The sequence below is a fragment of the Chroicocephalus ridibundus genome, chromosome Z, assembly GCF_963924245.1.
Source record: "Chroicocephalus ridibundus chromosome Z, bChrRid1.1, whole genome shotgun sequence".
Lineage (NCBI taxonomy): Eukaryota > Metazoa > Chordata > Aves > Charadriiformes > Laridae > Chroicocephalus > Chroicocephalus ridibundus.
Window position 1 is genome coordinate 83,790,034 of NC_086316.1, and position 1,062,407 is coordinate 84,852,440.

Genomic DNA, 1,062,407 nt, shown 5'->3' on the forward strand with positions numbered 1-1,062,407 from the left:
ATATAGCCGGTATCCTCCTTTCAGTGGTTTAAATCAAAATACTCTTTATTTTAAGTAAGGACATTTGCCAAATGCATGAACCTCGATGTTTTATTTGTAGTTGCCTATAGTTAACTATAGCCGTAGTTACCAATGGCGAGCTCTGGAGCGGATGATGGGATATATGTAAAAAGCCGGGGCCGACATGGAAAATAGAATGGTAGAATCATAGAAGTGTCAGGGTTGGAAGGGACCTTAAAGATCATCCAGTTCCAACCCCCCTGCCATGGCCAGGGACATCTCCCACTAGATCAGGTTGCTCAGAGCCCCATCCAGCCTGGCCTGAAAAACTTCCAGGGATGGGGCTTCCACCACCTCTCTGGGCAACCTGGTCCAGTGTCTCACCACCCTCATGGGGAAGAACTTCTTCCTCATGTCCAGTCTGAATCGACCCATCTCTAGTTTTGATCCGTTCCCTCTAGTCCTACCATTACCCGACATCCTAAAAAGTCCCTCCCCAGCTTTCTTGTGGGCCCCCTTAAGATACTGGTAGGCCACTAGAAGGTCTCCTCGGAGCCTTCTTTTCTTCAGACTGAACAAGCCCAAGTCTCTCAGTCTGTCCTCATAGGAGAGGCGCTCCAGCCCTCTGATCATCCTCGTGGCCCTTCTCTGGACACGTTCCAGCACGGCCATATCTCTCTTGTAGCAGGGGCTCCAGAACTCCAGGTGGGATCTGATGAGAGTGGAGTAGAGGGGGAGAATCACCTCCCTCGACCTCCTGGCCACAATAGGGGTGTCTCACCCTACGGTTCCTTCTCCTGAAACCTCTGGAGATGGAGACAGCTACTCTCTGGTTTCAACCACTGGTCCTGATTTGCCTGTAGACCTCCGGGTACATCCCACGTGCGGATCCACCTTCTTCAGGATGCTGGATATATGGTATATAGGAGATTGCAACGCCTACGCCCTGGGGGGGCGGAGGGCGGGTGGGGCGTCCAGTATTTAAAAGCGGTATCTCGGTCCGAACCTTATCAAGCCAATCCCTGACTTCTGGCCAATCTCCCAATTTTTTGGGAGGGGGGTGGGATTTATCACATGCTGAAGTCGGATCTGCAGGGACGGGCCCTTCTTCAGCTTGCCCAGAGAGAGGGGAGGGCCAGGGGCCACCGCAGATCCGTTTATCAAGGGGAGGAACCCACAACTCCTTCATTAAAAATCAAACAAAAACCACCCAAAGCCCCTTTTGGCAGAAGGAAATAGTCATGGAGGGGATGGGAGAGTAGCAGGGAAAGCAAGAGGAAAATCACCGGCTTCTGCGTTTCCTATTGCTAGCGGGTGGTGGGGGGCAATTTTGGAGTTCCTTCCTATTTTAACGGGATAGGTCGTAACCTCACCAGCATTGATGTGTCTCTCTGTATTTATTGCGGCCGCCTGGCCAGATGCATCGCGGGGCTGATTCCTCTCCCTCCAACATTAGCCGCGTCCTCACGGGGCCGGGGGAGGGGGCGAGACACCAGCCTACGCTTTTTCCGCCATCTTTTCCAGGGATAACGCCCACCCACACCGATGGGAATTTTGTCCGGTCAGGGACTGGGATCGGCCTCTTGTAAAAAGAAGATGCCCACGTCTGTGATGGGTTGCCGTAAAAAAATAAGTCAGTTTTCAGACATCTGCGATGGAAGCCCTTTATAAAGCGCTGACGTTTTAAGCGTAGAGCGTGGCAGTTACGTTGCGCGACAGTCTGCTTTAAGGAACACGTCTCGGATTCCCTGTCCTCAAATCCAATAAAAATTCTCATGCGAGTTCGCAAATTCTTGGCGGCTTCTTTGGCTTCCCTTTCGGTGGGAGCGTGACATCTCTGTTGTATCTCTATTATATCTCCGTTACACCTCCAACATTTTGGGCTCTGTATTATACACCCCTACGGTGCGTTAAGAGGGAACCGAGAAGATGAATGCGAATAATTAAAAGATGCTCCCAAACCGCAGATAAGTCATGTCTGTTATCTAGAAGTCTACAGTGATTTAGTCACAAAACACCCACGTTGGCGGGGAGAAAGGGGGGTTTTGATAACGGTTCCTTGAGTCTCTCAAAGATACCGGATGAGCCCCAAAGCCGGATGTGCCGCTTGGAGAATACAAGCGAGAAACGAAGCGTCAGTTTTCACCCGTAACGATCCAGGTGGAGTAATTAAGCGCTGGTTGCGGTGGATGCTCCGTCAATAATAATTGCGAAGTGAGGTTTTGGTGGTATTCAGAAGACGAGCTCCGGCTGGTCTAAACCTGTACGGATGCAGGGAGTCTCTGGTCTGAGTTACTCGGGTGGGTAGTCTAGACAGCAGGAATAGCCCTTCGTACCCGATAATTTATGAATTAGTAGAGCCAGTGTATTAAAACAGATAATTGAAAAGTCCTCATTTGTCTAAGTGTAGGGTTGGGATGGTTTTTTTTTTAATTTTTTTTTTTTAATAGCTTTTTACAAATATTAAACCCAACAGAAATGCTTTCGCGACAGTCTTTCCACATGGGGCGGTTCCAGGAAAAACAACCTGCTCGGAATTAAGGTTGGGTTTTTTTTTTTTCCCCCCCGCCTCCCCTAAAATATCCAAGTGATGGAAATTGTTCGAGAACCGGAGAGTGGCACTGAAACAAAACTGGGACCTCGTCTGACAGTCACCACCCCCAGGACGAGAAGTTTCCTCGGGACCTGCAATAAGGGAGTTTCGGGGAAACAAGAAATATAGGATCGGGCGGGAACCTACCCCGATTTCACAATCCGAATTAGCAGAAAGCGAAGGGGAGAAAGGAGAAGAAAAAAAAAAAAAAAAGTATTAATAATAAAGCGTAATTTAAAGATCGGCTTTTCAAAAGCACGTTACCCAAACCTGCAGCCTTCATTTCGTCTGGAGGGAAGGAGGCATGCCATCTGATAGCAACGATTAAGCCAAAGGAGGCCCAGACTTGTTCGCCTCATTTAAGAGGGAAAAAAAAATAAAAAAAATTTCAAAAAAATAAAAAAATTCCCTATTCTGGGAGAAGGTAAAAAGCAGCCGTGCTGGCTGAGATACCTGTGGGCTGCCGGCTGCGTCTTCTAGGGACTGCAGAACACGGCGCACCATCTTACAAATGTATTAATTTTTTTTTTGTTTGTTTGTTTTCCAAAGACATAAAAGTGACTCTGGATCGGAAATATCCAAAGGATATTACAGGCACCTTTTCTTTTTTTTTTTTTTTTAATGAATTTTTTGACGGCAGGGTTGGGGTGCCGGCATAATTGAATGACGCAGAGTTGCGCCATCCGTGGAACAGAGAAGAAAACCGATTATTTGAAGCAAAGAGGGTAAGCGCGCTTGGAAAGGCTTCCTACGCCAACCGTGCCTTCAAGTTCGAAGACAACTTTGAGATTAAAGTGGATCAACGACAATGAGCAAAATTAAAAGTGATAATTTTATTTTTTCTTTTTTTTTCCCCTGTTTGATAGCCCTAGTGGCGGTATTTAACTGTGACACCCCCACACACACCTACGCCTTCCAACCCTCCCAAATCACAGAGGCACAGAAGAGCGCTTCTTTGCGAAGAATTGAAGGACAAGTTTACAGCCATCGTTGAAAACCGTAATTAACGCTTGTGTTTCAAGCAAAAGTGAGACAATTACCACCTCCTAAAGGCCTCAAGAAAGCCCGGGCCGCAGACCTCCTGCCAGACTGAGCGATATCACCGGCACCACCACTGGAGCTTCGCAAGAACCCTCCCATCAACAGCCCCAACAACTATTGTCCTTACCTGCTAAGTATTATTATTACTATTACTACTACTACTCCTCCTCTCTTTGTGGATGGGGATGCGCTCGGAAGTCTGCAGCTCGGGTTTCTCCAGACCGTACTGACTCCTAACGAGGAGCAGCCTCACCTCCCAACCCAAAGTTGATGGGAATTCAGAGCTCCCAGGGCTTCCCCACCGGCACTTGGCCCCCTTGCGAGGTCCTACGTAGGGAGGTAATTTCGTTAGACGCCGGCATTCATTCCGACGCGCGCTGAATTGATAGGCCCGGTTGCGTCAGCCTGATCACAGATTTGACCCACACGCACGGCAAACCAACACGTAGTTGGTGGGCCATTTATGGTTGGCAAACTCCAGCTTTTCGTAACCGAATCCGTAAATTCAAAGCAAGACTCGACCGGAGAGGGAAAGAAGGGAGAGCAAGATCTCAGCCGCTCGGTTCAAGCTAGAAACGTCACGACACGACTCGTCGTGCTGCCTCTGCTGAGCCTTAAGGTGAGTCTAAGTGCATCATCTTCCTCCGCCTCGCGCTGGCGAGCGTGTCGGTTTGCGGGCCAGCAGCTAAGCTGCGTTGGCACTGATGGGAAGGTTCATTTGGTTTGAACTAGTTAAGGTATTTTGCAACACATTCATTAGAGAAAAATGTAGTAAATTAGATTAAGTAAAGCCAGAAAGTCCTCTTGATCGCTTTGACTGACCGGGAACGCAAGACTACTCAGAGTCTCAGAGGCAAGGATGTGATTTTGGTACACCTGAACTGTTTTAAGCTCTACAAAATTTTGCTGACACCCCCCCCCCCCCACCCCTCGCCCAGGCTCTTGCACAGCGTCAGTTGGGATGCAGCCCCGGGGTAGAAGACAGGAGCCGTGCTGGAGCATCTTTCAGTTGCACAAACGTGAAGTCACAGAATCATAGAAGGGTTAGAGTTGGAAGGGACATTAAAGACCATCTAGTTCCAACCCCCCTGCCCTGGGCGGGGACACCTCCCACCAGCCCAGGTTGCTCCAAGCCCCGGCCAACCTGGCCTTGAACCCCTCCAGGGATGGGGCAGCCACAGCTTCTCTGGGCAACCTGGGCCTGGGGCTCACCACCCTCACCCCAAAGAATTTCTTCCTCAGATCTCATCTCAATCTCCCCTCTTCCAGTTTAAAACTGTTCCCCCTGGTCCCATGGCTCCCCTCCCTGCTCCAGAGTCCCTCCCCAGCTTTCCTGGAGCCCCTTGAGGGACTGGAAGGTCTCCGCGGAGCCTTCTCTTCTCCAGGCTGAACCCCCCCAGCTCTCTCAGCCTGTCCTCCCAGCAGAGGGGCTCCAGCCCTCCCAGCATCTCCCAGGGGACCTTCTCTCAGGTGGGGAGCCCCAGCTGGGGGTTCTCCAACACCCCCCCACCCTGCCCTGCCCCATCCTGCAGCAGCCCTGCCCCAAGGCGGTGGCTCCCGGGCTGGCTCCGTGTGTGTCCCATTGCTCACTGGTGCAGTCCTGCCGGCACCAGTGGGACTGGGGGATGCCCCTGCAGTGCTGGGGTGGACTTGGCACGGCATTGTATAGGGATTATTGAGTCCCTTGCATGGGGGAGGAGGAAAAAAAAAAAAAAAAAAAAGTAATTTCTATTTGGAAGTACGTTGTTCTGTATTAAATAACATAAATTTCATAGAGATTTTAGTATATTTATCGAGATCTTTGTATATTCACAGAGATTTTCCTATATTCCCGATTTCTACAGAATGGCTTCTTTAATCCCTGTTCCATAAGACCCTTTTTTAGCATGGTCAACCCCCTGCCTCAGTTTACCAGGCTGTAACCTTGCTTACTAACAGGTTCCTCGCCAAGTTCTTACTCCAAGGATGGAGTCCAGAGACGCACGGTCACTCCTCCGAGACTCTCAAAAAGGCAGGTAACTCCAAAGCAGAACATATATATGTATATATTTTATTATTTACAGATAACGTGTACTCTATGGCGTGCGTCTAGCTGAAAACCGACATGAGAAATAGCCGAGAGGGAGGAAATCGTATAACAACGCTAATTTCTCTCTCTCCCTCCCCCCCAAACAAAGAGAAGAAAGTCTGTCATTAGATGACATGGCGTTAAAGGAATGTTGTAACGTACAGAAATCCCATGCCATTATACGCACCCCTGAGGGCAGTGTGTATTTCTGTTCCAGCATCTTCCGAGGCACTTCGTCTCTACTCTCTAGACTGGGTAGGAAAAAAAACCTCAATTAACCCATAGACCACTTGACACTGATTGAAATAATTAATGTCACTATTGGTACTTACCTGTCCGGGCTATTTATAAGGTGGTTTTTACCTGACTTTGTCCAGAAGATGACCAGATTTCTGGTCTAAAGTCATCTGGGCTCTTTCCAGGGTCTCCGAGAGGAAGAAACGCCTCCAAAGGGCAATTCCTCTCCTTCTCCTCGACACCCGTCACAGCGTGGGTGAGGCAGTCTTAGAGGGACCCCGCTTGCTCCCAGGAGATGCCCAGGGTGCTGCATCGTCCAGGTGAGACCCCAGGCTAAGGCCCAGGACAGTGATGTGCTGCAGCTCAGGGAGGTTTGATCTGGGGACTGTGGCTTTGGACCCCAACAAACGCTTCCATCCCAGGAGCTCTGCAGCAGCATAAGAAGATGGTGCCGCTACCCAGGTGGGAGCAGCTGTTTCATAGAGTGGTTTGGGTTGGAAGGGACCCTTAAAGACCATCTAGTTCCAACCCCCTGCCCTGGGCAGGGACACCTCCCACCAGCCCAGGTTGCTCCAAGCCCCGGCCAACCTGGCCTTGAACACCTCCAGGGATGGGGCAGCCACAGCTTCTCTGGGCAACCTGGGCCAGGGGCTCACCACCCTCACAGCAAAGAATTTCTTCCTCAGATCCCATCTCAGTCTCCTCTCTCTCAGTTTGAGGAAGTTCCCCCTCGTCCCATGGCTCCCCTCCCTGATCCAGAGTCCCTCCCCAGCTTCTCTTCTCCAGCCTTCTCTTCTCCAGCCTTCTCTTCTCCAGCCTTCTCTTCTCCAGCCTTCTCTTCTCCAGCCTTCTCTTCTCCAGCCTTCTCTTCTCCAGGCTGAACCCCCCCAGCTCTCTCAGCCTGTCCTCCCAGCAGAGGGGCTCCAGCCCTCCCAGCATCTCCAGGGCCTCCTCTGGCCCCGCTCCAACAGCTCCGTGTCCTTCTGCTGTTGGTGCCCCAGAGCTGGAGGCAGCACTGCAGGTGGGGTCTCCCCCGAGCGGAGCAGAGGGGCAGAATCCGCCCCCCTCACCCTGCTGGCCACCGTTTGGGCTGTACCTAGCCTGTGTTCCTGGCCACAGCCTTGGCTGAGCGGCTGGAGGCAGAGTCAGAAAGCAGCCGTTTCCCTCAAAAAGCGATGGCGTGGCCCCCGTTTGATAGAAAGCAAACAATGATATGGCGTTTCGCCATGTTGTCCTGCGGAGCTCAGAGCTGCTCAGCGCTGGAGAAGGAGGGACGTCTGCTTGCAAAAGCCCGTGTCCTATTGCTGTCTCCCTCCGCGGGGCTGCGAGTCCCAGGAATCCTGACTCCTGGCCTCCCTGCCAACTTATTTCCATGCAATGGCAGCCATATTGCAAAAGGTCTGCATTTTTCTTCCTTTCTGGTTCAAGAGTTTTATCCGTAGGACTAAGGAGGGGCGGAGGTTGGAGGCACTGGGCTGCGGAGGGGAGGGGAAGAAGAACAAATGGTGGAACGGCAGCGACAGTCAATGCTCAAGGCCCAGATGCTCTGTCCCTTCACTCGCCCATGGCGGGGACCTGTTCCCTTCTTTCTCCAGCTTCGGGCGCCCTGGTTTCCTGCCCAGCAGTGGTCCTTCTCTGCCACCCTCTCTCTTGCCTGGGCACCCTTTCCCTCAATACCGCCACCTCCATTACTCATCTGGGAGATAAATCCTTCAGTGGAACTCCGCCGGCCGGGTGAGCCATGGGGGTGTTATGTTGGCAGGTGGCAACGGGAGTCACCAGCCACTTGGCCAATGCGCAGATGATTGCGGAGGCAGTTGAAACCCCTTTTTTTGCTTCCCCTTCTTGAGCTCCTCTTCCCTCAATTGAGCTTTGCCCGTTGAGCTTCCCAAACCAACCCACCCTTAATATTTAAATCACGGCATCACAGGCAGCACACGGCTCCGCACGGCCACGGAGGAGCGTCTGCCTCTTGACCCACAGCCCAGCTTGATGTTGGAGGAGCAGAGATGATGCCGAATACCACCTCCCGGCGACACGGAGGGAGGATTGAAGTGGGCAGAGCGAAATAACTCGCGTCAGCCAGAACACCCAGTGCTTTGGGCTCAGCGCTACAGGGTCATTAACATACACAGGATACAGAAGGATCATACAGCTGCGTTATAACCCTCCATCGTATTGCACAAACTCATGATGTATGATATGAAATAGTCCCCCAATAGCCTCCCTGGGAAATAGCGTTGCACACTAGAACGAAAACATTCAATGAAAAGGTCGTGTTTATGAATGAAGCTTTGGAAACAGAAGAGTACTTTTCCATCTCGAGTACGGTGCATTGAAGAACGAACACACGCGACCGTAAAAGCCGAAATAAAATTCCTTCACTGTGTACTCGGTAACGGCGTAGGGTCCCATTTGTATTTATATATGTACATATGTAAGTGAGGTGTCCCTTCTTTGTAATTCCCCAACACCTCTTCTTGAGCCAGCGTTTGTAAAGTGATATTTCTATATTTACTTAAGCATCTATTTAAAGAGGAATCCCTCATAATTACTCACCACACAGATAGATGACACTGTTTGGCTGTGTTTATTTAGTTTCTATTAGTGATTGGCAAAAAGTCTACTGGGGCTTCAAAGCAGATATAGATGAATGACCCGCTGATCATAAAATAAATATGATGATCTTTTCCAGACCTCATGGGAAATGGCATGTCGAGGGGACACATGTCACTATCTCCTCCTGTCACTTCACGATATAATAATATTAAATCCAGTCATTCTGGTAGGAGTGGCTCAAGAGAAGATGTCCATCAAGCGACAACAGTCTGTACTATAGAGTAATGAGAAGAATGCACGGGACTCCAGTAGCTTTAAAACACGAGTTCGTTCGTCACTACCCTTGACGCATCTGTCTCCAAGTCCTCTACCAGCTACAACGGACAAAATAGTAGCTACCAGAATATTAATCTCTAATTGCTGGCTTGCTCTTACCTGATGGTACGTGGTTCTTCCTCTGCAAACCCAAGAGCGGCCCGTCCTTTGCTCATCCAGAGCTTCTTCATGGAACGATGCGGATGGCAGAGAGAGAAGAGCATCTCAACTGGGGTCAAAGGACACACGAAAACGTGCTAGTTGCTATCCCGTCTTTCATTGCCCTCACCAGCTCTGCTCATGGTGGACTCACAAAGTATCTCTTCCCCTGGCTTCCTCTCCTTGCCTCCTCCGCCCTTTTTCTGGCTTGGTCATTGGTGCAAACACTGGTCAGGTGTGGCTCCAGGTGGATAGTTCTGAATTAATACCTTTTCAGCAGATGTAGCCCTCCAGGTGAGGATGGGTAGGGCAGGAACTGGTCTTGTCTATGCTCAGAGGAGTTAGCAACAGAATTTGTGCCGTTGCAAGCAGATCCCACTGTGATCAGGAAATACATCTCGTACTGACTTCAGAACTCTTCCTCTTGTGTAGCTTAAGCTGGTCTCCCAAGTGGCATGAGCTAGAAGAGCAGGAGGACCTGTCTGTGTTGATAATCAAAACTTATGCTACTGGGAGGATATTTTTGCTGACACACGTAAGCCCTGCCAGAAAACCCCCAAGTCTTATCAATGGGCCACTTTTTTTTTTTTTTTTTTTAAGCATTTCCATGGTGTTGGTTCATGGCCCTCTCTTGACTCCCCCCGCCACAATGGATGCTAAGCCATTTATAGAGCAGGAACTGCTTCCCCTTGAGAATGAAGAAATCCTTCAAGACTGTGAGGGCGCTAACACTAACAGATAATAAATAACAGCAATTACGGTCTTCCGGTGACTTTTCAAAATATCGTGGACGAGAGGAAAATAACACAGGAGCAGAGGACTGAGTTACTCAGTTCTCATGCCGTAGCCTCGTGCCCTGTGGAACACCGGACAAATCTAGTATGCATGGTCAAAGCAAGAGCCCAACGGGATTATTCAAATGAGATGACCTAAAGTACTTTTAATATGCCTGGAAACAGAGCTTGTTCCCATGGGAGGTGGAGCATCCTCAATTACGACTGATATCAGGGAGAGCTTGAAAGTACTTACAACTTTTGTTGGGGGGGACAATGCCTTTAAAGATAGAGCCGTCCCTGCCTGGAAAGTTGGGTTTGGTCTGTGTTACGCCGCGAGGAACGCATGATAGGACCTCATTGTCCTGCTATTGACCTTACCGGCAGATGGGTCAGCCATAAATGAAGTGAGCAAGGAAGGTGGTCGATCCTAGGAGGAAGGGGAAAGACACGTCTACAGCCTAATTCCCGTCCCAGCGCTCACCTCACGTGTAGGACTTGGACTTACGGACTTTCATAAAACAGCAACCCATCAAAAAATCTTCTCAGGTAACCACCTGCTCGTATCTGATTATAGGATACGCGCAACGACCGAACCCTTTCTGAGCTCTCTCGCGCTGGTGTGCCGTGGGCCAGCTTGTCTCCTCTTCCGGAACAAAGCGACGGCAGGAGTTTCTTGGCTCCGGACTCCCAGTCTAGACTGTAGGATTTTTATTTATTTATTTTCAATTGGGAAATAGGCTTCCGTATCACGCTGGCACCTTTGTTAATTTTACCCCAGATCCGTGTTTTCGTTCCTCTGAAGCGTCGCACGCTATTTCCAGCTTTTTATATATACATACACACACGTATATATATTTTTTTATATATATATATACACTACTGCTGTCACTCATAATATCTGCTCTTCTTTCACTGTATTCATTAACACCCCACCTCGTAGACCCCGGCTTTGCCGAAGGCAATTCGTCTCCCGTTTGAACTTACTGACTTTTAAACGGTCAGATGTGGGACGAATTTGGCCATTTATCCTCCCCCCTTTGATAACGCTGCTGGCTGCGGGTTATCACGTACGGCGATTTCATAATCCTTTCGGGTCCCTTTCCCTACCTTCAACAGGCAGGAAAGAGGGGTTTGGGGGCTTTTTTTTTCCCCCCAATTCAAGAGCCACTCGTCTGCAGGTAAAGAATTTACCCGCTTGTGGGAGCGCTGCTTACTGCCGGCAGTAGTGGGACTGATCTTTCTTGGCGCTGAAAAAAATGCTTCCTAGAAGTCACGTTGTCCGAGGCGAAAATTGAGCCGTTTCCTTTCACGCGTCTGCTAGGGACACTCAATACACGAAAATAAATACCTAGCATCGAAAAGGGGGGGGGACCTGTCCGCATTGATTTCTGCGGCAGAATGTAATTGTTGAGGTTTTCTGCGGTTTGGGGGTGGTTTTTTGTTGGGTTTTTTTTTTTTGTTTTTTTTGAGATTTGGAATAGAAAAGGAACAGCTTGCTCGAGGATTTTCCAACTGAGATGTTTGTGGCAGAAAAAAAAAAAAACTGTTTAAAGTTAACTTGATTTACTTTTTTTTTTTCCTTTTTCTTTTTAGGACAGGAGGATTTAAGCGCAAAAAACCAAATTGCGGAGATTGTGGTACGACACGCATCTCCAGATGGTTAGGCTGGCTTATCTCTTATTCCAGGATTTGTATGTGCTGAGCCCCCAGTACATGATTTTGGCACGTATCTCGCTATTTTTTTGCGTTCAGGTTTACCCGACGAACTCTTGCTTGCCTATTTTTCTCGTGCTTCGGGAGCTCTTACCGCGTCTCATTTCAAGGCCGCGGCGCTGCCTCGCAGGCGGTATTCCCATCCCAGGTGCGCAAAACCAGGCAGAAGCGCGGGGGTGGGGGGTCAAAAGTAGCTTAAGAGAACTGAGAGCCGCGTTTGATCCGATTTGCCTAAAATAACAGGTTGCTGTTTGATAAGGTCGGTCCAAAAGAACAAGCGTAGCAACGCGTCTGGCTCCACCTTGCCCGAGATGATGGGGTGTCTTCGGGCATCCAACCGACTGACCAAAACCAAAGTGTTTATTGGGGCCCTCCAGTGATGCTTCCAAGGTGTTTTGGATCGTCTCGCTTGAACCTAGAATGACGTTAATGGCTAAATTCAGTCCATCCTGGTAAAAAAAGAAAAGATTAAAATAACAAGATCAGCCTTACGAAGGGTAACTTTCGTAACCTTATTATTTCACCCGCACTTGCGAAATCCTCAGATGAAACCGTAGCCATAGTCTCGCTGAGCAGAAACATTACCCAAGAACCCAAGAATAAGTGTCTCCTCTGGCTTTGGGTCTCCCATTGTAGAAGGTTTTGGATTCTGGAGTTGAGTTTGTCCGGCGAATGACTACTTAACGTCTTCCCACACAACAGAAAACCAAATAAATGCCTCCTGTAGGTCAAAAACCTTTTTATGGCTAAGGATGTCTATGTCTCAGCCACGGAGCACGGACTTTCTCTCAAGAGGAGATACAGGGAGGTGGGAGCAGACCGGGATGGGGGCTTTTATCCCAGGACTGGCTTATGCAAGAACTTCCCAGCACACTTCCCGCGAAGGAAAAGGGCTCCTGAAGCCCCGTTTGCTGCGGGTAACCCTCTCCTGGAGCTGCGCGACAGATTAGCTGACTCCGTGAGCGTCTATTCCAAGCCTCATTCTTCATGTAGTTTCCTAAGAGGAAATGAGTCTCCTATTATTTCGCTCTGACGCTCTCATCGGCGTGAAAATTACGACGTGAAAATATTTGCTGATGATTTTCTGCTAATTAAAACCAATAATAAAAATAAATTACTTTTTTTTTGGGACACGCAATCTGGATTTGCTTCCATTTGCCGATGGGTCCCAACTCCTCTCAATAGTTCGGGTCGGGATGCCGGAAGAGAGGCAAATCGCAGGCCACGTTCTTGCTGGCACGGCTTTTTTTCCTAACAGTTATCCACCACCGGGCCGGTTTATACGTTGCAGCTTGGGGATTATCTGTGCGTATAAATGTTTATTTTAGCAAGTATAGCCAGGTGATATTTTTAGCGGTAATGGCAGTTAGTAGTAGATTCATGCGAAAGTCTGTCGTTCGTCAGCCTTCGCTGCCGTGTATCTTATCGAGGAAACGTAAGCGTCTGCCGGGGAATATTGCGTACAACGCCGCCTTCGCTGCCCAGCACTTAATCGACACCCCATTTATTTATTTTAGCGAATAGAGGAAGCAAATAACCTCCGCGCGTCCCACTTCAAGCAACGGCGTTAACGCCGCGCGATACAGTATCGCTCTGTTTAGGATGCTTTTTATCCCTCTTACGATAAAACACCAACCAAAAACGAGGGGAAAAAAGACCCAAACAAACAAAACCAAAACAACAACCCCTCCCCCCCCCCCCAAAAAAAAAAACAACCACAAAAGCAAAAATCCACAGCCCCAGGCAATGCAGGAACTGAGCTATCTGGCCCGGCTTATCCAGGTAGGAGCCATGGTGAAGGGCAGGAGAAAAGCTCTTCAGCAAGCAAAAAAAAAATAAAAATGCCAAAGTCCTTACTCAAACATCTTCTTCCCAACCACTACCACTGCTTGCTTTATACAGTGAAGCTGGAGAGACGTTCCCCACTTAAGTGTTTATTTTTGCTGGTATAATTAGCTGATTTTTTTTTTTTTTTACTAGTAATTGCGCTTGGTAATGGTTTCCTTTTAAAAAAAAAAAAGAAAATCGTTCTGAGCTGCGCAGATCTTCTTGGCTTTGTGTGCGTACAATGCCTTGAACTGGTAGGACCCCGCTGTACTAAAGGCAGCGCTGCTAATTAATTCTTGGCTGCGGACGTCCTGATAAGAGTAAACAAAGAGTGAAATTAGCTCAGGAGAAGACACAGGAATTCAGCAGGCGAACCCACATCCTTCCATGATATCATTGGGAATCCACCCATACCCCACCCATACGGTTGACTGAGCCCTAGCTGAAGGCGAGAGAGTTGATTTTTGGGAGGGTGAGCTGTAGATCCGCGAGACTCGGTGTAATTCACAGCCTGTAAGGGTTTTATTCCCATATGATTAGCTTGGAGAGCAAGATAATTTACATTTACTCTCCCACACGGAGAAGCCAAAAGCCTGAGCCCCCCCCCACCCCCACCATGGCCATCACCACGCCACCCAGCAGAGCCCCTTCAAAGCCCTTGATCGTGTGAGATGGCTGCAAAGGCGGCACGAAACGTTGGCCCTGGGCTCTTGCAGACACCGAAAATCCCCGTTCAGGCTTGGGGGGAGGATTTTAATAGGAGGCAGGGAGGTGCTGTCAAACGCCTGCCGATAATAACTCCGGGTTGGGCAGAGCAGAGGCAGCTGCCTGAAGGATGCTCGAAACGGGGCTGGCTGGAGGTGACACCCCACCAAAATCCAGCAGACCTGCTCGGGTGGGTAATGCTCACCCAGGAACGCTGCTCCCAGGAAACCTCAGTGCTAAACTGCTGCCGAAAATACGATTTTTTTTTTTTTTTTTCCTTTTTTAATTTCCTGAGGGAGGACTGCAGCGAGGAGACGTTGAGATCCTCGCAGTGCTGGCATGTGTTGCCATGACATTGAAGCGATTGCCGTTACTTTTCTCTCGCTCTTTCAGCATTAAGTGACCAATTTTGCCAACGCTCGTCTGCGCGAGGAAAGCAATTTTCTGTAATTCAGTAAATAGATACATTATACCTACGGTTTCACAACGGCGGCGGAGTTAAGTATTTTTACTGTTCCTACTGTTTGCTAACACCTTGCCGTTCGCGTTAGCAAATCGCGGAGCTGACAGTAGAAAATAACGAAACGCAATCTCAGAATTTTCCCCAAAGGGCCATAAGAAGAGAGGACGAGAATATATAAAGGTGCGAGGTGGTAAAATTACGTCTAGACCTTGAAAAACAAATCCGGTTCCCTCTGGGCGGCTGCTTTCACGTTTGAGGTGCAGTTCCTTGCCTTGGCCAGGCACAGTGGATGTTCAGATTTACCATTTTTTTACAACGTTCTTGACCGCGCTCTTGATAGAGCCACCTAAATACCAAATTGCAGGAGCCAGGCCCCATCTATCATGCTTTCTATCTCAGTAAGGGCTGTTACATAAAAAGCTTGTTCTAGATAATCCAAGGTAAAAAGCAATTAACTAAAACACAGAGTGGATCAGGGAAAACTATAAACTGTCTATAAAAAAGACGGAGTGAGCCCTGGCTTAGCAAGCGCCGGGCAACCTGGTCTGGTTTAATGAGCATCCTGATGTCTGGCCACCCGTTCTTCCTGCAAGGAGTCGGATGTGGCCTGTTGGGTTTGGGTTCAACCCCACGCGTCTTCATGCCCGGCTCTTCCCTTCCTACACTGTTTTCCACCAGCTCTTCCTCTCTCTGCTCTCTCGCATGTCTTGCTTAGCAAGAGGACTCATCCCCCATCCCTGGAGGTGTTGAAGACCAGGTTGGACAGGGCTTGGAGCAACCTGGTCTAGCGGGAGGTGTCCCTGCCCAGGGCAGGGGGTTGGAACGAGATGATCTTTAAGGTCCCTTCCCACCCAAACCGTTCTGTGATTCTGTGACTCGCTGCAGCCCACATCTCACCTTCCTCCTGCAAAGCTTGTCTACTCCACCCACCTCCCCAGCCTCCACGTCTCGTAGCGCACCTCGGCAGCTGAGCTGGGGCCATGGTGTTCTTTTGATTTCCCCGCGTTGACCTCTTCGTCATGGGAATCGGGTGATGGCACTCCTGTGGCAAACCCCACCAGATCCAAGGTGGTATCAGACGTTTTGAGACAGTTCCTGCCAGCCACCTTTCTAGGCAGCAAGGCGGATTATCAGTCTGCTGATGGAAGACTTCTGCCCAATTCCTCCAGTTTGGAAGGGGTCCCATTCAGGATCTGGCAATTTTTGTCCATCTCTTTCCTGAGGGCGCAGCTGGCATATCTCCCCTCTTGGATCCCTCTATCTTAAAAAAAAAATCTCCGTGATAACAAAGGGGAAAAGGACAGGACTCCTCGCGCAGGAACTTTGGCTCTTGCTACGTACGAAATAGCAGCAACGCTTCAGATTTCTATGGCGCTTTCTAATTTTTTTAATTTTTTTCTTCTTTTTTTTTTTTTTGGAAGTTCAATATTCATTAAAGGGGAGGGAGAGGGAAATACATAGTTTTCCGCCCCGTCTTGCAGATAGAGAAACTGAGGTTAAATAGATTTGACTCACAGCAAGACCACCCAGCCAGCCTGTGGGGGAGCTGGCAGATGAACAAAGCCCTTCTGATTTATTAGCAAGCATCCCTCCTAAAAGATGTTGCTCTTTCCCCCAGCAAAGTGGATGGACCTTTAATAGCACAGTTAATTAGTGCTTTGTTTTATTTTTTCTTTTAATCAGCTCGTATTGCACCCCAAAGACTTTTCGTAGTTTTCCTTCTAGCACCAGCTAGAGGATATTGGAAAAATCTCGTTGGCCTTTGACCGCTCCAGACGCCCGATGGACTCAGCGCCGTCTGCGCGGCGTTGCTCTGCCTCCGGCACTTTCCATGCTGACGCACCGTGCAGCCTTCCCGTGTGAAACAGCAAGTCATTTTGCTGAGGCATGTTTTAAAAAAAAAAAAAAAAAAAAAAAAAAAAAAAGGTTTGGATGTGACCAAGTGAGCATCTCGAATGTTTCCTTGAAATCCTTTCACCTCCGAGGCATCGGAATGACTTTGGAAACCAACCAGAGCAAACAATCCCCATTCTCTCAGAGAAATGGCAGTCCTGGCTCTCTGCTGGGCGGCATCAGCCCGGCGTCCCTCCACCCTGTTTCCGGACATAAGCCCTTTGTCCACTTGCCAAATCCCGAAGTAGGTTATTATTTCCATCGCTGCATCTCCAGGGTTCGCTCATTTTCCTTGAAACCTGTCCTAGGTGTGAAGGCTCCTGAACGTCTTCTGACGACGGCAAGGTCTCTGCGAAACGCAGCTGGGCGTTGCACCCATTGGACCTCAATGAGAAAAGTGACAACCACCGTTATGTGGTGCTGTTCGACACCTTCATCAATGGCAGAGACACTGGGATCGAGTGCACCCTCAGTAAGTTTGCCGACGCCGGTAAGCTGAGTGGTGCGGTCGATGTGCCAGAGGGACGGGATGTCATCCGGAGGGACCTGGATGAGCTAGAGAGGTGGGCCCAAGCAGACCTTATGAAGTTCAACAAAGCCAAGTGCAAGGTCCTACACTTGGGTCGGGACAACCCTCGTTATCAATACAGGCTGGGGGCTGACGTGATAGAGGGCAACCCTGAGGAAAAGGACTCGGGGGTACCCGTGTACAAAAAGCTGGATGTGAGCCGACAACGTGCGCTTGCAGCCCAGAAGGCCAATCACATCCTGGGCTGCATCAGAAGAAGCGTGGCCAGCAGATCCAGAGAGGCGATTCTCCCCCTCTAGTCTGCTCTGGTGAGACCCCACTTGGAGTACTGCGTCCAGCTCTGGAACCCTCAGCACAAGAAGGACATGGAGCTGTTGGAGTGGGGCCAGAGGAGGGTCACGAAGATGATCCGAGGGCTGGAGCACCTCTCCTATGAAGACAGGCTGAGAGAGTTGGGGGGGTTCAGCCTGGAGAAGAGAAGGCTCCGGGGAGACCTTAGAGCCCCTTCCAGTCCCTAAAGGGGCTCCAGGAAAGCCGGGGAGGGGCTGTTTGCAAGGGCATGTAGCGCTAGGACGAGGGGCAATGGTTTAAACTAGAGCAGGGCAGGTTTCGATTAGACATTAGGAAGAAGATCTTTCCAATGAGGGTGGTGAGACACTGGCCCAGGTTGCCTGGAGAGGTGGTGGAGGCCCCATCCCTGGAGACATTCAAGGCCAGGCTTGGTGAAGCTCTGGGCAACCTGATCTAGCTGAAGATGTCCCTGATCACTGCAGGGGGGTTGGACTAGATGGCCTTTAGAGGTCCCTTCCAACCCAACACATTCTATGATTCTATGATAAATTGTAAAGGCATTTTTCAACATATATTACAATGTAAGCGTCAGCGCTCGAGAACAGCAGATGGAGTACCGAAACGGACCTCATAATTAGACACCAAAATATTATACACAGCTCCTTCTTTTCTAAGAATGGCTGACAAATAAGATCAGGTCAACCCGACGCGTATTACTAAAACCTGCGCAGCCTCTTCCAAGTGTAATGACTGTGACTTCAGAGCAAGCACAGGGATCTTCATGTTTGGTTCACATGGGATAACCCAAAAGATGATGGGTTACTGTTGTCAGCACTGATTTGTACTAAATGCCCTATGAATTGGCTTCTACAGCTTCTCTGGGCAACCTCCGCCAGGGGCTCACCACCCTCACAGCAAAGAGTTTCTTCCCAATATCTCATCTAAATCTCCTCTCTTCCGGTTTAAAACCGTTCCCCCTCGTCCCATGGCTCCCCTCCCTGCTCCAGAGTCCCTCCCCAGTTCTCCTGGAGCCCCTTGAGGGACTGGAAGGGGCTGGAAGGTCTCCGCGGAGCCTTCTCTTCTCCAGGCTGAACCCCCCCAGCTCTCTCAGCCTGTCCTCCCAGCAGAGGGGCTCCAGCCCTCCCAGCATCTCCGGGGCCTCCTCTGGCCCCGCTCCAACAGCTCCGTGTCTTTCTCGTGTTGAGGGCTCCAAAGCTGGACGCAGTACTCCAGGCGGGGTCTCACAAGAGCAGAGCAGAGGGGTAGAATCACCTCCCTGAACCTGCTGGCCACCGTTCTTTTGATGCAGCCTATTTCTGTGGAAATAGATGTGTATGTGAATGAGGTACCCAGGCAGAGAGTTATGGAATAGAGTTAGGCCGTGCCAGAAATGAGTCCAGGAAAGGCGAATATGCGATTCACTCTTTTCTGTTTCGTACGTCGGCTAATTGGTCTAGCAAACAGCGTTTTTATGGCTCAAGTGAGCAGCTCTGAGGACTTCAGGAAGTCCTCGCCTGGGCCAAGGTTTGCAGCGCGCGGCCGTTATGTTGCATTCGATACATTAGTATGGGTTTGTAAGTATGAACAAGCTAAACATCAATATCTAATTCTTTTTTTTTTTTTTTCGGAAAAGAAGTCTCCACCTATCCTATGAAGCGCATCTGATCTAAATAGCAACAGTTTACAGGAACGCCGAGTCCATTACTTCCACAGCTGCTGGGAAACTGGGGGGGGACGCTGCTGAAGTCCTTTTATCGAGAAGGTTTCAAGACAATAAGGCAGTGTCTGATACAGGGCCTCCAAGTTGATACTCATGGCTGTTTGCGAAGCTAAAAAAATTGCTTGGCCTAGTGAAAAAAACCCCTGACCTTCCCTAACATCACAGCATTTGCTGTCCACGTTCAAAAAAGAAAGGGGAAATACATTTTAAATTGAATGCCGGGGAATAAGGCCCACGGCAACGCTTGTTTTTAAGGGGAAGTTGACTGGCACAGCCTGGATAGTAATTTTTATTATTATGGCAGAACTCCTCCATCTAGCACCCTCTTATAGAATCATAGAATCTTCGTGGTTGGAAAGGACCTTTAAGATCATCGAGTCCAACCAAACAACCTACAATCTCTGTCACTAGAGCATGCCCTGAAGTGCCACATCTAGATGTTTCTTAAACGCCTCTAGGGATGGTGACTCAACCCCCTCCCTGGGCAGGCTGTTCCAGTGCCTGACCACTCTTTCAGTAAAGTAATTCTTCCTAATATCTAATCTAAACCTCCCCTGCCGCAGCTTCAGACCGTTTCCTCTGGTCCTGTCTTTACTGACCTGGCAGAAGAGGCCAACACCCACCTCTCTGCACTCTCCTTTCAGGGAGTTGTAGAGGGCAATGAGGTCTCCCCTCGGCCTCCTCTTCTCCAAGCTAAACATGCCCAGCTCCCTCAGCCTCTCCTCACATGCCCTGGTCTCCAGACCCCTCACCAGCCTGGTAGCTCTCCTCTGGACACGCTCCAGCACCTCAATGTCCCTCTTGTACAGCGGGGCCCAGAACTGAACACAGTACTTGAGGTGAGGCCTCACCAGTGCCGAGTACAGAGGCACCATCACTTCCCTGCTCCTGCTGGCCACGCTGTTCCTGATACAAGCCAGAATGCTCTTGGCCTTCTTGGCCACCTGGGCACACTGCTGGCTCATGTTAAGCTGGCCAACCACCAGCACCCCCAGGTCCTTTTCTGCCGGGCAGCTTTCCAGCCACTCTTCCCCAAGCCTGTAGCGTTGCTTGGGGTTGTTGTGACCGAAATGCAGGACCCGGCACTTGGCCTTATTAAACCTCCTACAGTTGGCCTTGGCCCATCGATCCAGCCTGTCCAGGTCCCTCTGTAGAGCCTTCCTTCCCTCAAGCAGATCAACACTCCCACCTAGTTTTATTGTGCTTCCAAAGGAGACAGGAATGTCCCTATTCTCCGCGGGCGGCTGGTTGTGGTTAAGCAATGGAGACACAGGCTCCTTAACCCATGAAGAGGCAAACCACTGACCCCGGTCCATGTACCACGTACGTCACTTGGCTTTCAGAAATGTCAATACACGTCTCTGCCGTTGGCTTGTCTCATTCCAACGGACAGCAAAATCAATTTTTAAAAGAGCCTGTCAGCGCGTTCGTGTTTTTTCCTCAACCAGTTGGATTTGCAAAGGCAAGTAATACCAGTACATAATTTAACGCTGGTAACCCGTAACTGGAACAGCAAACTCTCCCTCTTGGCTCTCTGCAGAACCCACCTTTCACCTTCCCCTCCCTCTGTCTGTATGGAGGTGCTGTATTTCGGGCATGTAGGATGAACTCACCTCCCCATGCAGACCAAGGGTAAAATTAGCTAAGCGGGGTCAGGCAGTATTTAGAAAACTAATGATCTGAAAGTGCTGTCTGCTCCTTGTTTTCATTTGTTGTCCCGTTGTGTCACTTAAAGCACTCGCCTGTCATAGCTGGCACTTCCTTTTCCCATCTGCTCTGCCTTGGTTTAGTTAGTAGCAATGAATCGTCACTGTTGTCCTCTGCTTGGCCCAGGCCGGAGAAGAACGTTGGTTGCTGGTGGCTGGGAAAGCTCACAGCTCACCATCGCTGGCGGTGGTGGGGCTGTTGCAAGAGCTGGGATGCTGCCAGCACCCAACCGCAACCGTCTCTGCTCCGGGAAGAGCGTCCTCATGCAAACCTCCCTTCGCCGGTGGTTTAAATGGTTTAGGGGAAGGGTGGTCAGGGTGAGGGACAAAGCAGTAACGCCGGGTGTTGGGGAACTGCCTTGCTGCTGACCAAAGGTGCCAGGGTTGGGGTCAAGCTTGCAAGGAGGAGCTGTACGAGAGCCGACACAGCCATCGAGCGAACAATGGCGGTGTTTTACCATGTCTCTAACCTCCAGCTTCTTTGCTTCCCCCCTGCTGCTGGAGGGCATGGGGCTTGGTGTGGGATGGCTGATGAAGGCAGGCTGAGCCTGGGCTCCTAGACATCGCACTGAGATGTGTGCGTTCCTCCCCTTCCTCAGGGCACCACCTCCTGGTAGGAACTTTTAATGAGACATACCGCTAATTCCACCTGATTGGAATTAGGGAGTGGCGATCATGTTGTAGACCACCTCTGGATGTCCTGGTGAGCCACAGACCAGAAGCTGAGTTACATTGAATTAGCACTTACTCATTCATGTCTTGCGTTCCCCGTTGGCTTCAAACATGGGCAGCAAGACCCGCAGCACCCCATCAAGAGCCTGGTTGCCCTTAGATCCTTGTACGGTCAAGGAGGGTGACACGAGTCACAGCAGGCAGCATCTTCCTGGTACTGCTGGGGACCTGGCATTGAAACACGTGCTCCAACTGGAGCAGAGCAGACCCAACCTACAAGGGGAGTAGCGATGGAAGGATGATGATGATGATGATGATGATGATGCAGCCTGCTCAATTCCCCAGCAAAACAGAATCATTGCCTAGGGTGGAAGGGACCTTTAAGATCATCGAGTCCAACCATCAACCTAACTCTGACAAAAACTACCACTAACCCGTGTCCCTCAGCACCACATCTGCCCAACTTTTAAATACCTCCAGGGACGGTGACTCCACCACTGCCCTGGGCAGCCTCTTCCAATGCTTGACAACCCTTTCAGTGTAAAAAGTTTTCCTAATACCCAATCTAAACCTCCCCTGGTGCAACTTGAGGCTGTTCCCTCTTGTCCCATCGCCTGTTCCTTGGCAGAAGAGACCGACCCCCCCGGCTACCCCCTCCTTTCAGGGAGCTGTAGAGAGCGAGAAGGTCTCCCCTCAGCCTCCTTTTCTCCAGGCTGAACACCCCCAGCTCCCTCAGCCGCTCCTCACCAGACTTGTGCTCCAGGCCCCTCACCAGCTCCGTTGCCCTTCTCTGGACACGCTCCAGCCCCTCAAGGTCTTTCCTGTGGTGAGGGGCCCAAAACTGGACACAGCCCTCGAGGTGGGGCCTCCCCAGTGCCGAGGACAGGGGGACGGTCACTTCCCTAGTCCTACTCACCGCACTGTTCCCGATACAGTCCAGGATGGCCCTGTCACCTGCCAATGACCTCTGGGAGAGGAAGCAGCTCCTCTGACGTTGAAGCACGCTTGCAGACCTTTCAAACACAGGATCACTCGACCCCTCCAGTTATCCTTGTTTGTATGTAAGAGCACATGGACAGGTGAATGGGGCCAGACAAGTCCCTTCCCTGGGAAACTTCGGGTTTGAAGGCAACACGAGGGCAACAGCCCCTTCCGCGACCAACTGGTTTGAATAAGTTACGGGCTAAAAATCTGGAACATTTGTTCTCGTGCATATTAACGGCGATCCCTGGGTGCTGATGTTTATCTAACCAGGCCATTTAAATAATTGGAAGGCATACGCCGGAGTTCAAAGCCGTCGGCTAAGCTGCGTCGCCTTCTTCTGTCGTTAGTTGTGTGCGTGTCAAGCGAGGCAACCTCCGTCAGGTCAGGTCTTCAGCCTGATGGTTGGTGCTTGGGCAGCTTCAAAGACCCCTGCAGAGCGGTGCTGCGCTCAGGAATGCCCCCCAGCCCACAGAAACGAGCGGGAAAGAATTGTACAAAGCTGGTTTCCTTACTGTTTCGTTTGGGTTTGTTTTTTTTTTACGAAAAAACGGAATTGCCTTTTCCTTACCAAGTGCAAGCGGCTGGTGGGCCGCAGGCAAATCCCGCCTTCCCGTCTTACTCCCTGCAGCCCTGTGGCTGTTGCAACGGTACCGATCACTTAAACATCTCCCGCTTCAGGCAGGTCCCTGATGGGGGGAGGAAAAAATAAAAAATAAAAATGAACTAAAGTAGTTCAGACAGAGTCGCCCCCGCTCGCTCCTTAGCTGCCGGTTTTACAAAGGACATTTGTTTATAAGGCTCAGCTGGATTTTTTCTTAAGAAGTTCCCTAAGCATTTCAGTTGCCATCTGTGCACCTTTGTTGTCCAAGTGCATTAGCAGAACTTCCCCGGTTCAAGCTAAATTGATAACTTTATCCAGTCTCCACTTAATATCGCCGCAGAGCAGCTGCTTGTGGAGTTGTTTAATCTCCATTAGAGCGCTTTGGGTAAAATCCAAGCTCGCCTCCATAGGAAAGCGTGACACGAGCAAGATGCTCCGCCTCGGCGGGGCTTTGCGGGCCGAGGGTGTCTGAGGCCATTCGCAGCTCAATATTTAATATTTGCTCGAAAACCGGGCTGGCTGCGGGTCTCCCTGGAGACCTCGCGTTGTCTAAGGAGGGGATGCTCTTTCCTCGGTGGGTTGTTTTGTTTTGTTTTGTTTTGTTTTGTTTCCACCCGAAATCCGTTTTGTGAGTTGCCGAGATCACCGCGGTGGGGTACGCGGTGCCGAGGCGGGGAAGGAGAGCTGGTGTTTATTCAAGGAAACGCGCGCTCTGTGAAAGCCTTTCTCTTAATCACCTCAAGTGCTTCGGAAGGGATACGTGTTACACCTTGTTTTGTCTGCAGGCAACGAAATGTGGACGGTTAGGCTCGCTTTAAATCGCGTCTGATAGAGAAATGGAACCTAGATTATCTTTAAGCCTCCTCGTTTCGTTTCCACCTCTTCCCATACATCTATCTCAGCTGACAGCCGGGGTGAAATGCCCGTCAGAGAAGTTCCTCGCCCAGATTTATTACAGGGAAGAGAAATTACCTTCTGGGATAACACTTACGTATTAGGGAAAAGAAGAATTCCTTTCCCCACCTGTTCCTTGCTGATTTTTCATTGAACTAATAAAACAGACACAAAGATATCAAGCTTCCTCGGTATTGCTGGCCCAATCCTCTCTCCGAGTGCGACGCTGTTGGGATTACGGCCAGAAATCACTCTTTCGCGTGACCCGCTGCTTGAGAAGAACGATTACTCCCTGTAACGCAGCTGGGTTTTCCTTTGTGCTCTGGCCCTACCGAAGACAACAGCAGTTTTATCATTGATCTCGAAGGATTCAGGCTTCCAGCTCCCGTGTTTCCATCCACGGTAGGTTTTGGCTGGGCTGTTCCTAACAGACCTTAAATTTAAAGGAACTTACTTGACTTCAGCCACTAACTGCTGTTGTCCCACCTGGAGAAAGTCCATCCTCACCGCGCCGTGTGTCCCACCAGGACACGTCAAGAAAGCTGCAGGATGCTATCATCTGGCGTAGCAACCCAAAATTCCCGTGTCTGCGTCCCCCGTGGCCACCAGGAGTGATGAAGGTGGAGCCACCATCGTGGACCAGCCTCTATTCTCAGGACTGCGCGGTGGGATGCAATACAATATATAATATAATCCTATAGGGCTCAAAATTGCACATTTTGGCTGGGATTCATTTCTCCGCCATCCCTCTCTACATCCCTGCACCTATTGTGGATGCAGAGCCCTGAGACGGCCCGGCACGTGCTGCTGGAGGTAGCGCTGGTGCTTTCCTGCCTCCTCCACTGCAGTTGCAGTCACCAGGCGACATCAAGACGTTGGGCTAACGGGATCAAAGTTTGGTCCGTGCTGTATAAGGCATCAGCATCCCTCCTGCCATCCTGCCTGGGAGCAAGCTCCCTGCCTTGGCATGGCCATCCGCGCAGCGTGTTTGTCCTCAATTCACCGAGCAGCTCCTCCGTACACCCAAGACCTTCTATCTTGATGGAGGGACTCGGTGTTTGCCACCACTGAGTTCATCTGCATCGTTGTTATTCACAGAATCATTGAATGGTTTGGGTTGGAAGGGACCTTTCAAGGCCATCTAGTCCAACCCCCCTGCAGTGAGCAGGGACATCTTCCACTAGACGAGGTTGCTCAGAGCTCCGTCCAACCTGCCCTGGGAATGTTTCCAGGGATGGGGCATCTCCCACCTCTCCGGGCAACCTGGGCCAGTGTCTCACCACCCTCATCATAAAAAATTTCTTCCTTATATCTCACCTGCATCTCACCTTTTTTCATTTAAAACCATTACCCCTTGCCCTATTGCCACAACCCCAACTAAAAGGTCTGTCCCCATCTTTCTCGTCTTGCTGCAACAAGGTCTCCCCGGAGCCTTCTCTTCTCCAGGCCGGACCCTCCCAGCTCTCTCAGCCTGTCCTCACAGCAGAGGGGCTCCAGCCCTCTCATCAATTTTGTGGCCTCCTCTGGATCCGCTCCGACAGGTCCATGTCTTTCCCGAACTGAGTTATTGCTCACGTCAGCTCCACGACTCACTGTAATTAACTGGGACCCGACGCTGTGGGGGCTGCGAGGGTCCATCACTGCTGCGACCCCCCCGACCAGCACGGCAGCCTGATGGAAAGGACCTTCCCCGTCGCCTCCCCTAAGGTTTTCTTGATTATTTTTTTCCACCGCTGACTTCCTGAGTGCATTACCCGCATTAAGCGACTTCCCCCCCCACTCCCTCCCCACCCCCAGCAAAACCGCACGCATTACGGCGCCCGGCCCTGCGTCACAGCGCGCCGTGAGAAAGAGCAGGAGCCCGGCGCAAGTGGGAAGCCATCCATATGCTCCCGCAGGCCGGGCTCCAAGCATTAACGTTATCAAATTACAGCTAACGGGAGCAGATTAATGCACAGCGTGCCCCCGCGCCGCTGGAGGAACTGCCGTGCCGATCAAGGCGGCGTGGAGCGTGCGGCCGCGGGGCAGCCCCCGGCTCCCCCAGATGCCATGAGCCGGGGCCGTTGGGGGAGAAAAACATGGATCCAGCTATGGGATCAGTTGGTACGATCTGAGGGATGCAATAACAACAACAACAACAAAAAATCAATGAATATGGAATGGGGTGTCTTCTGGGTGCAGGGAATGGCGCCACCCTCCCTAAGTGGGCAAAATAAAATGGAAAAAATATGCTTTGAAGATATTTGCTGTCCCGGTGGTGGCTTTTCAGCACGGATTTCGCGTTAACACTTGCCGACGCCCTTCGGGAAGGGCGAAACACAGGACAATGAAGAAGCTCAGCTCAGGTCCGTTCCCCCGCCCCCCGGGATGCGCACGGGGGACCCCGTCTTTCGGCTGGGCCGCCGCGGGCCGGACCTCACGCGGCAGCAGCTACTGCAGGCCGTGATCCAGCAACGGGCGGAAATTGGAGCTCTGCAAGGAGTAATTCTCAAAAACGGGGCTGCCCAGCAAAAATAACGTCCCCAGCTAGCCAGGCACCATCGTGGTGGGCTTTCTGTACGTCAAGGGCATGAGACGCGATTGTTCAAATACAACGAGAGGACGTTCGCTTCGCTTGCGGTGAGCATTTGTCAGGCTTAAGGGCATGGCTCAAGGGGAGTGTTGACAACAAAAATAAGATTATTCAGCGTTTCTGTGGCATTTTACATTTTCAAGATGCCTTTCAGGCACTAACCAGACATTAAACATGAGCTAATCTTTTGTTATAGCTCCTCTGCAGCTGTTAGACGGGATTCGGACTCAAATTGGGTGGATATTGCAAAAAAAAAAAAAAAAAAAACCAAACCAAACCAAAAAAAGACTTAATTAAAAATATTCAAGAGCTTTTAACGAGTTTATAAGGGCCCCTCAGCACGGTCCATGTGTTATGAACAATAATAAGCACTCGCACACTTCACTTTTTGGGTTTGCAGGGATGTCCTGGGCAACGTCGAGTCAATGCAACTCAAAACTAGTCAAAACGGTGGCAAAACCAAGAATGTGAAATGCCCAACGCCCAAAGCCAAATTACCCGCACCTCGTCTGAGCGTCACGTTGCCCCGCACGGACTTTGGGACCCTTCTTTGAGGAAGGATGGACTGTGACCGCTGCTGTCGCCCAGAGAGTGGTCCAGCATCTGGATGGAGATGGATGAGTCCTCCTGGGTGGTCTGGGATCAACCCCTGAAATCTCCGTTCACCATCTGCAAAGTGTGGGTGAAGGCACTTCCACAACACACAGGGATGCTGGAAAATGCTCATACTCAACAAAAAGGATTCAATGCAGACCCTAGCTAATGAGTGATGAGGTTAATTACCACTGCTTTGGCTGAAGATTATTTTTATGGTGTCCTTAGTGGGCTCTTGCGTAAATGGCATTGGGTAGCTCAGGGGTCAGCAGTGCCCGTGGATGATCCCAGAGGGGACAGTTGCCGGGTGGCCACTCTACAGGGTAGCTTTCCCATGAGACGGGTTTTGTTCATGGGAATCGTCCGGTTTCAGCATCTCCCACCACGTGCCAGCCCGGATGCACCCCAAGCATCTCCAACAGGGAGGAGGAGGTTGTCGCCTCCCAGCAGCCCTGGGAAGGTTCTCAGCAGCTTTGGGAAGCCACCGTTTCCTTCGATGACTAATGGTTCGAGGAACCTCGCGTTTGGGTTCGGTGTTTTCAAAACAGGAGAAGTCAAAGACCATTAGTAACTTCCCCAAGCCGGAGCACGACTCTGCGTTGCCACACAATTGACCACAGAAGGGCTTTATAAGGCAGGAGCCGGCGTCGCTGAGGGTGAAGCAACTCACCCGGCGCGACACAGGACGGTCGGTGGCGATGCTGGGAGCTGACTCAGGAGATCTGGGTATAGAGTCTGGTCCCTTAACCGCAGTCTTCTCCTTCCTCTGACTCTTGCGGCAGATGCAAGGGCTGCTCTGGGCAGATGCTCTGGGAAGCAGAGTAGCACTGAGCTACTCCCGGTGACCTTGACCGTGGAAACGACGCTCAGAACTGACCCCAAGGAGAGCATGGGACGGGGCTCCTCAGCACCACGGGGCTGCCTGGTGGACCCGCAGCAGACCTTGCTCAGGGGTTAGGGCATCACTTCCAAGTGGGCTACGTTGCCCAGCCTGGTCCCCCACGTGCGGTTCCGTGCATCCCAGCACACACCACTGGAAGATGCTGGTCCCCCCGGCGCCGGCGATGAAGCGGATGGAGGGGAGTGGGAGGGCGGCGGGCTCGCTAATTCCCAGCCAGGAGGTTGCCAAGAGGAAATGCACTTCCCGTAAAGTAGGCGCTGTTACCGCCTTGTTTGCTGGAATTGCTTGAGTGGTAATTACGCTCCCTTAATATTGACATATTTAAATAGTTTCCAAGCATAATAAGAAGCCTGTCCCACTGCCCCCCCCCCCCCCCCCGGCCTTTTCCAAATTTCTGTGGCGAGCTTTCACTTTGAACAACGGATTATCTGGAGGGGCGTGACTTGCCCACGTCTTGTTTATTGGTACAGCACATCCAGATGTTTTGCTCTTGTGCCTGGTGCTTTCGGATGCGCCGAGTGTTTGATGGTGTGCTGCCCCGTAAAGGAGCTGCAGGCCTCCGTCGTGCAGAAAAAAAATTAAAATATATATATATATATATATATATCTCTCTCTACGTTGTGCTGCTTCATGTGGGACTCTGCTGGTGACGACCCCCAGCTCTTGCCTTGATCCTGACGGGGTAACGCAGAGCGGCATCAGCGTCAGTCCCACAACATTTGTCTTTCATTCGTTACTTGTCAGAAGTCCCGAGACACTTTGTCCCGAGCGCGGTGGCCAAAAAAGACCATTCCCTTCTTAGGTTGTTTCGTGCGTGGGCCATTCTCATGAATGCTGTAAAAGGATGGGTTGTTTGTTTTTTTTTTTCCCCAGAAAGACGTGGTAGGAATCCGGGTTACTCAATGGCCTGAGCGGCGCCCTGGTTTCCCCTGTCCGTGGGATGTCCAGGCGTGAATTTATCTTGGTGGATGCGGGCCCACGAATTTGGTACCTTTTCCCCCCGCAAAATAATTTTCCTTTTCTCCCTCGCCGCATTGCTGCAGTTGTTGGTCCTTGCGTCCCTCTGAGCATCCACCCGGAGAAATGTCCAGGCACGGCTTACACAAACTCCCGTTCCTCCCAGTCCTGGGCAGTCTCTGGGAGGGTTGGTCTTTGCAAACATCTCCTTGGGTTTTCCTCAAGATGGGAGTTTTCGATCACAAGTGTTGGCTGACCCCCAAGGTAACCCCTCTTTGACTTCTTCTGCTCCATGCCCGGGGTCATGGTACCCACGCGCCGCGGGCTGGACACCCTGTGGGGCAGCTCTCCGAGGGACAGCGGTGGTGATAATGGACCCGTGACCCTTTCCACCGGGCAGGACAGACACAGGCACCTCGTAGAGCATCTCCCCTTCTCCAGGAGGCTGCGGTTGTGCAGCCACCAGTTCTCACCTTGAGCCCCACCAGTCCTCACCTTGACCCGAGGGCACGTTTCACTGAAGCCAAACATCGCGTTGGCCAATTTGCTATGTTGCCTTGGGGCTTAAGGAAAGACGAGTTTCTCACCCTTGGTTGGTGAAAGCCAAAACAGGAAAAACCCTCACGCGGGCCACAAAGCACCATGGCAAAGCTGGGCTGGAATATGATTTCTTGGGAATCTCCGTAAAGGATGGAGGAGAGACTCCTTTCTCCCAGGGCTCTGGTTGGGTGGCAGTTGCTTGCACAAAAGGGTGTGTGCGCCTATTTTAATCTACGTCAGAGGGATGAGAAAGCAAAGAGAAAGCCAGCAAAGTGCCAGGGAGGTACCAGAAAGGGAGCTGGGGAAAGGCGACGCGACGCGAGGGAGCGGGGAGGCACACGGGCTGCGCAGGAGCGGCTCCAGGCAGGCTCGGGCTTGGGCTCAAGGCTGTTGCAGCCTCCTTGGTCCCGCGGTATTCGGGGAAACGGGACTTTGTGTCCTTTCCCGATTAATACACCGAATTGCATCAAAGAAATACCTGGCTGTCATCATCGGCGTATCCTCCCAGGGAAAACGATCTTGGCAGGACCTTGAGCGGGCCCAGCGTCTCAGGCCAAGAGCCAACAATATGTTCGGTACAAGTTTCTTCACCTCCCGTCTTTCGTCATCTCCCACACTCGCCCCACCAACACGCCATCCCAAAGGTTACTGTCGAGGTAGAAAGCCAGTAAGGGAAGACACTCTTGAAACTTGAAAGGGCAGAGCTGGAAAGGCGCCATTGAAAATCTTCACCCCTATCCACCTAACCCCTCTGCATCTGGCCTTCTCCTGGGAATGCGAGGTGCCAAATCCTCTTCCGAGTCTCTTAAATCAAGAGGATTCATTGGACAACTTCTGGGCCTTACGGTCCACGATGGGGGATGAGGGCACTGCTAGGACTGCCTGGCCACATTTCCCAATTTCATGAGTCCCAGACCCAAGCCCCAGACTGTGGAGAGCTGCAGAAAAGGCCCTGGGTCCACCAACCATTGCCAGCAGATCTCTGCAGGTCATCATTTGGGACCTTTCAGAGATGCCCTCCAACCTACGTTACTTTTTTTGGTGGGTAAAGTAGGGTAAGGGTCTCTCGTGGCACGAACAGCTGCTGACTTTGCTGATAGATGCTGCTGGTGGACACCAGAGAGGTGAACATAAGGGCTTCCTTCTGAGGTCCAGGTCCTAAATTGTTTTGACCTGAAGAGGACTGACAGCCCTCAAAGCTTACCAGAGCCAGTCCTGATGCTGCAGTACACCAGTTCAGACAGTGGTTTTGCTCTCCGTTGGCTGCAGAGCAACCCGAGGCCATGGGGCAAGGCATGGGATTTCAGGTCTAGGTTGGAGGGAAGGCTTTGGGACTCGACGCTGAAGGCTGAGGGACGAGCTGCCCCGCCAGCCCCGGCATCAAGGAGCAGGGAAAGAGGGGATTTCTTCCTTGCTCTTAATTTCAGCGGGAGCAGAGGGTTATACAACAGCGAGGCAGATGGAAATGTCACAACAACGAGCTTGGCAGCTGCACAAACACAACTAATCTGCCCTCGTTTAATGCTCGTAGCCACAACATAAACATACGCGCTGCACAAGGTAATAGATGAGGTAAATCCGTCATCGGTAGCCTCATTACACGGGGCGCGCTGCCTCGCCTCCCGCGGCTCCCGCTCCTCAGCACCCTCCTGCCGCCCTCCCGAAGCCCCAGCGTGGCGGCCAGCTCGGCCGGGATGGCTGAAACCAGCCGGGGAAAAGGCCGGCATCCCCCAAATGTCCTGCCCCAAACATGGCTCAGATGTTTCGTGTAGTCAGTACTCACCCATCACCTCTTTATATACGTAGTGTGCTCTAGGGCACCCACCCAAACCCAACCGATGGTGTGCCTCCACTCATAGCCCTTCAACTGGTGGTACCATGAAACGGAGTCATTTTATCATAGAATGGTTAGAGTTGGAAGGGACCTTAAAGACCATCTAGTTCAAGCCATGGGCAGGGACACCTCCCACCACAACAGGTTGCTCCAAGCCCCGGCCAACCTGGCCTTCAACACCTCCAGGGATGGGGCAGCCACAGCTTCTCTGGGCAACCTGGGCCAGGGGCTCACCACCCTCACAGCAAAGAATTTCTTCCTCACATCTCATCTCAATCTCCCCTCTTCCAGTTTAAAACCGTTCCCCCTCGTCCCGTGGCTCCCCTCCCTGATCCAGAGTCCCTCCCCAGCTTTCCTGGAGCCCCTTGAGGGCCTGGAAGGGGCTGGAAGGTCTCCGCGGAGCCTTCTCTTCTCCAGGCTGAACCCCCCCAGCTCTCTCAGCCTGTCCCCCCAGCAGAGGGGCTCCAGCCCTCCCAGCATCTCCGGGGCCTCCTCTGGCCCCGCTCCAGCAGTAGATAACAACAGAACAATAAATAATAATGATGTGCCATTTTGACAGGTATATATAGAACCTCACAGACATATACATCCAAGCTGCCCGTCTCGTCTTGGCCCTTTCCTGATCAGTGACTATCAGGTCTTTGGGTCAGGACCAGGGTTCCTGGTTTATTCTCCAGCACTGCTCCTCCACGTACTCCCTGGACTATCATTTGGCTGCACAGAAGCCGTGACAACAAGCACGAAGGTATGGCTTGAAAATGGCTGTTTCTTCCCCAGTCGAGAAGTACCTCTGCCATCTGTCTCCAGTACCCACCAGCGGGGAAGGTGGCACCCTCAAACGTGGCATCAACCCACCCGTGCCCTGTCCTCCTACCTTCTTCCCTGCTGTGGGGAGCTACGGGCCAAACTCTTCCCTCCCGGTGAAGGGTCACTTTTCAGGACAGCGTCACCTCCAGCCTCTCAAGGCCACCCTGGGCTCCTGGTGGCCACGGTGACCTGGACATGGGCCCTTTGGTCTTGCTGCTGCTGCGTGCTGGTGTGGCTCTGGTGCGGTTGCAGGCCCTGTGTAGCACGCCTAATTGAACAGAGAAACGCAACGCTGTGACGAGTGAAAGGAGCGCTACTGGCAAACATCTGGGTCTACGTTAGGGATGAACACGCTGGAAATCCACCTCCCGACCAGACTAGCTACTTCACCACAGATGGTTTCCAGCCCACGGCTGACCAGAGTCAAACAGCGGCGGGAAGAGGGAGACGACTGGTTAAACTCCGTTTCGTTGGTCCTACCGTAATGGCTCTGTAAGACGTGGAAGTTACCTCCGAAACTGCTAACGCGTCCTGCAGGAAAGCAAGGCAAGACAGAAAGACAACGAAAAAAAAAAAAAAAGACAACAAAAGAAAGATAAGAGGCAACCCTGCCTCACGCGGCGCTGGCGGTGCTCGTGTCCTTCTGGGTCTGCTGCGGACGTGGGGTTTTATGAGCTCTCTCCCTGCCACCTTCATCAGGAGCGGCCACTTTCCCGGCCCAAACGTGCTCGGTCAGGAAGGAGGAGAAGCCAAGCGAGGAGATAAAGGCAGGCTGAAGTTTATGGCTATTGTTTAGGTATTGATTGCGTTTTTTGTGGGCTAAAAGGTTGACCTTTCAAAGGGCAATTGGCGTCGGCGAGATTTGATTTAGGAGAAAGAAAAGAATTCAAATTTAATTTTCACTTCGTATTTCAGCTGGGGGAAACCTGCAAGATTGGAGACAGCAAAGCTGCTTTTCCTTGGGGGAGGGATTCGTTTTTTTTTTTTTTTTTTTTTTTTTTTCCCCCTGGGGCCATCGCAAAGAGCTTCGTTTCAGGGTGAAAATGGCTCTGTTGCCTCTCCCTGCTCCGCTGCTCAGCCCTGCAGAGACACGGGCAAGACACAAGGCGCTAAGCAGAATGTTCAGTCTGAAGCTCAGCCAAGTAAATATGCTGGATCCTGAATATCCCAGATCAAGGAATGAAGGTGGGTTTTTTTCCCCCCTGTAGGAACAGCCTGAGCAACAAGCGACAAAACGCCCAAGGCTGGATTAGGAAAACCCCCACGTTTTTAGGCAATTCTCAGTGGCCAATTCCTTGCCCACTGTTTATTCCCCATTTCCCCAGCGAGATGCCTTTGCCACGCCAGCACCCAGGGCCACCATCCCAGGCCCGGTCCCTCTTTCCCCACTGGTTTTGCCGACCCAGACCCCATCTGGAGAGGCCACTGGTGGTCCTCGAGCCACCTGGTTTGGAAGAGGCTTTGAATATAGGATCAGAATCACAGAATGGTTTGGGTTGGAAGGGAACTTAAAGCCCATCCAGTTCCAAGCCCCTGCCCTGGGCAGGGACACCTCCCACCAGCCCAGGTTGCTCCAAGCCCCGGCCAACCTGGCCTTGAACCCCTCCAGGGATGGGGCAGCCACAGCTTCTCTGGGCAACCTCCGCCAGGGGCTCACCACCCTCACACCAAAGAATTCCTTCCCGATATCCCATCTAAATCTCCCCTCTTTCCATTTAAAACCGTTCCCCCTCATCCCGTGGCTCCCCTCCCTGCTCCAGAGTCCCTCCCCAGCTTTCCTGGAGCCCCTTGAGGGACTGGAAGGGGCTGGAAGGTCTCCCCGGAGCCTTCTCTTCTCCAGGCTGAACCCCCCCAGCTCTCTCAGCCTGTCCTCCCAGCAGAGGGGCTCCAGCCCTCCCAGCATCTCCGGGGCCTCCTCTGGCCCCGCTCCAACAGCTCCGTGTCCTTCTGCTGTTGGTGCCCCAGCGCTGGAGGCAGCACTGCAGGGGGGTCTCCCCCGAGCGGAGCAGAGGGGCAGAATCCCCCCCTCGCCCTGCTGCCCACGCTGCTGGGGATGCAGCCCAGGCTGCTGGGGGGGTTTCTGGGCTGCCAGCGCACGTTGCCGGCTCGTGTTGAGCTTCTCATCCACCAGCACCCCCAAGTCCTTCTCCTCAGGGCTGCTCTCCATCCATTCTCCACCCAGCCTGGATTTGTGCTTGGGATTGCCCGGACCCAGGCACAGGACCCTGCACTTGGCCTGGTTGAACTTCATGAGGTTGGCACGGGCCCAGCTCTCCAGCCTGCCCAGGTCCCTCTGGATGACATCCCTTCCCTCCAGCGTGTCGACCGTAACGCACAGCTCGGTGTCATCGGCACACTCGCTGAGGGTGCACTCCATCCCACTCTCAACTTCCAGATCCAGTTTTGTCGCCAGATGGTTTATTCCCATTATTCTCTGGTTGATCCTTCCTTAAACGGCGACGGCCACCTCCGATGGGGCTCAGCACCCCAGGTCCCCTCTACCCTGAGCTGGGCAGGATTCGTTCACTGCAGGCTGGGATGCAGGAGCTGCGCCGGGAGAGGGGACGGACCCTGACAGTGGCTTCAGGGACAAAAATGGAAGCAGCAGGGCGTGGGCAGCTGTTCCTAGTTTAAATTGCTCGTTTTTAATAAGCCATTTTGGTCTTTGAAAAGCATTTGTTTTGTCGTTTCGTAAAGAGGAGGAGGAGGAGCCGGGAGAGCATCACCAGGGACGTCACCGAGCTTGTCACCGCTCCGTAGCTCCTCTTCGGATGCTCAAAGACCTCCAATTTTCCCCCGGTGCCATCGCATTTAGGGTTTTCAGCAGCACAAAGCGACTCTAAGGAAGACTGAAGCCTGCCATTTAGTTTGCCAAGACAGCTGGCAAAAACTTTACGTACAGCTGAACATTTCATCACGTCTGCCAAGACATATTCATTTTGGATTAATTTTAAGACAGTTTTTAAAGTGATGATGAAGGATTATGCCGCGCGCTTCAGCGGCATTATAAAAAAAAAAAAAAAAAAATAAAAATCTCTCTCTTCTTTCAATCTCCCCTTCAGATTGTCCCCGTTTGGCAGCTCAGCGGTGTATTTGATTTGTGATTTGGAGGGATTCGCCGCTAGTGACATTTTCATTTATCTGAGTACACGTAAGTGCTGGCACAATCCGTGGGTGGTAGCAGCGCCTTCAAGATTAAACACGGCCCCTCGAAGCAATTCATTTGCGAGAAGGCGGTATAGCCCTAACGTATGAAAAACATCCATCCAGCAATAACCCAGCATCTCTGATTAAATGCTTACAAGCTTTTCGGGCTGTAATCTCAGCTGGAGCCTCGCCGTTCAGGGTTAACTACACTCAAAAGTATTTACAACGCTGTTATTCCAGAGTGATGCTGGGTTTTCCCGCCGGAGGGATGCCAAAATCCGTAGTCGGGGACACGCAAAGGAGGGATGTAGCTCATGTGTTGCTGCCTTTGAGACCTTTGAGGCCCCAGCTCACGCCATCATGCAGCCATTTCCATGATTTCCACGAAGATGATCCGAGGGCTGGAGCACCTCTGCTGTGAGGACAGGCTGAGAGAGTTGGGGTTGTTCAGCCTGGAGAAGAGAAGGCTCCACGGAGACCTTCCAGCCCCTTCCAGTACCTGAAGGGGGCCTACAAGAAAGCCGGGGAGGGGCTGTTTGCAAGGGCATGTAGCGCTAGGACGAGGGGCAATGGTTTAAACTAGAGCAGGGCAGGTTTAGATTAGACATTAGGAAGAAGTTCTTTCCAATGAGGGTGGTGAGACACTGGCCCAGGTTGCCCAGAGAGGTGGTGGAGGCCCCATCCCTGGAGACATTCAAGGCCAGGCTTGATGAGGCTCTGAGCAACCCGATCTAGTGGAAGATGTCCCTGCTCACTGCAGGGGGGCTGGACTAGATGGCCTTTAATGGTCCCTTCCAACCCAACACATTCTCTGATTCTATGATTACCTGAAATGATTGCCTCCACGGCCCGTAGCACCTCCCTGCTCTGCTCCTAACGAAGCGTCGTACCCAAAGTCACAGCAAGAAGTACAGCTCTGCCGTCCCGCTCCACCGAGGTTCTAAGAGTTGCCCTTTTGTCTTTAAAATATAGAATCACAGAACGGTTTGGGTTGGAAGGGACCTTTAAAGGTCATCTAGTCCAACCCCCCTGCCATGAGCAGGGACGTCTGCGACTAGATCAGGTCCTCCGATGACAGAACTGTTATCAGCGTAAGGAATGACGCTGGTGACAGGCGTTGATGTCTCACGAAGATCACCCTGGAGCACTCGGGCAGCATCTCGGTGCTGCCACAGCGGCCTGGGGATGTCCTGCTACCAGGCTCCTTTCCTGAAAGGCAAAAAAAAAAGGCAAACTCCTTGCTTTCACGATCCTTTCCCTGAACCCATCCGCCCCAGAGCGGAAGCTCCTGCTGACTCTGAACGTCGCGAATGAGCTGCGCAAAGGCACCATGAGTGAATAGTTCTCCGCGTTAAAAGTCAGCCTCCCAACCAAGCCCAAAATAATTGCCAGCCCCATCCAGCGTAACCCAGACAACCAACCTTGTGACATCCAGGACAACCTTCCCCGCGGAATTTAGTCTCAAGGCACATCCGCACCATACTGAGAGCTCACGGCCACCACAGCTTCTGCCGGATGATCCCCAGGAGCTGATGTTTCATCGTCCAGGTGCTCAGGACGCCCTGAGCAAATTTGCTGCTAAGAGCTCTTGGGCAGTAAACCCAACTGGCTGCCCCCAGCCAGCTCTTAATGGTCAAGAGGGAGCAGTCCGGATGGCTCCAGCAGGTGGATCTGGAGGCCATCTCTAGATGGGAGAGCCGAGGAGAACATCGCTCCTGTCTAACCAGCTGACTGCAGCTTGCCAAGGCAGCGGATCGATGTTTTCCTCCCCTTTAAATGACAAGTGACATTTGCCTGCCAGAAATGTGAAAAATGATTGGGTCTGTGCCATGCCGCTGAAGACAATGTTACGGATTAGCTATTGCGTAATTAAAGGGAAAAAAAGCCCTCCTGGAGCCTCTTGGGTGCGCGTACATGCTCGGTACGGAATTTGACCCAATAATATCGGCTGGAGAAAGCTCAAAGAGAAAAAAACCTCGTGCAAGTTTCAGTAACAAGCAAAAGCTCCCCAAACTGAACACCTCTAGCGAGATCGGTGCCCGGATCTGGACCTTTGCGCCCGGATCTGGGCTTGGGAAGGAGGGGAAGAGACCGCGACCATGAACAGGAATGTCTGAGCAAACATTTCCTTCCTCTGCATCTGATAACTCCGTTGCTCGCAGAGGCGCAGCCGTCACCTTGCTGTGAGTTAGTAGAGTCTGTTATACTAATAGATAATGATTATTGCAATAATACCCCCCCAAACGACCCCAAATTTTTAAAGCTGGCTAGGTAAAGGTGCTGCTAATGGGTGAAGATGGGAAAGGATTTACGGTGGACGGGCGATTAGCGAAGCGCGATCGTATAGAAAACTCCTGGTCTTCAAGCGCGGAAGTGAGGGTTTTCAGAGACCGAGCCCCAGCCATCAGGAGGGAGCCTGGGGTTGACGGACTACGAGATGGCATTTGACCTTTGGCTGGCTGAATTAGACAACGGACGCAAGAATAAAAGCGAGCCAGCCGGTAGAAAAGGTTGTACAAAATGCTTTAGAGTTTGCACAGAAGTTGGGGGGGGGGGGCGGGGCGGGGGTTGTTTGCTTCTTCCTTTCCTGTTTAACTGGTAGATCAACAACCTAGCAGGCACGTAGAAAACAGCAACTTGCCTCATACTCTTCGGTTTTAGGCTAGCCGGGTCAAGAAATGCCACGAAATCTGGGAGGTATTTGGACTGTTGTTGCCAAAGCCGACGATGATCATTTGTGGGGCAGCAGGGGAAAGGACTTGTAGCTTCCAACCCACCACCTCGTTTTCACGGGGAGATGGGAGTTTCTCTCAATTGACTGAAGAAGGACAATTTCTCCTTCACCGGGAACACGTGCGTCAGGCTGCACGTACGTGCACCGCCTCCACTTCACTGCCAATCTCCACGGCAACTTGGTTTCCTGCCTGTTCTCCTGAAAGCTTGGTCTTCTGGAAGGGATGGTCTTCTGAGTGAGGACAGAGCAGACCTCCCTTCTCCTCCCCAACCCAGACGCAATGGATCGCCCTCTCTAATGCTACTCAAGTAGCCTAAACAGATGGTGTCACTAGTGATCAGCACTCGGAGCAAGAATATGGGCTAAGATCCTGGTGCGACACCCAACGCACTCCCCAAAACCCAGGGAGACACCATCATCTGCCTACGTGGTGTGGCCCAAACAAGAAGAAAGAGCAACCGAGGACTGAAGGGGACAGTCCGGTCCCTCCTCTGCTCCACCCTATGGCTGCGCGTTCCCAGTGTCTCCTCTCTGGGTTCTACCTACTGTGACCGCAGAAGTGGAGTTGGCGAGAGCCCTCCAGTAGGTGGGATTCAGCATGACGTCGCAGCACGACATGCCCCTTCTCTCACCAAGCGCCCGTTTCAACAACTGTCTACTTAATACAACAGATAATACGCTTTTTAGTCCCCACGACAGACGACGTTATAAAACGTCATGCACGTTAGCCCTGATGGCCACACCAAGACCCGCTGGCCAAACGTCACCACGCGGCAGCTACCACGTAAAACAAATACAACTGCAGCCTGTATTTACTGTTTTGATTTTTTTTTTTTTATTATTACGCATAATAAATCTTTCACACAAAGTAACGAAAAGGATCCCTAAGGTGATACTTTACAGATCTGAAGGAAAACAAGAGTTATTTGCGACCGTGCCAGACCTGCAGACTTCAGGACACTGCCAGACCCATGTAACGCTCAAACTCTTGGAAGAGCCGACGGAGCTAGCACGGATTTCGGCATAAATCTTGGTCTGGCTCTGCTGTTTCGGCTTTGGATTGTAACTCCAGCTGTTTCAAACCAGCTGGGCCCCGGGAGCATTGCATATTAATTCAACGCACGAGGAAATTACGCGATCGGAACAAACCTGTTCCTTCTGCACTTCAATTCAATGTCATCGCGACAAGGGGGCAGCGAGAAAGAAAATTCATTGTGCGACTCCCACGTCGATTCAGCAGCTGGCTTGACCTATTCTGCCAGATCGCTGCTTTACGTACCCTCTCGCTTTATAAAAAGCCCTTTCAAAGAAAAAATCGGGTGCCCTCCAGTGTGATGCCTGGTTGAGAGGCATCTGCTGGGGTTGAGCCCTCTTTTCACGGAGCGCTCCACTTCTGCTGCTCACCTCGACCTCGGGGCAGGTTCAGGTGCTCACGGGCCATTAAGACAGACGAAAACTGAGCCATTCCCAGCAGCTTCAGCATCCACAGTTTAAAAGTGCATCTTCAGACCGACCTTTCCAAAGGCCGGGCAGCTCTGCCGCCTGACAAACGCTCGCAGTCTTTTACTAAGGACGGAATTACAAACCACCGCGATAACCAAGAGGAGTCACTCCCCTGCGACGTTTGCTCGAAGACACCAAAAAAAAAAAAACCTCCGGAAATCCAAAACTCAACGTGCAGCTCAGTCACGGTTCATTCATTTCTCCTATTTTCCCAAGAAAAACTGCGTCTCCACTCTTACTATTGCATTTTCTCAAAAGCTTCTGCCATTTTCAAGTCCGAAATGCTCCTGGGCTGTACACGACGCTTTGTAAGCTATATTGAAATAAATTTGGAAGGCTTTTTTTCTTTTTTTAAAGCCAACATTTCCAGGCGTGTAGGACTCAAATGGCCTTCCGCCTCTAAATAAGCAGATAAAAGGAAAGTACAATCCAAGCGCATCCTTCAGGGAACTAAATGGGGGCAAGAAATTCGATTTCAAGCCACTCGAAGGACTGTCCGAAAGCAAACGGACCCGATTCTTCAGGTCAGAAAACCCAGACCATGCCAGAGCCGGCAACGAATACAGGGGGTTGCCACGTGTGTTTGGGAACTAATCCCTTGATATTCATGTTTTGGCATGCCATGCACCGGTGACAGTCCCCCCCCGCCCCGATAGCAGCAGGTGGAACGGGCACCATCCGGAGCCCCCCCGGAGAAGAAACGCTCCTCATTTTGAAAAAACGAGAGGTTCTTTCAAAATCAGGTCAAGCCATTTCTTTTGTTCTTCCCGCTGCAGGAACAGGTCTATCAGGAGAAGGACACTTTAAAACGACAACGACAACAACAAAAAAACCAACCAAAAAAAGAGAAGCGTTCTACATTCAGATAAATTTATACTTCTGCCATAAAACCTTTAATAGCAACCAGGGGATTTTCAACACAGAACTTTGCCCGGGATCCCCCACCACACACTGTCACCATGACGCACGTTTTTACAGGACGTTGGTCTATTTTACAATCTTATAACTATTTCCTTTGGAGATTTTTCTTCCCCCCTCGCCACACGCTCCATTTCCAGGAACGGCTTTTCGCACAGAAGCGCGGTAAAACGAGCCCGTAAGGGACCTGACTCTGAAAGCTGGTGTTTCTAGCCCTCTGTAGAGTATTTGCCCGTCAAACAACAACGACGACGACAACAACAAACAAAAGACTTGCTATTGAAAAATCCTCCCACAAACATTTGGACATCTAAATCAAGGGTTTTGAATCTGCCCGGGAGCTAATCTGATTAATACGCTCCTTGCTTCCTTGGCTCGGATGACACGGGTGGACACCAATTGAACGACCGCATCCCTGACAGCGCCACCGAAATGAAGGGCTGCGAGTGAAAGCACGGGATCAGGTCACCAGCAAGCCACGGCCGAATCCAACAGACCACGGAAAGCTTCACCCAACGAAGCTGCCTCACTCGAAAGAAACGAAAACACAAACGCTGCTTCCAAAGCAAAGCCCGCAATCTCTTTCCTCATTTACCCCGGGAAGTTAAAAGAACGATCAGGTTTGTGGTTGGTAGTAACATCATACCCCGTGTGTAAGGCCACATTTTCATCAAACAAGCTCTAGGTTATAGGACTATAAATACAAGGTTGCCTACAAGCCGTCAGTTCCTCACACCACAGTCCGTTGCCAGCGTGTCGGTGGCAATCTGCTTCCGAAACATGGACGTTGGACTGTACACTAGCGGCAAGCTTCATTCTCCGTAAGCTTTGGGGTCAGAGGGTGCACGCTGGAAGGGGTCACGTATTAACAGGCAGTGTGGAGTTTCGGTTCCTGTAAGAAGACAGAGTTGAGTTGGCTTGGCCGGGGCATTTCCTTCAGCCGGAGTCCATAGTGAAGAGCTGGATGTCATGCGGGTTCCAGTACAGGGCCACGGCGGAGTTGTAGACCAAGGACCAAACGTAGGGGATGAAGAACTCCTCAGGCTGCTCCTCCTCCACGTACTTGAACTTCAGCTCGGGGAATTTCTGCAACAAGAAACCAAAGTCAGCTGAGGGAAGGTTTGCACGACTGTTTGCAAACACACAGCCCATGTAAACACCAAAGAAAGAGGTCTGGTGAAAAAAATAATGGAAGGAACCGAACCATTACGCCCGGCAGAAAATATTTACAGGATAAAGAGCTCATTTATAATTTCTTCTTCGAGCTGAACGCTACAGTGGCATGTTGTATTCGGCCCTTTTACCGTTGGTCACACTCAATTTGCCTGTTAACAAAGACCAAACATGTGAATCCTTGACATAACACAAAGGTCTTGAGGAAAACTGACATTTCTATCAGCCCCGCAGAAGCTTCGCTTGCACGCGTACGGACCCGTATATTGCAGTTTTCCCTAAAAAGCATTTTGCTATTAATTGTACTCAGCTCCTCAGCAGGAGAATCCTTCGGAAAGGCCGCAAAAATAAATGAATAATTTAATAACAAACAATTGAATTTAAATAACAAATAATTGAAAAGCTAAATAAAGAATAAACACAGGCTGTGATATGTTTTCGGGAGCCCAGAGTTACAGCAAACCAATTTTTCCCATCTAATTCCCAAAGACTTTATGCATGTAGGAGTTTCCAGGAGATAAACGGCTCGTCCTCCAGGAAGCACGGTGGGAAGCGTCGCTCCACGGGTGGGCTCTTGGAGGCCGCTTCCGGTTTTGCTACAGGTCCTTTTGTACGTGTGGGTAGGTCATGACCTCCGTGCCTCGGCTTTCCCCTTGCTGAGGAGCACAGAGGACGACTCTAACGGCCATCAGAATGCAAAACCCTGCAAGCTCCCCAACGTGTCACGTATCTACCCCACCACTCCAGCCTCTAAGGCTGTAAGCACAAGACCTTATTGCCCATCCATGCGGATACCTCCGCCTCCTGGAAATCACAGGCTAGACAGCGTTGTTTCCACAAAAGCTCTTTTTCTATCTTTTTTTTCAGTCTCAGCTTTAAGCAAAGCACTTCCAGAACTAAGGCCCATCAGATGCGCTAGCCCAGCCCACCCCAACCGCCTCCCCAGTTTTCCAATTTTTCTCTCATTTCTGCGCTCCCAAAGCAGCAAACCCACCGCGTCTGCTCTCGGTAAGCGTGCGTTTTGGGGAAGAGCTGAGCCTACTTTCGTACCGTGCTCTTCAATCATTTGATCTGCTTCTGAATGTTGCCTGTGCCAAGAGCTTGGCAGAGGCTCAGATAAAAGCCGCATTACAATGATCGCTGGGGTAAGATAAAACATGACCCATTTTATTATTTATAAGGCTGTGGCTAAGACTAAGAATAAACTCTATGGTGTGACATGATCAGAACAAGCACGGCGATGGCTGAGGAGCCTCTTTGCCCATTAATAATGAAGGGACACCCTATCATCTTTCTTGAGCTCCCAGTGTCCTGTTTCCTTGCGTTAGGGCACAAGAGCCTTCTGGCTGGAGCAGTCTCCTTTGAAGGGGCACTTCTTGGCCCACTTGGCTTTCAGGCTTATTTATTTAACTTCTGCAAACCCAGGTTATTTGTATTCTTGGAGTCAGAAACGATGGAAACTATTCTACTCCTTCCTTGTGTTGCTGCTCTTACTAGGGCAGTTTGATGCAACTACTCCAAGCCACAAAGGTGCCACCTGCATTAAGCTTTAGGAGGAACGTGTCTCCCTGGGACAGCTTCATTCAACCACCTGCTGTCTCCTATGTTGGCCTTTGCGCAACCTGATCTAGTTGAAGATGTCCCTCTTCCCATCCCTGGAGGTGTTCAAGACCAGGTTGGACGGGGCTTTGAGCAGCCTGGTCTAGTGGGAGGTGTCCCTGCCTAGGGCAGGGGGGCTGCAATGAGATAATCTTCAAAGTTCCTTCCAACCCAAACCATTCTATGATTCTATGACTGATGAGGACACATCGGTGTCACCTTCCAAGTATGCTCCAACGTGCTGGAGCTTCTGCGGTTTGGCTTATGTTGGGGTCAGGTCCTTCACCAGAGCTCTACTTAGCTAGATACCAATGAGGAACCATTTTGGCCACCAGCGTGGTTGTCATTATTGTACTTGATGACTTCAGAGCATGTGGGGAGCTCATCCGTACAGCAACCAGGAAGGAGGACAGTATTGTTTTCAGCCCTGTTATCTCTGTTTAAGGAACTAAGGCAGCTAAAAGATAAGGTTGTTAAAGGCACTTCTGCATCTAACTCCTGTTGAGTTCAAAGCCCAGAACCTCAAAGGTACATCAGCAAGTTTCATTTCCTGCGTCAGACGTGCAGTTTGTGGTGGAGCGGCTCTCCCATAGCCCTTCCGTGCCCCTAAACCATTTTCCACCACCTCTCTGCAACCTCTCTCCCCAAGTCTCTTTTGACCAGCCCGTTTAATCTTCCACATCATTTTGCTTCCTCACTCATCGGTGTCTTGCACCCATACTCACCCCCAGCTCTAATTTCCTGTCTCCTCCTAGCCTACTCTCATCCCCTACCCCCTTCCACTGCATCTCCACGGTCTCTCTAGCGTATCATTCTATTTTTCACTTGCCCGAGTTTTCTGTTTTCTCATCAGCCTTGTGAAACGCCCCTTTTCATTAACGCCCTCTACCCCTTCCCGTCTTGGCTCCAAGTCCTCAAGCTGTGCCTGCCTTCCCCCTCTGCCGGCCCATCCCACCCCTCAGGACACCACCATCCTTTCGGCAGGTTAAGCCTCGCTCCAACCGAGCCCTCGCGTAGATTTTAATTATTATTTAAAAAAAAAACCAAAACAAAAAACCCCAAACCCGATATTCTATTCTGCTTATTCACAGTGTCATCTTCCCCACTTGCCTCCTAAATGCTTCCTGCCTTGTGGTCAGCGTAGACAGGAACGCGTTCAGTTCGGCGTTGCATCAGCAGAACGAATGGTTAAACCTCATGATTAAACCACTGCAACATTTCCTAGCAGAGAAAAACCCTTACACAGCTGTCATTCTTCACCCCCAGGGTGGCTGCGCGCCAGTACTGCAGCGCATAGTAGTCCTTCTGGGAGGGAAGGGGAGGGGGGGAAAAAAAGTGATTAAAGATGCTAATTTGAGTTGCATTTAAACACAGATCGCTTTTTTTTTTTTCCTCCCCCCACCTTCAGGGTCACAGATTGGAGCTACTGTTTTTGCAGACGCTCTGGGAGTCCAGAATGGTTCCACCACTCTCTGGGACCATTCTGGATTCTGACGCAGCTTAACAAACATCTTAAGCTTTAAATCAGTAGGTAAAATTGTATTGGAAATTCCAAGGGTTACGTTTGAGAGGCTCGGCTCTTACTATCCCGTCATCTCTCAGCTGGAAGGACGGCATAAAATAAATCGGAGAGCATTCATCTTCTCCGGCCGTAACAGTCACGCATTGATTTTATGATTAAGCCTTTCTTCAGCCTGATCAATGTTGCCATCTCTCGCGATCGCAGCGTAGCAATTTAATAATCAATTTGAGATTAAAGACTGGAACTCAACATACGCCTCGAACAGTCTGCAGGTTTATCCTGGGAATGTAGACAAGGATAAGGCGATCTTTAAGGAGAGTTATAATACGTGTTGCCACCACACACACAATTTCAAGTGTATTTTTATAAAAAGAAGGTAAGGAACGGCAGAAATGATCTTTTTCTGATGGTCGCCCCGAACCGGGGACCCAGGATAACGCAACGCATCGCTAACGAGACACGGAGAGTTTGACTTGCAGGTCAGTAATTCAAACCCGACTTCTTTAGATGACCGCACTCATGCACGGCTGCGTGGGGGCCGGGTTTTCTCCCTTCATTAAAAATGAGAAATCCTAGAGGTCCAGCATGGAGAGAACTCCTGCACCAGCAGCTTGTCTTGCGAGATTTACCACCAAGATAAAAACCTACCCACGCTGTTTCACTACTGGGGGGTTCGCTGAAAACAAAATTTGTCGACATTCAAACCCATCAAATTTAAGCAACCTCAAAATGTTTCTGCCTCATCGGACTGACTTTAAAACAATTTCTAACAGCAAGGGTTAAACACTGTGTAAAAAGCTTGACCGACGCCATAAAGCTTTAATTTTTTTGGACAGATGGTAATTCCAGGAATGTTTAAAATTCAGTTCTGTGCCGTTTATCTCCTGCCTGCTCTGCTTCTGCTCAGGAGCCTTCGCCATGTGCTGCAGACAGACAGGAGACGACACCAAATGAATGTTTCAGGAGAGCTGTAAAACAACCAGGTCACAGGAATCTCCGAGCGCTCCCGGAAAACCACTGCAGCCAGCGGTAGCGAGGGTTTTATCACCGTTAACAAAATTCCCAAAGTGGCATGTCAAAGCAGCAACGGAGAAACCCATTTTCTTCTGCTTTGCTGCTGCCGCATCCAACCCTCATCATTTGTTCCCCAGCTGGTGACACCCAAATGAACCTGAGTTTTAGCGCTTTCTGAAAAGAGGGACCACTCTAAGGCATCGTACGCGGTAGCGCTAATAATAGAGGAAAAGTCTTGGCGTGGGATAAATCATCCCTTTTTTTTTTTTTTTTTTTTTTTTTTTCCCCTTCACAGCCCTAGTCGTTCAGCTGGATGGTGGCGGAAGACGTACAAGTTCTTCGCTACCCACACGCTTCTCTACTGCGGTTTTTAAACCCATCGCCCTGCCCTAAATGGGTCCAGCGGAACCGTTAGTTGCGTTTCTCTCCGGTCATCACCGGAGCAGAGACAACCCCAGCGAGTTTAAAAGAAACCGACCTGAGACGGTACTTGAAAACTCAAGAGGTGGAGGTAAGGCCAGGACTGGGACGGCGCAATTGAAATACAGACACGGCTTCTCAGCTCCGGTGATTCAACCTACCACAGCACCCTATCTTGTTTTCTTCTGCCAGACAATACAGAAGTCAGATTTCGCGGTTGGGACGAGGGTATAAACTAGACAGACCCAGACCTTTGCCGACTGTCTGCGCTGTCAATCATTAGATTCGATGAAAAACCACAGGAAGTCCGATGAACAGATGCAGAACTGAACTGCAATAACTCCCCTACCGCAAAAGTTCAACAACATCGGGGGTTTTTTGGTTTGGTTTTTTTTTTTTTTTTTCTTCTTCTTCCTTTTTTTTTTTTTGCCGTTAACGATTAGGAAGATCGCATCAGGGCCAGCCAACAGCACCTGGCTGGGCTCCAGGCAACTCAGTGGCGTGAGAGCGACAAGAAGACTTGAGCCATACATTAAATAAAAAAAAAAAAATAAAAATCCCCTTCCCTTCACATATAGAACCATCAGAGCTGCAACCGTCAGGCCAGCGGATGATCTCCACTCAGATAACACAAGCGAGGGCAGATGGAGCTGCTTTAAGAGGGATGGAGCGAAGCTGTGTCTTCGCTTCTTCACCGATCTAGATGTTTCACTGGACGAAAAGCAGCCCTCGTCAAAGAAACGGGGCAGTCACTGTGGAAAAGGAAGAAATCAAAGAAGTGGATTAACGTAAGACTGGGGAATCCTCTTTTCCTTGGTTAGAAACGCTGGTTTCTCAAAGAGCAATCCAACGCGAGTCGGTATTTTCAAAAGCACGCGACTGGTTTAGGAGAAAAGTCCCATTTCCACCGACGTCTGAACACATCTGAGAGTCAAATTCCCATTAACTTTCCAGCGATCCGAAGCTTCAAAGTCTTTCTGAAAACGGGATTTGTGTGCGTTTGAAAAACTTCCCGTGAGTCTTCTTTGGTAACTTAATGACGCGAAGGCAAATGAACGTGTTTCATATCGCTTCGGGTAAATTTAGTAGTATTGCCCGGGGAGCATCTGCAGGATCAGACCTTATTAGCAAAATACATCGACCGGCGAAGAAAAAAAAGTATAAAACAAGGGCTCTGATTCGGCATCGTCCCGAGTCTTTATCATAGGGGCCATAACGAATATTTACCCCAACAAAGTTTAGTTCCACAACTTGCCGTGCACCAAACGTACCAACCCGTAAGGAGTCTGGGCTGGGGAAGAATATTTAGATTGGTTTGCGACGTCCACGATGCCACTTTGAAACCTGGTCCCCAAAATCCCAATCTGAGTCAAATTAACGGCTAAAGGTCTTGAAAACAGCTCAACCGTCATGCCTGGTGCTCATGGCACAGATATACGCATGTAAACACCGACAGATTAACATTTTATGGAAATATGAGCATTTAAGTGCTTTGACAGAGCACAATTTACGGAAGAATATTTCTCACTACTTCTAAAACACTGACAAGATTGAATTTTTTGCAATGATTTAATTCTTCCGGGGAGATAATGCCATTTCGTCTTTCTCTGGTTCTCTTGGCGCCTACAGTGCTTCTCTTTGACTTCAAACAGAAAGTCTCTGTGGCTTTGGTGAAATATCTGTATGGGCTACACCACACCCGCCCGATACCATCTTCGTCTCTCTCCTTCTCGGGCTCGAAGCACAGACAGAAGCCCAGCAGAAGATGATGGTGGGGAGATGAAGGAAGCAAACAGGAAATCTGCTAGACTAAGCACGAGCTGCACATCTCGTTCAAAGCTCTGCGTAAGGAATAGGTGCAAATTTAACGACGGAGAAGAAAACAGCGGCTCGGAGGGCGTCAGGAGGTTTCGAAAGAGAAATAGAGAACTCAAGACGACAAGAAGAGCTTCAAAACAATCCCATTTTTAATGCCCATTTTAAGCAATCGCAAGAGCTTGTAGCAGAAAACAACATTTTTCTCCGGGAGTAGAATTCCGTAAGTAACCCATACTCATCTAATGAGATACAATCTTCCTGCTCCAGAAGGGCAGGGAAGTTTATCTACAGAGAGACGTCTGTTTTAGCACGTTACGATCATTGATACGAGATTTCTGCTTTCAGATGACTCGGAGCAAAGGTTTGCGCAACTACAGCCGCAGGAAAATAAATGCTCAGGGAGCAAAGAGTGAATGTGCACCACAAGCTGTTTTTTATAGAGTACTGAGAAGCCAGGTCAGTTTTGGAAAAATCCACCAAACAGCTGCGCCTAGATGTTTATTGGTAAAGACACAATGATTTAAAGAAGTGAAAGATTTGCAGTAACCCTGCCAGGGCGCAAAGTTTTGCAGAGTACTACACTGCTAAAAAGAAAACGATCGCATTTCTTTCTAGGATAGGTTGGCAAACGCTGAAAGCTTTAAAGTCCTTCCAGAGTCAGGGATGCACATCCACACTCACTTGTGTCTCTTTCATACGGCTAGGAAATATTGCTGATAAATGTCAATAGCTCCAAATCGTAGAATGGTTTGGGTTGGAAGGGACCCTTAAAGACCATCCACTTCCAACCCCCCTGCCCCGGGCAGGGACACCTCCCACCACACCAGGTTGCTCCAAGCCCCATCCAAACCTGGCCTTGAACATCTCCAGGGATGGGGCAGCCACAGCTTCTCTGGGCAACCTGCGCCAGGGGCTCACCACCCTCACAGCAAAGAATTCCTTCCCAATATCTCATCTCAATCTCCCCTCTTCCAGTTTAAAACCATTCCCCCTTGTCCCATGGCTCCCCTCCCTGATCCAGAGTCCCCCCCCAGCTTTCCTGGAGCCCCTTGAGGGGCTGGAAGGGGCTGGAAGGTCTCCGCGGAGCCTTCTCTTCTCCAGGCTGAACCCCCCCAGCTCTCTCAGCCTGTCCTCCCAGCAGAGGGGCTCCAGCCCTCCCAGCATCTCCGGGGCCTCCTCTGGCCCCGCTCCAACAGCTCCGTGTCCTTCTCGTATTGAGGGCTCCAAAGCTGGACGCAGTACTCCAGCCGTAGAAATCACTTTTGTTTTCACACCAAGTCGTTGATCTGTACAAATTCCCAAAGCGCTGTACCAAAGTACCAATTTAAGCCTAGGATGAGGCCAGGTACCCACTTCAGGCTGTCCTGGGGGCACCTCAGAAACATCTGACTCTGGGCTCCTTCTAGACAGGCCAGTAAATAAATTGGACCACTGCTCAGCAGCTTCTTCAGCAAACCTGGCTGAAAAAGTGCCACCTGATCCAGAGGAAATCCCCAAAGCTGTTAGTTGGAGAAAACAGGCGGATCCCAGCTCAGTTTGGGGGATTACTGTGTCCACCTGGAGAAATTTAAGACTGGGAAAAACAGACGAAGAAGAAGATGAAAGCACAACTCACACACTATGCGCTGTGAAGCGTCCTTAACCTTTAGGAACCATTGCACGTATTATATGTATATAGTCACAATTCAAGGATTTACAGTTATAACTACGATTTCCTCGCCACGTGAGGATGGTTACCACGCCGTCGAGATGGATACGCGTCTTTGCAGAACATTTCCAAGATGACAGCTCAACAGCTAGGAGCCAGACAGAGCTTTGACTTGCTGCCAGACCCGAGAGAGACGGGGAACGGCGACAGGAACATTACAGGGCTGCTCGCAACGCTGCAGAAAATACAATATGTGCTGGCTTTGCCAAATAAGAAGACAAAAAGGACTAGAGACTGATATATGTAATTATACTTTACGCTTGAGTACGAAGGCATGATGTGTAGATGAGGTACGACCAACAAAAACCAGAACTTTCAGCCAACTTCAGGACTTTAAAAATGCAGAGGCCTTTTAGAAGAAAGAACACAGGCAGAGGATCTACGCAAAAACCGAACCATCTCAAAATGACGACAGGTAAAAATGAGGAAGGTTTTAAAAATGGACATAAAACGAACCAAGAAAAGATTTAAACACGCAGACTGAAGAAAGCTGCTGGCCTGACTCACAAAAATGGTTCTAATGCCTGACCTCGCTCGAGCGCTCGCGATCCTGTTACCTACGCACACCACCTACTCGGGTAAATAAGCACAATCCTTCTCGCGCTTTTGAATTTAGGGAATTAAAATCTGAAAACCAGAGTAATCCCCGGAGCCATTTCTCAGTAGCATTAAAGGGCAGCACCGCACAAACGGGGACGAAGAACCTGTCGACTCCGAAATTTTTTAATCGATACGAAGTGGATGTAGAAGCCTTCCTACCGTGGGATTTGCCGAAAATGCACATTTCCTAACAGCAAACCCTATTTTTACCAGTGCTAAGGAAGATGCAAATGACTCCAAGCCCTGGCTTCCTGCGTTTCAGCTCGCAGCCCATCCTTCTCTAGGATAACGTGCAAAGCTTTACACGGCAGCGAAACCCAGGATGTTTGCAGCAAACATTTTGGTTAAAACTGGAATGCATTTAGAAATCGCTCGTTCCGTGCCAAATTTATAGAGAAGATTTGTACAGTTGCTAAGAAAAGGTTCTAAGATTAGGAGTAGATTCTGGACACTTTACTCTGCTAAAACTCCCAATTAAGTCAATGATGCTCAAAGGAGGACACCCAGGAATTTAATAAGTCAACCTTATGAAGACTTCCCAACCCAACCCTCCCCCCCCGCCCCCGAACCCATTCTCCCTCCAGACAAAGCAAGCAGATTCGAGGCTGATTTTTTTTTTTTTTCTTTCCAGAATTTTATGAATGAGACAGTTGAAAATCTGCCACTTCTCAAGCATGCAAAATGTAAACTTTCAACAAAGAAATTGGCTTTGATAATGCAGTCGGAACCTCTCGCTTACTTTTGCATATTGGGTAAATCAAGGGGAAGGGGAAGGGGGGGGGCGAAAATCAACTCTTTGAAGGTCTTGAATTGGGCAAAAACTTAAGCCGTCCTAAATCCATATGTGCACTGTTTGGATCACTCTGCCAAAGACAGAAAATGGGAAGTTTAGCGAGCACGTGAAGGCAGGGGGAAGATCCGTTCTGCACCGTCAGCCAGCAGATCTGGGAGAAGCTGAGATGCTTGGTGCCTCCAGAGAAGGCTCAGGGTGCCTTCGGAGCCCCAGCATCACCCAGTCGGTGGGGAAACCATTACACAAAACAAAAAAGGCTTTTTATGGTTCAGGACTTGCCAAAGATCAAAAGGATTCCTCCCACGCAATTTGATTACTTGCAACAAGACGGAGGAACTCAAAGGAGGGGAAAACAGGGGTGAAAAAGGCAGTGTCTCCTCTTGGAGATATCACAGCTAACGAGAAGCCTGCTAGGTAAAGATAGCAGAGAAGAATTAACTCACGTTTCTGGGCTGCTCCGACTTCTGGGTAAAAGTTACAAACCTACGTTCCCTTCATCAACCTTTTTTTAAAGCAAAACCAGTACTATAAATGCCAACCAATACTCCAGTTGTCGTGTCAGAGACAACCATCTGCTCATTAGTTTCTGAAACGCGAATCGCACGCTTTTAGTCTCCCCGACGCAATTTCTTGAACTTTAACAATAAAGAAAAAGGCACCTGAAACGTTTTCAAAGGGCCTGCGAAGGATATGAACCGGGGGTAGGTTTGGAAAATATCCCGCTAGATAATGGAATATATACCAAGATGTGTAGCGATACACTCAAAGACACGGCGAACCTACTCTACGTAGATCCTAGAGCCAACTTTCTATTTTAGATTTCTAGCAGCGAATGCTACCGTTTAAGTCACAGCAGCTGTTTTTGATAGCAGACTAGTCTAAAAGACCAGGAATGTTGTTTATCGTGGAAATGCTTCGCGCTCCAGATAACATCACCGAGGATTGCTCCACCTAGGCTAACGCACCACCCCCTCGTCCTAAACCAAAGCCCAGATAAACCTCTACCTACTCCCACCAAAAAACCCCAGCCGTTGTGCAAAGAAAAACTCTTGCCATGGTGTCTGCCACGCAATATCAGCCACGCAAAACGAGCCCAAGGTGTTTGCTACCGGTGTGGCAATGAAGGAAACCATTAAACTTGAAGAACATGACCCACATTTTGGTGTTTTGGTAAGGCAACAGAGCAACCACTCTGCCTTGCTGCAGGAGGGACTTGCCTCAGGAACTCCATCTGGACAATGTCCAACTTCTGACCCAGTAACATGTAAATATTAGCCTTTTCTCACTTCTTCGTACAAATTGCCATGCCCGGGGTTAGCTTTTTCTTCCCCCACCCTGGGAAAGGAGCTGGAGCTTTCACCGTCCGTCTTTACAGACACAGTCCCACCTTGAGCTTGCTGGTGGAGTTGGTGGCCACCTGTGAAGTCTCCAGCACTGATTTTCATAGGATCACAGGATGGTTTGGGTTGGAAGGGACCTTAAAGACTATCTAGTTCCAACTCCCTGCCCTGGGCAGGGACACCTCCCACCACACCAGGTTGCTCCAAGCCCCGGCCAACCTGGCCTTGAACACCTCCAGGGATGGGGCAGCCACAGCTTCTCTGGGCAACCTGGGCCAGGGGCTCACCACCTTCAGAGTGAAAAACTTCTTCCTAATATCTCATCTAAATCTCCCCTCTTCAATTTTCATCTCCTTGCTCTTCAGGCTTTGCGATGGGAAGGCACTGAAGTACGTTGACAGCATAAACCACACTAATTTCCTAGTTAAAGGATTGTTCTTTTTGGAAACTACCTCTCCGAGACCTCTCTGCTGCCCTAATACAGTCTTGGGATTATTCAGTTGAAGCACAAAGGCAGAGGATCGCGAGGTCAAGATGCTGTTTTCCCCCGCCTGCCTCTTTCAACCAGAACTCAAGAGTTAGTACAATGTCACAGTTGTTTGTTTTCTCCTTTAGTTGCGTAGAACATATTCCCCCAACACAAAAGGCGGCAGGAGAAGAGGAGAGTGATTCAGTTTGCATATTTTTCCAGTGACAAGGTCCCAGGCATGCTTTCACTGGAAATTGGTGCAATGCTGCAGCAGCATCCAAAACATCCCACCAAGCCAAAAAGAACATAGCTTTGGACAACTGGGACCAAGCTCCTCTCCGTTATCACCGCACTGGGCTCCGAAACACCCCCTTGACATTGCGCATCCACCAGGGAAACAAGACGCCTCTCCCTGCTGAGTTCAACACCTTCGGTTCGCCTCGCGGAGGCCGGTATTTCCCACACATCTCGTTTTACGAGGTTTGACTTTTGCACAAGAGCAGCCGCAAAGACGAAGAAGCCCGAGCCGACATCCTCCTCCGGTCCCTCCCACCCAGCACGGCGGCGGGGCCGCACGCCAAGCCCCAACATCCTTCCCCCCGCTGAGGAAGACCTCCTTTTGATTTTTTTTTTTTTTTTTTTTTAATCTGAGCAAGCCAGGCCTGTAAATATTACACACACACACACACAAAAAATATAAAAATGATAACAATGACTTAAGAACAGAGACAGACTTGCTGTCACCAACCGTTAACTCTCAGATCAGGGCGGCCTAAGCGGACCCTTATCTGCCCGAGGTTCAGGACATGCTGACTAACACCCCCATTTGAGGCTGTAGACCTCTGGCTCCCTAATCTCCCCCGACTGGAAAACGTACCCCCCGACGGACACACTCCCCTCTTAAGTATTTCAAGCCTCAGCCAACAGGCAAAGCCTGCCGGGAGATGAGCAGCGCGGCCCCGCTACGCGCAGGAAATCCAATTGACTTGTCTTGAGGAGCGCAGCACGAAACGACAGTAAAACCCCTCCCCAGCCATAGGGACGCGGTGCCAGATTCCAGCCTTATCTCTGCCGGGGCTGCGAGCCGAGGAATCGGTGCCAAATGTGGACGTTTAGGCTCTTTCTTTTGCGGATGTGGACTTCACAGCTTTTTTTAAATTTTATTTATTTTATTTGCCCTAATGCTGAGAGTCCTGTGAAGACAGACTCAAAGCCGGGGGGGGTTAAAGCTGACCTCCACATATATCCAGGGTGCCTTAAATGGATTTTTAGCTTGTTCTTTGTTCTATATTCCATTCTATACTCTATATTCTATTCTATATACTCTGTGCTCTATACTCTATATTCTACACTCTATATTCTATTCTATATGCTCTATATTCTATACTCTACATTCCGTTCTATATTCTATATTCTGTTCTATATTCTATTCTATATTCTGTTCTATACTCTATATTCTATGCTCTATATGCTTTATACTCTACGCTATGCTCTATATTCTATTTTCTATATTCTCTTCTATATAATCTATGCTCTAGACTCTATATACTCTGTGCTTTAGACTCTATATTCTACTCTATATATTCTGTCCCATATTCTATTTTATATTCTGTTCTATGCTCTATATGCTTTATACTCTACACTATGCTCTATATTCTATTTTCTATATTCACTTCTATATACTTTATGCTCTAGACTATATTGTATACTCTATATTCTGTTCTATACTCTATATTCTGTTCTGTACTCAATATTCTATACTCTATGCTATGCTCTATATTCTATTTTCTGTATTTTACTTTCCATATTCTACTTTCTATTGTATTGCATTCATGGGGGACACGAAGGTTGCGACAGCACGTTCACCTTCGCTTCCGGAAAAAAGCCCTTACCAAGGACCGAGGCAAGCAGTGGGTAGGAGGAAGAAGGGGACGGCTACTAACGGGTAGGACAAGGATGCCTTCAAGGCCGACGACATCTCTGCGGGTCTTGCAGCTGGGCAACGGCATCTCCCTTGACTAAGTATGGGGAGTCAGAAGCTGACCGCATCCAAAATGCTTGGCGTCTGTGTGCTTGGCATCCTCCTGCAGCCATCAGTTTAAAAAGTAGCACCCTCCAATAGTAAAACTGGTTTTTTTCCTAGGGCAAACAACCATCAAAAGGGCCCCAAGTGAGCGGCGCTTTCACTTTTGCAATAACACGCGAAAATCACTTGTGTTTTCGGATTTACCGTGCTTTAGATGTAGTATTTCCAGATCTGTTCGCCGTCGCTGACCTTCACTGTATTGAGACCTCCTGTTCTGCTAGAGACGGTCTGTAGGACACGAATCAAAGAGTTTTAGAGCCCCACCTCAGGCTGGGGAATTTTAGAGGTCATTTATTCATAAATGCTATTACGTCCCTTTGTTATCCAACGTATCTGCCCCCTTCCTCCTCCTGCGTTCAGGTCAGGATTGTTTACCCCGGTGACAACAATCAGTCTTTGCTGGGTTTTAGGACGGAGCTTGTCAAAACCTGACGGGACGGATAAGCAGGAGGAATTCAAATAAAGTTTTGCCGCCTGACTGCGAGCTCAGAGCTACAGGCACCACTTGAATCTCACGGGTCTCACATTACGGACACCGCACAAACGTTAAGGGCTGTGCTCTTCTGCTCCACTCCATAGATACAAAATTTCCTGCTCCGATTTGGAGACACCAGTTGCTCATACCATCCAGCAGACCTTCCTTCAGTGAGCCATCTGATATAAATCTCTGGTTTCCTAACTGTAAAAACCAATCCTTGCTGGAGTTTTTGATACCTAACGCTCTGCGGCAGAAGAAGGGAAATCTTCCTCCTGGAGCTTCTGGGTGCTGATGCAGCATTATCAAGCTGGGAAGTTCTCACTGTCTGTCCTCAAGCCAAACCCAGCTCAGGAGCCACAGGTTGATGGTTCTCCCCATCATTTAAAGATCTTTTGTGATAAAGAAACGAGTACAAATTACCTCACTGGCATGCAAGGAGTAACTGCAATGTATGTCTTGCAGGACTCCCCATCTTTCCTCATCTCCCTTGCTATAAGAGCCCGTGGTGGCTGGAAACAGTTAGCACCTACCTAGAGCATTAGTACGGTCATTATCACAGAATGTTTAGGTTGGAAGGGACCTTAAAGACCATCTAGTTCCACCCCCTGGGCAGAGACACCTCCCACTAGACCAGTTTGCTCAAAGTCCCGTCCAACCTGGCCTTGAACCCCTCCAGGGATGGGGCAGCCACAGGTTCTCTGGGCAACCTGGGCCAGGGGCTCACCACCCTCAGAGTGAAAAACTTCTTCCTGCATCGAAATCCCTCACCTTTCAGTTTTCGATGTGTTTTGCATGTTCCACCTGGCACTTGGGTAGAAGAGAGTATGGTGTATATACACGTTAAGGTAAGGAGTCAACCTGAGAACAGGGTCAAGAAATAGCATTCCTTCTTTGCAAGCTCTGATTGTGGGTTGAGCGCTACAATCTCAAGAACCTTTCTGGAGCCCTCAGCACAAGAAGGACGTGGACCTGTTGGAGCGGGGCCACAGGAGGGCCACGAAGATGATCCGAGGGCTGGAGCACCTCTCCTATGAAGACAGGCTGAGAGAGTTGGGGTTGTTCAGCCTGGAGAAGAGAAGGCTCCGAGGAGACCTTACAGCGGCCTTCCAGTACCTGAAGGGGGCTACAGGAAAGCCAGGGAGGGGCTGTTTGCAAGGGCATGTAGCGCTAGGACGAGGGGCAATGGTTTAAACTAGAGCTGGGCAGGTTTAGATTAGACATTAGGAAGAAGTTCTTTCCAATGAGGGTGGTGAGACACTGACCCAGGTTGCCCAGAGAGGTGGTGAAGGCCCCATCCCCGGAGACATTCAAGGCCAGGCTTGATGAGGCTCTGAGCAACCTGATCTAGCTGAAGATGTCCCTGCTCACTGCAGGAGGGGTTGGACTAGATGGCCTTTAATGGTCCCTTCCAACCCAACACACTCTATGATTCTCTGATTCTCTGATTCCATGAACCACAAACTCAGCCTAAGTCCACGTGGACTCAAGATTCAATGCAACCATCTGATACTAGATAAAAAAAAAAAAATAAATACGGCTACGGGAAAGGCCTGGTGACCAAAACCAGCCGCCCTCTGAATCCTAACAGCAGAGTCCTCAGCAGCGAGGCTGACAGACGTGAGAAATCCCCTGCTTGGCCAAGAAAAAGCCATCTACATCCCTAACCATCCTAAGGCAGGAACAAACAGCCTGTAAATCAACCGGGGAGCAGCACTGCAACTTGTACCAAAGGTTGTGACAAAATTAAAGCCAGTATGGGAATGCAGTTGAGGCAGCCATCAGCTGACAAAGTACATTTCTTCCTCATTCTCACTTCTTGGTGTAGTTGCTGTAAACATTCAAGACGTTTCTCTAATTTATGCGCTTAATTAAAAGATATCCATAACATTCCTGCTGTTTACATTTAACCCAAGGCTGCAATGAAAGCTGTAATTTTGTCTGGGATTTATATTCTGTACTCCAATTTATTTCGATTCCTTGATTTAAACATACACACAGAAGTGAAAATGTGTCAAATCATGAAAATGGAAAAGATTATACTCCATTATCTGGTTCATCTGTCAACCAGGGCAGAAATCTTCTGAGGACTGTTCTTCTCAATCTGCCACACGTTACGGAAACTTAATTTAAGAGACTAATTCAGAAAAGGCAGCTGAACCTTCGGTTGGATGGGTATAATTGGAAGTTAGTTATATGACTTTTTTTTCCTTGTGTTCAGTTTTTCACAACTCGCCAAATCTTGCACCTTCTGGGATAAAATTCTAGGCCTCCACCACATTATATATATATATATTTTTTTTTTTTTTACAAAGGTTAATCCTTTTTTTTTTTTTAAATGGAATGAGAAAAAAAAAAGCGTTTTTTTTTTCTTTTAAATCAAAGAACATAATAAATTCATTTTAAATGCAATTTTTTTTTCCTTCTCAACCACCCCGCCTATACCGAAGGTTTGCCGTAGAAAACGAACACACGGGTTGGAAATAGCTCTCGACTGAGGAGAAAATAAAAAAAAAAATAAATTAAAAAAAAAAGTCAAGAGCGTTTCAGCGTAATTTTACTTTGCTTTGACCAAAGTTGCAAGATATTTGGAAACAACACGTCATGCACATGCAGCGCGTTTGGCACTGGACTTTTCATTAGCCTCCCAACATATGCGCCGAAGGAAGGGAAGGCTGCGCAACACGTGCGGAGCAGATTTAGTCACGGCGAAAAACGTAATTAAAAAAAAAAAAAAAACCCAACAAAAAAGTCTAGGGCGGCTTTCTAGGGTACGGAGGAGGGAAACTTGGGAAATGTTCTTTAGCTCGAGCAAATGTATAGCTCCTAAGTTAATAGGGGATGGGCTCTGGCTCGCAGCCCTCCTGTAAGATGTCCTGGATGGGGAGTTACGGGCTGCTCCCAAGCGCTGGGCTCCTGCCAAGCTGCCGGGAAGCCAGCAAAGCTCTGCAGCTCTGGGCAGGGAAGGTCCTCCGCGCTTTCTTTCCAAAAAATGGGATGAGGCGGGAAGGTTAACGGAGTTCACATCACGCGGTGAGCAGAATGGAGGTAGCCTGGAGAAACGTACACGCGCACCAGGTTGTTTACCGGCCGTCGGAGATGCGTTACGATGGGGAGGCGACTTGGAGAGTCTCACCCTGCTTTCCCATCCTCTCGTTTCTTCAGGGCTTTCTCTCTGCCTTGATATTTTATGTGTCTTTCTTGTAGCTTCCTTAAACCAATGAAGTCAACAAATTCAATGTAGCTGGAGACAAAAGAACCGCATACACAAAGACAGGTCCAGTGGGAGGTGTCCCTGCCCAGGACAGTGGGGTTGGAACTGGATGATCTTTAAGGTCCTTTCTAACCTAAACCATTCTCTGATCCTATGTTAGAATCTGCGTAAAGTTTAAATTCTTCTGCTCAAAGTCTCTACTTGTGCCCACCCTTCCTATAAAAGTAAGAGAAGGACGTAGCTCTACATGTGCCACTGAAAAATTAAATTTAGGGAACATTTTTTTGTTTTTAAGTTGCACAGCTAAATCAAAGCAGAGGCACTGACAGGCGACGCAGCGTCTCGACAGCTCACGTGGAAAAAGGAGATTGTTGCTACACTCACTTCCAGTCGCGTCGGGTATTTCACAGCGCAATGAAAGGCCAAGGCCAGACTTCAGTAGTGCATAAAGAATTATCTGATGGATGTCTTTTGGCAACCCATGCTCCTTTTGGTGACTGGAGTTTGTATGTCATCTCCCGACCCTTCCCCTCCACAAAGTTTGCAGAGCATCTAACATCAGGCCCCCCATTTATCACCACCAACCTTGTGCAAGGATGCTCTGCCATCTGGAAAGGAGCGGGAAGGAAAACATTCCTCATCCTAGGTGACAGTAGGAAAACGCCACCACTTACCACTTTTTATCGCCTCCAATGCAATATTCCTAACAGCGCCGGGTGCTGCTCATGGCTGCAAAACAGCCGCCTTCTGGGTAAGAACCGGTTGGGGCATCTTTCCCCCAACACGGGATGACGATGCTGAAGGACCCCTCTCATGCTGCCTATGCCACCAGTAGAGCACGACCAGACTCTTCTGATTCGAGGAAGGAGGAGATCCTTGCCCTTGTGTCCATTACAGAAATATTTTTCTGCTCCCTACAGGATGCACGAAGAATTACATATTTATTTCTTAAGATGCCTATTTAGATACCCGGGTATTTTCATACGACAGCCATTTCGTCCCTCTTGCTCTGTTTCAGGAGAAAAGGCAAACGTCCTCCACCAGAGTACCACTGCGGCGTGTTAATTATCATTCGTTACATTTTCCTTCATACTCCCTTCCTAGTTTTTATCACCGGGGGCGAAAGGACGCTAACTAAACCCTCTAGCAAACATTCTACGCTTCTACCGGTGCTGCTCTTTTCCAGGCTACTCATCGAATAGCTCTTTTTTTTTTTTTTTTTTGGTTACGAACAAACAACTTTATCATTACCTGGCCACACGATGCATTTGAAAACCCCGCTAACCAACCCTCCGCCTTCCCCCGTTCTGCCCAGACCCCAGCGCTGCTCCTGCTCAGGTTCAAAGGAATTCTTAACTTTACAACATCGATAGCTTCCTGATGGCCTAATCCTGGGTCAGAAATAAAAAAAAACGACAAAAACAACCAACCCACCTTTAATAAGCAAGTGTTGTTACAGGACACTATTCCATCTTCTAAAGCCTCTGTGCGTGTAACTGCATGAATTCTCCTCTGCTGTCTTAATGGGAAGCAGTTAATTACAATCCACAAGCTGCCACAGGCAAGGTTGAGACATTAATCAGCTCGGCTGGGTACGGGGCTGTGATGGCGGTTAAAGTTCTGCGTAGCAGTGAAGGGACTAAGCCCAGGTGACGGCAAAGTGAGGACAACCGCAGGAGAAACACACTGGGGAACAGCAAAACTCTTCCACCGCTGGTCACCCTCCTCCTAGAAGGGTTTCTTTTCCCTTTTACAGCTTTCTTGGTTTGAAGAATTAGTCTCAGAATCACTAACGAGATATATTTTTGTATTAATTTGCATTTACACAATATAAAACCGATCTATAGATGTGATGTCCCTGCTTACTGCAGGGGGGTTGGACTAGATGACCTTTAAAGGTCCCTTCCAACCCAACACGTTCTATGATTCTACGACTCTAAATTGTTATTATTACCTAGTACATTTCTCCTGGTTGGGTAGGTAGGACCTTGTCATCCGAACACTTTAGTTTGTTCTCAAAACTGGTTTTTGGATAACCCAAACACCGTCCAGACTGACCCGCGTCCCACTATTATGGAATAGCTCTTCTGAAGCAGCTATGGTAACTCCAGAATAAGGTGACTTCATTCCAGTACAATTGTTCAGCGTTGTGAAGAAAGCAATTACACTGGAATGAAGTGACTGAACCCAGAACGCAGCTTCCAGAAGGTAACTGGAAGAGTTTTCAGGGGTGGAGGGGACAGACATTCAGCCTCCATGTAAATATTAGTCTCCATGTAGACAGCAGCTTGGGAATAGGAGTGTCCTGTGCTAGCCCACCCTTCATCTTGGCCAAGGCATCTCATTCCTGAACTGCAGAATCACTGTTACTCAAGTCGCTCACCCAAGGCACCACCCTCCCAAGCTACCTTGTCTCGTGCAATACCCAGCTCTTGCTGGGTTCCTTCATCTCTAGCTGAAATGGGCTTCTCTGGATTCCAGTAAGATAAACAAAGCCCCGTGTACGAACAGGATGCGTCTTTCCTAGAGAACTGTGATCAAACTAGGAGTAGGATGTAAAGAAGATAATAAAAATACATTGAATTTAAAAACCACAACTGCCAACATAATCCCGAAGCCCACAAAAGCCTCACCGGTGGTTCTGAAAACCCTAGATTTCCTACATTATATTTGCATTTATACAATTCCATTGCTATTATTACCTATTACTCCCAATCAGTCTATTTTCAGCCAGTCATTTGCCTTGCAAGTATTACAGAAAATGAAGATCTTATGCAAGGACTGAAGAAAGAAATGGGATTAAACCGCTTGGAGCTTCCCCTGATGATACCAACGGTCTTTTGGGGACCATGGTAAGTTCACTGATTTTTTTTCAATATATAAAGCAAGTGGGGATTGAAGTGTCAGTGCCCTTGACCATCAACAGTGTCTCGCTGACAGACACGAGGGATCCCCAAGCGTGCACAGCCCTTAACAACCTTCTGGCTTCGCCAGCTCAGAACGGAAAGGACCGATGTTCTAAGATTCTCAGTAGCAGCGGATATGGTACGCTATTTGAAAATGTCTGTTTTTTAAAAGGAAAATCACATTCATACTACCGAACCACTTTTTTTTAAAAAAAGGAATGCTAAATTTGTGTCATTTTTAAGTTAACTTCAGCTGTAGACACAGCTCTGAAAGCATCCCATTTTTACGAGTTTCAGTTATGCCGGCAACGAGGCCAAGGCATCTACTCAACTTCCGCTGCAAGATTTCGGGACGCAGGCTGCGGACGGGGTCCCTCGCTGGCATCAGCCACACGCTGATCCTGCGACGCCAGCTGCGCCTCCGCCTGGTAGATGAGACTTTTCATGGCTCTTTCTAGGTCGCAGAGCAAGTGTTTTCAGCAACCTTTTGTTCACGGACAAAGGATCCAAAATTGTAACAACTCTACATGAGCTAAGGGAGCTCTAAATATTTTCACAGTGATCCATTCTTCATAAAAAGGAGGAAGAGCTCTGATATAATAAGAGTGCAAAAATTCTGTTTACAGGATCTTCGTATAAGAAGGGATGAAATTAAGTAAGGCTGTATTACTCGCCGCTGCTATCAATTAATGCAGCAACCACTTCCAGACGTAATAATTACCATATGTGCACTGCGCTTTACCTCTGGGCTTATTAATTTCGTACACAGGAGGTTACAACTATTGATTGCATTAAAACAGATTGACACGTTCCAATAGAAACGCTCCCGCTGCGACGCAATCGTTGCCCAAACTGAAACGATTCAAGCGATACGGACAGAGCCAAACGCACCCATCAGTGGCCAACTCGCTCGTGGTCATTTCTCCATCCCCTCTTAACCTCACAAACGCAGTATTGCAACAGGAGAACGACAGCAGTTAGCCCAGCCGCTCAGGGGCAAACACTATAGGGTCTTAAGAGACAGATGTTGACCGCTGGATAAATGCAAAATCACTAGGAGTCCCTGTCAACATAAATAAATTAATATAAATAACATGGCTTTCACTTCTCACCGCAATGTGCCTGGGTAGACATGATAGCCAACCAGCGCTACCCTGCCAACCTCAGAGCAGCCTGAAGTCTGGCGAGCCTCAGAAAAACAGGCGTTTGGACGTTTAAAAGTCCCCTCGATTCTTGAAAGTTTGCGGAAAACTCGATCTATAACGAAAGACAACGACATCCAAATAGCGTCTGAAAAACGCCGCAGGTGCCTTTGCCATAAAACAACCGGGTTTCACGCAGAAACAACTGCACCCTGTTTGCACTTGGGTTTTTTTTTTTGTTGTCATCCCATCTGCATAATTATATTTCTACACAATCCTGGTTAAGCACCTATAAATTATACGACCTGCTTCAAAACCTCCCTGTAAACAACAAAGCATTGTTTGTGGTTTTAATAAATCCAGATTTTTTTCCCCCTCTTCTGCTTCAGATGACATATTTCAAGCAAGAATACATGGAATTCAGTAGGTAGGTCTCATGTTAAAATAGTTCAACTGTCCTTAAAATAATCCCGCTGTCCTAAAATAACATTTACAAGGACAGTGGTAACGGTGATGCAAAGGAACAGATGTTACAGGCAAAATTATCAAGTTCGCTGCATCGGTAGAACACTCTTATAGGGTGAAATTGTATCAGCAATTTCCAGAAACCTTTAAAAATTAGAAGGAACCTGGGTTTTTATCCCAGCAAAAGCAGTCAAAATAAGTATCGAGCACAAAGAGTTAACGCGGCCTTCCTCCTCCTGAAAGCAGGAACGAAGGGGATTTCGTCAGTGAGGTTTGGCAACGTGCGAAATCCTGTAACCAATTTCATTTCCTGATAAATGAACGGTCCGCAGGGGAAAGTCAGCCAGAGGCTTTGGGAACTGCCGAGAGCTCAGACATGACCGAGAGGCTCCTGGAAGGAGCCAGACTGTCTCTTTGCTTATCGCCGCCCAGCCAAACGGCACCAGCCCAACTCCGTTTTCCAGCCGGAGCTGCGGCGCGATGCGATAGAGCTTCATCAACCCCCGGCATCCCCTGGAAAAATAACCCGGCTCCAGCGCACGGCTAATATTCGGCTTTAAGCAAGCGGGTTGAAACCACATGGGCGTATAAAACAGGCGTTGGGATGGAACTCGTAACCGGCTGTGTTGTTTATGTCTTTTAAAGCCAAGCGCTGGGAGTGACTCGGTATTCTGGAGTTTAGAATCTCTCCCCCCGCCCTTCCAACAGGAAAAAGCCAAATACAGAAGGATAAATCATTCATTATTGGAGAGGTTTTGGCATAAGCGAGACGGCGAAGGATGCATTTTTCAATAGGAGCTATACGCCGCGTGGCGTGGAAAGCTGAATGTCACTCTTAGTTTTAAACTATTCTCAGTTTTAACCTATAAATGGACTTTTTGAAATAAACGTGATCGATCAGCCTTACCGAATGCTACCGGTAAATACCACCTCTAATTGCAAAATGACAAACGTGCCTCAATACGCGCTCCGCTGCGAGCTTCTCATCGTCTTAAATGCCATCTTTTCATCCCGAGTTAACCTGAAGGCTTGCTCGCCTTTAAATTGTTACAAATTGACTCCCAACTCCCAACATTTTTACAGGAAATTCAAGTAGCTTGACACACAGAGATCTGAACTTTTAAAAATCTAAAGTTTGAGCTTGTAAAAAACCATATTGCCAGGCTGATGACCCCTGAAGGGAAGATAAAAGGAGGGGGGGAAAAAAAAAAAGCTCAAATAATAACTTCAGGCCCTTCATTACCAAAATCCTGGGTAACTTTTCAAGTGGCTTGCAGGCTTATAATAGCAACAACGTCTGCGATCGATTAGCTACCCCAGCACAACCAGATGTCTCGGCGACAGGGAGAAAGTACTCTTGGTTCTAGAGTTTACTGGGAAGTAGAACATCATTTCGCTGAAAACCGAAATATCTGCAAAGGAAGTTGGAGAAGCTAAAGACATATCACGCTTGCTCTCAACCAAAGTGTCGGAATTCAGTTTTATTGCATTGTCTAGTTCTCTGGAAAGCTTGGGATGGATTCCTTCTTGCTCCCAAGGACTCATTCTGCTCACTTGATTCGTTCCGCCCTTTGTCCCACCATTGCTTTGCTGGGATCTTTTGATGCATTCTGCTCAAGAGTGTGACAAACACAAGCTAATAGTATCCAAAAAGGCAGTTCTCCGTGTTAACTATCGAACCAGGTTTGTAAACGAGGTACGTGGCCTTGGAGGAACAGCAGAGCACGACTCCAGACACACCAAGGTCTACGCTGAGAGCAAACAAACTCCAGGTGCCCCATCCCTGTTGCTCCTTCTGTGACTTTACTCACGTTATTTAATCCCATTTTAGACCTCAAATGAGACAAGCAATGAGAAAACCTGAAAAGGACACAAAAAGGATCAGTTCTTCTGATCCTCTGAAGATGAGAAGATCTTCAGATCTTCTTCAGATTTTCATATTCACAATACTGCTGCCTTTGAAAGTATCCTCGATAATTTTTGGGCTGCTGCTACGCTTTTACCAAATATTGCGATGACTCCACACACATCATTGCGGAGTGAGCAAGAAACGCTATGGCAGGAAAATATGTAGTCTACTTTCTTCTCTCTTCAGGCCGTGGCATGAAAATGGAGGGAAATTCCGCAGGGTATGGCATGCCACAGACTGGTTGACATAAGCAAAACCCAGCACTGTAATATTCGTATTTAGATACTCTTCCTACGATGAACAGTCAAAGCACGTTGAAGGGATTTAGCCATCAGTGTCTTATGTCAATTATAACCTCTGTACGAGAAATTACTCGTTGAATAGTTCACATTTTACCACCCATTTCAACACGAGACCTTGCAAAAGCTGAATGGGTTTGTTGTGGGTGAACAAGACTCGTTCCCGGCTTCTTCGAGGGCTCTACCTCCGTCCCTTCTGCTCCTTCAGCTGCTTCTCTCAACCCACTTCAACCAAGTTGGTTGAAGCTCAGAAGCTCACAGACTCATTTTTGTTGCTCGGTTCACACATAGCATAGGAAGAAACGTAAAGATCTCATGCCAGGAGATCCTGCCCAGACTGCTGACCACCATGGGCATGACCGCCCTGCAAAGGCATGGACAGCCCTGGTAGCCCTTTGAACTACGGCAGACATAGAATCATAGAATGGTTTGGGTTGGAAGGGATCCTTAAAGATCATCCAGTTCCAGCCCCCCTGCCATGAGCAGGGACACCTCCCACCACAACAGGTTGCTCCAAGCCCCGGCCAACCTGGCCTTCAACACCTCCAAGGATGGGGCCTCCACAACTTTCCTGGGCAACCTGGGCCAGGGGCTCATCACCCTCAGAGTGAATAATTTCTTCCTAATATCTCATCTCAATCTCCCCTCTTCCAGTTTGAAGGGAACATAGGCAATGGGGCTGGTCTCCTTACGTCTACAGTGATGCAACACGAAAAACCAAGTCCTATGTCATCCTTTAAAGCAACCCAGCAGGGACAAAGCCAGGACACATCTTCTCAATTTTCTGAGCTACTACTCAACCAATGTGACTCCTACAAAACAGCAGCCAGGGAAACGAGGGAGAGGACAGACAAAGGTGAAGCATAGGCCCTTTTCCCTCCCAGTTAACACCAGTCAGCATGAGCCACATGCTCCCCACCATGGGATACGCAAAGTCCAAGGCACCTGCCCAGTGTCCTGCCCACATCAGTCCTGGTAGCATCTCATAGGCATGAAGATATGGCTTGAAAACCTCAAGACTGTTGAAGCCGACAGCCAAATTCTCTAGCCAGAGGGCAGGATTTTTCCAATGGATCTCCGAAGCGTCGGGATAGAGCAATGCGTGTTTCAGTGACAAGGCAGAAAACAAGGTTGAAGTTCTCCGTTTATTCTTCATCCGTGAAAGAAAGCTTTCTGCAGCGCTCTCTCCAAGTTGAAGGCGTGATTATTATTTTCTGCTCAAAGAGATGTTGGCTCCTTTACAGTAAGAAACCGATATTCCATGAGAAACGGTTTAAAGATCACAGATTCAAGAGTTTGCTAATGCATATTTTCCTAAGCTGATGCTGCAACGATGTTTATATTACTCTTCAATAGGGAGAGTGTCAGAAAAGCTTTAATATGTTTTTAACTGCGTGCCAGGCAGAAAAGCGAAATAAAATTGCTGGGTTTTATTTCCCCCCCCCACCCCTTCTTGTTCTAGTCAACAATGCCAAAAGTCACTGTTTATTTTTCTCCACCCCCATGCAAGAATTTATAACCACTGAAGTAAACTAAAGTTAAAAAGCTGTTTTTAATTCCCAAAATTGACTGACAGCTGCTATGTCAACACAAACCAAACTTGTTTGGGTTCTCAGGAGCATTCACATTTGAAAAATTAAGTTTCCTGGAGCCGTTTGAGGGGTGGGGTTTTCTATTTTTTTTTTTTTTTTTGGGTCACTTCCCCTTCCCCGTAAGGCTAAAAAAAAAGAAGTTATTTTTAAAAAATGCGAGACTGTAGAATTTTTCCCATTCAGAAGACAGCCGGGGAGAGGTGGAGAGCACATCCCCTTTTTCAAATAGCCGGGAGAGTAAAACGTAAATACGGCATCGGTTACAGCGTTAACTGACTCTCTTTGGGAGGGCCACGGAAAGGTTGCGAACGCCACGGGACGCGCCACCGCCGTCAGAGCTGGCAATATTCAAACAGATAATACACTCAGCTCTAACCAAGACCTTACGTGCCGAAGGACTCGTCTTACACCACACCAAAGAAAACCAAATCTCGACATGCGCGACATTCAAAATCCATGCAAACGCTTGCTGGGAACGGTAACGGTATGAAAAGTCCTGGTTGGTGGTTTGTTTTTTTTTTTTTTTACTTGAAAATATTAAAGCAAACTTTAAAATAAATAAATAAATACGCTTTATGAGTGACATGCCAACGCTACCAGACCGTGCCAGCATTTCAAACGTCTTGAGTCTAGCAATACGAAGCTTACAAGTTTCAAGTCAAACTACATTGTAAGTACTGCAGTATAATTTGTTTCATTTCTCCTAAAGCTTCTAAATTAACCGATTTCTCCTACGGTATGCGAAGGATGCTTCTGAAAATGAAGCGTTGTTAGTATCCAATCCACCTCATCAACCGTGTTTGCATTATACGTAGCTACAAACAAGCCCCTTTAAAGACTCCTGAAATCCACTTTTCACCGTGAAACAAAAGGAGCCACCAAATTTCAAAGACTCTGGCTCCACAGATGCTAAAGCCGGTTTACTTTGGCCTTAAGTATTAAAAAAAAAATAATAACCGGGCACATAAAAAAATGTTTAAATGAGCGCAAGGGTTGCAACTTGGCTTAAAAATATACACGGCCTTCGCCGCAAAATTTGCAACCACGCTGTATATTCTAACTTGCTGCTCAAGTCTACCTCCTACTAAGGAAGCGTTTCTGTGGATTATCGTATTCATGTTTAAAAATGACGGCGGCGTGTATTTCTGAACGACAGCCCCAAAGTTTTGGTTCCCTTCTGGGACGACGGGAGTTAAGAGCCTGCCTTCTGACTTACTTTCGGGAAGTTTTTGCAATGCAGAGTCAAGAGCTCCCATATGACGCCGTATGTCAGCAAGTACCTAACTTTTAAGTACTAGAAGAGTCACAGTTTTTCCATAACGCTTTTTCACATCTTGCCTACACGCAAGTTTGCACCGTTTAATTAAACAGATTTACACGATACGAACTCCTGCTTGGACGTACTTATTATAAAGTGGTGCCATTCCGTTTAGTTTCAACACAACAATTGAAGTCAATGGGCTTAATATGAATAGAAAAGCACCCGCGGAAGGGTTTCAGACGGACGGACAGGCAGGTTTATAATCCCACTGTAAGATTAAGCAGAGCGCGGACACGTCTTTGACTGCCTGCTCGCAGCTTCGTGACGGTACGTTATTTTTCGACCACAAGGCTCATCAAAACCTTCAAGTATCATTTTTCCTGGAATTTTGATTACTCAAAATCCTGTTTCTCAAGGGCCGGGGAGTATATTCTTCTCTAGCCGCGGCCTCTGAGAATCTGACCTCTTAAAACGCACGCCTTCAAAAGAAACGTGAATTATTGTTCATCGCTTACAGGTCGGCTCACGGAAGCGGGGAAGTTTGACATCTTAATTGAGGGTATAAATTGTCAGAAGGATATTTACAATCCATAAATATTAGTATCCTCAGCATACGTTTGGTGTTTTGGAAAGGCCCAAAAAGCACTTTGTTTAAAAGTTTCTTACACTTCTCTTACTACTCCCATCTTCTTCAGGTTAAGGGTTAACAGCAGCTGAGGGTCAGCAGAGGGAAGTCTGCCTCACAGATGTCTGCCTCGTGTCAGACCTAAGGATGTATTAGACACAACCGGCTTCCACTAGAGTAAGATCTTTGACCCTTCAGCCAGAAAAACATAAATATCAGGAAGAATTTGATGAATTTATTCTTTACGGAAGTTTTCTGTCTCTCTCGCTTAGTGCTATGCCCTAGAGCTCTGTAAAAGAGCTGCTGGTCTCCACAACTCCTCTGCGCCTACCTCTTCACAGAGCTAATTTGTGAAGTCTTCTACCTAAAACCCGTGGTAGGAAGGTACTGTTACAGGAGTAAAATAAATGCAAGAAAGCTGTCCGTCGCTTAAGAGCTACACATCTGTCCCAAGGTTTAATTTAGATCATCAAAGACCACTGGTCTGGATTCTGAAGGCAGCATCTTGCCCTGGCCAAATAACAACCACTGAGGGCCAAGGCCATCAGGACTCTAGAAGAAAAAACCACCATCAGGAGCCATTGTAATGGACAATGGGGCAATGGATGGTCTCTTGGGATCAACATTGCCTAAAGTAGGATGCACACATATAAAGTCTACCAATTTCCTTCACAACCTGGGGCACTGAGTGCTGCCCATGTCCTGCTGCTCTACACGGTGTGACAGTACACCACTGTTGAACAGATGTTGAACGGACGATGTCTCCTTCCTAGGAGGAGCTTCTGCAGAAAGAGGGCAACCTTTGCACCTTTCCAGAGAGAGCTCAGTAGCTAAACCAAGAGACTTTTTGGACTCCTTCAGCTTTGGGGACTTCATATGTACTTTCTTTGATGGCTACGCCTTCTTGCCAGAGTTGGAAGTACCTACGTTTGACATCCCCCATTGCATTCGCTGCCACCTCAGTCCACAACCAGGTTGTTTTTATGACATTTTTGGCAGCTGAACTTTTGGTGTCGATGTTGCTTGCCCAGGAGCGGGGTGATGTCCCAGGGATACAAAGCAGTTCTGGTCCAGCTACCATCGCTCCGATGACAATTTACTCTTTTCCCCTGCGCTCTGGTGCCTCCATGATTACGGGCTTTCTCCAACAAAACAAATGGAAGTTGAAGGAGTTGGAAGCATATCGTTAATAGAAGGTGAAAGCTATGAGAAGTGCTTTTAACACCTAAAGCAAAGCTTGTTCTGTCAAGAGACTGAAGGCTTTTACCTCTGCTCCTTTTACACATTCTGTGAAATTTTAATGCCCGAACTAGAATGCACTTCAATAAATATTACATTTTGTACCACACCAAAAAGGCGCGAGTTGATGGCATAATGGCACGTCTGCGTAGCACATCGAGAACATACGACAGAATGCACACCGATGACAAAATACTCATTGACACAGGGAGAAAAGGAACAGGAGAAAAATAAAAGCAGCTCAGAATACGTTCATGAAAACGCAATCTCTGCCTGAAGTGGCTTAGCTAATGGCAACTTCTCTTTTCTAAAGCATTAAATGTGGCCTCCCAAGTGTGATCATTCCACGAACCCAAATGTCAGCTTCCAATCACTAGCTGGCCTTCGAAACAAGTTTTCCCACTTATTGTAAAAGAGCGGCTATCTGCTGGCTAACTCCCCTTGAAATCCTGAGATAACTCGCAGACTCCAGACGCGGCCCCACTTCTCTCACGCTCCTAATCCCGAAAGCACAGAGAGTTCACCGAAGGGAAAGAAAAGGCAGCCTGAGAACTTGGAAAAAAAAAAAAAAAAAGATAAAGAAAAAAATAAAGACAACAATGAGGCCAATTTTCACCTATCACTATGATCTCTAAATTGCCTTTAATAAGCTTCTGCAATAAAACAGGGAGCCTGGATCGTGGGCTGCTCGTCTGCGAAGGAGACAGCTCTATCTCCGCGCCGTGGCTTCTGCCTCCGTCCCGGGCATATTAACTTCATTTATCTCCTCCCACAGACTGAAGAAGAAATAACCAGCTCTTGATTTCAGCACCTGCCCTTTATCTCTCTGTTTATGCAGAAGTCTTCTAAAAGGCTAATTACTCAGCTTGGACTTTCCCTGCCTTCCACCGTACACGGCTAAAAGCATACGCTTAAAATAATGTTAATTATATTGTTTGTCTCCAGTCAGGTTGCTCCAGGACTGGAAGGAAAATATGAGTTAGATCTTCCATTTTCCCACCAATTATTTGCTAAGAAAATGCAGGATATCTTTCCTAACACAAACATATATGTATTTTTTTATACATATATATATATATGACCTATTGCTAACTTTTGTTTCCCACAGCGAAAGGGAGCAGGAGTCCCAGGGTGTGCTACACAACTGATAAGCCCCATTATGCAGATCAGGATCGTGGCTCTTAAGTGCTGTTATTTTTAGTCGACGTTTATTCATGTTTGAACTATGGTCTAAGCAACAGACTGGAGCTCTGAATAGATGCAACGCCTCTCGAACGCTCACTTCCTCGACAAAGGCCAAGATAAGCAACTCGAAAACATTCGCTGTATTTATCTGCGCATACATTAGGTACTTATACCTAAGAAAAAACCCCGCCATTGTCTGAGCTGCAGGGAAACCGGGGGAGTAAAAGCTCCGGTCCTCATTTTTCCAAATCGTAACCTCTTTGTGTTTCAACCGCCTCCCTCAGAGCGCTTCAGCTGAAGACGGTCATTTCTAGGAGGTAGGAGTAATACCTCCGCGGGGGTCTCCTGTACTTTAGAGCACTTCAATACGTTATGGCAAAAGGCTTGAAAAATTAATTAGCAATTAACTGCAAAGCTCTTGGGATTAAACGCCACAGCTTTGCGCGTTGTAATGACACGTGGGTCATGTCAACTCAGATGCAACAGACCCCTAATTCCACCACACGTTGTCCAAGCTGGCCAGCCACAAGCCAACTCCTATCCCGAAGCCACTTCTCGGAATTGGTTGTGCCCAAGCCAGCTTGCGTTGGAAAAATGTCCTTTCAGCAGGTAATATTAGTTGGTCTATGGAGCTAAAGAGCTTCCAGCTCGCAGAGGCGAGCTTAACGACGCGAACAACCACGGAGCCGACGGTGCAGGCAAAGCGACTGTGGGCAGGGCTGCTCCCACCCATCCCAACATGCCCAGAGTGTGTCATTAAAGACATGTGGATTAAAGCTCTCTCCTTTATTTAGCTGCTCAAATTCCTCAGAGTTGCCAGAGTTATTGTGTAACTATATCTATAGTCTGATCTTAACATGACTTTGTCGAGCTTTAGAATAGCTTCCCCTGAAAACCTCAGAGACCGAAATGGGAAGACCTGAGGAACTGTGAGACTCCGCGGAGAGAGGTACAAGGACACACAAAGACTCACAAGGTCATTTCTATCGGAGGAAATCGCAGGGCGCTCATCATTACTGTTCTATAAAGATGTTATGTGCATTTACATATTAATGCATGACATTACGTTAGAGGGACCTGGGCAGGCTGGAGAGGTGGGCACGTGTGAACCTCATGAAGTTCAACCAGGCCAAGTGGAAGGTCCTGCGCCTGGGTCAGGGCAATCCCAAGCACAAATCCAGGCTGGGTGGAGAATGGATGGAGAGCAGCCCTGAGGAGAAAGACCTGGGGGTGCTGGTGGATGAGAAGCTCAACACGAGCCGGCAACGTGCGCTGGCAGCCCAGAAACCCCCCCAGCAGCCTGGGCTGCGTCCCCAACAGCGTGGGCAGCAGGGCGAGGGGGGGGATTCTGCCCCTCTGCTCCGCTCTGTGAGACCCCCCTGCAGTGCTGCCTCCAGCTCTGGGGCACCAACAGCAGAAGGACACGGAGCTGCTGGAGCGGGGCCAGAGGAGGCCCCGGAGATGCTGGGAGGGCTGGAGCCCCTCTGCTGGGAGGACAGGCTGAGAGAGCTGGGGGGGTTCAGCCTGGAGAAGAGAAGGCTCCACGGAGACCTTCCAGCCCCTCCCAGTCCCTCAAGGGGCTCCAGGGAACTGGGGAGGGACTCTGGATCAGGGAGGGGAGCCATGGGACGAGGGGGAATGGTTTTAAACTGGAAGAGGGGAGATTGAGATGAGATCTGAGGAAGAAATTGTTTGCTGTGAGGGTGGTGAGCCCCTGGCCCAGGTTGCCCAGAGAAGCTGTGGCTGCCCCATCCCTGGAGGGGTTCAAGGCCAGGTTGGATGGGGCTTGGAGCAACCTGGGCTGGTGGGAGGTGTCCCTGCCCATGGCTAGATGATCTTTAAGGTCCCTTCCAACTCTAACCATTCTATGATTCTATGATTCCAGGTGCCAACGTCAGTGTCACCAACTTTTCTCCATGCAGGAGTAACCTGCTCTGGCCAAACTGCTGCTCAGCAAAAGGATTTTGGAAAAAAAGACAAAAGCCAGTAGGTGTCAGTGGGCAGCGTAGAAGAATTACGTGCCAGACTGCCTGTGTTCACTGTGTAACCCTGCCCTCAAACTCAAGTCCTTTGGAGAAAAGTTAAGCGCTCCAAGTCACTCCATAAGCATCCTTGAAACTGGAAGCACTCGATCGCTTGGTGAGGACTTACAGAGCTTGGCACTTGTCAAAAATTTGTGATCCGTTGATTTAAGTGGCAATATAAACACGTCGTTTGGAACGCTGCGTGTCATTAATGCAGCAAATTTAAACTCGATGGAATTTCACTCCAGAAATAACATTTCTTTAAATTGCGGCCCAATGGGAAAGGCACGCTACGTGATAAAACCTTAATTTTTTTGGAAGGAGAGAATTTCTTTAGTGGTGGCTCCGTGTCAAGAGGGAATTGCTGTAGCCCCTTAATACGAGAGCTTTTAATTATCTGCACGTCAGACTAAGTTGTCATAGAAAAAGCAAAAGGTCCAGTATTTCTCGGTGTTCACAGAGAGGACACAACCTGAAGGGCTGGATTTGGATCCAACAACTCCTCTGGTGTGACTTAGGCTATTCCTGTACCCTGGCTCGCACTCCAGACCGCTCTCTCCCCAAGTAATTCAGTCTGAGTGACTAAATACGTGCCATCTCAGGGACACAGGGAACCGTAGGAAAGACATTAGGATACGCAGCCAGCTAGACAATTCCCACCGGGCGTTTTAAAATTACCGGGGTATAAATAAATTACCAGCCGTCGCCAATGGCCGCGTGTACTCAGTGTGCCTTATCAGATGATATTTTCCTAAAGTTCCCACAAAAGAAACGGGTCCTGAGACGCTGCTCTCGCTCTCTCGTGGAGCAGGAACAAAAATGGTTCCGCAGCAAGCAGACAGTATTTAAAATACCCTCGGCGTAACGGAGAAGCAAACTTAATCGTGCGTTTAAAAAACCACACGTAACGCCCATTTATTTAGTCACCTACTTGCACAGATTTCCTCGTTGCAGTATTCAAAACATCGGGCAGCCATCAATGGGTTTTGGCCTCACAAAACCCCTCAAGGTGGTACATCCCTCACGAGATTTGGGAGATGCTCAAAAGAGGACGGAGGGGCCCGCTCAGGATTACACAGAAAGCTCACGATCACGTTGACCAGACTTCCAGCTCTTGTACCGATTTTCCGAAGGTGGGTTAAATCTTAACTAAAGCCCCGGAAATTTATCTTTGTAGCATTTCGGACGGACCCAGGCGGAGGTGCAGAACGCCAGAGAAAGAAGGATAAGTTAACAAACGAAAAAAAAAAAAAAAAGGATGAAAGTTTGGTTACAGCTAAACTAAACAACGGCTGGAGAGGCGAGGCGGCATCGTCGAGATACGACGAAGACGACCTTAGCCTCCGCAAATTTTATGTCCTCCACATGCTTCAATTTAATAACTTATCACGAAAAAGCCAGCCAAACATTTAGCACAAATTCGGAATGTTGATTAAAACAGACGCATCCACAACGTAATCCCTTATCAGCCGCTATCGATAGGAGAAACGATGTTTGGACGTTAGGGATACGAAGGGTATGTATGTAATTGATTGGAACGGCGCGCTTTAATTGACGAGGTCTTGAGCACTTACTCTTAGTCTGTCTTTGGGCAAAGCAACAGCTCCTTGCTTGATGATTTCCAGAACTCGCTCTACTGACAGCTCGGCTCCAGCTTGCTCTAATCGGGAGCTGAAAAAGCTGATCACCTGGAACGAGAAATCAGAGCACATAAATAAATAGAGAAGACGAGGTCTTTGTATCCATTTACACACGGAGATGTCAGCTTCTTTCCCGGGATCTGTACTTCTTAAAGAAGAATCGTGTTATTGCCTGTGTCACAGCCAGGGAGACTTCGTTAATGCCAAACTAGCACAATTATCGGTATCCTCCCGCAGTCATTTTTAACAGACAGACGATTTTACAATTTAACACACCCAGCTGAATTAATAAATTCACATTTTCAAGTACTGTGCACTGACATACGCTCGTATTTCTATCTGTCAGGACTTCACGTCAGGATTTTCGAGGCCTTCCGGTCTACTTTTTATAGTTTGGGCTAGAAATTTACTTTCGTTTGCGAACATTAAAGTAAAACCCTTACAGTTTCAACAACTCCTGGACAGGAGGCTTCGGCTTTAAGACAACTATGAAATATCTCAATATAATTACAGGAGTTTACACGACTTCCTGGGGGTTTTGTAGCATTTAAAGCCGCAGGAACTGGAAGGGGGGAGGGAAAAAAAGCCCACAGAGCTCCTCTTCTCCCCAAATTAACTACCCAAAGTGCCCCAGGTATCTTCCCCATCACAGATTCCAGGCTCAAGGACCTGTACGTTCCCTCTCAATGTTCTCATCCTCCGCGCATCTCCCTGGTGAGGCCAAGCTGATTCTCACCATATTTCCCTCCCCACCCCCTTTTTCTGTGACCCAGCTGGTCCTTGTTAGCTAGAACACAGTTAGGTCAGGCTTTAACTTTTATCCCTCTCCAAGCTCAGCAGGTCATACCAGAAGCCGACATCCCACCGGCAGTTCTCCATGTGGGACATCAGAAAACCTCCATTTCTCTAGCTCCTTTCATCCAAAAAAGAGCACACTTTGCAAACCCCATCCCTTATCCCAGAGGAACTCAACAGTCACGCAGGGGATCCAAAACTCAAAGCGACACAAAAACAGGGTACGGGGAAATATTTCGACACCTACTTAGCGTCCTTTGAAAGTACCACAAGATGGTCAGGGCCACTTGGTAGAGCCCATGCACACGTGAGTCCCCAACTACCCCTCGGCCGGAGCCACCTACAGCTTTTGCTCGCTGACCACATTGCTGGTAGTTTTGCCAACATCTTGTAGGCTTCGGACACACTCTCATCTAAAAAGTACCAACATCCACCTGTATCCGAATCCCAATCGCCAGCACGTCGCGTAATCTTTCTTAATTCTCCCAAGTAGAAGGGGGGAAAAGTGTATTATACTACAAAATCTCTGCTGAGCTCTCTTTGTTCTGGAGTGAGACACAGCTGGAGCCAGAAATCATTACCCTAATTATGCCTCCCAGCTCAGCTGCTGTTAATAAAACAAAGACAGCTGATGGCTTGATTACTGTGAGATTCAAATGTGTTGTTCCTCACTCGGGAGCCCCGAAAACCCTTAGTCCTCCTTTTGAGCAGGTAGGTTGGCTGGATCGCAGAGCAATTTTCTCTAGAAAATGGAAGAACCGAACGAGATAGAGACAGACGATAGTTACTAGAAGTTGCTTTTTGGGTTTTTTTTTTTTTTGAGGGGGGTTCTGTTTTGTTTTAAACAACAGGAGCGTGGAAATCAGCCCAGAGAAAATTCAGGTTTAACCTTCTGTACTGTCCTTCCGATCATCTCCATAGTTGACTAGAAGGGACAATTTCACTGCCTCTGGCAAATGCTGCAGGCAGGTTTTACCTTCTTACAGGTAAGGCCCCACTCTAGCCCTGTGATCTCTGATCCCTGAAAAAAAACCAGGAGCGGGAAGATGTGCCGGGTTCCTAAGCAAAGGAGCTGGAGGGACGAACCAGAAATTACAGAGGAAAACGGCAAGAAGCAGCTCGCGCGAAGAGCGTGAGGACCTCACGGTTGGGCTGGCAGGGGTTTGGCACAGAATCTGGGACAAATTGCTGGGTAGAGGATACACAGCTCATAGAGGAACAAGAAAGTTGCCCGCAAACTTTGAAAGATTTTTTAAAAAAAAAAAAAAAAAAAGCTATCTTCTTGCGTTTCAATGCTCTTCTGTTGCCAGTCATCGCTGGTAAATACCTATCCTCACCCAGGGCAGGCTCCCGCAGAGAATCCATCCCACCGGCGCTGCCTTGTTAGCTCAAGTTCTGCTAAACCACAACAAAAGCACAATTTAATATTGGGCTTTTAATCAAAAGGATAAAATACTATCATAATGCAGAGGCATAAAAAAACCCCCAAACCTGAATGAAGCTCACAGATACTACCTGAATTCTGGCGTTTCCTATTTCGGGAAGTCAAAGCCTCCCATCTTAACGTGTTTTTAAAAGGCTTTTATGTTTTTGCGGTAAAGGTACTAATCTTGGTTGAGTCGTATTTCGCAAAGAACAAAAGCGGGATAGGCTTCCAATATTTTCAGGCTACGTCAGCATTTCACAGAATTTTGAATGGCTATTTTTGGTACGCAGTTGACGACTGAAAAGAAAAATATCTACTTTAATAATAATAATAATAGTTATCTCTAGGCGTTATTCGCCTTACCGCTTGAGACAATACAGAATTGGAGTAATTCTCTGTCTAATCCTGATAGTACAGTACTCCCGCGAGATGCTCAGGTACCTAACGGGTACCCCGATGAAATAATAGGAAAAAAAAAAAAAAATTAAAAAAAATAATAATAAAAAAGAAAAGGTGAATTATACGGTGTAGATGCTAAAAGAGGCATTTATTTATTACCATTAGATCAGTAATAAAACAAAAAAGCACCCAGAATTACATCCCTACTGCCCAAGCTCCCATCTCTTCCGTAGCAGAAGGTCTAACACTTTACCGAATGACCTGGCCAAATATAAAACTATAAAAGCTTAACCTAATATTAAGGAAGAGCAGCCTTTTCCTTTGAAAGCGCTTTAATTATCTTCCACGCGTTAAGTAACAGAGCGGCGTTTAAAATAACCACGGATATGAAACGTAGAGAAAAAAGCAGATCTCAGGGCAAACGAACTAGGCTGAGGGACGGTGTCCATTCTTTGACATCCTGAACATTATTTTTCTCATTAATTCTTTGGGCGACGGGTGGAAGAAAGCATAAAACAACTGGCAAAGGCTCCTTCAGAAGAAGAATACCAAGGAACTGAACGAGTCGCTGCGAATTACTCGTACCCTGGGCTGAAAGGCCCTCTCCATGCAAGGGGATGTTTTAAAAAGCTCTCTCTCTGATCTGCCTTCCAGATTAAAAGGCACGGTTAATCCTGGATTAGGCAACCCCTCGGCAGGAACATTTTATCGGTGTCCAGATAAAAGGGCGTATCTACGGCCCCTTGCGCTACGTAGGGAGCCTAATTCTGGTGGCGCAACTCCCAGCCGTGGGGCGCGATGGGCATGCGGCGACATAGAACTGTTCGGGTTGGAAGGGACCTTAAAGATCATCTAGTTCCAACCCCCCATGGCGTGGTCACCATCAGCTCAGGGATTTCCAGGCTTTGTACTGATATACCGTTAATAGACTCAAGATCTTTAAATAAAAACTGTTTTCCGTAGTGATTTCCAAAATTGGTTTTCATAAAGCTTTTCCGTTTCAGAGGTCGATTCTCCCACGGAGACTCATCTTTGGTCCTTTCGTTTTCTAAATAATAAATTTACAAAATATTTCCAGAGATGAAGAGTGCTACGAGAAAGCCGGAGTGATTTAAAAGTGACATTTTAGATTTTGGAAATTTTTTTGGAATTTTTTTTTTTTTTTAAAAGATTATGACGGAACAGAATCATAGAACGGTCCAGGTCGGAAGGGACCTTTCAGATCGAGTCCAACCATCAACCCAACACTGCCAAAGCCACCACTAACCCGTGTCCCTCAGCACCACGTCTGCCCGGCTTTTAAATCCCTCCAGGGATGGCGACTCCACCACTGCCCTGGGCAGCCTCTTCCAACGCTTGACAACCACAGTATCCGTTATTTCACCCATCCATTGTTTTCAACGGGGCTGAAAGGGTTGAATTGAAGAAATACTTCTGTTTCCTATAGCGTGCACCAAGCAGCAGAGCGAGCAGGGACAAGATGTTTCCTCCACTTGGAGATTGAAGCGGACGCTGAAGAGCTGCGATGCCCCAGCCCATTCCCGGGCAGTGCCGCTGCCTAACTAACGCTACAGCTCCTCGCTTTCTCCTCCAGCTAAAAATAACAGCGTGATTCGCTGCTGCCTCCTCTGCCCGCAACTGTCAAGGTTAACTCTGTAAAAGAGGGGAAAAAAAGAAAAAAAAACAAAACAAAAAACTTGGCACTAAATGAAAAAGTTCTCATTCCCTTTTTTTTTTTTTCTCCTCCTTCGGAAAGCGATGAAAAAAAGAAAGACGCACATTCTGACAGCGGCTAGTTTACATTTCCAGCCGCATTCGCCACCGGGAAGAGCAAGACGCTGGATTGTCGGCACGCTGAAAGGAGAAGAAAAGGAGAAAACAAACCTCTTGTCATGAAGTACCGCAGGATTAGCACTTCAGCTAAGTCCTTTCCTTCGGAAAACATAAATCACAGCTATGTTCAGTAACTGACAGTCGTACCCTCTTGTCCGGGAGCAAAAGTGAGGCAAAACCAACCTTCGCTGATTTAAGAAGGGATGAAACAGGTTGAGGTGATTCAATAACAGGAGAAACACAAAAGGTTTCTCAGCAAACTCGTGATACCGACGTTTTTCTGCTTCACCTTGAAACTAGGAGCGTGTTCAAAGACACGTGAACTTTTCAAGGTACTCTGGTCTTCTCATCTCCCCGCTCCCAGCAAAGAAAGTGGGGAGAAATAAATACCATAGAATCCTAGAATGGTTTAGGTGGGAAGGGCCCATAAAGACCATCTAGTTCCAACTCCCTGCCATGGGCAGGGACACCTCCCACTAGACCAGAAAATTGAAAAAAGAGAAAAAAGAGAATCACTTGAAGTATTTAGCCAGCAGGATCAAGGTTTTTCTATGGGCATTTGAAGGAAAATCACGAAAGAATAGTTCTCATGTCCACCGCAGGTTCTGAAACAGGAGTTGCCATGCCAGAACCAAGCCAACTCCAGCGATTTTAAAATCTAGCAGGGAAATGTCCTCGGAGGATTAAATTCCGAGTAGGAAATTGCATCAATCGGATCCTTTGCATCACTAAACCATTGCTCCCGACCTCCTGATTTCTATCAGGCTGTTCTGCAAACCAAATTCTATCAGCTCCTAGTTCAGCCCGTTCAACCGCACGCCATCTATCACGAGCTCGTAGGAAATACGACAGTAACGAATGCCACCGAAGCTCTCCCGACGGCCACGAACCAACCTCATCTTTAGGGATTACTAATGAAGAGTCTCCACCAAATTCCCGACACATCCGAGGTCGCTGACCAAATTAGAGACCACCTCTGAAACAGAGGCGTAGAGATGGTTCACAGCTGAAACGTGGAGGCCAGGAGCAGGAACCGTAGTATTCCTCTTTGTTCACCATCCAGAGGGAGAATATCCCATTTAGCTAAACGAGATGCACAATATCCTATTAAGATGACTTTCTAAAATGAAAAGTAAATTAATAGGAAACAGAAGGTATTTTGATTTCAGTTTCTTCTGTGCAGCATTAACTGTTTCCATATGTTCCCAATCAGCTGGCAACGGTGATTTTTAGCTGCTTTATCAAAACCCAGAGGCAAATAAGTCGTTTTCAATAAAATTGTTCTATACGCTGACCCTTAAACATTTACCCATTTTTGGCTCAACGACGAAGCACACAGAGGTTACGTGTCACCTCCAGAGTGAGCTGAAGGGTTCAAATCCGGAGCCAAAGCCCAGAGTGACTGTGACCAAGCCATAGTCAACCTGGACAATCGCCACCCTGGTCTGAGCAGCTGGTGGAGCTGCCGAGCCAGCCCCATGTTGACGTGTGCCTACGGCCACGTTCTGCTCCGTCTCCTGCCCCAGCGTCACCCTGCCAAACGTCTGCTATCCAGAGGTCTCCAACAAGCGCCTGGAAACCTCCCACAGTGCTTCGTTATTATTAACGTTAGAAAGTCTTTCCTTATGACCTGTGAATCCACAAGTATGTAACACAGGTTATTCCCTTTCCCTTCACGGCAGCGTTTTATTTGAAAAATACCACGTCCCCTTTAGCCTTCCTTCAGCTAATCAGCACCCGTTCTGTCTGTCCTTGGAGGTCCTGTTTTCTACAGCTCCTGTTTCTCCCTAGAATTTCTTCCAAGGTGCCTAAACCCAAGAGTAATTCAGCTAAAATGTCACTGGCGTGAGCAGGCTTAGAGGACACCTCTGGGCTATTTCTCCCACACAGGACGGCGGCAGATGTCTCTTTCCATTTGCACCATCAACTACTCGTTACCACCTTCTCGGTACATTTTCCAACTAATTTTACATCCGCTTTTTAGCATTTGCACTTTTCCCATGCTTCCTATTTGGTTTATAAGAACATTATGTGCAGTGGAGTAAAACCAGTAACTGTTAAAAGTCGAGATATGTCATACCCATTTTAAACGTTCTCGACAAGGCAACTTGGCAACTGTTTTAGTGTCCAAAAATCATTACAGATTGCGCATATTCTGTATTTTGGTCAGATTTCTTCAATATAGAACATTACCCTGCTGTCTGTTAGTATTTCTTTATGGAATACAAATCTGGACTACGGTTCCGGATCAGAGAATCTTACACCCAAGGTAAGGAGGATTTTGACCCAGAGCTTCGCACCCACCTTCTGCTCACGTGGACCTCTAGTGGCATCTGATGATGGAAGTTACACTCATGCTTCCACCGTAATGTGGGTGGAGATAATCCCAACGTACTTTGCCGTGTAACGACCAGAAAAAGTACCAACGGATGGAGCCAGGATGTAGCACGGCCCTCGCAGACGTGCTTTGGGGGCTTCAGAAAGGTTAACTTCTCTTCCCCACCCTTCCATTACCAAAAGCTGCAACATTTACACCTACCTTCTACCCGTTTTGGGCCACCAAATTACACTGAGCACAGCAACCTGAAACCCAACAGAGTTCCCCGACACATGGTGGATCCATCCTCCTCTGAATGACCAGCCTTGGCCACACGAAAAGCCCGGCCAGCTCAGAATTGTCTCTCTGACAGCAGGCTGGGGTGGATGCTTAAATAAGAATATAAAAGCAGGTGAAGAATAGGGAATCTTCCCTGTGAATACATCCTCCCAGATTCCTGCAATATACGGTTTAGGAATTTATCGAGCCAAATCTTTTAATATTTTTTTTCCGCCCACGATTTTTGACTTTGGGAGCGCACCTACATTTTAGACGTTCACAACGTCCCGCGTGACCATGAGGGTGGAGCTCCCGCCTCCATTGTTGCAGAGAAAAGCCTGAGCAAAGTTTGGGAGCCAGAAACTCATAGAATCATAGAATTGTCTAGGTTGGAAGGGACCTTTCAGATCATCGAGTCCAACCATGAACCTGACACTGACAAAAACCATCATTAAACCATGTCTCTAAGCACCACGTCTACCCATCTCTTAAATACCTCCAGGGATGGGGACTCCACCACTGCCCTGGGCAGCCTCTTCCAACTCATTTTGGTTCTTCTCAGATACTGCCCACACGGTCCCAGACAAGCTCCCCCCGTGCGTCGAGTAAAACCAACGTGATCTGTCACTTTTTTAAGGGCTAGGAAGACCAGTTAAACCATTGTGGCTGTAGCTCACAAGACAAAGACTGGTTCTGTACGGGATGGCAGCGCTGCCGATAGGGTGTATGAATTGGAGGACGTGACAGGGTAGAAGAGGAGTCAGCCGAATCTAATCTTTTATTCAGATCTGCAAGCCTGACAGCTCTCACCACTTGCCAGCTGGTGACAGGTACATTTAAAAAATAATAAAAAAAAAAGAATCTTTTTTTTGACATCCTCACTTCTCTGACAAAGGAGCTATTTAAAAATTCAACATGCTCCCTTGGAAAGCTTTAAATAGTTTCTGAATGTAACTGGCATTATGCTGTACCCTAATATTAAATAGTTTTGGGGGAGGAATTGTTTAAATTTTTGTTGAGGAAAACCAACTTTGAAGTGTTACACAGGAAAGGACACGCTGCTGTCTGTGGGAGGCCCGGGGCTGTCATGCAGAAGGATCTGGCCATCACTAGTTTTCCTGGATCTGGACAAGTAACCAGAGAAGGTCCCTATCTCAGTGAGGAATGAAGACGACTCTTCTCTTCACCGCACCATATCCTCTCTTTACATAAGTCGAAGACATCTTGTCCTAATCATCCAGGCAGTCTCATGCTGGCTGTGGTCCGCAGCTGCCAAAAATTTGGACAATCCTCGTTATCAATACAGGCTGGGGGCTGACGTGATAGAGGGCAACCCTGAGGAAAAGGACTTGGGGATACTGGTGGAGAAAAAGGTGGACGTGAGCCAACAATGTGCGCTTGCAGCCCAGAAGGCCAATTGCATCCTCGGCTGCATCAGAAGAAGCGTGGCCAGCAGATCCAGAGAGGTGATTCTCCCCCTCTAGTCTGCTCTCATGAGATCCCACCCGGAGTACTGCGTCCAGCTCTGGAACCCTCAGCACAAGAAGGACATGGACCTGTTGGAGCGGGGCCACAGGAGGGCCACGAAGATGATCAAAGGGCTGGAGCCCCTCTGCTGCGGGGACAGACTGAGAGAGTTGGGGGTGTTCAGCCTGGAGGAGACAAGGCTCCAGGGAGACCTTTTAGCGGCCTTCCAGTACCTGAAGGGGGCTACAGGAAAGCTGGGGAGGGGCTGTTTGCAAGGGCATGTAGCGCTAGGACGAGGGGCAATGGTTTAAACTAGAGCAGGGCAGGTTTAGATCAGACATTAGGAAGGAGTTCTTTCCAATGAGGGTGGTGAGACACTGGCCCAGGTTGCCCAGAGAGGTGGTCAAGGCCCCATCCCTGGAGACATTCAAGGCCAGGCTTGATGAGGCTCTGAGCAACCTGATCTAGCTGAAGATGTCCCTGCTCACTGCCGGGGGGTTGGACTAGATGGCCTTTAAAGGTCCCTTCCCACCCAACACATTCTCTGATTCTATGATTTTGAGCTCTGATTTCTCTGCTCTCCAAACTCTTGTGTGACCAGAAAATATGAAGTGAGAGCAGAAGAGGAAGGGATAGGTACCGAGCAGGATTTCAGTTCGACATTTTAACTTACTTTCCTTTACAGATCGTCAGACAACTGTCAATCTTCTGTCATATTTTAAAATAAAAGCAGATCAAACCAGAACCTCAGTAGATCTCTAGTTGCACTGCATAAATGCGTTATTCGCTGCAGCAAGAGATTTAGCACCCTGTTCGGCCTCCCCGTCCGGTATTTCCCATCCAGTGGTCACAACGTGACTTCAAGCATTGCTCAGCTCTGCAAATACTGACCAGAGGACAGAGAAATACTTCTTGCACTTAAAAACCTGTTGTTTTCTAGCAGGAATCCTTACTCAGGTTCTCAACATGAACATGAAGGCCACTATCAGACGCAGCAGTAATTAATTAGCGACTGTTTTCCAAACTCCATGGAGAGCCACACCAGTAATAGCTTCTGATCCACCGCTATTTCCTTTTGTTTTCTTCTAAAATGTCTACTTATCCCAAGGGATTGCTGCCGAGAGACACTTTGCAGGTGAAAACAACACACAGATACAGCCCAGGGAATGAAGCAGCTGAAGGCCTGCTCTCTTAGCCATTTAAAAAAACCAAAACATTCCCTGTAATCATTAATAGGCTGGTGATGGGAGGAAGAGAAAAGAAAAAGATCGGTTGGTGATGAAAAAACTGCTTTTTCTCCCCTAAAAGACTAGTTTCTAACAAGGGGCAGTTAAGACAAGCTGACGTTGTCCTTCCGTAGGGGAGTGAAAGATGCGTCGCAGGTTGGGAATTCCTTACCAGATGCGTCCCAAATCCCCCTGGCTCTGCCGGGTTAAAGACGTTGCCCAGAATAAGTCACAGTGGAGGCCCAGAAAATAGGAGAAACTCAACACTTTCATACTTTCAGAAAGAAACCGACAGAGCTGATGAATGTTTTCCACCTTTCAAAAGGATAACGAGATCGCATAACAAGGCGTAAGCAGCCTTTAAATAATATATCGCTTACCAGATCTATATTCTGCATTATGTCCTGGAAGGAAGGGTGAGTTCGAAACTGCTCAAACAGATCCCGCTTGTAAAGCAGCGCGTACACCAAGTTGGGGTTGTGATGAAGAGAATTTGTCAGGCAGGAGTTGATGATCTCCAACATCATCCGGATCACTTCCTCGATCACATTCAGATCTTGCGCCTTTAAGAAAGGAACAAAAGGTTAGCCTGCCCTTTTCCATTGTAAAATATATTAGGTAATAAAGACAGAGCGCAGGTAATTATTACTAATGGAGCTATTAGCTGCTTAATGTCTCAACGGCGAGCAAATCCGGCACGCCTGTATCTGGAAAAAGATCTGTTTTCTCCTGTAATAACCAAAATTTTAACCTAGTATTCAGTCTCACAGCTTGATTCCCTCAACAGGAGCCATCATCTCGTGCCAAAAAGCATTAACATATTGCAATCAGCCAAATTCACTAAGGGTTAAATGAACTTCAGTCTATTCAACCCTTCCTACGCTAAGTAAGGGAAGCAGACGTCGAATTTAATACACTTTCTGCTTGGGGAGGAGGGATAGGGAGAAGAAAAAGAGGAAAAAAAATAATCGGAAAAATAAAAAGCGGCTGGCGAAAGAGAAAAACAAAGACAGGAAAACCGACTGGGATCAAAACCCATTGCACCTTGAACATCTGCCATGTTTTTGGCATTGGAGAATACTTGCAATAAATGAAAGACAGACATCTCCTTTCGTAGTGCACTAAGCCTTAATGCTCAAGACAAAACTCGTAGAGCCTTTCGTCTTGTCAATGCCTTCCACAAACCATTCCTGATGATTTTGAAACTTTTTGAGCTCGACCAGCTGGGATGAGAAGCCCTGCTGGCTGCCTGGGTTTCGCTCCTTGGGGCTTCGCATCGGGATGTGCCCGATACGGTTGTTGAGACCGAAGAGCTCTCTGTCCTCCCTTGGGATAGGCAGGGGGGAAAAAGAAGACAAATCTACTTTGTTCGTATCGTTAGGTCTCTCCACCACATCAAACGCTGGTCTGTGAGACTTTACAGGTCTGGCAGGAACGTGAATCATACCAAACCGGCTTGAGTTTTTCTGCTTAGTACAAAGATTGAAACCACTGGCATTTCCTTTTGCCGACTGCCTACAAAGCTGTCGTTTTCTGAGTTATCGTAAGACATTTAAATACTTCATAACGAAGCTGAACTTGCAGCAGCATTTTGTCGGACTGTCAGTCAATCTGTACGTGGAGTTATTTTCTATTATAAGGCAGGAATTGTCACTTGTCAGATATAAGAAATTGTTTGCTGTGAGGGTGGTGAGCCCCTGGCCCACGTTGCCCAGAGAAGCTGTGGCTGCCCCATCCCTGGAGGGCTTCAAGGCCAGGTTGGCCGGGGCTTGGAGCAACCTGGTGTGGTGGGAGGTGTCCCTGCCCAGGGCAGGGGGGTTGGAACTAGGTGCTCTTTAAGGTCCCTTCCAACCCAAACCATTCTATGATTCGCTTTCACTAAGTCAGAAGAGAATACAGAAACTTGTCATTACCCTGGTTAGACCCATACAGACCAGCTCCTCCATCTCTTCCACTGTGCTGAGGACCGTGGAGAAGGTAGTCCCCGTCCTCATACTGCTGCTGAAACGCAGCAGCACTCTAATTTGGTTTTCCACACGGCTTGCCTTCTCCATGTTCAAGGTCAGGCTGGATGGGGCTTGGAGCAACCTGGGCTGGTGGGAGGTGTCCCTGCCCAGGGCAGGGGGCTTGGAACTGAATGGTCTTTAAGGTCCCTTCCAACCCAAACCATTCTATGTACAAAGGAGATCTAAGTGATGAAAGCCTTTTGAAATTCTTGTTTGAAGAACAGTATTTGGCTCACACGCTCCAATGAAAACTCCTTCTTTAGCAACGATGTCTGACTGATTGTGGGTTACAGATTTTTTTTCCCCGAACATGAGGATTTCCTCCTCTTTTTTAATAGCTTTGCCTCAGCCACCTGCATTACCGTTGCAGTGTGGCTAACAACTTTGGCAGAAACCCTCACCAAGCTGATCACCGCAGCTACTCGGTCCATCAATCGCGTTCTTCTCTGACAGAAACAATCCTTACGTTCAAAACCCAGGTGGTTCCTCCGTCTGTAGCTTCCTGGTTAGCGTGCTACGAAATAGCATCCCCCTCAGCTGCTGTGAAATGTTTAGCATGCGAAATACTAGGCAAAACCTGAAATGATCGCTTCAGCTGGAATCCGACGAAAAATCCAGACCTGGGTAACCGGTCTGTGGCGTGGTACGTGCCCCACCAACTTGGATTTAATTCAGAGTATGGTACATTATGGTGGCTTTTAAAAACCTCTGAGCATCGGCGCAATTCTCTCCCCGGCGCAGCAGGATGATCTAGTGGCTGAGACGCTCTCCGAAAATACAGAATACATTACTTTTGCAGAAACGTTACGATTCAGGATCAAAGTGAGAGCTCTTCGGTCGGCAGAAAGGTAACGAGCCACACAATGGCTGTTCAAAAACGAAAAGCTTTTTAATAAAATACGTTCACCTTAAAAGCCGGGCATACATCTAAGTTGAAACAGAAAGCGTTGCTAATCATCTCCCAACATGTTATTTCAAGAAAAGGCAGACCATGCTAATTGGTTAGCTTCAAACAATTAAAAAGTTACCAGAGATTACTGCTCAGTAATTATATTTACAGTTTCTAGAAGCTGATGGACAGAACCAACCATCTGGTTTTCAGCTACCGTGTTCCAGGTGAAGAATCTGGGACCCAAATGAAGGAACCCAGGAGCTGCAGGTTTTTACCTATAACCTACTATATAAAAAATAATCATTTATAAGAAGAAGAAAGGCTCCGTAAAAGACAGAGAAGCGGGACTGAAACCCAGCATCGCGTATATGTTATCTGGAGGGCTGTACGCTCCTATAATTAGCGATTACAGCATTCGTAAAGGCTGAAAAGTTTTCAAAACAGGAAAAAACAAGCAGAACGCCAAGGACAGCATTTGGATGAGACAATGGCGAAATGCCGTAAGAGCTGATAAAACTGCCGTGTGCTTTTGTTGCTCTGGATGCCCAGTATCACGCTAGGGCCCCCTCCGCATCTCGCCACGGCGTCACGACAGATATAAATAAGGTTACAAAAACATTTCGCAGTTGAAGGGAGAGGAGTTTATCGCCCTGCGTATTAATTTTCAGGCCAGCCGAAATGCAGAACGCATACGGCCAAGGCAAGGACCGCCACATCGTCCGCAGCAACCTTGTAGGAATAATTTTTTTTTTTTTTCTTTTTTTTTTTTGGACTGAATTGGCTGTTAGAGGAAAAGAAAAGCCAGATATTGATTTTGGGAGAGAGGTAGACAAGTTTCAATCCGTTACAGAGTGCGTTTAAACGAGCAGTTAAAAGTAACGGCGTTTTCTTATTGCTTATCATTGGCAAACCCAATGATTTCAAATTCTTACAGTATTCCTTTCCAAACCAGGCCTCAGAGGACTCTGCCGACACCGACGAGTACCGGTCCTCCCCCTCCTTTTTTCCGTTTATGCCCACAGAAATAATTATACTCATCATTAAGAGAAAGGCAGAAGCGAAAGACTTGTTAGCAACTTTTTGTGACTAAAATCACGTCTACAAAAGGGACGACAATGCAGGCATGGCACTAACGTTACCGCGGGTAATCCTCGGTAACCGCCTTATGGATCCTTCTCCGGATTGGAATTAAATGCGGGAGGTTTTTTGCAAAGATTTTCATTTTTAACGCAAAAAGCCAGATGCTCGGTCACGTTCTACTTGCACAAGGAACAAATCAGTCGGTGACAGCGCCAAGAGATCCAGGTACCGTTCTGGCTTGCGCGGGGTCTCCTTGGTTAAAAGGAAAAGGAACAAACAAGCGATAATGCCAGAGAAAAGAGAATGGAAACAAGCTGAGAGGATGCAGAGGAAAAACACGAGGAGCACAGGCCTGAGAACGTTATCTGGAAAAAAATAACTCGAGCTTGATAAACACTAACAAGGAACACACAAATGTGCAAAGCCAAAGCAAACCAGAGCTGGATGTCCTCATCTCCGACCGTCCTGGAATACTGCAGCTTTCCTTACTGCAATATAATTAATAATTAGCCTGACACCCTCCCGGGCAAAGAATTCCGAAGAATTCAATACTTACTGCTGGAAAGACACCGATGCGTAAAACCAATTCAAAAGTATACGGTTTATAAAATACCAGAGAAGTCAACCTAAACGCCAAACCCCGGGGAAGATGCTCACAGTTCGGTTCCTTACAAACGTATTTATCCATCAAAAGATAAAAGCAGCTGAATCACCGTCGGCGGAAGACGCAAGATCTCAGTGTCACCCAAAACCTGCTTAATTTCTGGTACCCATCTTCTGTTTCCTACATTGGGACATTCTGAGCGCTCACCCTTTTGATTTAATTTGACTTTAAATTAATTTTAATTTTCAGAATAATAAAGAATCGGTTAAAAAAGCTCTATCAGGAATGAATGCAAATCTCCAGCCTCTAGATGTTAATAATTCTTAGGAGAAAAAGGGAGGCCTGCCCATGTGTCATTCGGGTTAACTTCGGTTAAGCTTCCTTTACGGCCTGTACTGTCTAATAAAAACTGAGACAAAATTATTTTGCCTTCTCTTCTTGCCTCCTGTGCTAGCTTAGATGGAAAATAAGTCATTTGAAAAACAGAATTTCAGTCACTTGTGACGTTATGCAGAGACATTTCTATGCAAGGGTGGACATGCGGCTGTCTTTCATGATCCAAAAATGTTTCTATTAGGTTTCAGAGAAAGGAATTCTTTTTTTTTTTTTTTTAACATTTCTGGTAGTCTCGCTGAAGCCATTTGCTCTGCGATTGCAGCCTGCGATCTTGGTTGCCACACAAGATGTGTCCTCGCCGCAGAGCTGATTCCAGTGCTCCTGTCCCTGCACAGAAGCCCCTTGCTTGAGACCAGCTCATCTTCTGACCCTGGGTCCTGGGTACAGGCTATAAGCGGTTCTGGGTGGTATCCGGGGTATTTCACAGCATGGATAGGAGCTGGATGGTGATAAATTTCCTAATGACATCTTTTACATTGAGGGTGGTGAAGGCCTGGCCCAGTTTGCCCAGAGATGCCCCATCCCTGGATGCATTCCAGGCCAGGCTGGACGGGGCCCTGAGCAACCTGATCTAGTGGAAGATGTCCCTGGCCATGGCAGGGGGTTGGACTAGATGGCCTTGAAAGGTCCCTTCCGACCCAAACCACTCCATGATTCCATGATTCCGTGATGCCCCAGGTTGCCCAGAGAGGTGGGAGATGCCCCATCCCTGGAGGTGTTCAAGGCCAGGTTGGACGGGGCTCTGAGCAACCTGATCTAGTTGAAGATGTCCTTGCTTATGGCAGGGGGGTTGGACTAGATGGCCTTTAAGGGTCCCCTTCAACCCAAACCATTCTGTGATTCTATTCTATGTTTCTAAAAAGCACTAGTGCACAAACTTAACTCTCATCTCGTGTCCACACAACGTGTTACAATATGATTACGTATTTATTTATTGTGAGCTAGAATTCACTAAAAGGCAACGATTTATTTTCCCCCCCCCCCCTTTTAACCTGGATGCACAGCGATCCACAGTCCAAAGCGGCAAATAACTGAAAACCTCACCAGGTCTACTTTGCAACTTCCTTAAAAAACAGAGACCTAACAGCACACCCTTTCCCTTCGTGGTGGGATCCACGTTTTCCAGCCAAGCGATACTTTCAGCTAAATCACCGCTAGAGGTTTCTGCCTGTTGAAACGGCACGCCGACGAACGCTATCAAAAAGGCAGTTATACAGTTAACGCAATCTGAGCAGGAAGAAGCTTATCTGCCTAAAAAAACAAAACCCGAGCAAGGACGGGGAATGCAATACGCTACAACCGCACAACGTAAATAGGAAAGGCACACCGTAGTGAAGTCTTAATCCAAAGAAACCTAATGAAATAAAGTGGGAATGTCACCTATAATGGCGAAAGAAATACAGGACGGAAATGCAGGTTGACAAAACAAAACCCCACGTCCAAAACAGAATTCTGAACTTATTGCTTGTGACAGTGAACGGCTTTTTGCGAGTGGCATCTTGCTGCCAGGAATAGGACGCCTGGACATTTGAATTTTCAAAAGTGCAAGTTTTTTTACGGTGAAGCTCCGGTGGCTTTCGTTGACAATTACTGACGCTGCAGGCCCCTCTCCAGCAGAACAAGGAGCACACACGGTATGTAAAAGCTGTAAAGAAGCTACCTAAAGGAGCTTTAGCTCGAGATGCTTTTCATAGTTTCCTTCCTAACAACTCCATAATTCAAAGCAGCAAAACCATCTCTGACTTCCCACTTTGCCAGCTGGCTCTGACTGCCTCCTCAAGGTCATTTGCTCTGAAGGCTCCTATAGGTTATTGAACCTTATTTTTCCATCAAACTCCAAATTCTTCTAGCACACTGCAGAATTTTCTATTTAATTGTTGATGTTAAGGCACGTCGTGGGACAAACTACGAGGAAATGGTACAGATGTTCTTTCGGGCACACGGAGGCAAATTGCATAGACTGTAGTTATTAGGTCCAAGAGAATTTCAAAGTGTCACTGCTTTGCCCCACGCCTAAATGGAGACACCAGCATCCGTACCCACATAGATGTACTCCAGCTGTACTCCAGCTTTGACTGATATTGAATGTACCGCGCTGCAGAGAATTCAAATTCTTTGCAAGTCCAATCCTCCTCTCCCAGCCAGGTAGCGTGGCAGAAGAATCATAGAATGGTTTGGGTCGGAAGGAACCCTTAAAGACTACCCAGTCCAACTCCCTGCCATGGGCAGGGACATCTTCAACTAGGTCAAGTTGCTCAGAGCCCCGTCCAACCTGGCCTGGAATGTTTCCAGGGATGGGGCATCTCCCACCTCTCTGGGCAACCTGGGCCAGTGTCTCACCACCCTCACAGGAAATATCTAGTCTCGATCTCCCCTCTGTTAGTTTAAAACCTTTACACCTTGTCCCGTCGCTAAAACCCCAACTAAAAAGTCCCTTCCCAGCTTTCCTGAAGCCCCTTGAGGGACTGGAGCCTTCTCTTCTCCAGGCTGAACCCCCCCAACTCTCTCAGCCTGTCTCTCAGGAAAGGCCTTCCTCTCCTAGGAGCCAGACAAAGGTGCCCACAAGCAGCAGGTGATTCTGTGATTCTATGGGTACGGCACTCTGCGTATCAGGCAGGGCTGCGTCACATTTGTGTTGCTGCGTCCATGCGGCGGGGCCCACCCGTCCTCAGGTCTGAGGCTGAAGGCTATCATACGGATGAGGGAGTAGACAGAGGAAAGGTGAGGGTGAAGGTTGCACAGGCAACGTTAATGACGGCTTTTCTTCATCCTTGAGCCCTTATCCACCACGCCTCACTATAACCCGTCACGTGTAATATTTTCAGGGAGATTCCCCCCGACAAAATATAATTTGCAAATATAAAAACTTGGAACCGTAAACAACGACTTCCTTCACGACGCCGGCACAGCTTCATCGGCAATTTTGTCAACAAGGGCAAAACAAAAAGGATACACACCCCATATACTCAACGCTTATCAAAAAGAGTGAGGATGCCAAATTAACCCCAAACAGTCAGCTCCTCCCATTCCCCTTTTTACCAGGGAGAAAGACGACGGAAAGGTTTGGTAAACTCTTCCTGATCCATCAGCTGCGTCCACAGAATGTCTAGGTGAAGGGAGAGCTTCGGTTCATTTTCCATTATTTTTTTTCCAGCTAGATTTAGAGATGCTATGGAATACTTCAAATTACTATGATTTCAGACACTAAGTAATTAGTTTTTCCACTCGCGCCGGTAACGCAGCTATTATAAACTCCAGGGTGATGTACTCTCTTGTGCGGAATAGACAACTTGGCACTCCAGGGAATTTCACCTTGATAACATAATTTAACAGCATCCACCATTATAATGATGTAAACTTCCCTTTCCTCTTTACAGGGGAATTTCTACAGTTAAATAGTTTCCAATAATTTACTTTATTTTTAGTCACTTTAAGAGAGGCATATGTATCTTGTTTGTATTAGCTTTGGGGAGCTTCCAAGCGAGCTGTCTGAATTTCCTGCATTTTCAGCAGAAAATAAAACCTTCAACAAAATAAACTCCCTCTGCCAAAGGAATGGAAGAGCGGAGGGGAAAGAAGGAAGCGCACGAGAAAGCTGCTCTTACATTTAACGGGCAAACGAATCTCAAAGCCCAGCTTTTGGTGACAGAAATCTTATCTTCATCTATTTTACCGGCATTTATTCTTTGGCTGTTCTATGTCAAACCCAGATAACCTTTGGCCATAATGTTGAATTGTGGGAAAGTAGGTATTAAGTGACAAATCGCAGGGCTTGCGGCAAATATAACTTGAAAAACTAACCCCGGCATCTCTGATCACTGCTTAGAAATAAAAGTAGAGCCGTCACAACGGGAGCAAAGTTTGTTGCCAGACACTTTAATAAATAAAAATACCATCCCGACACTCGCTGCCGTTGCGTTCCTGAATAACGGAGTAAGCTGAAAGAGCAGGTTTTCAGCAATGGCTCACCACTTTGGTAAGCCAGTCCACAACATTTCCCAAAACACAATGTTTTCAGCCCGTATCACGACGCAAACCTCCAGGACAGCCTGCGACAAGGCTACACTAGAGGAAACGCCAGGGTGGTGTGTCCTGTCCCAGAGAAAACAGCCTGGGAGCAGCTTGCTCCAAGGGAAAACACGCCGAACGACACCTGCCAAGGTACCGAACCCAACTGCTTCAGTCCTCCAAAGACCTGTTTGCCACAGGGTTTGACTTCACTAGCCACTGACCAAGCAAATGTAAAGCTGTTTCTGAGGACGTGGATACGTTTAAGTGAAGGTGCAATTGTTTTATTGGTACTTCACAAGGAATCACAGAATGGTTTGGGTTGGAAGGGACCTTAAAGATCATCTAGTTCCAACCCCCCTGCCCTGGGCAGGGACACCTCCCACCAGCCCAGGTTGCTCCAAGCCCCGGCCAACCTGGCCTTCAACCCCTCCAGGGATGGGGCAGCCACAGCTTCTCTGGGCAACCCGGGCCAGGGACCCACCACCCTCAGAGTGAAAAATTTCTTCCTAATATCTCATCTAAATCTCCCCTCTTCCAGGTTGAAGACATTTCCCCTTGTCCTATCACTACGTGCACTTCTAAAAAGTCCCTCCCCAGCTTTCTTGTAGGCCCCCTTCAGAGACTGGAAAGCTGCTATAAGGTCTGCCTGAAGCCTTCTCTTCTCCTGATGGTCACCAGCTAGGGGCTCTAACACCGTCCATGCAAGAACACAGTATTTCCAAACCAGATGCAACCACGACAACAAAATGCAAACAGTATTTAGTAGCCCTAAACCTGATCATTTTCTAAGGACCCACAAAACCTGGGAAGCAACTGTTGCTAGGAAAATGGCGACATTCGTACTAAGAAAATTAAAGTTAAAACTGTGAATCTGTATTTCTCTGAAATCAGGCCTGAAATAATAATGAAATTTTCCTGCTGTTGCAAGGAAATGGAGAATTCTCCATTTCTCCTTGAAACCAAGCAGTATTCCCTAGAGGTATGGGAAGATTTTGTTTCGTTTGACTGGTAGAACAGGAAAGGACAAGTTCCACGTGCAACCCCAACTCCACCATAGAAAGGTAAATAGATCATCACGATGCGGGCTGTGATTAAGAGAACCCGTCTACCTTGAGTAGAGTCTTCAAGGACATTAAAGCTGTTACCCGAGTGAAAAAGTTTCTGCTTCCAGCGCTACACGTGGAGCTCAGCTTTAAAACATCATCAGCAAAACTGTTCGGAGGTGTTACGTGGTAATTACTGCTACGTGAACTGAAACTTCGCCACTTCCTAATTATTTTAGACATACATATATATATTTTTCTAACAATTCCACGGCAGGTTTTACACAATGCTCACCTAAGCTTTTCACATTTTCGCAAGTTTTCAAGTACTACTTAATGACATCTCTAGACCTAAAAGTACCTTCCTTAAAGACGATTTCTGATGAACCTCTTAATGCTTTTTGCAGGAGGGTACAGCCGCTGACATACGCACGGATGTTTTTGTGTAATATGTACTTAAGGCTGGATTTAAGGATCCTTATCAGATCTTATAAGAATCCTTATCAGATCTAATGGTTGGACTTGATGATCTAAAGGTTTTTTCCAACCTAAACGATTCTATTATTCTATTATTATTATCTTTAATGCTTATTTGGCATGGGTTCTTAGCTTTTTTATCCTATATGATGTTCAACTGAAGTAGAGAAGCCCTTATTTCTATCATGACGAAGAACAGGACGGAAAAACATTACATCTTGCCAAAAGACAGAAAAAAAAGACCAATTAGCAATTTAAAGCAAACAGTTTTCTTCACATTTTCCCTTCGCACCTCCCAAACTTTCCTTCATACAGCACACCACGGTTAAAAGAATGTAATTCATCCACCAGTTCCTTATAGCCCCTTCATTTATGCCTCATCTCTGACTATTTTATCAACTATTTTCTTCACCCTTGGTATTGTATTTGGTAGCAACAACTATGACGCTCATTGCAAAATATATCTACCTCTAAGAGCGTTCTTCCAATGAACCAACTGCTGTCATTCAAGAAGATCACTCAGTGCTACGGATTTTGGAGACCTATCTTTGGCGTCTAAGCAATTTTAATTGAGAAAGTATCAAAACTAACGGAATAAATACCAATCCCTCACTAAAGCTGTCAACCGTGGAGAAGACGGATTCAGAAGTTCTTCCCTGGTTCCTCACTGATTAGAGACTGTCGCTCGACATCTTTCCCACGACATTTGAAAACCACCATTCCCTTGGAACGATGACAGTTGTCTTCCACTGAAAGTACCACCCTGAGCAATTTTGACCCCACTTAGGAGAAGAAACATCACAAGCAAGGCTATGGAATCCAAGTCCTCAATAATAAAAATGGACTGCATCCAGTTTCCATAAATTCCATACTATCAACCAGAAGATCTTCTGGTCCTGATGACGCACAGGACATCAGTGGGAAAAGTCAGTGCTACTCTCCACGCCCTCAGCAGCCAAAAAGTTCTGTATTCTTGGCCCGAGGGTGAAAATCGCTATTGAAATTTCTGTGGGAGGCATAAGAAAGTCAGGAGGAGTTCGCAGGGCAGACGTTTCCATCATTATCATTGGGGGAACGTCAAGCAAGCCAGCAAAGCCGTGGTATTGCTGAGGCCACCCAGTGTCCCTCCTCAAAGACTCCTGCTTTGCTCACCCAAGTTAAATAAGACATTAACAGAAAATCACCACAACTGTAGACAGCCTCCTGACAATATTAGCCAGGTTTAATAATAATGATAATAATATCCTTATCCCACTTGATCACGGTCCAAGCTTCCTAAACTGTTGGGAGCAGGAATACGCTGCTTTACAGCCACCATTTTACACCAGCGCTGAAGATAAATCATGACGAGTGCTTTTATTTCTTCTGATAGATTAAGATACAGCAGCACGGTTAGAAAAGTAAGTCAGAAATACAACTCTGTGAGCCTACTTGACACACGTACTATACTAATTCATAGAATCGCCTAGGTTGGAAGGGACTTTTAAGATCATCGAGTCCAACCATCAACCCAACGCTGCCAAGGCCACCACTAACCCATGTCCCTCAGCACCGCTTCTACCCATCTTTTAAATCCCTCCAGGGATGGGGACTCCACCACTGCCCCGGGCAGCCTGTTCCAACGCTTGATAATCCTTTTGGTGACGAAATTCTTCCTTATATCCATCCTAAACCTCCCCTGGCACAACTTGAGGCCGTTTCCTCTTGTCCTATCACCTGTTACTTGAGAGAAGAGACCGACCCCCACCTTGCTACACCCTCCTTTCAGGGAGTTGGGGTGTTAAACATTGTGAAAATTAAAGAGTACACGTAAAAAAAAGATGTGAGAAACCTACCATATTAGAAGGAAAAACGGCCTTATTGGTCTTTGAAGTGGTTTGCAGTCCAAAGGACCTACAGGCAAGCCCTTTTAAAATATAATAAAGTATAAGAAAGTGGTTTTATTTGTTTCCCTCTTACCTTAGCACCTCTCCAAAATTAGTCACTGCCAGTAGTAGTATCATTTATTCTATTACGATGGGCCTGAAAAACCTCCATAACCAAATTTCAAGAACTGCTCTCGCAGGTTGGACAAAACGTAAATAAGAAGGAGATGAGAAACAGCTTTTTGAGAGCTGACAGCAGGCAAACCAAACAAATGGGAATCATTTTTAGATGAAATGTTTTTACTACATTCCAACTTATTTTTCAAGTGCATTCCCCTGGCCGCTGCATCAATTCTGATAAACAGAGAAGCTGATGAGCACTGCTCCGCTTCCTGCCGAATGGTCCGGAAGCACACAGCAGCCGGAGCCTGAACGCCGAAAAACGAACCTTTAACTGAGATTTGGAAACCCCAAAACTCATAGAAAATAATCCTAGAAGCCTGTGTACAGAGGTACCCGTTCCAAAACGAGCTATAAGGAACAGAGGACATTTTTTTCAAAGGCTGAAGAAAAACACTCCTGATGGAAATATGGGAAACCTGCATTGCCCAAACAAATAAAATTTGCCTCAAATATTTATGAAGTCTCATCTATGTCGGGGTAAACGCTGAATTTTGTGTAGTCTGGTTCATAAAGTGCAGCAGTGACAGACACGGGCAAAGCAAGAAATCACTGTGTTTGAAAGACAGAGAAGTTTGGGCATCTTGTACATCCAGCCTGGAGTCAGTCAACTGTTCCTCACCAAAACCCAGCCAGCAATTACGGTTGGTTTACCTATAAATTAAGCTAAGTTTTTCGAATGAATTCTAATTAACAGAGTCCACCACGAGATGAGACGGCTAATTTACCGTGGAAAAATTATTTGATATTTCAGAAAAATTCAATGAAGCTTTTTCCCAGGGGAATACGACATGAGTCTTCTCTATTGTCTCCATCGATCAAAAGCTAAAGGATTAGTGTGGGAACGGGAAAACTTGTCGTTATTTGTTCAGATAATCTTTTTTTTTTTTTTTTTTCCTCTGCATCGAGCAACATTTGAGTTCTTTGCAAGTGCCACGGACGAGTTGCTGGCGAGTAGCTCAAAGACCTGCCTTTAGGAACCGCGACATCCGTTCTCTTTTCACTTGATCTGGCGGGAAGAGATGTACTTTCAGATTTCGCTCCCTTTCGCAACGACAAAATGAAATCTATCCTGATTGTAGTGTTACAATCCATCTTCTTTCCTCTCGAATAGGACGGTTGGGTTTTGTTATTAGGAAACGGATGCTCCAAGGTCAAGCGTTTGGGTTAGCACACACACAAAAGGCTGGAGCGGAACAGCCTCCGTACGCCTCGTACCGGCTCCGTATCAAGAAAAATGCAGCAGAACAGAGTGTCTTTGAAGAAAAAAACGTCATATTCTTCAGTAGCGGGCCACAGCTCACTCAGCTTGGGCTTGAGCCTAAATACGTCCGAGAGGAGCGCTGAAAAAACTCCATCACATTCCAGTAACATATCTGAAGGGCAATAAAAAACCACCCTCCCCCCCGTAAAATATCTTACGCGTCTCAACTTCGCTTCAGAGCAGCGCAGGCAAATCAGCGGCATCTCCCAGCAGCGTCGGGGATAAGGACACAGCGGGATTAAATAATGGTAATATCGAAGAGTCTTTTCTTGTTATGAATGTTTTAAAAGGTATTTCCCTGAAACGGCTTTACGTCTGGTATTTCACTGGCAGAAAACAGATACAGAATATAACGATCAGCTTTTTTTTTTTTTTTAGTTTCTTTCCCCTTGAAAAAAAATTAGAAAGTTTTACGTTAGTATAAATGAAAAAAAAAAAAGAGAAAAGTATTTATTTATATGTCAATCCAAAACCTCTCCTGCTGTCGCTTTAAAATGCGAGCTGTGGGGTTAAGCTCTCAAAAGCCAGACATCGGACTGAAAATCCAGGCTTCTCCTTATCCTCAAATGTTAAGGTACAATTTCATTACAAGTTCACCTAACTATCACCACGCAGAGCCCTTTAACCATCAAGACTGTATCTAACTCACGGTGTGTTACGAATTGACACTTTTTGTCCAATTTCTGGGTTATTTTGACTGTAATTAACCACTCTGTGGGAGAATTCCCATTTACAAAAACTGATTCGGCGTATAAAACGAGTAATGTATCCCTCTATTTCACTTAGTTCCTAAACTGCAAAGAAATGAGAAATTAAAGGGAAATCGCTGGTTACAGGAAAGGGAAATAAAAGTTTAGCTTTCCAATTATGCCTGCGAAAAACATTAGGGTGACTTTACAGAATTCAATAAACACGAAAACCAGAGATTCTTCTAAAGTTCTATTTCTTCTAAATACGCTCGTCACGTGTTTGACAGCTTTCCCGCAACGTTATTCCACAGAGAACAAGAATCCACCGCCGTCAACGGGGATAAACACCATTAAAATTCTCTATTCTACCGTTCTTTAATGCTGCGTTTCAGGCCAGGTGATGAGGAAATCGATTTTGTGCGCCTTATTTTGCTCCACGTGATACTTCTTGTGAGCAGGAGGAGAGGAACCAGCCCCGGCATTTTCCTTTTGGTTCGGAATTTCTCGCCTACATCAATCCTCTTTCTTCTCCAACCTTTTTTCTTTTTCACTTCGTACCAGGACTGTCTTTTAGTCTTAACTGACTCATCATTCCTTCTAAAATATTCTCCTTTCCTTCATCCCATCCTTCGGTCCCTTGGCCACCCACGCTGCTAATTAGCAGCAGCTGCCTGACATTATAGGTAATATTAACAAGAGCCATTAGCGCGAGACAGCGAGACATCTTCTTCAGGGGGATAATACCCCTCCAAGAAGACAAATTTCAAGTTGATGGGACCGCGCTTCCGTAATTTGGACACAACTGGAATAAGGGCGACTCTGAAGAGGTCAAAAATGGTCCCATTTTAACTTCTTTGTGTTTCGGTTCAGACGGGTTTTAGCAGCAATTTGACGGGTGAACAATTTCTTATCTTTTTCAAAAATCACCAAGTCTTGATTTACCTTCATTCCTCTTATTTTCTCCGGCTGTCTTTCCAATTCCAAATCACGGGTATCTGCGATGAAGGAATCTGAACAATGAAGGAAGCTAAAAATCCTTGTTATGCCTTTTTTTTGTTTTTAATAACTATTTATTACCCTTTGATATAAACAGATGGATTTTTTTTAAACGACTGAAAGAGTTCCAAAACCCCACTGGTTAATCCATAAGTTTCCCTGTAAAATACAAAGGGAAGAAGCCTGAAATGGAACCTGTAGCATCGAAGAGTTCTCACGTTTCGCCAATATCTCATCTAGAAAAAGTGGCGTAAAAAGATTCCGATTCCGATGAAGTATTTAGTACCAAAGAGCCTAAAAGGGTCTGAACAGAATTCCTTCTGCATCCCTTTCCTTTCCTTTATATGGCTGCATGTCCAAAAAAAAAAATTACGGCGATGTTTATAACATACGGTAACGGACTTCTGGTTTTTAAGCGCTACATTTTTCAATCCAAACCTTGCTCTAGGAAGACTAAAAGTTTGTTTTACTGCTGTTGGTGAAATACATAGCAGTTAACAAAAATAAATCCTCTTCTTTGGAGAGCTGGGTTTTTCCGTTTGTCTCCGGAGGTTTGACAAAGCCCAACCATCCAGAGAAATCACCGTCTCCTGAAAAGCTCCGAACAACCCACTCGTGTGAAGGAAGCAGCAGGAAAAGGGTCTAAAGACCACATCTGCGACGGAAGACACTTCGGAAGATCAGTGCTGTTACTTTTTTCAACAAAATTTGTCATTAGTCTGAGTGGAGCAAATGTTGGCTTACGGTGAAGCAATAAACACTATTTACGGAGGGGCCTGTGAAGGTTTTATCTTAATTTATCGCATATTCTACCCACAGCTCCTGCTGTATCACACCTCAGGCCCTTCTAAAATCCCGCTGCTGCTTCCAGCTCTCCCAAATGCAACTCAAATAGACGCACGGCAGAAAAAAATCAGGGTACAAAATTCTACTGCTTAATCTGGGGAGGTGTGAAGGGACCCTGAGATAGTGCTCAACCATTTCTAAACCAAGCGCTCACATCTTCTTCAGCATCTTCAGCGAGTTTGCAGGTGACACCACGCTGGGTGGTGCGGTCGACACACTGGAGGGATGGGATGCCATCCAGAGGGACCTGGACAAGCTCAAGAAGTGGGCCCCTGTGAACCTCATGAGGTTCAACCAGGCCAAGGGCAAGGTGCTGCACCTGGGTTGGGGCAACCGCTGACATCAATATGGGCTGGGGGATGAAGGGATGGAGAGCAGCCCTGAGGAGAAGGACTTGGGGGTGCTGGTGGAGGAGAAGCTCAACACGACCCAGCAATGTGCGCTGGCAGCCCAGAAACCCCCCGCAGCCTGGGCTGCATCCCCAGCAGCGTGGGCAGCAGGGCGAGGGGGGGATTCTGCCCCTCTGCTCCGCTCGGGGGAGACCCCCCTGCAGTGCTGCCTCCAGCTCTGGGGCACCAACAGCAGAAGGACACGGAGCTGTTGGAGCGGGGCCAGAGGAGGCCCCGGAGATGCTGGGAGGGCTGGAGCCCCTCTGCTGGGAGGACAGGCTGAGAGAGCTGGGGGGGTTCAGCCTGGAGAAGAGAAGGCTCCGCGGAGACCTTCCAGCTCCTTCCAGTCCCTCAAGGGGCTCCAGGAGAACTGTGGGGGGACTCTGGATCAGGGAGGGGAGCCATGGGACGAGGGGGAATGGTTTTAAACTGGAAGAGGGGAGATTGAGATGAGATCTGAGGAAGAAATTCTTTGCTGTGAGGGTGGTGAGCCCCTGGCGGAGGTTGCCCAGAGAAGCTGTGGCTGCCCCATCCCTGGAGGGGTTTCAGGGCCAGGTTGGCTGGGGCTTGGAGCAACCTGGTGTGGTGGGAGGTGTCCCTGCCCAGGGCAGGGGGGTTCGGACTAGATGGCCTTTAAGTGTCCCTTCCAACCCAAACTGTTCCATGATTCTCTTCTCTGACTCATCATCTTCTCTTTTAAGGACACTCACTTAAGTGGTCTTATCAAAACCACCTCTTTTCAGTACAGAAATGCAAACAAATGCCATCATTTATACCCTTTACTCCAAAATAATGACAATACCCTAAACCTATGTAACTATGAAAGGAGGACAATAAGTAAAAAATTATGATGTTCGTGTTTTGCTTTCTTCAAAACTGTGTAACGGCCAAAATAACGGACTTTTAAAAGGCTTTAGCAGGTGTTTGTATTGCTAATGCCAGAAGTTTTTCCCACTTCTTCCAATTTGTTCTCACCTCTCATAAATCTGAAGAATGAAAGATTTTTCCATCAGATGATCATAAGATTCTGCCACCACAGAGAATTTTTTTTTTTTTTTTTTTTTAAAAATATAGTGATTTTCACCCTTATTTTGCCAAATACCGAGAATTTGCAAGTGAAATAAGGATTAATGCCACCTACGTAATAGGAAAACCAGACACCAATGAGACTTTTGTGGAACTCCTGAACGACGAAAGGAGAACATCATCTTGATGTTCTTCAGCGTATTTGTCCAAAAATCCTTCAACCACACTAACGCAAAGATCAACTGCAAATAACTATTCAGGCTAATATATGGCAGTTTAAATAGTCTGAACTTCACCAACATCTTTATCCCGGGATTTTAGGATAGTTTCTTCTTTCTGTTTCAGGATAATTTATGCAGCAGTTTCACAGAAAAGTTTCCAATTCATTTCAAGGAAAGAACTGATTAAGAATTCGGGCAGAACTGCAGAATTTGGCTATTACTCAATCCAAAAAGCTTGCTTTAGATTTGGGTTAGGTTGGTTATTTCGGTCTCTTCTGAAATTGCTATTTGTGATGATATAAAAATAGGGGGATTAGGTAGGAGTGATATTCTTAAACTAAAATATAATTCATCTGAGGGAGGGTATGACTAATATTTAGAAAATGTATTTATAGGCCTTTGGCTCCATACTGGAGTGGAGACAGGCATACCCAAGAATAACCTGATATTGAAAATATCACTTCTACGCTTGAGCCATCAACTCAGAGTAATCAAAAAGAAGGTAATTTAGTGCAAAACAAGGCGTTTTCCTTTTTAGTTGCCGTTTCAATTGCTGGAATCCACATACCGTACAAACCCATTAAAATATAACATGGGGTTTACCATATCCTACCTTCAGTAAACATCCTAGAGAAGTGTTTTCTTGTATAAACCTCTTCTTAGAGGTTTGTTAAAGGCGCCAACAAAAGGATCTAAAAATTCACGCACAAACCCCAAGTTGTTTAGACTATTAAATATACACATTTATAAGACACATAAAACTGGAAGAAAATCCAGGCAAAAAGAAGACGGAAGAGATCTAGGCAATGCTTGGGGTGAAAAGTAGGTGGCTTCTGAGTTTTGAAGAAACGTCATGACAAAATAAACTAACTTAGCTCCCCCCCGTCCCTGCCCCGACTATTCGACGCATACGGATATATTTCCATTAGGAGTCCTCGATGTACTTTGCTAAACATTTCCCATTTGGCCAACGGTGCGTTCAATTCTACAGCTAAAGAAGTAAGACGCGTTTTGTACCTTCACAGCAGTTAGGGCGAAGCAGTATTTTACAGACTACCCGCTAAACAACGTTAATTACATCCCACTAACTCTATTACGGCCGACCGGTTTATTTGGAAGTGGGTTTAATTTCATTTCTGCATCATTACTAGAGTCATCAGACGATCGCAGGGAAGACTTCCTATTTCTTCACGATTGCGCGCGTTTATAGGAAAACACTTATGTCTGGTGGCGGAGCTCTGCATTGAACCAGTTCTTTAGATAATTAAAAAAAAAATTAGATAGAGCTGCAGCATATCTAATGTGATATTAGATATGTGAGCAGCGAACAGATTATATGGCCCCAAAGCACCACAACTTCTATTTACAGTTCAAATACTCTTCACACTGAGAGTAAACGAAATACTTGTTCGCTACGTGCTGGATACACTAAAAATATTCACTTTTTTGCACGTCGCCCTTCGTCAAAGTATGTCTCCACCACAAGATCCCATAACCTTACCCGAAATACCGAATTATTACATGAAAAAACTCTAGTTGTTGCCATGACAGGGACAGAACGGGATTGATATGACAATGTACTGGTGGACAAATATCACGGACAAAATATTTTAATCTACGGCTGTTAATATTACTTATTTCTAGAACGTTCATTTTGCTTTAACTGTTGAGCGAGGCCATGGTTAACGACAGATAGTGAAAATAAGGCTGACTTCAGACTGGGACCATTATCTTTCATCCGCTGTAACGCAACCGAATCTAGAAAATCGGTAAGATTCTAGATTTGTTTCATTAGCTTCAAAAGACAGCTACCGCTGCAGTTCGCAGACCTTATTTTAACCTGCTCTTTAGCGATCCCAAACTTCTAAGATAAATATGGAGTCCTCACTTATAAAAGACAATTTCTTCCTGGGGAATAAATGAAATAGGGGAAACTTTTAACATCTACCCATGTACAAGGGGCGGATTAAGTTGGCTCTCCGTTGGAGAAACTAAAATAATGACTGTTTACGAAGAACTCGCAGCTTTGAATATCATCAACTCTAATACCAAGATACAAGTTACCAAAAAAAAAAAAAATAAAAAAAAAATCCTTTTTTTGTTGAAACCACTTTTGTAATACTGCTTTTTAATAACCCTCATAATGGCCGAATTAGAAGGACCCCAACTGAAGTCATTCATCCCACATAAAACAAACATTGCTTTTTCTTCTTAGCTTTGTTTTACAAGCTACATTATTTCCAGATGACGCTTGAGGGGCCTCGGAGTTTCAAGAATTAGATGCTTAAACGGACAGCTGCTTTCTATTTACCATAGAAATCAAGGATAAATCAAAGAAGCAGCTAAATATTGGACTTCATTTCGCCCATTACGGAGCGCAAACCGAGAAGGAAAAAAAGGAATCGAGAAATCTCATCGCCCAAATGCAAAGCTGAATTCTCATTATTAAGCCGAGAGGGGAAAAACTCATTGACGTTCGCAGAATTCCAAGCCTCCGTGTAACGCTAGCTCCGCACAGCAGGTAGATTTAACTGGGTTGGGAAGGAGCCAGGAAAAGTCAGCTCTGACTGGGAACTCTCCCAGTACCACCAGGCTTTGCTACTGCAAACGTTTTATACGTCTATTATATAAAAAAATGTATATACTTTGCATATATTTATATTTTTAATATAAAAACATATACTTTGTATATATATTTATATAAAAATATAGAATATATTACATATAAATATATAACTTATTACATATAAATATATAAACATATCAATATAATATAAAAAACAGAATATATAACAGAAATATATATTATAACATATATTTAATATATATACACATATATTTTTCAATATATATGTATACACATAGCTCACTGCATTCGTATTCTTCACGTTTTTCCCTTTGGATTGCCAACATGCATTTATTTCTATACCCAAACTAACACACAAGCCGCAGATTTTTGCCCAGGGATGGCTTTTAATCTATTCACAGGAGCACATTTGTAAATATAATAGTCTGAAACTAAACTCTATTTTGTTCTATCACTCACAAAATTCCTCCACCGTCCAAGCGCTGGGTGAGTGACAGCCTTACATATGAAATAACTGAAGATGCTGGCACTAAGTAGGGGTTGTTTTTTTTTTTAGAATTTTTCCTAACACGTTTAAGCGTCGGCTGGAGAGAACAATGCGATTTTTTTATAGGCAAAATTTAGAAGGTAAAAAAAAAAAAAAAAAGAGTTAAAGTGAAGCGACTTTTTAAATTTTTCCTATGTGGCTAGTAATCATCTTACCTACGCTATTTTCTGTTGATATTATTCCATTAAAGCAAGCGAAGGCTGTCGGTAAAATCCCTACGGATGGGAAGAGAAGAAACTCCCGCAGACAGCAGCGTGGGGCGACCCTGACCCGGGGTGTTGAGACATTCACCAAATGTGCTCCAAGGGGTTTTCTTTGAACTCCTCCGACTTCACGCCCACCACCAGTCAACACGAGTTTGGGCTCCCACTGCCATAAAATCCCTCGTCCCTGGGTTGCATTAGGTGATGCTGAAATAAATTTAGAAACCGAATCAAAAGCTACGTACCCAAACGCAGACCCAAGGGACGATGCACGCCAAACTATTTGAATCTAAAACTAGTCCTACATTTGATTTTTATTTTCCTCAATTTTTGCATTAAGCAATTTTTTTTTTTTTTTTTCTTACGTCAGCGAGAGAATTCTGAACCTCTTGACACAAGCTTGCCAAAATTCAAAATTTACTTTCTTCTTCAGGCTGGAGAGGCGGGCCCGTGCCAACCTCATGAAGTTCAACAAGGCCAAGTGCAGGGTCCTGCGCCTGGGTCCGGGCAATCCCAGGCACAAATCCAGGCTGGGTGGAGAATGGATGGAGAGCAGCCCTGAGGAGAAGGACTTGGGGGTGTTGGTGGATGAGAAGCTCAACACGACCCAGCAATGTGCGCTGGCAGCCCAGAAACCCCCCGCAGCCTGGGCTGCATCCCCAGCAGCGTGGGCAGCAGGGCGAGGGGGGGATTCTGCCCCTCTGCTCCGCTCGGGGGAGACCCCCCTGCAGCGCTGCCTCCAGCTCTGGGGCACCAACAGCAGAAGGACACGGAGCTGTTGGAGGGGGGCCAGAGGAGGCCCCGGAGATGCTGGGAGGGCTGGAGCCCCTCTGCTGGGAGGACAGGCTGAGAGAGCTGGGGGGGTTCAGCCTGGAGAAGAGAAGGCTCCGCGGAGACCTTCCAGCCCCTTCCAGTCCCTCAAGGGGCTCCAGGAAAGCTGGGGAGGGACTCTGGAGCAGGGAGGGGAGCCATGGGACGAGGGGGAATGGCTTCTAACTGAAAGGGAGGAGATTTAGATGAGATATTGGGAAGAAATTCTTTGCTGTGAGGGTGGTGAGCCCCTGGCCCAGGTTGCCCAGAGAAGCTGTGGCTGCCCCATCCCTGGAGGGGTTCAAGGCCAGGTTGCCCGGGGCTTGGAGCAACCTGGTGTGGTGGGAGGTGTCCCTGCCCAGGGCAGGGGAGTGGGACTGGATGATCTTTAAGGTCTTTTCCAACCTAAACTGTTTTCTACGATTCTATGATTCTCCATCCTCTCCCTTCCTAGAAATATTTAAGGAGAATCCCTTGTTACCAGCTGCAGCGTAAGAAGTGTTGAAGTGCTTGAAAATTGCAGACAACGCAATGAAATCCTTAAAAAGCAACCATTTGGGTAGACAGTAGCTCCACCAACAGCTCTGATGTGCTGCTTTCCAAGGGAAGTTAGCATGCCTCCGGTTACGCTGCTAAATATCTCTGATTTAACAAATTACATCAGGCCGTAATAAAATTACAAAGAATATCACTGATATGTTTACTGAAGTAATTCGTCTTGATCTGAACCGGAAGAAGCAAAATTCCCAATTATTCTATTACCAGTTTTCTGCTTTGTTCAAGATTTTGGAAACCGCGTTTTCATTGCACGCGAAAAAGCAACAAAAAGCCTAACCGGATTCTTCCCATTTCGTCAAACCTGGAGATCCTCGTGGACAAGGACAACTTAACCGAGGTGTGGGATTTCAAAACAGGTCATTGCTACTACAAAAATAATGCTTAATACTAAAGCGTGATAAACAATTAGTAAATTAAGTACCCTAAGAACCGGTGTGACCAAGGATCCTGTCTCCAAGGTGATGGTTTGATGACAGGGGGTTCTTCTCCCCGCTGGCTTCTCCATCCTCCTCCCAGATCCCATCGTACTGACAACAATTTATCGAGAAAGGACCAGGAAACTGGTCTAGCCTTAATAAGCAGGACAATTTGCTCTTTGTTTGGTGGGGTTTTTTTTTTGTTTTTTTTTTTAAAGCTCAGCAAACCTCCTCAGGAACGCTATAGAAGCCAACGGGGTCGGTTCCTTATCCTAGTTGACAGCAAAAATTCCCGCAGGCTTGTCGGCGCACCAGAGACCCGATGGTAGCAGCAGATACTCACAAAAAGACCACAAAAAAGGAGAATCCCAAGATATTCTTTAGCACCATCAATAATCAACAGCTTAGGGACTTCAGATTAGGTCAAAAACTTGGGGTTTCACAGGAACGGAAGCAAAGTACGGGAGAAACACTACCACTGCTCGAGCACTCGGGATTTAAGAGATCTCCATCCCATCTCCGTTTGCTCCCTTTGTGTGTCTGCGGTACAGCATGGGATGTAACGTCACGTCCACCACAGGATGCTCACGACGGACAGGGTTTGATTCAAGATCACTGATGCTGCCTTTTTTTTTCCCCTTCCATATCCTTCCTCGTCCGAAGAAGGAATGCCCGGTATTTACCATAATTTGTTTTTCGAAGTCTAGTACTCAGAAATGAGCAGAAAGGCACGGAAAGGAAGGTAAGACCGTAAGCAACACCCACAATAATTTGCTGTATGATTTAACCCTTGCGACGCAGGTACCACGAAAACTCACTTTTGGATTACACACCACCATGAGAAAAAAAAAATCATTTGTAAGTTAAATGAATGAAATACATTTTAAAATAACTAAAATAATGAGAAATACGTTTTGAAAGCATATGTTTGACTGATCTGAACGAAACCTATGAAGACAATAGCCTACTAAGCAATCCTCCTCCTCTCTAGACATAAGCCTGGGCAGAACAGGCAACCTTGGTACTATCCCTCGCTTTACCTCCGTGCTGGGATACGGCAGTAGAATGAGCTTCAGGACATCGGAAGCTTAAAGTTATCCCAGTTCCCAGATTTTTCCCTATGCTTACAGACAACACACACATGGGCTTTCAGAAGCAGAATATGCTGAAGTAAATGAAATCTGGTCTCGACTTTCATTTAGTCAAGTGCCTATGCCTCAAATTGAGCTGGAACACGAGCAATTTGGAGATTAAAAAAAAAAAAAAAAAAAAAAGCAGCCATGTATAAAAGTATACGTTCTTTCAAAATACCGGCAATGAACTTCAGGGATTTTACTCTCCCTTCCAGCAATCTTTCCAACCGCTGTCCTTCTCCCCTCCCTACGTCACACCGACAATAAAAGGGAAGAAATTCAGTGAAGCAACTAAATCTCCGGGCTGCACGCCGCAGCGCTTCCCCAGCTGCGTTTCGCAGGTGGCTCCTTCTCTTAGGAGATAACTACGTACGGAGAGCACCTCGGGTCCTTCCTTAGCTACAGTATAGATCACATCCACGAAGTTAAAAAGAAGTCCAAAAATCTATAAAAACATTTTCAAGCACCAGATTCTTACGCACCTCAAAATATATACACATATAGATCTGAGGATGAAATTCTTTGCTGTGAGGGTGGTGAGCCCCTGGCCCAGGTTGCCCAGAGAAGCTGTGGCTGCCCCATCCCTGGAGGGGTTCAAGGCCAGGTTGGCCGGGGCTTGGAGCTACCTGGGCTGGTGGGAGGTGTCCCTGCCCAGGGCAGGGGGTTGGAACTAGATGATCTTGAAGGTCCTTTCCAACCCAAACCATTCTATGAGTCTATATATCCGCACATATAATGCCTACGTGTGTGTGCACATATATATATATATTTATTTATACGGGCTCTTTTACAAACACATGTGTGTATCTCGCCGTTTTCTTTCCTCTGAACAGTGAGGATGGTAATTTGCTTGTCTAGGAAAGAAAATGCAAGGGTCTCTTTTCATAAACTCAATATTCTGACAACAGGCCACATAGAACCGCAGTCCCTGCTTTAGGGGTAGAAGTCAGTGTTAAAAATGTCAGCCCTGTTCTCCAGACACCTGAAGATGCTTGACAGTTATTTAATAAAGACCCCACGATGCCGCAGAGGTTAGATTCAAAATACAGCCTTTGACAGCAACTCCAGCTTATGGAGCCCCTGTGCCCATAAACCCTGTCGCAAGCTCTCACTTCATCCCCTCTGGGCTGGGATACTTCATGTTATGCAGAACCAGCTCATGGTATAGTATGGAATGGCAGAATGGTTAGAGTTGGAAGGGACCTTAAATATCATCCAGTGCCACCCCCCTGCCCTGGGCAGGGACACCTCCCACCAGCCCAGGTTGCTCCAAGCCCCGGCCAACCTGGCCTTGAACCCCTCCAGGGATGGGGCAGCCACAGCTTCTCTGGGCAACCTGGGCCAGGGGCTCACCACCCTCACAACAAAGAATTCCTTCCTCAGATCTCATCTCAATCTCCCCTCTTCCAGTTTAAAACCGTTCCCCCTCATCCTGTGGCTCTCCTCCCTGGTCCAGAGTCCCTCCCCAGCTTTCCTGGAGCCCCTTGAGGGAGTGGAAGAGGCTCCAAGGTCTCCCCGAAGCCTTCTCTTCTCCAGGCTGAGAGATATGGTATGATGTATCTCTGGTATGAAAAGCTTTCACGTCCACCAAAGCAGCCTCCCTCTGTCCTGAAAGCCAACTGAAGCCCCCCAGCTCTCCAGGAGAGCTCAATAAAGAACCAGGAGACCACAGGAGGAATTTGAACATGTAGCAGGGTAATTGCTTAAGCCGCAACCAGGCATGACACCGGGGTTAGACATCTCTGAGAAACACAGCCCCAACAGTATCGTCACTCACAACACTCAGAAATGCTCAATGCATCCAAAATACTGCAGTCCTCACAACCGTGGAAGCCCCTACACCATGAGCCCCTACTCCTCGAGACGTGAACCCACGGGAAAGGGCCACCAAATCCTCTCCAAGGTGTCTGAAGTCTCGGGGCCTTCCAGTTGTTCGGGCCCACGGAGAGGAAAAAGCTTTATCCAGCTTGTGTATCACCTTACCAGGCAAACAGAAGTGGGATCTCCTGCTCTTTAACCACAAACTTAACTTGAGGAGGTTCTTGAAGTGTTTCAAGCTCCAAAAATCGAAAGGTTAGATGGCAACTTCTGGGAGAGAAATCGGAAGCCCGAAAACCACAGGCGTCATAAGGAGCTTCGCATGAATTAGGCCACGGTGAGAGAGCAGGAATACACAGGGAAAACCTGCAAGGGATCCACTCGCTCTATAAACCCGCGTATTTCTGAGGAACGAAGTGCCTCTAGTTCGTACGGTACGTGTCAGGAATAACAACTGAAAGACGCAGTTAAATTAAATCTCAAGTCATTAAACTATTACATCAAATTATCTTTTTAGGTACTTTTATACTTAACGTTAGAGTAATATGATCGTAAAGTCTCAGACAGGCATGTCCTGGAACACGTATTAACACTGAAAATTAAACAGTTGTCATATTTTCATCCTCAAAAATCCAGAGCAACTGATAAATCAACGTGTTGGGTTTTTTTTTTGGTTTTTTTTTTTTGTTTTTTTTTAACACAGCATTGCAGTTAAGAGTTCAAATGAGTGCAAACCAAAGATACTTCAGCAGTACAAAGATATTATTCACGTCCGTGGAAGACGTCTCCTTCTTGTACCCAAACTAGAGACTTTCCAACAAGCCGTGCAATTAAATTTTAAAACTGTTGCCTATTTGTGGGTATTGGCTCAGTAAACCGAAGAGGACTGTATGTATTCGTGTCTTCAGAACACACCAGTTTGCCCCACGACTGCAAAGGCTCACCGGGAATTGTTTTCTAGCATTTTTAGGGAATTATTTTCAATCATTTGTAGGCATTTTAATGTATCGTGGATGCCAAAGCCCCGTTCTTAAAAGTAATGGGTTTTTTTTAACCGTGTGATTTGAATATCCTGGAACACAAACGGCTCGAGAATTGCAAGCCGACAGGGTACAGTAAGTCTCTTGGCTACGAATAGCTGCGGTTTTGTTTTGCCGTTTGTAAGTGCGATTTCATTTAAAAAAAAAAAAAAAAAGAAGACGTTTCAGACATGACATCATTCCTACAGGTTCCTGTATTTTGGTGGCGGCGGTTACTCAGCCGTCACGCGTTGCGATAAATCTTCGCGGATTTAGGGATGCACCACTTCTGTTCTGAAGCGCCTACTGAAAACGTTTCGGTTCGATACTCACGTAATCAGGAAGCGGAGAGTCATTTGAACCGAGGGAACCTCTTAAGGACTGGGTGGCTTGTTCCAACACTTTGTTGTGTTTTTTCGACAGCAAAGAAAATAAACTGGAGGGGGGGAAAAGGAAGAAAAAAAAAAATAATTAAAATAATTTCTCAATAATGTTCTGAAATATCCGGTCAGAAGAGAGGTTTTAGTACATACACAAACTCGAGTAAGGGAAATTTTAAAAATGCAACGGGCAATAATTATAGAACTTCTTTATTTATTTAACATCTGGGCTAAGCAACAGCGGAATTTGAATTAGAAATACTCTATAGGATAAATGCCGTGAAGAAAGTCATGTGTTCCCGGTTAAGTTCTTACAAGTCAAACTACAATGGAAGCAATGGCATACATGCAATTTTGGTTCATAATCAGTATGCGTTCACTAAAATGCCATTTCAAAGTGCAGCACCTCATGCGATATATTGCAATATATCGCAATATATCCTTAAGCATCTGGTGTATCATTCATTTCAAGAGCCTATTTGCATAGTATCGGAAGAATCCAAGTATGCGACAGAAGCTTTGGGGATTTGGAGGCCGAGTTTTTGCATTTTAATATTATATGTTTTTTTTCAGATTTATTTTAGCTTAAGACAAGGCATAGAGCATTATCCCAGCTTTATATAAAACCTGTGAAATCAGAGGTCCATATACATACAGGGAAATAAACATTTTTTTCATTCATTCTGAAAAAAAGTGTGGCAAGGACACTCAGAGAGGCAGGTATAATCTGATACATAAGGAGAACGTAACTTGACTGCAATGGTGGAAGGAGGGATGAGAAGTCAGCAGAAGCAGTGGGCAAAGGCCACCAGCTACTGCTCAGCAGCTTCAAGGAGTCTCATAATTCGGTAAAGCTGCCAGATACCTCAAACACGGCTTTCAATTCCCAGATAATCCATTTTTCCCCCCTCCCCATCTTGGTATAGGTCACGTGTTTTAAGGATTTCTGTACTTAAAAACATTTTTTCTGGCTTTTTTTCAGAGCACTACAGGACTCCTATCAGGCTTTCCTAGGTTGACTGCGTTGGTCCTTAGAAGGTAAAAAGGATGCTTTGACAAATAAACACTAACAAAACCACCAATGCCCAAGCACGCTGCTCTTGGAGTTGGTTTCTCTTGCTCTTGGGACAAAAAGCAGCGTCAGACTCCTGCTTTATCAGATTCAGTCACAAAATCATAGAATAGTTTGGGTTGGAAGGGACTTTCAAGATCATCTAGTTCCAAGGGACACCTTCCACCAGCCCAGGTTGCTCCAAGCCCCGGCCAACCTGGCCTTGAACCCCTCCAGGGATGGGGCAGCCACAGCTTCTCTGGGCAACCTGGGCCAGGGGCTCACCACCCTCACAACAAAGAATTTCTTCCTCAGATCTAATCCAAATCTCCCCTCTTCCAGTTTAAAACTGTTGCCCCTCGTCCCGTGGCTCCCCTCCCTGATCCAGAGTCCCTCCCCAGGTTTCCTGGAGCCCCTTGAGGGACTGGAAGGGGCTCCAAGGTCTCCGCGGAGCCTTCTCTTCTCCAGCCTGAACCCCCCCAGCTCTCTCAGCCTGTCCTCCCAGCAGAGGGGCTGTTAATTAAAGCCAGTTTAGTAATTAAAAAAATTAAGTGGCAAAATACTACCTCAGTGTTATATTCTACATAGCCTCTATTTCTTAGAGCTGGAGGACAGCTTCAGTGCTCAGAGGCAGGTGCTTGGAAAGCTTCTCTGCCTCAAGGAAGGATGCTCGGCATTTGAAGAAGTCCTCATAAGGGTTTTTTTTTACTTAACGTATATCATTGATATCGTATCCTTCATAGCGTGTAGGAGTCGATTCCTCCGAGTATCATTGTTTATCCCCTCATTGCTAGTCAAGAGGCTCAGGAAAAGGCTTCTCCAACACTTACCACCACCACAAAGAATTAGTTACACGTCTTAAGCCCAAATCTTACCTCTCGAGAGCCAACTCAATCAATTCCACCGCTTCCCAACACCTCTTCAGTCAGATATTTCTGAGAACAGATTAACAGCTTCCTTTTACGGACAACCTTCACCACACGTAAGGTATCTAATGAACGTGCATGAGAGCCCTTGGGTACGTTGTACCATCCTCAAGGTTCAGCCTGAGGAACGGGCTCGAGATGGCACGGCCGAAACCAGGGTTGGTCCCCGGCCACTCAAATCCCAGTCCCACCAGGACACTATTGCTGGGGCGGTGATAATCGCAATTGGGCTGATATGGCAGGAACATCAGATGAGATTACAAGACCTCCATGGTGGTTACAAGAGTTGAAAATATTCAGTGTTTTCAGGGTAAGACAATATATTTGACGTCATGAAAATGGGAATCTTATTTTTTCCTGCGTGCTATCCAACACAGCCTCCAGAAGACGTGTCATTCCTGGGACCAAATGCCAACCTCCCACTAAATTCACAGCTATTAGTCTAAACCACTAGAACATTCCCCGTTGAAAAGCAGCACCGCGCAAATAAGATACACTAGTAAGGCTTCCATCTTTTTCCCCTTCCGTAATCAGTCTGTATTCACGCGCTGAAATTTTTGTTCTAACCAAAATTTGGATTTGCAGCCCGGTCCTTGGCCTGAAACAGCAGCACTCCTTTTTGAATCGCTGATATTTTTGAAGGCTCAGATTTCAGAGATACTGTCATCAGCACCATCTAGTGCTGCGGAGACAGAATAATCGGTTAAAACCAACCTGGTGATGCTTATGGGCGAAAGGGGGAGGGGTGGGGCGGGCGGTGCAGCAAGAACAGGTTAAATCTGGTGACTGTCTGCTTCAGAAGATACAGATAAATTTCCCAGAGAGGAAGAGTTTGGAAGAAAAAGGATCGCCAACAAGTAGATTCTTCTCCCAAATACATAAAGCATTGTGGGTAACAAGGAAATTTCAATACAGAGAAGTGGGATCAGGATGTTGAAAAGTGCATTTGTTCAATACGTGTGAAGAGGAAAATGCACGTACATTGATATTCCGCGTGGAATTGGAAGAGCGAAGAGTAAATGTATTTTCTCTGACAGAAACGTAGAGAACTGGGAAAAAGGAGGAGAAAGGAAAAGGATGGAAGACTATTTCTTCATATCCTATTTTTGCTTCCTTAAATATTTTCTTTTTTGTAATTTTTTTTTTTTAATTAAACGTTAATGTCACTGTATTCGAGTGCTTGTTTATGGCATAAGCAAACCCTTGGTGGCTGATTTCTATTTCCAAAGCAACAGGAACCGCCCTGTACACTCTATTATACGTTGTCTTTGGCACTGGGGCTTCCCCTTGCACAGTTTTGCTTTCCTGCCACATCTCATCACCTTCACACCTGGTCTGGGACACTTCTTTGTGGGACCAGTGCCTAGAACACCAAGATTCAGGTTAAAAAAACCCACCCAGGTTAAAAAAAAAACAAACAAACCACCCCAACCCAATTCTCCTGTTCAGAAATTGGTTATCCTTCTCCAAGAGCCATCCCGTAGAGGAGCATGAGGGCAGGGACACGTAGGCAGGGATTTTTCCATGCTAAGAATACAAACATCTAGAACTGCACCCAGAGCAAACTCAAAGAGCTCCACAGAAACACGACAATTAAACAGAAAAAAATTAAGGCCAGATGCTGTGATTAGCTGAGGAATTTGGAGCTCTGAAGGAAGCAGCGTTGCCTCCCGAAACGGTGTGAAACTTCACCACCAAGTAATTCACTTCTTATTACGCTCCTCTCTCTACCTCTGAAAACCACCTTGATAAATATCAACTTTGGTTTTGAAGTATCAGGACATATTTAATTACAATCCTCGGAAGGCATTTGCATGAAATTTAGCTCATAAAAAATCTTTTAGCGTCAACAAACGTTGCCTTCAAAAGGAGATGCGTGATTTTGTGGCAGTCCTGTCTTCAGCATCTGGAAGGTTTTGGGTTTTATTTGGATTTTTAAGGCATGAATAATGCAATTTAAAAAAGGCAACGATGCTTTACAGCAAGGACCTTCCCCTCCCAACAACAAGGTACATGAGACAAGCACCAATTCATGAAGAGGTGGAAATTAAGACCGTCTCCCAAATTCCCCTCACGTGTCTTAGTCACACTTCTATTTTTTCCCCACTAAAAATCAAGCTGAGATCTAATTGAACGATATTACATATGAAAAATATGTATACGTGTCAACTTGTGCAGCCTGCACAGGTTGACGAGAATACAGAGTCTTCTACCAGAAGACTTTTCCTCTTTCTTCCGTTCTTCTCCATCGACTCTCAGACACGCTAGGGAGATCGACAGCCCTTTGATCTCACCCAATACGGACATTTTATAACAGTAACAAATTACGTTTAGAACAAGGAAAACATCTTGGTACCTCACCCCACCTCTCACTCACAGAAGTACTTGTGGACCACTGTTTAGGAAGCCAAATAATAGGTCGGAAGAAGAGCAAGATGAAATAACAGCCGGCATCTATTATGGATCATCAAACGGCCCCACGGAGGAGCTCAACCAATGAGGAAGACTCAAGGCCGAACGACAATCTCAATTTTTAGGAATTTTAGGAATTAAGAAAGCATTGGTTTCTTAACTCCCTCTACACAGATGAAGTTTTAAGGCTGAACCTCGATCAACAAAGAAACGATTACAGACGAACCAGAAATGGTTGCTTAAATACGCGTGATTTGATTATGTGGTGTTTGCACACACAATAAAATTCAAACCAGTAATAGAGGAACGTTAACGCTTTCGAAAAGCCAACTCCACAAAGCCTGTGGATCCAAAAAAAGAAAAAAAAAAAGAGAAAAAACAAGCCAGTAATGGGAACTCATTTAACAACTTTCTTCTTGGTCAACCAAAAATCAGAAGCCAACAATCACGAAGGAAAAAAAAAAAAAGCTTCTGCAAGTTCCGCAGAAAGTCTGATTTAGAGCAGATTGAAAGAGCTTATAAAGTAAACTTCTCACATACAGAAAATGAATGTATAAAATGGAACTTCCGGAATGAAAAAATTCGGGGGGAAAAAAAAAAAAAAGATAAGGGAATTAAAATTAGAAGTGGAAAGTAAATCCAAAGTTAGAATTTGCCAAAAACTGGAGCTTTCTGAAAGCTTTGGATAATGAGACGAAAAAGTACCGGTGTACTTGATTTTAAGAAAGTAAATAAGAGGCCCCGAGATAACGTCACGCCAGCTAATCCTGAGCGTAATAACGAAATAGCCATCGTGAGACTCATTCAAAGGAGGATATCCCCGGCATAGAAAACCAGACCTTGTCAAGCGCACTCAATTTTTTTTTTCAAGACGACTAGGAATAAGATCAAGCATGACAGTACCCAGGTCGTAACAAGCTTCTACGCGTCATTTATATGACTTGGTTCCACCTGGGGTTTTTAATTAAGAAACCTGAATGATAAAAAGCAACGTGGCACGTGTTATGTGAACTGAGAAATCTGAACAGATTGAAAAAACCTTCAAATTTGAATCTTGAAATAAGCTTTTTCCCTAGGTCAAATTGGAATACATTCTTGGCCCTTCCAAGTGCCAGTAAATATTTAATATTTGCTAAAGCTACCAAAATACTTTCAATGATATAGACATGATATATATATATATATAAGATGACGCGGATCATTGACATAGTTCAATGATAAAGAAATGTCATGGTTAAACTCTGCAAATGGCACATTGATCCCAGAAGCGTCAAATAAAGAGAAAAGGGCATTCAAATGAGATTTTTCTTTATCTTTCAAGAAGTTGGGACACAAAATAAACTTCTCCTGATTTAACACAGCCAAACTCAAAGGCACAAATTCAGCAGCAAAGAACCTAAGGTGCTCCGTAAGTGTGAAGGAGCCCTGGGAGGGGCAACTAAAGATGACCAGACCAACAAAGAGCTGCCCATAATGCAATAAAGCCGCTGAAGGAGAAATTGTCTTTGGCATGAATAAAAATAACTAGCGAAGTTTTGCTCTACAGCACCGGCCATTGACGTCCCGCAAGCAGATTTCACAACCATGGTTTGAAAATGCAAAGGTTCAAAGAAAAACGATGATATAAATTATTAAACCAGAAAAGGCACCTCTCCATGAAATGCTCAAGAAGCTCGATTACTTAATGGATTTGACAAAAGATGGAAGGCTGACTTGACCAAAATGCAAAACTGGAGGACAGTTTGTTAACAGAGGATCCTTCAAGCTATCAGAAGGAAAAAAAAAAAAACCCAACCAACAAACCAAAACAAGTTTGGTGAATCAGAATCATACAATGATTTAGGCCGGAAGGGACCTTAAAGATCATCCAGTTCCAACCCCCCTGCCCTGGGCAGGGACACCTCCCACCACACCAGGTTGCTCCACGCCCCGGCCAACCTGGCCTTGAACCCCTCCAGGGATGGGGCAGCCACAGCTTCTCTGGGCAACCTGGGCCAGGGGCCCACCACCCTCAGAGTGAAAAATTTCTTCCTCAGATCTCATCTCAATCTCCCCTCTTCCAGTTTAAAACCATCCCCCCTCATCCTGTGGCTCCCTTCCCTGATCCAGAGTCCCTCCCCAGCTTTCCTGGAGCCCCTTGAGGGACTGGAAGGTCTCCCCGGAGCCTTCTCTTCTCCAGGCTGAGCCCCCCCAGCTCTCTCAGCCTGTCCTCCCAGCAGAGGGGCTCCAGCCCTCCCAGCATCTCCGGGGCCTCCTCTGGCCCCGCTCCAACAGCTCCGTGTCCTTCTGCTGTTGGTGCCCCAGAGCTGGAGGCAGCACTGCAGGGGGGTCTCCCCCGAGCGGAGCAGAGGGGCAGAATCCCCCCCTCGCCCTGCTGCCCACGCTGCTGGGGATGCAGCCCAGGATGTGGTTGGCTTTCTGGGCTGCAAGTATAACAGAAGTGAAAGTACCAGTTGCATGGGCCCAGCTCTCTTACAGAGGTGGTTGAAACCAGGCACGAGGTACAATTAATCCTGTTTACGCTGTCAGGGCTCCCATGGGGGGAAGCCCAGTGCATCTCTGCTACTACACATCAGGAGCAGGAGGAGGTTGCACTTCGAACACAAACTCAAAGCCAGCTCATCGGTGTGGCACCACCATCCTCAGGCTCTGGCAGTCTCCTTCCACTTGGTCCTTGAAGGTCTGCAAGTCATCAGTGGCAGACAGAAAAGCCAGACTGGGATTCCTCCTCAACTGCACAGGGGTTTTATTGCAATCAGACACGGGAACGACAGAAAGACACAGTCCTAAGGACAAGCCCTTGGCTTCAGGCTGCTACTGGAGCCACCCCACGTTGGGGACAGCATAGTCTGGCTCTACCCAGGAGGGTAGTCAACGGGTTGGGACAGCGATGGAAGTCTTTAAACCAAGACTGGATGCTTTCCTAAGAGCTATGTCCTAGTTCAACCATAGAAATTCCAGCCCAGAAGAAGAACTGATCGCTTTGTTGGTCCGTGTTATGTTAGAGGTCAGCCTATAGGACCAAAGCGGTCTCTGCTGGTCCGATACGCGTTTAGGTACTGGTCTACACATACTGCAGCAAAAGAGATGGAAGGAACATTACTGTATAACTTCCATATGTTTTAATTTCTTTCTTTTTTGTTTTTTTTCCCATGCTACATAATCTGACGAGAGATGCAGACGGCAAATCATCTTGGGAGACAATTAACTTTTTTTACGGGTTTCATAGTTTTTAAAAAAATCTGGCAAAGGTAAAACTGGCGAAGGTATCTCCAGAATTCAATTCTTGCTTTAGCGTCCTGGCGTATCGTTACCGTTACAGGCAAGAAGAGTAACACATCCATCACTTGTGCCATCTTCTGCAATTAACGGGGCGATGGTTCAATAAAATATGCAATTTCATAAAGCTCGAGGAAAATTTGAAGCAGTTTAGGTGTGTATTCAGAGAGACGGGAAGCGACGCTTGCTCGGCATACGGATCGGAAGATTTATGTCAGAGATCACGCAACCGATGGGGTCACAACACGCCAAAAGTCCCAAGGCTCCAAAACAGCAGATCTCCCGGTAAACCAAAACTAGGGAAGGTTGGAAAGACACACTGAGATAAAGGTGGGTTTCACCTGCAACCTTTTAGATATTCTGGAATGAAATAATCTGGGCCAAAAAAAAAGCTACAACTTTGGGCAGGGAAGATGTGAACAACCTTTGAAGCCGAAAAACCGAGAGTCAGAGAGTGGGAGACCAACGGAGCAGATCAGCAGAGGAAGGTCAGATGGAGCTTTATGCCAGAAAGAAGGAATAAGGATTGAGCTTCTCCCAATCCAAATCACAGTGAGCTTCTCGAGGAGAAAAATTTTCCATTAGCTGAATGTTTAAAAATATTCTATAAGCATCGAGTACAGAATTACTTGAGGGCCAAAGCGCTGCTCAACATAGTTTACTTGATGCTTGGAAATTCAGACCGTTTAAATCTTTTCTCCTCGCTCTTCTAGTTCAGAAGTATAGCGCAAATAAATCGCACGGCACACGAACACAAAACACTATCTGGTGATGGAAAAAAACCAGTTCCAGGGATCAAAAAATTCGATGATGAATGTTCTCAAACAATTCCGCAATACTCCGTGCTGTTCCTTCTCTCCGCTCTCATATACATGCCAAATGTACTATTGTTCTCAATTTTAAAGAATTAAACATAAGCCCTAAAACACCGAAACCATGTTATGCAAATACTCCTTTAAACAATAGGATTTTACAATGCCTGCACGAACGCAACAATCACATTAGAAAAAGAACTCCTTTATATAGCAAGCTCTAAAAATATCTTCGTTTTGAAACCTGACGCGTGAAAGTTCAAACCATACCTTAATTCCTGTATATATAAGGAACACTTTCTTGGGTTTGACCTAGTTTTTTAATGGATTACAGCAAAGAAAGAGAGTGCTATGGCACGAGAGCTCGACTCGTGGACGGGATAAGACGCCTGCACAGACATTTCCGAGCAGAGGACCTGAAGAGTCCATCTGCTTGAATAATGGTTCACGTATGGTCACACGAGAGGTCACACCAACACAAATGCACCGTGCTGTTTCATATGAAATATAATAAATATATTGTCCTATAGTTCTACATGGGGGGACGGGCCGCAAGCAAGCGGAGTAGGGGCAGCTGAGCATTCCATAGGCGATGGAGAAGTGCTCTGTAAGCACTTAAGGAACCAAGCCCTGAGAGAAATCCATTTAGCATGAATAAGTGCAGAAAAATCACGAAGTCCTCAAATGCCCGCGTCTACTGAAGAGCCCTTGAGGCATTTTGCATTTCAATTATCCAAGCCGTAATGGCACATAAATAGAAATAACGAGAGAGAACAGCCGTGGAGAACTCCAAGGTCTATCCGGGGCAGTTGACTCCATGGAGGGAACACTGCTCTTATTTACTTGAGCCCAACTCTAATGCCTGGAAGACATTTAGGATCCCAGGAAAGAGAAAGTAACCAATAAAGATGTCAAATTGCTAAACAGAAAATAAGAACGTACTTTATATCTTTCTTTCTGATCTTGTAAAGGGAAGCGTGACTAACTTCTGCTGAATGAAGCTTTGCTGTATTTAACGTTAGGTCCGTCTGGCTTGCGGAGATGATGTGAAACCAAGAGACTGAGGGTGTGCAGCCTCCACAAAGGTCATATATGCAAATGAAATGGGTTGTACGGGCATCACTGATGGACTTCCTCGCCAAAGAGCGTTTAAAGGATCAGGGAATGAAAAGGGCCTCTCCCAAGCATTGAAAGGTCCACGCGAGGCCGGTAGTGTCACGTTCTGACTTTCCTGGTCGGTGATCAGACTTTATTCTGACTTTTCTCGTCTAGTGCCTTCTCAAAAATCTAAGTTTGTGCCCCCTTGGAAAGAGGCCGCGCGCCTCAGCTGCCTGCTATGTCGGGACAAATCCCAAAGCATCCCAAATGATTTTAACGCAACCTGGGCAAACAAACGATTTCTATCGCATTTTCCTGTTAAACAGCAAGCATCAAAGACTATTCTTTTAATTCTACAGCCCTGAACTTGATCAAAATAAACGAAGTACTTCAAGATACCTTTCCTGGACGACAAAAGCTTCTCATTAATTTTACGGAGTATTCTTTTATCATCTGCCACTGCTTACATACGAACAGAGATCTATAACCGACGTACTATAAAGACATTCCAAATTCCGTCTCCTAAAGAAAATTTCCTATTAATAAAAGTAGAAAAGCACGCAGTCACAATACGCTTGTGGAAAAAAATTTTTTAAGCAAATTCGGAAGCAACTTGGAAAAATTAATGGAGGCTTTGCGTTAACAAACAGGATTTCCTGTTTGTATGGAATCGAAAAGACAAAGAGACCAGAAAAAAAAAAGCAAGGAATTTGATGTGGCGAGCCGAAAGTAAATATTTACCAAAGTAAGCCCAGAGTTTAATTTGCAGAGAGCGGGGAAATGTATTTTTCAACTGAAGGCATAAATTGTTCGGCGGCTCGTGGCCACCTTCCAACAAATGTTGGGAAATTGACGCTCCCACCGCTAGAGAAGTAAAAGGAACAGAAAGCGGTAAAGCCCTTCCCCCGTAGCTTGGTACAGATCATCTCATTCCCCTTTGGTCTGGCGTGCCAAATAACAGCCTCTTAATTGCACTTACGAGTCAGGCGACGATGGGGAGCGCCACCGAGAAACAACGTTTTCCTAACTTCGCGTCCTATTAAAATAGAAACTCAGTAACCAGACTTTGATCTACGACAGATGTAACCCCCCCCCCACCACTCGAATGTGCTGTATTCTTCTCTAACCGAGAGAATGGCAAGCGGCAAACTAAATTCAGGCCGGCTTAAAGCCATGGGGGAAAACGTATGCATTCCAGGATCAACAAAATACATGTTTGTAAAGCTCAGACTAATTATAAGGTTTATTGCGAGCTAAATATCCCTGAATCCGCCTTAGGTGTCTCAAGGCATGAATGTAATCCCTTTCAATGTTCCCTGTGTTTGCCCTGTCGATATTTTATAAGAATATGGAAAGGGCAATAGGGTCCACGATTTTTCCATCTCATCCACTTGCTCTTAATTCAATAGAGTAAGTGTTTCATAGCTGCTGAGAGAAGACATTTGTCTTGAATTAGGACACGACTCTGTGGGTGAGAATCGGAGGAAATTGCCGGAGAAAGCAGCCTGAGCAAAACTCCCACCCAAAAACCCAAAGACAGACTCGGAACAATGGAAACAACAACAAGAAAATTCAAAAGGCATCACTGCCCTGCGACCTAAGGTCCAAATCCTTACCCGCTGAGCTGCTTTTATTTGGTACGGTTTTGCTCAAGCGCACCGGGCGTGTGTGTACGTATGTCTTTGGGTCATTGCTACACGGCTAAAGAAAATCGCTGTCGCCTCTCTGTACTCACTCTGACGGGAACGAATCTGGATCCTCGTTAGGAGTGAACAGACTCATTCCGTAGGCAGGAGATCACAGGGTATGTGCGTTGCTAACGGCCCTCTTTAGGCTAAGACTTAAGCAAAACATGAGTCTTGAACCGGGCTTCCGTCACCGAGCAGCCTCACTGCTGGCATCAGATGTCACCCACACCCCGTCCTTACAGCAACCCCGCTCGGGGTGGGTTCGGTCTTCCAGTGCCCCGATGGGGTTAAAATGAATCACTCGTTGCATTCTCCTTTGAACCTCAGAAATAACACCATGGCTTTGACCCAACTGCAGAAAAGTGAGGTTCAATATTGAAGCAGTAGAACAAGAAACAAGGCACGAGGACACATCATCATGCTGTAGACAGATAATGTTGGTTTTATCTTATGCCTTTGTTTCTTTCCCCCCTCCTTTCTTCTCCGAAGTCCTGTCCTAAAGGTCTCTTGGCCATTCTTGCTCCACAGGAATGAGTTTTATAGTTCTACTCATGCGCTGACCTTCTCTTCGGTCAGGTGTCCATCCTGATCACGTCTTCCTACCTCCACGGTGATCCCAGCAGCGCCCCACTAATGGTCTCGGAAAGCCTCCACGTGCCTCTCCCTAATCCCTACGGTTAGTTTACTTACCCTACTGACATAAAACCTCTCAATTTTTAAATTGGAAACATTTTTCTGGAGGAAATAAAGAAAATCAGTTGGATCTATCAGGACTCTACAGTAAAGCTAAGGACCTTATAGAAATGACCCAAAATTTAAGCCCAGGTTGGACGGGGCTTGGAGCAACCTGGTCTGGTGGGAGGCGTCCCTGCTCACGGCAGGGGGGTTGGAACTAGATGGTCTTTAAGGTCCCTTCCAACCTAAACCATTCTATGAAGACACGCTGAGAGAGCTGGGGGGGTTCAGCCTGGAGAAGAGAAGGAGGTCTCCAGAGAGACCTTAGAGCCCCTTCAGTACCTTAAGTGGGCCTATAGGAGAGATGGGGAGGGACTCGTTAGAGATAGGACAAGGGGGAATGGTTTTGAACTGGAAGAGGGGAGACTGAGATGAGATCTGAGGAAGAAATTGTTTGCTGTGAGGGTGGTGAGCCCCTGGCCCAGGTTGCCCAGAGCAGCTGTGGCTGCCCCATCCCTGGAGGGGTTCAAGGCCAGGTTGGCCGGGGCTTGGAGCAACCTGGGCTGGTGGGAGGTGTCCCTGCCCAGGGCAGGGGGGTTGGAACTAGATGATCTTTAAGGTCCCCTTCCAAACCAAACCACTCTATGATTCTATTAAATTCAAAACAGACATGGGTCTCACCACTAAGACGTGCTTCCCAAACATGACCTTGGATGCAAGGACTGTCTCTTGCATAACAATGAGGTCATTTCTAGACTTCTAACACCCCATAAAGAAAATCTGAAAGACAATGCATTTGTATCTGTAGATAACTTCCATAACTGGTCAGAACGGGTAATATTTTTTTTTCAAATCCAAATCCATAAATATTTTGTGTTTTCTTTGTGAGTATTTGTGAACCACTGAGAAACTGTTAGGAGTATCACAGGATCTAAAAAAAAAATAAATCAGTAATTAAGGAAATGAATATTTTTTTGTCTTCCGGACAGAGTTTAGATGGCATGCGTTCAGCATGTCCTGGGGCCACACAGGGAATAAAGACGATGTAAAAAAAACCAAAGCAGTGAATAATACTACATTCAGAACAAAAACCAATGCATCATCACTTAATTAAAGACCGTGTTTTTGCTTTTGAAACAAAGATGCTGAATTAAATCTTCACAGGCAACCTTAATCTATCATTTCCTAAACTTTGAGTGAAATTTCAATGTTGATCAAGGCAATTTTACTTCTTTTTTTTTATGCAGTAAGGGCGTAAAACTTAATATATTGGCTTGTGTTTATTACAACCTTCTTCAGCAGAATACCTCCACCCGTGATGGTTTAGTGATTTTGGCTCTAAAAAATCTACTTTTAACTTTCCAGGCACGAAAAAAATGTATAGCTTGAGCTGTACATTTGGTACAGCTTGCTAACGTCAGAGCTAACGTCAGAGCAGCAGCCTGTTCATTCCCCTACAATTTCATCAGGCAGTTATTCAAATCGATGGTTGGACTCGATGATCTGAAAGGTCCCTTCCAACCTAGACAATTCTATGATATCCGGATTCCGAAGGATGTCCCTTCTTGGAACTTGCGATTCCCAAGGAAGGTGTATTCAAACCAGCAAACACAGAATTTCTAGGCAAGTTTCTAATATTCCTTTCTGAATCGATCACGTTGGAAGTGAAATACATAGAAAGGAAGAGAGCATAGAGTTTTCTGTTAAAATGAACTCAAAATTCACGCCACAATATCTGGTACAACAAATGTATGCGCATACGTATAGATCCACTAAACTTCCTCCAAAAGACATATTTGTTGGAAATACTACTTTTGACTGCAAGTAACACTGACGTGCAGGTACACGTACGTGGAAAGAGACTGAAATGCTTAAAATTTTCAGAGGCACATGGAGGTACTACTACTCAAAAAAAGGAAAAACGCAAGAAAAACGCAGGATAACGTCAAATAACGTAATAAATTAAATACTTTTCAACACCAAGAGCAAGATTAAGTTTAACCTCTATTACTAAAGATTTCCTGTAAAAGTGTAATAACAATGTCCTTCAAAAATAAATACCACAAGTAAAAATTGTCTACATCCTTCACTGTAATGTCAACATCAATCCCCTTTGTTGAACTTCTGTGGATTTATGTACCTAGACGCAAACCTGCAAAATGTAACCAGTCATAAATAAACCTCTTTCCAAAAGGCAAACTCATGTCAAAGTAGACGGGAAATAAAAAAATAGGTCTTTTCATCCTGAAAAATACCCGTCTCATTGAAAGAAAACATTTACCAAGAGGACTAATTTTTTTTTTTTTTTTTTTTTTAAGGGATTTTAATCTCCCCTCAGAATCCAACAGCAGCGGATGCTGAACAAAACAAGGGATAATGAAGCATTTTGTAAGAGTTCCAACTCACTATGGAAAAAGCTACAGTTAATGATCCACGCGGAGGTTAATTTGGCTTTCGGAAGCCCCAGCCTGCCCTTGCCCAGTTCAGTACAAGTGCTGCGCCAACATCCTGGGAAGCCAGCCCATGGCATTTTCTTAACTCCACTTCTTCAACTTTTTTCTTTATTTTCTTTATTTCTTTCTTCTTGGTAGCTAGAACCCCTTAAGAGCACCCACGCCCATTCCTACCTACGCGTTAGAAATAACGCCAGGGTCTTTCATCTACTTTATTTCCCGTGCAGCTTCATGATGAACCGTAAAGCTGCCCATCCTAACTTCGCATCCTAAACTTGGCGAGTTCGGTGACTTTCTGCCGCCTCATTCTACAGCTCTTAAAAAAGAAAAAAAAAAAAGGTAAAAGGTAAAAACAACCTGTGCAAATCTAGATCAAGGACCTGTGCAAAGTCCTTGGTTGGTTTGGGGTCCCTCAGGTTAGCGGCTGATCTGCTGGAGAGCAGCTCTGCTGAAAGAGACCTGGGAGTCCTGGTGGGCAACAAGTTGCCCATGAGGCAGCAATGTGCCCTTGTGGCCAAGAAGGCCAGTGGTCTCCTGGGGGGCATTAAAAAGAGCGTGGCCAGCAGGTCAAGGGAGGTCATCCTCCCCCTCTACTCTGCCCTGGGGAGGCCACAGCTGGAGCACTGGGTCCAGTTCTGGGCTCCCCCGTTCCAGAAGGACAGGGAACTGCTGGAGAGAGTCCAGCCGAGGGCTAGAAAGATGATCAAAGAACTGGAGGGTCCCTCTGCTGAGGAAAGGCTGAGAGCCCTGGGGCTGGTCAGCCTGGAGAAGAGCAGACTGAGAGGGGACCTCATCAATGCTCAGCAATAGCTAAAGGGCCGGTGGCAAGAGGATGGGGCCAGACTCTTCTCAGTGGTGCCCGGTGACAGGACAAGGGGCAACGGGCACAAACTGGAACACGGGAAGTTCCATCTGAACATGAGGAAAAATTTCTTTCCTTTGAGAGTGCCAGAGCCCTGGAAGAGGCTGCCCAGAGAGTCTGTGGAGTCTCCTTCTCTGGAGATATTGAAACCTTCCTGGATGGGTTCCTGTCCAACCTGCTCTGGGTGACCCTGCTCTGGCAGGGGGTTGGAGTAGATGATCTCTGAAGATCTTGCCCAACCTCTGCCAGTCTGTGATTCTGTAACGGTTACAAACGCAACTCCTGAGTAAGGCATATAGGTATCTAGAACATAACGTGGTCTTCAACATCTAGAAAATGTTTTTAGAAATATATCACAGACAGTTCAAACTATGTGTCATTGCAAGAAGATGGCAGTTACAGAACGGATCATCTGGAAGCCTTTAAGGAAGGGAAAATGTTTGGAGTACTGAATTCGCCTAGCTTTTATCTCCATCATCGGAGCTGCTCTCCCCGACACGTGCGACCAAAATCACCGCAGCTCACAGACGGAAAAGGCTTTTCAGCATCCTGAAGAAGCTCTGTCTTTGACCATCCCTTCTGCTTTTAGAAAAATACTTTCCGTATTTAGCGAAAAGCACATCTTACCCATGTTGCGTAAACCCAACCTTGACGGAGCTAAAATGTAATCAGGTTTTTTCACTCTAGTCTGCCTCTCAGGGTTTTTAATTTTGTTCTTCAGTTAAAAAAGGTGTTAGAGACGTTACCGGTAAGATTTAGAAACGTCACATGGGCATGAAGAGCCCTTACGCAAGAGAAAGTAGATTTTATTTTAGGTAACACCTCGAAGTTATTGTTCGTTACTTTTTCCGTAGGAAAAAGGTCATTATTTCCCACATAGACTGTCATCCTAAATTACCTTATTCACTACTGAACTTGTCATTCTAACGAGAGGTTATTTTATTGCCTTCAGACAAACACAGTCAAGTCTCAGGACTGGTGGGAAAACTGATACAGATTTGATTTAATGATTCATTTCAGCATACTTGCAGTTGTGCAATATTTTTCCATCTTCAAAACCAACATGATATATTTTTTTTTTTTTCCTTAAGTCCCAGTCCCTCATGTTGCACAGTAATTTAATTTACATTGTCTTCAATTTATTTGGAAATTAACCTCATTCCCATAGCGAAAATACGTTGTGTGTTTGCGCTTTACCTCCCACTCGGTTTTATACATCTTATTCCCCTGTGCGATTCTCTCTGCCCCTATCAATTCAAAAATCCTCCCAAATTCCTAAAGAAATGCCCTCCCCAAAATGTACTTTTTAAAAAGACAGATTTTGGGGATGTTCCAGGTCATTGCGTGTTTTTCCCAAAGCAAAGAAAACACTCCCAAGAACAGAATTAGCGCGATGATACAGCAAACACCAACAGTTTTCTATTCTATACAAAAAGCAAGCACAACCCTCATGGGTTGGGACGGTAAATTCTCCTCCGCCTTGGGCTGGAGTTGGAGCACGGGACCAAAAACAAACGCGTTACAACGGGATAAAAAGACAAGATGTTCAGAAGCGACACAACGTGGCTTTCTAGGCACGTATAAATATCTTTCTGAATTTAAATTTATCCAGGTGACGCCCAAAGGCGCGCAAAGATGAGTTCTCGCAACGCCGCTGGTGTAATCTGGATTAATCTGTGGCCCAATCTATTCTGGATACCACAGCAATTCGCAAGTGCGATCCGCTACACAAACAGTACAGCGGCGCTCAGAAGAAAAATCAAGATAATCATAACGTATTCAAATTGAGATAAACTCACGACGCAGGGGCTTGATAAGTGGACAGGGAGGTGGACAGAAAACTGGCTGAACAGTTGGGCTCAGAGAGCTATGAAGTCCACCTGAAGGCCAGTCACGAGTGGTGTACCCTACGTGTTGGTTCTGGGGCCAATGCTCTTCAACATCTTCATTAATGACTTGTTTGATGGGGCAGAGAGCACCCTCCGCAAGTCTGCAGGTGACACAGAACCGGGAGGAGGCTGACGTACCAGAGAGTTGTGCTGCTATTCAGGAGACCCCGGGCAGGCTGGAGCAACAGGCCAACAGAAACCTCGTGAAGCTCAAAAGGAAATACCAGGGCCACCCAGCAGGACCTGGGGGTCCTGGTGGACACCAAGTCGAACGTCCTCCAGCAATGCACCCTCAAGGAAAGGAAAGCCAACAACACCATGGTCTGCATGAGGCAGAGCGTTGCCAGCCCATCGAGGGAGGTGATCCTTCCTCTCTGCTCAGCACTGGGCAAGCCTTATCTGGAGCACTGGGCTCACCAGTAGAGATATGGCCATACCGGAGCAAGTCCAGCAAAGAGCCACAAAGGTGATTAAGTGATTGGAGCATCTGATATGCAAAGAGAGGCTGAGAGACCTAGGACTGACGAGTCTGGAGAAGAAAAGGCTCAAGGGGATCTCAGTGCGTACAAATATCTGATGGGAGGGTGTAACGATGACAAAGACTCAGCGCTGGTTACCAAGGGTGTTTATGAAGTCACCATACTTAGAGACACTAAAAATCATCTGGATACAGACCTGCGCAACCAGCTCTGCAATTTCCAGAGGTCCTATCCAACCTCAGCCACTCAGGGATGCCCCAAAATCCACCATAAGCATGGCTAAACATTTAGCACAGCTGCAACAAACAACAAAATGCAAGGACAACCTGCTGGAAATGAGCACCGAATCAATGTAGAAACTTTGGCAAAGCCACAACTGCACTCTAAAGCCCTCATCACCAATTTTTACCTCCTGCTGGAGGAACCCCACACTGAAAGGCATTCCAAGGACTTGCATCTTCTGGCATTGTGGAGGAGAGTAACACATCTACATTGAATTCTCTTAAAACCGTTCTGCAAAACTGAGGAGCTATCGCAACAGAATGCACAGGAAAACTCTAATTTAGGAAAGAACAGCTAGTTTTTTGTCGGACTGTGCACTACCAAAGACATACCAAGAACTTTAGTGGTGCCTAACAGTCAGCAGGGTTCAGGTTCACCTTCAGTAGGGCAGAGGTTCACCTTCGGTAGGGTAGCGGTTCCTCTGAGGCTCTCTTCTCAGTGGAAGACCACCAAGCTGGACTGCACTTCAATGCAAGCTGACAAAACGTAAGGGTTGAATTTTCACCAACTGGAAGCCTATCGCACTATTCTGGACGGGTCATTTCCCTTAAAGGTTTTTTATCCTACCTACAAAACTGGATTTTCCTCTTCCATAACACGTTTTGATAACTAGTAAGGAAGGTAGATGAGATGTGATACCGCACGTTATGCACCTAGCAGTATTTAAAGTAACCAAGTACGTGAGGCAGGAACATTAAATGGAAACTTTAAAATCTTTCATCAGTGTACACGTATTGAACTAGTTTTCAGCTAGGCTGACGCCCCAGAGAACTTTTCCAGCATTTAGAAGAAAAGCCAAACGCTAATCACTGTCCTGGAGGTTACACTGGGGCTGCAGGATTAGTCATCTTTGGAAACCAGTTGTGGTTGTTCTTATTTTCCTCTCCCACTGCTTTTTCTGATCTGTGGCTGGTGCAGTGGGAGCATTCTCATCAATGTTTTCTCACAAATTCAGCTTACAAACACGAAAGAACAAAAACACTTAAGAATAGCTCACAGCTCTACATCCTGCTGTAGAGTGGGGATCCAAAACCTCCATACACGACTTTAATCAATCCTTTGGAGGATTAGAATAAAAAGCTGACTAATTTCCCCCCTCCTTCCCCCCACCCCTGTGTTTCTTGGTCAAACAGTCTGTGGTGACGAATGGCGATACCAAAACGCGAGAAGAAATGACAGTTCTTGTAGTTGGATGTTCTCATTAGAAGCTGGAAATGAAAAGAACAAAAGAAATAGTTCTTGCAGTGTTACTAACTCTGCAAATCTGGAACGTTCTGGGTCATTTAGATCAGTACGAATGGATCTGGATGCCAGTTTCCAAGTCTTTAGCAGCTACACCTCCGTTAAGCAGATGGACAACGTTCCCTGCTCCCTCCATCCATCCCCTTTTCTCCCTGTCCTGCCTGGGGCCTGTACAGCCCCAATGTCCCCCAGGGGAGCCAGGCCAGGTCTGTGGGACACAGCAGCTTGGGGGCAATGTGCCTACCACCCCTCACTGGTGGCACTCGCCCCTTTGCTGGAGAATCCCTAATTTAAATTGGAACAGTTGACCAGCTGAGAGACCACCCAGAACTACTCCGGAAGGAGAACCATGAGGATGATGCTTCTAATCACTTATACTGTTAATCAGATATTAAATAAAGATTTTTAAAAAAAAAAACTTTTCCACACTCATGCTGCTTGGAGCAGCAATTAATTAGGAAAATGAAAACTCTCAGGTATTTTCACTAAGCAGTTCTACCCTGCGGCTCCTGTGCAGAATCACAGAATGGTTTGGGTGGGAAGGGACCTTCAAGATCATCCAGTCCCACCCCCCTGCCCTGGGCAGGGACACCTCCCACCAGCCCAGGTTGCTCCAAGCCCCGGCCAACCTGGCCTTGAACCCCTCCAGGGATGGGGCAGCCACAGCTTCTCTGGGCAACCTGGGCCAGGGGCTCACCACCCTCACAGCCAAGAATTCCTTCCTCAGATCTCATCTCAATCTCCCCTCTTTCAGTCTCTGAAGCTCATACCACAACCTCTGCTTTGAGACAGCCTGGGCTTACTGAAAAAAAAATGATCTGGATTTTCCTATATAAGGTTTATCTCTTGGATTCATCGCGTTGAAACTAACGTGCCATTAAGGAACCTGAAGTCAGCCGGTACGTGCGGAACAACTAGGTGTGTTGCACAATCAGCCCCAAATCAGACTCCTCAACCACATGTTTTATGCACAATATCCCACAAACCAAACTACATTTCATGTGAAACCACCTACGATGTTAAGAGTATGTTGTGGGGTTTTCTTTTTTTTTTTCTGTCTTTAACCGTGCTATTGATTCTTGGGATTATTGACTAAAAATTACCGCTGAACTAAAATTTTGTATTACGGAGTGGGATACTTTGGATCCAACCTTAAAAGCCAATGTCTCGTCTCCTGCGTTAACAACATAAATGTCTTGTTGCTTCTGTTCTTCAGTCCTTTGCCAAGACTTGATTCATCACCACTGTTCATACGCAGGATTCCAATCCCTTAATCATAGAACCATTAATCACCTACATCTCTCTCTCCAGGAGACATCTGCAAAGTTCTTTGCTCCACCACTCTTCGGGGGCGCTTGCGAATCATTTGTGACTCAAGGTTTGCAAAGCTCTTTGAAATATCTTAGGACTTAAGACACTACCCAGATCTACTCTACTAAGGTAGAGACCCAGATCTATCTCTGGATGTCCATGTGTATGGATTAAACATTTAGTTCTCAATTCATTGCAAGCGCACAGAATCATGGAACTGCCTAGGTTGGAAGCGACCTTTCAGATCATCTAGTCCAACGATCAACCTAACACTGACAAAACCATCACTAATCTAAACTATATCTCTAAGCACTACATCTACCCGTCTTTTCAATACCTCCAGGGATGGTGATTCCACGACTTCCCTGGGCAGCCTGTTCCAATGCTTGACAACCCTTTCAGTGTAAAAATTTTTCCTAGTGACCATCCTAAACCTCCCCTGGTGCAACCCGAGGCTGTTTCCTCTTGTCCTATCGCCTGTTACTTGGGAGAAGAGAGCGATCCCCATCTCTCTACAACCTCCTTTCAGGTATTTGTAGAGCGCTCTTCGCTATTCAAAAGGAAAAGCAAAAAAAAGTATACATTTTGATGCTTAACTTGAGGCATTCCGGTTGGAACATCTTCATCGCAACTATCAATCGTGATAGTTCTAGCTGCAGTCGGTACTTTCCACTAATTTCATCCGAACCTAACGCGTGCTGGAATCACAGCCCCAGCCTGTTGATTTGCAAGGAGGGCTCACGATGAAGAGGACCTTCTGCATAAGCCAAAATGTAGCTTTGGTGAGAATCTGCGTTTTAATTTGACAAATTGGAAGATGTTTTAAATCATTAACATATGTTTGTTGTTTTCCAAGTGAATAATTTTCTATATTTAGGCAATAATTACACATTTTACTAAGTTGCCTTCACTAGCTAAAGGTCACGCAATGCTGTCTGGGAAACCAAAACAGGCAACAGCACATCACCAAGGTGGACAAAAGAAAGAATACCCACGGTGCACTCCATGCTGACACTGACAGTGAGTTATTGAAGCTGCTGGAGGGGTGACTTTCTCCACCCAAGAGGTGACGTTCTCCACCCTCGGAAACCCAGCAGATACTACAGAGGAGCTGAACCTCACTAAAGCTTTTGGGTCTAAGCAGAAAATGGGCTTACCCAGTGACATTCTTCACCCAAAAGTTGATGTTCTCCACCTTTGGAAATTCAGCAAATACTACAGAGGAGCTGAACCTCAGTAAGGCTTTTGGGTCTAAACAGAAAATTGGCTTACATGGTGACCTTCTTGACCCAAGAGGTGACGTTCTCCGCCCTCGGAAAGTCAACAGATACTACAGAGGGGCTGAACCTCACTAAGGCTTTTGGGTCTAAGCAGAAAATTGGCTTACCCGGTGACCTTCTTGACCCAAGAGGTGACGTTCTCCACCCTCGGAAAGTCAGAAGATACTACAGAGGGGCTGAACCTCACTAAAGCTTTTGGGTCTAAGCAGAAAATTGGCTTACACAGTGAGGTTCTTCACCCAAGAGGTGACGTTCTCCACCCAAAAGGTGACGATCTCCACCCTCGGAAAGTCGGCAGATACTACAGAGGAGCTGAACCTCAGTAAGGCTTTTGGGCCTAAGCAGAAAATTGTCTTAAATGAGCATAAATCCTTCTGCTTTCAGCTATAAACTATTAAACCATGTTCAGTCTGACATTCATTTTGTTCTTATTCTCCTGAACTCTTCAGGCAAGCTATAGAATATTTCTCTTTTTAGTTTCCAAACAATAGCTTATTTACATACTTATAAAAGAATAAGACACCCTCCCCAATCCTGATTAATTGCCAGACATTACGTATGAACGCAAAACCCCCGGACTCCAAACACACTGCTACAATGGAAACGTGTGAAAGTAATTTTGTTCCAATTTCATCTCATGGGAACGTGGGCTCATAAGCATTCAATTAAAAATAATTCCGTCTGATCGAGATGTGTTTTAGTTTCACATGCTAATGCGGCAGAATGCGTCTAGATCGTGCCTGTGATAAATTTTTACCAGGGCGGGAGGAATAGAGATTATTACATAGAAAGAACACAGGATTTGCCATTTTTCCCTTTCAATTTAATTTTTTTTTTGTGTGTGTGCATAAGAATGCGGTGTTTTGGCAACTTACGCTCTTTTGAACTAAGATCACCCAGGGGGATAGTACCTGGGAAGATAACATTTGGAATGGGCAAATTCTGAATTAAAATGCAGCCTTTTAAAGAAATCTGTAAAACAAACAAAATACCAAAATCCCGCATGGCAATCTGCCTGTAACTCCGATTTTTAATGGCGAAAAGCCACTTTGATCAGTTCGTCTGACACAAGTCATCGGAATTCCCGCAGCTACTTCCTCCTCCAAGGCCAATAGCTGTGGCTGGCCTTGGACATATCTTTTAGGAAAAAATCCAATTTCATTTAAAAATTCCGATCTTGGGAAATCCAGAGTCCTTGTTAAACCATTCCAGTGAATCATCCGCCGTGTAAAAAAAAAAAAAAGTCTCAATTGGTTTTGCTTCAATTTCCAGCTACTGGAGAGCATTATATTTTTGCATACTAAAGGACTCCTTATTAAAGACTTGATTCCTTAATCTCCCAAATTTTTTCAGAGTAAACTCATACATCTGGCCTAGTTCAAAGTCATTTCAAAGTCAACGCCACCTGGACCTCTCATCCCAAGAGCTCGACCTACGTACAAATTCTACCGGCTCTGTGAAAACACACCTTGCTCACATGGCTATTTTTTTGACATTAGCAATTTTTCCCCTTCATTCATCGCTGCTTCCCTAAAAACTATTCTCGAGTCGTTATTTTAAGTAGGGTAGGAGTTAATGAAGCCGGGCAGGAGGGTTTCCACCAGACGTGTGCTCACACTTGATGAGCATCCAGTTAAATTGCATTTTGAGACCTACAAGCGAGGCAATTTTTCACCCACCAACTACCCACAGCATTGATTTTCTATCTCCCCGTCTTCTTGATCGATATGCTGCGCAGTACGAAGACAAATAATTTGCAAGAGAATTATTTATAAACAATTCCCCTCTGCCAAGTCACTCCATGTTGAGTGTAAAGTGATCCTTCCACAATAAAAAAAGCCCCAACTCGCCAATAAAATTATCAGCAGTCGACTAAAAATCACAATCAAAAAGCAATAAAACATTAAACTATATTCATTCAACAGACCTTTATCCACTTTTCTTTTTTTTTTTTAATTCTATTTTTTTTTCCCCAAAGGAAAAGAATTAAATGAGCCGGATTTCAGAGAAACGTTGTTCCACACCATCACAGCGGCCAAAGAAAAAAGCCTCCTCTCCTGACCCGTGATCCCAGATCCGGAACCGAGTCCACACAAAACATCTTGCGTGGAAGCTCAGAGAACACAATTTCCATAAAAACTTACAGGCTGCTCTATCGAAAACTCAGCATTTTGGTATTAACAAACCGACCCGCGTCCTCAAAGAAATATGAGTGTAGTTAGATTGGAATTTTTTTCCCTTTGCCCATTTTTACTTATTCTTACTTTTACTTCAATGAGTAAAATCAAACTTGTCAGCTGTTCCACGGTCTACCCAGGAGTGAAATTTAAACTGCACATCCCATAAGCACTGAAATAAATTATTACAGCAACCCGCAGCATTGGGTTTGCATTGTAAATAAAAAGTAAAACAACGACTATTAAACCCATTAGGAAAAAGACCACCTTTGAGCCTTTAGGTTAAACACCGGTTATTGGAATTTGTCGATGTGCGGGTGATCACGTTAAGAGAAAAAATTGTATTAATTGTCAGAAAAATACACAATCTCCAACTTTGACATTAGAAGTGGGATGAATAACGCTTTACGTCTCAGTAACAAGCAAAATTTCCCAACCAACCCATAATTATAGTCAATGATAACGCAACGATATCGCAGTCCCCGAACGGGTACCAATTCTGCGCTCCTCAGCCTTCCGGCTGGGCAGGACGCTGAGCGGAGCACACGGAATAGCGCTTATGGGATCGGAAAGGAAAAAAGGAAGAGGAAAAGCACCCGCAGACCATTCGGTCGGATGCCAATTTTGGAGGCAAGGTACAGAATCTTCCTAAAACAGCCCACAGAAAATAAGGTTTTCATCAATATCATCAAAAAAAGAGGATCAAGTTAGTTTATTCCTAAAAAGGACTTAAATCTACCAAGGTTTTTAGACTTCTTCATTGGAGAAAGATGTTTGGTTTTTTTTTTAAATTAAATTATCTACCATTCCAGGAATAGTTTGCTTTCGTGATAAATGAAGCGAAGCTATTTCTCGCCTGTGACGGGTCCAGCCTTCTGCCATTTTCATTATTCTACTCCTAATCCTGTGACCTAAGTGGGTTTGTTCATAAGACGTGAAAAAAGCAAGCTGTTGTTCGAAACTTAAGAGACTTAAAAAGCCTTCTCAATAAGGTCCGATCACTACGTCACAAATTATTTGCCTTTTCACAGATTTTTAAGCGATTTATTTACCGATAAAGGTTTTCAATAGGTCCTGAGACTGGGGCACCTCATGAGATCAGACTCATGCCTACTTTTCCTGTAGAAGTAAGATGTTGTTACCTTCGGAAACTGTCTCATTCTCAACCGATTTCATCCGCCTACCCCAATTTCCAACAACATTTTTGTTTTCGCGCGCCGCTTTGGATGGAAGCCTACCTGCACTGACTTCACTCTCTTTGGGAGACTTGTTTGCAGAGCCGGCCCTGTTTACCCAAGGTGTGACACCAAATAGAGACCTTCCCATTGAAACGGTCCTTAAAATCAAAATAATATTGCTCATCTTGTTGATTTTTGTGTTTATATGTTGTCCCACCAACCAAACGTTTATAATATAACCGTTGTTATTTCTCAGTAACGCTTTGATTCGCTTTAGACAGGGAGCACTTTCAATATCAGCTCTCAAGTGAAGTAAGGATCAATATTTGCGACTGCGTATTTAAATTATCACACCCAGCACGTTTCGGAAGTGATAGAAATTATTTTCAAAAGTTATTTATAACTGACTGCTTTAACTGGAAACAGCCGGACAGAAAAGGACCGGTTTTCAGAAGGGCGAAGGGGCTCTTGAAGAGAACGCCCAGATCTTCTGTTACCCAGATCCTATGTAAGGGTGGGGTACTGACTATTTCACTTGCTATTTTACTAAATTAGGGTGAGATTTTTATATTAACTGCTTAAAAACTGAACGTAACCAAACGCTCAAGGTGATCTATAGAACCAGAGAAAAAGAATCCGCGCCAGGCAAACCCCATTTTAAAGAATACTAATTGACGTCCTTTTGCATATTGCATTAATCCACGCAAAACCCCCTCAATAATAAACGTATCCCACTTTCCCATCACAGACTAAAGCCAAAGAAACTATGTCAGAATTGCAAATATTTTAGCTGTTTTCCAGGATGATACTCCGACACCTTTTCCTGGCTGTACCGAAGGACGGGCCAGTAATCCATACCATGAGAAAAGGGTGTCTACACACTCCCGGGATCCAGCCCCCATGTCCCAGCCCAACTCACGCTCCAAGATAAAAAAAGTCGGCAACTGGATAACGAATCCAAGTTGGTTTTATCCAGTATTTTACCATGACGTTGCAGCAACAGAAATATTTCTGGTAATTAGCAGCATTTTTCAAAGCTCATCTCCAAGGCCCTGGATCCAGCAATGAGACATTCTTAAATTAATGTAATTGCGGAATTCCATCGACTCCGATGGCACAGGAGGAGTACCGTTGCAAAGCTTATTCTCTACAGGCTTCAGACAACGTGCCAGAAACACTTCTGGAAAAAGGAGTACTAAAATCTTATTAGATCCATTTTGCTGTTTAAACAAAGCATTAAGTAATAAAAGATACGCAAAATGGGTAAAACTGCGTAAATTTGACACTCCATTTCTTTGTTTTCTTTTCTCTGGGCAAAAAAAGCGTCATTCAAATGAATCCATATAACTTTTCCTTTCACGCGACTGCTTCGTGAGCGTGTTTACTCAATTTACGAGGCTCAGCAAAACCCAATTTCCTGCTTTCACGCCGACAACGTCAAGCCAGCTACGAAAATAAAACTTGTCCCTAATCTGTTCAAGCATCCCCAAACAAATCCCCGCTTCTTAGCCGCCTTTTTCCTAGGACAACGCACCAAGCCAGTTTCCTTGTTTAAAACCAATTGCCCCGCGACCGACTGCGACCCAAAGAGGTTGAAAATTGAAAAAAAAAAAAAGCAAAGCATTAAAACGAGCATTAAAACATCAACGCGACAAACGGAAGGAAACCATAACGGGAAGGGTGGGCGAACGTATTTCACATCCCGAAGGACGGTTACTGCCATCATCAATAAATAGCACGGCCACAACAGAATTATTAGACAGTAGCGATGAGAGATGACAATCCCAGGCTCAATATTTATGCTAATGCATTGCATATTAAAATTAAGATCTCGCGTCTCCTCTGGTTTTATAATTTAGAAAAGCCACCGAAAGCACGACTGGCACTAAATCCGAATGAAACTGCCTGGAGACCTGCGGTCTTATTCCCTGTGGGATATGGGAATATATACCATTTTCCTTCCCCTCTCCCCCAGTTTAACCAGTTTGGCTGTTCAGTAAGCGTGGGATGCCCTGTGCCTATAGAATTGATCTTACACAAACCCATGGTATCTTGAAAATGTGAACAACGTTGATCCGCCACCAGCATAAACACACTTCTTAAAGTGTTTTAACAGAGAAAAGCGCTATTAACTACTATTAATTAGTCAGTGCCATCATTCCAAAGCCGCCATCACCTTTTCTCCTTTGTTTTATTAATTCCCTCTCCCCACCTCCAAATTAAAGGTTACAACTCTTCACGTCCATACCCATGTTTGCACACAAAACGTACCAAAACAGTATTAAAAACTTTAATTTTATGGGCTATCTAAAAACAAGCAACATCACCTGGGGGTATCGGGACAGGGTTAGAGACTGGGCAATACTCAGGTTTATATTTGTAACTGTAAGTATCGTGTATACAGCATAAATATTGTACAGGAGTATTGTAAAGAGGCCTGGACGGGAGGGTCGTGATTGAGAAATCACCATAATTAATTATCCTCCGCGTTTAGTAATTTACGCATTCCACCTCTTCTCTGAGCGGGCGGTTCCCAGGATAAAATACTGCAGCAGTTAATACTGGACGGATGCATGAATTCACACAAAACCCACTTTTTTTTTTTTTTTTTTTTTTTTTGATACCTCCATTTACGCCACCGTATTTGACTGCTATTTACACGCTTGGCGCAGCCAACTTTCCCGAGCGCAGGCTTTTCTCATCACGTATTACCGGTAACAACCACAGAAGATTTGCCGCGAAAACCCGCTACCTCTATATTTTTCTAGCAGCAATTTCTATTTCAAATAGGCTCTGCTCTCCTTCTATCTCATAGAAGGGTAGCCTGGAATGAAACCCTGAGATTTTACGGTCGCCCAGGCTGATAATATTCTACAATATCTTAACCGACGCAGAACTCCCGGTTCAGAAAGTAATACCAGTAAACTATTTCTCCATCAGTTGCGGTACGGGGGACCGACTAGATGAAGTTTTTGCTCTAAAAACGTCACGAGCTTGTTGTATGAAAATATATTTAGTGGTATTAGCGCTTATTTGCATCCCTAAAGCCACCTGAAAGATGCCCTGTCCATGGAGCAGCACTTACGCCTCCCGAGGATGATTTTGCCAACTTAACGTTGTAGCGTCGCCATTGCACGGAATTACCCAAATTTCACTGAAACCAGCTGGAATAATTAATCCATTTCTTTTCTTTTCAGGACATCGTTCCTACACGTAAAACATTCCATCTTAAACGAGATTTTGGTGCGGACTGCCCTCATTATTATCAATAATTTTTAACTTACGCCTTCGAAATCTTTGGGTTTCGCCTACTTTAAGACCGCATCCCTGTTCCAAATTAATCTGGAGAATGCCCCTGGGACAGTCTGTTGAATTTCATCTCCTGTCGAGATCCTTCAGTGTAGCTCTCCATCATTATATGTCCTACCATAAAATTTCTTTTGTAGAAAAAGAGCTATTTCAGCTTGCACGCCAGATTTTCTTCCCTTGACAATCAAGCTGGTTTTACTTATATTTACTGTGTGGTCTATTGCTATTGTATGTGGGCTGAGCCGGGAAGCTGCATTTCCACCCCTGGATGCTTTCCACGTTCTGCTCAATTTTGTCATGCAATTTTTTCCTTGTTTTCCTAAAACTTCTAGCAGCTCGGGTAATATCTTCAATTACCCGCAGCGTCAACAGTGAGATAGTAAAACTTGATTTTTACTTGGAGCAAGCATCTTAGCGACAACGTTTGGGGATTGCGAGTAGAAGTTATTGCTAAATTCCCCGCTATTTCACAGTTGCTGCAGAACATCTGTAATTCTGCATCGTGAACAAGGATTTTATGCCGTCGTTCAGGGCGGATGACTCTCACCGTTCTTGTTCTGTAGAATCCCAACTGATCAGGCACATCAAAAATGGCGGCTCTTACTGTAAATTATCATTAATTTACTGAACTTGAGGGAAAAGTTCTATCGTTCCCATTCTTAAAAAACAATTTATAGAGACAATGTTACCAAAATAATGGGCATCGAGGAAGTATTAGACACTTACATGTCAGACAAGGTATATCTCCGCGCTAATTCCAACTACGTAACTGGATGGAAGCTTTGGGAATCACAGCTTAGATTTTTATACCATAGCTTTGGAAAAGGATTAAAATACTTTAACATTAGAAGCGTTTAAAACTTCCAAAGGCCACACATTCATTCTAGAAGTTGTATTCTGAATTTAAAAAAAAAAAAAAACAAACAACCCAAACAACCAAAACCCAACACGAAAAAACCCAAACCGTTATTAGACTCCCACCTCTACGACATTTTTTAGGACATACATCAAGGGTGCCACGAAGACACAAACCATCCCCGTAGAAATTAATGCGATTCAGCAGATTACTGGCAAACATGCAGAGATCAGTCACGGGGCATGCAGCATGCAGTAAAGGGAGAGCAGAGGTTAATAACCTGGCAGCATAGGATCTGAGAATGTGAGAACAAGTTAAAGACAAGAGTTCCTCTCCATTGTCACTGAGGGTCGAGAAGCAATGCTGCAGCGTAGAGCAGTGGGAGTGGGGGAAATACAGTTTGTCCAAGACATACACATATCTCCGCAAGTGGCGGCAGGTATAACTGAAAGACAAGGGTAAAGGGAGAAAAAACAGAAAAAAGAGGTATTTTCCTTTAAGAAAGCTAATTCACGGTTTAACGTCCTTGGTTGGTTTTTTTTTTTGTGCCAAGAGTCAATGGAAGATGCCAAGCGTCAATGGAAGATCCCAAGTAAGCAATGGAGCAGTTTGACACAAAACAAGTTTCAAAAGCCAGACGGATCTGTCTGGTTCTGTCACTACCGCAAAGGGAACTCACCAAGTCTCACAGGTTAGAGATGCGAGACATGGCGGTTTTTTTAATTTTTTTTCACCCTTTTCCTTTTTTTCCTCGGGTTGATAATAATGCATTAAGAGAAGTTTTTTGCCCCTCTCAATTTGCCCTGAAAATATAAACGCATGAGTCTGAACCCGGTTTACAAAGTTTACCATTAAAAAATTTGCAAAATTTAACCGATTTTCGTGGAAATTGACATCTCACAGAATTATTGATCAGCACGAACTGCTCTCTCAGCCTGGAATTCCAGTGGCAGAGTATTCCTGTACTTAATTCCAGTGCCTCAAACATGGGGCTTTATCATAACTGAGTGACACACTTAAGAGCTGGTCAGCTTTTTGATGAAAAACTACAATCGATTCCATGAAATAACTGTAATAAAATACTCGGTTTTCATACTAACCAACTCTGAATGCTCTAAGTAAGAGATATTACCCATCCCTGTTCACAGGATACCCTCCCGCTCCTAAAGGAAAGGAGAATAAACTAATTAGAGTAGTTCACAGAATCACAGAATGGTTGGAAGGGACCGTTAAAGGCCATCTAGTCCAACCCCCCTGCAGGGAGCAGGGACATCTTCCACTAGACCAGGTTGCTCAGAGCCTCATCAAGCCTGGCCTTGAATGTCTCCAGGGATGGGGACTCCACCACCTCTCTGGGCAACCTGGGCCAGTGTCTCACCGAGGTTGTTCACCTGCAACAAACTGCATCATTGGTAAACTCTGAAGCACATACATCATATTACCTCAAACATTCATTATTATAGGCTTTGCATAGAAAATACCTCATTACCTCATGGTGTACAATAGAGAAGAAGGCTTGTGAGGAGCGGCTGAGGGAGCTGGGGGTGTTCAGCTTGGAGAAAAGGAGGCTGAGGGGAGACCTTCTCGCTCTCTGCAGCTCCCTGAAAGGAGGGGGTAGCCAGGGGGCGTCGGTCTCTTCTCCCAAGGAACAGGCGATGGGACAAGAGGAAATGGCCTCAAGTTGCACCAGGGGAGGTTTAGGATGGATATTAGGAAAAATGTCTTCACCGAAAGTGTTATCAAGCATTGGAAGAGGCTGCCCAGGGCAGTGGTGGAGTCCCCATCCCTGGAGGTATTTAAAAGACCTGTAGACATGGTGCTGAGGGACACAGTTTAGTGGTGGTTTTGGCAGTGTTAGGCTGATGGTTGGACTCGATGACCTTGAAGGTCCCTTCCAACTTAGGCATTTCTATGATTCAATGTCAAAGACTAAGCACCTCCGTCATTAAATGCGCTAAGCTAAACCTGAATAAAATCAAGGCTCAGACCTCTTGACCAATATGTACATGAAGAAAAATTTACATCCAACTTTCACTGACTAATTGTGGCTACCGTGTTTGAAATCACCAAAATCAGTTTTTCCAGCAGCCGTGACATCTACAGTCGCATGTTACTGAAATTTTCGTTTCCTGTATGTTTTACGCGACATATTACTTCTACTTTACAGCAAAAGGCAATCTTCAACTACAATATAGTACGGAAAAATTTGAAAAAGCAACATTAGAGAAAAGAAAGAACACTGTATTTGATTGAAGGTGCGTACGTGCATGTATTATTCATGTATTCTGTGTACCCTGAGGACAAAACTGGAGCTCAAACTGTACTAAAATCCCACCCCAGAAGATTATAATTTCCTCTTATAAAAACTAAAAGCCATCTGATCAACAGGTTGAATTCTGACAACAAAGCATTACAGTGTCAACTTCCAATAGCTAAATAGTAGAGTATCTCGATACATAAGTCTGGGAAATCAGGGCGGACTTGAGTTATCCCAACTAAAAAAAAATAAAATATATGTATTTTTACATAAGAATAAAATTTCACTAGGTTTTTTTTTTTTTTTTAGGTAGTAAAAATAATAAGACTCCTCTAATGCCTTCTCACTACGCAAACATTACCATAGCTAAATCCACTATAAATTGAATACTGAATTGAATAATATTGAAAAAAAAATAAAAAAATCCATATGCTCCATTAACCTTTAAGTTCTCAACATTCTTTGTCTTTAATAGGCATGGCTATTAAAACCACCGAACCCCAAAATTTTTGGATCCATATCAACAGAGCTTTGCATCAAGATTTGGGAGACTCAAGTGAGAGGCATCTGGTAGAAATCCATCTCTCGCATCCGATCATCTGTGGTGCCAGAACACCAACTGGATGGAGATGAATGTGAACATGGAAACCCAGCAACATCTTTAAGATAAGCGAAGCTGCTCAAAACTGACAGGGATCAAGTCAAAGCACCAAATTCAATCCGTTTGAATTCAGCAAGTGGCATTTTGAAGACTCCAAGGGTTTACTCCCATGGGTGGTTCTTTGTGGGTTTCTTGTTTGTTTTTCCCTTTCTCTACTACACACAGCGGGTGGGGAATTGAGAGACACCAAAATTGAACGAAACACCAAAACCAACCCAGGAAAGGCTCATTTTCTAACCATGAATAACGAGTATTTTTGAATAAAAATATACGTAAAATAATTTGATGCTATAAAAGACAGCGTAGAGAACCTGACATCTGGGAAGAGGCCTGGAAACTACCTGCTACTTAAGAATTCTTTGTACTCATGTTTCTGGCATCCATGAATATGTTTTCTTCCCTGATTCCGGCATTGTCTGATCTTGCCCAGCAGCTGGTATAAAATGAGAAGGCAGGGAGGAAGCTTGAGTATTCGCTGGGCAAATGAGACAAAAAAAAAAAAACCCAAAAAACTAAAAAAGCAAGAAAAGAAAAAAAACCCCAACAACAAACTCTTTTGGGAAAAGAAAAAAAGAAATAAATCTGCTCAAGAGGGAAACTGCTCTTCCTTGTAATTCTCCGCAACTTCTGGAGTCATCCTTCCCGCTGTCACCCTGCAAGGACAGCCTGTTCTCACAAACCTTCAAAAGTGAACGCCTTCACTTGACTGCTCAGAGGATACTCTCACCTGCTTATACCAACCTCCTGTAAGGCTGGAGCTCTGGTCCTCTCTTCCTGAGAGCTTTTTACATTTGTCTGAAGCAGCAGTACTTAAAATCACAGAGTGGCAGGGGTTGGAAGGGACCTCTGGAGATCATCTAGTCCATGCCCCTGCCAAAGCAGGGTCACCCAGAGCAGGTTGGACATCCAGGAAGGTTTGGAACATCTCCAGAGAAGGAGACTCCACAGCCTCTCTGGGCAGCCTCTTCCAGGGTTCTGCCACCCTCAAAGGAAAGAAGTTGTTCCTCATGTTCAGATGGAATTTCCCGTGTTCCAGTTTGTGCCCGTTGCCCCTTGCCCTGTCACCGGGCACCACTGAGAAGAGCCTGGCCCCATCCTCTTGCCACCCACCCTTTAGATGTTGATGAGCATTGATGAGATCCTCTCTCAGTCTTCTCTTCTCCAGGCTGAACACAAGACTAGAGCCACAGACTAAACACTTCGCAAAAATAAGACTTAAAAAAATAAGAAGTGCTGAAATTCATGATACGCTCACCTTAGTTTTTTCCATCCAAAGTTTTAAGGACAGACTTCAACAAGACAACAGCACTAAGCAAAACCACTTATGTCCTTATTTATTTAAACCAGAAAGCTGATATTGTCTCGACTGAAGTCGAGGGCAATTTTAAAGTAAATATATCAAAGACAAACACATAAATGGCACCAGGCCAACACCTCTTTAACGAGACAGCAACGGAGCAAATTGGGCAGGGTATAGAAAAGCCGTCTAAACACGGTATTCACCAACCCCTCTATAAATACAACCTAGTCTGAAACAGCATAGACGGAATTCAAGGGAAAAATTCCCAGTGCTAATGGTTAAGTAATTGTAATACATAATCTTCCTCTCGGTGCATTCCAGATTTTATGAAGGCTATAAATCTTTAACATCCTTGAGAAAAAGTAAGGTCTTGAAGACATACGTGCCCCACGTATTAGCTCAGAGAAACGAGATTAATCTGCAGCAATAAAAAAAAAAAAAAGCCAATACTGTTAAGCCTGATTAAATATTTAGGTCATATTGTTTCTGCGGCAGAATTTGAAAAATGGACAGCAAATAACATCTTTGCCTGATTTTGAAGACTTAATCGCGAGACTTTCAGGCGGGAGTTACGCTACAACATGATTCTATGGGAGAGCCAATACGAAAGCCTTTTTTTAAAAAAAACAAAAACAAACACAATGAAAGTATAAGCTAATTAAACTAGCACATGTTAGTCAGCACCCCAAATTATCCGTATACATGCGGGGAGAATGTCGTGACGCGCTACAAATGTTTTACTACTGTTCATGTTAGCTTATGTTCTAGGAAGTCCTATTAGTCATTACTCTTCTGTTCCCAAAGACAAACCCAACCAAAACACATTCTATACTCCCTAAAATACTACCCAGATGATGACAACAACTTATTAAATCACTCCCTGAGAATGCCTAATTTATTCTCTGCCTAAAATATCACCTATTAACGTTGTTTCAACCAATAAAAGCCTGTTTGCCCTCTTGCCGACAGTAAAATACATCGTATTCACCACAAAAATATTAGAATTTTGAGCAAAAGTTTCCATTTCTGTTTAGCACTCTGCCGTTGATGACCTGACGACATGTGCTGCTGCTGAACCGCAGCAGAATAAATATTGTGTAGGTATTTGGTTTTTAGTACCAAGACTGTTATGAAAGATTGACACACACGCATCAACAGAAAGGAGGGCTGGGGTTCTTTGGGGTGGGTTTTGGCCGCTATGGTGTGAGCACAATTAAGCTCCCTAAGATAAAATAAAAGTCGGTACCGGGGATGCAGGAGATCACACTGACCTTTACCATACCAGAACACTTCAAACAAGTCCTCCTTTTTCAGCCAGTTTCAATGTATTTTTTTATTATACTTATCTTAGAGTCACAATTAAGGTTGAAAGGGACTGTAGGGGGTCTCTAGTCCAACCTCCTGCTCAAAGCAGGGTTAACACTGAATCCAGACCTGGGTTTTGTCCAGTTGGGTCTTGAAAGCCTCCAGGGACAGAGACTCCACAACTTCTCTGGGCTCCTGTGCCAGGGCTTCCCTGACTGTGAAAAATTGTCTTCTTCCATCAGGCTGGAACCTGCTGACTTCAGTTCATGATCGTTCTCTCATCTTCCTGCCACACGCTTCTCCAAAGAGCCTGGCTCTAACTTCTCTGTAAGCTCCTCCTCCATGTGGGAATGCTGCTAACCTTTTCTCTGAAACTCCTGTCATAGCCTTGCCCCAAAGCCTTCTCTTCTCCAGGCTAAACGAGCCCAGTTCCCTCAGACCATGCTCGTAAGAGGTCCTCCAGCCAAGTGCTCCAGCTCCCAAGCATCATGGCAGCCCTCCACTGACCTTGCACCAGTTTAGCCACACCTTCCTTACCTCCAGGCGCCCAAAACCAGTTCTCCAGACATGATCAACAGTGGTCTTGCAATGGCTTGAGTCAACTCTCATAGCACATTCAAAATGTGTTTCACCAGGTCCCACAGACGCACGCGTGTGTGTGTCAATTCTCAAGTAATCCCTGACTTGATCCTTTTTCACTACGGGTACTTCCTTCCTCCTTGATCCCCACCAAACTTCCTAATCCAAGTAACAGGGTGACTTCTCTTTCTAAAAATACTTCATTCCTACAGGTCTACTTTTCAGCTACGTTACATTTATATCTTAAAACACAAAGCCATGACAGGATTTTAAATCACATTATTGCAAACCAGCCGTTTGGAGGGGAGGGGTCATTATAGGGTTAAAGGTGCCGTAACAACACAGAAGAGCGCAGCACGAAAATTATTTAAATACTTAAAAAGCGATTATTTGTGATAATGGGTCGCAGATGTACGTCCCCATGCCCCGACGCGGCGCTCTGTCACAGCACTGGCCAAACGTACACAACAGGCTTATGAGGGGAGTATTATCTTCATCATAAAAGTATTTATAGTAAAAGAGGGCAAGGAAATGAAAACCAAACAAGTTCTGGAGATGTTTGATACCGACTGAAAATCAAATGATAAATACATAAGATTCGTCTATAGAAAGGCCAAATTCCCCCTGTAGAGATGAAGCTCTATCAAAAAGAACAAAAGGATTTGTATATTAGAAGCAGACACAAGGAACCGAGGACCCATCAGAAGAAAAGCTACGAAAGAGCTGGGAGGAGGTGTCTATTCAGAACTGATGTTTCAGACAAAGAGCAAAGGCTTTAATCACCCAGATGCACCAGTTACTCGGAAGACACATATCCCTGGCAGCTTAAGGGATGCTACTACGGGAATGTCGCTTTTGAAGCCTCCTGCGCTTTTATCCTTTGGCTAGACGTTCGTGATAATTCACAGGCTCTGCACGGGATTACAGGAGACGCCTACGACACCCGCATTAACACGGACATTTGCATCTCGGTCTGCGCGAAGCTGAAAATCCTCCGTCGCGAGACAACGGCCAGAGCCCCACCAGAGACGGCGGCGCTTGGCTGAGTCCTCGCCCCGTTCCGCAGCGGGATTCATCCCCTCTGAGCCCACATAAATCGCGGTATTTGGAGAAAGACCTACTTGTGGACCCAAGAGCACAATTAATGAGTTACAGAAACATGTCTCTACACAACTTCACGGCAAATTTATTTATTCATTGCAGAACTAAGTGTATTTACTTTACCTAAAAGCCTGTTCTTTCCTAAACTTGCTGAAGGCCATTACCATTAAAAAGGTTGAGTCATTCAACAGTTATAAAGACCCAGCGCGCATTAAAGTTGTTAAATCCTGATTCTTTCTTCTGTACCTGTAGTTTCACCCTCCATTTAGAAGTGTCAGATGTTTCAAAGTGCAATATTCTTTTTGCGAGCCACGCAACCTACGGTGGAAACACCTTGATTTGAGTACTTAAGGGACGCAGAAGTTTCACAAACTGTTACCTCGTATTCCTAAAATCAGTTTGAAAGCCTGTTCAAAAAACATCCTTGCTTAAGCGTGGGGTCTGAAGGGACTCAAAACTTCCACGTGCGGTGGGGAAAGGAAGGTTCTCAGGAGCAATTTGGAGGGCACCGACGCAGTTCCGTTGGGTGTTATCAGTAACTCCTCTGCTTCCCTCCTTGCAGGCGCTCATATCTACGCCTGGAGAGAGATATTAGCTCACAGAAGTGCAAAGCTAAAAGAAGTGTCATCTATATTTACAGAATGACACCATTAAAACGTGAAATAAGCAGCACCCTGAGAGGAAAAATAAAATAATTTATAAACAATGCTGTATTTTCATTTCGTGCTCATGCTTATTTACAGCCGTAATACGCTTTTGGGTTGCCAACGAAATCCTTCTGCGATCGTTACTCATTCGGTTCTTCAGACCGCAGTTTTCCCCAAAGAGAACATTTCTAACAAGGAAACGAGAGGCTCAAAAGGGTACACGTTGTATCTGAATAAAGTGCTTAATGAGCCAAATACCCTGCAACTGCAGATAAAAAGACAGGTTCGAGCAAGTGATGTATCTTGAGTCACCTCTTCATTTCCGTCCTACAAACGCGTTCCATTCAAAACAAACTGCGAAGAGGCGGTTGCAGTTTCTAGGCTTCTACCAGAATAGCAAATAATAGTTTCTAAAAGGCTATTGGAATTCTCTTGGTTTTTTGGTTTTTTTTGTTTTTTGTTTTTTTTTTTAAATCTCCGAAAATCTTATGCAGGGCGATTTATCGCTGTAAAAAAGACTTTTTAAAATGCCAAACACTGTAAGATTCGCATCTTCAGCGTACCGTATATTGAACACCCAAATCCCAAATATTACAGTGGGATACAACCCAGTAAACACTTTAGTGGCGATTATCTTTTTTTCCAGGCCGGTTAGAAGAAATCAGAATTGCACTGGCAGGATTGGAATAATGCTGCTAGCTTTCTCCATTTTGCTTCCTTGCACTGTTAAAACATGCAGAAAACTTAAAAGGACACAACTCAGAACCTCCACCTACCCTGCAAATTAATCTGTAAAACAACGCTATCACAAAACCAGTTATTTCTGTCCAGCTTTCTTCAAATATTTCTCCCTCTCCACCGTAACAGATTTGCAAGATCGACAGTTTTACAAGCTGGAAGGTTCCGCCAAAAAACAAAGAAAAGTTTTAATTCCCCAATTTGAAGACTATTATCAAGCTCTACTGTTTCCAAAGAGCTTATGTGGAACACTAAATTTGAATGGGCCGTTCATGATAATTAAAGATGGGACAACGGGACCTTCTACCCCCAAAACCGCAGCTCTCCGTTGCGTGAAAGCATCCGTGTGATGCTCTAGATTCCCTGAAAGAGGTGACAAGACTTCAGTAAACTTCAGTTTTACGGCCACGATTCTGTGCTAATTTGCATCGCGTTAATTTAATCACCCATTCTGCCAAGCATCCATTCTGTACCGCACAATTTCCTGGATGGCAGAAGACTAATGAGATGTCCTAATGACTTCCCCCCTCAAAATGACCGTCGTACAAGTCAGCAGACACACACAAAGCGGTCGAGGGAAGAGAGAACCATCTTGTCCAACGCTGAGCTTTTAGAGCGGTATATATTTAGATATTGAAAGCCTTTTTAAGCCAGGTGAGCAATCAACAACGGTGTTTTTAAGGAGTCCTGTGCCATGATACGCAGAGCGGAGGATAACACAGTGCCACCACTCTGCTTCGTGTGAGAAGACCCTGAAACAGAACGAAGCAACGGTTTGTCCAAGACCCCTCCGTGGCTGACGTTGATCCGATCTCTCTCAAAATAAAGCTGGGAGTCTGTCCATCTGGGAAATCTCCATAACCCATGAGCTTGGGTGTCCCGGGCTCCGACCACTTCTAATGGCATGCAGGGCATTCAACTGCTCACGCCAGATGGGGGACGAGGGTATTACTGTCCCATCAGGTGCCCACTCGGAATTCCCAGCAGGTTCAACCGGGCTTAAACCAAGTTCAATGATATTTCCATGTTGGAAACAGCTGATATCAGCCTAAAACCTCACCTCCATATGTTACACGCAGGCAAAACCGGGCGAGCCCACATGGAGAACTCCTCTTTCTGTTGATACAAGCGGCATTTTAATACGTTTGATGACAACTGCACTCAATGCACAGTAACAAAGGATGCTTCATTCCTTTTAAAACTGAGCTTCGTTACGTTTAAATTGCTAAATCATACCAGCAAGAGGACATTTGCTACTAATGTTCTCTTTTCCCTTGTTGTCTCCCCTTTTGTCACAGCCGTTCCCACTAATTGCAATGACACCTCCCAATTTTGGAGTGGCTGATCAGCTTATAAGCTTCCCCGCAGCTAATCTAGGTCAACAAGCTACTAATAAGGCCAGCATATGTTTCTTTTATTTAACGCTATCGAGATCTTTATAAATTGCTTCTGTCCCCCAACAAAAGGCACTCCACAGATTCGGGAATGTATGAGGAAGTAGTGACGGTGACAGAGTGGAGGATGAAGAGCGTAAAACGCATCTGCAAATAAGACTAGCGTGTCTGTGAACAGCTCGTGAAAAGAGGAAACCAAAGCTCCCCAAGGTTGACCAGCTGACACAAAAAATCTCTGCAGGTATCTTGCTGTGCACACAACCTCTACTTCCAAGAGTCCGCAGATTAAAACCAAAGTTCAGGCTCAGTGGCTTGGAGCTGTTTGATCTTCCATTCCCACAATGTCCTCCTGCAAACATGGCCTGAACATGACAGTAACCTTTTTCTGGGAAACCGTGACTTTTCGCTCTACTTGGAACTTCTAATAAAATTTCACGTCTAATAAAAATGTCATTATCGCTTCTGCGACATACCGCACTGCACGAGGGGTTAAAAAAATCTCAACCAGTTTCTCAGAAACAGAATATCATTGCATATCATAGAGTCATAGAATGGTTAGAGTTGGAAGGGACTTTCAAGATCATCATCCAATTCCAACCCACCTCCCACCCGCCGAGGTTGCTCCAAGCCCCGGCCAACCTGGCCTTGAACCCCTCCAGGGATGAGGCAGCCACAGCTTCTCTGGGCAACCCGGGCCAGGGGCTCACCACCCTCAGAGTGAAAAATTTCTTCCTCATATCTCATCTAAATCTCCCCTCTTCCAGTTTGAAGCCATTATCCCTCGTCCTATCACTACATGCCCTTGTAAAAAGCTTTCTCCAGCTTTCTTGTAGGCCCCCTTCAGATACTGGAAAGCTGCTATAAGGTCTCCCCAGAGTCTTCTCTCAGATAATAGATGTTTTCTCCTCTAAACTACAATGCTACAAAACTACTTCAACGTTAAGAAGCACTAAAATGTCTTTGAGGTTTTTAACTCCTCCCTTAGAGGCAACGTCAACCAGTCACTTCTGTGGCCTTCCATCCTGAAGGGAATTTATTGCTAAAATCTAGGGCATACAGTACATAGCAAATGCCATGGGGGAAAAAATAACACAAATCTGTCAAAGTAACAAATCCACTAGCCACACGGCAATGAAAGTTTGCTGAGATGAACAGGTCGTTTTCTACTGCTGTAAAGCAAACGCTGAAAAATCCAACACGCTGGTTGAGTTGCGGATAAATTGCCCAAAGTCGAATCCACAGAAAGATGCTTTTTTCCTTGTTTCTTTCAGCAACATGATGTTAGTATGAAAATATGTGGGGATGGGAATTATCGAAAGCCACTGTTTGTATCAACAGGTCCCTCAAAGTACCGAATCAGAGTGCGGGGCTGCAGGGCATCCCGCACGTTCATGACCTGCACCAAGAGCATGGCCAACAAAATCCAACATCAGCCTGACGTTAAAACCCCCTCTTGTTCAGAAAACTTAGCAAATAGTCATACTCTTGCAATAACTTTCATTACGGTAATTTCCTTCTAGCACAGCTACAGTCCACATGATGCAAAAGAGGAGAAAAAAAATTACCTATTATTCTGGAAACAGTCAGACTGGAGATATTTACACGTCACTATCAGAAACTGGGGATTTGTGACCGTGCATCGCCCAATATCTGCAGAGACAGACATCACTGGTTTAGTGAAACTGTTCACTACCCTCAATTCCTTCCTTTTTTCTTTTCTGCGGTTACAAAAAAGGAAAAGACAAGACGATGCTCAGAGGGTTCAGTGTTTCACAGCTCTGGCCACAGGACATTAATTTTAAGAACCCCTTTCAGAGCGTGATCTTTTATTATTATATAAATTGACTCGTGGCGTCTCTTGATGTAGATCGGTGTGAGAGCAGGAGCAGCCGCTTTTCCCTGGGGTTTGCTATTATGAACACTCCTCTATTGGGATGAAGAGATCAGTAAACGGAGATTTAATTTAATGGTCCAATTAAGGTTTGAACCCAGACTATAAAAGACGGGTCTATTGATCGTTCTTACGGTGGCGCTGAAGCCTACCCGCTGTGCGCGGTGTGACGCAAACCTGCGCGTTTCAAAGCATCCTCGGAGCCGCGCAGCTCTAAGCAACTGAAATCCCTTGTTACGACAGCAGCGAGGGAGAAATAATAAAGGAAGCAGGAATTAGTTTTCATATTATGTGTTAATAAAGGTATAAGTTGGCTCTTAGGCTATAGCTCTACCACTGACGTCTTGTATTATCCTGCTTTTTGATTCCTAAAAACTGAAAACTTCGGAAACAAGACTTTTGCAAAATAAGGATGGGTCGAAGGTACCCAGCTCCTAAATGTGGAACAATTTCACCATTCATTCCCCCGCTGCAAGACAGAGGCGAGAAAGAGGAGTGTGATAGAAGTATCGCACGCCCTATTCACCTGATTTCTCTGGCTCGATTCACACGTCTCATTTAAAGTTTGAAGCGCCGACTAAGCTAAAATTTCACCGTTTCAAAAATCACGATTCCCGTAGGAGAAGCAACTCTTCTGTTCCTCTCCTTAAGTTTTCAAATGAGAATTGAATTAGAAACCAAACAGCTTTGAAGTAGTCATGCAGCAACCTGGGTTTTGATTTTTCTTTTTTTTTTTTTTTTTTCTTCCTCCAAGTTTTTCTCCTGAAGAAGTGCCTTTGATTTGGGTAACTCGATTTCACTAGTTTTCCGTACCAACTGTCCCGTCGCTCTTCTCCAGTGAAAGAGGAAGGTGTATGTTAAAGAGCTTTCCCGAAAGCACCGCGGACATCAAAGAGGGAACAAAAAAAAAAAAAAAAAAAAAAAAAAAGGCAGGAAAACCGGAATACTCACAGAGCGTAAAGCCAGGTGGGAGAGATATTTGCTGATCTTCCTACGTGAGCAGCCTAACGAGTTTCAAGCCAGCAATTACATCCCATTATTGTGACGATTCACAATTTTACGAAGCAATTGGTAAATTGTAATTTCACCCCATTCACATACTAAAAATTACAGATTTTTCAGCAGAACGTGGCCCCTAATACGCAGGTCAGGTCACACACATTTCGCTGCCGCAGAAACCTTTTTTCTTCTTGGCTGAGCGCACATATTGGCTTATTTGAATACGCAAATGCCTGGCAAACTCAAAAAATCTTCTCTATAGATCCTTGTGGAAGAAAGTTTAGGTATAAAAACACTTCACCAAGACACAGAAAATGATAATAATAAAAAAATATTTTCAATAAATAACCACAGGCCAGGAATCAAAAGCCATGGTAGCAGACGTAATTAATACATGCATTAGAGTCGGCATCGTTCTGCCAAACACAGAAAAATGGGAAAAAATTGATGAGTTTTCTCCTTATCCCTAATTCGTAAAAGCAACAACTGACACGATCTAGGGCAAAGCAGAGGGAAGTAATACGCTTTCTTCTTTTACGGGCAACACAGCATGAAAATTGACAATAACAACAATTAATCTGACTACGTACAGCCTATAAAAAGGTAGCGAGAAAGTACAGTCAGGAAAAATAAAACGTCATGCGCGCCGCCAAACAACACGGGAGATATTACAAAGATGTGCAATTCTATAAAAAAAGACCGAAAAAGGAAAACCTTGCAAGAAAAATCAAACCGTTTTATCAAAAGCCATCCTGGGATAAGCAGCGAACTCCGTTCTGCAAAGGAGCTAATATTTATTTCTGCAAACCCAAGCACTCAAGAATTATACCAGTGCCCAAGCACAAGGCACACACTTAATTGTGTGCTAAAATAAGAGGAAAAACTTCACGGCAAATGTTTTTAGAATTTACTTTTTGACCTGGAGTTACTGGTTTAATCAGAGAAGTTTTACAGGGCTCTGACAATTTTCCTTAGAGCAATTAGGGCCATCGTTAATAATAATAATAAAAAAAGGCTGATAAACTTGAAGTCAGACTCTGGGTGGACATTACTCCATATTTTAAAAAACTAGCTACGTGGTTTCACACACAGGAATATAAAATATACGGCTACATGCATCTATTATCAAAGTTCAGAGACTTTCTTGGGAAAAAGGCAAGTTAAAAGACCAGTTACGAGAAATGCCTTTTTTCCCTCATCTGGCATCAAATTTGCTCATCAAAGCTACCTGCAGCTGATAACCACTTAATTATTGCAGTAGGAATACAATGTTTTTACAGAAACTCACACATTACAACTTAAACACAGTTAAGAAGCGACTTTAAAGACCATCCACTGCCACCCCCTGCCCTGGGCAGGGACACCTCCCACCAGCCCAGGTTGCTCCAAGCCCCGGCCAACCTGGCCTTGAACCCCTCCAGGGATGGGGCAGCCACAGCTTCTCTGGGCAACCTGGGCCAGGGGCTCACCACCCTCACAGCAAACAATTTCTTCCCAATATCCCATCTAAATCACCCCTCTCCCAGTTTGAAACCGTTCCCCCTCGTCCCATGGCTCCCCTCCCTGCTCCAGAGTCCCTCCCCAGCTTTCCTGGAGCCCCTTGAGGGACTGGAAGGGGCTGGAAGGTCTCCGCGGAGCCTTCTCTTCTCCAGGCTGAACCCCCCCAGCTCTCTCAGCCTGTCCTCCCAGCAGAGGGGCTCCAGCCCTCCCAGCATCTCCGGGGCCTCCTCTGGCCCCGCTCCAACAGCTCCGTGTCCTTCTTGTTCTGAGGACTCCAAAGCTGAAGGCAGCACATCAGGCGGGGTCTCCCCAGAGCAGAGGAGAAGTTGGGGTCCTATCTGTTTCTGCTTCTTCCAGCCAGCAGGACAATCAGCATGGCCGGCTGTACGTCTCACGCTTTGCTCTCCTACCACGTATAGCAGGGCTACGATGACACTCAAGTACAACATACCGCACCCTACAGCACGCACAAGTCTCTGACCTGTATCCTTTTTTAACACACCTTTTTTTCTTAATTCCACTTGACTCCCATGAGCATCAGGAAGACGTTGGAAACCTCTTTCGTCATATCATTCCCTGAATCCCACCGAACTCTCTACGACAGCCAAAGAAACGAACAAAATCTGACACCGACATAATTACACGCCATCTTTAAGTCAAGCCATCTAACAGGGAGAAGTGATTTTAGGGGCTCACACAGCCCTGCACGTGAACAGCTGTGGTGATAATGTAGGAGAAAAAAAAAAAAAAAAGATAGTTTTTCTAGTCCCATAAAAGTAATTTAATGTTAAATTTGCGTGTCTAATTAGCGAGGTGTATGGCAGCCTCTAGTGGTGTCCGCCTGCGTAAAAAACGGCAAACATACCAATATATGAAGCTACAGGAAAAGCTTTTGCCTTCAGGAATCAGCTGTCGTCTTGTCACTAATTTCACTGGAATGACACGCTGATGAGATGTCAAGAGTAGAGCTGCTCAGGGCAAGACTCTCCGTTTCCAAGCGTCACATATACAAAGAGCGGGCTGGCTGTAGAAAGGCTGAATATCATGAAATGACTTAACGGAATTAACGCCAACTGACCGGCGGATTTAAGTGACAAATGGAACATCTACGCGAATACGCCGGTTAGGTGTGGGGCTTCACTTTTTGGTAATCGTAGAATAGAAACCGAGCAAAGGAAAAAAACCTACCCTCATTGCAGGCAACTCTCCGCCTGGTTGTACTTTGGTCCTTAGAGACTACACAGCCACCTCCGGCAGTCATTTGGGACAATAAGGACAACAACGCAAGTTGCATTTTTTTTTTTTTTTATAATAATTTAAAGGTACTACCAACGTCGGCGCTCCGCAGAGACGCAGCTGATTAAATAGATGTGTGTAATTAAAACCAAACCAGTGGTAACAGCGGATAGAGGTGGGAAGGACGGCAAAGTGAGGGCAGCCTGCAGTAGAGGACATCCAACATTAAGTGAATACTGCCCTGGATCTTATAATAAAACATTATTACATCTATTTTTACTTCCAGCAGCTGCCTGGGATAGATTTATACAAATCCGTCAGTTTTCAGGCTTGCTGGGACGCGATACAAATTACCTGACGTTATGAAGTTGTATTTTACTCCTCTCTTAAGTAGACTATATTGAATATTCTCAGCTAATTCTTTCACAGAAAATAGCCTTCAGAATGTAAAACAATTGGCAGTCTCCGCTCAGAATAGGATTAGGAAAAAGCCCGCATGGAAATGGAATTACTTCTCACATTAAGGAAGGAATCATCAGAGCATCTGGTGAGGCTTAAATTATGACTGTTGTATTGCTAAGCAGATTTTAACTTAAGTGGTTCCCCAGCTACTTAATTTAAAAAACTACACCCTAAAATACTTTATGGAATATCAAGTACCGTCTTCTTTTTAGGCTCTTCCTTCGTAGAAAACGCTTTTTTTTTTTATTATGGATACTGCGGTTTGTTTCTCAGAGACGCTTGCACTCTGATGGCATTTCAATATATCCATTGAATAGGAATTTCAATGTATCTATTGAATAGGATATAGGATTGAATAGAATATAGGAACCAGAATAGGAATTTCAATATATAGATTCTGCTTGGGCATCATGGAGCAAGCTGGGTCCATGGGTGCTGGCTAAATTGAGTACCAGTGTCTAAGAGACTTCATAAAGCAGGAGAACGAAGGAGAGTGTATGCCTCAAACCGTCGCTCTCTTATGAAATACGTGTATTCCTATTGCTTTTCTTGATAACCGAAACTTTCTAAGCAGTCTGTGTATGTTGATAGGAAATCAGGTTGAAATACTTTTATGGTGCTTGATCTTGCCAGGGAACCCAAGGTTGTAAAGCTCTTGAGAAGAAAATGCCACCACGGGAGCAGGAAAGTCATAGGGGACTTAGGCTGCCCCTGGAACCGACTCCTCCTTCCAGCCTGCCCATTTTGCAACCGGTTTTAATACTTCTTTAGAGTAGGGGTCTTTTGATTTATAAGCAAACATGATCGTAGGGGCAAATGAAATGCCAATGGTGGTGGCCACTGTCCAGACGTACAGTTTTCTACCCGCAGAATAACATCTGCTTTCCCTCACCCTCCTCTTGTTCTTCTGGTTCTGGTTCAAATTTCAAGTCACCTCCTTCATTACAATTTCCACTATATAAATAATACGGAGTGTCTGGCTACAAGAAGGCAGAAGCTTAAAACAAATAGTGTGGAATATCTTTGGACTATGTAAGAATATCATCTCATATATGAAAGGAGGTTGTAGAGAGGTGGGGATCGGTTTCTTCTCCCAGGTAACAGGAGACAGGACAAGAGGAAACGGCCTCAAGTTGCGCCAGGGGAGGTTTAGGATGGATATTAGGAAAAATTTTTACACCGAAAGGGTTATTAAGCATTGGAAGAGGCTGCCCAGGGCAGTGGTGGAGCCCCCATCCCTGGAGGTATTTAAAAGCCGGGCAGACGTGGTGCTTAGAGATATGGTTTAGTGATGTTTTTTGTCAGTGTTGGGTTGATGGTTAAGACTTTGATGATCTTAAAGGTCCCTTCCAACCTAGACAATTCTACGACTCTATGATAAATATATATCATATCGCTTTTTTGTCTTGCTTCCTCAGTTGATCAGTACGTCCATTTTCTGTACTTACCCTTACATTATTTCCAATCATAAAAATATAGCTCCAACCCTGCCAGCACCCGCTAGTGGAGATAGCCAGCATCCTTCTCAGGATCCTACCATTCTACAGCTGGTTGGATATTGTTTGGTTATTATTTTTAACGCTGCCCAGCTCAGATCCCGTGTGAAGTCTCTCTGATAAAAGCCATACAGAAACCAACCAATAGTTGCTACCAAGAGTTTACATCTTTGGAAGAACTAAGAGTTTTGAATATACCCATGCTGTATGTTTGCTCTAAGGTCTCTCTTTCTCTTTGGCACATTTCAAGTGTGGCTTTGTTGGTCCTTCACGCAACGTGATGGAATGTTTTCCCCCTATTTTCTGCCATTCACCCCCTTTCCACATGCATCCATGTCAAGCAACAACAGAGGTCTGTCTGCCTTCAATAAGAAAATCAGCACAATTATTTCACAACTAAAATTCAGCAGCAATGTTAAAGTCACATTTTAACTGCGTGTGTCCAGAGAGATGAATACGGCACCCAAATATCCCAACAGACTGTTGAAATGTTGCGTACATGGAGTGCCAGAGAATTTCTGGGTGTTGTATGTCCTTCCTTGGGTCTTGAGACAGGTCTTAACCATCAGGGAGTCAATCTGCCTCCAAGATGCTATTACAGATAGTGAAAACCACATGTGAGAAGGCTGGAAGAAGCTGGTGTAGGGAGGAGCCTCCCAGCACAAAAACGCTCCTCAACATTTCCGAGTTGAAAGGTTGAGATGAGACGTGTGTGCAAAGGCATTGAGGTTGCTGCTTCTCTAGTGACGGTTGCCCCCTCTCCCAATGAGCCAGCAGACGACACGCTTAGCCATTTCAAAACCCAATTAAATCAAAATAACCCAGCTGAGCTCACTCTGAACCACGAGTTTGAATTTTCGACAGCAGATGTCCATAAACTCAGAGCATTTTGACAAAAGCCAAGCCACACAGCTAGATAACTGAGCGGCGATAACGGTTGGCTGTAATAGGACTAGCAAGATAACCTCTTCCTGGCCCAAATATAACCAGAGGAACACATCTCACTTTGCTCTGCAGAAACAGCAGGAGAATAAAATGGAACAAAATCAGAAACCGGCAAAACAGGAAAAAGCTCTGAAGTGGAAACCAAAAGTATCACACTAAAAACCAGACCGAGTTCTTGAGCATCAAGGTAGCGTATCTCACACCGTGCCAGGTTCTACCATTTCAGAGGCCAACTTTTGCAAATGCTTGGAAAACCCAGATGCCACACCTATGATTTGAGAAACGAAGAGGGCAGGTATTTAAGACAACGTCTGCAATACGTAACGGGAAAAGAGCTCAAATTCTGACCCCTAATTATCCCTGCCAAGGGTATGAAAAGAGCGCGAGTGTCAAGCAGGGAAAAGGTTAACGGCAGAACGCTTTCATCCTGGTTAATCGTTCAAAATTCTGCAACCAACCATTTCCAAAAGAGAAGGGCCTTGGCGAGAATTAAATCCTAAAGAGCAGCGGTTTAAAGAACACGCTGTACCTCTCGTTAACCCAGTCCTTTACAAAGTGTACAGGCAACACAATCATCATTTACTTCTTTTTGGCACGTTGTCTGTACTCGACAAGTCCTATAACAGTTTCTTCCCGATCCCATTAAGAAGGACCTTCCCAGTTTCCCATGGAGCAGGGCTGGCTGCCAAGGGAAGGATGCCCGAGGCGTGATTACCTGCCTTTAACAAAGTGGGCTGCAGCAGATACAAAATAGGAAGGACCGACTTCAATATTCGCTTCTCTAAAGTTATGGCCCTGGTTCAGAATCAGAGAAGATATTGACTATTTATTACTACCCAGGCTAATAACATTTATCAGTTGAAAAAGCAGGGGCGTAGGTTTTATCGCCCATATTTTCGGGGCCTCGTCACAAAACGATCATTGCGAGAAGTCTGATTTAACGAATCCACCTTTTGCCAAATACACAGGAAGAAGTAAAGCAAGCTGAAAATCCAGCCTGCGTAGTACCTGAGAACCAGCACTCAGTGCGTTTTTATAGCAACATGATACACGACTTAAAGCATAATTCACACAAATCCCTGAAAAACCTTCCGGTGTGAAAGCAGCTACTGAACTGTTCTGTTAAGAGAATCAAAAGTCAGAAGTTTCTCAGACGGAGAAACTGGTTTTTTTTATGGGCGTTCAGAGCAATTTCAAGTATAAAGCAAATAAGATTTACCCCGGGATTATTTAGTTATTCCGTGATCATTCCCGCTATTTAGTTCATCAGTACCTATTAAGGCATAAAAAAAAAAATCAAGTTCTTCTACTCCTGAGTTTCAGCAAAGATGAGTTTCAAGAGAAGTCTTTATATTTACCTGATGATCCGCTGAGCAGCATACTGATGAAGGGAGCGGAACTGTGCTGACATATTTGCTAAGGCTGCCAGGCAATTTGTATGAAGGTATTTGTCCTGTCAGAAAGGAGAGGAAAGCGGGAAAAAAAAAAAAAAAAAAGACACATCAAACCGTCCTTTTGATATACACTGACACCTACTGCAGGAATCATTCGAAAGACTGAGTAATAATATACGTTCCTTTAAAGGACTTGGTCAAAAGGACACAGAAACGCAAAGCGTATATACGCGGTGATGGTTTAAGTATGTTTTCTTAAACTTTAAGGCTTATAAAAGGGCGATTGGTTCATCCAGATTTCAGAGCATATGTGTGTATACGTATACACACGTATGTACATCGCAGAAACATTTAGGCTGATGTCTTCATATCTTTAGCAATGTTGATTTACAAAGATATCATAGATGTAACAAATATAGGAAGATATTCTCCTCCTCCTCTCCTTTTTTGTATTTTCTGCTTCATAACTCATCTCCTTATTAACTCTTTCAAAGCGTTCTATACATCCCACACCTATAACCACATGGTACTTCGGAGTTCTGGTCCCCTTGGTAGCAGCCCTGAAAGCATTTGACCAGATAAGCATTTAAACGATGGCCCTTATCAAAGTCAAGGGTTTTCACAGAACCAAACTTGTCCACTTCTCCAACCCAACAGGGATTGATTTCCCTATTTAAGTCTGAAATATGCATTTACATAACATAACCGATTCCAAACCCTACAAATATATGCCACGAACATCCTCATTTTTTCCAATTCTTCTGATCATATAAGTTAAATCCTTAAGTTTTCCAGTTCAAAATATATTTAAGTGATTATTTTTTTGGCTACTTTTAAAGTAAAAACCTCTCTGCTTTTAATTGTTGAAAATATTCAAAAGCGTATGATACCATGCTAAGAGGTCTGAGATCAGGTATAGAATCGTACGCTTGAAAAACGCACAAAACGAAACCATTTGATACGAGGCCCTGAAGTTGCACCAGGTTTGTTTTGCTAGAGCTCGCAAAGGTTTTACAGCCCATGGTCCTACCTCATAAAAACGCTGACAATAAGTAGAGCTGAAATTCCCATTTCTGAGTAATTTAAGAGAGGCAAACAACCTATAAGGAATCATTTCATCTCATGAAACTAAGGAATTTTTTTTCTTCTCACCTGAAGATGAGTTCGGTGCCTGAATGATGCTCTTTAGAGAATCCTACTCAATGAACTGGGCAATCATCCAGAAATTGTGTTACAAGTTCAGAACCACTTAACATTGCTTAGTTAATAGTTAATAAATCTTCCCATTTCCTTCCCTCCCGTAAATTCAGATGCCAACCGGTTGCAACAGGATGAAGAACATCCCACACCCTGTTTGAAATGGAATTAATGCTGTTGGAAGTTAGAAAGCCACGCTACGTACGTAAGCGCTCCACGTAACTCTTACCCTTGTCCGTGTCATGTTGTACTGGATGGTTCTTATCACGACTAGTATCAGGAGACTCCCAAGCGAGATCTCTGTTAGGACACGCTCAGCATACCAAGTGATATTTTTCAATATCTGAAAAAAAAAAAAAAAAAGAACGAAGTTCTTCAGCACTTCGGTCTGAATACGACGACAGAAAGTCGTCTGGACTCTCACATTCCTGAAGATACGTAAACGAGCTTCCAGCCTCAAATGTGACAAAACCTGTTGTATTCTAAAGCAAGTGCCACCACACTCCTATATTCTTTTTGATCTTACCCTTTAACACTTAATACTTCAGTTCCACCCTAGACACCTGAATAATGTTGCCAATTCCTTCCCATCTTCCCTCTTTGCACGTCGGGCAAGAGGCAGCACGTACGGGCTCTGACTGATCGGCAAGAGCGCACACGCTGAAGGACGCCGGGCAGATCAACAGGTTAAATGTTGACTTCGCGCTGAAGCCTTTCTCTTGCCAGAGGTGAGGTCTCTTCCCTTAACAGGTTAGAGAAACTCATCACCGGCGTTAAGCGCTTCATGTCTATATCTATTTTTATTGATAGGACAAGAGGAAACGACCTTGAGTTGCACCAGGGGCGGTTTAGGATGGATATTAGGAAAAATTTCTTCACTGAAAGGATTATCGAGCATTAGAACAGGCTGCCCAGGGCAGTGGTGGAGTCACCACCCCTGTAGGTATTTAAAAGATGGGTAGACGTGGTGCTGAGGGACATGGGGTAGTGGTGGACTCGTCAGTGCTAGGAAGATGGTTGGACTCGATCTTAAAAGCACTTTCCAACCTAGACGATTCTATGATTCTATGTTCCAGTGCTCGCCACTATCAGGGTGGATGAAGTTTACCACCATTTCTGAGTTTATCGTAGAAGGAGAATCAATCCACTCTTTTCTCTTACAATATTCAGCTGCCAAACTGGGTGCAATACAGCAAACATAAGCACAACTCCCGCACACCCCCCCATTTTAAAGGGCTAGATAAAATGAGTTAACAGGAACTGCCGTGAAAACATGGAGAAGATCCTCTATCAATTCAGGCTTCTTCTGGATCAAAACAAAAATTTGCTTAACAAGGACTATTCCACACAAAGCAATCACTCTGTATAACTTCATATTTGATATATTATCATAGAATCATAGAATGGTTTGGGTTGGAAGGCGACCTGAAAGATCATCTAGTTCCAACCCCCCTGCCCTGGGCAGGGACACCTCCCACCACACCAGGTTGCTCCAAGCCCCGGCCAACCTGGCCTTGAACCCCTCCAGGGATGGGGCAGCCACAGCTTCTCTGGGCAACCTGGGCCAGGGGCTCACCGCCCTCACAGGAGAGAATTTCTTCCTCAGGTCTCATCTAAATCTCCCCTCTTCCAGTTTAAAACCATTCCCCCTCATCCTATTTTAAATTTATATTAAGTGTGTTTCATTGCAACTTGATGTTCAATGAAAAAAAATGCAGATGTCTTAAAAAATCCAAACCCTAACCGCCTCAACAATCAACTTTATTAATTAACACCTTCTCTTGGATGGAACTCTTAACCTCTAGGATGAGTGAACAGAATTGTCACCCTTCATGTTACATCATTTCTGCTTTTAGAATTCCTGCTTCCTCCCGCTAACAGGCTTGCTCAGCAAAACCTCTTCTTCCTCTGAGAGAGGATGGAGAAGTAGCAACCAATTTCCTACGAGGAGATGGAGAGAACTGGCCACTGAATGACGTGCAGAAGACAAAGGGAAAGGCACTGCCGGGAACTACTCCAAGCTCCTCCTGATTTTATACCATTTATTCCTTCTGTCCGAGACATACATATTCAGAGGGCTGGAGCCCCTCTGCTGGGAGGACAGGCTGAGAGAGCTGGGGGGGTTCAGCCTGGAGAAGAGAAGGCTCCACGGAGACCTTCCAGCCCCTTCCAGTCCCTCAAGGGGCTCCAGGAAAGCTGGGGAGGGACTCTGGATCAGGGAGGGGAGCCATGGGACGAGGGGGAATGGTTTTAAACTGGAAGAGGGGAGATTGAGACGAGATATTGGGAAGAAATTGTTTGCTGTGAGGGTGGTGAGCCCCTGGCCCAGGTTGCCCAGAGAAGCTGGGGCTGCCCCATCCCTGGAGGGGTTCAAGGCCAGGTTGGCCGGGGCTTGGAGCAACCTGTTCTGGTGGGAGGTGTCCCTGCCCGGGGCAGGAGGTGGGACTGGATGGGCTTTAAGGTCCCTTCCAACCCAAACCATTCTATGGTCTATCATGATTCTATGCACCCAGCAGTTCCTCTCACGGCAAAATCTGCAGTCATGACAGACCTGTATGTGATCAATCAGAAACATTCAAAATAGCAGAATTAAAAGGAAAAAAATAAAACTTTTTTTAAAAAATTCTTCTCATAGGACTCCTCCTTTGGGGCAGAAAAGAAGCCACCACCTTCACATATCTGATTTTCTCGGTTCCCCCCAGCATGACGCCCCCACTAAGTGCCCGGCTGCCCAGGCTACCCATCACGGCCCTTGCTTTGTGATCCCTCCCACCACAGAGCACCCCAAGCCGAGCTCTGCATTGGGTACCACGGCTTTTCCCAGCGTTTGTGACCGGAGTATTGCTGACAAAAATCACAGTACTATTTAACACAAGGCGCTAGAGGATATCACATTTCCCTGAGTGTTATGTAGGATCCTACCGTAAGTAATACTTAATGGGCAAGCCATAATTACAGGTACATTTTATCAGAACTCTTAGTCAATAGATTCTAACGCAAAACCCAAGTGGAAAAAAAAAGAATCCTACGCAGCTTATTCTCGACAAGGGTATTCTCCATAAGTACTATACTTAAAAAGCCTTTCATTTTTTTAAACATTTTTTACCCTTCCAGGCTCTGCGAACTCCACATGCAGGTAACATTTCTTTCATTTACCTCCCACCCCTCGTTCTCACCTTAACGCTGCGTCTCTTGAAGCTCTTTCACAGTACGAGAGACATTTGAAATAGCATCTTAATTAGGATTCATCAAGCTCTCTCCTCCCTCACGTTATTCCTAGCATACCTGAAAGCTTCCCTTTCATGAAGTACTGCAGGGAAGATCGCATCTGAACGCCGAAAGATCTTGATGGTTTTTTGATGAACCTCCTCAAAAGGAGGAACCTCCTAAAAGGATTCTTACCCATTTATGCTTTGAAAATCATGCATACAAAGGCCTACGCGAGAAGAGGTACATCCCAAATATCATTATAGACTAGATATTCTAAAATTTTTTAAAAAAAATAATAAAAAATATAGTGACTGAAGGCATATTTGGTAGGCTCAGGAAATTCACATTAGTAGGTAAGCTGATGAAGTTTGAGATGGAGAACTCATTTCCGTACCACATACGAAGAGATAAAACGTAAGTTCAGATCTTGAAAAAAATAAAAAAAACCCCACAAAACGACAACATATTTCCCTTATCCCATGCTACCTAGAACCTGGCGTTTTCCCAGCACCTTCCTATTTCCCAGAGGGGAGCTGACGTGAAGCCAATGACTATAAAATAACGGTGGGAAAACCACTGTTTAACAGCAGTGCAGCGCCAGCTACGGGGACAAACATCCCCGGTACGAGGCTCAAGTGTGACAATTTCTAGCAAACACCTTTTGCTAAAAGGACAGAAAAATCAGAACAGGGGGAAGAGACCTGAGATGCATTTAAGGGAAGAATGGTGAAGGCTGAGAAACAAATAGGAAATGTGCAATCACGGAATCATGGAATCTTCAGAGTTGGAAGGGACCTCTAGAGATCATCTAGTCCAACTCCCCTGCTAGAGCAGGATTGCCTAAAGCACATCCCTCAGGGCTGCATCCAGGCGGGTCTTGAAAATCTCCAGAGAAGGGGACTCCACACCCTCCCTGGGCAGCCTGTTCCAGTGCTCTGTCACCCTCACCGTGAAGAAGTTTTTCCGTGTATTTGAACGGAACTTCCTATGTTCTAGCTTGTGCCCATTGCCCCTCGTCCTGTCGCTGGGAACCATTGAAAAGAGCCTGGCTCCGTCCTCCTTCAACCCACCCTTTAGATACTTGTAAACATTAATCAGGTCCCCCCTCAGCCTTCTCTTCTCCAGGCTAAAGAGTCCCAGCTCTCTCAGCCTTTCCTCATCAGGGAGATGCTCCAGTCCCATAATCATCTTGGTTGCCCTTCGCTGGACCCGCTCCAGTAGTTCCCTGTCCCTCTTGAACTGGGGACCCCAAAACTGGACACAGTACTCCAGTTGTGGCCTCACCAGTGCAGAGTAGAGGGGGAGAATGACCTCCCTCGACCCACTGGCCACACTCTTCCCTATGCAGCCCAGGATGCCATTGGCCTTCTTGGCGACAAGGGCACACTGCTGGCTCATGGATAATTTGCTGTCTACCAGGACCCCCAGGTCCTTCTCCTCAGAGCTGCTTCCCAGCATGTCCGCCCCTAACCTATACTGGTGCTTAGCATTCTTCCTCCCCAGGTGCAGGACCTTGCACTTGCTTTTGTTGAACCTCATTTGGTTCTTCTCTGCCCAGCTCTCCAGCCTGTCCAGGTCACGCTGGATGGCAGCACGGGCCCTCTGGAGTGTCGGCCACCCCTCCCAGCTTGGTATCATCAGCAATCTTGCTGAGGATACACTCTGTCCCCTCATCTAGGTCATTAATGAATATATTGAACAAAATTGGTCCAAGTATTGACCCCTGAGGGACACCACTCGTTACAGGCCTCCAACTGGACTCTGTGCTGCTGATCACAACCCTCTGAGTTCTGTCACTCAGCCAGCTCTCGATCCACCTCACTGTCACCTCATCTAGCCCATACTTCCTCAGCTTCCTAATGAGGATGTTATGGGAGACAGTGTCAAAAGCCTTGCTAAGGTCAAGGTAGATGACATCTACGGCTCTCCCCTCATCCAGCCAACCCGTTATAAGGTGTAATTTCCGATTGTAACAAGTCACTAATACTATTTGAGGACAAAGTGATGATGGTTTAAATGAAACCAAGTCATCCAAGGAGCTTCAGTAAACAAGGGAAACTAGTCGGGATGGACAACACAGACAATTAACAGGAACAGGCTGAAGGACAATGAAAAAATCTACATGTGTTTTCACAAAACAGGCAACTGAAAAGTTCAAAAGCGGCTAATTGTGTAATTAATGGATCACACATATGAACTTCAGTGCAAGAAGATACGCTGCTAGAGGAGACCTTGGTCATCCCGAGGTCGCTAAGGATAAACCCCTGACCAGATACAGCAAGTTAATGGGTTCCTTCACAACTGCAAAATGCTAAAAATAAGTGTAGACGGTGACTTTGGTTGCGATTAATCAGCAGATTTCTTTAAAACAGCTTATTTACGACTACGTGAATACATCTGTTTTCAAGAGAAGATTTTACACAAAGAAAGACATGAACCATTTTGACAACAAAAAAAATACCTCAAGCCAAGCACTTGAACCTTCCAGAAGAAAAATACCCTATTATTTGAAGAACCGTATATGATCATTAAGTCATGGTTACAATCTGTAATATATAAATATAACAGGGATAAGTTGTGGTTGCACATTTCATTTCCTGACGTCTGAATGCTGGGAGTCAGGAAAATTGAACGTACTTTTAAAAACAAAATGCAACGATGAAAATGGGTAGTATAAAATGCTATTTGTTTTGACATCGCACACAATGGAAATCCAAAGCAATAGTACATAAAGGGAGATAGTTCCAGATGCTTTATTGGAAAGAAATAATTTTACTCAATTTGCTCTAAAATGATACCCAAGGGTTGGTCTTTTCCTCCTCTCTGAGATAAAACACACTTATCCAACAAAAAAAGATCAACTTGCTGATTAAATCTCTTACAGTCTCTCATTTACGAGCAAAATCACAAAGTAACCTCCTCCCACAAGTAAATCAAGGCCCACGTTTCTTGCGGCGTTATTTTGTGGGACACATCCCTATGCTTTGCCAATCAAAGTGGAAGCTCCTTGACTCCCACTACGATGGCGCTCAGGAGTCCCAGGTCCCATCATGCGCTCTCTCACAAAGGTTGTCCCCATGGGACAGGAGGAATGGGACTGAAACAAGCTAGATAACCTCAAGGAGGACCTTCAATGTCTCCAATCACATCTTCCTCATCCATCTGTTGTTCCCTTTGTTATGCACAAGCCTTCACCCTTCCCTTTTCCCCCCTCGCCGCAGCTCATTCCCAGCTCCTTGCTGGGAATTCCTTCTCAGATCCTTCTCTTCCCGGCTTCCACTTCCCCCACCCACACCTTGCCCATCCCATACTCTCATCACGAAGAAGTCTGACTTCACTTTCTCCAGCATTTTGTCACTCTGTTTCTACTCTGCCTCTTTTCTCATTTCTTTGCTCAGCAATCCCAAATCTTACCTCTTTCTTGTTTAATCCATATCTCACTCTCCCTCACTGCACCCATCCCATGTTCCTCATGAAGCCAAGCCACAGCCTCCCTCCAATTTCTCCTAATCATTGTCACATCAGGTTCCTGTTCCGACAGACTTTCTTCAGACATATAGATGTGGTGCTGAGGGACACGGTTTAGTGGTGGACTTGGCAGTGTTAGGTTTATGGTTGGACTCGATGATCCTAAAGGTCTTTTCCAACCTAAATGATTCTATGTGGCTTCAACCATGCAGTAACAGAAGCATCACTGGGAGGAAAGTCCCATCCCACAGGAGCTGGAAGAAGCACTGAGACAAGCTCCGGCTTGTCGCTACGTATCTCAACTGATACGTGCTCCCTGGGCAAGGGAGGATGCAAACAGCTCTGCAGAAAGGGACCTGGGACTCCTGGTGGACAGCAAGTTGCCCATGAGGCAGCGATGTGCCCTTGTGGCCAAGAAGGCCAATGGTCTCCTGGGGTGCATTAAAAAGAGCGTGGGCCAGTAGGTTGAGGGAAGTCATCCTCCCCCTCTGCTCTGCCCTGGGGAGGCCACAGATGGAGCACTGGATACAGTTCTGGGCTCCCCAGTTCCAGAAGGACAGGGAACTGCTGGAGACAGTCCAGCCGAGGGCTACCAAGATGATCAAGGCACTGGAGCATCTCTCTGATGAGGAAAGGCTGAGAGCCCTGGGGCTGGTCAGCCTGGAGAAGAGCAGACTGAGAGGGGATCCCATAAATGCTCATCAATAGCTAAAGGGCGGGTGGCAAGAGGATGGGGCCAGACTCTTCTCAGTGGTGCCCGGGGACAGGACAAGGGGCAATGGGCACAAACTGGAACATGGGAAATTCCATCTGAACTTCTTTTCCTTTGAGGGTGGCAGAGCCCTGGAAGAGGCTGCCCAGAGAGGCTGTGGAGTCTCCTTCTCTGGAGATATTGAAACCCTCCTGGATGGGTTCCTGTCCAACCTGCTCTGGGCGACCCTGCTTTGGCAGGGCGTTGGACTAGATGATCTCCAGAGGTCCCTTCCAACCCCTGCCAGTCTGGGATTCTGTGAAAATGACAATATTCAATCACCATGGACATCAGGTCACCTCCGGCTACATGTCTGCAGTGCAGCTGGAAACAGATTGCTCCACATCCCTCAGAGAGTTATAATTTGGTCAAATACAGTCAGATTATCAGCAGCAGAGCCCTAGCACAAAGGCTACCTGCCAAATTTCAAATTCCTAATGCAAAACACAAAGTTACCCCAGCTTGTTAAGTAACACATTGACAGTTGTAACCATGGCCAAGACATGTTCATGCCTTAGTCTGGCTCCAGAAATGGTCAATGGCTCTCACTGAAACTCTAAAAACACCAGCACTGGAAAATGGCATTCACTGAGACAACTATGCCTTGGAATAGTCCTCTTAAAAAAAATAAATTAAACAACCCAAAAATTCAACGTTAAGAAGTTACACACCAGTCCCTGTCAGCTCTACTCTCCTCTCCCCCAAACTGAAGAAAGCAACCCTAGCAGGTAGGCAATGAAACACCTGTTTAAAAAACAACAACAGAAACCAGCACCATCCCTCCCTTGATTTTGGGTTTCAGAAGCACGAAACACGGAAGTACCCTAAATCTCAAAATCATCTACCTGTAATCAGTGCCACCATTTCAACAATCCCATTGGTTCGTAGATTAATACTAAGAAGGGGGGAAAAAAGGAAAACACAAAGCTCAGACGTGGGGTGGTCTTGCAAGAATAATTGAAAATAAATAAATAAATAAATGAAGAGGTTTTGATTAATTACTCTTTTTAAACACCAGGCTCCTGGACACCTACAACTCAGGGGGCAAGAACTACAGATGCAAAGAAGAGGAAGGAACTCGGTTCTATATATACCGAGGACTGAGATTCTCAGTTTCTCTAACTTTGCTTGTGGGATATTTGTTAACGCAATAAAAGTAAACGCAGTCCAACTGTGATTTACAGTCTCTCGCTATTTACTACAGCATAAAGTACTACAGATTACTGCTACGTAAAGAACTAGATGATGTTATTTTGACATCCGATGTCATCTTATTTGCGATTTCATAAATCAAAGAAGAAAAATCAGAAATGCTTTTCCCCTTTAGGGAATTCTTGCATTCGCTCGTTTACTCTGCATTCATTTTAAAAAAAAAAAAAACAAAAAAAAAACCAAAAAAACCCCCCACATTTCAGCAGTCAAAAAGAGTTTCTGTGGTTTCCTGAGCTTTTTTACCAGTCGGTATAATCCCAAGATTTATAAAACTGTGTGCTTACTAAAATTAATCTTAAAAAAAAATTATCAAGAAATAAATGTGGGTTAAATACCACAAAGGAAAATAGCCCATAAATGGACCACGCAGTCACGTTTCTTATAAGAACCGTACCCAGGATACACAGCAGCAGAGAGAAAAACAGCTTGACCTAAAATACATCAAATCCCTTTTTTTTTTTTTTTTCTACTTTCCCCGAGCGATGGGGAAAAAAAAAAATTAATCCCGCTGTAATTGCTACAATTTGATAAATATTTGCAGCGAATAAGAGTTTCATTCCAATTGTGTAACGGACGCTAAATGTTTTTACAGAAGTTTACAGATGTTTTTACAGAATTTTACAGAAATACCTGTACAGCTTTCCTTGACTCCATTCATTTTGCTGCCCTATAACACCCTTCCAGCCTCTGGGCGACGTGGGGTTAATATTTAAGAAAATATGAGACTAATTTCTTACTTCAGACTGGAGTTTTTGAATAGTAACTTGCTCGTTCGTCCCTGGAAACATCACTTTAAATGATTGAAAAAGACGGATACCGGGAAGTGATTTATCAGTATGATTTTCAAGCCTTTTTCCAAAGTGGGGCACTAACCACACTTTTATTCCCCATCACGGGATCTGTAGGAACCCGCTACCCACATATCCATTCCCCAGCAGTTCACAAGACAAGACGCAATGCTCATATTTGTATTTTGATATCCACATCCCTCTGTAAAGTTCGGGAACGCCGTAGATCGAGCAGATGAAGAAGGTAACTTGCTACTTTTTTCAAGTATAACAGAATGTGGGTTTTCTATAGATAAGGAATCCTTTCTAGAAAGAATACTTCGGAGTTGGTATCACAGTCCTCAACTCTCCTGTCTACATCTCCCCCTCTACTCTGCTCTCATGAGATCCCACCCGGAGTACTGCGTCCAGCTCTGGAACCCTCAGCACAAGAAGGATATGGAGCTGTTGGAGCGGGGCCACAGGAGGGTCACGAAGATGATCCGAGGGCTGGAGCACCTCTCCTATGAAGATAGGCTGAGAGAGTTGGGGGGGTTCAGCCTGGAGAAAAAAAAGGCTCCAGGGAGACCTTACAGTGGCCTTCCAGTACCTGAAGGGGGCTACAAGAAAGCCGGGGAGGGGCTGTTTGCAAGGGCATGTAGCGCTAGGACGAGGGGCAATGGCTTTAAACTAGAGCAGGGCAGGTTTCGATTAGACATTAGGAAGAAGTTCTTTCCAATGAGGGTGGTGAGACACTGGCCCAGGTTGCCCAGAGAGGTGGTGGAGGCCCCATCCCTGGAGACATTCAAGGCCAGGCTTGATGAGGCTCTGAGCAATCCGAACTAGCTGAAGACGTCCCTGCTCACTGCAGGGGGTTTGGACTAGATGGCCTTTAATGGTCCCTTCCAACCCAACACATTCTATGATTCTATGATCATGGTTTACATAGGCAACTTTTGGAGCGCACAGTTGAAGTTCTCAATAAGGGGAGACCTCTTCTTCCTCCATCACTGCATCCAATCCATCCATGTGACACCAAGAGCAGAGGGGCAAGAAAAAGCCTTCAAATTCAATAAGAAAAGTACCACAAGGATGAAAAAGCATCTGCTTTGCCGCCAAGCTGGCACTCTCCTTCGGAGTGAAACATGCCCCCATCCACCAAAGGATGGAGAAAAGGGTAAGGGAAAGAATAGTAGGGAATAGAGGAGAACAGGAGGAAGAATTAAGGCTATTCCACATCTATCTTCTGCGATGTCATAGTACTCCATTGGCTTTTGATGGTAAAAGTTTCCATTTTCACAGCTTTTTCTGCAGCGGGGCTGACAGAAGAAGCTCACGTAGACGGGCCTGCAGGCTCAGGCACTTCACAGTCACCTCTCATTATCCAGCCAAGAAGCAAAACCACCGAAACTCTGGCCATGTACCGCTATTAATGAATGGATGCTTCTCTCCGGACACCACGGAGTGAGAAGACACAACCACAGAGTAAAAGAAAGCAGCAGTTAGTGAAAGTCGGGATTAATAGCAAACATTAAGTCAAGGAGATGGAAGAAGGAAAGGCAGGACTGAGAAAATCAGTGCAGGGCAAAAGGAACAAAGTGAGGGTTTGGTTTTGTTTTTATTTAAATGGAAGTAGGAAACTAATATCCACATTGCACAGGAAACACTACAAGTATTCGGGCAGGGTTAGCTGCAAAGGCAAGAATTAAACGGGACAAGAAAACTTGATTGATGTTTTCGTTCCACAGCTAGAGCCTCATTAACAATTGTAGGGAAATCTTCCACTTCTACTTATCCGGTAAGGAATTTATTGAAAAGACCATGTGTAAAGCCTTTAAAATGAATGAAGAATGATGGGGGAAGAGACCGGGGCAGGAGTGAAGCCTTGTCTGCTGTGCTCCAACATTCAACAAGCTCTATTTATGAGAGCAGATAAATGACTTAGTGATACGGAACCCAAAAATACCCATCACACACGTACGGTGTGGATATTTAGGTTCAAGGCACATGAAGGTGAGACGGACAAAAGCTTCAGGAAAACGTTGTTTCAACCACCTGCAAAGTTGATGCTCCTCCTAAAAGCTGCTTCCCAAAAGGTACTCCCAGGGAATTACATATGAGCATCATCTCCTTCTTGCTTCCTACATACACAGCCATAGGAAATAATCTGAAATTTCAGAGCGTAAATATTCTAACGCTTGGCACCAAGAAAAAAAATGCCAGCTCCCTCCAAAACAGGCTGGAAATTTCCCTGGAAGAACAGCTCTGTTTAGATACCTTGACACTTGCTTCCAGCTTTTTGCATTTCATTAATTTCACGTAACCCCAAAAGAGAGTTTCCACACCCCAGTCAAAAAATTAAATAAAATCGGTGCAGGTACCTTCTGCATTATCACAGCTTTAGAAGCCGGGAAACTAGAACATAATTATCCAAGGTATTCTCCAGCACAGACGGGGAAGGCCCATCAAAGCTGGTCAAAATTTGGATCATATTATACGGGCAACATAAAATAGATATTAATCTAGCAGAAAGACAGAGAAAGAAATGCCAAGTAAGGAAGCAACATTCAGCCTGGAAAATAAAAGTCCAACTAAAAGTTCCTCTCAGCTGCATCAAACCGGTTCAGCAAAGGTTTTCAAGAGAAGTAAAAAAGGTTTTTCTCTGTTCTGGTCCCTCCACTTCCATGGCAAACACTCAGCATCTTTGAGGCAGCCTGCCCGGCTATTACTATGTTAATTTGCAACAGGAAACACCAAAAAAAAGGACAGAAAAAGAGGTATATGCGGCATCTCCCCTCCGAGAGGGAGCACCTTTGTTCACTTTACTCAGAAAATGACTCTTCTAACTGCAGGGTACTAGTCCTTACGGAAGAAATACGTATATGCCACCAAATTTGGATGAACACAGCTTCTGCTGAGAAAACTGACATACAGATTTATCTTCGGGAAAAAATAACTATTCAAATGATTTTTGGAGCTGAAGAATTAGTCACCAAAACAACAACTCACCACTTCATGAATGGATCGGTTGAAGCCATCATCCTCTGTAAGGATCAGCAAGATGATAAGAGCCATGTAAACGTGGTGTGAATTCCTTTCTTCAACGTGATACAGAATTTCAAGAATTGGCAGAACCTTTAGGGAAGGCAAAAACGTGTGCATTAGTTTAGTCTTCAAATACCTCAGACAATAAAGAGAGGAGACTCTAAACCTCCCGTGTATCACTCTGCCCTTAACAATATCATAGCAATTCCTCCCTCTTGAAATAACCACCCCTAAATAGTGACGTACAGCGTTGAAACACCTTCCATCTGTTTTATTCTGTCTCCACAAGAAAGTCTAAACAAATTCTTTCTTGTGGTCAGACAAAGAATTTCAATTCCTAATAAATGAGATTTCCAGCCATACCAGTTACCATCAGCTCTGAAAGCTTTAGTTCCCCTCTAGACTATGGGAAAATAAAACTGTTAAATAAGATTTTCACCAGTTCAAGCAGGAAAACAATTGTTCCTCATCGTTTGTGCTACCACAACCCTGCTCTGAAAGGACTTTCATCATCAAATACAGCCAGGCGTATTGGAGCTGAGGTGCACAGAGGCATTTTGAGACCTGAAACTCAAATCCCATCTTGGTGTGCGGAGGTAAACCCAGCGAAAGAACCAGTTTGGGTTGGATTGAGACTAGAAAAGGCCTGTTTTTCCAATTCTAGACAAGCTGCAGCCAAAGAGAGCTGACATTAGGATGAGAGTTCAGCCCGAGGTCTTGCAACATTTCCACCAGGATGAACAGCTTAAGCCAAAGTCTTGCAATAATAATGGAAATGAGATTTCATTGCAACAGCAGGCATACCTGAATGCTAGTCTAAAGTTAATCCAGATGCAAACGTTGTCTCTCTACCAACTGAAAATTAGCTTTCCACTGGCTCAGTACAACGTGGCTTCCCCGGGCTGCAGAAATAGGCCTAAATCGCAAAATACCCTGGAAAAAGGAACTGGAGAAAACTCTCAATTCCAAGATAGCGGATGGGATGTAGAATCCGTTCCAAGAAGCTTCTAGACACCTAAAGACTCGTTGTTTTTCAAAACAGGCTGAGTGGAGCAGGATGAATCATGTGAAACCTATTCTGGTGAGCAGCCAGGACACCGAGTGCTTCACAAGCCTCTGAAGTTACCAGAATGTTCTCTTACCATCCACCAGTCCCAAAACAGTTGGAACATATTAAAAAAAAGCCCACACAACAGTTTCTCTTAAAACCAATGGGATTGATCTAAATGCTGTAGGCCACAAAACCTTTCGACAGATGCTTTGGCCAGGGTCAGGACAATACCACAACAAAAGCAGAGGGGAAAAAAATAATTACACATTGCAAACAGCCTCCCTTTATCATTTCAAAGCATCCTCCACAACCCTCTCTCCTCAGTTAAAACTGGAGCCGATGCCTTTTTGTTATGTGAATGTAGGTCTTGAGAGTAAAGACCAAGTTTTCTGAGAAGATCTAGTTAACGTACAGCAAAACCCCTCAGTCCTTTTCCTTGGATGGGGGAAAAGAGAGACAACCATCCTCACTGCATTAGTCCACTGTTCAAACTATTTCCATCCCCAATATTTTTAAGTGCACCCTCAGCAAGTTTGCCGAGGACACCAAGCTGTGTGGCACGGTTAACGCACTGGAGGGCCCACCTCTCCAGCCTGCCCAGGTCCCACGCGAACCTCATGGAGTTCAACCAGGCCAAGGGCAAGGTCCTGCACCTGGGTCAGGGCAATCCCAAGCACAAATCCAGGCTGGGCGGAGAATGGATGGAGAGCAGCCCTGAGGAGAAGGACTTGGGGGTGTTGGCGGATGAGAAGCTCAACACGAGCTGGCAACGTGCGCTGGCAGCCCAGAAACCCCCCACAGCCTGGGCTGCATCCCCAGCAGCGTGGGCAGCAGGGCGAGGGGGGGATTCTGCCCCTCTGCGCCGCTCGGGGGAGACCCCCCTGCAGTGCTGCCTCCAGCGCTGGGGCACCAACAGCAGAAGGACACGGAGCTGTTGGAGTGGGGCCAGAGGAGGCCCCGGAGATGCTGGGAGGGCTGGAGCCCCTCTGCTGGGAGGACAGGCTGAGAGAGCTGGGGGGGTTCAGCCTGGAGAAGAGAAGGCTCCGCGGAGACCTTCCAGCCCCTTCCAGGCCCTCAAGGGGCTCCAGGAAAGCTGGGGAGGGACTCTGGAGCAGGGAGGGGAGCCATGAGATGAGGGGGAACAGTTTTAAACTGGAAGAGGGGAGATTGAGATGAGATATTGGGAAGAAATTGTTTGCTGTGAGGGTGGTGAGCCCCTGGCCCAGGTTGCCCAGAGAAGCTGTGGCTGCCCCATCCCTGGAGGGGTTCAAGGCCAGGTTGGCCGGGGCTTGGAGCAACCTGGGCTGGTGGGAGGTGTCCCTGCCCGGGGCAGGGGGGTTGGAACTAGATGATCTTTGAGGTCTCTTCCAACCCAAACCATTTATGATTCTATGAAAAAGTGTATTTGTTTTCCTTAAGTGCTCCAAGACCTAAAAGCGTGTTGCTACAAACGACATTACAAACAGGTACCTTGATTCGGAGACATTATAGGCATTTCTGTCTCAGCCCATATGTGAAAGTACTCTTACTAAAATTTCACATTAGCTACTGAAATCACTCTCGCTCAGGAGCGATTTGTCTCTCCAGATCACTGCGTTCAGTCTTCCTGCCCCAAACACCCCTTGAAAGTTTTTGCGCCCTCCTCTTCCCCCACCCCGCCACGCTTTCCCTTCCGCTCCTCTTTCAGACCTCTCTCCAGCTACGTACCAGATCAAACTCCAGGAGGCAAATGGCAACTTCCCTCTCTCTATTTCCCATTTCCAGGTGAAAACTGAATCAATTCATACAGTTTCTATAACCCTCCCTCCTCCAAAAGCTTTTTGCCTTTGTGTACTGATTGCCGAGATACACACAGCTTTAGGGTAAGTCTTACAGTTCTTAGAACAAAAACTGTTTGACGAGCCACCACTTAAATAAAAGAGTTAGGATACGCGATTAAATTAAGATTTTAATTATATTAAAATTTATCTGGAACCGTAAAATGCATTTCTTGCACTTCTGCGTTACACATGTAAATTAAAACTTTTGTATCTATCTGCTTAAGCAACGGCATTGTCCAGCCGCGTACTGAGAATCCAATAAGCACTTCTTTTTGTATTGCTGGCCTTTTATTTATAGTCATTAAACTATAATTTCTGGACTACTACTAACACTCCTCCATCAGGAGCAGCTTTTAACTGGCAAGACAACGCCATCAAAAAGTTACTTTTAAAGCCGAAAACAAGGGGGAGGTAAAAACAGACACTGAAAATCGCAGGTGCTGTATTCGGTCCAAGGTCAGGAACAGGTTCCCCGGCAAAGGCGTTTAAAATAGCTTGTCTTCAGTATGTAACAAAATACAAGACCGCAGAGCCCCACGAGTAACCTGCTTAAGCCAAATTTATGCTCCAGGAAAAAATATTCTGTACCATCGGTTGATATAAATACATCAGCGTATACATTATTTCGGTCCAGTCACATTGAGCAGCAAGAAAATATCAACTCAGCAGCCAAAATGAAAATATTCAATAGAAAGAGCTTATTTCTTACCGGCAGGCCTCTCGGTGGCATTTTTACCTGCCATACGGGTGTTAACTGCTCTTTCAAACAGAAAAAAGGCTCAACATTTTCCCATCCACAGACCACGACACCACGCTTATGCAAAAACTTGCTCACTGACCCCCGTTTCACCAGTCCCACCACCTCCTGGAGAATCCTTGCCAAGTGCTTTCAATAAGGCGGCCAAATTCCAGCTGTGAACATCCCTGAGAGCATCAGATACGGAACTTCATTATTTTATAAAATGATACAAAGTGGCGTGCTGTAAATTATGGAAGACACACAGACATCCCGTTCATTCGACCAAGCAGACGCAGTGTAAGAGCAAAAAAGATGCATTGCTGTACTAATCATAAAGTACTATAAAGCACAACAGAAGATGACGGTATTTATATATAAACGACAGAAGGAGATTGATACAGGAATGAAGAAGCAAGCCAAGACGTTATCTATTAAAACAGTTAAAAAAACCCCACACGCTGAATCAATTTATAAATTAAGCTGAAGCAAAGAGACATTTCAAAAGCCCCTAGGAAATGTCCCAGAACATCTGCCAGCGATGCTTCCCGGGCACCAAACCCGAGAAGAATTAATTTAAAAGAGGGGAAAACACAACAAACGTGATGCACTGAGTGCAGCGAAACAGGAACAACCTGCAAAAGCCCTAAAAGTTGTCAGATGAGCACTCAGCTGAGCTGAGCTCTCCCATAGCACAAACCCTTATCCTTCTACCCAACTGGATGAAGAGGACACTGATTTATGCCATATTCCTCTAAAAAGTCATCCACCTTCATTCAAAGACATCCGTAAAGAGCACTGTTTTGCCTCCAAATCAATTACCTGAACTGTTTTCCTCCTGTATCTCTAGGTTGTGGGATTCGACCTCCAGGCGTTAGTTCTTATCACACTTCCGCAAGTGGAGAGTCTTTTCCACTGGAGTCTTTCCCCTTGCGAAGGCACGTACCCATCCTGACGCTTCTTCAAGCTATTTCTGACCAACCAAGCTAAGTCAGCTTTCTACGATTTTATTGTTCATTTTAAAGCAAAAAAACCCGTTTCTTGACACTCTCTCCATTTTTCAGGCGTCTATAAATATTCTTATGAGTTATGGTACTGCGACACCACAGAATCATAGAATCAAAGAATTATAGAATCATAGGGTTGGAAGGGACCTCTGGAGATCATCTAGTCCAACCCCCTGCCAGAGCAGGGTCACCCAGAGCAGGTGGCACAGGAACGCATCCAGGAGGGTTTGGAATGTCTCCAGAGAAGGAGACTCCACCACCTCTCTGGGCAGCCTCTTCCAGGGCTCTGCCACCCTCAAAGGAAAGAAGTTCCTCCTCATGTTTAGAAGGAACTTCCTATGCTCAAGTTTGTGCCCGTTACCTCTTGTCCTGTCCCTGGGCACCACTGAAAAGAGCCTGGCCCCATCCTCCTGACATGTACCCTTTAAATATTTATAAGCGTTGATAAGATCCCCCCTCAGCCTGCTTTTTTCCAGACTGAAGAGATCCAAATCCCTCAGCCTTTCTTCATAAGAGAGGTGTTCCAGTCCCCTCATCATCTTGGTAGCCCTTTGCTGTCCCCTCTCCAGCAGTTCCCTGTCCTTCTTGAACCGGGGAGCCCAGAACTGGACCCAGTGCTCCAGCTGTGGCCTCCCCAGGGCAGAGCAGAGGGGGAGGATGACCTCCCTCCACCTGCTGGCCACACTCTTCTTGATGCACCAGATGACGGTTGGACTCGATGATCTGAAACGTCCCTTCCAAACTGGACAATTCTACGATTCTATGTTCGCACCACTCTTGCAGTTGCTATATGGGGAAGGAAATAGAATGGCCTAGGTTGGAAGGGACGTTTCAGATCATCGAGTCCAACCATCAACCTAACTCCGACAAAAAACATCACTAAACCATGTCCCTCAGCACCACCTCTGCCCGTCTTATAAATACCTCCAGGGCAATAACCATCTCCCTCATCTCACTTACAAGCCCAAGACGGAATTCACCTTTTTCCACCACAGAGCTGTAATTAGGAGACGACGACTTCTTTGTCCAGTAACCCTCCCAACCCCTCAATCCTTTCTCTGTCTGGCTCAGCCCGTGTTACTTCGCAATTAAAACTGCTCTTCTCAGTTGGCCACTGCTCATCCGGGCCTACTAGCCCACTAAAAACAAGAGGATTGGACAAAGATGGCAGTAATGTCTCAGTAGCGATGACAAAAAGCAACAGCGTGCACGCAGAGTAAAACCAGAGCAGACGGTTTCAAATTTTGCTCTTAAAAAAAAATAAATCAAACCCGCTGATGACTTTTCAGTGATGCTCTTCTCCATTTTCTCAGCTTTTCCCACAAAGTGCTCAATGCTGCTGATTTTTTCTGGGATTTTCTGATTTTTTATTTTTTTTTTTTGTTCTTTGAGGGGGAGGAAAGAGAGGTGATAATATAGGAAAATATCCCACATTGCAAAGCATCCGAGTACCTGCATCCGGAGTTGCTTTGACACACGGACCTCGTGCTTTTTCTGCAAGTTTTACAATATCTCAGACATCATAATTATAAAACAATGCACACGCCTAACTTTTATTTTCTCTCAGGCTCAAGTAAACTGACATGGTTAGCAGCTGTGAAACGTGTCATATCGCATACTAACAGCCCAGAAAATTAAATACGACCATTTGTTCGCAGAATTCACGCAAAACGACTCAGCCCTCACCTAAATCATCTGCAGCGGACTACACAGGAGTTCAGCCTGGAATCAATTCAATACCAGCCATCTCACCCGAGTTTGCCAACAGCCGTGTCTATCAACTCCGAGTTTCGCAATACATCTGCTAGAAGTTGGACCGAGACCAAACTCCTTCCATATCTGCCATCAAACAGGCACGGGATCTAATTATCTGGCAAGATTTCAACTATTAGGATGGAAAGGGTTCTCCATTCCGTTACCAATTCCCCTAGACAGCCATTATCTTATTAAAGGAACGCTTTTTAATAAGTGAGGTTTGTTAAAGCGGTTTGGGACATTACTAAACGTAGCGGGGAGCACAAGCTAATTTATAACCTACAAAAACTGTTACCAGGTGTCTGTTCTATTGGCCATTAACCACAATCCTATTTAAAGCAGTTAAAAAGCGGCTATAGTTGCATTTCTATAAAATCTGTCAGCTGCTCCTCGAGGAGTTTCAGCCTCAGGTCAACCCTGGAAGACATTTGGCATATCAGTCGAGTTACAGCTCATTTTCTTAACTATTATCCCTGTACGCACACAGTAAGCTTGCGTAACTTTTTGGCCTGAACATCTGAAAAAGGAAAACAAACTAATGAATAGAATGATATCCGCTACCAGTTTCTGCCCAGAGGTCAGCAGGTTTGACCTGGATCGGACGGTGGGAGCGAGAAAGATGGAATCAAAGACAGCCCGGATGCTTTATCTTGTACCACAGTGACAGATTTAGCATCGTACTCCTGAGATGACATAATATAAATGAATAAATGAGCCAGTACTGGTGAAAAAGTGAGCCACAACCTACAGCCCCCGCGGCAGAACAGGGGACACCGGGTCACCCCAGCTTCCAGGACCAACCCCTCGTGGTGAGCATAAGGCAGAGCAATACTTACGAGATTTTCTATGTCCGTTCGTGCCAAGACATACGTCCGTACGTTGCCATTTTGATGCAGAAGCATGTACAAAAGAAGAGTCGCTTGATCAGATTTCTGCTGCTCGCACAAAGCTGTGTATAAACTGTTAAAATTAATCTGGAAAGCGTGTGGACTGGATGATGAAAACGCAGTGCTATCTGAAATAAAGAAATAAAAAAACCCAATCTTTAACAAATAAATCTCCCATCCAGCTACCCGTTAACTTTATAAAAAAAATCTCTGGGGGAAAATATTTTATACACACACCACAGTAAGGAGGAATCAAAATTCATCCATGACTCTTATCAGAAACCTTCACAGGGACTCACGAAGCTTCAGTTGTGCCAAAAAGCTGAGGTTGTCCACGCACAGGAGGTCCAGAAGGACACCTCCATCTGCACAAGACACTCATCTTTTTTCATAAAGCTATTCCAAACGACTTCCACCATTCGAAAGAGCAATTCCAGGAGCTGCTGTAAGGAGGGCAGTCCCAGAGTCTTCTCCGGAACCGATCTACTGATTCACATGCAACCAAAACTTCCTTTGGGGCTTCGAGCATCCTGGTCTAGTGGGAATTGTCCCCGCCCATGGCAGGGGGGTTGGAATGAGATGGTCTTTAAGGTCCCTTCCAACCCAAACCATTCTATGACTCTATAAATAGCTTTCAGCGTGCAAGAATGTGGTAGTTGTCACTTTTTTTGAACATCATCTCCATCTTCTTTGGAAGGAGTAAGTTCTTGGAAGACCTGCAGGAGCCTCACAGGAGCCCTGGCTCCCATCGGGTTTCTGGGGCCCCGGTGGAGACAGCGTCCCGGGGAGTCACTGCTTCTCTTGGCTTAGGCGAGGAGCGAGGGCTCCAGCCATTCAGCTGGACTCAGCAGGAGGCTCCGGAGCAAAGGCTTCTCCATTCTGCTGAGTTCGGAGGCACCACCACACACACAGCGGCAAGACGCAGCCCATCGGCGATGGAAACCCTTTCTCTCTCCAAACCCACGTGCCAACAGGCAGAGGAGACACCAAAACCTGGTTTTTCTGAACCACAACACTACCTTCAATCACCCATCATGATTATAGAATCCTCAATTATGGACCAAGCGGTTTGAAACCTGCCTGCTTCAGGTGAGTATTTCTTTTTACCAGGCCAAATTTGGACGTAGACACCAAAATCAGATTAATTCAACATGTTCTATTAAGCGGCAACCTGATGCCACGGCTCATTAGCTGAGGAGCGTCCACCGACTTTCAAGCTTCACTTCTGTAGATGTTTAAACTGTGCCGCTTACATGTATAGCGCTTCACTACCTGTTTTATTAAAAAATAGTTTAAAAGCTGTAAAAAAAAAACCTAAACAGGATTAAAGAAACTTAGCAGGAGCAGCAGTGTTGTTCCACAGAACATTAAGCTGACCTACAGAAAAATTAAGGTATCCTAGACCATGTAGAATAAAGAAAATTATCCTGAATTTGAACACTTCTGTCCCAATCAAACCAAATAAATTATTTCAACAAAAAAGCCAGATTTCACATTATACTCACACCCTATAGATCATTACGGCCGTAACAAGCCTTTCTTTTTCATATCATTTTCCTTTTATCAGCCCCTCTGAATGTACATAGGAATCAAATTTAAGTTTTGCTCTTAACTTAATTTAACAATTAAGTTAAATGAATATTGCCAGTGAAACAAGTTTACGGGAAACAGTAAGTCATTCTATAAAAGTACGTACCTAGAGAGAATGTGGCTTTTTGTGCTATTTTTGACACAGAATAAGTTCTTTTAAAATTTTATAATGATACTTGTATAACAATTCTCAATGAAATACATTAATGGTTGCCCGCGACATGAAAAAAAGTCAACCAAAATAAAGCATTTGTAGAAGTTCTCAGTTTAAATAACAAAAACCAAAAACGGTATCAAGGATTTGATCTCAACTGCCAATAAACAGCATCCAATAAATCAAAGGGGCACGTTCCGACTAAGAGTTCTTCTTATGAGAACAATCCTACATCCCAATAACCCCCAAAAATTTCTTAGGGAACGGTGAATGAAATTAGAGCTCAACCTGCTAAAAAGTCAATGGTTAAAGGAATATAAAAACTCCCCTTAAATGAAGTGAGTAACTCGGGGCATTGATATGGCTTCACAGGTTACCATGCAGCAGCTGAGCGTGGTGTCAACCAGCATAAAGCCAACGAAGAGTAAAACCTCATGGCTAAAAGTTGAAGAGATTTAAGTGTATGGATAAAGTATATAGGAAAAGAAGCCCGGTGCCCGCAAGCTGAGCTAGCCTAGATAGTCCAAGCTGTGGTAGCTGCTTGGGATGCAGTATCCTTCTCCCCCTGCCCCTTCCATTAAGTTCCAGCAGTTGAGGAGCTCCACCTCAAAAGTTCCAGAAGAAAATGTACTATTACTGCGCTTCCATGGTCTGGCTGGAGGGAAAAACAAATTTTGGAAAGAGAACCTCTAAGTGGTCGCAGCGACTTCACACTGCTTTGGTGAACGCCCCCCCTAACAGTGCTGCCTCCAGCTCTGGGGCCACCAACAGCAGAAGGACATGGAGCTGTTGGAGCGGGGCCAGAGGAGGCCCCGGAGATGCTGGGAGGGCTGGAGCCCCTCTGCTGGGAGGACAGGCTGAGAGAGCTGGGGGGGTTCAGCCTCGAGAAGAGAAGGCTCCGGGGAGACCTTCCAGCCCCTTCGAGTCCCTCAAGGGGCTCCAGGAAAGCTGGGGAGGGACTCTGGAGCAGGGAGGGGAGCCACAGGACAAGGCAGAACAGTTTTCAACTGGAAGAGGGGAGATTTAGATGAGACCTGAGGAAGAAATTGTTTGCTGTGAGGGTGGTGAGCCCCTGGCCCAGGTTGCCCAGAGAAGCTGTGGCTGCCCCATCCCTGGAGGGGTTGAAGGCCAGGTTGGCCGGGGCTTGGAGCAACCTGGGCTGGTGGGAGGTGTCCCTGCCCAGGGCATGCCCATCACTAGGTGATCTTCACGGTTCCTTATAACGCAAACTAATAATTCTAACACTTCATTTTAATCAGTTCATGCTTAGAAGAACAAACAGATACAAACCTTGCGTGTTCTTGAAGGACATAATAGCTTGCCTGTAGGGATTCGGTGTATCTGGAGCATCGGTCAGATTGGCCAAGACCAGGAGAAGCAGCAGACTCTGGTTAGCTAGAGGGGAGCACTGCTCCAGCTGCGGCGATGGTTTACTCCCTACCCCGCCTAGCGTGAAGACTGTCCACAGGCCAGCTAGAGAGAAAAGGCAAAAAATATTATGAGTTTTGACATTTTAACCAACAAAGCTCCTTTAGGGGCCGAGGCAGCATCTGAGAGAGAGGAGGGAAAAACAATTAACCCCCCTACAATGAGATGACGGGTCTGGCTACTTGATTTCTCCAAATGAAAGTTTCAGGAATCACACAGCAGTGGGCACGGAGAGGTGGGAAAGGAAAGATTCCTGGAAATTCAAGCAAATTAAGTTATAGGAATGGATGAAAAGGAAATTAGGAGAGGTGAAACAAAAGCTGCTTGTAGGTGAGAGACTTAAACACAGGGCAGATACCAGCTGAAGGATTCACGATGTAGCAATGTAACGTGTTCAGAGAGCCAAAGGAGCTTGCATGTTGCCTTTTTAACAAAACCAACTTAGTCCGTAACGCATTTTTCTCATGTATTCTGATTTTAAAATTCAGCATATTTTAGGCAAAATGCAGCACCAAAACTTAATACTGCTTCAACCAGAACCTCCAGATTGAGAGTCCTGTAGAGATCATCACCATTGCTCATTATTGTGGGCAGACGACACAATAGCAAATAATAAACTTCGGTGAAAAAAAAAAAAAAAAACAAAATCAAAAAACTCCAGGATCAACAGCTGTTTAAAGTTAAATTTTGAGGTATTATTAAACTCAGCCTCATATTTTTTGCATTCCTACAGAAGATGAAACAACTTGAAAAAGCCCTCCAGTTGGAAGTACTTACACTGCTCTGAAATTCCTTTTTAAGAGACTGTACATAAGATGCAACGGTGTGGAAGTACAAAATGTTTACAATAACTTGACGTTTAAGATCTAGTTAAGGAGAAATCAAAGTTTGAAGTGACAAATCACTATCGATACTGTCAAAAAACCAGTCAGGCTGATTGATTCCTCTTGGGTAATCACGTTTTTGTTGTCTCACACCTCCCTTGAAAATACACGTATAACAAAGCACCAAAACTTCATTCATTTTAGACCCGCAAAAATTTCTTCAGTACAAAAATGTAAATAGCTCCTCATTCCACATCAATTCTCAGTTCTTTGCTGAATACCCTCCCCTTGATGTAGGTGCGTATACACGGTGCACGTACGGCTCCAGTATTAAGGCTCCACCTAGAAGTTGCTCGTTAAAACTCTCATCATCATACTGTTTAAACTTTGATGTCTGCGCCTGAAATGCAAGCAGAGTCATTTCCATACTTAATCCTTACAGCATTAAAAAAAAAATAAAAAAATTAACTCCAAGAACTCCTGCATTTGAAATTCCCCTTCCTAATTACAACCGTGTTGGGGCACCAAGTTGACCAGTTACGTGCCCAAATACCCACTCAAGGAGACTGGAAGGGAGAAGGGGCAGCAGAGGAGGGTCGGAGGACTCCGTAAAAATCCTTATTTCCTTGCCAGCGCTCATGAGATTGAAGAAATAAAAAAAGAAGAAAAGCACCAAAGCCGAAGCAGAGACGCTGCAGACTCGGCATTAGTGGGGAAAAAAGTCAGGGGAAAGGACGAAACTTGTCTCCACTCCACGGCTACGGTGGCACGTGACAGCTTCAATGGCACTGCGCCTCTGCCTTTATCACGTCTGGGCTCCCAATACGCTCCCAGTTGCGAAGCAGCAGCCCCTCCCAATCACACTGGATTATATTCATCCCCAAATGCCTGCTGGGCACTGAATTGTTTTGAGTCTATCTTGAAATTTTACGGCAGAGACTGAGCATTTCATCAACTTACTCATTTAACAGGGCAAAGCCTTGAATTACACAGCACAAAAATAAGACCTAATCTCAACTTTAAAAAGACCCCCCAAATTCTTATGTCCTTCTTTCTACGAGTGCCTAAATTAAAAATTAATCATAAAAGACTTCCTTAAAAACGGCAGAAAAATGAAGGAAGTTTAGTTTTCAGTCTTCTTGTCTGCGAGATTCAAGGTGCCCAGGACAAAAAGCCATTTGAACGCAACCCGCAAGCAGAGCATAACCGATCAAAAGAACATAAAGTACTCTTAGCCTTACAAAATTTCAAGCCAGCCAAAGAGTATTTGTCTTCAAACGTAATAATCTGGTCAGATTTTGTAATAAACCAATGCTCCCCTTCGTCGCCACAACTGCAAGGCAATCACTGCCGCGTCAAAGGCAAGGGAACTAACGCCATTCAGCATTAGGCGGCTTGAAGGAGTTCGTCTAATAAAAAGCACTATAATTACAGCCCTCTTCGCAAAAAAATTCATTTTACGTTAATAATCCTTTATCACCCCGTTTTTGATCGACTGTCCTTAAATCAGCACAAAGGCGAATAAAAACGCTGACCGTGAAGGACCGTGAACTAGACGATCTTTAAGGTCCCTTCCGACCCGAACCATTCTATGACTCTATGAAGTGAGATTTTAAACTCACAGGAGTTATCCACATAGGTAACACGCAAAGAAATTATTTTTTAAAACAACCCTGAAAGAATCATATATTCACCGTGAAATAAAGTCAAATTCGGCATATTTCCTCTCTTAAAATTTAGTGTAGTTCTCAGCTCAACCAGCGTCTTCAATTTTCCACCACCCCGCCCTTCTGTGGCAGGCATCTGCCATTACTACACCTGCCCTCAACAGTCAGGAAAAGACGGATACGGCCAAAACACTGGCCAGTAAACTGAATATTCCGCCAGGGAGAATGAGGTAATTCTGCCCAGGAGAATTCTGCGCATTGATACATGACCCAAATAATCCTCCTCAAGTTCTGTCTCTCGTGGGCGAGCGTATTCCTCCAGAAATCCCATGCAAATAGGTTCAAAATATTCTTTTTCATTCCAAAATGCAATGTCAAATTAGGTGCTATATAGCGGTTGGTGCTCCCAACATACTCAAGAGACTTTTCTAAGGAAAATATCGTTCCTGATCGTTAACAACAGATTAAAGTGTTAAATAAAGAGCTTAGGAGGACAGAGAGATAAGTAGTCGGTGTTTCTAGTTTTTTTTTTTTTTTATTCCTAGTTTCTTGTCATCCCAGTATACAACTCAAGGGAAATCCAAATCACAAAAGTTCTCGTAAAGCTTTCTATATCTCTGGGCAGCGGCAAAAGGTGAGCTGCAATTCTTAAAACTAAAGGACCCAACTGTGGAAAAGATGAAGGGGGTGGGTTATCTGCAATAGCATCGTGACCCAAAGTGCTTCTGAAGCTCTATATAAATTCTGAGAAAGCTCTACATTACCAAGTACTACTCTTCTGGTGCTTATTATAAGTGACGAAGACCCATAACCATCCATCCAAGTGATGAAGACCCACAACCACCCATCTAAGTGATGAAGAGCCATAACCATCCAAGTGAAGACCCATAAGCGATGAAGATTCATAACCATCCATCCAAGTGACGAAGACCCATCTAAGTGATGAAGACGCATCGCCACACATATAAGTGATGAAGATCCATATAAGTGATGAAAACCCGTATAAGTGATAAAGACCCATAACCATCCAAGTGATGAAGACTCATCTAAGTGATGAAGACCCATAACCATGCATCCAAGTGATGAAGATCCATAACCATCCATCTAAGTGAAGACTCATAAGTGATGAAGATCCATAACCACTCATATAAGTGATGAAGACCCATCTAAGTCATGAAGACCCAGAACCACCCATATAAGTGATGAAGACCCATCCAAGTGATGAAGACCCAGAACCATCCATCTAAGTGATGAAGACCCATAACCGCTCATATAAGTGATGAAGACCCATCCAAGTGATGAAGACCCATAACCATCCATCCAAGTGATGCAGATCCATAACCCTAAACCAGCTTATGTATCTGGATCATCTGTAGAATTTATTGTCTTCTGCAAAATACTTGTAATCTATTTTTAATTGCAATTCTTTCATAGAACTTTATTTCTTGACTCAATTCCACACGCAACCACGTTACTAGAATTTCTGTCAGTAAGAGAAATACTAACATTTTGCCAATTATTTCCGGCAAACACAGATCCTTTGAGAAGGAACAGACTGCTTTTACCTTTAAAACAGAATGAGAAGATCCATTTTTTCCTTCTCTTCCACAAAACTACCCATTACGACTATTTTTTTGCCATCTATTCGTATCACTCTACATAAGGCACAGCAAGGAAAGCAGGGCTTGCTTAAGAGCAAGGTACGGTTTTTTGCAACAGAAGATCTCAGGTCTTCTGTAAGACGGCTAGAAACACTGCCATGAAAACAAACCCAGGATTTTAATTTGGTTTGACAGTCCGTGGAACAACGCTTGACGGCAAAATGAAGTTAGGACACATTAATCAAAAAAAGATCTTTCTTTCACCAGACTTACTTAATGTAAACACAGAAACCTCAGCCTGACGCTCTGCTCTCTCTTACACAACAAGACACAAAGAAGGTTCACGTTTGGACCTCCCTGGAGAAAAGTTTAAACGCATTCTTTTATGCTTTCACATGATGAAGCAAAATTTTAAGAGCTTGATTTTAAAGACTTTTTAAAAGCGAAAGACAAGCAGGAAGGCAGAGGGTGCTTTAAAGATTTACTCATTATGAAAAACTGATGTTTATAGTCAACTTCTAGCACTGCAAACCATTCTGAGGGGAGATTGAGATGAGATATTGGGAAGAAATTCTTGGCTGTGAGGGGGGTGAGCCCCTGGCCCAGGTTGCCCAGAGAAGCTGTGGCTGCCCCATCCCTGGAGGGGTTCAAGGCCAGGTTGGATGGGCCTTGGAGCAACCTGGGCTGGTGGGAGGTGTCCCTGCCCAGGGCAGGGGGTGGCACTAGATGGTCTTGAAGGTCCCTTCCAACCCAAACCATTCTACAATTCTATTCCAAGTTAATCTATCAACAAACTGCGAGCTATAATTGATCCATGAGTTTTCTTGGGATCTTTATTAAACTAGCGGTAATTCTTTCACAAGAGGATTCTTCACTTCCATCTTCTTCACTTTCCAACCTTCAGTGTAAAGGCTTGGAAGATAAACCCTCTGAGCTCTCTCCCTGGAAAGAGCATTAAATTAACGCAGAGGAAATTGGCGTTACTTATTTGAAAGTATCTTTCTGGGAAAAGGAGATTTTGTTTTTTACTTAATAGCAGTTGCAAAACGCAATCATATTAATAACTGAACTTCATCAAGTGTTCCTTTGAACGGCCTATCATTCGTTAAGTCTAAACATTACATTACAATTAATGCTGGCATAAGTCTTGTTGAGTATGCTCGTTTCTCTCCTCACTGGAACTTGATAACAGAGCAGATCCTTTCCCCTTTCCCCCATACAAACAACCCGAGTCCCACCACACATCATTAGCATCCTGCCAATGAGGTTGATTGCTTTCAAAACCATTTTGCAGAGCGCACCAGATTGAGGTGACTTTCAAGGCTGAAAAGAAAGAAATAAGACTTTTGGTAGACGTGAAGATCTTGAAAAGATCTTCTGAGAATCATTTAGGTTGGAAGAGACCTTTAATATCATCAAGCCTAACCATCAACCTAACAATGGCAAGTCCCCACTAAGCCATGTCCCTCAGCACCACGTCTACCATTTTTTAAATACCTCCAGGGGTGGTGACTCCACCACTGCCCTGGGCAGCCTCTTCCAATGCTTGACAACGCTTTCAGTGAAGACGTTTTTCCTAATATCCATCCTAAACCTCCCCTGGCGCAACTTGAGGCCGTTTCTTCTTGTCTTATCACCTGTTCCTTGGGAGAAGAGACCAACCCCCACCTCGCTACAACCTTCTTTCAGGGAGCTGGAGAGAGCAATGAGGTCTTACTGGCCTTTTAACAGTTCCAAAATGACAGTCCTGCTCCCCGTGTGTTCCTTCCACTTTTGCAACAAGACAAGACTAGAGAAGTCAGCAAAAGCAGCATTAAATATCAGACAGAAAACCCAACCGCAAACAAATCACCAAAGAGAACTGACCTACGTTTGAGTAACCCGGTCAAGTCCCAGCTCCACACCCTGCTCTCCTCTTTATGAAACTTCCAGCATGCAGAGGACTATTCAATGCTACAACATCTAAGAGAGCAGTAAACACAGATTATGAAGAACTAAAGTAGAAGCGATTTTCCTTGCATCTAATTGATACCATCGTGTACATCCTCCACCAAAACCAGTGAGTAACGTAGTATTCAAAACCATTACAATTACTATTTCATTCTTATTACACTCGAGCAGCAGCTTTGGGAACTTGAGAGCTGGGTTGGTTTTGTTTTTTTTATTTAACGTTTATTATGCGTGTCACGTTTCTTAAGTCAATTCAATGGTTCTCACATTGTGGTCTGATGAACGCTTTCTGGTGGCCCATGGAGAGCTGGCAGTTCCCGTTGTGCTGGCTCTTGTCCTTGTTTCCAGCTGCTACATTGTGTTAGAAGCAAGCTAAAAATACATAAATACTTTCCTACGATTACTTTTCCATGTAAGCAATTTCTTAAGTTGCCACGGGGCTGTTGCGCGATAATGAACGGGAGAGGAAAAAAGTGGTCCGCGGAATCACAAGCGGGAGAGGCCGGATCAGCGAGGCAACTGCTCTATCAAGACGCAGTTCTCATAAAGTCCCAAGTCAAAGTCATTTTATACTTTATAAGCGCATCCTTAACATCTCGGATGGCTATTTAAACAAATTAAAACTGCTAATTGTGAGGGTACACGTGCTTAAAAGACTGTAAAAAACAGCAGCTACATGAATTTTAGGAGAGTCCCATCGCAAGTTTTTGGAAGATTCATTACAGCAAGAAGCTAGCAAAGCTGAAATAGAGGAAATACGGAACAATTTTTAAGTGCTTAATGAACTTGCATGTTAAGTATTACATCCTCAAGCAAGGTTGAACTCCTAAGGAGCATCAACGGACTGATGTATACACAAACTACAACCTCTGACGGAAAAAGCAGATCTGATTACGTCGTAGATTTTTTTAGGTAGGGAGATTATAAAAACTCAGAAGCGTAAAAATAGCCATCCTAAATACCGCAGTCACTTTCGCAGCTGACACAAGTTCTTATGAACAGTAGATTTTTGCAACGTTACATCTGACACGGTAATACAAATGAAAAAAGTCACAATTTTTCATCTTCAGCAATATTTTTCACGCTCTCCACCGTCTGGCATCAGACCAACAGAATTAACCCCAGCTAGCTTGCGACAAAGAAGGGGGGGAAAAAAAAAAAAAGTGGTTTTAAGAACAACTATAAATGAATGGTTTCTGGGCAATACGAAGCCTAGCAAAATAAATTTGTGTTTTAAATAGTGGCAGGCTAGCTGCTTTCTAAGCCATCAGCAGGCCGCAGCAAGAATTCACACGTGGGAGATCGTGAATTTAAAAGCTCATAAGCATTTTGAGACAACGGCTACGTCCCAGCCCTTCTTGACTCCATTTACTCTTTGGAACACAGGAATGGTTAAAGAATTTATGTTAGAGTAAATGCACGATCAGTTGAAAAGGCACATCTAGGCGTAAAATCCTACCAAGCTACCACTCACTCCTTGGTGCAAGGTCAAAGTCCCACACGTCTCAAGAATTAACTGAGCGGATTGCCGCGGGCTTTATTTCAGGCGCTTTATTATATTTCAGCTGCTTTATCGTTATTATTATACTTCATTTTCCGTATTTAATTCCTAAATACTGCAGAAAAGTAACCACAGTCCTACAGAAAGATTAAGAGCGCCTTTTAGATGACTTCTCTAAATGTTTAAAAACAAAGAGAAGACGATAGTTTTAAAAACAAGTTATTTTCTTCTCATCAAATCAGCGTAACGACCACTGAGACCGCCTTATTGAAATATATGAGCACGACTTATTTGTTGGAGGCTTCTCACACTTAATAATACTATTCTAACGGAGACACGGATTTCGCCCTACTTGCCAAGAAAAGCAGAAGGTAGTCGTTTCTGTGAAGCCAAGCTCTGCAACACAAATTCTGCTGCCTGCCTGGCTCCTGATCACAGTCTCTCCAGGAATAGCCCGGCTCCTGTGTATCCATATTTTTAAAATACACCCCAGGCACCTGATTTTTGCCTGTTTCCCATCACTCCCGGCAACGTCGCAGCCGCACGGGAAAGCTGTGGGGAACAGTTGAGCTATGGGAGCCACTGAGGAAAAAAAAAAAAAAAAAAAAAAAAAATCTCGGAAGAAACTCTCCAAAAGCCGCAGCACCGAGAAACACCAACGTGTCCAAGGAAGCCGGGGCCGTGATGTCACTACCACATTCTGGAAGGAGCTCTTGAGGAAATGAATCATGGAAGCAAGCGAAACGCGACGACGTATTAGGTAACCGTGTACATCCCCTACCCGTGCAACAGTGCTCCCTCCAGTACACGCTGTTATTCGATCCAGCCTAATTTTAAGGGACTGGTAATGGAGCTTGAACCACATCCTTTGGGAAGAGTGTTCCATAATCTAATAAACCTCGACGTTAAGATTTCCCCCCTCCCCGCCCCCCGCCAATATTCAGCCTAAGCATTCCTTGACTCAACTTCAGCTACTTATTCCTATAAGGGGTTCTATGTAATACCATAAAACATTTCTTCCCCAGTTCAGTGTTTGCAGCCTTTTAAATAAAAGGCACAGTCACATCTCCTTTGTTGCCCAGCCAAATTATATACACGGCTTTTTCTTTCCTTTCCTGTAAAGTCTTTTCCACTTTGCTTCCTGCGACTAAGCCAATCCAACGCTTCACGCCACTTCTCAAACATCACCGCACTGAAAAAGGTTACAAATATTAAACTGCACGGATTTATTATAACAAGCCTATTCCTGAATTCATTGCAAAAGCAGCGTTGCTTTAATTTTGAACTATTTCTCCCCTTTTTTACCTCTAGATCTCAGGAGATCTCTTACTGTGACATCTACTGTGATGGGGCAGGAGCCCCATCCTTGCCATTAGATTGCCTAAATCTTTTTTTTAGTTTGAACTTCAAAATAAGGAGAAGACCACTTTTTCCCAGGATTTCAAAGCTCAGTTCCAGAGCTGCATTCCCATCCAGCTTTTGACACCACGGTTGTATCAGGAATCCATACAGACACCAAAAAAGACACCCCTATTTCACCTGAAAAACTACAGAATCATAGAATGGTTTGGGTTAGAAGGGACCTTAAAGCCCATCCAGTCCCACCTCCTGCCCTGGGCAGGGACACCTCCCACCAGCCCAGGTTGCTCCAAGCCCCGGCCAACCTGGCCTTGAACCCCTCCAGGGATGGGGCAGCCACAGCTTCTCTGGGCAACCTGGGCCAGGGGCTCACCCCCCTCACACCAAAGAATTTCTTCCTCAGATCTCATTTACATCTCCCCTCTTCCAGTTTAAAACCATTCCCCCTCATCCCATGGCTCCCCTTCCCTGATCCAGAGTCCCTCCCCAGCTTTCCTGGAGCCCCTTGAGGGACTGGAAGGGGCTGGAAGGTCTCCGCGGAGCCTTCTCTTCTCCAGGCTGAACCCCCCCAGCTCTCTCAGCTTGTCCTCCCAGCAGAGGGGCTCCAGCCCTCCCAGCATCTCTGGGATGTTCCAACAGGTCCATGTCCTTCTTGTGCTGAGGACTCCAGAACTGGACACAGTACTCCAGGCGGGGTCTCACCAGACCAGAGTAGAGGGGCAGAATCACCTCTCTGGATCTGCTGGCCACACTTCTTCTGATGCAGCCCAGGCTGCAGGGGGTTTCTGGGCTGCCAGCACACATTGCCAGCTCGCGTTGACCTTCTCATCCACCAACACCTCCAAGTCCTTCTCCTCAGGGCTGCTCTCCATCCGTTCTCCACCCAGCCTGGATTTGTGCCTGGGATTGCCCTGACCCAGCTGCAAGACCTTGCACTTGGCCTGGTTGAACTTCACGAGGTTTGCATGGGCCCACCTCTCCAGCCTGCCCAGGTCCCTCTGGATGACATCCCTTCCCTCCAGCGTGTCAACCGTATCACACAGCTTGGTGTCATCGGCACACTCGCTGAGGGCGCACTCCATCCCATTGTCCATGTCGCCAACAAAGATGTTAAACAGCGCTGGTCCCAGTACCGATCCCTGAGGAGGGCCACTCGTCATTTTTAAAGTGAACACCTATAAACCGTCTCAGTGAAGTTACACACTTCGGAATTCCAGATGGGGTCCTACTTCCTTGCACACAGATGCTGAGGAACCAGCTTTGTCAGCTGGAAACCTCTGAAGATGTTTTGGATATCTGTAACACAAACCTGAGTAGCAGACACATCTGGCGACAGACACTTTGAAGAATTAAGTAAAGCAAATTACACACCACATTCCCGAATCAAAAGGCGATAAAGTTGCCAAATAAAGCTGGAAATAAACTCTAATAAACCATTCATTCACTTCAAGGAATATATTCAAAAAAATCTATAGAAAGGGAGTATCTTAAATAAGGAAGGAAACCTCCACGTTTTTATTAGCTCCACTCCTGGAAACACCTATTTCAAGTCCTCTGGGCATAAGCGATACAATTTCTGAGATTGTTTGCACACTTGAAGACTGTCCAGTATCACTGAAGCTGCAAATGTGACCACAATAGAAAGAAAAAATAAATAATAAAGGTTGTACGATATTATAGAAGGACACAATACCAGAGTATTACCACTACTTGAAAGCTGGGAAACTAAGCGCGAGCTAGAAAAGAAGAGGGTGAGAGGGAGGAAAAATGTATGAGAAATGTGGGGAAAAAACAGCAATCTACCCAGGGTTGGATTAGATTTTACAACAGGTGTCTGACTCAGCCAGCTATCAGCCGTGGAACAGCAAACCAAGCCAAAAAACCCCTCACACGGCGAGATATTAAAAAGGAGTTGTTGCGTGTTGGGTTTTGGGGGCTTTTTTTGGTTTGGGGTTTTTTCGGTGGGGTTTTTTTGGGGGTGGTTTTGGTCCTTTTTTTTTTTTTTTTTGGTGGTGGTGATAATCTTTTTTTTATGATTTTTATTTTTTTTCTTTTTTTTATAGAAAACTCCTCTGGCTTTTGCCCAGGGCACTGTCCTGGTCCTTTGCTGTTGTTGCGGTCGGAGCGGGAAGGAGGCCCATGAACACGTATAATCCCAGTGACAGTGGGATTTTCAGTAATATTTGTTTTGTCATCGCAAGTCATACAAAACTGGGGACAGACGCAAACATGGAAACGTGTTGAAAAACTATCCCGGCAAAGTGAGAGCAACATTGACCTGTAGCATTGACTTTGACAACAAAATGATGAAGCCAGGCCACTGAAGGAAAATACCACTGAAGGCAAACCTACGCCCCAGAGAAACCAGATGAAGAGGGTGGAAAAGACAGAGAAGTTTTAAAAGTCAAGTAAAAAGAAAGAAGTGATTTTTCAGAGCGTAAGATCACAGGATGATCCAGGCTGGAAGGGACCTCAGGAGGTCTTTGGCCCAACCTCCGGCTCCGAGCAGAGGCAGCAATGGGGTCACGCCAGGTTCCTCAGGGCTTCATCCAGCTGAGTCTTGGAAACCTCCAAGGATGGAGATGGCACAACCTCCCGTATAATATTTCCATAGAATTCCAGAGTCTCCCCTTTTCTTTTCAAACTAATTCTAATTTATAAAACGGAAAAAACCTCCCCTTCCACAGGATTAAGGGAGAAGGAAAACAAGCAACAAAAAACTCTTCAAACAAACAAAACAATTTTTTCAAGAAGAAAAGTGAGATATGACGACACTGATATCTGATCTTACAATTTCATATTCATTCCTCCCTCTACCCTCAACAGATTTTTGAAGTCAGGTGCACAGGATTGTTGGGGAAATGATTTTATGATTTTATTATGGTAAAGAAGGCCAATGGTCTCCTGGGGGGCATTAAAAAGATCATGGCCAGCAGGTGGAGGGAGGTCATCCTCCCTCTCTACTCTGCCCTGGGGAGGCCACAGCTGGAGCACTGGGTCCAGTTCTGGGCCCCCAGTTCCAGAAGGACAGGGAACTGCTGGAGAGGGGACAGCAAAGGGCTAGAAAGATGATCAAGGCACTGGAGCAGCTCTCTGATGAGGAAAGGCTGAGAGCCCTGGGGCTGGTCAGCCTGGAGAAGAGAAGACTGAGAGGGGACCTCATCAATGCTCAGCAATAGCTAAAGGGTGGGTGGCAAGAGGATGGGGCCAGACTCTTCTCAGTGGTGCTCGGTGACAGGACAAAGGGCAATGGACAAAAGCTAGGACACAGGAAGTTCCACCCAAACATGAGGAAAAACTTCTTTCCTTTGAGGGTGGCAGAGCCCTGGAAGAGGCTGCCCAGAGAGGCTGTGGAGTCTCCTTCTCCAGAGACGTTCCAAACCCGCCTGGACACGTTCCTGTGCAACCTGCTCTGGGTGACCCTGCTCTGGCAGGAGGTTGGACTAGATGATCTCCAGAAGTCCCTTCCAACCCCTGTCAGTCTGTCGTTCTGTGATTTTAAGATGCATATATGCTCACAAGGAGGTATTCTGAATTAAAGAACACCTTTAAACCTAGCGCTGGCACGCGCAAACATTTAAAACACACGAAATACTACCTTTACTTACCAATATCAAAGTTACTTTTCCTAACACAAAACCAGCACGTCAAACACTTGTCAGCTGCTCTTGCCATTAATAATTCTCATTATTTCTTTTGCAATGAAGGTACTTGGCAGCAGTCTGAGCTACACCTACCTCCGCGCAAGGCATTGTAGTGTTCGTATGAGGGAAGTCTATTATAATACTCTTAAACCAGATGTATAGAATAGAAGGAAAAATATAAGACCTGAAAGAAAAGTATAGAGATGAAGAAGGTAATTAAGTTTAGTATACTATATAATAGTTAAGAATCATTAAGGAATTCCTAGTGTAATCCATCAAGGTGAATACATGATACCGGTCTAGCTATAAACAGCGTGAATATGTTAACGTAGACAGTAGTCGGCGTCACATGGGATTTTTCTTGGAAAAAAAAATCCACAACGATCACACTCACGCTACCCTGGACAATAACGGCGATGCAGCTACGTCAACGGCAGGCAGAGAAACAAGTGTGGTAGGAGAGGGGATCAATGTTGTAAGTTTGGAGATGGAGTAACAGTAAGACAATATTCTGAATTTAACAGACTCCAGAAAATGAAAAGTGAGAAGTCTTTCAAGGGTCGGGTGGCCAAAAGCGTTCCATCCACCACACAAGAGATATTTCCAGGAGAATTTCCCATTTATACGCTGCAGAAGAGGTTTTAGATCTTCAAGGAACGATCTTGGTAGAACATAAAGTAGAAACCAGAAGAACAACTGGAGCTGCCAGACATCTCTGGAAGCCTGATTGCTATTTACTGGAGGGTGGCAGCCAAAAGTTTTTAAATAGCTCTTAGCAGAACATTCTCTGGATTTACCCTGATAACCTTGTCCTCAAATCATTTTCGGTTTACTGCGCACTCAGAGAATTGCAAGGATTTGTTATGACTAATTTATGCACCCCTTGATTAACGTCCCTTTCAGAGAGAGGGAAACGAAACCTTTTAAAGCCCACTTAACAGAACAGGCTGCCAGCGTAAATTCTCCTCCGTAGCAAAGAGGCCAAATATTCTTTTAATAGGTTTTTTTTACGTAGATAGATACTTTTTTGAGTTTTGTATATGCACATATACACGATATTTTCTATAATAACAACAACATTTATTTAGAAAAATTATAAGATAGAATCTATTTATATAAATAATCAAATATATTATAAATTGTATCGACTATAAACACATAAATAAGGCAGAATCGTGAAGTACTCATCATTTATAAGTAAAAAAAAAATCTGTAACGCGGGCGTTACATTTTCTGCGAGTACAAGAGCTTCTCCTAGAGGCAATTTGCTGGTATTCCGTCCAAACAGGCTCTGCTGCACTTCAAACACAACGTAAAACCTAACTTGAAAAAAAAAAAATAAAATAATAATGTGGTGTTCAGTTACTCAAACAAGCGGTCATAAAAACTTGCAACACTTTCTCACTCTTCTACTGCAATGCTGATCTGTTCCAATCATGAACCACAAGATACACAAGCACCGCAGATGTTCACAATTTTGGCAAACTGCAAAAACCCTGGTTGTCCACACTGTACCTCAGTTCCCTTCTCGTTATGTGGATGACACCGACACTTCCTCGCGGCCATCCATTTTTCCTATGCCTTAGATGACCCCCTAGTAGATAAGAGCGCTCAAATTTTGCTCATTGGAGGTGGGTTGGGTTAGTAGAACGTTAAAGGTCCCCTCCAACCCAACACATTCTATGATTCTATGATTTTCCTTTTCACCACCAACCTCTGTTTCTTGGATGCCAGTATTATTTCTAAATATTTTAAAATATTTTAAAATAATTTTTAAGTATTTTTAAATCAGGGTATCGGATATTAACTACTTCTTTTGAAGCAGAACCCTCAGAAGAACTTCATCCCTACACGGAGGGGGAAAGGAGGAGAAGAAATTCAGACTGCCGTTGACAGAAGTGACCTGTGATGTTGCTAGCCAGATAAGGCATCCAAGCGCTGACTTTTCCAGAGCAGCTGGAATTTTCTATCGCTTAGCAAGTTTAACACACTGCTTCTGTTGACTTGTGACTGCAGGCACTCAACTCAAAATGAACCTGTTTCCTAAGTGAGACATGATAACATGAGGAACACGGGCAAGTGGCTCCTGGAAAAGTCTCCCACTAAAACGATCTACCTAGACTCCTAATAAAAATAAAATAAAATGCAAAGAGGCAAGGGAGAACTAACTTTTCTCTGGACTCAGTTGCCTAAAACACAAGATAATTTTCATCTTTCTGTTCCCTCACTTGTCGCAGCCCAGTTTCCATGGCAAGTATCAAGACAAGACGTGTCCCAATTCCAGGGCAAGACATATCCCTTCTGGAGGACTTCAGCGCTCATTCTTGCCACTATTCGAGGGGTCAAACCCAGACTTACGTCTGAGACCAGTATTCAGGAAACAAGGGTCAACTTTACCACGGCACAACCATCAGCATCTCTCTACCTGCGTTTGACCAGGAAGAACTTGCAATGGAGCAAGATGAGGTTAAGGGGTGAATTCCCTGAATTTATTATCCCTTAATTATTATGAGGGACTATTATCCTTTAATTGCCTGAACCACAACTGGACTTATGTAGCAGACCTGCTGGATCTGGCTCTGTGAGGATGTACCTCACCTCCTGGTCCCAGTTTTCATTATTCCTTCCATCCCATCAACGAATTACATCTCGACAGCTAAACCTCAGCATCTTCCCCAACCTCTTCATGCCCCTCCTTCTATCGAAACAAATACTGCTTGCTCTTTTCCACAGCCTGCTGCACATATGCCAGATAAAATTCCCAATCTCCTGTTTCTTGTCCCACACAAAACTAAAAAGGAATAGCTAGCACAGCAAAGTCATCACAAATCTTCTTTGGACAACAAGTTGCCCATGAGGTAACAATGTGCCTTGTGGCCAAGAAGGCCAAGGGTCCCCTGGGGGGACGTTAAGAAGACTGTGGCCAGCAGGTGGAGGGAGGTCATCCTCCCCCTCTGCTCTGCCCTGGGGAGGCCACAGCTGGAGCACTGGGTCCAGTTCTGGGCCCCCAGTTCCAGAAGGACAGGGAACTGCTGGAGAGACTCCAGCCAAGGGCTGCAAAGATGATCCAGGGACTGGAGCACCTCTCCGATGAGGAAAGGCTGAGAGCCCTGGGGCTGGTCAGCCCGGAGAAGAGAAGACTGAGAGGGGACCTCATCAATGCTCAGCAATAGCTAAAGGGCAGGTGGCAAGAGGATGGGGTCAGGTTCTTCTCAGTGGTGCTCGGTGACAGGACAAAGGGCAATGGACAAAAGTTAGGACACAGGAAGTTCCGTCTCAACATGAGGAAAAACTTCTTTCCTTTGAGGATGGCAGAGCCCTGGAAGAGGTTGCCCAGAGAAGCTGTGGAGTCTCCTTCTCTGGAGATATTCAAACCCGCCTGGATGCATCCCTGTCCAATCCGCTCTGAGTGACCCTGCTTTGGCAGGGGAGTCAGACTAGATGATCTCCGAAGGTCCCTTCCAACCCCTACAACTCTGTTATCTGCTGCTTCCCTGGTAGCCCTAAGCTTTACTCCTCCAAACTTCTAAAGCACCTGAGCACTGGTACCTGCAGCAGTTCCAACCAGCTTCTCCTTCAGGAGAGCATTTAAAAGCAACTAAATAATATCCCAAATACACGTAGAGTTGGAAAACTCAGTGCTACACAGTTTGGGAGTGCTCTGGCTGCCACCCATATTTCTGAGAAGACTTGCTCACGCTCTTTGGACCCTGCCACCTCTCCCCAATGCTGTCACGCAATGGGCATGTTGGTTTTTAATCCACCCCAGCCTGTCCCTATTTTTGCTCTAAGCCGTAACATTTGGTAATGCAGTGAGACAACTTCCTCCTCTACGCTACCTGCTACACCAAGGACGAGAAAGTCCCAGAGCGTTAATTCTCTTGCTTGAAACCTGGTCCACCAGCGACTGGATGAGGCAGCTGCAGGGAAAGTCCCGTCCCCCCACGTCCTGGAACGGACTTCACGAGAGGTGTCGCATCTTAAACCTCGCTGTGGAACACACTTCACGAAAACTCAACGTTTAGACACTTTTGCTGCCAGTTTTTCAGCGAGTTTCTGCTCAACGTATGCAAACAGCAAGTTTCAGAACCTTGTCACTTTGCCAGACTTTGTAAACTTTAAGAGGGACTGCAAACGGCACATCTTTGTCCACGGTTTTCACTCCCCTAAGCCCCCCTTCCCAAATCTCAAGAGCCTGTTCCAAGGCATGAAGGCTCTAAAACGCCTCTATAAAACAGATGTAAGAATTCAGCGTTGGTTAAATAACATTTTTCCCTAACCTCATTCTCAGAAACAGAAGAACTGTTTTCAATTAAAGCAGTGCCAAAGAAAATAAATAAAAAAAAAAATTAAAAAAAAAAAAAGTCAGTCTGAAGGAAGATACTCAGCGTGAAAAGTTTCATCACAAACAACTGAAGTTTGAAAAAAAAAAAAAAGTAATTATGAGCCATTGAAAATTGGATTTCACTACAGAAAGTGCTACATAGGCTTATCTACAGGCATCAATACCAGCTCCACCTACATGAATATTATTAAAATAATACTTTTAATGATAAAACGTTGAGAAAAATGAAGTCCTACCCCTAGAAGGAGCGTACCAGGGCAAATTTTTTCATTATTTTGACTAGCAGAAAATGCCGCCTCAGCCAAGAGAAGGGGGGTTTCTCCATGCTCAACTCTTCGGAGCGGGACATAAATTACCGCCGACGCTGATGAGCTGTTTTATGTTAGCACCTGCCCTTTGGCTTCGGTCTCTGAACTGAAATCAGCTCCAGAGGCGTCAAATAGTAACAAGGTTTTGCCACCAGACACCACGGTTGGATCCAAACCAATAAACCAGAGCTGCAACACACAATATCCTATTATTTAAGGTCGGTTTATGCATTTAATACCTATAAAGTTGCTTGTCTTTTGGGTAAATGGCCAGTGTGGAGGGAATGAAGGTTTTGGCCTACGAAATTTGCTGACTACAAAAATACAGCGCGATGAGGGGAGAAAAAGGCTGACCAAGTATTACTAATTCTGCCTTTATATGCACACTCTTTTACAAAGAGATATTTTTTTCCAACAAAAATTGATAGTTGACATTGAAATTATATAGAAACACGTGCTAACACTCGTCAACTTTACTATTAAAGACTAAAATTACATATAATGTATTAAGAAACTTTTGGTTCCAAATACGGACATGCCAGTTGTTATTAACCTACTTTATGGCATGAATTACGTAAAGATTTGCATTTCTCCCAATAAAAGAAGGTACATTTAGAGGCGCTTTGTCTCTAGCACGCGCGTTCAGATCCAAAACATTTCCTCTTCAGTACCCAAAAATGTTTTACCGCAGGGTAAGGGATTCCTTTAGGCTTTTCCTGTTCATAAGGATTTGGCAATAAGTGCCAAGCCGTAAAGAGTGAAACGCTTGCTCTCTGGGAGCGTAATTAGGAACTACTGAGAACGACCCGCTGCCTTCTCTGCTGGCATCTACCGTCGCTCTATGCCCACGCTCGAGAAAAAGAAATTAATATAACTCTTTAATATAACCTACAATGCCACTCTCATTCCGTACAAGACCAACCTCGGTGTTACAAAAAGCCATTTTGAGCACCCTCCAGGGTGACACCCGGCACCGCTGTCTCCAGAGCGACTACACTTACTTTTGAAAAGTCCCTCAGATTTTCACGGAGCAAACTTCTGCCAAAATTATTTGGCAGGCCCTACGGCCTATACAAGTTTTTTAGGCGCTCAGCATCAGCAGCTGTCGCTTGTGCAGAGTAATCCTTTTTAGACTACCTGGTTTTGAGTGGATAATTCGAATATTGTAATAATTTACATAAAAACATTTCTGCCATCCCCAACATTCCCTCCATATTTGCGCTACTCAGCTAACTTTCTGCAAAAATCACAATTGTTGCCAAGCTGTTTGGTCCGTACGCTGCCTCGCGAGCCACAGCACGAGAGCTGACAGCGGGACCCTGTGACTGTCCCCTGCCAAGGGCTGGCACTGCTGGGGCTGGCCCACAGCTCTGGGCTGCCTGGCGGCCTGGGCACAACGGCCTTCCCACTGCCCGGACACCCAGCCGAGCTCCCCTTCCCGCTCTTCTCCTGCTCGGCTGCTCTCTTACCTCCCATAGAATCACAGAATTATCTAGGTTGGAAGGGACCTGTCAGATCATCGAGTCCAAGCATCAACCTGACACTGCCAAAACCACCACTGACCCACGTCCCTCAGCACCACGTCTGCCCGGCTTTTCAATACCTCCAGGGATGGGGACTCCACCACTGCCCTGGGCAGCCTCTTCCAATGCTTAATAACCCTTCTGGTGAAGACATTTCTCCTAATATCCATCCTAAACCTCCCCTGGTGCAACTTGAGGCCGTTTCCTCTTATCCTATCGCTTTTTCCTTGGGAGCAGAGACCGACTCCCCCTGGCTACCCCCTCCTTTCAGGGAGCTGCAGAGAGCGAGAAGGTCTCCCCTCAGCCTCCTTTTCTCCAGGCTGAACACCCCCAGCTCCCTCAGCCGCTCCTCACCAGACTTGTGCTCCAGACCCCTCACCAGCTCCGCTGCCCTTCTCTGGACACACTCCAGCCCCTCAAGGTCTTTCTTGGCATGAGGGACCCAAAACTGGACACAGCACTCGAGGTGGGGCCTCCCCAGTGCCCAGTGCAGGGGGGGACGGTCACTGCCCCAGCCCTGCTGGCCACACTGTTCCTGACACAGGCCAGGATGCTGGTGGCCTCCTTGGCCACCTGGGCACACTGCTGGCTCATTCTCAGCCGCTGTCGACCAACACCCCCAGGTCCTTGTCCGCCGGGCAGCTCTCCAGCCGCTCTGCCCCAGGCCTGGAGCGTCCATGGGGTTGGTGTGACCCAAGTGCAGGACCCGGCACTTGGCCTTGGTGAACCTCACGCCATTGGCCTCAGCCCATCCATCCAGCCTGTCCACATCCCTCTGCAGAGCCGTCCTGCCCTCAAGCAGGCCAACAGTCCCACCCAACTTGGTGTCATCTGCAAACTGACTGAGGGTGCACTCGATCACCTCGTCTAGATCATTGATAAAGATTTTGAAGAGAACGGGCCCCACTACCAAGCCCTGAGGAACACCACTCGTGACCGGCCGCCAACTGGATTTAACTCTGTTCACCACCACTCTCTGGGCCCGGCCCTCCAGCCAAATTTTTACCCAGTGAACAAAACTCCCGTCCAAGCCATGGGCAGCCAATTTCTCAAGGAGGATGCTGTGCGAAACCATATCAAAGGCCTTACTAAAGTCCAGGAAAACATCCACAGCCTTTCCCTCATCCACCCTTCTTCAGGTTGGTTGATGATACCTTCGCTTTTAACATGCAATTTCAAGCTCTGCAAACTTATATACTCATATATTAAAATAGGCAGTGGCATTTGTATCTGTCAAAATTATAGCTGATCTGATTGCATTTCACATTAATTACCTTATTATGGGGGCTCTTCAGGAATACCGACAACACGCTTCCTTCAGAAAGGAAAAAAGGATTTTGATTGCTTACATCCTAAACTCCACTTAGCAAAACGAAGAATTACGATTCACAAGACCAGACAAAGAGAGACAGGTACATGCTGTATATACATCCTATAAAATCATCCGAAATTGTTAGTTAAGTGGGAATCTTACACAAGTTATCACATGCAAACAGCATGTTTTATTAACCTTGAAGCAAGGCCCAGCAGTTAAATCATGAGGATAAAGATCAGGACCCTGGAAGTTTCTTCCTAGTTGTAATGTCAACTCATTGTATAATTTTAGGCAAGCTGCAAGCATGTTATTTCCTCTATTTCCCCTATCTGTAAAAATGAGAATTTCTTCTTAATAAGGGCATTTACCTCTCTATGCCCTTGGCCCAAACGCACACTGTTTGGTCTGGTTACGGCGCTGGACAATATCCATTTATCATCTCCCCTGACATCCCAGCTCAGCAAAGAACAATTTCACTGGTTTTACCAAAACTACTCTCATGATTACAGTTTCCCATGGAGGAAGGGAGTGAAAAGGTATTTCTGGAAGCAACCCTTAGCTTTATAAGCGATTCCTGAATCTGGATTCAAGAACAATTATCAACGAGCGGTAAACTACCCAGCTTCCCGGTCACTGCTTTGGGAAATAAATACAAAAATAAATAAAAAATAGAAACAAAACACACGCCAGGCTGGTGCAAGTCAGGGATGGGACCGATGGCTGCAGTAAGAAATATCCAGTTAACAACCCAGTCGCCTAAGAGATCTCTGACTCACCAAAGAGAGTCAGAATAGATTATATATACAAAAGAATAAATTATATACGCATTGTGTATATATATATGCACGGGTATATAGACATACAATTATATAAATATATAGATATCATGTATAAACATATAGCCAGATCTTCTATTGACAGACATTCAGAGAATGCCAGTTGCGGAGAGAACCAGTTCCGTAAATATAAAATATCGAGGTTCCATTCAGAAGTCAGCCGTGATTTACTTGGATAAACCTCAAGCCAAACTCGAAATGATGCATGCCAAACCACTTTTTTTCCTAGCAATATCTTTATATTTTTAAACTACATTTCGTATGGCTGTATTTATTTTAATATATTTACATATATTTATATAACAGATCCTCTTGGTTTATATTTATGTAAGAAATAATCCTCATCTAAAATTTATGCATATTTTCATTTCTTTATCTCTAGGTATTTTGATACCTACAAGGTATGTATTTGTATACATACACTAAATATATATTGATATGGTATACTAGGTCATATCTATTTATATTATAAAAATGTATTTAGGTTTATATATGTTATATATCGTCACTGTATTTTATTTCTATTCTATAGTTTTTCTATCATATACATACACACACAGAGAACTAGGGGGTATCAAACAACTGTCAACTGCCGTGGCATCTAAAACCATCTCCCATTCTTGGCGGAATTAATTTGACCCAGATTTTCCTTCCAGCTGAGAGTCAACTCTGCTGAAACCTCCCAGATTTCTACTTTCCCTTCTCTTGCAGACAAGGGAAATCTTTGCTCAAGGTCATGATCTGCTCTTCTTCCGAAAAACCAAAACCCCCACCAACTTCTCACATACAGCTTTCCACAAGTGTTCTTAATTGAAGCCCGTTAACTAGAAAATGGTCAGAGGATTTTTCCAAGTATCTTAAAGTGGAATTAATTTTCCTAGTTACCAAATTCAGCCTTGACATAGAACGTACTCAAAAAGCTCAAGAAACGATAAGAAAACAGGCTCAGCTTATGAATTGTTTGTAGATGGCAGTGAAAGAACTTAAAATCACCACATTAAGGGTCCAGAGAGGATGTATATCAGATATTAGAGGCTCCAAACAGAACAGAAGAGAAAAAAATATCACCGTGACTCAACTGCAGAGGAAGGAGACCATTAAATGTAAAAAGATTATGTCTTTTCCAAATCAGGAAACAAAAAGGTACATAAGTTTTAGCAAGTTCAATGCTAAACCGTATCGAGTCAAGCCAAAAATAACATAGGAACAGCTTGCTAAAGATATAAAAATTAACAGTAGAAGTTGGGTTTTTTTAATAATATCAAGTAGACAGCTCCTCAAAGAGGCTAGAAAGCAATGGAGGCGTTAAGGGAGCACTCTGAGAAGGTCAGGCTCTAGCCGACGAGCTACATGAAATATGTCGGGTGCATTTTCCAATGCATTCCAGATGTACCATCAGCAGATCCGATGCAAGAGCAGTGGAAGGACAGTTGGTCACCTTCAATCGGATCAAGGCTCAACAGGAGGCTGCCTTTGGATAACTAGTCTTTGAGTGAAGGGTCAGGAGAAGACTTAGGAAGAAATTCAGAATAGCCACAAATGGTCAAGACTAGAGCGCTCAGCTGGCAGCGCTGAAGGAACTCTGCTATCAAATCCTCAAAGTGAATCCGTTAATAGAGAAGCATAAGCTGGTGACTGCAACACCAATCCGCGAAGAACTCCTTCGGATGCAGGACACGACATCTCCATACCTTCCCTGTAGGCAAAGCAGCGACTACAACCAGGAGACACGTGGATAACTTATGATTTTTGGAGAAGATTCAAATCAGGCTCTTACACAGGTAGGTCGTTCCTACTACAGAAGTTGCACTGACCCTTCCCCTTTGCATAACATTTCTCCATACATTTATCTCGCAGACCTTTCAAAACTTTTTCAAGGAGTCAACGAACAGCACCAAGAGCAATCTAGTGGATAAAGAGCACGTCAACAGGGTTTTTAAAATCAGCCCCCCCTTCCCTTTGCACATTTCTTCCCGCTTTCTGTTCCCTTCTTAAAAGAAAACCCAATATTTGGGTAGCCACACAGGAAAATTAATTTCTTTAGCCAAGTTGAGGGGAAGGACAATCCTCAGCTAGCTCAATTCTCTGCGACAGCTCACCACGTGGCCACGCAAATGCAAATATAAGCAAAAAAAGGAGAGGCGGGCCAAAGAAACACGCAGGCAAAAGCGGCAGCATGTGGTTTGAGCTTCTTTCAACAGCAGCTCATACTTCCCTTGGATTGAAAGTGAAGGCGGAATTGCACCCACTAAAACGGGACTTCTAAGAGACTTTGTCTTTTTTTTAAAAAAGAATAAAATCAAATCAAACTTCTAAAAGAATAAGAAGTGGCCTAAATAAAGGACTAAATGGTCAGTTTGCATAGCGAAGGAAGATTATCTGTAGATTACCGTACATCTAACGGGAGTACTAACACCTCTGATTTCATACGTATCTTGGAAACCAACAAAGCACTCAGGTTAAAATCTGAAAATACAAAAATCTAATGCGGATCATCAAGTCTAAAGTGCCTAAGAGTCACGGAATAATCTCCTGGTGGAATGGCAGCTAAGCACCAGGGTGATAAATGCACAGTAGGACACAGATACACGTGGCGAGATAAGAAATCTAAGCTACACGCCATAGCAAATTCTAAATTAACTATTTCCATTCAAGAAAGAAATCTCAGAATCGTTATGAACAGTCCCCTGAAAGTGTCAGCTCAAACCTTACAGTTACCCAAAAGACGAAATGATCTTCATATCTCCTGAGTACAACCACCCTTTGCCCCACGCCTTTCATCTGAGGCTGGTCAAAGAAACACTGGAAGACGTTTAGATGTTCTGATGATGGGAGACAAACATAACAGAGCGGTGGATGTGGGACAAACCACCACTTTTTAAAGCTACCAAGATGATCAAGGGACTGGAGGGTCTCTCTGCTGAGGAAAGGCTGAGAGCCCTGGGGCTGGTCAGCCTGGAGAAGAGCAGACTGAGAGGGGATCCCATCAATGCTCAGCAATAGCTAAAGGGTGGGTGGCAAGAGGATGGGGCCAGACTCTTCTCAGTGGTGCCCGGGGACAGGACAAGGGGCAACGGGCACAAACTGGAACATGGGAAATTCCATCTCAACATGAGGAGGAACTTCTTTCCTTTGAGGGTGCCAGAGCCCTGGAAGAGGCTGCCCAGAGAGGCTGTGGAGTCTCCTTCTCTGGAGACATTCCAAACCCGCCTGGACGCGTTCCTGTGCCACCTGCTCTGGGTGACCCTGCTCTGGCAGGGGGTTGGACTAGATGATCTCCAGAGGTCCCTTCTGACCCCTACAATTCTGTAATGAGCAGCTATAGAAACACCTGCCTCCACAATAAGGAACGCCCTGACATAGTTATTGCAGCAAAAGCCTCGGTTCTAACTCAAACACCTAAAACCAGTGTGAAGTTGCATAAACATGCCTTACATCCTCAAGGAGAGCCTACGGACCTCGTTAACTAGTTTTTAATTAGCATTTGGTACAAGCCCAAAAGAGAAAAACAAAACACGGTGCTGCTTAATTAATATCCCAAACACAGCGTTGGTTTCTTTGGGGAAGATGTGAATTAAAGGCCTCCAAACGACATTCAGAACAAATTTTAAAGAGAAAATGTACAATCTACCACCTATTATGTCCCAAGCTTTTATTACCTCCCACGCTTCTCACACAGGCATGAGAGTTTAATGATAAGACACCCACACGGGCGCATGGTTATAATTTACGGATAGTGGACCACATTCGATTCCAGTTAAAAGCATTTGGCGTTCTAACAGATTAAAAAATCCCTTCCTACGCTTGAGAAAGGATACAATGATGATTTCCATAACGGCCACCACGCTTCATAAGGAATTATGGCTAGCATGACACCCACACTAAGCAGACACAACTATAAATTTTCATGTATACAGTCATTATTTCTTTTCAAAGTCTGCCTCCTGAGGAGGATAAAGTGACAGGGGAAATGTCAGTTCCGCACAACAAAGGGATTGATTTGTACATAAGGTGCAATAATTGCAAGTATTTCAGGTTTCCACCTTTAGCAGTTGCTTCGTGCTCGTTTCAACTATGCGCCAAACCACGGCGAGAATTTCATTGGAAATTAATTAACCGGAGAGCTCTAAATATCTGCCGAAGCAAAAACTTTTTACACGGTTTATGCGCTTTGCGAATCGACTGCCGCAATTTGCAAATACGCCGGTCCTTGCCATACCGATAAGATGTTGAAATCGCTTTAAAAATGACTTAAAATATCGGGGCATGCCATGGGTTTTAAGACTGGCTGTGGTGGGGAGAGAGAGTGCAAAAGACAGTGGGGGGGGAAAAAACGATGCTATTAAAAAGACAGGAAGAGAAACACTGTACCAGTGATTGAGAACACATTATTTTCCAACACACAAACTGCAACAGCCCACAAGGTTATTTTTTTTCGTCTTCCAGTGAAAATACTAAGCAGCCAAATGGCACAGAGAAACGCTTGCTATTTAGCAAGAACAAAAATTCCGCAAGTAGCTACAAACGACGTGACAGATCATTAACCTGACTAGACAAGCTCCACGGGACTTTAAAACGTTTTAGTTGACTGATACAGAAATTAATTAGTAGATTTATTTTTTTTCCCCCTCTATATATTGTTTGAAAGAAGTTTACCTAAACCTTCACGTCCGAGAGACTTTTCCGAGTTCACCAAGGGAACAGAAAAACAGTGGAGGAAGAGACAAGACTCTTGAAGTCTACTCATTCTCTTCTTTATATCACTCGATGCACTTATTTAGTAAACTCACACAGTCCCAGGAGGGCCCATATTAAACATAATGTATTTTCGAGTCATGAAGCAGCACTAGCAGAAACGGCAAATCCGCTCAGACCAGCCACGCTCAACAGTTCTCCCTGCGTTTGTTCATTTTAATGCTGGAATTAAATCACTCGCTTGCACCAAGGGCTGTCACCAGGACTTTGTTTTGCGACTGCCACAGCAGCTAAAAATTGTTTGTTTGGGAAACGGTACAACTTTTTGCAAAGCTTCAGAGCGTTTTAGAACTCGGCGTAGGGAAAGTAAATAGATCTCCAGAAGGGGAAAACGTATATAAATCTTCACTAATAAGCAATTCTAACCAATGCAGCAATTATAACAAAAACGTAGTGACAGCAGCCATTGCAAGTCAAAAGTTTACCGAAGAATTAAACAGAACATTGGGCAAGAATAGGAACGTGGCTAATGAGCACATTTTCCATCTATGCTCAGACTATTTCAGGACAACTTCCTTAATTGCAGAAATGTAAAATGCTGCGCTGTCAATTGCTTAAAGCTTTTACATAATAAGCAGTTCTCTAACCTAGATTACACGTAATTTCTGTCCAAGAATAACTGCTACAAAAATCAGAGGCTCTATAGCTTCTGTCCGTCTCCCAGGCTGCTCCGACCTAGAAGCAACAACCACCACCTTGAAGACTACATTGTGCAGCAAAGCCCTCATTTAACTTTTAACAGAAATGACAGCACGCAAAATCCCCAAAGTGAAAAAAAAAAGAGGAAGTCAAGGAGGGGAAAAAAAAATGCCTGAAATCAGTAAAGATTTCTCCATCACAAAATGAGATTATGTTGAAGCATGTCGGCAAACTCCATTCCATGACTGAAATTAGCTGAAACAGCAGGCCTACCTCTAGAAGTGATGGTGTGCAGATCTCAGATTTGGTTTTGGGAGAAGATGCTCCAGATGCTGGTTGAGAGAGACCTGGGAAGACTGACGCTTCTTCTAAAAATGTCAACGGAAAAACATCTTGCCTCCTCTCCCTTCTCAGTCACAGGCAAGATAGTTTAATGAAGTTGAACAAAAGTCATCTCGATAGCTTTCTGATTACAGTCATCTGATTCGTTCTACCAAATGTTTGGCAAGAGGAAAACCCATGGATGATCTCAAGTAAGGTCAGGCTTCATAGCAATGGAGTCCTCTATTTATTCAAGCCTGGGAATGCATCTGTTTGGAGCAGTGCCCAGACTTGCCATTATTCTCATAACAGATCTGTTTGGTTGGGTTTGTTCTTTTTTAATTCCAAAAAAACTACTCCAGATTTCATAGAATCACAGAATGGTTTGGGTTGGAAGGGACCTTAAAGACCACCTCGTTCCAACCCCCCTGCCCTGGGCAAGGACACCTCCCACCACACCAGGTTGCTCCAAGCCCCGGCCAAACCTGGCCTTCAACCCCTCCAGGGATGGGGCAGCCACAGCTTCTCTGGGCAACCTGGGCCAGGGGCTCACCACCCTCACAGCAAACAATTTCTTCCTCAGATCTCATCTAAATCTCCCCTCTTTCAGTTTAAAACCATTATCCCTCGTCCTGGACAACCAGGGGATCAGGCCTAGTCAGCAGGGGTTTATGAAAGGCAGATCCTGCCTGACAAACCCGATCTCCTTCTATGACAAGGTCACCCAATTATTGGATGAGAGAAAGGCTGTGGACATTGTCTACCTAGACTTTCGAAAAGCATTTGACAACTGTCCCCCATAGAATTCTCATGGAAAAACTGGCGGCTCATGGCCTGGATGAGCATACGATCTGCTGGATCAAGCACTGGCTGGCTGGGCGGTCCCAAAGAGTGGTGGTCAATGGAGTTAAATCCAGCTGGTGGCCGGTCACAAGCGGTGTCCCTCAGGGCTCGGTGTTGGGACCATTTCTGTTCAACATCTTTATTGATGACCTTGATAAGGACATAGAGTGTATCATCAGCAAGTTTGCAGATGACACCAAGCTAAGCGGGAGTGTTGATCTGCATGAGGAGAGGGAGGCTCTACAGAGAGACTTGGATAGGTTGGACCGATGGGCCAAGGCTAATGGAATGTGCTTCAACAAGGCCAAGTGCTGGGTCCTGCACTTGGGCCAAAACAACCCCATGCAGCGCTACAGGCTTGGGGAAGTGTGGCTGGAGAGCTGCCTGGCAGAAAAGGACCTGGGGGTTCTAATTGACACGCGGCTGAACATGAGCCAGCAGTGTGCCCAGGTGGCCAAGAAAGCCAATGGCATCCTGGTGTATTAGAAATAGTGTGACCAGCAGAAGTGGGGAGGTGATTGTCCCCCTGTACTCAGCACTGGTGAGGCCACACCTTGAGTATTGTGTCCAGTTTTGGGCACCTCAATATGAGAGAGATATCGAGGTGCTGGAGCGAGTGCAGAGGAGGGCAACGAAGCTGGTGAAGGGCCTGGAGAATAAATCTGATGAGGAGCGATTGAAGGAGCTGGGACTGTTTAGTTTGAGGAAGAGGAGGCTGAGGGGAGACCTCATCACTCTCTGCAACTACTTGAAAGGACACTGTAGAGAGGTTGGTGCTGGTCTCTTCTCACAGGCAATTAGCAATGGAACAAGAGGGAATGGGTTCAAGATGCAGCAGGGTAGGTTTAGGCTGGACATTAGGAAAAAATTCTTCACAGAAAGAGTGGTCAGACTCTGGAATAGGCTGTCCAGGGAGGTGGCAGAGTCACCATCCCTGGATGTGTTTAAGACTCGTTTAGATGTGGTGTTAAGGGATATGGTGTAGGGGAGAACTTTGTAGAGTGGGGTTGATGGTTGGACTCGATGATCCCAAGGGTCTTTTCCAACCTAAATGATTCTATGATTATACGATTCTACCACAACAGGCCATGCTAACAAAGTTTGTCCCCATCATATCTTGCTTGACCTTGCACTAGAGAAACCTAATGGTGTTCCAAATATTGTACTCGGAAAATAAAGTAATTATGTCCCCTGTTTAGTAAAACTGTTTTCTTTAGACTTCCTGGGTTCCATTTGCCACACTTCTCTCTAAGAAACAGCTCTTAACACAAAAGACCCGAGTGTTCACAGTTGACTACAGAAATACAAGTTCTTCATACCAAGAAATTCTGAAATGGCATCTTAAGCTTTAAGCTCGTGTCACGAACAGCTTCAGGACCGAGAGTGGCTGGAGACATTTTATCACAGCATTCCAACCAGACATCAAAGTGCTCCACACACATTGTACCACCTGGTTTCTAACTGGAAGGCTGTGCGCCATTTTCCTTCTTCAAATGCTTCAATATTGCGACTTCACATTTGTTCTAATTGTGGTTTTCAGATTGTTTTCAACATAATTAAGAAAAAAAAACAACAAAACAACAAAAATACTCCACTTGGTATACCAGGAAAAATGAAATGCTCCTATATTTCCACCACCACCATAAATATCTTTATCAGTGATCTGGACAAGGGGACTGAAGGCACGCTCAATCGGTTTGCAGAGAACACCAAGTTGGGTGGGACTGTTGGCCTGCTTGAGGGCAGGACGGCTCTGCAGAGGGATGTGGACGCGCTGGATCAATGGGCCGAGGCCAATGGCGTGAGGTTCACCAAGGCCAAGTGCCGGGTCCTGCACTTGGGTCACACCAACCCCACGGACGCTCCAGGCCTGGGGCAGAGTGGCTGGAGAGCTGCCCGGCGGACAAGGACCTGGGGGTGTTGGTCGACAGCGGCTGAGAATGAGCCAGCAGTGTGCCCAGGTGGCCAAGGAGGCCACCAGCATCCTGGCCTGTGTCAGGAACAGTGTGGCCAGCAGGGCTGGGGCAGTGACCGTCCCCCCCTGCACTGGGCACTGGGGAGGCCCCACCTCGAGGGCTGTGTCCAGTTTTGGGGCCCTCATGCCAAGAAAGACCTTGAGGGGCTGGGGCGTGTCCAGAGAAGGGCAACAGAGCTGGTGAGGGGTCTGGAGCACAAGTCTGGTGAGGAGCGGCTGAGGGAGCTGGGGGTGTTCAGCCTGGAGAAAAGGAGGCTGAGGGGAGACCTTCTCGCTCTCTGCAGCTCCCTGAAAGGAGGGGGTAGCCGGGGGGGTCGGTCTCTTCTGCCAAGGTACAGGCGATGGGACAAGAGGAAACGGCCTCAAGTTGCACCAGGGGAGGTTTAGGATGGATATTAGGAAAAAGTTTTACGCTGAAAGGGTTATTAAGCATTGGAAGAGGTTGCCCAGGGCAGTGGTGGAGTCGCCATCCCTGGAGGGATTTAAAAGCCGGGCAGACGTGGTGCTGAGGGACAAGGGTTAACGGTGGTTTTGGCAGTGTTAGGCTGATGGTTGGACTCGATGACCTTGAAGGTCCCTTCCAACCTAGGCAATTCTACAAAATTACAGAGCATCATCAAGAAATGCCCCTTCTTCCCTACAAGCATTCAGTACCTTTGCTAAAACTAAGGAGTTGAAAGTTTAGGGTCTCACCTCAAAGATTTCCACTGAAGATGCTGCAACGAGCATACGATGCCTCTGTGAGCATCCACACCCCAGAACCAGCACAACACCCAGCTTTAAACCCATAAATACACATCCTTTGCCACGCAGAGCAACAGGAAAGCTTTTATACCACGCAGCCTAGAACTTGCCATTGGCGTTTACGTTTGATGGCGACCCTCGGGGCCTTTTCTCTCTCGAGAAGAGAGCTGAACAGCTTCTGATATGTCTACACAAACACTTCAAAAGCAAAGTATTTGGAGAGTAATGTAAGACCAGCTTATGCAGTTGGGAAAAAAAAAAAAAAGAAGAGCCTTCCGGCATGCAGCCTCGAGTTAAATTTCTGTCGAAAGAAATGCCATGTCCCTTTTCCAGGCCAAAATAAAAGTTTGTACGCCTGATAACTCTAACACAGGATTTTCCTTGAGTATACATAGGAAAAATAGCTAAGAACTTTCTAAGCAAATGATTCGCTTCTCATACATTCTACTGGCTAATCCTTCTCCCCACTTTTTTGGAATTTCAATTCACAAAGCAATGTATTCAGGCAGACATTACACGACTGGCACAGTAAGAACCCGTTGCGAAAGAGCTACTTCTTGCCTGCAAAGTCCTAGTTCATTTACGCCCTAATTCCCATCTGCTGAAAACTACGTTTTGTTCTTAAAGGCTCAAAAGAATTTCTAAATCCACCTTTTCCGAAGGGTTCAAACCCAGCTACGTGACAGACATCTCAGGAGGGATTCTAAAGGTTAAATTTCTCTAATGTAAAACTAAGGTTTATGTACTGAGAACACACTCTGAGTGGCAGAGCAGAGAAATTCGGTTACTTTAGATGGAGCAGTTGAGGGTGATGGTAGTTCCCCAGGCAGCATCTCCTGAGCGCAGCAACAGGAGGAAGGGTGGGCACGCACACCTGCGTTTTGCAGGAGGAGGAGTTATAATAGGATGGTAAAAAGTTATCTTCTTTTCCTTTCTTCTTTTTTTTTTTTTTTTAAACAAAGCAAAATGCAAGACTTCAGTTTCCCCCTCCCTAATTCTCTAAAAGAAGAGAGAGGAGGAAAAGAAAACAGCCCAGTTCTGGGCTCCCCAGTTCAAGAAGGACAGGGAACTGCTGGAGAGAGTCCAGCCGAGGGCTACCAAGATGATCCAGGGACCAGATCACCTCTCTGATGAGGAAAGGCTGAGGGCCCTGGGGCTGGTCAGCCTGGAGAAGAGCAGACTGAGAGGGGACCTCATCAATGCTCATCAACATCTAAAGGGCGGGTGGCAAGAGGATGGGGCCAGACTCTTCTCAGTGGTGCCCGGTGACAGGACAAGGGGCAACGGGCACAAACTGGAACACGGGAAATTCCATCTGAACATGAGGAACAACTTCTTTTTTCCTGGCAGCACAGGCTGCCCAGAGAGGCTGTGGAGTCTCCTTCTCTGGAGACATTCCAAACCCGCCTGGACACGTTCCTGTCCAACCTGCTCTGGGTGACCCTGCTCTGGCAGGGGGCTGGACTAGATGATCTCTGAAGGTCCCTTCCAACCCCTGCCACTCTGGGATTCTGTGCTCCTGTGAAAACAAAAATCCCAAAGAAAGTGAAAAGCAAACCCCTGTGTAAGACATGCCTGTCGCCCCTTCCTAAAACCCTTCAGCCACCGCACTCGCTGTGAGCATCCACCAGGACATCCCACTTGTGAAGACTCTGCCTGCTATAGACAGCAACGACACACAGGGCGGTGACTCCAGGTCTCATGGTAGAAAGAAGATCTGACGCAAAACATCCTCTTGACAGCCCTGTGCATCCCATTATAATTACTTTATTGAAGCCTCATTATTAAAAGCCAGGTGAAGTTGACCTGAAAAAGCCTACTGCTACACATCTTTCACCCTCAAGCACCCTAAAGACTTGTCCATTGCCCCAGATACGGGTTAAAACTTGAAGTCCTACAAGAACTGTTTAATACAGAAGACTCATGTACGTGCATAGCCAAAATAAATGGAGTTAAACTGATTCTGAATGTTAGCTGCAGCATAAAGTCATCTCATTTAATGCGAAAGTTTTGTGTGAACTAAGACCAATGGGAAAGTAAGAATTTTTGCTTCAGTCAGACTGAGACTGCAAGTCTGTATATTTAACAAATTCTCACAATGCTGAGCAAAAATCCAAAATATTAGCCGGAATGCTACGAAATTCAGTCCTTCAACAATCGTAAGGATTTGTTCCAGAGTTAGACTCATTCTGAAATTTTTCATTTAGACAGAAAACCTTGTCCTGTTCCTGACCACAATTCTCTTACGAAACCTAGTTTCCAAATTTATTACCTACGCTATGCAGCAGAAGAGTGACAAGGTCTCAACTCTGTCATTATTCATATCCACAACAGGAAGACAAGGTTTGGATCTCGGCCAAGGAAAATCCGTCCACTGAATCGCAGCGGTTCCCCGATAACAGTCTCCTTCAAACCTCACAAAAACGCTCCAAAAGGAGCAGAAAAGAGGACGACGTCTGGCACAATGGAAGACATGCTATCCAGAAACCCATCTAGAAAGGCCAAACATGACAGCATTTGCTTAACATTCTCAATCAAAATAACGCGCAAGGGCTTGTCCGACCAACATGCTCCCCATTTTCCATGGGCAAGCCCCTAATGATACCCCCACGAAGGTAGTTTCTTTATCATTAATTTCTTTGCACATACATTCACATCAGGAATGGTTTTTATGTCCGCAACAGTAATTTACACATAGGCAAGAGCTTTCACATTAGCCAGCCAAATCATAGCTGTGTTAAAAGAGATATCAAAGAGTCATCCTCCTCCCTACATCTACACTCCACCCTCCCAGCTCCAAGTCATCCCCATTCCTTCTGTCTTATGGGACGTAAACAGAAGACGGAAAGGACCAGAAGACAATACTGGAAACTCGTGCAATAAGGGATTTGTTTCCGTGCCTTCCTCCCCGACCTCTCATATATCTAAGACCTTCTCTTAGGTTCCATGGTGAAAGAGATACAGCTGTAAGTATATAATGCATAGTTTTATTAAATATTTTTTGATGAAAGATCAAATGAATAAAGCTGCATTCCAGCTACGGTGCCGCTAGCAGAATTTGTATTTCAGGATCCCAATACCATTCCCAGTAAAACTGTTAGAGAAATCTTTCTTCCCGGAAAGGGTTGTCAAGCATTGGAACAGGCTGCCCAGGGAAGCAGTGGAGTCACCATCCCTGGAGGTATCTAACAGACAGGTAGATGTGGTGCTGAGGGACATGGTTTAGTGGTCATTTTGTCCACATTAGGTTAATGGTTGGACTTGATCTTAACAGTCTCTTCCAACCTAGACAATTCTGTTTCTGTCTTCCTTCGGTGGCCAACATCGAAGCCTTTAAGCCCTTTCCTAAGGTTTAATTCTTGGAAGCTATGCCATCTGAAGATGGATTGGGTAGCACACTTACATCCCTGTGTTACTGCAGTAAGTGGTCTAATAAAAAAATATTGCCTCTCTACAAACCTCCCCTTCGCTATACCAGCTAGGACACCGTTAAAGCTATTCTTCTAAGACCCAAAGCCCTTCTCTTATGGACACCCTTTGGGAATACCACTGTCAGCACCAAAGCATCCTTCGCAAGCAGACACCGGCAAAGTGCCATTTCTTCCCACTTGCTCCAGCCCTTCACCTACAATAAGTGGGGAGCAGAATAAGTGGGGAGCCTGTCCTGATGTGACTGGCCCTCCCAGCCAGCAGCCCAGCACGCACAAAAGCAGCATGCCATAGAATCATCGAGTGGTTTGGGTTGGAAGGGGACCTTCAAGATCATCTAGTTCCAACCCCCCTGCCCTGGGCAGGGACACCTCCCACCACACCAGGTTGCTCCAAGCCCCGGCCAACCTGGCCTTCAACCCCTCCAGGGATGGGGCAGCCACAGCTTCTCTGGGCAACCTGGGCCAGGGGCTCACCACCCTCACAGCAAACAATTCCTTCCTCAGATCTCATCTCAATCTCCCCTCTTCCAGTTTAAAACTGTTCCCCCTCGTCCCGTGGCTCCCCTCCCTGATCCAGAGTCCCTCCCCATCCCTCCTGGAGCCTCCTTCAGGTACTGGAAGACCGCTATAAGGTCCCCCCAGAGCCTTCTCTTCTCCATGTCACTTAGGTCTGAGCCATGTCCCCCAAGCTGTGACGGTTACGGCCATCAGCCAGCCCTGGACTGACACAGCTTGGCAGCAGCACGGCTCTGGACTTGGTGCAAATTCGAAATCCAAATAAAAATCAAATTACTGAGAAGCAAGCAAAAATTCACACTTTCCTATAAGGATAATAATTGAATTTCCATGTAATACCGAAATTTATTTTTCAATAATGGAAATCCATTCTTTTCACCAGGATGTCTATTCCTAGGTGCCACATTCTTTTCTTGTTAATAGTATTTTTCTTTCCCCAAAGTGAGTCACTCTGGAAAATGCCACTCACTTGAAAGAAAAAAAATAAAATAAAATAAAATTGACAAACAAAACCCAACTGTCACGAAAATTAATGTTCCCTGCTCTATACTACGACTACCACATACCGATAACTTAAACTTCAATCAAAAAAGAGAAGTTCCAAATTACTCCACAATAGTAACTGGCTCCAGGACAAGGAAATAAAATTTAAATCTGCAACTGTTAAAATAGTTTCTACTAATACACTGCTAAGCACATGATCTGTTTTGGCTTTGCTCTAATTTGGCTGGGAAGTCTTTCGCAGAAAGAAGGAAAATGTTTTTGATGGCTCGTTCAAAAGGAAAAATAGCCATTTATCAGGTTATGTAAAAATCTCATACTTGTGTTGGAAACTACAGTTTGGCAGAACACATTTAATTACCATTGGCTCTGCTGGAACATCAAGGAAAAAATAACTACGTTATAATCATATTAAGGGTTTGTCTTTGTTGGTTTAAGACAAAGATTTTAGTCAAAGGCCTCATTAAATCTTAGATCATTCTTTGCAGAGCTTAGCTCCTCCGTGGGTCTACAAAAACAAGGAAGTACAGCTAAAACCCATAGAAATAAAGAAAGATGGAAAGACTTCCAAGCTTTTTTTGATGCTCAAACATTAAGAGGAACATTTTCCCCTCTCAAACAAAAGTTGTTCATTAGAAACTAGAGCGGTTGAAATGAAACTATCTGTGAAATCAAGCCTCAAAAAAAAAAAAAAAAAAATCAAATGCTTTGGCCCATATAGGCAATATTGTAAATAACGTGCTCTTAAGTACATACCCAACAAGGCTCAAGAGAAAACGTACTACGAGCCCCGTCCAGGCAGAGTGCGGCTCCAGCAAGGTTGTACTACCTCAAAAATCGCAAAATTCATCACAGCCAAGATTTTCATGGCATGTCCACTTATCCTCCAAAACATTTTTGTCTCTCGCTATGCAAATTCAACGTATTCTTCGCGTACTAACCGCGGTTAGAAAAATGCGCCACACAACCGAACTGAAGACGACGTAGCGTAACAAAATAAAAATGACAGAGTTAGGATTCTGGTGGAGGCAGAAAGGTTCTGTACGAATCTGCAAGACTGCAATTTTGAAGTACAGATGTCCTAATGCCCACAAATATTATCGTTACAGATTAATCAGATTCAAATGTTCGTTCCATTTAGAGTTTAAGGAGTGAAAGTTTTGCTTCATAACACACTTCAATTTGATTCGTTTCCCTTCGAGCCCCTGCAAAACCTACCGCAGGCAACACAGTACTCTGTTGCACCGCGTATATTCAACAGCCAGAATGACATCTTTCCACTTGCATTAATGACTTTCTTAACAAGGCAGTTAATTATCCACCTCCTTCTGGACAGGTTCTAAGCATTGGCAAGAGAGCCAACCACTTTCTGCAAGGAACATTCTTGCCTCGTAAGTACCAGCATTAATTAAGAGTTCACCTGCGAGCTCCTCGCGTAAAATATTCTTTATATTTAAATATTGCAGTCGGGTAAACTGACAAAGATTAAGGCTCCATTCATACCAAATCCATATAGACGAGATCTGATTTGTTCTGTAAATTAAAACGCCCACTGCTGATTGGAAAGCCATAAGCTCTGCTGTATCAGCAAGACGTACACGTAGGAAGTTCTGCTGCGTTAATTTAAGGATTTAATGCAATTAACGGGTCGGGTAAGCAAACTCACTGCTCCTCTCGTCCACTTCAGTGACAGGCGTTGCCTCCCTCACCTCCCAGCCACGTACGATTACGTCCCTAACTGAAAAAGTACTCTTTCATTTCTTATTTTTAAATTCTACTCCCTTTCCAAGGCAAAGGCTGTTTTAATTTATTTTAAGCTTTGAAGTAATTTCTCCTCTCCCCCGACAAAATTTTTGGTAAGGCAAATAAAACTGTTTCAGAGCTTGAACGAATTTCATCATGACACAATACTTCCAACAACCGACTTGTGCTGCTCCTATCAGTAGTTCATTCTATGCCCAACATAATAGATATCATATGAATCAACTTTTCTTCTTTCCCTTTGTACACGTTAAAAAAACCTACCAGACCTCAGGAGTTATTCGGGGAAGGGGTTAAAATACAGATTTTCATTGCAGATGGGTTAAAAAAAAAAAATTAAGTAACCCATCTTTACTTGTTTTGGGGAAGGAGCAGGAAGCTAAAGGCGAAAGGGAACGGGAAAGTAAAGAGAAAACACACACTTTCAGCTTCCCCACGTCACCTATCACGCATGAATAAGAAAATAGATAAAAGAAAAATAAAATAACAAAGCAAAAATTCAAAATAACATGGCAGCTTTACAGTCCGCAGCACAGCCTTTCCTTTTCTGGAGTCTTTACAGATGTGACCAGTAACGCAAAGACAAAATCTAACGAGAAAAAAAGGTGTTGAAACAGAAGTGCCCGTGCCAGCCAAGAGGCGAAGCAAGTCCCCTGCTACGCTGAACTGGGACGGCTGTTCACCTGAACGACCTGGTGTCCAAACGCTCCCACCACAACAGGTGCTACACGAGAATCCGGCAGGAGGAGGATGGAGAGAAACAAGTTAATGCGTAATTTAACAACAAACGTGGCTTTGGATGAATTTAATCTATTAGCAGACACGGAGCAATAAGGGAAAAAAAAAAAAAATCTATCGTGCTTTCTCGATGTTCCTCACCCCAACCTGGATTGCAACTCAGTTTCTCTTGTCCGTTCACTTTCCAATCCCTCCCCAGGGACCCGCCAGTAATCAGATATGAAGAGTAAAGCCGTTTATAACGTGGTATCAGTGCACCTGAAACCAAACAGACCATCCTTTCTCCTGAACTGAGCCATTTTCGCCAGAAGTGGTGCAGCAGAACACCCCCTCCTCAGCGGTTCACCGCAGATATTTTCAAAATTATGAAGAATGAATGCCTTACGGAGTTGTAAGTCACAGGTGTTACCTTAATATTCCATATTCATGCAAAACACCCCACCCTTTCGGTCACATATTAACCCTACATACTCTTTATTTATCACCCAGAAGGATGAACCACCAAAAAATTTCAGATTTGTGAATACTTCGTGAGCAGCACTGTGGCCTACCGGAAGAAGATGCCGAACCTCAAGGCTTTGATTCCCAAATTTTGGTCCGTTTCTTGGATGGCATGGTCAAGCCCCTTTATATGTTCAAAAATGAAGTGGAAATAACGGTGTTTACAAGCTTTTTAAAGCATTTTCACATTTATGGATAAAGTAAATGCTATAAAGGAGATGAACACGCTTGTTGACACTGGATCACAAAGCCAAGAGGTACAGATTTCTTACCATTCCCTAGCTGGAATGTGTAGGACTTTAAGAAAAACTCAAGTATGACACTTTTTTAAAAAAAAATAATTAACTGATTATTGAAATTTTATAATTAAAGCATTGTATTTACCTCCATTTCTGTAATTCTCTAGAGCTGAGAAGAGTTTGGAAAGCATGAAATGCCTCCTTTTCACCAGCATAAAATTCCTTTCTCCCAGCCCTAGCGCTTGCAAGATATCATGTTTTAAAACTTTTGTTATTACAATACATCAGCTTGATTCTTGGTTTCCTTTAACAAGCAATTTCCCCTGAAGAATTAAAGAAGAAAAATCATTTTTGAGCCAACAGGTTCTCTTTTTTTTTTTTTTTCTTTTTTATAATGGGTTATTTGAAGCTGCTCAGGTTTTGGAATATCAGGATAAATGTCAGGGAGATAAATCACCAACACACCTCGTGAAACTTGCTGCAGCGCTCTCAGTAAACAAGTTGGAACATATGGTTATAATTATGATTTGTCCGACCACAGAAATCAGAAGCTCTAGTCACGAACCACAGCCTCGCTACGCTATGTATTGGAAATACGCTCTGTACATTCCCAACCACGGTCCCTACCTTAAAAGAGCTTAAATTCTACACACAGGGCAAGAGACAAGTCACTGGTGTCACGGTGGACTGGCGGCAGCCAACGGTCTTCCAGGAGCTTCTAGGTCTCCCAAGGAAAGGAAAAAAACCCTACTGTTTGTTCCCTGTCAATGTCTAAGTCTCAGGAGAGTCAATAGAAAGCTTCCAAGAACTATCAAGCCCAGGACCTTACAGTACAAATTGCTCTTCTGGCCAAGGATGCTTCGCTATCAGTGTCATCAGCACCTATGAAAAGAGCAGAGGTCCCACAGCAAAAGTCTCTGCTACCTGTCCAGCTGGTTCTACATCACTGATGGTTTAGTGTCAAAAATACGTTGGTGAAGATTACAAGAAAGATCAATTCGACAGGGCCAGAGGAGGCCCCAGAGATGCTGGGAGGGCTGGAGCCCCTCTGCTGGGAGGACAGGCTGAGAGAGCTGGGGGGGTTCAGCCTGGAGAAGAGAAGGCTCCGCGGAGACCTTCCAGCCCCTGCCAGTCCCTCAAGGGGCTCCAGGAAAGCTGGGGAGGGACTCTGGAGCAGGGAGGGGAGCCATGGGACGAGGGGGAACGGTTTGAACCCCCTGGAGGGGTTCAAGGCCAGGTCGGCCGGGGCTTGGAGCAACCTGGGCTGGTGGGAGGTCCCTGCCCAGGGTTGGAATTAAATGATCTTTAGGTTCTTCCAACCCAAACCATTCCACGATTCTATATCAAAGGAAGTATGAAGAGCTTGACAGTGAACACATCTCTGGCCTGCAGAGGTTTACGCCAGAGGCAATGTTTTACTGTGCTGCTGCGATTAAGACAGAAGATGAGTTTTATCTCATGGAAAAAGTCAACGAGGGCTCTCAACGGGGACACATTCAGGCACCGCTCTGATGGCGGTTCAGCCCAACTTCAAACCAGCTCCTATGGAACTCACGGCACCACAGCACAGGTTTCAGTCAGGAGGAAGCTGCTGGGCAGCTTCTGGAGACTGAGCCTGCCACAGCTATTACACCACTATTAATTATCAACTACTCAGTCTCAAACGACGTGGGTTTGAGCTGCAGCCACACATTTCGCTCCAGTTTAGACACATCTTTAGAGAAACTAAGAAAAAGGTTAAAGATCCGGACACTATCTAAATCTTTGCATTCAGGCAGGTCAAAATGCCACGATTACAGTGACAAGAAGATGACGCCGTTACAGACTAAGCAAGAAGGAAGATGAACAGAGAGAAGGGGGAAAGAAGTCGCAGATCTACATTTTCATTCTGGTGAGCACAAACAGGCAATTAAAGATTGACTAAGCACCGGGGAGACAGACGAGGTTGGAGTTACGTAGCAGATCCTACACCAGATCTGTGACACATCATGAAAAAGCTCTGGATGGGAGAAACAGCCAGCCTGAAATATTTGTTAGGAGGAAAAAAAAAAAAAACACAACACACCTCGGTGGAATCGTAATAACAGACACATCATTAGCAGCTTTTTGTGCCTCTCTACTTTGACGTGTTTTAATCTAGATATTACAATTCAGACCACATCAAACTGAAGAGGAAAAAGATATTAACGTACAACGCTAAATACGAATAAATAGTTTTCTTGGGAAATTAAAGATAACCACGCAAGTGTTGCTATTAACCAGAAAGTAGCACCAAAAAATACAGGAATAAGCTATATGTAAGTCACAGACAATACACCACAGGCCATCAGATGCCTCCAAATACGCAAATGCCAAATGACATAATGCAAAGTGAAGTAGATACTTACAGGATAGAAAGTCATTAACGGGCAGGAATGTTTTCCAGTTCCAACCAAAGAGCACAGACATGAGAAAACGAGTCATTATTGACCACTATACCCCGAATTCTGCAATTTATATTAATGCTACAACAGTACATTTGTGGGCCAGATTAGTTATGATGATTGCTCAGGTGATTAACGAAGATGAATCCGGCTACTGCCTTTTCATTCATTTCTTACAGGTACAACGCTACATTTATAATCATCTAAACAGCACAAACTAAGTCAACGAGATCTTACCGTTGCAGTAACTACTAGAGTACTGCAAGATGCACTGAAGCGTTCTTGCTTTTTTAATAGCAAAATATAAACTGGATCAACTCTTTCGAATGAAACCATTGAAACCGACTCATTTTTCAACAGTTTTGAGTGGCACCCGCAGTTTCCTTTCTCAGCGTTATCATCTGTTTGGCAGTTCCTCACTGTAACATGAAATTTATTTTGCAAGAAATCAAATGACTAATTAAAAAAACAAACAAAACAAAACTTTGCTCGCCCACAAAAAGTTCTCTCAACTTGGTCAATTGCGGACCGTGAACCGGCAAATGCTAGTAATACTCCAAAAAAAAGGAGGGGATTAAAATCCAATAAGAAAAAAATTAATTTTTGGAGGCAAGTTGGTTCAACGTACCACGTGAACCAAGAGAAATGAATTTCTAATGTCTAATATATGAGGTCCAATCTCTACTGCCACGTATACGGATGTCATTTATGCATCGACAACGTAGCAGCAGCTCTTTACAATTATTTTGCAGACCTACAGCAAGACTGCAAAGACAAAGCAAAGTTGACTCAGTATAAAAGAATGTCCTTAATGAAGTTAAAATATCGCTATTTCCCCCCCCCCCCCTTCCAAACCCACAATTGCTTATTTAACTGCTGGAGGGTAACATAATTGGCAATACAATTCTAATCAAGGTATTTTATATACAGGATGGAGAAAGGTACTCGCAGGCAGTCAGAGGGCAAACCAAGGAGAAGTCATCGGCGGGAAGACGTTGCCCGTATGGATTTTCAGGGTTGAGAGGGGGAAAAAAAAAAAAAAAAAAGCAGGCTATGAAGGACGAGAAGCAGTAGAAGGTTAACTGTGGGAAAGGGTAAACTTGGTCTCGTATCGTGGCTAATTCTCACTTCTGCTGAATCACAAGGAAGGAAAAGGGGGGGGTGGATTTGAAGTACAGCGCTTCTAAGAGTGTTGATCTACCGCTGTTGTGCAAGTGTCTACAAAAATACGCGCAATGTAATACATGGTAACACAGATGACTGTGGTATCAAGTTAAATTATTTCAAATTAACAAGTACAATAATTATTTTAGGCCTCCAACTCTCATACAAAAAATGAATCCTTAAAACCTGGCTCCTACCTCCTTTGATCCCAAATAGATTATATTTTGACTATTTCACTAAACTTGTTTTAAGCATTCTGTGGTTATTTAAAAGACATTGAGCAACAAAAATTTTCAATTCTTCCATTCTTCTTTCAATTCTTACCCTGTGAAGATTACAAAATACGCAAAAATAACACAATGCAGACATCGCGTCTAAGTCTTCCACATCCGTTCATTGCTCAAAGCTTGTTTCTGTTCCATCACAGACTATCAGTTTGTGTTGCTGTCTCCTAAGCTGCATTTCGCTCTACCCATGTACTTGCTGCGATATAGAAGAAAAGATTGCAAAGGGTTAATTTGGAGATGGTAATGGGCGTGCAAATATGCCATTTACTCAACCAATCCCATCGCGGCCAAGTTTCATCCGTAGTCCAACATGGCATCCAGGCAAATAATCAGACGCAAAAAGAAAAATTAAACAATCGTTTGGGCACAAAAAGTATTTCTGTTTTCTAACAGGGTGTGGTACTTCTTCCACACACGCACACACCCCCCCACCCTTTCCCAGGCAGGTCATTAGAAAGCTCTTTATAAAGGCTCTTTTACTTAAAGCTTGAAATGAAGATACTTAATTCACTGGGAGAAGGAGCTGGCACTTCAGGTACTCAGGAAAGAAGCAGGAAAATAAGCGTAGGAGTATGCCAAGGGAGTTGTTAAGGGAATGGTTCAAGAGGAGTGAAGGGGGTGGAAGTGTAGGAAGAGACAAGAACAGCCGTAGGCTAAAACCTGGAGAGTTTGCATTAAGAAATACAAACTCGATATACAAGAAGTAAAAAAAAAAAAAAAATCGGGGGGGGATACAATATCAGAGGAGCCACAGAGGAAGGCGGGAGCGGTGGCAGCGTGGATGGACTTCACAACTCAATCAAGTAATCAGAAGGCGGGGGGGGGGGGGGGGGGGGGGTGGAAAAAGCAGCGCTATTTTGCCTGTGGTAGCACTAAGGCAGAAAGACACTCACGCGGGAGGTTAGAACCAAGAAGAATAAACCCATCAGGTAAGTAGAGGTATCAAAACACGCGGTGAGAACCGCTCTTCAGTCACAAGCACAAGTACAACAAACCACGTACTGAAAACTGCTTCGGAAAAACGTTTTAAGTGCAAATTTTTCTAGCAATTGAAAAAAAGGAAGGGAACATACCTGCTGGGACTCTCGAATAAAAAGGTTTTAGGGAACAATTTAATTAATTTCTCTTCTCTGTTTAAATAAACTGCAAACCAAGCAACTGTTTTTTTGATGCATTTACATTACAGGCACAACCCAACCATCGCAGCGGTCGACCCTTGGGCACGTAAACTGGAAACCAGAAGGGCGGCGCGTGTTCCAGCAGCACACTGAGCTGCGGGTAACCTCATCTTACGCAGAAGCGGCGACACGTTTAGGCTACGCTGCACCCGGTTCGAGAGACGTGCTCTTTTACTGCCTCCATGAGGAGATCCACGCGCACTGTCACAGGCTGTAAAACATTTTCTGGCAGACCATTTTGCGGCCTGAACTTTAATATCCCTTAGGGATGCTGACAGTGAATGGATTGCACAAAAGAGCAAAATAAATAGCATCAGTTTTAACAGCAAATGACTCGGAAAGTGTTTACTTAGGTTATCGGGGAAAAAGAAAATAACGTGTACCTTTATTGTTCGCAACGTGTTGTATTTTATTCCTATCAGATGGAAAAGAAAAACCTTTAGGAAGGATTTTTATATGTAATACACACACCAATAAAACACATCTGGTGCGGGGAAGAGAGGAACCACCAACCAAAACGCAGTATATAGTACAAAAAAACCCCACGAGAACCCTTTTTCTTAACAAAAAAATGGCATCAAGTCTTTTATATTCTTCAGGCGGTATCTCTCTATAGCAAACAGTTCGCCCACAAAAGGTCAGAGTCTAGTCATCCCATTCAGGAAAAAACATTAGTCAACCTACTGGGAAAGGCATACACTAAAATATGTGATAAAAATCCCTATTTATGCCACTCCCTTACATCACAGAACCCTTCAGCCTGGGAAGGGACCTCTTGAAGCCACCTAGGCCAACCTTCTGCTCAAGCAGAGCCGCAGGGCGGGTCACCCTACCCTAACTGAGCAATTATGAAGAATAAAAGACGCAAATAAAACTATTTCGTACATTTTAAGTAACTCAAGGCGTGTGATTTATCACATGGGGCACGAGTTGGTTGGTTGGGGCTCTTTTTTTTAATGTCTCAATAAAAGAAAAATAGGGACTAAGCGCTGCTTTTACCATGTGGTGTCCTGCAGGCATCATCGTTACGGGTCCTAACTCATCTTGAGATGGACCACATACGATTACAATCCAAGCAGGCCTGTGGACAGCTTTTTTTATACTGGTATCACTTGTTGAAAAAGAAACAGGCTACAGGTGTGTTTGTAAGAGGTGACATAGAAGGCAACACTTCATAAGGTTTGAAATATAGTTTATAGAAAGGAAGACTCACTCGCCACCCCAGAGGCGATTCCGTAAAGCAGTCCTCCTCCGTCTGTCTGCGGCTGAAAGACATGGGTCCCCGGAGGAGGGCTTCTTTCTTGTCTAATGAAATTATATAGTAAAGTTTTCACAAGTCTGCTGGTATACGGGAGACTGAAAAGAGAAAGAAAACAGCTTTAGTTGACTCACAACCCGCAGAAATTGGCGCAACAAAGCCCGGGCAGGGTGCAGAAGGCTGGCGTTTGGCATTGAACACAGACAGCAACTCTCCCAGTCTCCAGCAGACTGGAAAGGGAAAGAACGCCAAGGTCTCGCTCATGCGAAGCTGCCCCGACTTCAGCAGGGCTCAGCAGGAGCAACTTCCACAGCCGGATCGTGGAAACGTACTGTTTGTTTTCTTTTTTTCAATACTACTTTTAAATCAGTCGTTAGATTTCTGGAATCATTGTAGTCCTTTACCTCAAGACACAACGGGAAAAATATTTATGCAAGGAAAAAAAAACCATTGTATTCGTTCAGTTTTCACTCCATGCTTTGGTTGCACAGGACAGGTAACAATAGCTGTTCTCCACACAACCCCCACCCCGTATTTTTGGCTGTGTGTGCAGCTGGGCCCAATTTGCAAAGACCAGTGAAACAGCTGACCTCCCATCAATGATTCTGACAAACGCACGTAAAATTTGTTGGATTTAAATAAAAGGTCACCGTAATTACAAAACGGAGAAGGATTTCCACAGAAACAAATAGCTGGATCCCGTGCCCAAATGATTCAGAGGCGGACAGACAGGGGCTGTGTTATGATGTCCTCCAGTCCCCTCTAAGCAGTGCCCCTCCAACCCTTCCCATTGCCCAAATTCCCACCTCTCTCCCCAGAGGCCAGGTACCTGCTGCTCCCAACTTAGACCTACACATACTATCTCTTCTGCCAAGAGAAGGGAGGTGGAAGGTGGTGATTCTGCCCCTCTGCTCCGCTCGGGGGAGATCTCCCTGCAGCGCTGCCTCCAGCTCTGGGGCACCAACAGCAGAAGGACACGGAGCTGTTGGAGGGGGGCCAGAGGAGGCCCCAGAGATGCTGGGAGGGCTGCAGCCCCTCTGCTGGGAGGACAGGCTGAGAGAGCTGGGGGGGCTCAGCCTGGAGAAGAGAAGGCTCCGCGGAGACCTTCCAGCCCCTTCCATTCCCTCAAGGGGCTCCAGGAAAGCTGGGGAGGGACTCTGGAGCAGGGAGGGGAGCCATGGGACGAGGGGGAATGGTTTTAAACTGGAAGAGGGGAGATTGAGATGAGATCTGAGGAAGAAATTGTTTGCTGTGAGGGTGGTGAGCCCCTGGCCCAGGTTGCCCAGAGAAGCTGTGGCTGCCCCATCCCTGGAGGGGTTCAAGGCCAGGTTGGCCGGGGCTTGGAGCAACCTGGTGTGGTGGGAGGTGTCCCTGCCCAGGGCAGGGGGGTGGAACTACACTACTACTTTAAGGTCCCTTCCAACCCAAACCATTCTGATTTTGCCCCAAACCCGCAATTCCTTCAGTTGAAGTACCACCAAACCCCACAAACACCGAGGCTCTTCTGCCTCCAATTGCTCTCCCCGCCCACTACTGAAGTCTGCCCTGGGCTCCCTCTGCCTCCCTCCTCTCCCTGCATGTCACCCCGGAGCAGGACCTCTCTTACATCTAGTAGAACTTTCAGAAAACCAGGCAACAGATACATTTACCAACAAGCTGCCCACACAGAATTTAAAGTTGAAAGAGGATGGATGGTAGCCTAAAACACGTACAAGCCACCACGACAAAGGATTTAAACAAAACAACCGACTCGCCAGAACAAGTGGTATTATTCACACAACCGAGTTTACCACCTCCTAAGTATTTCCACTATTGCGTCTTAAAACCCGGTGTAGCACATACGTGCTATCTTTTGGGAGGCTGCTATTTATTTGTAACACAAGAAGGCTCCTTAGCATTTCTGAGGCACGTGGGTTCTCTAAACTGCGGCGTTACAGGACAAGCCCCACAGCTGAATCAAAAAAACCCACGCTGAAACGTAAAAGCTGTTTTAAGTCAATGAAATTACCCTCAAAAAGTGAAAATGGCCTCCAAAACAGTTTCACTGAAGTCTGGGCTGTGAGATTTAAACCTGAACCCTTCCAGCAGGCTTTACAGATGTTTGGTTTTGTGTTCTGGGGTTGGGTTTTTTTTTTTTTTTGAGCAAAACAAGTTTTCTATCTAAATGTACGTCGCTGTCTTTTCTTTTGAAGCACAAACAGCCTGAACAAGGCATCAGAAGCGTTCGCTTTAGCCCTAAGTTACCCCCCTAGAACGCGACGTACCATCGACCGTGCATCAGGTATTTGTGAATGATGCTCTCTCGTAGAATTTCTTTGTGGAATAACTGGCAGGAGAGGAAGACGATGAGAGTCGTCACAGCTTCCAAGGAAATGCTGTATGTAATATCTCTGCGGGGGGGGGGAAAAAAAAAAAAGGAAAATTTATAAAGATTGATCCACTGGGTTTGTTTACAAATTGACTTCCAAGAAGACTCGGTAGCTTCACCTGATGTTACACCCTGTTTCGCACAGCGAGTTTCAATTGGGAACACGTAAACAACAAATTCGAAAAACCCAGAATCATTTTGTACAACAATGGGATGCTTTTCTTAAACATAAGCATTTTTTTTTTTTTTTAGATGCCAAAAAGACAAGACAATGTAAAAATATCGAGGTATTGCCCAGAACATTACGGCTGCAATTTTCAGACTACACTTCACTCTAAAAATAATAAATACATCTCAAAAGCGTGTCCTTTGTCCTGTTAAAATACAGTTGGCATAAAACCATCACGGTAAGTCGGGGAAATGTCCGGGTGGCCAAACACAGCTCCATCCGCCAGGAAAAGGGGATCCCTAAGAAAGGAATATAATATACAAACACTAGTTTAAGAAATGCTCAGGATATCAAGATACTACCTACAGTTGTTCAGTTTTCAATGGTATTTTTGAGGTAAGAGTGAAGCTATTACAGCCAATGCCAAAGAACGTGCTGTAATGATTAAATACTGACACCAGATAATTTAACAAAGCTCATTAAGGTAAGGTTAATTAGGAAAGGCTGTGCAGCAAAATGGATGAGAGAGAGATCCACTATTGGGGATACCTTGTGCTTTCTGTTCCCACCTCTGCCTACGACGACCTTGTCACGCACCTCATTTTTCAAAAGGGGGGGGAAAAAACAATGGCATTTGCCTCCTTAATCGGTAATAAATTGCAGACTCCATGAAACCTTTTAAAACACAATAACTTGGACATAAGCCAGCACCATTTTTGCTTTCAACCAAAGACCGTTTTTTTTTTTCCCCTCCTCCAGAAGTAAGGAGCTATTTCGTTTGGTTCAACAGCACCATCCTGTAAACCATTAGAACGATGGTTATTAAGTACTTTTAATGGTTCCCCCACCGTTACTATTTCATTTCCACAACACGCATCGCAATCCAACACCATTAAGTTACAGGTGTCCGGCGTCAATTATCGAGGGGGATAATTGATCCCTGGACCTACTGGAAATGCAAAATCTATATATACTTCTCAAACACAAAGATTTTATAGTATCTTTATTTAAAATTAAAAACAAACCAAACAAAACCCAGCATCACTGTGTGTTTAAGCAGTGATGTTATATTTTTCTTTGTTACAATGTCACCTTCCAAAATTTTGACTCTTAACAGTTAAAACAAGCATAGACAAACCAAAGTGCTCTTTCAAATAACAATGGGTAGAAAACCACAGTACAACCTGCCTTGAAAGAAAAATAAATTAACCACAGAAAAAAAAAACAAAACAAAAAAAACTGTCTGGAGTAAAACTCTTGACGCGTCTCAGGATCAGGACTGGTGTGGTCGTTACTAAAATGAACTGGATTTTGTTTCGACGAAATCAGTCTGACTTTTAGCACACTCAAATAACTTAATATTCTCAAGCGCGCTGCTAGAAATACTGTAAATAACATGTATTACTGTAAAGAACGAGAAGTTTTGTGCATCGGGGTGTGTAGAGTGCCTAAACTAAGCTGTTCTGCAGTAGCTCCAGGCCGGAGTTTCTGAGCAAAGAGGGTGCGAGTTACTTGCTCAAAGTCAGGAGCAAACTGGAATCACAATTTCCTGGAGCGCAGTCGGCAGAACGGCACTACCTCCGATACAGAAATGTTTTTGAAAGTGAAGGTTATGCAAACTCACTGTTTTTATTTTCTCTCGCATGATTTAACTGTTGGAACGCGTTAACATTTTCAGTTACAGGTCAGGAAGAGCCCTGCCGCTTGCATAACATTCTTCCTTAAAAATCATGAAGTACATCGTAATTACTTCTCGTTTTGGTGAGTTACCTGACTTTTTGCCCACTACTGAGGAAGTTTGGCCAGTGTAAATGCCGATAATTAGATCGGGCCAGAGGTTACGCTGTGATCTGGTTCCACTGCAAATCCACCCCAGCCAGAAGCAAGGCTGAGCTGGGAACGGCTCCCGCTCCCCTCTCCGAAATCGGGACGTTTCGCAATCCACTGCCCACGTCCATCCCAAGCAGGGGAAAAAAAATAAAAAAAAAAAATCTATATGTACTGATTTATTTAAAAGATGGGTAGACATAGCGCTTAGAGATATATTTTAGTGAGGGTTTTTGCCAGTGTTGGGTTGATGGTTGGACTCGACGATCTCAAAGGCCCCTTCCAACCTAGACGACTCTATGATTATTAGAACTTTAGCCACCAGCAAAAAAAAAGATAAGTAAGAAATACTTTCCTGTCAAAATAAAAACAACAGCTTGGAAAAAAAAAATACTTTTTAGCTACGGAAAAAATAAAATTCAGAAGCCTGTCATTACCAAGGCTGAGAATACAAGAATACAGTCTCCAACCCCGGGCTGATGAATGAAAAGGGTGACTTCGTGACATGCCGCAACATCCAAACCAGCTGGGTCACTTTGCTGAGAGGAACCACATTTCAGTGGCTAGGATGCTTTTTCTCCATCTCAATCATTCATTCATTTCGTTTTCTGACAAACCATACAAGCGGAATAGCAAATCGGAGGAGACATTACACAATTCTTTCCTATTTTTATAAGATTCAGCCTAAAGAAATAAACAAAGAGGTTACTGTCATGCATTAAGTAATAATTTTTCTAATTATTTTTTTCTTAAATCTGCTTTCAATACCCTTATATAACTCTGAAAGAAAAAAAAAAAACACCACCAGAAATAAAGCAAAATTCACGCAGCTCCAGTTAGTGACTTATTCCAATTTTCTTGCTATTCAAAAACCCAGCGAGGGCACGTTTAACTGCAGAAACTTTCCGCTCAACCTGTCGAATCTGTTCAAATTAAACCCGCTCTGACACAAACACAACCGGAGCCCTGATATCTGGGGTAACCCCTCAGCTACAGTCACCCTTCATTTATCAGCACAAGGATAAAGCTTCAGAGCAAAATTATTTTCACCGCCAAGGGTCAAATGTACAGTTTTCTGAAACTCCAGCATTTCTAAAGGGTCACAACAACTACCAGGAACCTCTTTTAACTTCAAAGAAAATACTGTTTATTTATACTGAGAGGCTACAGAATAGGTGGTTTTGTTTTGGAATATATATATATATTTTTTTATTTTTTTTTTATTCAAAGCTATCGGTCATATAGAATGACTTTTACATGGAATTTCTGCTGATCTCCAACTTCCTCTGAAAACTGTTTGCTTGCAGATAAGGAGGAAAGTAGAAATAATGAGGCCATGTATCAATTACATGTCAAAATTATTTAGCTATTTCTTTCAGAAAACCAGAACTGCACGATGTTTTGAGTTTCTGTGGGTTTGTTTTTGGGTTTTTTCTTTCCCCTTCCCAAGTGTCTTATAAAACAAACGAAAAAATCCACAGAACGCATCTAAAGCTCACGTCCCAAGTAAACGGGCTTCACAGAACAATGTACCAAACCGTACATAGATTTTGGGGTTTTTTTTTTCCCCTCCTTCTGGATATTCTCTTTTGGAGATTTTAATAGTTATTCTCAGTGCTTTCTTTTTTTTTTTTTTCCCTCTCTCTACTTCCTACTGGGGGATATATTCCCATATCGGGTAAAAAAACCTAACGGATATGAATGTTTTTCCCCCTTTAAGACCTACTAATTTAATGAGGAAACAACCTGGCATAGACTGAGCTCTAGAAATCACGGCAATCGTTTCTCTCCTGCATTTGGGTTCTTTCTTCACTACAAGTAGCCATTCCTCCTCGCTATCCCATTTCTTACAGCGCGACACAAAGGAAGCGCCCGTTTCTTTAACCAGATGGAATTGGTCCGGGTTCTCGCACGAAGGTTAAAACTGAGTTCTGGCCACAAAACCTTATATATACACATTTAGTCTCTAAAGCGAAAGACATATCTACGTATCCGCGATTATCTGAAATTAGGAATTCTTCAGAAAATGGTGACTTGAGCTCCAAAAGGCAAGATTCCTAGATGCTGGCATAATATAGGTGTGCGTATGTATTTAACACACGTTTCAGTATCTACATTTCAATGCGAAACAGTTGATAACGTCAAGGGATTCCTTCCAAAAGCCATGATATCAGATCATTTCAACTTCGCTGAAAAGCTTTTAAAATTAAACAACCACGTACTATTTGTATTTTAGTGATCTTTAGACAACAACTCCGGAAAATCGTATGACAAAAATTCTAAGAAGTCGGTTAAACTTTCCATCTTAATCCTTTTTGTCAGGTAGACCACACAGATCCTGGGCTCCTCCTGGAGAGACCTTTGGCCCTGGGAGGACTCCTTTAAAGCAGCATTTAATTTAGATTTAAAAAGTTTTTTACACTGAGGATGGTGAGACACTGGCCCAGGTTGCCCAGAGAGGTGGTGGAGGCCCCATCCCTGGAGACATTCAAGGCCAGGCTTGGTGAGGCTCTGAGCAATCTGAACTAGTGGAAAATGTCCCTGCTCACTGCAGGGGGGTTGGACTAGATGGGCTTTAGAGGTCCCTTCCAACCCAACGCGTTCTATGATTCTACGATTCTACAAAAAATGTACTGCTTCAGAAGAAATTCGTAGAGTAACTAATTCTTCCAGGATGCAAACTAGAGAGTCTAACACTTCTCTTCTCATCTTCCATCAAGAACATATATTTTTATTGATTTATTTTATTTATTAATTGCAGCGGCAGACTTTTAAATTCCATCAAACCTTCAGGCTTTTGGGGCTGGAGAACCGCATCAGTCCATCTCTCTGCTTATCACAAGGTTTTATCTGCTTGAAGTGGACCAAGATTTCAGCTTGCCCTTTTACAGGCAGTTATTTCAAGTATATACCACAACACTGACAGTGCACTTCAAAAGTTCCGAATGTCTGAAAGAGAGGTCTATGGTCAAAACAGTCATTTTAACAAAAATAAAAGATCTTTTTTGCGGTAGAGAAAGGAAAAGAGCACGCACAAGCAGCCAGTTAAGGCAACCTGCCTGAGCGATAACTCTTCCAACTGCACTAGCTTGACCACTGGCCGTTACTTGCTTGCACCCACAGACAAGTCCAGGCACCAACTGGTGCCACGTAGCCAACAGATGCCACACCACGACACACCATGAGGTTTCAAAGTGGATTTGCTTCTGAGCTACAAAGAAAATGCTGGAGTCTAAAGCGGACCAAAACGTGAAGGTTGTCATAGCAAGGTCATCCGGCGATCATAGCCTATGGGGAAAATACAAAACCCAAAATACTCTTGTTTGCAGACTCAAGTAAAAACAATAGGACCCGTTTAGAATCGTAAAATCACAGAATGGTTTGGGTTGGAAGAGACCTTAAAAGATCAGGAGTCTGATGCTACCAGCAGCTTCTGTATCTAAATTCTTAAGGGGAGAGAGGTATTAGCATAATTACTGTTTCCAAACACTGCAATGAAGCCCACAGAACAAAAACCATGGGCCTGGTAAAACCTCGGCTCCCCAGTGTCCCGGCGTCTCCTCGTTCCATTCCAAACCATGGGGGTGACCTTCCACCAGTGTCATCTACCCAGAACTTCGACAATCTACCTATGTGTCACCATCCCGCCACCGCTGGCTCCTCTCCAACGCCAAGCACCGCTCACAACCCCTCTCTGTGTTCACCACATCGTTCAGCTTTGTTCCCTGCCTGCGAGAGAGGGGTCTGTGAAAGAAGAACCAAGTATAAAGGGAATATATAGGAAAATCTCAGCTAGGAACTCCAACTACCACGTTGAAGGCACACGCTGTTGTAAACGCTTTAATTACTCAATGAATTGCAGCTATTTCTATAGCTCGGCAAACAGAGGCCGAGAGCTCATAAATGATTTCACACCTCCAGAGCAAACAGGCTGAACAGTCAGGAACAAACCTCTGGATTTCAACCCACACCGCTAAACCAACCGCCCCCCCCAGTTTAAATATTTTCCTGAACTTTCCCCCAGCCCGAGCTGTCTACTCCGCGTATTAAAAGGTTAAAAGGTAACTCGTTTTCTAATTTCGGAGAGTTGCCAAAAGGGCTGATTCATACAAAAACCTCTCAAATCATACAGGAACCAGGTTTCATTTCCCTGCTTCCTGAGGGCCCACCAGAAAGGTGAAAGAGGAGTCACCACAGAGAATAGGATCAGTTCTGAAAACTGGAAAGCGAGGAGAATATCTGGTTATCAGGCTCAGGATACAAGTACAACAACTCAAAGCGAACATAATCCTTCCTCTTGGAATCACTCCTAATTTTACACCCACTGATGGCACAGAGGCACCGCAGCAGCCGATAACGCGCTGCGTTCATTACAGCTGACTCCAAACATTTGGGAGATGTCCCAGAGGGGCACTTAAGAAACACTAACTGGAAGCAGAGAGCATCTCTGAACGTTTCCTGCTGCATCTCCCTCGCACCGGCTATTCTTGACTGGGGGACAGAATGAGAGGGAGAAAACAACCAAAAATGGATTGTCCAGTTCTGGGCCCCCAGTTCAAGACCGAGGGCTACTGAGATGATCAAGGGACTGGAGGGTCTCTCTGCTGAGGAAAGGCTGAGAGCCCTGGGGCTGGTCAGCCTGGAGAAGAGCAGACTGGGAGAGGATCCCATCAATGCTCAGCAATAGCTAAAGGGCAGGTGGCAAGAGGATGGGGCCAGACTCTTCTCAGTGGTGCCCGGTGACAGGACAAGGGGCAACGGGCACAAACTGGAACACGGGAAGTTCCATCTGAACATGAGGAACAACTTCTTTCCTTTGAGGGTGGCAGAGCCCTGGCACGGTCTGCCCAGAGAGGCGGTGGAGTCTCCATCTCTGGAGATATTCCAAACCCGCCTGGACGGGTTCCTGTGCAACCTGCTCTGGCAGGGGGTTGGACTAGATGATCTCCAGAGGTCCCTTCCAACCCCTGCCCATCTGGGATTCTGTGATGGCAACACTCTAAAGGGAGTATCTCAAGGATTAAAATGATAGTTGGATTCAAGACCTTGTATTCCCAGAACTATTCCTGAACCATCTGAGACTACGTGGCTGTACACATTTTCGCCTCATTGGCATTCAGTTCTTTCCTCTACAGTATAAAAATATTACAAATAACCTAGGATTGCACAGAGCATCCATGTTCTTCTGTATTTACCTTGCACATCAACAAGTCTCGTATGTAATATCCACTAAATCCAAGCAAAAGACTTCAAAGAAGAGACTGGGCTGGGTGGGGCTTGGAGCAACCTGGTCTGGTGGGAGGTGTCCCTGCCCAGGGCAGGGGGGTTGGAACAAGGTAGTCTTTAAGGTCTTTTCCAACCGAAACCATTCTGTGATTCTGATTCTATGAAAAGGCAGCCAAAAGGAAGACGACCCAAGCGCTCAAAAAGCTACTGCAGACCACTGCAGAGATCCGGGCAGAGCCAGACCACAGGAATCACATCCTGTGTTCCAGCCGTGAAGCCGGTGTGAAAGGCAGACCTGCTCCACAGTCTCTCTGTACCACCACTTCTCAAATGTGAGCCACTGGTTTCAAGGCAGAGCCACCTTGATGTTCCGGCAGCAGTAATCTCTTGGGGTCTCATGGCTTTCTAGGCAATGGGAGAAAAACGGCTTATGCCTGTCAACCTGGTTTCGGTCACTGATTTTAAACAGTCTGCAAACTCTTAAGGTGCCAAAAAGAGACATGATTGACTTCAGTGCCTAGGTGCCTTTGCTGCCCAGACCAGAGACCAAACCCAAATACCCGCAAGCGGGTGTTTTTCAAGATGCACTCAGTATCTTTTCTAAAAACAGGGCTGAAAACGGTAACAGAGAAAGCTGATTGTCAGGAGCATGAACATACAGCACGACGTACAATAAACAGTCCAGACCTCTCATACCATGCTCTGGGATCAGAAAGTTTGTTACAAGTTGAATGTAAATTTAAGCTCACCTAGTGAAAAGACAGGTCACAGAGAAACACTGATCTGAGTCTAAAGTAAAAACTAAATTAGAATAGAATCAGAACAGAAAAAACAACAGGTGAGACAGGTAAAGGTATTCCTGCTCAGGGCCTTTAGACAGATCAGAGGTCACACATCTGCCATCGGAGAAGAGAAAAGGATGCAAGTGCAATGAAGAAAATCTTCCAAACAAATAAATATTTTTCATTTGCTGCACCACCACAAATAAAAAAAAAAAATCCCTCCATATTCATCAAATCCCTCCTACACAGAGCACAGTCGTCTCAAGCTTTGAGGATCTTCAAAGGGAAGCAATACAAGTCTCCTTCAGTTTGGGTATTTTTGCTAGCTTCAACCTAAGTTTCAACAGATGGAAGTTTCCCTTTGATGATTAGGCAAAGTTGCCAAAAATGCTAAAGTCAAATAGCTCTTCAAATACTGGAGCTACTACAGTCTGGATAAAAGTTCCTTGAATAGTCCTTTTTCCAAAAAACACTATTCTGATCTCTTGTTTTGAAAGTAACGAAAAAAAAAAAAGAAATTATGACACTCACGAAATAGGAAAGAACACAGTTCTTAACCTCTTCTCTGCTTCAAGGAAGAAAAAAAAAAAAAAAACCTAAACATTCCCCATCATCGTCTGCACATGGCATCGCTCCTGCATTGCAATGATCCCATAGAGCTTTATAACCAATTATATCGCCCTTCCTCCGCCTACGTTTGACTTTTAAGCTCCCAGGAAATGCAGCGAGCATCCTTAGAGCGAGTCACAACATTGTTAACATTTAACATTTGGCAGTAACACTTGGTTTAGGTTGCAATCTTAGCAACTAAAGAAAATAATAGAAATAGCAACTAACTTCTACCGGCACCACGGGGTGCTAGTTAACAGTGATGTAACTAGATCACAGTATTTCATTTTTTCCTCCATATGCATTTACGGGTTTTAATGAAGTGAAAATGTACTGATAACAACCAGATGTTCGGTTATGCACACCAGCTCTTAACAAGCTGCTGAAAGAAGCCTTCGTAATTTAAAGCTTTGGGAGCTCTATCTCGCAACAAAACGTTAGCGATAGTTTCTACCTAAAAAGTCAGACAATTAAAGGCCGGAGTCGCACCTTTTTGCTGACTCGGCAGTTTTAATCATTAACGTACACTCCTGAGTGCTAACACTAACAAAAGCCAAGAAAAAGCAGAGTATCCGTAACACACCCGAGGGAGCCGTAAATCAAACATCAGCTTACCCTAACACGAGCGTTACAAGGGGCTGCACAAGTCTAATTCTTGAAAAGCAATAATGCTGCAGTTTCTATAAAACGTCTCGAAATTAAACATGAAACCTTTTTCCTTGGCGTTTTGTACAATGGTTTTCAAAAGGGTAATTCAAGACCTTTTTAATAACTCTCAGATACGGGGCCACGACGCTGCAGAGTCCCACGGTACCTACTGACAACCTGCTTTAACTATGCTGAATCTAATCTAACTGCCTTAAAGCACGTTTACCTTTCCCGATACAAACTAACTTTGACAAGGTTTCTTAAATTGATCTCCGAGACACCCCTAGATAGGCTATGCTGCGCATCTCCACAACCTTTCCCAACAAAAATCCACGCATTTTGCTTCTCCGGTTATATTTCATAGCAAGGGATACGGAGAGGCGGGTTGCAGATTTGCCACTTGTCGTCTTCCCCATCTCACACACCTTCCTTATTAATTTAGAGCTGGATTGCCCACCTGCCTTCTCCAAGTACGTCCATAGTTTATTTTGCAGGTGGACAGGAACTCATTCTGCCAAGGCTTCCAGTGGAGGAAGCTCAGAGGTGAGCAAGCTCTGCCCTGTGCTCAGGAAAGATTTGAGCCTTCAGGAACTCAGCGTCCCTGCCAAGCCCAAACTCTCCCACTTGCTTTTGGTCACTCGGGAATACGGGTTAAAAGATTATGTACCTGCCTGCAAAATGCCACGGACAGGGATCCGAAGCTCTGCTCCCAACAGTGCCTGTCATCTTACACATCTTCACAACGTGACGCTCGACAGCAAAGAATAACAGGATCTATATTATAATCACACATTGCTCACAACTCCGTTAACAGCATCTACACAGCGTCACCCAGCAATGCTGTCCGTAACACGTGTACAAAAGAAAAAAATATAAAAATTAAGACCGCACATCTGAAATCAGATAGAGGGGAAAAAGAATATTGTAGTACCTCCGAAGCGTACTGCTTTCACCAAAAAGCATCTGACGCGAGATTCAGGACAATTTCAAAAGCAAAGAGCGCAGGACTGTTGCACAGGTACCTCTGCTCCTGCATTTTGGGCATGGAGATGGTCCTCCATGCTTTAAAAATAACCGATCTTAGTATTTTCAGTGAAGGAGAGAAGAAGCAGCGTAAACTGGGGTGCAGAGAAGCAATATATTTAGCCAACAGGTGCCAGCTGTGTCCACTGCTGCGTGAAACCGCAGCTACAGAACCCAAGGGACACGCTAATTGTGACAGTCCTCTGTTAAGGCTATCGAATGCTCCTAGCAAAAAGCTCGCCGTTCGCAATGACGCTTCAAAGACAGCCCCAGCACGGAGATTTTAGTGGCCTGTCACAACAAAAATTCACCTTTAATAGCAGTTTTACAGACAGACGCCCTGTTAGCAGTGCCACCTGTATGCTGCCAGGGCTGCCTATCCTCTAGCAAGTGATCCGACGTCCTGCTAGAAAAAATCATGACCGGTTTGAATATTCCACGTATTCCACTCGATCTATTCCTTCCCCAAATTCCCAGCTTGTCGTCTTCTTGATTTATTCCAGCTAAAGACAGAAATTAACTCCTCCCTTCACACAACATAGGAAAAGAATTTCTAGCATAAATCTTACCAGGGGGAGAAAGGGAAGTAAAAAGTAAACTCACGACTAAAATAATCCTGATTATTCTCCTGAAAAAAATAATTAGTATTACATTAAGCAAAAGTGTCTCAGCCTTATTACATCTTTATGGAGAACAGAGTTGGATTGTGTATTAGAGAAAGCAAGTTTTTCCCGAATCTCCTTTCCCCTACCCTACTCCCCCTTCGATGACACAGGGATAAAAGCATTAGTTAAGGCATTATCACATTGTTAAATTTATTACGCTGGTACACAAGACAATAATAGACACTTCTGCATGTGTTGGTATCTTTCTAGCAATTCAGCAGCTGCTACTGCAGGAAAATTTCAGCTAAGACAACTTATTTGACATAAAAAGCCAGAAACCTTCCACATCTCTCACGAGAAGGGAGTATGTTTTCAATATAGCTGAACATTAGATTATAGACGGGCTTTATGACGACTTCTTTTTTAATAAGCCACTATTATCATTATATTAGATAGTAAACGAAGCGCTTTCAACTTCCATTCCCAGCAACCTCATTCACCCAGAGAGAGAGAGACGCCGACAGGTTCAGTTGTTGAAAAGGGTTAAGAGCAACGACGCCCCTAAACTTTTTCTGCCAGAAATACAGAATAAATGACACCGGACTCCACACACGCATTGGCGCTTCCAAGAAAGAAAAAATAAAACCCTGCAGGATTTATGAACTCGCCCATATATCGCAGTCCTTTCACCCCTTTGTACTTCCTCTAATCTGCCCCAAACAAAAAGCATATCTGTTCCAGGAAGCCCTGACAAGCTTTGCAGAATGACGCTCTAAATCATATCGCTAATTCATGACACGCTACCAGCCCGAACCCTCGTGTAACGTTGACAGAGTTGTATTTAATGAGCGCAGTGTTTCAAAAGCTATTGCGAATTTGTCAGCTTTCCAACCAAAAGAAGAATCCCAAGTACAAAAACGAAGTGCCAAAATTATCTATTACGCTATAACAGATAATCTGAAACACTTACAAAGCTGTGAACTGGGGGCGCTACATTTTAGGCACAAACTGCAATAGAATTTAACACAAAAAATACCGCTAACGTGATCTTTGGTAAAGTTTATCTTGGGGCGGGGAAAAAAGAAGTTAAAATTTATCAGGACAGGTGTGGAAAAAGGTTTTTATTTCCAAAGAACGAACTACGTTCTCCTTCATATAATACTGAAGTATGTTTCATGGTACGTATCCCAACGGGATGTGGAATCAACATATCTCAAGTACAGCAGATGCATGAAAAAAGCCACGTAAACAAACCTGGCGATCTACAGAAACATTCCACTGAGTCATTTCTCTTCTTCAATTCACTAGTATTTCAGCAATTAGTATTAAATAATGACTTATTTAATGCACATTCACATGTTCAAAACCCCACACAACTGCAGAAGAGGCAGCAGGTTATCATTATCGGTACTGAACCATCACGTGGCGCATTCAAACACAAATATTTAAACATTATGAACCCATCACTGTAAGTTTTATATTCTCGCCAATGCTCAGCTTACACAAGGAAGTTAAAAAAAAAATTAAGAAAAAAGCCAACTTACAAGAGGGGAATTTCAACGATGAGCTGGATGAGGCAACACAGCAACTCTTCTACGAGGTCTTCACACTCTGTTCCTGAAAAGAAGCATACCAAAGGGTTTCTGGATTTTTAAATATCAAAAGAAAGCAAAGATTTAAACACACAGATCCAGACGATCGATATTTTAATTAAGAAACAAACACCGGAAGAGAAATTCTACCTGTTTAAGGAGATGGCACTCTTTCCTGAAATAGAAGGCACTCGGGGTTATCACCGGAGAAAATACGGATGCTAAGCCTTTTTATATATAAAACAAATAACTAATACCCATTGGATAAATTAAATGAGATGTCGGCATTGTAGGAACATGCTAATATTAAGCACATCAAGCCTTACTTTACTACCTACTTAAGGTTAAATTAAATGGTGTTATTGCCAACAGTTGAACTGATCACTAGCGACTTCTCACGGGTCCACAGAGCTCAAGTCTCCTCTCAAAATTCCCATGTTTTCCCAACCCCCTTTTTTTTAATCCCACGAAAAGAATAAGCAGAGACAGAAAACACGGTTTCATTTGTCTACCATACCCTGAACAATATTCTAAGCTGCGAGGCGTCAAAGGAATGCAGCCTGGCATACACATCACCGCTGCTCTTAAGCAATTAAACCTACACATTATTTTTTTATTATAAATCTACATTTATTTATTGAAGAGGTTTGACACATCTCAACGACAAGTAAGGACACGTGAATTTCCAAAGGGCATTTTAAGTGCCCAGAAATTACTCTCTATGTGACAAAATGCACGGGATGATTAAAGATTCTTTTAAAATTTCAATTTTCAAGAAACGCAACTATTCTAAGCAATAAAACCCGTGGTATTTTGCATTAGCACTGAGTTTTTAAGAGCAACTGTAACAAAAGACTTGCAAAACTTACTGAGGGAAAAGCTTATTAAACCATTTGAAGTTGTCATATAATACTAAAAAAAAAAATAAATAAATATGATCAATCTCTTGGCTCATTAGGATTTTTTCTGCTTTCAAAATAAAATTAGAAAGAGACACCTCCAGCACAAAGAAAAGCAAGAGGTTTATAGTGCTGAATGGCCCAAGAGCAGACATAGTTTTCCCTCTGCATTGCCTGATAGGCATTACAGCACAACGATTAATTACCCAAATGCTTGTTTATTTTGTATTTTCAAATAAATAGGCCCTGCCATAAACACAACATTATAGCCGGGTTATGACGGTGTTACTCTGTTTAAGCCAAGTCTGTTCTTAAATGCAGAACTCAATTTTAAGAAGCACCCCAGAGGGAATATTCACAATAAAGGCAAATTATTTCTTTCCACAATCAGTTTATTAAAAACACATTAAAAATTGTCACCTAGTGAACTGCACATTCTAAAGGAAATCAGTTTTTTATCACGGAAACGTGGTTTCCTTTATATAGAATCCCCCATGAGTAACACAATGTAGCTCCTGTTAGTAAAAACCAAGAACTGTTAGGAGTATTTAACCTTAGAAACCACCGCCAATAAGAAAGCCCAGATAAAGTATTCTAAAGGAACCCGAACGTGACATTTTCCTAGTTTTCTGAACTTAGAAAATACTCAGAGAGCAAGACTGCTATTAGGTCTCAAGTTTCTTCTCTTTACGATTGAGGGGAGAGGAGAAAAACAAGGATGAAAAAAAAAGAAGTATTTCGTGCATTTTAAGAATACCTTTTCTTCCACTGTGCGATACGCACAACTCGTTTGAAGAGAGAATAATGTTATCTGAATATCAAAGTGGGCTTTTCCCCCCATGCTATATTTAAAATAAAAGCAAGAAAACACTAGGTGACCACAATCACGTAGAATGGAAGATGTTAGTCTTTCCTGCTCTGTTCTCCAACTATTTTTTTTTAAAAAAAAAAAAAAAAAGCTTAATTGCTGTAATCAATGTCATTCGGCTACAATAATTAATGCATCCTTTTTCCTCATTGGGGCACACGCATTCTTGTTTAATTCTCGTCTTGCCAAGACAATGAGGCGGACGCATGCCAAATCTATAACGTGAGAGCGAGCTATAAACACGGAACACTATGTGTTTTCATAAACAATGCCTTTTTCAATGGCAGGATAAAGAGAATACGCACAATACTCATTCACATTACTAGATCGCATACTCGGATCAAAGACGCGCGTAAAGCCTTGGGGAAAAGAAGTAAAGGGTGAATCTGTGCAGATAAAATTCGAGCAGATTTGCAGAGGGAGGAATCAGAGGCGCATCTTCTAAACTCTGTCCTGCTGCAGAAGCAACTGCGATTGGTTGGGCTTTTTTTTTTTTTTAACATAAAAAAATAATACTTTGCGTTTAACTTTTTCAAACCTATGCCCATCACGGGCACTGGATTAGCAGCCACTACACAAGCAAAATGGTTTATCCAGAGGAAAATACACATGCCACGAGACTCCACTTCTAGTAAAACCAGCCCAGCTCCATCCTTGGCCACGACACGGGGTCTAACGTAGGCAGTAAAACAGTCCTTCTTCTCAAGAACCTATCTACTGTGCTTGTCACGACCTGATCCGAGCTGTTGGATGCGCCTAATGTTAATAAAATATTCAGCGTAGCAAGGCACAGCCTCACCTTAGATGCTACTTGGTTTTCTGCACTGTTGCTCCTACAGGTAGGACAGAACCTGGACACCAGTAATGAAATTCATTCATTACTTGTAGAAGAGTATCTAAAGCCTCCTTCGTTCAATTCATTCCACAAGCAGCGGACTTGAAGCTTCTTTGAGTTTTGTGGTTTGATCTTCAGCCCTGAGGATGCTCAAAAGCTCCCAGCTTTCACTTGAGAGTGTTAATAATGAGTACGTAAACTAATTGCCATCCCTCATTTCCTTTACATGATAGCTGAACGCTCGTGAAATCATTTCAGTGCTGCAGTAAATTTACTGTTATTTATTCCCTCCTCTATGTCCCCTTATTTGTGATAATACACCAAATACAGCCCTTAGCAGCCTTGGGATAAAAACTTCTTTACAGGAACGAATGAAGTTTCCTACTACAGGTCAGGGAATGGGTTAAATGAATCGATGGTTTAATTTAGAATATAATACACAGCATATACCCATCTCTTACACCTCTGAATCGCAATACGGTTAAAAACCGTGCAGAAGTTATGGGATACAGACAGCAGAAACCTCACCAAAAGATGAGCGATCCGTGTTAGTAAGACTAACTCCGGCTTCTGATCAGCATACGCCAAGTCCAATTTGGGATTTGCCAATATCAGGATTTTTTAGTTGAATCTTAAAGCACGTGGTTTAAGTTTCTAGAAGGATTTTCCTACAATCAGCGCTGTGCAATATCCTCCAAAGTTGTGCGCAAATTCCCAATTATGAACGACAAGGCAAAGGTTGCGCTTCCTGGGCTAAAGAAACACCTGAAAACTGTCAAAAGGAACAAACTTCTACTAATAGCCCAACTATTCTCGAAGGAAATCAATAAACAGTGCTGTAGCAGGGACTTGATCGCGTGCAATTTGTTCATAACGTTAGGCTACAACTTCTTGGCCCTTTTTGCAAAAGGAAAAACCTCGATAAAGGTTTTTCTTTTTTGAAGAAAAACCTTTTTTATGGCACAAAGCCCAACTGCGGAGCTTTCTTCTCAGTTTAAAACACAGACTAGCAAGGAAAAGCACACGCGGGACCTTCAGAAAGAGTGAAAAAGCACATTAATTGCAAAATCTGGGAGGAGAATTCTTCCAGATAAGACAATTATAAAAAATTACAACTAAACAATAGTGGCTATGTCACATATAACCTATTAAAATACAAGACATATTACTGAGTAGCCAGCGACGAGGTTATTTTCCATCCATCACTACCATCGTACACTACATTTCTGCCTGACATAGTGAATATGGCGCAGTTACGCACGCTGAGTTCCCAGGTGCTGTATTTAAACTCGGAGAACATGGTACTAGGATATATTCCCCAATTAGAACGGGGGAAAAAAAGCGATGTTCGTAGTTTAAAGAGGGAAACAAACACCACCACACGGTGATTTAAGATGGTCCTGAAAAGAACAGTCACCCTTTAGACTGAACAAGGCGCACATGAAAAAAATCATAGAAGAAAGAGGTTGTACTGTTTTTTTTTTTTACAGCAACTACTCACCAGCTATTTATTACAAAAGTACACAAACGATATTTCAAAATTCAGACCCCACATTAAGGCCTTTACCTATATACAAGCTTTATTTATTTATATAATTAATGTAATAATGTATTGTATAAGGTTTGCTCCATCATGCTGGCAATTGGAAAATAGCAAAATAATATCAAGCTCTGGGAAATAAAGACAGAAAGGACAACTAAAACTTAATTTTTATAACGCACGCTCACCAAAGATAGCGTTAAGCACGTAAAACTTTAGCAAAAGTACTAATAAATCTGTGTAAACTTCACAATAGCAAGGTGTGCTCTAGTTTCCAAAGAGTAAAAATTCAAGCTGCGCTTGACTTAATTATGAAAATGCACAGAAAACCATGAAAATACACACAAAAAAACATTTCATCTTTTTCTGCTCACTTTATAGGCCCTAACGCAACAGCATTTTATTGCCCTCCATCAATGATCCTTCACTTTTCCTATAGCTAAGTAAAAATGAATGCCTTCCTACAGCTTTTAATTACCATACTCTCTATATATTTAAAAAATCCTACGTGAAGATTTGTTAGGAGAAAAAAAAAGAAGAAAAAAGATGGTTGTGTGAACACAGCATGTTATGAACCTCAACACCTTGAAGAAAGTCCCAAGAGCCATCTCCGAGTGGAAATCTGAGTGGAAAGCAGCAGCAGACTGGAGCCGAGGGAGAGCCGAGGAGGAAGAGGAGAAGCTGGTTTCCTCCTCCATCCCCTGCTCTCCCCAGCAGACCACACGCAATTACCTTCCTAATCAAGACCACCCAGCGAACAATCTGCTCAAAGATAATTGCGAAGTACATTTGCCATCAAGGCGCACAAAATTATCGCTAATAAACGTCACCGTGAATTACAGTCAAGTGCTACTAGACGCGGTATAAACACGGATCTGCCCCAGCGAGAAGAATCACTTTTCAGACCGCGCTCCGAGGAATTCCCAGCGCAAGAAATAAAGATCGCGGGGGTTCCAACTAACAAAACATCTCGGCTTTTCCAGCCGTTCTACTGTGCAACGCTACGTCACCGAAGCAAGAGGTGGGCAATTTTTTTATATAAACCCGCCCTCCCCCCCCGGCAGTCTGCAATGACAGCTCATTACGAGCCGGTGTTAGTCTCTAACGCATGGGATAGCTGACTGCATTCTTGGAGATTACCCATCCCCGTTTAAACACAATTAAACCGTTTCAACACGTAGCACTTCATCTTTTGGCACCGGAAGCCTGGTTTTCCCCAGACGCCAAGGAGTTAAACAGATTTTTAAATGGGCAGTTTTCCCTATTCAATGAGCGAGCAGCTAATTAGGCATTCCCAACGCATGTCCTGACTGACTGTTGAGGAAGATCCACTTTTGGATCCTTTCAGTCGTTCTTCCAACAATCCACTCGTACTATATATTCGTGATCTGGTTTTTGCCAGACCCCTTTTGGCTCTATGCAATAAACCACAGGCAATTATAACAGTATCTTTACAACAAAGCAAATCACGTGCCGGCATTATCCATCACGTGTTCGAAAAGAGCATCTTGATACGGCACCACACAAAGATCTGTGGCAGCGTTATGACTTTCTTTTGGCTGTAATCAAGTCGATTTTGGGCACGTTCATTCAAAAAGAAGCACTGGATAGCAGAAAGAAGAGCTAGATTATTTGAGTATCTTCCCTGCCATCTTTCATCTTGTGTAATACACGCTCCATTTCCCGGAGATGCACTTCTTTTTGAAGATTATGCCTAAATTCTTTGACTTTTCCTGTACTCTTGTATAAACTACTGACAAAATCAAATTTTAGCTGTTGCCTTTTCAACGGATCAGTCCTAACCATAGTGCTGTCATCTTCCCTCACTAGATTCCTACAAATTGCATTAATTCCACTCCCCGGCTGCTGCCGGCTTATGAAATGTGTGAAAAGAAACACCAAACAATTGCAACACGACCGTTTCTGCAGTAGTATGGGGTCAGCTTCACCCCAATTCTACTCTCCTCTTCTGTAGGGGATCACCTTTCAGACCGTATAAAAATGACTAAAGCTAAGGCAGGTCTGCAACAACACTTCTGCGCAATGATTTTTAAAAAAATAATGTCAAATGAAGTTTGTAAATAAATGACTATGGTTAACTTAAAGACAAATCTTTAAAGAAAAAATAAAGCAAAGAACTTAAACCCTGCTCCAAAAGAGGTCTGTTTTGCTCTAAGAACCTGTAACACACCAACTTCTTCTTAAGAAACATTTAATTCTTGCAGAAGGCGACAGTCAATATGTTATTAAAAGCTCTCATCACGCTTTGAAGGTGCTTTCTTTCACATGTATGATATAAAGGAAGATGGTTCACACCAAATTACTTCAGACCCCAAAGGAAGTCAGTCAGTTTTACTGTTGACTACACACTTCCAATCTCCCAGGTTGTCCCGAACAGTAACTACGTTGCGTGTAACCTCATGGGTACCTCATTTGTAGTTCTAAAGCAAAGTTTGGGATTCTTAGTCTAGAATCATAGAATAATTTAGGTTGGAAAAGACCCTTAAGATCATTGAGTCCAACCATTAACCGGACACTACCAAGTTCACCACTAAACTATGTCCCCACGCATCACGTCTACAAACATCAGAACTTTTTAGTTTCTTGTGGGGTATTTATTTCACTAGCGCTCGTGTGTGCCTACCGTAGGAGCCTGGTGCTTTCTCTTCGTAAGTAAAATGAAGTTGCAGCTCCTCCTCTGACATCCGACTGATGAACACTTTCAGCAAACAGCAAATGATAAACAGGGCATTGTGAGCCTGCCAAATGAAGAGGTGACTAGAAAAGGAGCAGAAACAAACAGGAATCAGTAACGCTTAACCCGCGACCACGCATCAAAACCCACAGGAAAACGTACGCCAGAGTAGACCGAGGGGTTCCCTACAGGTGAAGGCAAGGGAAAGCTAAAGTGCTTAAGCCAGGAACCTTCATTTGATGCTACAGCAAACAAACTGGAAACGCATTTAAAATATTTTTTCTTCCCCCAGGAGAATACGGTCTTATTCCTAGCTACGTTTGTACCCATAAAAACACCACACCTGCCAGAAGCACCACTCTTTGGAGAGCTCGCCAGATGGCTTAGCACAATTCTAAAGGCTTCTAGATACCATGGATTCACACCACCCAAACATTTGGGAGTTTCCTACGGCTTCCATACGAAAGCTACTCTGTATCCCTGAACCTTAGCAATTTTCCCAGCCAAATAGCCTTCGGACGGCTACAGGCATTTACGGACTTCAGGAGCACAATGTAGCAAGATTTTTCTACGCAAAACACAGATATTTTCCAAGCTTTCTGAATGCAAGGGAAAAAATATAGCTTCCTTAGGTTTTCTGGAGTCCCAATAAGCAACTGCTGGGAAGCCCATACAACGGCAGAGTCAAGCTCGTGCCTGAAGCTGTATTTTGAAGGTATTTTTGGATTGAAGCAGCAGGAGCTACCCAGGCAGGAATAACTTCTTTCTTGAGATGTAAGCAAAAAGGTTGAGGGCAGCCCTGGGAGCAAGGGGGCATTAAGAAGAAAAATCTTCCTTTTTGAAGCCCCAGATCTGGTGAGAGTTGGACATTTGTCCATGGGGGTGGGGGAACGTTTACAATTACAAAAAGCTTCCTGCAAAAACTACACAGTGCTGCACGCGTAACCTCTTGGAGCTCTTTCTACTGCTGAAAGGGGCAAGAAAATCCAACGGCGGTTACACGGTATAATTTGAAAGCAACATCTTCATATAGAAGTTCGCGTTCAAATCCAACCCGATTTAAAATATTCCCAAGATAAAAATACTGGTTCATGCATTAAGGTTTAGCGAAAAAGGCCAGGCGATTTTTAAACGGCTCTAAACCAGTAGGAAGCAGATGTTACAGCACTGGTACACAAACATGTTTCTGTAAGGCACAGGATGAACATAAACATGTCTTTTTCCACAGAAATCTATTTATTACACTTAATCTTCTGTGTTTGGAAAAGTACTAGATACATGTTCTGTTTCAAACAACAATTTAAGAGAATTCTACAGTTTGGTCTGCGATTATTTTAACTAGCAAGCCAAAAAACTCAAGAGCTAGTGGCAAAAGGAACGTTTAAAAAATGAAAATGGCACACGCAGCTTTTTCCCAGGTACTTACTTCTGACATTCTGCTGAAATTTTTAACTCTTTGGTTCTAGAAAGAAAGACTTTAATCAATGACCCAAGGTTTCCTGTTCGAGGATTCTTCTCAACTAAATGAGGAAAAATAAGGTATGATTATATAGCATGCATAAGTTGACACTATTTAGTTCAAACAATACACAGAATGAAACCAAAAATTGCGTTGTCTTAACTACTTCTACCTCTGTCTGTTCTTCTTTTAAGATTCTCCAGTACATGCTTTATGACTCCACAATTGCTCTTTAAACATACTTTTCACCCGAGATTTAAAATATCCCAAGTGGGACGCTCATACCGCTGCCTTGCCAAGACGTGTCTACAGCACAAGTCTCCTGTCAGAAAACCGGGCAGGATTTCACAATTAGCTTTTACCTTCTTGAAACGTCATTGATCACATATGTACTATCCTTTCCTTTCGTCCTCTGCTTAATTCTTTTCCCTTCCTGATCACCTTAGAGGGCAGAGGGAAGATGAGGTAGCAGGGATGGAGTTATTTGTTTTAAACCTTTCAGTCATTTCAAGTTCTACAAAGTCTCTAAAAGTTTGAGATGTATATATACACGCTCTTTACACCACTTCAATCTTACTAGCGGAACACGTACAAGCAGAATTAAGTATACTGAAGACACGGGTGTGCACATGAATGCTGTTTCTTAATTTTTCTGATCAAGAACGTGGAAAAAAAAAGCTAAGATGTCACAATTTCTCACCTAAAGACTTGCAGACTGAGATTGTTGCTTCTTCCAAGAGCTTCAAGTCAGCACTGGTGGGGGGGAGAAAACAGATACGGTTACACAAGCCATTGAGTTCCTGTACTTGAAGTGAAAATTCATTACAAAACAGTAGCACAATTTTTCTATGAAGCACTTAAGTTTACCAATCCATTAGCTGGTTTACACGGATATCGCAGAAGCAGAGTGGTTGAGGTGAGAAGGGACCTCTGAGGGTCATCCTGTCTAACCTCCCTGCTCAAGCAGAGCCACCTAGAGCCAGTTGCCCAGGTCCACGTCCAGGTGGCTTCTGAATATCTCCAAGGACGAAGACTCCACAACCTCTCTGGCCAACCCATTCCTGTGTTCCGTCATCCTAGCACCAGACAGTACAACGTGTATTTGAAGTACAGTGACAATAAAAGAGGGAACTAATATTCGAAAGTGAATTGTTTGTCAAAGTGAAATGATGTCACTACATCATTTGTGTTCCTCCTACTTTTGTGGCTTCAACCATAGAATACCGGGTTGGATGGGACCTCAGGGATCATCTAGTCCGACCTTTAATGGTCCAATGATGCCACTCATAGCTTGATGCCACTGAGAATGCACATAGACCGGCAGCCTACAGAAAGAACTTGATTTTTTTACAGGAACTATCATATGAAATATCTTTTAAATAAAAAAAGCATAAATTAAAAAATCCTCAACCTGACATCTAACCTCAAGCTAAGGACCACTTTCCTTTAACTAATGTTATTACATTATCACCTCAGATACACCAAATTTTTCATAACTTCATTAATTGCCCGTTGACATGCTTCAGTGAAAACCATCAGCTGAAAAGCACGGTGAAGCACTAAAGCAGAACCTGCCGACAACCACTGAGAGTAAACCCCAGCCGCATCAAACACATAAAAAGACATTTATAGACTTCTATCGCTCCAAACCTACCAGTACAGAGTAACTGATCCTCAAAAACAAAACAGAAGAATACAAAGGAAATAAATTTTTCCTTAATAGGTGGGGGAAAAAAGACAAATAATAATCAGATGTTGTGTCCCATGCCACATTAAGCAATATGAAGGTGTCCCAATATTAATACCTAAAGCACAACCTGCTCCAGTGTTTCACCACCTTCACCGTAAAAAAAATTTCTTCCTTATATCTAGTCTGAATCTCCTTTCTTTTAGTTTAAAAAACCATTAGCCATTGTCCGATTGCCACAGGCCCTATTGCTCGTGATATCGGAGAAGGTTTATCGGAGGAGGTTGTACAGCCTCTGTACAAATTAAATTAACGCACAGTCTGACCTACTTTAAAGGCAGTCCTTCTGCAAGTTCCCCAAATTAAAAGTCAGTCAAAAAAACCCCCCAGTCCAATGCTTGCAGACACAACATAGCGCGTAACGTAGGCTGAACAACTGCAGAGCTCACGCACCTACATCCTTGTAATTAAAGGTATGAAAATCACCATCCTCGGAATACACAGGAAAGTAGCAATGTAATGAAACCTGAATAGGAACTAAGCCTATAGAAGTCAGTGGCAGGGCCTCCATTCAAGCACTCCTCTCAAAAAAATATCGCGAAACTTAATATTGCCATAATTAGATTGCCAAAGTCACTGTTGCTTCCTAAGCATGAAATTTTCTGATGAGTAACCAAATTTATATAAAAACCGAAGACAAAAAGGACATGGTACCACACGCGTTCTCTGTCCCATCTGCTCAACCCCATCTTGGCAACTACCTGCAGCTCTGACTGAGACCTTCTGAAAGACAGCGAGGGGGGGAAACAGTTCCCCTTCTTTCCATTTTTAAATGTAGACAGTAACCCACTTTACAGCAGAGCCCTAAGAACTGTTGCATCAACCTGAGATTAACCGTGGTGCCGTGTGGGAAGCCCCTAAAACCACCTCGGCTGCTGAAAACCCATGTGGAGTCGTGCTCTTGAAACTTGAAAAGTTTCAAAACTTTTCAATGGGAAATGCTTCAAGATAAAGGCATCAAACAATTTAAATTTTAAAATGCCTGTGAATTTTCCTGCAAATCAGACTAATTTGCTGCGCAGTGAGCTGACAGCAGAGACAGCTCTTCACCTACAGCTGAGTATCCTAAGACAACTTTAGATTATACAGATTGGCTTTCTTTGATATCGAATATCGGCATTCTTTCCCCCCTTCTAAATTGTTTTGCAGAAAGAACAACCTTACACTTTTGCATACACTTTAAAAACATTAGTTTGTCTCAGAGGTGGTCTCGTTTCAGTGCTATGAGCATGCAGAACAATTAAAAACAAATGGTATAAAGCTAGAACACCCCACCAGCAACCACAGACAACAGTTTTCTCCATCTATACGCAACAAGGAATTTTTGCACTTTTTTTTAAAAAAAAAAGAAAGGTCTAAATTTGTCCATCTGGCTGCTTGTCACCAGGATGTGTTCTGTCCTGCGAGCTGACAGGCAGGGTGAATATTATATTGGACACCAACTGACCAGAGAGTTCTTAGGGACTGAGTAATTGCAACCCAACACAACGTGACCCACCTCCCACTTTCCAAAGATGCTGGGGGACTCGTGTAACACAGCCTGAGTGATTACTGTAATCACTCCAGGATTTAAACATGCAGACATTCAGCTTTTAATTATGGTTCATTTCTCCCCTAATTTCTAAGCAGTTATAGAATCACGGAATGATTTAGGTTAGAAGACACCTTTAAGATCATCTAGTTCCAAGCCCCTGCCACCGGCAGGGACACCTCCCACTAGACCAGCTTGCTCAAAGCCCCATTTTATCTTTTAAAGTATAGCATTCTTACAGTTTGTTTTTTCTTCCCTTTGAGTTATTAAAAACCATGCACAAAGTTCTCAAACAAACTGCACAGAGCCGCCTAATTTCTACAAGTGGCAAGGATCAAAACCAGTGTCAGACCAAGCAAGACCTTCAGATTTTGCCCATCATAAGTGAAGATCAGGTTCACAACCGTCTGATGAACCTGAAAGCGAACAAGTCCATGGGATCCGATGGGATACACCCACGGGTACTGAGGGAACTGGCGGATGAGGTTGCTAAACCGCCATCTATTATATTCCAGAAGTCATGGCAGTCTGGTGAAGTCCCCGCTGACTGGAAAAGGGGAAACATAATCCCCATTTTCAAAAAGGGGAAGAAGGAGGAACCAGGGAACTAGAGGCCAGTCAGTCTCACCTCCATGCCTGGTAAGGTTACGGAGCAGATCCTCCTGGAGGCGCTGCCGAGGCAGAAGAATAACAAAGAGGTGATTGGGTACAATCAACACGGCTTCACCAAGGGCAACTCGTGCCTGACAAACGCGGTGGCCTTCTATGAGAAGGTCACAACATCAACAGACAAGGGGAGAGCAACTGACAGTCATTTACCCGGACCTGAGCAAAGCCTTTGACACTGTCCCGCATGACACCCTGGTCTCCAAGCTGATAAAATACGGGTTTGATGGACTGACAATTCAGTGGATAAAGAACTGGCTTGACGGCCGCACCCAAAGAGTGGCTGTCAATGGGTCCACGTCCAAGTGGAGTCCCTCAGGGATCAGTACTGGGACCGGTCTTGTTTAACATCTTCGTCAGCGACATGGACAGTGGCATTGAGTGCACCCTCAGCAAGTTTGCCGACGACACCAAGCTGTGTGGGGCGGCTGACACGCTGGAGGGAAGGGATGCCATCCAGAGGGACCTGGACAGGCTGGAGAGGTGGGCCCATGCCAACCTCAGGAAGTTCAACAAGACCAAGTGCAGGGTCCTCCATCTCCATCTGGGTCGGGGCAATCCCAAGCACCGATATGGGCTGGGCAGTGACTGGCTTGAGAGCAGCCCTGCAGAAAAGGACTTGGGGGTGCTGGTGGACGAGAGGCTCCACATGAGCCCTCAGTGTGCACTAGCAGCCCAGAAAGCCAATCGTATCCTGGGCTGCACCAGGAGAAGCGTGGCCAGCAGGTCGAGGGAGGTGATTCTCCCCCTCTACTCCACTCTCCTGAGACCCCACCTGGAGTACTGCCTCCAGTTCTGGAGCCCCTGCTACAAGAGAGATATGGCCATGCTGGAGCGTGTCCAGAGAAGGGCCACGAGGATGATCAGAGGGATGGAGCACCTCTCCTATGGGGACAGACTGAGAGACTTGGGGTTGTTCAGTCTGGAGAAAAGAAGGCTCCAAGGAGACCTTCTAGTGGCCTACCAGGATCTTAAGGGGGCCTACAAGAAAGCTGGGGAGGGACTTTTCAGGATGTCGGGTAATGGTAGGACTAGAGGGAATGGACTAAAACTAGAGATGGGTCGATTCAGGCTGGACGTTAGGAAGAAGTTCTTCCCCATGAGGGTGGTGAGACACTGGACCAGGTTGCCCAGAGAGGTGGTGTGGCTGCCCCATCCCTGGAAGTTTTTCAGGCCAGGCTGGATGGGGCTCTGAGCAACCTGATCCAGTGGGAGGTGTCCCTGCCCAGGGCAGGGGGGTTGGAACTAGAGGATCTTTAAGGTCCCTCCCAATCCAAACCATTCTATGATTCTATGATCTTCAGCAAAGCTTTCAACACTCGAGTCATTCTTTCTCCTACCAAAATGAAGTTTAATGCTTAAAAAATTAACTACTTCTCACTCCCCCCTATTCACGCAACAGGAGCACAGAAATGAATGTTGCCATCCTCAACACTAGGCAACACCGTCTGCAGAATTTCAGTTCATGCAACAGAAGCAGCTAGTGAGAGGGAACCAGAGCAGGACGTCGCCCCGACACACACACACACAGTGTTCTCACATTCAACTGAAGAAATGCTACTGCTACATCCCCACAGATGGGTTCATGGAGAGAGGATAGCGGGGGGGTACAAAAATAGCAGCCCATTCCCAGGTACCCAGGGCAAAGCTTAGCAGTGGCTTGCTTTCCTTCACTTGGGCAGGAAAAAGAAGCAAGACACATGGAAAAAGCTGTCTGCATATTTTTTGTGTGCTGCGAAGTGTTATATTAACACTTAGACAGAAAATGGCAGAGCCAAGACTCATAAGGTGGCACAAAAGAAATGCTACAACCAGCTACGGTATTGACTTTGCTCTATAATCCCGGACTGGCAGGGGTCAGATGGGACCTCTGGAGATCGTCTAGTCCAACCCCCTGCCAGAGCAGGGTCACCCAGAGCAGGTGGCACAGGAACCCCTCCAGGAGGGTTTGGAATATCTCCAGAGAAGGAGACTCCACCGCCTCTCTGGGCAGACCGTGCCAGGACTCTGCCACCCTCAAAGGAAAGTTTTTCCCTCACGTTCAGATGGAATTTCCCATGTTCCAGTTTGTGCCTGTTGCCCCTTGTCCTGTCACCGGGCACCACGGAGAAGAGTCTGGCCCCATCCTCTTGCCACCCACCCTTTAGGTATTGATAAGCATTGATGGGATCCCCTCTCAGTCTGCTCTTCTCCAGGCTGAACAGCCCCAGGGCCCTCAGCCTTTCCTCAGCAGAGAGGTGCTCCAGTCCCTTGATCATCTTGGTAGCCCCCTGCTGGACTGTCTCCAGCAGTTCCCTGTCCTTCTTGAACTGGGGAGCCCAGAACTGGACCCAGTGCTCCAGCTGTGGCCTCCCCAGGGCAGAGCAGAGGGGGAGGATGACCTCCCTTGACCTGCTGGCCACGCTCTTTTTAATGAGCTTTTAATTTTTTAATCCCTGTGGAGATGACATTTGGTTAATGAATGAATATAAGAATGGAAAGCTAACACTAAAACATCCGTCCTGTCATTAATCCAGAGAGCAGCACTGGTAACATACAAACTATTTTTCATCTCTAATAACAAGCGCAAACACCGCGAGTGAAGCTGCTTCACTGCATTGATCAGAAATAAAAGTTCCAGTTCTCTTTGAAAACCTTCACCCAAGGAATACAGACTGCCTTGTTGCCAAATATATGCGTATACACATGCACAAATATAGATACATAATCTAGGAGCTCCCTATTTGGGACAAAAAAAAGTCTAAAATGGATTTAAATTGTTCCCCTTTAACATAGAATCCTAGAATCTTCATGGTTGGAAAGGACCTTTAAGATCATCGAGTCCAACCATACACCCACAAAACAAAACCCCTACAATCTCTGCCACTAGAGCATGCCCTGAAGTGCCAAATCTATACATTTCGTAAATACCTCTAGGGATGGTATTATATTACAGTATATTAGGGATTATATTATTATATTATTATATTAATAGGGATGGTAATATATTACACTCAGTTGTAACAAAGCACCTATGGGAGGATCCAGGACAAAAACAACCTTTCAGAAACGAAAAGGAAAACATCCCACGCATTTTCCACTCTGCAATTTTATCTACCCGGAGGTGAGAAAATAAAAATTACGCTTTTTCAGAACTGAAAAGAAGCCTCTGAAAAACAGTATTTTCTAGAACACATAAAAATAGGAGATTCATTAGGAACGGAGAAGTAAAATATCCCCTTGTTTTTAAGAACCACTAAGCACATTTTCAACATGAAAAAGGTTATCACTTTCTAGCAGTAACCAAGCAGCAAGATAAGCAAACCCTTCCTGCTGCCCGATGGCCCTGCTGAGCATCACCAGGAGAAACCCAGGCATCCCAGTAACACCCAGTAAGCCCTGCCATGGAGGAGACACCTCTTCGGAAGATGTTCACGTCCACATGGCAACAAACACCAGCTTCAGGCCACAGATTTTTAATATAATAATTATAGTGACCCGAGTGAGTCTGTACATGTAGTCATTTATTTCAACTGGCACTACCCAAACTAAATCACTTAGTTTCGGGAAGGTTGTACGTATCCCAACCACATTTACCAGTTCTACAATTTTCTAGAGGCACGAGCAAAAGGTATCAACTGGTGCGGGGGATCCAAACTGGTTGTGAGCACTGGGGGAAACACTAAGGATCCAAAGAAAAGTAGACTTAACCACACAGGCTTGACCAGCTCATTTAGATCCAAGCTGACGTGTGAGATGCAGGATTGCTTCCCACACGCTCCAGGAAAAAATTCCAGGCTTCACAGGGATTCCTGCTTCATCCTGTGATCTGGTGGCCAGCATTTCTCGGTCCAAGGTTGGACCACGTGATCCTTGAGGTCCCTTCCGATCTGGTATTCTATGATTTTCAGAGTCCTTTATAAAAGCAAGAAATTATTTTACTTGCTTTTTTTATGCAGACAGTAGGTCCACAGCTTTCAGCAAAACTATAATTCACAGTGATAGTGAAATTTGCTTCCTGACAGCATAGACTTCTTTAAAGAAAATGGTTTTATCTTGTTTTGTTTTAAAGGCCTCAAACCATGAGAGGTTTTACAGCGGCAGTGATTACCGCGTGACACCAGGTATCGCACATCAGCAATAGAAGTAAAGAGGAATCAAGGATAACCCCCTACTGTAGGGAAGAGGACAGCACAACCACCATGTCTACGTCACGCAATAAGGACTCTCTACTAGGAAGTGAAGGGACGAAATCAAAATCAAATTTAAGTTTGCAAGCTCAAATATCGCCCCTCCGATTCTAGAGGTCACCTCTTCCTCCTGATAGAGAAGTTCAACCCCTCAAACCTTTACTATTGTACAAATACCGTTTGGGAATTGGATGCACGCACACCCACACAAGTATACGGGAATACTGCCACAAGCCAAAATTGCCTCTTTACATTTCACAAGGAAGAGTGAAAATTCGGAGTTATCCCACATATATGCAATGATTATTGACCAAGCAAAACATAATATTGAAACAGTATTTAGACAATACAAATTCTGGTTTGTCCTGCTGAAATTGCTCCTTTATCATTTCATAACTGATCCCACATCAAGATTTTTTTTTATTCTGTTGGGATTTAATCTCTTTGCATTTGTGGTTACCGATCACAGTGCAAGGAGTTTCTTCATCAGCATGTTAGTTTTCTGTAAGAAAACATCTTTTCAGTAGAGGTGGGGAAGAATGGTAAATTCAGCAGTCTATTGCTCAAACAAATGTCATAGTTTTCATTGACTGCAGCTTTTTATTTCTGGCTTCATACCACCAGAAAGCCGGATGCTGCGGTCAGCTATTCTGGCATATATTGTAAAAACCCGTTACTTCCAAAAAGAAGAGGGGAAAAAAAAAAAAAAGGAGGGAGGTGGAAAAAAAAAAAAATCAGTGGAGTTATTTTAGAGTGGTTGAATTCAGTTGCCTTACTTTAAATCTACTTACAATCAGTCCCACAGACATCAGCAAAACCATAATTAATAAAAGGCCGTGAAAGTTGCTTCCTGACAGCAGTCATCTTTGACGAATGTGCTTTTATCTGCTTTTATTTTCAAGGCATCGCAATATTAGAGGTTTCGAAGTGGCAGTGACTACTGTTAAAATATCTCAACATGGCAAGGGAAAACATTATGCGTACAAACTGTAATTATAAACATACCCATACCATGACATTTACCCTTAGAGTGATATGAATAAGGCCCAAACCGTAGCAGACAACTACATCCTCTAAACGACAGGGAGGAAAAAGAAAATAAAAAAAAAATAGTTTTCCTGACAGTTTTTTTTGCTCTAAGTAAAGCTTTTTTCTTTGCCACTGAATGCAAAACAGAAGAATCAGCCCATTCAGTAAATTCATACTGTGGGAATGCTGACTTTAATGGACTAGTCGGGAGGAAGAACGTCAAAGAATAAAAAGCTGCATATAATTTATTGTACCAATTTAAAAAAAATGTACCATATTAAGGCATCATAAAAAAAAGCTGCTCATTTTTATGCCTTGCCATTAAAGGCTCATGCACACCATTCTTGAACCAGCGACTCGTTAAAAACTCCGGGGAAGGAACAAAGTGGAACAGTAAATATTAAGCACATGATTTTCAGCAAGTTCTGTGTTAGTTAACTCTGTTTTCAGTTTTCCATCAGGAAAGAATTGTAATGCCACCGCTAAGGAGGAGGTTGCATTCTTGGTAGCAACTCGTAGGAGAGCCAGACAAACACAAAGGTCCGCCTAAACCGAGAGCTAGGGCTCCAAAGTAATCCTCACAGCTTTTGCTCACGACAACTCAAAAAGTCATCCAGAAAAACTGTATTTTCTTTTTCCAATATCCAAAGAGTATTTCGATGGATAAGTCAGCCGCTCGAAATGTAGGACGTTACACATTTAAGAGGTTTGATACGAATTTAATTCCGCTCCCGTGAATCCATTCTGTGCAACAAATAAGGATTCGTGAAGAATAAAAAAAATGAACACGGAGGAGAGCAAATTAAATACCAGATACTTCCTAATGGCTGCAACCAGAAGCTTCTCAGCAGACACTTCTGTAGCCCAACGGGATTTTACCTGCTCAGCAGCCGTGACTTGCTTTATGAAAGAGGAGATCGCAATACACCTTTTACAGCGAAAAGCACAAGGAAAATGAAAACGGAACTGCTGGTAGCTTTTCCTTTTACTAGCACTTACGCATACAATACTTATCTCCTACCGCTTCTAAATTGTGTAAGGCCCCTACGGCTTTACCTGCCGAATACCCGAGACTTGCTCCGGCTGTTACTATGGCTCACGCCGGGGGAGTCGCGGGCGGCGAGCAGGGATTCATCCTCAGCTCCTTTCTGATTACTGACGGCTGATTCATGATCAGGGCTTGCGACTGCACAGACCGGAATTACTCCCACTTAATTAGGCTCTCTTAATACTTGCTTAACTATTAAGAAAAATCAACATTTTTGAGAGGAAGAACAAACAGCCCAGAAAAGCAGGATATTACACTCCCAGCAGCCAGCTCTGCTTTGACCACATGCTTTCACGTTCATTTTTGGATGGCACAGCGGGTTTAAGCAATCCCACCTTTTAGCCCAACAGTCTGCTGCGACCCCCCCACAAAATCAATCCCTCCTTGTGTCAGAATTGTTTTGTGGTGCCACGCTGTGAATCGCTCTAGGGAATTAACTTGCCTGAAGAACTAAACACTTCTTTTTGCTGCGTTGTTTTTCAGACAGATTGGTTCCTGATGAAACCCACAGCAGACCCAAATACACACTGGAAGGGATAGTGAAAGGGCGAGAGTATCTTGCATCAGGGTTGCCGCCAGAGACACAGCAACTTCAGAGCCAGTAGCAAATTTGGCAAACTTTATTCCGCCCCCCCTGCAAACTACCTTGTGTTCTTCACAGAAACGGATGAAAAAGTTTATCAGACTGAAAAAATAAACCCAATATAGAAGACATGGCTGAGTAAACGAGCAATGCTAAGAGCTATCCACAGACCCACACAAAGATAAATTAATGTATACAATGGGGTAGGGGCGGGGAGAGAAAGCAAAAGAGAGGACCAGGAAGATGAGGAATGGATGAATAGAGGACGAGATCAACCAAACTGAAAGGGGAAAGCAGTGCCATTACAAGATCAGATACGGTATCAGGCCTCCATCTTTCTCAGAGTAAAAAGCCAGTAACTGACCAACACTCAAGCCAAGGCCCCGGGCTTCTGATTTTAGGGATTAAAAGACTATTGTTCCTCAGAAGATCCAATTCGGATTGGCAGCCCAAAAGATCTTCCTTTGGCAGCTGTGATCAGCAGTACCTGGACAAATTCGGAACAGCTTCTGTAAAGCAAAGCACTATTCATATAGTCCTCACTAGAGAGAAAACATACACTGAAAACTGTAAAACACCCCCAAAACTTTTTATAAACAGACATTTAAAATCAAGGTACATTTCAACAAGGTGACTTGAGGGTGTTGGTGGAGGAGAAGCTCAACACACCCCAGCAATGTGCGCTGGCAGCCCAGAAACCCCCCACAGCCTGGGCTGCATCCCCAGCAGCGTGGGCAGCAGGGCGAGGGGGGGGGATTCTGCCCCTCTGCTCCCCTCGGGGGAGACCCCCCTGCAGTGCTGCCTCCAGCGCTGGGGCACCAACAGCAGAAGGACACGGAGCTGTTGGAGCGGGGCCAGAGGAGGCCCCGGAGATGCTGGGAGGGCTGGAGCCCCTCTGCTGGGAGGACAGGCTGAGAGAGCTGGGGGGGTTCAGCCTGGAGAAGAGAAGGCTCCGCGGAGACCTTGGAGCCCCTTCCAGTCCCTCAAGGGGCTCCAGGAAAGCTGGGGAGGGACTCTGGAGCAGGGAGGGGAGCCATGGGACGAGGGGGAACGGTTTTAAACTGGAAGAGGAGAGATGCAGATGAGATCTGAGGAAGAAATTTTTCACTCTGAGGGTGGTGAGCCCCTGGCCCAGGTTGCCCAGAGAAGCTGTGGCTGCCCCATCCCTGGAGGGGTTCAAGGCCAGGTTGGCCGGGGCTTGGAGCAACCTGGGCTGGTGGGAGGTGTCCCTGCCCAGGGCAGGGGGTGGCACTGGGTGGGCTTTAAGGTCCTTCCAACCCAAACCACTCTCTGATTCTATGAATCTGTCAGGCATCTCTCACTGAAAGCAACCTACCCCAGCCCCACCAGCTCCCACACGTCACTGGTTTTTGGTTGGGTTTTTAGTTGTTTGTTTGCTTTTCCTACCCTACTACCTTCTCTTTTCATGTTTTTCTCCTTCTCTCTCCCTATAGTACTGCCATATGTAGAACAGAAGTACATCCAAGGCAGCATCCAGAAAACATGACCCCCTTCTCCCTGGGGATCACATTAATCCCATCTTTGCAAAAATTCGAGGAAGTAGGAGTGATCTTTTACTCCAGAATATCACCAATAACCTCCATGAAAACAACACACAGCACTTACACGGCTCCCAATAACACTTGCTAGGAATCGCCTACTATAAACACACTAATTTTGCAGCATACAATTGGAAAAAGTAATTTGAAGAGAGAAGAAAACTTTAAATTGTGTCCTGTTTGACAGGTGAAAACTGGCTGCTTTCCTCAACAGTCCAAAACTTGCATCTTGCTCCTGTCAAAAGGATGACCTACACTGAAGCCTCATTAAAACAAAACAGAGTTAACTCGATATTTCGCAAGCTTTCAATCTCAGAAATTAACATTGACCTCCATTGTTTGGTTCCTGCAGGCAAGGTTACCACATTTTGACAATGGCCGAGGGTGCTGCGCAGCCAACATCGTCTGACATCATTTGTCAAACGGTTCTCTCAGGTAGATGCAACTTAATGGGAAATTTCTGTTTCCTTCCAATTACCAAGCTGCACAAAAAGATGCCGCTAAAAATACCTCTCTTCTAGCTGCCAGGCAAGAGCACCATCTGGTGTTCAGCTAATTAAACTTTCAACCTGCTTTTGGATCAGGTTGTTTTTTGGGGTGGTTTTTTTTTTTTGTTTGCTTGATTTTTTAATTATGTTTCTTGTTTGGGGGCTTTTTGTTTGGTTGGGTTTTTTTGTTTTGTTTTTTAAGCAAACTTATTTTGCACTGGATCTGACTCCATGAAATAGGCGCAAAAAAAGCTGCAAAGCAACCTATGAAAAACTCCTTTAGTTTGGCTGGAGGAGGGAGGAACGGTAGCATAACTGAAAGAAATTGCCCTAAAAAAAACCACCACAAAACAATGTGGTATTATACGACTTCTTAGAATATTGTCCATCTTGTTAGTCATGGGTAGGATGTAAATAAATCTTGTGTTTTCAGGGATCTTATAGAAAAAAGGAACCGCTCCCTCACCCTCTGCCAATTAGGTACCACCCTTTATGAGTTTACAACCCTTCACAGCACTGTATCGTCTTGCTACACTCTGGCTATTCTCTCCATGCAGAAGCCAAAAATCCTTCCTCCTCCTCACTCTTTACAAAAGCAACACCTAGTAAACGCCCCCTGGTTTGTTTTACATTAACCATTTTCCCTCCCGCGTGTGTGAGCTGTCACTTACCGACACTCTAGTGTGAGACACAGATTAGCTACCAGATCTGCTCCTAATGGTTAGGAAAATAAACATGCATTTTTGCCTTCCAGAAGCTACTGTGCGCAAGATACAGCACAGAGGTAGGTCATGTAACACACAAACTGCATCTCACTAGAAATTGCATTCCATCCTTCATTCAATCACTAATTTACACTCGCGGTTCGAGAGCTCAGGGTAGTCATAAATCTGCACTAGTTTTTCACCTGAAAAAAAACAAACAACCGCACCCTCGCCTACCAGTTCCGTTTTATCAACAAAAAAATAAAATAAAATTGAAAGATGGCAATGAAGTTGGTCAGAACAGCTCTCAGACACGTTTCCGATTTATTAAAGATTAAAAGCGCTCCCAATTTTAGCAGTAACACACGGTGCCCTATTTAGACCTGTTACACAAGCGGGTTGATAGAGTCCGTTATGACCCTTTAGGAAAAATTGCAAGGAAATGCTGCTAATAATAAAGGGAGCAAGACAGACATTCCCCTGACAGAAAAGTACCAGGTCACACTGTAAAATGCAAAAACAGTTTAAGTGATACTTAAAAGTAACAAGCAATAGCAGACTGTTCTTCTAAGACTGATAATCAATACACAGGGCAGTGAACTTCGCCACGGATTTGGGTTAACAGAATTCATAAGGATTTATGTTCTGTATTTCTGGAGATATGCCATGGGTCCCTACAAAAAATATTAATTCTGTTTATAGCTACACCACTTTCTAGAGTGAAATGACATGCAAAACTTGAATTTTAGATATTTAGACAATATTTTACGCAGACAACATGCCAAGTTTCCGTTTAAAAAGTAAAAGAGAGGGGGAAAAAAAGCCATACAGACTAAGAAAATCAACAGTTAACCTACAATTAAGTTATGGAAGATGTACAATTCACGGTAAGTTGAGAGGAAACATCATGCGTTGGGAGTCTTCAGCAACTCCAGAAATACGAGAGAGTTTCTCAAAGGATAAAAAAAAGCGCACCCCAAAACAACAACCAAAAAAACCAAGCAAAAGAAATAAAGAAAAGCTCCCCCAAAACACTACGGACCCTACTTCTGATCAGCTACCGGGACAATGAACAGAAATTACCGCTGTTATGAAGACAGGAACCCACAGGAATGGAAGAGGTAGTGGAAAAGAGCTTCCAAAATTAGAAACAACAGTCCATTTTACGTAGGCATTTATTCCCCTGCTACCTAAACCAGGAATAATTAACATAACCACTCATTTGCTTTCCGGCTTGTCACTTCTATAAATACATTATCAACGTTTTTGTTCGTCAACAAGCACCACCTTACCTGTTTGTTGGAGTGGTAAAGCTAAAAGACAGGAGCTGATTCCAGAACGGGTCATTCTCGGAGATGGGCTCTGCTCCTGATAATTTTTTTAAGTACTCATTTTCTGGAAGCTCACTGATGCTGCTGCTGTTTGCTCCCATCTTCTTCTTTATTTGGCAAATCTCTTTCTAAATTTTCATTTCTTCAAGAAAAAAAAAAAAAGAGAACAAGTAAATTCTTTTGTACACATCAGGAATATACGGATCTTAAATTAGCTATATCATTTAAAGTAAAGCTTTAGTTCACTACCTCGAACAATTATTGAAATGTAGAAAACAGGCACAGAGGAAGGCATTAAAAAGATTTTCTTTCAACAAGCTTAAGACGATAACATCTTCATCCAAGGGATTTAGAAGTTATTGTGCTATATACTTCAGTCATCATCTCACTTGGCTTTTCATGAATTACAGTCGGCGAAACACAGGTGTATTGGTATCAAGGCTGCCACCAGTGGGGAAAACTGCAGGGAATTCACAATTTAAAGAGGGGTGTTGACAAGCTATTCCAAAAATACGTTTTCCAATTGAATATGCACAGATAGCTAGGAAAATTACTCCTATTGTGAGCTAAATCCTGCTTGCCATTGATGATTTACACCTTGAAAGGCCCTACCTTGCACCGCTGTTATCAGTGCTGCACAGATAACCTGCATCGAGTGAGGAAAGGTACTACTGACCACACGTGAACCTCCTGATCTCTGTAAAATAATCTGCTTTTTGAAGCAACACAGCAGCAGTTTGTATAGACACACTCCAAATCCTCTTTTCAGTATTGGCTCTTGTACTTGATCTGTACAAAGAATGAGATTTCAGTTCTCCATGCTGCTTATCAGCACTTCTCACCTTTATAAACAATATAATTAAAGAAAAAAAACACCACCGCGCTATTAACTGTACGCCAGGGATGCTCCTAAGCATCTGATACCTTTCCAAGACATCAGCTTCAATAACATTCCATTTTTTTGGAGGAGAAATAACTGTGACTAATAGAAGTTTGTATTTCAGAAAAAGCGCCCACAGCAAGATAAAAACGCTGTGCAACGTATTACTGTGTCACCTAAATACTCATAAGACACAAGAACGAGATGTAAGATACTACTCAACAGCAACTCCTCCCTTGGTCTTGAAAATATAAGATCTGTTTAAGAGAATCAGTACCCGAGTGATTCTGGAGACTCATCATCACCTTTGCAGAAGCACTTACTTCCAGAAAAGACCATCTTAGTAGCAGTTAATATTAATAAAGACCAGTATAAAAACGAGGAAAAAACTTATCAAAAAGAAATTAAGAGATGCAAGGAAAAGCTGCAATATTTGCAGCCATCACGGAGGCTAGCTGAAGAACTTATATCCAAGATTTAGAGTGGATGCACAGTACCCAAATATTTCAAAAATAAAATGCCAGCACAGATGGAGAGCACAGGATACTAACAAGTAATAAAGATAGGTGAGATTCTACAAAATAGGTCAGATCCTACAAAAAATGAGGAAAATGTTTATTATTTTCTAAATTTTGTTTGTAGGGGATACTATAGGCTGGGAAAACACCATCCCACACTCCTTCCTTCCCATTCTAGTCCTCCATCCTCCACCATCACTATTAGCTGCTCTAGAAGCACCCAGGGAGCTCTAAGTTTATGAGACAGCTTGGTTTCCACCTTCTCCCTTTATATCTGACCAAAAGGGAGAGAGATACAATAACCTTTACATGTTTCATTTAGCAAAAAGCTCCGAAGACGCCGTCTACACTTTTGTCACAGGGACTGTCACCTGCAGGAAGAGAAATTTAAAAGCGGTCCAGGGGTGAAAATGGACGTTTGTGCCAGGGAATTCTGTGGAGAAGCATTAAAGGATTATTAAATGTAATTAGTTTAAGAGGATTTCCAGAACTTTGGTTGGATGTTTACTCAGAACAGAATGAATGCATCTTACTTGAATACAAATTTTGCCGCTTCGAAGAAAAGACCCCAAGACTTGGTGTAGGCAACCTTTGAAATAAAGACAATGAATACCAAAGGTAGAGAGTAAAGTAGAAGAGAAGCCAGTTTGCAGAATACTGGATCATCACTGGATCAAGAATCAAGGTTCAGCTTGTACACGGACATCTCAGCTCCGCAGCCCCCGGTTTGCACATACCCAGCTGCTGCAGAAGCCAACAACGATGCTGTTGGCCCTGGACCCCTATTTTGGCTCAAGTCCTTTCCCTGCACCTTTAAATGACTTAAAGGTCAAACATTTAAACCTTTATTTCTTGGAGTAGAGATGGTTCAAGTCCACGTCTGACTGAAGCTCTCGTCCTCTGCTCATGCTTTCCAGCTCACATAAGGGCAGCTCACTTGCTCCAAGATGAAGACAAACAAGACGTAGCTGGAGCCCTGCCTTCAAATTCCTCCACCTTAACCTATAACTCCTGAGTTCCTCGTGCCAGCGCTCTGGCCAGGCCCTAAATCCTTAGTCCACCTCCTACTAAGGCAAGTCACTTCTCTCTGCTCTCTACAAGCTACTCTCACACCTCGCTGCAGCTCCCGAAGCCCCATATTTAACCCGTTTTCCCAAAAATACGAGAGGCACGGGAACAGGTTGCAAGCTAATTCTTGAGAAGAGTCTGCACACTTCCCAGATTTCCTGCAGTATCCCAGTAGATTAAACTCCATTAAAACAAATCCTCCAAAATAAACAGTGCTTTAAAAGCAAGTTTGAGCAAAATACTTACTGTCTATTTTCAGAGTCCGTGTCAAATTCACATTGCCCAGGAACGTGCCCCGTTTCTGTGACCAAAGTCATATTCTCGAGCAACAGGGCGAGCTGCTGGCTAGAAACCCTTGTGAGCTCTCCCTGCCCTAGCACCCACCTGGCCCCTTCCAAAACGCAGAAACTGGGGGATTTTCCACCACCCCACCCCCCCCCACCCCACCCCCCCCGCAAAAGTGACAGAAAAATAAGGAAATAAACATCAAGCCATTGAGATCCGTCAGAAGCAGCCATTTGCTAGCTAAATGCTTGTAGAAGTAGGCGATACGTGGACTTTAAGAGCTTTTTCTTGTACTCATTTGCAAGCCAACAAATCTTAGAGCGATAAAATAAACAGATTTTTCTCCAGGCGGTTTTGTTCCTCTCCTAAGAACATTATATTCACTACACTCCTCTAGAGAAAAAAAATCTCAGCAAGTTCTACTGATACTTATTGTAGATGACTATACTCAAAACCAACATACAATGGGTGTAACAAAACTAACTCCTTCCATTCAGGAATTTATGTGATCTCAAAACATGCTGAATTGTTCTGTGATGACTTTATGATGCAGCCTGAGCACCTGCAGCTCCTACAACCTGAACAGCCATAGGCCCAACTTTAAATAAGACAGACGTTTCTTTCTGAGGAACTCCAGCCATCAGGTGACAGAGGAAACAAGTCTTTCCTTCCGAGTTCATGAATATCCTACAGGACAAATGCCTAAAAATAATTTAAATTTTTTAAAAAATTCCACATTTAATTTCCTGGCGTTTTAACAACGGTAACAGATTAACCCTAATGCTTTAACTTAGATAGTTACACGCTGTCCATGATCTCCAATACGTTTCCAAGACAGACGCTATTAAACAATATTAAATTAAATTCCAGTCACCACCTTAAATCGTTTTCAAACATGCTGTTAAATAGCAGACAAGTTTCTTTAAGAAACAGCTGCCTTTAGCCAAAAAGATCACCTAAATAAAACATGAAACCACTTAAATTTGCAAATTGCTTTGAATTAAGAGGCACTGCTGCTGTGCCTCTAAAACTGTATGCCGGTTAAGGCAGTACAGGTTCCAATCTTTAGACGACATAAAAGGTTGGTCAGTATTCAGAACACAATACAATATTTTTTAAATTGCTGGCTTTTAAAATGTTAAATCCTCACACACGATTTTCCCCTAAATTTGATTTTCATAACGGCCCCCGCTGCACAGAAAGGCTGCTCCAGGGGATCCCAGAGTCCCTTCAGAACAAAATCTGCTTCAGAAGATTCTGCTTCCTCACACACGCTGAAGTGACACAGCCACAACACACACCAAATAATAGGAAATCCTCTTCCACTCGAGAAAAGTCAGTCCTAACCCCAACAGTAAGTTACCAATGAAATAATTTTTTTTCCTTGAAATACACTAAAAAAATGCATGGTTCATTAAAAAAAAAAAAAGAAAAAGTTAAGCCTTCTCTTGAAAAGCAATTAATCTAATTATTTGCTCAAATTATTAGCAAATCATTTAATTTAACACGGTATTATTACCTCTACCAATAACAACTCTTTCTTTCTAAATAAGCTGGCATCACCCCCCCAGAATATGGCCTGGTCTCCAAGCGTCACGCTCTATTACACCCAACATCTGTTCAGTCCCAGAACTTGGCTCCACGATGCGGCAGCAGATGCTTCAGAGCAAACACAAAAGAGGGTTTTTTTGCACATCAGGACTCATTCCAACCTCCAATAGCTAGGGGTAGATGTAAATCCTGAGTTGACTGTCCCTCCTAAAAGATTTTAATATTAATTATTAACAATGTTTACAAGAACATCGTTTTTCCTCTTCAAGTTAGATGCAATTCAGCAGTACGTCCATGCTGTGCCTGACCTCGTAAGCGTAACTCAAGGTTCAGTGTGTGTATTGTTGAACTTGGAAAAAAACTCGTCACGCTCTCTAAGCCTCCTATTTAAATAATTTTAGACAAGTAATTATAGTTCCATTAAGTATTAAATTTCCTACTGGTCTCATAACTTAATTGCCAATGCTGACATTTTGCTAATCCGTCCAGTATAGCCAGCTCCCCCTTCCAAAACTATCCTTCCCGTGGCTGAAGCTGCAGACAACCTGAGTAATACATATTATATACTTTTTTTTTTTTTTAAATGAGTAAGAATTTGAGACTGTCATGCCGATGATTTTACCGTGCCATCTGAGATCTTGTCTCTAGGTTGGGTCTTTAACACAACCATACGAAAATAAATTCAGAAGTGATGCTATTGTACCTTTGAAAACCTAACAACATTTCATTTGCATCTATAACAGCACTTTGCTCACCTTTAGAGTTTGCTGCTTTATGAACTAAAACAAACGAACACTGTTTTCCTCTCAAGCGAAGCAGCCAATATCACTGCAAAGATGAGAACGTCTGAGATGCAATGATGCTTATTCAAGTATTAGCAAAGCTGCTGCATGGAGGTTTCTGGCTGACTCCTATTTGCATCCAAAAGCTGTAGGTTTCAGACCACCTTTCACCTGTGAGACACTAAAACGTCCCACAAACTCCTAAAATAAAACTTCCCACACAGTTATGAGACAACTGCAATATATATATATTTCTCCATGCAACAGAAGACACGGAGGATATATTAACAGTAGATATTATTCAGCTCCAATATTTGAATTTTACTGTCCACATATTTGAATTGTCTGCTCATTTATATTGCAATAATATTTATAGCTAAGAATCAAATGCTTTGTGCACTAAGTATCATACATAACATACCTACACAACTTATGAACGGATATCGCATCCAGAGTTCAAGAACAGACTAATAAAACCTAAGTTACACTTTGTAGATGTATATTCGTGCACAGGATCTGAGTTTGTGGTCTCAAGCGGCTGTGCAGCCCTCAAGTTTCTTCACGGGAAATATTTGTTTAACGCGTTTCATTCTAGAGCAGGGAAAGCTGCAGTAATCCAGAAGCCCTGCTTCTTTTGCCATCTTTATTAAGATACTCACACTTTCTGCTCCCACTAAATCAGCTTTTTGCAACTCACTAGCCTATTTCCGCCACAGTCCCATTGCTCTGTCCTAGCTTACTCCCAAAACACGGCATGTTCCTATTTTCCGTGCAACAAAAAATATCACAAAACATCTCTAGGCTCACTGAAAGGGAGGTAGTCAAAGCAAAAGCAGCAGATCAAGTTAAGTCCCAGCTCATCTGTGCAAGTGCTTGCATGTACTGCTTTAATCCTCGCCCCTCTCACCCGGCCTTCGTTAAGCCTCTACCGCGTTTCATCACACCCCAAAGACTGCAAAATCTTCATGACGCAAGAGATGTGATTTCTGTCCATCAGTAAACAGCCACATAGCACTTTGGGACACGAAAAGAAACGTTCCGAATAAAAACATATGCCTAAAGGAACAATGTCACATGGTTCCGCAACCTATCTAAAAAAAAAATCAGAATCTTTGCATTGATTAACTTTAATTGCTGTTAGAAATACCTACTGTGTCTATACAGAACAATTTTCCAAGAGGAAAGTGAATTGGGTACCCAAAGAAAAGGACTAAGATCTTAACTGTAGAAATGATGCTGTAAAACCCAAAAAGCTCCAATTTCGGCAGCTAAGCTACAGTTTCTCTTATCTACCTACCCTCTAATTGCTTTCCGCCCTTCGTAAGGATGGCTTTGGAGCTTTCATGGCATACAAAGCGCTTATTCAGTCAACTGCACTGCCCGGGGAATCGTTTTGGGAAGTTTTGGTGCTGGTAGTGATGCTGAAAAAAAACAAACACCAAAACCAAGAAACGTGATTTGATCTTTCTGCAAAGATAAAAAGCAGTTATACAAATACTTCCCGCGTACCGTGGGATCATTCGTTAGACTTCATACATACTCCAAAGTGAGGTACAAAAGCGTTAAGAATTTTGGTTTTACCAATTAAATTAGTAAAATTTTGCTAAACAAAACTAATGATGCAGAAATATGCAGCAACGAGAATTCCTGCCCATCAAAGTGATCTTTATGCAAAAAAAAAAAAAAAATCTCTACAATCCTCAGATTTCAGGAATTTTTGCCATTTTTAATCAGAGAAATGCACTGAAATAATATATTTTTTTTAAAGCATGTTACCGAGTCAAAATATTTCAGCTATAACTTAATGCCTAGCAATCAAACCACTACTAAGAATTCACCTTCTCTTATACACACCAGTCACTTATAACCAAGTAGCCTGGGAAATTTTGGAATGGAATAAATGTATCCCTCGTGACTACAAATTGAAGACCTTTCCTACTGTTTTTAAGGTAATGAGTTACGCAGGAAAGATTGTTTCTGCTCGGTTTAGTTTTCACTGCACTGATTTGTAATTTTCCTCCCTTTTTCTACTGCGTATTTGGCGACCGCTCCTTTCTCCAACTCCCTTTACCCACGCCTCTTACTTTTCCACACTGAAAGTGCCGAGACACATACAAGCACCAAAAAAATCCAGAAAAAAAAAAAAAAAGGTTTTGTGCAAAGTGGGAGGAGACAGGAAAGCTGTTTTTGTGAAAAATACAACGTATGAGCTCGTTTAGAGAACCTGGTTGACCATAAAGGAGTTTCTCTTTGCACCCTAGGGGCAAATACCATCTTTCATACCTTTCTAAATATTGTTTAAATTCTCCATTTGTCCTCCACCCACTATTTTTCAAACTTTACCAAGTCTGGTGGCTACCATCTGGGGTCACGGAAGTCTCTGCTACATCGACAGTCCTTTAACATATTTTAGCAGCAGCAGAGCACACTAACCATACACCAGGTACCAAAGTTTGTCTCCTTAAAGCTTAATACCTCAGGAGAGATTTACTTTTGGACAGCAGTAAAAAACGTAACGCAACTATGTGGTCTACGCAACGCTTAAGTCCAAGAAAAATAAAGAAAACCACATCTTAAAGTCTTTAGGTAGCTCTCAAGATAATTTAAACTGACTTGTCCACTGTTTACTCTGCTGGATGAGCAAACACAGCATCTCTTTTGGCCCTCCTGGCCAGTAACTTGTTCTAGTGCCTTCCTCTTCTGTAGCAAGAGCCTGAACAACGCAGCGCTGCAGTGACATGAATACGGTCCTTACAGGTTCTGCTGAAGCCTAAAGGGTCTCACACATAGCAGAAGTGATTAATCTCAATAGATTTACTGCAGGCAAAGAAGGCTCCTCACAGGGACGGCAAACAGCAGCTGAAAAAAACAAACAGTGACGATAACCCCGTGTTTTCTGCTCCAGCTCCTTTTCCACGCGCATTTTACGTGGGAGTCAGTTGTCAATAAAAGCCTAATTCTGAAGAGCACAATCTGCTTGCTTCGCGTCCCACCTACAGGACAGTTCTTCTGCTCACAGCTGAAGAAGGGATTTTTCAAGACCTTCTTGCTTAGGTTGATTTCAAGCAGGAGAAATCGGATGTAAGTGAGCCCAGACGCTGTGGTCATTGACCAAACTGCTCAACAAGGGATGCCATAAATCACCTTTCTTCGCCAGCTCACCCTACAGTAATCCCACTGTTTGCCGATTGTTAGTAAAATATTCTGAAAAGGAGGTGACAGGAAAATTAAAACCTAAATTCTATAAACGAGACCGAGATGTACGGCTCATGTATTTTTCTCAGTGCCACCTCAGGAACCTAACACAGATTTTCTTTCATTCTTCATACTCGCTAACCAACAGGTTAGTGTTGTAGTGATCAAATCTACTAATTTTGACCACTAGCCTGTTTACTAGTCTCAAAATAGCTTATTTCAGCTGAACTACTAGTCACCTTCACAGCCTTGTCCTGAACTGGAACTACTGACTCATAGGCAAAAAAAAAAAACCAAACAACCCCACCTTGCTCAAACTGCCTTTCTCTAAAGTTATACAAGATCCAAAAAAGTTTGACATAAAAATGCCATTCCTCCTTACCGTTCCAGCCTTTTGCCTCAGAATAAAAACATCTTATACGCAGTGCTCTAAAAAACACGAAGATTTTACATTACGGCACTGGACACCAACAAGCAAACATATGCTTGTGGCAAATGACGATCTTGTTTTCAAGACCTGAACCCCAAAACATATCTGCATACACCATGTATCGGCCCTTACATTAGCACATACCCATTCAGTGACACAACTAATTAATATTAAGCTCATTTGTCCTCTCTCCCCTCACTCACAATGTTTTGTCAGAGGCAAGACAGCAGGTTGGTATTAAGCCTCTTAAGCGTCTTGCTGACGGGACATGAAGCCCACACTTTTCTGTTACAAAGCTGACGTCATTTCAGAGAGCTTTCATTTCACTTCTACAGGTAAATAAGCATTTATAGCATTTAAGTACTTCCTTGACTAATTTACACACATGCAACAAAACCTGTCCCTAGTTCGCTAATATAAAATTCCACAAGATCTGTTAGGCACTCCTTAATTTTGTCCGTTTTTAATGCTGCTAGTCACGCTCCCACACTAACACACAAGTGTGGCCAAATCTCCCCAAAGGTTCAACAGCCTCTAAAATCTGCCATGAAATAACAAAATTTAAAGCAACGCAAAGGGTAAAGATCATTTTTCTGACCTCCTAACCTAATTCCAGTCATAACATTTTATTAAATTACTGCACCAAGCCTATCAATTTGAGGGTAGAATGACAACACCAGTTTTAGAAATACACTGAATTACAGAGGGAAGGAGAGGTGGTGTGGGGACAATTAAAAAAAATTACCTCTATCCTTACTCTTACATTCCTACATCCCAGGTAAAAGTCGGAACTCAAACAGAGCAAGTGTTCTCCGGAATAAATGCAGAAATAATTTCTTTAATCTGATTAGCAAACCACCATTAGAAGAGAGGAAGGCTGGGAGAAACACACCTTATATTCCGGTATACTTCTCTCCACCTCTTAAATAACTACCACGCATATATAACATTTTTCAAGTTTCAGAAAGCGACAATTCAAACGCTAATTCTGCTCTTTGCAGTGGGCAGATGTTTCTTTAAAGGTTTTGTTTGCCCTTACCAGTGAGATTCCTGTTGCTTGAAAGAGAGTTGTGCTGGAACTATAAAATGAGAAGAACAAATTGAACTTTAAACGAGAATAGCAACAGAATATAGAGCTTAAAAAAAAAAAGAGACTAATCAAATATACACCCAACCCATACTGAGAGCTGACTTTACAGCTTAAGAATATACTACATATCAGTACCAGTATTACTGGTTTGACCATTTCTTCTTCCAGTGGCCAAAGAGACCTTTATTACCAGAAACGCAGCAATGGTTTTCAAAAGTATAGTTTTACACAAGCTACTTGATAATCTATGATGGATTACAGCGTTGGAAGCTTTGTTCGATATGAAAATGTTTTATGATTATTAATTTGTCCCTTTTTTTTATATACTCAGTATACCTACCTAAAAATCAATTCATAGTAATTCATTGAGTTACTACCATAATTAAAATGCGCAACGGGGTTTGATATAACAAGTCATACTAAGCCTAGCACAATTTAATAATCTACGCAGCTACTAGCTTGACATAGTTATCTCTTTATGGAAGGGATGTTAAGATTACTGTTACAAGTATTTAAGATTTTCTTCTTATTTCCTTTGCAGACGTAAATAAAGCTTGTCTAATGACCAAAGTAATGTTTTAAGAAGAAAAATTCAACTACCTTATAAGCTTCAGAAAGATGCTTAGGTGTTCACTAAAAGGTTTGCTGCTTTTTTTTTTTTAAAATATTGATATATTTTGCTATATTTCAAAGGCTATACAGTTATTTTGGCACCTGTACTCTTCCCACAATGGGGTATTACGCATATTTTCACAACAGAGTTATTTGTATCTACTTTAAATGCTTCCCACAGCTAGAAATGTATCTACAGCATAAAAAAAGCATGTTATACTGAAGGCCGAATCTGTTTTGCATGCACACCTGATTTTATATCATACTACACATCATGATTTATACTGCCTATCCCCAGGGTCTACTGCAAATGAAATTATACTTGCCAAAACGCACAATTGCTACAAGGTGCAATAGGCTTTCCACTCTAGCGAATACATTTTGAAGAAATATTATTATCATCTTTCACCGTCCGCTTTGACAACAGTTCATCAGCCACCAAAGAGGATTTCCTACTTTTAATGTTTTCTGATGTTAAAATCATCCTGGGGTCTTCCTATTCATCCGATAAAATCACTGGAAGCACCAGAACTGTCAAGGTTTGGTATTATAGAATCATAGAATGGTTTGGGTTGGAAGGGACCTTTTAAAGATCATCTAATGCCAACCCCCCCCGCCATTAATTTGATTAAATACTTTCCGACTGAATTTATCACAAAATATTAAGCTGTGCTAGTAAAACATCAGCACAGGAGCTGGACAGAAGGAGCTGATGTCTGTTTTCGGCCAGGTGAGAGTGATGAGTGGGGTCCAGCACCCCCAGGGCCATCCACGGGCTTCTCCTGATGCTGCAGCAACGTGAAAAGAGAAAACAGCCCAGGGGGAGCGCAGAATGAGGCCTGCCTGAGCTCCTGGCGATACAAGGTGCAATAACAATGTTTGAGTTGCACCAAGTGGAGCAACGTCAACGGTTTTGACTTAGGAATTGCCAAGAAGAGGGATTACACAAGCCAGCAGCCTGCGTTAGGAAACCGGACCCAACCACCCGGCAGCTGCCCCTCCGCTCCCCCGCACTCAGAAAAAGTGCTCAATGCGGGGAAAATGATCCATCTACTCGCTTCTACGAATACCTCAAGCGATCACAACCGCAGCCCAGCACGTCAGCCCTCGGCACAGGCGGCGGAAGAAATCAGGTTAGAGCCCACAAACTCACTACGCTCGGCACCGAAAATAAAAAAAAATAAAAAAATAAAAAAATAAAAAAAAAAAGAAGAAATAAACAGCGCTCGGCAACGAAAGTATACGAGACAAAAGCTGATGGCGATGAAGGCACGATAGAAGTGGTGTTTTAAACTGAAATATTTCCGCTTTTGCTAAACGTTGTCCTTCAGAAGGATGGAAGCAAACTGGGAGAAGGGGGCAGGAAGCTGAGGGAGCCCGAGCAGAGCCGCTATACTGCGGGAACGATCCCTCAGCACTACAAAACCCTCCGCTTCACGCCAACAGCACAGAAAATATGCCATTTTACAGCTTTTTCGTCAATAACAATCATCATTAGGCGTACAAAACGCGAAACACAGGTACGAGCCTCCCTCAGTCAGCCCTGACGGAGCCGGCACCGCTCACTCCGTGCCTGAGGGACCCCCGCAGCCCCTGTCAGGGAGGGCCCGGAGGGGCACCGCAAGCCGCCGGCCTCCCCAGCCCGCCGGGACGGGGCAGAGCCGCCGCGTCCACCCGCCACCGGCCGCTGCCCGGCTCGAGCCCGCAGGTACGGCCGAGGCCTCGCTTACCCCGTCAGCGACTCCCGTCCGCTCGCACCGCCAGGCCGCACGGCAGGAGGCGGCCGGCCCCGCCGCCCCGGTACCGCGGCGACCCCGGCGGGCCCGGCCAGGCCCGGCCCCGCTCCCTTCACCGGCCGCCGCCGCCCCCCGCCCGGCGCAGGCGCGCGCTCGCCGCCCGCCGTCCACGTCGCCAACGCCGCCCGTCGCGCGTGCGCAGGGCCCGGCGGCGGCTGAGGGGGCGGCGCCGCGGGGCACGGCGGGAAGGGTAGTCCGGCGGCGGGAGGGACGGACAGCCGCCATCCGCGCCTCGGCCACCAGCGCCGGCGTCACCCTGCGGGAGAGACCTCCCCACTGCGGGAGGCTTCTCTCGGTAACCAGCGGCGTGTTCAGGCTGCGGCCCCGCTGTCACGGCCTCCCCCGGCCTTCCCCCTCCCGCCTTTTCAGTCAGCGGGAGCTGAGGTAACTCGAGCAAGCGGGACCTGAGGGAGCGGGGATTTACCCTCACGACGCTTTAACTAGGGCTACGGCAGCGATCGCCTCCCCGTAGTCGGCACTGGTGAGGCCCCACCTCCAATACTGTGTCCAGTTTTGGGCCCCTCACCACAAGAAAGACCTTGAGGGGCTGGAGCGTGTCCAGAGAAGGGCAACGGAGCTGGTGAGGGGTCTGGAGCACAAGTCTGGTGAGGAGCGGCTGAGGGAGCTGGGGGTGTTCAGCCTGGAGAAGAGGAGGCTGAGGGGAGACCTTCTCGCTCGCTGCAGCTCCCTGAAAGGAGGGGGTAGCCGGGGGGGTCGGTCTCTGCTCCCAAGGAACAGGCGATGGGACAAGAGGAAATGGCCTCAAGTTGCCCCAGGGGAGGCTTAGGATGGATATTGGGAATAATTTCTTCACCCAAGGGGTTGTCAAGCATTGGAAGAGGCTGCCCAGGGCAGTGGTGGAGTCCCCATCCCTGGAGGTATTGAAAAGCCGGGCAGACGTGGTGCTGAGGGACGTGGTTTAGCGGTGGACCTCGCAGTGTCAGGTTGATGGTTGGACTCGATGATCTGAAAGGTCCCTTCCAACCCAGACAATTGTATGATTCTAACTCATTGTTCCTGCCTCAGCTAACCTCCTGTCTCCATCTCTGAGGTGGGTTTTGTGCCGTGGGTAGCTGGTTCTACAAGTACCCGGTGGTTCCATTGAACGGGAAACCCTTCCCAATATAATTAATCCTGAGCATAATCTCATTACTGCAGTGTGTGACCCTAAATAGGCAGCCCATCTCCTGCACGTGCAAGTGTACGGGCTGCGTGAGCAAATAGGGCATATGCAAACAGTGCAAGTGCAAAGGTGAGGTCTAACCATTTCATATACATTGCCACATAAAAGCAAAAATCTTGGCGTAGAGTTTGGCCTCTTTACATCCACAGAGTGTTTGATCGGACATCTGAGGCAATAAAAACGGTGCACAGTCAACAGTTAGAGTGGCTGTAAAAGAGGTACCACTGTGTGCACAAAAAGGAAATTGAGAAACAATCCTCATGCAAAATACAAGCATTGCTACCTCTACCCACGTATAAATACATCTATTCATAACATTTTAAATACTTCATGTTTCAAATACAATGAAAGAAAGATACAGCGCTAGGATCTAAAAACATGTCTCAAACAAGAGAATCGCTGTAGAAACGTGGCTTCAATTAAACTACTGCAGTCAGGTTTGCTACAAAAATAATGAGTCTCCAAAACCGAAAATATTATTTGGTTCATCGAGCATGTTCTAACAATCAGAAAACTGCACAAAGAAGATAATCCCCCCTTTCATGTATTAGTCAGTTTAATGAAACAGAATTAGTTCTCATTGAAAGCAGATTTAGCTAATCTAAGTGTAAATTAAATTTCTCTTCATTTCCTTTACCTGCAGCCTCGGCAAAGACTGTTCTTTCAGCAATAATGTTCTGCATTGTACAGAAATCAAGAAGGAAAGACTCCAAGGACTGAACCTTAACAGCACGCCAAATAACTCCCGGAAGGCTGGAGCGCGATTGCTACGTTTGGGTAATAACAGCATATTGTATTGCTGTCATTAGATCAGCTTTGTGGATAGAATTTAACTGTGTTCTATGAACACATCTGAATAAAGATAATTTTGCACTGAATTCATTGCTACTTTATAGACATCCCATCCTTAGAGGCTGATTGTGTTCAGTTTAACCTGCCAGAATTTCCTTTGCTTGCAGAATCAGGCCCATCAAAATAATGGGCAACATAAAACCTTTTGTTTCAGAATTGTTTGCACTATTTTAAAGGTGTATTTCAATTAAGTTTATTTTAAGTCTTTGGCAGCCGGCTACCTCAGCAAACCAACTCATGGAAAGTACCATGTCACCTTCTCATAAAGAAAAAATATTTTACATTAGTTCATTTGAATATTTTTTCAAATATTTTCAAGCTTGATTTCTTGATTCTTCCTCAATAGTATTTGAATAAAACCAGAGAGCTTTAATGCTGAAGATCTTAGGACTAGATTTGCAGAAAAACTTTGGTCCTTAAAGATGTCTACTCTGCAATTTTCTTAAAGTCTTCGGTATAAATGAAGCTGCTAATTGCTGTAGGAAATTCTGCTGGATGTTCACCCGCCATCATTGGGTGCCTAAGCCCTTTGGTTAAACCTTGCTTTTAGTGAGTAACAAACATAGGGAAATTTTCTCAGTTAAATTAAATTTACCTCATATATATTGTTCTCTCATTTGAGGATCTCCTTAATTTCTACTTATTTTTCTTGAACAAGGCTTTGTGCACTTTGCATCCCAGCAGATGATCTGCACCCCTGCCCAGGCTCAGGCTTTCACCTATTTCACCTGACTTTTCACTATTCACAACACAACAATAGGATTATTGCCCCATTCTTGGAAAAGAATAGGAACAGAAGAGTTGCAACACAAACATCCTGCCAGGACTTAGAGTGAATTGCTTCATTCAAGAAAGTTTTGTGATGTAGATTACTTAGGTTAGTGTTTAACTGCAGCTAATAAAAATACCTAGACACCATTCCAGAGAGCACAGTGTAATTGTACTTGCATTATCTGCCTATTTTGCTTTTTGCAGCCTTTCCAGTAGTCCTGGTGTTTAAATACAGTGCTGGCACACGGCTGAAATCCTACGTCAGCCTGCAGCCTCATTTACTACACAGTTTCTTTTCCATATTACTGTCTGATGCATTTCCTTCTATAATAATATCCTGAATAACTCAAAATAATTAATTATGTACACTTTATAAATTGACTGCGTACATTGTGCTTGCTTACTGCAGGGGGGTTGGACTAGATGACCTTTAAAGGTCCCTTCCAACCCAACAGATTCTAGGATTCACAAATTAAAGGAGCCCCAGTACAGCTCTTGTTCTACTTTTTGCCTTGTTCACAGTGGTTGGAGGTGAATATATTACTCCAAAACTTTGGCCTGTTTATGAGATACCTAGTATTTTAAACCAGTGGATAAAGTTACCTGCCCTGGGATTGTCCCTTAGCCGAAGGGACAATCTTTTCATCACTGCTTACGATGGAATGACACATACTCGTGGTTCAGCTGCACACCCGCAAGGAATCTGCATTTCTAGTGCCACGCGAAAGACACTGTACATGACCTCAGTTCTTGAGTGACCTTCCCAGACAGTTTACTCCTTTCTCATTGCAAGGTGATTCCAGACCCCTACAAGTTCCCAGCTTTAAGATTTAGAGCATGAACTTGGACACCAGTAGCAGAGGAATTGATTGTCTGGGGTGAGGTGGGGGGGTGTTTGGTTTAGAAACCCCAACACACCACAGCAAAGACTGCGTCCACCTTTCACCAGCTGACAGGGTACAATTTGTTGCAACAATAAGGGCAAAATATCCAAAGATACAGAGGACAAAAACAATCGGAAACTAGCGCAGCCTCTTTCCCTTGCTTCCGCTTCCCAGTCCCTGTGTTTTCTACTACAGGATCCACACAACAACATCTGTGAGAAGTTAGAGGAGTGCATAGTTAGTATTGTTCGCTTTTATTGTATGAATTATACCATGCGGGCATGCTCAGAGTAATAAAAGCAGGCTTTAATATCACAAAGGGTAGATACGTCACCCGTCTAGGGGAAAGCTCTGTCTGTGATGGGGGATTATGTTCCAAGGATGATGCAAAAGCTGATTAAACAGCAAAACCGAATTCACTTCCTAACAGACTAGGTCATTAAGGGAGAGCAAACGGCGTCTTACAAGGAGTTTTCTGTGATTCAGCTCATTACAGAAGTAACGGGTGTAACAAACAGGGCTGTGAGCATTGCCGATCAATTCACACAAGACCTGACAAAACCGGACAGTGGGAGGAAATAATACGCCTCACCAGCGGCATTTGGTGGGGATCAAACAAGTCTTCAGACTAATTAATTATCTGGTAGGAAAAAACATGGTTGCAAGAACAAGACTGGACCTTAGTGACAGTTCAAGGACTGCGCATGAAAAAAGGACTTTGCGGAAAATGATAAATCCTAAATAACAACCCAAAATTGCCAGAATTATTTCGGTTCGAGTCTTCTGAAGAGCGCTCTGGTTTGACGGAGAGGACGAAGCAGGAATTACCACTTCTCTTCCTTAATAAGCACAGGGACATCCAAAACACTTCACAACCGCGCTGCCGTGTTGGGATGCGAGTCAGTACCAGAACATGTCTTCCCAGGAGCAGGCAACGCTCACTTTATCCTGAAAAGTCAGTAGTTTTATCACCTCCCTCTGCCTGGAGCCTGTCTGCAGGTTTTTAAAGATTTTCGTACCACTTTAGAGATATTTATAGCTCAGAAGCCGAAGAACAATTGTATGAAGCAACTTATTTTTAAATAAAATCCTGGTTTATTATAATTCAAATTACACAAGCATGTTAAAGAGGTTTTAATTGGGTTTTTTGGGGTTTTTTTTGGGGTTTTTTTTTTTGTTGTTGTTGTTTTGTTCTTGTTTTTTTTTAAGACTGCACCATTTTAAACCACCGCAACAGAATATAAAGCAACAATTCTCTCGCATCATGCCCGTGCTGCTCCTCTTCGGGAAAGAAAGGCACAATGTTTCAAGGAAAATAATTAATGGAAGTATCCACTGAAGACTTTCTGCTTTTAGTAAGCTAAGTAAATTTTGCGTACAGCATGACTGCTTTAGCTCATCCACTGATTTTGACATCAAAAATCTAAACTCTTCATAATTTAACATGATGCTCCATAATTTTCATGATGCTTATGTTGCCACAATGCAATTCAGAGTTCGTTAGCGAGGTCAAGAAGAGGTATAGCTTTTAAGGTGAAAGCCTGCAGTATGGCGCTGGCAGTGAGCGAAACTAATATGCTGAGATAAATACACCTTCCAAAGCTATATTTATTCATAACTTATTTAACCTAAACTCTAATCACACCAAACAGATTATAGATTAAAAGTAGTTCCAGTGAGGAAAATCAAGAACATCAGTTTTCAAACATTTTAAATTAAGAAATGTGCGAGCTGCCAATTTAGTGGCAAGAGAGACCCTCTCCTGGTAAGTGATAAGGGTTTTTATTCAGCTTCAATGTGCAAAGAAAAAAAAAAGTCTCAAAGTGAGAGAAATATCACCAGTTCATATTGGACACAAGGGAATAAAATCCTCAGGAATGAATTCTTTTAATCCGTTTTCTTGTCAGAAACCTCTGTGGATCTCTTTGTGGCAATTCCATTTGCAACCCCATTGCTTTCGAACTGCAAAGAAAAAGACAGCGTCGTTAATGGGATGTCAAAAAAAAAAAAAGGACTCCACACCCAAAACAATAACAGCTGGTGATGAAAATGGCTTTTAGAAGCAAGACCAGTGGAGATCTGCGAAGAAATCTGCAGCAAGACCCAACGGGGTGGTGTCTCTTTAGAGTTGAAAATAATTATTGCTCGGCAGGGAGGAAATAAGGGCAGAGACAACAAATCAAATCTTTGCATTTTGTTAGAAGAGATAAATAATAACGTTTTCATCCGTTATGAGTGGCAGAGCTAACTGAAGAGCGGAAGAGAGCCGTAAAAACATCCGTAAAACCCTTGTGGTCCCCACCCTGAACTACTGCTTTATCCAAGTTCCCCTCGTTAGCTAAAGGCATTAATCTTACTGTATAAATTCCGAACTCATCCTCTTGATCTCTTTTCCTGGCTGAAGGTGCCCGCGGATTTCCAGCGCTGCCTCCTTGACCTTGTTTCATGGCTGTTGTTTCTTCCACGGCTTTCTTGGGCCAGACGCGCTTAATGAAAGGCGCGATAACGGGGTAGATGTAGGGTTCCAGGAATTTCTTGTAGACCCAGAGGAGAACGGGAATGACAATACAAGGAATGCACACCATGGCTTCCTCTTGTTCTGTGACAAAGCTGGCGAGGGGAGAAAAAAAAAAAAAACAAACTTAAGATGACAGTGTTTGTATGCCATGAGCTAAGAAATGTCTTAAATAATGAATAAGGATTGTAGTTGATACTCGAACATAAATGATTCTTTATGTTAAAGTTTCCAAAGTGCTGTACGTTCCGATGTTATAAAATCCTCAACAAAAATAGGGCAAACGTTCTTGACATTGTAACAAAAAAGGAGTAGAGTTTGCATTCAATTCCTCATGCTTACAGGTGGAACTTAGAAAAACAAATTCAGAAAATAAAAGCTTTTTGCTTAAATCACACAAAACCAGTTTAAGCAGCGAGTGCAGATATTAGCCCAGAGAAGCCAAAAGGTTTGCTTTTCTTATTCCCTTTTTAATTAAGGTAAAACTAAAGGGCAGGACTCCAATCACGGAAGGGCAGGTCGGTGGGAGGAGAGAAGAAAATCCTAGTCCGGATTTAAGAAAAGCAGAATATCAGATATTTTCTTCCTTCCGCACCAATCCCATACAATCGGCCAATTTATTCAAAAATGAATCCTTCCCTCTCTCCAAAAAGCAGAAAGACGACTTCAAAAACAGCCTGCCGTGAAAAGAGCTGAAAGCCAAAGCGCAGGGGCAAAAAGGTACAACTGGGAGAGGAAGGAGTTAATTAGGATCCAGTTAATTAGGATCAGAGCTGGCGCCGATGAGCGATATATTATAGCTCTGCCGCACAGCACAGCTTTGCCCTTCACCATCCTCCTCCCAGGCTGCTGACATCCGAATTCTCACTAAAAACAAGCAAAACAAAAGCTTTTCAGGTTGGAGAATGAAGAAGCAGACGCGCACGCTTCACCTGGGGTCAGAATTTAACTCTTTTTTGTTGTTTTGTTTTGCTTTTTTTTTTTTTTTTTTAAGCCATCCTAAAGATTTTTAGCCCCAGGCCCTGTGGAACGGCAGAGTATCAATTCCCGCTTGCTTCAAACCTCGTTTGACGGGATCTGAAGACAGAGAGGCATCTTCAATTGAGACTACGTGAATGAGGTAATCCATTAAAGCCTTTCAAAAAGCCCATTCCTATATTATCTCCACCAGAACTGAATTTTTTTGGGAAGATTTCGTGGATTTGTCCCTTGGCCGAGGGACCACCCTGGCCTGGCTGTGCCAGGTGATGGATGGGGTCGAGGTTCCAGCCCCAAAAAACAGGTCGTACCTTCGCCGGGGGCAAAAACCAGTCAAGAAAATTAATATATTAATAGAATTAAATATCGTTCAGGGCTGTCTTCTGTGGTTTGGGGATGTGCTGTTGGCCGATTAACAAGCAATTCATTGTTAAGGGGAAAAAAACCTCAACAAAACACCACAAAAATCCCCCAAACGAACAAAATAAAGCAAAATGGTCCGAGTTTTAACAGCAAGTTTATCTCTTTGTGATACGAGCTTTTTTGTTTATGGGTTGGGTTTGGCTTGGCAGGGCGGCGGTGGGGCCGAGCGCTCCCCGGCCCACCTGCCCCGGCCACATTCCCCTCGGTACCGACGTGAAGGCCGGAGCGCAAAAACCTTCCGAATCGATACATTTTCCCTCAGAAACGCGCGGAAACCGAAGAGCTCCACAGCGCGGCCCGAGCCGCCGCGTTTCGGGAACGGCCCCTGGTTAACGGAGCCGCGGAGACGGGGGCGAGCGGCCGGGCGGGCCCCGGGCAGGCCGAACGCGAAGGGAACCCCCGGGGAGCAGCCCCCCGCCCCGGCCCCGCACTCACCTCCCCCGGCCGCAACCCAGCACCGCTACCGGCCGCCGCCGCCGCCGCCGCCGCCTCCTCCTCCTCCGCCCCGCCGGAAACGGGGTCCGCACTTCCGGCTGACGCGCGCCGCCGGCTGGCCGCCAATGGGAGAAGGCGAGGGGTATGTCACGTGACTCAAGCCCCGCCCCTTCAGCCGGCGCACGCCCCGCTCCCGCCCTCACCTTTAAAATACCGCAAATACGTGCAAAAATCCCACCTTAAATTAAAAAGTTCAGGTTTTATGTCTCCGACGGAGCTCTGGGGGCGCAGAGATGCTGCTGGTGGTGTCCAGGCACGGACAGCAGCGGGGGGAAACAAAAACCAGCGTTTGCTTCAAATTATCTGATTTTATAATTAATAATCTCTGACTATATTATATTATTCTCCGCAGCACCCCCACAGCCAAGTAACACGCTTTGGGTGGCAGCTCTGCCATGTCCCACAGCAACGCGCCAGCGGAGCCACGGGGCGCCACGTACGGCCTTGAAAGAGCGCAGAAGCTCACACGATAAATCTTCAATTTTTTAAAATTTTATTTATATACATCTGTTGCGCCAGATTTACTCCCGAGCCATCAGCTTTTGCTTCTTCAGCTTCTTCTGGGAAATCTGCAAAACAAAACACAGGAGTGAGAAGAGAGCGACAGGCTACAGCCCGTACGAAACATCGGGCAAATAAGTTTATGGTCATACTCCTAACTTGAGATTTCTTAGAAATTTCTTCACCGGTTTACGAAGCGTTCCGTTAATTACACCTGGACATAATTAAGTGCCCTTAAAAATACTGCTTGCAGGCTGTCAGCTCGATTTCAATTTCATTGAAACGCATCAAATTCCAACGGAACGATGGAAATACGCCATCGTTCAACAACCCGGGCTCCCCGAGGAGCTGCCCGTCCCCGGGGGGAGGACGAACCAACTGTAACCTCTCAAATTTACAATAAATATTGAGGTTGCTCAGAAATAACTTATTCATTTTTTTCATGGGTGTTCCAAAGGTGTCCTAAGATAGTCATCACCGCAACCTCTCCGTCTGCGGAGCACCCGGACTCCGATTTCGCGACCGCGACGCTCAAGAGGAGGAAGGATGGGCCATTCCGTACCTTTTTCTTTTGAGCGACTTCCTCCTCGGGCTTGGGGACGATCTGCTCCTTCTCGGTGAGGATCATCTCGATGTGGCAGGGGGAGCTCATGTAAGGGTTGATGCGCCCGTGCGCCCGGTAGGTGCGGCGGCGCATTTTGGGAGCCTTGTTGACCTGGATGTGCTCGATCACCAGAGAATCCACGTCCAGCCCCTGGCGGGGTGGGAGAAGAGGAAAAAATACAACTTGCAACTCGTTTTTCTCTTCAAATAAATAACCTCCACGGAACTTCCCAGCGAATTAGAGCTGAACTCAGCAATGCTCAGAACTGAGCAGTTACCGAGACGCCACCACCCTTCTACACGTCACGATAAATTGAAAATGATGCCGATGGCTCAGAAAAAGATTGTTTGGTTTTTTTCATGGTTATTCCAAAGGTGTCCTAAGATAGTCATCACTGCCATCAAAGCCACCAAATTAAGCGCCGAGCACGTTACGAAGATACAAACGGACCAAGGATCCACAGATTTTGTCCTTTTTTGTAGGTTTTAAGAGACCCAAGCCACGCTTATTCTAAGCCGTTGATAACCACGCGCCAACTGTGTGTCAAAAACGACTACTCGCATTTTTTCACATCCGAGAAAAATCACAACTCGCATTTTAACCTGGAAAATGCCGGCAGCCTAATTCAAACGAACAGCACACCAACAACTCAACTCAGTTTGACCTACAAAGCCGGCCTTATCCCCCCACCAAGTTCAGGGCTGCTGACGCGAACACCGCGCGTCTGACGACACCTACCTTGAGCTCAGCGTTGCTCTCCGCGTTTTTGAGCATGTGCAGCAAGAATTCCGCGCTTTTCTTGGGCCAGCGTCCCTGCGTCCAGCCCCACTGCTTGGCCTGGAAGAAGAGGAATTCCATTTTTATCCTGGCACAACGTAACTTACCCTTTACACGCCATTAACTTGCCATTACAACCCTTTTTGTTCAGCACCCACCAAAATAATTAAAGTAATTACGTGACGCTGCAAGCAGATGCAGCGCTTGCTGTACTGGAATTTAGAATATTTCTTTCCCCCCCCCCTTAATACATAAAATTGTCATAACCAACGACAGACTATTCTCCACGTCGTCTCAACACCATCATTCTTCTCTTCTCCAAGCAGCCGCAGTTTCCTTCCCTCGTTTCCACCTCGGACCTCACCTGGGCGCACCTCCCGACTCCCCCGTTGTAGCGGCGGAAGGGGACACATTGCTTCTTCAGGGTGACGTCCTTCAGGTACTTGGTGGCCTTGCGGATGTGCATGCCCTTGATGGCCTGGGCGGTCTCACGAGTGTTCTAGCAACACAAAACAAAACTGCCCTTAACAGATCTTTCCATGTCACAATGGCAGAAAAACCACTTCTCTTCCTTTCCTGGATCCCATTCTTTTTGCTACAAACTCAGTTTAAAAGAAGCCCTAACGCACAAAAAAAAAAATAATTAAAAAGTGAAGAATAATTCAAACCGCCTTTTATTTTGTTGTTACCTACATGACTTCCATTACTGAATTTGTGGCTCTGGCGTATCTTTAATATTTTTTTACCTAATGGCTAGAGCTTTCCAACTAACAAAATTAAAAATGGAGCATTTATACTTTTCATCGCTCCTCTTTGGTCGCTAATCTCAAAAAAAGCAGGAGCCTGAAGAGTAAGTTTCTACTGAAATGTCACAAGATGACACCTCAGAGGAAGCAATGAAAAAACAAGCTACATAAACAGCATCGATTCTGCCCCTCTGCTCCGCTCGGGGGAGACCCCCCTGCAGTGCTGCCTCCAGCGCTGGGGCACCAACAGCAGAAGGACACAGGGCTGTTGGAGCGGGGCCAGAGGAGGCCCCAGAGATGCTGGGAGGGCTGGAGCCCCTCTGCTGGGAGGACAGGCTGAGAGAGCTGGGGGGGTTCAGCCTGGAGAAGAGAAGGCTCCGCAGAGACCTTCCAGCGCCTGCCAGTCCCTCAAGGGGCTCCAGGAAAGCTGGGGAGGGACTCTGGATCAGGGAGGGGAGCCATGGGACGAGGGGGAACGGTTTTAAACTGGAAGAGGGGGGATTTAGATGAGATATTGGGAAGAAATTGTTTGCTGTGAGGGTGGTGAGCCCCTGGCCCAGGTTGCCCAGAGAAGCTGTGGCTGCCCCATCCCTGGAGGGGTTCAAGGCCAGGTTGGCCGGGGCTTGGAGCAACCTGGGCTGGTGGGAGGTGTCCCTGCCCAGGGCAGGGGGTGGCACTGGGTGATCTTTGAGGTCCCTTCCAACCCAAACCATTCTATGGTTCTATAAACAAGTTACAATGTAATTATCTCTCTAAGGGAATTATAAAGGGGAGAGAAAAAAAGATTCAGAACACAAAATCAAGAATGAAACATCAGTGCTCAAGACTGCATACTAAATGTGAGAGAGTAACTGTAATCCTACCTGATCACAATGAAAGAGCAAAACAAAGTGAAAAGCCAGAATACGACAAACGAGACAAATCGCTTATCTGACACCAGCCCAATTCCTCCTGCTAAATTCAACGCAACTCTTTTCCCATTGTATTTTTATTATCTGTATTAGACAGGAAGCTCTTTAGGACACACCACGTTATTCTTCCTCCTGTAGGTGAAAACCATTACAAGCAGCTAAAGCAAACGCTGGCCATAACCTACACGAACCCACTTAAGTACCTGTGTAACGACACAGGAAAGTAAAAAGGACACTTCCTTCAAAAAAATACCAACAAAAAGCAACGATAAAACCCCTAAACAAACACATTTACGTTTCCTGCTACGCAGGCTGCGCACCTTGAAATGCACTCGCAGGTTGGATCCCCGGGACTTGCATGCTGCGGAGAGAAAAGACCAATTTTAGGAGTGACAACCTCACGGGTTTTGGTGAAGTCTGAGGCGAGCGTCCACGATAAACAAAACAACTCACATTTCGTGGGGTTCTCCGGATCCAGGGAGTAGCGCACCATTTTCGGGTCTTAGCTGGAAAAAAAAAAAAAATTAAAAAAAATTAAACCCCCATATATTAAACTTCTAAGGTAGACGTGGAGAATCAGGATTGTTCACGTTACTAAGCAGCCGCTCAGGAATTACGCTTTCTTTTCACAATTAAATCCAAAGGTGTCCTAAGAAAAGTCATCACCGCAGCCGTGGCCTCTCCCCAGGGCCTGCTTCCACCTCACCCCCCCGACACCCCTCAGCTCCGCCACCTCCAGCCCCAGCCCGTCCTCCCCCGCAAATACCGAGGGCGTCCGGCGAGGCGGACCCAGCCCTGGCCCCCTGCTCGCCCGCCCGGGGCCGCCGGGGCGGGATGGGAAGGGATGGGGAGGGGATGCGAGTCCGCGGCCCGCCATGGCTCCCTCACCTCAGGGCGGCGGCGGGGAAGAGGGAGCGCGGGGCACGCCGGGAGCGGGAAGAGCCGCCAGCTCTCGCGAGATTTGCGCCAGGGAGCGTCGCGAAGGTGCCGCGCCGGGCGCGGGGCGAAGGGCGCCGGAGGGACCGTCGATAAAGGCTCTGACCTTCCACGGGCGCTGGGGCTTGTTCTCTTTAATATCTTTCTAACGACGCGGGGATGGAGGGCACCCTCAGTCGCAGACGACACCGAGTTGGGCGGGTGTGTTGATCTCCTTGAGGGCAGGACGGCTCTGCAGAGGGATGTGGACAGGCTGGATGGATGGGCCGAGGCCAATGGCGTGAGGTTCACCAAGGCCAAGTGCTGGGTCCTGCACTTGGGTCACACCAACCCCATGGACGCTCCAGGCCTGGGGCAGAGCGGCTGGAGAGCTGCCCGGCGGACAAGGACCTGGGGGTGTTGGTCGACAGCGGCTGAGAATGAGCCAGCAGTGTGCCCAGGTGGCCAAGGAGGCCACCAGCATCCTGGCCTGTGTCAGGAACAGTGTGGCCAGCAGGGCTGGGGCAGTGACCGTCCCCCTGTTCTCAGCACTGGTGAGGCCCCACCTCGAGGGCTGTGTCCAGTTTTGGGCCCCTCACCACAAGAAAGACCTTGAGGGGCTGGAGCGTGTCCAGAGAAGGGCAATGGAGCTGGTGAGGGGTCTGGAGCACAAGTCTGGTGAGGAGCGGCTGAGGGAGCTGGGGGTGTTCAGCCTGGAGAAAAGGAGGCTGAGGGGAGACCTTCTCGCTCTCTGCAGCTCCCTGAAAGGAGGGGGTAGCCGGGGGGGTCGGTCTCTGCTCCCAAGGAAAAAGCGATAGGATAAGAGGAAACGGCCTCAAGTTGCCCCAGGGGAGGTTTAGGATGGATATTAGGAGAAATGTCTTCCCGGAAAGGGTTATCAAGCATTGGAAGAGGCTGCCCAGGGCATGGTGGAGTCGCCGTCCCTGGAGGGCTTTAAAAGCCGGGCAGACGTGGTGCTCAGTGGTGGTTTAGCAGGTGGTTTTGGCAAGTGCTGAGTTAACGGTTGGACTCGATGATCTTAAAGGTCTTTTCCAACCGAAACGATTCTATGATTCTGTGAGCGCGGGCACGGACCCTGTCCTGGTTTGAGGTAAAACATACGAACACGCACCTGCACGGGGCCTGTCCCCACAAAATGGTGCCCTGAGGGGTCGGTCCCTTGCTGTGCAGGGCAGAGACCTGCTCGAGTCAGGAAAGACTGACACTGGAGCCGGGACACAACTTTATTAACCCTCAGCTCCAGGCCAGCGGGATTTGCAGACCAGAAACGAGTGGAGACGGGAGCAAGGAGCAAACCCAAGGGCTGCAGCTAGATGGCGGCTCAGGATGAGGATAGAGAAGGGCACATCCCTCAACAACGGTGTCCAAGGGATCAGACCAAAGAGATTCGTGTTTATAAACTGCAGCTGCACCATGATAAAAAAAAATAATCAAAGACTTTCTTGTTAAAATAAAAGTGTTTGGTTTTTTGTTGGTTTGTTTTTGTTTTTTTTTTTCTCCATTTTAGGCTGCGGTTGCAACTAGAACTGCTTGGGAAATTTGACCAAGCAGCGGTTCAATAAAACCCAAACATTTCCTGAAAAGCGGGACCCGGCTCCAGCAAAAGGCTCGTCAGGAAAAGTTTGACAGAGTGGAAAAAAAGAGAAAGGCGGTCCCGAGCGGGCAGCAGCCCGGTGTGCCGGCACCTCCCTGGCACGACAGAGCCCGGGTTCAACGCTACGTTTAGAAATACGAGCAAGAACTTACCGCCCATGCAAATGCTCTGACCACGGGGCTATTTTCGGATCTCTTGTTTAGCGGTAAAAAACCCCAAAGCTTTGAAGCTAGGATTTCACCCAGATGGGAAGAGGAAAATATTTGAACTATCACAAATATTTATATGGCCGGAAGCCGTAGAGCTCTAATTCTGACTGCAGCTCTCCATTTACCTGCCTTAAAAGCTGCCTTTTACTTTGCTTTCAAGGGGGAGCTTTCTGCAAAGTCTCCGCGGAACTCCTAAGCACCGATCTCAAAGCGGGGAAACCTGCTGGGATGCGGGCAAATATTATTTCTTCTTTTTATATACGAGGTTCCCATGAAAAAGAAAGAGCTAGCACCCCCCCCGCACAAGAACACACGCTAGTTTTCCGTCGCGGTTGCTTATTTTGAGATACTCGAGATGCGTTTTTCACTAATTAGCACTTCCAGCGTCGTCCGTGGGATTAGAAGCCACTCAGCACCTCAGTACGCAGAGCCGTCTCGGAATAGTGGTAACGCGAAGGAGGATCAGCCCCGCCGAGACAGACACAGGACAGCCTTTCTAAGCCAAGCGCTGCTAGAGAAAAATAAACAGACACGAAAAAGTGTCCCCTCTGAGGTCTCATGACTTCGAGGAAACAGTAAATATGTAAAAAAAAGAAAAAAAAAAAAAAGATCTCAGCGATGGCTTCCAACGCTTTCTTAGAGTGTTTCAGTCCTCCTTCCTATGGAACAAGAACAGTTTCCAAGAGCGCTACGTTTCCAGGTGCAATAAATTAAAAGTAGCAAAAGCTGAGGTCCTCAAGCATTCCCGTGGCCTTCCCCACCACGCTGTGGGAATCTCCTCTCACAGCCCACGTGAATTCAACTGTACTCCTCCGTGGTTTCTGCCCTCCCCTCCGCACCTGCCTCCACGGAGCAAACCGTGGTGGAGGAAACCAGCATTCCCCGGGAAGCACCTTTCCGCGCAGCTGCTTCTTAGCAGCAGAAGCAACAGGACACTCAGAGAACGCTGGAAGAGAGATGTGAAACGTAAGTAGTCGACACATGGTTGGAATTATCACATGGTCGCTGTGTTCATCAGTCGACTCCAAAACAAACAGGCCACGCTTTCTGTTACTTACGTTTTCTGTTTCCCCGGCACGTGGAAGTGTTTATGATCAGCTGCTGAGGGCTCGCAGGGGTGGAAGTGTAGAGGTAGGTAGAGCTGCTGCGGACGGTGTCAGGAAATGAAATGCAGGTTTTCGTCTTTGTTGGGAGGTTAACAACTGCTCTCCGAGGCAGCCTCGCGCGTCTCTGGTGCTGAGATCAGGGCCGAGGCAGCTGAGCACGTGCCCTTGTTGAGGTTTACCCAGATTATCCCCCCAGTGCACCAGCTGCCTTGGATGTTTCGCTTGCGTGAGCTGACTCAAAAAGAGTTTTCGGGTCCTAAGGAGAAAACGTAGGCAGGGAAGTCCAAAATCATGTTCCTGAAAGCTCCTGTGTAGGAGGCAGCTGCCTCCTAATCCCACTGGAATCTCAACTCCATAGGACTTTACCTTAAACTCCTCTGGCGCCCTCTCAGCTCCCCTGTCCATACCACCCAGCCCCGGTGACTGTGCTGTGCGTGCCCAGGAAGACCTCACTCTCTCCGCAGGCATCGGAAGCAAAGATCCAACTGCGGTCAGACCTGAACCGCTCCTCCACTTTGCGCTCTGGAAGCTCCTGCTGGTAGCATCCTCCCGGGAAGGGCTTATCACAAGGACAGCAATGGCTTCTACCTTCACCTGTGGTGCAACGGCAGAAAGCATTAGTGCCCATCTTGACCCCGTGGCCCGGTGGCCACAGCACACTCCCAGGACGTGGGAGACCCACTTTCAATTTTCTTCCCCTTGAGAGGTTTCAAAGCTGCGTCCTAAGCAGGAGGCCAGAGGCTCTTCTGTGGCAAAGATGTTCCCACCCTTCCCACAAGGAGGTGGTTTCACACCTCTCCTCTGGACCTGCTCCTGGGGCTGGAAGGGGGCTGCACCCTGGAACCTGCCCTGGAAGAGCCCGGCAGGCAGCGGGGTGCGTTACGGGTACAGGAACGTTGTATCACATAAGTCCTTTTGTGGATTTAGCTGTGAATAAACAAGCGGCTTTATCAGTCCTACTGGAATTGCCAAACCAAAGTGACAATTGGTCGACGCCCTTGATAGCCACCGTCCCTCCTGGCCAGAAGGAGAGGTGAGCTCCGGAGACTGGCCAGGGCTCTGTTTTCACAGCAGGCCTGGAACCAAGAGAGCCACCCTGCTTGGGGACAGTAATTTCTAACAGAGGGGCAGGTGGAGCAACAGGAGGGTCCGTGCTAAAATCCCCGTGACAGGTAGGTCCAGTGGGGCTGATTGGCCAACCTTAATTCTGGCTCGTTAAAACATACCATACATCCATGGTGCTCTAGGAGGAGTTTTGACCTGTTCTTTGCACAGGAATGGAAGGCAAGTCCTCAAACTTTTAATAGATTTCTTGGCATTTATCTTACAGGGCCGGTTTTTGCAGCCCAAGGGTCATGTGGGGACGTTAACTGTCATGCACAAAATGACATACAAATGGGTTGCTTGTCCTAATGGTTCAGCAGAAAATCTTGAAGACAAAGGCACCCAATATTCGCTTTAAATTGAAATCAGCTTGAATGCTGGAGCTGAAAACGCCGAAAGCTCTCCAGCCTTCAGACAGCTGCTGCACCTTCGTTCCCTGAACCCCTCTCTCCTGACCAGCCCATGGACTCCTGCACTGCTCCTCCCAGATGCGTGGCTCCTCCAGAGGCACAGCTCGCTCCCGTTGTTTGCCTTTTCCTCCTACAGTCAGCAAGGCAGTGGCATTTGGACACGTGGTAGGTGAGTCCTCCAGCTAAGCTGCTTGCCACAACCATGTCCTAAAATGGAATCACAGAATTACAGAACGGTTTGGGTTGGAAGGGACCTTAAAGACCACCTCGTTCCAACCCCCCTGCCCTGGGCAGGGACACCTCCCACCAGCCCAGGTTGCTCCAAGCCCCGGCCAACCTGGCCTTGAACCCCTCCAGGGATGGGGCAGCCACAGCTTCTCTGGGCAACCTGGGCCAGGGGCTCACCACCCTCACAGCAAACAATTTCTTCCCAATATCTCATCTCAATCTCCCCTCTTCCAGTTTAAAACCATTCCCCCTCGTCCCATGGCTCCCCTCCCTGCTCCAGAGTCCCTCCCCAGCTTTCCTGGAGCCCCTTGAGGGACTGGAAGGGGCTGGAAGGTCTCCGCGGAGCCTTCTCTTCTCCAGGCTGAACCCCCCCAGCTCTCTCAGCCTGTCCTCCCAGCAGAGGGGCTCCAGCCCTCCCAGCATCTCCGGGGCCTCCTCTGGCCCCGCTCCAACAGGTCCACGCCCTTCTCGTGCTGAGGGCTCCAAAGCTGCACACAGTATTCCAGTACCGACCCAGGCAATGGGTCCCAGGAGCAAGATATGTGAGCTTGGAAAAGGAGGAAAAACATCTCCAGAAGATGGACTGACCATCGTCAGCAGGACAAGACGCTCGAGGAGTTTTGCTCTGCATCAGTAATTCTGTCGTGGTCACTGAAAGAGCTCAACGATGTTAAATGTATTCCTGGAATGCCTTTGGTTCCCTGTGAGTCCTCCTGAAGAACAGACGGTTCTTTACAAGCGGAGGTTCGCTACGCAGTCGGTTCATTTCTCTCGTCTATATGCTGTCCCCAGGCCAGGGGTGAGGAAACAGCCCAGGGGAGCTCAGCGTCGTGACAGCTGAGCGTCCTTACCGTCACCACTGCTGAAGCGTGACGCAGCAGGCACAGCACTGTCACCGCGCTGCCGCTGACCGAGCAGCCAGCCAGGAGCGCGGTCAAAACAAAAACCCATGGCAATCGGTGAGATTGTCTTAACAGTCGACGTTTTTTGGCGTATTGTCCTAGAGCTACGGGTTCATCCACCCCCTGCACGCCCAGCTGGGAGGGAATCGCCCGTAAAATAAACCTCCCGTGTGAGTAAATAACCCTGTCGCCGAAGTTTGTGTTTATTCGGTGTATTTCTTGCCAGCAACCCATTTACGCAGGTTGTGCAGGTCTACGACTGCTCGTTCGTGGCTCTCATTGCCAGAAACGGACCAGCCAATCGCCTCGATGAGTAAGGCAGTAAATAAAGACATCGTGTAAGTGCCTGATCATAAACGCTCTTTGGGATACTTTAAATCCCGGGCTTACGTTTGCTCTAACCTGTCTGGCTCAGAACCAAGACGTACCGCTTTTAAATGTGCTTTTGGTTAACGAAACCAAAACCATCCCTGGAATCAGGAATGTTGCCCACACTTTGCATCCACAACTTAGGCACAACTTAAAATATAGGGAATTCTGTTTAAACGTAAGAGAAAACCTTTTGTTTTTACTGTGAGGATGGTTGAACCCTGGAACGGGTGGCCCAGAGAGGTTGCGAAGTCTCCATCCTTGGAATTATTAAAGAAAACAACCGTTGCATTGCATCTCCTGACCAAAATGGATCAAAAAAGTCTCCTCTGTCATTATCTGCTTCATCTTGCTGTGGCTGATCAAGAGCTCCTCTGCATCAGCTGATAAACCACAATCAAACCTGTTCTTCTCTTCCAGGGGTTTCTGCACCTCCACCTCCCCGCTGACAGAGGCCGCGCGGAGGGACCCGAGGCAGGAACGGTCCTCGCAGGTAGGACCCGTCTTTGTCACCCCTGCAGGTCTCTCCAGGCGGAGATCTGCTCAGGCCCTGGGAAATGAGCTTGGATGACGCCCATTAACACAACCTGTGCAAAAGCTGCAGCCGGGGTTTTCTGTTCGTGGCGTAGCAAGAAGCTGCAGCCCCGAACATCTACTCTCTTCCAAACTTAATGTCCGTAGCGATCCTTCCAGCATCTTCATTTATCACCCCAGCGCGTGGTTTCCGTGTTCATTCCTTCCCATCCTTGTTGTCAGAGATTTTCCCCAAGTTTCCGCTCTCTCCGGCTCTGACGATTGCAGCATCTCCCCCCCCTCCACAAGACACAGACTTCCCCACTTTGATCCCAAATGTCACTTCTGAGGTCATCCCTCCTTCCTGACTCGTTCCTTCCCTCCCTCTTCCAGTCATCCAGCTACCTCCCCCTTGGCTATTGCACCAACTCTGACACAAGCCCCCTCTTTCAAAGCTTTCCCTATCTGTCCACACTTACTAATCCTCTCTAGCCGAGCCGCCCTCCCCCTCTCCAACCTCTCCTCTCCTCTCCGCACGCTCTTTTTCCAGCGCGCACGGCCCAGTCACATGCCGGTGCTCGGGAAGGTCATATGATGGGTAGGGACCGCCGGGCAAGGCTGCGGCAGGCATCCGTCCCAACGCGGGGCCCCGTCAGGTAGCACACCTCCGGCTCCCACCCTGTCCCACGGCCGTCGGCCACCCCGTGACTCGGTCACATGCCGGACCTGCAGCGTGCGGGGACGTGATGCCGACGGCACGGGCACGGGGCGTGCGGCAGGGGCCGTGGAGTTGCCTTGCAAATGGAAGGCAGGAGCGTTACGCGCCGGGAGGTGGGTAGTGGGATCCTGCACCCGTATCCTAGACCAAGCAGGTCTGCTGCCACTGCTGCCCTGTCCTGCTCCCCCGGCAGGTCTCTGCTCGCACCTCCCACATCGTGCTCTGCTTCGAAAATATCACCCTTGCTCTGCAAAGCCTGTAACCGACCCGTGCAGAAAAGCCCTCTTGTTTTTCCTCTGCCCCTGACCTCTGTCTGTCTGTCTGTCCTTGGACTGGGAGTTCCCGGGATGAATATCACCAATGCCTGTACATCACAGGCGGGAACGCGAGTACAAAGTACTAAGAAATGCCCCGAGCCTTTCTTAATTAATTACAGAGCCACCGACTCTTTCTAATAAGATCCACGCACTCAATAGACACAATAAATGGGAGAAGTTAGGCAATTAGGAATAAATGGCCAGAGGGTGAAGCAGAGCCCAGTGGGGGACCAGCATCCTCAGAGGACATCTCATTCCTTCCCATCTTCGTATTGCACACGCTGCAAACGCATGTGATGGATCTCCTTTGCACTGAGACGGGATTCAAGGATGGGATAGCTGATGGGTTCTCCAAGCCAAATGTGCAAGCTGGTGAAAAATGAAACGAATAATATTGTTGGTGTAAGTAAAACCAGTATCTGAGGAGAGGAGGAGGCTCCACGTATCTCCAAGGATGGCTCGAGGCTTTTCCCTGTCTCAGGCAGATCCCAGCGTTGCGCCCTGCTCAGATTTGAGAGGGCGAAAGGTTCAAAGGAGAGGGTAAACAAAACCCAAGGTCCTGGAGAACAAACGATACCGACCTTGACGATACACAGCACCGTCTTGTGCTGCTTATTTCTATGCCCCGAACTGTTTGTCCCCCTTTTTTTTCTGCAAAACAGAAGATATCGCGTAAAGTCTGTGTTTGTGGGTTGAAGTGCCGTTCCCCTTTAATGTGACTCACAGCAAAACGCTGCCAAAGGGTCTCCTAAAAACCCAGCCAAACCAGTGATCAGGACCACAAAGCACGAGCTTTCTGACCCAACGCAGTCCGGGAAGAAAGAATTAGCGGAGATTTGCAACCGTAAAAGTTTGGGTGCAAATTAGCAATAATGGTGAGAACTAGCATCATATATTTTTATAGGGCTTTGCTAAAGTGAGTAACAAATTCATGGGTTTTAATAACTAACTCCTTTCCTTTCCGGTGGGCGCTGGGAAGTTGAGTGGCGTGCACGGAGTCTCCTCGGTTTGGTGTCCACCCAGCCTTACAGGATCAGGTTTGAAAGCCCGAGTCCCGCGGAGATAAATGTGAAGTGGATTTAGGAAGTGTCGAAAATCAAGCTCTCGATGGGCGGTTTGGCCTTTAGTCTGGGAATTTTTGGGAAAAAGAGGAGACGCCAGCTTTCTAATCATTTTGCCCAACTTGCAAGACCTTTTAGCTGCTAATCACCAGAAATGAGCCCGAAGACAGAGCTGCGCCCCGGCCTGACAGACCCCCTCGAAGCGGGCAGGAGAGCCGCTGCCTGCCCTGCCAGTTCTTAGGGTCTCCTCTCGAGCTGCAGCCCGGCTGAGCATGGAGGACGTCTCGCTGACAGCGCTTCAACATCCGCTCCAGACTTGGGCCAAATATTCCTGCGGATTTGAAGAAAAAACACGTGGATAAGGATACGCACTCTAAAGCAATCCCTAAAGCAAACAACCGCCCCCCCAAACTCCTTTCTGGAGTGGAGCTCCGGGCTCCACTTACAAAAAAGGCGGGGGAGCAGTGCTAGTAATTTATTAATTTTATAATCTTTTCCCTTTGCCGGATGCAGGAGAGCTAAGGCAGAAGCGCCACTTGGGGCCTCACCATCCACCATCTGCAGGATCAAGCGATCGCGAACTTCTCGGACATTTCTCCAGTCCCTCACCAAAATAGGACCTCAGAAAGGAGCAGAAGCAAACCATCCCCCTGGCCACCCGCCGCACCTCGGCGCTGCCAATGGGCTCGGCTCCAAATCCATGGTCAAGCCCAAACATGCTCAGCATTCATCCAGCGCGGATGGAGAAGCGTGCTAAAGGCGTAAGAAGAGAGAAAATATATGTCATTCCTCGGCACAGACCTAAAGACATCCTTGTCTGCAGAGTGGATGGAGGAAGCCCATCACCCACCACTGGGTCTTCTGTCCGACACAAAGCAGCCAAGCGGTCTGGATCCATCTCACGTACCATGGGATGTGCTGGGAATGACAAGCTGCTGAATTACACTTGTCCGCTTGGACACAGGGAATAGACGTTGGGACACACTGAGCTCTCCCTGTGCTTTCAGCCTGTGCTTTTCAGCTCCGCCGTGGCTGGAGATGGGCTAAGATCACCTGAGGGTCTCTCCAAGAACAACATGCTCTATCAGAGCAGCCCGGGCACTAACGCAAGGCATGGGCGAGGGCGAATCAAGATAAATATCATCGTAAAAATCACTTCATGTCACTCAGGCATGTCTGGGAAAACGGCACAACAAAGAGTGGCCAAGAAGAAGTTTGTCCTTGGTGAAGGGTGGTCCAGAGGCAGGACCTGCCATGGGGAGGGGGCGGCCGGTGGGGATCAAAGCCTTCCGGAAACCTCCCCGTGGATGGCGATGCCCGGAGGCAGGTACAAACTGTAACGTTCCTCCCTGTGTGACAACGTTCACAAGAATTAGCGTTTCCCAGGAATGCAGGGATTTATTCTTCAAGGCCCACCGTATCTGCGAGCGCTACAGCCCAAACACTGCACCAACAGAGCATGTGCTTGATAAGAACCCAGGAACAGATGCCAGCGGATTTAATGTGGGACAGGAGGCCCATTGCAGGTTTGCAGACTGCTGGCAGGGTCAGCTGTAAATATTCCCTCACAATCAAAGGCATTCATCTAAGGATTACATGCTGGGGGCTTTGTGGTAAAGTAAATTTGCAACTAACAGGACCATTAATAGTCAGACAGTTTAGTTGGCTCGCTGGCTGCCATTTATTCCCCCCCACCCCCCCCAGTCATTTTTACTACATCTAAATACCACAGGGATGTGGGACTTGAATGATGTGGCAAAAGAAATCAGCTTAGAAGAAGTAGGAGAAGGGGTTACCTCCAACAAAGAGAGCTCAACGGGGATCGAACGGCGATATCAATAGTGGGTAACGCCACTGGAGCATGTGAGCTGATTTCATAACCTGAGGGAGATTAGCCTCTTCTGTAAGCAAGCAAAACTATCGAGGGATATGAAGTGTTTGCCCTATAAAGCGTGTTCGTAGAGGGGCTGTATTCGAAAGGCTGAGGCGGGGAGGAGAGACTACGTGGGGTAAGGAACGGCTGCGAAACAAAGACGTCAAGGCCCGCTTTCACCCAGTTTGATGCTCACAGAACAAAACTACCCAGAGAAAAACATAAGCGTGTATGTACGTGCTGCCATATAACGTTTTCCCCCTCTGCAGTAAGTGCTAAGCATAAAATAATCGGTGGCGGGATGGGATGGTGACAAACCAAGAGGTCCTGGGCTGAGCAGGCGCGGGGTGATGCGAGGATTAACCCGGGATGGTATTTCTCCGCAGAGCTGCCTCTCCAGGACCGCGCTCCCTTTGGGGTGCCATCATCTCCGCACGCGGGGGTCCTCCCGTGGCCTTCGCCCCGGCTCGGTTCACCATCCGAGCAGCCCTTCCCGCTCTCCGTTTGTTCTCCAGCTCCATCTCTACCCCTCCTCCCCCATCATCTCAGAAACAAATTAAGCAGAAGGAGCCAAGAGGGAAACTAACACCAATCCCATTAAATTCTACTGCCTGGGCTGTGTTTTATAATTGAAAAGAAAAACTGTTTTATAACTGGGGGGGGGGGGGGGGGGTTAAGAAAAAGAGAACAATTCCTCTCTCTCCCCTCCTCCTCCTCTCCTGCAAATCCTACTCCCTCCTTCACTGGAGAAAAGCAATGAAAATAGAGAAAAACCAGGCGGGAAGAATGGAGGGTGTGTAAAACACTCTCAAGTTTCTATATGTGGAATTCAAAATTTGCAGGATAGCGCTAATCGCTCCCTGACACTGAATAGCTGACCTAACGCAATTAAATGAATCTTTGGCTTGCGCAAACGAGCAATCCTTAATAGGAGCATCTTTGACTCTTGCTGGTGTGCCACTGCTGTCAGTAACAAGCGCCCCACGAACCCAAGATCCCAGATTCTTCCCCATCAGGAGGGTTCACGCGAGCCAAGCGCTCCGCTCAGGCCTTCCTAGCGAGGCGACTGCGACGGGACGCAACCTTAGCCATGGGCAAACTGCGTAAATCCCTCCTGCAGCCACTCACCGAGACAGTGGTACCCTGTCCCGGGCAGCGAAACGCTCTCTCTGCTGCTCTTCCCACAGCGGGTCGTCCCTGGGAGAACGGGGGATGCTTTTTATTTCCCTCGTGATCTCCAGAACTGCTCACATCAGAGTTGCTCTGCCTCTGCAGGTCTTCAACGAGGTTGTGCGACGCTGAAGGATTTTTCCCTTTTCCCTTAACATTCAGCTCTTCGATGGTGCAGTTCCTTCATTCTTCTTGCCACAACTGCTGCAAGGAAAGGAGGTGTCAGTGTCCTACTTCTAAAGACAGGGAAATAAAAGCATTAAACGTAGCATAGCCCCTCTGCTGGGAGGACAGGCTGAGAGAGCTGGGGGGGTTCAGCCTGGAGAAGAGAAGGCTCCGCGGAGACCTTCCAGCCCCTTCCAGTCCCTCAAGGGGCTCCAGGAAAGCTGGGGAGGGACTCTGGAGCAGGGAGGGGAGCCATGGGACGAGGGGGAATGGTTTTAAACGGAAAGAGGGGAGATTGAGATGAGATATTGGGAAGAAATTGTTTGCTGTGAGGGTGGTGAGCCCCTGGCCCAGGTTGCCCAGAGAAGCTGTGGCTGCCCCATCCCTGGAGGGGTTCAAGGCCAGGTTGGCCAGGGCTTGGAGCAACCTGGGCTGGTGGGAGGTGTCCCTGCCCAGGGCATGCGGTTGGAACTAGATGGTCTTTAAGGTCCCTTCCAACCCAAACCATTCTGTGATTCTATGAAACACAGTTGTTTTGCAAAAGGCTTCTGACTTCACTTTCCCTGTGCTGAGCTCCTGCAGAAGACACTGACTGTAACCTGGGTCTGGGATACAGAAACGGCATTGAAAGGGTCTCATCGCTGGGTGCACAAACGTGGAAACCTCCCAAATTAAACGCGGCTCATGAAAAACCCGTCCAATCCTTCCCCGAGATCACCAGCAGACTCCAGACCTTTAAATATTTTGGCATGTTCATTTACATATCATACTGATTTTAGCTTTTTGCTGCTAAGAGAGAAGCTTAACTCCTCTCGCGTCCCTTCCGCCTCCGCACCTCGTGGCTCTGCTCCGGCTCTCCACGTTTGGTGCTAAAGAAGAAACCAGCCTTGGCCTCAGCCGCCCAGCACCCGCCTGCACAGAGCTCATGACTACAGCTAAGTGGGACATTTTCCTATAAAAATGCTCATGATTTCAAAAAAAAAAAAAAAAGATCTTCAGGAAATCCCAGCGGGGATGAAGAGAATAAGAGAGGCAGAAAGACGCTTCCAAGAAGAGCCAGTATCTCCCCGGGCATTGCCCTGCTCGCTGCAGCTGCTGGGATAGAGCCTCCAACATCCCTACAAGCGCTGTAAATATTGAGCTTCCAACTCTTTTAAGGTGGATTATGATCCATTTCACCCTGGTTTGTTATTTATTACTTATTACGATATCCAGAAATTCCATCTGGGAGCCAAGAAATCTTTCCCAGGGAAAAACTAATCAAAACTAGGAATTTCTCCTTAAAACGCTTAGGCTTAACAAACTGTTATTTTCCAAGCAGCTCTGGGTGGGAGCCTTCTTCCTCCCCCCATCCCTGTTCCCCACCCCCCCCCTCCAGACCATTAGGGTTACAGAGAGGTTAGGGCAGAGCCGCACTCCCCACATCGATCCGAAGTCCATCACAACAGTTCCTGAAGGTGTCCCCGGATGATCGTCACCTTTCGGCCGAAGCAGCCAGGGATTATTCTGATGCGCTTTTTCCTTGCTGTTGCTAAGCTATCCCAAGCGCTACTGTCATTCTTGGAAAGCCGGAGGCAAAGAGCGGGACCCCCCCAGAGCCTGGCGTTGCGCAGACAAAAGGAGGACACGTCTTTCCCCCCCACCCACCCCCCCCGACGCAGCTTTACAATGGCAAGAGGCAACGGCTGAATGCAAAGGCACGGGAAGAATGAGAAGACGCCGCAGTGACCGACGGTCTGGCAGGGTTTATTGGCACCAGGAATTTTGTAAAATGATGAAGAGTTCGGTGATGAGGCTGAGCTGATTCATTTCCTGCAGGAGTACGTCCAGTCGTGGGCCAGCAGCTGAGAAACCTCTTGTCCTTTCTTTTTTTAGGCCACTGCTGTCAGGATGCTGCTCCTCGAGAGGGACCGCACATCTGCAAGAGAAGTTGCGTCCTCAGGACGCTCCACTCAAACCCACGCTCTCTGGGCAGATGCGCTTAGCATCATCTCCAGCCTCCCGAAACAGGAGGTGCTCGAACACCTCCCAGAACATGTATTCATTCTGCAGAGTCAGAAACCAAGAGGTTCTGGGAACGATCCTCAAGAGGAGAAGAGCAGAAGTCCCCAGCCACAACCTGCTGCGTGTACCAGAGCTATGAGAAAATGGAATGGAATGGAACGGAACAGAATAATCCCAGCTGGAAGGAACGTACAATGATCATCCAGTCCAGCCACTCACCCACGTGGGGTCAGGAGGTGGCTGGGTTGAACGAAGCTCATAGGGGCGCAGGGTACGAACTCAGCACTCCAGAAAAGCAGTGCTGGAAAGTCCAATTAATTCTCTCCATCAGTATCTATAGTGGGGACTAAAGCAACTCCCGTACTTAATTTCCCATTATTTCCCTTGCTGTTGACTGGTTTGAAGGCCCCATCTTTTCCTTCTTCTCTCTGCCCATCATTTGCCTGCACCTTTGTCCTGCCTTCTCCCTTGCCATTTTTTATACACCACCAACCCTGGTGCCTCCTCCTCGCTTTCTGCTGAGAGCTTGGAGGGAAAGGGAAAGAGCCATGGTGCCAAGGAAGGGGAAGAAAAAGAGAACAGAAAAGCCATGTGGACTCGATCGTAGAATCACAGAATGGTTAGAGTTGGAAGGGACCTTAAAGACCATTCTAGTTCCAACCCCTTGCCCTGGGCAGGGACACCTCCCACCAGCCCAGGTTGCTCCAAGCCCCGGCCAACCTGGCCTTCAACCCCTCCAGGGATGGGGCAGCCACAGCTTCTCTGGGCAACCTGGGCCAGGGGCTCACCACCCTCACAGCAAACAATTTCTTCCCAATATCTCATCTAAATCTCCCCTCTTCCAGTTTAAAACCATTCCCCCTCGTCCCATGGCTCCCCTCCCTGCTCCAGAGTCCCTCCCCAGCTTTCCTGGAGCCCCTTGAGGGACTGGAAGGGGCTGGAAGGTCTCCGCGGAGCCTTCTCTTCTCCAGGCTGAACCCCCCCAGCTCTCTCAGCCTGTCCTCCCAGCAGAGGGGCTCCAGCCCTCCCAGCATCTCCGGGGCCTCCTCTGGCCCCGCTCCAACAGCTCCGTGTCCTTCTGCTGTTGGTGCCCCAGAGCTGGAGGCAGCACTGCAGGGGGGTCTCCCCCGAGCGGAGCAGAGGGGCAGAATCCCCCCCCTCGCCCTGCTGCCCACGCTGCTGGGGATGCCGTGGGCTCGATGATCTTTAAGGTCCCTTTCGAACTCAAACCATTCTATAATTCCATAAATAAAACGAAATATTTTCTTATGGATCAGTAACTGGTAAAAATTCCGGCAGTAAAAAGTAGGAATAAAAGGTCTATAACTCTCGACGGCGTCACTCACGTGGCTGCAGCAGCCGAGGGGCTGCGGGTGGGTGATGCCCCTCGGGAAGCACCTGGTGCCCGTGATGTCCCGACCCCCCCGAGCGGCGAAGAGCCGGGGCTTCCCACGCGTGGGGCCCAGCCCCGCGCTGCCGCCGGGCTCGGTGGGGGGGACAGCAGGGGAGCGCTGCCGGCCCCCCCCCGCCCAGCCCTTTACCCACGCTGTCCCTCGGGGTGACAGCGCTGGGGACCCCCCCGCGACCCCCCGGGGTCACCCCCCCTCTGCGGGGCTCCCCACGCGGCGCGCTCCCACGGGCCGCCCCCTTCTCATTCATCTCTCCGTGACGTCAAGGAGGGCGTGACCAATGGGAGAGGAGCCGCCGGCCGGCCCCGCCGGGGCCCGCCCCATCGGGCCACGAAGCCCCGCCCCCCCGCGGCCCCTTAAAGGGCCCCGCCGCCCGCCGGGCCCCGCCGCCGCCGCCGCCTCGTCCCGCCGTCCGCCCGCCCGCCTGTCCGTCCTTCCGAGCGATGAGGAGGCTGGTCCTCCTGCTGTGCACCGGCGTGACCTGTTGCATCGCGGCGGGAGGCGCTCCGCGGATGGCGGAGGCTGCGCTGCTGCGAGGAGGAGGAGGAGAAGGAGGTGGGTGGGTGAGCGCGGTCCCACGCGGGACGCGGTCGGGGTGCGGGTCCCCCTCTCTCAGGTGGGGCTGAAACACGGAGGGGCTTTGCTCACCCTTCCTCCTCTCCGCTTTGCAGATGCCACCATCCCCGAGCTGCTGGAGGACGGGCAGGAGCGTGTCCCGGCGCCGAAGTCGCAGGTGAAGTTTAACCTCCGCTCCTGGCCGGATGCCGAAGAGGATGGTTGCCCACTCGCCCTCGGCCACCGCAAGTGTCTGGAGGACTGCAAGTTCAACGTGACAGCCAAAACCTTCTTCATCATTCACGGCTGGACAGTAAGTGCGGAGGAGCCTGCACGGAGGCGATGCTTAGCGTTCAGTCTGTCCACTTAGAGCATGCAACCTGCCCTGGAAATGGTCCGTGGCTCTGGAATATGTGGGATTTGGGACAATTTGGTGGTAGAAGGAGAGTCCCTTGCCTGTGGGGTGGTGGGAGTGGAGGGGTGTGGGGAGAGGGATGGCTGGGCAGGAGAGGCTGGAAGAAAGGGAGGCTGAGGGGAGACCTTCTCGCTCTCTGCAGCTCCCTGAAAGGAGGGGGTAGCCAGGGGGGGTCGGTCTCTTCTCCCAAGGAAAAAGCAATAGGACAAGAGTTGCGCCAGAGGAGGTTTAGATTGGATATTAGGAAAAAATTTTTCACCAAAGGGTTATTAAGCATTGGAAGAGGCTGCCCAGGGCAGTGGTGGAGTCCCCATCCCTGGAGGGATTTCAAAGCCGGGCAGACGTGGTGCTGAGGGACGTGGTTTAGCGGCAGGCTTGGCAGTGTCAGGTTGATGGTTGGACTCGATGATCTTAGAGATCCCTTCCAACGTCGATGATTCTATGTTTTGGGTACTGCAGCCTCTTACCAGCTGCACCTGAGGTCCCTGGAGCAGCGCAAGTGGGTTGTGAAACCACCCAACTCATTCACAACTGCCCAAGATCACTTCACGTCCACATTGGTCGGACTCGATAATCTTCAGGGTCTTTTCCACCCTCAATGATTTTGGGTCTGCATAATGTGAATGTGGTAAAAGGTCCTTGAGATTTTCCCGAAAACCCAACTAACTGGCCACTGTGAAGGTGGCACTTGGCTTGACACACACGTAGACTTTCCGTAATCGTAGCTGCGTGTCCACAGTCTTCACTTCTGCTACGTGGTCTCCCCGATAAAGAAACGGAGGGCAGCCAGCCTTTACCGAGCTTTCTGCTCCGACATTTGATGTGGCTGAGTGTGTGGCACCAGGGGACTTATCACCTCTGCCAGGGCTTATGCAAAGAGCGGTGCCAGGTCTGGAAAATAATTTTGCGATCCATCAAAACTGCTGAAGCTCTGGAGAAAAAGAGCGATAAGGTGGCGTGTAACGAACGCCTCCCCCTCCTGCCTTAAAAGGCATGGCGGCTAATTACCCAAATCCCTCAAAACCTGTTCTTCTTACACCATTAGCGCAGCGCTGAGAAGCTGTGGGGCTCGGAGAGGAGCAAGCATACAGCTGGAGGAGAATATGTAAATGATATACAAATAACTTAACTGCCAATGGGTAATCGTGGTCCCGGGAGCAGGAAACTACCACCTGAATCTCTTTCTAGATGAGCGGCATGTTCGAAACCTGGCTGGGCAGCTTGGTGTCGGCTCTTCAGGAGAGGGAGAAGGATGCCAACGTGGTGGTGGTGGATTGGCTTTCGCTTGCCCACCAGCTCTACACCGATGCCGTCAACAACACGCAGATTGTCGGAAAAAGCATAGCGAGGCTGCTCGACTGGTTACAGGTAACGCCAGTTAAGCACGGGCTCTGTTGTAACGCTCCGGTGAGGGACTGTTGCACAAGGGAGAGGTCACCAGCTCCGGCGCTGGCGAGCGGGGAAGGCGCTGGTGTAATCCCAACCCCAAGGCTCGGTGGGGCGATGGCTCACGGCGCAGGTGCCACGCTCAGCCCTGGCGCCAGGAAGTGCCGTGGCGCTTTCCTGGGTGACGCCGTTTTGCAGCGTGCTCGGATAGGGGATGTCGAAGTGGACTTCAAGTTTAGGAGTCCTTCCTCCCGCCTGAGCAACGTGAATTTAAGAGTTGGGCATTCAAAGTCAGCGTTGGCTTGGCAAGAGGGTGGAAAAGGAGAAGGAAAAGGCCCACGGTGCTACACTGGAGTCCAGGGCCAGTGCTGAGGTCTGCTGGGGACCCTGGGGAAAGGCTGCTCCAGATCCCGCTTAAACGAAGAGTATCACAACTGGGGTTGGAAGCCGGGTGCTGTGGTTGGGGGCAAACCACAAGCGCCCTCCAAACCCTTCGACTTGTCTTGACAAAACAAAGAACGAAGCGATGCTTGTCTGCCCCCTCCCCTCCAGTCTCTTCTTAGAACTGGACTCGAGTCCCGCAGATAGGAGCGGCGCCAGGTGCCCTGAAAGACAGGGAGGAATATTATATATATATATATTTATTTTTTTTTAACTTTCAGGAGGACCCGCTCTTCCAGCTTGAGAATGTCCACCTGATCGGGTACAGCCTGGGTGCCCACGTCGCCGGCTTCGCTGGTAACCACGTCCACGGGACAATAGGCAGAATTACAGGCAAGTGGCTTTTTTTAAAGCAGCCTCTTACCTTTCCTTAGCAGCAGAGGGTTTCCCCGAAGAGGCTCGTTTCCTGTGTCGCTGGGATGTTGTTTTGGGCTTGCTCAGTCCGAAGTGACGCGTTTCCTACCTGTGTCAGCAGCGAGGAGCATGGGTCTCTTCGCGTGAGAAAGTGTCTTCATTTTGAACCCCAAGCGTTGGGGAGGTTCAATGAAAAAAACCTTTCAGAGGACAACCTGGATCTGGAGTAGTTTTGAACCCACATTTCACTTCAAAAATACAAGTCCAGCTCAAGCCCTTCTTATCCAGATATTAAGCCTCTGAGTGATATTATTTCTGTAATTACAGTTCATAAATTTAATGACAGTGAAAGCTATTGGGTGCAATTTGTCCCAACGTTGGTCAAAAAACCACCCCAGCCTCTCATTGTGCGAGTATCTTGAACGGAGTGTTTCTAACTCCGGATAGAAGCTGATTTCAACACGTGAGAGCTCGGGGCGTGGTAGAAGGGGTTGCACGAAGCATTTAAATGTGACACCGGCGGTAAGAATCCCTCAGAGCCCCGCAATAAATATCTGTATTTGGTTCAGCAGGAAAAAAAATAAATCACCTAATACTCAAGTTGGGGAATGGCTGAAGAGCTCAGCTTCAGGTTGGGGGTGAGGCTTTGAGGTTAACAGAAAGTCCCGATCCCATCATGGGATCTCGGCTGCAGGGATTACCTCGTATTAATCCCTCCATATGTCCAATCTGAAAACAGACTAAAGGTAGCCAAAGGCAGCTTTGGCTACCAACGGTCTCTGTGGGGTGCTAGACCTCTTTGGTGTTCAGTCATAGAATGGTTCGGGTTGGAAGGGACCTTAAAGATCATCCAGTTCCACCCCCTGCCCTGGGAAGGGACACCTCCCACCAGCCCAGGTTGCTCCAAGCCTCATCCAGCCTGGCCTAGAACCCCTCCAGGGATGGGGCAGCCACATCTGTCACCTCTTGAAGTATCTCTTCACTGTGACCTAGTGAGGACTCATTGCTTCCACCAGGCAAGCTGAAGCCACCGCTGTAGAGCAAAGTGGTGCTGCTACTGGGTCGTATTGCACCAAAAATGGTATGGGACATCTTCATTTGTTCCCTCAGTGACCTCATGGTGAAGAGAGCTTTGGAGGACAGTATCTGTGACGAGGCAGGGACTGCCTGTGTAGCAGTTGGTTAGGAGGGCTCCTAGCAACAGGCTCCTGGCTATATTTTGTGTGAAATAACCCAATTTCTTACCTGGCATCCTGCGTACTGTCTCTAACACCAGGCTTGGATCCGGCCGGCCCTATGTTTGAAGGAGTGGACCCTAGCAAGCGCCTCTCCCCCGACGATGCAAACTTCGTGGATGTCCTTCACACCTACACAAGGGAAACGCTAGGCGTTAGCATTGGGATCCAGATGCCTGTAGGCCACGTCGACATCTATCCCAATGGGGGAGACTTCCAGCCTGGCTGCGGATTAAGCGATGTCTTGGGAGCAATTGCCTATGGGAGTAAGTTCTCGTTACTTATCTTGCCTCTATTCAGTGTAGACTCTTTGCAAATAGACTCAGGTTGATGCTGGGGGATGAGCTGATTTACAAGAGCAGAGAAAACTAATTTTTCCTTTTAAACTGCCTGCATTACTGGAGATAGCTGCTATAAACTAGACCTGCTTTTAATTCTGAAGCAGCATGTTCTCACTCTAACATCTGATCATAAACTACGGCCTTACGCTGGGTCTAAAATCCTCTTTAAAGCTCTTTTCTTGGTGGAGACTAAGTGAACGGTCCTCTTCAAGCGTCTTCCACTAACCTCTTGAATTGCTAATGTTTGAAAAATGTTTAATTTGGCCACGCTCAACTCACGTTGGGCTACAAAAAGGCATAGCTCACTATATCTTACCAGCTGCTGGGGTGATAAATGCTTAAACAACATGTGTCCCTTGCAACTCTGCTTCTCCAGCAATCGGTGAAGTTGTTAAATGCGAACACGAGCGCTCTGTGCACCTCTTTGTGGACTCCCTCGTCAACCAAGATAAACAAAGCTTCGCATTTCAATGCACCGATTCCAGTCGCTTCAAGAAGGGCATCTGCCTGAGCTGCCGGAAGAACCGCTGCAACGGCATTGGCTACAACGCCAGGAAAACACGGAACAAAAGAAACAGCAAGATGTACTTAAAAACAAGAGCTGACATGCCCTTCAAAGGTAGGCCATCCCTCTTAGAAAGAGCATAGTCTCATCTCTAAGAGCAGACTCCCAAAGCCAATGTTGGGAAAGACGTAGGGGCGGAAGGGTAGCGTCACCTCAAAGCAGCGCAGCATCAGGCATTAGTTTTTTGCCGTTACCTGCCTGCATTGCTGTCCCGTGGCGTTACTGTCCTCCTTCCTCCACGAACAATCAACAGGACTCTGGCCATAAGGCCGCTCTGCCTTTTGAGCAGGACTACAGCTTATAGATGTCCTACTTGCAAGACCACCCCAACCTTAGAGCACCGTAAGGTTTGGGGAGCCCTCTCCAGGGTGGGTCTGCTGCTGGTTTTGTGTAAAAGTCAGCTTCGTAATCAGTAAGGGCAGGAAAAAGATCAAAGATATCTCAATAAATATGGGGTCTAGCCTTTGCCAGCCAACGCTATTTCACAAAGAGCGGTGCTGAGCCATGTTGTCTCTCAACCAAGTTGCTTCCACCTGTGCTCTCCTTGTTTCTCTCCAGTCTACCACTATCAGATGAAAATGCATGTCTTCAGCTACGAGAGCTTGGGAGAGGCTGATCCCACTTTCTCCGTCACCCTTCACGGCACCAATGGAGACTCTGAACCTCTCTCCTTAGAAATGTAAGCAAGCTGGCCGGTTGTACCCAAGAAGGCCACTGGGACTAGACAAGGTGGCATTACTCTTTTTCCTCTGGTAACACCTAAGCCTAGCAGCCTCACTTCATCACCATTCAAAAAAATCTTCGTCTAGTAATTTAATGATAATTTATTGCTGAGAAAGCAATTCGATGTGCCCAGTCCTCTATATTAGGCTTCATGGCTCATTGTTGACATCCTTTGTCTTGGTTTTCCCCCTCTACCATTTGGATATAGTCTGAAAGCACCCACATCTCTGGAGGCATCGTTGACCTCCTTTAGCCTCTCCCAGGAGAAACACAAGGCATGAAATTCACCTTTAAGCTATGGAAGGATGGCTGAGCCAAATACATGATGCATTGAACCAGCTATCCAAGCTTATTTTCATTAGCCTAATCAGTAATTAGCCAGTGACAGTTGAATGCGGAGCACCTGATAAGCTGCAAAGGGCTCTTTAACTTCTTGCATGGAATGAATGAGCATCTGGCATGCTTCCCTAAGGAAGAAACATTGAGTCTCTGCTTGTCTTTCAGGCTTGATCAAATTGGCCTAAATGCTACTAACACCTTCCTGGTCTATACAGAAGAGGACATGGGTGAACTTTTAAAAATAAAGCTCACCTGGGAGGGAACATCTCAGTCATGGTACGATCTGTGGAAAGAGCTGAAAAGCTACTGGTATCGGCCTGCGAAGTCTTCCCAGGAACTGCATATCAGACGTATACGCGTGAAATCTGGGGAGACGCAACAGAGGTAATAATTGTGTTAGGCTGCACACGGGTTCACTCAAAACTTGAATCAAAAGGAGAAATATTCAGCACCTAGCAAGAAAAGTTGAGGTTTTGAACTTAGTCGGTATCCTGAAATGTTACCAGCTAACGCTCTCATGGTGTAGGAGAGGGGGTTACTTAGAATCATAGAATTGTCAGGGTTGGAAGGGACCTTAAAGGTCATCTAGTTCCAGCCCCCTGCCCTGGGCAGGGACACCTCCCACTAGATCAGGTTGCTCAGAGCCCCATCCAGCCTGGCCTGAAAAACTTCCAGGGATGGGGCTTCCACCACCTCTCTGGGCAACCTGTTCCAGTGTCTCACCACCCTCATGGGGAAGAACTTCTTCCTAATGTCCAGTCTGAATCGACCCATCTCTAGTTTTGATCCATTCCCTCTAGTCCCACCATTACCCGACATCCTGAAAAGACCCTCCCCAGCTTTCTTGTAGGCCCCCTTAAGATCCTGGTAGGCCACTAGAAGGTCTCCTTGGAGCCTTCTTTTCTCCAGACTGAACAACCCCAACTCTCTCAGTCTGTCCTCAGAGGAGAGGTGCTCCAGCCCTCTGATCATCCTCGTGGCCCTTCTCTGGACACGCTCCAGCACGTCCATATCTCTCTTGTAGCAGGGGCTCCAGAACTGGAGGCAGTACTCCAGGTGGGGTCTCAGGAGAGTGGAGTAGAGGGGGAGAATCACCTCCCTCGACCTGCTGGCCACGCTTCTCCTGGTGCGGCCCAGGATACGATGGGCTTTCTGGGCTGCAAGTGCACACTTGCCAGCATGAGGTTGCAAATTAGGCTTTACGCAAAACTAGTCACTGCCGATCGGATCCGAGATGTTCTTTTGCTTTATTTAGATACTGTGACATTGTCTTGCCTGCCCTTGGGGACTAAATTAGCCTACTTCAAGAGGGTTTAGATCGTACATGAAGGCTTAAAGTACTGACAGCGCCAAAAATACTGAAACGCAGATGGGCACAGCTATTATTTACAGGCATAATGTGCTGATTTGGCACAAGGTAGACCTAAACCAGCAACCGTTTCTGTTGCTTACTCCTTAAGCACTATATTGCTCCTTCTGAGGTCTCTGTAGTTGGAAAGCTACCTGAGCAACCAACAAGAAATAAAAGCTGCCAAGCGCGTCGCACTGCACTCCCAGCAGTTGATATTGACAATTTCCCACATTTCTCAGAGCTTTAAATAAGCGTCTCCCATCGTATGTAAGGTATCCTGCACCCTAGTTTCTACAATCTATGAAACACCGGGGTAGCAGAAGCGAAAATCCCCAAATAAAACATTAAAGTAGGAAATAAAACAGCCATCCAATGGGAAAATGGCGCTTCAAGGCGCTCCACAGGAAGGACGTCAAATCCAACAACTCGTCCTAGAATTCGCTACAGTCCATATTACATGTTATTTGTTAATCGTGGAGACAACAGGTACCTTCTCTTGACTTCTGATTCCTCCTCCTAGGTTTGCTTTCTGCGTGGAGGATTCCCAGTTGACCAGTATATCGCCCGGGAAAGAGCTCTGGTTCGTGAAGTGCACAGAGGAATGGCAAAAAAGGTAGGGAAAATCAGCTAAGAGAAATCCTGCCAGATGCGCGTGGCTGTGCTGGGAATGAGTGGAGCCAAGTTTGTTTGGTTTTTTTTTGTTTAGACTTCTGGATCTTCTTTTTCTTTCAAAAAAAAAAATAAAATATAAATTCCAGCCCAAGATTCCCCAGCTATTAGATTTAATTTTCACGTACGCCTTAACGATCACTAATTAGGGGATATTATCCTCACTTCTCGTCTTGGTTTGTCATCTTGTACCTTCACATACATCTCGTACCTTCGCTACCAAATTGGTATAACACAGTCCTTGAGCCTAAAGAACCTGTCTGCTTGCTGTTGTGGTAGATGCTAAAAATCATGAGAGGCTACCAATACCCAAGACCCACGCGATAGTGGAGAGCTAATTAGCAGCATCTATTAACTGCCCTGTAAAACAGAGGAAAGCTGGGAGCACGGGGGATTGCCTCCAAGGTTGTTTCAACCTGCCAGAAGATCTTGAGCTGCTAAGAAAGCTCTCGATCGAGTTTGGGCTCAACTACGTGAGCGAGACACAGCTGAGGACTTGCCACGGCGTTACAGTACTGACTCCTGCTTCCTCTGGGGCTGTGTGCGTCTGCTCTGGTGCAGGAGAGCACAAACTCAGCCGTTGCCGGAGCATCTCAGCCCTGCTGAACCTCTGCGGGACTTTCCAGACACCTCGGAGCAGTCCTCAGAGCATGACTTCCAGTAAGTCTGGTCTCAGCAGCGACAGCTTGGTTGCTTCAGACTGCCTCTAGTCATGTTTTGAATTAATTCCTCTTCATTTGACTAAACGATCGTCTCCTCCAGATGAAGTCCAGCCTTTTGGCCTCTTTTAAATTTCAATCTGTAAACTCAGAGCTTTGGCGCTTCTCATCCGGAGACCAAGTGCCTGTTAGGGCTAGCAAAGCCCCGTGGAAGCCGTGCTTTGCACAACCTTCTCGGGCGGCAGAGCTCAGCTCAGGAACGCGAGCTGGTTCCGTTCCAGGGTTGGCAGAAACCAGCCAGCTGTGCCACACGCGCGTGTAGCAAACAATTCTGCGAATGAAACCCCTGTGCAAAAACTTGTTGCTCTGCCACAAGCCTTGAAAGATCAAGTCAATCCTCCTGTAGGTACAAGAAAAGGCTGTTTTGATACGCTACTCGGTGACCCCCATGAAACAGAATTGCTGGCAGACGGGCCCTTCCTGCTCACTCGTGGAGTGCAGCTTTGGCACGAGGCGCGAGGAGCAGATCCGAGCTCCAAAACACTACGGTTTCTAGGAAATGATCCTTCACGAGCAATGTCTTGCTCTTCAGATCTCCGCTCCTGCCAAGTCACTGAAAGATCAATCTCCGCCTCGGAAATCGCGTCTGCAAACATCTGTCCACCCTGAAAGGACCCGAACGGGCAGGGTCTAGCGTCGAGACCTGTAATTTCTCTTCGCAGCCTACTTGCGTGCATAACGTCTGCTGCAGGCTCTCACGGAGTAGCTACCGGGCACAGCGCTGCTTTGACAGAATAAAATACCAGCCTGCACTGTCTAAACCTGTTCTTGGTGTCCCAGAGTTTCCCAGGAATTCTTTATTACTCCTCTTAACTTCTACATTTAACCAGATATTTTTTTTCCTCTCTGCTTTTTCCAGATCTGTCTCAAATTTGCTATGAAAACTTCTCGAAAGACACACAACCGAGCAACCTAGATGCAAGAAGACCACACAGGTGGCAAGATGCTCTGGCAAAAACCTGGCTTGGTAGCACTTAAACAACTAGCTCTTCCGGACCAAACATCTTGGATCAGGCGTAAGAAACCGAGGAGCAATTGATGGACCGCGGTCCTAGCCGTAGAATAACTAAAACCGACATTCTCCCTTCCCCAAGGAGCCTGGTTTGTGCATTTAACCTTACCTTGACCCGTTACACGCTGCATTCCCTGCCCTGCCTCCGTTAACGAGGACTACGGACGAGATCTTCACAGATCTAGACCTCAGCGATGATCATCTGGTCTGCTTGCCAGCGGAGTTGAGAAGATAACCATGCTAACCGCCCATCGGACTCTTGGTGACAGAGCTGCTAAGAACAAATTAGCATCTAGCGTAGGAGTTACCGTGGGTCCAGTAGCACTATGGGCTGTGGGAAGACAAGACCAGCACAGGTCTAGCGTGGGGGGGGGGGGTGGGTTGTTCAGGGGAGGGGTGGGAATACGCACAATGCCGCTTAACTTCAAGTTGTCCTTTGCTTGCCTTAAAAATAATCCGTTCCGTGTCTGGCTGATACTGAAATGTCCATATATTACCTTAGAAGAAGGTAGAGCTCCGTCCTCCCTGTACCTGGGGCAGAACGCGGTGCAGATGGCAGGTGATGGTGCTGGCAGCTGCTCCTCGCTCCCCAGGTGTCGGGGAGGAGGAAGCTATGAACTGCGTCACGTCCGCAGAACTTTGCACCAGTCCTTTTTAACTACTGAGAATGCGTTCGCCTCTGTTCAGACGCTGTTGTAGTAAGTACCAGGGCGTAATTAAGACCTTATTTTTGTGCAAAGTCTTGAACTGAGCCAGACGACATCCTCATCGCCACAACGTCCCGGTTGGATTCCCTGGTGCCAGACGAACTTGGCTTTGCTCCGAGTTCGACAGATTCCCTACGGCAGTCCTGTTTGCTGCTGCGGAGTGGTGGACCTTGTCAGAGGCGAACTAGATTTTGTTTGTTTGTTTGTTTTTGTCCTTTTTGGAAGGAGACTTGGTGTAACAGCTCTCGAACTTTTGGCATGCAGAAAGGCAATCTCAAAAAACGGTGTTGCCAGATGGTGCACCGAGTTCTGAAGACTTAGCAAGTCCTTCTGAGGCCTGCAGTTCTCCCAAGTTCTTGTAGAGCTTCAATCCAACCAAAGCAAGCACATTTGGAGATTTTTTTTTTTTTAATTCCATGGTTTTTTTGCAAAGGCTTCAATAACTGAAGCCTTTGGTAAGTATCTGTGACTTGTCACCGTGCCATACTTCGAGTGGTTTCAAAGCCCTATTTGTATATTGTGGTTTTTGTATGACTTAAAACATAATTTATTTCTCATATTGTACATATGTAAAGTTTTAAACGTTTTGGTTTTGAGTAACAGTTTTTATAAGCCTTAAGACAAAAAAAAAAAATAATAAAGGGCTTTGTAAAAATCACTGAAGCCTTGTGATTGATCTACCACAAGCTTTGCCTCTGGCCATCTTGTCCCTCTCCTGCAGGTCACTGAGACCAGCAGAAAGAGGACGTGAAGGCAGAGCAGCAGCCAGGGAGGTGCTGGCAAGTGGGTGCCCTTATCCAGCACCCTCCTTCCACCTCCTCTCCAGGCTCTGTTGCCAAGGTAGGCTTGTTCCCTCCACCCATGCGGCACCAAGTATCTTCAGGAATGGACCAAAGTCATTCGTGTCGTAGCTCCTGAGATGCCCATCGTACAACACTACGGGTTTACCTCCAGCTTTAGCCTAACAGCGAGACCACGATTTCAACAGTGCCCAAGGGATCTCCTTATTTTTTAGCAGAGCAAATATTACAAAGTCCATGCGCGGGCAGCAGTAGAGGGGTTTTTTGTCTTCCCCCTTCCCCACAACGACTAGAAGACACACACAAGCAGGGGAGACCACCCAAAGCCATTAACTCTTCCTTCCCACCCTGTTTTCTTTCAACCATAGCAACATCACTACCGCTTTTGGCTGGGGAAAAGCAAGACTTTGTGTTACTTGCTCTCTCTGGCTATTGCAGTGACCACAGCGGACTCTGGAAAGAACATCGCCGCTGTGCCAGGCCAGCCAGGACAAGTTAGGACAAACTCCCTCTTCTCTCTTGTCTTCCTGCATTAATTTTTTTTTTTCTTCCTGAAATGCTTCACCTTTGCCTGACATCAACGGTCAGCCAGTTGGTGAATCCTTTTAAGAAAACGTACCCAAATCTGACCACGAACTGAGTTTTCCCCAGCAGCCACGCCATCGAGTTTAAAGAAACCTCTCCCTGCTTTGCCTGTCCCTGACACAACAAGTTGGTGGCACGACTCCAGCAGCAGCAGAAGGACTTTGCAAACAAAGTAAACACCCCCAAGCCGTGGAAGATTTACATGAAATTACTTAGTTAACCTTTTCCTATGAAAAGCCCGGCAGTGACCGGACTGCAAGGAAAACTACCTTTGTCGATTTGGGAGGGCGATGGGGAGGCTCCTTGATGCTCGTAGGGCCCCTGATTATTCTGCACCCCACAGCTGGAGGGCTTTTCTCTGATGTGTTCATGTGGGGCCACCTTCCACCCCGTGCAAAGTAGTGGGTCACCAGTACCAGAAGTCATTCCAGACATCTGGGTCTCATTTTTTACATGCTGCCCCTCGGATACAGCTGCAGTGCAAGGGCTGGTGCCTCTTGCAGGGTGATTCTGCAGGGACAAGGCGGTGTCGGCCCCTTTCAGATCCAACCTCTCTTGATAAGGAAAAGGGTGAAGAATATAAGGTGGCAAGAGAAGAGGAACAGGCTACAACTCTTTCACATTGTCATGGTTTGGGCTGGCCACTATCAGGAATAGTGTGGCCAGCAGGACTGGGGCAGTGACCGTCCCCCCTGTACTTGGCACTGGTGAGGCCCCACCTCAAGGGCTGTGTCCAGTTTTGGGCCCCTCACCACAGGAAAGACCTTGAGGGGCTGGAGCGTGTCCGGAGAAGGGCAACGGAGCTGGTGAGGGGTCTGGAGCACAAGTCTGGTGAGGAGCGGCTGAGGGAGCTGGGGGTGTTCAGCCTGGAGAAAAGGAGGCCGAGGGGAGACCTTCTCGCTCTCTGCAGCTCCCTGAAAGGAGGGGGTAGCCAGGGGGGTCGGTCTCTGCTCCCAAGGAAAAAGCGATAGGATAAGAGGAAACAGCCTCAAGTTGTGCCAGGGGAGGTTTAGGATGGATATTGGGAAAAAGCTCTTCCCCGAAAGGGTTGTCAAGCATTGGAAGAGGCTGCCCAGGGCAGTGGTGGAGTCGCCATCCCTGGAGGTATTTAAAAGCCGGGCAGACGTGGTGCTGAGGGAGGTGGTTTAGCGGTGGACTGGGCAGTGTCAGGTTGATGGTTGGACTCGATGATCTGAAAGGTCCCTTCCAACCTAGAAGATTCTATGATTCTAGAATGAATGACAGATGCTTTCTTGGAGAATGAGAGAGAGAGAGACTTATGCATTGAAAAGAAGCTAAACGAATTAAATACTAATAAAATAATAATAAGAAGAAAAAATTATAATATAGAATCATAGAATTGTCAGGGTTGGAAGGGACCTTAAAGGTCATCCAGTTCCAACCCCCTGCCCTGGGCAGGGACACCTCCCACTGGATCAGGTTGCTCAGAGCCCCATCCAGCCTGGCCTTAAAAACTTCCAGGGATGGGGCTTCCACCACCTCTCTGGTTAACCTGTTCCAGTGTCTCACCACCCTCATGGGGAAGAACTTCTTCCTCATGTCCCGTCTGAATCGACCCATCTCTAGTTTTGATCCATTCCCTCTAGTCCCACCATTACCCGACATCCTGAAAAGTCCCTCCCCGGCTTTCTTGTGGGCCCCCTTAAGAGACTGGTAGGCCAGTACCAGTATCTTAATAATAAGAAAATAATGAAATATATACAACATATACAAACTCCATATCGAGCTCCCAGGAGGAGGATCACGTCACCAGCCCGCGCTGGGAACCTGTGTGGGAAAACCCCCGGAGGCACATCCATGGACATCCCCCCGCCAGGCATCTGGCCCTTCGCATGGCAAAATGTGGGTTCCCGAATGCGTTATTGCTGCTTCTGCACCTTTTGTGGCTAACGGCACACCTCCCGGCACATCGACACGCATCCCTGCGCAGCCCCCCTGGTCGTGAGTCCGGTTGCGCACCGGACAAGTGAAAAAAGAAAGAGAAGGGGCCATTTTTCTGAAGGCTCTAACGAATTTCGGGTCGGCACCGCGGGCACCCCCCAAACCTGTGCCAGGCGGGGCTGAGGCTGGACCTGCCGTGGGGCTGACCCCTGTGCTCCCAGCCCGCCTGGCGTCCCTCTCCCTTCCCCCTCCGATGTATTCAGGCTGGCTTTTTCACAGCCGCTCCATTCAGCCCCGCCAGTCGGGTCCCACCAAAGGTCAGGGCCGTGGCTCCGGAGGAACAATACGCCCCGCACGGGGAATGCCTTACAGCCCTCCTCGCCCCCCAGCAGCCGAGTGCAAGCCGGTGAACGGGCAGTTTCACCAGGTACACGCCAGCATCCCTGGTTTTGAAGGTAAATTGAACGCACAGGCTGTTTGGAGTTTGCTTCTCCCTCATTTCATCACTTATCATCACCCTTTCGGCTGTAAGATGGGTCAGCAGAAGTCCCTGACGCAGGAGATGCTGTCTCACCTAAACAGCCTCCAAACTACAAAATTCCGGGCAGAATAAATTCAAGACAACAGCTGTGTCCAAGAAGGGAAAGACCAGCCAGACCTTTCGGGAACAAGGACAGCAGGGTCTTTGCTGGCTTCCCGAGCTGAAATAACGAGGCAGCCCCACTCCACCAGGTAAAGCTTTTCAGCCGTCCCCCAAAAGCAGCCTCACCGAAAGACTGACCGCGACTCTCCAAGAAACCCCGGATCCTGCTCCTCGGCCCGTGATAACGAGTTGTAATTTTACGCCTGTTCGGATGCTGACATTCCAACATAAATTATACACCTCACTGCCTCCCTGGCAATCCCATCCAGCCCAGCAGCAAACACAAAGAATCCGGCAACTTTTGCAAATCCACGCTGAACTATCGGGAGACCTGACGCTGCCCAGAGGGACGGGTAAAGCAGCTTGACCTGGAGCTGACCCGAGTTTAAAACAAAAATCAGATCATTTTTATTGCTTGATTATGTTTTTTGTCCTACCTCTGCCCTTAACTGTTCTCGCTTGTTTTGCAGCTGTTTCACAAAGCTTTAGGATGTTTATGGCAAACCGTATAAAGAAGACACAAAGTGCAAACGTTCAGAACCCTTTTCTTTTGACGTGACTTGAAACAGGATTGAAAAACGAGGAAAAGGGACCAATAAAATAAGGCCTGCCAGGCCACGCTGTTCCACCTCTCCTGGCCAGCTGTCCTAATTATTGCAAACAGGCAAACCAGCTCAGACAAAGTAAGAAATGACACAAGACTTGGACCGAACCTTAAGGCAAATCTGGTTGATCTTTTTCCTCCTTTCCATATGGCTTTCCATATCCTGCTTTTGGCTGAAAACAGATGTATCCTACCAAATTATGAAGGGAAAGGCCGCATTCAGCTTCGCTGGAGCTAAGCAAGTATACTGCAACAATCTCACTCCCATGCCGTAAAATCTGCAGATGTGGATGAGAAGGTCATCCTCGCTCTGCAGATTTCTGTGAAACAGCCAAAGCCGTCGGTTCTTTGACGAACCCATTACAGAAACACCCATGGAAAAGCTGGATTATATATTAGTCATGCATTGCAACGGAGGGAACTTCCAGCGACAGATCTCAAAATATATCGGATAATAAAGCTTGGAATTTCTCTCTAAATTTCAGAATGGTGGATCTGGCTGGTTTGCGGATGACTAAGGTTATTCAGAAAGCTTGCTGCTCGCTCTACAAGGAGTTTATTAGCGTTGACTTTATCGTCAAGGAACATGAATCCATGCGATAGTCATCACTAACCTGCACCGCTGTGAACAACATCAGAGCACAAACCACGGAAGCCTGGGAGCGAGAGCAGCACGACCCTTCTCTCCGTGATTTGGCAAGGCCGCGCTCCTCGATGCCTTAACATGCAAATAACTCAAGTCAAACACAACAAACATCAACCGATAGCACCACAAGACGAACAGCTTTGCCTTAAGAGCGTTCCACAAGCCAGTGACAGAGACAAAAGCCAGATGCCTTGACCTTGGATAACTGCTCAGCACGTACACCACGCACAGGCTTCTCTTTCGAGCAGTTTTCACACACAGAAAAATAGTCAAAGAGCTTCATAGAATGGGTTGGGTTGGAAGGGACCTTCGAGATCATCTAGTTCCAAGCCCCTGCCATGGGCAGGGACGCCTCCCACTAGACCAGGTTGCTCCAAGCCCCGTCCAGCCTTCTACTTGTCCAGCCTGGTCTAACATGTTCTACACCCCCATCCCTATTCAACATGCCAGAAGGTGAAGAAAAATTAAAAGGGAAAGAAGGACGCTCCTAATGGCTGTTATGGTAGAACACCCATTCTCAGGAAAGACGCAGCACATTTACACATTGTACATATTTGCCTGAATGATTTCTGTAAGCAAAGCCGCAAAAGCAGGGACACATTGGCTCTCCTGCAAGTTGTGTCTGCAAAGCTTCCTCCCGGCCGAGAAGGCGGTGGCTCCAGAGTCCTCGTCTCAAGAGCGCTGACCGGTCGCTTTCTCACAAGTTCAGGTTCACCCGCCGAGGCACTGCTCGGTAGGACACGCACAAGGAACACAGCTAAGCACGTGCGCAAGTCTTCCAGCTGGGTTCCCTTTGAAATCTGCAGGAGTTTTTCCTCGGATTTCAGCAGAGGTTTGGTGGGTTTTAACCCACGGAGAGATGCTGGTCCAGGAAGGTGGCAGAAGCCGACCCGTTGCTGAAACGCCTAGGTGAGGAGCACGCTCCGCACTTGGCAAAACTGGTTGCAAAAGGCGTACATTTAGAAAAATTAAACTTCATCCACACTTTTTTTCCTGTTTCTTCTTCCCATCACCCCCATTGACTGGCCTTAATTCCTGTCTGAAGTCCAAGCCACACGCTGCCTCTAAGCCAGCTCCAGTAACAACATCAAAGCCCTGACCTAGACCAATTCCGCGTCCTGGCCAACAGCTACTTAAGAGGACACGATGAACTTTATATCTAGTGCATCTTTACAAAACTGAGCCAAAAGAAGCTCCGGCTTTTCAGTTTGATCCAAAGATCCTCGATTCAATTTTGCTGTAATGGGATTGTAGTGTTCTTTAAAGTTGTTTCCCCCCTTTCCCAACTGGAAGACCATGAGAAATAAGCGGAGAAAACCTGCCAACTACGTGGGAGAAGCAATGAACCTGATTGTATAACTGAAATGCTGTCAAATGATCACGGAAAAAAAAAATAAGGAGAAAAAACCCAACATCTGTGTTTCCTTTTCTTCTAGTCCTATTCCAGTTATTAAGTAGTGGGGGGAGGCGAGGACAAAAATCAAATAGACTTACGATATTTAAATAGATCCTAGCTCCTTAAGATAAGAATCGCTAATACTGGAAATAACTGGGAGAGAAGAAAATACCCAGAAAAATTTTCCACTCTTCCACTTATACCAAAATCGTATGTTAAAAAAAAAAACAAAACCAAAAAAACCAAAAAACACTCAACATTTTGATGACCACGTTAATTCAAATCACATCCTGTACAGGCCACTGGAACCAAAGCCAAGCTCTGCTGTTCATCATTAGTTTCCAGAAACCATATAGAAGACAACTTCTTTAGTTAGTTCTGCATAATCATCACAACTCCTCTCACCTTGCAGCTTGTGAAAGTCAACCTGCACTCCTGTTTGGTTGGCTCCCACCCATGAGCCTCTCCCCAGGAGATCCATATCGACGTTCCTCACCGCTTTTTCTGCCAAGCTTTAGAAGAATCATCCCCTTCCACCCCTGCATACATTTGGAGAAACGGGGAGCCCACGCTTGTCCTCCAAAGGCTCGATATTTGCACCCGAATATTAGCTGGAGAATTAAAAACCCCACTGGGTGCCAGTGCAATCCCACCAGCAGTGCCACACCTGGGGTCACCCCCAGGGACAACTCTCCCTCCGACCTCCAAGCCCAGCTCTTTCTTAGTCTTTGCCTTGCACCTTCTCTGTTTCCTGTTGCTCACACGCTATTAACTGCTCCCCGCCATGAAGTTATGCTCCATCCATCTGGCTCAACCTCACCACCCCAACCCACCCACTGACATGTCATTACCCAGGAGGTTCTTCCCACCACCATTGCCACCACCTCACAGCACAGAGCTCGGCCGAGGACAACCTACATTTCGGCTCACTCCAAAGCTCAGCCAACATCCTGAGCTTCTCCTCATCTTCTTCCCGTGTGCTCAGCCCCCCCGCAACATGTAGCTCCTGGAAGACTTTGAGCCCTCTCCCCTTCCTTAGCTGAGGAATGGCCAGGTATAGAAGAGAATCCAGGACAAGTCTTGAAGTACCTGAGGATAAGTTGCTCCCATCCTGGAGCAGAAACCCCACTTATGGCCCCAGCAACACCTGGGATGAGACAGGCCTTAACGAGCAGCCAGTGTGTACATGCCCCATCCCTCGAAGTGTTGCCCCATCCCTGGAGGTGTTCAAGGCCAGGTTGGAGGCGGCCTGGAGTCCCTAACCTGGTCTAGTGGGAGGTGTCCCTGCCCAGGGCAGGCGTGTTAGAACTGGATGATCTTTAAGGTCCCTTCCAAACCAAACCATTCTATGGGTTCCCATCATGTCCCTGCACATCCAGAGCCATGCACCAAAACAGCTGAGATCAGGGAAGTGTTTGTCCATAAACAGTGACGGAGGAGAGCTTGCTCCAGCCAGGCCACCACCTGCTGCCTGCCATAACCCTTTGGATGATGGCAAGACTGAAGGAGACGCAACCCTTAGCTCTGCTCGTGTGGAGGCATTTGGAGCTCAGTCTTCTCAACCTTCATCCTCTCCTAGGACTTCTCAGGAGAAGCGCAGCTAGGAGTACCTCCTCACCTGCATCTCTGCGAAGCTTCCACAGAGAGATGGAAGGCACACACGCATTGCTGGGCTCCGTCCTTCTCCACTGGGTCATGCTGCTGCTGGCAGTGTTGGCCACCTTGTAAAGGTGTACCTTTACAAGGAAGTACCCACCAGGAGCTGTAGTAACAGCAGCAGGCATGATGCATCCAGTCATGGTGGAGGCCATCAAAGGTCAAGCCCGTTTGCCAAGTATCAGCCCCTCCTCACCAGAAGATGCTACAGGAGCCAACCAGCACTTCCTAAATGTCAAAGGCATTGACAGGGCTCCCTCCTCAGTATCTTTACGGATCCTGGATCGAGCATCCAGAAGAAAAAGCAACTACTCTTGGCAAGAGCAACCTTTCCTGGGAAGTCCCCGAGATAAGCTGGGGTTGCAGCGCTGGCTCCTGTGCTCTGCTGTCGAATGAGAAGAACATACATGATGAGACCTCTCCCCCTGGGTGCTTCTAAGCTATCATCAGCTGGTGATCCCATCCAAACCTTACCTACATTTGCAGCCAGTTTAGGAAGTCACAGTGAAGGACTGTGTCCTCCCCCAGCCAGGCTCCTTGCCGTGCTCAGGGGGGATCCGCGGTGGTTGGACAACAGCAGACCTTCGCGCTCTGCTCGCTCTATCAATGTGATTTTTTCAAGTGGTATAAAGCCACCTGCAGCACCTGCCTTACACCAGCCCAGAGAACTGAAACAGCTGCTCAGTGTCAGGGGCGAGCAGGGGCCGACTTACACCTTGGGACCTGTAAGCAAGTTTGTTTGTAAACCAAGGATGATTTATTCCTCTCATTAATTCAGTATCCTTCAGAAGGCACGCTATGTCAGCCCCACTCAGCAGCCCCTTTATTTATTATTTTATTCCTGCATAATCTGTGCTTTCAACAAAGATGCACATTGTTCTGCCCTGTGGCTGACAAACAGAAACGGGTTGGTTTTTTTTTTTTTCCCCTTAAATTCCTGCCGTGTTGTTTTCTCCCGGTTTTGCTGAATCAGCTTTTAACTCCCCTTAGAAAGCTTTTTATTTAAGAAAGAAACAAAATCTGTTTTTTTTTCTAATCCCAGCGAGTCCCCTCCTTACGCAGCTTCAACAGCATTTCGTTGCTCCAACGAAGGCTGTTGGTACCGGCTTACCCAGGCTGCTCTGCCCAGAACATCCCATCCCAGAGCTTTAATGTGATGGAGCTCAAGAAACAAAGCAAAGGACTAAGTCCAGGCTTGGGCATGCGCTGACGTAGCTTTTTCACCCTGCTTTTGGGGGAGAAAAAAAAAAAAAAAACAAAACAATTATAATTGTTAACACGGAGCAGCCAGGGCCCAGCAGGTTGCAGATTTTAGGAGCTGTTGACTTGAATTTTGCTCCGAATGGATCCACTGCCCCGTGGCAGAAAGGTTCAGGGAAGGTCACAAGAGCCAACAAAAAACCCTCGCGGTGCCTGTAAGACTGCAGATGGTCCCTGTACCCGTCGCAATTAGAGCTGACCTATTGCAAAATGCACACCAAACATCTCCCTCCTGGCTACTGGACTCCTGTTGACTATCCAGAGTCTCTGGAGAGGACGCTGAAGCAATCACAGATATAATATTTTGACTGGCTGACCGCAGAAAGGGTCTCTGGTTGTAGCACAAAACAGCAAAGTAGACCCAAGGTTGGTCATCAACACTGATACTTAAGGACAACCTTAAGGTCACAGACTAGCCCAGACATAGCAAATATGCTACAAACCCCTCGGAAAACTGCCAAAGCCGGACTCTGAGGTTGCTGGTCTCTGTTCCTGCAGGACGCTTGAAGCCTACCCAGGTATTTAAGCCTTGAGCCCAGAAATTCCTCAAGAGCATGCCCGTAACTTGCTATTTTCGCTGCACCTTCTGTCCACAATTACAGGTGAAACTGCTTCAGGTCTGGACATGAGCTTCTTGTTGAGGTTTGGGAGGTGGGAAAGGATGCTACCAGCAAGCCAGGCTGGTTGAAGGTGATTGTCAAGGGTGAAGTCTATTTAAAGACAAACATTTATACTGGCCCCATCTTGAGCTTGTGGTTTCTTTCTTTGAGCTGAAAGTCTGACGGCTTAAAACAATTACATTGCAGACCCGCAACAAACATGGGACGACGTCGCAGAGCGTATGAGGGCTACCACGGGACGTTGTACGATGTGCCAAGTGTGACCCCAGCTATCCATGGGGCAATCCTGCACGCAGCTGTGTGTAAGCACAGGTTAGAATAAGCAGAAAGACAAAGTCTCTCTCAACCCCATGCGTGACATCAAGCACCAGTGTTGACCAAGGTTAAAAAAAGGAGGACACGTTTATTTTGGCAACTACAGCCTTTTTCAACAGGAGGAGAACGTAATCAGAGCTCCTACCTCATTGAAGTCTGCAGAAGAAATAGTCCCTGATGTTGGGTCACCAAGTGGTAGCTTTGAATTCCCAGCTCCTGGGTACCATCTGGTCCCCAGCGTGTTACCCACAGCCTCAAGAGAGCACACCAGAGAGACAACATTGCTGCTGAGGTCCTCTATTTATCCTGTAAAGCCGCGGGGCAACCTCCCACCAGTTACTGGAGTAAAACCAACTTGCTCCACTCATCCATGACCAGACCCCTTGAGGAACAGCTGAGGGATGCGTTCCCCATGCGCCTCCAGTGTGGGGGTGTTCAGGCTGGGGAGCATCAAATTGGAGGTGTCGTTTCCTGCCCTACTGCAAGCCAAAGAGGTGACAGACTGTTACTAGGAAGGGAGTAACTTTCTGCAGACCACTGGCATTCCCAGTTCATCCTCTGAGGACAGCTGGCATTGCAAGAATGGTGAGGAACAGTTAGGAAAATGGATTTCATCCTTCTTCCTGCTCAATCACTTTCTAATCACGCAGAAGGTCCAGAGAGGACAAAGACACACAAGAGTCTGAAAGAATTTGTGCAGTAAGGCCACAGATAAAGCACTTTTCTCTGCCCGAGACAACACATCTGGTCTCATCCATATGGACCTTTATGGTCCAGTTCAGCATCCTCAAATAACCCAGCTGAGTACTTCCAAGGTGTCCAAGGGAAGCAGGGAGGAGAAGAGCAGGCTCTCTTGAAGAGCTGCCTCCAAAGGATGCACCCAGCCATGCAGAGGATACCCCCCACCACCACCTGCCCCTTGATGACCTCCCCTTTGTAGTCACCATCTGCTGTTATTGTGTCCCTTGTTCTTCAAAACGCCCAGAAATCAAGCCTAAAATGGTAACACTCCTGGCAAAAAAGCCCTTTCTTCCAGCACAGGAGACCATACCGTACCTAAACTCCAGGCCCCAGACCAGTTCTCCAGCATGCTTGCAAGGGCTCCTGCCAGAACTTGGTGTTTTATGGGCTTTGGGGTCGATGCTTTCACTTGTCAAGAGACAAGAAACACAGGTTTTGCCCAGGAGTTTCTACACACACAGGAATTTTGGTCTTGGAGCACCCCAGATTTCTAGATCTGCAGATAAATCCTCTTAAGTCTATGCTCACCCGTTGCACAGGACCTGGACGTTATGTCAACCCTCCCCTGACCTCTTTTCTCCTACCTCCTGGAAAAACTGGCCCGAGTAAAGTGAGAGGATGCTGGAGCAGACCTCAAACTGCTGTAAGCCCTGCCTTTGGCGTGAAAATCAGCGAGCTCAGGTTCTTAAAAAGGTGCTTTGAGTTCCAAGAGCCTCACCAGGTTGGGGAGTTACTTCTACCCACATGCTTGCCATCCTCCCACCACGAAGGGGTCCTTGCCCTTGGCCGGGGCCCTCTGTGTCTGGAACAGAGCATAAAAACCTGAGGGAGCTCCCCAAACAACCAACCACTACTGCAAGAAGCACACAGTCTCGCTTTTTTTTGCTGTTAGACCTCGTTGGCAGGTATGAAAACCAGGCTGGAAGAATAAAAGAGACAAGAGAACACTTTGGGATGAGTTTTGGAAGACGTGGCTGCATGGGCCACGTGTGCTCAGCCCCCAGCACGGTAGAAGGGGGAAAGGTGCACGCATGCGTCTTGCCTAAATTTTTAACATCCTGTGGAGTACGGTCTGTGGAACTGAACTATCCATCTACCTATCACTACACACAATGATAAAAAACCAAATTACCCTCGTAACTCCTCTGCAATTTCTGTATTGAGGTTTTTATCCCTTCTTCCTTAAAAAATAAATAATAATAAATAAAAAAAATCACAGCCAACTCTTCAGCTCTCACACAACAGCAAAATTTTAGATGCAACTCGAATGCCTAAGGTGAAATTTTAGATCCAACTTAAACACTTAACACGAGGATATAATAACTGGCTTTTTCGGAATTTAATCGAGGCTCCTCCATCTCACCCAAATTACAGTCTGCTTAAAATCTTCTTTATAGATACCGGGAACAACACTGAAAGCATTATCAGTTTCTAAACTCAGTGCCTTACATCAATGTATTGCATTTATCTACCAAACCCCAAAATCTCCTTAAAGGAATTAATAGGGTTGTTTTGATGAAAATCCGCCGTAGGGCAAAATGGCGCCAAAATCCTCGCTCTGTCACTTCACACAAGAAAACTTCTTTCCCAATGGCTCGGTCGTGATTGAGCCTGTTTCGGCACCCCAAGAAAATAACGCTTTTCTCTTTACTTAGCCACTTTGCCCACTTTATTTGCCACCCGCAGGTAGGATCAGCTCTTCACTAAGCCAGCGAACTGGTCCGCGCTGGCAGAAAACCGGGAGCAAAACTACGGGTTTTCCATATTTAAAACAGGGGAAGAGCAAACAAGGAATTCGCTAGTAAAATCATCACTGCTAGGCGGTAAAAAAAAGAAAAAGAGAAGAAATCGTGAAGAAATTGTGTCAGACGCTGCAGCATCTGAACCCCATTTGTTACCAAGGAGAACAAGATAACATATATTTTTCTTTGTCTCTCATAAACCAGTTTTGGTTTGTTTCAAACCAGGTTTCCCCGAGCCTGGTTCTGCAACAGGATATTTTTCTTGACCGAGCTGAAGGCTCGTCCATTTTCCTCTCATCTGGAAACACCTTACAACAACATACTCCGCATTTATGGAGTACCTTTAATCTCGGCTGAAGTGTTTATGGACCGTGGGCCTCATCCCACTCTCCGCTGCATCTGTGCGAGCCCGTGCCGGTTGGGAGAATTAAAGGTGGGCCAAAAAAAAATATAAAAAAAATCACTGCAGTGTACGCAACAGCAAAACAAGAATTAACTCCATATGAAGCCCATTTGGCTCTGGCAGGGCCTATTTGTTTTCCTCCCGGTTTTTCTTTATTCCTGGCCATTCCTGCTGCTCGGCATAAAGAGAAGGCTGTAGATCACCTTGCATAATAGAGCAGAATTTCTTCCGGAGGATTTAAGTGGTATGGGAAAGATAGCACAGCTTGGAGGCCTCAAAACAGATCGAAATCCCATTTTTCCCGGTGCTGTGCAGGTATCCACTAAAGAAAGAGTCGCTCCCCCAGGGATCACACATTGGATAAAGCAGCAATATCAAGCAGGAAAAGGGAAATTGGGGTATAGAAAAAGCGAGTGAATCACGCAGGTCACAAACCCCATCAATAGCTCCCAGCACCCTGCGGTACCTACTAAATACCGACACATACAAGCACAGGTTAAATTATCTCCCCAGGGAAGCAGAGTCTCCCTCCCGTGTCCTCCAGGCCAGCTCAAGAACTTGAGGTCCATCCATGAATGAAGATCCCATATAACACTAACAGAACACGCAGCGTTCCCAAAACACCAAAGTCTTTTAGAAATTATTAGGAACCCTTCCAGTTTGACAGACTGGGTCAGCCAAAAGCTCAGCGCCTTGACGGCACGCAGCATGTGCTTCTTTAGGCTGCTCTGCCAACAACCAGGTTTCTGGTGGGTCTACAGAGATGGAAAATCTGCTGAGGCTTTCACCTGGAGGGGCAGAGATGGTGTCATTTTTCTTTCACAGATCTCCCCAGTGCGTTTACTGGTGGATACCAGCAGGAACAACTTTGCCAGGAGTACTGGAGAGAGTCCAGCCGAGGGCTACAAAGATCATCAAGGGCCTGGAGTATCTCTCTGCTGAGGAAAGGCTGAGAGCCCTGGGGCTGGTCAGCCTGGAGAAGAGAAGACTGAGAGGGGACCTCATCAATGCTCAGCAATATCTAAAGGGCGGCTGTCAAGAGGATGAGGCCAGACTCTTCTCAGTGGTGCCCGGGGGACAGGACAAGGGGCAACGGGCACAAACTGGAACACGGGAAGTTCCATTTCAACGTGAGGAACAACTTCTTTCCTTTGAGGGTGGCAGAGCCCTGGAAGAGGCTGCCCAGAGAGGCTGTGGAGTCTCCTTCTCTGGAGATATTCCAAACCCGCCTTGGATGTGTTCCTGTGCAGCCTGCTCTGGGTGACCCTGCTCTGGCAGGGGGTTGGACTAGATGATCTCCAGAGGTCCCTTCCAACCCCTGCCACTCTGGGATTCTGTGATTCTCTGTGGGTTTTCGATGAAATAGAGAAGTTGGGCATGCTCAGGCATTCTTACCTTAAAAACCCACAACTAAACAAACAAACAAAACCACAAAAAACCAAACCAACACACAACCCAACACTGGCACCTTCTCTAACCCAACTTCTTTCTGTCCTTAGATGAATCAAGGAATTTCTTCACCAAAACATCCCCTGTGGGATCCACTTCAAAGGCCTTTTTCTCACGACAAGGACAGAGGGGCAGACAACAGGAATGAGACAGGCCCGTGCTTGTGACACATGGTGGGTGACGGTGCAAACCTCTCCCCGCTCTCACTGCTGCCGTAGCACCGCGGTCCCGGCGTCCTCTCTGGCTGCTCCCAGCCCCAGAAACAGTAAGACAGAGCCTACAGAGGGACTATTTTGTTTGAAGGGCTTAGCCGAAAGGCTGCCAGGTGGAAGCTGGCCAAGAAGCAGCAGACCGTGACCAACAGACCCACGCCATTTAGACAGCAGCTACCCCAGGGAAGAATCCAGCCAAGGAAGGCAAAAAACACACGGACGCACACACGTACACAGCCACACTCACCCACAGGCCCGTTGCAGCCGGAGGTCAAAGTCCAATTAGGTACTTTATTACTCGTTTTAAGTCTTGTCTGGCTTTCAGGGCTGGAAGAATGGCGGTGTGTGCACGTGAATCCGCGCCTCCGCCAGGGATGAAGAGCGATTTGCATTTGAAGCGAGTCACTGATCCCATTCCCAGGAGGTTTACTTGATGCATGGCTTAGCAGAGGGGCAGTTCGGTTTTATTTACCGCCGGACTTGGCACACGCTGGCGGCTCCGTATTCAGCAGCAGCTCCAAGGACATCAGCCTCACGAGCCGCCTCTCATTTTCGGGGACCACATAGGAAGATGGTGGCTGCAGGTTTGCTAGGGAGTTTCAGCTCCTTAGGACTTCCCACCTCCTGAGCCTGGTCATCTCCTCTATAACTGATATTTCTGAAGAGCTGAAGACTTTCCTGAGCAGTTTCGACACTCTAGGTAGAAGTGATGTTGTGGTCCTTCTTAATCATTTTTTAAGATACATTCTGTCAAAAGTAAATATACTATTTATAGAGGAACTTGCTCATCTTTAAGTACAGGCAGCTGGGTGCGAACGCCTCTGGCTTTTGCACTGCTGGAAGAGGAAGGTTGTGCTACACGTCACTGGTGGATCAGTTGCCCAAATTTGTCCACACAAGGCCCCAAAAGCTTGGGAAGACAGGACAAAAAGTTTACCAAGAATTTGTGTGTGTGTGTGTGTGTGTGAGAGGTTGTCACCAAACCAGTTTCAGATCTACTGGGTATTCTCCAGGTCACCAGCTATCTTCCTGAAAGGTTTTACAAAATCCCCATCATCTTAAAAAAACACCAAAAACCACAACAAACAAACAAACTCCACCAAAAGAAAAACCCCAAACCCAACAATCAAAAAACAACCACCAGCTCTAGTAGAGGAACCACCTACTAATGGTTCAGCTTCAGAGATCTGAGAAAGAAGCCATCAGGGTTCAGTGGAAAAGCAAGAACAGCAACTGAAAAGCAGCTGAGAACGGGAGATTACTCTCACCTTTTATTTTTAGGCTTGTAATTTCTGTATTTGCAAACTACAGGCTTCCTACTGAAAATCTGCACTTACAGAGCAGGTGGTGGTTAAACATCTTCCCCTCCCAGGGACGTGGCAGTTCAGTTTTTGACCAGCACCTCCCACCAACGCACGACTACCCAGCTGGCATCGCCTGGGTAAGGATGGAGGTTTTGGTTCCCCATCCAGAAGGCACCTACAGAAATGGTCCAAGCTCCTTTAATCACAGAATCATTGAGATTGGAAAAGACCCTCAAGATCACAGAGTCCAACCATAAACCTAACATTGCCAAGTCCACCACTGGACCATGTCCCTAAGCACCACATCTACACATCCTTTAAACACCTCCAGGGATGTTTACTTCATTTTTGAAGGTAATACTGTTTGTGACAACCACACTGCACTAAAGCATCAGGCAAAAAGGGGAAAAAAAAAAAAGTCAACTTAATTTGAACCTGAGCAGCTTGTTGAGCTGAGGCTGGTGGCCTCATTCACTTGGTGAAGATAAGAAAGAGCAAGGCTTGGAGAAGCCAAAGTGGAGCAAAAGCAGCAAAGTGACAGACTCTAAAAAAAAGCGGATTAAACCCCCTGCCAAAAGAGAGAACTCAGGCTAGGACAGATGTAAGCATCAAAAAACTAAGAGTAGGAAGCAAGCGCGTGGTAGGAACCTGGGTGTTTTGAGTCTTGGCTCAGAAATACCACCAGCTTCAGCCGTCGGGAGCCGAGCAGAGAGAAAATGATGAAACAGGGCAATCAAACAGACCCGGGGAGACGCGGCCCCAGAGGTTACGAGAGGAATGAGAGGTTGATCGAGGACAAGGGCGGAAACTGGATGTGGTCGACACGCATGAAAAACCTCAGCAATACCAGGGAATGTAACAAGGGAGAGTGAGAGGGTTTCAAAACAAAGCTTTATCGGCTTCCTACATATGTTTATGCTCACTCAGATACGTCCTCGCGCCAGTCTCCCGTGTGATGGAAACAAGTCAAGCGCAGTCAGACAGCCGAGAAGGTCAGTTCAACAGGGTGAACACCCAATACGCGGAAATATAAAGCAGTCATTTCAGCCATTTGTCATGTGAAACAAGAGATAGATACCAGGGATGAAGAGTCATCGATACATCAGATAACCAGGCACACGGAAAAGCGACCACTGATATCAAATTCAGCTGCAAAGAAAGTTATTTAGACATGAAAATAAGGCCTGTTCTTGAAGGGAATACAAAAATACCAAGGAGCGCATAAAAACTGGCTGCAAGGATCAAAATTGAAGTTGCCTTTCCTTCGCAGTCTAAATGGGACCTACGCTTTTTCAAAACCCATTCCGACTTGCAGCACTCGGGCAGCTGAAAATCCAGCACAAGCTGGGGCTGTGTCACTGGAGGAAAGGCTTTTTCCTCCCAAATCTGAAACCACGTGCAAATAACGCAGGCAGAAACCTGATACATCCAGTCCCTGAGCCTGGCCAGCAGCATACCGACGCACAGAGACCGCTCTCCTGAGCCTAAAATAAATATTAATAAAATGCCGTTTGCTTGTGGACTTTCTACCCGGAACGTTAATTTGGAATATTATCACTTACACGTGTTTGGGGGAGTCAAGTTGTTTAATATCCATCCGTTCCTTCCGGTGCAGAGACACAGGTTTCTTCATATTGAGCTGCTTCTTTCAGGTCAGCACCGCACTGGTTGGGACAATATTGTCAGGAGCCATAACCCTGGTGAAACCAGTACCCTTCTCGCGCGGCGGAGCACCCAGTTCTGCAACTGGTACGCCCTAAAAGGAGCTGCTTAGATTTAGCCGCCTGCCTAAACGCAATGCGAGCTTTTTCTGAGTCTGGCCCTCGTTGTATATCCTCAGCATCTGAAAAATGTTGCCTCGACGCCTGGAAACGCGGCCCAGAGTGAGTGCGCGTAAGGGTTAGGTCGGCATCCAAAAAAAGCCCGAAAGCTCCAAATGTCATGAACCTGCAAAACTGGGCAAGGGCCTCGCTCCCTGTAGCACCGGTGTTCTCCGATTTTGCTCGGAACGGGCCCATCCCGCAAAATATAGTCTCGGTGCAGTTTCAGGGGTTTATTAAACACTAGTTTGGACGTTCGTATCTCCATTTATTAATGTAATTATTGTCCAGTCCGTGTGCTGCCATTACTTATAGGTGGGCTAAAGAGCTCGCTATGCTGAATTAGGATCTGCACGAGTCCGACAGTATCACCCCAAAGAGTTTGTTATTCCAAAATCCGTGCTGGGGACTCTGGTCACACCAGATTTGGGAATTAGTGCTGGGAGCTGGCCTTTGCATCTGGCCACCTCTGTCGTGTAAGCAGCTGGAATCTGGGTACTCGGAAAGTCTCGGGGAAAAAAAAATTAAAAATAACACGGGCTGGGGAAATAAGGGAGAACAATCAAAATACTAAAAGTGGAAACAGCAGGAGACAAAATTCAGCAAAATTGAGGGGCAAAATAACGATCAAATCATCCCGATTGGACGCGAGGAAGGGGGAAAGAAGAATGTGGATTAACAAAACCGTTTCAGATACAACTGCTGAGCAGAAACCTTTGCTAAGGGGAATTCAGCAGTTGGCAGATGCGGATTGCTCGCCGCTGCTGTGCCTAGAGGTATACCTTCATTTTTTGGCATTCCCAATCCGTCTGTTTTCTTTTTCTTGTACTCAGCCTGCAAATCCTTTGGGATAGAGACTCTCTTTCTGGTGTACGGGGCACTTGGCCCAGCGGGACTCTGAGCATCGAGTCTTCTACAGGAAATAATAACCGTAAAGACAGCTCAACCCCACGAAACGGAGTTTTGACAATCTAGAAAAAGTCAAGACACTCATTATTCCCTGCCAAAAATTTAACCTGGGATGGAGTTACGGATTTAAAGCCTACAAATTGAAACGCATACATAAACAGGAACACTAACTTCTGTTTATGGGAGGTCTACGGAAACTCACTGCATCCTCCACCACGTGGTCCTCCCAAAAACCTCTTTCCAGTGGGCACTCGCCAACTTCTCCTCAACTTTCTGGGACCGCTGGAGGTAATTTTGAGCCAGGTTAAGCAGGCGTCTCTGCTTCATTCCTGCTTCACGGCCTCTGCTTTTGCAGTGTTTTAGGGATTGCATAAACGATCAGACATAAATAGCCCCCGTGAATGTCTGTGAAGGAGCACGTGTTTATGTCACGATGGGCCTTCCCTGCTAGGATCGTATTTATCTGGCCATGGAGCTCACGTGCATATTCTATCCCTCTACTTCGACCCCCCAACTGAGAATCTCCATCAAATCCTCTGAACGCTCCTGGAAAGTTTAAAATTAGATCAGATCTCCGTGGGTGGCTCTTACTTCTGCAGTGGATGACATCCAAACACGAGGCTGAACAGCACACGGTTTGGAGGCTCCTCTGGAAGGCTCCATCCATCAAGTTCACCTTTGTACCGGGGCCAAAACCTTACAGTTGCCCAAAGCATAACCCTCAGAAATATATTAACTCTGGGATCAAAGAACAGAAGAAATGGAGAATCACTGCTGGACTTCTAATCTTCCTCAACCCCAGCGCAGTACCAGTTTCGTGCCAACAGAAACATAGCAATTATTTGTTGTTTTTAATCGCTTCAAGGTCTAAAACTTTTTCTTTAAAATGCTTCCTCAAGCCTCAGCCTCCGAATCAGCCAGAACGGGTGTTCGTGCATTTGGGAGGTGTCCTGCAGGAGGCCACGATGGCCCACACTAAGCCGGAGGGTCCCATTTCCACCGCAGCAGCTGAGCAAGCGGAACACCACAGTCAATAGGGGTGCGATGGATGCGTTTGTCCGTTCCCTGTACATAGCCATTTCCCTAAGGGCCATCAGGCCACTTTAGTCATCTCTGGGACGCTATTTGTGCCAAATCTAGATCTCTAAATCAGCTCTTCAAAGAGCAAGATGACGTTCCCCAAGTGTTTGCACAGCATCGACTGCAATGAATTTCCAATTCTGGCAGGGCCTCCAGACAAACAATACCAAAAATAAGTATTCGTAATGCCATACTACAGTAGTTTTCTTATTCAATACAAGACAAAAATTAATCAAAAAGTCCAGAAATATTTTAGAGTAGAAGCGCCAAGGCAGTCAGACAAGAAACGAGTCAGTACATTTCTTTTTTCATTTTCAAAATTCAGACATAATACGGAGATTCGCTTCCCATTTACCCAGGATAAAAGGCTCACTGTAGGGGGTGAGTTCAGCTGAAGAAGGAATTTGGTGAAATACTTCTCCGAGGCTGGGAGGTTGGAATGACTCACTCTGAGCAGATGCAAGAGGACCTCAGTCAAACCTCCTGTCTGATCGCTCCCCAAATGCTACCTGGAAAATCTTGTACATTCCTTTTGGTACCACAGAGGTTCGTTGCCAGGCTGCACACGCCTACGTTTGGCAGGACACCACAAGCAACAACAGATTTCCCATGTATTTTGTGAATTAACGATACCAATACTCCCAGATAAAAGGATTGGGTAAGGAATAGCTCCAAGTCCCTCAGAGTTCCTAAGGGGATACCAGTCTTCACATGAAATGAGATCTCCCTAAAGCACAGCCGCTGTGATGAAACAACACATGAGTCTTGATCCCTTGCTTCAGCGAGAGCACCTGGATGATATGAGGACCAGGGAGGTGAGGAGACTACCAAGATCTTTACCATTCCTACATCTCCATTATGTCTCCATTATGTGCTGGAGGTATTTAAAAGGCGGGTAGACGTAGGGCTTACCGACAAAACCCATCGCTAGACCATGTCACTGTTAGGTTGATGGTTGGACTTGATGATCTAAAAGGTCCCTTCCAACCTAGACAATACTGTGATTCTGTCACCTTCACAGCTACCAATGGAGGTAAAAAAAGGCAGTTTTGGCTCTAAGGTGTCAATGTTTCAATGCACTGACTAGCATAGAACACTTTCAGTTGGAAGGGACCTACAAATGATCACCTAGTCCAACTGCCAATGAATGTCTTCTGCCTATCAGCTGCCATACAGACACTAGAAAGGAGATTACCAAGCCAGTAGCTTTCCCCAATGTGGGCTATGGGTAGATCCTACACATTGCCATGGCTGACAGCTGAGCCATACCTTCCTCGATCCCTATGGATAGCTTTGCCAGGGAGGCTATAGAAGACCCCTCTTCGGAGGGGACCTCAGGAGCCATCTCTCCTCTGGGACCTGTTGCACCTCAAGGCGATCCAGAAAACCCAATTCATTATTTGCAGACGGCAATCCCCAATATCTGAACAAGAGTTCCAGCCCCCCACTCCCAGTAACGCACAACAGCTCTGCAAACTTGGGGATGCCACCTCCTTCCTGGGCCAGAGGATCCAACCACACCATCGGGTTATACTCCGGTCATGTTTTTCAAGATTTTTATTTTTTTCTCCTTACGGTCAAGATGGCCAAGAGCTTTGTTTGTTTATTTAACGAAAGCCGAGTTTCTCACAAACACAAGAAACTGAGCCTGAGAAAAGCATCACAGCAAATTGCAAGACTTATGAAAGAAACCCATGACCTGGCAACACTACAGTTATATACAGGAATTTTTGGATTGAAGAAATCAGGGCTTCAGAAAACACACGCACTAAGAAACACTGTGCTGGAGAACCAACTTCAAATCCAACACAAAGCTAGTTGTGCAGCAGAACTCTTAAATACCATCATTTTTGGCTTTCAACATCACCCCATCAAAATCCCAAGGAATTAGATGCAGTAGCTTAGCACTGAATTAGCAAACGAGTTCTTCGTGGCCAAGCCGTTCCCAAAGTTCGGTGTTTTCCCTGCATTTAACTGGTATACAGGCTTACCGAAATTGAGACTATAAATGCGTGAGTTGAAAATATAAATGGGTTGAGATTTACTGAACCCACGCCCTTTGCAATATTATTAGTTATCTTCCAGAAACACCGCATTTCCTTCTGCAAAGCCAAGGCCCTTGAGGAGATTCAGTGTGTGATACTCAAGAAGTTCTGGGGGACTGAAACTCCAGGTTATTCAGGTTAGCGAAAGCAAAATTCAGGCTAGCCCAAACGTTTTTTGAATTTGAAGACAAAACGCCTCCACATTCATTTGGTCTTATAATTATAATGGTTGAATGTGTTAAAAACCCATTCACAGAAAACTTTGGGATTCTTGACTGGTTTTTGTTGCGTGGAACATAACAGAAAACAGAAGAATTTCTTTCTTACCATGCTTTTGAGAAACCAAGTAGCTTTCTGTTTTTAGCTATATGTGGTATGAACGTCTGAAACAAGAGGCCTACGGGAAAATACAGACTAAAAAGAAGTATCTTTGGAAACAAAAAAAAAAAAAGGAACAAAACCCCACCCAACAAGACACCACAATTTGCATTTCCCATTGGTTTGGCCATTACTTTGGGCTCAAACCTCTCCGAGAGCAGGAATAAACTTGGAAAACTGTCCAACTTCTCAACACTCCTCCTGCCAAGCATGCCACAGCTTTAGCATTGAGGGACCTTCTGCCCCCTCATCCTTCACGTGTTCCCCTTCCTCCATTTTTATACTTTCTCATCAAGTTGTTAATAGCTTTTATTCCGGCATATAAAGGGAACAGTAAGTTGTACTGTACGAGGTGTGCTGCGAAGCTGGTATTCCACATGCACCACACAGCTATTTAGTAACCATCTTGACCCTTTTCCTCTAAAAATTCATTTTTCCTGCCAGGTATTTGTCTCCCAGAAAAGAAAAGACCAAACCGAGGAGGAAAGTAACCCAAAATCCTGACTGTGCTTTGCTTTTCCAAAGCAGTGTGAGTCAACAGGCAGCAAATCCACCTTTGAGAAGGTTCTTGTTGGTACTTGCGACTTCAGTTCCCATTAAGCTTCACGTGAATCAACTAAACTGAAGCCATTCTGCCTCTTAACACCTCATGGCTTTTGCCAAACCTCGCCACTGATATAAATAGCTACAGATCTTCTAAAGGTGGCCAGGTAGCACCTCCTCATGCTGCGCTCGAATTTTCCCTACCATAATCTCTACGGTCCTACCTCAAAGCTACAGTCCTAGCTTTCCATGGCTGCTGTGTGTCTTGGGATGTAAGAAAGCTTTGTGCCTGCTTCAGACTCTAAACTCCACTTGGACGCTCAAAATGAAGGTGGCAAAGCTTGGCATGGAAAGACAGGCCTCCAATGTGGACGCTGGCTTTAGAGGAAGGTTGGGAATGCCTGCCTGCATGCAGGGTTTTGTAGCTGCTGGGAGTCTAAGGAAAACAAGGAAAATTCCTTAAAAAAAAAAATAACAGAAAGGTGTTGTAACCATGCCCAGGAGTAAGAGTTTATAGATAATTAATGTCTACACGTAATTAGCAAGTGCATCTGCAAAAACCTGGATGCAACTGCATGTTTCTGTGCAGTATCAAAAAGGTTATTGCAGATCCCATGTTAATGCCCAAGCTGCCTGTTTCACATCCACGCTCTTGCAACCCAAATACAGGACGGCAACGAATTAAATTACCAGGTAGGAGCTTAAAAAAAAAAAAAAAAAAAAAAAAAAAGGCATCAGGAAGGTCCTTTTTCATCCACTGCCTCATGAAACTGGGAAAAGCCACAGACATAATGACATCAGTCTCAGTGGCAACAGGTTGGGAGCAGGATTAGACATGTTTCACAGAATCCCAGACGGGCAGGGGTTGGAAGGGACCTCTGGAGATCATCTAGTCCAAGCCCCTGCCAGAGCAGGGTCACCCAGAGCAGGCTGGACAGGAATGTGTCCAGGCAGGTTTGGAATGTCTCCGAAGAAGGAGACTCCACCGCCTCTCTGGGCAGCCTCTTCCAGGGCTCTGCCACCATCAAAGGAAAGAAGTTGTTCCTCATGTTGAAATGGAACTTCCCGTGTTCCAGTTTGTGCCCGTTGCCCCTTGTCCTGTCCCCGGGCACCACTGAGAAGAGTCTGGCCCCATCCTCTTGCCACCCGCCCTTTAGCTATTGCTGAGCATTGATGGGATCCCCTCTCAGTCTGCTCTTCTCCAGGCTGACCAGCCCCAGGGCTCTCAGCCTTTCCTCAGCGGAGAGCTGCTCCAGTCCCTGGATCATCTTTCTAGCTCTCGGCTGGACTGTCTCCAGCAGTTCCCTGTCCTGGAACTGGGGAGCCCAGAACTGGACCCAGTGCTCCAGCTGTGGCCTCCCCACAGCAAAGTCGATCCAAGATGCAGATACCGTCTCTGTCTCAAGAAGCCCCAACAGTGCAGCCTGAAGGAGAGAAAAGCTGCAGAAATCCTGCCGTGGCCTTGTCCTTTTTATACCCTCCTGATCCGCTATGTCTGAGCACATCCATCTACGCCGATAACACGACCGCTTGGCTTATTAAACGCAGAAGCCGCAAACTGGGGGGGGAGACAACATAAATCCCAGCTGTTTGCTGCACGCCTTCCCTTTCCAGCCACCTTCCCCGCTGTTAACAGCTGCTGCCTCGCTGTTTATATGGGTGGAAATCCTACGTAAAAGTGCCAAAGCAGAGACTTAAAAAGGCCTTTTCAGCGGGAACACGTCTCCTAACACTCTCCCTGATGTAGGCTGGGAAGACCAATGCAAAGCAGGGAAAGAAAAACAATAAAATATGTTAATCGCTCTTTTGCCTACCGGAGAGAGGAGCTGGGCCCCAAGGGGTACGCGATGTTTTGGTGAGTTTTATCTCAGTGGCACCGCTCCCTTCAGCTCCGAAAAAAAAAAAAATATCGGTGTTAGCAACCGCTTTTTCATTACAGCTATCTAAATATTCAATACGTAATTTAAACTGGCCTCAGATCTGTTCCTGTAGCTGCCATCCCTCTGAAATCCCAGCGAGTCTAAACTCCCCAGCCAATATCTCGCATCAGGTTGTTTTGTCTAAGTCCAAACTCTCTTTGTTTTGGGAAACGAAAACAACCCTGCCGGCTTCGAGTGACTTTCGCCGGGATTTCACGTACAAGGACAATTCTGCAGCGCTTCTGCTGTACACGATGAGCGAGACTTTTGTTTTTTTTTTGTTTTTGTTTTTTTTTTGTTTTTTTTTTTTTTTCATTCTGCGTTGATGCCGAGTGCAGCATCACAAGCGGAGAAAAATCAGCATTTGCAGTCGGGAAGGGATTTTAATGGCAGAAAATATTCATTTTAAAGAGAAAGCATAGAGCCTTTGCAGGAAAATAAACTTGCTGGGCTTAAAGAAGTCAGAGAATGATGAAGAAAGGGCCTTTGAGTTGTGCGGGGTACCCATGTCCCCCTTTCTACCCCCAAAAGTGACACTTTGCCTGCCTGTCCCTACTAGGGAGGTGATGGAGGGCACATGGGCTCTGCATTCAGGATCCCCGGCTCCACGGTACCCTGCGTCCTGGGAAATAGATGGTGCCCCCTTACCTGGGCACTGTGCAATAAAAGCCACAAAAGCTGCATCTACATACTCCTAAAAAAAAAAAAATCCAAACCAAACCACATCCAGGGAATAACTGCATCCAGTTCTGGAGCCCCTGCTACAAGAGAGATATGGCCGTGCTGGAACGTGTCCAGAGAAGGGCCACGAGGATGATCAGAGGGCTGGAGCACCTCTCCTCTGAGGACAGACTGAGAGAGCTGGGGTTGTTCAGTCTGGAGAAAAGAAGGCTCCAAGGAGACCTTCTACTGGCCTACCAGTATCTTAAGGGGGCCTACAAGAAAGCTGGGGAGGGACTTTTCAGGATGTCGGGTAATGGTGGGACTAGAGGGAACGGATCAAAACTAGAGACGAGTCGATTCAGACTGGACGTGAGGAAGAAGTTCTTCCCCATGAGGGTGGGGAGACACTGGACCAGGTTGCCCAGAGAGGGGGTGGAAGCCCCATCCCTGGAAGTTTTTCAGGCCAGGCTGGATGGGGCTCTGAGCAACCTGATCCAGTGGGAGGTGTCCCTGCCCAGGGCAGGGGGTTGGAACTGGATGATCTTTAAGGTCCCTTCCAACCCTGACAATTCTATGATTCTAATAAGTTCAAGCATTAAACCAACTGTATCTGCACTACTGAATTGTTTACATATGTATTGGCATTTTTGTTTTCTTTTCCCGAGCTAATGTGATCCCAAACACGATTTGGGCATCATAAGGAGGACAGTTCACACCATGTTCACAAGGGCAGTGTAAATAGGACTGAGCCCCAAGGCCGGGCTCAGCAGGGTTTGCACCCGCAGGTCCCTGTACCTCCTCAAGATGCTATTGCAGAAATTCCCAAAGCTCCAGCAGAACATGCCTCCAAGGTCCCAAAGCATACCCCAACCCAGCCAGGGAAGGGATATCCCTTTTGATTCAGACACTGGACCACTTTAAGTGGGGTGAAGGAGCACCAGGTTCAAGTCTTCCTAGGCTGCGTTTGAGCTTGGGTCTTCTGCCCTCATCTCCTGTCGAAGGAGCTCTCATTTATATAAATAATTGCGTACAGCTTGAAGAAGAGATTGCAGCTCAGCGCTCCTCCATATCTCAGGTGAGTGGTCACTCCCTCGGTTTACGAAATCTGAGACAGGCCCTGGTTTGCTCACTTTTCATTACAAAATCCCCCCTTACCACCCTGCCTTAGTTCTGCCTCCAAAAACAAAGAAAAATGCTTATTTATCACCGAAGGGCCAAACCCCAGCCACACTCGGGAGGATGCTCCAGAAGCTTCTCACTCCTCCAACCCCCGGAGCTCTCTCCTGGGGGTCCAGCCCTCCCCGTGCGCGGAGAAGAAGGGAGGTGGCTCCCTTGTCCTCCTTTTCCCATGTCTCTCAATGCGTTTAGCCGTTTATTTATAGCGGATTTCCCTAGCAAGCCCCCACGCACGGACGCCTCCGTTACGCAGCGTGCTACCCGTTTGCATCCCTTGTTTCATCCCTACAGATATAACAGCAGCATCTCTTACAGCACAAAATGTCTTCAGAGCAAGTTGGCCTAAGCCTATTGCTTGAGTCACGAAAATCTAGAGCGGGCAAAACAACAGAAAGCAGAAAGGTCGTCAGAGATTTACTTATAAAAGACTTTGCTGGTGTTTGGTTAATAAACGCGCGTTCCACATATTAGCCTTTGGGCAACCAAATATAGTACTGCATCCACATGATGTCAGCAGCCTTTTATGGCCCTTTTTTGGACCGTTGCACGAAATACAGCACAATTGACATCAGCCTCAAGACGACTTGTAGTTTTCTAGACATTGACACAGCTGGCAGAAAGGAAAAATCTCAGCAGCTGAGAGAGGAAGAGAGAATTCCCCAATTCCATTGGTTTTGTGAGCGTGCCCAGTTTCTGTAGTCTCCGGGGATCTTTCAAAGCCCGCGATTACAAAACACGGGAAGGTGTGTTTGGGAAACTGCAGCACCAGACAAAAGTACCTCAACAGTGCCTTCAGATTGATTTCCGGAAAAATTCACTACCTTCATAGTTAATTAAATCCTTTGAAGGCGCTGGTGTGATACCCAGGAGATGAAGGATTTGTTGCTGTTATTGCGTGATGTCGAGAGGGACGTGCCACGAGCCCACGTAACGCCGGGAGCGACGCGCTCCCCTCATTGTGCATTCACCCAACGCGCTCCTCGAGGCTTCAAGGGATGCCGCCGATGCACAGGGAAGAAAATAATACGGGCTAAATGGAGGAATTCAGCATCTTGTCATTTAAGATCCTTTTTCCTGGCACCACAGAGGACGCTCATGCCATAAGAAACTACCCTTATCCTGAAGAAGCTTTTACTTTTCTCCCTCTTTTTCCACAAAAAAAGGGGAAAAAGAGAGAAAGAGAGAGGGACAGCACGCCACAACTCCTGCTTTTTTGGAGAATCACGATCCTATTTCACCATATCAGGACAAGGCTGGAAAAAAAAAGATGTCAGTTTAGGAATATTTTGCAGGTGAAGGCATAAATCAACTTAAACAAAACAAAAAGAAGTCTCTTGGCATCCTGTTTTCACACGCACAGCCAAGATTCCTGCTTTGACTTGATCCCGAGCGCGGGAGGGAGCGCAGCTCGTTCCTCCAACGCGCCGAGCTGCAAAGGGCGTTTGTTCTCCGTTATCAGCAAAGAGCGGTTATGAGCTTACCGGCCTGCTCCATCCATGAGATAATCCTTTTTTTTTTTTCTTTTTTATTGCTGGGGGTTAGGCCAAATGCACCATGGGTTGGAACAATAACAGACGACTTAAAAATCCCTCCCAAAATAATAATTAAAAAAACCCAACACCTTTCTCTCTTGCATTTGTGATCAAGTGGTATGTTTCTGTCAGAGTGCCCACCCCGAAATGTGCTTTAATAATATCAGCGCACATTACATGTAGAGCTGGCTTTTCACGTCACATGAGCCAAGCTTGAAAGCAATTCTCAGCCTCTCCGTGAAATCCACTTGATCCCCGTGCTGAAACGCAGCTATTTCCAGATGATACAAAGCACCTGTTTAAGGGGGAGGTGCTGGGGCAGGAAAATCCCCTCTTCCAGCCAAAACAGCAGGAGGAACTTCTGGACTGTTTAACTGAATTACTCAGTTGGCCACCTAAGGTAGATTACGGGTAACGGTCGTGCTTTGACAAAAATTGTCCCACCATGAAAGCGTCCCAGCGACTTCCTGACCGGGGCTGAGTCAGAGAGAAACGTCCTCCGCTCTCCCCCCGAGCACACCACCAGCATGACCATCTTCTGCCATGACTCCAGGGGACCAGCACTGAGCTGGCATAGCTACAGCCTGACCAGTAATTAACGTAATTACGGCTTTTGGAAGAGAAAGAGATGATACAAGGATTGGCCACACGACTACAAGTCAAGGTTCCTGCTTGCGGAGGAGACCTTTGAGCACATCTCAGCAGGAAGCAGGAGATGCTGCTTAGATTCTCCTGTAAAACATCACAGAAACATCTTAGGAGATAAGAGGAGCTGGGAACTACTCAGGATAAACGACATTATTTGCTCAGGATAAACGGCTGGAAGGCATTCAAGGACCTGTTTTTCCCAGGCTCACAAATTCTGAATTAATAGGCTTTCTCCAGATCCAGTTTCTAGTTGTGGCAGGAGGATTACAAAATAATTCACATTCGCAGAGTAAAATTAAACCAACCTCTGCCCTTCCTGTCTTCCCAACCCGACGTAGTAATTCATGGATTCCGATTACTCTTAACCTATAGGTCTGACGCCAGACATCACTGGCAGGATCATCCATAAAGCGCACGGAGCCCACGCCACCCCGCCTTCGACTGGCCAAATGCTTCCAGCCACCCGGCTGCGGGGGTTAAAACAACACAGAAAACCCCCAAGCAAGTCAGGGTGCCCACAAGATGCGCTGCCAAAACCCGAGAAGGATGTCTCTTATGAGCGGGAGTGCATGAATAAGAGAACAATGCGATTCGGAACAGACAAAAGGCTTGAAATCTGAGCCCCCAAAGTATCCAGGCAGCAACCACAGCAAAGACTCCCCGGGCAGAGCCGGTTAAAGGAGAAGGATCTGCATTCACCCGACTTTCCCAGGTGCAAGCAAAGCAAGAAGGATGAAGACATCTCCCACAGACCTAGAGGAGCAGGGAGAGAGAAGGGGCAGCTGGAGCACCCAGCCCAGGCACACAGGACTCCTGCGAAGGACACAATTTAAGACGCAGCTCCGCACGTCCTTGACTGTCTAGATGTTGTCTCTGTGCTGTTGCAGTACCAACTTTTGACTAAATGAAGGCAAAAACCACCCCCACCTGAACACAGAAGAGACTTCCTAGTCCCAAGCATTCAGAAGGGATGAGTCACGGGCCTTTTAAAACATCGCAAAATCAGAAACGCTTCCGTTGTGACGTTTAAATGCCCGGGGCACCATTGCTTCACGCAGAATTCCCCTGCCACGGCAAAGAGCAGACGTCATTTTAAACTAAAACCGGGAATCTCAACACCCTTCCCGAAATCCAGCACACTGGACCTTTGGGAAAGAAACCCCTGGGATGTCACAAAACCCATCGTGGCAGCGGGCTGGGTGACGCTGCTGTGACAGGGGTCCCGGCCTCCTCCACGGGACAAGGGCTGACACACCAGGATGGAGCCACCGCTGTGGTCCACCACAAAAGAGCTAAAATAAATATTTCCCAGGTCACCAAGTCGGAGTCACCTCACTTAATCTTCGGCTGCTAAAAGTTTGACATTTAAGTCTCAGCAAGAGGTTTTTACAGTCAGTGGAGATAATGGCCACTTCAGAAGATGATTTATCTCGTGTTTATCCTTTCTCTTAGGGAGGGACGGACGCTCCAGAAAAGCCCGTCTGGCTCTGCTGCCTGCAGAGGGTTTCTCCATGACCACGTGAGGGGACTCTACCGTGAAGCAACTCTATTTCCAGACGCTTTTTCTCCAATGAGGCACTTCTATCTACATTAACGTTAGCATTTTCCATAGCCTCCTTTGTTTCCCCTCTCAGTGTCAGCAATACTGGAAGAATTTGGGCTTTTCAGAGCATTTCATTTCCGGGATGTTCCTGAAACAATTTTCACCGCAGTTCTTATCATGGTCCCATCACTGGTCCATGAGCATCACGCGACCGCCTGTAAAGCGGCAAGCGAAGCATCATCAGCTGCACACACAGAAGGGTTTCGTTGTTTGGGTGGGTTTGTTTTGGTTTTTTTTTTTTGTTTGTTTGTTTTAAAATAAAGGTGGCCACTTGGGAACTTGGGCTTCTCCCTGCATTTTTCCAGCAGGGTATATCTGCAGTCCTACAGCTCTGAAGCCGCAGACCAGGCACACTTCCAGTTCGCACCAGCTTTAGTCCCAACATCAACTGGTTGCGGACAATCGTCCCCGTAATCTGCACGCCACAGCTCATACCTAAGAGAAGCCAAAGTAACACCTCTTCCAGGAAAGCTGTCGGGCAGAGCTGGCCAGGAGTATTCTCCCTGCCACTAGTAAAGATATATCCGTTTTTTTTTGTTTAAAGCCACATTTTTGAAGGAGAGAGAGAATCTTAAAAGAGCTTCTTCTGGGGAGTTTTTTTTAGTTTGCAGTCACATTTTTTTTTGGTATTGTTCTTCCGTTTCCCCGAATTTATCTTTCTGCGAAACAAAACCCGCGTTTTCCTTTCTCCTTCCTACCTCTCAGGCGTTCCTGTTGTCGTGAGCCGACAGTGACAAAAAGCCTTTTACGTCTCATTTTCTGAGAAAAGCTGAAAATACTTAACACAGCTTCTGCTTAGGGACAGGCAGCCACATGCAGCGCCTTGTGCACAGCCAGAACGTGCCACTGACTAATTACTAACGATCTCAGCCGGGTGGACATTTAAATCTGGCTAATCCATCTAATGATGTACATAGAAAGACGGGAAGCAGGAGCAGAGAAAGAAACCACTGAGAGGGCTCAGTTTAGTGATTCCCCTATAGGAAAAGATGAGCTGTTTCTACTAGGTTTTTTTTCCTAATTTTTTTTCTTTTTTCTTGAGTGGCATCAAAACTTGGAGGCCACTTGCAAAACGGCAAGGGGAACCCCAACCAATGGGACACCTGCAGCTCCCACCATGCAGACCTTCATGGCTTCACCTGGGGAGGTTTGATGTTTTGAAGGAACCTTCAGTCCCCAAGTCCTTCTCATCCTGCTGCGCCCCTTCGAGCAGATGAAACGTCCAAGAAGCATTTGTGCCAGAAATGGATATAAACATGGATGAGCCATTTTTAGTGAAGGAGAGACAGTGTTTACTGTTGCCGAGTAGCCGAAGAGATAAATAAAAGCATTCTCAAGTGCGTTCAGCTGCGTACTGCTACAGGGAACCGCTCCAGTTGGTCATAAAACCTTTACAGGCCAAACATCAGAGTTTTTTTCCTCACCTAGTGCTGCTTGCACACCTCTGCTTCCACTGGATTTTTTTGTTGGGAGCAAAATCATTGTTTAAAGCCCTTAATAATTAAGTCCATCATTTTTTGGTGAAGCGTTCCTGTGATACTGGTCCTTCGCTCAGGAGGAACTGGGAGGGAGCCACCCTTCTCTTCCCGGCATCTTCATCTCATCCGCAGCCCGGGGAGAGCTTCTGCTCACCGCAAACATGACTTTGTACCCACTGCGTACAGGTAGGGCAGTCAGTTCTCTCGTTTTGGAGATATCTTTAAGCAAAGATTATTTCTGGCGGGATACACGTGACAGATACTCAACCTTCGGCTCGCGCAGGAAATTACCTCGCATCTAAAAAGGGGAAAAGAAAAAGCCCACCAGCTTGCCACCACCGTAAATCAGCCATATGCAGAATGTAAAGTGGTATAACGCGGCTCTATCAGCCCTTACAGCAACGAGGGTTTCCCCAAGGTTTATACAACATGAACCTTTTTGTCTTTCCTGAAAGAAATCTTGGGCTATAAATTAAGAAACTTTCCAGGAACCATGACAAAAATCCACTCATCAGTAATGACCTCACGGGTTCAGTCACAGAGCCCATAAAAAAAAATAAAAATGAGAGTTTTCCCTGTTAATGAAAGGAACTAGAAAGCCGAGTTTATCTCTGAATGTTTAGGGAAGAAGGTCGCTTACGGCACATCGTGATGTCACTGCAATGTGAGAAGGTGTTTTGGGAAGAGTTTGACAGATGATGGTGGGGGGAAGCGAGCAGGAGAGCAGCACGCTCGTGTCCTTTGCAGGCTTCAGGATCCACCATTAAAACCCCTACTGAACCCAATGGGACAGGAACAGACGGTACTCCATTTGTAAGACGTCATTAACCACCTGTATTTTCATCCCAGCAGCGGGAGCAGAGGCTCTTCTCGAAGCGCAGCAACACTTTTTGCCTTTGTTTTCCCATGATCGCGTTCCTCTTAAAATCCTGGACGCAGGTAACGCCGCTGCTAAACCAACCCTGGGGCCAAGGGTGCGCCGCAAGGTCATGCTTCTCCTCCTGACTCCTTCAGAGTTTGTACAGATGGTCGGTTAAGAGCAACACCCTCTCCCTCGTGCACTCGGGCTGGCAGATAACCACCAATTCTAGGAAATTTCAGCAGTCTGAAACACAAGCAAGGATAAACGCAAATATCCATCACATTTCGCACGGTTGTATCAATACCGGGTATAATTTGGCTTGGGGGCGGGGGGGAATAGCACGGGATTGATTTCTCCCTGCAGAGAGTGGCCCACGCGTGCTCCCTTTTTTTTTTTTTTGTCCTCCTCCATATTTTCCCCCCTCGACTCATGGGGAAAGCACCATCATTCCGTAAGACGCTTCAGCACTTAGCAGTTTCTTAATACTTGGTCTATTTGTAAAGCTCTTTTGCTTCCTGTTTTGTCTACTCCAGTTCTCGGGGCTTTATGCAGTGTTATAAATCAGCGACAGTCTCCAGTTAGCGAGCTCGGGGTATCAACAACAAAAGCAGAGACACAGCCAGGTTTTATACTTGACTCCGCGACAAGACGAGCCTCCCATCGGTTCTCTTCGCCCTCTCCTTTGCCGTACGGAGCTGCTCTATTTTTCCTGGGACGCAAACCTCCTTTGAGGGAGCCCACGGGCGTCCGTGCGACCCACACAGTAGCACCAAACCTGCTAAAGTGGGCCTGGAGACTTGACTCTGCTTCTAAAAAAAATAAAATCTTTGCCCAACAATAAAAAAGCCAAATAATGAAAACAGGAAACCACAAGTGGTTTTACCCATAGTAAGTTAAGCTGTTAAAAAAAAAAAAAACCAAAAAAACAACACAACAACCCAAAATAAGAACCCAAAACATACTGAGCTACGTTTTCTGAGACAGACCGAGCTACGTTTTCTGAGACAGGCTGTCCTGACCACCCTCTCATTCCTGGCTGTTTTCTGTCTCCCACCATGCCCCAAGGTATCACCCTGCTTCTCAGAGCATCACCATATCGGTACCTAGTTACTAATTTTGCTCACAGTGACGAACTCTTCTCATTCCGCTGCTGTCAGCAGCCCTACCCTGCAGCCAAACCTCCCTCCAAGCAGTCTTGCTAAAAGACAAGAGAGGAGGAACTTCTCAAGGACTTTCATCCCAAGGGAATTTGGACTAACCACCCCTGGAAGCGGCCTGGAAGCTCTGAAGTCTCCCTGGTGCTCCTGAGAAGTCAACACCTATCCACCAGTGAAGAGACTGCATTGCTCCCACGCCCTGCTCCCAACCCACCCTTGGTCCTCCATGTCCGTCCTTCCTCCCCGAGGTCTACCAGCCACATACCCGTGAAGGAAGATGGTAAGGGAAAAACATTCTTGTGCAAGGAAGTTTGATTTCACACTGGGGATTTAAAACCAACAAACAAGCTAGCATCCCCTCCCCAGCACAGAAAGTCTGCCAAGAGGGACTTTCCAAACACCAAAAGGAGGAGACAGAAGTAGCAAATTCCTGCTTCTGCCCAAAAAACAGAGGCAGGAGCTGAAGCAGAATGCACATCATCAGATGTAACCCAACAGAGAAAATTACGGGGCTCTAGGAGGTGTCTGTCCTGCTTCCTTTGCCCCATCTCACTCAGGTCGCATCAAAGGTCACATCACGGGTCACACAACCCTCTGCCTCCCCATGGAAATCCTCGTGTGATCAGGCAAGCGCCGGAGGGCACCTGACCCACATCCAGCAACGATTTACCCAAACACCACTGCCCTGCCTCAGCTCAGGTTTGTGCATAAAAGGCACAACTAGATCAAAATATAACAACGAGAAAGCACCAGTCCAAGACGGGAGGGTGAAGAGATCATCCCTTGGCAGCCCCTCCTGGTTCCCCACTTGCTGCCCCATTTCATGATTGCACTCGCTTTCTCCCCTGGCGTGCTGCCCTCTGCCTCGTCACCACCCTCCTCTAGCCCTGCCTTCCTCCAGGAAAACATAGGACAAGGGCATCCAGTCAAAGAAATCACGTCAGCTCCATATGTAGAGCTCTACTGTGGTCTGGAGAGGACACTGATGAAAGTGGTGTTTCATCTCACTCCAGCCATCGCCATCGGAAGCGCCTCATCTACAGCCAGCAGGAGAGGAGCATTTCCAGAAGAGGGATGATCCCAACATAAAAAACAACGCGTAAGAACATACACGGGCAAACGACTTTGAGAAGTCATGTCCCGGCATCAAAAAAAAGAAAAAAAATCCCAAGGAAACACCAAAAAACCCAGCACAGTTGGGCTGGTCGCTTCCTGAAGTTGTCTCTCTCCAGCAACTATGGAGGGAGGTGGGATGACTAACTCTCCTCCTTCAGCAGCCAAGTGAGACGGTGAGACACAGCTCACCTTCACAATAGAGAGCAGATCAAAGATTATTTGATCGTAAATACAATTTGTATCTAAAACACAATGCTGCGAAACAGGAAAAACACGCAAAGGATTTCACGCAAGGGTGTGCCTTCACTCCAGGGATGGATTATTTGTACGCAGAGCGCTGCACGTCGAGAGACTCAGTAACGTACCGCGCTTCTGGGACCCCGAATAAGGAAATGACCTCATCTTTTTATCTTCAAAAAACCCCAGCTCTTCAGTTCTGTAAAACTGCTGGAATTTGTTGTCTTCATTCCCTACCCCAGCGAGAAGAAAATCCTGCTTTTGCAAATACATTTAGATGGAGAAATCCGTCAAATCATAATTCTATTAGAACTGAGCTTCAAACGGATGTTAATTTTATCTATACATGTACATAATTCCAAGAACTGATTTCAAAACTGAAGATATGTATTCATTATACATCCTGAGTATATTTGAACTGTCAATAGCTATGATTTTAAATGATAACGGGAAACTTTGACAAATTAACCATATGCTCAAAGATTTCAAGTGTTCATGCTATATTAATGAAAATTATTTTTTCCCAAAAGTTTACTTAAAGTTAAGAGCTGCCCCTTATTTTTCCAAGTGGTTCTTCCGTATAAGAAAAACAATCATACTGTATCCTCTGAGAATAACAACATGTAGATACACAAAATAAAAACGCTATTCTAAGAGAATAGGTAAACAATAAAAATAAGAAAGCCAAGATATGAATAATTCATGGTAACTTGTTTTCCAAACATTATACTTTCCAACTCCATTACCATTCCAGCAGTTATACTGGACCTTTAGCCAGGAAACATTTCTCAAATGAGCCTGGTAACCGAGTAGAAGAACGTCTCCAAAAAGAAAAACCCCCCGATTCATTTGTCAACGTAAAACGCTCTAAAGTCCCTAAAAAGCAGGGGAAAAAAAAAATACAGAAAATATCTTTGTTTGATAGTTTGTGGCTACAGCCTGTCAGAAACAGATGAAATGCAAGAGAGCCTAATTAATAGAGTTAGGGATACGGCATCCTTCGCTACACAAAGCTAATATCCAACAGCACGCTCGTACAAAGGAAAGAGGAGAACACCCACCACAACTAAATGAGGGAACGTCCACACGGCTGCTCGCACATCCATCCACACCAGCACGTCCTCCTGCCTTCCAAAATAACCATCCCCAGCTAACCACGGCAACACTCGTGAAGAAAATCAATAGAAATAAACCACTTATCTCCCTTTGAAGTGAACATCTCAGCTGGAAATAAAGGTGGTGGACCATCCTCTAAGCCATTGCAGGGTTTGAAGACACTACTGCTACCACCACCCGTCCTTCTCCCGCTCCAACCTTGCCACCCAGCTCCATGCAAAATTACCAAGGTAAGGCCAACCTCACTTATTACCCCTCCTAGCCAACGGGGTAATTAGCAGCAGGGGTGATTGCACTCTCTGCCAGCAGTGAGAGCACGTGTCCTTGTGGCCAAAGCCCCCTGAGAAACCACCTGTGCAGAAACCAATGCAAATTTGTTGAATTTGGGCAGTGGTTTTGCTACGGGGTTCCCTTGACCTCTCATTTTCCACCTGCGTACCCGAAAGCTGGATGAACGCATTGCTCTGAGCTCGGGGAGCTCAGTGACGTGCCCCTCTGTAGGGGTGCGCGATGGGGTGGACGTGCCGCATCTCCAGCGAGGCTTTTTTTTCTGAGCCGTTTGATTGCGTTTGGATTCCTGAAACAAAGCCGCACTTCCCCTGCTGACAGAGAGAGACACTCCTCTCTTGGCAGACTTTTTGGTAAATTAATCGTAGATGTGGTCAGAAACAAGCCACCGGCGTTTCTCCTTACAGGGGAGTTGCATCTTCTGGCGCGAATTCTGAAGATGTTCTCAGTGACAGAGGACACCTGCAGACAGACTGAGCTGGAAGGAGAGGGCAGCTACTTTATCCTGAGATAAGAGTGAATTTCTTGGCTGCGTAGCTCTGATGTGGGAACCAGCAGTGATTTATGGGCTGCTGAGACTGTCCAGATTTGTGTTAGGTCAGAAAGTTCCAGCAACTCGTGTTCCTCCTGCCACAGGAGGAAACACACAGGTAATTAATTACTCCAAGTTCTTGCAGGCACCTGCAGCAGCTTCGTCATTGCATAAATCGGTTGATAAGGAGAATTAGCTTCCAGGTGAAAGTGAAAACTCTGACTAATTCCTCTGAGTTAATTGATAACTGAAGCAACCCACCTGGAACTAACTGGTAGCTGGCTTCCTGTGGTTATTAGGTGATTTTTCATCAAAAAAACCTCCAAAGAATCTCCATTAAAAAATTGGACGGACTTTTTGAGTCCATCCTTCCGGCCAAAACCAGAACAGGTAGGACGTAAAGCCACGCTTCAGCTCTGCCCCAGATGGTCTCATGATGGCTGAAATGAGCAAAAAGGTTTCCTACTTAGCTTTTTCCCTCATGCAGCATGGTATGATGTCCCCTGCTTTCGCAACGGAAAATCTAAGAGGGTTTTGATCTCCAGTGCGTCTTTGAAGAGCGCTTGGAAGTTCAGAACGTTTCCTAATATCAAAGTGTGCTCTTCTTCCCACCTGATTTTTAAACACAAATCAGTCCGCGCTTACAGTGTAAGTGTCGACACACACTGACCTCACTTTAAATTGGCTCAAAATTGAACGATTGCCGTTCTGGAGAAGCACAAAAGTTTGATGTTTTTGCTTGCACAAAGTGACTGGGAAGAAGGTGAAACAGGATGACACTAATTTTAGAAGTATGTTGCATTTTTGCAAAACCAGAGCATCGTTCACATTTGACAGTAATAAACTGAAACCATCTTTGTTTCAGCCTTTAAAAAAAGCTAGAACAAGTGGAGTCAGTGGTAATCCCACGGGAAGAAAATACAACTCTCTTTCCAGATTCTTTAGGTTTAAAGATATAAATCATCCATCCAGCACAGGACCGTCAGGGGTCAACACACAGCTCTGAATCTGACAACATATTTCCCCTGTCCTTATTAATGGACATCAGATGAATATGTCAGTATGAGCATACGTTCTCCAAAATCTCCAATATACCTTTATTTTGAAAAATAGCGTCTTTTGACCTACCAAATCCACATCCCTCCCTGGCAGGAAAACTCATCAAGACAGCCACAATATTAAAGTCATGCGGCTTTGGTGAGCAGTCCCCAGAACTGTTCCTGGGATGAGAAGATCAAGTGTCCTGTGTATTTTTGGTGAACTATGGTCAGCAGAACCAAGGTGCCAGCGTGAGCAGCAACAAGATTCAACCCAAGATGAGAGACACCTGAATTGAGGTGTCTGTCTGTGTGCTAAACACCTGAACTCCCACCAGAGTCATCTGAGATCTGATTGATGCAGGTGATGAAGGCTGGAGAGCACTTTGCTCAACCTAAAGCAGCCATGGGTCATCCTCCAGATGCTTGACCACACAGGTTAGACCTCTGCCACCTGATGAGAACTTTGACACCGACCACACACAGAGACACCAGTGCACATCCATATTTGGACACTGACAATCTGGACATGAGTCCTACCCACCGTGTCCTTCTAAGTAACTTCCCAGGATGGAAATCCTTACCAGGGCGCTGGATCAGGACCGCCATGGGAAGTCCTGCCTTCTCAGCCTCCCTAAACTTCTCCGATCTTATCCTCAGCTATTTTCTGCTTGCCGTTGGTACTCTCTCCTCTTTCAGTTTGGCACGCGTGAAGGTGATGAGCGGTTTTCAGATGAAAGTCCTATTATTTTTTTCCCTACAAACCAACAGGGAGCACAACTTTTCTATGGATCTCAACACCGACAGCCTGGGAGGTGTGGACCAAAAGACATCCCTTTGCGAGAAGAGCTGAGATGGCAGGAAGGTGACTTTCTCCAAGGTACCACTGATGCCCTCCCTTTGCTAGAAGGAGCCTGGGAATACGTAACGCCTATCGGCACTTGCCCATTCCTAGGATATTTCTTAGTGCTGCAGAAAAAGGTACTCAGGCATCATCCTCCACTTCAAGCACCTGGAATATCGTTCTCCAAAGCATGTGTTGAAGGCCTTGGCAAGCCTGCGCTCCCTCAAAGGACAGCTCAGATTCATCTGCTGTCTCTCCGAGTGCCAGGAACGGAGGTGAGAGGTAGTAGATACATCATCACACACCTTTGGAGCACATTAGCTCGGGTCACCCGAGATGCACAGTGCAAGTTTAGGTCATTTTTTCTCTCTCTTGTCTGCGCACAAATCCAGGTTAATCCTCGTATGGATTATGGCCTGTAACCGTGATGGCCAAATTTCAGACAAGAGGTGTGTCCACACTGTGCACTTTTCTTCTCTCAGCTTGGAAGTTTGCAATTAAATAAAGAAATTAACCACCACAACCAATATTTCGAAGCTCCGAAATATCTGCTCTGTGGCTTTTATCTCTACAGTATTTCCCTTCAGCGGTGAGGAATGAGAGACCACGAGGCAGAGACGGGTCACCATGCCCTAGTATGGTGACACACGGCCCTGCCTGCCCTCCACCTCAGAAAGATTTATGAGTTCTTCCTTCATCTCGTCATCCTTCATTTTCGCCCCGTAACCTCCCCTGAACTCGCTATGAGTCAGCAGGACTTGTCCGTTAAGGCAAGATTGATGCCTGCCTTTGGAGCAGATAAAGCTCCAAGTCTTCCTTCCTAGGTCAGCCAAAAGGCATTTAGGCGATATTAACCGTCTCTTCTCTCATCCCCATATCCCAGAAGAGGGAGGGAGCGAGTTCAGAACCTACACGAAGATGCTCCAGGTGCCATTGCCTCGCCGACCCTTCCCCAGCCAGGCTGAGATCACGGCGCGACTGCGCTGCACAAAACCAAGGGCATCTTCCAGCCCCTTTGCACAAATCCTGCATCCCACCGCTGGTATTTTTCGGCTGCTGGAGAAATTTTCTTCCAAGTAGGAGAAAAACACAAACACTGGCAATTGGTGCCTCTTAGAGATCGCACGGCTGGCAAAAATATTTACCCTGGGGTCCTGGCCAAACCCTTCCCGCATGGTCACGTCGTGCCTCCCGAAGCTCTCCCAGAAAAAAACATACCTAAAGTTGGTGCTGGAGTTTGCTTTAGAGGTGGGTACGTGTCAGGAATGAGAGATGGCTGAGAGCGAGCACTCCCATTCGCTGTAAAAGAAGGCCGAGAGCTTGATACGGGAAATCAAATCTGCCAGCTTAAGTCACTTTATTTCTTAAAAGTTGCCACTCTTGGCGAATATATCACGGCCTTCATCTAAAAGAGGTGCTGCCTGCGAATGCCACTGCATCAGATGTGGATCGCGGCGTCTTTCACCCCCGGCAGAGGAGGGCGGCGGGCTGCAGGCTGAGGTTTGAAAAGATACTTTTCTTTGGAGATGCCAACAGTTTCCTCAGCAGATTTCTCCCCCTCAACCCCTCCCCTCCCACCCCAACCTACTTTCACAAAAGGAGGGGGGGGGGAAAAAAACAAAAAACCACAACCCCAAACCATAAATGGATCCTGTAGTGTCTGCAATGTAAAGAATTAGCTGAATGGGAAGAAATGAACCATGGTCTTTATGTCCTAGTTACAGTCAGTGCAAACATTGCCGCTAATCCCTGTTGTTGGAGGGGACTGGGGAAGAGACACGGATAGATCCCACTGGGAACATTTTGTCTCTCTCAATCTACACTTGAGATCACATTTTTTTTGGTGTAATAAGATTGAGTTGTATTAAGAGGCCTGGGGATAACGTAAAGCTGGGGGGGATATTGTTCGCCGTCTCTTCCACGGAGGGTAGCACCTACAGTCTTCATATGCAGGGAGGTCTTAGCAACCCATTCATTTCAGGGGAGAAAAAGAAAGCTATTCATTCCCAGCAAATCCCATTTTGCCATGGCAACCCCCCCTTCCCGCCCCTCGCGCACAACAGTTGTTCACAGGGGCCGGTTAAAACAAGACAACAAAACCAAACCAGCGCCCATCCAGCCCTGGCATTTTTCTGCTTGGAATTTCCTGGCGGCGTCCAGAACTCTGCGTCGTCACCTCGCCTTGTCCCCTGCCATCGCCGGTGGCATCACACCCCGTGTCCCTCAACGGGACCCATCTCAGAGATGGGGTGTCCCGTACCCCTGGAGCTCCGCCGTGGGACAGTGAGGGTGACCGTGCCATGGGAGGAGGTGACAACATGGGGCACTTCTTTTCTACTGTATTTTTCCAAAATACAATCATATAAGAACAGAAGCAACTACTGGGTAGCAAAATTTTCCATTTCTTTTGAACTTTGAACTCTACCATGCAACAGTTACTTCCCCAGGAAACAAATGGTCAACAAATTAGCACAAATTTTTTTTTTCCCATTTTGTTTTGATTTTTGGTGTGCCAGAGCCCTTGCAGGGGCTGGGGAAGGGAAAAACGGGAGAATTCCCAGCTCTGCCCCCAGGCTGGCAGGACCAGCCCTGTTTTCTGCCCTCCCTTCCATGGGGAACGTGTCCGTGGTCTCATCCCATTCCAGTTTGGAAGCCTCCAGCTGTCCTGGCCCCCTCCAGCCATCCTCGGGCACGAGCCCCACAGCTGGCAGCCCACGGCCACCAACAGAAAACTCCAGTTTGTGGTGCCCATGGAGCATTTGGGGGTTACTAAAGCTGTGTTCAAGCTGCTGGGGAAGCCACAGGAGATGCAGGGCCTCTCTCTCAGCAGAACATATTCAGCTCAAGGTCTCCTCTCTGCCACCCATCTCTCTCCCTTCCTGATGTCCCATGCAGGGAGGGTTGGGGTATGGGGATGGCACCCCGCATGGCTGAGGGTTTTTGGGACACGAAGACCCAAGCTCTTTTGATCTTGCACTCGAACCGCACCTCAAATGACAATTTCAACCAGAGCAACCAAGACCGCTGTGAACTGTCTGCCGCCTCGTTGAAAAAAACAGCCCAGCAGCGCCGGGAAGACACGACCTCCTCGGCGTGTGCTCTGGGGGCTTTAACTCTGCAGCATCCCCTCTGCCCCACAGCAGGACTTCCCGCAGCTCAAAATCACATCAATTTTTGGTTAATCTAAATTCACATTTAAGAGCAAATAAGGGATTCCTGGCATAAATATAATTTCAGGTAAAAAACGGAATTAAGAACTGGTTTTGATTAAAAAGGAACGGGTCGTTTTATTTTTATAATTGCAGAGAGAACGCAAAACGTCGGGAAATAAAAAGAAGTGTTTGTACCAGGTGTTTTTAGAATAAATCCCAGCAATACCACAGATTTTTATCCTGCGCTTTATGGTTGGCTGAGGTAAACGAAGCCCTTCTGGTGACCCAAACTTTTCCCTGCTACGTCCTGGGAATAAAACCCCTCCCTCTCCCCAGGTAAACAGGGTTAGTCAGTTGGTCACACCACAGCCTATTAATATGTAGATATTTTAAACACCCTCCAGATCCTTTGGCAAATTGCTCTGCGTGGTTTCTTCAAAGTACACAACTAATTTCCTGATTTTTAGTGCCACTTCTCCTTCAAAAGTTTCTCGGCTCTCCACAACACCTTCCCCTTCCCAGAAGATCTGGAATTTGACTTGCTCAGATATTTCAAATAAGTTGCAATGAATCCCACCAAAAAGTCTCCCTAGAAATAAATCCCTTAACGACAGAGTTTGCCTCACACCGGACTCACTGCAATCGTGGGGTAGGGGGTGAGAAAAGGGAGGAAAATAAATCCAGCGGCTTCTCCAGTCTCAAATTTTCCCTCAGAAGGCTCTGCCGTGAGCAAAAGCAGATTATAACTAAGCGGCTGGAGAAATGACAGCTCCCAGCTGTCCATCCTGCCTCTTTCCCCTCCAGTGTCCCCGTGTATGTGACACAGACAGCCTGGCTCAAGCCAACAGCTGTTAAACCACTGGAAATTTCACACAGATTTGGGGTTTCTTTCATATGTGAAGTGTAACCTGCAGCTGTTGAGCAGCTGCTCCGCGGGAGCTTAACCACCCGTGCAGCAGAGATGGGGATCCCGGGCGAGGGGGAGGACAAGTACCTGAGGGCAACCAGAGCACCCACGTTTGATCTGCGTTCATAAATCAGAGCCGGGCCCTTGGTCCACCTCATAGCTTCATTTTGGCTCGGGAGCGTGCTTTTGGGGTCCCTGAAAGGTCCCCGCTCCCTTGGTTTGGTTCCCAGAAGGGATTTGGCTCCGGATGCACAAACCAGCTCAAACCCAACTGGAAGGTGCGTGGACCCAGCCTCTGCATCCTGGCAGTCCTCAAAATATTCAACCGGGTAATATTTAGATTGAAAGATCTGCATGACAATGAAATAACAGGATGGATCTGGGAGAAGTTAAGAGCCAAACTCTCTGTTAGTTGACTTTTTTGTTTGGTGAGGACCATTTCTCATACCTTGGCTGTGCCAAAGCCTGAAATACTGATGGCTGCTTGGCTTTGCTAGACTCCTCGGGACTGAGTACTTAAAGAGGGCCTACAGAGAAGGTGGAAAGGGACTCTTGATCAGGGAGGAGAGCCGTAAGACAAGGGGGAATGGTTTTAAACTGGAAGAGGGGAGATTTAGATGAGATCTCAGGAAGAAATTCTTGGCTGTGAGGGTGGTGAGCCCCTGGCCCAGGTTGCCCAGAGAAGCTGTGGCTGCCCCATCCCTGGAGGGGTTCAAGGCCAGGTTGGCCGGGGCTTGCAGCAACGTGCGCTGGTGGGAGGTGTCCCTGCCCAGGGCAGGGGGGTGGCACTGGATGGTCCCTTGCAACCCAAACCATTCTGTGATTCTATGAAATCAGCCCTGGGTTCAGCACAGGCTGTTCAGGAATGACACTGCACAGCCACGTGGGCGCTGCAAGGACCCTGTTTGCTCCTTTAAGCCTCATTAAAAGCAAACGCAGCTTCAGTATCTGGGAACGCTGCCTTTAGACTTCAAAAGCCAGTCTGAAAGAAAAGGTTGCACTGTGAAGCCAAAGGGCCACAGCCACACTGGGAGTGAAAGGATTCAGGTGCCCCTCAACCACACCAGAATGCCCACCACTGTGGCAGGGTCTGTAGCTCCTGAACCACCCCAGTGGCCAGCAAAGACCAGGAGCTACCCTGGGGGCTGCTGGTTCCACAAGCTGGGCCACACTTGTGTCTTTGCGCTGGCCTTTTCCTACCCTCCTCTCTACACATTTCTCTAAGGCAGTGAGAAGATGCTCAGATGAGACTGTCCTAGGATCCTATGTTAACTTTAACAGATTAAGTATGCCCATCAATTTATAATATCAGCCTCTTGATCAAGAACTCTCAATTTGCCACCATGCCCAGAAAAACGTCTTGATTTCATCGTAGTTTCCTCAACCACTCTAGACAAGCAAAGAAAACCATGCAGAACATCGGCAAAATGTCTCCTTAGGGAAAGCGATCAAATCATTTCTGTATCCTGCCCTTCACAGAGAGAGTGTTCTGGTCCATCCCATCCCATCCCATTCCATCCCCTATGTTTCCCATAGGAATGATCTTGTCTTCTCACCAGTCTCAAAAAGGACCTGCAGAAAAGCTTAAGACAAAATGAGATGGCTCATTGCTTCCGTGTGTTTTCTTGATAACTGCAAGTCATTCTTTTATTGATAACTACAAGTGAATTTATTTAACCTGTTGGTAGTCAATACTACCTGTTGGTAGTATTTAAGAAATACTTAGGAGAAATGCTCCATAATCATTCCAGTAGTGTTTCACCAGTGGTTCCTGATGAGACAGACAAAACTGTACTGTCCACTGTCTAAAGTGAAGGGGGGGAAAAAAATGAGGAACGCAGAATATTATTCCGTATCCACTCTGTTGTGGGCCGTGTTTTTGCTGCACGCACTCAGGTTGCGTATGCTTTCCTAATTTATTTGCGCGACATTAATAAAGAGTGAAATTCAGGCTGTACGTTTTAAGCAGTCACACGCTCCACGAGAGTTTCATTCAGGGTGTATGTTAAATATAAATAAAACATTTGCTCTCATTTGTTACTTCATATCAGCCTTGGACAAAAGATATCCTACTGTCAACACTGAACTCCTGGGGTGGAAAATGCTACTACTGACAGCATGACCCCTGCGAGACCACCCAAGCCTTGCACACGTGTTTTGGGGTTGGTGGAGAAGAGTTTCCAAAAGGAAGCAGTGGCAGTGCCGTTGGATGGACTGTTTCCATTTAGGGATGGATCCAGGGCAGAACCTCAGATCTACCCGCCCTTGAATTTCCTGGAGTTTTTGTGTTATGCCATGAGTTTGTCTGTTCTTGCCCTTCGACACGCTCTCAAAACCTACAAGGCTGTTGAACTCCCACTGAGGAGCGCTTACAGAGGCTGGTGTATTTTTCCCGTAAAAAAAAAACCCACAAAAATCCTACAGAAAAGAAACACCGCAACCGAAACATCCTCATCCCCAGGTACATCTAAACTACAGGTACTGTGATGGGTGAGAATATACCTGGGGGTTCATTTAGCATGGGCAGAAATGATAAAAATCTCCCACTCAGGAGGTAATTTCCTTCATGCAGCATCATCTCTCCACTCCTTTTAAAGAAAAGACTCTCACAGCTTTGGAATCTCAAGAATTTGGACTCAACTCTGATTTTTTTTTTTTTATTATTATTTTTTTCAGGTGGGAAACATTGCAATGCTAATTGACCTTTTTAATCAATGATCCTGAAATACGCCTACACGACACTGCTGATAAAATCTGCGGGTAATATTAGGGTTGGCAGGATGGCAGCTATCACGGAGGGCAGAGCAGTTGCACAGGATGACGGGGATCCTTCAGCCAGCCAAACATATTCAGACAAATCCCGCTTTCACTGAGCTGTACGGAAAGTTGCAGTTGTAGTTGTTATCTACACGGTGGGAAAAGGTGTCCTGGAAGGTTTTGGCTGGAAAAGACGCAGATGCAATGGTATCGCATTGATGATGCATTGCAGATGCAACTGCAATGATATTGAAAAAGCCGGTAGTGATGGGAAAAAAAGGATGAGACAAAGTATTTGAAGGTGGCAGAAATAATTTGAGGTCTCTGCGTCGAAAGGAAAGACGAAAAGCAAGTGCAACTGCACATTCATCCACCTTGGTGGGACGTTCGCAGGTCTGGCTGGGGCTGTGTTGTCCCCACACCAGAGGGGCTGGGACACAGAATCATAGAATGGTTTGGGTTGGAAGGGACCTGAAAGATCATCTAGATCCAACCCCCTGCCCTGGGCAGGGACACCTCCCACCAGCCCAGGTTGCTCCAAGCCCCGGCCAACCTGGCCTTGAACCCCTCCAGGGATGGGGCAGCCACAGCTTCTCTGGGCAACCTGGGCCAGGGGCTCACCACCCATATATACATACGTGGCTCCCGAGCACGGCAGGGAGAGCTGCGGGCGCTGAAGCATGGGAGACTCCTTGCCAAAAAGACGCAGGCACTGACCCAAACTGCCCCTACAGTTGTCACCCCAGACCCGCCATTTGAGGAGAGCGGGACAAAGGTCTCTCCTGAGCTGCCCGCAGTCAGGACTGCTCAGAGTTGAAGCGGGATAGCCGTGCATGCCCTCTAAGCTAACCGGTTTGCTCTAGGCTAACCAGCTAGTTAAGGAAAGGGGTTATTAAATCGACACCTGAGCTGGTAAGAGTTTTAGATATTGCACCGAGCTATGGGCGTTTGCAGGAGGAGATCTTTGCCCACTGGAAGGTCTCCCAGCAGACTCCACCCACCTTGGGGTCCAAGGGCACCCTCCTCTCTGGTTTAGCAAAAGGAGGGTTGAAGGCCGTCTCGATGACTGTGTTATGAGAGCCTGGGTTGGGAAAAATGTAAATGGGTACGCACGGATGCTCAGCAGCTGAAGCCAGACAACGGCAAATTAAGAATAAAGTGCCTTTTTGCAGAGTGTTTGATTAACCACATGGGGCAACTGTCATGGGAGACGATAGATCTGCATTTCTTGATATCTTCGGCTCCAGACAGTGCCTTTCTCAAGTGTGCTTTCACCAAATACAAGTTATCGTGAATAATGGGGGGAAAACGAGGAGGAACTGGACAATTTTCCTTTGCTGAAGAAGCCTTTAGCACCACGAATCAGCCTTTCAGTGGGAAGCACAACTTCGTAAGCAAGAAGAAGGGTTCTCTGAAGCATAGTCGGTCCTTTTCAGAGAGAGAAAAGCCTCCAAAATCCCATCTTGTTCTTCCTGCTGTGCCAGCCAACCCTGATCTTCCTCAGGGGATGGCTTTGTCTTTCTCCAGTTGTGTCAGGATATTTGTCGTCACCGCACAGGAGCATTTTCCCTAATGACCTGATGTTTTAATCCGTTCCCTGCAGAAGTCGGTGTCCTTCCAAGTTGATTTCTCCTCCTCTTGCTAAAGGTTGAGCAAGCGTGAGAGCTGCCTTAGGTGGGGGCGGGAGGAGAAAAGCCACCGAATAACATGCTTAGCCCTCAAAATCAGTAGAAACGCATTTAAGTGGAATAATCTGCCAGGGGTGCTCATCAGGGCCTAGGCTGTTCAGCAGGGAGTCTCTGTGCCAAGGAGAACCCATGGTGGTTCTAAGACGGCCTCCAGCACTCCTCAAAACAAGGGGTGCAGCCCATGGAGATGAGGGCTCCCAGCCTACAACCCTCCCTCTGCAAAGACTCCAGAAGCTGCCAAGCAAAAAAGAGAAGCAGACATTTAAGAAATTAAATCCGTTTGGGTAGGGGGCTCAAATCAGAGTCGTATCTCTCAGGGTTTAGAAAAACAACGTGTCTGTATCCTTACAGCCTCACCACCACGGCCAGCTGCTAACGGCCACCACACCGGAGAGGGATGATCCATGCTGGAAGGTGTTTGCTTGTTAGTAAATCCTTGGAGAAATTCAGGACAATCGATTTGCTCTATGTGCAACATGATGTTTTCCCTCCAGCTCCTGGTAATGCTAAACTGAGAAAATTGAAGGGAAGCGCCAACTTTGGACGTTGTGTTTTGTTTTGGTGGGTTTTTTTTATTTTTTCCCATTCTTAGAATTGTACAGCGTAAAGCTCATTTGCTCAACAGCCTGCATCGCAGGGTTGCCCTTCCGTCTGAAGGCTCCTCGTAGACACCTCGCCATAATTTTATGCTTATGAAATTGTTCCAACCTCTGCAGCTCGGCCCTCCTTCGAACAATGCATTCTCTGTGAGCCCCTGAATAGAAAACATCAGCCCATAGTGATAAAGCTCCAGTTAGCGCCCAGCCCTAGACATGGGATAAAAGTGCTTTTCAACGTGTACTTGGGAAAAAAAGTGTCTTTTAATGCTCACACAGTACTCCTTTTTAAAATGCTAACGCCACTTACAGCTATTGATAGGAAGAAGTTGGACTAATCTTAGCAAGAGGTTCCCATGACCTTTCGGTATCTGCAATACGGCGACTTTTCTTAAAATTATCTTCGCAGGGAAAAACAATGTAAAATATACCAAAGGGTTTCTAGCAGACAAACGACTACTTGTTAAGAAGCCAAAATATTATAAGAGATTTTTGGTGTCCTTATGGTACTGAGGCGAGCAAAATTCGCAGTGATCAAGGGGGAATATCGAAGAGGAAAATAAAAGGGAGTCAAAGGGTTCAGCGGTGATTCCATACACCGTGGAGCATACCTGGGGAACTCCCTGCCCTGGGATATCGTCTCAAATCAGCCGTTAAAAATGAAGCAGCGGGGACGAAAGGCTGTGATCCCCCTTCACTTTCTTAGCAACAATTAAAAAAAAAAAAAAAAAAAAACCCGCAGAAAAAAAGAGTTTCAAACCCCTTTTTGTTAAGAAGCAAACCCATGAAAGGTTGGAAGAATCAGCGGATTAGAGACGGTAAAATGAATCTTTAAACAAATTCACATCAAGCAGCGGCGCTGGGATGGCAGATCTAAAGGAAGAAGAGGCCAAATGAGAAAACAAAGAGAAAGACAGAAGGAAGTTTCTCCTCCCTGATGTCTTTGTGTACAGTAAACTGTGCTCGCCGAGAAGCTATTCAACACCTCTGCCAAACAAAGCTTTTATTCCGGCCTCTACATGTCGCAGCCGGCCAGGCTGACCGAAATCCCGAAGAAATATGACAGCTGGAATAAAACCGAAATCCTGGCAGAGCAAACATATCAAAATGATACAAAATGGTAACGGGGAAAAAAAAGAAACTATGAGGGACTGGGAAACGATCAGAGGCCAGAATCGAAAAAAAATGAAATGCAAATAGGTCTTGTGGTGGGGGAACAAAAAAATCACGCTCTTGAAATGTGTCATCTCATGACACGTTTTGGGGGAGTTATACTGAAAACCAGCGAGCTGTAAAACAGTCATCTGCTTCCAAGTGGGAAGTGCACAATTTCAGAACCAGACCTTTTCCATATATACATGATGGGAGAAGCACTTCATTCTTTTTATGGCACGGAACAAAAGAAAAAAACTCACCAAAAAACGAGACTATCTTTGGCTGCAATTAAAATCTGGTGATCAGAAGCACGCTCGTATCAGCCCGGCTCTGCTGGGACCCCTGATAATGGCTCTGTACGGGCCAGTGCGCGTGTCCTGATGGGATCTCTGTGTTTTGCATTTCATGAGTGAACCTCCGGTGCTCAACTCAAAAACTAAAAACCAGATTAGCTCCGTTCGTTGGGGGTTTTCAGCACAGAAGTTTGCCACGGCGCAGGTATGGTTACTCCTGGGCGGATTGTGGTGGTACCCTTTGGAAACTGTCCATAAGCCTAACGTTTTTTGCGTGTATTTAAATATTTTTAAAGACAAACAAGCTGCTTTTTATGCAAGCGTGCAAATATATGCACAAATTGAAATAGATTCCTTCATTTCCATCAGGTCTTGGAGACAACACCACTGCCTCTTTACAGGCTGTCGTTTTAAGATTTTTTTTATATATAGCTATGTGGAGACAGGCCCTGCAGTTTCTACTCAAGTAAAACTCTTTTTCTGCTGTCAGTGAGTAGTTTTTTCCTAGTAAAAACAATCATTATTTTTACTAGCAACAGCTGTTGTCCTGGACTCAGCTCAGCAGCACCCGTTCTCCTCATTAGATGTGGCTGGTAAAGCCTTCAATCGGTGAAACACCAACCCAAAATCCGACCTTTTTTCTTTTTTCTTTAAAATCAGGTGCAGCTTTGCTTGCCCAGCCCTCAACCAGGGATAAGCGGGGCCTGAGTCCGGCCCCTTGCTCTCAGTAACAGCTCGGTGACATTCGGCACCACAGCATCACACCAGCAGCAGAAGAACCTGGGGGGATGCAGACGGGTAGCAGTGATCCTGGCTGGGCACTGGACACGGACAGCCTATGGAGATGAGGTCTACAAAGCTGAGACAGACCATAACACCTCGGTGATGTCCGGCACTGCAGCATTGCGTTGGCAGCAGAAGAACCTGAGGGGATGCAGATGGGTAGCGGTGCTCCTGGCTGGGCACTGGACATGGCCAACCTACGGAGATGAGGTCTACAAAGCTGAGCCAAACCAAAGAGCACCACTTGGGCACCTTGAACATTTGCACGCGGAGCATTCCCCATGTCCGCACCACCCTGACGCCGAGCATCAATGGGATTTGGGTTCCTAAACCCCTTGGCGTTCCTGGGAAACTCTGAAAGAGAGAAAAAAGGATCCTTTCGCTGCCGTTCGGTGCGTTGAAAGTTTGCAATGCCAGACATTTTGGCTTCCTACATTCAGCCTAAAGGCTTCTTTGTCTAATGTGACTTATTCATAATTACTCAAGCTGCTAATTTTACTCTTATGTAAATGATGTCGGGAGGCAAAGCGTGAAGGCAGCTAGGCACTAGGGGATAATGGATGGCAGGAGGAAAGAATGAAGCTAGCACGACATGAGCGAGGCTCTGGGTGCTGAGCAGATTCCAGCAAACAGAAATTCTTTCGGGAATTCCCTAGAAATTCAGGTGGTACAAACAAGTTCCTTTTCAGACTAATGACCGAAAAGTTGGAAGGGTGTAACGTTCCCTCTCATCTGGGGAAAAAAAAAATAAAAATATAAAATCAGTTCTAGTGCCGTGGTCCTCCCCAAATCAGCCCCACCACTGTCTATTTTAGCACCGGGGTCTTCGGTTCAGCCATCCCAAAGGCACAGCCCTTGGAGACGGCTGGGTCAAGACTTCCGAGGACATCCTGTCTTCATTTACTCTGCTGGCAAAACTTCAAGTGAGGCTTTATAAACAAGCATATATTTTTTCGCAGCTTCTCCACCTGACAGCTGAGCGGCCATCTCCAGGGAACACACAGCGTTTAGCACGCAGCCACTTGCTTTTGGACGCAAAGTAAACACAAGAAGATGCACGCCGTAATTATCAGGAGGCTATCCTAGGCACTTCTACTTCAGCGCTGGTGTTTACCCACATAACCAGCGTTTGTTTTCCATCTTAAACCTCATTACTCTTTTATAAAAGGAGTTTACACTCACAGCGCACGCCTTAGCTATCTAGCTGGCTGCACGGTATATTTTGCAAGCCATGAAGACGTCAAGAGAGGACAAGACTGGATTTCCACGGAACGCTGATGTTGTTACTTGTCTCGCATAACGTGGAGAAGTGCTGAAAAGCAAAGCGCAACCTTTAAAGACCCACCAGAAGTTCAGCGAATTCAACGAGTCAATAGACTTCAGCACTAATTTGTTCAGCCGTAAACCTTCACTTACGAACCACAGACGTAGGCTGAGGTTTTCACATGTCTCTGTTAATTCTTAACGTAATGGGTCTGAACCCTACGGCCAGCATTTTCTACCCTTATTATTTCCTGGGCCTCTGACTTTTTCCCACGGAAGGTTTGGCCCTTGTGTACGGGAACAGCTATTGCCAGCATGTTTCTCTTTCTTGGCTACCTTGCACAGGCTCCCAATAAAGCACCCGTGGACTTTGTCGTATAGTGCTTCTAAGGAAGAAAAAAAGAGTTATAAACTCAGCTAACAAAGTCAGGATATTCTCAAGATATAGAGAGTTTCACCGATATTGCTGAACAGAGAGAAAACAGCCAGAGACCTGTGAAGTGCTAAGCTGCAAACATTCACAGAAGGCTTCAGGAGGACTTCACCTCTCCCAAGTCTATGTTCTGTCCCACCGCCCAGTCATGGAGAACAAGGCAGAGACACACGCAACTAGCAGCATTTGGGCTTGGGCTTGTTAAATGGAAGGGAATTTTGCTCTTGACTGTTTCCCCTTCCAGAGAAGAGGAAACGAAGACGCAGGATCTGTCTTAGTTACTGGAGGAAAGAGAAGATGATTCCAGCTGCTTCTTTCCAGGAGAAAGAATGGCAAGCGCCAGCTAAAGCACGGAGCCAGCTAAGCACCATCTCTGTAATTAAACAAAACCTTAAGAAGGTACTTTCTTGTTTTATCTTCTTTTATCTTTGTTCCTTTACTCCAAATGTATGGGTTTAGCCTCATGTACTCTTTCATCTGTCTTGTCTAGTGGTACAGCTGCGTGAGCGTAAGCTGAGATACCACAAGGTATTCTCCTCCCCTGGGGGTGGTGACTCTTCAAACTGGGACACGGGGACATGATCCCCCAGTGCTACCTCCCCAAAGCGCTGCTTTGATGGGCATCGAGGTTTGATTCACATCAGACATGACTTGGGTCACAAGCTGCTGATGGTCAGGTGTGGGAGGGGAAAAAAGTGTTCCCAGTGACCAAAAAACCTCAAGAAACGTCTCTGACCTGTAGCAAGATAGTCAAATGTGTGCGCGAACCCATGGTCCCCAAAAAACGTGCAGTGCTTTCCACCTATATCTGCATATTACTCAGGAGGCACATCATCATTGCTCACCTACACCTTGACATGCTCCTTGGCCCAGGTACCTCACTGGAACGGTTGTGTCTCAGTCTAACACCGGCCTACATCGTGTGACACCAGCTGACACTGTTCAGAAGCGTTCTTCAGCTTTTAAATGCTATTTTTGCTTTAGCTCCCCCACTGCCATCTGTCTCGACGGGAACCATCTACCACACATAAGGCCTTTCAGCTCCACCGAGCCACAACACACAACTTGGCGCATAAACCCCTAATTTATCATACAGTCAAAACCCATTACACTTTCAAATGCTCTTAGGAAGTCACCCAGTGATTCTCTTCCTTATTCCCTGCCCAGAGACACCCCTTAATCTTCAATGACTACACCTTAGGGCAGCAACTGACCCCTCCTAATTTCTATTTACCAGTTGGGCTCAAAACGCACAAAACGGGGCTGAAAATGCTGAGATGTCAACAGTCCGTTTCCAAATCGTTCCACGTTCTGCAGAGCTTCATAAGAAATAAACCACCTCCTGTCACGTATCTTCATCCCTTGCTATCTCATTTTTCAACAGCTGGGTTGAGGCGGCATGAATCAGTGAGTTGCAAGAGAATAAAATTATTCCTTGACCGGGTAAAAAATGATTTTACGTGTTAACCTTTTCAATATTCTCTGGAACTCAAATCAGAGTTAAATAACAGTCGAGGGCACTTTAGAAATGAATGAAATGTACTGGAAACCAAAACGCTTCCATATTTGTTCAACAAAGGTGGTACAAACCTATTGAATAGCTACTTGCATGGGGCAGAAGTTTTCCCCTCCTGGGGAGGATGTCAGCACAAGCTTTCAGTTCCACATGGAAACCATACGTTATCGCTTCACGTACTGAAAATCATCAACACCATCGTATCCTTTCGCAGAGCTGGAAACGTGCCCAAAGAACCTTCACAACTCATTTAGCAGGCATCAAACAGCAGGAAAAAAAACCCCATAGAATCAGAGAATGGTTCGGGTGGGAAGGGACCTTAAAGACCATCCACTTCCACCCCCCTGCCCTGGGCAGGGACACCTCCCACCAGCCCAGGTTGCTCCAAGCCCCGGCCAACCTGGCCTTGAACCCCTCCAGGGATGGGGCAGCCACAGCTTCTCTGGGCAACCTGGGCCAGGGGCTCACCACCCTCAGAGCGAAAAATTTCTTCCTAATCTAAACCTCCATTGTACATCTTCGTTATAAACTAAAAGCACAGACAAGTAGTGGAATGACAAGCTGAGCCCCGCATGGCCGAAGTGAACCAGTACCTTTCGCGATGGGCTACCAAATGAAATCAAAGCTGTTTCACTCTTCTCCGCTCTTTACCTCCCCTTGAGGTTCATGGGGTTTAGTGGTTTCTTTGAAATCTTAATTTCTGGCCTTACAGGAAAAATTTAGCTGTCGCCAACAGAAAACCAAACCCTGTTTCTTGTAGAGGCTGGAAAAACAATGAACAAAAAGCTCAAAAATTAGAAGGTAAACAAACCTCACGTGATTTCAAACAAACCGCTGTGATTTCAAGCAATTTTCTGTGTTGGGAAGAAGAGATAGGGAAGTGATTAACTCTTAATTAATATAATAAGTGAGAGAGCCAGGGCTAAAGTTGACACTGAATTCGGATGCTCCTATAAGATGGAAATGAGGAGGGACTATTTCAGGAGACACCTTTGTTTCTGGAAATGGGTTCCTGGTCGAGTTCAAAATCTCTAAGCACTACGACAATTAATTGTGGGGGTTTTTTTTCTAACTGTATTCCTACTTCTACTGTATTTTTCCATAACACAATCATATGAAAACAGAAGGAACTATTGGGAAGCAAAATTTTCAGTTTCTCTTTTGAACTCTGGCATGCAACAGTTACTTCCCCCGGAAACTACTGGCCAGCAAATTAGTGTGAACAGAATTTTTTTCCAGGGATTTTTCTTTTTTTAAGTCTAAATTCTGACAATTACAAAAACGAGACACTAATAGCGCCAGCACCCAGAAATAGTTCTGCAAATCCAAATATATTTAAAAAAAAAAAATAAATTTGCAAAGCGTCTATGTCAGCAAAAATATTAGCTCCTGATACTGTGTTATCTGAGGACTAGGCTAACAGAGATGCTAAAATCAGATAACGGAATAATTTCAAGGTAGATCGTTAGAAGGGATTATTTTGTTATTGTCAGATTATAGCATTTACTTCGAGAACATTCAGGTACAGGTGAAAAGCAAAAAACATCCCCCGAGGAACACAGTCTGTCTGTAGGGATTGGTTTGAGGGGAAAGAAAAAGCAGGCAAAATCACGAATCACGTAAAAAAAAAAAAATCACGGAAAATTCAGAACGGCAAAACTAAAGCTGGGTATTAACAAGCTTCAAACAGCAAAATTAAGAAATTTTTTAAAAAATGAGTTTTATGAATGCTTACACGCAGGGCTGATATATTTGATTCTCCCCAAAGTCATACCTCCCAGGCTCAGAGCAAGCGATCCCGGGATCCCTGAGCCCATGGGACTAGGGCTCAGGAGAGATTTTTGTTCTGTTTGACTGATACGAGGTTGCGCTGGGAGTTTTCTTTGAACAGCGGCGGCCGATGGCAGCAAACCAAATTCCCCAGCTAACATTTCAAGGAAACGAGAAGCGGCTCAGCCCGTGTTGAAAGCTTCTTCTTGTCACGGCGTCGCACGGGCATATCCGCTGAATGAATTCTGCAAAAATCCCCCTCGCGAGTAAGCGCTCTGAAACTTTCTCAGAAGACGAAACCCCGCAAATTTCGTTGTACTGAGAAATCTCTTGTCTGTCTGTCTGTCAGAAGCGTAAATTTGCCAGGAAAATAAATAAATATAATATAGCTTTGCAGAATTTACTTCGGAAAAGCCTTTGTAGTTGGGTTTTCTTTTAAATACTTGCGCAATGATAGGCTTTCCCTTCTCCAGTCAAAGATCTGGAGAAGGAGCGGGGACCCCACCAACCCTTCCCAGTTTGCAGGACGGGATGCTTTAACGGCACCTGGTGCTTTTACAGGATGGTGAATTCCCGTAACACCCACCTTATGCAAACACCAACAACCTGTCGGGTAAAACACGGCCCAGCCCAGCTTGGGGACAGGTAGTTCCTGGCTCTCAAGAGGCACATTTGGTTCATGGTCTTCACTAGGACCTTTCCCACCCTGCAGGGCACGGTGGGGTCCCTCAATGGCCACCCTCATTTACAGACTCATCAAATGGTTTGAGTTAGAAGGGACCTTTGAAGGCCATCTAGTCCAACCTCCCTGCCATGAGCAGGGACATCTTCAACTAGGTCAGGTTGCTCAGAGCCCTGTCCAACCTGACCTGGAATGTTTCCAGGGATGGGGCATCTCCCAGCTCTCTGGGCAACCTGTTTCTTCTCTTGAAGACAGGCAGCACACGTACATGGTGACTTTTGGCCACGAGGAGTTATTTGTCCGTGGACCACAGGATGAGGCTTTCATCAGAGAGATCCTGACGGCGACGTGCCTGGTGGCATTTACAACCAAAGCTCCTTCCCGCTAACGCTGCAAGTAAAAGGCGGGTACTTTGAGCCCCTGCCCCAAGGATTTACCAGATAATGGGAAACACATGCAACGGCAAGAAAGTGATAAATAACAGGAAGAGGTAACAACGGGGAGATTAGCTAAATACGCTGGCTGAACCACGTCCAGATAAGTGCTCCCAGCTCCCCCAGCCATCCAGGGAAGCTGTCACGAGTTGACTCCCATTTTGGCTCCCCTTGGCACCTTTTGCAGCACATGGGCCAAAGCTGCTCCGGCCACCGCGATAGCTTCAGAGCTGAACAGGCTCAGCCCAAATCTTGCTCTTATTATTCACAAACTATAATTAGAGAGGGCTTTCTCCACCCGTGCGGTGAAGGGTGGCTGCATCATTCACTTTGATGCTGAGCTACATCAATCGATTTGGCCCTATCCAAGGAGCTATTTGGCCAGGAGAGCCCCAACCCAGGGAGGAGATCAGGTACCTTGAAGGGTACCAGCTTGGAGCTCCTCTTGGACATGGGACAAGCAGAATTTTACCATTCTTTGGAGAAGACCTGTGAGCAGTCATTGCTACCACCTCTCCCTTTAAGGCAGATCGGAGAAAATTATTTTCTAGCTCCTTTCCATATGAAAAGCCTAAAAATGTGAATGAACCAGTTGGTATGGCTGAGACCGGCTGCACTTTGTTTCTTCAGCAGGAAACCAGAGGCATGAGAACCGCTTTCCCAACACATATGTTTGATGGGAAATGACTTAGTTCAGTGTTGGTAAAGCTCAGGATAACATCCAGCCTGGCATAGCAGCAGAAGAAAGGTGGACAGGTTCTTTTAGGTCCTGAGGAACAACAAATTTTATTATTTTTTTGTAAGGTCTCATTCCAAAAATACTAGAACAGTATTTGCTTGTAGAAATATTTAGTTGAGTCTGGGACTACCCTTCCTGAAGCCGGTGTGGGATTATTTACCTAGGCAGAAAATCGCAGGGCGTAATCAGGTAGGAATAGTGTGACCTCAACTGGGATCTGATCCAGTCACCGGTCAAACAACCGGCCTGGCAGAGCAGCCCGTGGGGCCAGATGTTAAAGAAGTCCTTCTCCCTCCTGCTGCAACATGGAAGCTATTGCATCTCCCTGCTGAGCCCCCGAGCAGGGTGAGAAGATGAAGATGAAGGTAGTTTTGCTCACACTTTCCCTGTGCATGCGTGGGTCTGGTGCCCTGTGGCGTCCTCCTGCCCTACTCAGCCTGTGGTGGGATGGGTGGTAGAGTCATGGGGCATTAGGGGAAAAAAACACCTATTTTAGGCAAAGGCAAGGGTTGTTAGAAAGTTAACGGCTATAGAAGAGAAAAATCACCGTCCTACACTCAGCTCTTTAAGAGGAGCATAGTAGGACCATGGGCATCTCATGTCTTTTGGGTATCTGCATTAGGTGGAGAAAAGTCCATGTGAAGGTCCAACCAGCAGCTGTTGATCAGATCTGTGTTGCAGCCCCTTAAACACACAGAGGGTCCGAGCCAAGCCTTGCTGAACGCTTTCCCTCCCGGACAAAGTTTTGATCAAATTCTGTTGGGAAATTGTCTCGACCAGTTTTCCCAAGACAAGTCCTCCAGTGAGAGAGCTCCCAGTCACCTGCTTCAGCCAAACACCATATGGGTCCCTCCCTCCTTTTCCATTTCTGATCCGATATCAGGAGGTTGCTGCTGCGGAATTCGCCCCTCTTCCCATCCTCCCCATCATTATTCCTGCACTTTCCCTGGCAGCTGCTGCTGCCATGGCAAAGATGTGTCAGAATTGCACCCATTTCCCTTCTGCAAGGAGGTATGTAGGTCAGGAGGGTGGCAGAGACAGGCGTCCTCAGGCATCCCCATGCTTGCCGTCCAAGGGGGATGAAGGTCTGACGGCACAGCCAGGACCACGGCATTTTGGTGGGGGCGTCACAGAGGGGGCTGCAGCCCCCTGTACCCTGTGACATCTTTTTCCTACGGATAAAGCAGCGATCTCATCATCTTTGGTTCTGGGATGGCTCACGCACGCCAGGAGGAACACAGAGAGTAATATAAAACAGAAGTATTTCCCAGACCTGGCAACCTCAGAGCTGATAATGAGAAACATTTTCTCTAACAGAAGGCTTCCAGGGATAGAAACATTAAGAAATCACCTTAACGTTGCAAATCAGGACAAATTATTCCAAGCCGAGACAAGGATTATATAAATCTGCGAATTGGTCCCAGCGGTGGAAAGGGAGAGACAACCAGCACCTTGTCGGGAGGCCTCGCAGAGGTGGGTACAGCTCCAGGAAAACCCTGGCTGAGCTGTTGGGGGCTAACCAGTCCCTCCATTTTACCCCAGTGACGAATAGCGATGGGGTCCCAGGGTGACAATCCCGCGGGGGGCAGCGGGCAGGACACCGGGGATCTGCCCGGAGCAGGAGGTGGAAACCTGTTTCAAAGCAGCCTGGGATAAACACCACAGCTAAAAATCCTCCCAAAGTTTCTGTCTTTGTCCCAGATAGGAATTTGGCGATAAGAGTGCCAGCAGGTATGCGGAGCCCACAGAGCATTTACAGGATTGTATTTCACCCAGGGTAACTGTGACTCATGCTTCCAGCATGGTTAAGTAATATTTTCCCCCCCCCACTCTTCTCTACGTCTTCCCCTGCCCCATCTGCACCAACGAACGCGGGTGCAGAACTATAGAAACTGTATTAATAATGGTCTTTTATGTGGGTTTAATCATCTCTCAGGATCTGCCAGACCACAAACTTGAAACTCTTTATGAATGTGACTCACCCCCAGAGCAAACGTTCATTGGTCGACAAACTCTCCTGATTTTGCCCTGTAAAAGTCCTTTTCCTATTGGAAGAGAGGGCCTGAGGTGTTACCTATGCTGCAACTGAAGTTCACTGACTCGAAGTAACCCCAGATATTGGTATCACACAATTTCATACTGGTTCATTCATCCTCGGGCAGCCCGACAATGAATACTGGTCTCTTCAGCAGAAAGCCTCGCAGAAATTCCCCTTTGTGCAGACCCATTTCCTACTTTTGCAGCCAACATGTTTTTAGAGTAAAACTATCTGCAAGACTGGGAAAAAAAAAAAAAAAAAAAAAAAAAAAGAAAAGAAAAAGTTATTTTTCCTCCTCAAATGTATTAAACATCCAGATTTGCCCCGGTGCACTTAAAGAAAAGGATTTTGATGAAAAGCCTCAATCTGTTTTGAATCAGCGTCGGATCCCATTTAGGAGCTGGTGTCTGACCCGGAGATAAATGCTAGAGATGAATGAATTTTAGAAACATTTCTAGAGTCAAATATGGGCTTTGCAAGTGATTCATAAAGAAGAAAGCTGATACATATGGATGCTGTACAGTTCAGCACTGGCAATTTAAGGTGAACCGAGGCTTCTGAAATATTAAAACTCCTCAAATTGCTGCATTGTACAAAGATCTCTTCAGTTCCTGCTCTTTTGCCTCTCCCAGAGCTGCAGACGGACGGAGGATCCCAGATCAGGCTCACGGGCAGCGTTTTGCACGCACGAGCCACGGAGCGGATTAGAAGCTCATCAATGTCATCGCATATCTCTCCTAGCCCAGAAAAACAGAAAAGAGAAATTTCCTGGTTACAAAGAGCCAGGAACTGTCAAACTTGGCAGAGGTGCCGGATTCAAACCCTGAACACAGGTGATGGTCTCAGCTGCTAAAGAGGAAACTATTCACAGGGGGGGCATAGAGACGTGTATAGATTTGTCCTCCTTAACAAGCATCTGTTTTTCAAGTTCGTTACGTACATGAGCCTAAAGAGGTGTCTCCTTTGTACGTGTTTATTTATACATCTGCATTCGTATATGGAGTATCTCCCGTCAGGACCAGGGCTGCTCTTCAGGTAACCTCCCAGGTTACCATTCCAGTGGGGCAGAAATCAGCCCCAAAACCTGGACCGGCTCATTTCAGTAACGCACTTACACCAGTTAAACCGCCTTACTGGACAATGCAGAGCAAAGCAGACGTGCGAGAAGTAAATGCATTCATAAATTGCTTCTCCGAGGCACGGCGCTTCTCTGCGGGACGGGACAGTATATAAAAAGTTAACATCACCAGGGCTCGTCCTCCCCGAACGGAGAATTGGCTCGCGCATTAAAGAAACCATCTCGCACGGCTGCGTGGAACGTAGCCACTTGCTGACAGCCTACCATAACATTATATACATGGCTATTTTACCTTCCAATTACACATCCCCAGGGTGTTCCCTAAATAAGACTATGTTAGATTATATTAGGTAACCCTCCTTTTTTTGATAGCCACTTATTTCCTTCCCCCCTACCCCAATTTATTCCAGGCATACCAGAATAAAAAGCACTGATGAAATCTGAAGCCCACTAAAATCTTCATTTAAAAACATAACATTTTTTTCTACATGCTTCTCAAAAGCGTTCAGTATCCTGGTGTATCCTTACTCAAGTTACCAATACATGTTTTCCCAAAGCAGACATCTTTACCAAGTATTTTTCCTCCCTTCTCTGCAAGGAAGGTGGTACTAGGGGTCAAAGAGGAGTGGGAGGTCCCAAGGATGGACGGATGGAGAATGAGAGGATGTCTCTTCTCTAGCTATCCACTTCGGATGCAATAACTCACCCACAATACATTACGGACTTCCTATCACATCGCAAAGGTCACTCACCTCACCAATTTTTCCATCCCGTATTTGCACAATATATTCGGCTTCCCAGTGACCTGTGACCACGTCAACGTTGGCAAACTCCAATCCAACGTTGACATCTTTTGCAAACACCCGCTTCGTTCAACAAACAGCATTAAAAAACACATTCAGTTATCTGAGATGTCAGCAGAGCTAAATAATACGCACACAGATATTTTTCCAACGTACTCATGAGCTGGAGAAAATCCTTAATTACTACAGCCTAAAAAAAAAAACAAAACTCACCCCAGCCTTAAATAGAAACAAACATACTTATTTGATCATTGCAACACTAAGGTCAGTGCTGTCCTCCTGTCAAGCTCTTTGTCATCCAACCTTACAGAAGTCAAACATGCCAACAAATTGTTGTGATTGCAGCCATCTGTCTGTGGTTAGCGGTTGGGCAATGCTGGGAGACATCGCTGTGCCGCAGCCATCGCACATTTCAGAGCCTTGAACCCCAGCCAACATCCCCCAATTGCCATCATCCCATGCTCAGCAGGAGACGCAGCTCCTGAAACTCCCTGTCTAACTGCTTCCGTAGGAGCTGGTAAAAGAGGAAAAGAGGTGCAAAGCCAACCTACAATAAAATAAGCGCCCAGCTTCCAGCTGCCATACAAGCCTCAAGAAACCCCAAACCTTATCAGTGAGTGCCAGTGCTAACATCTGGATTCACTGAATCATGGAATGGTTTAGGTGGGAAGGGACCTTAAAGACCATCCAGTCCCAACCCCCTGCCCTGGGCAGGGACACCTCCCACCAGACCAGGTTGCTCCAAGCCCCGGCCAACCTGGCCTTGAACCCCTCCAGGGATGGGGCAGCCACAGCTTCTCTGGGCAACCTGGGCCAGGGGCTCACCACCCTCACAGCAAACAATTTCTTCCCAACATCCCATCTCAATCTCCCCTCTTCCAGTTTAAAACTGTTCCCCCTTGTCTCATGGCTCCCCTCCCTGATCCAGAGTCCCTCCCCAGCTCTCTTGGAGCCCCTTGAGGGACTGGAAGGTCTCCGTGGAGCCTTCTCTTCTCCAGGCTGAACCCCCCCAGCTCTCTCAGCCTGTCCTCCCAGCAGAGGGGCTCCAGCCCTCCCAGCATCTCCAGGGCCTCCTCTGGCCCCGCTCCAACAGGTCCACATCCTTCCTGGGCTGAGGACTCCAGGTGGGGCCTCACCAGAGCAGAGCAGAGGGGCAGAATCACCTCTCTCCACCTGCTGGCCACGCTTCTTTCAATGCGGCCCAGGATATGGTTGGCCTTCTGGGCTACAAGCGCATTTGTCATGGCTTTGATTTGCTGTAATTCACCTGTGAGACAAATTGTTCAATAAGCCGTGTCGGCTACAAGGTAGAAAAATATATCGCTATATGCTTTTTAGACATAGATATCTCGGTTGAGGTCACCGGTGCTCGAGGATGCCTGCCCTGGAAGGCTACAGGGCTCCCCGAGGCAGGGCGCATGGCAGATTTTCCTAGAAGCCTGCTCCGGTAATTTTGTTGTCAGATCATCTCTATTTAAGGGATGCTCATAAAAGACAGCAAGGAATAATCGTCGCTGGCTGAAATCCAGAGCGTGCTGCCTTACCACGAGGTACAGCTGTTTGCCTGCTCCAGCCCCCCAACTCCAGTTAACTGCAGGGAGATGTTTATGGAGTGATGCGCTACAACAGAGGCATTGGGTTTGGACTGTAGTTGTTGGGGTTTTTTTTGTTTTGTTTTTTTTTTTTTTTTTCATAAAGAGCTAATATCTTAGGAAACCTTCCAAGGTGGCTAGAAAGAGAGATGGACATGCCAAAACATGATGCACGCTGGACACCGCTCCCCGCTGCAGCCTGCCAACTAGCTTCTCCAGCCGGCTGCTTTATTAGATGACAAGTTTTTCCATGCGCCAGGATCAAATTTAGAAGCAGCGATCAAGCTAGCAGCGAGACGTACAGATGGTTTCTTTGTCAGGACAGCAGCAGGTACGGATCTTCCAGCTCAGAGGTTTGGGACCTGGTCATCCATTTTCCTAGGAAAAACCTCAGAAAAAAACTCTGATGGGATTCAGGCTGGAAAAGCCAAACCCATTCCAGGTAGGAGATGCCGGATGGGCCCTCTTATCTCCTCCAACACATGCACCCTTGTTCTGCGACCCATATGTTTATTTGCTCTGCAGGTGGGGCTGACTACTGGCCTCTTTGGAGAGCCACCACGTGCTCCAAGAGACCTTGGCGACTGCCGTTTTCCAGTCATTACCCTCGCAATAAAATTTGAGCAAGCCCATAAAACCAAGGGAAAAATCCAGCTCGAGTGCAAGTTCAGCCCCGGAAGAAGCAAGAGTTATGCCGGGTTTAGCTCGGAGGCACTCAGATCTTACCCTGGGCTCGCTGCCAGGCACAAAAAGCTTCCTGCAAACCCAGGCTGGAGACAGAGCTTTGTCACGGCCTGGATTTGAAACACCGCTGAAGGGGCTCCAGGAGTCTCCATGCACTTCGGCGGGGACCCTGCCCGGAGAGAAGCGGGGTGGATGGCAAGGACACAGAAGCCAGCACTAGGCAGCACATTGGGAGTTTTAAAATTTTAAAGTTCAGGTCTCAACTTCACCTAAATTCCATCTTCGGCACCTGAGCTTTGTGGCGGGTCACGCTCCGGAGCGGGACAACTGCTTTGGCACTCACAGTGCCTGGGCTGCTCCCTAGGGCTGACCAGCATGAGGGCAGCAAAATCTGCCTCACCTCCAGTGAGGACCAAAGCTGCGTGCCTCAGTTTCCCTACCTGCTACAGGAGCCCAGCAGCACTTATCTAGCAGTACTTTGAAGTCCCTCAGTGAAACTAATACCACATGCGAGACCCAGGCATCATTGCAAGGTAATTATAAACATTTGCCTTATTAAACGTGGCTTTTTCTTCTCCGCTGAGAGCTTTCTCTGCTGGTTTGCAGGAGGTGGAGCAAAACCGCAGGGACTCCTGCTCGCACCGCCGCCGTTTCAGGCCATGTCGTTTGACTCACACCGCCCTCCTGCGCCATATTTCTTTCCGGAATGCAACACAAAGAGCGTGGGAAGCACGGAGGGACCGACCCATTGATCTACAGCACTCAGAAAAATCCTGTCGCGTTTGCTCCTTCTCTCTTCCCTCTGCTTCTTTGTAGTCGTGACCTCCCCCTGGTGAGGCCAATCTTCTCCTTGATGGCATTTCAGAGCAGACCAGGGCACTGAATGGAGAATTAGCCAGAACACAGCGTTCTTTGTTAAAATACTTATTTTAATATATGTAAATGGGGCAGGTCACTGTTCAAACGCTTATACCCGTCAGCAGGTATGGACCTTCCTCGAGCGGCAGAAGCCGGAGCGTAACCAAGCCCGCGTTTCTGTGTGAAACACAAGCTGCATTCCTCCATCCCAGCCTTCCCAGCAGAGAAACCTGACTGCCTAAAATAAAACGCTCAAACACACGCTATTTTGCAGGGCAAGAATGCCCTTTATCCTTTCCAGGAGGCACAGGGGTTTCGTGCCATCTCTTCTTGCTGCCAGATGACTGTCACTCGGCTGGTTTAGGGCTCTTGAACATGGCACAACACCCCACGGTGGAAGCCGCCAGTGCTGCCAGACCCTAACAACTCTTCTTGCTCCTTGTCCTTGTTTTCCTGATGTTCTTTTGTCCTTTAACTTTACACAGTGCGGTGACAGTAGTGGCCAATGGAAACCCTCACAAGAAGGTAGCACTGCTCACGGGACTTCGTGATCTCATCGTGCTTTGGGGCACTGAGCTGATGTTTAGGTACTTCCTGGTGCCTGAGATGTGAAAAAAGGGTCAGAGAATCATAGAATGGTTTGGGTTGGAAGAGACCTTAAAGATCATCTACTTCCAATCGCCCTCCATCGGCAGGGACATCTCCCGCTAGACCAGGTTGCTCCAAGCCCCGGCCAACCTGGCCTTGAACCCCTCCAGGGATGGGGCAGCCACAGCTTCTCTGGGCAACCTGGGCCAGGGGCTCATCACTCTCATTCACCATATCTTTCCTGCCAATGGCAAAATACTCTTTTCAGACACTGACTGCTACTATCATGCTGCACCTTCATGGACCAGGAGGGGAATTCGGACCCCCATTCCCAGAACTGCCACTTGAAGCCCAGGACTCGTCCCACATTTTGGTCAACCTAGTCAATAAACACAAAACTCAAGGTTTGACTGAGGGACACGGAAATCTTTCATACACGCAGGAAGGGAGCTCCAAGATAGACCACAGGCTTTCATGCCGCGGTGTTTTTGCGACTAAGAGTCTATTGCAACACTATCCCATGGCAGAAAGCACTTGAGTTGAGCCACCAAAAGGAAAAGCAGGGTGGAATATTGTTCTACGCGGTCCCTGTTGCCCTGCACAACGCTATTTTTTTTTTGCTTTTAGTAGCAAATACTAGGGCTAAACGGCAACAAAGAAAGCAAAGGAAAGAAAAAAAGAAGAGGAGGAGACAGAGGGGGAGGAGGATCAGAGGCTAAAGGGCACCCGGAGCCTCGTACAAAGCACTTCACTTTCTTTTTGATCTTGTCCTTGATCAAGAAGGTCCATCCCACTTTTGTACAGTCACAGGCCGTATTATGACTCGTTTTCTTGACCAAAAGAAATACAACACCAGATATTTGCAGATATCAGCTCTCACATACAAACCTGAATAAGGGTCACATTTTCAAAGAGGTCAATGTCTATTATATCCTAAACCAAGGACATAAGAGGGCCCAAAAGATCTGGGGTTTGTCTGCAGCTCCGCTTTCCATGTGAATGTAGACGAGCGGTTTAGGACACCTCTCCCTCCACCATGCCTCACATTCGCAAGTTTTTAAGCCAACTGGACAGAGGAATGGTCTCAAAGGATTAGTTTTTCTACCAGGTTTCTGAAAGTTTGTGCTGGGGAGACCAGAGAGAGAGAGAGACCCTGTAAGTGCACCCACTCAGAGTAAGAGTCAATCTATAGGTCCATATCCTATTAAATATCAGAGAAACACACACCAGCGAGTCTCGTCCACCAGAAAGCTTTCAATCAGAGTTCATACTTTCTTAAACGCCAAAGTCAATCAACCTCAAGACAGGAAACCATAGGAAATCAGGCTTCCTAGTTGCAATGCTCACGGAAACGTGGGTTTTTCCGCTCTTTTGGACAACGTACAAGAAATAGAAAGCTAGTTTCCAAACCATACAAATTTGAAATAAGCAGTGTTCACCAGGGAAAGACTCGGAGCTAATGATCAAGCTTGTCTAGCAACCTCAACATTAGGCTCATGGGATGAGTCAGGTTGGAATGGACCTCAGGAGGCCTCCAGCCCAAACCCCCGCTCAAAGGAAGGTCAGCTTTGGGGTCACCAGGTTGCTCAGGGCTTTATCCAGCTGAGTCACAAAAGTCTGCAAGGATGGAGGCTGTACAGCCTCTCTGGGCAGAGGTTCTCCTTCAGATCCAGAAGTTGCAACGCTCCTGAACAGGAATGCATCGATTGATGTCAAGTGAATCACAGAAATCTCACAGTCAGAGAGTGCTGACTGATCTCTCTCTTGAGGTTCTTCGTCTTATCAACACTTATTAACACCAGAAGGACTAATAGTTTTGGCAGAGTCCAAAATAAACCCCACGTTAACCAAAAACATCTCTGCAAAGTAAAATTCTCTAGGGAAAGTGCAGAGCACAGCCTTTTTCCCCTGCAGCTGCATTAAAAAAAAAAAATAAAAAAAAATCCACTCGTTGCCCACAGTGATCTCAATCCCTAAATTTATGCTAGGAAATCAACTGTCATCGAGAAAGTAACCTCGGTATTTTCAGCCACCGAAAAGGAGGATTCCTGATGTAGCCTGGAGCTCTTCCATCGCAATAACAACGCTCCGGCGATCCGCGTTGCCTTATGTGGGAATATGCCTCCGCTGGTCCCCGACTGGCCCCAGGGAGGAAGGCTGCACAAGCAGGTTCAACTGGTGTAAGGTATGACGGGTGCAAGTTGTAGCCCATGCCGAGGCTTACTTCACATACCCTGCCGTCCCGCGATACCATCAAGCCCTAAAAAGACTTCGGCAAGACCAAACCTATCTTAAGAGCGGTTAGTAGATCTAAAAAGAGTTAGCCCATAACTACTGGTAGGAAACAGCCGGATAGGTCCATAAACGTAGCTATACGAGATTACACCCCATCGCAGATTGGGGCTGGTGTCTGTTGGCCATGAGGTTCTCCCAGTTCAGGTATTTTTACATAATATTTCTTACATCACATACATGTTTACACACTTATTCCCTACTTTTCTGCATGACTAGAGCCCGTTTCCAAGAACCTGGTGCACACTTTATGTGGTGGGTTAGCGACAGCAGGAATTAAACAGATTAGATCCTGATCCAAAATGAAAAAAGCTGTAACCGCGCCGTTATTGCGGCCCTGGTTTTGGCTCAAAGCGCTTTCTGAAACTAATGATGAGGTTGGGCTCTGCCCCAACGTTGGAGAAAGCCCACGCGCTAAAATCTGGATAGGATTAGAAAAAGAAGGTGTCTCGGTACAAGCAACAACTTCACTTCAAAGATATGACTGCAACGCGTAACTGTACCGGTGTGGGGGAATTGGTGCTAATTTTCATTCCTGTATTATTCACGGGCTGGTTTCCCTCTGCGGTTCATACCTTGCCAGAGGCAGCGATGAAGACCCATCCGTGGGATTATTCTTGTTAATAAGCAAATGGGAAAAAGCCCAGAATGACTCTCAGTTTCCAGACCGAGTTTCAGGGATTGGCACTCAAAATATCTATCTATTTATCTGCGATGTGAATTTGGTTCAGTTGGGAAATCTTGTTTAGGCTTAGCTTTTATTTCAGTTCCTTAATCGACACTGTTAGAGCACACACGCATCCTGGTGAGACCGGAGCAGGGTAACAAGGACAACACTGCTATGGGTCATTATATCATTTCCCTCTCTCTACAACTCTCTAATCCTGTTCTTCACACAAAATTACAGCTCTGGTGACACATACCTAAGCACAAGGCATTTGAGACCGGCTCAGCATTTTTGTACTTATTCTAGACTCTATTGCAAGACTCTTCTCCATAGCAGTGTTATGAAAGTATCGGTGATGAAGTTGCTGACTCAAGCTTTTTTCTCGTGTACCGCACCTCTGCAATACGTAAATGAAAGGTTACCCATTCCACTTTTGCCTTCAGCATCTACCAGCTCCTCTCCCCCTCACTCACTGGGCTGGTGGAGATTTTTCCTTCGCAGGCTAACAGTTGTGATGCTCCTAGCGAGGGAACTAAATACTGAACTATAGACAGCACTTTCTCCACTTTGCTTCCATTTCAGACATTTTCCTTCCCTCCTCTCTATTCATCACTGCCTCCTCCATCTCCAACAGTTCATACTCAAGAATGCCACAAGCCCAGTTACTTGGCTTCTTGCTCTTAGGTGCAACTCAACCTTCCTTGGGTGATGGTAACCAGAGCTCAATTTTCCTCTACCCTCTCACCCAATTTAAAATCTAATTTCTTAGTACTATCACGCTTATCACTATCGCTTTTCCCCCCCTACCACCATTCAAAACCACGCAAGTTTCTCCCATTCCTGTCAGCGTTACGCTCCACACCTCCTGGTAACGGAGACATCAGAGGGAGCCAAACCACAGGGACAAGCGCTGGATGGCAGCGATGCCAAGAAACTTGCAGATTTCCTGCTGGAGCACCAACGGAAAAGGAATGACTTATTTTTCCTTCGTGTGTTCCCATTTATTCACGCCGAACACTCCCCGGTGTTTCCTGTCTCGGTAGAAGCAACATTTGCTGTACGCAAAACCCTCATTCAAAAGACACAAGACTTTTGCCATGGGGGTCGTTGTCCCGGGATGTTTCTTGGGATCACAGCATCGAACAGGTTGTATTTGTATTATTTCAATCAAAAACAATTCTCCCCATCCTCCAAGAAGCGAGCTGAAGAACGGTATTTTAAAAATAAAAAAAATCCTTTAAATGATTTCTGAATTTCTTGAAGACCACTTATTTTGCCATCTACAGAAATAATCAGATTTCAACAACTATTTGAAAAACCTTGTCTTGAGTAAATGAATCCCAACACGCTCAAGAAGTCACGTCTACCAGTTATCACAGGCCACACACCTTTGTAAGTACTCGTATATAAATTATTTCAAAAATCACCTCGCAGTATTAAATGTAGTATTTATTAGAGCTCCCGAGTGCTTTAAAAAAAATAAATCTTATTACTTACTTAAGAACTTAAAAGCTTTTGGGGGGAAGGTGTAATCCGTTTTGGAAAGCTTGGTCCACGTTTCTATACTGCATTTGTGACAACAGTTCACTTCCATGAAGAGATGAAGAAAGTATTGCTATATTCAAAAAGTTGTTATTGCAACTTCATATCTATACTTAACACATACAAAATGCCTCATTTTAAAAGATGATAGAGCTGGATATTTTTTTTGCAGCCGCCTTCTATCACATCTTAATTATTTTTTTTCCTTCCAATAAACCCCAGAGATACTTTTATTTCCTCCTGATTTCTTGAAACAAGGAGACTTCGTGCATCATTTGGCAGCTCTGTGCCAGCAGTCTGTACTTGAATTTCCAGAAACACAGCGTGTTATTTACATTGCCAGTTGCAACACTTTTTTTTTCTGTGTAAAAGCTCCCTTAGATTTCACCAATCGTTGCTTTTTTTTTTTTTCCCCCTGAATAAACAGTTGCTGAAGGCAAGAAGAACGCTGCAGGGCAGGAAAATATCCCAGCTACCCTTAGAGCTGGAGGCTAAATATCGACACCACGCCGTTGCCGGCTTAAGCTGATAAACTTGCTGGAATTTCGTGATGCAGCCCCGAAATTTCAGCTTCCCAGTGACAGGGTTGACACACAAAACATCTCTGTCTTTTAATATGATATTTTCCAGGGGGATGTGTTGATTAGCCCTCAATTTGTAGACAATGCGCTGCTCACTGATGTTTTTCTGCCCTGCGAACGCATTTCAGGATTCTCCACAGAGATGGTTGGACAGGAGAATTGGCCAAACATTAAGGAATAGTAGGGAAAGCGAGTTGTAACAATCGAACGATGCTGATGATGTTCAAATACCAAAATCCACAGATCACATATTGTCGTCTGCTCCTACTCAAGAGCATCGACTTGGGTGCCCGTCGCTGCCCTCGTCAGCGCAGGTATCAGCTCTGCTCAAACACCTACCCCTTCCCGATTGCTTTCTCACAGGAGGCCACAGCTGTCCTGGGAAGACTTACTGGAGTCTGCAGACATCCACGCTCGTTTTTCTTTAAACAAGCCAGACATCATTAAGCGGGAGACGCCACATGACTGCCGAATTAAGAGTTGATATTTCACATTTACAAGGCTTTAGAAACAAAACAAGACCTCACATTAATCTAACCTCATTGGAATAATACGTAGAACAAGAAAAAAAAATAATCCTGGAATGTACAGCTCTGCAGAAATAAGACAAGGTACCAGAAAAACATCCAGAAAGCTCATTTTAACTCTAGAATTTCGTGTTTTCAAAACACACAGCGCAGCCTGCATTCCCACCCCTGCAAGGAGAAAGGAGGAGCTGAAGCTATTTAGCGGACATTAACGTCTACATCCTGCAAGTGACAGATGCAAAGGAAGGGATTAATTTCCCCTAACATAAGCCGTCTAAAAATTAAATGGCTGATAGTCATCTTGGCTTCTTTTTTAACCCAGATTAAAATAGCTGCTATGTGCAGGTCTCCCTTTCTCTCTCCCCAGAGGCTGTAGAAAGCACTCGAGCGCCAAACTTAAATAGGGGGCTGAAATTAAATCAGAGGTATCCCACCCTCGGCACAACTCCTGAATCCAAATCACGCTGGAGTCCCTGGAAAAATCACGGATGTAATTCTGGAAGGGCGTTTCGGTGCTCTGCTGCTGCTGCCCAGAGGTTTGGGGAGGTCAGGAGGACTCGGAGGTGGTGCGGCAGCCGAGCGGAGCACCCCAGGCATCCAGCATCCTCCAGGAGAGCCACCAGCGTCCATTTGCTTTGGTTCAAACGAAAAGGGAGACATGGAATCAAGCAAGGAACTTGCACTCTTCACCGCTGTGCTGAGATTAATTTTAATATTTTTACTGCTAGATACTGCCGACCCCTACCAGAGCAGCAATCCTCTGTGCGACGGCACGCTCCGAAAGCATTCCAACGAGCATCTCGGAAGTTCAAAGGCTATACTCAAATCCAGAAAAAGGTCAAATGGGGGGGGGGGGTAAGTTTAAATTTATCTGTGACCTCCAGCCCGAGAGCGTTTTTCATTGCACTGTAACAACCACGCGTGCAAGCAAACGCATGCGTGCACGCACAAACGCAGAAGAGAACCGAGCCGGGCCAAACCAGCTTCTCGTCCTGACGGCAGCACCCTGCACGACCCCCAGGTTTTAACTGGGTTTAATTTAACCCCCCAGGTTAATTCGCCGAGGCAAAGGGTGTCCCACTAGCATCCCCCCAGAGGCACGCTGCGGTGGTGTAAGTGCGTGTGCAGGGTGCTCCGGGGAGCGTGCGAGCAGCAATACAAGCGCCCAGCTGCCAGAAGAAACCCTCCTGGATGAGCGAGCACGACCGGGAGACATTTAGAGATCTAAGGGAAGGCTGCAGGGTTAACGCCTGGGAAGGAGAAGTCCTGCAAAGGAGCCCCCATTTTTACCGCTAGAGCTTTGCACTGAAAAAAACTTAATATAATGCTTGCAAGAGAGGGCTTTGCCTTTTATCAATCACATATTTAGCATCCAGCTGCCAGGGGAAGGTGCGCAGGGAGCAGAGCGGGAGCAGGGAGGGGAAGAAGCTCATCCATATTATTTTTTTCTTACATGGCAGATACCGGTTTTCCATGCACGCTGCCAGCTCCACACAAACTGGTTTTGTTTTTTCCACGCTTTACGTTGAGAAACAAGGCTTAGACACAAAACGCTGGCCCTGATGAAATGTGGAAAGAGGCCGGGCTGGCTCTTGGTGACTGCTGCGATTCATCTGACTAAGCAGCAATTGACATTTGGGCTTGGTGGGTTCTCAAGTTTCCCTCTAGTAAGATATGGGCTGACTCGGCAGCAGCCAATCTGGGTCGGAGGCTGCAGATGATGCCGGAGGGAGGCGAGGCGAGGAACGCGCACATCCCAAATGACAGAACACTGCGTAAGCGCAGCTCCAGCGAGCCTGACCTCAGCTGCACCAGATGTGTGGCACCACTGCCCCGTCCTCCCGCACCTTCTGGGGATGCTGTTCAGCTGCAAATTCCTCTCTTTTTTTTCTTTTTCTTTTTTTTGTTTTCCACATTTCTTGGGGGCTTGTACTTGTTTTTGCTTTTCTTCACCGAGTTACAAGAGTTTTGTTTTTTCTGTTGCCGCGTGGTTTAAATTCTGTTGTAATCGGAGGCAAGTGGAAGCTGTTTTACAAGACTAGCATTAAATTTCCCAACCCAGGTTGAGCTTGGTGCAATGTAACCAGCAGCATAAAGGGAAATCCTTTCTGTAAGCCAGCGTTTCAGAAGAAACCCGGTTAAATTGAAATCATACCAAGCTCGCTGAGAGCTGGCTGCGTGTTGCAAGGAGCCTGAGCTGAATCCACAACTCAGACATGTCTTCCCTGGATGGAGAAAATCCCAGCCAGACACCAATACCACAGTCGAGTCTCCCGAGAGGTGTAACCCACAAAAAATCCCACTCTGGATGGATGTGTCACTGCCCAAGCACAGCCAGCCAGCTGGAAGGAGCTGGTTGTAGCGTGTTTTCCTTTGATGCCTAAAACTTTAAATACGATTTAGTAGAGAAACTTTGGGGTACCGAAAAGAGCTATAAAATCCTTTAAGCTTTACATTTCTCTACCGTCGCCGCATCCACATGTTTCCTCTGCCTCCCCACCCTGAGACTTTGCTACAAGCAAGGACTAACACAGGGGAATTGCAGCATAACTAACACGAATACTAAAATAAGTGCCATTATAAGGGTTGTTAAAAGTATTACCTGTTCCCGATTCGAGTACTACAATCCTCCTCGACAAAACTTAGAACAGATTTGCACAACACAGTTTTCCAACGAGTAAAAATCCTTTATCACCTTATTTTGCACCAGACCCCTCATGGCTGTCGCTTGCAGCCTCCCAGTTCCTAACAGGGCTGTCCCTAAAGACCCGCTTGTCACGCTGCCTTCCATTTCTTGAGACCTCCGATGAGTGGAAATGAAATGTGCAGAACTGGTTGCAAAACTCGGGCAAAATAAGTTGAGCACAAACATAAACACATCTCTTAGGCGACAACAAGCCTGCACGAACCCTGAAGTCCCAACAGGCATCCACTCCTCCAAAAAGGGACCCTGACCCATTGAAACGCGTGCGGAAAAAAAAAACATTAACTCCAGACCTGTTGAACGCTGCAAAGTCACAGCTCATAAACTCTATTTGCCAGGTGTCACCATCCCTAGTCTTCAGGTGATGGCTGGCTTTCTTCGTAGCACCTGGCTGGCCCAAAGCAGAGCCCCGCTGCTCTCTGCCAGCCCAGTGGCAGGCATCAGCAGGACTTCGGGCAAAACTCAGCTCACCACCAATGCCATCTCTTTGTAGGAAGAGATGTTGGAGCTCTCCTAAGTTGGGTCTCAGGCCATTGTGTCTGCTGGTGATCAGCCATGTGATGTGACTGCAGGGACACATAGTTTTCACGGGTGCTGCACATGGTCACAGTCCAGTCATGCAAGATACGGTGCGTTCCTGAGCACAAAGTACACCTGAGATACTCATCTCATCTGCAAATACCAGACGGGCCTTTTCAGAGGCAGTTTTGAGAGCGCTAATGTGGACAAACGATGGCTATGAACAGTCTAGCCTCAGTGGCCCACACAAACAACCCTGTAAGAGCAGCTACGGTAGCACTTCACAGCATCTTGACAGATAAAACTGCACTCTAGATCATCCCAAAGAACCTCTGCAGACTCCGAAAATACTGTAGCACATCCTGACCTCCCCTTGATGCTCTGCTTGGCTCAAGGCATCAGCCCCAGAGCATTCGGTCCGATGAACATCCCACAGCCATCCAGCCTGCAGAAGACCTCACTCCAGCTGCCAAGCACAGGAGCTGCAGGTGGTGACGGAGCAGGTATAACCAGCGTGCACCGCCTGCCAGAGAACTTCCTGCTGAGCAAGACCAAAGCCCAAGCCCAAACGCGGTCCAAAATAAACAATGGGAGAATCCACTTGTCTGAGGAACAGCTTGTCCAGGTCATGCTGTTGAAACCTCAAGTGCATTACGGCAGAGTAACACCGTCCTGACGGGCACCTCGGCCATTTCAAAGGCTACATACTCAAAGTTTTTAAGCACAGCTACAAAAAATGGAAATAAAGAGGTCAAACCCAGGAGAATGGCCATGCCTTATACCACAGACTGATCCCGAGTCCTGCATATTTGCTCCGATTGTATTTAGCATTCATACACAGGTGAAAGGGGACCACTGCAAATCCAGCTCTGAGTACTGCCAGTGGTGCAGTTCTGTGTCTCACAAGAGACACAGAAATAAGTCTTTCTTTCCCCATTCCTCAGGAAGGGTACAAGTGGGTTTTTGGCTGTCCCAGGGGAAGACGAGCAGGTTTAACATTGGCCCATAGGGAGACAGTGGGCTGGAAGGTCTTGCATCCTAAGGCACACTGCAAGTACATCTCTGACATCTCCCTGGAGGGCAAGGAAGAAGACAGGTTGTTTAAACTGTCCTCTAAAGTCATCCATAGCTTTCCTTATTCTAGCACTGAGCTGCACTTCTACCATTTAACCTTCGGGTTGAGACTGGATGAGTCCCACCACGTTTAGCAGCTACATTCATATATGTGCATAACTCCACTTCTATCATCCAGGCGTTGAGACCTGAAACGGCAGGAGAGGGATCTCCTTTACTCCTTCACAGCACAAGGAGAGCTTGGAGAAAACTACCACAAAGCCTGCAAAAGCCAGTGATGCCTCAGCTCATGGGCTGCCTGACCATCAAACTACCAGCGCCGTATACACACATGCAACAAGCAGCTCTGCAACTCACATAAAACATTTTTAGAAATACAGTCGCCATCACTAGAACCTTGTTTTCCCTGGGAAGTTTTCCTTTGTTCTTCAATCCTAGCCCCTCATGGCTAGAAGAGGGCAGGGGGAGCTCCAGTTGCAAGTTTTCTAGCAGTTTAACAAATACCTTGATAAACTTCAGCATATTTATGGTGGTTGTTGACCTAAAGGATTTTATTTCTATCCAATGCATGCTTTAAACAGCTGATGGTCACTTCAAAACATGCCAAACTGACCCCTGTACTGGCCTCAACAGGGCTCACAAATCATAAATTTACGTAAGAAATAAAACTTCCCCTAGGACAAACAACAGACTGTACAAATGCGTTTGTTCAGCAATTGCTGAGAACACTCATTTCTTAATCAGACTTTGTGAATGCGGCACACACCAACGTAACCTCATCTTACCTCATCTGGGATTCGGACTATGTGCTCGCACAGCGGCTGTGCAACGCAAAGGAGTACGGTAGGGCTCGAGTGCCAGGTCAGGGCGAATCAAGCAGTTGCGCAAAACAGTAAGGACCCCCCCCCCACTCTTAAATCCACATCACAATACCCACATCTCCATTTTGGGGAGCTAAGGATCCTCCTTTGGTGGGCTGGAACTCTTTATCACAAGCAGATCAGGAGCTGCTTCAGCTGGTGACGCTGCACGTGACTGATTTGAATGTCAGGTGTTGAATCACACCACGGAGCTCCCCACCTGCAACCTGTTCTTGGCCAACGTCAACAGCAGGGCCACATTGGGAAACAGCCAGCAAGCCTGCAGCCAGGATAAGCTTAAGGGTTGGAATGGAAAATGAGAGCAGGGCCATAAATTGGGAAGTTAGGTTTTGTCTAATTATCGAAAATATGCTGGATTCTGACATCCATTTTGTGCAACGTGCTACAGCATCGTACCTGGCACTATCAAGGGTATATAATACTTTAACAAGCTGCCTCGTAGAGGGAGTCATTTTGGAAGTTGAATGTACTTTATTTCACAAAAAAATAACCTTCTACTCTTCAACTTTTAGCTGAGAGTTGACCTAATAGCTCCGCTCCTGAATTCTACCCATGGCTTCAGCCAAGGCCCAAAGGCTGCAACCTACTGACTTCGGCTCAAGCCTCGCACAAGGGAATATGTTGAGGAAAGTGGTGGGTAGAAGAGGGAGCGAGCTTGGGAATCCAGCCTTTGGATGCCTGCGCTGTGCAGTTTTGCATCTTAGAATCATAGAATGGTTTAGGTCGGAAGGGACCTTAAAGATCATCTTGTTACAGCCCCCCTGCCCTGGGCAGGGACACCTCCCACCACAACCGGTTGCTCCAAGCCCCGGCCAACCTGGCCTTGAACCCGTCCAGGGATGGGGCAGCCACAGCTTCTCCGGGCAACCTGGGCCAGGGGCTCACCACCCTCACAGCAAAGAATTGCTTCCTCAGATCTCATCTAAATCTCCCCTCTTTCAGTATCTTGCTTCCAATTGTCATTTGTACTTTTACGTATTCTTTTACAAGATGTTCTTCAGATCCATGGATGGGAGACAGGAAAGAATGACAGGAGCCAACCTGCACCATCAAACTCCATCAGAGAATCCCCTGACGCACAAAAATCTTGCTTCTGCTGGCAGTCCTTGAGAAGCAGGCTGAGGTATGAGAGGAAGTTCAACACACCTGTAGCAATCTCATGGAGAGGCTCATTCCAGCAATGGCACATCTAGCTATCGCTACAGCCTCCGAGCTATCTCCAGAAGTTGTACCACCTAATTGCACAAATGCCTAAGCAACAGGTACTGTGAACAAGGAGAGAACAGGGAAGTAAAGGAAGAAAGAAAGAAAGAAAAAAGAGAACACGCCTATATGGGAAGAGCCCCGAGCTACTTCTCCTCCATCACACGCGCGCTGATGGGAGTCACTGACGCTTCCCAGGAGAGTCACAGTGAAATCCTTCCCATCTCAGAAGCCAATGATTTAGACTGGAATTACACAGGTGGTAGCGACATACCGCAAATTCTTTGGGTTTGATTGGCTCTAAAATGATTCTCAGGGAATCTATTTTTAGGCCTGCGATTGCATTTTTCCGTGGCACTCAATCACCCTGCCTCCCACCCCAGCACTGGGCAGAGTGAGTAAAGGCAGCCACTGTTAGCTAAAGTCAGAGACCAACCCTCCAGCACAGGAAACATAAACAGATTTGAGCAAGGAACAGACCTGCTTTGAAGTACAAGAGTCATAGGTCCACCACTGAGATATCTGGAAGCCATTTTAAGAGAGCACCAGCTCATGCAACACGAAGCGTTGAGCAATATGAAGTTCTTGAGAACCTGATGCCCGAGGGCTTTAGTGCATGGTCACCATGTTACTGCAACCGTAGGAAGAAGTTCCTAGAGGAACTCACACTCTGTGTGCTGGTAAGGGAGAAGGCATCTAAGGGAGGCTGAGAGACATACTGCAGTGAAGGACGGGGAGTCACATCAGTCACATCACCCTGCATTCGCTTGATCTTCTAAAGTCATGCCGAACTATAAGTAGGCAAGCGATTGTAGTAGATCCAATGGGACTAATCCCACAGTGAAACTACGCTTATGCTCGTACATACCCGATCACAGCTTTCTCCTGAAGCAGAGATCCTAACGCACACGGTTCTGCATGGAGCACCAGCACTTGGGCTTCCCAATCTCCAGGATGTAATTCTATCAGTACAGAAGCTGGAGACAGGACATCCCTGGTCCCTGCATTCTATTTTAGAAATCGAAATAATGACTAAATACTGGTGGCTGCGTAGGGTAGTTTTGTTCTGTGTCCAACACCCGCCACAGTGAGTTCTTGGTTATGTCCACGCTTGCCTTTTGCTGCAATTTCTACCCACTCCATCCTCTACTTCGTACTTAGTCTACTCCATACTCTGTTTCCTTATTACCTTCCCCTGAAGCTCAAGTATTTCAAGACTGACACTTGCCCCTGTTGGAGTAGCAGTCATAAATTGCCGAGTTCCGCTTTTTGTTCACCACAACCTTACATGCTTTTCTCCAAATTAGTCAAAATTTTTATGCTTCTACCAACTGTCGCTTTGCTGAATCTCACAGTTTTGTTCTTACTCTTAAAATGCGATTTAGAAGTTTCTGGAGCCTGACGAGTATATTTTTTCTTAAAAAGAGTGTAACTTTAGTTTTGTGTAGCTGAGCGTGAGAAAAAACTCCTGAAAGTGAGTTGTTTAATAGTCAGTTCAATGATTAGACGTCCAGTAAATACAACTTCCCAGTGCTCTGCCAGCTCTTAAGTTCTCCCTTCTGTGTTACATTACATTATCTTCCGCTTCACACTCTTTGTAAATTTTTCAAATCCCCTTTCAAGACCCGAAAAATCTCTATTTATAAACAACCACAGCAGAGGGGAAAAACACTGTAGTGCAAAATATTCTTACAAGCAAAACAAAACGCCCAATGATTTTATCATGTGTATTTTGTACTAGAGCTAAATGTTTATGAAGAGGAATTAAGATTTTTATTTTTTTTTTTCTCCCAGGCAACAGCTATAATAGATATGCTTCTAGAGAAAATACGTGAAATAGAAGACATACGCTCAAGAAAAATGTTTGGCTACAGTACTGGGAGGAACTTGCAGAAGAATCTAACAGCATAAAAATTCTGAGCTCCAACTTGCTGCCAACGTTAAGATCTCTCAAAGTAAAACTCGGGTGAGTTTTCCTTTGAGATGTAGTCAGGTGGTGTTTCCAAGCTCCGTTAACTGACTAGGTAGTAACAGGAAGGACAAACGTTTCACATCGGTTATCAGGCAGCAACAGACAAATAAAAGCCCCCAAACCTTTCCCCTCTTCCTGCTCCTTCCACCCCCATAGTTCATAGCTTTTGGCCCACAGAAGCAAAAAAAGCATAAAATCAGAAGGATCTAAGTGGCACGGGGCTAATGCACCGGCTGTGACACCTGTGTTTGGGACAGCAATGGACCATCCAGTCTGATGGCAGCAGCCAGGCTCTGCCCCCCTCCACCACCACGGGCAGAAATCCGGTCTGCCTGCTCTTGTGTCTAGGTCAGGCACCGCAATCTCTCCATGGACCGGCACCTTTCCTGTCCTGAGCTTGCTGTGTGAAGCTGCTGCGCAACAGCTCACCGTCTCGCTGAATGAGATGGAAGCTATGGTTTCACAATCATTAAGGCCACATTTGGGCAATTCCTGATCTCTCAGAAAACAGATTCAGCCCAGGTAGGGTGTGAACGTACATTCCCTGCTTCTGCTGAATCAGACTAAGAGCCTGACCACCAGTGGAAAAACAATAGCTGCTCTGGCTTAGTACCTGCCAGGATGAATTTATCATGCTGACAATTTCAAACAGCTGTGGGTTAGCAGCCTGAGTTTACACCCGATCTGCCCTGCAATTCCTGTGGCTACACCATTTTGACCTGGCATTACTAGCCCTACAGCTGGATTTGTTATCAAACAGCAGCCTTAAATAAGCATAAAGTGGTTACCCTTTTATCTTAACTCACCTTCCATGAGAAATACTTATCCGTTATAAAACTAAAACCAACAATCATGTTCCAATCTACCTGTTCAATTTAATTTTTCGTGTAAATGTACCTAAGTCAGCAAAGACATCAGTAGCACAGGTTCCTTGTAGCTGTTTTCAGAAGAGGGAAATCGCACCCCCGTTATTAAACCCTTAGCTTGTGAACTCTCCGAAGGGTTAATTTCTCCCCCATGCCCCTCAGCACCCCAGTGCAGCATCCAGCTGACCCAGTCAGACAGGGACTCTGCTAGGTGGAGAGGCGAGACGGAGCCCTGCCCAGTTTAACAGCATCCCGCCAGATGGAAAACATCTGGATTTACAGCTTGTGGAAAAGCTTATTAGAAATAGTCTCACAGTGAGGCGAGACTTGCCTGAAATGGTGCACTTTAGCAGCCCCATCTTAATTACTGGAGCCCCACTAGCAGCATAACAGAAATAATCCAGAAAGGAGTGCAACAGGTAAATCTATCTCTATCAGGTCTCTGTACCTTCTCCCTCTCTCTCACAAACAGTTGCTTAGGATTAAGGTCTAAGATTCTCTTCTTCATCTTCTGCCAGATATAGTACCTCAGTCATCATCTTGTTGAACAAGTCCTCTCAAATTGCAGTTGGAAGACACTCTGTAAAACAACAAATGCTTTCTAAATCACTTGAAAATCAAGCAGCACCAAAGACTCTGGGGTGCCCAGTAGCAAAGATGTGTCGGTATTGCGGGGCACCTGCCTGTTTAAAACCCACAAAAGGAGAAATGAGACCTGAAATTCTGAGTGATTCAGTTCCAAGGTTAACCCAGCCCGCGCTTGCGAGGAAAGCTGCGCGACTATATGGAGGACAAATGCTTTTGCAACACAGGGAGGGCTGCAGGGTGTTTAGAACGCACCACCCAGTGGTAGAAAGCTACATCGACATTTATGAGTAAATACCGCCCAGCTTTACGCGGGCAATGAATAATTGCCACAACGGCTTTCTTTTCTCACACATTTTAAGAAAAAAAAAAAAAATAAAAAAAAAATCAACATTTTCATTATACTCTATAATAACTCACACAAAAATAAAGAATACAGCTGAGCCTAAAAAGACAAAAAACCCAAAACAGTATGCACTTGGTACAATCAATGTATGCAATTATCCCTCTGAAATCTAACACACTTCATCTGTATCCTTTGCTCTTTCCAGGACACTATTAAATTGCCCCAATCCTGATTGCTCTCAGCAGAGATGCCTTCATTTCCCAAAGGCAGAAACACAGCTCTTACCATTGTTCTATCTGGGAAACTGGAGAACACGCTTTGGAATGATGTGCAAGGATCAGATATTATGGCTGTTATTCTGTAATAAATTGGACTTGCTAGTAAAGACAGGCTCAGAGCAAATCCTCAAGGCTAGGCATCCCTATATATTGTGGAAGACTGGCTTAGGAATCAAATGTCAGTGCTGGTGTTCATCTTTAATAATAACTCGGTAAGAAAAAGTCAATTTTCTGAAGCACAGCAAACTGTGTTTGCGCACGACTGAGCACAGGGCCGTGTTTTGCACTTCTGGGAATACCACGCTCTAGGTTTGAAAGTGACATCAGGAACTACAGAAGAGGAACGCAATATATTCCCCCAAAAAACAGAGCATCCACGCACCTTTCAGAAGAAGGACTTCTCCCTGGAGACACCGACAACTCACTTGATGACTGGTAATCTCCAGAGAGCGATTCCCAATGGTCTCAACTGTTCAACGGTTTACTTAACACAAAGTGCCCCTTTTGGCATCAGTCTAACAAAGCAGCCACATTTTACATGGGCAACAGAGAGCAGAAGCACATGTTTGGACAATCCTCACCCTAAACGTGAACACGTAGGTTGGTTTCTAACCTAAAGAAGGGATTGCACGCTCCCTAACCAAACTTTAGAGGGAGTGTTTATGCCACCAGGCGCTGCAACCTGAGACCACAGACAGGTAAAAAGAAAGAAATTAAGTTTACTCCCAAAACAAGAGCATTTTCGCTTAATGTCCCTGAAAAAGCAGACACTGAACTTCAAAATCCAGACGTTGTGGGAGAAGTTGCGTCTATCAGAAGCGCAATACGTCAAGTCCCAGTAACTTCATGGGAAAGGATTGCACCGTTTCACTGTAGCATGACAAAGCCCCCCATCAGAGGCTTTTCCAGGAAATGAACAGGATAAAAATGGAATGATAGGGGAATAAGCAGATGGCTCCACAGCAAAGAAAGGTTATTAGCAGGATATACAGTCATCTGTGCTGATAACACGGTCATAAGTTATCTGGAAAATGAGGTGGACATCATGATGCATTTTGCAGAACATACACAATTATTCAGGATGACCAAATTCAGCTCTTACAGCTAGAATTACACGTGGATCTCAAAAAACTGAATGATAAGAGAGGGGAATGAAACATTACGTGCAAAATGAAGTGCCTGAAGAGGATTATTCTTTACTGTACCTACACAGTGATGAGTTCTGAAAGAACTGTTACTACACAGGGACGAGATCTTGGAAAAACTGCGGCCAATTCTCTGAAAATAAGAGTTCAGTGATTATCCACGGTCACGAAGGAAGAGGAAATTAGTTATTGGGTATTATGGAAGGAACTATGAATAGAAACCATCCTGCTTTATAAAATCAGCGTGGCGACTGTATCTTGAACAGCGAAATCCCAATAACCCTAACTTACTAAGATACATAAGAAAGAGGAAAACAGATACTCTGTTAGAGGAACACTTAGTTTGCTGCCTTATGGCAGCTGTTGTGTTTTTCTTTTTTAATCCATATAAACAGCGCTAAATGTTGCTGCAGTCGTTAAAGAGACTGCATCCATAAAACCCCCAGGAACGGTGATTAACATACTCCAACTGTTATCCACCAGTTGGAACAACACTTGCCTTGACCTGAATTTCTTGCTAGGTTGGGCAGTCAGGTTTTGAATAACCTCCCACCTTTCACAATCGTCACAGCTCGTGCCAGCGTAGTGACAAGAAGAAGTTGTAGATAAGCAATATTTTGGCAGTGGCCAGAGGATGAGGAAGAGTAAAGGCTAAAGTCTTTGCTTGTATTATTTGTATACACGGCACAGTACAGGCTATGGAGAAGCGCGCGCTGTCTCTGACACGGGATATATCCAACTACCGGTGAGTATCTAAGGCAGACATCTATACCAGAGCAAGCTGCAAGTCCCTCTTGACGGTACAGCAAGAGGGGAGGACTTCCAGTGAGTAGAGCCAATGCAGATCTCATTTCGTAATCTACATTATGTCAAATGATTCGTAACTTCAATCCCACTGCCTGCGAGAGGCAAGACAACTTCCTCAGATGTGCACTCCTCAAATTAGCTAAGAACAGCCCCACTTGAAGTGACTCAAGACATACAGACGATACTGTTAGAGGAAGTTGAGAAATGAGTTGCTGTATGTATGCAGTTACCGTGCAGCAACACGGTTAGATGCAACTCCCACCCTTCTTGGAGGGCTGGCAGATTTGCTAGAGTTCTCTAGAAACTACCTCGTAAACACCAGTTATTCCTCAGCCAGGAAAAACAGTCTCTCCAAAACCCAACACTGACTTACCAAAACTAACAATTCTCAGTGGGATTTACTTTTAAAACAAACAAACAAACAAACAAACAAACAAACACCAAGCCCTTTTTTTTTTTCTGTTATATTTATTGTTCTTTAGGAGGCACAACGGAAATTTCAGCTTTCACTCATTTTCTTTTCCCTTGCAAAACAGCAGGGTACAGGTCATAGCCCTCAATCCACAATCAGTATATACTTCAGAAGGTCGCCAATTAAATTTTCACATCTCCTGATGATAAAAGAGGCACACGTGCCAGAGAGCAGCAGTAGCTGAAATAAGAACAGTTTAAGCCATACTTGCTTAAAAAGCTGCTCTGACTGCTAATTTAAGGCAGGTTTGGTGAAAGTTTGACAGGCAATTTCCTCAGGAAATGAAAAGAATTTTGCCTACAGAAATACATTAACTTTGATTGAAAAGAGGCTTTTAGAAAACACTTCATCAGTGTGAAATTAAATCGCTGTTACACTTCCTTTAGTTAGAAAGACATTAATCTTTTTGTTCAGAATTCAGGCTTCTCAGCTATTCCTTTACCTTGCAGGAACGGCACAAAAGGAAGGCAGGTAGTGATGCTTTATTGTCACGAAAGGCAGAAGTTTCTCAGGGAAGCAGTAATTCAGGGAACACTGCAGTCTCCAGAATCTCTCAGGCTGCGTTCTCGATGATAACAGCAATACCTTGTCCACCGCCAATGCAAGCTGACCCAACCGCGTATTTCCCACCACGACGCCTGTACGGAAAAAGGAACGGTGGAAATTATTTACATTGATGAAACCGTAGTAGCTGTCGTCCTGATTTTATGAAAGGAAATTAGCTATCAGCTAGGTACTACAAAAACTGACATTTTAGACTGTGTATGCTCTTCTTTTTCTAGAAAAAATATCACAAAGCCTCAACTGATGTTGAAATATTTCTCTAGAAAAACCAGGAGTTGCAGGGTCTGAGTCTTTTACCATCTAAAAGATGGTACGTTATATTGTTCTTAGGAATGCAAAATGGCAAGGAATGCCATTACGGGATACTTGTGGTTTCAACACATAATAAAAATGGCTTAAGTAAAATAGAATTTGATTGCCAAGGTAGTTCTTAAAAGCTAAAGTTTTCTACAGCCGCAGTCCAAGAAACAGTTTTCTGCAAGGTGCAAATTAACTGAGGCTTTGTGGTTGAACGCTAATATAGTGTTGCAAGTACAAGCAAAAAGATACAGTGATCTCTGCCCTCAGGGGGGAAAAAAAAAAAAGGAAAATTGAGATTAAAACGGTGCTAAGCATCTCAAGCAAACCAAAAGAGTCACAATTCTGAAAATGAACTGAAGGAGAAAGAAGATGACGACGAAGCCTTTTAAATGCACCCCGTTAAGAAGAGCACAGACTTTTCTCAGAGGCCATTTAAATAAAGGAAACCTTCCTGCTGACTACTGTGGGCCTGGGTGAGATTTAGAGGAAAAAAAAAATAATCCTGTAATGGTAACAGAATGGAATAGGAGGCAAACTGCAGGACCTGGACTACAGCACAAAGGCAACTAATTCGTACAGAAACCAGCACGTGTGGAAAGTTTTAAGCCAGTGAACTGGAAGATTTCAGTCACACAGTATCCACGCTAAAAATCTTTTGCAGGTGTAAATACATCAGAACTATATTCAGCAGCAGCAGCTATCGGCTACATACATACCTTAATTCATGAACCAGATGAGCTGTGATCCGTGACCCTGAAGCACCCAAAGGATGGCCTATAGCGATGGCACCTCCGTTGACATTGGTTTTTTCAGGGTCAAGGCCCAAAACTTTTTCCACAGCTAGATACTGAGGTGCAAATGCCTCATTCACCTAAAACACCAGAGAAACAATACAACTGTTCACAACTTTCAGCTTCATAAGCTTTCAGCAGCGTGTGTGCACACGAGATTAAATGAGGTGCACTTCCTCTCCAGGTCATTTTGATTAAGAAAAATATTAAACATTGTGTTTATAAAAGCGTTACCTTGGACAAAATACAAATTGTCAGGCCAACCCAATGTAAATTCAAATCCTTCTGGCACATGTGATACAAAATAAGTACGTAGTATATTCTATTTTTAAAAAGGCATAGTATATTCTGATTTACTGTGTTCACGAAGAGCATGTTTCTCTGACTAAAAAAGGCCTTGTTCACAAATGGAGAAGCGTGACTAACTTAAAACAGTAACAGTCCAGCCAACAGAGTAAAACCTCATGTCACATGAGGCTATTTTTTGTTCCATGGAATGCTATCACGCCATTTGCAATTTCCACGTGCCTGAGATTTTTGTAATGACTGTGCACCTGTGTGGTGGAAACTAGATGGTCAGGCGGGCCAGCTAAAGTAGGTGGGCTCCAGGCATGCAGAAACACCCACCTTGTGATGATGGGCTACACGTACGAGTAGCACGTTTCTGCTAAAAAGATCCGGGGTAACCCCACTGTTCATGTTAAAACTCCTTACCTCTACCAAATCCATGTCCTTCAGGGTCAATCCTGCTTTCTTGAGAACCTCGGTAATTGCAGGTACAGGGCCTAGGTGTAAATTGTATACACAGTTAGTTAAATAAAAAAAAAAATACAAAGGCTTATAAACACGTTATACAAAGGATAGCTTCATAAAGCCTCATGAGATCCCCTCCCATGAGCCCCTGGGCAGCCAATGAATTCTGGATGTGCCACTCACCTGCTTTATTAGCTGGTGAGAGAACTCCCTAAAACTCACAACTATTTGGCAGCCTCCTCAACACGCCGCCAGGGAAAGCTAGGAGCGTCACTACTGCTGCACAGCTATGTTGGTAAACACACGCATAGCTTGCAAGTCAAGAGAACTGAAAGTCCCCAGCCAAAGAAAAGAACTTTGCGACAGTTTTGAGGCACTCTCCTTTCGGCTTATTCTTTCCTCACAATTTGCAGCCTCCAGGTATATAAAAAAGAAAAAGGCAGGCTGTTCTAGAGTTTGCTGGTCATGGGTTTAGTTACGGGTATCGTTGTTTTGGTGTTCTTAATGCAATTTCTCTGAAAATCTCCTAGTCAAAAAAACTAATAATAAAATGTTCCCTGTGACCCAGGTCTCAGCCAACTGAAGACAGTAAGATTATTTTTTTTTGAGAATATTACAGACTTTGGCAATAAAACTGTTCTCTGGAAGAAAGCTGACCTCTACGATGTAGTATAATCCGCTAGGGGAGATTAATCTCAAAGCACAGCTACCTCAAAAAGGAGACACTCAAAGAGAATTTGAAAGGGATAATCAGATATGAGCTTGTAGGACAAAGATATCAAGACGTTAGATGGTAGCTGATCATCAGACAAAAAAACCCCAGTCCTAAAACATTAACAATCCTAAATGCTATCTCACTACCAAAAAAAGGTGTTGAAAACTCAAAGCTCGAAGAATAAAAAACATAAAAATAAGTAAATGATTGAAGAGACAGAAAAATTAAAAGAAGAAAGGGCTCAGTTCAAAGCCCAGTGGATTATTAGAAAGCCTCAGTCAGCTTAATACTAGATTCTAAATGCATCTCATTACGGAGAGGTTTTAGTATGCTTGTTACGCGTGAGAGTAATGGGAGGGTCTCATGTGGACAATACAAAGACCATTAATGACAGCCAAGTAGACTTTTCCCCCCTCTTTTCTCTCTCTCTTTTTTTTTTTTTTTTTAAAATAATGAATTCTCGCCCTAGACATTGTGAAGCAGGACTCCCTATCACTACCAGAATGCGAAAGGGCAGTTGCTCCGTCTGAGCTCCTCTTCTCAGATCTGTTGCTGTCATGTCGATGAATCTCATCTGGTCCTTTTGACTTGCTGGGGACAAGCTGCGGCGTTAAGGAGTTACGATACTAACTGTTTCCCCATATAATTTATGAAGTTTTTAAACAAGCTAAAAGAGTTGCCTGACCTAGAAAGAATGGGCTAGTTTAGAAAGCACAATGACAGCATGAAGTCTAGCGAAAGAAACCCTCCCTCTACATTTGCTTTGAAGGTTGTGTTAGTCAGATAGTCTGATCAAGAAAACAAATCTGACAATGCTTCATTTGCATTTCTACTGACACATGGAACCAGTCCACAATGACCCCTCCGAGCAGAATGGCAGAAAGGAAAAGCGATGCTGGGACACAATGCTGTCTACAAACTAAACAGAAGGGAAAAATCCTGGGGTGTCTGCATTGGCTTTGAGGGTTTGTTTGCGTTAACAGCTACTTAATTAGGAAGCAGAAATTATGGGTCTAAAAAAAGAGAAGTAGTTGGTTTGCCAAAATAATACCTGGACAGGTGTGTATCCTGGAATCCAATCTTAGCTCGAGCAACTGAGTAACTGCTGAGAGGTGTACACCTAGGCAATGCTCTTTCAGGAAAAGCTTACTAAAGGGAATTTCAGGAGAAAAGTGTTTCTAAAAAGATTGAGAGAGTGCCTATTTTCTTGCGTTACTAACACAGAGAGTAAAAAAGGGGGAAAAAAAGGTGCCTGTGGGACGATAGTTCAGTGCTAATTCTACACGTCAGGCCCTGGACATATGTTTTCAGTCAAACTGAGGAAGAAGGCAGTCCCTCTGCGTAAGAGGGATGGACTGATGCAGCAGAATGAACAGTCTCTCTGTAGTAAGCCACGCAAACGTCTTGAGAGCTACCCAACTCAACACACTGCAACCTCCCTTTCTTTCCTTTATAATGCTCAACGCAAGAATATTATAATGCTGCTTCATGCTATGAAATAATGTCCTTAATTGCAACTTACCAATGCCCATTATGGAAGGGTCACAGCCAGATGAGTGATAGGCTACTATTCTTGCCAGAGGAGTAAGATTGTGCTTTTTAAGCGCTGATTCACTGGCGATGATGACTGCACCAGCTCCGTCACACACCCCCTTGCAGTAAGAGAGAGAAGCATTCTTAGTGGAGAAAATAAAACAAACAAACCCCCCCCACACTTGAAACTAAATATGCCCCTCAAAAAAAGCTTGATCCAAGACACTACTATTAACGTTTAACAGACAATTGCATTGGCGTTTATTCAAAACAACAAACCACAATCTTTCGCTATTATGTGGACTATTAAAGAAAGTTAAATATAGATGTTTAATTAATTTCAATGTTTTAGAAAAGCAAAATACATTTTTGCCACTTAAAAGTCTCCCTTACCCTGGAAATATCATTCTGTAGACTCACAAGGACACTATTAATATTGGATAACGTATGCACTATTAATTATAAAAGATACTTTACAGACACCCATACTTACTGTGGCTATGATCTATTTTAGGCAGGAATTCAGATTATATGATCACAGTGACCCTTCTGGCTCAAAGAACATTAATCAATTCATTAGGATAATGACTGTAAGAGGAACAGTCTGCAATGAGATGCTGCAAAGCACCCAGTCTGCCCTGGGTAAGAGCGCAATGTGGTTTGGACAACAGACGATACGAATTGCGGCACAAAGATGAGCAGCAGCAGCATGGCCCGTATTATAATGCATGATTTGTAAAGCAAATCTTCAGTAATTATTGAAAGTAGAATGGCTAATTCTACATAGCTGCTGCAGGTATCAAGCGCATAACTCAAGACTGAGGAGGACGTGTCAATGCCTCAGTAAAAGAACAGTGACAATCCCCAGAAGCAAATTTTAGGACAGAGGAGCAGACTGAAGGAGCCCCTGCCATCTTGGGGCTGGAACAGTCAACCAGGGCTGTTCAGCTGCAGAATTAGAAATCGCTTTCATCAGGAGACACCGCTGACAGCCATCAGTGGCCAAGCTGGACATAAATACAGTGACAATAAATTTGGAGAACCTTAGAGGTGACACTTTCACGACACAAGGCTTTGACGTACTCACTGAAGCATTCCCAGCAGTCACTGTTCCATCCTTTTTAAAGATAGACGGGAGCTTCGCCAGTTGTTCCAGAGTGGTCTGGGGTTTTGGGTGCTCGTCCTTTTGCATACTTTCTTTCCCCTTTTTCGTTTTCACTTCAATTGGTGCCATCTCAGCATTAAAGTAACCAGCATCATGAGCTGCAACCACAAAAAGGAAAATAAAAGGACTCGGATAAAAATATCGAGCTGATTGCGCAGCATGACCAATAATCCTATTTTCATGTGCACACAACTTTTGCTCTATTTTAACCAAGAGTTCAGGGACAGTACTGTTTATGCTTTATTTTGCTTAAATAGGCTGGCTGGTGTTTTATTGTTTGTTTGGTTTTTTTTAGAAACTGGGCAAAAACTCTACAAATAGATTCTCAAACTTCTCCAAAGAAAGTCTCAAATATTGAAGTGTTATTTCAGCTATAAATAATTGAACTCATATTTTATTTTTTTTTTTAACCACTAGATTTATTTTTGGTATACATGTCCCTGTATTTTTGCTTTAGTCTACAGGTCTGCCACTTATCAGAGGGCCAAGAAGCTGCAAATCTCGCTCAGAGGAACGTGGAAAAAAATCCTGAGCCACGTGTTCCCTGTCGATAATCAGCATAAGCTATTGTATAAAATCTAAATTCCTGTCCAAGCTGCTCCTCCACAGGATCTCCCAGTCAAGTCATGATTTTAGAATGGGATTCAGCTGCCTAAACAACCTGAGACAATTCAAGACACTGTAGATATCATCTAAGATGCCCATAAGAGCATCTGGCCACATCACCTAAGGTGACATTAGACACCAATATTCAGGCAACTAAACACTGCCTTTTGTGTCCACAACGCTGATCTGAACACACAGATTTAAAACCAAACCAACTCCTATCTCCCAAAACTGTACCAAGATTCCCAGCCACTTCACGTCATTCCACAAATGCAACTCTAAGGGATTTAAAACTACGAAACTGAAATTGCCATATCTGACGGTTTTTAGCTACCTCTGAACTTTCTCAATAAATTCTACAAAATCTTCCTTCCTTCCTGATTAGCCACAGGACTCTTTAGCGTGGAATAAGATGAACTGGTTATAACAAGCAGAAACAAAATCAGCAAGGCAAAATCCTAGAAAACAAGAAAGAAGCAAAAGCCTCTTCAGGGGCACGGTTTCTAGCAAAGCCTCCAGGAACGGCAGGAGTTAGTTAACTATGATCAGCAGGGCAGGTAACACAGGATTGCGAAAAGTTACAAAAAGCATTGCTATACCCATTGTAAAAAATAGAAAATCTTCCTTCAACAGTAGCAGCTGTTAAAAAGCACCATCATTAGAACGTTAAAGTATGCTTAGATCTTGCCTTTGTATGTTCAGCTTTGGGTTGCAACGTATGGTGAAGTCCCAGGGTGATCATTATATGTTCTACTGTTTACACCAGCAACTCACAGTAATCGGTTACCTCTGAATTATGGCTTTGGCCATGTAAACCACCCAGAGAACAGTTGGAACAACTATCCCCTCTTCAGATTCCATCTGCCCTAACTGTTCAAAGGTTGTAGAACAGCATATGATTTGCAAAGGAAAGAAAAAGGATTTAGATCAATTATAGCATGGGCTGGCATGCCAGAAGGATGCGGGTCGCTGTGGGAGAGGACTGTTCTGGCAGTGAAGTGGAAAGAAAGGAAAGGAGTCATGTCCCGTGCCTGGGACAACGCTGCTCTGCTGCGGGGAAGAGAAGGACAAAGCATCCCAGCAAAGGGGCACCAATCAGCCACATTCACGAACATGAATCCTGTTCAGGCGGGAGGTGACATGTGACAGGCCAACGGCATTTGCTGCCTGGACAGCTGTTGAGTGTCCGCTAGGAAGACGCAGCAAGCCAGTGGACACCGACTTGCTACTTGCCCTGCTGACAGGCACAACACCTGACTCAGTATATTCAAAGTCAACCCCCCAAGGAGCGGGCTGCTTGCATCACAAGGCAAAAAAAACACGAATTACAGTATCTGCAAATCAAAAGACAAATTACACCAAGACCCACCAGCTACACAAAACTTAAAAATACTTTGAATCACTGTTAAAAACTGACTAGACTTGAAACTAGTATCATACAAACACTTCCATTCTTAAATTTACTAACCAGCTTTGCATCTCTGTTGCGTTTTGAATGCGTATCGGTCACAGTCCTCTCGCGTGATGTTGTACTTTGCAGCAAGATTTTCAGCTGTAATCGCCATCGGTATTTTAACATGCGTGTCTGTTAGGGCTGCCCACAACGTGTCTTCCAACTGCATGGAACATTACGAAAAGAAAATTATAAAGCACAGAGATATTAACATTTATTATTGACAGTTTCTAATTATTCAGCAGCCTCTTGGAAACTAATGTCTCTTTGTAAAATTAAGTCAGGTTACCTACAGATATTTTATTTAATTTAGAACAAAGCAGTATGCAAGTTCTTGTGTGTTATTTCAGTTAATCTACATTGTGCTCTAGCGTGGTTCTTTCCACTCATATGTGGCCCTGAGAGATTTGGGAAAAGCCTATGATTCTTAGCTTTCCAGCATATTTCACTGCATGAATTATTTATCAGAGACTTATGAGAAAACACACCTGTCTTCCTCGTTACTAAGAAGGAAAGGTGAGGAACAGCCAAAAGGCGCAGCAGCCTATTGATTCTTTGGCTTTTTATCTACTGTGAGGTAAAATCACCTTACTTGAGTCAAAGGTTTCTGTGGTTAAAACATCTCAGGTGAGAAAATACCCACGTCTGACTTCAGTTAACCTGATAAAGCCAAGCCCAGTCAGTTCAGATGGGGTTTGTCATCTCTCTGTTACCAGTAAAGTTCGGCAAGATAAATCACTCATTCACCTGCGACCGTATAATTCAATTATCTTTATGATAAGAACTCAGCGGCACCTATGGAGACTCATTGTTATCAGCCACCTTGTGAAGGTGTTCTCTGTAGGAACTGAGGCTTGGCCACAGTGCCACACAAGAGTCACAGAAGAGTCAGGCACGCTTCGTATTCGCCGTCATCATCGTGGAAAAACAGCACAGAAAAAACCCCAAAGGGCTGAAACACTGAAATATCCCAATTTAGCATTTTGATGTCGGTTATGACCCACTGAGTAAATGGTAATTATCGCAGCAGAGCTGGGTCCTGCTGCAAAATTCCCCACGGTATTCACTAAGGATTTATCTTCAGAAGAAAATGCAAAAATAATTAATCTGTCAATGGATTTAACTTCAAGTTCCCACTTTTAAATTTGACAGATGCTTACAACTTGGAAGTATACATGTTCTTTACCAGTCTCTCTACCCATTGCTACTCTTACTATCTTCACCTAAACTGTGCAGGCCTCTATTTCACAGGCTCTGACAAATTTTTATATTCTATACAGTGTTTCGATGGGATGTACCAAGTGAACTAATTTTGTGTCTAAGAGTTTATTGATCTGTTTAACGTGGAACAGGAATTCAAATGTGGTTTTGGAAAAGCTACAAAACTGGCATGCTTAACAAAACTGCCTGAGCCTACTGTTTTGATAATGTGTGAGTACTGGCTTTGAACAACTAAATCGGGATCTAATCTCCAATAATTCCACTTGCAAGGATATAGTGACTACGGGCCCAATACTTTATGTTGCTCTGTAAAAATGACTTTATTCAGAGAAAAAAAAGAAGTAAAAAAAGTACTATACCTTGAGTTCTGCTCCTAATCTGGTTCCAAATCGAATGTTTCGAACTGCATACGGAGCCTGGCTCATATTTTCAGCTCCACCACACAGAACAACTTCCGACTCATTCAGGCAAATTTCCTGTTAACAGAAAAACAAAACAGACCTAGGATTTAGTCTGCTGTTTTTGTAAGAGAGTAACAACTGTTTTAGAAAAAGACCTCGTCACCTACAAAGCCACACACAGAGAATGAATTCAGGCTTAGCCATGTGTATTATTTACGAAGGGTTTACTCTTTTATTAAGATTGGGGTCTGCCTCTTTCATTACGTGTTCCTTCTTCCTCCTTTCAGCCAGGAATGATGGTATCAACGAGGGAGGAAGGGAATATGAGTGCACGCATATGACGGGACTGATGAACAAAGCCATCAAACATCTGCATGCTTGTGTGGTTAGGTTCACAGATGGCTGAGTGCTTTTTTTTTTTTTGAGCTCCCATTCTTCTCAAAAGGAACACAAATTAAACCTCAAAGCCCTGTGATTCTAAAAAAAAAAAAAAAAAAAAGGGAGGTCATTTTAGAAAACATTAGCCAGGTAAGCTGCGAAAAGAAATCGCCAGAATGCACTAATTCATCATTGACAAAGTGCACAGAACTTAAAAGCCCTAATTACTAAACGCACCATCAGACCACTCAAAAATTCTGCTTCCTTAAAACGATTCACTTAGTTGGACAGTTAAGCTTATTTGTGTACTGGAATGGAAGCAGATAAAATTATCTTCATATGCATTTGAGACGACTAGTTAATAATTAGTACAACTGATTTATAGTAATACGTGCTGAGATGCTTCCTATAGTTACCAAAAAACTTGGTGCACATTTAAGCAGCTCAGAATAGAAGCTGCAGCTTTGCTGTGTGCCAGAGAAATACAGAAACATCAGCTGCATTGATGAAATGCCACCTTTGGAAGAGACCTCCCAACCACACTTTCAATATAACGGTCAAATTCCCCAACAGATTTTTGCAGTGTAAACTAATGTATGTATGGGCTTTGAAGAACGCACTAGAAAAAACAGCCAGATGGATATTACTGTAAATGTGTAACCTTAACTCTACATTGTCTTCCACAATTTTTTCCTTTAGAGGATCAGATCTAAAATAATTGGCCAGCCAACGGGAACTTTTTTAAAAAAACACCTATGTGGTTGCTCAAATATTCATAACATACCCTTTCATTTTGTAAAGTCTAGACCACTGCTAGTCATAGACCACTGCTAGTCATAGACCACTGGTCTGTATGAACAAATGAAACAAAAATCACTGTACCACTGTACCAACTTACTCAGCAGTTTTGGCCAACTGCTCAAAAGCAGTTGATTTTCTTCTATTTTAGAAGAAGTGACGCTATAGATTAGCTAACCCATGAGAGGGTTTGGATCTTTGAACAAAAAGACGCTTAAAAATCACAGGTTGCTGCTCACATAGCTAGGCGAGAATATAAACAATGAGCAAAAGATGAAAGCTTCCTGCTGTGGGTCTGACGCCCAGTAATTCCAATTCGTGCAAACAGGATCACAGAATGCAACTATTGCACAGCTGAGCTCTGTTTCACTTGTTGCATTCCTTATATTAAACTCAAAATAGCTAGAATGATGATTTTTAAAACCAACCACAAAATATGGCACTGTGGAGGCTGAATTCTTGCACAAAACCATGCAGGACAATAGAAGTCTCTACCAGTGGTAGCTAAAAATCCACGATAAGACTCATCCCAAACACAAAGTACACGTTTCTACACACGTTTCTTCTCTCACGCTAACAGTCTGATAAAGGTTACAACTAATACAGAAAAACAGAACTTTGTACCTGACATCCACTGGCAATGGACTGGAAACCAGAGCCGCAAAGTCTGTTGACAGTGAGGGCTGGAACTGGGACAGGAACTCCCACACGTAAACCAACATGTCTTGCAATATAAATGGCATCCGCGGCGCTCTGCGGACGGAACAAATAGGAGGTTTTGTTACACTCTAATTTCTTTGGAAAGTAAAAGTCTTGAGGAAAACTCAGAATGGTGTAATTGTAGCACTGATAGAAGACAGCGTATGTTCAACAGAAATCCTGCTAGCCATAAGAAGCACTTTGATTCACTTCGAAAGGACACCATCCTATATGATCAAAAAGGGCTAAGGTCTTAATATCCATTTTAAAGAAAGTCTGTGTCGTAAAGGCTAGGCAACAGGCCAAAAATAGGACTACAGATGTTAAGACTGAAGCCAACAACTTAATAGTCTTATGTTTTCCCTTATCCTTTACTTTCAGGACACCACACACACAATGGACTGAGATAAGACCAAATCCCGCCTGGCAAGCAGCAATTATTTCAAGGTTAAATAAAGTTGCTCAGACTAACAGGGAAAGACCTCCCCCAGAAAACAGACTGTGGGAAATGTGGAGATGCCACTGCTGCTTCATAACCACTTTGCGAAATTTCCTAACTGTGCTGTTCTAATTGGACACTGGCCCGTTCTAACAATGAAATCTCGTTTCTCCAAAGCTTTGCAAAGATGGTTCTCTATCATTTCTATATAAGAAGCAAAGTACCGCACACAGAGCAGTTTGCTTCAGAACCCACCACTTTAATACACCAGGCTCCAACATGAGATGAAAGAAAACTGATTCGGCTTCTGCACTTCAACTACTGAGTCAGCAGATGATGGCGAGCACAGAACAAAAAATTATAACAGCACTGCTAGAGGTTTGTAATGGATCTTTTCCAAACAGAGAGAACACTTATGCTCTTGGGGATCATGCCCTAAGCTAGCACGTATTATAAAGAGAAAGTTCTGTGCACAATCCTACTTTCCAATACAAGTACAGAAAAAAAAAAATTTAATCAAGCCACCTCTCCTGAAGAAGGGGAGTTTAAAATGGTCATACATTCACAGTTATTTAAACTTCATCATACAATACTTGAAAGGAATCTAGGACTAAAAAAAGAAAATCTATCAGGATGGGGAATTATGAGGCAAAGGAAAAGAAATATTTCAACGTGAAAATACTTTTTTTTATTTATTAGGAGAATGCTATTTTTTATGTGACAGCATTACAAGAGATTTGGATGCTACAGTATTTTTTCTCTAGGCCACAAACAGTTCTTACAAAACCTAAAAAGTTGAATACAAGAAGCTGAGATGGTAGCTGTAGGAAACAGAAGAATCAAAAGCTGCTCTTTTGGCTGAAAATCCTTAAGAAGGATTACTGCACGTTTGTTCGCTTATTGTGAAAATTGCCAGGTATTTGTTTCTTCTGCATCCTTGAAATGCTCAGTGCAAAAGATGACTGCCAACCCTTAATAACAGTGAAGTCAGAATACAAAACTAAACCAGAAACACTCTTTACTGTCTTGCCTAAAACAAAGACCTTAACCTAGATGTGGATAACTGCAGTTTTGCAATGGTGGTGCCCTGAATACAACAGCATCTACATCATAACATCTTTGGAAAAGATGTGATCGTCCAAATATCTCTGTCAATCAGGGCATGTATCCTTCCAGCTCAAAGTAAACTCATATTCACTCGAAAAAAACTCAAGGGAAATGGATTCAAATCAGTTACAGTCTCCAGAAAGAAAAGGTTTTATTCAATCCAGTGAAAGCTCACTGACCATTGAGCTACACAGCTCGAGCCATTAAAATAGGAAAAACGTACCAGGGACTACCAACTAACCATTTAATGAACCCACTTTTTTTAGATCAGGTAGTGTAAACTACCTTTGGTACTGAGCAAAGCAAGCTCAGCCCTGCTCCCAACAGCATCACAAATCATGCAGGGTATGTCCCTTAAACATGAACACGAAACACTACACGATAAACGCTACCTACCCGTTCCATCTCCACCCCTTTGGTTTATTCTTGGTTGCAGAGCAGAGGTAACTATCTATAGGACCACACCAAAGGAGACGACTGAAATAATCACCGACCAGCAAATTTTCCATGCAACCAACCTGCATGACACTGCCAACGACGACGCTGTCAATCATCTCAGGAGAGACCTTGCCAGCAGCCAGCGCGGCCCGAGCAGCATGTTCTGTCAGATCGGTGGCTGAGATGTCCTTCAGCAAACCTCCATAGGTCCCGAAAGGAGTTCTCTTCGCTGCAACGATGAATACACCTGCAAAAGAAGCAAGAGTTATCCAGATAGGAAGAGTCTAACAAACAGAAAACCACCAAGTCAGCCTCAACTGGACCACATCCTAAATTCACAAATAAATACACACATGTGAAGCCATGCCGTTCAAGACAAATAAGGATATAGCAATACTTTAGACTGGGAAGGTATGCAGAATGAATGGATAGAAAGAAAACCTGGGAAGATTCCAAAAATACCTCTTTTCCACAAAGAGGTTTGAAAAAAACCCAGGCAGTTTGGATACCAGGCAGAGAAAGGAGGCCGTCACACCACATCGGACATCAGTGCTAGTGCACTAAAAGCATGAAAGTAACACCCATGAAATCCCACAGTGGACATCCGTGAAATAATCAGACGAGGAACAGTTCTTCTAAGAAACAAAGAGGCCATTCCCTCATCCTGGAAAAATCAGCAGGTTTTGGCTTATACTCCGAAAGTTTTCAATAAGAATAAAAAAACCCCAAACAATAAAGCAAAACAAAAACCTGTTTTATATGCATTTTAACTTTGATTCCTTTAACTTAGGAGGAAAAATATTCCCTAATCAAAACCTTCATGCTATTTCCAGAATGACATAGGTCATCTAAACTGGATTAGCATCAGCCTTCCAGTTTTGGAGAAGAAAATCCAGTTTTCAACGGCCAGGAGAGCGTGTGCAAGCACGTGTGCCCAAATGCATTGGCCAGAAGTAGCTTATATGAATTTCAGCTTGGGAGAAGCGACCTCTGGACCAAATCGAACATCTGCTGCCTGCCGGGCACAGCGGCTCTCTGCTTCTGCGGGCAGAAACGCGCGGGAAGCAGCCCGTGAACTTTCCCCCAGTTGAAGAACAGAGCTGACACCCCCTTCCCTCCAGCGTGCCACAGCTATTTTAAGTAACGCTAGAAGGACAGATACAGATAGAAGAATGGAGGCAAATGAAAATGCCTGTTGATGAAGCTGCTCGTGAAGGCTGCTTTCAGGCCCTCTGTTAGGGACCGGGTGATCCACGCTCTTTGGCTGGTTTGTCAGCGGGAGGGTGCTCCTCCGTCTCCCATGTGTTTGGATCCCAGCCTATGTGATTTCCAGAAAAGGACGTTCCAAACCAGCGAAGGTCAAGCCTGCGCCACTGACAAGGACCTGAACGCTTGGGATTTGAAACAGGCAATGAATATACTCAGAAGATGGGAAATACCCTGAAGTAGACTAAGCAAGAACTGGAGCTTAAGGATAGGGATAAATGATAAAACCAACGTGGTTTTCAAAGCCATGAAGACGCAAAAACAGAGTAACACCCTCACACCCTGACACTGCCCACCGGCTTCTTTCTGGGGAACCCAGAAGACCTCAAAAAGCAGTCTTTGCTAAGGACACCACTGCTGCTCCCTTAAAACACAGCGCTGACACAGTAAATATTCAAAAACTGTGAGAAGCAGAACTTATTTCCTCCAAGGGATAAAGAGCTGCTAACTATTCTACATCCAAAAAGCCCACTCTTCAGGTTTTCAGGTGCAGAAGGAACACCACAATCAGTAAAACCATGAATTTTTAAGGCTTCTGTATATTCAGAGGTCTGAAAAGTGCCAAAGCTGATGCAGCGGGGAAGGTCCTGGACCCAGACTGGGAACTGACCCCTTGAAACCACGCAGTGTGTGCTATACCCACCATCAGTTTTCACTCTTCGTTTAATCATCATTCAATTGATACCAGCAAGTAATTCAATTTACTTGACCGATTTTTTTTTTTTTTTTACTTTGGTTGTACATATTTTTTCAAAAAAAGCTGAAAACTACTAACAGACACAAGGTGTGAACCCCTACAAGGTTTTTTTTAACAAAGGTGAGGATGCTTTAGCTGATTTATGTTTATGGAAAACAGCTGTGTTCAATACAGTCGCTGCAGAATTAGTCCCTGACCTCTCTAAGTATTCAGGTGACAGGTTTAAATTTAGACCAGTAGTTTTAACTATCCAAAATGTATTATATTAACAATAATTTATTGGATGTTAAGGTTGAGCCTTCATTAAATCTTAACACCACTTGTAAAGAAAAAGACCCTTAGCTCTTTTAAGGATTATCTCATGTTCCTAAGCTTATCTTCCCTGCAGCAAAGCAGGCCTTGACGCTCATCTTGCCACCACTTGCCCACCTGTCCCTCTGTCCCTTCCAAAATTGTGCCAGCAATAGCCGATTACAAGGCTTTGCTGTGGAGCAGCTCAGGGGCCCGATGAAGGTAAAAGACCTTGTTCCCCTCCCCATTGGCCAGGCTGTTGGTTATCCGCGTTATTTGCTGAATCACATACACCCTGTTGCCTTACAAACAGTCTGGGGGCGAGGATGGAACTTTGCCCTTAAACCTTCCTTTCACAATAATAACGACATCTCTCTCTTTCACCAAGGCTGCTGGCTGCTGCTGCTTCTTCACCACAGCACCGCAGGGCCAAAGCATAAATCAGAGCAGATCACACTAACTAAAACTGAAGACTAACACAGAGTCGCCTGAAAATGAGGGGCTAATTTTTATTTGGATCAGTTCTGCGCCTGTGTTCACCTTCTGGCTGCTCAATAAAACAGTAATTTCAGACTAAAAGAGAAGGCTGGACTGAAAAAGCAAGGGAAGAAGCAGCAGCACAACCTGTGTTTAAGTTATGCTGAATTAAGCTGACCACAGAGCTGTTCTCCTAAGGGTATGTTACTCCAGAGCCTGCCTAATTTTGCGTGATTGGAGAGATGTCTACAAATGCTGGTCCCTCCACAAAACTTCAGGAGGGCAACAAGGGGTGGCTGAAGTCCTGAGAAAGGGCTCTACAGCCTTTGACAGCTCTTCCTAAGTCTCCATTAATTAGCACTGACCTACACGACCATGGCGAGACTTCCAGAGTCTCTGCAATTTTCCAAGGTGATAAACATTGGGTGAGAGCAGAACACTGAATGCATATCACAGAATGGCAGGGGTTGGAAGGGACCTCTGGAGATCATCTCGTCCAACCCCCTGCCAGAGCAGGGTCACCCAGAGCAGGCTGGACAGGAACGTGTCCAGGCGGGTTTGGAATGTCTCCAGAGAAGGAGACTCCACCGCCTCTCTGGGCAGCCTCTTCCAGAGCTCTGCCACCCTCAAAGGAAAGAAGTTCCTCCTCATGTTGAGATGGAACTTCCCGTGTTCCAGTTTGTGCCCATTACCTCTTGTCCTGTCCCCGGGCACCACTGAAAAGAGCCTGACCCCATCCTCCTGACACCCACCCTTTAAGTATTTATAAGAATTCATGAGATCTCCCCTCAGTCGTCTTTTTTCCAGACTGAAGAGACCCAAACCCTTCAGCCTTTCTTCATAAGAGAGGTGTTCCATTTGGGGGCTAGAAAGGAAAAGTCACTTATCAAACACTCAATTCAAGACATTTTTTAATCTGGTTTGTTTTTTTTTTTTTAACCACCTGCTGCCAAATGGGGATCTGCTATCACAGGTCTGAAACATTCTCTAACCCTCCAGCATTTCTCAAATGCGCTTGGTATGAAAAATATTTCTTCGTCAGATCCTATTTTGAAGGCCTAAAAAACAATCATTAACCTCCAAAAAAGTTAAGGAGCAAGAACTGCACATGGAAAAACATTGTGGCAAGAGATGAGAGAAGATCCTGAAAGAGGCACAGAAAATAAACACCAAACATCAAAAAATATTGTGGCAAGAGACGAGAGGAGATCCTGAAACAGGCACAGAAAATAAACATCAAACAAGTATGGGCAAAGCTGCTCTGTGTTACCCAGCTCAGCAGAGCAACACAGAATTCCTGCAACACTGACTCGACAGGCTTTCAGCCCTGAAACTCCAAAACCGTGACTTACTTACACGTAGGTTATTATTTAGGTACAGTCTGCCAAGTAGCAAAGGGCTGTCCAATACGTAGAAAGCCCTATCACAATAAAATTTAACTTTGATTTTAAACAAGACAAGGTATTAAAGGGCATATTTACCTTATGCCCTATTTATCTTATGACCCCCTCAGGGCCAGGGGGGTCCCTGCCCAGGGCAGGGGGTTGGAACAAGATAATCTTTAAGGTCCCTTCCAACTCAAACCAGTCTGTGATTCTATGATTTTTTTAAGAGGCAAAAACTTTAAACCACGTAGAGAATAAAGCAGTCCTGTACACAAAACGCTTTTAGGAACCCTTGGCACCTACAAATAGAGATTATCCTGCACCGCTACCGCTAATGCAGGCAGGGGGTCGATGTGACAAAAGAAACTTTCAGTCACTCACACCTCAAGCGTCACCTCAAGTGTCAGTTCTAGTCACTGCACATAGACTTAGCCAATTATCGGACATGTATCCGCACCCTTTGCCGTACGTTTGCTGGTACCACAACGGGCTTAAGCACTGCAGAACATCGAACACAGTATATTCAGTATATATTCAAGTAGGGCTCAGTACAGACCGACACCGCGTCCCCTTCCCCACCCTCTGCCCCTCAACCCGTCTATCGCAGGGATGGCGACAGGGCGGCGACAGGACAGCGGGGAGGAAACCTCCCCACACCCGCCGGGAGGGACAGGGACGGCTTCAGAAGCTCCACGTTGGATTTCCTGACGGACAACAGGACGGGCCCCTACAGCCGGGCCTGCCCCGGCGAGGCGCACCCCGGGCAGGACCGCCGGGCCGCCGCCGCTCGCCTTCCCCTCAGCCCCGGCCCGCCCTCGGGGAGCCGGCCCGGGCCACGGGCCCCCTCAAGGAGCCATGGACCGCTCTCTCCTTCCCCCTCAGGGAACCATGGACCCGCTCTCTCTGTCTCCCCCTCAGGAAGCCAGGGACCCGCTCTCCCTGCCCCCCGCCGGCTGACAGGAGCTCACCCCTCAGGAGCGCCATGGCCGCCGTCTGCCGCCCCCTTCGCCCGCGCCTCACGCGCCGCACGTTCGCCACGCTGGGGGCGGAGAGGGCGGGCAGGCGCGGGCGGCACTTTTAAATTTATTTAAAATTTCATATTTTTAAAATTATTATTATTTCACTTCTACTTGACTCGATTTCTCCTTCCTCAGCCCCGGAAAGGGCGGCGCGGGCTGTGGCGAATCGGCGGCGAAAGAAAAGATGGCGGCGCGGACCCCGCCGCGTTGCCCTGACAACGGCGGCCGCGGCGGCGGGAGGCCCGAGCGGCGGCCGGCACCGGCACCGCGACGAGCAGCCGCGGCGGGGACCGGTGGGGAACCGGGGAAGGCACCTGAAACCCGCGGGCGGCGGGCAGGGCGGCCCCCGGAGCCCTGAGGGCGGCTGAGGGAGGGTCCCTTCCCTCCCGGGGCGGTCACCCCTCTGGGCCCTGAGGGCCGCTCCCCTCCTTCCCGGGGGGCAGTGACACCCTGAGGGCCGCTCCCCTCCCTCCTTCCCGGGGCGAAGTCACCCCCTGAGGGCAGGTTCCCTCATTCCTGAGGCGAAGTCACCCCCTGAGGGCAGGTTCTCTCATTCCTGGGGTGAAATCACCTTTCTGAGGGCTGCTCCCCTCCATCCCGGGGCAAAGTCGCCCCCTGAGGGCAGCTCTCCTCACCTCCGGGGCAAAGTCACCCCTCTGAGGGCCGCTGCCCTCATTCCCAGGGCAAAGTCACCCCCTGCGGGCAGGTTCCCCCCTTCCTGAGGTGAAGTCACCCCCTGAGGGGAGCTCTCCTCCTTCCCGGGGCAAAGTCACCCCCTGAAGGCAGGTTCCCTCATTCCCAGGGCAGTCACCCCCTGAGGGCATGTCCCGTCCTTCCTGGGGCAAAGTCACCCCCCTGAGCACCTCCTCTGGTGTTTTAGTGGAGGTTTGTACCTTGAGCTTCTTCGCAGCTCCCGGCTGGCCCAGCGCTGTTCCTTTTCCGAGCTTTCCAACCTTTCTGGACTTGGATGATCTCCGCCATGTCCCCTCTCCATTGCAACCTCTCAGCTGCGCGGAGGGGATCCACAAAAAACACCTTTCAAAGCTCTGCTGGTTAAAACTGCACGTTGAGGCACGATTTATGCACGTAAAACCTTTAGTGGAACCATTCAGACTGTCCGGCAGAAGGTGGATCAGTAATCAGTACAAAATTTTTATTTCATGTACAAATAAAAGTTGCCGTGTGTCTTCACTGATGCCATTTTAAGTTGTATAAATTTTCCAGAAGAAAAACTGCTTTCCTGTGAACAATCCCGTTTTTGATTCAGATCTTTCAACTGCTCTCCCTACATAATTCCAATGATGTCATGAATCTATAGATTCAGCGACGTGCAACTTTGTCTTTAAAAAGAGCAGACGGTTTTACTATATATTTTTTTAGACCTATATTATAGTATTTCCCCTCTCTGCCATTGACTTGCCTTATCTCAGTTAAGCACACGCAGAGGGGCCGGCGCTGCATCTCCTCCGTTCACGCGCAATGGCCTTCGAGGCCGTAAGACTCCACGCCCAATTGCTTTTTAATAAGCTCACACTATTTAAGCACCTCTGGAATTAAGTTATAACTTCGAAACTTTTCCAAGTCCCAAGTAAAAGCTTGCAGACTGTTCGTGTTTGTAAAGTACGTTGTCATTTTTCAATAGAAACGTTTCCAATAGACAGAAATATTGAAAGGCGTATTTTTTACATTCCCAGTTTTGACCAAAAGTCACAATTTCTTCAAAAGTGTTTATTTCACAAATTTTTTTTTTATCCACAGCTGAATATTACAGTGACTATTACAAGCATTTTTCTATAAACAAAGGTGTAGTTTACAGATTTGTTCAAAATGGAAAAATATTTTATAAGCAGTAGTATTTCATCTACAGTATTCACTCCCGTATATCATTCAACTTCTTCGAGAGCAGCTATACCTTCTGCTTGTTAAGGTAATGAGACTTCGTAACCCCTTCCAAAAAAAACCCCAAAGAAATAAACAAAATAAACATTGCACTGTAGTAGCACATTTTTTGATAAATTGTTGGGTTTGGTTTTTTTTTTTTTCCTAATTTCAACTTAATTTGAAAGTCTCTGTCCCCTGGCATTTACATTTTGAAATAAATTGTATATTCATCGGGGAATACGTCCTCTGGATTGTTTTACGTAACATCCACGTTGTTAGAACCTCTTTCAGGAAAAAATATATCAGTTTATGACCGCAATATATATCTGAATTAGTGAAGTGGCAGGAAAAAGGGTCACAGCAGTTCATGCAATTCATTTTAATTACGTCACATTTATATGCAATGGCAAAAGGGTAATTTTTCAGCTATTTAACCGGTCTGAAATGGCCTGAATTACTAAGTGTGAACAGTCTTGTTCATTTACTGTTGAAAATAGAGGAAATGTTGTTTCAAGTGCATCTTTGTCACCTGTATCTTTTGCAGATCACACAAACGGAGGGTCACGCGTTGCAAAGACTTTAGGCGGCGGCGTGATTTCAGTGGTCAAGTTGCAATAAGAGGAAGGGCAACCCCTCCGTATGCTTAAACTCTGCAACGTGCCCGCGTTTTGTTACCCTTTTACCCATAAAATTAAGTCCTTTTAGATAAAGTGGAATAATTTGTATGAGCAAAACACGTTTACGCTGTAGGACTGCAGAAATTCAGGCTTGAGGTCTAACGCTCCACAGCCAACTACTGCAACCGCTTTAGCAGCCAAAAGATGAGCAACCTCAGCTACAAAATGCCAATAAAAGAAAACAACAAAAAAAAAAAAAGGAAAAAAATAAAGCAAGTTTTTCGTGAAAATGGAGCACGTATGTTGCTCTGGGTGCTCTTCATAGCTCAGACAGCACATGCCTGGTGGTTTCATAGTGCTGATGGTTTGTGTGATCTGGGTCTTTTTTGGGGGGTGGTTTTTGATATTTTTTTTTAATTTTATTTCTATTGCCAATAGTGCTTTTCTGGGATACATTATACATGCAAAAATCAGTATTCTTTCCTAGGAACTTCGAAGTGCAGACCCCCTCCGAGTGAGATTGTTATAAGCAGACTTCTAAATCCACAGCAACTTTTTAGGACAGAACAATTAAAAAAAAAAATAATAATAAAAAAAAAATCCCACATTTTAACACCTGTTTCAGAGAAACACTGGTTGAGAAGTCAGTCACCTTAGTAACCGCGAAAGGCACACAGTGGGGAAAATGCTCAACTTAATAATCAATATTTAAAAATAAAGCCAGAGCTGGAACACAGCCAGCTTCCTCAAAGCCGTGCTTCGTGCTAAATTTGCTTTTTAAACAAAGCAGTGCCGATCTGAGGAAAGAAAGGCATGCTTGAAGCCCAGCAAATTTAAGGAAATTAACACTTAAAACTAAATTTTTAAAACTGCTAACAGAAAAGACCACATTTATTGAAGATATTTCATACGGAGTCCTCTTCCAGATGGACGTTAATGGATGAACTACGTTACAACAGATCAAGACAACCCAGTTCCTATCTACACGTACCAAGGGTTTTTAGGAAAGTCTCTTCGTTGTACGTATAAATTATGATCCTGAAAATGCCACTGAAAGTGAATTATCCCCCTGGAAGAGCACTAAACCACATTTTACAGTTGCGATCAGCAACGAAACGGCTGCGGAAGAGGATTCCGTGGCCACCTGTCATTTAGTCTGAACCATAAACGTTGGGAATTGTACTCTGAATAATTTACATCAGAGAGAGGGAGAGTCCTGAAGAGCCGGAGCGGAAACTGCCGGCCTAAGGCGAATTCTGAGAAACAGCGCTACGCTAAAACCGCCTTACAGAAAGGCCCGATTCTGCTTTGAATTTTTTTTTTATTATTTTATTTATTTTTAAACCGTGATGACTATTGTAGCGTGGAAAATGGGGCTACGATACGATTTAAAAAAAAAAATAAATTTCAAAACTCAGAGCATGGCAAGAAAAACATTCATTCGCAAACGTGAAAAGAGGTAGGCACAATAAACAAAAGAATCTCGTAGCTGAGGAAGTGACAGAAGAGCGCGGGCGCGCTGGGCACGGGCAGCAAAACGGTGGCCTTGTCCTTACCGTACGTGAAGGGGAGATGAAGGCGCTACTGAATATACGCAGTTAGATGCAAAAATGCTCAAGGACTGTAATTAGGAGGTTGCGCCGGTATTATACAAGCGATAAATTTTCGGCGGTAATTAGCTGGGTGATGGTTAGAGGAAAAGACAACTTCTCCCTAGGGAACGGCCTTCGGTCTGTCCTTCGCTGCGAACAGCCGTAATAAACCACAGGCCATTTGAAACAAGGGATTTTTCACCGGGCCTATATACTTCTTCATAGCACTCAATTTTTTTCTTGAAAAATGTGCTTTTGGATAGTAATATACACTATATAGTACATACAGGACTATTACAGTTTGTATATACATAGATTATATACACGATGTTCAGATCAAAACACACTCCTTAGCTAAAAAGGGCACTGCAGCTTGGCGGGGTTTAGCGGATCTGTAAAAAACTTCCCATTCTGTTTTAATCCTCGGAGCAGACAGGGTGCCCGGTCATAAATTTGCTGTTTTGGGGCAGAAGCATCGCCACTGGGAAGAGTTTGCAGACCCTTCGCCGTGAGGATCGCGTCCTAGAGCATCGCTCAGCCTCGGGGACCCACCTTGTCCCTGCCCAGCAAGAAAAGGGGCTCCACAGGAACTCGGAATTCAACACGTCCTGGTAAGTACCGAGAAAAATCAACAACTGCATCCGCCTGGTGAGGTCAGAAGGTTGGTTTGGTTTCATTTATAAGATAGGTAAGGAAAAAACCCTAACAGGATTTGAATTGATTGGAATTATTCGTTTAAGGTGGTTGTTAGGTTGTTGCGTTCACTCGCAAAGAAGCGGCTCACATCACTAACGCACTATCTTAGAATTTTTTTGCGTTAAAACATTTCATTGCTGATCCATTCCCTTTTAAAACTTTTTTTTTTTTTTTTTTTTTTTTAAGGTATTCTTCATTTATCTGAGCCCTGTATTTGCACGACCAGTAAAATTCCAGACGGCTATTGAACCAAATAGAATTTTTCGATGGATTGCTGTGGCTGAACGTAAGGACTGGGGACGCGATGATTGAACTGGGCTGCCTTGGCACATCTTGTCTACGTCTGAGATGCTGATACAGCTCACGTTGAGAGGCCCGAGAACCTCGACAGCCACTGCATGACAGGTTTTTTTGCCTTTTAAAAGCACAGGGCAAGCCAACAGGAGGGATCAGGACGACGCTCGTCCGTACTGGAAGCGGGAGGCCCAAGGCAGTCCCTTGTCTGGAGATTATTTCACTCCGACAAAACCTTTGCAAGTCACTAATGTAAATTTGGTAATGGAAGAAAAGCCCAAACTGCCAATTTATTTGAATTCCCATGAAGCAGATGCACTGGACGTAGTTAGGAGCAAGAACAGCATTTCTCAAACATAGAATTTGTGACAAATTCCACGTGGGTGGAAACAAGCAGCATCCAAGCCCATTACCTTAACCGGCGCGATAAATACCTACTTGCACCTTCTGCAATCTCCTTTCTCGTCTCCCTATCGTGATACAGTCACCGGCAAGAACAAGAGGCGGAACTGTACGTCCCGTTATTAATACATACAAAACCACCCAGCTACGAGACAAATCACGTGTCCTTCAAGGCAAGCATAAGTGTCTCAGACTTTGGGTTTGATTCCACTGTCATTTCTTCATAGACACCTATGAAGGTCAAAGGAAGTTGTCTCCCACTCACCATTCTTTTTTTGTCAGCAGCTTTTGGAGATGATTGTGGGCTTTGAACTAGGTCAACATAAAATCAAGCAGTAAAAAATAAATCTACGTTTCAAGTATCCTTATTCGGAGCTGCAAATTACCGAAAAAAAAATAATAATAATCACATACAGATCAGTCTCTTTTTTACTGTACAGTTTAGCATCCATTTATTACTGTGTATCGGTTCTTCCATAAACCTGTTTGGTCCATATTTAAAGAGCTCCTTAAATTCTTTTCGTCATTTTTCTTTCTTCGCTGGAGGTCCCTGGGTAGGAGAGGTGGGCTTAATTACGCTTTCTTCAGACTTTATTGAGAAATTCCAAGTGGAGAGAAGCAGGGAGATGAATAGAGTCCATGGTTATGGAGGATGGGTTGAACGGGAACAAAACCGGGAACATGTGCTTGAAGTCTAACAGCAGCTGCGGAGGGTCGTTCCTCTCTTGCAAGTGCGTCTGTGAGGTGCAGAAGAAATCAAATTTAGTATCAATTGTTGCCGTTTCTTTGCATGTGCGACGTTTAACATCAATCAAAGGCTCGGGAATATCAACAGTTTTAGAGATATTGCAAAGAAACAGCGAGAACTGTTTTGTTCTCTATCGCAGCAGCCTTCCTCGGAGCAAATATTTACGGGAACATCCACACAGACTACAGGAACCACTGCTTCAGAAGAACCTGGCTACGTTTTCGACGCGAAGCATAGGTATGTTACAAGTAAGCGTGTGAACATGCAGAGCACTACATTCAGGACACGCCTATTACAAAATGCTCGAGTTAGTACTAACGACAGCTGGATTAAATCATTAACTATCTCCACCGCTTTCCAGCCCTTTCGTTTACCTGTATGTCTCGTATGAAAGCTACTGTCACACGCTCTTCAAACTCATTCACGGGAGTGTAGAGATTGAGGATCTTTACAATCTGTTGAAAATGAAATAGGATTACAGTCACGAGAAGCCAAACTTTTCCAGAATACAAAGCAGCACTAACAGTTTTTTTGACGTGGCCATAACAAGTCTCCCATGACGCTACTGGGAAGCAGAGGTAGCCCAAGTATCATCCTGGTGTTCCTTTGTCTGCTGTAAGACCTGTCAGAGTCACTTCTTACGGCAATGTTTGTAATTTGGGAATAGAATTGGACAGATTTATACGGGGACACCACTCAGCTGGCACATGGTGACATGGGTGACCACATCCCAGTACTCCTGATGTCACCTCTACACCCCTTCTCATGCTACCTCACTCCTGCTCCTCCCCTACCACCCCTCAAGAACACACGTTCCAGATGGAGAGATGGAGACAGAGGAGAAAGGATCCTCGAGAATCACCGGAGATCAGCTCACGCCTCTCGCTGCTTCTTTCCTATGACATTATCAAACTCAGGCCAGGCAATCAAACAAAGAACATAAACTCCAGTCCTCCTGGAATGGAGTCTGAAAGTTTAAGGTCGGATCCATCCAGCCTAGATGGGCAGTTCTCAACCTCCTGCCCCAATGACAAGTCCTTGTTGGGCATCCTGCAGACTTAGCCAGGTTAAACCCTGGCAAAAAACAAGAGGTGGGTTTAAAATCCCAAGTTCTGAGTTACAGCATGAACTCCTCAGGGCTGAGTTTCGTCTTTGAACGTTTCTTCTGGAGCGCCAGCGCCAGCAGCAGCACTGTAAGACAGGAGCCACCGCGGTGACCACCTCTGACAGGGGTCACCACCAAACCACCACCAAACATCACACCAGAAAAGGCCAAGTCGTGCCCACCGTGGGACTGGCACGCTGAGTCTGGGCGGTGAAGAGCTGGCACCAGGAGACCCCCCCTTTCCCACTCCATTAATTATCCGTTCCCTGTGGTGTAAATATCTCTGCTCTGCTCCCTACCTGCTGCGTCGTGAGCGACGTGCACAAGGAACAGATGGCCTCGGCATCTTCCGAGGTTTTCTTTTTCAGCTGCAGCAGCTGCGCCGCCTGAATCAAGGGCTCCAACATTTGCGCTGCTCCGCTTTGCTGCAGATTCTTCCCACGCAGCCATTCCTCCAGCTGGCTTATGTTAAACCTGGGTAAGCAGCCGAGAGAAGACGTGAGCCGAGAGATAAGACGTAGCATCTCAAAAACCCCCTGCGAGATTCAAGGTGCTGGTCTATGTGGCTTTTCGTGATGCGTATGTGTGATACACGTGGCAAGAGACAACCAGACCAAAGCTTAACCCTCAACAACTCAAAGCAAAGTTTAAACTTGACGTACCTTAGAAAAAGATGAGCCGTGTAACACCTGAGCACCACAAGGGATGTGCTTTTCTCCAGCATTCAGATACATTCAAGTTCCAAAAGACAATTACCATTAAGCTTTTAAATGCTAACACAATCCTGAAAGATACCCAACTACCTTTGAAAATATCTACAAAAGAAATGCCTTTGCCTGTGCCCACTCCCGGGCAAAGGACAGACCGTGGGAAAGGGAGAGCGTTGTAAAAGGAAGGTTTTAAATCATTTACACCAAGAAGAAAGTTGATAGATTTATGCCAGGGCTGATAAATATTCACGATCCCTTTTCTGGCAGGTTCGCACTAGCTGTCCTTTCAAATTTCAATCCGTATTCCAACACTGTGCTAAGACAGCGTCGGGGCACGTGGGCCCCCGATCCCGGCCCAGCAGCTGCTGAGCTGCCGCTTGCCTGCAGCTCACGAGAGGCCAGAGGCATTTCACACGGCAACAGGGGTTTGTCTTAAGAGATCCACCTGCAGAATCGGAGCCTTTGACACCGCAACACTTGTTATGATAAAACCAGCAGCCACGGCAGCACGAGGGAACCACAGAGACTTCTCCATCCCAATGGCCAACCCATCAGAGGGCTGGAGCCCCTCTGCTGTGAGAACAGGCTGAGAGAGCTGGGGGGGTTCAGCCTGGAGAAGAGAAGGCTCCGCGGAGACCTTCCAGGCCCTTCCAGTCCCTCAAGGGGCTCCAGGAAAGCTGGGGAGGGACTCTGGAGCAGGGAGGGGAGCCACAGGATGAGGGGGAACGGGTTTAAACTGGAAGAGGGGAGATTTAGGTTAGATTTCAAGAAGAGGGTGGTGAGCCCCTGGCCCAGGTTGCCCAGAGAAGCTGTGGCTGCCCCATCCCTGGAGGGGTTCAAGGCCAGGTTGGCCGGGGCTTGGAGCAACCTGGTCTGGTGGGAGGTGTCCCTGCCCAGGGCAGGGGGGTTGGACAAGATGATCTTCAAGGTTGCTTCCAACCCAAGCCATTCTGTGATTCTGTGACAGGTACATCCCTACCCCAAGCCCATGTCCCACCTCAGCTGCATGCCTGTGCTCCACGAGCAGACATCCTTCCTCAGCAGGAGGTTGTTCAGAGCCACTGCGTTGATCATGTAGAAGAGCTGCTTGAAGACCTGCTGCACGATCTCTGGGTCCAGACCCTGGTCACACATGACGCTGTGGAACATGTTCAGCTGGCGAATGATTGCGTCTAAGCTGTAGGAGCTGTCACCATCTGCCATACTGGAGGAGCGATTCCTGTAGCCCATTGGTTTGACACCAGAAAGCCCTTGGATACTCTCATTTTCCAACACCGCAGACACTGAAAAAGGGGGAAAAGTGACCTAAAAAAGTCTGCATCCACCTGTTAGTCAAAGGAGGTAAGAAATCCTCCTTCATGGGCAGTCACAAATTGCAGCAGTGTCAAAGTGATGCAACGTGATGGATGCTGGCAGGTCTGAAAAGGAAGACAGATCCATGAATTGCTAGTTTATTGTGATAATATGACATAGTTGATGCATACGGAATATCTGTAAGATCCCACTTTTTTCCCCACTCGGTGCGACTACACAGAAATCACTGGGCACGCTGCAGAAACTGGGAACACCTCTCCTTTGAGCTGTAATCCATTCTCCCTCTGTACCCACCACAGAGCCATAAATTCTGCAGTTAAAGTGATTAATTGGCTCAAAGGATTGGGAGAAACGAAGCTAGATTAAAAGTAATGAAATTCTTACAGCCTGACTAACTGATAGAGGAATAAGACAACCTTCCGCAAGGAGCAGGAGGTACATGCAGTGGCGGTGGGAGGTGATGCCGTTGGATACAGCCAGAATTTGTACAATGACATTTGGAAGGCAAAGGCAAAGAATTCCAGAGATAGAGGAGTCCAGGCTGGGAGCTCAAGGAAAATACCAGCAGTTAGAAAATATAAAACTCAGAGGAAAATTAAGCTCTGAGCCCCTCAATTAGCTTAGCAAAGAGGACAGATTTAGCTGAGGAGGTAACTCTTCTCATACTGACTCACCCTTGCAAAACAAGGTCTTTATCAGTCTATTTTTCCTCTTCCCAATTCTCTCCTCCCTCATAATGCGCATTTTCAGCCATAAAAAGCTTAACCATGAACGTGGCCTGGAGGGGAACGCTGTTCCTACGGACCCACCGGCACCATCTCACCTCTGTCACTACCTCCCCAACAAAAAGTAAGGAGATATTTTCTATCATGGGGGCAAAAAAACCCTCACCCCCATTAGTTTCTATCACGGGGGGAAATAAAAACTCATCCAGGCCTGCCTCTCTCACTCCAGGACACTGCTAACACAAGGACCTGGCTCCAAACCAAGAGGTTTTTGGTAACTATGACCCCCTACCAACTGCAGGCTTTTCCTTTGGGGAGAAGTCCCTGGCAGAAAAGGACCTGGGGGTGTTGGTCGACAACCGGATGAATATGAGCCAGCAGTGTGCCCAGGTGGCCAAGGAGGCCACCAGCATCCTGGCCTGTGTCAGGAACAGTGTGGCCAGCAGGGCTGGGGCAGTGACCGTCCCCCCCTGCACTGGGCACTGGGGAGGCCCCACCTCGAGGGCTGTGTCCAGTTTTGGGCCCCTCACCACAAGAAAGACCTTGAGGGGCTGGAGCGTGTCCAGAGAAGGGCAACGGAGCTGGTGAGGGGCCTGGAGCACAAGTTGAGGGAGCTGGGGGTGTTCAGCCTGGAGAAAAGGAGGCCGAGGGGAGACCTTCTCGCTCGCTGCAGCTCCCTGAAAGGAGGGGGTAGCCAGGGGGGGTCGGTCTCTGCTCCCAAGGAACAGGCGATGGGACGAGAGGAAAAGGCCTCAAGTTGCGTCAGGGGAGGTTTAGGATGGATATTAGGAGAAACGTCTTCACCGAAAGGGTTGTCAAGCATCGGAAGAGGCTGCCCAGGGCAGTGGTGGAGTCACCATCCCTGGAGGTATTTAAAAGCCGGGCAGACGTGGTGCTGAGGGACGTGGGTTAGTGGTGGATTTGGCAGTGTCAGGTTGACGGTTGGACTCGATGATCTGAAAGGTCCCTTCCAACCTAAACAGTTCTATGATTCTACGATTCTAAGTCACACTTAGCACTGTACAAAGGTCTAAAAAACCACTCGAGAGTAGCTAATTACAGCAAAATAAAACCAGCCTCCTACAAGCTAACGTGCTGTGAACGTACCGATCATGGGTTGGAGTATGCCCTCTGCTATCTTGATGAGCTGCTGGTAGATCTGGATGGAGAGGTGGCTCAGCACCTGGCGGTACTCGGTCAGGTCAAAGTTCTTCAGACAGTGCTCGTTCTGCTTCGGCGTGTTTTGTGTCATGAAACCCTGCGCAGGAGGAGATTAAAACGACCCGCTTTCATTATTCCACCTATTTATAGTCCGGTAAAAGAGCTGTATTAAAAAAAAACAACCTGAGAGTACAATATAGCCAGATGTTACCACAGCGTATTTTTAGCCTCTATTATGGAAAAAGATCAAGACTCATCAATCACCTTTGAGCTCCTCGGCCATTTGCTCATAAATTATTACCAGAGGGCTGCTTTTTGATGAAAAGCATCATTAAGCGATGTTTCTCCTTTTAGCTTTAGCGAGGAGCAACATTTGTACTAATTACCACATATACATATGAACTAGAAAGTGACATTTCAGCCCCTGAGAAACTTTTTTTTTAGCTATTTGTTTATCCCCGTGAGTTGCCATTATTTATGGGAAACGAAATACCTGCTCTGAAGTTCCGAAATCTCCCCACGTAACTGAATTTATTCCCTGCCTTTTGCTGAAGCAGCAGCTGATCTCTGATCCTGCAAATGGATGCTGTAGCCCGGGAGTTTGCTGGCAGAAGCAAACGCGATCTAACTTCGTTTTGTAATTAACATAGACGCTCTAATTGCCCGCTCACGTGGCCTTATCAATTCGGTGTCCAAATGAGAACTATGACGCTTTTTTGGTTGGTTGCTGACTAGCAAAATGCAAAAACCACAACGCAAACAGTTTGCGCGGACTTAATTTCTCCTTTTTCCTGACTCATGAAAAAGCGCCGAGATTGCATTTAGTCTGGGATTTTCTTTGAAACCCATTTTCTTAAAAACAGGTTGCATTTCAAACTGAAGATAACAACATTTTGGCAGCTGCTCTGAATGATTCCCCCCCCGCCCGCTCTGTTTTTTTGTCTTGGTTTTTTTTTCCACCAAATTATCAACTAAACTTGAAAACGGCTGAATATTTGCAAACAGGTTCATCGAACCCAGTAAATCATGGCAAAGAACATGAAATTTAAGTTTGGGTTGTTTTTTGGTTTTTTTTGGTTTTTTTTTTTTTAAGTCACGATGGTTTTCCAGGGAGGATTTTCTTTAATTGTAATGTTGTTATCCAGGCAGAAGAGGGCAAACAAGAGCATGACTATTAGTAAGTATTCTCGAAATTATTTTTCTTTTTTATTTAAATGTCGGAAGTCCAGCAGTGAGGTTTTTACACACCACATCTTCCGAGTGACCTGAGGAGTTAATTTGATTCCACGAAAATTTTTGTCTTTATTCTTAAAGCTCGATTGCTCAATATATCTCACACAAATCAAGCCTGAATGAGAAACGAAAATCAGCAGAAACATTCAGAATAAAATTGCAAGATTTGGAACAGGTTTAAACCAGGTCTAAAAGTCCTGGTTAATGAAAAGCTGTGGGATCTACCGAAATCACGGGAACAGCCTTCGAAACAGCCTACCAGAAGGAAATCCCCTGTTCAAACAAATCAAGGTGCACAGTTGGCTGTGAAATTCAAACTATTCTGTCGCGTGTTGTAAGGGTCCCAGTTTCCATTCTCAAATGTCTTGTCTCGGTGCAACGCCCCATGAACCTCTGGTCTAGTTCAGACTAGAGATAAGGAAGACATTTTTTACACTGAGGGTGGTGAGCCCCTGGCCCAGGTTGCCCAGAGAGGTGGTGGAGGTCCCATCCCTGGAGACATTCAAGGCCAGCTTGGACGGGGCTCTGAGCAACCTGATCTAGTGGAAGATGTCCCTGCTCATGGCAGGGGGGTTGGACTAGACGGTCTTTAAAGGTCCCCTCCAACCCAAACCATTCAATGATTCTAGGAGCTGCCTCATGTCATAACCAAACTAACAAAGGAGGAAAGCCAGAGGTGACCCCATGTCGTAGTCGGAGGGAAGCCACCAGATGCAGGAGACCTGAAAACCCTTCCTGAAGGAATGCTGGAAATACTCAATGTCGGCGATGAGTTTCTTACCGCATCTCCGCTGTACTGCTTTAAACAGTGCAGGAGGCGACACGTATTCGCCAGCCAAAACGATGTCATCTGGAAATCATCGTTGTGTTTCTGGAAGAGCAGAATGAAAACATGTGAGACATCCCCCCTCCCTTCGGTGGGGGATGCTGGCACAGCAAAACAAAGTGATTTTGAGTTCCCCCATTGAGATCAGGAAGCTCTCTCTCTGCAGATTATTAGCCATTTGTTCCCTGCAAACATTATTTTTAATCTGTAAAGGCAAACAATTTTATTGCCAAGATCGTAATCCTCCTTGTCCTTCTACAAAGGGAAGCCACGAGAGTGAAAATGACTCTGAGAGCTGAATATCACACGCTCTGACACGGTTATAACCATCTTATACCATCTCAACCCCAAGACGAGGGAAAAATGGCCACTGACCTTCAGCACTTTCTTAATGCCGTTGATGGTGGAGGTGAGCAAGGAGTGCACTTTCTGATCATCGTTGATGTAATCCGCGTGTCGGATGCACATGTAGAGGATGTAGGCAGGAAGGCAGGGAACAGTAGCAGACACTGTCTGAGGCTTGAGATCTAGAAAGTTTGGGTTTGCAGGTTTTGGTTTTGGTTTTGTTTTTTTTAAAAAAGCGTCCTCTTAAAATTCACCAACAGGCGAAGCAGGGAACGGCAGAGCTGGAGGTGTACCCAGGCAACCCCCCCTCCCCTTCCCTCCCTGGGGAAGCTGAGGTTTCATCTCTGCAACTCGCATCCCTCTCTGCAGCATGGACACAGAACCAGAGGTCCAACTAGAGGACAGATGGACCTGCTGGAGCCGGCCAAAGCAGAAAAGCCGCAGCGCCAGGGTTTGGGCGGGTAGCACAGTCTGCCATGAAGTTGGGACACCCTGACGTTACGCTTTAGGGATGCGCAGATGGGCACAGGTAGCACTAAATCATCTTTACCACAAAAAAGCCTACCCAAGCAGCACACAAATAACCTTAGAAAAGCTCCCTGAAGTTTTCAGAAATACCTCCCACAGGTCATAAACCACCCCCCCCACCTCTGAATTCATGATGCAGTAAATCACTCTTTCCCTCAAGACACTGAATCCCAACGGCAGCCGTGGGAATTTGCAGCCTCTAAAGGAAGCGCCTGTCTGAACAGGGGAACTTCAAAGACCACAGCAACGGGCCAGCACTGCTCTTTGAGCACTTTTTAGATCCTCACTAGACTCTGCTGGGGTTAGAGAGTGACGGTAAATACTAACACTTAGCCAGGGAAGCATGACTTGTCTAGAAGTGTTGAGTAAGAGGATGCCGGCAGCAATTCCGATCAGATTGTCCAGCGTAAAAGAGCTCACGAGTTCATTATCCGTCGCAGTTACCATTGAATGTCTCATAAACCCAACTACCTTTGGTCCATTGCTGCGCAAAATCCCCAGGGTGTATCTTTTGCTGTCCCCTCCCCATCTATTACATCGCATGGAAGCTCAGCAAGTTACTGCCTGCTCTAAAAACTTCAGCCTGCTTCTTGCAATTTTCTATTTTATGCTATCCCTAAGGATTATCTCCATGCTGGTCTACCTGCGCTGCTTTACCTACCAGAACTGCCATCACCATAAAACGTGCAGCTCCAGGAGGGATTACTTTGAGAAGATCTATTTGTTTATCTTGAGATCTCCCGTTTACAAACCCTCCCAGGAGGCAGGCACAGGAGCAGAGCAAGTTCCTCACCTGTAATGAGGTTTCGGATGAGGAGTGGCTCGTCTTCTTTATAATATTCCAACATGCCCTGAAAATCTTTCTCCTTCCTCTGGACGGCAACTTGCATGTTACGCTCGTGCTGTCTCCTCTCCGCCGGTACCGTGGCTTGGGATGCTGTGATGAGAAAAGGGCATGAAAGGTGGTACCTGTTGATCGAGAGCTATTCGTGTCCTACACTGGCCTTAGAGCCGACACCGGGTCAAAGTGTTATATATTAAATTTCCAATAATCACAAAACGTGTTGGGTGGGAAGGGACCTCTAAAGGCCATCTTAGTCCAACCCCCCTGCAATACGCAGGGACATCTTCCACTAGATCAGGTTGCTCAGAGCCTCATCAAGCCTGGCCTTGAACGTCTCCAGGGACGGGGCCTCCACCACCTCTCTAGGCAACCAATGTCATCAGTTTCGACAGACTTATAAAAATATAAAAGAACCAGGTCTTGAATCACTGGTCAGCAGTAGTTCTGACTCTGAATGAAAGAAAGAGCGCAAAAGTTAGACCTAAGGAAGAAACGATCGACTCATTTTTGATTTTCCAAGGAACCACAGGCTAGAAGGCAGTAACCTACGGGAAGCTTTTTAGTGTGTCATTTTCACAGAGGAGAAAAAAAAAAATAGCTAGGCTATGGAAAAAAAAACAAAACAAAACAACCAAAAAACCCTAAGCATCACATCTTCTGGCTGGCTGTAAAGCTGAAGAACCACCGTGACACACCATTGAGCGTTGTGCTGCCGTAAAAGTTTAATAAAACAGGAGAGAGCAGCGTGCAAGTACTGCAGTAAAGAGCAGGCTGCTGCACGCAGAGCACACTGACAGGGACCGTGGAAACCCTCCAGTTATTCAGCTTAATTTCACTTAATGCCTAGTTTTCAGAAATTAGCTCATGAGAACAAGTTTACGTGATGAATCACGGCATCTCCAGAGAACGGGAAGCTCCTTCTATACAACACAGATGTCACTTCTGAGGTGCTTTCTGATAGGACGAGGGGGAAATGGTTTTAAACTGAAAGAGGGGAGATTTAAGTGAGATATCAAGGAGAAATTTTTCCCTCTGAGGGTGGTGAGCCCCTGGCCCAGGTTGCCCAGAGAAGCTGTGGCTGCCCCATCCCTGGAGGGGTTCAAGGCCAGGTTGGCCGGGGCTTGGAGCAACCTGGGCTGGTGGGAGGTGCCCAGGGCAGGGGGTGTGGAACTTTAAGGTCCCTTCCAACCCAAACCATTCTATGATTCTACGATACAAATATATTTTAATCCTAAACGGTTTTAATCTCTCTTGATATTGCCAGAACAGAGCAGTTATCCATAGCCACTATACTTCTGTTTGGGTCACAGCATTGACAGCAATGGAAACAAAAAGGTTTCTTAAATACCCTCCGAACCAAGCATCAGACCAATGCCTCCAGCAAGCCCGCACTCTCCATCCTCACTTTATGGACCTTCTCCCAGGTTTACCACGTTCAGCCGCGTTAACAAGCTAAAGCTACAGCAGCGCAGCTGTCCTTGCTCAAAGGCAGCCTAAGCATGACACAAGGAACTTCGTTTGGACTCTCCATTCCCTACTGTCCCGCCCACGACAAGCTCAGTGCCAATTCAGTGCCAGAATGAGCAAAGTCTTACTTTAACAGAAAGAAAGAGAGAAAAAAACCTGCAGCACTTCAAGGCTGGCCAAAGAAGCGAAACCAGAGCGCTGCTCCCCCACCCCAATATCTACCAACAGCCAAATCACCTTCAAAATCTTGGACCTTCTTCATGTAAATCTTCAGCTGCTTCTTCAGCTTCTTTTCATTCTTTTCCAGCTTCTCCAGCACTTCTTTCAGATCCTGAAAAACACGATGCATTGGGTTCAGTGGAAAAAAAAAAAAAAAAGCACAAGACAATCCAAGAAGAACTGATTTGGGGTGAGTTTGAAGGAGTCACTCATCAGCCTGGTCTGTGTACCACTACGGCCCGGTGTGAGCATCTTGGTACCAGAAGAGCTGTGTTATTGCCGGATCGCTCAGAGAGACCCTTACCTACCATCCAAACACTGCGGATGTTGTGCACCTGCTTTTTCTAGCAGTCTACGGCAGGCAATACTCGCAACGCGCCACCCAAAGCATTTTACTCCTGGCCGTTAATCATATTTAAACTATTTAGATACTAGAACTGTTGAGAAAGGCAAGGAGACCTCACCTGAACTTAAGTGGGACCAGTGTTCGCTCCAGACCTCACGACAGAGATACAGGAGGTGAGAAAGGGGAAGTTTATGATCAGCCAAGGCCAACTTTTTGGAGTTGGCCTGGCCTTGGCCCCCCACATCCCAATAAACGCAAGTAAAGAGGAAAAGATTGCTTTGTCTTTGTCCATAGTTACAGAGTACAGGGGTTCCCAGCGATCTCATTTGCTAGGCAGTGCCGCAAAAGTAGGCAGGCTTAAAAAAAAATAAAAATTAAAGAAATAAAGTACCTAGGGAGTCACAAGAGTCATAGGACCTCTGAACAGCAGTTCAAGGCCACGCACCAATGCTCACAAATGCACCAGTGGGAGATGCTGGAGGACCTCGCAGAGAGTTTAGGAGGGGTGGAGGAGATCCCCGTGCCTTCTCCTCCCCTTCAACATTTCCTAACACTTCCCTCACCCTGGGTTTTCTCCTCTTCCTTAGACTGTGTTTTTAATACAGCCTCTTACCAGATTTTCATTGGTGAGACGCGTGATTTCTTGCTGAAGTCCAAACTCCACCTGAGCCTCCGGAGACAGCTGCAGGGTCTGCAGGAAAGCCTGCTGCTGTTTCTCCAGCTCTTCTTTCATTGCATCCACCTCGTTTTTCAGAGCTTCTACCTCCTCCTCGTGCTCTCTTCTCTGATCCTGGAGCTGCGCTTCCAGCAACCTGAGAAAAGGACCACACCTGTGATTTCGGCCTCGTAACCACTATTTGAGTTCAGATCCTTCAAAGTCAGCCAACTGGGGAGACGTTTCCAGTCAACGTCCCTATAAAACTGACATACCCAAAGGGGTGCTACAGCTGTTATTGCCACGTCACTCCGTCATTTGCTATGCTGCAGATGAAATACTTTTGAAATTAGAGACATGAGATCAAAAGTTTGGGTTTGGTTTGGGTTTTTTTTTGTTTTGATTTTTTTTTTTTTTTAATAAAAGGGAGGGACAAAAATGTCCAAGAACTCCCTTTTTTTCTGCAACCGCATCACAAATTTGGGTTCCTTTACTCTTCCCATTAGCAAAAAGCAAGTAAATGCATGGCAAGAAAGCAAAGCGGATCAACACCTGCGGGGTTCTCAAAAGCTCAGCTTGAAGGACATTTGTCCTGGTGCTCATTCCCTTTCAAACATCAGTTCTTACTCTTGGAAAGCAAACTGTGTGTCTTGCAAACGGCTCCGTTCAGTGGGACTGCCACAGGCTTTCTTTGCTGCTGCTGGGGTTTTCAAAAAAGGCAGAGGCTGAAACTTCCTTCTAGCTGTTTGCAGGGCTGCTTAAAAAGAAGTCTATTCATGGAAATCTCAATTTTCATTCATAAACCACCTGCAGAAAGCTACGCACAAGGCAATTTTCTGTCACCTTGATCGGTTCCTGCTTTTATCATCCCTGCCGATTTCACCAGGATTCTTCAGCAGAGGGAAAAATACCTGTTTCCTCGCACTCCGTGACATACAAATACTAACTCCATGACACACAGCTGACAGAAGTCACCGAAACCAGCCCTTCTCCCACTTTCAGGTGGGTACCCAACATTTTCTCTAATAATTTGTCCTGCCACCCTCTCCTCCCCTACACTCCAGGTCTCCTTCCAGCCTTGCCCTGAGCCTTTGCAGAAGGACAACCCCAGGGGGAAATGCTGAGCTAAAGGGTAAGGCATTTATTTAGCGCGTTATCCAGCCTCTGCTAAACCGAGATGCCTTCCTTAATCCAGCGGATGAATGATTCAACACCGAGATGTTAATTGTCCTCCCGTACACAGCCCTTGCTCATGGGGTTGCTGGCAAACCCGGCAAGTGACACCATAATCGATTTTTAAGGGTATTGCCTACCCACTTCTACATGGAAATCATCCCCTCAGGCCACCACCTCTCTCAAGAAGACCAAAATAAGTGACTCCAGAAGGGATGAAGACTCCAAGGAAAGGGGCACCAAGCCAGAAACTGCAAAGTATTAGTCCCAGACTACACATGGCGATGGTGGAAAAGAGGAGGAAAGAGCCAGGGGGATAACCAAGCCCATGGCCTTGCTCACGGATGCTCTCCTGGGCAGAGCCAAGGACAGCCCTACATCCGGCTCAGGGGCTTCGGCTCCTCCGGCACCGGGTGCAAACGTCAGTCCTCAAAGATGAGGAAGACTCTGGTGTCCATAGCTTAGCACTCACCCAGGACATGCACAGACACGGAGCTGTGCCAGGGGGGGAAAAAGCTACAGCTCTGTCGGGTCCACTGGGAAATTCATGGAGATTCACGCATGTGAACTGTGTCCCTGCAGGAAGGATTAAGCATGGGGTTTTTTTGTTGTTCTTGTTTTGGGGTGGGTTTTTTTTTAGGATTGTATAAAAGAACACATGCTTTCTATGAAAGATTTCTGGGTGAAAAGTATTAATCGTGCTCCAGTTTGGGTTTTTTTTTGGTGGGTTTTAGATCTAAACAACCCAATCTCTACTCCCATTTTCACCAAAGAGATCGAAGAAGGTATTTTCCAACTATAGAAACACGGGCAATAATGCACCCAGCCTCGTAATCATCTTGTCAGGAGATATATTCTTAACAGGCTTGGAAAAGAGAGGCCTGCCATGAAATAAGTACTTAATTTTCATTGTACTTCTTCATGTGGATTCAGATCAGCCATGAGCCAGCCTCAGAAAAAAAACACACTCCTCCTACAAACTTGGGGTCCTACGTTGCTTTGAAAAACAAATGGCTTTGGAAAACAAATGAATCACCTCCGGCATTTTTCCTGTTGTTGTCTGGTTTTACTCTGATCCCTTCAGATGTGACCACTCCAGAGTACTTTATGCAAAAGATTATTTTAACTTTTCCTCTCTCCGGTGTCCTTAATCAGCTCATTTCATATTTTTTATAAAAATCATATATATTGGAGCCTCGTAACCGCCCTGCAGGAGAGCACCGACTGATTAACAACTAATTATCAGCTCTTAGAAGCACCAGGTTGAACCAGGAGAAGAATCCAGGAGTCCTCCTGCCTTGCTTTAATCTCCATTTGTGTTTCCAAACCTTCACTAGCTTGGAGATGAGAGATCCTTACAGAATCACTGGCATCCCCAGGAGATACAGAGGTTGCAGGTACTGCCCCGGTGTGTCCCGCTGGGATATTTGCCCACCAGACCAGGATGTGGGGAAAGCTGTGGAAGGATGGCACCGTGTGTCCACCACGCGCCTTCCTCCTCACGCCTTCAGGCAACGCATGGATGGGAGCGCACAATCCCCGGCGAGCATGCAAAGCAGACAGCGTCGCAATACAAGCACAGGGATTCCGCTTCCGACATGTCAAGGATTAGGAGAAAACACTTTAGGGAGGTGCTATATCTTAGTGCAATACAGGAAAAACCATCTAAAACGGTTTTTGGGGGGCTTCCTGGAGATTACGGCTTCCCAACACCTTTATCACACAACTTGCCGTGATTCTCGCTGAGTCACAGCTCAAGCATTAGTGACAACAGCCACCATCAGCAACCCCCAATTAGAATCGCCAACGACTCCTCTGAAAATTAGAGGAGGGTCTCAATTCCTCCAGTTCGGATATCCCACCTCCAGCTGCTCCCAGAGAGGACACCAGGTCCTAGAGGACAACAGGACAACAGCAGAGGAAGAGAAAGAAACACAGGGGCAAGCGAAAGGGAGAGAGGGGAGAAGATGCAGTGGGGGGAAAAAAAAAGGAAAGTGGTTGACCTGGCAACTTGCTTTAAACCTTGATAAGCCAAGCCGAGCTCTCCATCTTCATTGAGATACCCCCAATCCTCAGTCTTGCTAGAAATAAAGGACAGAAAAAGGAAACAAGAGGACAGAGAAAGACAACAGGTCAATTGCAATAGAAGGGGAAAAGGTGAAGAACCCTTATTTATTTTTTTTTTTTAAAGCACACTTTCATGACATTGTTCTTCCTTTTCCACCGTGGTAAAATGAGGACCGTGCCCTGGTTGTGCCCCGTATGACACCCCTGGCTAGTGGACATCCTTGCTCCCCAGCCGAGAAACACATCCTCATGCAGCCCGTTCCTCCCCAACCCACCCACAGCCAACACGGGAACCCAACATCGTTCAGGTCAGAAGGGACCATCGGAGAACGCCCAGTCCAACCTCCCGGGTTACCATCATTCATGTGATGTTACTGTTTTCACGAAAAAGCCCAACTCCTGGAGGTCAGAGCCCGAGTTTTCACTTCTGTGAGGCTAAACTGTTTCCCACTTGATTGCAAGGCAAAGCTGGCAAGCCCACACCACGCCAGTTAGCCGAAAACCTCATCAAAACCTTACGCTGAGAAACCAGGGAAGAGAAACAAGGACCAAGGGGCATAAATGAGAGAGAAGTCAGCACAGGGGGTAAGGAAGAGGTGTCCGAACACAGTGGGGGGGGAATAAAAAGAACAGAGTGATCCGTAGCAGCTCCCAACAGGCTTCCTTGCTTCCCGCCCCCCAAATCTTAACTATTTTTGAGCTGGAACAGCCCATGTGCACGTCCAACCCACAGTGCAAACATAACCCGACCCCACTGCCTATCGCATAGGGACAGCTCGGAACAGCTCATTCCTCTTCCAGACCTCCTGCGCTCCAGCGCGTCTCACTAATAAGACATTTTTTAAGACAAGTTTCTCCATTTCCTTCCTTCCGCATCAACTTCCGCTGGTCTAAAATAAACTCTCTTCCTTCTACTTCAGCCAAGGGGCTCCTCAATCATCACATCAAACACATCAGCCTTTCCTCCAGGCAACCTTCGGTCCAAACACCCCTTGGATGTTTGGTTCCTCGCACCTAGATGAGATCCAATCTCCTCCGTATCCATCCAGGTAGAAAAGCGCCCAGAAAAGTCTCATCCCACTTGAACACTAAACGTTTCCTTTTAACAGTTGGGGGTGGGTTTTTTTAAGCTATAAAAGGCAGGAAACTCATTTATCTTCTTTAATGAGGCGTTGAACACATTTGAGTGATGGGAGCTGGTCAACCTGACCAGAAACACTTGCTACAGTAAGATTTTTACTTGACTTCAGCGCAAGTTTGAAAACAGCTTTTCTTTGGGGAAATAATAATAAAAAACAAACAAACAAACAAAAAATAATCACTTAATGTATCATTAAACTTTCAGACATAAAAAAAAAAAAAAGAACGGAGCCAATATGTACCTCCTGTTTTGAAAAGACGTGTAGCAGATGCCGTTCCCTGGCAAGGAAAGCTCTTGGAATTTAAGTGGAAAAGCACAAGACGCAAATTTTCTAGAACAAATTTTCACGGGGCGGGGGGAAAGCAGTGAGAACTGCGGTGGCGCGGCACGACCACAAAAGGACTCAAGAGGCGCCGGACAGCTTGTACATCCCCTCCATCCTGGTGTACGAGCACTGTATTTCTCAACAGTCGCACACATTTCAGGCATTCGCGTTTGGAAAATTCATCTGTTAAAAGTCCTAAGCGCAAATTTAGATGAAAAACCTTCGTTTTACCAATACACAGCAAGTTTCCAAGAGGATCTGTACACTCAACAGATGCAGGGAGATGGTTTATTGGTCTGATTTGGGGTCAATTTTTTAGTAAGGTTTTTGTTTCGGTTCAGATAGTCTTAGCAGAACATGCATTTTGTCAACGAAAACAAAGAAAAAAAATCCAGGAAGGATCCTCACTTTTTATTAAATGTCATTAACCCGGGAAATCTCACAGGATAAGCAGCGTTTTTAAGGTGCATTTTCCTCCTTTGAAAACTAGCTTTCCTTCTTTTTTTTTTTTTTTTTTTTTTTTTTTTAAATCATATGCATTGTGGTAAAAGAGGAAAGGAGCTCAAGGGGGTGCCATTATCCCGCGGTAAAACCGCACTCAGCCCACGTTCACCACCGCGGCGCTGACTCACAAATCGCCGAGATCCCCTTCTCCCGGCAAGTTCCTATTGACCAAGACATTAGAAGTCAACAGGGGTCTTTCTAGTTAATTAGATTAATTGGCACCTGCCAGAAGAATTTCCTAAAACGCTGGGTAAATTCTTCTCTCAAATAAGGCTGAAATGAGTCGAAAGGACGCGACTCACAGCCTCATTTCTCCTTCTCTTGGAGGTAGGGGTTTGGGGGAGCAGCTGGGGACCCGTGGTTGGCAAATTGCCTCCGTGAAAGGCAGAGAAATTCCTGCCCAAACGCCTCCTTCCCCTCCTCCAAGTCACTTAAAGGAGGTGCACGTACACCAAACCCCGGAGACGTTAATTTTAGCATCTTCAGATAATTAGCATCTCTTAATAAAGAAGAAGGGGCATTTCCTTTTCAAACACAGATACGTGCTTTTTTTCTTTCTTTTAATTAAATGGAAAAACTAATGCACATCCCAGATTAGATGTAAGACAGAGTGGCAAGCAGCGATAAGAAGAGACACACTGGAGAGCGGCGAGCAGAGATACGAACCCTTTCCATGCGACGGCCTCTTCCAGCCGCAAAAGCATCCTCAAAGCCTCAGCCCTTCACTGGGCACTGAGGCTGCAGGTGGGACTTACCCAGAAAAAAAAAAAAAAAAGGGAGAGAGCGCGCCGTGTACTCTACCGAAATCACTTGGAAGTTATCACAGAAGTTAATTTCAAAGACTACGCCTGATCTGCTTTGAGCTGCCAGGTTATTATCTCTAACATCATCACCTGGTCCCTTTGTTGGCTCTACGTTTCCACCAAGATCAAACAGGCTCGAAAGAAAGGCCCCAAGAACTGAAACGGGGAACAGAAAACCTACATTCAGTTACCGAAGCAGAAAATTCGCCGCAAACTAACTCGATGCTTCTCCCTTTAGCAGTTGAAAGTCAGCAGGAAAAAAAAAAAAAAAAGGACAAGAAAAAAAAAAAAGCAACTGAGTTCACTGCATTTATAAGGGGCTGCTTTTAAGTCAAACTCCCCCTTGACCTGGCATCAAAGGGCTTTCCCCCCAAAAGCAGCGTGGAGAAGGAGAATCGCTCCATGGGCAGGGAAAACTTTCCTGTTTTCCTCCTGCTGTATTTAAAAATCCTGGTTTATATAGACATATAACGTGAATTGAAGGTCTATCCTCCCACCAAAATAAAGCCACGTTCCATCCCCAGCCTAAATAGCTAAGACATGATGACTCCAAGCTAGGAGTGACCCAAGGGTGGACCCTGGCTTTACCACATGGGTCAGACGGGACCGATGGAAGAGCATCCACCTCCGTTAGAAACCACCTACAGAATGAGAAGTATCAGGGTAAAGAGGAATGGGAGAACAAGCGGCTCTTGCTTATCGATCCCACTTCAGAACTGCAATCTCACCGGACACGCTTTCCATTAAAATATTTATTGATCAAGGTTGGAAAGAGAAAGTCGTTTTCTTTCTCATGCTGACACACTTGGGTATAGAGCCGCGTAAGTCTGAATGCAAATTTGTGCTGGGGGGGAGGGAATGTTAATTTATATCGACAAATACAATAATCCATGCTCCCCGAGCGTTTGTTTTCATCTGGTTTATTGCCATCAACTCCAGCCTCCCGTTTATAAACCAACCCACTATACAAACAAATGCACGGGGAACCATACAAGGGGGAAAGCTGGTGGTGATTAACGAGCCATTGGACAAATCACTGCAGAAAATCAGTAGGGAGAGCTACTGCTAGTGTAGTAGAAGAGCCGAGTTCCAGCCAAGCTTCATATGAGAGGTAAACGAGAGGGAGAACAAGAAACCAAGCCTGATGACTGCAGATTTGCCTTCCCAAATCTCAAGAGGTCAAAAAGCACCAAGGCCTGATCACATGAACTTCTTAAACTGCAGCTCACCTCAAAATTCTCCCCCTTTACTCTGCTCTTGTGAGATCCCACCTGGAATACTGCGTCCAGCTCTGGAACCCTCAGCACAAGAAGGACATGGAGCTGTTGGAGCAGGGCCAGAGGAGGGCCACGAAGATGATCCGAGGGCTGGAGCACCTCTCCTATGAAGACAGGCTGAGAGAGTTGGGGGGGTTCAGCCTGGAGAAGAGAAGGCTCCGAGGAGACCTTAGAGCCCCTTCCAGTACCTGAAGGGGGCCTGCAAGAAAGCCGGGGAGGGGCTGTTTGCAAGGGCATGTAGCGCTAGGACGAGGGGCAATGGTTTAAACTAGAGCAGGGCAGGTTTCGATTAGACATTAGGAAGAAGTTCTTTCCAATGAGGGTGGTGAGACACTGGCCCAGGTTGCCCAGAGAGGTGGTGGAGGCCCCATCCCTGGAGACATTCAAGGCCAGGCTTGGTGAGGCTCTGAGAGACCTGATCTTAGTGGACTATGTCGCTGCTTACTGCAGGGGGGTTGGACTAGATGGCCTTTAGAGGTCCCTTCCAACCCAACACATTCTGTGATTCTATGAAAATCAAAGAGATTTCTACACTGTGGAAAGTTAGATCATTGCAGCATTGTTAGTGATTTCTGTGTGTGGTTCCATCCTCACTGCCAGAAGTTAAGTCTGGAAACCAGAACAGCGGAAGAAGGACCGGAGTCTCCCAGCAGGATGAGCGAGAGCAGGCAACAGGCAGCTCAGGACAGCCAAAGTTGGGGACCAGCGATACAACCCAACCGGTTGGACAGATGCCCTATGAAAGCAGCAATTCTTATTTTGACTGCAACTCCTTCACCGACACTTGAACACAACTAACCATCACCACACGTGCACACTCGAAAACGCAGGTTAGGGACTAATTAACTCTGGGCCTGACAATGGGATTTCACATCCCATACGAGTGCTCACAGCTCCAGGAGAAAGTTGGAAGGAAATGGGAGAAAAGCCACAGAATTCATTAAGAGACCAAAAACCACACCCTGCAGTAGGAAGCACACGGAGCTCCAGTGACTTATTGACAAAATGTGATGTTTAAATCAATCTCGTCACCTCTCCGCTGCAGGAGGGGCAGAAATTTCATCAGCAAGTTGACTTCAAGAAAGCAAATATTCAATGGCAACTAATTGGAAAAAAAATGAAAGCAAAAAACAAACCCAAAAAACCAGACGCTGGTCCTGATCCAGCCAGACATGACACCCAGGCGAGAAACCAGTGTCATGAGCATCCTGGACCCCAACAATCCCCACTCCTCCAGGCCCATGGGCCAAAGTCAAAGTTGACAGTCCTAGTACGGGCAGAGATGCGGTCCACCCATCAGTTTTTTAAGCTATGTTTAAATTCAGTGATGTGGAAGCCAGCCCTTCCAGCAAGCCCATCTCCATACTCACACACTAGGAGATCTCCACAGGTTCTTCCTAGGGCTTTCCCAAGAAGTAAAATAGATGCAAAATTCAGGAAACCCAGCCCATACTACAGCAGGAATTTGAGGGACATACAGCGCAGACACGATGACCAAAGTTGACGGCACGTATACATTGAATTTTCGCACATCAATCTGGGCACGTTGCACCGTCTTGGCCATCCGGTTCTGAAAGCGTTAAGCAACTCTTCATAATTTTTCATACGGCATTCAAAGATGGCGTGTCTTTGCTTATATTCATAGAGGTATGAATAAAAATCTTAATTAAATCATAGTCTTTTCCAGCCTGGACTGCTAATAACCTTCTACAACCAGGTTACAAAGCGGCAAAGTATACTGTGTTATTAAAAGCCATTAATCCACAACGGTTAAGTCTTCTGACTACCTTGCTGAACACAAATTAATTATTTACTAAAAGAGACTCAAACATCTCTATTTGTCAAGAGAAAAGGAAACGAAGATCCAATTTCCTTGCAGTAAAATAAATATTTCTTTTACATATCATCTTGCTGTTTAATCCACGTCATTTTGTCTTCTTGCAAGATATTACTTTTTATTTGGTGTCCTCTTGGATAGCTGCGAGAATTTAACGCTTCGCAATGTAAGCCCAACTGTCACTATAAGGACAGACAGATGTTCACAGCATTAACCCTCGCTACGGGAAACCCGTAATCAAATGAATGTTCCCGACTCTCCGTTTAGATGCAAGAAAACCAAAAATGCGGGTGTTGCCAGAGAATATAGCGTGTGTTTGTTAGCTCAGTTCGCCATCACGGGCCTTGGAAAGCAAAAGGGGAACCATGCTGCCTTCCCAGCATAGCATGAGGACTTACTGGAAATAAGTAACTCTTAAAAATATCCCAAATCCTAGTCTTACGACTATTTATTACCGGCAGCAAAGTCAAAATCCATTATTTATTTTTTTTTCACTTCCACATTGGCTTTTCTACCCGCCCGGTATCTCCCCTCCCTTGGGGACACACCGCCCCAACGACGAGGGCTCCTCACCCATTACAAGACCTGCATTTTTGGTCCCATCTTCACCATCCGTCCTCGACCCGAGGTCCAGAACACAATACAGAAGCTGGAAACTCTCTAAAATATGTTGTTAATTTTGGGCTGGATCTCATCTTTCACAGTTTAGTCAGCCCTCTCCTGCTGCTGGAAAAATTTGGGCCACACTTACCGGTTCGTCTCGCACATCCCCTGGTAGGCTTCAATCGCGTCCTCCTGGTCAATGTGCTTGTTGCTGTTGGGCCAGCTGGCGTCGGTGGTGATGTTTTCCTAAATTCAACATGCAAAACACAGCAGCTTGACATCCTGCGCATCTCCTGCTGTCTTTCAAAGTTCCCGATAGCGAGCAACTCCCAACCATCCTTAACGGAGCTTCCTCGGGGCATCCATCAGACTAGAGAGTTTCTACGAATTCATATGCATGCAAACAGACAGCAGCAGAGATTAGGAGATGGAAGGAGGATGCATGAACCTGGGCGGGAGATAAGCAGGGGTGCGCGGAATCTGATATACAAAACATACCAAAACCTCGAGGAACGATAAGGCAGTGAACTAAAAAGCTCAAGTGAGAGTTTTCAGAAAACGCGCTCTTCCACCAAAACAGGCTCTGAACAAAAAGCTCTCAAAGAATGTGATGGGACAGGCCCTCTTCTTGCCTACACACCAGTAGAAACACATTACAGCTGCACCAGCATCAAGCAAGCAGAACCTGGTCCAAAACCTCTTTTTCCCCATCCCATTTCCTGGCAGAATAAGCCAGACGTCACAAAACACCACCGGGAACCATCTCAGACCACCACACCTTGGTGCAGGGCTGGAGAAGTTGTTCCTTGGCGTGGGCTGGCAAGACCTCAGCAGGTCTGGGGTCAAGCACCTTACAGCAGTACAGACCACCATGGGACTGTCTGAAACGATGTCATAGACTCTATCTTATCCATAGGCAGAACCTCCTATAACCCGGCAGAACCTTCGATAACCTCCCCGCGCCATCCTGCCACCCAGAGCCTACCAAAGCAGACATGGCACAGCTCAGGCAGGCGGTGAATTTCCTGCAACGCAACGGGAAAAGGAAAAGAAAACCCATTACCCGCTCAATTACCATGTTTTTGCCCGTCTCTTTTTGCTGGGCTGCCTTCATAATCTGCGTCCTCAGGATGAGCACCTCTTCCTTCCGCACCTCCAACTCCTCGTTGGCCGATTTCAGCTGGTTCAGGAGGAGGTTATAACCGTCCTGAATATCGTTGGACGAGTTGTTCTGGGTTGCTCGGTCTGCGATAGCTTTCCTCAGCTCATTCAGTTCGTTTTTCAGCTTCTTGTTCTCCGACTCCAGCTCTTGCCTCTGGAAAATACCAAGCCGTTAACCAGTTTAGATAAACCTTCCCGAGATGCCTCTAAGGTAACTCGGTTATCGATGACCACAGCTGATCACGACTGATTCATGCCAGGATCTGGATTCTGCTGCCAGTCCAGCCACGCGCGGTTCAGAAAAGATTTTTACTGTAATCGGTAGCCTGTTTCTATTTAACAATAACGACACTACAGGGTGGCAGAGGGGATTTTTTTCGTTTGTTGACACTATTTTTAAACACCAAAGCAACCCATTAGAGAAACCGAGCACGTTTGTTTCTTCTCCATCCCTTTTCCTTCTCAATCAAGGAATCACCACAAACCCCACAATGCTTAATTAATCTTCAACATTCATTAAATAAGGTGGAAGACGCCGACTGACGTCATGACAGGCGTCCCATTAGGTGAGCTACGGCTGCGTGAATTCCCACTACGGCTTCTTTTCTCATATATTTTGTAATTCCCCCAGCCCGGTGCAATGTTTGCAGCTGGAGGATTTTCTGGCCTTGACGTCCTGTCAGCTGCCGGCATTTGACAGGCAAGGGCAATATCGTACAACTTTGACGCCAACGGCTTCTCCTGAATAACGATGCATGAGCGTTGCTGTGTTTGCAGAGACAACTGAAGGGCTTACTTGCTTTCACATGACAGTAGAAGACAAAGGAATAAAACTCTGTCAGCTAAGACAGCCTTTATTTCAGTATTTCACCATGAAGTTTTGTTTGCAGGTGGTAACACCACATTTGGCAGCTCTTCACCGGCACCCAAAACCCACCTGGGGCATCCAGCTGGGGAAAGAGCAGCTTTGCTCCTGCAGAGGGGACATTCCTTGCTACGGGTCACAACTGGGAGCAGAGCTGGACCCCCAGGGTCCTGCTCATGGCCCAAATCCCAACAGCCCACCTTCCCAGAATCCCAGACTGGCAGGGGTTGGAAGGGACCTCTGGAGATCATCCAGTCCAACCCCCTGCCAGAGCAGGGTCACCCAGAGCAGGTGGCACAGGAACACATCCAGGAGGGTCTGGAATATCTCCAGAGAAGGAGACTCCACCACCTCTCTGGACAGCCTCTTCCAGGGCTCTGCCACCCTCAAAGGAAAGAAGTTGTTCCTCATGTTCAGATGGAACTTCCCGTGTTCCAGTTTGTGCCCGTTGCCCCTTGTCCTGTCCCCGGGCACCACTGAGAAGAGTCTGGCCCCATCCTCTTGTCACCCGCCCTTTAGGTATTGATGAGCATTGATGGGATCCCCTCTCAGGCTTCTCTTCTCCAGGCTGACCAGCCCCAGGGCTCCCAGCCTTTCCTTAGCAGAGAGGTGCTCCAGTCCCTGGATCATCTTGGTAGCCTCCACTGGACTCTCTCCAGCAGTTCCCTGTCCTTCTTGAACTGGGGGCCCAGAACTGGACCCAGTGCTCCAGCTGTGGCCTCCCCAGGGCAGAGTAGAGGGGGAGGATGACCTCCCTCCACCTGCTGGCCATGATCTTCTTAATGCGCCCCAGGAGACCATTGGCCTTCTTGGCCACACGGGCACATTGCTGGCTCCTGCGCAACTTGTTGCCCACCAGGACCCCCAGGTCTCTCTCTACAGAGCTGCTTTCCAGCTGGTCAGCCCCAACCTGTACCAGTACATGGGGTTATTCCTCCCCAGGTGCAGGACCCTACACTTGCCCTTGTTGAACTTCATTAGGTTCCTCCCCACCCAGCTCTCCAGCCTGTCCAGGTCCTTGCTATGGGTCACAGCTGGGGAGCAGAGCCAGACCCCCAGGGTCCTGCTCATGGCCCCAATCCCAACAGCCCACCTTCTCTTTGCATCAGATCCTCCATCACCAGCTGCTGCATGGTGGCACCCAGGACTGCTCCCTCCTGTCCCCACGCACCCAGGGGACAGTGCCAAAACCCAACAGGAACATCATCCAACTATGGCACATGGCAAAACCAGAGATGCCTGTAAGCGAGCTGACAAAGTCTGGTGTCTGACCAGCTTGGGGTCAGCTCTTTCCTAGGGACCGACCGAGCCCCACTGTGGATTCTCTGGTGTCTACAATAGCGCAAGCTCTTCCCACATTCATTCTCACATCCTACATCCTCGCTGGCTTTTGACCCTTTCCACAGCTTTCCCGCATGATCCCTCTCATTTATGGGACATCAGCTTTGGCTGAGGCCAGCTATCGAATCCAAAAATGGCTGGGGGGGAAGGGGGCAATTTATACAATTTATACAGTGTGTAGCTAGCACAGCTGTGTAAACCTCATTTCCATAGGAAACGGGGGATATAATTATAAATCCTTACAAATTATAAATAGCACGCCTTATCACAGCAGAGGTGTGAACAGAATAGCTGATCTGGCAGCTGGACAGACTCCAAGCTGAGCAAACGCCATCAGCACCAGAGCACAGTCAGGTACTTTATACCATCTGTCATTAAAATAAAAAAAAATAAATAAATAAGAAATGCATTTGATCTGGCAATTCCTCCACATCCGCGTTAACCACAGCTCAGCAGAGGCAGCGTATGAGACGTTAGGCTTTTCTAGAACTGGTTTTTAAAACAAGAGTTTGGGAAGCGTGTGCGCGGGGGGAAATCGATACCAAACGGGGTTTAACTCTTCTTGCTCTGCGGCTAAAGCACCGACTCGCTCTCCGCTCTTCCCTGATCGTGCTCAGAAGGGTAAAAACAAAGCGATTAACTGCTTTCCCACACAAATTGCTGTTCTGTGATTTTTGTTATTTGCTGGGTAAGACCCTTGCTGCTCTTTCGCTTTTTCCCTCCCTTCCTCCATCTCTAGGTGACCCTGCTCTGGCGGGGGGTCAGACCAGGTGATCTCCAGAGGTCCCTTCCAATCCCTATCATTCTGTGATTCCTCTTCCCTTCCTCCTCCTCCTTCCCTTCCTCCTCCTCTTTCCTTTTCCTCCTCCTTCCCTTCCTCCTCCTTCCCTTCCTCCTCCTCCTTCCCTTCCTCCTCCTCCTTCCCTTCCTCCTCCTCCTTCCCTTCCTCCTCCTCTTCCCTTCCTCCTCCTCCCCTTCCTCCTCCTCTTCCCTTCCTCCTCCTCCCCTTCCTCCTCCTCTTCCCTTCCTCCTCCTCCCCTTCCTCCTCCTCTTTCTTTCCTCCTCCTCCCCTTCCTCCTCCTCTTTCTTTCCTCCTCCTCCCCTTCCTCCTCCTCTTTCTTTCCTCCTCCTCCCCTTCCTCCTCCTCTTTCTTTCCTCCTCCTCCCCTTCCTCCTCCTCTTTCTTTCCTCCTCCTCCCCTTCCTCCTCCTCTTTCTTTCCTCCTCCTCCCCTTCCTCCTCCTCTTTCTTTCCTCCTCCTCCCCTTCCTCCTCCTCTTTCTTTCCTCCTCCTCCCCTTCCTCCTCCTCTTTCTTTCCTCCTCCTCCCCTTCCTCCTCCTCTTTCTTTCCTCCTCCTCCCCTTCCTCCTCCTCTTTCTTTCCTCCTCCTCCCCTTCCTCCTCCTCTTTCTTTCCTCCTCCTCCCCTTCCTCCTCCTCTTTCTTTCCTCCTCCTTCCCTTCCTCCTCCTCTTTCTTTCCTCCTCCTTCCCTTCCTCCTCCTCTTTCTTTCCTCCTCCTTCCCTTCCTCCTCCTCTTTCTTTCCTCCTCCTTCCCTTCCTCCTCCTCTTTCTTTCCTCCTCCTCCCCTTCCTCCTCCTCTTTCTTTCCTTTTCCTTCCCTTCCTCCTCCTCCTCCTCTTTCAGCCAAATTCATAGCTCCATGGACTGGCCATATCAAGCCATACTCTGGTTCGAAACCAAGTCAGGAAGATCAAGGAAGAAAGCGATAACCAACAGCCCAGCTCCAACAGCCCGTGCCCTGGACGCCTTTCAGAGTTTACATTCAAATCTATTCCCTGCTCTTTTCTTGGTGGATTTTGTGGAGCAATATTAAAATACCCATAGACGCGGGCAAGACATCTACTGTCCCCTGCCATAAAAAGCTTTGAAGGTGGAAAGGGAGATTTCTACTTGCGCCGTGAGAAACGCTCGCTCTTCTGCCTAGTGCAATAGCGCTGATTTATTCGACAAGTTATACAGCCAGAACATCCGGAACTTGAACTCACACTCGTCCCAACACATACAGGGTTACGGAGGTGTGAAGTATGAGCCTGCGTAAATCAGAGGTTATCACTGCCATGCCAGGAATTTGCCCTTTCTTCTATTTCTGGTGCTCTGTAGGAAAAGGAAATAAAATCCTCTAGAAGCTCATTTCACGATGAGCGTCCAAGTCTAAGGGATGAAACAAACATCCCAGCTACGCAAAGAGCGAAAAAAACCAAAATCAAATTATGCGTTGTGCTCCCGCTCAGAACACAGAGTCAGGGCAAGGGCTCCTTGGTGCTTTCACTCCCACTTTCCCAGTCTGAAAAAACAAATGGGAAAACACATTTTTTTTCCACTGGGAAACTTTTTGTTGTACAGAAGTGACTCAAGGACACATCTCCCACCATGGAGATGTTTCACATCCCTCCAGCCCTGCATCGTAGCTAACCAAACACCTGGCCGGGCATATTTTGGGACAGCATCTACACAAAACTCTATTTATCCGTTACAAAGGACACATAATTTACGCCTGCTGTAAATATATTGGTGTTAGCCCAAGTTCTTCGCATTCCTCAGCAGCACTACAAAAAGAAACAACCAGCACTTATCCAAACGAGCCTCTCTTAAGGACGGACTATGCCTTGGTCGCTTCCCTCCATCAAAATCTGCACCAAGAAAAGGCTCCAAAAGCTAATCCCAAAGGCAAATCCCTGCCACCATGGGTGCCGTGACAGTACAGGACAATCACACCGAGACACAAAGCTGGATGACAGTAGACACGTGTGAAGTAGCAGAGCACGTGCTGGCTACAAAACCCAAGCCCACATGGCCATCCACTAACACCCACACCTGGCACTGGCCCGCTCGAGGGCTGTGAGTGTCAAAAATATCTCGAATGGGACCCAAAAGTGAACAGAAGGCACTGAAGACTCAGGTCACAAAGTACCGAACAAAACGCAGAAATATCCTTAACCCCCCCGAACAAAACCTGCTCTTCAACAATAACCATACTTATTACGTTTACCCAAACTGATATTTGTACATATCATTTTAAAAATATATATTTATATTTACACTTGTACTGTTTGTTATATTTACACTCATATTTATCCAAACCAAACCCTGGGATGTTCACGACCTTATCCAAGCATCTCTTCCCTCATCCATGAGGATGAGACTCACCATGAGGAGCTCTTCAGCTGCATCAGGAACAGTCTTCACACCTCACCCAAGTCAAAATTCATACTCATGTTTTTGAAAAGACACCACGGCCGCCTTTCTAAAATATCCCGAAACATTTCTAAACTGGCTAAAGGAGTCTCAGTTTCCAAAAGACCGTGCATCGGTAGCGCACCAAAGCCAACATCCTTTCCTCCTCCATCAGCTGGTATCTCATGGACCGCTCAAGAGCATCCACAGGAAGAGTTTGCTGCGTGTAAGCTTTGAGACACCTCAGCCTAGTACCCCGAGATAAAGGCTTTTTAAGCTGGCAAAAAAAGGAAAAATAAATCTAATTACACAAGATTCTTGAAGGAGCCAGACATAGTATAAATATTAGAGATACAAATTAGAAGGAGACAGAGAGAGAAGAGAGGAAGAGCTTTGTTATAGTCACAGAGGCAGCTCTCATGGGGGAAGGAGGGAAAAGCAGCGCTCAAAAGCAGCAGTAAATCACTCTTTCACTGCAGATGGAAACTTTGGCCCGCGTCCCATCTTCACAAGTTGGGAAAACACCAGAGAACTGTATTTGTCTCTCTATTTTAGTGGTACCTCTCAGGCCAACTCACCTGCTACCTACAAAATCCTTTCCCTCCAGGACTAGGGGTGGCCTTTCACTCTGGCATTTGAAGCAATTGCTCCTTGCTTTTCACAAGGACCTCGGCTCTTCCCAGACTGACATTCACCCAACACGCCACTACCCAAAATATATCACCTGCTACAGATGGTCTGTTCAGGCCTGCACCACGTTAAAGCAAGCTCTTAGACCTGGTTCTTCCTTGTCGCAACCCTCAGCCCCTTTTCTTGCAACCCTTGCGCTGGAGGACCCTTAAAGAGAACCTCTTGCAGTCCAACACCGCTAAAAACGAACTCTGAGATGTGTCCCCTTGCAAATTCATTTTCCGCCTGTTTTAGGCTAAAGGTTAAAGAACGCTGCTGGTTTTGTAACATGTCCTACTTATTCCTATGAAATGGTATTAAGAGAGAGTTATTAAGGTTCATTTCATTTGTAGGACTATGTACGTGAGGAATGTAGAAAGTAGGAAAATCCCAAATTAATATTCCCATTCTGAACTTCCTGGGTTAAAACCTGAGGGAAACACAATTTGTGAACTCACACAGAAATCAGGACTCCAGAAGTCATTTAAGGTGGTGGCGATTCTCATCTGCTGGGTTTTCCCCTTCCAAACGGCAACTTCACTTTGCTTTACAAGGTCAAGAAACTTAAAACTTCCCAGAGCCACGTTTAATCAACTGGAAGACACCCAGGCAACGATCTTAAAGCTCCTGACAAGTTCCTACTCCAGGCAGAGGTCCTAATGAAACTCAGCAGGGTTTCCCTTAATCACAAATAACACATCCAGCAAGCGCAACAAAAATACCGTGTTTAGGGGCTAAAAATTGGATGGACCAAGTGCCAGAAAAAGCTACTGCTAGAGGTATGGCGGTTTGCTCTTAGTGAGGGTTGGCCATACATCCTTTCCACCTCTAACTTCTTCTTTTTTGCATCTTCTGAGATGATGCAGACAGCAAAAATAAGTATTGCTACCGTCAGATGGTTTAGCGTGACGTTATCCTGGGTAACAAGTTCCTCTAGATTTCTCAGTTGTATTGCAATATTTGTTAAGGGGACGGGGAGAGAAGGAGCATCTGAAATCTAGGTCTGCGCCACCAAAAAAAAAAAAACCAACCAAAAAAACCCCCCAACCCTCACGAAGTCTATCCCTGAGGTTTTCCAAGGATGAGCAGGACACACGAATTGGCCTAACACATTCAAGACCAGAAGTAGTTGGGTACAGCTAGAGCAGGACGACACAACCCACACAAGCCACAGTCAGAGCCCAGCAGGTTTCAGGCGCTCTGTATGTCGTAGGGAGAAAACGATGGAGGTAGAAGCGTAAGGATTTAGAGCTTAGGGACAAGACATATTGCAAGGCAGGGCAATAGCTGGGAAGACACAAGATGACTATGGTCAACCAGCACTGCTGCTGGGAGACGGAGGCTCTTACTACAACCCACGCAGCAGATTTATTTGGTTTTGACCCGAGTGGCACCTTGGGAACGCAAGGAGAGCAGATAAGTAGCAGAGGTGGAGCCTGGAACAAGAAACACATTGGGCTTCAACCGCCAGAATTCATACCATGCTCTCTCTAATAGTCAGAATCAGTTCCAGGAGGTTTTGGGTTATTGCCACGTCCGGACAACTTTTTGGGGCTGTTGGAGCCATGCAATAAGTTACAGCGCTAAGGAGGAGCTCCTCACTCACCTTCAGACTGTTGTATGCAAAATCTTCGTGGTCCGAAGTCGCTTCAGTCTTCGTTTCAATTACCTGCGTGGATTAAAGAGATATAAATTTATATTTAAAAACCAGACAGATAAACATGGGACAGGATGGCCAGGCATGTTTCCATCAACAGCCAGCCCTGCCGCATCGCTGCCGGCCAACCCAACCATAAAAACGTTATTAATTGCCATTAGACGGAGTTCCAGCAACACGTAGTGGGGACGCTTCAGGCGAAAGCGGTTTAATCTCTCATTAATATCTCGACAACCGCGGCTCACTGCAGCTTTCAAACAACGACAGTCATTAGGGGACCAATCTTCAACGCAACGGTTGGGAAGCGGGTTTTTAATCTGCCTCTGCAGCAAGGACGAGAGGCTGGGGAAGTTTCCTGTTTCGAGCGTTTCCTGCAAATCGCTAGAGGTGATCAGTAAGACTATCCGGTGAAGCAAGTAACTAATTACTCTTGATGATTTTATGGTGCCTCTTATTTGCGTTTGCCAAAAGATACGTAGATCTCAGCCCGGAGAGTAATAAACAAAATAATTCCCAAACAAAGCAACAGGGGCCCCAGAAATTTCAATTATGAAGCGAAGAGTGATGGCGTTTGCTCAGCATTTCATACAAGAGCGTCTTCACTGCTTCCTGACACCAGGTACGCGGAGCTGCTGTTTCACGGCATGCATCGTCTCCCACGCTCCAGGCCTCTGAACGAGCCACAAAGGCTCAGTTACAGTGGGCAGGGTGAAAAATATACAAGAAATCAGCTACTAAAATCCCCCTACGCCAAATACCAGCTCACCAGCAGCTAGAGAGTGCTGTATTTTCACATTCCAGTTACAAGTCAGGACCAACTCTTAAGTTATCACTGGGCTGCCAGTAATCTAGATTTTTTTTTTTATTTTTTTTTTAAATGACTTCCAGGGAAACCACCCAAACTGTAGGAAGATCTTTTTTCACAAGGAAGAAAGAACATATCGAAGGAATATCCCTGCCTTGCAATAGAGAGAAAAGGAAGAACGCCTTCTGCTAACAGCTATTTCTGGCTTGTTATATCATTTTTTTATGCTATATTTCTATACGATCATCACTGGGGATAAAAAAAAAAACAAAACACACAAGCAGATTATAACAAAACCAAACTGGGGACACAAGACTGACTGACGCATCTGTGAAGTGCTTATCAGTTCACGCCATGCAATGCTGGATGGGGGGAAGCGAGGATCGCAAAAAAAGCGCTTGAATAACCCAAATCAACCAAAAGAAATGTGGGGATGTGGGGCACCGGGGCCTTTCTCTTCAAGGCTCCCGAGCACTCCCATGCCTCTAGGTTTGATCCAGCCAAAAGGTGGTATCTGTGTCCGTAAGGCTGCAGCATCACGTCTATAGGCCATCATCCAAATACTCACCTTGCCCTTCCTCATTCCGACCTTCGCTAACAAAACCCAGGCCACGCTTCGAATTTCTCACGAGAGAAAGAAAGTGGATCAGCGCAGGCAGCGCAAAAAGCTCCAGAATTGATTCTACATCTCATTGCTTTCAAGATACGCAAGATACTGTCCTAAAATCTGTTATAACCAGTTTATAAAAAAAAATAAAAATAATAAAAAAAAAAAATTAGCTCTTCCGTCCCATTTGTCCTTAGTTTCTCTCCATTGCCCAACTGGATTTGCTGCCTCTTACTCTCAAACCTGAATTCCTACATCGCATGTCCTCAAGCCATCAAGGAAAGCCAGTTACCAACATGAAATATTGATATCAACGAAAAGACATCTCTTACCTGGGATTTCTTGCTCTCTTGCTCCTTTTTCTCCAGGTGGGTTTGTAGTTTCTTCCTCTCCTGCTCGAGCTCCCTCACTCGCTTCTGCAGCTTTAGGAAGAGGGTCATGTCCATGGCGGCTTTCTCCATCCCGACCTCCTGGAGAAGAACGGGGGAGTGGAAAAAGGAGACGACCTCAGTCAAGTTTTGTAACCACACACAGTGCTAGGCACACCCTGACCCCGGCACGTACTTTCAAAGACCAAACCCCCATTTTAAGCACTTATTTTTGATGTCAATTAACAGTTGACTCGTTGCAATAAATCACTGAATGTTTATCAGCCCGCTTCTCTCGTTGGGCTGTTCGGAGCCGCAGCTAAGAACATTAAAAATACCCCACTGAGTCCCTTCTAGACAAGTATTTACTGGTTGGTTTTTAATTCGCTTCACCTGGAATATTTTATGTTAGAGCGTGGCCAATACTGATTACTTTGACGTCAGCAAATGCTCTCAAAGCAATTCAGAAGTACTACAGCAATGTAACACAGCAGCCGGCAAAGCGAAACGGGGGTTTCTGCGGGCACGGCATGCAGGACGAAATATGGTCCTGCCAGTGGGGTGGCAGATCCTCGGAACAGTCATCATCCACGTGTGCTCTCGAGTCACTAAAGCGGAGTTGAAAGAGCAGCCTATTCTAGCAAACGTAAGCAAAACACATTTCCCTTCTGCATTAAGAGACTGTCGATGACAGGGGCTGCGCTGGCCAGCAAAGCATCTGTGAAGACGCATTGGAATGAAAATGCTCGGGACAAGGGCGTAACGAACTCGGGATCCTCGCGGAGAAGGATTGTTACGCAGTCATTGCCACCGGTGCTAGGAATAACTACACGTAACGCTGACTGCTTTGATGAATTTTCATCCGTCTTTAAGGTGGCACGGCCAAAACGCAACACTTCGTTATTTTTAGAGCCCTGTTTAACCTGACCCCGCAGACCAGTAAGCATTTGCCGCAGCACCACAACCCTGCAATCCCCCCTCATACAATTTAACGATGTATTTCTGTAGAGCTAAATTAATTTCAGCCGTCACACCTTACAGTCCCAACCTGCATTCCTCCTGCGTGCTCCAAGACCCACGTCCATCATCCCTCCTCCCCTCGAGCCTACCCGAATTACTGTACCTCCACTTGTTGTATTACATCTTCGGTGTCTCCTATCTCGGAGGTTGAAATGGATGGATAATTGGAATCGGACTCCAAACTGCTCTGGTTGGATGGGTTTCTCCTGTGCCCCGGTGCTTGCTGCCGAGGAGAGGTGCGGATACGGTCAGTGTTTAAGGAAGGATTCCCCACAAAAGGTTGTTCCTCAGAACAAATTATGTCTGTCTATTAAGGTTACCTTTACTAAAGGTCTGACTGTCATCTTATAGCGAATTCCATTTTCTAGTTCTTACGCCCTACCATAATATTCCTACCAAGACAAGAGAATACCGTAAAATGTGAAGCGATACAGAAGGCTCCGTTTAAAAATTCTGCATGAATTAAAGGCTTCTCATGACACCAGACGCCTGCTAAGTGCAAACATGTAAATCTGAGCTCACCATTATGCTGTTCACAGCACCCTCTGGGGCTCCCTTTAAATGCTCGACCTTCCACCTGATCCAGCAGCACTCTATTATCGCATTTTCAACAGTTCTTCTAACATTTCAGCAACGTAAAAACTTTGGCTTTTGAAATCCTGAAGTCATGCCACTGGGGGGTTTTGTGGGTTGTTTTTTTTCTTTTTTTAACCCAACACTTAACACGCGAACATCACCGAAACAAATCAAAAAGCAAACCAAGAAGCATGAACCAGCTTTTGCTGAGATTCACAGGTATCTCTACGTAGTTGGCAGAGAAGCGTGAGAAATCAGGCTCTTTTCTCAAGGCACAAATACGGTTTGGCTTCAGTGTAGAAGCTCAGTCTTCGGAATATCAAGCACGATAATGTCAGTTTTATTAAGTGTTCTGTGATTGCGTCAGCCACATCATCCAGCCACCAACGTCACGTCCAGGACACAGCAGAACAGGGCTAATTTCAGTTTCGTTACCTTTATAATAGTCATTTCATCCCGCAAATTGTCGTATCTCTGCTCCAGCCTCGAATATTCTTTTACCAGGTTCTGGTAACGAGACCTCTCTTCTTCCAGCTCTTTCTTCATCTGGATATTTTCCTCAACTGTGTTTCGTGCAAATTCATCTTTAAAATAAGGAGAAAAAAAAAAAAAAAAAAGAAATTATGATCTTCATCTCGGAAGCAAATTTCTTGTAAATACGTGCAATAACGATGACTAAGTAACAAAACGCTCTCTGCCGAGAACCTTTAAATATTAGGGAATGCTTACTTGTATTTTAGAGACTATTATTTGCCATTTGGAACAGCTTCAGCTCTTCTGCTCGGAGAGCACGGCCCTCTGCCGTCCGAGTTAGAGAAAAATCTCCAGCACCTACAAACCATCAGACCTATCATTGTGCTTAACTCACCTGCGCCAGCGCCAGCTCCCCCGGGCCAGCCATAAACCCGCTTAAGGAAAGGCCAGCGCCGTTGTGGAAACACATTCACGTTTAAGAAATGCACGTTTGAGCTGCATTTAAAGACTTCTCTGCCCGCTTCCCACCACCAGATTCAGCATAAAAGCAAATCAGCCGCAGCATCTCTGCCTCATGGCATCATCAGCCTTTTGCCATTGTAAGATTGTGGCAATTCTGAGTATTTTATATCCAAATAAATTCTTTTTTTTTTTTTTTTTGTTAAGAACTCCCTTTTGGAAGCAAATCTGGTCCTTTCCCCTTTTTGGGAAACTGGGCAAATATAATCCACGTGTCCTTTTAAATAGGTGGACGCTACACAAAACCCCTCCTCTTGCTTTCCTCAAGCTTCGATGCCCCGAAAGCATCCCCTAAGAGATGAAAAAAAAATATTTGCGGCAAGTTTCTTTTTAACATGTTATTTTTCATTCCTTCATTTTGCAGGAGGCTGAGAGCAAGAGGTACTTCACGTGTACCCGGGAGCAGTGATAGATAGGCCACAGAATGCCGCCTGATGCTTTGTAAATCCTGCAACAAAATCAAAGCCGAAAAGGGTGGTGAAAAATAATAATAAAAAAAAAAAAAGCTCAAAAACACAGGTGAGAGTTTCTTTTGTGGCTTGGGATTCTCCCCAGATTGCTTTCCTCTCTCTACGGCTCCCCATCTAAGTCTCTGCTTTAAAAAACTCTCACAGACTCCTGTCACGTTAGAGAAATCCTTTGTCGCAGCCCAACATTGTTAACTGTGCTCTTCCTTGGATCCTTTACGCATCAATCTTGGGATGCTGTTACTCCCTTCCCTCCACCCCTCGCTGCCTCTCACATCGCCCGCAGTAAATGCTGCAACACGACTGAATTAAAAAGCCCTTTCAGGTACTTTATTCCGCTTTTCAGCAATTAAACCAGCCTCTGTCTTGCCATCCGCCAGCAGGACAGAACCGTCCCCACAACAAAAACGACGACAAAAACCCCCAGGAAAGGGGTGCGGAAAGATCAGCACTTTTCAAGGTAGGAAAAACAGGCAGGAAAAACAAGTTTGAGAGGGCAGAACAGTTAAGCTCCTCGTTTACTGAAGGTGTTACAATGCTATAAAGCCTTTTTTCTCACCTTGAGATTGACAGAGGATCCTGCTGTTAAGCTCCTCTTTTTCCTGCTTCAGGAGAGCATTTTCTTCTTCCAAGTCGGATATGCGCTGCGAAAGAAGGGAAAGAATTAGTGCGTGCTGCAGGTCAGAGCCTCTGCGGAGGGATTACATTTCACCTGGCCGGAGACAGGGAGCTTTGTTCGGGCTTTCTTTGCCGTTTAAAAGATCTTTTCCCTCGTGCTTTGCCAGTTATCCTTTGTACACCAAGAGTTGAAGCGTAGGAGAACCGCGCTGCAACAACGGAGACTAACTTTGCTCATCCTGAGCGCGTTTCTCCCTTCAGTTAATGTTTTTAGCAGGATCTGATAAAATACTGAGCAGTTGGACTTGGCGACCACGATCTGCAGGAGTGGAACTCCTACAAGCGATCAGGTCGTGGCACCAGAGGTTTATTTCCCCATCTCAAGGGGCTTCCTCGCCATCTTCAAGTCACAGCATTGACTGCTGTTGGGGAAAAAATAAAAAAATCTGCTGCTTGTTTCGGGCAATGCGGCACTTAAGCAGTTAAGATGGACGAAGTTAACCTGATCACCACGGAAGACTCATATTAAATAATTCAGGCTTTTTTTAATTTCCTGTGTATTGCACCCACTTCATTGAATAAGATTATAGTCACTTTAATGCTTCAACACCGCCGCAGAACCTCTAGTACAGCGCCGCGCAGTGCGTACCAGGGCCTTTGGTAATACAACGGGAGCACATATAGCAATTAAAACCAACAATTGTCTAGCAAAAATTAACTAAACCAGAAACTAAATCCTGCAAAATAGTTTTGGGGATTTATTTTTTTTTTTTTTTAACGACCTCTTTATTAAAAATAAAAGGAAGCAAGGCCACTTGTCACAACGACAAGGCTGGACCGACGCCGACAGCAACCTATCCCGTAATTTTTTGTTCACCCTCAGGCATTTTGATGCATTCCACGGCGCTATCTCAAAACACAAAACCATAAAAACATCCCATTATCAAGCGAAATACGCTGCTCTGGGTAAGGGGGACGATTCGGCTGCTGTCAGGCAGGAGCACAAACTGACACATCGTCCCGGCGTAAAGTCATTCCCTACGCCTGCACCATCGTACCCTCGCGCCACGGCTTACAGAACAGCTACACACAGCAGAAGGAGCTCAAGATGCCGAAGATAACCAACACTGTACACACCATAATACAAGTTTTCAGCGCCCGAGAATAATAATTTTGCTGTCACCACCGCGCAGAATTTAGAGACAGCCCAGCTGGCACGCGTTCCGAGCACAAACTTCAGCCTTCCACACAAGCATCCTCAAATCGAGGTATTTTCTCAAATATTGCATGTGCCAGATACGTACTAAGGGTGAGGGTAAAAGCCAAATGAATATTTTATTGTAAGTCAAATTGAAGCAGTCATATCCCGTGCACAGAAACCGGAGGATCCCACTACCTCTCACTCTCCATTCATTTAACTCCATCTCTCTACGTGAGACTATAATCTCCAGCATCTCTCCCTCTGTGTGTGTATATATATATATACATATATATACATATATATATATAAAAAATACAAAAGTTGGAGTCTGGAGATACAACTGGTAAGCGAAGAAAACACAATTTAATATATGCAGAGCTACTGGTGTTTCAAAGGCTCTGAACTGAGCCATGATTTTAATATTCTGTACCAAACCCGACTCCATTCCTTCATTCGTCTATCAAATAAATATCACGGCAGGGAAGGAAAACCTGCGCTGCAACTGGACGGCGAGGAACTCGACTTGTTTATCCCATCAGGGAAAGGATTAGGGGTGATGACGTTATTTCACTAGTGCTCTTTAAAGGGTGCTGATAATCAACTCTTCTGCCCAGAAAGCAAAGTTACGATGGTTGGGAAACCAAACTAGACAAAAATTCAGAGTATTTTCAATTGGGGAGTATTTTAGAACTGAAAGACTTGGTAGAATTTGTAATAGTTATCCCCAGGTTTAAATATTTCTAACCCAGAATGGTTGGATATAGATGTTTTCAAGATGTGATCTTAAGCGACCGAACTTGTTTATCGCTTTCCTGTTTCCATACCAGACAGAAACAAGCTGGAATTCACCATTTGCGTTTACAGAAACCCAGTAAGAACAATAACAAACCATTAAACACAGGTTGAGGCAAGCGGAGCAGGTTACACACCGGCCAAGCAGCACCAACTCCATCCCTGGTACCTACGCCGGTACCTTCTGTATCCCTCGCTCAATTTTCTATAGGAAACGTCTTTGAAGGTGCTTCAAATATCACAGCACCTGCTTTGAAGGATTCCCATGGAAGACGTTGAGCAGTGAGGACTCGTGATGGCTTCAGCCCTTATTTATGTGTTACGCTGGAACCACCTGCTCGTAAGATCTTGCTCCGGTCTTCCCCTGATCTGGAGAGGATGACGGCATTTAGGATTTTCCTAATAAAATTCCTGGCCAGGTTTTGAATCATCCTAGCTCATCAAATCGAGAAGATTTGGCGCCACCCAAAACCCTAGGAAGAGCTGTTGGTGCTCACGCAGATCTGACGGTTTCAACTTTATCATGAAACATAACAAGAAGGGCTATTTTAAAATTAAGGAGTCGGAGAGAAAAGCTGTACGGAAGAGATTAAAGGACATTTTTTCAGTAACAAAATCATAACTAATATGGATTTGCAGAAGCTGCAGCCCCAGCTCAAGGTGATAGAATCAAGGCTGTCACCTCAATGTCACTCGGAAGCGTCTGAGGACTTCGGGTATCATCTCCAGAGTGACCGCATCCCACCACAACCACGCGGTAAATCTTGCTATTGAAGGTGAAAAGCGCTTCTCACACCTGAATTCAGTTTCAGGACGCTCCCCACGCTTTTGGTAGTTATTAGAACTGCTCAAAAAATCTCTATCGTAAATTTTCTTGGAAAGCCATTTTTGGCTCAATGAATGTTTCCAGGAAGATGCCGTCTCTGCCTTCCCAATGACGAGGAATCGAAGGGAGCAATTGAAAGCTAACGGGAACCTGCACTGCTGAGTAGAAATGTTTTATAATTAAACCATTTATTGTCATGGTAAAGTGCACAGTATTTGCTCTGCTGTAGGCACTTTTACAACCAGGGCTTTGTTTTCCTGCTTTTTGAAAGCATTTCTTTGGTCATTAAATCAACCTTTCTTCGAAGTGCTGGAAGGGGATTTGCAGTCAAGAACAAAAGAGAAGCAGTTCTTCCCCAGCTGCATCACCTTCAAAATAAAGCATCGTTTCAGGCTCTAAAAGCCTGCGCCGCAGCCAGGTAACGAGCCCAGCCCTGTGCCAAAAAGGATCTTCTCCTTTGGCATTGGAGGAAAGAAAATTACCGATTCCATACATCTCTGTGTGGGTGCAACACACGCGTAAAGAGCGGAGTAACCGCTTTTCTGACGGCTCTTGGTCCAGCCAAGAGACAACTCGCGTACAGGTTGAATGATCTTTTGAGAAGCACACCCAAAAATGCATTTCATGAGTCCTAGTTGATCCAGTTAAGTTATCCTGACCACACAGTCCCCACAGGTACTCACCCAAACCCACCATCCCAGGACTCGCCCACAAGGGTGGGTGCTGCTGAGTGAAGTGCCCTTGAAGAGCCCCATCTGGGCACTCTTCCACCGTAATTAAAACACAGCTAATCCCAGACCTTTCTTTTCTTTTTCCCATCTCCAAAACCAACTCAACTTCATGCTGTCACACAAAAAGCACTTTTCTAGAGTAACAGCTGCAAAACAGCTTTTTCTATGCAACGCGTTGAGTAGAAAAGCCCTAAGTTCTTTCCAGTAGCAGCATCAAAGAAACCACTTCAACCACCAGTGCAGAAGAAAAAAGATCACAGATTTCATCCGAGCAGTCGCAAGCATTTGCGAACTCACACCTTAGTGCCTTCGGTTACAAGATTAGGTGCGAAGATTATTCAGAATGAACCTGACTAGCAAAGAAATTCAGGGGAAAAGGTCCATTTTTACTGTTTGCAAAAAACCTCTACACTCCAAAGTCTCTTTCTCCCACTAGAAAGCTTTCTTGTACAATGGTGGCAGTGTTGGGCCACCTTCACCTCAAAACATCCAGAAAGCTTAGGACTTTGCATGAAGGAGGGGAAGAAAATAAAGAAGTTTAGACCACATCACAGCTCCGAACCCTATAAAGGCTTGTTGTAAGAACCAGCCTAGCCAGTGTTGGAGCAGTGACCCTCATGTCCCATGCCAGGCTGGGTTGAGGAAGAACATCTTCCTAATATTTACGGCATCTACAAAAGCCTTCTCCAATATTTTGCATTACACGCCACGAGGAATCACTGTATATACATGAAGCTCTGGCATATCCACGGTTATTAAGCGCCCTTATTTCAGATGGACCTGGGTTTGGGGAGTTTCTTCATGTTTGGCAGCACAAAAGGCATCGAGATGTGGCATCTCGATGTCCATCCTGGACGTTAGGAAAAAATTCTTCACAGAAAAAGTGGCCAGACACTGGAATAGGCTGCCCAGGGAGGTGGTGGAGTCACCATCCCTGGATGTGTTTAAGAGTCATTTAGATGTGGTGTTAAGGGATATGGTGTAGGGGAGAACTTTGTAGAGTGGGGTTGATGGTTGGACTCAATGATCCCAAGGGTCTTTTCCAACCTAAATGATTCCATGATTCTATGATCCTTCTGACATGAGGCTCCTGCAGGGATGTCCACCTGCCCTTGCTGCCCTGGGGGCATTCAGGGACAAAAAGAAAAAAATAAATCATAATTAAAGATTAGAAATTAAGTCTTTCCCCTTCAGACTTGTGAAGGGCGAGTTTTCACCAGTATGACCACCTACACGACATGAGATGTGACAAATACACGTACCTTCCTCAGTAGGTCTTTCTCCTTAACGTAGCTGTCTTCCACGACTTTCCTCTCACCAAGAGCTTTCTCAAGCTCCAGCCGGAGATGCTCCATCTCTTCTTGCAAGCTGACAAGCTGGTTGCCGTCACCCCGGTGGCCCTGTTGATATTGCACCAGTTCCTTCTTCAGCTTTTCCACCTCAGAGGAATGGGCTGACGCGAGCGTAGAGAGCTGCTCGTTCAGGAGTTTGTATTCCTTGTTCTGCAGCCAACATCCCAAAAAGAAGAAAATAAGGCCATAAGCAAGAACTGATACACTGCAAAAGTAACCACCAAAAATCCTTGAGCATGGTGGATAACAAAATTCGGATAACGAACATTACCATGCATACGCTAATAAAGCTCATAAAGCTAAAAAAACAATTTCAAAACTGTGACAAAAGCTCAATAATATTTTGGTAACGATTATGCAAGCATTTGTTAAATCGATGTTACACTTGAAGCAAAGGCAAACAACATGTGATAGCACTGGCGACCAAACCAAAAAAAAGAAAAGAAAATCTACACTTCTATTACAGCTTCCAAACAACGTTGCTTAACGCAACTGGCTTGCAATTTTTTCGGTTTGCAATATTGGGTTTGTGGTTTCTCCTTTTATTCCGGACTCGTATGCCCGCAGGAACCTGGCGTGACAACGCCCTGTAGTATAATTGCGGCCTCGAGCACACAGAGCTCCCTAAACTCCAGCTTTAAGCCATGTGCCAGCTCCACAGTCTTTTTATTCGCTCAGATTTTTCGCTTTTAAAGCACTTACCCATGATTTTCTCCCTAGTTTTGAGACCTGAAAATTCAGCGGCTTTGATTTTTGTGGTTCAAATCAAAGTCCATGGGAACTACATTGCGACTAATAAAACATCATCATTATTAGCCAGCCCCAGAAACAACGATGAATTCACAACAGACCAAGAGCTTCCGTAAAAAGACAACTAAGCAGCTTCGCTAACATTAAGTAGATAACCACAAGTGCAAAAGAACCATTTTCAAATTTACAATATATTCTGGTTTTTAAAGTTTCCTTTTTGAAAGATTTCTATACAGCTTTAAAGATATGGGCTCGTATCGCTCCCTGTGCAACAGACCCCAAACGCTTTCCTTTCTTAAATGGGACTTTGGTGGATATTTCACTTGAGCATCAGAAATACCAGTTCTGGTCTTTCCCGGAAAATATCTGGCGAGAGATTGTTGTCCAGACCAGATCAATGTCCTGGTAAATCTGCAATTTAGCCTTTTGCTGTTTCTCAGAGCTTTAGTCACCATCAGAATCACAGCAGCTCATGAAAAACTGCTCCTTCCAGCCAGAAGTTTTTCGTTCATGTGGAGGCCAAGAAAAGCTTGAGGTGAAGAAGCCAGAAGATCAAAGTTTTAAAGGACACAAACGTATCGTTTTAAAAAGTCAATGGACTAGGAAAGTCCTGATACACAATTTTTGACTGGTCAGGATAAGCAGTAAAGGTGCAAAGTCACAGCTACTAAGATGCAACTTCTTCCTCTAAGACGTTCACCACAGTCGAGTCAGCAAGATGAAAAAATTCTATACCAAAACAGTGTGATCAATCTCTGTAAGAGTCAAAGGCTCCCATTGGCTCTCATACAAGAGTTTTCAAAGAACTTTACAGCCTCGAAAAGGAAAAAACAACCCATGGAAGCAGAGAATTTCACCTTCTAGGCCTACACAGGTTCTTCCAGACCAGGCAGGCCCCTGTACAAACGTACGGTGAGTTGGTGGATACCGAGCCCCCACACACGACTTAGGATTAGTCTCTTTTAGATTCCCAATGTGGCTCGTAGGATCATGTCTTCTACCATCGCTCTTATCGTCCTTCTGGCCCCTCTCTAGGTGACCTCCCAAAGCAGTCCCAGCACTCTGAAGCAAGATTAACATGCGTCTCAAATGGAAAAACAGGTAAATGAGGGACACTAACACCTTCCCCTTTGATCCCTTGTAACGTAGAATTAGTGAACATCAAAATTCAGCGTTCAGGAGGTATTAAGGAATTAACATTTCTGCATGACCAAAGCCAGCAACGGCCCTTGTGGCCAAGAAGGCCAATGGCATCCTGGGGGACGTTAAAAAGAGCGTGGCCAGCAGGTGGAGGGAGGTCCTCCTCCTCCTCTGCTCTGCCCTGGGGAGGCCACAGCTGGAGCACTGGGTCCAGTTCTGGGCTCCCCAGTTCAAGAAGGACAGGGAACTGCTGGAGAGGGGACAGCAAAGGGCTACCAAGATGATCTGGATGACTGGAACATCTCTCTTCTGAAGAAAGGCTGAGGGATTTAGGCCTCTTTAGTCTGGAAAAAAGACGACTGAGGGGGGATCTTATCAATGCTTATAAATACTTAAAGGATGTGTGTCTGGAGGATGGGGCCAGGCTCTTCTCAGTGGTACCCAGTGACAGGAAAAGGGGCAACAGGCACAAACAGGAACACGGGAAATCCCATCTGAACAAGAGAAGGAACTTCTTTCCTTTGAGGGTGGCAGAGCACTGGAAGAGGCTGCCCAGAGAGGCTGTGGAGTCTCCACCTCTGGAGATATTCCAAATCCGCCTGGATGTGTTCCTTTGCGACGTGCTCTGGGTGACCCTGCTTTGGCAGGGGGTTGGACTGGATGATCTCCAGAGGTCCCTTCCAACCCCTGCCAGTCTGGGATTCTGTGATTTCCACATTTGGAGAGACAAGCTTTGCCTACGGAGAACGGCAAGAATCGCTCCGGTTCACAAATTGCTGGTGCTTCCCCCACCTGTAAAGGCTCCCCAGGTCTCTCCTCATCCTCCAATACACAATGTTTGTGTCCCAAGGTTTATGGATACGATTTTACGTACCAGCCCACTGAGATTTCAATCCAGATATAAGATAAATGTACAGGAAGGCTTTTTCTTGTTGTTGGTTACCAGAGACATGAAAGAGCATTTACCGTCCCGCCGGGAAACGGCTGGTCCCCACTGCAATCGGAGATCAGACCTCGTTAAACCTGAACTTGATTTAATTTAAATCATTATCCGGCCCAGCAGAGCTGTGACACTCCAGGTTTCAACCCAGGCTCTGTGAACCTATCTAAAGTTTATTTTGCTACTAATGGGAGAGACAATTTCATCACTCCCGTTACCCAAACTAGTTTTATTCACAATAAATGCTCACAGAGATACTGCCGCTTTCAGAGACAGCGCGGGGAGCTCGCTGGGAGTCTAAATATTGTCTGTGTGAACATAGAACAGCCTTAAAAGTGTCTCAAGCAGCTACAATACGCACATTTTTAAAAAAAACTCAACCGAAAGAAAGAAGAAAATGGTCCAATGCGGGTAGAAAAAAAGTGGTCCGCTGTGGATATTTCGCCGCAAAAGAGATTTAAACCTTTCTTGTGCGTGCAAAACAATCCCTCACCTGATTTAGAAACTGAATTAAATAGGCCCCGTTACGGATGCTACAGCGTGTGAGCTGAGGCTGAAATACAATAATCGGTTTTAATGTTTTCAAAGATCTTCTCTTCCTTGGGGGCACAGGGAGTATTACAGCTTTCTATTCACGCATGAGCTAAAGGAGCAGAAATAGAAACATTTTCTTCCCCGGCTGGTCAGAAAACGATACAACCGCAGCTCTCCAGGTTACCTGCAATATGTTTTTTCTTAAAAAGTTCATTAGCGTTCGAAAAGGTCACGTTTAGAGATCGGCAAGGACTGAAACTGAGATGCCTCAGGGAAAATATGATGCAACGAAGTCATGGCTGCCGGGAAAAAAAAAAATAAAAAAATCCAGCGGAGCGAAAAGAAAGTCCACTGGAAGGGTGCTCATTAGCACATCCAAAACATCCCAGGGAAACCTGTCAGTCCTGAAACGAGGGGTAAAATTAGCTCAGCAGACAGACTGCCACGAGTAATACAGAGCAGAGATTCTTTCCTGCAGAATCTACCCAAAGAGCATCAAAATAACTCCTTCAAAGCCATCTGCGCAGAGGCCGAGGGAGATCAAGACGAGCTCCAGCCCATTATTTCTGCTCTCCGTGTCTCCTTCCCTAAACTAGACCTTTCTGCTGCCTTCACAAGCCGGGACAGGAAAGCCAACATTAACCAAAGATTGGTCTTTCTTTCTCGTTCCACCCCCACGCTTTTCCTAGCAGTAAACGGCAAGGAATTACATAAAATAATAATACTAAAATTAATACTGCTGCGCCCCAGCCAAGCCCGGCAGCTCAGCAGACCTAACACAGACGTTCATGCTCATTGCACGAGTCCAGCCCCCAAATATGTGGGCCTGAAACGACCCACACGAATTAATTCCACTAAATACCCTCCAGACGCGGGGCGGTCATATCAAACAGGTTTCTGATATACTCATATATCAAGAACCTTATGCTTAAGGTTTTCCCCTCCTAAGCGACAGAGTTTGTCTGCAAAAATCTACGTATGCAAAGCAGGCGGTTTAAAATTAACCCCCGCGGTTTAGGAGCCGCGATGCATGCTTTGCAGCCAATTAATACGGCAACGCAAGCGGCCAGCAGTAATGGAAATCCCCGGGTGTCTTGACTCCGCAGTCTCTGAGCCAACGCCGAGTCATTTCTCCTCATCTTCACGGCAGGACCTCTCCTGTCGTACAGGGATGGGAGAGATTTAAGGCAGCGAGGAAAGCGCACCGTGATGTGTAAGGGCTCCCGACAACAACGCAACGATAAACTGCGATTAGTAATAACTGGTAGTCTAAATAAGTAGAGATCCCGACTTACAGAGAGTGTTTCTCCCGTAAAAGGGCTGTTTAAGGATATAGGTGGATATGAATTTCTCCATTAATATTAATGGCTACAATTGGATCCTACTTAGCATTTCTTATACTCATCCTTGAAGACCTTGAACAGCGCTAGGAAGCAACACAGAGGGTATTTCTCAGAGTAACTTGCAAAGTGTCAGGTCGTTAGGTGGGAAAACTCTCCTGCCAAGTGTGTAATCAAACTATTATTCTGCAGCTCATTAATGACAAGTGGCATTTGATGAAGGTCTTTCTGTGAGCAAGATGTCACAGTCAGACTGTCAAGCCATGGCCAAAGGCATCTATCACTTACATTGCCCATCTCACCCCTCGTTGTGGCTTTTACTTCTGAACAGCTATTTCATCTAGAAACACAATCACGCTCCAAACTACTTTGCAGAGTGATTATTGACACAATTTACCTTTTACTTTCCAAGTGAAGTGACTGACAAGACGTACGGTTCAGTACAAACTGTGGCAGAGACTCTGCATCCTCAGTGCTTGCAAAGCACAAAGTGTAACGGCCAAAGCCTTTTTGACATAGGGATCTCACATGGAGCTGGCTTGGGTTTTCAAGCAAGAGCTTTCAAATTTGCCCACTTTTATCTTAGAATCATAGAATGATTTGGGTTGGAAGGGACATTAAAGACCACCTCGTTCCAACCCCCTGCCCTGGGCAGGGACACCTCCCACCAGCCCAGGTTGCTCCAAGCCCCGGCCAACCTGGCCTTCAACACCTCCAGGGATGGGGCAGCCACAGCTTCTCTGGGCAACCTGGGCCAGGGGCTCACCACCCTCACCCCAAAGAATTTCTTCCTCAGGTCTCATCTAAATCTCCCCTCTTCCAGCTTAAACCCGTCCCCCCTCATCCTATGGCTCCCCTCCCTGATCCAGAGTCCCTTCCCAGCTTTTCTGTAGACCCCCCTTCAGGCACTGGAAGGCCGCTATAAGGTCTCCCTGGGGCCTTCTCTTCTCCAGGCTGAACAGCCCCAATCTTCCTCCCCCGAGTCCTTCTGGGCAGTCCTCACAACAAATATAATGCAGCTTTTGCAGCTCACCGAGCAAGCTCCTCAGACAGCAAGGTGGAAACTCAAGACCCAAGTGCATCTGCACTTCCATAGTGGTGTCCCACCTTTACAAGTGTCTGGCCAGCAGTAGCAGAAGGCTGCCACCACCATGACATCCTTCCCAGACATCATGGGAAGATAAAACCCTTCCTAGGAAGGACAGTACAAGAGAAGCAAAGCAGAAGCAGGACCACACTTCTCCCAGCACAACTCAGGACGTACCTGCTCATCGATCTTCCTTTGAAGCTGGACCACCTTGTTCTCCATGCCAATGTTGAGCTTCTTCAGGTGCTGCGCTGAGCGGGCCTCGATCTTCAGCGCCTTCAGCTCCTGCCTGGCCTTCATGCGCCGGTAGTAGCACTGCAGGACGATGGTGGCACCCCTGACCCGGCGGAAGCGAGTGCGGGCCAGCCAGCCACGGGCATACTTCTGGAGGATGATGGCTTTGTGCTCCGCAAGGATCTAGAAAACATGAGCAGAAACGGGACAATCAAGGGAGAAAAGTCACCTGGAAAAGTAGCAGCAGCCCTGATTTTACTACAACGTGGCACTCGACACTTCCCAATCTGCCTTCAAAAGGGCTTTTCCTCCAAGCAGGAGTGTCGGGGTAGGCGCAGGGGGCTGTTATTTTGCATCCTCTTTTGCAGCCTCCTGGGATGTTTCTCTGGTCACTGCACTCAACCGATGGAAGTAGGACACATCCAGTCCTCTCTTCGGAGATACACTGCTCTCTAAAAAGAGTCAAGACCCTCCTGGCCAGCGAAATGAGGGGATACGATCCCGGCCGGTGAGTAGAGGACTCGATGGGGACAGGGGACACCTGGGCTCAAGTGAGACTTCACGGACCACTTGGAATAATACACAGATCTCCAAGATCCATAGCAGAACAAATAGCCATTAACAAACACACCAACACTTAGCAATAAGCTTACTGTCCCTTCAGCATCAGGTACAACTCGCACCAGAACAGGTTTTTAGCTTTTTCTCATGCGTGTTCCGCCCCTGCGTGATGATAACTTACAGTGCAGATAAACGCTCTCCAGGTGGGATTTCTTATCTTACGGATAACCTTCAAATAAAACCCTGGAGTCCTCTCACTACAGTCCGCAACCGGTTCTCTTGCAGGATTCCATTTCTAGAAACTTGTATCTGATTTTGTGAAACTTCTGGCGCTTTTGCATTGGATTTCTCCCCCCAGATTTACAGCAATCTTTTCAGCAGGTGGCAGTTCAAGTCCTCCCTCTAACACTGAAGGCTGGCATATTAAGAGACACCACCAGCACGTTGTTAATAACTTTCTTACGTTGATCAATGCTGCAGTATTATGAGGAAAGAAATAGCAGGAGAATTTAAAGACGTTATTAGTTTGCGATAAAGTTGTGTCAGAGAAGGTACAATATCAACTTCTCTTACAAATCTTTCGTTTCACCCTAAGGCTTTCTTTGCGCTTGCAAATTTTAATTCAGCGTGAAGGGATTGTGTGGATTGATAGGAGTTCTTCTGAAATGAGCTTCGTATGTCCCCAGCCTTGGCATTCTTACCGATGGAGAACGCTGGGGGCGCCCAAAAATCTAGAAGAAACCCTGCTGCATTGGCCTTGGGGACCTATTCCAGCCTTACAGCAAAGTCTCGGCAGGCACTGGGCACCTCCTGACCCCGTGGAGCGTCACCTGCAGCTCGGCATCTGTTGGTGAGCATGCACTTGAACCGCCACCTATATCCAACACCTTCATCCAGGTGCTCCAGAGATTAAGGACGAGGCCTGAACTTCAGCCAACTTCTACGCCCTCTTAAGATTTTGGGTTGTTTTGAATCTCAGAGACTTTAAATGCTGGACCAGCCCTCGCAGAGGCGTCCGATTTAAAAAAAATAGATGCTGAAAAAGCAGTGGCAGCACAAATTGCTGATGACCAGCACCCAACTGCTCTGGTTTTGGAGGACATCCCTGATCTCTCTGGTGGGTCATCAGGTGTTCAAGTAACCTCTGTCACCTCCAGGAGCAGGGTCTCCCCTCCTGGCTCATCATACCTGACTTCTTCAAGTGTCCCCGGTGATAACAATCAGGCACACATTTAGGTGACTGCCAAAGTAAGGCTGGGTCTGAGGAGTGGACAGAAGATTCCCCAAAGCTGTTCTCAAGTTTCCTGACAGACAATTTCTCACTGTACGCCTCCCGGCATCCAAATGACTTAACTTCATTTAGCTGCTCCGCCGAGGTGCTGCTGTCAAAAGCATTTTTGCTTGCGTAGCTTTAAATGGCAACGCTCGCCGTCAACGTGTGCTCTCCAGAAACACCAGAGGCAGTCGGCTTCGTAAAACATCAAACCGGCCACGATAAATACAGAGGTAAATAAAAAGGCTCTTCCTACTCTTTTCTAATGCAAAGACACCCCGTGGAGTCGTACCTTGCGATAAATCCTCCTGACAAACATGCCCCGAGCAAAAGCCTGAATGGTGACGGTTGCGTTGCGGACCCTCTGGAAAGCTCGGAGGATCCGCAACATTCGATACTGCTTCTGGAAGACGATGGCAGCTCTCGTCCTCCTCAGGTGCTCGGCAAGCCTGCAAAGCACAGGAAAAAAAGGTCAGCAGTAAAACTAAACCATCCCCCCCACCTTTTTTTTTGGTCATTATAAGTTTTAAACTGGACAGAGAGAGAAACCTTTGGTCCAAAAGTAGCTTGATGGCACCCAAGAAAGACCATCCCAGCAGGAGGGCTAAGAAAAGAGCCGCTGATAGCATGGCTCCGTTAAAATAATGGGAACAGAGATGTAAACAGACAGCATCCATGGCACCCAGGAGCACTGGAACCAGAAATCAACACACCTCATTATTCCTAAACGGCATTAAAACCAAATATTTTCCAGCTTTTTCCTCCGTTTGAACTCCCTGTCTTATGTAGTTGAGCCAATCGAGGCCCAGGTTGGCTCCATCGCTTCCCTCACTATAAAACGCAAGCGTCGCACGGCGTATCTACCGACTCAGTGAAAACGGCAGCAAATTGATTTGACATTTAAACCGGTGTGCGCTGGTTTGGCAACAGTCGTGAGCAGAGCCCCAAGCAATTCACAGAGAGTAAATAATGAGGGATGTGGTCAACTCCGTGCCACGTCGCTCCCCTTCTCCAACTGAATTCGTGTTCAATTTGCTGTTACGCAGGTTAATAAATGCCCATAAAAGCGCCATTTAATTTCATAATTAGCTTGTTTTGCTGAATTTATTCGTCGTTTATTGCTCTCAGCATGAAGCACTATATAGATAGTTGATCCACTTCTTTATTTTGGGAAATGCATAGCAAAACTAAAAGAGCCACGTCAGATTGGCTTATATATTCTCTTCGTCAAGGCCAATGGCTTCTCATTAGGACCCACTGAAGCAGAGCTCATTAAAGAGGACAAGGGATGGTCCATTTCCAAAGAGAGAAGAAAGAAGTTATTCAGGTGACATCCACCCCTATGAAACCAGCATAAAGAGGCAAACTGGAAAATCATGTTGACGCAACACGGCAGCAGGTGGTTTCTCCTGCTTCCAGCTTCTCTTTTAGCTCATAACCTGACACTTTGACATCACCAGGGATTCCTCCTCCCCTCAGAGGGATGGTTGGCTGATGCAAAGTCAAATATAGAGTTCAAGTCTGTAGGTGTGCGTGGAGAGCCCACCAAAGAGGCTAAAATTAATCACCAACTCCCCCTTTTAATAAGTTTTCCTCTTATTGCTTAGGACTCGTTTGCCTTGTCTCCAAGCAAACTGCCAAGAAGGATGTGTAGCCATGAGCTAAGAGACGTACGTGAACCTCTGAGGACAAGAAGTTCATCTGAGACCTTCTCATCCCTGCATTCTCCATTTTGTCAATCCCTTCCACCAAACACAAACATCACCACAAATTCAGTCAGCATCTCTGATGTTCTTCCAAAATACAATATGATTTAGAGGAAATCCTTGGAAGGAACATGGAAGTTCTTCACCTTCTGTTGCTCCAATAATTGCTAGAAATCAACATTCATCCAGCAATCCAGAGAGGAGTGGTGACTGTGCAGGAGCCTTATAGCACACAAGCAGCATCTCACGCTGCCCAAGTGCAAGCGGAGTTAATTGGGCTGCAAATTAGGTAGCAGCACTTCCGATGGTCAGATGCTGACTCGGAGCCAGGGAGAACATTGCTGCTCCAAACCCAACAACACGGCTAACACACCACAGCTTCTCCAAGCAGAAAACAAGAAGGGAAACAATGGTGAAAGGACACAAATCTACTCCTTGTTTATAGAATCACCTAGGTTGGAAGGGACCTTTCAGGTCATCGAGTCCAACCATCAACCTAACTGTGACAAAAATCATCACTAATCTAAACGATATCTCTAAGTACTATGTCTTTTAGATACCTCCAGGGATGGTGCCTCAACCACTTCCCTGAGCAGCCTGTTCCAATGCTTAATAACCCTTTCAGTGTAAAAATTTTTCCTAATATCCATCCTAAACCTCCCCTAGCACAACTTGAGATCTTGCTCTCCAGTGCAGTCTTATCTCCAGAACGCCCAGCGAGCCACCGACATGAAGAAGCCTGAGGTTCCTGCACACAGAGAGTTAAATGCTGAGCTCTATTATTCTGTAAATAGCCCCACGGCCAGTGATTTGGAGTGATTTTTCTCATTGCAAAGGATAGGGTAAATCAATTCTGAGAAGTCCCCTTGAATACCAACCAAGGAGGCGCAAACCTGGCCCCTGCCGAGGAGGAGCCCATACCAACTAGCAAAACGCTCACTGGCCGATCCAAACGCCCTTTGCCAGAGGTAGTCCCAGAAAAATATGAGTTCTGTGAAACACTTTCAGCTAAATATCTCAGAGTACTTTAGTCATCCAATTACAGCCTAGCTGCCTACGTTATAGCCCTGGCTCAGCATCTAGAAATTAAATCAATATAGATACGACAACAGTTTGAGGGAAAGAGTTTTGATCTCTTGCCTCCCAAATAAAGCTGGGGAGAGGAATAAATCCCGACTTCAGCACAGAAACTTTCACCGTAGTGGTACCTATGTGCACAATATGGGTCTTGTTTTCACCGGGCTGAAAGGCAACACCCCATACAGAGCATTTTCACTGTTTCTCCCATGAAACCCTCAAGTTTAAAGTCTACAAGGTGGAACAGATTGAGAATACAAGTGCCCAAAAAGTAGTTTTCCACTTGACCTCCCAGCTAGCCCTACCTCGGAGGGCTTCCTAGGACCCACCTCCGTGCCAAGTGCCCACGCGTGTAGCGCTGGACGACGATTGCAGCTCGTCTCAGCCTTTTGTACTTGACCCTCTGCAGCCAGCCCCGCACCGTCTTCTGAATCATGATTGTGGCAGCTCTGAACTTATCTGCTCGCAGTTTCTCCAGATATGCCACCTGGCCTGCACGGAAAAAGATCTTGGTACGTCCAAACTGGAACTTGTCTGGATCCTTTTCAAAAGCATAAAGGAAACTAAATTTAATTAAGGCAAACATATTATTTATTTTTTTTCAGTCTATGTTGCTCAGTACATACAGATTAAAAAACCCACTTCAAATTTATCAGCTCACATCTCTTCTTAATTAGTTGATAAAGATATTAAAAGACTCCAAACTACTTGACCTTCTATACACCCACTGAGGAAGGCAGCACTAGGATTCAGTCTTAAGTTCCATATATTTATACAATTTTTTAAATGTTTTTTTGGTTGGTTGCTTGAGTCTTTTGGGGTTGTTTGGGTTTTTTTCAGGTTAAATGGAGCAACGCAACACCAGAGGACTTCAAGAAAAGGTTTCTTTCTTGAAAAGATTCACGCTTACATCCGCCAAGTCCTACATGGCACTGCAAATGCCTCTGCAGCCAAGACACACGCGCGGTGCATAAGGAGAAGGGCTTTTGCAGAGAGGAACCCAATTGAGTAAATTCCTCAAAACCCCACAAGGCAAGCAAGGATCAAAAAATTAAAACCTGGCTAAGACGCTGTCCGCATTCTGGGCTACTTAACAGCAAGACAATAGGGAGAAACCTTTGCGCGCACATTTGCAATTTAAAAATAATGCACATGAGTCTGAGTAGTAAGATTTTTGGCGAGGAAGGCTTCTTATTTGCTTAATGGGGAAAAATGTCCCAATCTGTGGGATGCTTTTCCTACATATTAGTGGCCAATAAAAGTCTCCCGCCCATCAAGACAGGGCAATTATTGCGTTTTTCTCTTACTCATTTGCACAAAGAGACATTTAACGATGGGGTGACAGAACCAACTTTGACTAAGGTTCACAATGTTGTACACAGTATCCAAAGCTGGACCTCCAAAATGTGCTCCAGCTATGGCTAGCGAAGATCCAGGGGGGATCGGAGGGATGACTCTTCTGGAGATGGCCAGTTGTTCACGCACAGTTGGTGATAACAAACTCTGGACTTCACCGGCACTAAAACACTACCTTCAGCTTGACCGCAATCGCGAGATCCCACATCATGTTTGCTCTCGCTACCTCCTTGCAAGGCTATCTCACTTTGGAAAAAGCCCCAGGCTGTCTAGACTGAATAAATACCTGCACAAGCAGCAGGTGAAGTAGGAGCAAGGAGAGCAATTCAGATCATATCAAACCCACGAGCTTTGCCAAAATCATTGCCAAAGATTTGGTCCCGGCTCACCTTAATGAGGTCTTCCAACAGGGTCTGACAGATCTGCTTCTTGTCGTTCTTAGAGAGGTCTCTCTTTTTCATAAGAACACGGTATCTATTGAAAAAGTCGTGGTAGGACCATCTGAAAGCAAAGCAACACAGGATCAGTCTGAACGTCAGGCATTACTTCCTTAAAACAAAGCTTTTGGAGTCATAGATGACTCCAAAATACAAAACTCACCTACTGAGGGATCTCAGCATGGATTGAAGCCATCCAAAAGGGGCTTGGTCACCCCAAACCTGACGCCCAGTCTCAGCCCTCCCCTGCCACTGAAGGCTCTTCCCAGCGCATTTCTAGCCTGGAACTGCAAGGCCATGGAGCACCTTGGTTTCGCTCTTCCTGATGCGCTTCCCAAGCTGCTGCCTTTTACCAGTCAAATGCAACAACGCTATTCCTTTTTGAAGGAATTTTGAAGAGATCATAGATCCCCTAATATGGCCAAAGAAATTTTAAAAAGTAACCTTGATAAGAGGATATGGAATGAATCAAATAGAAACTCTTCCTTACTATGCTTTTCCAAACTCTGTTGAATATGAATTTGGATCAATTCATTCACTAATCTCTGTGGCCGAGACCCTTAAAAAATTAAAAAACAAAACAAAACAAAACCTTTGGACTCTGAAAAGACAAAGCAGCCACTTGGAAGATGCTTCACTGTCACAAGCAGTGAAGTTCCCAAACACGCAACACTAATGGAAGGCATTAGAGGCCTGTATCTTACTGCTAGGAAATATCATCTTCTGCCGCCGCCGTTAGATGTAGAGCCTGCAGACTGGATCCTGAAATTGGTTCAGCATTTGCTAAGTTTCAGCCTTCTCCAAATTAACACAGTGAGTTATGAACCCCTCAAAACCTGAGTTTTTAATCAAAGCGCTAGGCATTTCCAGCACTGTCAAGCAGGGCCATCATTACTTCAAAAAAAAGAAAAAATATGCATAACAAATATCAAAGGAAGATGGGAGAGAATTGCAGAGATTTTGATTTCTGCCCTCGCTCAAGGAAACCATCTGTGAGCATGATCCTCGCCCACATGGATGTTCCGGCAGCCAAGATGAGCAGCGACACAGAAACGCCTCCTTCTCCACCCCGCAGCCCTATGCACACCTTTGGTTTTGTGTGATTGCACCCAATTCTTCCTATTTTTCCACTTCCAGAGATTAAGAAGAGGGAAGAAAGGCCAAATAAATTGCAAAGGACCAGAGCGATGCTTGTGACGGGTCCTTACACTTGGCCGGTTGGCAGTGGTGGGGCTGGGTGAGACATGACACCACCTGAGCACCTCCCACGTTCAAGACTGCTGTCTCTATAAAATACTTCACAGAACAGAATAATTCAGTTGGAAGGGACCTACAACGATCATCTAGTCCAACTGTCGATGTAATTTCTAATTAAACCTCTTGAAGGATGGAAGCTGGGATATTTGGTAAGACGGGCATACCAGAAATACAGCACGTATTTCAAAATGCGTGACCAACAGTTTCACATCACATCAGAAAATGCAGCAGGGGAAGCAAGCCAGTTTAATGAAAAGCAATACTCTAATTAAAAGAGCACAGTAGGAGGAAACATTTATGATGAGAATGAAAGGAGAAAAAGGACTTCTAAGGACTGGGAATTGTCACGCAGTTCCTGCGTGAACACATTGCACCCAGGACACCTTTTGCAAAGAATACGGCAATGGCAAAAACTAGAGAGTGTCCTTAACGTTGTTCCTGAAGCAAAAGGTAAGGTGGAGGGCTCCTGAAGACAGGAGCAAGGAGGGAATTGTGATGAGACTATTTCCCATGCTCAGATTGCTCAGGGTAGCCAGATTTAGTGATGACTTCATCTCTACCTACACGGGCTGGTCCTGGGGCTGGACAGCCAAGACTATCCACCCTCAAATAACCAAAAATCATAGAACCACAGAATGGTTTGGGTTGGAAGGGGCCTTAAAGATCATCCAGTGCCACCCACCCTGCCCTGGGCAGGGACACCTCCCACCACACCAGGTTGCTCCAAGCCCCGGCCAACCTGGCCTTGAACCCCTCCAGGGATGGGGCAGCCACAGCTTCTCTGGGCAACCTGGGCCAGGGGCTCACCACCCTCACAGCAAAGAATTTCTTCCTGAGATCTCATCTAAATCTCCCCTCTTCCAGTGTAAAACCATTCCCCTGGTCCCATGGCTCCCCTCCCTGATCCAGAGTCCCTCCCCAGCTTTCCTGGAGCCCCTTGAGGGACTGGAAGGGGCTGGAAGGTCTCCTCGGAGCCTTCTCTTCTCCAGGCTGAACCCCCCCAGCTCTCTCAGCTTGTCTTCATAGGAGAGGTGCTCCAGCCCTTGGAGCATCAACTGGATATAAATATATATATATACACACAAACACACTGGATTATCAGCAAAAAAAATAAGACACCTGCTACAGGGAGCTCAGTGGGGTGAGGTTCAGCAAAACTGAACACAAAGATCACACAAGGCTATGGGCTTGTGCCACGTAGGGTTTAAGCACAAACTTGCTTTTCTCTTTGCTTTCCAGATGCCTTCGTTTTATAATTACGTTTCCTATTTTGTACACGGCACCTTAATGCTTTTGCTTTGTGCAAATAAAACCCCTTTTCATTTTTAGCACGTCTGTGGCTTTTACACAAGCTCCCAAATCAAGCCTGGTAGAAGAAGCAGGGCAGGCAGCACCCGAGGCATGCAGCCAAGCGCGCGATGCCGGAAACCTCCTGCCTGGCTCAGGTATTGCTCACGCCCAGGAGGGCTTGGGGAGGGAGAAAAGAGGAGGGGGGAATATTCCCATTAACCTGCCAGAGTCCGTTCAGGGGCTGATACTATTAACTGCCGCTCTTCGGAGGACGAGATCCTCCTGCAGTTGTCACACAGGCTCCTCCAACAAAGAGCAGCTGGCGAAGAGGCAACTCGCCCAACTAAGGCACGGGTCCAAGCTGGGCAGAAAGCAGCAAAATCCATCATCTTTCCGCACCCAGACAGAGATGGGGATCCCACAGATCAACAGTCGGATACCTGCAGAAATTCCTTAACAACAGATCATAAATCACTGCATCAAGGATCTTCCTTCAGAGCCTGTTGCTCTCATTTTATGGACTGGTAAAAACCGATTTCCCGCTTGTTTCCATCTTTAACATAGATAATAACTTTTTAGGATTAAGCCTCACATGAAACATGGGAAGCGGGCAAGGAACACGCTCACTGATTGCCGTCGGGGTGTTTTGCTGGGCTGGCGGCATCCGTAGTCCTCTATCCCCCCTCTCTCCCCATCTCCCAGAGGTTCACAGCCAAACGTCGGCACCTCCACGGCACAACGTCGCTTCACCCTTGCTGCGGCGAGGCCGCTCTCGCCATCCTCGCCGATTTAAACAGGAGATGACAGGCCTGAGATCACACCACTTGGATTATTGTCCGCAGAATATTGAGACAAAAGCTCCGCCACGCCGGGGCTCAGCTGGCGCATCAGGAGTTTCACCGGAATATTTGCAGTCCCAGTTCACAAGGAGAATAAAGCCGCAGGGGTTCAGAGGTGCTGTTAGACACCCACTCCCCCCCCCCCGCCCCGGAGAAAGGAACAATTAAAGCACTCAGGTTTAACGGGACGTGCCTGGTTAAACCATTCCAGGTTCAAAGCAGTATAAAGTTACCTTACAACTATGTGCTCCGAGAGAAACAAACACGATGCCCCAAACCCTACAAGCGAGATCTCTCTGGTGCCGAAATAACGAAGCTCAATGCTGTGGTGCATACGCGCTTATGTTTTTAATCTTTTGCACATATATGTATTATTATTTTTTTTTTTAGGTTCAACATCTGCATCTTCAGCAGAGAAAAAGAAAAAGGAAAAAAAAAAAAAAAGAGAAAAACGTATGTCCCTCCTGCTAGACCACAAAGCGATTCCCAGTTACGCCATGTTACCCCGTATTTTAGCAGGTCAGGACAGACGATGGGAAGGCTACAGCTCAGTTCAAGTTGTTGATGGGTATTAAATTAAAAACAGCCCTCAGGTTTTCAAGATGCAGCCACACAACACGGGCACGCTTCATCGCCAGGAGCTGGAAACCACCAAGAGGCACTCAATAAAGACAATTCCTTATAATTCTCAAGTTGTAAGATCCAGACGGCGGCGTAGGCGAAGAGCTGTAAAGAGGATTTTTGCACCTGCGCAACCGAGGAGGAGGGAGGAGGCATGAAGGACTTTCCCCTATACTACTAGAACTTTCCCAAGAATAAATAAAAATAATCTCAGGGTTGAGAGCAAGCCCAACCAACCTCAAACATCAAAATTTTGCTTGGAAATCAGCAAAGGGAAGAGAGCAATAAAAGGAATGGAAGGACACAGGAAAATAACACGCCCGTGGAAAATAAACCTCCTTGGGTTTGAGCAGCAAGGAGCACGCTCTAGGGCTTGGCCAGGAGCAGGAGACTTGGTCGCCCCAGCAATTTCCGTGTCATCTACGGGAATTAGACAGAGGGAATAAGCCATAACACACGACAGGAATTAAGCTTCACGTCTGCGGATTAAAAAAACAAGACTTGGATGCTTTACGCAAAAATACAACTGGGTGCCAAGCAGAAGGGCTGCCCCCTCCCACCCCGAAATCGCGGGGCTACGAACCCTCGTGCTGCAGAGCCAGCTGGATTAATTACAACCTCGCAATTAAAGGGAGGGCTCGGGTAAGAAACCGGGGGTGAAATTCTGACTCCTGAGGAAGCCTCTGAAAAGCAGCTCTCCAAGCCCTCAGCGAGTGCCCAAAATATCTCCAACCTATTGTTTTAGGGTGGTTACAGCAATGCTATTTCAGCAGCACTCAAGGAAGAGTACAATAAGAGCTTGATGATTTTAGGATGTAACCATAAAATGGTTTCTTTCGGTGGCTTAAAATGACGGAATACAAATTTTTTCCAGTAAAGGTAAATAAATTCATCACCCAAGACTGTCCCAGTGACGGTCTGCTGAGCAAACCCGGCTTCAGAGAATAAATCCTGGCAGCACCACGTGGCACCGGCCCCCAAAGGGATCGATATTTGCAGCAGTAAGGAGCTGGACTATATTGATCTTTTTATAGGAGCCAAAGCCCGCGGGGGGGCACGCAGGTTGAACATCCGAGTCAAAAACGGACACGAAATTATTTTAGAAACTGCAGTTCAGGGAGAAAATTTCTCTCGCCTTGTTCACCGCCGCAGAACAGAGTTGCCTTTCGATTAGCTCGGAAACACGCAGGCTGGCATGGCTCGAAATTATCGAGAATATATTCAAAGAGCAGAATTGGGGGGGGAACCCTCTCTCTACATATTACCTTTGTTGGGAGCGGGCAAACAGAACCGCCGGTAGTCAAAGTCACTTCTAAGTTTTGCTTCCCTGAAACGACTGCAAGGCAGCTAAAAATAATTATTTTATATCCAAGGATGCCCACGATACGTTTCAATTATGAATGTTGAATGTTTATAGGGTTTAGCAGCTGTGATTTCGTACTGAAGCGACACAAGGATGCTGCATCTGACAGTCAGCTCCAGCAACCAGGGGAAGCAGAGAAGTGCCAAAAATACTTAAAAAAATATAAATGTCATGCATAACAACTATAATAAGAGTATTTCGGAGAGCCAGCAACGCTAATCAGAACGACTGCACAGTGGGAGACCACGGCCGTTGTACCGCTGATGGGAAACCTCCAGAACCAGCAAGAAGAAAAAAAAAAAAAATGTAGCGTTTTAACAAAACGCAAGTTAAAAAACTTGTTTTAAAGAGTATTTTGTTATTAATGGAGATCCGCACCAATTAATTCTCTCTTTATAGCGTCAGTTTCTCCAAAGATGATGAATGGTTTTATAGCACAGAGACATTTTCCATGCTTCACCCGCAGAAGTTGATGATAGATTTATTATCTACCCATCTAAGACAGTCCATTCATCACAGTCATTTATGTACGTTCTAACAAATACATTTCTTAATGGCTGCGTAACATTTCAAACCAAATGATAAGTTTTCAATTTACTTGAGATAGCTGCAGAGCGCAGCGTACCATGGAAACGATAAAATAAAGCCAGGCGTCCCCAAAGCGGAAAGCGCGAGGCTTCATCTATCAGTGGGAAGATACGGTGTCTTACCCGGGTTGAAGAACATTGAAAGTGTATAGGAAGTTATTCTTTTTCTTAAAGGAACCGGGCAAAAACATTATCTAATTCCTCAAAACATTCATTTCTTCAACACCGTGACGGGGAAACGTGAAATAAGAGCAGAAGGTGGCTTTATCCAGAGATCTCCGACCCAAAGCCACAGCGCTCTCAGAAGTTAACTCTCGTGACAGCACGCTGGAAAAATATTCACAGGGAAATACCACGCGATGAAAATAAACATTTCCTCCTGTTCCTGTAATAAAACTTCTCTCGAGACAAAACATTTTGAAAATCCCCTCTTGCTCTAAAAGTAAATTCCTCACACCCAAGTGAAGCAACACTCACAAAGAGCAAGTTGTCCATCACTCTTTTAAGAGGTTTAAATTTATAGCCTTCACACGGGGTTTAAATTTAAAGCCACGCTCCTTTTTGGTTTTATCCTTAACCATCATAGTCCAGCTTGTTTCAAAAGACAAGGAAAGACAGAGGAATAGCCAAGGCTCACCGTGATGAAAACCCAGACAGATCGCACGGATGGAAAAACGCGGGAAGAACTAAAACATCTCCTACGTTTCCCACAAAATAAGATCCTGTGGAAGCAGCTTTTGCCAAACTGGCTCATAAAACCAATTCAAATACGCACATTATTCACCATCTTTCGACGACGTTGCCCAACTCCCAGGTCTGAATTTTCAAGACTGGAATTTTACGAGCAAGGAGGGCGAAGAACTAGAGAACCCAAAGTGAAGTGTCTTATTTCCCCGCGGAGTTGTTGCTGTATACAATTATCTTCTAGAAACATTAAAAGAAAGACAAATCTGCCCTTGAAGCATCCCAAACCCTGAACTGGAGAATGTCGTTCCGAAAGGCTGAAATCGCTATTTGCACACACTCCCCCCCCTTTTTTTTTTTTTTGCCCCTGAAGGAAAACCAAAAGCTGACAAGTTGCAGTGATGGAAGAGTTCTGTATTCTTAGTGCCCGGGGAAAAAAAGAGATCTCCTAGCCATAAGCACACAAGAGGAGCCAAAAGCATCCCTTTTGGGTTTTTCAGGATGGAGCGGTCTTCGCACCAGCCAATTATTTGCCGTAAATCGATCTTGGTCACCTTGATCAGGTGCTGCAGGGGTTTTTCCCCTCCTCAGTTACTAATTATACATCGATTTTAACTCCATAGGGTCTAAACTGCTGAGTTAAGCGAGCGGAGATGGAAAAATGCTACAAGTTGTTGGGAAAACTGTGAATGGAGAGGAACTTGGCAGCTACGCTAAGACCGATAACAAAACTTATGGACAACCCTCAAGCCAGAGCTCCCCAAACCTCCCCTGGGACCCACAACTGCAGAGCCAGGAGCCCCCAAGTGCACTGGGGAGCATAAAGGAGCATAAAAACTGCCTTTCTACGGCTTTTTCCAAATGAAACCACAGCTGTTTCACTGCTTTAGGGCATTTACTTCAAGACGACAGACGGATTTGACCCTGCAGCTACTTTAACAAAGAAGATAATAAAAGAACCCGACACGTTGGCTGGTTTTTAGTTTCCCTCCACGCCTCAGAGATCACGTAATTTAGGAGCAACTTTTTATTAGTTACTATCCCAAATGCCTTGAAGATTTCAGGGATGGGAGCCAAAGGTGGTGCTGGGTCTTCTAACAGGGCCAGCCCCCCAACAAGGACGGCCCAAATCTCCATTCACCTCTCTGTCACCCTCCCACGCTGGCAGAGGACAGAGACAAATTGGTTTCCATGAAACTTTTCTTCTTTTTCTTTATTTTCTTCTTCTGTCCTTCTTAAGGAGTCGAGCTCAGCCAGCCAGGGGGATCCCCATCACCAGTTTTTGACTGTCCGTGGAGGTCACAGAATCCCAGACTGGCAGGGGCTGGAAGGAACCTCTGGAGATCATCTAGTCCATCCCCCTGCCAGAGCAGGGTCACCCAGAGCAGGTGGCACAGGAATGTGTCCAGGAGGGTTTGGAATATCTCCAGAGAAGGAGACTCCACAGCCTCCTCCAGGGCTCTGCCACCCTCAAAGGAAAGAAGTTGTTCCTCATGTTCAGATGGAACTTCCCGTGTTCCAGTTTGTGCCTGTTGCCCCTTGTCCTGTCCCCGGGCACCACTGAGAAGAGTCTGGCCCCATCCTCTTGCCACCCACCCTTTAGATATTGCTGAGCATTGATGGGATCCCCTCTCAGTCTGCTCTTCTCCAGGCTGACCAGCCCCAGGGCTCTCAGCCTTTCCTCAGCAGAGAGGTGCTCCAGTCCCTTGATCATCTTTCTAGCCCTCGGCTGGACTCTCTCCAGCAGTTCCCTGTCCTGGAACTGGGGAGCCCAGAACTGGACCCAGTCACCAGCCAGCAGAGGTTTTACTGGGCTAAGTGCAGCAGAACCATCTCATGTCAACACATGGAAGCTGCCATTAATGGTCAAGAGGCTCTTTGCAGTTTTGCGGGAGATGAGTAACTGGTAAGGGCAGCACGCTCCTCCCCACAAACCGGGACGGGGAGTTTCTCATGGCGTTCAGCATCACGCTTAGCCGACTCTTTACTGCGCGTATTTATAGCTCCTTTGTTCCATATATAAAGGCTGATGGCTATGCTGACATTAACACAAAGCTGCTTGGCAATAAAACACAATTGATGCATTTTTAGAATTATTTGCCCTTGTCATTTTCAGGGCTTATTTATAGTTTATGTTTTCTGATTTATTAGGCCCTAAAAACCTCTTTTGAATTTTGTAGCACAATCAGCAAGAGCCACATCACCCATAACCTTTCCTTTCTAAGATGCGAAAGTTTAAAGAGTTTCACCCTCCTTTGGATGTGCAGGGTGAAAGTCCGCAATAATAATTTACAGCCCTTATTTTCTTTCTCTGCAAGTATAATCAAAAATTTTTTGGCTGAAATGGCTATTGCAGTAGGTGACTGACGCCCAAAAAAAAAAAAAAAAGAAAGAAAACTGTACAACGCGAAGAGCTTTTTTGTATAGGAAGCTTCAGGCAAGCAGGGAAGAAGTCCTCTAAGGCAACGATGCTTCTACTCTGGTCCCATGAGACCCCACCTGGAGTACGGCGTCCTGCTCTGGAGCCCCCAACAGCAGAAGGACACGGAGCTGTTGGAGCGGGGCCAGAGGAGGCCCCGGAGATGCTGGGAGGGCTGGAGCCCCTCTGCTGGGAGGACAGGCTGAGAGAGCTGGGGGGGTTCAGCCTGGAGAAGAGAAGGCTCCGCGGAGACCAATATCTGAACAATGCTGGAAATGGACTTTTTACAAGAGCATGTAGTGACAGGACGAGGGGGAATGGCTTCAAACTGTGAAACAGGAGATTTAGATGAGATGTGACGAAGAAATTTTTCACTCTGAGGGTGGTGAGCCCCTGGCCCAGGTTGCCCAGAGAAGCTGTGGCTGCCCCATCCCTGGAGGGTTCAAGGCCAGGTTGGCCGGGGCTTGGAGCAACCTGGGCTGGTGGAAGGTGTCCCTGCCCAGGGCAGGGGGTGGCACTGGATGATCTTTAAGGTCCCCTCCAACCCAAACCATTCTATGTTACAGAGCCATTATTTTGCTACTTTCTGTCCACCTCCACACGGGATCAAAGCTGGATTCCTTTATCTGCCACACACCAGCATTTTCAGAGATTTCACCACAACAAATCACTTCTCGGGACCAAACGGAAAGCACCAGCTGAAGTGCTGGACACGACACAACACACAGCAGCCCCATGACAGAGCTCATCATCACTTGATAACAAATCTCTTGGATATGAGGAACGCAGGACCTAATGGCGGTTTTGCAAAATGAAAGAAATATAAAAAGGGGAAAATCTGCCCTGGATATAAACCAACCTAAATAAATCCGGTTTGTCCTAAAAACACTAGTGTTTTCTTCTCCCTCCCCTGTCTCAGATCATGAAGTTGCTGAGTAAGGCACACCAGCAGCACAACTCCACGCCAAATTCCCAGCACGGTACCTGGATGGGAAGCCAGCTGCACTGATGCGGATGGTCTCCAGCACTCCACAAGCTCTCAGCTGCTGCACCGCTCTCTTCGGATCAAACCTGCAAATGCATTTAAGACAGGGATTAACACAGCGAGGAGGAACACACATCACCAACCCACCTGATAGTCACTCTTTTGGGGACAGGAATTAGCTTCCGATTTGTGGGAAAAAAAGCTCTGCTCTCGTTATTAATATAGGGGCTGAAGAAACCCATGCATCCACGGATAGCTTTTGTCCATAGCCATTCCCTTGCAAACCTCAGTATAACCACAAATCCCACCCCTTGGCTTTGGGAACAGGTTGTCACACGTTTCCTCTCCACGTCACAAGATGTGTTTTCCAGTGCACCGGACCTTGCTTGTGTCCTGTCATCAATGCCAAGCGGTACTTTTGGGACACGATGACAATCTGCCACAATTAATCTCCACAGCCATGATCTACCCAACTAGGTAAAATAACACAGTTACAATAAAGAAGGCAACACCTTCTTCACCCCCACCACAAGCTGCCTGGTGAACCAGACGGTAGCGCTTTTGCAGCCGTAAGGGCAACCACATATCTCCAGAAAAAAATCCAACTCAACAACAAAACAAAACGGATATACTAAATTCCATACCAAAACTGAGTCATTAATAGGTTCCAGGGGTTTGCAGACCATGAGGTTTACCAAGAACAGCAGTGCTCGTGTTCCAAATAAGAGCTTTGGTAGGTGTCACGTGGAAATTCAAGGTATTTCTGCTCTCAGCTGTCCGCCCTCCTCTTTTTAACTGGCATCACCCTTTACCACCAGCATCTCATTTCCATCAGCAATTTGTGCTGAAAAACTTCATGCCAACTTCCAGGTGAATACTTGGGCTGTGCTCTCCCTCGTTCCTGGCCTGAACCCACTTTCAGATTGGTCCGTCTTTGCACAGAGTGCAGGTACCAGCATCCCCCATCACTTCTCCCTCCTTCCATCCCTGACACCGAATGCACAAAGAGGTCCCAGCTCTCCGTCTCTAGATGATGGACTCTGGAAAAGGTTGTTGGATCAAGTCCGAACTCTTAAGATGTAGGCGTCCGTGGCTGTAGGCGTCCGTGGCTGTGTTAGGTTTCCAGAACAAGGGTGAAGAACAAAAGCTTCTCAGGTACCTGCTTGTCCCTTCCGGAAAGCCCAAAGTATTTACACCCGCAGGCCAAGACTGCATGAATAATTCTGCTTGGCCTCCGCGGTGCAAAAGCAGCATAAGAAATAGGCCCCCGTTACTTTGTGCGTTTTTAAATTCCCCAGACCTGTCAAGTCTACAGCAATTTATTCACTGCAACATTGCAAACACGGTGCAGGGTGAAAAAATTAGTCTTGGCTGTCACTTGCTTCAAGGAAGAATCCACAAGGGTACAATTTCCATAACCATAAATAATAAACAGGACAGGTAGATGGACAGGGAAGCTTCAGTCCTGGAAGATCCCAAGGCAATCTACATTGTACACAAGGGGAACTTTCTGCAACGCGGCCGAGTCGTACTCATCAGGGGTGAAATGCAGTAACCAGAGCAGCTGCAGTCATTTATCATCAGGGAAAGCCAGAACCCTCTTTAGCAACAACACCAGTGGACAATACACATTATCATGAACTCCTTTTCCTTGCCGTGGCAGGATGAAGCAGCCACTTGGGTTTCTTTTGGCCTGGAAACCCAAGTAAGAAATTACAAACCCTGCCTGAAACAGAATTTGGGAGGAAAACTGTCAAAGGTACAAGCTGGAGTCAGGCACTCCCCTCGCACCCCTCTCTTTGAAGTCGCCTCCATGAGGGATCAACCTCAGACGCAACCTGCAGTCAGATGCCGCAAATATCACTGTGTGGCACCAACGCTTCCTGCGGGCTGGAAGTCTGACACCCCTCACCTCCCTAAGAAACAAATCTGACGTTTGCACGATGATGTGAAGTAGGAATGAGAGTAATGCAGGGTGTAAAAGAACTTAGGAGGTCTCCAGTCCAACCTCCTACGCTCAAAAGCCGAGGCAGCTATAGGGGCAGAGAAGGTTGCTCAGGGCTTTACCCAGTCAAGGGCTGAAAACTTCCAAAGGTGGAGGTGGCACAACCTCTCTGGGCAGCCTCCTCCACCACCAGGCTCTCCTCATGGAGAACAAAAATGTTTCCTTTTCTCCAATCTGAACCTCTCACTTCCATTTGTGGCCACTGACTCCTGCCCTCCCACCGCACACCGCTGTGAAGAGCCTGGCTTCGTCCTCTTGGCAAGCTCCTGTACGTACTGGAAGGCTGCCATTAGGTCCCTTTTCTTCTCCAGGCTAAACATCTCTTTTTACCAAAAACGTAGTGTTCTTATGAGCTGAAAAATGTCGTGTTTCGGAAAAGAAAAAGGTCCATGTTTTTCCACTGAACGACCAACATAACACCGAGTGTTCTGCATCCTGCAAGATACCACTTCAACGCTAACCCGGCGCGGTGCCACTGATGTTTCATTTCACTAACGCCTCCTGGCACAGTGTGTTTTTCAGCACAAGTGCCTCCGAAATGCAAACTCCTTTACAGCCATCCCAGTATTCTCCCGACGCCAGTTTTACACATAAGCAAAAAGACTTTATTTTAAGCCACGCGAAGGATACAAGTTTTCCTCAAGCTGCTGGCAGAAAGATCGACATTGACCAAGATTCCTAGATCGCTATTTCAATTAAGCAATCCATGATGGGCGAGGAGGGAGATAATCTCTTGCAGAAGAACCGCCCAGTACAAGACACGTAAACCAGTGCTTTCTGGGTCGTAGATGGGGATGAAACACCACCACCCCAACCCAAGGCACCCTCCTGTGGTTTCCAGCCCACGGTGACTCCTGCCATGCCGCCGGCTGCAGACAGACACCTGCATGCTGCTCCTCCAGAACCATTCTTGTGTCCGTTTTGGTTTGCCCTTTGTTCCCAAAATCCTGAGCTTTGACAACTCTGACGTTCGCCAGATGGGGAGCATCGTGTCGGACCGAGACATCGCTTGGACGCAAGCAGAATTATCCTCCTGGTATTTGCTACCCACAACAGCTTGGAAGTGCAACTGAGTTCATTTAGATAATTACTGCAACCAGGAGCTTGCACATTTATAAAACGACATTAACTGTATCCGGAGCGTCACATGAAAAACTGAATTGCAAAGTTAAAGGCGAAGAACTGAAGTTGGATGGGCTGGAAGCAGAGCTGAGTAGGGACTCAGAGCCTTGGAAACACCCTTTGGAAAGGTGAAGCCGTTTCACCACGCAGAGCATCTTGCACGCTTCCAGAACAGAAAGTTCAAAAATACTTTTGTGCTTTATCTAAAGAAAGCAATCAAACAGAAAGTGTAATCCTGAATTTCATTCCAACAGACAGCCTCTGTAATACGCAACAAGAGACTGGGGCCCTGAGCATCTCCAGTACCTACCAACCACAACTGGTGCCGTCCCAGTGCAGACAGCCAACATTGCCTTCTCCAGAGCTGTTAACTAATCATCTACTGAATCAGTCAAACACAAGCCAGTTCCTGAATGTCTTCTAACCATTAACACCCTCCGCTTTGCTGTTTGCAGGGGGAAAAAAAGTCAAGTCAGGGAAGCTTCCTGGTGGATCCATACCCACCAGCACGTCACCAAGGGTGAACCTGTTTCCGGATGCTTCGTTCTCCTTTGCAGGATGCTGTTGGAGCCGTCTCTGCGTTCCGAGGTGGCACCGTGCTCATCGGGAACACTCAGACCGCATTGGATCAGCTGGAGGGCAACGCCTTACAATTATATCCCTGCTTTCTTAAATGTCACCACCTGCAGTTTATGCCGGGGCCTTTAGAACACATGACAACAAGATCTATGAGGTCCCTGCATATTAATGGCCGAGCTTTTTTGGACTGACAGGGAAGGAAAATTGGGTGCAGATCCATTATCTAAGAGGTCAAACAAGGCTAACAGCGATTTGCTCGCAAGGTCCACAGCTTGCGATACACCTCTGAACTACAGAGGAAAACCAAGACTGGCTTTTTGCTTCAGCCGTTCACTCACGCGGAAACCTGCCGGAAGTAGATACAGAATCACATCTTTACTTTTTCCACCTTTATTTCGGAAGCACCAAGACCTTCTTGTTCATTTTACAAGCTGTTTTGCAAACACACTACCACTCTCTACTTTTTCATTCCTTTCTCTGCTACTTTTCCCTGTTTAGTACTGTAATTATTTAAATCAAAGCAATTCCGAGATGAAATCTTACAAAGACCCTGTTATTGCAAAGCAAAGATGCTCGGTATTCGCAGAGTATATCTACGAATTACTACGACCTGTATTAGCCTTCATTTCAGGGGCACAAAAGCCCAAGAGGAGTGACTCCATCAAGCTACAGGGACCTTCCAGTTACGAGAACAGCATGACAAGAGGGGCAATCTCTTTAGCAAGGGGAAAAGTCCAAAGCACGCTCTGGGGCCGTCACGCTGAGGATATTTTCTCATCTGAAAGCCCACTTACTTAAAGGGGAGCTTCTCGTCGTTCGGCTTGATGCAGCGCACGTAGTGCGGGGTGGTGGCGTTCAAAGTCTCCATGAGCAAATGCAGCGAGTTGCGGAACTGAAAGACAAAACCACTCATTTTGAGGAGGGATGAAGGTGCTGTAGCATGCCACCCAAGCTGGCAGGCGCTGCAAGAAGCCACCTACGGCGCCAGCCTCTGGATGTGACACAGCGTGAACCCCCCCATCACCCCAGCACACGCAGCAGCCATTCAGAGATGAGACCAGTGGGTTCAGGGCTTCCAGCTCAACGATGTACAACAGCAACACGCGTTTGCTCAGGGCTTTACCCAGTTGAGGTTTGAAAATCTCCAAGGGTGAAGACAGCACCACCTCTCTGGGCCCCTACTGCACTGCTTGACTGTCCACACAGGGGGAAAAAATGCTCTTTTTCTCAAGTTGTTTCAATTTATGGGCACCATAGTACATTGGGATACAGTCTAGTGAATTCCAGAGCGGCCTCCACCCTTCTTAGATCATGTCTCAACTCCTTCCAGTCAAGACTACTCAAGCCTGCTCTTCTGGAGATGGTCCTAGAAGGTGTCCAAAATGCAACAGTCAAATGGTTCCCATCAACACGGGTCATGGGAAGATCTCCTCACTTCCCCCACCACAACAGCTTTTTATTTATCTCTGCTTCAGAGTGAGGAAAGAAGATCTCAATTGTAAATATGTACCTGGACTCCCCCCGCCATCGACTGACCCACTCGTATCATACGTTACCTGGTGTCCCACCGTTTTCTTGTGCTCCTTATTGGCAGCTTTGATCACTGGTCTGGCAGAACGGACGCTGATTTTGGATGTTCCCTTTCCCACGGAAGTGGTGGGTGCAGCATCCTTCTCATCTTGGAACAAGTCTGCTACCATTTGATACTAAAACAAAAGACAAGGCCTGAGCAACTCTTTGCCGAATGAACCTCCCCAAGTCACATTGCTCCCATCATTTTTTACCCATCTTAAGCCAGGAAGGAGGAAAAAAGGCAATAAAGTGAAAGCAAGAAGCGTTGCCTACATAAACCACACCAGCAGGAGCATCAGCCATTCTGTTTTGTAGTTCGTCAAACCTTGAAACGCACACATTAAAACAGACAAGTGGAAAATAAGCGGGTGGCTAGCTGAAAGGCTGCATGACTGGCGTGTTGTCCAAGGCACAAAACTTCCTGAATGCGAAGTGACTTTTGCTCCCAAGGCTTCCTTTCGAGCTACTTGTTCAGCCCTGATGGCAGCAAGGATGGTGCCCACCCAGTGTACCCCCCAGGAACGGGGTCTCCACATGAGGACAGGCAGCAGCCGGCTCCCACCACGGCCCCAGAGGCACCCTTGCTTTTCCGAACAATTAAGAGACACCAGCACTTCCTCACTAATTACCTGCATTTCATGGGGAACGAGCAAGGCGACAGCGGGACCGCTATTCTACAGCCCTGAAAGCACCACGTTTAACTCCTCAGATCCCTGAGGCCTGGGGTTTCTGGCAAGCCAGCAGCAACATTTCCGCTTCATAAACGGGAGAACAGGTGAGCTGGCAAACGCAGTTAATGCTATTTTCTTTAACAGGCAAGATCTTCAAATTTGCATTAGGGCCGGGGAACTTGACTCCTAAGTCAGTCACAATAAATCCGGTCCGTTTAGGAGGGCTGTTAAATTTTCACGTCTCGACTCCAGCTGTGCACCAACACAGGTTCCCGCTTACATTCAGATAGTAAATTCTTAAATTGAAAAAAAAAAAAAAAAGCAAAAAAAACCAACCACTGTCACCAGGTGGAATTGTATTTATCACCAAGCTGAGCTGGGCTCCAAAGCCCCCACGATGCCGCCCCAGCAGCACGCAGACCACCAGTAACGCCCGCTCTGGAGCATCCACGGGAGAGGGCACCGGCATCACGCTTCCCTTGGCCGTGTCACGCCTGGATGGAGACAGGAATATTTCCAGCCCCGGTCCCCCCGGGCTGTTCGCACAGCTTGCCAGCACGGCAGCCTAAATACCACGGCGGAAAGGAAGCTGTTTGCATTACATTAACAAATTGCTCGTAGGCTCCAAGACAGCGCCTGCTAAGGATCTGCTTCATACTCAACAGCTTTTATTTTTATCTCTGCAGCTCCCTCAACTCCTACCAGAATAAAGGCTCACGCCTCCTTTGCCTAATCCTCTATCCCAAAAAAAGACATCCTGACAGCCGTCGTGCTTTGATGACATGTCACCGTCTCGGGTGCTTTGACTCCTGCAAACACACCGGGGTGTTTGGGTGGCACGTGCTTGAGGCTGGAAGAGATCTAACACGGGTTCCTTTACTATCTCCCACCTGACAACGCAGTGAAACCCCCGGCTATCATTTCAGGTTCCAAAATATCTTAACACATAGCTGGGAGAGCCATCGAGCCCTCCATCCGCTTACTATTCATAAAAGGAGTCCTTGCTGCCGCCCAAGTGCTCAACAAGAATCTCAGAGGCGAGCTTTCAGCTTGCTTAAAGCAAAACTGGTGGAACTGGGACCAGCCGTAGCAGCCCAGGATTTATTCCATGGATAGATAAGCGGGATATCCATGGGGGATAAGCGAGAGGGAAGGACCCCTCCCTTCCCAACTGCCAGAAGCAAAAATGCGAGTGCATAATTCATAATTATAGAGGACCGGAATATAATATCTTAACAGCACGCTGGTACGCTTTCAATCAGTATTCAAATCAGTCTCCTTAATTCAAAGAACATCAACTCTCAACCGTTTTAGCTGACCGGCGCTAACAAAACTAATTAGCTGCTTTATAAAGTCTCTTTCACCATCTTGTTGACGGCAGTAATTGCATTCTAATTAGCAGAACGCGATTCCGCCTCGGTGGGAGCGCTTCATCAGCGATGCACTTGCCGACGGAGAGGTGTTTAAGCCCTCGCCGTGTTAAATCGAGTGTTCCCCCTTGCCCCGTGTATCGCCTTTAGCGGGAATATAAAGAATGCAGCGAATTACTGTATGCAGGCCTGCTCCCGAGTACGGGATCCTCACAGCACAGCCTTTTGCAGCCCAAATTTCATTTTTAGTCAAATCAGCACATCCGAGCGGCAGACTCCGCGCTGCTGCTCTCCTTGGTTCAGAGAAACTGGGTTGCTTTTTACAGCCAAAGAAAAATAAATTGATTTCTTTATAGCCACAGAAGGCGAGAGGCAAAAAAAAAAAAAAAAAAGAAATAAAAAAGATGAGGAAAACTGCATCTGCCGGCCAAGAGGGTTAGCGAAAGCAGGAGCAGACAACGAGGTTTTGGAGGCTTTGCAGGAGGAGGGTGAGGGTGGCCTTCCTCCGCTCTTCCTCCCAGGACCACATGGCAGCGGCACAGGCTGGCGGACCCCTCCCACGTCCTTAAAGAAACATCTCAAAGGCAGAAGTTCATCCAGCGCCCAAAGCTTCTCGGAGCCAAGTGCATTTGAGAGTGTTTTAAGCTGGCTCACACAGGCAGATTGTGGGGGTCACCTACGGGGCCACCACCGCGAATTAACAAGGTCCTAACGCCCCAGCCCAAGGAACATGCGGTTAGTTTGCAGGCCAAGTCAGCCCAAATCTTTGCTCCTGAGGCGCACACATTAATGGCTTAAGAAACTCCACGTTTTAAGGCCAAAAAACGCAGTTGCAAAGGGCAGGGTTTGGGGTTTTTTTGCTATTAAACCAAAGCCCAGCTCACTCTGATATTATATTATGGTCCTTATAGACAGAGAGAAAAGAGGAGGCAACGCTGTTAATAAACCCATTTCAGCAGTTTTTTAAAATTTTTTTTTTTTTTTAAGGAATAAGTTGCAGGTGGCACCGTCCCCATCACTCTACAACACGTTACCCCAGCGAGTCAGAGCTCTCCTACAGCCAGAAATCCCTCTCGGGCACGGCCAGTTCTACAGCTCTGCCTCCAACAGCAAGTTCAGCACGGGCTAAATAATTCATCGCACGGCATCAATTATTCCTGCAGGTTACCTGGCATTTCTAATAAGCTCTAATCATGCCCAGTTTTCACCCTGGGAAAGCTGTGGGCTTCCCAAACACACAGAGATCTTGATTTAGGGGTTCTCAAAGCCCAGCTTCACAGTTACTAGACTCGCAACTGCCCCCGTGGATGAAAAAATTGCGCATCTTGCCATCTTCGTATAAATTAATTTCCGAGATGCAGCGCAAGCTCAAATAATTTCCCATTCTCATCTCTTAACTTTGACAGGAACCAACTTCCCGCTTTAAACGCTTCTAAAAAAATACTACTTCCTCCACCTCCCCTCATCATCCTCCTTATTTAGGTGGCATTTGGGAGGTGACACCCAGCCGTAAACCCGAGGGAGGGTGGCACAAAGAGGAGAAATCTGGATACGCGACATGTCTGCTTGCAACATGCAGGGGGGGGATTCAAAATTTTTAATAAAAAACTAAAAATAGATGCAAGTTAACAAGCTTTGAAAGGGGGGAAGCTTTGAAACGCTTTGGAGAAAAGCGGATATATTCCCTCCCTACACCACACACAAGGTCTGGTGGAAACAACGAGTTGTTGCAGTCTGGATTTTGGCTGCTGGATGGTACGTTGGACCTTGCAGGGATGGATTTTCATATTAAGTTCTTAATAAGAGGGCTGGAAGGGTTAAGGTCATTTAAAATCTTAACTTGCGCATCGACGATGAAAGACTCAAGGTCACAGGGGGAATTTTTGGTTTGGTTTTAAACGATAAGAACTTGAAGTGCCCTCAAAGTCTGCATCGTTGACGCTTTTAGCCCAACCCAGCCAGACGCAGGCTCACGGAGAAGAGGCGGCAGCGTAAAGCCAGCTCAGTTCACACACGCGAGTGAGAAGTCTCCAGGTGGAAGTCCACCGGCCAAGCGCCCGTTTACTACGGGCACGACCCACGCTAAAGCCTGCAGAGCCCCACACCTACCACCTTTCTGCTTCCAACAGCCCACCGTGTTCACAGCCCTCGGAACGAATAGAGACTTCAAACGCCAGGTGCCAAAAAGCTCTTGACCGGGAAACTTGGTACTCGAGGTCAATCAACGCGTCTCTGTTGGCACTTGACGCGATGAGGTGCCGACAAGTTGTTTGTACAATACTCAGGAGAGGAAAGGTATGTGGAACAAAAATCTTGGAATACCGGAGTGTGATCATCAGTATGTGTTAGTTTGTTAACGTCGCATCTTGGCAGCAGCGTAAAATAGCTCTAGAGCAGCTGGAATGTCTCAGAGTTCGCGTCACATTTCCAGCATTGTATATAAACCCCACTTTTTGCATACTAATTATTAAAGTAATTGAAAGTCTCAAGGACAAGTATGATGGACTACAGCTAAGGGGAACAGCCATTTTTGTACAGGCGGGTGGTAGGGTCAGCAACGCTGCCCACAATATACAAACTACACATCTGACCGTGGCTTTTAATCCCAGGATCACCTGTGGCTTCACGTACTTTTGAGAACCCCTTCCATGCCAGGTGATGGCTGGAGAGTGATGGGTGGGGAGCTCCGAGCAAGAGTTAAGTGGTATTTCCGCTACCGCGTAACTGGCTCCTCCTGCTTTTTGCTCTCAGTGACCAAAAAAAGATGAGGAAAGGGTTTTTCTGATGCACCTCAACGGGACACCAACACCAGGGTGGAAGACAGCAGAGGACAATGCACATCCACACCTGGGTGCAGCCATAACCCCCAGAAGCCTCGTCCCTCCTCTCCCGATTATTGTTATTCTCTCCCAATTCATTGCTTTTACCTTGCTGGCTTTCAGGATGTTGATCTGTTCTTCGTACACGGTGTCCCTGTTCTTCTCCAGGAATCCCTCGCTTTGGTATTCCACCTAGCAGGAGACAAAGGAAGAAGCCCAGAAGGTAAAGTCCAACCGCACAGGGACAAGGTGCTGTGTCCCACCACACCCCTACTGTTGGAGCTCACCTGAAAAACCCAAAAGGGAGACGAGGGGGGGGACAACTGGGATTTAAAGGTCACTTTTCATCAAAGAAAGTGAATCTAAATGAGAGCAAAATCCTTAACGCAAACCCACCGCGTTCCTTAGGCATTAAGCCGCTCTGTATGGGACTCAACCGCACTTCCATGGAAACCAGGAGTAAAAATGCAAAGATCATCAGTCCCTCTGCATGCTCTTTTGTTCACTTCTGAACTCCTTGTAAGCTAATCGATAAACCTCAAAAGATGCCCTGGCTACGTCTCTCGTAGGTCTCTTGTTTTCGAAATCGCAGAGGGTTGGCATGCAAAGGAAGAATTTAGAGAGGACGGAAGAAAATCTTGTTCTATTTTTCGCATTTGAAGTTGGCTGAAATAACTGACCTTCCCCCGCAAAATGGGAAAACTCGCAAAGAAAGAGCATTTGTGAAGGATACATGTGCAAAATCACATGCCTAAGGAAAAGCGAGTGTCAACCTTTGGCATGAAAAGTGCTGCTCGCATCCAGGGCAAACCTGGTTAGAAGCACCAGTACGAGATCACAGCACCTCTATGTCGTCTGGCTGCTCAGACACGTTCCCAGGTTGGCCTTATATTTTCCTTTCTAACAAACGTGTATTTTGGATAACTACAAGCTTTTAAGATTCTTATTTGCTGGGAGCGACGCCTGTCACATCAGGGTTTCAATGAAGATGGAACCCATGATGAGAACCTACAGCACCAGACACTGGAAGAGTCCCACGGTCGGCGTCTTCTCCCTCAGAAGGGTGGGACCAGCCCAAGGTCACCTCTCACAGGCTCCTCCCCACCGTGCCTTGCTGACTCCCACCACTCCCGCTCTTCAAATATAATTCCTTTTTCCAATTTGTTTTCTGTCAAGCTGCCCTTACAGAAATTCATTTCACTGCAGCTTTGAGAAAGAGGATTTCTCTCTGCTCTCGAAAGCACAACTATTTAAAGCTTAGGGCAATAATTTGGAGGCTGAAGTCCTCCAAGCTGATCTAGATCTCAGCACCCAACCGACATTATTGCCAAACGGGCATCCCTATCACCAAAAGGCAGCTCGTTGGTGCTATAAACTAAATTTTCCTTCATGCGGTTCTTTTTTCCCCTCCACGTACATCCCATTTCTCCGTTCAATTCCCAGCATACACAACCAACAGGCGCCCAGTTACCTTATCGGCGAAGTGCAGGACAATGAAGGAGGTGTTGGACATACGGGGCTTCTGGAAGTGCTGGCTGCTGGCGTGTCGGTCGTACAGCTTCTGCGCCCAGTTCTGGTCAGTGCCTTTGGGAACCTGGATGGGGAGAAAATGGAGCAAAAAGTCGTGGTCAGGCACGTGGGGACACTTTGGAGGAACCCTCCTTGTGAGCTATCTGTAGGCCAGGTGGGCTACAGGAATATTTGAGAAACAGAGACCATCCCCCCCGAGTTCTAGGAGCGTGTGCTATTTAGTTTTCCTGTATATTCTTGACAAACACACTAAAATTTCGTTTCCAGTGAAAAACACCCAAATGCTGGTTTTACTCCAACAGCCAGAACCGCTCTTGCAGAAAAAAAAAAAAATATTAATTAAAGAGTGTTTTTGCACTTAAGTTGCATTAATCACTCAGACACCAAGGTTCAGGCGATAGGACAAGAGGAAAACGTCTCAAGTTGCCCCAGGGGAGGTTTCGGATGGATATTAGGAAAAAGTTCTTCGTGGAAAGGGTTGTCAAGCATTGGAAGAGGCTGCCCAGGGCAGTGGTGGAGTTGCCATCCCTGGAGGTATTTAAAAGCCGGGCAGACGTGGTGCTGAGGGACATGGGTTAGTGGTGGACTTGGCAGTGTCCCGTTGATGGTTGGACTCGATCTGAAAGGTCCCTTCCAACCTAGACAATTCTATGATTCTATGAAAATATCAATGTTAAAATAATAATAAAATGATGATTCTCTAAGAAACTTCTGCCTCTCAGTAGGCTTGGGGTGAGGTCACTTGGATCCCAACACAGGCTGCATTAACCCCAGTTACACACAGGGTTGGGATTTCAGATCCCCTACCTGTCCTACCACAGCCAAACGATTCCCGTGTCCCCCTTCCACACACCCAACGCCCTGTGCCAGGAATCTCCTGGATGCCAAACCCTCCTTCTGCATCCTATTTACACTGAAATCAGGGTGCAAGTCCTATGTGGACCTGTCCTTGAAAGGATTCTCAATGTCCTTGATGCTCAGAGGGCTGGAGCCCCCCTGCTGGGGGGACAGGCTGAGAGAGGTGGGGGGGTTCAGCCTGGAGAAGAGAAGGCTCCGCGGAGACCTTCCAGCCCCTGCCAGTCCCTCAAGGGGCTCCAGGAAAGCTGGGGAGGGACTCTGGAGCAGGGAGGGGAGCCATGGGAGAAGGGGGAATGGTTTCAAACTGAAAGAGGGGAGATTTAGATGAGATCTGAGGAAGAAATTCTTTGGTGTGAGGGTGGTGAGCCCCTGGCCCAGGTTGCCCAGAGAAGCTGTGGCTGCCCCATCCCTGGAGGGGTTCAAGGCCAGGTTGGCCGGGGCTTGAAGCAACCTGGTGTGGTGGGAGGTGTCCCTGCCCAGGGCAGGGGGTGGCACTGGATGGGCTTTAAGGTCCCTTCCAAGCCAAACCATTCAATGATTTGACCATGATCCACCAATGTAGCGGGTGTTGCCCAAGACATTGCTTTGGTAGGATGGGGCAGAGAATGGAGAAATCCTAAAGAACTGCAATGACCAAAAAAACCTCAGAGCACTACCTGTGCAGCAAGGGAACGGGCTACTTCCCACAAACCAGCATTACTGGGAGGGTTTGAGCTTATCTTCCGACCCAGCACTTGCAGTTTTTACCAATATATTCCCAAGATGAGGGGAAAAAAAATAAATCTAGTTTTATTTTATTATTTTCTAAGCACTTACATAGCTGTACAGCAGCATATAACCATGTATTGTAACTTCTGATACCCTCATGATCACAATTCCCATAAAGACTCATTTTTTTAGGGTACGTTTATGTCCCTCTCTACTAACCAGCCAACCTCCCCCGCCAAAGCTTTCTAAAAGACAGAAGGCCGCGCGAGGAAAGAGCCACGGTTGCAAATATCTCTTATTTTTCACTTTTCCAGCACAACACGTTTGCCACAAAGCAAAATTCTCAAAAAATCAATGGAAGCAAGGGGTGAAGGTGTTACATTTGAGGGCTGGGGACCACAGCTTATGGGGATCCCACAGCCCAGGAGGGATGGGAAGGGGATGGACTGGTGGACCCTCCATCACCGCCAGCAGGACAGAAATGGTTGCACGTATATACACACGCATAATTTTTAACACAAAAATAGCTGACCGGATTATTTAGGTTAGAAAAAGAGAAGAGTCAGAAGAAAAGCGTTAGGGGATATTTAAAATTCGATAGGACAAAGCCTATAAACCACAAAACAATTGTGCAGCGTCAGGGAAAGCTCCGGATCTTCCATCAGGTCTTTTATCTGGACCTTTCTATGAAAGGTGACAGAGGAAATAGGGGCAGCAAACAATAACAAGGAAAATTCGAGACAGATGAGGAATATTTCTTAATGCCGCTCTGAAACGGCCTTTGATTTCACGGCAGCAAGCCAAACCACGCCAGAAGGGTTCTGGCCATGGGGAAGAAATAAAATAGATTATATATAAATATTAGAAGGCAGTTATTTATGCAATTATATATATGCAATTATATACATATTTTATTTATGCAAGATAGACATGCATATTTAAACTATGGAGTTACATAAATGCAGATGGGTTTCTTTTTTACATACAAATATGATACATAACTGCTGAAAACACCCTTTTGGGACGATCGTTAGGTCTCTCCTGTTTGGGACCGGGCCACGGGTGCGGAGCAGGAGCCCCGCAGCCCCGCGACGCTGCAGAAAGCGGATTTATCCTGCACCGGCTCTCTTTCAGACCATCCACTTTGCTGAAAAACCTGCTTATCTCAGAGCTGAACTTCAAAGGCATCGCTCCTGCCTCCCAAAAAGAAGGTTTCGCCGTACCCGCACCACTCTCCGCTCACCATTGTGCAGGCTGGGTATTTTTAGCTGCCTGAGAAGCACCTGATAGGGACCAAAGTCCTGGAGATAAAAATTAACGGGGGCATTATCTGTACTATTATAACAGCTTTTGGTACTGGCTTGGCAGTTTAAAGCTAGGGAGAAAGTTTTTGAGAGACTATCTCATCAGTGCAAGACTTTTTTAGGGGATGGGGAAGAGGAAAACCAACTGCCTTGCAAGTATTGTATGGAAATCTCTAAACAGGGAAAAACTTAGACCGGTAACTTCACAAGGTCACTGCTTCTGCTCATCTGTCCTCACTGTCCCGCCGCGTAAAATCAGATGGGCGGTGTAATTCCGGCCAGGGTCACCTCACATATCCATACACCGGCCTCTGAGCTGCCGAGAGCTACTGCAACCGAAATCAAACCTACCCAGCGCGGCCAGGGTCACCTCAAGTCCCACTGCTTTTGGGTCAGAAGCATCCCAGGGTCAAGAACCCACCACGCCCACCAGAGAGCCGAGGAGATATTTGGAGCTGTTTGGCCTAAAAAGTGCGATTCCCTCCACCATCACCTCCAACAGAAGGACAATTAACAGGATAAAAGCAACAGAGGTCCACTCAAACCCGATGATCTAAAAGTCAACCCTCTGAAAACACAGTAGGAGCTATTTACATTTTCTTTCTTTTCTCCTTATCACTCCAATATATGTTAAAGCCTGAAAAGAGCCTCAGCTTCCTCCACGCAACAGAGACACGTTCCACCGCAAGTGATGTTCCTGACTTTAAAGTCATAAAAGCTGACAGCGTGACGTAGGCGAGGTTATTCCACCGTTGGATTAGACGGTCCGCCCCACAGGAAAGCCCAGAGGTCCAACCTCCGTGTATCTGCTTGTGGAAACAGAAATCCCCCTGGACAGGACCGCGTGGCACAGGAAGGCGACGTGCTTATTTCTGACGTTCAAAAAACTAACAAGTCCAGACAAGGGAAAATAACATTTGCTGAGATACCCAAGTTCACAGCGATGCGCGGAGACAAGCGGGATTGAAAACCGGTTTGCTAGGAGCAGACTTCAGTGTTTCTGGCACTTGACAGAAGGACACAGGAAAGGTTAAAGACCATCTTTTGCACAGCCTTCGAAAATGCATTTGGCACATTAACAGCGTAACACGATGGCAACGTGCCATGAAACACAAAACGGGAGCCACGAGAGAGTTTGAGAACATGAGGGAGCTCACGGGTTTGGTAAGACACATCCCCCCATTTGGCAGCCTCAGGGTCACGCTGCTCCTCAAGAGGAAAGAATTGCACCAAGATCCATAATAAATCTTGGACAACAATGCCGTGATTGACACATCAACCCCTCCAGCCAGCTCGTTCCTGATCAAACCCTTTTAGATGCACCTCATGCTAACGGAAAATTAATTTTTCCGTTCCCACTCCCATCCCAACAGCACAGGCAAAAACAAAAGAGCAGCCAGGCAGCAGGAACATCTTATGGAGAAACCCCGATCTCCACAGCAACTTCAGGCTGTACTCCTGAAAGACACCCAGGAAGTGTATGGAAGACACACAGTGCTCCCACAGAGTAAACAGTTTCAGCCTGAAAAGCAGGACATCTCATCCAGCTTTGACACAGAAAATGGACTACATTTCTTAGGGAGTTTTCAATTTCCTCCAAGCATAATTTAAGTCTCTTGAAAAAAAATCAACCTAACTGGCTCCTCCTCTCCAGAGCACTGAAGTTGCTCTTCATGTGCTCCCCCCCACAACCCCAAAGCCTTCAAACTCTGCCTAGGAAGTCTGCTGTCCACTCCACCAAAGTCATTCCCTCCACCAATAAGGCCAACCATACCCTGAAGTCATCCCAAACATTCAAGCAATCTCCCACATGCCCTCCCAACTTCCCACGACTGGATTTTCAGAAGACAGCTTCCCTCATTAATGCCTGTCTCTTCTGATGGGCTCTACATTGCTCTCCTTCCTCTCCTCGAGGGCTCTGCTCTTATCCCAAATTATTTCCCACCACCACCGTGGTAGGACTCCATCCACACTTCACAGCTCACCAGCAGGGAGGTTCTCCTGGATGCCCTTCTCCCCCTTCCTTCCTCTTCAGGCTCATCAGTTTGTTGCTAGAGCACTTCCATACTGTGCCTCTCGTGGTGGCCTTGGTTTCTGGCCAAGGTCATTTCTGCACACAGGACATAACTCTTGCTGTTCCTCTGCCATCTTTTCAGGCCTAAGCAAAACCAAGAGGTCCCAAAAGCTCCAGATCCGGGCAGGTGACACTCCAGTGCAGGAAATGGGGAAGTGGCACTTTGAGGACTCCAGGGTCATTTAGGAGAAGACATGATGGGAGGGACATGTAACCTCCAAGGTCACAGTCCCATGGAGATTACACGGCTTCCTGGGCAGACCAGGAATGTAACTGGAGATTGGAGAAAGTGACCTCCAGAAGCCCCCTCCAACCTTAATAATTCTACAACAGCTTCCAACTCATAAGGCCTCAAAGCTGTTTAAAAAAAAAAACCAAACTAAACATGTCCTAAAGCCCTCTTTTTTCCAAGCTAGGGTTTTTATCATTTGCTTTCACAAAACGCGTTTTGTCCTTAAAATTCCAATTTAAATTTGAGAGCCCTCTCTTTCACTGCCGACTCCCGTTTCAACCCTGTCTGGCCCCCTTCTTCTCTAAACGGTGACAAGACTCATTACGCACCAAAGGTCTATGACCTTCGTTAGCTGAACTGCTTCAGCACGTACGCAACCACCCCCCTCCCCAACCTCACATTAAAGATTTTTTTTAAAAAAATAATCCATACTGTGAAGCGAGAACATTAGCGACAAACCCTCCGCATTTGCGCTAATGTTTCATTATGTTGCCAGGACCCCCTCGATGCCATTTCAAGTCCCCGAGTATATTTATCCGCCTAACGAGATGACTTGCAATTACCCTATTGTGGTCCCGCGCCCACCGTGGCCGACTCTCCCCGAGGGGTGCAAACGCTGCCGCCGGTGATGCGGGGGTGAAGGTTTTCATCCATAAACTGGTGCTTTCGGTTGACAGGCACTGCTGAAATTTTCATAAAGCTGGAGAACGCTTGCAGGTTATTATAAAAGAGCCGATTAGAGGGCCCATAATAAGGGCCTGTGACTAATGACAGCATTCCCCACTGACAGGTAAATACCCAGATAATTGGCATTTGACGTGGGGGGGGGGTGCGGGGAACAGATCTTGCGTTTCATTTTTTTGGTCCAAAAAAGCACGGACGAAAAAAGTAGTCGCAGACAGACCTACAGCGAAGTTGGCCACATTCTTGCGGTTGCATAGGAACTGCTCCACGTAATACAACGTCACCAGCAACAACCCGTGCCAGATGCTTCGGAAAGGAGCAAAGGGCGTCATCAGCCAATATGGCACGAGGGAAACTTTCCTTACGGTCCCCACAACACCCAGGAGCTGGTTTGAGCCTGAAGAATTTAACAGGCTTAATAGCACAGAGACCAAATGAAACGCTGCTGAGTATCAAGCAAATAATCTGACCTCCTCCTGAGCCAGCTCTGGCTAAGATGCTATTTTAAGGGCATCAAATTAAGTTTAATTTGTCCTCATTTTTAAGGAGTCTTCCCGAGACTAGATTTGGAAAGGTCAAAGCCCCAACTCTGGCTGGCTCTCGCAAAGTGACGGAATGTTTGTACCCCAGACGAGGGCTGAGCTTGTGGAACATGCAGGTTGGGACAGCCTCGTCATGCCTAGAAAGGCAGCCCTGTCACAGCCACTTGACAGGTCACCTTGCTTCCAGACAAGTCATACGTCTCCTAAAATCCCAACAGGGACACTAGTTTAAATAATGGATCCAAAATCTTTCCCACTAATGCAACATGACACTCCTGCCTTCGGGCCACTGGATCTGTCCCATACTCGTGGATCCCAAAAAGCCAACAAGAATTCATTGTGTCCTTCTCATCACCTTGGCCATCCTGGTGAGGGACATCATTCCCTGCTTCAGCTCTCCTACCACCCCTTGCCTCACCCTTCCCTGCCCTCGTACAAAGACCCTCAAAGCCCTTCCAGAATCGGTAAGACATTTCCTGGCACAGAATATATCCGAGTCGTGATGGAAACTCTTCCCAAAGACAACTTGTTGATCACACTGCAGCAAAACCAGTCAGGCTCCACAGTATCACAGTGTTACATAGCCCCGATCCGACAACGCTCTCTCCAGTATTTCCTCACCATCATTTCTGTGCAGATACCAGTACTGGAAGAGATACGAGCTGCTCTTCCCAGTGCAGAAGCCCTCATCATCACAGTGTCACACTGAGCTCTCCTGTTGAGATGACTATATCTCAAGACTCTGGACTTGCCACCTACTCTTCACACCAAGGACCTTCAAAACAGGCATGCCAACTTCCCAAGAAAATCTCCCATCTTAATTTTTTTTTTTTTGTTCCTAGATATATTCGATAATTCATGACTGACCAAGGAGTCCAACCTTCTCATGGATGCTCATGAAGGGTTGCTGTTCTGGGATTTCCGCTCAATTTTAAAGCAAGATTTAATTTAGGCTGTTATGAGAGTCAGAGGATAAGAGATGGCAAACTACTCTCCCAACATTACAAGCCTGGTTTAAAAAAAAAAAAAAAACAAAACAAACCAACCAACCACAAACCCAAAACTCAGGAAAGCTGAGGGAAGACACAAGCCCAAACCCCAGCAGAAGAATGCTGAAGGAATGGCTAAACAAGAAGCCTACGCAACTGAAGATGCTTCTACAGGTCATCCCTGGCTCCTGCTTCTCTATCTCAAAAGAGCAGAATGGACACGCAATTTCAGCCTTCTAAAAAACTTGTGTGAAATTCACAGAATCACCTAGGTTGGAAGGGACCTTCAAGATCATCAAGTCCAACCATCAACCTGACACTGTCAAAACCACCACTAAACCATGTCCCCCAGCACCACGTCTGCCCATCTTTTAAATACCTCCAGGGATGGTGACTCCACCACTGCCCTGGGCAGCCTGTTCCAATGCTTGATAGCCCTTTCCATGAAGAACTTTTTCCTAATATCCATCCTAAACCTCCCCTGGCGCAACCTGAGGACACTTCCTCTTGTCCTATCGCTTGTTATTTGGGAGAAGTCAGCCAGAGCTTGGCATTGACCTCAGCAAACCCTCACTATGTGGCTGTTATCCCTTGATGCTGCAAGGTTAACCAAACAGGAGACCCTCTCAGAGATGCTTTTTTCTATATGCCGTGTGCCACTGAAGCACAGATTCCAGCACCTGAAGCCTGCACACTAAATGCGATCGACTTTACTCCAAATATAGTTATTGCAACAGGAGCCAGGTTTCCCTTGGGACAAAATAAGGCTTGAGACAGGAAGGAACTTCAGCTCGTGGATAATACTGAAGGAATCAGAAGTCGCAAGCAATTAGGGAGTGTAGTGATAGGACGAGGGGGAACAGTTTTAAACTGGAAGAGGGGTGATTGAGATGAGATCTGAGGAAGAAATTTTTCACTCTGAGGGTGGTGAGCCCCTGGCCCAGGTTGCCCAGAGAAGCTGTGGCTGCCCCATCCCTGGAGGGGTTCAAGGCCAGGTTGGCCGGGGCTTGGAGCAACCTGGGCTGGTGGGAGGTGTCCCTGCCCAGGGCAGGGGGATAGGAACTAGATGGTCTTTAAGGTCCCTTCCAACCCAAACCACTCTGTGATTCTATGACTATCCCTACGTACAGCCAGGCCAGAAACATGAGCTCTGGCAATACATGGTGAGACCAGGGACCCAGGTTGGTAGCAAACATCTGCCAAGGAAGTTCTGAATGGTCCTAAAGGAAAGCAAACGCCACCAGTCTGCCCTAGCCATCGGCATCCAGGCAATGCATGTGAAAGGAGATGTTTACCCTCTTGCAAGCTACCACAGGTTAAAGCCCATTCTTTAACCTTTTATAAAAATAAAAATAAGAGCAAAACGGTAGGTAGTCCTCTTTACCTTGCACTCTTCATCCAGTAGGTCCAAGATACCGAGTTTCGCCTCTATAAGGTCTATGCAGGGCTGGTTATCGTAGAAGTCTATGAGAGTCCAAGGGATTCCCTCCTTCATGTACTCTTCTTGTTCCAGCTTAAACACGTGCTGAGGGTGGAAAACCAACAGAATTACTGGTGGTGACCCCAGGCAGCACAGCGCCAGCCCCTTCCCCGTTCACCCACTCCTCCCCACTGGAGCAGAGTATTCCCCCAGCACATCCAGAAGCCACAGAAGCTTTAAGTGCCCTCACGTGCAGCTTTGTAAAGGCTCTGCCGTTTATACGATCGAGCTTCTGGAAAGGAAACTAAAAGCGACACGTTAGGAAACCACGGGGCAGGGGGAAAAAAAAAAAAAGAAAAAAAAAGGTTTTAAATGACTTCACTAGAAAATGACTGAAGCTGTCACTACGTTTAGGTGGGAGGCATATATTGAAATGGCAATGACACACATATCTCTCGGGCTGAGAAAAATCCCTCTCTCCTTCAGCGCTCTGCTGATGAAACTAGTGACCTGCAGCAGGTTCCCAGGCTGGGACCCCGGCTAGGGCTGAGCGCGTGTGCCCCCATCTATGAACAGAGCTTCACAAAAAGCACCCATCCTCCCAGAAGGGATATCAGCAGCAGTATCTAACTGACTCGGGAACATTTCTATTGTAGTTTCTGATTTAAAAAAAAAAAAATTATATATAACAAAAACCAACTTATCTTCATATGGCTTACATATCTCAGACCTCTGCCCAAGCAGATAAATTGTCTCTGGCTATTTCTGAGATACTCTAAGCATATTAAAAAAAAAAAAAAAAAAGATTTTTCAAATGCACTTTTTTCTTCAAAGACAGCTTTTTAAAAATCTCTTCAAACATGTCGAGAGTTTGAATTTATAAGCTTCAGAAGTGATAGTTGGACATATTAAGTAAGATACGAACAGTGCAAATACACTCCATAATTTACTTTTCATTTTTAGCAGATCCGATGCATGAGATATACTGCTAGCGTTCACGTCCACGCATACGGCAGGGTTTCAAAGTGCCAAACTACCCTGCAGTACTTAGCTGCTCAAATTCAACAAGTTTTTTTTCCCCCCCCCTCGTATCCTGAAACTAATAGGAATATTTTCCCTGTTTACAACAAAAGCAAAAGGCGACCCCTTACTGGTTTCATTTCCAGCGCAGGTAAGTGCTTGTATCTAATAAAATAGAAGAATCCCAGGTTTTTGTGAGACACGTTCAAGTGAAAAAACGGGGAACGTGTCTAATCCTGCTATTTAATAGAGAGTTGGTGTTGTAGAGGTTTAAGCTGCACTTAATGGGCAGGTTTCTACCCACGCTTTGTCACACGCTGGAATCAGGACTCGGCACAAGATCATCCAGGTTTTGGTTTAGGATTGAAACGACACAAAAGAAAACTGGCAAACTACCTATTTATTCAAAACCACGCACGCACCTTTGCATGAGCCACTTGCAAACCTGCTTCCAGTATCAAGCTTACCGATCAACCAAGCAATATTTTCAACACGATACCAACATTTAGTGCAATCGCAACGCACAACCATGGCGCGGGAGAGATGGCATCCCAAGGGCTACATTCATGCTGGCCACGCGATCCGGCCAGCCTGCAGGTAAGCATCATTAAGCAGAATCAAAGCATTCAATAATCCAGCCTTGCTACGTTTCCCGTGAAGTTTTAGGGAAGGTTTCCAAGCTGACCTTACCGAGTTGAACTGCTGCTGGAGCTTTTCGTTGGCATAGTTGATACAAAACTGTTCAAAGCTATTCACTTCAAAAGTTTCAAACCTGCAAAGCAATGAATAAATCAGCATTAAGCGGCGCTTCGTCTCAAAATCTACTTTTTTCTGCGACAGTGTCATCTGCGTGACACAGAACACCGGTTATTCAGCCGTCTCTTCGCATTCCTCCTATCCCAGATCTTCACTTTATTCCTCCTTCCCTAAAATGTCTGTCTTTCCTTGCCACAACTCAAGGGATTCAAGAGTCTCTTCTGCTACGCATGAATAAGATATTCGGTACGACTGTGGCTTCCTGCCCATCAGGCGAAAGCGCTGCCTGAGACGAGAAATGTAACAGCCCCTCTTGGGGAAAAATATTATGAAATATTGAGTCCAAATATATTCAACTGCAAAGGTGATGGAGAAACAGTAGCTGCTGTCTTAAAAGACCCAACACGGTACTTTTAATGTAATTCAATAGAGCAGAAAAAGAAGGTATTACATTCATAATTATAGCCTCTGTATTGCATCCCCGATAGCGCAAAAATTAGATACACGTGAGCAAGCGACTTCTGGAAGGCAGGGAGAAAAATGGTGCTTCCAGCTCCAATTCCAACACGTTTCTTAGAGGGAGTCTGGTGTTGGTCTTGGCGATGCCCCTCTTCACCAGGGCTTCCAAAGCTCCTCTTGCCAAAACATTACCCTACCCCTTCAGGGCCACTGGCCAACTCCAAACCGAGCTCAAAAGTGGCTTCCTAGTCACAATTAGAAAAGAAAAAAATATGCAGTTTTAATACCACAAACTACAGGAAAGCAGCAAAAAGCCAGCAGAGCCCCTGGGGCGGTCGGGGCTGAAGCACGCAATGCCCAGGGGTAAGCAGAGGGAGCCGGGTTTGCTCTTAAAAAAGGACATTTTTCCAACTACCACGGGGAATTATGTTATTTTTATTTCTATTTTTAAGGCACAGTTGGAGGAGGGAGGAAAAAAAAAAAAAAAAGAGTCTTTGACGCATGACTGTAAGGATTAAAACAACTCAGGGAAGAAGTGGTAAGGCTCCCTGTGCTTAATGAATGAGCTGCCGTAATGATAAATGCGCGGTGAAATAATTGCTCGGGTAATAGGTGCTGTAGGAGCTGACAGACCAGTCTTAAAGCACTAAACAAACGAAGCTTTTTTTTTTTTTTTTTACCCACAAAAATCAGTATTTCTAGTATTTTCTGAGGACTCCTGGCTGTTTTCCACATGATGTAGCTGTTCCCCGGGTACTGCCAGGTGGTAACGTGCCCACCACAGAAAATGCCTCAGCCCTCAGGAAAAGGCAATGGAAAAGGAAAATGAAAAATGGGAGAAAGGAGCCACTTTTGTGCCTTTATCAGCCCCACAGCCCCTGAGGAAACCCAGGACCAGGTCTTTCTCCACCTGCCCCCGGGCTGGCGTTGCCCCTGGAGACGATGCAGGCCATGCCGAGGAAAGGGCGTTCAATCCCTCTTCATCTCATGAACTGAGCTTTGCAATCTTTAATGCAACAAAATCTGGTGTCTGGGCCAAAATAATGTTTATATTAAACACGCGGCCAGAGCCTCAATGATGAGCATGTCCTCGAAGAGCTCCTGATGTGCTTGATCTTGGTTGCCCGGCCATCACACCAAGCAGATCAGCGCCTTCAGCTCTTGCAACTGAAAGGTCTCCTCCTTGGAAATCCCAACTCCTGCAGGTTCATAATCAGAGCAATGGGGCAAGAAAAGATTTTAATTAAACAGAGATGGAGAGGCACGGCAAGCTGGGTGGAAAAACACAACGAGAGCAGTGGTACAGAGGAAAAGATATCGGAGTGGAAACTCTTTTTCTGCCTCAGAGGCACCAGGTGCGATTTATGAACCCTCTCTGCAAGTGCAATCCGAGGGTCAAAGCAGCTGCACGACATCAACTCCAAGGGAGATTTCATGAAGTCACTAATTAAGAGACTCGGCCAGCGTGATTTACTAATTGATGGAGCAGTTTGGTCACCAGCTCCACACGCGTCCTCGCCAGGAAGTCCTGCCTGCATTTTGGCTTTTCTGCTGTTCCTTATTCTGCTGTACAACCGGTATCTCCTAAATCCGCTGCGGCACCAGGGTTTATACCAAAATATTTAAAAGTTCATAAATAAGTCCAGCGTACAGCTGGGTGCCTGGATGTTCACACTTCCCTTCATGTGGCAAACAGAGGAAAAACCAAGTCCCCACCACGTCCAGGAATGCCACATGAATCCACTCTTCGGACGGACCGCGGTATTGCTACTACAGCAAATGATGCCATTTCAATAAATACATTAAGGTTTTTAATGCTGCATCCTCTCACCCCAACACTAACGGAGAATTAAGGATGTGGGGTCGAGCACTGGAGAATTAGGAGACAAATCTCATAGCCTCCACACCGGGTTTGGACCTTGTCCCTAAGAAATCCCACCCCCGGGGACAGTCCTCCTCCAAGAGCGTAGGGACAGATGTCCTTGGCATGCCAGGGACGTGCAGTGGAGGCTACGTGGAAACTCCCTGCCTTGGGAACCTTAATCCCCCTCCCAGAGGAAAAGGAAAAACAAGACATTTGGGGAAAAAAAAAATCCAGTATTTGGCAGAATGGGTTAAAACTCCCAAATAACCTGAGTTTGGGGAACCAAACCACTTTGAAGGACTGCAGAGAGTCAGGCTGCCAGCACCCAAAGTCTCTGGAGTGTTCATTACTCAGCTTTTAGACAGCAATACTCCCTTCCGAAAGATCAGACTCACACTCAAGTGTTATGTCCTGGAGCGTGGACACCCTTTCCTTGCAAACCTACCTCTTTCGATCGGACCTGCAGGTCTCCGCGGAAAACAAACCTGCGGTACGCTGCGGTGACACCAGTGCTGTAAAAGCATCAACCGGCCCACGCGCGGGACGTGACGCACAGCAGACCTGCAGCTAAGGGAGGTTTTTCTTCCACACTAACAGGTTGTCAAGCCCAGCTTAATCTTTCATGAGCACTATCCTCAAGTCTCCTTTTATTCAGATTTCTGAAAAACCGTTATCTGACTTTGTAACTCAGACGTCCAGCTTTCTGCATTGACCCGCTATCGCCCACAAAGCTCCATCTCAAAGCTTTATTTATCATATTCCGGCCTGCAGAAATCTCTGGTTTTAGGGACATTGATGGGAAACAGCTTTTCCACCTCATAGTCCTCCAACCAGACTGTGCCAGACCCAAGTGGTGATTTAAAGTGTTCCAGGTGCTGTGCTATATACCTGGGAGAGCCCAAACCTCTGACAGGTTCAAGGACAGGGAACTGCTGGAGAGGGGACAGCAAAGGGCTACCAAGATGATGAGGGGACTGGAGCACCTCTCTTATGAAGAAAGGCTGAAGGATTTGGGTCTTTTTAGTCTGCAAAAAAGACGAATGAGGGGGATCTTATCAATGCTTAAAGGGTGGGTGTCAGGAGGATGGGGCCAGGCTCTTTTCAGTGATGCCCTGCGACAAGACAAGGGGCAATGGGCACAAACACGAACATAGGAAGTTCCACCTAAACATGAGGAACAACGTCTTTCCTTTGAGGGTGGCAGAGCCCTGGAAGAGGCTGCCCAGAGAGGCTGTGGAGTCTCCTTCTCTGGAGACATTCCAAACCCGCCTGGACACGTTCCTGTGCCACCTGCTCTGGGTGACCCTGCTCTGGCAGGGGGTTGGACTGGATGATCTCCAGAGGTCCCTTCCAACCCCTGCCAGTCTGGGATTCTATGATACCATTCTGTGACAGCAACGTCACCATCCCAAACCATCCCACTGAAATCCCAAACCGAAGAGGACTGTACTCCTGGCATACTTGGTACAAGCATTCCTGTAAACCTTGCCCGTACGGCAGCAGTCGCTGATGGAGATGAGCAGGCAGTGGGTTACGCCAATGCTCCAACACTGACATCTTTTCTGTCCAGTGAACATTAAAATCAACATCACCAGTAGCTGTAGAAACCCCAGGGAGGTTTCATACACAAGATCCAATTCCAGTAACCATGTAGGTATTATAGCCATAAAAGCTTTCTGCAGCTGACCCAAACTGCTTTGGCAGGATTTCATTCCGAACTTCAGGTTCACTTAGATCTGATAGACCTTACGAGGAGTCTGCCGTTACAGGAGATGCGGGATTGAGCGAGCACAGCCACTGCGCTGGGGCAGGGACCGGTTCTTGGAGCAGCTACAACTTGTCCATCCCACCTTCCCCTCCAAAAGCGGAGCAATCAAGTACTTTAATATATTAAAGGGAGCACAGCAGGCCGCTGCTTGGCCCATTTAAAACCATAGAATCACAAAATGGTTTGGGTTGGAAGGGACTTTTGAAGGCCATCTAGTCCAACCCCCCTGCCACGAGCAGGGACATCTTCAACCAGACCAGGTTGCTCAGAGCCCCGTCCAACCTGGCCTGGAATGTTTCCAGGGATGGGGCATCTCCCACCGCTCTGGGCAACCTGTGACTTCTCCCTTGTCCTTGCTCCCCAGAGAGACGGAAAAGGGATGGTGTTGAAAGAGGGGAGAGGAAAACAACAAACCCAGAATCCATCTTTCCTTGTCACCCCGCAACTGACACAACCCCCTCCTTTCTCCTCCATCTTCTGCTTCTTTGCAGCACTTCAGCTAAAACTAACTCTTCACATGGGACTCTCGCATCCCTCTTCTACCAGCACTCAAGTTCCAGGATGACAGACCGGACAGTAACTGGTGCCCAGTGTGAATTTAAAGCAGTTTGTTCCCCCTGAGCTTGCAGGCTGCAAGCCTTACCCTCGGTTATGCCAGAGCTTTTTGCACCTTATCCCACCGCCGCAGGTTCACAAAGTCCTCCGAAAGCTCTCGCTGCACGAGGGCCCCGCAGCAGTGGTTTCACAGCTGAAGAGGCAAAGTAGTTTCCTCAAATCCCACGGCAACCCCAGGCAGAGCCAACGCAGTCTTTGGTCTCCACATCTGCACCTTTACGCCTAGCCCATCTTTAAGCTTGATGCTTTAAAGAGCACACAGGACAGAAAGCCCAAATGGGAACAGCATGGGAGGTCAACCCCAAAAGCCAACGCTCAAGGGGCTCTCCATAGACTGTTTCAGTGGCAGCGCTGGAAAACCTAAGGGAGGATCGAAACTGCAATCCACATATCATGACCACGCTTCTTCCAACCTTTCCTATTATTCCCATCCCCTGCCACAAGGCAAGGTCAAGCATTCGTGCTCAGAAGGGCGAGACAAATCAGAAACGACTGATTAAACAGCCTTAAAAGCAGAAAACATGCCTACCCGTAGATATCAAGCACGCCGATGAAGGAGTGCTGCTTGACAGTGGTGTGCAGGGCCTTGTTGATGTGCTGCACAATCCAGTTGAAGAGCTGAGCGTAGATGTGCTTGGCCAGGGCGTTCCTGGCGTTCACCACTTGCTGCACGGACATGTTCTTCACGTAGGTCTCGGCCGTGGTGATGAGCTTGCGATGGCAAAGCCAGTGCTGCATCTGGCTGTGCTCCACACCCAGCAAGCCACAGAAGTTGTTCAAGTGCTCATCTTCACTCTAGGGGTAACAAGAAAAGTCAGCAGGTGGTGACGTTCCAAAAAAATGGAGTTTTAATACCAGGTTCCCACATCAGCGCAAAAAATAAGCGGCATTTCATGCTCATCTAGGGAAATACTGCGTATCTCTGTGGTTGATAGGGGACAGAGAAGTGATGAGCACTCATCCAGTTGCGCTAATCTTCACGGACATGGACTAAATGGCTCACACGGAGCTCTAAATGGTGGTACATCCTATGGCTTTTCCTCTGCTCTGGCTATCCTTGAGGTCTCAAACTTGATAAAGAGCAGATTTCCACGGTGACTGCCAACAGGGAAGAGCCCTCTCCACTTTACTCCTCCTTGAGCTGCAACTACGCGCTCCTTCAGAGCAACCTCGATTAAGCCTCAACTTAAAGCTTAGGGTATGCCTTTTACAAACTAACTCCATTTTGAACAACGAAGTTGCAAAACGTGCCTTACCAGAAGGGCTTCTATTTCGCATAATCAATAAAATGAAACGTGAACTTCATTCTTTCTAGCGCATTGTATTTTTTTTTTCCTCCTCAAACTAAGACAAGGCAGTTCTGGGTCTCTATTATGCTAAGAAAGCAGACGCTGCCTTTTGGACAGTGAGAAATCAATTTTCTTTTCCTCGGTGTAATCATACATATCTAAAGGAAGTAAATTGCTTCCAGTCAGATACGTGCTTGTATAAAAGCTGGATGGCTTTGGGGACGGAGAGAAAAATGCGTTTTTAAAAGACCTCTAGGATGCTTTTTTGCTTTGATACCTTTTTGACCACGGATTCAAAGTCATAACAGGACTGATATACTACCATGCAATTACATCTGAAGGTAATTAAACAACACGAACTCCATTACAGAGCTCGACATTGTCGGAGCAGACCGCTTTTACGTATCCGTGTTGCCAAATACCAAGCAAATTACCCCCAGCATCCAACTAACTGCACACCACATTATCTCAAGGGTACCACTAGAAGCGTGTGCAGAACCCGTTTTAATACTTTAATTAGGAACAAACGACCCGGTCTGGGATGCCATGATAATTGACAGGACAGTATTTTCCATATAATCACTTTTTCCTCCCCCCCGAACAAACACAGGAACAGAAAAAACACCCCTAAGGCATCTTTTAGTCTTATTTATTCTTGCTAATTAACTGTGCGGTGCTCGTTTGGATACTGGATGGCCACGTTACAAGCAGCAGCTTCATGGCTTTGCCTGTAGGAAAGCGGTTGTGGAGCATCACACCTTCTGCTGGTGGGAATCACCGTTCCCCCAATGCTCGGTGCACCGAGTCTTTTAAGAAAGGGGGAAGAGTTAAAGATGGGTTGGGACTTAAGGTGGAAAACGACCTTTGAATCATCTCGCTGGGCTGGCTGAAGAGGATAAATAACGCACTATCTTCCAGGAAAAAGAAAACAACCAGGAAAGTATGATGTGTTTTCAAAAAAAAAAGAAAAAAAAAAAAAAGGCTAAGAAAACCAGGAGGAAAAGAGCTTTCTACCAAAGGATACTGCTGCGAAGCTCAGCACATCCAACGCGAGTCAATTTACAACCATAAAAAGTTCCCCACGTGTCCCACATGTGACCTACCGATACGCTACAAGCATCGCCATCACGTTCCCCTTGGATTTCCAGGTTCCCTAGGTGCAGAATGGCAGCAATTATCCTAAAAATGGTCGTCTGATGAGACTCCTTCACTCCTACGGGAACAATTGATAGACTGATTTTTCACAACAGAAAATAAACCGCAATTTACAGTTGATTTGAGAACGCACGCGGTGTTTGATTTCCTTCCCGGGCCATTGGTTTTCAGAATGATCAGACCTCTCCCAATAAAACTCATCATAAACTCTCCGTAAAGTCATCGCTCAAAAATGACAGCGAAGGCGGCGAGAGGAGCTCCCCGTGTGATTTCTTGACCCCTAATGATTGCATCAAAGTGATTTTATCAGAGATGGGTTTAATACTATGGCAAACGTGCACGAAACCTAGGATGCTACCCCATAATGATCAAACGGGACCAGAGCTATAAGGGCTCCGCGGGCTTCTATAGAACAAGGAATTGCTTCTCTGCGATCGTAGTGCAACAGCGAGATCTCACTGACAGCCGAAGCACAGAAATTACAACTTATTGCCGGTGTCCCACAAACAGAAGAGAAAATTAACGCCGTGCACATGATGCGCAACGCCTCCAGACCGGCGCTACAGCAAATCACCAGGGAGGTGGATGTGAAGCTCTGTCTTACGTGTCCCCAGCGTCTCAACAGGAGCTACGTGTTGTGGGTCTTCACTGGGGGTTGTAAGATATTACTGCTTTCTATATTTTTCTGGCAGGTTTTTGCCAGCGTTCCCAGCAGGAGCTTTGCTCAGCAGCAGCTTGCACACAGCTTTCTTGTCATATCTTGCATTTTTACATCCCAACTGGGCTTTCTGTGCCCCTTTTGTGTACAGTGCTGGTGTCCTAATTATCTACCCAAGGTCTGAGACATCACCTGCTGGTTTTTGAATTACCAAGAGCTTCCCTTTCTCTCCCTCGGGACTTTTCTCTTATCAGCACAGTGAGAAACGTTTCAAGGTTACTAAAAAGGAGCAACGCTCTGCTGTTAGTTGGCACTCTTAGTTGGAGTTAGGCCTGGCTAGGGCAGGGATTTGCAGATAAATCTGACTTCTCCTTGTTACACATAAAAAGGCAAGACTAGAAAGCGTAGTAGCAATTTCAGCAGGCCCCGGACAGAAGCAGACAGAGCTGGGAAACACTGAAGGAAACGAGGAAAGGCCGAGCCAGAGGAAGCATGCGAAAAGCAGGAAAAATTGGCCGCAGAGGAAGATGCTCGCACAGCGCTTCGTGGGGACCAGCAAGGAGACAGGGGAGCTCTTTGGGGACACAGAGAGAGGACCAAAGCAAGACTGCAGGTGGCAAGGGGATGGCGAGAGAATCCCTTGGGGATTACAGTCCCACGGGCAAGTTTGGAGTGACCAGAGGCATCGTATATTTTGGAGTAGTTAACAGCTAGCAGTCGCACAAGTTGGGCAAGAGGAGGGTAAACGACAAGATCCCGCTGTCACCCCAAAGAAAAAGAGATGCGGCCCACCTAAAACACAAAGAGGACAAATTTGGGGGAAACGCTTGCAGTTATAGCGTTTGAAATGAGTCCCCATGCTCGCCGCCAGCCCAGCGCAGTGGCCGCGATGCAGCTGCTCAGGGGGATTTCACAGCTGGCTGCAAACATCATGAGCTCCTCTCCCAGCAGATGAAATGCAAGGGAGAGGCACCGAGACTTAACAGGATTTAAAAACTTGGCTTCAGATAAACATTCATAAACTCCGGGAAAAAGTTTTCCACCTGCAAAATTTGTTTTTTCCTTTCAAATAGTCACTGCCGCAGGCAGGATGCGGCACCGTGTAACCAGTGGTTGTTGCAGGGGTAGATTTTGCAGCTGGCCATGCAAACCCGGACTCTGCACAGCAGGGATGTGCTCAGCTCATTATTCCCAGGAATTAGCTACTTGGTACAATACAGTGGTGGTCCGAGAAGTGACATCACCCTCAACGCAAATACGGATTGAACTGCGGAGTAATAGCTCTTTTCCTGCTTGTAAATAGGGTGAAAAAAATAGCAAGTCGAAGCTGCAGCGCAGCTTTGACTCCAGAATGGTTTATTTTGGTTTCTCTTAAATTCACTCTCCTCCGCTGCTTCGCAGACAGCTGTAAGAAACAATTCTGCAGCTCATACTAAAGAACAAGGCAAAGCCAACTAGGTCAATAGGAAGATGGATTTATACCTCTTAGCGTTACAGGAGAGTCATATAATTCAGGCAAAATACTGAAAAAACATTTGCGAGAGATTTCTGCCGGGAAGCCTCCAAGCAGAAGAACCCCTTACCAAGCAGGGTGAAGGCGTGCCTGGTTTTCTCAAAGTCATCAGCATCGTCCACGCCCTCGATGGATGTGTCACCTCCCTGAGAAGTGTAGAAAAAGTCTTCGGCACATGCTAGGAGAGAAAAGAGAAAAAAAAAAAAGAGAAGAAATACATCAGCAAGCTGAAGCTTTCCAGATCGTGCACTGGGATGCTCCCTGTCCCCCATCCTGCCCATCCTCGAAGGCACCCGCCTCCTTTAAACTAGGGTTTGCTGGGAAATGGGTAAAGTATAACCTTGGTAAGTCACTGTAATTAATTCTTGCAGTAATGAAACTCCTTCCCCACGCAAAGCAAGTTCAGCCAGGGCAGAGCTGTGGTCTGTTCAGGCTTCGAATAACTGCTCTGTTGCACAGGTGCATATTATTTCCAATACTGAGGTTACTACTTTCAATTTTTTTCATCTTATTTTACATACTCACGACCAATTCAGACATTGTAATGTCTTTCCCACAGAAGGCCTTAAACCCGGGGAGCAAAGGGAATGGAGGAGCGCTCGCAGTGCCGGCATTACACCATTTAAGTATCCGTGCTTTAGCAAAGTTATTTCAGGACGACGCAAGGCTAAATCCTATGGAGACCGAGAAGCATTTTAAATGCAGATACAAGAAGAAGAGACGGCGGGATTTGTACCTACTTTAAAAAGCTTCACCTGCAACCACCCCTCCTTAAAACGAGGGCTTATTTGAGGCCAAAACCTGAGTCCTAGCAGTGCGGGAGCGGGCTTGGCCCCAGGAAGGGCTGGAGGAGCCCAGGAGCTGGAGAACCTCCCCATCCCACCCAGAATGGGTTCTCAGCTTCAAGTCGTTTCAAACCGGGTAGGAGGAACTCGCCGAGAACAGCTCAGAAAGATCGTTAAACACTCACAAACGTATTTTTCCCAAGGATCACGAAAATAATGAGAAAAGCAGCCTACTGTGCATTCCACATCAGCCTGCTGGTAACCTTTAAAATCACTGCAATCTGCACTTTTTTTGATTCCCATTGCCACCAGAAGGTCCCCATCCCTTCGCAGCCCTGCCGCAGGCTTTTGCACTAGCTGTACTTTCAGGCTGTAAGAAAAACATTTAATTCTTTTTGGCATACTAAGCCCCGGGAGCCGGAGGTTTCCGTAACTCTCCTTGTTGCTGGAGCGTCAGGAACAAGGGGCAGAAAATGCTGATTGGGGTCAGAGAGACGATGTCCATCCCAGTCCTCCCAGCACGATGGGAGCTCACCCGGCCCGTGATGGAGCACATCACATTACCAGCTCGATGTCGCCACGTGTCACCTTGCGAGACACAACCAGGGCTGGCAGCGGTTGATAAGAACGGGACGTCAGCCTCCGATTTTAACCATCCATGTTGGGATCTGCTTCCGCCTCAAGTCATCTCTGTTATAACCGACTCCAATATTTACATCTCAACACGCGTGCAATCATTTTAATAACCGCAGAAACCCTTTCATTCACTGCAAACAAAACAAGCATATCCCTGTTTTACGCCACTGCCCAGGCGCAGTGATCGTGAAGTCAGACACCAGGCTTCAAAAGGGCACGCACATTTTAAGTAACATATTTACTTTCTAGTTTAAAAAAAATAAATAAATAAAAAAAAAAATCAAACTTTTAGGATTGCTTTACCTGAAAAGCCAACACTTAACTGGTTTGCTGTACTGGGCTCACCGAAGTTTAGAGACTCTCGGCTTTCCAGTTTTTTGCAATATAGAAGAGAGTAACAACAATTCTTTGCGTGTACAAGACCCAAAGGAAAAGCAACAGCTCCTGCTTTTGAGAGGGAAAAACATACCTCCTGCTCTCTGTCTAACAAAAGATGGACTTTTACATCAAGATACTCCTTGGTTTGTAGAAGCCTTGGGAAGAAGAGGTTGACAGGGAGGTAAGGTACAGCTCACATGAGGAAATAAGTTTGACTAGTCATCTTGAGATACGGGCTAGTAAATCCGATGCAGAGGTGGTAATGAAAAAAAAAAAAACTCAAAAGAAAGAAAAATAAACGAATTCTGCACACTTGAGCTCACAGAAAACTGCGCAGCACTATTAATTCAACAGGTCAGGGCAGAGCCTGGCTCGCCCTAATAAAAGCAGCTCACGGTGGCCACATCCCTGTCGCCCAGAAGCCAACCCCACCAAGCACACGAGCACCACGTGTCCGCCAGCTACAAAAACATTTCAGGGAGGTATTTTCAAGCTCTTGCAAGGTGACGGCGCAGGAAACGCTGAAGACACTCAGCTTTAATTTTGGAGAGAATCACTTCTTGTCCCGATGTTGCGTTTTACCCGAAGCAGCAGGCTGTACGGATGGATACCTGCACATCCTGCGCTACAACAAACCCACAAGCACCACGGAAAAGCACAGCTGGAGACTGACAACATCAAATTTTGATTAGAAATGACCCAAAAAGGGCTTTCCTTCCAGTGAAATGCCTTTTGGGGTAGCAGCCCTGGCACCCATCACCTCCTACGCTGCCAGCTGTTGCGATTATACATCCTCCCTTGAGACACTGAAGTCGAGAGCCACAGTCGCACCAGTACAAAGATGTCCTGGATGATGCACCAGGAGAGCAGAAAGCTCTGAGCCTTCAATATTCCCAGTCACCAGAAATATAGACGAGGCTTTTAAAGAATCATGTCGAAAAAGGCTGAGATTTCCTCTGCTCCCAAGAAGAGAAAGGTGGTTTCACAGCCGGAGCTCTCCCACAGCAACCCGTCTCCCAGACGGGGTTGAAATTATTTATTTCTGAATTTTAAGACGCCAACGGACAACAGCATTACTCGGGGTATCTTTGCAAAAATGAAGCGTGTAACTCCACGCTAGAAACTTCTTCAAAGCGCTCCAAGAGATGCGCTCTGGGATCACGTGAGCATGCAACGGGACCAAACATGGGCTTTTTTGACAGTAGCTGGGAAGCCACTGTCAGAAGAACATCATTTTGGGACCCTTAGAGACCAAAAGGAGCCCCAGGTCCAGCACAAGCACTGACCTACGGACCAGGTTTCACGCTATGGTTGGTGCACAGTGAATCATGAGAAACCTTCACCTCCCACCCAGGTGTCCTGGGACAGACGATAAGATTACGCCTAGACAGTCTCAGAAGTTATCTTATGCTCCGTAGCCACGATGGAAACCTCTGCGAGACTCTGCAGCAGCAAGATGCTCCATGTTGGGATCATGACCTGCCTTTTAAACACTTAAAAGGATGTTTTAAGCCTCGCTTCTCTTTTTAAGCAACAGCAAACATTCAAGATTAAAAAATTAATTACAACACATCTCTGCACCCCCTGCTGCAAGTGAAAAACCTCTTATTCGGGTGCCTTATGGAGGTTTTGCTGCAAATCCTGGGGGGAAAAAAAAAAACAACACAACTTGGGATGCATCCGGGGAGTTAACCATTGACAGCCAATCTAAAAAGATAACGGATTCAAAGGACAAAGCTGCAAGACACTGGCCAGATGAACCCATACTCATACTTCATTCAAAATACAGATTTTTATGCAAGTTTCCTACAAGATTAATACATTCTCTCCCTGCATCAGCTGGCATCTGCCAGTGTGTGGTTCACTGTGGTTGTGCATGCAGTTTCTACAAAATACAGGGTCTTCTTCCACCATGGCTAACCTCCAGCAACGGCTCCTAACCACCAGCAGAGCCTGCAGGAGCCTGACAGCACCCACCAGCGCCACACAAGCTTCGTGCATTTTACGGAGCAAGCTGCTGCACAGCAGAGCTGCCGAGGGCTGGTGTCCCATCCAAGGTGCCACATCCCTAGAGGTGGCACGAGCAAACCTTCTCCACTGGGGAGAAGAAGCCCTTCAAGCTCATCTCCCTTTACCTCCTCCCACTGAAGAGGCACACGCAACCTCCTGGATGACCTGCGCTCCTAATCCCACAACGTCTTCCTGTTGCCATCACACCCAGGCAGCCGCCACCGGCAAACGGGGAGGTAGAAGTACTTACTTAGTCCAAGTTCTTTGAACTCTGGAAGACTCGCCGAGGCACAAAGCTGATAGAAGATGTGGTAGTTGCGTTCGTCCTCCGCCTACGAGGGAAAATGCTGAATTAACAAAGGCAAGAAGAGGTTACACCAGTGCTCCCATCCTCAGTCCAGCGCCCACTGAGCCTAAGTCCACCCTGACCCCCTCCCCTGCTTCCCACCATCAAGACCTCCTCGGTGCCACCATGACGAGGACCTTGTGCCACCTGGGAAAAAGGAGGTGCCAAGCCTTGCCCTGACCAAAGTATATTGCCCATCCTGCAAAGGAAATAAATAACTTGATATTACCTTCCACGCCTTACCCCTAAAAGCTAAGTTAGCTAACAAACACCATGTGGCAAACTGACAGCAATGTTAAAAGAGGTGGCCTACACTCATGGCTTCCCAAGATTGTTTGGTTGCAGGATTTTTGTATTTGGGGTTTTTTTTGTGTAAGGACAAAAGTTTTGCAGGTGCTTCTGAGCCAAATATTAAGCAGAAACCAAGAAAGCTTATCCTGAGCCCTGGACAAGAGACCCACAGGGATGTGCTGCAGCAGAGACATCAGCCACCTCAGCCCTTCTCCCGTTTCTCCTCCATCTTCAAAACAAAAGACTGTTGCCTGCAAGTTATCCCTTCCTGCCTTTTTACGCTCAGTAAAAATCTCAGCAGCTGCCCAGAGAAACGTTTTCCATCCCTGCTCGGCAGCCAGGCCGGGAGCAGCGGTCTCTCCTCGGGGCTCCAACTTCAGGCGCGGAGGGAACAATCAGAGGCCAATTAATGAGTCTCGCAGGTACGTATTCCTCCAGAAGGAGGTCACCAGGTTGGGATTATCAAGAACAACTGTAAAAGACCAAGCCCGAAAGACACGTCTGGCAGCCGTGTCCACCAGGAAGGCTACTTTTAAAGCCATTTTTTTAATCCAAAGAAAAGATCCAGACTATTAAATTCCCCCGAGTACCGCACTCAAAAGAAAAAAAAAAAAGTAGGAAAGAAAAAAAAGCACAGCTCCTCACCTGGAATACGACTCGGGATTTTTCCAACAGATACGTCCTCATGTTGGCACCAATGATGTGGTATCTTTTATCAAAGCCGATCTGAATGTACTTCCCAAAGCGACTGCTGTTGTCATTCCGTGTTGTTTTAGCATTTCCAATTGCCTGCATACAACAAAAGTCAACACGAATCTCTAATTTAATTTTTACATTTTTTTAAACATTTAAGTTTGTAATCAGCGTTGCATAAACAGTCATTTGAGGATTTGAGGAAAACCCCTTCCCAGATGGAGAAGGCAGAGCAACGACGCGACTTTGGGGACGTCTCTTCGCTGAAAATGTGATGTCTCCTGAATTTTTATGGAAGAAAAATGCATATCAACAGAAACGAGTATTTATACAGTAATCAGATCACCTACATCCCAACAGCCAGAGCACCCCCGTTTTGTCTCATAGGATGCCCCCATCTTTGTTCATGAACAGCCAACATTGGCAGCTTTCCTGGAGGGGACACGGGCGAAGAAGCCCTGCGAGAGGGAGGGAACCAGCTGCAATCCCGTCTCCAGATGTTCCAGCTTCAGTCCATGGATTTGGTGGCCCCCTCTCCAGCACCTACCAGTCCCCTCCTGGGCGAGGAGAGAATCCAGCCCATGTGCAAACATCGGGAGGGCAGCACTGCAAACACGGGAATCCATCAAGCAGCCAAAGGAGCAACTCCTTGCGATTCAAGAGGGCCAGAGAAAGTCGATATTCTCATTCACGGCTACACCAGCCTTATTTTCTACCACCATTCCCCCGCCCTGAGATGAGGAGCCTCAAACAAACACAGGAGAAGCGATGAAAGGGAACGGGCCCTCATGCACCTCTCGAAGGGTACAGACGACCTCAACAAGCCCTGCCTGCTCCTTGCCCCATCCATCCACCACCAACCCGACCTCTCTGCTAGCTAATGCGCCTCCTTCCCCCAGAGCCCATTGATTCACTGCATCTCACCCTTCCCCATCGCTCCCAGTGCTCCCGGACCCAGAGTTCCCAATTCTCACCTCCAACACGCACCCCAGACCCGCAGGGCAGGGGCAGAGCACCCAATCTCCATTTCTGCCCAGAGCCCAACACCCATCCCCCAGGGAAATAAGAGGTTCACAAACTCCAACAGCAAAGACTACAACTAGATATTGTACAATCCAAAATTACCATCATCACCTTATCTTCAGTTCCTTGTCTATGAAGTAGAGAGGCTGTACGTCCCGTAAATCAAAAACGACACATCTCATTGCTAAGGACAATCTCATGACACACACCTCCCTCTACTCCATCTTCACATTTAAACTTTGGGGTTTTTGCAAACCAGGCAGTTCTCTTTTACGGTTTTTGCGTGGGCAACGTTCTCCTCAATTTCCAATAAAGACAGACAAGTTTCCCTGGCCTCAGCACTTAGAAATTATATCCAGAACTGAACACAGGCAAGAAAATTAGAGCCATAAAATTATGGGGTCATACAGAAGAATAGCACGCGCTATGAATTTTTCCTTGGATGCTTTTAAGCGTTCCCAGGTATTGGAGCTACATTTCACAGAGGCACAGGAGGAGGAGGAAAAAAAAAAAAAGACTGGAAGCCCACACTGTGACAGACCGTGGAGCGTCCTCTGCCAGCCGTACACCCGCGTGGCTTTTCTAACTGCTCGTCTGCACCACCACTTGGTTTACAGTTCCAGTTTGCACCCCATGTCGGGCAGCACGATGCCGGACCACCCGTGCTGCCTCTCGGGCTGGGGGGGCTTGGTTTTCATCCTGGATCAGCCACCACCTCCGTGACTATTAGACAATTTGGCCACGAGCCACTGCGGTGGGAAGCCTCCCTGCAGGTTAAGCCAAGTCTAAGGTCACACCAAGGCTAAGATTAAGCGCAGGACAAGCTCAGCTACAGCGGCCCTGCGAGCTCCTGCTTTAAACGAAAAAAGTCACACAAGTCTGAAGTCCATAACTGACTTTGGAGAGGCCCAAATCTTCTCTTCACGCTGACTCGGACATTTTGCAAATGAAGGCACTCTGACCCCAAAATCTGTTTGGAAACTGGGATTTAGGCACTCAGAGCTTTAATTTCCCCGTCTGGTCACAGTGCAATGTAACAAAGCCTCCTTCCCTTTCTTTTATATTTATAAAAGGATATTTTTTCCTTCAGAGCCGCAATTTCCCTATAATAGGACTTGTTATTCCTCTAAATGATCGACAGCATCAGAAAATTGACAAAAAATGAAACTGCATTGAAACATCTCAAATAGATTTATCCCTTTCTTTTCTATTTCGTGCTTTCACCATTAGAGAAGATTAGGAGGTACCATGCAGTGGCAAAAGGAGGAGGGAGGTCAAGATGATAAAATATTGATGGTGCCGGCAGCACCGCTCGGGCTCTCCGCTCCGGAGCACCGTCGAAGCCCAGCTGCTGGACCTGTGCTGGGAACGTGTGGGCTCAGCTTCAAGACCAAACAGAGAAGCAAGTGGGTGGATTAAACAGGTTATCGGCATATTTCTATATTTTCACATCAGCTCAGGGTTGCTGTGAGGCTGCAAATCGGGTCTGGCTCACAAACCCCTACAGCTCTCATTGTTTTTGTGACTTCTGGACAGACACCATGACGACTTCAAAGCAGGATAAAGGAAATTTTTCAGCTTTTACCTCCATAATTGGGCTCGACGCAAGGACTTTGGCTTCGATGTTGGTCTCGCTGGCAGAACCGCCGACGGTTGCAAAGAAGCGCATGGCGTATTTGGCAGAGACCGTCTTTCCAGCACCAGACTCCCCACTCACGATGATGGACTGGTTCTTCTCATCCCTATTGCAGCAGAGAAGAAAAGCTTTTGTAAGTTAATCCATTTCCTTGTTAATAGCTTGTTCACATCACACGACAATCTTCCATCTTCGCATGTCTCCATCTCCCTCATCTCGTTACCACCTACATTATGGATACCAGATTTATTTTGGACTCTACCAAAGTAACAGCGAATGATGCACAATTGCGATACATCTCAGCTAAGATGTAAAGGACACCCTGAACACCTCCAAAGGCTTGCAGAGACAGCGGGAGATGAACCCCTGCGTGAAGCACCGCTGCCTTCTTCACCCCTGGAGCACGTAGCCCAGTGTTGGGAAGTCTATTCCTTACACGCGGCAAAAACAAACCTCTGTTGTTTGGCGTTTGTCTGGAGAATTGTTAACAGGCATTGGCTGAACATCAGTTTTTAATATTATATATTTAATCTTTCCTTCTAACACCTTCACTCAAGCGTTTGAGATTTTGCTCAACAGAACATGGACAATTAGTCGTGAAACTTGCTCGAGCAGCCTACTGCTGAGCTATTAAAACACAGATACCCAGAAAGGTTCCTCTACGCTCCAAATACGTTAGAAATACTGAAGTTGTGAAATCAAGCACCTTATAATTAGGAAATAGCAAAAGTCACTATGCAATTATAGGAACAATCTGGTTAAAGCTTTGACAACAATAATGCAAAGCATGTCTCTGACATCAGACTCACACCATCTATCCATCCCCAAATCCTGACAAATTGTAAAGGGCTAAGAAAAAGAGGATGAAGAGTTTAAAAGCAATTCTTGGTAGACATCACTAAGTCAAGTGCGTTCAGCTCCTGAAGCTTTGCAGAACAAAGTAGTTTTTAAGAAGGACTCCGGCAGCCTTGCCCTCTCCAAGCACACCTTCAATTTGCTTACAAAAGGATACAGGTGTACCAACACCAGGATAACAAAATTCAAATGCGCATACACCCCCGACCTTTTTATCTGCACGTATGAAAATATTCGGTAGGAGCGGGAAGCGTTATCCTGACACCGAGGGGCTGCCGCAAACCCTTCTCCAGCCGTGATGGCAGCAGCCGCCTGGGCTGGTGCTGGGTCACAGGAGCAGCTCAGATGCCGCCAGAACTGGCACAGACCACCAGATACCTACAGGGCACGGGATTTGCGTGGAAAAGCGGAGGGTGCATCACCTCTTGTAGCTTCCGAGCCTTGCACGGAGCACGTGACTCATCCAAACGCCTTTTTCTACTCACAAAATTAATCATTCACGCAAAAAACTTTGCACAAGTCGTCGCGGTTATATTAAAATACCCTGCCCCTTCCCACCGTGGGTGCACGACATGGTATCCACTAGATGCATCCCAATAAATAATTGGTTTAATGTGCTTGAGCTGCAAGATAGAGAAGGGCCAAGGCAATAAGAGGAGCTTTTTTTCCAGAACTACATCCCTGCAGGCAAAGATCTGCCAGCACAGGGAGCAAGTGCCTCTGCTGCAGTGGGATCGGGTCCTCAGGGCTCCGCCGGCACACGGCAAACCCGGCACCTCTGCAATTTGGCCACGGACTTTGAGAAAGAAGAGAGTTTTCACTTCAGGATTTGATATAAGCTCACAAAAAACATCAGAGCCATTGGGTAAGCTGTAAGTATGTAATTGACTGTGTTTTTAAATAAGATCAAATTCAAGTTCCCAGACTCTGCCCGGATTTCACGAATCACAGTTGAATGCAGGCACTCAAAATCCTATATCCAACTGCACCAGTAAATTTACGCCTTGCAGCTCTCTTGACATCAGGAAACACCATAAAAATGCGTTTCAATTTAAGATACTCAGTTTAGGTATATACCAGCGAGAGATGAGAACTGAGGTTAAATGATTGCCATGAACGACTCTTATACTCTCAATAAAAATACAAACATACTCCAGCATCACACCATTACTTTCCCCCACTGTGAGACATGGACATCCTAATTCCTTCTAGGCTCAAGATAATTGGTTTGGAGAAGAACCTCAGTCAAGTCAAACATGTAACATTTTAGTGCAAACCACAACTTTCCAATACTTCCATCAGGAGAGGACTGGCAAGCTAATTTCCAGACGTGTTAATATTTTTCAAGGATCGATTCATAAAGTACACCTTAATCCATGCCCTGGCCAGCTCCACCACCCTCCTGGGCATCCACCAGCAGGAAGGCAAGAGGAACCTCCAACCACTCCAGCTATGAGGCAGTTAATGCAGAAATACCAGCCGTGAACCAAGCACAACCTCACCCAGGTAAGCAAAAACCCAGAGCTGGTGTTCCCGGTGACTGAACCCGGGTGGGGACAGCCTGCACATCTCACCCAGGACTTGCTAAGCCACGGCTGCGTGCCCTCCACACGTCTTGGCGAGGCCACAGTGACTCTCCCGGATCCAGGCACACGGGCGCCAACACGCCAGTCTCGCACCTTTAAACTTCCATGGGTGTGCGATAAAGCTCTTTTTGAAGCACAAGCCACCAGACACATGAACACAACGGAGAAAAAAAACAATGCCAGGTCCAAGGTTAGGAAGGATGACTAAGCACCCAAAAGAGAAGTATGCTGGATAAACCCATAGCAGCGGTTCCTGGGACAGGTGATGGCAGCAATTTAGCTTCAGTTAAGTAGATGAGAAGTTTCGCGTCTGCTTTGGTCATCTTCATGGACAACCACTTGCTGAGCTCCAGCAGTGAACGTCCCAATGTTGGCCATCAGCAGGATGCAACGCATAAAAGTCAGCTACAAAGAGGCAGAGAGAGGTTTTGGCATGGGCTAGGAGCACGGATGAACAGACTATCCTTCATCAGTGGTGAGGAAGAAGCAGAAATAAGAGGTTTGTCCTGGTTCCGGCAGGTGACAACCAAGATCTCTGCCAGCAAGTGCTGGCCCTGCAAATGCAAAGGTGGCTTGGCTTAGAGCTGCACTCGCATAAAAGTTACTTGAGAATTATCGCTTCTTACCCTTCTCAGCACGACAGGTACTGCCCAAGCAGCACATTTCAGAAAACATTTCCCTACCACTTTTTTCTTTAAGCCAGAAGAGGAAAACTACATCAGTCCGGGAGAGACTTCAGTTGAACGACGTCAATAAAGCTCAAAAAAGAGGAATTATGCATTATTTGACATCCAGTCAGCACTGCTACAAGGTAATATTTTGTAACCTGGTTTTTTTTTGATCTAAGATTCATAATTAAGACCTCTCATTACTGATTTTGACCTCTTTCATAACTTCTACATATCAGCTATTGGGGTGTGCCCGGCTGGAGGAAGCAAAGACCAACCCACCAGGGAGCCCATCCAAAGAGCTCTCCAGACCCACGGTCTCCATGAGCTTCAAGTCCTATCACAAACTGCCTTTTATGTTGCATCCCGAGTAGTTTATTCCTCCCCTCTGGTTTGGTTTTTTTTTTGTTTGTTTGTTTTTGTTTTTTTAAGAGTACCGTCATTCTCCAATAGACACTGAACCTAGTGATAAAATACGCAGCCAACACCGCTTACTGCTATAGCAGACGCTCTGACAGGTCACATTTTTCCAGGGTTTCTCAAGAATTTGCCCAAACAGCTGATGTGCTGCTACGTGAAATGGGCCAGGTGGGTTCTCCGTGGCACAAGAAAACTTCTGGAGTTGTATTATATTAATAAAATAAAATAAAAAGCTGCTGGCTTCCAACCAAGACAACACAGCCACTTGAGCTCCTGCATTTGCAGGAACATGTCCCTTCAGTTGTTGGTTTTTTTTCGGTGGAAAATGCATGTTCAGGAATTTCTTTTCCAACTACAGGAATAAAAGCCTTCAGGAATAAAGGCTACAAAGACTCTCCCTTCTTCTGTGTACAAGTTACCAACTGCTGGTGCCAGCAGGGAAATATAGACGAACCCCACAGAGCGGCTGGGAGCAAACAGGCTGCTCGGGGAACAGAAATAGTTAAAACCAGGCAGGACTTGTTTGTATTCAGCATGGAATAAAAAATACTGAATTGTTTTGCTATTGTGCAGGTGTCGTAGCAATATGGCTGCTTGAAATACAGTCAGTTTTGGCAGCATCAGCACACAAAAAAAAAAAAAAAAAAAAAAAAACAAAACATTATGGAAATAAAGCCTGGATAAAATGAAGTGTTATGGGTGAATACCGGCTCTGCTGCAGCATGGTAATGCTGTCACATCTCCTCCTGGGACTTATGCGGTTCCTGTGCACCTCAGGGTTGCTGCCGTGGCTTGTTATGCTGCTATGATGTGCATCAGTGCTCTTCTCCCCATGGCAAACAGCTCACGCGATGCACAAAACATGCTCACGCTTGTCCAGCAACGCAGGGTGTGCAACGGGGATCAGGCTTCAATGATGGCCGAAGATGCTGTTCCCACCACGCGCCACTGCTACAGCTCAAAAGTAGATAGGAGGCACTTAAAGATGCAATTCCCCAACCTTCATCCCTATGGGGCTGCAGGACTTTTGTTTCTTCACTTAGAACAGCTTTCCAAGACAATCCACAGCTTGGAAAACTAAAACCATGATCCGAACTACAGCCTCCATCCATCAGAGACTCTTCCAAAACCATCAAAGTGCAGAAGTCCAACCAGAACAAAGTCCATGACTATTTTTCAATGTAAGGGGTGATAGTACCTCCAAAGTTGAGGGCTCCAAGTGTTGGTGGCATCTGATACAGCCTATGGAACGACATCTGTCTGTGCAATCTGAGTGTTTTGTTTCACTTTGCTATTTCAACATGCCTTCTTCAAGCGGTAATACCCGTTCATAAGCTGCTACGGAGATGCGTAACGCCTCTTTTTTCTGCTGAGATTTGTCATGTTATGAGCAATACCCATCGAGACTCTCACCCTTGGCCACACACCCAGCGAGAGATGGGCGAGGTGTTCAGCCCAGCAAAACAAATAAGGCAGTCACTGGAGTTTTCACAATGTGTGGAAAAACATCAGGTTCTTTTACTAGGGCAACATCTAAAGGTGCTGCCGGAGGCCAAAAAAAAAAAAAGAAAAGAAGTGGTCTATGCAGAGAATGGACACTTCAGATACCTGTGCTGATTAGGACTAGCTGCTAATTACCAGCTTTTCCATTGAGGAAACAGATTTCCCTGCTTGTTTAAGCAGTTGGTATTTCACCCGCAGCAACGCAGAGAACACCGCAACCCTCGGAGGTGCCTCCAAACAGCCTGGGAAAGGTGCGTAGAAGCGTCCAAACTTCAAGCCCACCAAACTGGACACGGTTCTCCAACTGTACTAAGGGCTGTGCCCATTATGGTTGCATCAGAGCAATCAAGAGGTGAAACATGGCTGAGCATTTCCATATGCAGTTCTCAGCCTGGGAATGTCATTAGTCATTGTAATATATGATCTTCCACCAGTTTACCTGGTTAAGTCAGGGCTGAACTTCCCTGGAAACTCCTCACTCCAAGAAAGGGGTTGGTCAAGCCATGGCAACAGCAAAGGGGTGCAACCCAAGGACAGTGACGGCTCCCACCACCCCTCTGTCAAGAAGAGATAGGGGACATCTCAGTGCACATATATACATCCAAGATCCTTAGCTTTCACCAACGCTGTTTGAAAGCGGGAGTGTTTGAAGATAAATATACCCCAAATGTTCTCCAAACCTAAATCACAATCAGAATTTTTCCAATGTCAGCTTTCTTTAAAGCAATTAAACATAAAGCCACGAGAAGGGACCTCGAGCTTCTAGGATTTGTTTTCACAGTCGTCTCTTCAGAAAGCCACCACTGGCACCAACAGCTCGAAGCAAACCACTGCACAACTTCATCTTGATCTCGGCAGTGAGAGCAAAACCAGTCGCGCTAAAAACACGGCTCCTCCAAGAGGGAAAAATACCTGAATCAAACAGGGGCAGAGCCAGACCCTGTGCATAATTATCAGGGGTCACTCACTAATCCCGGATCCGACACTAATTCTCCGCATCGCGGAACGCGTCAACGAGTCTCTCCAGTGTGGAAATCATATTTAACCTACTTCTTTCAGGATGCTGGGAGGATTAGTGTTCATAAAGCAATCTGAAGATTAAAAATGCTTTAAGGACGGTAGTTTGAGTTTAGCCTGACCACAGCGAGAACGCCCATAAAGCCCCGACGCACAACAGGCTCTGATACACTTCTGCATTGACAGTGCTCTGCAGGCTAAAACCGCCTGTGGTTATTACATTGCGTTGTGAGCGATACAAAAAAACGCAATAATTTAATGACTGTTGGATTGCATCCTCCCAAGTCCCAACGATGGCAATGAAAAACGGGGACGGTCTAACTCTGCCTTCAAACGAACAAACAGAAGTTGCACATCATGAAGATAAAACCCAGCATTGTAACGCTGAGAAGAGCCGCCTCTGAAAGTCTCCGAAGCCAGCAATCATTCCCATTTCCGTGGGATAACTGGAATTTGGAGCGGTGTTGCCGCCCAGAGCGGCGGCAGCTTGTTTTATTTGGCTTTATGTTGGGTTTTTAGGGTTGGCTTTAATTTGGGTTTTTAGAATGCCACGCCTGGCCTTGTCAGTCAACACAAATATGAAAATACAACTTTGGGGTAGTTAGATTTTTCCCTCTGAGAAAAATCAAAGAGATAATATTTAGCATTTGGCCGAACAAGAGTGTTTAAGGACGTGCTTTCTGTTTGCATTGTCAAACATCTGCTGCTAAATATTCATCTAGGGCTTTTTTACACTGTATCTTTCATAAATAGCACAGATCACCCGACGCAACTTTTTTTTTTTCTTCTTTTTTTTTTGAGGTAGATAATTCTTTTTATACAGTGGCTTATACTGATGGGGGACAAGAATGAATTTTTTCACCAACAACCTCCACCCACACAGGTCCCCCCACTGCTCCAAAATACATTTTGGCCAGAACAGCCCCCAGAGCTGCTGTAGGCCTTCCCCCAACCCAGTACCATCACAACTGTCAAGATAACTTTGCACCTTCACGCAACAAAATAGAGAAAGAAAACAGCAATATCCCATTTCAGCAATGCCAAAGCCTGGTGTAAATGTCACTCAGCTGCTACAGGTGTCCCCAAGGGATGTTAGATCATCCACAACCCATCCAGGGTCTTTCTCGAGAAGATGCATCAGGTATGATGTACCCCCCAGGGTCCAACCTGGGCAGCTTCGGAGCCAATTTGCTCACACACAGCTGGGTTTTAGCAAGAGGCCAGAGAGAAAATATGGCGTTGGATCTCTCAATTGTTGGGAAAAAGCCTAAAAGAACCAGTTTGGCCCTGAATGGGAAGGGATGAGCAGGCAGCACGATGCTCAAAGCACAGGTAACGTGCAAATTAACCTTATCTTCTGCGGCAGCCACCAGCAGCGCAAAGCATTACCTTCCCTCTGTACATATCAATCTGACACTTCTAACACCAGGATCAAACACCATGGTGCAATTAAGATGTCTTTGAAGAGGTCAGAGCGCTTTTATGCGATGCTCCAGCAAACCAGTTACTCCTCCCGCGAGAGTGGTGGGAGTCCCACTGGGTCCCAGCTCATTAAGGTACTTTCTCCCTGGACTGCTTTGTGCAGCGGGTTGGAAATGCCCCTTCAATAGCAAAGAACATCCTGTGCACTCAAAAGTTTCTGCAAAATGCTGAGCTGTCTCCAATCTTTCCACCAATTCCCGAGGGCAGGCAGGAAGGATGACCTTCTCCCAGGATTTATGCTTTGCACACCCCGTTGGGGAAGAACACAAGCTCCTCGGCCACACTGAAACGAGGTCAGCGATTCTTTTGTGTGCCGTTTCTAACAAGAGCAAAACATGCACCCGGCCAATTTTATTAGCTTTCTGGCACCCTGATGCTCTTTTCTACGCCGGGATGGCACCACAGAGCATCTCTGGGTCCAACCCAAGCCACCCACAAGCAGCTGGCCCCTGCGGAGCACTGCAGCCCTGCAGACAGAGGAGGCTTCGTACTGCGTCCTCCCAGAATGGATCACCTGGGGGCAAAAATTACCCCGGCTTTCTGCTCCCCAAGCTCGGGTGATGCTACCCCAGCAGTGAGGGCACCAGGAGGACAGTGTCAGTTGTTCTTCCACCCCATGGCAGTCTCAGAAAGAAGGTCCTTCCTTCATTACCTCAACCGTCATCAGCCGTTGATGCTTGTAAAACTCCTACACTGCCATCTAATTAATTACAATTGATATACATTAGGAAAACCCCAGATTTTAAGAAATTCATGGGTGCACGCTCAGGGTTCTCCCCATCCTGAGGTCTCCAGAACTTCACGACAGCAAGCAGTGACTGGGAGGTGGGCAAGGACAATGGCAAGTTTTTGTGCTTTGATATAATTACGATGCTCGTAAACACCGGTTTTGAATGTTCAATGATATTTAGCGTTACAGCTTTCACACCTCAGAGCTCGAACGGTTCTCCCGCATCACAGCAGTAATTACGCGTCTGATGTAGCCTATTATGACTCCTTCCAAGTCGGTGATATTTCACACGTGCAATCGTTACTCTTCGTCAGGCACTGACCTGTCTGTACCTTAAGCTCTCCCGTGCCAGCAGTGTCCCATTATGAGTATTTATGATTTTTCTATAAGGGATGTCTCATTTATGATTAAAGCTGCTAGCAAATAGCATCGTTCTCATTCCAAATCGCCAAAAAGGGGGAAAAAAATAAATAAATAAAAAAAAATCTTCAGCTGACCACTTAGAGCATCGCTGTCCTCTCCCATAGCAGGGCAAGTAGGAAACATTACCTGGCATCTCTCCCTCTTTTTTTAACTTTATATCACACCTCTAGAGACGTTGCGTCCAGCTGCTTTTGCAAAGCCTGAGGTCTAAGACCATGTTTATGAAATAGCTCTTCCAAAACCTTCTCCCCTCCTCCTTAGCCCACTTTTAACTCTAAACAAAAGAGATCCCCCTCCATTTTTCCCTCTCCAAATTCAAGGCTATTGAGTGGGGTTTTTTTTCCTTCTGACCCTTTTTTTAGACCAGAGCTTTAGTTCTGAGACGGTAACTCCTGCAAAGCCCTGCTGGGCAGACCCCCCGACCCAGCCTCATTCACCAGAAGACCTAAACCCTTCCCTGCCTTTAATATAACACAGCATTAAGCCTTATTTATTGTGCCAGCCTGATTCCTCTTACATCTCCGTCGGGGGTTAATCTCTCTTTCAACTCCTACCCGCACTCTCATTGTATGGTTTTAAATCCTCTTGTAAAGCTTGAAATTTAAAGTGCTATCAAAGGATATCTCCCACCGTGCCCACACTCTTCCCCGCCTCTATTATTAGGTTATGGGCAGGGTCAACGCTGCAACTTCTGCTCATTTCCAGCTCCAGCATTGCACCCCACAGCAGAAAAGAGAGCGGTCATAGAATCTTAGAATGGTTTGGGTTGGAAGGAACCTTAACGGTCATCCCACTGCCCTGGGCAGGGACACCTCCCACCACACCAGGTTGCTCCAAGCCCCGGCCAACCTGGCCTTCAACACCTCCAGGGATGGGGCAGCCACAGCTTCTCTGGGCAACCTGGGCCAGGGGCTCACCACCCTCACACCAAAGATTTCCTTCCCAATATCTCATCTAAATCTCCCCTCTTCCAGTTTGAAGCCATTATCCCTTGTCCTATCATAGAATCATAGAATCATAGGGTTGGAAGGGACCTCTGGAGATCACCTAGTCCAACCACCTGCCAGAGCAGGGTCACCTAGAGCAGGTTACACAGGAACACGTCCAGGTGGGTTTTGAATGTCTCCAGAGTTGGAGACTCCACCACCTCTCTGGGCAGCCTCTTCCAGTGCTCTGCCACCCTCAGGGTAAAGAAGTTCCTCCTCATGTTTAGGTGGAACTTCCTACGTTCAAGTTTGTGCCCATTGCCTTTTGTCCTGTCCCCGGGCACCACTGAAAAGAGCCTGGCCCCATCCTCCTGACACCCACCCTTTAAGTATTTATAAGTGTTGATAAGGTCACCCCTCAGTCGTCTTTTTTCCAGACTAAAAAGACCCAAATCTCTCAGCCTTTCCTCATAAGAGAGGTGTTCCAGTCCCCTCATCATCTTTGTAGCTCTCTGCTGCACCCTTTCCAGCAGTTCCCTGTCCCTCTTGAACCGGGGAGCCCAGAACTGGACACAGTACTCCAGGTGCGGCCTCACCAAGGCAGAGTAGAGGGGGAGGATGACCTCCCTTGACCTGCTGGCCACGCTCTTCTTGATGCACCCCAGGATGCCATTGGCCTTCTTGGCCACAAGGGCACATTGCTGACTCATGGTCATCCTGTTGTCCACCAGGACTCCCAGGTCTCTTTCCACAGAGCTGCTCTCCAGCAGGTCAGCACCCAACCTGTACCGGTGCATGGGGTTGTTCCTCCCCAGGTGCAGCACCCTACACTTGCCCTTGTTGAACTTCATAAGGTTTCTCTCTGCCCAGATCTCCAACTACATGCCCTTATAAAAAGTCCCTCTCCAGCTTTCTCATAGCCCCCCTTCAGATACTGGAAAGCTGCTACAAGGTCTCCCTGGAGACTTCTCCAGTTGTGGCCATGCACAACCCCATCAGCATCATCTGTGTTGCCTGTTGGTGTAGGCAAGCAGAAATTTTTTTTACATACACTTTTGACAGTGGAATGTAAGACTTGGGTGCACCAACTTCCAAAAAAAAAAGAAAAAAATGGAAAGCCACTACTAAATAGAGTTACCCATCTGCAGTCCAGGTGTTTGAGCATTTAGTGCCAGGAACAGTGCACACCTGCCCTTGCAGAGGGGCTGAAAAGGGAAGACACGCTATTTCCATACAACTTATAATTTGGGAATCACACGGTAGATGCTGACCCTGGGTTGAATCGCAGACACGGGGGGTTATCCAGCATCGACGGAGCCACACAAGACCTGCGGCGCAGATACACAGAAGCTGAACTGCCAAATCACTCTTGCATTTCTCATTTTATTCCTTCCGCAAGAACTACCGACACCACTGCGAGAAGATCCTCCCGCTGGGAAGGAGGAAACTCCAGTCTAACCAACAGGTTACCAGAACACTTGCTTTCCCACCAGTGTTGCAAGGGTCAGTTAAGGTCTGCAGAGCCCTTTCACGCTCTTGGCAGGAGAACAATAAAACATTCTGCATTTCCAATTTAGGGGAGTTACACATGGATCAGATCAAGATATTTTTGTCGGACCACATGCAACGGCTTTGCAGACATCATGCATCTGTTAAAAAGCATCAGCCCGATGGATGTACAACTAAATAAAAAGCACGGTATTTACTTTGTCACCCAGTACACATGCTTCTTACGAGGCTCTTGCAAGTCCTTTATTACCCAAGATCTTTTTCACTGGAAGATTTGAACATCGCGCTTATTTTGTGTTTATTAGCTGACACAGACTGCTGCCATGATTTGCTAATTAAAAGATCCACGTATGTGATATAACGTTGCTACGGTGGCAAGATCCAGATGCGCTAACTGGAAAACACACAGCGTATACAGCAAGGGCTTTACGATGCTTTCACCGTTTGATTTACAATCTGAGCAAAGACCATCTCGCTCCCCACTTTTGAAAGATGTTTGGCAGCCTTTGGAGGGCCCATTCTCCTGCCCCGTCACCCACAGCAACGCTATTCGTACTATATACCGCTACCACCTAGCGCTGTTTGATTTTTTATTTTATTAAGCTTAATGCATTATATGAAAAAAAAAAAAAGGCATTAAGAAACCTTAGCTGGAGTAGCAAGTCCTGGCCTGTCCCCAAAGTGAACCCAACTGGTACTAAAGGAAGAGACAGGAGCCAAAGAAAGAAAAGCCACACAAATATACCCACGACTTTAGCACACTGCAGGGATTTTCCTAAGAGCTCAGCATCTGGAGACAACACTGTGACCGCACCACCAAGCCAAGCTGGAGAAGAAAAAGGGGGCTGCAGACACGAAGGAGAACATCTAACCTTTAATAAGGCCCCCAAAGGCTGGGAGTGGGAAGCTGGCGTTGCACCGTCACCGTGCAAACTTCGGTCACCTCCATGGAGCTGGTAACAACTGACGGGACATACTCATCAAGAGGAAGGTGGGTCAGGGCGAGAAGTGAGAAACAATCCCTGTTCCTGCGTGGAAAGCTGCTGGTTGGGTTGATTTCAGCAGAAATAAAGTTTCAAGGGGAATTTTTGCTAGACTCCAGGCTTCTGCCCAGAGTGATGACACACAAGGAAATTAGAGCTGCCGCCGGGATTTGGGCACACAAGGGAGCTTTTGTTCCTCTAAGAAAAGCAAGAAGCAATCAGGCAGGGCACCGGCGACTGCGCTGCCTCTCTGAGGGATCCTGGATGTTCCCCTGAAGCGTTTAGGCCGCTTTCAGGAATGCAAATACCTTCCACAGCACCCAAAGGTGTAAAAGGCACCAACACCCAATGCACCTCGCCACGTCGTATCAGGAGAGCAAGACCAGGGGAGGAGACGGTTGCATTGCCCTGCAGATAATATGTGTCCCAAAGCACTAATTGCTTCGAACCCCACAGCCCCAGCTATTTAGCAATCGCTAAACGATCCACCCTTCCATCACCCCAACACTTGACTCCAGCACCTCTGGCAGCAGCACTTGGAACAAATTAACTCCATGCTGGGTATTTTGCCTCAAACAATACTGTGTTTTGATGAACCGAGCGCGCTTAGCCTCACCCCGCGTAGACAGGGAGCTTCTAAAGAGCTGGTCAGCGGAAAAATTAGAGGCTGTCACACATGAATTTTAATCACTTGCCTTTTTTTTTTTTTTTCTTTAAGCTGTTTTACATGCAAGTCCTTGCAAATCAACTCGCTGCAAAGCATCCTCTTTGGGAGAAGCTTTCATTTAAAGGGGAGTTTTAACACGTGCCCTAACCACAGTAAGTGTTCAGATGCCTTGCAAACTCTTTTATCTCAAAAAAAGGGATTAAGTATTGCTATACACCCTCTGCAGCCCCCTGCCCAGCCTACCCACATGTTTTTATTTATTTTTCTTTTAAATAGGCATTTTTGTGATGATGGGACAACGCTAGACACAGGATCCAGCAGAGTTTTACAGCCACTTGTGAAGATACCCCCAGTCCCATCTCACGGAACCTACCGGCACAGAACAACTTCAATAACACTTGTAGACCAGTAAGTCTTAAGTTTTGCCCTAGCACCCTGTCTCTATGTGGCAACGGTATACTAGAAGCCCAGAGAATTAAAAATCTCGTTGCCTCTAACTTTTCTCATTTAACAGAGAACCTTCCGTTTTCCTTGTCATCCAACTCAATCCCATTCAGTCACCTCCACCGCGTCTCCCCAGTGTGCTCTGGGCCACTAATAAAGCTAAAATATGCATATATATTTATTACATACATATATTACGCCTTTTATATAATATATATTATATATGTGTATATTTATTATTTTTTTATATATATACGACCTTGCCTTCTGCACTGGAGAAGAGTTATTCAAGGTGACTTCACGTTTCCCAATTATGTCCTTGCTCTGTTTGTCCTATAAAAGCCTGACACACCTTGCAGCCTGCCTTATTCCGGGTCTTCATGAAAAGGATGACAAGTCCGCCCTCGGAGGATCGCGGCAACTTGAAACCTGGCAGCAAGGGAGAAGCTGGCACCACCAGTCCATTCACACACTCACTTTGAGTTCACACTATCTGCCTGTGGCCCCCAAAAAAGTCTCAAGCACCATTTCAGCGATGCTTTTGTTTGTTTGTTTTTCCTGCAGGGTTTATTACCCCAGCGCAGTGCCTGACCTCAAGGAAGCAGTTTAACGAGAGTCAGCTAATCAAGTTCTGCTCCACCACACAGGCGGCATGAATATTATCCCACAGACATATATAAAAGCATGAAAATGAAGCCGCTGATTGCAAAATTCGGAGAGGGCACACCAGCAAACGCCGGACAAGCTCGCACGGCGACGACTGCTCTGTGGCTTCAGCAAGTTATTGACCCAGCACCTTTTTGCTCAGAGATGTTGCAAATAACATTACCTGTTTCCACACAAACTTTCCACGGAGAAAGCTCGTTTTACCTGTTTGCTTTTCTTACTCCCATTGAGGACATTTGTTGAAAGAAAACCAGAGGAAATTCAAACAGAACGCACACCCGCATTGTTATTTTCACTTTTCTATGACGTGATCTGCGTTTAATTTGTTGTTAGAATGAGTAATTCCATTTTTAAAAATACATATAAGCCTATATATGCGTACACGTACACAAGCACACACTTATATAGATAAATAAAAAAAGAAACCAGATAAAGAAAGAAAGAAACCAACCCAGAAGGCCAGCCAGAGACTGCTTTCCTGCTCTCAGCCACATTGCAAGTTTGACCTTCTGAGATTGCAGGTTTGAGTTTTATTCCTGATCTATAGGACTCACAATGCCATTGTTTAAAAGCTAAGAAACTGCAAGACAAGTGATGGTTTTGCACCAGTTTAGGTTTAACACGCTCACAGACCTCCATCCTGATGGCTGAACTGCCCAAGCACCCGTGTCCCACCACGCTCGCGTGCGCCCTCGTTGCCTAAAGCAGAGCTGTGGATAGGAGGCATCTCGCAGAATCAGTAATTCACTTGGAAAAAAGCAAAAAGAAGTCCCGTCCAACGCACCACATCCATCCCCCACGAGACACCGCATCCACGCGCCCTGCTCAAGCGGCTCCACCGCTCTCCCTGCAGCACCGCAGAGGGAAAAGCCCGGATCAAACTGAACGTGAGGTCCACCCAGAAGCTTTCAGATTTAAAATATAGCGTGCTACACTTCAAGGCACATTTCAACCAACCAGGCAGATTCCTACAATCCACTTTACAATCTCTTCTCAGCCCTATCTGAACCCTTCTTTTGTACCCAAGCCTGCAATTACCGTAACACCAGCCCGAGACGGAGAGCACCAGAGCAGCGCTGAATAGCGAGTGTCTTGTTTAAGTGCTTTGAGGGTGGTTATTTCCACGTCCCCTTGCAAACAGAGTGCTCCCTGTCATCCACAGCTGGGAATTAGATGCGATGGGTGGCTGTCAAAAAAGCAGATTTATTCTGATAAGGACGAGCGCACAGAGTGGAGCATCTCTGGCTAGAGCTGTCAGTTAGCCCCAATGCCTGCAAAGAACATGCAGGGATGTAGGAAAGCACCGAGTCTTGCCCAGCAGAGACTTCACCAGAAGAGCAAGCAGTTGCCTTATAGTTTAGATCCATGCGTCCTGTCCACCCTGGTCAGCAAACCCCGAAATCTTCGACAAAGAACCACGCAGCTTGCTGCTCCGCCTGAATTCACACAACAAGGACAGAGTCCTAAGCTTTCCTCTTTCTATAGACGGCTCCCGAAATTTCTAAATTCTTCCCAAAGCGGTTTTGCCCAAAGCACAAGCACTTTCAGGAGGTCTGAACTGCAGGATGGAGTTTGGGTACGATCCATCTGATCTCCGCCCATGGCAATGCTCCCCCGGATGCGTATTGGGATTGAACTCTGGCTCACCTTTGAGTAGAAACTCATCCTAAGTCACCACCTACAGCCAAGACATGGCAGAAAACAGGCTGAAATCCTCACTGAATGGCTCAGTGCTTACTCTTGCTATTAAAAGCCAGGGGTGTATAAAAATCACAACTAATCCACAAGCAAATCTAAACACACTGCGCGAATCCAGACAACTGTAATAAAATGATCCCCAGTGCAATAACTTTCAGCTTCCTCTCAAATTCTCTTTTAGATCATGGCCTAAGCGTTGAGAACAAAATCCTGCATCCGTCCTCAGCAACACAACAAACACAGAAATAAAGGAAAACTCAAACCATGCTCATCTGGTGAAGACACTGCTTTGCAGGACCCATAAATATCTGCCAGTCACATCCTAACTCAAAATTCACAGTGCCTCCACAAGGAGGACCGGCATTAGCTCCTGGTTTTAGTCTGATTATCTCACCAAATTATCTGAAATGCGGTTTCCTGCAAGCTATTAAACATGACATTTGCAGAGTGGTTTGAATTTCTTCCAGGAAACTAATCCAAGCAGCAGCAGGAGAAGGATCCCCATCTGAATCACCATTGCACCAAACCCATGAGTTCCCGAGGGCCACAAAGATCCCCATCAACCCAGCCTGCCCGGCAGTCTCGCCATCCCACAACAGGGTCAAGTTGGTAAGCAGCATTAATTAGAAATACCTGACCTCAAAGAGATTTCAACGTGAAGGGAGACTGACACAGGAACCACATCTTGCATCTTGCAGAAGAGGGACAAAGCTACAGCACCCATGGGTGAAGATGGCCACCACGATGGAGAGATACCATACCAACTCAGGGATATAAAGACATGATAGAAGCCCCCGTATTCTCAGCGGAGATGAAAATCTGGAATTTTTCATACCCTTTTCCTCGACTTCACTTTAATCGCATATTTGTAATATTTAATTGGGTATTTGCCCGCTTTTGATTCGACAGTTCCGTTGACTGAGCGCCCACTCACCTGGCCATCTGCTTATAGGCTTCCTCTGCCACCGCAAAGATGTGAGGATCCATATCCCCCATGTTTTGGCCACTGTACGCGTAGATGACATCTTGTTCGTAGATTGGCAGCTGCTCATACGGATTGATGGCAACAAGTACAATACCTTAGAACAGATAAATAGACAGATGTGTCACAAACCAAGCACAGAGTTAATACTTCAGGCTTTTCAGGGCTTGTGTTAGCCTTTTTGATATTTTTTTTTTTTAAATATGATGCTTGGAGGGGAAAAAAAAAAAAAAAAAAGGCTGAGAAGGGAATGGGGAAGGACTCCTAATTCTTATCTCAGCATCTCCTTCAAAGTGCTAGGCTTTGATAAGAAGGATATAAGCTCCAGTACAGCTACAGAGGAGGCATATGGAACTGACGAGAAAAGCAAATACATAATAATCTTCATTGTGTGAAGCCAGACTTTGCAAAAAGAGTGAGAAAAAGGGCAAAACAGTGCCGGAGCCATCGCTTCGGAAAAGCAATTCCTATGCAACCAAAGCTCTGCTAGACCCAAACAAATATCCTGGATTTTCCCCTGGCTTAAATTCTGAGTAAAAGCCCATAACAAAGAATGTACTCAAATCAAAATGAAATGCATAAATCACAGGAAAGGAATGCCAGAGCCTGCATTAAAGCTTTAAAGTCTCTCTCCTCTCCAGCTGTAGGAACACTGCGCCTGCCTGGAGGAGGCAGCAAGCCCAGGAATTAATGAAAGGCAAAGCCACGCGTGGCGCTACCACGGGCTCGAGGGAGCTGGTCCGCACCCTGCAGAACTGAAGCACTCACAAGTTCCACCATCTCCAAAGTACCTTCAGGTTTTGCCAGTTTAAATTGTTATTGTAAGGAGCTCCGGAGAGCGCGTGGCGGGTGGGAGCGGGTGCTGTGCTCCACACTCAAATTCCAGCAAAGCACAGGAACTCTCGGCCTGCAGCGAACATCGCGATGGGTGAAGTTAAGCCGCATCGAAAGGCAAAGGTCAGCTAAGTCACATCACTTGCCTCCGAGGGATATTAATCCAACTGCTTCACCTCACCATGCCCTGCTCCTGTTTGCTTCTTGGCTCTTTTAGGATCAGGCACCTCTTTCCCTTAGTCACCAAAATCACGCCGCCAGATAAGCTGTCTTCTCCCCTTCTCAACTACTTTATAGCCAGAGCACAAGGTACGCTGCACCTGCATGGTGCTTTGTAGCTAGACCCGCACTTAGAATCATAGAATTGCTGAGGTTGGAAGGGACCTTTAAGATCATCGAGTCCAACCTTCAGCCTACCCTGACAAAAAACACTTCTAAACCATGTCCCTAAGTGCCCCATCTACCCTTTTTTTAAACACCTCCAGGGACGGTGAATCCACCACCTCCCTGGGCAGCCTATTCCAATGTTTAATAACCCTTTCAGTGAAAAAATGTTTCCTAATATCTAATCTAAACCTCCCCTGACGTAACTTGAACCCGTTTCCCCTCGTCCTATCACTTGTCACGAGGGAGAAGAGGTCAGCCCCCATCTCTCTACAACCTCCTTTCAGGTAGTTGTAGAGGGTGATAAGGTCTCCCCTCAGCCTCCTCTTCTCCAGGCTAAACAACCCCAGCTCCCTCAGTCGTTCTTCATAAGGTTTGTCCTCCAGACCCCTCACCAGCTTTGTAGCCCTTCTCCGGACACTTGCTAAGCCCGAATGGGCTAAGTCTGAACCTAAGAATCTCCATTAACGCGATGCTGCACTCAAGATTATCACAAACCTTCACGAGAAGCTGCGCTAATGAAAGCTCACTGATTTTGGAGGAAGGCAGGCTTGCAAATTTAAAAGAAAGTCACCACTATTACCAGCTACGAAGGCCACATATTTCAAGGGTGTTACTCTAAAGAGTCTCCTCCTGACAAGCATTTTCTTGGCAAAAGTTGCAACACTTAGGTGTAGGTACCAGCCTTAACCCTGCCACACAAATAGCCCTATGCACTTCGCCGAAATCTCGCAACGCATCACTTAGAGGATCGTTGGTCTGCATCACTGCTAGCAAGGTCACCTTGAGTGCCAGCGAGAGGGTTCAACATTCAATATTCCCCAACATAACTAAATAAAAATGGCTGAATTGCCTTCTTCCTTTCTTTTTAGGTTGCAGTTTGTTGCCAACCAGGTAACTGCTGCCTTGAATGGTTTTGGCAGGCCACCCTTCCCAGGAATGAGAAACCCAAGTTCACGCCTGCCCTCCTTCTGCTTTGAATTTAAGAGTTCAATGATCCACAAAGTCATCAAGAAAAGGAAGGAAATAGCAGTGCAGTGAGGGGTTTTTTTTCAGTCTTTCAGAAGGAAAACCCGCTATGGACATCTCTCAGTCGGACTGCACCTTTCTGGCACGCTGCCGTTCTCCAGTGGTTTGCTACATCCTGCTTTGTTTCCCACCCACAGACTGCCAAGCACTCGCAAAGTTGGCCTCAAACTCATCTAACAAGATGTTTCCACCAAGAGTTACATACATGGACCGTGAGCTTGGGAAGTTCACAGTGCACCAACCCTCAAATACCACCTCTGGTTTTGCAACCTAAAGCTTGTTGGCACGCACTGATGTCTCCCACCCACCCCAAATCACAGCCCCTGGACCCTCCTCATGCCACAGGCTTGTGGTCTCAAGAGATGGACACGCTGTAACCCACTGCTTTCCAGGAGCTGAAGGTGTGGCCTGGACACTCACCACAGTACGTATAGATGTGGTTGGACTCGAGGAACCTGACTTTGAGGTTGTGGAGGACCGCGGGCTCGTGCAGGTAGCTCAGGGCCGTCAGGTCATTCTCTCCCACCAGAATATCTGGATTGCGCAGGAAAGGCAGCTCATTTCCTTGGAGGTCAATAGGATATTCGTAGAGCTGAAGAGACACACACAAGGAACATCAGAATACAAAAAACAACAGCTCCTTTAAAGTCTTATAACAAGCAAAACTCCATCCTGATACTATAAAATACTTACACATCATGCTCTAAAAGAATTGAAAGCCCCTTTATGCTAAATGCTCTAGGGACCTGGATGACATACTACCAGGTGACAGGTAAACCCCTTGGTAAACAGCTTTGAGCTGGTCCTACTGGACACTGATGGTCCACAAGCACCAAGCTGAGCATACCTGAGTTGTTTTCAGGCCAGCCTTGGGACAAATAGCCTTTAGCCAGCTCCGAGTAGTAACAGGTACCATACAGAAAACCACAGCTTCAGCTGATCTAAGCATCCCCATGCTCTTCGAAAAGCAGCCTCATTTCAAACTAGACCATATTCTTCCCATCAGAGCGATTTCTCAACTCATTTTTAATTCACGTTACTTTCATACTCAAAAGCTTACACCCCTTCATGCAGAGAAGGACATGGAAAAGCACGGAGTCCTTGCTGATTCGATATCTGAAGAGCCAGGTTATGCTGTTGAAGCCTACGGTGGCCCACATGTAACTAATTTTGGCTCATCCCCAAATGAACGGTGGAGCCACCAACTAAAGAAAAAGTGTATTTTTTTTCCCTTTAGAGTGGAGGAATAAAAAGAAAAAATAAATAATTGCCTGCGATGTTGCTTTCCATGGGGTGTCTCAGGAAGGGGTCCTGATGCTCAGCTCCCAGCAAAAGGGAGGAATTCCGGTTTGCGAGCAGAAGGGCACCACTACCTTTGCATCGGCACTGGATCGCTGCCCGTGCAAACAGCACGAGAAAAGCTGACCCAAGCGCACGAGGACAGGGTCACACAGCACGTCTGACAACCTCAGGCTGGTTTTCTACTCCAGTTCCACGTTGCCAATGCCAATTTTCAAGAGTTTGCACTCAGTCTCACGTCTTAATGGCAAACACATCAGGGATCCCTTGCGATATTTAAAAATCAGCTCTTCATTCAGGAGGAGTACTCTTGCTTACAGAGTACAGCCAGAAACCACAAAAATCCATGGAAATTCACTTAAAGCACAAGGACAAAAGAGAAGCACTAAACAGTTGGGTAATGCATGTTGGCTGTCAGGAACAAAAGGCTTTTAACAGCTTCAAATCCCCCGAAGAAATGTACGCTCGGTGTCTCCATCTGATGCCCACGTGCGCTGTTCCCCTTCAATAAAGCTTGACAAGTCCAACGTGACTTGGTTCCAGGCAGGGTTTCATACGGAAGCGGATCAAACAGAGGTCTCTGGGAGCACCCACGATAAGCAGCAGTCTCTTGCACAACCGCAAAATGAGATGTTCCTGTGTTTCACCATGACAGTGACGTGCTCGTAACACCTAGTAATCCTTTTATCTCCTTGTAATTTAACGTTGCTGACCCTAAACTCAGCTGTACAAAAAGGCTAGGCCCTGCAGGACTTGTTAGCTGCTTTGGTTTCCAGGGAAATATCCAGATTAAAAAGAAAAAAAAAAAAAAAATCTTCCCCCCTCCCAAGTATTCAAACTGCTGAAGTTCCCAACCAGAAAAGAAGGATGGAGGCTGCAGCCCGCCGCAAGATGTGCAGATGTCCTTTGGCAGCCCAAGCACCACAAGCCGTAGGAAGGACTGTTGTGGATGAGATGGGTGCTCACCTGCACCCAGGCACCCATCTCTGCTGGGCAGCCCGAAAAGGGCACCCATTAGCACGACTCATGAAACCTGCCCTGGAGGTGAAGCCTGTAGTGCTTTTCATGCCCATCACCAGTTTCTTGTCAAGGCTTGAGCATTGCTGCTTGGTTTCTCCAAGGTTTCTATCTTCTTGCCGCAGGAGCAAGAGAAAACGCATGTAAAAAAACCTGCCATGAGGGTCATCCCTGTGGCATCCGATGTCACTGGGAGGCGGGGACAAGTCGCTGTGTGGAATGACTGGAATGGTGGAAACATGCCCATCATGAGCATCATGCTTGCATCATGAGCACGAAGCATCATGTCATTAGAGAAAAAGGTATGTTCAAATGATGATTGATATGACACAGGATGGTGGATCCAGGAGGTCCAACCACAGGGCTACTGGGCAGGAAGCCCACCAAGATGCAAGGGGCAGCGACTCATGGTCCTACAAGAACATGCCTGGTGCTTCCAAGGGACAGTGAGGTGGCATCTGTGTGTCTCCTCATCCAGATTTATCACCAGGGAAGGGAAAAAAGCATCTTCAAGAGGAGCACCATCCATCCTTTACCCTCCTCAGAAAGCTGTCCTACGCCGAAAGAGCAAATTGGGGAGGACAACAAGTGCAACCAGGGCTGATCCGAGAAGAGACAAAAGCATCATGCACTGGGTGCAGATTTCAACGTGAATGACTTTCTTCGCAAACCTGGCACATTCACACACTGCAAACGGCCTGCACTTGCTCTGGAAGAAGAATTGTTTTGACGAACAGCCTAACCAAGCGCGTCTCATTCCTGTTCTCCATCTTCCCATTAAGTAACAGGATGAAAATAATCCCCGCAGTATGGAAATGGTCAGCTGGCAGGGGACATGAATTACTCGCCCTCTTCGGAGTATTTTCAATTTGGAGTAAGTGGCCTCTATTAACAATTAAGGAAAGCCCGTCTGATCCGTGAAGAAAGCTCATTTAGGTGGAATTCTTCACAAAAAGTATATTTATTCTTCCTGCTACACCCCATGTGGGAAATGCATCTCGTGGCAGGCACGTAGCATGGCTGCTCCCTTCCCATAAACCACCCAAATTTTGCAGCTGATGCAAATGCCACGGATAAATTCATCTGCAGTCCCCCGCTGTTGCCTGACATCCCACCCCATGAGCTTTTTGTGCGGGACAGAAAGCAGCTGCTCTTCCCCCGTCCTGCTTTGGGAATGATTTATCACCAGCTGCACACACGCCGTGAGCCTGGGCTGTTTGTGCATTTGAAAGCAGCACTTGCTAAAAAACATCTCCATTTCAATGAGTTCCTCATTTCTGTCTTTTAGAGCTTTTTTTATGTTAAAAAAAATGGAGGAAAAAAAAAAAAAGGGTTTTACGTAAGATTATACTGAAAAACTAAGGCATGGAGAAAACTGTTGCAGAGCAGTCACTTCTGCACCCTATGTGATTTTTCCATCGGTACGCGAGTTTGAGTAGATGCCACCAGCCACGCTCTTTCCAATTTGTTCAGCAACAAAAAGCATAAACTGGTATTTCTAACATACCGCTGCTATAGAAAAAATAAATAACAAAACCCATTCTGATATCACAGACTATGGCAACTTTGCCAGGGGATGAAAAGAGATGAGAGAGGTCAAGGGCTTTCTCGCAACCTACTTTAGCACAAGTATCTGGGGAGGGAGCGGGCAGGGAAAAGCGGGAAGTGTTAAGGCCATGAAACACATTTTAAAATACTTCCTAAAAAAAATATGAGATGGCTCAGGCTTTTTCACACATTAATTCGAAGCTTTAAATTACTGAAAAGAATAACGACGTTCAAAAGCTTACAGTTTCATCTTCAAGTTTCAGATGGAGGCTTTTATCTCCCTCTTTGTAATCCTTGATAATTTCAGCCGATCTCCAAACTTCATCAGGGTCAGGAATCCAAACCCTGGTGTACTGGAGAGAGGAGAAAAGAAAGAAAGAAAAAGCTTAAACACAAGGAAACCTCAGGAAATTAAATCATAAATAAATTAATTCACCATGGATACAATCCCACACTCATTGTAAAGTCAGTGCAGCTAAACCATTTATTTCAGTCACAAAAAAAATATTCTAATTTTAGGTTTTGGGTAAATTATAGACCAGAAGTCTGATTTTCAATCAGACTTTCAATCAGGCTTCTCCTGGACGAGGTGTACACTGCCTTGTTCCCAATCTAACGAAGCGGGATACAGACTCAAGGTAAATGTGAAATTTAATTTCCCTGGAAAAAAAAAAAAAAAAAACCACAACCCCAAAACACTAGCCTTCTAGAAGCTTTTATGAAATAACGCAATTTCCCCCCAGCAGACCGTACACCAAAGTATATTTCTTTTGCACAAAACAACGATGGGTTGCCCCCCTCAGAGCAAGCCCCAACCCAAACCCACCACCATGGAGCTAAGCAGGCAGTAGAAGACACCAAAGCCAACTTCTTCAGTTGGAGGTAAACCTGCTAACAAGGCTTCAAGGCTCCAGAGAAATCCTTAGATGCAACATTAAACCTTTTTAGTCTCTCCAAAGTTCAGGCCTCCAAGAGGAAACCCCAAAGGTGGACACGTACAGCCCAGCCAAAGTGTCCATGAAGGGACAAAATCCAAGAGCGAGCAGCACCGCTCACGCGTAACGAGATTATGGCCTTATTCAGAGCTGCAACACCTCCTGCTAATGAGATTTAATTTGCTTTTATGATGTAGAGAGAAATACTCTGCCCAGGCTGCGTAAAAGCACGCCCTCGTGCCGAGCAACTAACTGTTGCTGTGCCGACACCTCCAGTCCTTGCTCTCAGGAGTTGGGACAAACGCATGGCGGACTCAGCAGTAACACCGCAACCTCCATGCATGGGTTTCCCTCACCCTCTACATCCACCTCTCTTTTTGCCAGAGCAGATACCAGTTTCCCTGCTCATGGAGATGCCAGAGTACGGTCCTAAGGACAAGGAATCCAAAATTGCTCCATCCTTGCAAGGGGTCACCTTGAGTCAGGCTTTTTTTTTTGCTGGGAACAGTCCCATAAAGCCAACCTGATGCCGGACTCAGCCAACCAACACAAAGTCAACAGGAACCCTTCAACCATCACTGATTCATCGGCATTTTGGGGACATGCTTCTCCCACCAACTCTTCCTGTTGATTGAACTATTATCTATATAAATTTATTCTTACACAAAATACAAGGTGTTGGGGGAAACCAGAGCAAATCCATGCGACACCAGCACCGCAGCACTAAAGATAGCTTTGTCCTTCATCTTTAAACCAAACCCTCGGCACGCAATGGCCAAATAACGCTTGGAGCAACCCAAGAGTTAAAGCGGCAGCAGCTGTCTAACAGTCTGCTCTGCAGCTGAAGAGCAATAGATTTTTATATGTATTGTGCGTAATTATTTTTAGAGTTGTTCAACAGCTACAGCAGCGGGAACCCTTGGATGTTAATGGAGCTAAACAAATATATTGCCAGAACAGCAGTTTTATCAAGGAGGGGGGAAAAAAAAAATAAAATAAATAAATAGACTTTTCTCAGCACACCACCTCTAGCGCACCACAAGCCTTCTGTGCTTTCCCTGCCACAAGGAAGGGAGGTTGCCATGGGGAAGGGGCTTGTTCCGGAACCCCACCCCAATCTCCCCTGTCCCCCTCCATCTCAGTGCAAGAGATATACCGTCCCTGCGACACAACCAGGAGCCCCGTCTTTGGTTGGGCCACGAAACAAGAGCTGGCAATGCATCACTCAGCTTTCCTCACCCGCTGCTCCTTGCCCCAGTTTCTCCAGGCTCCGCCACTATGGGAAGGGCTTTATGGACCATTGCTGCAGCTCTCACCCCTCCTGCAAAGCGCTTTGCCTGCCTTTTCATCCCCATCGCCGTGGTTTCATCCAGTGCCAGCTCCCTCCTGGCAGAAGCAAGATCAAACACACTCCAGAAATGCCCAGAATAGCTGGGGATCAGGATGTACCCGGCTCAAGGCAGCCTCAGAAACAAAACGTTGCTGGTCTTGGCTGGAGTCCCGCAAATTCTCCACCTGCACATGGGGCTGGGCTGAGCCATGGACCTGCCTGGACAGACGGATGCAGAGAGGGGCACGCTGACCACAAAGCAGCCCAAAAACCCACCAAAGCATGCACAACCACCAGCTGGATGAAATCTGGGTCCACCTCCAGCAGCAGTAAGAGGTCACATTGACTCCTCTTGGCAATTCATCGCTGACCATGGCCAGGAGCCATCCAACAGCCGGGTGAGATGTAGGAATCACTGGCAGAACATAGCAGCTCTCAGCATCCACCACCCAGGGATGGACTTACAACCCCACGGTGAAAGACTTCACATCCCATCAGCCATCCCAACCACAAAACTACGGAATTTTAGTAATAAAACTGATTCTCCAAGACTTCTTTGTATACACACATGTGCAAGGGATCGTGCGGTACAGAAGGCAATAAGACACGGGTGTCTGCAAGGTCTCAGGAGCCCTGGAGGTAACTCATTCCCCGGCTGGGAGATCCCAAATGCGATCGCTGCTCCAGCACAAGCACTCCCCATCCTGCTAAACAGCTGCGAGCTGGTAGGCAGAATAGGCTGTTATGAATGTATTTCCCCAAGCATCTATAATGCTGTCCTCTCGTGCGTGCAGGCACACACACATCCAAAAAGTAGACCACTTTTTTTTTTTTTTGTTAAGCATTTTCACCGTCCTCCCCTCCTTGCTGCTCTCCAGCAGAGATGCAAAGCCCTCCAGGCAGGGCAGGCTGCTACGCAAACCTGCATCCAACCGTTCCCTTTCGCCCATAAATCCCAAGTATGTCAAACCGCTGAAATAAAAGCACTTTATCATTCTTAGATCTTTACAAGGCGAGCTTTAATTAAAACCTACCCAGGCTTAGAGGCAGCCCACGGTGGGGGCACGCTGGAGACCCACGCTCACATCGCCCGCCTGCGACTTCTGCAACCCGCCCCCTCCAAAGCGGCTTCACACGCCGTACGTTTGCCAATTAAATCCATATAGATGAGAGCCACCGGGTCGTCAAAACCACGTGCCCAGGCAGGTACCCACCCAGGCAGGAGGAGAGCATCTCTGCGAACCTCTACTTCCATGATCTCAGCTCTAGCGTAATTATTACACTTGCTATGCCATGTCCTGGCTTCGTTAGCTTTAACGGCCTCTTGATCTTTCAGAAAACCTTGTTATGAAAGGAAAGGGCAGGCGGGTCTGTCTCAAAGCACTGGGACCAGAGGATTAGCCTGACTTCAGGCTTGGGAGACACAACCCTGGGCAAATCACCTAAACTGCCAACACACCAGTGTCGCCAACGGGGAGGGCAGAAAGAAAAGCGTTTATTTAATCCTTGACAACACCTTTGAATGAGGTGTTAGCATTAATCAGAAATAGCTCCACGTGCTCACATCTCAAGAAAAAAATAAAATAAAAAAATCTCGTTTTTTCCTCAATAAAACCAAAGTGATTCATTGCTCTCAGAGCCTCTTGCATTATTCCACCCAGATTAAGCAGAAGCTTAATAAATTCAATCTCCACCTCCTGATTTGATTTAGATTTCAGCAGGCTGCCGCTGCAGATGCAGATGAAAACAAACGTGAAATTAGAAGAGGCAGGTGCTTTTGAAAGCCCTCGGTGCTGGCGAAAGGCATTCCCAGCAAACTCCAGGAGATGTGCTCGGTGGATGCTCCAGGACTGCAGGAAGGAATGCTAGTCTGCACGGAAAGAGTTAAAACCAACAGCCTGGACAGAGTATAAACTTCCATTAAATAAAGAAAACACTATAATTTTCCATTAAATGAAAAAAAAAAAAAAGCTTAAAAATTAGCTATCTGAGTTTAGTCTGGGCTGTTTGATGGTTGCAACAGTCTTTGTGGCAAGCTGGAAGTCAGCAAATCCATCTTTATTATTATTGTTTTTTAATCCCCTGAGTTATTTCAGGAATGGCAATACTCAGAGCCGAGCCTGGGAAGTTTTCATTGCTCCTGGATAAAGGGCACTTTTCCAGGGGCATCCTTCCAACAGGAGTGCGACCAGAGGGAAGGTACAGCAGAAAACCCACAATAGCGGCGATACAACAGCACCGACCGCCTCGCAATTAGGAATTCGGTAACGAAGATTAAGATATACTATCTCACGACCACGGTTTTTCCATACTGGTTAAGAAAAACTTATGAAAGGACTTTAGTAGAAACCAGAGACAGTGATGCACACCTTCGAAAAAAAATCAAAGGTGAACACACGTCAACTAAGAATGAGGTGGAGATTGGGACAAATATCTGTACATTTTTCTTCGTAAAGTACACTTCTGCTTTTCCCCCTTTGCAGTGGGCTTATTGCCAACCTCATTCTACATTGTTCAAAGAAATAACGTGATCCACTATTACTGAATGCTCTTGAAGAGAACAAAACACACACATGAAAGAGGAAACAGCATGATCTTCAGCCCTGGCTTCCCCACGAATATTTACATGTGTATATACAGCATGTGAACGGTTGAGCAGTTTACTTTGAAACAGTCCAATAACTTTAATTTTAGTAATAGATGGCTTGTGAGAGCTGAAGGGTTGTCTTCCCAAACTTTGCTTTTCCCAAGCAAAAAGAACAAAAACACAAACTCTACCTTAAATTAAAATGGGTCATACCATACAGCACAATTCAGGGTTTGGATGCCATTTTTCTTTTCCCTAATTTTTTTTTTTTTTAAACCACTATTTAAAGATAACTCCACTGAGATAATTTAAAGAGGCTCTTGCAGGAAAACACAAAACCAACAGAGGACTTTCCTTGCAGCCACTGTGCATGGATGCTGACAGCATCCCCCTCCAGTTCTGCACTAAAGCAAATTAACTTCTCGTCATTAGTTTGTGCTGGGCTGAACTGGGGTCACCCCCTGTATTTTTGCCCATCCCCTGGCATTACTCCTGTCACAGTAGGATCCCACATCCCCATGATTAACATGTGGTTATTTACGGAGTTATTTAGCTGCGCTAAATGTGCTTGTGCAAACCACTGCGCATCTCGGTGCTGGGAAGAGCCGCTCGATGGGTGCTATCAGCAGGAGGACACGGAAAGGCACAGGCTCCAGGGCTTTCCTGGGCTCCTGCAGCCTTAAAAATCCCTTCTGCCCCACTTGGCAGTGACTCAGGAGAAAAAACTGCTTCAGCAGAGACACGGCAAAGCACAGGCGAGGTGCTTCGGCAGCAGGGCAAAAACCTCCCTGTTCAGGGACTTGTGGATCATTAACTTTTTAATTACTATTTACAGTATTGAACATCAGGGCAGATGGCAAAGTATAATCCCCCCTTTTCCCAACCTCCAAATGAGATTTTCATCCCGGGAGTGATTTCTCCCCTGCCCGACAGACAGGCAAAGCCCATATTTAGGTCAGAGCTCCCCAAGCTGTGCCGTGACACCGGGACCCACTGACCTCTGCATCTCACCCCAGGCTGGCTTCTCTGTTTGCTGCCGGGTACCAGTGGCCGGCAAACCCTCACAAGGGTCAGGAGGGGATGCCAGAGGGTTTCACTGCTTGGTACAGAGCGGGCAGGGATGCTCTGGTGCTGCACATCCCTCCACTGCCCAATTTCTGCAGCGCCGGTACCTGATGTTGGGATGCCCAGCATCCCCTGCACAAGCCCAGCATGAGCAGAGCATCCCCAGCACAGCCAGCGGGCATCCACCTGCAGCAAGCACCTCTAATAAGAAAAGACCCACTTCTTCCTCACCGTAAAAACCCAAAAGAGCTGAAAAGAGAGGTCATGACTGGGAAATCAACATTTCATCACACAGCAAGGGACATGCACTACCCCGACATCACACTAAAGGGGTAGGGCAAAAAAAAAAACCGCCAAACTATTCTGTTTTACTTGTTTAAAAAAAAGAAAGCCACAAGAAACATTCTTTTGAGCTACAGAATGCAAATGTAAACTTGCTGAGAGTGTTAAACACAAAGAAAAGACAGTGGCACACTGCAGAAGCATCTCTAATTACTCAACATGAGAACGAGCAATTTATGCGTTTCCCAGAGCTGATAAAACACACACAAACCCAAACAGCCGAGCCAAAGCAGATGAGCGTAATCTACGCCGTGCCTCATACTCCCCATCCTCCTCGCGCTATCAGCGTGGAGACGGACCCAGGGAAAGCACACAAATACACACCCAGGCCGTGCCCCTGGCAAGGTGGGGCTCCTAAGTTTTGGGGGAGCATCTCCGCACATCCCGGAGCGCCAGTAGGAGATGCTGCATTTGAGCCAGCAAAGCAATACGCTTTGCTGGTGCCTCCTAAGTACGGGAATATTTTCCTCCCACCCCCGAAGAGCTGTCACGCTGATGGATGGGCTCCACCTCTCCCACCAGCACTAAATCTGCTCTATTTCTCTTTGCTGAATTTTATTCCCCTGCCCAAATTAACTCAGATGATGATTTGCATAAAGTGTCACAGCGGCTGAGCAGTGCTGAGTAGTACTCAGCTGCTTGGACAAGCAGAATATCCACCAGCTCGTTAGCAGCATTTCTAACGAAGGGGGGGTTTAAAAGGCTTCAGCTCATCATTGCAGCAGCTTCATCCCACCAACAGCAGAAGTAAAACTGGCACCGAACAGAGTGGGGCTGCAGGTGAGCCCCAAGACCAAGCATAACCCCCGGAACTTCTACCATGAAGGCTTTACTTTAATTAAACATGATTTCCAGGACTAATCAATAGTCTCACATGTAACTAACAGCCAACTCGTGTCTTCCCATCCTCTCCCCTACCACTTCTTCCGTGGCATCTCAGCGGCGCTCATTACTGCAGGCTTAATTAAGACTGACAGGTTCAGCGTCAAGGACTCGGGTGCACGCACAGCCCCGCTCTCACTGCGGCAACGGGCTGAAATGCAAAATCCCCCATGCAATAAGTCATTAGATGCTGCAAAACCAGGTAGAGCCCCAGGTTCTTTGGGACAGTGCAAACAAACAATTCGGTCTTAATTTGGGGGGAAAAGGAGGCCCTCCTGGGCTGGGGAGCGATCCCCTCGTAGGCTGAGAGACCAGGATTTGCCCTGGGCAGTGCAACAACTCTTGTATTTTTACTTTGCTGCTCTACTCTTTTAAGAAATAACAAAACCAAACCTCTCTGCCAAGGTCAAGACTTCACCTGCACGGAATGTGCATTATCACCTGCGTCACCGCTAACGAACCACCTCACGGCGGCCCAAGATGTTACGGGAGGAGAGTTGTGCCTGTTTAATTGGAGCTGGCAGCAGTTGCAGTCTCAGGGCCCGTCTCTTTCCACAGCGGTGGTCTCTCCAGCCTCCCATCAGGTTGAGCGCAGGAGCCCTTCACCTTTGGGTTGCTGTGAAGGTTGAGAGCTGGCAGCCAGGCGGCTGACGAAATCACGAGGTACAAGGCAGGGCTGCCCCTCTGGAGGTCTAAGCCTGGATTCAAAGCATGTGCTCCACTGGAAAGTCTGCTACAATCCCTGGCAAAGCCCCTCCAAAACTTAATATTCACCAGCATTAGAAGGGCACGAAGAGATGCCAGCCACTGGTCTGCTGGGTGGGAGACCTTTCTCCAGGTCCTGTCCCATCGAGCACCAGGAGTACGATACCACCATCCCAATGACAACAAGCACCAAATTTCTCTTCTGTCAGGCCTGGCTCAGCTCTAAAAGATGTTCACCAGTTGCTCTACAAGACACTTACCATCACCATCCAGTCTCTGCCATGCTGCCAGAAAGAGGGATGCTCTGCCAACCCCCTAAATCACTGCAGAGTCCCCAAGGAAGCCCAAAATGTCTGGTGCTAAAGCCAACCCAGATAATCATGCTCTTGACTTGCAGCTCCTCCTGGAATTGCTCCTGCTGCACCTCCGGGCATCAGGGCAGCAGCAGTTTGGAGAAGGGTGCTCAGCACCCCCTTCCCAAGCATCTCCTCTGAGTCCAGCACCCATGGGGTGCTCACAGCCACGACCCACCCAACCCAGCTCCTCCGGTGCTCGTTACCTCTTCAAGTCATTGATTAAAAAATTACCACATTGCACAGGATCAAGAGAAAAAAAAAAAAAAAAAATCCTCGACCCAGTGTCTAAGGGGAATCAGGATGAGACCCTGCCTATCACAGTTTTAACTCAGACATGTAGACAGTTGTGGGTTTTTTATTCCAGTAAAGGTTACTGGGGGTTTACAGACTTGTTTTTTTTTTTCTTTTTTAATTAAAAGCCCCATGCAGGGGTCAAGCGTCTCCATAGCACGACTTTTACCCAACAGCCTGTCATATTGCAAAAGTTAAACCCTTCCAGGCTACTTTCTGCAAATCCCTGTTGATTGGCATTAATTACCCTTCTCTCGCCTAATTCTCGATTAATCAAAACCTTGGGCAGCGCTGTGGTGTAACCTTGTCTTCACAGTCCCGTTCCCCATCTAAACTCCACTTAAGCACCTTGATAAACATAGGTTGGATCCAAAAAATTATTAATATATACTATATAAATTTGATTATTAATAAAGCAGTCCAAAAAATGGCCTCTGGGCTTTGATTAAGTAGTTTTAAGTGGCCTTTCACCCCGTGTTGTCATAGTTCTCTATCTATAACATAGCCTCATGATGCTTTAGGGAAGCTCATAAGCATATTCCTTCCCCAGTGCAATGATCACCCTCCATTAAATGATTTTATATTAAAATGATCCTGGAAGAGCCAGGCTCAGCAGCCGAGGACACCAGGAATTTCAGTTGGAAAAGTCAAAAACAGCAGCCACTTCTGGGCTGTAATTGCGGTAACACACGTGGCATTCAGAGTGTCATCATCCGAAATTCAGGGTACGCACCACCTCCCCTGTCACTGGAGCGCTCAGCCGTTCTCCCCATGCCCAAACAGCACCACCAAAATCTACCTTTAATTGCAGAGTCACCTCTCCACCAGATTGCATTTTCAACCGTCTTAGAAAGAAGTTAATTAGATTAATCAACCTGTAGAGTTATCCCTCACCTCTCCAGAATTTGTGCCTTAAAAATCCTCTTGGAGTGTCGCTCCACGCACGCTGAATTCAAAGGGATTTTTGACCCATGGTTGTATTTATGGGGCATTTCTTCAGCCCTTTCTAAGCAGAGGGGTGTGCGGGAAAGGCCCCCAGGCCACCTTTGCATCTTTTTCATTGCTAAGCAACTAAAGGAAAACAAATTGATTACCGAGGATTTAAGTAAGCAGTGTTTTACTGGTTATAATTAAAAATTTCCAGCAATAAGGTTTGTTGAGAGGAGACATTCGACGCCTGGAGAACGGCACCAGTTGTCAAGATGCAACGCTGGAATAAAAAAAGTTTAATTAAAATATTTGAAGTGGTGAACAAATATTCATAAACCCCCACTTGCTTCGGAATGGGGGGGGGGAGGGCAAAGAAAGCATCTTCTGGGGAGGAAGAACTGCTCTTGCATTTTCATTTCATCACAGTAATTTCCAGGTCTTTGGAAGTGTGATTTGTACCCAGCTCCGCTTCTCCCAGGACATCCATATGCCAGACCTCAGATATGCCACTTGTATGATGCATTACTCTACATTAATGTATATATTTTGTCTCTTCTCCCCAGTGAGACAAAGACAATAAGAAAACTTTGCAATCACTAAGCTGAAATTGTTTCAAAGCACATCCCTGAGAAAACTCAAAGAAAAGGTGGTTTCCTTTTTAATATATAAAATAGAAGGTACAGTATGGCTAGGCAGTCAGCTACGTTTTCCTTATTTCCTTGTAACTTCAAGCTGTCCAGCTAAAAGACTGAGATTTGAGCTTTCCATATCTTCCAGCACTGATATCCTACAGCCTCTTATTTATATCACACAGCAGCTCCCTGGAAAACCAACCCCCGAATCCTATATCAAATTTCCTCTAATAAATGTATGGGAAACGAAAGCTTAAATAAGGCAGGATGGAGGAACAGACCATCTGCACCAACCCCTGAATTTTGAATCGCAGGAAGAGATTTGGGAGGCGACACCATTAGCAAAATACTGTTGTGTTCTGCAGGAAGGGCTCAATGAGGGAAATCAACATTGATCTCCTCCCACGCAGATCAAGCACGGCTCTCATGAAACACCAAAGTGCCCTCACAGCAAGACACCCCAAACAGATGGAGAAAATAAAAATAAATTTTAAAAAAAAAAAAAAAGCACGCTGTCACAGCCACCGGGTGCTGCTGCTTCTATCTCCGGCTCCGCAACAAAGCTGCTCTGTTGCGTGACTCCTGGATCAATGCACAGGACAACATCTATATCCCAACCAGGAGATGTATTTACTCATTTAAACATCCCTCCTCGTGTTACAGGAGTGTTTCTTTATTCCTCCCAAGCAGTTACAGGCTACCTCTGGGCACAGGCAGCGCTGAGCAGGCAGCAGGTGCAGAGTTTCAACACAGGCAAGGCTCAGCTCCGGCTCTTCTCATCGTCACCAGCAGCATCACAACATCCCAGGGACATCCCAGCTACGGGATTTTCATCCCACTACACATCCCCCAGCTCAGGCCCAAAGGGTTTTGCTCCAAGACTGGGAAATCCAGTTCCCATCCAAGGGATGCGTTTCCCTTCGGGAAGGATGGGCATTTATGCTCATCCTTAAACTGATGCCACCTGGTCCCACCAGCGCAGCTGAAGGACTACAACCTGTTTCAAGCAAAACTAGTTAAACTCACTCCTACCACACAAATTGTGGGGAAAAAAGGATTATTAATTAGAAAAGCAGCAAAACAAGTGAACATACACCCTGAAGTTACAGTGGTTTAAGAATGCATGAAGACAGCTCCTGAGAGACGGAGCGTGTCTCACTTGAGTTCGGGCAAAACCATAACGCAAATCCATCTCTACTAAACATAGCATTGCGACTTCTTTCTTCTCCTCTAGGGAACGACTTCATGCTTCGCTAGGTAGACGAATAAAACAAGAAAAAAAAAAATTGGAGAAACATCACATCCTAGCCCAGTTCGTTTTGCTGTGAAAACAAAGCTTTTGCAAACAGTGCTGACAGTTCCCAGCTCATAACACAGAAGACCAAGTGTCTCTGCCCTTTCTGACAAAATATTCAGCCCTGAGACACAAGTTCCTTCAAATTCCATGGGCCAGTGGCTGGATGGGGCCACCTGAACTCATGCTCCCACTTGAGGTGTTCCTGCTACCTTCAGCCACGGGCAAACTGGCCCATGTGGCCCATGTCAGGAGGAGGACAGCTTGGGGACAGGCATGTCATGGGACAGGCACTGTTCACGGTGTGGGTTTGTGCCATGGGACCTCCAGAGGCATCAAAAGAGGCGTTAGTGGTCGTGCACATCCATGCACGCATGGATGCATGTTCAGACAATGATGAGAACTACAAAACTGTAGTTCGGACAATGATGAGAACTACAAAAAGCAGAGATGCTTTATATCTGCTCTTTCTTTCAGCTGCCTGCCCTTTCATCTCCCCCTTGGGCTAGAAGCAGGTCTTCTCCTCTGTCCCACACTGCATGTGATGGCAAGAGTCGTGCCACAAGTTGGAAAACGCAGTCTGCTGCAAACTTTCAAAAAGGTACTTTTTAGGTGCTTTCTTAGTGAAAAACAAAAAAATAACCCCCGTTTGGATCACCACATCTGGCCATCATTTACAGGCACCCAACCTGCGAAGCCCATATCAATACGTCGGTACAGGGAAATGTCAAATTGCACAGTGTGTCAGGGCTGCCTGAACGTGGTGGGAAGGCAGGCGGTCGCGGGGGGCAAGACGTGCTCCTCCCCACCACCATGGCCTCCAAACCCTCTCTCCAGCCTTCTCAAACCTCACGTGCAGATCAGCAGAGACTTCTCTGCCTAATAGCTGGCACGCAATGAATCCAAATTTGTATTTTAGGAACCGTTTCCAAAGTCTTTAGCATCCCCGCCTTGACAATAGCTGCTTAATAGGACTCGTTTCCAGTTCCACAGCAATTATTCTTTGAAATCCCGTTGCCTTTCACAGCGTGGTGCATCCACACCAGCTCCCTCCCAGCAGCTAACGGGAATACAGGCCGCTGCAAGCCACATGGCTGTCAACTCCACAGGCTGCAAGGAAAGAGATCACACTCATCCACCTCCTCCTCGACAGCAACACTAAACGTAGAGAAATCCCTCAACATTATGTTATTCACAGGCATTTCTTGTTAAGCTGTTGCTGGTGAGGTGCCCGCCAGCATCTTGAAGTGCGTGACGCGTCTGAAATTTGGACAGAAATTACGTGATTTGCTGGATGAAGGCTCCTCATCCCATAAAGTTCTTGGTAGTTTTCTTCAACTGCCTAAAATTTGCGCTTTGAAGCTCGGTTTCCCCACATACCTGGTGCTAAACGCTGCACAAGCTCTGGAGCATTAAGCAAATGCCAGCACAGGAGACGGCTTTGCAGGACCTCCCCTTTGAAAGCCAAGGACACAGGCACACGATGGCACCAGACCACAGCGCCTTGGCATCACCAGCATGGCCAGCACCGGGAAGGTGCTCAGGAGAGAGCCCATCAAGGTGTGATATATTTTTGGTGCCTGTAAATATGTGACATGCAGGTTCTTTTTGGAGGGACCAGCAGACGGTGCTTTTCCATAGGTGCCAAGCATGACGACTACATTTCTGGATAATTATAGTCAATTAGTAATTTAAAGAAATGATGCTAATGTTATCCTCAAGCCAAACGTGACCCACAGAGCCGAACTTAAGAAATGCAGAGTGAAAACTCCCAGAGTGACCTTATTGCTGCTTCACACTGCAACTGCCAAGGTTCGAGGTATTTTAACCTTCAACTTGGACAGTTAAAGGCGCTTTCTAATTTATTGCCCCAAATCAAGCCAGTTCTTCAGACACAGAACCACAGGCACCTCCTGCCTGCAGAAGCATCCCATGCCATGATCTCATAAACCACTGAGAAGAAAGTTCGGTTCGTTACAAACAAGCATCAAGCATGACCACGGGATTAAATCAAAATTCATGATCCGAATATTTCGGTTATTCTCCACACACGTCAAAAACCGCCTGGAGGAACTGAAAAGGCTTCCCCACCCTGGCTGGGTGTGTCTGGGAGACAAGGATCACTTCTTTTCTACCGCTTACATCACACAGAAGTCATGCTTTCCCAGGTGACATCAGAAATAATCCCTGTATTATTGTGCTTTGAGCACAATTATAAGGCTTTACTCAAGCAATAGGTATTTAATGTGGAATTAATTTCACAAAGCTTAGCTAACACATGAAAGTGGGTTTCCATCACACCCCAAACTTCTCCACTTGGGTCAACTCCCTTTTTATCCTAGAGCCACAAAGGCATCACCAACAGCTATTTGCTCAGAAGTTTCAGAACATCAGATGCAAGTTTCAAGTTACCATAATTATTGGCATATAATTCATGAAAATAAGGCATAGCAAACTCAAGGTACGGGATGTTTAAGGGACAAAATAACCTCAGACCACTGACTTGATAAATGTAACAGTCACTGAGATTCATTTTTAATCAGAGAAAGTGACATACTTGCCTCTGTTCCTCCCAGGATATTGAGATAAGCAGTGAATAGGTGCTTTCCAAATTTAAGACCGTGCTCACCCTCTTCACCTCCTCCACCCACAGGCAAGCAGACTGCCAAACACCAACCAGTCTTTGCCACCACTTCACTTTTCCTCCTTCCCACGGCACCCCTTGCCCTGCTGCTCCCCGATAAGCCGGCTCTCCCAGCAAGGACAGCAGCGAGCCCTTATCAGAGCATTATTAAAGCTACTGCCAAAGCGCAGCCTCCCTATTCCCAGGTACGGTGGAGATAAGACCTGCTTTCAGTAAACAAACAGTACATTCAGAAATACTTTAGTGAGAGCAGACATTCAAATGAGAGAGGAGCAGGCCCCATCGGAGCATCAGTGAGATGAACTCAACAGTAGAAATGCAAATATTTGCTTTCCCCAACTCTCCCCCATCCTCCCGGTATTGTATTTGCAAAACGGGGTCACTTCCAGATGCAAAGCTGAAGGATGTCCCCAGCATTAACTGCATCGCCCTGGAAAGCCACACGCCAAGCAACCCTGCAGAGCAAAACCAGCCCAGCCCAATGCCTGAGGGACCTGCTGGTCACCTCCTGTTGGTCTTCCTTGATGCTTTCAATCATCCCCCTATGGAAGTGATGCAGAAAACCCTGTATTTCCACGGTCCCTCCGTTGATAGCATTTCCAGCCACGGGAATGTGGACCTAAGCTCCAGTCTAACACATTTTGGAGAGGCCACCTCAGTCGAAACCCAAAGCTGCCCGAGTCTTTGCAAGGTCTGTAAAGATAGCACCAATGGTCACAGCAACGCAGGAGGAGGGGACAACATGGCTGTTGCCAATGGGCACGGCACAGCCACGAAACGAGATCATTTCAGCTGCCACTGCTGATGTCCTGGTGAGAAACCCTGAGGGACTGGTTTTCAGAACAGCTCTTTTCATAAGAAAGCAGTTCAACCTGTTTAAAGGGTGTTTTAAGCCTGTTCTCAGAGGAGGTTTCCCCTCTGTCGGCTACCAGCAAAGCACTGACAAAAGGCTGGGCTTCGTTTGAAAACAAACATCCAGACCTCAGCATCCCCACTGCCTGTTTCCAGCCAGAAGTCCTGGCTGGGAAAGCTCACGAGCTGGGATTTCCCTGCTCCTCCGACACTTCTGAACTCCCGTCAGGATTTGCATGCACAGGAGAAAGCCCACATGTCATTTTGCACTGACACGGAGGAAAACAAGTCACAAATCTCTCCCCATCACAAGATATAAAAGGCTAGGGGCTGCTCCGGTAGCTAGACAGACTGCTGCAGTTAAATGTTATTATCAGTCCCAATGTGCGCTTTATCGCTACAGTAAATTCATCCCCAGCGTTACATGCTCAATCCACAGAAGTCAAATGCAAGAGACATCCCCAGCAGCTGTTTAAATCCCCCAAAACGGGAAGTTTTGTGAGCATTTGGAAGGGACGTGAAGTCAGCAACCGCTAACCTCATACAGGGGAGCTCAGGGCTCTCTAGTTCAGGAAGCTCACGGTATCCTCATGGACAGGAGAAGCTCTCAGCGAGGCTCGTGCCTGGTAGAAAGGACACTGCTCTGGCGTACAGCTGCAGGACACCGCCGCCAGCAGCATCTGGTTATTGAAGGGACACTTGAATCCTGAAGAGACACATCAAGATGTCGCATGTCACTCCGCCCCCACAAATAGTCAAGGCTGGCTTAGAGGCTGAAGGCCACTACCCTATTTTCACACCTGCCTCGGCTGCCCACATTCAGCGCAATCAAGAAAATGTTTATGGGATGATCCCATCCCCTCTCTCGCTGCAGGTTTGTTACCAAAGCATGAGATCTACACACGCTTCTCTGGTGGCTTCAGCTTTTCTTAAGCTCTGCCTGAAAAATAAGAGTGAAAAAAGCCAAGTCTCCATTTTTAACTGGCCTGCTTCCATAAAAACTCCTTAAACATACTTAATACAACCCAACTCAGCCATCTAACATGAATCCCTTGGATGCGCTCCCAAGAGACACCTCCAAGCCTGAATCACAGGTGCTGGACAACTGCGTTAAAGCAGCAGCCAACTTTTAAAGCAGACATAAATTATGTACAAAACCTGTAAGAGACAGAGGTCAGTGCTGTTTATGAGGCTGAAGCAGGTAAGGCAGATGCAGTCAGGGCCTCTTCCATCCCTTGGGGTGTTTCAAAAGCTATCCAGCCTTCAAATTACAAGCCATAGTTCAGATCTGCAGTCATCTCCAGCACATCCAGCTACTGGGCTGGTTCTTTCAGGCTTTGGCCACTGCATTTTGCTCTGTCCTGACTTGCTAAATGACACGGGTTTTGTGTGAGCAGGAGGAATGGAGTCAAGTCCTTCTAAAACGGCCTCTTCCCTCCCAGACAAATTAGCTATAGTGAAGTTTAGCCTGACTGCAAGACAGGTTTGTCCAGATCCCAGATATTTTAGCTCTTCCCAACTTTCCAGCTGCTTCCCAGGCACGTGAGAGTGAGCCGACAGGCATCAGCACCACTGGTGCTTACAGAAGCAGCAAGACCACCTTCCTGTCCAACCGGGTACCATCGCTCCTGAGTCACCCAAAGATCACAGGAGCTCTCGGCATCACGCATGACTTCAGTCAGGGCTTCAACATCCGCTGGCAATGCTTCAGAAATTCCACTCGAGTATTTCATGGGGCACAACTGTAATTTGGAGTTCAGAGCCCCCAGGAATACCCCAGTGACCAATTCACCAAACACCCAGAAGCACGTGTGAAGGAAATGGATTTATCTAGACAAGAACCAGGGCTGCCTATCTTGCAGCTACCGCTGTAACGGCATGTAAAAGCGGCGTTTACCAACAGAGATGCACCCAAAAAAACTGTCAGTTTACTGACTTCAAAGTTTGAAGGCAGAAGAAGCAAGATTTTAACCTGGAGGAAAGCATTAAGCTGCTTGGTAAAGATGCTTGAAGCTTATAACATAGCTCTTAAAAGAAAAAAAATCAGGGAACTACTTAGAAAACAAGAGCATTGAGTTTGCGTTTTTTTCCCTGCAGCACGGCAATGAAGTCCATGGCTGCAGGCAAAAATAGGGCATTAAAAAAACACTTACAAGCTGAATGATCATTCAAAAGGTTGTCTTCAAAAATAACAATCAAAGGTTGAAAACTTGGACCCCCTTCCAGAAGCCAGCAGCGGTTCCAGCACATCTTCAGGGCGGAGTTTTTTCCACTCAAACACTGCCCCCGCAGCAAAGCGCATCTTCCCCTTTTCAGGTGGGCTCTGACATTGCTCCATCCCATTGGACGTTCACACCGGCACGTCAGATTGCAAGACACAGTCAGCCTTTAGCTCCAAGATGAAATTAAGACAGAAGCATCATGACAATACTCTGGAAGGAGTGCAAAGCTATTTTTAATAAGGGGTTATAAGAAGTTTTAAGGAGACTAAGTCGGTTTTGCTCAGCTTACACAACTGCCAAGAAAAAAACCCTGCACAAAGGAACAGCCACAAGTTGCTTGACAGAACTTGCAGCGCTGAAAATTATGTAGCTACTGCTTGAAGAACGCTCTCTTTTGTTGTCTTTGAAGAAAAAGTTTATACATGACAAATTTAAGCATCAGGTTTGGCTTTCTCACTGTTTTGCAACATCATAGCGCTACACCTCTACAATTTCTGCTTTGGCCAGAAGCCCCCAATAACACAACAATAGGGATGAACCGCATGTAAGGTCTGTGGTGTGAAGAAAACACAGAAACCTGCCTTTACGGATTAATATTCTTCTGTCCTTAAGTACTTAAGACGCACTTCACTGCGTAGACACCCTTCTGAGCTGGGATGCTCAAGGCAAACTCCCACACCAGGTTCCCCATCCCCATAACCAGCCAACGCTGGTCACCAACAGCTGGACCAGAGCCACATCACGCTGGACCACATCGCCCCAACACCCACCCCTTGTGCTCGGGGGAACATCCCAAAGGTGACGGGCATCTGCAGCCTGGGGATGGTCATCTCTGATAACACAGATTTGTTAAAATCCAGTTAGTGCCAGCATTTTTGTTAAAAAAAAAAAGCACCATAGAAAGGAAAAGCAAACCCATCCGGAACCTGGGAAAGAGTCAGCACAATAAGATAAAATCTAAAAGCTATAAATCATAATTATTTTTATGCTGTGAATGTTTCTCCCTCCCCCACCATATAGCTCAATCTCTATTGTCTGAAAAGCGTTTATCTGAAAGTGGGTCATGTCTCCTGGCATTACTAAATCTTCCCAAATTTCCCCTGATTAGTCAAACACGATATCCTCTCTGACATCTGAGTGATTGAGGTAGTGTGTAATGCCATTTTTCCCCTGAATGAGCCACATCAAAGAGGTTTATAAGCCGAGAGATGGCACGCTGGATAAAATAGTCGCCAACAGATTGTCCCCAAAATACAACCGAGGAAAATTAAATTGTTTTGTTGGAAGGTTTTTCCTCTAGAAACATTCGGCCTTTAGTACCGAATGCCGAGAGACAAGAAACTGCCTTCAGAGTTGCTAAAATGACGAAACCTCACTAACTTGTGAACCGCGTGGTCTGATAGTCAAACACGCTTCTGCGCACTAAAGTCCCAGGGATTTTCTATCAGCCACAAGATCCAGTCTGCTCTTCACACAGGGACACCAAAATCCATCCTGCTGGAGATTAGCGACAGCAAATGACTGAATATTAAAGTAGAGTCATCTGAGAGTAAAAAGGAGGAAAAAACAGTAAACCTGCTACTCAAAAAAAGAAAACGCCATTTAAAATTGGGATATGACAGCAATTAATAGCTCGGGCACGACTTATATCCAAAGGGTTCAAAAATATCATCCTTTGGGGAAGGAGGACACCAGGATCCCGGGAGGATGCTCAGCCAGGATGAGTGCTATCCCCAGGACTGAAGCTGAGCTCCCTCCTCGCAGGAAAAGAGCTGAAGCTCCAAAGTACTTATCAGGTCAGTGATTAGATGAGATCCGAGCAAAGTTTAGCAAGTAACAGCAGAATTTGCATTCCGCTGATTTACTTCACATGACTTTCCAGCCCTGAAACTTTGTACCAGAGCAAAGTCTGACAGGAGGCAGCACCATTTTCAGACAAATAATTAAAAATAAAAAAAAATAATTAAAAAAAAAAACAGTGAAAGCTTGAAGAGTCTATGGACTTTTTGGTGTATAGAATATCCTGTCTCTGATAATAGACTTTTTTTTTTTCAAATATGGATTTCTGCATCATACTGTTCCTCGGACAAAAAGGGCAGCCCTGGGAGGCTGCGTTTGGGCAAGATCAGCGGTTTTTCTGCCCGGTGCTGGAATTTAGGATGCAAATGCCGGTGCAGCAGCACTCGGGGAGGAAAAGCCTGCTTGCAGCTTTTCTGCTCGCAGCCTTTGGGGACTGCGAGGAGTTGTGCAGCCTGAGCCATCTCATCTTCTCCAGCACGGAGCATCCAGTGCTGAAAGGTACATTCAAGCAAGTTTTGTTCCTAAAGATGATTTGAACCCACCTCGAGGGTTGAGCAAGTGGATATTTCAGGTTTCTCAAAGCTGGGCAGTGCTGCTCGTGTCCATCTGGAATCACGGGGATGGTCCCCACACTCCCAACCTGGGGGAGGGATTTCCCTAAAATAAACGGGTACGAGCACGGCCATCACTCACTGAAACGGCAGCACAGAGGGCGAAGCGTGAAAGGATGAAGATTAGCTCCGACAGCCTTGACTCCCAGTTTATTTTGGCACGGTGAGAGCACACAAGGCTTCAAAGCAGCTCCTGGCGAGCAGGCGAGGGTCCAGGTGGCAGAAGTCACCCCCAAGGCAAAAGCCATTCCTGCCACCAGTTGCACCCAAAACACCAGCCCTTTATTTAACCTCAAGTATCAATATTTTCTGGAATTCAGATTTGCACACTTAAGACAACCAGGTTCTTCTCCCCCCCCCGCCCCTTTTCTTTTTTGGTTTTTTTTTTTCCTCCTCTTCTTCTTTTTCTTTATTAAAAAAGGAAGTATTTTATTTCAAGAGCTCTGCCTCCATGACCTTCCCGGCTCTCTGGCCAGGGTCTTTATAACACCCAGGGCCATAAAACACTGGCTGCAGGAGAGCCGAGGGCAGGCTCAGCCCAAAAGCAGAGTCCTTCACACAGGAACTTCACACCCCTGAAAGCCATCCAGCCACAAGCAACATGTCCTCAGCTGCCCCTAAGGGTGTCACAGCCAGACAGGAGAGGAAAAGCAAACTACATCTCTGCAACACCAGATTCTGGGGGAGAAAACCCCAATATTGGGAGTAGGAAAGTCCCTGCAGACGACCCAAGGGCAGCTCTCCACCAGTCCCTGGGTGAGATGTTCACACCCTGTGCAGACATTGCTTCTGGAAGAGCTTTTTAGTGGTGTTAAAGCTCTTGCTTCAACCAAAACAGGCTTTGTTGGTACCATTAACTACCAGATGGTAGTTGATGGCCTATCCCAGTAGAGAAGTGATTTCTTACAAGGCCAGGTGCAGACAGGAAAGCAAGGTGACATCATGGTGACACAGGATGAGGAGCACTTGGTCTTTAATTTCCTTCGTTATTTTATTTCTTACCGCTGAACATGGTGGTGAAAGCAGATATCAGCTAGGCAAGAAATGGGCACCCCACAACCATGGGACAGACTAGTAAGAGCCACACCAGTATCTCGTTGGGGTCTGGAGCAGGACCTTCCCCTCCTGCACCTCCACCTTGTCTCTAAAACAGGACTTATGGTCCCACCGTGAGACGTAGGACTAGTCCAAGACCACAGTAGTCCAGTACTGCCTCGTGAAAGCCACCTCCAGCTCTTCATCTCTACCCCACCAAGAGATTAAGTCCTTTACTAAGACCTCCGTTGTCCCCATGGACAGCAGGTGGGCACTGCTGCTCTGTCCAAGCTGGACATCACACTTGCTTGCCCAAAAACCAGCGACACCTACAGCACCCGCGTTATCAGAGCTCAAAGTAATTAAGAAGCATAAATCCATGAGGGAGCTACTCAGCTTAATTAGATTGAAAATTATAGCTTCCATCACCTCAGTATCTCAGCATCCACTCGCTGCCTTGAGATATGCTTACACCAACTTTCTGCTCGCTTGGGGCGTAGCACCAGCGACCGGCTTTGTGACAGGCACGGGGATCAGATTTTTTTTTTTATTTTTATTTTTTTTTTCCCTAAACAGCTTCCAACACTCATTTGCTAAGACATATCTCAGAGGCCCTGGCTGCCTGCTCAGGGATTTGGCAGCTGAAGGTTTGCCTGAGACACCTGAAATCGTCCCTGTGTGGCTTTCACAAGAAACCGGACATTCCCATGACTGTCCTTCATGATTTTTAAAAGCCATCTTTAAATATATTAAGGGTCTTTTTGTCTTTGAAGAGCAGTGACTCGCCAGGACACATCCCCGAGATGTAACATGTCATTTTGATAAGTAGCGGCCGTGATTCACCCACAACACATCCTGCTCCCAACAGCCCTGTAAACGGTGGTTAGCACACCCTACCAGCACCTCATGGGACTATCGTAAGGGAGCTTGGGCGATGACTCACGGGAAGGGTGAAGGTATGGATTAGCTGGCTTTAAGCACTGGCTCCACACCTCGGTGGAGCCACCAAGTGAAACGTACCCCTTCACAAGGCCACCAGCCCCATGGGGCTGCCTGTAGTTCAGCAGGATGGGAAGCAGTCATGAGCTGAAAGGGCTGCTCAACCTCAAGCATGGAGAAGACATGTTTTCAAGGAAGAGCTAAGCTGGAAGCACGTGGCAAACAGAGACTCATGGGCAGAAAGATGGATGAGAGCCAAGAGGAACATCCAAAAGCCAGGAGAGACAGGTGGACACAGCACACATCTATTGAGGAGCCAAGCCACATTAATACCAAACACCTGGAGCACACCAACACCAAGCACCCTGACAACACGAAACCACCCCACTGGTACCACCACCAGTGCCCATACGGGAACAGGAATTATGAACTGAAGAAGGTGGTGATGGCCGTGCATTAAAGGACGACATGGCCAGGGTATCCTACAACCCGCCCTGCACCATAAATCGAGTGGAAGTGGGCAGCAAGACATGTCACACAGTTGGTGATCTGCTATAATTGCCAGAACAGGGTCTGAATGTCCTAACAGCACCATCGGTTTCATACAGATAAGCGCAAGAGACTAAAAGCCAGTACTAAAAAGCTGCTCATGGAGGAAAAATTAAATAATTTTTTTTAAAAAATCAAACGGGGATTTGGTTAAAAGTGGTGAAGGATGGTGGCACAGCGGGTCAGGAGCACACACTGCTGGAGGAGCTGCACTGCAACCCCACCACCCTGCACCAAGACATGGGTTTGGAGCCATACCCTGCAATTAAGGGCTTATATTCCTTATAGTAAGGGTTTATAGATTTACGTTGCTTATAGTCCTATAGTCCAGCCTTTGACACGTTTAACCTATTCCCATGAGTCACGGGTTTCAGTCGGCTGCAGAAGGCTTTGGACATGGCCAAGTCAAAGACAAAAAGGAGCGCACAGCTGGAGAAAAGGTCACATTTCCAGGCTGCACACTCTTCCCTGTAGGGATGTTCCTCTCCAAGCCCTCTGGATACCCCAGGAAAGGCAAAGACCAGAAATATCAAATCCTTAATAGCCTCCTCAGTAAAACTGATGAGTTTACCATGACCTGGGCATCACATTAAAGAGCATTCAAATGAGGAAGGCCGCGTAAAACCCATCACCCACCACCCCATGGTCCTCCCCAGCCCTGCCACCATCTCTGGATGGGTCTCTGCTCATTTCCAGAGGACCAGGCTAAGCCAAAACCCAACCCAACTCTACCCCACAAGATGTGTCCTGCAGCAAGCCAGAGGCATATGAGGGCAATCGCTTTACACAACCAACTTGAGACCGAGAAAGCTCACAGTGAATTTTTTTTTCCAGTTTTGCTAAATACCAAATTCCTCACTGAAATGTTTTGCAAACATTTCACGTGTCTGCCAAAGCTTGGGGCCTTGCTGCAACCAAAGCAGCCATTTTTCTGACCTGGATTGTAGTTCATGCTGATGTTCCTTTAACCACCACAAAATGCCTCTGTTTGCAGAATGGGTCAAAGAGCAGATAATAACACCACAAAAAACTCAACTCAGGGCTTTACCTATGCTACCTGCTATTTATTACACTGCTGACTAACTCAGAAGGTCAAAGTCCACCTTTCATGCTAAAGTTAGGCTATTCCTGTGGTTTCCTTCCCGAACAACTATCTGAGTAAGGGTACACTACTCCTTTTTTGGCCAGAGCTACAAACCAATTGGCATATAAATTAAAAGCCTAATGTGCCTAGAACTGCACTGCACTATAGCAAACTGAGATCAGCTTCAAATATATACATAAAAAAAAAATAAATACAGATACAAACACACATAGCCTTCTTTCTTAGTCAGCAGAAGGGATGCATGCATTCATGTTCAGGGTTGTAATTTCCTAGGCCTGGTTATTGGCAGGAGAGAAGAATAATGAAGCAAAAATCCTCCATTGTAAATACATTCCTCAACGGCAGCCAGGCTGCCTGTGACAAATGCCCTCAGTTAAACACCTTCCTCGGGGCAGAAGAGGGTAGGACTGACTCATCCCATCCCATTCCACCCCACAAGACCAGCACGAGCCACGTGTTGCTTCGGGCTCCTGACCCGCTGCTGTCCCCAAGTTTCCATCCTTCACCCTGGAGTTAACCCAGCATAGTGCTGCAACTTGGGATGTGCGCAGTGGGATTTCACGCACGCCCACCCCCCCATCCCCAATTTCACAAGCTTAAAACAGTATCAGGGTAGGAATTCTTAAAAACAATTTTTTAAAAAAAGCAAGTTGACTAGTCCCAGTCAGCAAAAGGGCATAAAGCAGGAATCAAGTTAATTAAGCCCTGCTGGAGCCATTCCCAGGGCTGTGTCCCAGCATCAGCGCTGAGCTCCATACTCCTTAACTCAGTGGCTCTCATCTAACCCCAGCAGAGACGCTGTTAAATGCACAACTGAGATGAACAACGGCATGAACAGAAAATGTGGTTATTTTTGCAGCACAAAGCCCGTGGCGTGCCCTGCAGCAGGACATCCATCCACACGACGCCAGTGGAGCACGGGGCAAACTCCAGCCACCTCCTGCCCGCCGAGAGAGGCAAATGCCCGCAAAGCCACCAGCACCCATCTCTCACCACCCTTGAACCTACTCAAGGCCATGTAACCAGTGGAATGAATTGTATTTAAACCCCCAAGTCTGGTTTTGCTTTGCTCTCCTCCACGCCATCTTGGGGAAGCTGAGAAGGTCCCCAAGCGGTAGTGGAGGTGGCAATGCCCTTGGCAATCATATTTTACATTTCAACGATTTTCTCTCTGCAACTGCAGCTAATAATGAGGCAGGATCAGGAGGAGACCAGGGACGCCGATGGATCCATCTTTAAATAAAAATCCCAGCGTGGCTTCCAAGCCGACCCTGCCCTTTGTGGCATGACCCAGACTTGCCCTCATAATCTAAAATAAAGAAGAATAAAAACACCAAAAACTTCAAGTATAACCTGCTTTTCCTAACAGCAGCAGCAGGAGTTCAGAAGCTCCGCAGCCCTAAGAGCTCTGCATCAGAGTTCCCGCGGATGTCCTGGAACCAAACCCCAAACTTTCCCTGTCCCCCACACTTATTCCCAACAATGTTTTCTACATCATACACAGAAAATCTTCTCTGCTCCTTCCCAGCTGCTCCTCAACCCCAACCCAGCACACAGACACCCGCTAAGGATGAATCCTCCCTGAGCCTTGGAGGATAAATAATTTTCAGAAAGGTTTTATGCCAGAAGGTTTATGCCAATTCATTGATTCAATCAGTGTGCGATCACACTGGCAATATTCGCTTTTGAAAAGTTTCTCCCCAGGGTCAGAAACCACCAATTCATTCCAGCTACTTTATTTAATACGACAACTTAAGTGAAAACCAGAGAGTTTCTCCTACATCCAACACTAGCCATTAGAAGAGGATTTTTTAATGCATTAAGTTCTATCGTCTATTAAAAAATACTTGGCATGTAACAGTCACTTTGCACAACAGGAGGGGGAGATGGGGGGAAAGAAAGAAATAATCTGGTTTCTTGCTCATCCAGAGCTTGCAAACCTTCTGAAGAGCCTATCTCGAGCTGCACAACACCCCAGGAACAGAAAGGCACAGCTTACTCCCTAGCCTGGCAGAAGCACTATTTTGCATTAGGTTCAGAGGCTATGCTTAAATTAACAATTAACATATTTTAAGAAGTACCTTTAAGAGAGCAGAACATCCAGATGCAAAAGCAATTATATTTGGTTTAGTAATATAAAGAGCTTCACCTTGCAATAACGAAGGCCAGCCATGCAAACAAGTCTAATCTCCAGTTTAATGCTGCAAATCAAACCGTTGCTGGAGACGGCATCTTCCAGGGGCGATGTCCTCCCTCCATGCTGCCCAGCACCCAGCTCAGCGGAGCAGAGCGTCCCTGTTATCTCATTACAGAGTAATGCTGGCATCTGCACAGGCTTACGGGGATTGGACTGCAGTTACCTCGGCTGGCGTTTAGCTGCATCAGCAACAGGTTTCTTTGGAGGGCTCTGGCCGGAGAGGAAGGAAAGAGCATCGCATGCGGGGAGATGCCTTTTTTTCAACCAAATAGGGTTTGAGCAGCGCCTCTGCCCAGCTGCAACCAGTCTGGCTGGGCACATCCCACCACTGCCATGCTCCAGCAGGAACGCTGGGGACACGGCAGGAGCAGGACCATCCTCAGGCAGCCTTAGAAAGATGTTTTCACGGGGTAACAGGGCCACACACAGGTTAGGCAAAGCTCCACCTGGAACAGTTTTTTCCAGGTGGGAATCCTCAATGCTGCCTTCTCCCCTTGCACGCGCTGGTGCCAGGGGCTCCAGGACCAAGTCTGCACCCTTTACCATGCAGTTCCTCTTCTGCTAGCATGCAAGTTGCACTAAATTCATCTTTGCTTCTGCAACAAAATAAATCCACAGCCAAAGTCCCCAGGTACCGCATCGTGAGCAAGAAGAGTCTTACAATGGTCTCCCCATAAATATTTACCCAAGTGGAGTCCTACATGCCTGAAGGTTGATGCAGTTTTGGAACTACTCACATGCTCATAATTAGGCACAGCCGTTAATTAACTTGTTTGATGGGGGCTATTAAACACCAGTAATCCCTGCTCTTAAAGGGGCACAAGTGAGATCCCGCATGGACAGGGCCTTCACCAGTAACTCACGGCTGCTGGTGTTTCCAGGATGGGTTTCCCTCCAGTTTAAGTGCTCCTCAGGGCAGCGCTGAGCCTAACACAGCACAGTCATTGGCGTGGCTTAACAAGCACCAACTTAAGCACCGAGAAAATATTACATGTCCCACAAGGTCCCAGGAGATCTTCTGCAAGCATCAAGTACAAGTTAAGGACTCTCTACACAACACATAGCAGCTCCCATTACAGCCCAAGAGGAAGGAGAGGTGGGAGGACCTGAGAAGTCCCATTCGGCGGCTCCGAAGCAGCTCCCCAGCAGTTTCTTTCATCCTGGTTCAACCAGGAGGAGGAAGGACTCCAATGGAGGTACCGTTGTGGTTGCGCTAATGCAACACAGAGCATCAGATCAATAGGCTTTTAGCAAGACAGCTGTATTGATTCCAGCGAGCCGGATTGTCCGCCTTCCCTCAAAGAGCTTCACCCCCACCCTGCTGACAAGGTGATCTAGGAGGCCCCACCTCTGCGCTTGGAGAGTCATCTCCTGAACTGTAACACCCCATTGAAGCTCTCCCGCTCTTCCCCCCTCCTTTCCTCTGTTCACCCCCATGCCAGCCTGCAAGAGCATCTTCTGGCAGCCGCGCACAGATGGTGCATCAACACCCAACTGCCCGGGGCAGGTCAGCCCTCCATGGCAGGTTGTCTTCTCCCCACCATACTCTCGGAGGCCTCTCTACCATATATGAGCTATAAGGCCACAGGGCCAAATGCCCTCATCCTCACAGAGGTGATGTGCAAGTGACCCTCCTTAATGCTTTCTAAGAGTAGGCTACAGAGCAACATATCCACTTCACCTTGAGACCTCCATCAGCAGCCCACACCCTCAGCATCTTAAGGCTGTTGGGTTTGTTGTGGTTTTTTTAAGCTGTCTTTGCTCTTTTTCTTATATACTCAAAGTCCCAGGAAACATTTTCTTGCTGCTTCAAAGCCCAGAGCCAGCACAGAAGCCCCACACAGAAGGAGATCCAGCAGGACAGTCCTAAATTTCATCGCAACACCAGCACATAGCCCCACAGATGACCTATACGGGTTCCAAGCACCATCAGTGGCCCCACCACCTACCACAACAGCTGTGTCCCCAAAACGTCCCCGCAAGACAGACGGACACCAGCAGAAGGGCCAGTGCTGACTGAAACACCAGCTCTCATCAAGAATCTTTGTTGTCATTAACAATAAATTTAATGACATGCACAGATTGTCACCAAATTGTCACTTCTCAAGTGCCTCATCGAAAAGTCCTTGTACGGCAACAGGATCACAAGCGATGCCCAGGCAGGCATCTTATACCCATTCAGCGGATGAACAGGAGTATAAACCTCATCAAAACACAGCACAGACTAATTACCTGTTCATCAAGTTAAGAATCAGTTAACCTGGTTGTTATAACCAGCCCATAGATACGGATAACACAGCGCTTGCAGCCAGCTTCCCTCCTCCCTGCGGATGCTTGCCATCGCATCCATGCACTCATCCGATGAGATGCTGCGGTCGGCACGTCAGAGCAGTTTAGCCACGGCTTTCCTTGTGCTCCCCTTCAGATCTTCCAAAGGAAAAAGGTTTTCCAAACCTGAGACTTTGCTTTTGAAATGCTCCCGAGAAGGACAGAGGTCAGCCCGCTCACAGACAGCCCAGCTCAATCCAGAGGGGCTTCTTAAATTCCCACAAGTTCAAAGGAGGAGCCTCCAGATTCACACATCATCCTGCCTCCATTTGATAACAACGGCCAAAAAAATAAGCGGCAACCCCCGACTTAACACAAAAGCCGTTCGCAAAATGAGTTGCAAACGCAGACATCTGCAGCAAAATTAAGCCTGAGAGACCGGCACGGAGACAAAAAGTGGTTCCTTGAGAGGGCTGGTGCCAGCCTGGCAGCGCCTCCACGCTGACCACGGTCACAGGAAAAATTTAAAACATTAAAATACTAAAATTCTCATTAGTACAGTAGACGATGCTGGCACTTCACAGCCTTTCAGCAAAAACCATTCTGAAGCCAAGCACTTTTCTCGATGAGCCCCTGCCTAGTGTTATTGATGGCTTTTACTAAGCACATTCCCTGGATCCCGTAGCACTCCCGGGCAGCCTCAGGAAGATGCGGAGCGCAGGGAGAGTGCTCTCTCCGTATCAGTTATCGCTCCATACTGGGCTGATCTCCGGCTGTGCGCGAGGAGCTCTTTCATCCAACCAAGTCAATCAGGAAAGATCTCTCCAGACACAAATATCTCGCTGGGGGGGGGGGACGGGCAGAAACCCCCCAAACCACACAGGGTGCATCTCCAGCCCGCTTTGGCCAAAGAGCGGGAATACCCTGCACCCTGCCCAAATATCCCACAGCCACAAAATAATTAAAAAGAAAAGATCTTGTCTAGATCCCAGGCTCTGCTTAAAAAAAATCAGCAGCCCAGCTTCCCATGGTCACAAAGGCCACTTTTTCGGAGGAGAGCTGTGGTTCTCTCTGGGAAGCGACGGGGAGGGCGGCTGGCTGCCATCCCGCTGGCATATCCGTGCCAGCCCGGCGGCGCGCAGCACCCTGCCAGGCCATCAGCCATGTTACCTTCCCTCGCTGCCATGAGGAAGCGGGTGCGCTTGGTCGGACCCCTGCCGAGGGAGTAATATTCGGGAGTTGCAGAACAAAAAAAAAAAAAAAAAAAAAAAAGGACGCTGGAAATCGGGCACCTTCGGAGCATTTCGGTGAGTTACGGCAGTTGTAAGGACTGCTTTTCCCCCCTCCCTCACCCTGGTGTTTTAGGAATAGGAGGGAAAATAAATTATTCTATGAGGACTTGGGGAAGCTGAGCGTGTTTTGGCTGCGTGTTCACCTGCTCCAGGGACGGACCCCACGAAGGACGAGGCCAAGGCCGCCGTGACCCACGGGCGAAGTTCGCCCTTCCCCACAGAAACCAGCCCCCTCACGGCACCCCCGCCCCTTCCCCACCGAAACCGGCCCCTTCACGAAACCCCTGTCCCTTCCCCACAGAAAATCGGCCACCTCATGAAACCCCTGTCCCTTCCCCACAGAAAATCGGTCACCTCATGAAACCCCTGTCCCTTCCCCACAGAAACCAGCTCCCTCACGGCACCCCCGTCCCGGCTCCCAGGGCGGGCGGTGGGGTTTCTCCTCTCCCCGGGCACCGAAGGGTGCGGGGAAAGTTGCGGTTCCCCTCCGTGACTGCGAAACAACCCCCCAAAACACAGAGAAGATACCCCCCCCTCGAGGACAGGCGCCCGCCCCGCTCACCTTGGTGTAGAGCTGCGCGGCGGACATGGCCGGGGCGGGCGGCGCTAGGCGTGGGGCATGGGGCCGGCAGGCAGCGAGCGGCGCCGCCGAACCAACCGACTGCCGGACAGACCGATCGACAGACCGACCTTTACACCCGTCGCCGCCGGCCGGGGCGCGGGGAAGGAGAAGAGAAGGGAGCGGCGCGGAGCGGGGGGGCAGAAGGAGGAGGAGGAAGCGGTACCGCTCCGCCTCCGCCGCGCCCCGCTCAGGTATGAGGCGGTGCGGCCGGGCACGGCACGGCTGGGCTCCCTTCGGCTGGACTCGGTTGAGTTCGGCTCCGTCCGGCTCGGTTCGGCTGGACTCGTCTCGGTTCGGCTGGGCTTGGCTCCGTTCCGTTCGGCTCGGCTGGAGTCGGCTCGGTTCGGCTCGGCTCGGCTGCAGTCGGCTCGGCTCGGTTCGGCTCGGCTGGGCTCGGCTCCGTCCCGTTCGGCTCCGTTCGGCTGGACTCGGCTCGGTTCGGCTCGGCTGAACTCGGCTCCGTTCGGTTCGGCTCCGTTCGGCTGGACTCGGCTCGGTTCGGCTGGGCTCCGTTCGGCTGGACTCGGTTCGGCTCCGTTCGGTTCTGCTCGGCTCGGCTGAGCTCGGCTCGGTTCGGCTGAGCTCGGCTCCGTTCGGTTCTGCTCAGCTCGGCTGAGCTCGGCTCGGTTCGGCTGAGCTCGGCTCCGTTCGGTTCTGCTCGGCTCGGCTGAGCTCGGCTCCGTTCGGTTCTGCTCGGCTCGGCTGAGCTCGGCTCGGTTCGGCTGAGCTCGGCTGAGCTCGGCTCTCCTCAGCTCCAGCGTGAGGGAGCCGTCGCACTTCCTTCACTTGAGGTGCTGAAACGCCCTGCATTTGCTGGTGGGTTTAGGGTATTTCCCCCCCCCCCTTTTATTCTTCGTCCTTTTCCACGGAATTAAGTCATTAAGCCCCAAGAAGGTGCCCCTCAGTGGTTTCAGGCCCTGCCGTCTTCATACATCTATGGGGGTGCAAAGAATGGCCTTCCTGTGGGAGCCTGTGACGGGCCCTGGCACCAGGAGTCGCGCCCGCATGAGCCCGCTGGAAACACACTCAAGGAACCCACCAGCGACGGGATTTTCTCCATCTTCTCCTGCCTGGAGGTGGCTTTGGGTTCCCACCACCACGGCTGTGCTCCGGGGCGCTGGTGGTGTGTCACCCTGACGTCGGGAATTGGCCAAAAAATTGTGCAGAAACAGCCAAAAAATGGTCCCCAGCCCGTCAATCCGTAGCCACGCCGCCTCCCTCCATCCCCTGGGAGCACCCCATGCCTCAATTCCTGCTTGGAAGGCACTTTCTTTGGGCCCGAGAAGGATGATGCAAATCCAAAGTATTCCTAAGTAATCACTACTGCTATTCATTATCGTTCAGGGCATTTTGCATATTAACTAAGCAGGCGGAAAACGCCCTCAGCAGGGCCCATTCCCTGCCACAGTTGTTTACTCCATCAGGGGGGATCCCCCCTGCCGTGGCTTCGGGCTGTGCCACGCACAGGGCACCCACAGCCTTTAAAGCCACGCTGGTGGCATCTCACCCTCCGCTCCTCGTCCCTTGGGGGCTGAAAACACCCCCCATTTTGGTGTCTTTTGCCTTTCTGCCCCCCTCCCCAGGACCCTAGCAAGGAGCAGCGCCAATTACGGTAGGAGGACAGCCAGCATCGCAGATATCTCTCTTTTCCAGCTCTTTATGTCCTTGATGAATCCAAATAAATTGCAGGTGGCTCCGGGGGAAGATTGGAAAGGAGCAAAGAAGGGGAGAAAAACCTGCACCCTGTCCAGAACTTACCCTGGGTAACACATTAGGCAGCGTAATCTCTGCAAAGCCTCCAAGATAGCTTTGTTGGGCAAACAAAACTTGCTCCTCTCCTTTTATTAAATCAACGGTAGAAACAAAATGTGAAGCACTGGCACGGAGCAAAGGTTTCAGTGAAGCCTGGGTAGCAGTGATAGCCCAGAGGCAAAGCACAGCCGTTCCCATGAAATACCAGCTGGTGCCGCGTGTGATTTGCCATTAATCTAAAACTTTAATTAAAGATAGAAACTAAAAACCCCAAAATACATAGGAAATCCCTGAAGTGTGTCCTAAGTGCTGAGTTGCCTGAAATTCTCTCGTTCGGGAGGCTCCTTTCCATTTGGGAATCAAAACTTGCGTTGATCGTAATATTTAACAAGCGCTGGCTCTTAAATAGCATTTTATGGTACTACGTATTGCATTCATGTTGAAGGCACTTAGAGGTGAAAATTAACCAAATACCAGGTTTATTTTCCTTGCAAGTACAGGTGTTGGAGATGCGTGTGCTCTCCCAGATGCTCACAGGTTCCAGCTTTGTCCCTGTGGCGCAAAAACACATGGAGACCCCAGGGACAGACGGCTGGACGACGGCACAGAGCAGTGAAGGGCTCTGGAGGGCTCAGGGAGGTGGGAAGGGTGCTGGGGCTTGTGCTGGTGGCTAGAAACGGAGTTTTTCTGCTCTGCAACAGGCACTCCGTCGTTTCACAGCAGCTTTGGGCATTTATTTAGGTACAGGAGTGAAGGCAAGTTTGCTGTTGAATTCAGATGGGCAGGAGAAACCAGCGTTTCTGCAGTGAAATCCCCTGACCCCCCAACTGCGGTTACAGCGTTGAATTTCGACGCAGGAGCCGGACATTAACCCCAATAACCCCCTCCTGAAATCCTCCGCGGAAACACTCGGCAGCAGGATCTACCGCTGAGGGCGCAGGTGGCGCCAGGGGTAAAACGAGAGCTGAGTCAACCTCATGCCTCAAAATTAGGAACAAGGTTCGAAGTAGTTTAGACTCCCTCTGTGCGTGTATTGAGGTTTGCTGGGAAAGGCTTGTGCTTTCGCTGGATGTCTCCCGGACGTGGCACTGCCTGCGCGGGGCGCGGTGGCAGGTAATGCAAAAATATGGAGCGTTAATTCTGACAACTAAAAAATGCCCATCAGCACGGAGTTCGCTGTTGCTAAAATACAACCCCAGGTCCTGAATTTTTGCCCGCAGAGTTGTCCCAAGGACCTGGAAGCTGGACTTTCCCCCTGGGCCGTGCGGGAGTCACCACGTGCTCCGGCTGGGCACGATCCTCGGGTCTGGCCGGGGCTGCGGTGTCACTGTACCTGGCCGTTTCTGCAGCAAGCCTTTCCTCCCCGTGTTAAAGCAATGAATAATTAACAGAGAAGGAATTTCACATAAATAAAACCGAATCTGTCCGAAGCTGGATGTAGCTTTGCAGTGAGCCTCCAGCCCCAAAGGCGCTGCCACAGCCCCGGACAAGTGCCAGGGGTTCAAACCTCGGAGCGGGTCTGGGAAGATGCGATGGGGACAAGCCGGCTTTGCCACAGGCAGGTCACCAACACGCTCTACACCTCCGCTCTTTCTCCATCAACGTGAAAAACGTAATAAAAAAAAAGACAGGGAAGCGTATTTTGCAAAGCTGCAGCACCTGGTGAAATGGCGAGGCTGCAACTGCCTGGTTTTTAAATGCCAGCGGTTTCATCTCCGGGCTGCTCACACCCCTGGTGCAGGGAGAGGTCACCCAGCCACGGAGCAGGCCGCTTCGCTCGTCAGCGCTGGCCCTGCGCTCTCGCTTTAACAGACGGTTGGGCTCCAGGATCCCTCAAACACTCAGGAAATACCACGATTAGGGAAACGCTTCAGTCTTGACGGAGAAAAATCACGGAGAGGATGATTCTAAAGGAGTCTGCAGCCTGGCGTGAGCCTTATCCCTTCTTCCAGACCGACCTGAAGTCTCCAAAGAGTTCAGCAGCAAAGGGCTCAGGCCCAGCAACACGTTCATCGACCACAAGTTTTGTCTGGGAAGAGCTTCATTGCCGGTTATCCCCTGGGAATTCGTTTCTGCTGAAGGCAAACCTCTTCCAGTCTGGTCTTTTATTTTTGTGCAAACTTCACGTTCATTGCAGAGGAATTTTGCCTCCAGGAGCAGAAGCTCAGACACTTTATAAATGCTTGATAGCTCTGACCACCTCTTCTGAGTTATTATTTTATTCAAAAAAAAAAAAAAAAAAAAAAAAAGAGAGATTTATGATGGTTCTGGATGGCTCAAATTCACCGAGCTCACCAATGCGGTGCTTTTTGTCTCTCCTATTGGGTGCACCCAACACCAGCGTCACAGCCTTTAATAACACACTTTAATGAATCCTGGAGTTCTGAAGGTGCTATTAAAGTTCATTTTTCAAAGAGGGGGCACAGTAGTAAAGAAAAACCCACATGGCTTGCGCGGGGCCGCACCGGGAGCCTGTGGCAGACCAGGAAATTAATCTCTTCATCATTCTGCCAGTTTGACCCAGCAGCGAGAGCAGAGACCTCTGACTACCTGAGCTCTCTGGACTGAGGAAGCTATTTCCGCTATCTGGGATGGCCTTTCCCACCTGGAAAACAGGAGGAGCAGCTCTCAAGTCCTCTGCACGGCTTCGGAGACGGCTGCTGGAAAACACTGTAAAGGGCTAGAGGTCCCAACTAACCACCCACCTCTCTCCCGCTTTGCGATGTTTTCGCATTTATAAACCTTTCCTTTCTCGATGTCTTTAGGAGACAGATCCTGTTTGGATACAAGGGATTGAAGGAACAAGAGGAGAAGAGGCTCGGCTCTGCTGCGTCCAGTCACCTGTCTGGATGGTGTGATCTCGTCCCTCTTCCATCTGCTGGCTCAGGAAGCTGCTCTCAGAGGAGTTGGATGTGTAAGCAAGGATAAAAACCCACCACACTCGATGCTGTGCCCCTTAGCAAGGCGATATCTTAAGGCCAGCTTCTTCCACCGTTTACACCCACAATTAACTAGGTTGCTCTGCTAGAAAGCACAACTCGGTGTCTGCTTTTAAACCAAGAAGATGAGGTGAGCGTGCGGTGCGGACTAATTACTAAAACGACCAAAAATACAGCATTGTTCACACATTACGGAAAGGTATAAAATCAAAAAGTTTCTAGGGTAGAATACAGCCGCAGCTGGGATGCGAAGAATCCACCACGTCATCTGCGATTCCCTGTACAATATTGCTTGTACAAAGCAACACGGGGGGCGGGGGGCGAAGTGCAATGGAGAGTCCCCGGTCTCTCCCTGTGATAATCCAGCAGGTGTGGGAACGAGATGGTCCTACGGAACTGATAAGCTGCAGATTTGCTACCCCGAGCCAACAGTCTGTCGGATTTGGATGAAGTGCTGTCCTCTGCGCGAACTTTGCTTGTTATAATGTCATTATAATACCAAAACACACCTCCATCCCAAAGGCTACCCTCCTCCTTGAGGTAAACTCTACCTCTAAATGTGATGCGAGAGAATTTTACACCAATCAATCATAATAAAGGCATTTATGACTGAAGTCACTCAAACTCCACCTTGAAGGTAAAAAATAGTATAAAAATAGCCCAAGAAAGGGGGGATATCAGGGAAGACACCGTCGGGAACAAGCCAAGGAGGACTCCATCACAGACTGCCTTTGACTTCGGGGACCAGTCGACGGGCTGAGCCTTTCTTCCCCCCCATAGGGATGCCTTTGGGTAAGACTTCGACTCTACCAAGCGCTTCCTCGGGAAACGTAGAAATCTCTCTAGAGAATCTCTTCCCTAGATTTATAGCCAGGCCGTATTGTTTATAACTTTGTCACGCGTTTCGTATCATTAACAATACTTTTATATGCACGTGCTCTGCAGGCAGCGTATTTATCACCAGCAATCCTAAGAACCCATATAGCTGTTGCTTAAATAAACTGCACTGTTTAAGTAGCTGGTCGTTTCGGTTCCTCATCGAACGCGACCAAAGACTTGAGAGTGGCCGTGCTAGTTCAGGAGCACGACTAGACTGAAGGTGCAGTCCACTACTAGAGTATCCAAATCCTAACAGCTGAATATATTCGACGCGACTGGACTGATAGCGGTGAATTGGGCATTGCTCAGAATTTCAACCTAGCCGCACCTAGCCTCCCACCTGGGGGAGGAGCGTTAGAACGCAAGGGGGTTTATTTTCTGCCAAAACTGTTTTGCCCCTTTCACGCAACGCGCGGGCAGCTTATTCCCACTTCTTTCCAAGAGGCCCGGGAGCCGGGGCGCTCCCATCCCAGCCATTTACCAGCTTCTCTGCGCATCCCTTCCTGCTCCCACGCACCAAGAACACGAGTCCCGGGACTTGCCAACGCTGAAAGAGGAAGGTCGGGAGGAGGAGGAAGGTAGAGGAAGTGCTTGGTGAGGGGTGGAAGTTGGAGAGGAAAAGGGCGGAGAAACAGGGGTTGGAGGAAAGACGGTAAAAGCTGAACGAGAGAAACGTCTGCAGATGAGCAGCAGCAAAGGCTCAAGAATGGAAAAGTGTCAGAGATAAAGCATTTCCGAATGCCTGCACGACTAACGCTGTCCGAGCAGAGGTCCCAGAGTCTAGCTTTGGGACTCTGATATTCCACACATCATTCAAGAGCGATCAGAACATATGCAAAGCAGCGTCAGCCCTTTGCCCTCTAGCCCACAGTCAAATAGATTCAGAGTTTTGTATTTTATAAGGAAAACGAAGCTGAGTCACCAGGTACTTTTTGGCTAAATAAAAAAAAAAAAAGTTTTGCAAATATTTGCAGTTTGAAAGGCATTTTAATAAAAGTGCGCTGAAACTCTTCAACGAAGTTTTCTTTTGCGCAGATTTTAAAGAACGCCTACCTATCTTTCGCGTCATAATAATACAGCGGTATACTGCAGAGAACATACAGTAGTCTTGTATTAAAGTGTCAACCGTTTTGATTTGGATCAAAAGTCATTTTGTGAAAGAAAATCCAATAGCGATAAAAAATAACCTTTAAAAATATCACGTTTCTTGTATTTGCCAGTTAACTACTTTGAGCGTCACAGCAGAGAGGAGTCCAGTCAGTTAAAACACCCTTAGAAAACATTTTTTAAGGCAACTAAGCGAGCTAAAAAAAAATCATCGTAAATTATCTTCTTGAGAGTTAAGACATTAGTTTTCTTCTCAAAGGGTGGATTTTTGCTGATTTCTCACAAGGCCTTGACAGAACGTCCTGTAGCCTTTCTTGGTAAGCTCTCTCTGCCGCTAGACCCGATTCGTATTCTCGCTTCTTCTCTTCTTCCTCAGCATCACGGGCCTGTTGTCGATAGGCAATTTGAGCCCTGAGTTGCTCTCGGTATTCTTTTGCTTCTTTTACTTTTCTGGAAATGACATATGAATCGCTTATTTATGAAGTGTGGGTGGAAAAAAAAAAAACCAAACAACTTTATTTAATCTGTTAGCGTTCAACCTTAGACTAAAGAACCGTTCAAAACTCCTTTTAGGTGACGGTAAGAGGACAGAGAACGAGAGCGTCAGGGCTCAGCCCTTTCCTAGCTCAGCGCCATTGCTGCGGCAGCCTTCCACCCCATCTCCACTCCCTCCTTCCAAAGATAACAAGTTACTGCCGACGGGGAAGGCTCCTGCCGCCGCGTCGTACTGATATTCTAGGAAATGGCTGTCAGAAGAAATCATTCTTCCATCCTACCTCGAGACTCATCTATTACTTTCACCGCCCTCTGGAGAAGCAGTGGAAGTCTACCCGTGCGTTCGGCCACTTCTGGAGCAGGAGTCACAGAGGCTCACGCGGAGACTTAAAGTCAAGACTTGTGCGCTAACGCAACGCACTTGAACCACAAACACTTACTGACGCCGCCGAATGCCAGCTTTGCTACGTGAAGCATAGCCATAACGAAGCCCAGCGTGTTTCCTTCAGAAGGGTGAGATTTCTGCCACAGCCAGGAGATTGTTACCAACGAAGCCGGCAGAGAACACAACAGATACTGGCTCTGGAAGGAGCTATTCGGTTACCTCCCACAGACGAGTGTGGAGAAAGGGCAGGAGTACGAAAGGGAAACGGATTAAGTGAAATAAGGCCCTTTGCCCTAGGCTTTGCGTGACACCCAGAGGAACATTTCAGCTACTGCGGATAACTTATTCTCCCCCTGAGGAACTGCAAGAGGAGGAGAACCCCGCGCAGCTGGGTTCCGTGCAGCAGTCTGGCGTTTTGGCAGCCGAGTATATGATTGTTTAAGGGATGTGTGGGTGAGTGGGGTTTAGCAATAAGCCTGAACACACTAGTTCTCCCAGGTAAGTAATGAACTAACCTTTCATTAACCCTCCTCCCCCAACCTCCGCCACTCCTAATGACAGCTCAGAGTACGAGGGGATGTTTTTAATAAACGTGATGGATGGAAAAGCCCACAACGAGGATATGTAATGGAACGCCATTATTTGTATGATGAGATCAGAATTAGTGATTTAATACCAACTGCAATATAACAGGGCTGCTATCGAGCAGTTTGGAGCAGAGCCTCTCGGAAGAGAAGAAAGCCCGCCCAGTGCTCTTAGTTACCCGAAAATGAGAATTAGCCTACTCACAAGTTTGAAAGATTGATACAAAATGAAATGAACGCATGGCATAAAAGAAAAAATACCTTGCGTGCTTTTCCTCTTCTATATGCTGGAGTTCTGTGATTGCTTCAGCTAATAACTTCCTCTCTTGAGCGAGTTCTTCCCGCTCCTTCGCATTTCTCTGCACTAAAAAAAAAAAAAAAAAAAAAAACACAAAAACAAACCCCAAACAACGAAACAACTTTTAGAAGATAACAGCATCGCTAAGCTTGAAGGGATTGTATTAGAGCCAGGTAGTCTACTTAGCAAGCCTGAGCTTTTTTGCTTCTGGAGAGGCACACGAACAAGGGCAAGCCTATTCTCAGCTTATTTATTTCTCATCCACTCAGAGTACTAAAGATTTCCCATTCAGAACTTCATCATAATAACATCATAATTAATAATAATGATTGTTTGCTGATGCAATCCTTACTTTACCGGGCTTTGCCCTGGTGACAGCAATGGGAAACTAGCGTGAGGAATGCCTGCCTGTAGGAGTGAAGTTTGAGCAGCAGGTTCAGAGGTGGTGGCATTGTTGTCCACGCGGGGCCAGATGGGCTTCCCAAAAGCCAGTGTGTTGTACTCCCTCCGCCTTTGCCAAGACTTGCGTTCGTGCGGTTTGGTGCACAGACTGTTACAACTTACCCTTCTCCTCCACCTGCAGTTCTCTCGTATCCAGGACATCTTTCAGTAGCTGCTTTCTAGCCTCCTTTTCTAACCGCATTTGCTCAGCCTTCTTGGCCCAAACCTTCGCGACCTCTTCATCGAGGAGCTTGTCCACCTCTTTTTCTCGCTGTTTCTCCTCCTCCAGCTGTTGAGCCAGGTGTGCCAGGTAAGTCTGTTGCTCCTTCAACAGCTCTTGCTGCAAACACACAGACATTTGCTGATCTGAGTTAAATGAGTTCAAAAAAGCCTTTTAGAACACAAAGGGAAGTGGTAGTTGGCGGCCAAAGTGAGAACTGGGAGCCTAGGGCTCCATTCCAAACCCTGTTACGGGAAAGGGTTGTGCAGAATCTTCTTCCTGGCCAGTCGACAGCGCCTGGGACAGCAGCGTAAAAGCACAACAAATACAGAGTGATCCCTTTCCCCATGGCAGCTCAGCTGCCTAAAACACCCACATTTTACAAACTTTTCACAGCTGACCAGGCTACTTCGCCATCACCTGCGTTAGAAGCCTTGGGATCCAAAAAATACAATAATAAATAAGTATCACCTCCTCTACTTTTGGCTAACAGTGAGTTTATACAGCTTTCCTAACCTACGTGAGCTCCTAAATACCGTGAGCAGAGTAATGAACGCAGCTCCCTGCGCTCTCAGAGTTACATCGAGACCCGTTTTCAGCCTGAAGTTGGACAATCTACTTGTTTTAAATTTAGGAAGCGACAGACACCATCATTTCGTGGCATCTCCAGGATATTTAACGAGAGGTTTTGCATCTATATATCCAGGTATTAAAGATGTAAAACTGTTTCTTAGCATTAATTAGAATAAGTCAAATAAAATAAGTTAAACTTTCCTCTGCAGTTACAATAAATCAGGTCCATGAAACAAAAAAAATATTCTTCTAACCTCCGTTACCCCTTTTATCTAGCCTGGTAGGCTCGCTGATTGCAAAGCACACTTTGAAGTACTCGCTGTGGCTTTAACGGATAATGGGCTTCTTCAGAGAAGTAGAGCGCTGGCAGGAGGAGAGGCAACAGGCTGTGCAACAAAAGAACCAACGCGTTCAGCGAGAGGGACTCGTGTCTGATCTCATTTCGACTGCGCAGTTCACCAAGGGCCACAAAATTAGTCTAGACGAGGCATTGCCCCACAACTTCACAAGGAACACCTCTAGCCCTTACTTTTCTCTTCGTTTTCTCCTCAGCGTCCTCCTGGGGTTCCTGAAGAGATTTTTCCAAGATCTTCATCTCTAGGGCAAGTTCACCTTGTTTTTCTTCATTCAGACGCTTCTGCTTGTCCTGTGCTGCGCCGAGCAACATATCCCTGCGTTCCTTCTGTTTCTGTAGTTTCTCCCTCTGAAGTTGTTCATTTTCTAGCTGAAGCTGTTGCTGCTGCTCTTCCTACAACATTAAAAACAGCCACCTTGTAAAATCATCGCGTAACTTCCAATTAAGCGACGGCTAGAATCAGTTTAACTGGAACGCTGAAGAGCAAAGATAAATATTTAAAGCCTTTCTTGTTGACATTAGGGAATGAGTGTCATCCATTAGACCTGTTAAAGCATGAACATTTTAGCGTATCATTCATTAGAACTCAGGATTTTTCTCCGCAATTATCCCATGCACTTCCACAACAAAAGACCGGAATGCCTGATGTTCTCCGAATGTTTCAAGCGGGTGGACAGAGTCATCTCTTTAGAGAAATGAATATCATGGCAGTCTTTACACGCAGACGTAACTACTAACCAATACCAGAGCCATGTGTTCCTCCTGTTTCTGCGTGTATGATCTGTCCTGTGTCTGCGCTGGATGTTCAAGGCACTGAATCTCTAGCGGACATACGGATGCACAAAGTAATTAATTGGATCCTAATATTCTGGTGGGCAGTTCCTGAATTTCCATGGCTTCAAACCATTCCACTTTATATTGTAAAGAACAGAAAAAATGGACAGTAACGTTGAGTTCTTAAGAAAGAAACAATGAAAAATAGCAAGTGTATATTCAAGATCAAACAGCTATATGTACATCCAAGATGATCTACCCCCCAAAAAATCCCAAAGTAGCATCAATGCTGTAACTCAGCATAATTCCTGAACACCCTGCATTTGAATAAGTTTACAAGCACGACTGCGCTCAGTCGTAAAACAGTATGTGGCCATCATTAACTTATCTACAGAGCTCAGAAACAATGCCTCAGTGGTCTTGAAAGTACACAGTTTTTTGTTAACCTGTTTTTAAATTAAATGTCAGCGACACGGACAGTGGCATTGAGTGCACCCTCAGCAGGTTTGCCGACGACACCAAGCTGTGTGGGGCGGCTGACACGCTGGAGGGAAGGGATGCCATCCAGAGGGACCTGGACAGGCTGGAGAGGTGGGCCCATGCCAACCTCAGGAAGTTCAACAAGACCAAGTGCAGGGTCCTCCATCTCCATCTGGGTCGGGGCAATCCCAAGCACCGATATGGGCTGGGCAGTGACTGGCTTGAGAGCAGCCCTGGAGGAAAGGACTTGGGGGTGCTGGTGGACGAGAGGCTCCACATGAGCCCTCAGTGTGCACTAGCAGCCCAGAAAGCCCATCGTATCCTGGGCTGCACCAGGAGAAGCGTGGCCAGCAGGTCGAGGGAGGTGATTCTCCCCCTCTACTCCACTCTCCTGAGACCCCACCTGGAGTACTGCCTCCAGTTCTGGAGCCCCTGCTACAAGAGAGATATGGCCGTGCTGGAGCGTGTCCAGAGAAGGGCCACGAGGATGATCAGAGGGCTGGAGCACCTCTCCTATGGGGACAGACTGAGAGACTTGGGGTTGTTCAGTCTGGAGAAAAGAAGGCCCCGAGGAGACCTTCTAGGGGCCTACCAGTCTCTTAAGGGGGCCTACAAGAAAGCTGGGGAGGGACTTCTTAGGATGTCGGGTAATGGTAGGACTAGAGGGAACGGATCAAAACTAGAGATGGGTCGATTCAGACTGGACATGAGGAAGAAGTTCTTCCCCATGAGGGTGGTGAGACACTGGACCAGGTTGCCCAGAGAGGTGGTGGAAGCCCCATCCCTGGAAGTTTTTCAGGCCAGGCTGGATGGGGCTCTGAGCAACCTGATCCAGTGGGAGGTGTCCCTGCCCAGGGTAGGGGGTTGGAACTAGAGGATCTTTGAGGTCCCTTCCAACCCTGACAATTCTATGATTCATAATGTGAATAAACATTCTAACACATGTCAGCAGGTTTGTCGTAAACAATGTGACTAACCTTCTGCATAGGGAAGTACCGGCTGCACCTCCTAAGGAATGTAACTTGTTATGCTGGACATAAAGCACCCACTGAAACACTTTCAAACCCAAAGCTGACTTTGCTACCTACCTGAATGGTCAAATTCACTTTCGGAACCTGGTAAAACAGCTCTGAAACTCAGTATATTTTAAGGCACAGAATAAGTAATCCAAAAAAAAAAAACCAACCACACCTTTGAACAGTAAAGACGGAAAGAAAGTGGAAAAATTTAGCAGTCTACAGGGCAAGTTGGCACATGTCTTAGGCTGAATTCTGACGTCAGTGAAGTTGCGTGAGAGTAGCCAAGGATGGGATCCATGGTGCTTATTCTATGAAACTTTATACGATGGGGTAACACAACACTGCAACTGTACAAAGAAATTGTTACCAACCATCCATCTGCAAGCCAGGACCAAAGCGCTATGGCAGAAACTCATCTAGCACTTCAGAAACTACAGCCAGAATAACATGATTTAAATCACCTTCTCAAGAAATGACAACTCTTTAACAAGAAGAAAAGGCAGAGGGGGAGGAAGGCAGCTAACATAGGTAATGTAGCTAACGCAAAAACTGCTGCCTCTGTTTTGTCATCCAGCCTGAGATATCTTGAAGTACACTTACGGTCTCTCGTGGCAAAGGCTCAAGTTGTGCTTCACTAAATAATCTACTTCCATTGCAACAACCAGAAAAAACCATTATACACAGAGACACTTAGCTGTCCACGGTGTGTCCTTCACCCAGATGAAACCCCTGATCGTTAGAGGCTACCAACTCTGCGCTGAGAATCTTGTAACGAGGCCATCTGTCACATCCCTCTTCTGCTGAAAAAGGATTACATCCCATTTTCAAGGCAGAAACTCTCCTTTGTGGACCCTCTGAAGAAAGCTTTTTCTCAGAGACTAAACCACTTTAGCAGAAATTTATCTCCTTGACAGAGCCCAAGGCAGCTGTCTTCAGGGGAAGCTACAGAGTCTTCTAGTCTAGCAGCATTTTTCTGAGAAGGCCAGTTAAGAAGCAGCGTTCTTTGCCTGGGAGGTTTGGCAGTACCTTAAAAGTTGTTACAAGAAAACAATTTAATTTTGCATGTTTTTACATAAGTGAAACATTACAGTCTAGCTAGAAATAAAGACTCTACCTTTATACAGCCAGGATTTTCAGAGCTTAAGATTCATTCTTGTCATTATTTTTTACAAAGTAGTGGAGTATATACCTTGCCAACGTCAGCTTCCGGTGCCTAGAAGAGTACCCCGAGTGATCATTCAATCGCTAGGTGTAAATAGCTGCAGAATTAAGACCGAGTCCGAACTAAGTATAACTCACAAAGTCAACGCAGAACGCTGTGAACGAGCAAGCCTCGCTGAAGCCAGCACAACTACAGCAAGCCTACAGTGGGGAGAGATGAGGGGGAAAAAAAAAAAGAAAAGAGGGTAGTGGCCAAACAGTAGGGCCAAGGTAGCCAAACGCCTCCCGTGACGTGACGCGCAACAGCAGCCAGCACTAATAGGGCAGAGCGCTTAGGAACTGCTTGTTAATTTGTTAAAAATAACGGATGTAGAGTCTAAAATTCAGTCAGTTGGGGCATAAGCAGTTGGGATTTTTCATATAAACGCGTCTCTTCGTGTATGTGTCAGGGTCCTGAGCGCACCAAAAAGCTCTGCAAGCTCCCCGCAGGGGTTTGGCTGCCTCCGCTCTGAGCCTGGGATCAAAGAGCTGGGAAGAAGCGGTGGGAGAAAGGGCTGAAAGGAGTCGTTTGGGAGCCGCAGTTCGGCTCAGCCTCTCGCCTTCAGTGCCCACGTGAGCTATGTATCACGGTCTGAGATCTGGCGTTAGGCGTTACAGCTGGGACACAAGACACTCTAGCTGGGAAAGGACAAATCAGAAAATTGCAAAGATGTCTGGCACAAGCTTAAAAACATTTCCATTTCCCACAAAGGCTCTGAGAGGCTTCGAATGCCAAAAATCCTTTACAATGCTAAGTTTCAGAAGATGTATTTCTGTCTGTAAACAGGAAAGCATTCGCCACAGCTCTGGAAAAGAGGCTTAGCGTAATAGGACAGTCTCGGATACTAATGGAATCAGTGAAGGTACAAATAAGGTATGGATTAATCTAAATGTCTCGTAAGCCTATCATTAGGGGGGCCTTATATAGAACCCTGAATTGAGAATGATATGGAAATTACCAGCAATCGCGCCTCTTCTTCCTTCAGCCGCTTCGCCTCCTCTCTGTGAGCACTGAGCACTGCTACCTGGGCACTGAGCACGCTCAGGATTTCCCGGTTCTGTTCCGCTGATTTCTGCATCTCCACCGCCTCTCGCTTTTCCTTAGCCAAACTATCCTCTTTCCAAAGCTCTGCAAACATCTCCTCCTCCTTCTTCTGTTGCTTTTTCAGTTCCTCCTTCAGAGCTACCTGGGCCAGCCGGTCTTCACACAATTCCTTCTGATGCTTCTTCATCCGCTGTATGCGAAGCTCCTCGCATTGTTCTCTGAAAGGCAACATAAAAGTTTAAAAAAAAAAAACAGCCTGAAAATAATAAGCAAGCTTGGGGGCGTGCGATGGCTGGAGGCTCCCAGCTCATAAGTACTCGGAGGAATACGGCTCGGGATTGGCAAGTTCTACGCCTGCTCTGCCACTGACTCCTTGCGAGGCCTACGGACTCAGAGCCTGATTTGATGGAGATTTTGACATTAACGAGTGGAAGAGCAGGTCCTATATTTGCATTTGTAAAAAAAAAAAAACATATATGCATGCGCAATATATAAATATTTTATACATACAGTGTGTATTTATATAATGCATATGTGTATATATGTAGTTGGAATATGCATGGTGTGCAGTTTTTTATATATATAATTTTTTAACATGTAAATCACACGCGCACGACGCTTGTTCAAATGTAGAGGTTGCTCTTTATTCCAATGAAGTTTAGACTTGGTTTACTAGGCGCTTGAAAGCTCATTCATATTCAGAAAATAACTCTGAGAGCAGAAATTTAGGTTACACAGCCGAACAGGAACCACTGGAAATTTATTCTTTTTTTTTTTAAATTAAGTTCTGTGGGATAATTCAGAAGAGTTGCAATAAAAGTCTGGAGAAGCTACAAAGTGAAACAAGTAATACGCAGCTTTCCGTTGGCATTTACTCACTGCAATTGAGCTGCACGTAAGCAGGAATTTATCTTCGGTTGAAGAACACGCGACTGTTTACAGATTCTGCTTTTATTTTTGCAAACAAAGCACTACTGAGATCAACAGACGCTATCAAACACTATTTAATTTGAACAATAAACAAGCATTTTAATTCTGTTCTATAACCGTGATGCAGATTTTCATAAAATCAAAATGCGAAGCTAGCAGACAACGGTGAAGTTCTACAAGCGTCAGGGATCTACAAGCTGTAAGGACGCGAGATAGACACACAAGCGCTGCAAAGTCCAAAGTTATCTCACAATTTCAGGCTGAGTGAAACCATCTTCTACACATCATTGCAACGCTATTTAGAAATTCATTGCAGACAGCATAAGATGTCATTGACCGAATCTTGAACGACTGCATGACAGCAGTAGTTACCTGTACAGTGTGAAATACTATTATTTTATACAATGTTTAGCCGACAATCCTGTGTAGCAAAAATATTAAATATTCATCAAGCAACTGTCTCATAGTACCATCAGTCTCCACATCAGGTAAGTTATTTAATAACTACAGCAATAAAACAAAATCTAAATGAATTCCGTTAAGATTTTTCTTTTCTTAACTTCAAATAAGTTTGCCAGCACTAAAGGTAGTTATTTGGTGGTTTGCTTTTTCGCCTTCCGTGGCTCTGCTAAGGATCTGTCTTTGCAAAAGCTTCGCTTTTCTAAACGATCGCGAAGTCCAATATAGGTTCTGTCTCCATCTAAACCCCCATCGATATGCCCTGACCTGGGTTTCGGGTATAGAATTAATAGGAGGGTTATTCTCTGGGGCCTTGGGTTCACACCTCCACGGAGGCTACAGAAACGATGCAAATTTGGCTTCTCCCTGAGGTGGGTTGTTGTATCTACTGGCAGTGAGGCAAACAGGATGCAACTGGTGGTCTATAACTTATTTCCGCCCTAAAAGTAGCAAAATTACGCTACAGAGTAACGGCTCCTTTATTGACGCGGCTCCTTCGTCACCTCCTGTGAACAGGCGCAGAATAAGCACGGGTCCTGCTATCATTAACGTGTGGTTGAGGCAACTACCAGCGTGTAATAACGATGTGTTGGCTTACAAGAGCTTCCAAAGCTTTACCAATAAAGCTCCATGCTAAGCCCGCCTAATAAAAATTACTTAGGGCTTATAAACTGCAAAGAGTATTTCCCTGAAAAGCCCTCCGCCGGTTCAGAACCGGCTGAACAAGCTGCCGACAGACAGCAAAAGTGCCAGTGCTGAAAGCCAGCCTGACCCTGCTCTCAACGCCACCCGCAAGAGCCATCCGAGCAGCCAAACTTACAGCGGAGTGCTGCAAAATCAGAGCTGTGAGCGCGGAGGGGAAGGATTGCACCACCTCGCTCTTCCTTGGTGCTGCGGGAGTGAGACACAGCCAAAGAACGCAATCCGTGACCTGTAATCTTCATGCAGAAGCAGAGGTCTCACCGCATTTTCTTCCTGTCGGCATCGACTGTTTGCTGCCTCACGTTTCAGCTGTAACCTTTGGGGGCTGTGGACATCTCTCTTCATCCTCTGACTGTAAAGCACCTAATGCCACGGAGCCTGTGGTGAAAGGTGCTACACGCTATACGCAAACAATAAAAGGGAGAGCAGCGCCATGAAAACAAAATTCTCCTTTTGCCTGATATCCAGAAGGTATTTCTAACTTCTTAACTGTTCCTGACGGAGAAGAAACAACGCTAATCTGTCAAGTCCCCTTTCATCAACACCAAGTCTCTGTAACAGGTTGCCCAGAGAAGCTGTGGCTGCCCCATCCCTGGAGGGGTTCAAGGCCAGGTTGGCCGGGGCTTGGAGCAACCTGGGCTGGTGGGAGGTGTCCCTGCCCAGGGCAGGGGGTGGAACTAGGTGGTCTTTAAGGCCCCTTCCAACCCAAACCGTTCTATGATTCTATAAGATAAAACCTCCCGTGCTTTTCTCCCCCAATTTTAGGACACGCCACATCCTCTAACCAAACGATGGGTTCTTCCCTGAGACCTGGGCTCGTATCCTCCGAAGAAGAAATGTGTGGGACCATCCTCAGCTCAGCTTCAGAAGAGGAAATACAGGAACGAAGGAGCAGATGGCTGTTTTACCTCTTGTCCGAGACAGGAACCTTCTGACCACTGGTTGTCCCAACCATGAAAGCAGAGAGCAGCAGAGCACTGTGCGCACCGTGAGCCACGGCACGCTCCACGAGGTGCCCCTGCCTTCAAGCAAGTCAAGAAACGTACTACCTCATTGTCCGTTTTCTTACTTTTTAACACTAGGATCTATCTTCCACCCTCCTGGGTAGGAATCAGTGGTGATTACAGACTACAGTACTAATTCGTATTCATGGAAAAAACGTATTTCTCAAATGTTCCGAGGGAAACATGCCATTATTAAGATTTGAAATCTTACACCATTAGAAATAACTGTATTACCTTAACACAACGGGTTCAAAGTTCTTTCAGCGGTGAAGGAATAAAGAATTAGTTATTCCTTTTCATGATTATAAACTAATCTGAAGTTAATTGAATTCTCGGAGGGGAAGAGAAGTTAAATAAAGTGCGGCACGGTTAGAATTTTAATATAAAATAACCCTGTAATTGCTTGATTTCATCAAAATAATTCCTTCAAAGCAGCTTTTACAGCAACCTATAAACATCTGCTCCCCCAGATGGCTGGTTTCCTTCCTCGCTTTGCCATCCTAAGCTTCTTAACATTAAAATTGTGCCTGCATGTAGCCACTTCCCAAAGACAGAAACTGCATTTATCCCCCGCCCCCGTCCCAAGTTCTTTATTGATTTAATGGCTGCAGTACAGAGTTGCTGCGATAACAACGTTCTCTGTATGGATGCTTCTGATGTTATCACCAGGAGGAGGATGTAATATGTGTTTTATGCAAATGTTAAGACATTGCAATTTTCTTTAAAGATCCCAACGATGAACACGCCCTCGGGCTAAAACTGGCTGAGTATCTTTACATACAAGTTGTATGAAAACTAATTCCAGGGATGCTCCGAGGACTGTGCCCTCCGTCACCTTGTGACAAAGGACTCTTCCTGGCTGATATCAGGACCGAGAAGCTGTTGAATCTATATCCTCAGGCTACAGCTCCAAACCCAGCCACGCGGCTGATAAGAGAGCTGCCTTTTAGTACTCCGGAATAACGTTCTGGGAGTGCTATATGCTATAGGTGCTCCTATAACTCAGGTTTGAGAATTTATATCTGCAAAAAGAGTGGAGCGCCTCGCTTAAAAGTTAAAAGAAATATTAAAAAGTCTGTCTTACCTTTCCGAAAGACACTCAAAATAGTGGTAAGTTCACAGGCAAAGAGAAACGGAAAATACAATACATTGGGGTGCAGGAAGTAAATATGTTTTGTACCACTAATCAATAATATTAAAAATAAAAATAGTGTTTACTTCCTATTTACCTCACCCTCTTATTTCTATTTTTGCCTATGTTTTATAATGTAAACAATATAATAACACAGTTGTACAAGTATATGAATTATAAATATGTAACCATATTGGGGGCGAGTGCTAAAAATTTTTTATAGCAATAGGGGTGCGCAATCCAAAAGGTTTGGAGAGCAGTGCCCTTGAGGACAGGTTGTGACACAATTACACGTTTCTGGTTGCGGATCTGCAATAAGCGTTGGCCTCCTGAGCAGCAAAACCTGCTCCCAGATCTCTGCACGGACCAGGAGGAAGAGTAACAGCTAACAACGGGGGAAAACGAGATCTGGGGCTACTTAAAAAAGACAGATTCAGATATTAGAAGTCACTAATCTCATCAGAATCGATCAGCACGGCAGAGACTTCCTTTCTCATTGGGAAAGGACAAAGAAAAGACTTGAAAACATTTCTAAGCATATACATGAAGAAAGATGTCTTTCCAAGAAGAGATCAACAGACAAGGTGAACTGTTGTCAGCTGGTGTTATTAAAGTTTTGGGGTTTTTTTTTTAGGGACCTTAATTTAAAAGTAGAAAGAGACAGAGCTAGAGGAAGGGAGGGAGGAACCGACTATGAAAATGTATTGCCGTGACATCAGGACGTCAGTCAAAAGGACACTGCGCGCTGTAGGATGAAGATTCATTTGCAGAAATACTCAAAGATTGCCACTTAACAGCTGTGAAGAAAGATGATTTCACTGCCTCTAAATCCTCTGAAAAACTGCAGCCAGCAGAATACCACCTAGTAAAGCTCCGACAGCACTTTTTAATGGGACACTACGGGGCATGAGCATTGCCTAGATCCAAGAGCAGCCTGGGAAAGGCGGAAGGATGATGGGAATGATCGCGTAATACTGAGTGAACCCGATATCAATAGGGTTGTACTGGGAAGAAAGAGGACCTGCGACAGGCAAGTGCTGCATGAAAGTCCACGTACGTATCACCAGATGATGAGATTTCACTGGTGGGATTCATTTCACAATTAAAATGTGTAAAATGAGGCGGCTAAAGAGGAATCTACACAAGAGCTAAATTCCCATTCTAATCAATGGGAACCTAATCAATGCAATTAGCAGAGGCTAGCGTGCAGTTCAGTTGGCAGACCAGTATATGCCTACTTTAGGATGACATTAGGTTCCTTTAACTGCCCTGATCTCAATGAAGAGCTACGGCGTAGAACAGGATTTCAGATTCCCAGTGAATATAAAGATACCAACACTCCGACGCCTACCTTTGTGTGTCTAAATCGCAAGCGGAATCCCTTCTCCTTGGCATGTTAAACAAGCTACACGTACAAAAGAAGCACTCCAGCAGCGTCTCCTCTAAATAACTTTAAAAGTGAGTTTCAACCACTTTGTGTGCGGGTAGGGAACCAACTAGAAATTGTAATAGCAAGGGCCGTATTTTAAAGCCAGCATGTGAACTTAGAAGTGCATACACTGCCTTAACACCTGTCTCCCCACAATTAAGAAACCAACATTTATCTGTGAAATTAGTTAATTAGAGTTTATGCACGAGTGAAAGCAAGCGTTGATTTTTATCCCTAGCCTCTGCACACCGAGAAGCAGGTGTGGTGGATTTCCATAGCACTGTGAGAGACTGGGAAGAGACACTTCAAATGATTACAATTGAATTACATTAATATTATTTTCATCCCTTCCTTTGAAAAACCAGATTTCCAAGAATTGAACAAGTCAGATTTTATGCCAAGGCCTCCGGGCCTGATAAACACCTGCAAATCTTAATGACTTCAAAAGACGCTGCTAAGCTCAGCATCCAGGAAGATTTGGCGCAGAACTTGAGGTTGCGTTAAAACCTTTGCTTCGGCTGGTACTCTTGAAAAATACGCAATAAATAAAACACTGTCTTTTTAGACAATCGTAGCTTTTCAAGGATCTTTGATGTATTAGCTTAATAAGCACGATTTAGGCCAAACTGACCTTCCATGAACCCTTTTCACTCCAATAACACAAAGCCGAAAGAGAACTATATGCCAGAACAATTAGAAAACCAGCTGATTGGGCAGGTGAAAGCGCAGGGATGCTCACACAGGACGAGGATTTCGGCATTGCAGTTGGAAGACTGTTTTCATGGTGTCTCAACCCTTAAATCAAATAATGGAGACAGGACAGTTCTCTGCACCTGTTACCTCCATTTCTATTAATTAAGTTTTTCCTCACACAGTTTGCAGCATCACCAGTTTGGATCCCTGCTCTTTAGAGGCTGCACCCCTTCACTGAAAGTCAGAAAAAGATTCGACTCCGCTCCGCTACATGCGACGCAGCTGAGGCCTTCCAGCTGCTGGCAAACCTCTACCCAAACCACGTTAAGTTTTTTTTTTTTGTTGTATCATTTCAATCGCCTTCATCTTTCCTCCCTCAGTTTATTATTGTCACCTTCTTGTTAAATTGCCTCTTTGTATTTCCTTAACCCAAATTCTATTTTATAACATACCGGAATTGCTGCTCTCGTTTTTCAACCACCAGTTGTTGTCTTTCTTTTTCTCTCTTCTCTCTCAGTAATTTTGCTCGCTCCCTCATCTTTGCTTGTTTTTCCAGCACCGTTTCTTCAAGTGCCTCCATCTCAGCGACGTACTTACTTTCCTCTGCCTCCAGAAGCTCACGAAGCCTGTAATGAAAACACTTTTAAATAAAAGCTAAAACAATCCTTCTGTTGAATGATTAACTTTCAGTTTATTTGTTACGAATGCAAAATGGGTACTGGGCTCCTTTCAACACTTCTGGCAAACGCCAAAGAAGGGGATATCCAAGGGAACATCCAATTTTTAACTTGGGGATCATTCCTGTTGTGCCCATGGAGGGAATCTTACAGCGCAACAGGACAGATTCTGTCCTGGCAGGATTTAAGCTCCTTATCTTACAAACCCATTTCCAATTCTGCTTTACAACCTCAGTCCCCCGTTAAACAAATTCTTCTCGTTTCCAGGCTACGTTTCTCAGCAGTTGATATCAATTTGGTCTTGTACTGTTGTTATCCTCCAGCGTAATCCCTCCCTGGTATTTACTACCCTTCTCTACGCAGCTATAATTGTATCTCCTCTCAAACTACCTTTTGTTATTTTAGCATCTGTAAACCACCTCATCCTGAAAGATCTTTGATGAGAAAATTACGACAAATTGGCAATTTTTAAACCCACCGCCATTTACCTCTCTATCAATCCTAGCAGCAAGGAAGCTGAGGCTAAGGAATCCAGAAACTCCTTAATTCCAGCCCAAATGCCACAGCAGCCTCCGGGAAATCACTCTCACCTTTATGCAACGGGATGCCCCTGCATGAGCAACAGCACTGCGGAACTACGCTGGAATTGCTGGGGCGAGTTACAGCAGCAAAGCCAAAGGGCGACTAATTCTGGAAACCGAATTGCACTCTCTTCACCCAGTCTCCTTCCATGGGGCTCTTAAGCTGCTAAATAAGAACAAACCCCGTAAAGTTCAACCAAATCCCTGCTCCTGGGAGGAGTAAGCCCACGCACGGGTACATGCTGGGGGCTGACTGGCTACTAAGTGGCGCTGCAGAAAGGGATCTGAGGGTCCCGGCAGCCAACAAGCTGAAATAATCCAGCAATGCACCCTTGCGACAAAGCAGGGCAACAGCAGCTTGGGCTGCGTGAGGACGTGCCGGGAGGTGAGCCTTCCTCTCACCACTGGTGACACCTCAGCCGGAGCGCTGGGTCCAGTTCTGGGCTCCCCAGTCCAAGGAAGATACAACCTTAGTGGAACGAGCCCAGTGAAAGGCCACTGAGATGATTAAGGGACTGGAGAATCTCTCCTAAAAATCTCCCGAGAGAGCTGGGACTGTTCAGCCTGGAGAAGAGAAGGTTCAGGGGGACCTTATCAATGTATGAAAGGAGGGAATGCAGAAGAGGGAGACAAGCTTCTTTTCACTAGTGCCCAGTGACAGGACAAGAGACAACGGGCACAGATTAAAACACGTGAAATTCCACCTGAACACAAGGAAACACTGTGAGGGTGGTCAAGTATTGGAACAGGTTGCCCACAGGTGGTTGAGTCTCCACGCGTGGAGACAAACAAAACCCAAAGGGACAGTCCTGGGCAACTGCTCTAGGTGAGTGTTTCAGCAGGGGGTTGGACTAGATGATCGCAGGAGGTTCCTTGTAACCTCAGTGATTCTGTGCAACTGGTGTACAATTCCTGTGAAGACACATCATACGAAGATAACCAAACTGATGACCTTCACAGTTCCCAAGTCACTTAACATGAAAGAGTAACTGAAATTAAACCGCATGATTTTTTTTTTTCCCTAAGATCAGCGCAGCGCAATTCTGTTCTTTACGAGACAGTAATGTGCCTCACCTTTATTATTTGTGAAAGACTTCTGACAAGTTTTCATTTCTTTCAGCTGCCTGTGCTGAAAAGTATTACTTACAGGACCTAAACATTAAGTTAACGAGGTTGCAACAAAACCCTCAGCTACACCCAACAATTAGAGCTTCTGACACTTTTATCAAAGTACCCCTCACTCTCTTTAAAAAAATCAAGCAAAGTGCTATAATACTACTTTTATCTTGCATTTGGCAGCTGGGGCTCTAAATGCCACCTAAAATGTACTAGTTACTATGTTTGAATATGTATCTCTAGTGATTGGCTCAGTGATTAGTACTAATAACGAGAGCCCAATAGCTACTGTTTGCTCTACATTGCTGCCTGATTGACAAATAAGCATGCCCGTGCTTTTTGCTGTGATGAATAACAAATTCCATGCCCCAACGCACAGCGTAAAATACAACGCTCGGCATTCTACTGAGTGTTTTTCCCTGTAATCATTCCTCCAAGCACACACTTAAGTTGAAAATTGTAGGGCAAATATTAGCATTAGCTACTTGTTTGCTACCTCTCTCTTCTCTCATCAGTCCCTGCCAGATATTCCCGCATTGTCGCATCCACCTTTCTCTGCACGGCGCTGTGCAGCCACTTTTGGTCGTTGCGTTGCTGCCACTCAGAGACGCTGCGATACTGGTTGTAGAGCTTTAAGAAATCAGCATGTTCAAGGAGCTCCTTTTCTTTCTGTCTGCGGGCCAAGACAAAATTTTCACTTGTTTGTTCTTTAGGCAGCTTGGCTTTCTGTAAGAGAAGGCACATGTCAGCGGTAAATACACAATCAGCCATTCTGGGCTTTGTTTTTCAGTTGAATTCATGACAAAATAAGCACTTCCGGCACTTGTCAGGCCACAACTGGAATACTGTGTTCAGTTTTGGTCCCCGCTATGAAAAAGCGGATGTGGACAGGCTAGAGAGGGTCCAGAGAAGGGCCACAAAGATGATCCAAGGACTGGGAAACCTGCTGTATGAAGAAAGGCTGAGAGAACTGGGTTTGTTCAGCCTTGAGAACAGAAGACTTATGGGAGACCTTATCACCATGTTCCAATATTTCAAGGGTGGCTACAAAGAAGCTGGAGATTCCCTTTTTACATGGGAAAGACAAGGGGGTACAAGTTATTCCAGGGGAGACTCCAATTGGATATGAGAGGAAAATTTTTCACAATGAGCGATAGGAGTAATCTCCCCAGGGAAGCGATGGATTGCCCATCCTTGGGGACTTTTAAGATTCAGCTGGACAGGGTGCTGGAACGCCTTTTCTAAAGCGTGCTTGTGCCAAGAAAGGTTGGACCAGATGATCCTTGAGGTCCCCTCCGACCTGGCATTCTGTGATAACACCAAACAATGAGAGTTCAAGGTAATTAGTGGTAAATCCCAACAAGCCTTCCCTTGAAAGAGCACACCACCAGTTCAAGAGCATGAAATAGCTTCAGGTGCTAGCACTTGTCTGTCGCCCAGACTACAGCTTAAATCTATACATCCAAGAGGGTGTTTATGGTCTGCTTTACATGCACCAAACACACACTTTCACCACGGGTAACCTCCAGCCACCTCCCTCTCCATCACAGCTCCCCGGGGCTCTGAGCGCCTCCTCACACACGGCCGCCCCCACCCTTTGGGAACCACAAAGGGGCGACCTCGCCCCACACGGGTACAGTCTCCACCAGGGACCCGCAACCGGGTGGGAGCGACTCCCGCCAAGGCCTTTAGCACCCGCACCGCAGCCAAGCCCGACCCCGCTCCCGGCTCCTCTCAGAGGGGGATCGCGATGGGGTGCCGGCACCAAGGGCCCCTCACCAGCGCCCAGGAGTGCGGGAGAGGCCCGCTCGCCTCCCGCCGCCACCGCCGAGCCTCCATCGCCACATCCGCGCCGCCCGTTGTTATAGCAACCCCGCGGCGGCGGAAGTGACCTCATGACGCCGGGGACGTGCGCAGGGGGGCGGCTGAGGGAGGAGGTGGGGCCGTTATGGCGGCGGGAGGGTGGTTTCGCCGGAGCTGTGAGTCCCCCGAGGGTGACAGGGCATAGAGCGCCCCGCAGAGCCCCTGGTTCGCTGTGAAGAGCCGGTGACACCTCGTGCGAGCAGAGGCACCCGATGGGTGCGGGAGTGATACAGCTGCGAGTCAATAAGGTCATTAAAGGAAGGTTTAATGGCGGGAGCGGGTTCCCCGTGGCCACCGGTTGGCGGTCGCTCTGTGAACCCTGGGGTAGAGGCCTCCCATGGTAGGTGTCCTGCCCATGGACAGAGTCCAGAGCTGCCCCGGGGTGGAGGAAGATGGGAAATCGTAGAATGGTTTGGGTTGGAAGGGAGCTTAAAAATCATCCAGTTCTAACCCCCTGCCCTGGGCAGGGACACCTCCCACCAGCCCAGGTTGCTCCAAGCCCCGGCCAACCTGGCCTTGAACCCCTCCAGGGATGGGGCAGCCACAGCTTCTCTGGGCAACCTGGGCCAGTGCCTCACCACCCTCACAGTAAAGAATTTCTTCCTGATAATCAATCTAACTCTCCCCTCTTTCAGTTTGAAACTGTTACCCCTTGTCCTATCATTACACTCCCTGCTCCAGAGTCCCTCCCCATCCTTCCTGTAGGCCCCCTTTAGATACTGGAAGGCCGCTATAAGGCTCCTCGGAGCCTTCTCCAGGCTGAACAACCCCAGCTCTCTCAGCCTGTCCTCATAGCATAGGTGCTCCAGCCCTCTGAGCATCCTCGTGGCCCCCTGCTGGACCCGTTCCGACAGCCAAAACGTTTGTTTGTGGGTCAGCGATTGCCTCAAGTTCATTGCCCCCAAAGGCGGCGCAGGACAAAGCTGTTGCTGAAGCTCTGAAGCCCAGGAACACAGATACTGTCAAGAACGTTGCTTTCTTGCAGATAATCTTGCAGACTTGGCTGATAAGTTGCAAAAATGCTGCAGAGGAAGAAATGTCGATGTTGAAAGCCGAGTGTGAAGCTTGTTCTCATTCCATCGCAGTTGGCAGTGTGATTACTTCAGGTATCGGTGATGGGATCCTTGCACCATCAAACAAAGCTGTGTCGCACGCAGCATTTGCACACTGGAGTATGCGTCATGCCACCATGGTCATGCTTGATCTGGAATCCCTGGTGTTTATTTCCGTAGAGACTTAATGCCCTCATCCTATTGTGGCTTACTCTTGGAGGCGTTTGGAAGAGGGAAACAACTTCACAGCAGGGAACTGCAGCATTTCCCCCTGAAAATTCTCATATTTAAGTGTTGTAAGGGCTGAGTTTCTTGGTATATTACAGTTTTGCGTAATATTTTATCGTAGAATCATAGAAACGTTTAGGTTGGAAAAGACCTTTGGAGGGTTTAATGGTAAATGTTGCCTTAATCTTAACATTTACACAAAACCAGATCAATTTTATGTATAATAAAGAAATATAGACAGTCTACAAATGTGTAGCGCTTCCATTTGTTTGAAATCTGAAAAAAAAATAATAAGGGGGTTGTGGATCCTCCAGTCCCCTTAATAATGTTTTTTTGTGAAGTCCCTCCACCAGCTTTAAAAAGATTTACTCCTGAAAAAGCTAATTTTAGTCCAAAGGCATTACGGATGTGTCATGACTTTGAGCTGATTTTACGTTAATGTTAGCTGAAAGAACAGATTCTCCCTAACTTGTGCCAAAGGGGATCCTGGTCGCTGCGTTGTTCTCCAGGGCTTCCTCCCTGGGGGAATATATGTAAGATACATGTGGTATATGGTCTGTCCTGGCTTGGATTCTCCTTCCTGAAACCTCTCTCTAAGGAACAGCCAAGGAACTTTCCAGAAAAAAGCCCCACTTGACACTCAGGTGTCGACAACTGCCCAAAAATCAGAGCTTTAGATGTGGGCCAAGGTTTCAAACTGTTTTAAGCGTAATGGGGTCAGCTACAGAACGGGATGGAGTCACCTCTCCTTTCTCTCCCCGTTCAGACAGATCAGCACAAAGCTACAGCTCATGTAGCTAAACCCAAGTAACGGGACGACGAGGCTCCTCGGGCTCGATCTGCCTGGGCTCGGCTGCAAGAAGGCCAGTGTCGGCATCAGCTGGGGGAAGACCAGCACCATGTGATGAGCTGGAGCAACTCAGCAAACTGGAGCTGTTTTTTCAAGAGCAAAAGCTGCAGTGGGAAAACCCAGCGAGGACAGTTGGGCCTTTCTGCTCTTGTGAGGAAGTGTAAGAAATTGATTGATACCAGCTGATGAACAAATCCCCCTTTTCTTTGTACAGAAGAAACCTTTAACTTCTTCCTCTAGAAGAAAATTTAACCCAAGGGAACCAAAGTCATCCCCACCCCTCATAAAAGACAAAACCTGTCTTTTGCAGTGGCTGCCTGTTCCTTTTGTGTGTGATTGTGGTGGCTGCATCAGCGAGCGCTTGGGCACATCAGCTCCCTTTCTTCTATGGGATCAAAAGTCCTTCTGCTCCCAGAGCTGCCCTGGGCTTCCCAGGCTGGGGCTCTGAGAAGTTGCCGCTTCCTCTCTGGTTCTGAATTCCCCTGGGGTTTCCTCACCGGTCACACTCCAGACCATCTCAGGTTTCTCCGGTCATGCTCCCTTCTAATCTTTCCTGCCAGCGCCTTCAGGCAATCTTCCAAATACTCGATTAGGGAAATCATGACTCCTGGTTTTTATGTCTTTTTGGTACTTTTATTCTTTTTTTTTTTTTTTTGAGGGATTTGCTGTTTGCTCAGATCCACATGACTGGCTGAGTCAGGAGTAGGGATAGGGGAGTCACACAAACACCCCTCCGTTGACATGCTTCGCATGAGTAGCGGAGCTCAGAACTTATACTAATGTACCTTAAAAATACAAGTTAAAAATAAAGCTTTTCTTTCAGCCGTGTGTTCCTGCCAGCACCATGTGTCTTGGTGCAGAGCCCCAGCTGCGGCAGGAATGTGCTGTTTCCCCCGAAAACGCAGCCTCACATCTTGACTCTCATCTCTCGCCTTGGTGATTAATTTGAATTTGTGCTGGCAGTAAGTTCTGCGGCCCGAGTCCTGCAGATATTTCATCGTGCAGCTGTAAGCAGCGTCGACCACCAGCATTCTTTGGGGTTATCTATAATAAAGCATGTTTTCTTCTTGCAGCCGTGTGTCTCCCCGTGGAATTACGTGGCAGCAGGATACAAGCTTCTAGTGTTGGCGCATCATTTGGAGATGAGTAATTCTTGATGTTTGATCGACTCTGAGCTCCGTGTGAGGGCTGAGAAGTTTTGAGTTGGAGCCCGGGAGTAGCCGGTCAGCTTTCAAATATTAGGAGCTGAAAAGAGACGTGTCAGCTTCCTGAGTGAAGAAAGGGGGCAGCCGATGGGATGTTTGGCCTCGGCTGGTGCTATCAGCTGCGTGCACGCGTCGTGCTTGGTCGCTGCGGTTTAAATGTACAAGAGCAAAGATCAGAGCCCTTCCCCGGCCACGTCTGAGCCAGGCGCCATCAGATAAATGCTCTTTTTCACCCCTGACGCCCACAGCGGAAGGGAGTGGGAGACAAGATCAGCTGCTCTCCTCTCTCCGCGCCCATGGGCAAGTAGAGAAGGTGGTGGTCTCCTTTCTTCCTCTCAGCCTTGAAAGAGCAAAGAGTAACCACAAAAAGGGAACACAGCGTGAAGGAGGGGTGAATAATCCCAGCATGAGATTGTCATGAACACAGACAGTGCATCTTAGGGCTACCCTGGCAGCAGATTTACCCAGATTGGTGGATCCGGCCATTAAAACTGCACTTATTTCTGAAAAGCCGCCTTTGGTCCTTCCCTATCTCCCTGCCCCAAGAGCTGATCCACCAGTGCTCTGCTCAACAAACTTCTCTTTCTCCTCCCTGCATGCTCCGGGTTTCACTGGGAAGACTCTGTCCTCCTGCCCGTGCTTGTCGGTACCCAGTGCTGCCAGTATTCTAGAGCTACTGGTCTAAGTCCTGTGCTGGACACAGCCCCAAAGCCTCATCTGGTTTTAGGTGCCAACATTTCACTGCTGCCACTGGGATCCAGAGACCAAAACATCTTTGGATTGCTTTAGCCGTATCTTATAACGACACCGAAATATCACAGAAGAGCTAACCAGGCATCTCTCAGGATTTCATCACCTGCGTCCTACCTGGCTGTCCTCGGTCACCAGCTCAGCAAGTGGGATAAGACCAGTAGCGTGGTCAAAATTCCCCTCCCAGCAAATCAGGGTCGATGGAGCAGAGCGGAGCGCGAGGCTTGAAATCGCTGCAGTCGCAGCTTCGGGGTCGGTGCAGCGTTTTTTATAGAACCCGCTCGGCAGATTCCGGGCAGGAACAATTTCCCTACTGTAAAAATGAGAAAATGTGAATATTTGTTCCTGCGAAACACATTTTTTCACCATTGGGACAAGAACTGAGTGTGTAACTTGGCTAATGTTTAAAAAGGAACTGAAAGTATTTGAGTTTCGAGTTTTTCAAATTCACTTTTTGCTAATTTTATCATCTCCGTAAAAGATTTATTTCGGTCTTTTTAGCTATAAAGTTATTTCTGCTGATTGTGAAATTTCCTTCCCCTTATTTTTACGTATTTTCAAGAGACCCAAACCGTTCTGAGAAATAAGATCGCGTACTATCCTTCTGCGTCATCCTCACGTGCCAACCACAGGAGACTGATTTGCTGTCCCCGTCGCCCCACTGGTCACCAAAACGTCCGGCGCAATCGGCAGCTGGCACAGCGGAGAGCGGGGATAAAGGGTGAGAGTCAACGGGAGAATGCGGAAAGGGCAGGTTACGCTGAGGTTTTATAAACGGATAGTTCTCAAATGAACTTTGATGCGCTTTATCCTAGAGGACTTTAAAAAGTGTTTCCAGCCTTTGCGGTGGGGGTTTCAGGAGGGAGGCAGGGTGCTGGCAGGCTGAGAAAGGGGGGATATAGGCTCTATTTTTTTTTTGGTTTTTTTTGGAAAAAAAGGAAAGGGCTTGGAAATTACAAGCCAATTAACTTCAGCTCCTGAAAAACAACATCAAAGAGACCATGGAATAAGTAATTGGGAAATCATCCGTAAGCAACTAAGAAGAAAATACGGGGAGATGAATACCAGCCGACGGAGATCTGTCAAGGACAAATGGTTTCCCTTTAAATCTCATTTCCTTCTGTGATGGGTAACAGGCCCTGTGGGGAAAGAAGCAATAAATATCAGCTGATAAGGCTTTTAACACCTCCCCACACCCCACGCGGCCCGTGGGGAGCCATCCCCGGCCAGCGGACAGTCACCCCCGGCTTGCTGTCACCTGGGCTTCTGCACCCACCTCTCGTGGGTTTTAATGTCAGTGATCACCTGGAGAAGTGAGAATTTAAATCTGGAGAGCACGCGGAGGTGGCGAGGGGAGGACTGGGGGAGGGACGGAGTTTCCAAACTCCGTTGAGGATTTGGGGGAAAGGGCTGAAAAATCGCATGTGGCGCAGAAAGGACAAGGGCAGGGTCGTCCACCCCGGCAGGAATAATTGGGAGAAGTGGGTGGGGAACAGCTGACTCGGGAGCGGTTCCTTCAGCAGAAATAGATCTGGAGCGCTCGATGATCACAAGCTGGAAGTGAGTCAGGAATGCCACGGCCCTGCAGGAGAAGCCGGAGGGCTCCGGCGTCCTCGTGGGCACAGCCAAACCCTGGGGGAACAGGCTCCCCGTTTTTAGGCACTTGCAGAAAAATGAGGCTTAGTGGGAGAGAATCAGGTCTGGAAAATACCTGAGCTGACAAACTGTTCAGTCTAGTGGGAAGAAAACTAAAAAGAGATATTTTCAGACACGTTTCTGATGTGGAAAAGGGAATTTTTGTCTTTACGGAGTTGATGCTCGGTGCGTAAGGCAAAAAAGTAAGGATTCCTTCTCCTACCAAACGTTACGGCTTCCAGTGCGAACCCTCGAGCTTACACGGTGCAAAACACGCAATAAATCAATCGGTGTTTTCCCAACATGTTTCCTAAACCACATTCGGATTTAAACCGAACGATCCTACCCAATTCATCCAGGGCAAAAGGTCCCGCGGCAGAGAGCAGCTCTGGAAACGGGGTCTCCTTTTAGGTTATCTTTCTGTTATCATATTAGATACTTTTAATTTCCTTTTTTCCCCCCATTCATTTCCAAAGTTGCGGAATTTCCAGCTTACTCCTTTTTTAAAAACCCACGTTCAACGGGAATCTCTTGCTTTTAAGGCTAATTTGATGGAAAACGGTGCGGAATATCATAAGCGGGGCTGTGCGAGACGGCCGGGATACATCTCCACGGGCACCTCCTCCTTCTGGCAAGCCTCGCCCACCTTTAATAAAATATAAGCTGTCGTTGATTTTAAGAGCGTTTTTAAATGAATAACATTGGAAAGAGACGGCACACAGCTGGTCACGTTTTGATTAAGACCGCCATTTCGTTCTCATGGCGAAACGACCTTTATTATATTTTTAAATGAAATCGAGAACTAACGAGCGACAATAAATGGAAGCAATATTGTGATATTAAAGAAAGGTGGGCTTCGGTCGGCAAGGTGGTTTCTTTGGTGCGGCTTTTGTTTTGTTTTGTTTTTTTTAATTCCTTTACATTTCATTTCAAATGCAACTTCAGAATTTGCCTTTTCATTATAATTTGAAGTATTTCCCCCAGACTGCCAGTCATTCCCGCAAAATTATGAAGATAAACGGTTTCCGGGCGATTTCCTTTCTTTATTAAGACCTCGGCCCGCCACGCTGCAGGGAAACGTGAAAATGCTGATTTATTTGAAAAGGAAGGAATACTCCACAATTACACACTCTGTTAAGATTTCTTGCTGTAACAGAAAATTGTCGCGGCAAAGACAGGCTTGCTGGCAGGAGGAGCCCCCCCAGCAGTCATCAAACTCTTGACTTCGCGCTGATCTTTATTCTTAAAGGAATATTATTTTGGAGAACGGCTTCACCCCGCTTTCTGCGTGGGGATTTCTGTGGTTTTGGCAGCCGGCACAGACCCTTCTGCTGCCTTTCAAAGCAGCGGCGCCTTAAATTCCTGGGCTGCGGGCAGAGGCTGGCTTTCCGTGATTTCCCTTTCCGCGATTTCCCGCTGCAGAGTTGAGCGCGACCCCTCCAAAATCCGTATCCCCCGAAGGAAATAGGATCACATCTATTTTTGCCGGGAAGGGGAAAAGACGGGAAATGTGTTATCGCTGCATCCTGCACCCGAGTTGGGTTCAGCTCGCTTCAGGCTGCCGGAGGTCTGTTTTGCAAAACAAACCCCGTGCTGCCGGCCCTACACCTTTGGCTTGTTTTTCATGGAATCACGGACTGGTTTGGGTTGGAAGGGACCTTAAAGACCTGGGCAGGGACACCTCCCACCACACCAGGTTGCTCCAAGCCCCGTCCAACCTGGCCTTGAACCCCTCCAGGGATGGGGCAGCCACAGCTTCTCTGGGCAACCTGGGCCAGGGGCTCCCCACCCTCACAGCAAACAATTTCTTCCTCAGATCTCACCTAAATCGAAATATTTTAAAAGCACGAGGCTCAGCTGATGGAAATAAAGCGACGTTTGCATCCCTCTGCAGTCAGCAAATTCAAATCCCTCTCCCTGCGGCTGCTCAGCCGCACGTTTCCGTGGTGAGGACACGCCGTAGCCGTATTCCCACTATCCGTGGTGCGTGCGAGTGGGAAGATTGCTGTGAGACGGTGCCAAACCAGAAAGGCTGGCCGAAGGGAGAGACTCAGCTGTGGGTTAGCAATCCCGGGAGGCAGATTTGATTGGAAACCTTTTAGCCGCGGCGAGAGCTTTTCACAAAAGCTCCGTTTAACTCGAGCTTGAAAGTTGCCGAAGTTAAAAAAAAAAAAAAAAAGAAAAGCAAAAAAACACGTGGAGCTCAACACTCATTTGCTTTGACGTTTGTTCTCGGCTCTCCCTTGGAGAAAAGGAAGAAAAAAAGTTTGGGAAGCTGCCTTCTTGGCCCCAGGGAAGCGCGGACGGCCTCTGGGTGGGTGGGAAGGACGGGACGGGGCTGGGCTACGGGGCGGCTCCGTGGGCGGCCCCACTCAGGACCCAAAGCTGGGTCCCTCCTCGCCCTCCCCAGTCCTGCCCCACGCCATGGACTGCGGCGTCATCACCTCCAAGACCGTGCTGCTGCTGCTGAGCCTCACCTTCTGGGTACCGCCGCGGGGACACGGGGGGGACACGGACACCCGTGGTTTGGGGGGGGGATGTGTGCGTGTTCCGCTCCTGGAAGGGCTCTGGCAAAGGGAGACGGTGCTGTGGGACATGCCGTGACCCGGCGTTTCCAGTTAAACGGGTGTTTAGATTATGGGCGTGCAGGTGACGTTCATTTCTATAGAAAACCCTACGTACGTATTTTTAAAGAACAAGGAGGTTTGGGGTTTGAATTTTCAGAGAGAAAAAAAAAGGACGTTCGGGGTGGTTTTTTGCACGGTGTTTCTTAACGTCGTAGGGTTTTTTTTTAGTCGTGTTTTTAAAGGCGCGTCATAAAAGCACTCTACCAGCTGGTTCTGGGATTGGGAACAGACTGGGCTGCGGGGGGCGAGGGCAGTAGGCGGGGGGGGCTACCCTCCCAGTTTGGGGCGAGGAGTATTTGGGGGAGGAAAATGGCCGAAACCTTTGTTCCAACGACGTTTTGCTGCAATAACGCCTTTGCAGATCACTTCCTCAATAATTAGTTACCAGCACTAGAAAAAAAAAGAGGGTGGGGTTGTGTACTTTTTAGCCTAACATTTGAGGAGGGGGGGGCACGGCCGCCTGGTGACAGCGGGGCCGCGGTGGTTATTCTGGTAACCGGTCTCGGTGGTCATACTGGTAACCAGTCTGGGGTTTTTCCCCTGCGTGGGGAAGTCTGCATAACCCCCCCCCCCGCCATCATCAGCTAGCAAGTGTCGCAGAAGGGGCCCTGGTGTGTATCGGAAGCGTGGTTCGGGCGTTCGCCTCCGCTTTGCAGCGCTTTGAATGTTTTCAAAACGGTGTTTTTACACCGTGACGGTGAGAGCCGGGGTGGGGGCTCAGCACAGCGGCACCCCCCTATCGGGTCTGCTCTTCCGAGCAGGGCTGGGTGATGGAGAAGGTAAAGGACTTTGCTAAAGCAAGGAAGAATTAAAGAGAAGAATCAGAAGTTTCTCCAAGAGAGAAGCGACACGGGGAAAAAAAAAAAAGAATAATTTTTAAAAAATGGAAATACGCAAAACGCTGAGGTCTGGCGGGGCGTTGTGCCCTGTTTTGGAAATATGGGACTGGCTGCTGGTTGTAGGGAAGAGCTCGCCCCGCTCCGGCCCCGTACCTGCTTTAGGGGGGCTCAGCTGCCTGTGTGCCGCGTAACCCCCCTGTCGCCAGCCTGAACGGCGCAGGAAGATGGGTTTACTCATCAAGTTACATGATCTCACCGCGTACGGTTGGTTTTGGTTTTTTTAAAAATTTTTTTGAAATACCCGCAGAGATAACACTGGAGCATCCCCCTGTTTGTACGTGGGAATCCCCTGAGCTTCAGCATCCGCAGGTCAGCATCATTGCTTGGCTTTTCAAAATCAGCCTTACGTCCTCCTAGAAGCATCTCCGGTACTTTTCCTTCTGCTGTAAGGGAACTACTTCCATCTACTCCCGATTGAAGCTCTTAGGTCATCTGGATTCACAAGCGATCAGTAATTACCCTTCTCCCTGTCCATAGCCTCTGAATTTGACCCAGACCAACCTTTTGGGTTTTGTTTTTTTTATCCCAGGAAGAGCAGCCCCAAAGCCTGTGGCATTTCGGCACTTAGACACAGGCACCACCATTACTGCGTGGTAATTGCATTCCTGCAGCAGAACTGCAGAACCTGGAATTCAGGTTTTAGGAGGGTGGGGAAGGAGGAACCGGACTCTTTTCTGCTCTTTGGGGCTCCACCAAGTGCGAGGAGGCTCCAGATCGTTATCAAAACATACGATTTGCAAAGAACATTAGACTTCTCCTCTAAGGAGTAATTCGTGCTCAGGCACCGCGTGCTGCCAATCTTGCCCAGCTTGGAAATTATTACGGAAAATAATTCACCACCTGCATGCTCAGCTAGCGCAGTTATGGTGCTTTGACAAAGGTTATTGCTTAGAAATGTCCTAAAAAGGCAATAAATCCACTTTTGGATCTCTGATGGTTATCATTGTGCAGGAGGGGAGGCAGATTTTCCAGACTGACAAATAGGAGCTTCCTAAATGGGGTGAAAAAACAACTTCTCACTTACCCACCAGGCTCAGCATCGTTATTTGTGGGTCATTCTGCCGTGGGGTGGACTGGGGGGCTGTGGGTGCACATAACCCCCACAAACAAGGCATTGATGGAAGCTGTTTTAACTACACAGTTACCAAGGGTGGTGCTTCAAGCTGGGGGAGATCTGTCCACCTCCAATTGTGCTTTCTGGCACCTACTAATTAGGTCCAAGTGTGTGGTTATTTTGGTAAGTGGGTGTTGGCCTCCTCTAGGTGAAGAGGGCAAGATGCTGGTTTAATTCATGGAGCTTAAAAGAGGGAGAGGAAGGGTCAGAGGAGGTTCTGATGTTCTTGACCACAGCTCATGAGGGGACTTGGCCTGGTGGGATGTGATGATGCTCCTTGAAGGAGGGAGAGAGAAAATGCTGGGATTCACTTGCTGGTCCAAGGGAAGAAACTAGGAATCTCAAAACTAAATGGAAGTTTCATGCTCTGATATTTCTGTGTGATGGGACCTGCGCGCCCTCCCAGGTTGGTTTTCTTCTAACTCCCCTTCTTTAATCCCAAAGCTGCTGAATTCAGCCATTAGCACCTTGGCCCTGCTCACCTTCTCCTTCAGCTTCGTTGTCGCTAGCCAGACTTCTGCTTCCAGAGAAGGTTTGGCTCTCCAGCAGGAGTCCTGGGGACTTTGTCACCCAAAGGCCACCTTTTGAGTTGCTCCTCCTGTTTGCCCAGGCTTTCCACTTGCTTTCCAGCAGAGGTGGGTGCATACCCAGCCTTGCTCCCCTTGCCCTACAGTAGAGGGAAGGATGAAGAGAAGTTATTTTCTGGGTGGTTTTAGCAGGACCAGTGGATTGGAGAGAGCAGAAGTCAATCTGTTGACAGCAACAGGATTGTCCAAGGAGGAGAAGCCTAGGAGAGTGATTCCAGAGCTGGTCCCTGGCAGGGTGTGCTCTACCTGCAATGAAGCCAGACTTGGCTTTCCCCACTTGATCCCTGGCTCCCTCTGTGCCCGCACACACCCAGGGTGCGTTTGAGGCCATCGCAGGTCATTCAGGAGCTTTATCGCCCCAGAAAACCCTCTTTGCTAACAAGAATTACGGTTTCTGGGTTGGGATTTGACTCCAGATGGTTGTAAGAGTCATCCACTGACTGGAGAACAGAGAGGGGCTTTGCCTTCCCACCTGGTCCCTGTTGAGGATGTCCCAGCGCTTCGAAGCTCGTGGTGGCCAGCCATCCCCTGTCTTCCCTTCTCCACCCTACATCAGGTGGTTTCTGCAAATATCTTTGGATTTGTGACCCAGGAGATTCCAAGGAGCGTGAATTAAATGCGTTTTGGGGTGTTAGTGTCATCTCTGCTTTGAGGAGATACTTGGGCTGGTTTGGGCCTCCTGGAGTGTTTGTCCGTTTGGTCCGTGCTTAATTGATTTCCTTTGCCCTTGGTGCATCCAAGACCAAAAGCTACTTGTTGTTAACCTTAAAGTGGTTTGCTGAGTGAGAAGGTGCACTGGCAGCTCAAGCAATCACAATATTACCATGGTACCACTTTTAAATAATTTTTAGCAATTGCGAGGGATAAACATACCTGTAAAAAAAAAAAAAAAAAAAAGTTCCTGAATTTGTGAGTGGTTTGAAATCACTTATGCCAGCGATGGGAGGTTTGGGAATGTTCGCTCAGTCAGAGAGAAATCTGAGGGATAGTTAAAAAATAAATTAAAAACACCCAAGAAGGAGGATGGAAAACAAATTAAAAAACCCCAAGAAAGAGGATGGAAAATAAAGTAAAAACCCCAAGGAGGAGGATGCCTAGATGGAATTGAAAATGTAGTGAATAGCAAAGGTTATGTTGGAGATTAGTGATGATGGAAACGCATTTATTTTTCAGGATGGAGCTATTCTCTAAAGAGGTCTGGGTGTCAGCAGCCCTGTGACCCGTTTCTCACCTTTCCTCCATCTGTTCTCGGGCAAATCCGTAATCCTGCCTGTGGCTGCCTGCTGTGGGGGACAGGCAGCTCTGCCGGGTTTTAACGCTGGGTGTGATACTCGGTAGGATGATGGAAGAGCTGCGGAAGCCCCGGCTCCGTGCTCCGCATCTAGGAAACGCTGCTGATGAGCCACGGGGTCAATCTGACTCACTGTCCATGATGGAAAAAGCTGCTTAACCAAGAGCTTTATTTTTTCTTTTTTTTTTCTTAGCACATCCAGCAAGTAAAGCTGTGTCCGTGTTCATCCACTTCTGGAAGGGTTCGGGACAGGTTTCCCCTCTGGGCTCCTTGTTTCTGCCCCTCTGATGGAGCCGTGGTCCACAGCGATGAGCTGGGGAGGGCTGGGGGATGTCTTGACCCAGCCGGAGGAGCGTTAGGTGGGAAGCAGAGAGTGGTGGGTTCGTTTCTAGCTCCGTTGTGAACTCCTTGCTGAACTGTGGTGGTGGGGGAAAACCATCCACGCTAGCCGGAGTGGTCGCCGGACTGATCGCTTGGCACCGGATTTGGGCTTTGGCGTGATTCACTTGAGCGTGCCTTGAAAGGGCAAAGTTCTTCCCTATTTTAAACTACTCTGCCCAAAAATCAGGAAGCAGAATTTAACTGACTTTCAGGAAAATGCACTTTGCTGTACGCGTAGGGGCCTCACGGATAAAATTAAAACAAAGATGTCGGTGCTGCGTGGTCGGGAAAGGGGAAGCGTTCAGATGGTGGCGCAGATACGGTGCGAGAAACTTCACCCTTTCCTCTGTTCTTCTGGGGAACAGCCTTAGTCTGGCTGTCCCCGAGGCTGTGGAAAGGCTCCTCTTGGATGGCTGGGTTCTGGATCTGGCTCTGAACACGCTTTGGCCTCTTCGCAAGTCTCACAGGTTGCAGGTCTCCAAAACCAGAGGTGTGATGTTGTAGAAGTGCCTCTGATAATTACAGCTGCTCCAGAGGTCCCATTTTACCCCTCTGCGAGAAGTTCAGAGCTGGAGGACTCTCCAGCGGCTTTTTCCTGTAGTTGATGTACAAACTGGGCATTTCCTCCGTTTTCCCCAAAAGCGTTGCACTGCCAAGCTGTGTTTGCTTTTCCGTGGAGCTGGCATGATCCCTTTGTGGCAGGAGAATCCCAACCTGTGCTTTTCCTTACGGGAAGAAGCACACACCAGCCATGCTGCCTGCATCCCTTCCCTTTCCGCTGGGTGATGAGCAATATTTCAGGGCAGATAAGAGGCGTCTGCCCTGTCACCAGCTCCGGGATGTTTCCCCAGGCTTTAGGATTAGCTCCGCTGTGTTTTAGGTGCACTTTGCTGGTCGGTTTAGTCACGGGATCTGGTGGCTCAGCCAGGAACAGCTTATTAAGAACCTAGGGTGGTTCTGAAGGCAAATATTGAACTAGACGGTGTTTTGTGTCTGAACCGGCTGTCGGGATCCAAAATGGCTTGGCAGCGGCTGCTGAATCCATCCATGCTCAGCTGAAGGTCGCAGCAAGCTCTTGCCTTGCAATCTATGCCTGTATTTGGGGAGAATAAGAGTGAAAAGGGTGGTGCTGGTGGTGCTGCTTTCTCCTAGTGGTGGTCCTGTTGTCCTCAGAGGTGCACCCCAAGGCAGAGCTTTAAGCATTAGAAGGATCTGGGGAGGATTCCTTGCTCTGTGCTGGTGTGCGGTGTCTCCACGAGGACATCCCACCGCTTAGGCTTCGTAGGACATGCGCTGAAAAAACCCCAGAGTTAGGCTAGAGGAACAGAAGACATGCTTGGACTACTCTAAGGAGAACACTTATTTTACATAACTTTAAAACAAAACCATTGAAACCGGAATCCCTCTTGAGCAGGTGGGATTGCAGCGTGTATAAACTGGAAGTAGGTGTTGGTTTGGGGGTTTTTGCCCACTTTTTTTCAGAGCCTTTTGGCTGCTGCTTGTTGTTTTCATTTGAGGAAGAAAAAGGGAAAAGCAGGCACTTCCCACCGTGCCCGCCGAGCAGCCCTGCGGTGTGTTTTGAAGGCAAGCTGAAACACGCCCCGTAGTTGTACGTCGCAGCTGAATATTTCGATATAATGTACGTTGAAGAGTCTCCCATGACTTCGTATAAGTAGGCTCAGTACAGATTCGTCAGCTACGTCCCACCTCTCCACTTCAGGAGACTGTGGTTTCAAGCTTTGGAAATTGTGGCGAATGACTGGCACGAGATGAGTGGGAAGTCTCTCCTGGGGCTGTTGGTGGGGCTGGCAATCGAGGACAGCTTGGTGGGGCTCACAGCTTTGGTGCTTCTTGCTCCAATCCAAAGCCAACTTGCCAAGTTCAGTATTTTTTTTTTTTTTATTATTTTGCAAATCGGTGTTTTCACAACTTGAGAGTCCGAGAGAACACAGAAAGTGTGTGTACTTGTTTAAATTACCTTTTTTTTTTCCAGCAGAAAAGAAGTGGGGAAATATTCAAAGCTATGGGCTTCTAAGGTCTTGGAAACGGAAAGAGCTGTAGGACAGTGGGGAGAAGAGCAGATGTATGTGTGTCCTGGAAAGCAGCTTGGTAGATGAGGCCCTGGGGGTCTTGGTGGGCACCAAGCTGACCATGATCCAGCAATGCGCCCTTGCTGCAAGAAGGCTGAGGTACCCTGGGCTGCATCGGGAGGAACGTTGCCAGCAGGTGGAGGGAGGTGGTCCTTTCCCTCTGCTCGGCACTGGTGAGGCCACGTCTGGAGTGCTGGGTCTGGTGATGGGCTCCCCAGTAGAAGAGAGACAGATGTACTGGAGAGAGGGCAACGAAGATTCTGGAGGGACTGGAGCACCTCTCCTGTGAAGAAAGGCTGAAAGAGCTGGGATTGCTCACCCCGGAGAAGAGAAGTCTCCAGGGGATCTTATCAATGTATATAAATACCTGAAGAGAGGGTGCCAAGAGGATGGAGCCAGGCTCTTCTCAGTGGTGCCCAGTGACAGGACAATGGGCACCAACAAACACAGGAGGTTCCCTCTGAACAAGAGGGAACACTTTTTCATTGTGAGGGTGGCTGAGCATGGGTACAGGCTGCCAAGAAAGGTGTTGGGAGCCTCCATCCCTAGAGATATTCAAAAGCCATTTGGACGTGGTCCCGGGCAACCAGCTCTTGATGTCCCTGCCTGAGCAGGCGGTTGGACTAGATGACCTCCAGAGGTTCCTTCCCACCTCAACCCTTCTGTGACTTCATACCACACCGGTGCACGGCCAGCCTGTCTGGAGCTATGTGTGGCCAGGAGCTGCAGCAGATGGTGGGTACATCCTCTCCATAACAGTTGTTCCGTGTGTGGGCATCTGAGGGGCGTTCTGGAGCCTTCCTGCTGCTCTGTGCTCCGGGTGGAGGTTCACACGTTGTCCTGGATGAAGCCAGATCTCACAAGTGCAGCAACAACTGATTTACCGTTCAGAGAAATCAATACCGTAAGCGTGGTAGGAAAGAGCAGACGAAGCCAAGAGGTTCCTCCCAGCTGACAGAGTTTTAAATCTGGGACAGGAAAAGAGAGAGGAATCTGTGCAAGTCGGGGGGGAAGCACTGAGCTAATTGGCAATGGAGGGGGGCAAAAAGGCTCTGCCTGGGTGCAAGGGAGACTGTCAGGTCTGGGGAGCTGCGTGGTCCGTATGGGCTAAATGGAGTTTTACAGAGGATTTGTGAAATTGTTAAAGCGAGTGTAAAATGAAGAAGGCTTTCTCAGAAGTCCTCAGTGCCTTTGTTTTCCCCCAAAGTCCCTAGAAAACATGTTGACTCCGTGGAAGTGGAGTAACGCGGGAGGTAGGGAGGACTTGAAGATCTGGCAGCGAAGGGGAAGAATAAAACTCGCGGTACGGTAAAGGAGCGAGGGAGGCAGAAAGAGTAATTCCCCTTGCCACGCCTGCTGGCTGGTGGGTAATAAAATAAATTATTTATGGAGGAAACGTTGTGCAAACCCTTTTGAGCAGAGGATTTACCTGCCAAGTTAAATCAAAAACCTATTTTGTATACACAAAAAAAAGCCCCTCAAACCCAAATACAAGGAGTGTCTTCTGTGGGTAATTGAGACCAGTGTTGGTGGAGCTTGATTCTCGGTAAGGGGGGGCACGGGGACAGCGCAGCGGTGACAAACACTTGGCAAACTAATAATTGCAGATGACATCCTAATCTGTCCTCTGGCAAATTAAAATTGCTGAAAACGTGATAGCATTCCAGTGAACGTAGCGGTTGGATGTGAAGGCAAAAACACCAGCGTCGGGTCTTGTATGGGGTGAAGGGCTCTGACTTAAATCACTGCTGTGCAAAGGAAGTGGTGGGAAAAAAAAAGTGGGTTTCAAGCCTTAAAATGAACTAAAACGCCTCTGTGAGCTGACTGTCTGCTGAAGAACTAGAAGGGAATGGCTCAGAAAGTATTTGTGTGGATATTGATAGTTCTTCCAGTGTGTATTTGTAGTAGTTTGCTGCAGAAAACGACTGCTATTGCTCTTTAAAGATACACAGTGTTATTTATGATATCTTTCTTTGTCCATAGAAAGTTAACGAGATGGGACGAAGTTCAAATCAGTCCAAGCGTTGTGCCGTGTTAGATATTTGTGCTGGCCCTGGGAAAGTTCTGTCGGAAAACGGATGGGGGAGAAATGCCTTTTTTAAGTCTCATTAGCTCACTTTTTTTGTTTTATTGTATAGAGGATGCATCTTGCTGAACGCGCTCGTTTGGTGAATTTGCGATTTACCCCGGCCTTACAGCTTTCCCTTTTAACACCGTAGCTTCGTTACTCTGCGTTTCACTGAGCAGCCGTTGAAAAAGAAAACCCTGTGCTGGTCCACATTAACAGAGCAAATGATCAAATCAACACCCTGAAATTGGAAGATGCTGGAAGAAACCTTAAGGGGGGGGGAAAAAAAGCCAAACCCACAAAAACTGCCTTTTAATTTCATAGCTAGTAGTTTGGCTCCTTTACTGGGGTTTTTTTTAGGTTTGGCAGAGGACAAAGAAGCCTGTGCCGATAAATGCAAATGAACACAAACCTCTGTTCCCAGCCATCACGTAATTTCAACTTATTAAAACAAAGAAGGGAAAGTAGAGAAAAATACCTGTTCTGCCTGACTGATAGATGCAAATTTTGTATTTTTTTTTTTTTTCTTTTTCAGAGCAGTTGTATAGAGGAAAGTTTAAGGGGGTCCCTTCTATGGCTGTGATAACCATCAAGTGTGGTGAAGTATCTGCATAGCCATAAGTCTCTCTAGAAGGGCAGGGGCTCGTGGTGATGAGCATAGAAAAATTTACGCTTCTGATGGTGGGGCACAAGGTGAAAAACTTGCTGTACTTTAAAAAAAAAAAAAAAATATAGAAAATCTACTATTTTCCAATGGCTCTCCTGTTCTGCATCAGTGAGATGGCTCAGGCTCCTTATCCAGGCCTGTCCCCTTCTGTTTCACGGGCGAGATTGAATATTCACGGTGCTGCGTGTGCATTTCGTGGCTGGAGAGCGTTCCACCTTGTCATACGTGTTCCTGCAGCGGGGAACCGCTGTACACCTGCCTCCCCAGCTCAGCCGGCCGGGCCAAGTATGGAAGAGGTGGGTGAAGTTGATTCAGTGAGTAACCCTGCTTAGGAAAACCCCGTTGTTACGGTCTTTGCTTTCTTTTTGCTCAGCCCCAACAAGGAGTTCGTTGTTTGCGCTCAAACAATTAAAGATCTCCGCTTTCTGGCAGAGGATCTGAAAAAGCAAGTTATTCTTGCTGAGGTCCTTGAATGATGCGAGAAGAGGCAGCGGCAGCTTTGTCGCTCAGCTGTGAAAAGGGACTTTCTTGCAAAATTTCCCTTTATCTCATCTCTTCGGCTTGTCTTAGGAGTATCATCGGCATTGTAAAGAAATAGCAGCAGCGTTTTCCTGCAGCCCCAGTGAGTCAGCCGGGGATGTCTGGGGAGGAAGGGGTACGGTTAGGCTGTTCTGCTTGGCGTGGCTGGCAGACCCAGTGAAGCTACCCCCCCTGCCCCGCCCCCCCCGGACTGGGTGAACTGGTTGTCCCATATCAGCCTTGCGTGGCTCCTTGGCTGCCGGCCCTGGGGTTTGTGCCAGCTGCATTGGGCCGAGCCTCTCCACGCATCGCGTGATCCTGTTCTGCGCTGAATTCTTTGGGGAAAAAAAAACTTCCACGCAGGAGCCTAAAAAAAAAAAAAAAAATAAAAAATGTGAAGAACAATAACGATTTCTAGTATTAATTTCTCAGAAGAATCCTGGCAGCCGGGTATATAATTTTAGATGTGTTTGAGAAGGTGTTTGACTAATCATGAAAAAGGAATCTCTTCTTCCCCAAAAGTAATTGCTTGAACTGGCTTTTGTATTTGTGAAAGATTCTTTTGGGTTGTTTTTTTTTTTTTTTTTTGAGATCCAACAGGAATCTGTTTAATCAGCTGTACTTTACACTTCTTACTCTTGACTTAGGGTCTGTCTTCAGAAGCGGAAAGGACGTTTCTTGTCATATTTCTCTCCCAGAGAAGTTTCATCCTAGATTCAGGAAAGGGCTGAGGGTTTTGCAATGTTAGGGGAAAAATCCCTTCACCGGATTTTGAACTTTCCTGAAGTACTGGAAAGGCTTAAGCGGGAGAGCTCAAAGATTTATGCGCTGAAATATTTTTCTTCTCCACTTTTGAAGTTGAGCTCTGGGACTCATCTACAAAAATAAACCGGGGAACAGAGCGTTACCTGAAATGCCTTCCGCTCCCTGAGTGACCCTCTTCAGGCTTCAAAGTCTTCGATTTGAATTAAAAGCCATGGGTGAAGTCGTGGCTGTTCCTCAGTCTGGCGAGGGAGGGGGGGGTGTGTGCAAAAAATGTGAACTTCCTTTAAGCCGGATCTTTACCCAAAGTCTTTTATTTTTACCTCGTTATGCTTCCTTTTTCTCCTCGGCAGCAGAAGTTCAGAAATTATAAGAGACCACTTGCTGTGTTTCGTCTCCGTCCAGAACCCAGCCATCCTGAACGTTGCCGTAAACCCCGCTGTGATAGCCCCGGTCTGTTTTTGCATTGATAAAATTTGGGTGAGAATCTCCTTGAACTCAATGCCGGACCCTCTGATGTTGGCTTACTGTGGTGGACCTTTGCTAGCCCTGGCTTTGCAGGGCTTCTATGAATTGGTGCTTCGCCATGTGGTTTTGAATTTGTGGGTAGCAACAAGGTTTTTCTTAGTTCCCCAAAGCTGGTCCGTTTTTGCCGTTTCCTGCGTGTGCTTCCTTTTGTGTCGTGCATTGAGCGTACTGAAAATAGGCAGAAAACCGGACGTAGAGGAGAGAGGAGATATGGAGAATGTGGCTGTTGTCTAAATCGCTTGCAAAAGGATAATGGAAACTCTGGGAAAGTAACGGAAGATCGGCGAGGAGGACTGTAAACATGCTCAATTGACTCGTACGTGGGGCGCTGGAGAACACGTGTATCACAGAATCACAGAATGGTAGGGGTTGGAAGGGACCTCTGGAGATCATCTCGTCCAACCTCCCTGCCAGAGCAGGGTCACCCAGAGCAGGTTGGATGGGAATGTGTCCAGGCGGGTGTTGAATGCCTCCGGAGAAGGAGACTCCACTGCCTCTCTGGGCAGCCTCTTCCAGGGCTCTGGCGCCCTCAAAGGAAAGAAGTTCCTCCTTATGTTGACATGGAACATCCTATGCTCAAGTTTGTGCTCGTTACCCCTTGTCCTGTCCCCGGGCACCACTGAAAAGAGCCTGGCCCCATCCTCCTGACACCCACCCTTTAAGTATTTATAAGCATCGATAAGATTCCCCCCCTCAGTCGTCTTTTTTCCAGACTAAAAAGACCCAAATCCCTCAGCCTTTCTTCATCAGAGAGATGTTCCAATCCCCTCAGCATCTTGGTAGCCCTTTGCTGTCCCCTCTCCAGCAGTTCCCTGTCCTTCTGGAACTGGGGAGCCCAGAACTGGACACAGTACTCCAGGTACAATTAGATCACACTAATTGCATTTTAGTCCTATGCCTTTGACAAGCAGAACATCTGCACTTTGATCACGTAAGCCTGTGATGGACTCAGGAGCACGTTATCAAGCTTGCCCGAGATTCCTGCTCTGCTGTTGAAGAAGATCAAAGCACAGTGAAAAACTAGGCCTGCTTGAATCCTTGAAATACAGGCGAGAAGAGCAGGTCTGAGCTCTCGCTGAAGAGGACTCTCTCGCTAACGAGGCCCCTCTCTCGCTCCACGTTGCCCGCGTCCCCTGCTTGTGTGCCTCTGCCCGGGTGTTGCTTCCGAGATTCCCTGATTCCGTGAGGTATCCAGATTAAATTTGTTCTTTGCCTTTCATCCCTGGTTTTGTGGTCGTTCCTGCGTCCCGCCCGTGTCGGCTCACACAGAAACACTTGGAGGATTCTTTTCTGTGAAACATCCTACAGGAAGATCGAATTATGAAGCAGGCCGTCTTTGGATATACAGAACCACTTGCAAAGGCTGGGACTGGAGTTACGCAAAAGAGCAAGGCTTTACGTTCTCTGAACGTGACAAATGATTAACTTTGCACTCTGCACGTTAACTTTTACACATTAACTAAGTCACAGGGCTGTTTTGTTGTGCGTGTTGTGACATGATGTTGCTGCTGAACGCGGATGACTCATTTACTTGCCAAAAAACCATGGCTTATGCTTTCTTTTCTTTTTGTACCCCAGCTGCTCAGTCCGTGCCGCTTTTCCTGCAGTGAAGTCACCCCTGCTCCGTTTCTCCAGGGACTGCCTTCCTCCATCATGAATCTTTCTGAGGGTCTCACGGTCCTTCTGGTTTTCTCCTGGGGCTGTGGGCCCTCAGCGGTTGATGACAATTGTGGTGGGACATCCCAGCCTGGGTTCTGAGCTGTACCAAAGGCTGATGACCTCAGGAAAAATGTTCTTGTTAGTGGCTGTGCCCAGATGCGAGTGCTCGGTTAAAGTCTGTGTGCAGGAGGCTTTGTGCTGTTAGTGGCTGGCTCCACCGTTGGTTTGGGGTGACCACCTGGCAGTACTTTCTCTAGCCTGGAAGTTGTAAAGCCATAACTCAGTTTTGCGTTAGGTTTGTGGTGACGGCAGCAGCAGCGAGACCAAGGATGAGGTGATGTTGGGGTACAAGCATGGTGGCTGGGAGCATCGCCGTGTTGTGTTTGTATTCAGGGTGGAGGATGATCATAGAAGGTACTGGGTTGGAAGGGAGCTCTAAAGGTCATCTAGTCCAACCCCCCTGCAGTAAGCAGGGACGTCTTCAGCTCAATCAGACTGCTCAGAGCCTCACCAAGCCTGGCCTTGAATGTCTCCAGGGATGGGGCCTCCACCACCTCTCTGGGCAACCTGGGCCAGTGTCTCACCACCCTCATTGGAAAGAACTTCTTCCTAATGTCTAATCGAAACCTGCCCTGCTCTAGTTTAAAGCCATTGTCCCTCGTCCTAGCGCTACATGCCCTTGCAAACAGCCCCTCCACAGCTTTCCTGTAGACCCCCTTCAGGGACTGGAAGGGGCTCTAAGGTCTCCCCGGAGCCTTCTCCTCTCCAGGCGGAACAACCCCAACTCTCTCAGCCTGTCATGACTCGGTGCGTGCCGGGGAGTTGTGATGTACCTGCCTGAAATTTCCCTCAAACCTGAGAAACCAGAATACTTTCCAGCTGTTCCCATGTTTACCAGGAAGTCTTCAAAACCCAGCAACAAACGTAGTCAGGGATTACAGTCAGGATGGGACGGCTATGACAGTAAATGTGCTGTTACTCATGTAATATTTTTTGCCATGCGAAAGTAGGGATAAGTTTTAAAGTCAAGCGAGAGCATCGTGCTGTTCCTGCTGTGGTCACTTGGATGTTTTCCATGGCTTCTATGGGAGCAGGGATCAAACTTGGAAGCCTTTTAGGAACTGTAAGAGCTGCTTTCTGAGCTGGTGCTGGCCCAGCTGAGCAGAGCGTTTCTGTGGTTAATAAAAGCCCTTGCATCCCCTGTCTTGAATCTGCATTGTTTTCACTGGGTTTGGGGCCACCATTGCCAATCACGGTGCTCAATAGTCCCAGAAAATATTAGAAATAAAGGATATATTGGGCAAATGCTGTCATCACGTTTTCTCCGCGATGATGGATAGTTAGCCCAGGAGTTTTGCTTCCATCTCCTTGGCTGCCTCTGCCCAGATGGTGCTGTTCCAGAAGGGAGAATAGGTGGATAGTCGCACGTGCATCCAGCTCTCCAGGCCATAAATATGGGATGCCCTTTTTGAGTCATACACTTTGCTCTTTTTGTGCAATTGAAGGCAAAGCAGGATGGAGGTGCGGTGTCCCCAGCCGCACCTTTGGTGTTGTTGCTATTCCAGGGACTTTTCCTGTCCCGCTTTCAGTGCAAGAGCATAGTGTCGGAGTTGGAAGAGGTGAGGTTGCTCGCGGTGGTGAAGTGAAAAGGCAATGGTGCCCTTTGAGCTCAAGTGGTCTCGTCCTTTCCCTGCATCCCTAGAAAGGGGTGGGAGGAAGAAGCCCTGGTCGCTATACGCCTGTAGACAGGGGAATGGGAAAGAGATTTCCCTCAACAAGAGGAAAAGTTAAAGGAAGTTTTAGGAACTGCGTTAATCATTAGCACCACCTGAAAACCCGGTGCACGTGGAGAAGAAAAAGACCCTTTGGAGAACTGGTGATCCTATTCCTTTTCCTCATACCTCACTTTGTAGAGGACATGCTGTATCTGAGCCCCAACAGAGCAGGATCTTGCATGACATGTGCTAAATGTCTCTTAAGGGTTAGTTCGATCCTGATTTCATCACTTGGCGCATGTGATCCTGGTAATTTTGAGGTACAGGCAGCGTCCAGGAATGCCAGAGTAGCGTGGGATGAGAGCTGTGTGAAATGAAGGATGTCCCCTGCACTCGGAGGTAATTGAAGGGCAGGCACCAGACCTGACTGGAGGGGAAGGAGCCAAACAAGGTAAAGGAATTAGCAAGTCCGAGCTCCAGTGTGAGGAGTACTTTGATTTAATTAAAACGTACAGCACTGGGGGAAGTAATGAACTGCTTGTAAGCTGCATGATGAAATCCAGCTGTAGCCCATTGAAAACAAACAGGCTTGTGTTTTTTTTTTTTTCTTTTGAGTTTCCAGAACGTGAGGACGGACGGTGCTTCATTTTTACAGGCGTAGTCTCGTGCTGCAGGATTACAGAGGGTGGATGAGCTGTTGTAACTCTTGAGAGAATTTGTTTATGCCACTGGTGAGGCATTGGCGGGGCATTGCTGAGTCTGTTGGTGTTTTATCCAGGGCCGTATCCAGGTCTACGGATAAAAGCCTTCGGTCTCCAGGGCTGCGAGTTGGGCAGCTGTCACTGGCCTCAATTGGCCAAACATCCTTTTGGAGGAGAGTTTATTTTAGAGGTTGCAGAAACTTGTTTCCTTCAGGAAAAGGAGGGATTGTGTTTTGCCGAGATCGAGAACGTTTGTGCCTTAGTGGTTAATGCTCTTGTGAGAGTGGAAAGGATGAGTTTTTCTCAAAAAAAAAAAAAAAAAAAAAAAAAAAAAGCCCCAAACCAACAGCCCACCCCTGTGGTGATCATCTTAAAAGTTAACCCCTCCGAATGCTGCGTTGGGTAGGGGTTAGGGGATCTTGGGTAGGAAGCGTGAACCTGGCCCTCTGCAGAGACACTGGCTGATGCACGTTGATAGATGCCCGTGTTTCGGCTCGGCTGAAGCGGTGCTTTGGTAGTGGAGGAGTGATTCCCAGGGAAGTGAATTCTGTCTTCTCTGCATTGAAGTTGGGATGGGTAGCTAGTTTCAGATGCATGCTTTTTTTTTTTTTTTTCCTAGATCTTTGCATACTGTACTCATTACTGCTGAAGTTAAAATTTTAATTACGCCATTACAAAAAGATCCATATTTACTCTCCTGGGCAGATGCTTCATAAATAACTGCTAATAAAGTAACTTTATCACATTTCAGGCAGCAGCCGCAGGTCTCAGCTATGTTGGGGGTTACGTCATTAACACCTACAAGAGCTACGACAACTTTCTGCAGGACAAGTATGCTCTGCTGCCAGCCGTGATCATAATTTGCGTTGCTGTGGTGATGTTCATCATCGGGTTGATCGGCTGCTGTGCCACCTTCCGGGAGTCTCGAGTCGGCCTAGGGCTGGTGAGTGTTGCACGTTCTCGCGTGTCCTCTTCTCCACCCTGTTGCGTGGTATGGGAGGTGCTCCACTGGACCTTCTCAGGACGCAGAGAACAGAAAGTAAAAGATTATTCTGACATACTCTGCTGAAGCACTGCTCCTTTGTGGGAGTTACGTACTGCTGTGAGGCACTGACTGATGGTGAGTGAGGTGCAGGTTAAATTATTAGTTGCACTGCCTTGTATCGAGAAATACCCACAGCCATGGACAGCTTGATGGCTCCACCTCAGCTAGCTTGCTGGAGGTAAGCGTGGAGAGTAGCAACTTTTGAGAAGAAGGGTGATGGTGAGGGAACAGAAGATGTGAATTCCCAAAGCAAGCAAAAAAAGAACCCCCAAAAGTAATTTTCTGCTGACTTTAGTGCTCTGAATCCTGAAAGCATGCCCCCACTTCTTCTAGAATGATTTTTAAAAAGACAGAAAGGTTCAAGCTGAGTAACTTGGGGCCCCCAGCTTGTGCCTTGAAGGCGATGTGAGCTCAATAAGCAGCGCCCAACGTACCTAACTCAACATCTGTGCAGTCTCCTGTTCCAACAGCCACCTTGTGAAGTGTTTCATAGAATCACAGAATGGTTTGGGTTGGAAGGGACCTTGAAGATCATCCAGTGCCACCCCCCTGCCCTAGGCAGGGACACCTCCCACCACACCAGGTTGCTCCAAGCCCCGGCCAACCTGGCCTTGAACCCCTCCAGGGATGGGGCAGCCACAGCTTCTCTGGGCAACCTGGGCCAGGGGCTCACCACCCTCACAGCAAAGAATTTCTTCCGAACATCCAATCTAAATCTCCCCTCTTTCACTTTGAAACCGTTACCCCTTGTCCTATCATTACACTCCCTGATAAAGAGTTTCATAAGCTCTTCACACTGATCGCATCATGGCAGTGTTCAGGAGACTGCCTACATTGGGCACAGATCCTGCGGAGCCGCATAGTCCCAGCCATGCACAGTCATCTCCTATTCCGAATGATTTTCTGGAAACTCTTTTGATGGGAGAGGCAACAATAGATAAAGGTAACTTCCCACTATAAATCAATGTGATGGGTAATGTGCAATTGAATTCAAATGCTGTGGAATTGAATTCTTCCTTACAGTCCCTCTGTCTTGCTCTTTATTTCAGTTCTTGGCCATTATCCTGGTTATCTTTATTGCCGAAGTATCCGCTTTTGTCCTGGGATTTGTTTACAGGGAAAAGGTAAGCAAAGAATTAGCATCTCTGTACTAACCTAAAAGTAAAGAATAGATCTTGTGTTCTTAGAGCATTCCAATATATCCAGTTTTCTTGAGCTTCATCCCCTATCCTGCAGTCTGCAGGTCAAGTGGGAATGAGGATGTCACCATCGGGTATGTGGATCGGTCTTTGTCGGGAACATGGTGAATACATAAAGTACCTGGCAGGCATCACAACAGTCTCTAAGTTGGAATTAACAGTTGTTGATGCTCACCAAGGAGGGCTCTTCCATTGGGAGAGGCAAGCTTCTATCCAAGAATGTAATTCTGCTTAAGTGCTACTCGCATTTTATCTATAAAGCACCACTTGATTTTTTTATTTTTTATTTAATTTTTTTTTCCCTTGACTTAGTTGGGAAACTGATCTTTCGCAGTTTCCACTAGATAAAATTCTTAGCTCGTGTGTTAAAACAGTGTGGCATTTTCTTCCCCTCTCTAAATAGGTAAAAACCGACGTACAAGGCACAATGCGCTCAGTCTTTGAGAAGTATGATGGGAAAAATCCAGAGTCTACTGTTGTGGATTACTTGCAAGAGCAGGTAAGAAAATGTTTTAATTGTCCTGAGAATTATTTAGGAAAGAACAACTGGGTCCTACACAAGGAATCTGGCCTGGGAAGGAAGGGGAAGAGGGTCAGTATGGTTGTATCCTAGAACTCGGCTCTGCAGCAGTGTTTAGCACCTGATTCTACAGGTTGCCCAGAGAGGTGGGAGATGCCCCATCCCTGGAAACATTCCAGGCCAGGTTGGACGGGGCTCTGAGCAACCTGGTCTAGTGGAAGATGTCCCTGCTCGTGGCAGGGGGGTTGGACTAGATGGCCTTGAAAAGGTCCCTTCCAACCCAAACCATTCGATGATTCTCCAAGGCGATCAAGGGTGCTCCCCACTTTGCAGAGTTGGCCTTTTCAGGCTTCTGGATGAATAGTCTTGTAGACGTGAGTGGCCTTTGGATCAGACCAAATGAGTACATACGACTAACTGCTGCTGAGAATCCTGTACCGCATAATATAAAGATGACAGAAGACTCTATCCTGCTACTTGTCACTTTAATATTAGAGCTTTCACAAAGAATAAAACAATAAGGAGGTAATAATGTATGATCTGTTGTATCTATGGCTGTTTTTCTGAAGTACTGCTCCTCATAAATCTGCTGCGTACTGTGGGCAGCTCTTGGCCAGTATTCCTAAGAGAGGTTTAACTCAGCATTAGCATTTGTGTTCGTCTATAGTCACCCATCCCTCTAACCGTCTTGTGTGTGGCAGCTTCATTGTTGCGGGGTAAAGAACTACAGTGACTGGACAACCACACAGTGGTTTAATTCCACCGGTAACAACAGCGTCCCTCGGAGCTGCTGCAGGCAAGATGTGAAGAACTGCACGGGGCGTCTGGATCAGCCACAGGAACTCAATACGCGGGTGAGGATAAAGGACACAGTTTCACAGCTGGGCCATGATCATTCTCAGCCAGCCAGAACCAACGAGGAAAGCAGTTCAGGCGGGGTTTAGGGATAACATCATCCAATTCTTTCCAGCGATTTGTCCCCCAAGCCTTTTTCTCCTCACGGTTTTCCTCTAGCTAACTTCCTTCTCGTGTAGTTCTGTAAAAGCTCCTAGATGGTGAAGGAGGGCACCAGTTTGGATGTTTGGTCTTGTCTGTCTGCTGGTAACTCCTCCATTTCATGTTGCTGCAGAAGCAACGTGACAAGGCCAGAGCACTAGCTATGGGCACGTAGTTGTTCAAACAGATCTGGGGAAGAGACTCTTCTAGGATTGACCATGAATCTGGAGAATTGCGTACCAGGTCCTTCAGTCTAGGGCACAAGCCTATAAGTTGATTTCTGTAGATACCATTGCTGCTATTCAAGTGACCTGAGCTAGAGGAGATTGAGAAGCAGCAAATGGCAGTGAATCGCGGTTTGTCGGTGTCTCTCCTCAAGCAAGAGGAGAACGACAAGCCATCGGGTCTGGAAGACAAGAATGGAAGCCCTCAGGTCTGCAGTGGTTGGTTAGACAGGCCTTACAAAGTCCTGCTTCCTTTGAAGGGCTGGGGAGAAAAAAGGAAAGAAGTCCAGCTGAATTAACGTATTTTAACTTGTTTTCACCTATCTCTTTCATGGCAGGGCTGTGCAGAGGAACTGCAGGCTGGGCTGCAGAGCGTTATCAGCTACGCCATGCTTGTAATCCTGGGGTTTGCCATTGTAAAGGTAAATGTTCCTATCTCTTGCCTCGCGGAAAATAACGCTGTTTGCCCTTTGATCCCGGGCTTTTTCTTCTACCACCTCCTACGAACCTACAGCCTTTTTCTGGCTCTGAAGTAGACCCGCTCCTCTGTTCCTCACTTGTTTTCTTCCACCTTTCTGCATTTTGTCTGCAAGATGATAAGGGGAGGGATCCGAAATGCTACTAAGGGATTTGGGGTGGCAAGTCAACGGAGAATCCATCTTGGTTGTTTGGTGGGAAGCACAAAAAGCTGGGTGTGGTTAAAAAGCCTAGATCCTAGAATTCTTTATTAAGACAACCAGCTTTTCTATATTTAACTGGGATTTAAAAAACAGCTCATCGAAATTTGGTTTTAGATGTAACCCGAATGAATAGTCCCGTGCTGAGAGACCTGGAATCGAAATGGACTTGAAATATGGCTAGGAATGAAACCAGCAGGGCTATTTATATACTTATAAGATTGAATTAAATGAAATGTGAAACCAGATCATCTTGCGAGTGAAAACTAGACTTGAAAAGCCCTGACGTAAAACCCCTCGCAATTGGCACATGGAAGAAATGCCTACGCAACTTTGGGAAGATTCGACCCGTAAATTGTAGCCCGGTGGTTTGTCATTGTTCCCTGTACCTGTTCTCCCACATTTGTCACCTGTTCCTTGTTGACAGAGATTTGAACCATTATAAGAGCAAAGATTTTTTCTTTGACTATCTGCTTTTTGTAAAAGAGTGGCTGTAAGGTGAGCTGTTGTTGAACACTTCTGGTTTAATATCCAACTCCTGAACTCAATGCAGGAGCCAAAGTCTCTCCGGATGTCACCTCAGGGCTGGGGCTTGACTTAGTTCAACTTGCCTTTTCTTAATTTTGTCTGTAGCAGGGAGCTGATTGTTTACAGCATTTGATCTCATGGGCTTAAATTGCTCAGTGACAGCGTTGCCATCATTTCCTTTCCCCCTATAAAAGTGGTAAATTCTACACTCCCGTTACATGTCCCGTTACTATTTGCGATAAACCCTTCCATCACCATCTCTCCTGTGATCATCTCTAAAGAGTGCCTTACCATATTCTGCACTGTCTTTATTTGTGTATTTTATATGCTTAATATTTTACAGAACTCATTTTAAGTCCAGAATGATCCCATGCTTTCAGTGAAATTTTCCCCACAGTAAGATAACTAGGAATTAACGTGGATGTGTGAATTAATGGGAGAAGCCAGGGAGGAAGAAGCTGAGCTGGAACTCTTATTGGAAATTGATACGCCAAAAAAAATAATAATCACTTTCTGTAGATGTATTTTCTAAGTGCTTTTTAATATGAAAGGAATGTCCCTGCTGGGATGAGGAAGTCTAATTAACATATTGGTGTTGAGTCTGATGACTGAAACAAAAAAATGCAGCAAAACTAATTGTCTTTTGGTCTTTTTTTCAGTTCTTCGGCATGCTGAGTGTCTGTGTGCTTACTTGCAAGAGAGAAGACAGCGGATACCAGCCTCTTTACTCAGGAGTGTTTGCTTAATAAAATGCAAAGATCACTTTTCTTTCGCTTCCTGATAAAATAGACTCGTAAAGATGAACGCTAACGGACAATTTATGGCCTTCTTGCTAAATATTTTGTTTTGTGTACATGAAACAAAAAGAACATTGTGTATTGACTCGGGAAATTTCCTTGTGGGTGATGTGAAATGGCAATTTTGATATTCAGTGCCCCTACAGTAACGTACTCTCATCTTGCATACCACAGCTTTCTGTAAGGTTATTGTAGGTTTGGATTTGTGACTTCAGATAGCACCAGACGGTGTGACAGGCTCCAGAAAGAATCTTTCTTCTGCAGTTCTTTCCTCTGCCCTTAAAACATGCAGAAGCAACGTCATTTTTCATCACTAAACTGATTGAGACCGCAGGAGGGGTTTCAGCTGGTCTGCACAAACATCAGATGACTCCCATGGCGTGGTTAAACAGCGAAAGAAACTTTTGAATGCCGGGTTCAAATATTCTTCATAAACCCGGGGAGTTAGAACACGTTGGTGTTTCTATTATTTTTTTTTTCCTCTTTCTTATGTCCATTTGTTGTAATTCGGTTTATTGCAGGGGTTGATAGTGCAAGACAAACCCCGTGTTTAAAGTCTAGAACAGACATCGGAGTTGTTTTTTGGAGCAGATAGCAAATGTGAACAACCCCACGTTAGGAGGGGACGTGTGTTTTGAGCTTTTGGGCTCAGGAGGGCTCTATTTGGCTTGGCGTTTTTGTCCCTTTTTTTTTTTTTTTAAACGATTATTATTTGACATTAAAAATTGCTTACGAAGCAGTGCTTTTGGCATTTTCTCCCCTCCTTTTATCGATGCTTTTATGGTTTGTCTAAAAGACAGACTGTATCTCTCCATTCAACGCCGAATTTGCAGGAGTTACCGGGAGGAAGGCAGGCTGGAAGATGGCAGAACCGGCGGCCTTGGCTCGGTGGGGTTGTGCAGACGGGGACGATGGAGACATTCCTGCCACCCTCCCTGCGGCACTGAAGCTCTGACCACTTGTCACTGCTAAAAATGATAAAACCGTGCATTCTTGTACCAAGCAATTTCAATAACATGTTGTCTGGCGGCGTCAGGTGCCTCCTCCTTTCCTAGATTTCCTTTTTCCTTAAAGGTCCGCTGAAAGCGGTTGCTTCTTGGATTGTATTGAAATTGCTTTAAAGATGGCCCTTCCTTAACAAGTTTGTATGTTAATCTGTTTCTCAGTTCTTTAGGGTTTTTTTCTTTTTTGGTTGTTTTTAGAGGTGGGGAGGGAACTATGAGCTATTCTTTATTAGAGAATTGGGGAAAAGCAACAGAGTTTTTGCTTATTTTTTCTTTGGAGAGAGAAACAGTCTAACCTTAGCAATAAACATTTGTATCTGTAGTTAATTAGAAGAAAAGGAGTTTGGGGTAAATGTAAGCTCTTTATTTTTATTTTTTTCCTTTTGCCCCCAGAGAAAAAAAGCAACGGGTGATGATGTTCTGTAGGAGACATACCAGTATTGTGAGAAACGCGTTATCCGAATCCAAATAAAACAGGCTCAGGCAGAATCCTCTGTGAAGCACCTTTTTATTCACGTCCGTGCAAGAGCGGGTGACCTAGCAAGTGGGCCCTCTTTTGGTTCTTGAAGCACACCTTTTTATTCCCTAACCCTGGCCAAATTTTCCCTCCCTTGTTTTCCCCGTTGGTTAGGTACTCCAGGCTTCACAGCCTGTTCGGAGCACCTAAAATCCTCCCTGGATATCCCACCTCTCTTTACTTCTCTTTACGCTCCACCTGGGCTTATCTGACTTAAATGTTTATTTCTTTCCCTTTTTGGTAAAATTGCTCAATGTTGTTAGCCCTAATTAAAGGTAAAATACATCCCTGGGGAGTCTTTACTCCATCCTAATGGGAAGGGGACAATTTGTGCTGTGGGTCTTCCTGAGGCACAAGCATAGCAGTTATTCTGGTTCAAACTTCATACCATATACTTAACCCATTCTACCCAGGCATTTGTGTCCCCATAACCTGTTTCTATTTCAAAAGTTTGCTTCAAATCCTCAACTTCTTTGCTTGTTACTACCTTTGGGTCATTGCGTGGCCTCCATTTTTCCACTGTAGGAAGATCAGCGGTCCCACCTCCTTCCTTACTATAGTTTTGTTTTTGCTTCCACACTACCATCTTGAATCCACCCACAGGATCTCGTCCACTAACATCCGCTCTTAATCTGTAAATTTGGTTCACTAACCAATCAGCTCCTGTTACAGTAATTATTAAAGGGTTACAACGCAGGTTCTCATGTCTATTGACAACCCTTCTAACCACTAATCTGGTGGGAACCAGTTTGTCCTTTTGTCTGTGCGATATGAGCCGTTATACAAGCCATGGCTGGGGCCTCTTTGTCTAGTCATTCACTTATCGCATCACCTCTGATGGAAAACGGCTTTTCTCCCGTGCAAAAACAATACCTGCCGTTCTTACCGGAGGAGTATGTATATGTTGAAAGGTGATTTACTTTTTACCGAGGGCTTTGTCTTCCGTTGGATGCCGCGATAAACTTAATGTATGTAAGCAATTAACGACGGCTTCGGTCGGGAGAAGCCCCGGTTCCTGAGGGAGCCGGGCCCGTCCCCTCAGCGCTTCCCGCCTTCCCCGCGCGCCGCCTCCGGCGCATGCGCGGCGCCGCCTCCCGGCAAAGGGCGGCGGGTTCGAACGGGTGCTGCCGCCCAGGGACGGTGGGTACATTCGCCACTTTCCCCGGTGATCCCTTCTCGTGTCCAGAGACCTCCCCCCCGCCGCTTTCCTCCTCACCGCCCCGAGGGGAACCGTCTGCGGCCGCCGCCGCGGTGAGAGCGGGACGGTTGGGGGAGGGAAGGCGGGTGTCGGGGCAGGGCGTGAGGCAAAATGGAGGGCGGGGGTTGCGGCGGGTCGTAACGGTTTCTCCTGAGGTGCGGAAGGTGTGTGGAAACCGGCACGTCTCTACTGACTGATTTAGCAAGCCTGCGGGTTCATAGTATTTTTAAGAGAAAAGCTTGGTTTTCGGGTGTGAGGGAGCCGCCAGAGGGAGCCGTGTGAGCGCTGCAGGCACAAGGGCGGCCGGGCGTTAGCGTTAAATGGAGGTTTGTTACGCTGTGGCGGGGGAAGACGCATTTCAGCAACGCTTTTTCATCAATTATTTTCTCTACTAGAGTTAATAGGTATACTTGCACAAGAGTAACTGGTATATAATGCTACTTTTTGTGCCTCCGTACGCTGCTAGCAAGAGGGTGTGCGTTTTCTTTTGTTTAATTACTTAAAAAACCCAAACAAACCCAAACCCACCTCTTTAAATGTTGATCACCTGACGTAATCTCCCTGAGAGCACCTTATAGCACTGCTTTATATAAACCAGATACTTCTTGTTTATTGCAGTAAACTTCCAACTCCTTTAGTAGTGAACACCTTAATGTAATACTTACCCAGTTTCATGACGAATCGTTGCACTGATATTACATTGCACTTATCTCCAGAATTCAGGGAAACTGCTTTATTTTGTCTAGCGTCAGTAATTTTGTGCTTCCTCTTCTGTTTCCAGTTTAGTAAAATAGAAGGTAATAACTTTACTGCTTCATTTAAGTTCTCTTTGCTTCTTAAACAGATCGGGGTCCTTTTTAAAATGCTGCTGTGTGCTTAGTTTTGCAACTTAGGTCATTCTTAAATTACTGCATTCTTTTTTTATTTCCCCTCAGTATGATAATAGAGGAATATGGCATCCTCAGACCTGGAAGATTTATGCTTTCACATCAACATGAAGATTTCAACTATTAAAAAGACTCTTCAACTAAGAAACATAGGTAAAAGAAATTGAGAGCAGGTTTCGGCTTGCACCTGCTTGCAGAAAATGGGAATGCTCTAATTAGACAAGGAACGGAACAGAAAGTGGAAATCAAGTAACATACAGAGAACAAAAATTTAACAAATAACCAAGACTGTGAGCAAGGGTGGCAAAAATGGGAGTGTTATCAGGGATCCAGATGCCAAGCAGAGAACGTGAGCTAAGTGAGAGTATGCCCCTCTGAGGGACTTGGAGTCTGTGGGGTTAATGCACCCTATATTCTGTACATTTGGTGGGGAAAGCCCCAGATGGGAGAAGAAAAAATATCTTGGTGAATATGTTAACCCTAATTAAAAACATGTGCGAAGGCATAGATGGGAGTTTTATACGGGTGTCTTGTCCTAGTGTTCTAGGAGTGCCTGGCTGTGGTGTTACCCACTGCATGCTTACAAACTTATTTAAACTGAGGTACTGAATTTGATCTGAATGTTTTAGATTAATCTGTTGCCCTTTGCTAGGCACAAATAGAGGTTACCCAGGATCATAGAAATGTTGGTTGGGAGGGTCATCTGGTCATCTGGGCTCACCTCCTGTTTGAAGAAGAACTATAACCCTAAACAGAGGGAGATCGTGAAGTAGAACAGGGTGCTGAGTTGTGAAAGCCAGGCTGCATTTAAAAGCTGTGTCCTCTATGTGCAACCTGCCGTGGTAGTGGGTACAGCTTAGCACCTTCCAACCTCCTGGTGGAGAGGGACCTTTATTCCCTCAGTAGCTTTGAATTCTGTTGGCTCTGTGGAGTAGGAGATTGACTGTTTGACCAGCAAATGTTGCTGCTTCTCCTGGGAAGATGTGGTGGCTAGGGACCGTAGAGTTAGCAGATAATCGCTCCTCATGGAGGGGAGGGAAATTGGATTTTGGTTTTGTGTTGGAGGCTTTTTGGCCTAATGTTCTCTCTTCGACAGGTCAAGAACCATCTCTCAAATCTATGCTCTGTAAAATAGGACAGGAGATGGTTCTCTTGCATGATCTCCTGAATAAAATGGAAGCGGAAGTTCAACAGCAAGAAAAACTGAAGAATTTGCTAAAAGTAATCTTTTTTTTTTCCCCCCCTGTTCATAAAATACTGAAAGATTCAAAGGAATCTTTGATAATTGCATAGTTGTTCTTTTCTAGATTCGAAGTGACATGTTTGGATGCATGTGCTTACAAAGTTAAACTGGGACTCGGAATAGGCTTTCTGATGGTTTAGTAAGTGTCTCTCCAGCATAGTGAACATTAAAAAAGTATTTTTCAGGGTTTATATATTGAAAACATGTCTTTATCATAATAGATACTGTGATCTAAAGAGCAGTTCTATTTTTACATCCTCGCAATAGCTATGAAAACGATTTAATTAGAATATTTATTTCTTGTTTTAGTCTGTGTTTGCAGTGCCTTCATGTATCAAGTCTTTTGTGAAAGTGTTGTTTGGGGAATGTAGATGAGTTTCCTGTAGTATCTCTTCATCACCAGCTTGGAGACCTGCTAGGGTATATTGTTACAAATTTACTTCTTGCCTGCTCGAATTTCTCTGACACTTTAAGGGCAAAGACAGACAAGGTTATATTCTCACTCTCAGCTTTGTTTTCCTGAGCTTTGCTAGTTGCTCTTGGGGAAATGAGGGGGTAAAGAGGTAAGATGATGGGGAGAGACCAAACAGCACTTCTTAAGTTAAAAAATTATTTTAACATTGCCCTAAGAGCAAACTAATTTTGCTTGCTCGGCATTAAGTTTCAGATTTCTGATGAAGTCTAATGTTAATTTCAGGAGCTCCAGAAGTCTGCTGAGAGAGATCAAAATGAAGCACAGCACCTCCGTGAAAACATTCCTCCCCATCTGCCTAAACCAACTCAGAGCTGGTACGTGGTACGTGAGTATGGGGGTGTGGGGCTGCTCCTCGCAGTGTCCAGCACTGTACAGCTCCACTCTTTTTACTGTATATTAACTGTGAACTTTTGGGCACAAAGGTTGTTACATGAATTGATTCTGGAGTTTGCTCTTGACTGTTCACTACTAGACTTGTACTAGCACCCGAACAAATCCCTCAGGTAAAACCTGTAAAATCCAAGTTGTTCAGATAGAAGCTTCCAGTGGCAGATGTGACATTAAAGTAGAATGCTAGTTCTTTGATAAATCTGAGCATCCCTGGCTTTAGAATTGCAAACACATTGATCTAATAGTTGCAGCGCCTAGGGGTTGAAGGGGTGGGTTAGTGAGCCAAATGCTGGGTCACTAGAACTGAAGTTCAACACTGCCCTTTCAAATATAACTAAAAAAAAAATAAAAATCCTTTAACTCGGTCATCTTTCAGTGGGGATTTGAATTATGGTGGTGGTATTTTTATTCTTTCCCTGCGGCAGCCTGGCATTTATTTTAGCTATCAGTGACATCCACCGGCCTTTGAGAGGGCAGTCCTGAGAAGCTGTTCAGAATAAAGTAGCTCAAGTAAGAGAATAAGACACAAGTATGTGAAATGATAGCTATTATTCAGAAGGTTTCGCAGACATTATAACTCTGACTAGGTTTCTCAGAGTGGTCAGCTCTTTCTCTGGCCTGTTGGAGTTGCTTTTTATGTTATTGTGTGCCGGGTGGGGGTCTCCTCTAGAGTCTGGAGATCCCAGCCCTTGTTTCCATCCTTGTAGCTTGTCTGAAGGCAATGCATCAGTCTATTTGAATTCAGTGCTTCCAATATGTGCCCTGAATCTTATCAGCTTTACCTGGTCTCGCTCCTAATACCAGACAAGCCCCAGGCTGAAAACATTACAGGCGTATTCCAGCAAAATAAAATGTTAAGGATGTGGAAACAGGGTTACAGAAGAGAAAAATGAACTGTAATTTTAGATCATGCATAGCAATATTCTCATCTGTGTGGGTACTGCTTGTATTGAAAGTTGGACTAGTCTTAGCTGGTAGAGAGATGACTTGTGCAGAAGATCTTTCTTTCTGAATGCTACTGTTCAGATGTGAACCCTTAGTTTAAGAAACAGCCTCCTAAAATGTATCTAGAGATTTCTTGTTCCTTTTCAATTTCGATGTTGCAGAAATTTTTGTGTATGTGAAAGAATGGAGATTCTTCAGAAATTATCGCTGGGGTTCTGCCTTCCTTTTGTAACTTATTTTCTTAGTTGAGGAAAGACCTTTGTCTTAAGTTTACGTTAGCTACTGGGAATTGTTTAGGTGCAAATGAGGCTTGTTTAGCAATTGTGTCACCTCTGATATCAAAAAGATTCTTTAGGATGTTGGTTTCCCTTCCAGTCTTGTCCTCCTTTTGATCAAGAAGTTAATTGTGATTTGGCTTTAGCTGCTCCTTCCCTTTCTAGAGAGAACAACATGTGTAAAAAATAAGCAAGTTTTTCTAAGGATTTTCTACAGATCACGCTCTGCCAGTTTATAATTGCTATTCTGTCAGTGTCAGTTTGTGCCGTTGGTTTTTCCTGGGAAATAATACATTATATGTTAATGCCATTTGTCAGAACACCCTTTCTCCTTTGTCCCCATGTTGTCGCTTCTTGACGTTCACTGTGTTGTGTGGTGGAGGGTCAAGCAAGTGCAAGACAGAACAGACTGTAATTGGTCAGAATCCATCTCTATCACTGTAAATAGGTCTTCAGTCCTCTTCCCCCAGCCTTCCTCCATTGATCTCCACTTCTGTTCCTCTACATCCCAAAATGTTTGGGGAGCTGAGTACTAATTGTCTGTTGAGTGAGTATCATGAGATAAGTAATGCAGAAGGCAGACCGAGTGCTCGAACACTGGTGAGACGGAAAAGCTCAGAAAGAATGAAATGACACACAGACAAATCGAACAATTCATGGCTTTAGGTATTGCTTCTCTCCCGTGCTCTTGATTTTGATGTTCTTATTTACTGGAGGAATCTCGCTGAAATAAAAAGCAAGTTCAGTGTATCTTAAGGCCTTTGTATTCCAGGTGTTTATTGAGAGAGCAGTTTCTTGGTACACCAAAGTGAGATTTTGAATACAAGCATCTGTTCTTTCTCTTCGTGGTGCAGGTCAGCAGCGAGCTGTACGTGTACCACCTCACTGCAGCATGAACAGGCAAGGTAGCGGGTAGGAACACAAAGCAGAAGTACCTGCGGGTGGGGAATGATCTAGAAAAGATAAGAGTTTTTTTGCAGTGAGGAGGATGGCAGGAGATGTACAGGAGGAGTGAAGTTTTCAAATGTGAATTCTCACTTCCCTCAGTCCTTGTGTTTATCCTTCTATTCCAAACCCACCTCCAACACCACCAAAAATCCCCACCCTTTCCTTTCCCTCTTCCTTGCTGACATTCCCTGCCCCTAGTGTTAGCTCCAGGGTGCCAGGATTCACGTTGTGTAGGACCTCACCTTGTTTTTCAGATGTTTACATCTGAATTAGTTTAACTGTCGGTGTCCAAGGGCTCTGCATTGTGACATGGCACAGAGCAGAGCTTCCCCTCTCACTGTGTCAGGGACCAGACGGTTTGGGAGCCCAGCAGGTGGCACTAGCTGTCCTCCCTACTGCAGTTGTCTTCCCTGGGAAGTGGGACAGTGGGTTTAGGGGTGTCACATCAAGTGACACATCAAACCCCAGCCTTCGGGTCAACAGAGGCATGCTGTGCTGTTTGCTGACTGTAGGGTCCCACATCAAACAAGGATCTCTTCTTGTGGGAAGGTTAGATCAAAGTAGAGGATCAGTTCTTTGTGACAGGTCAGCTTGGTATGGCTTTAGTTATTTCCCTTGTTCATCTCAGCCCAGTAATGTCCTTGTACTCAGATGACAGTGAATTTGGCCAAATGTGTCCTCTTTGCCATCCTCATAGCGATGAGTAGGAGAACAGCTAGGTGGGTGGCTGGCAAATAACTTGGTGTTTGAGGCTCTAAGCTGAGGGTTTGGACTAAGGGTGAATTTATAAAAATAATTCTTTAATAATCACTCAAAGCAGGAAATTCCTCAGCTTTTGGGATCTTGCCTAAAAAAAAAAAATTAAAAAAAAAATCCCAGCCTGCTGGATGGTGTTGAATTTCTTTGCTTCAAAAGATTAATGGATGGGTCAGGCTTCCCAAGATTTGAACTTATTTCAAAGAGCTGTGAAGTATTTCAAATCTGCGTGTTAGGCTGCAGCTCTGTGCTCTGGTTCATCTGATAAAAAGCAAGGCCTCATGTTCTGTGAAATGTAATGGTACATTGAATTCTTAACTGCTCTGTGAGCTGCATTTGGACTGCTTCCAATTCACCTGCTAGCAGCCTCTCTAGCGGAGAAATGAAGAGCTATAATGAAGTCAGCTGAAGTATGCAATCTGAAATGGAGTAGGCTTGCTTTATTTATTTTTCTTTCAGGCAAGATGGTGAATTGTGTTCATCCAGCCTAACAGATGGGTTGGATCTTAGGTCTGTGAGTAAGCAGACTTAATAATGTAATGGTATTCTCCTTACTACTTATCTGCTATTTATACACTTAATATTCATTCATTTTACAGCATCACTGGCCTAACTGTGAAATGTGAAGAGCAAACAAAAGTTGTAGAACCCGAACGTGCAAAGAAACCTACAAAAGAGCCAAGACTTATTAAAGAAGCACCCTTAATAACCGCAGAAGAATTTGAAGGTGTTCCTGCGTAAGTAAGCACGGCTTTTCTTAGACCTTGTCATGCCAATTTGGGTGGCAAACGTAGGTTTGGGAAAGTGAGCTCTTGCAGAACTGAGACTGACAGAGATGGTTTGAAATTTTAAACGTTCCACAGGATGAAACATCATGATGATAGCTCCAAATAGTTTGTATGCAATGCCGGCAAACCTGAAAATTAAATTAATAGAGCTAATTAGGTTCTTTTTTTATGTATATGTTGGGAAGATCAGAACTAATCAGTTAAAACCCAAACCTCTTATCTCAAAAACTGCTTTAATTGTATGAACAAAAATATATTAGTTAATAGATGGTTTCTCTTCTTCTTTTGAGAACTGACGTTTAAAAAGAAAAAAAAAGCCATCATCTCATAAGATGAGAGGAATTATTGCACTTAAAAAGAAAAATAATTTTAAATGCTGGTTTTATTTGACCCAACTATTGGTTTCTGAAAACTTCAAGTCTTGACTTATCAGTTTGGTTTGAGACGGGAAAAGAAACTTGTGAAAAGCAAAAACACCTCCCACTGAAATATCCCAAATTTCTGGAATAGAAAGCTGTGGGGTTTTTTTCCCTGCCACCAGGACCTGATTAATACATATTCTTGTCTGAAGTCTGTCAGGTAGGAATAACTTTTCTTAAATGACATCTTGGGGACAATGACAAATATTTCTGCAAAAATGAGAAAATTCTGTTGATGCCTAATGCTAAATTGTTATCTTGACTCTAGATTCAGTGTGTTCCCTGACAACACTTGTTTCAATAGGAATTTTATTTTTGTTTTAGTTTTACTTGGGGCTTTCAAATCGTCTTTCCTATAGCTTTCAAAATTTCCATGTGAGCAGCATCCATTTCTTCCCACCAAATTGCTCCATCCAAAAAAATGAAGGAGCCTGAATGTTGAGCTATAATAATAAAGGACTCTCTTGGTTACTTCTTAAAAGTGCATGCACCTGGTATCTTTATTCCGCAGATCACCTCTAGTATTTGGTGGATTTGCTCCCTTAGGTACTTCTCTCCTGATAAAATTTTGGAAAGGTAAAAGCTAGAACATGGGGAATTTTTGGTCTTTATATCTGCTAAGGCAAGAGAAGTAGACGTAGACCATTCCAGCCAAATGTTATTTTAACCTTCAGTTAAAGTAGTGATTTTTTCCCTGATAACCTCTGGAAGTTGTTTCATTATCCTTGAAAGCAGAAGGTTTTCCACTGCTGTTTGCAGGGGGGAGAATGGGGACAGAGACCAGCTGAATACTCTTATATTCATCGCTGGTTCATAGGAAGGTTGCATCTTAAACTGTGCTTATGAGACTATAGAAATATTTTATTCAGATGGGGAAAGCATGTTTGTTCTTTGGAGGGAGATTTACATGAATTTAAACAGATCTATTAATCTACCAATATTTTTTCCTGTTGCCTGGCGGTATTGTAATACCAGATTGGGGAAGTCAGCTAAGATTGCAATTCCACTTGCTATTTAATCAAATCTGAGCAGCAAATGTTTGTGGCCCAAATTTTCTCACATCTACCATGTTCTCCTAGAAGAATGAGAATTAGTTTCATATCCCAGTCCTGCAGGTCAGCGCCGGTTTTGATGCGGGATCTCTTTATACCTGCTGGCGATAGTAATAAGGGATTAGTGTGTTTTTATGCAGCTCTGGTCCTTGAGCCGCGTGGCTGTGCTAGCACAGGGCTCTGCCTGTGCTAAGCCCATCTGAGGGACTTAATAAAGCACAATTGTGCGTATGCATCACATATGTCTGTAATTCCCATACCAGCTGGGTATCACAGGGTTCGCATCTGCCGAGAGTCTCAGTCCTCTCTCCCTTCCTTCCACAGCTTTGGTAGAGTTTAACAGGAAAAAAATGTCTGTGGTTTTCACCCCCTTTGTGCTGAAAGCTAAGGAGAATCTATCCCTAACATCATTAGGGCACTAAAAGGGATACAGAGTCTTCAGTCACTTCCTATTTTTAGAGCTCTGCAGCAGGTATTTAAGAAAGCTACGTGCTGTGTTAAGGTGCAGATATGGAGCACCTTGATCAAATAGAATATTCTCGCACAGTGAGAAACCTGCAAATTATCTTAGCCTTCAAATCTGCTGCAGAAAGACACTTTTTGGAGGAGGTAAAAGGAAGTGGCGCAGTAAATGTCTCGGTTAACTTTGAATTCAAGGCAAAGGAAAATGCTTGCTTTATTCTGTCTCTAAAATTCTTACCGCTTAAGGTATTTTTAGAATCTGCACATTCGTTATAACTCAGAAGTCTCAGAAGCTGGTAAGTTGGGGGAATATGTTTCTTGTAGCCTAAGCATTTTGAGGGAGCAGGGTTGACTATTAGGAGATTTATCTCTTTTCCAGTGGCATATATGTGATATATTGATGTTGCTGTTTTCTTTGAAGAACATAGCACTGTGCTTTGGTTTTTGTACCTATGGAAAAAATGTTCTGAAAAGGGCTTCTGTGGATCAAAAAAAGAAATTGGGTCTCTCAATTTTATTTTTTTTTAAAGAGTTCTGAATGTTTTTCCTTTTGGTGTAGTGAAGCAGATCTTAAAGTTATTTAAAAATCTAAATTAAATGGATGAATTTGGAACCCTTGACTTTGTATTTTTATATTAGCGTATATATGGACTGAAATAAATGTCAGTATTTATGGGTTTGCAAGCCATGGCTGGATAGAAACATGAGAAGACTGTGGAACAGCTGGAGTTTTTATGATCCTTACAGTTACGCACAGAAGAAAAATTCCAGTTGCTTTTGATAGACTGCAGTTTCAGCTTAAGGCGTCTGTGACACAGGTGTCCCCACTCTCCCTGAGTGCCACCGCTCTTGTTGAACGTCTAGTCAGTACAGTCAGTGAAACCTGAAAACATCTTGGCTGCTCAGCTGTAATGCAGAACTGTCTGGTGCCACTGGAGATGCTTTAGCCTGTACTGCCAGATCTTCAGTTCCTGAATTTTCTGTAACCCTCCCGCACATCTGCTAGCCCCCTGGGAGCATCTTGGATGCCTGAGGGCCGCTCAAAAACCGCTCGGTTCTGTGGTTTCAGCAACTGAATCCTGCTTCTCTGTTTCTGCATCGGGATGAGCTGAGGTGGTCACTTGATTTTATTAAGTGTATCCACTGTATCTCTATTGATAGTGGGAGCATAGGAACTTAAATATAGGTATCTTGTACCTCTGGCCTTAATCTTCATAGCTCTGCGCATTCCCCTGTGACTTTATAAACACGCTAAGGGATGCAGGTGGAGCAATAAAGAGCAGTTAATGTATAGACAAAGCCCTTCTGTGGTTATAGGCTGTGTTACTCACCGAGTACGACTGCATTTCAGGGGTGGTAGTGCTGCTTTGATTTGAAAAGATGTTATGTGTGCCAAGTAGCGTGTTTTTATAAAAAAGGCTGCACGTCCAGCTTTGAATCTGGATTATTCAAAATATCAATGAAGTTGAAAACTGGCTACAAATAACTTAGTAGCAATTCAGTCTGAAATTAGAGCAATTGCTTTGATTTCAGGAGTTTTTACACACCCCATGCAGACCTGTCTCCCTGGCAGGGACTGGCTATTATTAAAATCTACAGCAAGCACTTATTTTTAGTTGGCAATTGTAGAATGCCTGCCCACGTTCTGGTTTGGAATATTGAATTTGTAATTGATTAGCTGCTTGTGCTTTAAATTCTTTGTATGCTTTCCAAAGATTGAGGTTTTTCATTCAGATTAAAATGAGGGAAGAATTTCCTGTTCATCGATCTTTTCAGTCTTATTGTCCTACAGCTTTTAGCTTCCTGATGTCCTGACCTAAAGAACCCCATTCATTCTTAAAATGAGTTGTAACACTTTTCTCATTTCCACACATCTCCAAAGTGATACTGAATGAAACGCAAAGAGCCGGGTTTGGTTTGTTGTAGCGACGGAATGGGCATCATGGGTTAATTCAAGTTGCAAGGTTGCCCTGGCTTTTCCTGCAGTGTTTTCTGGGGTTTTGTTTTGTATTTAAATTAATGCTTGTCATATGAACTTCAAATTTCATTTTTATATAATGGCTTCTCAGTTTGTAGCATGTTTCCTTTTCCTTGAATGTGTGCCTTTACATCCATAAATGCTGAATAGCCTTACTTGTAAATATTCCAGGGTTCTAATATTTCCACATCACTTTGTTTTTATTTTCCGTGCTTCCTGTACCTCCAGGCTGTTATCAACAGATCTTATTATTTCAGTACTAGTTTCATGAAATGCTCTGAAAGTTCAGAAGCAGATGTTGGTAGTGCAGAACCGTGTCTGTATAGCTCGGTAGGCTGCACAATAAAATACAGAAAATAACACAAAAATAGTATTTCTTCAAAAAAACCCAAAGGAATCGCTGTAAGATCAAACACAGGTTATTTATGATTATAATATAAATCTAAATTGCACTCAGGCAGAAACATTTGATTTCAGTTTTGGCTCGTGTTATGTTTTCTGCAAAGTTGCTTGATTTTTTTGCGTTTGTAGTTAAATGGTATGCTATGAAAGCAACCTTTACTCAGTTTTGAAAAGCTTCTTAGCTTAAGCACTTGCTAGTTTTTACTTCTTAATTTAGCTTTCTGATGTTTCATCTTTCTGGCTTTTCAACATTATTAAACAGTCGAGGAAATGAACAAAATCAACTACTGCGTTTATTCATTAACACAAAGCAGAAGAAACTGCTTCGAACTAGGAATAACATGTTCAATTAAGGCTGATGAAAGAGAAAAATAAACACGGAACTTTGTTTGTGACTTTCTGGTTACTGATTTTTATTTTTATTTGTAGGTATATGAAAGGCCGTTTAACATATGATCAGATTAATGCAGTTGTTCAAGAAATTAACAAGGCTGTGGTGGGCAAGTACAAGATCCTGCATCAGCCTTTGAAATCTATGAATGCAGCAGTCAGAAATCTCTACCACAGGTACCTGGAAGAAGAAACTAAGGATACAAAAGGTATTTGTTTTTTGGTTTTTTTCTACATTTGCTAGTACCAAACTCATGGCATTTGGATATTGCAGCACAAGTATAAAAATATTGGACAAAATATTGAACGACTAATGACTGCAGGTGCTTTTCATGTTATAGCGTAACTTGGAGCATCTTATTCTCAGAAAATGGTCCATCCAGGCACTCTGGTGGAATGATTTAACCTGTGGGAGAGTTTAAAACCATCAGTCATGAAAAACTTCAGAAAACCCACTACTGCTTATTCTCAGACAGAGAACAGGGCGGAAAAAATATATCTAGATTTAGCAGGGCTTTCCCTCCCGCGCCAGCATGTGGTGCCAAGCCTAAATCAGATTTGGCCCTGAAGAATTCCTGTCCAATACGAGGTGGGGTGAACAACGCTTTGACAGTCTGGAGCAATGGAAATTCTGGTTCTCCTTTGATATAAGGGGAGGAGAACAGAAATAAGATTAATTTCCAGATCATGTTCTAGGCCATAAGGAATATAAATGTCTTATTACTATACAGAACTGGGTAGTCAGTATAAAACCCAATCACCTCTTCTGGGTAAAGCCCTATAGTTTAGGAGCAAGGGTTATTGTTTTGACTTAAGAGTTTTCCCATAACTCATTTGGTTACTTTTTATATGTTTGCACTGGAAACATGTCACTTAACATGGCATGTTGTAGCAAAAAAACTTTTAAGAGCACACAAAGATTTAATTTGGATTCACGACAAGTTTTGGAAACTCCTGGTTTGATAATCGAACTGGATAAACTGTGTTTTCAGTTTTTTAAGCTAGAAGGGACATGAACTATTAAAAATTTGTTCTGAAGTTGGGAGATCTGGGTAATCAGTTATGCCGCAGTGGCTTTGTGGAAGAGACAGGGCTGTCTGATAATCTTAAGAAGTTTTCTCGTCTTAAAAGCACAGAGGGAGCGAAAATGCACCAAAATGTCTTTTTCTCAATTTAAAAGCAAGTTGTACTTACAGGTTATTTTCTCCGAAGATATGTGGCACAGCAAATCTCTAATATTAAAATCTCCTTTTTTGACATTCCTTTCCTTTTGAGAACAGCTATGTAATTATTCCTGGAGGGGTGTACTGCACGTATCAAGCTTGGCAATGTCCTTAGAATGCCCTGGTGTTTCCAAGTTCCAGCATAAACCGTGGAGCAAACTCCTCTATCTCACAGAAAGAGAGCTCTTTTTCTGACAATGCCTTGGTACCCGCATCTGAATTTTTGCCCTGGACAGAAAGTAAGAACTTTCTGCCCTAAGCATTCCCTGGGTACTCAGGAGTCGCCTTATGACAAACTACAACTTTTTCTTCCTTCCTTTGGGTTTGCCGCTGATCAAGACTCTCAATATTCATGGTATGGTGATAACATCATTAACTTCTAGATTCTAAATGTGTCTCTTCTGTGGGGAAGGAATTCTGATATGATGGACATGCCTGGCAGTTTTTTTTATTTTGAGACTTAGAGAACAAACATGTAATAGGAAAGTCAGTGTTGTAAAGGACTTAATAAAAGCATGCTAAAGGCATGCAGCTAGACTGGCTTCTGATTTGGGCTCAGATAGTTTCATTTTTTCTAGACAAGTTTTGCTTCAGTCTAGCAAGGGCTCATATTAATTTGGGATTTCTTAAAATACTTGCTTCATCGTTTTTAATTTACAGTATCATTTGCTTTAACTGTTACTGTCCTCAGGATGATGGTAAGGAGTTTGAGCCCATGGCTATAGAGAAGAAAGAGGCACTTAGGCCTGGAATGCTGCTTAGTCTGCACTGCGATCTGCGGCAGCCTCAGTCGCAGTGAAGTAGCAACTTGAGAAAGCTGCAACTAGTCAGAGATAATTTTCTGCCAGAAAGTATTTTCGTTTTTTTTTTTTAAGTCTGAAAAATCGAGGCTTTTAATTTCTTCAAGTACCTGAGAGAGAGAGTCTTTATTTTCTTGTTTAGGTTGGAAAGTTCAGTTAGGAAACTAGAACATTCAGCATCTGAGTGTGTGTGTGAGAGAGATTTTGTTTTGTTTTGTGTGTGTCTGTTGTGACTAATCATCTAGAAATTCTAGAGAAAAGGTCTGGCAGGCTGTCAGAAGGTTCTTATCTGGCCTGCGCAAAATGATTAAATGTCTTTATCCATTGCATTTTTCAGGATGAGGTTGTGCGTGCATTGATTTGTTTGCTCAGATTTCTGCTGCGAGTGTCTCTCTGCTTAGGATTCCCACAGTTTCTGAAGGCTGGGCTGATTGCCAGCTGACTTCTTCCTCGGGTTTCAAGATGAGAAAAGACACTGCCTGGTTTATCAGGGTAACCTGCCAGCCAGTGAGGTGGTTCTGTTAGTTCAGCCAGTTATTTAGTACATGGAGTTACTGTTTCCAACCAAACCACCGCTCTTTAGCCAGCTCTGGTTTCTTCGTAAACGGTATCCTGCTAGGCTAAACGTTGCTGCCCTGAATTCTGGGCAAATGTAAGAAGAAATTGTATTCTGCACAGATTCAAGACATTCCAATGCTCCTCCAGATATAACAGGCTGCGAAACCGGTATGCAGATTATCCCTGGGTTCTCAACACCATTTAGGGATATTGCCCTGTTACTGGAAATTACAAGTGGTCTCTATCCATCTGTAGTTATATTTTAAGCAGTTATGTAGGTTTTTTCTTCTCCTAGTAAACAAACTTTCCACTTCTCATCTGTATGCAAATTTGGCATTGTTGCAAAGTCTCTGAAATTCCCGTATAGCTCCCGTTTGGGGGAAGACCTCCAGCTGTTGACAGTTATTGTCTCTGGAAGATTCTACTTCCTATTAGAGATCTGTGTCGCCAACTCTCAAAATGGTCCAGTCTGTGAGAAAACACAGTCTGTTGTTCTTCAGCTCTGGCTGAGCAGTATTTTGGGGAACACTATGCTTGTAAACAGCACTCTGGGACCTCAATTCTAGTGGCCATTATATCCTTGGGTGCTCCTGCAGAGTGGAGTGCGTGTCCTGTTGGATCATGCAGAAGACGAAATTTAAAGATGAAATGTTTACAGGAAAACATAGATTTCCTTGTGTAAAGCTATGTTGTATTTGTTTAATGAATAAATAAAAGCTTTCCTGGCATCTTCAGCGTTCCAACTAGCATCAGCTACGTTCTCCTTGGTTAAACTGGAGGGACTCTCCAATAATTTAATAGAAAGAGGAGATGCTCCATCTTATTTAAGGTGATGCTGCCTTTACTTTAAGGGTAAAAGGAGGAGGGATAATGCTATCCTCTTTTTCCAGGCTAGAATACCCCGAGCCTTGTGACTTCTTTCTCATAAGACTTGGAAGCATGATACGACAGAAGAATATACTCTCCTTAAAGATAATTGGTTATTTCTTTCCTACACCTTAATTAGCACGTTCCTGGTTTCAGATTGCTTTTCATTCTTGGAGTTTTTGTGAAGATGCGTGGTTAAAACCTTATGCCATGTTACAGGAAGTATTAAACGTGCAGTCATTTTACTAGATCTGTAATTATGTCCTATCTGAGCAGTGTGTAAAGACTGAATATGAAATAACAGCTGGTGAATATAGCTATGGAGCGCTTAGAATAACTCCTTCCTTTCTTGTGTCTGCCTGTTTGTGGGGACTTTCTCTTGGGCTTCTGTTACAGGCATTTTAAATGCTTTAACTCCAGTCAAGGCCCTGGTTTCTTCCAAGAACTTGATAATGAGAATTTCCTTTTAGAAGTAGTTAATCAACTGCAAGAAGGGATGAGCTGCCAGCTCTGATGCAGGATCTTCCTATGCCATTTTCTTTGAGAGACAGAGGGAGGGTGCTGTTCCAAGTGGTTAGTCTTTTTCTTGCATTTTCTTAATTAACGAAGAATTATTCTTTTTCCAGATCTGATGGCAGTCAAGGGAATGGTGGACTGATGTATGCAGTGCTCCTTCCTTTTATTTGCAAACAGCCAATTCTAGAGCTTGAGTGCCTGCTGAGAGAACATAGAATCATAGAATGGTTTAAGTCGTAAGGGACCTTAAAGATCATCTATTTCCAACTCCCTGCCCTGGGCAGGCATCATCAGGCCACAGCTTATTTCAGACATTGCAAAGCAATTAGTTGGGATTCAAATTACGCTGCTAATTCAAATACGCTGTGTTCCATGATTGAAATGCTGAGGCGTGATGCCTGCCTTTGTAAATCTGTGCTATGATCTGTAAGCAGCGCCTGAGCATCTCTTTGGTTTTGCTCACGTCAGTGCTTTGAATGTCACCAAGAGCAGAATGTCTATGGGCAAGGCCTCAAGGACCATTTTACTGTTAGGCTCTTCAAAGTGTGCTGTTGGTTGGCTTTCTACTGTCCCTGTCTTTCGGCACATCTGTGGAACACCTCATACCTGGCCCTGGGTGGTGTTTTGGACTGCTGCAGACTTTACACCCTGATAGAGGAGCGTGGATGGTTTGATGTTAGTAGATACAGCTGTCAACAGCTGGAGCTTGCTGAATGGAACCTGTGGACAATGCAAGGTAGTTGAACTTAATGGGAAGGTCAGTAATTCTTCTTTTTGGTGACAAATTTAGGAAATAGAACGAAGTTGCCGAGGTGGTGTGAGGCTGTCCTACTGCTGACTGTATTGTTTTTCATCAGTGTATGGAATTGTTAAGAAGAGGTTGCGTTGTTACTTGTGAAATGTTAAGTGTATCCTACAACATAGCTGTTTCTACAGCAAAGTCATTATTTGTTTTCCAGGTGAATTTTTTGTTGTGGAAGCCGATATCAAAGAGTTCACTCAACTGAAAGTGGATAAGCGCTTCCATAGTATCCTCAATATCCTGCGCCACTGCCAGAGAGTGAGAGAAGTTCGTGGCTCAAGACTAGTCCGTTACGTCATCTGCTAACAAGCTTTCCATGTTCTGCTTGCCCAAGATACAGAAGGCAGAAGTATTTTGAGATGCAGAGAGATGTTGTTGTCTGCAGAGAGATTCTATGTGTGGACGTTTCTATCTGTCTCTCTTATTTTCTAGAAGGCAGTAGAGAGGACCAAGAAGTGTTTTTTAGACATCTCTCCTAAAATTAGAAGTGGCAATATCAAATGGCCTTGAAGTTTTGTTTTGAAAACTTGAGAGGAACTACTGTCTTTTGGTAAATTACAAATGCAAACCAGATATGCAATTGGTGCACCTGTGGTCACAGGTGGTTTTAATCACATTTTCAGGTCAGCACATGGAAGTTAAATTCTCTGCATGTTAACAGTGTTCCTTTTGTGTTTATGAGTTGGAGACTGTGTTTAAGACTCTGTAGCTACTCAAAGGAAGCATTTGACTTTTTTTTTTTTTTTTAATCCCTCAAACCGATTTCCAGATTTCCTTTTCTTATCCTTTTTCTTCTTATCCTAATTGTATGTTTTGGAGTTTCGTGCGTCGCTTGAACAGGAAGATCTGAGGTGGTTTAAACATTTCCAGACTGATGATCGGTGGTTCTGTTAGCTGTATGGTTTTCATACTTCATCATGCAGCCAATATTTTTTTTGCCTCAGACCAACCTGTTAGACTGAAACAGTAGAGCAGTGGGGGTTTTTTAAGTGAAAATGCTGACTTTCACATTGAAAATACTGGTCAAAATCGTCACAGTTTTTATTATAGAAGGTTGCTTTCAATGAACCTGTTAGTGTAGTAAGTTCCAGAGTAGAATTATTGCGATCAATATCAACTCTGTAAGTAATCAAAACTGTTTTGATAAGAAAAGCTATGTTTTTTTTCTTCCATGAGCCTGTATCTGATGTTATCCTAACAACGAATCTAAAATACCTCCTCTTGTACCCCGTCGGTGTTAAAATGCCAATTTAATGAGCAAAAGACCCTGAATGAACTTTAAACTTTATCAATAAAGAGATCCTGGTGAGTGCCATACAATCCTAGATTCTCATTTTTTTTTATGTTTAAGGGGTGGTTGGTTTTTTGGGTTGTTTTTGGTCTTTCGCTCTGGGATGTTGAGATCTGAGATGAGCGCTCTACTCTGCGTTGCATTGGAATATATTTCGTGTTCAAACAAACACACAGCATAGGAGGATGTGCAAAATCAATTTCCATAGGTGTCAGTTGACTCCATCTGTTTTTTTTTGCAAAGCTTATTTTATATTAAATAAAATGTAGAGGTTTGGGATATTTTTGTTTTGCCCAGCTTCATGTACTCTGAAGAGTCTTTCAAGATTCAGGACTTCCAACCTTCTATTTAATAAAAAGAAATCTCCTCATAAAGCAGTTGCAACTGGTTTGCCTTTTATTTTGTGTTTGCTTTTGACATTTCCAGGTGCCTTGCTCCAGACTGTCCAGCAGCCTAACTTCTGTTTTCTTCTGCTCTCCTCTGGCCATCTGACTCCTCAGCTCTCCAGCCTGCACCAGGAGGAGATCCCGTTGCATAGGTGAACCTCGATGGAGCTTGGTCTGTCGGACGTGGAGGCATTTCAGTATTTACAGTGTGTTGACTTCTCTTCCTCTGCAGTTTAATTTGTGATTATATGGCTTTAACTTTGTAAGTGTGGGGAAGAAGCCAAAAGAGCCCCAAATGGACACCCCAGAGAACCATGTCCAAGTGAACACTTTGCTGTAAGGATAGGTCTAAGTATGCGGGACAGTTATGGCGGGCTTAAAACCAAACTTGTTGATGGGCAAATTAAACTTGAGACAAGCAGCTAATGTTCCTATTATTATTATAATTGGGGAAAGATGAGAGACTTTTTCTTAACAATTGTTTAAAAGTTGCTGTTCTCAAAATGTCCCGATTCCTCCCTGTTCAGATTAGCAGGGCTTTGGATGGTGAAAGCCCTGTGTAGCACCAGGCTCAGGAAACGCACAGCTGCAGCAGCTCTGCGGGACCTTGTGGCCAGGCACAGAACCTGCAGTAGCAGATTTAAAGGCTGGAGTAGAACAAGAGCAGCAGAAATTGGGCGAGTTTGCAGCTCATAGTTCTGTCAAAAGTTTGGTGTTTTTTTGTTGTTTTTTTTTTCTCTTCAGGTATCATCACTATGGTGCTTTTTTATTACTTTTTTTTTCTTGTTTTGGTCTGGGTAAACTCGGTTGCTGCATGAATATTTTACTTTTTGTCCTGCCTGTAATTCTTTTTAATGTTTTGTTGTGGGCATTGCAGTTTGTGATTAATTAGATGCCGGTTAACAGCTTTCGGGCCGTTACTATGGAGTTTTTAATTTTCTAAACTATTTTCCCTCGGGCGGATTCTCACAAATGTGCTCATTATTTTAATCCCCTATCCTAACATCATGTTTTCTTTCTTTTTACTTCTCACTAGGAAGTCTCACCATGGATTGTGGTTACTTACTGCACCTTTCCACCTTTCCTCCTCAAAAAAAGTTCATGCTGACTTACGAGCTGGAAAATCGTCATGCCCTGGTGTCCCAAGTTGCTCAGCAAGTTCTTGTCTCCTCTCATGAATGAGTTTTTGGTGTTTCCAAAGTGTTTTGAGGACAAAATGTCCATCTCCACTAGTTGCCTCAAAAGCTGACTATCTTCTGCTGTGTGTTTACTTATCCCTCTCCCTGGCTAGTGCTTCCCTTAACTTTCATCGCCATACAATTGGCAACAGCGCTAGATATCAGTAAGTGTTTCTCACAGTCCTGCCAGATTGTTTAACGTAATACTCCTCCAAAATATAGCTAACTTGCAGCTTTCCAGTGCTAACTTGTGCTCTTCCAAATCTCAGCTTCTCTGATATTTCAGCTTCTGAAAACAAGGAAATAAAACTGAGGTAACGCAAGTTTAATTACCTCACGTACGAGACAGGAATTGTGATCTTCCCGCAGCCTTAATCTGTCCTTTTCAGGACAGGACTTGCCTTTGCACCCGTTTCTCTCTATTCCCCAGACATAGCGGGAGCCGTAAGGAACAGGAGAAGTGGTTGATGAATATGTATTTGGGGAGCAAAGTTACCTCCTGGGGCTGGTCTAGACGAAATACAGAACTTAATATTTGCGATAATCTGATCTAATGCAGTAAATGTCTTGGGCGGAGGTGGAAAGAAATGTCTGCTAAATTTAGCCTTGATGGGCAGAATTCAAACTGAATCCTGTTGCCTGCTGCGCGGTGGGGGGTTTGGAGGAGTGGAAAGATGCCGTTTGACAGCAAGAAAGCATCGTTGCGCGAGCTTGGCAGGAAGAGGACTGATGAACTGCCCAGCCGTGCTGCCAGAAGGAGAACGCCAGCGACATGCGGGGTCCCAAGGGAGTTGGGTTTGTGCCTGTCGGGGGCCCATGCTTGCATCTAAAAAGTTGAGACAAAGCAAAGTTGCTTTTTAAAATGCTCTTTGTTCCTGTTGCTTTGCTGTTTTGTTGGTTAAAAAATACTTTTTTTTTTTTTTTTTTTGGTTCTCCTTAACTCCTCTTTGGAAGAGGCACTGATGGAAATAATGATCTGTTGAAATCAGTGCTCAAAGCGCTCTTACCCCTGCGTGTTAATTTGGTGTTTAGCTGCGTGTTATTTCAGGAGGCAGCGATTTCCATCTGTGAGAGCACATGTTCCCTTTCACAGTGCCCACAAGGAGGAAGAGAAAACGAGCGTTTCATGTCACTCGTGCTGGATCTTCGCTTACAGGGAGTTAATTCTGAGCAAAGCAGGTAAATAACTGCGTAAGGGAATGCTGGATAAAGAATATAATTGTTATCAAGGACTTTGACAGATGAGTTGAGAAAGGTGTCTCTCCCGTGCAGTTTTATCAGTGACCCTCTGAATTGTTCTCTTAATTTAAAAAAAAATTTAAAAACTTCTCTCTAGGATGGTGCTTACTATGGCTCATGGGAGTAACTAATCTTGAGATGCCGTTGTGATTCCAATCACTCCATAAATAGGCAAATCTGTCCCGTACAAGCGTGTGCACGAGCTTGCCCTCACCAGAGGAATGACGTGACTTTGTGTTTCGAACACGCTACAAAACCATTCAGCTGTCTACAGAGAAATCCTGTGCTGAGGGCCAGCATGCAGAAGCAGGAAACCTTGATTTAAATCATTATTTTTAATCCAGATTTGCGTTTAGAGGTGTGGGGTGTTTTTCTTGACTACTTGATCTGTCCTGGACTAGACCCCCTAAGCCACGTTCGCTGCAACCTAAAACGAGAGCTGGGTTAGATTTGGAACCCGTGTGGTCGAGAACCAGGAGAATATATGTTTAAGCAGTTACAAAGCTTAATATCCTTGTACTTAGGCTTACTGTTTTCCACAGTAGAGTGAAAAAGCGGAATGGTGCTTTCTTATTAAACGGTTGATTTGGGGTTTATTTAATTTTTTTTTTTTTAATCTGCCTTCTCTGACATGGAATTTCCTGGGAATTGGGATGCAATTGAAATGCAGAAAAACTTGTTTAAATGAAACCACTTTAAACATGCTGGCATTTATGTATGGGCAGGAGCACTTATGCGTTCTATGTGTATAGACAAAAACATGGAACAAGTTTATTCCTATAGGTGTTGCTTTCAAAGCTGAATAAAACCAAGTATTTTGGAAAGCTACAATCGAAACCAATTAAGTGTACTTGCACTTTGATGTTCTATGTCGTAGCCTCTGCTCCCTCGTATTGAGAATTGGTTTTCCCATTTCCGCAATTCTTCATGGGTTTACTGAATGCAAATAAACCAGTGGAACATGAGAGCGGTGAACAGCAATGTGATGGCTTTAATTTATTTTTTTCTGTTCCAATTTAGTAGTGCTTATTTAACTGATGTGAGATTGAGAAGTGATGGGAAGTCCAGGCCTTTAAGTCACTTTGTGAACTGGAGCTGCTTGGGCTCTCCTGGAAATATTTTAAGGCTGTTTCATGCTCAGTGGAAGCTTTGTGGATTGATCTGTTCTGAAGTTTTCCTTTTTCCTTCTTTTTTTTTTTATTTTTTTTTTAATGTCAAGGGGAATTTGCTCACGGGAGCAGCTCAGCCCCATTCCCATGTATCTTTGCGCTCCCCAGCTTCATCCCACTCCCCTCTGCTGACGCAGCTTCTCTTGCCATGTGCTGAGCAGCAGCACTTCAATTATGATCTAATGTTTTATGTTTGATATTTATGCAGCAGCTGAGAAACCTAAATAATTAAATTTCCCCATGGCCCAAGCGGGCCAGGAGCCGGATGAGCTTCTTCATAGACGTGAGCTGTGCTGGCTTAAAAGATTTGCTGGCGTAATGTTGCTACCTGTACACTCATTCCTTAATAGAAACCGCAGCGCTAATCATTAATAATTCAGCTGTGGCTCAGCAAATCAGATTAACCTTTGGGAATGCACCGAGGTTGTTTTCCTGTGCGGCCTTCTTTCTCAAAGTAGAAAAATAATTCGTTCAGAGCAGGGAAGAGACCTGCAACTTGCTTCTGGATAAGTCATCTGGGGGAGATGGCCGTGAGTAAGCGTGACTTTCCAAGTCAGATGTTGTGAGAGTCTGAGATTTATTCAAGCTATTCAAACATTGGATTTTAATAATCCATGTTTTCCTGTTTGTTTTAATAGTCTGAGCACCTTGAGCTGTGCGGGGAGGTTGGGGGAACTTGCAGAGTTCCTGCAATTGCGTGATACCCGCTATGGGAGCATATGGGCGTTACATCTCTGCCCGGTATCTCCTTGCTTACGTCTCGCCTTGGTCTCTCCAGGGTGACCTCATCTCTGGGCATCCCCTTCTCCTCAGTTACAGCGGGATGCAATAAATTATCCAGAATTTTAAGGTGCTGGGTTGATGGATTTTGTTAAAATCTGATTTGCAGATAATTCTGCTTCCCTAGCTCGTGTGTGTAATGGTGCCTCACCTTCTCCTGGTCCTGGGATGATGACAGACGGAGATATCCTCTGGGAAGAGAAACTGGGGCAGGCTGGGAATGAGCTGGCCAGCAGCGGGATGTCGGAGGAGACCTGATGATCATAGCGGAGCACAGATTTAAGGAGGAATCAGTTCCTGTGGCTATTGTAAAGTAAGCCAATAAACGTATATAAAAACTGGGAAATATATGTAAAAACTGGGCTTACTCTGTAACTGTTAGGTTGACTGACTGCTTTCCATTTCTACTAATTTTCAGGTGGAGACCTGGCTTGGACCCTTTCTCTGGGCGGTCCTGGTTGCATCTTAGGACAAATTGAAGAGAAGCCAGAAGATGGAAGCAAGGATGGCTAAACAGGTTGGATGTAAGGGAAAAGAAAGGAATTTGGGTTACTAAGATCAGAAAGAGCTGATTTAAGGGGAGACAATGTTGTGTTTGAAGCAGCTGTTGTGCTGACCCCACTGCAGGGACAGATGGGCTGGGGTGGGAGGAGGGACAAGTACAATGAACTGAAGCCCCCCCCCAGGGATTTCCAGCCTCGGTGTTTGCAGAGCCCAGAACCTTGCAGGAAAGCTGTGGGCCCATAATGGTGGCTTCAGGTTTACCTTCATGGAGCTTGAGGGATGACAAAACATGGGCGAGTGCAACGGAGGGAAGATGCACAACCACTGGAGGCTGTCGGCAGTGGTCTGGGTTGCATCAAGCCTTGAAGAAATCATCATCCATCCTCTCAGTCCTGTAATTTCAAAATCGGCCAGTTCAGGCTAATTCTTCCTCAAACGGGCTCATTCCTCCCTTGCTGTGGCAGCAGCTCTCCGGACATCCCGCCCTTCCCTCTGCAAGATCTTGGGAGTAACTGCAAAGGGAGAAAAAGACCCACTAACCTTTACCGTCTGTCTCTTCTCTGCATAATCCAGTTGGTGTTTGTCTTGATGGCGGTAATTACTCAGAAGTATGTAATTGCAAGACAAATGTTTAATTAAGAGCGGGTTTATCGCTAGTCTCTTGTCTGCTTCCATCTGGAAAGAGTGTGGTTGTGGCGGTCGTCTTGGCAGCCTGGATCGAAGGTCTGCGGGCCTGATTCTGCACCCTTGCAAAAAAAATAAGGAAATTAAATAAATTAAAATACTAATGGGACCCTGCATTCCCTGCTGCTGCCATGTGAGCTTCTAATTTCTAAATAATACTTTGCCCAAAATCCACATCTTCTGATGGCACCTGCTGTGGAGAAACCAGCTTCCCCTTCAAATGAATCCATAATTCAGGACGGTGTCCTCTACCCGATGAGAGCTCCAGGTGCCTTGCAAGGAAAACAGCTCTTCTAGATGACGCAGTTATTTGCCTCCAGATGAGCTTAAGTCAAAATTACATTTTCTAGCTCTTTAGCAATGCTCAGTAATGTATTCCTGCAATATCCTAGAAGTCAAAAGGCTATTAAAACCCAAGAAACCCTTACACAAGCTTCAAAGGCTCCTTGTTTAAGCATGTCTGAATAAATACGCTGTAAATTATCAGCCTGTGCTGCCTCCCGGGAAGACTCAACAAAGTGAAGGTGGCCCCGTAACCTGGCTGCACGGGGAATTAGCATTAAAAATATTCCTCCTCTCATCGCTTTTGGGTGCGGTGGGTGTCTGGGGCAGAGCCGCCTCCCTGCCTAACAATGACTGCAGCGAGCATCAGCCACTGAATAATTTTAAAATGTTTTTCCCTTTGGGAAATCACACTGATCTTAATGGGGTTTTTTAATTAAATAATGTGCTGACTGTTACAAGCTGGAAATATGTTGGTGGGGGGTTTTTTTGTTGTTTGTTCTTTGCAGCAACGTTTTCTTCTGGTTGTCGCTTAAGAAGAGAGAGGCTCGGGATTGCTTCCTGCCGGGAAACAGCCCTGGGACCCCACACGTGAGCCGCACCCAGGGGATGCGATATATGGGACTACGTAGTAAAAATATATATATGAGCACCTGGGGAAGTGCTGATCCTACAGTAGAGGGTCTCTCCAGGCAAACCAGACAGTTCTTCACTTCTCCCCTGCCGGCAACCAGGAAATTTGGAAATTGCTGGAGTTTCAGTCTTGCTTTCCCCTGTTGCTAATGAAGTGGGTAATTAGGCAGAACAGCGGCAATTTCACTGATTCTTTAAAGCCTTATGAATGGAAAAATGGCCATTTTTCCTTGTGCTGGTGCACCCCAGCTATGAACCCCCCACTCTGGCTCGGCAGCGCTGAGTGTGAATAATCCGGCAGCCAAACGCCAGTGCTTTGGGCCTGGGGCTGGGAGATGCCATGGCAACATCTCAGACAGGAGCTGGCTATGAATGTATATGCACACGCTAATTAAAATTTAAACAGCCTCCGATGCGGAGAGCGAGCCGAGCCTGTGCCGCGGGACCTGTGGTTTATTAATAAAGTATAAGAGTATCGAAGGGATGTCTCTCTGCTGGTGGGTGCCCGGGGATGGGCTGGCTCCAGGGCTCCTGCATCACTGCCCGGCCCTGCGGCCGCTTGTCCCTCCCTCCTGGAGGGGTTTAGAGGTTTTGAGACACTTCGGTTGCTCCGTCACCTGCAGTGACATGCTCATGGGGTTTCCCTCTGCTTTGGGAAGGGCTGAGCTCTCTGTCAAGCACCTGGACGAGATTCTCAGTGTTTCCCACCCCCAAATTGTCACAAATGAATTGAAGTTATTAATATTTTGTGCTGCAGCGTGAACCGGGAGGGGATTTCTTGTGATTGTGCCTTAATATGTTAATGTCTGGAGTGGTTCCTAACCAGGGATTAGTATTATTATCCTTATGGTACAAATGGAAAATGAATCCTCAGGGCATTAAAGTACTTCCCAAGGCCACACCGTGAGCTGTAGGTGGAGATGGCACTGCAAAGCGTTTGGCTTCGTTCCTGGCCGCCACCTCCCCATGCTCCCCCGAGCTCTGGTCTTGCAAATCCCTTTCCGAGTGACACTTCTTGTTCATTGACTTGCCAAGCTCCATGTTAGACCCGCTTGGCTTCACCTTTGCTCCTTCAACTTGGGAAGTCCAGATCTTTCTGCCTTAACAGGAAGAAAGCTCTTCCAATATCCAGCTTAAATCCAGCCACAGCTGAGAAAATCCTCTTGTCCTTGTGCCTGGCCTTGGGGGCTGCTTGGCGCAAGCTCTGGCCCTGCGCTCGCCCTCTTGTCTAAGCCAGTTCTGCTCTCCTTCCTCCACTTGACATCATCTTGGCCAGAAGCTGGCAGAAATCTGCCTCCCTCTTTGCTTCATGGGTTCGGTGGCACCATTAGTAGGGCCAGACATTGCAGACTAAACTCGTGGTCATGGTCCTTCGGGACATCAGGGTGAAAGAAGTGAATCTTCCATCGGCATCGCTCGGTGAGCAATCGTTTGCAGCTTTTAATTTGGGTCCTTACCTGAGCACATGGGATGTGCTTGTTCTGTGATTCTGGGTTTTTCTCCATGTTGGGACGCTTCTCCTGGTTATGGTTGACTTGGGCTTTGAGGTGTCTGTGCCTAGAAGCATGGAAGAAATGGGAAAGGACACTTTTCCGCACCATCCCCGTGGCTCCCTGCCTCTGAATCCCCTGCAGATGATGCTGCAGGAGCCCTTCCCCGTGTGAAGCCATGTGAGTCTGTGTTTCTCCCACCTGCACTTCAGATTTGCTCCCTTGCATGTTTTTTTTTTTCAGCCCCGTGACCATATTATTTATGAACCTTGAGAAGCTCACCTGGAAATGGAGAGCGTAGGGGAGATGCTCTACAAAATGGTATCAGAAGCATCAGAAAAGGCAGCAAAAACCCCTTTTGTTTAAAGCTGGAAGCACGCTGTGCGGAGGTGGCAGGGAACACAAAGCTGCGGGGCTTTGCGGGGCCGACTTTTGGAGCAGATCAAGATTAAAACGTGGGTTTTTGAAGGCGCTGCTCAGCTCAGCACCGCTGTGATGGTAGCACAGCTTTTTTTGATGCCGATTTCAACATTTCCCTTTGTCTGCCTTCGGTTGGGATATTTTCATCCAGTCAAAGCTGAGGTCCCAGCTTTTTGGCAGTGCCGGGGGGAAGCCGGGCTGCCTTGCGTGAAGGATGGGGAGCCCATGCAGGGAGATCTTCCCTTGGTGGCTGGGGAAGTTATTTCCTATTTCTCCCAGCTCTACAAAATACCACTTCAAGGCACAAAGAGCATGAAGGGAGGTGACAGAGGGACCATAAGGTGGCTTGAGCAGCACCTCTTATCCTTTGCTTTCTCCTGGTTTTATCTCTTATCATCTAGCCCTGGTGTGGGGTGATACAAAGGCTCTACCAAACATCTCCTCACCCCAAAAGCAGCTGACATGCTGGCTCCTCTCTGTGCCCACATCTGTGGGACGATGCCTGGAAGGGAGCCCAGGTGGTGGCAGCGGCACTGGCTGCAGGGGGATTTCTTGCAAATGTTCTTTGGAGATGGTGAATCATAACTTACTCCTCTTTTCTGCACTCAGATGCAGGCAAGCGAAACCCCAGTGACCAGAAAAATGGCACTTAGAGGTCTCCAGCCCAACCATTTCATTTTCTTAACTGGGCTGCTGGGATGTGACGTTGCACCAAGCTTCATGCAGGTCCAGCCACTGAAGGGTCTTTCTCGCTCAGTGTGGCCACCAAATCTTTCGTGCTCTGATTCAAAAGCATGTCCTGGGCTTCCAGGCCCTTGGCCCCTCTGGTTTTCTGTCTCCATACACGTGCCCACAGCAGCCATCAGAAATGTGGCCTGTATTTTCAAGAGATTTCGTTTTTCTAAAACCGTGATTATTTTGCTCAGGCTGTCTTGCTGGGCCTAATATCACTTGAACGGCTCACTTATCTGAATTAGCTTGATTAATGACAGAGCCCAGACACAGAGCTCCTCAGCCTGTTCAAGTCATCTTTTCCATGGGAGCTTTTATAGCCTTTTATTCTATTTTGCTGCGGCCAAGCTTTTGTCTCAGCTGTTAGATGGGATCATACAACCCATGGACACATAGACAACGTACAAATAGGTTATGGAGTTCCTCTGCTGATGAGATAAACAAAGTTTCCCTGGCTGAAAACATCAAATTACAGACTTATCTGTTGCACGTGTCTTAGAGGTTTCCTTGAAATCCTGCAGCACCTTCCTTCGCCTCCATGTGCCTCGTTGTTGATACTGGTGGGCTTTAGTGACAGCGATGCTGAGGTTTGATGCTTGATGTCTTCTCTGCCTTCTGCAGGTTGTCCTGCCTTTTCAGATGGGGTTTCCAGCTTCACTTTTCTTTTCCTCTGTTGCAGCATGACCTTCGGCATCGCCATCCTTGCGCTGTCCTGCCCTCCCTCCCCAGCCCCAGTCTGTGCCACAACAGGGCAGGTTTCCGGAAAACGTCTTGGTGATGCCAACTGACTCTTGTGTGGAAGGAGGGAGTTCAGATGAGCTGGCTTGACCCTGCATGTTGGTGGTGAATGTTATTCAGATGAGATTCTTCAGTCTATATCATGCAAAAAAAAAAAAAAAAAAAAAAAAAAAGAAAAGGCCGTGCTTTGCTTGGGGGCTGCAGAAGCTGGCGTTGAGGTGCACCTCTTGATGTGTGGATGGAACTGAAGCCACCTCGGCCTTCCTGAGATGAGACCTCGAGCAGAGGTAGATGGGGCAGCTGATCCAGAGCTTCCTTAAGTTTGAGTGAAACCTGCTTCTGGCCTCTGAGCTCACACCAGGCACCGCAGAAAGGAAGCTGGAGGAATAAAGTCTTCCAGGCGGTTGTGAGGAGCAGGGCTGGTTGATACTGGAGGATGGACTTCCAGAGCTGCTGCTGGAGCTTGGATGGAGGCCGGGCGTGAGGAGCTGCATGTACCCTGCCGTGCTTCACCCCTCACCTTGGGGAAGAGAAATTGCCTCAGAAGTTTGTCTCCTTTTCTACAATAATTAATGCTACTGTTTTTTCACGTGGTAATGAGAAAGGAGGATGTTGATTTTTCTCCATCCATCCATCTGTTGGGAAATTACGAGGGAGCCAAACGAATCCTCTTGGGGGCTGCCACGACTCAGCCCAGAGCAGGTTTTGCCTCTGGCCTGGCAGAGGTCAAGCACCATCTTCTGCCGCCACCCTGCCTGGGCTCTACTTGCCATCAAAGGACTTGCTCCCATAGAAACCGTCTGGCAGCTGGAGTCTTCTCAAGTCCAAAAGCACCAGTGGCCCAGCTGGTTATTCTGGTTTTGTTCAGCTGGAAACATCTTCCTAGTCTTGAAAGCTTGGGAGGACCAGGGAAGTCAAACCAGCACTGGAAAAGCCTTCAGGGCTCTGCGTGGCTGTGTGAGCCGGGGGCTGATGCTTCCTTTGACTCCCATAAAAGCAGCCCTGGCTCATCCAGACCCTCTCCCGGTGATGAACCTCAGTGCGCATCACGAAACAGATGTCCCAGTAAAATCACGTAGTCCTTGCTTTTTGTTGGGGGACACGGAGAGGAGAAAAAACGAGCGTGGGAGCCACAGGCTGAGGGGTAGAGCACGAAGCTCTGCTTTCCACCCTGGCACAGTGAAACCTTTGCCTGTGGCCACCTAAGAAAGGAGAGGATGGGAGAGATGGTACATGCGTCCCCACTGGCAACTGCTGATGTTCCATGAAGCAGTGGCATTCCTGAAGTGATTTCCTGGTCAATGAGGACACGCAAGGCTTGCTGGCTAATACTGGGTACAAAAGCAACGGCTGGAGCCCACCAGGAAAAGGCAGGAGGGAGAGGTGTGCAGGGGGAGCGAGCAGTTGCTTTCCCATCCCTTTCGGACAACAGCTCCAGAAAAATCAAACCCCAGTGATGGGGATGGCTGGGGACCCTCACCTGTCCTGCCCTGTCCCATGCCCCGTGCCTGATTTTGGGGCTCAAGCCCTGGCCGCACACCTCCAGTGACGGCCAGGGCTTGCCAGACTTGTCCAGCACCATATGGCCAGAGGAGACGTGGCTGGGGGGGGAGAGCACGCTCACAGCTCTGTCACCATTAGCACCTCGTCATCAGCCAAATTTTCCTGTGCTGCCGCTGACCTGGAACCTGCGATGCCGGGTGCCGGTGCTGCCGAATGGTGCGTGCCAGCAAGACACAGCATCGCTTCCCACATCCCATCCTTGGGCTGCCTGTGGGCCTTTGCTGGAGGCACCCGGAAATCTGGAGCATCGCAGCCGGTGTGTGATAACACAGGTGCCGTCAGAGGGAGGATTTAAGCAATCTTGGGCTAAATGAGTGTCTCTTGAGCTATTTTTCCCCAAACAGCTCTGCTGCCATCATAAACACATCAGGTGCAGGGTACTTTGCATCTTCTCAGCTTGGGATGGAAGAGAGCAGCTCAGCACTGATGCCAGCCTTGCCCTGCTGAATTTCCAGCTAAGAAGCTCTAGCAAAGGTTACAGTAATATTAATTAAAAGCTCATTTCCCAAACTAACTGGGGCGTTACCTCAAATGTGCTCCCCCTGTGACATCCCAGTCATGTGCTGGGCCAGGAGACTTTTGTGCAGAGAGGTCGTTGTCAGCGGCTGCTCCTCGACCCCTTCGCGTTCCCGGCTTTGGAGGGTTTGGGGTTGAGTTGTAAATTCAAGCTGGCTCGCTCAGCTAAATACTGCTCGGCTCCAGTATGTCATGGGATCTGAGAGGGTGTTAAGCACAGACATGGGAATTACGAGTTTCAGCCAGGTCGATGGCGGCTACTGCAGGGACCTGCCTCCGGTGACAGCCAGCATCAGGCTGAGAGCCAGGAACCGCGGTTATGAAGCATGAGCCATTCCTCTTCAGTTAGCAGTTCTGTGGGCTGGCAGGTTGAACAGTTTGCATCGCTTCCAAAACACCTTTTTAAGCTTAAAAACCCTATTTACAATTAAAAATGGCAATGCAGGGAAAGGGCCGGTCTTGGGGCGGCGGCGGGGTGGAATTATCTTGCTGTGTGCTTGGCTTTGGTTATTTCTGACGTTGAACTATTCCCCAGACGTTGGATCTAAAATACAAAGGGCTGGATGATGCCTCAGCTGGGTTGCTCTCCGAGGAGATAGCATCTCCCGGCGCAGACAGCGCAGCTTTCCCAAACCAGGCTGCTTAAGGTCATTTGAGAACTTCACTTGCACATGTTCAAACAGCTCCTTCATTATCATCCATCAATCCCTCCGTCCTCGCCCGGTCTCTCGGATACCCACTGCGGCTGGTGCAAAGCCATCCCACTTAATTGGGACCTCGGGGAAGCTGTTCCCATTCTCAAGCCTGCTCCGCTTTAATTAATGGATAAAGTAATCTATGAATAAGACGGCCTTGACTAACTCCCCCTTTCATTTCCCTTCCGCTTTCTGTGCTTCTCACAGGTAATTTGGAGCGATGCTTTCTGAAGGTCCGTGCAGAAGATGATAACCTGTTTTCTGCAGGCTCCGCCCTGCAAACGAGCAGGAATGCAAATGTTGAGAGCTTGTAAAGCACTTTAATATCCACGTGAGCAGGTGAGTTGTTCCTGGGGTTAGCTCCTTTGCTTAAAGCCAAGCCTTTGGATCCAAGTGCTGCGAGGGAATTGCCCCAAAGGGTGGGGAAACGGCAGTTTTGAGATGCTGCTGTTTAATCTGGGCATTGTCTGGCCTCAGCATGCTGGGGACAGCTGCGACAAAAGAAAGGCATCTGCTTTCAGAAAGAAAAATGCAGGTTTTAAAATCATTCTGTTGGTTTTTTGTCTTGTGGCTGGGTTTCTGTTATGGGTAGAAATTGGTTAGAGCAATCAGACGTGCAGCTGATCGGGGTACCAGTCTCCAAAATTGCCTTGCAGCACCTTAGATCCTGCGTGGTCCCTTCCTGCTGTGCCTGGGCTCCCCTCACCCATCGCGGCCTCAGTAGCCAAGGCTAAACCAGCGACATCAGGGGTTATGGGCAGGCAGAGGCCGTGCTTTTTAATTAGCATCTTTATTAATGAGTGAGGTGCCAGGATAAATGGTAAGCAGGTAAGCGGGGGAAGGATGCTGGGCAGGGAAAGGGAGGTGATGCCGAAGCACGCGGGAGCTCCTGCCCAGGCGTGCTGGTGCCAGCGCTAATTGCTGATGACAAACTGACTCTGAGGTGAGAGAGGAACCACCTCAGGTGGAAGCACCACGGTAAAATTTGGGCTCTCCAAGGCTGTTCCCGGAGTCCCCGAGCACACACAGCTGGGGGTCGTGTTGTCTCCTCCAGGGGTCTTTTCCTGCGATCTCTCCAGCCGGCATCTCTGCTCCCGAGTGCGACATTCAGGATCTGTAAAGGCTGATTATAGTGTACGTGAAAAATAATAGCAGGAGGTGGAAAAATGTGGGTGTGCAGAAAATGATGGCTCTAACAGCATCCCCCCGAACCGGGGAGTTGTGACAAGCTCATTCCCAAGGATTTACAAAGGTGGCTGCCTACGACATGAGAGAGACTTCCTCTTTTTTTCTTTGCTTTGGCAGTTTTAGGTCAGTTTAATAAGACAGAAGGAAAAAAGGAAGCCTTCAAGGAAGTTGATGCCAAGTTGGTGACAGTTAGGGAAATCAAAAGCTTTGCTCTCGACTAGTTCTGTTGCCTGTGAAGTGGAAGGAGCAGGCTGGGATCGCTCGGAGCCGGTGAGCGGCAACGGTCGCTGCTCTCGCCCTGGTTTGGTGGGTGAGCGCCCTGACACCAGCGTAAAGTCAAACAAGATGTGGGAAGATGGAGGAAAGAGTGAATAAACAAGCGTTATTTCAGGGTGCGGGGAGAGTGCTGGGGCCTGGGTGCAGCTGTGGTGGGGAGGGGAGCGGCAGGGACAGGATCTGCGGGCACGAGGTGGCAAACAAGCATCGGCCTCTTTATTTGCAATAAATAGAAAGTAAAGTGGTCTCGTTGCTGACACCACTTGCACTGCATGGACTTAGCCCCAGGAGCTCGATGCCTGGGCATCGCGTCTGCTCAGCCGCTCCGTTATTCTAACCGCCTGCTCCGCGCTGTCCTCCGCCACATTATCCAGCCCCGGATTCAGTGTGGCTCTGAAGTATCGCCTTCCTCCTCCATTTAATTCTCTGTTCTTTGCAGAGCGCTGGAGGAGCTGGCAGGGGTGGGGGGTAATACTTCACTTGTGCCTGATGGATTGCGTACTCCGATTTCCTCCCTTGAAGCATTCCCGTTTCGAAGAGGCGGACCGTTACGAGCTGTTTCCGTGAGGGACAACTCATCAGTGTGTCTCGGATGATGTTCCGGTGTCCAGCAACGGCTGCTTCACTCCACCAGCCAGGACTCCCCTGCCCAGCTGCTTTGTAGACACCGACATTTAAGCATCTCCTTGATTGATGACACTTTGGGGAGAAATTGGAGCACGGACGGAGGAGTGAACAGTGCACGTGGTGAGTTAGAGTGGTTTAATTTCCCCAGCTTGACACTCGCAGCACTTTCCCCTTCTGCTGTTTTAAATTTCCACTTTATTTTTGTACGTTACTACTACTCCGGGGCAAGAGATCACACGTTACTGTCACAAGCCCCCCTGGGAAATTCATCTTTTCCTGATGGCATCGGTGCAAATACAGAGTAATTCCAGTGGAGCTGCCATGGCTAATGCGGCCGAACCGTGCTGGAGCCATGCCTTACACCGGTGTTTATACCACCAGAGCTCAACTGAGCAATGCCCCTCTTAGTAACAGGAGGGGGAAAAAAAAGCATATGCGTTATTAAATGGTATTTTTTCCCCCCCCGCCCAACTAATGTGTGCTAGAAATATAAAGTGACTTTTACAACAGCAAACTCAGTTGGAATTGGAAACGTGGACATGGGAGAATAGCTCTGGCCCAACCATTAGTCAGCCTCTCCTCCGCTGGTATTTTTGTATGTCTTTTTTCTGCACGAAAGGTTAGGAAGTCAAGGAGATTTTAAAATATTTTATATTGTCCCATTCTTTTTTTTGGTCTCTGTTTAGAGAGCTATTTGCTTCGTACAGTTTGGGGTTGAGGCAAGTGGCTGCTTGGCTGGGCTGAAACCCTGGGGGTTTGGGTTCGTTTGCCCCGGCTGAGCAGACCAAGTGTGCCCTTGGGTGAGAAGCAGGAGGGAGATGGTCTCGCAGGTGTGTTTTTCCACCCCGGGATCTGTACAGAGCTTGTCTGGATGAGCATTCCACTAATTATCTCCATCTGCTGACGAGGGGGTCCAGCCTTGACGAGGTCGTTCTCCACGGGCTGTCCTGGCCCCGTAGCAGCCGCAGCTCCCCTTGCTCTGCTGTACCAGTTGCCTGCTTCTCCCGGAAAGCTGGGATTTGTTTACTACGCACCAATTTATTTTATTTTCAGTTTCAAATACAAAAAAGTACGTGGGTTACAGCAACATAATTTGCAGCCTGCTGATTAATAATACAGCTGACGGAACGAAATTGGGCTGCGAGCTCAAAGTGCTGAGGAAAGCTAAAATTTGGTGAGCCACGTGTACGTGTGGGGTAGGCAGCCCGGAGAGAAGAGGCGGCTGCCGAGGCAAGAAAAATGGTTTTCTTTTTTGCTGCCTCACACACAAAACCCCATTCTGTTAAATCCCCTTCACCCTACCTCGCCGTACGACCTCCCATCCTTGGAGCCGGCCAAGACTCAGCTGGAAAACTCTGGGAGGAGCCTGGTTGGAGAGACATGCTCCAAGCGGCGGGGGGCTGGACTAGGAGGACCCTTCCCACATAAATTATCCTGTGGTTCCCCGCAACCACATGGAAGCACCTGTAGGATGGGAAATTCTTATAACGCAGAGCAATTCCTAACACTATTCCCCATCTAGAGAGAAGGCGACCTGCAAACTCTTGATGAATAAAAGCGTATTTATTTATTTTTTTCAGGGGTCCTGAGATGCTCCCCAAAGCCCAGCAGCCAGCCTTAGCACCTCTGGAAATGCGGCTATTTTTACACCGGTCCTTCATTTTATGGAATTTGGCATGAAAAAAAAGAGTCTTTATTCTCTGTCTGTTGTGTATGAACCTGTGAAAGCACTAACGGTTCATCCCAGGGTGTGCTGCTGCAGGTCACTAACAGACAGGGCAACTCCTGACGTTTTGCATCTTGTTCCAAGGGCTGATAAAATACCGGGGCTGTGTCTGGAAAAGGCAGCGTGGCACGTGTCAAAAAGGATGTGCTGACTGTACCGTATCCAGCGGGAAACGATGGCACCGGGCTGACTTGGATCACTTCACTGACGTCGCTGAGTTCAGATCTGGCAGGGGCTTTCATTCGTGCTGTAGACATTCGGGTCCCGTTTATTTCAGCAGCTAACGATTTAGCATCCTAAATATGTTGGATAAGTCCTGTAACGGGAGACGGAATACTGCGCCAGACACTTTGCAGCGGGTGTAACAGCAACAATATGGAACTGGGGTGAAACCAACCCCTGGACAGGGTGTCAGTCAGTCACCCCGGAGAGTCTGAACATCACCCCTGCGGGTTTCGGCTTCTTTGCCTGCGGCAGGGGTGAATTTCAGGTGAACAAAATGCTGCACATGCTGTGATGTGACAATAAAAATGCCTCCTCTCTCAATGAAAATAAGCAGCTTTGGAAAAGGAGAGAGCAGGAGCGATGCTATGCCTCTCCGCATTTGCCTCACCTGTGCTTTCCGCTGTCTCACGCAGGGAAGGGAGAGAGCCTGGATTAAAAACCGCCTTTCTGGCACAGTGGAAAAAAGAGATTCTTACAGCTCCCGTTATTGGCACGTGCTTCGGGCAGCAGCGCTGCCTGCTTTGATCAAGCGTGCCGGGTTCCTCCTCACCACTCGCCAGGAAATTGACGTGAACACTCAGGCAGGTTTTTGAGAGCTTTGCTTCTCCCCGCTTAAAAAGAGACACAATTCCTCGTGCGTGAAGATGCAGCGCAGGCCCGTGATTATCTCTTCAGGCTCCATAGTGTTTAATTAAGTCGCTTATCGTGTTATCATCCCGTCTCTCTCCATCCCGCTTGGAAACACACCCTTGCACCCACCTCGCGCCGGAGAGTGGCAGCTCACCGATGATGTCTGTGTGTGTGTAATGGCACTGTCGCACAGCTGCAGGTGCCAAAACCTGACATTTACGGCGTACAGTTTGAGTTGCGCCAACACCGCACGCCGTAAATATGGTATTTCCATTCATTGCGCTTGGCAGCTTCATGGTGACGGCGAGCTAATTATAGCCGCATGGAGTTACTGCCCTTTAATCACCCGGTTTAAACGGAACCCCTTTCTCTCGTTAGCGTTTGGGACCGATTCTGCGGCACGTGTTGCTCGGGTGGCTTGAGAGCCGCTCCGCGACGCCCTTCGCAGCACTGCCAGAGTTTTGTTGTTCACGCCACGCCGCGCCGCTCCGGGGATGGTCACCGAGGTCCTGGGCGATGCGGAGCGCTGGTTTTCTGAAGTACCATTCCAGCCTCTTCACCAAAAGCAAACCCATCTCAACCAAACCAGCGTCCACCCTTTAAAAGACAATATAAACGTGCCTGGGCGTGGGCATACGCTTATTGCTTAATTGTTGGCCTTCTTTAAAACAAAACGGCTCCGTGTACGGCGGTGCCACCAACCAAAGGGTCCAAGCTGTGGAAGAGAAGTCCTTAGCTCCCTGGGTTGCTCCCGCAGCACAGGGTTTGTGTGCCTCACCCCGTGGCCGGGACGGGAATTTATTGTCCATTCCCATACGGCACTGGAGCTGCGCAGAGCTGACAAGTGGTGGAAACCTCTCCGCCGAACACCGGGCCAGGACCTTTGGAGTCAGGGCCGGGGTTATCACCGCATGGTTTGCTGTAATAAAACCTTGAAAGAAGTTAACGCCCATGTTTGAGAACATCTTTGCCCAAACAGCCACCTTTTCCCCCATCGGGTGCTTCCCCGGAGGTTCCCGGGATGCCTTTTGTTCTCCCTTGTGTTGGTCGCCCGTGTCAGCCGAGGGAATAACCTCCGCACTTGGTTTGAAAGGCACTGGGAAGCGGCACCGCAGCTCGTGGTGATGTGGGGCACGTGAAATCAGTTTCCCTGGGAGGTTTTAACAATAAATTTGAACACTCCTATTCCTCTTTCTTCCCTCTGATTTTTTTCCCCTGGCATTCACAGGCACAAGCACCAATTCAGTACCTTCCTGCTCACGGGGTAACAGGATGGGAACCCTCATTTTAATCTTTGACAGCGAAACAGTGGTCTTGTTACCACCAAAAATTGTTTATACGCCTTCATTTCCTCCTGTGTAATTCCCCGGGAGTTTAATTTACCGGACCATTTTCTCTTTTATTTTTTGCTCACCGTTTGCCCTGCAGAAGACGAGGGAGGCTCAGTTCCTCCAGCTCTTCACGAAGCAGCACGCTTGTCTGGAGGGGATCAATAACTATCGAACTATCGCGCTTCCTCCACTTAGACTGTTGAAGCAGCTCCCTTTAATTGCTCTTTCGCACTGTAAATAACAGCGCACAGTGGGGTTTTTTCCATTAAGGCGGCTCAGCGGGTCGTGCCACCCAGGGGTGGGAAGACCTCAGCTACCTCACCTGTAGTTTGGGGCACTATCCCAAATCCGTCACGCCTTTCTCCTCGGGAAAAGCCCCCGGTTCAGCGGGGACAGACCTCAGGAGGGGACAGATATGAGGATGCTGCGGTGCTCCAGGGCTCCCCGGGGACAAAGCGGGCCGGAACGCTGGCTCTGTGCAGACCTGGAAACCCACGCGTTAATACCGATAAGCAAATACACGTTGGCTACAGGGGGGTGAAAGAAGGGCGCAAAGCCCAGCCAGGGCTGTCTCAGAGCGAGGGGTTTCACCTCAGGGCCACCACCACCCTGCTGCGAGGGACGCCTTGGGGTGGGGGACACGGCAGGACTATGGCCGGGGGGAGCCAGATCCCCTCAGGCGGCTCCTCACCGGGGATGGCGGCGTAGCCGGGGGGCTCGGTCCCCTCAGGCGGCTCCTCCCGGGGTCGGTGAGGGGGAGCCGGATCCCCTCAGGACGGTGAGGGGTTGCCGGGAGGACCAGATCTCTTCATGCGGCTCCTCCCGGGGACGGCGGGGGTGGCCGGGGGGAACGACGCCGTATCCCCTCCGGCGGCTCCTCCCGCGGCCGGCAGGGGTAGGCAGGGGGACCGGCTCCCCTCAAGGCGGCTCCTCCTCGGGAACGGTGAGGGGGAGCCGGTGGGGGGACGACACCGGATCCCCGCAGGCGGCTGCTCCAGGGGGTGGCCGGGGGTGCTGGATCCCCTCCGGCGGCTCCGCACAGGGGCTGGCGGGGGCGGGGGGGGGGAAAGAACGACACCGCCCCCCCCCAGGCGGCTCCTCCCGGGGGCCGTGAGGGGGAGCCGGCCCCCCCCCGTAGGCGGCTCCTGCCGGGTCCGGCGGGGGTGTCCGGGGCTCTCGATATCCCCCGGCGGCTCCTCCCCGGGGGTCGCCCCCGCCCCTCCCCCGGCAGGTGGCCCCCGCGCGGCGGCGGCGGCGGCGGCGGCGGCGGCGGCCGGTGGGTGACGTCAGCGGCGGGGGCGGGCGCGCGGTGCCGGTGCGCGAGCCGGGCCGGGCCATGGCGGAGCCGAGCGGAGCCCAGCGGTGCCGGTAAGCGCGGCCACCCGCCGCCCCCCCAACCCCCCCCCCCGCGTCTCCTCCTTGTCCCCGCCGCGGCCGGGCGCTGCTCCCGCTTCCCCCGCGCCGCGCCGGTGCGGAGGGCTGAGCCCACCGGGGGTCGGTGGGGAGGGAGTTTGGGGGTGGGAGGGAGCGGTGCTGGGGTGAACCGGCCGGGGGGGGCCCGGACCTGCGGAGCGAAGCCGGGGGGGTCGGCAGCGCGGAGCCCACCGCCAGGGGAGCCGTCCCGGGGACCGTGCCCGGTGTCGCCTCGCCCTACCCCGGGGCTCAGCCCGGCCCCGCCGCCGCCGGAGACACCCCCCCCCCCCCAACCCCCGGCCTGGGAACGGGGGGGGGGGGGGGGCTTCGAGTCCCGCAGGCGCCTGCAGCCCCGGTTTGCTGCCCGGGAGGACGAGGGACTGCGCGTATGTTTGCTTCCCTCCGGTTTTCCACACGCTTTACGTGGATGCTTTATGTCTATATATGTGCTTTATATGTATCTGCGTGCTTTATGTGTATGTACAGACAGACACGGGCTTGCACAGCTACATCTGTGCACAACCGAGCCGCTGGCACCGGCACCGGCAGGTCCCCGGCCACCTGCCCCGTGTCCGGAGCAGGGAAAGCTGCTTCTCTCCCTCTCTTCCCCCCCAACCCCCGCCAAGGCAAGGCAAGGCTGTGTTTGGCCCCCCGTGTATTTGTTACCCCTTGCCTGAACTAAAGCCTCGGGTCCCCTGCTTGGAGACGGGCAGGTGATGACGGTCCAAGCTTCAATGGGCACCAAATGGGCTCCGTGTGCGGTTGGACGACCGTGTGTCCTCGGGAACGTTCATCCCGGGCTGGTGTAATGTGAGTAGCAGAAAAAGGGGGGAAGAACCCCCCCAACCCTGATGCCCCAGCGGCTCTGACAGGCCGTCCCCGCTCAGCGCTTTGCCCGGTGACACCCTCCAGCCCCGAGGTGTGGGGTGGGCTAGGGGAGAGGGGTCCCCTCGGCTCCGGTTGGGCACCCGGAGCTCAGCTTGGGTGGTGTCGGGGGTGTTTTTGGGTGACTCCACTACCTGTCCCTCGAGTCATGTCTGCGTTTGTGGGATGCCGTGGCTGGAGCAGGCGATGTAGAGTTTCAAGGATCTCAGGAGGGTTTCTCTCGATAAAACAGCTTGGTTTCGGGGACACCGCACTTGGATGCTGCTGAGAGGGGTTTCAGTCCCTGCGTTGAGCTCGGCGTTGCTTGCTTCTCGTTAATTAGGCATGTCTAATCCTACCTGGCGCTGGGAACTTGCTAGGAAATAGAGTGCTTTTCCCTCTCCTGGTCTGCAGCAGGAGCCCAGCCTCCTGCAGAACGAGCTCTGGGGACGGGGACATCTTTTTTTACCACCTTGGCCGTCATCAAGGGATGCAGCCGAGACTCAGATTTGCAGTGGACTTTCCTCCTTTTGGATGGAGAGACGTCCATCAGGTGACAAAGGTGACAAAGAAGCCCCGTGGAGGCGTGTGCCAAGGATTTCAGGGAAAGGGAGACCAGGATCGTAGTGAGGATATTACAGGAGCCAGGGCTGGGGTTGCACGTATTATTTTGAGGGTAAATCTCCCACCCAGCAGGTGAACATCAGCGTTCTCCATCCCTGCGAAGGAGGAGAGGGTAAAGGGATGTGATAACCCACATACCACTGCTTCTCCTGGGCTTGGGAGAACCACCACTGTGAGCTTCTGCCTGGCCTCGGAGCCAAAGCAGAGAAAAGTCAGGCTCACTGCAGTCCTGTCCCTCCTCGAGCTGAGCCCAGCGAGGACCGATAAGGGCTGAAATCCCAATCCAGTGTTCAGGAAGGCTGCTGAACGGTGAGCATCTCGGCCACCCTCAGCAGGTTGAGCGCTTCACGCGGATGGTCTCTCTTTATCTCTTCTCTATACCTAGAAGAGAGACGTGAAGACCTCCCTCCAGCTGCTGGAGTAGCTTCTGGTCCTGCTTCTGCCTCCTGGGAGCTGGGCGACTCGGCAAGGCAAAATCGCCGGAAACGGCATTACGGGATGAAATTCCCCCTCGATTTTTCAGGCGGCTTGAGGCAGCTCCCTCACCGTTGAAGCTGTTTCCGTGGATGCGATTCGTTTGCCCTCGCTTGGGCATCTAGAAGCGTCTGGAGGCGACCGGCACCTCCTGAACGGGATTCGTTTCACCCTGCGGTAAGCCTCAGACGCCGTTCAGGGTGCTGGTTCTGACTTGGGTATCCGAGTGGTCTAAATTTAAGTGAGATGAATCTCACCCGACGCTTGCAATCCTTATTTTTCAGTCCCTTCGCCTTGATCTTTCTTTTTTTTTTTTTTTTTAGCATGACCCTGCTGTTCTCCTGCCACTCAGGCCTGGGGTTTTTTTTGAGGCATAAATAACGCTGCTGAAACTTTCCACGTCCCCAGGTGGGAGGTGTCGCAGAAATGCGACTGCGGGGAAGCGTTTGCAGCTCGTCCTCCTGCAGACGCAGAAGCCTGGGTTAAAAACCGGCCCGTTAATTTTGTTTTAATTGCTCTAAGCCATGGTGAACCCCCCCCCCCACCTTCCTCCCGTACCTTGTGCCAACATTTAATTGCTCTCGCTCCGGGGAGATGCTATCTCATTTCAAGGTTGAACTTTTATCTAGCTTTGACTTGCGGAGAGGGGGGGATGTCGTTGTGTCCTTGTCACAAAGGTGACTTGTCACTCCCAGCTCCCTGCCCGCAGCGATCGGGGGGTCACTTCTTCACCGGCTCCTCGGGAGGCTGAAGCGGTCAAGGTGCTACAGCCTCCCGCCGAAAGGCTCCCGCTCCGTCGTGTACGGTTTTTGTGGCCACCCTTGGGACTTGGCTGGGGTGACTGCATCGTCCAGGTGCCAGTCTGGATGCGGCCGTGACCTTGGCAATGCTGCGTGTTGGTGTGAGCTTCCTTTCCAACTCCTAATGGACACGTTTCCCACATGGTGGCACCTTCAAGGACCACCTCCTTTGGCTCTGGCTTTGCTCTGACAGCGAATGCCGAAGAGACGCCCCAGGCTCATCCCAAATCCTCTTCTGGCTCGGGCGGAGAAGCCTTTTGTGGCCTCGTGTATTTCTTTGCCACGTGAAAACACGGTCTGTTGGATTGTGGCTTCCTCCGAGGTGATCTGGGCCTCCATGCACCTTTCATCCACCAACCATCCATTAGTTACTGGCGCTTTTTTTGTGTGTTACGGGTTTATATTTAATATAATTCCCCAGCGGGAGTCACAGATGAGTCTGAGCGGTGACAAAACTCCCCGAGGACCGTGCTTAGGTGCTGGCATCCCTCCCCGGTCTCGCCTCGTCGACAGCCGCGCCGGGGGCTGTGCTGGCACCCGTCGAACGCATGTGGGGTTCGTTACACCTGGTGTCAGGCTTACCCTCAAAATATTATGTCCTTTGGAGAAATGCGGGCAAACGCTGCGTTGAGGCAGTTGCCCGCATCACGCAGCCCTTTTGGCTGTCAAAGAGAAAAAAAAAAAAAGGCAAAAAAAAAAAAAAAGCGCCTTTTTTAAATAGACCTGATTCCAGGAAACTCAGCTGGCTGATTAGAATTGTATTTTTAGTCTCCGATTCGTGTATTTACCTGAAATTTCTGTCCCGCTGTTCTAGCCGGAGCTGACCCCGGGTTGCCTGCTGCTCCCGCCTCTCACCTTTTCGTCCTTTCTTAAAATACACGAAGTTTCCCTGTGCTTCACCCGCTGATTTTTAAAATGCTTTATTTCAGCAGCTGTTTGGCGATACTGAAATCTCGGTCGTTAAGGGGTTTTAAGGCGGTGGTTGGGAAAGCTCCTGCTTTTGCACCACGGGGCGCGCGTGGCTCGTCTGTAGCCCGAGTTTCTCTCCTCCTCTTTGGGAGCTGTTTTATCCCATCGGCAGCACAGGCACTCGCTTCCAATTTTACTGACGGCACCTAATAGTGAATCTAGCACCCATCTAATTCTCCATTCCTAAAAAAAGTGCCGTGCTGTACAATTATTTCCGTTGGCTGTGCAGATTTAATGGGTTCCTTTAGACGTCCTCATCAGTCACTGACCCCAGACATCTCCTTTCCACTGCCATTTCTTTTTCCTCTTCCTTTTCTTTGCCTTTTAAAAAGATGACGTTTCCACGCATTTTCTGCGTCTCATTTTTGCCAGAATGGTTTTTTGCCTGATTTAACTCCTGCTTGCTTTTCTGCGTTTGCAACTTTTGGGGTCTTCGGTAGATGCTTCAAGCGAAACCCCGTGCTCTCGGTGATGGCAACGATGGCTTTTGGCTTTAAATTTAAGACGCTGCTGCCGTTATTTTGGGCTTGCAGTTTCTGTGACTAGCGCAGGAGCAGAAAGAAGCTGTCATGGAAGAGGGCTTGCGTTCGGCACGGCGGTTCGTTTTGGCTTTGTCCTCGTCACGTCGATCTGCTGCTGCTCCGCGGGCAATTAACGCTGAAACGTGAGCTACTCCACGCGCCAGCGGCGGCTGTTCATCCGAAAGACTTACCGGTGTGTTCCTGGCGTTTGGTATTGATTATTCATTAGCTGTTTGCGCGGTGGTGGGTTTATTTGCCTCTTTGGGTGTACGTATGTGATGAATAGCGGCAAGACGTCGTCTGCCTTGTACCACTGCACCTGAAGGTGTAGAAGAGAGGGAAATTTGGTCCTTGCGGCCTGCGAACGCCCAGCAAATGGCCTTTGAGTGGCTTTGATGCCGCTGTGGAAGAAAATCGTAAGGTTTGAATTATTTTTGCGCCTTTAAGCACCGAATCTCTTCTTTTGCGCCTCCACGTCTTCATACTCCTCTCCCGACCGACCGCAGCACCTTGCCAGCCCCGGGCAGGCGCGATGCCGACTGGTGCGGCCCAAGCTCGGCACCGGGAAGCCCCTGCCTGTTTCCCGTGATCCCTCCTAGGGCGAGGTTAATCCGCTTCGAGGGCTTTCCGGGCAGAATCGCGTGCGAGGATTTACCGGAGCGGATTTCAGCCCTGCCAGGTTGACCTTGCGGGCGCTCCGTGTCCCTGGGGCCGGGTCAGGAGCGGGACAAGCTCCCAAATCTCCCTCCCGACAACGTCCCCTGGCTTGGAGGCTGCAGGAGGGGGAATTAGCGCCGCTTGTTCCTGCGGCGCTTCGCGTCTGAGTTAAGCCTGTCTTTAAAAAGCAGCCGGCGTGGTTGTGCTTGGAACGAGCGGCTCGGTTTCTATATTGTACACAACAGTCATCTCTGTAGGAAGCTGGCCAGCCCACGCCGCCGCAGCAGCCCGGAGCTACGCGGCTCTTGGGGCGTTCCCGGGAGGAAAGGAAGGAGCCTGGGAACTGGAGGGAAAAGCTTTCTGGAGCGTTGATGTGAGTATGGCCGGTGGGGTGAGACGCGGTGCCCGGGTCCGCGCGTGTCCGTCGGGCGGCTGGCAGGGATGCTCGCGCGTTGTTCTGGGTGCGGAGCCGGGGAGAGCCGTCCCCTCCTGGCACCCGCTGCGGATCCCACACCTGCAGCGTGTCGGAAACCCGCGTTTTGCTCTTGCGCCCTTCGTCTTGCGTCTGCTCTTGCACCCTTAATGCCTTCCTCACCAGCCGCAGATAAAAAGTTACCCTCCGCTGCCCGAGCTGTTGGCTTCCTCCCAGGCTCAGCGATGGGAGACTTTCCCAGTCCGTATGATTTTTCGGCTCTGTCTCAGCTCTAGGATCCCTCCAGATTCAGGGAAGAGCAAACAACCCCCCCCCACAGCAGCCCCGGGCCAATATCTGTCAGTGTCCATCTGTCCCAGCTGCTCGGGTTGTTTGCGCGAGTCGGTTCTTGGCTACACCTGATTTTACAACAGTATTAATTACGTGGTAACTGATACACCTGCAACAATTAGCTATGTAAACTAAGATAAAAAGCCTAATAAAATTTCATGTTTCAGAGTGCAGGCTGCTTCCCTCTGGGAGGCTTCCTGAGCCCTGCTTCCAAAATCCCTTCCTAAAGGAAGCTCTTCAGCCCGTCTCCGGATTTGTTCCTACGTGTAAGTGAAGCGGGGCAGGGGGAAGGCAGCGTAGGGGCTGCGGAGGCATCAGCCTTCCCGGGAGGAGTTCTTCCCCCTTCTCCATCTCCCCCTTTTTGTGGCTGTGACGCTGCCGGTCCCTCTGGAAGGAGCCGGGGGCATCCCCAGCCCCACGTGCGCGCCCCCGGGTCTGGGGGTTTGTGGAGGAGAGGAGGGGGAAGAAAACGCTGGGTGACGTTTGCGAGCGAGGTGGAATGTCATCCCAGCACCGGTTGTACCCGGCCCCTCGCTGTGTGCTCCATTAACTGCCCCTCTGTGAAATACGGAAAGTTTGGAACGATTAGAAAATGCCTTTGGGTAAAGGTAAATTAAACCTTGGCCCGCTGGGAGGAGGCAGGGCTGGAAACCTGGATGTGGAAATAGGTCCCGGCTTAAAATGACTTGAAGGACAGAGGGTAGGTGCCGTGCTTCTCGGGATCGGATTCAGCTGGGACCGGTTCCACTTAAAATGAGAGCAAGGAGAATGGGAAGCGTGGGGGAAACAAAAAATAATGATCAAAAAACAACAACAAAAAGCTGTTTCTTTGCGTTTCTGTCAGTATTGCCGCTTGAAACGCTGGGACTGGTTTGCGTCTCTTCTACAAGCGATGAATCTGACCCGGGGAGTATTTCAGATCATTTCTTTTAAGAATTACGATTCTTTTTGCTCTCTGGGAATTCTGCTTTCTCCCTGTTTTGTTTGGGGTTGTTTGTTGTTGTTTTATTTATTTATTTATTTTCATTTGAGGTTATATCAACTTCAGTGAGATGACTTTTAACGCAAGGTTGACGTTTCTTCTGCACGTTTCTCTATTTATTTTTTTTTTTATTTCCCCCCCACACCCCCCCGTTTGCTTTACGCCTGCGGTCAGGTTTGGGTTCTTCGGTAACAGAGGCGAACGAGGAAATGTGAGATTTGATGAGACTCTTTTAAGGAAAATAAAGCTCGGGTGGTAAGCGGTGGCTGCGAAGGGATGGCGATGCGCGCGGTGTCACCGCTGGGTCATCTCCTTTCTCGCTTGAATGAGGGGCAGGGAAATCTCAAAGGGCGTCTTGAACCATTCCGTGAGGGGTTTTATGTTTGCCAAACCATATCAATGGTTGATATTGCCGACTTTTCACCTTGTCTCGCATTCCGGCTTCACCTGAGTCTTACCCGCTCTAGTTATTAGACGGGGGCTCATTCTGCTTATTTAAAAAGAAAACGAAAACGCCGAGAGTAACGAGATGGCCGTTCCCGAAATACCCGCTTGATTTCGGGCGGGCCAGAACGTCCGCGCCGTCTGCGTGGGCTGGTTTGTCCGGGGTTAGCCATGGCATCGCTGCATCCCCTGGCCTTAGGGAAAGGTGAGCCGGGAGATGGGCTCCGCGCAAGCGACCTCGGATTTCGGGTAGATACCAACGGCTTCACCAAAGCGTAAATGCCGCGGAATTGGGTGAGGGTGGAGGAGACACAAGCAAGATCGTTAGCGGCGCTAATCGGGGCAGGTGGAAAGGAGTTTGAGCGCGGCGCTTGAAGGGCCTCATGATCTTGTGTGTTTGGAGGGCGCGGAGGCAATTCTGCACTCGGGAAAGGCTTTTACAGTCTTTGTCTCCTTAAGTCATTAGAAATGCCATGATCTCATCTGTTAGAAAGATGAGTCTAGGGATGAAAAAAAATTTAAAAAAAAAAAAAAAAAAATATATATATATCGCTGAGCTGGAAAGCTAATTGCCGTCTGCTCTTCAAACGCAGCAAAAAGGGGCAGAGTGCGTTTCGGAAAAAGGGAAGAAATTTGAAGGAAATGCCGGTTATAACGCGTGCGCCATCTTTTCGGTACGTGAAGGTGTCGTGTGGTTCAGCAGATCTCGGGAGCGGTCGCAGGTTTCACGCTGAACGGCTAGGCAAAAACAGCGACGGCAAAGTTTGGGAAACTTTTTCCCGCCGGAGGAGCGTGGGTCAGGACTTTTGCTCATCCCACCCCTTTCGTTCCAGCAGTGCCGCGAGGCTGAGGGAGGACAGGCAGCCCTGCAGACCCCGGCGAGGGTATGGCGATGCTGCTTTAACGCGGGACTTCCCCCCGCCGTTGGGGATGAGGGATGCTCGTTCCCTGTGGAGTCTCCAAATCTCCCCATGATTTAGATTTACATCCTGAAATACAAGCTTATCTCCTATGCCGGCCTCTTTTATCTGAATAAATCTCATGCGCCTGCTACTGCTCAGACGGAAAAAATAATCTTTATTGCTGTAATATGTTTGTCAGCTTTCCTTTATCCCAGGAAAGCGCTGTAAGATCTGCAAAATGCTTTAGAAACAGAAGCGGTTTTTGAGCCACAGATATTGAAAAGTGAAAAAAAAAAAAAAAAAAAAAACCAACAAAAACAAACCAACAAGTCTCTGAGGCTTGAGCCTCGCAAACCGAACACTCAGCCAGGTTCTCCTGGCGTGATTCCTTTTGCGGAATGGATACCTTACCGCCCACTGGAGCCAAAACTCAAGAAATGGATTAAGGCTTGTGCAATTGCTCCGTCCCCATCACTCCTTTACGGCCCTGTGCACAGCAGAAGGCATGTTTTGGAGCAGCGTTTGGCCAAATGCTGGGCACTGGGTGGTCTAGAGGACTTTAATTACGTTGCTCTCAACAAAGCACAGGGCAGCCTGATGGGATGGTGGTGGTGGAACATTTCTCCTCCTGATTAGCGACATGAAGTGCTGGGCCAATGTCTGTGAAGCTTCACGTGGGATGGACCAGGTCTTTCCAAGGCTCTGGAGGACCACGATGCGTGGTTGCACCCTCTCAATTATCATAGAATCACAGAATGGTTTGGGTTGGAAGGGACCTTAAAGATCATCTCGTTCCAGACACGTGCCGCCAGCCCAGGTTGCTCCAAGCCCCGGCCAACCTGGCCTTGAACCCCTCCAGAGATGGGACAGCCACAGCTTCTCTGGGCAACCTGGGCCAGGGGCTCACCAGCCTCACACCAAAGAGTTTCTTGCTAATATCCAATCTAAATCTCCCCTCTTGCCGTTTGAAACCGTTACCCCGTGTCCTATCATTACAATCCCTGATAAAGAGTCCCTCCCCATCCTTCCTGGAAGCCCCCTTTTAGGTACTGGAATTCTCTCATCCTGGTCAAGGCTGCCTGTGGCATGGAGAGTATCGACCTCGTAACTATCTGAATTGCATCTTGGGCAGCAGCCTGGGTGCCGTGTCCCAAAACAGATGGGGTGCCTGCCAACAGGAGCCCGTGGTGGAGGAAACCCAGCAGCGCTGAGCCTGGTCCTTGTTGCAGAGGAGCTGGGAGAACTGGCTGGATCTCTTTCCGCCCCCCTCACCACGACGCCATTAAAATTTAAGAGTGAAAGTGGGAAGAATGGAAGGGAATTGAAGGCTCAATTCATTTGTAACCTCAAGCGTTAGCTGGAGTTGGTGCAAACCGCTGGCAAGGCAATTAAAGTGTCTTTTTAACGGGTTATTTTTGTCGCTTCAGCAGGGCGGGAGCTCGAGACGCCAGGCTGTGAGCTGCCTGGGGTAGGGGCCATCCTTTTTGCTGCGCTGCTCTGATGTTTAATCCTTAATTGGGTTTTATTCACGAGCCCCGGCTGAGTCACAAGGAGAGACAAGGCGCAGAGATGCGGCTGGATGGACCACGGGGAGCAAAATGTCGGAGCTTCGGCACCCAAGGCTCCGGGTTGGATCAGTCCTGGAAAAGAAGAGTAAAGGAACTTTGGACTTGTTTTGAAATTGTTGGGTGTTTTTCAGGAGTAAGCTCCAAGGATAAAAAACAATGAAAAAAACCAGCCAGATTCTCTGAGAGTTCCTCTTAAATCCTGAGGATAATTAGGAGAAAACGAGAGCGAGTGTGTGAGCGCTGGGTTTTCCGAGCGAGAGTGTGATGACTATAAAACAGACCCGTCCCTTGAGCGCTGGTCAAACCTCACCTCGGTGAACTGCTACCACCGCTCTCCCCGTGGGACACGGCCGCTGCATCCCACATGGCAAAGGATGCCGTGACGATGATGATGAAGTCTAATTTCAGGCTCGTTTGGGAGACACCTTCCGGGGCATGTGCCCTGTCTGCAGGCAGGGAGAGGACTTGGGGCTTTAGGAAAGACCTTGAGGGGCTGGAGCGTGTCCAGAGAAGGGCAACGGAGCTGGTGAGGGGTCTGGAGCACAAGTCTGGTGAGGAGCGGCTGAGGGAGCTGGGGGTGTTCAGCCTGGAGAAGAGGAGGCTGAGGGGAGACCTTCTCGCTCTCTGCAGCTCCCTGAAAGGAGGGGGTAGCCAGGGGGGGTCGGTCTCTTCTCCCAAGGAACAGGCGATAGGACAAGAGGAAACGGCCTCAAGTTGCCCCAGGGGAGGTTTAGGATGGATATTAGGAGAAATGTCTTCATGGAAAGGGTTGTCAAGCATTGGAAGAGGCTGCCCGGGGCAGTGGTGGAGTCGCCATCCCTGGAGGGATTTAAAAGCCGGGCAGACGTGGTGCTGAGGGACGTGGGTTAGTGGTGGCTTTGGCAGTGTCGGGTTGATGGTTGGACTCGATCGGAAAGGTCCCTTCCAACCTCGACGATTCTATGATTCTCCCTCTCTCGGGCTGTGGGGTGGGGGAATGCGGGTGCCCCGAGGGCACCAGGCACAAACCCCCCCGCCTTCATCCTGGTGACAAGCCTCGCATTTTCCTCTCTTTGCAGATTTTTCCCCCGTGTTGCTCGTTCCCTCCAACGTTTGAGTCCGTTTCCCAACGCAGCGTTGGAGGAATGTGGGCTCCAGTCCGGCTGAATTCATTTCTTGTGCAGCTCTGCCAAGAGAAACCGGGGATGAATCTGTTCTTCTCTGCAACATTCATTCATTCAGCTGCCGCCTGCCTTAACGCACCTCTGTTGCCTTGCGATCTCTCTCCACCTTGGTTATTTAGAGGAATGCTTTCTAAAAATAGCTGCCCGGTTTGATGTCTTTCCGGTATTATTCCGTGTAGCGTTAAAAACCTGCCTAGAAAGGCCGTCCAGTTCATTGACGTTCCCTTAAAATACAGCTAATCCACGTAATCTCATTATAGTAGTAGGTGATTATTCTGAGAGCGAGCTTTAGCAGTGGTCGGGCAAAGCCTTTTTATTCCCCATCTATTATCTGGATGGCTAAAAGTCACTGGGAATGTGGTTTTGTTTTTTGCTCGGCCTGTTTTAGGACCAGGACTTAACAGCGTTTTTGTTTTAAAGCTCTAGAAAATCTCCCGCATTACGTTTTTTTTGATGAGGCCGGCACATTTCTTTCGCTGCCGCTGACTTTCACCTTTGCCGGCTGCTGGCATCCCATGACTGCGCGCGGCGGTCTCCCAGAATCATGAGACCGGGAAGCACTAAAACAACAAGAGAGACCTTTTTCCCCAGGGTAGGAGAGGGGGAGCTTTGCCGCGAGAAGTTGTTCCTGTGGGATTCCTGCTCTCCAGCGTCTCCCTGGGAGCGTGGGACCTCGTGGTGTGGAGTGATGGGACGAGGGGTGATGGCTTCAAACTGGAAGAGGGGAGATTTAGATGGGATATTGGGAAGAAATTGTTTGCTGTGAGGGCGGTGAGCCCCTGGCCCAGGTTGCCCAGAGAAGCTGTGGCTGCCCCATCCCTGGAGGGGTTCAAGGCCAGGTTGGCCGGGGCTTGGAGCAACCTGGGCTGGTGGGAGGTGTCCCTGCCCAGGGCAGGGGGTGGCACTGGATGGGCTTTAAGGTCCCTCCCACCCAAACCATTCCGTGATTCCTCTCGAAGATGATGGAGCCAAGAGCACGTGGCTGGAGGTGCAGCTCCCCCGACCCCCAGTGGTGTCGCCTGGGAGGAGAGGGGGGCACTGGGGGGCTGTTTCTGGCTGGGGCGCTGGGCGAGTCACTGCACCGGGTAGTTTTACCCCCCCCATCCTCTCTCGGTCGCCGGGGGAGCATCTCTGTTGCCGCGTTGAGGCTGCGGCAGCGTGGGGCCATCGCTGCGGGACTGCAGTGGGAGGAGTGGGGGTGGAAACCTCTTACAAAGCGGTTTCTGCAGGCAAACGCAGGGGTTTTTTTCCTCTCCGTAAAGCCTGTCGTCGTCGTTTTCCCAAGCTGAGCGTGCAGATCTGCAAGCGGTCCAGCCCCGTCCCCCAAAATAAACGGGATGAGATTTGTCAGCGAGCAGAAGGATTAAGGGAGAGGTCGCAGACCGGCTCCGAGAGACACGAGCGCAAGCACTTTTGGGAGGTCCCAGCGCGGTGTTTGGAGAGGACATCAGGCTCTCCGCTCCCAGAGGTACCTCCTGGGGGCCCATGGAGGGTAGGGGCGAGTCGAAGGACTCGCTCTGCCATCTCTCTCCTGCTGGCACGCGCTGCACGTACCTCCTTTGGGGCAAATTCCTGCTGAAGGTTCCTCACTCACAGTAAAAAAAACCAAAAAAAACAAAAAAAAAACAAAAAAAAAACCAAAACCCCTTTAGGGCTGTTTCTGTATTTTTAAAAATTATTATTTTTTTTAATAACCATCCCGCTTTTGCTTATCTTGGTCCAACCCCTCCAGTGATAACACAGGCAAAGCCCTGACCCGCGGCGTCCTGGGGAGCGAAGGCCCGGCTCGCCGATGAAATGCCGGCGGAGAGCGGATCTTCTCGCCTCTTTTTTAGAAGAAAAGACCGTAGGTGCCAAACCAAAAGGGCAAAGCGATTTGCCCCGGTGAGGTATCGCGTTTCCATTCTGATTTATGGCTCGGGGAGAGGCTTCTGAGTCATCCGTTCTAGGAATTGCTTTATTTAGGTAACGGAAATAATTCTGCTGGTTTTAAATCAATGTGTTGTCAGCCAGTAACAGCCCGTGCGGCGTGAAAACCGCAGCTGAGGCTGAAGAGGGAGAAGGATGGAGGCTACAGGTGCAGCAAAACGCGCCGGCTCCGACGTCTGGCTGTCTGTCGTGGACGGCTTGACCCAGGCAGATGCCCTCATAGAGACAGAGCTGGGTTTTTCCAGCTTAATACCGTGTCAAACAAATGTATTTAGGCCGGTGGGAGAGGGCGCGTCGGCTGCGGGGCGCGGGTGCTGAGCCATGTTTGTTCAAGGCACTGTCTGGTTGCTGTCTGGCTGCCGGACCGCCGAGCCCGGAGCGGTTTCACGTGTTCATCCCGCTGGGAAACGAGACTTTTTTCCCCCCGCCTCCCCGCCACGTCTCGCCTGCGTTCAGCCATTCGCAGCCCCCTGCCACGGCTGATTTCCCAAAACCGCCTGCCTGGCCGGGAGCAGCCGGGTGCCTTTCCCACACCGCTTAAAATCCCCGCGAGCGTCAGCGAGTTCTTCATTGTTTTCTGTTCTTTCTGTTGAACTAATGAGCGTTTTCTGATATTTTTATTTTCTTTCGCGGGGTGATTTGTCCTGGCCACAAGTGCCCTAGCCGTTAAAGGAGGAAAATTCCCATTTTCCCGCGGGAGGTTCGGGCAGCAGAGGTGACTTTGCGGTGCTGGGTGATGCTGCTCCGCTCGCTTACGGTACAGTGGCGTGCATGGGAAAACTGTGTGTGTGTTACCACCGTTCAAGCCCCGGCTCTGGGGTCGGTTTTATGCTGCTTCCCTTTGTTTTTGCCTTCTCCCTCCGGCTTTTCCCACCAAATTTCACCTTTAAAGGAAGGGTCAGCGCTACTTGGTGCCTTCTGGCCTTTTGCTGGTGGCAGTCGTCTTCTCAATGGGTTTTTCTTTGCATCCTGGTATTAAAAGCATCTGATTAATCCTGGTTTCGGGAAAATACGATCCACTCCTGAGCAGGTTGCACGGCTGTTGTTTGGTACAGCCGGGTTGTCAGGGCATGATAGATCCCAAAGGGAAAAATACCCTTTGGGGAGAAACAGGTTACTTCAGATCACCCAGGGTACCTGATGTGCCGCGCATCGGCGGCCCTAGGGAAGCTGGGAGGATAAAGCCCGAGCTCAGAAACCGGGAGCGCGCTCATGGATTTGCCTGTAGTAATCTCCGACTCTTTGCTCTAAGCAGCTCTGGCGTAAGAGGGTCTGATTCTGCCCGAGGGGGGAAGGCTCTGCCGGTGATAATCAGCAAGAGCTTCGCTCAGAGGAGCTCACAACTGCAGCCTCCTGACTTTGCAGCTTGCTTTTAGGCAGGTCCACGCGTTTTCCGGTGTCTGGGCACAGGCTTGTGGTGCTTTCTGGGGTACCAGGGTGGGGTGTCGCTGGTGGAGACCCCACCACTGAGGGAGCCGAGGAGACACGGCACAAGAGCGTCGCTTGTTCTTCAGCATCCTTCGAAGGCCGAGCGGTTCCTGTCGTTGGCTGGATTCAGCGTGAAGTTTGGGGAACAGCTGAGGTTGGGGCTGGTTTTGCTGGGATGGGTTTTGCCCCGCCCCGTTTTCCTGTTTCCCTGGAATCCCGTCTGCCAAATCTGATCTCCCAATGTGGTTTTTTTTTTTCTCCTGGGGGGCCGGTGCAGAGCCACAGCCCGTAGGCGGCGGGGCGTGTGGTGGAGGGTCTCAGGATGGGCAGGACGTGGGGGGCCCCCCAAGTCCGTGATGGAAACCTCGTACCCCCGGGGGGTGCGGGAGGTTGCAAAGCAGGGAATCAGATCCCGTAGGTTATGGCTCGAGCTGCAGGAGGGAAGGGAAGGAGGCTGTTTGCCAAGACAGGAGCAGAAGCATTGCCTTTACCTGCGGTCAGCCCTGAAGAACGACCCATCCCAGGGCTCTCCGCGGGATGTTTCTGCAGAACTCGGCACCAGGAGCCCGTGTTTATTGATGGGAAGGACTAATTAAGTTTCAGCCTTGGAGCAGTCGCTGGCCTGGGAGCTAAGAGCTACGGGAGGCTTGCCAGTATTTCCCTCTGCTTCAGTAACTCCGTTACTGTGACTAAAGCTTGGAGAGATTTCCTAAAGTCCACCACGGGAGCAGCGGGCACCGAACTCCCCGGTCTCGGTCCGCTGTGCCCTCCGCCGCGGGGTCTCTCCTGCGGGTCGGAGATGGCCCCCACTGGGCCCGGCGGGGATGCTGCTGCCGCTGTGGCATGGGGACAGGCCAGGCAGAGATAAAGGATGTGGAAAAGGCTTTTTCTGGGGGATGGGGCATGCGGGGGCGAAGAGAGGGAACGTAAAAATGAATCTCATCGTGCTCCCGCCGGATCTACCCGATAAAGGAATCAATAAGCTGAGCCTGTACGATGAAGACAGCCCCTGCCAGACCCCTCCTGCTTTGCAGCGCGGTCTTTAATCTTGGACCCGGTTGAAAAGGCCTTTGAAATGTAATGGTTTGCAGGATCCGGCCCTTTACAAGGTGTTCAAGCGAGAGATCGCCGTTATCCTCCTTTAATTAGCACCTGTGGTGCTCTGTTAATAACAGACATCTTGTTAGGACACTTGAGCTTTAATGAATTCATCCAGCTAGAGAGATCGCTGCCGCTTGGAGGGGGTTTCGGGGTAAAGGAAAAGCTCATCACAACCTCGTGGTCAGGCCTTGTGCTGGGAAACACTGGGAGCTCGCTGGGAGAGGGCAGCGGAGAGCCCGTGTGAGGGCACCCAGAGCCGCCCTGAGCCCGTGTGAGGGCACCCAGAGCCTCCCCGAGGGCACCCAGAGCCTCCCCGAGGGCACCCAGCGACACCCAGAGCCCCCCCCGAGCCCATGCGACGGCACCCAGAGCCCCCTGAGGGTACCCTGAGGGCACCCAGAGCCCCCCCCAAGCCCATGCAAGGGCACCCAGAGGCCCCCAAAAGTCCATAGGAGGGCACCCAGAGCCCCCCATCCTTCCGAGGAGTGAAGGGAGCAGACAGGTCAGCGCAAATCCCAGCAGCAACACGGGGGCAAATGCTTTCCTTGCGCGGAGTGGTACGGGAGAGAGACAGAAAGAGCTGTAGAATAAAAGAAAATTTCTTAATTCCCCTGGTTTTTGCATTGAATGGCAGAAGGGGGCCCGATTATAACGTCCCAGGAGCGATATGGGAGCTCCTGACCCTTCCCTCTGGCCGTGCCGCAGGTTTGAACGATGACTTTGACGTCGCACGTAGTTATTAAATCCATGGGATTTATGATCTGCAGACCAGGAGAATTTTCCAACAGGGAAAATTTTTGGTATACGCTTTCTGCAAGTACCCCGAGGCTTTCCCAGCTTTAAAACTAGGATAGATGGGCGGGAGAAAAGGCGATGGGAATGAAAATAGCCCACAAATCCCTTAAAACTATTGTCCCTTTGTGCTTTACCGTCTTCCAGAACCCCGGCAAAAGCCTCTGAGTGCACGAGCAAAAGATTGGGGTGACTCCACCGGTATAAACAAGTCGGATTTATTCTCCCTGTGCATCGTCTTGGTGTCACCACAAGTTTTATTGCTCTCTGCTCCTGCCCCTCTGTTGTGCTTCAGGATCCGCTTGTTGGCTGGATCCTGCTGCTGTTTGCCCTGAAGCTCCCATTGAATTTGGCTTTTCAAGCGGGTGGCGGATCCCGGCCTCATCAGCTGGAAAACCCCTGGGACTGTGGTTCGTAGTTCTGTGAAAACAGACCCATTTTCCATCATCTGCAGCCAAATAGCATCGCCGCTGCTTTTGTGACCGCTGTGGGTCTCGGCGGTTATTTTCATTAGGCCACTGAAATAATTCTTTTTCATTACACTAGACTGGGAGAACCCAGAAGAGAGGAAAAAAACCAGGATTGCTGATGATGAGGTTCCCGAAACTCCTCCTTGGTTAGCTTCAGTGCCGCCCCAGGATCCAGCCCTTCCTTGGAAATGCATGTTTAAATAGTCAGATGGTTGTTTCCCTGCTCCATTTTCCAGGCATCAGCTGCTCGGATAATTTGGGAGCAGCACCCAGGCTGCATGCACGCTTTACTTCGTTTCTTTAGCGCTCCTAATGAGATAACCGCTCAACAGTGATGTCCGGTTTGGATGATGGAGAGCACGGGCAAAAATAACCCTTTCAGGGAAGGCTGGTCAGCCCGATCCTTTGGGTTTGTCTCGCTTGGAGGAGGCAAAGAGAAGGACAAACAGAGACAGCGGTCAGTCCCGTGGGAGCGTGTTGCCCGCTGTTCCCTTGGCCGCGGTGCATCTCCCCGTGTTCACCACCAGCTTTTCCCCCCGGTGAGAGGGACCCAGCCACCGGAGCGAGAACAGGAGCACGGCTGGCGTGCCTCGGGGCCATCCTTTTAGGGGTCATTCTACCTCAGCCCCTCTAATTGCAGAAGATGCTGCGGGGTCATCACTCAGCTGGGGCCTGAGACGTAGCCAGGAGCACCATCGCTTTGCTCGTGAGACGAAACAGGGCTCTTTCTTCCCTTTTAGCCTTATGCAGCGCATTTTCCCTTTCAGTGCTTCTGGAACTGTACTAATTATTAATAATTAAGCTGACGGGGCAAAACTTGGTTTCCTTCCATTGCGTCTAGAGTAAGCCAAGAAGCTCGGCGTGGGAGCCAGCACCGCGTCCCGTCCAGCCCTACCTGGTCCCAGCAAACCCCGTGAAGTTTGGTTCATAGTGCCAAAAAAGCCGAGAAACGGGGTGGGTTCTGGGTGCTGGGGCTGAGAGACGGAGGTTCAGAGGTGGATCTCAAACCCAACGCGGCACCTTCTTGAAGCAGATTGACCCAAGCGCTATTTCACAGAGTTCCCTTTGTCAGTTGGGAATTTTTTTGCTACTTTTCTTGGGTTTTTTACCTCCTCAGACATCCAGGAGACCTGTGAAGAGATTGAGGTCTTCAATGCAGCCTTGAGAAACTCAGGTTAGTCACCCCAAGTGGAAAAGCTCCGGTTTTCCTGCAGCCAGACGTACCTCTTGCCGTCCCCTGGTTGCTCGTCAGGTCCAGCCTGTCCTTAAACCTCCCCGTGGTCCTCAGACCCCCGACTGCCTTCTTGGGGTTTCATCAGCATCTGTTCCCTTTCCGTGGCCGTGCAGTCGGCTTGCAACGCGGGGGCAACCTTCCCGCGCAGGTTGCCCTTTTCTGCTGTCCTTGCAGAGCCTTGGGATTTATTTACCTTCCTTTTCCCCTTGACTCCTTGTTTCTCATCCTTTTTTTCCCCGCTCCCGTGAGTACGGACCAAGGCACCTCTCTGGCTTCGCCCCGCTTCCTAGTAGGGAGAGCGGCTTTCTCTGTTCAAGAGATGCAAAAGCCGGCATTAGATAATTGCTGAATTGTAGAGAGGCTGTAATTATTTTTGCTTCCAACTACAAGAGCGAGCAGCCTTTGCCAAACATCTTGGGAACTGCTGGCAGATGCTCTTTGGAGGGTATCCCTGCCCTGCCCACGTCCCTCCCCGCCCATCGTACAGTCCGTACGTCTTTATTTTAACCGTTAACCGATTCCCGCTTCCAATCGCTGCGCTGTGCCGGCCTCGAGCGTTACGGTTCGCTTCCGTCTTTAATGATGGATGGTTGCAAACCGAAACAAAGCGCGGTATTTGATGTTTTCCCTGTCGTTACCCTGGATAACTTCTGCCAGAGAGCAGGAGGGGTACCGCCGGCGATGCCCGATGCTTGGGGAATGCAGAGTGATGGACCAGGCTGTGAACCCACTGCCGGGTTAATGGAGCAGCTCTGGTGATTAAGGGCTGTAACAGAGGCTTTATTCTGGCACGAAGAACACAGCGGGAGCAGATCCACGGTAATTTTATTTTATTTTCCCCTCTCTGAGCAGCACCGAGTCATCTGGGACGTCCCCCTGCGAGGTCCCAGCCCTTGTCGTGCAGCTGGTTGGTTGCTGCAGGTCTCCCGGGCTTCAGAAGGACCTGGTGGTCCCCTCGGTGGGTGGCACGGGACATCGGTCTGCACGTGGGTCTCGTGGCAAAGGGGGGGTGCAGCAAAACGAGGTGTCGGGGTGTGTTTGGGAGCAGGACGGAGGCCAGGCGGGAGGAGGGTGTCCTCGTTTCTCTGAGATTCATAAACATCTGCAGGGAGACGTGGTAGGTCGAAAGCTTCGCTGAGCTGATCATCTGGAAAAAAGAAAAGCCCGGCCATTTCCTAACGCTTCGTGCCGTTCGTTGAGTTCTCTTTCTAAATTAAGTAACTGCAGGTGAAAAATCACGGTGTTTTATCTAGAAGGGCTTTGAGAGCTTTGGGCCATCTTTTCCCAACTGAAGCATCTGCAAGAGGTGGTCCCTTGCCCGTGACCACCCTTGCGTGGTGACCTGCCACTGGAAAAGGACATTTTGTCAGGAATATCCCCAAAATATTGGCATCCTCTGTGCCGCTGGCTAAACCTGCATCCTTGTCCCCAGTATTTGCCCGTTATGCCGTTGCCAGCAGTTGGGTGAGGGGTCGTGCATGGTGCCAGCAGGTTCCTCTGCTGCTTTTCTCCTCCTTAAAAGCCAGTGCATCTTGATAAGAGACTCCTCCATCGCTCGGGGCAGCACGTGTTAGCACGGAGAGGCTTTGGAATACGGGGTTATGCTCCTGGGACGCCACAACTCCCTGTTGCTCCCCTTGCTTGCGTGGGGTCTGCGTTCATCTGTTCCAGCTTCTTGATGCCAAGGGTGTCGTGAAGTCTTTTCATATTAATAGGAGGTGAAAACCCACAATTTAAACATTATATCATTTATCTCTCTGTATGTATATTTATATATTCAGCTGTATTTTCAAAGAGCACCACAGGACACTATATTTATCTTGTATATGTGTCTTGTTTGCGCGGAGGAGTTCTTGGGCCTGTGGAACCACGACCTCCTGGAGGAGGAGAGCAAGGCTGCCTCCGAAGGCAGTAGCTGCTAAACTTGGACAGATGAGGGAGTTGTTTTTTGCGGTGTCTGGGTGCCGAGCGCATCCTCACGAAGGACGCGGTGAGAGATGAAGTCAGCTCCTGTTTTCCCACCGCTTCATCCCACCCTTGTGTCCATCACCAGCGAAGCCGCCGGAGAAGCAGGGGGATGGTTGCCCACGCCGAGCTGCTCTTGGCAGAGCCGGCCGCTTGAGCTGCTTGTCGCGGGCGCCGCTGATGGATGGCGAATCCCCGCGGCTAACGCCACGGCTCGTCCGTCTTAAGGAGGATGCTCTCCTCCTTCCGCCGGCGCACTGGAGGAGGAACGAGCCCTGTCGTTAGCGGCTTGCGCGCCCCGGGCCGAGCAACGCCGGAGCAGCTCTCTTTAGAAATGCGCTAAAATCGCGTGGTTTGCGGCGTAAGGGAAAGGGTTGGCAGCTCCTCGCGCGGAGCCAGCAGCATCCCCAGGCTGCTGCCGAGGTTTGCTGGGGGAGCCTGAATTCAGGGGGTGTCCCACCCTCTCGCAGCCGGTTTTTAAGGCTCTTTTTTGCTCTTTGGGTGGCACCACCTTGTTTGACCAAGCGATTTTGGTCGTTATAGGCTGAAAAACTCAGTGGCCCTCTCTGCTGCTCGGCAGGGAGGGTTCATGCCCTCGCAGGCTGCTACCGCACCTTCCTCACGGCGCGGTGGAAACGGGCAGTCGAGGACGTAACGTGCTCTCTTTGCCTTCTGCAAATCGCTCTGTAACATTTTCAGACAGATTAAAATTTAAAAAAAAAAAAACCCCAACAACCTAATAAAGGGGAAAGGAAGAGTTACGGTTTTCTGCGTGTTCCAAATCGAAAAGGAAAAATTAACCACCTGAAAAATGCTGCTAATGATGCCTGCCTTCGGGAGGGGATAACTAATGAGTCTGCGAAAGGTCACAGTTTTGCTCGTGGTTAACCTTCAGCGAGCCATTTCGTAGGCAGCGCTGCTATCAAATGAATCCGTCTCCTCTTTTCTTCCAGGAGCGGGGCTGAGACCTGCCGAGGGACAACCGGGCAGCGCGGCGCGGGGAGCTCCTCCGGCCAGCTGTGAAAGATCGATCGGATGGCCTTCGGCATCGCCAGCGTAAGACATACGAGGGGAAGGTGCTGGAACTGCAAACGTGGAAACTTCCTGCACTGAATGCAGCCGAGAAAGTGAGTTTTGGCCCGCAAAATATTTGCTGCCGCCAAGATTTCTATCCGCTGATGTGGAAGATGGGGTCTGCCCGTACCCAAAAGGGAGCGACGAGAAGGGCGAAGCTTTGCTGACCGGTGGGGAGCCCGGCCAGCGCCTGGATGCGCTTCGCTGGTGGGGAAAACACTGTCAAAACTTGTGGGCAGGGGGGGTTTGGGGCTGCGGAGGGGCCATGGGGCTGCTCTGGGCTCTGCCCCGCGGCGGGGCGGGCCGGCTGCCCCGGCACTGAGACGCCGGGGACGCGGGGCCGGGCGTCCGGCTGTACCGCCAGCTCCACGCTTCGGCATCGTCTCGGGGATATCGGAGAAGGAAAACGAGAGAGTGGCTGAAAAATGTAGCACTGCTGATCTTTAAGCCTCGAGAAAAATAACCTAGAGATCACCGGGCCGCGGTTATCCGCGTTGCTTGAAAAGTCTCTTCTGCCCCTTGATTTCTCACCCAGTTTAAAACATTTTATTCGTGTGTGTGTGTGTGTGTGTGTGTGCTCGCATCTATTTTCACCGCATCTGCGTGTCATCTTGAAGCCATGGGCATCTGTAAGTAATAATGAGGCACTTGATTTCCAACCACGTTTGTGACCTGGAAGCCCTTCGACTCTCCCAGCTTTTCAAGTGACGAAGAGGAACGAGCCGAAAGAGGACGGAGCCCGCGATGGCAGAGAAGTGCGACTGCATCGCCAGCATGTATGGGTACGACCTGGGCTGTCGCTTCATTAATTTTCGCCCCTTGGGCTTTGGGGCCAACGGGCTGGTGCTGTCAGCCCTCGACAGCAAGAGCTGCCGCAAAGTGGCGGTGAAGAAGATCACCATCGGCGACGCGCGGAGCATGAAGCACGCTTTCCGGGAGATCAAAATCATCCGCCGCCTGGACCACGACAACATCGTGAAGGTGTACGAGGTGTTGGGGCCGAAGGGGACCAACCTGCGCGGGGATTTTTTCAAGTTTAACATGGTGTACATCGTCCAGGAGTACATGGAGACGGACCTGGCGCGGCTGCTGGAGCAGGGGAAGCTCGCCGAGGAGCACGCCAAGCTCTTCATGTACCAGCTGCTGCGGGGGCTGAAGTACATCCACTCCGCCAACGTCCTCCACCGCGACCTCAAGCCGGCCAATATTTTCATCAGCACGGAGGACCTGGTGCTGAAGATCGGTGACTTCGGGCTGGCCAGAATCGTGGACCAACATTACTCACACAAGGTAGGTGATGCTGAATCGCCGGGGCCGGTGCTCTCTTGGCGAGCTGCCGGCCGGCACGGGGAAGCGTCGAGTGCGTGTAGGGTGAAGCGGTCTGACCGTGGTGGAGAAACTGGTCCTTGAGCCTGTTTGGGCACTGTAAGCCCTGCTGAGGTGGTCACTGGTGGTAGTTGCCCTCCCCACCCCAAGCCAGGAGGTGTTTCCTGGGCAAAGCGCGCGCGGGTTGAGCTCTGCCAAGCGTGTCCCAGGGCTCTCCAGCGCTGCAGAGCACCGAGCAGGGCGCAGGAAGGGTTCGAGTGCCGTTCAGGTGCTTTATAGCACATTTATCAAATATATACTTATATATTTTATTCCGTCCCAGCAAGGGACTGTGGGCAGGTGTGCGGTTGCTCGCGTTCCTTAAATGACTAAACTTTCTTTGCTGCTTTTATAAAATGCGAGCTGACGTTCATCCCCGCAGTGACGTTCATCCCCTGCAGTCTGCAGCCACTCCACTCGTCTTTGTCCTCGCTTCGGTGCTTTTTAAAGTTTAAAAAAAACTGGCTTTTAAAAAACCCACCTCCCTCTGAATTACACTTATTTAATCGTAAGGAAAGCGGGATGGGTCTTTGAGACACAGTCACGTTCTTTTATCCGAGGTCAAGATCCCAATAATGTATAATGTTTTTTGCTCTTTGGTACTTACCTACTATATTATAATGGGATAAGAATTGTGGGTGGCTGGGGGCACAGTCCCACTGCTGCCCTCCTCGGGGCAGGGGATGCCCGGAGTCCCCCAGGATGCCCCCGGGCCCAGGCATCCCCTGCCACCCCATCCCTCGGTCCACGCACGCCTTCTCACGGCAGTCTGGCTGGGATGGAGAAGGGAAAGGAGGAATGAAGCCAAATGCAGGAAGACGAATACCTGTCGTTGAGTTAGGGGAAATCTGTCCCCTCCTTGGAGGATCTTTGGGACTGGCTCAGTTTTCCTCTTCTGCTGCTGTCACCAGTTTTTCTCTGTCTGCCCTGGGGAGGCCACAGCTGGAGCACTGGGTCCGGTTCTGGGCTCCCCGGTTCAAGAAGGACAGGGAACTGCTGGAGAGGGGACAGCAAAGGGCTACCAAGATGATGAGGGGACTGGAGCATGTCTCTTGTGAAGAAAGGCTGAGGGATTTGGGTCTCTTCAGTCTGGAAAAGAGACGACTGAGGGAGGGATCTTATCAACACTTATAAATACTTAAAGTGCGGGTGTCAGGAGGATGGGGCCAGGCTTTTCTCAGTGGTGCCCAGTGACAGGACAAGGGGTAACGGGCACAAACTGGAACACGGGAAGTTCCATCTGAACATGAGGAACAACTTCTTTCCTTTGAGGGTGGCCGAGCACTGGAAGAGGCTGCCCAGAGAGGCTGTTAAAAGAGCTGCATTTTTTTCCTCTAACAAACAGAATTCAGCATGGCAGTCTGGAGCAGCGAAGCCCTCCCGGTGGGATAACCCTGGATGCGTTGCTCTGTTTTGGGATAGAGGGGGATGGCATCCCATGGCTGCCCCTGGGCTCTCCCTTGCCTTCGGGAAAGGGAGGTTGGAGCTGGGAGCAGGTTGCGGTGGCTTTGCTGGTGGAGCAGCTCAAGGTGGGACCCTAGCAGTAACAGTGGGCAGGCAGCGTGGGAGGGAAGGAGGCAAGGAAAAACATGTAAGAAGCCTCCGTAACACACAATCCTGATGCTAATGGGTTTTAAAGGGAGTTGGAGATGTTTAATGCCGGTTGCCATCCAGGCTGGAGGTTTGGAGCAGTGGAGGAGTGTGGTGGAGGCTTCATCGACTCACAGATCCACGTGATCCCAGGAGAAAGCAAAGTATCGCATGGTCTACACCGGTAGACGTGATGCAGTCTGCAGCCCCTTTCTGGTTAAACTTACTCTTTGGTGTTGTAAGATAAGATAAAATCATAGAATCACAGAATGGTTTGGGTTGGAAGGGACCTTAAAGACCATCTAGTTCCGACGCCCTGTTGTGGGCAGGAACACCTCCCACCAGCCCAGGTTGCTCCAAGCCCCGGCCAACCTGGCCTTGAACCCCTCCAGGGATGGGGCAGCCACAACTTCCCTGAAGAAAATCTATTTTCTTGAGCTGGATGTTTGTGTGGATGAGTTCAGTGTCCCCCATGGACCCGCCGTTGCGTCCGTGCCGAGGTTTAAATACGTTTTGCATTTACCGGTGGGTTTCCGCCCAGCTCTGATTTGGGCGTCGTTGCTTTGTGCGGGGAGGCGGGGAAGGGGAGAGGGAAAAGGATGGCAAAAAGGGGATCTAGTGAGCCTGAAGCTGAGCCCTGATCCGTTCTGATTTCAGGTTTGGGGAGAGACAGAGCCTGGGGAAAGGGAAGAAGGTTTGCAAGGGACACTGGGGAGGGAGTGCGGGGTCCGTGTCACTGCTGCTTCCCTCTCCCGTGCTCCCTTCCTCACCTGTTATTTTGTTTCCTAGCTCGGGAAGAGGCTCCTGGCTTTTTAAGTGAGTGTTGGTTGGGTTATTTTTTTAAGTCAGGTGCGTTCAGAGGCTTTTCCCAAGGGAATGTAGCTCCTGGAGCAAACCCCTGCAACCGTGAATGCAGAAAGTCACTGATTTAAGGAGCATCGTCTCGTCAGAGACCGCGGGATCGGGGTAGGAGTCGTCTGTCCTTGTTTGCTGCAGAATTGTTGTTTTTTCTAAGCAATTTTCCATCGCCTTAATAACAGCCGGTGCAGCGGGAAAGAGCTGTCAAGGGCTTCGTGCTGGGATGTAACTTTTCAAGATGCCGTCATCCTCCGGTTCCTCCCGGGGGTGGGAGGCTGGAGCAGCAGGGCAAAAAACCGGCAGAGCCCCAACTGTGCAAGAGAGACCTGGATACCGCTCCAGAGCAGAGCCAAAAATAGCAGCGCTGCGGTGAGCATCCAGCACCGCAAATAACGTCACTTATTCATAAATTCCAGCGACGGGGCGGACTGTGTTTGCCGAAGCCGGGTGACGGGCACTGGAAAGGCGGAGGTGCGACAGGGGGGTTTGGATGGGGCTTGGGTCAATCCCGCCTTTGATTTTCAGCTCTTCTCAGATGACTCAGAAAAATCAATTCCTTTCCGTGTTTCTCTTTCAACCTCCGCATTCCTCAAGGGCTCACACGGATTTACAAGCTCCTTGGTGTCTGCTCTTGCAGAAAGCGTCAGCAAGAGGGAGAGGAGCGGAGCATCACCACGTCCGAAGCTCCGTCCTGCTGCCCGCCGGCGTTGAGCGGAACAGGGATCCTTACACCCCAAATTTTGGTGCTGCCAGCCGGTGCTAACGCAGAGCTGCCCAAAAGCAGACGAAATCCTCCTCCCTGAGCCATTAATTGCTGTAAAGACCCAGTAGATCCACACCTCTGAAGGCAGTGGAGAGCTGCACCGCTAACTTAATGTTTTCTTGCAAGGCTTTGCGGCGAGGAAAGGTCGTCTTAAGCGCTTGGATTTTTTTTGTTCCCCGAGGACGTTTTGTATCTGGAATGCGCTTAGCCTGGTGGCTGCTAACACGAAAAATTGCAGGTTGTGTGTTGTCATTCGTCTGAAAGGTCGCGGCTCTTCTGACCCGACGTTTCTCAAATCTCAAACCGTCCTGCTGAGTGTTGAAGTGGCAAATAATAACCGCGGTAGATGGTGAGCAGAGTTTTAAACACGGTTTAGAAATACATCGACCGCCTAAATAACAGCCCTCACTTGACAATGTGTCGTGTTTACGTGGCTTGCAGCAGGCAACCGTTTAATTAGGATAAGTTGGTGGGAAAGGGAGAGCTCTCCTACTCTGGGCGATGTCCGGGACCACAGCGGGATGCTGGTCTTCGCCAGCCTTGAAGCGGAGCAGCTGCGTGTACGTTTCTCCCACCGTTTGCCCGGTGTTTGCTGCTCAGATCCCTTTCTCCATGGGGTAAGAGCAGCACGGGGGCATCTGTTCGTTTGACACTTCCCTGTAACAGATGAGATGGATTTCAAGGTGCGAAGGTCACGTCCAGATCTGGGTGTGCACCTTCATGGGCTGCTTAGACCTGACGGCTTAAAGTTTAGCCCTGTCTCAGATCAACACGCTTCTAAGCTCCCCGAGTGCTTATGTACCTGCAAACATCTCTTTAGGGCATCTCTTTAGCAGAAGAGAACCCTCAGGAGACGATCCTGTGTGTCCCCCTCTCTCTGTCACCCTGTCCCTTCCCCGATGCTCTCACCACCCAGCCGTGCAGGCTCCGTTCTCTTCTTTCTTCCTACCCTTTATCCCCAGGAGTCGCTAATCCTGCTGTTTATCCCTCTAGAACATCTCCACGCTAATCCCTTTTACCTCCGTCGCTGCTGTTTGTGGTCTGAACGCTTTGCCGTGCGACTTGCTGCCCAAACGGTGAGCGGAGGAGCGCTGGAGATGAAGATAAGGGGCAGCTCCAGCCTCCATGAAGTCCTCATGCAAAAACAGTCAAAGCCGAGCATTTCCCTTTTCATAAACCACGTCCTTATTGAGTGCAAGCATCTCGCCTTCACCCTCGGAGCGCTCTGCGATGCCCCCTTCGTCTGCAGCCTTGTGGTCCTGCTTGCCCCACACCTTCTCCCCATGGTCCAGCCCCTGCCTGCATTTCTTCAGGGCCTGCCTGGGTGTGTTTAGCTGCCAATCTTTCCATCCATCCCCACGCTTACGTCCTAATAAATATCTTTGGCTCCAAAGGAGAGTCCAGATGTGATCTGCCCAAAATTTGGGGGACAGGAGATAGAAAAGTGGGATGCCGTCCTCCCTTGAGCACCCTCAGCTCATGGTGGGCAGGAGGGATGGGAGAGCAGGGAGATAGCAAAGTCGAACATTAAAAATTGGCATAAATACCAATGAATGTCTAGACTTAAGGCTAATAAATGTTTTGGAGGATGGTCTCATGGCTGTGCATCCCATGTGGCGTGTCGCCCGGCGCTGGTCAGAGAGGGGCCACTGGGTTGGGTGGTCCCACCTGGAGAAGACAGCAGAAATACCTGCTGCATGGGGATACGGAGACTGGCTGAATCTCTTTACTGGGGTGACGAGACAGCGAAGTGGGACGCTCTTTAGCGTGCCCACGTTGTACAAGATAGACAGATTACCTCCTCTGGGGGCTCTGCCTGATGCCCCAACGCTCTTGGGAAGCATCTGCATCGGGCTTCCAGGGGACCATCTCTCCCTTTTCCTGTTGGCCACATTAACTACAGCATTCATTGGCAGAAATTCCATGCTAAAGAGGGTGTGACAGCCCTTTCAGGGGAAGATCTCATGCTAAATAGTTTCCAGAACATCTTCAAATCTTTGAAGTCCTTCCTTCGTTTTGTACTTGCCGATCAGTGCCAACATAATAGCTTCCAGCTCCTCCAGTAAAACAATACAATTCCCAGGTGGGTGATCACGAGGAGGTCTTCAAAGGCGATGAAGACGTGGGATGTTGCTCCGTACTCGTCTCGGAGGTGACCACCCTCCGCGTTCAGCCCCGGGCCAGCTGCCCGCGGCCCCGTGCAGCCAGGGCCGAGCCCCCCCGCTGTGACCCCGACTCGGTTCTTCTCCTTCCCTCTGCTCCGATGAAGCGCGGAATAGTCTGCGGTCCTGAAATAAATGTGCTCTGTCATCCCAAGCCCGTGAGAACACACGTCATGTTGCTGGAGCCGCGCACAACGGCCTTTCCATTATTTTATTATGGAGCAACCTTCCTGCAAAGCCGGCGTCTTTCCCAGCCTCTCCTAGACCTGCCCGCCCTGCCTTTTAAAAAATAAGCTTAAAACCCGTGCTGCGAAGAGGCAGCAGCCTCAGGATTATTCCGAAAGCTTGGAGTTGGTGCTATTTTGAGTCCCATCCTTGGCACTGCAGCCGCCTACAGCAGGAGCCGACCCGGCTCCCACGGATGCAGCAGCAGGAATGCCATTCCTGGCTGTGGATGGAAGTGTGGATACACAGGCTGTGGCTGGATCCCCCTGGATTTCCAGTTTGCGGGCACCTCTGTGGCTTTTCTGAGTACAGAAAGATGGATTTTGGTAGGAAATATGCTCAGGAGAGGCTTTGGGCCGTGGCATTAGGGGTGCAGTAGGTGGTATCCCGAATTTCGGCATCCGCCTCAAGGAGACGTGCCCTTGGTCCCTCCAGCTCCGAGGAGGAGCTCCTGGCTTGGGCGCTGGTTGTTTTGGAGCACCGGCGGCTCTCGCTGCGTTCCCCATGTGCTGCCGTGCCGTGCCGTGCCGTGCCGTGCCGTGCCAGCTTCCCTCGGCGCCCTTGGGACACAGGCGGTCCAGCGTGCCGTGACCACGGTGACACCGGGATGCAGCAGCACAAAAAAAAAAATCCGCGTTGCGTAAAGATCAGAAAAAACCATTCATTTTTCCTTGCTTTTCAGTTTCCTTGCTGCGCTGTTTGATATGACTCGATGCTTATCCTACCTGTAGTGAACTCGGCACCTTTACAGATTGCCTGAGCTGTTCCTGCACGTCCCGCTGGGGCAGCGGAGAAGCAGGAAAACGATCCTTGAACACCGGAAAAAAATAGCATGGGAGAGCTTGAGAGCAAGCCTCGGACTTGAAACTATTTCTGTTTTTAAATTGAGTCCGTTAGATGGGTTTTTCAAGAGATTCCAGTGGTGGTTCGGTTCAGAAGGGGCTGTGCTGAATCCACAGAATGTTGTCATGAAGATGTACGTTCCGTCTTAATTAGAACTAATTAATATGCTTCTGCTCTTGGTCTTTCTCTCTGGTTGAATCTATATAAATGATGAAACCCTTGTGCTAAAGCCCATGCCTTGCGTAGGTGGTGCCTGGAAGTGCTCGGGCTCTCCATCCTGGCACGGCTGCTGCCCTCATGTAGGTCTCGGCGCCACGGGCAGGAGCTGAGCCTGTATCTAACCCAGGTTTAGGTGGATCCTTACCCAAGCATCCCACGATTGTGCCGGCCCCAAAGCCATGGTGATGTTTCTCCATAGGATTTGATAGTCCGCAGGACTGTGATTACTTCCTCCAGGTGGTAGGACGGGAACTTATCTATTTTATAAAAATAATGATCTAGGCTGTTTTTATCCACTGTGGAGGCAGAGCAGATGTAGGCGTTGGAGCTGGATAAACCACTCAGGACTGGGTGGCTGAGCTCTAGCACCCGCAGCCGCTCCCACCGGAGAACCTTGAGCCGGGTTGGAAAAGTCTTGATTTTCAAACCTCCCTTCCCAGTATTTTCCTCCTGAGGAAGAGGAGGGATAACCCAGAGCCCAGCAGCTGAATGCCATGGGAAGGAAAGGGAGGTCCAGCTGTATGGTCCACGAGTTGGTGGGATGGAGAGAAGCCCTAGGTTCCTCATAGAATGTGTTGGGTGGGAAGGGACCTCTAAAGGCCACCTAGTCCAACCCCCCTGCAGGGAGCAGGGACATCTTCCACTCGATCAGGTTGCTCAGAGCCTCGTCAAGCCTGGCCTTGAACAACTCCAGGGATGGGGCCTCCACCACCTCTCTGGGCAACCTGGGCCACTGTCCTCCTCTCCATGGGTCCTTCCTGGTCTCAGTGGCCGGTGACCCAATGATCTGGGTTATTTCATAGCTGAAAGCAGAGAGATGACAGTCAAATACGTGGTGATGGGAAGCGCAATGAGAAATGCTGCTAATTAATTACCACCAGTGACCTCACGTGGCAGGGGAGGGGTTGAAAACGTGTCCAAAATCGCCAGCGAGTTTTTGCAGGGAATTTTCTCCAAGACATGAGAGGTGCCTGGGGAAGAAAAGGTTTGGCTTGTTGCAACATATAGAAATTTGCAGTATATTGCTCATAGGTTTTGCATGAACTCCGAGAACTCTAATCCATCGTGCTGTCAGAGAGGAGAAACGTAGGAACCGAGCGTTAAATCTGTAAGGAGAATGGCATTCCTTTGCCGGGAAAGGGAGGAAATTGCTCCCGCCAGGAATTGCCCTGGATCGCTATCCCCAAAGTTTATTTTCTTAGGATTTTTCCAGTAAATACCAACGTTGGGAACAATTGCACTAGCTGAAAAGCGGCGGCCTGATCGGATGACGCCTGGGGGCTTTGGTGCTGGTTCTGATTCAGCAGCGTTAGCGAAAATATAACAGCGTTAAATGAAACTTCTCGGCTAATCAGCCTCCATTACAACTTCTCTTCAGAAGACCGAAATTAAAATGCGCTTTTAAAAGCGAGCCCGTTATGATTAAAAGCTTGACGACTTACACATTTGGGAATCGCAACAACAACCTGCGTTGGGGGGAGAGGAGCGTTACAAACCTCGTAGTGATGGTGCGCTGCTCTCGCGTCTGGGCTGGGAGATGTATCCTGTAACGTCCTGGGAGACGTTATATCTGCATCCACAGTTCTATTGCAGCTGGAAATAGTTTATGAAATTATATCAGTTCGGGTGGAGTTTTTAACAGAGTTTTTACACAAACCGTAGTCACGCTGTCATTGCATCTCGATACTCTCCGATGCTTCAGAGCATTTAAATGCAATTCAACTTTATAATTTAATCTTATTTTGTCTTTTCTACTGCGTTTCAATCTACCTCGTTCTCTTAATCCATTATATTTAATACAGAAAATGCCTTTGAGGAATATTCCAGCATCATCCTGATGAAATAACCATTCACGTCCAACCCCGGCGCGGCGCCCGCGCATCCGGAGCTTGGCTGGTGAGCGAAGCCAGGGGCGCTGGGACATCCCTCAGGATGCCAGCGTTATTTACAGGCTTGAACGCGTCCCCTTGATTTCCGCGGGAGCTGCCGAGCGCTTGGCACTTGTGTTGAATCTCCCGGGTGAGTCCGGGAGCGGGAGGGCTGTGGTCCAAAGAGACGCTGGCGCTCGGTCTTTGTCCGGTGGGGCGCTGCTGAGGGCATCTCCTTTAAAACCAGGTCAAGCATCCCAACCAACGTCCTCACTGTAAGGAAAGTAGGATGGAGGACGGGGACCTGCCCCACATCACCCATTGAAGACTCTTGGCTTGCAGCCCTTGCAGGGCCGTGGTACCTACTCGGCGATGCTTTAAGACATCTGGTCCAGGAGGCATTCCTTCCATGCGGTAGTGTTGTTCCTCCGTAAACCCGTTTTTCTGCCCGTTCCCTTGTTTTCCTCTTTATTATGAGATCCTGCGTCTCACCCCTGTGATGCTGCATGGGCTCGTCCGCAGTTCCCAGCACGTGCCCTGGACTGAAGTGGGGTTCAGTGCAGCAGCGTCCCAAGGATGCTGGGTCCCAGATAACCATAGAACGGTTTGAGTTGGAAGGGACCTTAAAGCCCACCTAGTGCCACCCCCCCTGCCCTGGGCAGGGACACCTCCCACCAGCCCAGGTTGCTCCAAGCCCCGGCCAACCTGGCCTCGAACCCCTCCAGGGATGGGGCAGCCACAGCTTTCCCGGGCAACCTGTTGAATTCGGCGGTGAATTCGCCTGGCTTCTGTGCAAGGCAGGCTGGATCCTGCTGAGAGCATCCTTTGGCATCCTCAGCCCACTCGGGAGCCCTGTGTGCTCCCCGGGCCGCCTCTGCTCCGGTCTCGCGTCCCCTTGTGCCCTCTAAAAACTCATTTTCAGCATCAGTCCTGGGAGTTGGATCCATGGGAATTCAGTGGTACGTAGCTTGCAGTTTAGGTAGCTGTGGAGGGACTATAGATCCAGGATTAACTAGAGATGGAATCAGCAATAGGTTGCAAACTGGTAACGTTTGGAAAGCTAAGCGCTGTGCTTGGGCTACTGAGCTGGGAAAGGCTTCCTTCACACACGGCTGGGTTATAGCTGGGAGCTGGCACGGTGCTTAAATAACGCGCTTAACTTCCAGAACATCTCAGATGGTAGAACTGGGATTTATATAATACATCCAAGTCCTCTAACAGTGACCTGAAATAACTTTTGCAGGTATGGTCTGCAAATCTGTGCTATTAAAGCCATCTGTCCTTTGCAGAAGCTGCTTCAATACCACAGTGACAATCGGCAAATAAGTTTTTGGGGAGCGGCAAGTGCTTTGCCTCCGGGAGCGCGGCAGCATCTCTGTTTGCAGGGGTCTGTGTCTCACCTCTTTGCTTCCTGCAAGGTACACGACCGCGGCCCGCCAGAGATGCAGCACAAGCGTGGTGGGCAGGTTTCTCTGCAGGATCCGATGGTGGGGCTGACCAGGGAGGCGCCCTCTGGCAAAGTTCCCGATGTCTCTGTCTCTGTTTTTTCAGGGTTACCTTTCCGAAGGCTTAGTGACAAAATGGTATCGCTCCCCTCGCCTCCTCCTCTCGCCGAACAACTACACCAAAGCCATCGACATGTGGGCGGCCGGCTGCATCCTGGCGGAGATGCTGACGGGAAGGATGCTCTTTGCTGGTAGGTTTCTGGCTCCCGTTGATTAATTTTTTTCCTCCCTCCCTCCTTCCTTGCCACCCGATTCAAAGGCTTTTTAGCACGGCAGAGGGAATTCCTCTCTCTTTGTAGCCAGCGTCGCTACAAGGATCCTACGGTTGGTTATTAGACATGAGAGCCATCTCCAAACTTCACTTGCACAACGTCTTCTATTAGAGGGTTCCTTAGAATCGTAGAATGTGTTTGGTTGGAAGGGACCTTTAAAGGTCATCTAGTCTTCCTCGTTTGGCGCATCTTGATCTTCACTCTGCCTTATTGATCTTGTCTGGGATGGACACGTGGTGGTCTGGGTTTGATGGCACCCGGTGGGAAGCCACCGGCCGGTGGGTTGCCCGAGGCTGGCCGGGGTCCTCGGTGCCTCTGTGCTGAGCCTCGCCTGGCAGGGACAGTCTGCTGCCGAAAAGCAAAACCCCAAACAAAGAACAATTCTGATGAAACAAGAAAACCTTTTTCTGTTTCTGGGTTTCCAACGGAAAATAAGAGCTTTTTGTTGGGAGGCAGGATGCTAAAAAAAGAAATATCGTAGGGTGGAGTGTAAGGACGTGAGATAATGTAGGCCTGTCCCAAGAGGTTTGTGCTCTGTGCCGTGGATTTTAATTGTGGTTGGTGTCTTCAAGGTGTTTCTTTTCTTTGAGGGAAGACATTTGAATGCCACTACCCATTTTCAGCCATTTTCAGGATTTTCCTGTAAGCGGGTATCGGAATGGTAAAGGTGGGGTGCAAGGAAAGGGAAACAAAAAAAGCTCCATCAAGGCGCGTGTAATTCCCAGCGCAGCATTTGAAGCTCTGATGTTGTTGTGAAGCAAATCTTGATTTAATACAATTCCAAAAATGCTCCTGTCGGGGGCAAAGCTGTGCTTCCCAAGCCGGGAGGCGGAGCCGTTCATTCAGGAATGGAGCAGCCCCTCTGCCTATGGCAGCAGCTGCCTCCCTGCCCAGCGCCTGCAGCGATGCTCCCCCTTGGTTGTCTCTACCGTCGCCCATTAGTGTTTGGAACGACAAGGTTTAACGCATTTCGTGAGCAGCTGTTTGCAGAGTTGAGTAAATAAATAATTAGACCCATTAATAATGGAGAAAGACACTTTCTTCAGAAATATTTCAGCGCACCGCAGAGCTCCGCAGCTGGGCTTTGGTTGCAGCTGCTTTGTCGCTCCCTCCCGGCTCCCGCTTGCAGCTTCCATGGTTCTTTTGTGAAAGCTGGAAAATTGAAGCAGAAAAGAACATTAGAATTGCCTCCTTCTCCTTCCTTCCTCTTGGCCTTGCTCTCCCCTCCTCGAAATTTTTGAGTCCAGGGATCTAGCTGCTCCTGCTGTCTCCCTGGGCTATATTCCAGGAGTGGGGATGTCTCCACGTGCCACTTGTCCCTGCGGACACGAGCATTTTCTGGTCTCGCTGGGAGATGCTGCAGGTGAGTGAGCTCCCGAGGCAGCTCTGCCAGCCCTTGCCGAGCTGTGGTTTGCACCGTGGAAAGATTTCCGAGCTTTTTGGGTGGAAGTAAACTGGACGATGCCTTTCCAGAACCAGAGCAGCAGAAGCAAACCCCAGTGCAGATGGCAGGGTCCTGGTCCTGCAGGAGTCGCGCCACACCAGAGCAACAACCCGCGTCGCGTTAAACTGGCTGTAGCTGGAATCCCAGGGAAAACTTTGGACTCTTAAGTCAATCTCTCTTTTTCTATACTTACTCCTCGTCAGTAGAAGCGAGGGGTAAGTATGGGCGAAACAAGATGGGCTTGTCGAGGTCCTTCTCTGGCCATCCCCGTCAGAGCACCCCAGCACTCATCTTTATCCTGGTTTTCCAAACCGTGCTTGACTCCTTTTTCAGCCCCAGCTTGGTTTTCCTGCTGTTTGAGGACCCCAGGGGTAGCAGCTACGTTGGCTGACACCAGCCATCTCCCACCTAGGTGTCCAAGCTGGTCAAGGTCAAGACAGAGGCAAAGGCAGCTCCAGGATGTGATCCATCTGGCCTGTGTTAGCTCTCTGCCTTCATCTGAGATTGTGCCTTAGAAATATTTATTTTTCCACTACCGCTCATAAAGAGCAGCCGGAGAAGGAGCTGAAGCGCCCGTGCTGGTGTAGCACGTGGCTCCAGGTGAGATCAGTCCTGTCCTAGCTGCCCGGGTGAGATGCCCCGGAGCATCCATATGGGAACCTACTTTGCAGGTTTCCTGAGGGTCTACAGCAGGTTAGAGATTCAGGAGACGAGATTTGGCAGGTCCCAGACCGGACTCAGCCAAAGTGCTGCGAGCATCCCTGCTTCTCTGCTTTCCAGCCCTGGGCAATCCCTTAATAAGCCCCCAGACGACGGCAAGATACTTAGTTAATGGGTGGGGATCAAAACCGAAGCTCGAAATACATATTCCTTTTGGGTTGCTTTAAAAATAGTCTGTGGAGTTATTACAGGAAGGTCCTGGCCCCGTGCCCTGTTTTCCTGGCCTCCTCCTATACCAGTAAGTAAAGAAGAGCCGGGGTGGGAGCCCGGCAGTGGGGCAGGGTGCCCCACGGTGTCCCGTGCCACCTACTCTCTTTCGTCTGCCGGTGTCCAAAAAAAAAGGAAAATAAAAACCTCAAACCTCAGAACAGCTAAAACTGGCAAATACGTGCACGACAGCAGCTTTTGCTTTTCTCCTCCTTTCCTGGGAGAAGGACTTTGACCCCGGCCACACGGAGCCACGCTCTGCGGCTGCAGGACGAGGCTTTCGGAGAGTTCTGGGTCGCCGGCAAACACCCCGTGGGAAATAACAGCGACGTAGTTCCCAGAAAGTTGCAAACCTCCGGTAATTGCCTTACGCTGGATAAATTGTTTTTTGGAGTATGCGTCAGCAGCTCGATTTAAATTGGGTGTTTAGCATAAATCAATATAATTAACTCAGTAGACCGTCTGGGGTGCTTAAGCAACGCCGTTAAATTAAGGTGATGGGTTATTAGGAATAGATGTCACTCACTTTGCTCGTTACTCAAGGTAAGGAGCGCCCGGCAGAGCGAGACCCCCAGCCCCATTGCCCTCCCCGCAGCCCCTTGGCTGGGCGATGCCGTGGCACGAGTGGCTTCGGGTTTGGCGAAGCCCAGGAGAGCACAAGAAATTTGGCTAACCCAAAGCTCGCAGGAGCGTGGAACGTCTCCAACAGCTAAAACCTGGTTCGCAGACCTTTAGAGAGCCCCCCCACCACGAGCAGCGTGGAAAACAGGGAGGAGCATCCATAGCTGAGCGGCTGCAGCTCCCTCCAGTGCCTTCTCCACCCTCTGCTGCCGAAGCGTATCCGAAAGCATCGCCAGTGGAAGCAAGAAAAAAATAGGAGAAAAAGAAAAGCCTCCTGTCCTCGCAGAGCTCCGTGGAGTTCGCTGGTGGGGCCATGGCTGTCACTGAGCGCTGGGAGGTGGCGCGGTGGCTTTTCCCATGGGATTGGTGCTGGCTCCTGGAGAAGTCACTAGCGGGGTTTGGGTGCTCTCCCAGGGCTTGGCTGCAGAGCTCCTCGTTCTCTCTGCGGTAACGACAGCACGTTGCCTTTATTCCGTCTGTAGTTCATGGTTTTCTTTTCAAGGATTAATGCCTCCAGAAGGTCCCGAGGAATTACAGAAGTAGAGGATAAGGGTGGGGAATTGGGTTCTTGAGAGCTATCATTTAATGCTTCCTGTGTTGCGTTAGCAGCTGCTTTGCGTGACTAAACACGGTGCCTTTTGGCTGCCAGGTACCTTCAGCGAGCAGAGGCTGGAGCTGCTCTGAGAGGAGAACAGCCCCGACGCCTTTGTGACTTTTAATACCTTGTACTTTTGATCACAATTTGGGAATTAGCTTGACCAGCAAGCTGTTTGTTTCCTGGTGGTCATCTTTAGTTTCTCCTGGAGCTATGCTGCGAACCGCTAGATGACCCAAAATTCCTTTTTTCTATAGGAAAGTCAATTCATTTGCCCAGGAGTGATATTAGGAGGGTGTCCCTCGGTCTTTTTTTTGCTTGTCCTCTTGCCCTATTTTCTTCTGAGGCTTTGTTCTGAGCGAGATGTGGTGTGACGGTGACCAGCCGTGCTAATGTCAGTGTTGCTTTGCGGTTCTCAAAGTTCATGCCAAGTCCTGGCTCGGAGCTCTGCCATTCAGGGTGAAAGTGGCCATGACTGTGTTGAACCAAACCTTGTTGGAGTGATGAGGCCATGACGGATGGACACCCCTTCCCAACCTCGCCATTTGGACCTTCCCTTGCCCAAGGGCTGCGTTTGGGGTCGGCTCCATGGATTTGAGTTTGGAAACCTCCTGCAGACCCATGGGGAGCTCTGGGCTGGGAAGGGCAGCCCCTGCAAGGTGCCAGGGACCTCCCAAGGGATGGGGTGGCTTGACACCAGCAATGGTCTCCAGCATCATCCCCTACAAGTTGGCCTCTCCGCCATCCCCGCAGATCTGAAGCGCTGTGCCGTAAATGAGTTTCACTCCCCTTGCTGCGCATCAGCCGGGTGCTGCTTGCCCGTGAAGCAGCCCGAAATCCACCAGTGGGACAGCACAAAGGGCTTGGTGGCCCAAAAATCCCCGTTGGTTTGTCCACCCCAGCCAGCTCGCTGTCTTAATGGATAGTCCTGCCTCTAATGACAGAATATTTATAAGCAGCATTTCTAGCAGACAGAAAATCAATAGCGCGGCTCGGTATTTCTGCCAGGCTGCTTCTCTCTACGTGTAGGAAGCTGGAAATCAGCCGCTGAGCTCTTGGTCACGTCCGATAGTGCGCTAAAGAATGGGATTAACGTTCATTAACGAGGCAGTCGGCTCCGCTCCGCTGGCGCTGTCACTGACTGGTAGCCAGTCCTGAGCAGGGGCTTGGGGATGCGCGGATAAATATGTCCTGAAGGAAAAGGATTAAAAAAGCTCTGATTGCTCCTAGCAGTTGTGGGAACCATCAGCATCAGAGCCTGGACTTGGTACCCAGCAGCCGGGTGGGATCGGGTCACAAAAACCCTTTTCCCATCGAGAGGATGGGATGCGCCCCACCAACGGGGCTCCCCCGCCCCACGCTTTCAGTCGGGTACGGCTTCTGCTTCGTAATCTTTTTTGATAGGTGGTTAGGTTAGTTGAAAAGCTGCGCAGACGCCCTCAGGGTGATAACGCCAGGAGGGCAAATTATCTAGGTTAACTCTCTCACCCTGAAAAAGAGGTGACCCGGCTGGGAGTCCCACCACGTTTTCCTTGGAGCAGAGAGAGGTGGTTAATGCGGGGATGCATCAGCGTGGATTTCGGAGGGGTGGCCATGCAGGAGGGTGGTCAATAGTACCACCTCCCCCACCCCGAATTTAACTTCTGGGTCTCACCTCACTGCCTGTTTTCTGCCCGTTTAGGGTGTCACGAGCTGGAACAGATGCAGCTTATTCTGGAGACGATCCCCGTTATCCACGAGGAAGACAAGGAGGAGCTGCTCAAAGTGATGCCCACGTTCATCAACAGCACCTGGGAAGTGAGGAAGCCGCTGCGCAAGCTGCTCCCCGAAGTGGACAGTGAAGGTACCATAGTGCCCGCTGGCTCCAGCAATGTCCTTCTCCTGGGACTTCCCCCGGCTGCCGTGTTTCTAGGAAAGGGAATCATTTCCCCAGGGAGTCACAGGAATTGTCCTCTAAGGCCAAGTGTATGAACGCTGGTGAACAGGATTCAGGTATCCGGGGTTTTGCAGTGCATGGCCCCACCTGGAGCTCACACGGCCCCACCAGTTTCGCCCCAGGTCCCGCTCACCATCCCACCAGGGAAGGCATGACTCATGATGCAGTAGCTTCCTCGCAGGTAGCTCGTACAGAAATAAGGGTGAAATAGTCTTCCAAGGTGATTCCAAGACACTTCCAAGGCACATCCCCTTCATGCCAGTCTTGCTTCCCTTCCTTCCCATTCCTCTCTTGGAGCACTAAGCGAGGCTTCAGCCCACAGGTTATTTTAGAGTCATAGAATGGTTCGAGTTGGAAGGGACCTTAAAGATCATCTAGTTCCAACCTCCCTGCCATTTTCAAGCCCTCTTACCTTTCTTGCCCTGCTTTTTGCGTGAACGCAATTGTACAGTAACAAGAAAATAAATGCTTTTACCCCGCAAACATCTGAACTCCATGAGATGGTTGCTACAGGCAGCACCGTTGTCCAAGCGCTCCGAGGCTTGGACGTCGCTTGCATTGGGTTGTCACAGCCTGCAATGCTCGAGTGCCACTTCAGCCACTTCCCTCCTTTGGTTAAAAATCAGCAGTTTGTTGTGAGGGGGCTGCAAATCACCAGCTTTTGGAGCCGAACATCTGCCTGGAGCGGCTTTATAGGCAGCGAGATCTTTCTCGCAGGGTGGCAGCCAGAGTTGAGCAGCCTGGACCAGGCCACGTCAACCTTTCTGAGCTCCTTCCAAGGTTTAAACCGGGCTGGTAGACCTGGCCACCTGCTTTTGGGAAGACGTCAAGACCAAGCCCGGCTTATGTTCGCTGGCGTAACTCTTGGTTATACGACGTCCGCTATATGGGCTTGGCAGTGCCCGGGTTACCCAAGGACCGCGGCAGCCTCCGGCAAGCAGGAACGGATTTATTCCCCATCGTTACTGCGGGAAGAAAGGTCGCTTGCGCCCCTTGCATAATTCATCGACATTTTCCTGCCTCTCTGACCCATAATATATAACTCGTAATATATCACTCCACTGTGCTTCTTGCCCGCAGTCAGTGACCTTATGAAGCTATTGATTCCTTCCTACTTAATTAGTCCCGGCAATGAAATAATCCCGTGGGAGACAATCGGATATCGGTTAATGTTTAAGCACTGAGGCAAGAGGTGCGGCCCTTCCTTTCTGCTGAGTGATTTTTGCCCCTAAAGAAACGGGTCCCGTTCACACAATTACATCTTTAATGGGGATATTTCTCAAGGTCCGGTGAAAAAGTTGTAAATGAAGAAAGGCATATTCCTGTTTGTGTTATCTGAATTCTAAGGGGTTCTTCCCTTTGCCGAGAATCAACTGAATAAGCAACGTCTTTAATGGCAGGATTTGATCTTTTCGCAATAACGTCAGTAAAAGGAATCGTCAAAGGAATCGCAAGAAACCCTCTACCTTTAGGTTTAATTCTAGTCGCTTTAATTGCACTTGATTTCCTCCTCCATCGTCGTAGAAAAGAGTTCATGCTCCGCAGTCTTTCTGAAATAATTTTAGGCACTCAGAATTCTTTAAATATTAATGGGCAAAATTTTCCTAGTCTGGGTCATGCTGAGGACTTTTAAAAATTGCATTTTACATCTCATGGGGCTTCAGCTGCACATACAGATGTGAAATCGCTTGTCCAAAACGCAACATGCTCGTCGAATGGATCTGAGAGCGTGGAATCAAACCCCGACGCCGTCCAAAGGTCTTTTTGGGGTAGGAGCTTAGCGTTGCGGCCCGGGCTCGCAGCGGCAGGTACATACCGTGTATGTGGTGTCCTGTGGAGGTGTGATGCTCTTGCCATCATTTCTCCTGCCTTGCTAGATGAAGTGACACCCGGGGGCTGCGGGATTGCTCCGCTGCAAGCACACAGCTCCCGCGGCGGGTCAGATGGATGCAGGAAGGACAGAAGGACAAAGGATGTGTGACCTTTGATTCCTTCCTTATTTCGAGGGGATTTGTTTTGCGGGGGATTTGTGCGGCTCGTCCTGGAAAGGAAGCTGGTTTTGCTTTTGAGGAATTAGCTTGTTTCTCTCTGCTTCACAGCCATTGATTTTCTGGAGAAAATATTGACGTTTAACCCGATGGATCGATTAACGGCTGAGATGGGTCTGCAGCATCCTTACATGAGTCCGTATTCCTGCCCCGAGGATGAACCGGTGTCTCAGCATCCGTTCCGGATTGAGGATGAGATTGATGATATTTTACTGATGGAAGCCAACCAGAGCCAGATGTCGAACTGGGACAGGTACGGTACCCAGGGCTGGGCCAGAGACCGGAGCCTGGCTTCAATTCTTTAGGCACAACTTGACTGGTGAGACTCCGATTGGGTTCAGTCACACGTGCTCCAGACCCGTGAAAAACACCGGCTTTTCTTTCTTTATGCCATGTTGTAATTCTAGCCCAAGCCGGCACCTTGCTGAAGCCGACGAGAGCTTCGTCGTTGATTTCCACAGGGCGCAGATGTTCAGTCTGCACGTTCCAGTTACTGAGTATCTTTCCGCTCTTGGTTTTATTAACAGCCTGTATTGTCGTCATTTGAGTTACATCTCTTTAAATGACACTACAGTCCTTCCCTCTGTCCCTATAATACCAGTTATAAAATACTTGTTGTACTTTTCGGGGACCAGGCCTGATCCAGCGCTGTATTTATCGCTTTTCAAGGCGCATAAGCCCCAGAGGCCACAGATTTGGGGTCTTCAAAAAAAAAAAAAAACAAACCCAAAAACTTAATTGCGTTGAGTTTTAAATGGTTTGCTGAAAGTTGTCCAGGAAGTTTAGAGCAGATCGAAGCCTTGAGCTGAGGTCTCTCATGTCCTAGATGATTATCCCGGTTACCAGGCCAGCCCCGGCACTGGAGAAGGTGGGACAAAATAAGCGGCTAAGAATTAACTGGGTTCACTTTCCTAGGGAGCCCCTTCCAGCTGAGCGGGGGGAGCCGGCTGGGGATGTGTGCGGCGTCGTTCCTCTCTGCACAGCAATTAAATCGCCTCGCTTTCTTCATCTGCTACCTGTCACCAGCATTGAAAAAAATAATCGAAAGAAATCCCTATTATTAATCTCTTTGCCTGAGTGAACCGGTACCAGGGTGGAAGCTGGGGGAGGACGACCAGATGAATTAGGTAGAGAGGAAAGCCGGAAGCTTTTCCTCAGGATATCTATCTTCAGTGCCCACAGCTCCGCCATCCCTGCTGGTTATTGTCCCCAAAGCAGCAAATCAGCTGCTGGAGGTCACCTTGTCGCCCTCTTTTCTCTTGGCTGTTCTATTTCTTGGTGTGCCACGAGAAGCTGGGACCTAGACTGTTGGTCCCGCCGCCCAGCCGGGGACGTTAGCTATAGGGCTGTAAACGTTGCCACATGAGCCGAGTGTTTTAGGAACGGGAAATGATTTTGCCTTTGTGCGTTGTGGGACACCTGAAGAGCGTTTCATTGCCGGGACATAGAGCCCCAGTTTCTGGGATAACACATCTTTTAAAGGCAGCTCAGTTAGGAACCGGTAAATTAGATGTCACTTTGAAAGCCGTGTCTAAGAATGGGCGTTGTCAGGTAATTGCAATCCAGGGAGTTCGTCTGGCTTGAGAAGTTATCACTTAGCATCCTTCAGGGTTGCTCTCGGTCCATGATGTCGGAGTAAATTGGTGATGTCCGACCTCAGTGGGGATTTAAGCTCCTATTTTTTACTTTTATGGCAACAAACAAGGAGCGTTCGCACTGCGCTGCTTGTCTGTGGGCTTGAGGGACAGTTTGATTATTGATATTGTTAATCACGTTTTAATGCCAAGTGGAGGAAAAGCGATGAAGGGCTAAATGAGGGGGCCAGTTGGTTTGGTTCTCGGGCTTTTATTCCCATTACTGGTCCCGTCTCAGACTCTTGATAAATTACTCATCCCCCTGCCTTTTTTAACCCGCAAGAAAAAGGTCTCTAATATTATTAAGAACTCAGAGATCTGTAGGTAAGCGGTATATTAGCAAGAAAAAGGCAAAAATAGCAGCATCCGTACCTGTTTGAGCACGGCTGTTTCTAACGAAGCCATCGTCTGCGTGTCTAATAGCAGCGTGTCTTTCGCAGGTATCACGTAAGCCTCTCCTCCGATTTGGAATGGAGACACGATAAATACCACGACATGGATGAGGTTCAGCGGGATCCCCGGGCAGGGTCCGAATCCATCGCTGAAGAAGCGCAAGTTGATCCCCGGAAATACTCACAGAGCAGCTCGGAGAGGTTCTTGGAGCTATCCCACTCATCCATGGACCGAGTTTTTGATGCCGATTGCGGGAAATCGTGTGATTACAAAGTGGGGTCACCTTCCTACTTGGACAAATTGCTGTGGAGAGACAATAAGCCCCACCATTACTCCGAGCCCAAGCTGATTTTAGATTTATCCCACTGGAAAAGAGCAACCATAGCACCCGCAGCTGAGCTATCGCTGGAAGAAGAACCATCCAACCTCTTTCTGGAGATTGCTCAGTGGGTGAAGAGCACGCAGGTGGGTCTGGAGTGTGCCAGTCCTCTTCCGGAGATTCAGGAACGGAGCCTGCCATCTTCTCCTCACCGTCTCCACAAAGAACCCACGGAGGTGACCGGTGAGACAGACCCTGAGTTTGACTTGGACGTCTTCATCTCCAGGGCGCTGAAACTTTGCACAAAACCCGAGGATCTTCCAGACAACAAACTCAATGACATCAACGGGGCCTGCATATCTGAGCACCCCGGTGAGATTGTACAAACAGAGGTGTACCAGAAAGAGCGATGGTGAGGAACCCGCACCCGGGAAACCCCGCTGTATCTCCCTGTTCCTCTCTGATGCTGTGGCCGTTGCCCGGGGCCGAGTGGCTTCCGTCTGTCATTGAGCATCCATTTTTTTACACTATACCCAATGCCTTTTTCTGAAAAGGCGAGCACAAACCACATGCCCCTTTTGATGCCTTAGAAATACCTTTAAGGGAATCAAGAGGTGTGAATGAAATACTGAGTTTCTTCTACTGCCTTAACACTCTTGCCTTGCAATCTCTGGGACCTGTTTGAAACTTAAATGTACGAGGGAAAGATGACAGTACATGGGAAGTTCGCAAACAGAAGTCACATCAACTTCTTTTCCTTTCTTTTTCTATAGCATCTTAAAATGACGAGGACAAAATCAGCATTTTCATTATGGTCAGATACCTTCCTGGTTTGACGGGTTGCCGAAACGCCAAACTTTGAGCTCCTCCGAGGCACCCGTGTGAGTACAGGCGGTACGGAGAGAAGCGATGCCAGGCAGTGTCCGTGGTCAGCCGTCAGTCAGCAGAGAATGGAACTGGAGGTAGAGTTTGCCCTTCAGACAGAAAAGAACTCTTCGAGAATGTTAACGGGGAAGGAATTTGACCTACAAAATACGGGCCACTTGGGATTTTATTTTTTTCCGACTAGAAGCCAAAATGTTTGCGAAGCGCATTCTCCTTGTTTGGTTTCTCGCACATAAGTTCTCCCTTCTGGTGCACGGAGTAGATCTCCGTGTCCGTAGGAGGCCCCATACGATGCATTTCAGCGTAACAACCTGGTGCTGCGAGTCCTGTCTCGGGCAGCTGCCCATCAGACCAGCAAATCCTGGTGGTAAGGGCTGGGCAGGAGTCGAGGGGTAGAAACAGGGTGTCCCACGGTGCGATGCTGCCTGGCGCCACCAGCTACACAGACTCGGCAAGGGCACCCGCCTTTGCTAATAAAAAAAAGGAATGAAAGTACTACTATTTTCCCTTCTGACAAAGATGCTGTGAAGAAAACAACGCTTCCTGTGGCGTTACGTTCGTAACTTGGCCACTTCGCTTCCAGCTTCTTTGGAAGATGCCGGTGTAAATAGACACAAACGCAACTGATCTACTGTAACTCCTGTTTTCATCCACACTTCTGAGCACCTTAGTAATTAATCAGCTAACAAGAGTTTGTATATGGAAGAAATGTTCTCTACTTATATTTAACCCAACTCGGCGGTTTTTTTTAAAATGGAAAAACCTGTAAATAGTGTCATAAAAGCCAATCTCTGCTTTCCTTGCCATCGGGTCGCTGTGCTCTCCGGCACGGCGGCGCTACTTGCGTTTGTAAAAGAGAAACTACTGTACTTAATAACTCCAAGGTCCGTATTTAACTATTGTTCCTATACGAATAATTTCTACCCTTTTAACAAGCAATCTACTAAACGTTCTGAGGTGTGAAGAAAACTGATGCGAGACTCGGATGGTAACTAACAGCAGCATTTAGTGTATTAACCCTGGTTTCTCTTCTCGGTGGGATCAGGTCCAGGTTTAGCTGTAGGAAAGCTTGTGCTAGGCATTGACGAACCCAAAAACTCGTTCTTTCTGTGAAGATCTCTCCTTAGGCTGATTGAAAGGCCGTTACCGCAGCTGATTAGCAGCATAGACGTGAAGGCTGCCGGCTGCGTGGATGGGATGGGGTGGAAGTCCTGGGGCAGGGGTGGAGAAGGCACCTGGAAGGCAAAGCCATCGGAGAAGGCACCCGGAAGGCAAAGCCGTTGGGCTCTGGTCTTTGCTTCGCGTGTTTGGACGTCCCCCACAGCAGTTCAGAAAGGGGAGACAAGGGAGGAACAGAGGGTTGGTTTCCAGTGTGTTGCAGATTATTGATATACCTCAACTAAAGCTCAGCACTTTTACTGGCGGTGGGAGGAATTCAGACGCCGAAGAAGCAGCCCCTGCAGTGGAGCGGATCCGAATCCGGCCCCGGCAGCCCACGACTTGCCACCCGTGGTCCCGCCCAACTTCGCCGCGCACCGGCAGCAGCCAGCAAAGGCTGGGAAGGGGATTGCCGGTGCCCGAGCGAGTGTGTCCCCAGGGAGGAGGAGGAGGCAGCAGCAGCCGCAGTTGTGTCCCATCGCTCCCTGGTGCCACCCGGGAGAAGGGGAGCAGGTAGCGCCCGGCCTCTGATGGGAGACACACGAATGCTGCAGCCGGAGGCATCGACTGAAAATTAGGTATTTGGGAGCTGACGGAGTTTAAACCCGAAGGGTAAGAGCAGCTGACTTTTAAAACTCTCTTCGGACAGATTGAGCGACTGTTTGCTACCGTCGGGTTAAACACGGAGACGTGCTGACACCAAAAATCAGCAGCAGTCAAACCTCGCCAGCGTTTTCCCCGGCGGACATCAGTCGCCACGTCCTCTGAAACCAGAAGCCATTTTCCATGGGTTGTTACATTTGGGCTGAACGTCTTCACCGGAGGCGTACGGGACTATTTATTATGGCCATGAAAGTAACAGTTTTGCTTTTGAATATTGTCTTCTAAGGAGAAGTGGGAGCTTGAGGGCCCACAGGTAAAAGGGTAACATTAACTTCACGAGAAGCCAACGGAGCGTATTGCTGCTGCTCCGGATTTTCCATCTCAGCTCGTGAGATGTTCCAAAACTTCGTCGTCACGTGCTGGGAAAAGGGGGGGGAACGAGAGGGGTGGCTTGAATTTGTTACCTGAGTGTGCTCAGCCGATCACAAGCCAGATTTATTTCTCGTCTACAATAAAATTTAAGGCCTGAGCCTTCCTTGCTTGGCAGCGTGTAGTTATTTTGCTTATTACAGGACTTTAAATGTTTATTCCAGTACTCGCCTCTAGGTTTCTTCTGCAAAGCATAGAACCTTTTAGGCTGAAAAAGATCACGAATGATGAGAATGATCCCGAACCGCCTGCATTTGCGCATGGATCGCGGGAATATTTGCGTTCTGGGCGGTATTGGGTGACTATTTGGTGTTGGGGGTGGTATTTCACGTCACGGGGAGGGGATTTAGGCCTCGCCACCCGCACGGTGACGTCTGCAAACTGCTTCCTCTTGCAGGTGTTTGAAGGATCATTTCGGTGCAAGGTTAACCGTCGGGCGTTTCGGCAAACCGGCAGATGTTACTGATTTGGAAGAGAAAAAAGGGAGGGTGGCTGCTGTTAATAATACAGGTGGTGTGTTGGGGCACCGAGGCCACGGGGCGCTGGGATGGGCGGACTCATGGATTTAGAGCTGTGCTGGTGCGGGCGTGCTGAGCAGAGGGAGGAGGGACAGGGGATGCTCCTTGCGACCTCCGAGGCTCAGGAGCGAGCGATGTGGTCCTGTTTGGTGACACGGAGAGGCACCGCAATGACAACGCAGGGGACTTGGCGGCTGAGAGAAGAGCAGAGGGACTGCAGATGTCTCCAAGCCAAGGAGGACCTCGAGTTTAGAGGCTGGCATTTAAGCCGGTGATCAGGTACGTAAGTGCCCCCGTGGGTGCCAGCCGTTGTGGCCGGCCTTTTGCATGGTTTTATTTGACGAACAGAGGGAGCAGCATCCCCCGTCCCTGAACCTGTGGGAGCCGCTGGTGGTGGCCTCCATGCAGGGGTCTGTCCTTCCGCTGCAGCCACCCACCAGGCACCAGTCGGGGACTGGGAATCCATCAAGGAGCCGAGAGCGCAACTGCCTGCTCAGCTGCTCTTCAAAACACCTTATAAATGTCAAAACGATGCTTCAGTTGCTGGCCCCGGTGATTGGTGGTTTTGTTGGTTTTTTTTTCCCCGGTCACAAATACGTGACTATTTTTACTGCAGTTTATTTTTAATCGTGTTGGGATTCAGCAGCTGTTACGCCATCGCAAAGCTGCGTTAACCCCATCTTCGGAGCTTTACCATGAGAGTCACGAAAAAATCAGCTTACTTTTAAATATGGTTTTGGGGACGTCCCGGGAAGTCTTTCCGCTGCAAGCCCAAGGCGGACCCCAAAGTAAAACCACAACACAGCGTCACTGAGGATTACAAACGGAGCTAGTCGAGACTGGACCGCTTAATGATCCTTTCTGCCCTTTTTAATCTAAAAACCACGTACTTGAGCAATTTCATGCCACCATCTAGCATTTTGGAGAGCTTGCGGTGAGAGCGCTGTATAGCGCGGCACGCAGTCGTTTCAGGTCGGGAATGTTCTTTTCTTTTATCTCTTTTTTTTTTTTCCTATTGATGGTAAGAGGAATCGGAAGAGGGCAAATACACCGTATGGTGTTTGCTCGTGAATGGTTGCCTTTGGCATTTTCAAAGGCAGGGGTTGATTTTTTTGAAGTAGCACAATAGTCGGGTGAGCGTAGTCCTCTCAAAGCGCATCTTCGCTTTCCGAGACCCTCCTCACCACGGTGTTTTGAACGGCCATCTGGCCGCTGCCGCAGCTGCTTTATGACAATCACGTCGCTAAATTCAAAGAGTAGGATTTTATTTATCCAAAAAAAAAAAAAAAGGAGTATCTGTCTTAAAAAGACAACCTTTTCTCACGGGGTCTTATCCCATCGGCTCTTGGGTTGCAGCAGAATAGATTGCAACAAAAGGGTTGCTTTGATTAGTCTTGCGGTGAAAATAAGGTGGTTTAGGAAGTCTGTATAAATTTTTATTAAGCTTCGGAGAGAGTATACCCAAGTACGTCTTTGACAGGACAGACTAGACCTAAAAATGTAATTAATTGCTGTGCTGTGTCACTGTTGCATGAAGTGCGTGTACACGCAGGTAGTATATTGTTTTAAGTTTAAGTGATATATAACAGTCCTCCCAGAAAATGGAAGTAGCTGTCGGTAAAAGTGCGTCAAGGTGGGATTTGAACTTATTCTTGGTGCTTCGGTGTCGGTGGGTGAGAACCACTCGGGGCACGTCTGACGACTGGTTGAGTGCTTGGCTGCCAGCTCTCTGCGTGGGAATAGCTTGGTGTGCCGGCTTCTGTTCCTGGGAATTCCTACCTAGGTCACACCGGTGGGGGTGGAAATATCTGGGGGAATTAAACAAAACTGGGATAGTCCAGGCTGCAGAGTGGAGCAGGTAGGAATAACCGGTGTGTGGGGGATTGGTTCTGATCGGGGATAGCAGAAGGAAGAAATGTGATTTATTTGAGTTGATTTTGTTGGTTTTTTTTTAAGAATAAGCAGTTTCTCGTGATATCCTATTTTTATACAGCTCTCCACTAAAAGGCCACTTTATAAAACGGATTGGAACTGCCGAAGTCTAGTGCCAAGTCTAATAAAAACAGTCCGCAGCGGAGCAGCCTGAACCTCGCAGCTTGGCTAAACCCACCGTCACAAGCCAGCTGCTAAAAATGCAAAATCTTCAAACTCCACAGAACCTTCAGCCCTGTCTCGCGTCCCCTGGGCTGCTCGGGCACCTGGGGCTGCCACCACCTCCTCCGTAGTGCTGCGGACGCCTCCTGCCAGCTCTGCCCCGGGGAGCAGGAGGGGATGCCCTGTCTCACGGGCATGGCTTTTCCATCCCTCGCTGCCTGTTACGGCAGTTCCTTCCGTAACTGCCACCAAAAGCCATCCAGGCACCGCCGGGCAATTCTTACAACTATTTAAAAGCCGCTGGTCTGCATTTCTAACCGTACACAAACCAGTTTGGTGTTTGACTTAACAAACGTGGGTGCGATGCCGACCGTGGTCCCTTTTTTTTCCCTCCCTGTCCTTTCTCCTCTGCTGCAGGTTGGCATTTCATTGCAAGAAGCGCAATGCTGGCTTAGCAAATGCCCTGGGAATGCCGTGCCTTCCGGCAGGAGCTGTGTGGCTCCGGGACGGAGCAGGGAGCGCCGGGCTGGCTGCTTCTCCGTGGTTATCGCAGTAACTATTTCAAAATCCCGGGGCGTTTCTGTCAGTCCCGCTGGCACTTCGGGAGGGAAGTGGAGATGGATGGAACAGCCTGAACTCAGCCAGGTCCGGTTTATAAAGGGAGGTTGAGCTCCAGGATGAGGAACCATCCGGTGGCAAACGGGGCCGGGTGGTGGGACAGGAGTTTCCGTGCTGTCACCCCACCGCTCACGGAGCGAGAATAGGGTGGCTGGATGTCAGAGGGATGGGGTGAAATAGGTGGCGAAACAGTTTAATAAAGAAAAATTCCCCTAAAAAATAGATGCTGTCTGCCCCCAAATCCTGCTGGCCACTGTTAACTGCTTCGGTGCCAGCAGGAGTGCCCAGGACAGAGCCAGAGTAAAAAAACTCTTGCCCCGCACAAGTTCAGTGCTGCATCTCCCCGCGTGAGGAGGAGGAGAGTGAAAACACACTGCCGATGGGAGATGGGATGGGGAAGAGAGCACGTGAGCACGCAGAGGTGACGAAACGTCCCTGCTGAGCACTGACGTGCACTAAGGGAAGAAAATGTTTTCAGCCTGAAGCATTTTTGCTCTGTTCTGCAAGGCACCTGTGCTCACGAGTGGCTGGGTGCCGGGGGGGCCGCTGGTCATCCCGGTAAGTCCTCCTCTAGAACACTCGGCAGCGTCGCAGGAGGTGGAAGATGAAAGGGAACACGCCATGTGTGTGAACTGGGCTCAGCCAGGCACGGCAGATCGTCTGTGCCCATGTGCACGTATAGAAACACACGTGTGTCACACGCTGAATGCCCGGGGGGGCCTCTGCGCCAGGCCTCTGGATTGGGAAGGTTTGTTTCCACCCTTATCGTTCCATCTTTCCCTCTCATCGCAAAGCTCAGCCACATCTCTTCAGCCTCCTTTGCCCCTGGAGATGTGAATTCCTTCTCCGTGATGAGAGCTTCTTGGCACCGTTGTAGGAATAAAAACACACGGAGCCCGGGATACCACAGAGGATCCGAGCTGTCCACATGCAAATCGTCTGCTTTTTCCGCCTGCTGGATGTGGTCGATACTCGAGTTATTCTATCCCGGAGCGAGTAGCCCATATTTTTAGGAGTTTGATGAGCCTAACCATGGTTGTGGATGGGCAGCATTCGCATCCTACGGCCATACCACCCTGAGAACGCCCGATCTCTGTGATCCTACCAAGGAAGACGCACCAGTCCCCCAAGCAGAGACTGCTGGGGAGGAGGAGACCTTCAACTGAGAAGGTCTCCTCAGGCTCAAGAGCCAATCGTTTGGCACAGATGGGTGTGAGGAAGGCCAGGCAAGGCAAGAGGGACGTGCGGGCTCCTGCTGTCTGTCCGGTGTAGATAAACATTCTCCAGGGAGGTCTAGAAACAAGAGACAATCCTCCTGGAGACAGTTAAAAACGATTTGGAGGGGCCTCCGGATTTTCCTTGTGTAATCCCAGGCAACTGGCCGTTGTGAAAGGAAGGAGGAAGAGAAGCCTCTCTCTCCAGAGGAGATGGTAGATGACGGTTGTTCATCACAGGCTGAAAAGGCTGTCGCTGCAGCAAAACCAGGCCTTACGTTTGAGTGCTTCTGCGGGCAATTCAGCGTGGTCTCTGTGGTCCCACCAACCGAGGTAGCTCATTATTCTCTCCCGACAAAAAGACGCAGAGAAATTAGCTTTTCTGGCCAAAATTAGCAGCAAATCAAGGGCTCGCGTCGCCCATGCCACCTCAGCCACTGTGCATCTCATCCTGCTGTCTGCTTCTGGAGCTGCACCCCACCACCCTCCGAGTGCCGCCGGAGCCGGACGGGCTTTGCCTGGTCTGGGTGAGCTTCTTCACCCTTCCGCGGCAGAGGGACAGGCGTGGCTGGGAATAGAGACGGTCCTGGCACGGGGAGCCGTGCCTCTGCAGAGAGCTGGCAGTGGCGGTGTATTTGTGCGTCCAGCCCTTAATCCTCAGCCAGGCTGTGCCTTCCCTCAGTCTCTGATGGAAAAACAACCGGGAAACTGAAGGCTGCAGTGGCAAAAATGTCAGCCCCTGAGCTGCTGAGCTACAAACTGAAATATTTAATCACAGAGCTGTTTACAGAGGGGCAGAACAGCAGGAGCCTTAGTTTCTTCTTTTGGCTGTGACTTCTCTGTCTCCAGAGACACCGACTGACATTTCGCAATGACTGAACCGGCTCATTAAAAACCAGACGGGGGCAAGACCTGTTTGTCATCTCTCCACCGGGCGAGGGTCCTCTCCCGCAGCAGGTACTTTGTTGCTCTAAATGGTGTTCCTCAAACCCGCAAACACAGTAGGTGCCAGTAAACGCGAAGATCTTCCATCCTCTTACCCGCTGCTTCGAGTGGTTCCCCCAGGAGCTGTGTGGTCTCTCTGTGCCGCTGCGTCTTCAGAGAGCGTCACCATTGGAGTACTCGGTTTCCATTAGCCAACCCTTGTTTCCCAACGTGGTGTTTGGAAGGAAGGCAGAGCGTTGCTCTGGGACTCGCCCTGCAAACTGCTCCTCCCTGGTCTGCTGAGCGCCCAGGGTAAAATCACCCCTGCTCGGTGTGGGGGTCCTTAACCCCATCTGTAAAATGGGAGGATAAAACCTCTGGATGACCAGCGGATGAAAAGAGTGAAGTATCCTGGGGTTTTCTTCTCCAATTGTTAGGTGTGTCTAGAATCATAGAATGGTTCGGGTTGGAAGGGAGCATGAAAGATGATCTAGTTTGGGGGCAGTGAAGTTATCGTGAATGGGCTGAGTGGCAGCCTGCAAGGAGCCCACCTCCTGCACCAGCTCATCCAGGGGATGAGCAAACTCCGAGCTCACGCGCCTGAGTTACTGGCTGAGGCTCCTGTTGGACCTCTGGACCTGTTGGGCCAGAAAAGAGCCAGGATCTGAGAAAAGAAGGGGTGGAGGGAGAAATGAGGGGACGGAGGAGGCCAAGGGGGTGGAGAGCTGAGCAGGCAGATGGAAGAAGCTGAGTGGTGGCTTCAGGGGCTCCCACCAGGTACTGGGGGCCTGTTTGCATCTGGAGTGTCTGGGGTGCCGTGGGGATGGGGTGCAGGACCTCGGCTGGACAAAGGTCTCCTTCAGGAGATGGACGTCCCCAAGCCAGGGCTATTGCTTTGGAGGGCAGCCCTTTCCCAGACACTGGGCAAGCGGGAAGAATTGTGGTTCCTGGTTAAAAGTCTGTTTGACTTCGGAGCTGTGCAGCTCTGGGAGCAGTCTTAGGCGAGGACGGACCGCCCTCTGCAGGGGAGCGGATAAAAGTCGGGATCCTGGCCTTTCTCACTCACCGCCTGGAGGAAACCCTACGGGATCAACCCCACAGGGGACTCCAGCTGATGACACCACCCAGGGGGGTGGTGGTCACCCTGCTGTGACCTTACATCCTCCAGCAGACTTCCATTTTTAGTACCGGTGATGCGCAGGAGAGCCGCAGGGCGAGGGCGTACCAGCGGTCGGTGATTTGACATCGAGCTTTTCCCCCTGCAGGGAGAAATAACCGGATCGCACCCATTCGGCCCGTGTGTGAGCAGTGAGGAGCGGCGGTAGGTCTGGGGTTGTGGGGCGGTGGGCGTCCCCCGCTCCCGTGAGCCAAGCCGGGAGGTGCTTTGCCTTGCTGAATCGCGTCTGGTAGGTTTTCTCCAGCCAAGTCGTTAAAGACGTCATCGTCAAGCAGGTCAGCAGAGTCATTTCAGTCGACAGGGATCATTACTCTTGCGCGTTGTTGCCTGCGTGCATGTGGCTAAGCACTTTGGTCGCCTGGGTTGGTGTTTAAGCAACGGAGGGTAGAGCAGAAAAGGGAATTACGCTGTTTCTGGTGACCTGGGTCCACACTGCGCAGGTGCTGAGGCCACCTGGATGGTATCGATGTGTCTAAAAAATATAAATTCCCACCTTCGCCTTCGACAGTACATTCGTGGCGCCCTCTGACAAAGAAGGCGGGGAGGAACCTCTTCCCCTGTGGGGCTGAACTGATAGGCGTCCCTGCTAAATTAGGTGGTTTTTCAAACCCCAGGAGGCTCACGCTTTGCAGCAATATTTAAAAAATCATACTGGAGACTGCCTTTTCTCTCACAGAGAGAAGCATGTGATTTATTAAGGGAACTCAAAAAGTCCGAAGCTTTCTGAACAGTAACCTGGTGCTGCCACCGGTTTGCTCGCTAACTTTGCACCTGCTCCCCAGATAACTGGGACAGGGATAACGTCCAGCTCCCATTCACGCGAGCTTGTCAGCGGCTGAAAATGTACAATGTCTTGCTGTTCAGGCCTTTGGGTGCACTGCTGGGAAGTAAAGTACCCAAAAAGCAACACGTACCGCTGCTAACTCTGTGAGTATTCTCCGATGGCTGCAATTCGGAGTCTGTGAGCGGCTGCGGGTGAGGGCGGGTAATGAACGGACTCTCCTGGGCTCAGTCATGCAGAAAATACACGCTGACCGCAGCGCCCGATTCCAGGCTGGCCACGCGCTTTCCCCGGGGACTCGGGGGACCGCTGCGGTGAGGGCTGGCATCTGGAGGCTTTTGCTTCTGACAGCGTCTAACAGCTTCTGCTGGCGCTTTCCCGGTTAGGGGCTGCCAGCACCTTTTGTCTTCAACTGACTCTTGGAGCGGTGGAGGAACAACCCCGGGAGCGCATTAAATGAGGACATTAAATAGCATCAGGGGTGCAAAGGGACCCCAAATCCCTCCTCGGGACAGAAGGGACTGCTCAAGCCCGCAGGTTGGGCAGCCTAAGCTCAAGTCCTGCAAAGAAAAGGGAGCAAATCCTCCTGGAAGACATTTCCAAGAACCTGAAGTGGATAAAGGTGGTCAGGAACAACCGACATAGCTTTACCGAGGGTGAATGGTTCCTAACAGCTTTCTGTGATGGCTGTATGATGGCTTTCTTCTCTGGCCAGCAGGCTCAGAGCGGAGGTAAGGTCTGTGGCTTCCGCAGCTCTCTCTCATGCCTTTCGGCAGCGGCTCCATTCAGGCTCAGCCCACCTGAGCCTCGGATTGAGGAAAATATGCTGAAACTGGGAAAAACCTTGCTAAGCTCAATAGGGCAGAATTTTCAAGGGACTCAGGTTCCCTTGCTCTCAGAAAAGAGAAAAATCTTGTTTGTGAAAGCTGTCAAGAATCGGAGACTTCCATTCACAGCAGCGCTGATGAAATCTTGATGGAGTCAGGTTCTCTGTAATTTAAACTGCAGAAGAGCTTCTGAATAAGTGCCAAAGCTCGCTTTACAGCAAAGGTTTTGTAGCTGGCTCATAACTCTCTATCCGGATATCTCATAACTGAGACGTCTGACACGGTTCCAAATGCAGATGTCTGCGCATTCTGGAAAGCGATACGATGCACATTCGATGTAAAGGGTTTATGGCTTTTATTGTTTGCACGAGATGTGAAAACTCATCGTGTAATTGGTTCTCTTTGATCATGTTTCTAATATCAACCCTCTCCTGCCGGAGGAGTTCGATTTTATGATTCAGCTAGCGTTACGTGGCCAGTGAGAGCACATGTCGAGTGACTTGAAATGCAAAGGGGTCTAAGCAGGACGTAGATGTAATGTTGTGGGTCGGTAGCTTCAACACAGCTTTAGCAAGTCCCATGGGTCGCTTTGCCCTCAGCAACGTTCAGCAGGCAAATGGGAGCTCCAGAGGCAAAAGGTGTTTCTCTTTAGTGCCAAGCTGGTGCTCTGCTTGTCAGCTCATAGTCTCTTTTCTCACTTCTTTCCTAGGAAACTAAGTTGATTTGCAGTGGTCAGGATGCTTGCCTTCGCTAGCCTTACAGAGAAGTCAGGCTGGAGATAATCACAGAATGTGTTGGGTTGGAAGGGACCTCTAAAGGCCATCTAGTCCAACCCCCCCTGCAGTGAGCAGGGACATCTTCAGCTAGATCAGGTCTCTCAGAGCCTCACCAAGCCTGGCCTTGAATGTCTCCAGGGATGGGGCCTCCACCACCTCTCTGGGCAACCTGGGCCAGTGTCTCACCACCCTCATTAGAAAGAACTTCTTCCTAATGTCTAATCTAAACCTGCCCTGCTCTAGTTTAAAACCGTTGCCCCTCGTCCTAGCGCTACATGCCCTTGCAAACAGCCCCTCCACAGCTTTCCTCTAGGCCCCCTTCAGCTACTGGAAGGGGCTGGAAGGTCTCCTCGGAGCCTTCTCTTCTCCAGGCTGAATCCCCCCAACTCTCTCAGTCTGTCTTCATAGGAGAGGGGCTGATATTGTGCTAACAAGTACAGAAAATTCACTCTCTGGCCTCTTAAGCCAGTACGATGTGGAGACCTATGGAGGCTAATGGATATTTTTTTTGGCAGGTCTCTCCGTTATTTTTGTCTGTCACTGCCGTACGGAGACACAAGCACACTGTTCTCATCAGAGATGTTTCAGGTCCGAGACACCAGTGTAACTGCCTGGGATCCCAGGCCGAGAGCATGGTGCCCAACAGTTTAAAGCAGAAGCAAGAGTCATCGAGCATGTGCAGAGGGCTGATGGGACTCATCCTTTAACTTACTCCTTTCAGGTCTCGCCACTGGTGCTGATCAGCCCCCGTGAGGTCCGTTGCCATTCTGCAGCACGCATACACACCGTATTAGATGAGGGAGACACAGAAAAGCGCTCTATGCTGGTTTCGAGATATTAAATCCAGATGCAACATCACCAAACACTTACTGGCGGGGTTAGACTCTCCCCTGAGGTGTCTGAGTGACACCCCTTTCCAATTTAACAGAATGGGATTTTAGGACTCCTAAACTTCCAGTGAGTTTAGTGTTATGTTTTTGGTGGGTATTATACCCACTTTGGTCAAATAAAGGCAGGACAATCCCAACTTGATATATAGTGAGCGATCAGAAGAGGGCAGTCCTCCCCCTCTGGACTTGCTCTACTTTATGCTTGAATTCGTGGACTCAAAGGCACCAGCTGAAGCTGCAGCCTTGAGCTGATGTGGTTACACTGGTCGGGGATGTGGATATAGATCCAGCCCCTGAACAACAACGCTGCGCTGGAGTCCGTCCCACCGCCAACACAATTCTATCAAGGCTTTCACCTGACTTGCTGTTTTCGCTGCGGAGCTGCAAGTATGGAATATCTGCGAGGGTTACGTTAGTCCTCGACCCCCTCCTGGATAATCACGCAAAAAGGGAGACAGAGCGATAAACCATTCAAGCCTCATGATGAAAATTAATTGGTAACTGCTGCGGTTAAAGGAGACGCGTTAAAGACACGAGGTTTCTCTCCTGAGCCTAAATTGCCAGCCTCGGTTTGTGCCCCGAGTCCTTCTGTCCTTCCGTCAAGACAGATAAGGAGTTCAGCCGCTTGAGAAGACCTATAAGAAATGTGATGTCCAGGAAGACGATTCAGAAGGGCAGAGGTAGGGTGCTGTAGGTGACCTCTGGAAGAAAGCTCCCAGTTACGGGAATGGTGTAGGAAAAGGTCACTGCGTGTCTGTACCGAGCGGAGAGCTGTGACCACAGCACATACAAACCTACCTGGTTTTAGTGCAACTCACACAACTAACGGCAGCGGAGAAGAGGAAGGGGTTTACCCTGATTCCCAGCAGAAAAGTCGATTTATTAAGGGATGAAGGCACCAAAAAGGCTGTGGCCTCCCCCTGCGAAGGCTGCTCCGTGTGGTGCCTGTGGTGTCTGCTCCAGGTGGGCAGCTTTTCCTTTATAGCGCACTTGTTTCTGCCCTCACCACAGCGGACGGCTTAATTCAGGAGAGGGAAGTCTGTGCAAACTGCAGCCCTACCTTCTACTTGCTCCGTGGCTGAAAGCGGACTGAAGAAACCGAAAATTGAAGGAAGCGGAGGAAGAACCAGAAAAGCGAGATGAAATACTACCTGGTTAGACCTTCTCAGGTTTTGTCACCGCGTCCCTGGCCTTTCGCGGCAGAGCGGAAGCAACCGATGATCTGAGGTCAAACGGGTCAGCAGCCTGAAAAGAGGCCCCAGGTCAAAAGCAGAGAAAGTAAAACATGAATTAAAAAGCAGCAAGTGCCAGACCTGTTGGCGGACAATGACAGTTATACGAGTCACCGACAAAGGAACTCATCAGAGCTGGGGAGGGGAGGGACTTGTATCCACGCACACCAACGCTCCCTAACTGGGATGACTTACGTACGGACATACGTTTAAGCAACGTCATTCCTAATCAAGACAGGTTTAGCCGCAAAATGTCCCCAGGAGCCGGAGCTTTATCCTCGACGCTGCGAAATCGTTAGCGCAATCCCAGGCGCAGTTCTGGATCGGGCCAACTAGCGTTTTCCCAAACAATTGCTGGAGACAGTGTGGGAATTAGTGCGCTATTCCCAAAAATACAGCCTGCGTGCGAACGTTGGTTTGGGTGGTAAAACACTTGAAGAGCGTGGATGCAGGCCGTTCCCATGCGAGCTGGTCTCAGAGGCAGGGAATGGTCTGGACACGTTTGACTGCAAAAAGAGGCCGCATGAGGAATTTTAAGCAGAATAACTTTAAAAGATAGAAGAAAATTACTAGGCGGAGGCAGAATCAAAATCATGGAAACAGCGTAAAGGTAATTAGCGGTGTCGGTGCTCTAAAGGCGTAAAAGAGGTGAGATTTGTGCAGAGAGTAATATCTTCTAGTGGAATTGTTCTAATAAAAGATGCTATTTTTCTCCACAAACCTTGCCTTGAGGTAACCATCATCTTTACCGCCTAGTGCCTGCTGTCGTCTCATCGTGTAAATGAGAAGAGTCTGCAAGGTCGTGTTTAATACGAGGATTAGTTTAACCATATAGTTAAGCCTCGGCGCTTTATAACAGAAATAAAGAGTGGAAAGCGAAGATGCCAGTTTTTATCAAGCTGCAGAAAATTTCTTCCTGAGAGATGGCTTGTCTGCCAGTCTGCACCGTAAAAAAAATTCTGAGATTGGGGGTAGATAGAAACTAACGCGACTGCTTAAATAATTATTTGTTCAGTAGCTGTGTAGATCCAGCTACGTTATCGGTGGGTTTGTGGGAGTGACAGCGTAGGTGTTGAGGCAGCACCGAGAAGGGAAGGACAAGAGCCCTGGAGCGGAACAGAGAAGTGACTTATTATTATTTTTTTTAATTTACATTAAGAATCGGGCATATAAAAAACCAAGAACACCCAGTCCAGCTCTGGTGGTGTTGCTTTAAATAGGATATTTGAAAAACTGGAAATGTTACAGAAGGGAGAGACAAAATTATCACGAGGATGGGGGGGGGAAAAGTCTTCTGTTTGATTTATCAGATAGACTCAGTACAATCTGTAGGGTTCATCACGAGAAAAATGCATCAGGAAGTATCTGGCAGTGGTTTAGCAAAGAGAGCAGAACAAATAGCAAAGGATCAAACGTCTAGGAAAAGTTAAATGGGAAATGCAGCACGGTTTTAGGAGAGTGGAAGTGATTCAAGAAAACCGCCTTGTTGTATGCCTTCCAACTGCAATCGAACAACTTTTGGGAGCCGCGTTTTACTTCAGCACAAACCGCTGGCTTCCTCTGAAGGGGAACCCCAGTAAAACGCAATGGCCTGCGACGATAGTCGAATAAACTCCTGTTGTATTAGACATTTCTAAACGAATTCGCGCCCCGTAGCGAGCGAGCTGTGACACTGCCCGAGGCTGGTCCTGCACAGCCGAGAGAGAGAGAGAGAGCCGAGCCGGGGCAGTCGGCTTTACGGAGCCAAGGAATGCCAAGGGCTTCCAGTTGTTCTCTTGGCAACAGCAAAGCAACAACATCACGTGCGCCGAAAGAAACTCTTCTGTGTCGAGCACCAAATATGGCGATAAAAGTCCTCAGGAGGAAGAAGAAACGGCTCCTTCTCTTGTTCTATAGCACAGGCGGTTGCGTGAATTAGCTGTAAATGTAACAATCGCTGGGTGGCTATGTAGTAGCATGAGATGGAGAACAGGCTTGAGAAAGCAGGGTCCCAACCTATGTGGGACCCGGACGAGGGGATGGAGGGCACCCTCAGTTGCAGATGACACCAAGTTGGGTGGGAGTGTCGGCCTGCTTGAGGGCAGGACGGCTCTGCAGAGGGATGTGGACAGGCTGGATGGATGGGCCGAGGCCAATGGCGTGAGGTTCACCAAGGCCAAGTGCCGGGTCCTGCACTTGGGTCACACCAACCCCATGGACGCTCCAGGCCTGGGGCAGAGCGGCTGGAGAGCTGCCCGGCGGACAAGGACCTGGGGGTGTTGGTCGACAGCGGCTGAGAATGAGCCAGCAGTGTGCCCAGGTGGCCAAGGAGGCCACCAGCATCCTGGCCTGTGTCAGGAACAGTGTGGCCAACAGGACTGGGGCAGTGACCGTCCCCCCCTGCACTGGGCATTGGGGAGGCCCCACCTCAAGTGCTGTGTCCAGTTTTGGGCCCCTCACCACAAGAAAGACCTTGAGGGGCTGGAGCGTGTCCAGAGAAGGGCAACGGAGCTGGTGAGGGGTCTGGAGCACAAGTCTGGTGAGGAGCGGCTGAGGGAGCTGGGGGTGTTCAGCCTGGAGAAAAGGAGGCCGAGGGGAGACCTTCTCGCTCTCTGCAGCTCCCTGAAAGGAGGGGGTAGCTGGGGGGGTCGGTCTCTTCTGCCAAGGAACAGGCGATGGGACAAGAGGAAACAGCCTCAAGTTGCACCAGGGGAGGTTTAGGATGGCTATTAGGAGAAATGTCTTCCCTGAAAGGGTTGTCAAGCATTGGAAGAGGCTGCCCAGGGCAGTGGTGGAGTCGCCGTCCCTGGAGGGATTTAAAAGTCAGGCAGACGTGGTGCTGAGGGACATGGGTTAGTGGTGGTTTTGGCAGTGTCAGGTTGATGGTTGGACTTGATGATCTTAGAAGTCCCATCCAACCTAGACGATTCTATGATATGGCATTGCTGTCCATATCGATCAAACATAAAGCCCCCCCGTTTCCTTAGGAGAAGCCAAGTTTGGGTTATCGGGTAGCTGGCGTCGCCCCCGGATGCTACAAGACCGGAGTTGCATCAAGGCGTGAAGCCAGATCGCCTCTCCACAATGACCTGTCGCTTGAAAAAGGTTTGGTGGGTTGGGGAGTGAAGGGAACTGACGCCAAAGAGCTGCCGGCAGCAAACGCTGGTGCAGAAGCAGCGGGTCTGCTCTCCAGAAAGGAAAGCTCTCCCCCGCATTAAAAATCGTTGCTGGGAGGTTCAGACCTTGCGGCCCTGCCAAATCCCGTTCCCTGGGGTGGAAGTTTTTCTCTTCTGGGACTAATTACAACGCAGCTTTCAAAGCCAGTCACTCTTTCACAAGGGAGTGTTGTGCAGTATTATTTCAGCAAGGCGGTAGCTGTTCGTTAGATACATTGGGCAAGATCCTCAACCAGCCTGAAATGACACGGGTTTACAGCGATGCTGATTTATGCCATTCGGGTACGAAGAAGTCTGGTGTTTTTAAATACGTTTAATTTGGGGCTATTTTTATCCAGGCACAAAGTCATGACCTTGCGTATTATTTTAGCGGTCATCTCCTTTGTTTATAGGTGCAGCACCACGTTATTCAGAGACGTTTCAAAGCCATCGCAGTCACGCAGCAGAACATGCACTTCATGGCAGGCCTCAAAATCACGATTAGAAGAGGAGGTTTTGATTAAGCGGGTTTATATATTTATTGTTACGGTTACTATAGCAACCCTGCTGCTTTTAACCACACAGTGCTCATTAGTACATCTAACAATTCAGATCGCGTTAAGTGCCGGCAGAGAATGAACAGCCTCACAATTTGCAACGCTGGGAAACACCTCAGTGTTTGGGCTGGAGAGGAGACGGACGGAATCTCAGGTGGGCTGAGTGGTCCCGTTTTTATCCCGTCGTACCTTCCCTCTCCAAACACTGTCAAAGCCTAGCTGGGGAAGAGCTAAGGACAAACAGCCCTACGTTATTATGAAAAAGATGCTTTTTCAGGCTGCGATTCTTCTCCGGGCCTGGCAATTTTAGTGCTGACCTGCAGCGTTAGCTGCCTCGCCATCGTCTGCCAAGTCTTCTGTTTTAATCCAAGGGTATTCCAGCCCTTCAGGCTCCGTATGGCAACACAGGAGACAGAGGTTATCTCCTCAGCGTTGTTACACGGTGTGTTTTGAGGAGCCTAATCAGTGCAGGGATCCCGCACTGTGGCCCCAGCCACTGGGAAGCCACATCCATCTTTCTTCAGGTAACTCTACCCAGGGGGGACCACATCCCTCGCCAACAAGAGATGCTGCTTTCCCGTTCCTGCCTCACCCTCCGCCCCAGCGTGCTGCCCCTCAGGAGCCGCAATCGCCGGCCATCCCGGGTGCCAACCTGGCCGCCCTCACGGTCCCTACCCCCTCACAACCCTCGTCCCTTCACGGGCCTGACAGCCCTGACGGGGCCTCACAGCCCCGGCCCCTCGTGGTCCTCTCATGGCCCCGGCTGCCCTCGCGCTCCCCGTCCCTTTGTGCTCCCTGTTCCCTCACGGCCCCCATCCCTTCATGGACCCCATCCCCTCACACTCCCCTCACGCTCCTGTCCCCTCACAACCCGCTCACACTCCCCGATCTCATCACACTCCCCTCATGTTCTTGTCCCCTCACAACCCGCTCACACTCCCCAATCCCCTCACACTCCCGTCCCCTCACAAGCCCGGTCCCCTCACAACCCGCTCACACTCCCCGATCTCATCACACTCCCCTCACACTCCTGTCCCCTTGCGGCCCCGGTCCCCTCGCACTCCCGTCCCCTCGCACTCCCGTCCCCTCACAACCCCGGTCCCCTCGCACTCCCGTCCCCTCACAGCCCCGGTCCCCTCACAACCCCGGTCCCCTCATACTCCCGTCCCCTCACACTCCCGTCCCCTCACGCAACCCCTGGCCCCGCCCCCTTCCTTCAGCCCCGCCCCCGGGCCCGCGCTCCTCGCCCCGCCCCTCCACGCTGATTCGCTGTCGCCCCCCGGCCTCATTAACATATAACAGGCCGCGCCCGGCCCGCCCTCCCCTCCGTCGGGGCGGGGAGCCGAGGGAAAGGAAGCTCATTGGCTGAGCGCCGCCGTCCGCTGGCGTAGAGAGTTCCTTTTCATTGGCTGCGATGGATTGTCAGTCATGGGGAACGCCCCGCCCTCCGGGGTGTCCCTCCCTGGTGCCTCCTTGTTTGCTCCATTCAGTGGCGGGTACCGAGGCCGACGGAGCTCCGGCGGATGGGAGCTGCTGTTGCACAATAGAAACGGGTCCTCGGCCAGCATCACTCAGAGGGCAGCAGCCGCAGGAGGAGGTAGACCCCGTTCTGGTAACCATTTTACAATTGCAGTGGCGTGCGAAAGGCCTCTGTCTCTTTACCAACCCGTATCTTTGGGGGCGTTTTCTCCAGAGCCTCGACCCTTGCCGCCTTTCCTCCTTTGAGTGCCTCCCCCCCGCCTTCGAAACCTCTCCCCCGGCTTGTTGCCGGGGTGAGGAGGGGGCGTTCGCTCCGTGCCCCGGCCGGCCGAGCCGCCGAGGTGCGCGGCGGGCAGCGGCGGGGCCGGCCGGGCCCCTCCCGCCCTGAGGGGGCACGAGGCCCGTCCGGCCGCGGGGAGGGGGATGGCGGCAGCCCCGTCGCCCTCGCTCCGGTCCCTGAAGTCGCACCAAAGCGGCGGCTCGCCCCGGGGAGGCCCCGGAGAAGTCCTGGGGCTCGGCCTGCTGCCGGGAACACCCCTCTTCTCCGGGGGTGGCGGAGGCCGCCCGCCCGCCCGCCCGCCGCGGCCCTCAGCCCTCGGCCCCGGCGGCAGGTGGAAAACACCCGGGGCGGCTGTTTCTCTTGGGAGGAAGCAGGACGTGGGCTGCCGAAGCCATGCCAGGGGTGCCTGTTTACCAGCTGTCAAAACGGGTGACAAATTCAGCCGCCGCCCTCTGAGAACCAACCCTACCCCCCCCCGCCCCGATCCGACCCGGGTAGCAGCTCCTGAGGGGATGCTCCCCCAAAAAACTCCTCAAATTCAGGGCGCAGCGGCTTCTGCATCTCCTCAGCCTTGGCCAATGGTCTCCTTTGCCGACTTTCAACCTGCGGTCAACTTTTACGGCGTGGCCCTAAAAGCTAGAGAGGAAAAGTTGGGAAGTAGAGCTGCGTTCAAGAGGAAGCACCGTCAGGCTGCCTGGTAGTTTTAGAGCTGTTCTCTGCGGTCCTTGGGTTTTGCCTTTTGGCCACTTGTTAAAAGAAGTGGCTGTTTGAAGCTCCGCCGTCGCAGGTCCCACGCTCCCCTTGGCCTCGCTGTGCCGTAACGTTAAATGGTACAAGAGAAGATACTGGTCCCTCGGTATCTTGGTGTATTGTGTCATGGCACGAGTCTCCTAACTGCTTGGAAAAACCCAAAAACATGCAGCAGTGTTGGTAAAGGGCTGATAAAAAAGGACAGTCTTGCAGCCAAGCAAACTATTAATTATTTGGTGGTTTTGCAGTCTTAATTCCAAAATGTTAGTAGTGAACAGCAAAGGGAAATTATCTATATTATGTGTATAACCACATGGGTAATACGAAGAGCTAGGCAGAATATGAAACTCTGCAGGTAATCCGTGAGTGTGTGCAGCCAGCAGTGTCGTAACGTGGTGTTGGCTCTATGAGACGTGGTCAGCTCTGTAGATATTTATCCTGAGCGTGTATTTTAAAAAAAACGTGTGCGTTACAGTCCCAGGGCAGCACTTCTCATAATCCTGTGCGGTAACATTCTGAGTCAGCAGCGTGAGTGCAGGCAAGATTTGAAGCTTTTTCTTCTGCAAACGAAGGAAGAAGCTGTCAAAATGCGTGGTAGTGTGCCGTGCTTGAGTGAGTACTAATTGAATGTTCCTCTTCACTGCTGGTGGCAGCACCTTTAATGCAACAGAAGGAAGACTTTGGTGTTACTTGGGCTGGTAACTAATTGCGTGCGGATAGTTTTTCAGCTTCTTCTGTAACTTAAGCAGGATTTCTTTTTTTTAAAAGTCCTAACTGTAGCGCACTTCAAGGTTTCTAAGTGGCTGACAGGCTTCTACTTCACCTCATCGGCGCTAAATAAGCAAGCAGCTCAGTTTCAGCAGTTGCTGAGAACATCCTTGTTTCTCTCTCAACTTACAGCCAAAAAAATCCATGTTTTTGAACTGAAGAAAACAACTCTAATGCGGAGGTAGACCAGTTCTCCAGAATAAAGCAACAGCGGCTTTCTGTGTATTTCTGCAGTCTTGATTCTGCAGGATAATGCCTTTGTCCTGCTTACATAGATGCGCTTACCTTTGCTACCACGAGCCCTCCCAGTAAGACAAATGGAGTAAAATCAAGAACGCGAATACACGTTGTCATACTAGGCAAAAAATACTGCTGCTGTGGTTTCCATAGTACAAGATAATGGACTTTCTGATGCTTGAGAGAAATATTTAGGTCAGATCCATTAAGGTATTCAAAAAAAAGCTCTCTGATGTTGTGTGGTAAGAGCTTTTATGAACCAAGACTCCAGCACGAAACAGTTTAGTCCCACTTTCTAGTTGTGCTGTGAGAAGTTTTCTAATATTTTAAGTTAAAGTAATTCAGAGAACATATGCTCTTTTTACAAAGGTCTTCTGAAATTATTCTCATTTGAACTCGCCCAAGCGTGCTTTATTTGCTGAATGTTTCAAGCCTCAAGTTGTGAACTTACTTTACTGAACACTGGACTTTTCGCTTTGTTGAATTGGTTGCCTCAGAATGAGAGGGAAGAAAAGTAGTTTCAATACATTAAAGATCTGCTTCCAAAATGACCCGCTTACCGCTGCCAAACATGTTATTAGGAACACCTCCCCATATGATTGTTCCTTTTAATCTGCAGATCTCAAGGTACCTTAGAAATGTCCTTTAAAACGACAGCTCGGGACTTTCCTGGGAGGAACCTGAAATACTATTACCAACGTTTCTATTAACTTCCCTCAACAGTGTGTGGTCAGCTCAGGGAGCCGGAGGTGCTGAGTTGCTGTGCAGAACCGCGTCGCTCAGCTTCGTCTCTCTGCTCCTTCCTCCGCACACGTAGGCGCTGGGGTGCTCCCGACGTAAAATGGAAGAAATGTCCCCCTTCTCCCTTGCAGGGTGGCGGGTGCAGGGAAAGCTTGCTTTCTTTAAGCAAAAGTCTCACTGGGAGGCACATTTATAGCTGGTGCTTGCCTAATGCAATAATTTTAGACTGCTTTATCATTACTGAAGTGATGAAGCCAGCTAGCGTGTGCCTGGTTTGTGTCATGCTTGGGTAGGCAAGGCTTGTCTGTTTATTTAAAAAAAAAATAAAAAATACAGTGCAATGGTGCATCCACACCAGACTTGGGATAGTGCAGACTCACAGAATAGATTGTTGTGGGTATGTAAGAGAAAATGTTTGTTGGCCCTAGGCCATTAGTACTTAAAAAAAAAAAACCAAACACAGAAGCAACTGAGGCGAGAAAGGTTGGAAAAATCTGTGAGGCCTGTATGGTCTTGAATTAATAACGCCGGTTTCTGTTAGTACGCAGGTAATTTCTGTACATGAAAGACCAGAACTATTCATTTACACAGTATTGCAGAAGTAGTTGAAATATATTTATGTTTAGCCATCCTTCAAACCGAAGGAAGACTGCAGAGTCATCAAGCGTAAGTTGCTGGCCACTAAGAGATACTCCTCCTTAGTGTTAAGGTATAATCCACGAGTCAGCCAGCCCGTGCACTAATTGAAGCAGACCTTGCTTTAATTGACACTGAGCTTCCTGACTCTCTGAGCAATATAATTGTACCTTTTAAAAGTATGATGAAACTTTCCCTTAAAAGTAGCTTTTGCAATTGAACGAATCCATAATCGCAGCAGCAAAACGTTTGCTCCTAGATAAGGGCACTTGTGTAGTATTGGTAATTAGTTTGACCTGGCCAGATGCCTCCTGATAAGGCACAGCAGAGAGCTGTCATCTTGTATGCTGAAGAATTTAATTCTCTTAAATTGTGACACAGGATGTATGTGGTAATTAATCAAAAATTACCAGTTGTATTGGATTAAGTCTAGTGGTGCACCACAGTCTTGTTAAGTCGAGTCCTTACCTTTGTCAAGTACTAAAAGAAGAAAAGAAATCCTTGCTCTGGTTGTGCTGACACATGTTTTAGCAGGAATTTTATTCCTCTTTCAGTTCCTCTGCGTTCTTCCCAATTCCTCGTCACGGGGCATTGCACAACCTCAGTCCTCGCTGTTTTCACATCATTGTAACCCTCCGTCTTTCCCTCGGTTGACATCCTTCCCGCTTCTCCATGAAAATCAGCTCTACTTTTTCTTATGCTTAAAGTACACAACCATCTCAAGCCTGGCCTCTCTTTAGATACCGCTTCTACAAAATCCATCATAACGATTGAAAAACCTTCCCGTAAAGCAGCACAACCCAGCCTTTTCGTGTCCTTGACACCAGGTGTTGGTTTGGGGACCTTTCTTGCAGACCCGTCCTTGCAGTTTGCTGCCTGCCCGAAATGGGGCCAGTAAATATGAGGATTTGTGTCCCTTCGTCCTTTCCCGTGGCGCCAGATGAGAAGCAGAGCTGCTTATTTGCTGCAGTTGGAACATGCTGCATTTAAAATAGTTTTATTGTCTGGTGGGATCTTGCATCTGGGAAGCTGTTAGCTGGAATCCCAGGCTCCTGGTGGGAGCTGGTTTTTACGGCTACCCCAGTGCTGCATCTGGCTCAAGCCACCCTGTGAGCATCAGCTGGGGGTGAGCGGAGGCAGCCTGGGGGCTCTGTTTTAAAAAGCATTAAATGACTAGTGGCATGGATAGATGCAGCCTTGACTGTTAATTGTAAGGGTCCTGTGCGTGTATTCTTGAGGAGGAATTCGGACTTTTGATGCAGAAGGACCTGGGCAGATGGGTGGCTTGTTCTTGCCAGCTTGGTGGCCAGGAGAGCCCAGAGAAGAGAGGGTGGGTGAGTCATGGAGGGCCACGGCCACACGGGCAAAGCACAGAGCTCTTGGCACTCCTACAGAGGAGTACGGACAGGGGATGGGAAGGGCGCTTCCTTTGTGGTTTCAGGGTAAGTTATGTTGAGTTCTGGAGGCAGATGCTTGCTAAAAAGGATTTAAAAGTCTGCGACAAAAGGAGTTAGAGATGTGCAAGATGGGAGATGAAACAGAAATAGGAAACAATTAGACGAGAAGGAGAGCTCAGGACTGAGTAACCAGTCAGGTTTTCTGCTGGATATAAATTAACTGGGATCGTATGTCTTGGTTCTAAAGAGAGGGACTGAATGGAAGACAAAGCCTGATTCCTCCCACGTGCTGATAATTCCACCAAGAGGATCGTTTTAGGTGCTGGTACGACACGTCAGAGGAGAGGAGCAAGTCTCCTCTCTCACAGAGAAGAGAAGAAAGAAAAGATTTGTAAGATTTGAATCACACCCCTGAAAAGTCTGTGTCTGTGTCTCTTGCTGATTAGAGAGTTAATTGACAAATTTAGGAGAAATCTGGGCCACAATCTTGTTTGGTTCTTAAATGCTCATTAATTGCAATGAAGTAATTTAAATTTAATTAGAGTAAGATAAGGTGTGTTATTTGGCCTGGTTTTTAATTCCTTGTTTAAGGTATTTGCTCATGACAGATTTGAAGCCGCCCAGACACCAGGCTGATGGGATGCGGGCTGAGGTTTGCTGCGACTCCATAATCACAGATCATTTTTGGCCTCACGTGCGCGAGGAGATGGACTCGCAATTGCGTAACGATGGCAAATGAGCAGTCAGAATTAAAAACAGTTCAGACTGAATTTGCCGTTCCTAAAGGCTGGTTGTTTTGCAGCACAAATTGAATTTTGCTTATCTGATCCTGATTTTTCAGCTGCCCTGAGTTCTGGCAGACCAGCTGTGTTTAGTCCACCGCTAGCTGGTTTAGGGAGGAATTATCATGTTAAAAGCAACATTTGTTTGTAGTGCTGGCAAGGCTTCCAATGGCCCTGTCTCCGCACAGTAAATTTATGTTCTTTACCACAAAACAACTAAACACATGGGTTTTGAGTGGAGCTTTTTTTCAGTTGCAAGGCCTAAACAAACAAATAAAGGAGGAGAGAAGGGGATCCTGCTGAATGTCAGCACTGCTTTCCTCCATGCTTTTTAACGGGTAGAAGAGAAACTCTGATATCAAACTGTTGCTGAAAGGTATTAAATGTTTGTATGTTCTTTTAACGCTTCGAAAGATTTTGAAGAGAATCATCAGATTGTAACTTGTAAGATCAGTCTGCCATCGTGAAAGTTGATTATGTGTAGATTTGATTATAGAAAGGTCTTCTAAAGTATTCAGGCTATATTTAAGATAATGAAGTTTTGTTCCTTAATCTAATTTTGGCTTCCATCTGGAAGAAATTAAAAATCCAAACCATTCCTTAAAAATGTCTTAGACATGCTTTACTGTCCTTGGATGTGAACACAGAGCAGGGCCGGGGGATGATGGAGCACTGGCTGCAGGGGTTCCTTGCCGTGCTGACCCTTGATCTCTGCCTTCCTCCACTGGCTTTCTAGGCCTATTGCTAAATGGATCAGTTTTTTTCCTCTCCCCATGTCGGGATTCTGCATTCTGAGCTATGTACGTCTGTCCTTTTCTGTCCTGACGTCTTCATGGGTCTTCATAAAGGCCATGGTCCTGTGTAAGGTCTTGCTGTCATTGCTGTTGTCTCTCTGTGTTGGTGAAATCGCGTGTAGAGACGAGTCCGGTGTGCGTTCCCCGGTGGTACTGCGTTCTACAAGCATGTAACGAATGATAATTTCTGCACCAGAGAGCTTGCAATTAATAGTTGAACAAAACGGGTTTGAGAGTGGTTGTCTCTTGGTGAGATTAAGAACTAAGCTTTTGAGTGGTACTAACAATTTTTTTATTTTGTTAGGGAAACATACCCTTTATTGAAAAGGATATATTGTCCCTGAAAATAACCTCCTTTAAGATTTGGAATTTGAAAAATCTAAGCAAGAATTTTTGACCATTTGAATTCTACATTTTGTTCTAACCTGGTTTTAATATGAAAATAGACTTAGTTTCTTTCCTTTCTGTTGCCCAGGCCGCAGGATTTCGTTGTCAGAAAGCTATTGGAGAAACTCAGCCTAAATGTTCTCACTGCACTAGCCCAAGTCGTTCTGTCCTGCCTGGTATTTGCACTGGTGCCAGTTGCATGGGTCACCACAGAAGGTTAATATTTGCTAACGGCAGTTCTGCTCTGGGTTTATGGTGCAGCTATAAGACAATACCTAGTGAATGCTGGCTGGCTGACTGCAGCCCACAGCATGATGCTAGCTTACACTGGTGTCCCTGTATGCTCTCTCCACTCATTCATGTGCTCCCGCTGTTGTAAAACCTTCCTTCTTTTTCTTCCTCCTGGCTGCCACAAGGCAATTTTGAGTTATTATCACGGTGTTAGAGCAAAGAGTCTTATCTAGCATGTACCTATTTCTTTCACAACAGAAGGCCTACAAATATGAACATTAGTTCCACTGCCTCTGTATCTGAATGATTTTTTTCTCCTTTTCCCAAGTGCAGTATAAAAACACCCCGCCATGTTCTCCCGACTACGAGTAGCTGCCACTCCCTGCGCGATGGCACGTCGCAGCGCGCATACGAAAGAAAAAGGCAAGCCACTAATGTTAAACCCACGAACAAACAAGGTTGGTACTGTGCGATTATCAAATATCTTATCTTCATCCGGTAATCGTCCAACGGACCTTGTTCCAGGGTTAAACCACCTCCAGGAGGTGTACTGGGCCACAGCCAAAAAAGGGTACAGAAGATGGAGGAGTCAGTGATCGTTTCAAGTTTACTGCCTGAACACCTACAGTACAAGGACTTCCAATAACATCTTTTCCTTCTGTCAGCCTGCGCTTCCCCTGGTCTGCTGTGGTTTACACAATCGATCCTGCTGCTTCCTTCTGCCAGATGAAGGGTTGCTGATTCTGGTTGATTGCTGGTTTAGTTTTTGGTCTGGTTGAGTTGAAGTAAAGCTTTAGCAGCTAGGGAGTCTTATTTCATAGTTTGCAAAATTAATTCTGAATTCAGTCTTGCTAGTGATAGAAAGTGTTAGTCTCTCTGTCCTAGTCCTGGCTTTTTCCTGCAAGACTGTGAACTGGGACTGAGCCATATCAGTAAGAAACATCCTTGTGCAGAGAGTCGGACAGAGAGCATCTAAAAAAAAGCCTTGAATGGAGCTAGCTGGGAGGTAGAGACGTTATGTAAATTCCCTGCATCGGGAGGAACTTTTCCTAAGAAAGTATCTTTTTTTCCTTCACAAAATTTTTCTTATTTCCACAACCCCATCCCCAATCACTTTTTTTCCCAGAGTAGTAGCTGCCTTCAGGAATATTGAAACAATTAATGTGTAAACTCAAACTAGTAAGAAATGAGATGGGGACTTTTGGTAGCTGATCCAACATGTCTAAAGTGGCCAAGAAAGGTGACAAATCTAGCTGCCTCTGACAGGGTATTTCCTGAGCAATGGAGTTATGGAAGCTGGACTTCCGTAGTTTTACCTTATATTTTTAATGTCTGGCTTTTCTCCTCTTCCCCATTCTCTGATTTTATTTTTTTTTTCCTTCCTGTAATGCCTTATATGTCCCCTTCACTATGTATTTCCTTCCCTTTCTTTTCTGCCCGTGGCCCTGACTCCTCCTCTCTCTCCCACTGTCTTCTCAGCTCCTTTCCATGTCCCCTGCCACTTTCTGGATGCAAAGAAGCACGTGCTGTTATAAATTGGCCAGCTGGCAAACCAGACACATAACCCCGAGCCTTTCTCTCGTCAGAAGGGCTAGGCTGGCTCTTTCCTCCGCACAGCACAATCTCTTTTTTTCTTCTTTTCTTTTCTTTCTCCCATTCTTTTTGTCAGAATTGGAAGTTAACCAGTGGGCTCAAAATACCTGGGGAGGATTAGGAACTGCGAGCTGCACCTCCTTGTGTCCTGCCCATAACTACAGGGATGTGTCTTTTGGCAAAAATGATTCCTAAGTGTCATGAAAAGAAAGGAAGAAGACAAAATACAGACCTGCGGTCATGTTTCCGACTGTTTCTTGTACAGTATAGTGTAGTGTGAGATGCCTTGATACCGCATGAATGCGGGGTGCGTGTATATAGAGAGAGCTGTAGAAGTTAGAGACTGCCTGACTGCAGAAATAAAATGAGGATTGCCACGTTGGGGTAGGAGAAAAGAATAGATCGGTGTGCTTTGTCAAGATCAGATTATCTCGAGACTTTTCCGAGCTATAAACACTTTGACATGCCAGTGGAAATTATTTCAAGCCCTGTAAGCTATTCCAAGTGCTGATTATGCAACCGTGTTCAGAAACAAAAACAATAGGTCGTTTCTTATTGTTTTTCTAGTGGCAATATCCTTCTAATTTTTTTTTTTTTTAAGCCTGGAATTCTCTGGTGGACTGAGCACAATGCAGTATTTTGTGGAGGTCCTTTTTTTGAGGAGGAGGGAAGGGCAGAGAGCTGCTGATTAATAGCAGTTGATTATTTTTTTTTTTTAATTTTTTAATGTCTCCAAGAAATTACACTTGTGAGAAGAAAAAACTTTCCACGTTTGTTCGGCTTTGTCCTATCAGTCTGTCGTTAAGGCTGCCACCTGTTTGAATGGATCTGTAAGCAAGTGAAGTGATACCGCTTGATACTGGATGCAGTGTCTGTGTAGAAATGTATTTTGGAAATTCAGCAGATAAAGAAATGAGTGACTAAATACACAAGGTACTTTACCCTTTGTGTTTTTCTTGCCTGCAGCATCTCATATCATATACAGGCACAGATAAAGGGCTTTATCTCTTGCTGGCAGCTTGTTGAGATCATCGTTTTATGACTTGTGTTGCTTATGCTTAGTTTTTACAGTCCCTATCAACTCTCCAGAACATTTGGTCTCCTCTGATGTACGTGGGCCCTAAAATAAGAACTGCAAGATGGCAGCATCACTAACAGGAAACCACCCTTAGTCTGCTCCTGTTCTTTGCCATTGGAGTATTTTTTTCTCTTGCCGTTTGGGGTTTTCTTCCTTTTCTTTCCCATCCTTACCTGTCCCCTGCAGGTGTGGGCTACACCTGCGTCGGCTGTTTTACATTTTTATGTTTGAGGGCCAACTTTCCAAGTGTATTTTGTCAGGGGAGCTCATAAAAGGTCATGAGCTATATCAGTAATGCCCTTGCTGTTGCAGCCAAACAATTGCAGAACATATTTTGATTGCATTGCTGGCATCCATGTATATTTACAATCTTCCATGATGTTTGATTTCTGCTCTGTGACAGGGATTCCAATTACAGTTAATTGTCTTCAGGACCTTTTATTCCGCTGGAGCTCCCTGCTGTGCCAAAACAGGATTTTAAGCTTGTTGGGCGCTTAGAACACTGTTAGGACAATTTCATTTGCTTAGTACTGGCAATTAAATTGTTATTTATATTGTGGAAATGCTTTGGATTCTCACTCAAGGGCCAGGATTTCTTCTCCCGGCACAGAACAGATGATGCATGAGTAGATAGATGATCCCTGACCTTGGCGATGTCCATTCTGCCATGTAGAGGGGCATCAGCGTGCCTTTATCTTCATGGGAAATACGTGACCTGTAACATTATTCGTATGTTTGCTTTCTGTGTCTTGCAGCAAATTCATGACTCTGAATAATTTGTGACACTTTTCTGTATTTTAGTTCATGATTTTTCTACCTTGTGGCATTAGTTCTTCTTGATACTCTCTAAGTGCGTGACTGTATCTCGTACAGTTTGTTCCGTTACGCCTTTTTCTACTGTTCCTTTCCTCAATATTGTTCGGTTATTTCATTCTTCGGTGTTGTTCTCTTGTACTGACAATGCCTCTCAAATTTTTAGCTTCAGCAAATATCTTTAGGCCATCGCATTAAAGGCGCACGTGCATGCACACATATTTGCATGTATGTATATGCCTGGGCACATCTGCATGGGAACATATGATAAATTTTAAAAAGTAATTCACTGACAGTGTCACAAGTGACAGATGAATCCTGGACCGATTCCTGAGGAACTGCCCCAACTCAAAAGTTAAAGCTCATTGGACAGAATAAACAGGATAGGACAAGAGAATGTGAAGAAGGATTGTATGAACTTGAAGATCTAAAAGCAGTTGCTCCCTTCCACTGCCCTTTCTCATCATGCTGGTTTTGACACGTCTGGTTTCTTTTATTTTAATACTTTTTAGACTGTGTCAGTTGGGTTGAGCAGGCAGGGTGTAGAATGCGCAATGCCTGTCTGCCTTCCTGGGGAAACCAGGGTAAACAGGATGTGGAGATGTACTGCAAATGGTAATTGTCATGTCGCTAAAAAACGCAGTGCTTGAAATACAACCAGCAGTTTCTGATCAGTGGCAAAGAAAGATCCTAGAAGGCAGGAAACTTACACAAACCGCTGGTTTCCTTATACACACACACACACACACACACACAACACAACACAAACCCAGCCCAGAAGTCCCACCGCCAGTTTTGTGTCCTGCCCAACTGGTTTGGAGATGGAGGGATTGTTGGATGGAGGTTGCACGGCCAGGTTTCTGCAGCTTCTACAGCTTTTACCGACTTGCTTTAGATCTGCATGCTTTTAAAGGGAATAAAATGTGGAAAGATGGAACCGTTTAATCTGTAACCAGCTGTTATCATCTATCTGAAAAGGTGCTATAAGTGCCAAAGGTGGTAGGTAGTATTGCACCTCATTTAACTGAGATCAGCTATTCTGCTCAGGACTCCTGAACTGCTGAGATGGTGGGTGGAGGAAGGGAGGAAGCAAGCTGTCTTGGATTTTAATTTTTTTGGAGTTTTTTTTGTAGGATTAATGCTGTTAAAGGAGAACAAAAGCAATGGCATTTGCTCAGACAGGAAAATAGCAGTTTAATGAAATGTCTCTGAGGTGTTCAGTGATGCTATGTGGTGTAGATGAACCATTTCAGTCATCATGCCATCACAGCCATGAGGCCTCAGCACAAGAAGGACATGGAGCTGTTGGAGCGAGGCCAGAGGAGGCCCCGGAGATGCTGGGAGGGCTGGAGCCCCTCTGCTGGGAGGACAGGCTGAGAGAGCTGGGGGGGCTCAGCCTGGAGAAGAGAAGGCTCCAGGGAGACTTTCCAGCCCCTTCCAGTCCCTCAAGGGGCTCCAGGAAAGCTGGGGAGGGACTCTGGATCAGGGAGGGGAGTGATAGGATGAGAGGAAACGGTTTTAAACTGGAAGAGGGGAGATTTAGATGAGATATTGGGAAGAACTTGTTTGCTGTGAGGGTGGTGAGCCCCTGGCCCAGGTTGCCCAGAGAAGCTGTGGCTGCCCCATCCCTGGAGGGGTTCAAGGCCAGGTTGGCCGGGGCTTGGAGCAACCTGGGCTGGTGGGAGGTGTCCCTGCCCAGGGCAGGGGGGGTGGAACTAGGTGCTCTTTAAGGTCCCTTCCAACCCAAACCATTCTATGATTTAAAACGTACAGCTTTACGATAACTGTTGGTGTTTGGAAAAAAAACCTAGAGAGGCTGGATGACTTCCTTGCTGGTGTGTGAAGGCTTTCTGTTTCTGACTTTTTGCCATTTTCTGCAGGGGAACGCTTTTAGTTGAAGCCACATCGTAAGGAAAGGACTGCTACTGCGGGTTAGCTAAGTCTGGTTCAACGGCTAAAGTGATGTACATCTGGTTCCACACTTACAGAGGAGGTACAAGAACTGGTGGCATCTTTGCCTGCGGAGAGACGAAGGTCTTTAAAGGCTTAATCACCTGGGGAAGGTCTGGGTCATTTCATGCAGTAGATGGCTGTGCTGTGTCAGCTGTACCTTCCAGTATGCATACGATGCTGTTTCTAGAAGAATAAAGATAGGAAACTGAGTTTAAAAACTGAAGGAGGAAAGAAATCAAAGGAGATTTCCATATTCCACACTATTCTCATAAACACAGAGAAACTTTGAATCTATGGTTGAGATAGCAAATCCACCTTTGATTCATATGTGTGAACTTTATTTTTTGCAGTGGAGGCGCGTTGTGCAATAGTGAACTTTGTGATTTAGCAAAAGGAAGCAGAGTTAAGAGAAGCAGCCCGCAATCCAATGTAAAATTGCTTTATTTTAAAGATATTTATGATGCTACTTCAAAGCCCGTGATATACTGCTGAATATGATATAACAATGAAAGCCATTTGATTAAATCTTCCCTGTGAAGGTGACTAACTCTCATTTTCCAAACAGTGGCATGTTTGGATATATTCTGCATTTACGTCTTTGTCAGGGGCTTTGAATGGATTATTTATTATAAACTGCACATGTTTTCAGAATACGTGAGAGTATTTATGGTACCGGGTAAAAGTATCGCCTCCTGTATATATGCCTGCAGGCCTTTGCAGGTGGGGAAAAAAATTACCATCGCTAGTACTTCTCTGCTTGGAAACCTCTCAGTTTTACTTACTCAGTGGTGCTATAAAAATCAGGCTCGCAGGATTCAAGTCTCCTCTTCACCTTCGTGCAAAGTAGGCAAGTAGAATTTTTATATGCTGGTATTTATAGCACCGCTCGCTTTGGGTAGTAGAACCCAGTTGTTAGGTCCCAGCGCCAGATAGTTTGTGGATTAAAGGCACAGTACGTGGTGATTCAATGTGTGCTTGTCTTAACTAAAAAACTGTCAACACTTCATTTTATTTGCCTTTCCTTTCCCCCCCCCCCCCCATCAGCATGTTGGGTTTGTTGCAATAAATTTGTCCACGTGTATTAATTAATTCATTTGCGGTCTTTGAAGTGTGCCGGGTTTTCTCCTAGATGTGTTCCCTGCTCTGTCTGTGCAATCTTAGAAAGGACACCTGTTTTTTCTGAGCTGTAAAGAGGATTAAGGAAGCTAATCTAAGCGAAAGGCAGTGGATAACACTGAGAGAAAGGACACCTAGCACCGTGGGTCAAAGGAAACCAAAAAGTGATCCCGGGGACTTAAACCCAAATCATTACAGTATTTAGGCATTTAATCCCAGTGGAAACCAGTGTGAGTTTGGCCCTTGAGAAGGTGCTGGGATCTTAAGTGCCTTTGAGAACGTCAGTCCCAGTGCTGCCAATTGCTGAGTGCCTCTGGGTTCACTGGGAACGGATTGCTGGGTCTGTCGAACCCCACTGGGGTTTATAAAACGAGGGAAAAGGCTAGGAAATTTGTAATACTGCAGGTCTTAGGCACACCAGTTTAAGGAGAATCTCCGTCCTACGAGGTGCTGTATTGGGAACAAGCTGCAATCTCAAATCCGAAACAAAGAGGCAGCTGATGGTCATGGGCAAAGATAATGAATGGAAATACAGCAAGTGTTGAAATGGCTCTGGGGTTTTTATAGTGCTGCTCTGGACTAAACTTGTTCTGTTCCAGTTGGAACGAGGATTGAATTTCTCTATGGAGGCTGATGGCATTCAGATGCCTGAGTTAGGTCTGGGCAAAAATTAAAGCATCTTTTAATGTGGTAAGATCTAATTGTCACGTAAATAAACAGCTGGAAGTGCTTAGTACCACTTAGAGAATTCACTGTCTTTAATATTATTGTGACTCCAGATACACTGAAAAACCAGGTTGCCTATAAACTGGAAAAAATGTGAATAAACTGAATAAAGATGGGTAGCTGCTCTGCTTAGTGCTAACCTGAAGGCTCGTTTGATGTTATTAAGGACTCAGTTTAAGGTCACTGGTTTCACTGTACAGGGAAAATGAAGGAAAAACCACGTCCCAGTGTCATGCTAATAGTGGAAATTAGATAGACTTTATTTTTAAGGGACTTGAGAGTTTCTAATGGGATGGACGTGGCTTTTGCTGGTGAGATATTTCAGCTAGTTTAGAGTAAAATGTCAGTGTAGCCAGTATGGTACCACTGAAGGGATTCCGGCCTTTGATATGCCTTAAACTACTCGTATGAGTGACTTTACTGACCAGTGTTTATCTTCTGAAAAGAAACTAAGCTTTTTTTTTTCTTCTTCTTAATATCTTTGGCATCGCTTTTGTTTTTGTAGTGCCTAAAGTAACAGTCAAAATACCAGAGATGTTTACCAGCTGTACTGGCCTTCCTGTCCTAAATCACTGGCGCTGCAAGTACAGTTTGTGTTGAGAAAGGATTGTTTTAAAAAGGCATGAACTGCTGACCGTCACAAATTTAGGGCGTGATTAAGGAAAAGGGGAAGACAGCCGAGATGTCTGTTTGCGCGGTTCGCTTCCATGCAACTTTGGGAGATGCATTTACATTCCCAGAGAATCTTTCAATATTCCTTGTGAAGTACGTAGAAGTGAAAATGAAGTAGATTCTTTGCAGTATAACTAAAAAAAAAAAAACCAAACCCCAAACCAGACATTCAGTGTATATTCCGTGGGGTTTTTTTCTCATGCTGGTGCTGCTTCCGTGGTTGTGTTCTCAGTGGAAGCTTTGGATTAGTCAAATCAGCTTTCAGAAAAATTACCATGTGGCTCAAGTGACTGTTACACCCAGCAAAAGACCAGCAGCAAGGGGAAAAAGTTCAGGAATGAGCCGTCATCTGAAATTTATTTACAATTTATATATTGGAAGAATACTTGCGAATAACAGTGGTTTGAGGAAAAAAAGGGTTTGCAAATGACTCACAATAGAAAAAGGACGAATTAAGTTCAGTAATTTATGGCGAATCTGTTACATGGAAGGTTGTCAGAAAGCATCGGTCAGTTTTAGGGTTAAACACTACAGTTTGTTGCAAACACAGAAGGTTTTCATTCTTTTTTTTCTTGGAGTAGCTTGCTTTTTAACTCCAAATATTTTATTACTTGAGAACATAGTATAGAATTAGTATAGAAAAGCAGATGGACTGCTTAAATCTGTGTAGTCAAAACAACTGATATTAAATGTGATTTAAGTAAGCAAAGAGGAAAAAAAAATATGTAAAAATATTAATTATTTTAATTATGTTTTTTCCTAAGGAGTAGTTATATTGGTTATAAACCATTCAAGCGTGCTGAATTACACTAAGTATAGACGCTAAATTAGAGGATTTTGGTTAATGGGCTTGATTTCTACAAATACCCATGAAAGTCTATTCACACATAGGCAGAGGTGAAAAAAATAGATATTCTAATCTGAATATATGTCTTCTAAAGTGCGAAAATATTGTTTTCTTGTGATTCTTCTGATTGCAGGAGGAATTTGGACTGTAATTACGAGGCATAAAGCAAACCTTAAAAAGCTTTTTTAAACCATTTTTTTTTTTTAACTTGGCAGTAAGAATCTGCTTCCAGTGTGGGGAAATTTGAGAAAACGTGCTCTTGTTTTTTAATCTAGCTGCTTTAGCAAACAAAAGAGTGTTGTTTGTGAGCAGAACTGCTGTTTCTTGTTTCCAGCTCTTTCAAAACATTGCCTCTAGCAGACCTTTCCCTTTCAGATTCCACTTTTTGCTCCCAAATTGATGCACAGCAAAGGTTTTCCTGGGTTTTCAGCTCTTGCGTTCGCATGTGTGGATTTAATCATTCACTGAACTGACCCAGTTGGATAAAGTGAAATAAGGGAAGTTTATCATTGCTCTTTTGGAAGTGCCAAACTTAAAGTGGGGTCAGTTGTCGGAAATGGGGTCAGCACTTTGAGCCAGGTTGGCTGTGAGTCTGGACTCGGATCAGTTAACGTTTTACAAAGTTACGCCTTGAGTTGACTGTCCCATTGAAGATTTCTCCGCTAGCAGGTAGCTCACAGCAGGCTGTTACGTGTCCGAAGTAAAAAGCCAGTTTTATGGAATGTTATTGCTAAATAATTTAGATCAGTGTTTAAATAACAATAAATCAAACTCTTCATCCACCTTGAAACAGAGAAGAATGGAAATGGTGGGATATTTTTCTGGTTTAACTCTTCTGAGACTGAATTTGTTACAAATAAAGCTTTTTGGTAGTAGACCGTTACAGTTTTCTACAGTATGGAGAAAAAAGCCGCAAATGGAGCAATTCAGAGAAAGCTCTTTGATTGTCAGGACCCGACTGAGTGACGCACATGTTCTTGGTCAACCTTATGTTCCTATGAAACAAGTCAAGAAGCAGCTGTTATTTTACTTTTAAACCTTAGTCTGTCTCTTAGTTGTTCTCCGTTTTTACAGAGGAAAATGCAATCTGGCAAAGGGTATAAGGATGTGAGAGCTGCGGAAAAGCTGTGGTCAAAAGGGATACCCTCGAAGGATGAGGAGAACGCCAGCAGAGGCAAATATATCCAAACCCTGCCTGCTCTGGCACCTGCCATGAGAAAAGGATGCAGTGGATAGTCTGAAATGGCAAATAGAAAAACATTATAAATAGAAATGCTGCGGGAAGAACTGCTAATTATTTCTCACCTCTCTTGTTTTCAGGGTATGGCCTTTACATTACACGAACGACAGATGCTTGGGCTGCAAGGACTTCTACCTCCTAAAATAGAGACACAAGACATTCAAGCCTTACGCTTCCATAAGAATTTGGCAAAAATGACTGACCCCTTGGAAAAGTAAGCGCTCCTCTGGCTGTGTTTTGTCATGCAAGTTAAAGGAAATTGCTGTAAAATATTTCATGGGGATAACCAAACAGGGTTTCTCCACCTCCGCTGGGCTTTTCAGTTGTTGGAGGCTATTTTCACTTCTGCACAGAAAACTGCTTTCATCAATCATGCATTCATCATGTGGCTCAATGAGGTTGGGGAGCTTTTTTTCTTATATTTCGCAGTCACGAGGTAACAAAAAAAGAAGGTGCAGAAATTACCCAGTAACAAAGCTGCAAACCTTGCTGTAATATGTATTACTGTAATATGCCTTTCTGTAATGTGCAAGATCTGGGTGGCAGGTTGTTAGAGCACAGAACTGTTGGAGGGGGTGAAGGGGGCAGCTAGCACATGCTAGAAAAATAGGTGAGAGTGAAGGTAAATTGAGGGTTTGATAATTAGCAGTGAATAACAGTATTTATCATATGCAACGGTTACTGCTAGAAAGGAAATACAGGGTTAGAGTTTTGAGTCTCCTAATGGAGAATTTTTTTATATCAGTCTTTGTTTAATCCACTGGTTTGGTGAAAAAAATGTTGTTTTTTTTTTAGAATACCATGTTTTTAGCAGCCTGTTACTGTTTTCGTATAAGCCTATGCGTATCTGCATGTCAAAATACGCGGTCTCCTAAAGGCGAGAGGAGCACTGGAATGGTTTGAGGCTTACTGGACCACATCAAAACTCTTTTGTTCTCATGAAAACGGAAAGATGACTTTTAAATCCGCATCATGTCGCTTGCTGATCTGAAACAGTCATGTCATCTATATTGGCAAAGCGCCCAGTTGCTGTAGCCTGAAACGAATCCCTAATTCATTATCTTTATGTCAAGACGACTGAGTATGAATCGATGCACAATGGATCAGTAGATGAATGTGCAAAAATGCAGGTTTAATTTACACGCCTAGCTAAGAATTTCAAAATCAACTTTTTGTTAGGAGTTAATTTGTTTTACAGCTGTGTTAATGTTAGGATTAACAAGACCTTACTGTCAGGACCTTACTTTTTTTGGATGAAAAATTCTGTCACTGTTAAATTTTATTTTTTTTAAAACAGTAATGAGACTCCCAGCTGCATCCTGTAATAAATCCATGGGTTATCTTCTTATCACAATGCATGTTTGTGCATTAACTCGTTAGCATGCATGTTATGTCATATCCAGTATTTTCACTTCGGCTTTTTAGTACTGCTACTTTCTCTTTTCCAAGTTTTGTTTAGCGCTCAAAGCCTGACTTGTGCAGAAGCAGGAATTTCATGAAGAAATAATATGAAGCAAGTTTGGGTTTTGCTATGACATTTTGTACATTGTTTTAAATAAGCATAAATGTGAAACAATAAGTGATTTTTTTTTTCTTTTGCTTAATTTCAGGTATATCTACATAATGGGAATCCAAGAGAGAAATGAAAAATTATTCTATAGGGTATTACAAGATGATATTGAGCGGCTAATGCCAATTGTGTACACACCAACAGTAGGCCTTGCCTGCTCCCAGTATGGACACATCTTCAGGAGACCAAAGTAAGAACGACAGATATATATTGCTGCTACTTTTATTATTGTTTCCTGCTGATGGCAAAGGATCCCAGTCCTGGAGAGATTCTTACGATGCCCCAAACATAAGAAGGACACGGAGCTGTTGGAGTGGGGCCAGAGGAGGCCCCGGAGATGCTGGGAGGGCTGGAGCCCCTCTGCTGGGAGGACAGGCTGAGAGAGCTGGGGGGGTTCAGCCTGGAGAAGAGAAGGCCCCAGGGAGACCTTCCAGCCCCTTCCAGTCCCTCAAGGGGCTCCAGGAAAGCTGGGGAGGGACTCTGGAGCAGCAAGGGGAGTGACAGGATGAGAGGAAACGGCTTTAAACTGGAAGAGGGGAGATTGAGATGAGATGTGAGGAAGAAATTCTTTGGTGAGAGGGTGGTGAGCCCCTGGCCCAGGTTGCCCAGAGAAGCTGTGGCTGCCCCATCCCTGGAGGGGTTCAAGGCCAGGTTGGATGGGGCTTGGAGCAACCTGGGCTGGTGGGAGGTGTCCCTGCCCAGGGCAGGGGGTTGGAACTGGATGGGCGTTAAGGTCCCTTCCAACCCAAACCATTCTATGATTTTATGCTTTTCAGAGCACCACAGTGTGACATCTTGGGTGCAGGAGCAGAGGCCAGCGAGCAGCTTGTGGGGAGAGATGCTGGCAAAGCAGGAAGGGAGAGGCTTGCCTCATGGTAGCTCTGCAGACTCCACTGGGTGCTGATGGTCCCTGTGTTAAAGCTGTGCTACCAGGAGTCAGCTTTCGGTTACTCTGACACAGTAAATACGCTTGGCTGGGATCTGAGTTGGGTTCAGCAGTGACTTCAAAACAACCATTCAGGTTTAGCTCTGTGTTGAGGAAACCACTTCAGACTGGCGGTGATTTCAGCTCGTTTCCACGATACTCTCGACTGCAGTTCATAGAGTATTTCTAGAGCCCTCTCGCTTGAGGGCTTTAGTGCTGTGTGGAGGAAGGGCTAATCCTCCACTGCCATGAGGACTCCAACGTGCAGTACGGCTGCTGTGATAAAGGCAGTAAGAAACGCGTGGTTTTGCTCCTGATCTGGGGCAAGGGGATGTGAGAGATGTGCTGTTAGTTCAAATATACTTTTCCGCTTCTCTGTATGTATTAAGGACCAGGTTGACAACTGTCCCCCTCTAGAAGTTGTCTGTAGAAGAAACAGCAGCATGGGCAGGAACTCGGAAACACAACGCTTCTCTTCACCTCTGCTCCTTTCTGCTCCTTTGCCTCCCCTCCCACGTTCCCACGGAGGAGCACCCAGCAGTGGGAAGCACTTTTCTCCTCCTGGTCTTGGAGAAGACAATATGCTCATTCCCTGTCTTTCTTTTTCCTTTCTTTCCGTTCCCCTCGCCTTGTCTAATGGCGTGAACGTTCTATTCACTAAGGTAAAGCCAGGCTTAGGGTCGTGTTCCCTTCTCATGTCCTTCCAGGAGATACCCTGTCATATCCGACGCTAACACCAGAGGTGTTTTGCCCTAGAGGAGTATTAAAGGTGAATATCTGTAGTTGTGTAAAATCCAGGGAACATCATGAAAAGTATTTTCTCTGTGCTCTTATTTTAGAGTGTCAAAGTAGCCAAATAGACTTGTGTATTAGAGATTTGTGTCAGTGATTGCAACGCTTTCAATTTTGAAGAAATTTTTACTGGTTGGCATTTAGTTTTACAAAGCAAGGTGAAAATTCTGATTGCCACCTATAAAATATTTCTGCTTTGTTTTTTCTTTCAGAGGATTATTTATTTCTATCTCAGACAGAGGCCACATAAGGTCAATTGTGAACAACTGGCCAGAGAATGACGTTAAGGTACTACCGCTGTATACATTTCTTTCTAGTTGCTATATAATCTCAGTGGAGTTTCTTAAGATTCGTTGGTATTTGATGGAAATGTAAATGCTAAATAATGCATCCTTGGCAGTTACTTGATGATGATGGCGAAATTGAGCTAAATAAGAGAATATGTATCTTGAAGAGCAGTGCTTTATCCTAAATGGGAGGTTTACGGTTTGAGTAAACAGTAATGGTGAGAACCGGACTTGCCAAATTTCTTGTTTTACTTCATTGTTCTACCTTTTGGGGAGGTTTTGGGGAATGCCCCTCTGGGTTTTACTTATTGTGTTACATAGCAGTAGGAGAGGTGATCTTGTCCTCGGGTTAGGACACAGAAGCGGTAGTTGGGAGGCCCAGATTTTGCCATTAAAAACCCGTATGACCCAGTTGGGTCGAGAACCACAAGGGGAGATGAGGTGAATGATACTTATCTGAACTTTTTGATGTCTGGATTTACACGAAATGATAAACCCACGTTACAAGCTGCCTTTCTGCACGGCGGCTTGGATTCTTCCTACTTAGCTTCCAGGGATTTGACTGGTGGATTTCCGCAAAGAAAAAGGAGCATAGCAGATTCTAACATTAGGCGTTATTGCTTCGAGTCAAATATTCCTTGTAATTTATTCCTTAACTGTAAAAAATATACCTGAATTTTTGCCTGGAAAAAGCACAACTGCTAGTACGCTAAACTTTATACATTTCAGTAATCATATATAATTTCACCTGCTTTTTGTTTTCAGGCTGTCGTTGTCACCGATGGAGAAAGAATATTGGGTCTTGGAGACCTAGGTGTGTATGGGATGGGAATTCCCGTAGGAAAACTGTGTTTGTATACAGCCTGTGCAGGAATACATCCGGATAAATGCTTGCCTGTGTGCATCGATGTTGGAACTGATAATACAGTGAGTATGACTGAACTTTGTCTGTTAACAGTATTTAGTACTATAAGAGCAGATTTTTATTTGAGCACTTTTATTTAAGATAAACCCAAATATTTTATGTAAGGGTGAATGATTTGGAATTCACTGTACCGCCAGTTAATTTGTCAGTGAAATGGTGCATTTGGAAGTAATTTGAATGCTGGAACGCTGTAAAATAGACAGTCAGGTTGACCTGACTTGAAGAAGCTGGAAATGTGAATCAGATTTATTAAAGCAGTTTATTGTTCACAGTATTGATTTGTTCCATTTTAAAAGCCGCCATCACCAACCTCAAGTGCCAGCTGAAGTTACTGAAGGGTGATATAGACTGGAGGCAGTTATAGTGGCTATATAAATGCAGTATCTTTGGTGCGAAATGTGTGCCCGGGAACTCTGGGAAGTGTATATTGAGGAAGTGATTCATCCTGCTGCTGTCTTTGATTGATTCTTTTTCAGACGCTCTTAAAAGATCCATTTTATATGGGCCTCTACCAAAAAAGGGATCGCTCGCAGGTCTACGATGACCTAATTGATGAATTTATGGAAGCCATTACAGACAGGTATGACACTGAGTATTCTGCACGGAAGTGTGGCCAAAACTGCTGGCAAAAAAAAAAAAAATCCATAACACGCTGTCCTTGGAGCAGTCATTTAAGGAATAAGGACAGGACTAGAAGTCAAGAGGCACGACTGTGTTTCTGGCTCTGTAGTGATTTTCTCTGTGACCTGGAACATGCTGCTTGTAGTTATCTGTTAAATATGCATGCAACGGAGATGGAACTGTTTTAAGCAGTGAAAAGCCTGAGGACATCATCTTTCCAAAGATAATTGATTATGCGTAGGATTTGTTTTGAAATGATTTTATTTCTTCATGCGTCTAGTGATAGGAATATTGCCGTGTTCCGTAGGTATGGCCAGAACACACTTATCCAATTTGAAGACTTCGGAAACCACAATGCTTTTCGCTTTTTAAGAAAATACAGAGAGAAATATTGTACCTTCAATGACGATATTCAAGGTATAGCCTTTGTTTGTGTTCCTTAATAGATATGCAAAACCCTTGCCTGAAACCATGATCTGCCACGTAGGTCTGTTCACCTCTCCTTAGATTTGTCCTGCTTTTACAGGGACAGCTTCAGTGGCCTTGGCAGGACTGCTGGCAGCACAGAAAGCCACCGGTAAACCACTTGCAGAGCAGAAAGTGCTGTTCCTTGGAGCAGGAGAGGTGAGTTCTCTTAAGGGCTCTCGAACAACAAAAGATTTAACTGTATATTTTCTGATACCGTAGGACTCGTGGAGATTCACGTTCTCTGAATTCCATTGCAGGACTTTTTATATAAAGCCAGCTGAAATACATTAACAGAAGGGACTACCTGCTTAAAGATGATTATTTGAAAGTTTAACATTTGCAAGGACTCAAGTTTTTCACTTTCTCACACGGACTTAAAAAAAAGCATCAGGGACTTCTGCGTAGTTGAAGGGGAATTTACTGTCAACTTATGATTTAGTAAAAAAGGGGGAAGAACATCCCTTAATTTTTATAGCACTGGAGAGAAGTTACACAGTTGTTTTCTCAGCGAGTGGCTGCTTGCAGCAGACACTAGTTAGTTACTGGGGCCGCAGTGTCAGGACTTGACAAAAGCAATTTTGCTGATATACCAAGAAGCATGTTTTGTGGTGCTGACAAAGTAACTTAATTAGCGGAAAATTTCTCCAGCTGGGGAAGGTCCAGATTGCAGTAATTGGCCAATGGTGTGTTGTTGCCTGAGATCTGCTCTGCACTTCCCTCTACCTTATTTCTCCTGCCAGCCTTAGCAGCATGTGCAGCAAGCCAAGAAAAGGGATGTGGAGGGGAGCACTGCCAGCATCCACTTTCTGCCCTCTGTCTGCAAGGCCTGTCTCACCGGCAGCGGGAGCAGAGAGAGGTTCGGAAAGCAGCTGGGCAGGAAACACCAGGCCATGGTTTCTCGACAGGAGGGCTGCAGCACTTACTGTCCGGTTGGGGTGCTTTATTGTGGGTGCGGAACTGGTACAGGCGGGGGGGCACAGTACCCTGAAGAGCCACCTCCCTCTTTTCCTTGAAAACGTGACACTGTTGATCCCAGGAGCGTGTCCCCATTTACGCAAACATTGCTTGTGTCTTAGAGCCGACTCCATGATTTTTGTGGGGATCTTGAACAGGGTGGTGTTCGCGATGACAGACCTCTTTTGTGACTTGTTAAAAATCAGAGCTCTTTTTATCCACAAGGCCGCCCTGGGAATTGCGAACCTCATTGTTATGGCTATGATGGAAAGCGGCGTTTCTGCTGAGGAAGCCTACAGGAGAATATGGATGTTTGACAAATACGGTTTACTGGTTGAGGTAGGGGTACACCGTGCCTTGAAATACCACGATACAGATAGCCAGCGCTTTCCGCGTCCTTCTCACAAAAAGAATCAACTTTTTATCTATAGGGCCGAGAACAAAAGGTAGATTCCAACCAAGAACCGTTTACACATCAGGCTCCAGAGCAGATACCAAAGACATTTGTAGAGGCAGTGAATGTACTTCGGCCTTCAGCTATCATTGGTAAGTAACGTTATTTTTGTTTCTGTGTTTCCATCATTTGGTTATTTGCTGCGTTTAATTTGCTAACGTGGCTCCAAAGAGGTTGGTGACAGTGATCTGCGTTTCTCCTGTAAATAAAATGTAAATTTTACGTAAATAAAATGAAAATGTGAGGTCAGTTTTCGGCTTGAAAATATACTGAGCTGCAGGTTAGCTCTCAGTGCATCCTTCATTGTAGCCACGGTGCTCCTTCTGCATCTCCTGTCCTTAACTGCTTCCTCTAACCCTTGTCCAGCTGGTGTTGGACCTTTCTTAGAAAACTCTGAGCATGTTCTCAGGGACTGCGTGGCCACAACGAACTGAAACTGTAATGAAGGGCACTAAGAGCCAGGAAGACAAAAATAGAACCTTTTTTTTCCCCAGACACATTGCCTACCCCAGCAGCAAGGGAGAGAGCGAGCAGTCACAAACGCTGCGTTTTCTGCTTTACAGCAGTTCCCTAATTTGAATGATTTTAAATTTTTTTCTGACTTTCTTTCGCCAAGTCAGCTTTTCTGGCCAGAATCTGCCAGCAGCATGGCTTGAAGGAACTGTTTCATACCGCAGATCACCAATCCCTATTAAATCACTGACATACGTCGGTATTGATTTATAACTCTGGCTGTCTGCAGAGGTCAGATTACAGGTATTTCTTGGTACAACTCTGCAATTTCCTTTGCACATGATTTATTTGGAAAAGAAAAGGGTTTTTTGGCCGAGTCGCTCAAGTTTGTAGCCGGTGTACAGATGCACACCATTTTATGTATTTGTACCTGTGTGTTTGGGGGGGGTCAGAAATACCAATATCAAGGGAATGTGCGTTGCATCGTTAACAACCAGCTGGAATGAATCATCCTGGAGAGCCTGGCGTTCCTGCTTGCTTATCCAGGGCAGTGATAAGTGTTCTTTATGCAGATAAATACAAAAAAAACCTCATGTTAAATAGGCTTTTGGAGCACATTAATTAGATGTTCCTGTGAAAATGAGAATTTTAAGCAGCCGCTAACAGAGCGGTGCCCGGTTTCCGTCTCCTGCTGCTAGAAAAGCCTGCGATGCTTTACTCTGAGCGGGAGACTTCAGGGGCGACATGAACTTAATCTACAGGCGCTGTCATCTGCCCTGAGGCAGTCCGATATTGATTCTATTTTTATGTGTTTCCATTACTTCAGGAGTTGCGGGAGCTGGGCGGCTCTTCTCTCAGGATGTGATCAAAGCAATGGCCTCTATCAATGAGCGACCCATAATATTTGCACTGAGTAACCCTACAGTGAAAGCTGAATGCACAGCAGAGGAAGCGTATACGCTAACAGAGGTTGGTAGAGTTTAGAAATGTTGACCTCTTGGCACCTAGCGATAGAATTCTTTACTGAGTGTGAGAATGCAGGAACTCAAATGATTTTATTGTTGCTCGGACTTATTGACATAATAATACAGTTCTGGCAAAAGGAAATGGAGGTGATTTGAAAAGAAGCCTCGATATTTTATTTTTTTTTCTTTAAATAACAACATTTTGCAAAGCTTAAAACAGCCTAAATGTTGTTACTTTGTAAAAGAATGGCCACCAGGTACCGTATCGTAGCTTTGCTCAATTAACTGTTTTCCACCACGCTTTGTGCTTATTTTGGTTTTTAAAGAAACACCTGATGCTAACAGCACAACAGAGACTAGGCGCAGCCTTTAAAACGTAATGGCTGAGTGAAGTCCGTAAAACAGGTAACGTCCTTGCATCAATCCAAGAATTCTGCTTTGCACTCGGTCATTTCCTAGTGTCTGCAGGTCAGAAGTTGGGTAATTAACGGTGACCCGTGAGGACCTGTGCTTCCAGTGCAGGAGTCTGGGGTGGCCCTCTGTCCTCGTGTTCCCCTCTCGCCGCGTCTGTCTCTCGTACACTGGCACCACCAAACGTCGACATGAGCGAACCGAGAATAAACACGCCTCGTTCTGCACCATTACCTCAAAGCCATGACACTGGGGGGTTGTTGGTTGAGATTTTGGGGTGTTTTTTTTTTTTTTAATAACATTATCACCAGTGCAAAACACCGCCTTGGTTTTGCTTTTAATGAAGCACGTCTTTTATCCTTCTGCGCAACTTTTGCACTTCTTTGAAGAGAGCCTGAGGGGAAGGAGGTGGGGGCAAGGGGGCAGCGTCAGGCAGGCAAAGCGCTAGCTGTAACACTTTGGCTGGTAATGCCTTTCCTTTACACTGCAGACTCCAGATCGCTGTGGTATCTGCCATCCACAGGGCCTCTCTGCAGACTTCAGGGGTGGAACTTGGGAAAAGACTTCTTTTTTTTTTTTTTTCTTTTCTTTTTTAAATACAGTCGTAAATTAAATGACTCGTATGTGGAAATGAACAGGTGGAGATCTTTCCCTGTTTCTTCATGCGGAGCTATGAGCTCCTTCCTTCCACTGTTAGTGTGGTTCAGTTTCCAGCGTTACAACCTCAGCTTCCCAGCGGGAAGGGTAGAACTCCGTCATCTCCAGTTGGCACGCGGATTCTCGTCTGTATTACTGGGCCCGTCAGCTTGGAGGGAACTCTTAATACAGAGATTTGCAGGTCCAGAGCGAGCCCTGGGCAGGAATAACAGCCTCTGGACAAAATCTAGACCTTAGCTTTTAGTAGTAAATGAGAACGCTTTCAAAGGAAGATGGTTTAATATCTCTTGGATATCTTGCGTTAGCCAGAATAGTGAGTTGGGCAGTGTTTCAGTTTATAAAATTAAGTTCCTGTATCTTGGATAGAAAGTAAACAAGAGTTAGTTATACAGCCAAGCCTTCAGCTGGCATAAATAAATGTAAAAACTACAGGCTGCAGGAGGCCAGCAGCACTGTTAAAGGGAGAATCAGCTTAATTTTTGCTTGCACTTTTTATAGAATATCAACAGAGCAATACGCGTTCTAAGGGAAGAGGCTCACTTGTTCCCCATGGCTGTGTCTTAGTTGGACCTCAGGGGGTTTGTCGCTATCAGGTGCAAAAGCAGGATGGTGCTGGTTAGATTCAGGTGTGGTAACGTGCCTTCACTGAAGTACCTGCGTGAGCTTCGTGCTATTTAGAAAGTTTGTGCCAAATGGAGAGAGGATCTTTGGGTTTTTTCCTGTATTGGATGTATATGTCCTTTCATTCATGATTTTCCATAAGTTGTTATGTATAGACATGGGTTATTTGGACAGTCAGATATTATTGGTCAGTGAATGAATGGGTGTAACTTTGTTCCAGTCCTTATTAATAAATTTTGTAATATTTCTGGCTCTTTTAGCCCTTTAGACTTTTCTGCGTAGAATCACAGAATTGCCTAGGTTGGAAGGGACCTTTCAGATCATCGAGTCCTCACACTGATAAAAACCATCACTAATCTAACCCATGTCCCTCAGCACCACGTCTACGTGGCTTTTAAATACCTCCAGGGATGGCGCCTCCACCACTGCCCTGGGCAGCCTCTTCCAATGCTTGATAACCCTTTCCGTGTAAAAATTTTTCCTAATATCCATCCTAAACCTCCCCTGGCGCAACTTGAGGCCATTTCCTCTTGTCCTAAATATCTAATACTTGTTTTCATGATGCCGTTTAGTTCTCTGAACTGTACTCAGTTTATCCATAGTTTGCCCTTCAAAATATATATTTTTCCCTTCAAGATACGGTAATTACCTAGGAAATCCTGTCCGACTTTACTTACTTTGTCGTTTAACTAACAAAGTTTGTCAGGCAGTTAGGGATCAGAGCTGTCACCCCATGTGTCTCCTGGCCTCGGGAACCGCCTAATCCTGGCGGGTGTGAAATCTTAGGCTGAACTGGGAAGTCAATAAGGAAACAAAGAGATCATCACTAACCTTTTATTCCTTATTCTTTTTCCACTAGATGGCACCTGTAAAAGCCTGACCATGCTTTAGTGCCCTCTGCCAGTGTGCATTTCATGGGCTTTTGTTGGGTTTTAATTTTCATTGTCTTTGGGGCCTGTCCTCGACCGCATCCATATATTTTGCTCCCTACACAAAAAGGCTGTTGTCAAGGGTATGCCCTAACATTCAAGCGTAGCTCCTGAGTCTTTAGCTTTTTGGGTAAAATGTAATGGTCCTGGGGAGCCTTAAATATTTTAAAGTAATGTTATTAAACCTGTTACTCAAAAGAAAGTAAATATTTTTTTTGCTTACAGAGGTTTTACCGCTTGAGGAAAGGGTCGTTTGTCTGGAGGGTATATATCATGCTCCAAACTCTGGATTTGTTTTAATATTTTGTGCTGATTAAAATCCTTTGCAAAGGAAGGATAAGCAAACCGCGTTATTCACTCCTCTCGGAGCTCTCGGCAATAAAAGCATGATACAGCAGTCCTTCCTTTCGTCCTCCCACCCATCAGAAAAAAATGACCTTTTCTTCCTGTCCTTCTAGTCCGGTCTCCTTCTGGAAGCTGCTGTTATTCAGCTGGTTTTGTCCGGTCCCTACAGTGGTGGGTCCTGGCTTGTGGCCATGGTTCTTGATACGTGGTTATGGTTATAACCATATTAACACACAAGTACTTTATTTTGTGTGTGAGTAGTTCCCCTAAGTCTTTGCTGGCTTAAAGAACAACGAATGGTGAAACAAACAGATAATTCCGTTCCTTAGAAAGCTGCACCATTCAATGTGCATCCTTCCCTCTTCTGCTTTCCACATGTTTGCCGCAGAAACATGCGGATGCTTACCGGTTCTTGTATCCCTTCCAGGCCCTACTGGAAAGAGGGGGTTTGGTTGCTGTCATTCTGGGATTGTAGAAATTGAGGCAACAAGGGATTTAAGTATGTGCTTGAACCCAGTTTGAACCCTTTTTGCATTTGGCTGGGTGGTCGAGTACCTTCCTGACTCAAGTCCTGGAGCTGTACGGGTCCCTGTATTTCATAACAACTGGATTTCTCCGTGCTGTTGGCTCTTCAGGAGCTCCCTGACTGGGATTATTCCTGTCTTCAACAGGGTCGTTGCTTGTTTGCCAGCGGCAGTCCCTTCGACTTGGTGACTCTGAAAGATGGAAGAACCTTCAAGCCAGGCCAAGGAAACAATGCTTATATTTTCCCAGGTAACAAATAAAATTATCTTCCTTTAATCTTTCACACCAGGCTATTTAGCACCTCTTCTTGGGCTCCCTTGCTCCACTAGGCAGTTAGTGAAGCAGCATGAAAGAGGCGTTACCAGCATTTAAAGCTGAGAACTCAATCAGAAGAATGAATGAAAGAAAATCGGTTAAGGATGGATGTTAGGCATGTGCAGCTATATACGCGACATGCACACAGTGAGCTCACCCCCCTGAATATTTCTAAGAGAATAAAAGGGTGTTACTAAAGGCTTTGAAAGCTGCTGCGTTACGGGCTTTCTGCTTGTTTTGGGGGGGAAGGAGAAAATAAGTGTCAATACGCTCCTCCTGAAGTTATGTCCGCACAAATGGGGGTGCAAAAGAAGCACTAGGGATATTTCTCTGCCTTCCTCTTTCTTTCCCTTTCCTCCCTGAGCTGTTAAGCTCCAACCCCTTGTCAAAAGCCACCTATTACGGTAAATGACTAGCACGCGTGGTAATAGTTACACGAACGTGTGTCGAAAGCGATGGGAATATTTTTAAAACTAACATTCTAGATGACTCGCAGCTTCTCGGCAGCAGGCTGCATATTTTAAAATGATGTGGCCCTAATTGGCAATAATTTTATTGTAGGCGTGGCTCTCGCTGTGATCCTCAGCAGTGTTCGACATATTAGTGATAAGGTTTTCCTAGAGGCTGCTAAGGTAAGTGTGGAAGCAGAGTAGGCTGTGGCTTCTGACACGATGGTGGATGGGCAATTTCTCAAATCTCGCTCAAACTCTCTGGTTTCCTGGTTGTTTTATCCTTCCCCGATGGGGAAAAAAAAATAAAACCAAAATGGATTTTGATCAAACAAAATCGTGAAAAATACCAGCTTCCACTGCAAATTTAGTTTTTCATCCCAAACGGGAAATCTGCCGGGGTGTAAATTGCCTCCCAGCCTCATAGGTCTGGCAGCAAACCTGTCACCTCCTCCCGCCCCGCTCTGGGTTCCCCAGCTGGTGGTGTGGTCGGGGGTGCACATGGTCCCCAGGCTCCCGTCCTCTCCTGCCTTTCCACTCCGGAGCGGGAGCACCTACCATGTTGGGGTAACCACTGAATTAACTGGCCAAACCACATGGGCAGTCTTGCAGGCGTGTTACGCCCTTCTAACTTCCGTGGTTATGGGTAGTTCAGCCTCCAAAAAAGTAGGATCTCATTTCGTTCAATGCTTACAAGCAGAATTTGCTGGTACGGGCACAGATTGCAGACTTCATCTTTGAGAATTTGGAGATTTTAACTGCCTTATTGTAGTGCTTTGGGAGCGCTCGGATAGTAAGAACATCACAACTTGTTTCTCTCAGGTGTTTTAACATGTTATTGATCCCATTCGGGATGCCATAAATAGAATTTGTTTGTTTCTCTAACTCAGGCATTGACAGAACAGTTGACCGATGAAGAACTTGCACAAGGAAGACTTTATCCTCCACTGTCTAATATCAGGGAAGTTTCTATTTATATTGCTGTCAAGGTGAGTATGAAGCATAAGAGTGGATTGTACCAAGAGTGTTTTATGTGTACGTTAACTTGCTGAATCGCACCGTATGACCCTTGAACACTAGGCGCTTGGGCACAAAATACCCAGTTCTTTGTGCCTTTCCTAAAAGATACTTAGAAAAAACTTGGGTTTGTTGGATGCTTCCGTTTGGCAATGATGATGGGCCAAAATTATGGTCCTTTGGTTTCTGAAATCCAGTTTTCAGCTCCCTGGTAAGACATTCAGGGATTATAAAAAGACTTTGGTGTTTGTCCAGTTTGTGAGTCCTAAACGTATTGCAGGGGAAGCGTGGATGTTACATGAATGTAGTAAAAGGCACAAACTGCATGGTGGTTTAACTTTTCAGGTTATGGAATTTTTGTATGCAAACAACATGGCTTTCCATTACCCTGAGCCTGCGGACAAGAACCGTTACATTCGATCAAAGGTTTGGACCTACGAATACGAATCCTTCATGCCAGATGTGTATGACTGGCCTGAATCTAAGGTTCACTGATGCATCAGAAGACCGCACTCCTCAGGCAGTATGTTCTACTCTGCAGGGATCCCTTTTTCAGACCAGTTAAAATCACGATCTTTGAGTCCTGTAATTTATTTTCGCTCGTTTTGTTGTCTTTTTTTCCCTTGTACCCTGTTTTTCACTTGGCGTAGATCTCTCCCCACTCTCCCAAGGACCTGATAAACTGTACGGATAATGACATCTGTCACGGGAATGAGAGAGCTCTCCAAAATTAATTTAAATAATGATATTGCATTTCTAGCTTAGAACCTGCACCGCACTAAAGAATTCCATTAATGATATTTTCGCTATGTGCGTTTGATGATGAACTATAGCTCTCTCATCACTGCTGACTTCCAGAATGATTTATTTCTGCTTTTAATAATCAGTCTTCTACTTGTCGTAGTGTTGTCACACTGTGACATCACCAGAGAGCATTTGTCAACGAAAAAAAGGACAGCTTAAGACAAATTTAACAGTCTAATGGGCTTTCTGTTTTGCCTGATGTTTAAAGATGTCCAGACTTCCTTGTGGCATTGGCTGCTCTGTTTCTTTGCGCTTTGAAGAGCAGCGTGGTGCGCACACGTGGAATCTGCAGGAACGTTTGTATTCCGTGTTTCCATCGTTGCGCAAAATCTGTTATCAGGAAAAAATGTGAACTAGTTAAAATTATCCTTGGAAAGCCTGAAATATAATATGAATCGCTTAATAGCACTTAAAAACAAAGCTCCGCTGGTACGTAATAAATTATATCACGTAAAGGCAGGATGGGAAGTAATCTAGGGAAATCTGTTAGAGATTTTTACAAGATTTTCTTCAGTGGACTCCAGGGTGATGTACCAAAGGATTTTTGTTCTGTTTGTTAATTTTTTTCAAGGTTCTAAGTTGTTTTCTCCCTTGCATACCCTTTTTCTCGCAAAAAGACTTGTGTGTGGTGTTTTCATGACGTCGCTGACTCAAAAACTCCTAGGTGGTCTTGTTTGCCACTTCGAACAACCCCCCCCCGCCACCCCATGCAGGTGATGGAGCTGAAGCAGAAAGTGGTCCAGGCAGTTATTGACACGCACATTTCCAGAAGTTTTGACTGAAACGTTTCTTTGTGGTCTCGGTCCGGTATGTTCAGTTTGAATACAGGACTCGAAAGATCTTAGATGCTCTGAGTTGATCACTTCGTCTCCTTCACTCCATTTACAGGTTTAGTTTGTTAGGTGTTTTGTGTTAAAAAACCAAAATCAAGTTTTCGGATCCCTGGGAGGGCGTTCAGGGATTGTAAAAAGACTTTGGTGTTTGCCTTTATCCAGTTCGTGAGTCCTAAACATGTTGCAGAGTTGAATTTTTCCTTGCAGTGAATCTTACTGCACCTTTGATATAGATACCACGCTGTGCATTCCTTTTCGTTTTGTTCGCATCTGGCTTGAGTGCCCTCCATTATTTTGTTTTAGCGGGCGAGGACGCACGGCGATAGTTACAGCCGGTGGCTTCTCTAAATCTGGTCTCTGTAACAAGAACAATAGTATGTCAGGAACAGAAATAAATACTACGTGCTGTTCCGTAGTTTGCTGCTTCAAGGCAAAAAAGGACAAAAATAAATAAATAGAAGAAAAAGGGCTATACTGGCAAACTTGAAGCCGGAATCCAAAAAGATGATGAAGTAAAGCTTGCTCAGGATTTACCCATGGCAAGCACCTCTCTTGTATCCTCGTTTATATTGGAAAATGCCATCTCCGCAGAATGGGCCCAAAATAGAACAGGGAAAATAGTCTCTGAACCGCCTTCGACACGGTCTCTGTTGCTTACTGCCGAGGCTCTGATTTTAAAACGAAGTTGATGTGTTAGATGAAAACAACAGTAAACTTTGGGAAGGCTTTCCCTAAGTGAGGAGAGAAGACTGATTATATAAACACAGAAAATAGTGATTGGGGTGGGAGGGGAGGGGGAAACAACTGCGTATTCAAACTGTGGTAAAGTGCTGTCTGGTGGGGCTTGAAATGCGACGTCGCCAAATTGGGCGACGTACGTGGTTTGCAACTTGTATATGTAAGTATATGTACAAAAAAGACCAACACACACGTACGGTGTTTTTACAAAGAATGTTTTTTTTCATCTATTTTTGCTATGCCTGGTTTTTATTGTATTTAAATTTGTGATCTTACCGAGAAATTATTTATTTAGTGTACAAATTCTTTTTACCTCCGCAAAATTCGGCTCCAGCTGAAGCCTGTTGCAGTGTGTCAGTGGAGTTCTGCATCATTGGATTCAAGTATCTTGGGAACGCACACTTCCTCATTTCTGCCAACACACTAATTAGGCAGACGAGTAACTAAAATATCCCATGCACTGATCCTGTGTCCTGGCTGAGAATGATCGCAGAGGCAGGGCAATCGCTCCGTAAATATAACTCTGTCTTACAAAAATAAAGATCTGCATCCATCTATTTGGTCTGATTATTTCTTTTTCAGGCAAAGAAGTGCAGTTTGTGGTGAAAAATCAGTGGGCATTGATAATACTCAGGAAAAGCTGCCGCTTGGGGAAAATAGCGTTACCTGTGCGCAGTAGAGCCTTCCTTTGGGTGATTTGGGTTCCCAAAGGGAGTTTTCCCGCGCAGGAAAACAGCAGCGGCCGCTGCCAAGCCGAGGGAAGGTGCCCGTTTCGTGAAGCGCGGTCCTTTCCCTCCCTGCTGTCTTTAAGCAGGGATTGTTCAGAACTGGCCGCAGCGGGATTTTCCTAAGGACAAAGTGTTCCTGCGTAATTTTTCTGGAAATCCTACTGCACAGGTGAGGGGAAAAAAACCAGTCAACCGACTGGGAGGCTCCGGTTGCAATAGAGCCCTGCCCTGATGGGGCTGTGGATGTGTTGGAGCTCTCGAGTAGAGGAGAGCCTGACTGTGTCTCTCTAACCTCTCCTGGTTATGGCAGCTAAATGGTACCAGTTAGACTTCACCTACGCACACGCACCTGGGGACATTGTTTAATTGGGTTTTGTGGATCTGTAGCTTGCAATATGGACACAGCGGAATTTTACCTTTAATGTATAACCATGGTTTTCCGTTAGCAACAGGTAATGTGTCAGCTCACAAAATTTAAAGTGCATTTCACTCTCCCTTTTATCTTTTTTTTTTATTTTTTTTTTCAATAAAATACATAGATTCATGTTCAATATTGTGTATTCTTCAGATCTAATTAATCTGAATTAATTGCAGCTGCTAATCTTGCTGCTTAGTAAGGAACCACAGTATACTTTTTTGGTACTCCACTTAACCTGATGTTTTCTGTCTGCTGGCTTATTCAAAAGCATTTACCGGTTTTTATTTATACAGAAAACTCCCTTACGCAGTATGCGAAGGGGAAAAAGTTGTCCCTGGGATGCATTTTGTAACGCTAGTGTAAGTTAAGTTATACTCATCTTAAAAAAAAATATAAAAAAATATATATATATTACCAAAAAGATGAGGAGTATTGTAGCTCTTCACACAGCCCTGGTGACCTTTGCCCTCCAAATGGTAATAGAAGTTCGTCTTTCATGTCTCTTCTGTGAGGATACTCATCTGGATGTATAAAACACTTCCGAGAGGGTTAGAAATTCCCACTGAGGTTATAGCTCCATTTTTTTCCAGGTCTGGTCCAAGACTTGCTTCCTTAAAATCAACAGGAGCGGGACTGAGCCTCTTGGCAGCAAGGTATAGAAATGCCATGGGGAGGAGAAGGAGGGTAGTTAAGGGAGCGCAGCCTTTTTTTATTAAATATGTATATTCTCGTTCAAAGTTGTTATAAAGGTTTGTATGTTCCTGAAGCATATGCCCGCGTGCCAATAATTGACATGTAGAGGAAGACAATTAAAATGTTGTATCTAAATAGATTTTAAAACCCAGATGTGACTCCGCGCCTAAGTTCTTGGTTATGTTTGTGAACAGTGATGTTTCATGATGTTGTGTTTGTTTTCCGAGCCTAAAACGAAACGACACTTCACGTGCGGGTCGGTGTTTAATAGGTTTCCTGTGGTAGGTGTGTGTCTTCTCTGTACTGTTGTTTCCAGCGCGCTGTTTGGCGGGAAGGGGCAACGTAACCCTTTGTCGCACTCCTCTGGTGGTAACTGTAAAGATAAATGATAACACCTTTTAGTTTTTCATTAGCAGCCCTATTTGGTGACTGCTCCTGTGGGAGGGTGGGGATCACTGTTGTACAGCCACAACTGCGAATTTTAGTTCAGCTGACTCTGGGCCTAATTAAACCCAAGTTGTCGTCTTTCATTTGCTCCGGGTCTTCTGGACTTCAAAGGTGCAGGTTTGAGCACCGTTGTTACTGGGATAAAAGGTGTGTATGAGACTCTGGGGTCGGACCGCAGGAACAGCACGGTTTGGACTCCCGTTCTGTCTCGGCTATCAATGCTATTCCTGAGTTTAAGAAAACCACTGTTATTTTGGGACTCTTTGAGATGATGTGTACTGCTGTCCCGTTTCATAACAGCCGTATGCAATAATCAGGGACCGGTGTTACATTGAATACTGGAGCAAGGAGAAAATCTAGAGCGAAGCTCTAATTGTACCCGCTTGACAGCTGAACTTGAGCAATGTAACTCCATTGCCGCCGGTGAAGGGACATCTAATTCTGCGCGCATCTACCTTGACCTACCTACCTACTCCCGAAATACCCATCACCATGGCATCGGAACGCCTGCAGATGTTCTGGCTGAAATGCAGCGTTCCTCTGCTCTGCTGGGAGACGTGCCAGCAGCCAGTCGGTGCCCGGGGAATCCAGTACCTGGTGGCAGGATTGGACCGTGGCTGCAGGTGGTGTCGAAAGCTCTCCCCCGTCGGCGTCTGCGCTCCCCTGGGCGGGACGGGGCTCGCCCAGCGCCTTCGGCTTTGACTTACCCATCCTGTAGTTCCTTTCTAATGGAAATGGAAATAAAAACACTTTTAGGACTACAGAAGCATTTTGTCAAGGAATAAAGTGTCAAAATAACGTACATTTATTTCTATCTTAACCATATCTACCTTAAACAAATAAACGTTAAGTTTGCTGGAGCGCTGCTGAGAACAGCTCTGGCTCAATCTGTCCGGGTTTGTACCTGGGAGGGTCGTTGCTCAGCTGAAACTAAAATTGCATTGAAATGTGAACTGGTTGGGGTTTTATTTTCCCTCCTTTATAATGTTGTAACTCTATGGAAACACGTGTTCTGGTCTTCTATTTTCTTAGTAAAATGCATTCCCTTTGCCTAAACCACGTTTGATTTTCTTTATTCCGGCGGAAAAAAAAAGAATTACAAAAATAAGGCTTGAGCTCTACCGAGTTGCCGCAAGCACCGACGTTAGTTATAGCGGGGTCCCCTCAGGCCGGCCTGGCCCCGGGCCCTCCGCAGGCCCCGGCCCCGCCGTCGCCGCGGCTCTTCCCGGCCCGTGAGGGCGCTGAGGCGGCGGGGACCGGGCCGGGCTCCGCCTGCCGCCGCCCGGGGGAGGGAACCCGGGCCGGGCCTGGGCCTTATTTTCTGACCAAACCCCGGAGCCGCCTCCCTTCCCCGCGGCCCAGCGGCCTCGGCTCCCCCCGGCCCCGCCGCGGGCCCTTCCCCGCAAGCCCTCCCGGGGAGCGGCGGGCGGAGGCGGCGGGGCAAGGCCCGGCGCGGCCCGTGAGGTGCCGCGGGAGGGGCGAGGCCTGGCCTGGCCCCGCGTCCCGGCCCCGGGACGCAAACCCGGGGAGTTACTGCGAGACCAGTCATCCGGGAAGGTGCTAATCTGCTTTTACGCTGAGGAAAAGGAAGCCAAATGTTTATTTCTGCTTTTTTAGGGGGTGCGATGATGGCATTTATCAGGTAATGACGTGTTGCACCTTGGTGTGCTCGGGAGGGCACCAGGGAGGAGGGCTGCTCTCCTTCGGAGAGCTGCGGCACCTCCTCTGAAAGCAACTAAACGTGAAAAATCGATAATTATTTTGCTTGAAAGGTATCTGAAGCTGTTGAGGCACCCGGAGGCTGAAATGAAGTGGAAATAACGTCTGAAAAGGAGGTAGGAACAAGGTGTGGGAAGACTGAGGCTGGAGAAGGCGCAGCCCGAGACGGCGTCGGAGTCGTGTGGTTGGACGTTTTGCTCCTAACGCAGCTTTCCCAAGGTCGTCCTGCTCCTGCCGGCCAGCCGGGCTCCGCGTCCGGATACGTGAACAACGAGGGTATGGCAACTCATCCCATAGATCCTCCTGCTGCAGGAGTGTCCCGTGATCTGTCACGCAGCCTTCAGGCCACGTAAACGTCTGGTAGTGGTTAATTTTTCACTTAACACCGACGAGAGGTAAAACACGGATGGCTTTCAAGGGTGCCGTTGCAAAGGCGAAGCACGTCAGGTCGCTCCAGCCTCTCGCGGTCCCTGAAGTTGTTTTGAGGGGAGCGAATCTTCCCGCTCTGCGGCGCTGGGCTGCCCACCCTGACGTCCAGTAACGGCGTTTGAGCGTCAGCAGGGGCTGTCCGGTGTTAGTCATTCTGAAAAGGCTGTTAGAGGAAAGCACGTGCAGGAAAATTCAAAGTTTAAATAAAGTGAAGAAGAAAGAACTCATAGTGGGTTTAAAGATTAGAGCATTTCCAGCTGGATAGGGCAATTTTTTTAGGTGGCGAACAAAGGTCTTATGTTTGGGCTGTGTGTTTGCAACCTTCCGTTGACATAAAAAAGAAATGTGCTGCTTGCAAATATTATGTTGTCTGAAAGTCACGTCCTACTTCGGGGAGGTTTTATTTTTATTTTTTAAGGCAAGGGGAATTTGATCCTCACAAAGTACATAGTATGCCGTGAGGGAAAGCGAAAATGTTTCTTTCCCAGAATAAATACGTATGTTCAGCAGCTCCAAATCTCTTTTTTTCAGGTGGCATACCGACGTATTCAAAATGTCGATGGACATAACTTTCCTCGGCACAGGCTCAGCCTATCCCTCGCCAACAAGAGGAGCGTCGGCGTTAGTGCTTCGCCGGGAAGGAGAGTGCTGGCTCTTCGACTGTGGAGAGGGAACTCAAACACAATTCATGAAGAGCCATCTCAGAGCAGGTTTGTGCTGTTGGGAGGCATTGTGATGAGGGGAGGGGAAAAGTTTCATGAGATCTAAACAAAATACTTTGTCCTCGTGCTGACGGTATTTGAATACATGCTAAACATGCCTGAGCATCTGAAGGTGCCGCGTATGGGTGGCAGTTGCTGAACCTGCCGTGCAGTAATCCTCGATTGCCCTTTGGTAAAGAATTGTGTTCGGGAACCAAACTCTCCTGAATTAATTTCTTGGGCTTTGTAATTTCAAACGTGGACCACAGAGCAGCTTTAAACTGGCAGAGTTTGTATTCGTCTGAAGGCAGCTCTAGACAACACCTCCTGCCAGTCTTCTGTCAATAAATATTATGCTTTTGTTTTCAAGTAAAGTTGCGTGTATTCGTGGTGACTTTTACGTTTTGGCAAATAAAGTAGAAACCAGAGTTACCATCGGTCGCTGTGCTTTTACAGTCTACAGTGGCAAGAGCAGACTTTGGACTTCCAAGTTTTAACGATGGAATTATCAGTTATAAACAGAAAACCATCCTCCTGCCCCTCCAAAATCTGAAGCTGTCAGACCAAGTGACTAGACTAGTTTTTACTAAATTGTTCTTCAATCAAAACAAAGGGATTCTGCCCTTCCTATCGCCCGCTCCGAACAGATGCTGGAGAAAATGCCTTAGCACGAGGAAGCAGGAACTCAGCTAGCAGAGGAGACTTGAGGCAGCCTGATCAAAGTACACGTGTTTGTAAGGAGAGAAAATTCTGGGCTTTTTTAATCTAGCAAGGGCAGGGCCCGGTGCCGGGGAGCTGAAGTGAGACAAACTCAGATGTGAAACAAAGCCCAAATCTTTAAGTGCAATATTTCATCTGTTCAAAACAAACCAGTCAGGAACCACGGGGTTCTTGCTTTTTAAAAAACTTCAAAATCAAAACTGGATGCTTTTTTTTTTTAATTGTGATCACGTCATGTGCTAGACTCAAAACTAGAAACGACACAAATTCCACTTTTATGTTTCTCATTAGTCTACAGGTTCCACGTAATTTATGAAAGCACAACCACTTTCCGGCCCTTCTTTGCCTTTTAGTATGACAGATGTCACCAGTCAGTTCTGTTCCGTGCTTGTAGCGCGTTTTGCTTAGAAGCATCTAAAACTTTTGTCTGAGCATTCTTTTCTTGACAAATCAAGCCAAAATAAACCTTGTGTGGACACTTATTGCTACCGTGGAAAAACAATTACTTTATGGCTTGGGATTTATTGCTTAAATGCTAGTTTTATTTTAATTTCCCTCCTTCCTTCCTTATTTCCTACTTCTTGCCAAAAAGCGATTATTTCTGAGTTGTTACGGTGTTGATTTATTTTCTTGTCTTTTCCTGGTTTGTTTTTCTTTTCCTGTTCGAATCGCTAGGCAGAATTACCAAGATTTTCATAACTCATCTTCACGGTGACCACTTTTTTGGACTTCCTGGCCTGCTGTGTACAATTAGCCTCCAAAGCAGCCCCGACCCAAACAAACCGCCTGTTGATATTTATGGACCAGTAGGACTGCGAAACTTCATCTGGAGGAGCATGGAGCTCTCCCACTCGCAACTTCTCTTTCCCTACACCGTTCATGAACTGGTACCTACGCGGGACCAGTGCCCCGCAGAAGAATTTAAGGAGTTTTCTTACTTGGACAGAGGTGAGGTGTCTCCCCAGGGAGCACAAGGGAGAATCCTCCACCTGGATCCCGTGGAAAACTCCTACTTGCTGGTTGAGGATGAGCAGCTGGTTCTGAAAGCGTTTCGCCTATTTCACCGCATTCCTTCCTTTGGCTTCGTGGTGGAAGAAAAGCCCCGGACCGGTAAACTCAACGTACAGAAGCTGAAAGACCTCGGTAACTACTTTGACTTATGTTTTCCTCTTTTTAATTTTTTTAAAGCCTAAATGCGTGTGTTCGAGCCGAGCAGTGACTCCAATTTTCAGCAAACGTAACAAAATGGGGTTCACAGGCAACTGAAATCTTTTCGTGACCTAGGGGTTCTAGCAAATTGGAGCTGCTGTATCTCTCCGTAATCCATTTTAATTCAATTTTCCACTTTCTATTGAAGATGTTTTAATACTTCATGCCAGTGCAGCAGTCCGAATTGGTGTGTAACACTAACGCCAATTAATATTGCAGGCCGTTCTCATACTGGGAAGAGCAGACAAGTTCAGATGTTAAAGTTTAAAAAGCGCAACGTGGCATTCGGGGAAACATATGGCCGGTGTATTTGCATGATTTTATTGACTTTAATCTGAAGAATATCGCTTGTCTTCAAACAGACTTCCTGCTAACGTTACAAGCTCTTTATTTCTAATAAGTATGTGAAATATCAATTGCTGTTTGTATTGAGGTTGTATTTTTTCAGTGAGACGGCTGTATGTATAGTGTATCTCTTCTTAAGTGCTTTTTTTTTTAAATCTGACGCTCATGGTAATGCTTACGGACTCTTTTGCCTTTATGTACCAGGAGTTCAACCCGGTCCTTTATATGGGAAGCTGAAGAATGGAATGGCAATCGTTCTAGAAAATGGAGTAACAATTTCTCCGTCAGACGTCTTAGAAGACCCTATTCCTGGAAGAAAAATTTGCATTTTGGGGGATTGTTCAGGGGTGGTTGGAGATGCGGCCGTGAAGCTTTGCCGTGAAGCAGATGTACTGATACATGAAGCCACCTTGGATGATACCCAAGAGGAAAAGGCCAGAGAGCATGGTCACAGCACTCCAAAAATGGCATCGGATTTTGCAAAACTGTGTAAAGTTAAGAAACTGGTTTTGACCCACTTCAGTCAGCGGTATAAACCAGCTGCGCAGCGAGGGGAGGGAGACGCGGACGTCACCGAGCTGAAGAGACAGGCGGAGGCGGTGTTAGATGGTCAAGAAGTAACACTAGCTGAGGATTTTATGACAATAGAAATTCCAATGAAAAAGTAAAAATTGTAGTGTTAGCAAGCTCTGTATGGAGGCGTAAAGGACGGGTGTGTTGGCTGGTGCTTAAAAATAATGGTAGCGTTTCCGGTATCCAAACTCATTCTCTTCTGTGGATGCAGAGAACCATTGCAAACTGGAGAGAGTGCCAGGTACAGCTTTGTGAAGCAAGAAAAAAGGATAATCAAACACCTGGAACTTGGAATAAATTCGTAAGTGATGGTTTCAGACACCTAAACTCCCCAGAAACCGAATGCGTAGGCTGACGCAAGCCTTCACAGCCCGGGGTTTTCCCTTGGACCACAGATTCCTGGAGCAGAGCACTGGATCGTTGGTCTTAATAGAGCCCTCGGAAAGGTTTGCGTTCTGCACCAGAATTTAAGATCTCTTGCCTGTTACAAGCCTTTGAAAAACAGTATTTTGTAACTGTTATCCCATTGCTGTGTAAGGGGACCATTCCACTGAAACGAATAAAGTATTTATTAAAGCGAGTGTTTGTAGCTGGGGGTGTTGGCTCTGCTCAGGTGGAGGAGCTCTTATAATTCTCCCTTTGCATATGAAGTTTTCTCATAAATAAACAATAGTTGAGGCTTCCTGTCAGAAGTGAATCGCTCTGAACAATTTGATTCATTTAAAGCTCCGAAGCCTGACCTATTCCCCGCATCAGTAAAGTTTGGGAAGTATACTCTGGAAGTCTTCAGGCAGGTGACGAGCAGTCTTTCCTGAAGTGTTCCTCCAAGTGCATTTTCAAAGACAAATTATCCTGATAAAAGCATATTTCTATAAATACTCCTACGGGAGGAATTTCACTTGTTTCTGCGACGTCTTTATTCTTTCAATTAAGGGAGGTGTAGACCAGCTTTATCTCCTTTTCTTGCCGCCTCAAAACAAACCAGAAGTTGGAATTTCCCAAATTTCCGCTCAGTTTTCTGGTCAGAAGTAAAATCGGTGTTTCTGAAAGATCTACCCTAAATATCTTTTCCCAGCATGGATTCCCGAAAGCTGAAACACTTTGTAGCTTTCTAATGAACACCGGAAACTCTCAGGTTTAAGAACAGCTGCGAGAGACTGTGCTTGTATTTTTGTTGAGTGGATGGTAATACAGATGGAAAATGAATTTATTTCAATGTACCATTTCCCTCCCTGCTTTAAATGTAGAAGAACAGAGCTCCAAAAAAAGGAAAACCCTCCTGCTTTTTAAAAATCTTGTAAATGCTGGCTCAAAGGTGGTTTGCGCACGGTGGTAAACCTCTCCCAGCCCAAGCTGGGGACAGGAGGATGTTAAATCCTGCGGATAATTTTTCTGTACACTTCACATTTTCTTTGCTAAGGGCGTACTTGGCTGTAATTAAGCAACGGTCTTCGAAGAAAAAGAAAAGGAGTGTGGTTTCCTGGTGTTTGGCTGAACAGACGGAATTGAATCGGGTGTCTTATCCCCAGCCTTCTGTCTTACCTGCGGTTACAGTAACTGAATCGCACCAATATTAATATTTTGTGCCTCAAGTAAGCATCAAGTGTAGAAGAAGTCTGATTTCTTCCCCCCCCCCCAAAAAAAATACTGAGAAGAGTTGCAAACTGTAAAAACATGACTTCTGGCGCAGAAACTCACCGATTTCCAGGCGTTCTCTCTTAAAAATGGTGTAAAGCGGGCAGAGGCTACAGATCGTGCCGGGGCATGTTCTTTCCTCCCAGAAATTGTTTTTTCTTGTGTAAGATAGAAATTAACGGCAGGCGCCGTCACCGTGATACCCCACTCTGCTTTATGCAGTCAAAAGCTGGGCAGACTCCAGCTCTTCTAGAACAACTTCCTTCGTTGTCCTGACCTGCTCTGCTCCCACGCGGGAACAACCCCAAATTCCTATTTTTAAGCCATTCGCGAAGTTTAGGGAACAACTTCAAGGCTGGAAATAAGAACAAGGGACAATCCAAAAGCTTATGCACCCTGAAATGTGTGCACCCGCCGCTGCGGCTCGTGCTGTTCCAGAACTGGGTTACCCCTCCCGGCAGTACATATATTTTTGCATTCGCGTGGTTAATTAATTGCTGTGAATTCAGGAATTGCTTCGGTTCCCATTCAAACGACGGAGGGTGTGGGTGAGATGAATCGCTGGGGGTTTTGTTGCGCGGAGTTGAGGTGTTTGTGCATTTTTTTGGGGTGGCAGTTTATTCGGCATGGATCATCCAGGGAGGAAATGCTCGTTTCATCGCAGCGAAGGAGACCTGCAAGCTGCCTGGTCTGTAGTGAACGCCGGATTAACTACATGGATGTCGTTTTTTTAAGTTATTTCTTTTTGGTATGTTGGTGAATGAGGGTACGGTTAGCGCTGGAGTTACGTGACGTTCCTATGTTTCCAATTTAATATATTTCAGTATTTATAATCGAGTTAGAGTTGTCTCCTTGTGACAGACCCGTGTGGTTTTGCTTCCCATGGTCCACTCTTCTCCCGAAGTCTGGATACGAAATTACTTCATAAATCTGACTGCTGGTGAGACTTGAATTAAATTAATGGGAACATGTGCGCCAGTGAGGACAGAAAAATTTGGACCATAAATTGTCTGTTTTCTCAATGAGTTTATCTTTCCATTAACCATTCGTTAATTACCAGAGAACAGAATTCCTTCGCATTGCCTGAGAGTATTCCGTCTGACAGCAGGTAAGGGACTCCAGTCTGGTCCCGGAGGGACCGGGAGGGTGTTTTAACAAGGTCTGGGTTTGTAAATGAAGATTTTTATTTTATATTTTTTTAGCTTTGAATAACTTATTTTAAAAATTCTTCTGCTTTCCTGGAGGAGTTCCTCTAAGTTTGGTTCCTTTTTTAGCTGGTACCGGCGGAGGGACTTGATAAACTGCGAAAGAAGCTTTTGATGTTACAGGAAAGAAGAGGAGGGAGGAAAGAAGAGGCGAAGAGCTTTGTGGCAGCGGAGATGTTCCTGCGTTCTACGTGTCCCGCGAACCGCGCGGATGAATGCGGACCAAAAAGGAGCGAGGGGGAATCTTCCTTCTGCTGAGATCCACGTGAGCTTGCAAAAAAGATTGACAAATAAGTACCCCACGTGCCCTGAGCGTGGTACAGTCTGTGTCGAGGACGGAGAGCTCGAGATGGAGTCTGGGCTTGGAATCCAGCTGGGAAAAGGGATCCTGGATGCTGGAGGGGGTTCAGCCTTTGGAGAGGGGCTGTTTGCAAGGACATGTAGCGCTAGGACAAGGGGCAATCGTTTAAACTAGAGCTGGGCAGGGTTAGATTAGCCATGAGGAAGAAGTTCTTTTCAATGAGGGTGGTGAGACACTGGCCCAGGTTGCCCAGAGAGGGGGTGGAGGCCCCATCCCTGGAGACATTCAAGGCCAGGCTTGATGAGGCTCTGAGCAACCTGATCTAGCGGAACATGTCCCTGCTCACTGCAGGGGGGTTGGACTAGATGACCTTTAAAGGTCCCTTCCCACCCAAACCATTCGATGATCCTACTCTATGATACACCTCTCCCCGTGGCCCACGGTGGGACGCTTCATCTGGTTATGAAACACAGTCTTCATTTGGGAGCGTTTTTATACATATATTTTTTTAAACAGACTTTTAAAATAATTTGCTCTTACTGAATTATGTTCGTTTATAAGGAAAAGGGTATTAATTATTTACCTCGGATGGCTTCATTCTAGAAATCTAATTTCTGGCGAGGTGGTAGGACCGATCCAGGTCTCACTGAAATCGGTGGTTTGGCACATAGTCACTACAACAACTTAATGCATTTTTTATTAAGAATAAAAACGTATTGATTGGGATCTTGAGGTAGAACAAGCTACAGAAATTTGATGAAAGTAACATTTTAGGCGGGGGGGGAGGGAGGCAGGGATGGATTCTAAACCACAACATGTTAAATTGATCCTGCTCGTACCAGCATTTGATATTTGAAAAATGTTTGAGTTCAAAGGAGTTTAGGTGGTTTGGACACGGTACCCACCCCCAGCCTTTCAGAACCACCTTAATGGTCTGTAAAGGTCCTTCCTAGGACTAAGTGTTGCTGGAGCTGCTTGGGTTTGGATAAAGATGAGGCAGCAGCTCAGCGTCTTCTCTGGTGAAGCACCTGCCTGATGGTCACCCCGGTCCCTTACAGCTCCAGAGCAGTCACAGAATCGCAGAATGGTTTGGGTTGGAAGGGCCCTTAAAGACCATCCCATTCCACCCCCTGCCCTGGGCAGGGACACCTCCCGCCAGCCCAGGTTGCTCCAAGCCCCGTCCAACCTGGCCTTGAACCCCTCCAGGGATGCTTGTGGACACCATGCCGAGCTTGGGGCACTGGAGACTGAGGGTGGCACCAGCTCAACAGCTTGTGCACCCCCAAATTCCACATTTCACCGTCCAGTTGAGCAGGACACCGTGACAATTGCTTTATGAACCTCAAAACAGACGTGTGTGTAAACACAAGAGAGTTACCGCGACGCAAACTGTACTTTTAAGATACCTAATGCAGATCCTTTCGGATTTAATACGTATTGTAGGAGTTAATGAATCACGCTACCCCGTAACCCAGCTACAGAGTCCTCGCTGAGGATTTCCTTGTCAAATTTGCAGCTTGCTCCCACCTGCTTGTGAAATACGGTGGTAAATTGCACCCGATTTCCCAGCACTTTCCACTCTTATAACCAAAATTTGGGGTTTTCAGCTGCCTGGTGAAAAGATGCTTAAAACGCAGCGTTAGTAACAGCATCCTGAGGGGATGTGGTTCATGGTATGCCTTGAAAGCCAACTAGGGCCCACGGAAGGAGATTTAACATATTATATTTAGACTTATTTTTTGCCATTATACAACCAATGGGAAATAAAATATTACACGGCTTTGTGCTCAGCATTAATATTTTGCATCTTTCATCCCCATATTTGAGCAAATCGTCTGCCGGGTTCTGCAAGGGCAAGGAGGGAGAGGCCGTGCTTACAAATGGTGAATTATTTAATGATTTTTTTTTATATATATATATTTTTTTTTTTTAAATGATACACCTTGGAGAGGGAGGGGAAGCGCTGGGCCGTACCTTGCCGGCGCAGAGGCAGCCTGGATTCTGCTGCCGTCCATGAGCCCTGCACGGGACGGGCTCCCCGCGGAACCGGAGGTCTCGGCTCCAATCCCGTAACGCTTCAAAAACTCTAGAAATGGGTAATTTGCAACGCACTCAGCAAATCCTGGTGCGGAGAGGCTTCAATTACATCTAAACCCAGGAAAAGAGGACAAATATAGCAGCTTTTCACATCGCTTTTCATCACTAAGATCTTCTTAAGGATGTGGAAGTGACTGTAAATGACTTAAATCATGTGAGCAGGAAATTTTGGTATGGCAAGTTAGCAATTTTTAAAAATTTCCATCATTCTTACTTCTTATCAGAGCAGCTGCGCGAGCACACCAGCACCTTGCCAAACACCCCACTTATTTAGCGAAAATATATTGTGACGGGCAGCGGATATGGGATTTCGTGCGCCTTTTCCCTTCTGTTTTGTCTTCTAACGGTGGCCAAACATCACAAAGGTAGAAAGGTGTAACTTTCTAATTTAAAAAAAACCAAAAAAAACAACAAACCAAACCCCAATCTTTTCTTTTTCAGCTGAATTCCTTGGGAGAGTTTGCTTTTTGCTGGATGAGGAATGGGAAAAGCGGCTGCACTTGCGGGGCTGTGAGGTTGTTGGGGTTGTTTGCAGGGCTTTGCATTTATGAGGGTTGTATTTCCCGTGCGATGCATTTCTGGGGGTTGCATTTCCCAGACCGTGTAGTTATGAGGGTTGCACTTGGGGGGCTGTGCATTTGTTGGGGTGGCAGTTGCAGGGATTTGCGCTTACGGGGCTTGTATTTCCCCAGCCCTGTGTTTATTGGGGTTGTATTTGTAGCCCTGTGCATTTGTTGGGCGTGCATTTGCAAGGCTTTCGACTTCTGGGGGTTACGTTTTTGGGGTTTTGCACCTGTGGGGGTTGCATTTGTGGGGCTGTGGATTTATGGGGGTGCATTTGTGTGCCTGTGCCTTTCTTGGGGTTGCGGTTACAGGGCCTTGCACTTTTGGAGATTGCACTTGTGGGGCTGTGAGTTTGTTGGGGATGCATTTGCAGGGGTTTCGTCTTCTGGGGGCTGCATTTCTGGGGTTTTGCACTTGTGGGGGTTGCATTTGTTGGGGTTGTGTTTGCAGGGCTTTGCACTTAGGGGGGGGTGTATTTCCCGGGCCATATATTTATGGGGGTTGCATTTGTGGCCATGTGCATTTGTTGGGGTTGCATTTGCAGGGGTTTGCGCTCCGGGGCGTTGATTTCCAAGACCGTATATTTATGGGGGTTGTATTTCCCAGACCATGTATATATGGGGGTTGCATTTGCGGGGCTGTGAGTTTGTTGGGGTTGCATTTGTGGGACGTTCACCTTCTTGGGGGTTGCATTTTTGGGGTTTGGCACTTGGGGGGGGGGTTGTATTTCTGAGGCTGTGCATCTGTTGGGGATATGTTTGCAGGGCTTTGCGCTTTTATGGGGGGGTTGTATTTCATGGGTAATGTATTTATGGGGGCTGTATTTCCCCGACCATGTATTTTTGGGGGTTGCATTTGTGGCCCTGTGCATTTGTTGGGGTTGCGTTCGTGGAGCTTTGCATTTGCGGGGCTATGAGTTTGTTGGGGTTGCATTTGCAGGGGTTTCACCTTCTGGGGGTTGCATTTTTGGGGTTTTGCACTTGTGGGGGTTGTACTTTTGCGGCTGTGCATTTGTTAGGGTTGTATTTGCAGGGCTTTGCACTTACGGGGCTTGTATTTGCCAGGCGATATATTTATGGGGGTTACAGTTGCGGGGCTGTGCACTTATGGGGGTGGTATTTGTGGTCCTGTGAGTTTGTTGGGGATGTTATTTGCAGGACTTTCAAGTTCTGGGGGTTGCTTTTGTGGGATTTTGGGCTTGTGGGGGTTAGGTTTGCAGGGCTTTGCATTGATGGGGGTTGCCTTTCTGGCCCATACATTTGAGAGGGTTGCAGTTGCAGGGCCGTGCACTTGTGGGGGTTGCGTTTGTGGGGTTTTACGCTTACAGGGGTTGCATTTACGGGGCTCTGCATTTGCCGGGATTGTATTTGAGGGGTTTCACCTTGCGGGGGCTGCTTTTGTGGGGTTTCACGCTTATGGGGCTTGTATTTATGGGGCTGTGCATTGACGGGGGTGGCATTTCCGGGTTTTTGCACTTACAGGGGTCGGTTTGTGGACCCGTGCCTTCCCTGGGGTGGCATTTTAGGGGCCGTGTTTGCAGTCCCTGCAGCGCTGCCCGCCCTGCCCCTCCCAGCGCGCCGCCGCCGGCGGACGCCAACCACACAAATAAACCCGGAACGCGCCCGCCCGCCCCGCTCTCCGCCTGCCGGCTGCGCGGCAACCGCGGGGCGGGCGCGCAGGCGCGGCGGCGGCGCTGGGCGGTGGGGAGGGGGGGGGCGCGTGTGTTACCCGGATGTGGCGCATGCGCGCTGGCGGCTGGACGTGTCGGCGGCGGCCGCGGAGCGCGAGCGGCCGGAGCCGCGGCAACAACAACAACAACAACAACAAGAAGGCGGCGGCCGCGACCGTCACAGGTCCCCCCCTCCCCTGCCAGCGCCGCCCCGCCGGCCCGGCCCGGCCGCAGCCCGGGGAGGGGAGGGCGGGGGGGCGGAGGCCTGGCCCGCACCGCCGCACCGGGGCCGGCTGAGGCGAGGGAAGGCCCCCCCCCCCCGCCGCCGCCGCCGCCCCTGCCCCTCAGCGCAGGCCGCGCCCGGAGAGCGGCCGCTCCGCCGCCGCCCGCGGCCCAGGTAACATCCGCTCTCGGCTGCCGCCCGCCCGCCGAGGCCGCCCGCAGCGCGACCCTTCCTCCCGCCCGCCTCCCCCCCGCCGCCGGGCAGCCCGGGGCAGCGCCCCCCCCCCCCCCCCCCCTTCTCCTCACCCGCCCCCGCCCGGGGGCTTCTCCGCTGCGCCGGGTTCCCCTTCCCGCCTCCTTCCCCGCCTCCCCCGCGAGGAAAAAAATACACCACCTCCCTCCCCCCGGCCCCCAAACTTTTATTATTATTTTTTGTGGATCTGGGTACCCTCTCTAAAGGCTCCCCAGCCGGCCCGGCCCCGGTTAAACTTTCCTCCGCTGCCGGTCGTGCAGACCGCTCTCCCCGTGCTCTCTCCCGCACGCCGGAGAATGCCCCGGGTGGTTTTGTGCGAGCCACTTCGCCTCGGGTTCTCCGAAATCTGCCATCTTATTTGCAATAACAGCCAAGAGTGCTTTTAGCTGCTTTTTCAGACAGTGCGGGGCTGCTCAGCACAAGGGGTGTTAATTAAAGATTATTCCTCCTTTACTGGTTTTCCTTCCCGTTCCCGGGGGTGTTGGGATTTTGGGGGAGGTTTGTGATTTGCTGCATAGTTGAGTCTTAAAGGTTTTTACCACGGAAGGCTGCTTAATTTATGGGGTAATCTAGTTGTGGGCTAGATGTGTTATTACTTAGAGCCCAAATTGTACTACTGCAAACCAATTGTTGTCAAACACATACGGTCGGAGTAGGATCGTGGTGTCTTTTACCACCGCTTCCCAAATTATCTTGGTTAAGAATGGTGTGCCACTGTCAACAGGCAAAGAGTGATTTCAGGCTCTGCCATAGCTGTCATCTTTTAAATCCTAAGACTCTTGTACTGTTGTTACTTGTAGGTAATTCAGGGCACAGTTGTTGTTGAAGCAGCTATACTGCCCTATAAAACTGAACGCGTTTTTGTACTCCAGCGTCATGATAAGTAGGCAACTTGTCCTTCTGGCCCTCCTCTTATCTTGGCCTGATTGCTTACTGAAAGGAGTCTCTTCTCACTTTGCATTCATGAACCTCTCTTGATTTGCTTGTTGCATAAGCATGCATGTTTAATATTGATATAGAAACTTTATTTCAAAGAGCCAAAGCCTAAAGAGAAGCAGTAAGTCTCTCAAACTGATTAGAATTCCTTTTTTAAGTAGATGGCTCTTTACATAATGCATTCAAGCGCAGCTAACACAATAGGGATGCGAGTTTTGAGAGGTATCAACAGATTTAGTGGAGAACAAAGGTGCTGAGAGCAGCTCGGTGGATCCTGGTGAGGAGCAGCCTTCGCTGTGCTGTTGTTAAGGTCCTGCTGGAATTTTAGGACTCCGTTTTCCTATGTTGTTAACCTTGTGAAAACTCCACTTTTGGTTGGGGCTGGAATTTTCCATGCTTGCTTTGCCCAGAGGTGTGTGTTGTTTTTTTTTTTTTTTTTAAGCTCGAACAAATGCAGAGAACATTATCCCTGTGCAGATTACAATAAAGAGCAGATGTTATCTAATACACCTATTGCTAGGGTATCGAAACATTGCGTACAAGTGAAAAATCACACCACTTCTGCCTGAGCAAGCTTTGAGTCTTCCTTTTATTGCTTGGCGTGGCCACAATTGTTTCCTCTGTTTGTGAGGTTTTGACAGATTGCTATTTGTCCTTGTCGAAGGAAGCCTTCTGCAAGAAGATGGGTCTTGCAGGGTACCCTGAGGAAGAGTTCAGTTCAGGTTTGTTCTGTTGTGCTACGGCAAGGACTTCCACCACCTTCTGCCTTCTCCTGCCGTTCCCAGGTTTTCATCCCTTCCTTACCCGTGGGTGCTAGGATGAGGAGGGGATGACCTCTTGTTTGGTGGGACACCAAGGGTGCCCTCTGGGAGATTAGGTGGTGGGAGTCTTGGTGCCTGGATCTGTGTTGTGGAAACAGATGCAGTTGTAGAGGAGTTTACTGCCCTTTCCACTCCGGTGGTGTAACCTGCAGTGGTCTTCCTTCTCTGACCATACAGAAGCCTGTATTGAAAAGAGGAGTTTTTTTTTTCAGCTGAATGTTTTCTCAAAAATAAAAAGTAGAGAGAGGGAAGGGGAATCAAAATGACAAATGCAACTTAGTAGGATTTAAAATGTAAGCATATGCAGTCACGTCAGCATAGTAGCCCTACCTTTTTCATTGTGTCCTGCCCCCCACGCATTCAAAGACAAGATGAGGATTTTGGTGTTTATTTTTTACTGTTATATGAGTTTCTTGAACGAGATTAAAAACCCCTGGAACCTTGTGCAGCAGAAATGTTTGCTCCATTTACAGGATCAGTTTGTTGCATTTGCAGAGCGCCTTCGAAAGCAGTTGAGGTGCACAGGTGGAAGCTGAGAGGAGAAAAGATGCCGAGAGCTGCACTTGGGCGGCTGCATCAGATCCGTTTCTTCCACAAAGAAATGGCTGCTCATACTTTTTAACTGTGGATTTATGTTAAGATGAAAGAATTGCCAATCAGAGTTGTCTTAAAACTCTTCCCCGGTTCCTTTTATGCTGTCATGTGTCTAAAATTTTTGTAGCTACTGACAGCGAGATGAGCAGAATTGATACTGATGATTCAGATACACGCACAAAAATAGTATTCTGGGGAATGTTAGCTCTTACTGTACAGAACAGCGCGAGTGCGGTGCCTTCTTAGTCCTCTTTCTCTTGCTCTTTAATGCTAATTGTTCTCATGTCTACAAACATTTTGTTCCTGTTCACCCTCTGGGCAAGTAGATAATAGTCTGATGTGCTGGAAAGTATCTGCAGTTTAATCACTTATTCATATCTTCATCAAATCACGAGCTGCCTTTTGTTTTATTGGTTTATGGATTTTTTTTTTCCTTTATCATGTTTGTCATAAAACTTCTACCACTGCATTATTAAACAGCAAAACTCTGTAGTAATGTTTCGGTGGTTAAAAGCCATCAAATGTGTACGCTGCTTCTCTGACATCTTTGTGTTTGTCTAATTTTGGAGGCTACAGCTTATGCAAGAGCCTTTCTTGTCCTTTATTCGTGTGAAATGTTCTAGCAAGATGTCGATTTGTACGCTATTGTAATTAGCCAGTTCGTTAGCATTGCATTGCCGCCTGGTATGAAAATGCTGGAAATCAGTGACTGGGCTGGCTGTTTACTGGTAAATGGTGCTCCCAGAGCATCAGTGGCAGCCTCAAGCAAACAATTCTTATTTTTTCTTAGATATTTTCCCCCCAGAATTACTTTCATATTTGCAACTTGGAAGTATGTTTTTCGTCATTAATATTTTTTTTTTGGCATTAATTAATTTCCCTCCTCGCCTCTGTCTATCACTCCCCAGAATTGCAGGCTGTACATCTTTCCCTTCGACATCATACGGCCTGGTTCTGGCTGGGATCTTTCTTTGTTGCTGCAATATACATGTTTTTATTTTCTTTTTCACTTGGAAGCTCAGACCTTAGGAGCTTTTATTTATTTAATTAATTATTTTTGAAGACCCTCGTGGTAATACTCACTGAAGTTGTAGCTCATCACAAAGGATGTTCTGCCTGCAAATTTGCTGACTTGCTCAGACCCTTCTACGATATGTTACAATGGATAACGGCCAAGTTATCTTAAGATTCATAGTGTATATAAAAATGCTGTATTGTACCTGGTGAATGCCATTAGACATGCTTACTCGCCTTACTTTATCATCTTTAGCATCCCTGTACAGTTTTGTAACACCAGCCCTTAACACGGATATACTAAATTCTCAGGCATATATATGTTTACATGCATCATAGCGCATTTTTGCATAACTGCTGCTAAAAAATAATCTGTGTTCATATTATTTAGGATAGAATAGTTCAGTTGGAAGGGACCCACAATGATTGATGATCATTTGAGATGCTCCAAGGACTGGTGTCTGATCAGTTTGTACAAAAAAATGGCAAATCTCTCTCCGCTTCGCTGTTTAAAGGCTCCCTGAGCCCCCAGTGTATCATCTGATACTTAGCACATGTAAAATCTTTTTTTTTTTTTTTCCTTTGATTTTTACCTTTGCAGGCTGGTTGGATTTCCATCCCAACTGTTTATTTCAGCCTTCTTGTGCATGTGGTTGCAAACCCATCTTGCGTTCTTCACTCACTTCTGACGTGTCGGTGTGCGCTGTGTGTTCCCCTGCCTTTGCCGTGTTTATCAGCATCTCTGGACCTTCAGCACTGTGTCTGTGTCTGGACCTCTTTTCTGACCAAAACTGCTTCCCTTTCTCCATCAAAAGCTTTTCAAAGGGCCATTGCTGCCCTGACACCTGCAGGAACTATTTTTCCAGTTGTGCCAAGGTTGTACTATATTTTTTTGAACCCTTTTTTTCTTTAAATGCAGCACTTCACAAGTCTTAACGCTTTGTTTCAAAAACTACTTGGTCACTCCAACCCACGCTACTTCTCATGTAATTTATCCTGCAAACAATGAAGCCTCCAAGTGTCTTTAAGTTGTCTCTTATTTGGAGAATATCTAGTTTGCCACAGAAACTTAATGAATAAAATATATGCTAAGAAAGTGACGTGGAGGGGGGGGGTTGGCCTGTTGCCCGTATCTTAAAGTAATTATCCAGTGGCATTTGGACTGTCACATTTTTAGACTGAGTTTCTTGGTGAATTTGATCCCTCCGCAGCTGCGATTGGCTTAAAACCCTACTGTAAATGAATAGGGCAGTGTATCATATCAGCGTCGGGCCTGGATTAACCGTTTTGCCCAAGCTGTTGGATTGCTGATTGCCTGGATCATATTCCTTTGGGTTACGTCCCTGATTTCCAGCTCCATCCATAACCGCCTGGTTTGTCCGCGTAAGCCTACTATTTCCTTTTCTTGTTTGGGGTTTGATGGTTCTCCCCAAATTGCAAAGTGTGGCTTTTGTGGGAGGAGAAGGTGGGGGGGAAGATAAGCGACTTGTGAGCGTCAAAAGTATTCATTTAAGGTTGTTCTTAATACGTAGAAAAGAAGGTGAGTTCTTAAGAAATCTGGATTCGTAACTTCTCAGCAAATTTCAGCCACATGAGAGAATTGCAAGTGGGAATTGTTTGGAGGAAGGGTATTTTTAGAGAAGTTTGCAGATTTGCTTAGCTGAATGGCTAGGGCACATCGACGGGGATTTAGGTGAAGTCTTCGTATTTTTTAGCAGCCCCTGCCCTCATGTCCCAGTTGAGCTTCTGTACAACTAGTAATACCTCTGTAAAAGCAAGGAAATAGAGTCCCTGTGGTTTTTTACTAACCATCAAAAGCAGAAAAACTTTTTTTTCCTCTTTCTAAAACCTTTTTCAGAGCGTGCGTGCGTGTCTGCCTACGTCTCTATATGCCTGCGTGCTTTCTTGATGAAGAATTTCAAACTGAAATACACCTCGGCAACTCTCGGGCCTCGCGTGAAGCCTTCCAAATGATCGTAACTCTTAAATACCTAGTGTGAGGAGTTGCTGCAAATATTTGGAAGTCGTGGCTCACGCTGTTTTCGTTTCCCTTGTTTTTTGGCATGTAAAAGCCCTTGTTCTTAAGCCGTGCTATAATAAGCAAAAAAAATATTAACTTGCTGGTGCAGCTGAAGAGATACGGGCAAACAAGGTGGAATATTAATTTTCTGTTCCATAAGCATGTCGATTATCTCTTTGGGTGAGATCTCACCTGCTTTTTGTACTTTGCGTATTTTTTGGGGAGTTGAGCAGGACCATCTTGCTTCCAACAAACGGGAATGTTCTCCTGGAGCTCTGAGCTGGCTTTTGCGGAAGATGCTGAACGTTAAACCCGGTCTCCGTTTTCTAGTCAGGCTAGTAAAATGATCGCTGTTTTGAGAGAGAGAGAGAATGTAGTGGTTGAGCTGGGAACAGTGGAATCGTTTGAGTCAGTACGGTGCATATTTTCCTCTCCTGCCCATAAGATAAATGTAAGTGCAATGAGAGCACTAGTGTTAGAGCTCAGTAATGTTATTTCCACGTAGATAAGTCAATAATATATTTGATTTTAGTTATACGAGGTAGCATACTATTATGGATGCCTGTGTTTTTAGAATCTATTTATATTGTTCAGGTAACCATTTCTGGCAGAATTATCCACAGCCATGAAAATGAGGCGTGTGGCACCAGCGTTGCATTTTTAATTTTAGACAGCTGCTTCATGTTTTGAATTTCATCGCGCAGGCTAAAAAGATACATCACCCGTCAGCAAGGCAGCCGAGGGGAAGTAGGGTGGATGGAAGAATTATGGTATTTCTTCAAGTCTGCATCAGTCTTGAAGGAAGACTTTCAGTAAATGGCTACTTATCCGTTCTCTGAGGTAGCAGAGTGTTTGCTACAGATCATCAAAGGTGTTTTTAATTACCTGGCAGTCTTAACTTCTTTTGTCTTTCAGATTTATCTCCTCTTGAGAGGATCTTACTCTTGTTACAATACTTAGACTATGCAGAACATTAGTTGTTCGCTTGTTTCGTAACATACCTGCTATTGAAATAAATTCCTTTCTATAATGTGAAGAGGTACTTTTCTATAACTTTGTAACTTCTTAGCATTTTACCTTGGCCTGTCCCATTTCTTTTTTTTTTTTTCCCTTCTGTGTTCTGTTGGCATCACACTACAGCAAAAGGGAGAGAAATACCTTTTTGTTCCTTGGTAGGCGAAGCCGAGAGCTTCACTACAAGCGCCCTCTCCTGCTGCTGCTTTTCTCGTCTTCCCTGTCTCTTCTCTCTGCCCCTTTTCCCCCAAAACGCTCTCTTGCCCATTGCCGTTTCCATTAAATTCCCGGGTGGAGGGAAGTCAGAGGATCTTTGCTCAAAATATTTGGCCCTCCCTCTTCCGCTGTAAATCTTAAGCTTGGGCTGTAGCGTGGGATCACCTACTTGGGGTGGGGAGGGGGGGGCATGTTAAGGAGCGCTTTTGAGGTTTCGTGCTCACATCAAATCAACGTTAAATCACACAAGCACGCTGTTGTTTTGCAGAACTTAGCACTCCGTGTCTGAGGGCATGCTGGAACCTTATCTTCAAAGGCTATCTTCTAAAAATACAGCGCATTAAGATTGCATTTTGCTTTTATTTGCACACATGAAAGTAATATAGTAAGAAGGTGTTAAGGCACCTCTTGAATGTGTGACTCAGTCAAAGATAGGGTTGTAGAGCTATTGCGTGAGAAACTAAATTTGTGGAACGTAGAAACTTGGCTCGCCTGCAAAACATACTCATGCTTCTGGTGCTTCAGAAGAAATATGTCACCGCATTTATTCAGCATGTGCCAGGTTGGTAGCCACTGACCTCACCCCCTTTTCTGGGGATTGAAATGGCAGGATTAAAACCGGGATTTCTGTAGAGGGGACTTCTAAAGGAAGGCTCCTGAATTTTACCGTGCGATTACGCGCCGGCAGTGTGTAACGGGATTCAAAATCCTAAACAAGTGGGCCCCGGCTTTCAAAAGTGCTGAACAGTCAGAAGCTCCTATTGAGCGCAGCGGCAGCTGAGGGGTGACTCAACATTTCTGAAGATCATTCCACTTAAATCAGGGTTTGTTTGCTTGATCTTAGTCTCCTGAAAGTCAGCAAAGCAAAATTCTCATTCATGGTTTTAGAGGTGTAGGAGATGGAGCTGCCTGTCTAATTTTAAGCATCACTTTATTTAAAGCTCTTTTGGCTAATAGCTTTATCTAGTCACTTATTTATGATTATTTATGCAGATCTATCTGGGATGCTGTTTTATATTGAAGGAAAATTATGTTCTATTCTGTTTTAGCTGGCAAGCTTTTACGGATTTATGTGAGTGCGGGTTGCCATGGAGAATGGCTGGCAGGTTAAGCTTGACTTTTAAAAGAGGCTTATTGAGTTGAAGCGCAAAAAAACCCCTAGTGTTGAGGGAGAAACTTTAATAGCCAGGTAAAATAATCTTCCTCAAACTTCTAGGTAATTGTTTTCCTTTGGGAGAAATTAGGTCCAGAAGCATCCTTACAAAAGAAGAAAACTATTGCAAGTGGGGGGGGGGGAGGATTTGGGGTGTGTTTTTTCCAACTATACCAAAGCATGCTGGATTCGAGTTGAAATTGGAGAAAATATTAAATAGGGAAGACTTGGTTTCCTTTTATAATTGTGCTGGATTTGTGTTACAATATTCCTTTTACAAGAAGGGAAGCCACGCGTTCACGCTGTAATTTGTGTGATGCGTTAACTTTCTAAATTAACATCCCACTCTTATTTTTATGCAACGCATTTGTTTCTAATAAATAGCTGCTACCGCTGCACCTTTAATAACATGGAAAATTCCAGGGCAGTAACAGGTCTTTGACTGGATGCGTTCCTCAGATAATGTGAGCAAACTTTTTTTCCTTAACTATTGAAATCAAATATATTTTATTTACATTGCTAAGAACAACTTGTCAGTTTCAGAAAGGCTGATATTTTAAGGCTACTCAGAAAATGTAGTGAAATCACTTATAGGCGTATTTGCTGCAAGTATCTTAAAGTCAGACCCGCGTAGTTGGTAGAATGGTCTTAGTGGATGACTACCTGAAACCAGAGGTGCTTCAAGAACCAAAGCAGATTTTTGACAACATCAAACTTCTTTTCTGTGAGTGCGTAAAACCTGCTGTCCTGTGGTTCTGGATAAAGCAAGGTGAAGCGTAGTAATTAGCTCATTCAGAACTGAGAAAATCAGGCCAGCTCTTCTTCTAATTTGTGAATTAAAGGAAACTTCAAAAAGGATGAGGTCTCCTGGCTTTGAGAAGAATGACTTTGTGACCAGAAACCACTGCAGGTTCTTAACAAATGGAGTTGAAAGGCCAAGTGTGTTAGGACGGACTTATTCCTTATCTTATATTTAGTATAATTAGGGCAGTTCTGCTTTAGACAATTCAGAAGTGCTTTTTTAGTGACTTCAGTTGGTTTGTCTTCATCCAGAAGAAGCTGGATCCAAACGAGTGAAGACAAATGTGCCAGTTGGGATTTTCGTATATAAAGATACACGCAATACTAATTTACATAAATGTGTATTACGCTAATGACCAGATACAATTTTTGCCTTTCTGATTAGCAAAGAGAAATAGGCTTAGTCTGAGGTCAGAACGTAACTGTTTGGACAGGATTATTAAATAAAGATGACAGATGATTCTGGTGTGCGTTCATGCTTCTTCACTATTCAAATTTTGTTTAAATCAATGCCCCTTGATTCTCAGTTAGTGTTTTCACTTGGTTTCATCCTACCAGTGTAAAACATAGGAAATCATTGTCACCGTTCTCCTTTTCCTGATTCGGAGCCTGTTCATCTAATAATCCCTACCTTTCTATATGTACATACTATGTGTACATCTATATAAACTATAATCTTTATTTAAATATTGTTACTAGGGGAAAAACATAATCTTATATCTAAAACTGTGCAAGCAGCGTCTTAAGCATGTTTTAGCTATCATGGGACAAGCAATACAGTTTTTTCATGTGCTTTTAATATCCTGCACTTAGCTTGAAAATAAAAGAAGCAAAAAGCCACAGACTTCCTTAGAAACATGATCTGCGATTTGTTAAAAACAATTCTAATGTAGATATTTTTTCCTCCTAGGTTTTACCAAGAGACAGTACATCTAACACTTAACTTGGATCACCTCTTGTTCATCAGCTTGAAAATCATAACAGCCCCCAAAACTGACATTTGATCTGAAAGAAAAAGCTGTGACAAATGGACAATATGTCTATTACTAACACGCCAACAAGTAATGATGCTTGTCTGAGCATTGTTCACAGCTTGATGTGCCATCGACAAGGTGGAGAGAGTGAAACTTTTGCAAAACGCGCAATTGAAAGTTTAGTTAAAAAGCTAAAGGAGAAAAAAGATGAATTGGATTCTTTGATTACAGCTATAACCACAAATGGAGCTCATCCTAGCAAGTGTGTTACAATACAGAGAACGCTGGATGGGAGGCTTCAGGTTAGTACAAGTGAAAATCAGATGTTTTCCTCCTAGTGAAGCTGGAGCAAAAGTGAGTGACGCAGGATCCTAGAGTGTTGAGGAAGAGTAGCTCTTCTCTTGCGTCCCCCCCCTCGCCCCCCTTTGTAGGCATGTTTTGTGGCTGGAGCTCTGGACTGCTGCAGTAGTTGATTATTATTTTTTTTTTTAAAAGGAGCAGAAGGCGTTGGATCAGCCGTTCTAAACGAGTGTGTGTGTGGCAGTAAAAAGCAGGGTCACGTAAACAAATTCGGCTGTTTATCCTGGTATTTTCACTACAAGCTTCTGTTAGCTCTGTGTTGGTCAGCAGTGTGAAGAAAGACCTATGATCCCTTGCTAAGGTACTCCAAGGAGTCTGCACTGAGGATTTACGTTAGCCTTAGATCGTCAGTACTCAGTACCTGTATAGCTTGGGTTGCGATTTCCTTGTTCCAGGACAGATGTCCTGTTCACTGGCTAGCTTGCTGTCTACCCTAGAAGCATTATTTTTTTTATTATTAATTTTTTTTTCAGTATAATGGATTGGCATTCTTCTACTTGTAAATTCCTTATAGCGTAGCTTAGCGCCTCGTTCCTCTTCTTCTGGGGCAAAGCATCATCCATGGTGGGGAAGGTGACCATACATACTACATTAAGCACAAATTCTGCTTCTGCCATTTTGTACCCAGTATTTTTTTCTTAAGAATCACAGTGTTGACTTAACCGTAGCAAAACCCTGATAGAATTTTATTTCTGTTGAGTACAGAACTTGGGTAAACTGTACACCATCTTTTTTTTTTTTTATATATATATATTTTGATGATGGAGAGAGGCTGTGTTGTTGTTTGTCCCCTTCCAGCTTTGCCCCTCACTAAATAAAGGGAAATGTCTTGCTACTTTCCCAATCAACTTTTGTGTCTAACTTTTTAGGTGGCTGGTCGCAAGGGATTCCCTCATGTGATTTACGCTCGTCTTTGGAGGTGGCCTGATCTTCATAAAAATGAACTCAAGCATGTTAAATATTGTCAGTATGCTTTTGACTTAAAATGTGACAGTGTCTGTGTAAATCCTTACCATTATGAGCGTGTAGTATCGCCTGGCATCGGTAAGTAGACTCTTGATTTAAAATGGAACAGTTGGAATAGAATGTAAAATGTTTTCCTTTTGAGTGTAGAATATACAGGCCTAAACTTAGAGACATTAACTTTTCATGATCTGATTATAAATTGCTCTCATATGCTCGTGTCCGTCTTCTTAATGGAGTTATTTTTTGCCTTTATTTCAAATTTGAAAGAACAGTTTGTGGCTTTTGGTTAAGTCTTTCTGTTGGCTTTGCGCACAGTTCTTAACAATTAACGTGTATCCTAGGAATAATTTAGCATTGAGACTTGCGGAGGGGGTGTCATGTGTAGAGTCTGTAATACTGATTTGCCAAGTCTTATCAACTTAATGTTCAAGTGTTGTTGAAGATCTCTGTGTATGTAATCCTCCACGCCCTCTTTTCTTTTTCTTTTTAAAGATCTCTCAGGACTGACACTACAGAGTTCTGGTGAGTATTTCTGTTTACTGCTGCATTTCTCTGGGCGCAAACCGCGTTAAACTCTTCCGTCTGTACACGGTTTATTCCTGAGTATCTCTTGGGGAGGGAGGATAGAGACCAGATGGAAATGCATTTGTCTCTCCGGTTTTGAAAAACCGGCTAAGTAGAGTACGAAAGACAAGTTTTCATAAATTCATTCAACTGAGGCTTCAGCTCAGCTTATAGGTATGTTCCCTTTTCACTGCCTGCAACTTACAAACCCCAACAGAAAAAGAAAAACAAAATACGCACTGTTGAATGCTGTTAGCTTAAAAAAAAAAAAAAGCCACCAAACACCCCAAAACATGTATGATATAGTGTTAATTGACTTAGGAATAATAAATGCTTTTGATTTCGTAAGTAGTTTAACAAGAAAATAATAGAAATTCTGTAATGAATATGCAATTGAATGAAGCAGTCTAATATTCTTACTGTCCCTGAAACTTGAGAGAAATTGGACATTAAACCTCCAGTGAACATTATTCAGGAATCAGAGACTGTGCAGTTGGTGACTGCTTTATTTCAAAACTGATTTTTTTTTCCTTCCAGAAGAAATTAATAAAGAAGGAAATCTGCGTAATCCAATGTTTTTAGCACATTATTACAAGTATTCAAGCAAAAATAACTTAAAAAGCCCCCAACAAACTGCTAACAAGCTTTAACTTGTGTTCTCATCTCTGCTAATTTGCATTGTTACCTGTGTCTTCTGAAAAATGATCCTTTTGTAGAGAATCAAAGCTTTGCAGCCAGCAGTTAAATACATACGAAGTGTTTCCTTGTCGTGCTACTGTTTTTGCAGCAGGAAACAGAAAATGACTGTCAGATTTTAATATATTTAAAGGCTGCTTTAAAAAGGAGCATGGGAGCTAATGCGGTGAAAGAGTTTTACTTGAACATGCTCAGTCAGATATATAGAAATAAATTGTTGCAGTAGTATTTTCCCTAGGCTGTATGTGGAATATTGTGAATTAGTGGCTACATTGTTAAATATAGAGTAGCATTATATCCTCTTTGAGAGTGAGTTTGATGTTTCTAGTCAATTTGAGTGGGAGTTGCTTCAAATTTCTTGAGGGACGCATAAAGTTTTTTATGCGCTGTGTTCATGAATTGCGTTTTTTGTCGGAGCTTTATGTATGTTCTTGTTTGTATACTAGGAATTGATTTGTTCGCTACTGCGTTAACATATATTTAGGTGCTTGACGAAAAGCCTGTTTTTTCCCTTTTGTTAAACCGTGTCCAATCGCACAGTGATGGACTAGAAAACAAAATGCTACTAGAGTCTACTACTGTGGGACTAAACGGGTTGTTTGATAGCAGGAAGCAAACCAGTTTGCTTTTCCATCTAGTTATGCTTCGAAATTCCCTGCTGCCGACTGGAAGTGTTTATTTGTAATTTAGAGGAGCGCTTTAGCAATGTTTATGTGGGTTAAATCCTCCCCCCAGCAGTTTTAATGGCCTTGTCAGCGCTTGAAAAGTAGCGGTGCAGTTTGTAGTTAAATCGTGAAAAGAGATTTCGCTTCGCGTCTTCAACCGTTTGCTTCTTCACAGCTCCATCAAGCATGTTGGTGAAAGACGAATACGTTCATGACTACGAGGGGCAGCCGTCGTTGTCTTCTGCTGAAGGCCATTCAGTCCAAACCATCCAGCATCCACCAAGTAACAGGGCATCCACGGAGCCTTACAGCACCCCAGCCATGTTAGCTCCCACTGAGGCTAGCACTACCAGCACCACTAATTTTCCCAACATTCCTGTGGCTTCAACAAGTAAGATCATCGAGATTATAGGAAATGCTAAACTCTGAAAATGTGAAAGCTCTTGAGATAACCGCTGATTTTTTGCCAAAGTAGATCTCGCATTGGAGCTGTGCAGCTGCCACGCAACCCTGATAAAGTGCGCGGCAGTATGATCTAGGCAGTCTCGTAAGTGTTAACGTAAGGCTTTAACTTGCAGCGTAATTAGAGTAACTTTTCCTGGTGACCCAGTCTTTTTCTCAGTGAGGCTGGCACTACATGAGCGTTACAAGACTGGTTTGGATATGCCAAAGGTTCAGTGATACCATGTTAAAACAATTGACCACTGACAAAACATTGTGGCTATTATTGGAATTATTACTATAGGAATGGAAGAATTTTATTATTTGTTACAACAGCAAGCAGGACAACAAATGGAATATACTGTAAGGTGGCAGTATTGAAAGGTTTGCAGCCAATTCTTTAGTGTTCCGCAGCTGACAAAATGGATCTTCCAGATATAACTTGATTATTTTTATACCGGCCTGCTGTACTACCAAAGTGACAGCCCTAATTAATATTTTCCTGGGTCCGTTGGAGTGCTGCGTTGAAGTTTTTCTTACTTTTCTTTGTGTATTTAGAAGAGTCTGGTTTACCGGCATCAAACCCCACGCTTCACTCCAGGAGGACAGTAAAGCAGTTACGTTCGCAGTGTCCTGCACCCCCAGCGTAGGGTAACCATGAAGTTCAGAGAGGTTTCACACGCTCTTCGTCACTTTAATATCACTGATGTATGAAGATAATGCATTTCATGTTACCAAATTTGCATTATGGTGGCATGGTGTTTTGGTAACATTCTTTAATTTTAGCTGGCAACTTCTTTTTGCTAACGCTAATGATGATTTTTGTCAAGCTGAGATACAATGTCTGCATTTGTCTCCAGCAGAGAAAAAAAGGATAGGCGGTTGAATTGTATTGCCTTTGCACAACAGTTTATAGTCAATAACTTTTTCTCATCAGTGTTACAATTGTTGGATTCAAGTAGACGGTGAAAAAAAGCTCATTTCTTAGCTTTTGGTTCAAGTTTTCAATGGGTTAAATTCTGCTGGCCACGCCAGTGTGAGAGTGCAAGTGTACTTGTGAAACTGCTGATCAGTTCACTGTTAATGGCTGAGCTGAAGCCTTTTAAAATCAAATTCTGTTAACCTGTTCTGAAATATCTGTAGTTTTACTTTAAAGCTGAGACAATTCTTGAAATATTGCATTTGGGAGAAAAAAACCAAACCAAACAACAAACCAGCAATTTTCTCAGGAAGGAGTCCAGTGATGTATGCAGCTCTATTCAAGCACTATGTTTAAAAATGAAATACTGTTCAGTCTGTTTTGGAGGAACATAAATTCAAGCGAGTGTCCTCCTTAGGAACAGTAGTTATAACATGCTGAAAATAAGCAACTTATTGGATCTGCTGTTGGCCTGTTTGGATTCGTACCAAATCTACTCCAGCTGTGTTATTCAGTAAAACCTGTGACATCTCCTCTTCTTTCCTTTCGAACTGAAAAATGAGATGTGAACAAATCAAAGACGCGGTTGATAAACAGAGTTCTCTGCATACTTCTACTCCTAAAATATTAAGGGTGTCGAGAGTCAAAATTAGCTGATGCGGAGCATCTTGCTTCAAGTTTCCTAAGACACTCTGGTGGGTGGAAAAAAAAAATACTGAAACCAAACTTGTAGGAACTGTGTATTGCAGTGCCCTTAGTTGGGTGTATTTTCCTACCCAGTAGTGCTGAGCTCTTCTTAATTAAAATTTTGGAACGTTCATGAATAGGTAGTGTGTTCTTTTACCAGGTCAACCTACCAGTATATTGACAGGTAGCCATAGTGATGGACTCTTACAGATTGCTTCAGGGCCTCAGCCAGGAACTCAGCAGAATGGGTTTACAGCTCAGCCAGCTACTTACCATCACAGTGAGTATATACATATGTGCACTCTTCTTAGTTTTCTAAAACCAGTTTCCAAATGTTCAGGAGAAATAGAGGATTAGAAGCGAGATGCGGAAAAACTCCCTTAAAAACCAACCGCTCCTTTCTTTTTCTAGATAGTACCACAACTTGGACTGGAAGTCGGACGGCAGCCTACACCCCTACCATACCTCACCACCAGAATGGCCATCTTCAGCATCATCCACCTATGCATCCTGGACATTACTGTAAGTATTGCAGGTTTTCAAAGCACGTATCTTTTCCTTTTTTTAATGTTGTTGAATGGTGGGGGCTCATTTGTGATTATTCTTTACCCTCAAATCCTTTTTTTTTTTTTTTTTTCTTCATTATAGAACTACCATTACCGTGTTTAGTATCTTCTGACGGTTAAATAAAAGAGCGTGGTGGACTTCCCTCCGTTAAAGCAGCAGAGATAAAAAATTCAGATAGCTGTAGTGATACTGTCTATATTATAGGCGTCTTATTATACCTAACAAAACTAGCATTTCCTTGCTAAACCTCTGTTTTTAAAGCTTTCTTGTAGTAGATACTTCCTTTGCGGAAAAGGAAGTTGATTCCGAATGTGTCGTCGGGATATTTTTCTGTCAAAACTTGCAAGTTTCTGGCTGTTGTTATTTTTTAGAAGTTTTGAAGTCAGGTCTTAATGGTGTATGGGTCTACCTTAAGCTTTGGAAAACGTGTGTCTGTGTACACTAGGCAGTTTGAAAGAACTTTGTGAAAGCTCGTGCAGTGAAGTACTTGTTAATAAAATGGTTTTGCCATGGGTACATTTGGCACAGAAACTTGAAAATCTTTCTCGTCTACAGAATAGGACCACAACCTCTTGTTTTAAGGTACGGGAGATGGGCAGGGAAAAAAAGCCATCAAACTTCTAGCGTAAATGTCTAGCGCAGTATACGCATTGTAAGAGTATAGTGTCAAAACCCCACCCAAATTAAAAGTTTTTCTAAATTTTGTGGCCCAAAGCTAGAACAGTTTGTTATTTCCTAATATAGTGCTTAGTCACATCACCTGTTTGCAGCAGTCATCGTTAGTGGAGGGGAGAATATACTGTGCGTTAGCGTTAGAGTGACTTTTCAGCTTGTCGCTCGTGGTTTAGATATGGTTATTAAGTTTCATTGTTTTGTTCTCTTAAGATCCCACTTCATTTATCATCTTACTTGTCAGAAATACCAGGATGGGAAAAAAACCTTGGTGGGGCTGTAGATACTCTATAAGTGTTTCTCAGTGCATGTATCTCTCCATAATTAATATTTGTAACTGGCTGATGATACCACATAGAGCTTTTCTTGGCTGCTGCCATTTCTCACTTCAGAAAAGTTGCATGTTTTGACACCTACCGACGGTGTGCCTGTTTTGACATCTTGTTGCAAAAGCTGCTGTTACTTACAATACTATGTTTAAGTCTTTCCTCCTTGTTCTCCGCTGCCTGTAGGGGACCTAGTTAGTGTATAGAAGGGGAGAGAATAAAGTGACCAACACCAAGACCGTATTCGGTATTTTTTTCTTTAGAAATTGAGTTCTCTAGGGCTTTTTTCCGTCTTCAGGGAGTGTTATGGTCAAGCCCACAGCATGCTGGGCAACTTGTTCTGTGATTGATGAAACTAATGAAGTGTGGTTTCTGACGGATTTATATCATATGCCTCTATACAGTGATTTCTCTCCTTGCCCAACTTGGGAGCAGATGTGAAGCCCAAGTCCTATTTCTGTTACATCTGCATGCTCCATCTGGTTTCGGCTCTCTCCTGGGACTGGGTCTGGCTTGAGCCGCCCGCAGCCTTTCCTCCTGGGTTACTAACGGAGCTCTTGGCTCTACTACACAGCTTCTGAATTTTTAGGAAACCTCTAAGAGTGTAAATCTTCTGTAGGCGTTTTTCTCCCCTGTCAGATTGGGCCAATTGATTCGGAAGTTACTGGGTTTTATAACACCTGGCATCCTCAGAAGTCTTTTCTTATAGGAAAGTGAGTTAAGAAAGAAAAACTTATTTTTACTCATGTAAAACAAATTGCATGTTTTCTTTTAAAGGGCCAGTTCACAATGAACTTGCATTCCAGCCTCCTATATCAAATCATCCTGGTGAGTAAAATCTAACATGTAATGCTAATATTGTGGAAGCTAATCACTTTCTGGTTTGAATCTGGTGTTTTGGTTGGGTTTTTTCGGTATCGTGTACTCTGAAATCTGTGAGATACATCCTCAAAAGGGGAGGAAAGAAGGAAAGGAACAGTTTTGTGATAAATCTTTTGAATGCAGATAATTCTTTTGGAATGGTGACGTAAGCTGCAAACTGGGTTTAATTTAGATGCTTAACTCATAGAATCATAGAATTGTCAGGGTTGGAAGGGACCTCAAAGATCCTCTAGTTCCAGCCCCCTGCCCTGGGCAGGGACACCTCCCACTGGATCAGGTTGCTCAGAGCCCCATCCAGCCTGGCCTGAAAAACTTCCAGGGATGGGGCTTCCACCACCTCTCTGGGCAACCTGTTCCAGTGTCTCCCCACCCTCATGGGGAAGAACTTCTTCCTCATGTCCAGTCTGAATCGACCCATCTCTAGTTTTGATCCGTTCCCTCTAGTCCCACCATTACCCGACATCCTAAAAAGTCCCTCCCCAGCTTTCTTGTAGGCCCCCTTAAGAGACTGGTAGGCCACTAGAAGGTCTCCTCGGAGCCTTCTTTTCTCCAGACTGAACAACCCCAGCTCTCTCAGTCTGTCCCCATAGGAGAGGTGCTCCAGCCCTCTGATCATCCTCGTGGCCCTTCTCTGGACACGTTCCAGCACGTCCATATCTCTCTTGTAGTAGGGCCTCCAGAACTGGAGGCAGTACTCCAGGTGGGGTCTCAGGAGAGTGGAGTAGAGGGGGAGAATCACCTCCCTCGACCTGCTGGCCACACTTCTCCTGGTGCAGCCCAGGATACGATGGGCTTTCTGGGCTGCAAGTGCACACTGAGGGCTCATGTGGAGCCTCTCGTCCACCAGCACCCCCAAGTCCTTTCCTCCAGGGCTGCTCTCAAGCCAGTCACTGCCCAGCCCATATCGGTGCTTGGGATTGCCCCGACCCAGATGGAGGACCCTGCACTTGGTCTTGTTGAACTTCCTGAGGTTGGCATGGGCCCACCGCTCCAGCCTGTCCAGGTCCCTCTGGATGGCATCCCTTCCCTCCAGCGTGTCAGCCGCCCCACACAGCTTGGTGTCGTCGGCAAACCTGCTGAGGGTGCACTCAATGCCACTGTCCATGTCGCTGACGAAGATGTTAAACAAGACCGGTCCCAGTACTGATCCCTGAGGGACTCCACTTGTCACTGGCCTCCACTTGGACGTGGACCCCTTGACAGCCACTCTTTGGGTGCGGCCGTCGAGCCAGTTCTTTATCCACTGAATTGTCAGTCCATCAAACCCATATTTTATCAGCTTGGAGACCAGGGTGTCATGCGGGACAGTGTCAAAGGCTTTGCTCAGGTCCGGGTAAATGACTGTCAGTTGCTCTCCCCTTGTCTGTTGATGTTGTGACCTTCTCATAGAAGGCCACCGCGTTTGTCAGGCACGAGTTGCCCTTGGTGAAGCCGTGTTGATTGTACCCAATCACCTCTTCGTTATTCTTCTGCCTCGGCAGCGCCTCCAGGAGGATCTGCTCCATAACCTTACCAGGCACGGAGGTGAGACTGACTGGCCTCTAGTTCCCTGGTTCCTCCTTCTTTCCCTTTTTGAAAATGGGGGTTATGTTTCCCCTTTTCCAGTCAGTGGGGACTTCACCAGACTGCCATGACTTTTGGAATATAATAGAGGGCGGTTTAGCAACCTCATCCGCCAGTTCCCTCAGTACCCGTGGGTGTATCCCATCGGATCCCATGGACTTGTTCACTTTCAGGTTCATCAGATGGTCATGAACCTGATCTTCGCTTGCGATGGGCAGTTCTGTCCAGCCCCTGCCATTGTCTTCTGTGACTCCGGGAGTGTGGCTGGAGCCCTTGCCAGTGAAGACTGAAGAAAAATAGTCGTTGAGAACCTCGGCCTTCTCCATATCACTTGTCACCAGCTCCCCTGTTTCCTTTCTGAAGGGGCCCACACCTTCCCTAGTCTTCTTCCTACCATTAATGTACCTAGAGAAATTTTTGCTGTTTCCCTTGATCTCCTTGGCTAGATTTAATTCTAACTGAGCTTCAGCTTTTCTAACCAGGTCTCTTGCTGCTGGGACAGCTTCCTTATATGCCCCCCATTCCAGCTGTCCTTTCTTCCACTCCTTGTAAAGATTCTTTTTGTGTGACCGTGTGTCCAGGAGCTCCTTGTTCGTCCAGGCGGGTCTCCTAGCATTCTTTCCTGCCTTCCTCTTTGTCGGTATAGTTTGCTCCTGGACACGGAGAAGGTGATCCTTGAATACTGACCAGCTGTCCTGGTTTTGGACTGGTTTTGTCCGGTCAAACCTCCACTGAGCTGGTGCCTACCCTGGAGGTGTCTGAACTCTGAATGTTCTCGATCCTAAACTTTGTGGGGTGCCTGAAGTTGTACTTTTTGCCTGCTTAGAAACATCATGGAGCCTAGGTCATGCCAAAACCCTCTTGGATCCGTGACCTAGAAGTCCATCATCACAGCCAGATACCCTGAAAGATAGGTGTTGCCCTTCTTAGCATTTTGGTGCTGAAATTCCTCCTTGGACCTTTGCGTAGAAGCTTGTTCTTTCCAAGAATCTTCATTAATGGTAGCAGTTCATGGAACCGAGAAGGTTTTGTCTTGTGGTATGAGCTAACTCTGTTGCAGGTACAAGGTGGAATTCTGCTTTTAATGACAGCAAAGCTGTCGCCTGCGCAGGGCGACCTGCATAGTTGAACAGCCTAAAAGTTTAACTCATTCATTGGCCAGTGACTAAATCGGTCCCAGAAACACAACAGGTGATAATTGCAGGCTGAACGTAACTGTAGCTGAATTGTATTTCGTATTATTTAGTATGGCTCTTTCACCCCATTCAGTCCTCGGCGACGTGAGTATTTATTTGAAGATAAAAGAAAATCAAAGGAGTTTGGGCACCTTGGTTTATTCTTTTCTTGTAAGAACAGAACAACAGTTTTTTAAGACGCCTAGGTGTGCTCTTGGGTGCTGCTGTTTGTAATGCATGAGTAGCACTTCTGACACTGGGAGAACTCTTTTTCCGGTTGGCTTATCAGGTTGCTCAGCTCCTATCACGTTAGCTCATCCGCTTCCCCTGTTTTCGAGTACACCGCAGTGCTGATTTTCTTTGCCCTCCCCAACAAGCTGCTTAAGTGCCGGCTGGACAACCCTTTTGTGGAAATAAGTCACCAAAGGTGCTGAGTGTATGCGTTACAAGGCACCTCCTTGCTATTAAAATACGCCATTTTGTTCTGCTCCCTGGCTTAATACTTCCTTGTTTTATCCTATACCCGACTTTCTTGTGTGCAGACAAGATCAGTATGTGATCTTTGATGTTTTTTACCCCCATTTCCCTACTTTCCAAATCCGGTTTGCTTTGCAGGGAGGATGGAGAAAGCTGATTTCACCTAGGAGGTAGTTAACTCTTGTATCTTAAGCCAGATCTGGTTTTGAGAGTAAATTTTTATCATCCTAGCCATGAATAAGCGTATATGTATTACTTCTTTGTACTAAAGGAGGACAAAATCAACGCTGTAGTCGTAAGGTGCAGGAATGCAGATGGTTCACAAAATCTTACTGGAATTATAAACTGTACAAAGACTTGCCAGATCTTAACTACAAAAAAAACCACCCTAGCTTTGATGTGTGCTCAAATAAAAGCCCGTGTTCGTTGTCGTATGTAGTATTTTTCTGTGCTAGCAGACGTGTTTTGTCTATCTGGACTTGCTTATGTGAATGCGTGCTCTTACTCTGAATGACAGATGCAGTTGCAGAAGGCTTAATTGATTGTCTGGAATGGGTTTATAGGTTGGTTGGGTTTTTTTGTGCCTTTCAGTCAATTAATCGTCTATATTCTTCAGCTCCAGAATATTGGTGTTCGATCGCATATTTTGAAATGGACGTGCAAGTTGGGGAAACATTTAAGGTCCCTTCAAGCTGTCCAATTGTTACTGTTGATGGATACGTGGATCCTTCTGGAGGAGACCGTTTTTGCCTGGGCCAGCTTTCCAACGTGCATAGAACAGAAGCCATTGAGAGAGCAAGGTATTCCGCAGATCCCAAAAGCTCCAGCCGGCCGTGGTATTTCATAATATTTTGTTTTGCCTTCCCTGCGTGCCTCCCTTTTGAAATGACCAGTAGGGTACGTTTCTTTTGACTGAATTAACTACAGCAGAGTGTATCTTTCTAGGCCGCTGCTGTAGCGCGTTCAAACTGCGTGACAAAGACCTTCAGTGCTTTGCAACAGCGCATTGCTTTTCCTTGCTTTCACAGCCTGTGCCTTCGAGGATAAAATTAGCAGCTCGTGCCATTATGTATGCGAGCTGAATATTAGCTCTCCACACCACGGAGGGATGTGAGAATAACTGCAATATATAGATTTGTCGAAGGAGCAGAGGAAGATTGATAGAGAGCTAGTTGGGTTTTCATTCATTCTCACCATGCGTGTGCCAGGCTTTGATGTGGAAGCGTAGAGAACCGAAGCAATCTCAGAACTCTTTTTTTTTTTTCCTTCCTCGAAACGGAAAGGAATAAAATGATCCCACGTCTTCAGAAATGTTGCGTTGTGACAATCGAAAGGGGAGATTGCTGTAACGTGATCCAAACGAACGTGCAGTTCTGCATTAAAATGTGGCTCTGTGGATGTACTTGAGTGACTTCTCTGTACTACAACACTTGGGGGATTTTTAGGCTTCCGAGCAGAACTGAATGCGTTTGTATTGTCAGGGAGTGTGCTAGTTGCTGCTCAGATATCATTGCTTCTGCATTCTGTGTTTCCCGTAGATCTTTACATGGTATTACGGATGTTTTTTGACTTTACAGATTTTATGTCACTATATACTAACTTATACCTAAGATAATAAATACCATTTCAAGCCTTTGTATGAATAGAGTGTAAATTAAGGTATCGGAGACGACTGAGAGCTGGAGAATTAATTGTTTATGGTTTATTTAGGAAAGGTCTGATTTATACTATGCATACGTAGGTGCATTGGAATTGTTTTTCTTTCTCAGGTTGCACATAGGTAAAGGGGTGCAGCTGGAGTGCAAAGGAGAAGGTGACGTGTGGGTCAGATGCCTCAGTGACCACGCGGTCTTCGTTCAGAGTTACTACCTGGATAGAGAAGCAGGGCGCGCGCCAGGGGATGCCGTTCACAAGATTTACCCAAGTGCATATATAAAGGTTGGTTTGATGTTCCTAGATGAAAATTGTGGGGTGGGGGGAGACAGCTTCCCTAATGTTTACAAGAACCAAATGTATGCTATGAGACACAGAAATAAATTGCTTTTGATTATCCTTTAAAAAGCCTAAAACTTTTCCGTTTGACAAGTCACTTAAGATGACTTTTTAAAATCACTCTAAAGTGGAAATAACATCTAGATACTATGAAAGTAACTGATCTTGTATTTTGTCACAAACAATCTTGATAGCAGTTTTTAGTATTTTTAGCCTTACAGTTTTATATTAACTGCTACTAAAATTTTTAGCCTAGGTTATCTGTTTCTTTACTCTCTCCAAAACAAAAACAGTCGGGAAAGTATGTACAAAAGCAGACGTGTAAAGCGTACGTTAACGTGTTACGAACATGAAGTGATCCAGAGATCACAGAAAGTTGCATGATTTTCAGGAGATTCTTACTTGGACATGCCTCTGCCAGACTTGAAACTTAATTTAGGACAAGTCACAGTTCTAAAAGTTCATTCTTGAATTTGAGATAAACTGCTCGAAGTTTGCAGTGATTTTTGGTGTTTTTTGGTTTTTTGGGGTTTTTTTAATCCTTGGTTTTGCAGGCAGGTTGTTTAATGAAGGTGAAAGAAACGCCACTGGCCTCTGTGTACGAGCTTTCTAGTTTGAGAACAGAGTTTCCTCTATACATTAGTGCCGAGCCTAATCACAAAGAGATAAAATGCCACCAACCTGAAACCTGCCTGCTGAAACTTCATCAATTATTGGTGTTTCTTTTAAATAGACTAACACATAGCAGTAAAGAAGCGAAGAAGAACAAAGTCTGACAAAGTTAAGCAGGACGTGTTGGCTTCCGTTTTTATTTATATGCCCGTTTTCTGGAAACCTGGGGATTTAACTAAAACGTCAGGATTTGTTCAGCCTGTAGCATCGTTCAGGCTTTGATCCTGCCTTCAGTTCCCCCCAGGCTTTAGCCTGTTCAGCTCAGCCAGGTTCTGGTATGGCCAGTAACATGATACGAGAAGAGCCTCTAAGAATCCGCGTTGATGGATTATTTCTGTTAGAAATTAAACTAGTCAGGGAAGGTTGTCTTTTACCCAAGTGTGCGGTGAGACTGCGGAAGTTGCTTTGGGAGAGCAGAGGTATCCAGATTATTGGGGATGGGAGTTGAGGAATTCCTTCGTTGGTGTCGGTAAGTCTTCAGGAGTTTGATATTTATTTATTTTTTTTCAAAGGTGTTTGATTTACGCCAATGTCATCGTCAGATGCAACAGCAGGCTGCCACTGCCCAAGCTGCTGCTGCTGCTCAAGCTGCAGCGGTAGCCGGCAACATCCCTGGACCAGGATCAGTAGGTGGAATAGCCCCAGCCATTAGTAAGTACATTAACGGCTTCATCTCCTTTTTTCCTTTCTTGAAAACGAGTAACACGGCCCTCCCTAACAGCACCCCCCCATCCACCCACTGCCCCTCCAACAGCACAAATGAGCCTGGGACCAAGGCAGCAGGATTGGGGTTAAGTGGGGCTGGGGTGGCATCGTGGTAAGTCCGTATCCATTCACTTTGTACCTGCTCCGCACGCCAGTTCGCGCTCTGTGCTCTTCGGGGGATATCGGATATGCAGTACGACAGAAAACGTTTATATTCAAGGTCAAATAGCATAACCCTGTAACTTGAAACAGAGATACCTTTGTCCGCTTCGACCCAAGCTTGAAAAATGATCTTTGAGATCTAAGATTATGTTTTGTTACTCAGAACAATGGGGATGACTGCGCGACAAAGTCCTTGACTAGGTTTATGGAAACTAAATATTAAGATTCTTGAGAAGAGGAAGAAGGGAGCGTGAGGGTCTTTTTCTTTCTTTTTCTTTTTTTTTAAAAAAAGTTATTCTGGGCTGTAGTTTTCTTCGTTGCTAAATTCTAGATCCTTGAAATTATCCCTAAGCACTTTTAAAAGTGTAAGTACTTACATGTCTCAGACTGCTTTGTGTGCCATAGTGTTTTCTGGATTCCTTGCGCTGCCAAATGGCTCTTTCCAGCTGTCCCATAAATCACTGAAGGCATTTTGGGGAATGTGTTTAGCTTCTGTCTTAGCCGTACTTGTGATATGAAGTTTGCCAGCTGTATTCATCTTTTTATTTTATTAGATGTAAGTAGTGTAATCTCTTAACCCAGCTTCCTGCAGGTGATCAGTCTCGAGTTCTTGTGCTGAAAACGCATTTGGCAGCACATGAAAAAAGCGTTTGGCAAACCTCAAGAATAAGTGTTTTTTACCCAATTTCCTAAATAAGGTTTACAGGCGTTGTATTGCGTAAGGCATTAGGTTTCGTCATGTCTGCTTCATTATGAGGAATTTTATATTTCAACACCCGTTCAAGATTGCAGAATGATGGGGGAAAAAAAATATTAATTGGAAGAAATGCAAACTAATTGCTGCGTTCGTTATAGCAGAGATCTAGAAATACAGATTGGCCTTGGCTGTGGTGAGAGGGTACGTGAAGCCAGAGCCGGGTGAACAGGAATGGCTAAACAGACGGATGATAAAAGAGCATGTCTGTGAACACTTACTCGAAACCTCTCCTGTTTAGGTTTGTCAGCTGCTGCTGGAATCGGTGTAGATGACCTTCGCCGCTTATGCATACTCAGGATGAGTTTTGTAAAAGGTTGGGGACCTGATTACCCAAGACAGAGCATCAAAGAGACGCCGTGCTGGATTGAAATTCACTTACACCGTGCCCTCCAGCTCCTAGATGAAGTACTTCATACCATGCCTATCGCAGACCCACAACCTTTAGACTGAGATCCCTCTGCTGCACTGCTGTGGGCCGTTATATTGTGAGGATGGTGGATTGTAAAATACAATTCTGTTTATAACCTGAAGATATATTTTACTTTTGTTCTGCTTAATCTTCTAAACCCAGGTTTTAAAAATGTGTTTGCCGCCTTGCTCTTAGCAGAAAGAAGCTGAACATGCAGAATTTGGATTTCGGTTATTTTCAGAACTTAATTGTCATAATACATGGCTCAGGGCTTGAAGTGAAAGGTAAACGCCTTGTAGAGACGACTTTACAGTGTTGGGTTTGTTCCCGTCGAGAAACTTTCCTTCTCTATTTTGGCATCTTGGTGATAAGCCTCACAGGAGCCTTTTGTATGCAGAATATATATTATATATATATTTATATCTGAAAATTCCTTCAAATAGTTATAAGCATTTACCTTATAGCAACTTTAAAATTCCGACTGATTTGTGATGTTCTTTTTAGGGAACAATAGTTAACAGAAGACTTCTTTATTTTGTTGACTATCTTGGTATGATTTTTCCAGATTAAAAGGTAGAAGCTGCCAAAAAGTGAGGGATGAGGCGTACGTTGTTGGCATCGAGTAAAAATAGCGAGGAAAAGAAACGTGGCTTTTCCTTCACTAGTTTTTAAAAAAAAAAAAAAAATCTTAGATTTTTATTTATATAGACACGTGAGTTTTAAAACACTAAAGGAAATGGATACTTTCAGTGCTGGCACTCAATTTAAATATCACATGAAATACCCAGTCTGCAAAGTTGCCACTGAAACTGCGTAATGAGTACCTAATGGCAGGAACGTATTTTTCATAACTACTACTGACTTCTATGATTTTACTCAAGTAAAACTTGGCAGGTATTTTAAAAAAAAGAAGTTGCACGACTCCTTTTTACTTGCGTAATCCCATTCAATCATGTACGATCTCGCATCAGTATTTCGGATCCAGTTTTTGTATCTGTTCACCATTTCCACTCAGGGCAAGATGGCAAACTTGTTTTTATACCTCTTGGTTATTTTAAGCCCTATGCCATCAATGACCGTATCAATTGGCAATGACTTTGTATAGAGAATTTATAGTAGAAAAAAAAAAAAAAAGAATACGAATGTATTGACTGTATGACAGATACAATATGTATGCTTTCTCTCTAGTTAATAGTATAAATAAAATTATGAAAACCCCGATTATTTTTTTTTTTTATAAATTTAGTTTGCTTCTATGATGTAATTCTGCACCTTGAAACCATTGATCTTGAGTGATGGATTACTTCCCTTCGCAAGACCAGCAGCAGCAGCCGATAGCGGGTAGGAACTTTTGTTGGTTTAAACTTGCCAGGAAGCAAGTCCAATTTTTTTTTTACTTTCACTCAATAAAAGCACGTCCGGAGGATCTCTCTTTTTGGCTCTTTGGATGGGGTATGAAGAGGGAGCAGGAATTCCTGATTTTTTTTTTCAGCGTGCGTGCAGGGAGTCGGAGCTTAGTTCAAGAGGCGTAGAAGGACGTAGGCTCCCACTGAAGTTGGGTATCCTGCCACGCTTCCCCGAGCCCACCTGGCAGCACAGTTGTCGTGCTCCACATAAGTAGAAGTCTTGGAAGAGATTATTCGGAAGCTTTTTGCCAAGCTTTTAGCATAGTTTCAGGAACCCGTAGAGGGCTGTGACGCGCAGTGTTTCGGTATCGCTTCCCCCATACACCAAAATTCTTACAGAGAAGTCAGCAGTCGTCGTCTCTGCCTTCGGCGTGGGAGCACAGAAGACGGATGACTTCGGAGCGATGGCCAGAAATGGATGAGTTTGCTCCATATCTTCATTAACAGGGTTGCCTTCTTCAGACTAACTTCTAACGAGATCGCTTCCCCCCCCCCCCCATTACGTGGTAGCTTCTTGATGTTTGGAAAAAAAACGGTGTTTGCTTTTCTCAAGACCTTTAGTTGAAAACCTTTTTTCATTTTCCTTTCTCTCCTAATGATGTAGTTTGTCCGAAAAACAACCTTCAGATTCTTGAGGAACGCTTTTCAGCCGAGGATTCTGACTACGTCCTCCGAGAAGCTTATTAACCAGTGGCTCGGTTCTGCTTCATCCGCAACAGGAAACTTGATTTGGGGGGAAAAAATGAAAAGCCCGACCGCATGTTCTTCTTGTCAGCCTCCCTTTTGAATTGTCTGCCCCGCTTTTACTTCGCGCCGCCTCGACTTTTGGAAAGCGCGTAGCCTTGTGATTAATTAATTACTTATAACAGACTTCATTTGATTAGGAGTCCCTGAATTCAGTCCGTATTTACCTTTGTGGTTTTGCGAGGTGCTTATCTTGGTGAGTGACTGATCTGCACGCGGCTACTTCCCAGAAACCAGGTGCTTAACGTTTTGATTGTGCCAAACTTTGATAAAATAATGAAAGATTGCTTCCGCCTGTCGGTGTTCTTGCCTGTATTACAGTCTTGAAAGAATTCAGCTGTTAAGGCTAAATTTTTTGGTAGACGTTTTGCAAGTCTCCTTAAGGGAACGGTACCCACAGTGTAGTGTTTAGATGGCCCACAATGGCCAGAATAGAACAACAAAATAATGTCAGCGGGGTTTATCAGAACCAAGGAATCACAGGCGCGTGATTCAAGTCTGAACGTCGTGGGAGGCAGGAAAAACACCAAAATGGCATTCGCCTTATCCGCAGGGCAGTCACCAATAAGAGGCGATCCTAACTGTTAAAGGGCAAAACGAGAGAATCTCATCCTTAGTGTTTAATATGCCTTTAACTTAATTTTTGTACTCTTATTTCTTGTGACGAGGCGTAAGAGGCGGCGCATAATGGATTGGAAACCTTTCGGTGGCGGCACGTGGAATCTTTGACAGTCTCATGTTTATGGCTTTTTTTTTTTTTCTGAGATTCAGCAACGAGCTGTGGCGACTTGACAGCCGTGACCGTCCCCGTACGCGCTGCAGGCACCGTGTCAAGGATGCCAGAATCCCGTCTCCTCCTCGTCTCCGAATGTCTCAAATTCACTGAATTCAACAAGTTTTATGTTTGTTTGTTTTTTGGTTTTTTTTTTCTACCTAGCAATCTCTTGCTTGCGATCCTGTTCCCGTATCTGCTCTGCGTAGTTCTTTCCATTAAGTTAATTACGCCTGTGTTTCTCGCCCTTAATTATGCGCTCCTCAAAACCAGCATTGTGCTGGAGGACTTTGTCATTTCACTGGGTGTACTGGAGAGCTGGGATTAGCACCGGAAGGTTTAGCCGGCTTTAGCCGCGTTCTTGTTCGTTTCGAAAGCGAGGGCATTTAAAGTTAAATGCGGTAGAGGTGTAGGAGAGGAAACCTTTTGGCTGGTTTAGAAATCCCTTAAAACAATTTGAACGGGAATCCCTCGGAAGCAGCCATAACGTGGTGCTGGTTGGAAACGGTTTTCCTTACATCGCTTTTCTGGGCTGGATAAGAGTGACGTGTTCAGGGACCTGGACTGTGATATAAATCACTTCCTTGATGGCTCCGATGGACTGAAGACCCGGGAAGTTGCTCTGGCTGCTTTACGGAGAGGGACCTGAAGCGCGAAGGAGACGACGGGCTCCCCCAGTCACCAGGCGGGTCTGTAGCAGCAGTGGTCCTCCAACCTGTGTCCAACTCCTGTGCCTTACCTTGTCGACCATCTTACTTCTTGTGACACTTCCAAAGACGACAGCGTCCTCTCTGCGTAGCTCAGGAACGACTGCCTCAATTCTTTTACTGGGAACCATTAAAAAATTCCTATGCCAGTGTATAGAGGGGGGGGCTCCTGCCTCTGACCCCTTCCAGTGTTTACGTCTTGATGGTGGTCTTTATTGAGACATCTTTAATCTCTTCTTGGAAGAGTAAGCGCTTTAGAAAGGACTGTCTCCTCGCTTTGCTGTTGTGCTCTGCTACGCAGAGTGACTGGGATCGCTGGTCGCTTCTTTAATGCGACCAATTAAAGACAGCCAGATGGGTCTTCCTCTAAGTGGGATTCAGACTTCATTTAAGAAATCCTCTTTCCTCCCTCCTCTTCTCCTTCCAGGCCCCATGCCACGTAACATCTGCTCTATGAAATTACCAGGTGCTTAGTTGTCAGCTATTGGTAAGGACACAATTTTCGAGAGGTTACTTTCTCTTATTTTTGTTCAAAGTGATGGTCTTGCCTGGTCCTGCTGGTAACAACGGTGTTTCCGTGACTGGTAAGGGGTTTTTGAGGACCGTGGGGCTGTTCTTAGGACCGAGTTGCCTGTCGTAGGGCATTGGCGATATTGATGAGCGCCAAGCTGGTTGCTTCTACCCATGGTGCGGGTAGTCGGCATTTTGGTCCTGGGCAGGGAGAAGAAACCAATGGAAAGCACTTCTCCACCGGTCGTGTTGGAGCTGGATGTTGAGTGGTGGTGTCGCCCACCTCCAAAACGCTCTCCTTGATGGCGTGTTTCTGAAAACGATGTGGGAGGTGCCACCGTGCCGAGTCACAGGATGCTGCTGAGGTCCCCAAGGACCGACTGGACTCACTTGGTGAGACCTGGTGGAAAGCGGAACCTCTGTCCACAAAAATCTCCGGAGGTTTTGGCACTGCTGGCTGCTGTTGTGCCTTGTGAGTGATACATTGCTCCTAAATTTCCAGGACTGAATTCTTTCAAGCTCACCGAGATCACCTTAGCGCTTTCGTGCTCCAGTACCTTTTTCTGTGTCTTTTTGGTGAAGTTTGGTAGCACTACTAAGTTGTGATTCAGCTGGATTGCGAGCTGCGACCTACCCGTAACCCAAAACTCACCGTGAGAGGGTTTTTTGAGCATGAAAGCCTAGTTCAGCGTTTCTTCTTTTAGCCATTGCCTTTTGATAAGCGGTCAACAGAATTCCCAGTAGTTCCTTTGTAGCTTACTGTATGTTTTTCATTAGACCTAGTTTGTGGATAATATACTGTAGTTAACTTTCCTGAAATTCTGTAACAGAGTATGTTTTTGATTAAAAAAGGTAAAGATTCAAGTCTTTTGGCTTCTTTATTTCGTTCCGGGCAGAGCTTTCGCCCTGGTTCTGGCTGAAAAACTTCTAGCCGCAATTTTGAACGGCGTGGTGGCGGGGAGAGCTCTGCGGGGCAGGGCTGCCGTTTCGGAGGGTCCTCTTCTGCCAGTCCCGTGGCTCAGACGCTTGGGTGCAACCAGCAGCGAACCCAAAGCCAAGTGCAGTGTCCAACGTGGCAAGGCTCTCTGGGCAGCTGAAGGCCTGAGGGCGGTGAGCCCCTGGCCCAGGTTGCCCAGAGAAGCTGTGGCTGCCCCATCCCTGGAGGGGTTCAAGGCCAGGTTGGCCGGGGCTTGGAGCAACCTGGGCTGGTGGGAGGTGTCCCTGCCCAGGGCAGGGGGTGGCACTGGGTGGGCTTTAAGGTCCCTTCCAACCCAAACCATTCCATGATTCTATGATCTCCTAACACCCACCTCAGAACCCCCGAGGTGTCCAGCACCCTACAGCAGCCCCACACCCCTCCAGGGGCACAGCCATGGCCCTGCAGCAGCACCCAGGACGGTGGCCTTGTCCCCCTTGGGTCACCCCAGTGCTCCCATGGGAACACAAACAGCCCGGGCAGGGGTCTGGCATGGGGATGGGGACACCCCCAGCAGCCCCTCAGGTGGCGCCGAGGCCCTGTTGACCCAGACGTGGGGCACAAATGTGAGGTGGGACGGTGCTGCGGCCACCGAGACATCACTGCAGGACTTGCCAACCCAGGATTGCTTCGGTGGCACCTGTCCCCAGCCCCTTCCGTGCCACGGGAGGCCTGGCAGCTGTGGGGGCCGCCAGCCCCATGTTCCTTATAGCCTTCTGAGGGCACACGGGTGGGACACCATCTCCGCACACCCTTTGCAGGAGCAGCAGGCCCGGTTTTGCCGTGGCGCAGCTGCAGATGGGAAAAAAAAAGAAACCCAAAACCACCCGCCCAAAACAAGCCCCAAACCCCCTTAGTTTTTGCAGGATTTCAGGTTGCCGCAGCTCGCCGTGCCAGGCTGGCAGTTTCTGTCCCCAGTGCTGCAGTCCCCGCAGGCCGGAGGGTGACAGGATTGGATGCTGCGGGGATATGACCAAGGACACCCGGCATGGCAGTGGCAGAGGTGGGCAAAGCGGCTGTGGGTGGGGGACCTGTGGGGACCCCCAGGCAGCCCAGGGGCAGTGACAGGCAAGGGGACGTGCCACCAAAACACCATGCTCGGGTTAGTTCAGGTTGGCGGAGCAGATCCCGAGGAGGGAGCATCCCAAATAACAAGCGATAGGACAAGAGGAAACGGCCTCAAGTTGCGCCAGGGGGTGTTTAGACTAGATGTTAGGAAAAATTCTTCACGGAAAGGGTTGTCAAGCGTTGGAAGAGGCTGCGCAGGGCAGTGGGGGAGTCCCCGTCCCTGGAGGGATTTAGAAGCCGGGCAGACGTGGTGCTGAGGGACACGGGCTAGTGGTGGACTTGGCAGTGCTGCGTTCATGGTTGGACTCGATGACCTTAAAAGTCTTTTCCAACCTAAACAGTTCTATGATTTCAACCCCTTGCATGTGGCTTTCCTTGTCTGTATCAAGAACAACGCTGCTCCAGCCACACTGAGCCTGAAGGCCACTGTTGAAGACCATTTTCTAGTCTGTTTTTGTTGGGGGACCATGTCACCCTCTGCTTTCTGTTCCTTCCTGGGGTCTCCCCCCTGGCACATGAAACAGGAGCTAGTGGTCTTCACTCCCTGCTCACCATTTCACTTCAGAACGAAGAAGTCATTTCGCATTTCCAACTCTTCATCACAAGCATAATCACACATGGTGATTTAACGCCAGCCAGCAGCTAGGACCGTGCAGCCGCTCACTCACTCCCCCGCAGTTGGGATGGGGGGAGGGAGGGGGGGCAGAATCGGAAGAGTAAAAATGAGGAAAAACTCATGGGTTGAGATAAAGACAGTTTAATAAGCAGAGCAAAAGCCACGTGCGCAAGCAAAGCAAAACAAGGAATTCATTCCCTGCTCCCCGTGGGCAGGTGGGTGTTCAGCCATCCCCAGGAAAGCCGGGCTCCGTCATGGGTAACGGTGACTTGGGAAGACAAACACCGTCACTCCCAACATCCCCCCCTTCCTTCTTCTTCCCCAGCTTTATACTCTGAGCATGACGCCACGTGGCACGGAATGTCCCTATGGTGAGCTAGGGTCCCCTGTCCCAGCTGTGTCCCCTCCCAAGCCCTTGTGCCCCCCAGCCCCCGTTGCTGATGGGGCAGGGTGAGGAGGAGAAAAGACCTTGAGAGCTCGGCAACAACCAAACCCACCAGTGCCCCATCACACCGCTCCCATCCCAGACCCAAAACACAGCCCTGGGCTGTCACCTCCATCCCAGCTGAAAACAGGACATGACAGTTTCAAACAAGTTCCTTCATGTTTGGCCTGAAAATTTTCACCTGTGACTTCCCAGAATGGTTTGGGTTGGAAGGGACCTTAAAGATCGTCTAGTTCCAATCCCCTGCCCTGGGCAGGGACACCTCCCACCAGCCCAGGTTGCTCCAAGCCCCGGCCAACCTGGCCTTGAACCCCTCCAGGGATGGGGCAGCCACAGCTTCTCTGGGCAACCTGGGCCAGGGGCTCACCACCTTCACAGGAAAGAATTTCTTCCCAATATCTCACCTAAATCTCCCCTCTCTCAGTTTGAGGGCATTCCCCCTGGTCCCATGGCTCCCCTCCCTGCTCCAGAGTCCCTCCCCAGCTTTCCTGGAGCCCCTTGAGGGACTGGAAGGGGCTGGAAGGTCTCCGCGGAGCCTTCTCTTCTCCAGGCTGAACCCCCCCAGCTCTCTCAGCCTGTCCTCCCAGCAGAGGGGCTCCAGCCCTCCCAGCATCTCCGGGGCCTCCTCCGGGTGAAGTCAGACCCGGAACGACCCCGCTGGCGGGGGGGGGGGTGGTGGTGGGGGGTGTCTCCGCGGCCCCGCCCGACGAGCGGGTACCGCCCGCCCCCCGCCGGCCCCGCCCAGGAACCGGCTCTACCGACCAATGGCGCGGAGGGGGCGTGGCCGCCTCTGCCCCGCCCCTCCGGCCCCGCCCCGCCGCCGCCGCCGCCGCCCGCGGCCGCCGCCGAGGGCTCGCCATGGGACAAAAGGCGCGCTGAGCAGCGCGGCCCCCGCGCCTAGGCCGCGCCCGCCACGCTCGCTGCCCGCCGCGGCTATGGCGGCCCCGCACCGCTAGGCCCGGCCCGGCCCGGCTCGGCTCGGCCCGCCTCCCCCCCGCCATGCCCAGCGGCAGCGCCGCCGCGGCCTCCCCCGCCGCCGCCGAGCCCGCCGAGCCGCCGCGCCTCCTTCCCCCCCTCCGGCACCACCACCCGCCGCTGCTGCTGCTCCAGCAGCGCCTCGCCGGCCTCGGCCTCCACGACCGGGTAGCCCGGCGGCAAGCCCGCAGGCGGCGGGCGGGCTTGGCGCCGCTGCCCGACCCCCCCGGAGAGCCGGGGCCTGGCGGGGCGGAGGAGGAGGAGGAGGAGGCGGTGGCGGCGGGGGACGAGGGAGACCTGGAGCTGGAGGAGGAGGAGCTGCTGGCGGGGGAGGACGAGGAGGAGGAGGAGGAGGACCCGGCCGCGCTGCTGCTGCTCTCCTCGTCCTCCTCGCCCTCCCAGCCGCTGCCGCTGCTGCCGGCGCTGGGCTCCGTCCTGCTCTCGCCCTCCTTCGATGCGCAGGAGGCGGCGGCGGGGCCGCTCTGCGGGGCGGACGATCCTCAGGGCATGATGGCGGCGATGCTGTCCCAGGCCTGCGCCGGGGGGGCGGCGGGCCTCAACGGCGAGCAGGCGGCGCTGCTCCGCCGAAAGAGCGTCAACACCACCGAGTGCGTGCCGGTGCCCAGCTCCGAGCATGTGGCCGAGATCGTGGGGCGGCAGGGTGAGTGGGGGACCGGGGCGAGGGGCGGAGGCGGGGGGGGAGTGCTGGGGGGGACGGCCGAGGGGCGGCCCGGGCCTGCCGCCCTTCCCCGGGGCTCGGCGGGGGGCCTGTCCCCGCACAGCCCGCTCGGAGCCGGCCGGAGGAGCCCCTTCGTGCCCCTCTAGGGCCTGCCTCCCCCCACCGCGGGGACAGGCCGCCGGCTCGGGCCCTGCCACCAGGTGAGGGGCGAGGGCGAGCCCTGGGCTAGCTCAGGCCTTCGGGTGGTGGTCGCTTGGGTTGTAAAAGGCATTATGTGGCCTGAGCCTCTCCAGGGACACGGTGGAGGGCCTGGCCCTGTCCAGGTAGAGCCTGGGCCACAGTTGGTGGCCTGGGCATGTTCAGGCGGGGCTTGGGCCGCGGTGGATGGCCTGGCCCTGTCCAGGTAGACCCTGGGCCACAGTAGGTGGCCTGGCTACGTCCAGGTAGGTCTTGGCCACAGGGTTTGGTCTTCAGTGACACTCGGCCTGTGGTCTTCGGTAACGAGCTGCTTTTCACCGTAGGAGCTTTGGCCCGTGTTTTACCAAGGCTTTTTATTTTATTTTATTTTATTTTTTTTGGCTAGAGGACCTCAGCTCGCCTTGCAGAGCAGGGCGTGGGCTGACGCTGTTCCGGCAGCTTTCCAGAAAGTGGGACCCCGGGAGCCAGCGAGGTGGAGAAAGGAGCCACGTGCGGCCCTCTCCTGTGCGGCAGCCCTTGTTCTTTCTGCTGGGGCTGTGGCTTCCTGTTGATCGCTGTTGCTCCCCTCCGCGGGTCTCTCTTACGCCGTCGGGATAAGGTCATACCGGTGATGTCATGTTCGCTGTCGGCCTTTCATGTGCTCTCGGGGGGAGCCGCGCTTGGAGGAGTTCGAAAGATGACGTTTCTCGCCAGCTTTTTGGCGGCGAACCTAATTTTAAAAGCCCCTTTTCTGTATGAAGGGAAGCGCTGAGCGGCGTGGAGTGTAGGTGTGGAAACGCAGACAATGAAGTCGCCGCTCTCTTCCTCTTCCCTTTCTGTGTTATTCTGTATTGGTTTGGGGGTGGTGTGTCTTGTTTGCTGATGGGCTCAGATAACGAGCGGTTATGCTGTCTGGTCTCTCGACATCAATGTGGCTTTTGTTTCTTTTTTTTTTTCTTTCCCCTCGAGTATGGAGGAAATAGTAACGTTGGTCTAAACCAATGTGGTGCTAAAGAAATGCCTGCTGAGCACCGACGCTCGGGCAGACTCTTCTTTTCTCTTTCTACATTTATTTTAGGCTTTTAGCGGCTGAGGGTGGTTTTTTCGCTGGGTGTGTCAAGGGAGAACCGACGCCCGCGCTGCAGAAATTGGCAGGTAGCTTCCTCCGATGCAGACGAGCCCGTTCTGTTCGGAAGCAGAAAATATCTTTTCCAAGAAATAGTGTTTGAACATCTTAAGGCTTTGCTCATGTGTCATTGGGGATGGTGAGTCGGGGGGGGGTGGGGGGGTGGGGAGATGGAAAACAGAACTGAAAATGGTTATTGCTACAGTCCTCTGAAAGCAAAATACAAACTATTGGGCTTCAAGGACCGATTAAGCTGCTGTGTTTATTCTCCAGCAGATCAGGATTGTTCTCTGTAGTATATTTCTCAGCACTTTGAGTCACTTAAAAACAAGATAATGGAGCCTGCATAAAAATAGAATCATTGTTCCTGAAGAGTTCGTTTGCTGCTTCTGCTTTTATTTCTTATCTGATGTCCCACTGTTTGGCTTGTGATAAAATATTTAGCCTCGGCGGGGAGGGATTGTATCATAAAAAGAATTTGGGCTACAGAAGAGGAAGGAGCAGGAGTGGAGGGAGAGCTAAAAAAATGCTTATTTGCCTGAAAGCTTTGTGTAAGGAGGCCCTTCAAAATTCTCATACAGGGGGAGACCTATGCTTAGAAGAGCTACTTCCATAAGTTGTATTAGTTCTGCTAAATATTTGTTAAATTTCTTCGAAATGCTAGTCCTTGCGTCTCCTTTTACGGCCCAGAGGCGCTCGCGCTCTCGTCCACCTGCTTTGCCGTGGGTCTGTGCTCTGGCCTGGCAGAGTCTCGTCGTTTTGGGCTGCCTCCATCCTCCGCTGAGCCTTCTGTTTTCTCCGAGAATCCAAACACTGCATATTCTCTTCCTAGCACACATCGTTAACCAGCTGGTTGCGTTATCTTGAACGAATTCAGCTGAAGTTTTATGCCAGGCTCCTCTGTGCGCTTTAATATCCAATTATGTCATTGGAATGTAACTTCTGATGGATTTGCCCAGAGATTAAGTTTATATTCTTTCTGTTGCCGTCTTCTTGAGGTATAAAAGGAACTTGAAATGTCTGCGGCCTGAACACATCAGCTCTGAAATACCAGGAATGCTGAGTTTGATCTGGGCTTTGCTGGAGGCCTCACTGCTGTGTCTGAAAGCGTGTTGTTTGTAAATCCTAACCCCCTAAGTGAAAGAGTAATGAGAATCGGAATTCCACGGTATTCTTTATCCAAATTTAATTTTTCGCACGGAGGAAGAGAATTTCCAGATGCTGTTTATCAGACCGAAGGAGCCCCTGGTCCTGAAGAGGGCTGTAAATAAGCGAAAACCTTATGGCGCTTGCATGGAATGTTTTGGGTTTGTTTTTTTTGTCTTCCCTAATTACGTGCAAGTTTCAGAAATAAATACAGCACTTCAGGAGTGAAGTGGCGTTCCCACAGCCCTGCTGTGTTGGTGGCCGTGCGGAGAGGTGGGATGTCACAGCCATCGAAGGTGCGGAGTGCCTGAAAAACATACCTTGTGGTTGATGGTTTTCTCCCGAAGCTCCGTCGGAGGCCGCTGGGTTACTGTGACAGTACTTCAACGTGTTGCCGCTGGAAGCATTTACATCACTGTAAAAGACACCCGGAAAAGGCTTAAGTAAGATTTTCTTTTCATGAATAGTAGGTGTTCCTTCTTTTTTAAAAAAAAAAAAAAATATCCTGTAGTATTTCTGAAACCTGCCAGCTTTTTGTGCTTTTTTTGGTTGGTTTTTTTTTTTTAAATCTTAAATATTCTCAACCTTTTCTTATTGCCCTTGCCCCCCTCCCTCCCCCTCCCCCCCCCCCCCCCAAAATGAAGCTGACAGACGCTGCTTGGGCTAGCGCAATATAATTCTTTGTAGTCTTTGAAGTGGAAGAATCTCAAAGGTGAACAACAAAGGAAAAGATATTTGTATCCTTTTATTCTTGTTAAGGCATGTGACTGGGAGCCAGGAAAACTAGATTCCATTCATGGCATTGTACAGGCTTCCTGTATGAATTTGAACTAGCTGTTGAATCCAACCTTCGGTAAGTTGGCTGGTCAGACGAGTGACTTCCTTTGCTGTCAGTGGCTAAAAATCCCACATACGGACAGTTTGCATTGGTTTAAGAAAAATAAAATAAAGCTGGAGGAAGCGCCCTTGGGAATGGGAGCAAGAAAGCTGCGTTGCTGAGGAGGTGATTGTTGTTTGCCTGAGAAAACCTGGCATAGGGCACATACCAGAATTATATAAACTCGTAGCCAGACTTAAAGACCCCACAAACCCCAGCTTCTGGATATCTAACTTGGGATGATTTTGGTTTAATCTCTAAAGCTGGTGATTTTCTGTGGCAATTCTGCCATGGCCTGGTGGGCCTTGAGAAGGATTTGGCAAGTTTAACTTGGGAGTCTTCAGTGCCCCCTGCTACTTTCTCTATGCTAAAAAAAAACCCCAAAAGACATGTTTAAGCTCTTTTGAATAATGCAAAAAGAGGGGTGGTGTCTGAAGACGCAAACAACAGAAAACCTGAAAGGTGCTGGAAGGGACAGAAGTCTGTCCTATAGAGAGATGCTTCATCCTTGAAGGCATTAACCGTCTTCAGCTAATGATGGTTGGAATATATTTGCTAATGCATTCCAGCAGTGTGACTCTCCAAGTAATGTGGTTTTCCAAGAGTTTATATCCTCGATAAAGCTGACGATAGTGTTTGGGGTTTTTTTCTCCCGAAGACATCACTCGAGTTGGAGCTACTTAACTCTGAAGCCTGATGCTTTTCTTTCTTCATTAAGAATAGTTCGGGTGACGGCTGCAGAACTCCAAACGGGCAGGGCAGTCTCCAAACCCCGGATGAGTAAGAGGAGGAGGAATGATATCATCCCATTTCACTGATTAAATCGATAATGACAAATCTGCTTTGCATGAGACAGTCTTGCAACTAAAATAACCTTTTTATGCATATTTCATGATCTCGGAGTCCTTTTTGCTTTTTTGCTTTTGAATGTGGGCTCTTGAGCAAAATACGGCTTTGCTTGAAATAGTCCTGTAACTCGAAATAAAAACAATAATTCTGATAAGTTGGTAGCTGCTAACTATCTAGCATAGCTGACCAGCTGAATAAAGACAACAGCTATCACTCTCGGGGAGTGGAAACAGCATTAAAACAATCCTGGGGCAAATCCTTGTGCGTTAGCCGAGTATAGCGCGGAGATGTCCTGGGGTAGGATAATTAGAGCCCTTTTAAGAAAGAACCGTATCTCTGGTTTTTGCATCTCTGGGATAGTAACGTCACCGAATTACGGATAATACTTAGGTAGCCTTGGCTGGTTATTAACCGCTGACCCATGAGTAGTTGGCATAAGCGTAGGGAACTAGTCTGAATTGCATATTGGTTTTAAACTGGCTGCTTAAGATTTCTCAAGAATCAGTTTAACTTGCGTGACTGAAGTCATCACCTATCTCTGTATCAGTTGATTGCCACAGACAGCCAAGCTTCAGCTAGCTTATTTGAAGTAAAAGCTGCAAAGGCAGTTGCAATTTAGGGTTTGGGGTTTTTTTTTTCCCCATTTTCTGTAACAAGCAGGTTATTAAATAGCTTGTCCTAAAGACTGAAAGCAAACTTGAGCTATTTGTTGAAATCCTATCTAAAAGCTCTTTTTTTTTTTTTTTTTTTTTCTGAGAAGCTGAAGTCTGGTCGCTTTTAGAGCCTGGAACTCCAGGAACTGAACCACGTGAGCAGACCGTGGGCTGGCACAGTCTGAAACCGCCGCTGAAGTTTCAGCGACCTAGCGCTCCGGTACCGTGTGACAAATGTCACTTCGCTTCTGCTGTTTGTCATTCCTGCTACGCGAAAGACCCAACTCGAGTTGCAAAGTGTGTCCGAAGGGTGCGGGTTTTCCAGCTGGGATCATAAATCCTCAGTCGTAAATGCTGCTCTTGTCTGGCTTGTTGGGTGAGAAGCGCACCAAACGCAGTGCGTGCGCGCTCGGGAGGTTTTCCCCTTTGTGTAGTCTGCCAGAAATTCCCTATGAATTCCCCAGAAGTGAATACCTGCGTAAGAAGGATCTTTGGATGAAGCCGAAATTAAAATTATAAAACACCTTTGCGACACAAAGTGCCAATTTCTAGCCCTCTGGTCCTTTTCTTTTTCTTGTAAAACTGCTGTGTTCCAAAAGGGTACGGTTTTTTTTAAGTTCATAACACACACGTACAAAAGAAATCTTGATTAATGTGCTTCCGAACTGTGCTGGATTAACCTGGCTGTGGCCTGAGAAAATAGCCATGAATTATGGTTTGGTTTTGGGTTTTGTTTTTTTTAAGCCATTAGTAAAGTCAGCAGATCTTGTGCTTTTCCCTGTCTTAGCCCTTGTCACCCTCTTTTCTGGTATGCTGTGGTCCGAATTTCTGGACTTTTGTTCTAAACAAAGTGTTGGGTATCTCAAAAGATCTGAAATTTGGTTTGGATGCAATACCTCCGCCCCACGGGGCCAATTCCTCGTTGCAGGCAAAAAAATTTAATAGGGTTGCGAACTTGCTGTAACGAAGAAAAAAAAAAAAAAGGCTGCTGAGCACTAGGACGTTTTCACTTAATCAAAAGAAAAGGCCAAAAAGCTTTAAATCACGCAGATGTTTCCAACTTCGGTTACTCTTTAAGAATGTCTTCCTTTCGTCTCTCTTTCAGGAATTCCTTTATGAGATCTTGCCAGCCTCCGAGATCTCGGTTTCCCTCGCTGGTGTGAGTCAGGAGCTCTGTGGTCTGTACCGAGTCCTCTGCTGCTCCCCTTGACAAAGCCACAGCATCTTTCAACTTTTTACCTACTCGTCCATTTTCCGTTTGACCACGTGCCGTGCAATCCTGTTCAAAAACACAGCTCCAGCAGCGTTTTGAATGGGGGGGTTCGGTGGAGGTGAAGGTTTGCGTGGATTTTTGCAATCTTCCTTTTACAGGCCACCTTGGCACGTGGAATGGTGGTCCCTTTTCATACCCTCCTTCTGCAGGTCAGGTTTCCCAGCGCTATTGCTCCCACCAATCTGTTTCATTCGCTAGATCAACGTTCTTAATGAAAACAGCTTTTTTTTCCTGTAGTTCTTCTATTTGGTGTACCTAGTCCCTCTCTTATAACTATTGCTTTTTCTTCTACTGTCTTTTTCTAATTTTTCTCAGCAGCTGCTGCCTCATTCCTGATGCTGCAGTGGTGCAAGTAATTAATAATACAAGTTGCTGGCCGCTGGCTCTTTTGCTGCATGTAACTTGTTTACTGACTTGCCATCTGTCTTGGGAATTGGGAGTATTCCTCTGGCTGTGGGACTGCTGGTGTGATAGATTGCCCCAGCCTGGCATATAGGAGGAAACAGTGTGCAGGCTGACTGCTTCGTTCTGCGCTGGATTGATATATAAATCGATTGATAAATTGATACCTACCGAAGAAATCTTTAATAGAGAGTTTGTACGCGGTTCTTCAACGCGGGCTTTTCTTTTCCTGAAGAGGGAAATGTCCCTGAGAGCTTGTGAGCAGCCTTCCCTTGGGAAGCTTTCTCAGCATCAGCAGGGACTCCCCTCTTTTCCCATCCATTAGCTTGGCAGCACTGGGACCAAAGAAAGTCCCGTGATCTGACCCAGCTGAGTGGTTGACACTGATTTCTTGCCTTTTGGTTGAGGTACTTGAGATCTCCAGGTCATCCTCCTTCCTGGTACCTCAACAAATCCAAGCCCGTGGGGCTCTAGCACCTGGTGCACTCAGCTTGAAGAGCTACTCTGCAAAGTATCTTGTCGAAAAACCCTTCTGTAGTTCTAGCTGGATGATGACAAGTTAAAAAAAAAAAAAGTCATGTATCATCTTCGCATTCGTACACGTGAAAAATACAAAGCGAAAGAAGTGGTCAGTTGTTCCTCAGAAATGGGTAAGCGTGGTGGAATTATAATGGGAGCAGTCTCGGTCGCTATATATAGCGTGACTCATATTGAAATGTTCCACAGGCAGGCACAGGGGTTTGCTAACTGCAGCGTAACTAAAAGCCTTTGATTGCAGGGGTAAGTTAATGAGGGGGGTCAGGAGGCAGGGAAAAATGTCTTTGGTAGAAAATGCTATAGTTTTTATTTTTCTTGAAGGACTTGTATGTCATCTTCCCTTCTCTTGGAATAACTTTATCAGAGTGGTTGTCAGTTGAGGTTTTTTTTTCCTCCTCTGTGCTACACAGTAATTTACCTACTTGTAGCATTGCTTATTGTAGTGTCGTTATAGATAGACGTGAAAGATGGTTATTACCGGTGCGCAGCACTTCTGAAGTACGGTCCTTCTCTGAAACCATTACTACGTCCACCCTCCGGAGCAGAGAGCCAGAACTTTGTTCCCAAGCTTTGGGTTGTAATGGGATTGGTATCTCATTTTTTGGATTGTAAATTTGAGGAGCTCTGCTTGGTGGCTTCTCGTTAGGAAGCGCCCATCTGAAAAATACAACCTGACGAAGGGCAGGAGCAGGTACTACAAGTATCTAAAGGGTGGGTTTAAGGAGGACGGAGCCAGGCTCTTTTCAATGGTTCCCAGCGACAGGACGAGGGGCAATGGGCACAAGCTAGAACATAGGAAGTTCCGTTCAAATACACGGAAAAACTTCTTCACGGTGAGGGTGACAGAGCACTGGAACAGGCTGCCCAGGGAGGGTGTGGAGTCCCCTTCTCTGGAGATTTTCAAGACCGCCTGGATGCAGTCCTGAGGGATGTGCTTTAGGCAATCCTGCTCTAGCAGGGGAGTTGGACTAGATGATCTCTAGAGGTCCCTTCCAACTCTGAAGGTTCCGTGATTCCGTGATACTAGCACTCCTGGGTAGCCTGCGGGAAAAGCCTTTGCCCGGGGACGTAAATCTCACAACTCTACTTGTGTGCTTCATGTGGCCACCTCCAAGGAACCTCAGCTTGGGTACCACCGTGGAGGAGGTGGCTTTGGTTCGTTAGGTGATGAACGAAACAGCTGTCCCTTAAACTCTGCGTACATCCATGTCCCCGTTTAAACCGTTGGCCTTCTCTCTTCTTCAGGGACTGGCATCTTCTGCTTCCAAACCTGCCAGCGACCTGCCCCGTGAGCTTGAGCAAATCCCAGCTGCGACCTGCGCCCGTCTCTTGCTGTCTCCATATTTGTTAGCTCTCTGGCATGTGTCATGCCTAGTTGTCACATGGGAGCCCTAATCTTACCGGCTAATTAACCCAAATAGCGATCAGACTATCGTCTGTGCTATAGAATGCTAATGGGGAGCTGTTAAAGCTGTTGGTGGTTGGTCTAGTCCTGTCGGCAGGATGGGTGCTGTGCTCTTCGGTGAGGTGTCTCTCAGCTTTCCTCTGGCTGGAGAGCAAGCTGCATTAAAAAGAAAGGAAAACTTGCCTTCAAAATATTCTATCCGGTAATTACTATTATTGCAGTTTGTCTCTTCAAACTTTAAAATTTAAAAGCGATATTTTTATAGCCTTCCTTCCTAAAATCAAAATGCCGGAGGGGTGATAAATAGCGGCCTGAGTACGTAGATCTGGGGGTTTTTTGCAGATCAGCATCTTTTGCAAGTGCAGAGAAATGACTTTCTTCATCTTCCTTGAATCAACTAACCATATTCAACAGCCGGTTGAAAAAAAAAAAAAGCGAAGCTTGTCAGGAGTTGAGATTTTCCAGTCTGTGAATTAAAACAGGGTGTGAGATGAAATAATTGATCTCGGGTGAAAGGCGATAGTAACCAGAGTCAGTCTATCGACCGAGCGGCCCGCAGGTAGTATTTCATGATTTTATTAACCCGGTGAAGTGCCAAAAATGTTCTGGTCTTAATTTTCTTGTGTAGCCAGCCTGTGTAAGGAGTTTTAACCATTAAACAATTTAGAACAGGAGTTCATTTTCTGTCCCAGTGCAGCTTCGTCTCTGTGTGCTTAATAAATGGGGCATATATCAGTTTTCTACTGTATAGTCACAAACTGGATAGATATTTTTAGCCGTGCCACGACTGAGAGGAAGCACTCTGTGTTTAAGCAGGAGAAGGTAGCTTGTACCACCAGCGGGAACGAACAGCTCTTCTGAAAAAGGTCGTTTTTAATGAAGGAGATTAATTTTTCTTTGTTTGTTAATCAGGTGGGCAGCGTTCTGCTCGGCAGACCCGGCAGCCTTATGGTACAGTCAGTGTTTCAGTCTCCGCAAATCCTTCGTTACCTTAGCTGCAGGAGTTCCAACTTTGCAATTAAAAGCTTGTGGCGACGTAGCAAGTGAAATAAGGGCTGTGCCAGCTTAACAGACTCTACCTTTAAAGCTGTGTCCACGCACGACAGTTGCAGGTTGGTAGAAACCAAATCCCTGGGCCGTCCCCTCTCTCCTTGGCAGGATGCTGTGCCATCCCTGCGGGGCTGCAGGCGCTTCCCAGACCCTGCCCTGACTTTCTAGGTAAGGAACGAGCTGTGGCTCTACTGGCAGTTCCAGGCTGATGTCCCTAATTACTCTGTCGCCGTGTCAGCGTGTTACAAAATCAGTGGTCAGAGTTCTGAAGACCGTGGTCAGAGTGGAGGCCGTAATACGGTATTGCCTTTCATCAGATAACGGCAAAGCTACTGAAAAACAGATTCCTGTGAACCCCGGCTTTCTCTTTAGTGCTGACAAGCTGTGGAGGCCGATCTGCGAGATCTCCGCGCTGCCCGCTGTTGCTCCGGGGCCGAGTTGGAGGATGCCAGGTCTGGCCGGGGCTGCTCATCAGCCCTGCCTCCTGCGCGGGAGCTGCGTCGGCGCTGATGCAACATCGCCCTGCTGGCTGCTCTTACGGCCGGGGCAGCGCTGGCGTCTCCCCCCGGGATTTGTGTGTCTGAAGAGCTGCAGGAGATTCTCAGTTTTGATCTCTGTAGCTAGGTACCCGTCCGGAGCAGGGGAGGAGAACAAACTGGTATTATCAATTGATTGTGGTTCACGTGGGTTGTTCCCTGCCATGATTTCCAGGCTTCTATTTAGGTAAACTATTTTTTCAGGGTTTGTTTTTTTTTTTTTTTCCACAAAGCCCTATGTGAGCAGGGAGACAAGGTTCAACTGATGTGATGGTAAGAAGGTTTGGGTTCCCGTGTGGGCCTGAACCCCGATTTCACCGCGCTTGGCAAGAGCTGTGGGAGGAACGTGGGTATGAGGGTATGACAGGCTGCGTTTTGCCAACGTGGGTACTCGGCAGCGCCAAGGACTCCCTTCCCCCGGTGTAGCTGCTCGGAAGAGACCACACAACAAAGGGATCCTCATCTGTAAATCAACCCTTGTCGCATTCCCAGTGTGTGGCATTGAGGTGAATTCAGCAGAAGAAAGAAACGGGGGGAAGGTTCCGTCTCTCCTGGGTCCCGCCGTGGCTGCGCAGAGGAGGGATGCTTTTTTTGGCTGCTCCTTGGCTCGTGGCGGCAGATCGCCTGGCGTGGTGCGAGGCCGGCACGCACTTGGCTCCGTTGGGGACTTTCCCTCGTGGACTCGATGGCCCGAGACTGGGTTTGACGTGTCTCATCCTGTTAGTGACGATGCGAGGTGAAAGTCGGACAGTGAGGGCTGAGCCGATGGGTGAGGGCTGCGGGTTCTGCGCTTCACTCTCACTTCAAGGCGTGAGAAGTGAGAGGGGAAAGAAGAATCTGTCTTTTAGCACCTTTTTTTTTTTTTAAGAAGGAAACATTCCATCGTTTAAAACTGGTGGTGTATGAGTTAAACGACTCCTTCAGAGCTACCCTTAAGTTTCTCGGGGAGTATAATGTTCGTACTGTGTTTTAAAATGTTTAGTCAAATAATCCTCTTCAGGGAAAAAACAGGGAGGAGGCTTGAGAAGAATGATGCAAATCAGCCGGCGCAGGATGAACACTGCCTGCAGGGCTGGGTACGGGCTCGGCTTCTCCTCGGGTGTCCAGGCAGGCAAGTATTAAATCTTTGCCTAAACGAAAGCAAAACTAAAGGGTTTTTGCTTGAGCTATGTCAGTATGTGCTTATGGCTGAGTGCGTGCTGCTTAGGAATGCTTATACTGCTGAACCGAGTACGTAACTCGTATCGAACAGACTTCCATTATCGCACCAAAACCTAAAATTACTGTGAAAGTTTTGCTTAAATTGAATTTCCGGTCTTGAAGTCCCCTCCACAGGCTTTTGACATCTCTGTACTTCAAGATCTCGGATACAATGACCTGATGATACATTGCAAAAGTGTGGGGCGGTGTATTTTTTTTTTTATTATTTTTATTTTCCCTTTGTCTTTCTGTGTCTAAGCTCGGGAGATTGGGAAACTTCTTGATTCATCCCTTGGCCCTGTGAGTTCGTAGCTGGCCGACCTCATGTCATCGTGGCCGCAAGCAGCGCCTCTGGATGCCGTGACTTGTCAGAGAGGAGATGGGATCAGCCGTCCTTCATCTCATCGCCTCGGTAGTGACTAAGGCAGGAGGGTGGGAAACCAGAGCTGCTGAGTAAAAGCAAATAGAGAGATCATCCCGCTGGAGCGGTTTAACGGGCTGCTGACCCTGTGTGTTGACATGACTGTCTGTCCTGGGGTTTTCCAGGGCTCCTTGCAGCCAAAACCCAGCGGGTATGGACTGACTCATTCGGAGACGTTGGGGTTTTGTATGTGGTGACTTTCTTCAGTTCCTTCAAACTTTATCTGAAAAGTTTGAGAGTTGACCTTGACCATCAACTTTCCACTGAAGCCAGCTTTCCGGCGTTGAAAAGCCTTGTCCTGTCGCCGCAGGGCAGTTGAGGCGATGTTTGGCCTCTGCTTTTGAGGTACGTGACCCATACCTGAAAAGACCAGCTCTGCCCACCTCGGTCCGTGCCCTTCTGCAGCCTGAGGGAGGAAGGCGAGGAGGCCTTTCCTCCCCCCGCAGCCCTTTGGAAACCTGGCTCTGGCAAAGCAGCCTCTGGGAGTTGGCAGCTGAAATGGAGAAGGAAGCTGAAGGCGCAGGGTTCTAACTGGATTTGAGTTTCTAAAAACTCAGGAAAGTTTGTCTAAAATACAAACTATAAGAATTGGTAAGGCACTGGGAACTGGAATTAAGTAGGCTCTGAATCACGGTCTATCATCATGAATTATATGTATTTTTAGATATATAAATCTTATGCTAGATGCTGCTAGGATTCTCTTTTAAGTGCTGCCTCTGTAATTTCTATGAAATAAGAATATACACTCGGGTGGAACGGAGTAAATGAAAGTGATTTGTGTAAATTGGAGAATGATTGAGAGGCATCAGGAGGCTGACTTTGGTTTTAGGTGCTGCGGTAGAAGAGGGTTTGACCGATGTGAAAGCTCCGGCGGCACTGCTTTGGAGGTTCTTGTGGCTTTAAGGTTGGGGCCCACCAACTTTTCTGAGTAACTGTGAAGGCGCGGGGAGCGGAGGGGACGAGCAGATTTACTTGTAGGGAGAAATGCGGCCGAAGAGATGAAAGGAGTCAAGGCAAATTGCCCGAGAGCGCTGGTGCCCTTCTCAGTGGGCTGTAAGTGGGAGCTTTGAGGCTTATGGGTTTGTTCTGCCCTGCGGATGTTTGCTCTTCTTGCTGAACTTCTCCTTCGGCTCTTGGCTCTGCATCCCCTCCTTCATCTGCGGGTGCTCCTCCATTCCTCCTTCTGGTGGAGGTAGGGCCTCCCAGAGCCCTCCTGACGAGCTGTTGAAGATAATGAACTTCCTCTCCAGCTGTGTCCTGGAAACAAAGGGCTGTTGTGTTCAGCCTTTGTCCTTGCTGTGTGCAGGGGCCCTGCGAGAAGAGGTTTTTCCTTCCCTCTGTTCCAACCGGCATCTGCATATTTGTTATCTTTTTTTTTTTTTATATTAGTAGATAGTCCTGATTAGAGCAGCATCTTTGAGTGGCTTTTGAAGTGTAATATCATTATCGCTAGCGGTACCTCGGGTGCAAGCGACTGACAAAACAGCATTTCGAGAGACTATTTCATGCACCCGGACAGTTACGAGATATTTAAAGCAAATGAGGAAAGCGGGAACAAATTCCACCCTGCAAGTGAAACGATGCTTGAAGCGCTTGGTCTGCGAACGTTGCTTATAGTTGTTTCGAGATGAGGTTCGCTGTAAAACGGCATTTAGTGTTTTGAATTTGTGTTTAATGTAGGCTACATTCAGTCAAGCCTGAAGCCAGTAGACTCTCTTGCGTGTCACGGACCTGCTCGTCTCTCCGAATTTTGCACTGCCTGCTTTTCCGGTCCTGTGATGGGGAAAAGGTGCTCCCGTATGCGCCCTGCCAAAACGCCTGAAGCCTCTTAGGAAAGAGCCTGCTGCCGCTGTGTCCCAGCAAACTTGATAATTCAGTCCCCAAGAATCAAAAGATGAAATGTTCCATTAACTTTCTGCTGCTCTTTCAGACTGTATTTACCCGGTTAACGAGAAAAATTCCACGTCGGCATGTAATATTCCGTAGGAAGTCTTATCTGCGTGCGACAAAACTGCTTGAACTCCTACTTGGCGGTTCAAGGAGTGGCTCCTTCATCCCACAGGGAAGAGCAAAGTTTAAGTAACACTTGTTGGTAACGGGAAGCAAATGAGTTCTCAGTAAATCGATAATTGTATCTATATCCCACACAGGTTGTGATACTGACCCTTCTCTCGCTCGTAAATGTTTAATTTGCTTTTAGGTCGTGCGCGTCAGCGAAAGGCGACTCTATCGGCAGACTTAAGTGCGTGTGTGCGTGAGCCTTTACTCCTTTTGCGGGATCTTAGAAATAACCGAAGGATACCCAATCAATGGGGAAAAAAAAATAAATTAATAAATCCACCTGTGTTTATAGGCTAATCGTGAATGTGGGTGTCGTAGAGAAAAAGCCGTCTGCGTTTATTCACCGTCTGATAACGATTGAGGAGATGATGGGCTAAAATGGTGCAGGAAGGGTTGCTAAAATAGTTTGTGTCGGAGATCTGCTTGGAAATAATAGGTAGAAGTTGTTACTGCTTTCTCTAGTGTGGCTTGTAGAGGTAAAAACAGCTGCTTCTGGTTTCACCCTATGGTTTGGTGAGACTCTCAAGCAGCTTAAAATAGATGGCTTTCTTGTGGCTTTCCAAACTTGGACGCCTTGCTAAACTTGCGTGTGTGTTTCCTTTGAACAGGTTGCAAAATCAAAGCGCTAAGGGCCAAGACGAATACTTACATTAAGACCCCTGTTCGTGGAGAAGAACCCATTTTTGTTGTCACTGGACGAAAAGAGGACGTAGCCATGGCCAAAAGGGAAATTCTCTCAGCTGCTGAACACTTCTCCATGATCAGAGCGTCGCGCAACAAGAACGGTCCTGCCCTGGGAGGTTTGCCATGTACCCCCAACCTGCCGGGTCAGACGACGGTCCAAGTCAGGGTGCCTTACCGTGTAGTCGGGCTGGTGGTTGGACCCAAAGGAGCTACAATCAAAAGAATTCAGCAGCAGACCCATACCTACATAGTCACTCCCAGCAGAGACAAGGAGCCCGTCTTCGAAGTTACGGGAATGCCCGAAAACGTCGACCGGGCGCGCGAGGAGATCGAGATGCACATAGCCATGCGTACCGGCAACTACATCGAGCTGAACGAAGAGAATGATTTCCATTACAACGGTACGGATGTGAGCTTTGAAGGAGGCACTCTCGGATCTGCGTGGCTGGCTTCTAATCCTGTCCCTCCTAGCCGCACCAGAATGATTTCTAATTATAGAAACGACAGCTCCAGCTCCTTGGGAAGTGGCTCCACGGATTCCTATTTTGGAAGCAATAGATTGGCTGACTTCAGCCCAACGAGTCCATTCAGCACAGGCAACTTCTGGTTCGGAGAAACGCTGCCTTCGGTGGGCGCGGAAGACCTCGCGGTCGACTCTCCCGCGTATGACTCCTTACCGACGCCTTCCCAAACCATTTGGACCCCTTTTGAACCTGTAAACCCGCTCTCCGGCTTCGGCGGCGACCCCGCTAATAACGCCAAGCCTCAGCGCCGAGGGAGCCAGCCATCTACTCCTCGCCTGTCGCCCACCTTTCCAGAAAGCCTGGATCACCCGTTGGCTAGGAGGGTGAGGAGCGACCCACCCAGCACCGGCCACCAAACCGGCCTTCCCATTTACATCCCCGCTTTCTCCAATGGTACCAACAGCTATTCCTCTTCCAACGGCGGCTCCACGTCCAGCTCGCCCCCCGAGTCGAGACGGAAGCACGACTGCGTCATCTGCTTCGAGAGCGAAGTCATTGCGGCCCTGGTCCCTTGCGGCCACAATCTCTTCTGCATGGAGTGTGCCAACAAAATCTGCGAGAAGGAAGCGCCATCGTGTCCCGTTTGCCAGACAGCGGTTACTCAGGCAATCCAAATTCACTCTTAAAAATATATATAGATGTTGTTATATATATGTGGACTTCTAAAACTCTTAAAGGCATGGGTGTAATGGTACCCTCTAGTAAACTTCCTAATGAATTCTGACTGTTGGGCTTTCTTGGGATTAGGCTGAAGTTGTTAATAAATTTCTACTTTCTCAAAAGGCTGCTACGGTAACACTAAAGCCAGGTGGTCTCTGTCCGGTTCAGTGTAAGCAGATGGAGTGGTTTAGCAGAGATCCAGCAGGTGGGATGTTGTGGCACAGGGAGGGGAAGTCTTCAGCGATGACACAACCGCAAAGAAGAGAAAAAAAAAAACAACCAACAACAACAAAAAAAAACAACCAAAAAACACCCCCCCACCACCATTTTACAGGCTTTCTGAAGGATCTCTGTTAAGCGTTCGACTCCTGCGGGCTGGCAGCGATGAACCTCGTCGCCTGAACGCGGAAGTCGTCGTCTGCCGCGGAGGGTTTGTGGCATTATCGCTATATCAAACAACACTTCCAATGCTGCCTTCTTTACACTGCCAGTTTTGAAAAAAACAGGTTTGGGGAAAATCTTTTCTTTTTTTTTTTTTTTTTGCTTCGTTCGACAACTTATGCCTAATTCTTCAGCATTGCAAATACCTTTTTTTGGGGTGATTTTTTCTTTTTTTTTTTCTTTTTAAAGCCTAGTTCAATATTATGGAAATGGATGATGTTATTGGCAGGTTCAGATAATAAATTAGAGGGGGGGGGGGGCGGAAAGCTGTCCAATGCACCTCCGTTTTTGCCCGACGTATGTTCAGAGGATCAGGAACCGTTTGTGAATTCCTACCCACTGCTTTTCTTCATGGTGATGTGGAAAAGTCTGGCTGGCTTCATCCCATTTCCGAAAAGGCTTTGGGATGCACATACTTCGCCTGAGAGCGGGGATGCTGACATTCCGTTCATGAGTCCGATCGAGCTGTTCTTAAATTACATTTTTTAGAGGTGATATAGTTTCAAAATGTGAAGCGTTTTTATGTTCGATCCATATTTGTCTTGCACATATATAAATATATATTTTATTTTTAGTAAGGAAAAGGAAAAAAAAAAAGGGGGGGGAAGTTGCGTACGTGCCCTTGTATTATTCATGGCAGCAGCTGTGACAGTGGCCCTGCAATCAGTTTACTTCATTTCAAAACTGTCTTTCCAATCATAAGGAAAAAAAAAAATTATATTAAAAATCAGTATTTTTGAATGCGCTTTTTAACATTTCAACCTGTGGATGTTTCGAGCTTTTTTTTTTTTTTTTTTTTTCCCTCCATCCTCAGTACCTTCCCAAATCTGTGCTGGCATATATTAAAACAACAAAAACAAACAAACAAAAAAGACACAAAGTGGAGTTCTGGTGGATTTTTTCTATTTTTTTTTTTTTTTGGAAGCATTATTTTCCCGAGACGAGACGAAGCTTTTTTTTTTTTGTCCGCGGAATAACAAAAAGAAATTCTATGTGTATCGAACTAGTAAAATATACAGAAAAGTTTATTTTTTATTTCCACTTGAAGAGTTACATTTCGTATCAAAGTTTACAGAGAACGGTTTTTATTTTATGATTTTCAGTATAAAGAGTTGCCTTGACGGCATATTACGTACTGCGTAACTTTAATGCTATAATTGCTTGTAGAATAGTTACATGTCAGTATTGAAACCTAATCTCTAGCTGCAGTCTTGTAGATAACGAACAAACGTTCACCGAGCATGTATTTTGTATTTTATTGCATCGTACACCGCAACTAATAAGCCAAGGAACCGATGAGACATTAGGTGCGTGTACCCTTTCTATAAAACCACAAACTTAAGAATGATAAACTATCGAGATAGTTTAGTATTTGCTAATTTTACTACACTTTTTGTTATGTATATGTAGGGAGGTCATAGGGATTATAAATTCAATTTGAGTAAAGTTTAAAAACCATATATTTTATGATAAAAGGGCCTTTAACTTATGATGGCCAAAGCACTGATATTATATATTTGCTGTAAAGAGAAATTATAAGAGTTTTATTTTTCTGATATTAAAAGTTACTTAATAAAGACTTGTTTCCATTAACTTGAATGTTTTGCTGTCTTCAGGGTTGTCGCTCGGAGCTGCCGGTGGGGGCTGGGGCTGGCTGTCACCCCCCTGTCCCTTCCACCCGCCCTCCAGGAGGGTCCCCCCCGACTGTGCTGTGGCTGGGTGACATCGTGTGCGAAGAATCGTGTTTTCCGTTAATTGCTGGCTTTACCCCCTGCCTTGAAAAAGCCCCGTGCGCTCTTCCAGAGGGCACAGCTGGAGGTTGCCGCAAGCCTCAGGAACTCGCGTTTCGGAGTTATTTCTGTGCAGCTGCAGGATAAACTCCATGTACTCGTAGTTGCGAGCATCAACCAGCATCATAGACTCACAGAACGGTTTGGGTTGGAAGGGACCTTAAAGCCCACCCAGTGCCACCCCCTGCCCTGGGCAGGGACACCTCCCACCAGCCCAGGTTGCTCCAAGCCCCGTCCAACCTGGCCTTGAACCCCTCCAGGGATGGGGCAGCCACAGCTTCTCTGGGCAACCTGGGCCAGGGGCTCACCACCCTCACCCCAAAGAATTTCTTCCTCAGATCTCATCTACTTCTCCCCTCTTTCAGTTTAAAACCATTCCCCCTCGTCCCATGGCTCCCCTCCCTGCTCCAGAGTCCCTCCCCAGCTTTCCTGGAGCCCCTTGAGGGACTGGAAGGGGCTGGAAGGTCTCCGCGGAGCCTTCTCTTCTCCAGGCTGAACCCCCCCAGCTCTCTCAGCCTGTCCTCCCAGCAGAGGGGCTCCAGCCCTCCCAGCATCTCCGGGGCCTCCTCCGGCCCCGCTCCAACAGAGCGTTGCAAAAGGACCTTCTGATGTCCAGTTACATGGTCTTCTGCTGCGTTTCCTCCTGGTCCGATGGCAGTTTGCACCCTGTGCCTGGTACAGGAGGCTTGAATGTTTCCTCCTAAAGTCATCGTGTTCCCTCTTTGCCATGGGCCACCTTCTCTCTTGACTTCTCTCCTCTTTTGACTCAGGTTTTGCCGTTGGAAGGAGCCCTGCCACGGTCTCCTGGGTGGTGTTGGATGCTTGTGCCGGTCATACAGATTTATTCTTGCTCCCTGTTGAAGCACCTTCCCCATTTGTCACCCAAAGGGGACCTGCGAGAGGGAGCAGTTTCCCTCCGGGAAGGAGCTTTGCAGCAAAGCAGAGCACCTGGACCTCCGACGGACTCTTCCCTGGGACGAAGGAGAGCGACAGCAGTTAATAGAAAAAGGCATTTTAAGGCCACCTGGCTCCAAAGGTGGATATTTATAAATCCGGTACTTAATGCCGCCGGAGGCTGTTTCTTGCAGCTTGGTGGTGTGACCCTCGTTGGGTCTTGATGGTGGGGTAGATACCACGGGGTGTTGCTAAGGGTTTGGGTTTTTTTGCCACAACCTATTTCTGATTATTCTTCGAGGGAGGAAAAAAACCCCAAAACTAGCTGCTCCTCCCTGCCAGTACGCGCAAATGCACCGACTTGGATTTTTAGATGCCCCCAAGGGCCATGTTGCGTGGGGGGTGTTTCGCCGCCTCCTCCATCATCCGTTGCCCAAACATCCCTGGGGGACGTGGAGGCGGTGGAGCTGCCTGTGCTCCTCAAGGCCACCGCCCTGGTGGCCTCAAATCTAAACGTTCTCTTCACTTTCTTCAGGAGGAGGGCGAGGAGAATATTCCTTTTTTTAACACCACGTCTTGGGAGGCGCTCAAAGAGTGTTTCAGTTGACTTCACTTGGGTCTTGGGGTGGTTTTAGTGTTGCAACAAGAGGTCTCCGATGTAAAACCTCAGGCAGGAGGGAGACGTAACCATTTCTAGATGGCCACCGACCATCTGAAATCCCAGCACGTTTGATTTAGCAGCGCGAGCGGCACCGCGGTTCATTCGGAGTTGCAGAAGACGGGCACGGGGTTAAAAAAAAACCCCTCCAGTTCTCCTTAATTTGTTGCGGTGAATTTATTTTTCCATGCTCAGGAGCACTTGTGATGGGTGAGTAACCCGCCTGGAATTTTGGTCATGGAAAGGGAAGCACTTGCCACCGGGTATTGACATGGTTAGGAAAACTAAACCATTTTTATTGACTTTATTTCAAGGTGAAGTTTTTAAGGAAGCACTAAGCTGGATTTTTATTTTTTTTCCCTTTCGGCTCCAGAAGTTTTCCTGGCTGGGCTCTGCGCTGGCCTGGGATCTCTGGCAGGGCCTCCCGTGAGGCTGGGTTGGCGTTGTCAAGGCTGGGTTGGTATCAGCTAAAACCCCCCTGAGGACCTTCATCTGGTTGATATCCCCCAGCCCTGTTCTCCTCCAGCAGCATCTGGCTGGTCCGTGAGCCCAGTCCCTGCCCTGGGAAAAATCTCCGCTGGCTCCTTGTTGGGAGGGAGGGAGGGAGAGAGAAATAGGGATGGGAAACCCCTCCCAGGTGCCGGGGAAGGAGCTCTCAGGGTTGTTTTCTCCTTCCTCTTGCAGATCTTCTCGTAGTTGGAGGTCAGTGACGAGTGGTGTTCCCCAGGGATCAGTGCTGGGTCCAGTCCTGTTCAATATATACATCGATGACCTGGATGAAGGGATAGAGTGCTCCCTCGGCAAGTTTGCCGATGCTACGAAACGGGGAGGAGTGGGTGACACACCAGAAGGCTGTGCCACCGTACAGAGAGACCTGGGCAGGCTGGAGAGTTGGGCGGAGAGGAACCTTACGAAATTCAACAACGGTAAGTGTAGGGTGCTGCACCTGGGGAGGAATAACCCCCTGCACCAGGACAGGTTGGGGGTGACCTGCTGGAGAGCAGCTCTGTGGAAAGAGATCCTGGGAGTCCTGGGGGACAACGGGATGCCCATGAGGCAGCGATGGGCCCTTGTGGCCAAGAAGGCCAGTGGTCTCCTGGGGGCCATTAAAAAGAGCGTGGCCAGCAGGTGGAGGGAGGTCATCCTCCCCCTCTGCTCTGCCCTGGGGAGGCCACAGCTGGAGCACTGGGTCCAGTTCTGGGCTCCCCAGCTCAAGAAGGACAGGGAACTGCTGGAGAGGGGACAGCAAAGGGCTACCAAGATGATGAGGGGACTGGAGCATGTCTCTTGTGAAGAAAGGCTGAGGGATTTGGGTCTTTTTAGTCTGGAAAAAAGACGACTGAGGGGGGATCTTATCAACGCTTATCAGTACTTAAAGGGTGGGTGTCAGGAGGATGGGGCCAGGCTCTTTTTGGTGGTGCCTGGTGACAGGACAAGGGGTAACGGGCACAAACTTGAACATAGAAAGTTCCTTCTAAACATGAGGAGGAACTTCTTTCCTTTGCGGGTGGCAGAGCCCTGGCACAGGCTGCCCAGAGAGGTGGCGGAGTCTCCTTCTCTGGAGACATTCAACACCCGCCTGGTCGCGTTCCTGTGCCACCTGCTCTGGGTGACCCTGCTCTGGCAGGGGGTTGGACTAGCTGGCCAAAGCCACCACTAACCCATGTCCCTCAGCACCACGTCTGCCCATCTTTTAAATCCCTCCAGGGATGGTGACTCCACCACTGCCCTGGGCAGCCTCTTCCAATGCTTGATAACCCTTTCGGGGAAGAAATTTTTCCTAAGATCCATCCTCAACCTCCCCTGGCGCAACTTGAGGCCATTTCTTCTTGTCCTATCGCCTGTTCCTTGGGAGAAGAGCCCGACCCCCACCTTGCTACAGCCAAATACGAACATTGGAGCAAGAATCGGGGTTGTGTAGCTGCTCCCTGAAGATGTTCTGCTGAGAAAAGGTTCTGGGGAAAAGTCCGTGTCTAGGTTAGAGGGTTGTTCCCTGTGCAGGCAAAGGGAGATGTCGGGGTGGGGTCACGTCTGTATTCCCCACGTAGCTGTGGGCTGGCAGACAGTCATGAGATGCAAGAGGGACAGCAGATCTTTAGCTGGTGTAGAAAGGCAGAGGTCTGCAGTAGAAGGATCAGTCTGTGCACAGTTGGCAAGGGAAGAGGAGTTTTCCAAGAGAGGAGCACGATTTACTGTGCCGCAGGTGGCTGATGGGTCCAGGAGAAGGTCTGGATAGCATGGCGAAGACTGTAGGGTGCCAGGATTGAAGACCTGTGACAAAAAATGACGTCTCAACCAGAGGAAAAGCTCTCCAGGCAGCAGCAGTTGGACTCGACGCACGTTATTCTCAGCAGCCAGATGTCCACCTCATTGCAATCACCGGGGGCGTTAATTGGCACCCGGGTGGATGCTGCTGGCGGCGAAACCGAAGTCCAAATGGCCTTGCTGTGACTGTTCCGTCGGTGGGAGCCCACACTTGTCCTCGGAGGTCCTCCTTCCCGGTGTGAGCCCAGCAGAGCTCCCGGACCTTCGTGAAGATCTCTCTAGGTCACCGTGCTGGGGGCAGAGCCCCATTTATTTTGGCAGCGTTTGCAAAAACGTTGTGAAGAGGATGAAATATGAGACTAAGGGGGAGTGGTGGAGTCTTCAGGGGGGGCCTTCGCACCCCCTTTTCACCTAGTAAATGGGTAAACGAGCACAATAGCCCCATACCTACGTGTGGAAAACCCTCATAAAAATGAGGATTAGATAATTGCCCGCTGGAGCCCGTAGTCAAGGCGAAAAGTGTTCTCGGAAATATTTTTTGAGCCGTGGGGGCCGAAAACATCATTCCTGCCTCGGGTCGGAGGTAACGGCCAAAAAAACCCCGGGATGCTTTGACTCCCCCGGCTCCATTAGCCTGCACAAAGACTCAGTAAAGACGTTCCCCACACCACTGTTAGACTTCAGGTTGTATTTCAAAAGCGTCACTAACCACGGAATCATCGAATGGTTCGGGTAATCACCAGAGCCCTTGAGGTGCCCAGAGAGGTGGTGGAGGCCCCATCCCTGGAGACATTCAAGGCCAGGCTCGACGAGGCTCTGGGCAACCTGATCGAGCTGAAGATGTCCCTGCTCCCTGCAGGGGGGTTGGACTAGGTGGCCTTTAGAGGTCCCTTCCCACCCAACGCATTCGATGATTCTATGATTATTTTGAACACCCCCCCCCGGCCCCAGTAACCTTTTCCCTTTGTGTATCTTTCGTTTCCAAGTGTAAATGACGGGAATTATAAACGCAACTTCGTCAACCCGCCTGTAACGGGCGGATGCAATTGGCTTGAAACAATCCGTACATTGAAATGGTTAACTGGGATGAGAAGGGGTTCTTGTGCTGTGAGGGAGGTGAAGGCAGGGCTGAGGAAGAGCGAGCACGGTGAGACTGCTGCAGGGATGAGTCCTCCCCGGGCCGTTGGTAAGGCTCACGCAGGCTTTTTATGTTCTTGCTGCTTTTTTTTTTTTTTTTTCCCCTTTCTTGATAAATCAGCTGTAGAGAAAGGCTCGGTTGGACTTTTATACTGTGTGGAACATGTTGTGCAATGCCACCGCTTAGGCTTTTCTTGATAAATCCCACTCAAATTCAAACGCTCGCCTCTTCTATTTCATTTTGGGTTAAATTTGGTGTTCTGTAGCATTTGTTTTTCCATCTAAAAAGTCAGGCGCCGGGGGAACCCTCTCACTTGTACTTAACGCATGGGGTTGTGGGGTTTGGGGATGCACCCGGCCTTGGGTGACCTCCCGTCCCAGGGTGACCTTGTGGCTGGAGCCTGGAACCCCTCCTCCGTGCCACGTAAAATCCTCCATTCCTGGCGTTGTCTGCTCTAGGTGGCTTCAGATTTAATAACAATAATAATAAAAAAATATATTTGTGAAGCAGAGAGGTAATGTGAAAGGAAGGGACCGTTGAAATAAATGTGTTTTTCTTCTGTTTCTCTGGGCGGGGAGGACAGGGGTTTCAGGGGCGCGTGAGCAGGAGAGCTGGGCAGTTCAGCTCGCCTTGAGCTGCGGATCTTGGAGCATCAAAGAGGTGCCTCTTCCTCCGGCCCCGTGCGTTGACACGCTGATAGCCAGGACACCTGCAGGGACCTTTTTCTGGAGGGCTGTGGGGTTTCCACGGCGTGTTTTCAAACACTCCCTGCAGCTGCTTGGGAGGTGTCCAACAGCGCGGGGGGACGAGCAGGGCAAGACAGGACAACTTCTTTACGAGGTTGGAAGGAAGAGAAACTGGAGGCTCCCTCTCTACGTGGTGGGTTTTTTCCACGATATGCCCGAGAGTGCTGGTTTCTGCCCCGTCGGGACACGTTGCAGTGCACGGCAGCTCCCGTTCCCCCAGGGTTTTTTTTTTCCCCGTGGGAAGGGGAGCGGGCAGGGAAAAAGAGGTAGTTGATGTCTTCGTAGATCTTGGTCGGAAATAACATCTCAAGGCAGCCCAAGCCGAGGAGCTGGAGAGTGTTTCTGGGTTCGGTGGTAGCCGGAAGGAGCAGCTCCAGTCCCAGCTCCATCCTCCTTCTGGTCCATCCATGGCAGCAAACTCTTGCTTTGGGTTGGAAAAAGGGAAACGGGACTGTAACTGTACATTATATACAGTATTTCTGTGTTCTTCAAGGTCTTTTCCAACCCAGATGATTCTAGGATTAAGTGGAGTAAGTGGCAGTCACGTTGTCTTCTGCACACAAGCCCTGCTATTTGGTCATAGCTTTCGAAGCCCTCTAAAGGTGATCATGAAATGAAAATTTATTTTGGCAGCATTTGCAAAAACATTGTGAAGAGGATTAAACGTGAGGCTACGGGGGAGTGGTGGAGTCTTCAGCTTTTGATGACCTGAAATGAAGAGTAATGGATCTCTAGAAGATATTTATACCTGAGTTCCTAGGTTACAGCCTTAGTAACCGGGTGAAGTTCTGCGATTAGATTCGAGGGCCTGAAAGCACCTTTTTTTTTCGGCGAACTCTGTCAAAGTGTCCGTAATTGCATCCAGTTCTGCTCATCGCTGTTGGTTGGGAAGCAAGTGAGGAACACACGAAGAATAAACAAAGACTCTTGTTAGGCCGAGCGTTGGTTGCACGGCAGTGGATGTTCTCCAGACCTTTTCCTTGCCTTCCTTCAACCCTCTGCGCTCTGACCATCACGTATTTTGGCCAAATCCTTGCACCAGCGTTGCCTAGAGCTTTTTGGACTGGCTGAGGGCTTTGGGGTGGCCGTATTTCCAGTTCTCTGGATATTGTGGTGACTTGCAGACAGTATTTCTCTTGTGTTGTTTCCAGATTGCATACCAGATGTTAGAGCTGGGCTGTCAGGCTGTTTCACAATGGTTTGCTTTCCGTTTACTAAATAGGAATTTTCTTTCTCTCCTTCCAAAGCCACCGGGTAGACGTGGAATCAAAGTACCCTTTGATGTCTCACTGCAACATTTCCTTTACCTCCACGATTAGGACTCGCCAATTTTTTTTCAAGCATCAAACTAATTCCCATCCAGATGCTTTTACTTGAAAACATCTCTTGGACCTAAATCCATCGGTGCCAGTCCCTAAGTTGGGATGTTTCTTTCCCAAAGAGGAAGGTTAACCTCGGTGACATCTGCCCAGATGTTGTTTACCTCCACACCGCGGTGTGTTATTTGACCCCCCTAATAATTTGGCTGTTTTCAGCATTAACTTTGTACCTGCCTCCCCGAAACCAGTGCTCAGCGTGCCCGAGGGCTCCTGGCCATGAGAAGTGGGGGAAAAAAGAGATCTCTCCTGGGGAAAAAGAGATTTCTTCTTCCATTTCTGTGGAGCGTCAAAGTCCATCCCGTGTCTGTGTAGCTGAACTTTGCTTTGCGACTGGATTTATTAACTTTCTTACATCCTGCCCTGCCGTGCCGTCTCTGCCTGTTCTTCACAAACTGTTCCCTGCTCCCCTCTCCCAAATTCTTGAAGCTTTTTTCAGATTTCTCCGTTTTTTTCCCCTTTGTTCTTCTAGCCCAGGGGCTGTTTTCTCCTTAGCACCGCAGCATGAACGTAGGGCGGGCGGCAGCGGGAGGATGCTCGGGTTAGAGACCCCACCAGCTGCCAAGGGCAAGATCTCACGGGCAGGAGGAGGAGATGGCCGGAGGCTACAAACATTTCTGCAGTGGAGGAAAGGAAGGTGAAGCTAACAGCTCGGGGCTGCCAGGTGTGCTTGGAGCAGCCCGGCACTCATCGCATCCTCATCAAAGGCTTGGAAGGACTACAAAGCCCGTGTCACCCCGTTCCGTTCCTGCCATCGTTGTGTGGAGATCCGGGATGAAAACGCAATTCCTTCTCGGTGTGTCGCACCCAGCAGTCGTAGCTCCAGAGGAGCGCTGGCAGGTGGGGGACCCTAAATGATGCCTCCATGGAGCCGCTCTCCAGAGCATCTTTTGGACTGGAAGCGTTCGAGACCAGCAAGTGTTCAAGGCCAGGTTGGATGGGGCTTGGAGCAACCTGGGCTGGTGGGAGGTGTCCCTGCCCAGGGCAGGGGGGTGGAACGAGGTGGTCTTTAAGGTCCCTTCCAACCCAAACCATTCTGTGATTCTGCGACTGGGGAGGGTGTCACTGCCAGGGGGGTATGGGACACACAGGGGAAGAACATTTTAGGATCGCACCGGGCTTATTATGGGACGTTCAGAGGAGGAAACAAAGGCAGGGATCAAGGTGTTTTGAGGGGGAACGCGGGTGGGAGAACAGGGTGGAAAGGGCTGGTTGTGTGTAAGCAGGTTGCTGGTCGGCCCCCTTGGCTGTGCCCTGCATGCGAGCAGTGCGGCCTGGTCCTGTGCGCTCGTTAAAACACATTTCTAATTATTTCCTGGGCGAGGGGCTGTCTTCCGTGCGTACGGGGGTCTGAATGCCAGGACTGCAGTGGGAGCACGGGTCGGGGGCCTGAGCGTGGGGGTGCCAGCCGGCGTGGGATCGCCAGGAAACACCGAGGCAGCCTGCGCGGTGAAGATACACCTCTATTGTATATCTTTATGTATATCTTTCCCACTGATGAGCCTTTATCTCGGCCAGAGAGGGGAACAGGATGAAGCCGTTGACGCCGGTTTGTGTTCGTGTGAGCGTTTCTGTCCATGTGGGGGGCACGGGGAGCCCGGCGGGGCGAGAGGCGATGCCCCCAGCACACCGTGCTCTGAGCATCACCCACTTCGGGGCATCCCAGAAGAGGAGCCAGGAACTCGTTTGGAGTCGGCGTTGGAAAAAACACAAAAGGAGCAGGTCTGAAAATCGGGGGGGGGGGGGGGTGGGTTGGATGACGGTACCCGGGATGCGGGTTACAGACTTTTCCAGCGTCTTTTTTGGCAGCGAAGGTTGAGGGACTGCGGGAACTTAAAGGAGCTGCGCAGCCCGTAGGGTGAGGAAACGCTCGGCGCTCGCTTCTTTCCGAGGATTTCAGGGAGGTTTTGCCTTGGCGGGACATCTTGTGTGGGTATGAGGAGGGCTGAGCTCTTGGGAGCGTTTGGGAAAGACTTGGAAGTCGGCGTGGCTCCTGCGTTTTTGAGACCAAAGCTGCAGGTACCGGGGGAAATGCTGCGGAGTGACCTGATTAAAAATACCCCGGGTCGAAAGCCAGACCCGCTCTGCTGGCAAGAGAAGCGTGATTCCGGCTGGCTGGTGGCGCAAACACGAAAACCATTTGGCCAAACACCTCTCTGTGCGGATCCAGTTACGCGGCCAGCAACCAAACTGGTTTCCTACCGAGCGTAGACTGGGATTGCGCCGGGGAGGCAGATGGTTTCTGGTAGCAAAGAGCCGCAATAGCTTCGTATTCTTCCGCTTGCAGATTTCCTTCGGCGAGGCGGCAGCGCCAAAACCGCTTTGAAAGACCCCAGCAAGAAAAGAAAGAAAAAAGGAAAGGAATGGTGTAACGTCGGAGCCTTTCAGTGGGGAAAGAACGGGGATGAAGTGTTTCTGCTGTGTCAGTCAGTCAGCGGGCACCGTTTCGCCTCATCATCTCATTTGGACCTGTTGAAAAACCGCGCCTGGTGTTTGCGCGCATGTGGCTCTGCGGAGGGTTGGGGTTTTTTTTTATAAACAGGCGGGTCTTTAGGGCTTTTTTTGCCTGAAGATCTAATTATATACAAATTAATATCCGTTGATGAAGCGCGTGGATTATTAAGGTTGATTATTTATCGTAGGTGTGATTTCTGTCACCCGGGATCGCTTCCTTTCCTGTGCCGGACAGCTAAAGGTTTTATAGGGTTTATTAAGGCATAGCAAGCGCTAAGAGTGTTTGAACGCTTGCAAACGCCGGTATTTCCATGGAAAAAAAAATAATCTGGAGCTTGGGGGGGGCTGGGCATTTTTCTGCTTGGTTTTTAAGCGCAAGAACCACGGTCTCATCACTTGGCGTAGCCTTGCTGGGCGCCGGGGCTCGGTGGGACGGCCAGATAATCTTCTGCCGTGATGCTTCAGCCAACCTCCAGAACAATTCCGGCTTAAGAAAAAAATGCGCGTGCATTAAAAACCCCAGCTTTTGATTTATTTTTTTTTTTTATTTTTTTTTTTTTTCAGCCAAAACCTGCCAGGTTTTCAAGCCGCTTTGCTGAGCCTCTCCCTTGGAGGCTGCGCTGAGCTAAACCCCGTCTTCTCGGTGAGAGCGGCTCAGACGGAGTTTTAGCTCAGCCCTGCGCGTTGGAGCCCTGTTTTAAGCGCTTGATTAACAACGCTGCCCCCACCTTCTGTGTAGCCTGAACAGATGAATATATCCCACCGGTAAGAATATTTGTCAGGCAGTCGAATTTATCCCAAGCTTCGTTTTAGTCTTTTTACAAAGGATGTAGATGGTATCCTGATACAGAATATAGGGATAACTGTATATTTAAGCATACAAAAATGTTGTAAATGCCTGTTTTGGAGATTTCTTGGGGCTCTGAGACAATATCGGTGCCAACAGAGGAAGAGAAAATGTTTTTTTTTTGCCTTCGGGCGGCCGAGCATCCGAGCGCGGCTTCCTGCAGAGACGGTGACCTTCGGCGATTTTCTTCGCCATCCACATGACCTGGGGTGGGGGGAAGGGGGGTGATGTTGTCTTGACATCACCTGGCACGGAAACAGCTGTTATCTAATACATTTAATAGATTTCTGAGGTCAGAAGAGACCGTTACGATCATCCGGCTTGACAGTTACTACCATCGATTGCGATATTTTGGGCTCCAGCCAGCTGCCGGCGAGGGTCAGGGAGGACTTTTTTCCCCCCCAGTGCACAATCAGGGGGCATTTGCTGGGTTGGTTTTATGAGTTTGTTTTCCTGTTTCGTGGTTGTTTTTTTTTTTTTTTTTTTTTTTTTCTGGAGGCATCCGAGGCTGGTGGGGGCTGGAGACGGGGCCAGGGCCCCGTGGTTGGGTAAAGAAGCCGGTTCACCCGGGGCGGTGACGTCTTCTCCTGGAGATGCTGATGTGCTGGCAAAGCAGAGAAGCTTTTGGGTATCATTTCTGCCCCCCCCACCCCCCAGCTGCTCTATTGACCCACATGAGTCAATCCCATACGAGATACGGGATCAGAACAAAGTTTTTTCCCCAGATTAGATGGGAAGGGACTTTTTGCTGCCTTCTGCGAGATGTGGAGCAGGGGGACGGATCTGGTCCCCCAGGCGCAGCTTGTGCGGCAACGTCCTCGCCGGTGCGACGCTCGGGCGCCGCCGGCCCATCTTCTCCTTTGCCCGTGGCACCCAAAAGTTCAGTTTCTGGAGAATAAAACCAACCCAGCCTGGCAAGAAACAGTCACTGCAACGTAATCAGGGAGGATCCGGGTGGATTGCGGGGAATGGGAGATGAGGTTGATCTAATTGGCTTCGTTAACCTGAAGGCTGAGAAATGACTGGTACCGGCTGTATTATTTGACCTTTTGATTTATTCTTGGGCATTATGAGAATATAATTCTCAGCATTGGAGTGAAACGGAGCAGTGGGGTGGCCTGGGAGCAGTGACCTGGGAAGGCAAGGAAAGCTCCGTAGCAGCCGGCTTGCCGGGGAGTGGGAGTTTGCCGTGTGTACTGGGAATATAAATAACCAGATCAGCCCAGAATCAACAGTTTTGTCAGCTGTACTGGGGCTGTGCCAGCTACAGGCTCTACATATGTAATTCTTATTATAATTCTTTCTCTTGTACCAGTCCCGTAATGATCTCGTTACATAAGGAGGGAGTTTTAATGGGGTTATAAAAGGGAAAGAGTTCTTCCAAATCTATTGCCGGTGGAAGGCTTTGTGGAGGATGGGCTGCCCCGCTCCCTTCCTAAAGCCAAGGATTTATCCCCGTGTGTCTGGGGGGAAAAAGGAAAAAAAAAAAAAAGAAAAAAAAAAAAAAAGAGTGAGCTCCTTCATTCCAGGTGAGTGAAAAAGCGTTGCTGGAGGCCTCCGGCCGGGAGCCCGGGCTCGCGTCTCTTTTATGGCAGCGAAATAATGCCTGGTGCTTGACACTACAGCTGCTGTTTCACACCTCGCTGGGTTTAATCTTACGAATAAACAGTATACTAATTGTTTCAGCTTTCAGGGCAGCGGGGTTCGCAAGGCAGCCTAGTCATGCCAGGAATTTAAGTTTATGTAATTGGGTTTTGGTTTTTTTTTTGCTGTGGATTGCAGGCACCGGCCCCTGGCCAGCCCCGGGGCACGAAACGCCGCGCGTCGGAGATGGCTGAGAACCTGCAAGGTCCTTACGCCGCCGGAGCATCCTCCGCGGGCGGCGCGTCCCGTCGCACCCTGACGCCAGGGGTCTGTCAGATGCCGCCCTGCCGTGATGCTCCGTCAGGAAGAGCGCGTGGAGCAGAAGCCGAAGCAGCTCCGATACCTTTGAAAGCAATGCTTTCCGAGGAAATAAAAGCAGGGTGAGCTGTGCCGGTGACGAGGGTGCGCGTCAGGAGAGAAGCACCCCGCGGATGGACATAACGCTTCACATTCGGTTTTCTTCCCACCTGTGGTCCAGAAGCTGCCAGGATGTTTCGTGGGCCTGGTGTGGATAAAGCCGAGGGCAGAGGAGAGGCTGAGCATCTATATAACAAAAGGAAATTTGGGAGTGGTTTTCATGGTGACTTGCATGGATACAACCCAGGCATGTCTGGTATTTTCCCTGCCCCGTTGCTTTCCCTGTGCTTTTATTCCACCCCAGAGGGGGGAACCACCCCCCGCCTGCTGGCCCCAGCGTCTCTCAAACCACCTCCCCTGCGCCGCCGTCTCCCCTCCTGCAGAGCAAACCCAAACGCGCCGTCTCCTTGGGCTTGTGTTCCAGCTCCCCCCTCCCATCTGCTCGTCTCCTCTCCTCCCCTGCTTCCCCCAACGTCCCTCCGTGCCAGATGGTCCCTCTCTCCCGCGCTGGCTGCTCCTCCTCCCCTCCGGGCACCCTCAACCTCGCCAAGCCCCAGGATTTTTCTTGCAAAGCTGGTGAAACTTGACGTTTTTAGCGATGTCCCAGCTCCTGCGATGATGGCTGGCTTGCAGCTGTTTTCTTTTATCTTCAAAAAACAAAGTTTCCAGACCCAGGGCTCGCATGTATGTTATTTAGTTCCTTGGGAGTTTTTAAGCTGATCAGGTGGGATTTCTCCTTGATCTTTGAAACCCGCTAAGCTCTCTGGTTGCCTTTCTCCTCTCCCTTTCAGGGATATTCTCCGTTTGCCTCATTCCTCTCAACTTTTCTGCTGACTGGTCGCATCTGCGCTCCAGTTTGGGGTGGATTTTCCCATTTAATCTCCTCTTGTTATTTAGCGGCGACGCCGAATAATCGCATCTTTCTCTGCCGGCTAGGTGGGCGTCCAGCTGCTTCTGCAACGGAGGAGGACGTTTTTGCAAGCGGTGGGAGCCAGCAGGAGGAGGTAACGCAGCCGCCCATCCCTGCCAGCCTGCTCCGTGCCTGCTGGCGGCGGAGCCTCTGCCGCGGGATGGGGATTTCCATGGGAGGTTTAATTTAGAGGGTCGCCGTGGCGTGGCGTGGCGTTGTCGAAGCCTTTCTCTTGGTCAACACGTATTTTGGGGTATTTCCTATCCGTCTAGGACCGGCTCTAGTGCTGGTCGGAAAAACCCAGGCTGTGCCCGTGGAAGCCGCGGTGGCGACAGAAGGAGACGGACAAAGGGACGACGGGTTGTCCTGTCTGCTAGGGAGTGCGGTCACGGCCAGAGAGCCAGGCTGAGAGAGGCATCCAGACAAGCCCTTCACGCCAAGGAAGTCAGGATTTTTGGCTTATCCTGCTAATATAAGAGCGTATACGCACAGGTGCCAGGGAGTTATGCTTTTTGAAGGCATTTGATCCGCTCTTGGACGGCCGATTCAAAGGGAAGCCATCACACGCTGCTGCATCCCTGCAGGAGGGCTGCCATCCCAGATCCACCATCTGCCGGCTTCGTTGGTGGATGCGGCGTCTATGTTTTTACAGTTACAGATGGCTCGAGAAGTTAAATCAACTTGACACAGCCATGGCACAGAGTTTTTCCTTCCCTCCCACTCGTGCGTGTCAGCGCAGCCCCTTTCCATCCATCAGCCGTGGTGACGGGTGGTTTTCGCCAGCCAGCATGGGATGCTGGAGTCAAGCATCCTCCACGGTGTTGTAGCAAGCTTCAACATCCTTATTTTCCGAGCAACATCTGAAAAAAACCCCATCTGCTTGTGTCTATTCATCAGTAAAACTCCCAGATTTGGAGGTTTGGGTTGTTTTTTCTTTTTTCCCCAATCTGTGTGCCCTGGTGAACCAGCAACCGGCAGAAACCATCGGTGATCCAGGTCTCATCCCACCATCCCCACGGTCCATATCGACCTCAACGGGAGGCTGAATGGCTTCCAAATGAAAAAAAACCCCAAATCCTTCTTTTTAAGAGCAAATATTACTCAACTGCTTTTATTTCTTATTCTATATTACCCTATTATTCCTTATTATTTCCATGTCATTCTAGATTGTTTCTTATTTTTTATTACTTGCTGGTTTTATTTCAACTCTTGTGTAACTATTTCAACCACTTAGCTCAACTCTGGGCTCATACGTGGAAAGATCAGGGGATGGCGTCGTCTTCTCGAGACGTTTTAATTAAGGTGCCGTCGCTGCTAGATGGAGAAGAGTCCTCGCCTCTGAAAAATCGTGCTCAGTCTTAGATTTTGATTTCCGAGTGGTGTCTCGGGGGGGGTTGAATTGTTGGTATTTGCTCCAGTGAAAGCCACGTGTGTACAGATACCTGGCCTCCAAGTTGGAGATAATCATAGAATCACAGAATGGTTCGGGTTGGAAGGGACCTTGAAGATCATCTAGTTCCAACCCCCCCGTCCTGGGCAGGGAATAATGAATAATGAACATAGGGAGGAATAACCCCCTGCACCAGGGCAGGTTGGGGGTGACCTGCTGGAGAGCAGCTCTGTGGAAAGAGATCCTGGGAGTCCTGGGGGACAACGGGATGCCCATGAGGCAGCGATGGGCCCTTGTGGCCAAGGCGGCCAATGGCATCCTGGGGGGGCAGCAAGAAGAGCGTGGCCAGCAGGTGGAGGGAGGTCATCCTCCCCCTCTGCTCTGCCCTGGGGAGGCCACAGCTGGAGCACTGGGTCCAGTTCTGGGCTCCCCAGCTCAAGAAGGACAGGGAACTGCTGGAGAGGGGACAGCAAAGGGCTACCAAGATGATGAGGGGACTGGAGCATGTCTCTTGTGAAGAAAGGCTGAGGGATTTGGGTCTTTTTAGTCTGGAAAAAAGACGACTGAGGGGGGATCTTATCAACGCTTATCAATACTTAAAGGGTGGGTGCCAGGAGGATGGGGCCAGGCTCTTTTTGGTGGTGCCTGGTGACAGGACAAGAGGTAACGGGCACAAACTTGACCATAGGAAGTTCCACCTAAACATGAGGAGGAACTGCTTTCCTTTGAGGGTGTCAGAGCCCTGGCACAGGCTGCCCAGAGAGGTGGGGGAGTCTCCGTCTCTGGAGTCATTCCAAACCCACCTGGTCGCGTTCCTGTGCCACCTGCTCTGGGTGACCCTGCTCTGGCAGGGGGTTGGACGAGATGATCTCCAGAGGTCCCTTCCAACCCCTGCCAGTCTGGGATTCTGTGAAGAGAAACCTAAAATGAGGAATTTAGAGTCTGGCAATAGGTGGATTTGTGCCTGCTGGTGAGTGTAAATATGTTTACCTGCTAATGCGTGGGGAGGTGAAGAGGTTAATTAGAGCACAGCTAATCAAGCGCTCCACTGAAGCGGGCTGCTCGGGGTTGATTGCGCTGATACTTAACCGGCACCTTTAAAACAGGGATTCCGGCCTGCCCTTAGAAACAGGATAAAAATGAGCTTAAATGGGTTATTTAATGGAGTATGTATACGAGGGAGTGAAGTGGCTGCGCAGTCTGTGATAAACGGATGCTAATGTCCAAATGGAACCCGTTCAGGGACTTACTATATATATATTATTTCTATTTCTCCTCCCCAAAGTCCCTTTTGATCCCTGCCTTCGTCTTCATCCCCCGGAGCGGCGGTGGCCTGGCCTGCTGGGGTGGCACAGGGAGGTGACACTGGGTCTCTTGTCCCAGTGAACTCGGCTGTGGTGCAGGGGTGAGTGAGGATACTGGCGTCTGCCTACAGGATTTTGAGCTAAATCCTACGAATTGCGCCCTAATGTCATTCTATACTTTTGAGACGTTGCTGGTATTTGCAGAATCGCCCCATTTCTTCCTAGGTTGCAGGCAGGGATGATCTTTCCACCAGCGCCAAAATCCTGGGAACTGGCTAAAACTCTCCGCTCCGTGCCGTTGCATGAGGAGGTGTCGGGGCGTCCCGGCTGATCCAGCGCTTCTTCGCTTGCTATTTGGGTCGAGAGCTTGAAACTCCCTGAGATACGCTTACGCTGGCTGTGAGAGGAGTCAAGCACGTCTCCAAAGGAAGAAATTCCAAGGTAATTTGAATTTTTGAGCCAAACCGCCTTTGCGCAGCGCTGGAAGAGGGAGCACCTCTTAACAGCCTTGTTTAGGAAGGCGCTTAACCCAAAGCCGTATTTATGTTTTCTCCTGAGAGGAGAAAATTTGTCCTTCCCTAACGTTGATGAAGATGCGTAAGCTTACGCTGCCTTATGAATACGCAAACTAATCGCATCGTCGCGGACGTAAAAGTGATTTGTGACGCTGACTTTTATACAATTAATTTGGGTTTTAACGAAAACGTAGGCCCCGTGTCGATGTCTCCCTGTTTTGCGTTGCTCAGCGGGGATGTCAGGGCCTGGGGAACAGGAAACCTCACTTGAAGTCCTTCTTTAGAAAGAGGATCAGGACGTTTGCCATCCGTGGGAGATGCTGGTTCCTGCGGGTGAGCTCCGTGGGGGAGGCGACCGCTCCGATTTCTGCCATCCGACATGGCCTGTTCCTTGCTCTCCTCCCCTCCCAACCCTGTTTCCGGGAGCTGGCCGTGCTCAGCGTACGCCGAGCTCGGAAAACCCAGCGGTAAGGTGCACTTATTTTGAAAAATCGAGTGGCAACCGGTGTGAACAGGCGTCCCCGGGAAAGAACCACCAGGGAGATGGGGCTGGACCGACCGTCTTCTCCAGCGAGCACGTAGCCCTAATTAATTAACCCGCGTCGATGAAACTATTGCTATGGCTTTGATAGCAATTTTTAATAGCGGGATAGGGGCTGATGCCAGCTGTGCTGGAGAAGGGGTGAAGATTCCCCTCGACTTCAGTGGGATCTGCAGATCCCCGGGAGGTTTGGTGTTTGACCCGCGGAAGCGGTCGGACTCGTTCCCATGCGCCCTTGTGGTGTTTGGGTCAGACATCTCATTTTCAGGAGATAATCACGAGAAAAAAATAAGTTCTGAGATAGGGATGGTGCATCTGGGCACTGGCCTCTCTCCTCCCGTCCGACAAAGCTTCCGCCTGAGCCCTGGCCGACACCGCGGAGGCGCAACAGCCTTTAGCAGGACACGGGTTCATCAGAGGATGGTGGAATCGTTTAGGTTGGAAAAGACCCTGAAGGACGTCAATGTTTTGGTAAAGTGCGACATTTAATAACAAACAGCAAACTTCTTTTGTTACTAAGTATCTTCCAGTCCTCCAGGGGCCTTATTTGTTGTCTTTATTGTCAGGTGGAGCCTCTTCGTAAATATTTTGGCCAATGCTGATGTCATTTCTTCCCTCAACTGAATCTCAGAGGACTGAAAAATATGAAGGTAAATCCATCTGCCATGTACAGGAGGGTTCAGCCGTGACCGGTGGCTGGTTTTGGGGAGCAGATGTAGTGACGAGGAGGAGGAGAAGGAGGAGGAGCTGGGCGCCGTCTTAAAAGCTGCTGGTTTTGGAGTGAAAAACAATTCTCCAGCTCCATAAATGACTAACAGCCTTTTCCCCTGCTCCTCTCCGGCCAGCGATGGGGGTACGGCGTGCAGAGCATGCTCTTCTCCGTGCTGCGCCCCCAGGATGGAGCTGCTGGTGAGGTGCTCCGTGCGTTCCCTACACGCTTTACAGGCTAACGGGTTTTTTTTTTTAATCTTTGACTTCAACTTTTTGTTTTTCTAGCATATCTTTTCCACCTCTGGCTTCTCCCTGGAAGTGTCCCATCCCTGGAGGGGTTCAAGGCCAGGCTGGACGGGGCTTGGAGCAACCTGGGCTGGTGGGAGGTGTCCCTGCCCAGGGCAGGGGGGTGGCACTAGGTGGGCTTTAAGGTCCCTTCCAACCCAAACCGTTCTGTGATTCCGTGATCCTCGACTGCACACTGTGGTGCCGAAATGGGCAGGGAAATAAATACAAACTCCTGTACTGTAGTGCTTCCCCCCCTGCCCCAGGTGAAGCTGGGCTGCAGATACGGCAATATAAATCTGAACTTATTTTAATTATTAGGCTTTTACTTATTTGGAGTCCTTTGACAGCAGCCGATAAAGATGGTCGCAAACAGAGACAGCTGGTAGCGGAGTGTGGTTGACAAGCATAAATAAATAAAATTAATGGAAATAGAAAGCCCTTCTGCTGCTTCGTGGTGACAACTGAAGCGCTTCACTAAAAATGGATCCACTGCAGAGAGGCAGAAAAGAATTAAGAGGTGCTGCAATAAGCTGGGCAGTTCGTTTTCTCTCGGAAACTTTTTTTCTTTTGATGGAAAAGTGGATTTTCCGTCAGACTTTTTCACTAGCCACGTTGATTTTTTTTGTAAAAGATTTATTTATTTATTTTTTTTTGTCCCCTGGGGAGATAGGAATGCCCCATGTCCTAAACAGTGGAGGTTGGGGCCGTAACCTGGAACGTGGGAGGCTGTAGTTTGGAGGTTCGGTCTAGTTCCTGTACCTTATCTCGCAGTCGCTTTTCTTTTGCCAGCGCAAAATAACTGTGGAGGAAATAACTGGGCCTTCTGCCGCTTTATCTGAGACACGAAAAGTCTGAGCAACAAACCCGGCTTTCTCTCCTCAGACAATCGCCCCTGCGTGCCCTCACGCTGCGTACAAGGGGGGGGAGAAAAAAAAAAAAAAAGATACGCCACAAACAGCTGCAGACAACTGGGTGAAGAAAAGACGGATTTAAAATAAAACGCAACTATCCTAAAAAAAAAAAAAAAAAAAAAAAAGCTGTGTGGAACGCTATTCCTGAGCTCTCTGCTGAATGTAGCCCCAACTTGATTTTATTTGCTTTGGTCAGGGGAAAGTTAAAGCCTCCTTATTTGAGCCCGGTATTTTTAGATGCAAAATACAGAATACCCGTTGTGGGTAGCGGCCTTGCCCTCAATTTATTTTATTTTCTGTCTCCGTTGTTCCGCTGCTCTATAATCACCCTGCGGCTTGTGTTCGTGGTGTGCCTTATATTTACCACGCAACGTGCAAATGGGTATCTTGTAAAATACCCCACGTCTTTCCACTGCCCGTCGCAGGAAGCGCTTGGTTGGCCCTGGAAAATCGTGAGGCAATTAAAACCCAACCCTGCTTATTTCGTAATTAAACGGAGGCACCTCCCGTACGAATTTTTGCACAACGTTAGGAAGCGGGTGAGGACGCTTTTGGGAGCGAAGCAGCGGAGGAAATTAGCCCGCTCCTCTCAGGTTTGCCGATTGGCGTCTTCCAAGGCAGCGCGACGGTGGCCAGGGAGAGCCGAGAGGGTGGTTGTCCCGTCCCTGGGACCATGCCCGAGGGTTTCCACCCGCCCTCCAGACACTGGCCACTGCGTGAGCAAACCCGCATCCTCCCTCCCTGCAGGGACAACTCATCTTCTCCGTGGCTGTACGAAGTAATCAAGCGCTTTGAGTCCTGACAAGAGGACAATAATCCCGTCCTGGAGCCAGTTTTCATGTCACAACACGTCCTCGCATGCTACCCGGCAGCCAGCTTTCCCCTCGGAGGTCAGGCTGGTCAGCAAAGCCTACAATGAAAGCGCTGTAGGCTCCCAGTCCTCAGGAAATTACAACCTGGGTGCGCGGGGAGAGATCAAAGGGGCCGGGGTCAGCCCTCGGGGCACGCTGACAGCACCAACCCGGAGGCGAAGGAGGCAGAAACTGGATTTAGCAACAGTTTAAGTAACGTCAGGCCCACCCTGGCTGGTCTGCGCAGGGTTGGCGTTGCAGCGACGGCTACCGCTGGGCTGCCGCGTCCGCCCTCGCCGAGAGCCGGGACCTCTCCTGCCTCCCTCCCCCCATCCCTGCTTCAGGAAGAGATGGCGTTTTGGAAGCAACCTGATGAGATTTAACCAGCTTTTCCTCCAGTGATGGATGGCACGCACGTATCTTCTTACTGCACATAACCGATTTGTTTTTACTAAGCGTAAATATATTTACATCCTACCTTGCATCCATGGGAGGCGTCGGTTTGAGTCCACACAGTCAGCGGTGGCAGCCTTCCTCCTGCCGTTCCCGAGGGAAATAGCCATTCCCACTGCACTACAGGAATGTCAGTGTGTATATATATATATATATATATGCTCCCTCCAAGTTTCTAAGGGATCCTGTTTCGAAACTTCCCCAGGAAAAAGGGAGGCGGGAGGTAAGTTCCCAGCCCGGGGACGGCCGCGCGTCCTTCTCCATCCCTTCCCCATAGCGCTGGTGCTCCAGCTCCTCCGCTTGGTGACCCAACGCCTGAACCGGGCATCTTGGTGTTTTTGAGAGTCCTCCTTGCCGTAGTGGGGCTGGACCCTTGGGCAGGTGCCAGCTGCGGCGTGTGCCAGGCCAGGATCTTCATCCCGGGTGAGTCATAGAATCACAGAATCATAGAACTGCCCAGGTTGGAAGGGACCTTTCAGGTCATCGAGTCCAACCATCAACCTAACTCTGACAAAAAACGTCAATAAACCATGTCTCTAAGCATTATGTCTGCCCGGCTTTTAAATACCTCCAGGGACGGCGACTCCACCACTGCCCTGGGCAGCCTCTTCCAATGCTTGACAACCCTTTCCGTGAAGATGTTTCTCCTAATATCCATCCTAAACCTCCCCTGGTGCAACTTGAGGCCTTTTCCTCTCGTCCCATCGCCTGTTCCTTGGGAGCAGAGACCGACCCCCCCTGGCTACCCCCTCCTTTCAGGGAGCTGCAGAGAGCGAGAAGGTCTCCCCTCAGCCTCCTTTTCTCCAGGCTGAACACCCCCAGCTCCCTCAGCCGCTCCTCACCAGACTTGTGCTCCAGACCCCTCACCAGCTCCGCTGCCCTTCTCTGGACACCTTCCAGCACCTCAAGGTCTTTCTTGTGGTGAGGGGCCCAAAACTGGACACAGCCCTCGAGGTGGGGCCTCACCAGTGCCGAGTACGGGGGGACGATCAACACGGGGGGAAATCCCACGAGGTAAGTCCCGGGATTGCTCGGGAAAGCAGAGCTGGGACCTCCTTGGAGGCAGGGTGTCGGGGGGCTGAGGCCGTGTTCCTCCGGCGGTGCCGGCGGAAGATCGCGCCGTGGCGTACTGGAGGTTTTCCTCCTCCTGCCCACACATTCCTTGGGCTGTCGTGCTCTCTGGGAGGTGAGACAGAGGTGGGCCCCACAGTCCTGGTACACGATAAGCTTTTTTTAGTAAATTAGCTCATTTAGAAGCTAATAACCTACAGGGCGCTTTTGAGGAGCAGCAGTTTTGCCCCTGGGGCTGTCCCTGGGAAGTGAAGGACGCTGAGAGTGTGGTCCCCTTGAGCACATCGGGCCTGACAGAGGTGGTGTCCTTGGGCGCCATCGCAATCTGCCCCCGGGGCTGGGGGGGGGCTCTGAGGGCCACACAGCAGCTCTTGCTGGGTGCTGAGCTGCTGCTGCATCCCTGACGGCAGCAGCACGCGGTGCCAGGTCCCTGGGGCACGGGGTGGGTGCAAGGTGGCACCTCTGGGGTGAGGGACAAGCCCCGGCTCTGACGTTTGCTGGAAGATGGCTGCTGTTTTCTCCTCCTACTGGGAGCTCGAGCGCCGGAGCTGGTTGCTCGGGGGCTGCACCAGACAGACTGCTGGGAGCTTGTGGGCTCGAGAGATGAGGCATCAGGCTCTACAGGATGCTCTCCAGCCCCCACGTCAGCCAGATTTTTTTTATTTTTTTTTTTAATATATTTTTTTTTTTTAAAATCTGCCTACTTGTTGGATAAAATTTTGTAAGAAACCTGCCAGGCTTTCTGGCAGGATTTCAACACACCCAGTACGGCCCCATGTTGCGCTTTAGCTACAGATACATTGGCAAGTGGAAAATAAATGTTTTCAAACCTTCCTCGTAGGCAGGAGACTCACCAGCGCGCTCCCGGCCGGGAGGACGTTCGACCAGAAAAACCTCCCCACGCCGCTGCGCAGGAGCGATGCCCAAATGAACCATGTTATCAATCGAAAAACCGCCGTAAGAGTGGACTTTGCACAGGGGCAGAAGAGGATATAGTTGCCCTTCTCAAAAGCCCTCCTTTGAGGAACGATGTGCCAATTTTCCAGAAAAAGGGGAAGAAGAAAAATACGACTTCGACCTTTACCATTTGTAATCAGCCGTGCATATTTATCCACAGCACCCTGTACAAGCATTTTTATTTCTTTTTTTATTATTTTTTTTTTTACTGTGTCAAGCTTCTTGCATTTCAGGGCAATTTTTGCTGCCAGCCTTTGGCACCTGGACAGGTTGTGATAGTGACGTCCTTCTGTTACAGGGACCGTAAGTCCGATCGCTGCAGGACGCACTTGAGGTGAGTCTTGGAGCCTATATGTGACCTAAAAGTGGGAATTTATTTTGGCCGGTTACCTCATGAAAAAGGTCTGTTATGGTGCGGGGCTGGTATGTGGGAGCCTGCAAAGAATAATGATTTCTGCCCGTAGCTGCGTATGGGGAAAGTGGAGCACGCGATGTTGATGAACATCTTGGAAAGCAGATAAATGTACTTTTAATTTGTTAGCGTAATTACCAGAGCTCTGCATAGCACTCAGCTGGTAATTCCTTTCTCAACAGATTATAAATCTTAAATAATTCTCCTGGAAGATTAATTCCTCCCCCTTGTATTTGGACACCTCTCTTGAAGCGTATTTGCAGAACACCGTCGGGTGTCATTAACGTCCCCGCGTGATTACTGCGGTCGCGTTGTGTTCTATAAACATCCCTCTGGAGCGGCTCCTGCGGATCCGAGTATGAAACATCAATCTTCCTCTTGTAATTACATCCTCAGGACAGGCGCGAGGCATCATCCTCCCAAAACAGCCTACTACCAGTTAGCAGGCTGGAAGTTTTTGGGTAGACACCCTGTCATCTGTCTGCTTGAAAATGGGAGTCCATCTCTTCACCCTTTCCAAATTACGGCTGGAAAAAAAAGAGGTGTAACGTAGAAGATTGTAAATGCGAGGGTCCTGATCTTCTTTGCAACTGCTTCTAACGCTCCTGCAGTCAGTTGTGCGTAGGAATAGTTCAGTCTATGAAGCTCAGGATGAATTTTGGATCAAGAAACCTCCCTGAAATTTCTAGGCCTGTTTTTCTTCTTTTTTCTTTTTCTCATTCCCACTACCAAAGTTAAGGTCAAAGCGTTATCTGCTCCGGCTCCTCTTACACCAGTAGGAGACACAACAAAGTCCCGTTTCTGTGGTGGCCCAAGCCCAAGCCTGGTCTGGGCTCTTCCAAAACGGAGGCTTAGAAATCTGCGTTTGAACACCGGCCTTGTGGGGTCTTGGATCTGCACTTTCGGTGCCGGGACAACACTTTGAAGCCAGTCCTGGATCGTTTGTGTAGGCCACGATGGTCGTCAGGAGAAGGTGTGCGACCTCCTGCGAGCAGGGAGTGCCCCAGAGAGAGGGGACGAGCTCTCTGCTGAGCCACGCGATGCCATTTCCTTTCAAAAAGTGTTTTCAAATGGGTTTTCACGGGCATTTGCTTAGCTAGATGTGTGTATATAAATAAAATGCAAGTGTGAGACTGCAAAGGTATGTGTCACCATTACCCTCCCCCCTGGTTTTTACAATCCTTCTGCTCTCTTCCCCAATTTTACCCGCTGGCTGTGGGCCTATGGGACAGCCTCTCATCCCAGACAACGTTCAGATCAGCTGAGGAAGCTGAGGATTTATTCCTTTGGATGATAACTGCTGACTTTCATCTCACTAATCTGGCAGTTCCCTGGTTTTTCAGCCCTTCCAAGACCTCGAGGTACCAGGTTTCTCTTCTTCAGCCCTTGGCTGCTGTTGGGACTTCGCCCCGGAGCTGCTCTGGCTTGCAGCGACTTGTCTGACTGATCCCAGGTGTCTACACTGAGGTGGGAAAACCCCAAAACTCATTCCCTAGAAGCGCCTGTTTCTTTCTTACCAGCTGCGGAGCAAGTCAGGGTCCCCAGCTTGGGTGTAGACACCAGTATGGTAGACTGGGATGGCCTGACTGCTCCTGCTGCCATTCCGGGAGGGTTTGAGAGGCTGCAAAGATTCCTTACGTCGTGTCGGAGCTGAATTAACGACCCTGACATTTTTTCAAAGCAGGGTTTCATGAATCACATCTGTTGCACCACCTCTGGAGCTGCATTTGCTGGTGGCGCTCAGCTGCTGGTCCACGGCTTTGAGGCTGGCGCTGGAGAGGTGATGCTGCTTGGGGGCCTGACCCAGACCATCATCCCTATTTATTTAAAAATACAAAAAATAGGTCGGGAGGAGGCTCAGGCACCTCCATGGGAAGGGATGGCTGGTGATGCTTCAAGGAGCGGGTGATGCCGGCGGGGAAGGGGCTGCCCCTCTCCTGGCTCCTGCAGACCCCACGCCGGGACTCAATTCAGCCGCGGAGCATCGCTGATCTTCCGAAAATGAATTGGGAAGGATCTCCCCGGATAAACTCCTTCCTGCATCCCTGGCTACCGAGCTGCTTGTTATTTGAGGAAACCGGAGGCAGGACAGCGCGCTGTTTTGCAATTCCTCCGTAGATGAAGCCTTTGTGTCGGATTTGATTGTTTCGAGCTGTAACTGCAGCGCCAGCAAGAGAGGTTTTTATTTTTAACAGTGTTACTGATTGCAGCCTTCCCTTCGAGGGCGAGCTGGCTCCGTGTGGCTGTTCCTCTGTCACACGCAGCAGCTGCTTAGCTGTGTTAGAAACGGCTTTTTATTCTTTGCCGCTCTCTTTATGGTTCAGAGGCTGCCCTGGTGCCACGCTGGCGGCCCTGGGATGAGAAGAAACCTGCGGGTCCATGCAAAGCTTGCACAGCCGCGCGCGACCGTCATCCCAGCCCTCGCCCACGGGGTATGACCATCCATGGGTCATCTTGGCACCTACTCAAGCCGGTGGTGTAGAGGCTTCGGTGCGCGTCTCGGATCAGTCGCCGTGATCGGACTGGATCCCCTAAATCTCTGCCTCTCTCCTTTTTCTTCCCCATCGTCAAAGCAGGAGCGGGGAGTTCGCCCCCCTGTGCCCATCACCCCAGCTTTAGGCAGGTTTAGGCTGCGTGGGTGGGACGAAAGCGCTGAGACTTGGCCATGGCACCTGAGAAGGAGATTTCTCCCGAGAGCGTTGTCCCCACGCAGGGTTAGTGAGGCACACCCCAGCCAGACCCCCCTCCTGAATAATAACGGGGTGTAAGTGACTGTGGTCCCCCTCGTCTGGATGGTGCCTGAGGGAGCATCTCCCTGCATCCTCGTGGCCCAGGGATGCTGCGGTTGCCACCGTCCCCAGCGTGTTGGGGGCCACAGGGTGGCAAGTGCATGTGGACTTATGCTTGGATTTTCGAGTGAAGCCGGGGAGACGCTTAAACCAGTTCTCCAGCAGCAGCATCCTCTGCTTTGTGTGGTTTAAACAATTGCGGTGCCAGACTGCAGAAAGTGTCCTGCGGGGGGGAAACGGCAAATTTCAGTGATTTTCCCAACCAGTTTCATCAGTTTTTTGCCTTTTTTTTTTTTTTTTTTTCCCCTTCTGAAACTCGGAGATTTGCAAAGAAAATATTTTCTGCCCTTTGAAACCCGGCATAAAATATTTGGGGTTTGATGTTTGTCGGCACAGGGTTGGTGGTTGCACTGTCATCTGGCAGCCTCTGTGTTGGGGCAACCAGAGTGTTCGTGGGGCAACCAGAGTGTTCGTGGGGCAACCAGAGCCCTCCGAACCTCTTGCTTTATCCTTATCTTGTGCTTAAAAAGGAGGAGAAAAGAGAAATTTCCCCAGACTAGATGCTGCCTCTGAAATCGAGGTGTCATGTTGGGATGTGCCTGTCTGAGGGACTTTGGGTCTCTGCTCGATGTCCTTTTCAGAGCTTCCCTTTGCATGGGGAGAGACGTAACGGGGCCCCACGGTCCCACGGGATCTGCCCCGGTCTTACCCCACGAGCCCAATTCCAACCACATGAACAACCCCAGCGCAGTGCCCCAGCAATATTAATTATTCGTTTCTCCATCTCCCGAAAATAGGGAGATTTGGGGTACAAACTGCTTCTTCCCTTGCTCAGATTTCGTTAAGAGGTTGTTTCCAACGCTAATACGAGAATTCTCATTGAGTGCTAAAATGAAAAAGATAAATCGTCAGGGTGGAGAGTAGAGCCGCTCTCTGGCGGTTTCCTTGCCGTCCCCTCACCACCTTCAGCAAATTTTTTCATTTGTTCACCATATTAATCCTCCTAAATCTTTTTCTGTGAGCAGCCGGCACAATAACTCAAGCATGTACTAAGTGCCGGTAACAAATGTTAAACTTCACATCTGGGACAGAAAATATTAATTTTTCTAGTTGTAGGCAAAGAGAAATGGAGTGGAGGAAAACAGAGAGACGGCGCCTGGTCGGTGACGGCGCCCGAGCCCTGGGAAGCGTGTGGGATGCTCACCGGGCATACACGTATACATTATATATATTTATATTATTACTAGATATAATTTTTTTTCATTTACTTATAGAAGTGGAGGGCTGGATTCGACTTCAAAGTAGACAGCTATAGGCATTACATCTTCCAAGGTGATTTCTATGAAATGGGGCATCTTGACAAGAGCGGTAGGACCCATCCGACGGAAAGCGAGAAACCCAAGATTTCCGGGTGCGATTTATCTCATCGTTTAAAATGCATTCGATGAATCACTCTCCAAGCGCGCCCGTTTCTCTTCGCCGACTAAAGGAGTCGGGGGGTGCTTAGCTCTGATGGAGACGTCTACGCTGCAGATACCTTGAGTCGAGGGAGCTGAATCCTCTCCGGCTGAGGATAATCCCGCTGATTTTCCTCCTGGTCCCCGCTGGCCTTTTGGCTCAGTGACTTGCCTGGGCTCCAAGTAAGCAAACGTCTGGGAAGCCATAGTTCATTTGCAATAACTCATTTATTTCTAAGGTCTCTACTCCACCAGCGAGTGGTAATGTGACGTTGGAGGCTGCCGTGGTCAAGCGTGCATCTGGCTTTTGTCCCCTGCAACTGTAATAAGGCATTTAATGATGTGCCAAATGGCACTTCGGTGAGGCAAATGGGGCAGCACGGTCCAGAAGAAAGTCTTTTAAGGCAGGGAAGGGTTGGGTAGGAAATCACCATCAGTAGTCATCAGTCATCATCCCTGTTGAAATGGAAACAGCCCTGAGCGTGTTTGGGGGTTACCCAGGGCCGTCCGGGGCTGGGGACTCATCTCTGGCTTTTGGGGGCGATATCGGTGGTGCGCTAACGTGCTTGTCAAATTTGCAGGTCATCCCAGCCTGGGAAAAGCTTCAAGGGCTTTTGCAGGACAAGGCTGGAATTCGGAAGGATCTTGGCAAATCAGAGAAACGGTCTCAAAAAGGACGCGGTGCTATTCAGCAAGGTAAGTGGAACGCACGAGTGTCAGTGATGCAGTGTGAGATGGGATACAAAGGGGCAGATGAAGGCTTGGGGGTGTCATAGTCCCCAGCTGAACCTTTGTGCGGGAGGTGGCCATCACCCTGGGCTGCTGAAATAGGGATATTGTGAGCACCTGTAACAGCTCAGGGATAATCCTGCTCATCCAGGTGCTGGTGAAGACCCAGCTGATATCCTGGCTGCGGGGCTGAGCACCGATCCAGAAGACAGCAGTGAGGAGGGCTGGAGAAATGGGGACCTCCAAGGAGCACCCTGGGGGCTCTGTGTGCTGGGTAAGTCCAGAGGAGAGACGTGGTGGTGTCTTTGTAATGCACGATGTGACGAAGGAAGGGAATAAATTGTTTTCTGGGTTTTTTTTTTGTGGTCGGGACCTCTGAGTAATGTGAGTGTCAGCCCAGGATGTGGTTTCTCAGCTGCGTTGGGAATCGCTGCCTGGATAAGGGCTGTCCCTGCGTGAGCTGGGCATGGGTGGAGGCATCCTTATGGCTCTGCTTTCCAACGGCCACGTGCAGCTGGGCTCCTCTGGGCATCCACAAAGGAATTATAAAACATGAGTGAGGAGAACAGAGCTTGTTTCATCCTACCCAGGAGCCAGCGCCGGAGTGGAGACGCGTGCGGTTCGTTAGCGTGTTTAGCAATTTGCATTTTCTAGATCTGCTGCTACCTAATCCCATCAAACCCCTGCGAGGGATGTAGGTGGGTAGGAACGATTATCCCCGTTTTCAGATAACAGGATCACGGGGGTTAACTGATTTCCTAAGGCACCGGGGATTACAGCACAGCCCCCGACTCTGCTCGGTGCTCCCATCCCCGCGCCGCAGGCTGTGTCCCGTCACTTCTCGCTGTTTCCCCTTTTAACTTTCTCCGTTCACATCAGCAGGGTTGGGATTTTTTTTCCCCCCATTTTGCTGTGTTGGGGGTGACGGCGACATGTATTTTTCTCTCTAACGAGGGCATTTTTTTCCTAGCGTTAGCGCAGCGCCGTTGACCCGGTGCTTGACAACACGCAGGCCCGGCCGCGCTTTCGACAGCTGTGTTTTTAATGGCTCAACAATTTATCCGCCTACCATGGCAGAGCCGTTTTTTGGGCGAGATGTATGACTTTGAAATGTGCTGGTCTGGCAAGCCGACACAATGACTGCTCTGTGACCGGCGAAGAAGTCGTTACCCCGCTGCGCTGGGAGATTTCAATCGCTAAAACAGATAATTACGGCCAAGGATGAGCCGGGAGGTCCGGGCAGATAGCTCAGGGCTGGGGTTCCTGTGATGGTCCCTAAGGATCAGCATCCTGCCCCTGCTGGGGGATGCGGGGTCTGGCTTGGCCCAGGGTCCCCCCAGCATCCCCTCTGGGGTCCCCTGGAAGCAAACCCAAATCACTTCATCCTCTTGACTCCACGTTGGCCCCCTCTTGGGCTGCTGGACTCGGAGACCACTTAGTTGCAGTAAAATAAGTGAAACTGGATCCCCCAAATGCTTTCCATGCGACACCTTCTCTTTTATACATATGTAAGGCCTTTCTCGTAAGTTGTTTCCCAAGTATTTTCTTTTCTGTACAAAAAAACTTGTCTTTTGATGTCTATAAATCCACTTTTGAGGACCTGTCACGTCGTCTGAGTAGCCAGTAGTAAAGAAGCAATTTCTCCCTCCCTTCCTTCTTGCGCCTCGCAGTTTTGCTTCTCCCTGCGGTTTTGTTTCCCCGTTCCTTTGAAAAACATGACCCGGGTTATTTGCTTCTTTGTTTCTCTTCCCCCTTGACTCACCAAAGTGAGTCGTTTTTACATCCTCGTACGTACTGTGTCGTAGCTGGGTTTCTCAGCTTGGATTTCGTAAGGTGCTAACGGGAGGAAGCAGGTGGAGCATCTCCTGCTGCCTTTTTATGTGCGTGTTTTCCATTTGCCGGAATTGTGGATATTGTTTCTGAGCGACTTCGTAAAAAATATTGTAAAAAATTCTGGTTTGGTTGATCAAAACATTTCATTCAACCCTAAGTGCAATACTTTGTCATACTGCACTTTGGGGTATGCACCCTAAGTGTTTTTCTTCTTTGCGTGGCTGAGCCTTTTAGAAACCTTATTTGAAAAGAAGTGCATCCCTTTCAGAATTCAAGTACCACCTTCAGATAGAGACTAAATACGGAATTATTTTGAAAAAATATCTCTCTTTTTTTTTTTTTTTTTTTTTTTTTCCCCTACCAGCTGCAGCTCTCAGTTCAATGTGATTTAGGATTAAGCCTGGTTTTAGCCATGCCCCAACTGCGCTGGCGCGTTGGGTGGTCTTCCAGCCGAAATAACCTGCCAGTTCCTGCAGCCCCGGTCAGAGCATCTCCCCGTTGACCGTCTTTCTTGTTATTATTCAACCTCAGTGCTTTTACTTAAGAAGTGCCCAGTGCTTGGGAAATCAGCCTCTCATCTGCCCTTCCCAAAGGGATGCCACGGTCTTGCCGTCGTTCCCAGAAGATGCTCAGAGCACCAGGAGAAACCTAAAGGGTGAAGAGTCCCGCTGATGCTCTCGTCAAGCAAGGGAAGCTGCTTCCCTGCTTTGGGAAACAGGGGTGACTTGGGGATGAAAAGTTCTCTCGTTTTGAAGAGACTGTCAGGCTGAGGAGCTTTCGTGAAACCATTTCAAATGATTTTTTTGAAAGCGTTCTGACATTGACGTTGAGGATTCACGTGTACGATGGGCACAAAGCAGCCGTTTCCCGCAGTATTTCTGTTTCCCGATGTGGTGGGAAACAGCCTGCCTGCCGTACCGTTGTCACAAACGCAGACTAACAAAAACATTAAAGCCAGCAAAAACGAGGCGCGTGCTGCGTTTCACCTCGGGGATCCTGAGAGGCTGCCTGCTAATTTGTGGATTTTTCTGTTTTCTGCAGTTTTCTGGGTCTAGATGGCAGTTTTCAAAATCTCACAGGGTTTAGACGCCAGCCGTTTGCTTTGCAGAGTCTGTCTGAAGGTTGAACTCCTCGGCAGCGTCTCCAGGCGAGGGTGGTGGCACGGGGCAGGTCTGGCGCCTGTGGCGGGGTGGTGTCGGTCCCCCAGCCCTCGGGGCAGACCCCGTTGTGTGCCCAGGCTGACGGCACACCGGGCTCTCGGGGACTTTAGCAGCACAGACTGTCCTATTGCAGTGCCCTGTGTTCCCTGGCACTGCTTCGATCCCTGGCACAGATGCTGGCTTTGTCCCCACGTCCCCTGCGACAGCTCAACAATAGTGGGGCGGCCGCCGGGCGCTTCTCCTCACAGGCATCTGTTGCCTTGTGCTTCTCCATCTGCTCCCGTTTTCTGCAAGAACCACGGGGGCAAACGCAGCCCTTTTGTTGCTGTGGAGGGTTCATCTGCTCCTGGAAGGGTTTCCGCATGGGGCAGTGATTTCACTTGGCAAACAGAGCATCATAGAACCATAGAGTGGTTTGGGTTGGAAGGGATTTGAAGGCCGTTTAGTACCCATGGGCAGGGACATCTTCAACTAGATCAGGTTCCTCAGAGCCTCGTCCAACCTGGCCTGGAATGTTTCCGGGGATGGGGCATCTCCCACCTCTCTGGGCAACCTGGGCTACTGTTTCACCACCCTCAGGTTAAAACATTTCTTCTTTATATCTTGTTTGAATCTCCCCTCTTTCAGTTTACCCCTTGTACTATTGCAACAGGCCCTGCCAAAAAGTCTGTCCCCATCTTTCTTCTAAGCCCCCTTTAAGTTCTGAAACGCTGCTATAAGATCTCCCCGGAGCCTTCTCTTCTCCAGGCTGAACACCCCCAACTCTTTCAGCCTCTTGTCTCTTGGGTATGCAAACACCGTCACGCCTCCCGGGAAAAGGTCATAGCAATGCTGTGTGTCCCCTTTGGAAGGGTTTTGCTGGCTGGTTGAGTGTGCCCAACCCAAGTGGAGAACTGTTTTGGCTGCCTGCGCTTTGGGAATCAAGTCTTGGGCACTGCAGCATTTCTGAAGTGCTCAGATACCTTCAAAGCAAAGACGACTATTGAATAGCTCCAGTGTTCTGGATCATTTTGAGATGAATGATGTCATGAAGCTGAAGAAGAGGTCAGAGGAATCCCAAATTTCCAGCTGGGCATTGCCCATAGGTGGCCAACCCAACTCAACCCAACGCGTTGGGCAGGCTGTCAACTGGATGGTCTGGGAGGTGTTGCTGACATAAGGACTTGGAGTTATCATTGACGATGTCTCAGTTAAAGCTGGATAAGGGCATTACACCTGAAGAGCTCTGTGTTTCTGGAAGAAGAGTGAGCGCTGGTGTCACAGATAAGGCCCTACCCAGCCCTGCGACATGCTCTCTCCAGGGAAGGGTGTCAAAAGCAGGCTGTAATTGCATAGAATAACTTTATCGCTCTGTATAAATTTAATCCTGTTTTCTCTGCTAAAGCTACACCTACACACTAAAGTGCTTCTCATCAAGTGTGCCAAAGATATATGTAATAATTAAATAGTCTTCCCATATAATTTTTTTTTTTGGAGGAGATGTACTTTCAGAAAGTTCATCTTTATGATGCTGCTAAAACTTGCACGTAAAGAAAGCAAGTTGGATGTCCTCTGAATAGTATTTCTTTAGGGACAAAAAGTCCTGCTACCGGTCAAGAGGGCCAAACAATTTCCATTGTGAGGCCGTGCTGCTGAGTGTACGATAAGGTGTGAGAAGAGGATAAAGGCTTTTTTGAGCTGTAGAGCACCTGCAGGCTGGTTTTTCGGGGGGAGGTGAAGTGGGCTCGGTGCTCGGAGCTCCACACGAGGGATCCCCATGTTATTATTTCATTTTCTCCCTGATGGTGTTGGAAAAAAGCAAGAAACATCCAAGTGGCTATTGTATGGGCATCACTCATCCCAGCAAACCACTGGGGTGAGGAATCTTTTCTTAAACTCATGGACATCTGCTACAGGAAGGTTAACCCGCCCTACGTGCGTAGGGTGGGAAGCGGAAGAGAAAGTGTTAGGTGAAACTTTCATTTTTCCCGTCACGTTTCTAGCGTAGCTTTCTCTGGCCTTGAACTTCGGCCGGCGGGTACAAACGGGTCTAAGCCACCAAATTCAGAGGTTTTGTTCACCTGAGTCCAAGGGAGGAGGGGAAGTTTTAGAGTTTAGTCTCGGCTTCGAGATTAATGGGGGAACGAGGCATCTCTGCTTCGGGGAGAGCCAGCTCAGCCCCATCACGCAGAGGTGGACCGCAAGGTCCACCAAACGGTGATAGGCATTGCATGTCTGGTCTCCCATCAACATCTACCGTGTATCATGGGACAGACTCGCTCAGGTCTTCAGGAAGGCAAGGTGTGTGCCAGGGAACTCCTCATTAACCAAGTATGATTACGCAGCTGACTCCATTTCCCCTTTTAAGGTTATTTAAGCTTTTCTTTACAGCAATGCGGCTGGTGGGATGCCCACCAGCGTCACAGAATACCGTCTGCGGGTAGAAAATGAAAGCAAAATTAAAAATACTTGTGACCACCAGTGGGGAAAAAAAAAAATAGAAAATTTGCTGTCCTCTATTGCATTTCCGAACCGCCTTTTACTAGTTTCACCCTGTGTCTGCGCTTGTTTCTCCCTTTCTGGGAAAGGAACTTGCACAATATCAGACTTCAGCGAGTCACAGGCAGAGAGAAGGTATTTCTGGCGGGGAAAGAAATGCAAAGACTGTTTGCAGGGGAGAGCTTTTCCTCCCCGAGACTGGCTGAAAGAGCTCTGCAACGGGCTGTTTAAGGCTCTCCCCACCCAAGGATGGGAAATCCACTCCTGTTTTGTAAGGGAAAATATCTAAGGGATGCTGGAGTGTTTAAAAAAAATCACAAATTTCCAAGGTGAATGGGCAAAGGGGTGGGAGGGAGAAGATATTTTAGGCTCATTCAAGAAGAGCTAATGACTCTCTCTTCCAAACCCACCCTCACATTCCCTAAAACAGAATAGTCAGGATATTTCAGGACCAAAGCGAAAATACCTTTGGTGCACAAGTCCGTGGCTCCAGATGCTGTAGATAGCAATGTTCAGTTTAGGGTAAAATTCAGAAAAAAGATCAACTCATCACTTCTTAATTCTTACTGCAACCAGGAAAAGGGATTAGGTGGCTTACCTCGCTGGTGACGCCCCTGACAAAGGTAAAATTTTTTCTATTTTTCCTAATATCCAATCTAAACCTCCCCTGGCACAACTTGAAACGGCCTCAAGTTGCGCCAGGGGAGGTTTAGGGTGGATATTAGGAAAAATTTCTTCACCGAAAGGGTTGTCAAGCATCGGAACAGGTGTCCAGGGAAGCGGTGGAATCACCGTGGAGGTGCTTAAAAGGCGCGCAGACGTGGCAGAGGGACACGGTTTAGTGGTGGTTTTGGCAGTGCTAAGTTCACGGTTGGACTTGATAACCTTGAACATCTTTTCGAACCTAAATGATCCTATAATTCTATGAACATACATAGAGTCTGTATATGTAAATATAGCTTCAGTCGTGTGTCAGCTTGAGGGCAGCCATGGCCATAAAGCTGGGCTCGTGCTATCAACACATTTGGGAATAAGGACTTTTGGGCACGTGGCAGTAATTATCGTTTATGAACCTGGGCTGACACCACTTTTGCCCTGGGGAGGCAGAGCTCGGGGTCGCCCTAAATACACCCGATAAATCTGCTTACCTGTTTTTCCCCTGATTTTTCTGATGTGCCTATTTTAATGGCAAGGCTTACCTTGATCCTTCTCCCAGGAAGGTTACCCGGTGTGCGAAGGAGAAGGTAAAACTTCGCCGCGTGCCGCGTTTTGCCCATCGCTGCAGACTCGGTGGGAGCTCACGGCTCGGGCTCCCCCGTGTGGGGTGGGATTTTCCCTTTCGGATAAATGCTGGCGGTGTTTTCCATAGACAGGCAGCCAAATAATCCCCGAGACGTTGTACCCGCTGGAGGTACAATATTTGTCAATACCCGCCTGCTGCTGGAGAAAACCTCCCTCAACTGCTCGGAGCCTCGGCGCGATAGTAATAATGTCTATTTGCGAAGTCGACGAGGGGCAGAGCGACACGTGTTTAATTTAGTTAATTAACACAAATGGCAATTCAGCCTAACGCTCCAGCACAGGTACCTATGTGGGTGGCTTCGCCCTCGAACCGCCTTCTGAAATGTTTTTCCCAGTTTCGGGTTTTCTAACTCCGGCACAGGGGAAATAAAACGTTGTCTTTCAATCTGCAAGGATTTCCCCTTTTTAAAAAAATTATGTGCACGCAGAAAGGAATTTCAAGGCGCCACAATCTTATTAAATGCATCGGGTAGTGCAATGGCATAGCAGGATGGAGCAAATAATTCACAGCGAATAACTGAGTCTATTAATTTGGCGTCATTTTTCTCGCCTGGCCTTTTATTTACCTGAAATTTTAAGAGCCAAATAACCTCAATCAATAACCCTCCCCATATAGCTATTTTATAGCTATTTTATGTTATGGGCACTTAAGACATGTTAATTAACCTTAGCAGACACCCTTGTCGCACCATATCCCATCTTGTTTCGGAATGGGATCACCTGGGGTTGGGAGTCAGCTCTCCCAGCTGTGGATCCTAATCTGAAAATGTAATTCTCGCTGACTCGTCTCTAATAATTGTCTCCTAAAATTACCTGTCGTCGTAAATACGCTCAACAACAAATCCACTTCCTAAAAGATATCCATAGAAAGCAAATAAAAAAGGGGTGAAAATGCGGCTGAAGCAAATTCTGTAGGATCTGCTGAGTCTTTGCTGGTGCAAAAGCCCCAGGGTGGCCCCATCTCATGGGTTTCTCTCTGTGGGCTCACGCCTCTTCCTTATGGCCCTGTTTTGGACTAGGCATTTATGTGGTGTGACGTGCGGTCTTGAGGTTTGCTTTGAGAGGTGAGAGCAAAAGGATATTCCCTGGGACATCCATTGGGAATCATCTTAAAATGGAGATCCGTGCTGACGTGCAGTTGGTAGGGCTGATGGGCTGGAGCCGTCCAGTCTTCCGCTGCCCAGTCTGACCCAGAAACTGGGATTTCTTGGAGCGGTTATACATCGGTTGCAAATATACAAATACACATCAGTTCCCAAGAAGCTACTGGGCCTCTCTGAAATAACGCCTTCCTTCTCCTGGGGCCGAGGGTTCACCATGTCATCCAGGCCGGCCCAGGAAAACCCTGATGGGCTGCCTTGAACTAGTACGGCTTTTCAAGGTGTACAATAATAACTTCAGTAACCAAAGAAAGGTCATGACGGACACATTCAGCATTCAAAATCAGCATCAAAAAACATGAGTCATATGCCAGAAGAACTTGACATTTCGGATTAAGTGGTTTCATGTTGTTTCTGGTTTGGGAGCTTTTGGGTCACGTTTTCTGGTTTTCCCTTCAAGTCACAGAAGCGTAACAACTTGTACTTCTAGAGTTCCCAATTCTTATGATTTTTGTCATGAAATCTACTCTGATCCGGCTCTTTCCCGCAGCTTCACCTCCCGGAATCTGGGGATACTGGAGAATATTAGAAAAATCAGTGAGTGAACCACAGCTCAACAGAAGATGGATGGCCACGATGTCCTGGGCACCGTGCCAGTGTGCTTTGGGTCCCCAGGGGAGGGGGACAGCTGGGGATGGCTGGGGGGGGGCATGGGGACAAGCCTGGCATGCAGCAGGGCTTTGGCTGTGGCACCCGATATTCGGGGTCCTGCCAAGCTGCAGCTCCTGCTGTCACCCCAGGCTCGTCCCCGTGCTCACGTTGTCCTTTCTCAAGTCCCTTAATTGGGGAGCGCGCATATTATTTAAACTCTGAAAGAAAACGCGAGAAGCCTGAACCCGCCCTCTCAGGTCCACAGAAATGCAGCTCGGGCTTTTAACGATATTCTTTAATAAAGTTAATTCCTTCAGCCGCGGTGAGGGTAAGAGCGAAGCAGCCGGGGAAGGCAGAGAGTTAAAATCGCTTAGCTGGTGTGAAGTGAGCTGTGAGGAACAGGTCCCAACAGGCCCCCACATAAGTAATTCTTTCTTCAGGCTTAATCTTCCATCTCAGTTTACAATTAAGCACATAATCCTTCTTGCTTTAATATTTCTACCTCACTCTGCGGCTTCTCTTTGTTCCACCAAAGCAGCAAAAAAAAAGGGTAAGACTGCAGTAAGAGGTTCAGGTGCGCGTGGACCTTGTGGGTCCCTCTTTTCTTCCTGCAGGAGGTCCACTTCTGGTGTCACGGTGGGGCTTGGGATGGGATTAAATAGGTCCAGGTCCAGGATTAACCTCTCTTGACCCTGTACGCCAAACCAGCTAAACAAACGAATCCCAACAATTTTTGGTGAGGCATCGTTTTGGAGAACACTAAGGAAATTGGGACTTCACTTTACCTGCAGCTGTTAGAATCATGGTCCTCCTGGGGGTTTTAAATGCCTTTGAAAAGACTGGAGTTGAGCAGGAGAGTGCTGGAAACCAGACGCTGTTAACCCACGATCCAAAAATGAGCCGGTCGTTTCTGGGTGAGCTGCGGGATGCGTCCCCTTCCCGAGACTCCCCAAAATCCCTGTGTAGGATTTACGGGGAGCACTGGTTGCGCACAAAGTCACGTTGCTGCCACGGCGGGGACGGCCCTGACGCTGTGGGCTCGCTTTGTCTTTCAAAAGAGCAAAGTGAGGTGAACCAAGAGGCAGAACTTCGGCTACGTCAACTGGCCTGCACCTCCGTATACGTTAGATGTACTCCGTATTCCTTCCATATTGCCTACACCTTCCGACAACAGATTTATGTAACTATTTTACAACCGATATGGACAGGAGTTTAGAGAACTACACCTTTTTTTATCGACTGTAAAGTCATTAGACAAATCTATCACCTAAAATACGAGCACCGTGCAAAGAACTTGATACTCCTAAAGCCGCCTTTATAAAAGCTTTATTGGATTTTAATTTGTAGCACGGGCTATAAATTGTGCAAGCTGCAGTGCTCGTACCATGGTCCCTGACGTGGCATACATTGGGCTGCCCTTGAACCAATGACAGTGACGAAGATGCTCTTTTTAATAAAGTAACTAACTCCACGCAAGGTCTCCTTCAAACACTTCATTATGGTTGTATTAAGCTGTCTAGAGACACCTGCCACAGCCAATTGCCTTTGCTTTTAGCGTGGAGAGGGTAGATGAGCTCTATTAGGGATGGTCAGATTGCAGATCTTGCGGAATATTTTTTGAGGGTTGACACCTTTCCTGCCTGTAGTTAAAAATGTCTTGTCTCTAGAGCTAATATAGGCCTCCCAACTCATGCCTTAGAGCAGTCTTTAAATCCTTTCACTTCAACCAGCACGGATATATGACATTGAGAAATTCCTGCATGTGTTGGCTAGTCGTTACATGCTAAATTCATTCTAGCAAAGCGTTTAAGTGTTTTAATGTCGTTTAGGGACTCGGGAACAGTTGTCCTGCAGCACAAATGGTACGACTCCCTTTGCCCAAGGCCTTTTTTTTCCCTAAAACTGTGCTCAGGACAAAAAAAGTCCTGAAAAGTGTGAATGTACCTCTCTTGAAAAAAATACAGTAATAGGCCCATGTGAAGTGTCTTGCTGACTCCAGTTATTTAGTAGTTGAAGCCTTAAAGACCTCAATATTTGTGAAAACTATGGCAATCTTTATACACAGAGCAAGAAATAGCTGTAGGTCTTGTTCAGACAACCCAACTGTAGAGCTTATTTGCGTCTGAGTAGATCCAGGAGTAGGTGCCCCTTGGGCTGCATCACCTGGGGGTTCATGAAGGCGACTTGGAGCCAAGGAAAGAGCAGCACCAGGTTTTTAGTATACGGGATGGTCGTGGACTCCTGAAGCCAGTAAATAGAACACCGTGAGAATCTCTCATCATGATAGATGGCCATCGCTAACGGCAAAAGCCCCAGCTCCACCCATCTGTCCTTCTTCATGGACTGTGATGGAGGAAGGTGAACTGACACTTCTTTGGGATTTGTTTCCTGGGTCTGGAAGTTGTCATGGCCCAATTACAGTCACTGGAAATAAAGCAAAGCTTCAGAGGGAACGTGCCATTCCCAGGAACATTGTTTGATGGCTCGTATCTGACGCACGGTAGGTGGCCTCGTGCATCCCCCAGCACCAGCTGCGGACTCCGTGGGTGTGAAAACTGACACAATTTTTGAAATTTAGGTTTTTCTCAGAATTTTCTTCAATAAGAGTCATATTTATGGTTATGAGAATGGATTTTTGTAAGCACCTAAACTCAGGCTTAAAGAGCTGTGGAGTATAAACTTGTAGCAATTTCAGTTTGCCCTGTGATTAATGATTTTAGATCGTTTATTTTGCAGTAGGTGGTTTGATTTTGGAACTGCTCCAGCCACTGCTGGTCCTGATGTGGATCCTGGCACGCAGCACTGTGAGGGATACACCCCATGCATCAACGATCCTGATTTCCCAAAGCCGGGGAAAGTGATAAATGACTTTCCCTGGGAAGAAAGCGTAAACAAAAAGAGTAAATAAATCTCGGCTGTTCTTTAAGAGGAATCTACAGGCTTGCCAAAATGTGCCTCAAGAACCAGGGAAGGACACAACATTGTCCGCTTGTGAAGCAAAGGCCATAATTAGAAATTAAAAGTTGCTTTTCAAAACATGAAAAGGAATTGGAAATAGCAGCCATTTTAATGAGAAGATAATAACTGTGGAGACGGGTAAGGAAAGTTTTTGTCAGGGGGAAAAAAACCCACTGGGGTGGCAAAAGACGATAAGAAGTTTCTACGGGAAGAAATCCTGGAGCCAGCAAAGGTGACGAGGGGATTACTAATATGGTGATGAACATGAGGACCTTCCAGTAATTCCTTTGTGTGGCATTTTGAAAGAATTGGGGTAATTTCTTGCATTGTCTGAGGATGGCAGGGAAATTTCCAGCCTGTTAGCAACCGTGGAGGATATTAAACACCAACGAGCAGGGATGGACATGTCTGAACCTGCAAGGCTGGGCAATTTCTTCTGGACAGGAGAGATGGTTTGGTGACTACCCACTGGTGTCCCTTGGATGGACATCCTCGGAGGAGATGGGGAGTGTTGCTGGGATGGAGCAGGAGATGAAGGAGGGCAGGCAGGAGGCTCTGGGTGAGCCAGCAATGTGCGCTTGTGGCCAAGAAGGCCAGTGGTCTCCTGGGGGGCATTAAAAAAAGCGTGGCCAGCAGGTGGAGGGAGGTCATCCTCCCCCTCTGCTCTGCCCTGGGGAGGCCACAGCTGGAGCACTGGGTCCAGTTCTGGGCTCCCCAGTTCAAGAAGGACAGGGAACTGCTGGAGAGAGTCCAGTGGAGGCTACCAAGATGATCAAGGGACTGGAGCAGCTCTCTAATGAGAAAAGGCTGGGAGCCCTGGGGCTGGTCAGCCTGGAGAAGAGCAGACTGAGAGGGGACCTCATCAATGCTCAGCAATAGCTAAAGGGCGGGTGGCAAGAGGATGGGGCCAGACTCTTCTCAGTGGTGCCCGGGGACAGGACAAGGGGCAACGGGCACAAACGGGAACACGGGAAATTCCATCTGAACATGAGGAACAACTTCTTTCCCTTGAGGGTGGCAGAGCCCTGGAAGAGGCTGCCCAGAGAGGCTGTGGAGTCTCCTTCTCCGGAGACATTCCAAACCTGCCTGGACACATTCCTGTCCAGCCTGCTCTGGGTGACCTTGCTCTGGCAGGGGGTTGGACTAGATGATCTCCAGAGGTCCCTTCCAACCCCTGCCAGTCTGGAATCCTGTGAGCATGGGTTGGGCTGCCTGACAATTTCTGGGTGAAAGAATGGAAAAGGTGACATCAGGTGTGATAGATAAAGAATTAAAGCACGGGAGTGTAATTAATGCCAGTCAAAATGGTTTTATGGAAAATAGATCTTGTCAAAGGAATGTGATTTCATTCTTTGATGAGATAACACATTTGGTTGATAAAAGTGACTGTGTTGAGGTAATAGACCCTGCTAAAGCAGTTAGTGCAGCGCGGGCTGACACTCTGATTAACATTTATCGGGGTAAGCTATCAATAACGAGCACATTAAATGGATGGAGGGCTGGCTAACTGACAGGTCTCCGAGAGGGGCTGTCAGGAGGAAATCAGCAGCAAATGGTGATATTTCCAGTGGGATTCCTCCACCGAAATCGGTGCTGCCGGCACCCGTGCATGGTGTAAGGGGCGGCGCGACGGTTTTTAACCGCGCGCCCATCGCTGCCCCGCGAATGCCACTTTCTGTAATTTCCTATTATTCATGCGATGTAATTACCAAGTGGACGAAAGGAGGGAGAACATCCTAATTTTGCTGGCTTCTTCGCCACCGCCTGAAGAAAACCGATGGAAGATCACCGGCGCGGGGGTTTTATTCAGGTTTTGAACTTCAGGTGCGAAAATGAGAGCAGAGCTCGGAAGGGATATTTAATTGGTAACTTTTTTTAAGCACCTACTTCTCGGCATCCTTCATGGGCGATGTTCTGTAAGTCTCCCGAAGACTGAACTGATGAAAGAAACTGGAGCAAGAGCGTATCAAGGACGAAGCCAGAATCCAGATTTTAATGAAGCAAACATAACCTTTTACTGAGGCAAACTCACCCTGAGTTCGTCACAAACCTGATTAAAGCCTATGCAGCTATTCAGTGCGGCGTTTAATTATAGCAGAGCCCGTGAACCCCCTCGGAGTTAAGGATTTTCAGGATTTCTAATAAAACTTCCTCTTCCTTCCTAGATTTTTGGAGGCGTATGACTTATTTATAATGAAATACGCTTCGGGCTGGAGCTCGCTGATGCAAAACGATAACACGGCCGGTGCCCACCTGAGAGGGAATAATTTTTTGAGGGGGGGGGTGTGTGTCTGAGCGAAATCCCAGCAGCTCTTTCTGTTTTCCTTGACGATTTTTTTTTTTTTTTTAAATGTAGGAGACACGCGGGATAATTTTCTTATTTGTAAAACTTTTCCAATCTCCTCTCCCCTACCTGACCCCAAAGAACAGCGAACGTGGGAGAAGTTTAGAGGTTCACACCTGGGAAGCCGCATTCTCAAGCGCTTTTTGTTGCGAGAAATGGGATAGGGCTATAAATTCTTCTCGTCTTTTCAGCTGTGGATGCGAACATTTGACGGAAATCAGGGAAAACCTCTTGCTCCCAGGCAGGGAACCTTTTAAAGCCTTTTTCCTGGCTCACCCTTGGCCTTAGGGGCAGGCGGGAGAAGGCAGCGGTTTTGGAAGGAGGCAGGAAGAGCCGTAACAAAATTATTAAAAATATTGCATCTGTGACTTTCCCCATTTCTCCTGAGCTGGAGTCGCAGGATCGGGACCTTAATTCTACCCGCTCCAAGTTTATTGGAATAAGGTCAAGACAGCCACGTTTTAATTAAAAAGGGCTTGTGCATTTTCGCTTGGGCATTATTTATTTGTTAAATGAGTTTGCCTGTGATTAACGTGCGCAGGGGGAGAGGGGGGCAAAGCGCTCCCTTTGCCCTCGGAGCCAATAAATCTTATGCGAAAACACATTGATTGCCTCTGCCGCCGAATTGCAGACCCCGGTTATTGCAGAGAAGGGGTGTAATTGTGCGCGTTAAGCATCGTCTCCTTGCTCGCTCAGCAGAATTGGCCACAATACAGCTGCTCCAGGGCCTTCCTCCCTTCATATGCTGATTTTATTATGTATGCGCGGAGTTAGTAAGAGTTTCCCCCCCCCCCGCCCCCGAATCCCTGCGAGAGAATCAAAGCAAACCATTAAAACCCGGAAGTTTGATTTTTCTCTTGTTGCCGCGCTCGATTTGCGACAGGGTGCAATAATAATAATAACAATAGTAAAATATTTGAGGGGAAAAAGGCAAATCTTTCCTACCTAGTGAGGAGGTGAAAGGACCGAACGTTCCGTTCCTGTGCCAGGACCAAGACCTGGGAAGCTGCGACTGGGAAGGGCTGGGAACAGCAGTCAAATTTTGTCCCATATTAATAAGGGGAAGGAATTTCTCCTGTTTTAAGTGACAAAAGGCCGTCAAAGAGTTGGTGAGAATTTGAAGAGGTGCGCAAGGCAATCGGTTAGTTCCAGGGAACAGTGAAATAAATCCTAGCGGTCCTGCTAAGGGCTGAGCAGCGCTCCCAACGCCTGCTTTTATCCAAAACGCTTTGTGCTGTAGGATTTTTCACTCGCCAACAAACAGATTGAGAGCCGGGGTGGCGGGAAAAGGCAGCAGCCTTTAGCATATTTTTTACAGCTGTAAGCACAGAAGCGAAAAGGATCAAAAGAAATAATTTATCGTCTCCTTGCATGCTTACAAAAATAAACGCGCTTTCAAGTTGCGGAGACTTTTCCCAAGTTTCCCTGCATCGTGGACTATTTATAAAGGCTCAGTGCTACTTACTTGCTGTGGAGGTTTGAATTTTGCACTCCAACAGCAGCTTCTAGCTGCGGATCTCCGAAAGCTTATGTAAATAGCAGTGGCTGATGGTTCCCATTGCTGCTGCCGTGAATTAGCTCCCTTTCAGATAGCATGAGACAGGTATAGAAATACGACGTAGCTTACTGCAAGTCATGTCTGGACGCTCCTATAAATAGCCTTATGCGATGCCGTCTGCTGGCTCGGATGTGACGGGGGCCTAAAAATACCCGCCCGGGCCTGATTTGGCATCCTGGAAATTTGCTGGTGGGAACTAGGGCTTGGGCAACGGGCCACCGAGGGACTCCCGCGTGGCAGATCTCACTCACCTTTGTTCACGGATTGCTTTGAAAAGCCATCCCAGCGTATTTCTCCCGTTGCAAAGAGGTCAGACGGGGCGAAATGCGCGACCCAAACTGCTTACAAATAGTTGTGCGTCCCCAGTGTGGTGGGTACCGCGGCCTGGCATCGCGTCTTGCACTGGAGCATCTTTGCTCCATGGGCCGGACAGACGGCGGTGTGAGAGCGAGCCTCCTAATTATCTTCAGATGATATAATTAAATGGTGCTAAATGCATCCAGGGTGTTAGTTTCTGGGTGGCGGTCGCGTTTCACCGCACAGGGGAACTGATTTGACTTCGTTAGAGAGAACTACGAGAATAAATCTCCGTCTCTTGCGACGTTGGGTGCGTTGAGTTGAGGGGATCTCTACGTGACACGGCGCAAACCATGTTCAGCTTCCACGAGGCCACCTGGGGACAGGAGTGGCAAGCTTCAAGGAGACAGACTGCACAGATATCTAATCTTTAGCAATTAAAGGGATATTTAGGAATTCTGTGGCGGATTACTTCTAATCTTGCCAAGATGAGAAGGTAACACCTAAACCTTAGGTCTGGGATTCCCGGCTATAAACTGGAGAAGTGTTACGGCGGCGTGCAAGGCGTTGGGGATGGCTACCATGAGGCTGCCCATAGCCCAAAGGAGGTATGAACCTGCTGCGTTATTTAGGCAGCTGTGGGCTAAGGGCCTTTATTCCAGTGCATCGTTAGGGAAAGGCAGAAAGCAAAGCCCACATCACGTCGAGGACACACTCGGGTCCATCATAACACAGAATTAAGGCTGGAAAAGGCGTCATGGCCTTTACCTGGATAAGGAAAATTGCTTTGTGGCATTTCCCACGGAAATTCTCTCTTTGGACACTCCCACCCACAGCAAGTTTGGTTTTGAAAGATCAACCTCAAAGATTTTTTTGGCTTTCAGCAGAAAAGGATCTGAAGAATCAAATGTTCGTGGAAGACCGTTCTCCGGCTGAAATGTTTCTTATTTTTTAAGGTTTTTTTTTGTTTGTTAGTTTTTTAAATTTGAAGCCTTGGAAATTTCTAAGGAGGTGCTACGAAAATTTTAGCCAGAAACAGGCTGGAATAACCACCCTGAGCAGCTCCTGAACAGCCTGGCAGGACTTCTGTCCTCCCAGGACAGATGAATCAGTCCAAAATAACAGAAGCAGGCTCTGGGGAGACCTTATTGTGGTCTTCCGGTACTTAAAGGGGGCTTAGAAGAAAGATGAGGACAAACATTTTATCAGGGCCTGTCACCATAGGACAATGGCTAATGGTTTTAAAATAAAAGAGGGAGATTCGGACTAGATAGAAGGAAGAAATTGTTTACGTGGAGGGTGGTGAGACACTGGCCCAGGTCGCCCAGGGAGGTGGGAGATGCCCCGTCCCTGGAAACATTCCAGGCCAGGTTGGACGGGGCTCTGAGCAACCTGGTCTGGTTGAAGACGTCCCTGCTCATGGCAGGGGGGTTGGACTAGATGGCCTTGAAATGTCCCTTCCAACCCAAACCATTTTGTGATTCTAAGTAGTCGTGTTTACACCCAACGAGAGCTCTGCATTTACTGGGGGTTGGTGGGCAGCCGTTCCCTGGGTTCTCGTGCTCTTCCCGAGGCAGCCCATGGTCCCCAACCGCCTCGGCCAGGCAGCAGCAGGTCCCTGGCAGGCACGGCCACGCCGCTGCAGCCCCCGGCTCCGCTCCCGGCTACCGCTGCGAGGGCTGGGGCTCATCACCCAACGTGCCATGTAATCAGCCTCTCTGGCAAGTGCTATCAAACAGTAATTACCGCGATTTGCATAAATATAGGTGAGCTCATCGGCAGCAGCTGCTCCCTCCAAGCCTGGGCGCAGCGTGCATGCGTCTGCGCCGAACGGCAATTTTGGGGGGGGAAGAACAAGGGGAAATGGGGGTGGAGGAGGGTGTCGTGGGCTTGGGTGTCATCAACCTTTGTTTGCCCAGGGAGGTGCCCTGCACCTTGTCCCTCCACGAGGCCCCTTTGGGGCTGAATTGCTGAGCAACAGAAAAGGATGTCTCCAACCCCTCCAACGTACTCGGGGACATTTTTGGGTTTCTTCGCCTCTGCCTTCTCCTGGGGTTACTCACCCCCATCCAGATGTGTTGCAACCAGCCGGTGAAATCCGTACAGTGTCAAGATGGGAATTTAATAAACCAGGAGCAATTCACTGCCCACTCAACCCTCGGCAGGCTCTTAAATCCACACCGTTATTCAGTTCTAACCCCATTTGAGTGTGCTCTTGGTTGTAGCCCCTGGTTGGGGCGTTGCTCGGGGACGACGCTGAGGGCCTTGAGCAGAGACAGGGAAGATTTTTCTGTCTTCTTGCTGTAACTGGGAGCTTTTTCTTTTGCTGCACAGAAATTGGTTATTGGCTGCCGGTGACAGCAGAACCAAAGGTTATAGATGCCTGCAATTCTTTGTTTTATTTGATTTGGAAAAGGAGAAGAGGGAGGTTTACAAAAAATATATAAAAGAGGTAGTTTAAGTTTTCAAATGAAAAGAAAGGGAACTAGCAATTCATCGAGTTTTGACAGAGCACTCCATCATCTGCTCCTCTTCCAGGAACGAAAGCAAATTTGCAAAAAAAAAAAAAAAAAAGACAATGGGAGGTACAAACTTTTTCCAGCGGGAAACATTTCCCTATTGTTTTAACAAATGTGAAGAATGAGTGCAAACACACACAGACGTCCCCGGTGCGCTTCCTCTGAGCCGTGGCTTTTCCCCTCCCTCTTCCCAAACGAATGCGAGGGCACGGACACGTGCGCACCCCCCTCCTCCCCATCCTCCACCCCACCAGCTGTTGGTACCTCAGAGTCACTTCTCCTTCCGAAATAATTACCGTCTGTAGGGGGTTTGGAGAGGGCTGAGGTTACGCTGCACATAATAATGAAGGGGAGAAAGGCAGCCGGTGGTGAAATCCTGGTGGCACCACGCATTTGTTACATTATAAAATGATAATATTCCATATACACCCTTGACTTGGTACGTTTTAAGTGTTTTCTCAGTGCATAAATACCCTGACTACATTAGAAAAGTAGCGGGAAGGTTTTGATAGGTTGGGTTTTTTTCAAAAAAAGACCCTGAGAAGAGTGATTTTTGCTTCGGCCCAATTTCTTCTTGCTCTTTCTGCTGCACCACGGTGCAGCTGGAGGACAGCACGTTGTACGTAGGCCCTTACCAAGAAGTCTACGGGAGAAATGTTATTAAAATATGGGGTGGAGGTGGCGCTCAAAGTTTTCTTTGTGTTCAAGAAAGCTCTGCTGATAGCCGAGGCCAAGGCTTGGCAGCTGAAGAGGCTGCGATGTGGCGTGTAACCCGCGCGTCGTGCTGGTGGATTAAAACTGATGGGCGATTGCATTCGCGGGGTCGGAAACTGCGTCTCAGCGATCGTCATGACCATCCTTCTGTTCTCTAACGAGCTCAGCCTCGTTGCTCCGTGCTGGGCACGTGCTTTCTGGAAACCCCCCCGACTTCTGCAACCGCCGTGGGGCAGCGCTCAGGCTGAAACCCCCAAACTGGTGCTAAAATCAGCTAATTCTTGCTTTTCTAAGAAAGGCTCATGTTAGATTAATTTTGCAACCGCCCCGGATCTGGTTTTCAAGCAAAAGCTTTGTATTTCCCCCCGTCGATGAGAAATTCACGACTCTGTGGAGTTTTGGCATGGCAGAAGGTGAAGGCTCTCAGGGTTTTGCTCTGTTTGCCTTTGAGCTGCTGGGCTGTCTCCAAGCCCACGTCGGGAAGTGGAGGTTGGGCTGTGGGAAAAGCAGGGCTAGAGGCACCCTGGAGGATTGGTGCTGGAGGCCCTGATAAGCAAAAACACGGAATATTGCTCAGCTCAGCTCGCTGGGACAGTTAGAGCTTAAAACCGCTCCGTGAGCCGCGCGCTGGGCATCAGAAATAAAAAATCCTTATGAGACTCACAGCAAGGCTTGGTCTCTCTCCAGGCTGTAGATACACAAATGTTTAGAAATGAATGGGGGAAAACTGGGGATTTTTCATAGCCTCTAACTAGGATATCCGTTCATTCCTGAAAAAACATCCCAACTTCCACAGCAATATAATGTCCATTAATAGCTGCGCGCTCCTTTAGCCGCCAGCATCTCTCTGTTTGCCTGGTCCTCGGGGCCGGGGCTGGCTCTGCCCTCCCTCCCAGCCCTCGTCCAGATGGAAAAACTCCAGGGCATAAAAAAACCCCATTTACAAACTATTCGGAAGGGCAAAATAATGAAGTGCCTCTTTTTAATGCTTTCGGCTATTCCCAGAGTCAGTAAAAAAAAAATCATGATCCCCATAAACAAAAGTGGTCCTGCAGCGGCTCCTATCACTAAAAGGCAAAGAAAGCGGAAGTAACCGCAGCCTGGGACGCCGCTGTGCATTTCACGATGTATATTTTCATGCATAACAGTAATAGCAGTTGTCATAGTTTATTTATTCCAATAGCACGAGGTCCCCGTTAACTTTGGGACCCGCGGGGAGTGAAGTTACCCTTGGACGGAAGGCACTGAGGTGGTGTAGTCTCATCCACCTTCATTTAAACGAATAAAAAAAAAAAAAAAGGCATGAATGAATAAAGGCATAAATGAATAATAATAAAAAATAATGGTAGAGTAAATGCTACCATTAAATTTAGCACCGTAGACTGGCTGCTCGCCTGAGCCCGCCCAAAGCACCCAGCTCTGCAGGGACAGGGAGGAAGAAGCACCGGGGAGGTGGAGGAGGGATCCGACAAACTGCGCAACTCGTGGGAAAATGGCCCAAAAATATACTTAATGATCCAAATTCCTGCTTTTCCCGGACGTCTTCCTAAAAGCCCAGCAGCAGCTGCTGGCGGTGGAGCCGGGATGCTTTGAATGAGCCCAACGCGGAGGGGGATAAACCTGATATAAAATAACCAAGTGCTCTGTCAGCTGGAGCGAGCCTGGATCCGAGCGCGGAGCTCGGCTGCGTTCTCCCAGGAAGGGGTCGTGTGGTCCCACTTCTCCCCCCAAAGGGCAGGACCCCTCACCAAGTGAAAGTTGGGATCACTGCAAATGTAAATGCGCGCTTTCGCAAGCCGTAATGGATTAAAAACGCTTACGGAGCTTGTATGACGGAAAAATCACTATAATCATCATAAAAATCCCTACCTTACAGATGTACTTAATGGAAACGTATTATACGCACAGGGAATGTTTACTTACTTTTTTGCTTAAAACTGCTTGTGTGATGCAGAAATATTTAATGGAAATGTATATTATACACAGAATTCATTTGCCGCTTCACTTAAATAACTCCTTCCACAGAGCAGCAATTCTTAATGGAAATGTGCTGGCAAGTTGTTTATGATAAAAGGCAATGTTTTAATGTTTTTTTCCCCAAATGCTATGCGACCACCACCATTTAACAGACCTTTTTCCGCGGAGATCTTTGTGGTAGGAGGCATAGCCTCAAACTATTTTATCGGTGACCACCCGGGAGGCCAGCGTTCACCCTGGGAGTCATGGCTCAGTGGTGCCGAAGTGACGAAAAGTGACAAAAAGGAGCGAAAAGCCAATTTTTACGGGGGCGAAGCATCACTTGGCTTTACGTCGCTCTTCCCTTTGCCCCAGCGCAACACCAAATTTCAGCTTCAGTGGTCGGGGGAGGAAACTGGGAAGCATCAAGGGCAAAAAGCCCCATGTTTGATGGGAGAGACAGAGACCGACTGGAGGAAAAGCTTGAAAATTCGGCAGCGGCTTGACTCGCATTTCCCAGCCACGAGACTGCTGACGAGGTAAAGCTCCTCTCGACGCCCGCTCCGAAGACGATTCCCATTTCCCCGGCGAACGGAAGGAAAACGAAACCATTTGGAGCTACGTGAGTGTGTGTGACAAATCCCAGCGCGGTGGCTCTAATTGGTTTAACTTGGGGCTGGGGATTGAATTACTTGAAAGGAATTGGAAAAGCTGTTTGGGGTTGGGTTTTTTTTGTTTTCTTCCATCCATACCCACCAGCTTAACTACACAGCACACGTAACGGAACAGCCCGGGCGAGCACTTGGTAGAGTGATTTGGACCGCGCTCGGTAAAATAAAGAAGCTAAATTAAAAGTAGTCATACTTGGCAACAAAACCGCGTATTACGCTGTTAATACTCTTCGGACCAGGTGCAATTTTTTAGAGGTGAGGAAGACGTTAATAAGTGTGATACAAACACGCGATCCTTGCTTTTTGGCGGATAATTGAGTGCAACAGCGCTTTCCTGTCTAATTTTCATGGAGCTCCATTTGTCTTTTCTTCAGCTCCCGAGCGTTTGCCGTGCTTTGGATGATGTTATTTCCATCGGTCTCAGCGTAATCCAAACTCTTGTTTCCTATAGCGACAGGTGTCTGCCTCCCTGTAAGACATGGTGGTTTTGGGCGTGCATCTTGTCCCTCATCCCTCCTTGCCCAGCAGCCCCCGGACACCGGGCAGGAGAAGCCATGAACTGCTTTTTCCAGCCTGAAAGCTGGTGGGAAAGGAGCCCGGTCACGTTGCTGCAGCAATAACCCCACGTGTCCCTTGAGTTCCAGCATCTGCATCCCCATGAACCTCACCACTTGCATTTTGGAGCTAGACACGTGTGCACGAAAGGATCAGCACACGTCCCACCGGCTCTGAAATAAAGAGGAAGAACTCAAAATGCACAATTAAAAAAGTAAAAAAAGCTCTCATATGCTTTTTAATTTTTTTTTTTTTTAATGCATCAGAATTCTCATAGCAAAAATTCTCTGCGCAAAATCTGCTCCGGGGATGGAGAACACCACCTGTTTTAGGGAAGTGGTGTTTAACAAGGGTGATCTGGTGTTGGAATTGGGGGCCTGCTTGGCCACCGGGTTGACTTTGTTGCTTCTAACGAGCTGATCCTGCTCTGCCCTGGCGGAATGAGGGCAGGGCCAAACTCAATACACATGGGCTTAATTAAGTCAGTTGATTTAATGAGAGTGGGGAGGCAGCTGGATCTTTTTGTGCTCTGGAAGGCTGTGGTGGTTTGGTTTCTTCCCTGGGTTAGTGAGGAACTGGTTGGTGAGGAGCTTCTTGGTTGCAAGGTAAGAATGAAGAGCTTTGTAGAGGCTGTGATTGCTCTGCCCCTTTCTCCTGCTTCTTCTCTTACGTTCTCACTGTAGGAGAAGGATTAATAACGTGAATCTAAACTAATATCTGTGTTTCAGGCAGGGAATGATTGGGATGACTGGCTTTAGCGGAATTGTCCTTGTTTTATGCAAGCGCAAATATGGTTATAACAGATGTTTGTTGACTTTCCCCCCCTTTTAATGCGGTATCTTTTGACTTGAATTTCTTTATGAGCTAGATTTCTATGCTTTTTTTTTTTTTTTCCTGAGCTCTATGTGTTTGCTCTTGAGTTGATGAATGTGTGAGAAGGGAGTCAGCCCGTGGTCCTGGTTACTGAGGCATTGCAGGCGCTTACCGGAAACTGAGTAGCCCGGGAAAAAAAAAGAAAAATCCATTTGCTCATCCTTCCTGTAAAGATGATTGATAATGAAAGTAATGATATAAAATCTAATGTTATTTTACATGATATGTCAAAAAAACCCTATTCACCTGTGGAAACAGGACCAAGGTCCTCACTAGTTGTTACCTGGTGTAGCTCTGTGTAGCAGCAGAGGATCTGGCCCACGTAAATTAGCGCGAATCTCTGAAAGCTTTCGATCCTTGAGTGGAAGTATGGAAAAGATAAATAGCTGCTGAGTAATTGTTTGGCAGAACGTAATTGCAAGAAGCGCTTAGAGGATAAGAGCTGCAGAAAACAGCAGGGATGGAGGGGATGATGGTGGCCCAGGAGCCCGTTGAAGCTCAGCTCCAGCCCTTTCCAGGAAAGGGGGAAGAAGATGGTGATCCAGAGGTGGTGAACAACTGTAGTAGTGAGTGATAGGAGTGGGAATAATAATATTTGGGGTTTATGGTGAGGGGGGACTGTGACAGGCTGATGGGCAGCACTTCACTAGCTTCCCAAGCAGCAACCTGAAAATGGTGGGCTCTACAGGTTGCCCCAATGGAGAAGGCAGCTTCAAGGTCCTGGGAACAAAACTAAACTGAACCCAGAGCAGCGTGGAAGCCGTGTGTTTAAAATTTGCCTCTTTGTGATGTGACTAGTAAGAGGGACTGAGCGTGTCCGCATCGGAAAAGAAACCCGGTGAGGTGGGTGGTGCGGTAAGGGAATAGTCAATGCCGTGACAAAACTTGTTCTTGGGGACTGGATGGGGAGCAAGGATATTTTGAGACACGGTTTTCTGCTGTAGTGTTATAGGCTGTTCAAAAATTGCGGCATGTCAGAAGGTTGGTTTTTTTTTGAACAGAAAATTAGGCTGGGTTTTAGTAGCCCCAGGATGGGGTAACTGGTACAGGTCCACGGATCAGCTGTGGGGCAAGCGGGCTAGGTGAACTCCCTCAGTCTCTGCCCAAAACGGAGGCATTTAATCTGAGTTTCCTCGTGCCACTTAAACCTGGGAACGCTTTCTGGACTTTTCAGGCCCACGGTTACAAAGCGTCCTTAGAAATCTTGAAATATGATGCTTTCCTAATGTGGAAACTGTGTACCCAACTCTGGATAATTGAATATTGACCCCATTTCAGTAGACAAAGAGGTGATGACTGGTTGGAAAGCTATCAGCTCAAGTGGTCAGGTTGTGTCAACGCTGCCTTTGTGCAGGAAAGAAAATGGCATTGACCACTGATGCATAATTTTGGGACTGTTGAAGGTTGAGTTACCCAAAGCTTTAAATCACTGTGGATGTAAGTGGATGGAAATTAAATGAGAAGTACCGGGGCGGGGGGGAAACTGAACTGAGGAAAAGCATCCGATTGAGTCCTCCCAAAATCTTGAGCTTAATGGCAAACCTATGAAACATTGTTATAGAGGCACACAAAAGAGGGGAAAATGGGATAAATGGTAATGAATGTGGGAATAGGTTCAGATCTCTCTCTGACATGTAAGAGAATGTAAAGGGGATTGATGAAATATGTGGTAAAGATTACGACGCCTATGAAATAAATAACTGAGCTACGTGGGGTCTGAGCCTATGGCTCCTTGTGGACGCTGTAGAGTGACTGGGAATCGAGGGGTGATGGGGGTGTTGTGGTTGCTCCTGGTCCGCACCTGGATTGTAGTGGAAAGGGTGGAAAATGGTGGGGAGGATTCAGATTAAGTCCTAGATTTGCGTAGCATAGGAGAGCGTCCCTGAGTTATTTTACACGGTGTAGATAACGCATGAAATCTGTAGCTCAAAAAAAAAAGACAAACCCTTCTGCTAGAGGGCATCAACTGATCACCAGTTGCATTCTGGTTAGGGAGAGCTGCCCCGACATGCAGGTGTTTGATATCGGTCCATTTGGCTGGTTTTGCTTGTTTGGAGAGAGACAAGAGTCACTGGAGAGACTTCAGCTTGATGGGCTAACCTCCACTTCCCCCTTTTCTCCTGTTTACATCTTGTTCTCTCAGCAGCTGAATGTCTCTGACTTGCTTCCAAAGTAACATGAAAGCCAGAGCAGATTGCTCAGTTGATTGCGGTTGGATCTAAAGTGCTTGGATGGTAAGAAAATTCATGAAATGTCTGAGAAGCTTCATAGTTTTGGTTTTTCCTGAAGGAAATAGTCAAATTGATATTCAGGAAACTGCTGGTAAACCCCACCACCCCCCACCAACTTCTGTCAACTTTCATCCCTGAGCAAGTATTTAGAGCAAGGCTGAAAGCCCCTTGCCCCAGGGAAAGGGGCAGAGAGACCTTTTAATGGCAGTGTCAACCCAACCTTATCTGCAGCGGCTTGAATGTGCTGCTCTAACATGAGATACAAGCGGAGGGAAATGTCAGTACAGCCGGTGTAATGCACGAGTGGTTTCTGGCATAAGAAAGGAGGAGGACGGTTGATCTTTAAGCATTTTTCTTTTTTGTATGGAAGACTTCTGCTTGGCACTTGACAGCTCCTTGCAGCCTTCTTCCATCATCCCCTCTTGAGGTCTTGCTGGTGTTGCTGTATGCTGTGGAGACAGCTCGGCTGTTCTGGTTAAGTTGGGCATGACTGTACTGCGTGGGAATAGGACTTCAGAATCTTGCTCAGAAGAGCTTATCCTGAGTCCAGTTCTGGGGCTCCCCAGTTCAAGAAGGACAGGGAACTGCTGGAGAGGGGACAGCAAAGGGCTACCAAGATGATGAGGGGACTGGAACACCTCTCTTATGAAGAAAGGCTGAGGGATTTGGGTCTCTTCAGTCTGGAAAAAAGACGACTGAGGGGGCATCTTATCAGTGCTTATCAACACTTAAAGGGTGGGTGTCAGGAGGATGGGGCCAGGCTTTTCTCAGTGGTGCCCAGCGACAGGACAAGAGGTAACGGGCACAAACTTAAACATAGAAAGTTCCATCTCAACATGAGGAGGAACTGCTTTCCTTTGAGGGTGGCAGAGCACTGGAACAGGCTGCCCAGAGAGGTGGTGGAGTCTCAACACCCACCTAGATGTGTTCCTGCGCCACCTGCTCTGGGTGACCCTGCTCTGGTAGGGGGGTTGGATTAGATGATCTCCAGAGGTCCCTTAGAACCCTATGATTCTGTGAAATACGTGGCCTTGTGGCAGGGTCACTAGGTTTTTTGTGTGAGCATCTGTTATCCAGACCATCTACACCTTGGGCAGCCTTAAAGCTTCTTGCGTGGGCCCTGATCTTGCTTGCACCAAGCATGGCTGGGATTTCTAAGCTAATTAATTTCAGCCCGAGTTCATTTTACCAATCCAGAAAATGTTTATGCTTGGAGCCTCTTCTCAAGTGATCTTCAAGTGGTTTCTGGGACCAGGCAGCTTGAAGGAGTGCATTGTAGGTCTGGTGGCTTTTCTCCTTGGGGAAGGAAAGAAATATGACTGCATGCCAAAATTCAAGGTTGTCTTTTAATTCTTCTCCAGTCCCCAGTGTACGTAGAGGAACATGGAAAGGGAAAGGGGCCTAAAGAAGGGAAGTTTTCTGGCATTAGCTTCCTATGGGAGAAGGGCGTCTGCAGGTTGAAAGAGCTGGAGACCCCAGGGCAGGTCAAGGATGAGTACACGGAGCAACAGATCTACAGATGAAAAATTATTTCTGGGTCATCTCTGCAAAACTTCTTGTATTTAGGCTCTTCTGTTGCTGTTCTGGGAGCTGCTGGTCCTTATCTGCCATATGCTCTTTGTGGCAAGCTGGTGAAAATCTGTGTGTGAGCGCTAGTTTTGTCTCCTATTTCTAGTAACCTAGTGCCTCCACCAATCTGCTCGAATATAAAAATGATCTCTTCTGAAAAATCATGTAGACAGGCTTGAAATAGCTGTGCTATTTGTGCTGTGAAAGAATAAATTCATTCTTGAGCTGAAATAAAAATGCCTTGAAATAGTTGTGAGCGGAGCTGTGGCAGAGATGGATCGAGGCGGCAGCTCCGGCCAGGGGAGGCGGCAGCTGGGGAGGAAGATGTGCAGTTTGGTCATGAGAGGTGTTCCGAAATGGAGAAAGGGGGTGAGAATTGCATACCTCGTGTCCATTGCTCTTCCCACAGCAACCCGCTGGCTGTGTGAAGCTGAGGTCTGTACTGGGGCGTGTGTGGGCTTGGTTGTCTCCTCCTTAACCAAGATCATCTGTGCTGGAGCATGAGGCCTTCTACCCTCCAGCAATGGGCGATTTTTGATTTAATAACTGCTTCTGTAAGAGTTACTGTGCTTGTGTACACTGCTGTACAGGCAGTAGTTGCGTAGGGATAGGAGTGTTTTCTTTCTCTCACCTCAAGCTATGAGTTCACGTTATCTTTCTCAACCAGTGGTGAAGAACGCGTATTTTCATCGTGGCCATAGAGCTAAGTGAGACCCTGGCGTAAAAAATCCACCCATCATCTGACTCAAATGGCAGCATTCCTTAGCGTGGCGGTCTCGAACAGCAGGTAGAAGGAAGGCTCCTTATTGCAACGGGGTTGTGGGAAGGGTATGGTTTGTAATGGGCAGCGAGGGAAAGGCACAGTATGCCTCGACGTCTTGCCGTGTGCTGCTTTTCCAGCCCCAAGAAACAAGGGGAGACCCATGACAGATTTCATAGACCTGACATTTAAAGTCATTAAGACTCAATTAGAGTCTTGTTGAAATAATTTTATCCTGATTTCTGTCCCAGGCTGATTATTGGAAATTATCTCATTTCCCTGAGAGGGGAACTCCTGTCATGGGAAAGGCTCCTCCACAAATTGTGAGTGTCAATGTTCAGTAAAACCTGCCTGCAATGACGTTTTTTTCCTCCAAAAGACTGGAGAAAAATGCAAAGAGGAGAGAAGGATGAACAAATACCAGCTCAGCTACTACAGGCCTGTGGGCTTTCTGTGGGGGTATCATGCTGATGTAGGACATGGAAAAGGTGGTGGTGTGGAGAAGAAAGGGACATCTGAGTTGCCTTCATAGGTGATTTTGCTGCTGCTGTGTGGAAGAATCTGGTCCACAAAGCAGGATGGCTGATGGAGACGGTAGTGTCCCTGGTGAGATGACCTGCATGGGGTTTACCTGTGGGTCTCCAGAGCACCCTGCTAGGTTTTTTTTCACCTGATTTTGAGCCTGGGGGTGGGTAGAGATCACCCAGCTGATGAACCCCCTCAAGTGCTGCAGTCCCTCCTTGCGAGGGTTGGAAGAACCTGCAGCTATTGCTGCGCGGTGGGTGGCAGCCCCCAAGTCCTGTAGTGTTGGGATGGATTTTCCCCTGCAGGCTTGACACTTCCTTAGGGTTTTTGTTCTACTTATTCCAAAATCGTTATCAATGAAAATTTAAATGTTTAATTTTCCATCTGCTCTGATGCACTTCTCGGCTATTTTGCTGAAAGGCTCTGTTGGGATGTGACTCCCTGCAGGGGTAAGGTGTGCTTCTCTAGGACGTGGGACTTGCAAAATGAAGATGGTTCTAGCTTCCATTCTTCTTGGAGGACAGGGCTTTCTTGATGGGACTCTCTGACCTGTGATGTTATAGAGCCATATGACTCAAGTGAAGGCGAGCAGACCAACTAGGCTTTCCACAAAGCATGGGATATACTAATTCTGGGATGTGTAGTTTGGAAGGGAGAATGAGACTGGGACTACAATCTCCATAAAGCATCAAAAGGGCAGGTTTTGTGGTTTTCTGAGTGTCCTGTGCCTGTGGTACCTAAGGGGGAGAGCTTGGCTCTTGAGCCTGGTCAGATGAGGAATCACAGCTGTGGCTCTTGGAGTAAAGGCATTTAAGGTTAGCAAAATGCAATTGTGTGTTGAGATGACTTGGAACAAATTGGTTTTGTTTCACTCTAGGAAGCCAGGGCAAAACATTTAAGTTCAGGGGCTTCTGAGATGTTTTATTTGGCATGAAATGTTTTAAAAAAAAGTAATTTGATGTATTCCTCTGGAGTATTGAGTTGTGTTCAAATTGCCTCTTTAGAACTTGATTTACCTTTCCAAATCATGAATCTCAGGATGCTTTGGTAAAAGGGAAATAATTTTCTTACAAGGCTTGTTGATCTAAGCAGGTGTCCCATTCAGTGGTGCCGCTGTGAGAACAACACTTGAACAGATCCGCATCCTCCCCTTGTGTCTGTGTCTCTCCCAAAGGCGCCAGCAAACCACCAAGGGACCAAAAGAGCCCTGGTAACATTGGTGTGCGCTCCATTAGAAGAAAGTCTGTTCAGTTTTTCTGGAAGAAAAAGATGGGTGAAGTGGTTATAACCTTCCTAGGAAGGCAGAACTTCCGATGGGGAGAATCATAGAATCTTCATGGTTGGAAAGGACCTTTGAGATCATCGAGTCCAACCAAACAACCTACAATCTGTGTCACTAGAGCATGCCCTGAAATGCCACATCTAGACGTTTCTTGAATACCTCTAGGGATGGTGACTCAACCCCCTGGCAGGCTGTTCCAGAATGCACCATAAAAATCAGAAGTATGGCTAAAAGACAAAGCTTGAGGCCCGTAATGTCAGACTAGACAGAGGAGGCACGTGTCATGCTGTGAGGGTAATTAACACAGGGAATGTCCTTTCTAGGGTTGTGATGGGATTTGATCAAAACTGGAGCTTAATATTGACTTATAATAAATCCTGTAACTGCATCCCGGACTACTGTGAATAGAGGAATTGCTCAGCTCTATAAAACGTGGAAGTCAGTTAAGCGATTACCACGTTCTTTCAGCATAAAATCAACAAAGATTTCCTCATAGGAGCATGAGCAATCTCAGAAAAGGAATTACAAGGGGCTGGAGAGAAGCTGATGTGAGAGTGCCATTATTTTTCCCTGCGTGGGGAGTAAAAACCAAACAGACAAAATAGATTGGCAAGTATAAATTTCCATTCATTACAATACTGAGATACAACTTCTCATGTCCAGAGCCTGCGATGTTGGAATTGATTTTTCCATTCGGGGAGATCCTACAGGAAAATGAACATTAAAGTTTGTAGTTGTCCATGAGCGCAAACCGCCCAAACACAGACTGGACCAAAGAAGAAATTTGCTGCTTGAAGCACCTTCCTCTTAATAAATCTGGATAACTCTCCGATATCCCCCTCTCCCGTCCCTGGGGACATGTTGTGCTCTCAAGGAGAGAGGTGAAAGCTATTTTTCGTTGGATGACCCGCAGCCTTTCTCATGTCTCACCTACGTGGTGCAAGTTATCCATCGGCAGGGCTGCTCTTCCGGTTTCTAATGTTGGGGAATACCACAAAGCCGGGTGGTGTGAGGAAGCCAGCTTCCAGTTACTTGATGTCCAAAGGTCTAAAGACTATTAGAATTTATAGGCTCCTGGTAACTGTATTATGTGGTAAATGTTAGATTGGGGTCTTATATGAGGTTGAGGGGGAAGGGAGTTCCCCTCTGAGACAAATGAGGGGAGAAAAAGTTCAGAAAACGTGCTTTTTTTCCCAAGGATGCCCTGTGAAATTCTCGCCCGGCTGCAAACACCCTTTGTACCCTGCCATGCGGAAGATACTGGTGAGAAGGTTTCCTCGTCTTAGCTTATCTGTGGCTCCCTGCGCTCATGATCTCACTGATCTGAGAGACCAGATCTGAATTATATTTGAAAGAACATTCCACCTGTAAAAAAATTTGGGTTTTTTTTTTTTTTTGTTTTCAAACCAAGGTTATACCACAGGCAAGTGCTGCGGTAATGCCATCTGCTGTGTGACACAATGATGCCCCATGTGTGACAAGTTGTGCAAGGCAGAGGATGTTCCCCTCTCCCGGAGTGATGCTGGAAGATTATGGTCCAGCATAGAAGCACCGTAAGAGGTTTGGAAGAAGTTAAGAAAGAAACAGGAGATGTTGGGGCTGTTGAGTCGGGTGTCTGAAGATGGAGATGGGGGATGCTGCTGTGCAAGGCCATCGCTGGCTGGACCCCGAAGGCCTTATTTTGCCATCACCCAGCCCTTGGTGCCCCTTTTTCTTCATGGGCAGCAAGTCCCTCCAGCACTTTTTGGGCTGCTCTGCTAGATGGTGCTGTTGCCCTGGTTTCTGAGAGGAGTTTGCGAGCTGGTCCTCAGCAGATGGTCCTCGGAGGAGAATTAATGCTTATTCAATTAATGTCCACTGTATCAGCCGGAGCCTGTGGAAAATATGCTGCGCTCTGGAAACTGCGGAGAGCTGCTCGGAGCACTTCTGCTGCCAAACCACCCTCCTCACCAGCCAAAACCCTGCTCCGAGGTGGGCCAAACCTCCTCCTGAATCCGCTGCTGGGCTGGGAAGCTTTACCGACGTGACTGTAAGGTCTCGTGTGGTTCAAACAACTCGTGCTGCTGCACAAGCAGCATCCTTAATCTCCTGGCATTAAAGGAACAAGGAAAAGCAAACTCAATGGGAATGTCAGGAGATTAGGACAAGAATTGTGCAGCCATTAAAGTATTATTTTGGGCTTGATTCCGACAGTAAGCTGGGAGATCTGAGGGGAAGGAAACTGCTTGTAAATCTGATCAGGTAGAAGTCAGCCCCGAGTTACTTCTCTGCAAATCTGGAGGAACTTCACCGCACTCAATTTACGGTGTTTAATATTCACGCGAGCCTTTTCTTTGAGGAATATCCCCAAACGCTACTTGAGCCGTCCACGCAGTGCCAGGGGAAGACACTCATTGCTTGGGCAGAAAAGACTAATAACTAATATGCTTCCTGGCAATCAAAGTATCAGCAGAATCTCCTCGAGGGACGGAGGTAAACACTTGAAAAATGGTGAGATCTTTAGGACCGGCAAAGAGCTGAGACAATATTAGGACTAGAGCTGCTAAACATCCATTAAAAACAACTTTTAGACACCTGAGCCCAGTGTTCAGCCTGCAAGTGCCAGAAACACCTGTGTTTCTGCTGCTGCTGTTTGCTCAACCATCCAGGGTCTGCTGCAGGTGAGCATGTTGTGACTGAACCCAAACTGGACCCAATCGAAGTGTTTTTCTCGTAGCACAGCTACCATGAGGGCCAGAGTCAGCAGACCTCTTGCACGTGGAACAGGTTGCCCAGAGAAGCTGTGGCTGCCCCATCCCTGGAGGGGTTCAAGGCCAGGTTGGATGGGGCTTGGAGCAACCTGGTCTAGTGGGAGGTGTCCCTGCCCAGGGCAGGGGGTTGGAATGAGATGGTCTTTGAGGTCCTTTCCAACCCAAACCATTCTATGATTTATGGAGCACAGAAATTGTGGGTTCCCCCCCCCGGCCCGTTCTCTGTCTAATTTAAATGGCATCTTGGTAAACTCCATCAGCGCACCCTTTTCCCACGCACGCTCCCGGTGGGATTGCTCGGTTGGGATTAATTAAATCCCATCCTGGTGCTGGGCTCAGGGCTTGCCAGTGAGCAGCTGGGGTGCCTGGGAACGCCACCCCGCTTTGTGCCTCTCGATTCAGGCTGCGGCTTTGTGGGGTTTAGACCTGCTGGGAGTGGGTTCTTCCGAACACGGGGTGGGAGGGATGGATGTGGCCCTTTGTCTCTCCTGGTGAATCCCTTCTACCTTGCCCAGCTCATTAAATATTAATTGCTGCTGTGTTGAACCCATCTCTCCCACATCCCAGCTGACTGCCCTGCCTGTGGAGCTGTAACGCTGCTTGCTGGCTGGATAAATATTTAATTACCGCACAAAGCCGAGAAGCTCTGCCATGTGGTGGCTGAGAGCATGAGGTCAGAGCACTTTGGGCAGGGCTGGGGCACAGGCAACCTCTGAGCTTCAGAGGCGGCCTCCAGCTGTGCAGGATTCAGGTTTTCCGTGGTCTTGGTTGGATGAAAACCCAAGCAACCGGGCAATAATTTCCTTCTGTTGTCCCTGCTAGCGGCAGGAGAGACAGAGCTGGGGAGCAATGTTGTCTTGGAGGCGGCCCAGGGAGCAATGGAGCTTTCTAGGTCCCCATTTGCTGAGGTTGACGTGGCTGGGCAGGAAGGAGCAGGTGATTTGGACACTTTCATTGGTGGTGAAAAATGATCTCAAAGTCCAGGAGCGGCTGTTTCATTAGCTGCCAAAACAGGAGGGAACTGAGGTGTGACTAGGCAGCGGCATCCTTCATCAATGGGCTATCAGGCTCACACAGAGACCTGTGTCAGGGCAGTGTGGCCTGGGCTGCCCCCAGATGTGCCTTGGTGAGCCTTGAAAGACCCCTTAGCCTGAGCCGAGGTGATAGCATACACCTAATTTGGGTGGCACCATGGGCACTGGTCCTGGATTCCTGCTGCCCTCCTGCTTGGCAGGATAAAGAGTTCTAGAGGACTTGTCTGCAGCCCCATGAAGCCTCCACGGAGGAGCTGGAAGCTTGAACCGATTTCACTGCACCCAACCTCATCAAGGCGGTCAACCTCCCTGTTTCTCCATGGGGGAGAAACACCCCTTTCCTCCCAGCGACACTGGGCTGGTGAGGTAACAGCAAGGAGAAATTTCAGACTGTAGAAGTAGGATAGAATCGTAGAATGGTTCGGGTTGGAAGGGACATTAAAGGCCAGCGAGTTCCACCCCCCTGCCCTGGGCAGGGACACCTCCCACCAGCCCAGGTTGCTCCAAGCCCCGGCCAACCTGGCCTTGAACCCCTCCAGGGATGGGGCAGCCACAGCCTCTCCGTGAGCCCCTGGCTCACCACCCTCACAGCAAACATAACCTTCTGCATGGTATAAATTTGCAGGTAGGGGCGACATGTGGAGGACCTGGTTGTTTGCAGAAGAGTAGTTGCTGTTCTTTCAAGAGCCAACTTTCCGTGGCAGTTGGGAGTAACCCCGGTCCCCAGCAGACCAACCCCAGCCACCGTGCGACGGAGACATCACCCTGCAATGTTCAATTTAACAGATATATTTACAGCAGGCTTAGCTGCAGCCTATAGCATCTTAGATTTCCTTATACGATGGTGATGTTACAGCACCTTGGGTTTTTCCTGACAGTGAATTACAGCTAATTTCTCTCCCCCGCATGCCTGAAAGGAACGGAAGCGGCGGGCTGCAAATCTCTTCACGAGAGGAGCTGCGGTGGTGAGAGGAGTTACTGCTGGGGAGGGCAACCACTTAAAAGCAGTCTCTGAATCGCAAGTGAATATTGTAACAATGCTCAAGTCCTAGCTCCGTGGATAAAATGGCTTGGTAATCTTTTTTTTTTTTTTTTTTAAAAAAAAAAAAAGCAAGCTTGGGCAGAAGTGTCTGAGTTTGCTAGATTGAGAGAATCTTGGAAAAAATATTGGGTTTCAGGTGCCATAACTAATCTGTGGAAGCAGCTGCACCTTGAAAGCAAACCCTGCTGTCTTAATTTGCAGAATAACTATTTTAATGTACGTCTTTCTAGCGTGTTTCTTGGGAAGGAACTGGTCTATCCTGTTGAATGTTTTGCGAGGTTCCTGTTGAAAGCAAGGCCTGGGGAGGGGGTGGGAAACGTATTTTATTCCCTGCTCTAAGGTATATCAAAGCAAAAGAGGCAGTGGGGAGGACGTCGGGCTGACACAGGGATCGCAGCCTCCTCGGTAGCAGGTAGCTTTAAGCACGCTTTATTAACTGTGCCCCCGTACTTCTGATACCTTGCTCTTATGATTCCTATAATTTTGACCAATTAGTATGCCTGTTAAATTGAAACGTCTTACTTCTTTAATATCAAGCTAATGTAATGAAGTCAGATTCGCTTGTTAATCCACTTGCAGGTAATTGCAACGATAATAAAGTTGCTCGAGACTTGCCGTTTCTGGAAACGCATCCTTCTGCGCTGCCCCGGAACTGGGTGGTTTGGCTGATTTGCTCAAGTAGTGGTCACCTGCGGATTAGATGTAGAATCTATTTAAAAACCTTCTTTGTTCTGCATCTTGAGCATCCCTTTGCCAGCTTAAGACATCTAAATAAATGAAATAAAAAAGGAATTAATGTGATGCAAGCTTTGTGAAAACAAGTAATTTCTTAACTAGAGCCAAGTGAGTAATTCACGATGAATAATTTATCTGACATCTTTTTCTTCTCGTGGAGCTTCAGCAAACAGATTTCTGCTTCCTTCAATTAGCAGCAGAAAGCTCTTGACAAATTTGGGGTGAATGTTCTCAACAGGATGGCTCGTGTGCAAAAAAAAAAAAAAAAGCCTCTTTCTCTCCAGGATCCAAACCTGAAGTTTATAGCTCTTTTGTTTGTTTGTTTCCTTTTGTGAGGAGCCATGTGTTGAGAAGGTTGGGGACCAGGTAGCAGGGCAGAGCTGTGGTGTGGCACCTGCCCTGATGTGGGAGGTAAATGGATTTAATAATGGCCTGCTGTTGTTTTTTTTTTATTATTATTATTATTAAAACCAAATTAAATTTAGATTATGAAATTTTACCCGGGACGTGTGGTATCGATGCTCTGAGTTTAGAGAGGCTGCAATGACGGCTCGGGGGTGGGAGCTGCCTGTTGGGTGGTTCTGCCAAGGGGTCTTGAGATGGTCAGTTCATGGCTATTTCCTTGCAGAGAGGGGGGAAAAAAAGGCAGAAAAAGTGCACTATTATCTCCACTGCTGTGCTGCATGGATGTGGAGGCAAGTGAGGCGGGAGCAGCCCTGCAGTGGGCAGGGATCCCCTCTATGGACATGGATAGGCCACCAGGAACCAGCATGGTGGCCAGGTCTCAAGATTTTCTAGGCTTTTTGCCACTTGACCAATGGTTTGATTTTGCTGAAAATGGGTCCCTTTGCGAACCTGGCGGTGCTTGGCACAGCCGGCAGGGCCGTGCGGAGCCGCGAGAGGTTGGGCTGGCTGTTGAGGTCTTCTTTTCCAGCCTGTGAACTTGGAGACAGGAGCGGATGCCGGAATGGGGTGTGCGATGCGCTCTCTCTCAGGTGAAGTTGTATGTTTATTTTCGCTTGTTTTCTTCCTTTCTCTTCGCGTGGCGCTTGTCTCAGCCTAACTGCAGGGATGTGCATACCCTCCAAACCTGCCAGCAGCAGAGCTGAGCTGCTGACGGCTGTCTTCAGCCACGAGCTTGTAGATGTTGTAATCAGTGTTACACAAGTCGCTCCTCTTCATATGTGGCAAATCTTGACTCAAGATTCCCTATTTAGCACTCCCTTGGCTTCCTCGTTGACCTCTCCCCCACAAGTCTTGGACAGCAAAGAAAACTTTAATTATTAAGGCTGTTGCTTGTAACACATTTTCTCCAAGCTAAAACAAGCTGTTTGTTTATAGAATAGAAAAACTTGCAGAAAGGGAGACATTTGTCAAGTCCTGAAATACAAGACAGCATACAACCTTCCATTTGAAGATGCGAATGAAAGCGTTTGGAGTCCTGTGGTTGCTGCCTGAAGATATAGTCACCACGATACCCTAAATAAACAATTTTACCTGGCTCTGCCCTAGTTCTTGCTGGGAGCTGCTCCCCTGCTCCGAGCAGTGATGTCCAGAGGAGGGCCATGAAGATGGTGAGGGGTGGCCACCCCTGAAGGAAAGATTTAGATGGGATATTGGGAAGAAATTTTTCACTCTGAGGGTGGTGAGCCCCTGGCCCAGGTTGCCCAGAGAAGCTGTGGCTGCCCCATCCCTGGAGGGGTTCAAGGCCAGGTTGGACGGGGCTTGGAGCAACCTGGTGTGGTGGGAGGTGTCCCTGCCCAGGGCAGGGGGTGGCACTGGATGGTCTTTAGGGTCCCTTCCAACCCAAACCATTCTGTGCTTCTATTATGTGTCTGCTTTGACGGCACAGCTGAAGGTTCAGCCTTGCTCCCCATCTCACCGCATGTGGTCAGCACCTGACTTGGGTGCAAGCACTTGACAAACTGTCCCGTGTGTTCAACTCCCCTGTATTCATCTCTTGCCCTCCCATCTGATATTTATTGTTCCGCATATTTTAACGTATTCAATTTTAGGCATCCTGCTTAAATCCCGTTGGGTTTCAGCGGGTGAGGAAAATGTGCGCTGTTGATAAATCAAAACATGCCAAGGAGACTGGAAAGACAGGCAGCCAAAAAGATAGATGACTCTTTGGACGGTCTTCATTGCTGGAGCTTTGGGTCAAGTGAGACACTAATGTGTACAATTGTTTTTCCTCAACTCAGACTCTTGCAATTACTTATTCAGATATTTCCCGTTCTAACAAATCTTGCTTGGCAATTTTATATTGGGTGTATGAATTTCTTTTAGCACTGAAGTGATGAGGGGCGCACTTCGACCAAACTTGTTCTCACAGCCTAAATTTTGAAGAGCTCGCGGTGATCTGGGGTCGCGTGGGCGCCCTCGTCGTTTGGGTGCCTCGAAGGGAATACTCTGCCGTTGCTGAAAACGAGACTCCTTTGAATTGCACCAAAAATGATAGCACTTAAATTGCTGGATACCTTTATATCTAGTTTTAAAGTGAAAGCCTTGTTTTCTGACACGTTTTACGGAGGTTTAAATAGATGGTAATTGTCTTTTAATTATTAGATCAGTAATAGGCTATGTATCTTAATCTGTTATGCTGTGATTCCTAAAACGTTACCACTCTTCCCCCAGAATTGATTATATTTAACATGCATTAACTGTCTTTTTAAATCTCTGTAATATGTCTATTTAGGAATCTTAACTTATGCATTTAAATTAGATTTAATAGGAGAGGATTTTGTGAAGCTGAAACTTTGTCCGTTACAAACATCTCTGAGGCTGCGGCGGTGAGAGGTGTGCCGCGGGCATCGCTAATCGCGGAGCTGGTTGATCTTCCAGAGTAGGGTTGGAGGCTGAAAATGTCACCGTAAAACAGGTGGCTTTACACCAAGGACTAGTTCTGCCCCCAAATCCCCCATTTCATCCCTCCTCACCCATGTGCCTGCAGGGGTGCTGAAGGACACAGGTCTGGGGATGTCCTATGGTCAAAAAAACCCATCTTGTATTGCCTGATAGCCTGGCTACTTTTGCCGCGTAACGAATGCTTGTGGTGGGAACTACTTTTAAAATCTCCTGCTGAGTAACTGCACGTATTCAGGTCTGATTATGAAGCGTAAACCTGCATTTGCAGAAGGTTAATGGCAAAATGCTTCTGACTTCTTTCCAAAAGTACTTTGGGACTTGGCAAAGATGAGTCACTAAATTATTCAGTAGAAGAATTTTATTTATTTTTAGCCACGTGAGCAATGGGTCACATCGTTTATGCTTTGGGGTTTTTGTTGTTTTTTTTTTTCCCCCCCCAAAGTCAGGTTATAAATAAAACTGCAGTGTATTGCAGCTCATCCGGGACTTGTGCTGTGTGCATCTCCCTTGGGATAAACCTGTGGATTTTCCTGCTCTGCTGCTGTTATATATGCAGGTCTTCTGTCTACCACTGAGAGGTATGTTAGTGAGGATGTCGTCTTGGGGGCCCACCATCAATAAAGGTCCATGCGGGCATGCCTGAACCCCACGGGCAGTGTTTTTGGGGGAGGATCACCCCAGCACTGAGGCTGTCCCTTCTGCAAGGGATGGGTGCTCTTTTCCTTCTCCCATCTTTCAATACGTTCATGCATTTTCCTACGTGCTCCTTCCAGCCCCAATGAGCCCCGGCAAGTCCTTACATTGCTGCGTGGCTTCCACGCAGAACTACTGTCCTTAACGGGACAGAAGCCCACGTTTGTCGGATTATCGTCTTTATGAAACGGATGGTTCTTTTCCATCTTTTTTTCTGTGCGTTGAACTTCTTTTCCCAGTCCCAAATTAAATGTTTTTACATTGGGTTGTAGGGACCTAAGACATAAGATTGGAAAATACCATTTGTGTCCACTCCTGTATGGGCCAACCCTGCACAAACCGCTTTGTAAATTGATTGAGCTGTTCCTTACAGCTAATTAGGTTTCTTTTCTCCGCTAATCTTACTGGAAGGCTGAACCAGAACCCAGGTTCTTTAATACTTAAATGTGTTTTAATATCGGACGCCTTTGTGAATTTGTAGCAGTCTACGTCTTTCTCTTCTCAACTCCTTCTGAGCCAAAAGTGGTCATTTCCCCCCCGCCATTATCTTCTTTCAAAGTGTAATTGTACAAATTGGTCACGCATGTCCCGATACGTCACGCTGCCGATGACCAAGCTGAGTTTCCCAGCATTTACTGGTAGTTATGTCTTCTGTATTGCTCCGATGGATCTCTTGTGGGCTTGGTCCACGCCGGTTTCACCTCACCTGCCACCAGGAGGGCCAGTTTGGTCAGCGACCTTTCATGAGGGTCCCACCACTGGCTCTTACCATAGCAGGGGTGCTTCCCACAAGTTAGAAATAGGGTGTGGATTACCTGTCTGGTTACCTGAGGATCTCACTGAGACTTTTCACAGGTGAGCCATGCTGGTGGTCTACAATTTTCCTGGAGGAATGTGCCCATTGCTCTGTCTCCGAGAAAACTGTAGGCCATCGAGTGAGATCCTAAAATACACTGGACAAGGCAGTGATTTCAGCTCTTCTGTTACAGCTGGAATCTCTGCAGTTAGTACCAGTTTTGCACATTATGCAATTAATTTGTGCCTTATTTTTCCGGTTCTGTGTCTAATATTCTGAACCTTCTCCATATTGTTGATGCTTCCCAACTAACCATTAAAGCTCATCCATGTGCTTCTGTTTTGTTTGTTTTTTTTTTTTCCACTAAGTTCACTTAAAAAAAAAAAAAAAAAAGGCATTAAAAAGAGCAGTCATAGGTTGGCTTTCCTCCAGGTTCAGCTTTGGCCTCCATCCTCTCTTCTAGCACAGCCCATCCTGATAAACTTCCAGTTTAGTCCCTCTCAAAGTCTGTTAATCTTACTAATGCTTTTCCCTGTGACTACGTACGAGATGCTTTATTTTCTTTTCTGAAGCCTTGAGTATCTGCCATGTCGCTTTTGTCTGGGAAATAGTTTGCTCCAGCGAAGAACAGGATGGGGCTGGAGTGGCGTGATCTTTTGGAAAACCACACTGTATTTTTTTCCCCTGTTTTCCAGGTACTTTCATGATTTCAACTGTTCTTTCTATGCTCCGGTGAGAGGTTAGATTTGTGGGCACCCAGATCACACTTTCCTCTTTACTTTAACGCCTGATACTGCCCATTTTACAATCCAAGGGTGTCACCCCAGAGCTGAGACTGGTGTCGCTAGAGCTGAGTGTCACACAACAACTATTTTGGTATTTGAAGGTGGGGATTATCCATTTCTTCCGAAAGCTCGATTTTTGGAAGTCCTATACATTGATTTATCCTTCCTCCGTGGATGTAGTTTCTACTACACCATGGAAGACGTGAGTTCCAAGCTTCTCCTCTTCACCCTCTACAACGTACCCTCCTCCTACCCTGGGTTTTGCATCTCCTCTGGTTCTTATTTTGTAACTATTTAGGCATCCGTGGGACTCGGCGCTCCTGTGCCTCCTGGCTCGGGGGCCCAGCTGGGATGGGAAGGGTCCGAGGGCAACACTGGGGCGATGGAGATGGGAAGGGACCCGCTGAAATGCGGTTTAGCTGCAGCTGAGGCTGGTGCTTGACCACTGACCACTGCCTCCTGGAGCCCTCGGGGTTTGAGCTACTGGCTCTCCTGGAAAAGTAAGAAATGGAGGCTAAGAGACTGGCCGAGGTGAAACCAGTGCGATTGTATGTTGCGGGAGAGAAAACCCTTGACCCTGGCCTTGAAAACAGCCCGTCTTTTTGTATTGCTGTTTAAAATAACGAAATTTTCAATCTGGGTTGATTTAAATCAGCTGAGAAATTAAAAATCTCTTTGCTGTGTGTCCCTTGTGGGTGTGTACTCGCTCCAGAAGAGAAATTCGGGGGGTGTGAAGCGCAACCACCGCTGGGTGGGCGGGGGGCTCTGGAGCAGGGCTCTGTGCCTGGCCATGGATGCAGCACGACCAACTCCTTCCCCCCGTGGTGTTTCAATTCCATCCTGACTCGTTGCTCCAGCTGGTCTCTTGGATCCTGTTTCTCCAGGTTTATTCTTTCTTTTTTTTTTTTTTTTTTGGGGGGGGGTGGGGTGGGGTAAGCCTAAAAAGTGAATGATTTATTTTTTCGAAGGCAGTAATGATGCGGATGTAGGAAGCTGAAGATGCCATGTGAACTCCGGGGAATTTCTTGTAAAGCAAAATAAAAAGATTAGATTTAAATCTGAGATCTGCTGCGCGGGGAAGAGAGGGGATGGAGGAGGACCCCGTCACGCGGCTTGCAGAACAGTAAGCAGCTCGCAGGTGGACCCTGCCTTTTGGCGTCTTAATCCAGGACTAAATCTCACACTTAATGAGAGGAGGTCTCGTGAGGAAAGCGACCACCCGCCAGGATGACCCCTTAGACGAGACTGGTGGTGGTTGGGAATGGATGCACCAAACTTGTGAGGAATTGTGTAAAACCGGCATGTAGGTGTGCTTGTAGCATCACTTCCCCTTCCAGATGAGTTTTGAGCAAGGCAAAGCTTTAGGTTCCGACCTTTTTTTACTAATTACTGACCTGAGAAGGGAGACGCTGAGTTTGAACTTTCCTGGTGGTGTTGAGCTTTTCCCATCCTTCATATTCAACTTTTTTTTGGTGGGGGGGAGAAAGCACTTGGAGTAACCGAACACAGCGGGAGCCCCACATTGTCCTGGAGGGTTTAATTCTGCAGCAATTAAAATATCTGGGGAACTTAGGCCGCACCTATTAGCGTCTCCTTTGTTTTAACTCAATTTTGAATTCTTATTCGGCGGGGGGGGGGTGTTCGCTCACCTCTGTCCCTTGCAGTGGCTGTTGGAAAAACCGTACAATTCTGTTATCGGCGACGGGGCCCGGTTGAAAGCTTTGCCTAAAATGTGCGTGTAGGGGAAGAGCGGTTTCGTTTGAATTCCTTGATATTTAACCATTGCCAAATAAATAGCATTTCTCCACAGATGCTCTGGGCTATATAACCATCTGCACACTCCAATTATTTTCAGTTAATATTTTTAATTATTTCAAGATACAATCAATTCCAATTATTTTTCATTAATTCCTCATAACTCCTCATTTTTTCATAATTCAATTATTTTTTGACTGATCCCTTTCTTTTTTTTTATCAATCATTCACTGTCACTTGTAGTGCTGAATGAAACTGGAGCTCTACATTGTAGTACGTTATTTTAAGGTCCTCCAAATATGCATTTTTATCCGAGACAACAAATTACCTCCTGTTTCCCTTTGCATGGTCTGGTTTTAAGGGTTTTCTCTTGAAGACCTGCTTGACTGTCGAAGCCCTCACGTTTTCGGACACCGTGGAGACTTCTGCTCCTTATAGAAAACAATTCCCATCACTGTTGCTGTCTTCTGATTTGAGGTACGAGAGCCAAAGACCTTTTCTTCTTCATTTGTTCTCACCAGCTGCAAGTATTGGAGCTTCATCAGAAGTATTTGGGTCCATAAATGATTTTTTTTTTTTAAAGGCAAAAATGACTCCTGAAATAAAACCTGCAAAATGATGAGTGGTTTGGTGAAGTCACTGGGGAACAGCCCATCACCAGGTGCTTGGATGTGGGGATTAGAGGGCAGCAGATGAAAGGAGTGGGTGATACATGCTTAATGTGAATAAAACAAAGTGGCTCGCGTTCTTAATGGTGTTCATCTTCTTAAAGCATTGGCATCAAGGGGTCTTCGTGTAGATGATGATGCTCAGGAGCCCTTGTGGGGCTTGTACCTCCTCAGGTAGAAGACGATGCTCAGGAGCTCTTTCCCTTCTTTCTGGGCTTTTGTGTGGGTGCCTGCAACCGAAGCTGTATTTTTCCCAAAACTCCTGCCATGCCGCATGAGATGGGGCAGCTCCAGCCTGTCATCGATAAAGCCAAGTGTTTTTTTCGGGTCCTCAGGGGTGCTGGGAGAAAACACCTCCGTGTCCGAGCGGTGCCGGTCCCTCCGTGCCGCTGCGGAGAGTTCGCTCCACGCAATTGTCTCACTTAACCTCTTTGTTTAATATTTTTAATGGCTTCTTTGGTCTGTGGATATTTGTAACATTAACATAATTATCTATCTTAACATACTGTATTTGCCGCCTGCTGGGGATGAAACACTGAAACTAACACTAGCAGCTCATTAACAATAATGCTACTAGCTCATTAACAATGTTGACCCAATTACATGTTGTGTGTCCCGGAGACAAATAACTGTAATTGCGACTCAAAAGTGATTTCATAAACACTGAGATTCTTTTTGAAATGCAAAGTAGGGAGCATTATTTGAATTTTCAGTATAAATACAGGTTTAAATTAAATAGAGCCAATCATCCCACTAAAACAAAATTTCCGTCCATGCAGACGTCCTTAAAAAAGGCCTTTTGCGATGAATTGATGTGCGGCGCATCTTGTTCCGCAGGATCAAAACCATTTCCATTTTTGTGCAAAAATTATACCAGTTACAGACAACAAAAGCCAGACATCTGGTAACTGGCAGCCACTCCGGCTATCAGCAGGTAGCAGTTTTCTTTTGAAACCATTTGGATTATGTGGCGCACCCAGGACAATAGGAATCTGATGGAGCCTTTGATATAATCTGCTGAGATTTATTTTTTTATTTTTTTTTTCAAAGCTGCCAGGATGGAATGGAGCTAAAGAGATTTGCACGAGAGGATGCCCGTGAGCCGCATGTGCGATGCTGTGTGTGCGACCGCCACGTGATAAACTGGGAATGGAAGGGAATGGCATTAAGTGGGGAAAATGACTATATATGTATTTAAAGTAGCGGGGTATGTGGATCAGAGCTCGGGATGACTTGTTGCCTTCCCAGAGGCTGGTGTGGGACATGTTAAGGGACGCCAGGGCTGGTGGGGAGAGGCGATTGCCATGGGATGGAGCTGAAGTTGGTGAGGGTCACTGTTTTTAGCATCAGGCGTGCTGATGCCCAGCGGCACTGACGCTTCCTGCTATTGCACTCTCATTAACGCTTCGTTTGTAATTGAGCCGCATTTCAGGCTACTCCCCTTTTGATACAGGGGTAAGCTGGGCTTTTTTTTTTTTTTTTCCGGGGTTGGGGGGTGGCTTGTTCATCCTCGTTGCGTCTCTGGTGGGTTTCCCCACTCAGCATCCCTGTGGGCACTCTCCTGCCTGCAGGTGGGATGGAGCTAAAGCTGTGCAGGCAAATTGCATTGAAGAAGAACACTCAGAAAACCAGAAGGGTTTTATTTACTGGACTGAAACCAGAATGTTGGTTGGTTTGGTTTGTTTTTTCTCTATTTTTATATAACAAGAGGGCTGTTGCAAAGCGGAAACTTTGTATTGCAGATGAGCAATTAACGCTCAGGCTTGGGAGCATCTGTTTGCAGAGCTATTTCTCCCCAAGCTTTTCTACTTCTGCTGTGGTCCAGCACAGCTTGTGGCATCAGACTGGTTTCCTTTTTGCAGGATACCACCTTCTGCATCTTGCACAGTCGCTGCTGGAACAGGGCGTGGGGAATAAACGATGGTTACGTCCTCATGCCAAAGCAAGGAAGGTTGCAGACCCCTTTGGAAGGGGTAGGGAGACCCTGGCTCTTTGGGACATGGTCCTCTACCTTGTCCTCTTGTGGCTGTTCTTCTCCCTCAGCTCCTCTATTTACTGACGGTGCGAGATTTACTCCCTAAAAGCAACTTCGGTGCCTCTGCCACAATATTTAATGGCGTTATCAAGATGGCTAGGAATGGATTTTTCAGCTTGAAAGGAGATGACATCCTCGTCACGCGATACGCCAGATGATGGGTAAATTGAAACTTCTCATCATTATTTATTGAAAACAGCTACTATAGCCTACCCAGAATTTTCAGCCTGACAGGGCTCATTTATTTCATATTTTAAACATTAAAAAAACAACAACGGGGGAGGCTGTCATTAAGATATCAGTGAATCAAACCATTGAATGAGATAATTGTTCACCAAAGAGGAGTTAGCTGAATTTTTAATGCAGTGTTAGCGTGGCTTCGAGGGTGAAGGTTGTTGAATGTACGGCATTTTAGATGCAATCATAGCATTAGGAAATTATGCTGCGTCAAAAAAGCTGGTCGAGTATCTTTACTTGCCTCCAGGCCCTTAGATAAGTCCGTGGTCACCTCTGGGTTGTGTGGTGATGCCCTGAATGGCTGCGGGAACCGCCCTTGGTGTTCTGGTTCCTGTTGCGCTGAAGAGGTGTTTGGTTTGTTTCTCACTTCAAAGGCTTCAAGACCGAGGTCGCCCACCCCAACCTCCAAATTTTACACACCGCTTTCCACGATATTCCCTTTATGCCTAAAGGAGGGCAAGCTCGGGCAGGTTTTAAGGCAAAGCCCAGCTCCAAGTTTGCTAATACTAACCATGGATGGGGTTCAAAGGAGGTATGAAGTCCCTTAGGTAGAGTTTTAATATATTTTTTTCCTCATCCTGGCCCAAGATCTGTAGTTGTAGCAGAGGCTTGGAAGAAGACACAGTAGGAGTCTTCAAAACGGCGCTCTCAAAGAAAAGGAGCGGAGAGGTTGGGTCTCCCCGGGCAGGGAAGTGCCTCTTCCGCCTGCTCGTGGCTTTGCATGGCAGATGAGGAAGCTCCTCTCTTCTGCTGCAGTTCTTCAGCGGCAATCGAGGGGCTGATTTGCTGGGTAAAAGCTCTCCTGAGCAGAGAGGACAAAAAACCCCAAGCCTTTGATGGTAGGGCTGCTACTGGCCAGACGAGTCTACGAGCCCCGGCTGACAGGGCAAGGACGGGGAGGAAACAGCAGCCACCGTGTGCTGCAGCTCCCCAGGTGGCCCAACCACCTCAGATCTCCCCTTCAAAGGGGTGCAGGGTTTATTGATATTTTTTTTTATTTATTTTCTTTTAGCTCAAGGACACAGATTTTTTTTTTTGGTATGTATTTAAAGATATGTATGTTCTTTGACTACTTCCACCCCTATGCTAAAGCGTCCTTGCAGACAGCTGAACAAGTGCTCGTAGCGTCTTGCTGCTCATAATGTGTGAGGGTCTTGGGGTTGACTTGCGGGGGGGGCGGGGAAAGGAAGATTTTTTAGTTACATCAAACCCAAGAATCCCCTGCATCCTTTGAAATCATCACTTTGGTGTCCCCACCAGCGGCTGCGGACCGCCCTGAGGTGTCTTTCCCCCATTCCCTGGCCCTTTTGGGACTGGATTTCCGTCACCGCCAGCTGTAATTGCGGCTGCCTCTGCCCACCCGGCCCTGCTCCGGCTCCTCCCAGGAGAGCTTATTACAGCGAGAGTTTTCATCCTTTGTGGATCTTGAACTGAGAGATGAAGAACCTGCCCAGCCTGGGAAGGGTTTTGATTGGTGGGGTTTTTTTTCCCCCCAGTTCCTTCTGGTCTACGCAGAGACAGGAGGGTCTAATAAAATATTAGGCTCATTTGGGAAAATCTCGGGACGCCCATTTTCTCCTTGGACCCTGCTGTACAGACATCCCAGTGGGATGTGTGCCCTGAAAGGAGCATTCCTCCTTTCTCTGTCCTGGGGTGCATCCCTGCTGGTGCTTCTGGACACAGGACCAAAGGAGGAGGTGAGAGATGAATCCAGCCCCCCCTGCACCCCAGGTACCACCCTGTGGGGGTGCACGCTAGTCCCTTGGGCCGTGAGCAGCCCCAGCCTGGGATCTTGCTGAGAAATTGCCCGTGGGCTGGGATGAAAGCTGTGCCAGGGACCGGGTTAATGACAGCAGCAGAGTCAGCCAGGAATATTGCTTGCCACAGCTTTGAATGATAGAATGGTTTGGGTTGGAAGGGACTTTAATGCCCACCCAGTGCCACCCCGTGCCCTGGGCAGGGACACCTCCCACCAGCCCAGGTTGCTCCAAGCCCCGTCCAACCTGGCCTTGAACCCCTCCAGGGATGGGGCAGCCACAGCTTCTCTGGGCAACCTGGGCCAGGGGCTCACCACCCTCTCACCAAAGAATTTCTTCCTCAGATCCCATCTTAATCTCCCCTCTTCCAGTTTAAAACCGCTCCCTCTTGTCCCATGGCTCCCCTCCCTGCTCCAGAGTCCCTCCCCAGCTTTCCTGGAGCCCCTTGAGGGACTGGCAGGGGCTGGAAGGTCTCCGCGGAGCCTTCTCTTCTCCAGGCTGAACCCCCCCAGCTCTCTCAGCCTGTCCTCCCAGCAGAGGGGCTCCAGCCCTCCCAGCATCTCCGGGGCCTCCTCTGGCCCCGCTCCAGCAGCTCCGTGTCCTTCTGCTGTTGGTGCCCCAGAGCTGGAGGCAGCACTGCAGGGGGGTCTCCCCCGAGCGGAGCAGAGGGGCAGAATCCCCCCCCTCGCCCTGCTGCCCACGCTGCTGGGGATGCAGCCCAGGCTGCGGGGGGTTTCTGGGCTGCCAGCGCACATTGCTGGGTCGTGTTGAGCTTCTCATCCACCGACACCCCCAAGTCCTTCTCCTCAGGGCTGCTCTCCATCCATCCATTCTCCTCCCAGCCTGGATTTGTGCCTGGGATTGCACAATATAATATACAGGTACGGATGGAGCGGGATGGCTTGTGCATCCATGGGCATTGCTTCCCTGCATGGGGCAAAGGGAGCTGGGCTCCTCTTCCCGTGCCCTGGGATGTGCCGGGATGGAGAGCGCGGTACTCAAGCAGCTCCCGTCTCACCAGGCGTATGGGCTGACCAGGTTTTTCTTTCCTCCTTGGAAAGCGTTATTATTTGTTCTGACCTAGAGGGGACGGTTCAGTGTGCCAAAACTGTGTCCCGAGTCTCTAGCAATTCGGTGGCGTTGGCAACGAGCTGGGTTTCTTGGCACGGCTGAGCTAACCCGATGCAGAGCGATCCGCCCCGGCGCTCGCTGCTCTTGTGATTTGAGAAGTGTAAAACTCCAGCCCTGAGCTGCTTTTCTTGGGTTTGCTGGCAATATTTCGCAGTTTGGCTGGTTGTAATGTGTCTGAAAAGAAAAACGCCCCTGGAGAGCCTGAGAAGGGGGCACGGTGGGTGTATTATCAGAGAGTCCTCTGGCGTGTTCAAGGGAAAAAAAAAAGCAATGTGGGGAGAGGTTTGGGGTTTTTTTTCTCATTATTATGGGAATTTGGGATATGGGGCTACTGGCATAGTTGGGCGTTTGATGGTGTTGGTAGCAAAAGTGTAAATTGCAGTGGTAGCTCTCCTGGTTTGGGCTGGGATGGGGTTAGCTTTCTTACTAGCAAATAAGGATTATGTGGCATCACGTGCCATCCTGGACTTTTTTTTGGCTTAGACACCAAGTTTTAAGCTCCAAGTGTGGAAAATGATACGTGAACTCAGCTGCGATACCTGTATGAGAGGGGGAGAAACCCAAAGGTGGCCGGTAGGATGCCACCCTGGTGGGTCCTGCTAGTCAGGAGGCAAGAAGGACCTGCCAAAAATGATGCTTCCTATCTCATATGGTCCAACGCAGCCAGATGTGGGCTGGGGAAGGTGTTGTGCCCTCACCCGAGTCACGCTGTGACAGAGGGGCCTCGTCTGCCTGGACTTTCATCCCATCCTCTGGAAAATGGGAAGTGCTGGCTGCGGTGCTTCATGTCTATGGCCAACCAAGCTCAATGCCATGCTCATTCTCTCCAGCCTGGGCCATGGCTGCAGTCACTGAGAGCTCCTCAAAGCCTGAGCAACTCCTCGGCATCTCCCTTTGCATCCTACACCTGAGACGATATCCCGTTTAACCTGCAGATCTGATGGGAGGATTTAGCCTTTAGGAATATTCGGATGAGATCTCCACTGCAGTGGTCCCGGAAAACTGCAAACATTGGCAGAGCAATTATCTATTACAAAGGACAAGTATTTTAAACCGTTGCTTTTCAGCTAGTTTGTTCCAGCAAATCTTTGGGCACCGGGGCTAATTCCGAGCTGTTATCGGAATAAAGTCTGCGATGTTTTTACGCTCCCCTGGTGTCAGTGTTGCTGTGTAACCTGCGCTGCCCAAGTCGAATGGAAACCTGATAGGAACAGGGATGGCTTTACTGGTGTGATGTGGGCACTGAAAAAAAGGAAATGGCGGGAGAAAGACGGGGTTTTGTTTAAAAAAAAAAAAAAAAAATCTTGGCAAAACCCTGTGTGTAAACCGAGGTATAGGAAAAGGTGTTTAACTATCGGCGCTGTGGAGGTAGTATCTTCTGCCTCTTGCCCGTGGGATCGACTGTGGCAAACCTTCCTGGAAAGCAATGGGAACACAACCAATGGAGGCTACAGGTTAAAGATAAGATTGTTTAAAAACGCAACCAACCATGGCAGAAAAAGGGAGGAACGCTCTGTTCCCCCTGGGTGACTTCCGCCATCGCCTGCGGAGCCGGCAGCCAGGCTGGGGACCGGCGTTCCCCGGCCGGGGTGGGCGAGGAAGGAGTGTCGACGCAATTAAAAAGGCAGCTATTAATTTACGGATCATTCCCATTGACAGGATGTCGGAGCCCAGGAGAGCTAATCTGTGGCGCGTTGAATTTCCTCTGAGCTCAAGGACTTTCCCCGTTTCTCCTTTCCCTTTCCAGCGTGGGCGTCTCTCTTTTATTTGTGTATTATTGCTGGGGGGTGTGTGTGTGTGACAGCATGCCAGGAAATGAAAATTGCTGATATTCCAATTATATATATATTTTTTTTTTTTTTTCCAAAAGCCAGCTTTGGGGAAAATGGTAAGCGAGTGACCAGCGATGATCTGCGTGGGTTCGTGGTACTGTGGGTGGAGATGGTGGGCACTGGTGGCTGCCGGAAAGCCGCGTGTGGGAGCTGACAGCAAAATTAGCTGCCTGCCAATCACTCAGCTTTGATGGGCGCTGACACAACCAAGTGAGCTGGGAACAAAAGAGGCCTTTGCAGAGTTCACAGTTATTTCATTAACTTATTACGGTTATTATATTGACTCGTGACTTCTGAGCAGCCCCTGCTGCTGTGCTCCGACAGGACGAGGCCCTGCTGAAAAGGGGCGGAAAACCCGCTGAACTAAAGTGGTTTTATTTTTTTTCTCTTGATGGGATTTTTTTTTTTTCTGGGTGTGGTGGGACGCCGCTGGGGCAGGATCCTTTCCATGGGGCTCGTGATTCCCCAAAGCGAAGGGCAGGCTGGCGCGTGAGGGCCACGCGGCAAGAGAAATGGACGTGCTGCTGTTTTGGGGAAATGTACGGGCATCTGAGCTTTGTATTACGTGTATCCACATATATATGTATGTAATATAGAGAGGGGGAAAAAAAGACAATGTATATTTTATGGACTCTGTGAAACATCTCTGCTGGTTCCCGCTGGCTCCAGTGCTTCCTGCAGATCCCGAAGACCACGATTACCCTTCCCTCAACCAGTTAATTCTTTTTTTTTTTTCAATCTTCCTCTGTCGGAGACCTTCTTGCCGCTACAGCGTTTGGGCAAGATTTTTAGCTAATAATCACCTTCTGTTAGGAAAACGATTTGGCACGAGAAATCTGCCTTGGCTTCTGCTGGCGAGCTTCTGAGAGAGGCCGCTTTAATATCCGCCTCGGAAATTGTCACTTGCCGTGCCGCGGGAGTCTGCGTTGGAAAACGGGGAAGGGATTGTGACTGTAGCACCACTGGAAACTAGATTTAGAGTTTATTTCCTCTGTGGTATGAGAGGATAGCTCCAGCTAACAGCCTGGGGTGGATTATGCGAACCCAGTCCCTGCGTAGCATTTCTTTTCTAGGGATCTGGAGGTAATTCCCTGATCTGGGTAAATAGGTATCCCACAGGCTTTCCCAGCCCTTCCACAGGCATCCGTCGTATCTGGGTCTCCTTGATGACAGCTCTGTGTGCTATAGACCTGGCCAAAACGAGTTGTTCTCTGACAGCCTGACAATATCAATAAAAATACGGCCTTTCCAGCCTTGTGTGCCAGGTCCTTTGAAATATTTTATCTTCATCCCAGTTGAAGTCCACAATTTTAGCTGGAAAGCTTGAGACGGTTCATCAAGCGAAGCGACAGCTCTCCATCCTTCCTTCTAGAGCCAAAGCCAGCCTTTGAGGATGGTCTTATTTAAGGGAATTGCAGAACGGCTGAGGTTGGAGGCACCTCTGGGGTTTGTCCTGTCCCACCTCTGCTCAAGCAGGATGAGCTACAGCCAGCTGCCCAGGACCGTGTCCCGTTACATTTTGACTGTCTCCAAGGATGGAGACCCCACAACCTCCCTGGGTGACCTGCTCCAGTGCTCAACTATCTCCCAGTATGTCCTTGTCTCTCTTGTACTGGGGAAGCCCAGACCCAGCTCTCCAGGTGTGCCTCCCCAGTGCTGCGCAGGGAGGATGCTCACGTTCACCCTGGTGTCCACCAGCACCCCAGGTCTTTCTCTGCAGCGTTCACCCCCACCATATACTGGTGCATGGGGCTGTTCCTCCCCAGGGGCAGGACCTGGCATTTCCCTTCGTTGAACACCACGAGGTCCCTCCTGGCCCATTTCTCCAGCCTGTCCGGGGCCCTCTGGACGGCAGCTCCACCACCGCTCTCGCCACAGAGCACCCCCTTCGCTCCTGGCCGAAACAACCAAACCCGTGTCTGCCTTGTAGATCTAATAGCCTGAAGTCTTGCTTCTCATCTCGGCTTTTAACTCATTTTGCCCATCATTTCGTCGGTTTCTTGTTGCTACGTAAATGGGAAAAAAAGTCTTATTTACTTCTGCTGTTAACATTATTTTCACTTACTGTGCAGGCTGCTGGTGAGTTTTATTAATATAGTATTTGTCGGAGTGTTTAATGAATGTTTGTAAAATGGCTTAGAGATAATTTGCTGTTTCTATTTAATTTTTAATAAGGTAGCTCTCTTCATTACACCGTCTGCTGGAGAGGTTTTATTTAAAAATATCGAAGCTGTGACCGTCGTATTTTAATTCTCTAATCCATCCAGCCGTGCTGACAGCAGTGCTGCTTTGCCGCAGATATCTCCTGCGCTGGTGAGGAGGCTGCGGCAGATGATGAGCTTTGTGCGTCCCCTCCACCGCCCCGCCAGGCCCTTCGGGGTGCTGGTCCTGGGGAGGACCTTCTCTCCCAGGCTGTCACCAGCGGACCTCAAAAATCATCTTTGCTGCAAAGGTTTCTATGAAGGGTTTGGGTTCGATGAACTTCTGTTATCTGGTGCAATGGCGTGGTCAGAAAATGTTGGACCGCCTCTATCTCTGGCCAAAAGTTGTAAATCCTGGTTCTCCAAGGGGAGCAAAGTGGAGACGGGATCCTGCAGCCTCTAGAATCCCCTTGAACGGCATTGCTTTGCCCAGTTGCAGCTTACCTGTCCCGCCAGGCTGTCCTCCCAGAAACGCGTTAAACCTCTAAACCTTTCAGCCAGGTCGGAGAGAGGACACAGCTCTCCCCGGTGCTCCAACGGTGGCTCCTGGAGAACACGCGAACTAGCGATGAAGTGTGCAAAAATTAGCAGGGAAGCAGTGCCTGGCACCTCTCTCTTTCCCGTTCTCCCTTATATTTTATTTTCTCTTGTATATCTTTATATTTCTATTTTATTTAGTGAGAGGTTTGAAGGTGTCCTGGAGGGAAGGTCTGCGAGGTGACCTTCCACAGGGAGGAGAGGATGTGATGGGGATTCCCAGCATCGCGGAAGGAGGCTGGGAGGGGGGGAAGGTGGGAAGCACTGTGAAAATTCCTATTTACGGAGGGCCCTTTGATACCACTTTTATTACAGAAAAAGCATCTACGTGTGCAACAGCCCTGGAGTGTTGACTTAACACTCTTTTTTTTTTTTTTTTTTTTAAATTGTGGATGTGACCACTAAAGCCTGGACTTGGAGAGCTCAGGTTTTAAATATTCCATATTTTCCAAGCTCTTTAAGACACCGGTGCTTTGCCACAGAGGTCCTGGCTTGTTTTATCCAGGCGTTTATGGGAATTGGTCTCCCGAGCCCTCCCCAGAGCCAGAGGGTGTTGGGAATCTCTCCCCCACCTTAAATCTCAGCCCGTTCCTGAACCTCAGCCTGTCACAGTCTCTTTGCACGACGCAGCGGTTCTGCCCTTATAACTAAATCTTATATGCTTTAATGATTGCGCCTTTTTTTTTTTTAATTTATATGCAAAATTGATTCTCACAATCAATACCCCTGTGGGCTGAGAACCCTGGGCTGCAAGTGGAGCTTGACTCTGGCTGCAGGAATTTTAATTGTTGCTCCTGATGACTATTTGAGCTTAAGATGCAATGCAGCTGGCTTGTGGGGTTTTTTGTTGGGTTTTTTGTCTTCTAAAGAGAGAGGGAAAAAAAAAAAAAAGCCTGAATTTGCTTCTATATCAAAATCTATAGTAAATAGCAAAGCAATTTTCTTCCAGAGCCCCCAATAAAGTGGGATTAATTGCATTTGGCTTCATCTCAGGCTTGCTGAAAATGGTGTTTAACTTTGAAGCTCCTTCTAAACCTTTAGAGTAAGTTTGAGTGCGAACTCTGGTATCAAGGGTAGAGAGATGCCGGCTCGTGTTCCGCCTCAGAGGGTTACAGCTGCTGCTGTTCAAGATGCCTTTCCATTTTTGCTTTTGGATTCCTGTTAAAGACTTCCCTTCGGTTCTGATGTTGTGCTGAAATAACGCTGCAAATTGGAAATATAAATAGTGAAAGGCAAAAGATCTGTACAAATCACTGCCTGACAGCAGGCAGACGCCGAATGAGCCGAAGCAAGGAGCCGAGCCTGGAGATCTGTCTGGTTTTAACAGCACGCTCCGGAGTGAACATGGACAAATCATATAATTGCCTTGATCCGCATTCCTTCCTTAAATAGGCATGAATCCGTGCGTTGCCGGTGTTTAATTTAGCAATCGCTCCCTCCTGAGTAATCGCGGCTGAAGCAACGGGCGCCTCCCGTGTTGCGAAAGACCCGCTGCCGCCGCGGGATTCACCCCAAGCAGGTCGATCCATTTTTCAACTAAACGCTTTCGCAACAGAAAATGCCGAAGCTCGGGCTGCTGCCCGTGAAGCTGTGTGGAATTTTTCCCAATTACTAAAAGCATTTTGGGAAGAGATGTCAGCCCTGGCCAAATGTCCTCTTCCGAGAGGCGTTTCAAAGAGGGCCCCGCTCAGAGGTTCCAAGTGACTCCCCCTCTCCGAGAAGCGAGACCTTAGTTGTTATTTCAAAAAGGTGAAAAATCAGTGCAAAAAATACAAAGCTTTTTTATTTTGTGTATTTATTAATATTTGTAATTTGGGCTTCATCCAAATACTTGAATGTTTTTCACTCTTCGCCCAGCTCAGAGGGATGAATCCTAAACAAGCTTTGGGTCCTTGACCCTTTTTTGGGTCAAACCCCCTTGCTATTCGAGAGCCCTCAGTGGGGTGAGAGCAAAGGAGATGCCACGAGGGTGGCTTGCTGGGTACAACACACGTGGCTTTATTTGGGACAGGTGAGGTGCCCGGTGTGGGTGTTGGCATCACCACGGAGGCCGGGAAGAGCCAGCCCGCAGAGTCAGCTCTGTAACATCGTGTGCTGTTCCATCATGGCCAATTGTCTCCAATTTGGACTTGACCCCTTGAAGCCCTTCAGGAGGCGCCTTAAGGCGAACATCTGAGGCCGTAAACGGAGGGAGAACAAAAACAGGCACCAGTCCCTGAAGGGTGGAGCTGTCGACGCGTCAAAAGCATTTTGCAGCGCTGGAGTCACTGTTACGTTGACCCTGTGTTTTAAGTAGAAAAAGATGAGAAAATCTCTCATGGAGATGGGGATTCATCTGTACTGAGCCTTTCTTTGGCCTTCAAAGGTTCCTGCTGGTGGCCACCTCGGTGCACTTGCAAGCTCATTTTGCTGGTGGAAACTGTTTTGACTGGGCTGGTTTGTACTGGAAAGCGTTATACTGGATGAAGTATTGTTTTTCTCTGGTTTTTACCCTGGATCAGGTTTAATTTCTTCTCCGACTAGCGCAAAATGCTTCAAGCTAGCCCCAGCTTTCTGCTGTTTGCTGTGAGCCACTTGCCAGGGCACCCGGATCCGATATTAATGACTGCGGAGCAGCAGCCGTAATCCTTGGTCTCGGCTTTCCAAGCTCCGCTTCGAAAAGTTCAGAAAGAAAAAACACCCTTTCGTGCAGTGTTTTTATCTCTCTGGAACTGTATTTCAAGGGAAGTTTTAATTTATTTTTTTTATTTTTTTTTTGAGGTTTTCAATGCAAATCAGAAGAAAAAGCGTGTCAGGATCTCCCTATCCGCAGTGAAGCGGTTGCTGTGGAGCTCCCAGTTAAGATGCTCGGGGTGAGGATACAGGTTTGCTGGTTTTTCCTGGAGCTGATTATTAATTGCCTAGCAGGTTGTGAGTGACAAGTAAATAAGAGGTGGGTAAGGGTAAATAGAATATCCCTTTCTTTTCTTGCTGCATTGTACAGTTCGAATAAAGAAGCTGGAATTTTTTGGGGCCGTTACTGCGACATGAGGAAGCTGTTTCCCTGCCAGGCTCTGGAAATTGGCTCTTCTTTGCTTGGTGTCTCTACAGGCACCTGTATTTTTTGCTGCCATTGATTCCCAGACCAGCTTTGCCACTGCCTGGTGGCTTGCGGAGCCTCGCGCTGCCATGGGGTGAATGTCTCTGCTGGGGAGATGTCCCTGGGAACGGGCCATGGGACCAGGATGGGCAAGACAACAGCTTTCCTTCCAGCAGCCATCACAGCATCTTAGCGCTTGTGCTAAGGCCACCGTTTTAATATCTGCGTGGAAGTCGGGAACCTGAACGCATCATAGAATTGCCCAGGTTGGAAGGGACCTTTCAGATCATCCAGTCCAACCATCAACCTGACAGTGCCAAAACCCACCACTAAACCATACCTCTAAGCGCTGTGTCTACGCGTCTTTTAAATACCTCAGCGATCTTGGTGTTTGCGGCCTGGAATTCTGCTTTGTACAAAATCCCGCTCTAAAGGTTGTGTTGTGTTGTTTTTTTCTCTCTAGCTGTAACCCTTGATCTATTTATTGATCGTTACCAAGATAATAGCTTTTGCTCGGGCTGTGCTCAGAAATGGGGCTGAGGAGTGTGGGCGCGATGCAGCGACTGCAGCAACAGCGGTGCTAATAACAAATATTCGGTGTTTCTGGTGAAGGCAGGTCGCTGCTGGGGACGTTGGGCTGGCACGGACTGGTGCGCGGCCCCGGCCCACGGCAGCGGTGTGGAGCAGCCCGGCTGCGGACATCACTGCTGTCCTGGCAGAGGGGTTTGGGCTGAACTCGTGTTTCTTGTTTGTCGATGTAAATCATAGAATCCTAGTTTGGGTTGGAAGGGACCTTTCAAGGCCATCTAGTCCAACCCCCCTGCCATGAGCAGGGACATCTTCGACTAGACCGGGTCGCTCAGAGCCCCATCCAACCTGACCTGGGATCTTTTGAGAGACGGGGCATCTCCCATCTCTCTGGGCAACCTGGGCCAGTGTTTCGCCACCCTCAGGGTAAACAATTTCTTCTGTCTAGTCTGAATCTCCCCCCTTTTAGTTTAAAACCATCTCCCCTTGTCCTATCGGTTATCCTTGCGGTCCCTGCATCCCTCTGTCTCTCTAAGCTGTTGTCGGTCTCGATGTTATAATTTAGTGTGCTGCTCCCTCAGAGCTCAGCAGCGTAATGCGATGGCTTCAGGCTGCCAGTAAAAGGCTGGCGACTCTACTGTATGATACCGTGTGACAGAGTTCGCAGGGAGGGTTCTCCGCTCCTCTTTGGCTGCTTGGTGGCAGAAAATTCCTGGCTTCCTTTTAGCGTTTATTGCCGCGGTTTTCATTATTGCTGGGCTAAAGACGAGGCTTTAGTGGGGTTTGCTAGGGTGCTGATGAACCTGCGAATGTCCTCGGGTCGGTGTGAGGCTGCTGGCACAGGTGGGGACCAGCGATGCTTTGGGGTCATTTCAACCCCTCTGTCAGGGCAGGCTCTGTCCCCATCGCCGCTTGGGAAGCCCTCTCCGGCTGGGATTAAAGTTTCTTGCAGGCGGATGGCAGTAACTGCACAGGTTTGCTCAGATGAGGTCTCTCTCAGCCAGGCCATGGACAAGGGCGTAGCTTCTTTCCTTTCTTAATGGGAAACATCTCGGCTGCTTCTCCGTGAGCCTGTTTCCTTTGCTTGACGTTGAGCCATGTTGCCCACTTCTGTTCTGCAAGCGCCTACGGGACAGCGCAGACCAGTCTGTGTCCCACCAGCTGAAACTGGGGGGGACTGGATGGTCCCGGTGGCACCTTTAAATATGACTTTAAATTGTATTCTTTTGGCTCTGTCAAAAGCCCTTCAAGTTCTTGCGGTTTTGATCTCTTATGTGTATTGGCATCTCTCCCAGGAGCCCTGGTGGGCCATTGGAGGGCTGGGAAAGTTCTGCAGCACCAACATTTTACAGGGAAATAGGGAAAGGACAGTCCTGTCCTGGAGAGCTGGTGTTGGGAGTATGAGGGATGGAGGGTCCATGGCCTGGTGGAGGGTGGCGTTTCGGGTTATGGGGGCAGCAGGGAGGGGTGCGCAGGGGACAGGGCCTGGTGCTCCCACACAACTGGCCGAGGGGGTGGTGGACCCCCAAACGCCGGGGACAGGAGGGTGTTGCATGCTCCTGCGTGTACGTGCCCACCTGCATATAGGTGCTTTCCTACGTGGGCACGGTCCACACGAACCCCAACGGGATCCAGCGCTGGGATGGTGCAGAGCAGATGGTGTTGCCTCTAGAGCATGATGTCTCCTGAGCCCTTAACGGTGACCTGGTGTGTCCATAGGCTATGATTTCTGTAATTTCCTAATTAGTATTTTACGCTCCTAATGAGGAAGTGAGTGGAAAGAGGGGGAAGGTGAGTTTGATGGCTAAATTAGTAGGTGCAGGTAAAGAGCTGGAAGATAACATGAAGGCTTCCTTCCCATGGCAGGGCTCCCCAGTCCACCCAGGGTTTGGAAATCAGCTTTGTTCCCCATCAGAAAACACAGAAAATTCTCACAGAGAGGGATGTTTTGGTTCACTTATAAAAAGTCATCTCGGATAAAACCGAACTGTTTCATTTCCATGTTGACCTTTCAGAAATGTTATTCCACAATACGTACTAGAAAATATTTGTATTAAAAAACTAGCTTAACATGAAAGGTCAACATCTTTTATGGTGAAAGCACGGAGGAGGCTGCTGCCCTGGTGAGGCCGTGGGCACGATGGCCCGTGGCAGGTTGGCACTGCCAGAGGTCCCTTTTCTTTCCCCCCTCACCATGAGTTGGACCTTTCTCCTCCTCTTCACTGCTCCCCCAAATCTGTCTTCTCTCGAGGTCTTAAAGCCCCTGCCAACAGCTGTTGGAAAATTGCTTGCCACAGCTTTGAATCATAGAATTATAGAATGGTTAGAGTTGGAAGGGACCTTAAAGCCCATCCAGTGCCACCCCCTGCCCTGGGCAGGGACACCTCCCACCAGCCCAGGTTGCTCCAAGCCCCGGCCAACCTGGCCTTGAACCCCTCCAGGGATGGGGCAGCCACAGCTTCTCTGGGCACCCTGGGCCAGGGGCTCACCACCCTCACAGCAAACAATTTCTGCCTCAGATCTCATCTAATAAATATAAGCGTAGAAATAAATATAGGTGTGTGTATAAATATACATGTGTGCATATACCCATACAAATACCTGTATATTTACATACCTCCCTGGAAACATTCCAGGCCAGGTTGGACGGGGCTCGGAGCAACCTGGTCTAGTTGAAGATGTCCCTGCTCGTGGCAGGGGGTTGGACTCGATGGCCTTTAAAGGTCCCCTCCGACCCAAACTCTTCTATGATTCTATACTTTAACTTGCATCGGTGAACCCCATCCAGCCGCAGAAGGATATAAAGATTTTCTATTTGGCATAAAAAAAAACCTCACTAGGCAAATAGCAATTAGGAAGAAGGTTGAAATTCTTTGCTTATTTAGTGTGTGCCTGCGGTTTAGACGGCATTAGGAATATTGCTTTCTCCCGGCCCGTTCTGCCTGGGTGATGCGCAGAAACCTGCCCTGGAAATAAAGATCTGTCAAAATAACTCTGGCTCGGGATCATCTACCCGCCTCTGAACCAGCAGCTTGTGATGTGCTGGAGGGAGAAAATCTGTCCTTTCTTGGGAAAAAAGACCCCAACGGTCACGAAAGCCCCCAGGAGGCACCTGCTGGGTGAGGGGCTGCAGGGGGCAAATACCAAAGTCATGGTGCATGTCACCAGTTTGGGGACGTTAAAGATGAAACGCTCGAGCCGGGAATGCAGGCTGAAAGAAGAACATCAATAATACTGCTAATAACACATAATGGTGTCTAATAAATAATTCTAATAATAATACTAATACATAATACTGGTTTTCCGGCCATCTCAAGACCCTTGTAAGCCTCCCCGGGAGCAGGGAAGCCCTTTGCTGGGGTTGGTAAATGTGGTGTATTTTTTTTGTGCAGTGGGTTAGATCCCAGCATAAAAAGGAGAGTTTGGGGCCAGCGGGGAGCGAGGGGCCAGCAGCTGCTTTTCTCGGCACGGGTTGATGTCCTGAGTCAGGGAAAATCAGTACTGGGGGTTCATGGAGCTAAGTCCTCTCTGGTTGGGGTCCCACCAGCATCCCCCTGCGCCCACGTGAACCCAACACCATGACTTTTATTGCCATTTATTCGAGAAGATCTACAATCTTCCAGCTTAGAAACATTTCAGCCTGCTGCCGCACAGCACCCCAAACGCTTGGGGTGACCTCGTGACGTTAATAGAAGCTGCGCCCTAAAAAGAGAACCCTGGCCGGGAAAAGCTGGGTGCAATTAAATGGGAAAGCAGCCCCCTTGCTCTCGGCGGATGAAAAGCAAAGCCCCGTTTATTCCCTTGCTGATCGTCCCCGCGCAGTTTGCTGTGGCTCCAGGCTTGGAAGGAGGCCCCTAATGGCTTGTCCCTGCAATATGTCATCCCGATGGTCTGTCGGTCACTCCCAAACAAGTTTTACACGCGATTTTATTTCCCTTCAGGGTAGCTGCTCAGCCCCTGGCTGCTTGGGCGTATAATGGCTCCGAGGAAGGGGCTGCCACATTAAATAACTCACTCGGTATTTAGAGTTGTTAGCTTTCGCTAACTTTTAGGACTTCTTTTACGCTTGCAGTTTTTCCTTCTTCACAGCTTCGTGTATCTGTGGAGGGTGCCCCCGGAAAGCAAATTATTTGGAAATGAGATGCCCGTATGTCTTTATTGCTCTTAGTGGGAGAAATACGTTTGTACCGGTGGTTTTCTGAGCTGTGCCGTGATAGTTTTATAGTTTTATTCCGCTCTGTTCATTACAGAAACCCTACTGGGGCAGTGCGATGGTCATGGTCTCCAAGATGGTCTTGGACTCCATCCAGCCTGGTCTCCAAGATGCAAGACCAAGGACGGTGATTTCTCCTTCGCTGCCTCTGTGGATGAAGTGTCACCATAAGGGACATCGGTTTGAAGGGAAATGCAAAAGGGAACTGGGAAAAGGCATTCCTGGTCATGAGAAATAACGTAGCAGGTTTGTGGCATTCAGTGGAGAAAAGCTGTGGCACGGAGGTACCTGCAGGATGCGACCTGGCCACTTTTTGCTCCATGGCTGATGGAGCAAAGAATTAAGGTTCATTTGAGGCAAAGAATTCTGGTTCACTTCCACACCTTTAGTTTAAACCTGCCTCAGTTTCCCCAGTAGGAAGCTGGACAGACCTTGCTTGGGGATAACACAATTACCTCTGAAGTCTCCAGATATGTGCATTTGACTCCTTTAGAGTCTTTCTGATCTGGCGAGATGCTTATCGACACATTCTCTACTGCTGTTTAAAAATGTCTTGCTTCCCCTTTCCCTCTTGGCAGCTCCTTCGCCCTGTGCGGCTTCCCAGGAAAGTCTGTAAATGCTTTTAATTGACGGAGAGCAGTTTGTGCAGCGCTCAGATCCCCGGGCGCGGGCAACCGGCTGATGAGGTTTTACTCCTGCTACAATACATTGCTGCAGCGATGGCTTTTTCCTTTCAAAAATCTGTTTTATGGGAATAACAATGAACACGTCGTAAACTCTGGATTGGTCCAAGCCGCGTTGACGGGGTTTCTGCGCGAAGCGGCTTTATCCTTGCTGAAAATGAGCATTTGTGCCATAAATGCAGAGAAGAGCCCAAAGCGTCGCCTGCTCTGGGGTCTCCCCCTGCCCACAGCCCTGGGGACATCCCAGGTTGTGGCGTCCCCCGGAGGTCACCTCTGTTCCTCACTCCAGGATTTCTAAGAAAGGGAATATCCTGGTCCCTCTCTGATGGCAAGAGCTGCCTTGTAATGGTGAGAAATGATGTAATTATGAGGAATTCCCGTTCCTTGTAATGGGAAATGCATGAGGATGATCCGTTAGCTCCTCCCTGAAGAAAAGCAGATCCAAACCCATCAGAAAACGCCACAGAAACTATGAAGCAAAAGCAGTTCCCTCAAAGTATCAAATGCTCCCGTGTTTTAGATAAGAAATAAACCCAAGAGCCCTTAAAATTCCCGGTTCCGCGTGGGAGATGCTGCTTTAACACCCAGCAACGCGTTTCAAAACGCCATCCGCTGCTTCAAATCCCAACCCTTGGATCAGCTTCTTCCCAGAGCTCCCGCTGCCTCTGCTCCTGGCCGAGCTAAATGCATATTCTGACTCCTGACGGGATTTACATCTCCTCCTTTATCGCTTCCGAGCGTTAATTCCTAACGTGAAACTTTTGCTCGGTCTTGCAGAACGGGCGGATTTGGTTTGATCAACGGGCTGGTGATGCCTTGTGAAAATATAGGGCTCGAGTACATAATCCCCGACAGTTTGTTGGAAAATTGCTCTTTTTTTTGCCCTTTTTTTCCCTCCCCCCCCCCCCCAGCAGAAATGAATTCAGACCAATCAGGGCACTGGATTAGTGAAGCTTGACCTGCTAAATTGAATCAGACAGTTATACAGCATCAGATGTTCGCTGCATTGACCTTTTTAATGAGAAATGGGTCTATTAGATCTGTTTTACTCCCAGTAAAATATTTTATGAATCTGAGCGGTGCTTTCCATCATTTAGGTACGTATCAAGTTGTAGAGGGTAGGTTACGACGTGACCAAGTAAAATTAGCTTTTTGATGGCTTGTCCAGGTGGAACATGTCTAATTTGTTAACTTGCTGACCCCTTTTCTCCTGGTGCCAAAAGCCTCAAAAAAAAAAAAAAAAAAAAAGCGGACACCAGTGAGCAGCCTTTACGAGGGGAAGGAAAAGGCGAAGGTGTGTCCAGCAGAAGCTGCTCTGGCAAATTTCTGCCAGCCTGCACGCTGCCAAAATTAAAAATAAAAGGGGAAAGCCCCAGGCCTTCCCATTTTTGCGGAGTTTTTGGGGTTTTTTTTTGAGAGGGGAAGCCCTTTCTGCTGGCGGTGCCTGCCCCCGGAGCAGTGGCTGTGCTGTATGGGATGCTTCCATCCTTCGTTCTCCTGTTCTGCCCCTTCCTCATTTGATCCGAATATTTTAAGCAGCTCAAACTAAGTAATTGCTTTGAATTATTTTTAAGCAAGGTGCAAATTAATTCCTGTGTGCCTTCTCTGAGGTTCGAAGCACGGAATACGGGATGCGTTGCGCGCAAGCTAAGAGCTCGGTAAACCCCACTTTCCTTAAAAGCTGTTGAGATGTTGGGCTGTTTTCGAGGAATCCATGGGGACTCACCGATTTCCCCCACAGCCTTTATGGAGAAAGGAGGGTGGAGACGGATGCTGACCTGCTTTGTGCTCTGCTCCTCGGCCTCTGCACCTCCTCGAGGTCAGGTATCTGCGTTGTGCTGCCGCGTCATCCATCAGACGCTTTCCCTAAAATTAAAGGTGCTTCAAATCTGAGTCAACTGTCCAAATACAGGCATTTTGTCCTACTTTAGGTATGCCGCGATACCCTTAGCTGCCGGTTCCCGCCCCAGGGATGTCCCCTCTAAATCCCATGTCGTGTCTGCCAGCCCCCGTGGGTGTCTCAGATGGTGGGAGGCTACCTGAGATGCCAGCAGACGCCCACCACAAAACCGCTGGCTCCCATCCATACATTGAGTATCCACGAAATCGGGGACTTACAGGCAATATCTGTTTATAAAAAGCTCCGTTTACCCAGACTTGCTCTTGACATCGATCATTCAGCATCTTTGGGAAAGACAGTTGATGATATTAAGTTAATTTTTATCTGTTTTTCATGCTGCACTCAAGCAAAACCCTGCGCAAGCGGCATGTTCACAGTGAGCTTCAGTGAGACCTTGTCGTTGCCAAGATGCGGTTTCCTCTTTGTTCCCTAAACCAGTTAATCGCTGTTTATTTTATAAAAACAGTCAGGTATAGACTTTTCCTATAATTTGACAGACATCCCTGGATGGGGACACGGTCCCTAGATCTTTTGTGACAAACAGAAGAAATCACCATTTTATAGAAAGCGAATAGTCAATATTTCATTTCATAGTTGCCATGTACAATTTTCCCCATTATTTGGAGAAGATTAAACGAGAAAACTCAATTCATTATTACATTTTAAAATATGCATTGGATTTTTCCGGGTTGTTATTTTAGGCCGGCTCTTCCAATGTTGTTCCTTGGCGAGAATAGGGTCGGGGGGGGGGGTTTCTTGTTTTGTTTTGGGTTTTTTTTGTGTGCGTGTGTGTAAGATTAAAGGCTCATTTAAGCTGTTATCATTGAGAACATGTGTTCTTGCTGATTCACACTGGGGTTCCTGTTAGAGTGTCATCTGTTGAATGTCTCTGCTTTCGGCACGTCGGGCGTCAAATATCTGTTCTCGCTTTCCAGGTGCAGTGGCCAACGCGCTGGGATTGCAAAGAAGATCTCAGGCGTGTTTTCCATGGAGATGGGAGGATTTCCCAGTCCTCGAAGGAAGTAAAAAAGAAGCAAACCCAAAAAAGCTTGAAGGAAGCAAAAGCTGGTCACGAAGGCAGTTTCTCCCTGGAGGAAAATTGCGGCTTTTGACCAATTCTGTTCAGGAATGTCCCCGTCCACAATGACTGCGCCTCCTCTGAGACCTTGTTGGCTTTACGGCAGCTTTGTCATCCCAGGAGAAGTGTTTTGGGCTGAGAAAGTGAAGTGGGGGACCCCAGCTGTGCCGATTGCCGATCTGGTGGGGCACTGGTAGACCTTTGACCATCTACGTCCGCACGTCTTCTTCCAGCCTGCCCATCTCCAGGACTTACGAGCCTGAAACAAAAAAAAAGTGTTTTAAAAAAAGGAATTTTGAGGGAGAGAAATGAAAAAGCAGCAACTAAACCCATCTCTGTACACTTTTGCAATAATATTGTGAAGTAAGAAGCATTGTTCCTTGCAATTCTGGCTTTTGCAGACATCAGCTTGGAGGTGGATCGTGCAGATCAACTCTTCCGTTATCTCTCAGTACGCAGGAGAGGGGTATTTGCAGATGGTGAGAGCTGGGTCTGCTCTGTTTTCATGTCCCACCTGCCATCCGTGTCGCCAGCCATCAGCTCTCCTGAAGCCCCCCAAGAAATGCAGGAGGTGAATGTGGTCTACGTAGGCTCAACCCAGGATGCGCAGGGGCGGTGGGAGCTGGAAACAAGCTCCGGCCTCTCCTGCTCGGCTGTGAGCGGAATGCAGAGAGGAAGAAATGCAGCCAGCCGAACCCGTGCACGGCGGTATGAATCACACCCCGCGAGCAACGCGACAAACGACTTATCCATGTCTGATCTGCTAATACATATTTATTCTGTTAACAAGTAATTCATTCCTGAGCAGAAAGCTCGGGAGTTGATTTATATCGCAGTCAAATCAAGTCTGAACAAGCTGCTAAATTCACCTATATAAATCACGACAATTTTTGGGTTTGCTATGGGCTGTAGAGAAAATGGGAGCTGAGAAAACACGGCGCTTTGTGACTGTTAATAATTAATAACAGTTAATGAACAGCATGAGCAATGCTCTATTATTGTTGAGATTATTAATAATACCGGTAATTATTTCAGTATTATGACAGTGATCATTCATAACAATAATCGTGATGAAGGATAGGCACCGTGGGGTGTCCCCCTCACCTCGAGGGCGCAGGTAGGTCGCGTGGTTGGAGCAAAGGGTCCACGTCCCCCTCTGCAAGATGCTTTGAATCCCAATTTGTGGTGGGTGTCAGAATAAACGTGTGTGTGTGCAGAGACTCCCCATCAGCATCGCCCCCGGAGAAGTAAATCAGTGTAAGCCATTCCCGGGTTTAGTTGTATTTACCTAGAAGAACCATGTTATTTGTACGGGATAAATATTCACTGCAGGGATCACGCTTAGCTCCAAATATTCGGTGGTCTGAAATACTCATTTGCAATATTTTTATATCAGGGTGGGTTTTTTCCGTCTTATTAAATTAATTCCTCTTTAGAAGGTCATGTTTCTCCTGTAACTTCTGCGTATCTTCTGCCTTTGTACAAGGTAAAATTGCTTTAGCTCTAATTTCTATCATTTTAACGAACAGCAAATAAAATGGATGTAGATTTCCTGGGAGGGTGAAGCGTTGGGAGCAGGAATTGCGCTAAAGGTTTAAACTCCCTTGATTAAGTTTCCCTGAGAGGTTTAAGTGAGCGTGTCCGCGTTCAGATTCAAGTTAATCTACAGTTTTTCATAGACATCATGTTTTAAAGCTCTAAATCCACGAAAGGCTTTTTTGAGCCTCTGCCTTGCCGTGGCTGCCCAGTGACGGTGCTGAATTTAATGCGTTGATGATATATTCGACCCTGCGCGCCGCAAATAGTCGCTAAATATTCAGCAGCCTCCTTGCACTGAGGCCCAAGACAAGCTCAGATGGTGACATTTTCCTCCCTAATCCCTTTACTTCTCTTCCCATGCAAGAGATTTTCAAAGAATGCTAAATGTCACCGTAGGCCCCCCGAGCTTGCAAAAACTCTTTAAAAGTTGGATATTTTTTTTGTTTGGTGTTTTTTTTTGTTTTTTTTTTTTCCCCCCCCAAAGCAGGCGCAGCCTGCAGTGCCACCACCCTCGGGAGAAGAGGCTGGGTTTGGTGGCATCTCTTCCAGCATCCTTCCAGAGGGACCTGAAGGTTGCAAGAGTGCCTTGAAGCCCAGAGGATGCTCGTCTGAGGTTGGGGACTTTCTTCTCCCGCGAGCTGTGCGAGATCATGGCGTGATTAATAAAATAGAGCCACTTCAGGCAAACATGTGAACTAGGCTGAAGCTAACGAAGCTGATGGCTTCTGCATCTTGAAGGCTTGTTAGTGCCAGCCTAAGTGTGAACTGTCGCTTTGGGGGAATGGTATTGCATGGAAGAGGAAAGCTGGATGATCTGGTAATGTTGTATCTGGGGTTTATTTCAGGTTCTTGCGCTGAAGGGAGTTGATTAGTCTTTTTTGCCAGATATCTCAATTTTCTAGGATGGAGGTGGCCTCTGCGTCCCAGTTCCCATGCGCAAGGTGAGGCAGGAGTATGGGTTTACCTTCTAGAACTGGCATAAGAATAAAACATGAAAAAATTATCTCTTGGAGATGGGGACCAGAGAGATTTCTGTGGGGTTGAAAGCCACAGGCGGTGTCCGTGGATGCAGAGTTATGGCCACCACGGGTCCCCTGCCGCAGCTAAAAATTAGTGTTTAATTCGTGAGGCTTGAGAGCAGGAGATGCTACATCTGTCCAAGGCTGGTTTTGAGGTGGGGAATGGGTTTGAAGAGGAAAAGTGTTAAAAGTGCAACAGTTAGTCGAAGTAAAGAATGACCTTTCCATTCCAGCAAATGTCCAAGTTTTGAATGTTTTCCTGAGGTAAGTACAGAAAGAAGTTGAGTTTTGGGTGAACTGGCAATTTAAACCAAAGACAATATGTCCGTGTTTTTCGGGCTGTTTCCCTTCAGTCAGTTTGAAAAGCATTTTTAAAACAATGTAATCAGCTTAAATTGAAAACCAGCACTTCATTTTAAGGAGACTGCAAAAAGAGTTTTTCACCTTTTCAACGCGTTTTGTTACCAGGAACTTGCTAAAAACAGCCCTTTGCAATGACTAATTTTGGTTTTGGCGAGGAAGAAGCCTTGGACCAGATGAATTTTGCTGAAAAAAAAGGCTGCCGGGCTCTATCCCCCACGTCCTGGCACGAGAACCGCCTCGTCTCGTGTCTCCTGGTGAGGTGGGTCGGGACGATGGGCTCCGCTTGGCACCCAGTTTCGCGCTCGGGGGTTGCTCCGTAGTCCTCCGGTACGAACCAAAGTCAAACGTGGTGCGCAATGTTTTATTCTACCCTGCGTGAACACCAGTTTATTATGCACAGAAAGAGATCGCTGCGTGTATAAGAGAAGATTTTTTTTAGGTTCATCCCAATCAAGTCTCAGTTTTTTAATTGTTTATACACGGAGGAGGTTTATTGACCATATTTCTCCATGTTTCTTAATTGTGAGCACAGATGAATGTACCGAGTGTAACATTTCAACTGCCTTATACGAGTTCATAACATTTTGTAATAACCCTTGCAATATTTGTTTAGATGAATACTTGAAGGACATCTGTTGGTGTCGGAAACAATGATGCAGGTTTTTGGTTTTTTTTTTTTTTTTTTTTGCTTTTTTTTTTTAATTGCTATTTTGTCAGAGGAATAGGCGTGCTTCTGTCACTCGGAATGAAAATCCTGCTAAGCGCCGACAAAATCTGCTCCGCGTTACCCCCGTTCCTCCTTTCCCTCTCTAATTGGCAGAGTTGCAAGAACGACTGAAGGTAAAGTTTGCTAACGCGTATTTTGGAAATGGAGATCAATATCTTGCTAAGCCATATGCGCGGCTCTCCAGGGGGTTTATTCAGCCAGTTAGTATTTGCGTTGATAACAGCCCCGTGAGTTCTGTTTGATGTCAGGTTTGCAAAGCTACGTGAATAAGCGGGAGAAACGTGCTTCGCGTGCTACAAATCCAGGGACGAGAAGCCGTGTCACGGGCAACTAAAACACAGGACTCGGTCAGATGGTGCGCATTTAAATCCCATTTTTGTCCCCAGTGTTTTAAAAAAAAATAATAAAAAAATCAGATAAAATTTTTGCAGGATTTGGTCCTTTGCAGCACCCGAGTGCTCAATGGGGATGCCTTTACCTGTGTAGATCACCCCCGCCTCGGGCAGGCCTGCGGGAGGTGAAGGCCACCCCATCAGCAGGCGATGGAGATGTGAGGAGCTCCAGGAGGAACAGCAAACCCTCCCTGGGGCAGAGGCAGAAGGGGATCGCCACCATGAGCCCGCAGGGTTACATCTGGCCACCTACGCTGGGATTTCGTATCCACTGTCGACATTTATCATCCGTACGCTTTCCAGGGCCTGCTTCTTGTTTTCTCATGTAAAACATGACCGGTTTCCTTTGGAATATTGATGCTCATTCATTTTCTCATCTTCCTTCCCCCATTTTTCCCCCCCTTCCCCTCTCTCTGCTTAAAGTAATACCATTGGGATAAACAGTTAAACCTTTGACAACGCGCGGCCGTTGCTCTATTTTTCCTTCATTTGCAAAGCACGAATACACACTTTCAGCCAGAGTGTTTTCTATGCGATGGGGACAAACACCCTAAAGCAAAAACAAGCGAGAAGGTGATGTCTCCGTGGAGACAATGTCTCCGCCAATTGCCTCCCAAGGTGGCAGCAAACACTTTATTTAAATTGGGGAAAAAAACCCCACCCTACAGATGCCTACATCTCAGTCCGACCCGCTCACACGCTCGTAATTTAGGAGCATCTTCCCATTTCTGCATCCCCTGGCGACGAGGTGAGGGCCAGGCAGGAGGCTGGGGGTGCCACCGCTCCCCGGGGAAGGACGGCTGAAGGTGGCAGAGCAGATTGACCCCCCCAAAAAACCTTGGAATTTCAGGTCTGGTCTTCTTCTGTTTCTCCTATGTGACCTCAGGCAAATCACTCAATATCCTAGTACCTCATTTTCCCATCAGTAAAATGAAGATAATCACTCTTTCCTACCTCACAAGTATATGAAGATGGATATACTGAAGACTGTGAGGTAATTAGCTGTTGTGGCATTGGGTCATCTAGTAATTCAAATGAATCTTACAGGGGAGATTAACCATCCTAACATCTGTTTCCTCTGCTCTGAACCAAGTAGGAAAACACTTGATTTTTGCAGGGAGAACTTCTGCACCAGGGTGACCTTGGTGCAATTCTTTCCCTGGCTGAATTTTGACTCTTAATGGCTTGGAAAAAAATAGGAAGGAAACCTTAACGTGTTTCTCTAGCTTGTTAATTGGATAAATCGATTTGAGATAACGCAGGGGCTTTCTCTGCATTTTGGTTCATTTTAATTCAAGTACCCGACAGTCCGGGAGCTTGTCCCACCCGCACAGCACAGCTGTAACAGCTGGGAGGGATGTCTATGTTTTGCTTTGGGGATCATCAAACGCGAGATTTGGGAACAGACTTTTTAGCAGGGCCTGTTGCGATAGGACAAGGGGTAAGGATTTTAAACTAAAAGAGGGGAGATTTAGACTAGATAGAAGGAAGAAATTGTTTACCCTGAGGGTGGTGAGACACTGGCCCAGGTTACCCAGAGAGGTGGGAGATGTCCCATCCCTGGAAGCATTGGACGGGGCTCTGAGCAACCTGGTCTAGTTGAAGATGTCCCTGCTCATGGCAGGGAGTTGGACTAGATGGCCTTGAAAGGTCCCTTCCAACCCAAACCATTCTGTGATTCTACGAAATCCAGCTGGGTGGATCAGAAACTCTTCTGAGATGCCAAATCATTTTTGATCTTTCCCTCTGTTGTGTCTTCTGGCAATGTTAAAACTAAGGTACCGTCCGCTCCTGTGGATTTACTAGCAACATCGCTGCAATGTGGTTACAAGGACTTGTGAGGTGTGTGGCACAATATTGTTGGTGGAAAACAAAATATTTAGCGTAATTTTTGATGAGTAGCAGCACTGTTACTGCAGCAGTAACTTTTCTACCTTGAGCGCCTGCAGATCTGCTCGCCAGGTGCTATTCAGAACATTACCTTGAAAGTACCTCGTGACTTTTCCCTAGCAAGCCATTTAGGAATTTGAAAACCCTGAATCACCTTTTTATTGATTTTTTTTATACTGGCCCAGCACGCCATTCAGCCTGGACATTGAGAAGTTCTCCAGCCAACGAAATCAAATCAATTAAGGCCACAAGATTTACGATGCAGGTCTTTGGGAGTTTCGGGGCCGGGGGGGACAGGGCTGGAGTCTCTGGCCTTTTGCCAAGGACTCAGCAGGAAAATGCATTTTCGCCTTGGCTGCGTCAAGGTGCAGGTGGAGAGGGGTGTTGCTGGAGCAAGAGATGTGAAGTGGGCTGGGATGTCCTGCTCGGAGGTGATGAGCTGCGGGAGAATTCATCCCCTGGTCATGCCTTGGGGGCTGCATCATTTGGGACAGGTTTTCAGAGGATCAATGATAGATATATTTGATTGGCGTGGCAAAGGACACGAAGGTATCTTGGGACGTACCGCCCTTGGCATCTCTGTGGTAATACGTCGGAATAATTAGGGCAATGATGTCTGCCTTCAGACAGGCACGGAGTTATGGGCAACTTCAGGCATGGGCATGTTGGGAAGTGTCCTTTGAACAACCCCGTAATTCCCAAACCCCCGTCTCCTCCATCCATCCCCACCACCTCCGCCTGCACAAGAGGCTGCGTTTTCCTAACAGCAATCCAGATGTTTTTCAGACTATTATCGCTTATCAGATGTGTATGAAAACTAACCTGAAAACAGCAAAATTAGAAGGGTCAATTAATCATTTAATTATACCCAGCTACAAGTAAGTCCACGCACAGTTTAACTTCTCTTTTGATGAGTCAAAATGGTCAAACTTCAATGGTATTGGGAGGACACAAAGTTACTTCATAATAGAGATTTGTACACTTATTAAATGGTTAGTTTTAATGGAAAATGGCCAGTGGAAACACTATAAAAGCATCGAACAGGGCGAGATACACACCTTATTACCCCTGAGCATACCTACAGCTCTGTTAAGCTGCCTTGGGCTGACCTCAGGAAGCTGCGTGAGGTGGGGAAATTACTTTTTTTTTTTTTTTCCCAGAACGGTAACTTTTGAGTGGGATTTTACACGACAGCCTTCCTTTTCTACCTCTCTAATTTTTCCGTTATCGCCATTTTCTTTTCCTACACACAAATCACCTCTGGTTGAAAATCAGGTTTCCTTATTCCCACTGATCTGCTACATGAATCTAAAATTACCTAAAGCTGTTCCTGTCACTCCTTCACATCCTGAAGTGGTTTGACTGCTCTCCCAAGCGACTCTTTTCGGATCTGTGCTTGACGTGTTTTCATTCCTTTAAAAAATGCATCTGAAAATTGTTCTCGTTTCCCTTTGCAGTTTATCGATTACAATCCGGCAATTTCCAGTCCCATTCTTGACAAAACTTTTGTGATATAGGGCTGATGATTAAGAAAAATCGCTTCCTCTCCAGCTGCTACACCTCCTCGCGTAGCACCTGGGTGACGCTCGCGTTTCTTGCCAGCAAGAAATAATCAGAGCCCGACAGAGTCAGGATAAAGGGAAGCTTTTCGTGAGTGAATATGGGCTTGTAGGAATGAAAAAATAAAGATAACACAGGCTCTACATCTTGTGGGATGTTGCTAAAGCTCCCAGTGGGTTTGGTGCTCTGGATGCCCTTCCTTATTCTTGCCTTTGCGTGTGTGTGCTGCATGGCACCGGCTCCATCGAGGCCTCACCCCTTTCCACGAGCACTCTATCAAAGCGCTAGTCAAGGAAGGGTTTCGCATCTCTGCCGTGTTGCAAATGGATCGCAAGAAAAATTCAATTTGTGCAAAGGAGGCTGAGATTCATTTGGAAAACATGTAGGCAATGCTCCTGGGGAAAGCGGTGCCTGAGGGATACACGGGGAGAAGGAAGTTGCACCGGCAACGCAAAGGCAGCGAGGAATGGGGTGAAGATGCAGCAAAGAAGAGAGGGAACGATCAGAGGGAAATGGTCTCTCTGATTAAATGAGAGGGAAAATGATCAGAGGGATGGAACATCCCTCCTATGAGGACAGGCTGAGAGAGCTGGGGGGGTTCAGCCTGGAGAAGAGAAGGCTCCGCGGAGACCTTCCAGCCCCTTCCAGTCCCTCAAGGGGCTCCAGGAAAGCTGGGGAGGGACTCTGGAGCAGGGAGGGGAGCCATGGGACGAGGGGGAACGGTTTTAAACTGGAAGAGGGGAGATTTAGATGAGATCTGAGGAAGAAATTCTTTGGGGTGAGGGTGGTGAGCCCCTGGCCCAGGTTGCCCAGAGCAGCTGTGGCTGCCCCATCCCTGGAGGGGTTCAAGGCCAGGTTGGCCGGGGCTTGGAGCAACCTGGGCTGGTGGGAGGTGTCCCTGCCCAGGGCAGGGGGGTGGCACTGGGTGGTCTTTAAGGTCTCTTCTAACCCAAACTCTTCGATGATTCTGTGAATCAGCAATATCAAAGCAAATTAAAGAGCAGCTAATTTCTCTGATGAACGACTGTGTAAAGGAAGGGAATAAAACTCATAAACTGGGGAGTGCAAAAGCATCTCCAAATAAATTTAACAGATGGCCATGTGGAAATGCAGAGCTTGTGGCGTTTATTGGGGGGCTTACAGGTGCTCAGCTTCGCGCTGGAAGCCTGTAGTGGGACAAGAGGTTTAGGATGGATATTATGAAAAATTTCTTCGTGGAAGGGGTTGTCAAGCATTGGAAGAGGCTGCCCAGGGCAGTGGTGGAGTCACCATCCCTGGAGGTATTTAAAAGCTGGGCTGACCTGGTGCTGAGGGACATGGGTTAGTGGTGGTTTTGGCAGTGTCAGGTTGATGGTTGGACTCAATGATCTTTAAGGGTCTTTTCCAACCTAGAAGACTCTCTGATTCTAAGAAGAGCTGGAGTTGGTCTCCAGGCTGAGAGTGGATGTCTTCAGGAGCTTAAGTGGTTGTTAAGAACTCATTATGACATTTGAGGAAGGAAGGAGCCCGCGCTCTCATTAGCAGTAAGGCTGTTTTGCCTGGTGAGCAAGCTGAAGGGCGTCAAAACACACCGATGTGTAACACAAGGATGTTTAAAAGCCTCTTCGCTGTTTCAGCGTGGTGGAGTGCAGCCTTAGCTCCAGAGAGGAGAAAAACCTTGTGGGCCAGATCTGCAGCTGGCACCCATCCCTCAGCGCTGCCGAGCTCATTCGCACCCGAACTTACGCTATCATCTTAAACCATCCCAACCCGAAAGGTCCAAGGGGATGCAGGACCACGGTAACCATATGAAGAACTGTGCTCGCCCTATATTATATTAATATATATAACATTAGGTAATTTCCTATTGTGAATCAAAGTGCAATGAAGAAAAGAACAGCAACAGGTATCTTGTGGGGAACACAACCCGGGGCGAGCCTGCCTCAAATTGCCCACGGGAAACGGCAAAATTTTGGGGGTACGCGCGAGGCGAAGCATCTGTGTGCCTTTTCAGACATAGGCAGCTGTGAGCGCGGCAACTGATATCGCCGGGAGCCTGCGTGAACTGTGTCTTTGCTGTTTATGGAAGAAGAGAAGCTCTCTGCCTGGAGAAGCTGGGATGGTTCCCTGCCTCTCCATGCCCCGGCTGGCGTGGGCGCTAACACAGCGCGTAATTCACCTTATGCACAAAGGACGCAGGTTTTGCAGCGCTGGCTGGTTTGTGTGTGAATTTTTTTCCACGCTTTTGGTTGTTGTTTTGGCAGAGATTGGGGTTTTTCTTTGTTTTTTTTTTTTTTTTTTTTGTTCCTCTCATTCTCCCCTGCTCCCTGCTCTGACAAACGATTCACCTGGAATGAAACCAGCTCCGGCGTTAGGTTCGACACCGACAAACTTCTCATCGCTTCTTACCCCTTTTCCCAGGCAAGGCCAAAGTAGCAGAGGCTCCCCCAGATTAATCATGCTATGGGGGCATTCAGCGGTCCAGTCTTCATACTGATGGACCTGTCAGAGGAGATGTAAAACCAACACGCAAAGCCCTGGCAGCAAATTTAGTTCCCACCACAGCTCGTTTACCAGGGCAGGGCCACAAATTGCAGCAGATGTGGCAAATCCAGCCAGAGTGGTCCTTCCTCCAGCTGAAAGCTCTTTCCTGCTCCCAGCTGCCCATTTAAGTTTTCCCTGGCTCTTTATCCACTTCTGGGGTTGTCTGTAGAGTCTCCCTGGGCTGGTGGCACCCTGGATGAAAAGCTCCTGGTCCCGCTGGCCCCAGCGCACCCCAGGATGGAGGTTTTAACGCCAGATGGAGTGGAGCTGTTGGATGAGCAGGTATCTCTACTACAAATCTTAAGAGGGACCATGCTTTCTGTCGCAGTGCGTATCACCGTGCTGTGCTGTAGGAAATATCTTTTACGTCAGACTTGCACGTGCTGGCTGTGGATTGTGGCTGATTTTGGAATGAGAGGCTGCTTCTCAGATTTTTGTGTTATTTACCGCTTTTGGCTCCCGCGCACTAATCGGTGCTTATTTCTGAGTTGTGATACAGAGCGGGCCTGGCTCTCGCTGGCGCTTCAGGCGGAGAGGAAGGAGAGAGCTTGGAAGGATCTAAACGTGTGGGAGACACAAAGCAAGAGGGAATGACTAACTCAAGTGTCTTTTCTCTTCTGACAGTCCCGAATGAATCTTTGTTTTGGGAGCGATTGAGAGCTAGCTCTGTCTGGGAAATGAATAGCACTTGCTCTAAAGGACCCTTTGTCAAAGAAATGCCAAAAAAATGTATGGTCTTGAGCCAGGCCATGCAAGTATTGAATGAAGAGTGTCAATATATGGTCTTCCGTTTACAGCATTAGTGAAAGCGGCTTTTCAGGCAGAGTGTGATTTGTACCAACCCCTACCCGCAATTGATCTCAAAAGGACCAATTTAATGCAGGATCTGTTTATTTTAGGAGAGTGCTAACGGACCTTTGAAAGGGTCAGCGGTGAAGCCAAACAGATTTTCGATATCTATATGGCTGAAGGAAAGGTGCTCTCTCAGTTGTGCTCTCCAAAAAGGGTGGAAGGCAAATACTAGACATTTATATCCCAATATTACTCTGTTGCAGAACACGTTAGAGCTACAGGGCTTTTACCCAATTACAATTAGTATCTTCCCATCTGATTTCAAGGCTGTGGACATTGAGGCTTATGCAAATTCTAGTAAACAACTTCACGTGCTTTGCTGTAATAGAACAATTGCAGTCTTTGGCTACTGGTAGTCAAATATAAGACTTATTTTTGCTGAACAATGGCAAATGTAATGTAAAAATTGCTCAAGAGACCAATAAATAAATATTCCTCCTTTGCTGGGAGTGAAGGAGAAATTAATGTCCGAGCAGAGAAAGCAATTTCTCAGCAGAGGAGCTGAGTTTCCTGATAAATGCACCCAAACTTGCACACCGAGTTTGGAAAAATGAAGCTGTTGGTTGTGTGGAGCTTCAAAAGCCCCGGTTGCTCCTGCACCGAGCTGCTTGGGATTGACCCCCTTGCACGACCCTTCATAAAACTTGGGTGCAAGGACGAAGTCACCTGCCCTGCGCCACCTCATCACTGTGGCACCATCTGGCCTGGAAAAAAGAGTGAAGTGTATTTTTCAGACGTGTTTCCTGGATGTCTTCCCTGAAGTTAAAGCACCCACAGCCACCCCTGCTGCCCACGTTTGGGACATGGAGGAATTTGTGTGGCCAGATGTGGGTGTGTGGCACAGGCCCCCTCCCTGCCACCTCAGTCCTGCGTCTTCCAGTTCTGCTGTACAAGCAGTAGTAAGTCATCACTGGGCAGGTCTCCGCATCCCAGCGCCTGTGATGGTGACCACGTGCTGCGTCCCCTTTCACGGAATCACAGAATGATGCCAGAGCAGGGTCACCCAGAGCAGGTGGCACAGGAACGCGTCCAGGAGGGTTTGGAATGTCTCCAGAGAAGGAGACTCCACCGCCTCTCTGGGCAGCCTCTTCCAGGGCTCTGCCACCCTCAAAGGAAAGAAGATCCTCCTCATGTTGAGATGGAACTTCCCGTGTTCCAGTTTGTGCCCGTTGCCCCTTGTCCTGTCACCGGACACCACTGAGAAGAGTCTGGACCCACCCTTTAGCTATTGGCGAGCATTGATGAGATCCCCTCTCAGTCTGCTCTTCTCCAGGCTGACCAGCCCCAGGGCTCTCAGCCTTTCCTCAGCAGAGAGGTGCTCCTGTCCCTGGATCATCTCTGTGGTCCTCTGCTGTCCCCTCTCCAGCAGTTCCCTGTCCTTCTGGAACGGGGGAGCCCAGAACTGGACCGAGTGCTCCAGCTGTGGCCTCTCCAGGGCAGAGCAGAGCGGGAGGATGACCTCCCTCCTTACGCCCTTGTGTCCGCTGGGGAAACATCTAGCCGGCCCTTTGCAAACACAGCGAAGACAGCATGTAGCGCTTGATCCTGACTGATTAATGCCTTTCCTAGAAGGCTCTTCATCTTCCCCTCAATGCCGCCTGAGAAAAGGTGCCGATATTTTTCTACTGTGCTGCTGGTGCGTGCTGTTTATTAACCGCAATGCTTGGCACGTACCTGCCTTTGGCCTCTTGGTCCGTGGGCATCCCCCCTCTCCTTTGCTTAATGCAGAATAAATATTTAGACAGTGGGATAAGAGTCTCATTCAATGTAATTAGTGTTTTCTTATGTGCTTGCTAGATGAAATATTAAAACCTTCATTGTCCTTCTTATTTACTTACATTAAATTGTTACAAGTGACTAATGGTCTTGATCTTCCTTCACGTGCACACCTAATCTGGGAGCAGCTATTCTGGGAGGCTGATAAGAAACATTCCCTTTGAAGTAGTACGAAGTGGCTGGTTCAGGGTCATATGAGCGTATGTGGTGCTCATATTTGTAGTATGGATGGGTTTTGTGGTGAAGGAGAATGTGATGCTTACAAATTATGGGCCAGTATTTATCTATTATATTTATTTCCACGCTTAACCTAGGAATTTTGGCTATGCTACCAATGCAAGATAAGGTTATTTTGTGCTGGAGCTTGTAGCGAGTGCGAAAGTTTGTGTGCAGAGACCTGTTTCCATGTATTCTGCAGCTCTTGTGTCTTGAAGCCCTGCCACGCTTCTCCACGACCCACCGATGAGTTAGGACATCTTCCCGTTCCCCACCTGCCTTTGGCTCCTGGGCTGATGTTTCTGCACCTCTAAGGTGCAATGAGCCTCTTTGGTGCACGGGGCTTGGGGTCAGTGGGGTGTGGGAAATACGCAGGGTTTCCCTACGGAGAAAGTTGCTCAAATCGTGAAAAAAATCCATAATTTTACAAAAATGTGAGGGGTTGCTACCGGAGTGATGCCAAGCAAGGCACTGAGCGAAGTCCTGGTAATACTCTCGTCCGTTGTGTCAGTGCACGTTCTCTGTAATGTTGGCTTGGGGAAGTTCTCATTGCCATGACCACCAGGAAAATAACTGGGGTTGGGGAATAATATTGGGGAAAAATAACCACTGAATTTTCAACAACATTGATTTACAAACATATTTAACGCAGCACTGTTACCATCTTTCTATACCATAAAACTTCTGTAAGAGTTGGTTCCTGAGCAGTTCAACTTACTCATTTTAAGTGACTCAACCGTAGCAATATATTCGGGTATTAATACAAAATAGTTATTCGCCAAGGATGTTTGAGCAGCCAATAACCAACTTGCCTTGAACAAAGCGGATGGGTGTAAATGGCTTAGCAGCTTAAGATATTTCAAGCGTAAATTTGCATGGGAACAAAATCTTGCTGGTAAAATTATTCCGCCTATTTGGTGCCAGTTTCTGTCCTCTGCTCACGACGTAACGGGGATGAACAAAGCTATAGGGTTTCACGTGTATTTCTGTGATTTTTCTTTTTTCTTTTCGTGGCCAGGTTTTGCAGCAGAGTCGCACCTTTTTTCTCTAAGCCTTGTCTTCTCTGATTACGCAGCAGAAAGCTTTTGCTGGCAAATGCCGTACTCCTTTGTGCTAATGGGGAGCTGGGTCTGTCTGAAGCTGGTCAGGTGAACGTCTAAGGAAAACACGTCGGAGAGATTGTTCGAAGAGTCTCCTGAGCCACTAATTTCACATGTTGGGTGCTGTCATCTCAGTGAGATGAACAAGACCCACTGGAGAGATCTCGTTATCTTTCCCTACTTGTTCCGCTCTTATGCTCTTCCTGCGGCTTGAGGGCTCTGTGGCACAACTGTCGGAATATCGGAACCGCTGGGGATGTACGAGGCCAATGGCAAAGCAGAAAGCACTTGTCGTCTTGGGGAACTGCAACTGTTTGGGTTCCATCAGGTGACACATACCCACCAGGGACTACGAACAGACCAAATAACCAGGTTGTTTAATTACGTTTTATAACGGAAGCATTTCAGTTTAACCTCAGTTCTGTTGATTTCATAAATGCTTCCAGTTCTCATCCATTTATATTAAATAAAGTTTTTTTTTTTAAAAAAAAAAGGATAATCCCCCTATAAAAAGACCTAGACCTCTTGTTTTCTTTTGGAGGAACGTTTCGCTCAACGACAAAAAAGAAAAGGGAATGTTTTAAGGGATTTTTCTATTATTATTTTGGAGTATTCTCATTTCAGGTTAATCCCAAACTGTGCCTGATCTGAAATATCTTTTTGCCTTGGCAGAGCTGTAACAGAGATTATTCAGACAGCTTTGTTTGCAGTATGACTTCCAAAAATACTGTAATTTCATTTGTAACTTAATGGTTTCGGAAGATGCGTTTCACTGAGGGAACAAAGAAGGGAGGAGAGGGCAGGTGTGTGCAAGCTAGAAAAAACTGGGGAGCCTACAAAAAGGCTGTGGGGTGGAAGGAATCGTTTGACGTGGGGAGATGGGACAAAGCGAGCTGGAATTCTGTTGCATGTAATAAGAGCTTGTAAGTACAGTATGTGGGGAATTACTTTTAGCAGGATGCTCAGCTCCTTTCAAGATGCTTTTATACCTTTTTTTTTTTTCACATCAGTCCCTGAGTTCACTTTCTTCTGTGGGGGAAATTCAGTCCTGGGGCAAGGCACAGGGACTGCTCTCCTCCCTGTGGTGGTCCCAAGTCATTTATTCCTGGTGTCTGCTGGCCGCGTGGGCTGTGCTGCCCAGGGAGGAGAAGCTGTGAGCATCTTGATCTCTCCCAGCCAATTATTCTGTGACGGAAAGGGAGTAATCTATGAAGATGGCTCTATAAACACATTTTCGCCGAGGTGATGTTATTATCGCAGTTTTGCCAAAAGCAATTATTTTATTGAATAAGTTCATTGTGCTGCCAGGGGTCTGGCTATACTTTATGTGCCTTAAATGAGGTTCCTTGCCAAAGGAGACTTTCAGAGAGCTTTAATTTTATCCTTTTATCCAGCCTCTGACTCATTAGCGGCAGTATCTCTCCTTGCAATTTGTAGGTCCCAGGCAGAGGATGCGACTCAGGACGGCCAGCGCTCCCGAGGAGTGGAAAGGTGGCCCTTGCATCTCTGATAACAGGGAAAGAACCTTTTTTTTTTCTTTTTTTTTTTTTAAGGGGATATTTTCTGTTTACCAGGTTTGGAGCGGAGCCGGTGAGTCATCTGTAGGTGGTTCACCTAAACGGGCACGGCTGGAGGAAATGATTCACCGTGGCACCGGATGGCTGATGTTGGCTGGGTCTGATAAGCAGAGTGACACCCCGGAGCACTGCAGTCTCTGACAATAACCACCTTCCCTGAGGTTATCTCGTAGGTAATGCATTTTCATTTTTTCCGTGATTCACACGCAGTGGGATAGCCGAGGAGCTGGGCATGAAGTGTGCCAAGAAGGTTTTCTTTGTCATCGTGGTAGGTCTTCTTGGGGCTGGTGTTTTGAGACGTATGCCAGACTCTGATGAAACGTGGATTTATTTTTTTTTTTTCCGTATTCCCTTCCTCCTCAGTCAGGTTAGAAACGTTTCTGCCGCGCAATGGCAGTGATGCACGCAGCGATGGGGGCCGCTCTCCCTGCCGTGGATCGCGTGGCTCCCGTCGAAAATACCCGTTCAAGGGCAGAGTGGGGCAATGCGGTGTCCGTGATCCTGCCCGCCTCATCCCCGCCTCACCCACCCCAAGGTTAAGGGGGAAACAGCCTTCCCAGTGCGGCCGTATCCCACGCTCGTCCATCCACGGTGCCTCCCCTTGTGTTTGTTAGTTCCAACTTGTTAGCGTCGAGCTGATACTCGAAGGAGTCTTGCGAGCGCCGTTATCAGCTTCAAGGTGACTTGCTCGAAGCTGTAGCTCTTATCGCTGTCCCCGTTGGGCGCTGGATGTGACCCAACTGTTTTATCAAGTCTCATGATGAGGGGGAAGAGCAGCCTTGCCCGGGCTGTTTGCAGTAAACATGAAAACCCTTTATCTGATAACGTGATATTGTGGAATATTAGAAACTAAATTTCTCTTCAGTTTTCTCTCTTTCGTTTGGCACGGACTCCCGGGTAAGCGAGAAGGATTATATGGTGTGTAAATGCTTGCCATCTGGTTCGGGCGGATTAGGACCGCATTCGGTTTGTGGGCCAGTGTCCCTTGGGTCTTTTTATGATGGGCTGATGGTAGCAGTTTAAATTAAATGTGGAGATAAATGGCATCCAAAGGATTTGCAGGCGGGCTGCTGTTCATTTGGGCAGGTTTGGATGCCTTAGTACATTAAATCCAAATACCTGGCCAAAGAAATGCAGATCCCTCTGTAAGCCACCCTTTGTTTTTTTCCACCGCTTTGGAGGTAAGGTGACACCTGAGATAAGCCCTGGCCAATGCTTGTCCTTCCTAACCATAGGAACATCTCTTGGTCTGGCTTTCCCTGGACTCACTTTTTTTCCTCTGCTTCAGCTTGTTTTTGTATGACATGTCCTGTCTTGAAAGCTCAATCCGCTGAATTCTTTCAAAGACTTTGCCCATCTTCTGCTACGGTGTGCCCCAAAAACACGGCGGGGCTTCCCTTTGGGGTTACGGAGGTTGATCCGACTTCTCTCGCGGTGCCTGTAGCTTCACTTTATATATAATATAGTTAGGTGAAGAAAAATCACTGTCACAGAGGAGTCCCCTGGCAGAGCTCAGTGGTGGCACCTCTCTTCAACCCGATACCTACTTATTAGAGGCGATCCTGGGATACTGAAAGCCAGGGTTTTTTGTGTGGATAATAAATCGGCAGCTCTGTGCAAATAACCTGGTAGTGGCTTTGCGCAGCCTGACCCAGGCTGGGTTGCGCACGTCCTCTCTCCCGCGGCGTTTATCAGCTCCTGCACGTTCGCGTTAGAGAAAACTCTTCCTTTCGAAGAGGAAAAAAAAAAAAAGGACTTTAATCCAAAAACTTGGATTTAGAGCCAGATTCGGTTTCTGGCACATATCTGTCATTTCAGTTAATTAAGTGGTTACATGGAGAGCAGTTCAGACAACTGCTGTGCTCCCTGTAAGATTAATGGAATTAAGTGGTTTGAATCATTTTATGGGACAACATTGATAGGGCAGCGAGGTGCCTATTTGATGCTCGTAAATCAGATATCTAAAATAGATGATGTGAACATCCTCATCAGAGCTTTAGGCAATAGGAGGATGATTTCTGCCTTGTGAAATCCAACACTCCAAATAAAACGCACTTTTGAACCTGCTGCAGCAGAACATACCGGGACACGTGAGCTAGGACTGGGCAGGTCTTCCTGGCTGGATAAATAAGTCAAATTACTCGTGCTGCAAACTCCATCCTGAGGTTACTTTCTTGGCGACGTGGCTGCTGCTAGGAGCCTGTTCCTGAGTGTTCTCAGCTTCGACAGCAAGAAAGCTCTCCCTTAGTTTGACACTACACGAATCCCTTTTGAATTTTATCCACAGGCTCTTGCACCTGCAATTTTTTTTCCTGACCGAGCTCTTCTCATCCCTGGTCCTTAGACAGGATGCCAAACCCTTTTTGCCATTGCTAAGCTCAACAAGTGACACTTCTAGAATGTCCTTTTGCATGATGAAGTAGGTTTTTTACCTCCTTTTGTAAGCCCGGGAAGCCTTCTCTGCACTTCCACAGGTTTGAATTAATCTCTGGGGGTGATGGGGGACCTGAGTTGTGTGTGTTATTCCAGAGGAGGTCTCCCTCTTCTCTTGGTCGGTGAAAGGCATTAAAGCTTTCCTGTCTCTGGGGGAAGGAGGTGGTGAATCCCAGAATTCTGTTGGCCTTTTCGAAGGCTTCAGTGAATTAATTGGGACTGTAATATTGCAAAGAAAAACAAAGCAACAGTGAAATAAGTTGAGCTGGCGCAGCAAATGGGACCGGATTTACAAACCACGCTTGTTCTTCTGAATTGCTGGGTTCATTTTCCGATGTCGGCTTCAAGTGCAGTGGTTGAGGACTGACAGTGGCCACCTCAAAGGCTGCTGCAGCTTTGAGGAGCTGTGATTGCACCGTTAGCAGGGGTGCACGGCGCTGGCAAAGGCGATCGGCTGCAAACTGCAGGAGCGTGGCCAGTTATGGATGCTATGGAGGGGAAAAGTCGGAGCTGGGAACGCAGATCTGCTCCAGAGATAGGGAATTCATGTATTCCTGCCCTCTGGCATGGAGGCAGCCAAGCCAGGAGCCCCCGGCTCAGTCTTACCTGCACTGGAAGAAAGCAGGCTGCGATGGGCATTGCTGGCAGTGTCCCACGGACAGGAACGGAGCGTTTTCACCGTGAACTTATGAATTATAATGGCAGCAAAAGCGACCCCCTCCTCCCTGCCTGGGGGAGAACGTGCACACCATTTCTGCTGGCAGACCGTGACGTTCCTGCGCCGGGCAGCTGGGCTCGTTGACAGGTTATAATCAATTCTATCCAACCTTTTTAAGCAACTTAATTCCCCAAAGCGGTGCAACTTCAGTTCATCATCAGTTCTTCTAACCCAATAACGGGAGGGCAAATTATTAGAAAGTGACAGCAAGGGATGTAGCTGGGGGCAGGGAGGGGGGAGAGGATTCTGCCTCTTACGCTGCCCTCTCCGGAGGGGATGAGGCTCGGCAGCCCTCCTCGCTCGCAGCACGTAGGTTGTTACACAGCGATCGGGGAAAGTGCTGGCAGAAATGACTCCACTCCTGAGAACGCCTCGTTTCATTGCCAACAACAACAATGCATTGACTTGATGTTTAAAAAAAAAAAATAAAAAAATAAACAAAATAATGGTATTGGAGGTGGGAGGGGTGAGATGTGATGCCCCAGACTTCCCCTGCCACCGGCAACAAGTCAAGGGCAGGTTCCCAGCAGGTAGGGGAGAGCAGAAGTTCTGCCTCGCAGGGGTATCCATCAGCACGTACCCATCAACCGCTGAGAAACCCACAAATCCTTTTGTTCTGGGGTCCGTAAAGATCATGCTGATCCACCGAACAAGTTTGAAATCAAGCTCCGTTTCACTGGAGGAGCCTCGGGGCTGCAAGGCTGGTTCATAAACTCTCATTTCAGATCAGGAATTCTCATCTTTTGGGGTTGTGGACCTTGCTATTAAGGGTGATGGGTGAAGCCCAGAGTCTGATGGTGGATAGTCCCAAAATTAGTTTTGTTCACAATAATCTTAATCTTACTGCAACTATTCTCTGGCTCATGAAACCTGTATCACTAGGAAACGTTTCTATAAATCTAGTGAATATTCCCCTCGGTTTTGGGCGAATATGGAACTACTTGACATTTTTTTGCACTTCAACACAGAAAATCACTGAAATTTAAAGCATGGAGGAAATAAGCAGCCTTTCAAGCACAAAGAAAATCCTCTCCACATCTATCTTTCCCACCAGTTTTAATTTCAGATACAACCTGCTGTGACCGAGTTGGAGTTTTAACATCAGAAAGAAATATGCTGTCTGAAATGGTCGAGACTGTGCAAAACAAGAGATTTTTTTTTTTGTGTGTGCGCGTCTGGCATAAATCCCTCGCCCTGACTGCTGTTTGCCCAGACCTAGGGTCAGATCAGCTTGTTATTTGGAGAAGCCCCAGGTCCTCATCTATTCCCGTGTTTTTTACCGTGTGTAGCTGCTGCATCCCGGCTGTGGGGAGGTCAGAAATTCCTCACCTGAACTTCCACTGTGCTCATTTGTTAACCTGTTGCTCGTGTAATCTGCTGATATGTCTCAAATCTGCTAGATAAATACGGATGTCGGGCAGTTTGCTCCACGCTACACTTTCCAATTAGCGCTAATGGGACTGGTACATCCAGAAAATCCACAGGTTATGAAGGTTCTGACCATCTAAGTTTGTTCCTGCATCCTGTACATCCTTTTTTTTTTTTTTTTTTAAAAAAAAAAAAAAGAGAGAAGTGCTGATGTACTGCAGTTTTGGAGGTTAGTTTTTGATGACAGAAGTAAATATAACTCTAGCACATTGGAGCATTGACTCGACTTGCTCTGTCAAGGACTGGCTTGGCTCGTGGTCCCTCGTTTTGTCTTTTGCACTTAATTATAACTTGAGGTCATACAAGGGCCTGAAACCACAGGTATCCTGCAGTCCTTATGAGACGTACGGCTGTATAATTGGACCCATGTTGAGTATGGAAACGCTTAGCTGCGGCACAGCTTCTGGATGTGGGCAAGGCAACCTCCTGGGCTGGGAGCCCTGCACCGCAAGTGGCCTTCTGCAGCTCCATCCCTTTGAAAAGCGAGCTGTGCACCCTTGCACCCACCTCTCCTGATATCCCCTTCTGCTGTCTGATGGGAGCCAGATGCTAGGGTAAGTGGGAACCAAGCTGCTGAGCGCCTTAAAGGTCATAAAAACACCTGCAACCCACCTAGGACACTAATCGTGGCATCCCCAGAGGGCTGGGTTGCTCTTGCTGGACCACCGGGCTCATGACGGCTGCCGCAGCACAGCTGAACCCCCGCGGGATGGAACTGAACATCTCACGGCATCGCTCAGACAACAGATTTGCTTCCCATCCCCATGAGGAGCATGCTATGCTAATGAAAACCTAAGCAAGACCTTCAGCAGTGGCTCACAGGTGTTGTTAACCACAACTACATGTTTCTTCTGTACCCCAAATGCCACCTGGCATCATCAACAAGACCGCTTGGGTTTTTACCTCTCGCTTGACCCAGGAAGAGCCAGCGTGCAGACTTGATGTCAAACCGTTCATTACGGGAAGAAAACATCAATTAGTACCAGCCATGCTGCATTCATTATTGTTTCTAAAATTAGTATAGGTGATCAATCAAGGTTATGCATAATGAGCAACAGCAATACCTGAACTGTGAAGCGTGGGGAAATAATAAAGGTGACAAGCAGAAATAACTTTCTGCTGGGAGAAAATATTAGGGTCCCAGCAATAACTTGCTACCTTCTTTTGTTTGAACACAGATTTGAATTTTACACCAAAATACTACTAAGAGCCACGGAGAAATGAAGTTTCTCTTGGTATTTCCAAAATAAAGGTGCCAGCTTCCTTTATAAAGTCCTCCTCTGGTCACGTAACATGACTGGGCTCAGGAAAACTAGTGGGAACGTGCTGGGTTTTACTCAGTAATGAAAAATGTGCAGCTGTGCATGAAAATTATTTCAAATTAACACGTAGATGATAAAGTGATGCAGGAAGAAAGGAAGAAGCTCTTCTCTGGAGTATCTACTGTTGGAAGATTCAAGGGTTTAGCTTGAGACCTTGAGTTGTCTTTGCTCCGTTGTTTTTATAACTGGGGAGAGGGGTATTCGCTATTTGGACAAAACAAAGCTCATTTTGACTTATTCTTGGGAACGTGTATGGAGATAATTGGAGGCAAGGAGGAGTCACCTTTGCTGTGTTTCCATTACTTCTGATTTCCAGGCGATGGGGGAGAGCCCAAAGGAGGTGGTGAGGATGGTCAGGAGTTAATGACTGTGAGGAAGGGCTGAGAGCTGTTTTTAGGGTGGCGAAGAGGGAGCTAAGGGTGGCCTACCAGCACTTGAAGGGCAGTTACAAAACTGATGAAGCCAAACTCTTCTTGATAGTGTCAGATATAAAACAAAGGGCACAAATTGCGACGTGGGAATTTCAGCCTAGATATTGAAAAATGCTTCTTGATGAGGAAGGTGACACCGACCCAAAGAGGTGGCATCTCTGTCCTTGGAGGTTTCCAGGACTCTGCTCAGCAACTGGTGGCCTCCTTGCTGCCAAGAGCCCTGCATGGAGCAGGAGCTGGGACCAGAGACCTCCAGAGTTCCTTTCCAACTGGTATTTCCGTAATCCTTGGATTTGTGTGCTGCTGTGATGTGCTGGGATCCAGCAGCTCCGGGAAGGGTAGCTAAGAAGAAACGGTTATCATTCTTGGCTCGTGGCAGGGAAAGGCAATGACTCAGGGACGTCAGAGCACCGCAATAAAAACAAAAAAGGCATTCAGAACAAGGCGCAGAATTCAAGCATAATTCAAATTCATATGCGAATTCAAGTATAACCATTTCCCATTTTTCTGTTTTGGAAGCTGTGATGATCCATCCTGGGGTCGGGATTCTGGAGCGTACTTTTTCCTGAGGGATTTCAGTCCTACGGCATCGCAGGTGCCGCGGATGCAGCCCTGCCGGGGATGCTCGTACCTGGCGATGAATAAAACACACAGCGAGTGCTGGGGCTGTGCATTGCCTCTGCCGCCACAGGTTGTACCACATCTGCGTGGAAACCTCCCTGGAGCAGATGGCAGCAAACCTGTTTGCTGTTCGTTTGCAGCTCCTCGCTGTAACTCTGCTCCAGGACACCTTGGGAGCTCTGCCCTCTCTGTGTGCAGCCGGGGAAGCTGTGTATGTGTTTGACAGCACTTGGTGGAGTTTGAGGGGAAAAAGTGAAATGAAGTTCCATGTCTCCTGCCATATGGCCTCCCTCTCTGCCTCCCACCTTGCCTCCTGCTGGCAGAGGGAAGAGGCACAAGCTGGAGGAAAGGGGATTTTTTTTTATGTGTATATTTGTGTATCATAAAATCACAGAATGGTTTGGGTTGGAAGGGACCTTAAAGATCACCCAGTTCCAACCCCCTGCCCTGGGCAGGGACACCTCCCACCAGCCCAGGTTGCTCCAAGCCCCGGCCAACCTGGCCTTGAACCCCTCCAGGGATGGGGCAGCCACAGCTTCTCTGGGCAACCTGGGCCAGGGGCTCACCACCCTCACACCAAAGAATTTCTTCCCAATATCCCATCTCAATCTCCCCTCTTCCAGTTTAAAACCGTTCCCCTCGTCCCATGGCTCCCCTCCCTGCTCCAGAGTCCCTCCCCAGCTTTCCTGGAGCCCCTTGAGGGACTGGAAGGGGCTGGAAGGTCTCCGCGGAGCCTTCTCTTCTCCAGGCTGAACCCCCCCAGCTCTCTCAGCCTGTCCTCCCAGCAGAGGGGCTCCAGCCCTCCCAGCATCTCCGGGGCCTCCTCTGGCCCCGCTCCAACAGCTCCGTGTCCTTCTGCTGTTGGTGCCCCAGAGCTGGAGGCAGCGCTGCAGGGGGGTCTCCCCCGAGCGGAGCAGAGGGGCAGAATCCCCCCCCTCGCCCTGCTGCCCACGCTGCTGGGGATGCAGCCCAGGCTGCGGGGGGTTTCTGGGCTGCCAGCGCACATTGCTGGGTCGTGTTGAGCTTCTCATCTGCCAGCATCCCCAAGTCCTCCTCCTCAGGGCTGCTCTCCATCCATCCATTCTCTGCCCAGCCTGGATCTGTGCTTGGGTTTGCCCAACGCAAGCGCAGGCAGGCTTACCAAGTCAATGTATGTGGTGGGTTTTTTGCAAGAGGCTGAAGCGCAGGTTCTTCAGGGCTTTCTGCCTGGGGACACGCGCACACTAATTCCCAGGCGGCAGCTTTCTTGGCCCCAGTAAGCGCTACCTGGATGTGGCCGCTGGGTTCCCACAGCATCCTGCGCGGGTACCACCCATCGCGCCTTCTGATGCATCTGTTTTCTACAGATTCAAAAGCTTGCTGAGTGAAACTTCTCTCCTACGTTAACACCATGGCCTGTTCTCAGCATTCAATTTATTTGTAAGCCCTTTAATTAAAACAAAAAAATAGAAACCCAAAGCCAAAACAACAACCAGAACCGTCGAATTAGAACAGCTACACTTTAATCAGAGCAATGATTTCCCATCTAATTGCATCACTTCAGAAAAAATATTCACGGGTTGGAACCCAAATACTAGAAAAAATACTTTTAAATCCCCAGAACAGACATGAAGTTGTTTCATTTCATTTGATGAGAATAATGGGTTTGTTTGCTTATAACAAAATTTATGATAGTCTTAAATATTCTCATTATATCCTTACCTATAAGTGCAGCACAGGTTTTGTAAATGTCATTGTTACTTAGCAACCTTGACTAGTTTTTGAAACACTTTTTGATTTTGGGAGTATAAAGAGGATATAAACATGAATGGTATTTTTTCATAAACAAAGAGCAAAGCATGTATTTCTCAATTCAGGCGACTAAGTTTACATTAAAGGGAAGCAACAACCACAACTGTGGAAAAATTCTCCAGGAAAGAGATCACAGAAACGAACGTTTTCAGCTTGTGAATCTGAAATGAACTGTAGCTGCAAGATTAACCGGGCAGGGACAGTTGGTTATATTTAAAATTGCGATATCCATCAGGCAAAATGACATCTCCTTTTAGTTATGTGGCCGCATATATCACAGCAGGCAGGCTGATCGGGTCAGGAGGAAAAGGACGCGTGTGATGCTGATGTGCGTTATACAGAATGGGAATCCGAGTTATACACATTTTAATATTCAGTCCAATAATGGAGCCAGGAGGAAGTATATTGGGCTTTGTGGAGGCTGCAATAAGAAAAAGGGGAGTTAATATTAACATGGGGTGAGATAATTTTAAAGGGCGTTCCCTTGATATGTTGATTTATATATATATATAAATATTCAGAGTTTCCAGCAGAGAACTTTCTTCGTGTCACTAAAACCTGTCTCACTCAGTATAGTCATTAACCAGATGGCTGGGGCTATTCTCTTTGATGTAAGAGACCTCACGATATGATCTAGATCTGGATAAAAGGTATAACAAAGATTCATCTTTACAGCTGTGTCCCATCGCTCCATTTCTCTGGGGTGTATAAAACCAACCAACTATAAAAAACCCACCCAAAACTCAAAGCTTTAGCTTTCTTGTTGAATAGGATACGTTGATTTCCTACGGAAATCGTCATAATTTGATGATAATTGGCATAATTATGTCTATGATTCTATGATAATTTAGAAAACCCCACTGTGTGCGTCTGTTTATCCGTCCACCCCAAATAGCTTTTGCTCCTGTTTGGTGGGAACGCTCGGATGACGGAGAAGAGCCCAAGCGTGTCCGTAGGAGGAAGGCGACTGCCCTCAGCCTTCGGCCCTTATCTGCAACCAGAGAGAGCACGAAGAAGCAAGCTGCTCAGAATGAAAAACTCTGGGAAAACAGGCTTCGTGTATTCCACGGCGCACAGAATTACGTGTTTTCAACCTTCTTTTTCTTCTGCGCGAACAGAATTCTTGGGTTTTCAGCCAACTTTAATGAACACTTGACGAAAAGCAGAGAAAAGAAGTGCCGTAAAAGTAAGGCTCTTTGTCAAATGTACGAGTACTTTTTTATTGACTCCAGCACAGATCTTGGTAGCACTTTATACCCATCTCTTCTCTCTGTTGGAAAAAGGGTCTATTTTCTGGGGGGAAAACCCCACCTCCCTTTCCTGTAATCAATATGGTGAAAAAAGTTTTGTCTACTGTGAAGTAAGTGCTCCTTGCCTCTCTGGAAACGTTTGACCTACTTTTTCTTCTTTTTCATCCGTTATTGATTTTTTTAGGAGTAGTTCTGTGTCATTTGTGGCAAGGTGCTTTTGATGAAGGCGTAACTGGGATGTTTGCAAAAATTTGAACAGTTGGCCCTTTTTGGATGAAAATAGGAAACTGTTGCCAGTTCTTTTTGTCCAATTTTAATCTGATGGGAATTCTCCACCCAGGACCATCGTCTTTGCTATAGGCTAACCACATTCCTTCTACAAGTTTGTGTTCCGTAGAGTTATATGGGAGATATATTTTGGTCCATAGAGGTAAAGAATAAATTTAGAGAATCCGTGTCCAGCTCCTAATCAGTGTCTAAATGGGAAGTGCTCTTCACAGTATTATTGTAAAAAAAAAATAATTGTATTGTAACAAAAAACTTACAAAGTCAGGGCTTTTCAGATTACAGCCCAAACTGAGCTCATTGCAGCACGTAAAGCGAAGCAGATACGGCCATCGCTGCGGTGTCGGGATCCCTGGTATCAGGAGAAGGTCAGAGCAAAGAGCAGCATACGCTTAGCAGAGTATTTATACCATCAAACTTTGGCTCTCGGGATCCCCCTGCCTGGAGCTGGAGCTACGCGACTCTCTGCTGACGGCATAGGAGCTTGAATCACAAGCTCGAACGCGTGTATTTTAGATGTCTACGGTGAGACGAGTTTTATTCTACTTCTCTGCAGATTGCTGCCCGTCCTCTTGTACTTGTTATTAATTATATCCTTCTTTCTATTACCTATCTCTTCATTTATGTCCCTGGTTCTAATCCTTTCCCTTCCAGTCTCTCCAGAAGCGGCTCTTTCCTCTTCTGAATTGGTTCAGTTAAAAAAAACCCTAAAAAATACAATACTAGAACAGCTTTCTAGTTCAGCCAATATTTTCCTGGGTGGTGCTTTAGCACTTCCCATGTTATTTTCTGCCCCAATTTTTTGCCATAGCGCTTTACCTGCCTGTACATTAGACAGATTTTCACTGAATTGTGTTGCATTTTCTTATTTGTTTGCGCTTTTTTGGGTGGAATAATGGCTATAGCATGCTCAGCATTTGGCACGGTGTGTGGATAGTATGGGTCAGGTCTTGCAGCGCACAGCGTATTTCCCAGGAATTCCGAATTCTTCATCTACATTTAGTTAGTTCTTTCACATAAATGTGGTTCTTGCTTTCTTTTGCTTTCTTTTAGGTAATTGAAATACTTTGGAGCAGCTGCAGTTCTTGCTATCTTATTGTTTATTTCTCATCCCGAATAATGAAGAATTAAAAAAAAAAACCACAAAACCAACAAAAAACCCCAAATCTTATAACGATGCAGAGAATTTACTTAGATTTTCATAACATTGCAGTTCCAATCAAACCCAGCGATATACAGCACCAGTTTTGTCAGTATTAGATTACAATTTATTTATTGAGTAGACGAAAATAGCTGCGATAGGGAAATTCTTATCTAAACAAAATGTTTCTCTTGGAATTGTGCAGAAATGCATTCTTGAAAATGTACTCCTAAATAATCGCCATCGATCATCCGCAGGAATAAACAGATATTGCTGCGCATAAAGTGTGCGGGTTCTGCCAGAGCTGGTGGAACGGTAAAGAATGTGGCCGGGATATGGCATCGCCTGAATGCCGCGGGAGTTTGGGGTGGCAGAGGCGTCTCAGCAGTCCTGGACGAGCGTTCCCAGGGATCTGAGGTTCTCTTCTGTCGCTGGAAGTTCTTGAGGATAAATATGGAGAGCAGCAGCCTTCCAGGAGTGCCACCAGCGGAGCTGGTGCTGCCTTGGCACAGGGGGATGTTACAAATGGTTCTTTCTGGAAATTAATGATCACTGGGAGGTGTCCCTGCCCATGGCAGAGGGGTTGGAACTGGATGAGCTTTAAGGTCCCTTGAACCCAAACCGTTCTATGATTTTCTCTTGATTTTCCTGGGGGCTATTTCCTGATAACTATTTATCCTGTTCCTATCATTCATGCAAAAACTGTATAATTCACATATGTACATATGTGTATACACAAGAACCCCTACTGCAAAATAATATTTCCCAACGCAAAGGTCCAATTTTTTTGGAATCTGGCTTTTCAAATAGATTCCCGCCCCCCCTTAGCAAATATCAGGCCAGTTCTGCTGGCAGCTTTTGGTTAGATTAAAAAATTGAACATGTATTCATACTCCTCGGTTTCTGTCTTTTAGCTAGTTTCTATGACAATACTTTACCTTTCACCCCATATCTATTTAGCTTCCTTAATAACATCTCATGAGGGAGTTGTCAAAGGTTTTCTGAAAGTCCGTGTAAACCATCTCTCCTGTTTACAGAAAGATAGCTGAGAAGGTAAAAAAAAAAAAAAAAGGCAGAAAGGATAAATCAGTTGCTCAAAGCCAAACAGCAGGTTGGTTTCAGAGAACCAGGGAAGGAACCCTGGAGCCTGGCTCCTCTTCAGCTGCTCGTGGCGTTAGATACCACTTTCCCCGCAGAAACGCGAGTGCTCTAAACCGAGCAAATGCAGGTAAAAATGAGAAGAGGATGGATAATAAATAAGTAGGCTCATTAGTTCCTGGATCAGCAGTCGCCAAGCTGATTTGGAACCCGCTTCCTGAAAACAAATCTGCCATTAATAAGGGATCTGCAGGTAAGTATATCATTAGAGCCAGATTAGCAGGAGTTTAAGGGTCCGTGAGTTTTCTCTGTGTGCGGCAGGTTAGTTTACAGAGACAGGAACTGCAACGAGGAGCGGGGGAGGCGAAGGGAACGGTGGCCGGGGAGATGAGGCGCTACCGGGGACTCGCTGGAGAAACCGGCAGCATTCTGCAAAGATGGAGGGGATGGAAAAGGGCTCAGGTGCACAGCACAGAGCAAATGAAACACCCGGTTCCCAGGAATGAGCATTGATCTCTCTGATTAGTTTCTTGTGTGACCAGTAGCTAACCAGCAACAGACTGGGTTGCTCTACTTATCTCTCCACGTCTACGTTGTACTTTGTGTGCAGGTTAACCCGTCAGGTGTTGGGCTGGAGGAGTCTCCCCAGACAGACGTGGGAGGCGGCAGGACAAGCTGAAGAGAGAAGACAGCCTGGCTGCAGGTATATCGGCATCACGTAATTCGTGGCTGAACAGATATCTGCCTGCCTTTTGATGTTTTCAAGCTGTGGGGAATGCAAGAGCTTTCTGTAAAATATGTCAACAATCACAAAAACCCCATTAATTATCCCATATGTGATTTTATTAAAAGTCTGAGCTTTTGGAGTCGAGCAATTACATGAGACTCTTGTTATTAACCGGTAAAAAATGTTTCTAGTCATGAAGAAAAGTGGAAATGGCTTCAAAGCATGAATTCCAGAGGGTCACGCACCAGAGCGCGGTGCAGGCCGTTCCTTCAGTCCTCGAGGTTGTGGAGGGTTTGTGGGGGCGGCTGCGCTGCAGTGTGAGATGACTGTGCTATAATGCAGAGGTGGTGTGAAAATCAATTAAAACTCATTAAATGTTTTGAAAAAAAACCAACCCAACCAACATTTTGAAAGGAATGCGAGATAAAAATGTATCTTTAGACTATCATGCTATACAAACATCTCCTAGCAGCAATACATGAGTCCAAATAGACACAGGAACTTCCTCTGATCTTCCTCTGAAAAAGCCCTTTTTCTCCCTTGAACGGAGTGAGAAAAAGATACGGAGAGACACTGGAGTGTTTTGCACTCTGTCTGTTGTCCTGGGAGGCCTGTTGGAGAAGAGCAGAAAAGCAAACACAAGGCAGCTTCCACATCATTCCTGTTATCGTGCCTCTCTCAGGGAAGAATAGAGACCAATTTTTAACCTTTTTGGCTCGCCTTGTCCTGCCAGGTCTAAATTAATGACTCAACATGCGGCCAGATCTCTGCCCTGTGAGGACTGGTACTGGCTCTTTCAAAAAGGCAGGGACTGGCAGCAACGGTCTTCGATAGTCCCATGACCAGCAAGTTCCCCGGCACAAAGGTAAATGCCGGCTTCTGTCTGGTTTGGAAGATGAATTTTAAGTTCCTCTTATTTCCCAGGAGAGTGCCTCAAATGCCAGGTCATTTTTTATTAAGTTTCCATCCTCCTTGCCTAGTGAAATTGTTTCAGATTTTAGGAGCAATGGAGCATTCCCTGGTCCAGACACGAGACTGTATGTGTGTTGTTTTTTAAGAGCAATCTCGAGACCAAATTTTCCAGCTGTCCAAACTGCTTATCCTCAGGAGAGCTGGATTTCGGACAAACCACTGGGGCACCACAAAATAGGATGGATAAGAGGGAGGAAAATTCAAATATATGCCCTGTGGGTTTGGGAGCATAGGAGTGTGCACCTTCCTAAAGGGCAGACAGCTCCTACCATGCTCCATGTGCCCTGCAGCGCCATCACATCAGCGACACCAGACAGACAAGATGATCTCAAGCTACTCCTGACCTGGTCTGCTATAAGGTGACATGGGGTTTGTAAAGAGCCTGAAGTCATCCTATGAGGCAGCACCGCCCCACGGACCTTCAGAACATTCTGAAATGGTCTACGCCTACAAGGTCTACACCTGATAGGCGTAGCCCCATGGTCTTACTGCCCAAGGAAGGTTATTCTTTGCAGAGGAGGGACTGCGTGAGGACTGTAATGCAGGGCTTACATCAGGGTCTAAGTTCCCAGCAGAACTACAAGGCACCTTGGTTTGGAGTTCTATCACAAACTGGCCAGGGACTTGTGCTTGGGTCTGATTTCCTGCCAGGCATTAGCACAAAACCGCTTTATTTTTGCCTGGTGCATCCTTAAGGTGATCCGTGCAGACAACTCTCGCAGACAGAGGGGTTGAACCACGACCTACTGCGCTGTGGGTGAACCCTCAGTAATTAGAAGCAGTTTGGAAGCCAAGCGATTGGGCACAAACAGGAAAATGCTTATGGGAGCAGTTTTTAAAATGTTTTCTTCTTTTTCTCCTTGTTTCTCAAGTCCAAGGTGTTTGGTAAGTCCAGCTAGAACCTCCACAGTTTTGGGACGTTCGGAACGCTGTTTTCCAGACAAATACGTATTCACAGAAACTGGCTTGACTGTAGTGAGTAGACACAAGGAGGAATTTTGCATGACACTTCTCCGTGTTAAGCACAGTAAGAGAGCTCCCAAATCCAGCAGCATCCAGGACCTGGGGATTTCTCCTTCCAGCTGAAGCCCAGCCACCTGGAGATCCAGGAGTCTGTCCCGCCGGATGGATGCGGCTGCTGCTGTCTCATTTCCAGGTCCAGCCAGTAGCAAGACTGAGCCTGTATCCCACAGAGGTACATGTGCAGACACACAAACACGTCTGGCTGGACGAACTGCCACAGCCAGCACTGCCTTTAGCAGCACCCACATGTAACGCTACCAGAACTCACGTGAAACCTAAGTAGAGGTAGCTCAGACCTGTCCTTCCCCTCCAGCTGCTTGGAATGGAAGGAGAAGGGAGGAACCAGTCTTTTTTACTGTATTTTTTTGTTGTTGTTATGTATTTTTCTCCTGTACAAGTTTGTATTTCTCTCCATCTGCCTCCCCTCTCCCTGGGTGACGGGGACTGCTCAGTCTGGGCGTGGGAGGGAACCACAAAGTCAGCTCATCACCTCCTCCACCTTTCTTGACATGTGTAAAATTTTGTTCATTTTTGTTTGGTACCTAGGTCTGGAGCCAAGCCTGGCAGAAAGCCAGTGATGGGGCTTTAGCTAGACCTCCTTCTTTGCCTTCCCTCAGATGCAGAGGTCCTCGAGCTGCAAACCTGAGCAGGAAAGCCTTCATCCCAACCAGGTGTGAAGTTCCAGCCTGTTTGTGTCAACAGGTCTGGTCCGCTCATGTCCTCAGAGACCCCCAGAAAGCAGCTGGGCTCCACCTTCAGGGCAGGGATTAATTTTCAGATACTTTTCAGATTAAAGTTGTACATAAATTTAAAATGAAACAGGGTCTATAGACATTCACTATTTAAAATATTGTATTTTCCTGCAGCTTAGCTCGCTGGTGGAGGTGTTGAGATGGGAAGGCTCACTGGCACACCCTGCCAGAAGGGAAGGGAGTGCACAGAGTTGGGTTGGAAACCTTTGTGAGGTGGTGAGGAGCTGTGGGACCTCCTCGCGCCTTACGTGGACAATGAGTGTGCCACTGCCCCGAGGCCTCACCACCGGGCAACAGTTTTTCCATCTCAACTCTTTCTACTCTCATCACATTGGGATCTTACAGGCACATTTTCCCCACGTGCATTTTTGGGGAGGATTAAAGAGAACGGATTCTTTAAATACGGCAAAGCTGGAGAAGCAACTCACTGGCTTTTGCTTTGCTTTTTTTCTTTTAGCTGTCAAGCCATGTTAACCACTAATAAATAAGCTTTTATTTCTGCAAAGCTGGTTTATTGTCTCAAAGCATTTTATTTTCAAAGTTGCAAACTATCTTAACTGCCTTTCTCTCATGGGTTGCACCAAGGCATTGGCATTATGATTGCCAGACTAGGGACGATGCTTTGGCTCCAAGGTTGACTTGTTAAAGGTCTATTTTCCTTCAAAGTGCTTTTGATATGACTGCAGCAACAATATGGTGTATTTTAAAGCCACTTGGTCTTCCCAGATGCTCAAGCCTCTTAATTGTATATTTTTTAGATATAGTCTGCTAACAGCTAAATGGAGTTTGGGCATTGCGCAATTTCTCTGAATCATGTTTTCCTGGTAGCCAGCAAGAGTACGTGCGTGTTTCTGGTTTTGGTTTTTAAGCTGAAAGCTCATCTAGAATTGTACTTTGACTTTTACAGAAGCGGCTTTTCACCTTTTTGGAGCTGAGGGCCACTTATGAAAACTAGCAAAGCCCCAGACCTCACTAAGTCTGAGTGGTCCTTCCCCTTTCCATTCTTCACCTCAGCCAGCTTTGGATTGATGCTTTCCCTCCAGCCTTCCTCTCCCCACCTTCAGCTGCTGACACCATCTCCTCTTGCTTTTGGGATATTTCTTCTTGGCTTTAGCAGTATGAGTAAATCTGTCTGATTCCCACAGCCTGCGGGGAACCTCTTTAGCTCAAGAGATGCCATGTGGAAGCTGAGTCTTGGCAAGGCTCTCCCTTGGTCTCTGCTGCTGCCGGCCTGCAGCGCGGTGGTACGGCACCCATGAGGCCACCTGCGTGGGGTGCAAGGGGAGATTGCACTCAGGTTTGCTGCTAGAACCAGCACTAATGCTGTTTTTTAGGTATGAACGTTTCTGGTGTGCTGGGGAATTAGTCCAGCTATGGCTGGGCTTGCTTTCCCCAAAAGCCAAATCTGCCCCAAAGACTTGAGGAGGAGGAAGTGACGCGTAGACGCAGCCAAAAGATGCTGCAGGACGCCCCGCCGAGAGGTCATTCAGCTTCTGAAAGGGGAAAGCTCGCACACTGCCAGGCCAATCAGATAAGAAGGAAAATCAAATTAAATGTTCTAAGGATGTTTTATCAAGTAAAAGCAGATAAACCCCCCCATCTAATTCTGAAGATAAGTGCCAAGTGCCGCCTGTGATTCACCATCCCAGTGCTGAAGTAACGGAAATGAGTATCAGTCCTGCAGCTTTGGATTGCAGCTGATTTTAGGTGTTTTCTATAAATCTGCTTTTAAACAAATTGTGTTTGGAACCTATATTTTCTTCAAATATTGATGATTATGTGTCTTGCAGTGGAAAAGAAGACAATCCACTTTAAAAAATCTATTGAAGCCGGTCAGTTCACAGTTTTGCTCTCCAATGAACAGACCTAGAGCTGCTTCGCTGTGTATGCTAGCTGTTGAACTGCTAAAAGTCGATTAAGTGTTGCTTTCAGCTCTTCACAAATATGATTCCTGTGGTCATTATGGGATGTGGGCTGGCCTGCTTTGAGGGTGGTGAGCCCCTGGCCCAGGTTGCCCAGAGAAGCTGTGGCTGCCCCATCCCTGGAGGGGTTCAAGGCCAGGTTGGCCGGGGCTTGGAGCAACCTGGTCTGGTGGGAGGTGTCCCTGCCCAGGGCAGGGGGGTGGAACTGAATGATCTTTAAGGTCCCTTCCAATTCTAACTGTTCTATGATTCTAATAGTAACCTGAAGGGAGTGGGGCCAGACTGCAACTGCAAGGTGGGAAGACACTTGATCTGGCTGAGCCACGTGAGGAGGAGGAACAGGGTCCTTAGGAGACCAGGTTGAGGAGATGCTGCAGTGGTGTCATTCCAAGGCATGACACAGGACAACGCATAGGATGGTCCCTATGCAGTTCGCTGAGTCAGCTCACCTAAGGTCATTTTGGCACTGGGAGTCCTAAAGTTTTTGGGAAGCTGTGGTAAATGCCTCCCTGTGGTGTAGCTGCTGCCTGGGAGAAGCTCTCTGGGGGGAGGTCCTCCCCCGTGCTGGCATGAGGACAGCTTTGCAGAAAGAGCTGCTGCTTCCTGAGGCAAGACAGGTCCTAGGGGATAGAGAGAGATTCCTGAATTTGATAAAGCCTTGGACTGGAAATAGTTTTTGCTGGTCAAAATAATGATGTTTACAAAGAAAGGAAAGAAACAAGAGGCTCTATTGTCAGGCGTTTGCCGATTCCCCCCGAATGCACTACGGGAGTGACACAGGGACATTTCATCCTCGAGAAAACATTACCCTTGTAGCGCAGCCAAGGTCACCAGCTTGCATGAATTAACTGTCATGTCAGCTCTGGTCAGGGGGGTGATGTGAACTTAAACACCTGACTTCTCTGATATCTCTACATTTTTGCCTTCACGCCTGAGCGTGTCTTGCCCTTTCGCACTGCCTCCTCTCCACCTCCCTGTTGCTGCTCAGAACTGCATGTTGTCCTCACTCATACGCAGATGGTATAGACCACATGGGCCAAACCCAGGGGCAGAGGCCGTGAAAATCGGGAAGGAGCTCTAGGAATCTTTGAGAATAAAAATAAATGACCTGGCTATGAGGGCAGGCAGGGATTTAGAAAAGCCAGGCTCAGATTTTGCTTTGTGGGAGCTGTCTCTGTGATGCTTCAGCTCTTGCTGTGCGTTTGCTGTCATTTTGTATGGATGTGACAGTAACACTCACATGCACACCTGGCTTTCCTGTTTCTAGACCCAGCGATGCTCACAGCCTGGAAGGGTGAGGCTTCACACTGTAGCTGGACCTATCCAACTCCTTCCCAGGCATTTTGAGTCTTGCCTTCTGCCAGCCCGAACGTTTATTTCCCCTCCTCAGCGAGCCAGTTCAGCTCACTAACCAAGTAGTAAGGGGGAGCCTGGGACAGGAAAAAAGATGTTTTCTGCTGATTTAATGAGTTGAAGGAAGAAGGGAGATCTCCTAGGACAGAGCAGGATTGCCCCTTTCAGCAACCAACTTAAGCTGAGCAGATCTGAGGTGTCATATAAAGGACAGCACGAGCCCCGGCTGTTGTCCTGGAGAGCAGACAGCGTCTCTGCACTGCTGTTTGCCCATCCTGGGCATTGTCCTTCTGAGAGCAGCACCTGACCAAGGGATTTGTTTTGGTCACTCATCTCTGCATGCCCCTCACCCAAACGCAGGGGTGCTCACTCTTACCTCCTCCCCTGCAACCCTAAGGCTTTTTGTGGTTACTAGTAAAAACATGGTGTGAACTTTGAAGGGGTTCTTGCTGTTAGCAAACAGGGCTCTAAGCAAGAAGCCACAAAGCACCTGTGTGGCAATGTAAGGTAGGAAGCAGATACTGGTAGGAAAAATGAAATGGTTCTTCTCCCAGCACAGCACAAGGCTGTTCCCAGGACAGCACCTGCCCTGGGCGGAAAAGCCACTGAAATACCTTATGTAGGATTTTTCAACAAGGCTTTTTCTTTCCAGTATATGGTAGTCAAAGGTGGCTGATCAAACCAGGGCAGCTTGCCCGTGCACAGGCGTGCTGAAACCCCACCTTCCCAGGTCCGAGGGCTCCTGTCCCAGGAACACTCTCCCTGTTGCATGGAGATTATTCCAATGCATAGAAGGCTCTGAGCTCTGATCACCCTTCATTTCCTAAATTGCAAAAACCTGATGTAATTCAGAGCAATCTCAGATTGCATCAGTCTTGCTTCAGAGTCCTGCCCAGTTTATTAGCTGGAAGGAAGGTAAAAAGCCACATTTCTATCCCCTCTATTTTCTTGGCTGTATCAACACACTTCAAGTGCAGGTGAAATTCTGCTCAGGAAATATTTTAATATAATGCTATATATATATTTGTTTATTTCCCAGGTTTTTATGTGCCTTTTCACAAATAAGGAAGGAGTACACTGTCAAGCGCTGCCGGTAGCACTAACCTAGGAAGTAGAGAGCATTGAATTGTCCCCAGGTTGGTACTTGGCAGAAAATTCCCTTCAGTTGGAAGAGGCAGCCCTCTGCCCACAGTAGGTCAGTGGCCAGGTGTATAATTGAGGTTTAGGGGATGTGGGACCTTCTCTGAATGGGCCAGGTGAAAAAATTTGGGTTTCCTCCTGTCTGTAGATGTCCTGTTTCAAGTGTGGCTGTGAAGTCGATGTTCATATCAACATTTGTGACTAACCGGAGTCCATTAAAAAAAAAAAAAAAATCATTTAAAAGAAGAGGAATGTGAGTGCCAGCAGGCAATGGTGTGTGCAGGGAGCTGCGGTGGTGACAGGGGAGAGGGGAACCCTTCACCAGGGTGGCCTTGGCATGGGTCCTCCCCGTCCCCTTGCCTGCAGCATCATGCCAGGGGGGTGAAAGATGGCATTTTTAGGCAAAACTTAACCTTCCCTCGCACCACTGTGGGATTTGGGCCACCTCCATTTTCTTCATTCCCCGTGGATAGGAGGGATGGGGGAGCGGAACCTCCAGCTCCTGTGAGGAGGATGCTCCCTGGGTGTTACAGCCAAGGCTTCGTCACCAGCTCCGTTGCCCTTCTCTGGACATGGTCCAGCCCCTCAGTGTCTTTCTTGTGGTGAGGGGCCCAAAACTGGACACAGCCCTCGAGGTGGGGCCTCCCCAGTGCCGAGTACGGGGGGGCAATCACTGCCCCAGTCCTGCTGGCCACACTATTCCTGATACTGGCCAGGATGCTGGTGGCCTCCTTGGCCGCCTGGGCACACTGCTGGTGGAGGCCCCTGTGTCGTGGCCACCTCCACGGGCCCCAGCCTGGGTTGTAGGGCTGTTCTCTGACATCAGCCATGGCTGGAGCCAGGTAGAAGGGAACCCCCAGCCCCAAGTCCCTGCTGCACCCCAGAAGCCCTCCCATCTGCTCGCGCTGCTCCTTCCCGGGGCCCGGCACGGCTCCTTCCCAGCTTCCAGACCTCCATTCAATTTTCACGTGTTGGCTTTTATTATGGATATAACCGGAATAAAATAAGATAGACTTTCCCCGTTATTATTAGAGGTGATAATTTGCAGCCTAAGTGTGTTGCCATGGTGATGTGAGAAGCCCCCGAAGAGGGAGGCCGGGAGTTGCGGCCTAATCCTGAGGTGATTTTCAATAGCACCAGCTGTCCCGGGGCTGAAAGGCATGGCAAATTACACCATTATTGGAGGGAAACAGGGAGGCTAAGCTAATTATTTGTGGGCTTTAGACACAGGTGTTCATAAAAGCGGGGCCGTGTGCTCCTCATCAAGGCCGGCTCGGGAGGGGGAGGCCCGGCGGGAGGCCCCGGCCCTCATTTCAATCACAAAGGGCGGCTGAGGGCCTGCTGCCGCCATGGACCTTCGCTGCAGGTAACCGGGCCTCTGTGGAGGCGCTCGCTGCTCTCTGGAGAACTCTCTTTTTTTTCCTCTTTTTTTTCTTTCTTTCTTTCTTTTTTTTTTTTTTTTTTTTCTTTTTTTTTTGGTTTGTGCCCTCTTTCCCTAGTGTTTTTCTGAGAAATGCTGTTGGAAGCTGGTGGGGCAGTTGAGGCCCCTGAGGAGAGCCTTAGTAGTGCACCATTATTGAAAAAAAAAAAAAAAAAAAAAAAAAAAGTTATAATTCAGTGTTTTTTTTTCTGTAATACTAGGTATATCAGTTGGTGTTGCTTTTGGGGGTTTGGTGAATAACATGTGTGTAAAACTCTGCTAAAACAACTCATGCACTTTTTTCTGAACTTTGCCTGGTGAATGCTTTGATTTTTATTTTTCTGTTTCTTTTTTTTTTTTTTCCTTCAGTGGATGTACTGCGTGCAAGATAAGCATATACAACTGAATGTTTTGAGACTAGAATAAGCAAGCTTGTTACAAGTGATGTAAGGAGTCTGACACAGAGAAATGGCTTGGGTTTCTGGGTGAGGAAAATTCTTCTCTATGTATCGTGTTTGTGTGTGTATATGAAAAGCTTTTATGAAACTATGCTGGCTACGCTCATGATTGCTTTTAGGTAGTTATTCTGCGCCTCAGGTTTTAAAGGCTGCTTCTGAACCCTGAAACAGGATTTAAAGTATTTATTTTGGATACTGTAAAGCTTACTTAAATGCTTTGGGGCGTTCTTACATTGTGATATTAAAGCATGTGAGGCTGGGAAGCGTGTAACTCCTCGCTGCAGGTGAGGAACTGGGTAATGGAGGCTAAAACTGGGTGAAATAACCCCTGTGAGCGCACAGCTCAGCCCCTCCTGATGGGGCGGGGGGGGTCTCAGGGCTCCCGAAGGGGGAACTGAGTGCCACATCTTGTGACAGGTCCTACCTAAAATGTATTTTGTGAGAATTCTAATGTGACCGAACTGAAATGTTTTAGGAACTTGCCTCTGTTTCGCTGGAGAAGAGCAATGTTGATTTTGTCAAAACTGAGCATTTTCTTAAAGAAAACACTTTAAACAAGCTTTTTAAAAGTCTGTTTTGAAGTTTCCTTTCCCCTTATTTTTTAGAAACGTAAAAAGCTTTGAGACTAGTAATTTATGTTGATTTCAAAGGTATTTTAGCAAGTAGAAACCAAATTCATTTTGGTTACTTGCTAAATAAACTTTGGGTTTGTTGCAACTGTAGTGAGTTCTCAGAATCATAGAACGTGTTGGGTTGGAAGGAACCTTTAAAGGTCATCTAGTCCAAACCCCCTGCAGGTTTTTTTTTTTTTTTTTCTGCCTGAAAAAATATCTGGCCTCTTAAAAATATTTCCCAGAAAATATGTTGTCTCCTGGGGCAGTCTTGGCCAACAAAGCTGTGCCTTGCATGATGTCTGACCAAAAATCTCTGGTGGTGCTGGGTTTTGAATCCGAATTTCCTAAAATTCGTGGTCAGGCTTTTGTTACCAGGGGATTTTTTTTTTTTTTTTTTTTCAGGTGTGGTTTCAGTGTATCTGTGCTAGGTGGGGTGTGTGTTAGGAGTAAAGATGAATGCTCGCGAGCTGGAAGTTTACGGCTGGTGTAAACCTGAGAGAGCATCCGCTGGAGAGCACAGCAAGGGGAATTTGCTCCATCTCAGGCAGTGTTTTTACAGTGTAAGTGTACTGTCTGTCCTGGCTAGAGCTTTCAGATGCATGGAAGAATAAAGGATACCAGGGATTGGTACATGCTTCAAAATCTAAAAAATTATGCAGTGTATTACATGATTTATTTATTTTATTTTTATAAGATAACTTTGTCAGAACATTGGATCTCTTGCTATTGGGAAGAACCCACGACCGTGCAAGTGTATGCTCACATTGTATTAAAAGCTAAATCCACATAGTATTTTATGTTTCATCTTTTTATTATATCTCAGAATAACACTACAGAATTGATGCAAGGTCATATATCTTCCCCCAAGGTTAACAACTGAATTTACTACCACAACCTGCGGTCTTCTCCAGTGTATCTTTTGAGGGCGTAATTCAATACCAAGTTCAGAATAGATTATTCAAATCAACAATTGAGGCCACAGTTTCTTATACTTTGTATCTTTATAGGCTTTAAAAAAAAAAAAAGAAAGAAAATGTTGCATATTATTAAATGTCAAAGTACCATAAAATAAATTCACACTCAATAGCTTTGAACAGCAGACTGTAGGCTGACATGGCCAATTACTTGTCTTCCAAATAATAATACCATAATGGATTCATTACCTCTCTGCTGTGATGTAGTGAAGAAGTAAGAACTGTTATCATTTTCATGCACTGTGTAACAGATACATTCACAGTGCAATAAGATTAGTACTGGTAAATGTAAGCATTTACAATGTACTCGTGTGCCCCTAGCACTTTGTGAGTAGCCTTTAGGCATTTACAGCCATCTCTTTTGTAACTTCTCAGAGACAACACTATTGTTAGCTTTCAGAGAGGGTGGCTGTGGTTTATGAAGTAAGGGAGATTTCTGAGGCTCTGAGCAGAGGCTGTGTCTCAACGGCGCCGAATGTAGTTTTAAGCGTGGGTTTCTGCAAGCCCCCAGTTGTAACTCCACAATCTGTGGTACTGAAAATAATGCTGGAGTTCCCAAATGGCTCTCAGCCAAGCCTGCTTGGGCTAAGCTTTTGGAAATACTCCTGGGTTGGATTTTTAGGAAGGCTGTGAAGGAGAGCAGGTGGGATTTCTTGGTCACTGAAGGGCAGGCGTGCCCTGTGTCTCAAGCTTTGTAAGCAGAAGCAACTTCTATAGTTGTATATCTCATGGTTTGGAGACCTGTCAAGAGAAATCTTAGCTTATGTTTTTTCTCCCTCTCTATTGTTTTCCTCTGAATTATTTGCTATGTGTATTTTATTTAAAATGGGAACATCTGAAACAAGGAGGAGGAGAGAGCATGACGTGAGCTGAGAGAAGCCAGGGGAAAGCTATTTCAGGTGGGTTCTTGCAGAGTTCATCAGGAGACAGTCTGGGCTTTGAAGCCAAGTTCCTCACCATGGTATTGCTTTACTGCTGTGTCACATATGGGCACCTCGAGAAATAGGGAAAGAAGGATTTAAAGCTGCTGTTAAGGTGGCAGATGCTCTTTTCCTGTACTCTTTTGTGCTCAGCATAGCATGAGCTGTTCTTGCAACGTTCTTTTTAGACTTTGAGATGTTGTAGTGGTTGCTATATAAAATAATCTGTTAATAAGTGAGGATTATTAAGTAAGAAGTTACTTATGTAAGCAAGAAAGACAAATGCAGTAAAAAGTGATGAGCTGGCATGTGGTGCGGGGGGGTGGGGGGCTGTGATCCTGTTAGGGGCTCACTGTGTAATAACAGCCCATGCACGGAGACAGGGAATGGCCTTTCCAGACACGCATAGCTGAAGGGGCAGGATGAGCTGCGACAGCTGGGACCCAGGGATGTTCTCTGTGGGAAGCTCCTGGGAGGGCAGAGAGGGGTGCTGGAGCTAGGGGATGCTGCTTTGGGGTAAGTTGTGAAGCACTGGAGCTCAGCCTCACCGCGGCGCCTTGGCCCAGTTTGAGCCTTGACGTGACATATCATGTGCACAGTGGTCTTTTAGTTCATGCTCTGGATGGCGATGGCCAGGGATGGCCCCTCTTTGGGTGCCAGCCATCCATTGACTTCAGCATTAGTGGATTGGTGCAAGAATAATTTCCTGGGAAGAAGAAAAAAAAAAAAAAAAAAAAAAAAGAAAAAATGCTTTGTGTGGACAGTAGTGTCTTTGGTGCTGGTGAATCCCCGGGGCCTCATCCCTGTAGGCCGCGGGCCAGGCTGCCTGTGCCTCATCTGTGCTAGCACCGTGCCACCCAGTTCTGCTCTGTGCCCAGCTGGCCTTCAGCTGCAACCCCGCTGTGGGGGGAAACGCAGGGAAGGCAGGGCTGCCCTTGCAAATTAGAAGGGTCCTGATGACAAATTTCTTTCCAAAGTGCAAAGCCAGTAATGGAGGGCTATTTTATGGGTTCATCAGTGTGGTGGGAGCTGCAGTCTGGTTTGGGGGTTAAGTGCCTGGGAAGAAATGAGGGGGTTCCTTTGAAGCCAACTAAAGGCCCTATTTAAACCCAATTCATTGTAGTGTTATTGTGGTTGCTCCTTATTATTGGGCCTTCTGCTGATTGCATTCAACCTGATCAGCAATTATTGTTAAAATGAGCCATGAGACAGCGTGCAAGTGATAAATGGTGCTTGCAGGTAGATGGCAAAGCTACAGTACTGGGCAGTGGTTAGTGTCTTATTTGTCTTTACTTAAATGTGAATAGCTGATACTAATCAGGAGAATGTTCTGCCTCTAGATACGCTTTCAGTTCATTACTTCTCTGGGTGCAGCACAGTGCTGGTATTGTTTAAAGAATGAATCCATCGAGGAATGGCTTTATCATTTTCTTTACTATGAGAACGTATCTGAAGGGCACTGCTTTCTCTGCTTTCATATTTCAGCCTGATCTGGAAGGAGAAATCTTGTAAGATGTGATTCTCTACAGCTGTGGAGGGTGTGTAGTTGCTTACTACTCAGCAAGGTTCATGTGAAGAACCGCTCTTTTCTTATTTTCCCTAGATAGGTAAAAACAAAGCAGAACAGCAGCAAGAATCATGGAATTTGCATGCTAAATGCCACTTCAGCGCTAGTGGCAAAGAGAAAACCATTACTGAGTACTAATAAACAGGAATATAATCAGCCTTATGAGTAATAGAAGGCAAATAAAACCTAAAACCTGGGAAACACATAGCATGATGACAGTAAAAGAGCAGGTGTTTGGAAGATCCTGGCTTTTGATTGAGGCTCTGACACTTTGTGTGATTTTTCTGTAAAGTACTTGACCTCCTCCTGCCTAGTTAACCCAGCTGGAAAATTAGGGAAAGAAAGCAGAAGCCACGGTGAAACTTGGATAGCACATCTGATCTGACGTCTCGTGGGAAAAGGGCTTTACAAAAACTGTGGTAATATTAGATGTTCATTCTTTAATGCCTCCTTACATAGTATCGCATGCCTGCAAGCGAGAGAGGTTAGACTCGCCAGGAAGAAACAGAAAGCAGCAATTTTTTAAACAAACTGTCTGATTGGTTGCGGGTCCAACATCAAAGTCACTACCTAGTTTTTAGCTTGTAAGGATTTCCTTCCCTGCTGAAGGGTGAGCCTCTGTAGGCTTTGTTTCAATGTGAAGGAAGTGTATGCAATTGATTGACCCTGTGGCAGATGTTTCTTGCTGTCATATTTGACACAAGGTTGACTTTTCTCAAATTTACAAGTTGAAACCAGCCGTTTTCTATAATTCACCATAAGCAAACATATATAGCCCAGGACCAGCTGCTGCTGCCGTTAATCGAGGCCGACATGTCCGTGCAGCCGGGTGCCTGCCTACGCATATCCCCAGGGAACTGAAAATAATGACAGCTAAACTACAATCACCGTCCCAGCGTTGCAGCTTGGCTCACTCAAACCACTCCCTAATAATAGTATTACTTTATCTTGGACCATTTAATCTCATTTATAATTTTAAATGGGAATAGCTAGTTAAAGCCACAGTGTTCTCATTTGCTGACTGCAAAGCTGTGGTGAGTGGTTTTGCCAGAAATGGGGTCTGGTGTGTACAAAAAGCTATCGCTGCTTCTACTGGAACCCAAGTGGCACATCCATATGGCTTGGGGCCATGCTGCTTTTTGTCTCTTCCCAGGCTAGTAATAAACCAGTACCTAATTTGTCCCTGGTTGGCTTTCACCTGCAGCCTCATTGACATGAGAGCTCAGAATGAAGTTGTGGCTTCCATTAAAAATAGAAGGGGCTCTTATGATAAATGAGGTGGAGACAACGTGAGAGGTAAAATTGTTTGAAATAAGCTCTTAGCTGGGTTGAAATAATTGTAGCAAGTGGAATGCTCACAGCAGGGCACCTCCTTTGTAATTTGCAAGGGACAATGACATTTAAATGGTGGGAAATACAAGTATCTAAAAACTAAGCGATGGCACAATTCAGGCTGAAGCCACTGGAACTGGTGAACAAATACAGCATAAGCACATTTCATGTGGCTCTGAAGAATACAGATGGCTCACGACTCTCCCTAGCTACATCTAGAATCTGCAGGATATGTTATTTAGCTTAGTTGTAGAATTTTTATTCTCGATACCGGGTTTTGGTTATTGCTTGAAGTAGTCCAGACTCACACAATTGAAATTTGAGAGGCTGTATCTGCTAAAAAACCCTAAATCCCAAAGAGTGCTGGGGGGCGGGGGGAAGGTGTAGTAAAAGGGCGAGAGGGTGAGGCCTAAAAAAAGCTGAGAAAGGCATACTGTAAAAAAGAGGTTCTTGAGGCATTATGAGTGAATAACAAGTTCTGTCTACGTAAGCTTTTACTGGAAATATGGTAATTCTAGGGCGGGAGTTTTACTTGTGGGACACTTGTTTCAGCATAAAAGGTGTCGTCTTCCTTATTTCATCTCCCTGTGTCCAAAGAAATCCTTTACTCTTTCTGGACGTGGGAGTACCCATGTTTATATGCAAGTGATAATAGTAATACCCCCTGCTTTATATGGCTGCTGAAGTAGTGAATCCTACCGCAGTGGAGATGAACTCAAGGCAGAATATTCACTAGGTTCCTACTCAAGGATGTATTTTTATTTTTCTTTTCTCCCTGTAGAGGAAAATAGCACGTCCCTTCCTCCTGCAGACAGATTCGGCGCTCTCTGTCCACACTCTCTGTAATAATCCTGCAGGCTAAGCAGAACCCAGATGCAGCAACAAGAAGCCTCTGCTCTGGAGCTGTGCCCGTGCTGCAGCCTGTTCGCACGGCGCTGGGTTAGAGCATTGCTCTCTCTAAATCTGCAGATAGCATGGACCAAAATGGGAGAAGGTTTTACTGGGATGTCCCTGTACATCAGTGATTTTTTGAGCAGTTGGTATCACTTGTGTATATTTTCACTGTTACCTAATAATCCACCAGCCCAAGCCCGAGGAAAGCGCAAAAATGCTTCAAAGGTCCTTTGGCACTTGTCCTTCTTCTGATGTCAGCTACAGCTGGAAAGCTGAACCTGCTCCTTTGCTGTTGTCTGAGCAGCATCTTTCTTTTTATTTTTTTTTTTACTCTCCCTTGTACTCACCAAAGCAAATCTCAGCAAATCCCTTCTGAACTTGCAGTGCTGGCAGGCTTTTATTTTATTTCGTATTTTTTCCTGAAGCACCCTCTTTGTTTTTTCGGGCTTAATTTGAGGGAAGGGCAGCTGATGCTCAGTAATTTCAAAAAGGTCTCGTCATGCCTGTGAGGTGTTGAGTATGAGGCTGATTGTGGGGTAGGACGCTGGCCTCTCAAACACCTCTCCATGGTTTGTCACTGCCAGTGACTGCGGTGGGTGATTCCCTCTTCACCTCGGAAGACCTCAGGAATTTAAGGCTCATCCCCAGTGCCTCCCTCACAGGAGCTGGCCGGGGGGAGATGGTCAGAGCAGCCAGACACAGCTGAGCGTGTCGGGAGTCGCATGTGCAGGCAGCGAAACCCAGACACCATCCCCGTTGTGGCAGTGCCTTCCTCCAGCTGGCAGCTTCTGGGGCTGCTGCATTCATATTTGTGCAAGAGATTAGGACGTGTGTAGCTAACCTGTGAGCTGGCCTGGCTTTTCCGTGTGTCCACAGCGCTCGGAGTCGCAAGAGGCAGGAGTTTGTCCGTGAGGGATGTGGCCAACTTGTGCTGCAGGCTGGACTGTTGCACTTTGTACCGCAGGCACAGTAGTCTGCTTCTAGAATAGACTAGTAGAAAGGATTATCCGTTAACATGAAGTGTCAACCTGGAATATTCAAGAATAAAACCAAAACTTTTTGGTGAGAAAGAAAAAATGGAAACGGCGGGTTTTTGTTTGAAAGCCTAAAAAACCATGGGAAAATATTACCTAGGAACATTCTGAAAGAGGAGTAGAAGCATAACTGAGGTGATTTTGTTTACAAATCTAAACAAGCACTTGTGGAATTTCATTGCAGTATTCCCCCAGCTCTAGTTGTGCCTGACCTGTAAGTTCACAATAGTCATTCTGCAGTCAAAACATGTTTATCTAATGCTGAACTCCTTGATCTCGCTCGCCGAGTATGCTGGAACTCCCTATAGCGAATTATTAATCATTTCAGAGAGCCGCTTTGCTCTGAGAATTTCCCTGTTACGGGAATTGCATTTTATATGTTGCAGTGCACTGAAATGATTTAGGGTTTGCTGTTTTCTTGTAGCAGAAAGTTACCCTGTTACCTCCCACGTTTGTTAGCCGTGCCTTTAGACCATCTGTGGAAGTCCCTCCTGTCCTGATCGTTGCAGTGATCTGGAATAGCAGTCTTGGAAAACCTAAAGCTAATGGGAACAACAAAGGACAGGGGACAAATATGTTATAGTATTCAGTCTGTACGTTGTGTTAATGATGGCAAATGTTATGTGGGGCCCCACAGTTTTTTTTTTTTTATCACATCTCTTGTTTTAGTTAAACTGATCAAAGTAAATGTGTGGTTCAGCAGCAGATCCCAGTCAGTCCAGCTGGTCAGCACAGGTTTCCATCACAGAGTGGGGAAACTGAGAGCAAGAGGAGATGAACCTTTCTTGCAGCAAAAGGAAAGATTTCCCCCTGCCAGATGATACCTTGCCTGCAGAAGTTAAAAGACAAGAAAATGTTTAACCATCATCAGCATAGCAAAGTTTGGCTGTTCTGTCTGTCTGGTTTTTTTTTTTTTTTAATGCTAGGGTAGCAAGTTAAGGAAAAAAGGATTATTTGTGCAGCATATGCTTAAGATTACTCATGAGCTGAACTCGCTCGTTCATTTTACAAAATCTTATTGTAATTGCGTGTAATTTCATCAGTTTTCAACTGATTGCTAGAACTCTTCAGCCTAACATGTGCTACAGACTGCATTTTTAATGACTATTTGAACAGGAATTATTTAGGCATTTGAGAATAATTTTTTTTTGGGGGGGGGGGAATATCTTCTTCCATGTAATAATAGTCTGCAGCTGGCCAGCAGATAGGATTTTATTGTTTTTTGTTGTTTCCCTGGCAATATCTAGTCTGGACATAGGGATGAAGCTCTTCCCAGGGAATCAGTCTCCGTGTTAGTGTATGAGGCTTTAGTAGCTGGAGCCTCTTGAGGTTTCACGCTTGGGAACCAGGGGCCTGAGTCTGTTGTAGTCCCACCCGGACAGCATGGAAAGGGATGAGCCAGGCTGCTTGCCACTCGTTTCATGAGCTGACCAAGAACGTGGGGAACTGCTGATAAGGACAGCAGAGTGGGGACATTGCTCTGGGGCACCAGTGTGATAGTGGGATAGAGTGGGCAATCCGGTGGGAGTCAGCAGGCAGGAGATGTAAGGCTGGGGAAAGCAGAGACCTCTGTAACATGGAGCTGCAGAGTGCCAAAAACCAAGGTGGTCCAGAGTTGAAGACATCAGTTTTGGTAAGCACAGGGCCAGGCTATCTACCCACTCTTGCCAAATGTGGAGTTATTGCCTCCTGTCAGTAAGTGCCTGTGAAACCCCTTGGGAACATCTTGGCCTTTCCCTGTCATTCCTCTTGGCTGATAGCTCAGGGTCTGAGCCTGTTCCGTGGAGGTATTGGTGTTCTAGTGTGGGGAATCAAATGAGACCCCCAAATCCTAGGTAACTGCACCCGCAATGTATTTTTAAAAACTGAATTTATGAAGAAATGCTCAAAAACTAAAAAGTGCCAGAGCAAATCTTTTCTGGAAGACAGTGTCAGCCTCTTGCCAGCATGTACTGGTATACGAGGCTGGCTTCATCTCCTCTAACTCCACTACCTCCGAAAATGTAGCTGTTTAGTCTCCCTCTATAATGGAGAAAAGTAGGCATCCCTAGAATGGGATTAATTTTTTTTGGATGGATTATAAATTGCCTAGGCAGGTAGTTAGAGGGGATACCTATGGTGTGGATGGTGGGACTAGCAGCAGAAATCTATAGGGTTCCCTTTATAATCAGCAGAGAGCTCGTTAATGTACCAGCAGACCGTATAGAAAGGGGCAAGTGAATCAGTCCCTTGAAGTGCCACTGGCTAAACACTAAGCGCGGAAATGCGTCAGAAATGGAGACCTGAGCGTCTCTGCTGTATCACAGTGGGGCTGGCTGCCCCCTGGCTCTGTGGGGCCACCTTCTTCCTTCTCCACCGGGTGCCCGTCTCCCTGGCACATGGGATGAGGGGCCCGGAGCAATGTGTGGCCGGTGTCTATCAGCAGGACTCCGGCATCCTTTGTGGCGCTGTCGGAGAGATGTGTTAAGTGCAAGGTGATCGCTGGGAGCAAATGGACAGCTTTGTGTGCAAGACTGGGGGACTGCTGCAGAGAGATTGATTTCATCTTTGTTGTCGCTGCCGCGTTCAATGGGATGATGGGAAAATTGTTTAAAACTTGCATTTTACGGGGTTTTTCTCACTTTTTGGGGTGCGTGTCCTGATTTAGGACTGCGGGATCTAATTGAAGTGCCACGTCCCAGGAGCTTTAACTAAACTTGGCAGGAGCTGTGATTCAGACACACAAGGCGGTCTGTGATACTGGGGTATTTTGAAAAATTATGTCTTAGGCAGCTCAGGCTACACCCCAAAATAAAGTCAATTTTTCAGCTTGATCTCTGCCTCGGTGAAACAGAGATGCTAACAGCCTCTAGCCTCCTTAGTTGTTGTAAAACTAAATAATATTTGTGAAGAACTTAGTGTAGCCATGAGCATGGCATAAAAGCTGTGAGGAAACTAATAATCCTATCTTCAGGGTATTAATAAAAAATGGAGAAAGTGCTATAAATGGGAGCACTGCAGCTCCAACACATGTAACAAACAGCGATAAACAGCACTTCATCCTAGAAACATCTCTCTTTTTATATTGCTTAATAACTGCGTGAGGCATGGGCAACTTGAGTTGTGGTAATCAGGACATATTTTAGTCAATCTGGAGGTTTTTTGTTTGGTTGGTCTTTGTTTTGGAAAAAGAAAACAACAACAAAAACAGAATCCCAGACTGGCAGGGGTTGGAAGGGCCCTCTGGAGATCATCTAGTCCAAGCCCCTGCCAGAGCAGGGTCACCCAGAGCAGGTGGCACAGGAACCCAGCCAGGCTGGGTTTGGAATGTCTCCAGAGAAGGAGACTCCACAGCCTCTCTGGGCAGCCTCTTCCAGGGCTCTGCCACCCTCAAAGGAAAGAAGTTGTTCCTCGTGTTGAGATGGAACTTCCCGTGTTCCCGTTTGTGCCCGTTGCCCCTTGTCCTGTCACCGGGCACCACTGAGAAGAGTCTGGCCCCATCCTCTTGTCACCCGCCCTTTAGATATTGATGAGCATTGATGGGATCCCCTCTCAGTCTGCTCTTCTCCAGGTTGACCAGCCCCAGGGCTCTCAGCCTTTCCTCAGCAGAGAGGTGTTCCAGTCCCCTCATCATCTTGGTAGCCCTTTGCTGTCCCCTCTCCAGCAGTTCCCTGTCCTTCTTGAACTGGGGAGCCCAGAACTGGACCCAGTGCTCCAGCTGTGGCCTCCCCAGGGCAGAGCAGAGGGGGAGGATGACCTCCCTCCACCTGCTGGCCACACTGTTTTTAATGCCCCCCAGGAGACCACTGGCCTTCTTGGCCACTAGGGCACATTGCTGCCTCATGGGCAACTTGTTGCCCACCAGGACTCCAAGGTCACTACGCCAAGTGGTTATTGCAAAGTGGAGATGGCTTTCAGTCACTCGTATAGGTTCAGAAAAATGGATTAGAAATCTGTAATTACTAACTGAGGGCTAAGTTTGTGTGGAGAGGTCCTGGTCACCAGGCTGGTGAGCTTTCCCAGCAAATTTGGATGCGTTACTAAACTGCAGCAGGTCCGATGGGGTGTGCTCCTGCCTGTTTGGTACCTTGTTTACCCTTACTGCCAGCTGAAAATATTTCATGCTGATTAGGGCCTGATGCTGCTCCTTAGTGAGGAGCTGGTGAGGTTCACTCCTGTTCTTCACTTCTCTTCCCAAAACTGTTGTGTGCCACAAGGCAGCTCATGCAGCTGCCTCAGAGATGTCTCTATTTCACTGCAGTAGCAATGCAGCCTGGCATATGGCTTGTACCTGTCTGCGTTTGTGGATCCTTTGGGCGAAGTGATATTTATATACGTTTAAGAGCAGGTATTTATAGATGGAAGTTGATAACGTAACTGACTAAGGGTAAAACTGCCAGGAGAAGTATTAAATTGCAGGTCAGCCCGCGGTGCCTGGTGTTTGTAGTGCTGCTTCAGCTGTTGACTGACTTAGCAAAGGAAAAGCAGAGAGGAAGCAGCAGAGGTGTGTTTGCAGTCACTCCATATCATCTTTACAGGTAGATGAGAGCAGTCATAAGCCGGGCGCAGTGCCTCACAAGAAGAGATGTGTTGCCTGTCAGTGGTTCTCATTATCTTTTCCACTAGAAAATGACACTTCTGATGTACGCTGTAAGCTTTTTCTGATGGGAGTATTTCGGTGCTAGAATCTGCTCCCAGCACGTGTTGGAAGGGGGACCTGCTGGGGAGTAAAGCATTTGATTGTGTGTGTAAAGGGGGAAAAAAGGCTGAAGGCAAAGGAAGGAATTTACAATGTTTTTCTGCAGAGGGAATAATTCAAACCCAGGCAGTGCCATGGCAGAGTGGTGGGAGGATATGTAATGGAAGCTGGAAGAAAACTGAAGTTTGAGAGATTGCACAGGACGTGAACTGGAGCTTGAACAGGTTCCCCTACTGGTTTGAGTGGCTAGCCACAGTGGGTTTATTAAGACCCAACTTAAGATATTAAGTAATTGACTCATTATAATCAAATCCACTTCTTTTAGCCCCTGTTTAATTACAGGAAGACGCACACCAGGCTCTGTTTCCCTGAAAGCAGTGGAAATGGCTCTCTTGTCTATTGCTCCGGGAGGCTTCTCTGCCCCCACACCATGTTCCTGCTGAGGTTTTCCTCTCCCTACCTGCCCCAGGGAGTGGTGGGAGCTGCTCAGTGGCGTTTGAGCACAGGTAGTGACACCGCACACTGTTGCCACCCCATGGCACTGAGCTTGGGCATCTCCCCTCCTGGCTCTGGGTCAGCATCAGCGTGAAAGACCTTCCTGAGGGGTCACTCTGTGGGTTGTGGGATAAAAAAAAAACAAGGTGCCCAAGCTCGCACTGATGCTCTGTGTGCTGCATCCCAAGAGGGCAGTTACATGTAAGGGGATGTTTATTAAGTATTCGTATACTTTAGGCAAGTGACTCATGTAAACCTGGAGCCTCAGCTTGCAATTTTGCTGTCAGAAAAGATAGTCTTCTGAGTCACCTTTCAGAGAGCTTGCCTTTCTCCATGGTCCGTGTATGGCCTCTGGGGCTCTGTGTAAAAATATATATATGTGTGTGTGCACGTATGCACACCCATGCATATGCTTATATATAAGCATATAATGGTGAATTGAGTCTGGCTAGGATGGAGTTAACTTTCTTCACAGCAGCCTGTATGATGCTGTGTAAGGTTTTTTTAAATATATGTATATGCACACATAATACTTAGAGGTTTGTGAATTCTTCCGTTAATCTCAAAGCTCTTGTTCTGTAACCAAAGTGCCTTCTCATGGTCAAAATGGAAGGGGAAAAAAAAAACAAACCCAAACAGTATTTATTTTGGGACATAATTCTTTGAATTGGTGATAGTTAGAGGGTAAGAAGAGCCAATGTAGGGGTTAGATGTGTAGCACCTCAATGTCATACACCTGCTTGCCTTTGGGGTGCCTTGTGTCCCTTCAGCAGGGAGTCCTTGCTTGTCTGTGTGCTGGCCTGGCCTGAGGTCATCGCTGCTGAGGGACTGGGGCTGAACCTCTTGCTCTGTTTTGACAAAGATGGCTCTTGGCTCCTCTTCCCCACTGTGTCTGACGGTGGCTGTGCAGCAGGGTACATATATTGTTTAGTTTAACAACTTGGTGCGACTGCTGTCAAGCTACCACAGCCTGGACGTTCTTTTGTCTCCCGTTTTCGATGTAGCTTAAAACTTCTTGCATGCATGCACCCCAGGCTCCTGCTCTTCTGCTCTCTCTACTGCAGCTGGAGTGCCATGGCCACCCGGGGAATCGCAGCTGGTCCTCATCCTGCTGGCACGTTTCTAAGCCAACAAGGGGAGGTTTAACCTTTATGACCATACGCCAGCCCTCTGTTGTCAGATCCGATTCCTCAAACTCTTTCCGTGCTCTTCCTTTGTAAAATGACTTTACAAAGCTTTAAAAGTACAGCTAAGACACAGAAGGCTTTGTGGCAGTTGTCCAGCCTATTACACTGGCTAATATTTTCTTGTAACATCTAGAAAATAAACTAGAGAACAGAGCTTTTGGTCTGTCTCTTGACAGAGATGCTTTTGAGTTCCCTCTCTTATGCATCACAGCATTTTTAACTTATCAAATAAGAACGATAACTTTAGTCTTTCAAAGATGATGAGGTGGAGGAAGAAGGGAACCATAAAGCAATAGAGAGTAGAGAGGAGGAACGAAGGGTAGGGAAATGCGAAAGTCAATGTTAGATGTGTTTAGAGCATGTTTTTTTTCATAGGTGCCATAAAACTCTAATTAAATGCAGCATCTTGAAAGTACTTTTATGGGTTGCAACAAAAGTGTGGCAGTGAAAGCAAATGCTATTACTATGTTATGTTTTACTTCACCTATGTTGGACCAATTTTCAGCTTTACTTCCAGACTTAATTACTGTACCATGAATCATGGGGAGGTCCATCAACACCAATGGTGTTATTCCGCCACAAAGCTGCAGTAACAGAGCTGTCTCCTTTTTCTAAGTGACCTGGAGCTATCACCTCCTATTTTAACCGCAATCAGTTACGGCCTGAGTGGTTTTATATGAGAAAGCTCTGTTAAATTTATCATGGTCTAGACTAAAGAATGACTGGGTACTTCGTTTTTTCGCCACCCTTTTGATTTCTCCATTATTTGTAGATTTAATTCTGGAATGTGTGAGTTAAAAGGTTTTCTTCTTTTTAAGAAAAAACAACCGCCTTGTGAAGGAAACTCAAAACTGAAGAAAGCCTTGACAAAAGTGGTAATAAGAGCTGTCTTAGCCATGCAGGTGAGAAAGTAAAGGTCAGGTTGAAGTGGTGGAGGCTGGCTGCCCTTCCTGACCCTGCGTGCGACTTAAAAAAATCCTGAGGTGGCCCTGGGTAGGCAATAGCCGTTTATCCTCAGGGCTTTCCTTGTTGTGGGGAAAGGTGAGGCTGGGCGTACAGCTGGATGCTCTGGAGATCCTGTAGCTTGGACTTGGCAGCCTCCTGGGGACAGTGTTTGGCAGGCTGAGAGAGTTGGGGTTGTTCAGCCTGGAGAAGAGAAGGCTCCGTGAGACCTCATAGCAGCCTTCCAGTACCTGAAGAGGCCTAAAAGAAAGCTGTGGAGGGGCTGTTTGCGAGGGCATGTAGCACTAGGATGAGGGGCAATGGCTTTAAACTAGAGCAGGGCAGGTTTAGATTAGACATTAGGAAGAAGTTCTTTCTAATGAGGGTGGTGTGACACTGGCCCAGGTTGCCCAGAGAGGTGGTGGAGGCCCCATCCCTGGAGACATTCAAGGCCAGGCTTGATGGGGCTCTGAGTGACCTGATCTACCTGAAGATGTCCCTGCTCACTGCAGGGGGGTTGGACTAGATGGCCTTTAGAGGTCCCTTCCAACCCAACACATTGCATGATTTAGTATCTCTTGAGTCATCATAGCCCCATGCGTGTCATGTCTTCAATCTCCCACATACATAGCATGTCCAACCTCAGAGGGTGTTGGCTGTTACCTACCCCACAAATAGGATGCAGACTAAGGAGCTGGTGCTTTGCCGGGTGGACAGGAACAGAGACCTCCCCGACAATTGCTGTCTTAACTGAGGCTGCTGGAAAAGCAGGAAGTTTTGCAGAGGGGCGGCAGAAGGTCTTGGGCAGAAAGCAAGTTGTTGCTATTTCAGTGACGCTGCAGGATTTGGGGTATGTCTGTGTCACATGGAGGCTGAAGAGCTGTCCCTGTGGCACAGGGAATCGTTAATGACTTCCTTATCCACAGGTCTCCGGCTCATCTGTCCCTGTGAATTTGAAGCAGCTCAGTAGGCGTCAGACATTAGGACTATTCTTGAGATACTTGCTCATTAGCAGGAATTACAATTGCCACATAGTTTGAACTGATTAAACAGCCTAATGATCATTACTAACAGTAGTAGCTATTGTAGTTAAGAGTGCAATTGATGTATCAAAGTCTTATATTTTGGAGGTATAATTCTGTCCCTAGGGAAAAAAATATGTTCCTGCTCCCTCCCAGGCACAGTGCATCATACCAACTATGTGGAAATGGTCCGAAAAGGATTATTTTCCTTATCAGCATCAGCTATTGGCCATTGGAGAAAGGATGTTGGATGGGTTGGAGCAGTGATTTGATCCTGTGTGGCAGGTCCAAAGCTCCCACGTAACGCTGCCGTGGGAGTCACAGCTGTAAGTGATGCTGACATGAGCAGGCTTGATGGGCTGGTGCCCGTGTGACAGCAAGGATGTCTTGGCATGCCCAATTTGAAGAGACAGCACTCTGAAAAAATCTATGTTGCTTTCCTTGGTTTGCTGTGAACAGAGTTTTTGGGGTTTTTTTAATAATGCATTGTTTGGATACTATTGTTTCTAATACACCTGCCTAAAATGTTAAATCTTTGCCTTGTAGATTTTGGACTGATTTAAACAAGGACCAGCTAGCATGGCCAGGACTTGGGTTATTTTCCATGTAGGTGCCTGCAACTGCATGCATGTTAATATAGAGACTCTGTGCCTGGGACTGCCAGCATTACTGCAGTATATTAGATACTAGAATTTTTGTCTTGGAATATTTACTTCTCATATTTTGTGCCTGGATTCATTCTAGGCTTATATTCACCTTGCGATGGAAGTCATCCCTGTAATGCTATTTTTAGACCCTTACGTCTAGTGCCATGAACTGTGCTCGTTGTAAATGCTTCAACGGGTGGATATACTTTCCCTTTTAAAATATCCTGGGTAGGAGACTTTTGCTGCAAGGTCACGCATCCTAAATTTAACTTTTCTTTCTGTGCCTTTGCATGTGTACATTGTTTGGTGTTTGTTCTTTTTTTCACTTGGGAGGTGAAGACAGTGCGTGTTTCTTATTGTTAGTGTGCTCATTTTCTGGTGAATTACTTTGTATTGCAATTCTCCCTCGTTCAGTATTGCTGTAATAAAGCCAACTGCGACGAAGAATGATATCAAGTTGGAAAAAGAGTTGAGAGCTACATTATGATACAAATGTTAAAAAAAAAAAATTACTTTAAACTGCTGAAGGAACAAGAGTTTCTAATATCTGCAATAATCAAAACAGTAAAAAAAAGAACAATTTTCAGGAATAATGTGGCAGTTAAAAATGCTTATCTTGGATATGATTATAGTTAGCATTAAAGTGGTGTTTTACATCTTTTAAAATGCTGTACAAATATTTACTGATTCGTGATACTATTAGGAGGAAGATGGGGGACTGTAGATTTTTGGTGATAGGGCTGAGATAAAGGTAGCATTCACGCGGAGTCCCTCTGTGCTCCAGAATTTCGTTCATCAGTAATGAAGATGAGAAGTACTTTTGTCAAGTATTAGGATTAGATCCGGTAAGGATTTATGCATGTAAAAAAGGTGGGTGCTGCGGTGCCTGTGGCCTGTACACCTGAGCACAGGGACCGTTGGCATCTGAAAGTGTCTGTGGGAATGGGGGCTCCTTCTTCAGCACTGAGGGAGTTTTTCACGGTCATATCAAATCTGTCTGTTGAGATTTAGCAGTCGCTAAGTGCTAGCGTGAAGCTGCTCTGCTCCCGTGAAGTACACAGGGTAGATCACCGTGTGCCCGGAACAGTGGTTACAGCCCACGGCAGGAAAAGACATGCATTTTGAGGGGGCAGGAATTTTTTTCCTAACAGAAAACGCTGAGGAAACATGCTGTTTTTTTTTTTTTCCTTTACGCTTGGACTTTCTGCTGTGTTGTGCAGGGGGTACCCGGAAAGGTCTGCGTGGAGGGTGAGAAACAAGCAGTTGATATGCCCAGTGGCTGCATGCGTAAATGCACTGCTCCGTTCTGCTATGAAACAGGAAGGTTATTTTTTCAAAGGCACTGAAGAACTGAGGGTTTCTGAGTGTAAAAGGAGCCTTGGATAAGCCTCTGGCTTGAGGCAGCGATCAGATGCGGGAGGTCGAGGGCCCGACCGCAGCTTTGCACCCGTGGGAAGTTCTCTTTCCTCGCTCTGTGCCGTAAGCTCTGTGCATGCACAGCGCTATAAATAGCTTTTAGCAGGATTGCGACCGTCGTTTGAAGAAATGTGACATATTGCAGAGTGCCACATGGCAGTATGCTGTAATACGCTGTGATAATAATGGAAATATAAGCAACTGTGAACAGCCTATAATTTTAGTTGGCGTACTTAATCGATAACGTGTTGGCTTCACCTGGGCTGAACCAAAGCCTGCTCTGGAAACAAGGAGGGCTTGGGAAGTTGTTATAATGCATGACCAGGTAATGAGGACAACATCTAGCAAAAAGTTTATTTAGTGAAGATAAAAGTGCATCTCCCTGAAGTAACTTCGCTCCATATATATTTTATGGATGTGTATGACAACTTTACTTTGCAGGAATCTCTGTATAATAGTAAAAACAGGAATTATGTTGCTCACCAGGAGCTAAATTGTCCCATATATTGTCAGATGGGGTAAATGTTTTCAGGCTGCTATAATTTTCAACATATCCTATTTATTGCTGCAATTATTGTTTCACTGTTAACAATAATTTGGCTCGGGGTTTTGTTGCCAGGTACTTGCTTTGTTTAAACACCAGAAAATATATTCCATTTAAAAAAAAAAAAGCCTTTGTATTTCAAAGCATTTGCTTGCAAATTTGACAACATTTAAAATATTGAAAAGCCTTTTTATTTTTTTTTCTCCTCCCTTGTCTTGACCTGTTTATGGGGAGGAAACATTAAACCTTGATAAGCTCTTTGAATTAATTTCATGACCTTGTCCTTGCAGCTCTCTCCTGTATTTGTGCAGCCCCTCTGAAAGTGGAGTTTGGGCCATAGCTGGACGTGGCAGGGGTGTGTGAATGAATAAAGGACCCTACTCCCCTTTACACCCACTGTAAGTCCGCTTTTTCTGATCCTGAGGCTGCTGTGGTCTGTGACTTGGGGGGAAAAAAAAGAATTTGCAAGCTCCTCAGGAGCTTTGGAAGCCTCTAATCAAGAGCTATTGTCAGCGCAGACAAACTCGATTTACATCGTTTCCTGGACCCAGCTTTGTGCTTTACTTCTGCAGTGATTTTTGCAAACGCTGTCTCTAGGTTAGTGTGACCTTCCCGCCAGCCTGGCTCACCCCGGCCGATGTGCTGTTCTCCCTGGGGGAGATTTGGGGAAGTTTTGCGTGAGCTGGACAAGTTTCTGGTGGCTTTTCTGCAGGGCCGGGACCAGAAGACTAGGGCAGTGACGAGATCTGACGATAGTTAAACTGGTTTGGAGCACAAGTCTGGTGAGGAGCGGCTGAGGGAGCTGGGGGTGTTCAGCCTGGAGAAAAGGAGGCTGAGGGGAGACCTTCTCGCTCCCTACACCCCCCTGAAAGGAGGGGGTAGCCAGGGGGAGTCGGTCTCTTCTCCCAAGGAACAAGCGATGGGACAAGAGGAAAAGGCCTCAAGTTGTGCCAGGGGAGGTTTAGGATGGATCTTAGGAAAAATGTCTTCACTGAAAGGGTTGTCAAGCATTGGAAGAGGCTGCCCAGCGAAGTGGTGGAGTCACCGTCCCTGGAGGTATTTAGAAGCCGGGCAGACGTGGTGCTGAGGGATGTGGGTTAGTGGCGGTTTGGTCAGAGTTGGGTTGATGGTTGGACTTGATGATCTGAAAGGTCCCTTCCAACCTAGATGATTCTATGATTCTATAAATATTCTCAGTTCCTCTGGGAAAGCAGCCTAAAAAATCAGTATCTGTGCACCGTAGCCACTTGCAGGCCCTTGCTACCTGGCCTGCTGGAGGGGGGCAAGCTTTAGTGCTCTCTGGCTCTTTATCGCGTGGGCAGAGCAATGAAATCTCCCGGCTGGAGAGCATCACGGGGAACCTCTGGAAGGTGAGGTATGGGCTGTGCAGGCTGGGGGTGGGACACCAGGAAAGCTGCAGGCTGACCAAACAAATACCCTTAATTTCCACATGCATTAAAAAAAAAAAACATTACTTTTGGGTTTAGTTTCACACCAATTCAGAATGAGGTGTTACTTCGAGAGCAGGCTTGGGGTCCCTGGTGTGAGAGCTGTCTGCCTGGAGGGCTGCCCTGAGATGCAGGTGCCGAAAAATTGGGCTGTCTGTCTGCCAAGTGAAGTAGCTATGGGGATGCTGGGAGTGTGGCTGGCTAGGAAATTGGGTGGAAGCCACGGATGACATAAGAGGTTTTGACTGCCAAAGCTGTCTGTAAGTAAAGGTCTGGGCTTTTGGGCCAAGGCTGGCCTTTTCTAACTTTTTCCCTCAAAACATATCCCCTGATTTAAAAGGAGGAGGACCTGCACGAGGCCAGCTGCGTTGCCGCTTCTCTGGGTGAGAGAAGAAAGGGCAAGCCCTGTTCGTTGTTACCTAAGGTCCATGCTAACCTCGTGGCCTCCCACCGTGATAGGAGAGGCGATGCCGTGCCCCCCTGTGCTGTGCCCTTCGCGAAGAGCAGCGCAGCCGCTAGGTACCGCGCACTATCAAAACCTTATCTTAGCAAAATCAAAGGTCTTTGCAGGTTGCAGTCGGGTCTGTAGGGTATTGCTCGCTCTCTCTTTAAACGTTTTTCTCTTTGGCGATCTGTGACTATCCCTAAGATCAAGGTGTTATTCTTTCGTTGGAAGATGTTTTATTTCTACAGCATTTCTTTACAACAGAGACAAGTTTGTGCTCTAACGATGGGCACAAGTGTTTAAGCCAGGAAAGCTAGCGTTAGCATAAAATTGTTATGTGCTGTTGGCATCGAGTGTGTTACTCCCACTGTTTTCCGAATGTTGTACTTCAGTGTGCGGGTTCCTAGAAAGTCTGTGCACATGTGAAAATATTTAAATAGCGTGTGTTTTCCATAAGCGCTGAGAGGCACCCGACAGATACACTGCGGTGAAGTTTAATGTTTTAAATATTCCTCGCTGAATAAATAGAAGTAGATCACCCATGAAGGATGACTGTTTATTCCACTCATGAGAAGACCTTGATCATATATTAATGAGGAGTATAATACTTAACCTTCAAGGGTGAAATACTCTATATATATGCAAAATCCCATATTGCCACACCTTGAACTTTGTATAACAGCCAGATACCTTTGCTGCACTCCTAAATATGTCCCGTATCTATTTGCCCCGTGTATTCCTGCGCTTGCATTATAAGGTAATAAATAATGACATCTAGGGGTTAAAGAGTCTTCATCAGGGCTGCTCTGAATCGATTAATCAGTAACTATCGATTACCGGCATGTTCTATTAATTTCATTATGATGTCTAAAGGGCAATCCATAGCAATTAAATAAAAAGTCATCTGATAGCTCGTGGTAATTGAATTTGTAAATTTATTAGCTTATGTTCATTCACTCCAAATACCAGTAATTAGTATTTTATGCAACTGTTTTGAAAGTGAGAATTCTTTGGGGATTCCTGTAATTGGGACAGACAAACCTATTTCACTGGGAACCCCAATGCTGGGGAATGCTAATGATTTGCAAATAAAGGGAGGAACTCGTAACTAAGCTTCCTATGCACAGTGTCTTCTGTGTACGCGCAGAGAAACGAATAGACCAATTGCCGATTCCCAAAGATTTTTCTCTTACTGTAAACATTTCCTTACCATTCTTTGTATTTCTCGTAGGCCACATTTGATTTTTAGTGCGGTGCTTCAGCTGTTAATAATTTAAAAAGGTATTTCTTTTGTGGCAGAGGGCCCTGGTGTGTGGCTATGCCTTCGGATTTCCAATGCGAAACCAGCTCCAACTTTGAAATGAGGGGGGGGGAAAACGGATTTCTCAATGGTAGATGGACTGTCCTGCAGTAAATACCGGGCCATCTATTCTCAGCATTGATTGTAACTACACACAGTCATTCCAATCGCGTGGAGAGACGGTCTACCATTTGGAGTAATTATTCCTTTGGATTACGCCATAAATATGCCGGCTAGGTGAGGAAGGAAGAGCAGCGTTTCTCTCGGAGCTTTCAAAAGCTTTTGGATTTTTGCTTTCCTTGGGGAAGCTAATAACTAGTATAGAGACAAATGCAGACATTATCGGGCAAAATTAAGGTATAAATCACCAGAGAGAGAATCTCGGCGTTGCTCTGCAGCGGTCGGGGGGGAAATCTGATTTTGCACTCTGCATTCTGTGTCATGTCTGTAGCTCTGTCACAGCCCATTTGTTTGCCGTCCCTGGCACCTCGTTCTTCTTCACTTGAGCATGTGGCTGATAATGACACGCTGGGTTAAGGGGTATCGGAGACTCTGTCTGCGCCGGTGGAGGCAGCCATCGGTAACGGTCCTGCCGGCAGCGGGCCGTGGGCCCTGTCGCTTGTGTCGGCTTCGTGCCTGCAGTTGCAGTTCGGCTGCAGTTTCGGCTCCCATCAAACCTTGTTCTTTGACTTGATCTCACCATTTCTGCATCTAGCTGTGTTCTGCCATTCCTTTTTGGAATAATTAAGGTTGATGCTGGTCGTAGAATCATAGAATGCTTAGAGTTGGAAGGAATATTAAAGACCATCCAGTCCCAACCCCCTGCCCTGGGCAGGGACACCTCCCACCACACCAGGTTGCTCCAAGCCCCGGCCAACCTGGCCTTGAACCCCTCCAGGGATGGGGCAGCCACAGCTTCTCTGGGCAACCTGGGCCAGGGGCTCACCACCCTCAGAGTGAAAAATTTCTTCTTGATATCTCATCTAAATCGCCGCTCTTTCAGCTTAAAACCATTCCCCCTTGTCCTGTTGCTCTACTCCCTGGCAGAGGCCCTCCCCATCTAATCGTGAAGGCTTTGCTTCTGCAAGCCATGTGCTGTCTGCAGCCTGATGATAGAGAGGAAGGATGGGACAGTGGGGCTATTATGGCAAAGGCAATGAGGGCTTTCTTTTGAAATTGGAACAAATGGAATATTTTAGCTAAAATCTCTACCCCTTCCAGAGGGATGCATACATAAGCTCTGACAAGGAAGGCATCTTCATCCCCAGGATGGAGTTCCTCGTCGGAATAAGAAATGCTGTTGCTTCTTGCGCAGCAGTCGGGTTGGACACTCATCTTGGCGTGGGTAGTCCAGATGAATCTCCTGCTCTGAATGAGATGGTGAAAGGATGTGAATCCGGATCTTTACCGTGCTGTGTGAATGCCCAATCCGCGAGCTGTTACCTGTCATGGCTGTTCTGTGGCGGTTGTTTGAGTGATACAAGTGATTAGTTTCTGTATCGGTGAACGAGCTGTGTCCACCACTGGACAACACACTCTGTGAGACTGAGGAGTCCAGGACTGTCCAACTTCTGTTAGTCATTTGGTGACTTCAATTTGTAACCTTTTCTTGAACCTTCCTCTATGAAATGTAAGGAGAAAAACTCCTTTAGTGTCTTTTTATCCAATGTGGCTACTACTTCCTTAATAATTATTTTTGTTCATCTCTATTCTTCTTCCAAACGTTCTCTTTTGAGTTACGGCTACTGGAGCTGCCTACAATATTGAAGTAGTGCTCCAGCCAGCTCCTCTTCCACGAAAAAATGGCTTTAGCTTGGTGGGGCACCAGCTTGCAGTGTCAGTTCTTTACTCAGGCTGCTGTTTCCTGGGGTGCAGGACAGACCGTGCTCCTCCTGCAGCCCCTCCCATGCAGTTTTGGTTGGGCTGCAATGTGAAATGCATGTCACACAGCTGAGCCAAATGATCTGGATGGTGCTTTTTTGCTGTCCGCTCTTATTTGTTGCGCTCTTGTTTCTGGTGCTACCTGGAAACTAGCTTTCCTGACATGGTTTTGTTTGTTTTCTTTCCCCAGGTCTCAAAACCACTGCACGGTACGTTCCCAGGAATGGCCGTTGTGGAACTGCAATGGGAATGCACCCGCTCCGCTGTCAGAGAGGATTGCCTTCTCAGGTATGTCTTTAATCCATTTAGGATGGCCTAAGCTGATTTCCATTTTTTGTCTTATCCTCCTTACTTTAATCAGACATTGTGCGCTACAAAGTGAAATGTTTAAGGATGTCTCTGCCGATAAACAGACCTGAGTGCTGGCGAGGTACTCTGCAAACCAGACATTAGTTTCTCCAAGCTCCTGTTGATGGGCATTAATAAAAGATTAAATTAGGGTAATATGGTGTAATCTTTCATAGTTGATATTTTTACGTTCTAAAAGTAATTGTGATGATGTTGTGTATTTCATCCTCTGACAGCCATATGTTGGCTGGCTCTTTCCCAGTTGTGGGATGCGAGTATTTGTTGAATGCTACTGCTTTTTTCTATTATCAATTCTACCACTTGTGTTTAGTAATGGGCTATACTAATATGGATAAATCCACTAAATGGATTCATTTGCTAGTAAGATGTAGGTGGTGTCTTTGAAAAGAATAACATCCCAGATTGTTTCAATTATGTCGGTCACAGACTTCTTTTTATTGTCCTCTTACTTCCCTTATCTGTACGCTACAGTTCCCAGGTTCTGTCACATATTGATTACCATTAGCTTCCTCTTGAGTTTTTAAATGATAATTAAAAATATTTGGTTTAGTTCCTTTCCCTTTAAGGAAGACTGGCATCTCTGTGTTTGCTTTATAATAGCATTGTTGTTTCTATTTGCAAAACTGTGGTTTGTTGGGCATCTGGGTATTTTTTTTAAGGTGTATGATAACAGAGAATTTGTTTTGTGTGTGTATATGTATATATATAGTTGTTTTTTAATCCTCATGAATCTGACTTGTGTTGAGCTTTGTGAAACTGGCCCTTTAAAAGCTGCATGTGTGTGATTACAGTTTAGACTACCCTTTCCTTTCACATAATAAATGTAATCAAGTCATGATCACTTGCACTCAAACAGCTGATTTCCACTTTTGTGGTCAATTCCTTCTAATTTACTAAGAAGATGACCAATGTGTGACTCTTCTCCTTTCCACACCTCCATCATGGCTGCAATATTGGGTTAAGAAATGCAAATCTATAGTTTTTATGATCTTTGAAGGCTCTTCTGATACTGTTACGTGTACTCCAAGTTTTTTTTTCTTATCTGAAGCCTCCACTGACAGTTGCACGGGCTGTGCTTTCTCTGGTAGGACACCGCTTCATAACTCAGAATAATTTCTGCTGTCTTGCTAGGAACTTGAACCAGCAGTATCATTTAGGAGTGTCACTCGTCTTCCTTTTTTTAAATAGCCGTAAGCAGTGACTTGGTCTCTGCGCCCGTGGAGATCTCGGTGTCCTCAGTACAAACCTGGTTAGGACTCTCTGCTCCTTGTGCAGCTCGCCTGCCGTCATGCTGCGCGTAGACAACTGAGGCATGGGGTTTCTGTGTGTTGTGTGCTCCGTTGATTAATATTTGTCTCGTGCTGTAACTTTGTGCAAATGACCTTTGCGTGGGTTCACTAATTTCTGCAAAACACCCTTTGCTGGTTGCACACTGTACGAACTGTATCTCTCTTCTTTGCTCAGAAGGGACTCGGCTTTTTGTGTGTCCTGGCTTTTGGGAAACCTAGCTGGGATATTCCTGCTCTGATTCCTGCTTTGTTTCTGGTGTGAGAGAGTCCGGGAGCCCTCTGCAGAGCTCTCAGTGTCCCCCAAAGACCCTTCAAGGTTGGTCTGGGGCTCATACCTACCTGCTACAGGGGAAGGCAGGCTTCCCTCAAGGGTTAGAAAAGCAATGAGGCATTTTTCTGGACTAGGAACTGCTGGGTAACAGAGGGCAGGAAGGATGGGGCTTGCTCTGCATGTATGGATAATATCAAAGTTGGCGATTCTTCTTTGAAGCTAGTATTTGGTGAAAGTTTTTATGCCAACCAAGGAAGGCAGTAGATGGAAGCCAGAAAGAGAAGCAGAAATCTATCTCCTACACCCAACACTGCAGTCTGCTTTTCTTCCACAAAGTCTGGAAATGCGTAAAAAGAAATCGATGTATTCTGGGGATATGGGGAAGAAATGTGAGACTCTTCACAAGCGGAATTGCCAGGTCTTTGTAACTTCCAATGTGTGTAGATAAGACAGGTTTCTCTTTTTTATTTTTTTTTTATGGAAGTCATATGGCAAAAAATTTCACTTATGAAAGCAGCATTAGATAGTCCTGGCATAAGTCTTAACAAGTGTTATCCACCTTATAGCCATAAAAATGTTTACGCTAGAGACTCTTCTATGAATTTATTTCTCTCTAGCATAAGGGTGCCTGCGTAAGCCGCCACCTGTGATCCATGCTGTCCAGGTCAAAAGACTTCAAAGGGGTTTTGGGGGAGAATATCTTCTTTTTGCATCTATGCATACAGAGGCTGAGATTAGCCTATTTGCAAAATCCTTTTATATTCCCTTCCCTCTGCTTCTCCCTCCCCTTTTCTTTTTAAGACATCTGTTTAAAACTCCGCATTTAGGCCAGACAGGGGTCTCTCGATTGCACAAGCATGCTCCTGGCTCTCTGATTCAGCCAATTAAGGGCTCGGCTAGCTAACATTACCATTTTAATGCTACTTATTGGGTGGCACAATTTGCTGCATGTGAAGAATAGAGTTCATGCCCCGCGATGTGCGAAGTGGCTTATTTGGCACGTCTGTTGTTCAAGAAATCTTTAATTAACAGCGGTTGCATTATTTGTTTTCTCTGACTGAGGTGGGGATGGGGAAAATGGAAACAAGCAGCAAACACACGGATTAATTGTCAAATTAAACAGTTTGTGCTGTTTTGCTTAGGGTCTTGTTCTGGTGCTCATCCCTGGTATGTTTTGACTGTGTTGCTGTTTTCTTGTTGCTTGCATAGATTTTAGGAGAATATGGGGTCTGATACTGGTGATTTTAATGTGAGAGTTAATCAGAATTAACTCTAAATTACCAGTGGAATCGTGTTGGGGTAAGATTGGCTTAAGCTTTGGAAATAAAAAAAAAAAAAAAAAGCTTTGTGTTATGCTCAAAATGTTGTTAATGGACAAAAAGGAACACACCCTAAATGCAGTGTTTTGAATATGTTAGCCTAATAAAAGTCATAATCTCATCAAAATACAACTAATGGGTATTATTAATCCAGTTACGATGATATGCACTTATAGTTCAAACCATCTAGTTAATATGGAAAAGGCTCTCTAATGATAGAGCCGAAGGCGAGCTGCTGCTCCGAAGGCAGGGATGGCGAGTGAGGCCAGCTGGGCTTCAGTGCTGGCGGTGGAGGTTATTTATTCATAATAGCTGCAGCCTTATTTATGTGCTACGCACAAAAAAACCATCCTGTATGCGGGGGCTAGGAGGAAAACTGCATAACTTGTAGCACCAAAAGGCCGGCTCCTGGGCTCAGGCGATACCGGCTAAATGTAAACCTGAATAAAAATATACGGGTGGCTGGACTTGAGACCATAATAGCCCGCAAACTTATTGCGGATGCAAACTCCACCTGTGTGTGGCTTGGGTTAGAGGTCTCAAAAGTATGACAGCCATAACTAGAAGGAAAAAAAAAAAAAACCAAAAACAACCTGAGTGTGGGTTTTTTTTTTTCCTTAAAAGATTAGCCTGGATGTTGAGAACGTTAATGAACTGAAAGTGCCTCGCTGAGGTCAGGCTGTCGGCGGGTGCACATCAGCAGCTCTCCGTAGGTGCAGCCGTAATGATTTGTAATGACAGAAAAAAACGAACCCTGCTGGGACGCTGTACCCTAAAGCAAGGAACACGGAGAACAGGGGACAGTGCTGAGGTACCTGGGTAACGGCTGTGTTGCGAAGGGCCAAAATAGACTGATTTGAACAAAGCAATCCCAAACCAACACCCCGCAACGGTTGTCCATGTTTCTGTATGGGTCATGAGCATGTGTTAGAGTGATGTGAGTGTTCACTGCACAGGTTGCTGTATTCCCGCATCCCACGTCGATGGTAGCTTATCCTGAGTCTGTCTGTGTGGCTCTACTTACTCCACTTTGAAAGCAGAGCAAATGTACTGCTGCAGAGAGCTATTCCTGGTGCATACTAAGGGCACTTAAGTATTTTCCATGTTAACTAGCCTTGAAACAGCTGAATGACCCCCTGTTAAGATGCTTTTCTCTTTTTTTTTTTTCTCTTCATATCCTATGGCTTGAAGCTGTGTCGGATGAAGTTCTTCAGAGAGTCGTTTGGTGCTGGGCACTAAACTAAGCCAGAGAAATTTATTAGCTTTTCTGCCTCTTATTTCTATAACTTTTTGATTGTTGCTGTTGGTGAGAGTCAATGAGTGATGTCTTCCCCCAGCGCCGTGAGGGAGCAGCTTCACGCTTTTTATTTTCGAGAGGAGATTCTTTGTTAAGAGAAAGCCGAAAGGGAGGTGGCGGTGACTGGCCTTGGCGTGCAGAGCCTGGGAGCGGAGCGGGCTCTTCCCTCCATCTCCCTGTTTGCTGCTCAGGCTGAGCTTTAGCACAACATGTGGCCTGTCCCCATTGTCTGCAGCTCCACAAAAGCCTTGATTGCTCCTTCCACACAGCTGAGAAACAGTGTGCCGCACGCCCCTTGACTTTAACAAAGTCAGGCATGCAAGACCCCTTGCACCTCTTGGTGTAGCATTAGCAAACATTTATGCAGCGCAGCACACCGTACAGAATTCATAAAACTTTGTAATAAAAAAATATATTAGTGATGCTAGACAACAGGGAGGATGCGATGGTGAGACAGTCGGTGATACAAAGCTACTTGGCAAGTTAAATGACTGGGGAGGGTGTGGGGGATGTTTTTGGTTCAGTTGTTTAAAATAAGGTGGGTTGATTATTTTCGAAGGGTTAACAAACCCTTAGGGAGAGGAAGAAGTTAACAGCCTGCCCAAAGAGAGTAAAAAAAAAACGACCTGGCAGTACAAAGGCTTGTGTAAATGCAAGGTAGATGAGAGGACAGGGGTCCGGCTTTGAAATTTGGAGAACATCTCAAAACTGGTTTTGCGCCTATAAGCTTAGGTTGCAAATAACCATCACAGGTGGGTGACGACGAAGCTGGGGAAAAGCAGGAGAAGCCATATGGGCAGCGTGACACAGGGAGGGGGCCAATTTCTGTGCTCCTTTTTTCCATGTCTTTTTGTGCCGCCTTTTCTGCGGGTGCCACTTGTGCCCACGCAGTGACCCGGCTTTGCGAAACAGCGGTCCTGCCTCTCGGGGGGGCAAGGGCACTTTGTTTCTTGGGACGTGAAAGTTCAAACCCAGGCGGGCCAGGTCCAGCCCTTGGAACTCCTGCGGTAGCTGGCTGAGGTACAAAGGCACGCGTGTCTGCTGAATTTTATGGAGGGCAGGGAAGGAAAATGACCTGCTCGCCCACACTGGGGGCATAAGGTCCCGCGGGCTGTTTGGGTACTGAATCTGTCCGACAGGGGTTTGCAACCGAGCTCGGTGACAGCCAGGACTTCAGACACGCTGTTCTCTGCTTTTTTGTCTTCTTTCTTTAGCTGTTACGGCACCCAATCGAAATACCACTTTGGGTACCTTGTTTTCCTCCAAAAAAAAAACCACCTGAAAATTTGCTACAAATACCTGTAAAGATAATGTTTAGCTGGTCCTTGTCAGAAGTCCTTCCCCAAATTGCTGTCTGAGGGGGGGTAGCAGGTGATGGTGAGTTTTGACTGCTCATATGAATCAATGCAATGGGAAGCTTGAGGGAAATACTTCGGAGAGCTTGCCTGTCTGTAGCAGGACTTGTCTGTGGAAAGAACATCTGTCAAGCCAAGCTATGAAGCAAGAAACTTTCATTTAATTGAAACTATAATAAGAAATAGTGCGAGGAAAGAAAAGCCCTGTAGTCAGAGCTGAAGCACCCAGGTAATGCTCAGCCTGTCAGGAAAAAAAGGCTGAGATGTGAGTGTTTCAGAGAAGTAAGGAAAAAAAAAAACACCCGCTTGCTTTATTCCAGCAATTCATTTACTTTTATAGAACTATTTAAAAAATTGTAGCAGTGAATTACCAGAAGAAAGCTTTATGGCAACAAGCTAATGACTTCAAAACCCGATTCATTAAACAAAAAAATTACAATCACTGTTCCCTTGGGTTTGTTGTATATTTTATTTGGAATGTTTGTCAGTAAATTATGACTAATTTGAATTCATCCCTCTCCTTTTCGCTACTCATTAGCAAGCAACTGCCTAGTTAAATGAGATACTTCTAGAAGTCAGGCAAAAAAGAGTTGTGTCCTCTTCCCCCAAATCACTGGCCCGAGAACTGCTGGCAGAAACTCTCTGGGAGGGTTTGGGTGTTAAAGACAAATCAAGGCAGGGATCTGACCTGGTTTATGGGCAAACCGACCTCTTCCTTGAGAGGCGCTATGCGGAAAGCTGCTGTGCTCCAGGGAGCTGATTGCAGTGCCAGCCAGCATCAAGCATTTTGCAGTATGAACCCCTGGAAAAGCAGAGGAGATTTTCCCATCTCCAGCTGGGACACTGCAGGGGTTATTGCCTGCAGCAGCTTTTAAGGATCTTGGTTGGCTGATGCGGACTCTCTTGGAGGAAAAAGACTTGATGCTGGGAGGTACAGAGCCCTTTGAGCGACGCAGTGCTGCTTTGTGATGGAGGAGGTATGTGATGTACTTTCTTCCCACCCCAGCTCTCTTGGAGCTGTTGGGAACTTTATTGACCCTTGGCCGGTCCTGGCAGCTTCAGGAACACTTGTGCCGACTCCTTTTCTGCTTCCCTGCATAGCTCATGTCTCTTCTCCATCACTTCTTTGGTATGTCAGTCCAGGGCAATTGGAGAGACTCGTTTATGGGCTCCTGCAGAGTGTGGGTGTCCCTGTGCACTTATTGGAGACACGCTAAAAGGTGACCTCGGTGACAACTCCTGGCTTCTATCTGTCTGGTCACTGCTCTCCATTCCTTGCCTGAAACATTGTACTGCGCCCTAAAGCTCACACCTGAGTGCAGACGGGAGCGAGATGGGGGAATGGTGTGACAGTCTGGGTCCCGTGCCCCGACTTCTGCTCATGTTCAAGGGTGCAGCAAAAATAAACGCTGCCATATTGCTTGAATAGGACTGTAAATTCGAACCGTAAATGTAGAATGAAGCTGAGATTTATCAGCGCCCTGCAAGGCAAAGTGCAGGCCATTTCAGTTGAACTGCTTGTTGAACTGGGCCTGGCTGAAGGTTATCTGGCTTTCTGGCACAAAAACCTCCACAAAAGGACACAAGCGCTGAGAGCCGTGGCTGGGGCCTTCTGTTGTGCTTCCCTGCGTATTGATCTGTAGCAGAAGAAGGATTTTCCCCTGGAAAAACAGCTGTGCAGGGGGTGATTCTGCCGACCGTCTTGTGGGGCCAGCACGCAGGCAGCTATACATGGAAAGTCATACGCGTCTATTTGTAGAAATGGCGTCTGTACAAGTGAAGGCAGTGCTGGCAGCCTGCTGAAAAGGATTTCTGAGGAGTTTGTACCACAGCTTGGTGCTTGTCGTTCAAAAGTATGCAGCCCCTTAAAGATGCAAATAAGTACTGAAAGTGATTCCCTCTCTTGCATGCCTCCAAGCAAAGCTTTCAGATACTTCCCCCTCCCAAGAATTGTGTTTATTGAGTTGTAATTACAGTGTGAGTTAGTCATACTTCGATGTATATATAATATATCTCTTTCCACATAGCACTTTACATGTTCCTGTTAATTACATCCTCTTTCTCCCAAACCGTTGGCCTGGAAATGCTGACAAGGGTGAATTTTAATCCTGCAGAGCTCCTGCTACTTCTGGGGTGTCTGAGAGTAGGTCCCTGCGGCCTGGGGCTTCCTTGGAGAATCCCAAATGTAGCTCATAGCAAATGGAAGAGGAGACTGGGACATGTACGACACACCCAGTGTGTTTCATCCTGCATCCTATTGTACTTGGTGGTTTTTTTTCCAGTACTGTTATCATGAAGGACGCTGGAGTGGATTCAGAGGCATATAGCTGTGTTCAATGTGATGTATATTCTCCTTGGTTTCTTTTTACTTTCTGCTATGAACCTTATTTTCTCTTTAGTATTGCGAACCGAGCACTCCAACAGCTTCTCCTAGAATCTTTACGTAGTCGCAATGGCAGAGCGGCTGAAATGATCACTTGCTTTTCTAAATGGAAACAGTATTTACTTCGTGAGGTTGTAGAATCTGCTAGTGGTGGTTTTTAAGTACGGGTTAGACAAACACACGCGGAATATGATTTTGCTGTAGCTGAGGAGATGGAAATGCGTTTAAGGCCTGGCTCTGTTTGCTAGGATTCCTGATAAGCGGCTATCTTCAAAAATGGTAAGTGAAGAGGAAAATCCCAGAGGACTGAGGAAAAGCAATGTATGCCTATTTTTAACTATCCTTCCTGTTAGAAAGTTTATCCTGACGCATTATCTAAATCTTGCATCTCTAGGTCTGTAACTTAAGCCTGTTACCTCATGTATCTGCAGAGGACAGGGGAAAACGGACTTATTGCCGTTGCCTTTGCATCAGCATTTTCCCCTATTTGGAAAGTTACGATGTTTCTCCATAGATTTCCCTTTTCTGGACTAAACTACCTCTGTTCTCAGGTGCTTTGTTTGTGGGCTGCGTTTTCTAGATCACTGTTCATTGCTGATTTTTGGTTTGGGTTTTTTTTTTTTCCCAGTTGTCTTAGTCAGCAAGCTCCAATTCCATCTATTCTTCCTGGGTTATTCACCCTTTTCGTGACAGCAGAAACCAGTTCCTGTTTGGCCGATGACCTGCTCTAATCCTTAGATCTTTTTCTGCAGAGCTGGTGCTCAGTCCCTCGTTCCTCATCCTGTATTTGCACAACTGATATTTTTTTATTTCTTACCTACATGCTGTGCTTCCCCTGCCATTTTGAATTGCATCCCATTTCGTTTTCTGCGTTGTTAATGCAACTTGAAAAAGTCGTTCTGAATTCAAATCCCACCCCGCAAAAGACTTCCAGCTCTGTAGCTTGGTTTATTCTTCACAGCTTATTGAGAATATTCACGATGTAAGTGTCGCAGGCATTAATGAAAAGACAGCTTGACAAAAGGGGAATCCCTGCTTGATCCACAGTTCTGACTCTGCAATGAACCACGAGCGACTGCTCTGTCATTAGAAAGCAGATTTGCACCATTTGTAGAAACTGCAGCTAGATAGTGTGCTAGATTGCTTTACAAGAGGCAAAACTTTAAGGGTTCTGATGTCTGCAGCTCTTCCCTGACTGCAGGGTTTCTTGTCACGGGAATAAATCACTGAGGTTCAAGTACCAAAGGTCCAAATTGAATTTCATGATACTCGGCTGAATAGATATTCTCTAATTTCTTCCACAGTCTTGTTGGCAAGATCCATCTCCGTGTTCCAAAAGCTGCTGTTGGATACCTGGGTGTAACCTTACCTTTCCCTCCTTTCCGCTGAGTTTATAGTTTCTCTTCTTTTTTTGCCTCTTCTGATCCTTGCTCAGTGGAACACTGACTGTCTCTTCTCATTTTGCCTCCCATGCGTCTGCCATTCCTCTCTCCTGAGTTTGGGTCTTTGATTACTCTCTTTGCAGGACGCTTCCCCACCTCCCTCTGAAGCATCCTGGGCTGTCCCCTCCTGTCCTCTGCGGCATGGGGCTGGCTTGCCAGCACGTGTTTCTGTGGCCTCTCCCTGCCTGCTCCGCTGCCTTTTTCCACGCTCTCTTCCCCAGAGACTTCACTGCCAGATTGCTGAATGACCTGAGACCTGCTTTTCTGCACTCCATTTTCCTTCCTCGCCTGCTCTTGCGCCGCTCTTCCTTCAGAGCGAACTCCATCATCTCACCATCGCTTTGGCTCAAATTACCTTTCCGTCTTTTCGATTCCCAGCCAACCCTCCCCTGTCAGCCCGGGGAGCTGTTTTATTGCAGACTAGCCCAGCAGAGAGGGAGGAAATATTGTTTAATTTCCCCCCACCCGCCCAGGTGTTCTCTGTGGATTGCCTGTGTACACGTCGCACGTACACCGATGTACAGAGAAGTGGCACAGAGCAGCCTTCGCGAGGCTGCTTAGTGAAGCAGGACAGCAGGAATACGTAGGGCTTGGCCATGAACAAGTTGCTTGCATCCAAATAAACAATTAGAAAGCAATCTAAGCAGGGGAAAAAAAAAAACCTCCCCAAAGGCAGAAGGTTGGCATGTTTGTGAAGCTGGCGAGGTTTGTGGAAGGAGGTAATATCTCTTATTAGACCAATTGATACAGCTCAGAAGAACAGGAGAGCCTGAGGCTCACAAGCAGCGATGTTTGAAGCTAGATGCAATGTGAAGAGCTCTTAAGTTTAAGCAGATACGGTAATCATTTGGACTTTGGGAGAGAAAAAAAGTGTCGGGGGGGGGGGGAGGGGGTTAGCAGCTGGGGAGGGATAACGTGGCTCTCTGAAAGGGGATTTATTGCTAGCAGAACTTGTGAGCTGCGTCTCCACTCCTTGCCGCTTACCATTTTAATTCGGTTTTTATGTTAGACCTTTCTGCCTCCTAAAAAAAACCCAACAAACCAACAACAAACAAACAAACAAAAAAAAACAACAGGGGGAAAGTGAAGATGGGCAGTTTGTAAACATGACTCTCCCTCACCAGCATCCCACTGAGCATCAGGGATGCTGCTGCCCCAGAATGGTTCTATGCGGGACGTGGCTGAATGGGGCTGGTATTACACATGGAGCAATGCAGCTGTTTGGTAAGAACAAAATTTCCCCTTCTGCTTCCAATTTAGTATCCATATAATAGCTAGATTAGCTTCAACAGCCAGGCAAAAATAATGAGCATTTTGATTAAGACAAGCTGGCAAAGGGCCAAATGCTAATAAAATTAGAAAGAAGCTGGCCTCTTCAATTTGAATGAATTGTCTGTGTAATGAGAAAAAAGTTTAAATTAGCTAACCAGTGCCCCAAAATAAAGCATTAGTAATCTTTATTACTGGAAACCTGTAGAATCTGAAAACAAATTGTTCTATTTTTCATTAATGCTTAATTTAGCTGATAAGCATAGAGTTGCAAAATTCATTTAGGGGAAAGAGCTATTACAGGAGCTTGTCAAGGCCTCCCTGTTGTGCGCTGGTGTTTTCTGGCGTGGCACGGAGTTTACAGCCCTTCCTGGGTGAGTGGTCCTTTGGGCTCCTTCCCTCAATGCTGGTGAGCATCTTCCGTTGCTCAGTGTAGGCTGGAAGTGCTTTATTTTATAAAGGTGGTCATTGAATACAGCCCACAATTTCTTCTTCAGAGTTGCAGAAACCGCTAAATGTCTTAAACGCAAGCCTGCCGGTGGCTCGGTGCAGTGACAGTGGCTGTCACTGGAGCTCATGTGAAGCTGGTGGGAATCAGGGCAGCTTCATGGATGAATGGCACTTAAGATATGGGCGAAAGCAAGTGGAAAAGTCAGTATTTTGGACCAAATGAATGGAGCTCAGCTCTGAGCAAAGGCCAGCTGATGCCGTAGGTAGTATGCCAGAGACGTGGGAGTCCTGCTGCTGGGGAAGGATGCTGACTTTGCAGTAGCTGGGAAGTCATAAAGACTGTATTAAAATATATTTAAACGTAAGTGTTCAAACTCAGAGTCGGGTTCTGTCTAACTTAGGAGGCAAAGTAGAAAGTCACTGAAAGCAATTTGACATGTGTCTCTGAAGATATGGGCAGATTTTTTTTTTTTTTTGCTATAGAGGAAAACTATGCTTAAAACTTGTTTGACGACATCTGTGGTGCCTGTAGTAGCTGTCAGTTTGATCCCCTACCAAAAATCTACCTAATTCTAGTATACCGATAGGAAGCTGGTGTGGAGAGAAACGCATTTCTTTAGCGTTATTGTTGTGGCAAGAGGGACTCTAATGCTATTAGAGGAAGGAGGAAAGGGAGGGCTGATCTAAAGACTCAAGCTGGTCCAGGCTTAGTAAGGTGATTACTGTTATTAGAGCTCTGTCCAAGTTGGACTCGCACCTGTAGAGTGACTGCGTGGAAATGGCCTTTTTACTCAGCAGGTTCCCTGCCTTGGTGAGCTCAGAAGCGTCTCTGCCGTGGTGAACAGCAAATGCAACTGTTTACTGCTTTTTTTTTTTTTCTTTCCGCCGTTTAGCCATGTTCGTTCTGCGGGGCGAAGGCAGAGCAAGCTGCGTGTTGTTGCTCAGCCCTTGCCAGGTTCCGTGACCGCCACATCTGCTGGGCCCCAGTGAGCAGTGGAGCTGGTGGGCATCGGTGGATAGGAAAGGGAGCGCTTTTTAGCTGCAAGCGGTGTTGGAAAGCAACTGGCCTCGTGATGTTAGAGAGGGGAGATTATGGCATCCCCGCTCTGAAAGCCTGTAATAGCTGGGAAACAGCAGATCGCAATCAGTGGCTGCCTCTTTCCTCCTCCCCAGCCCCTTCCCCTCCAGTCGAGACCAAGCAGGGTTCCTGCTTCTCAACAGGCAGGTGGTTTCTTCCCTGCCTTTGGTGTAGGACTGCTTGCATCAATTGCAAAGTAACTTGTATCCCGGAGTATTTTACACTTGCTCTGAATGGTGCAAATAATCGCCCAGGGCGATGGGAACATCAAGCGAGACTCAGGTTTTTGGCAGCGAGAGCACTGTGACCTCCAGCAGCCTGGTGCCAGCCAGAATCACCGCGTAGTTTCTTTATATTCCCCGTGCGTTTGTCACCTGCTGCTGAAACTAATAACTCTCAGGTAAAACTTCTTCGTTGTGTAGTTGCGGGGCATTTAGTGACGGCAATGCCTTGTTTCCTCGCTGCCGCCCCTGGTGCGTGTCCAGCCCAAAGCTGGAGGTGTCTGTCTGCTGAGCAGAAGCGGCTCCCGCGGAGATTTTACCTGCAGAGCCGCCGGCTTCTCTGGTTTTATGAAACAAGCCTTTAGTGCTGTCCGAGCTCGTGAAAATCATTGTCAGAAACTACCAGCGAGTGCTCCAATTCAGACAACAATAGTATTGACTGCAAAGTGAAACGAGGTTTGATTTGGCTGCCAGGCAGCAATAGAGCCCTGTAACAAATTAAAGTAAGATGATGTGACAGTTTAAGTGTTAAATTACATTTCTTGGGGATGGTGGTGGACCCCGCTATCAGCTTTAAACTCTGAATATTGCTTGCTTGATATTTATTTTATATGTCTTAGATGGTGTCGGGGCTGCCTTTGCCAGCGGCATCTTTATTTCCAGCGTTGGTTTCAATTTTCTGTGTTGTTCTATTGCTACATCTGCCACAAACCAGCACCTGAACCTGAGATGACGGCTTTGGAGTGGCAGAAATTTCTCTGCCGCTCCAAAGATGCAAGAATGGCTGCAAATTAGAAAAATGGGTTTGTTACCAGCTGTTGTCAGCACCACTGTCTGCTTCTTCAGATGCTTTAGGAGAATTTTACTTTCAACTGATAAAGTTTTGCATGAGGTACTTCCCATAAAAAGCCTTCATGGAGGTGCAGATGTTTCAAGTCAACATCTGATTAGAGCTTTAAAGATTATCATGGTACTCTGTCAACTTCTGTTTAATTCATCTGTGACTTGGCTTCCAGGTGAGGCTATTATTTGCTTGTTGTTTGGCTTTTAAAAATGACTTTTGTTTTGGTTGAGTTGCCTTTAAAATGAATGCACATTTTTAATTATGTTGTCTGGTTTTAGGTTTCAAATGAGGCAGGTGCTGTGTGTTGGAAATAGCATATGTGGGTTTGGTACCTGAAATATAGAAATAACAGCTGTTGAGCCACACAGCTGTGGCTGCGGCAGAACTGTTTTAACACTGCCCAGTGACAGAAAGTTAATCTTCCTTCTTCCCGTTACTTCATTAGCGTATCAAACAACTGGGAAAAACCTGAACTCTTCCTCTTTTCCTGATTCTTGCTTCCCCAGACTGTGCTCCAGGTTGCGAGGGACCTCTGAAGACTTCCGAGTCGAGCTGCTCGTACCAGGATGTGGGTTAATAACAGCGTCTTTAGCTGTGACAAGCAAATGAGGGACGTGGCTCAATTAGACGCCAATATATGACAGGGTAGTGGAGGGAGGTGAGCGCAATGCCTCCAGCTGTGTGATAAAAGTCAGAGTTTACAGAAGACTCTTTTCTTTTTTTCCTCCAGTAGATACTGGGTTGGGGTTTTTTTTATGTCAAGTGATGGGTGCATTTAATCCAGGCTGTACTGGGGAAGTCCTGCGTACCCACCTGTAGCATGCTTAAGATACGCTTAAATCTGGTTCGTCCCTGGTGGCTAAATGTGGCTGAAATCGATGGCCAGTGTGACTTCAGCAGATGCTTAAGGGTTATTGTGGATGGGGATAGGGACGTGAATCAAAGACTGGATGCGCAGGGAAACTTTTCATCCCGACTCCAGCTCTAGTACCTGCTGTGGCATCTCTCGACGATGGAGTGAGGTGTCCGTCCCTCTCCTGCCCATAATTGCTCCCAGAGTGACCGATTACTGGCCGAGAGAAGTGACGGTAATGAGCCCTGTGCATGAATCCCTCTTATACGATTGTATGCGGCGTGGCTGCTGATGGTTGGTAAGAAATATAAAATGCATTGTGTGAAAGGGCGTTGCGGGGGACTTGCACACGGGCCTGCTGGGCAGGAGGGTGTTTGACCTTGAAAAAGGTAAAACAGCTTGCTGAAGTGCCCGGCAGTCGGTAGTAGAGGAGGAGGAGGACTGAAACTGCCTTCTAATTAAGTCAAGGAACAAAACAGCCTGAGGGGAAAGACTTTTGAATTTAAATGGAGCCCCAAGGAAACCGGAAAGAGGGGATTAGATACAAGAGCAAATGCATTCCCAGCCTGGGGTAGGCTGCTGTAGTGCAGCCTGTGGAAGATGTAAAGCTTACAGAAAAACATGATTTTTAAACTCGCAGCTAGATAGACATCTAAGGCTTGTGATTTTGGTGAGAATAGGAGAAGCTGCTCGTGCTGGGATCAATGACAAGAAAACAGCATCTGAAGACCTTGTTAGTTGGATTTTGTAAATAATTCTGGATTTGTCCTGACTTATGTCAGGCCATTTGCCTTTGTATTTAGCAGTCTTTCTGTCCTCCTCGTAGCTGCAATACTGGACTATGTTGGAGGTGCTTTGCATGTTCCCCTGCTTCTCCGGGGCATCGCAAAGCAGGAGGCAGCACCTCAGCAGAGCTGCATGGGCTTGGAGTTGGTAACGTGGAGGTCTTCTGGCAGAGGCTGTCTTCTCATCCGCCTTACTCTTTTCTCTCATGTACACGTGGGGATTGTGCTTCCACCTGATGAAGGTTGGCTGCCTTTTTATCGGGAGCCTGTGGGCTGTATTTGTCCCGTGGTGGGGATGCTCACTGCAGCATGTGGATCTTGACTGTGAGTACTGTTTGCCCAAACCATCCCACATCGTCCCCATGTGCGATTTAACTAAGGTTGTGTCTTGCTGGTACAGGCAGTTGCTCTAAATATGCTGATTTTCCAAAATAGGATGATTTTGGTAAATGCTCCGTTCTCTTCATCTTTGATTAAGAGGAGGGAACCTGGAGGTTTTTGCAAATATTTCACGTAGACCATCCAAAGTATTCTGGAGGAATATTCTGGGTGCTCCTGCATGTCAGGTGCTACAAAGGTGTTCCTTGCTCTAGTTGTGTGTGGCGGAAAAACAGGAATGCCTTTCCTTCCCACTTCTTATTTTCTTGTCCTTTTCTGAAAGGCTCATGTCTCTCTATATATATCTAGAAACTTTGGAGATTTACTTTTCCGTTTAACAGAAGTACCAGCACACACATCTTTCCTCTCATCTCCTTGCCGTGGGAGTTGCATATAGATCTAACGTGCTTGGATAAGAATGCACTCCAACGGGTTGTGTAATAAACCAAATTAACTTAATTTTACAAAGTCACTTTATAAATGAATTAGCAAAGGGAAGAGGCTAAACCTGGCGGGGCACTTCTAAAAGCAAGTAACATGTTAAATATTGTCTTCTCTTTGTGCTTCTGTTGGGGAAGGAGCCTGTTTCTCTTATCCATTGTTGTTGTTTATGAAAGTAATGTCAATTAGCAACAAAAGGAGCTGTTATTTCTTTACAAGTGTGGGGATATAGAATGGTTGCTAGCATGTGTAGGCGGAACTCTGGTGCTTATTTCACTCTGAAGGCAAGGCACCAATCTAAGTCTCACGGTGGTGGGTGCAACGTAGCATGGCAGAAGCTGGTGGGCGATTGACTCAACCAATCTTTTTTTCTAGTCATGTCTGATTCCTTGGACTTGTATATAATTTTACATATTAACGTTGTGCTATGGGTTTAGAATTTGCTGCGCTATTAGTTCATGACTGCAGTTGAAAAACCTAGGAATAAGGGCACTGGACCAGGCCAGGGAATCGGTGTCTTCTCTTGAGTTGCCCCCAGGAAACAGGTGCTTTGAGAAACATTGCAATGAAGTAGTCAGTTAAATAAAACATTTATTTTTTGTCCCAAACTTCCAGAGGATATTTTTTGTGAGACCCCACCTGGAGTACTGTGTCCAGTTCTGGAGGCCCTGCTACAAGAGAGATATGGACGTGCTGGAGTGTGTCCAGAGAAGGGCCACGAGGATGATCAGAGGGCTGGAGCACCTCTCCTCTGAGGACAGACTGAGAGACTTGGGCTTGTTCAGTCTGGAGAAAAGAAGGCTCCGAGGAGACCTTCTAGTGGCCTACCAGTCTCTTAAGGGGGCCTACAAGAAAGCTGGGGAGGGACTTTTCAGGATGTCGGGTAATGGTGGGACTAGAGGGAATGGATTAAAACTAGAGATGGGTCGATTCAGACTGGACATGAGGAAGAAGTTCTTCCCCATGAGGGTGGTGAGACACTGGCCCAGGTTGCCCAGAGAGGTGGTGGAAGCCCCATCCCTGGAAGTTTTTAAGGCCAGGCTGGATGGGGCTCTGAGCAACCTGATCCAGTGGGAGGTGTCCCTGCCCATGGGCAGGGGGGTTGGAACTTTAAGGTCCCTTCCAACCCTAACAATTCTGTGATTCTAAGTATTCAGATAAAAGAGCATCCTTAACAAACAAGCTGAACTTACCAACTCTGACAACCAGTCAGTCCCTTTCCCATAGCAAAGCTAAATCTCACCAGTTCATTGGCAAAGCATGGGAGAAACAACAGGTGGGGATACTGGGGAGGAAAGGAAAGAAAAGAGGGTTAAAGCTAAATAGATTTTGCTGAAGGGATTCCTACCTGCTATAAAAGTTATTTTCAACTTAGTAGCACTTCTCACGGCTGATAGTAGAGACACACGAACTAAAGAGCTAAGTGCACTTGGAACAGCTTGAAAAGACTGTCGAAATGGCTTAAAATAGGGAGAGAATATTAACTACATAGATTTAAAACTACAGGACTACGCTGTGTTAATGGCTCAAAGTCAGCCTTACTGCAGCGGCGACTCCGGCTGGCATTTAAAATGGTGCAGAGAGAACCACCAGCATCTTGGAATATCTGGCTTTTCTTTAGGTGTCCAACTGGGAGCAGAAATCTTCGCAACATCTGGCCTCAGTAGCACGTGTGGAGCACTTGAAAAAACTTAGCGCTGACCAAAAGGGAGGACAACATCCCTGGGGAGATTCCCAGGGAGAAGGGAGCCCATGCAACGTCCTCCGGAGGTGCAAGGCAAGGAAAATAGAGTGTGCTGGCTCTGTCGCGTAGGGCTGGGAGATGAGAGGGGTCCTTTGTCACTGCCATGGGTCTCCCACTCCCTGCAGCGCCGGACTGGGCTCCTGCCAGCTCTTATACAAGTTTTATGAGGGGTCTGTTCTCCCCCCACACATTCGGCACACATGTAACCGGCAGGATTTGCCAAAAAAACCCATGTACGCTTCTGTCCTGGTTTACGCCACTTAGACAACTGTAAGTCTGGAGCCTCAGCTGAAAGCAGTGAGCTTAGCTGGGCTTTGTGCTGGAGGTACGAATTTGGACTCTACTTGACTCATCAACGGGATCAAAATACATTCGCTCTTCCCTTTGGTAACCATGATGAACCAGGTCACCATGAAGACTTATTGTCTGGTGCTAATCACTGAAGAGATTAAGAAATTGAACTAAAGCCAAAGCGAGCATATGGCAGGCCAGTCCCAACCTACTGCTGCTGTGAGCTGCTGCTCTTTGGAGAAAGGTGTTGAAATAGAGTGTCTGCTTGCAAAATACTTGGCATTAACTCGATCATCTCCCATAAAACATGTCCATTTAAACCGACCACAGTGATATCCTGGGTTCTTAGCTGCCTTATTTCCTAGGAGCAACTCAAAAGCAGGAAGGGATGGACTTCTGGGACATGTTTACAGTAAAACCAGTGCTCTGGAGGCTATTTGAACTGGCAGCGAAGCTGTGCACCAGTCTGTGGGGCAAGCAGAGGGGCACGGCTGCTGTGTTAGGCATTTTCCCTTCCCCAGAGGACACAACACTGATCACGGTGGGGCTGAGTGGGGCACACAGGTTCTGCCAGGGCTTTGCGTTTAGGTCCCCCTTTCCCAACGCCTTTATTAGCAACCACTGGTTCAAGTGAAAATGTATCATGTAAAACCAGTAAAAATGTGAATGTACATTTATTTTTAAAATGCTCCACCAAAAAGCTCATCTTTTCCCAAAGAGTTCATCAGATTATTTTCTGCCTCTCAGAATTGTGGGGGGTTTTTATCTGCTGTGCTTCACAGTGGCGATGGGACAGCTGTAATCTTCCTTTGTTAGGTAAAGTGCTGAGCCTAATCTGTGGCAACTGCTGCTCAAGGCATAGCCATGGGCTGATGTTCATCAAACGTTATCGCCTCCTTCATGTAAATTAGCATTTATCATCAGAGAAGCTTCGGAAGAGGTGATTGTAGAGAGACCTGCCCCACTAGCCATTACCCCAGGTTCTTCTCTGCACAGATTTATTGGGCGTTACTTTCATTCTTCATGGAAAGTCAATGTAAGGATGACGGAATCTTGACAGTGCATGGATGTACTGAAATACCTTTATTTTGTATTCTTTTTTTGGGGTGTAACGTCTTCTCTAATAGTGTGTTCCTCTGTGTTTCCTCCTGAAAGAGATTAGACAGATTTTCAAACTTAACAATTAGACTTCGTATTCTTCTGTAATGCTTGCAGATAATACAGGAAAAAATGGAATTCCCTTTTTGAGGCATGGAGGCTATAATTTTTTTCCTATATTATGTTTATCAGTGCTTTATCCAGTGGTTTGAGATAGAGAAACCTCCTCACACGAGCTTTCTCCTTCTGGGATAGTATGCACCTAGTTTTTATTATCAAACCTAAAGGTCTAATTCTGAGTTTTGATATTCTAAGGGAACCTTCTGGTGTTTGAGACGTAGAAGAGAAATGGAAGTAGTGACGTGTGTGAGACAAAAGGACACTTACCTGAAAGGTGCGTGAGCAGGAGAGGAATAAGAGCGATGTGAGACACTTTTACCATGGCGTGTGTGGGGGAAATAATATATATTTTCTGATCTAAAGAGAGATCTGGCCACGGTTAGCTGCAAACCCAGGGAGCGTGGCCTCTGTCAAATGCTGCTCAATGGCTGTAGCTTCTCCTACTGTGTTGTCTAGATCTAGCGAGGGAGGGGTGACTTGATGGTACTTAAAAAGCGAGAGGAGTATGGGGGGGAAGACACAAAAGGGCAAGAATGGCCTCTGGTGGGTTCAGGGGCCAGGCAGCCATGGTAAGCAGAGCACACAATGATGCTACCAGCAAGCCGGAGTGTGCAAAATCCATTTGCATGAATGACGCTCCCTTTTGTCACGTAAACTGCATGGGGCAGGGGAGCCCTAACAAAGGACGACGATTAGGGAAGGCCCGACCCATGGGACTTAGAGTATGGCTGCTCTTGCAGACTTGGGATGAAAGCGTGACAGCGGACGAGCACCCCTTGCCCGGTAGGAAACCGTCAGGCTGTAAAAGTGAAAAGATGTGGGTGAGCAGGGAGGGAGGAGGCAAAGGCAGGGGAGAGAATTAAGAGCTGGAGCAAAATGTGTGAGGACAAGCAGTAAGGAAAAAAAAAAAACCACCCCAAAAAAACCAGGAAGGAAAAAATTTGAGAGTGAATAGAAAACAAGCCATCACTTTATATTTGGATATATACAACTGAGCTGCACAGATGAAAATAGGAGGAATGTAAATAACAGTCCAGATTTTAAGAGCGTAAGAGCGCGGCTCTCCGATATGTAAATAGAGAGAGTATGTGGGGGATTCGGCTATATCAGCTCCTCCTCCTAGTTGTCTCTCTAGTTGTTCCTCTAGGTTGCAAACTCTGTTTTGATAAAGTTAATTTCTTCCTCAGCGTGGGGATTTCTTTTCCTGAGGTTTTTGGGCAGCAAAGTGTGTCTTGGATACTGAAGTTCAAACACACAAACATGATGTATTGGATGGAAAGTAAATTTTGATGTTGGTGCTATTCTGGGCTGTTTAAATTGACTTTTCAGGGCAAAAAAAAAAAAAAAATCTTTTCACTGATGTCAATGGAGCCAAGTTAGCTACAGTAATTGAGATCAGAATCTGTCTGTTTACCTTTCTTTCACGTTTGGAGCTCGGAATACAGTCATTCCACTGCATAAACCCAGTGCCAGCCCAGCAGTTTGCATCCGGGTTAAATAACTACTGTCCCCGTGGCAATTTCCTCTCTCCCTTGGAGGAATATGCCGTAGAAATGGTGCTACCTCCATGGTGGCAGTTAAATGGGATAATGGGCTATTGCTATTAATTGTGTTATTTTTACAACTTTTTTTTTCCCTCAATCCCAGGTAGGGATTTATAATATTCTCTGCCTTAGAAATACCCTTCTGCCTTACCCTGAGTGGCATAAAGGCTTCTCGGTGCTATCAGTCTCTCCCAGAATCTAGCTATTTCTAAAGCATTTTAATGTGAGCTAAACAGCAATCTGCCAGGATGGTGATGGGGCAAGATGAGGGGCAAATGTCATTGGTAACTTGAAATGATAAATCTTACCGTCCCCTGGTCATATGGATTTTTCCCAGCTCTTGGGTAACGGTATTTGACGTCAGGAAGGTGGAAAATGGGGTAGGGGTGGGGTGACAGCTGTAGTGAACTGATGGATCTCTGTGGAGGTTATGGTCGGTGCTAAGTGTCCTCATCCTGAGGGATGTGGAAACTTGAGCTGGTTTTTGGCTGTGTCTTCCCACAATCCAACCTCAGCCACAACTTCTACTGGAAGGACCTTTTAGTGCCGCTGCCGGCAAGATCGCTCGCTGCTTCCTCACTCATTCCTCTTCTCCTGCGCCGCCTCCTTGCTACTGCTCTTGTAGATCATCCATAAAAACCGGGCACATTAGCACCTGCCGACTAGTAAATCTTTAGAAGAACGAAATAATCATTCAGAGGTGACTCAGACTCATGGTAGTTTGCTTAGAAGAAAACCACAATGTAATAGATTTTCTTTTTTTTTTTTTTTTTTTTCATGTGTCAAGAGATGACCTCCAGCCTCACTGGCCTTCCTGCTTGCTGGATTAAAGACAGTGTAGGAGAAATATCAGTAAATTCAATTAATGTTGATGAATAACTGACAGTTAGTTATTTTCCTAAATAACTTCTGTGGCTTCTCTTGCTCTCTACCTTCTAAATATTACCTAGGTCCCTAGAAGGAGTACTTCCAAAGTTATTTTGCTTTTCATGTTTGGTAACTTTGTGATTGTTCATCTATTCCAGTACTCTTTGGAATAGTCGCTGGCTGTGTCAGGGTAGATGTGCTCCTCAGGAACAGACTTTCACTTTGTGTCTCTGTCTGGTTCTGCAACTTAATTTACTGTGTGAAAAAAAAACCCAAACGCTTAGCCACAAAGTTGCATTCACAGGCAAATTTTGAAGTCTTTTGCCTTGTTCAGAACTGGACTTTGGTTTGTTAATCTCCACTGATGACCTAAAGAAGGCAGCAGTGATTTAAGCAAATAGATATTTTGCAATAAATGTAAAGAATCTGTTTCCCAGACTCTTAGTTTCATCTCTGTGAAAAGTGGACCCGTCAGCAATCCTTCAGCCTGTCAACTATCCTCAGGTACCTGGAGCAGCAAGAGCCAGCGTAAGCCAGAGTTGTGGGAGATGCTGATATGAGCAGAGGTGGGAGCATCGGGCTGCAGGTCTATTGGCCAGAAGAACCGAGGGCATAACTCTTTGCAGGGGGGGTTCTCCTCTCTCCCATGTGATGGTTTTCTTCTGCACAGACTTGTTATGTTCTGCTGAAATACAGACCAGTCTGCGGACAAACATCAAGGTTCTGGACTGCATTCTTCCTGATTTTTTTTTTTCTTTTTACATTTTATTTTTATGTTCCTCCAATGTGAAGTAAAGGTGACTAGAACTTATTCAAGGCACTTTGGGGATGCTTCTGCCCTGTCTGTGATTTCCCTCTTGTAAAGCTCTAGCAGCTCCTCTGTCATCTGGACAGGAGACATGAAACATAAGTTGTCTTTCTCCAAACTTTTTGTATTAAATAGAATCACAGAATGGTTTGGGTTGGAAGGGACCTTAAAGATCATCTAGTTCCAACCCCCCTGCCCTGGGCAGGGACACCTCCCACCAGCCCAGGTTGCTCCAAGCCCCGGCCAACCTGGCCTTGAACCCCTCCAGGGATGGGGCAGCCACAGCTTCTCTGGGTATAACAACCCCTGTATGGCAGCAATGCCGAGACTGCGGATGCCCATGTTGCGTGCTCACCTGTGTGCTGAGCTGTTGAACCTCAGCAAAGTGGAGCGCAAGGCGCTGAGCAGGTTCAAAGCCAACCCCTGATCTCTCCAGCAGCTGCAGATGTAGTGATTCATCTCCTGCAAAAAGGGTGACATGCCAAACACCAGGAGCAGATCTTCGGTGCCCAGCTGAGATCCAGCGTGTAGTCAGCAGAACTGTTTCCAGCGTTTTCCATCTTGCTGCCACCTTTACAGCTGATGAGGAAAAGGACCGATGACTGTGGTGCCCACTGGCCTGCCAGAAGATCCAGCTGACAATGACCAAAGTGGTAACGACAACACGGAAACTGGTGCCGTGGCATATGAACCAAACTCGTAATCTGTTGTGGGACCTTCACATTCCCAGTGTAGGGCTGAACACAAACCAAGTCAAAAGCACAGCATGGAAGAGTTCAATAGCTGGGAAAAAAAACCTTTCTCTTGATTCACCCAGAAGTCATTTTTTGAGGTTTCTCTAACATACATATTGCAGATATTCTGTGTCAAAATCACTTATCGTCAGAAGTAGAGAAGTTAAAAGGAAAAATACACGCTATAATGATACTCCCACACGCACTCTTACAGAAACCAGCTCTTTTCCTGGATCACTGAATGCCCACCTTGAATAACTGTGTATTTGTGACACATAACTATTGGAAAAGCTACACTTTGGAAACAAGACGTCAAAAGGATATGGCCGTTTTTCAGGTCAGCCGCACAAATGAAGGGGAAGAATGTAATGAAGTCGACGAAGAAGCCCACACTTACAGTCTGACACCACAGGTTAACTACTGCTGCAAGGTTGACTTCATGTCCTGTGGTGCCAGCTCCTTTCCCTCTCTCTCCCTCTTTCACCGTCAAAAGGCCGTGTTTTACAGGAAAGCAAAACCTTGGGCATCATTTGGACTTTTTTGTCTCTGCTATTGCTTAACTGTGTTTCTGTATTTCAGCTCATAAATATTGAAGAGCTCATAATACGAAAGTCTCTCTCATGAATTCTCAGAGTATATGAAAAACATTATTGAAAACTCCTTTATCTCATTGCACTGATCAAGGGGAAAAAAAAAAAATGCTGAAAGGTTCGTAATGATACTGATTCACTCAGGCTATGCCGGTTTGGACCGTAAGGTCATGATGTCTTCTCAGAACATGTGCTTCAAAGAGGAATTATGGAGCTTATTATAGCGGTAACCTGAAATCCTATGGCATGTGTTATACAGAGGTCATACTAGATGATTTAGCAGTCTTTTTGGGAAAATCTGTGTGTCTAACCAAAGTGTATAGATCCCCTTTGAAAGACTGCGCTGGTAAAGCACTAATCCCTTTTCCTAGCGCTGGAAGAATCGGTGTTATTTTGCGCAAGTGATCCACAGTCTAGCTTTAGAGAAACAACTTACTCTAGCAACAGCTTCCAGGACAAAATATACTCTCAGTACCTGAGGTACAGGATGATCAGGAAAGGAAACTTTTAAGTGAGTGTTTTTGCTTGCATATAGAAATCAGTTTGATCTTGTTCCTCCTAACTGAAAATTCATTGGGATGAAATATATTTTAAGATCTGGCTTTTGCTGGTAGAGAGGAGCCTTACTGTATTTTTGGTGAGCTTTAAAAGGGTGATGAATTCTTCAACTTTTCTATTCTGAGAACAAATTACATTTTTTTGTGAAATACATAATTCCCCCCTGCTTTCTTGCTTACTGTAAAACTTGCCTGGGGCATGACAGTTCTGCTTTGTGACAGATTTTAAGCTCCAGGTTGGTTCGTTCTGTCTCAGAATGCCATAATAGAACATCTTAGGAATCGGACTTCAGTGCCAGGGTCCCTTGCGTGGGGGTATACGTGTGCTGGTTTCCTGCTCCATCCATCTCTTCCACCCAGTAGATTTCAGCAAGAAGCCAAGGTGGCCAGGTTTCCCATTATCCAAAAGCTGGTAACAAGCTTCACTCGAGGATTTAGGAACTAATTCTGGAACCCCTCTAATCCTTGAGTTCGTATTGTTTGTAGTATCTACACCATAAGGAATTACCATAAGCCACATTCCTAAAAACAAGAGCAAGACTGTGCCATGTCTTGAGCCTATGACCTTTGAAGTTTAGTCTTGAAATAGCTCGGTAAGCTTTGCACCTAGAGCTCATTTCCGTGAGCTCCCCTCTCCTCCTAGAGTTCAGAAGGGATTATAACAGCAACAGTCAGTGCCGTTTCAAGTTACTACTGCCCTAAATGCTCTCCTCCTTCCTTCAGAGATAACCCTCTTGCTTCAGTCGTGTTAGGCAACTGTAGCACATGCAGGCGTTAAAGGATTACTGTAAAAGTCACCTGCTAATACAAAACAGTTGCTCAACAGAATCCACAATTACCATCTCCCCGTGCACCTCCACTTTCTAGCTTTATTTTACATGACAAAATGTTCTTAACTGATCTAATTTAGATTGACAGCACATGGGCTGCAATTCTTCACAGACGGAAAAATAAACGAGCACACATTTATTTACGTATAAAAAGCAATGTGAACACCTTGTCACTACTGCGACAGATCAGAATTCTGAAAATACATGACAGTTTGGTGGAGATGAGCCAAGTAGTCTGAAGCATCCCAAACCGCCACATACTGGGAGCAGAAAGATGGCCTCAAGAGTGGTGGGTGCTGCACCCTGAATCTCCCAAGTTCTGCAGAGCGAGACCTCGGTAAGGGCAGACTCTATTCCAGAGAAATATGCTGCACAAGTTGTTGAAGAATAGAAGGGAAGAGCTACTTTCCAGTGGCTGCTGGAAGCAACTGATCTCCCATTAGCTTTCCAAACTGGGCAAAACCAAGCCAGAGTCTGGGTAATGGGCTTTGCGACTGTCTGTGTCTGGCACTCTGATTAGAGCTTTTTATAAAACACAAAACCAGCTCAAAGTGGAGCAGCAGGCAGGCAGGAATGTAGAAAAGAGCTTCTTGAAGAGCATCAGAAACAGAACCAGGAGGAAGTGGAAACCTGAGTGAGCTTGGATGAGTCACTGGTTTGGGCAAAACTAATGCAAAGCTACAAAAAGGGTCGGGGTTTTTTTTTTTTTTTTTTTCCCCTTTCTTGAATGAGAACATGAGTGAACGAATATATAACTGTTTTTTGGGCTGTAGAGAAGACACTGAGGTGGGCTTGGGTTAGCTGACTTGGAAAAACTAAGTAGGCAGATTACCAGACTTTTAAAGGGGAAAAAGTGTCATTTAATGAGTAAGGACGTCCAGCTGATGGGACTCATGCTGTAGAGCAAGTAGTAGAATTCAGACTTTATCTCCAAGCGAACTGTAATACCCGTGGCTGGTGGAAAGAGTCTTCATTCCTTTGTCAGCTTCAGCTCCTTGGGATAAATCACTTCTAAGTGATTCTTCAGTTGGTGACTGTTAACATTTATCATAGCCCAATATATTCCTGCCTGGTATCAATTAGGGTAATTCCTTTAAAAATATTTCACCTGTACTGGTTTACACCTGCCATAGAATTGGCTCTGCCGCCCACTTTCAATTCATTGCTACTTCTGACCATTTTTCCCTGCTCTCTGCTTTATTCGGGATGGAAATCTTTTCCTTCACTTTGTTCCCATCAGATTCTGTTTTACCCCTACAGATGGGTCGAGAAATGTTATGCTGTCATCCAGATTACGCTGGGCCGGAATCATAGAATTCTCTTCATTTCTCCCCAGTTGTTCTTTAGCACGTTGGCGCATTTGCATGAGAAGAGGATCTTTGTGATCTTTGTTCCTTAAGGGCCCATCTGCTCTTGTTGCTTATTTTCCCCCACCTGAAGTCATAATCCTGCTTTTGATATGACGGCAGCGGGGAAGAAATGATAGTGATGTCACAGAAAGAGGATTATGGCACTTTCAGGTAGAAGAGCAGATGGACTTTATACAAACAAGGTTGCAAGGTTCTCGCTCGGAGAAAGCAAAAGGATGGGGGAAAATGCAGGAAACGGGTGTAAATGTTCTGCCAAAATGGGTCTGTTCATTGCTAAATGGATTTTTTTTTCCTTCCAAACCAATTATGATACGTTCTTAGCTCCTGAGATCTAATGCTGATTAAAGCAGAGGAATAGTCACAAGGCAGCTGTTTTATTAATTTCTGTCTGGAGAAACTAAGTAATCTCGAAAGGAAGTCGAAGCCTCAGCATGCCCCATACGGAATACAGCCATGGGAAGAGATTGCACCTGTCATTAAAAATTTTTGGGGAAAAAAAAGTAACACGCTGATGGAAAAGAGTTTGGCTTGGTTTTTTTTTCTTTTTTTTTTTTTTTTCCTTTTCTCCCAGCATGGTTGCTGAGGCATAAATGAACTTCCAGGAGTCAATGAGTACTGCTCAATACGACATGGCCTCTTGCTTGTACGGGCTGGTTCCCTGCATCTCTCTTGCACAGACTCGGGAGAAAAAGCCAGTTTCCCATGCCAACAGCTTGATCTGCAAGTGTCTGTCTTCTCTGCAGTATTCATCCTCCTCCTGCCTCACCACTGGCTGTGTGGAAGCAAATTCTCTCCCGACACTGATCAGAAGTTAGAAGAGTAATAAAATTCCTCCTAAACTTCGCTCCTGGTAATTCAAACTCTTGCTGTCCTTTAGCTGTCATTGGAGCCACCCTCTGCTGAGAGTATATATTCTTTTCATTCCCATAGTCTTGATCTTCTGGAAATGTTCTTTTTTGTATTTATACACATATTTCATTTGTTATTGTGGTGCATTGCTTATGAACTGGCCCCAGAGCAATACTTTTAACGATATTTTAGGCTTTGATGGTATTATCTGTTCCCTGTGTGGAGAGAGAGAGAAAAGCTAGCGTCTTTGATTTTGAAGGATAGTAACTGTATTATCCTGCAAGCGCACAGAGGTCCCTGCTCCCTTTCTTAGACGCTCCCTATGGTCATGGTAACATCTGAAATCAATGCTACTAATTCATCCTTGACATACCTCAGATGCTGGCAGCTGGCCTCACGCCCCGTTACACACGGGTATCTCCTGGACCTTCTCCGCTTACAGAGCGTGAAGAACTCACTCTTTTGGAGTCTCCCACTCCCACAGTTTCCCCATCAGTAAATCCCAGTAAATGCTGCCCTCAATGCATTTTGTTCGCTCTTTTTTTTTTTTTTTTTTTTTCAAGTAATCAGATAACAAACAACATCTGAATTGAAAATAGACTGGATGGCAACAGAGACATTTTTCACATGAGTAATACTGGCAGCTTAGGGAGGATAAAATTTGCGGGGCTCCATCCCTATGCTTTGAGGCTTAAAACTCATCGCCAGACTCAGAGATGCAGAAGTTCTCCCTTAGGGCAACTCGTGCCGTAATTTTGGCAAACTTTAGGGGATTTGCTTCTATTTGCAAAGAATCTAGGATTTGATATTGTTGGATGCAAGATATGCAAAGGATTATTATGGCTTTGGGACTCCATATGCTTTTAATAGAAGGGTGGAAAGTTATCTATTGTTGGCTCCAAGCAGTCTTTCCCGATGCTAGATTGAGCGTATTTTGCACATTTGATTGATGCTGAGACAACCCAGAGATCTGATAGACCCCTTCGATTCAGCTTGCAGCGGTTTTGTGGACTTCCCTCTTACAAGCAGAGACTTTCATGTGAGGTGGAAGAGGGATTTCTTTCTCAAGGTTTTTGTGGGTGCAGTCCTGCAGTGAACTAAAAACGGAATGGAGCTGTTTGGAAAGGGCTCTGTGTAGGGAGGGATGACGAGCTCTGGATGGAGGAATCTGCAGCCTCTGCAACAGAAATGGCAGGAAATCAAAGGGAAAATTTAGGCTGAAGGCGAAGGCAAAGCATTCGTGTATGGGTTTATCGGAGGGGGGATGTTTCTCATGCAGCAACCGTTCCCCCACTGACTGCCACGCTCTGTTTCTTGACAGAGCACTACAAAAATAGTCTGGAGAGGGGAGCCAGGGAACTGAAATTCATAAAGTAGTACTGACAGTTCCAGAGTTCATAACAGAATGATTTTTACGATACGCAGAAACTCTCCTTTTCTATCGCTCTGCCCTACCGGGTCCGGTAGCGGACTCATCAGGGTTCAAGTGCAGAGATGAGAACAGGGACCTGGGATTTCAAGAGTCCACTTCTGCTACTCACTTAGGGCACGGCTTCGAATAAATCATTTACACCTCTTGGTCCTTTAGACTGCACTTGGTTAAAATGGGAGGAGAGCCTGCTGCCAGCCTGCCAAGACTGGCTAGCAGTGTTTTACTGAGTGATGCTCAGGCAGAGTGTTGTATGTCAGTTTTCCGCGTGCAGAGCTTATTTGCCTGCTCCTCTTGTTTTATCCTGGAAAGGGAGGGGACAGCTGGTTCCCTTCCTCTGGGCAGCGCCTGCAGTTACGGGGTTTCTCATGTGTGGACCTCTGTGAGACAGCTGTGATTTATCTGAGTCATGCATGTGCGTTGTATCTCTTCTGAAAGCAAAACCTCCTCTAGGCATGAGCTCATCTACCACTGGAGGGAAGATACATTGCAGACTGTTCTCCTCCAGTTAATTTAGCAGCTACCCAAATTGCCTCACAGGCAATCCACGTCCCACCGGGTTGATATTTTCCAGCTGGAAAGATACAGCCTGCAAGTAAAAATGGGAAAAAGAAGCAGAAAGAGAAGTTGGCTCAGCAGTTACCAGGGCAGCCTGCGGCCCCGGCTTCAGTTTCTGCTGACCTTTAGTAAGTCACTTAAGGTACCGTAAGTGTGATGCTACTGCATCTCCGTACTTTGTTCCTCCAGCTCATGTTCCTTGGGCACCGTTGTCTTCAGTCTCCCCCAATCCTTCATCCTCCTATAGAGCTCAGTCATCTTACTTGTGCCTGTGCAGCTCCTTCACCAGCCAGTAAGGCAGCCGAGGAGTTTGCTGTGGCAAGGTGTCTCCCAGCTGCTGTAAAAACACCAGCTCCAAGTACACGTGTCCGTGGCTCAGCAAACAGTGCAAGTACAAAGAGATGAACCTTGTTCTTTAACGTGCTCTTTAAATCAGGTTCCTGTAAAGTAGGTCCAAAGAAATTGGTAGTGTTTGTGTGTGTGCATGTAAGCACTAGCCACCCATTGCTCAAACTTAAATTTGAACAAATGCCATTTGGTAACCGTGTTATTTATTGTTCTTTATCTGCAAAGTCATTTTGTCTTCATCCAGAACTGTGCTAGGGAGAGTAAAGACATTTTTTCCAGCCTTCTGCAATAGAATTGTATCTGACGGTCCAAAAAGACTACCTGAAGGAGATCAAAAGAACTGAAGTCTGAAGGTGAGCAGCAAAACTGGAAATAAAGCCTTCATAGCCCAGGCTACAGCTGTATTGTAGGCAGAGCCCATTTCTCTCATCCTGGGGGCAAATGGCCCAATATGGTTCATGTGTCAACACATGGGAACAACCCTTGGTTTCTTTTGTCCCTCGGATCCTGCTGGGGCACTGCCTGGTCGTCATTTTCCTGGGCCTTTGGACTGCCAGGAATAGGGCTGCCAGCTGAACTGTCTGGATTTGTATGGGTCAGTGTCCGAGTCCCTTCTGTGACCCTGGTAGCCTTGAGGTAGCACGTCAACCTGCCGTTGTATCTGCTGGATCCCCTCCTGCCCCACGCACACTCAGCGGTGAGCACCAGCCAACTTCTTCTTTTGCCACACGCTGCACCTTGGTGTGCTCTGGCTGCTTAGCACTGATCTGACAGTATGGAGCAGCCAAAAATACATTTAAATGGCTCTTGAAAATTACCTTTTTGCAAAGAGGATCTGGAGAGCCTAATATTGCCAAAGCAGCTTTCTAGTAAAAGGGGAAAACAGGACTTGGCAGCGATGATCTTGCCAGAACACTTCCTTGGGGCTACAGCATCTGGCCATAAATGTGATTAACTTTCTGATTGCTCTAATTCATGTTGAGATTTAGATCAGGCCCAGTTAAGCTTCGGTTTGGGAGAACCCAGTGGTGACTTTAACTTCTCACTCTGTGGTCAGCCCAGCACGTCTGGACACTGTTTGTCCAAAGCAGAAATTTCTGGCTCCCTGTTGTCTCCTTTCTCCTCCTGCTCCCAACCCACCTGTAACCCTCCATGGCGGGACTCCGCAGGTTCTGGCCCTGCCGTGACTCTGGATTCGGTTCATTTGGTGAGGGTGGGGAGGCATCTCCATGCCTGCCTCAGTCTACCTTGCCTAGTTTCGACAAGCTTTTTGAGACAGAAACTCCCTTTAAGTCCATAACGTCAGATACAGAGACTCCGTGTTCCCAGAGTGCTGTAACCTGAGAAAGCCAACCAGGTATGCAGTAAGAAAGCGAGAATGAAACCAAATTATTCAACTCAGAGGTGGGGGGAAATGAAAACGCTGAAAAATATCAAGTTTCCTTCGGAAACGTAAAATTCATCCTTAAATCACGCCTTGTCAGAGGGATGCTGCAATTCCGCAATCTTTCAGCAGCAGACGAATTTCCAGTTCGGTGTAAGTCATCATTGCAGCACATAAATAAGATTGTCCATTGAAGCTAACCTGAGACTTTGGGATTTATTTCTTTCCTTTCCTGTTGTGATACTTAACCCTGGTTTCACCTTAAGTCATTCCCATGTTTGTTCTCTTTTATGAATAAATATGCATAGAAACAGGTATGGTGCAGCAGCCGGCGCCTGGGAAGCCGCGGTGGCTGTTGCACACTTGGGGCAGAGATCTGCAGATTGGGGGAGAGGGACCGGGATGCTCAGCCAGGCTCTTCAACGTGAGGTCCTGTAGGAAAACAGGGATCTCTTTCCTAACTGAATGTACCTGGCCTTCTCAGATGAGGGGAGATCTTGTCAATGCTTATAAATACTTAAAGGGTGGGTGTCAGGAGGATGGGGCCAGGCTCTTTTCAGTGGTGCCCAGTGACGGGACAAGGGGCAACAGGCACAAACTTGAACGTAGGAAGCTCCATCTGAACATGAGGAGGATCTTCTTTCCTTTGAGGGTGGCAGAGCCCTGGAAGAGGCTGCCCAGAGAGGTGGTGGAGTCTCCTTCTCTGGAGATATTCAAACCTACCTGGACGCGTTCCTGTGCCACCTGCTCTGGGTGACCCTGCTCTGGCAGGGGGTTGGACTAGATGATCTCTGAAGGTCCCTTCCAACCCCTGCCACTCTGGGATTCTGTGATGAGGTGGGAAACTCTGTTTCCAAAGAAAAAAAAAAATAATAAGGGAAAGAGATGCTGTCCAGGTGCAGTCATAGCTCTAAATCCCTGTATCTAGTATCCTCGTCTAAAATTAATGGTGACGATGTTTGAAATGTAAGGGAGCAATGGGGGGCCGGGAGGAGGCAGGCGAGAATTTCATTGATGTGATACGCGCACAGCAAAGTACTTACAGCATACGTGTAGCGTCACTGGTGGCTCTCATGTCAAAGTTCAGCACATGCTGCAGCCTGTTACCAAATCAACACCTTAACGACGGTGATGAGTGGTGGGATGCCCTTTTCACAGCAGCGCTACCGTCGCCTTTCTCAGCGTCTCTAAGATGAAACTGGATATTCGGTGGCAGACACTTAAGTTCTCGATGGCTTCTCTCAAGCTTCCTCTGGGTCTTGTGCTGTTTTTATTTCTCTTCCTACAAAAAAAGAAGGAAAAAAAAAAAAAAAAGGCTTGTGCCCTGTTTTTTGTGTGCTAGTGTGCTGCAGCAGGTAATGCAAAGCAGCCCTCCTACCACACTGGAGGAAGTGTCCAGGTGGAAGGCTCTTTAAAATAATGCGGTTTGGTTTGTTTTTTGGTTTTTTTTTTGTTTTTTTTTTTTTAAGTTTCATTAAATTACAGCAGGAAGAAGCGACTTTGAGAGGGAGAGAGGGCAAACCCTTCTCCAGCAAAAATCACAGTCTGAGGCTAGCAGGACAAGAGGAAATGAGCTCAAGTTGCGCCAGGGGAGGTTTAGGATGGATATTAAGAAACAATTTTACACTGAAAGGGTTGTCAAGCATTGGAACAGGCTGCTCAGCGAAGTGGTGGAGTCACCATCCCTGGAGGTATTGAAAAGCCGGGCAGACGTGGTGCTGAGGGACACGGGTTAGTGGTGGTTTTGTCAGTGTCAGGTTGATGGTTGGACTCGATGATCTGAAAGGTCCCTTCCAACCTCAACAATTCTATGATTCTGTGACCTCCTTTCCCTCATAACATACTAGTACAAGTCTTGGTTTTTTTGAGATGTGCTTTTTTTATTTTTTTACTTTGCCTTATGGGGAAAAAGGAGCCTCTGTTGGCTATCTGATGACTCTCAGGATTCAGGAATTTGATGCAAACAAGGGGAGAAAGAAAGAAACAAACAAAATCCTACTGTATCTGAAAGCATTTCCTAATTTGTAGGGTTTTTAAAAAAGCTGGGACTATTACCTAGCACAGCAAAGCTAGCGAATAAAAAGCCAGCGGGACCTTTTGTAAGCAAAAATTCCTCTTGGATGCAGTGTGGACAAAGATGTTTGTCCGGTGACTGGGGAGGAAGGCAAAGGAGTGAGAATGGGAGTGAGATGCTGGTTTTTGGGGAGCTGTGTCTCTACCTAAGGTCCACAAGCTGCACGTGCAACAGCAGGTGTTAGCACCCGGCTGTCGAAGGTGAGGTTGGTGGGACTGCGAGCGTGTCTGGCCCAGCGTGGAGATGCCATGGGAAGGACAGCATGTTCAGCATCACCTCCACAGGAATGTTCTAAACCCACCTCGTTGCTCAGACCAAAGTAGAGGGACCAAAATGCCCTTGAGACTGCCTTGAGGGACCAAGCCCCCATGTTGGGACAAGTGAACTTAGTGCAGACTTGGTAGGGCCAGTTCCAATCTTCTGTTGTAACAGCATGTCCTTATAGGCTCAAAAAGTTTCTTCAGAGGCACTTATTCCACTTGTATTGAAATTAAAGATACAAATGCTACAATAAAACCAGTTTTACATCTCAGACTCCTCCTTAATAGGTAAAGATGATACACCGGTGTGATGTACAGTTAGGAAATGAAGAGGGAGAAAAAATAACCTGTCTCTGATTAATTTTCTTTAAAGAGTTATCTGTATAAGTCAAATGGTTCTCCCAGATGGACTGACATCCTGTTAGGGGTGTCTCAGGCACAGGAAGATTTCCTCTCACCTCCATATAGGCTCAGCTTTGCTGTCAGGTGCGTTGCTGAGCGTGGATTGATGGACTTGCTTCAGAAGTCTTTTGTTTGTATGAAACACGAAACTGGAATAACGTTTTCCTTGTTTTGTTTTTTTTTTTTTTTTAAAAAAAAAGCTGTAAACTCTTCTTTTTATGAGTAAGCTTCTAAGCGCTTGGGTTAAGGACAGAATTTTCTCGGGGGGTGAGTTGATGCGTGCTGGTGTTGCAGCATCACTGTGACTATTTGGTCCGACTCCTTGGGCAGGACAGAGAACGAAACGGCCGTGATATTATTTTTTCTTCCGGTTCAATAGGTGTGCTGAGATGAAGGAGGATATTACCAAAAAATAAAATACCCATGCCAACCTTCTCTATGTCAACAGAGAAGCCACCACAGTCCTTCCTAGCCTGGTCCCATGGTTACGTTATTGTCACTCTTGAAAACTCGTACCATACTTTAGGTTGAACTTCCTTTTGTGGCCAGAACTTCCAGCTGCTGGTTCTTGTCACAACATATTGCATGCTAAACTGAGAAGTCCTGTATTAATTTTGAGTTCTCTGTAGTTATCCTTATTTACCCCTTAATCGTCTTTCTGACAAGCTAGAATATTACAGCTTTTCTTATTCTCCAATTAGTCTTGAGGCTTTTGTTTGCATCTTCAACAGTTTTCCTGCACCCTTCCTGACAGGACACAGTGGTGTTACCCCCAGAGCCATTCCCAAAGGTAATTTCACTTTTTCTGCTCCAAGATTATTTAGTTCTGGCATTCTTAATCATTGCCTTTTGTCATTCTTCCGGTGTTGTACAGAGAGCTCTCATTTAACAGATTATCCACCGTGATCTTTCCCTAGATCCTTCTAGAAGAGCTGGTTTGCAGGGGAGGCAATCCTGCCGTGCAGCTGTATCCTGCAGCATTGGGTTGGATTTGTGGAAAATGCCTTTGTGCTGAGCCATTGGTCGTGTTAAAGCGTCTGTGCCCAGGTCACCAGGTCTCTCTGCGCTGGTGACTCGCTTCTGTTGCCGTTGACCAATTCCTTAAATGTTTTGTCAAAGGCAAACTTTGTCAGAGACTAATGGGTGCGTTTGCTTGGAGATAATAAATGTCAAAGTGCGGTTTAGCCGAGAGCCACTTATTGTGAAACCTTCTTAAAAACAGGTCGATGGGGTGAGCGATGCCCTGGCTGCAGCTACGCTGGAGAACGGTCGATGGGTTTGTCTTGAATTGGTTTCCAGAGGCGACCTGGAGCTACACGAGTGTGCGAGTTTGTATGTTGGTTATTCCTGATGGCGGCTGAAATCCTCATCATTAGTTGCCTGGAGTCCTTTGTCTCCAGTCAGTGATCTGCATTTTCTATTTTACATTTCATTTGTGCAATTTGACTGACGAGTGACAGGAGGAGGTGGTCAGCCCAAAGCTGTAGCCAGCAAGCAACCCCCATGCAGCCACGTGCCACCTATTTCGATGCTCCCAGGTAAACGGTGTGACCTGAGCTGTGGCCCTCACAGCTGGCTTCTACACGTGGTGACCAAAAGCCGATGTTCATTATTTAAAGCGTGTAAAAAGCTACCAACATCTGGCTTGACTCCATTCAAGTACAGCCCTGAATCAGTCCCTGGAGAAAAGGCAATGCGTCGCTGGGCAGAAACGGGTGGCGACAACCCCGTCCTGCCACCGAGTCCCTAAAAATAAGTCCTGTCTGACTAATCTGATGCAGCTGTTTGAGGGAATAAATGAGTTAACAGACGAAGGATGAACAGCTTATAATTTATCCACTGCATTGCCGAAAATTGATATAAATCCTCCCAGTGAGGATTTTTCTGGCACATTTTAGGAATGTGAGACTGCGAGGGCTCTGCTGCTCTCCCGAGTGCTCTCCCTTGCTGTCTCAGACTGTCACATAGTCGTCATTTTATCTGCACTTTTCTATAGGAGAAATTGAGGCCGAGTTAAATTATGCTGCGCTTTAAGGGATCTGCGCTGCGTGGGCGGTTGTTGGCCTGACGGTTTTACAGACGACCTTAGCAATGGGACTCGGCAGAGTCCCTCAGCTGGGACCATTTTCCGTAGAGATGGGCGATTTCCAGAGTTTGATATGTGTCAGCTACGCAGTTTTTTCATATTCACAGTGTCCCTTCTCTTTAAGGGTTGTACGTGCATAGATACGTGTATTTATGTGCATATTTAACCGAAAAAGACTTGTGTTTCATCCAAGGGGTACAAAGGTGGATTGTAAATGATACAGAAACTGGAAATACGGCACACGTTTCTGAAATAACAGGGTAATTAACCATGGAAGTAACTTACCCCCTTTCAGAGCATCCGTTTCTCAAAGTCTTTACTTTGACTATCACGTACTTTTCTGAAACACAGGCTATAATTGAGTTAGCGGTTATTGGGCTTACAGCCAGGGTCACCAAATGAAGCTCTGTGGCCTGCAGCCTGGACGAGGTCACCCCTGGTGACGACAAGGGTCCCTTCAGGCAATGATAATTGAAACCCGAGGAGGGTTGTGTTCGGGAGCCACTGGCTAGTGCAGCAAATGGAAATTGTCAGGTGTCTTTGTATTTAGATATAAAGATAATATTTTTAAATGAACCAAATAGGCAACTGGGTAACATAATCAGTGCTGTAGACCTTCGATCGTATACCTTTTCCTGTTTACTTCGGCTTTCTCAATATGCCAAAAATGTTTGTATTGACAATTTATCCCTGTGAAATTGCAGCTGGAGGTTTGGGAAGGGTAGAGACAGATGGGGTTTTTGACCTCTGGGGAGGCAATTTGAGATGGAAAAGAAGTACGTTAACAGAATGAATTCTGCTAAAATTATGGTTAAGTGACTAGCTAAGAGTGTTGACCTTTAAATCACCGTATTTAAGCTTTGAAGTCAACAAACGATCGGGATAAGTGAGGTGGTGCTGAAGGGAATGAAATATTGTTGTAGGCTGTCTGCAGACTCAGGAAGACAACGTGGTGTGGAGGAGTTAATGTTTAAAACACTTTTATTCTGTCAAGTGAAGTCATTTTTAAGAAGACCCTTAGATCTGGGACGCAGTCCTAGAAATTGCAATGCACGTGCGGGTAAGGTGAGGCAGCCTGAAGGAGAGGAAAATGTGCTTTGAATAACAGATGTGCATAAACAGCAAAGGAAGGAGACTTAGGGATAAAAGCATGTGATAATTAGAAGGTAAAGATCCAAGTGTGTGGCAGATGCAAGAGAAGCTAATCAGGTCTTACGGTGAATAAGCAAGAGGATTAGTTAAAATCAGGAGAGAGAATGGTTTCATTATACAAAGCCTTTGTAAAACCTCATTTGAAATATCATGTCCAGCGCCGGGCAGTGGGTTTAAAGAAGGATATTCACGATATCACCGGAGTGTAAAGGCAGCGTTACAAGGCTTAGCGAGGCATTAGGAGGGTGAGCCCGGGAAGGGAGGCTCCAGGAGCTGCCTCGACAAAAGAGGGAAGAGAGGACTCGATTGCCTTTTGTCAGTGTTCCAAGAGGCTCAAGAACCCGAGGAAGGGTTCCTGGCACGCAGGGCTGTGGCCGTGCGAGAGGTCGGTGGGTGATGAATGCCCTACCAGTAGCTGAAGGGCATCTACAAGAAAGCTGGAGAGGGGCTTTTTACAAGGGCATGTAGTGATAGGATGAGGGGGAACAGTTTTAAACTTAAAAGAGGGGAGATATAGATTAGATATTAGGAAGAAATTCTTTACCCTGAGGGTGGTGAGCCCCTGGCCCGGGTTGCCCAGAGAAGCTGTGGCTGCCCCATCCCTGGAGGGGTTCAAGGCCAGGTTGGCCGGGGCTTGGAGCAACCTGGTGTGGTGGGAGGTGTCCCTGCCCAGGGCAGGGGGTTGGGACTGGATGATCTTTGAGGTCCCTTCCAACCCAAACCATTCTGTGATTCTGTAAATCTTTAGGGTCAGCTGCAGCAGGGATCTTTTCTGACCATAATGCAGTGGTATAAGGAGCAGGTTGGTCAAAGAGCTGGGCTCCCTCCAGTTGATGGCCACAACCTCAGCCTTACCCGGGGTGTTTCAGGGGCGGCAGGTGGAGGGTGAGAGCCCAAGGCTTGTCTTGCTGATGGGCTTCTCAGTATTGTTGGATTGAGGCCAACTGCTTTAAAAACAGCCGCAGCCTTCCATGGGACCACCCTGAAAGCTGAATGACGATGAAAAGCATAGGGTTGAGCAAGAGTGTAAAAGCCTAAATGTAGCTTTTACATTTGAAGCCTTGTTCCTAAACATAGGGCAAGGACACGCTGCTCATGATGACTGGAGAGGAGCAGTGGCAGGACCAAACTCACCAGCGTTGCCTTCTCCAGCCCTTTGAGAGGTGCTCGGAAGCACTGTGCCCAGAGTCCTTTGCAGGTGGGAATTACAGCAGCGAGGGAAAGGTACATCTTGCAGCTATAAACAATGGAGGATTCGACACTGATTTCTGTGCTGGCGAGTGAATTTGCATTCAGTGATGAGAAATACCATTTCATAGAAGACATGCTGTGAGAGGCAAATCAGTGATTAATTCAGCTTGTGATTAGAACAGGTCATAAAGCAGAAACTCCCAACTAAAACCTACTTTGCAAAATAATGCGTTGGTTTCTCCGTGGAAATTTGTAAGCCAGAAAGATGGGCCATGGTGACCTGGTGACAGCGACACATGGGAGATATCCAGCTCCGGTTTGTTGGCCTGGGCATCAAGTCTGGTCACTAGTAAGGAGTCTTGAATAATTAACTGCTCTTCGTCGTAGTGTTTTTGAGGAGAAAGATGTATCTTTTTCTTTACTCCAGGGCAGAAGGCATAGACACCAAACAGTGCAGGTATGTCACTGCTCATTTCAGTCTTAATGCAAACATATTGGAATTTTGATTATGTTTGTTCGTTGTTCTTCGAGCCCTTCATGCAACCTGATGGAAGTAAGCTTGTTTATGAAGATGGAAAAGGAGGGGGAAGAATCATTATCATCTTTATGAGGTATTACAGTCCTACCGATCAGCAGCCTGCTCAATTCTGAGCGGTAATCAACATGCACCTTTCATCTTTCTTGCTTTATGCTCTCACCGTGACCTGTAGTCTGCGAGACGTGGGCATGTAAAACAGAGAATGGGCAATTAATAATTTGCATTAGCTTGCATGCCCGCAGTATTATAGAAGTGTGCATGTGCATGCATAGAAAAAACAACGCTCCAGTGGTCCGCAGGGCATCCACCCATGCAATTTTTCATCCTTCTTCAAAAAAAAAAAAATAAATAAACAAAGCTTCACTTTTTTAATCCCATATGGGATGAAAGCAAAGGAAAACCTGGCTTATCAGAAACGTCAGGAGGTGCCAGTAACCTACGTCCAACGTTTTTTTTAAAGCGACTAAAGCGACTATGGTTTTTTTTATGTTAGGTACACAAAAATACACACCAGTGTGAATACTCAGATTGATGAAAGCATTGTGGGAGTAGCCTGTAAGATAAGTGTCCGCTTGTTAAACCACAGAACGTGCTGAATTGAGGGGTTTTTTAAGCTGTAACTACACAGAGCAGCAACGTTTGGAGGAGAAATTAGAAATCCAGGCAAGGCTGGTTCAGCCTTAGCCAGGGCTCTAAATCGTCGGAGCTGGGGCACCTGCCCCAAGCTCAGGGAGGAGCGTGGGACCTCATTCCCTCTTCCTCCTGGGGTCTCCCTGGAATTTGCTGCCGGGGAATGACACCTGGATGCTTGTGAGCTGTCTGATGGCAGGGCCCAGCACTGCATGAGGGCTGCAGCTCCTCGGCTCTGTGCGGGCTGAGGGAAAGACATTTCCCATCTCAGCAGCGTCATCCGAGTGTAGAAATAGCAGACAGTGGCTTTCTGGGATTCTGGGATGTCAGGAAATTCACAGGATGGCCTCATCCAGCAATGAGGAGGTCAAAAATCTCCCAGATGGGGAGGGGGACATACAGCCGTACTGATAGAATGGGATTTTCAAAAGAAGCCAGAGGAATTCAGTGTGTTTTAGAGAGCTGCCTTAGCCCTCCCAAATTTTTTTCCTAACTTGGTAGAAGTTTGTATCCAGCAAATGCATCTTATGGCACAGACCAGGGAGTGGGAAACCATAAACACCCCTTGTAGGGGCCGGTGGCTGGGGAGCAGCCTGTCACTGCCAAACTGGCACCTCTCGCTGGATGCATCTTCCCAACCACTGAAGTCACTTGCAGCGAGATCACAGGCCTTTGCACAACTGGAAGTTTTCAGCAAAAGCAGCGTAATTCGGCTATTACAGAAGTATTTACAGCTCCCATTGGCAGCTGCTCTAATTCCCTCTCCTATCTCTTGGAGTTGCTCACAAAATATTCTCCGAGGGAGTGAAAGGTTTCCTTTTTTTGGTAGGAATCCTTTCTTTTCCGCTGCCGTATAGAGGTGTGCATATAAAAATGCATGCTCATGCATACGAAAATCAGCAAAATAAAATAAAGCAAAACGAAACAAAGAGACAAGAAGAAAAATCTCTTTCTGTGAAATGAAAGGATTCTAAAGGGCTTTTTTTTTTTTTTTTTTTTTTGGTTTATGTCTATGAATACATCACAGAAGATCAGCCGGGGATGATATTCTTTCTGAAATGAAAGGGTTTTTTGCACATCCACCTCCAGACCATGCATTAGAACTCTTAGGCTGTATGATTTTAGGCAGATGATGTGCCAACAAAGCACAGACTGGACTGGCAGATCCGTTCGAAGGGCCTGTCCACTGCTGGAGCAGTGTTTGGAGCAATGACTCTTCCTTTTTCTCTTGGATTGCTCAAGACAGTGCACCATGCTGACTGCTCCTTCTAGCAGGATCAATACTTAAAAGACATGGTTTTTTGGTCGTTGAGACTTAAAAGACTCCTGCTCTAGCGGGAGGTGTCCCTGCCCAGGGCACGGGGGTTGGAACGAGGTGATCTTTAAGGTCCCTTCCCACCTGAACCATTCTGTGATTCTTTTTCCCCTTGACACACAAATGCTGGCACTGTTGGCGTAGCTCTGCAGTGGAGATCCCCTGCCTCTGAGACATGTCTCTGATGGACCTTGGCCCGAATATATCCCTTGCTGTATGCAGGCTGCACTGCAAGATGTCTTTAGTTGGTTTGGCATTGGGTGGACTGTCTCTTGCTGACCACTTGGCTGCTGGTTTAGATGGCAGTACTGGAGTGGTCCTCCACTGGGCTTCCCAGTGTGCTGCTCGCAGCCCTGAAAGCCAACCGCATCCTGGGCTGCATCAAAAGCAGCATGGCCAGTAGGGCGAGGGAGGTGATTCTACACCCCCCTACTCTGCTCTTGTGAGACCCCACCTGGAGTACTGTATCCAGCTTTGGAGGCCTCAGCACAAGAAGGGCACGGAGCTGTTGGAGCGGGGCCAGAGGAGGCCCCGGAGATGCTGGGAGGGCTGGAGCCCCTCTGCTGGGAGGACAGGCTGAGAGAGCTGGGGGGGTTCAGCCTGGAGAAGAGAAGGCTCCAGGGAGACCTTCCAGTCCCTCAAGGGGCTCCAGGAAAGCTGGGGAGGGACTCTGGAGCAGGGAGGGGAGCCATGGGACGAGGGGGAATGGTTTTAAACTGGAAGAGGGGAGATTTAGATGAGCTCTGAGGAAGAAATTGTTTGCTGTGAGGGTGGTGAGCCCCTGGCCCAGGTTGCCCAGAGAAGCTGTGGCTGCCCCATCCCTGGAGGGGTTCAAGGCCAGGTTGGCCGGGGCTTGGAGCAACCTGGGCTGGTGGGAGGTGTCCCTGCCCAGGGCAGGGGGGTGGAACTGGATGATCTTTAAGGGTTCCTTCCAACCCAAACCATTCTGTGGTTCCCAAAGCTGAGTGCATGGAGGGAACATGTGCAGAGGCTGTAACCAGATGGGGATGCTCCGCATCCCTTAGAGCAGGGCGGCTGTTTCAGATGTTGCACTGGGGGTGTGGGTGTTGGACTTCATGGTCCAAAGCTGCACATAGTTCTTTCTGGCTGGTTGTCGTAGAGTCAGGTGCTGTGCAGGGTCAAACCAACACCTCTTTTTTCCTCCGAAGCTGCTCACATGGTCCCCACTACTCTAAGATGTGAGCAATTTGCTGTCTTTATGGGAATTATTTGCGTAAACCGTTGTGGGAAGTGAAAAGTGCTGGCTCTTCCTCTGGTGGAGCTAGGATGCTCTTAAGACACCAGCGAGTGCTTCCCTCCTCACCAGCATCCATCATCATCTGTCTTCCACTGGAGTCCCATCTTCTCAGCCCCAGCAAGGGGGATGAGATAGTGAAGCTCTCCAGTCAATAGGAGGAACACGGTAATTTATATATCCTGCTGATGTTGGTAAAGAGGAATGGAAATTTATGACTTGCCTACCCCCATCTCTTCACTTCTTTGACAAGATTGGTAGGACAAATAGAGCAAAACCCTGTCTGCAAGTCCAAGGACAGTGACAGCCTGGTCTTGTGGCATCAGGGACCAGAATAAGGCTGCAGCACAGAGAAATCATCTTCTCGCTTGGTGTCTGAGGATGTTATCCCAAGAGTAGTTAATGCTTTCATGTTACTGCACCGTCTTCTATTGGATTCAATATATTAAAGTGTTACTCAATCTATTTTCTATTTAGTTTGCGGTAACCTCTGGTATTAACCTTTCCTTCTTTAGCATGTGCTGGAAGAACAGAACAGACAGCAAATAGAGAGCTGCCTGAAATTATGTGGCGTTTGCTGAGATTGTAAATCTATTTGCAAATGTCTTGGAACAAACTTTGAGTGGGTGGAGTTAGCTAATAAACTAGAATTTTCATCTTTCATGTCACTCAAATAGTTTAACTTCTTGGTAGAAGCAGTTGTTTTTGTGCTGCATTCACCTTAGAATCCTTCCTTACGATCCAGGGAACTGAGGTATCGGTTCTCGTTTGCTACTAAAAGAATTAAAAGAAAAATGTGCGAGAGTACGAAAGCCACAGCGTTTGCTGCACGTGGAAGTGTGGAGACCCTGCTGTCAGTGGGAACGTGTATCCGTGCTAAAAAAGCTCTGCTCCAAAACTGTTGGAAGTTGGAGCCGCGTTCATCTGGAATTACCCCAATTACAATCCAATTTTGCTTTATTTGCTGCTTTAAAATAATTTCTTTAGGCAGATGAAGAAAATAATATCCATCCCCAGCAGCTGAAGTAAAAACAACTGTCTGAGAGTGCATTATTATGTCAAGAAGTCGTAGTAGTATTAAAATATTGGTGAGCCAGCGATAGCCTTGAACAAAGCGACTGCAGCTTTCTCACCAGCTCTCCTGATGGTTTCCCATTGTTCAAATACAATCTTCTCCTTTACCTTCTTTTTCGGATTATTTTTTCAAGTAAATTGTATAATAATACTTTCGACCCAGAGTGCTGGAAGTTGAATCTCAGAGAAGTGAAACTCAACTTTTTGTTGCGTGCATTGATTCTGGATAATTATAGCTTTAAAATACATATTTTCCTGCATTGTTTAAAAAGAAACTGTCATGGAAACTTTGGTGAGGGAAAATTTCATTATCCCGGAACAATGTAGTTGGAGAAAACAAAGGGGGAAAAAAAAAAAAGAAAAATGGTAATTAGTACAGAAACCTCACCAGGAAACATTATGCAGTCATTTATTCTCTCCTACGCACCATACACTATCACATGGTCCTTCTTATTTGCCTTACAGACAGCACAATAGAGCGCCCGAAAAAAGAAACAGAAAGCTCGAAGGGCCAAACAGTAAATTTGGAGGTGCTCCAAAATGGAACCTAACGCCTATTTGCTTTACAGCAGCTGATAAAAGTCCTCGTGGTTTGGATACCTGTAATTTTTCATAGCGAATCCTTCCTTTCTCCTTATTCCTAAAATATCTCATTACCCGCAACTGCGCAGCGCAAAGGTGGGATTGCCAATATTTTTTAACGAGGGGGCTTCAAATGCAACTGTTAATGAGCCACCCACGACAGACCTCCTCCTCCTGACAGAAGGGAGTTTGTTTCGTTCCCCGTTTTTAGGCAAAAGCTCTTTCTCAGATCCAGGATCCAAGTGGGCAGGGTAATACTACCGGGCAAACAAACATATGTTTTACAGACTTGTTGGAAACCGTCCCACTTTGTTCCAAAAAAATCTTGTATGTTGAGGATGAAAGAGAAAGTTAAATGTACCTCTAAAGGAGCCAGGAAATTCCCGTCCTGGGAAATCTTTGGGCAATGTTGCCGTTTGGCGCAATCTGTTCCGCACCCGGGGCAAAAAGAAATAAAAATATGCTTTTTAGAAGTAGTTCTGTGACCCTCCGGGCTAAAGCGTGGCTGGCACTGATGAATTAGCAATATATCCAGACGGGGATTAGCGTTACCAGAGGCAGGGAAATGGGCCCAAATCCTTCCAATTTGGTCATGGGATTTTAAAAAGGGATTTTAGTGAAAACACTGGAGGAGATTTCAGTTCCAGTAAAGAGATGACATTGAATCATCAAGCAAGGCAAAATGATTCCTCAACTCTATATAAAAAAAACAACCCCCAAACCAACCAAGCGTTTTGATGCTATTTATTCGTACATTTTACAAAACCCATTGAAAATTATTTTGGCAAAAAGAAGCTTTTGCCGTATTCTGACAATTTTGTCTTCCCGCTTGAATTTGGTGCTCATCTGTGCTGGAAGGCAGACGTCGGTCTTTGTCATCTCAGACAAGTTCTCGGGGTTAAAGGGTCAAGAGTCACAGATTGGAAGCCAAAGCAAGATGAATTGAGAAAAAATAATGTGCACAATTTTAACAATGAATGCAATTAACTGTTGGGATAATTTACCTCAGGCTATGATGGCTTCTCCATCACTCGAAGTCTTTAAATCATGACTTGAACGGTTGTCTAAATGATGTTGTGTAGCTGGGAATTAAATTATGTTGATGGAACACTTGCATTTTGATACAGTAGGGAGGGATTATTTGTCCTTTAATGTCCTCTACGTATATGTATATATATAGAGAGACATATATATTTAAATATACTATGCCTGAAAGGTGAAATGCATTGAGCGCATCTCCATGTTGGGAAAACTTAAGCCTTTTTTTGTAGTTCCAGAATTATATAAAATTATTATATATATTATATGTAATATTAGCGTAAAATTCACATCCTACGCACTCCCACGCGTACGTACTTTCTTTGCGGATTAGTGTTTTCCCCATAGAAAGCTGTTAGAGAATAGCTTAATCCATGATCTGCGGTCCAGCAGATCTGCCTGCGGTAAAGAATCTCCGGTGTCAAAAAGGGGTTTTAAATTTTCATAGTTCTTCTCACTGTAAAACAAGTCTTCCCCTGCCCTACAAACATTTAATAAATCCTGCTAAAATGCACAGTTTTAATTGAAATCACAAACTAATCTGAGCTATGAGTGGCCAGTCCGGCCCAAACCACAACAGACAGGACAAACTTATTTCTTGTTGGAAGAGAAAAATCTTAATTTTTCCTGAAAACTTTGCTCGTGTTTTAATGACAGGCATCGGTCAGGTTCGATTAAATTCCTGATCTGTCTGGCTGCCAGACGAGGAGCTCTCCTGCAGGAGCTTCACCGCAGCTCCTCCTCTGCAAGAGCTTTCCCCTCATCTTTCTATTGATTCATCGATCGAGGGCCTGCTCGCGGTTGATGTTGGCTCATCTTTCTGGGCATCATCCAAATTTACTTTGAGAGGTGCAAGGGAAAGCTACAGAGTGAGAGGCACGGGATCCCTCTGCTGCCCGAGGGAGTGACCAGGTGTTTGGTCCCCGTCATGGGAGCCAGGGTGACAGCTCCAATGCGTTAAAGAAACACGAGGTACTGCTGATACACACGGGGTCTACGGGACGGATGGGGAGGGTCTCTTGGTCAGGGAGTGGAACGATAGGATGAGGGGGGACCGGGATGCTCAGCCAGGCCCTTCAACGTGAGGTCCTGTAGGAAAACAGGGATCTCTTTCCTAACTGAATGTACCTGGCCTTCTCAGATGAGGGGAGATCTTGTCAATGCTTACAAATACTTAAAGGGTGGGTGTCAGGAGGATGGGGCCAGGCTCTTTTCAGTGGTGCCCAGTGACGGGACAAGGGGCAACAGGCACAAACTTGAACGTAGGAAGCTCCATCTGAACATGAGGAGGATCTTCTTTCCTTTGAGGGTGGCAGAGCCCTGGAAGAGGCTGCCCAGAGAGGTGGTGGAGTCTCCTTCTCTGGAGACATTCCAAACCCTCCTGGACGCGTTCCTGTGCCACCTGCTCTGGGTGACCCTGCTCTGGCAGGGGGTTGGACTAGATGATCTCCAGAGGGCCCTTCCAACGCCTGCCAGTCGGTGACAGGATGGTTATTTCTGCCTAAGGTTTCCACTGGCTGTTAGAGTTTGTTTGATGCAACTGTCTCTGCTTTTATGAGGCCGTGAAATGCTTCACTCTAGAGTTTTTCTTCCTCCTCTTCACCTGCCTTCCTTTAATAATGTCACCACGTATATATCCATTTACGTTACTGCTATCGACACACACTGAGGGGTGGATCCTGAAGGTTTTGACAGCCCAGTCTGTCATGGTCTGAGCTGGAGAACTCGAGGAAAATGAGGTGGCTGCCAATCAGTTTGAATGAGCCGCGTGTTGCGGCAGAGCCTGTTCCGTGTTGTCAGTACAAGTCAGATCAATTACATTTGAAACAAATCTTTTATTTCAAGCTTAAATGATCTATTTAGGTCAGCACCTTAGAAACTCATTCTGTGCCCCTGGCTGTGCAGCTGGTCCTCATTGCACACCACTTAGCCTTAATAAGAGTTTAGGTGTAATTTTTGTATTTTTCGGCCAAATTTCCTTACTGTGTTTATGCACGGTACCTAACTTTCAGATGAACAGTTGCGTGCCAAAACCCTGCTGCGTCAGCACTTTCTAACTGTACCTGGCAGGTAGTCACTGGGGAAAAATAGGTAATTATGCTCACAAGAGGATGAAAAATATTCTTTAAATTCCCACTGTTGCCATTTCGTACAGTAGCCTGCAGATGTATCGCTTCCACGACTGCTCTGCCAAGCAGCGTAAATCGGGATTGTCTTGGGATTCGCGCAGCGATGCGGACAGCCAGGCATGGAGCTGTGCAGGTGGCATCTCAACCAGTCAAGGACAAGAATACACTGGGTTAGATCGGCTGCCCACCCAGTCCGGGACCCTTCTTCCACAGTGTTCAGTCCTAGGTGTCGCAGAGATAGAAAAAAAAGTAAATTCGAGAGTTATTTCCCTTATCAAACATGTTATACCCTGAAAATCTGACCAGCTGGAGTGTGTTCAGCTCTTGAGGTGTCCTGTTCTCCTATTATGTAGTTTTAAATTTATCTCTGTTGCCAAACATCCTCTGTTCTGTACTTGTGTACTTGTATACAGCATCAATCATTGGGGAAAACTATTTCTTATTAGTATAACAAAATATTTATAACCATAATTTATAGCCTGTTAATAATACAGTGTTTTAAATGAAATGGAAAAATTGAGGTCTTAATGGAGCTTCAGATGGAGCACATTTGGGTCTGGATAGCAGCGTTACTGTGACGTCCAGCTTTGGATAATCACGTTCCCCATTCCTGCTTTGCCTCTTCCTTTTGCATTCCATTGGGAAATCTTCCCTGGCCTATGCTAACTCGTGGATTAACGTGTCCGAGATGTTTGCAGCAGTGAAAGGTCTATGAATAAACATTTTTGTCTTCCTTTGCTACGGCTGACGGTATTCTGGGGTCATTTGAATAGAAGCATAAGTTATTTTTATAGCTGGTTTGCTCCTGTGCATATGATGGCAGCATATCACCGTCCCGTCGTCTGCGGGACGTGGAGATCATCTGGCCTCGGTGCTTTGTTTTTAAACATCCCTGCCGTCTTACAGGTTGTATAATGCAAAGACACTTTTCCTACTGAACCGATTGATAATTGGAGGGAACCGTTATCTTGGCATGGGAAGAATTCTCTATACGGGCAGCAGCGTGCAGAAGTTACTGTTTGACCTTCCAGGAGGAAGGGCTTTTTGGGCACGTGGAGGTAGCCGGGATGGGTGTGTACAGACATCTCCCTCTGCTCCCGAGGCGTTCCGCAGATCAGAGCATCCCGGGAAAAGCAGTACCTTGTATGAACACTGTGTTCTTGCCTGTTTGACTGTGTGTCGGGGTTCTCTAATAGATGTGATGACAGGATGCTTTCTACCCGTTTGGTTTTTGTATAATTTCTCTGATTACAGCCTTCTAATCATAGAACGATTAGAGTTGGAAGAGACCTTAAAGATCATCTAGTTCCACCCCCCTGCCCTGGGCAGGGGCACCTCCCACCAGCCCAGGTTGCTCCAAGCCTCGGCCAACCTGGCCTTGAACCCCTCCAGGGATGGGGCAGCCACAGCTTCTCTGGGCAACCTGGGCCAGGGGCTCACCACCCTCACAGCAAACAATTTCTTCCTCAGAGCTCATTTACATCTCCCCTCTTCCAGTGTAAAACCGTTCCCCCTCGTCCCATGGCTCCCCTCCCTGCTCCAGAGTCCCCCCCCAGCTTTCCTGGAGCCCCTTGAGGGACTGGAAGGGGCTGGAAGGTCTCCGCGGAGCCTTCTCTTCTCCAGGCTGAACCCCCCCAGCTCTCTCAGCCTGTCCTCCCAGCAGAGGGGCTCCAGCCCTCCCAGCATCTCCGGGGCCTCCTCTGGCCCCGCTCCAACAGCTCCGTGTCCTTCTGCTATTGGTGCCCCAGAGCTGGAGGCAGCACTGCGGGGGGGGGGTCTCCCCCGAGCGGAGCAGAGGGGCAGAATCCCCCCCCTCGCCCTGCTGCCCACGCTGCTGGGGATGCAGCCCAGGCTGTGGGGGGTTTCTGGGCTGCCAGCGCACATTGCTGGGTCGTGTTGAGCTTCTCATCCACCAGCATCCCCAAGTCCTTCTCCTCAGGGCTGCTCTCCATCCATTCTGCTCCAGGCATTGCAGAATTGTTCCAGGCTGTTTTTTTGGTCCAACCCAGATGATCAAGGCTCCCATCATGGTTTTGCCTAAATCACAGTGTCCAGAAGGCCCAGGCTGCGAAGGGCAGCGTGGTTCCATTTCAGCTGCATTTATTATGTGAGTGGGAGAGTGGACATCCCTGCAAGAGCTCAGATGTTTTCTCTTGTCCATCTTTAAGCACCAGAGGCTTTAGCAAAGGGCACTTGGGGACAAGAAGCTCTGAGGGACAAAGACCCTCTTGCTCTGCTTTCTGCCCAGCTATGCAAAGAAACATCACGGACCTGGGATCTGATATGAAAACACAACCTGCTCACCCATTTTGCTAGGATTTCTTGCTCTTGAATGATGCAAATGCATAATTTTCTCAGTGTGTGTTTTACCTGGCAGGTCTTTTGAACCTAAGAATTATGCATGAGCAAGGTCCTGAGGCCCCACATGTGTGAGTGGGCCGTACGTGGCTTTTATTGCAATACAGAGTTCCAGCATTGTTACCAACTCAACTAAATTAAATCTGAAAGAAATGGCTTATTGGGTAAACAGAAAGAACGCGAGACCCAGAGCAAACGGAGAGAGCGTAGTAGTAATTCAAATATGAGCAAACAGCAGCGTACAAGGCAAAGATGGAGCAGATAGAGATGTTTGCGTACTTTGCAAGACAGCAGTGTGAAGTGAAGTTGTTTATATTTCAGCTTGTCTTAGGGGCATTCAAGGGATGAGTTCTGGCTGCTGTTAAAGGGAATGGAGAGAAGTTCCTCCAAGTGGTGCCCATTTGTATTTCTCATGTGCGTATTTGCTGTGAGGAGAGGTATCCCAGGGAACTCACGGCATCAGTTTGTACCCTGATACTGGTTTTCAGTGAAAAGTACCACACTGGGACTGTCATGACCTGGGCCTCCCAGTCTAGGCCTTGGGCAAGAGGCTCAAGCCTGTGGCGGAGGAGCTTCGCAGGGAGCAGGACCAGCCTGCAGAGCGGGACGGCTGGTGTGGAGGACGCGATCTCTACGTTGTACATTTGAGGGAAGCGTATTTTAGGCTCTCTGTGCTGAGGTCCTATGGTCCTGTTAGCAATCAGAGCTCATTTTCTGCTTAATTTTAACCAAAAGGAATCTAGTTTGCATGCCCGGGGAGCTCTTTGCAATCTAAAGGCCAGGTTGGACAGGGCTTAAAGCAACCAGGTCTAGTGGGAGGTGTCCCTGCCCATGGCAGGGACTTGGAACTAGATGATCTTTAAGGTCCCTTCCAAGCTAAACCATTCTGTGATGATTCTAAATCAGAGCTTGGGAGTGGATATAGCTGGAAACCACCTTCCTGCCCCAAACTAAAATGCTGTTGTAACCTCCTGCAGGTACTGCCGTGGCAGGCTGGCCCGGGACTCGTGTCTCCGCTTCTTCCAGCATGGCCGGGTGCTCAGCGAAACCTCAAGCCCAAAACACCCACCTGCTTCCGTGCACCTTTTCGTCAGGCAGCCTGAGCCTGCTTGGAAAGGCCACCAAGAAGAAAAGGTTTTCCAAGGATTAGTCTCGTGTTTCGTTGTCTTTTGCCGCTGTTGATGGCCCCTGGCTGCTGTTGATGCTGCACCTGCCTGTGAACATAGATCCAGTGTGGCTGGATTTCACTCGGAGACCATGGGGAGATGTCTGTGTCACCTGTCACCGGAGTTGCTTAATTTTTTAAGACAGTAATTTCACAGAGACGCCAAAAAAAAAAAAGACTTTTTCAGTTACAACATCAAAGGCAACAGGAGGAAGAAAGGATCCCAAACCACAACCTTCTCTGCTGACTCGTCAGACGAGTGATGGCTGTAGTCTGCGCCCGGATGACAGGTAATCCTTTCAGACATGAAATAACTGCAGTGACAAGACAGCTTGTGGAGTGGTGCCCAGTGCCAGAGATCCCTCTCCAGAGCCTGTGCGGGGGTTGGAGTAAAGCTGCAGTGTGTAGATATTGATAGCGAGCAGGTGAAGAGTTTTACCATTCAATTTTCTTCTTTTGTTGACCAAGGAAATAAACTTGGTCCGATGCTTGCATGAGCGGAATGAAAAACTGCAGCGTAATTAATGGAGGCTCGTGATTCTGCCTCATCTCTGCCGTATGCAATATTGGATGCCAAACTGCTCTGTATCTGGAGCAATGGAAATCCCACCTTGCTTTGAGCAGGGCAGAGCCGAGCCGGGCGAGTACTCCTGGTAGTTTGCAGCAATGATTAGTCCCTGCTCTATGTTAATTGTGCTGCGCTCCCCACACAGCTTTGGAGAGGGAGGCAAAATATGCCGTTGTTTGGGGGCCTGATCCAGAAATCCGGACTCGCCTCCCTCCTGGATCCTCTTTAACTCCCCGTGTTTGGTGTTAAAATGGTCTCGTGCGCTGAAGTGATCTCACTGCAAATGTTTCTTTTAGGGGGGCTGCTTTTTCTAGAAAATATTTCCTATCGCGGGTATCTTGCGAGCAGGGGGGAGCGTCCTCTGCCAGATGTCGGTGTGAGCTGGGCACACTCCAGCTCAGCGTGGCTTCGGGCGATTTCTTGGCTGGTGGTACCTTCTTTGTGCTTCTTCCAGTGCCTTGCATTTGAATGTCGCAAAGTATTTCACCAGATAATAACTACTGAAGTTTTATAAGTAGTCCAGGGAGGTAGCCGCTCTGGTTAAAATGTTTTGCTGGTGGGTGAACGGCAAAAATGCAGCTCCAGCCAAGGCTCGGGAAATTAAAAGCGCGATGTGTTGCCGAGCCCTGTGAAACCTGGAGGAAAATAAACCATCTCTCGGGAAAAGAAGGTGAAGAGGCCAGCAGCTTAGAGCAGGACTAATCTTAAGGGCAGCAAAAATTAGATTATTAAAGTAATATTCAAATGAATCTCAAATAGTTTCACTGTCGGGGCTGTGACCTGAAGTCACAGAAGTTTTGACGTGGTTATTCTGTCTAGGTCTATTAGCTGCGCGGGAGGCAGACAGAGCACAGTCCTCACTGAAGTCACGGAAGTGCAGGGCTGAGAATTAATACATTAAAAGGCGGGTAAAAGCACAGGGTGCAGGGGGAAGCCTGAAGTAATGCACATCAATGGGAATTTTCGCTACCCCTTGTATCCTGGCCACGTGGCTTGTCTTTTTCCTCCTTGAGCCAGGGGCTGCGTCTCTCCAAGGTCTTCCCTTCCAAGCAGGTTCTGATTTGGAACTGTGCTGCTCCTTCCTCATTAGCAATTTAAAAACTTGTACCTTCCCAAGCCGCTTTTCTTCTCCTTCCCTATCTCCTCCTGCTCTGTACTGCTCATTATGGAGGTGACAAATGAACTAGAGGTGACTGAGCCACGGACCTTCAATTGTTCATTGACCTACGCTGTCTTTCCTCTGAACAGATCCTAAAATTACAAATTACAGATCTGCTATGATGCTCTTTAGTTTAATTGGGAGGTTCATTTTATGGAAAGAAGGTTACTGAACTCTCGACACTCCGGTGTCAAAAAACTACAGGCTCCTGACACCCAAATGACTTTGCCTGGTGAAAAGAATAATCCACCATTACTATGCCGCTGCCATTTATTGTTGCTGCGACTCGCGCAGCTCCTGAAACTCCGGAGTTAAAAATGATGAAGTGGTGATGGTTATGGTTTTAATGCTTGCTTTTTTGTAAATTGCTATCTGAAGTGTCACCGCAACGAATGATTTGTAAGCATGATGGTGCACTTTGCCAGCTGAGCATCTCATTAGCACAGTGGACTGTAAACTGCTTTATCACTTGCTATGGTTTGTAAGTGCATTCTAATAGCTTCCTCCTCTCAGGGAGGGAATGTTTTGCTTTGTAAATGTGAGCCTATTATATATTCATGTTAATCAGCAAAATCAGTATTCCCTCTTGAGAAGGATGGAAATACCTGATTGAGAAAATACTTGCAGGTTCCCTTGGTTTATGACGCTTTTCTCATTGCCGCAGGAGAGCAGAGTCAGATGTGCTTTGTATGCGTCGCTCCTGTAACGCGGCAGCTCGCTGGGGGCAGAACTGCCTAAAATCCATATCGTATAATCCCTCGTCTTCCCCTTGACTTGCTCACCCTCCTCTCCACAACGCTTGGGTCTTCCAAGAAGCTCACCTGCTTGGCTGCGCCATAGTTATTCTTGTGCCAGCCTTGCTCTTGAGCTCCAAAGTTTTTCTTCTGCTCCGGGAACCCAAAAATAGACACAGATTTGGGGTTTGGTGTGTGCCTTGACTCTTGGTTGTCTTATTTTAGGGGTGAAACTGTTGGCTTTGTGCTAAGGTTCTCACTAAGGATCTCGCTCTGCTCATTTTTCTGCAAGCAGCATCGTCTCTTAGGGCACTTTGTCTGTAATGCCTCAGGAACGCCAGGAGCCTGCGGCCAGCGTGGCTCCTTGGAGCTCGCGTCCTGAGAATAACGGGAGGCGGCAGTCCCTTCAGTGTAGCCTGGTGACCAAATTTCATTGACAATTCTTCCATGCATTATTTTTAATGAGCTGCTGTAAGTTCTCTAATGAGCTTTCCATAAAAAAGATCCATTTATGTGTGTGTATGTACACTTCTCCTTTGTGCTTTTTCTTCTTCGGAGAGAAAATTACAGTTATATTGCATGCGCTGACATTCTTTTTTCCCCATTTTGTTTTCTTTTGCCTAATTATAGAACAAAGAGGTGAAATACCGTCCCTGAGAATCCTATGTGTTTTTTCAAAGCGGCATGAATTAGAAGGGAGAAAAGTATGACTGTCCAACATACCTTTAAATTTGCTTTATCTTGGCTAACTTCCAGGCTGTAAAGGAATAATCAGTGTTTGTAAGTGAGTTACCATCACCGCGGTCTGAATAGTTAATTCCATTTCTCTGTTGGCAGACAGAAGGCTTCCGCTAACGGCTCCATAAATTATTCTCATTTTTATATTTGGGATAATTAGTGTTATGTCATAAAGGGCTACGGACAGCATTTCTAAACTCAGCAGCTTACCTTCAGGCCTCTCAATCTATGTTTCAATGGACTGTTTAAGTTAATAAAGTAAAATCTTAACTTTATCCTCAAAGTTAAGAAGTGAGACAAGTATCTTAGATACAATAGTCCCACTTGGTAATGCTTAAAACTCTCAGGGGCCTTGTATAATGGCATTTTTTCAGGCTTTTATATCAGTGCACTTTGGAAAAGAGCAGATTGAAGTACAATGCCACGGGACGCACAAGGCAGCGAAGCACAATATGAACATTTGGATGAGCTAAATGGTTGCTTTGTCATAGAAGGCAGTGAAGTTTGGGTACTCTAAGCCTCCAAATTTCAGTCTGCACTACAGAGTACTTATCTGCAGGCTTGGAAGCATAGCTTGAACCAACCAAGCCTTCAAGGCTTGGATCCAAAAGCCTCATGTTTCTACTGCTGAATAATAGTCAACATATGTAGGTAGGGAATGTTTGCATGGATCTCCTTTCTTCCAAAGTTAAACGCAATAGACAATAAAATGATGACTGAAAATATAAGGACTAAAACAGTTAACATTTTTTACCATCTATCCTCCGTCGGCGTCCCCAAGTGCCTCTGTTTGACGGCCAAAGTTTGCTCTTGGATTAAAGCAGAAAATTCCAAACAAAGTCAATGGGAGCTGGGCAGGCACATCTGAGGGCAGAAGTTGGCCCTACAAGCTCTGCATATGGTACCACTCGGAAGCTGCCAGGCACCTTTGGGATGCAGGACAGAAGGCAGCTGGGTTAATAGTGTGGCAGGCTGCCTTGCAGCACGAGGAGGGAAAATGTTGGCTGAAGAGCTTGGGGCAAACCCAGTGTCACTACTGCAAGAAAGAGCCGGGATCTGGATTGACAAATGGCAGGGGCGAAGTTCTCTCAGTGAGAATGTCCTCTGTGGGCTGAGTAATCCCCAAATCTGTCATGAGCCTAACAAGGGTTAACCCTTCGTGGTGTGCTTCCCAGCTTCAACCAACTTCACCTGGAGCCTAAGTGCACCCAGGCCAGTGCACCAGTCAGCACCAGGAGCTCCGGTGTCGAGGCTGGGTGGCAAAGCGGCTCTCAGCCCGAACGTGGCGTGTGGTCAGGGATGTAAGTGCTGCACAGCTGTGTGTGGGGGCCTCGGGGAGAGCTTCCCCCGACTTTCAGAGAAGACAGCAAGTCTTCTCCATCAGACAAGTGAATTTATGATTTTCGAGAATCATAGAATCTAGAATCATAGAATGGTTTAGGTGGGAGGGACCTTAAAGATCATCTCTTTCCACCCCCCTGCCCTGGGCAGGGACACCTCCCACCAGCCCAGGTTGCTCCAAGCCCCGGCCAACCTGGCCTTGAACCCCTCCAGGGATGGGGCAGCCACAGCTTCTCTGGGCAACCTGGGCCAGGGGCTCACCACCCTCACACCAAAGAATTTCTTCCTCAGATCTCATCTCAATCTCCCCTCTTTCCGTTTAAAGCCATTATCCCTCATCCTGTCACTACATGCCCTTGTAAAAAGTCCCTCTCCAGCTTTCTTGTGGGCCCCCTTCAGATAATGGAAAGCTGCTAGAAGGTCTCCCCAGAGCCTTCTCTTCTCCAGGCTGAACAACTCCAGCTCTCTCAGCCTGTCCTCACGGAAGAGGTGCTCCAGCCCTTGGAACACCTTCTCTGAGAGCTCGAATGAAACAAAGAGCTGAAGCAGGAGTAGCTGTTGTGCTTGGCGCACCTTTGGTGCTCATAGTGGGAAACAGGAGAATGCGTGGACTTTGCAAGTAAAACTCTGCTAGTGGTGGGGTTTTGTGAAAGTGGGCTCTTTTGGAAGCTGTAGCAGCAAGCTGGAAGTGGTATCCTACACAAGCCGTTTTTGGATGTTTCCGGCGTCACAGCCTCATCTATTAAGTCGTCATCTTTGGTGTCGGGAGGTTCAGAGAGGGAGAAGTGGACGCCCATTTCTCACTTCTGCTGTTCTGAAAACGCGACTGCAAATGCCGAGCGTGTTGGTTATATACTTTCATGTAAATTACTGAGCAACTGGTGGTTTTTCCCTGATCGTACTATTTTGAACGGACTCCCAAGAAAAGTCTGAGCTTTTCTGAAAGGCAGAAGAGGACTCTCTCACCAACACAGATTAAAGTAGCCGTGAAGTGCTCAGGCCAAGGAAAAGGATTTAGATTTTCCTGGATTTGGTTTTTTTTTTTTTTTTCAGCTGCGGAGGAAGGGAAATGTTTCAGGTCGAAGCATAAGCTTACGTTTTTCTCTTTTAAAAGCACTATATTGCAGCAAGTATCCTGCCAGATTTGACACATGCATTCAAGGTTTTAGGTAAGGAGGACATGATAGTTTTGTATGTGAATTTTTTTTTTGGCAGATCTTCTGCTGCAGCAGAGCTGCGGTTGGTGGAGGGTACAGCGGGTTTGGAAGAGGAGAATGGAGACAAATGTGGCTGTAGGAAAGGGCTGATTTAGAACAATCTGGACCCAGCCTGAACTAAATCCAAGTTGTCAGGTAGCAGCTGGTAGGAATTAGAGTTGAACCCCATATAAGTACAATTTTTTTTCTTCTTTCTGAAAGGGCCAGAAAAGAGAAAGCAGGTGACTGGGGACTCTGTGCTCCCCAGCAGAAATCCTGGATTTAAGGAGGGTTTGTACTCGGTATTACGTGACCTGGCTGTTCCTGCTGATATTTTTTCCTTACCCTTGGTCATATCTGTTTAGCTTTTGATCATTACGTGTCAGGGATTGTCTGTGCAATAGGGGTTTGCTTTTCTGTTGAGTAGCTCAGTAATATAATAACTTAATTTCTGAGCAGATGTGTGCATAGGAGAGGTTTCTGTTTTTTTCCAACAGCTCTGTGTCTCCTGAATAGGATTCTCTACTGACTATTAACCTCTGACTGAGGCTTTTCTTGCTTTAATGTGGGCTATTTATAATATTTTTCTATTCTGTCAGATTCAGTTCCAGGGAACCAACATATTTTAAAAAAATGAGAGAAAGGAGAGAAAGACCAATAGATGGATCGTGTTCCAATCGTCCTTGCTTCCTTAAGAAATGGCATTAAAAACATACAAAAGGATGAAATCATCTGGAATTGAACCTTTTCTACGAATTTACTATTACACTGCCAACATTTGAAAGGGGAGACCATTGTCAGCTGTCCAGGTTTTTTTGCACAGCGCTTTGGTATGTGATTGCTGCACCTTCCTGAGGTTTGCCCACAGCTTCATCTGAATACGTGCAAATTGATTAATTAGGCATTAATGCTGAATATCTCACATGGATTTGTGGAAATCTTGAAAGCTCTTTGGAGACCTTTCTCCAGTTCTTGGAGACAGAGGACAGCACAAGGTCTTGGCTTTTCCTTGGTATGCAAAGGCACCCCATGGCCGGCGTGACATCTGTTGTGGGTCTATGACTTGGGAAACCTCTTCACTTCTGCAGCTCCCATCACCTCACACATTGCTCCTCCAGCAGCTCCAGGTCAGCTGGTTCTGCCCACATGTCTTAGGATGTCCTTCAAAAGGAGTGAAAATTGTCAGCAAAATCATACAAATACTCTTTGCGTTGCTGTTTTCTGCTCAGCTGACGCATCCCCCTTGGCTCTATTTTAGTTGGTTTCCCAACCAGTGCTGTGAATGAGCTGGTGACTGCGGTGCCGATGCTGCTTTGCCAGCGGCTGGACTGGACGCACCAGGCATTTTTGGAAAGCTTTAGATCTACTCACCATTGGGTAGTAAAGAATTTAAATTACCACTGGCTCTGTGTTTGGGAATGTGTTATTAACTAACCCTTTGCTCTGCTGGCCTTTGGTTTTAATTTATTCTGAACTTCCCATGCTGTTGCGAGGTTCAGCTGGGACATCTGTAATGCCTCTGGAATAATCACACCAGTGTTTTAGGCAGGGCCGTTGGTAGGAATGGGTGTCTCACTGGGAGTAATTACGGGAGTCATGATACCTCCCTGCTGAAAGACATCCCTTCTTGCAAGGGACAGTTTCTCCGGGTACTTTGAAGCAGATGGTCAGCTCAAAACGCGTGGAGATTTATTTCCTGCTGATTTCCATAGTCCCAGAGGAGAGGGCAGTTGCTTTTTCAATAACTAAGACGTTGCGTTCTCCAGGTTTTTTGAAACCAGTTATTTCACCAGTTCCAGACTACCAGAATTGCAGGTGGAAGCAGAGGTTAGATAATTCACAAGCAAGAGTTTCTCGAAGATTGTATGAAATGTAGAATGAACCCCTAAAACAGAGGCGAAATCAAACCAGAAGGTAACTGGATATATTTCACCTGTTCCAGAAACTGGTGATCTGATTCTCAGGTGGACAAGACACCTGTATCTGTCCAGGTGATGCGCAGAGACATTATCTCCCCCATCTGGTTGGGGTTTCTTGGTGGTGTTACTCTGCTCCAGGCCCCTTGGTTTGCAAGGGTCCACCAACGGACACCAAACATAGGAAGCCCACCATGAATCCGCTGGGCGTCTTCAGATGCACACGGCAGCTGGTCTCCCTCGTGCCTCGCGAACAGTCGGGCCGTTTGCATATTGTATGTTTTCTTTGCACTTGCTCAAGACACGTGTGTAGGTAGGTTGTGCCCCATGACTCTCAAGAAAATCCCTACTGAAAGCCATATTTTGGCTTTCGAAAGGGTTTATGAACGTTGGTGGGTTTGACACAGAGCTTGGAGTAGGTCAGGCGTAGCTGTGACTGTGTCATCTACCAGGAGAGACAGAGGGACGGTTGGTAGGAGAATGAATAAAGTTTTTACAGGCAAATTTGTCAGACGTGGTAAAGGATATTGTACATCAAGGTGAAGTGATGCCCCAGGGCTAATGGGTTGCTACCGTCATACTCCCAAGGAATAGGGAGAGATGTGTGAGCCTCTAACAAGGAGCTGGGTAGGTTTAATTAAGCGTTTCCAGTACCACTAGCGCCCACACGGATTTCATCCGCTTCTTTACCAAGTGTGCGGGGGGGTCATTACCTTAGAGGAGTCTGTAGCTGTGAAAATATTGCATTTTTGCAAAGATCTGGAAGTGAAATCAGTGCTGTGGAAACTTTCTTGGATTTGTTTGCAGTCCTTCTGGAGAGGTGGCATAATCTAGAAATTCTTCTAAATACTGCTCAACTGGCTTTCTTGAAATTTGGCTGATGGATGTGATGGAGATCTTTGAGGGTTATGGTACGTTATGGGGAAAAAAACCCCAAAGAGATTCCTGAATTCTTCATTAAAACACTGAACAGTGATCAGTGTGTTGGACAAAGTTCATTAGGGCACAGTCATGTATTTAAAAAATTAACCTGTTATGTCTGGGGGATTTTTTTTATTTATTTTTTTTTGTTTTTCTCCTCCAAATGGTGCCGTCTCCTGTTTTCCCAGATTCATTACGCGTTTTGAGCCTCTCTGATTCCTGTTCTCCAGCTCTCCAGCTGTTCTGCTGTAGATCTAGGAAAGGCCATCGCATCCGTGGGATGTGAGGGAGTGCTGGAGGTTTTCTCCTGAACTGGGATGCTTTCTGAACGTGTCGCTGGTGAGCGATTAAATTACCCATTAAACACAGAAGTGCTTGTCAGGCAGGATTACTAGCTGTGGTTTGGATTAGCCCAGCTTTATTTTTTAATGTACCATGGTGTGTAGTCACTTGCGGTCCTGCTGCATTCTGGCAGGATTTAGTCCCTCGGACAGAATATAATTAGCATTTGAAAGCCTATGGGTCTCTCGCTAGTTTTACTGGTGAAAGTGGAATCCCTTCTTATGGATAAATAAAGAGCAATTTGTTATCGCAAGACATTTTAGACCTCAAGGAAAATCTTTAACGCTATCGTTCTGCTCATTACAACAGGTATTATAATAGATTCCCATGGAGAACAAGGCTTGGGTGATAACATTCAAAGGGAACTGATTGGAAAATCTACATGATTTATAAAATACCTCTTGCTAAAGCACACGAGAAGTGTAATGAAAGCATAATAGTAATTATATGAAATCCATACAAGGGATTCATGCTGATACGGCATTTTGCAACAAAAATGAATTCAGGGCATGAAAAGAGAGACGAGACAAAGGACTATGGTTTTAAAAGGCGGCGTTGGGGGAACCTGGATGTTCTGGAGAGGCTGGTGTTGCCTGAAAGAAAAGGTCAATTCTTGTTTTTGTCTGGAGCTGGCGAACTGCTGAGCCGAGCTGTCAGAATCGCTCCGGCTTCCCTTGGAGAGGCTGCTGTGGGCAAGTCAAATCAAGCAAACTTTGCTAGGAACAGAACCGCCGCTCGCCGGGAGAGAAGCGAAGCTGTGCTTGGGCAGACGGTAGATGCCCACGGTATCGTTCAATTTTTACCCCTTGCGGTTTTTGTAGTGACCTCGATAGTTGTTGTTTTTTTCTTCCTTTCCTAATCTTTAGGCGTAGCTGGGTCATTAGAAAACGCGTTGGAAAGCTCACAGCATTCAAACTATGGCTGAGCCAAATTTAAGACCGTCGGTATTTCCAAAAATTCTCATGTCAATTTTTTTTTTAGGAAATGTTGTTTGGAAAGGTATTATATGGCTTATGCTCCTATCTCTCTTACTTTGCAGTCTGCGCTGAGTGACAAACTAATAGACTCGTATTTCTGCCTTGGTATTGCTTCACACATATCTCTACTACCTCTGCTTTATTTTTGCTCTAAAGACAAGAGCCTAAAAGTGTTATTTCATTTTATCGGGGCTGTTTTAATCCGGAAAATAAAGCGGCGCGCTTCAGTGAGCGCCAAATTGCAGCTGCTCTTAATTCCTTAGGATACAGTATTTTAACTATTTAATTTTAATGCTGTACCGTGACATTAAAAGAAGTGAGGTAATTTTAAAACACATTATTTACACTTGTTTAACTTCAGAATATAGGTGGGTATTTTTTCTAATACAAAATTTTCTGTTTTGTCTCATGAGATTGTTTTTTTCTGTGTTGAAAACATTCCTTTTTTCTTTTTTTTTCTTTTTTTTTTTTTCAAAAATTGCTGCACTGCAAGGAGAAGAAAAGAATGAGTTTCAGCAAATAATTCTCGCTAAAACGATACCTTAGACCCAGCTGGTCTCTAGGAATGCTGTGAAAGTCCCAACGAGACTTTGTACAGTCCTGTGAGGGGCAATTCATCTCGCCCCGAGACAAGTTTTGCGCTGGAGCGGGTGAATTGCCTTTGGAAGAACCTGTATGTGCGCATTACCGTTACACAGGGCCACGCTGCTGCGCTTGGGCTAAGAGAATTAATTTTCATGTGCCAGATTTAAGACAGATAAATCCCTTCTTTTAATTTCTGCAGCTCCGACGTGCCGGTTCAACACACAGCGCGAGAACAGGGAGGAAATCAGTCCGGGCCGGGTTATGGGCTCAAAACTTCTCGTACCCCTGAGACTATTTACATCAAAGGCTGGTGCCACGTCCAGTAAAACCAGAAAATGGACTTCCATCTTGTTCAGCGATGTGGGGAAATCCAGCCTTCCCTTTCAGGCATGTAGGCAGAGGGCAGGAAATGAAACGAGGGAGTTTCTCTTTGGTGTGTTTTCATAGAATCATATCACCTCAAGGTCTTCCTTGTCGTGAGGGGCCTGGACACAGCACTTGAGGTGGAGCCTCACCAGTGCCGAGGACAGGGGGATGGTCACTGCCCCAGCCCTGCTGGCCACACTATTCCCGATACAGGCCAGGATGCTGGTGGCCTCCTTGGCCACCTGGGCACACTGCTGGCTCATTCTCAGCCGCTGTCGACCAACACCCCCAGGTCCTTGTCCGCTGGGCAGCTCTCCAGCCGCTCTGCCCCAGGCCTGGAGCGTCCGTGGGGTTGGTGTGACCCACGTGCAGGACCCGGCACTTGGCCTTGGTGAACCTCACGCCATTGGCCTCGGCCCATCCATGCGGCCTCGGCCCATCGATCCATCCGGCCTTAGATGTGGTGCTGTGACGAGTAGGTGCGTGCGTCTCGTCTGTTTGTTTCTGAAGCGCAGCAAGTGTAAGTTATTGCCACGCTTCATACATCGGGAATCGGTGAATAAATAACTGCCGGCCGGTGAACGCTGCGCCCTGGCAGATACAGATTCCTGGCACTAAAGGATTAATGGCTTGAATAACTTTTTCGAATACCATTCTGCTGAGGCAGCACGAACGGCGCTCATGGTCACTTTTGTCACCTAATATGAGCCCTAAAAGGCTCAGTGAACGACGCTGCCGAAATGGAAAACCAGATTAGCTGTCCTATCTCGCCACCGAGCCTGCTGTGGGCTGCGGGGAACGGGGCCAGGCTCACTTATCTTCCCTAAGCCACAACCGGCGCAGACCTTGTGGTCAAAATACGGCCTCTAATTTCATTTTCTATCTTCAGCGCGTATTTATTTGTGTGTAGTTGAATGTTTTCCTCCGGTCTGATTTCATTATGGGGAAGTAATTGATAGCGAGTGGAGTACATTGGGCATGACACGATTGCTGGTGCGGCGGGTGATAACGTGGGGCTGGGAGGGATGCGTCCTACGGCAGCTTTTCATCTTCGTGTCGGATTCAAATCCCTGACACGAAATGAATTAGGAGGATCAGCCTAGCCTGTATCCTGGTGGACTGGCGCCCTTCACAAAGCACATGATTACTCCCAATTTTCACCCTTGTTGCAAACTCAGCCCGCAGTCCAAGAGCCAGACGTGAAAACAGAAAATGAGCTTCCAGTTTATCCCACAAGCTCTGGCCCCTCAGGATCAAACATCAGCAGGGAGAGAGTACAGGAAAGTTTTGATTGCTCCTGTCTTGGGTGGAAATACGAGGAAGCTAAAGCCAAAGTTTAATTTTCCAGGAACTACCGATTCAGTAATTGTAACCAGTGAAATTAATAATAAATTGCGCTCCGACGTAGTTCTTTTGGGTTAAAATTTCCCGGGGCCTCACCTGGGAAGCCAGTACCATGACCTCGTTTTGCAATTTGCAATTGTAATTTTACAATGTAGAGTTCCCGTGGGGAAAAGCAAGGCAAATACGAAATGAGCTATCGCCGCAAGGATGCGGTGCAGATAATACGCCTCCGTTGCTGGCCCAGCGCTCTGTGGACTGGCTGTAGAGCCAAGTGACCAGTAGTTTGGCTTTACAGGTTGCCCATCATAATGAGTGTTGGATTCTCATGATCTATTGCAAGATGGTAGTAGTCTCTCGCCTCCCAGATCCTTTGTACTATGTTAGAATTTCTTATTTCAAGCTTTTTTGGAAGCAGACCTGTTGCTTGCCATGTATTTATATATATGTCTGTCGTTATCGCATCTGTCAATTATAACTTTTAGACAGCTGCATTCAGATACAACTAATTGAAGAGCTGAGGGTTGAATTTCTCCTGCTGAAACTAAAGGTAAAAACTTCTCGGTACATCAGTGGAGCCGGCCCTTAATTGCCAGTGCTCGTTTCAGCTAACGAAAGCCTGCTGTTTCTTCAGAGCCGTCTGCAGATTCATCATTTCCAAGCTATGAGTTTGCGCTCCTCCATTTTCCTAATTCAGTAATCTGTTACAGTCCACAAGACATTGAGTTTTGGCTGTCAGCGTTACATAAATCCACAAGTTGCCGTGCACATCTCTGAACGGACATGGTTTCGTTTGGAAAGAGAGGTATTCGTGCTGCTCTGGTTATAAAGGCTCCTAGAAACTTCTCTCCTCCTGAAAACAAAAACTAACCGTAACTGATGTTCAAATCGTTATAAGGGATCCGGGTCCCCATGGCCTGGATATGGAAGTGGGATTCAGGCCACTTATTTGCCGTGTGACTTGGGCAAGTCACTTAATCTCCCTGTGCCTCCCTTTCCCCTTTCATAAACCTCAGAAAATAAAAGAGAGATTATTTGGGAAGTGCTGTGAGATTTAGAGATGAAAAGTAGTAGCGGTTGATGCGCCTACAAATATACATTATAATAGCAATATCACTATACGTTACTATATAAAATGAATATTTAAACAAAATATATATACAGTTATCAAACTCTTAGAAATCACATCTCTTAAATTTATTTTAAACTTAGGTGTAAGCAAAAACTGGCCAAATTTGTTCGCCTTCACCCCTAGAAAGCCCATTTTCTTGAGAACACGCCACGTAGGGGCAGGGGCTCTATCAATTTGGAAACAGCAGGTTTCCCTCCACGGTAAGCAGATAGCTAAAAGTGAGAGTTAATTGCATGAATGGAACAAAGGTACCCAAATAACTTATTTTATATGCCAAGAAGAGGGGAAGGGAAACAGGAAACAGGAGAAAACGTACGGTAAAATAGGTGAAGACAAAAGAATCATAATTAAACTGGTACACTATGATAGAAAAATGTCTAAAAGGAGCAACAACATAGGTAATATGCTGATTTCCACAAGTGCTAGAAGATACAAATAAAACTCCGTGTTTCCCGAGCAGTCGGTGCGGTGAGAAATGGGTATTATTACACGTGTCTGGCAAAGGGAGACCTTGTGGGAAAAGAAGTCATTGAAGAATTACAATATGCCATTATTATGCCCTTGGAAGTGTAATGGGAAGCGCGCTCCAAGGAGCGGTGTGGGAAGCAGGGAGAGGGTGATTTGCAGACGTGAGTCCAGGCCGCTGGCCAGGGCGATGCCGGGATATTGGTGTCCCGGAGGTTATGGACCGTATAGTGACCTCATGGACATCGGTAGATGCCAGGCTGATCCTCTGCCGTAAACCCCCAAACCGGGCAGGTACCGCTCCGCACGCTGTGATTACAGTAGGTAACAGGTAGAGATAAATAACAAACAGCAGAGTAGTAACAGTCCCGATAAATAAATAAAATAAAACCTGCTTCTTGTCATAAGAATCGTAGGCTCCTGGGAATTAAAATCTGTAGCTTGTGCTGTACAGAACCTACGGCGATTTTCACTGTGCCCTAAGATGAAGCGTCTCTTGCTTTCACCACAAGAAAGACCTTGAGGGGCTGGAGCGTGTCTAGAGAAGGGCAACGGAGCTGGTGAGGGGTCTGGAGCACAAGTCTGGTGAGGAGCGGCTGAGGGAGCTGGGGGTGTTCAGCCTGGAGAAAAGGAGGACGAGGGGAGACCTTCTCGCTCTCTGCAGCTCCCTGAAAGGAGGGGGTAGCCAGGGGGGGTCGGTCTCTTCTGCCAAGGAACAGGCGATGGGACAAGAGGAAATGGCCTCAAGTTGCCCCAGGGGAGGTTTAGGATGGATATTAGGAGAAACGTCTTCACTGAAAGGGTTGTCAAGCATTGGAAGAGGCTGCCCAGGGCAGTGGTGGATTCGCCATCCCTGGAGGTATTGAAAAGCCGGGCAGACGTGGTGCTGAGGGACGTGGGGCAGTGGTGGTTTTGTCAGAGTTAGGTTGATGGTTGGACTTGATGATCTGAAAGGTCTCTTCTAACCTAGATGATTCCAAGAAGGGCATGGACCTGTTGGAGCAGGCCCAGAGGAGGTCATGAAGATGCTGGGAGGGCTGGAGCCCCTCTGCTGTGAGGACAGACTGAGAGAGTTGGGGGCGTACAGCCTGGAGAAGAGAAGGCTCTGGGGAGACCTTATAGGGGCTTACAGGAAAGATGGGGACAGGCTTTTTAGCAGGGCGTGTTGCAATAGAACAAGGGATAATGGCTTTAAACTAAAAGAGGGAAGATTTAGAGTAGATATAAGGAAGAATTTTTATGTGGAGGGTGGTGAGCCCCTGGCCCAGGCTGCCCAGAGAAACCGTGGGTGCCCCAACCCTGGAAACATTCCAGGCCAGGTTGGATGGGGCTTGGAGCAACCTGATTGAGTTGAAGATGTTCCTGCTTATGGCAGGGGGTTGGCCTTTAAAGGTCCCTTCCAACCCAAACCATTCTATGATTTTTTTCCAACTTTGCTCTTGGACTGCATGTAATTATCGCCCTTTGCATGTTGCATGATGTGAGACTGTACATTTCAAACGCCAGCACGGTCTAACTTGCCTCCGGTGGGCAAGGATTCCAGCAGAGGCCAATATAGAAAGCTTTTGAAAAGAACATTTCTGATTCCCACATCACCCGCCTAATTCCTCTGCCCTCCTCCAGCTTCTGAGAGGGTCAGTTGTGCCGTGCCCTGACTTCATTGAATGCGGAGGCGACCGGAGTTATCCCTGGAGACGTGGGTGGCAAAGGTTAAGAGCTGGAAAGGGGTGGATGGCTTTTTGCTCTACCTGTTTCTGCATTCCTGAACGCCACGTACATTCCTGTACTCGAGCATCGTGGTAACCCCTCCGTAACCCCAAACTACTCCCCGTAGTGTTAAGAGGAGCTCCATGGCACTTACTGTGTATTGTCCGGCCCCAGCTCAGCTGAACCCTGAGAGCTTTTACTGTTCCACACACACTAGCAATATTTTATTGATCTGCCGGCCGCGGTTCCTACGTGATCGTTGACAAGCTTCACTTCAAAAGCCCAGTGATGTGGTTGTTGGGAAAGGTTGGAGTTGGAGGGTCCCTGGGTGCAGCTCCGGATGCTTCCTACCCAGGGAAAGGACTTTCCCATGGGAATACAAACCCTGGACCAGGCGTCAGGTTCACCCCAGGAGACAGTGCTGCTGTGACCGTAACTCGCCATCTTGCAGTGAGAAGTAAATGACATCTTGGGGTTAAACCTGTAGTGAGACTTCGAATTTATTATCGTAATGACTTTTACTGGCATCTGGCACGTAACGCGGCTGCATGAAATTTTGTTTAAGCATGAGAAACTGCAACAAAGCAAATTGCCTCTGCTTGTGTATGTGTTTCAGAAGCCCTTATTCCACAGCTGTCCTACATCTTACACTATATATATATATATATATATATATACACGCATACACACTATTGCTGCGGTTTGTAAACTCTATTCATGCCTGCATTCCAATCACAACCTCTGGTCTAACTACGGGGGAACATTCCATGACGTTCCAAGCATTGGCAATGACATTAAATGATCTTCTACAGCAGGAGAGAGGGAAATAAAAAACCAGCCTCGATAACACGCTCCCTTAAAAAGCTGCAGGAGGAACGCAGACCAGAAGGACTGCTCCGTTATGAAAAGTATCGTGCACCGTTGTGTATAGGTACAAACCATTTCAGACAAGGGAATGTGCCAAGTGAGCTCTAAGCCTGACATTTTAATAAGGGAAATATCTCATTTTAACTGTGTATAGATTATTTCCCCCTGAGGCTGATACTTATTTTTATTTTATTTTTTTCGTATAAAGGAAGCAGGAGAGCTATCGGCAGCTGCAACCGGTGTATATGACATTTTAAGGCAAACGCCTGTAGTATATCGCAGAAATACAGTATTTGCTTAACACTGTATTAATAAATATGTACTTGCTTATACATATTCTCTGATAAGGCCTTCAAAAGCATAATGAATTATGGTGGTAGAGCTCATATGGGTAAGAGGCTGGTGTAAACTCATGCATACAGCTGGAGAAAGATGTACCTTTATAAGAAAGGGACAAACCACAGCGTTCTTGTTGCCGGTGGGAGCAGCGACCTGGCCAGGTGGGCTTTGCTTCTTGCTCTGTCTCTCCCCATAGACGTTCCGATGGTAGGGAAGGAAGGGATGGATCAGTTCCCCATTGTCAGCCCTTCTCTGCCAGATTTCAGACTCCATCTCAACCTACACTGTCCACCCTGATGTTAACTCCCTTTCTCTTCTCACACCTTCCTGTTTCTCTGATTTTCCCTTGCGGATCGAGACTGCAGCTCTGCCACGTCTTTCTGACAGCATCTCCTTCTCGCTGCAGTGTACCGTCACTCTAAGGACCGGTATTTTCAAAGCCATTTGTCTTCCCGGCCTCCAGTAAAACCGGTTGTGTTTCCAAAGCTGTGAGACTTTGGAAGTCATACTTGAGTCTTCAGAGCCAGCTGGGTTACGAGTTGTGCCTGCTCTCATCGGCACAGGTTCACAGTGGTTTATGGTCCTCTTGCTCCTTTCCATGTCATCAGTCAGGCAGGATGTGGATTGCCTCTCCATTCACTGCTGAGGAGCAGGAGACCCAACATCCACCTCTAGCAGTGGCCAGTGCCAGTTGCTTCAAAAAACGGACTATTTAGCACAGCTGCTACAAGTCCGGTGTGGCAATTTGGTCTTTCCAGACACCTGGAACATCCTGGTTTAAGACTTAAAGCAAAAAGTTTGAGGCGTGCCTGTAGGCATTCCTTTTTTTTTCTTTTGATTCACTCTGTATCTACTCGTGATCTCAGACTGAAAAGGGCTTTCTTGTGTATTATCTGAACACTTCTGCTGTACGTCTGCAAGCATCTTACCCAAAGGCTTCTTCTTTCTTCCTGCCTCCTCTTCAGATTTTCCTGTTCCTTATTTTTTTTGGTCTGAACTCCGTTACTAGATATGATCAAAAAGCGGCGTCGGCAAAAAACCCACCCAACCAACTAACACGTAGAAGTTTGTCTGTCGAATTTATTTTCAATGCAAACTCTTGCCAAAAAAACCAAAAAGCATCCACTGGGTGTTTTGATAAGGAGCACGCCTGAAGGAGGCAATGCCTGTTACGCTACATTCAATATTTCCACTTTTGGAGGTTGTGTATTCTATAGTTCCACTTTTGGAGGTTGTGTATCCTGTATTTCCACTTTTGGAGGTCGTGTATTCTGTTTCAGAACGCAAGTGTAGCACAAATGGAAATCCTGTACGCACACAGCTCAACCGATATTTATCCAGATTTCTGGAAGCTCAAACCTCTCTTAATCCACTGCGCTCCTGAATGTCAGCTTTTGTTGCGTACATCCTTTTTGAGATACATAAAAAAACCCCAAAGCTCATCTTTAATATCAGTATGAGAGGTGGATTTGATGTGCCGTAGGTTTCAGTCGCTTGCTCGGTTGTTACGCTCAGATACTCCGTGATAAGCTTTTTATTCTATGCTACAAATTCCTTGAGAGTGTTACTGTTTTGTGATCTGAGCAATTTACAAAACACTTTTATTTGGCGTGTATCACACCGGGCCCTTTCTTCTCGCCCCTGGCCTTCAGGACTGGTGAATATATTGACTTGATTATTGGGCCTTTGATAAACCTAATAGAGCCCTTCCCAACATCTGTGGAGCGTTAGGAGAAAGAAGTTAATCCTGACATCACGAGATGATAAGACTTTCCTTTTTTTTTTTTGTAGAGTGATTCCCTGAAATCAGCCTTCACGCTGGAAATAAGTGAAGGCTAATTCAAAACTCCGGTTCTCAAGCAGGGATTACAGAAACGGTGGCCATTTAGCATGAATGACAATACAGTGAGACATTTCCCCAGCCAGTTTTTACAGCCAGAGCTATAACGACGAGGCAGGGAGGATGATTTTCTCTTCTAAAGCAGATCGTTCCCCTGTGCTGTACTCCTCTTGTGCTCTTGCTGCTTACATTTCTCAAACTATTATGGTACTTCCATTATAGTCGTATAATAATTTGAATTAACATTAAAAGAAGCGGAGAGGGGATGAGAAAGCCTGGAATAGAACTTGATATGAATTGACATCTAGGAGCTATATGGATTTATATTCATTGAGAAATACAATCTAAATACGAAGAGAAAGGAGCTAACAACACGTATAACTTCAAAGAGGTTATCATATTATCTTTGCCTTTTACTTTCCGTGTCACTTCTGAAATTTGAAAGGCTCTTTTGCATTCCTGGTCTTCTCTTAGATAGCAGAGACCTTGTCGCTTCTGGTTTGGGATGACGCGATACGATCAGTTTGTGCTCAGTGTTTCCCAGGAATGGTCCCTGGGGAGGGGGAGTGAGAGTGAAGACTCACACCTCTATTTTAGGCAGCCTTAGGCGACTAATTGAGTTGTGTTTGAACGAAGTCAGAAGCCTGATTTCCTTACAGAGCCAGCGGAGAAAAATTTGGTGCCTTTGGGGATGCGTCTGATTCAGAATGTCAAAATGCTCCTAGAAGAAACACACCCTATAGAAAAGGGCCATTATCCGTAAAGTTCAAGCCTCCATGAAGTCTTCCCAGGTTCCAATATCTGTTTAACTCTCAAAAAACTTCGAAGTAACTTTCCAAAAGGCAAGGAAAAGAAGTTTTAGGAGCAGCATTCAACCTTCGTGCCCTAACTCCCAGACACAGAAATGTCTTAATAATAAAGGATTGATCTAAAACATAGAAAGAAAAAAAAAGATCAGTTTTAGGAAGAGCGATGTTATTTAGCGTGCTTTCAGGAGCATGTGGCAGATTTCAGTTGTCACAGCTGCCTTGTGGACTGTCAGCCATTGTATCTGGGGGAAAATGTGGACGTCTCCTGCCAGCATGGAGTGACCGACGCTGCGGAGTTACGCGGAGAAGCATGAAACCCGTGGCAGCCTCTGCTAACTGAGATAGCTGCAGGTGCTGAATTTATTCCAGCAATGGGAAAGCCTAACTTTGAGTAAGTGGATTGGTAATGACCGATTCTTTGGCAGCCCAACGATAATACGACGAGATTAAACAGCTATAACGATAATTTGTCTGCAAGCATCAGTTTACTTTCCATTAAAAAATACCATAGCTCTTCAAGCTGAACCGTGGATTTTAAAACAACACGGGGTCTATAGGAAAAAGAGGGTTTGGAGTGGCAAATCACTACGGGCTAACAGTTGGACTGGCATTAGGCAGCGTATTCTGTTTCTCCTTGAGAGCCAGGGCCGGGCTGGCGAGTTGAGGCGCTGTGGGCTATTTTTTTCCTTTCGTTGTAATTTTGTCTCATCTTGGACACAGGCCTCCTAGTAAAGGACTTCACATTTGAACAAATTGCTTCTCAGCCTGAACAGGCCAACACAGAAAAAGAGAAAAAAATGACCAGATGCTTGTCTTGTTCCCAGAGGGACGTGCGCAGTGGCGGAACCGTCAAGTTTGACATACCTAATCAGCGGTTCAAGCCCTGGCAGTCATTCAGAGGTAGATAATGCAGACTTGATATTTTGGCTGGGGACTGGATGGTGTGAAGAATTAGGCACGGGCGAAACAGCGAAGGGAGGTGACGGGAGAGGAAAACTGAATTTGTTCAGTAGTGTAATTTGTTGTCAACATGACGGCTCCGAGTTCACTGGGTGTTGGGACAGGTGTCTTCTGAACCATGACAGGAGAAAATTCCGAGGAAGGCAGAAAAGAGGCTTAGCTCGTGGTGCTGGCGGAGGGCAGTCTGCTCTGCCGCTGCACAGCCCCGGTTTAACCCCTACTGAACCCTCAACCCGGCCAGGCAACGTTTGCGTGGGATCTGTGAGAGGATCTCAGTAACTTTGACGGTCAGTGGCAAGGAGTTTTCCCAAAGTGAGCCCTGTGACCCCGTGGTCCCCTGCCCGAGGCTCTGGGCCCTCATCGCAGGGACCGTCTCTGCCTGTGGGCAGCTAATTTCCTTTTTGACCCCAGGATGGCATACTGTGAGTGCTGTCGCTTTTCCTGCTGCTTTCCACAGGGATGGGTTCAAGGCCAAAGCTACGCAGCCAAGAGCAGAACTGGGCAGGTGGCTTCCCTTCCATTACTGACAACATCCTGGGACCACACCGGATTCAAAGTTATAGCTACGGTAATGGTTTCATCTCTTCTACAGGACGGGTACGTGATTGTGCAGCATCACTCACAAAGATTAGATGCTGTCAGAGGGACAAGCGTGTCCCGAGGTGTCAAAATCGGTTGCTGCCCCAAGCAAAGGGACTAGAGGGCCGCATATACGGGAGTATCGGGTCCGTCACCGTTTAGCAGTAAGGTGTTGCCGATTATGAATTCAGC

At 46.9% G+C, this 1,062,407-nt stretch overlaps 15 protein-coding genes, 5 long non-coding RNA genes and 3 other non-coding genes across 45 annotated transcripts; 12 read left to right on the top strand and 11 right to left on the bottom strand.

Annotated features, from left to right (window-relative positions):
* Window positions 1-38,643: 38,643 nt before the first annotated feature.
* Window positions 38,644-279,656, bottom strand: DYM (dymeclin). Of its 4 annotated transcripts, XM_063319470.1 has the most exons (19): window positions 279,500-279,653; window positions 273,740-273,863; window positions 267,320-267,500; window positions 253,204-253,256; window positions 252,471-252,564; window positions 250,994-251,127; window positions 244,160-244,232; window positions 231,623-231,748; window positions 229,314-229,456; window positions 185,074-185,256; window positions 181,989-182,167; window positions 174,748-174,873; window positions 162,560-162,673; window positions 161,098-161,192; window positions 141,509-141,673; window positions 111,923-112,025; window positions 84,894-85,076; window positions 74,706-74,819; window positions 38,644-41,339 (listed from the first exon to the last, which is right to left on the bottom strand). In XM_063319470.1, the coding sequence occupies exons 3-19, from the start codon at window positions 267,457-267,459 to the stop codon at window positions 41,190-41,192; spliced, it is 2,175 nt and encodes a 724-aa protein (XP_063175540.1). In that variant the 5' UTR covers window positions 267,460-267,500; window positions 273,740-273,863; window positions 279,500-279,653; the 3' UTR covers window positions 38,644-41,189. The 4 variants fall into 4 exon arrangements, with proteins under 4 accessions (XP_063175540.1, XP_063175539.1, XP_063175541.1 ...); XM_063319469.1 differs by lacking the exon at window positions 273,740-273,863 and having other exon boundaries at window positions 279,500-279,656; XM_063319471.1 differs by lacking the exons at window positions 141,509-141,673; window positions 273,740-273,863 and having other exon boundaries at window positions 279,500-279,656.
* LOC134509083 (sterile alpha motif domain-containing protein 1-like) lies at window positions 278,482-287,588 on the top strand. Its single transcript, XM_063321552.1, has 5 exons — window positions 278,482-278,499; window positions 279,101-279,289; window positions 279,411-279,949; window positions 281,392-281,525; window positions 286,765-287,588. The coding sequence occupies exons 1-5, from the start codon at window positions 278,482-278,484 to the stop codon at window positions 286,839-286,841; spliced, it is 957 nt and encodes a 318-aa protein (XP_063177622.1). The 3' UTR covers window positions 286,842-287,588.
* Window positions 283,489-287,674, bottom strand: CZH18orf32 (chromosome Z C18orf32 homolog). The gene is made up of 3 exons (XM_063319477.1): window positions 287,607-287,674; window positions 285,613-285,865; window positions 283,489-285,217 (listed from the first exon to the last, which is right to left on the bottom strand). Exons 2-3 carry the CDS (start codon window positions 285,838-285,840, stop codon window positions 285,143-285,145), a joined length of 303 nt encoding a protein of 100 aa, XP_063175547.1. The 5' UTR covers window positions 285,841-285,865; window positions 287,607-287,674; the 3' UTR covers window positions 283,489-285,142.
* Window positions 287,675-288,142: 468 nt separating this feature from the next.
* On the bottom strand, window positions 288,143-292,153 carry RPL17 (ribosomal protein L17). Of its 2 annotated transcripts, none has more exons than XM_063319475.1 (7): window positions 292,094-292,153; window positions 291,659-291,711; window positions 291,526-291,566; window positions 289,913-290,047; window positions 289,510-289,608; window positions 288,730-288,921; window positions 288,143-288,235 (listed from the first exon to the last, which is right to left on the bottom strand). In XM_063319475.1, the coding sequence occupies exons 2-7, from the start codon at window positions 291,696-291,698 to the stop codon at window positions 288,188-288,190; spliced, it is 555 nt and encodes a 184-aa protein (XP_063175545.1). In that variant the 5' UTR covers window positions 291,699-291,711; window positions 292,094-292,153; the 3' UTR covers window positions 288,143-288,187. The 2 variants fall into 2 exon arrangements, with proteins under 2 accessions (XP_063175545.1, XP_063175546.1); XM_063319476.1 differs by lacking the exon at window positions 292,094-292,153 and adding an exon at window positions 291,972-292,074.
* Window positions 288,579-288,650, bottom strand: LOC134509101 (small nucleolar RNA SNORD58). Its single transcript, XR_010069242.1, has one exon. It is a non-coding gene; the product is annotated as a small nucleolar RNA SNORD58 (small nucleolar RNA).
* LOC134509100 (small nucleolar RNA SNORD58) lies at window positions 289,099-289,171 on the bottom strand. Its single transcript, XR_010069241.1, has one exon. It is a non-coding gene; the product is annotated as a small nucleolar RNA SNORD58 (small nucleolar RNA).
* On the bottom strand, window positions 291,807-291,876 carry LOC134509102 (small nucleolar RNA SNORD58). Its single transcript, XR_010069243.1, has one exon. It is a non-coding gene; the product is annotated as a small nucleolar RNA SNORD58 (small nucleolar RNA).
* Window positions 292,154-305,605: 13,452 nt separating the features above from the next.
* On the bottom strand, window positions 305,606-307,390 carry LOC134508802 (uncharacterized). The gene is made up of 2 exons (XR_010069151.1): window positions 307,231-307,390; window positions 305,606-305,798 (listed from the first exon to the last, which is right to left on the bottom strand). It is a non-coding gene; the product is annotated as an uncharacterized LOC134508802 (long non-coding RNA).
* A 274-nt stretch (window positions 307,391-307,664) lies between these two features.
* LIPG (lipase G, endothelial type) lies at window positions 307,665-317,776 on the top strand. The gene is made up of 10 exons (XM_063320879.1): window positions 307,665-307,848; window positions 307,965-308,161; window positions 309,452-309,631; window positions 310,312-310,423; window positions 311,721-311,945; window positions 312,397-312,639; window positions 313,144-313,264; window positions 313,813-314,031; window positions 315,519-315,611; window positions 317,246-317,776. The coding sequence occupies exons 1-10, from the start codon at window positions 307,737-307,739 to the stop codon at window positions 317,265-317,267; spliced, it is 1,524 nt and encodes a 507-aa protein (XP_063176949.1). The 5' UTR covers window positions 307,665-307,736; the 3' UTR covers window positions 317,268-317,776.
* Window positions 309,654-398,585, bottom strand: LOC134508801 (uncharacterized). Its single transcript, XR_010069150.1, has 4 exons — window positions 398,452-398,585; window positions 313,900-314,012; window positions 311,690-311,811; window positions 309,654-310,254 (listed from the first exon to the last, which is right to left on the bottom strand). It is a non-coding gene; the product is annotated as an uncharacterized LOC134508801 (long non-coding RNA).
* Window positions 398,586-401,622: 3,037 nt separating this feature from the next.
* Window positions 401,623-420,180, bottom strand: ACAA2 (acetyl-CoA acyltransferase 2). Its single transcript, XM_063320890.1, has 10 exons — window positions 420,082-420,180; window positions 415,078-415,244; window positions 412,939-413,067; window positions 411,097-411,213; window positions 409,532-409,679; window positions 407,380-407,555; window positions 406,282-406,411; window positions 404,006-404,076; window positions 403,217-403,371; window positions 401,623-402,274 (listed from the first exon to the last, which is right to left on the bottom strand). Exons 1-10 carry the CDS (start codon window positions 420,095-420,097, stop codon window positions 402,190-402,192), a joined length of 1,194 nt encoding a protein of 397 aa, XP_063176960.1. The 5' UTR covers window positions 420,098-420,180; the 3' UTR covers window positions 401,623-402,189.
* A 1,385-nt stretch (window positions 420,181-421,565) lies between these two features.
* MYO5B (myosin VB) lies at window positions 421,566-580,919 on the bottom strand. 4 transcript variants are annotated; one of them, XM_063319465.1, is made up of 40 exons: window positions 580,759-580,919; window positions 551,576-551,686; window positions 547,890-548,061; window positions 545,175-545,319; window positions 528,613-528,769; window positions 525,957-526,100; window positions 524,925-525,006; window positions 520,936-521,043; window positions 518,643-518,752; window positions 516,780-517,045; window positions 511,479-511,560; window positions 509,733-509,873; window positions 500,899-501,021; window positions 499,536-499,619; window positions 494,552-494,701; window positions 493,790-493,887; window positions 489,289-489,375; window positions 479,197-479,308; window positions 477,781-477,992; window positions 474,961-475,117; window positions 472,778-473,017; window positions 466,720-466,959; window positions 461,849-461,933; window positions 460,265-460,413; window positions 459,357-459,476; window positions 458,198-458,335; window positions 456,403-456,465; window positions 448,646-448,885; window positions 447,719-447,816; window positions 441,017-441,094; window positions 437,799-437,997; window positions 436,858-436,951; window positions 435,103-435,246; window positions 433,812-433,963; window positions 433,392-433,481; window positions 431,324-431,474; window positions 429,175-429,460; window positions 427,767-427,941; window positions 426,737-426,817; window positions 421,566-426,351 (listed from the first exon to the last, which is right to left on the bottom strand). In XM_063319465.1, exons 1-40 carry the CDS (start codon window positions 580,783-580,785, stop codon window positions 426,199-426,201), a joined length of 5,544 nt encoding a protein of 1,847 aa, XP_063175535.1. In that variant the 5' UTR covers window positions 580,786-580,919; the 3' UTR covers window positions 421,566-426,198. The 4 variants fall into 4 exon arrangements, with proteins under 4 accessions (XP_063175535.1, XP_063175534.1, XP_063175538.1 ...); XM_063319464.1 differs by having other exon boundaries at window positions 448,634-448,885; XM_063319468.1 differs by lacking the exon at window positions 441,017-441,094 and having other exon boundaries at window positions 421,567-426,351.
* Window positions 580,920-586,842: 5,923 nt separating this feature from the next.
* CFAP53 (cilia and flagella associated protein 53) lies at window positions 586,843-605,957 on the bottom strand. The gene is made up of 8 exons (XM_063319473.1): window positions 605,867-605,957; window positions 604,584-604,813; window positions 602,166-602,339; window positions 595,279-595,582; window positions 591,021-591,239; window positions 589,822-590,038; window positions 589,221-589,323; window positions 586,843-587,945 (listed from the first exon to the last, which is right to left on the bottom strand). Exons 1-8 carry the CDS (start codon window positions 605,924-605,926, stop codon window positions 587,729-587,731), a joined length of 1,524 nt encoding a protein of 507 aa, XP_063175543.1. The 5' UTR covers window positions 605,927-605,957; the 3' UTR covers window positions 586,843-587,728.
* Window positions 605,958-606,022: 65 nt separating this feature from the next.
* LOC134508425 (uncharacterized) lies at window positions 606,023-610,568 on the top strand. 3 transcript variants are annotated; one of them, XR_010069055.1, is made up of 4 exons: window positions 606,023-606,290; window positions 606,936-607,056; window positions 607,997-608,240; window positions 609,154-610,568. It is a non-coding gene; the product is annotated as an uncharacterized LOC134508425 (long non-coding RNA). The 3 variants fall into 3 exon arrangements; XR_010069053.1 differs by lacking the exon at window positions 609,154-610,568 and having other exon boundaries at window positions 607,997-608,896; XR_010069054.1 differs by lacking the exon at window positions 609,154-610,568 and having other exon boundaries at window positions 606,023-606,198; window positions 607,997-608,896.
* A 3,457-nt stretch (window positions 610,569-614,025) lies between these two features.
* On the top strand, window positions 614,026-636,970 carry LOC134508908 (tetraspanin-36-like). The gene is made up of 7 exons (XM_063321086.1): window positions 614,026-614,154; window positions 630,030-630,221; window positions 631,373-631,447; window positions 631,926-632,021; window positions 632,744-632,896; window positions 633,601-633,684; window positions 635,127-636,970. Exons 1-7 carry the CDS (start codon window positions 614,095-614,097, stop codon window positions 635,211-635,213), a joined length of 747 nt encoding a protein of 248 aa, XP_063177156.1. The 5' UTR covers window positions 614,026-614,094; the 3' UTR covers window positions 635,214-636,970.
* An 898-nt stretch (window positions 636,971-637,868) lies between these two features.
* Window positions 637,869-655,435, top strand: SKA1 (spindle and kinetochore associated complex subunit 1). Of its 2 annotated transcripts, none has more exons than XM_063320372.1 (7): window positions 637,869-637,925; window positions 638,919-639,023; window positions 639,967-640,091; window positions 640,811-640,902; window positions 644,502-644,639; window positions 649,433-649,602; window positions 654,317-655,435. In XM_063320372.1, the coding sequence occupies exons 2-7, from the start codon at window positions 638,936-638,938 to the stop codon at window positions 654,463-654,465; spliced, it is 762 nt and encodes a 253-aa protein (XP_063176442.1). In that variant the 5' UTR covers window positions 637,869-637,925; window positions 638,919-638,935; the 3' UTR covers window positions 654,466-655,435. The 2 variants fall into 2 exon arrangements, with proteins under 2 accessions (XP_063176442.1, XP_063176441.1); XM_063320371.1 differs by having other exon boundaries at window positions 637,903-638,036.
* Window positions 655,436-659,840: 4,405 nt separating this feature from the next.
* Window positions 659,841-662,713, top strand: LOC134508969 (uncharacterized). Of its 2 annotated transcripts, none has more exons than XR_010069196.1 (4): window positions 659,841-659,952; window positions 660,330-660,515; window positions 660,621-660,719; window positions 662,182-662,713. It is a non-coding gene; the product is annotated as an uncharacterized LOC134508969 (long non-coding RNA). The 2 variants fall into 2 exon arrangements; XR_010069195.1 differs by having other exon boundaries at window positions 659,902-659,952; window positions 660,312-660,515.
* A 13,012-nt stretch (window positions 662,714-675,725) lies between these two features.
* Window positions 675,726-721,344, top strand: MAPK4 (mitogen-activated protein kinase 4). 6 transcript variants are annotated; one of them, XM_063320624.1, is made up of 8 exons: window positions 675,735-675,830; window positions 677,749-678,014; window positions 696,479-696,652; window positions 697,217-697,889; window positions 708,044-708,188; window positions 713,538-713,699; window positions 715,892-716,093; window positions 717,915-721,344. In XM_063320624.1, the coding sequence occupies exons 4-8, from the start codon at window positions 697,344-697,346 to the stop codon at window positions 718,600-718,602; spliced, it is 1,743 nt and encodes a 580-aa protein (XP_063176694.1). In that variant the 5' UTR covers window positions 675,735-675,830; window positions 677,749-678,014; window positions 696,479-696,652; window positions 697,217-697,343; the 3' UTR covers window positions 718,603-721,344. The 6 variants fall into 6 exon arrangements, with proteins under 6 accessions (XP_063176693.1, XP_063176696.1, XP_063176698.1 ...); XM_063320625.1 differs by having other exon boundaries at window positions 675,748-675,830; window positions 677,887-678,014; XM_063320623.1 differs by lacking the exon at window positions 677,749-678,014 and having other exon boundaries at window positions 675,726-675,830.
* Window positions 721,345-737,452: 16,108 nt separating this feature from the next.
* ME2 (malic enzyme 2) lies at window positions 737,453-773,908 on the top strand. Of its 2 annotated transcripts, none has more exons than XM_063319650.1 (16): window positions 737,453-737,600; window positions 744,813-744,943; window positions 754,604-754,737; window positions 756,134-756,283; window positions 758,023-758,098; window positions 758,863-759,024; window positions 759,499-759,602; window positions 759,951-760,060; window positions 760,170-760,267; window positions 761,291-761,404; window positions 761,497-761,611; window positions 762,799-762,941; window positions 766,572-766,674; window positions 767,302-767,372; window positions 768,080-768,178; window positions 768,552-773,908. In XM_063319650.1, the coding sequence occupies exons 2-16, from the start codon at window positions 744,836-744,838 to the stop codon at window positions 768,699-768,701; spliced, it is 1,737 nt and encodes a 578-aa protein (XP_063175720.1). In that variant the 5' UTR covers window positions 737,453-737,600; window positions 744,813-744,835; the 3' UTR covers window positions 768,702-773,908. The 2 variants fall into 2 exon arrangements, with proteins under 2 accessions (XP_063175720.1, XP_063175721.1); XM_063319651.1 differs by having other exon boundaries at window positions 737,460-737,615.
* Window positions 773,909-774,184: 276 nt separating this feature from the next.
* ELAC1 (elaC ribonuclease Z 1) lies at window positions 774,185-779,558 on the top strand. Of its 3 annotated transcripts, none has more exons than XM_063319653.1 (5): window positions 774,185-774,509; window positions 774,640-774,946; window positions 775,547-775,725; window positions 777,112-777,579; window positions 778,195-779,558. In XM_063319653.1, exons 3-5 carry the CDS (start codon window positions 775,569-775,571, stop codon window positions 778,656-778,658), a joined length of 1,089 nt encoding a protein of 362 aa, XP_063175723.1. In that variant the 5' UTR covers window positions 774,185-774,509; window positions 774,640-774,946; window positions 775,547-775,568; the 3' UTR covers window positions 778,659-779,558. The 3 variants fall into 3 exon arrangements, with proteins under 3 accessions (XP_063175723.1, XP_063175724.1, XP_063175722.1); XM_063319654.1 differs by having other exon boundaries at window positions 774,640-774,702; XM_063319652.1 differs by having other exon boundaries at window positions 774,189-774,509; window positions 774,640-774,862; window positions 778,195-779,556.
* Window positions 779,559-786,087: 6,529 nt separating this feature from the next.
* Window positions 786,088-816,712, top strand: SMAD4 (SMAD family member 4). Of its 3 annotated transcripts, XM_063321016.1 has the most exons (12): window positions 786,088-786,431; window positions 795,989-796,354; window positions 797,282-797,456; window positions 797,871-797,900; window positions 799,479-799,694; window positions 801,511-801,630; window positions 801,762-801,872; window positions 803,693-803,743; window positions 807,629-807,812; window positions 808,782-808,950; window positions 810,189-810,327; window positions 811,539-816,712. In XM_063321016.1, exons 2-12 carry the CDS (start codon window positions 796,106-796,108, stop codon window positions 811,748-811,750), a joined length of 1,656 nt encoding a protein of 551 aa, XP_063177086.1. In that variant the 5' UTR covers window positions 786,088-786,431; window positions 795,989-796,105; the 3' UTR covers window positions 811,751-816,712. The 3 variants fall into 3 exon arrangements, with proteins under 3 accessions (XP_063177086.1, XP_063177087.1, XP_063177088.1); XM_063321017.1 differs by lacking the exon at window positions 801,511-801,630 and having other exon boundaries at window positions 786,089-786,431; XM_063321018.1 differs by lacking the exon at window positions 795,989-796,354 and having other exon boundaries at window positions 786,089-786,431.
* A 3,100-nt stretch (window positions 816,713-819,812) lies between these two features.
* On the top strand, window positions 819,813-836,467 carry MEX3C (mex-3 RNA binding family member C). The gene is made up of 2 exons (XM_063321015.1): window positions 819,813-820,589; window positions 834,929-836,467. The coding sequence occupies exons 1-2, from the start codon at window positions 819,953-819,955 to the stop codon at window positions 836,152-836,154; spliced, it is 1,863 nt and encodes a 620-aa protein (XP_063177085.1). The 5' UTR covers window positions 819,813-819,952; the 3' UTR covers window positions 836,155-836,467.
* On the top strand, window positions 822,351-827,699 carry LOC134508874 (uncharacterized). 2 transcript variants are annotated; one of them, XR_010069163.1, is made up of 4 exons: window positions 822,351-823,499; window positions 823,816-824,713; window positions 825,543-825,655; window positions 826,541-827,699. It is a non-coding gene; the product is annotated as an uncharacterized LOC134508874 (long non-coding RNA). The 2 variants fall into 2 exon arrangements; XR_010069164.1 differs by having other exon boundaries at window positions 823,816-823,909.
* Window positions 836,468-1,062,407: the final 225,940 nt, after the last annotated feature.

What these genes read in the sequence shown, in the direction of transcription:
- CZH18orf32 (XM_063319477.1), bottom strand. Translation starts at nt 285,840, where the DNA reads ATGGTGTGCATTCCTTGTATTGTCATTCCCGTTCTCCTCTGGGTCTAC. An exon ending in ATGAGTTCGGAATTTATACA is followed by an intron (nt 285,218 to 285,612) that starts GTAAGATTAATG and finishes TTTTCTTTGCAG; the next exon opens with TTCGAAAGCAATGGGGTTGC.
- LOC134509083 (XM_063321552.1), top strand. An exon ending in TTCAGTCAGCGGGAGCTGAG is followed by an intron (nt 279,950 to 281,391) that starts GTAACTCGAGCA and finishes CTTTACCTGCAG; the next exon opens with CCTCGGCAAAGACTGTTCTT. An exon ending in AGCGCGATTGCTACGTTTGG is followed by an intron (nt 281,526 to 286,764) that starts GTAATAACAGCA and finishes TTTTTTTTTAAG; the next exon opens with CCATCCTAAAGATTTTTAGC.
- ACAA2 (XM_063320890.1), bottom strand. An exon ending in TCGTTGGCAGTGTCATGCAG is followed by an intron (nt 413,068 to 415,077) that starts GTTGGTTGCATG and finishes TTCCGTCCGCAG; the next exon opens with AGCGCCGCGGATGCCATTTA. An exon ending in GATTAGGAGCAGAACTCAAG is followed by an intron (nt 409,680 to 411,096) that starts GTATAGTACTTT and finishes TGTTCCATGCAG; the next exon opens with TTGGAAGACACGTTGTGGGC.
- MEX3C (XM_063321015.1), top strand. Translation starts at nt 819,953, where the DNA reads ATGCCCAGCGGCAGCGCCGCCGCGGCCTCCCCCGCCGCCGCCGAGCCC. An exon ending in CGAGATCGTGGGGCGGCAGG is followed by an intron (nt 820,590 to 834,928) that starts GTGAGTGGGGGA and finishes TCCTTTGAACAG; the next exon opens with GTTGCAAAATCAAAGCGCTA.
- DYM (XM_063319469.1), bottom strand. Translation starts at nt 267,459, where the DNA reads ATGGGAGCAAACAGCAGCAGCATCAGTGAGCTTCCAGAAAATGAGTAC. An exon ending in GTCCTTCAAGAACACGCAAG is followed by an intron (nt 182,168 to 185,073) that starts GTTTGTATCTGT and finishes TCTTTATTTCAG; the next exon opens with ATAGCACTGCGTTTTCATCA. An exon ending in GAACGGACATAGAAAATCTC is followed by an intron (nt 174,874 to 181,988) that starts GTAAGTATTGCT and finishes CCTTCCCTAAAG; the next exon opens with GTTCTGCCAATTCTTGAAAT.
- CFAP53 (XM_063319473.1), bottom strand. Translation starts at nt 605,926, where the DNA reads ATGGAGGCTCGGCGGTGGCGGCGGGAGGCGAGCGGGCCTCTCCCGCAC. An exon ending in AAACGAGAGCAGCAATTCCG is followed by an intron (nt 595,583 to 602,165) that starts GTATGTTATAAA and finishes GTTGCCTTTCAG; the next exon opens with AGAACAATGCGAGGAGCTTC. An exon ending in AAGAAGAGGCGCGATTGCTG is followed by an intron (nt 591,240 to 595,278) that starts GTAATTTCCATA and finishes TTAATGTTGTAG; the next exon opens with GAAGAGCAGCAGCAACAGCT.
- RPL17 (XM_063319475.1), bottom strand. Translation starts at nt 291,698, where the DNA reads ATGGTGCGCTACTCCCTGGATCCGGAGAACCCCACGAAAT. An exon ending in ACCTGCGAGTGCATTTCAAG is followed by an intron (nt 290,048 to 291,525) that starts GTGCGCAGCCTG and finishes TTGTGTTGCTAG; the next exon opens with AACACTCGTGAGACCGCCCA. An exon ending in AGAGCAACGCTGAGCTCAAG is followed by an intron (nt 288,922 to 289,509) that starts GTAGGTGTCGTC and finishes CCACCCCGCCAG; the next exon opens with GGGCTGGACGTGGATTCTCT.
- LIPG (XM_063320879.1), top strand. Translation starts at nt 307,737, where the DNA reads ATGAGGAGGCTGGTCCTCCTGCTGTGCACCGGCGTGACCTGTTGCATC. An exon ending in TCATCATTCACGGCTGGACA is followed by an intron (nt 308,162 to 309,451) that starts GTAAGTGCGGAG and finishes ATCTCTTTCTAG; the next exon opens with ATGAGCGGCATGTTCGAAAC. An exon ending in GACAATAGGCAGAATTACAG is followed by an intron (nt 310,424 to 311,720) that starts GCAAGTGGCTTT and finishes CTCTAACACCAG; the next exon opens with GCTTGGATCCGGCCGGCCCT.
- MYO5B (XM_063319464.1), bottom strand. Translation starts at nt 580,785, where the DNA reads ATGTCCGCCGCGCAGCTCTACACCAAG. An exon ending in CCACATCTATACGTACTGTG is followed by an intron (nt 545,320 to 547,889) that starts GTGAGTGTCCAG and finishes ATCTGTTCTAAG; the next exon opens with GTATTGTACTTGTTGCCATC. An exon ending in TTGCATACAACAGTCTGAAG is followed by an intron (nt 448,886 to 456,402) that starts GTGAGTGAGGAG and finishes GGTATTTTCCAG; the next exon opens with AGGCAAGAGCTGGAGTCGGA.
- ME2 (XM_063319650.1), top strand. Translation starts at nt 744,836, where the DNA reads ATGTTCTCCCGACTACGAGTAGCTGCCACTCCCTGCGCGATGGCACGT. An exon ending in ATGTTGGAACTGATAATACA is followed by an intron (nt 759,025 to 759,498) that starts GTGAGTATGACT and finishes ATTCTTTTTCAG; the next exon opens with ACGCTCTTAAAAGATCCATT. An exon ending in TGTTCCTTGGAGCAGGAGAG is followed by an intron (nt 760,268 to 761,290) that starts GTGAGTTCTCTT and finishes TTTATCCACAAG; the next exon opens with GCCGCCCTGGGAATTGCGAA.
- SMAD4 (XM_063321016.1), top strand. Translation starts at nt 796,106, where the DNA reads ATGGACAATATGTCTATTACTAACACGCCAACAAGTAATGATGCTTGT. An exon ending in CGCTGGATGGGAGGCTTCAG is followed by an intron (nt 796,355 to 797,281) that starts GTTAGTACAAGT and finishes CTAACTTTTTAG; the next exon opens with GTGGCTGGTCGCAAGGGATT. An exon ending in CATTCCTGTGGCTTCAACAA is followed by an intron (nt 799,695 to 801,510) that starts GTAAGATCATCG and finishes TTCTTTTACCAG; the next exon opens with GTCAACCTACCAGTATATTG.
- MAPK4 (XM_063320623.1), top strand. Translation starts at nt 697,344, where the DNA reads ATGGCAGAGAAGTGCGACTGCATCGCCAGCATGTATGGGTACGACCTG. An exon ending in GGGAAGGATGCTCTTTGCTG is followed by an intron (nt 708,189 to 713,537) that starts GTAGGTTTCTGG and finishes CTGCCCGTTTAG; the next exon opens with GGTGTCACGAGCTGGAACAG. An exon ending in CCCCGAAGTGGACAGTGAAG is followed by an intron (nt 713,700 to 715,891) that starts GTACCATAGTGC and finishes TCTGCTTCACAG; the next exon opens with CCATTGATTTTCTGGAGAAA.
- LOC134508908 (XM_063321086.1), top strand. Translation starts at nt 614,095, where the DNA reads ATGGACTGCGGCGTCATCACCTCCAAGACCGTGCTGCTGCTGCTGAGC. An exon ending in TGCTGAGCCTCACCTTCTGG is followed by an intron (nt 614,155 to 630,029) that starts GTACCGCCGCGG and finishes ATCACATTTCAG; the next exon opens with GCAGCAGCCGCAGGTCTCAG. An exon ending in TGGGGTTTGCCATTGTAAAG is followed by an intron (nt 633,685 to 635,126) that starts GTAAATGTTCCT and finishes TCTTTTTTTCAG; the next exon opens with TTCTTCGGCATGCTGAGTGT.
- ELAC1 (XM_063319653.1), top strand. Translation starts at nt 775,569, where the DNA reads ATGTCGATGGACATAACTTTCCTCGGCACAGGCTCAGCCTATCCCTCG. An exon ending in GAAGAGCCATCTCAGAGCAG is followed by an intron (nt 775,726 to 777,111) that starts GTTTGTGCTGTT and finishes TCGAATCGCTAG; the next exon opens with GCAGAATTACCAAGATTTTC. An exon ending in ACAGAAGCTGAAAGACCTCG is followed by an intron (nt 777,580 to 778,194) that starts GTAACTACTTTG and finishes TTTATGTACCAG; the next exon opens with GAGTTCAACCCGGTCCTTTA.
- SKA1 (XM_063320372.1), top strand. Translation starts at nt 638,936, where the DNA reads ATGGCATCCTCAGACCTGGAAGATTTATGCTTTCACATCAACATGAAG. An exon ending in AACTGAAGAATTTGCTAAAA is followed by an intron (nt 640,092 to 640,810) that starts GTAATCTTTTTT and finishes TGTTAATTTCAG; the next exon opens with GAGCTCCAGAAGTCTGCTGA. An exon ending in AGAAACTAAGGATACAAAAG is followed by an intron (nt 649,603 to 654,316) that starts GTATTTGTTTTT and finishes TTTGTTTTCCAG; the next exon opens with GTGAATTTTTTGTTGTGGAA.